The sequence below is a fragment of the Ambystoma mexicanum genome, chromosome 6q (assembly GCF_040938575.1).
Source record: "Ambystoma mexicanum isolate Mex_15411 chromosome 6q, UKY_AmexF1_1, whole genome shotgun sequence".
NCBI lineage: Eukaryota > Metazoa > Chordata > Amphibia > Caudata > Ambystomatidae > Ambystoma > Ambystoma mexicanum.
In genome coordinates, this window is record NC_090937.1 from 186,682,441 (window position 1) to 187,835,873 (window position 1,153,433).

The following is a 1,153,433-nucleotide window of genomic DNA, read 5'->3' on the forward strand; positions in this document are numbered from 1 at the left end:
ATAACCAAAGGGTACATCCTGGTCTTCCTCCTCTTCAAAAATGGACCTCATAGTCCTAAAGAAATCGGCCTTTGGTAGAGGCTTAAAAGAATTTGATAGCTTGAACAACGGTTTTGAAATCCTCAAAGACGCCGATGGCGCCGACGCTGTCAAGGAAGTCAAAGGTGCTAAAGGTGTGGATGGCATTGACGGCATAACTGGCGTTGACGGCAATACAGGCTTTAAAGGCACAGGTATGTGCTCTTTTACAGGCATTGAGAAGGAAGGCTTTGACATTTGCCTGTGTGGAGACAAGAGAAGGAAGGCTTTGACATTTGCCTGTGTGGAGACAAAGACTGCTTCAACACATGTCGAGGAGACTTACTGCCTGGGCATTTTTGGCATGTGAGAAGTGGTCTCTGTAGGCACCTTGCTGGTCTTACTAGACGTGGTGGGCTGTGAAGCCTTCTTGGGCTCTTTTGGAGGGGCACTCGAAGCCGTCTTCTGAAAAACCTCCAGCATTTTTTTGATGGAATTTTTCCCAGTCAGCGTGAGATGTCAACTTACTTGGGAAACTAACTCGCCTGTTTGGATAGAAGCCCGGCTTCCACTACCCCAAGCATTTTGGTGAAATGACGTCCCTGATGATGTCCCCTGCATGGTTCTGAGGAATGCCAATGTGGTGAAGCAGGAGGCTGTGTGCTACTTCGAGCCAGTGGCTGTTGAGCACACATGGTGGTATGGGGAGAATTCTCTGGTCACACTACCTTGATCCCTAACACAAGGCAAAGGACAATCACAGTGCCTTGCTACAAGCCAAGACCTGACTTCCTCCCATTCCACCATCCCATCGGGGCAGAGCAGTTTTATGAGCCTTAACTCTGCCCAAACCACTTTTAATACTTTCCAGGAGACTAATAAGACAACCCCTTGCCAACCGAGAGAGCCCGAATTCCTTCTGAGCAGACCCACATTTCCAGCACAGAAAAAGACAGAGGATGGAGAAAAGTATGAAAGCACCCAGGCTCACTGCGGGGTGCAGGAGGCCTGTGTCTGGAGAATGCCTAAGACTGAAGAGTGGTGGAAAAAGCAGAATATGGAGAAAGTTGCATGGTGGCAGTAGAGTAGAACAGGAGGTGGTGGTGTGAGCTAAGAGGTTGAATGAGAAAATGGTAACCACTGGAAGAGAGTGAGAAAAAGAGGAGGTGGTGAGGACCAAGGTGGTGATAAAGAAGGTGAGAACCTGAGAAGGAGGGTGCTGCTTGCTGACTGATTTCACTGATCCATTTACTTATCAGACTTTCATTAAAGCTCGACTTGAGGTGCGAGACTTTTGAAAGCCTGCACCTAAATAAAATGAAGAAGAAGGGTTTGGACCATCCTAACAGCTGCAATGCCAGAAAGAAGTGAGGCCACCCGCTTTGAACTGTAAAAACGGGGTAATTCAACAGGAGGCCAAAAAGGCCCAGAAAAATCCAAGCAGCAGAAGACACATGGGTAAAGTGGAGTTGAGCTGAGGAGGAAGGGGCATGATGTCCTCTATAGAACATCTTGCTGACCTTTATTTTAGTTGGGAAGATCATATTGTCCTTTCATTTAAGCCTGCTTATACATGTCCACTGGTAAAATACTTAGTGAACTTCAGGATATGGTCTTGCCGTACTTCTTGATCCCAGGTGCAGTGCTGTGACAGGTGGTGTCTGAAGGCTTAGACTGACTAACTAAACCTAGACACCACTGCCAAGACCATACTCTCTGGGCAGGAATCTTCATCCTCCTACCCTGAAACAAGAACCATTTGTTTGCTTCCCAGCTTGAAAAGGAAGCAAGCTAATTGAAGACCTAAAACTACTCTGTTTGGGGTAGTGACACAGCAACCACTCTGCCAAAGGAGCAAAGGAGGGAGCCCCCATTTATCACCCAAAATTGTCGAATCACCACCCAGGCATTGACAGTCAGTGCCTACCCAACATCATCTGTGGCTGGACATTCTGTGGCTTCTTTTAGATCCAAGGTGAGGGATCCTTCTATCAACAAACACACTGACAAGCCCTCCGATGACATCCAAGACACAGAGCACCCCAGCAGCAATCTGAAGTGGAAGCTATTGAGTACCCAGACCAGCAAGGCATGACCAAGAGCCACCACGGCATCCACTGCTTTAGACCGCTATGCAATGCGAAACCCCACGCTGGAGAAAGAAAAGCAGGAACTGGAGGAGATGGTGTCTGTCAGGATCACCAAAACCCATTGGACAGAGGCCACCAAATTTGGCTCTTGGAGGAACCAAGGCCAAAGGAGGGATTAAACATTGGCCAGTCTCCTTAACAAGCTTATGAGAGGGAAAGTGGTCACCTTCTGCAAAGAAAAACGAGTGTCCATCCCACAAAAGTATTTGGAAGACGCTGAGCCATTCTTCCAGAATTTTGAGTGAATAGCAGAGGTCAGCCACTGCACCGCACCCCTACTTTTAGGAGAACTACAGTCTGCATCCCAAGTGCTCAATGCAGAGGGGAATTCCAATTATGCAACCCTCTGGAATAGCATTGTGGAGAGACAGGGCTGAGACTCAGAGCATTATCACCAACACTGGAGGAATATCCTTCTTCCTACCCTGGATAATCCCACACTCCTTTGTAATTTTGTAAAACTTGGGGTTTCACCCTAAGTTACCCAGGGTAATCAAGACGTGGACCCCTTGCTCACTGTGCCATAGAGAGGCTCTGCTTTACCTCCCTGAGGCGGCCCAACAAGGCAAAACACATGTCTGGGGTTGCTGATGGTACTGTCAAGGAGTTCCCCCCTTCTCACCTGAATCCATTCTTTACCGGTGTCCTTGGATGCTGCCTTCTTTCGGATGGATCGAGTTTTGAAGAAGGTGGCCCGTGTCTCTGCCGAATCCAGAATACGTTCAGTTTTCCAGGAGGCCGAATCCAGGAATCCAGGAGGTAAAGTAAGTTTGCTAGAACTGGAATCCAGGAGGAAGAAGAAGGGGGGGTTCGAGGAAGGGAAAGCGGAGTAGAAAGGAGAAGAACCGCGAGCTACGGAGCACACGTCTGGTCGCTAGTCGCTATAGCATTGAGACGCACAGAGCCGTGGAAGGCGTGGTCTAGAAATAGAGAAAGGTTACGTCCAACGCATGGAGCGAGAAGGGAATGCGTTGGACGGCCATATTGGAGGTATTAATGTGTATAACTCCGTTGTGACAGGGACCATGAGGCCCAAAAGGGCGCACCCTGCGATTCATGACAGCATGCGTCCTCCGAAGACCCTTCCCTCCTGGTTTGCCCGGGTAGATGAGGTGGAACCTTCTGAACAGCCGTGGGGCCTTGATGTTTGAGAGAGGTTCCCAAGTTCTTTCGCTAGGAGGATATCCTTTCCATTTAACCAGGTATTGAAGCTGGCCCCTTCTATACCTGGAATCACAAATCCGAGATACCTCATATTCCAATTGGTCATCGACCAGTATAGGAGGAGGTCTGGAGGGTTTTTGGGAGGATGGATAGTAGGGTTTCAATAAAGATGTGTGAAAGACTGGGTGTATCTTCTTCCAGGATTCAGGCAACTCGATCCGATAAGAAACAGGATTTATAATTTCTTTAATGGAAAATGGACCATAGTACCGAGGGGCCAGTTTACTAGGCCGTAGATGTCGGGGTAGTAATTTTGAGGACAACCAGATTTGATCACCGACTGCATAAGAAGGGCCAGGTCTTCTTCTGGAATCTGCATATTTCGTGGTCTGTTTCCTGGCCTTCTCCAAAAATTCCTTGGCCTCTTTATGTATGTTGACAAGGGTTTCGATCAAGGAGTCAACTGTAGGTACTGGTGTAGATTGGGGAAGAACAGAAGGTAGGACCGACGGATGAAATCCTTGACTGCAATAAAAGGGGCTGATCTTAAGTGCCGAATGGTCAGTATTCTTGTAAGCGAATTCAGCCACGGGTATCAGGAGCGACCAGTCATCCTGGACGTTGGTGGCGAAGCATCGCAGATACTGTTCCAACCCCTTCTTCTCGGGTTTGGAAAGAATGAACATCCTGCCGAAGGGAATCACTGCAGAGGGTTCCGTATCTATTGCGCAGTCTTCAGGTCTGTGTGGGGGTAAGGCCTGGACAATGGCAGTCGAAAACACATCAGCATAAGCTTGGTAGACTTCAGGAACTTGCATGACATTGGATACCATTAGTGGTGTCTGTTGTTCCTTTGTTGGTTCCTTTGGGTGTGTTAATGGAGGTTCTAGGGATAGACAATGAGACATGTAAAACTCAGAGCCTAGGAATAGGGAACCCGCAGACCAGTTGATATATGGGTTGTGTTTCTGTAGCCAGAGCATGCCCAATACCAAGGGGTAATGAGCTGACTTAATAATGTCAAACCTGATCAGCTCTCAATGGTGATTTATTGAAAGCTGGATCTCCTTGGTCTGAAGGCTTATGGGTCCTGATGTGAGGGGTCTTCCGTCGATAGCCTCCACAGGCTGCATGGTGCTTCGTGATTCGTAGGGAATCTGATGTTTATCAACCCACTCATGATCAATGAATACTCCCATAGCTCCGCAGTCTACCAGGGCCAAAATGGAATAGTTTGTATTCTTGGATGGTGATAAAAAGGCCTGTAGTACCACCAAATTGTTTTGTCCAGGAGAGTTCAAGGATGGAATGGATGTGGAGCAAACATCTCTCTCCCAAAGCTCTGCTCCATCTAGGATCGTTGCGGGCGTTTCCCGAACGCCGAGGGGGTGCTAAAGGACACTCCCTAACCAAATGCTTATCTGAGGCGCAGTACATGCACAAGCCCGTATGAATTCTCCTCATTCTCTCTTGTGGAGATATGGGTCCACGAAAGGCCCCAATCTGCATGGGCTCGGATTCTGAAACTGGGCTTGGGTTGATTTCCAGTCTGGGAGTACCCTCAAATGATACCTTGGAAGGAGTTCCCCTGGATTTCTTCTTTTCTGACTTCCTTTCGTGGATACGGAAGTCAATCTGCATGGCAAGATCCATTAATGCCTGGAATGAGCTTGGTCGTGCCACTCTGGCCAGCTCATCCTTAATTTCTTTGTTCAATCCTCTCCTGAACAGGGTAAAACTCACCTCAGTGGACCAGTCGGCTTCCTTTGCCAGATGTTTAAATCGGGTGACATACGTGAGCATATCCTGGGCCCCTTGCTGAAAGTCTAACAAGCGTTCTTGTGCGCTATAGACTTTCTCAGGGCGGTCAAACATGTCTTTTAGGGCCCGTATAAACCCTTCATAATCGTCCAGGAGGGCATCACTAGAGTTAACACGGGAGTTGCCCAAGTCAAGGCATTCCCGGAAAAGGTGAGAGATTATAAAACCCACCTTGGCCCTGGGGGTCGTAAAATAGTAAGACTTGAAGGTAAAGTGAACCAAGCACGAATCGAGGAATGCACGAAGGGTCTTTGCTGAGCCGTCGTATTTATCCACGACTCCGTCCAGTATAACACTCTCTTTTGTAGCAGAATCCCGGGATAGGACCAATTGTTTGAGAGCGGCATTCTCCGCTTTCAGATTCTGTACCTCGGTTGATAGTTCCTGCATACGACGCATCAAGTCCTGCACGGCAGCCTCCATGTCGATATCGCTTTCAATTGGGTGGCATCTCAAACTGTCAAGGAGTTCCCCCCTTCTCACCTGAATCCGTTCTTTACCGGTGTCCTTGGATGCTGCCTTCTTTCGGATGGATCGGGTTTTGAAGAAGGCGGCCCGTGTCTCTGGCGAATCCAGAATGCGTTCAGTTTTCCAGGAGGCCGAATCCAGGAATCCAGGAGGCAAGGTAAGTTCGCTAGACCTAGAATCCAGGAGGAAGAAGAAGGGGGGGGGTTCGAGGAAGGGAAGGCGGAGTGGAAAGGAGAAGAACCGCTAGCTACGGCGCACACGTCTGGTCGCTAGTCGCTATAGCATTGAGACGCGTGGAGCCGTGGAAGGCGTGGTCTAGAAATAGAGAAAGGTTACGTCCAACGCATGGAGCGAGAAGGGAATGCGTTGGACGGCCGTATTGGAGGTATTAATGTGTATAAGTCCGTTGTGACAGGGACCATGAGGCCCAAAAGGGGCGCACCCTGCGATTCATGACAGGTACTCTTGTTCAGATGAGAATTGTCTAGAATTTCGATGCTGGACTGCCCTTCTAGGTGGGACCAGACTGATATGCAAATGGTTTTTCTCCTTTGTAAAGGGTGCAGTGTGATAAACATGGTTGTAGACCTTTCTCAGGGGAAGAAATTCCAAAGAACAGGGTATTTGACCCATGTTCATCCTCAATAGAGGGGCTCGCACACTCCTTTGTAATCCCAGATGGATGTCATACTGAATACTGTTTCTGGTCAAGAAGTGGGTGGGCAGGAAGATAGCAGAGCGAATTAAGAAGAAACTTGTTATGGAGTAGTTTGTAGGCTCCCTGCCAGTTCTGCTGCAAAGATAAGCAAGGCAGCTCCATAAGCCAACTATGGAGCTGGCCATTCAGCTGGAAATGGAGTCCCACAAGACAGAGACAATGCACATGGGAACTGGTGTCCGGTACCAGAATATTGGATGCATGAGACCACCAAAGAGACCACAACCTTCATCCATTGGTGACCTGGATGCACCTACTATGGCCACATCAGGCTGAAGCGCCACCAAGTCCAGATCATGTGGAATTCAGGGAGCCAACTGACCACTAGTCAGTAACCCATAGCCTCATGGAGCAAGCACATCTGCTTCATTTGGTGCTGGTTGCCATTGTCCATAATGACTGTGATACTTATCTGAAATTACTGTAAATGGTGAAAGTGGGACAAGAGCACTAAGAGGCAGAAATGGTGGTGTTTCTTGGGTTGCCTGAAGAAAGTATCATAGGTACCAAACCCAGTTTGATCACTGGTTCACAATGGCCAATTAGGAGAGTCATTGGTTCATAGAAAGATCTAGTAGGTTGCTTAGGTGTGCTACAAAAGTTGATGCAGTTGCATCTGGTTTTCCTTTCAGAAAAAGGCAAGGCTGAGCCTTCCCTGAAAGGTCCAAAGAGAAATTATCCTGTGGGAAAGGGGGAAGATATGTGATGAAATCCCCTGAGTGGTTCTGTGGCCCACCCAGTGCTGTCTCACGGGGCCCAGGGTCACCCAAATGCCAATGGATGTTCAGCATGGAGGTGAACAATATAACATCACATGCCTGCTATTGCCCAGTGTGGGTTGCCAAATCACAAGGTTTGTGTTTGGACAAAGCTGGAGACTGGAAAGCAGTAGAAGAAGTAGTGCTGGAGAGATGGGGAGAGTTGCCAGGTGGGAGCAGCGAGAGCAGGAGCTGTTAAGAGCTAAGACTGTGAAGGAGCAACACCAGGGATTGAGAATGGGAAGGAGGAGGTGGTGCAAGCTATAGACATAAAGGAGGAGGTGACAGCAACTGGGAGAGCGAGAGAACAGGCGGGGGTGGTGAGAGCCAAGGGGCATACAGAGAAGAAGGTAGCATTAGACGAAGGGAGGTTGCAGAATGAGGTAATATCAGGAGAAGGTAGTAGAAGTTAAGAGGATGTCGTGATAATCAGAGTGTATGAGGAGGTGTTAAAACCCAAAGTGAAGGAGGTGATAATATAGGATGCTGGAGGTGATTCAGAGGAAGTAACATCGGGGTGAACGTGGATGAAAAACACTAGGTACAACATCATGGAGAGGATGGGTTCCGCCTTAGGAGCTGAAACTTAGAGGAAGAGGAGGATTAGAAGTAACAACTACAACTGCAGACAGAGAGAGTCAAAGCGGACCATGTGGTAAAATACTAAGAGGAGGCAGGAGAGAATAGAGATGGCAAAGGAACAACCAACGTGAGGAGAAAAAAACACCTCTAGGATGGCCAGAGCACAAAGGTTCCAATGGGCCAGTCGGCTCTAGGCCAGACCATCCAGTGTAAGGAAGAATTCAGCAGCATCAGGGAGACTATTGTGACAGCAGAGAGGTAGGAAAGGAGGTCAGGAGGAATCCCAGACATGGATCCACCCCAGGCACCACTCTCTAGTTCTCCCTGCTGGCTTCATCCCCTGACGTGTTTACTTCTGAGACTTTGTACTATAGTGAGGCTTGTGGCACAAGACTAAGGACAGCCCACATCTAAATAAGACAACAGCGAAGTTTTCAGGTCAAATTAAATCCTGTAACACCAGGAAAGGGTCAGATACCCATCTTGGACTGTACAAACTAGTATAATTGAACCAGAGGCTTAGAAGTCCCAGGAACCCACAAGCAGTGGAAGAGGCACCGACAAACAGAGAATCTCTGAGGGGGAAGAGACCAAATATAGGGAAAAACATCATGGCCTTTATTTTGTTTGGGAGTTCACATTTTCATGTCATCCAAGGTGGAGTTCTGTGACATATAGCACATCATTATAGCAACCAGAAGAGATAGGGACATTTGTACAAAATAACACAATTTTGATCAAGTGGGCAAACCAGTACTAGAATCAGTGGCATTATTTCAGCAACATACTAGAGGGAAGTTGAAGTGATATTACACAGCCCTGTATCTCTCAATGTCCTAATGTGAGCCCCATACCAATAGCAGGGTCGTATATCTTCTCTAACAAATTTATTTGAAATCCCTAGCTGCAGCCTGCTAGTAAATTGTGTTTATTTTACCTCAAAACTAAACATGAATATCCTAGATGCCACTTGACTCTGCTGGTTTAATATGCATGTTTTTTTTTTTAATTATCTAAGCTCGGGACTGTCTGGGAAATGGTTTCTCAAAAACATTCATAGATTGTAGATCAGGAGGTGTTAACATGTTGTTTTGGGGGAATGTATTAGCAACATATTTTGATCAATGTTAACTCATTCCTGTTCATGCTGTCATCATTTTGCAACTCCGTACCACAAGAGGATGGAATGATCAATTCCCTCCCTTGGGTCAAGACTGGCACCATGATCTCTTTGAGATCCAATATGGCGGATGGCCAAGATAGGCAGTCTGTCTACAGTGAGAGGACTGGGGCTGAAAAAGCATCAAGAACACTGCCATGTAATAAAAGTAAACCAACCACAAAATAAAATACAACTGCCCACACACCTGAGAGACATTGAGCAGGGTATGTGCTGTGGTGTGAATCCAAGTCCCTATAAAAAGAGTAGGCACTGCTAAAATGGTTAGGGTGTTTGCAGTATGTTTGGAGGTGGTTAGAGGAGAGGGATGAAGAGAGAGGAGCAGGAGGTTAGAAGATGGAGAGAGATGGAGAAGGAAGTGCAGGAGAAGAGTGAGATGAGTTTAGGGGAGGAGTGGAGGAGAATTAAGTGATGAGAAGAGGGGGGATAGAAGGATCATAGAGGAGTGGCAGAACATCAAAAGGAGTGAGGACTTGGGTAAAAGGAATGCATAGGTGGAGAGGGGGAACATCGCAAGAGGAAGGGTTATGGTGAAAAATGTGTAAATGAGGAGTGGAGGAGGATCATGAGGAGAAAGATGGAGAGTACCAGGAGGAGCAAGAATTAGCAGGAAAAACTCAAGAAAAGTTGAGGGTGAGAGGATCAATGAGGAGCAGTGGAGGAACATCAAAGACAGGCAGATGGGGAAAAGGTGAAGAAGAAGGACTGGATATTGTTGCTACGGACAGGTCTGATTCTGAGGAGATTGAGGTGGAAAAGAGTTGCCAACAGGGACAGCCTACGCTGGGTGTAGTGTCAGCAGGTGGCGAAATGTCAGGTAGGTGCAGGTGAAGCAAAGGAGTTATAGGAATAAGAGGGAGGGAGTAGGACAGATTCCCATAGATGCAAGCATTTGACAAAGCATTGCGATGGAGTTTATGAGCCAGCTTCTCAAATCATGTTTTTGCACAAGTGAGGAGATGTGCTATACAGTTCGCTCTTTTGTAGTTATGTTAAAATGTTGAAAAGGGAAAAAGCCCTCCTGTCGCGCTTCTCAAAATAGAATAATGACACTAATGATGAATTGCAACAAAAAGATTTTTTATTTGCAAGTCATTGAATTTAAGCATAGATGGAATGGGCAAATCTGGATGTAGAAACAAAAAAAAAGTAAATTTTTTGTACTGGTGCTTGGGCAAAATCCAGTTAGTTTTCAAATTGTGATGTCCTTAGTTGAATGCACTAAGTATTAAATATTGAGGTAAAGATCCTGGTACCAAAAAGTTACTGGCGTAAAGACTTCGAAAAGAGATGTGCTCGTTGGCTGAAACTTGAAGTGTGCTCAGTTATCGTCACTGAGTTCACTGATGCGATGTTATGGTCCAATTAAATTTCAAATTGTAATATCCTTAGTTGTGTTCACTAGGTATTGAAATAATAAGTTCTGGTTTCAGCAAGATGATTTGTAGGAGTGATTGAGGCTCGGAAGGTTGTGGTTTTGGCAGAACGAAGCTATATGGTTCCTCAATCCAATTAAATTTCCAAGTTTTAATGTCCTTAGTTATATCCACTAAGTGATGTAGTATGAGTCCTGGTTGAAGCAGTTTAGTTCCACTTGAAAGGTTGTGGTTTAACAGAATGGAAGCAATATGGTACCTCTTGGAGGATGGTGGTTTGAAGAAGCGAAAACAATATGATTCCTCGACACGTGTTTCCCCGTCGCTGATGTGCGGCGGTTCTTCAGGAGGATTGTGGTATAGAACAATTGTGTTCAAATTTATGTGTAAGATCAATGCTGTTGGTATAAAGGTTCTCACTCTGTGGTAGAATACGTTCTTTGGTCTGTAGCACAGGGTCTTATCACTGAGTGAACAATGTCCTGCCCGTTCGGATTCTGCTGCCGTACCTTGTTATGGTGAAAAGAGTGTAAATGAGGAGTGGAGGAGGATCATGAGGAGAAAGATGGAGAGTACCAGGAGGAGCAAGAATTAGCAGGAAAAACTCAAGAAAAGTTGAGGGTGAGAGGATCAATGAGGAGGAGTGGAGGAACATCAAAGACAGGCAGATGGGGAAAAGGTGAAGAAGAAGGACTGGATATTGTTGATACGGACAGGTCTGATTCTGAGGAGATTGAGGTGGAAAAAGAGTTGCCAACAGGGACAGCCTACGCTGGGTGTAGTGTCAGCAGGTGGCGAAATGTCAGGTAGGTGCAGGTGAAGCAAAGGAGTGATAGGAATAAGAGGGAGGGAGTAGGACAGATTCCCGTAGATGCAAGCATTTGACAAAGCATTGCGATGGAGTTTATGAGCCAGCTTCTCAAATCATGTTTTTGCACTAGTGAGGAGATGTGCTAAACAGTTCGCTCTTTTGTAGTTATGTTAAAATGTTTCATGTCTGTCTACTAAAATGGGTGGGGCTGGAGGGTTAAGGAGGGAGTGACACAGATTCAGAGAATTAAAGTAACCCAGCTACACAGGTATGTTTAGATAAGTACTTCCAGCAGAGCAATGCCACAGGAAGGCACTCTAAAATTATTATTGCCTGGTCTGAAGAAGAACATTAAGGTACAATGCATCTTCAAATCTGCATGAATACCTAGATGAAAGAATTAAGTATTACTTAAAGATATCAGTTTAAGAATGAAAAATATATTATTACTCCTCTAAAAATACACCCCAATTGCGGACAGGAATTACATTTTCAAGTTCTAAAATTCTAAAAAGTCATTTTGATCCCAACTTAAGAAATAAGGAATGAAATACGGGGGGGGCAGCTTGACCACCCCCTTGCGACTCTCCCACTCGGTACTCCACTACTTGGAGCCATTTGCACACAGGAAAACATACCTTAATTTTAATCAGTCAGAATCTTGTAGAAAAAACCTATCAGCATGCAGACATATAAGGTGCTGTGCATAACCCGAGATTGGAGATGTATGGCATTTATAAATCTATGGGTAAACAGAAAGGTTATGGCTGGAAGTTTTTTGAATTAATCATAACCACGGGCAAAGCTCTGGGCAACCCTCCAGACCATCGTTTTTCAGCCTGCCAAGCCATTACAGAATGAGAAAAACCATAGTCCCGATGACAAATGTCCCGGTCTGGCTCTTAAGTTCAAAATCTTATCAGGACAACCAGCAATAGTAGAAGTCATAAGCCAACTGGTAAAGACTAGCTAATATCCTTAATGGGAATGTCACAGTACCATGTGAAATGTATAAGAGATTGTCAGGAATGCCTTAACAGATGGCCACAAGGCTAGCGATCACTGAGCAAAGCCGTGTGACCAGGAAACAACAGCAGGGGGGAAGAAGGCTAGTCTCCAAACTCGAGTTTTAATGGAGGAAAGAACAACACTTACGTTTACGATTATGTGATTCACTGCAAGTGGTCAGTATCAAATTTACAAGAAATCATGGTTACACGGGAGCAGCAGTGAACCTATGGGAGATTGGGCAAAAAAAGTGAACGGCACAGTTCCAATAGCCAGCCGTTACCAGTGGAGTGAGGGAAAGAATCCGGAGAGCAGGAGCCCAAATGCAACAAATCCAAAGGAGGCAGCATTCGTAATGCGGATACACACACATCTAGCAAAGCACAACAAGGCAACGGAAGGCACACAGAGGGGAGACAGAGACCATAAACGTACTAGGCCAGGTGTGACTTAGATCGCCCAAGTGCATGGGTGGAGGGAGGGGAAGCTACAGTACATGGGAAGAAGAACAAATGACAATAAGTAAAAGAAATGGGCCAATTGTGCCAAGTGTACCGATAAGTGCACACACAAGGTGGTGGATGCACTGTTAGGCATACAGGAAACAGTCCTCAAGTGCAGGGTTTGCTAGAAAGACAGTGTTGGGGTCTGCCTGGCAGGGGGAGGTGACATGGGTCTGACATCACAGAGTCATCAGATAAGTAGTGCAGATTAAGTGTACGTCATGCAGTTAGCCGGGGAGATGAGCAGAAACAGCAGACGCAAAGAGACAGACTTTGAGGTGCTTACGGAACCAGCGATGGTTCCCCTCAAGTGTCAAGGAGGCAGGGAGGATGTTAGGGAGGGAGGCCCCAGGTGAAAAAGCACATCTAACAACAACTGTTTTTTTGCAGAAGCGCATGACACTGAGGGAGTTGGAGACAGATGAGGGAAGAGCTGGCGTACGCAGATATATAGGGAGTTACATTTGAAGGTATTGTGGTCCCAGGGGCCAGAGGGCCTTCTGCATAATGCAGAGTCTTTTCCTCGCAGCCACTGGGAGCTATTGGTGACATTTCAGTGCAGAAAAGATACCATCCCAAGTCGCGCACTCCTCTTCTGGATGCTCTGCAGAGGGCGGAGAGTAGAAGGGGGCAGATTTAAATAGAGCCTGCTGTAATAGTGCAGCCTACCCAGAAGTACAGCTATGCAGACAATGATCTTTTGGAAAGTTGCTTTCCCTGGGTACGATACATTCAATGCTGCAATTGATGCCATTTTTGTACAGTTTATGTAGGAGATAGGTTAGTGGGGAAAACATTTCGTAGCATTGTCGGAAACAAAGCAGGGAGTTCCTGTGTCGATATTACACTGTATGACATGGGTAATTGAGAATGTTACAAGCACATATCACTAACGTGCCACTTCATGGTAGTGGATGGGAAAAAAACAGTATGCTTTTAAAGACCATAATGGCCGCTCAGTGGCAGATACTGTGCGCAGAGGCGCTTATAGCACAGTAATACGAATACTGCAGAAATATTTCTCATACCTTAAATTTGTGGCAGTGGGTGCGCAAGTGGATGAATGTGGATGCACAAATTTTGCAATCTATACGGTATCTATTAAGTGTTGTGCAGCACAGACAGTGTTAGATGGTAACGTCTTGGATGGCATTGGTGGAATCGTGTTTGCCCATTTACCCATACCCAATGAGGTGGTGCTGGACAAAAGGTAGTGGAGAGGGAAGACGGACTGCTACTGCTTTCCTGGGGTGCGGCCCATGTGGTACTTTGGGAACCGCACGTTCCACAATCTGCGCTTTTTACGTGGTTGCCCAATTAACATGGGACTTTCTGGATTATCCAATCAGGTACTGTGGGTATGGTTCACAGGAAGGGGCGTTCAAACTGCTGTACATTATTCTCTGCGTAGTGAGGCTAGTTGACATGGCGAAACCCATTGTGTTGCCTATAGGTGATGCCTTTCTACTAGATCTGCACAAGTATGCCCTGGAAAGAGACTTTGATGGCAATTTTGGGTTGGAAGGAGTGGTCGCATTGTGGAGCGGTGTCTATGAGCGCAGTTTTGCCGACATGGATGCACTTTGCAAAGACCTGGCAAGTTTCGGTAGAGGCGAGGTTAGTTATCGTCATCCGCTGCGGCAGCATGCACATGGGTTACATGTATTGTTTAGGCTTGTTATGTTGACTAAAGATTTTGCAAAAGCTAGTGAAGAGGATTTTTCCCACTGCCAAGGTGCTGTCCTCATGGATAACACCACGAAGAGTGTGGCCCACTGCTCATTTATTTTTATTTTTTATTTACTTATTTATATTTATATAGCACGCAGATAGCCCTGGGGCATTGTGGCGCTGTTACTTGCAGGAACTTAGTTACAGGGGGTACAGGATTGGTAGCAGTAGTTGGCACATTATGATTGCTACAAACATATTAGTCATTACAGCTCATGCATCTTTGGTTATTACATTACAGACAGTTGATTGGCACACATGGTGCTACAAAGACCTTATGTGAAGAGGGTGGTTTTCATATCTTTCCGAAAGGCAGTGAGGGAGGGCTCGCCTCGGATTGTGGGAGGTAGGGCATTCCAGTGTGATGGTGCGAGATAAGGGAAGCTGGATCCTCCAGCTCTGGCTCTTTTTACTAGTGGCACACAGAGCATGTTGGTATATGGTGACCTGGTTGGCCTTGCGGAGGATACAGGGTGGATTCTTTGTGAGAGGTAGACAGGGGTGGTGAGGTGGATGCACTTGCGGGTCAGTGTCAGAGCTTTGAAGATGATTATTTCCCTTATTGGTAGCCAGTGGGCTAATTTTCTGGCCTCAGAGATGTGTTCTCTTTTCATAATACCTTGGGCAGCGCGGAGGGCATTGTTCTGTACGATTTGTAACCTTTCCAGGTTTTTGTTGGAGGTTCCTAGGAAGAATACATTGCAATAATCTAGCCTAGAGCCGGTGATTGCTCTGGCTATGTTTGTGCAATTCTCTTTGGAGAGGAAGGGTCTGACTGCGTTGATTAGTTTGGTGTGGTACGCAGCTGAGGAGGCTATTGCGTTGACTTGTCTGTCCATGGAGAGGTTGGAATTCAAGTAGACACCAAGAGTTTTGACCGAGTCTGAGACAGGTATTTTAATGGAGTCGATGGTGAAATGACTGAATTGGGAGTCTAGCTTTTTTAGCGTGTCGGGGCAACCTACCAGGAGGAGTTCTGTCTTGTCGGAGTTGAAGCATAGTCCATTGTCTGCCATCCAGGCTTGGATGGTGTTGTAGAGGTTGTTGAGGGTCAGTGAGTCAGTGTCATAGTTGCCAGTGAGGGTGAGGAGGATCTTGGTATCGTCAGCGTAGTTGGTGTAGGAGATACCCATGGCGTTGAGGATGAGGAAGAGGGGTCGTGTGAAGATGTTGTAGAGAGTGGGGGAGAGGCAGGAGCCTTGGGGCACACCACAGAGGATGATGGTGGGTGAGGCGGAGGCTAAGTCAGAGAATACTTGCATGGTTCTGTCTTGTAGGAAGGATGTGATCCATGCTGTGGCTTCAGGGGAGAATTTAGCGGTGGCAGAGAGGTGGTGGCATAGGACATCATGATCTACAAGGTCGAAGGCTGCTGATAGGTCGAGAGGTAGGAGGAGTGCTGGTTTGCCCATGGTTTTTCCATCTGGTTTTTCAAATCAAGTAGCGCAGTTTCAGTCCCGTGTTTGGGGCGAAAACCAGACTGTCGGAGACCTAGGAGTTTATTCACTTCAATGAAATGTTGAACCTGCAGATAGGCTGCTTTGTCCAGTATTTTGAGGAGGAATGGGACAGTGGTGATTGGTCTATAGTTGTTGGGGGAGGTGGAATCAAGGGTTGGTTATTTTAATAGAGGGCGGACCCAGGCTTCCTTGAGGGAGGCGGGGACTTTTCCGGTGGCAAAGGAGGCATTGACAACGGCTGTAAGGAAAGGAGCTAGTGCTTCAGTGCAGTCCTTGATGAGGGTAGATGGGCATGCATCACCTTTACAGTTAGAGGGTTTGATATTCCTCATTATGTTGATGATGTCTTTCTGCTGTATGGGTTTCAAAGAGAAAGGTTGGGGGGGGTCAGGGGCTGGCAGGGGGACAGGGATGTTTGTGTTAGGCATGGCTTGTTTAGTGGTTGATATTTTCTTTTGGAGGAAGTTCAGTTGGCTTGCATGGCTGTTTGTATTTCGTCGCACCAGGCTTTGTCTTTGGTGAAATTCTGGGGGGCGGGAGTGGGTGTCTCTAGCTCCCTGAAGATAGCAAAGATTTCTTTAGTGCTAGATTGGGCCTCTGAGATTCTGGATTCAAAGGATTTGGCCTTTGCTTGGGTGATAGCGTTTTTGTATTTGGTAGAGAGGGCTTTGAAGATTATCTTATCTTTGCCCGAGTGGGAAGTTTGCCATTGTGTGAGTGCAGCCTTTTTCTCGTTGCGGAGTGTTAGAAGGTCTGGGGTGAACCAGGAGGTGGAGTGGGTGGTGGGTTTGGATTTGCGAGGTTTCAGTGGGGCAATGGAGTTGATGGCTCCTTTGATGGCACTGTCATATGCTGTTGCAAGTATTTCTGGGTCTGTGGAGAAAGGAGGTCTGAAGGCTGGGCCTTGGAGGAAAGGCAGTAGTCTTTCCTTAGTGAGCTGCCGGGAGCTTCTTGCGAGGCAGGGTGGCAAGGGTTGGGGTGCCGGGGTGGAGGGGCAGGTGGTGGGGATGCTGAAGGTGATGATATGGTGCTCAGACCATGGGGTGGGCGTGTTACCAATGATGGTAAGTGGGCAGTTGTGCTGTGCAATCCAGTCAAGAGTTCGTCCCTGGGTGTGGGTAGGGCTGAATATGGTGTTTTTGTAGCCTAGTGCCTTGAGGGCTGAGTCAAGGGATTTAGCTGCTGAGTCCTTACAGTCAAGGAGGGCTAGGTTGACGTCTCCAAGGAGGATAGCTTTAGAGTTCTTTTTAAGGTTGTCTGAAAGGAGGTGTATGAGAGAGGCTTGAAAGTCACCTATTGGGCCTCGAGGGCGATAGACAATGTGAACAGCAATGGTATAGTGGGGAGAGAGGTGGATTTCTCTCTCTTTCTAATGGAGAGAGAATCTCTGGCAATGATTGCTACACCTCCACCTTTAGAGAGGCGATCTTGTCTTGTGATGGAGTAGGCCGGAGGTAGTGCAAGGGAGAGTGCAGGACTGGAGGCTTCATGTAGCCAAGTTTCTGAGATCATGAGCAGATCAAGATCATGGGAGATTATGAGATCATGGATGTCCAGAGCGTGGGCATTAACGGACCTGGCGTTGATCATGGCGCATTTGAGATGTGGTTGTGTAGCTAAAAGGGGGGGGAGCGGAGTGTGGCAGAGGTGGTGGACACACATAGAGTAGCAGTTGGCACAGTAGCATTCAAGATGGTGGTAGAAGATTTGCCTAACACAGATTTTGCATTGGGGGGCATGTTTTCAGTGGTGGTGGACACACATGGAGTAGCAATTGGCACAGTAGCATTCAAAATGGTGGTAGAAGATTTGCCTAACACAGATTTTGCATTGGGGGGCATGTTTTCCGTGGTGGTGGACACACATGGAGTAGCAATTGGCACAGTAGCATTCAAAAATGGTGGTAGAAGATTTGCCTAACCCAGATTTTACATTTGGAGGCATGTTTTCCGTGGTGGTGGACACACAAGGAGTAGCAATTGGCACAGTAGCATTCAAAATGGTGGTAGAAGATTTGCCTAACAGAGATTTTGCATTGGGGGGCATGTTTGCAGTGGTGGTGGACACACATGGAGTAGCAATTGGTACAGTAGCATTCAGAATGGTGGTAGAAGATTTGCCTAACACAGATTTTGCATTGGGGGGCACATTTACAGTGAGCCCATATGGTGTGGCATTAAATATTGAGTCAGTTTGATTGCAAGTAGTGCGGGAGGCTTTGGTTGCCTGCAGGGTGGCAACTTTGTAGCAAGTGGATTGCAGCGTCCGGGAGCATAGCCTTAAATTGCGGGTGCTTGTTGCGAGTGGGTGAGAACGGAGGGTGGACTTAGGAATGCAAGCACATAGTTTAAGGTTTCTTGTGGTAACAGGGGTGAGGTTAGAATACAGGTGGGAATGGACTGATTCCTTACCTGCCTGATGCGGCATGGCCTCGTGGCAAGTGGTGAACGAGCAGCGAAGAGCTGCAAAGAGCACAGAAGACCTTTTCTCTTGGCCTTCTCTCATCGGCTCCGCCTCTCAGCCCTCTCCCCCTCCATTTAAAGCAGGAGGGGAGGGGCTGGCGGGCCGACGTGACGAATCAGGACCTTGGGCTGCGGTGGTGAACTTTGTGGCTCCAGCTGATCTTGTTGTTGTAGTTGGAGTCATGGAGATGCGGGCATCCATCTTAGATGGGACGGCTGTACACGCGGCCGTGAGCGGGCTGGAGCAGCAGCCTGTTACAAATGAAAAGTGAACAGCTGATCTTACTTCCAGCTGATGGGGGCGGAGAAGTGCTCGCAGCGGAGCTGCAAAGAGCACAGAAGGCCTTTTCTCTTGGCCTTCTCTCGTCGGCTTCGCCTCTCGGCCCTCTCCCCCTCCATTTAAAGCAGAAGGGGAGGGGCGGGGCGGGCCGATGTGACGAATCAGGACCTTGGGCTGCGGCAGTGAACTTCGTGGCTCCAGCTGATCTTGTTGTAGCTGGAGTCATGGAGATGCGGGCATCCATCTTAGGTGCGACGGCTGTACACGCGGCCGTGAGCGGGCTGGAGCAGCAGCCTGTTCCAAATGAAAAGTGAACAGTTGATCTTACTTCCAGCTGATGGGCGCAGAGAAGTGCTCGCAGCGGAGCTGCAAAGAGCACAGAAGGCCTTTTCTCTTGGCCTTTTCTCGTCGGCTTCGCCTCTCGGCCCTCTCCCCCTCCATTTAAAGCAGGAGGGGAGGGGCGGGCGGGCCGACGTGACGAATCAGGACCTTGGGCTGCGGCAGTGAACTTCGTGGCTCCAGCTGATCTTGTTGTAGCTGGAGTCATGGAGATGCGGGCATCCATCTTAGGTGCGACGGCTGTACACGCGGCCGTGAGCGGGCTGGAGCAGCAGCCTGTTCCAAATGAAAAGTGAACAGTTGATCTTACTTCCAGCTGATGGGCGCAGAGAAGTGCTCGCAGCGGAGCTGCAAAGAGCACAGAAGGCCTTTTCTCTTGGCCTTCTCTCGTCGGCTTCGCCTCTCGGCCCTCTCCCCCTCCATTTAAAGCAGGAGGGGAGGGGCGGGCGGACCGACGTGACGAATCAGGACCTTGGGCTGCGGCTGTGAACTTCGTGGCTCCAGCTGATCTTGTTGTTGTAGCTGGAGTCATGGAGATGCGGGCATCCATCTTAGATGGGACGGCTGTACACGCGGCCGTGAGCGGGCTGGAGCAGCAGCCTGTTCCAAATGAAAAGTGAACAGCTGATCTTACTTCAGCTAATGGGGGCGGAGAAGTGCTCGCAGCGGAGCTGCAAAGAGCACAGAAGGCCTTTTCTCTTGACCATCTCTCGTCGGCTCATGGATGTTGTTCCGAGCCGGACGCAGGAAGGTGTCTCATTAACAGAAGCATGTATACTTTTTTGTCCGCTGCTGGGATGTTCTTCTGCAACAATGACCTCATTCGTTGTGGAAATGCAGATTTTTTCCAACCAGATGGCATTTCTTTGTGGCCTATTGGTAATGCTGTTTTGTGTGCCCATCTACAAGATGCAGTGCAGAGTTTACTGTTACAATGTCCGCACAAGAAAACAGAAAATAAAAAAAATGAAAAGAAGCTGTTCCTCTAGAAGCATCTAAAATACAAAAAATAACACAGCTCTTTTAAGAGGCACACCTTATAACAAACTTCCCCTACATTGGTTGCACGTTATGCCCCCATGCTTACATGCAGCACGAAAGCCACATACAGGGATTTTCAGGATGGCAGTGATGGAAATGGGACTATGGAGCCACAGAGATTGCGCAATAACATTTCTGGGTGGGCTGTGTACGCCGAGGACTGATGTACAGAACTGATACTGTTACATGGAGAGCTGTTAAATGTCATTGGTGGAAGCATGTGGAACTTTTTACCAGTACGCAGTGACAGCGTGCTGCAAAGAACAAAGTGGAAATGGAAGAAGGAATGTTTGTGCTTCATTTGGACAAGGCCGTCGCCGTCCTTGGGTACATGCATGTGCGTATACTCCCTTTTTCTGGAAGTTACCAATGACATTGCGACAATGGGGACTATCGCTGCTGCAGGTGTGGGTGCCACCAAGACCCGTTCATAATTATCGCCACTAGTGTGAGTACCTAGGCACAGTAACATGGCTGGTACTAGTTGCAGATACACTGTAGGTGAGCAGATGTGGCACACCATTACTTGCAGGGCAGACCTATGTGCCGTACTCCGCTGCTGAGAAAAGGAGCGAACACATTACACAGCACTTCTACGGTGTGCCTTTTGGGGGGATTGTTTTGGATATTTTCCAGGATATTTTCCAGCCGGAAAGCAGCTGTACATTGTTTGCAAACATGCATGCATGTGCAATGGGACATAGCGATGTGTTTGTAAGCCTGCCCTTTCCAAATGTCACGCCACTTACCTGGGTCTCAGGGTCCTCTTGCCGCTTACGGTCCTGGGGTGTCTCTGTCCCCAGGTGCTTCCGGGTTTCCTGTGTGCGCTGGACTGTGCATGCGCGGGTGGCCGTGTCTTGCTCTCCGTGCATGCGCAGTGCACAGGGCGCTTGGGCTGGGATGGACTTGCAGTCCAAACCTCTCTCTGGGCATACCAACACCTGGGAATAGCACGGCTTGTGTTCCAAGCCTCCCAGGTGTTGGTTGCCCTTTATAAGGAGCTGGACCATTCAAACAAACCGCGTCTCAACGCAGTTTGTTTCAGATCGTGTCCACACCGGACTCCTTGAGCTCCAGCTCTTCTTCTTGGCCTGATTTCTGTTTTTTCCTGTTTCCTGTTTCTTCCTGTTGGCTGTGCTTTCCTGGACCTGTCTCCTCCTTTCTTGCTCCTGTGAAGGGGGCTCTCCTGTTACCTTAACCCAATTGCCCTGGGGTGGTTCACCTTCTAGTCCCTCTTTTGGTCCTCTCCTTCTTCCATGGGTTCCCTGTCTTGCCTTGTCTCATCTGCCTCTTGTCCTGCCTTGGTACACTGCCCTATTGGACTCATCTGCCTCTTGTCCTGCCTTGGTACGCTGCCCTATTGGACTCATCAGTTTTCATTACCACGTCATTGCCTGTGGTTCCACCATCATCTGGATCCTGCTGTCTACAGAGTGACTTTGAACTTTCATCAGAAAATGCTTCCCTTGTCAGTGCCTGCACTGTCCTGACGCCACGTAAATCAGGGGAAAGTGCACCCGTGGCATTGTGAGCTGGTTCACCTCCAACCCGGTTCTCATTCGGGTGGGAGTCGGGCTGGTTCCCCACGCCATTCAATCTCCACAGGAACTTCCGACAGTCTGGCATCTTCTCTGAGACCTTGAACCAGAAGAACAGGTACTCAGCACCCCAAGACGCTTTTCTTAATACCAAAAAATACAGTGTACATTGCGCAACCCTATGATTTGCTGCTGTCGGAGAGTCCGGCTCCTGTGCCCGAAATGAGAGCCCACGTGCACTGTCGTTGTGGTCGGCTGGTCACATTGGCACTGCTGTCGTCACACAGCTCGAAAGGCACATCCCGGGGACTTTCAGGATGGCGGCTATGGAAATGGGACTGTACAGCCACAGGGATTGCGCAACTAAGTTTGTGGCCGCTGTGTATACGCAGAGGGCTGTTGTAAACAACTAATACTGTGACATGGAGAGCTCTTCAATGTTATTGGTGGAAGAGAGTGCAACTTTTTACGAGTACGCAATCTCGCTGTGCTGCAAAGAAGACACTGCAAAGGGAAGAAGTAATGTTTCAGCTTCATCCGGACAAGGCCGTTGCCGTACTTGGGTAAATGCACAGGCATATACGCCCTTTTTCTGCAAGCTGCCTATGACATTGGGACAATGGGGACTGTCGCTGCTGCGGGTGTGGGTGACTGGAAGGGACGTTCATAATTTTCTCCACTACTGTGCTATTCAGCCAGAGTGAAATGGTTGCTGGTAGTTGCAGACACACCACTTTTAGCTATTCCATCATCGCGAAAAGTGAAATGCACCCAATTTCTTCTAGAAATGGTTTCAAGAGACACTCGTTTACCTCGGCCTAACCAGGCCCGTCACATGCCTGTCACATGCATTTGTGACATACTGCTGAAGAACATTCAGAGGTCCCCCGCAGTGTTTGTGTACCGTATGTGGTCTGACTGATTGTGTAGGAAACAGAGTGATATCTTATGAAAGTCGCTACTGCACTTTGCACAGACCCCCACCAGGGTATTTGTATTTCGTGAGGTCTGACTGACTGTGTAGGAAAGTCAGTGATGTGTTCTTTGAGCCTCTATGCACGTTTCACAAACCCCCAATACTGTATCTGTTCCTTGTGAGATCACATTGCCTGTGTAGGAAACTGAGTGATATATTTTGTTTTGTTTATTTTTTATTTCTTTATTTGTATTTGTAAAGTGCACTAGCAGCCCAAGGGGATCGAGGCCCTGTTGCATGACATTGGGCCTCATTACGAGTTAAGGGCATGGCTGCCTCCAAACTTGGGTCCGGGTCCCCTGAATGGGGAAATACCAGGCCATTCCGACCTTGGAGGGCCCGGTATTTCCCCATTCAGGGAACCCAGACCATCCCCATTCCCATTCCCCAAATAGGGCTCAATGGGAATGGGGAGCATGCGAACAACAGGCCCGTTAATGGCAGGCCCGTTGTTGACATGCTGACCACCTCACGGGACCCGCTAAGGACGTCTGGTAAAACCAGACTTCCAGAGCGGGTCCCGCAAGGGGACCTCGTAATAGGGCAGTATGGGGTTAACAGCTCCGGCGCCTTTACCGGCGCCGTTAACCCCTTACCGCCCACCTCGTAATGAGGCCCATTTTCTTAATTACATGAACTTGTCTTAGTTACATAGGGATACTTGACTCTTGGTTACAGTGATATAATCTTATAAAGACCTTATACACAATCCAATCCTTTAACCAATCCGAACACACAAGAATACAATCAATGTACAAAGCAAATTTAAAGCATAACCTGTCTTAACAAAGAAACTCCTGCTCATGGCCACCAAGGAAAGAAGTATCTCCTTCTTCCCCTCCATGAAAGAAACAATGGATTATGAAACCCATTCCATTCAAACAGTACAAAAAGCATTCACAAATTGTCTGGTGAAATTATAAAACAAACTGCCAAATTATAAATAGGATAAATCAACATAAGAGTACTTTTCACCTCCTGAAGATCCACACTTTGTGGTGAAACACGTTTAGAGGACTTTTCCTGAATAAATAAGGATTCTTTTCTCGAATGATTTAATGTAGATATGTCATAATGTTTAATCAGAGATTGTCCCAAATTGACATAGCTGTGCTTGTTTGGCAGTAGTTGGTGTGGGAGTGAAATGTAACTCCTGCTAACTGTTGAGTGTTAAGCTAGGCAAGCCCTTCTCTGCTACACATAGCATGTACATTGCTCCCAGCTCCCCTGATTTTGCAACCCTGTAATCTATGTTTGCTCATATTTTGGCCCCATTTTTCTGATGCTTACTTATTTCAATGTAACATTACGGTTTGTAACCCCAAGTACACTTGTTTTTTGTTAAAAAGTGCAGGCTTTGTTCGGCCTCTACAAAACAAAGTCTTTATGATGTCAAGGTTTGCTATTTAAAAGGTTACTGCATTTACCTACTGAGTACACTATTATTACTTTCTTTACTTGCTCGTCTTTACTCACTGACATGTTGTTTGTTTTACCAAGACCTATTACAATGGTTCATTCATACAGCAGTACTACATGTGTCGTGATCTCATACATTGTTCACTAGGTTTCACCCAGTCCTAAAAATGCAAAGTGAATGGTGAATTACATTGTAGTTATTGATATGTTTCAAGAGGAAAATGTGTTCTGCTGAGGAAGAAACTGGTGACACTATTTACACGTGACTCATTTGGTACTTCTCTTTATCATGATGGGTAAGAGGATATGGGATGGAGCACATCATGCACTCCGCTGTTGTGATCTCTTGAAGGCCATATGCCAACTGAGGTCATTTCCTATGATGTCATAAGGTCAAAGTTAATGTGAAATTATTTCCTGTGATATTATGTCCTGTCATTTCATTGGGTGAAGACGATGTGCCATCATTTCCCGTTACGTCATCAGTATGGTAGGTACGATTTTTGAAACGTTAACATCCCTACACATTTTTGGGCACAGAATGTTGGCATCTATGCTTTTAGACAACTCTCTGCTGGACGCGTTTTGGGCGCACTGCGCTGTGCGCGTGTGCATGGATGTACTATGCACACTGTTGCTAATTTTCTACGGAGTAATTGTGCGCAACACATGCGCCGACCATTTTGGGAAGATGCTGGCTACTTATAGGATGCACTAGGTGGGATGCTTTTTTTGCATATCTATCTGTAGGACGTGGGTGCATGCCTCGACCACATTAATGTTCCTTTGCATATGCTACAGAGTGCTGTTGTTACCAGGACACCTAGCACACATACACATGCCTGTACTTGCAGTACGCACAAACGTCCATTCCCACATGCATTGCTAGGTGGTGGACAACATGCGGCCATGCAGAGCCTGCTGCCGTCGTACGGATGCGTACATTGTGATTGTGGGTATTCTGTAGGACACTTATATTTTGCTTAATTGTAAGCATTGCAAGGAGGACTGTGTGCTGCTGAGTCGGAACGCCATTTCAGGGAAAAATGCATACCACCCAAACACTTAGCAACACTATCATTATTAATGTTCACTTTTGCACATTCCTACAACCCATTAGGGATGGGAATGGGTAGCACAATTCCATACTTACTGTGGGGAAATGCGGATTTGCAGAACATGGTTGTTAGGGAAGGAAGAGATTGCTGTGTCACTGTCACGTCTCCCATGACATGATTTATGAGGGGATGGTCGGCCTGCGACATGGGGAAGGAGTATACATGCTGGTGTGCCACAGCCATTTCATTTTGTCCAAAACATTTGTTAGTACGCAACTTGTAAGGAAGCACAATTGTTCCCCATTTTTTCCACTTTGCCTTCCAGCCTCTCCTTTTTGCTATTTGCACAGTTTCTTTCCTTTGCTATGCGCAAAATGGTGTTGTGCAAGGTTTGTGGCTTCTACTGCCTTGCTTTCGTTTCCAAAATTATTTCTTACGGAAAACCGAATGTGTTTGCTATATATGCAGGAATATATAGTACATAATGTATGCTTCACACTATACTGCGTACTAATGGGGTTACTGTAGAAAGTCATTCTGTTATGAGGGACATTTCTTTGCTGCAATTCGAAGGTGCTTGGCATTGCCGCGTTACAATAAGATACGTTATACATATGTACTATTGCATACTGCAACACCTGTGTAATCATTAGAGACTGTTCTGCTTCCTTACTACATTGTACCAATGTTTTGCTCTAAGCTCTTGCCAGTTGTTACTCTGCCCGGTAATTCGTTGTTCCCATGTACAGTAGCAGTGCGGTACGATTGGTGAAGGCAGACGTTAATTCTGTTGTTGATGCATTCCCCTATGGAGTCCTCCCAAAGACTTTCTCCTGTTTGCTTTCTACGTACACAATTTCTACACCTACTCCATTTTCTCTTGCCATTCTTTGCCATGCTGCTGTTTTAATATATTTTTGTCCCTTTATATGTAAATAATTGTACTGGGTCTGCACCTCAGAATTGCAGACAAATGAATTAAGTGGATGAGATCCGCCATCTTGGATTCTGACTTACTAACAGCACTTTGCGCAACAGACTACTCCTACACATGTTCTCAGCAGTCTCAGCTGCATGCTACCATCCTTACACAAATACTGCATACTGTTCCACGGACAAGCAGGAGCTGCTCTTGCACTTGCTATGAGCATAGCTATGTCTGAATTAATGCTGAAACCGGTTTAGCTTGCCTATGTGTTTGTGTTATTGGCATACAATTTCAACACATATTCTGTGGAATTTCAACCAACAAAGGTGTTTGAGCAGTGTTTCAGGACATTAACATAGTGTTCCTTAAAAGGATAGCACACAATGCTGGTCCCAAGTGACAAGCTCCTGGCTCCTGCCCATGTCAAGCTGTAGGTTTTGTCTTACATTCTCACAACCACAAGGCATTTTACAATAGTAGGTCTGTTCTGCTTTTATTTCTTTACCTGTATGTCTTCCAATCATTGTTTATTCGCCTTTACTTGTAGTGCAGTATCAATTTATTTATTTACCTCTCGTGAATGTGGAAAGTAGAACGCTCTTTTCTCAGATTTTGAAGCAAGAACTTGATTCTCTGGTGTTCAAAGGGGCTGGAAGGAACTGTCTTGATTTAGTATGTCTATGGCCTTTTCTTAGTGTCCTCCTTGTTGGAAGCCTGCAAACAAGATTCTCTTGATTTACTGAAAGCTCTTGCTTTGAAAGAACATAACACCTTCAACTATAAGCTTCAGTTGTGTCAGACCAGAGACCATTATCTTGGCCATGATATATCAGCATGGGAGGGACACCTATCTAAAGATCGAAATAATGTGATTCTGCAAGTACCCAAACCTGAATGAAAATGAAACGATTACTTGAAATTGCTGGTTACTACCACAGTAGATAATGGGCTAGTCTTCAATTGTAAAAACCCTGCAAAACCTCATTTATTTCACTTCCTAAAACCCTTCCATGGTCCTCCAAAGCTAAGGAGACATGTATTAAAATGAAGCAAGAGTTGTCAAAGGCTCGGACCTTAGGTCTACCAAATGATCTGAAATCTTTCACTCCATATTGTGATGAATGTGAAGGTTTTGCTCTGGGAGTGTCGATTCAAATGCATTGGTGGCATCATCCTTTTGCCCAATACAGTGCTGCATTAGATTAATTGGGCTTAGGTGTAACATCTTGTTTACGAGAAGTGGCAAGAACTGCACTCTTAGCAGAAAAAACAGACACTCAAGCTCATTGGCATCCGGTTACTGTAGCTATGCGTCATGCTATTTTAGCATTACTCCTAAAAGGGAAGACTCACGTTTAACTAAATGCGAGAAGCTATTGATCTTTGCTGCTAATGTAACGATCGCTCACTGTTCTAATTTGATTACTGCATCTTTACTCCTGACACCTTCAGATGAGGAGTTTCATGATTGTTTGTTGGTAAAGTTCTTGACCCCCATAGTTGATTTAAAAGAAGTGCTACTGTAGAACCCTGAGATGATTCTGTCCATTAATGGGTGTAGTTTATATAATTATCTGGGGTGAATTTGAATGGGTTATGCAGTTTGTCCACGATTTGAAATCCTGGAAGATTATCAATTACAAAATGTTCACTAATCTGAAGTTGCTGAATTGATTGCTATTATCCATGTTTGTCTAAGGTGTTTTTCCCTAATGTTTCTGAAAGAAGAGGTGAGCAGCAACCTGTAGGAGACCTGAGCGTGGGAATACTTACACCTTATGGCACACATGTGCGAATGTCAACCCATGGGGATGATGGGTGGACCCTCATATGGGGGCCTATGGCAGACCTCAGAGTGGGCAGTATTTTCTGTGGGAGGGTTGGCCCTCTCCTATTGGCAGGTCAGCCCTGTGACTAACAGTAATTTGTGTGCACCTTAGTTAAACAATCACAGTCTTAGTTCATTTGACCAGCTTGACAGTTTTCTTTATAAGACAGAAATTGTAAAGCAAAATCCTTGGTGGTAAATAATTACATAACCTCAGTCGGCCACCTGTGAGCAAGTCAATTCACCTTTGGTAAATAAATAATTAAATATCATCCATTGGGTAACCTTGGAGAAAGTTAATTCACATTTGGTAAATAAATAATAAATTATTATTATTTTATAACCTGAGAGCAAGTTCCTTTCACATTTGGTAAATAAATAATAAATTATTATTATGTTATAACCTGAGAGCAAGTTCCTTTCACATTTGGTACATAAATAATTGAATAGCCCCCATCAGAATTCCTATACTCCTGGTAGCTGCAGACTACCACTTGGACGCAGAACAGCTAGAACACAGACCCACCAATCAACCAGACAAGACACCTGGACGTAACCAACCTCTACCGATCCCCCTGATATGTCATAAAGAGAATCTCCAAATCTCCCACAGTGCTACCTATGTGCTAAGATCAGAAATGGGTAGGTCACTGTCCTCTGCAGGGATATAACCATAGGAAGGGTAGTCAATACTAATATAACCAACAGGGTCAACCCGTGCTTCTGAAGCATGGAGGAACACCTCCACAACTAGGTGAGTAGCACCCTCTTGGTACTCCTGGTCCCTTACACACAGGTCCCCTGAATGGGCGCCCAACGCCTTCATGAGGTGAGATACCTCATCCCCACCTTCCGTGGAGCTAACTTGTAGAGTATGGCCTCTCCGAGTTCACTGTGACAGGCCTGGAGAATCTTACCTTCAGGCCTGTCTGTCAAACCCATGCATTTGCCGTATACCAGCACACACGGTATGCAGTGCCCCTTTCTCACTCTTTCCCACTCCTACCTGGCAGCTAACACCTGGTGCAAGGAAAACGACACTGCTCTCTCCCTCACAAGTCGTGCTGGGGCTTTGTACATCACCCGTCAACTTGCTCTTTCAGCTCCCGACTCAAACACTCCCTCTTAACTCCGGGAAGGGGAGAGAGAAATGCCAGCCCGGAAAGTGGTCGGCCTCAGGGGACGTCCCGGTCACAACAGAGGGCCTGGCTGCCCTCCATGATGATCCAGAGGTTCCTCTCCCTCTCGTATCTCCCGGCGCTCTCCCCTCCTCGGGGACCTTCCACCTGTGTCTGCCGGCAGGGGAGCTCTCGCCAACTCTGAGATTAAAACACCTCACAGACAGGCCCGCTCCCCCTGCTGGTGAAGCATACCATGCCTGTAAGACAAACTCTTCATGCTGGAAGCACGAAGCAACGAGAAAGGGGGAGAGAGAAAAAAATGCCTGCCAAACAAACATGACACAGAGCCCATGTACACACGGTAACCCACAAGAAATGCGGGTTTACACTCACCCCCCCTCTCCTTCAAAAATCCTTGTCCACAAGGGTTTATATGCTCTAGAGGTGCAGACAACACAAACTGACATTTTCAATCCCACAACAAAGGTACCTTCCACCATTGTTGAGCATAATAGATTGGTTTACCAGCATATGAATCTGTACATGTAGTAGTTTGAACAGTAAATCCCCTCTGGATAGCTTCAGTTTGTGATCCAGGAGCATCATAGCTCAACATCCTGACTGGCTTGACCTTTGATGAGATCACCAGACCTCCCCATATGCCTCTGAATGATCTTCAGATGCTGATTCTTGGCGGTCTTCTGATGCTGGAGGCCTATCCATAGTCACAGAGTTTGGCCTCAGTCATTATTTTATTTATTTTTGCATTTTTAAAGCGCTCACACAGCCGACAGGCATCGAGGCGCTGTTACGGGAAATGTTTGTTTTTGAGTTGCGTAATTGTTTTGATTTTTTTTTGTCTTAGTTGCGTATTTATAACACGCTTAAACACCCAGAGGTTTCTAAGCGCGGACCCGGGGATTCGAACCTGTGTTGCTTCGTGCCGTCTTGCTTCCAATGCGCGCACGTTGCCGCTGAGCTATTCTCCTGGTATGTGCTCTTCTTGTGGTGGGACGAAAATTTCAGTGTCCCCAAAAGCCGATTCCTCTCTCCTGGTCTCAGACAGTCCAGAGGGACCCGGAGTTGTATCCTTCCTTTCATTCCAATAAGCTATGTCTAAACCCTGAGAATGTTCGTCTCCTTCCTCTTCTAGTTATCTGGCCTGAATGTCTGAGGGCTTTTCGGCTACCTCTGGGTTTTTAGGCTCTTCATCCTCCATTGTCCTTCTCTTTTGAGCTGGAGGCAACAGACGGTACAGAACTTGGGCCAGCAGAGTGTAGGACTTCCCCGTGGAGTGACTCATGTTGATGAGTTCTGGTGATCCTCTTACTGGTGGAAAGAGGAACTTCGGCAACAGTCGAGTCCATTTCCACACCATCCCCTAAGTGTAAGAGGTGATTACGGTGGAGGGTCTTCACATCCCTCGGGGTGCCTTCCCTTCTCAGTCTAAACACAGGCAGCCCTGTCAACTGTCGCTCAACCCGGTATGGCTGAGATTCCCAGCAGTACCCCAGCTTGTTTCACCCTCTTTTCCCCAAACTCCGGATGAGCACCCGATCACCGGGTTGTAGATTGTGGAACCTGACTTTTTCATCATATCTCCTCTTGTTTTGCTGCACATTTTGTTCAGCAGTGGCTTGCGTCAGTTGGAAGGCTTGTGACAATTGGTCCTGCAGGTCTCTCACATACATGCGATAGTTCTCTATACCTGTTCCATTAGTGGAGACCCCAAAACTCGGGTCTATGGGTTGCTTGGTATCTCTTCCAAACATCATCTGATAAGGTGTGAACCCAGTGCCTTAATTCCTTGTACAGTTGTATGCGTGAACTAGAGTGGACACATGTTGGCTCTACTTGAGTTTCTCTTTGGCCCTCAGTGTCCCCAGCATACCCAGCAATGTGCAATTGAAACGTTCAGCTTGTGCATCCCCTTTGGGGTGGTAGGGGGAAGTCCTGGTTTTCTTGACCCTAATAAACTGCATGAGTTATTTAATGAGCTTGGATTCGAAGTCTCGCCCTTGATCGGAGTGAAGGCAAGTGGGCCAGCATTTTATGCACAAAGATTTTGTCCCAGAGTACCTTGGCTATGGTGATCACCTTCTGATCCCTGGTGGGATGTGCTTGGGCATATCGAGTAAAATGGTCTGTTACTATGAAGATGTTCTGAGTCCCGCTTTTGTCTATTTCAAGCCTCAGGAATTCCACACACACTAAGTCCATGGGTCCAGAGCTCTGCAGATGTTGGGGGGTTGCTGCTGGATGGCTGAGAGTTTTTCGGGCGATGCATCGGGCACAGGTGTGACAATACTCTTGTACTTCTGGGCCCAGGAGCAGCCAGTAAAATTGTCTTAGTACTAACTCCAAGGTTTGTTCACTCCCCAGGTGTCCACGTTGGTCATGAAGGGCACACAGCGCCAGTGGACGTATTGAGCGGGGTAGTACAAGCCGGTGTATCAGACGCCCTTGGAGTTGACTCTTCTTGTACAGCACTCCAACCTTCACCACTAGCGATCTCCATTCTTTGCGATATATCTGGTGATTGGGCATATTTCTGCTGTCCGGTGGGCCTTTTGTGCCATTCTCTTTGCCTTGCAGCACTTCACGTAGTTCTAAATCTTGTAATTGTTTTTGTCTTGGGTCCGCCTGGTTCATGTGCAGCAGTTCAGGAGCCGTTAGACTGGTTGCATTGCAATAGCTCATAGGGACCCCCTGTGCGGTTCCCCCTAGGCAGTCGATAAAGCGTGCTGGTTCAGCGGGCTGGCAAGTTCAGTTCTGACAAAGGGCTTTCATAGGGGCCACAGAAGCCATTTTAATAGGGATGGATTCCGAACTGTCATCTGGGTGGGGTCTTCGTTACAGTGTGTCAGCATCTATTTTATTGACTCCAGGGCGATACTCAAACTGGAAGTTGTACATGGACAACACAGCTAACCATCTATGGCCAGTAACATCCAATTTGGTGGACCTGAGGATGTATGTGAGTGGATTGTTGTCTGTCATTACGGTGAAAGTAGCTCCGTATAGGTAGTCATGCAGTTTTTCAGTCACTGCCCACTTCAGTGCCAACAACTCTAGCTTGTGGGTAGAGTAGTTCATTTCAGAGGGGCTTTTAGCTGACAGCTGGCACCCATCCTGTTAAAACTGGCATCCACATATAAGATATAAGGCAGGTGGGGATCAGCATATGCTAGGACAGGTGCTTCAGTAAGAGTCTTTGTTAGACATGTTTTGCCTTTTTTAGATCAAAGTCTTCCTTGAGATAGTACCAGGCCTTGGACTGGGTTTTCTTTCTAGCCACCCTCTTCTGTGGTGCGGGATAGCCTTTGGTCAATTCAGTGAGTGGTCTGGCTATGGTGGCAAATCCGGGAACAAACCTTCTGTAATAATTGCAGAAACCCAGGAAACTTCTAATTTCTTGCAAATTCTGTGGATGGAGCCAAGTCGCGAGGGCTTCCATTTCAGTGGGATCAACCCACACCCCTTCAGCTGACACCACATGGCCAATATACTTTACACTGGTCCGGCAAAACTGGCACTTTTCCAAGGATACTTATAGTGTCTGCAGCTGGAGACGATGCAGAACCTTCAGCAACCTCTGATGATGTTCTTCCAGGATCCTCCCAAACACGATTATATCGTCTAATTTATTTTATTATTTATTTATTTATTGATGTTTTAGTTTGGTTTCAAACTTTTCCATCATTTTACATTGTGTTCTTTGTGGTCGAGAGGTGGAAGAAAAAAAGAGAGCGAAGAAAAAAAAAGAAAGAGTCAAAGAGTCTTGGGACGTAGTTCAGGCGCTTCTTCCGTTGAGTTCAAGGATAATGGGCAGGAACAAGGAAATGGTGTATATATATTTGTTATTTTTCCCACTGAGGATGGCAGCCCATCTTTCTGATCTGTGGATCTGTTGTGTTGTTGCAAGATGCGATTTTGTTGGTAAAATGTTCAGACGAATTCTAAAAACATTTGCCCTGATGGTTTGGTCTGGGAATAATAGAAGATATGCTGGTGGTTCGTGTATTTTCCTATTGTCTTGGTTACATTGAAAGGTCTCTTTGTAGGTATTTTTCCTTTGGATGGTTTTGATCCAATCATTCTGTACAAGTTTGATTTTGGCATATTGAGGACGCATGATTAGGAGTTCCTCTAATATCTCTTCTGTTTCCGTTTCCATGGTGATAGATTTTTTCAATTTTTCTAACATCGTGTTGTTAAAAGTATTCGGTTGAGTTTTCAGAATTTGAATTGCAGGAGTTTTCTCGTCAGATAGTATTTTTCAATAGATGTCTAATCTTTTCCAGCATACATTGTAATCCAATTGATTGGGTTGCGAGTTCATATCATATTCTTGGCATAGGATACGAGTGTGGCAGGTGAAGGATCTTGCGCCAAAAGATTGACTCAAATTTCGTCCAGTTTACTTTTTCTGTATTCATCATTGCTTCTGTTCCGTAGGTTATTATCGGAATACATTTTTGTCTGTAATAGGCAATGATGGGTCTGAATGAAAATTTTCCATATTTCCTGTGGATTATGCACCCTTGGCGTGCCAGTGTTTGGGCCTTTTGTTCTGCTTTATCCAGCCATTGTTCTTCAGTCTTGGATTGGTTGATTAGTATGCCGAGGTATTTGAATGTTGTCACATTTTCTAATCGGGTTCCGCTGATGTTGAATGTTGCTTGATGTCTTTCAGTTGATTGTGGTTTAGTTAGGGTCATAGTCTTTGTTTTTGAGATGTTAATTGTTAGCTCATTGGTATTCATATAGTTGCTTAGTGATGTTAAGGCAGCTTGTAATCCAGAAGGGGTTTTGTCGAGCAAGATAATATCATCGGCGTATGCCATAACAGGAACAGGGGTTGAATTTATTTTCGGCGGATTGGTTTGAGTGCTGATCAGTTGCTGTTCGATGTCTGATGTGAAGAGATTATAGAGGGTTTCTGCTAGAGGGCATCCTTGCTTTAGACCATTTGATGTGGTTATCGGTTTGGTGGTTGTACCTTGTTTCGTGAGTCTCACTTTTATTGAAGTTTCAGAGTAGAGTAAGATTATAGGTTCTAGAATGTTCGGAGGGCAATTCCAAGTTTTGAGTTTCGCCCATAGCTTATGCCGTGATATGGCATCAAAGGCCATTTTTAGGTCGATGAATGCAGCGTATATGGTAGTCTTGGTGTTAATGGCTTCATGCTTGATCAGGTGCAATAGTATTAGATTGGTATTGGTTCAGATGTTGGCAGTGAAACCTGTTTGCCGTGTTGAGGATTGGCCATTGTTTGTGGCCCAAGAGGTTAGTTGTTTCAATAATGTTGTTGCAAAGAGTTTTCCAAGCGTGTCTAGCAAGGCAATTGGGCGGAAATTCTGTGGTTGATCATGCGGTCCTTGTTTGTGGATAGGAACAATTGTAGCTGATCTCCAGGAAGTTGGGATTTGGTTGAGTGTGTTTATGATGGATATTATCTGGCACATGAAGTTTGCCCATGCCGGAGGGTCTTGCTTGAGTACAGCATTTGAGAGTCCATCAGGGCCAGGTGCTCTTGATGTGTTTAGGTTTTGAATCATAGAGATCAAGTCGTCGTATGTGACGTTTACTGTCCACTTCGTTTTGACGTTGTTTGTTTCTTTTTCGAGTTGGAAGGATTGAGCTGCATAGATGTTTGAAAAATGTGTAATCCACGTTTGCTGCGGCACGTTGGCCGTTAGCTTGTGCTGTTTTTGAGAGTTATCATTCAGGAGATTCCAAAGCTCTCTTGTGTTGTTTGAGTTATATGTCTTCATTATAGTTTCTGCATCCGTTTGGAGAAGGCTTTTCTGTTGAGATTTTTTCCAGTTGTTATATGATTGCTTCAATTTTGAGATCTGTAGAGTGTTTTCTGTGGATTTTGTTTTCTTCAACTGTCTTACCGATTTTGCCAGAGATTTTTTCTTTTTGGCTATTTCCTGGTTGTATGCGTGGAGGTGGGTTTTATATGGTCGGTTCTTGACTGTTTGTTGGAAAGGAAGCAAGATTCACTCAAAGTTCAATTTTTCAATGTCTGTCTTATTTGAGGCACGAAGTTTAGTCGGTAGATGGACTATCGCTGCTTGTTGAAAGCAGAGCCTTGAAGATGTTCCATCGAGTTCTAGTACACATACTGTCAGGGTTGAATCTTGCTTGATGATGGAGTGTGAGTGGGCTGTTAGTTTGTTGTGGTCACTTTTGTCTGAGATTAATGTTTGTGCTGACTTGACCGATTCATGCAAGGTTTGTGACAGGAATATGTAGTCGATGATTTCAGATGAGGATCCTCTGGCCCATGTTGGCACATACGAAGTGGAGTTGTTTCCTGAATGGTTTAAGAGGATGAGATCTCGGGTGAGAATTTCATTCATCCATCTGGTTGCTTTTGGTGAGAGTTGAGTTTGAGTTCGGGGAGTACCATTCTGTGTGAATAAGTTGATGGTAAGGTCCCCGCAGAGTATTATTTCTAGATGGTAGTGTGTTCCAGCTAATTTGTCAATTGTGATGAAAACTCCATCAATGAATGCTTCGGTTGTTATAGCTGCGGGGTTCCAGTACAGGTTTAGTATTGCGATTCTTGTTTCATCGTTTTTTTTGGGGTGGTGAATCTCTGTTGTCTTTATTATTGTTAGTTGAATCCAGAGATTGATGTTTACACTGGTCAGTACTGCCCATTGAGGGTTTATTTTGATTAGAGTGAGTAGTCCGGATGCTGGTCTTCCTTGTTTTTTGACTATTGCGGGGTTGAGACATGTGAGAAATCCATCGCATGCTGGTGTTTCGCTGATCCAAGTCTCTTGTAGGCATATGATTTGTTAATTTTCTAGATCAGATGAGGGTTGGGTAAACAAGTGCAAGTTTCCTCTAGTGTTCCATGAGCAGAGTGACCATTTGAGCTCTGGTTTCAGTGATTGTTATGATTGGGAGTTAAGTGAGATTCTTGAAAAAACGGTTTCTGTGATTGAAGTTTCAAAGTCATAGATTATTTTGAATGGTCGATCTGTTCTGTCCCATTCTTCCGATTGTTGAACATGAGTCCGAGTAGCAGCAGTTCTTGTGTGGTCATGGGTCTGGTTGTTCATCTTCATCCTTGGTTGATATTTTCTTGTTTATGTAGATGCCCAGCAGTTAAAGCCAAGTTTGAGGAGCTGGGCACGCTTTGATGGGATCAGTTCTTGGTCATTTGGGTCGGAGAGTTCAGCAATGATCTTATCTAAATGTTTGTCATCTTTGAAAGTGATTAGATCTATTTTTTGTTGTTGTTATTTTTTGTAGTTGCGGAATCGCTCCAAGGAGGCGGAGGGTATTAGTTCTATTGAGTATTAGTGGTTCAGATCTGTTGCTTTTGCTTTCAATATGGATTTCGTAGATTTGATTTTGGTGTAACGGATTGACAAACGATGGAAGTGTGCAATCGGTATTGCTTGATGCTTGTGAGTTGAAAGATTCATTTGAAATTTGATCGTATGATTCTGATGCTGATGAGACGAAAGAGTCAGGTATGTAAGCTATATCTGAGGTGTCTCGTAGTGAGTCTTCAGAGATTTCTTCATACATGTCCGGTGGTTGTGGTTCATGGTTAGGAATATACTCATCTATTATTATGAAGCTTGAAGGCACCGTGGGTAGCCTGGAAGGTGGTGTGTCATCTGTTAGATGATCTCCATGGGTTGAGAGATTTAACAGGTCTTCATCTTGGGTGGAATGTTCAGATGATGGCTTTGTCGGGCCACAGGTCTGTAGGGCCCCAGTGTGACACTGCTGGTTCTGGTTGTTGGAATCCATTGTGTGAGGGCAGCATGTCTTCTCTGTTGGTAATGGCTTAGGTTGGTTCATCGTCTTCTCTGTTAGCAATGTAGGTGTTTGGTCCATCATCTTCACTGTTCTCAAGAACGCTCTTGAGCCTGTTTGTCGTTTTTTGTTACATTTTGGCTGTGTTGGTTTGCTGGCAGTTGCTTGGTTATCCTTAGTGAAGATCTGATATTGTTCTGTAGTATTCCTAGTTGAGTGGTTGGGATCCTGGGTCTCTGGATGTTGGCTTATAGCTTGTTCCATGTTTCGTTGTGTCTGAGATACAGCAGTGATTCGATCGCCGCCACTTTGCTGAATGGAGATATCGGTAGCAGGAGGAGCTAGTGTAACTTGCTCATTTGTTATAGTTATTTGCTGCGCTGTTTGGTGTTGATGGTGTGCTTTGAAGAGAGCTAGTACTTCTGTGTTTAGATTCTTTTTTTCTTGGCAATCGCTTCTTGCTATTTCTGACAGATGTTGTTGCCATTGGTTGGATTGTTCTGCTTCCAAATTCAAACGGGATTCGATTGTGGTTATGAAATTTTCTATGTAGATCTGCTTAGAGTGTATTCGTGCTAGGAGAGTTGCTTGATCTTTGATGTTGTCGTTCATGGATTCATGTAACTTCATAAACGGCATCATTGACTGAGACAACACTGCAATAAGCATGTTTTGTAAGTCCAGCATAGTAGTCGGAATCCTAGGATTAATGTGATCCTCGTCGTCATGGTTATTGGATGATGGTTTGGTTTCCGATGCACTCGGTTGGGGAGTAGGCTGTTGGTTCTTGCTTGTGAGATCAGGCGTGTAGTAGGATTTGTCTGTGTCATAGTTACATCGAGTAGGAATTGGTTGGTTTGTTGCTGAAGTCGTTTCAGTTTCTCTTTTGATGAGTCTTTGGCCAAGTCCTTGTGTCATACATGGGGTTGAAGTAAAATGCAGTCGATGATTTCCTGTTGTGTTGCCAAATATATTGTCTAATTAAACCAGTACTTCAAGTTCATGTCCCCCACAGTTCTTTCCATCAAGCGTTGAAACGCGGTTGGCGCGCACTATATCCCCTGTGGCATTCAAGTAAACTGGTAAAACCCTAAGGGGCAGATGAAGGCAGTCTTCTCCTTGTCTTCGGGTAACATGGGGATCTGATAATATCCACTCCGTAGGTCTAAGACGGAGAACATCTTGCATCCAACCAGACAGTCAAGAGTCTCATCCACTCGGGGGGTTAGGTGGGTGTACTAGTCTGCCACTGTTTTGCTGTTTAGCCGCCGGTAGTCAATGCACACCCACACATCAACCAGGCGGACCTGAGACAAAAACAATAATGTATACTGATTGCTGCTATGTCCATGGCCCTGCCCCCTACTTTATCATACTGTGGAAGCAGCGTGGCTACCTGATATCAGCAGGTTCTCCCATATGTAAGAGTGTTTATGTTTCTGCCCTATTGTAAGCCATATGGTTGCCCTCTGGATTGCATTAGTAAAGTGCCGGGGGCATGATATGTCCAGAACAGTGGTTGCAGAAGGCATTTCTTTAGCTGATGATTCCACATGAACTGCAGCCCTAGAAGCCCCCGGCTCCTAATGTTGTCCTCGTGTGTGTTTCAGTGGAACAGTCACTGATTGCAACTTTTTTATTGTCTAATTGCACTGCAGGACCTAGCATCACAGCAAGAAAATGAATGCTGGTCCAGAAAGAACGGTACGTTGAATCCCGATACTACTTGACGCTGTTCATATGGTGGCCTTGTAGTACCTAAAATGCTTCTCCCTTACCTTGCCAGACTTGTTCACTAGGTGGCAAATTCCAGTAAAGGTGCTATAATTGTTGTCATTAACTGTAAATGGTTTGCACAATATTTTCCTACAGTTGCTCAGAATTATTGCAGTAGTTGTCCAGTTTGTCTGCCCCATAATGTGGGACATGTTGTAAAGACTTTCCCTTCCGCACATCCAGTACATGAAGGTCAATTTCTAAACATTTCGATTGTTTAATTTAGTTTAGTTTATTATTTATTATTATCAAATGCCCATAGGCCTCAAAGCGCACATTTAACAAAAGAATCAGACATACAACAACGAAATATTGATGGCAGTGTAAGACTTTTTAAAAAAACAGCGCCCTCAGCCAGTGTCTTTATTAAACAAATAGGTTTTTAGTTCCTTTTTGAAGTGTCCGAGACTTGTGCTTAATACTGTTCCACAGAGAAGGTGCCCAAACTTCAAAGCAAGAGCCACCATATTTATTCAAAGAAAATCATGGTTGAGCAAGAAGTAGTTAATTATTAGACCTTAAAGTACACCTCTGCTGGGCATCGTTGATACGATTTCAGAGATACAAAGGGGTATCTTTGGAATGACACTTACATACAATAGATAATGCATTGTGCTGTATTCTTTGCTAGACTAGTAACCAATGAAGTGTGCAACAGGCTTCAGTAACATGATCCTGTTTTCTTAAGCCACATACTGCTCGCACTGGCCCATTCTGGGTAGCCTGACATTTCTTGATATTAGCTTGAGAGGTGCCAATCAGCAGGCTATTACAATAAGTCAATGTTGCATTGAGGGTGGCTGATGTTATTCTTAGATAAATATGGGCGAATTCGCCAGTCCTGTAAGAGCACACTGAACGAAGACTAGATGTGTGTTAGAGTGAGATAGACTTCATGCAAATAAGTGTCTTCATTTTTATTCTATGACAGAGACACCATTTCACTGGTCAGGAGGTTAGAGATACCGGCAATGCTTCAAATATTTGCCAGCATTTTCTTTGTGCTTACTCATCTCATAGTGGTGCAGGGGAATGACGAAATGGTGATAGTCTATTTTTGCTATGAAAAGTGTGCAAGGAGATGCACGAAAACCCTACCACTTCTTTTGCTGCATATTCAAAATAATCTAAACAGAAGAGATGAACTGTCACCCCGTGAACTTCTGATTGGGCACCCTAGGCGCTTCGCCACAACCCCTTTGTCCAGACGAAAATTGGATTTCAATTTCGAAGACAATATGCTCATGTATGATAGTAAGTCCCTTGTGAAGGCTGTCAGATTTCCATATTTCCATATTTGCAGGCAAGGAAGGACTGCCGGAACCTGCTGTTGGGGGACCCTGCACTTCCCTTACATCTGACGATTGTCTCTATTTGCGAGTACATCAGAGAAAGTCTGCACTGCAACCTCGTTGGGTCGTTGGGTGGGGGGGGGGGCGTTTCATATCTTTCTCACCACCTCTCTGGATGTGGGTCCATGCCTCAATGGGCAGAAAGGTGCAACCTCCATCCGAAGCATCATAGTAGACTGCAGTCCCTTAAGCTTTCTTTTGCTTCTAGAGAAGTTGCATCATCAGGATGACCCACATCCATATCGGCTTCTGTAGGCAACTCTACAACGAGGAAGAGTGCCACGTCTTCCACACCTGTTCAGAGTGCTTCGGCGCAGAGTCAATATGCCGTTTTAGTCCGTAGTGCAGAATCATCATCAGTGAGCTCTGGCACAGAAGTGGAGGAGGAGAAGCAACAATCGGCTTCTGCTCTCCAGGATTCTAATTCCACCCTTCTGTGCAAATACCATTTGCATTCATGCAGAAGGTGGAGCAGTGACTATGTGACTTGTTGAGGAGAGGTAGCAACTCTTTCTGGCCACATCACGTGATTGAATAACACACGGTCAAGGTGCTATGTTACTTCCTGACAAGGTGACTACGAGAGGAACCACCAACAAAGTTGCAGCAACATCTTGTGTTCAAGGCTGCTCTGGATTCCTGTCTATAATTGTGTCACTGGGTTATTCTTATTTATCGTTGGTATTTTGATATTAATGCGGATGTATGGGCACTTCAAGCAATGCATGAGACTGTTGATTTTCCTCTTCATCCATTGGCACATCCAGGTGGCACCTTTGTGTTTGGTTTGCAATGCTGTTCTTTTTACTTTTATGCTTGTTTGCTGCATACCAGCTTTTTGACATCATCTGAAGACAGAATAGACTTTTAAACTGAACCTGGTGTCTTGTATGAAGACCTTCCCATAGGGGAGTGAATAAACTGCTTTATTAAGATAAATTGTTCATGATGCTAATATGTGTCTTAAATGGTGGAGCGTTTAACATTAATTGTCATGAATCACAGGGCCCTAATGCTTATCGTTATATAGAAAGCAAGGGTACTTTTCTCCATGCAACTTGGCAATGCATCTGCATCCAGAATGTGCCTAGCCACTGGATCTGTGCCCATCTCCTGCATGACATAGATTCTGGTTTCATGATGCACAATTTCCATTTAATTGTGAAGATATCTGCAGTGATGTCCGACTAGTTTCCAGGTCCAGTGGCCCCAAACCATACGCTGGTCATTATTTAGAGATGGGTGTTTCAGGATTTCTGGATGTTCCTCCTCCTGATCAGCTTCAGAAGAAACCTGCTGTAACTCGGCTATCTTCTCCAGCCACAGACCTTCTCTGCTACACTAATCATGGGTCACTGTTTATAGGTTATTAACTGGTGTTATTATAAGCAAGGTTCCCTTCTCTTTCAATAAAGGATTTTCTTTTACTAAATCTGGTTATGCAACCTATCATGAGACTTGCTTTAGATGTGGTGCCCCAGCCTTCAGCTGGTGACCTGTGGATTGGGGTGGAAGTTGTTATATGGGATACATATTGCTAGCTATTAGACACCTTCCTAAACGACCCTCGCATCAAAGAGATATAGGAGAGTATGGTTGAGAAATATTGTCAATGGCATGGCTTATTTAGTGCCTCAAATAGGCATCAAGATCATCCAAGATCAAATCCACAAATGTCCCTGTTACTGAAGAAAGGTGTACTTCAAAGTCCTTTTCCCTGATTACTCATGAGCAAATGGCTCGACGCACTATTACACTGCAAAACGTAATGGCCTTGAATACTATCCTGGCCTCAAAAGGAGGTGGTGGTGTCTTTATTGGATCCGAATGCTATACGTGTATGTCAAATTATAAAGATAATTGTTCTGATATTCTTCTCCACCCAAGAAAATCTGTGGCTATATTACATGGAGAGAATACATATATGGGACAGTCTCTTGGGTCTCGGCTGAGCAATTCTCTCAGCTTGTTCGAAGCATCTATAATATATGGGACCTGGATGATTTTTGCCACTCCTTTGGTGGATTTTCTGCATATATTTACTAATCAGGTGTGTTTTCAATTGTTTCGAGAAGAAAACTGTTGATACCTTGAAAGTTCAAAAGCGACTTCTATTGGATGAAGAAAACCCAACAGATGTTTGAGAATGAACCTGGTTTCCTTGAATTGATTATTGAAAGTGTTTAAGGATTTGAGGCTAGGGGGAATTCTGTGGAAGAAAAATGCAGATATATGTAAACGATTGCCTAAAGAATGTTGATGGGAAATGTAAGTGTATGTGAATTTAAATGAACACACAAAAGGGTGTGCAGATTCAAGAAAGGTGGGCCCTTATGTTCAGCTAACAAAGAAAAAATAAGGGCAAATCGAGTAGTCTGATTTTTCTTATACTTGAAATGTATCTTTTAGCACATGTATGGAAGAATCTTTTTAGCAATAGGTGGTGCTTGTTGTCACTGTATACTTTTCTATACAAAAATGCCCAACTGTCCCTCTTGGGTGTGAGCTTACCCTAGATTGCTGGGGTGTGCCGCCTACCTAAAAGGGATAGAGGAAACTCTAAATCAATCCTTTCTGAAGCACCAATTGTATTCTGAGATCAAGGTATGTACTTTATTTGTAGGTGATACCCTAAAATAAGATAAAATGATCTGAAACTATCGTACATGTAGAACAGGAATGTAAATGAGGGCAGAATAAAAGATAAACTGCAGAGCCTCTCTTTTTTTGCATTCCCTTTTCACAGTTTTTTCACATTGGTCGCTGGTTCCTGCGAGTGTAGACTATTGTATTCCTCCATGCACCGCTTTTCTTTTTACTAAATAGTCATTAATTTTTCATAATAGAATTGATGTTTAAGAAAATATACCCTTATTTTCAGCAACAGGCCTAGAGTAACTTAGAGAGAAAATACTATTTTGAATTACATGGTTGAAGACAGAAAGTAGAAATTAAACTTGGCTCAACAATGTGGTATTTACTCTCATGTTTGTGTTCTGCTCCTCCTACTGTGCCGGTTATCTCTGGTAGACTGCAGAATGACTTTGGGAGGTCAGGCTGCCTGTCAACTCAAAGACCATTGTATTCATTGGATTGTCGAAATCCTCCTTAGTGAAGTCATAGAAGCTTCCACACATTTTGAAGTCAACATACTAAAAACACATGAAAGTTGCTGGTAAAGGGGGCGCAGTAACGCAGTGTGTAGATTTCTTGGGGAGAGTGTGTTGTCCTTTGCCATGTTCACCATGCAGTGCAGATATTAAAGATTTACTGAACTAACCTCATCCAACATTGGAGTTCACGTCTGATTTCCAATGACACACTTTATTATGTACATTAAAATGAAATATTAGCTATACTTCAGTATGACTGCTGTGCCTTCAGATCATTCATTGTAATACCCTAAGCTATCAGTATCATAATCCCATACTTTCATGCTTGCTACCCACAATTTTACATTGAATTCCCAACTCCGTCGAGCACCCCGGACCATTCTACACCCACCTAACAAACATTGTAGTATAATTGATTTCCCTTAATATACTGTGACGGATCAGAAGAAGGACGCAGGCACTCTTTGGACAAGTTCCAGAGTTTTTATTCATGGATAAGAATAAGGCCTATCTCTCCATATTGCTATGGGGTGTTCCCGACCTACATAAACTAACAAGGGTGCTCATCAGTGGTCAGTGAATATCCAAAACAAACGGTCCCCATCGAACAATAAGCTACCAAGGTCAGAAGAATGACTCCCTGCTCCTGAATTGTACTTCTTAAACCGCTCTTTGTTTCTTCTTTCAATAGTTAATTTTCAGAGAGTCTCTCGTGACTTCTTGTATCAACTCTTGAAGTTCCCTCGTGGGATTCTTGATTCCCTTGCCCCCCTTAATAGTCAGTTTCTTGGCCCTTTTTGGGTTCCTCTGATGATTATCAACAGCTCAAAGCACTTTTGCAAAGTACCACTTTGGTAGAGAAATTGACCTCTTGGATAACAACAGTTGCCATTGGTATCATATACTTGGTCTGGGATATGGTTTGTCCTATTGGTTTCTCTGGTTTTTACTTCATCACATCCATTCTTTATTTTGTTCCTTTGTTCGTTGGTACACTCATGTGTGGACTCTCCCTCTTCATATTGTATTATTCTCCAGGCTCTTTGATAACCCCCCCTCTTGGGGGTTTTCTCCCTTTCCCCCTTTTTTACATTTATAGTTCATCAAGTTGGTTTTCCAACGTTCAATATTTATACTCGGACAAGTTTCCCCAACTGTGTAATTCTGGTTTGGCCACCCGTTCTCCCCATTACCTCCTTTAATGACGGGAGACTTCTTCGGACTCGGCCCACCTCTGAGAAAGTCCTTCTTGTCTTGCTTGGTTATCGGTATGCTTTTTCTGGTGTTCGCCCTAGGGACTTTGTTCCCCTGCTATCTCGATGCTCCTGCACCCAGTCAGGCTGTTTCTCGCTTTCTCGCTGTGGTCTGAGTGTTGATCCACAGGCCCCTGGCCCACCGCGACTTCTTTGCGGTCACACCACCATTTCTGCTCGGCCTCTGGCCTTCTCCTCTACTGCCTTCTGCAGCATCTCATGCATCCCCTCCACCCTCTCTCTCTCTTTTACTTGTATGGTTACCGCGGTTCTCTGGCGTTTCTGCTTCCCTTCGTTCAATGAAGGTTTGAACAGTTTGGGCACTGCACTTCCTCTCTGCTCCTCCTCCTTCAGCTATGACGCTTGAACAGGCCTTCCCCTGCTCGCCTATGCGTGTCTCCTTCTTGTTCTCCTCCTCGTTCAATATACACATGCTCTTCAATGTCTTCGTCTCCCTGAATTGGGGACTTTAATTTAAAGAGAGACAATCTCTCTTTCCCGTTGCAAATGGCATATGTTCACTTTTCTTTTATCCAAGTCTTGCACCTTAAAACTTTTTGCGTTCCAGCAAGTTGCTTTTAGGCCATTATCTGTACTGGTATAGGAAGTTCCTCAGGAATGGAAGTCCTTGTCCTCTAAGGGGAAGTCTCTCCCAGTGAGGTCCCACTTGCCTCAACCCCTAGGGAGTGTGTTGTGGAGCGGCCTCATCTGCCTAACCTCACAGGGGGATGGCTCCCTCTTGGGGAGAAGGGATACATTCCCTCAATTTCCATCCATTCTTTAAATTTACATCAAGGTACAATGCTTTCTTTGTACTTGTCTTTAAAAATGTACACTTGTAATGTGTGTTCAATAAGGCGGAGTTGCAATCACGTGGTAAATCAACCTGAAAATATGTAAGGAATTGTCATAGATACAAAAGATGTATAAAATAAAGTATGATTCACTCTGAAAAGGCAGAAGAGCACACAAGGCAATGTATATCTTCAAAATGCCCACAAGACGATATAGCAAAGTATGAGGATAAAAAATTAATCTGCAATCCTCCGAGGTGCAAAGTCAAACGCAAAGAACAGAAACAACTACGACTATATTATAATCAGCTAACTGATTTACCATGGGTATTCGAGTAGGTGACATACTTGGTGAAAAAAAGCATACTTCTATATATTATTTGGTTATTAGTAAGTGTGCTGTATGCAACTTCATACACATTACCATTCAACGTAATTTGATGTCAACATGGCTCAGTGTATTAAGGGCCTGCTCCAGAGGGGGATGTGTGTTAGAGACAGAGACAGACAGACAGACAGAGAAAGAGAGAGAGCAGAGAGCGAGATCACAGATTGAAACTGGCAGAGCTGACGTGGTCCATCCTTATGAATGCAATAAAAAAATGATCATATCATAAAAATAATAACACATGTTCATTACATGCAGGGATATACATTTTCTTTTATTGTGATAGGTTTTATTTCCAAACCTTCCACAAATGTGTACAAAACCGCACAATTAACTAAAGAAACTACAGAAATTGCATTTTCACAGAAATTCACATTAAACTAAAATGTCATAGATATTCATCGTAATTAGCTTATACCACCACCTGGCAAAAGCACAATGATCGACATAATTAATTTCAAGGGTATACAAAAACAAAATAGCTGCCATCCTGCCCTTCTCACCTAATATTCGTCTTGCTCATTTTTAAAATGTGATACTAAGTATCCAAATGCTATCCAATGTTTACAGTACAGTTCTGCTTATCCAACAGGCTGAAACGCGACTTTAAAAACCTTATCAAGACCACTATCAAGTGAATACTGTCTCCTTGCCTAAAAGAAGCCCACAAACGTTCTCCCACATCACTAATGAAGGGATTGATAAACTTAATAAAAATTATGCACTCTTAACTTATGCAAGCTTGGGCAGAAGATAACCAAATATTTAAGTGTTTCAACTGGGATGTACGTTGAAAAAACGTATCCCAAAAGATCGAATTACAAAATCACGGAGCCCACTTGCTCATATTTTGTGATTTGATCTTTTGGGATTTTGCCAATTGTTCCCCTGCACTGCCTTTAATGTATGTGGGGGACACCCCTGCAACCTCAGCAGCCCATAATACCAAACTGGGGCAGTGGGGGCCACCCCTGCAACCCTTGCTCCCCTACTCTGTATTATGGGCAAAAGATCTCTAATCTAATATGGCAAATGCACAGTAAACGTGCATTCGGCATTTTAGATTCAATTTTTGTATTAATTACTTTTCTACTGCAGTATCATTCAGACACGTCCTGCAACTTTCTTATGAACACTAAGGCCTCGAGGTGAGCCTATGCATTCCAGTGAAGCAGCTGATTTAGTTTAAATCGTAGATATAAACTTCTCGATTCCCTTCATGGGAAGAACTTTAGATAACAAGGTTCATGATCACGCCTGTGAATAGTAGCTATGTATTCTGATTAAAGAGAATAGTTTCCCATGTGTTCTATTATAGGGTTAACCAGCAGTCCCACAAGAACAATTTTTTTTCGTCCCCAAGGGATTATTTCCAAGTTCATCAACATCAGAAACAATTTACCTCAGAAGGGATAAATGGGATAAAGCAAAAGTCTCTAAAGAAGGAAATGTTTGTTCCCCTGGATCTCTACCAAGATGCACAAATAGAGAGTTCTTGGGGGGCACACATACTTTGCATGAAGTGAAACATTTTTCCAAAGTATGAGAGTTTTTAGAGAGATCAAACCCAGCTCATGTTTTAGGACACAATTAGGCATGCATATCGGGAGTCCCAAAGTTCTCTTCCAGAGACAGCCTCCCAATGTGTTTAAAAGTCCCCCAAATCTAGGACCGTAATATCCAAACTGTAGATCAAGGCAGGGACAATCTTTCCCGCATAAAACTTGATGAGCGGTAACACAGAAAACTTGCAAAAAAGCCAATAAATGCTGTGTAGCTGGGCATGTAAGGGTCTGATCTTATCTCTCACTCTCTGTTCTTGGACTAACCTGGACGAACCGTTGGAAATGGTAAATCCCAGGTATTTCCAGCTTAATATTGCTTACCGTCCACCGACAGACCTTGGGGACCCGTTTCAGGGTGAAAATAATAATTTTTGACTTTGTACCGATGATTTACAGATTATGTAAGTCTGCATATTTTGAGAAGATTTCCAACTTCCTCTGTAAACCAATGGGAGCAAGGTCAAAGAGAAGTAAATTGTCAGCGAATGCCAACTAGTGATACAGTGATATTCCAGGGATATAACTACTCAGGGAGTGTTAATAATGTGCACAAATTCTACCACTATACTTCTAAAAGGATTACTACAATTACATCCAATACCATTTTAGTGGGGAAACAAAAAAGAGCAGATCGGTCTATGGCAGGAGTGGACTGGCCTAAAGGGAACGCTGGACATTTCCCAGTAGGCCTCTGCAACCTGGGCCTCTTTTTCTGTGGTAACCTATGTTATTTTCAGTTTTTCTCATGGGAAAAGGGTTGGGCTTGCTAAGAAAAAGTGTAACTATCGGGCCACCTTGAAATGTATTTCCAGAGCCTCTTTTGATTCCCAGTCCACCCCTCTCTATGGGTTATAAACTACTGAAAGGAGCAAATATTAACCAGATACGCAAGAGGTGTCATTGTGAGAGTATTTCCAAAATAGCAATGTCGGGAAGCGACATATATTCGATTATCTAGATGGATGGCAGTCAAAGTGAAATTAACTTCTGAGTGAGAACGTTTTGAAGGCCAGTAATGTTGACGGACTATTGGCTACTTTTGTCACCTAACTAAACTCCTTCATTTATTCTAATTTCTGATACATGTGCAGAATTAAAAGTACTGCATTGTCTCGAACCAGATATGAGATTTTGTGATTGCCTGTTTTTAGATATTTAAAAATGTTGGAAGAACAACAGGAGACTGATGTGTGAGGATTGGTTTCAGGATATGACTCTCCTCTTAGCAAGAAGAACCCTCTTCTCTTGAGAAGAATCCAAAAGAAAGGAAGCTTGATGATTATGAGATTATTTGGGGTGAGTTTAATGAACTTTATTTATGATTAGTTTAGTTTGATGACATATGTAAATATTTCCTAGTCAGCCATTTCTTTCCCCTTCCTTTTGCTCGTCTCCTTTTATATTTATATACGTTCAAAAGTAAGCATTAGATACGGTCTTCATTTTTTTTTCACTGTGAATGAATTGTTGATATAGCATGGGTTTTATTTAAAATAGTAGCACTGAATATGAATTTCTGTATATTTTAGGAAATTGATTCCTGGAATTGATAAAACGAGAACAAAAAATACAATTTCAAAAATGTACGTGATTTTGCAAAATAGCACAAAGTCACATACTGCAAAACATGTTAAGTAGTTGTTGCAAATAAAGGAAACACTGAGCAACTTTAATTCACAGTACAACCACCTATATCAATTACATAGACACCTCAGTTTGCCCCTGTGCCAAATGTGAATAGGGCACCTAGCCCTGCAGCCTTTGCTTGCATTCTCTCAGCTGCACCTTTGCTTTTATAAAGGAAAAGCAAAACTAAGAGCAAAATAATGCAGAGACTCGCCCAGCGCAGGATGCACTTTATCACACCAGACCTGGGACCCGATTCATGGAATTTGTTGCATGGTTCAAAGTGACTTTGCACTGCTGAAAAGTGCTTTGCACTGCCGACACATATCTTGATTCATGGAACTGTGCAAAGTGTATTTTTGCCGTGCAAAGTCATTTTTGCAGTACACAATGACTTTGCACTGACTTTGCATGGCAAAAATACACTTTGCACAGTTTCATGAATCAGTGTTTGTGTCGGCAGTGCTAAGTCACTTTTCAGCAGTGCAAAGTCTCTCTGAACCGTGAAAAATATTCCATGAATCGGTTGTTTGGTACATAGTTTGATCTCTGGTTTAGATCGCACCACTATCCAGCAAATGCCATATAAAGGCTCTTGCAAATCATTGAAATAAATCAGCCTACTACACACCGTTGTTTTAATTATGCTCTGTACCTTCCAATATACAACTAAAGTAATCAAATATCACCTGTGAGCAGTCCATCCACTCCAGATTTTCTTTTTGCTTTGGATTCTGGTACCTACAGTTCTGGGTTTACAGTAGAAGTACCATACAGTAACAGAGAAACAAACAAGAAAGGGGCATGGTGTGAGGGAGCTTGGAACTCCATATAGAGGAAGTATGTAGTGGTGGGAAAGTAGCTGACTACTAGGGCCCGTTTCAGCACCTCTCCAGTCTATGATGCAACCACTCACCATCTAACTACATCTAATACTGAGATTTGTTGGTTCTATATATTGCCTCACAATACAACTCTGCTCTAATACGACTTGTACTGTCCTGAGTCCTAGGCTCCTGCGTACCAATAACTTATCAAATTTGAGAAACATGCATCCCTACTTCGACAACCATATCCCCTCCCACTCAGCCCAACTTTTTATCCTCTCTGTTTTCTGGCCATTCTATTGTCTAGATTCTCTTTTCTCCTCATACCTCTGCTTCCTTTGCACAGACTATGGTTTGGCGACAACCTGGCAGGGTCATAATATGCCACCTATTGGACAAGGCCAGGTGCTTTACGAGTACTATCGTGGTGAATCCCGCAGTTTAAATATTGGACAACATAACAGTAATTAGCGGTTGGTCCAAACTTTCCAGTCACTAACGCTTTGCATTTGATGTTTTATAGTCCATACCTACAGGAAAATCTTAGTTCCAGAATTCAAACTGCTTGTGACTGAGCAGCCACGGCTGGATAGAGGGGTTAGACAGGCTACTCTGCACCTAGCAATATTTAAATATTTGTTGAAATGTACTCCCCTCTCTATAGATTTATCAGGCTGTCCAAGGCCAGTACCGGGTCATTATCTCACCTGCAGTTTTCTCATATAACCATCATCTCTACACTTGTTCTCAACTATCCTGAATCTCGTGCCTCTCTTTGGTTATTCTATGGTACATTCAGGCCTTAATTTCTTGTCACTCAGAAGAAATCAGTTCTGTATGTAAAAAGAAATGTAACTCGTGAGCGGTAAAAGGTGTGATCTCTGAGTTTCGCGTTGGATTCCCTTCCTGGCACTGAAATCGGAAGATGATTTCATTGGGAATTAAATCATCTCTTTATTTTCTTGCCAGTTTCCTTTCGCCCGGGGATCTAATTTATGTGCATGTCTTGCTTTTTGTAGCTATGTTGACCATTTGGTACGTTTCCATTTTGCTTTTGTTCTGTTTCTTCTGAAGGGCGGTAGAAGACGAAGAACACCCCTTCGAATGGCTTACACTTTATTCAATTATATTTTAACGATTTTCTTTTTTTGGTTTTGTTTAGACAGGGGCAAGAAGGGCGGATCCCGCTTTAAATTAATGTTGAGTGACCTTGGGTGAGCAGTGTGGGAGAGCTTGTGTTACAGGACCAAATACACTCTCTCAAGTACCTCATTCCAGAATGGTTTAGTCGTTTTACAGGTCCAAAACATATGCACGATGTGCCCATTTCATCTTTACAAAACCAACTTTCATTAGATCGTAATAGATTACTGGCACACATCTTACACGGTTCCATGTAATAATGTCGCCACAAAAATCTCGCCATGCAAAAATATCGCCGAAAAATGGCCGTTTTTTGTGGCATTATTGCATGGAACATGCAGGGGGGACCCCACAACCCCCAAACTTTTTTTTTTTGCCCCTGTCCCCATATATATGGTCACTAGGGCTGTACCGAATAGCATATTTAGTATTCGGCCGGATACAGAATAGTTTGTCAACTATTCGGCCGGAGCCGAATAGTTTTTTTTTTAGGCAAACATATTCTAGGGCATAAAAAAACAGCTTTTAATGAATAAACTAAGGAGGCATTCTATCATCATGGGACAATGGAGGGTAGGGGTAAATGGTAGTACATTGCGAGACAACAGTGGGGGTGGGCGGGAACATGGGAGATCATTGCGGGACAACAGTGGGGATGGGGGAACATGGGAGACCATTGCGGGACAACAGTGGGGGTGGGGGAACATGGGAGATCATCATGGGACAATGGAGGGGTGGGGGTAAATGGGAGTACATTGCGGGACAACAGTGGGGGTGGGCGGGAACATGGGAGAACATTGCGGGACAGTGGGGGTGGGGGAACATGGGAGATCATTGCGGGACAACAGTGGGGGTGGGGGAAACATGGGAGAACATTGCGGGTGGGGGGGAACATGGCACCCCTGCTGCCTCACCGTGATGAGGGGGCATGGGGGGGCACATTTCAAAGCGAGGCCGCCGGGGTGGCTTCAGTGCCCCGGCGGCCTCATGCGTCTGGGGGGCCGCTCCTGTAGGAGCGGCCCCCCAATGCAAAACAAATGTCGGGCCACCGGCTTTGCACCGGTGGCTCGACCAGCATACATGAAATTACTGCAGTGAGACCGCGGGGGTGCTCTGCCTCACCGTGATGAGGGGGTATGGGGGCAGATTAGAAATCGAGGCCGCCGGGGTCAGCAAAGTTCCCTGGCGGCCTCATAACTCTGGGGGGGCCGCTAGGAGCAGCCCCCCTATGCAATACAATGTTGGGCCACCGGCTTTGTCCCGGTGGCCCGACAAACACCACAACATTATTGCGGGTGAGGCTGTGGGGGTTCCCTGTGTCCCCGCGGCCTCACCGTGCTCAAGGGGCGGGGGGGCACATTTCGCGATGAGGCCGCCGGGGTGGCCTCAGTGCCCCGGCGGCCTCATGAGTCTGGGGGGGGGCGCTCCTGTAGGAGCGGCCCCCAATGCAAAACACATTTCGAGCCACCGGCTTTGCACCGATGGCCCGACCAGCATACATGAAATTACTGCGGTGAGACTGCGGGGGTGCAGGGCAGGGCACCCCCGCGGCCTCATCGTGATGAGGGTGTATGGGGGGCACATTAGAAATCGAGGCCACCGGGGTCGGCAAAGTGCCCCGGCGGCCTTATAACTCTGGGGGTGGGCCTCCAGGAGCGGCCCCTCTATGCAATACAATGTCGGGCCACCGGCTTTGTCCCGGTGGCCCGACAAACACCACAACATTATTGCGGTGAGGCCGCGGGAGTTCCCTGTGTCCCCGTGGCCTCACCATGCTCAAGGGGCAGATTTTGCAATGAGGCCGCCGGGGTGGCCTCAGTGCCCCGGCGGCCTCATGAGTCGGGGGGGGGGGCGCTCCTGTAGGAGCCCGCCTGTTGGCATAGGAAGCGAGGGAAGGGAAGAACTGTTCCCGTCCCTTGCTTCCTATTTCAACACGTTAGGCTGGTTCCTCTGTGGTCAGGCTGCAGAAGCCAATAGGAAAACAGCTTGTTTTGCTTCTGCAGCCTGAACACTGTTAACCTTTCTATGATTGGATGTCATCTCCCAAACAGGGAGAGGGCAGCTAATCATAGAAAGTGGACTTCGGCTTCGAGTCCCTGAACAGAAACTATTCTGCCGAAGCCGGATAGCTGTATTTCAGCCGAACTTCGGAAGAACAGGGACTCGAAGCCGAAGTTCGGTACAGCCCTAATGGTCACCCATATAATATCGCTGCACCTTTTCCCGGCGATGTTATTTACGGCGACCATATATATGGGGATAATATTACCTTATACCTTTTACACTTGGACCAATACAGTTGATGATCTATACTCTATTGTGTTATATCAGAGATCGGGTCCACCCTTGCATGGCAAGGTTTAGAGCAAATCTTATTCAACTCTCTCTCAGGGATAGATTTGGTTCTATTTCCCATCCTTCCCTACCAAGTGTCACCGGTTGATGATTCTCAGAGGAATATAATAGCTTATATACCAATGAAGCAGTTAAAAAAGATGTCTATGAGTTTGAAAAGGCTAGTGGTCTCATGAATCTTAAGATTTAATGTATGAAAAAGACAGGAAAATAATACATTAAGTTATTGATAGAGGGAGATTTCTGCATGCCGTAATTTATATTTAATTTTCAAGAAATGAAAGTCAAGCAGATTATCTTCATCAGACACTTGATTCAACATCCATATACCTGATCTTTGCTGATTATTCCAATGTAGGGTGTGATTATTTATTTTCAAAGCAGGATTCCCCAGATAAAAAGTATTTTTCTCCCACCTCAAGATGTGATTGATTGATTGTTTATTTACTATGCACTTATACACAAGTGTTTCAACACACAACCATGCATGGGAAGGGAGGGTTTATAGTGACATTTTCAAATGTCACATTTTTGAATGTCTTTTTCTCGAATGAAAAATGCCGGGAAAAAAAAGTCCAATTTTTTTTGTATTTTTTTTTATGGGGGGTTCCCCCAACTCCCCATTTTTTTTATTGATCCTTTTTCTGTACTAACTAAACCAACAAATATATATATATATAACATTTTAAAAATTATATTCAGATTTTTTTTTGACATTTTATTTCCGACAAAAGAAAATTCGAAAATGTGCATTCGGAAATTTAACTGGATACCGAAGGGAAGACAAGACAAACGATCTTACTAGGCATGGTACATTCAGATTATGCAGGTGAACAGAAAGGAAGTGCGTGAGAGGGCAATAGGGACAAGCGCGCCCAGTCCCGTCAGAACATAGGTAATGCAGAGAGATACCACTCTCATGGGTCATAAGCGAAGTGCAGGAGTGCTGCAGCAAGTGCAAGGGACAGGGGCAAGTGCAGGAGACTGGCGTGGAAAGCTGGGACCTGTGAAGCTCTGAGGGTACAACAGGTAGACAGTCAGCGAAACTTAGCAGAAGTAGAGGAGAGAGACCGAGAGAGCAGAAAGAGGTGGTTAGCAAGGGAGGGGGAGAGAGAAGGAGGAGGCGAAGAGGAAAGTCTTGAGGAGTTTCCGGAATTTAAGGAGATCCGGCTGAAGATGGAGAGAGGCAGGGAGGCTGTTCCAGAGAGAGGCACTTGCACCTTTTTCCACTCCCAAAACACTTGCCTAACAGTTGGCAGAGTGGTTGCAATGGACAGGTTCTTTTCCAAAGTGAAAAAACATTCAAATGGGTTGGGTTTGATAGTAGTAGACTCTCTCTTAGCATGTAACCAATAATGAAGGAAATTAAGGTTATAAGTCCTACTTCCTTTCTTTAATGGGCTCTGGAGAAGAACAAGTGGTATCTTAGGTCTAGCTTGTTCGCCCCCCCAAAAAATCTTTAAATACTTTAAGGATATCAGAAAGAGGCCTTGCCAAAAGAGGAAGTGGAATCATACAAAAGAGGTAACGACTCTTGCGTAATAAAATCCCAATCTTTCCACATAGACTTAAATTAAGCCTAGACGATTTCCTGCATACATGTCAAACAAGCAGGCAGATTTCTACATTCTTACAAGTATTTGGTTGACCTTTTCTCTCACAATTTGCGGTACCGTTATTGACGCCTTCCCCCTTCCCACTGAGCCCTATGGGGGCTCAAATGGGAATGGGGAATGGCTTTTCAAATGGGGAGTTACCGGTCCCACAAATGTTGGAATAGACCGGTAATTCCCCATACCACCAAGTCGGTGGTGGTACCGGTATTGTTGCTAGTCATGGCGCTAATGGCGCTAATAGCGCCATGACTAGCACCAACCTCAGAATGAGAGCCACACTCACAGACTTACATGCACGCACATTGAAACAAAATACATTTTCGTGCCTTTTTGAATCCGTCGGTCCAGGGAACGCAGCTTTCAGTTCCCTGCAGCAGGAAGCTTGTTCCTGTCGATGCAGAGGAGCTGGAGACCTCTGTGTCATGATTTGAGGGGTGGGGGCTATGACTGCTAAAAGAAATAGGGGGTCATTCCGACCCTGGTGGTAAGGGGTTAACGGCGCCAGTAAAGGTGCCGGAGCCTTCAACCCCTTACCGCCTCATTACCAGTTCTGCTCGGGGGACCCGCTAAGGACGCCTGGTTTTACCAGGCGGCCTTGGCGGGTCCCGCGAGCAGCCCAGCATGCTAACAACGGGCCGTTATTAATGGGCCCGTTGTTAGCATGCTCTCCATTCCCATTGAGCACTATGGGGGCTCGAATGGGAATGGGGATGTACCGGGTCCGGGTTCCTTGAATGAGGAATTACCGGGCCCTCGAAGATCGGAATGGCCTGGTAATTCTTCATTCAAGGAACCCGTACACGGTACCCGATAAGGGGGTAGCCTCCTACCTCGTAGTTACCCCCTAGTCTCTTTTTGAAGTGACTCTGAGTGACTTTAAAAAGAAGCTCTTTCTTTTTGAAGTCATAGGGCGCCTTTTGAAGTCACTGGGCCTCATTACACGGTAGGCGGTAAGGGTTTACCGGTACCGGTAAGGGCACCAGTACCGGTAAATCCTTACCGCCTTACTACAAGGTCCCTTTGTGGGACCCGACCTTAACGGCTGGTGTAGACCAGCCGTTAAAGTTGGGACCTGCAAAGGGACCTTGGTGCTAATTACGGTACCGCAAATTGCGGTACCTTAATTAGCTCCTTCCCCATTCCCATTGAGCCCTATGGGGCAAAAATGGGAATGGGGAAGGGCCATGGAGAAAGGGGGAATTACCGCCCCGCCAACCTTGGAATGGGGTGGTAGTTTCCCTTTTCTCCATGGTGGAACCGGTATGGTACCGGCGGCAACCTGGTGCTAATAGCACCATGGTTTACCACATTCTATGTAATGAGGCCCGCTGCCTTTTTAAAGAGCTGTCTTCAAAAAGGCAGAGTGATCTCCAGGCCCCCCCCCCCGCGCCTACACCAGTGCATATCAGACTCCTCCAGTCTGCTTTTCACCATCAGCTCCCTGAAACCTACCCCCCCCCAACCCTCCCCCCTCGCTTTCCTCCAATAGCAATAGGCGCGCGCCTGTCTCTCAGACCAATGTCCCGGCCACATTCCGCACACAATTCCAGGTGCACGGCTGCGACGCCCAATCAGCCTCTTCTCCGCTCTTCCTGATTGACAGTTGACCGCCAAAGCCCGCCCTATTCGCCATCCTCGGTCAGTACCGTTTGCGCAGGTGTTTGCAGAGAGGTTTCTTGGCTCTGCTGCGGGCTTCACGTGCTCCATCCATTCCAAGCTCGATGATGTATCTCCGAAGCACGGCAGCGCGGATCACCCGCCTGCCTCTGTGGAGAAACCGGGCTCTGTCGCGCAGAGGGACCGGTGCCCCTCTCCCGTACTTCTTCAGCACCTCAGCCTGCAGGTAAGGAGTCGTGCCCCCCACCCCCCACCAGCAAGGCTGCCGCGCGCCCTCGGAATGCGTGCCTTTGGTGTCTGAGGCGCGCGAGCGGCGTTCTGTTCCTAACGGTTTTTCCTTTATTCCATCCAGGGCTCTGCCCTTGTCCCAGTCGTCGCGCTGCCGCTGCGGCTTCTCTCCGTCACATTTCAGTGATTTTAAGTGATGACTGCGGCAAAAGCACGGGAGCCGGGTGGGGGGTGGGGGTGGGGGCGAGATGAAAAGAATAAGACAGCTGAGAGTCCTCTTTCCAGGACGTCGCCGCTCGCTCTGATTGCATGTGTCAATAGCGCGCTCCTGCTGAGAGCAGATATGAATTTGTACTTCCCGCGCCTTATCTTCACATGAATTATCTAAAGTCTGGGCTGCGTGTAGGCTACTACGGATTGAGTGAACTGTCACCATTTTGAATGACGACCCCCGGATTCTGGCATGTGTTTTTCCCATGTGTTTGTTCACTGTTAGTTACAACCCGGTATCCCCATACCGAGGTACAGTCCAGGATTGAAGCCGCATGTTTCTTTTATAAATCAACTTGCTGCGATCTCACAAAACACTCCTGCCCTCTCCAGTAATCAGGAGTTGAAGGCTTTATTGCAAGGATTTACAGTCTCATCTTGAAAAGGGTATCTTGGATTTACAGTCTCATCTTGAAAAGGGTATCTTGGCACTAGGCGTGGAACTACACAAACAACGGCGCAAGTCCGTTTAGCACTAGGGCAAACATTGCGTTGGTGCAAAAATAGATTGTTTTCGATGCATTTTTGCGCCAGGGCAAATTTCACACTAGTGCTAGAACTAGTGCGTACATTCATTGCATCCGTGCAAAAATACATCGACAGAATATATTTTGTGCCCTTTGGCAACTATTACTGTAGTGCTTATTTGTACTTGCACCGAGCACCCGAGGTTCCCAGAGGTCCCCAGTGGCCAGGAAGCAGACCATAGTCCAAATGATCAATCATAATGACCTTTCTGACCCGAACCCCTAGGAAGGACAGAAAGCTGAATTACAAAATGGATCACTTCACAGCGCTTCCCTTGATTTCCTCTACGGCACCTAGGACATAGAAACACGCTGTAATGGTTTCTATCACGGCACTTAGGACATAGAAACACGCTGTAATTGTTTCTATTTTTAAGAAAGGGCTACCGTCCTAGCTGACACACAGTGGCCACTTAATTAGCTGGATGCTAATTCCACACTCTTCAGTAAAGCTATCTGTGAGCGTCTCGGGTATTGGATAATACAAGTTTCCTAATTAATTATGAATAGCAGGCAAATCCAAATATCGATCTGTACATGAATATGTTTGCCATCTTGGCTAGAAGCAGCGGTGAACGATCCTCCTGTACTTACAATTCTTGAACTTGCAGAATGCATTTGATACTGCTGACAGAAGAACTCGGCGGTCCATTATGGTGGCCCTCTGTGGCTGGATGAAAAGAAAAAATCAACTTGTATACACACCTGCAAAACATTCGCTAGCCAGGGTTTTGTGCCGTCCTCTACCTGCATTTTCATAGTCACGTGGCACTCTTCGGATCTGAAAGGGGGATGAGGGCTTGGTTAGTATGAGAGAGGGAAATGCTGCTATGTTGAAGTAACCACGTACTCTGTGTGCATAGACGTAATGACAAAAAAGGCCCACTAGCAGGGTCGTTGCTAGGGGGGGGGCTAAGGGGGCTATAGCCCCTGATCTTTTGGTTGTAGCCCCGGATAGAATCTCAGGAGCTACAGCCAAAAGACTAGCTAGCCCCCAGTCCCAACAGTTCCGACATCAGCTTAGCCCCGGGTCTTTTCCAGACCTAGCAACTCCCCTGCACTAGGCTAGCTTTTGAATTTACTGGTTGTGATTTTTAAATATAAAGCCAACTTTGTTTTTTCAAGTCTGGCCGATCCACAACAATGTGAGTAATTGTGAGCTCTGAACAGTCATTCCAGTCTGACAAAGTCTTTGATGGCCAAGCTTGTTTATATGCTTGATATAACAAAAAAAAGTAAATGATTCAGTTATACAACTCCCCTAGAGATATATGACAGATATAAAGCTCTTTGGTCATTCTTATCTTCCAAAAATGCTCTTTAATATGCAAAACAACCAAAACCTCATTGGTTTTATTGGTGCCACTTCACATTATCTTGGAGTTCTTTCTAATCAGTACACACATACACTGTGTTAAGCAATCACTTTTATATTCAAATACACAAATGCATTTTTGAAACCGATGCACAAATGAGGGTTTCCCTTTAGAAAAGTAAAGGTTACAAATGATGCATCATTTTACAATATTAAAGGCATGGCTATGCTTAAGTCAAGCACAGAGTTCCCATAGATGGCACTAAATGATGTTCAGAAGCAAGCACTCATTTCCGCCACTGGCCCCACATTTCAGAGGTCTGTGGCAGCCCAAAAGTGCAAGCATGAAATAGATCATAGAGAAGTTAAAATGGCCAAGAATACATCTGTATGTTCAAGTGCATTAAGAAACCTATGAAAGGATACCCAAAGCCATAGAATGTTGAGAACAAAAAGCGGGTGCCAAAGGTACACACTGTTTCACAGCTGTAAAGGTGTCCTGTAAAGATATCAATTCAGCTATCTTTACATAAGCTGTTCAGGGCTAATCAGGAAAATGGCAAAAACCAAAAGTGCGTGGATGTGGTCTAGTAAGTCGTGTTTATGGATTGATTGTGGGAGAATTTAAAAGCAATGTTTTGTTGAGGGAGGAGTGGGGTAGAAGGATTGAGAGTACCATTGATGAAGATCACTGGTCACATATGTGTGCGAACATAAGGCTTTTCTCTCTAAGTTTGATGGAGAGGTCTCAACAGATTAAAATCGTCAATAGAGTCTATTGGACTCTGGAACGGCTATTTAGTAGAGGTATGGCTGACGGCTCTGATTGTTGGGCATGTGTTCATGATACTGGCACATTTGAACATATGTTATGGGCTTGCACCAGGGTGCAGGGCTTTTGGTTTGAGTTTGGTAGGATCTGTGATGTTGTGTTGGATGAAAAGATAGCCTTTGATTTTAAGACCTTAATACTCGGTATAAATGTTCTTTTGGAGGAACTCTCCATGTGTCAGAAAAAATGGATCTATCGGGGTGCAATGGTGGGTAAAAGAATTATATTGAGAAGTTGGAAGACGGTGAACCCAGTTCTGATTGAGATATGGATTGATGAGATGCATAGTTTGGCAGAGATGGAGAGAGTAATTTTTCAGAGAAACAGAAAGCTTACTCTATTTGAGAAAATATAGGGGAAATTCCTCACAATGTACTGATTAATACTCTTTGTTGATGTGAACCCTTGAATTGGGTGGGGGGGTTGTAAATATGTACAGAGTATACAGTATGAACTTGTTGTTATGAATACCATTTTCCTTTGGATGTTTGCTGGTTGTAAATGCTGTAATCTCAAATAAAATTTTCAACAAAAAAAAAGGAAAATGGCACCCCTACTGGGTTTATCATGTGTCTTTGATGACATTCTGCTGCACGCTCAGTACTACCAGGAGAACCAACTGCAAAGTATGTCACACAATGCAAAACTGTGATACTTATAAGTCATCTTTAAATTGTGTTTTAAATACAAGGTCGGACTTTTACTGTGAAACAGTACATCAATAGGCAGCAGGACATCTATATCTATACCTGTACATTTTAAAATGTTCCTGTGTATTGTACAATCCAACCAGCTCTACAGAGTTAACAAACATTATAAGTTACCATAAACACAAGCTGGCAAGACCCATAGCCTAGAACACACCTATAAAGGTAATACTGTGCTGGAACGCCCAATAAATTGTTCAATTTTACTCTTGCAGTCTTGGGTATTTTTAACAATTTCACAAACAGCAATGTTGTAAACAGTATGTAGCGCCTCATTTGTTATAAAAGGTGCCTGCATTGTGCAGCTACAAGAAATGCTGATTGCTACCAGGATACCTGTCCTTTCTTTTTTTGAAAAATCTTTATTTAATACATGTTGCCTGATTGTGTCGGAAGCGGCCTCTACCCAGTGTGAATAGCTGGCACTGAGGGAGATGCGGCTTGACATGTTCTTTGTTCCAGTGCACAGAGGGGTACATGGGTGCTTTCCTCAGATTTTGGAGACTGCAGAGAGGTGAGAGCAGCAGCCGGCAGCAAACGTGCTGAGCAGAGAGTAAACAGATAATGGGCCTCATTACGAGGTTGGAGATAGCCATGGCTCTATTAGCGCCATGGCTGCCTCCAAAACCCTTCCGACTCCGCCCTGGTGAATGGAGCAATTACCGGTCCATTCCGAGGTTGGCGGGACCGGTAATTCCCCATTCACCAGGGCCTTTCCCCATTCCCATTTGAGCCCCCATAGGGCTCAATGGGAATGAGGAAGGCGCTAATAACGGTACTGCAAATTGCGGTACCGTTATTAGCTCCAGAGTCCATTTGCGGGTCCCGTCCTTAATGCCTGGAAAAACCAGGCGTCAAGGGAGGACCCGCAAAGGGAACTCGTAGTAGGGCGGTAAGGGATTACCGGCACCGGTGCCCTTACCGGTGCCGGTAATCCCTTACCGCCCACCTCGTAATGAGGCCCAAAGTTCTGCTGTCTTGCAGCCTTGCAATACAAGACCAATCCTGCCTGATTCTGCCGAAGGGGGCAGAGGAACCGGGAGAGCTGCAACATATCCCTGGGAGTGTGTAAGGTACAGAGGCACAGAGTGTTACTGAATAGAGGAGCCTGGAACCCGGTGGTATTTATTTATTTATTGGACATTTGTATGGCGCCTATACACATGTGTTTCCATGTGCCACAAGACAAGATGGGGGCAGAGGGGGACATGTGAATCACAAAAGTAGAACAATAAAAACCGGTTATATTGGTCTTGTGACAATCCTACCGTGCAAGTGCATGACAAAGTGAATAAGTGCAAGGGGGGTAGAGGGAGAAGTGCAGGAGTGGGGTACCCCCACGGGTGGGGACAAACAAGTGCTGGGCAGTCCAAGGCAGCAAGTGCCAGAGGTAAAGGGGGGAGGGCAGGATCAGTGCAGTGGTTCCTGTCTAGGATGGCTACGCGTACCCTCCTGAGACCCCTCCTCACTTCCTTCTTCCGTAGAGCTGTTCTGGGTCTCCGAAGATTCCTTTCACTGGGATTTTCTGACTTCCCTTGGTTTCTTATCCTTAGATTTCTTCTCCTTCTTCTTGTGTAAATAAGGCCTGGCTCCCCCAGAGGCCACATTGACTGGGAGCGTAACCCATGCCAAAGGGAACCCCAGGAAGCCAGCCTCAATCCAGGGAAAAAGCTGTTGGCACCAAAAAACCCTGGTTATGGTTTGTGGTACAAGGTCCTGGAGGTTAGTCTTTCAACTGCGTATTCCAAAGTACTGTCTCTCCTTTCCTGACCAACAATAGGATCCAGATGGAAGGTAGTTTCCAAGAACCAGCCTGAAGAGGAAGGCAGATATAATCTGCACACTTGCTCATCGACGATATACAGTCACGGGAGTAAGGATGAATTCCGAAATGGAATAGGAGAAAACAGCAAGTATGGAAGAGAGGTTCAGAAAGTGAAAGCGCCACAAGAGTGAAATCCCGAGGGTTGGGAAGGTCGTGCAGCGGAAGGAAAGGATCGAAAAGTCAGAAAAGTCTTCCACAGCGGACGTGTTAGAATTCAGAAGGGAAACACAGAAAGCGCCAAACGCTGGGTAGAAAAGACCAGACTCACCGTACGGAGATTGCAGAGAACAGGCAGCAAGGGTCGCCATAAGGAAGTATGAGTATAAGGGAATAGAACATGCTATAGAGGGAACAACAGATCAGCTACAAGAAACTGGGAAGAACTGAAACTGGAAAAACTTCTGCAGTCCGAGAAACTGTAGACGTTACAGCAGGCACCAGAGACGGATACAACGCATCATGCTGATGACACGGCATGTTCTTATAGTAACCGCGTCCATCTTGTGGTGGCCATCTTGGGTGTGGGCTAGACTGCAACCAGATGATGCTGTTGGGAATGCATTTCTCTGTATTACGTGTAAGATATTATATCTCTGTTTCCATCTACTCCAAACGCTCCAAGATTGCGGCATGACATTATGCCTCCTCCTTATCGGATCTCCCCCCGGCTTACCTGGATAAAGTCTATGGAACAGCCTTATGAGTCTGGGGGCGTGAACATGACTTTGAGGTTCCCAAGTGCGTTCCGATATGGGATATCCCTTCCAATGAACTAAATATTGAAGGGTACCCCTTCGGTAACGAGAGTCCACCAAATGAGATACTTCATATTCCTCGGGCTCTGAAGGAGGAGTTGCTCTGTGCATCTGTCCCTTTCTTTGGAAGGGATCTGGAACATATTCCTTTATAAGTGAGACGTGGAAGACAGGATGTACTCTTCGTAGATGCTTGGGTAATCGCAGTCTGTAAGCCACTAGATTGATCATGGTAGATATGGTGAAAGGTCCAATAAACCTGGGAGAAAACTTCCCTGCATGAACCCATCTGGGTAGGTATTTAGTGGATAACCATACCCGAGTACCTGGTTTCCACTTCGGATTGGATCCTCTCTTATGGTCTGCCCATTTCTTGTACCCTTGACGGCTTTCTTCTAGTGTTTGAATTGCTTCCTTATGGGCCTCCTTGAGGTTGCTGAGAAGACTGTCTACCGCAGGGGTATTTGTGGGTGAAAGATTGGACTATGGTAGATGCTATGGATGGTAGCCATAAGTACAAAAGAAGGGACTCATGCGGATTGCAGTATGTAAGGTGTTATTGTACGAAAATTCTGCCATCGGGAGTAATGTGTTCCAGTTATCTTGCTCCTTGTTGCAAAAGCATCGTAGGTATTGTTCCAAGTTCGAGGTGAGACGTTCCGTTTGTCTGTTAGACTGAGGGTGATAGGCAGATGAGAGGGCCCTTTGGATACCCAATTGAGAACAAAGTGAGGTCCAGAATTTAGAGGTGAATTGGGTTCCTCTGTCCGAAACCAAGGTTTCGGGGATACTGTGTAGTCTGACCACACCCGAAGGAAGACAGCAGCTGTTTCCAGAGCAGATGGTACCCCTGGGAGGGAAATCTGCCAGCTTACTGAATGTGTATACCGTCACCATTATAACCTGCTTTCCTTCAGGCAGGGGTAGGTCCACTATAAAATCGGTAGATACCTGTTCCTAGGGTCTTGAGGGTAGAGTTCCTTGTTGCAGTTTGCCTATAGGTCTGCCTGTGGCTGTCTTACAGGAGGCACAGGTTGGACAAGCTGAGATGTAACTTCTTTCGTCCTTGCCGAGATTGGGCCACCAGAAGAGCCGCTTCACCAGTTCCTGGGTACTCTTTTGCCCTTTGTGTCCTGCAAGAGGGAGATCATGACACCAGGATATCACTTGGTTCTGTAACGCTCTGGTTGGAACATATAATGCGGGTCCATGATATAAAAAACCTCCCTTGCAGATGAGCCCTAAAGCCTCTTTATCTGTAGTGAGAGATCTGTTCCGAACTTCCTGAAGGAATTTAGACAGGTGTGCAAGAATTTCATATACTGCAGGAGTAGTTTGTTACCTTGTCGCACTTCTGTATTAGGCCCAGGACTTCTAGATAAGGCGCCTGCCAACATGTTCTCAGACCAGGAATATATGTGATCACAAAATCGTACTGAGAATAATAGTATGCCCAACGGGCATGACGAGAGTTGGTACATTCCATCTGCTGGAGAACATTGAGGTTGCAGTGATCCGTTCTTACCTGGAATGTATGTACCGCTCCCTGTAAGAGATGCCTCCACTCTTCACAGGCCTGTTTAATCGCCAGGAGCTCGTTCTCCAATACAGAGTAATTGTGTTCACTGCTAGTGAGCGTCCTTGAGTAGTAGGCAATTGGATGTTCCAATCCATCAGTTCCCTTCTGGAGCAGAACTGCACCTAATGCTCCATTTGAAGCATCTGTTTCTAAGATGAACTGTTGGGTTTGGTCCGGCTGGATCAGAATCAGAGCAGTGGTAAAGAGGGTCTTTAAGTGTTCAAAGGCTTGTTTGGCAGATGCATTCATGCAGAAAGTCACTCCTTTCTTGAGTAAAGCGGTGATGGTAACACAACTTCTGAGAATTGGGGTTTGAAGCGTCTATAAAAATTTGCCAGCCCCAAGAATCTTTGGATTTCTTTGACATTCTGGGGTTCAGGCCACCCTAGAATGGATGCTACCTTTCCTGGATCCATTTGCACACCTTCATTGGATAGGAGATATCCCAGATATGAAACAGAGGAGACATCAAACTGACACTTCTCCGGCTTGGCATACAGATGGTTAGAGTGAAGCCTATGGAGTACCTCCTTGACATGTCCATGGTGTTCAGTAAGGTTGGAAGAGAACACCAAAATGTAATTGAGACACACAACCACTGACAGGTATAGAAGGTCAGAGAAGATCTTGTCAATGAACCTTTGGAAAACCACCAGTGCATTTAGCAACCCAAAGGGTATAACTCAGTATTCATATAGCCCAGAGGGGTGCAGAAGGCGGTTTTCCATTCATCTCCCTTCTTAATTGTGAGGAGGTGGCATGCTCCTCTGAGGTCTAGTTTAGTGAAAACCGTAGAACCCTGGAAAGCCTCCAAAATGTCCCGGATCAATGGCATGGGATACCTATTGCTCAGATTAATGTGGTTAAGACCGTGATAGTCAATGCACGGTCTCAGCTCTTCTGTTCCCTTCTTAAGGATTAAGGAGAGCGATGCTCCTCCTGGAGATTTGGACTCTTGGATGAGACCGTTCTGCATGTTAGCTTCCAGATAGTCCTTGAGTGCCTGTCTTTCAGGTAGAGAGAGAGGGTACATGCGACCAAAAGCAACTGTTGCTTTGGGAAGTAGATCAATACAACAGTCCTCTGGTCCGTGTGGCGGTAGGAGATGTGGGACCTTGTCCTCAAATACCTCAGATCATTCCTGATACTGTCTAGGGATGGTGGAACCAATGGTTCTGACCCAAGGAACAGTCATGCCCTCTTGTCTGCCATCCTCTGGAAGCTGCAGACAATTTTGCTGACAATAAGAGGAGTAAAAACTCAACTGATTCAATGCCAATTCTATTCGGGATTGTGCTGTCTTAACCATGGAATACCCAGAATTACATGGAAGTGGGCCGCCCTTATCACACCAAACACAATGTCCTCCCTATGTTCTCCCATTCGGACCCAAATGGACTCTGTCTCCAACACAATGGGCCCAGAGGAGAGAGGAGAACCGTCCACACCTTCCACAGGAACAGGTCTTGGCTTGCCCACCAAGGGGATCCCTTGTTCCTTAGCCCAGGTTACATCAATAATGTTGCCGGCTGCTCCGCAGTCTAACATGGCAAGAACCTCCAACAATCATTCAGGTGTGACCAGTAAGTGTACCTGAAACACCATCAGCCTTAGGTCGTCTTCCCTCCTTATTGTTTAGGTTTGGTTGCAGGGATTGCCTCGGTTTTCCCCGATAACTCCCCTGCATAGGATCGGGGCAAGAGCTTTCCCTTCCTTCTGGGAGGAACCTCTGGACAGTTTCTGAGTATGTGTTTAGACGATCTACAATACATACAAAGGCCCAGTTCTCGACATCGCTTGCGTTCATCAGGGGTTAATGGACCACAAATAATTTCTATTGCATTGGTTCTTCAGGTGAGTGGGTGTCCTTTGACTGAGTTGGGGGTTCACTCAGAGGGCGGTATGCACAATTCTTTCTCTTCTCTTACCGACGTTCAGTCATACAGAATTCAATTTGTAGTGATAATGTGACCAGTTCATCCTTTTGGTCCTCCTGTAGCCCCCTTCTAAATATTGTTTGTTGTGCGGAATCAGGCCATCCTGCGTTTGCAGCAAGCTTCTGGAATCAGACCACATAAGATTGAACATCTGAAGAGCCTTGCCGTACATCTAACATGGCCTCGTAGGAGGCATAGAAAACCTCTGGTCGATCAAACCGGGTTCTGAATTGTTGTGTGAATTGGGTGTAATCATTTAACACTGGGTCGTTGTTAGTCACTAGGGGTGTGGCCCAGGCTAATGCATTATCCCCAAGATTGGAAATCATAAATCCTAATTTGGCCTTGTGAGACTCGTAGGCTCGAGGTCGGAGCGTGAAATACACTTGACAGGCATCCAAATACTCCTTCAGAGTCCTGGGACTTCCGTCATACTTGCCAAATGGTAGAGGCATGTGAAGGAGGTCTCCACTTCCCTCTTCTCTAGCAACTACCTGTTGTCTAAGAGCAACGTTCTCCGAACAAATTGACTGTACTTCCTCAGTCAGTCCTTGTATTGCTGCCACCAGCTCATGGTATTGCTCCAAGGAAGCCATTGTAGTGGTTTGGCGTTGTATACTGTCCTGTATAGGATGGCCAGGCATACCCTCCTGAGACCCCTCCTCACCGTCTTCTTCCGTAGAGCTGTTCTGGGTCTCCGAAGATTCCTTTCGCCAGGATTTTCTGTCTTGCCTTGGTTTCTTATCCTTAGACTTCTTCTCCTTCTTCTCGTGTAAATAAGGCCTGGCTCCCCTGGAGGCCACCTTGACTGGGAGCATAATCCACGCCAAAGGGAACCCCAGGGAGCCAGCCTCAATCCAGAGAAAAAGCAGTTGGCACCAAAAAACCCGGGTTATGGTTTGTAGTACGAGGTCCTGGAGGTTAGTCTTTCAACTGCATATTCCAAAGTAATGTCTCGCCTTTTCTGACCAACAATAGGATCCAGGTGGAAGGTAGTCTCCAAGAACCAGCCTGAAGAGGAAGGCAGATATAATCTGCACGCTTGCTGAACGACGATACACAGTCTTGGGAGTAAGGATGAATTCCGAAATGGAATATGAGAAAACAGGAAGTATGGAAGAGAGGTTCAGAAAGTGAAAGTGCCACAAGAGTGACATCCCAAGAGTTGGGAAGGTCGTACAGCGGCACAGAAAGGATCAAAAAGTCAGAAAAGCCCTCCACAGCAGATGCGTTAGAAATCAGAAAGGAAACACAGAAAGCGGCAAAAGCCGGGTAGAAAAGACCAGACTTACCTCACCAGACTCACCGCACGGAGATTGCAGAGAACAGGCAGCGAACAGGCAGCAAGGGTTGCCGTAAGGAAGTATGAGTATAAGGGAATAGAACAGGCTAGAGAAGGAACAACAGATCAGCTACAAGAAACTGGGAAGAACTAAAACTGGAAAAACTTCTGCAGTCCGAGAAACTGTAGACGCTACAGCAGGCACCAGAGACGAATACAACCCGCTGTACTGATGACGCGGCGCGTTGTTATAGTAACAGCGTCCATCTTGTGGCAGCCATCTTGGGTGTGGGCTAGACCGTGTAAGAGGATTCAATTCAGCACTACAGCTAAGTTAACGCCTAGTCTAGAATACTGAATGAAAACCCTTATTGATATATCTTTAGGTCCAGTTCATGCGTTCTGGATGACTACCCCTATATAACACCCCCCTCTTGGAATCCCCCTGACCCCACTGAGCCAAGAAGTAGTTCTGTTTTGCAAGTTTAAAAGGTTTATTTGATAATTTAAACAATAGATATATATATGACACTTTATAATAAATTAATAATTGAATAGCACACTTAATCTGATATGATAAAGATCAACAACGGAGAATCTGGCACTAGCACACTTCTTATAATCACTAATGAGTTGACATGAAATGGATAAGGTAGCACACTGGTAAATAGGAACAAGAGAAGAAGGTGGTACAAAATGCTTTATAGAGTTCAAATGGATGCAAGGTTGAATGAATGAAATGCAGTATAGAAATACTCAATATGATTTCAACAAAACAATGTAATCACTTTTCTCTGGCAATTCCCCCCCCCCTTGATGCAAGGCAAGGAAATGGAAGGAAACACACAGTTCTCAGAAATGCAATCAAATGTGATTCAGTTCAATCCCAGCAAGCTTACAGAAAACAGATAGGAGTTTTGAAACACAGGCCCAAATGCTTTTATATGTGTTAGCAATGGATGAGAAATATGCTGGAAATGCTGTTAATTCCCTTTCAGAGGTTCAGGGTGAGTGGTATCTAGTTAATATTAGTCCAGGCTCACACTAGCAATGATGCAGGGATAGTTAGCAGGTTAAACGAATTTCTGGCAAATGGAAGGCAAGCAGCAGCAGTTTTTACATGTGAAGAAATTGCAAATCGCGGTAAAATTCGCGGATGCGTGTTCCGCGATTGCGGTAAAACTATAAGGGGTAGGAATGCGGTTCTTGGTGCGATTCAAAGCTACGATTCTAAGCTATCAGAGGAAAGTTACTGCAAGTCTCTAGCCCAAACGGTCGCGGAGATATGAGCGATTTAATAAAGGTCGTTTTTGGTTTTGCAAATTTTAAAGTTCAAAATGACAAGTGGCAGATTTTGCAGCTAAAATGACAGGTGACGGCTAGGAGGCAGTTCTACTTAGGTTAAATAGATTGAATTATATTATTTTAACTAAGAGATTGGTTCTGCACAGTTTTCTAGGTACTCACACTATATTCTTGAGTGAAATGGGCCTCGCCACGGATCTGGTCAGGGTTTTAGACTGGACTCTGGTCTGGTCTGGTCTGGCCTCTGCACTTCACAGTGATCTGGGTCAGCTCTCTCTGCTGGTCTGGGTCTCTCTGGGTACAGCACTGCTTTCTCTCTGGTTCTCTTAGTTCTGGATAGATTGAAGTCTCTAGTTTGGCTTTCTGGAGGTTTGATGGAGGTAAGTATGGATTTTTCCGGCAGAGCGTCCCGCTGCAGATGGATTTGGAAAGTTCCTATCTGTCCTGTCTGTCTGCTTTTATGTGTTTAGAATGTGGGTGTGTTCTAGCATCACTGACCCTACCTCTCTCTCAGCTTCTAATTGGTCAAACTTCCATTTATCATTTGATTGGGGAATGAACTGTGAGTCAGAGTGATGTCATTTTACAGCCTGCAGAAAGTCCACTCCTCCTGTCAACTTACACACAAATCTAGATTTGAAACAAATACATATTTGCAGAGGTACATATTGTTTTAAAATCATATGCACCCATCATGCATTACAGGAGGTATCCCCTGTTCAAACTCTGCTCTTCCTGGGAGCCTGCATTCAGAAATGGCACATATTTCACTTTTTAACTGATTTTGCAATTTCTGACATTGACCCAACTTTACATACATGTGTGCAGGGAGTAGGGACATTAACTGATGAAGTTTCAGATTTTTAACATGCATACATTTAGAGTAATATCCACTTTTCCGCTAAAACCCCCCTGAACATGCCACCGGGTCGAAAAACCTCTTAAAATGTGGGCAGAAAAATCACAAGAATTATGGTATCATTTATAAAATTTTCACATGTCCGCTCTATGAGTTATTCATCTTTTTAAAGTTATGTTCTGGCTCCAAAGGGGTGTGGTTTCCCAGGTCACATGGTATAGAAACCAGTCTTTCCAGTTTCTGCCAAGCCAGCTTGCTCTCACAGGCAGTGCTCCTCCCAGCTCCTGCCAAGAGGAAGCTACATTTTACGACTGCGGTAATAAAAACCTTTGCCTGAGTGAAGAGGGCTTTGTTCACTCTCTTGCAGAGCACAGATAATTCAATTATCAGATAGATGGCATATCCTTAGTGGGGGCAGCAAAAGGAAGGTTGGCCTGGGAACACAGTGGTGACTCAAGTTTCACTGCTGATGGGGGTAGTTGCCAGGCAGAATTCAGTTCCTTAAGCCAGGTTTCAGATAAAATGTCACTTTTTGTTCCCCAGTTCCTGCATTCAAATAAAACTAAACATTTTCACATATGCAGCTAGAAGGCTGATTCTAAGTTTAAAACTATGACATTTAAACAATTGCAACCTATGTGATACTCAAAAGTAGGTCACTCAGTCAATTTAAACATTTTCGATTTTAGTGTCTTTAAATCCAGTGCAACTTAAACTGCTGCAATCCACAGCTCAGCCAGTCTTGTTATAAACCTTGTCTTATGATCTTCATTTCCCAGATTTTGTAGGCACACAAAACTCCATTCTACCAAATGTCTGCTGGTGTTCAGTGAATATTTTGCACATATTGCAATGTTTGAAATAGGCACTTTGGCTTGCCTTCAGAGAAACACAGGGTGGTTTTAAACTGCCGGCTTTTGGATAGTGGTGAGTACTGGTACTGCACCCATTTTTGGGATTTAAGAAAATGAATTCCCAACAGTTATGGGTTTGCTTTTGGCAATCAGCATTGCCACTCCCAATGGTTTCAGACTACTGTGCGGGTAGTCCAATGGTGGTTTTAAAGCGCTTTGAAGCTAACCGGCGCTACTGTTTTTCCTTTGGCAACCCATTTCCCTCATGGCAACCCAGCCTTTCATTCTCGCACTGGTGGGTGGCAAGTGAGGCAACCATTTTAGTGTGCGCACAAACTGCGCAGCTTTCCTGGATTTCAGCGCACATGTGGGTTTTCCGCCATCTTGAATTTTCTAAGCCCACAGCACCAAATGTTGCAGCATGATAGCTTAAACGTGGGTCAGGACACCCAACAAGCCCCCCCACGCGACTGCACTTTGAATTTGAGTCGATGGGGAGTCGCGTGCCCATGGGTTTTGACCCACGCACCGGTCTGTCCGCATAATCTTCTTCCTCTTCTGTAGATGGCACAGTTCAGCATCTTTTCCTTCATCCGGTCGGATCGATCGGTTCTCCTCGCCGGTCCTGATGGGAATATTGGGCGGTACCCCGAGCCCGTTGCGTCTCTGCTCCCGGTCTCCGGATCGTCCTCCTTGGCCCGTCTCCCGGTTTTCTTTCTCCTAGGACGACAAAGGAAGAGCGGCAATACCTACTCATAGACGTCTTTCCACCACTGTTGAGATAGTGGGGCGGCATATGCATTTCATCATAACGAAACATTACATTCTTATTTTGATAAAAAACAGTATAACTAAGAGACAGTTTCATGCAAATCACAATATTTTAGAGACTAGATGTGGTATGTTTTATAATTGGAACTGAATTAGTCTGATACAGTACCCGCTAGGATTCCAGAGGATTCCTCCAGTTGTTGCAGAGTGTGCCTGGGATGGCAACACTTCAACTGGTTTATGTGTACCCACTTGTCTTCCCCCTCTGCCGAACCGCCTTTGGGGATGCGGATCATGTAGGCCACAGGGGAGATCTTATCGACGATCTCAAATGGTCCTTTCCATGTAGGCAAAAATTTGCGCTGCTTGGCCTGGTTCCTTTGGAAGTTGTATAGATAGACCCGGTCTCCCACCTGATATTCCTTCCTGGAAGTTTTCAGGTCATAGTGGGTCTTCATGCTATCAGCTGATCTTTCTAGATTCCGCTGAGCATAAGCAAAAGCATGTTGAAGGTGTTTCCTTAAATTCTCTACATACTCATGAGTAGTGGAGGCATTTATCAGTGTCTGCTCCTGGGTCCTGTAGAGCAAATGCTGAGGAAGCACCATCTTGCGTCCAGTCATCAACTCAAATGGTGACATTTTGGTTGCAGATGAAGGGGTAGATCTGATAGCCATTAGGACCAGAGGTAATCGGATATCCCAACTTGGCCCAGAATCTGCCACAAACTTCTTTAATATGCTCACAATTGTCCGGTTATATCTCTCTACTGCCCCAGAAGAAGCTGGCCGGTAAGCAATATGCAGCTTTCTCTTGACCCCCAGTATCTCCCACATCTTTGTCATTACTTCACTGGTGAAGTGGCTACCTCTGTCTGACTCAATCCTTTGAGGTAGACCAAAACGGGAAAAGATGTGGTTAATCATCAAGGCAGCTGCAGTTTCTGCCTTGCAATTTGGGGCTGGGAGACATTCCACCCACTTGGTAAACAAGCATGTCACAGTCAACATGTACTTATTCCCCCTAGCCGAGCGAATCACAGGGCCTACAAAGTCGACTTGTAAATCTGACCATGGCAGGGTCATTCCCCTCTTTTGTAAAGGTGCCCGGTGCGTGAGGGATGATGGCTGAAATTGTGCACACACAAGACACCCCTTCAAGTATTGGTCGAGGTCCTGGCCCATGTGTGGCCAGTATGCAACCTCTCTTAAGATTTCCAATGTTGTGTGAAACCCCCTATGACCGGCGGTGGCCGCATCATGGGCGTGACTTAACATCAGGCTTCGGAATGAGGTAGGAACCACCCACTGATCGTGGCCAGCTTTGGATTTCCTTACCAACAAACCGTCTTGGATCCGGAACATTTTTGGACATTTCATCAACACTCTTAGGTCCTCTTTCCCAATGTAATCGGTATCCGTCAGGGGAAAGTTCTCAGGGTCTTCAAGGTGCTGGTAAAATTTACCCATTATTGGATCCCCCTTCTGAGCGGTAATCAAATCAGCATCAGGGGTCTCCTTGCTCCATTGTGCAATTGAAAGGTCGTTGTGAGCATTTGTCTGGGACCTAGTGATAGCAGTGACCTGGATTTCCCCCAACAGGGACTCAATCTCAATTTGATCCCCTTGGATGGCCCCGGTTTTGGCCAGCTGATCAGCTAAGTCATTTCCAGTTTTGTCTGGTCCCTCTACTTTGGAATGACCCTTGATCTTTTTCCAATAGATGGTCATCTCATTCGAGGTGACCAGATCATCAATGTTTTGGATCAACTTCCCATGTTTCAAGGGTTTGTTGTTAGCACATAACATGCCTCTGGTTTTCCAATTAACCAGGTGCTCCACGAACCCGTTCCGTACATAATCCGAATCTGTGATTATGACCAGTTCGTGGAGTTGATGCTGGACAGCAGTGAGGATGGCCTGATGCACAGCCATCAATTCTGCCACCTGACTACTTCGGGGACCAATTTTGTATCCAGCGGAGGGTTCTGGGGACTCATTCACCCATGCATTCCCTACGCCGGCCACCAGTTCTTTCTCCCCGTTGTTGTCAACATGGTAAGAGCATCCATCCACATAGACAGTGGGCATTCCCTCACACTTGTCTTCTTCAAAGACCTTGTGTGGGGAATTAAGGTATGCCTCCATGTTGTCCTTGATTTTTAGACTTTCGTCCTCGAGACAGTTTTCTCTGGCACAATCATGCAAGTCAGCCAGACCTTGCGCGAGGGGACTCTTCTTGTTTTGGCCATATCTGACCTCCACAGGAAAGCCTTGCATTGACAGAATCCAGGAAGTAATTCGGGAATTACTCACATTTCCGGCCCGGATTCTGTCACTTTGGAGATATTGCAGAGGCTGGTGTGGAGTCTCCACTATGATGTGTTCCCCCTGGATAAACGGGCGGTAATTCTTCAATGCCCACACCGTTGCCAGGAGTGCCTTCTCACAATCGTTGAATTTTTCCTCCACAGAGGATAAAGTTTTGCTCGCATAGGAGATTACTTTATTGACCTTGTCATGCTTTTGATATAATACTGCCGTCAAGCACGTATTAGAGAACTCTGTCTCCAGGTAGAACTCCTTGTTTCTGACCGGGTAAGCTAGGCAAGGCGCTTGTGAGAGGCTTCTTTTGAGTTGTTTTACTGCCTCGGCTTGTTCTGGACCCCATTCCCACTTGACCCCCCCCTTCAGGAGATGAATCAGGGGTCTGGTGATCTCTGCGTAGCCCTCAATGAACTTTCTGCTGTAATTAGTCAGTCCAAGGAGGCTCCTTAGTTCCCGCAGAGTTGTGGGGTCTTTCAGTTTCTGAAGTGCTTCCACTTTCTTTTCCTGGGGACAAAGACCCTGAGGAGTAATCTCATGCCCCAAGAAGTTAACACGGGTTTTACACCACTGTGCTTTCTGAAAGGAAAGTTTTGCTCCGGCGGCCCTCAACTGTGTCAGAACATAACGGATCTCCGCTATGTGTTCCTCAACAGTTGAGCTTTTGATGAGGACATCATCTACATAAGCCAGGTTACCCCTTGCACCCAAGTCGGGCATGGCCTTGTGTAGAAAAATGTTGAATTCATTGCCGGAGTTGAGGTATCCGAAGGGAGTCCGGGTCCATGTGTACTGCTGGCCCCCAAAGGTAAAAGCCAGTTTGTATTGGTCCTCCCTACTGACAGGCACGGTCCAGTACCCATTGGTCAGGTCTATTGCAGTGAATACCTGTGACCCCTGGATCTGGGCCAGCCCTTGGTCAATGTAGGGCAGAGGCCATCGGGAAGTATGGACCCGTTTGTTGAGCTCCCTGAGGTCGGCACAGAGTCTCCACTGGCCGTTTGGCTTCAATATTCCCAGCACCGGATTATTGAAGGTGCTGTGGACTGGACGGATTATTCCCCGGGACTCAAGGTTCTTAATTATTTCAGTAAGGGACTCCATTGATGCGAGAGGCAAGCGATATTGCTTCACAAACACAGGAGTCATGCCAGGGTCCGTGGGGATTGTTGTTGTGTGGATGTCAGTGCGACCACAGTCATATGAGTCTACCGCAAAGAGATCTTGGAAATCCAAGAAAACTTGTTTCAACTTTTGCTTTTGTTCCAGAGTCACACAGGCATCAGCTAGGTTGACTCTCTCTTCCACCATCTGCCTGAAGCCTGGAAAGACTTCTGGTTTGGCTATCTCCGCGGCCTCCTCCAGCTGGGTGGAGAAGTCCCTGGTCAGAGTGCTGATTTGGACCGGAGGCTTCAGGTGGGCAAGGCAGCCTTCATGAACCTGGAAAATCACCTCATCCCTCCTGAAGTCACAAGTCACATCTTCCTTACCATAGGGGCAGGAAGTGTACACCAGGAAGTTCCCCCCATGCCGGGTAAAAATCCTGTCTGGTGTTGTATTGTCATCACTGTCACTGTCAACGCAGTCCTTGGGGATTGGCCCTAACAGTTCATTTACAAGATCAATGGAGAAATGTCGGTCATCAACCGCCATTCCAATAATGGTGCCTGCGGCTAGAGTAATACTCTTTAAGTCGCTGTTATCCACCTCTATTGGAATGGTGTCATGTTCTATGTTGACTAACGGAGTTGGGTTTACCCCCAACCCTTGCTGTTGGAGAGAAGCATTTAGATGTATGTAAGCATCAGGGTTTTTCAACTCTTGTCCCCTTTTAACTTTCACTTCCAGGGAGAATTGTCGGGTCCTTTCTGGGATGGTGACTTCCTCTTTGATCTGAATTTCAACTGCATAAGGTAGCAATTGAGCTGACCTAAATGCTTTTTCTGGATCATCAAAGCCCATGGGATTATCCGCTAATCGGGACCAAGCTTTGAAGTTTATTAGGTCCAAACTAATGGCAAAGCGATTGAGAATGTCACTGCCTAAGTAAAAGGCGGCAGTGACGTCTCGCACGACCCAACAATTATGGACTATGCTCTTGTTGCCAATGGAGATTTTGAGCATACACCTGCTTGGCAGGAGATGTTTTGAATTGGGTGCTTCCAGGTCCATTTCCCATTTGTCTATCAGTTTGAAGGTGGGAATGGCTGGATCTTTTGGGAGTTGGCGAAACATGGCTTCGCTGATGAAGCTCTTACCATTGTTCACGCACACTCGAGCGAGAACAGAGTCCTTCCCATCATTTAACTGAACAGGGATGAACAACTGCTCTTCAATTTGCTGAATATCAGCCAGGCTTTGAGCTGATTTCACATCTTTCTGGACTATAGGAGTGGGAGTTTCAGATTGTGGATTGGTATAGAATTTCAGAGTGTTTCCTTCCAGCGTGGAATACCACTTTAGACTGGAAGGAAGGTTGATTTTCAGAAATAGAGAGGACCCCCCATCACCAGTCTGTTGTCCTACCGCTATGACTGTCACGTCTGGAATTTGGTTGTTCTGGAAGTGAAATTCTACTTGGTCAGATTTTTGTTCTACCATGTGGCAGGTGCCGTTTAAACTAACATGGTTGACACTCTGTTTCAATTTTATCGGTCGGCTAGTCTGGGTCCAGAGGACCTTGTTTACGCAATCTATTAGGGGTGACAACCTTCTCAGGAGGTCATTCCCTAGTAAACAAGGGGTGCCCTCTGGGGTCACAACTATGACCGGGTGTTTCAACTTATGTCGCCCAATTTTAATGTCCAAATCTGCCGTCCCCTCGACGGGAATTTCCTTCCCGTCAAAGTTCTGCAGTTGTCCAGGAAGAGAGGTGAGAGGAATTTGGTAATTCTCTCCCCTTCCTGCATTCAGTTCATCAAAGGCCCTTCTGGACAGAAGGGTAGCTTGAGATCCAGTGTCCACCAGTGCCAAAATTGTACCCTGTCCCTGTACTTGTACCGGGGCATAATATCTTCCCTCCTTCTCCTCAAGGGGGCACAGATAATGCACATTTTTGGACAACTGGTGGGCTAATTTTCTGGTTTTGGACATCGCTAGCGAAGAGATTTGGGCAGAATCTTGTGGAGAGCCTTGGGAATCTGAAAGAAAAATTTGGCAACTGGAGATCAGAGCCATTGTGGGTTCCCCTGGCTCCGGTTCTGGGCCGCCCCCCCCTTTTTGGAGGCAGTCCCCAGGATGGGTTTGAACCAGGGGATTTTCTTGCTGTTGGTTCTGGGATGAGATGGTGGGCGGCGGTAGCTCAGTCTCCACATCTCCCCAGTCTGGATTTGCATTCCTAGGGACCCATTTTTCTTTGGGAGGAGTTCCCCCCTCTCTGAAGGAGAAGATCCTTTTCTCAGGATCCTCTGAGGATCCCTCTCCCTCAAATTGGAAGATCTGTACCTCCTCCTCAAACTGAGTCTGTTTGGGTCTTTTGTTTCTCCTACCCCCCCTCTGCTCCTTAGGAGGCAGACTTTCAGGGGCAAGAGATTTCGTTTCCGGTTCCTGGGTTTCCAGGGGCTGTTTACAAGTGAGGAAGGAAGCTTCCTCCAAGGCTTTACACCCCCCTTCCCTTTGTGCCTCCTCCCTGGGAACAGGTGAGTTATCGGGGTGCTGCCCCCGTCATTGTTCTGGAGCACCAGGTCCAGAGTTGGGTGCGTTCTGCGCCGGCCCGCCCATCTGAGGGTTCTGCTGAGCCCTCAGTATGTGACCCAGATCCCGCGCCATGTTTTGAACCTGGCGCTCTAACTGGGAAACCCGCTCAGGCTGATACGGGGCCCTGTTTTCTCCCCTGGGCTGATCCCGGGAAGGGTAGCTGTCCCTCCTCTGGTAATACCCCGGGTTGGGAAGATTTGGGTACCCCTCCACCCTTGGCCTCCCCTCTCCCGGATTCAGTGGTCTGGGCTCAGGGAATTGGGGAAAGAAGGATGGATGGTTTTGGGGCTGAAAGTCGGGAGGATATCTGGGGAAAAAGTTCTGCCCAGGGTTTGGTAAATTTCTGCCCTCCTGTGGGAAGTTTGGAGGGAAGTTCCCTGGGTTGGGTGCTTGGCTGGATCCCCCCCCTTGGGCTGGAGGAGTCCACACATAACCCAGGATGGGTCGATTTCCCTTGTAACGGGGACTTACATAATCAGGAGAGCGAGGGACCCCATTTGTGGGGCTGCCTCCCTGGCTCCCTGTCTGTGACTGGCCCGAGGACCTTCTGGGCCTAGCATTATTAGGTGCAGGTAGGTTTTTAGGCCCCCCCATCTCCAAATCCAAAACGGGGGTGACCTTTACCTCTGCCACCTTGGCAGCAGCAGGGGTGCTGTTGGCTTTGGGGTTTTTCTGGGCATTACTTTTGCTATCTACCGGTTTCTGCACCTCATAGATCCGGGTAGCCTGTTCAATGACCCAGTCTAAAGATCTTTTCTCGTGAAAATCCCTCACGAGCTGGGTCATGATATATTTGGGCAAGGCATGGAAAAACGTATTAATAAATTCCCTGCTATCCGTGCGCACCCTTCTTGTGGTCTGTGCAAAAGCACGCTTTAACTCCTGCACAAATTCTTGTGGGGCCTGATCCTCCCCACATTGCAAATTGTAGGCTGCCTTGCGAGCCTCTTGAGGATTTCTGTGAACAGAAAAATGTTTCAGGATGGCCGCCTTATATGTGGACCATCTTAAATGATTTTGGTCCTCCAGCCCCGCAAAGAAACTGGAGTATTCCGGGGAGAAGGTCCACTTTACATATTGAATACAGCTTTGGCTGTCCTTCATATGGAAAGTCTCCATCATTTGCTCAAACAACTCTAAGTGCTCCCAAACAGAATACTTAGCGTTCTTATGGTAAGGCGTGATGACGCTCCTGATCGCCTTAATCTGCTTTAAGGGGTCCTTAAGCAAGGCCCTTTTTGCCTTATTGGCCTTTTTGGTTCGGGTAACCCTTGTCCATTCTTCCTCGGACTCAGAGGCACTGCTCCCAGAGGTTCCCGTCTGTTCTTCCAGGTTTTCCCGGATTCTGCGAGCCTGGGAATGGCTGGCAGAATGTGGGGACCTGGTCTCCTGTGTCCTGCGCACTTCAGAGGGGTCTTCAGATTCCTCCTTGCTGCCAGGATTTGATGGGTACCCCCTCCACTGACCTAACTGGGCAGAGGTTTTCAGGATGCCCTTAATGGGCCTACTCTCCTGGGGTTCCCCATTGAACTGTACTGTACTTGGGTGCCCATACCCGGACGCCCACCCCTCCATTCCTGAGTGGTTCTGGCCTATGAGCCCCATACTCTTAGCTGGATAGTAATCTGCCATCCCTGTGGCCCTGTGCTCATGTGCGCCAGGGAACATGGGGGTGGCAGAGTCCAGGGACTGAGAGGTATGAGGGCCTCTGGTACTAGGGCTCCTGAGGTTATGCTCCGGAGTTTCCCTTTCCCAGCGAACCTCATCTCTATCCGCCCCTGCTCCCTGTTGCAATGCAAGAGCCTGCATTTGTGCCTTCAGTTCTTCAGTTAAGGCCTTACTGGACTCTATCAGTCTCTCCTGCATCGCTACCTGTTGTTGGAGCCTATCATTGTGTTCACAGAGGGCCTCGTTTTCCCTCTGTGCTTCCTGGTTGGTCCTGGAGAACTGGGCCAGTCTTTGCTGCAGGAGGGTTACCTCCTGAGCTGTGTCCCTATTGGCCTGCTCCTTTCTTGCTAGAGCATCCTCCACCCTCCTGGTGTGCTCTAACAAGTTCTGGTGTTCTTTTTGGAGATCACCCAGTCCCTGGTGGGCCAGGTGATTTTCTTCCATTTTTCTTTTTAAATGGCAGACTTCCTGGCCTAAGGCGTCTCTTTCCTGACTAAGAGCCTGCATTTGTGCCGCCAGGTCGTCCCTTTGCCGTTGAAGGGCACCAGCTTTTTGGCGCTCCTCATCAAACTCTGCCTGGGTATCCAGGTCTTTCAAGATCAGCTTGTTGCTCTCTACCTTCACTCTATCTAGATGACTTTGCAGGGTGGCTACCTGCTCCGTGCATGCCCTGTTAAAGTCTAATTGTTGCTCCAGCTTTTTCTGGCTCTGCAGTAAGGAGTCCAAACTATCTTGGTGCTCCTTCTGCAGGGCCAGAAATCTGGTATCCTGTTCTGACTTTTCCTTTTGCAGCACATCCATATCCTCCCTCATTTTAGTGATGTACAGTCTGCTGTCATTTTCTGACTCCTGGCTCCTCTGCAGCCTCTGCTCAGAAGAGACCAGGTCAGATTGGACCTTCTGTAATGCCAGCAGTTGCCTACTCGCCAGATCTTGGCCTTCAGCACATTTGTCCTGCACGGCTCCCATATGTAAATATAAATACGCCGCTACCCTGGCAATCTTATTGTGTTCATCTTTGGCTTTAGGAGCCATATATAGTTCACTCAGGGCCACATGTAAGGGACCCTGATCTCTATATATATCTGACCCTGTTTCAGTGACCTGTTGTGTGATGGCCTGCAACCACGCCTCCTGGCCCTGTTCGGTCCATTCACCTCTCACAAATAGCTTATGCAAGAGGTGCTCTCTGGCTATTTTCATGTCTACTAAGGTCGTCATTCTAGAGATTGGTCTCTGTCCTGACTTACAGAAGTTTGTATTTTATTTTTGCAGAACAGAACTTTTCTTGGAGTGTCCCTTTTGAGGAATGCTTCACAGCGTAATGCAGCGTGGTGATCCGACCGGATGTATGTATCCCGTCAGTTAGCACACTGTATTAAGCTGCACAAGTGGTAAATCTAACCCAACATCCCGGACGAGCCCCCAATTTGTAAGAGGATTCAATTCAGCACTACAGCTAAGTTAACGCCTAGTCTAGAATACTGAATGAAAACCCTTATTGATATATCTTTAGGTCCAGTTCATGCGTTCTGGATGACTACCCCTATATAACACCCCCCTCTTGGAATCCCCCTGACCCCACTGAGCCAAGAAGTAGTTCTGTTTTGCAAGTTTAAAAGGTTTATTTGATAATTTAAACAATAGATATATATATGACACTTTATAATAAATTAATAATTGAATAGCACACTTAATCTGATATGATAAAGATCAACAACGGAGAATCTGGCACTAGCACACTTCTTATAATCACTAATGAGTTGACATGAAATGGATAAGGTAGCACACTGGTAAATAGGAACAAGAGAAGAAGGTGGTACAAAATGCTTTATAGAGTTCAAATGGATGCAAGGTTGAATGAATGAAATGCAGTATAGAAATACTCAATATGATTTCAACAAAACAATGTAATCACTTTTCTCTGGCAATTCCCCCCCCCCCTTGATGCAAGGCAAGGAAATGGAAGGAAACACACAGTTCTCAGAAATGCAATCAAATGTGATTCAGTTCAATCCCAGCAAGCTTACAGAAAACAGATAGGAGTTTTGAAACACAGGCCCAAATGCTTTTATATGTGTTAGCAATGGATGAGAAATATGCTGGAAATGCTGTTAATTCCCTTTCAGAGGTTCAGGGTGAGTGGTATCTAGTTAATATTAGTCCAGGCTCACACTAGCAATGATGCAGGGATAGTTAGCAGGTTAAACGAATTTCTGGCAAATGGAAGGCAAGCAGCAGCAGTTTTTACATGTGAAGAAATTGCAAATCGCGGTAAAATTCGCGGATGCGTGTTCCGCGATTGCGGTAAAACTATAAGGGGTAGGAATGCGGTTCTTGGTGCGATTCAAAGCTACGACTCTAAGCTATCAGAGGAAAGTTACTGCAAGTCTCTAGCCCAAACGGTCGCAGAGATATGAGCGATTTAATAAAGGTTGTTTTTGGTTTTGCAAATTTTAAAGTTCAAAATGACAAGTGGCAGATTTTGCAGCTAAAATGACAGGTGACGGCTAGGAGGCAGTTCTACTTAGGTTAAATAGATTGAATTATATTATTTTAACTAAGAGATTGGTTCTGCACAGTTTTCTAGGTACTCACACTATATTCTTGAGTGAAATGGGCCTCGCCACGGATCTGGTCAGGGTTTTAGACTGGACTCTGGTCTGGTCTGGTCTGGCCTCTGCACTTCACAGTGATCTGGGTCAGCTCTCTCTGCTGGTCTGGGTCTCTCTGGGTACAGCACTGCTTTCTCTCTGGTTCTCTTAGTTCTGGATAGATTGAAGTCTCTAGTTTGGCTTTCTGGAGGTTTGATGGAGGTAAGTATGGATTTTTCCGGCAGAGCGTCCCGCTGCAGATGGATTTGGAAAGTTCCTATCTGTCCTGTCTGTCTGCTTTTATGTGTTTAGAATGTGGGTGTGTTCTAGCATCACTGACCCTACCTCTCTCTCAGCTTCTAATTGGTCAAACTTCCATTTATCATTTGATTGGGGAATGAACTGTGAGTCAGAGTGATGTCATTTTACAGCCTGCAGAAAGTCCACTCCTCCTGTCAACTTACACACAAATCTAGATTTGAAACAAATACATATTTGCAGAGGTACATATTGTTTTAAAATCATATGCACCCATCATGCATTACAGGAGGTATCCCCTGTTCAAACTCTGCTCTTCCTGGGAGCTTGCATTCAGAAATGGCACATATTTCACTTTTTAACTGATTTTGCAATTTCTGACATTGACCCAACTTTACATACATGTGTGCAGGGAGTAGGGACATTAACTGATGAAGTTTCAGATTTTTAACATGCATACATTTAGAGTAATATCCACTTTTCCGCTAAAACCCCCCTGAACATGCCACCGGGTCGAAAAACCTCTTAAAATGTGGGCAGAAAAATCACAAGAATTATGGTATCATTTATAAAATTTTCACATGTCCGCTCTATGAGTTATTCATCTTTTTAAAGTTATGTTCTGGCTCCAAAGGGGTGTGGTTTCCCAGGTCACATGGTATAGAAACCAGTCTTTCCAGTTTCTGCCAAGCCAGCTTGCTCTCACAGGCAGTGCTCCTCCCAGCTCCTGCCAAGAGGAAGCTACATTTTACGACTGCGGTAATAAAAACCTTTGCCTGAGTGAAGAGGGCTTTGTTCACTCTCTTGCAGAGCACAGATAATTCAATTATCAGATAGATGGCATATCCTTAGTGGGGGCAGCAAAAGGAAGGTTGGCCTGGGAACACAGTGGTGACTCAAGTTTCACTGCTGATGGGGGTAGTTGCCAGGCAGAATTCAGTTCCTTAAGCCAGGTTTCAGATAAAATGTCACTTTTTGTTCCCCAGTTCCTGCATTCAAATAAAACTAAACATTTTCACATATGCAGCTAGAAGGCTGATTCTAAGTTTAAAACTATGACATTTAAACAATTGCAACCTATGTGATACTCAAAAGTAGGTCACTCAGTCAATTTAAACATTTTCGATTTTAGTGTCTTTAAATCCAGTGCAACTTAAACTGCTGCAATCCACAGCTCAGCCAGTCTTGTTATAAACCTTGTCTTATGATCTTCATTTCCCAGATTTTGTAGGCACACAAAACTCCATTCTACCAAATGTCTGCTGGTGTTCAGTGAATATTTTGCACATATTGCAATGTTTGAAATAGGCACTTTGGCTTGCCTTCAGAGAAACACAGGGTGGTTTTAAACTGCCGGCTTTTGGATAGTGGTGAGTACTGGTACTGCACCCATTTTTGGGATTTAAGAAAATGAATTCCCAACAGTTATGGGTTTGCTTTTGGCAATCAGCATTGCCACTCCCAATGGTTTCAGACTACTGTGCGGGTAGTCCAATGGTGGTTTTAAAGCGCTTTGAAGCTAACCGGCGCTACTGTTTTTCCTTTGGCAACCCATTTCCCTCATGGCAACCCAGCCTTTCATTCTCGCACTGGTGGGTGGCAAGTGAGGCAACCATTTTAGTGTGCGCACAAACTGCGCAGCTTTCCTGGATTTCAGCGCACATGTGGGTTTTCCGCCATCTTGAATTTTCTAAGCCCACAGCACCAAATGTTGCAGCATGATAGCTTAAACGTGGTTCAGGACACCCAACAACCGCAACCAGGTGATGCTGTTGGGAATGCTTTTCTCCGTATTACGTGTAAGATCTTATATCTGTATTTCCATCTACTCCAAACGCTCCAAGATTGCGGCATGACAAGTGGACAGGGAGGACCAAGTTGGGCTGATCTGGGAAAGGAAGCCCAAGGGCAAGTGCTGGCAAAGGATGCTGGGGGAACTTGTTAAAGGTGGTCTGTCCCCTGTATGACTCTGAAGTGACCAGGCTCCTGTCGCAGCGGAAGATGGAGAGTTTAGCACGGGAGGGGGCGGGGGAAGGAAGAGAATAAAACGGAAAGTCTTGAGGAGTTTCTGTAAGTTAAGAAGATCTGGCTCAAATCTGAGGGGGGAGGAAGGCTGTTCCAGAGGGAGGAGCCATCAGAGGAAAGGGATCTGAATCCCACTCTCTGCTTGTAGAAACGTTCGATCTGCAGGGAGATGTAGCCAGAAACTGAAGGACTCTGGCATGGAGGTATTTTGGGAGAGAAAGCTGGGTGTAAAGCAGTCCCAGGCCCCAGCCAGCCTTGTCGATGATGCAAATGGTCTTGAATTTTATCCTTGCGGTCACCGGGAGCCAGTGGAGAGATTTTAGGGCTGGAGAGATGCAGTCCCTGGGCTTGAGGCCAAGGATAAGTCTCACAGTCCTATTCTGGATTAGTTGAATGGGGCAAAGGGAGGAAAGAGGCAGGTTGAGGACGAGGCTATTGCAGTAGTCAAGCATAGCGAGAACCAGGGCTCTGGAGACGTTGAGCTTCTGGGGTAAGGAGAGGAAAGGTAGAATGCCCCTGAGGATATTAAGCTGAAAATTGGACTTCTTGGCAAAGTCCATGATGTTTTGAGAGAAAGAGAAAGATGAGTCAAAGATGATCCCAAGGTTTTTTGCCTCCCAAGTTGGTGAGGGGAGAGGACCCAAGGAGTCTGGCCAGAGAGTGGGGGGAAACACAGAGCAGGCGTCCCAATGCAAAGGATCTCCGTCTTACTGGCATTAAGGCAGAGCTCATTGGCAGAGCACCATGCCTGATTAGCAGTCAGGCATGAGGGAGGAGGAGCCGGGAAGGGAAGGCAGCTTGAAAGAGAGCTGCGTGTCATCTGCGTAACACTGGAAAGGGGAGAAAGTTGAGATCAGGTGGGCCAGAGGGGCCAGGAGGATGTTGAAGAGACATGGAGATAGGATATAGCCCTGAGGGATGTCACAGGAAGAGAGTGAGGTGGAGGAGAGAAAAGGACCCATTTGTACTCGGGAAGGTCTGTTAGAAAGGAAAGAGGTCAGCCACGTCAGTGCTCTGCCTGTGATGCCTAGCGTATCATGGAGACGGTATCAGCTATGAGAGCTGCAGTCCTCCTCTCTACAGTGTACAGTGTGTGAGCTTTTTCACATGAGTTCACACGCATGTTTTAGGTATTATCACACGCACGCATTCACAGATACCAAATTTACACCTCAGTGCTTGAAGTATGTTTAGAAAGTGACAGTATTTCACAGCATAAAGTACCCCGCAGCGGATTGGGATATCTATACTTACGAGCGCTGCTGCTGCATTTCTCGCGCTGTTTGTATACTTTGTATATATTTGGGTGCGCATTTATATTGCAGCATCGCGCGCAAGGCGAAGTGGCGAGCAGGTTGCAGTTATGAGGAACCCACTGCGTTACTCCGTCCCAATCTGTTGGAACATTTTCTGTTTTGTCTGGGTTCTTTAACCTTCTATAACTAGGCCAGTGGAATATCTGAATACTCCTGGTGGTTTGCTTAGAGAGCACAAGGTGAAGTTGCGAGAAAATCGCAGCTCTGTAGTTTGGTTTTCCGGATTGAGGATTAGCCATTTTGCACTTGGTACAACCATGCCAGGTAAAGTCTCTGCAAGAAGCAAACGTTATAATACGAGGAAAAATAAACCTTACAAAAAGAATTCTAAAATTCCTAAAGCAACTGTTGTGTTGCAGACAAATACTAATATTGCTTCTGAGCAGAGAATGCCAGCTATTACTACTGAACGTGGGAGTGTTACAGCATTTTTTTTTCTCCGGGCCAGACTACCTCCTTAATCCATTTAGTACCATCTACAGGCATGGCCGAAATACTTGTAGGGTCGACCGAGACAGTGGAGCCCCAGAGTGGTGACTTGGGAAACAACAACCACTCGATCCCAATAGATAACAATTCGCTCTTAGAACTTTGTTGTTCGCTAAAAAACATAGTTCCTGCTAAAATTATTGGCAGTCCTGAGCCTGGTCTACCAGCTGACCAAACAACAGCAGCAAATAATGTATACTCCATGGCTGAAGCAAACGAGAGACTGTCTACTTCACTTGTTCTTTATTCTAATTCTGCTGCGTCAGAGAGTGTGTTATCAACATACAGCGATTCTGCAAATCTAACCTCAAGCATTGCAACTTTACAATTTGCAGTAAAGAGTTTGTTAAAACTATGTGGCAAGATCTAGGAAGTACAAACTGAACGCTGAGAGATCTTAGCATGTAATGATAAAACACTCACTGATTATATAATCACATCTAGTCACATCTCTCCTACGCTTGCTCAGAGCGAGCCTACAATAAATAAACCACATTTAAGGTCTAAATTGGACCAACACAAGGTAATTGAAGTACTTACTCAGGATGTAAACCAAGATGAATCCACTGATACCTAAATAATACATATGACACGAAAGCAGCGTTGGCTGGCTAAATGTAATATTGCACACAAATCGTTAACAAAAAAGGTATGCATAATACCTCAGACTGATCCCTGAATTCCACTCGGATTATTGAGCTAAGTAAGGCCACAAGGAAGAAGAGGAAAAGGGTAAATCAACAACAACCATCTTCACCTAAGCCCCAAGGCAATCTCTCAGGCTGGTTGTCAAAGAATCCTTTACTGATCCCTCTAGCCCTAAAGAATGTGGGAAAAAGTAAAAGTAACATTACAGAAGAGAACAAAGTGAGGGCATTAACTCCACCAGTGACTACCAATACAACATTCTCCACATTGGACGATTCATTTGGTGAAGTGTCTGGAACCCCCGAATCTAACGTGTTTCTGGCCAGGACTTGCAAACCTGTAATTGAGAAAAAAAACATTCTTCCACCTAAACATTTTAGAATTGCTTGAAAATCTATTAAGAATTCAAAGTGGATAAATAGAGCAGAACTGTTAAAAGCTCTACAACAAGTATTAACTCTAAGAATTCGGAACACACATTATTTTGATTTTGTAGAACCGCTACACTATAGTGGAAGGATATGTTCATTGCGCATTCATTGCAGTAAATTGGCTATTTGTTCCTTGATACTTTCACATAAACTGAGGTTCAATTCTATGGGGTACGAACTAGATGTTAACCAATCTTTGGAATTGAAAGCAGATTGCACTTGTAAGAAGGACTTATCAACCAAAGCGAAGCTTGTGCCCTCTGCCCCCTGTCCGGGGGCTGTAAAATGTGAGATGACTTTAATGGCTGGGAAGGGTTGTTATCTTTTCTCCCATCCAGGCACCCATCTGTAAATTCCTAATCCTTGCAATTAGTGTCATGGAATACACGTGGGCATCGTTATTTTATGAACACAAAGGCTTCTCTACCTGAGCTTTTGAAATATGATGTCCATCTGTTACAAGAAACGTAGTTACTATCAGATTTTCACCTTGATGGATACAGGAAATTCTAGAAATTGGCAAAGAAGGGCAAAAGTGGTAGACCCTATGGGGGCCTACTTATCAATATAAGACATCAATATGCTGTTAGATATATCAAGATAGATTCTGATTATGTTTTGGCCATAGACATGACTGTTTCCCAACAACCAGTTAGGCATATTCTGCTAATTAATGTATATGATCCCCCAGGAGGTAGCCATTCAGAGACTATTGTCGATCTATTGGCCAATTTAATAATCCAGTGGTACGAGGAAACAAACTACGATAAGATAATATTATGTGGGGATTTAACTGCCAGATGTAAAGACAGAGATTTCACCTTCTCCTATCCTTTTGTGACAGGTATTAGTAATATGCCATTTTCTAACTCAAACTCGCAGGGGAAACAAGAGTGAGAATTATATATGGTGAATGGAAGAATTGTTGGTGATATACCGGGTGGGGAAACATGGTTCAATGGTATTTTCAGCTCTATGCTCGCCAATTTTTTGTATCTGAGGGAGTCCTGGAAGAAGTTAGAAGTCTGTCCATTGCTTCATTTGAATGGAGCGATAACACAAAGGTCTCTTTGACCATTCGCCTGTAATTTAGAAATGAATTCATCAATTAAACTGGGAGACATAGATATCAATGGTTCTGGCAATCAAATTTTCGTGGTCACAAGTACATTTAAATAATAAATTTACAGGTGATTTGTATTTATTTGTACTTATTTTTGTTTGTATAGTGCTTTACACCAAAGCACTGCACATTTTAACAACAGAATACATAAGACAATGGGCCTCATTACACGGTAGGTGGTAAGGGTTTACCGGTACTGGTAAGGGCACCGGTACCGGTAAACCCTTACCGCCTTACTACGAGTTCCCTTTGCGGGACCCAACCTTAATGGCTGGTTTTACCAACCGTTAAAGTAGGGTGCCGCAAAGGGACCTCGGTGCTAATTACGGTACTGCAATTTGCGGTACCGTAATTAGCTCCTTCCCCATTCCCATTATGCCCTATGGGGGCAAAAATGGGAATGGGGAAGAGCCTAGGTGAATGGGGAATTACCACCCCGGCTCACCTTGGAGTAGGGCGGTAATTCCGCCATCCACCAAGGCGGACACGGTAAAATACTGGCGGCAACCATGGCGCTAATAGCGCCATGGTAACCGCCTACCGTGTAATGAGGCCCAATAACATTATAACAGTAACAGTAGAAGCAATTTACAAATTGAGAATCAGACCAACAAAACAATAAGTAGAGCAATTAACAGGAGGAGAGAAGGAGTGTAGTACAGTAGAACTGAGAGGGAGAGGGGGGAGGGGGGAAGGGGAGGAGGCCAACGATGGTGCGAAGGGTGAGAATGGGGGGAGGGAGAAGATCAAGAAGAAAAGGCAAGGAGGGAGGGGAGCAGGAAGGGGGGAGGGGTTTCAAGGCAGGGAATGGAGAAGGAGAGATTTGAGGGAAGTTAGGAATTAGGAAAAGGTGGAAATAGAGCAGAGTGAGAGAGGTAAGGAGTTCCAGAGTAGGGGGGCTAGGAGATGGAAGGAGCGGAAACGGGATGAGGCACAGGGGAAAGGAGGAACAGTGAGAAAGAAGTGGTCGGCAGAGCGAAGGGAGCGGGAGGGAGTATAGAACAAGAGGAGGGAGGAGAGATAAGGGGGAGCAAGACCGTGGAGAGATTTAAAGACTAGGCAGAGAAATTGAAATTTAAGATGGGAGTAAAAGGGAAGCCAGCCAAGGGAGGAAAGGGAAGCAGAGATGTAGTCACGGGGGGAAAGGAGACAGAGGGTGCGGACGGCAGAGTGGTAGATAGATTTAAGGGGGGCGAGATGAAAAGTAGGAAGTCCAAAGAGTAAGGAGGAGCAGTAGAAGAGGCAAGAGAAGATACGGGAGGAGATTAAGAGTTTAGTAGCATGGAAAGTGAGAGAGGGGCTTACTTTACGAATATTAAAGAGGTGGAAGTGACAGGCACGAGTGATGATATAGAAGAATGGATATAAACGCTGCCTTCGACTTTAGGACACATGCCTGATTTCTATGCACCATTACAAGTTAAAACAAATGGAAAATGTTTCGATAAGGTAGTTTGAGATGCAAAAAGAACTAAACATAAAGAAATACGGAAGTTAAAGATAAGTGGTAACAATCCATGCCTTATGACGAAACTTATTGCCAGAATTAAAACAAATTTTTGCTATTGGATCAGATTGTGGAACCGGTCATGTAGGAACACGCAGTGGCAGTGCGTGTTTAAGATACTAAAAAACTGTTCCACTAGAACTATCTGGCAGGCACTTAGGGCTGCTTGGGTTCAAAATGATAGTAAGCTGACAATGTTATCAATTCTGAGCAATGGTTAGCACACAATTGCTCTAACTTTTACTGGAGAATAGGATCTTGAAGGTAGTGCTCTAATACCAGATGTTATATGGAAGCTGAATTGGGACCTGGATTATTTAGAGATTGTACATATGACACGAGGGCCAAGAGGGCTTCTCTTGGCCCTCTTTCTGTGCCCACATGTGAGGCCAAAAACCTTGGGGTCATCTTCGACTCCACACTCTCCTTCTCCCCTCACATCTCTGACTTCTCTAAGAAGTCACACAACCAGCTACACCTCCTCAGAGGTATTCTTCTTTTCCTCTCCTTCCCCCAGAAACTCACTGTCTCCAGAGCTCTGGTTCTCTCTACGCTGGACTACTGCAACAGCTTCTTTCCAAATCTGCCTGCCTCTACTCTACGCCCTCTGCAACTTATTCAGAACAGAACTGCGAGACTTGTTCTTGGCCTCAAGCCCAGGGATCGTATCTCTCCAAGACTGAAATCCCTGCACTTGCTCCCAGTGGCTGCGAGGATTAAATTCAAAACCCTCTGCATTGTCCGCAAGGCCTTCTGGGGCCTCAATGCCTTCAACTCTCTCTTCCTCAATATCTTCCTTCTCGAGCTCTTCGCTCATCCGCCTCCAACTCCCTCAGGGTCAGTTGCTTCTTCAAGCAATGAGTTGGCTGTAGATCTCTCTTAGGCTGGGGCCTCCCTCTGGAACAGCATCCCTGCATCACTGAAACATGAGGAGAACCATCTCTGGTTCCGGAGCACCTCAAAACCTTTCTCTTTGCTTCTGCTTTTTCTCCTCCTCTCCCCTGCTGAACCTCTCGCTGAAACTGCATTGATTACCTGGCCACCCTCTGATCTCGGGCCCAGGTCACCCCCATCACCAGTCGCACACCTGCACTGCCTTCCTGGCAACCCCTGCACTCTGGACTGTCGCTGTATCCCTACAGTCCCTCTACCAGCACTTGACACCTGAGGTCTGCACTTACCCTTGCACTTGCCACCAGCTGGCCGTATTTACTCTGTTATTAGTCTATTATCCCAGGCACTCCACTCTCCCTCCACCTCTCCCTTGCACTTTCCCCCTTCCCCTTCCCATGCACTTGCGCAATCTGAATGACACCTGGCCTAGTAGGATCGCTGTTTATCTTCCCTCTGTTCCCCCTCCCTTGCCTCGCCTTGAAACACTTGTGTATTGGCGCGTTATAAATGCTGTTCAATATCATCATATCATATCATTGCTATTAGAAATCTAAAAAGCTCTAGAGCTCCAGGTCCCAATGGATTAGCCAACATAGTACTGAAACAAGATCCAAAAAAATGGGCGATAGTATTGCAGATCCTATTTCATGTGATATCTCAGACCAGGCAGATTCTGCAATCTTGGCGCAGGGCAATTCTGATCCCAGTATATAAGAAAGGCCTTTGCTCTCTACCAGGGATTATCGCCTTCTCTCGATGCTGGATGTATCAGGCAAAATATGTGTGTCCTTTGTACTGTGAGATCTACAGAAGTGGGCTGAGTCTAGTTTGATCTTGGATGACCTCCAAAATGCTAGAGCAAAAACCAGAGGGGCAGGTCTTTATGCTGCATTTATCGATGTTCATGCAGCTTTTGACAAAATCCACTGTAGTCACCTCTGACAAAAATTATCAAGGTTGGGGTGCCCTGATTACGTATGTCAGATTATCATACTACTGCATACTAATACTGAGGATCTGATCAAGTTGGCAAAATACTACTTTATTCTCCATTTAATAAAGCAGGGTGAACTGACGATCAATGGACTGATGCTCGCATACTCACAAACAAACTTGATTATACTAAGGTTATATATATGTGGCAAACTACAAAACCCATTGAAAGGAATGATTTGTTAGGGGAACATATGTACCTATGTGTGTTTAGGGGTTAGTACTTCGTTGGCTCCTTCTCAGTTTAATAAATCAGGGCTAACTAACCAACAACGGACTGATGCTCACACACACAAACAAACGTGATTATACAAAGGTTATATATACACCAATATGCGTCTGTGACATCATCCTACATGGCAACCGACAAAACCTATTGACGGAAAGGATTGGTTAGGGGAACATATGTACCTATGGTATGCATAGGAGTTAGTACTTCATTGGCTCCTTCTCAGTTTAATAAAGCAGGGCTAACTGACCAACAACGGACTGATGCTCGCACACACAAACAAATGTGATTATACAAAGGTTATATATACACCAATATGCGTCTGTGACGTCATCCTACATGGCAACCGGCAAAACCTATTGACGGAAAGGATTGGTTAGGGGAACATATGTACCTATGATATGCATAGGAATTAGTACTTCATTGACTACCCGTTATCTGTAGGGCACGCCTTGAACTACTTCTAAATATGTGTAATACTGATTATAGCAGAGAACATGGCAGTGGATTGGTCTGTGCAACACTGTATAGCACCTTGCCCCATAGACCCTCTGATTGGTTGGCATGCTCATCTAACATTGGACTTTTAAACCTCTTATTTACTGCTATTTGATTTAATTATACTGGGTGTTCTTGGGTCTCTTGGCCTCTAGAGACCTGCTCTCTCCATCTTGTAGGAGCTTTATCCACTGTTAATTGTCCAATACTTGGCTGTTGCAAATGTTTTCTTCTTCTGTCCTCTTAAGAGAAATATGTGTTACATACATGGCTCATCCATCTGCCTCCTTTCATGATTTGCAATTATTCCTTAAAAATAGCACCTTTGATCCGATGCCATCATAGACTCCTCTTTATTCTGCACACACAACTTTTTCTCCAACATCTCCTGACTCTGCATACCTGTTCTGTCTCTGAGGTAGCTGGATTGAATCTTAACAAAAGACAACGTACATTTTCCTGTCATGGCCGTCCTTGCCACGCTATATTTACTCTATAGCAAACTTCTATATGTCTCATCTACCTTGCATTACTGCATATTTACACTTTCTTTTTAAAACTCTTTATTATTTGACAACATTTAACCAAAACCAACAACAAACAAAACATAACAACCCCTCTGGCACTTCTTTGTGGATTCTGTCTTGCGTCATCATTCGTCAGGGCACGATTCCGTGACCGTGCTGCCCTGGCCGATGGCCACCCATCCTATCCAATCTCAGGTCTATATCCCTTGTACTTCTCCTTGTCGGGTATACACTGCTTGTTTGCGAGTTCACCTACCAATGCTTTTCCACTCCTCCGGGTTTGTCTGTGCTGCTCTCTTCCCTTTGTCCAAATAAACCATGTATCAGAGAGTTCCATGCAAGTATCTTATGCCCACTCTCCCCTCTGCACCACCCTAGTCCACACTGCTGTCTCTGCCACTGACCACTTCTCGAGATCTGCCCACCATCAACCTATGGTCGGTCTCGAGCTGGAGTTCCATGCCATTGCTATGCGTCTTTTTTGCCTAAATGCACACCAGATCCTTCATCTTGGCCAGATGTGTTCTTTGCCTGTCTCCTCTGGGGAAGAGGCCCAATAGGTAAGACTCTGGGGACCATGCTTGCATGTGGATTCTATCCTCCTGTTCAGCGAGGCATATACTCTGAGTCTCTTGACGTAAGCGTCGAGTCCTCTGATGTTCCAAGTTGCAATGGTTACCTCGTTCAGACCCATTTTTGTGGTCTGCCCTGTATGTCTGCCCCTTCCATGTCCTCCTGCGGGCCCGCCTGCCTAATGCTCATTATTCTGGCCCCAGGTACCTGCTCACCCTGCCACCCGCACTGCCTCCGTGCCACCCCTTGCACTGGGGTCTGTATCTGTACCCATAGAGCCCCCCCTTTTTCTTCCTGCACTTATTAGACCTACCCTGTCTGCTGCCTTAAACCTAGCACTTGCAAATTGCTGGCTGCACTACCACTGTTTGTTGCCTTTATTATTTATTTATTGTTATCTATCTGTTTCTCCTCTGCTTCGCACTTTCCACTTCTCCCCACTTCCATGCACTTTTCCCCTCCCCCTCTCCCATGCACTTGCATGTTCTCAACGTCACTGGGCCTAGTAAGATCGCTGTTTTGTTCTCCCCTGTTCCCCTCCCTTGCCTTTGTCGCGCTCTGAAACACTTGTGTACGAGCGCAATAGAAATAAAATATCAATATCAATATCAACAATTTTTCTGTTATCAACAATTAAATAATGATTGAAAGTTGAATTGACCATTTTTGACTAACCCTAGGCTAGCAGGCCGAATGTACTTTTTCCCATTTTTATATTGTGCGCAAGTGGTCCAAAATTCATGTTCTAATTCTCCATTACTTGTGATCTTGGCTAGGGTCATAAAACTGTTTGGATCAGTGCAGACAATCTGCCCGGCATTTTTCTTTAATTAAAGGACAGCTAATATTGTGAGATTATCTCGAGCTAAGGATTAGCCCATCTTTCTGTATTTTTAACTGAGTATAACATGCAGAGATGGAACAAAGCATTCGCTTTAAAAGTTCCACAGACTTCTTCATCAGATGTTGCGGAGTGAAATGATTACTAAAAGAAAACCACAGCACAGTACATTCTCAAAACAGAGTAAAAAGGTAAATGTTAACCTTCATTGGCTGAAGGAACATTGTGCATGGAATGCAGTCTTGGAATTGCTGTCTTATCTAAAAGACCATACACCACCTGAAAGCAGGGAACACAGAAATGTTTGGAAATAGTGCACATTCTGAGAGTTGCATTTAACAAACAAGAAAAAAACAAATCCTTTTCACATGTGACCATTAAGATAGGCCCAGGAATGTTTTGAGGTGGGCCTGCTACTTTTCTGAAATTACTGACGTCATTTTAAAAGATGTATTTAAGTGAGAGGTTTGAAAAAACCTAAATGGAAAACAGAGTCACTGTTGCATTTTTCTCATGAAGAGTCTAATGTGTTTTGCAGCCTTTGTGTAGTATCAAGACATAGTGGTTCCAGTGCAACATATAGTGTGGCACTACAAAATATTCCCAATATTTAACTGCTGCAGTCTCCAATGTTACCTTACTATTGTGGGGGAAACCTGGGTTTTGAAATGTTTTATCAACTCCTTGATCACTTTGCTGCCTCATAATATTGCCAATGCTAACTGCCATGTTTAACAAGTGCCTTATTGCCATCATTGTGGGAGCCCTGTGTTCTACTGACCATGTCCTAATTTTGAACGCTTTTTCGCCTAGTTCCTAGAGGTGCTCACTTCCCCAGTTCTCGCCTCTGATGTGTTTCTCTTTTGGCATATAGAAGCATGTTTTTAGAATGCCGCTTTCCTAGGTAAGGCGGCTTTAGAAGACATAAGTTATTATAAACTAAGCGGGCTCGCGTGCCATGAGCCGTGTGTGAACTGTAGAAGTAAGCTTGCACAACAAAACTAGAATAGTATCACTGTCTGCCTTTGATCCTGATTATGCCTGCCTGAGTGTTAGAATGCAGCCTCTGCTTAAGACTTGTATTCTGAGACACTCATTCACTGAAACATTGTTGCTTAATTATATCATGCTATGTCTGAAACCTCACTCTCCATTGAAAGGTATGTGTGCTCTCCTGTATAATGCCCAGTGTCTGGAAGGGAGGGGGGTTGCTGCGCTAAGTCTCGTTTTATCTTTGGGTTGCTGCTGTCCTGTGTATGTTGGCTTTGCTGATTGCCATTCCCCCCTTAAGTGTTAAGGATGAGTATGCTCGTCCTTTTTACAGAGATTTGATTAAAGCTCAGCAGTTATGGTGTTAAAAGTTGTTCACCAATCCACTGGACGAGCCTGTTCTTGTTTATCCACAAGAACATTGGTGCCTGTGACCTCGGATTGCCACTGCCCTGCAGCCAAACCTAAGGGTCACCGGACGCGACTCCCAGTGATCCCAATGGGCCCAGGTAAGATGATTTTGTCAGTGGGAAAGTTGGCAGGCGCAACCCGAGATTCAGGGGAGAAGACAGAGCATATACAGTAGAAGTGGGTTGATCAGCGCAATTAATTGCACTGCTATTTCTCATGTTTTGTGTATTGCCTGAAAAGGGTCGGGGTAATGTTTGTCTCTGGTTAAAGAATTCTGAAATCTGGAAATTGTCTGAATGTCCTAGGTACATTGGTAATCAGTCCTTCATTATATCTTGAATTTCTATATCACATGATAGGGTCCTTTTTGAATATCTAATGTTTTGCCATCTCTTTTCTTTCAGTGACACAATGGATGATTAATGTACCATTAATACGTTTCTTTGTGTGACAGACAATTGACATAAACATTGGTGGTTAACCTGGTGGGTCAGGCTAGCTTACAGGGCAGTTACCAAACTCTAAAGCAATTTCTCTTTGCAAGGTAAAATTTGTGATGTCCTCTTTGATGTCCTGGGTGTTAGGCTTAGAAGTGCACGGTGGTGGCGCGAGTTATGGTTGCTTAGCTTACCATAACTGGCGAATTTCAAGGGTTTTTCGATTTTACTTGGAACCATGACGTCCCTTTAACAAAGTTTTTTCACTGAATTTCATATGTTTTTAGTAGCGCAACTTAACCATAACGTCCCTTTAACAAAGTTTTTTTACTGAATTTCATAGGTTTTTAGTAGCGCAACTTAACCATAACGTCCCTTTAACAAAGTTTTTTCACTGAATTTCATAGGTTTTTAGTAGCGCAACTTAACAATCTCTCCATATGAGCCTGGCGTCATAGGCGCCAGGACTGGACCCAAATAGCCCCTAGCAGGGGTTATTGGGCTTGTTTAGGATAACTTGATGCCTGCTTCCGGGGTTGCTGGACGTGGTCTGGGTCCCCGGGGATAGGCATCATGACACAAGATAGCATACAAGAAGAATTATAAACCTCTGAGATGCAGAAAGAGAGTGAGAAAGAGAAAGGTACCCTTAGGCAAGACATTGGTTCCCCCTTTCCCTAATCGTGACGAATCTGAACCTTCCCCAATCTTCATGGGGTATTGTAAAACCTCTCCCCTCATTTCCCCACATTTAACATCTGCAAGTACTGGGACGAGGAAGAGGAGACTAAGAGTGATGAACACTACACCTTTTCACCACTTAGGTACTAAGAAGAAGAAGATGCCTGCAAAGCATTGTGAGGGTCAGGCATGTCCTCTTAAACAGGTTCAGGCCAATCTAATTAGAGATCCTCACCTGCAGCCTGTCAAGGGGCTAAAGGTGTATAAAGGGTAACCAGCGAGGAAACAAAATGAGCAGAAGCAGGGAGGCCTGGGCAGGAGAGACCATGCAACCCTTCTGTGAGGAGGCAGCCATGGTGGGACCTGAAGTGTGGCCAGGAAGTTGGCAGATATTCCTGAGGTGTGTGATCTTCCGTGGCAGAGTTGGAGCAGCTGGGAGCTGCTGACAAGTACCAAAGAAAGAGAGGACGCTGTCTGCGTCCATCCTGTGGCAACAAAGTTGCTGGTGCCTGCAGAAGTGAAAGCGCCATGAGAGTGGGACTTGCTGGGGTCTCCAGAAACTGTTACTGAGCAGGGGTGCTGCCGGGGCTTCCTGCCACTGCAAAGCAGCCCATGTTTTTTCCCCAAATTGTGTGTTTACAGTGCCGCTGCCTGGGCCTCTTTTCACATTTCCCATAAGCAGCCCATGTGCTTCCTCCTCTCTTTCCCACACCCCTCCATGAGTTCAAAGTAGCTTCATTCATGGTAAGTGAGAGAGAATGAGCAGAGCTGACACAAGGGATTGCCATGATGGTCCTCTGTATTGATATGCAGAAACCCATTAACCCATTTTTCTCGCTATTTGCATGCTTTTCAGCACGCACATTACAGGGGGTTATGGCTTGATTGCTTGTGCTATCAGGGTGGTGTTCCCCACTCCCTCGGGCCATTAGCACCTTGTACCCCTGAATCAGGGGGCTCGCTGTCAACAAAAGGACCAGGATTCCAGACAGCTCCGAACGTGTAGCTCAGCTGTGCTTTCCACACCGAGATAACTGTTTGCCACCTTGCTTTATCTGGTATTGAGGTAGAAGCGAGCTCCAAGTGATTATTGCTGGTTCTAAGTTATAGTACCGTATCAAAAGGGTCGAATGACAAAAGGGTCGAGTCAATTCGAACAAAAAAAAGGATCAAATTTATTTTTTTTATTTTTTGGGGGGGTCCCCCCAAACACCCATTTTTGGCGTAAAACACCCTTTTAAAGCTAAACTAGAGCAACAAAAAAAATATACATTTACATATTTTTTTCAATCCTTTGGTTTTCAATCGAATGCACTCTCACCTTTGGCATTCAATCCTTTTGTTTTCAAAACTTTAACTGGACACCATTATTGCTGTCTATCCCTACTGTTACCCATTGTCAGGTCCTTGGTCCTCTTGACTGGCACAGAGGCAGCACAAACACCTACCTCCCCATTGGGTCTTGGCACCTGGGATGTTACTACCACAGGCCACCGCAACCCTCTGGGGAAAGAGGGTTAGGGTCCGTTCAGTGGATAGGTAGAGGTAGTTCTGGGTAACCGGAAAGAGGTTTAGGGAAATGCAATGGATGGGTAGGGGGACTTAGGGAAACATGCTCCTCGGCTCCTGCTCCGGCTCCAGTGGACAGTGACTCCGCCCTTGCACACTCACTTCACAATCATTCTATGTGCCTTCTATGGTTGGGGGCCTTTGTACTGGAGCCCCCAACTAGCAAATGCTTTAGCAGTTGTGTATTGTCACACCTGTATTTGGTTATACACTGCCACCTTTGTAGCATACTGTCTAGCACTAGCACCCATCCCACATTACTTCATGTAGCCAAGTCCCCGCATTTGCAGAGTAACAGATTCCCCACATTGCCCCATGCGAGTATAGAAAGCAATATGCACACAGTATGCAAATATACTTAGCTTGGTTTTCTGTGCAAGTTCAAGGCCCTCTGGGCCTTTTTGTGTTGGTGGGCCGATGCACCATCACTCAGGTTCGTTTGAAGCTGAAATGAGCAAGGTAAAGTCAGTACATGTGTGTTAGGGAGAATTCTCTTCTATGGCTAATTTCCCTTAATATAGAATCCCCCATCAACTTTGCTGGATTTGAGGGGTTTATTTTTTTCTCCTGTTAAGAGTGAGACCCTTTTTTCCCACTCTTAGACAGATTGCCAGTGTGTGTTTTAGGCTATCTTGTGTGCTTATGGTCTATGAGGTTTTTCTCACCCTCATAAGAATCATCTTTTTACATGTGTGGTACGCAGCACCCTCCGTGCCGTACCACAGGGGTGTCGTAGCGACCCCCAAGCATAGACTCCATACCCTGGGACTGACTACTGTCTCCCAGGGCATGTAAAGTCACCATTGACTTTACTAGTCAAATCTTATGAACAAAACCAGTACAACCCATCTTACTATGGAGGTACTGGGAAGGGTTAAGAGTTTTTCCCTAGTGTTCATTTTCGAGGGGGTACCGTACAGTCCCTCTCTCAAAAGTTTCTGGCTGGTGGCAGTGGTTACTACTGTAAATATTCGACCACGAATATTTCCCTATGGGATTTTCCCATTGTTCGACGCTACCACTTTTACTGACAGCCTCTAACATACCGCCGGTTTATTTTAATATTAACTTTACTCCGGTAGGTTTTTATTGCCAGAACTTTGATTTAATTTCTTTCTTGTGTTTTTCTCTATAGTCCTAACCCAGGTCGGGGATCCTTTGTTCGTCCTTTTGGCGGGCTTTTGCACAGAAGCCCTCCTCTCTGCGCCACTGAGTGTGGGGTAGACAGGATGTATGGGAGGGGGAATAGGCACCCTGGACAGGGTTGCCTACACAACCTAAGTTGAACTCTGCCCTGATAGGCTGGGGGGTTCTCCCGCCAGGAGAGCCACCCCACTGTGTGAGTGACAGCTAGGCTGTATGAATGGTGGTCTTGCTGCATAAAAGCAGGGTCCTAAGGACTGGAGGACAAGACGTCGCCACTGGAACTAAGAAGCCGAAGAGGAGAGAAGCTGAAGACCTCTGGAATGACTGAACCACCGGTGAAGCCCTGCTGCAGATCCTCCCCACTTTTCTCCAACGACTCAAGAAGATCTTCACCTGCAAGAGTCTTCTTCGCTTGAGCTGGTGGGGCCAACCAGTTCGCCAATCACCTTCCAGGACCTGCCTTCGTCGAATTGCCAGTGCCAAGCACTAGGAGACTGGATAGCCAGGCACCCGTCCACCCGGACTGCGATTTAAAGGATTGTACCTTTTATTTGTTTGGCAGCACTGCGCCTGGTTTCATCCCTGGGCAGTGCAGTAACTCGAACCTTCCTCCATGATGAGAGCCTCTCTTCCTCTGCTGGATCTCCCGAACTGCAGGCACTGCCAGGAACGACCACCACCGCAGGAGCCTCTTCCACTTTTTAAGGTACATTGTTCCGCCAGGCATCCTTTTTGTTGCGTGCTGCTAAAGGTGTTTTAAATCCTTTACTTACCTACTGGGTTTGCTGCCCCTATCATCTAATATTGTCTTTCACCTTCTGCAACCACCTTTTCAAATCGTTTAACAAAGACTTGACAGCAGCTACAAGAACATTTTGCTCCTGGGCCCTTTGCCCTGTACCATTGACTCTGGCACAGGCCTATTGACTCTGGCTAAATCTGTTATAACTGCCTTCCCTAGATTGCTTCTCAGCTAGAAATGTGTTGGTGCACCTAACTCTTATAACCACCTTTTTCTTCCCTCTTTTTAAACTTGTGAAGTGCCATTTTGCTCGGTTTTCACCTCAGTATTATACATGCTAAAGTACTGCCTTGCTTAACATGTTCACAATCTTCTGGGGAAGTGTTGCTGGTGTGTTTAAGAGTATATTCCTGTATAACTTGTCCTTTCCCTCCCTTTTGAGAAATTGATAGAGTGCCATTTCTGCTTGGTTTTCTCTGTGCCGTTTTGCTCAGTTTTGACTCTTGCTCAAACTTGTCTACAATTTAAATAGGGAGTTGTGTATACTTTTCTTGACTGATTTAACTTGCTTTTATAATAGTGATTTGTGTGTGAACATCAGAGTGTGTAAAATAAATATATATATTCTTTTTGATACAAAGCTTTGGTCAGTGTTCCCTTGTGCCATAGTATTGTAGTCCTAATGTGTAAACCCTGAATACTGCTCATCTCCCTCTTGAGATAAGTCTGACTGCTTAGCCACAGCTACCAACTAAATCTTTGTGGTACAGATTGATACCAAAGGGGATGTATTGCATATACCTGTAGTCTTAATCTTCTGTAGTGCTCCCTAAGGGAACTGCACAGGATTCTGCTTAACACTGGTGTACAGCGGTGAGGATAAAAGTATTGGATTTATATTTTAGAGTGCTGCTAGTACCTTGGTTCAATTAACCACAAGGCTTAATAATCACTAAAAGTACATTTTAAAGAAAGTCACAAATGTAAAGCTATAGCCAGGAGACCCTCCTTACAAATACTGCTGAATATTTAAGGGATCTGTGTAGACAGAAAGGTCTTCCTGTCAAAGGTAAGAAATCAGAAATTATTAAAAGATTGTTAGAAAAACAAAGTCTGGAGAATGGGGCTGTAGTGCCTACCTCCCCGGCAAATGTAGCAAACATTGAGGATGATAATGATGATGATGTTATTGTTGAAGCAGAAGTGGAAGAGGAGGATAATAATGTCACCCCCTCTGGCCCTCTGCCTGCTCAAAGGCCTCAACCTATGGCTACTGGACCATTGTCAGATCCAACATTAAGTCCTGAATTTATCACTCTAGAAAAAAGAGACTTGAACTTGAATTCAAAAGAATTAGTGCCCAAACTGAACAGAGACATCAAGAACTAAGGCTCAAAGAAATAGAGCTCAACCATGAGCTAGAGATGAAGAAATTGTCTTTAGAAAATGCTTCTCTCCCCGAATCCTCTAGATCCTCCAGTCCAAAAAGACCCTGAATGCCTAAAGAGATTGTGGGTATGTATGAACCTAAGTTGGATGTATTAGATTGGTTAGCTATGTTTGAGTGCAATCATGGGCTCCAGGACATCACAGGGAAAGAGTTGATCCGCTGGTTGTTCTCTACCCCCCTGTTGCATCTGATGTGGTAATGGAGTTGGGGGAGGTGGATAGGATGGATTATGAATGTGTAAAGCTAGCTTTGATAGCTAGATTTGGGAAGACCCCTTCCCAGTACCTTAAGAGGTTTAGGACCCTCAAAAAGCATGATAGTACCCCTTGGGCTACTTGGGTGAATGAGTGTTTGAAAAAGTTAGAGGGATGGGCTAAGGGTTACAGAGTGAACACTTATGAAGGAATGAGAAATCTAGTAATGTTGGAGTCTATCTATGATGCCTGCTCTCCTGAGCTCAGACAGCACTTGGCTGATTCAAAAGAACTAGATTCCAAGAAACTAGCTACGGCTGCTGACTTGTGGGTTGCCAACAGGACTACTCACAAGGATTCTGGGGTCACTCAGAAAAAAGTTGAGGGAAAGCAGCCAAAGAAAGACAACAAGGAGAATTCAAATAATTCCAATTCCAAAGAGGGCCACAAACAAAATTCTAAGGGTAAGCCACAAGGGAATCCTAATCAGGCTAGTGTACCTTCTGGTCCCAGACCAGAAGGCGGTCAGAGCAAACCACCATTCATAAAGACATTTGGGAAATGTTATGTTTGTGGTTCAACTAATCATGTGCAAGGGTATCCCAGATGTAAGGGTAAACCTTCAGGGATCCACACAATCTCCTTAGCCTTCACTCCAGATGAGGAAGTACCAATGACCAGTGCAAACTTTCAACTACTAGCTGAAGACCCCATCCAAGTCTCAGCTAGTGTATCTTTAGTATCCTTGGAGTTGCGGGAACAACAGAATCTAGATGTGTATAATTCTATCCCAAATAATACTAAAGAGTATTATAATGACAGTGTCCCAGTCAATGGTCAGGAGACCCCTGCCAGTAGAGACACTGGGTCCAGCATAACTGTGGTGGATGAATCATTTTTCAAGGTAGAGGATGTTGCTAAGGCACCCAAATGCCTAACCAAGTTAGCTGGAGGGCCTGTGCAGATGCTTCCCCAGTTACCAGCTCTCACCCAGTGCAATGACATGACTGTCAGAATACCTGTTAGTATCCAATCTGAAGTACCTGGAAGGGTGTTGTTGGGCAATGATCTGAAAGATCTGGGAGTAGTGTCAAATACTCCCAGACCTCCTTGTAAGATATTACAGGAGCGCACCAGACCTGCAAGGGAGAGGACCTTAAGAGGCTCTCCTGAGGAGATGATGGAAAAATAAATCACTCCTACTCCACTGGAGTTACTTACTGCAATTTCGAGACAACCAGAAGCAAAGGGGAAACCCAAGACTTCTAAGAAGAAACCAGCAGAAAGCACTCCAGTGCTGCCAACCAGGAAATCTCCTAGGTTAGCAAAAATCACACCTGTGATTCCATCTCCAGCTGTGGCTGAGAGGGAGGCACTACCCTGTGTGATTGAACGAGAACCTGAGGATTCAGATCTAGTAGGAGGCCAAGATCTTATTGGAGATCTGCACCCTTTGTACCATCTTGAGCTGCAGTCTTTACTGGCAGAAGGTGGCCCCAACAGGGCAGACCTCAGTAGGGGACAAAGTGAATGTCCAACTCTGGAAGGTCTTCGCCACCAGGCAGCTTCTCAGCTTGAAGGGCAAGAGCCTGGGAAGTATAGGTTACATTGGGAAGATGGCCTCTTCTATAGTGAACCGATTGAGTCAACCCCTGGAGACTACAAGAGACTTGTAGTACCCCAAGAGAACAGACTCCAATTCTTGCAACTAGCCCATGAGATACCTTTGGCTGGTCACTTGAGTTTCAAGAAGACCAAGGAAAGGCTCTCTCTCTACTTTTATTGGCCTAAATTGGGGGCTGAGGGAGATAAGTATTGCAAGAGTTGCCACACCTGCCAAACTTCTGGTAAGAGTGGCTCCAAGAATGTGGCACCTTTAGTGCCTCTTCCTGTGGTGGGAGTACCATTTGAGAGGGTGGGAATCGACATTGTTGGTCGTCTTGACCCTCCAACCTCAACATGGAAACAGGTTCATCCTTGTTGTAGTAGACCATGCTACTAGGTACCCTGAAGCAATTCCTATGAGGACTGTTACAGCTCAGGGTGTAGCAGCTAAGGCCCTCCTTGGTATTTTTACCATGGTTGGGTTTCCTAAGGAGGTAATATCCGACAGGGGGTCAAGTTTTATGTCCCACTACATGAAGGCCATGTGGAGAAACTGTGGAGTTACCTACAAGTTCTCAACAGCATACCACCCTCAGACAAATGGGTTGGTAGAAAGGTTCAACAGAACCACAAAGTGCATGATAGGAGCTTTAGAGGACCCCCTTAATAAAAAGTGGGATCTTCTAATGCCATGCCTTCTCTTTGCATATAGAGAAGTCCCTCAGGAGGGAGTGGGTTACAGTCTCTTTGAACTTCTCTATGGCCATACGGTCAGAGGTGCATTGGCCCTGATCAAGGAGGGGTTGGAGAGTGCTCCTTCCCCCCCCAAGCCAGTCAGAATGACTGACTATGTGATAGGACTCGGGAGGAGAATGTCACACATGATGGCAGAGACAAGTGATAACTTGAAAGCAGGTCAGGCTCTGGTTAAGCATTGGCATGACCAGAAGGCCAACATGGTTGAGTTTACTCAAGACCAGCTAGTTCTTGTTATGGTGCCAACAAGGCAGAGGGCCTTGCAGGACAAGTAAATAGGACCCTTCAAGATTTTGGGAAAACTTGGAGAGGTGAACTATCTGGTGGACTTAAGAAATCCTAAGGAGGCTCCCAGAGTCTTTCACACCAACCGTCTAAAAGCTTATGTCTCTGGACCAGAACTAAGAGCTTTGCTTCTAGCTTCAGCTCAAGAGGAGGAGGAGAGTGAACCTCTGCCTGACCTTCTCAGAGGCACGCCTTTAGATGAGCAAATAGAAGGAGTTAATCTCTCTTATAATCTGACTTCTGAACAACAGGAGGGGTGCAAAGTTTTGTTAAATCAATTTGCCCCCTTGTTTTCACTTTTACCAGGCTTGACCCCTTGGGGCCCATATGACATAAACACTGGTGACTGTTTACCTGTGAAAAGCAGGGGTTACAGAATGTCAGAAAATGTAAGAACCCACATCAAAGGAGAGGTCAACAATATGCTTGATCTCGGGGTAATAGAACCCTCTAATAGTCCATGATCTAGCCCAGTTGTGTTAGTACCAAAGGCAGGATCCAAGGAGTTGAGATTCTGTGTGGAATATAGAGCCCTAAATGCAGTCACTAAGACTGATGCCCATCCTTTGCCAAGGACAGATGACCTGGTGGATAGACTTAGTTCAGCCAAGTTCCTCAACACATTTGATCTCACGTCAGGCTATTTAGCAAATAGCCCTGACAGACCATGCCAAGGAGGAAACTGCATTCTCCACCCCAGTTGGCTTATACCAGTTGAAGGTTATGCCTTTTGGCTTAAAGAATGCACCTGCTACATTCCAAAGGATGGTTAACCAGGTTCTGAATGGGATGGAGGACTTCTGCATAGCATACTTGGATGACATTGCAGTATTCAACCCTACTTGGAAAGAACATGTTGACCACCTAGGATATGTTTTGCAGGCTCTTGAGAAGGCCCAACTGACCATAAAGGTAAGCAAATGTCAAATTGGTCAGAGTAAAGTGGTCTACCTTGGACATAAGGTAGGAGGTGGAGAAATAAGGCCTTTGCTCAGCAAGATGGAAGCTGTGCAAAATTGAACAATACCTACTACTCAAACCCAGGTGAGAGCCTTCCTGACTACCACCAACCCTTCATTGTGGTGCAAATAGATGCTTCCAATACAGGTATAGGTGCAGTCCTTAGTCAACTGGATGAGAAAGGTAGAGAACATCCCATTTGCTTCATCAGTAGGAAACTGAAGGAACCTGAGACAAGGTTGGTAACTATTGAGAGAGAATGTTTTGCCATTGTGTGGTCTCTGAAGAAGTGTAGGCCATACTTGTATGGTTCTACTTTCACCATTCAGACTGACCACCAACCCTTGAGATGGTTGATGCAAATGAAAGGGGAAAACCCAAAACTGTTAAGATGGTCAATATGCCTCCAAGGGTTTGATTTTACCATTGAGCATAGGTCAGGATTTCACCACCAAAATGCTGATGGTCTCTCTAGGATGTTATTAACTGACTAGAGGTAAGAGACTCATCCAGGAGTGGATTAGATCCTCCTGTCCCTTAGTCTGGGGGGGAAGGGCGAGTGTTAGGAAGAATTCTCTTCTATGGCTAATTTCCCTTACCTATAGAGTCCCCCAGCAGCTTTCCTGGATTTGAGGGTTTTTTTTTGTTTCTCCTGCTAAGAGTGAGACCCTTTTTTCCCACTCTTAGACAGATTGCCAGTGTGTGTTTTAGGCTATCTTGTGTGCTTATGGTCTATGAGGTTTTTCTCACCCTCATAGGAATCATCTTTTTACATGTGTGGTACACAGCACCCTCTGTGCCGTACCACAGGGGTGTCGTAGCGACCCCCAACTACTTTGATTTGCCACCAGGGGGCACAGAAGCTCGGTCGCCTGAACCGGCGCCTCCTCAACCCAGGCTGCTTCAATCGATAAAAAACAATATATATTGCAATTATTTCACCCAATTTACCTAAGTGCCTGGTCCTTGAGCCTGGGTGCTCCTCCGATGCTGATTTCTTCCTGATTCAGACTCTCCTTGCCCAGTCAGGGCTAGGTTCCTTGGTGCGGCCTCCACAGCTCCAGTCGCAGGGACTTCCCGCGGCCATACTCCACCCGCGCCTCCAGTGACTTTGGTGTGGCGGTGCATCTTGCCCGAGCCCTCGTGACTTTGCCGCCACCCACCTCATCCTGTTGCGGGGTCCATTCTGTCTGATCCCGGCCTGGTCTGCACCTCCAGTGGTCTCGCCGCGAAGAGCTCCATCCAGCCCGGCCCCTTGCTGCGGTGCCGCCGCTGCCTCCTTCCTATGGCTGGCTCCTCCTTGAACAGCTCTCGGCCTGGCCTGCGCCTCCATTGGCCTGTGTGGGGTGTTCCATCTGACCCAGATCCTCTCTGCTTTGCCGCCGCCTGCCTTCATCCACTAGCGGCCCCCTTTTCATCAGAGGCCCACGTCTCCGGTGGCCTCGCTGTGTGGTGAGCCATCTGGTCCTGTGCCCTCCTTGTAAAGCCGCCGCCCACCTCCATCCTGTTGTGGGCTCCTCCTCAGTGGGTCCCGGCTTGGCCTGCACCTCCAGTCTCCTTGGTGTGAGTTACTGCATCTGTTTGCGGCCTCTCTCAGTGGATCTTGGCTCCACTGCCAACCTCCATCCTACGGCTGGCTCCTTCTTCATCAGCACCCAGCGTGGCCCGCGCCTCCATTGGCCTCAGTGTGGGGTGTTCCATCTGTCCCGGATCCTCTCAGCTAAGCCGCCGCCCGCCTCCATCCAATTGCGACCCCCTTTTCATCATAAGGCCTGCGCCTCCAGTGGCTTGCTGTGTGGTGCTCCATCTGACCCTGGGCCCTCCTTGGGAAACCGCTGCCCGCCTCCATCCTGCTGCGGACTCCTCTCAGTGGATCCCGGCTCTGCCTGCGCCTCCAGTGTCCTCAGTGCGAGGTACTTCATCTGGTCCTGGGCCCTCTCTGCTTCGCCGCCCCCCGCCTACATCTCTTGCGGGCTCCTCCTCATCAGACCCCGGATCCACCCGCGTCTCCAGTGGCCTTGTGCGAGGTGCTACAACCTGTCCTGAGCCCCACAGCCCACCTCCTTTCACCTGCAGGCTCCTCCTCAGCAGCTACCGGCTTGGCTACGCTGTCTGACTTTCGTACTCACTCCTCCTATCTGCAGCGGTGCCGGCGTGTCCTTCGCCTTGGATAAGGTCTACTCCCGTACGGCTGCAGTTACTGCTGCCTTCATCAGGCCTGTTCCCAACGTTTTTAGCAGTCCTGATTTGGATCCGCTGCCGAGCTACCACCAGCCTGTTTTGTGATCCTGTGGTTCCCGCTCGGCCCCACCTGCAGACTTCTCTGCCTCTGTCCCCTGTGTCTATCGCTTACCAGGCCTCCTCCCACCCTGGACTGGAGTCCTCAGTACCTCCTGTGACTTCTGGTCTTTGGCGTTACTGCCCCCCCTCTTCACGACTGAGCGAACCTTCCACTGTGGGCCTTTGGCTAAATCCCAACTGACCCAATTCGCATCCTCTTCCTACACAGTTCCTGCACTGATCTTCAGTCTTTAACTCCCCCTGGAGCCTCTCCCTGTGCAGTCCTGCGCAGTCACTCTGGACTTTTATTCCCGACGGATCCTCTTCCGACCTGTTCCTGTGCTGTGACTCTCATTTCCAATGCCCATCTGTCAATCTGGAAAAATGAATACCCTTCATTTGGATGATAGACGTATCTTGATGGCCGAAGGCCAACCGTCTTATGTACAGAATTATAGAAATACAGACTGCTATGCTTGACCAACAAGCGGCCATTTTAAACGTAGCAAGAATCGCCATTTTGCTTGTTAACCATTGCTCATTGCTTTCTGTCTAAACTGCTTTGCAGCTTGCAATTCTTGCGAATTCTGCTTACTCTGCTCAACTGTTAACATTGTTGTCTGAATATGAAAGGGCAAGGCCGGGGGACTGAGGAGTTTGTTGAAACTCCTCATGAGCCGCACAGAAAGGAATGCCTACGCTCCCTCTCTGAAGCCTTGAGGGAGAGCTGCAGGGCATTTAATCATTTCACAGCTGCCAGCCAGTGTCGTACTGTGATAGAATATGTTAGAATAAAGCAGCTAAAGGCTTGAATTATGTTCTTCTTACGGCCCCCCTTCACAAAACCCTTTAGAGCGTGTCGGCTCCCAGGACACGAATAGCACCTCATAGATAGCAAAGCTTGGAATGTGACTCTTCCCCCGTGTGCAGCTTGCTTCCAAGAACAGAAGCACCGTGTTCTGTTCAACAACTATTGAGGCCTGCGCACTTTCTAAATTGCACATTGTTACTAGAATAGACAACGAAAGTGTCATAATTGTCATACTCGTCGGAAATGTCCATCATCATCCCAAGTTCAAAGAAACTCAATAAAAGTGGGGTGTTAAACATTACATAGCTGATTGTATGATATGCAGTTTGTATATATGTAACTGATGTACGTAATTCGCTCTCTTGCGTCCCTCGAGGTCTAGAGAATACACATTGCGGGGCGTGAGACCACAGTTGGCCAATTGGGACTATTTTGCTTCCAATAAACCCTAGCATTGGGAATTTGAACCTTGTGTCTGGCGCATCCTTTCGTGTATGGTTATTGCCTTGTTTCCATATCGTGAGGGACCCCTAAGGGCCCCTTTCAAGATGGCGCCCGAATAGGGACCCTCCCCCACTTGCCCCATCGTATACGTTGTAACGGAGTAAAGGCGGAGAACGGCGAGGACGGGACAATCGAGCCGGGATCAAGAGGTGTACGGGGCGCCCTGTAGATGTGAGGAGAGATTCCTTCCGCAGATCTGCACACATCTGATCCCTGATCAACGTACCGGGCCAGAGGGCAAAGGAGGCGAGGGTCCCAAAATGAGGCAGAAGCCAGAGAAGTGCAGACACGACGTTGGGAGAGGTTGCGTCAGGAAACAGGCGACTTGTTTATCAGGTGAGTCATTCCCCGATTCAAACGAAACCCTGATTATTGGTAGAGGGTTGATTTTGCAAATTCAAACATCCAGAGTAAGGTTGATTAACCAAGGGGAAGGTTAAAAACATGCCTGGAGTACTGTCCACTTTAGCAGGGCTTTTCCGATGCGGTAGACAGTCCTTGGAAAATGGCCAAAGTGCACCGCCTGGGGGAACGCCGGCTTATGACATATATGCAAAATATGGTGTGGGTGCGATAATGTTTTGTGAAATTTGGCATAGGCAAACTAGAAAGCAACAGGACCATCAGTGGCCGATTAATGGTAGCTTTGAGATTGCGAGGATAGATAACCTAGAAAGGGTGTTGATAAGGGAAAAAGCGCGACCCGCAGCTTTTGAGACTATCAAAGATTGGAGGAGGGAAGCAATGCTCCGATTTAGGAGTAGAGAGAAGCATGTGCGTAGGCACAAATCAAAGCTTGAGGTAGCCAAAGAAAAGGAGGAGGAGGAGTGGACGGCAAGTCTAAGACGGGAAGGGAGACGTGAGCAAATGAACATAGAAGGAATATACCCGCAGCGGGAACTACACATAGCAGACGAATTAATGGAACATTTGTTAACCCATACGGGTCCAGGCCCAAAACCAGGATCGAAACCAAACACGCCAGTAGTGACTGCGCAGGCCCAACCAGTAGCTCTCATACCCCCTCCCGCAGCCCAAGCACTTCCCCTCACGCAAGCATTAACCCACGGCCCACCCACAGCCCGAGCCATCCCACAAGCGCAGACCGCAGACGCGCAATTTCCCAGCACCCAGGAAGGCCCTTCACAGATACCACCTGTGTCACTTGTCCCATCCGCACCTCCTGCTCCAGAGACAGATTCAGCACCATCCGCCCCTCCCGAAGTCGAAATTGAGACCGGGGAGGCGAGAGGCAGGGCTGAAGGAACAGGATTTGGACGGGTAACTCGCAGCGCGATCAGCAAACAGCAAGAGGCAGAAATGTACATAGAAGGAAATGATGGGACAGCAGCAATGGCCTCATTATATGGGTACCGAAGAAGCAACGAGAGACAGGTAGTGTTGGAATACATGGGGAAATTTTTGGTGGGAGAATGGAAAAAGTTACTTGAGAAATTACCGCCACATTGATTGTTAGATTTGAACCAATTAGCATGTTGTAGAATAAAAGATGAAGAAGCAAAGGAACATGTGAATTGACTTTTTGATCTTAAAAATGAGTTGGATAATGAGTATGCTGAAATGTTTGCTGCACCTGGATACAGGGGTTGGGATATTAGAAGAGATGGGAGAGGGACGGTAGAACCATACGTACAGCGGAGACATTCAATGTCATCTGTACAGAGGGGCGACAAGCTGAAAGTATGTATACGGGAAGCGATAAAGTGGATGTCGAATCCTAGTATCCCAACAATGGTCATACATGACATATTTGACGAATATTCCATGCCAATGAAAAGAAAGGCACTGCAATCGATGGCTGAACATTTAATAGACAAGGATATAAAAAACAATAAGGCTAGCCCACCTGAGATACTAGCGGTATACAAGAGAGCATTCGAGCGAAGTACAGGAGAAACGGGCCTATCACTGGACTTAGGAATACTATTGAACCTAAGAGAAGGGGGGGGATCGTGAGTGGGGCATTTCCAATGAGAGAGGTTCCGCCCACGTTTGTACCAAAAGAAGAGGTCCCTGCGACGGGAACAGTAGGAGCGCAGGTAACACCAGCCCATTTCACCGCCCAGTATGTGCATGTCCCCTTTTCCAGGCAAGAGGTGAATTCTATAAAACAGACGATTCCGGATATAAGAAAGAATCCAGCAGGTTTCTACAAGGAAGTAGAGTCAACCCTGAGATCAGCAGTGGTTACTATGAGCGATATAGATTTGATTTTCCCAGTCATTTTGCCAGCAGATATATGGAAACAGATAAGGACGGTAGATGACGTGGGGGCTTTTGGCGCCACATGGGCGGAGTTACTATTGGAGGACACAAATAAAAAAGTAGGGGAAAATCCGGGAACCCGCATGGCAGATCTACCAGAACGGATAATGCGAAGATTGAGGGAAATAATTCCAGAAAAAAGGATTCAGTGGGACAAATTAACTACATGTGTACAGGGCAAGGATGAGCCAGTAACTGATTATTTCAATAGATTTGAAGGAGTATTCACAGACTTCAGTGGGCAGGATGTGAGCACAGAGTCGGGGAAAAGGCTGTTTGTTGATAAATATGTGAGGGGACTAATATTACCAATTCAAGATATGTTAATGGCGTCAGAAAGTGCCTGGGCAGCAAAACCGGTGAGTGAGATATTACACATAGCCCAATAATACGAGAACAGGGTAAATGTGGCGAAGAAAGAGAGATGAAGGATAGAGTAAATTTAAAAACGATGGTGTTACTGCAGCAGGTAATTGGATACAATAGAGGTAGAGGAAATGCACAAGGCAGGGGAAATTTGAATAATATGCACGGGGTGTCATTGGGATTAAATCAATGTGCGTACTGTAAAGAGGAAGGACACTGGTGAGCGCAATGCCCGCACCTACAGAATACAGGTGGGTTTGGCCAGAGAAGGCCTCATAGACGACATCAGGGGTCAAATGGCCCAAGCAGAAATAGCATGCAGCAGCAGCAGGGATATACCAATGGAGGTAATCAAAACCAATCCTATGGTCAAAACCAAGCTCAACAGAACCAGGCATTGAACCAAAGTGTTCTGAACCAAAATCAGGGCCGGCAGGGCCAACAGAGAAATGATCAGAGTGGAGGACACCGAGGGGGAAATGGGAATATTTTTGATACACAGCCAAACACGTATTATAGTAGCAGCGGTGACTACACATCGGACGATGTGTTATTTTCGCAATAGGACAGCCCATGGCAGGGGTCGGAACCAGTGTCTATTCCCGTGAATCAGAGAGGACCCTACGTAGAAATGAGAATCGGGAATAAGGAGCACCGTTTCCTTGTGGATACAGGGGCACAGAAGTGTTCGATAGACCACCACTTGGTTCCGGAGATCCCACTGTCGGGGCAAAAGAATGTTTCTGTAGGGTTCGCAGGTACACCAGTAATTAACCCCATGTCAGAATCTGTCCCAATTGCAATAGGACCATTTACGGACCAGTGTCCATTTTTTCTGACAGAAAATTGTGGGGAGAACTTGCTAGGATTAAACTTGTTGAGAAAATTGGGGGTAGTTATACATTGTACGGCAGATGGGGTGTTCCGCACGATTTGGCCTCACGATGCACCGGTGATGGAATTTATGTCAAAAGCGTTACCAGAAGAGCTAAGTAGAGTACCAACCTGTCTATGGGCAATGCATGATAACGATGTAGGATGCTTGAAAATAGAGCCAGCAAAAATAACTTTGAAAGAAGGTGTTACATTACCACGAATTCCCCAGTATACAATTTCTGTTGAAGTTGAGAAGGGATTAAAGAGTATTGTTACTGATCTGGTGAGATTGGGGGTGGTTGAAGAAATTGCAGGTAGCACGTGCAACAGCCCGATTCTTCCAGTTTACAAGAAAGGAGGCAATGAAGTACCATATCGTTTCATAATTGATCTGCGCGCATTGAACAAAGTGGTAGACCCACAATTCCCTTTGGTCCCAGATGTCACAACAATACTGACAATGATACCGGCCACTGCAGAATACTTTAGTGTAGTTGATTTGAAGAACGCGTTCTTTAGCATTCCAGTGGATAAAAGCAGTAGATATCTGTTCGCGTTCACTCTAGGAGGTCGATCATTCACATTCACACGCATTCCACAAGGATACACAGAAGGCCCAAGTATTTACAGCAGAGCGCTAAAAGAGCAGCTAGACATGCTAGAATTACCTGAAGGTTGCATACTCTTGCAGTACATAGATGACTTGTTACTAGCTGCTGACACAAAAAAGATCTGCAAAGAAAGTACTATATTACTATTGACACACCTAGCGACCCATGGTCACAAGGCAAGTTTGAAGAAATTCCAGTATAATCAAAAGGAGGTGTCTTATTTGGGTTACCTTCTTTCGAAAGAAGGGAGAAGATCAACACCAGAACGCATAGAAAGTATTTCTAGTATGCCTATTCCAAAAACTCAAAAGGGAGTGAGAGCTGTAATAGGCATGGCCTCTTATTGTCGGCAGTGGATCAGTAATTTTGCATTGATTGTGAAGCCGATGATAAAATTAACTAAAAAGGATGCAGTGATGCCTTTACAGTGGGATGAGGAATGTCAGAAAGCGTTTGAGCAATTGAAAGCTGCATTGTGTGCTGCGCCAATTTTAGGCACTCCTAACTATAAAAAGATCTTTAGACTATTTGTGAGCGAGAGTGAAGGATGTGCATTGGCGGTTTTGACACAGGAACAAGGTGGAAGAAATAGGCCATGCGGCTATTATTCTTCTGCGCTGGACCCTGTAGCGCGCGCACTACCACGATGTTTGCGATCTGTTGCAGCGGCTGCTGCGTCAGTGAAACAAACGGAAGGAATGGTATTGGGGCATACTTTAAATCTGATGGTGCCACATGCCATAGACGTTCTATTAAACAGAACACAGACGCAACACATCACCTCTGCTAGACTATCAAGATATGAGCTCATCTTGTTTGCACCCCACATCCAAATTATGAGGTGTAGCGCATTGAATCCTGCAGAATTATTGCCACTGCCCATAGCAGAAATTGGTGACAACGAATCACCACCCCATGATTGTTTTATGGTCACTGAAGATGAAACAAAGGGAACAGTTGACTTGAGCGACATCCCACAGAAAGAGCCAGATGGGGAGTTGTTTTGTGACGGCTCTTGTTTTAAATTACCTGATGGCACATCAACGGCCGCATATGCAATTACTACCCTAGAGAGTGTTGTAGAAAGCAGAAGAATCCCCTACAATTCGGCACAAGCCGCAGAAATAATAGCACTGACCCGAGCATGTGAACTCTCTGAGAATTTAAATGTGAATATTTATGCTGACAGCCAGTACGCCTTTGGCGTGGTTCATAACTTTGGCCGACTCTGGGCTGAGAGGGGCTTCTTGACATCACATGGGGCCAGGATTCAGCATGGCCCTTTGATTGTACGATTGTTGTCTGCACTCATGTTTCCAAAGCGCTTAGCTATAGTAAAATGTGAGGCGCATAAAAAAGTAACATGCAAAGTGGGAGAGGGAAACGCATTTGCAGACAGGATTGCGAAACAAACAGCCACTGATTTGAGTACTAGATTGATGGCAGTACAAACAGAGGAATTACCTTGTATGATAGAGAATGGAGTTGCCACAGTCAAAGAAATGCAGGCTGAGGCCACGACCGAAGAGATTCAGGGGTGGGCTGAGGGCTCTGCTGAGTTAGATTTGGAAGGATGTTGGGTGGACAAAGAGACCAAGAACTGGATGTTGCCAAATTGTTACGTAACCGCAATGGTCACAATGGCGCATAGCCCTACCCACATTTGCGCGAAGAAAATGGAACAGCATTTGTCCACAGTATGGAAAAATGAGCACATAAAAAAGAATGCAGAAAGGCTAGTGCAGAATTGTATTACATGCCTGCAACACAATGTAGGGAAGGGAACCGTGACTCCAGTAGGTAGTTTTGGCCCACCCTCTATGCCATTCGAGGTGATCCATTTTGATTTCATAGAAATGGAAATGTGCCAGAACTACAAATATGTGTTAGTGGTGATTTGTGCATTTAGCAAGTGGGTGGAGGCATATCCTTTAAAAGACTGTACTGCCATGTCAACGGCAAAAGTAATGTTGAAGGAGTATTTCTCACGGTTCGGGCTGCCCCGTGTCCTGTGGTCAGATAACGGCCCACATTTTGTGGGTGCAGTATTACTACAGATCTGTGCAGGTCTGCAGATAGAGAAACGATTCCACAGTTCCAGGCATCCGAGTTCCGCCGGACTTGTTTAGAGCCATAACGGTATCTTAAAGTCAAAGATAGCTAAGATCTGTCCTGGGAGCAAGTTGAGTTGGGTGGATGCATTACCCCTAGCTCTATTGTGCATGCACACGTCTGTGCATGCTAAAACTGGGCTCTCCCTCTATGAAATTGAAATGGCGAGACCAGCATATGTATGGTGCGCCCCCGCAGCCCAAAAGATTATGTGAGGTCGAGCATCCTGTGTTAAGCACGTACTGTGGCCTTTTAATGCAGAGGTTGCGTTTGATTCATCAGCAGGTACAGGAGGCATTACCAGTGCGATACACCGGACCGGGGCACGCGCTGGAACCTGGAAGCTGGGTCCTGATTAAGAACTTTGAGCGGAAGACAGCATTAGCACCCAGGTGGCGCGGCCCCTATCAAGTGTTGCTGGCGACGCAGACGGCCATACAGGTGGACGGCCGCAAGGCATGGATCCATGCGACACATGCCAAAAGATTCCCAGGACTGCTGACAACTTCCGACGACCAGAGAAAGGAAACGGTCTCGGAAACCAAAGAAACTGTTGCTAGTCCACTGCCACAGCATCAGCCTGAGCTAGAAGTGAAAGTTGAAACAAAGCCTAAGCGAGAAGTGAAACTCGAAACAGAGCCTGAAGAGGCTGCCAGGAAGGGAAAAGGGCGAAAAGTGCCCCAACGTTGCTCAGCAGAAACAACATCACTGCCGAACGACACAAACTCTGCATTGCAAACACGAGCAGAAACAACGCGTGTACCTCTTTGGCGCCCACCAGCTTCTGCAAACGCACCAAAGCCAGAGAAAGAAACTACATCATTGCCACGGCGCTCATCGCTACCCATCATTGTGCCGCAGGCTGACACTGAGCCTGATACTGGAAGTGCAACAGCACTATTCACGGATCATACAATACCAGGAGTGAAACGGTATAATTTGCGGCCTCGGCAGGCAAAGTGATCCACAGATCTTTGATGCTTTTCTTTTGCCTTTGGTTCCACTCACAGACGGAGTAGGAACCAGGGGCGTAGAGGAGAGAAGTGTGAGAGTTGTGCAAGTCGGACAATTCAAGACTCACGGCTCCTGGGTGCGCTTATAATAAAGTACATGTGTCAGGAGCCAGAGCAGGACAAGCTGGATGCACATAGGTACTAAGGCTGATAGAGTACATGTGTCCTAAGCCAGAACGGGACAAGCTGGATGCACATAGTACTCTGTCAATAAAGAACTGTTCAGAAATCGTCTGAGCAGTGGGAGAAAGAACAATTAATCTTGCTCGGAGGGGATAAGTGATCTAGGCTGTGAAAGGGTTGGCAGAATTCAACTGTCACATTTTCATTGAACTTTTTGCATCAAGAACGAGAGACATTTGCGACGAACTTTGCCAGCAAGAAGAAGGACGATGAAGAACAAATCAAGACCGGTTTCAGCCTCCTCCTGCACCCCTGCTGAAAAGATGATAGTTTTAAAGACTGTAAATTTAGGGAAAAAGCATGGTAAAAGGAATAAGGTACTGATTTGGACATTGGTCCTGTGTTCTCTAAGTATGGTAGTACCAACAATAATAGCTATTACACTATGGTTCCTGGAGTCCGCGCACCCATTAGAAACACTTTTGCTAAAAGCAGCTACTGAGAGCCCGGTTCATGTAATCACTGGTACTTTGTCCCCAATGGAAGAAAGACATAGAGAAGGATATGACAACAATACATTGTTGCTCATCATGAACATGACCCATGCGGTTTTAAAGAAAAAAGATTGCTGGGTTGGTGCCCATTTACCACAGCACGGTGGGAAAGGGATAGGCTGGTATGTACAACCGTTATCATTGGTTTATTCATGTGAAGTATCGTTGAGTGCAATGTTCTTTGGGAAATGGAACAAGAGTAATACGGGTCAGCTAGACGAGACCAATTTGAATGAATTTGAGGAAGTGATCATGAGACCTGTGGGTTGTTCCATATTCCACAAAGCTTGCGTGTTATCACCAGATCCCATGAGGAAAAATACACGAAAGACAACAAGACTAGATAGATTACATAGGCAGAATAGACCGACCCCGCCAGCAGAAGAAACATCAGTAATGACATTAAGAATAAGGGATGAATGGAGTAAAGATGCTGCGCCCCCTGCCCATACAGTGGATTATAGCCCCAAAACTGCTCCCCTGTGTTTAAAGAAAAAAGGTTCCTATAAAGTAGGAACGTTTAGCAGCTGCCTGAACACAGTGGATTTAAAGCACGAAATAGAACCCGTGTACGTAGGGGACCCTGTTTACTTTATATGTGGGGAAAAAGCATATCCATGGTTACCTAGGAACTGGGGAGGTACGTGTTACTTGGGTCTACTATTCCCAGGAGTGTTCCTCTTAGAAACTGCAGAAGTAGTGAGGCGATTAAAAGGTAGAACCCGAAGGAGTAGTGAAGATGGAATGATAGCAATGGATGTAGCCAAATCGTTTATACCATTCTTGGTCCAAATAGAAAATTCCTATAACATAAAGAAACTGTCCAGAATACTAAAAAATACAATAGATACAACAACGGATATCTTATACAACATGACGTTGGAAGAAAAAGGAATTAGGCTAATGGCACTACAAAACAGAATGGCTCTTGATATAATGTTAGTTGATCGTGGGGGAGTTTGAAAACTAGTAAAAACTGCATGCTGTGTGTTTATAGATGATTACTCCCCTACGATATTTAAAGCAATCCGGAAATTACATGTCCTAAGTTCCACACTCTCTACTGAGGAAGGGGGTTGGGGGATAGGGTCCTGGTTTTGGGGACTATTGCGGTCCTGGGGATGGAAGTTAATTTCAATACTAGTGGTGGTACTTGGTATATTCATAACATGTTGCTGTTGCATACAATGCCTACCAATAGTTTGCACTGAGATAACTGAGGGATGTACTAAGGGATGTATGCACATGGTGTCGAGAGGAAAACAAACGCATGGCCGAGATAACAGAGAAACTAATGAAACAAAAACAATAAAACAATTCATGGTTATAGACATTAATGATGAAGATGATGCTTGTGATAGCATGAAAGGTTCAGACATAGATACCCCAGACTTATCCTCATCAGAGGAGGATATAATGAATGAATAAGACGCTTGGCATACGGCCAAAAGAAGGGTTTGTCAATCTGGAAAAATGAATACCCTTATGCACAGAATTATAGAAATACAGACTGCTATGCTTGACCAACATGCGGCCATTTTAAACGTAGCAAGCATCGCCATTTTGCTTGTTAACCATTGCTCATTGCTTTCTGTCTAAACTGCTTTGCAGCTTGCAATTCTTGCGAATTCTGCTTACTCTGCTCAACTGTTAACATTGTTGTCTGAATATGAAAGGGCAAGGCCGGGGGACTGAGGAGTTTGTTGAAACTCCTCATGAGCCGCCCAGAAAGGAATGCCCACGCTCCCTTTCTGTAGCCTTGAGGGAGAGCTGCAGGGTATTTAATCATTTCACAGCTGCCAGCCAGTCTCGTACTGTGATAGAATATGTTAGAATAAAGCAGCTAAAGGCTTGAATTATGTTCTTCTTACGGCCCCCTTCACAAAACCCTTTAGAGCGTGTCGGCTCCCAGGACACGAATAGCACCTCATAGATAGCAAAGCTTGAAATGTGACTCTTCCCCCGTGTGCAGCTTGCTTCCAAGAACAGAAGCACCGTGTTCTGTTCCACAACTATTGATGCCTCCGCACTTTCTAAATTGCACATTGTTACTAGAATAGACAACGAAAGTGTCATAATTGTCATACTCGTCGGAAATGTCCATCATCATCCCGAGTTCAAAGAAACTCAATAAAATGGGGGTGTTAAACATGACATAGCTGATTGTATGATATGCATTTTGGCCAATTGGGACTATTTTGCTTGCAATAAACCCTAGCATTGGGAATTTGAACCTTGTGTCTGGCGAATCCTTTCGTGTATGGTTATTGCCTTGTTTCCATATCGCCAGGGACCCCTAAGGGCCCCTTTCACATCTGTACCTCTCTCTACGCTTCTCATGCGCTGGCACTCTGGTCTTCTGTGCCCAACTGTGCCTCTCCCTGTACTATACAGAACTAAAACCGGAACTTCTATGCCTAGCAGACCCTTTTCCTATGCTGGTCCTGCGTTGATACTCTAGTTCTGTGCCCAGTGGTCGCCCTCCCTGTGCTGTCCTGGTGCTCGCACTCTGATCTCTAGAGCCCTTCCGTGCCTCCTCCTACGCTTCTCCTGCGTTTGCACTTTGACTTCAACTCTGTTCCTGCGCTAGCACTTGTCTTCAGTCCCCGCCAACTCTCCTCATATACTCTCCCCTACCCTCAGACTCACTGCCTCCCCCCCTCCTCGGGCCGCAGCGTTCTTTCCACTACGAGCTCTAGGTAGCCCCTCCCCTCCAACCCCCTCAGCCTTCCTCCTCTACCAGCTCTCCAACTTCTGTGTCCTTGCCCTCCTTCCCCTTCACTACCACAACCAGAGCACCCTCCCTGCTCCCTGAACCTCAAGTTCTCCCCCTGCTCCCCCTCTAACAGATCCACTCTTCGACGTGCACACTCTGCTGTTCCCATCTCAACCCTGTGTGCTCCCCAGCCCGCCTTTCGCACCAGCTCCTCATCTACCAACACAGTGCCCCTATCGGCTCCCCAGCTCTTCTGCCTAATTCTTCCACCAGCTCTAAGTGCTCCTCTTCACCTGCTCCCCCCTCCTGACCTCTTACCCCATGCCCTTCTCTACCTTCCCTCCTCTGCCACCTGCTCTCCCACCACCTCCTTATCCCTCCTTCCTCTCTCCCCCCCTCGGTTATGCGCTTGACCAAATCTCCCCCCCTCCATCCTCTTTACCCCCTCCCGCATCCCCCTCTATTCCCCCCCTGGCCTCTCTTACTCTATTTCTCCCTCCTCCTCTTATCCTTTCCCATCTTTAACCCCCCCACCCTTCCTCTACTATGCCCTCCCTCTCCCACTGCCCTAACCTTCTCTACCCCCCGACTATCCAAACCTCCTCCCTCATCAACATTGCTCTCTGGAATGCTAGATCCCTCTGCAACAAGACTGCAGCTGTTCTTGACATGTTCCTCCGTCTCAACCTTCATTTCCTCTGTCTCAATGAAACCTGGATCGCTCCTCACAACACTTCAGTCCCTACCTCCCTAACCACCTCTTCATCCTACTTCTCTCACATCCCTCGCGCCACTGGCCGTGGCGGAGGTATTGGCTTCCTCTTCAACCCCAAATACCTTTCCTCTCCTTCCCTTCCTTCTTTCTCCTCGTTCGAGTTTCTTTACAAATCCTTCTCCTCTTCTCACCCCATCTCCTTTCTAATTATATATTGCCCTCCTGGCCCTCTCTCTACCTTCTATGATGACTTCGATCACCTCCTTTCTCTCATCTCTCCCTCTCCCACCCCCCCTTACTGTTCTCGGCGACTTTAATCTTCACTTCCCTTCTTCCCCTCACTCCTCTTCCCTATGGTCCATCTTCGACTCCTACCTCCTTTCCCCCCTTCCTTCCTCTCCTACTCACTCCTCTGGCTCCACTCTTGACCTTATCTTTAACTCTTCCTACCCCTCTTCTTCCTTCTCTACACTTCCTCTCCACCTCTCTGATCATGCTTTACTCTCCTTCTCTCTTACCCTCTCCCTCTTCTTCTTCCCCTAAACCTTTACCTTCTATTTTCTCACGTCGTGACCTTCGTAACTTTGATCCCTCACTCTTTTTTGAAACTTGCTCCTCTTCTCTCCCCTCTCTCCGTGACTTTTCCTCTCTCTCAGCCAATGATGCACTTTCTGCTCTTTCCTCTTCTATCTCCCCCTCTCTTGATCTCCTCCACCCCATTTCCTTCTTCCGTCCAACACGGAAACCCTCTCAACCTTGGCTCTCCCCTCAACTCCTCTCCATGCGACGTCTCCTCTGATGCCTTGAGAGACTCTGGCTCAAATCTCCATCACTTTCCAACCAATCCTCCTACTTCTCTTATCACTCCCTCTATGTCTCCTGTCTCACCTCAGCAAAATGCTCCTACTACTCAAACCTTCTTCATTCCCAAGCTTCCCACCCCTGTCGTATCTTCCAAACTCTCTCTCGTCTTCTCTCTCCCCAACCCCTGATCCCTCAACCTTCTCCACCCTCTCTCCCTCTGACTTCGCAAACTTCTTCTCCTCAAAGATTCTTGCCCTTCGACAAAAAATCAATTCCTCCTCACTCTCCCCCTCCCCCTTCTCCCTCATCACCCTCTACTTGCATGAATGAATTCTCCCCAGTCTCCCCCTCTGACATTTCTATCCTCCTCTCCAAAGCCCATCCCTCATCTGCTCCATCTGACCCAGTCCCCTCCCTTCTTATTCCTAAGATCTTCCCTCACTTATTCCCTACCTAACCTCCTTATTCAATACCTGCCTTTCCTCTGCCTCCTTCCCCTCTGCTTTCATACATGCCACTATCATTCCGATTCTGAAGAAACCTACCGCTGATCCCCTGCTCACCTCGAACCTCCGCCCTATCTCACTTTTCCCTTTCCTCTCTAAACTTCTTGAGCACCTTGCCTACTTGCAGCTCTCATCCTTTGTTACTAATCTCTCTCTCCTTCCCCCCTCTCAATCTGGATTTCGACCCAAACACTCTCCTGAAACTGCCCTCACTTACTTCCTTAACTCCCTCCTCTCTGCACGACACTGTAAGCAATCCTCTGTCTTTATTCTTCTTCATCTCCGGCTGCCTTCGACACCGTTGATCACCCCTTCTTCTCAACACTCTCTCCTCCTTTGGTTTCAAAGGCTCTGTACTCAACTGGCTTTCCTCTTACCTCTCCTCCCGCTCTTTTACTGTTTCCTGGGGTTGCTGCTCCTCTCCCTCCAACCCTCTTGAATACGGAGTTCCCCAAGGCTCTGTGCTTGGTCCTTTCCTATTCTCACTCTACACATCCCTCCTTGCCTCTGTGATCTCCTCTTTTGGCATCTCTCACCATTTCTATTCCGATGACACACAGCTCTTTCTTTCCTTCTCTTCCTTCTCTCCTGACCTCCACCTTAAACTTTCCTCCTGTCTTACTGCTATTAAAAACTGGATGGCTTCTCGCTTTCTTTCCCTTACTCTGACAAAACTGAAGTAGTTTTCTTCCCTTCCAACTCCCTTCCCCCTCCCTATTTTCCCCTTTCATTCATTTTCCTCCCTCTAATCTTACTTTCTCCCCCCATGCTCGTAACCTAGGCTTACACTTTGGCTCTTCTCTCACTTTTTCCCATCATATCTCACTCACCTCTCATGCCTGTCGCTACCACCTCTACAATATTTGTAAAGTTCACCCCTCACTTACTTTTCATGCTACTAAACTCTTAATCTCCTCCCTTATATTTTCTCGCCTCTTCTACTGCTCCTCCTTACTTTTTGGTCTTCCCTCTTCATATCTTGCCCCCCTCAAATCTATTTATCACTCTGCCATCCGTACCCTCTGTCCCCTCTCCCCCCAGGAGTCCATCTCTGCTTCCCTATCCTCCATTGGCTGGCTCCCCTTTCATTCTCAACTTAAATTTCACTTCCTCTGTCTGGTCTTCAAATCTCTCCACAATCTTGCTCCCCCTTATCTCTCTTCCCTTCTCTCATTCTACACACCCTCTCGTCCCCTTCGTTCCGCTGACCACTTCCTCCTCACTGTTCCTCCCTCCCCCTGTGCCTCCTCCCGTTTCCGCTCCTCCTTCCCCATTCCCCGCCATGACACCCCCCTCCTCTCACTCCCCTCTCCTACCCCTTTCCCCTCTTCCCCCCTTAACCTCTCCCCCACTTTCTCCCTTCCCATCATCTCCCCACCCCATCCTCTCACTCCTCCCCCTACCTTCCCTCCCTCTTCCCCCTAGCCCTACCCCTCATCTCCCCCTCCCCCTCTGAATAATTGCTCTACATACTGTTTTTGGTGACTGATTCATGTTTGTAATTTGCTTCTGTTGTTACAGTTCTTATGTTAAATGTACCCTGTTGTTGTAACTGTACAGCGCTTTGGTATAAAACGCTATATAAGACTAATAAATACAAATACAAATACAAACATAGACCTACATGCCCTGGGACTGACTTCTGTCTCCCAGGGCATGTAAAGTCCCCATTGACTTTACTAGTCAAATCTTATGAACAAAACCAGTACAACCCATCTTACTATGGAGGTATGGGAAGGGTTAATAGTTTTTCCCTAGTGTTCATTTTTCGAGGGGGTACCGTACAGTCCCTCTCTCAAAAGTTTCTGGCTGGTGGCAATGGTTACTACTGTAAATATTCGACCGCAAATATTTCCCTATGGGATTTTCCCATTGTTCGACGCTACCACTTTTACTGACAGCCTCTAACATACTTACTTTAATATTAACTTTACTCCGGTAGGTTCTTATTACCAGAACTTTGATTTAATTTCTTTCTCGTGTCTTTCTTTATAGTCCTAACCCAGGTTGGAGATCCTTTGTTCGTCCTTTTGGCGGGCTTCTGAACAGAAGCCCTCCTCTTGGCGCCACTGAGTCTGGGGTAGACAGGATGTGTGGGAGAGGGAATAGGCACCCTGAACAGGGTTGCCTACGCAACCCAAGTCACACTCTGCCCTGATAGGCTGGGGGGTTCTCCCGCCAGGAGAGCCACCCGACTGTGTGAGTGACAGCTAGGCTGTATGAATGGGGGTCTTGCTGTATAAAAGCAGGGTCCTGAGGACTGGAGGACAAGACGTCGCCACTGGAATTAAGAAGCCAAAGAGGAGAGAAGCTGAAGACATCTGCAATGACTGAACCACCGGTGAAGCCCTGGTGCAGATCCTTCCCTCTTTTCTCCAACGACTCAAGAAGATCTTCACCTGCAAGAGTCTTCTTCCCTTGAGCTGGAGGGGCCAATGGGTTCGCCAATCGCCTTCCAGGACCTGCCTTGGTCGAATCGCCAGTGCAAAGCACTAGGAGACTGGATAGCCAGGCACCCGTCCACCCGAACTGCGATTTAAAGGAGCATACCTTTTATTCATTTGGCAGCAGCGCAGCTGGTTTCATCCCTGGGCAGTGCAGTAACTTGAACCTTCCTCCACGACGAGAGCCTCTCTTCCTCTGCTGGATCTCCTGAACAGCAGCAACTGCCAGGAACTACCGCCACCACAGGAGCCTCTTCCACTTTTTAAGGTACATTGTTCCGCCAGGCCTCCCTTTTCGCTGGGTACTGCTAAAGGTGTTTTAACTCCTTTACTTACCTACTGGGTTGGCCGCCCCTATCATCTTCATTGTCTTTCACCTTCTGCAACTGCCTTTTCGAATCGTTTCACAAAGACTTGACTGCAACTACAAGAACATTTTGCTCCTAGACCCTTTGCCCTGTACCACTGACTCTGGCACAGGCCTATTGACTCTGGCTAAATCTGTTACAACTGCCTTCTCTGCTTCTCACCTAGAAATGTGTTGGTGCACCTAACTCTTAAAACCACCTTTTTCTTCCCTGTTTTTAAACTTGTGAAGTGCCATTTTGCTCGGTTTTCACCTCAGTATTATACATGCTAAAGTACTGCCTTGCTTAACTTGTTCACAATCTTCTGGGGAAGTGTTGCTGGTGTGTTTAAGAGTATATTCCTGTATAACTTGTCCTTCCCCTCCCTTTTGAGAAATTGATAGAGTGCCATTACTGCTTGGTTTTCACTGTGCCGTTTTGCTCACTTTTCACTCTTGCTCAAACTTGTCTACAATTTAAATAGGTAGTTGATTTAACTTGCTTTTATAATAGTGATTTGTGTGTGAACATCAGAGTGTGTAAAATAAATATATATATTCTTTTAGATACAAAGCTTTGGTCAGTGTTTCCTTGTGCCATAGGATTGTAGTCCTAATGTGTAATCCCTGAATACTGCTCATCTCCCTCTTGAGATAAGTCTGACTGCTTAGCCACAGCTACCAACTAAATCTTTGTGGTACAGACTGATACCAAAGGGGATTTATTGCATATACCTGTAGTCTTAATCTTCTGTAGTGCTCCCTAAGGGAACTGCACAGGATTCTACCTAACACTGTGCACGTAGGTTAACCCCATAGGGGTTAAAACAAGTTACTGGTGCGGTTACTTCACCGCCTGTTAATTAAACAGAACTCTAGGAGCAGTTAGGCATGCATATCATGCAGGGGTTAACATGCGTTGCTTGGTCGCGCCTCCTGTGGTGTTCGTGGCTGTGGGCTGTTAATGGTTAACGTTTCCCCAAGGCGCATAGCGTGTCTCCCTTCCAGCGGAGAAATCAGCTGTTTGCAATATGAATAGTCTGCTACTTATCTTTGGTTTGTAGGTGGGGCCTGGGTTGTGGATGCAGGTGGGCTGATGCCCCGCGTATGCATGCCTCAAGGAGCTCACGGAATACACGTCTTCACTCTCTGGTAGTCAGGATTGCGAGCAGCGCTTACTGGGTGCGGCTTGCGCATGCGCACTCGTGCGGGTGTGGCTCTCTTCTCCCCAGCAGGATTGTGTAGCACACGGCCTGCTGGGAAATGTAGTTTCCGGGGCGGTTCTCCATCCCTGGGCCTTGGTCCGGCAAAAAGGGTGGAGAACACGCCTGGAAAACCAGGTAGGGTGCTTTAGGGCTTCCCCCAGTCCCCCAATGGCCCTTAAAGGGGCTACTACTCACCCCACTGCCCCTTCAACTGCCCCAACCACCCCAGCCCTGACAGTACTCCCCCTCCCTCCTGCAGGTCCTGATTTAGAGGGGTGCCTAAGGTGAAATTGGTGGAGGAGTCGAGGAGCATGGATGTTTTGTGCTGGCTCCCAGGATCGATCTTCCGGGCCATAACCCTTCCAGTCCACCAGGTACGATAAATTTCGCTGCCTAAGGCACAAACCCAAAATGGCCTTAACTTCATATTCTGGACATCCGTCTATCTGTCACTACCCTTGCCCAAAACCCCATCTGGCAAACCCATTGGCCAGGTATAGTCAGGACTCGGCCTCTAGAGCCTGGCATCCTCTTCAAAAGCCCTCATGGGGCCAGTCCTGTCGCCCTTGGCACCAGGCTCATGCACCAGGAAAAACAATGTGCTTGTAAACTACTTTATTGTATTGTCAGCCAACATGGAGGCATCCACATAGCTTGGTTCCTAAGAACCAAGCTATGCGGTCTAGCGTTTTGGGTGTGGTAGCCTAGGGACTACTTTACCTGAACTATTTTGTTGGGGCTATTTAAACCACATCCGAGCAAGACAACACGCTTCGCGTTCCTTTGCAGCTTGCAGCGTGATGCTCACTGTGTCCAGCTATTCCCTCGAACCTCGGAGATGCAGAACCTGCAAGGAGACAAAAGGAACATCATTAGCAGGAGCATCTTACCTGCAGTCTTCATCTTTAAACACTCGCAGCTACTGAGAACAGCTTCCTCGAATCTGCACGCCTCCCGGACAGAACGAGCTGAAAGAGGAAGATAGAGGCAACATTAAAGAAAGCAGTAGAGACATTTACAAATTATGAACTGCTCAAATGGCTTACCTGGCTGGTCGCCTCTCAGCTGGCACCACTCCGGACATTCCACTCGCGCTGAAGAACACTGCGACCTACAAGGAAGGAAAACACAGGTTAGCAAAGGCAAGACTTCGCAGCGCTGTGCATAGCACTTACTTACCGCATCATAGCGCTCTTAATGGGCCATCATTTACCAGCGGGGCTCAACCAAGCCAGTTCGCCGCGCTGAAGCTTCGCATCCCTAAGGGAGAAAAAAGAGACATTTTAAACAAAGAAGGCATGCAGGATAGCAACAAAACTAAAGAACAGCAATAAGACCTACCTGAACAATATCAAACGGGCCGGCGTCAGTGAAGTAACTGGACCGCACTCGCCCATGAAAGACAACATGCCCCTGCAAAGAAGGCAGGACGGAGAGCACGCCTAATTCTACCACAAGGTGAGGAGAGGGCGCCAGAGGGACTGAAATCATACAGGGGTGGAGGGTGGATACTTACCCCAGTCGGTCACTCTTGAACACTGTCCTCCTGTATTTTCAGGCAGAACCTTCCCCACAGACCACATCAGGGCAAAGCTGAGAAGCATACCAGCGAGTAACCCGGCTGGGTGGCGTCCCTGTGGATACCAGGTAGCATAACAGAACGCAAAGCCTACCATAACAAATCCACCTGGGTGCCATCGAGACATCAGAAATTGACCAATTGGCCCAATTACTAGGAGAGCTTCGTGCTGAGGTCCATTCTGCCCGACAAGAGACTAATGAACCCCGGAGAGACCTAATAGTGACCAAAGAATGCACTGAAAAGATTAGCAGGCAATACTTGCAATCACAGGCAGGACAGATACCTCTACCTGGAAGCAATCCAACGATGCAAAACCCCGCCATACCAGCCACTCCGGTACAGATCACGTTGGCGACCCACGGAAGTATGCGGCATTCATCAATCAGTGCCGCCTTCATTTTCTTTGTAGGCCAGGAGCATTTCCAAACGACCAGGCTCTGGTAGCTTTTGTATTATCATACCTGAGTGGTAGTGCAACAAATAGGTTGGTGCTGTTGGTACCCCCATGACGAGCCTCTATTACATGACTTTGGGGGTTCCAGAGAAAAATGGAAAAACGTTTTGCTCGCCATACCCAGGAACAAGCAGTAGACAATGAACTCTTTTCCCTCCGACAGGGGAATCAGGACTTGTTAATGTGCATTGCTACCTTCAACAGACTGGTTGCCGAAGCTAGGTGGCCAGAAATGAAAAGAACCACGTTATTCCATCGAGGCTCACGAGGCGAAATAAAGGACGTCTTAGCCCAGGTGGTTGATCCACCCAGAGACTGCAGAATTCATAAATCTGGTCATGCAGCTAGACCACCGGTTGCAGGACCGAAAGGCAGACCGGTCTAAGACGGAGTCTCGGACCGTGTATGATCGACCAAGGGAAAACACACTCTGTGTACCTGAAAATGCTGTAGAACCCATGCAGATTGGAGGGATACGGCCTCCATTAACAAAACAAGAGCGGGACAAAAGAAGACAACAACAGCTTTGTTTGTATTGTGGGAAACCAGGACATTTCCTGAAGGACTGTCCGGTAAAACCCCCAAGAAGAACAGTCGGGGCCACAGAGAAGGATGAAGCTAAGGAATCGGAAAACTACCAAGCTCGACAAACGTAGAGGTTGAGTGAGAAGAAAGAGATGCTGACCTCGCACTTTGCAATACCAGTGATCTTAATTAACCACCACCAGTCGTCAAGAATGCATGCCGTTGAAACATACATCGATAGCGGAGCAGTTGGAAATTATATTGATCAAGAACTGGCAGCAGAGATGGGGCTTCCTTTGTGTTCTTAGCCAACTATGGACAAGGTAACCACCGTGGATGGGACAGAAATCGCTTCCGGACCAGTAACCCAGTGCACAGCCAGGGTAACCTTGCTGTGCCAGGAGAGACATCGGGAGTCTATTTCATTCGATCTCATCAAGGCACCTCAGTTCAGGCTAATACTAGGGAAGCCTTGGTTGGTTGCTCACAACCCTTTGATAGACTGGCGGGCATGAAAATGAACCTTCCCTGGTGACTGCTCCCCTGCCTGCTCTTACCAATAGGTGAAACCGGACGTCTGTATCCCCATGACTCCCGGAGCGACAATATCAACCCTGGGAGCAACTAATACCTTGCCAAGTGAATACCATGATTTCCAAGATGTTTTCTGAAAGGACCAAGCCAATACATTGCCGCCGCACAGGCCCTATGACTGTCAGATCGACCTTGTTCCTGGTGCACAAATCCCTTGCGGCAGGATCTACGCTCTCACAGAACCAGAAAACCTTCATTTGAAATCCTATTTAGACCAGTACCTTGCAAACGGATTTATCCGTCCTTTGAAGTCCCCCGCAGCCAGTCCTTTGTTCTTCGTACCCAAAAAGGAAGGAGACTTGAGAACCTGTATTGACTACCGCGCATTGAACCAGATCACCGTGAAGAACCGCTACCCCTTGCCACTTATCCCTGAGATGCTAGACCAGGTTAACGATGCCCAGATTTATACCAAATTGGAACTTCGAGGAGCGTACAACCTGGTCCGAGTCAGAAAAGGAGATGAATGGAAAACTGCCTTCCGTTCTAAGTATGGCTTGTTTGAATATCAAGTCATACCCTTCGGGTTATGCAACGCTCCTGCGGCATTCCAGTATTTCATGAATGACGTCTTAAGGGAGTTAATTGATATGTGAGCCTTAGTGTACATAGACAATATCTTAGTATATTCAGCCTCGGAACAAGATCATGTCAGGCACATTCGTTCAGTCCTCACCAAGCTCTGTCAACATCGCTTGTTTGCAAAGCTTGAAAAATGCTTTTTTCACGTCACCAAAGTAGAATTTCTTGGTTTTATCCTTACTCCAGGAGGCATCAGAATGGACGTGCACAAGGTAGATGCCATTCTGAAATGGCCTTCACCAACGTCTCTGAAAGGGGTACAAATCATGCTGGGCTTTGCGAACTTCTACCGCCGGTTCATCCCAGACTTCTCTCAGGTTGTGCACCCAATCACAGTACGATTACGAAAAAACAATAAAAAGTTTGCTTGGACCGAAGAAGCAGAAGAAGCCTTTCAGGAACTTAAACAAAGGTTTACCTCCACTCCAATCCTGCGACATCCTCGTCCAGACCTTTCTTATGTAGTTGAAACTGATGCGTCCGGTCTCGCAATGGGGGCTGTCCTTTCACAGAGAGACCCGGAAACCGGCCAGCTACATCCTGTGGCCTTCTGGTCGAAAAAGTTCTCACCTCCAGAGATTAATTATGCCATCATGGACAAGGAACTCCTGGCTATCAAATCCGCCTTTAAAGCCTGGAGGCACTACCTTCTGGGGGCCAGACACACCATTACAGTTATCACAGACCACCGAAACCTGCAATATCTCAAAACAGCCAAGGCCCAGTCCTCGCGCCAATTTCGGTGGGTCCTTTTCTTCGCCGAATATGATTATGTAATCACATTTCGACCAGGAGTCAGAAACGGAAAGCCAGATGCCTTATCTCGCATGGGCATAGATGAAATAGTATATACAACTCCAGACCCAGTACCTATTATACCTGAAGACAAACTCTTGGGTATCACGACAGCCTTAACACAAGCAGAACTATGAAAAGAAATCCAACGGACAATGAATCCTGATGCCTACCTCGCATGGCAAACTCAAGGAGAAAAATATACCATCAAGGACCATCTACCCTTTTTTAGGGATCGCCTATATGTACCCAAGAAGGAATTACAACAGCATATTATTTCAAACTATCACGATTCACTGATCGAAGGGCATCCTGGGATCGCCAAAACCCTAGCTAAGGTGAAAGAGAACTTTTGGTGGCCTACCTGGCGTAAGGACATCATTCAGTATATTCAGTCCTGCGGTGTCTGCGCACAAAATAAATCACAGAAACAAAAACCATCTGGTCTCCTACAACCATTGGACATTCCTCCAGTTCCATGGCACACTCTTTCCCTTGACTTCATCACTGATCTACCTCCAAGCCAAGGGTTCAACACCATCCTTGTAGTTGTGGATTTATTCTCGAAGATGGCCCATTTTATTCCTCTCAAAGGCCTCCCAGACGCAGCCACTTTAGCAAAAGGGTTCCTGGAGGGCCTGGTTAAGCTACATGGCTTCCCTTCGGTTCTGGTCTCTGATCGAGGCAGCCAGTTTGTTTCAAACTTCTGGAAAAAATGTTGTGCAATGGCGCAGATCGACGTTCGGCTATCTACCAGTCACCATCCCCAAACGGACAGCCAAACCGAGAGAACCAATCAGACACTCGAGCAATATTTACGGTGCATGCTGCACCACAAACAAAGGAATTGGAAAGACCTACTAAGGATAGCAGAATATGCATATAACAATTCTTTGCATTCAAGCACGGGACAAACGCCCTTCTACACCGTTTATGGCAGACATCCACATACCTCTGAACTATACCTTCCAGCCAGCTTCGAAATGCCAGCGGTAAAGACTCTACACACAAACATTACTCAGGCTTTCAAAAGGGCAAAGGAACACCTTATTCATGCCAAAGAAAAACAAAAGAGATTTGCCGACCAACACCGGAAAAATTCCCCTGATTATCAAGTAGGAGCAAAGTGTGGTTAGCCGCTAAATTTGTACCCATCAAGGGAACCCCGGACCTTTCATCCCAGATTCTTAGGACCCTATACCATTAAGGCAATTATCAACCCAGCAGCCGTGAAACTGGATTTACCACCTAGTCTACACATCCACCCGGTATTCAATGTGTCCCTCCTGAAACCAATGCAACCCGGCACACGGATTGGGACACCACCTAAGCCCATACTTGTTGGTGGAGAACCAGAATTCGAAGTCAAAGATATCTTGGACTCTAAATACTCGGGGACCAAGCTATATTATCTTGTCGATTGGAAAGGATTTGGACCACAAGATAGATCCTGGGAGCCCTGTGAGAATATCCACGCACCACGTCTAATCAGGAAATTCCATCGGAACTTCCCAACCAAACCTGGGCCAGACAGAAGGAACATCATGGAAGGGGTCTTAAGGGGCAGTGCTGTCATGACCCTCGCCCAAAACCCACTTTGGCAAATCCATTGGCCAGGTGGAGTCAGGACTCGGGCCTCTAGAGCCTGGCATCCTCTTCAAAAGCCCTCATGGGACCAGTCCTGGCGCCTATGGCGCCAGGCTCATACAGCATGAAAAACAATGTGCTTGGGAACTACTTTATTGTATTGTCAGCCAACATGGAGGCATCCACATAGCTTGGTCCCTAAGAACCAAGCTATGCAGTCTAGTGTTTTGGGTGTGGTAACAAAGGTACTACTTTACCTGGACTATTTTGTTGGGGCTATTTAAACCACATCCGAGCAAGACAACACGCTTCGCGTTACTTTGCAGCTTGCAGCGTGACGCTCACTGTGTCCAGCTATTCCCTCGAACCTCGGAGAAGCAGAACCTGCAAGGAGACAAAAGGAACATCATTAGCAGCAGCATCTTACCTGCAGTCTTCATCTTTAAACACTCGCAGCTACTTAGAACAGCTTCCTCAAATCTGCACGCCTCCCGGACAGAACGACCTGAAAGAGGAAGATAGAGGCAACATTAAAGAAAGCAGTAGAGACATTTCCAAATTACGAACTGCTCAAAAGGCTTACCTGGCTGGTCGCCTCTCGGCTGGCACCACTCCGGACATTCCACTCGCGCTGAAGAACACTGTGACCTACAAGGAAGCAAAGGTAAGACTTTGCAGCGCGGCGCATAGCGCTTACTTACTGCATCATAGCGCTCTTAATGCGCCATCATTTACCAGCGGGGCTCAACCAAGCCAGTTCGCCGCGCTGAAGTTCTGCATCCCTAAGGGAGAAAAAAGAGACAGTTTAAACATAGAAAGGCATGCAGGATAGCAACAAAACTAAAGAACAGCAAAAAGACCTACCTGAACAATATCAAACGGGCCGGCGTCAGTGAAGTAACTGGACCGCACTCGCCCATGAAAGACAACACGCTCCTGCAAAGAAGTCAGGACGGAGAGCACACCTAATTCTACCACAAGGTGAGGAGAGGGCGCCAGAGGGAGTGAAATCATACGGGGGTGGACGGAGGATACTTATCCCAGTCAGTCAGTCTTGAACACAGTCCTCCTGTATTTTCAGGCAGAACCTTCCCCGCAGACCACATCAGGGCAAAGCTGAGACGCATACCAGTGAGTAACCCGGCTGGGTGGCGTCCCTGTGGATACCAGGTGAGCGTAACACTATCAAGACAGGCAGAGGTCTTTTTGTTCTTACCGAGGCCGGGGATGGTTTTAGTAGAGCAATGTGGAACACAGGGTGTATTTTCATATGCTGTAAATCTTACTGCCACAGGACCGACCAGTGCTTTAACAGGGAACAGGCCGATGAAGCGGGGACAGAATTTACGGGTACCCTGAAGATGGAGGTTTCGTGTTGAGAGCCATACTCTATCTCCAACTTGGTACTGTGAACTAGGTCTTCTTTTTTTGTCTGCGTGGTATTTATAGGTCACCTTGGTGAGGTCTAAGTTGCGTTGGACAGTTTGCCAAATGTCTTCTAGTTGCTTCCTTTTCTCTCCCGCTGCTGTGACTTCTGGTATTATTCATTGAGGTACTTGGAAACATGGGTGATAGCCATATGCGCTATAGAATGGTTTAGTCTTAGTAGATGCATGGATTGCGTTGTTGTACGCTAATTCGGCTAACCAGATGACCTCTGCCCAATCGCTCTCTTTACTTTGGGTTAGGCATCGCAGGTATTGCTCCAAAGTTTGGTTCAATCGCTCAGTCTGCCCATCAGTCTCTGGATGATAACTGGTCGATAGTCGTATTTCGATACCTACTGATTTGCAGAATGCCTGCCAAAACCCTGAAGTGAATTGAGGGCCTTGGTCTGAGATGATGCCATAAGGTAAGCCATGTAGTCGGACCAATTGTTGTAAAAATAGATCCGCTAATGTGCTGGCTGAAGGAGTGCCCTTGCAAGGTATGAAGTGAGCCATTTTGGTAAGATAGTCAACTACAGCCAAGACGGCAGTGAACCCTTGACTCTGGGGTAGTTCGACGATTAAATCTAGGGAAACAGTGTGCCATGGTTTCGGAGGAGTTGGGAGGGGTGTAGTGGACCCACCGGCTTTCTGTTTTCAGTCTTGTTCCTTAAGCAGGTTTCACAGTTGCAAATATATTGTTGAACATCTTTTTGTAAACATGGCCACCAGAAATGGCGCTTGAGCATCTCCACAGTCTTCATTGTTCTAGGATGGCCCACGAACAGTGAATCATGGCACCACTTGATTGCTTGTTGCCGAAGCGGTACTGTGGATAAGTATAATGCTGACTTGTAAAACAACAATCCATCTCTTATCGTTTGGTCCTTGTTTCTAGTTGCCCATTGGATTAAATCTTGTGCCGACATTGCCTTCCTAATATTTTCAAAGACGGCATCTACCACCACACTCCCTACAATGCGTGCTGGGTCCACCATGGGCTTAGATTCTTCTGCTGGTTTTGACGGGGCAGAACTTGTCTCAGGGTACCAAGAAAGTATGTCCGCCTTTCGGTTTTCCACACCTCGGGAGTAAGTCACCACAAAATCATATTCTAAAAATTGCGTGGCCCATCAGAGCTGTCTAGGACTGAGAGCCTTGGCTGAGTTCAAGAATTGTAGGTTACGGTGATCAGTATATATCATAACGGTATGGCGGGCTCCCATGAGGTAATGACGCCATTCGTCGAATGCTACTTTAATGGGTAACAATTCTTTGTCTGCTATGACATAGTTTTTGTTCGGCGGGTAACAGCATCGGGGAATAGTAGGCGACCGGATGTAGCTGCCCGTTGTTGTCGCGCTGGGATAGGATAGCTCCAATAGCATAGCTAAAAGCATCAGTCTCTATGATGTAGGGCTTGGCTGGGTCCGGATGTTGTAGGACGGGCGCGGTTACGAATGCTTCTTTCAGCAGCAGGAAACCAGCTTCAGCCTTTGCATCCCTTTGGAACGGAACTCCCTTACACAATAGTCGTGTGATGGGTTGTACTTTTTTAGCAAAGCCGTCTATAAAACAGTGGTAGAAATTGGCAAACCCCAATACGGTTTGGACATCTTTCACTGAAACTGGGGAGGGCCAGTCCAGGATTGCTTGTACTTTTTTCTTGTCCATTATAACCCCGTGGGGTGATAGGATGAATCCCAAAAACTCTACAGTGGTTTGGTGGAACTCACACTTCTCAAGTTTTGCATATAGTTAGTGTTCCAGTAGTCTCTGTAATACAGCTTTTACATGGCCCCTGTGTTCTTCAGAATTGTGGGAGTAAATCAAGATATCATGGATGTACACGATGGTAAACACATCCAAATAGCCAGGCAATACCTCGTCTAGGAAGTGCTGGAATCCTGCTGGGGCGTTACAAAGCCCGAAGGGGATGACCTGGTATTCGTACAGGCCGAATTTTGTCCAGAAGGCCGTCTTCCATTCGTCGCCCTGTCTCAGGTATACTAGGTGGTATGCCCCATGTAGATCTAACTTCGTATAGCTGGTGGACCCTCGCACCTGGTCCAGCAAAACGGGAATCAATGGCAGTGGGTAGCGTTTTTTTTACAGTGATTCGGTTGATTGCCCGGTAATCGATGCAGGTCCTTAGGTCCCCCGTCTTCTTGGGTACGAAAAACAAGGGGGAGGAGACAGGGGATGTGGAATGCCGGATAAAGCCATTCGCCAAATTGGTTTCGATATATTCTTTTAAATGCTTGTTTTCTGCTTCTGTGAGCGCGTATATCCGACTACAAGGTAGTACTGTGCCAGCATCCAAGTCTATGCGTCAATCAAATGTTCTATGCGGGTTAGGGTCTCGGCTGCCGCTTTGCTAAAAACATCCCGATACCCTTCATACTCCGTGGGTAGTTCTACTTCCGTACTCCCTCCAACGAAGTGAGGAATACACCATGACATTCTACAGTTTGCATGGCAATAAGCTGAGTCGAACTGTAGTACACCCGTGGCCCAATCCATGGTTGGATTGTGGAGTCTCAGCCATGTTAAGCCCAAGATAAATCCGAATTGCGGTGCAGCTATAACATCGAAGTTGATGGTTTCCTGATGCTTCTTTCTGCTTTCCAAGTGCAGTGGCTTTGTTTGCTGCGTGATGGGCCCTGCAACCAATGGTGAGCCATCTACAGATTTGACTTCCTCCGGCTGCCCCTTAGTACTCAACGTAAGCCCTAATCTTCAAGCTACTTGTTCGTCTACAAAATCACCAGTGGCCCCAGAGTCCACCATAAGCGACACCGGTATGCGCCTTCCTTGCCAATTCAGATGGCCTGCAAGCATAACATGGACTGCCTGGGTATGGTGTATATTCGCTAGCATCTTTGGGGTATCTTCAGCCTCGCTCACCCTCACCCCCTTAATGGACGATTAGTCGCGTTTCCCGAAGGCCCTCCTTTAGCTGGTTTATTAGTACATTCTCGCACAAAGTGGCCTGTTTTACCACAGTAGAGGCATAACTTGTCCCTCCTGCTCCTTTGCTTCTCTTCCTTGGTCAATGGTCCTCAAACGGTTCCGATCTGCATCGGTTCATCGGTTCCTTTTTCGGGCAACCTGGTCATCCTTTGCTGGTCTAGCTTTACTATTGGCTTATTATCCCATCTGCGTCGATCCTGACGGTGCTCATTCTGCCGCTGGTCTAACCTAAGTGCTAGATCAATCATCGTAGAACAAGTATCAGGTTGTGGGTTGACCTGTGCTACCAGATCCTTTAGATCCTCCCTCAGACCTTGATAGAACAGGGCCATTCTCTTTTCTTGGGGCCAATCGGTTTCCATGGCTAGCCGATTGAAAGCAGTTACGTAGGATATCAAGTCTTTACTCCCTTGTCTGAGAGTCAACAGTTCCCGGTCCTTAATCAGCGTCGCTGCCCTTCGATTAAATATTTTACTGAACTCTTCAAGGAACATGTCCCAACTATACAGTAAGGCATTGTCCTTGCAAACCAAAGGCGTAGCCCATGAAGCCGAATCTCCAGTGAGATAAGATATTACAAATGCCGTACGAACCTGAGCTGTCTGGAATATTGCAGGCTTAGTCAAAAAATGCAACTGACACTGCATGACGAACTGATTAAAGTTTTGTGGGTCCCCATGATACCTCTCTGGGGCTGCGAGCGGCAGAGGTGGTTCAGTGGTGACTTGTACTTGCACTGGCGTGGGTGGGGGTGGTCTGGGCAAGGGTGTCGCCTGGGCCTGATTCTGGATGGTCAGGTTGTGGACTTGCCCTGCCAGGTTCTGAAAGTCCTGCCTGGTTGCTGCCAACTCAGCCTTCAGTTGATGGAGGAGGGTTACTGCATCCGCCATGGTTGTGCTTCCTGGGCGCCTGAAGAATACGTGGGCTTGCAATTCTGTCAGGTCCTTGGTCCTCTTGACTGGCGCAGAGGCAGCACAAACACCTACCTCCCCATTGGGTCTTGGCACCTGGGATGTTACTACCACAGACCACCGCAACCCTCTAGGGAAAGAGGGTTAGGGTCCATTGAGTGGATAGATAGAGGTAGTTCTGGGTAACCGGAAAGAGGTTTAGGAAAATGCAATGGATGGGTAGGGGAACTTAGGGAAACATGCTCCTCGACTCCTGCTCTGGCTCCAGTGCACAGTGACTCCGCCCTTGCACACTCACTCCACAATCATTCTATGTGCCCTGTATGGTTGGGGGCCTTTGTACTGGAGCCGCTAACCAGCAAATGCTTTAGCAGTTGTGTATTGTCACACCTGTATTTGGTTTTACACTGCCACCTTTGTAGGATACTGTCTAGCACTAGCACCCATCCCACATTACTTCATGTAGGCAAGTCCCTGCATTTGCAGAGTAACAGATTTCTCATATTACCCCATGCGAGGATAGAAAACAATATGCACACAGTATGCAAATACACTTAGCTTGGTTTTCTGTGCGATTTGAAGGTCCTCTGGGCCTTTACATGTTGGTGTGCATATGCGCCGTCACTCAGGTTTGTTTGAAGCTGAAATGAGCAAGGTAAAGTCAGTACATGTGCGCCTAGGTGTCGTTCCTAAGAATGTTCCCTGAGGGGTTAAAACAAGTTACTGGTGCGGTTAGTTCACTGCCTGTTAATTAAACAGAACTCTAGGAGCAGTTAGGCATGCGTATCATGCAGGGGTTAACATGCGTTGCTCGGTCGCGCCTCCCGTGGTGTTCGTGGCTCTGGGCTGTTAATGGTTAACGTTCCCCCAAAGTACATAGCCCGTCTCCCTTCCAGCGGAGAAATCAGCTGTTCGCAATATGAATAGGCTGCTACTTATCTTTGGTTTGTACGCGGGACCTGGGGTGTGGATGCAGGCGGGCTGATGCCACGCGTAGGTGTGCCTCCAGGAGCTCCCGGAATACGCGTCTTCATTCTCCGGTAGTCAGGATTGTGAGCAGCACTTATTGGGCGTGGCTCGCGCATGCGCACTCGTGTGGGTATGGCTCTCTTCTCCCCAGAAGGCTCGTGGAGCACACGGCCTGCTGGGAAATGTAGTTTCCGGGCAGTTCACCATCCCTGGGCCTTGGTACTACAAAAAGGGTGGAGAACACACCTGGAAAACCTGGTAGGGTGCTTTAGGGGCTTCACCCACTCCCCCAATGGCCCTTACAGGGGCTACTACTCACCCCACTGCCCCTTCAAATGCCCCAACCGCCCAGCCCTGACACCAATACCCACAACTATGTTCGCATCTGATCAGTTGTTCCAATAATGCATTATGGGTTCACTGTATTTCATCCACTTTGTACATTCACTATAGCACACATTTTGTAGCAGTGTTCTCTTTCTCTCCATTTCGCATCACACTTAAAGCACTGATCTATATCCAGAGTTTTCAAAACCATCAAAGAATTCCGTGACCTTTGCAGCCTTAGGGGGTCATTACGAGAATCGCTGTAAAAATCAGTTTTTACCAGCATTGAGGCAATACCGGGTCCGGGTAGCAATGACACCGCTAACAGCGGCCAATTACGAGAATGCGTGCATGCGCATAGCGGCATGCCGGTAGCGACAGTACCATCTTGCCTCAAAAGTCCCTAAAATATCCCTTAGCGGCATCATTGAAACACTGACAGCCCTTCCACCTCCGTCCTCATCTAAATAACGGGCCCGGAATTAACGGGTCTGGCATTAGCGGGCCCGCTAATAGCGAGCCTGCTAATAGCGAGTCCGCTAATACCAGAACCAGAAGTAACATCATTGCGCCGGAACGGGAAATAGCCACGGCGGCCATCTTGAAAAACACAATCCATTGCCATCCTCGATACACAGGACCTGGAGCCTCAAACCAACACCAGAACATCCACTACATCACCAGCACCATGCCAAAGGCTATTAAGAAAGGGGCATCCCGGCAGCGCAAGGAGCGGTTCTCCGAGGATGAACTCAACATGCTCGCTGACACTCTGGCTGAAAATGCAGAGGTGGTCTTTGCCACAGACCTGAAAAGAGCAGCACAACTTAAAAAAAAGGAGATATGGGAGCTAGTAGCCCAGAAAGTCCGTGCGGTTGGCACCACCCCCCGCACAGTAAAGGACGTCAGAAAAAGTTGGGACGACATGCGCCTTAGAGTGCGCAACATCTTGTCTGCCAACCGGCTACTGGCGGTGGCACTAACTCACCAATCAAACTCAGCCGCTGGGAAGAAACCTGCGCCAGCACAATAGGTATGGAGTCAATAGAAGGTGTGGGAGTCATGGAACATGGAGCCACGTCATCGGCAGATGGAGGTGAGTGTCTTAACGAAACACTGTATTGCAAAGTATGATGATAGTCCACCAATATGACCGTGCCATGAGGCAATGCATGGGCCATTAAACACACATGGACACATCCCTGCCTAGATGCCGCCCCCAGCACTAACACATCCACATGCATGCAACATGCCTATGGCATACCTGAGACACACACCACAGACAGGGAAACAGCATGTGTCACACTGCATGCAGTCCACAACACAAAGCCATGTCACACAGCAGACACCACCTCACACATCTGTTAACCTAACGTATGCCTGAGCAACCCCACCAAATGGCAGATAACCTGTATGCCACAACTGTAGGACAGCAAGTCATCAAATGTGTACAACTGCTCTAATGTCTGTCTGCATGATGCATGTACTACCATCACTGATGCCGTCCCTCTTATGGTGCCCCATAGGCGGTGATACCGACAGCGATGCAGAGGACTCTGCAGCACAGGCCACCACTTCTATGAAGAGGGCCAGGTCCAGGGAAGACACCTACACGCCTTCCACCTCCAAGGGCACTGGCAAGGCACAGCAGCATCCGAGGACAAAGACACCACTGGATGGCAGGGAACAGGGGTGTCATGGGTCTTCCACAACTCCACAAGTACCAACACCTGTGGAATCTGCAGCTGTAGAGCCGGTGGCAGATGGGACCCTGTCTGCAGCTACCAGTTCGGTTGGGGAGGCAGCTGCCACTGCGCCACAGAGTGGCAATGAGGTCCTTTCCCAAGGTGAGGTCTGTGTCCCTGAGGAGGACACCCACTCCATGGAATGCCTTGGCACACCGAGCCCCACCCAGTCACACCAGTACACACCCATCAGCTCACCCGATGGCACCTCTCATGTCCAGTCCGGAGGAGAGGCTGAAGCAGAGGCCTGGAGCCCCACACAGGACATACCAGAATTGGGCCCCTTGCCACACCTGCCATCCATCTCCACAGGGGTCCGGGACGGGGGTTCAGGATGTCACAGATGGAGGCGCACCAGCAGGAGCTGACAGGCCTAGTGAAACAATATGTCACTGATGGTGATGTGACGAGGAGGGAGGCCTGAGACAACACTGCGGCCATGAAAGGGGCCATAGAGGTGAGCACAAAGAAGATCTGTGAGGAGCTGTTGGCAGTGTGGCAGATCCTTGGCAGGATTGTGGATGCCATGGAGGCTCTGTGTCCTGCCCAGACAGTTGAGCATACACCCACAGGGTCTTCCTCAAGCTCCACACAGACAAGCCCCCTGCGCAGGTCTGTGCACACCATGCGCCGCCCCAACATGCCACCCCCGAGTCAGATACAGCACATTAGTTTCAGGCTCAGCCAGCATGTGCTACGCAGACTCGAGTGGCATAACAGTGCATGCCATGTGTGGGGGAGTTGTGGGGAGAGGGGTACGGGGAGGGGGTTTGTGGGGGAGTTGTGGGGGGAGGGGGAGGGGAGAGGGTGTGTGTGGGGGAGTTGTGGGGGGAGGGGGATGGAGAGGGGGTGTGTGGGGGAGTTGTGGGGGGAGGGGGAGGGGGAAGGGGGTGAGTGTGAGGTGAAGGGTATGACCACTTTTAATTTTTTCCTGTTTAATACACCCATTGTGTACCTGAAAAAGTACTTGACTGGACATTCCTTATTGTGTATGTGTCATTTATTGGTTTACAGTGCATAGGGTCCATGTACCCCCACCTCCAGTGCCCTCAGTCCCACATTCATGGCACCCTCTGCACCCATGTGTCTTAGAAGTATTGGCCAATCACAGACTGGCGCACAACACATCCCTCCTGTGCATCGCCACCGCGATGATGTACGACCCCATCTTCTTCATCTTCTTCATAATCACCCGGTGGTTGCTGTTCAATGTCGGGGGGCAGAGGCACGTTCCGTCGGATGCACATGTTGTGCAGCATGACACATGCCATGATGATCTTGGCCACCTTCTCATGCCTGTAGAGGAGTGCCCCACCCGACTGGCTAAGACAGCGAAAACGTGCCTTCAACAGGCCAAAGGTCTGCTCGATGACCACACGGGTATGGGAACGATTGTAGTCCTCTTCATGCCTGTTCTGCAGGTTCCAGACACGGGTGAGGAGCCACGTCTTCAAGGGATAGCCACTATCACCTGCATGGGTGCAAAATGAGGTATGTGTTAGTCAATTCCTGATGGACACCTGTACTTATCACACATGCCTGCAGATATTTGTTGTTCACATGTACATGTCCCTGGTTGTATGCACACATTTTACCTTGCCACAATGTGTGCTTTGCCATGGTCTTATGGTGTGGGTTGCGTCTTCGGGATGATACAGGGTGTACACTCCCTTGCTGTTGCTCATGCACTGTGGATGCATACCGCTGTGTTTGTTTTAATTATGTGATGTGTAGTGATCAGTATGATTTTATTACTGGCAGCGTTGGCAGTAGTCTCAGCATTATTTATCAATCAGCGCTTATTATTCCCATGGTGACATGCAGCGCTACTGTGGTGGTGGCCCTATGACATGCAGTGTATTCCTTGGTGGGATTGATTTGTGCACTCTCATGGATGGTTGTCCTGTGTTGTGAATTGCTGCGGACATTTACATTATGCCTACTCACAGCATGCTGCTGGATTGTTTTACGGAGGGTGAGGTCTGATGATGGGTGGTGGACGTGTTGTGGGATGTGGGCTGGGTGACAGTTAGGCATGTTGTAATTGGTGTGCAGCTTCCATCATTGCTATGGGGATTGCTTGTCATGTTCAGTTTGGGATGCTTTGGGGCACAGTGCTTTGCGATGTGGACATTGTGCTGTCACCACAACAATGACGCCATGGTGGTATGTGCATCTCTCCCCCATTACACTGCCATGTGCCTGTCATGCGACTCACCAAGCATCCAGGCACGTCGTTCTGCATGTCGCTCCATGTAGCGTGGTAGCGTGGAACTCCGCAGGACCATTGAGTCATGAGTTGATCCGGGAAATTGAGCACAACAATGTGCGATGATCTTGCTGGAGTCACATACCATCTGTACATTGATGCAGTGATATAGCTTACGATTGCGGTAAACCACCTCCGTGGCATGTGGGACCACCAATTCTACATGGGTGCAGTCAGTGCACCAATACAGCTTGGCATGCCTGCCAGTGCATGGAAGCCAACGTTTGTGTCAAAGATCTCCTGGGCAGTCCGTGGTAGGGATATGTAGATCCTTGAGTGCTTCAGTAGGGCATCCTGCCCTTGGTTCAGCATGCGAGAAAATAAGGGCTATGATATGCCATGCATGTGCCCCACTGTGTGCTGGTAGGTGCCTGTGGCCAGGAAGTGGAGCACGGACACTACCTTCAGTAGAGGGGGGATGGCGGTGCGCATTTCAATCAGGCTGACAATGTCGTCATGTATCATGTCCACAATGGTGGTCATGGTGTCCCGGTCCAGACAGTACAAGGTGTGGATGTGCTCAGGGGTTAGGTTGAATGGACTAGCTCTGATGCGAGGGATTGGGGGCTGCCTGCGTGGTACCACTGGCTGCACTGGTGGGGCTTGCTGGCCCTGTCTCACCCTCCTTCTCCTCCTGCGTCTCCTCTGTGGTGCCTGTTGTTGTTGCTGGTGTAGCAATGCAAGCATGCCCTCCAGCCCCAATATTGCTACTGCAAGTGGAATCGTTTTGGTGTGGAAAGGGGTGTGGTGTGTCGATGTGCTCCTTTTGTGCTGGGCCAGACTCCATTGCCTCCACCTGTGCTGATTGTGAGCACCTGTGGCAGTTGGGAACACATTGCTGTTTGCGGGTGGTTCGCGATGCTGGTGATGCCGGCATCCCGGTAGCCCTTATTACCGCCTTCATGATGCTGGTATTTGCATGTCCGCATGACTTGTGATGTCCTCCTGTTAGCGCCATCCTGGTATCCGCGGTGGTGCTGATACTGGGTTGTTGAGTCGTAATAGCCCGAAGCAGTATGCGGTGCTGGTAATCCCTTACCGGCATCGTTTTTCCATTACTGCCTACCTCGTAATGTCCCCCAATGGAGCGAAATCTATAAATATAGTAAGACACAAACAGGAACACGTAATACATCAGGTTGCTGCAAACTCGGCACATAAATGCACGTAGAGAGCAGTAGAAAATGATAAAGCAATAAACTAGGACTGCATAGAGAAAGAGATGAAACATCATTGACAGGATCAAGTGGAGTATGAGGGGTGACATTTCATAGTACAATAGGTTGTTTGAAGAAAGTCTGAAAGGCAGTAGAAAAACAGGCAGAAACTGGTTAGCTTGAAAAGCAAACAAGATAGGAGACATACAAAGCAGCCAAGGCAGGAAGGATTCAGAATCAAAAGCAGGGATATCAAAGAAAGGTTTACGAACTGGCCCCAGTAGCACAAACCAGGAACTCGCAGTGAAAGTAGATTGTAGCACACAGCTACTGCTGAAAGTGAGCATATGAAAGCCCTTTCTGCTAACACACCCAGAGGGTGGAGCAGAATGAGCCTGGGGCATCTGTGTGCTATGAAGCCCACTCTAGCCTTTGTCAACCTGCAACGGGTACGTGTAATCGAGATTTCTCCAGCCCTCAGCCGACTACTTCAAGTGAAAGCACGTAATGTCCCTCCTCCAGCCCTTTGACACCTGGAAAGCATACATCTACCTGAATGCATCTGCTGAATTCACCCAAAACCCAGAATGGTACATAAAATGGGTTTGGTCCAGAACTCTTAAGAGTAAAACAGGTATCTGAATACAGGGGTAATTTTAGGTAGGTTTTAACACAGTAGTTATGCTACAAACAGAGTCTATGAATGTATGCATGCTGCGTTGCTGGGTAGGAGGGGACCAGGATCCTGCCCGGGATGAATGGCCCGTGACAATCCCCTTGGATTTTCTGCAAATCAGTATGAGCGTTGTGGATGTAAACGTGGTAGTGAGGTTGCAACATCCCTTGTGACTGACCTCTAGGACTTTTTAGGTGTCTCCCAAAAGTGGAAAGCGTGCATGTGCCCCAGTACTGCCCAGTGAGTAGTCATAGGTGCCTGTATGGTTGCAAGGGGATGCATATGCTCCTGTGATTGCTCCCTGCCTTAGTGCGGGGACTCAGCGTGGTACGGGGAGCCCCTTTATGACCTCCTCTGGGCCCAGGAGCCCCCGGGCTCAGGGCAGCCCCTGGTCCCTTTGAACACCCCACTGTAATCCGGCAAGGTTCGTTTTAAGCCCTCCTCTCGTCTATCTTTGTTTTTGGACACCCTTAATAGCTATGGCCTTACCCTGTTCTTCATTTAACCTGAACAATAATTGGAAAATATTATTTAAAAGGTGGAATTGATCGCCACCTATGGGTCATCAAAATAAATCGACCTAAAATACCCAAAAGAGTGGCGTTCTTTTTCCTTTCAGCGATTGTTTGTAGTAATTGTCATAGGCCTGTACACGGCCGGGGACAGCTGGGGCGTACCTCGCGCAGCGCGGGCCTCGCTGTAAATGATACGCGGGGAGCCGAGGTGACTTGCAACCTTCTTTATTCAACTTATCCGGCAACTGCCGAACTTCCCCTCCCGCCCCTCCCCTTCCCCTGACGTCACGTCCTGGACGTCGTCGCGTAACGGCCGCAACGGCGGCCGGCCCACGCATAACGATGCGGGTGGGCTGACGTCTCCCCCCTTTTTAACATGAGGGGCGCTCCCATTTCCTTACCCCATCTCTTCTATCAGGCGGAGCGGCTTGATGCGACTCCTTTGAGGGCGCCTTACCCCGCACGGTGTCGCGCAGTCTCTGGCCGGGGTTGCACCGTCCTTTTCTGTCTCTGACTCCTCGGCGTCTCCCTGGTAGGGTTCCTCTGCGAGATCATTCCCGTCACTGTCTCTGTCCCATTCCCACCGCTCTCCATGATGGGGTTTTACTCGCTTGAATTGCGAGCTGTTTCGGGTGATGGACGTGCAGTCACTTCTTTGTGCTGTGACCATTGTTCCTTTCTTATGTGTGATGACGAGTGGTTCGGGTGCGAATGTCGCTTCTTCCTTCCTGTGTTTGGGTTGTCTGACCCACACTTCATCGCCTGTCTGCATCGGATTTTCTCTCGCCCTTCTCTTTCTGTCCGTTGCTTCCTTCATTTGCGCCTTGTTCCTCTCGTCGTTGACTCTTGCATCGCGTTCAAGGCTTGTCGTACCCTTGGGTCTTGGGTCCTCTGGTAGCCTTGTGGTGACTGGCCTCCGGAATAGCAAGTCTGCCGGGCATATGCCCGTGGTGCTGTGTGGTGTGTGACGATACTCCCTGAGCAGTTGATTTAGAGCCTGCTCGAATGGTTTGTTTTGGATGTGGGCAATCTGTAGTGTCCTCTTGATGTTGGTCATGAATCTTTCGACCATGCCGTTTGCCTGAGGCCATCGGGGAGTTATTTTTTGGTGTTGGAATCCCATGTATCGTGCAAACTTCTGGAACTCGTGGCTTATGAAAGTGGGGCCATTGTCTGATTTTATCACTTTGGGGATCCCGTATGCTGACAGCATCCGGTCGAGGGCGGGGATGACACTCGAAGTTGCGCTGCTGTCTACGATCTGGGCATCCGGGTATCTCGAATGTTCGTCCATGAGTACCACGACGTGCGTTCCGTCGTTCAATGGTCCGAACAGGTCCACAGCTAGTTCCTCCCATACTTTGGTGGGAAGCGGAGACATTTGTAGCGGATTTGGGTGTGGCGGTGGAGCTACCTGTGCACATATGTGGCATCCTCCTATGATTGTTTCTACTAGGTTGTCGAGTTGCGGGAACCACACCTTCTGCCGAAGAAGCCGTTTCGTGGCCGCTATCCCCCGATGTCCTTCATGGGCCAGATGTATTGTCCTTTCCCGGAGCGCTCTCGGGATGACGACCTTGCACCCTTTTAATAGTACCATGCCTTCCACCACTGTCAATTCGTCGCGCACTAGATGTAATCCTTTGACTTCTTCCTTGACTTCGTCCGTTTATGTCTTCGCTTGCTGTTTCATCAGGGTCCTCTTGTCTGTTAGAAGGCAATGTCTGACGATGCGTAGGGCGGGATCGACTTCCGACTGTGCCGTTATCTCTGCCCATCCTATGGGTAGTGGTTGTAGGTGGTGAATGACATAGTTAATGTACGCATCCGCGATAGAGGGTTGAGATGCCGTGGATGTCGTGGGATGACGAGAGAGATAGTCGGCGGGATTGTCCTCCTTTCCGGGCTGGTGCCGGACTGTAAATTGGTAGTCTTGTAGCCTCAAACCCCATCTAGCTATCCTTGGTGGCATGACGGCTTTGGGGTTTCCATAGATGGTCAGGAGGGCTTGGTGGTCCGTGACTATTGTGAATTTCTTGCCGAAGAGAAATAGGTGAAAATATTCGCAGGCCCATACTACCGCCAGACTTTCTTTTTCCGCCTGTGAGTATGCCTGTTCTGTGGTTGTCAAGCTCCTGCTGGCGTACGCGACTATGTGGGCATTTCGCGAGTCCTCCGGATCTTTTTGTGTCAGGATGGCGCCAAGGCCTACCGGGCTGGCGTCTACAATTACCTCGGTGTCGCGCCGGGCGTCGTAATATGCCATGTCCTCTGCCTGTGAAATGGCTCTTCTGATGGCTTCGAACGCCTCTTGACACTCCTTGGACCATACGAACGGCGTGTCCTTTCGCGTGAGCAGTCGCAGGGGGTTGCTGACTGTTGCATAGTCCTTCAGATATCTAGAGCAATAGCTGGCTAGGCCCAAGAAGGAACGCAGGTCCGTTGTGTTTGTGGGGGGGGTGGCGGTGTTTAGCGCTTCAACTTTCTCCGGGTCCGGCCTCATGCCCTTCTCCGAGAAGATGTGACCAAAGAATCTCAGCGACCCCTTGGAGAATTCGCACTTCGCCTTGTTTAGCGTGAGGCCAGCGTCTTCCATTGCCTGACATACTTGGTGTAGCGCCCTGTCATGTTCTTCTTGCGTTTTGCCATATACCAGGACGTCGTCTGAATAGTTCAGACAGTTCGGTATGTGTCGAATTACTTTGTGGATCTCTTCCTGAAAGATCTCGGCCGCCGCCGAGATGCCGAAACTGAGTCGTTTGTACTGAAATAATCCAAGGTGGGTGACGAAGGTGGTGATGTATCTGGATTCGGCTGCAATTTCGATCTGGTGGTATCCTTTGGTTAGGTCCAGTTTTGAAAAGACTCTTGACCCATGTAGAAGGTGGATCATGTCGGTGATCCTGGGCGCCTGGTGTCTCTCTCTCTCGATGGCAGTATTGGCACGTCGCATGTCGACGCACACGCGGATGGACCCGTCTGGCGACTTTTTGGGGACTGGGACGATGGGTGAGACCCAGGGGGTGGGCCCCGAGACTGGTTCAATAACGTCCATCTTGATCAGTTTATCCAGTTCTTCTTCCACTTGTCTTTGGATGTTGAATGGAATGCCACGGTAGTGTTGGGCCACTGGTTTGACGAGTGGGTCTATGTGCAGGTATACTTTCCGGTGTTTTAGTTTTCCCAGGCCGTGGAATAGTTTAGGGAAAGTCTGTTCGATGACCTCCGGCTTGGCAAAGTACTTGTGGGCCATCAACTGATAGAGGATGTGTACCAGTCCCATCTCCACTGCTGTCCGGAAGCTTAGGATGAAGCCACTGTCTGCTTCAGTTTTGAGGATGTGCAGTGGGATTCTTGCGGAGTGCTGCTTGTGAGAGCACCACGCTGTTATGGTGCCCTTGCACGGTAGGGGCGTCGTGGATCCATATGGGTAAATGTCTATTTCAGCCTTCCTGATTTTGGGAGGTGGAGTTAGTGCTTCATAGGTTTGTTCATTTATGATATTCACCGTGGCCCCGGTGTCGATGAGGAATTTCACCGGCGTGTTGTTTACCGTCAAGGTGAGTATGGGGCTATGCTGAGTGGCTGTCGTATTGGTCTTGACAGCCCATACGTAGCCCTTTTTCCTCTGGTCATCCCCTGATGACGGGGTGTCACTGCTGGTGGGGGATCGCGTTTCTATGTATCGGACATATCGTCTTCTGTGAGAGCGACGCGTGTCCTCTGACGATCGCCTGTCGTCCCTGGAGTAGTGGCCAGATCTGCTGCTGTCCTCTCTTTTGGCCGGCTTCCTGTCGCTCTCTCCTCTGGATTTGGGCGGGCTTTGCCGGCTGTATCGACGTCTGTCTTGAGTTCGGGGTCTCGCCTGTGCCTTCATGGGGGCGTTCTTGCACGTGGCCCTGAAGTGGTCCATGCCTCCGCATGCCGCACATTGTTGTCCCAGGGCCGGGACCTCCCCGGCGTGCGGATATTCATACCCGCACTTGTAGCAGGTGGCCTCTGCGCGTCTCCCACTCTGGCTGGAGCTTGTGTATAGCTTGTTGACGGATCCTGTGGGTTCTCCTGGTTGTTGTATGGAGACTTTCCCCAGGTTGTCTAGTTGTGAGTCCACGGCGGCCTCCATGCGAGCCAGTGCTAGGATCTCTTCGAGTGACCTTTGTTTTTGCAGGAGCTGTTTGCGAAACGGTTGCGAGATGCAACCTGCGATCACCTGCGATCTGAGGGCTTCTTCGTTTGAATACCTGTGGAATTCGCAGTGTTTTAGTTTTATGCGCAGGCGCATCACGAAATTGTCGATGGATTCGCCTTGTTCCTGCCTGGTTGTATGAAATACGTGGCGTTCATAATCGACGTTTGTGTGTGGAGCGAAGTATTCGGATAGTTTGGTGTGAAGTTGGCCGTAGGTTACTGTGTCGACATCGAGTAGCTCTCCGGCTATGTCTCTCACTGCTGGCCCAACCGCCATGAAAAGAGTGTTCTTCAGTCTGGCATCATCGGTAAGTCCTATCGCTCCCGTCTAGAATTTGAAGTCCCTGAGCCATATCGTCCAACGGGGCCCCAAGTTTGAAGTGTCCCTGATTTCAAAGGGGTTTGGCATGTGGATCACCTGCGCTGCCTCGGAATGAGGGGGCTGATGGTGGCCACTTCCTGGCGCGGCCGCTGCGGTGCTTGCACCTCCAGTGGACGAGGCGGGCGTGCTAGCGGTGTCAGACATCTTACCCGCTTGCCGCCGTCCGGTGTGCCCTTATCGGTGGTGTGTGTCCGCACCTCTTTGGCAGCTGCGGGGCCGTGCCTGCTGGTCCTGCTCCTGATGAGGCAGTGTTGCCGTGCTGGCCGTCCTCGTGACCCTGCTGTGACCGTGGGGCAGGGATTTTGTTTTTTTTTTGTTTTTTTTTTTCTTTCTTGCGGCCGTGGGCGCCGGAGCCTGCCGGTGCAGCACCCCTGCTGTGTTCGCGGGGCGTCTGCACGTGTGGTCCGGCGCCGGTAGCTCCCAACCGTCGTGGAGGTGCGCCGATGCGCCGAGCCGCACGGCAGCGGGCCTCCCAACGGCACACGTGGGCCGCGTTATCTCCTCGTCGCCATTGTCATAGGCCTGTACGCAGCGCGGGCCTCGCTGTAAATGATACGCGGGGAGCCGAGGTGACTTGCAACCTTCTTTATTCAACTTATCCGGCAACTGCCGAACTTCCCCTCCCGCCCCTCCTCTTCCCCTGACGTCAGGTCCTGGACGTCGTCGCGTAACGGCCGCAACGGCGGCCGGCCCACGCATAACGATGCGGGTGGGCTGACAGTAATCCCCTTTTCTATGTTCTAGTTTGTCAGGCCCACCCCATTTCAGTCGCCATTCTCTCACTCTTTACCCCAATTAACCCTGACCCAATTATTCCACCTCCTCTCCCTGCCCTAACCCCATTATTTGCCTGTCAACCTGCTTCCTGCCTGCACCTTGATCTAGCTTGTCAGGAGGGCCGCCTTAACCTCCCCTTCCCTGCTGCTCGGCTTTCCGGTCCCTATCCCTTCATGCCAAACTCCACTACACCCTGACTCTAATTTCATCCTCCACTCCCACCCCCTATCTGTTGTCAACTCGCCCCCGTGTTTTCCCGCTACCCCTGTTACCTCCCTTCACCTTAACCCTGAGTTAACCCTCTCCCTTCACCCCATCTTAAACTGGCTGATCAGGCTGACAGCTTGACACTTTTATCAGTTGACCAGTCTAGCCTGACAACCTGGTTGAACCAACAGTCAGTTGCGAGTCAATTCATTGACACAAAATACTCTGTTCCAGTATGGAGAGTATCAACAGAGGGCCTTGACTGCGCAAACGCGAGTGGCCTAGGCCCCTGATCACACTATTGCAGGATGACTTCGGCGAGCCACAGCGCTGCCAGGCTGCAATCAATGCAGTCTTCACGACCTTTTACGCACAATTGCATAAACATGATGCACAGGTGCCCCCGGACAGGTTATCTGAAGCTCTATCCCTGATCTAACTCCCGAAACTTACTGTGGATCAGAGTGCCTCCCTAGATCAACCTCTTACAGTGGCAAAGCAATCGCCTCCCTTTCCACTAACAAAACCCCAGGAAGCAATGGCTTTTCTGCAGAATTTTATAAGGAATACGACTCTGCTCTAGCCCCAACCATATTTAAAGTTTTCGAGGAATTGTACATACTCCCGGGTAGCATGAGGGAATCATTGGTAATTCTTTTTCTTAAGCAAGGGAAGCCGGCGGAGAGGTGCAACTCTTATGGCCCCTTGGCTATGCTAAACTGTGTCATGAAACTACTCACAACGATACTGGCTTCCCGGTTGCATTGGAATATTAATTCCCCAATACATGCCATTCAAACTGGGTTTATGCCAGGCCGTAATACCTCCATGAACCATCGCAGTTTGCAGCATGTCATAGATCAAACCAACACCCGGGATAAATGTTGTGTGGTCGCATCCCTAGATGCTGTCAAAGCCTTCGACTCTGTTTACTGGGAATGAATGATTGTGACTTTAAAAGGTTTTGCGTTTGGGTATGGTTTCATTCGCTGGGTGACATTGCTGTATTGCTCCCCAGCGGCTAGGGTAAAATCGGGTAGACAGGTATCGGCCTCGTGAACATACAAAGGGGTACTTACCAAGGATGCCCTCTTTCGCTGATGTTGTACATACTTGCCCTGGAACCTGTGACTGCGTATTTGTGACAGGAGTCCCGGGAGGCTGGTATTAAGTTAGGTCACATTATGCATCTTATATCACTGTAAGCTGATGACGCACTTCTTTACTTATGTGAGCCCCAACATAACCTGCCTATTATTTTTGACGTTTTAGATGAGTTTGCTGGGTTGTCTCGGATCCTCTTTAATAAACATAAGTCCTGTCTTTTTCCTTTAGGGAGGCTGCGTGGGCTAGATAAAGAGTCTCTCCCCGACCTGTGCTTGCCATGGGAGCAGTATTCTTTTTGATACTTGGGGATCCGCATCACACACGTGCCCGGGAAACACAGATGTGTAACACGTTCAGAGCAGTAAATGGTGTTAGGAACTCTATTGTCTTTTGGTCAAAACTACTGCTTTCTCTTATGGGCAGGATTGCTATAGCTAAAATGATCATTCTTCCCAGGTTGCTGTACTTCTTCACTAATGTTCATTATTACATTGAGGCTGCTTTCTTTTGTTCCCTGGACTTCCTGCTGAGGGACTTCCTGTGGGGTGCGAGGTGACACAAATTAGCAATGAAGGTGTTGTGCTGGTGTTACAAAGATGGTGGGGTGCAGTTGCCGAATTTTTGAACTGCATTACTTGGCAGCTCACTTGAGGTTTGTTGCAAAATGGTTGTCTGATGATCCTACCATTGAATCTGAACTACTCTTGCCACTGGTGTGACCCACCTGGTTTAAGGAGGTCCTCTGGCTTCCGGAGTGCTATGACGCTCCCCAATCTCTGCTTGTGAAGATGGGTAACCAGATTTGGACCAGAGCACTGAGGTTACTCGGAGTACGCCACCCCTACTCACCTAATGCGCTGTTTATTGTGGGTGAATGTGCGGGAGTGAGTGAGCTGAAGGTTATACGGTGCTGGGAAGCCTTGGTATATCTGCCTGGGGGGGATATGTATGTGAATGGGATTTTCAGGGATCTGGAAAGTTTCCTTCTACAGTAAGGCCTCCCTAAATGCCAGTTATTGAAGTATATACGGGTAATGATTGTAGCTAGGTGCCAGTGGGAGATATGGCCCGCTGAACCGGAAGAAAACTCACTTTTGGTCCTTCTATATAACCTGGAAGATGGCTGGAGAACCGTCTCTAAACGCTACGAGTGTTTATTTAAGGGGACTAGTACTAGGAATGTCACATTGAAGGAACGCTGGGAGGTTGAGGATGACTCTGACATATCTGAGGCAGAGTGGGATCAAGCACTGATTTTCACTAAATATGTTTCCCGAAATGCCAGATTCCATCTGCTCCAAGAAAACATGCTCCATTGCAACTACATGACCCCCAGTAGGGCAGCTAAATTTAATCTGAATGCTACATCGGCTTGTTCCTGGTGCGAACGGGAAGACACTGACCCAATACATATGTTTTGGAAATGTACAAAGGCACAGGGGTTTTGGTCCCAAATTGAGTGGGCTTGCACCGCAGCTGGAATTACCAGGTACCACTGGAGCCCGCTTGAATGCTTATTGGGTGTGTATCCTAGGCCTAGCAAATATAAACATGTTACATTTATGGACCTCTCATGTGTTCTAGCGAAGAGGCGCCTGGCCATGGTGACGAAACTTAAAAAAAGGACCGCAATACGTACTGTGGCGTAATGACCTCTGAATCTGGTGTGAAGCTGAGATGAAAGCATGGTTTTGAGCATTGCGGTTACATGATGACAATTTAAGTGATGCTTTTAAGGCCTGGAAACAGCTTTCCCTGACAATGTTTCAACCTTCTGATGATAAGCCACCCTGAACGTGTTGTCATCTTTGCTAGATATTCAAAGGGTAGATACATATAAAGTTGTGCGCCTGAGTCCTATCCCCTAATTATGGCCTATTGTTTGGTTCTGTTAAGCTATCGCAGCCCTTGGAATTCCCTATGCTAAAGAGACTGTTTGTAAAATGTACCGTACATCCAAGTCTAAGTTGTATGTTTATTGTTTTCATTATTTGGCTCTGTTTATGTTGAGCAGCGTGCATTCTGGATTCTGATGTAATGTGATTATTGAAATGCCAATAAACTGATTTTAAAATAAATAAAATAGAATGTGGGGGCTCAAAATTGGCGAAGGTCCTCTCCAATGGTCCAGGTCCTCTTCAAAATACCTTAGCTCTTGTCTTTGGGTGATCGACAGCATCAAGATAGTCTTCTAGATGCTTTTGCTGCAGTTGAGCTGATGTTGAGACAATTCGAGTCGTGAGCTCCCACTGCGAGGCGGCGTCAAGTTTGTTCAATGTGCGGGCTCCCATTGGGTAAAATTAGCACTCTCGACAGTCAAGTCATTGGCTTCCAATTTTTTGGGACACTGGTCAAGTCAGCGGTGAGACAATGCTTCTGGTGGATCGAGTCAGTATTTGAGGTGGCAAGTTGATGGCTTCCAGGAGGTGGAATCAGTGTTCAAATGAATTGCCTCCATGCAGTCGAATTGGCAATTGGGTTGATCACTGAGGTCAATGGAAATGGGCCAAGTTGGCGTCTGGATGGCTCAAATGGATGTGGTTTGAATGTTCATAGAGTACCAAAAGCAGTACCACCGGTCCTGCAGTGGCTCGAAGTGCATTGAGCATGGTTGAGTTGGCTCACAGATATCTCAAGGCAATGAAACTGCGTCCAAGCTGATTCTTAACTTCTGGGTTGGTGTGAGGCCCAATCTAGCATCTCCAGCACCAAGTGTTGCCTTCCGTTCTGAGCCTCCACTCCAGGAAGTTGCTGAAACCTACAGTGTGACCTTCACCTCCAGTAGGGAGGATCCTGGTTGCAGTGAAACAGCCAGTAGAGGGGCCTTGGTACCCAGCACTCCTACTGTTTCCATGGTTAGGGGGCAGAGCTTACCTCTGTTTTGGATACATGCAGTCTTCACCTCTCTGGTAGATGACTTTAGAACAGGTTGTATTTTCAACAGAGGTCCAGTGAATCCTTCTTGGCTTGAGACTCCAAAGATGAATCAAAGAAGGAGTGGTCACAGGGGATTGGGCCAAACCAAACCTATTGAAAGGGTTCTTTCAAGATTGTTGCAATAAGTGTTCTATGCCTTGTGACATCGTGCTTTATCCTTCAGGAAACAGGTGGGACAGGAAGTTGTAGAGTTCCATAGCTACAGCAGGGCTGGTACTGAGGGTCTCAGGAGGCTATCCGAGAAAAGGGACCTGTTTGCACTATCATTTTTGCATGGAGCATTTATGAAAGGGGGTCTGATTATCAGACCTCTCAGAAACCGGATTACTTGCATTGTTAAATTTACTAGAAATCAAAAAAGCTTGTGCTAGCTAATCCTCACCAGACAGCATTCTGTCACATTGCATGTCTTCCATCGCTGGGCTCTTTGTATTCCAGTGGACATTCAAATGGCATTTACTAGGTTAGGCTGTTGGAGTTGTCAAACCAAGCATTGCTAAATGGATGGCAGGGAGTTTGAAAATTGCTCCAGGGTAGGTTCTTTCTTGGCTTCTCTGCTGGTTTTCTGCCCCAGCCATTTACCCATTTAGAACCGGATTCAGTAGCATCTTTCCCAAATCTCTCAAAGAATACCTAGGCTTAGGCTATCATATATGGTATGACATCTGCATTTAGGACCCGGCAGGCTGCTTGAAGCTGATCAATCAGCAATGGGGCATCATAATGTGGCCAGTACGATCAATCCCACTGGGTCCAGATTCATTCAAGATTACAGAAGAACACTGTGTCATCTCCACCTTTTAAATACCCCTTTAGAAAAGATTTGGTGGGTGCGTGATCTACCCTTGCAGCTACTGCAGAGGTTGTATCTGAGCAGAAACCAGCTAGACAAGGGTGCTGGTAAGGGTCACTACTTCCAGAACGATGTTAATTTCACTGGGAGTGTAGCTCTATCTCTGTAGCTCCCGGGTTGACCAACTATCTCAGCAGGTGGGAAGAAATTCTTGGCCAGACATCCCACCATCCGTTTCTGCCAGCTTGTTGGGTGTTTTGACGGAAGGATGCCACCAGGTGTTGAACAAGTTCTTGCCTCTCTGGGACTTGCGTTGTCTGATCAGGACCAGTACCTGTAGTTCAGCCTCACTGCTGGATTCTGACTTCTCCCTGTCATGATGGTCAAAATTATATCTCCACCTCCCAGACTTGGGGTCTAAGAACCTACAACCCAGAAAAAAGACTGCAGATCTGCGCTATACTGGTCTTGGTTCAGGGTATTGCATTGTATCTCAAGCTATTGAGGTAGCCATGGCAAATCCCATAAAATGACACCACTGTCACAGAGGGTCTCAAGTGGGGGGGCAAGTCCAATGTCAGTGTTGACTTCAGGTTGATTTCTGTGTGCAGGGAATAATGTAATTTAGGAAAGGCAAAGGTACAGGACAGGTCAAAGTGAGAAGGTGTGTTAATAAAGAAACTAAAACTCAACCAGCTGGAACCCTTTTCTGAGTCTTCTTGGGTGTACATAATCACACTTTTGGTTAAACAAGTCTTCTGTTTGTGAAAGGAGGGGTGTCCGGAGTTATAGAAATGAACACTGACCTATAAAGATAACTTGGTAGTTTGGTCAAAAGTGCTCACAGACCTATTCAGCAACATTCTCGTGGATAAAAGGTTTCCTAGTACTTGGTCTGCAGCCACAATAATTTTGATCTTTAAAGGTGGAGATAGGTCCTCGCCTCTGTATTACAGACCAATATCTTTGTTGAATGCTTCAAATAAGATATTTGCGAAAATGCTGTTGAAAGTTCTCCAAAAATGGGCATTGGAATCTAAATCTCTTGAGGTCTTCAAGGGTTTTCGTCAGGGCTTGAGTACTGCAACAAATTGTTTTGTCTTGGACCTATTGGCACACCAAGCCAAGACACAATCTCGGCCTGTCTTTATAGCATTTTTAGATATCAGCAAAGCCTTCAATTTGGTGAATAGGTCTCTTCTGTGGAAAACGTTAAATGAGCAAGGGTGTCCGGCTGCTTTGTTGGCTATTCTGGAGGCCTTGCACACAGACACAAAGATTAGTGTCAGGTTTGATGCTTTAGGCAGTTATTCACCCTGGATTCAAACCAATAGGGGTTTAAGGCAGGGGTGTGTATTGACCCCGTTCCTTTTTGTTTCTACTTGTTGGGGCTGGGAGAGCACCTAGGAACATTCAACACCTTCCCCCCCCAGACTGTGCTCCCTGGTAATTCAATACTGCTGTATGCGGATGACATTGTTTTATGCAATCTAACAGCCATCGGCTTACAGAGAGCACTAACAGCAGTAGAGGGCTTTCTGGGGAGTGTGGATTTAGCACTAAACTCAACGAAATCGAAGGTGCTGGTCCTAAAAGGTGGGAAAAAAAGTTGTAAAATGTTCCCCTGGCATCTGGAAAATGGTAAACTGGAAGTAGTGAACAAGTTTGTTTATCTAGGCCTTGCAGTATATGATAATGTTACAGTGCCAGAGCCGCAAGAAGATCTGAAGGCTAAATTCTTAGGAGCAATTGTGAAGCTCTGAGTATTTGATGGCAAATTCGGGAGATATTCAGTTTTACTAATACTCAAACTCTACAAACAACAATTAGTTCCAGAATTAATCTATGGTGCTCCAACTAGGAGTCAGTTCATAGATTTATCAATATTGGAGGGAGCTCTGTGGAGAGGTCTTTTGCAATTGCAACAGTCGGTACCCTCTGTAGGGATTTTGTTTCAGCTAGGACAGCTCCCTATCCAGACTATGGTGGATTGGGGGAAACTGCAGCTTTTTATAAATATTTTGAATCCTCCCACGGCTTCGTGCAACTCTTTGAGCAACTCAACCTTGTAAGGCTACAGGGTGGCTATAGGGTCCTTACAAACTGGGCCCTGAGTTGTGAATCAATGCTTCAATCCGCAGACATCTCGGTGGAAGAACTGGGCCTTACACCAAAAGTAGCTAAGTTGAGATGGTGTAGACATGTCTGGACAAATGTGAGATCAAGGGTTATGGACTACAAATGCTTTGGTGATCACTTAGTGTGGACTTGTAAAAGCTTCAACTTATTAGCTCCTTATTTGAAAAAACACTCTTCGAGAGGCTTTAGGTCTCAATTATTAAGAGTTAGGCTGAGATGGGAGCATTTCTTTGACGATCATCTGGCTCTACGGGTCTGAAAATGTTCTGGTTTGCTCATACTTAACAATGGCTGGTGTAGAGATTATTTGTAAACATCTGTTAATAACGGAAAGGATGCTGATGTCAAAAGGGACATGGGTGCAATGGTACCAGACCTGCGAGTTCACTATACCAATTGGGAATTTCAAATTCAAAATGAGTATTGTGCCATATAGTGGACAAATGTAACTTTATACTTGAAAAAACAAACGGGATAATGACTGAAGTGTTAGGGGTACAAGGGCACATAACTTGCTATTTTACAATATAATTTGCAAATTTAGACTTTAAAATAAGTATGGAGACAATTTTGGTGGACTAATGCATTTTATACCTGGGCACCCACCATTTAAGAGTTTAGAACCAGTCACATATGTTTGGGGAATTACCTAAACTAGTGAAAACACGCATCTTAATCGTATGTTATGTGTGTTGAGGAAATGTACAGAGAAGAGGGCCGTTAGTGTTTGCTTGGTAATGATAATTTGGCATGACTAGGAGGTTGTAACATTGTGGGTTTAAAGCCCTCAGTATGTGCACAGAAATAGGTAACAGTAACAAACGATAGGAGATCCTCTCACCGCGGGGTTCTGTGTCTGTCCTAGATGTACCGAGTATATTAGTCTTTTTCGCCTTGTGGTTGAGATCAATAAAGAGGCATGTTCATTTGGTAAACACAGATTATCGAGCATTTGGACAGTGTTCACTTTCAAATAAGGCACGTTTTCACATGGCTTTAAGGAATGGATATTTCCGGGTTGCAATTGTGCGTGTTTATAATACAATTGGTTTTGCATCCTTCAAAACAAGTGTTTTTTTAACATCTTTGGGACATCAAACAGCACAACATTATGCATTATTTGGAAGATGCTACCCACAAGTAGTTAAAGGATTTCAAACACGTTTAGGGCTACCACGGAGAAAGGGCGGCCTGGCGGAACAATGTACCTTAAAAGTGGAGAAGTGGCTCCTGCGGTGGCGGTTGTTCCTGGTAGTTCCTGCAGATCGAGGGGTCCAACAGAGGAAGAGAGGCTCTCGTCGTGGAGGAAGGTTCGAGTCGCTGCACTACCCAGAGATGAAACCAGCCGAGGTGCTGCCAAACGAAGTTTAAAAGGTACACTCCTTTTAATCGCGGTCTGGGTCGATAGCTGCCTGTCTATCTGGTCTCCAAGTGCGGGGCACTGTCGATTCGACCAAGGCAGGTCTGAGGATGCGATGGGCGAACTGGTTGACCCCACCAGCTCAAGGGAAGGAGGCACTTCGCTGAATATCTCCTCTCGTCGTGTGGAAGAAAAGTGGTGCGACGATTCGGCAGGGCTTCACCGGTGGTGTAGATGCTGAAGATGTCTCTGGCTTCTCTCCCCTTCGGTTCCGTAGTTCCAGTGGCGACGTCTTGCTCTTCCAGTCCTCAGGACCCTGCTTTTATGCAGAAAGAGACCCATTCATACAGCCTAGCTGTCACTCACGCAGTGGAGTGGTCTTCTTGGTGGGCGACCCTCCAGCCTATCAGGTTAGAGTGCAACCTGAGTTGCTGTGGCAACTCTGTCCAGGGGTTCTACTCCCCCTCCCAAACAACAGACCCACCCCAGACTCAGTGGCGCCTAAAGGAGTGCTTCTCGGCAGAAGCCCGTCAAAAGGACGAACAAAGGATCCCCAACCTGGGTTGGGAAAATGGAGTAAGAGTCGAGAAAGAAGTTTTATCAAAATTCTGGCAAATAAGACCTACCGGAGTAAAGTTAATAATAAAATAGACCGGCGGTATGTTAAGGGCTGTCTGAAAAAGTGGTAGCCTCGAACAATGGGAAAATCCCATAGGGAAATATTTTCGGTTGAATATAAAAGGTAGTAACCACTGCCACCAGCCAGAAACTTTGTAGAGAGGGATTTTAAGGCACCCTCTCGAAAATGAACATAGGGGAAAAGCTATTAACCCCTTCCAGTACTTCCATATTAAGATGGGGTGTACTGGTTAAATTCATAAAAATCGACTAGTAAAGTCAATGGGGACTTTACATGCCCTTGGAGACAGTAGTCGGTCCCAGGGTATAGAGTCTATGTTTGGGGGTCGCTAAGACACCCCTGTGTCACTGCACGGAGGGTGCTGTGTAACACATGTGCATAAAGATGGTTCCTATGGGTGAGAGAAAAGATCCCATAGGCAATAAACACAAAAACAGCCTAGAACACACATAGCAAAAATGCCTAAGAGTGGGCAAAAGAGTCTCACTCTTAGCAGGTAAAAAGAAATCAACACTTCAAATCCAGCAAAGCTGCTGACGGACTCTATAGGTAAGGGAAATTAGCCAGGAAATTAGCCATGAAATGAGAATTCTCACTAACGCTGGCCCCCGCCAAACTAAGGGACAGGAGGATCTAATCCACTCCTGGATTAGTCTCATACCTCTAGTCGGTTAAAAACATCCTAGAGAGACCATCAGCATTTTGGTGGTGACATCCTGACCTGTGGTCAATGGTAAAATCAAACCCTTGGAGGCAGATTGACCATCTTTGCAGTTTTGGGTTTTCCTCTTTCATTTGCAACAACCTCCTCAAGGGTTGGTGGTCTGTTTGAATGGTGAAAGTAGATCCATACAAGTATGGTCTAAACTTCTTCAAAGCCCACACAATGGCAAAACATTCTCTCTCAATAGTTGCCCACCTTGTTTCAGGTTCCTTCAGTTTCCTACTGATGAAGCAAATGGGGTGTTCCCTACCTTTCTCATCCAGTTGACCGAGTACTGCACCTATACCTATATTGGAAGCATCTGTCTGTACAATGAAGGGTTGGTGGTAGTCAGGAGCTCTGAGAACTGGAGCTTGACAAAGGGCTTTCTTTGGGCTTTCAAAGGCCTGATTGCACTCCTCATTCCAGTTGACCTTTTTTAGGAAACTTAGGAGAAGAGATTACATTCAGCGGAGAAGCTATGGTTCCATAGTTCTCAATGAAATTCCTGTAATACCCAGTGAGGCCTAGGAAGGCTCTCACCTGGGTTTGAGTAGAAGGGGTTGTCCAATTTTGCACAGCTTCAATCTTGCTGAGCAGAGGCCTTATTTCACCACCTCCTACCTCATGCCCAAGGTAGGCCATTTACTCTGACCAATTTGACATTTGCTTGCCTTTATGGTCAGATGGGCCGGTTGCAGAGCCTGCAAAACATATCCTAGGTGGTCAACATGTTCTTTCCAAGTAGGGCTGAACACTGCAATGTCATCCAAGTATGCCATGCAGAAGTCCTCCATCCCATTCAGAACCTGATTACCCATCCTTTGGAATGTAACAGGTGCATTCTTTAATCTAAAAGGCATAACCTTAAACTGGTATAAGCCAACTGGGGAGGAGAATGCAGTTTTCTCCTTGGCATGGTCAGTCAGGGCTATTTGCCAATAGCCTGACGTGAGATCAAATGTGCTGAGGAACTTGGCTGAACCAAGTCTATCTACCAGCTCATCTGTCCTTGGCAAAGGATGGGCATCAGTCTTAGTGACTGCATTTAGAGCTCTATAGTCCACACAGAATCTCAACTCTTTAGATCCTGCCTTTGGTACTAACACAACTGGGCTAGACCATGGACTAGTAGAGGGCTCTATTACCCCGAGATCAAGCATCTTGTTGACCTCTCCTTTGATGTGGGTTCTTACATTTTCTGACATCCTGTAGCCCCTAATTTTGACAGGCAGACAGTCACCAGTTTGGATATCATGCTGGCCCCAAGGGGTCAATCCTGGTGTCAGAGAAAACAGGGGAGCAAATTGATTTAACAAATGTTTGCACTCCTCCTGTTGCTCAGGTGTCAGATTAGAAAAGAGATTGACTCCTTCTATTTTCTCATCTAAAGGCTTGCCTCTGAGGAGGTCAGGCAGAGGTTCACTCTCCTCTTCCTCTTGAGCTGAAGCTAGAAGCAAAGCTCCCAGTTCTGGTCTCGAGACATAAGCTTTTAGACGGTTGATGTGAAAGACTCTAGGAGCCTCCTTAGGATTGCCTAAGTCCACCAGATAGTTTATGTCTCCAAGTTTTCCCACAGCCTTTAAGGGTCCCATCCATTTGTCCTGCAAGGCCCTCTGCCTTGTTGGTACCATAACAAGAACTAGCTGGTCTTGAGCGAACTCAACCATGTTGGCCTTCTGGTCATGCCATTGTTTGTCCAGAGCCTGACCTGCTTTCAAGTTATCACTTGCTTCAGCCATCATGTGTGACATTCTCCTCCGGAGTCCTATCACATAGTCAGTGACTCTGACTGGTGTGGGGGAAGGAGCACTCTCCAACCCCTCCTTGATCAGGGCCAATGGACCTCTAACCGTATGGCCATAGAGAAGTTCAAAGGGACTGTACCCCACGCCCTCTTGAAGGACTTCTCTATATGCAAAGAGAAGGCATGGCAGTAGAAGATCCCACTTTTACTTAAGGGGGTCCTCTAAAGCTCCTATCATGCTCTTCATGGTTCTATTAAACCTTTCTACCAACCATTTGTCTGAGGGTGGTATGCGGTTTTGAACTTATAGGTAACTCCACAGGTTTTCCACATGGCCTCCATGTAGTGGGACATACAATTTGACCCCCTGTCGGATTTTACCTCCTTAGGAAACCCAACCCTGGTAAATATACCAAGGAGGGCCTTAGCTACAGCTGGAGCTGTAACAGTCCTCATAGGAATTGCGTCAGGAAATCTAGTAGCATGGTCTACTACAACAAGTATAAACCTGTTGCCTGAAGAAGTTGGAGGATCAAGGGGACCAACAATGTCGATTCCTACCCTCTCAAATGGTACTCCCACCACAGGGAGAGGCACTAGAGGTGCCAGGTACTTAGATCCACTTTTACCAGAAGTTTGGCAAGTGTGGCAACTCTTGCAATACCTATCTACCTCAGACCCCATTTTAGGCCAATAAAAGTAGAGAGAGAGCCTTTCCTTAGTCTTCTTTAAGCTCAAGTGACCAGCCAAAGGTATCTCGTGGGCTAGTTGCAAGAACTGGAGTCTGTTTGCTTGGGGCACTACAAGTCTTTTGTAGTCCCCAGGAGTTGGCTCTGTCGGTTCACTATAGAAGAGGCCATCTTCCCAGTGTAACCTATACTTCCCAGGCTCTTGCCCTTCAAGCTGAGAAGCTGCCTGGTGGTGAAGACCTTCCAGAGTTGGACATTCTCTTTGTCCCTTGCTGAAGTCTGCCCTTTGGGGTCCACCTTCTGCCAGTAACGACTGTAGCTCAGGATGGTCCACAGAGTCAAGATCTCCAATTAGTTTCTGGCCTCCTACTAGATCAGAGTCCTCAGGCTCTAGTTCAACCACACAGGGTTGTACCTCAATCTCAGCCTCAGCTGGAGGAGGAATCACAGGTGTGATTTTTGCTAACCTAGGAGATCTCCTGGTTGGCAGCACTGGAGTGCTTTCTGCTGGTTTCTTTTTGGAAGTCTTGGGTTTCCCCTTTGCTTCTGGTTGCTTAGAGATAGCAGTAAGTAACTCCAGTGGAGTAGGAGTGATTTCCATCATCTCCTCAGGAGAGCCTCTAAAGGTCCTCTCCCTTGCAGGTCTGGTAAACTCCTGTAATCTCTTACTAGGAGATCTGGGGGTAATTCACACTACTCCCAGGTCTTTCAGATCATTGCCCAACATCACCCTTCCTGGTACTTCATATTGTACACTCACAGGTATCCTGACAGTCATTTCATTGCACTGGATGAGAGCTGGTAATTGGGGAAGCATCTGCACAGGCCCTCCAGCTAACTAGGTGAGGCGTTTGGGTGCCTTAGCAACATCCTCCACCTTGAAAAAAGATTTGTCCACCACAGTTATGCTGGCCCCAGTGTCTCTAATGGCAGGAGTCTCCTGACCATTGACTAGGACACTGTCTTTATAATACTCTTTAGTATTAGGAGGGATAGAATTATACACATCTAAATTCTGTTTTTCCCATAGCCCAAGAGATACTAAAGATACACTAGCTGAGACTCCAATGGGATCATCAGCTAGTAGTTGAAAGTTTCCACTGGCCATCTGAACTTCCTCCTCTGAAGCAAAGGCTAAGGAGACAGTGTGGATCCCTGAAGGTTTACCCTTACATCTGGGATCCCCTTTCACATGGTCAGTTGAGCCACAAACATAACATTTTCCAAATGTCTTTATGAATGGTGGCTTGTTCTGACCCTCTTCTGGTCTGGGACCAGAAGGTACACTAGCCTGATTAGGTTTCCCTGGTGGCTTACCCTTAGGATTCTGTTTGGGGCCCTCTTTGGAATTGGAATTATTTGAATTCTCATTGTTGTCTTTCTTTGGATGCTTTCCCTCCTCCTTTTTCTGAGTGTAGTGATACACGAAATTGCAACCTTGCCAATCAGGGCTTTAGATGACAGCATTAGCCGCTGAAAGCCAATAGTGTATTCAAAGTATGTGCTAAAAATGCTGACAGTATTCTGTTGTAGCACTTCCATTATGCAGTAGTGAGCTACAAGGAATATGACAGGCAGGGAGGGCCCCCAGCTATGTAGCTAATAGGTTTTTGGAGTGTTTGGAACATCATGGCACCTATATAGCGCTTAGATAGCCAGTCTTAAGCGCTATAAACACTAAGCTATGAGTGCATGCCTTTTAGAGCTTGCAGATGGGGTTAATACATCCCTGCTTCCCTTAGAATATTCAGCCTCACTAACGTTAGCCCTGGCTCCAAGCTAATCTTCCTTTTCTCTGGGAAGGTACTGATAAGACATTCCTCAGCCAGCGCAGATGGGAACAAGGGAGGGGGTAGGAGCGAGCAGGGAGCATCTCAGAGAGAGCTGGGTTTTTTCCATGCGCCAGTTGCACAGGGAAAGTTCTGGAACTGTGCGTCATGGTGACTGACAGCAAGAAGTTATAAAATATCCATGCACACATGGATCAGGGGGAGATCGCCTGTGGACTTGATTCGTGTACAGTCAGGTGCCCGGAATTGGCTCTCACGGTGTCCTCCAGCCTTGTTTTTCTATGAGAAACCCAGGTCTCCCAGGGCTGAGATTAAGGGACGTAAGACTGTGTTTCTCTATGTTTCTCTATATTTCTCTATGTTTCTCTATGTTTATCTAAGTTCACTATATTTTGCATTGCTCTTTGTTTTATGCTTTGTAATACTCTCTAACTTGAATCCCAAATGTATATGAAATTCACTGCTTAGAATAAATATGCTTTATCTTTGAGGGTGTCATTTGTCACTAGCATGAGATCACTGCTCAGCACAATAGAACCTGTATTTTGGGCTGAATTGGGTATTTTTGCTCTCAAAGGGCTGGCCCCGAGGAAGATTTTGCCCAATATCAAGACATTTGGTGGCAGCTTTGTGGGATTGTGAAGAGCAGTGCCATGCTGACATGACAAATGGTGTGAGAGAACACAGTGTAGAGTGGGGAGCAGGCTGTCGCATTTCCTTGATGGTCTCACTGCAGCTCTGAGACTTCAAAAGGCAGCAATGTTGTGTCGGCTTGCCGTGGCCGATAGCTTGTGTGGTTAAGACTCCCTTCAGTAAATCAGTCGTGACTGACTTATTGCATGGGATTGGTGCCAGGGAGTACAAGGCAATAAACGAGCGGGAAATGGCTTTGTTTAAAGCACTCCGATGAATGGTTAAGAAAGATGTATGCTCAATTAGAAAAAGAATTTTATCATGTGGTTTCCCAGTTTAAAGTTGTAATTTGGAATGCATAATGAGACGGAGTTCTCATCTCTATTCTGTCATGAGGGCAGGAAAAATAATTGCAAGAATTTGACATGCAAATTGTGAATAGTGATTTAACCATTGACTCAGCCCCAGTGTGCTAGCGAGTGGGGGCTGTAATGTTCGGAGGCGAAGGTTCGTCTTTTTTGATATATGCTTTTGAAGGGTTGGCATTCCTGAATAATGAGGAAGGGGAATGAGCCATGCTTAGGAGAATGAGTAATATCTGTGCTGAGAGCCTAAAGAGTTTTTTCTTTCTTTTGGCAACTGTAAAATTCCATGTGCTAATGGTGGCAAATTCTGTTTAAAGGAAACACACTAAAATGGTTATATTGCATTTTAGGCTGTGCCATGCTTATATTGGGTGAGAGACTCACTTAAAAGGAAAGTGAGTGAATGTTATTTGGATTTTCGATTTTTGTGTACTGATTTGAAATTGCAGAATCAGTTTGCAATGGTTGGGGGGAAAAACAATTTATATTTTTCTAAATTGCCCCTGGAGTATTTTTTGATCCCATGCTATGCCATGGATTTGTGCTGTTGCCTTATAAAAGTGATGTATGCTTTGGAAATAGTGACCTGTTGACTGTGATACATGGGGAAAAATGTTGTTGACACATTAAACAGCCCACAAGCAATAGAGTGTGGGTTGTTCTTGCAGAAAAAAAAACGTGCAGGGAGCTGCACTAAATATGGCATTTTTATTTTTTTTAAATGCACTGAACTGAGTGGTTATAGTTTGGCAATGGTACAACAGAATGAAACATCTGTGTGTGATAAGATAGCACAAAGATTTAATGGGTTGCGAGTTCTCTTGAAAGATCGCACATGACAAGAAAAGTGCCGCTTTTGAAAACAAGAGTCTTGCTGTGTGTGCAGAGCTTGTGCCTTGAAGCTGTCTTGGGCGAGGTGCGTGAAGGCAAACAAAAGCAGAAACAGTACAAGAAAGAGTTAATCTGGATGAATTGTCTGAAACGAGTGAAGCCGCCACAGTATAAGAGTTATAGGCAAAAGAGATAAGCTGCGTGCTAATGGCGCTGCCAGGTGCACACGAAAGATAAACATGCCTGCATTCCTGAGGAAGGGGGAGCAAAAACAGAGAGCTGTTCAAAAAGTAAAGAATTTGCCCAGTAAACTGTGGTACGGAGCAAAGGCTTCATGCAGGATGGCAGACGGGCACATCACATCTGAACATTTACCTATGCATCTGTGAATGGGCCAAGAAAAGACAGCTGCCCATTCCAACAGACATTACTGTGCAAACCGCATTCCCATGTGATGTGATGTGAAGTGAAGTAAAGCGCTATTGCTGTGCAAGCTGCATTCCAATGCTCCATGTGATGTGAACTGAAGTAAAGCGCTGTGCACTGGAGAAGAAACCTCTAGGCGCTTTGAGAAGAGAAAATACACATCTGGCAAACTGCAAGCTACATTGCCAGGGGATGGAGTAACTGACAAAGACATTATGGCATTCCAGATGGAAGCAAAACTGACAAAAGTGCTTAGCCGTTTTGCAAGAGACAACATGCAGAGCGGGGCTTTGAAGTACAACATGAACACTGCACATTAGCCATGATCCAGAAGCCACACGGCTTAGTGCAAGAATGAATGATTTGTTGAAGCAACAAAAGAAACTGGCTTAGACTATCGCACTCAAAGGGGTGGTTCAAAAACAGCAAACGCCCTTTGAAAAAATGACAAGTGAAAAAACCAGAGGCTTGAAAAGACACTGCTAAGAAAAGAAAGATAAATAAACAAAGCTGCTCGTACAACTGCAAGCGGTATTGGACTGAAAGACTTTACCTTTGAAAAATGGAGTGATGCCAGCAGGGCAACCTAAACCAAGATCATGGGACACTGGAAGCAAGTTGGCGCCTGGCATTGGTGATCGCTTTGGTGAAAAAAGAAAAGCATTGTGCGACCTGGGTACTTACTATATGGCTTTGTAAAAGCACAGATCAGTCTGAGGTACCATTGACCAGCTATGATTGCATTGCACAAATGAGTTTGTGATTAGGCAGTTACACCCCGTATGGTTGAGTGTAAATAAGCCCCCAGAAACATGCAGAAAGGTGATAAATAATTGCAGTAGCAATGACAAAGTGTGTAGTTACCTGATGAGACTTTTTGAAGATGGGGGTGGTATTATGGGAAGGGGTGGATAACGCTGATATTGAAGTTTTGATGAAATCCTAACATTTCTGTTTGTATTTTGCCTAGGCAAAGCACGACAAGACATTTCATAATATCAAAAATTAATATGCAGTTTGTGGGTGACACTGATCAAAGAAGGGTCAGACGCATTCTCAGAGAAAGCGAGCCACTGCGACATGCTATTTCAACTTTAACGTGCCCTGCACCGCACTCAATGCTGTAACCTGCGAATAGTGTCCAACAGAGTAATAACTTTTGCTGAACTGGCACGATGCAGACTTGGCTAATTATCAAGTATTTGATGCTACACATTTAAATGACATGTTTTGCCCTTTCTTGTTTAAAGGACTATGGACAATGAATTGTGGACTGTAACATCAGGCACCACATACAGCTGTGTGACACAGCAATTGAATGCTAACACATTGAAAAATGGTTTTTAAATGCACTGTTGAGATGAATCTGAAAAAACCAAATGGTTTTACTCTTCCAACTGAATGGCTTTAACCAGAGATGTTTTGTTTTTTTTTGAAAAAAAAAAAAATATTCTACATTGCACGTAGGCAGGAGAATGATTTATGAACTGTTGGGGCAGCAGAATTATGCAAGCAGGAGTGTAATTAATTTTGAGATAAGATGAGTGCGCACATCAAAGTCACCTGTGCGTAGGTTAAGATTCTTAATTGAAGTAATGCTGCCAAGTGTATGAGCTATAATTTGAAATGGTAATCTTTGAAACACTGGATACTTTTACAGCCAGCTTAAGGCAGGTAAATGAAACCATGACTGACTTGATGTTTGATTTTATGACACAGAGTGTGACACGGTTTTTTGTTAAACCAACCAGTTTCATGTTTTTGTGGGGACAGCTGTCTCCAGCACACTAATGCAAAGAGTCACCTTTTGATTGTACACATTTGGAATAATTCTTTGGAAAAGCGCTACAAATGAGTATCCACATGGAATTGCTAGTGTACTGGCCTGGCACATTGTCAGGCATCTTTTGTCACTGAATGGATACCATTTGTTTAATTTGTCTAATGTGATGTTTTTCTGACCAAGAACTGCAGCGAGTGTTCTCGCCAAGATCTTATGAACTATAACTTGACTAAATGAATTTTTTCCATGGTGTGATGAAACAGCCACTGCCGGATAGTAGTATGGTGTTTGTGGCTAAAGTTAATATTGTATATGGTAGATATCCCACTTGAAGAAGGGTATTCTCCAAGTCACAGAAGGTAGACACTGTGAACCTGTTAGATTTTCCAGTAGTAAGACAACATGTAAATTGTAGACTGGTAATGCACACCTTCATTATTACAGTGCTACACTTAGACATAGATTTATCATGAGGCAATGTTTCCTTAGTACTACCAAGCTGCTACAAATGGAGTCCATTTCTATGGCCCATCACTAGAGTGCGCGTAGCTAGGGAGCTAGATTCATTAATTGCAGGAGCTTTATATGCTTGTGACATAGAAACTGTGCACAATAAGCTAGCCACTATGGGTTCTGATGCCAGCTCTGCTATAGAACTTCTGGCCTAGTGGGGCCCATTGATATGCCCAGCACTGCTACAAGTATTGACAGCCAATTGAAGATGACAGAATTTTAGACATGTAGACATTTTTGTCTGCCATAGGGCAGGTCAACAAGACTGCTAAATACACACAATGCATTGTATGGCAAACATTGTTAAATCAGCAGGTGTTGGCTTTTTACTGGGTGGGGGCAACCATCCTCCACACACTGGCACGCAGAGCTACAGTTACCAGCATACATATGGATTGAATTGCTTGCTTTTTGATTGCATGAATAACACATGCCATGCTTTGATGTAAATTAGTAGAATTGTTTTTATTTAGACAACCTGGTGCCCATGGGTTCACCTTGTTCACGAAATTAGATGGTTTCTGGTTGGGTTCCACCTACCTGGGGGAAGTGTCTAGTCACACAGCCCATAGTCACGCTTGAATGCCCTGGGATCAGGGGGAGGGTAGGCCCTTAGGGTGAAAGGCTGCCAGGTTTTAGAATTGGTAACCATACATAAATGCAATAGTGCATTGTAGATTAGACTACACTGGATTGCCTTGACATTTTAACTGCATGCTGCTTTTTAACTGACAATCAGTTATACAAAATTGATTTAGGTATTTTTGTGTAGGCCAGGTTTTGGCTAGAGTAAATGTCTATGTTCACTTTGTGTAGGTATTTTTGTGTAGGCCAGGTTTTGGCTAGAGTAAATGTCCATGTTCACTTTGTGTAGGTATTTTTGTGTAGGCCAGGTTTTGGCAAGGGTATATGTCACTGTTCACTTTGTGTACATTTTTGTTTAGGTAGTGTTTTACCTTGCATGCCACGCTAACTAACCGCTATAAGATAGTTTGCTTAAACCTCTTGCAAAGCCCCAAGGTCTTTATCGCTGCACTAAATACTATATTGATAGGTATTAGTCAGCATTTTGTCGCACACACGTTGAATAGGGGTGGAATGTAGTGATACACGAAATTGCAACCTTGCCAATCAGGGCTTTAGATGACAGCATTAGCCGCTGAAAGCCAATAGTGTATTCAAAGTATGTGCTAAAAATGCTGACAGTAGTCTGTTGTAGCACTTCCATTATGCAGTAGTGAGCTACAAGGAATATGACAGGCAGGGAGGGCCCCCAGCTATGTAGCTAATAGGTTTTTGGAGTGTTTGGAACATCATGGCACCTATATAGCGCTTAGATAGCCAGTCTTAAGCGCTATAAACACTAAGCTATGAGTGCATGCCTTTTAGAGCTTGCAGATGGGGTTAATACATCCCTGCTTCCCTTAGAATATTCAGCCTCACTAACGTTAGCCCTGGCTCCAAGCTAATCTTCCTTTTCTCTGGGAAGGTACTGATAAGACATTCCTCAGCCAGCGCAGATGGGAACAAGGGAGGGGGTAGGAGCGAGCAGGGAGCATCTCAGAGAGAGCTGGGTTTTTTCCATGCGCCAGTTGCACAGGGAAAGTTCTGGAACTGTGCGTCATGGTGACTGACAGCAAGAAGTTATAAAATATCCATGCACACATGGATCAGGGGGAGATCGCCTGTGGACTTGATTCGTGTACAGTCAGGTGCCCGGAATTGGCTCTCACGGTGTCCTCCAGCCTTGTTTTTCTATGAGAAACCCAGGTCTCCCAGGGCTGAGATTAAGGGACGTAAGACTGTGTTTCTCTATGTTTCTCTATATTTCTCTATGTTTCTCTATGTTTATCTAAGTTCACTATATTTTGCATTGCTCTTTGTTTTATGCTTTGTAATACTCTCTAACTTGAATCCCAAATGTATATGAAATTCACTGCTTAGAATAAATATGCTTTATCTTTGAGGGTGTCATTTGTCACTAGCATGAGATCACTGCTCAGCACAATAGAACCTGTATTTTGGGCTGAATTGGGTATTTTTGCTCTCAAAGGGCTGGCCCCGAGGAAGATTTTGCCCAATATCAAGACACTGAGTTACCCCTGAATCCTTGTGAGTGGCCCTGTTGGCAACCCACAAGTCAGTAGCCTTAGCCAGTTTCTTGGGATCTAACTCCTTAGAATCAGCCAAGTGCTGTCTGAGCTCAGGAGAGCAGGCATCATAGATAGACTCCATCATAACAAGATTTCTAATTTCTTCATAAGTGTTAACTCTATAACCCTTAATCTATCCCTCTAAGTTCTTCAAACAATCATTCACCCAAGTAGCCCAAGGGGTACTACCATGCTTTTTGAGGGTCCTAAACCTCTTAAGGTACTGGGAAGGAGTCTTCCCAAATCTTGCTATCAAAGCTAGCTTTACACATTCATAATCCTTTCTATCCATCTCCCCCAACTCCATTACCACATCAGATGCAACAGGGGGTAGCCTAGAGAATAACCAGGGGATCAACTGATCACCTGTGATATCCTGGAGCCCATGATTATATTCAAGCATAGCAAGCCAATCTAATACATCCAACTTAGGTTCATACATACCCACAATCTCTTTAGGCATCGAGAGTCTTTTTGTACTGGAAGATCTAGAGCAAGGTTGTCCAACATACGGCCCGCAGGCCACAATGCGGCCCCCCAAGCCATTTTATGTGGCCCGCGAGGCCGTATGTTGGACAACTAACTCTTGAGTAAAAAAAAAAGAAATTATTATTTTTTTTTTAAATGTGCCTGTGCGCAAAACTGTAACTTCCTCTGGTGACCCCATGGGTCAACAGAGGTAGTTACAGTCCTCAGCCATGAAGCGTTAATTTATTTATTTATGCAATTTTTTGCGGATATCCGACAAACATTGCAGAAATAAATAAATTTGTCAAGAAGATCTTGGGACTTGATGATGGAGGAAGGAGAGACTAATTTGTATCATGGCATAGTGAGAGTTACCTTGGGAATACCATTCATTTTCAGTGAGCGCGGGTCCATACAATTGCCCAGTACTCCCACAAACTATGAACAATGGGATTAATATAGTAGCAATTACTTTGCATTTAAATATCCCATTTCAGGCAAGTAGGACCCACCATGCAAGAGAGGAACGGGCTCCGGCCCAGACATGCCCATTCCTCTCTTGCATGGTGCTCCGAGGGGCAAAAGGCGAGCCGAGATGAAGGGAGGAGATGGCGAGGTGAGGAGAAGAGAGTGCTGGCCCGGGCAAAGGATTATGTGGACAGGTGCTGTGCAGGAGTTCCTCTCGGCGTGGGCAGCACAGCGGATTCCTGAACCCCTGATTAGCCGTGGGCCGCTGCTCAGAGGGCCATTGTGCGGAGTTACTTTCAAGGTTTGTCATCTCTGGACATATGTTTAGCAGGGGTTGCGGCGACACAGCCTGTCTGCCCCAAAAATTGTTCTTTTGAATTGCGAATGTCACCGAAGATGAACCTTTATCAGCTGAGAAACTTAACCTTTGCAGTGCTTTTTTTCCTCGCCTCAAGACAAAGAAGAACAGCGGGAGCTCAGTTACGTTTACCTCTAAGCACAGTGTGGATTGATGAAAATGTCCATGCATTATACCAAGTACATTGGACATTATAGATGTGGCCAGTGGGGTATCAAAGCACGGCGAATACCACATGTACAGCACAATATGTTAACCTAGTAGTGCCCCAATAACACACTACAACCTGCAAATGGGCCTCAGTGGACCACCTGCCAAGGTTTCTGGAAGTTGCTTATGATCTTGATCTGTGATCTACGATATGGTCTGATATGATAGGTTATCTATAACGTGCTTAATACCCATGCAGCAGTGATTCCAATCATAAAAGTGAAACAGGCAAGTCCAACAGGTATAACTTATTTTCACTCTTTTGGTAGTGCAGTCTGAGGGCAGCCTATACCCTTCAGGAGAGGTGTGAGCTGATACAGTTGCAACACAAAAACAATCGTACTATGATCCCAAAATACCTTAGTTCTTGTCTTTCGGATCTCAGCAGAGCCAGGCTTTTCAGCATCAGACCAGAACCATGGGGGCCTTTGCCCTGGGCTGGGGTCAAGTCGGAGAGCAGCAGCGACGGGCCCCAATGATGCAGTTCTGTTTGGCAGTGGTGCTGATTTGCGGGTAGAAAACGCTGGGAACAGTAGTCCGTGCCAAGTGGATGGCACTGGAAGACTCAGTGACCTCTGGGCCCGGACAAGGGAATACTTGCCTTTGGCGCTGTGCAGGCTCGGCTGACACAAACCGGCATATGGTTACGGCAAAGATGTCAAAGCTTCAGCATTGTCATTGAGCAGAACTCTGAGATTCAGGGGGGGTGGAGCGTCGAGGTCCAGGATGATTATGATGGTGTCAATGGGGCCAGCGCTGAGCAGCTCCGCTCAGGAGGGCCATGGGCCCGTGTGGGGCCGACAGGCCAGTGGGCAGACTGCAACAGGCCTGCTCGAGCCATCCTGCTATTTATACAAATCTCGGGCCGAGCAGGGCCTGATGGGAGAAAGGAACTGCGCTACAATCTGCTCTTCTGCTGGGCTCTGCCTGCTGGAGCTTCCCCCTACACGTGGGGCAGGCAGCTCTGCAGATGCTTAGAGCTTCCAAAGGGGTGGGGGGTTGGGCTGGGTCAGGGCCTGCCTTCTCACCCTCGCTTAGCGGGGCTTCCCAGAACTGACCCAACCCCTGCCCTCTTGCATGCAACTCATACTTAGCTGGTAGGGGAGAATCTGATCTCAAGGGCAGATCTCCCAGGGTGAGGCTTACCCATTGCACATCAATTAGGTTCACCTTTGGGTGATCGCTTTTCCACATTTTATCTGTTGAATTGAATTATGCTTCTTTCATCACCACAGAAGTAATGTGTATTACAGAGATAAGCTGCCATATGTATTGGGCACACTGCACATGCTCAGGCAGCATCAATCATGCTTTGTACAGGACAATGCTGGCCTAAATTGGGAACAGCCAGCATAGACATGTTGCTACAGGGGCATATTTTGGGTACAACCAGCATGATAATGTGTTACATCAGTGACAGTGCTGTCTTACACTGTGGACACATTGATCATTAAAATGTGTTGTGTTGTAAAATGTTCTTTTCTGCTGTTGGTGACATGGAATTTTCATGTTCCCCTTTAGAACTGACTGTAAACTTATGGCTTTTTGGTCAACTTTTCTGCTGTAAAATGCACCATTTCAACCCCATATTTGAAAAAAAATTCTTGGGGGGGGGAACCCCCCCAAACCCTCCCTAGAACATTGCAGCTCCCTCGCTACGCTCAGTTACCCCCACTATTTCAGAAAAATATTAACACATAGACACTGACAGAAATCACAAGCAACTAACCTTTGATCACTGCCCATGACACCAAAAGCTATCTTTGGGACTGCCTGGCTATCACTGCATGTGATGCTATTGTGTCAAAGGTCACACAATATCGCTTTTTAACATACTGCTTTGGGTGAGGTTGTTGACTTTTGGTTTGCCGGCCCACTGGGTGACAAAAAGTTAATGCTTCGGCCCCACATTCAAAAAGGTTGGACAAGCCTGATCTAGAGGATTCGGGGAGAGAAGAGTTTTCCAAAGACAATTTCTTCATCTCAAGCTCATGATTGAACTCCATTTCTTTGAGCCTTAGTTCTTGGTGTCTCTGTTCAGCCTGGGCACTAATTCTTTTGAATTCAAGTTCAAGTCTCATTTTTTCTAGGGAGATAAATTCAGGACTTAATGTGGGACCAGTTGAAGGTCCAGTAGCTACAGGCTGAGGCTTTGAGCAGGCAGAGGACCAGAGGGGGTGACATAGTTATCCTCCTCTTCCTCATCTGTCTCAACAATAACATCTTCAACATTATTCTCAATACTGTTTGCTACATTTGCTGGAGTAGTTGGCACTACAGCACCACTATCCAGACTTTGTTTCTCTAACAATCAATCAATCATTTCTTGTTTCCTGCCTTTGACAGGAAGACCTTTCTGTCTACACAGATCCCTTAAGTAATCAGGAGTATTAGTAAGCAGAGTCTCCTCGCTATGACTTTCCATAATTTTGTCTTTTGTTAAAATAACGTTTTGTGATTGTTAACCTTGTGGTTAGTTGCACCAAGGCACTAGTAACACACTAAAATGTCAATCCAATACTTTTATCCCACCGCTGCCACCAGTGTTAGGCAGAATCCAGGGCAGTTCCCTTAGGGAGCACTACCCCAGATTAGGACTACAGGTGAGAGCAATAAATCCCCTTTGGTATCAGTCTGTACCACAAAGATTTAGTTGGTAGCTGTGGCTGAGCAGTCAGACTTATCTCAAGAGGGAGATGAGCAGTATTCAGGGTTGACACAATTGGTAATACAGTACTATGGAGCAAGGAAAAATTGACCAAAGTTTTGTATTAAAAAGAGAATATATATTTATTTTATACACTTCTAAGTCAACACATAGATCACAATTAATAAAGTAAGTTAAGTTTAGTCAAAAGAAAAGCATATACAACTCCCTATTCAATTGTAGACAAGTTTGCGGTAGAGTGAAAACTGAGCAAAACGGCACAGTGAAAACCAACTACAAATGGTACTCTAACAATTCAATGAAAGGGAGAGAAAGTACAAGTTGAGTCGAAATACCTTCAGACACCCCCTAGCAACACTTCCTTGAAGTTTGGTGGACAAGTAATTCACAGTAACACTTTAACCAAAAGACAAGTGAATAAAAACTGAGCAAAATGGCACTCCACAGGTTAGAACAGTAGGAAGGAAGAGGGGTTTAGAAGATTTCAGTGCATCAAAACATTTCTCATTGAAAACTAATCTAGTGAGAGCAGATCTAACAAATCAGCCAAAGTCAATAGGCTTGAGCCAGAGTCAGTGGTACAGGACCAAGAGTCTAGGAGCAAGAATGTTCTTGTAGCTGCAGTCAAGTCTTTAGTAGAAAACTTTTGAAGAGGTAGATGCAAGGCGAAAGACAATGTTAAGAGAGAGGGCGGCTGACCCCACAAGTAGTTAAAGGATTTCAAACACCTTTAGGGCTACCACGGAGAAAGGGCGGCCTAGCGGAACAATGTACCTTAAACGTGGAGAAGTGGCTTCTGCGGTGGCGGTTGTTCCTGGTATTTCCTGCAGGTCGAGGGATCCAACAGAGGAAGAGAGGCTTTCGTCATGGAGGAAGGTTCGAGTCGCTGCACTACCCAGGGATGAAACCAGCCGCGGTACTGCCAAACGAAGTTTAAAAGGTACGCTCCTTTTAATCGCGGTCCGGGTCGATAGCTGACTGGCTATTCAGTTTCCAAGTGTGGGGCACTGTCGATTCGACCAAGACAGGTCCGAGAATGCGATGGGCGAAATGGTTGACCCCACCAGCTCAAGGGAAGGAGGCACTTCGCTGAAGATCTCCTCTCGTTGTGTGGAAGAAAAGTGGTGAGACGATCCGGCAGGGCTTCACCGGTGGTGTAGATGCTGAAGATGTCTCTGGCTTCTCTTCCTTTCGGTTCCGTAGTTCCAGTTGCAACCTCTTGCTCTTCCAGTCCTCAGGACCCTGCTTTTATGCAGAAAGAGACCCATTCATACAGCCTAGCTGTCACTCATGCAGTGGAGTGGACTTCTTGGCGGGAGACCCTACAGCCTATCAGGTTACAGTGCAACCTGAGTTGCTGTGGCAACTCTATCCAGGGGTTCTACTCCCCCTCCCAAACAACAGACCCACCCCAGACTCAGTGGCGCCTAAAGGAGGGCTTCTCGGCAGAACCCCGCCAAAAGGATGAACAAAGGATCCCTGACCTGGGTTAGGAAAATGGAGTAAGACTCGAGAAAGAAGTTTTATCAAAGTTCTGGCAAATAAAACCTACTGGAGAAAGTTAATAATAAAATAGACCGGCGGTATGTTAGAGGATGTCAGAAAGAGTGGTAGCCTTGAAACAATGGGAAAATCCCATAGGGAAATATTCGCAGTTGAATATAAAAGGTAGTAACCACTGCCACCAGCCAGAAACTTTGTAGAGGGGGACTTTAAGGTACCCTCTCGAAAATGAACATAGGGGGAACACTATTAACCCCTTCCTGTAAGTCCATATTAAGATGGGGTGTACTGGTTTGTTCATAAAAATCGACTAGTAAAGTCAATGGGGGCTTAACATGCCATGGGAGACAGTAGTCGGTCCCAGGGTATGGAGTCTATGTTTGGGGGTCGCTACGACACCCCTGTGTCACTGCACGGAGGGTGCTGTGTAACACATGTGCATAAATATGGTTCCTGTAGGTGAGAGAAAAGATCCCATAGGCATTAAACACAAAAATAGCCTAGAACACACATAGCAAAAATGCCTAAGAGTGGGAAAAAGAGTCTCACTCTTAGCAGGTAAAAGAAATGAACCCTTCAAATCCAGCAAAGCTGCTGGGGGACTCTATAGGTAAGGGAAATTAACCATGAAATGCGAATTCTCCCTAACACTGATAATGACATCACGCCATATATATTATGGTAAGTGGAAGCCGCAATCACCCATCCGGGTTCTGGTACAAACTATCCCAGTGGATGTAAGTAGCGCTTCTCACAGAGTTAGCAGTTATAATTACTTTGTGGTACCACTGTGAAGGTATTTCAATCATCAAACTGGCACAGGAATTAAAACCTAGTGAATAGAATTGCTGTCCTCTAATGGTTCGTTTTTGTGTTTTGGACAATTTAGAGCATTTGTGTAACACCCCTGGGTGTGGTGTGTTTAGAGTTGGGCTAAATTGATAGGGTGCACATTGTAACCAGCAGAATTAAGTGTGACACAGTGGTACATGGTTTAGGTGATGGGGGTATAGAGTTTGACACACAAGACTTGGGATTATATAGTGACACCATTACACCCATGAATGTATTTAAAGTTTGGAATAATTCAATCTGATTTAAGTTTGATGATAACATGTCTCCCTTTTCCCTCTTCTTTCCTCTCCCGTCCCTGCGTATCTGCTTTGATCTTTAATTTCGAAGGGATTGTGTCCTCCGACGTATTCCTCATCTTAGATATCTCCTTCCAGCTCTGCTGGCCTCGGAACATTTTTTCTCTCTAGAGGGCGCTGCGCGTCGACGTCCTCCGAGTCGATGTCCCTCGACAGCCGCCGTGTCGACGTCATCCTGCCTATAAAGGCTGCGCGCAGCGTCCGTTGCTCAGTTCCGTTTTTCCGCGTTTACTCAGTGCCTCGGAATACCGTTGCTCAGTTTTGTCAGGTTAAACCTATTTACCTCGAGTTATTCGATCCGTACTCGATGGCTTCTTCGTCAGAACCGACAACTCCTCGATCCGGCTTCAAAAAATGCCGAGATTGTGGGAAAAAGATGTCACTGACTGACCCTCACAGAGTTTGTCTGTGGTGTTTGGGAGCTGAACACCATTGTTCGGAGTGCGGGGACTGTATGTCCATGACAGCTAAGGCCCTGAAGGAGCGTAGGGGGAAGCTGGAGAAAGGTAAGACTTTTAAAGCTTCTTCTTCATCGACGAAGTCGAGACATTCGTCTCCTCGTCACCATTCGCTCTAGGTCTCGGATTGGGTCCCATCACTCCTCGAGATCGAAGCACTCGAAGAGGAGACGTCGAAGATCCCCTTCTCCTTCTTCCTCTTCCTCTGTTTCGCCAAAGAGAATCCCTTGCCCCACGAAACATAGTTCCCGGGCTGAATGGGAGGAATTCCGCAAAAATATGATGAGCGTCTTCGAGAAAGCGGCCTCGACCCCCTCGAAGACTGCCGAGAGCGATGCTCTGGTCGAAAGACCCGAAGGTCAAAAATGCCGCGAGTCGCAGTACCCGGCGAAGGAAACCTCTCGAGCGCGTCTCGAACCCTCGAGTAGGACTATGACCTCCAAACCTTCCTTGAAGGTTCCGTCGACGCCGTCGACGAAGGTTCCGTCGACGCCGAGGTCGGTGTCTTCGACGCCGTTGTCGAAGAGACCTTCGACACATGGATCTGTCCACTCGACGCCAGCTTCGACACTGGCGTCGACGCCAAGAAAAGTCACAGTTACGACACACCCAGTGACTATCCCCAGGTCCTCGATGACGATGGCTTCGAGATTGTCGAGCAGAATCCCAATTCTGTCGAGGTCATCGAGGCCTCCGCCTTTGTTTTCGACGCCACGCTCGAAGCCTTCGACGTCGGCGTCGACGACATCGACGTTTTCGAGGCCGATTATGACAAGTTCAGCACCCTCTGCCTTGGAAATGGGGTTTACACCCTTTATGAGTTCAGAACAATTGAGAACTATGTCCTCAATTATGGAAGAGGGTGAATTGTCTGAACAGGAAGACACATTTGAGTTGCAGGGACCTGTAACCCCAATTAGAGAGGAATTTTCCTCTGAAGAACGCAGGTTAAAGGATCTTCATGATTCCTTACATGAGGCAAGTGGGTTAGACACCTCCCCTGAGGTGGAGTTTGCTAGGCCAGACCCGGGGGAGCATGCTGAAACCCCCTATAGAGCCTTAATGGCCAGGATCACAGAGTTTATGGGGTGGTCTGCACCTTCACAATCTTTCCAACAAGATGATCTCACGGATATTCTTGATAAAGGCCCACAGGAGGATCCTGTGGTGCCTTTTCATAAAGCTCTTCAGAGGAAGATTATGACGAACTGGGAAACCCCAGATGTCGTCCCGGCAGTAAATAAAAAACTGTCTACAAAATACAGGGTATCCGCTACAGACCCAGAGTTTTTGTCAAAACACCCATCCCCAGAAAGTCTGGTGGTACAGGCAGCATCTTCTACCGATGTCAAGACGGCTTATCCTACCGTCCCACAGGACAGGGACGATAAAAAATATGATGCTATGGCAAAGAAAGTTTTTTCGGCATGTAGCATGGCGTTAAAATCTGATAATGCTACTTGCACCCTTGCTAGATTCAGCCATACACTTTGGGAGTGTGCTTCTATAGCGGCTGACTGCATCCCGGAGGGAGAAGAAAGGGATGCGTTCCTGAATATCATACAGGACGGTAAAGACGCTATGTGCGAATCCCTCCAGACGGGCATTGATTCGGCTGACAGTATCAGCAGAGCAATGGCGGCAAGTACAACAACCAGGAGATTCGCCTGGTTGAGAAAGTCTGGTTTTGCCCCAGATGTGCAAGCCAGGCTCTTGAACATGCCATTCGATGGCTCTTCTTTGTTCGGGAAAAAGGCGGATGACAGTTTAGAGAAACTACAAACTTCAAAAGCAGCAGCAAAATCCCTAGGCGCTGCAATCCGTCAGACACCTTTTCGTCCCACAGGAACCTCTGCGAGGGGCAAGTCCGTTCGCTTCTACTCCGCATTCGGAAGAGGTAGAGGACGACTGGCTCAAAGGGGACAAAGAAGAACTACCCGAGGTGGACGGGGTAGATATTCAAAAGCTGCAGCAACAGCAGGTGCCTCTTTACCATCGGCATGTGCATCAGCCGCCCCAAAACCACTCTGAGGACTTCCCTCACAGGACACCTGTAGGAGGCAGGTTGACTCAACATCTGGCGGTATGGCAGGCTATCACGTCAGATGCTTGGGCATTGGAAACAGTTGCCCAAGGTTACTGCCTGCCTTTCCTACGCATACCTCAGAGTCATCCACCGGGGATCAGCTCTCAGAAAGCTCCAGATCCGCTCCTCTTGCAGGAAATTTTGGACCTGCTAGAGAAAGGTGCCATAGAACCGGTACCTGTAGCGGAGAGGAACAAGGGCTGGTACTCCCCTTACTTTCTCATTCCAAAGAAAGATGGAGGACTGAGACCCATCTTGGACTTGCGAGAATTGAACAAATTCCTCAGGAAAGACAAATTCAAGATGGTCACTCTTTCTCAGATCCTCCAGGCCCTTCAGTTCCAGGACTGGTTGGTATCTCTGGACCTTCAGGACGCTTATTTCCATGTGCCTATCCATCTCAAACACAGGAAATACCTGAGGTTTGCAATTGGCAACTCTCACTATCAATTTCGAGTGCTGCCATTTGGGCTGACCTCCGCCCCGAGAGTCTTCAACAAGTTAATGTCGGTAGTGGCGGCAAGTCTAAGGAGGGAAGGGATTCACGTCTACCCCTACCTGGACGATTGGTTGATCAGGGCTGTTTCTTCGGAACAAGCTCAGATCCAGCTAAATCACGTGTGCCACTCCCTTCACAAACTGGGCTTCTCCCTCAATTTAAAGAAGTCACAAATTATACCATCGCAGAGACTCCAGTTCATAGGAGCGATCCTGGACACTTCCCTGGGAAAAGCCTCGCCACCAGAGGTGAGGGCTCAAGATATTCTACAGATGGTTACCAAGTTCCAAGATGCCCAACGTCTCCCAGCCTTCGACTTTTCGAGGTTGCATGGCATCCTGCATTTTCCTAGTGCCAGAGGCTCGCCTGAGAATGAGATCCCTCCAGTGGGCACTGAGGACTCAGTGGTCACAATTCTCAGGGAGAATGACAGATCTTCTTCTTCAGGTTCCCGACAGGGTGGCTCGAGACCTTCAGTGGTGGGCCTGTCAGGAGAACATTCTGAAAGGAGAACATTTTTGGCAACCCTGGCCGGAGATAACAGTAGTCACGGATGCCTCACTCACGGGGTGGGGAGCCCACGCCAACGACTTGACCATCAGCGGTCGTTGGTCTCCATCGGAGTCCAGACTACATATCAACCTGTTAGAGCTGAGAGCCATCAGACTTGCGCTGAAGGCGTTCCTGCCAGCTGTACAAGGGAAAAACGTCCTGATAATGACGGACAACACGGTGGCCATGCATTACCTCAACAAAAGAGGAGGCGTAGGATCACTACCCCTGTGCAGAGAGGCGATGCAGCTCTGGTTTTGGGCAATCCAAGAAGGAATCTCTCTATCGGCAGTTCACCTAGCCGGAGAGAAGAACTTGACAGCGGACGCTCTGAGCAGGCAGAGCACAGTCTCCCACGAGTGGGGGCTAGCTCAGGAAGTCCTTCAAGAGATCTTCGCCCTTTGGGGAACCCCTCAGGTGGATCTGTTCGCCACCAGCCTCTACAGGAAATGCGATCTGTTCTGCTCAAGGGAATTTCCCCGAGAGGAGCTCAAGGAGATGCGTTCATAGTGGACTGGGAGTTTCCGCTTCTGTACGCGTTTCCACCGGTCCCTGTCATTCCTCAAATGATCAGGAGGTTGAGAAGATTCCGGAGAACCATGATCCTAATTGCCCCGGATTGGGCCAGGAGAACGTGGTACCCGGACCTTCTAGACCTGTCCATCTGCCCTCCAATTCAACTTCCACTCAGAGAGAACCTACTCTCACAGAAGGGAGGTCAGGTTCTCCATCCAGACATCAAAACCCTCAACCTTCACGCTTGGCTTCTGAAAGGCTGAGGTACAAGGATTGGGACCTCCCTGATGATGTTATGGAGGTGTTGCTTTCGGCAAGGAGGCCAGCAACAAAGTCTTTATACCGCTGCCGTTGGAACAGATTTTGCAGCTGGTGTAGAGAATAGAATATCGACCCTTTTTCATGTGGTACACCAATGGTTTTGTCCTTCCTACTATATTTGGCGAATTCAGGCCTTCAAGTTGGCACCATTAAGGGCTATCTCGCAGCGCTATCCATCTTTAAACGCACTGCTGAAGAAACATCCTATTTCAAGTTACCCTTGGTAATACAGTTTCTAAAGGGGTTAACCAATGTTTATCCCCCAATACCATTCCAAGTTCCCCTATGGGATTTAAACTTAGTCCTAACTTTCCTGATGGGCACACCTTTCGAACCACTCCATTCTTGTTCGTTAAGATTCCTTACCCTTAAAACTGTTTTATTAATAGCACTTACATCTGCTAGAAGGGTGAGCGAATTACAAGCTCTTTCTTGTAAACCCCCTCACACAATCTTTCACAAAGACAAAGTTGTCCTGCAAGTGAAGCCTAATTTCCTCCCAAAGGTGGTTTCTGAATTTCATATCACTCAGAAGATTACCCTTCCATCTTTCTATCCTCCTCCTCATCCGGGGAAAGAGGAAGAGAGGTTACACAGGCTAGACCCTAGAAGGGCTTTAAGTTTTTACATCAGTAGACTAGCCAGGATAAGACAGGCAGACCAGCTGTTTGTAGGTTACACAGGTCACAAGCTGGGGTTACCAATAACTAAGCAGACCATTTCCAGATGGATCATTCTAGCCATTCTGGAATGTTATAAACTGGCAGGGAAAGAGCCCCCTCAAAACCTTAGGGCTCATTCGACCAGAGGTATTGCAGCTTCATCGGCCCTCAAAAGAGGTGTGCCGGTTAAAGACATCTGTGCGGCCGCTACATGGTCGTCTGTCCACACCTTTACACGATTTTACAACTTGGATTCCTCCTCCAGTCAAGAGACTAGGTTTGGAAGGGCTGTACTGCATTCTATTCATCAATAGAAGACAGCGTGAAGTCAGTACTCCCTCCTCCAATAATAGAATACTGCTATGGGAGCCTATCTAAGATGAGGAATACGTCGGAGGACACAATCCCTTCGAAGAACAAGTTACTTCTTACCTTGTAACGTTCTTTCGACGGGATGTTCCTCCGACGTATTCCTCATAGACCCTCCCATCCATCCCCGCAGTTCTACTTCCCTTGTTGTTGCAGCTTACGCTCCTTCAGGGTGATTAGTCTAGTCCAGAAAGAATTATTGTGGGCTACAAAACGGAACTGAGCAACGGACGCTGCGCGCGGCCTTTATAGGGAAGATGACGTCGACGTCGATACGGCGGCTGTCGAGGGACATCGACTCGGAGGACGTCGACGCGCATCGCCCTCTAGAGAGAAAAATGTTTCCGAGGCCAGCAGAGCTGGAAAGAGATGTCTAAGATGAGGAATACGTCAGAGGAACATCCCGTCGAAAGAACGTTACAAGGTAAGAAGTAACTTGTTCTTCTCTTATTGTTAATGATTGGGGTTCAAATGGTAACTTTTCATTTTATATTTCTTGCCAAAAAAGTAGTTTTTTAAATTTCTGATTTAATATGTGTGGCATCTATATGGAAACATGAACAAATTGAATGAATTATAATTATGTTTATGAAAATTGGGAATATTCGTTTGACCTTTTTGTGTGATTAACATGTTTTTGACTATCTGGGTCACTGAAACTGTAATGCACATTTATTTCAAATGATTTGTGATACAGCCCTGTGGAAGACCATGAGCTCCTCGAAATACATGTTGGCTGTTGGTGGCCATTAAGCACAGAAAAACATAGCCTTTCTAAAAGCATGCATCATCTAAAAGCATACTTCTTGGATTACCTGTTATAATTAACTAATGGTTTATGAGATGTTTTGAGGGGTCACGGGTGCAAGTAGTCTGGCATTACTTTGATTTCTGTTATTTTTTGTGACTTTGGACTCAAGTCATAGCTCAATCCTGAATTATGCATGTCCACCCCTCATAGTAAATTAAAGCTGTGTTCTTTTTGAGTATGTATGAGTTTAGCGTTTATGGTAGTTAGATCAGCTTGGTAGCAGCCCCAAGCTAGTCATTTCTATAAAAATGCCAGTGTGTGATTCAATAATTTGGAACCAATAAATGTTTGGTCTGCTGTACTGTTTTGATAATGTTGGAATTTATTTTCTTTTGTTCAGCATTTTTGCATTTTAATCCTATCAAAATATCTCAAACAGTTGAAAATTATAATCCTTTTGACTACTAACATGTACTGTCTGTTAAACAGATGTGAAGCAACTATTATCTCTGGGGCAAAACTTGCAAAAGAAATCCATAAAGAAGTACAGAAAGATGTGGAGTCCTGGGTATCTTTGGGGAATAGGCGACCTCATCTCAGTATCCTCCTTGTAGGTGAAAATCCAGCCAGTCATGCATATGTCCGAAATAAAATTAAAGCAGCTGCGGCAGTAGGTGAGTAATATTTATATGTATAGTTATAAAACATTGTCTATTTGCACATTACTGCACAGTTCATTGCAAAAAAAGGTCTACCACAATGCAAAACAAGGAGGTGCAGTTGAAATGTTGAAATATATTAAGCAGAATTGGTGGTTCTGTTTTGCTCCCAGTTTTTCCAGCTGAAGAAAAGTTAATACGTTTGCTTTTACATTACATTGTAGTTCTTTGGTTTCTGTTGAAACCATTATTGTTGGAGTTTTATTATATTAAATGTCCTTTTATGGGGGAAGGTAGGGACCTTAACCCTCATGCACCTTATTCCCCCTCAAGCTCTTCCTTAGTAATACCTTTTTCTTGGGGTTGATGGAAGACAGGGAGATCGCAGGGGGCATTTGCTGCCTTTTACAAAAAGCTGTATAGTCCTCCTGGGTATCTGTCCTCCGCTGGAGGGCCAAGTGCCCTTGATCCGGTGGTTCTCCCCCATTTTACAGCACAGCAGGCACTGGGGTTGGATTCGGACATTAAGGAAGAGGAGATTGATGCAGCACTCTCGCAACTGCAGTCTGGCAAACCCCCAGGGCCCAATGGCTTCCCCGTAAAGGTGTGGCAGCGGCTCAGGGATCTAGTTGTTGGGCCTATGCATCATCTTTTCAAGCAAAGCAGGCAGGACGGATGCCTCCTCCCGGACCTGAGGAGTGCCTGCATAGTGGTCCTTCCCAAGCCCAGGAAACCACCAGAGAACTGCACCTCCTGTAGGTTGATATTACTGATTAACGAGAGGCCAAGGTCTTGGCCCGAGTCCTGGTCAACCGTATACTTGGTGTAACAGTCTCTCTGGTGCATCTGTATTATTGCAGGTTCATGCCTTCTAGATCCACCCACATGAATCTCTGCAGAGTGCAGTTGGCCATGAGCTAAGCCTCTCTAAATCCAGATCTGCTCGCTCTTTTAGCTGTGGACTTCAATTAAGAAAGCTTTGGATTCTGTCAGTTGGACTTCTCTCTGGGAAATTATGGACCATATGGGGTTTGGGGAGAATTTTAGGCATTGGTGTCCACCTGCTCTATACCTCCCTGAAGCAACCCTGAGAGTCAATGAGGTATCCTCCAGGACCTTGCCCTGCCCCTGAGGCGGGGACAAAACAGGGCTGTCCGCTCTCGCCTCTTCTGTTCACTTTGACTATAGAGCCACTCGTGATCAGGCTTATGTCAGACCATGACTGCCTGGGAATCAAAGGACCTTGGGGAAGGGGGAGACTATATGCAGATGATCTCTTGATCTATATGAGCAACCTTGCAGTCTCCTGTCCCGCAGTGAGTGGAACACTCGCAGAATATCAAAGGTTTGGCAAGCTCAAAGTTAACTGGCAGAGGTCTGTTCTCTTACCTTTACAGGAAGGGGAGGGAGCAATCCCGCAGGACTGTCCATGTCCAATTTCGGTCTTCGGTTTTAAATATCTGGGTATTCAGGTGAGCCCTTGCCACTCAGATTTCCTCTGACTTAACCTCCACCCAGTGGTTGACAAATTTGCTCTAGACACAGTGCATTGGCAGGCTCTTCCACTGACTCTGCTGGGCAAAGCGTCTCTCTTGAAAAATGTTGACACTCCCTAAGTTTCTTTATTTGTTACAAATGCTGTGCTGCCTATCCCTAAAACGGTGTTTGCCACAATTGAGGGCACCCTTCACAGGTTGTTATGGTCGGGAAAGCAGTCGTGCATTGCCCTCAAAACGCTGCAGCGCTCCATATGGGAAAGTGGCATTGGCCTGCCCAACTTGGAGGAGTGAATGACTGGTTACATGATGACCCTAGGCTTTCTCACATTGCGATAGAAAGGGGGTGGATGGGAGTGCCACCCAAGCAGGTGTTATAAGGGGGCAGGAAAAGAAACTTGACTCTGCCATTAATGCTGCGGCACACTTATCAGGTATGGTCAGACGCACACCAAAATATAACCTGGGGAGGCAGACCGACTCTTGACCACCTCCCCTGGACCAATGCACACCTATCTGAGCTACTTAAAATGGGTCAGTTCAAAAGCTGGGAGGCTTGTGGGATACAGGTCCTAGCAGATGTGGTGCAGGAGGTGTGGTTCAACCCATTCGGGATGATGCAAGACGTTTATGGTCTTCCAAGGAGAGAGCAATACAGACACATGAAACTGACCCACGCCATGGGATCTCAGTTTCCCTCACTGGAACAGGTTCACCAAATCATTTTGTGAACGCATTGTTACCAAGGTCACCTCCACCCTTTATCAGGTACTAACGGATTTCAGAGCCAAGGAGCTGACCCAGTTCTGAGATAGGTAGGAACAGGATGTCGGGCCGCTGGATCCCAAGGAATGGGTAGACGCTCTCATGTTCCCACGGGAGGTCAGGATAGCTGCCAGACTCCACCCTATTCTGTTCAAAATATTACATCAGGTGTATTACCCGTGGACGGCCCTGGTTCACTGGGGGGGGGGTAGCGGACAGCGATACCTGTCTGCGATGCAGGAGAGTGTGGGATACCTTTTTTCACACGTTACGGAAGTGCAAACAAATTCAAGTTTTCTGGGGGAAGTGCATTTGCAGGCTGACCTTTCTGTTGGGCTCACAAGTGCCCTATGATCCGAAGTTGGCTCTGCTTGGGATCTGGGGGGAGGCAGGTTTCACAGAGTCAGAGAAAGTGTTTTTATCTGTAATGCTAGGGCTGGCAAAGAGGATTATTGAAGCAATGCGGGGCTCAGCGGATTGCCCATGATTCAGTCATTGGTCTGCTGAGGTGGACAGGTGCATGTCCCTTGAAAGGCGAGTTTATACTGCTTGGGGTGTCCTCACACATTTCAGAAGGCCTGGGGTCAATGGGAGGGGAGGGTTAAAGTGTATTATTGTGGTTTTGCTTGCACCGTGTATTCTGTACAAGGATGAATGGGTACACACTGGGTCTTCTCTCTGCTATGTTTTTGATTTTGATTACATTCTTCTGTTGATGTCTAACCAAGCAAATGCATATGTTTTTTACAGTGCTGTTATTATTTCAAAGCAATAAAAAAAAAAAAACCTTCTTCTTTCTCTGCTTTTCCACATCCCTCCTTTGCTCCTTCATACTCCTACGTCCCGTCCCCTTTCCTCCATACTCATGGGACATTCCTCCCTCCTGTGGGACCGGAGTGCTTTGTAAAAGCATTAAAAAAAATTACATTTTTTTAGTCCTTCCTCTCTTTCTACGCGAGGTACGGCACGCGGCCGTAACCCCGCCCATCTTAGCTCCGTCTTGCGCATCGCCCATCAGTCCTTTTCTCCGCTCATTCGGGACTGGACGCACTTGCATCTACGGAAGAATTTCTTCCCTTTTTTCTTCCTCTCTGGCTCTCGCTAGCGATCACGTAGCAGTCTGTCTATGTCTTTTAAACTAGATTTTCCAAATTGTAACTCGTGTCAGCGGCACTTCGCGAGGGTGGACCCCTATCCTCTCTGTTTAGACTGCTTGGGTCCGATCACTGTTGGGACTCCTGTTTCTACTGTGATTCCCTTTCGGTCCGGGCCCTTCAACGTGGGTTGGAGCGGTGAGAGGAGGTTTTTCAACGCACTCCTCCTACGCACTTTCAATCCTTCATCGACGAAAAGAAGAAACGCCCGGTGAGTAGTTTACTTTTCAGAGCACCCCAGCCGGGGGACTCCTTCCCGGGGTCTTCCCGGACCGGGAGGAGCGTCGACCGCTCTGTCACCAGGGCTTGCCCTGAGGTGCCTTTTGGGCCTAAAAAGTTAACCAGAGTTTTCTCCAAGGGTCTCCGTAAGGGGCCTGTGGACACCGGATTACAATCCGAGGCCCCTCCTCTGGGGGCTGCGTGTAGACCTAGTTCTACTGAGTTGTGGGGTACCGGAGCTTGCTCTGAGGCCTCCTTATCGGCTTCCCTCAAAAGTACCGGGGTGCGCCCCGAGGCCTCGGCTGGGCTTGGTAAAACCATAAGTATGTTGGGAGGCCGCTGTGAAGAGGCTTCTACCGGACTCAGGTCCGAGGTCCCTCGTAAAGAGGCTAAGATGACCAACAGTTCTGAGAAGCCTGGGGAGGCTTTATCAGTGAAAGGTCTTTCTCACCGGTCCCGCTCTTGTGGCGAGACCAGAACCGTTGAGGGGGCAAGGGGTAAACTTTTGAATCGAAGTTCCTCCTTTACCAGCAGTGGCGAGGTCCTTCCTGTGAAGGATAGTTTGGCTATTGGTATGTCACAGAAACATTCCAGGCCGCATAGTACCGACTTGGCCGAGGTTCCTTGTGTAAAGGCTAAAATGAAGACCCCTGATACATCGGGGGGGACCCCTGCTTCACTTCCACTCGTGCCGCAGTTCCCCTCAGGTGATGGCAAAATGGCGGCCGTTCCTGCCACAACCATGGTGGCCATTTTAGGTGTTTCCCCTACAACTATGCAATCAGCCTCAGGTGTAGGGTTTGGTCCTTTGTGTGAATGTAAGATTCCTTGTGCGCATCCTTTTCGTCCAGTTTACAACTGGAACGCTCGGATGCCTATTCCGCACAACATCTCGCTGCCTGTGTGTTTGGCATCCTTGATTTATGTGGACACTTCTGGGGATGGGCCTGTTTGGCAACCCTCCCCTCTGCGTCCCTGGAATTATCCTCCTCATGAGAAGCCTCCTCCAGCAGCTCCAAAGTCTTCCCCCGGAGGATGCTTTTTTCAGCAAGTTTCAGACGCTCATGCGTACTGACCCCATGAGGGAGCATTTTAAGGGTCTTTTCAGGGAAATATGCCCACCTGCGCCTCCGGCTCCACCCGCGCTTCTGGTGGTTCCGCCTGCGCCGCCTTTGCCTACGGTTCCTTCCCCAACCCTTCCTCCTTTGGCCCCGTTGTCCCCGGTGGACAAGACGGTGACCGACACAGCTCAGCAAGACCCTGACATGTCGTATGATGCGCAAGGCGAGCAGGACAGCGAAGACCAGCCCCGCTCTATTTGAGCTTTCCACGACCAGGTACTGGGCATGATGTGTCTATTGGATATTCCAGTGCCAGAGGCACCCGCTCCACAGGAGGGTGTGCTTTCTGGGGCCTTCACCTTATCTCCTTCGGAGCGTACCGGCCTGTTCTTGCAGAAAGACTTTCTGGCCGAGGTCCATAGAGTCTGGGAGAAGCCACACTCTGGACTCTTCGTCAATAAGAAAATTGACGCGCGCTACAAGCTGCATTCTTCGGAAGAGGTGGCCCTAGCGTCTTGTCCGCCCCCTCCTCCACGGTGGTGGCTGCTGCCACTTTACAGTCCAGGCTTGCAATATCCTCTTGTACGATAGCTACTCAGGTCCTGGGGAAAGAGGACAAGCTCCTCGACTCCCTCGGGAGGAAGGTTTTTGCTAATTTGGCCCTGCAGCTCCGGCAGGCCAATGCAGAATTGGTGTTAGCGGGGGCGAACATGACAATGTGGAAAGGTCTGTCGGAGTTCGAGGAATTCATTCCGGTCGAGAAGCTGGAGGACTTTAAGGCGGGATTGTCCGATGCCAGGGTCTTGGCCCAGGATCTCCTGGAGGCCGCAGCTCATCACGTCGACACTTCGGCTCTGGGCCTTATGCTGGGAGTTGATACCTCTCGACGGTATACACGCATTTCACCGCAGTATTTTTCATCGCGTGTTTTTTCATCGCCGTTTTTATTTTGAAAAAACTCATCATTTTTTTTTTTTTGGGAGGGGTTAAAAAATTAAATATATGGTTGTGGGTCAATGGGAATAAAAAAAAACAAAAAAAAGGGGGGATTTGAGAGGTAACCCCCCCCCAAAAAAAAAACAAAAAAAAAACGATTAGTTTTTCGAAAAAAAACAGCGATGAAAAAACCTGCGATGAAAAATACTGCGGCGAAATAACGTAGAACCCTCTCGACAAACGTGGTTGCATGCCACCAAGTTCTCAAAGGAGGTGCAGGACAAGGTGTTGGACCTGCCATTTGATGGTAAGGAGCTTTTCCATTCCACAACGGATGTGTAACTGACCAAAAACGAAGGACAGCACCCAGACAGCTAAGTCCTTGTCCGTCCTGGTTAAAACTCCTTTTAGAACCCAGAGACCATTGTCGCAAAGCCAGCCCTCCTCTGGCTTCAGAGGGTTTCTAGATCGGAAATTCCGTAGAGCGGATACCCCTTTGGGTAATAACCACCGGAGGCAGCAACGGACTCGGTTTTTCTCCCGCTCCTCAGCCTCTTCGTCAGGTTCAGGTGGTAACACCACTGAAAAGCCTGCCAAATGAGGGTTCTCTGCACTTGCACGAGACCCGGTTGGAGGACGCATTGTGTCTCATTGGGAGGCGTGGCAAACCATCACCGAGGACCGGTGGGTCTTGTCAGTCGCTCTGGCGGTCTTCTGCTTACCCTTACCCCCTACCCCGCCCCGTCAACCCTCCTTTCCAACAGTCGGGGTTGTCCTCCCTAATAGCCGAGGTTCAGAAACTGCTGGACCTCAGAGCTGTGGAACCCGTTCCCCTTGGGGAACGAGGGCAGGGCTTCTACTCCCAGCTGTTTACGGTGCCCAAACCCAACCAGGCTGGCCTGCGCACCATCCTAGACCTTTCCCAGTTTAATCTTTTCCTACCCCAAGGGAAATTCAAGATGATTACGCCCGTCCAGATTCGGTCCTCTTTGCAGATGGGCGATTGGCTCAGCGTGGTGAACATTCAGGATGCGTACATGCATATTCTGATCTGGAATCTACACAGGAGATATCTCAGTTTCTCTGTGGGAGAGGAGCACTTCCAGTTTCGAGTGCTTCCTTTTGGACTCAGCTCGGCGCCACGTGTCTTCACGAAGATGATGTCGGTGATTGCGGCCTATCTTCGTCTGCAGGGTATCCATGTATATCCGTATTTGGACGACTGGCTCTTACGCAGCCCTTGCCCGTTAAAAGCTGCGTGCAATCTTCAGTGTCTCCTTCAGCTCCTGTTCCATCTTGGGCTGTCGGTGAACTGGCGGAAATCTTCCATGACGGTCTCGCAGGACTTGTTTTTCCTGGGTTTTCGCCGGAACACGATCGACTGCAGAGTGTACCTGACCGGGGACAGAATGGCGGATCTGTTGGCCACGTGTCGGGTGTTTGCGCAGTCAGAGAGCATGTCGGCCTGGTGGTTCCAGGGCTTCTGGGCCTCATGGCCTCGTGCGTGTTGGCTCTGCCTCTTGCTCGTCTCAAGATGAGGCAAACTCAGATGGCTCTTCGGAGTTCTTGGCGTCAGGCTGTGGATCCGGACTCCAAGTTGATTTTGATTCTGGCTTTCATGAGAACAGACCTGGAGTGGTGGTCGTCTCTCAGCAACCTGTCGGTGGGTGCAGGGTTTTCGGGACCCAGCTCCTATGATGGAAGTGGTCCTCTTCGCGACAACGGCAAACAATAAACTTCCTCTGTATGCCTCCTCTCTAGCGGATGCTCTCGAGATTCCATGGCACAATATGAGGGCCTATGCTTTCCCGCCTCTGCCTCTGATTCATCGGACGATTTGCAAGCTGAAGAACTCGATGAACTGTTCTCTTCTGCTCATAGCCCCGTGGTGGCTGGCCAAGTTCTGGTTCTCAGAACTTCAACACCTGTTAGTGTATCCACCGATCAGGCTACCGGTGAGTCCCGACCACCGGATCAACAGCTGTGGAATCCCTCCCCACAATCGTTCAGCTTGGCGGCATGGTGCCTGAGTTCAGGTCATTAGAACATCTCAACCTGTCTGAGGATAACATGCACATTATTAAGGCAGCCAGGACAGGAAGCCCTCGACAAGGTCTCAGTATAGAAGCAAATGGCTTAGGTTCTGACATTGGTGCTTAGACAAACAGCTGGACGCAAGGGCGGCTACGATTGACACAGTGTTGTCTTTCGTGTCCCACCTAGCAGAGTTGGGCATTCACGTTCTGTCTTGCAGAACTTATCTCTCAGCGGTATCCGCCTACCTATCCATGGACCAATGCTCTTACTCTCTGTCTAATCCAGTGATTAGGAGACATTTCGTGGGTTTGACGCGCCTTTATCCTCTGGTTCGCAAGCCGCACCCGGCGTGGGATCTGAATGTGGTTCTTACTGCGTTGTGCCATAAACCTTTCGAACCAATGGCCATGGTGGACCTCAAGCACCTTTCGTGGAAGGTGTCCTTTTTGGTTGCTGTTACTTCAGCAAGGCGTGTGAGTGAACTCCAAGCTTTATCAGTGGAGCATCCCTTCTTGGTTTTCCACAAGGATAAGGTAGTCCTACGGACAAATCCTTCTTTCCTGCTGAAGGTGGTCTCTGATTTCCATCTGAACCAATCGATCTCCCTACCGGTCTTCTTTCCAAACCCTGCTTCAGAAGCTGAAAGGGTTCTGCATTGTTTGGACGTGAGAAGGGCTCTTAAATTCTATCTAGACAGAACATCTGAATTTAGGAACTATTCTCAACTGTTGGTGACCTTTGGTAATCCACAAGGTAAACAGGCCTTTAAGGCGACTATTTCCAGATGGATCGCTGCCTGTATTGCGGAGGCTTACACTGTTCAGGGTCGGCAGCCTCCTAAAGGTATTCATGCGCACCTGGTGCGGGGCAAGGCAGCTGCAGTGGCCTTTCAGAAATATGTCCCCTGGGAGACCATCGCAAAAGCAGCTACTTAGGCCTCCCCATCGGTGTTTTGTAAACATTATTGTCTAGACTTGAGCTCCAGGGGTGATGCTCAGTTTGGCCAGGCTGTGCTGAAGAACCTTTTTCAATAGGGTTTTTTTCCATCCACCCGTAGTTCCTGTAAGGAGTGCTTGGGAATCTCCCATAAGTATGGAGGAAATGGGATGGGACGTAGGAGTATAACCAGGTTACTCACTGTAGTGACCACCTTACTCCTAGTCCATAGTCCCCTTTCCTCCATATGCCCGCCCGACGTCCCCTCTAATAAGGTTCCTCTATTATTGCTTAAAGGTCTGTGACCTGGCGATAGAAAAGGACTGATGGACGATGCGCAGGGCCGAGCTGAGATGGGCGGGGTTATGGCCGCATGCTGTACCCCGCGTAGAAAGAGAGGAAGGACAAAAATGTTGGCTTTTTTTTGTTGATGCGTTTACAAAGTGCTCCAGTCCCGTCCCACAGGACGGAGGAATGTCCCATAAGTATGGAGGAAAGGGGACTATGGACTAGGAGTAAGGTGGTCACTACGGTGAGTAGCCTGGTTATTCTCCGCCTGTCCTTTTCCTATTGGCAAACATTCCCAGTTTGTTTTTGATGTGTTTTTACTAGTGGAGAACCCATTACTTCACCACTTTTCCTTTGTACCTTTTCCGTTTGGAATCAAGCATCTTCAACTAAATTTTATTTTTTATCAAGCTTGTTTTCCATTCCCTTTTTACTCTTGATTCATGAGTATATCTTTAAGTGCAGGAATAGGTAAGATGACAACAAAGATAAAGTCAGCATTAAAATTATGAGAACAATTTCAATTAATATGATAAAGGGAAAAGCTTATCAGTTATTAAAGAAGGTATAATGGCATGATTATGGATTTAATTCGTTCAACCTTACAGATATGTTCTAAGGATAAACCAATATTTGGGTCTATTAGAATAAAGACAGCTATGATATCTATCTTCATGTTCATTGCAATATGCACAGGCTGACAGTCCTTCTTTATGAAGTGGGCCAGAGACTGTGTACTAGAACATGGCTGACCTGTCTCTCACAACAGATGAAGCAGTGCCTAGAAATCTCCTCCTCTTCCTGTTTTATTATCAAACAGGCGCAGTGAAGGGATCTATGACATGTTTTACTGCATTTTGCGGCAGCGTTTCATGGAGTGGGCAGCTCTGCATTCACAGCAATCCAATGTTCCCTCTTACCCTCTAGCCCCATACTCCCTATTAATCTACCCACCAACCTGCTACCCCCTATAAAAGGTTTTGCAGTAAAATGTGATGAAAAGCCCCAAAGGGAACGGGCTGCCGTGAATTGGCGGGATAACATCCTACCTCAACTATCTGTTTTTTCTCAAATAGGCACAAAAACCACAGTCATGGCAGCACTGAGATGTCAACCCCATCAACACAGCTTAGAGTACTACGCGTGTTTTCCAAACATTTTAATGGAGCATATTATAAAAATAGACACAAAATAAAGTGATACAAATTACAATCTTTCATGACAACCTGTTACAAATAAAACAACCGTTGGTGCAGCCTAATCAAAACACAATGTTGATTAATACAAAGTGTCAATTATTTTTCAGACAATTGCAAATACAGAACCTTCTCATAAGGGAAGGATGCATGCTGACCGTACTTGTGTTGCATAAGTAGCTACACACAACAGCATTGATCTTCAATCAATAAATCCACTTCCGAATCATTACACAGGGCACAGGTAAGTACAATACTGTTTGGGGTTTGGACAAACTGAAGGAAGGGGAAAGAGGATAATAGAGGATTGCCAGAGTCACTCTTATAGTGTGTTGAATCCTGCCTAGATCTCCCCTCACTGCTCTCAGGATTCTCTTTGCTCATACATAATTTATCTCTTTACTGATAACAAGTGCATCTTTTTATTTCCTCTTTGAAAACCTTTAGCCTAATCAAAATATAAAATGTCCATACAACGGTTTCCAAAGATTTAAGTAAACTTCATATGTACAAAAGAAAAAGAAAACTAAAAAGAATAATGAAAAGAAAAGAAAAAAAAAGAAAGAGAGAAGCAACAGAGGAAAAATAGATACTTATGAAATACTGGCATCGTAAAATCACAGAATAAAGTACAGATCTTCCTTTCAAAATTCCTTCAAAATTGTCACTGTCAACAGCACTCTTCCAATTCCGGTTCTATTCTACACTTTCTAATTTCATGAAGATCAATAGCAAGAATCTTATCAGGGCAATTGTTATTGTCGGTTTCTCTCCTTCAACCAAAATAGTCCACCAAAACTTTTCTGAGGCAGCCCCATATTTAGTAATGATGTCTGCCATGGTAGTAAGTATTTCTGTTTTAAGGAGCAAACAATTCATAACTAAATGTTTAATCAGAGGAATGGAAAATTGTTCTTTGCAGAGAGTACAGGTAAAGTTTGATTCAGCACCTTGGATGGAAGATCTCGGAATTCTTGGGCCACACATGTTTAGTCGGAATCTCAAATATTGCTCACGCCGGAGCCAGTTAGGAAAGATTTGGAGGTATCGTGAAGGATCATTACGTTTTCTCGGAGTAGACCAAAATTCATCTCGTTTTTTATATCTAAGTATGTCCTCCAAGGTATCGAACCAATCTTTACGATAGAGCTTCCTCTTAAAGTTGTCAGAGTTTTGGAGCAGTGACTGTTCTGATTCATTTAGATCTTCAATTATTCTCTGACAGATTGACCTCCACTCTTTGAGGATCGTTTCTTTGGGATCTGTCACAGCCTTTTTTAGGATTTTGAAGCCTCCCTTACGATAGGATTGTCATCCAGGCATTTTCTGTAGAAACAGATTGAATTCCATCTAGCAATAGATTTTAGAGACGTCCCGGCAGTTCTCGTCTGATGATCTGAATTGGAATACTTTTTGGTAGACCCAATACAGTCTTCCAATAGATGCCCTCCAGAAGTGGACAGATATCTGCAGGTAACATAAGCGAGGTTTCAGCGCCATACGTCAAAATAGGCACCACATTGGCTCTGTAGAAGGAAATTAGTGGCAACAGAGAAAAATTGCAGAACTTTTTTAGTAGAATTTCCCCTTGTGCTGCAAGGTTTATATCATTTTTACACAGTGCAGCTATACGGGGTAGTTCGCTTCTACTGGTGTTGATGTTTACTCCAAAGTATATTAGCTCTTTTACCACTTTGATCGATTCACTCTTAGAGAACCATATAAACTTTTTGGCTTTCCTGCCTCGATCATCATCGCCAAACACCACTACCCTACATTTTGCTGGGTTTATTATTAAGTCATTTGCTTCGAGATATGTTTCCAGAGCAGAAATTTGATGTTGTAATCCAATAGATGTTTGGTCGATGATCACGATATCGTCAGCTTATAAGAGTCTGCCTACCTCAGTGTAAGTGGAAAAAAGCGTACCGCCTCAAATGCGTCATCAATGTCTGATAGACATAGAATGAAGAGCTCCGGGGCAAGTGGACATCCTAGTTTTAATCCAACAATAGTGGGTAGGGCATCTGTAAGGAGCCCCTCCTGATCCAATTTCACGCGGATAGATGTTTCCTGGTGCAAATTTTTAAGTCATAAAGCTCGGGCATCGCCAGTTCTGCAGCCTAGCGCAAAGTTTCTCTCTACGTATGGAACCGAAAGCTTTCGAGAGGTCAATAAAGGCCATGTAGACCTTACATCGCTTGTTCATTATAGCTTTGAGTTTCAATAAGTTGATTAAAAAGATATTGTAACCGGTTCCAATGCCCTTTACAAACCCTGATTGGCAAGGATCTCGTAGCTCTTGATCCCCACTCCATCTAGTTAACTCTTTTAGAATGATGGATCCGAAGATTTTGCCCGGTATATCCAGGAGCGCGATCGGATGGTAGTTGCCGTGTCTGATCTCAACCCTTTTTTAAAAATTGTGACAACTACGGCCGATTTCCACGAGCCCGGGATCTTAGCAACCTGAATTATGCCCTTAAATAGATGATGCAGAAAGTTACCCCAAAGCTCTGGATTTCATTTCATGAGAATGTTTGTTAGTCCATCTGGGCCAGGGGCTCTTGAGTTTTTTAAGTTCTTAATGATGGATTCAATTGTTGAGTTTGTTATGTCCAATGAGTATTCAATGTGGGCTTCCATCATGTCCGGGTTTGTTCTGAGATCTGGAGGTTGGATAGGCTCTGCTTCTTCATCGATTTGCATTTTTTGATAGTGTAATTGCCAGGTCTTTGCCGAGATAGGGTTGAACAAAAGAGAATCTTGTGGAGCATCTAGTGCGTTGATAATAGACCATATTTCCGCAGTGTTCTTGGTCTTGATGTGATTTAACATTCTTTGAGCGTCTTGATTCAAGATTGATTTTTTATGAAGCTTCAGCCAGTTACGATATTTCTGTTTTAGCTTGTGGACTTGTGAAGACCCTTCCACAAGCTTGAGTTTCTTCAATCTGGCGATTGCTTTCCTAAGTGTTCTCTTTTTTTGGACGATCTGATGACCAAAAGCATGTCTATGGCTCATTATCAGTCTTGCCTTCGGCCCACTTTGATTTTGTGCAAATTGTTGTAACAGGGGGCTGTAGTTTATGTGCTTATTACCCCCTTCACAGGTTATTTGCAAAATCTCTCTTGTCAGTTCGTTGTTAACGAGTCAATGTTTTTTGCTTGGATCGATAGTCGATTCCGGGATGGATTTATAGTTGTTTTACAATCATACCGTGGCATTAGATCAGTAATATTCTTGTAGCAGACCAGTTTTAGTTGGTTGTGATCGCTATTATCAGCGGCCACAATTTTAAGAGTTTTTAGGAGCCCACTCATGTTGGAGGAGTCGCATATATAATCCAATATTTTGGAAGTTGCTGCTCCCCTCCAAGTTGCTTGACCCGGTGAATCCCCCTTTATCATGCCATTTAGTATAAGGCAGTTCTGGACTGCAACATAATTCTCCAGCTTAATCCTCTCTTTTCTTTTTTGTCACTCGTCAGTGAGACAACAAGTATGGGCTTATTGGTCTGATCCAACCATGTACAATTAAAGTCACCTACAATCAAAATCAAGGGATCATTCCATTTTAATCTCACCTTATCGATTTGTTCTGCAATATCATCCCCAAAAGTTGTATTTCTTGGATCAGCCGGGTTCCAATATAAGTTTAAGAGTATCAGCATTCTTGCTTCGGTTGTAGGGGAAGATGGGAGTTGTATTTCGACCACTTGTATGAACGGCATGGGATTAGTGGAATCCGTTAGCGTCCAGCCCAGATCGTCTTTTACAGCCACCAGCAGGCCACTGCTTGGTCTGCTAGTTGGCTTTTTATAGGCCAGATTCAACAGCACCCAATATCCCTCCAACAGGGGTGGATCCACCAACCAAACCTCTTCGAGACATATTACGTCGGGTTTTGGAAGTTGGCTTGCCTTCGTACAGAATAGCTGTGAAAAGCCTCTTGTGTTCCAATTTACAATAGACCATTCCTGTTCATAAGACTTGGTATGGCATTATTGTTTTGGTAATTTGTCTGCCAGAAGTTGGATTAACCGTCTCCAATTGGATTCGTCCCCTGCGCTAGCAGTTTTGGAGTGATGCTTTTTATTACTTGCCGATCGCTTTGTGATTCTTCTTTTTGTCATTAAAACTGCCCCTTATTCGTTTTGTCTACTCTTTCTTTTTGTAGTTTGGATTTTGATGAATTTGTCGCTTTGTACTCCCTCATATCAAAGCCAAGTGGCCTCAAGAAATGGGCTTCTTTAAGCAGATGGTATTTGGTCAATTTTGAAGTTAGATGAACCACCACTTTGTCAGTGCATCTCTCTTCCGGAAACTCAATTAGTACCAAATCTTTTGATGTCACAAGTGCAAGACTTGGCACATGGTGTATGAGACGCACAACGTTGGCTCTGTTGAGTACCAATCCATCTATAACAAAACATATTCTCTCAATTGAAATCTTCAGGCTGTCATCAAACATTCCTGCTCCCACTATCAATCCATCCTCTTCCACCCATACAGAGGCTGGGGTTAGTTGTTGCGTTTTGGATTTAATTGGCGGATTAAATTTTACTTTAGACTGGGACCCAACATTTTGACAGCTTACAGTGTTCTTTGCCTTGTTAGTGCAGGGGGCCGTTTCTTTGCCGAGAGGTGCAAACAGGCCCGTTTGACCAGCTAGTTTCCTTGTTAGGTCTTCGTGCACCACAGTTTCACTAGGCGATTTAATGAGGGGCTGCTGTACATATTGTTTTCGTAAAGTCTTTATAAACTCTTGGATTTGAAAGTTAATTACATCATCTGCCGCTGGGGATTGAGGTGCCTTGTTGGAAGCTGATCTGATTCAATTGAACGTCATCCTCTTTGTACAGCTTCCTTGTTTGGGAGCTTTAGGTTTACTTTGTCGAATGGTGTCTCATCGTCATGATCGGAGGATTCAGATTCCGACTCTTCAGACAATGAAGACTCGTCTGCTGATTCATGATCCCCCTGTAGATTGATTTCTTCGTCTGATATACTGTAGGTTGACAAGTTCATTAAGTCTACTTCATTAAGATCTCCAGTTTCTTGTTTGTCGCCTTGTTTTACCCTGTTTTCGTTTTCGTCACAAGAAACAATTGTGTCGATGATATTAGCTACTACTGGATTTTTTGGTTTCTCCATTGGGGCCCACTCCACTGAGGGTATGGATAGATTTCTTACAAATAGGCGACTTTTGTTTGATTTAGTTTTAGAAGGCTTAGCTTGATTTTTAGGTTTCTTTGCATGTCTTGATTTATCACTATTAGCAGAAGCTTTTTTGATTTTGGTTGGAGGTTCATCTCTGCAGCCTGGCTTTTTAGTTAGGCCTGCATTTTTGACAAAAACTTGTCATGGCTTAGGATCCTTAGCTACAGAGGTTGTTAAATGAGGTTCAGCTGGCAGAGAACAAGCAATTGCCTTCTCGTGGACACTTGAGGAGACCACAGTGTCTTCTTCTAAGGGAGGCACTTTGTTTGATTCATTAATGACAATTGAAGTCCCAACCTCTGTTTTCCTTTCTAACGTGTGTCTTTCTGAGAGCTTGTTTGCTAACAGGTCGCAGGGTAAGTTATCCCTCACGTGTGGCACCTTAATGGGGGAGTCGAAAGGATTAACAGCTTGCTCCCCCTCTAAAGATGGATTAATAGTGCTCACTGACAGGCGTGACAGTCTTCTTTCAGTTTTTTCTTTTATGATTGGGTCTAAAATATCATGAAGAAGTTGAGCTACACCCGCACTACTGTTCTTCATATTTTTTTTCGATTGCCGTGACAAAGCCTTTAATAAAGATCATTTTGGAATGCTCCATGGCCAGCATGGTTGATTGGTCTTTGATTGTCTCTTGCCTTGATTCATGTAGTTTCATAAAGGCAGCTAAGACATTTGTTAGCGTCGAAACAATAACAATAAAAAAGTCATTATTTTCCCCAGTAGTTTCTTCTTTGTTTCCTGCCTCAGTCTGGCTTTCTGAAGACTTTTGGGCTGTTTTCTTCTTGTCAATTGTTAGCTTGCTTGCTTTAACGCTTTCCAAATCAGTCAGTATAGTTTGTACACTTTGGAGACAAAGAGTCACAACAACCAAATGATTTCTAGGGCGGTTAGTAGGCCCCTTTGCCTTTTGGGGTTCTTGCGCTTTGTCGTTTTCCAGCTCCATATTTAAAGATTCTTCCAACAGAACCTGGTCAGGTATATCGAAGTCGTTGATGGCATATTTTCCGACGGTGGTGTCTCTGGGACCTCCTTGCTGTTGTTTGTCCCTAATGCGAAAGAAAAGTGATGCCCTCTGGGGCGATCGTCTAGGGCCAAACTGAAGGGTTTCCAGGTATTATGGCCACGTGCCAGAGAGAAACCTTTCAAGTTATTTTGCCTAGTTTCTTTTTCATTATTGAGGTTAACGACCCAGGGGTCCCACCTTGATTTCTTCCCTTTTTCATTAACTGTATGGAATGTGGAGTCCTGTCACATTTCCCAAAGATTTCAGTTTGTATGTTCCTCCATTTCTAAAGAGGAGTTCAATATCCATTTGTGTTTTTCTTTTGGCTGTACATTTAGCTTTGTTGCTTGTAGAAAAATACTTCAATGTAGGTAAGCCCTTATAAGAGATAGGGATCTTGGGGTCTTGAGTATTGCTTTCATTCTCAGTTGTTCTGGTTTCATTGTTTGGGCCCGGTATAACTTGATGTTCTTTTTCGTTTTGTTCAGATTCAAGGTGTTTTGTTGCGCCCTCATGTTGTGCCGCATTGAGCAACTTGACAGTTGGTGGCAATATACGGGTAGGATAATTGGCAGATATGTCCGCGCTTTGCTCGCTACCTACGGGGCCAAGATGTTCAGGTGGCTCCTCGTGGCTGCGCTTACTTCCACATCGATAGCAAACGGGCAAGGTGTTCCTTCAGGTAACGAGGCAGCCTCGTGATTGATACATTGTTCGAACTGAGTTTCTGGGTCAAGCTGGTGTGGAGCACTCCCCTCCTTAGTCACCCCTGTGTCACATAGTTTAGAGTCAAGTTGCACGGCAAGGGGGGGCAAGGCCCCCCACTAATTCTGGGCTGAATGCCTCCATAAGCAGTCAAGCTATGAAAAAGGAGCCCTCCTCCCCCAGCGAAGCGCATGCTTACCGTTTGCTGTAGAATCGATGGAGGGTACTCCACTCCATTCCTTTCACCAAACACCGGACTCCAGCACACCGGACACCAGACACTCTCCAAACACCCCGCTACGCTACGCTCCAGGGGCAGGTTTTGTAGCCAGAGCGAGTGTGGCTGGAGGTGTTTCTTGGTGAGCCTAGTTGCTGTAGATGGGAATTGGAGTTTCTGTAGTCAGCAGCACGAACATAACTGAGTTTTCCAGTAAAAGATGCAAGTTTTAAAACAGCAGCAGTTATCCAATGAACAAAATCCGAAGAGACACAGTCCTTGCAGCACACCAGAAACTCTGCAAACACTCTGCTACGCTCAGGGGGCAGGTTTTCTAGCCAAAGCGAGTGTGGCTGGAGGTGTGTCTTGGTGAGCTGGGTTGCTGTGGATGGGAATTGTAGTTTCTGTAGTCAGCAGCACGAAAATAACAGCGTTTTCCAGTAAAAGATGCAAGTTTTAAAACAGCAGCAGTAATCCAATGGAACAAAATCCGAAGACACACAGACACTCTGCAAACACTCTGCACCGCCAACAAGCACATACTTTCTAGCCAATCATCATACAGGGGTTTCTTCACAGTTTTTCACATGTATAATATTTGTTTCTTAGCTACAATAAGTACTGACCCATGGGATAGGTTTAAGTGCGGGGAGAACACTTCTAAAATTATCAGTAGTGGGCATTTGGGAAGTGCACTGTTGCCGAGCACTCAAGGGTTAAGGAGTGCTGCCCCCACCGTTGTGGGGGCGGAGCCATGTTACGGCGTAAGGCCGGAAAAAAGGGGGATTATGGGTAAGGCGCGCGAAGCGCCGGTATTCGTACGCATGTAGGAGAATAAAGAAGTGTTCACGATTCCCGTGTAAGCGTCCTCCTTTTCCGTGGCCGCTACAAGGTAACACTGGCGACGAGGATGATCCCCGTGCGCCCACGGAGTCCTCCTTTCGGCAGTCCGCCGTCCTTCTGTGGCTTTCCGCCACCTCCCGCGCTACAAGCGCGTCCAAGGCATTTTCGGCAGTCCCCCGTTTTCCTCCGTCTTGGTCTCCTGCCGCCTCCGCGCGGCACACGCATTTAAGGACGTTCCTGTGCCTCCCTCTGCCTGTTCACCTCCTACACGGGCAGTAACTACAGGCCGCTCTCCAGGTACGCTGCAGCTGCGCCACATCACGACGCTGGACGTTGGCAGCTCGCCTGTTTCACCGCACTGCGACGAGCGCTCCAGAAACTACCCAGGGGAGCCTTAGCTTTCCACTGCGTTGCGTGCTGGCATAGCCTGCCCACGCCCACGAAAAAAAAAAAAAAAAACGTCAAGGACACTTTGGCAATTTTGAAGCAGGGACGTGCGCCGCCCCTCTCCACACCAGGCAGGACACGCTCTGCCAGCATAACTGATCCATACGCAAGTGCTGAACCCAGCTCCTGGCACCATGAGCACGCCGGCATCTGCCTCAGGGTCCAACCCTGGGTCACCTACACCAGCCCATATCGTACAGCCAATCCAGCTGCGACTTCCACCGCCCTTCACCATGACTCCGCAAGCCACGAAGGGGCCCAGATGGACTGACTGGATGGAAGATTTCCAGCACTACGTCAGGGGGTCTGGTGATGGTAATTCCCCCAATATTAGGGACATTTTCCTCAACCTGGTAGGGGGTGAGATAAAGACGGTGGTCAAGACCATCCCTGCAGCTGAACAGAATACTTTCAAGGACTTGATCAATGCTCTAGATAGACTCCTCATCATAGAAGTTAATCATGACTATGAACGCTATCTTTTCAACAAATGCACACAAATGCCACAGGAGAAAGTTGACGAATTCATAACCCGCCTAAGAGTGAAAGGCGCAAATTGCCAATTTGACGCATTCTCGCTGGAGGAAGCCATAAGATTAAGGGTCATCGAAGGCTGCCTATCCCCTGCTCTCAAAAAGCAGCTCCTGAAGAAACCCCTCACCATCCAGGAAGTGAGCGAACTCGCCCGCATACATGAAAGGGTTGATGCCCAAGCCACATCCATGGGAAACCCGAGTAACACCAAGCAGGACACAGCGGAACTGGTCGCAACTATTCAACCAGCTCGCCCAGGTGACAGAGGGCCACAGTCATACAGAACTCAAACCATCCAAACTCCCCGCCAACAGAGACAGTGTTATCGTTGTGGGATGTCTTTTCCGCATGCAGGCTCATGCCCGGCTCTATTGCAACGATGCACGAACTGCGGAAGAGAAGGACATTTTCACTCAGTATGCCGGGAAGGCATACCATTTCCCCCTGCGAGGCCCCAAACGCCTGCCAGGCCGGTTTTCCGTCCGCCACCCCCACGATACTTTCAACCCAGATACTACCAGCAAAGCCAGGGGCAAAGGAGATACGTCAGAGCCATCGACGAATACCAAACACCGGGATATCCACTACAGCCGGAGCAAGCTGACCGAACAAGATACTTCACGGACGAATATGATCATCCACCAGAGGAATATGGGCCTGAGACTTTCTACCAGGAGGAGCAGGGAGCCGCATATGACATGCCATATGACCTATATGACCATGACGAGTTTGTCAACCTCATACTTGACACTGAAGAGGCCAGAGAAGCCCCAAAAATCCCCATCAAAATGGGAAACAGACAATTCCAGTTCATGATTGATTCCGGCGCTACCGTCAACATTATGGGTGAGCAGGACTATGCCGCACTACTGGACCCACCGGCACTCGAACACTCTCGGTCAAGGATATTTCAGTGGGGAGCCACCACCCCCCTACCGACAGTAGGATGTTTCACACAACGCCTTCTCCTAAATGGCCGGAAAGTCGACACAACAATACACATTATCCGGTCGCTTGCCAGAAGCCGATGCCTACTCAGCTATCACACGGCATCCCGCCTAGGCTTGATTGAAATACACGTGAGGCCGGGAGACTCCATCACAGCGACCTCCGAGAGCGCAATCACGAGAAACACAGTTGGCTCCATCGCATGCCACCAGCCGCAGAACCTGGTCACACAGTGTGACATCACGAGGGAATTCCCCAACCTCTGCACAGGGCTGGGCAAACTCAAGGCCCCTCCCATCCGGCTCCACATCGACACATCAGTGAGGCCAGTACCACAACATCCTCGGAGAGTAGGGTTTCACCTGCAAACGGCTGTGTCAGACGCTCTCCAACAGCTGCTGGCCAATGAAATCATTGAACCAGCCAAAGGCCCGACACCATGGGTCTCCCCGCTCGTGGTCGTACCCAAGGAGGGAGGGAAGATCCGTTTGTGCGTGGACATGAGGGTGGCAAACACTGCCATTCAGCGTGGGAGACATCCGGGCCCGTGCATTGAGGACATGATTGTGCAACTGAACAACGCTCGGATGTTCTCCAAACTCGACCTCAACCAAGGATACCATCAACTAGAGCTGCATCCGGAATCCAGGCCCATCACGACGTTTGCGACCCACGACAGTCTCTACAGGTACCGGCGGTTGAACTTTGGAATCTCACCATCCGGCAGGTGATCAGACCCATCAAGGGCACACTGAACTACAGTGACGACATCCTCATTTTTGGATCATCTAAGGAGTCTCATGACAAGGCTCTACTCGCCGCGTGTGCAGCACTCCAGGAAGCGGGCCTCACTCTCAACATCGCCAAATGCCGTTTCAGCAAGACAAAGCTGAAATTTTTCGGACACATCTCCAGCGAAGGGATGATGCCGGATCCCGACAAGGTTGACACCATTACCAACTTGGATGAACCGCGGCAGGCTGCAGACGTTTGCTCGTTTCTCGGCATGGCTGGCTACTGTGCGAGGTACATACCACACTATGCGTCCCTTACCGACCCTCTGCGGAAGCTCCTTCAGAAGGATACGATCTTCGAATGGACCCCTGCGTGCCACCAGGCATTTTCCAACATCAAACGTGCCCTGATGGAAGCACATCGCCTGGCGTATTTCAATCCTTCTTGGCACACTGAAATAGTGGTGGACGCTAGCCCAGTGGGCCTTGGTGCCATCCTAGCCCAAACCAGCGGGGCGGATGTCCACCCGAGACACGTGGTCGCCTATGCAAGCAGAGCCCTGTCCACCCCAGAACTGGCCTAGTCAACAGTCATCCCAACGCATCACAAAAGACTTGCCCAGAAATGTGTCACTCAATCACACTCCCAGAACCTACGGAGTGCTGTTCCATGCCATTCTTGCAAGCACAGCCCCTGTCCAAAATGCTCAGTCTACATCTAAACAGTCTCTCCAGTGTCCAGTTAATGTGGTCATTCGTCTTCTGGTGGTTGAGACAAAGGTTTAAGCGAATGCTCATGTGCTTCACATTGGCACAAGTATCCGACCAGCACGCCTTATCAATAATAGAACCTAGCTCATTATCTCAACCATGCTGTCCTAATCTTCATTTATCCCATTCCTCTGAGTTTTATTTAGTAATCTGTATAGTGCAGGTGCTAACAGTTTGTTTAAAGTGGAGAGATTAAGCAAGGTCGGGGGTCTCTGAAATTAACCCCTAACATGTTAACCAACCTATCAAAGAGTGCAGAAGATTTCTCCGAAAAGTTCAGGTAGTCGAAAGACAGCAGGCAGTTGTCAATCCTTACGTCACTTGCCTTAGTGGTATCGGCTTTCCCAGATCAATATCAATTAAGCTTTCTGCTGTGTATCTGAAGGTGTTGTTTCCGCACAGTTTGGCCTTAAGGTGTAACAGGTCGTTTTCACTGATGTCACTTAAGGCTATGTTAAATTCTGAAATCACATGGTAAAGGGACAGTTTTGCAGCAGAATTTGTCCTTTGACAAGACTGAGTGTAATTTCACCTGAGCCACTGACCGTTTCTCAATTTGCACCAATCCCAGTTTCGGGCTCTCTCTTTCTGATTGCCATTTACGCAGGAATTTGAACAAGAATGCCCTCTGATACTTCCTGAAATTTAGTGAGCCATATCCTCCATCTTCAGACCTCTTGTGGTGAATCTGTATTGGAATTCATCCACTTTATTTAATTCTAGAAGAACTACATATTACATACCATAAACCTATAACCAGAGCCTAGATGTAGAAAGCTGGCACCCTCTGTGGAGCATCCTGGACATCTGTTAGAGTCATCTGCTATTTTGTTATGTCAATATGCCTGGTGAAGGAACTTTAAGTGCATCAGTATGTTTACACTTCATGCACCCTTCTTTGGATTGTTGTCAAAGGTGGGGGCACTGTTTGTCAGAAAGGGGACATCCCAAAGCTTTCTTTCAGTACTGTTAGCCTTGACAATATATGTGTGGTTGGTGGGTATCTCATAACTAGTTAGGATATATATAGTTCAATGAAGGTGGTTTCTGTTATTCTTCATACCTTGCTTGTCTGGTGAACCCATGAGCTGTGGAAAATCCCACCATTCTCTCTCTTGCAGAATGTGTTCGAGTCTGAAACATGACATTGTATTCTGGGTAATACAGACCAAGAATCTCAACTGCTCAAGAAACAGGAATGCAGCATATATAATTCAATCTCCTATTGTGGTGATATCCACCCTACAGAAAACATTTGCTGAATTGTTCTCAAATGTGAAATACATCCCTTGTACTATGAATATTGTGACTGATGTGGTATGTAGGGCGTACAGTTCCCTTCTTCGAAGTCATGGGAAACAAGCACAATAGTGTAGAAAAAAGCAGAAATCCATGCTAAAACAACGTATCATAAAGTTTCATGTTGTGCTTGACCAATCAAACACTAGATCTCCAGTTCAGGTACTAAAGGTCTATTGTTACTGGCTGTCTAGCTTGCCGTTCTGCCCAGATAAGTATTGCACAATTACCTGCTCCATGTTAGACATTACATTGTAATCTGGACTCATACTGTGATGAAGTCCCTTATTACAGGCACTGTGATGGGACAGAGGAGACTGCAGAGCCAGTTGTCACCAATCTGCTCCATGATACAGGCCCAGAGGGGGTAAACAGAATATCCAAGTCCATCAGCAGCCTCAAGAGTGCTCCCCACCCAATAAACCCCAATAGACCCCAAGACAAGACAGCTCAGGACCCTTTAAATAGTAGAGACCCCTTAACCGTGGACAACCGATGTAGTAGAAAGAGGCCCATGGGCTTAGCAGGTATATTACAATTGATAACCATGAAATGTAGGGTTGCTCCATCAGGAAAACAAACCCGTGGGGAAAGATACCTCATAACTTCTACCTGAACAGACTGCACTAAACTAAGAAAAAACACTCCAACTATAAGCCAAAGCCAGTAATTCATGTAGGCATGACGTAGTGTCTGAACCCACAGTACAAGACACACACTCTCAAGTCCGAGGGTCCTTTTGCACCTCCCTGAACATGATTAATAAAAGTGATCACAATGTGCCTGTCAGAAATTATTTTCTGGGCTGTTCTAATGGAAAAGATTTGTGGATGTCCACAGAAAACCAAATATGACTCGCATATGTGTTTCTTTTAAGTGAAGATGTCAAGCTGCATGTGCTGCTCACAACTGCGCACAGGAGCAGGGAGACTAACGGGGTAATTCATAGAATTCAGCACACAAGTGGCACATGCGGCTGGCGCACTGTGTGCGCGTGCAACTTTCTGCGCCAGCCGCTTGCACTAAAATCCATTTCCGCGCACAGCGTATTCATGGATTTTAACATCCAAAACCAGCCGTGGCGCAGAGTGGCGCAGCGACCCTGCAGTAGCGCCAGTTACGCCCCCCAACCGCTCCCTGTGCGCCATGTACAGTGCACAAATCCCCTACATGGCGCACAGTCTCACAACCACCAAAACGCCTGTAAAACTCCCTGCGCACCCCTCCGAATACATATACCCCGCTGTGCGGGTAGTCTCACACGCGATTGGGCCTGTGCGAGTGTGATACGTGGATTACTGGGGTTTGCGTGAAGTTTCACACGCGATTGCCCCAGTGTGAACGGGGTACATGTATTACTGGGCTGTGCAGGAAGTTTCACACGCGATTGGCCCTGTGTGTGCGGGGTACGTGGATTTGGGGGGTGCATGGGAAGTTTCACAAGAGGCAGGCCCAGTGCGTTTGGGCTACGTGGATTACTGGGGTGCATGGGTAGTCTCACACGCGATTGGGCCTGTGCGAGCGGGGTACGTGTGTTACTGGGGTGACCGGGAAGTTTCACACGCAATTGACCCTGTTAATGCGGGGTACGTGGATTTGGGGGGTGCGCGGGAAGTTTCACACGTGGCAGGCCCTGTGCGTGCGGGCTACGTGGATTACTGGGGTGCGCGGGAAGTTTCACACACGATTGGGCCTGTGCGAGCGGGGTACGTGGATTACTGGGGTGCGCGGGAAGTTTCACACGAGAGTGGGCCTGTGCGAGCCGGATACGTGTATAACACGGTACAGGGGAAGTTCCACACGTGCTTTCGCTGTCAGAGCGGGGTACGTGTATCCAGGGGGTGCGTGGGATGTCCCACACGTCAATTGGCAGTGTGGGTTCTCACAGGTGTGCCCTCTAACCTCCACGGACCCTGCAGGCAACCCACACCACAGGGGACTACCTAGCACCCCTGGTCATGTCCCGCAGGCAGTCCATCCACCATGGGCATGCCCCCAGCCAGGCCACATGTCACCTTGCACTAGTGATCACCAACTCATGTCCCCCAACACCCCCACCCCCCAGCAGTGAGGGGCACCTGCCAGCAGGCCCCCCTCATGTCCCACTCATGCCCCCCAGCACCCCCACCCCCCAGCAGTGAGGGGCACCTGGCAGCAGGCCCCCACTCATGTTCCCCAGCACCCCCACCTCCCAGCAGTGAGGGGCACCTGCCAGCAGGCCCCCACTCATGTCCCACTCATGTCCCCCAGCACCCCAACCCCCCAGCAGTGAGGGGCACCTGCCAGCAGGGCCCCACTCATGTCCCCCAGCACCCCCACCCCCCAGCAGTGAGGGGCACCTGCCAGCAGGCCCCCACTCATGTCCCCCAGCACCCCCACCCCCCAGCAGTGAGGGGCATCTGCCAGCAGGCCACCACTCATGTCCCCCAGCACCTCCACCTCGCAGCAGTGAGGGGCACCTGCCAGCAGGCCTGCACTCATATCCCCCAGCACCCCCACCCCCCAGCAGTGAGGGGCACCTGCCAGCAGGCCCCCACTCATGTCCCACTCATGTCCCCCAGCACCCCCACCCCCCAGCAGTGAGGGGCACCTGCCAGCAGGCCCCCACTCATGTCCCACTCATGTCCCCCCACCCACTCACCCACCCAGCAGTGACATGCCCATCTCATGACACAAACCAAAAGTCAACTATGTACATCAACACATGTCCGTCACACACACACACACACACACACACACTGGTTGCCATTGATTGAGTAAACCCACATGTCGACATGCATGAACCCAATCAGCGAATCCCACACATTGAAGTAAAACATCAACATGTATTAACATGAAAATCAATTTAAAGTAATTAAAGCATAAAATAATGGCAAACATGAAATGAAATGCATGTCCAAAAAAAAAAATAATTCCTTATAAAATCCAAAGTAATCCAAAAGAAAAATGGCCAAAACTCTCTGTCCACCAAACCAAATCCAAATGAAACGCAAAAATGTAAATCCATTGATCCATGGTGAAATTAAATTAAAATGTCCAAATAAATCCAACGTATGTACAATCCAATTTTCAAGGGTCCATGAGCCCAACGAAATAAATGAAACCTATCTAATAACCTACCTAACAAAAAAAACTATATACAAAAGTGTGGGGCATAGTCCAAAAGCCCCAAAATAAAAATAAATAAAAGAAAACGTAACACTATAAACTATTTACAATGGCGGCGGGCAAGTCCTGCGGCTCACTCAGTGATGTTTTCGGCCAGGGGATCATCGAACTCCATGTCTATTTGCTGGAGGCGGGCCTCTGTCCTGGCCCCGGGGTCTTGCAGGGAGGCACTCATGGCCTGTTCCAACTCCCTGCGAGTCGCCTCGAGGCACTCTGCCCGCCTCAACGCCCGTCGCATGGAGAACTCCATCCTGACCATGGTGAGCCGCGCCTCTTCCGCCCGCCGCCGCTCCGCACCTATACGCTGGCCCAACCACAGCCACACGGAAGACACACCCATTCCAGGGTCCTCCTGCCCTCTGGCCGATGCCTGCCCCCCTGATGTCGATGGCCCTGAGCCATCATTGCTCCCACCTAGAGCCTGCTGCTGCTGCTGCTGCTGTCCATGTGCCCTGTCCGATGATGCCTGCACATCCTCCATCATCTGGTCTCCATTTGTGGTGTCCACCCCTGCTGGACCGCCGACTCCTGACTGTGGCAGGGATGGGATCTCCACCCAGCTGGTTGTGTTGGTCAGGCCAGGTTCACAGGGGGCCCTGGTGGAATCTGGGCCGGAAGACGGCAGGGAGAACGACTGGCGCATAGTCTCCACAGAGGAGAAGCGGTCCGCCAGAGTGCGCGTCACATGTAGGAACCCACCGACCTGGGCCCCTCCCAACAGTGCCACGTCGCGACGCTGCTGTTCGTGATGGCGTGCGTTCTCCGCCCAGGAATAACGCATGTCATCACGAATGTCACGCATGCGCAACGCGACACCAATCAGGACGGAGCCCATACGTTCGTGGGACCCCTCGTCCGCAGGTAGTGGAGAGGCAGATGACATGGCACTCTCCCCTACCTGCGGACGGGCCTGGGACGGGGCATCCCTGCTGGTGCATTGTGGTGCAGTCACAGGGTCAAGGACAGCGACATGCACAGGCCCCTCCACGGTGACCGTGCTGCCTCCTGACCCTGGCCCTGGACTGCACCACTTGCACCAGTGGTACTACCCCCACCAGGCCCCATGTGCGGCTCAGTAGCGGGCTCCACCAACCTGGATGTCTCCGCACCGTCTTCCGCCATTGCAAGCCCCTGTGGGGGCTCACCCGGCCCTTCCGGCACAGCTGTAGTGATAGACGCGGCACCAGCCCCCTCGCTCCCGGATGATGGCAAGTCCTGGGAGGGTGGCTGGGGCTTGCGTCGCCGCCCGGTGGAGGCATCCCCGCCACTTGGCTCCACAGCGCCGTCTCTGCCCTCTTCTTCACTTGACGCTGCGTAGAGGGAGACATAGAACACAAGCATCAGGGTACAGTACAATATTCCCCTAGGCAGGAAGCAATAACACATGAGTGGCAGTGTCAAACGTCACTTCCACCCTGTCCCTCCACAACACATGAGTGAATGCACGCAATACACATGCAGAAACAGGCACAGCGCCTGCAATCAACATCAGCATCCATGTACAAGGGCCTCTATTAACCAAAATGTTGCCTGCAAACTCACATGCATCATGGCTCACACTAATCCCATGCACACACATCACCGGAGGGTCATGCATCATGGCTTGCACACCACAGACACAGTGGATAGACACAGTGCATCCAACGGTGACCGCACTGCATGAGTGAATCTACACATCATCACGGACATGTGTCATGCATCCATGGTGTTTCAAAGTCACACACACACTTCTCAGACACACACACATGTGCACCATACATGTACATGACAGCAGCACCCATCCCTCACACCCCCTCCATGTCCAAGAACAGAGACTGGCATGCTTTCATGTGTGCATTTGGCATACAGCTCCCCATGTTGCATTGTAACACATGCACCAACCATGTGGTTCACACGTTACTGGTCTCACATGCATGACCATGATGTCCTTGCACACACACATCCATACATGGCCTATGTCACACATACAGGCAAGTATCAGACTACCAGCACACTGCAACATGCCCTGTCTCACACACCAATGCTTGGCCATTTACCGCTCAACTCCAGATGGGTCTTCCTCCGAAGGATCTGGGTGTGGAGCGCTGGCCATACGCGTTCCAGGACCCTCATCTGGATGTCACTCATGCTGACCCGGCCCCCGTGAGGCGCCGGGCCTTGTAGAGGGTCCTGGACCTGAAGTCCTCCCAGCGCTTCTTGACGTGCTTGATGTCGCGGGTTGCCCCCGCCTCCGCGTTGATGGCAACCACTACGTCAAAAACAGCGCTAAAAGAACAAATAGATTCACCGTTGATCATTAACATCTCCTCCAAACAGCTATCCAAAGCTCAAATTGACACACTAAGTCTTGGGATCTCATTTATTCCCACAAACTCAACTAATTTATTTGAAGAAGAAATTAACCTTTTTAAACTAATACGGAAAATGGAATTAAAGATTTTCTTTGACAACTTGGGACAAACAACACCAACTAAAGAACACGACTACTTGGAAATGAAGAAACAGAGCACCTTTCATCCACAAATCAATAATCCATTGATCAATCTATTTAAAACAAAAACCATATGTGAATTGAGAAAGATTAAATATGAATCTTCCACTAAACAAAATATTTGGAGACATCAGCTCAAAATAATCAAGGACCTTGCGGATGATAATTCCCTCACTATGAAACAAGCTGACAAAGGGGGAGCCCTAGTACTCATGGACACGACACTGTACAATACTGGCAGTCTCAAATTACTTGATGATAAACAGACCTATCTCCCATTGGATAATGACCCTACAAACAACATAAGTATCATTATCAAACAGGCAGTTGAGAAAGCAAGTATTATGGACTGGATATCAGATAAAACAGAAGAATTTCTGATCAAAACAACTCCAATCATCCCAGTATTTTACGGGTTACCTAAAATACACAAACATTCCAAAGATCCTCCTTTCAGGCCTATTGTCGCTGGCACAGACAGCATATTTCAACCTCTGGTGGTTTATCTAGATACCGCATTGCAATCACTGGTACAGAAAATACCTACTTACCTAAAGGACACTACACATTTCTTGCAGAAAATCAACAACTCGCAGATTAACTTTCCGGAACCCCTAATATTTCCATGGACGTTAGTAGTCTATACACTTCGATTCCCCATGACGAAGGTATAGCTGCCTTGGAATGGTTTCTTTTAAGACATGATGAAGTTCAAATCCAAAATACTTTCTCTATCGAACTGATTAATCTAATACTATACAGTAACTATTTCATATTTAATGGCCAATACTACCTAAAGATCTCAGGTACATCTATGGGCTCAGCTGTAGCCCCTTCATATGCAAACATTTTCATGTTCTATTTCGAGAAAACCCACGTTTTGGATCACCCTGTTATGCGTTATTTATGCTTGGTTAAAAATGGCGCGGGCGCGCAATGCATTCTGGGAGCGCTCGGAGCCATGCTGGATATTTACTTCACACCGCAGTGAAAGGCTGCACACATTTTGCTGAAGTGTTAGATTCACAGTGCTGAGACAAACATGCTTTTCCAAACCTGGTATGCAGTCAAGGGCATTTCTGCTGGGAAAGCTAACATTGTTATGGCTTGCTTCTGTTCTCCGTGGAGCATGTTTTTAGAGCAGGTAGGCCCTGCATTCCTTGAGGGGAGCTCTCAATTGACCCAGCTGCCAACCGACGGCTGTTCCTCAATTGCGCAAGTGCAATTTCCAGAATGTTCGGGAATTAACTCCCCTTTGTGGAGTGTGTATATATGTGGAGGCACGGAGGGGGTCAGGTGAGACTTCAGCCAGAGAAGGACGCTTACGTCTGGCCTTCCTGTGAGCTGTGGAACTCTCGGCCTGGCTGTCCCCGGGGTCTTCCAGCTGCTTCTGGACGAGATGAGGACTTCTATTACCTCACGGTGATGTATTGCCTTTTGACTTCTTTACTTCTTCTGTGATGTATGACCTTACTATTTTTATGAGTTATTTCTATGTACTTGTAAGCTTTGAATAAATAGCCGTAAAGAGCTGATTTATCTTCTAAGAGTGTGTGGTTGTGAGTTATTGTGTCTGTCTGTTTTTTTTTTTTTTTGGTTCAAAGTACTTTCTCCATAATTGCATTGATTATTTATGGTTGTTTCGTGCACTTTTCGGGGGAGAGCAGTACACACCCACACTGGAAAAACAAATTACACTGTTAGACAAGATACATCGATGATGTCTTTGGAATTTGGAAGGACACAGAACAGGAATTGACTGAATTCTGGCATTACATCAATCAATGTAACCGGCGGATCAAATTTACAATAGAGATTGGAAGACCAGATGTGAATTTTCTGGATGTAACAGTAGAATGGAAAAACACGGAATTGGTAACAACAATGTACAGGAAACCAACTGATGTTAATAGCTCTTTACATTTCACAAGCTTCCACTGAAGACATCTTAAGAACAATCTTCCCTACAGTCAACTCTTACGAGCCAAACGGATCACTTCCAACACAGAAAAGCTACAAACAGAATTTGACACTATGAGATCGAGATTTCTGGAAAGAGGATTTCCAGAACAAGTAGTGACGCAAGCCATCACCAGAACGGAATCTCAACCTTGGGACAGGTTACTGAATAAACAGCCAACACAGACTAAATCCAACTTGATTTACACATTGGGATACTCAGCACAGAGTTTCCAGGTCAAAAAGATCATCACTAAAAATTGGGACCTGATTAAATCAGATCCCAACCTTAACCGTCTCTATCCATCTCCTCCAATGTTAGCGTATAAAAGAGGAAGGAATTTCAGAGATACGCTAATAAAAGCAGAAAGATCTAAAACTTTCACTCGGAGGACACTTACTAAGACAAAAAACTGCACTTTCCCCTGCCTAAACTGCCAACATTGTTCAAACATCATAAAAGGCAATCACATTAGGCATCCTAACAACTACAAGAAGATTCCTTTGAAAAGCTATGCAACTTGTGATTCTAAAAATGTAGTCTATACCATCAGATGCCCTTGTGTCAAATACTACGTGGGGAAGACCAGTGGAAAAGTAAAGGAAAGATGGACCGAGCATAAGTCACAGATCAGAACCAAAAACCTCAAATCACCTGTGTTCCGGCATTCTAGGGACAACAATCACAGTATTGCACCCCCTACAAAGGGGAGGAGACTTACAAAAACTACTTGCACAAAAAGAACTATATTGGATACATAGACTTGATGGAATGTCCCCCCTGGGGCTCAACGAAGACTACTACTTGGGTCCATTTATTTAAAAAAAAAAAAAATCACTAACATAATACTCTTTTTACCATCCTGATTACCACCTTTAGTCAGACTTGATATGTTCTGGCTAGAGATGTAACTGATGAAATGACTGTATGACCACCTTTAGATTGTGCACCATGCCGATGGGTAGATGAGCGCCTCTTAATTTGGTTATACACGAATTATAGTCTGTCCACATGACCGGCCAAGTGTTATTTATATGTCAATGATCATATGTTCTATGACACTTGATTTACAACCAAATTGTGAACCATTTATGGGCAGTGAAGTTGTCTGGCCTATACATCATGATTATGGAAATTACTATATCTTGAAGGGGTACAAATAATAGACCATGTGACGCTTGATATATGAGTTTTTTTAGATGAATATCCTTGATCCTTCGCCCCTCGTTTATGTGCCACCAGATCCAATATGGACTCTAATAAATTCCAGTCACATCATTCATGCATGCGGTGCTAATCATTATACACTAATCTAAAAATTACATAATGGTCGCTTCATTGACCAATTACAGTGGTCGTACACTACAAAGTCCTCACTATCCTAACAGAACACTCTTGTGTTCTGTGCACTGGATATCCTCTGGTACATTCATTCTGAGCAACGAGTACCACCTCCTCCCCCCTATGGGGGCCTTTTTTAGCTGGTTAACATAACAGCCATTTTGGCGGAGGTGTTGCCAACGCGCACAAGCGTGTCTTTTTCACGTTCTTTTTCCAGGCATACGCTTTGTCGCGCACGTATTTACCAACTGTGCTTGCCCCGTGTGTCGCGTACCCCTTCAGAGGTCATTGTAGGCTGTGTGTATTACGTGTACGCTTATTTTTGTGTTTCTGGGTGCCACAGCGTAGTGCGGGTTCATTTTTCCACGCACGTGGTCTACGAGGGGTTGCGTGCACGTTCATTTTTGTTTTCGGGGTGCCTGTGCGTTGCGTGACCCGTCATCTTCCCCCAGGTGTCACAGACAGCCTTGCTAGAGCACTAGGGTACGAATTCCATCTAGTACCCTACCCCTTTCACCCCCAATTGCCCAGGACAATAGTTTACTGCTACTCCCATACGCACAACAACATCAGTGCCATGGTTGGGAGGCGACCAAGCGGTAAGGGAGGCAAAGGTGGCCGACCTTCAAAAGGTAGGCATGGTGGGTGCGCTAGGGGACGTGGCCAGGATTTGCAGGGTGCCCCTAGACCCCCATGCGTGGAGGACCAATCAGGGACACCCATGCGCCATCCCCCCATGGTTGTGGGAAACATAGCTGACACCATCCCAGCTCAGCCCTTGTTGGACCAGCCCGTTGTGGCACCTGAACCGGCCCAGGAAGACACCCAGGCTGACTTCCAGGTTAGCAAGTCTAAGCCACGTGTGGCGGTGCAAGTTGTTGTCACCAGGCCACGTGGATCTGGGGCAGCAATGTCATCTGCTGCCCCAAGTAGGCAGGGTGGGGAGGCTGCAGGGGCAGCTGCAGCTCTATCCACCCCAGCTCTGAGTCTCCCAGCCGGGACAGTGCCGGTCCAGGTCCATCAGACCGACGTTGCCCCTGCCAACATCACCCTGTAGCCAATGCCTGCACCAAGACCTATGATCATTGTGCCTTTGCACACTCCTAGTACACAGTCCACCGGCGCTTCTGCCCCTACTGACCAGAGTGGCGTAAGCCACTCAGGATCCGCACCACCTTTGAAAATGAATAAGAAGGGTGCTCTGGCACTACAGGCTGAGACCCCAGACATGGCTACACACTCCGGCACGTCGAGGAAGCCTAGCTTTAATGACGCCGAACATGATGCACTTGTGGCCTATGTGTCGGAACATAGCTGCGAAATGGTGGTGACTGCAGGGTGCAAGACCACACCTGGTCAACGTAGGGCACACTGGCAGACCATCGCGGGCCACATTAGTGCCCTTGGATTTGTGAGGAGCACACCTGATGATTGCTACAAGTGGTGGAATGACCTGAAACGCAGAGCAAAGAACAAGCTGGCCTCAAATCATGCCTCTACTCTGGTGACTGGCGGTGGGTCTCCACAAGAGGACAACCAACTCACTAAACATGAGTCTGTTGCTGGAACCTTCGTCACAGAGGAACAGATCCAAGGCGTGGGAGACCTACCTGATTAAGACGCATTGTCCGGTGAGTGCCATGCATGTGTGTGTAATCCATGTGTATGTTGTTTGGGTGACGGGTTCTGATTGAGTGCCAGGTGAGGGTGTGTACTCCAGAGTGGTATGGGTCACCCATGTGCTTACTCCAATACATTCACATGCCTTGGATTTGGGTATGACAGTATCCCTTCTGCCCACAGTAGCCAATTAGCGCAACATTACTGCAGTTGCCCTTGACCTGTCATCTTGCAACAACATTGTTCAGATTATTTCAGTGTTCATTCTGGCTGATTGTTTCAATTCTCCCATTTTTGCTATGCATTTTTCAGCACTAATGCCACATATGTGACATGCTTCTGTCATTGATTACACCCCACATTGGCCCACATTTGTTGCCTTGTTATGTGAATGATTAGACCATTCAGGCTGATAGAGTATGTGTACATCTGCCTACAATCACTGTATTATTGTACACTGGATGTGTTTCAGTGTGTGGCACATGCATCTTTTGCCACACTATTTAGAAATTTTCATCTCATCATGTCCATCTCACATGGATGGGTGACAGTACTCATTCACTGACATATCACTGTAGTTGTGTAATGTACCATTGCTAAGCTACATGCAAACTTTGTGCTGGCATGTGTCATGTATGTGTATTGGACATGCCACTCAGAGGCTAATGTGTGATGCCAGTTCTACCCACCATGCAGCAAGTGTGTTGCTTTTCCATCTTGGTGTCCTCAGTGTCTGCTTTTTGCCTCCCCTTCCAACTCATTGACAGTGCATGCATGCCAGGGTTATAGTCATGTGGGACATGTGTAAATCATGTACAGGATCTCTGTCTTGTCAGGTCTTGTCAGGCCTATGTGTGTGCTATGGTGCTCATGCCTGTTTGCATTTGTTGTATTTCATGTTTTTGCAGGTGATGACAAACCTGATGCTGGTGAGGTTGAGGAGATGGTGCAGACCCAGGAGGGATCTCAGCCACGACTGAGCACCAGTGGAGGATGTGGTGTGGTGGTGGGTGAAAACCCAATCTTACTGCAGACCATACTGTCCAGGGGTGCCTCTGGGTGCACCTTCCCAGACCTCTATTCAGGTGCTGAATCGGATGATGAGACTTATGTGCTGTCGCAGGTGAGTGCTTCTGGCAGGGATTCTGTTCTGTCCAACCCGACTACACCAGGGGTAGAACCCTCTATAGGGATGTCAGTGTTGGTAGGTCCGCCTTTGGCGAATACGGATGCAGGGTCACACTCCACAACATCTGATCCTGTTCCTGGGCCAGCAGATCAGAGGGGGAATGCAGTCCTGCGGCCTCAGGCAGTGCCAGCACAGCAAGGTGCAGATCGCCTTGCCCCAAACAGGTGTTGTGCCCGCCGACGCAGTGGCCGTGCGCCACCAGGCAATACTGTATGGGAAAACTCCATGTACGGTATGGCAACCCAACAGGAAGCATCAGTTCAAATGATGGCTCAGGCAATGGAGAGGGTGGCCACTTCCATTATCCCCCCTGAAAGGCAGATGGAGCAACAACAGCAGGCAACAGACTCCATTTGGAATATCACACAGGGAAGACATGTTGGAGTCCAACAGGGACCGACGGGCGGCACTGGAGACTCTGCGCGAAGCCATATCACTAGAATCACAAGGCCACAGGGAAGCCCTGAGGGTAGAACTCCATAACATCAGGGAGACTCTGCTTGAACTTGAGGCTTCCCGAAATTTTAGGGCAGAACAGCAGCTGGAGCAGCTCACACGTTCGCTCTCAGCTAAGCTGCAGGCAACCTGTGAAGAGATCCGGGCATCACGCGAGGCCATGCGTGCAGAAATGTAGGCAACCCGTGAGGTGCTGCATGGGGATCTCCGCACTATTATCCTCCAGAATCAGACCTTCCAGACCCGCATGCTTGCTGCCATGGAGGACCATACCAGGGCTTTGCGTGGGCTGCCTCCCATTGCACCACCTCCTGACGCAGCAGTAGAGGGTGAAGAGACCGACAGCACTTCTCCCACAATGGCATAGCCGTGCAGGCCATGATCCCCTGGAGGTATTTTTTGTTTCCCAACATCCACGCAGGTTGGTGTGCACCCGTCCTCAAACCTCTTGGGTGGCCTCCCCCCACTGGCCTCCACATGGCCATTTTTGATTTTTTCCTATTTTTTTTTTTTACAGTGTGTTGCCTTGTGTGGCTCCCGTGGGCATGCACTGTGTATTCCGGCTGGGCACATGCAGGCTTGTCCTGAGTTTGGGTTAGATGCTTGGGTTCGTGACACACACACCCCCCCTGCTTCCCGTTTCCATGGGCTTGCAAATGGTGTGACCATGTGACAGTGACTTACACAGTGACATTGGGCTCCCATGGGCTGTGTGGGCAGTCTGTAGTCAATACTGTGTGGACATCCCTAGTGGGTATTGTTGTTGTATTGAACACTGCATGGTGTATTGATATGTGCTTGTGCATCCATGTCTTCCTCAAAATGTGCAGGTACCTTCTTCATGTCTTCACACGGCTGTCTCCTTTGCAGATGGAGTTCATGTTGTATGCAGTACACTGACACATTTGCATGGCAGCAACACTCTGCAGTTGGAAGGGGTCGATGTGCTGGCTTATTCAGGTTGTAAGACTACCACTACTTTGACTTTGTACTGTCAGGTTTTTGCAATGTTTCATGCTGTGTTGATGTATTGTGTTGGTGGTAAGTATTTGGTCATGTGTGCTGTTTGTTATTGATTACTGGGAGCATATTGTCTGTGGGCTGTTTCCATTTGGGACAATGCACTTTGTGACACTTGTGTCAGGTCTTGTGCATTGCTTTGTTTGCTTTCACATTGCATGACATGCCATGGTGTGTTGGGTGGCGGAAATGGGGAGGGGTTGGGTGACATGGCGCTATTTTCATGTTGTATTTTGCTAGGGGGTATTAATTCATGCAGCATGAATGTATGTATTTTAATGACACAGCATTAGTTGTCTTTGGGTAGGTAGGGATGCACACAATGTAACACTTCCAGGTGACCAATCTCAGGCTGGTATGGTTGTGACAGTTGACTGTCCCTTATGTCATCATCATTGATTGTCAACTGGTATGTGCCAGGGCTGTGTGCACTCCACAGGGGTGTGATTTTAGGTGAAGTAATTAGCCACCAGCTGCGTACGGGCTGCCTCACCACGTGCACTTTCCCCTCCCATGCGCAGCGGCCGTGCATGTGGTTGGGGATGTGGGGGCACCACCATGTCCACCGGCAGGCCCCGGCGTGTTGCAACGTTGTGCAGGACACATGCTGCCACTATGATCCTGCACACTACTAGGGGAGCGTATAGCAACTGCTCACCAGAACGGTCAAGGGAGCGAAAGCGTGACTTGAGCACTCCGAATGTGCGCTCCACTATGCCACGGGTTGCAATATGGGCTGTGTTGTATCTTACCTCGGGTGGTGTGGTCGACTTCCGAATTGGCGTCATCATGTGGGTGCTCAGAGGGTAGGCACTGTCCCCTGGGGAGGTGATGATGGGTATCATTAGTGGGGTTGTGACATTACTCAGTATCTGACATGCAGGCATGTGCAGTGGCATTTATACTCACCAAGCAGCCATGTATCGCCATGCCCCCAGCTTCTAGGTTTAGGGTTGACATTCTGTATATGAAACTGTCATGGGTGGACCCTGGATAGTTGGCATATACTGAGGTGATGATTCCCTTGGCATCACATACTACCTGCATGTTGATGGAATGCCAGTGCTTGCGGTTTCTATAGATGTGCTCTGATGCCCTGGGAGGACGTAGAGCCACATGGGTGCAATCAATGGCACCTAGCACTTTGGAGAAGTGTGCCACCCCGTAAAAATCCTGGGCAACAGCCTGCCTTTTTGCAGGTGTTCTGGGCAGGTATATGTGCCTGCGGACTGAGGGGCATGCAGTTATGATGGCCAAGACTTGGTGTAGGCAGCGTGACTGCGTGGCCTGTGACACCCCCTCCACTATGGCACTTGTCCGCTGAAATGACCCAGTAGCCAAGAAGTGCAATACATTGAGCACCTTTTCCAAGGGGCTCAGTGCTTGGGAGCACAGGGTGGGTGATGTGAGGTCATCCTCCCACTCACTCACCAGGTCGAGTATTATGTGAGCTGGAAACCTGTACCTCCCATACACCTGGTCATCAGGCATCCCAAAAAGGCTGGTTCTGGGTGTAAAAATTCTGGCCCTGACTATCCTCCTCCTCCTGCGGTATCCCACGACCACTGCTGCGAGGAACGGTATATTCATCGTAGCGTCTGAGCTTGTTTGTTGTTTGCGCGCACTTTTATGCTGCGCGGGTCCAAGTACGCCTGCTTCCTGCTGGCGTACGTGCTTCCAGATTAGCGCTTCTTTTTTGGTGCACGCGTTAGCCCCGTTCGATTCCATGAATACGTGTTGTAGGCGCGCGTGTGGGCATTCAGCGCATTTGCCTCCTGTACTCCTGTACCCCGTAACGCCCACATTTTTACGCGTTGTTCCCCATTCCGCGTGTTACGCCCCGTGTGCCGCCTACTTTTGTTGTGTGCGCTGCGCTAAGTGCACTTTCGCTATGCGTGTAGCGCACGCTGTTTGATGACGTGTGTGCCCGCTTTCGCACGCTTGCGTGGGAATTTTCAGCGCACATTAATTCCATGAATCGGCCTGTAAATGCACTTGATCCCCAGCCCAAAATGATGAAAGCCCCTAATAAGGGCTTAGTCAATGGATCTGTATGTAATTGGGGAACCATACCAGAGTCATCTGAGAAGTCCCACCGCCACTACATACTCTCGCCGCAAATCGCCTACGTAATGCCCATTTGGCATCCGCGAGGCACGTCCTACCTTTGCTCATATCACTGCTTCTGCCATGTGCATGCTCATACCGAATGCACACACATTCCTATTCATCCAACTTAGCGCTCTTTCGATAGCTACTCCGCCTTCCCAACACTCATGCTTAACCACCCAGTCAAAAGTCTCTGACCAATGCGCTCTTATACCAACCGCTACCATTGTGGACTACTGCCCCTCAGCCTTAAATATGGACTGCCACACGCTGACCCGCTGCAAAAAACATTGATTGTTTCACCCTGCATATTGGCAAGAAATATTGATTACCGCACCGTAGCTGCTTAGAAATATTGACTCTCTCACCCTGCATATTTGTGCAAAATATTGATTGCCTCACCCTAGCTGCTTAGAAATATTGACTCTCTCACCCTGCATATTTGTGCAAAATATTGATTGCCGCACCCTAGCTGCTTAGAAATATTGACTGTTTCACCCTGCATATTGGTGAGAAATATTGATTGCTGCACCCTGCATATTTATGTAAATTATTGATTGCTGCACCCTAGCTGCTTAGAAATATTGATTAATGCACCCTGCATATTTGTGCAAAATATTGATTGCCGCACCCTAGCTACTTAGAAATATTGACTGTCTCACCCTGCATATTTGGGAGGTTTATTGATTGCTGCACCCTAGCTGCTAAGAAATTTTGATTACTGCACCCTGCATATTTGTGTAAATTATTGATTGCCGCATCCTAGCTGCTAAGAAATATTGATTGTTGCACCCTGCATATTTGTGTAAAGCATTGATTGCTGCACACTAGCTGCTTAGAAATATTGATTGCTGCACCCTGACTAGCTATATTTTACACAACCTAGCTATGGCCCGCATACCCCCCAACTCAAAAGACATTCCACCCACGCCCTTCCTACCCTCCCTTCTCAGTTTCCAGACCAAACTGCACGCCCAGAACCTACCCTCACTCCAAATATAACGTGGCTCAGAAACGCTCATTGCTGATCGATTACACAGAGGCTAAAGCGCATCCTACATGCCCTAGGCCAACCCCAGCAGGAACCACCTATTAGGCATGCTCAGTACGCACCTTACCACTGCCAATAAACATAAAGCATGCACACCTTAGCCACACAACACCTACCACACTCTCCTTGCCACCCCGTCCACCAGCAAAGAACATTTTACCGCCTAAACTATCCAACACCGAACCAAAAACCACGCCCAGGCCTATCCAATTTGCCCTTCTATATGTATGCTTGCTCCCTGCACACGCCTCTGAGATACGTGACTTACTCTCAAACTTAGATGTTGATGCTCTCGCTATCACAGAATCTTGGCTACATGAAGCAGTGGAGCCAGCCCTCTCCATAGCCCTCCCACCAGGATACACACTACTCCGGCAGGACAGACTGCTCGCTAAAGGGGGTGGAGTGGCTCTCATAGTCAAGGATTCCCTCTCGATCAAACAAATCGACTCCCCAATAGGGGATAATGCAGATGCCCAAACTGTAAAACTATCCCTCTCACCAAACTGCACGATTGCCATCCACATTATCTACCGGCCGCCCGGCACTCTACTTGACTTTCAGGAAAACCTTCTCTATCTACTAAGTAACAACCTAAAAAACACAACTAAATCCCTACTATCAGGTGAACTAAAACTGGGCCTCAGTAACCCAAAGGACGAACAAGCAAAATCTCTAGCCAAAGCACTTCAGGACTTGGGATTCGTACAACGAATCTCGAGCCCCACTCACTCCAAAGGACGCACCCTAGACTGGGTAGCGGACCATAACTGCAACACTGACATCAGCTCTAACACCCCCTGTCCGTGGACGAGTCACCACCTTATCCACTTCTCCATCTCCACCACCTTTAAAACCAATACACGTATCACTCCGTCCCCACCTGCTCTAGCTAGATGTGCATGTAAAATAACTAAAAACAATATCCTGCCCTTCCTAGATGTACCTGTCCTCAAGCCCCCGTTCTCTCAAGACCCCACTGCCCTCGCAGATCTCTACAATCTGACAATCAAAGAAGCAATAGATGCTATTACCCCTCTTGAAAAAAAGGAAGCTAAAAGAAAACTACACGCCAATTCCTGGTTCACAACGGAACTTAAAGAACTGCACTCCCTCAAACACATAGCACTCAGCATCTGGCAATCTAATCCAAGGGAAGACACCCTACTAGCGTACAAGAAATCTGCCGCCCAGTACAAGAAAAGCATCACAGCAGCCAAATCCTCTTCTTATAACTCGAGAATTGCGAATGCCAAATCTGAATCAAAAGAACTATTTGCCATTTTTAAGGCGCTATCCACCCCAGACACTAGCACCCAAGATCTCTTAAAAGATCAATCCTGGTGCACAAGCATCCAGTCCGGCCATGATCAATAAAATTGAACTCTTACAGAGTAAAATCGAGACACGGACAATGAACAGCACATCAGCTCCCTGGAAGATAACCACGAGACCACAGCGACGCAGCTGAATGCAGTCAAACGAGAGGTACAGCGCCTGAGCGCCAAACTGGTGGACCAAGAAAATAGATCAAGACGCAATAATCTTAGAATGGTCAGCCTGCCAGAGAACGCAGAGGGCCCGGACCTCGAATCCTTCATGTACAATTTTCTACAAGACGTGCTCCATCGACAACCCTCTAGACTACATCATCGAGAGAATTAATCGGGCACCAATCCAAAAACCAGCTCCAGGTGAGCGGCCCAGAGTGATAACGCTCTGACTGCTGAACTTCCAGCACAAAATGCCCATCCTGAAAGCTTACAGAATGGTTGGTCAAATAAAGGTCAGAGATGCTCCAATACGCCTCTTCAACAGCTTCTCGGCGGAGGTCTCCCGCCTCCGGAAAGACTTCAATCCTATCTTCGAACCACTTAAAGACAAAGATCTCAGGCACTACCTTAAGTTTCCAGCGGTTTGGTGTATCCAATTGGACCAATTGGACCACCAATGGCACTAGTTTGAAGACCCGGAGGATGCCTGGTGTTTTTTGCAACAACAGACCTTGGTCATGCAGACTTCCCTCAGGTGGGTGCGCAGGGACCCCGTGCATCATCATCGCTGCATAGGTCAGATCAAGGGCTCCCTCGGACCTCGGGTAGATGCCGGCGGGCTGGGAAAGGCCTTCGTGGACCAGACCGAATGAGGAAAGAAACCCAAATCTGATCACTTTGACCTCAACTGACCAGAGATCGGAAAGGATACACCACAGGAACTAACTGGCGGAGGCGGGGCCACCGCTGATGGGTCCGGAGTGTGCGATAAGACACCCACCAACCACACGCATCCTCCTATGTCCACCTAAGCCAGAAGCCATCTTTGGAGAGAGACTTTGACGAACAGGCATGTCCAGGCCTCCAGCATCCGTGGCCATAATGGCTCCCCCTAGACATAAACCTAGACACTGACAATCAATCCCTTTGGATACTCCCTAATTTGGTTGAGGATCCAGGTCATCCCTCGTCACTAGCCATACATGCTACCCAATCACTATGAGAACGCGCCCCTCCGAAAGAGAGGCTAAGATTTGCATGGGAATGGGTGCGGCCCTAGCAGCCTACACTCATTGGGTCCATGCAGGGGCTATACCGCCAAGACCAGTTCGATCCCAATGTTCTCGGGGATGCTTACCCTCTATTGTTCTTGTGTTAATGTTTTACCTTTTATTGGGTCCGGTTGTTACTGAAGGGATTTGGGGGTGGGAAATCTATAAGGTGGAAACCATGTGTGCTAACACAAGAGATGTAAATACCAATGGCTTGAACTTGCATATCTATGCTCCTATTGTAATACTAGATGGCTACACTCACACTAGTGACACTTAATGTGCAAGGGCTGGGGCATCCTATAAAAAGACGCCAGGTTTTAAACCACATGCAAGATCTTCAGGGAGACGTGGTATTCCTGCAGGAGACACATTTAAACGACACTGAGTCTAAGAAACTTGAGCGCAGATGGATGGGTACTGCGGCTCACACCCCTTGCCATAGCAAACGCGAGGTATCTATCTTGGTTAACAAGCAAGTCCCCCTCCAAATACAGGACACAATCATAGATAAAGTGGGTAGATATGTCGCTATCAGGGGACTGATTCATCACCACATGGTCACCTTCTTGAACATCTGCCCACACAACGGATAACCCATCTTTCGAAGGGATTGTGTCCTCCGACGTATTCCTCATCTTAGATATATCCTTCCAGCTCTGCTGGCCTCGGAAAATTTTTTCTCTAGAGGGCGCTGCGCGTCGACGTCCCTCGAGTCGTATCGACGCTCGACGTCATCCTGCCTATAAAGGCCGCGCGCAGCGTCCGTTGCTCAGTTCCGTTTTTCCGTGCTTACTCGGTGCCTCGGAATACCGTTGCTCAGTTCTTAGTCAGATTAATCCTATTTACCTCGAGTTATTCGATCCGTACTCGATGGCTTCCTCGTCAGAACCGACAACTCCTCGATCCGGCTTCAAAAAATGTCGATATTGTGGGAAAAAGATGTCGTTGACCGATCCTCACAGAAATTGTCTGTGGTGCTTGGGAGCTGAACACCATTGTTCGGAATGCGAGGAGTGTATGTCCATGACAGCTAAGGCCCTGAAGGAGCGTAGGGGGAAGCTGGAGAAAGGTAAGACTTTTAAAGCTTCTTCTTCGTCGACGAAGTCGAAACATTCGTCTCCTCGTCACCATTCGCGCTCCAGGTCTCGGAGTGGGTCTCATCACTCCTCGAGATCGAAGCATTCGAAGAGGAGACGTCGAAGATCCCCTTCTCCGTCTTCCTCTTCCTCTGTTTCGCCAAAAAGAATCCCTTGCCCCACGAAACATAGTTCCTGGGCTGAATGGGAGGAATTCCGAAAAAATATGATGAGCGTCTTCGAGAAAGCGGCCTCGACCCCCTCGAAGACTGCCGAGAGCGATGCTCTGGTCGAAAGACCCGAAGGTCAAAAACGCCGCGAGTCGCAGTACCCGGCGAAAGAAACCTCTCGAGCGCGTCTCAAACCCTCGAGCAGGACTATGACCTCCAAACCTTCCTCGAAGGTTCCGTCGACGCCGTCGACGAAGGTTCCGTCGACGTCGAGGTCGATGTCTTCGACGCCGTTGTTGAAGGGACCTTCGACACACGGGTCTGTCGACTCGACGCCGGCCTCGACACCGGCGTCGACGCCAAGAAAAGTCACGGTGACCACACATCCAGTGACTATCCCCAGGCCCTCGACGTCGATGGCGTCGATATTGTCGAGTAGAATTCCAATTCTGTCGAGGTCCTCGAGGCCTCCACCTCTGTTTTCGACGCCACACTCGAAGCCTTCGACGTCGGCGTCGACAACATCGACGTTTTCGAGGCCAATAATGACAAGTTCGGCACCCTCTGCCTTGGAAATGGGATTTACTCCCTTTATGAGTTCAGAACAATTGAGAACTATATCCTCAATTTTAGAAGAGGGTGATTTGTCTGAACAAGACACATTTGAGTTACAGGGACCTGTAACCCCAGTTAGAGAGGAATTTTCCTCTGAAGAGCGCAGATTAAAGGATCTTCATGATTCTTTACATGAGGCAAGTGGGTTAGACACTTCCTCTGAGGTGGATTTTGCTAAGCCAGACCCGGGGGAGCATGCTGAAACCCCCTACAGAGCCTTAATGGCCAGGATTACAGAGTTCATGGGGTGGTCTGCACCTTCACAATCTTTCCAGCAAGATGACCTCACGGATATTCTCGACAAAGGCCCACAAGAGGATCCTGTGGTGCCCTTTCATAAAGCTCTTCAGAGAAAGATCATGACAAACTGGGAAACCCCAGATGTAATACCAGCAGTAAATAAAAAACTGTCTGCAAAGTACAGGGTATCTTCCACAGACCCAGAGTTTTTGTCTAAACATCCATCCCCAGAAAGTCTGGTGGTACAAGCAGCATCCTCTACCGATGTCAAGACGGCTTATCCTACAGTCCCACAGGATTGGGACGATAACAAATATGATGCTATGGCAAAGATAGTCTTTTCAGCATGTAGCATGGCATTAAAGTCTGTTAATGCTACTTGCACCCTTGCTAGGTTCAGCCATACACTTTGGGAGTGTGCTTCTACAGCGGCTGACTGCATCCCGGAGGGAGAAGAAAGGGATGCGTTCCTGAATATTATACAGGACGGTAAAGACGCTATGTGCGAATCCCTCCAGACGGGCATTGATTCGGCTGACAGTATCAGCAGAGCAATGGCGGCAAGTACATCAACCAGGAGATTCGCTTGGTTGAGAAAGTCGGGTTTTGCCCCAGATGTGCAAGCCAGGCTCTTGAACATGCCATTCGATGGCTCTTCTTTGTTCGGGAAAAAGGCGGATGACAGTTTAGAGAAACTGCAAACTTCAAAAGCTGCAGCAAAATCCCTAGGAGCTGCAATCCGTCAGACTCCTTTTCAGGAACCTCTGCGAGGGGCAAGTCCTTTCGCTTCTACTCCACATTCGGAAGAGGTAGAGGACGACCGGCTCAAAGGGGTCAAAGAAGAACTACCCGAGGTGGACGGGGTAGATATTTTAAAGCCGCAGCAACAGCAAGTGCCTCTTTACTATCGGCATCTGCATCAGCCGCCCCAAAACCACTCTGAGGACTCCCCGCACAGGACACCTGTAGGAGGCAGGTTGACTCAACATCTGACGGTATGGCAGGCTATCACGTCAGATGCTTGGGCATTGGAAACAGTCGCCCAAGGTTACTGCCTGCCTTTCCTACGTATACCTCAGAGTCATCCACCGGGGATCAGCTCTCAGAAAGCTCCAGATCCGCTCCTCTTGCAGGAAATTTTGGACCTGCTAGAGAAAGGTGCCATAGAACCGATACCTGTAGCGGAGAGGGACAAGGGCTGGTACTCCCCTTACTTTCTCATTCCGAAGAAAGACGGAGGACTGAGACCCATCTTGGACTTGCGAGAATTGAACACATTCCTCAGAAAAGACAAATTCAAGATGGTCACTCTTTCTCAGATCCTCCAGGCCCTTCAGTTTCAGGACTGGTTGGTATCTCTGGACCTTCAGGACGCTTATTTCCATGTGCCTATCCATCTCAAACACAGGAAATACCTGAGGTTCGCAATTGGCAACTCTCACTATCAATTTCGAGTACTGCCATTTGGGCTGACCTCCGCCCCGAGGGTCTTCACCAAGTTAATGTCGGTAGTGGCTGCAAGTCTAAGGAGGGAAGGGATTCACGTCTACCCCTACCTGGACGATTGGCTGATCAGGGCTGTTTCTCCGGAGCAAGCTCAGATCCAGCTAAATCACGTGTGCCATTTCCTTCACAGACTGGGCTTCTCCCTCAATTTAAAGAAGTCACAAATGATACCATCGCAGAGACTCCAGTTCATAGGAGCGATCCTGGATACTTCCCTGGGAAAAGCCTCGCCACCAGAGGTGAGGGCTCAAGATATTCTACAGATGGTTACCAAGTTCCAGCATGCCCAACGTCTCCCAGCCTTCGACTTTTTGAGGTTGCTAGGCCTCATGGCATCCTGCATTTTCCTTGTGCCAGAGGCTCGCCTGAGAATGAGATCCCTCCAGTGGGCATTGAGGACTCAGTGGTCACAATTCTCAGGGAGAATGACAGATCTTCTTCAGGTTCCCGGCACGGTGGCTCGAGACCTTCAGTGGTGGGCCTGTCAGGAGAACATTCTGAAAGGAGAACAGTTTTGGCAACCCTGGCCGGAGATAACAGTAGTCACGGATGCCTCACTCACGGGGTGGGGAGCCCACGCCAACGACTTGACCATCAGCGGTCGTTGGTCTCCATCGGAGTCCAGACTACACATCAACCTGTTAGAATTGAGAGCCATCAGACTTGCGTTGAAGGCTTTCCTGCCAGCTGTACAAGGGAAGAACGTCCTGATAATGACGGACAACACGGTGGCCATGCATTACCTCAACAAAAGAGGAGGCGTAGGATCACTACCCCTGTGCAGAGAGGCGATGCAGCTCTGGTTTTGGGCAATCCAAGAAGGAATCTCTCTATCGGCAGTTCACCTAGCCGGAGAGAAGAACTTGACAGCGGTCGCTCTGAGCAGGCAGAACACAGTCTCCCACGAGTGGGAGCTAGCTCAGTAAGTCCTTCAAGAGATCTTCACCCTTTGGGGAACCCCTCAGGTAGATCTGTTCGCCACCAGCCTAAACAGGAAATGCGACCTGTTCTGCTCAAGGGAATTTCCTCCGAGAGGAGCTCTGGGAGACGCGTTCATAGTGGACTGGGAGTTTCCGCTTCTGTAGGCGTTCCCACCGGTCCCTGTCATTCCTCAAATGATCAGGAGGTTGAGAAGATTCCAGTGAACCATGATCCTAATTGCCCCGGATTGGGCCAGGAGAACGTGGTACCCGGACCTTCTAGACTTGTCCATCTGCCCTCCAATTCGACTTCCTCTCAGAGAGAACCTACTCTCACAGAAGGGAGGTCAGGTTCTCCATCCAGACATCAAAACCCTCAACCTTCACGCTTGGCTTCTGAACGGCTGAGGTACAAGGATTGGGACCTCCCTGATGATGTTATGGAGGTGTTGCTTTCGGCAAGGAGGCCAGCAACAAAGTCTTTATACCGCTGCCGTTGGAACAGATTTTGCAGCTGGTGTAGAGTACAGAATATCGACCCATTTTCATGTGGTACACCAATGGTTTTGTCCTTCCTACTATATTTGGCAAATTCAGGCCTTCAAGTTGGCACCATTAAGGGCTATCTCGCAGCGCTATCTATCTTTAAGCGTACTGCGGAAGAACCATCCTATTTCAAATTACCCTTGGTAATACAGTTTCTAAAGGGGTTAACCAATGTTTATCCCCCAACACCATTCCAAGTTCCCCTATGGGATTTAAACTTAGTACTAACTTTCCTGATGGGTACACCTTTCGAACCTCTCCATTCTTGTTCGTTAAGATTCCTTACCCTTAAAACTGTTTTATTAATAGCACTTACATCTGCTAGAAGGGTGAGCGAATTACAAGCTCTTTCTTGTAAACCCCCTCATACAATCTTTCACAAAGACAAAGTTGTCCTGCAAGTGAAGCCTAATTTCCTCCCAAAGGTGGTTTCTGAATTCCATATCACTCAGAAGATTACCCTACCATCTTTCTATCCTCCTCCTCACCCGGGGAAAGAGGAAGAGAGGTTACACAGACTAGACCCTAGGAGGGTTTTAAGTTCTTACATTAGTAGACTAGCCAGGATAAAACAGGCAGACCAGCTGTTTGTAGGTTTTGCAGGTCACAAGCTGGGGTTACCAATAACTAAGCAGACCATTTCCAGATGGATCATTCTAGCCATTCTGGAATGTTATAAACTGGCAGGGAAAGAGCCCCCTCAAAACCTTAGGGCTCATTCGACCAGAGGTATTGCAGCTTCATCGGCCCTCAAAAGAGGCGTGCCGGTTAAAGACATATGTGCGGCCGCTACATGGTCGTCTGTCCATACCTTTACACGTTTTTACAATCTGGATTCCTCCTCCAGTCAAGAGACTAGGTTTGGAAGGGCTGTACTGCATTCTATTCATCAATAGAAGACAGCGTGAAGTCAGTACTCCCTCCTCCGAATATAGAATACTGCTATGGGAGCCTATCTAAGATGAGGAATACGTCGGAGGACACAATCCCTTCGAAGAACAAGTTACTTCTTACCTTGTAACGTTCTTTCGACGGGATGTTCCTCCAACGTATTCCTCATCGACCCTCCCATCCATCCCCGCAGTTCTACTTCCCTTGTTGTTGCAGCTTACGCTCCTTCAGGGTGATTAGTCTAGTCCAGACAGTAATACTGTGGGCTACAAAACGGAACTGAGCAACGGACGCTGCGCGTGGCCTTTATAGGCAGGATGACGTCGAGCGTCGATACGGCGGCTGTCGAGGGACATCGACTCGAGGGACGTCGACGCGCAGCGCCCTCTAAAGAAAAAATTTTCCGAGGCCAGCAGAGCTGGAAGGATATATCTAAGATGAGGAATACGTCGGAGGAACATCCCGTCGAAAGAACGTTACAAGGTAAGAAGTAACTTGTTCTTCTTCACTCATACCTTTATCGCTTGTGCACCTCTGATGGGGAATCTGACATTTGTGGGGGGGACCTTAATGTAGCTATTGATCCTGTGCTAGACCACCTTAGCACCGGTGTGGCTGACCCGATAAAATCAAAGAAATGGACTGCCCTAAACGGACACTTATCGGACCTGGGTCTGGGGTTGCCTGGAGACATATATACAGATCTCGTAGAGACTACACATACTACTCCCACAGCCATCTCAGCTATTACAGGATCATTTACTGGTTTATCCCACATAATGCCATGCATAGGGCAGATGGCTGTGACATAATGCCTATCACCATTTCGAACCACGCTCCGGTGCGCCTCCGGATGACAATGCCGGACACCCCCCGCAAAATCACACCATGGCGTCTGAACATGAGGGCGTTGACATACCCAAGCTTTATAGAACAACTTAGTGCAGACATGACGGGGTTCTGGGACATCAATATAAACCAATCATATGACACACATGCGTGTGGGATGTGTTTAAGGCCTTTGTGAGAGGCCAATACATATCAGGATGGTCACACAAAGTAAAACAATGGAAGGAAAAAGAGGCGCAGTTCACTAGAGAACTCAGTACACTGCAAAAGGCACATAAACAAAGGCCAATTAGACAGACACATATGCACATACAAACCCTCCGATCTAACATCACACAAATAACCACTAGAGTCCAAAATACTACTCCGGTGGTCCTAGAAATATGACCTTGAGAACAATAGGCTACTACGATTAATGGGGCTCGTGTTGAAACAACGGCAAGCCACCCAGACAATTACCTCAATCAGAGATTAGAACGGAAACCCCCTGGTGGGTGACCGGACTATCGATGCCCGATTCACAGAATATTATGCCAATCTATACGCCACCCAGGAACATATCCTGCGCCAAAAAATGCAACCATTTCTGAGCTCCATCCCCCTCCCTATACTAACCGAAGCCCAAAAAGACACGCTATGCAATCCAATATCGACCACAGATGTGGATCGAGCTATCCATTCTTTGTCACTGTGGAAAGCCGCAGGTTCAGATGGAATCCCGATAGATTTTTATCGCTTCATGGCCGAAGACATAGCCCCCAGACTCGAGGAGGTCTTTACTGGCGCAGCATTAAAAGGCAGACTACCACAATCAATCTTGGCAGAAAATATCTTGGTTTTTCATAAGACGGGGCGACCCCCTGATGAATGCAGTTCATTTAGGCCAATTTCATTGATAAATTCGGATGCAAAAATTCTGGTGAAATGTGTAGCACAAAAGATTAAGGGGGTCCTCCTGCATTTTATACACAAAGACCAGACCGGCTTTATCACCAAGAGGCACTCAGGCGACAATATCTGTAGATAACTACATATTATTGAGGATGATCCGGGCCCGGAAGACGCGATTTTAGCCATCAGCGCCAGGAAGGCATTCGACCAGGTCCAATGGGACATTATGTTCCTGGCCCTCGCGGAATATGGCTTCCCCCCCGTCCCTGATCAATCTGATCCGACCATTATATACTGATCCAATGGCAACAGGGACCACCAATGGCACGACATCTGAACCATTTAGCCGCCACTCGGGCATGTGACAGGGCTGCCCACTATCCCCGCTACTCTATGCCCTTTCCATAGAGCCGCTAGCCATTACATTATGTACAGATTCACACTGTGAGGGCCTAATGCGGGGACAGGAAGAACATCAAGTCTCTCTCTGTATGCTCTACATTGGGAGGAGCACAACCTCTGTCCCGCGTATCCAACAATTACTACAGGACTTTGGACCGATGGCAGGATACTGGGTCAACTGGGCAAAATCAGAGATACTCCCCCTATGTCAGGATATCCCGTGGGACCTGGGAGGGGTGGCTCCCTTTCGCCTCCAATTGCACCACATTACATATCTGGGGGTCAAAATCAGCACATGCATAGGTGACCTCAAGGATCTCAACTACCCCCATATGGTTGAGCGCATACGTATGGATCTGCAGAGGTAGGAAACATTGCCTCTGTCCCTAACAGGCAGGATAAACATGATTCAAATTAATTCCATGCCCAAGCTTTTATACCTGGCCACAATGGCCCCCTGCAGCCCCACCCCGACACTCTACAAAGATCTGGACAAAGCTGACTCCAGGTTTATATGGAGAGGTAAAAAAGCATGCATGCAATCGATTACTCTGACGGCCAATAAAGCGGATGGAGGCCTGGCCCTTCCATCGTGGCTGAGCTACTATCAGGCCGCACAGATCTGCTGGGCAAAAAGGTGGCTAAACGCGGGAGATAATACAAGCTGGAAACAGCTTGAGCTTGCCTTGATGGCGCCACTGACCCCCGTCGAGATCCTAGCTATCCCCCTGAATCGATTTCCACGCCACATTAAATTCTATCCAATTGTGGGCCCAACGATCACGCAATGGCTTAAATTACGATCTCAGCGGGGAGTCAACATCAGAGTGGCACCCTTGTGGATGAGTGTAGGTACACTTATGGCAATCGGAGGGAATCTCCAGCTGCACTCGCAACAGACCACAGTGTGGTCTCAAAAATCATGGACCTGTGCGCAGGCCCGCAAATTGTACCCTTTCAAACTGGTCTCGTACTTCTAGGACTCAGCACCACACACTGGCTGCAGTATAGGAAGATATGTGCTGTAATTCTACAACATAATAATGACGTTTCCCGCCAGGTTCCTCCAGCCCCGTGCGAGACAGAATTGGAGCACCAACAATGCGAACACCCCCGAATCCGCACCTTTCACAACATGAGCATGCCAAACAATGTAGATAGGAACAGGGCACTGGCAATGGCCTGGTCTACAGACCTTGGCCTCACCCTAGTCACAAGAGATATCTATGACTTCTTCGCAGCCATCCACGGGACATCCATGAACAACAGAAACAGGGAGATTCAATTTATTATAATCCAACGCACCTACTACACCCCGGCCAGACTACACAGGATGGGCCTGATATCCTCCCCAAACTGCTGGCGTGGTTGTACAGATATGGGCACCTTTAGACATAAACTTTGGTCCTGTCCCAAACGAACACAATACTGGCGCCGAATACATAAACGCATTATATCGGTTTTCCCAGAATCAGAGCTGCCTCTATCTCCAGACACAGCGTTGTTCGGAGCTGGTCAAAGGGACTGGAACTCTGATGCCCTCGCTTGTAGGATCATGGGCATTATGCTTTTCACCGCCCGCAAACTGCTTGTCATACACTGGGGCTACCCTCCCCCACTTCTATATCACAATGGACGAACCTGTTGGCCAAGACCTGCACAATGGAACGGGTCACAATAAAACGCCTAAACCCGGATGGCAATCCAAGGCCAGATAAGATCTGTGAACTATTAGACCCACTCACATAGAGATAGGCGGTGGACGATAGCGACTTAACACCTCCATGTGCCCCATAAGTTGCCCAAGTCCCCGAACCTAAACCATGGTGCGATGATAGAGTGGCCCCACTATTCTCACACTCGGGATGTGAGCTCAGAAACCAGAATGACCTACACATTGCCCTTGCGCCTAATAGGCACTCTCATGATTCGAGAACAAAGATTTGAAGGGGTATCACCAGCCAAACATTTGTATACTATACTGGATGCCTTAAATGGAATTCTCTCAGAGACCAGGAGCCAATTCAGTTTCCAACAAGCCAAGGATATATGAGCCTGTCGAACCACACCACAAACTGCTGCATTTATAGTATTTTAATATTTTTCTGGGAGGTACCGACTAAAAGGCTGTTACAATAATCCATTTTCGGATTTATAGTAGCTGCTGTGATCAAGGTCCTGTTTTTTGCAGAAAGGTCGGGGCCATTTTGCCATAACAAGTGTGTCATATAGGCACATGAAGTTAACTGGGAGTCAAAAAAGACCCCAAGTGTTTTTACATACTCGGAAACATAAATATTGTTACCTGCAATCGAGAAGCAGCTATATTGGGAATCCAGTTTTTTCAGTTTAGCACCAGTTCAAAGAATGAGAATCTCAGTTTTTTCATAATTTGAGGTAAGTGAGTTCATCGGCATCCATGGCTCGATGGCACCAAAAACTTAATTTGCCCTTGCCAGATCTTTGGTGTATGACCCAGGCAACTCCAGGATGATCTGAGTGTCATCCGCGTAGTTGGCAAGCTGCAGACCCAGACCATCCAACAGATGATATAATGGTGTGGAATAAACATTAAACAATAGTGGCGAAAGGCACGAACCCTGTGGAACCCCACAGATGAGATGAACCTGCTGTGGCTGAGTCGTCCTTAACCACTCTCACCATCCTTGGACCGAGAAAAGATTTAAACCATTTGGCAGCAGTATTCGAGCATTTTCCAGTCCTGACCAATCTTTCTGCCAGCACCTCGTGATTGACCAAATCAAAAGCGGCCGTTAAGTCGAGAAGTAGAAGTAATGCTATGCCACCTTTGCCTATAACTTTAGGTATATTAGATTTTAAATGTAAGAGCACTGTCTCAGTACAATGTTTCTTCGGAAAGCCTAATTGTCCTAAGGCAAGAATTCCACGTTGTTCAACAAACTCCTGTTACTGGTGGCAAGCCACTTTATCAAGAATGTTTAGCTTGTAAGGAACATTTGTTATAGGCCTGTAATTTGCAGGGTCGTTGGGATCCAGATTCTCCTTCGTTAGTAAAGGTGATATCCATGCCTCCTTGAGGCATTCTGGAACAAATCCTTCCAAAAATGAACGATTTATGAAACCAGTGACCCATGGAAGGAAAGAGGGCAAGAACTCTTTAAAGAAGGATGCTGGGACGACAGCTCCCTTGCAAGATGTAGGCATCATCACTTGCACAATGTTTAGAGCATCAATTTCTAATACTTGCTTAAAAAAGAAAGATGTAGAGGAATCTGTTGTCACCATTGAACAATAAACAGGTGTCACAATTTCTGTGTTAATCAACCTTTTCACACCTTCTGTAATACAGGTTTGATGCTGAAAATGTTTCTGTGTAAAGCCATCATGGATTTTTTGGCACCAGTTGTTGATGACAACATGCGATTAATTTGGTAGGCCTTTTAATTAATGTAAGATAGAGAATAATTCTCTACAATTAGATTTAGCTGTGTTAATACGCTCATTTAATTTTGTCTCTTTGGCTTTAAAGATAGTAGCCTTAAAACGTTTTACTGTGGTCTTGTAGACCCCACGAGTCGAGTCAGAGGGATTTTTCTCCAACTGCATTCAGCCATACGTTTGACTTTCCTGGTTGCCAGAACTTCAGATGACAACCACTAATTATGGACTGTTTTCTTTGTAAGAATTATACACAATGGCGCCAACGTGTCAAAAGCATCATTGGTAATAGTCCGAAAATGACCAATAAGATCATCAAGGGGTATGTTAGTCTCAGGAAGTGATAACTGAGGGAGGACCAATGATCCAAAAGTTTCTCCGAGCTTCTCTAGGTAGGACCTGTTTTGAACCCGCAGAGCAGCTTTGGTAAAGAGATCTGCAAGATGAATGTCGAACTGTTAAAGAAAATGGTATGACCAAATGCAGCTTTGTATGCCAATAGGCAAATTTACCTGATTTGTTTGTCACAGTCCAATCCAGGATGTTCACCCCGCTAGGTGAGGCCGTTCCAAGACCATCAAAGATGTTCAACAATGAGGAGGCAGCTTCATCCGACGAGTCATTAGTCCATAAATTATACTCTCGGGGAATCGAAAATGGTGATGAAGCTTTAGAACCAGCCCCATGAAAGACTAAAAGTTGTTCCTCAAAAGACGGGGTCAACATATGAGGTCGATAGAGTACAAAGATACTGACTGTAGTCGTAGAGTTTAACGTCATTTTAGCTAGTATTGATTCACAATAATACAATAATGGAATATCTGACTTAAAAATATTTAAGTGCTCGCTAAAGATCAATGCCATACCCCTTTCTCTCGATCCCTCACGATCAGAGTGCAAAATTGTATACCTATCTGGGGCGGCTATCTAAGCAGCACATAGAGTTACGTCCTGAAGCCAGGTTTCTGTGATTACAATAAGATCAGCCTTTGACTGAAGTATAAAGTCTGATAATTCAGCAGCATAACATCCTAATGAACGTGTGTTCAGTAGTACTGTTTTTAGTGTTAGTGATGTATCACATTTAGAAGACTGGTTCCTACGAGAATCCTCCTTTTCCACAGGGGCTTGGGTAATATTTTGTTATTGACATCAGTAATTGTACAGGCTACAGGACAGCCAGCAGTCTGACCTAGTGCCATGGATGAATGAGTTGGCATAGAATCAAAGTTTAAGTTCATTTAGTTACCCAGGGAACAATCACGCAAGGCTGTAGATAACCTTGAAATTCATAAAACATAGGTGTACCCTACCCTCTTGGTGCAGTCTAATTAAAAGTGAGTTCTAGGGGAGCAAACAAACGGCAATTTCTTTTTTTGAGAGTGCTATAGATGGTCTCAATTCACTAATACTGGCATTTGTCCTTGTTTTAGTGAAGTTGAGCTGGTTGGAGGGAAAAGAACAACAGTCATATGTTGACCTATAGTCATTGAGCAATTCAAAATCATAAAAGAAATACTCATTCGGAAAAATTATTTCCTCCAAAACATTTGTGCATTTTTTAGAAGACTTTATATTGATTTCTTCAAAGTATAGTACATGAATACACATAACATGGATCATTCAGTTTCATGGTGCATTGTGTGAAGATATAAGAGAAAACATACGTAAATTGTTTTGAAGCATAAAGACAACTTGACAAACAAGTGTTAAAATTGAAACAGGTGTGCTACTAAGTGCAATCCAACGAAAATTACAGAGGAAAGAAAAACATACAACAAACAAGCTTTGGGGAAACTCAAATGCAGTAGTTACCCCCGGGTATGTAGGGAGTTCTTTGCTAGTTAGATTCCCTTAATTCCCTATATGGATAGGTATAACTAATCTAATCCTTTGTCCATAGGGTTTGGTTAAATTTATTTTCTTTGGGCTTCAATTTTGCCCATCCTGTGGGTCTTGGTACGGTAAAAGAATTCTTTGCCAACGTGGTACTGAGTAGAGATATCCCAGCTATTCACATTTCGGCGGTCTTGTGGCTCTCGCATGCATCCGCCTTCATCAGGGCATTTTATTTCGGGACCCTGTGTAGGTGTGGAAAACCAAACATAAAGTTGAGATAAGCCCTCACATTACCTGTCAGAGTAGTTCTGACACTTAAATCAATAATCCTCAGCTCAACTGACAATAGTTTTACCTGCAGTGGAGCTTATCCCGAGTTCTCGGTTGTGGAGTGGGCTGGAGAAACGAGACACCCCTTATCTTCCTGTGGGGTTGCCGCTGTACCTAATGCCGGTGCTAGTTGTGTGGACTGAGGTGTCCGTATTTCTTTCTTTGGTCCCGGTTGAGGGTATAATAAATCTGTAGGGGACCAATGGGATGGCAAGAAAGAAGAAGAGAAACAAGAGGAAGAAAAAGTGGAGGAGGAATACTGGTCAGTGCCTAGTAGAACACTGGATCCAACGTGTTGAAAAACGGAATCCATTATATGCATAGAGGACATACCCGTTCCCAGGTAAACCAAGGTGCCCTTATGTAGGGGTTGAACAGGTGTGTTGGTCTCAAGGTCCACAGAATGGCAGCGGTGCGCCTTGTCGTGGCGGTCTTGATATTTTCAAACTCTATCCTCTCATCTGCCGAGGCCTAAAAAGGGGGTGGTATAATTGTATATAGATTTGTATTGTTTTATAAATCTGTGCTAGCCGTTGGTTAGCTGACAAAAATACTAGCTGGTTCTAGTGCTTTATGGAGCGTGTACAGTTAGTTCTAGTTGGTGGCCGGACCTAGTAGAGGCAAAATATCCAGCATTACACATGCAGGTGCTCCCGTATGCGTGTGTGTTCCTTGTTACTGCAGGCTGAAATGTAGGGGAAAGCTTAGCGTGAATATGCATGCCCCGTGAGAAAAAACTTCATGGCTTAATGTTTGGTAGGACGCATACATCTTCTTGTGTGCATCGCTAGTTCTGGCATGCAAAGTGGATCGTAAGACTCGACGTGGAAGTGAGTGCCCAGAAAAAGTGCTTAGTTGCAAAATACCTATGGCTAATCGTGCACTTGGGGTATGCCTTAGGCATCTAACTCACTTGTCTCCCAGTGGCAGTGGCTTCTACGTAAGATGGACGAGGGCTGTCCGCGTCTCTGTCTGCAGCCGTCAGCTCTGGTTTTGCTGTGCTGCTAGCGTTGTCATAAAAACGAAAGCCGCGTTCGTGTACGAGGCTTTCGTTGCCATGGGAACGTGGGCGGCGTGCCTGATTGGGGCACGTGATCCCGTAGGCCCTAGATGCTGTAGGACTACGAGACTCATGGGGGTTGTAGTCCACGGCAGTCAAATCTAGTTGTAGCGGTTGATAGGGGGCGCGTAGCTCGCAGGTGGGCGTTAAAACGGCCTGTGGCGCCATACTGATAAATAAGGAGCGAAATGGTGATTATTATTTTTGTGGTTGCTAATGCTGTATGATAGGCACGCATCCTACTACAACACTGTTAGGTGGTGAGCAGGGTAGTGATAAGTGGGCATTGTAGTTTGATGTGTTTGGGCCCCAATCTCATGTGTAGAAGGGATTAGATGCTAAAACTACAGTCGCGAGCAGAAGGGGAGGGGCTGATATATTGTATCCTCTCTTCTTGTGGGTGGGTAAGGGACTTGTACCTCTATATGCAAAAAAATGTTCAGTGTGGGGTCTTAGTGCCCCTGTGTCTCCTGTGTCTGTTTTCTAAGTGACCGGGTGAAAGACTTCATTTAGTCCTTGGTGGTATGTGTTTAAACGATGTATCCACCGTGATTCCGTATGCAGATGTAGATGTAGATAACCTTGTGCAGCGGTTTGAATTAGGGAAATAAATTTGCAATGAGGAGTCATCCTGAATACAGCTGGTGTATATTTACTGAAAGTATGGTGACACATAATATTTATGCATGAAGAAATAAACGAAACACAGTGGAAAAAAAGCTTGTCAACACTAACCGGCAAAAAACTGGTACAAACCTGCTCTGACGTACCTGACACCACAATAAATGAGTGTTAGAACTACAGAAAGCGTGGGGTTTGTAGTTTGAGCGCAACAGACTGGTAAGGGGAGTTACTTGGTCCTCAGAAAGCATGCTAAACAACACAATGTGTAGACAATTGTTATGTGAGCAAGACAGGAATAAAATAAGGCAAGATTTAAACGATTAAAAAGTCGAATTTAGGCAATTGTTAAAAAGCTTTCTAAAATGTTTTAAAAGGACATTAATACAGTAACTAACTGAGCAAATTAAGATTGTGTATGTGTTAGAGATTTGAGGTTCAGAAAAATATTTGGTTGTTAATGCTGCTTGGAGGTGGTAGAGCAAAGTCAGGATGAGAGAGAATCTGAACGGGAGGGAGGCGCAGAGCAGAGGAGGAGTTGAAGCAGAACAAGGAAGAGGAAAATCAGACATAGAGAAAGCAGAAGAGGTTGGGAAAGATCAGAAGGCAGTAAATCAGAATGAGAAGGATGAGGGGGAGCTTGAGGAGAGAAAGAGAATGGAGGAAACAGAAGGAGATCTATTAGCAGGGTCAGAAGTTGGAAACAAGTGGAGAAGAGAACGTAAAGAGGGACGTGAGTCCGAAGGGAAGAGGAAGGTATCATCAAGGGAAGTTGAGGGAACCAGGAGTGTGATAAGTTGGAGCGGAAAAGTAAGAGGGAAGAGTAAGGGGGCCAGAACATTGCATGGCATTGGGGAGAAGGGAGAGGAGAGTAAGACAGCAGAGAAGAGGAAGGAGAATGAGAGAGACTAGGAGAAAGAGGAATTGTCCAAGACCAGAAACATCCACCCGGTAGGGAGCCTATAATCCCAGTGCTGTTAAGGAATGTGGCAGAGTGCCAATGGCAACAACCATAGGATCCAAACATGCCCATTCTTGGGTCCAGAATGTTCTGGTCCAACATTATCAGTATCGGCCTACTAACCAATGATCCCAAGAATTGAAGGTGGGGGACATTTCTGTAAAGGTAAGCAACATTCTCGAAAGTGCAACAAAAGCACGTTCATTAACCCAAACCAAGAATAATGTTTCATGGCACTTAAAACCCAAAAGACTGTGAATGAATTTGTTTAACCATTGGCTGGTGGAGCCAAAGGTAAGAGAGGGAAGGGTTTACAGATTATGGCTCTTAACTGATTTGAAATTGCTCACAATTGTTTTCTTTGAGTGCCCCATAACCTTTTTTCCAGTCTACCCTTGAAGAGAGGGTCCCTGGAATGCCCCTCCTAACCCCTATGAAAATGACGTCGCATCTTTCAAACCTTGACTCGTCTTCTCTCTCCGCCCATACCTGACCCTTCTACTACTTCACCTTTATCCATTTCTGATCTTGCCAATTTGTTTTCTTCTAAAGTACACTCCCTACGTCAGGATATCCTACCATCTTCCTCACACAATCCTTCCTCTCAATCTTTTCCAATTCCTTCTACCACTGTCTCTAAGTTCACCAATGTATCTGACTCCGACATGGCTACTATTCTGGCAAAAACTCACCCTACTACAACTCCCGTAATCCCCTTCCCTCTTTACGCATTCCCAAAGTCTATCCTCCCCTGATACCTTTTCTCACTGCTTTTTTCAACACATGTCTCACTTCCTCTATCTTCCCATTAGCCTTCAAACACGCAGCCATTATTCCCATTCTTAAGAAACCCACAGCTAACCCTCTTCTTGTCTCAAATTTTCATCCTATATCCCTCCTACCATTCATAGGAATGGTAGGAGGGATATAGGATGAAAATTTGCTTGAGCGTCTCGTCTGCTCACAAATCTCAACTTTTGTATCTGACCTATCCCTTCTTCCTCCCACTCAGTCTGGGTTGCGGCCCTGTCACTCTACTGAAACTGCCCTAACATCTGTACTCAACTCTCTCCTCACTGCCCGTTAATCGAAACAATTGTCTGTGCTTATTTTTCTTGATCTTTCTGCTGCTTTTGACACAGTGGATCATTCTTTGCTTCTTGACTCTCTTTCTTCTTTTGGTTTTCACGGCTCTGTTCTATCCTGGTTTTCTTCCTACTTATCAAATTTTACTTTTGCTGTTTCTTGGGATGGTAACACATCTCCTTCCCTCGCTCTCGATCACAGAGTCCCACAAGCGTCTGTCCTTGGGCCTTTTCTCTTCTCCTTATACACTTCCTTTCATGCTCCTATTATTTCATCTTTCGTTGTATCTCACCACTTCTCTGCTGAAGACACTCAACTCTTTCTTTCCTTTTCTTCCTTCTCATCTGAATTTCATCTCACTCTTCCATCTTGCCTCACTGCCCTTAAATGTTGAATGACTTCTCACTTTCTTACTCTAAACGCCGGAAAGATTGAAGTCCTTTTCTTTCCCGCACATACTCTTCCATCTCCTTCTCCTCCTCCTTCTATCTCCTTTCCCCCCCTCTGATCTTTCTTTCTCCCTTACGGCACGCAAACTTGGCCCCTATTTTAACTCTGATCTGTCCTTTGCCCACCATATTTCTCTCACCTCACATGCCTGTCGGTTCCATCTTTACAACATACGTAATATTGGCCCTTTTCTTACTTTTCACGCTGCTAAACTCCTGGTCTCCTCGCTAGTCTTTTCTCGACTCTTCTACTGCTCTGTTTTACTCTTTGGTCTTCCCTCGTCACGCCTTGCCCCTCTCAAATCAATCTATCATTCCTCTATTCGATCTCTTTGTCTGCTTTCTTACTGTGAATCCATTTCTTCTGCCCTTAACGCTCTCATTTGGCTTTCCTTTCTCTCTCAGCTTAAATTCAACTTCCTTTGTCTAGTGTTCAAATCTCTTCATGGTCTTGCCCTGTCTATCTTGCCTTTCTTCTCTCATTTTATTCCCCTCCTCAGCCTCTTCGGTCCGCTAATCTTTTTTGACTCAATGTCCCCCGCTCCCCCATGCACAATCTCGTTTTCGTTCCTTCCAACTTCTTGCCACTTTTCACTGGAATCTCCTTCCTCTATCTCACCACTCTATCACCTCCTATCCTCTCTTTCGCTCTTCCTTAAAAACATACTTACGTCAATCACATGTTTGATTGTGACCAGTCGACTCTGAACACCATGATTCTTACTGCTTTTTATATGTACTGCTGTTTGTTCTCTGTAAAGCGCTTTATAAAATATAATAAAATACAAAATACACAAATGACGGCCCTAAGAGTTAAAAATGCACGAAGCAACTTGCTATTCCGACAGCCCACAGGAGGGCCAGTGACATCTACACATGCAGACAGATATTCTCTTAGACTGCCATTCAAACCATATCCAATTAATGTCTTTATGGATACAAGTGCATCGACAGTGGTCGTGGACCCAAACGCCTCAATGGACTACGTTGACTAATGCAGAGAAACCATTGTGCTGATGTCATTAGTGACACCACAACATAGCCATGTTAGTCACGAAGTACACTCGCAGCCATACACGAGGTTGCACGAATATACACTTGCACACATCAAGGACATGCTTGCACAGTTCTGTAGATAGAAGACAGATACATATACATACTGTCAAAAACTGTTATTATTTTTCTCATTAGCCAAGTACAGAAACGCTAAAGGCAAGGCAACGAAGAGATGCACAGCAAACTTGCAGATGCTTATTGCAACTAACCCTAAGGAGCCTGGAAGGACCAATTAGGACTAACCTATGGGAAACATAGCCCGGTATAGATATGTAGAACTCATAGTATGATTATAATGGGGATTACATGAGGCCACAGGACCAGAGACGAGGAAAAGCAGAACCAGGCTGCACAGAACAGCAGGCCAAGGCTCGCAGCCAAGGTCAGAGATGAGCAGCACATTCCAAACCTAAAATGTCAAGGAGCCATCTGCATAAAAACAAGATACATTTTCATAATTCGCAGACCTGAGAGCCCGATTTTGTGGTTCTCAACCATGTGATGCAGCCGAGCTAGACAATGGTCATTCACCTGCGGTGGGAAGACGGACAGTTCTCAGCAACACAGACGTGAAATGAAACATAGAATCGTTAACAACGTTGCAATGCTGAGGGCACTCTCACAGGCAAAAGTGGTAATACTAATAGTTACATTGGGAACACATAGTCATTGTCACACCTTGAGAAGGTGTACAGAGCGCTCAGAATAGAGCTGGGTCCCAGGCCTGGGGCGACCAGTACCAGCCAATCACAGAACAGAAATTCAGGGGTGGATGGCAGAGGGCAAGAGTCAATGGTAATCCTGTGACCCTGCAAAAATGTAATAGATAGTTTCTTGGGGGCCAATAACCCCATTTCGAATGGATTGTGTCCTCCCACGTATTCCTCATCTTATGATATTCGTATCCGCCAGCTTTGCTGCTTTGGAAAAAATGTTCTCGCCAGAGGGCGCTGTATACAAGGTCGTGGCGTTGATGTCCTGGGCTCCGTACCGTGTCGATGTCACCATCAGTATAAGTAGCTCATACCGCGCCTGTTGGCTTCAGTTCCATTTTTTCGATTGCTTCACTATCGTGAACGGCGTGCTTCGAAATTTTCTTCAAGAAAATGTCGTCTTCTTCCACCCCTTCTACTCCCAAGACGGGGTTCAGAAAATGTATCGACTGCGGATAAAAATGTTGATTACAGATCCTCACCGCGTTTGTCTTTAGTGCCTAGGTTTAGACCATCGAACCGGCGACTGTGGCTCCTGTCAGTCGATGACGGAGAAGGCCCTTCGTGAGAGAAAACCTTGTCAAAGAAATATAAAAAGTCGAACGATTCGAAAGAATCGAATCGTAGTAAACGCAGTGGATCGAGACGTTCTTCATCTCCATCAAAGAAGGTTAAAAGGAGACCTAGATCTCCTTCCTCTTCCTCTGATACGTCTACCGAATTGGTAAGATGTCCGACTAAGTCGGATTCCCCAAAAAAATGGGATGAATTCAAAAGGAAGATGATGAAGGTCTTTGAGAATGCGGCCTCAACCCCCTTAAAGAAACCTCAAAAGAGCCAGACCCCGGTCGCTCCGTTGGACGACACAGGGAAGTCAGGAACTACTATGGAAAGATCCAGTACTAAAGGTGAACATCGAAAATCTCGAGTCAATGTCAAATCGGCAAAGACTCGTCGAGAATCGAATGTTTCCCTGACACCGATAAAAAAACATAAATCGTCGAAGCCCTCGACGACTTCGTCGACGCCATCGGTGCAGACGGCTTTGACATCGAAGCCACAGGTGTTTTCGACACCTTTGTCGAAGACGTCATTGGTGCCTTTGAAGATTCCTTCGATACCATCAAAGATTCCTTTGATTCCTTCGTCCCAAACGCAAGCACAGGAAATGAGATTTACCCCTTTACCTAATTCAGACTTCTTTAATTCTATCTATATTTGAAGAAAGTGCCTCAGAAGAGGAAGACATTTCTCCTTTTGGAGTGCAATATGGTACCAGAGAGGTTCTAGAAGAATTAATCGATCCAAAATCGAAAATGAGAGACCTGTGTGACACCCTTCACTCTACTAGTGGCATTGATACATCACCAGAGCTAGAGTTTGCAAAACCTGACCCTGCAGAACATGTAGATTCAGGGTACAGGAGTTTAATAAATAGGATTGTGGAATACATGGGCTGGGGTAGATCCTCACCCACATTGGATCAGGATGATATTACTGATATACTTGACCAGGGCCCCCAGAAGGACCCAGTTCTCCCCTTCCATAAGGCACTTCAGAGAACAGAGGAAAAAAACTGGGAGGTTCCTGATACTGCTTCTGCAGTCAACAGTAATTTTCCAAAGAAGTACAGAACTGCAAGTTCTGATCCCGATTATTTAAGGAGGCATCCCACTCCAGAAAGTCTGGTTATTCAGGCAGCAACTTCGTCAAGGCAAATAGCCTATCCATCTATCCCCCGGATAGAGAGGATAAGAAGGTGGATGCTTGGGCCCGTAAGGTCTTTACCTCGGGTAGCATGGCTCTCAAGTCTACAAATGTCACCTGTACCCTGGCCAGGATCACCCATACCCTGTGGGACTGCATTTCAGCTGCGGCTGATCATATTCCGGAAGGCGAGGAAAGGGAAGGCTTCCTGAATATTGTCAAAGACGGAAAGGATGCAATGGGGGAATGTCTCCAGTCTGGACTGGATACTGCTGATATTATCAGCAGATCCATGGCTGCAAGCACTGTGCTACACAGGTTTGCATGGTTGAGGAAGTCGGGGTTTGCACCAGACGTGCAGGCCAGACTACTCAACAGTAGTCTGCTTGGCAGTAAAGCTGATGAAAGCTTAGAAAAACTGCAGACCTCAAAAGCGGCGGCTAAATCTCTTAGCGCCTCTATGCAACAGCCTCAGAAACCTTATTCGGGCTTGTCTTCCTGGAGAGGTTGTTCTTTCGATACTACTCTTCTTTTGGTAGTGGAAGAGGACAGGCCATTCAAAGAGGTAAAAGAAATGCCCCTCGTCGTGGAAGAGGGAGAGGTGCGAAACCAGCATCAGGAACGGCATCTATACCCTCAGCCGCTCCTGCAGCCGCCTCCAAATCACTCTGAGGCCTTATCACACAAGACCCCGGTGGGAGGCAGAATCACACAGCATCTGAAAGAATGGCAGGGCATTACTTCAGATGCTTGGGCACTGGAGACAGTAGCTCAGGGTTACTGCCTTCCCTTCCTAAAAAAGGCCTCATGACAATCTACCAGGAACCAACTCTGCAAAAATTCCAGATCCGCTCCTTGTGCAGGAAATGTGTATCCTGCTAGAAAAAGGTGCACTAGAACAGGTACATGTAGCAGAGAGGAACAAGGGTTGGTACTCCCCTTACTTTCTCATCCCAAAGAAGGACAGAGTATTGAGACCCATCTTGGACTTAAGAAACTTGACAAGTTCCTCAGGAAGGACAAATTCAAGATGGTAACCCTTTCTCAGATCCTTCAGGCTCTCCGACTCCAAGACTAGTTGGTATCATTGGACCTTCAGGATGCTTACTTTCATGTGCCAATCCATCTCAAGCACAGAAAGTACCTGAGGTTCACGGTTCTCACTATCAGTTTCGAATTCTGCCACTTCGGGTTTTCACCAAACTGATGGCGGTGGTAGCAGTGAGTCTCAGGAGAGGGGGGAATTCACGTATACCCCTACCTGGACGATTGGGTGATCAGAGCGCATGCTCCCGAACAACTCAGGAACATCTGTCAATCACCTGCCACTTCTTTCACAGACTGGGCTTCTCCCTCAATTTCAAGAAGTCCCACATGATACTATCCCAAAAGCACCAGTTTATCGGAGAAGTCCTGGATACTTCCTTGGGCAAAACCTCGCCTCCCGAGGTGAGAGCTCTCTACATTCTGCAGATGGTAACAAAGTTCCAAAATGCCCAACATCTTCCGGCCTTCGATTTTCTGAGGTTACTCGGTCTGATGGCATCCTGCATCTTTCTAGTGCCAGAGGCTCGATTGAGGATGAGGTCCCTTCAATGGGCTCTCAGGACTCAGTGGTCCCAATTCTCGGGGAATATGTTGGATCTTCTGCAAGTGCCAAGCACAGTTGCTCAAGACTTTCTTTGGTGGGCTTGCAATGACACATTCTCAAGGGAGAATCTTTTTGGCAACCATGGCCAGAGATAACAGTAGTGACGGACGCCTCACTCACAGGGTGGGGAGCCCACACCACCAGTCTGACAATCAGCGGGCGTTGGTCTCCATCTGAGCCAAACTACATATCAACCTATTGGAGCTGAGGGCAATCACACTAGCGCTGAAGGCCTTCCTGCCCTCTGTACAGGGAAAGAATGTCCTGATAATGACGGACAACACCATGACGGCCATGTACTACCTCAACAAGAGAGGCAGAGTAGGGTCACTACCACTGTGCAGAGAGGCAATACAGCTCTGGTTCTGGGCAATAAGAGAAGGAATCTCTCTATCGACAGTTTACCTAGCCGGAGAGCAGAACACAGCGGCAGGCGCTCTGAGCATGCAGAGCACAGTCTCCCACGAGTGGGAGCTAGCTCAGGAAGTCCTTCTGGAGATCTTCACCCTTTGGGGAACCTCTCAAGTGGATTTTTTCGCGACCAAGATCAACAGGAAATGCGAACACTACTGCTCAAGGGAATTTCCTCCGAGAGGAGCTCTAGGAGAGGCGTTCGTGGTGGACTGGGAGTTTCCACTGCTGTACGTGTTTCCGCCAGTCCCCGTGATTCCTCGCGTAATCAGGAGGTTGAGAAAGTTCAAGAGAACCATGATCCTAATTGCCCCGGATTTGGCCAGAAGGACGTGGTACCCGGACCTTCTGGACAGGTCCATCTGCCCTCCAATACGCCTTCCTCAAAGAGAGGATCTTACCTCGCAAGAGGAAGGTCGGGTTCTCCATCCAGAGGTCAAGACACTCAACCTTCACGCATAGTTTGTGAGAGGTTGAGATACAAGGATTGGGATCTTCCAGATGACGTAATGGAAATTTTGCTTTCGGCCAGAAGGCCAGCAACTAAATCCCTGTACCGGTGTTCTTAGAATAAATTCAGTATCTGGAGAAGGGATAAGGATGTGGACCCTTTTCAATGTAGCACCCTAATGGTGCTTTCTTTCCTATTACATAAAGCCAATCTGGGGATCCAGATCGGAACAATTAAAGGATATCTGTCTGCGCTGTCCATTTTCAAGCGCTCCTCTGAAGAGGTTTCCTACTTCAAAATTCCATTAATCATTCAATTCCTGAAAGGGCTCACTAATGTGTACCCTCCAGTCCCTTTTCATGTCCTGACTTGGGATTTAAATCTGGTACTTAAGTTTCTAACTTGTATACCTTTTGAGCCTCTACATTCCTGTCCCTTGAGGCTTCTAACATTAAAAACTGTTCTTCTTGTTGCCTTAACATCAGCCCGCAGGGTTAGTGAGTTGCAGGCCCTCTCATGCAAATCTCCATATACTACTTTTCACAGTCCTTAGAGTTAAACCATCTTTCTTACCAAAAGTAGTTTCTGACTTTCACTTGTCACAAAAAATCATACTACCAACGTTCTACCCTCCTCCTCATTTGGGCAAAGAAGAGGAGAAGTTTCATAGACTGGACCCAAGAAGGGCTCTCAGTTTTTATATTTCAAGAATGTCAAAATTACGTCAGGATGACCAACTTTTTGTGGGTTATACTGGCCATAAATTGGGATTAGCGGTAACAAAACAGACTATATCCCGCTAGATCATTTTGGCCATAGTTGAGTGCAACAGGTTGGCGGGAAAGGACCCACCAGATGGGCTTTGAGCTAATTCCACTAGGGGTATGGCTACTTCTGCGGCTCCGAAGAGGGGAGTCCCTGAAGCAGATATTTGCTCAGCTGCAACATGGGCATCAATGCATACCTTCATCAAGCATTAATGCTTAGATGCTTCTTCCTCCAATGAAGGTTTATTTGCCAAGGCAGTACTAGATTCCGTCCATGAGAAAAATAATTAGTACTCCCACCTCCAAAATTACCACTGCTCTGGTAGTCTATCTTAAGATGAGGAATACGTGGGAGGACACAATCCATTTGAACAACAAGTTACTTTCCAACTGTAACGTTCTTTTGACTGGATGTTCCTCCCATGTATTCCTCATCGCCCCTCCCATCCTACCCTGCAGTACAGTTTACGTTAGTTACACTTCTCTCTCATGAAGGGTCTTTCAGTCATGAGGCACGCCTGGGTGTTCCTCAAATATTTCCTCGAACAAACAGAACTGAAGCCAACGTGCGCGGCACAAGCTACTTATACTGATGGTGACGTCGACACGGTACAAAGCCCGTCCTGGGACATCGACCCCACGACCTCGTGCACAGCGCCCTCTGCCAAGAAACATTTTTTCGAAGCAGCGAAGCTGGCGGATACGAATATCATAAGATGAGGAATACGTGGGAGGAACATCCAGTCAAAAGAACGTTACAGTTGGTATGTAACTTGTTCATCTATAGGTGCTACCCATAAGGAATACCACTCCAATCACCCAACCAGAAGGGCCCGTAGGTTTTTTCGCCGAAGGGCCCATGTTGTGATGCAGGAATGCAACAAAATGGCCTGACACCGGCTCGGGAGCGATGCTTCTGGGAATTTTCAAATGTCCTGTGAAATAAACAACAGTTCTAACTTGCCCTTGGCTGAGTCCTCCGTTTGTAAACAGGGGAGGGTTGTTGGGCCTTTGGAGCTAAAACAGTGAGCTTGTGGTAACCACCAGACCTCTGGCATACCTAAGGCAACTGCCTCAACAATTGGGACTTTTTCTTTGTAAAATACTGTAACATACTGTACTCCGAATTGTCTGTTGACACCTCGGTCATGACAGTATACTTTGCAAAATATTATATTCAACATTGTAGGGATTATAGCCATTTCATATTACAGAGATACAGTTAATTATACAGAGAAGCAGTTTTAACCATCTCCTGACCTTGGGTTTCAGGATTTCCAGAATTTGAAAACTTATAGGAATCTTCTTCAAATTTCCAAGACTTAAAACGTATAGGAGTATTGGCCGCTGAGGAACTCGTTTCAACTGGCAAGTGACTATGCACTGAATAATGTAACATGACATAACTTTTCTAGCAATGGGCTAACTGGCTGTCATAGAATTATTCCTGGGCATGGGGTAATGGATGAAACAATAAAATGCATATATCTGAGAATCAGAAATTTCTAAAAACCAGAAAGCGGCTAATGGGGGACAGCAATGCTAACACTTACACTTAATGAGTTCAACTATCAGAGCCATGGCCAAAGCTACTATCGAATTCCCCACCCTCAACCCATTCATCCCTTCACACAATGGTCATCCGAATACACTGGTGTACTCACCTTTAAACATACAAACAAAAAAAACACAACCAAACCTTTCCCACTTTAACAATTTATGATACAGTATAGAAAATCAAATAAACACCAGTAACAAATATAAGGATGAATGTCATTCCAAAAACATTTCTCATTTCATACCTCGTAACTGAAAGGATAAAAACTATTTACACCAACTCATCTTCACAAATGTTACGTTAAAAGGGAGCACTGAAAATTATATTTATTATTAGTACCCGGCGAGAGTCAACCAGAATGTAAAACACATTCTGATTGGCTCTCGCCGGGTCGTTAGCAGGCCGAGAATCCCTTAGGCTGGGATTCCACTGCTTTGTCCACAACGGGTGGCGTGGCAGGCCCGCAGTCAATGAGGAGGTTCGAAACGGGGCCATCCGCGCTTAAGCCTCCACACAGCTGGAGGCTGCCATCCTCCCCGTCGGGATTTCAGGTGTTTCCCCCCATCCCCTGCAAACAATCTCCTCCCCGCCCTCCCAACCCCACTTACCTTCTTATTTCTCTTTTTTCGGGAGCAAACGCGCTGGGAACACTTCTGTTCCCAGTGCAATTGCTCCCGATTGCCACCATGGAAAGGGAAAACAGGCTTCGTTTTCCCTTCCCCGGCGGCCATTTTCTTTGACTTATTTTTTTTTTCTGTTCCGAAACGTTGCAGCATTTCATAACAGACACAAATTCTATTAGTACTCTGGTCTTATGGGCCGGGGTACTAATAGCAATAAGCCCCTTGCCATAGGGGCAATACTGCGTCAGTTAATTCCCCAGAGCCTTCGTCATAACTATGGGCCCTGGGGCATTACCTGACTCAGTAATGCCCCTGCGGTAAGGGGCTTTTTGCTTAATTACTATTGTGATACCATGGACATTCATCAACAGACAAGACCATCCTTTTTTCACTATTACAGGACGAAGAATTATATAATTTTTTGTTCATGGTAAATTACTGAACAAGCAAATAGTTTCCAAACTTCTTCCTGCACGTTCTATAACTGATGTTGAGTTTCTATTATGAGTCATAGGTGTGAGGCTTCTTTCTCATTGCAGATATAATGAACTGGGAATTATTGCTTGGGCTCCTTCACAGTGTCTTTAAGAGAGCCTTATAACTTCCTTTCACGAAAATCCTGATTTCTATCCTTTGGTCCTCCTCTCTGTGCCTCTTCTATTTCCGGCCCTTCTCAGTGCCACCCCTCATGCTTATTCCACCTCTCAATTTGGGTTTAATTCCTTCAGGGTCAGGGTCTTTCCCCACCCTGTGGATTGGGCAGTGCTTGCCCTTTCATTTATTCCCACTCTATATAGCTAAGTGCCTGGTGGTTCTAGCTTCCACTTGCTTTCCTGCCTCATCCCGTTGTCCTCTTAACACCTCCCAATATTCTCCATACTGGAAGACCCTGATGTTCACCATCTGGCAGCTCCTGATATTCTCCATCTACCATTTCTTGATGTTCACCTGTCATCTCCTGATGTTCTTCTCCCCCTCTTGTCTCAAAGCTCCTCCTTTCCTGTCTCTCTCCCTCGAGCCCCCGTCTCCCAGTTCTCTGCTGAATCACCACCTTGCGCCAAACTTACCTTGTTTCTTCCTCCAAACAACCACGTTACACTATTTTGGGTCATTGCTCTAAAACCTGGTGGTACCTCCCACTGGGCCAAACTATCAATTTGAGTCTGCAACTGTGTGCCTGATTTTGTGTGTTTATGTATTGGCTCTTTGTTCTTCTGTCCAGGGATCAGCTGCACCTGATTTGGTAGCATGTTCCTCCCGCACATTGTGGACTGCAGCTTTTCAAGTCAGGTTCTTCTCAGGGAATTGTAGTTGTGCTGTAGAATGCACTTCTATATCACTGTTTACACAGGTGAAAGGAATTTTGTATTAACCTCTTGCTGGTTTACTAGGCCAGAATGGATGGCTGTTTGGTGACATTCGCAGTCCAGAAGAGTCATAACCTATTGTTCCTCTGGCTTGACTCGTAGGTAATATCTTCTGTCTGATCTCCCTTTACTCTTTATCTCCATTTCTTCGTCTGCAGTTTTGAAGTCTTGCTATTCTGGTTCAAGCTAATCTTCTTGGTTCAGACCTGCTGTTTCCTCTGGAACACAATGGCTTAGGTCCATGGGTTCTAGATGGGAAATGATTGGACATTAATGAACTGTATGGCCAGGTTTACCTCAGCCACAACATTTGACAATATGTTTCTCAGCCGTGACAGTTGTTGAATTTTTGTCGTATCCTAGGCTGGATTGTTTCAAAGGCAGACTTGGTTGTTGAACTACCATAAGGCTAGCATCCAGAGTAATTTGTGGTACTCTGTCACAGAGTTAAGATTGTCGTCACCTCTGTGGCGAACCAGAAATACTTGGACTACAATGGTGTAGATTGGTTTATTCAAATGGAAAGAAAAATGCCTAACTGGCCCTATCCCTAAGAGGGAAGTTCTCTGCCTTCTAAACCAAAAACTAAGGGTTCTCGTTGTAGGCCAAAATAAAGAGTCCTGAGTCCAAATTCCTAGTTATTAACTGTTCCTGCCACTTTAGAAAATCTAGCTCAAAATAAAAAAGAGGCTTGCACAACAGCCGCGGAATGGGCTTCGGCCTGGCCGGCTCCGAGTTCAATTTAAAATATTTTTACACAAGGCACAGTTTGTGTAGATAGTTTTTCAGTTAAAATTATAAATGTCTTGTAGATTGTTTTCTGTTCTCCTCCTTTTGGGAAAAGACAAATTCTTCCTCCTTGAGTATTTTTCAACTGTTTACCAGTGGTTAAATCCCTCCAAGATCACTTCAGCTTTTAAACAGTAGTTCAATCCCTCCAGGATCACTTTTCAAACACTTCGCTGTATCCCACCTTTTCGGCACTGGGACTCCCCAAGGTCCTGTGGCTCTTTGGTAGGGTTGCTGGTGCTTAGTCCAATTACTTTCATTCATTGGTTGTCTTCCCCAGCCTTGATAGCAAACACACAGATCCCTTTCACTACCTGGTTCCCAGGACGTTTGCTTATACGATTGTCATCAATTCCTGTACTGTGAGCAGCTTCCCCAGTCTTCATCTACAATGTTCGTCTTTCTTTCTCTCTGTTTTACTTAGGTCTCATTCCAATTCAACTCTTGTAGACTTTCACACTTTTTGGGGCTTCTGCCGCCTTCATATGCAATATTAATTTCGAAGGGATTGTGTCCTCCGACGTATTCCTTATCTTAGATAGAAATCCTTCAGCTTTGCTGGCCTCGGAAAATTTTTTCGCCAGAGGGCGCTGCGCGTCGATGATCGCCGAGTCGATGACCCTCGACGGCCTCCGTGCCGACGTCGACGTCATCCTGCCTATAAAGGCCGCGCGCAGCGTCCGTTGTTCAGTTCCGTTTTTCCGCGCTTCGTTGTGCCTCGGAACACCGTTGCTCAGTTCTCGTCAAGAATAACGTATATAATAACTACTATTTACCTCGATATCGATGGCATCCTCCTCCGACCCGACGACCCCTCGGTCCGGTTTCAAAAAGTGCCGAGACTGCGGGAAGAAAATGTCGTTGACGGACCCTCACAGGGTCTGTTTGTGGTGTCTGGGAATCACGCACCAGAGTTCGGAGTGTGAGGAATGCCTTTCCATGACGGCGAAAGCCTTGAAGGAGCGTAGGGGGAAGCTCGAGAGAGGTAGGTCAACTTTAACTTCCTCGAAAGCTTCTTCGGTAGAGTCGAGACGTTCGTCTCCTCACCATAAAAAACACTCTCGATCTAGATCACGAAGTGGCTCCCACCACTCGTCGACATCGAGACACTCGAAGAAGAGACGTAGGAGATCCCCTTCGTCATCTTCGTCGAGTTCTCCTGAGAGAGTTCATTGCCCCACAAAACGCAGCTCGCAAGCTGAGTGGGAGGAATTCAGGAAAAAGATGCTAAGCGTCTTCGAGAAAGCGGCCTCGTCCCCCTCGAAGACAGCTGAGGGTGATACCCCGGGTAAAAAACCCAAAAAATCTAAACGCCGCGAGTCGCAGTACCCGGCGGAAAAGTCAACCCGAAAGCGCCTCGAGCCATCGGGAGATAAAGCATCATCGACGCCATCGTCGAAAACTCCTTCGAAACAGAGGTCGGCGCCATCGACGCCGTTGTCGAAGGATTCATCGGCGCATCAGTCGATCGAGTCGACGCCGACGTCGACGCCGATATCGACGCCGGTGAAGGAAAGAACCACGGCTACTCCACAGCCAACGGTTAGACAAAAGACCTCCGACTCGACGCCGAGAACGTCGACGTCGTTCTCGAGCAGGACTCCGATCCTTTCGAGTTCTTCGAGGCCTAGTACACATTTCTCGACGCTTTTCACGGCGCCTTCGAGTACTTTCACGTCGGTGTCGACGACATCGACGTTTTCAAGGCCTGTGATGATGGCTCCTTCTGCATTGGAAATGGGGTTTATACCATTCCAAAAACCAATGTATCCCCCTTTAACCTCGATTTTTGAGGAAAGGGAGGATTCAGACCAAGATATTGATTTACAGAGGACCACATCACCAGAGCCAGAGACTTTCGCCTCTGAGGAAGGAAGATTAAAAAATCTTCAGGATGCACTTCAGGAAGCTAGTGGCTTGGACACTTCTCCTGAAGCAGAATTTATCAAACCAGACCCAGGAGAACATGCGGAGACTCCATATAGAGCTCTGATGTCTAGAATCATAGAATTTATGGGTTGGTCTGCACCTTCTCCTGCCTTTCAGCAGGATGACCTCACTGACATACTGGACAAGGGCCCACAGGAGGATCCTGTGGTTCCATTTCACTCTGCTCTACAGAGAAGGATTTTGACAAACTGGGAAACGCCAGAAATTATCCCGGCAGTAAATAAAAAACTGTCAACAAAATACAGGGTGGCTAGTTCTGACCCTGAATATTTGTCAAAACACCCTACTCCTGAGAGCTTGGTTGTACAGGCTGCAACCTCATCAGGCAGCACATCTGCATACCCCACTGCTCCGCAGGATAGGGATGACAAAAAGTATGATGCCATGGCTAAGAAGGTTTTTTCTGCCTGTAGCATGGCGTTAAAGTCTATTAACGCGACCTGTACGCTCGCTAGGTTCAGCCACACCCTTTGGGAGTGCGCTTCATCAGCGGCTGACTGCCTCCAAGAAGGAGAGGAAAGGGACGCATTTTTAAACATCATCAGGGATGGTAAAGATGCGATGTGCGAGACCCTACAAACTGGCCTAGATTCTGCTGACAGTATCAGCAGGGCCATGGCGGCAAGTACCACAATCCGCAGGCATGCGTGGTTGAGGAAGTCTGGTTTTGCCTCTGACGTGCAGACCAGGCTTTTGAATATGCCCTTTGACGGTTCTACCCTCTTTGGAAAGAAGGCGGATGACAGTTTGGAGAAACTGCAAACGTCCAAGGCAGCAGCCAAGTCATTGGGAGCTGCTATCCGTCAGAATACCTTTCGTCCTTCGGGATCATCGTGGAGAGGACGGTCCTTTCGTTACTATTCCTCATATGGAAGGGGCAGGGGACGACCGGCTCAAAGAGGCCAAGGAAGATTTACCCGTGGTGGACGGGGTAGGGGAAAGAAAGCCGCACCCGCAGGAGCAGGAGCCACTTTACCTTCGGCAACTGCATCAGCCGCTTCAAAACCACTCTGAGGTCTCCCCTCACAGAACACCAGTAGGGGGCAGGTTAACTCACCATCTGACGGAATGGCAGGCTATTACGTCAGATGCTTGGGCTCTGGAGACAGTGGCCCAAGGTTACTGCCTGCCCTTCCTACATATCCCTCAGAGTCATCCACCGGGGAACAACCCTTTGAAGCTTCCAGATCCGCTCCTCTTGCAGGAGGTTTTAGACCTGCTAGAGAAAGGTGCCATAGAACTGGTACCTGTAGCGGAAAGGAACAAGGGTTGGTACTCCCCCTACTTCATAATACCGAAGAAGGACGGAGGACTGAGACCCATCTTAGACTTACGGGAATTGAACAAATTCCTCCGAAAGGACAAGTTCAAGATGGTGACTCTCTCTCAGATCCTTCAGGCCCTCCAGCTTCAGGACTGGTTGGTATCTCTAGACCTCCAGGACGCTTATTTCCATGTGCCGATCCATCCCAGGCACAGGAGATACCTGAGGTTCGCAATTGGCAGCTCTCATTATCAATTTCGAGTTCTGCCATTTGGGCTAACCTCCGCCCCGAGGGTCTTTACCAAGCTAATGTCGGTTGTGGCTGCAAGTCTAAGGAGGGAAGGGATTCATGTCTACCCTTACCTAGACGATTGGTTGATCAGAGCTGTATCTTCGGAACAGGCTCAGAGACAACTAGATTATGTTTGCCACTTCCTTCACAAGCTGGGCTTCTCCCTCAATTTAAAGAAGTCACAGATGATACCATCACAGAGACTCCAATTCATTGGAGCAGTCCTGGACACTTCCCTGGGAAAAGCCTTGCCACCAGAGGTGAGGGCTCGAGATATTCTGCAGATGGTCATCAGATTTCAGAATGCCCAATATCTCCCAGCCTACGACTTTCTGAGGTTGCTAGGCCTCATGGCATCCTGCATATTCCTCGTGCCGGAGGCTCGCCTGAGAATGAGATCCCTCCAGTGGGCACTGAGAACTCAGTGGTCACAGTTCTCAGGAAGGATGACAGATCTCCTTCGGATCCCGGTCAAAGTAGCCCGAGACCTTCAGTGGTGGGCCTGTCGGGAGAACATCCTGAAAGGAGAAATGTTTTGGCAACCATGGCCGGAGATAACAGTAGTCACGGATGCCTCACTCACGGGGTGGGGAGCTCACGCCAACGACTTGACCATCAGCGGTCGTTGGTCTCCATCGGAGTCCAGACTACATATCAACCTGTTGGAGCTGAGAGCCATCAGACTAGCGCTGAAGGCTTTTCTGCCGTCTGTACGGGGAAGAAACGTCCTAATAATGACGGACAATACAGTGGCCATGCACTACCTCAACAAAAGAGGAGGCGTAGGCTCACTACCACTGTGCAGAGAGGCGATGCAGCTCTGGTTTTGGGCAATTCAGGAAGGAATCTCTCTATCGGCAATTCACCTAGCCGGAGAGAAGAACTTGACAGCGGACGCTCTGAGCAGGCAGAGCACAGTCTCTCACGAGTGGGAGATAGCTCAGGAAGTCCTTCAAGAGATCTTCGCCCTTTGGGGAACCCCTCAAGTGGATCTGTTCGCCACCAGTATCAACAGGAAGTGCGACAGATTTTGCTCAAGGGAATTTCCCCCGAGAGGAGCTCTAGGAGATGCGTTCGTAGTGGACTGGGAGTTCCCACTTCTGTACGCGTTCCCTCCGGTCCCTGTCATTCCTCAAATGATCAGGAGGTTGAGAAGGTTTCGGAAGACCATGATCCTAATTGCCCCGGATTGGGCCAGGAGAACGTGGTACCCGGACCTTCTAGACATGTCCATCTGCCCTCCAATTCGACTGCCATACAGAGAGGATCTTCTCTCGCAGAAGGAAGGTCAGGTTCTCCATCCAGCCATCAAGACCCTCAACCTTCACGCTTGGTGTCTGAAAGGTTGAGGTACAAGGATTGGGACCTTCCGGATGATGTTATGGAGGTGTTGCTTTCGGCCAGAAGGCCGGCAACTAAAACTCTATACCGCTGCCGTTGGAACAAATTTTGCAGCTGGTGCAGAGAAAAGAATATTGAACCCTTTTCTTGTGGTACACCTATGGTGTTGTCATTCTTACTTTACCTGGCTAATTCAGGCCTACAGGTTGGCACAATTAAGGGCTATCTCGCAGCGCTATCAATCTTTAAGCGCACTGCAGAGGAGCCTTCATACTTCAAAATTCCATTGGTAATACAATACCTAAAAGGATTAACTAATGTTTATCCCCCGAAACCTTTTCAAGTTCCCTTATGGGATTTAAACCTAATTTTAAACTTCCTAAAGGGTGCCCCTTTTGAACCACTACACTCTTGTTCATTGAAGCTTCTCACCCTCAAAACTGTTTTGCTAATAGCATTGACATCTGCTAGAAGGGTTAGCGAGTTGCAAGCCTTATCGTGTAAACCTCCACATACAATCTTTTACAAGGACAAAGTTGTTCTTCAGGTGAAGCCTAACTTCCTCCCGAAGGTAGTCTCGGAGTTTCACATCACTCAGAAGATTATATTACCTTCTTTCTACCCTCCTCCTCATCCGGGGAAGGAGGAAGAGAGACTGCACAGGCTGGACCCTAAGCGAGCCTTGAGCTTCTATATCAGCAGATTGGCTAAGATCAGACAAGCAGACCAACTCTTTGTAGGTTATGCAGGACATAAGTTGGGCCTTCCAATAACAAAACAAACCATCTCCAGATGGATTATTTTAGCCATTCTGGAGTGCTACAAATTGGCAGGAAAGGAGCCTCCTCAAAATCTAAGGGCTCATTCTACCAGGGGTATCGCAACATCCTCAGCCCTTCAAAGAGGGGTGCCAATTCGAGATATATGTGCGGCTGCCACATGGTCGTCCGCACATACATTTACCAAATTCTATAGCCTGGATTCCTCCTCTAGTCAAGAAACTAGATTCGGCAAGGCTGTGTTACACTCTGTCCATTCTGGAAGGGTAACATAACTTTTATTACTCCCGCCTCCAGTCACAATACCACTGCTATGGGAGTCTATCTAAGATAAGGAATACGTCGGAGGACACAATCCCTTCGAAGAACTAGTTACTCTTACCTTGTAACGTTCTTTCGATGGGATGTTCCTCCGACGTATTCCTTATCGACCCTCCCATCCATCCCCGCAGTATGACTTCCTGTGGGTTTGCAGCCTATGCTCCTTCAAGGTGATTAGTCTAATCCAAAAACATTACTGGGGACTACAAAACGGAACTGAGCAACGGACGCTGCGCGCGGCCTTTATAGGCAGGATGACGTCGACGTCGGCACGGAGGCCGTCGAGGGTCATCGACTCGGCGATCATCGACGCGCAGCGCCCTCTGGCGAAAAAATTTTCCGAGGCCAGCAAAGCTGAAGGATTTCTATCTAAGATAAGGAATACGTCGGAGGAACATCCCATCGAAAGAACGTTACAAGGTAAGAGTAACTAGTTCTTCTCTTCCACTCTGCTTTACCTGGGTCTGCGGTCATTTCTGGTTTCCCAGCTTCTCGCATCGTGAATGGCTTTTGTAGTCTTTGAAACCAGAGTGTATTGCCTTTGTTGGTATCCTTGTGTTGGGAGCATTTGATTCCCTGTTCATGCTTCTCTCATTCGCACCTGCAATCACAGTGTGGAGCTTGGGGACCCGGGCTCCTTTCAACCCCCTGGTCTCAGCATCGGCTGCTGGGCACCCGGCCCACCACTATTCTCTAGTGGTCACCCCACAAGGAAATAAGGTTTGCTTTCTGTCTTGGTTCTCTTCCCGACCAGAGCCTCTTGCTCGGTCAGCATGCCCATCATGTAGCTTCCAGCTAGCGGGTCTTGCTCCAGCTATGCTACCACTGGCTCTGTGGCTTTGTGTAGCTCCAACCCTCTCGGAGGTATCTACAGATATTCACCTTTGCATACCATGGAGTTTTCTCTCCATTCACAGTTTTGACTGTGTTTAAATACCTCATCACAGTTAGAAAAGGTGTGTTCGTCTTCCTTGAAGGCAGTGTCCTGATCTAATCCAGCATTAACTGAAGCCAACATGGTGGAAGGAGGATCACTGGTGCTTGTAGTTAACATATGAGAACCATTACATTTTTCCCATGTCCCATGTAGGTGGATACTGTAGTCGATTCTAGGAGGTCCTCGTTGGACTGGGAGTCCTTTTCCCCAAGAGGGGAGTCACTCACATTGAGGTCCCACTTGCCCAGACCCCAAGGGAGCGTCTTGCGGACTAGGCTCACCTCTTTAGCCTCTGGGGAGAAGGGCAGAATTGCCCAGAGTCATCACACACCTCGCCTGTTAACTGCAAAGTGCCCCCTTGATTATGAAGTGGGAAACGACTTTAAAAATCCAGTTTGCCTTGTTCCTTCTTTCTATGTTCTATCACAAAACAAAATGATTGTAGATCTAAAAACCATCTCATGACTCCAGCATTAGAAACTTTTCTCAGACTCATCCAGGTTAGAAGGGAGTGATGAGGCACGAGCTGGAACTTCCTTTCTGTTAGATAATAATGTAAGCTGAGGAATGCCCACTTGATGGCTATGCTTTTAAGTTCCATTGTGGCATATGATTGTTCTCTTGGGAACAATTTTAGGCTTGTGCATAAGACAGGGTGTTCCAAGCCATCATGTACTTGTGACGATACAGTCTATCTGACTAAGGTCTATCTAGACCTTAGAAGCGTCTATCTGGAGAACACACTCTCTGTTGAAGTCAGGCATTTTTAAGATGGGTTCTTGACATAGAATTTGTTTGAGTCCTTCAAAGTTTTGTCGATCGTCACTTTTCCCAGACAAGCTTTTGAGGGTGTGAGTTCTTGAGCTTATCAGTAAGATTGGTGGCCGAGGTGGAGTAGTTTGGTATAAACCATTGGTAATAGCCTGTCTGGTTTTCAGTACCGGTGTTGCTTGTACTACTTTGACCTTTTTTTGCCTGGAGTTTGATTGGTCAATTTCCCAAAAAATAGCCTAGATACCTAGATATTTCACAGCTGACTGTGCCAGATAACAAATTTTTGGTTAGGTGTTAAACTTGCTCCCTGGAGGGCGCTTGCAATCACATAAAGATGATGCATGGGTTCAGGCCAGGTCTTGTTTAATGATGTTGTCTAGATAGGCTCCGGAGAAGGTAGGGTAGGGCCTTAGGATTTTAAGCATCAATCTCTGGAAGGTAGCAGGGGCACTGTGCAACCCAAAAGGCAGTACCTTAAACTGAAAGAGCCCCTGTGTGTTATGTTATGTTAAGTTGTCTTGTACCACGTCCTGTTACCATTGGCATAGTCTCCAGGCACTCAGGTGGCTCTGCAAAAAAGAGGGTGGGGTGGGTTAGTGAGGGAAGAGGGAAAGGATAGAAATTGTGCTCTTCTGTTGATGCTTGAGGAACCACAAGGATCTGGCATCCTTTGTGAGTCGGTTTTCTAAGTGAGTTTGATTGTGTGCACTGGCTTGTTGCACCCAGTGGGGTAAGGCCCTGTGGCAGTGATTGTTTGTTGTTTGCAAGTGTTTGTTATATTGGATGTGTGTTTTGTGTGTGTTGCATGTGATTTGGCTGGCCCATAGGGCATGTGTGGTACTTGGGAGGTTTTGCGGGAGAGGGACAAGAGTAGGGGTAGTTAGTACATTGGCTACTCTCAATGATATTTGACAATTTTGCTCACAGCAGCCATATGGAATTTTAACTTCTGGGCTGTCGGGAAACGGGTAGAATGGCTTCTTCTCTCTCCTCCGAGGTCTCTTTCAACATATCTAGTATGTCTCCAGGTTTTCGATTATAGTAATTCTTGTATCATAATTCAAAAGGCAAATACCCTAGAGACATCTGAGGTGTTTTCCTAACTGCCAAAAGAGCCCATGGGATCATAACATCCGAATTTCTACCATTAGCTTCTACCAATTTGCAGAGGATTCTTTTCAGGGTTTGATTAAACCTCTCCACAAGGCCATCCATTTGGGGATGGTAGATGGAGGTCCTTAAGGTTTTGATGTGTAGCATCTCTTTCACATAAAAGTCGCACCCTGATCAGTGAAGATTTCCCAGGGAATCCTACCTCTGATAGAAAGGGAATGAGATGTTTTAAGATCTGTTGACTGGTATTATTCCTAAGAGGTAACACTTCTGGGTAACGGGTAGAGTAGTCAACAATCACTAGGATGCTTCTAGCGGGCCCACAATGTCCATCGCTATTCGGGAAAGGGGTATGTCTGTGGAACAGGAGTGACTGCGGTGTTCTCGCAGATCTTTGCAGGTGGAGACATGGTTCCTCATGTCAGCGAACACTCCAGGCCAGTAAAACCAAGGTATTACCTGGCTTTGGGTCGTCCCTATCCCTTGGTGGGTGGCTGTGTGATGTAAGCGGGCAAGCTCCAGCACTACGCTCCGATGACTACAAGGAATTACCATTTGTGTCTGGTGGAGACCATCCTTTCCCATGTCTCCTCTGTAAAGTAAACTCTTTTTTAGAAAAAACAAGGGACCTGCTTGACTACCCTCTTGTTCCTTTCGAGCTTACCATCCCAAAAGGCAACCATTATGTCATGAGCGTTCCTTTATGCGAAGGCAAGATCGGGTAATGGGACCTTAGTATGTCTCTAATGAGGTTGGCCTCCCCAAATTCCTTCAACTCTCTCTCGGTCTCAAGTAAGGTTTCCACTTCCTGGAGCACTGGAGTGAGGGCCTTCTTGGGGATTCCCTGGGCAATGGCTTCCCCTTCTTTAGCTAGGTAGGCAATGGTCCCATTGTTATGGAGGATCCCCTTTACATCTCTCGTATAATCTGGATCTATTACCCCAGTGACAACTACTATGGCATATCGCCAAGTTAGTCCGGATTTTGTGGCAATTCTAATGTAGGTCCCAGTGGAAGACAGCGACCTGTTAGGATCAAACACCTTTCGTTCGGTGGTATGGAGACTGTCTCAATACTATAAAGATCAAACCCAACAGATTGGGGAGTGGCCAGGGTAGGGGCTTTTGCCTTGTCTACCAACTTGGTAAAGAGGAGGGATCTGCAGTTTATATCAACCGGCCGACATCCCACTTCTTACACCATATGTAGCAAACCAGAAGAAAGACTTGGACTACAATGAGTCATGGTGTAGCTTGATTTATTCAAATAGAAATAATAATGTCTAACTGGCCCTATTGCTAAGAGGGAAGTTCCCTGCCTACTAAACCAAAAACTAAGGGTGCCTATCGTAGTCCAAAATAAAAGGTCCTGAGTCCAAATTCCTGCTTACTATGTGGCCCTACCACTTTAGAAAAAATAACTCAAAAGAAAAGGAGGCTTGCACAACAGCCTCGGAATCAGCTTCTGCTTAGCACAGCTCTTATAGGACTAAAATATCCTTACACAAGGGGCAGTCTTTGTAGATAGTTTGTCAGTTAAAATTATAAATGTCTTCTAGATTGTTTTCTCTTCTCCCCCCTTTTGGGAAAAGACAAATTCTACTTCCTTAAGTATTTTTCAACTGTTTCCCACTGGTTAAATCCCTCCAGGATCACTGCAGCTTTTTACCAGTAGTTGAATCCCTCGAGGATCACTTTGCAAACTCTACTCTGTACCCAGTCTTTTTGGTACTGGGACTCCCCAAAGTCCTGTGGCTCTTTGGTAGGGTTATTGGTTCTTAGTCCAATTACTCTCATATGTTGGTCAGCTTCCCCAGCCTTGCTAGAAAACACATGAACCCCTTTCACTCCCTGGTTCCCAGGACGTGTGCTTATACGATTCTCGTAAATTCTTGTACTGCAAGGGGCTTCCCCAGCCTTCATCTATAGTGTTTGTCTTTCTTTCACTTTGTTTACTTCTGCCTCGTACCAATTCTACTGTTATAGACTTTCACACTTTTGGCGGCTTCTCCCGCCTTCGTATGCAATATTAATTTCTCTCTCGCTCTGTTTACCTGGGTCTGGCTTCCATTCCGGTTTCACTGCTTTTTGCACCATGAATGGCTTTGGCACCCTGAACCCCAGAGTGTACCTCCCTTGCGGGCGTCCTTGCATTGGGAGCATTCGCTTCCCTGTTCATACTTGTCTCGTTCGGACCTGCACTCACTGTGTGGAGTTCAGGGTCCCAAGCTCCTTTCTCTTGCCTGGTCTCTGCATCGGTAGCTGGGTACCAGGCCCACCACTGTTCTCTTGTGGTTGCACCAAAAGGGAAGACGTTTTGCTTCCCATTTTGGTTCTCTTCCCGACCAAAGCCTCTTGCTCTGTCAGCGTACCCGCCTCGTCGTCTCCAGCTAGAGAATCATGTTCCATCTATGTTATCACTGGCCTCGGGGCTTACCGTCGCTCTGCCCCTCCAGGATGTAGCCACAGAGGCTTGCCTCTGCGTAACGTGGATTCTCCTCCCTCCGTCATTCCACGTCACTCATGACATAGGAGGTCTCTCTACATTCACATTTCTGACTGTGTTTAAATACGTCATCACAGTGGGAAAAGGTGTGTCCTTCTGGCTTGAAGTCAGCTTTCAGATGTAATCCAGCATTACCTGAAGCCAACAGGGGGGAAGGAGGAACACTGGTCCTTGTATTTAATATCTGGGAACCATTAGGTTTTTCACGTCCCGTGTAGCTGGATACTGTAGTCCATTAAGGAAGGTCCTCATTGGACTGGGAGTCTTTGTCTCCGAGAAGGGAGTCACTCCCATTGAGGTTGTACTTGCTCAGACTTCTAGGGAGGGTCTTGTGGAGCGGACTCACCTTCCTGTCCCCACAAGGGGTGGCCCCGATTTGTCACACTCCTCACACCCTTCGAATTTCATGGGTTTTGTTATGATGAGTTGCTTCATCTTAACTCTCTCTATGAACTAAAGATTTTTCACCAAATATATACACACATACACACACATTTCAAGGTTTACTGGGTGTTCCACCAAGAGCAGTTGGAAGGCAATTACCTGGGTTGTAGACATCGGTGGGTCCATGAACATATTTACTAATATTTGTTATTTACTCAACTGTAATACTTAAATAAACGGCTTACCTGTGAACTTACTTGGGCTCCTGAGAATACTTAAAATACTAGAACACAACATTTATCGTATCCATGGGCCAGTGGCCACAACCATCAACTCTGCAACAATGAGGCTAAAAGACTGTGGTCCATATTCCTCTCACTAGCAAATAACGAGATTTGATAGGCCATGGCATTTGGCTTTAGCCATTGTCCATGTTGTACCAATTAGGACAAAAAAACACAGCCCACTGCCCATGGGCTTCAGACATGACACATATTGCCCTCACTAGTAAATAACCAGGTTCCATTAGCCATGGCCTTCACTTTGGCAACGGTAATTGTTGCACCAACTTTAATAAAAAAGTGTCCCACTCCCTAAGGCCTGCATCCATTGCACCTCTCTCCCTCACTTTTAATCAACTAGACTCCACAGGCACGGCATTCTGTCACTGTGCACATTGTATATATTAGGCTAAAATACCAGGATAATTCCATGGCCCATATGCCCCTCACAAGTAAATAACCAGGTCCCACCTGCCATGATCACTGTCCACCTTGCCCTAAATAAGCTAACAGACTATGGCCAGTGGTCCATATGCACCATCTATCCCCCTTTTTCATTTCCACAATACTATTCCACAGCAATTTCCTATGGTAACATATCTGCGATCACCATGATGGCTCCTTCGGTGCCGCAATAATCACCTCTGTTGTAACGCTGCATTTTCTGATTACTGTGATACTGCACACACGCTTGATAGTTAAAGTATTGCCATCCCCACTGCCTCTCTCCGTGCGCACCCCTCCTCGTTTTTAGGTCCCTGTGAAGGTATCATGAAGTAAAACACAGTCAACAGACTTAAGTTCCAACAAACAATATTTATTAACTTAAATGTCAGGATGGTAGAAGGCCTGACTTGCCCTATACTAAGGTGGGATTTCCCTACTTGAACAAAACTAAGGAAAGTCTAAGTCAAACAGTTCAACTTAAAAGCCTGTCTGTGTCCAAAACCTATACTGGCCCTCACAACTAAAACAATACAATAAATAGGGATCTCGATAATCAAGGAAATGGTGATCAACACAAAATGCTGAGCTTCTTCCAGCTCCCAGTTTATCTTCAAATTCCCTTCCCCAAGTTTAAAGTGATACAGTTCAAACCAAAGAGTTCTTGAGGCCCTGTTTGTAAGACTGTAGGTATAGTCATCCAGTCTCAGGATTCCCTTCCCCAAGATTTCAACTTATCAACCAATGAACGATTCACTCTTTGAAAAGTTCAACTTAACTCTGGGTCAACTTGGCCCTCCTTCTGGTTTGCGTCACCAGCTCACTCGTAATGTTCCTTCTTGGTAGGTTATGCAGTTTCTTTACCTTTTATTATGTAGGGCTCACCGGTCTAGGAGCAATTGTCAGGTGACAGGATCCTCCCAGCACAGGACCCTCAACCAGGGCCTCTTGGTTCTTCAAATCACACAGGTTTCTCTGCGTTCAACCTATGTGAAAAGGCATGCTTCCTTAGATTCTCCTTGTGGGCCTCTTGGCTTTGTCACACTCCTTTTGCCAGTCATTGGCCTTGCCGTACTGCATTTATTCACAAAGTTTATTTGGTGGTGATTCTGTTCATGCCCACCTTTGGTTGTACTCCTTGCACATATATTTCTTTCCCCATAGGTTGCTTTCATATAGGTACTATCCTTTTAGGATTTATTGATTCTTATTTTTTCTTAAAAAGTTAATTAGAATTCAATATAGATGTAACTTTTGTATTTTCAGCCAATTCAGTATTTAACTTGCTTGATTTATCACTGTTGTAAGCTTTCATTCAGCTCATCATTCAATATGCATGGGATAATGCTGTTTACAACTTCCACTTAGTTCTGTATTCAATATATATTGCTTTAATGCTGGTTTAAACCTTTGTTCAGTCCGATATTCAAAATGTGCAGTTTAGCACTATTTAGAAACTTCCATTCAGTTCCATATTCAATTTATTTAGGTTAGCGCTATTTGAAAAATATCCATTCAGTTTAGTATTCAATATGTATCTCGTTTTGCTTTGAATTGTTTCATTCATATGGAGCTTCATTCATAGTAAGCAGCCCATCCGGAGCACCCTGTGTTTCGGGTGTCTTTCTCCCCAGCACTCACCGGTTTGCAGTGTCTGCCTCCGGTGGCTCTTACTGCTCCCCACGGCTTCCAGTTTGGCACTATTAGGGAGAATTCTCATTTCTGTGCTAATTCCCTTCAACCTTAGAGACTCCAAACTCTTTTGCTGGACTTTAGTACTTTTAATTTTAGCCCTGGATTGAATGAGACCTTTTTCTCACTCTCTCATGTGTTTTGACCTGATTTGGATTATGTGTTTCCACAGTTTTTGGAGTCTGACAATGTCATGATGCCTACCTCCAAGGAGCCAGGTCCGACCCAGCAACCCCAGAGGCAGGCATCATTTCCCCCAGGGGAGTGCCAGCGGGCCCAAGCTGGGGCCCTTTGGACGCAGTCCTGGCGCCTTAGGCGCCAGGCTCATGTTGGACCTCTTTCCTGGCGCCTTAGGCGCCAGGCTCATAAAGCTAGACATGTGTTCAAGTGTTTTTATGTGCACTTACCTGATGCAGACCATGCTGCCACATCCAGGCCCTCTTGAGGCCTGAATGGAACTACTTTACCTGTGGGACTACTTTCCACCCGGGTGTGGTCGGGGAAGGATACATACCTGATCGGAGGAAGGATACACACTTGGAAACCACACCCGATCAGCAACTCACGCTTCGCGTTGTTCTGCTCCTCGCAGCTGGACGCTCACCGTGTCAGCTCCTGCATCTGGACTTCAGCCAAGCCTGTCAGCATCCTGGGTCACCTGCAAAGGGAGACAAGAGACCTTACCAGCTAAATCTGCTCCACGGAGACATCACCGACGATCCTGAAAGGGAAGACATTATTTTTAAAAGCATTTCGTTACGATCGCTGCAGCGCTGCATTTCACTCACCTTTCCTGGGTTCCTCCATCTTCAGCAGCGATCATCCGGATACATAGCCACTTCCCAGAGCCTAGAGAAAAAGACAAGAATAAGAGGTGAGAGAAGGAAGGGAATAAGACTTACCTGTTGGGTCATTCCCATTTCATTTCGGGTCTTGCCGCTTCCAGGCATTTTCCGGACCCCGGCCCCTATGGGGAAAAAAGACAAAGACATTGAATGAGCGTATGCAAAGACAGTTCCCGAGCGCTCATCCAGAACTAACCTGCCATTTACTGGAACTGGAACTGCACGTTTCGCTTCGGGTCGGCGCCATATCTCCGGCATTCCGAACCCCGGCCCCTAAGGGGAAAAAAGACATAAGCATTAGCGCTTGCTGCAAAAAGACAATGAACATTATTATTAAGCTTGGACTTTTGAACTTGAAACAGAACTTTTACAGAGCCTTACCTGAATAGTCAAGCTTACCTGAACTCCCATCAATCCTCAATCCAGTGAAGTAACTGGGTTTCAACGCGCCCATGCATCAGAAGCAGGATGGAGAGCTCATCCTTCCTGACCCTAAGGTGAGACTTCACGGGGAATCGTGGAAGGGTATCGTGGAGGGTTGGAAGAGAGTGGGAGGCTTGAGCATAACTCAGTCAGTAGGTAATACTCCCTTTTCACGCACAGGGGAATATTCCTGCGAGCCGGAGAAGCCAGAGTAGAGGGCCCTTCCTGTCCATCTAAAGAGTCCTGCGCTTCACCATTGAAGAAGCATCAGCACTCGAAGCCAGACCTGCGCCTCCGTGGGAATCAGGTGAGCGTTACAGAACGCGAAGCCTACCCACAATTTCCCACCCGGGCGCTATGGAGACTTCCGAGACTGACCAGCTGGCCCAGCTTTTGGGGGAATTACGGGCAGAGGTGCACTCAGCCCGCCAGGAGACTAACGCTCTCAAAAGAGAACTGATCTTATCCAAGGAAAGAACAGATGACCTAGCCAAAAGGTTATTACAGGCCCAGGCAGGGCACACTCCTTTACCTAATTCCGGAGACATTTCCACATCAATGGGTTTGAGTAACCCGGTACAAATTGATCTACCTGGACACATGCCTTTGGCCCCGCCTGAACGTTTTGCGGGGGATCCCAAGAAATATGCCGTCTTTATGAACCAATGTCGTTTACACTTTCTATGCAGACCCGGAGCCTTCCCTAACGACCAGACCAAGGTAGCCTTTATACTATCTTACCTCAGTGGCAGTGCTGCCGATTGGTCTATTCCATTGGTAAATCAGGATGATCCCATTCTCCAGAATTTTCAGGGCTTCCAGGCCAGCATGGAAAGATTGTTCGTTCGACACTCTCAAGAACAGGCTCTTGATAACGAACTGCTATCCTTACGACAAGGTAATCAGCATCTTCTGTCCTACATAGCCACCTTTAACAGACTGGTTGTGGAAACTGGATGGCCAGAAAGCAAAAGGATCACATTGTTTCATCGAGGCCTGCGCGGAGAGCTTAAGGATGTTCTAGCTCAGATAGTAAACCCACCCCAGGTCTGCGCAGACTACATTGACTTGGTGGTTCAACTTGATCACAGACTTCAAAATAGAAAAGCAAATCGGTTCAAGTATGAAAACCGAGCACCGATCAAAACCCACGCTAACTCCAAGAGTACCGATGTATCTGAACCTATGGAAATCGGGGGTGTTAAAGGACCATTAACGCAGAAAGAACGAGAGAGAAAGCGGCAAATGCAACTTTGTCTGTATTGCGGGACTTCCGGTCACTTTCTTCGAAATTGTCCAGTTAAACCACTTAAGAAGGTGGTTGGAGCTACTGATAACGAATTAGTGACACCTGATTCGGGAAACGACCTAGCCCGGCAAGCGTAGGGGTCCGCTTGCCGAGCTTGAAAACTAACTCTTTGACCTCGCATTTTGTCATGCCAATGGTGCTCGTGGACCCAAAACAGCCTCAGCAATTGCATGCTATAAAAGCATGCATCGACAGTGGAGCTATTGGAAATTACATAGACCGTGAATTGGCTTCCAGGATTAAGCTTCCTCTCCGCCCGAAAGTAACCCAAGATGTAATTACTACAGTAGATGGAACCGAAATAGCCTCAGGGCCTGTAACGCATTCCACTGTTGAAGTGACACTGGTGGGTCAGGATGGACATCGGGAAGCAATCGTGTTTAATGTGATCAAGGCCCCACAATTTCAAGTAATTCTTGGAATTCCTTGGTTAGAAACACATAATCCCAGAATTGACTGGCGAGCAAAGAAAATACGTTTTTCTGATTGTGAACCAACTTGTTATCCAAGAAATCCAGCAATGGGTCTAGCCTCAGCAACTTCCACCCCTGTACAGCTACCGTCAGAATACCAAGAATTCCAAGACGTTTTTCAGAAAGAACAGGCTAACACGTTACCTCCCCATCGGTCTTATGATTGCCAAATCGATCTGGTACCCAATGCTCAACTACCTTGTAGTAGGATTTATGCTCTTATGGAACCTGAGAACCTGCATTTGCGTCAGTATTTAGATCAGTATCTAGCCAATGGTTTTATTCGCCCGTCCAAGTCTCCTGTCTCTTCAGCTCTGTTCTTCGTGCCGAAAAAAGAAGGCGACCTTAGAACGTGTATAGACTATCGCGCCCTAAATCAAATAACGATTAAGAATCGTTATCCTCTGCCCTTGATCCCTGAGCTTATCGACCAGGTGAAAGACGCTTGTGTGTACACCAAGTTAAATCTCCGAGGAGCTTATCACCTGGTGCGCATAAAAGAAGGCGACAAATGGAAGACTGCATTCCGCACCAAATTTGGGCTCTTCGAATAGCAGGTGATGCCCTTCGGTTTGTGCAATGCACCTGCCGCCTTTCAGTACTTTATGAATGATGTTCTTCGGGAACTTATCGATGTCTGTGTCATTGTTTACATTGACGACATCCTGGTGTACTCTTCTTCAGAATCTGATCACAGAAAACATGTTAGGGCAGTTCTTGAGAAACTGCGCCAGCACAGACTATTTGCAAAACTCGAAAAATGCGTTTTTCATACCACAGAAGTTGAGTTTCTCGGATTCATCCTGACACCTCAAGGAGTCCGAATGGACTCGCGAAAGGTGGACGCCATCCTCAAATGGCCATCTCCAAGCTCGGTGAAGGGAGTTCAGAGCATGCTCGGCTTTGCCAAGTTCTATCGAAGATTCATCCCGTAATTTTCCCGAACAGTCCAACCCATCACCGCTCTCCTAAAGAAAAACAAACGCTTCGAATGGACTCTTGAGGCCGAACAAGCCTTCCAGGACCTGAAAACCAAATTCACCTCTGCACCTGTATTGAAGCACCCGCACCCAGATCTCCCGTACATAGTGGAAACCGATGCATCCAGTTCGGCCATGGGAGCTGTCCTGTCGCAAAGAGACCCAAAAACTAACCAACTACACCCAGTGGCCTTTTGGTCCAGAAAATGTTCTCCTCCTGAAATCAACTACGCAATTACCGATAAAGAGTTACTGGCCATCAAATCTGCTTTCAAGGCTTGGCGTCACTACCTTCTCAGGGCAAGACACACCATCACCGTAATTACGGACCACAGAAACTTACAGCATTTAAAGACGGCCAAGGCTCAATCTTCACGACAACTCCGATGGGCTCTATTCTTTGCGGAATTTGATTTTGTAATTCTCCAGCATTGGATCTTTCATGGATTCACATGCTTAGAATATTCCCCGTCGTCAGACTGGGAACCCTCGGTACACATATATAGTCGTTTCCTATAGGAAAAAACTTCCGACACTTATGTGTCCTATCCACATCCACGTCCTCTCTGGGGCCGTTCACGCATGCCCCGTAGGATGTAGCGGTATAAAAGCCCCGCCCCCGCGGGTCCCGTCAGATTTCAACCGTCTCCAAAGATAGTGGGATCTCCTCGCGTAGTCTCTACTGCTAGATTTTTCGAATTGTCGAACTCCTGTGAGTTTGTTAAATTTTTCGGAATGTCGGGAAAACCTCTATTTCGCCCGTGTGCCACATGCGGATTGAAGAAGGTTTACGAGGGGGACGGCCATTTAGACTGTATTTATTGCCTCCACCCTCACCACTCGGCAGACCAGTGTGAAATATGTAAAGGTTTTTCCCAGAAAACCCTGAAGGATCGAAATCGACGGCTGGTATCGTGGTTAAATGACGGTGCGGGAGCGTACCCTCAGTCAGAAGTGGGCTCTGTGCGCAGCGTGGCCTCTGCGAAAACATCAGGAGCCCCTCGACGCCCAACTTCGTCGGAACCTCCGGCTAAGAAGTCACGACCTGTGGAAAAGGACGTTCCACGAAGTCACTCTTCTAAGGACTCTTCTAAAGACTCTGCAAGAAAGACATCGTCGTCAACTTCGTCGAAGAAAGGAAAGGAAAGGCCTAAATCCTCCTCAGGCGATCAACACAGATCAGCCACGAGTAGAGATTCGGATAAACGCAGGGAGAGCGCTGTGAAGGCGGGACCGCCTAAACCACCTGCAGGCCCAACGTCGACGACGACGAAGCAGTCGGTGTCCTCACTGCCTCTGACGCAGTCGATTTCACCGGTCATCAACCCAGCGACGACCTTGGCGACGATGTCCTCGTCGACGGAAGTTCTGGCCTGGAGACCAGAAGTATTCGATATGGGGTTGCCTGACACGTTGCTACAGGAACAGGCAGCGTCAATTGCCTCGAAAGAAGACGACGGCTTCAGAATTGTGAGCCCGGAGGACCTCGGTCTACGAGCCAGGTTTCCATCAGGAGCAACCTGCTCTCAGGTGTTTACTCAACCTCCAAGCTCTCAGGCGACCCTGTCCATGGAGGTACTGTCCTCCTTACACTCGCTGCTGAAATCGCTGGACGAAAGGCTTCCACCTGTACCGTCGACACCCCCCGTCGACGAGCCCGGCCCTTCACACCGCCCGACCAGATCGATCGGGGTTCCAACTGTTCCAGCAGTCCAGGAGGAAGGTGAGCTTTCGGACTCCCTATCTGACCACGGGTCAGCGTCAGATATATCCCTCTCACCATCTAGGGATCCATCCTGGGTGTCGGATGTGGAAATGGAAACACCAAACAGTCCCACTCACCCGTCACCACCGGACGATATAGGTGCTTTTCATTCCATGATGGAAAAAGCGTGCAAGGAGTTTGGCCTGGTCCAACAGGAGGAGAAAAAGGACTGTTTTCTTTTTGACCATATGGGCAAGAGTAGACGCTCAATATTCTCAATACCCATTTTAGACCATGTCTGGAAAGAAGGTGTTCAAACCATGCGTCACCCATTTTCTGAGCCTGCTGTCAAAGGCCGCATTGAAAAGAAATTTAAAGTACCAGACTCTACACCGAAGTGTCTTTCAGCTCAGCCTACACCGGACTCGGTGGTGTCGTCGGCGGCAACGAGAAAAGCAAAGGCCCAACATAAATGCTCTACCCCTCCAGATAATGAGGCGAGGCGCCAAGACGTGTTTGGTAAGGGGCCTCAACGGTGAAAGCAGCTAACTCCCTGGCGATTGTGGCCAGATATGACAGGGAGATGTGGCACAGACTGGCACCTATTCTGGACCACCTCCCGGAAGAACATAGAAGAACGGCTATGTCCCTGGTTCGAGAAGGCGAAGAAGCGTCTAATCATGCTATTAACATAGCAGTGGACCTGGCAGATTCGGGTTTTAAACAAATAAATAACAGAGTTGTTTTAAGACGCCAGGCTTGGCTTAAGTGCACCAACTTCAGACCCGAAGTACAGTATAAAGTTTTGGACATGCCCTTCGAAGGTGATCTTCTTTTCGGAGAAAAGGTGGACGAGGCCTTGAAGGGCATGAAGGAGGACTCAGATACAGCACGCTCGTTGGGTTCTCTCCAGAGCGGTAAGACCTTTCGTTCTTTTCGTCCCTTTAGAGGAGCATCTGGAAACTCAAGATTCTCAGCAACCAGGGATGGATCTTTTGGTAGATCAGCGTATCCTTCCCAAGGATGTAGACGCGCCTCTCAGACCTCAAGCCGGCGCAGAAACTTCCAGTCTTCCAAGAGACGACCAACTTATTCGTCGTCGACGAGCAAACAGAAAGACCAACAATGACGGGAAGCGTACCGTTCTGGGAGGAAGAGTGTCAAGCTGCATCGAGGAATGGGAGACCATCACAACAGATCAGTGGGTTTTGGACACTGTGAGGTACGGACATTCCCTACTGTTCAAATGCAAACCTCCAAAATGTCCACCAATACACCTATCCCAGCCACATCTAAACATCTTGCGGCAGGAAGTAACACTCATGTTACAGAAAGGCGCCATCGAATTAGTGCCTGCATCGCAGAAAGGCCTAGGGGTATACTCACAGTGTTTTGTGGTAAAGAAACCAAACGGAAAATGGCGCCCTATTCTTGACCTGCGAGACCTCAACAAGACCCTACAGAGTCAAAAATTCAAAATGCTTACACTGCAGGAGGTGATCAGATCCGTCCAAAGGGACGTTTTTTTGGCGTCACTAGATCTACAGGACGCGTACTTCCACATTCCGGTGTGTCAAAAACACAGGAGGTTTCTGAGGTTCATGGTAGGTCAGACACACTACCAATTTGCAGTGCTCCCATTTGGTCTAAAGTCCTCCCCAAGAACGTTTACAAAATGTTTGGCACCTGTGGCAGCCTGGCTGCGAAAGGGAGGGCATCATGTATACCCGTACCTCGACGACTGGCTTGTGAGGGGATCCTCCCCAGCGTCGACCAACGACAGCTTACAAGCCACCTTACAGCTTCTGCAACGACTGGGGTTCGCAGTGAACTTCGAAAAGTCTTCTCTAAGCTTGGGAGCTCAATTCGAAACCCACTCGGGAATAGTGAAACCGTCCCTAGACAGAATATTGAAGATCGAACAACTGACGAGTCGACTTCGCCTACAGAGCACATTTTCCGTGAGAAAATATGTGGCAATCATGGGTTCCATGGCTTCGTGCATCCACCTAGTAGCAAACTGCCGATTGTTCATGAGGCCTCTACAGGAGTTCCTGTCGGACAGATGGAAGCAGGCCACGGGCCGGTGGTCAGACAGGATAACCGTCGACGACGAGGGTGTCATCAGATCCCTCCAATGGTGGAAAATCTTTCACAACCTGGACAGAGGGGTTCCTTTACAAGAGCCGGAATTTCAGAACACCATCATCACGGACGCCTCCCTGACAGGCTGGGGAGCACACATGAACGATCATCAAACCCAGGGCAGATGGTCTTCGACCGAATCGCACCTACACATCAACGTGCTGGAACTGAGGGCAGTGAGATGGGCCTTGAAATCATTCCTTCCACATATCAAAGGATCAAAAGTAAGAGTGCTGACAGACAACACGACAGCCATGTTCTACTTGATAAAGCAAGGCGGCACCAGATCCAGGACCCTTTCGGCGGAAGCTCAAAAGATCTGGCACTGGGCTTTGAAACACAACATATCCTTAGTGGCTTACCATCTTCCGGGTGTGAAGAATGTGCAAGCGGATTCCCTGAGCAGGACAATGGCTCAAATACACGAGTGGGAACTGGACACCGGTCAGCTACAAATAATCTTCGAAAGGTGGGGGACCCCATCAATCGACCTCTTCGCAACGAAAGAAAACAGGAAATGCGAACAGTTTGCGAGCAGATGGCCTCAAAAAGGATCCCTGGGGGAAGCGTTCTCGTTTCCTTGGACGGACAAATTCCTGTACGCTTTCCCTCCGCTCCCCCTTATACGGAGGACAATCCAGGGGATTTGCAGGTACAAATGCCGGGTCATCCTAGTGGCACCGTATTGGCCGAGACAACCATGGTTTTCCGACCTCCTACATCTGTCATTGGAACAGCCTATAACTCTCCAGAAAGTGCCGAACCTACTGTCCAGGGACAAGGGAACGGTGTGGCACCACAATCCGGACAGCCTCAACTTAACAGCATGGCTCCTGACTTTTCAGAGTTCGGCAGCTTGAAAGTCTCGTCGGATTGCCGGAGAATTCTGCAGGCGGCTAGGGCCCCTTCGACTAACAAATCATACATATGCAAATGGCGAAGGTTCTGTACGTGGTGTCAAACACAGCACGAAATTCAGCCCTTAGAAGTAACCCCTGAGCAAATTCTTCCGTATCTTCTTCACCTAGCTGAGAGTGGGCTGTCATCGTCGTCCATCAAAGTGCACTTGGTGGCCATTTCAAGGTTTACGAGGAGGAGACAGTCTTCACCATTATTCAGTGACAGACTGGTGAAACATTTCATGAGGGGTCTCTTTAGAACTTTCCCCCCTACGAAGCGGTTCCCACCGTCGTGGAGTTTAAATGTGGTGTTGGCTGCCTTAATGAAGCCTCCATTTGAGCCAATGTCCTCTTCATCCATGCAGTTCCTATCTTGGAAACTGGCTTTCTTAATTGCCATTACATCGGCTAGGAGAATGTCGGAATTACAGGCATTGGTCATAGATCCTCCATATATGAGATTCTTTAAGGACAAAGTAATTTTATCGACTAACCCTATTTTCATACCGAAAGTACCGACAGTCTATCACAAGCACTCGACCCTGGTCCTTCCTACTTTCTTTGCGTCCCCGTCGGCTCGGCGGAAAAAGACCTTCATACTCTGGACGTCAAAAGGGCGTTAAAATTTTACCTGAAAAGGACGCAAGATATCCGAACTACCAGACAGTTGTTCATTGCCTACGGTCCGTCGGCGAGAGGAAGGGCAATCTCCAAGCAAGGCCTGGCACGTTGGGTCTCTTCGGCAATTACTTTTAGTCACTCCAAGGCTGGGAGACCCCTACAAGGACGCCCTAGAGCCCATTCCACGAGATCGACAGCCTCCTCCGCGGCTCTATGGGCAGGAATTCCTCTGACAGACATCTGCCAGGCGGCGGCATGGTCTGTTCCACACACGTTTACACGCCATTACTGCCTGGAAAGGCAGCACGCGGATGAGGTACAGATGGGAAGGGCAGTTCTGCGCCATCTGTTTCAATGAGGTAAGCCAAAAACGGTTAAGCTTTTGTCTTTTGCCTTGCCTATTCTGGTTCGTTAGTGTGTCTGTTTTGAGCAATATAGGTATATATATGTATGTATTATGAATATGTATATATCGGAAAATATGTTGCTGCCTACGTGCCTATATATATTAGGTTTTGGGTGTTTTTTGTAGTGTATGTTACATTGCATTCTCACCTCCTTCTTTTAGGATACTGCTATACAATCTATTCTAAGCATGTGAATCCATGAAAGATCCAATGCTGGAGAAGGGAGTAGTTTCTTACCTGTAACTCCATTTCTCCAGCGTTGGTATCTTTCATGGATTCACATGCGCCCACCAGCCTCCCCGGAATGCAATGTGCAAGATATGTGCATAAGCAGGTTCCCCTTTCTACTTTGGAGGGGCCAAAATCTGACGGGACCCGCGGGGGCGGGGCTTTTATACCGCTACGTCCTACGGGGCATGCGTGAATGGCCCCAGAGAGGACGTAGATGTGGATAGGACACACAAGTGTTGGAAGTTTTTTCCTATAGGAAACGACTATATATGTGTACCGAGGGTTCCCAGTCTGACGACGGGGAATATTCTAAGCATGTGAATCCATGAAAGATACCAACGCTGGAGAAATGGAGTTACAGGTAAGAAACTACTCCCTTACCTATCGCCCTGGCTGCAAGAATGGAAAAGCGGACACCTTATCCCGGATTGGCATGGAAGAACCTAATTCGAGCTTAGAACCTGTGCCCATCATACCTGAGCAAAGAATCTTAGGCTTAACTTCATTGCAAACTATTGAGGATATCCAAACGCAAGTAAAACAACTTCTAGACTCTTCAACCTTACTGGAATGGAGTCAAAAGGGTCCTCATTACACCGTTAAGGATGACTTACCCTACTTCCAGGAGCGGTTGTTTCTGCCAAGTAAAGAATTGCAAGAACTTGTTATTGCCCATCATCATGAATCTTTAATGGAAGGACACCCTGGTATCGCTAAAACGGAGGAAAAATCAAACGCCACTTCTGGTGGCCTTCTTGGAGAAAAGACATAAAGTCTTTTGTACTGTCTTGTGGAATTTGCGCCCAAAACAAGGCTCAAAAGAAAAGGCCAGCCGGCCTACTTGAACCCTTGGATATTCCACCGGCACCATGGCACACCCTGTCAATGGACTTTATAACAGATCTGCCTCCTTGTGCTGGTTACAACACAATCCTTGTAATTGTGGACCTATTCTCCAAAATGGCCCACTTTATCCCTTTAAAGGGTTTGCCTTCAGCTTCCACCTTGGCCAAGGAATTCCTGGAGAATATAGTTTGCATACATGGTTTCCCTTCCATATTAGTCTCGGATCGTGGAAGTCAATTTATCTCACATTTTTGGAAGAAGTGTTGCCAACTAGCACAAATAGATGTGCGGTTATCCACCAGCCACCACCCCCAGACCGACGGACAAACCGAGAGAACCAATCAGACTCTCGAGCAATATCTTCGGTGCATGTTACACCAATCCGAGTTAAATTGGAAAGACATCCTTTTGATCGCAGAATATGCATACAACAATTCAGTGCATTCCGGAACCGGACAAACCCCCTTTTATACTTTGTATGGTCACCATCCTCGGACCTCTGACCTAGATCCACCTCTGACCCTGAAAATGCCCGCAGTAAATCATCTGCATTCCACAATAACCCGAGCCTTCAAAGAAGCTGCAACTCATTTACAGCAAGCCAAGAAAAAGTATAAAGAAAACGCTGATTTGCACCAAAGTAAAACTCCTCCTTACCAGGTAGGAGGCCAGGTATGGCTAGCAACTAGACATTTACCCCTCAAGGGCCCGCGAACCTTCAATCCCAGATTCATAGGACCTTATCCTATCAAAGCTATAATCAACCCAGTGGCCTTTAAACTGGATCTACCGTCCAACATGCGTATTCATCCAGTTTTTCATGCATCACTTTTGAAGCCAGTACAACCAGGAACCCGATTGTCCAAGCCTCCAGATCCAGTTCAAATTGAAGGGGAATTAGAATTGGAAGTTAAAGACATTTTAGACTCCAAGGTGGTAAAGTCGAAACTCTTCTATCTTGTTGACTGGAAGGGATATGGACCTCAGGAGAGATCGTGGGAGCCTAGTAACCATGTCCACGCACCTCGATTAGTACAAAGGTTTCAACGGAGATTTCCGAACAAGCCCAAACCCCCGGAGGGAAGAACCTTGGGAGGGGCCTTGAGGGGGGGTACTGTCATGATGCCTACCTCCAAGGAGCCAGGTCCGACCCAGCAACCCCAGAGGCAGGCATCATTTCCCCCAGGGGAGTGCCAGCGGGCCCAAGCTGGGGCCCTTTGGATGCAGTCCTGGCGCCTTAGGCGCCAGGATCATGTTGGACCTCTGTCCTGGCGCCTTAGGCGCCAGGCTCATAAAGCTAGACATGTGTTCAAGTGTTTTTATGTGCACTTACCTGATGCAGACCATGCTGCCACATCCAGGCCCTCTTGAGGCCTGAATGGAACTACTTTACCTGTGGGACTACTTTCCACCCGGGTGTGGTCGGGGAAGGATACATACCTGATCGGAGGAAGGATACACACTTGGAACTTCTCTCCAAAGCTATTTAAACCACACCCGATCAGCAACTCACGCTTCGCGTTGTTCTGCTCCTCGCAGCTGGACGCTCACCGTGTCAGCTCCTGCATCTGGACTTCAGCCACGCCTGTCAGCATCCTGGGTCACCTGCAAAGGGAGACAAGAGACCTTACCAGCTAAATCTGCTCCACTGAGACATCACCGACGATCCTGAAAGGGAAGACATTATTTTTAAAAGCATTTCGTTACGATCGCTGCAGCGCTGCATTTCACTCACCTTTCCTGGGTTCCTCCATCTTCAGCAGCGATCATCCAGATACACAGCCATTTCCCAGAGCCTAGAGAAAAAGACAAGAATAAGAGGTGAGAGAAGGAAGGGAATAAGACTTACCTGTTGGGTCATTCCCATTTCATTTCGGGTCTTGCCGCTTCCAGGCATTTTCCGGACCCCGGCCCCTATGGGGAAAAAAGACAAAGACATTGAATGAGCGTATGCAAAGACAGTTCCCGAGCGCTCATCCAGAACTAACCTGCCATTTACTGGAACTGGAACTGCACGTTTCACTTCGGGTCGGCGCCATATCTCCGGCATTCCGAACCCCGGCCCCTAAGGGGAAAAAAGACATAAGCATTAGCGCTTGCTGCAAAAAGACAATGAACATTATTATTAAGCTTGGACTTTTGAACTTGCAACAGAACTTTTACAGAGCCTTACCTGAATAGTCAAGCTTACCTGAACTCCCATCAATCCTCAATCCAGTGAAGTAACTGGGTTTCAACGCGCCCCTGCATCAGAAGCAGGATGGAGAGCTCATCCTTCCTGACCCTAAGGTGAGACTTCATGGGGAATCGTGGAAGGGTATCGTGGAGGGTTGGAAGAGAGTGGGAGGCTTGAGCATAACTCAGTCAGTAGGTAATACTCCCTTTTCACGCACAGGGGAATATTCCTGCGAGCCGGAGAAGCCAGAGTAGAGGGCCCTTCCTGTCCATCTACAGAGTCCTGCGCTTCACCATTGAAGAAGCATCAGCACTCGAAGCCAGACCTGCGCCTCGTGGGAATCAGGTGAGCGTTACAGACAAACTCCATAGGCATCTACTTTTTGTATGGTGACACACAGCACATTCAGTGCAGTGTCACAGAGAAATCCTTTCTCATAAGGTTTAAATACCTTTTTCTTAGGTGAACTACTGGGTGGACTACAGTTCCCAAGAATAGTAAAGTGAAATTGACTTTGCTTACCTTTTCTCCTTGTAGGTCCAGCACACCCATTTTATGTGGTGTGCATGGGAGGTACCTAGTAACCCCTTATCCTGCATTCTCATGTAACATTTTTTACGTTACCCTCACTACTTTAAATGCCTAGTGGCAGTGGTTTAATTTTCCTGAACCATCAGCTGCAGTATAGCACCCATGGGTGACTATTTAGTCAAAATGGCCCGATCTACTTTTTTTGTCATTTTCTGTATGTGAGGTCTTTATTGGGTTTTACTCTGTGCGTTGAGCCAGGTTTTAGCCCTTTGTTAATGTTACCTTTCGCGGGTTTCAGCCCTGAAGCGCACCTCTGGCTCCAATGTGTCTGGAAAGGCAGGATGTGAGGAAGGTTCCTGAAACTCAGCTGTCCTTTGTCTCTAGGATTGCCTGAATGCAACCAGTCCTGATTGGTTGGCTGTCTTTTTAGGACCGCCACCCTGCTGTGTGATTGACAGCCTAGGCTGTGCGTGAATGGTAGAAACCTGCTTAAAAGGCGAGGATTTTGGGACTAGAGTCAGAGTCGATCACTGGGAGAAATACCGGACGAAGAAACCGTGAACGTAAATTTAAGATACAAACTCCTGAGTTTGACATCGGGTGCAGGAAAATGGATTTACGAATTCGAAAAAATGACAGGAGGAACTACTTTAGCCATAGCGGACATTAAAGGTCTCTTAGCAGCCATTATTGGAAAAAGAGCTGATGACATATGGAGGAGAGCAGGCTATTCAAGTGTGACAGCACAAAACAGAGCGCACGATGGAGCACCGTTTAATAATTGTAGAGCAGATGTATGGAGGGCTCTCAGGGTGCAGTAACCTGACACATCAAATATGGGTGCAATTATGACATGTAAGATGAAGGAAGATGAAGATCCTATTGCTTATATTCAGGACATTCAAGAGTGTTGGACTTGTGAGACGAAAGAGCAGTGGGGAAAAACAGTGGCATAATTTTACCACATTTCATGTCAAGGGTTGCCCTAGCAAGTACAGAGGCAAATGAAGAACCACGTGGGGATGAAAGCGAAGCCATGGGCTGAGATACAGCTGACGATAGTGCATCACTGTCGGATATTACAGGAGAAAAACAAGAAGAAAGATGAGACTAGGAAACTAAAGGAAGCCAAGTTAGTTCAGAGGAAATTGTCAAAATACGCCATAGAACGGGTGGTTTTGACAAGCAGAGAAGGGCTGGGAATACAGCAAGCAGTGGGTGCATCACAGGCGAATAATCAGCGCCCAATGGACCAAGGCGCTATGGGTTCATGCCACAAGGCAGAGGCATAGGTTACAGAGGAAGGGGTGGATTCCAGAATAATCAAAGTGGATTTCAAAATGTGCAGAATGAGAATCAAAATGCGCAAGATGGGTTTAACCAAGGGGGACTAATTAGGCAGCCTCCCCCTGTTTGTTGGACTTGTGGGATGACAGGGCACATTGCACACATATGTGGGAGCCAAGGGGACATTCAGAATGGGCAATTTTCAAGAGGGGGAAGGCTTATCCTCCATCATATAGTTCACAAGTTATGGATGGGTGTGCCCAAGACCAGACAGTGCATCAGACACAAGCTCTGCGAATGCAACAGACACAGCAACCAGAGAAAGTACAAATGAATCCACCACAAGGGCAGGCGCAGCACGCCCCCATGCAGACACAGCAGTATGCAAACACGGGAAAATTGCTGACACCTAGAATAGGGGGTGTCACTGTAGTGGGAGGTAATCCTTTCACAGGTACAGGGGTATGTGTGTTTCCACAATAGGACAGCTCACAGCGCGACTTGATGTGTTCAGTACTATCTGTGACACCAGACCCCCAAGAGGAACCAAGGGTCGATGTGACAATAGGAGGCAAATCTTTTTCTTTTCTAGTAGACTCTGCAGATACTTGTTCATGTATACGAGATGGAAAATATCCAATGTCGGGAAATGCCATGAATGCTGAAGGGTTCTCTGGAGCTACAAGTCGAGTTCCTTTTACTGATGAATTACCAGTCTCTATATGAGAGTGTGACATTGTTGTATTCACAGCAGACACCAGTTAACATTTTGGGAAGACATTTGATGACAAAAGTTAACAAAACGATTTAATTTACTGACAAAGGTATCGTGTGTTCCACTCCTGGTATACACTATTTAAACATGGGCGAATTTATACTGGCATTCACAGGGCAAGTAGCTCTGTGAGGTGTTCCAGTTGAGCCAGAGGGTGAGCATTCTATTAACATGGTTACCTGGCTTAGTGTGGAAGATTGTGAGACTACCTGACAAATTTCTGTTCAGACCACAGATACCTATAGACGAAGAAGTGGGACAGACTATCCCTGTTGAATTGGAAGCAGCCATAGTACGAAGGGAAATGGCAATGCTTGAAGGAACAGATGACAGAGGTTGACAATGGAGGGCAGTGATAGCTATCGAAGAAGGGTGCAGATTGACTGATATTACTGACGATGACATGTTTAGAGATGACCCAACAGACAATGAAGAAGTGTTCTTTATGAGCATTACATATTGGATTAGAACAGAGAAAAGGGAAGACCCACAGTGAATGCCAATAATGCGGCAGCATCCAGCATTTTTTGAGGAAGATTTGGACAAGGTGCCAAGCGTCTTATGAACTACAGGCCCTTATGACGTAGGCCTGTTCAAGGGTATAGGGAAAGTCAAAATAAAGCTGAAGCCAGGAGCAATTTTACCTGGAGCAAGACAGTTCAACGTCTCGAGAGTCTGATGACGATATATTCAAGACCATTTCAGCACTGATGGGACAAGGTATTCTGGTACCGTCAGAATCATTGTGAAACACTGCGGTGTATCCTGTGAAAAAATCTAATGGAGGATCATGGAGATTCATACAGGACATGAGACCGTTTAACCAGATTGTAGATGCAGAGGTTCCTTTAGTTCCTAACCCGGCAACGATACTGTGCAGTATCCCAGTGGAAGCTCGATATTTCACGGTGATTGATTTGAAGAATGTGTTTCGTTGCACAAGGACTCACAAGACTTGACTGCATTTACATTTCGCCAGATTTGTCTGAAACATACTAGACTGCCACAAGAGTACTGTGAGTCCCCATCGATCTTTGACAGAGTCCTACAGATGGACAAATATTGATTTGAAAAGTGCAGTGATACAGTACATACGTAACATTTTAATTTGTAGCACAACAGAAGATGAGGGCAGACAAGACTCGATTCAGCTGATGACTATCCTAGCAGACAAGGATAGACAAAGAGAAGCTGTAGTTCTGTCAAGAAGAGGTGTTATACATAGGACAGCTGATTTCACATGAGGGAAAAAAAGGTGACACCTAAAAGAGCTGAGATTATGAAAACTGCAAAACCACACACAGTAAAGCAGATGCAACAGTTTTTGGGACTATGCAAGTACGTTAGAGTCTGGGTGTATGATTACTGTTCATACACAAGACTCCTTTTGCAGGCTTTAAAGAAAGCACAGGTGAATAAGGTTACAATAGAATGGACCGAGGAGATGGAGGAAGGATTTGAAGAGTTGAAAAAAGCAATTTGTACTGCTCCTGTTTTAGGAATTCTCAATTATGCTGAGGAGTTTTTCTTATTTTCGCACACAAATGGGACAGTCATGACAGCAGTGCTTACACAGAGGACCATATTGGGGTACAAACCTCTAGCGTATTACAGTGGGATGTTAGACCCAATTATGAAGGGACATTTTCCTTGCAAACAGTCATTGCCAGCAGCAGCGTTCGCAATTGACAAGTCTCCAAGTATTGTGATGGGATGCTCTATGACCCTCTTTGTGGAGCATGCTTTGTTTGCCATTTTAGTGAAACCTAAAGGTACATTGACATGTCAGAGTGCTTCAGCCTATGAAGTAATGATTTCGAACCCAGCAATCAAAATTGTCAGATGTAAAATAATGAATCCTGCCACGTTTATAGCTGAGCCAATAATAGAGGGTGATCAAGTTCATGATTGTGAAAACTATGTTGAGTTCTATGATGATAGACCTTCTGTTAAAGAAAATGCCTTACCAGGAGGGGAACTTCTCTTTATTGATGGTCCTTCAGAAATTGGTCAAATCGGAGAAAGGCATTCTGGTGCAGCTTTAATAAGGCATAGAGCAAATGGCGAGTTTGAAGTGGTAGTAAGTGCCAAACTACCGTCTCACATTTCGGCACAAGCAACAGAATTGGTAATGCTTATTGTCGCACTTGAGAAACATGAAGGGCAGGAAGTGACGGTGTACAGTGGCTCGCCTGCGTGACGTCAACCGTACATGCAGGGCTAGCCCATTGTAAAAGGAGGGTTACCTCCATGCAGACGGCAATCCAGTGCAGCATGCATCGTTATTTAACAGGCTTATTAAGGCACTACAACTCCCAGTAGCCATAGCGGTTATTAAATGCGCCGCTCATACTAAGCGCACAGATTTTATTTCTTGCTCGAACGAAGCCACAAAAGCCAAAAGGGTTACATATTCCCGAGATATTTCAAGTTTTGATACCCCAAATGTCAAGGAAAAAGTAGTCACGATTATGCTAGTGAAAGTAGAGTTTAATCATTTGCCCAAAACTCAACTAATGGAGATTCAAGGCAGTGCACTGCAGGAAGAGCAGGAATTATGGAAGCAAACAGGGGGTTATTTATCTCCAACAGAAGCAATATGGCAACAGGGATAGCACTGGAAAGCCAGTGATGCCAGTAGCATTGTTAAGGGTAGCGCTTGAACAGCTGCACTACCCTGTGCATGTAACTAGGGAAAGTCTTGCTGCAACGATTGCAGAAGACTGGTTTATTCCAAATTTGTTAGAACACATTGCATTTTATGCAGTAAACTGCATCATATGTCAAAGGATTACCGCTGGGCATGAACTGCGAATGATTAGAGGAGTAATTCCTCGACTGAATGGTCCTTTTCAGCATTTACATATTGACTATGTTGATATGCTGCAGGTGTGTAATGGATACAGGTAGATAGTGGTGGTGTGTCCCTTCTCCAGGTGGATTGAGGCAGGTCCGTGTACACACCCTGATGCCACTTGCGCAGTGAAGTTTTTAGTGCAAAGTATTTCAAAGATTGGGTGTGTGTGAAGTCCTGAAATCCGATAATGGGCCACATTTTGTTAATGAAATGTTCGAACAGATATGACCATTGTTGAATATTAAGCACACGTTTTCTTCTGCTTATCACCGCAAGCGAACAGAATATGTGAGAGACTGAACGACCACCTTAAAGAAAGGATTGCCAAGCTCAAGCTTATGTTGAAAAAGGGATGGCTATATTGCCTGCTCTTAGATTTATATGCCCTAAGAAATCTGCCTGTTCGGACCAACACCTCACACTCCATGAACTAGTGATTGGGAGGCAAATGAGAATGCCTCTTACACCTCCATCGAGGAGTAGAAATGATGCCCAGAATACAGCAAAAATGTTAGGAAATGAGTTACGTGAATATTTATGGCGTGTAGCATCTCTCTCATTTCAGATCAACTCAAGCGCCAGGGGGGTCAGTCCCAGAAAACAGATGAAAGCCATTCAGCAACCAGATCTCCTGAATTACTATCAGCATCTAGGCTATTTGTTTGGCGATTCCGTGCTAATGAGAAACTTGACTAGGAAGCATACCTGCCTACATTTGAAAATCAAAATTCCTGAGATGTATGCCCCGCCCACAGCCACACAAGACTCTGCCCATTTACACACGGCTCCGCCCACACGCCCCCCCACCTGTCAAAAAGGTAAACTCAGTTGTTGTAGCCTTCAGTTTGCTTACTATAGCATTGAAAATAATTAATTTAATGCTATAGTAAGCAAAATGAACGCGGCGCCGCACCCGAAATAATGCTGCTTTCAATACATATAATTGGATTGAAAGCAGCATTATTTCGGCAGCTCCGCCGCCTTTATTTTGCTTGCTATAGCATTGAATGAATGATTTTCAGTGCTATGGTAAGCAAAATGAACGTTGCACCGCCGCCGTAATAATAGTGCTTTCAATCAAATGACATGGATTGAAGGCACTATTATTAAAGTGTTGCATGCAGTGTGCACAAACATTTCGTGCCGTTTCCGGGTCCCGTCATTTTCTCCACCTGATTGACTACCGGCGGCAGCCAATCAGGTGGAGACTATGACGGGACCAGAAAGAATCTCAAAATTCCTGAGATTCAAGGGACTTTTCCGGAGACCTGGAGAAATGCTTAAAATTCTGGAGTCTCCGAAAAAAATTCAAGAGGTTAGGCAGGTATGCTAGGAAGTGACACGAGCCAAGATTTGATGGACTTTTTATTGTAGAAAATGTTACTCCCTCAACAGTAAAAGTCTAAGGCAGACAAGCTTGGCTGCATTTAAATGACACAAACTGTACCGTGGCAAGACCGAGCCTCCCACAGTTGTCGATCCAGGAGGAAGACTATAAGAATTTCAGCATGTGCAGACTCAATCGATGACAAGGAAGAAGGACGATAAAACAATTGGCTGATTAAAAATGCAGATTGCATTTGGACTGTGACTCCCCTTGGACACTCCTTATAGATGTTATAGCAGGCGTGCAATCTTTACCACGAGTCACAGGAATCTTTTAAAAATGAACTTTAGAAAAACATTGCTGTATCGCGAATATGACTGATCTGGATTTCAAGTTTGATAATTGGAAGTGAGAGCAGTACCCCGACTCATTTCTTACTCATATTTGTTTGAATAAACCTATGGTCTTAACAGACGGGGATGCCCATAGACATGTTCTTGCTGTTTTTATATCAATCCTTCAAGCTTATACTGTTCTTGTCAGATGAGACATTGATATTTACGCTTTTTTACAGTATCCTAAGAATGGCCCTGTAACCAGAAGACTGCTCATAGCAGTAATAGAGGATATGTTACAGTTGTCGAATTAAAAGGTGTTTTTTCCCTCCTTAATTGATTGCAGTAGATAGGAGGAATGTTGAAGTTGGTACGATTTCAGAGAATGAGCAAGCCCAGCCAACACCAGAATGGCACAAATGGTGGGGATTGATATGTTGGTTTGTGATATACAGATGTACAGTTATGCTTTGTGTCTTTCTCTTTCTCCTTATTCAACTTTTCTGTTATTGATTCAAATAAGGCAGATGTCCCTTTAATCACCCCCACTCCAGGAACTGATGTTGATCTGCCTCTTACCGATGAGCAAGAACCATTTGTGTTATCTCCCCACAATAGAGCTGTGTTATAATTGTTTCCATGGGCTGCTAACATCTTGAGAAGGAGATACAAGAGAAGTGTGCAAGAAGATAATGATGGGATAAACACATATCAAGATAGTAAAGCACACCTGGGTATACCATGTGGTACCAGCATGTGAAAAGATGGGAGCAATAACATCTAAGGAGAGTTGTTATGTCTGCGCCCTCATACCTTATGCCATGGTAACTTCCAAGTTATTCAAAGCTACCGAAGTACCAGTGAAAAACGCCCTTTGCCTGATGTATCTCGCACTCTGCCTGACAAGCGGACCGTTCCAGAGTTGAACAGCATCCATAGTGTGGATGCACAAAGCAACATCTCAAAGAGAAGATAAATATGTGCAAGATTTGACAAGAGTGAAGTCAGAAATGAGGCATCAAATAATAAAATATGAACAGCCTGGGATCAGGATCGAAGGAAACTAGATGTTCAATTGCTAAGGCAAGAATAAAGAAGATATGCAGATATGTTGGAAAAGAGGACAACTACAAATTAAAGGAACAGTGTTGACTTGCAAAGGATGGGCTGACGGATTGGATGTGTGCAGAGCAGCAGCATGAACTGGACAGTGGGAAGACATTGTGTTAATTGTTGACATGGGTCAACGATAAGGGAGGACCATTGCAGACACTACCTCTAAAGAGTGTGTCCTTATGTTTCAGAAATAATGGTACGAGGAAAGTTGGAGAGAATCACCAGTGTGGCTGAATTTTTGATGTACCAGACTAAAAGCCGGGACAGCAGCCTTGATGGATCATTATTGGGCTTGTGGGTCCAGAACCTACTTGAAGCCGCCCAAAGATTGGGGAGGGATATGTTCCTTAGTGTTCATTCATCTTCCAGCATTGGTGATTCCTCAGAGTGACCTGAACATAAAAGCGGATGCCCATTTGAAAAGGAGAAGATCACTTAAATTCCTCAATCAAACAAAGAGGGAGAATTATTTCTCAGCTAAATCGATAGAAGCCTTTGATGCTATTCCGTATAAGCACAGGTCATTCAGCCAGACTTCAGCAATATTCATGCCTGGGATCCAGATGATGGTGAATTACGAAGTGGTTGCAAATCGCTCGCTGGGAGCTCCTACAGACAATCAACACTACAATAAATGGATTCAATGCTATCAGGGAAGAATTGAGGGCCATCCGACTGATGATCCTGCAGAACAGATATGTCCTTGACATGATCACTGAAATGGAAGGAGGAGTTTGCGCCAAAATTGTGCCATCATTTTGCACGTTCACACCTTCTCACGATGACGAGAATGGGACTTTGATGGAGACCATAATGTTGCTGACAAGCCTGCACAACAAAATGGAAGATGAGACAGAAGACATTGCAGATGACAGTTGGTTCGCGTACATTTTCTCATGGGGTCCACTGTGGATGCCAAACATTTGCAAGTTTCTTAGAGCAGTGATGATAATGTTTGGATTCTGTGTGATCAGGATAATAATTACACAGTGCAAAAAGACAGACAATAAAACAGTAGGAATGAAGATCATGATCGATGTCGAATCAGGGTTTGGACCTAAAGAATTGATGATGAAGAAATTAGAGAAATTAGAGGATACATAGAGACCAGCATCATGGCACCTGAGGGAACGAAGTTCCTATATCCAAAGAACCATAAGAAGTACGTGGGACGATGGGTCTATCGTAATCCGAATGGACAGTGTAATTACATGACTTGAGTGTTGATGAACATGTCAAATCAGCCGGTTCTCTGAAAGGAGTAATGAAGATCTGGACTCCAAAGAAGCACTTCTTCAAGAGATGGCACCGAGAGGTGGAAGCTGATGAAGGTGTGGTCAATAAATAGACCCCAGGCGGGAGTGTAGAGGAGCAGCCGAATTCCTGTGCAGGAAGTCACGTCACCCCATTGCCTCTATGGTGAGAACCCAAAGTTGCACCATGTTTGACTCCAGTATTTGTGACCATACCACAACGAGTATTCGAGAAGAGGTATCCACTAGGAAAACCTTATCTTATGTACCCTCGAAGAGGTGATAATCTCTTGGAAGATGTCCCCGGAAGAATATGAAAATGAAAGGAAGAGAAGATGGTGACATCACAAGAAGTAAGCGTGACGCACTGAGAAGACTAGCTGATGGAGGAGATGTATAGACCTGATGGGATCTGATGATGAAGTAGGGAACCAAGTAAATGTTCCTATATGGAAATGAAGATTGCACGTGAGAAGAGCACTGCAGAAAATGCAAGACGTTTAATAACTGTACAGATGCAGCAAGCCAAGTAGACTTAGTGATCATAAAGCCTGACTATATGTAGTGAATAGACTGCAGGCAGTACCGCCATTATATAGAAGTCTGGACATTGGTGATACAAACTTTAGTAAGTTCAAACCCACAGAGAAAGAAGGATCAAGAGCTGCGCGTGTCACAGTAAGAAAAGTAGCTAAGAATCATGGAAGGACCGAGAAGGGCTGTCTGGCCTGGTGTCAAAGGCTGGAGCTGCCAAGAACTGGTTATCTATTCTTAAAGGTAGCAAACGTGAGAAGCGGAATCATTCCTTGTTAAGTTGCAAAGAGAGAACACCATGAATGCCAAGTTTATTAATTCAAGACATTAAAATGTTGAAAACCAGGCTGAAGTACGGTCTCCTTTCACGTGAACCGAGGATGAAATTAGGAGTTGGGCATGCAGACCAGAAGAGTGTGCCCATACTCCCTTATATTCCCAGTGATGAGAGTACATTGCAAGGCCAAGTTCAAAGGCAATGTTCGTTGCAGGAGGCATGACGTTTGAAGGATGTAGGGCTGATTGAGAGGGGAGACACAGTCAGGTCCACCTCATAGCACCTGAGGTCTGAGCTTATGTGCTGCTAGTGAATCGAATGTTCTAGAGGGGTACAAGCATGCCAACCAATTGTAGAAGGCCATATAATTGAGGGCCTTATAGTTTGAGAGCCAATGGTATACAGTGTATCTAATAATTGTCAAAGATGACTTGCACTAGCGGCAGGCTTAAGTTGTCCACCTGATTTTAGACACCCAATCACAACCCGTTCCCATATAGAAGATATACTTAGATGTTCCCCCTAGTCCAACCACAACTCCCTGTAGGTTCTTCTTATTTGCCACGTAATATGACATCACGTATGATACATTTTTAGTATAAAGCAGTTCTTTAATGTGAAATGTTTGAGAGCTCGAGCGAACATCCATTGATGTCCGTTGTAACTCCCTGTTTTAGACAATTGATATTAAAACAGTCGGATGAGACTTTGCCTACTTCCTGAGTCAGTCTTATTTGGTGTAAGAGTTATTCTGCATCCTATGCTTTGCATGACATGTTACTAATAAAGGAGCTACATTTCAGTGTTTTAAAATTGGTTGGGTTGTACTGTTCCACATGGGGAAGGCCTCTGGATATCAAGTAGCGTAATCAACGATTATGAAAACATATTCATTACCCAGTCTTGAGGTTTTCAATGGTCCAATAATATCCTCCCCAATTTGTGAGAAAGGGACTTCTGTTATCGGTAAGGGGTTTAGAGGGTTAGGTAAGGGAATATGCACACTGGTGTTCTGGCATATTTCACATGTTTTTATGTCAGCATGGATACCTGGCCAGTAGAATTTCCCTCTGTTGTAAGCTTGGGTTTTAGACTGCCCTAAAGCCCATGCCAATGGCCCTGTCGAATGAGAATGTGCAATCTCTAGTATGATCTTGCGATGGGTTTTGGGTATTACTGAGTTTTACTCAGGCCTTCTCAGGAGGTTTCCTTTCTATATAGTAATCCTTGTTTCAGGAAGCAAAAGGGATCCCTTTTTCTGGAATCACTTGTAAGAATGCCTCTGCGAGTGCTGGGTCATTTTGCTTGGAAAAGGCTAGATTGGGAAGGATCGTAGGTTCTGCTTCCCTTTTTGCTTCAGTTATAGGTATTTCATCAGCTTCTCCAAAGCCTAATCTACCTCTCTGTTTCCTCTCGTTCACTTTCTTCCTTAAAACGGGGAAATAGAGCCTTCTCAAGAATTCCCTATGCAATTTTGCCCCCACTGTGTATTTCAAATGGAGTTTCGTCATAGTCCTGTAGGAGAAACTTTATGTCTCCCCTAAAGTCTGGATTTATGACACCTGCTAGGACATCTAAACCAAACTTCCAGGCTAGGCCGTATTTTGGGGCCAATCTTATATAACAACCCGCAAGGGGTATTAGGACTAAGTCCCATGGGAATCATCCCTCTTTTCCCAGGGGGGATAGTAGCTTCTTTGTTGCTACAGATATCAAAGCTTATGGATTCTTTGGTTGCGGTAGAGGGTTGGAGGCTCTGTGACTATGTGGAATTTTAGGGTCCCTGAATTTGTCTCAATTGAATCTGATCCCACTGGCATGGTATGACAAGTATGACACTGACACAATGGATACAATTTGTAAAACCTTTATTGAAAATGTTGGGGTTGGACAAACTCCTGTGTTGCCTTATAACTAAAATGGGAGTAGTCTCGACTATCAAATGATAACGTAGGCAGGATGGCACACTCTGGCTCGGTTTCTAACATTCTAAGCAGTTCCAAACCATGGATTGAGGCCCAGCTGGCCTTCCACATTAAAGTCTCTTGACTTTCAAAATGATATTCCAATGTAAAGTTCACAAAGTTCCCCCTCTGTCGGGCTCAGACCTCTCACGTCACAGTTCAACGCAAACTTGCTGGGGGGCTCCCTTCCCCAAGCTTATTGTACTTCAGGTCTCCGTCAATTGGGCTCGGACCCCTTTTTGATGTCGAAGACTTTTCGAATGTGGGTGGCTCCCTTTAAAGACCACCATAGGACCACTTCAACTCAAAGTTCACGTTTACTCTCGCTTCATTCACTTTTGCTGCTTGTTCGGTTTATAGCTTCAAACAATGTACCTTTCACTGATACTTTCAAATGGGCTACTTTATTTGTTTATATATTTGCAATTCTTATATAGCGCTACTTGCTCATGGGTCTCAAAGCCCATGCCCATGGGCCTCCTTTCGCCAGACCACTGCATTAGTTAGTATCGCTGATCTCACAGCTGCCTTTTACTTCAAAGTTCATTCACAGGTCTGCTTTTCTTCACGTCTCATCCACATGTGTGCAGCCTTCACTTGTGATATAATGTTGCTACTTCATTTGCTTTAACACACCGGTCCCTCAGGTCGCTTTCCAACTCACTGGCTGTGTGCTCTTCCTTCTATTTCCATTTCACGAGTCAAGGTTAGCACCATAGGTTTGTCCTCGCCTCCCCAACTCTGCCATTCACCCGGGAGGGTCACTGGCATCCTTGAAACACAATGCAATCTTCACTTGTGGAATCTGGCCTTCTCTATGTGTCTTTCATGATCTGTCGGAGGCAGTGACCTCCAGTAGGGAACCCTTGGGGTTTTCGGTCCGCTGCTCTCATCCCTTGGTCTGTTGCTCTCTCCAGTAGGGGTGCCTTCATCGCGGAAGTTCTGCTCATACTCATGTTCTGCCTTGCTCAGAGTGTGTCTTTAGGTGTTGCCTTTTATTCGTGTCAGGAGAGCTGACTGGTATCAGGTGTATGCACTTAGTCTGACCTGATTAACACGACATGTCCAGTAAGATGTAAGAGAGTTAGTCTGGTTGCGCTCAGTCTCCCTCTTCTTCGGCCTACTGTTTGTGTAAAAAGGGGGGGGGGAGTTGGAACTTTGGAAATCCTTCAAAATAGGATGGGGTAGATGACCCAAAAAGGGGGGAATACCGCGTCTCACCATCGGACCCTCACCCAGGTGATCCTCTCGCACTGGTCCGCCTCCAGGGTCTGGATCCAAAGGCTATGGCTGTCCCCTGGCCTCTTGAGAGAGAGAGACCCGGGGAATAGCAGGTGAGACACCCTCTGGGTTCTCACAGATCTTTCTTGGGTTTGGAGGGAATGTATCAAGGACAGCTCTCACCTTCTCATGCTGTGGTTGGACCGTTCCATTACCTACAAAATCCCCAAATACTTTACCATAATTAGAGCCAGCTTACACCTTTTGGGATTAGAGGTCAGCCCTACCCTTCTTAATACTCTCATGATGGTTTAGAGGTGGTGCAAATGATCTTTCCATGTTCTGCTGTGTATCACAATATCATCTATATAGGCTCAGCAGAATTCCGAATATGGTTGAAAAATTGTATCCATAAACCTTTCGAATGTTGCATGAGCATTGTGTAGACCAAAAGGTAGGACTTTAAATTGTAACAACCCTATGGGTGTTGTGAAGGCAGTCTTCTCTTTATCAGGCCCATGCAAGGAAACTTGCCAATATCCTTTTGTGAGATTGAGTATTGAAAGGTAGAGAGCATTACCCAGCCTATCACATCATTGATACAGGCATTGGGTAAGAATCAAAAGCAGAGATGGCATTCAATGTGCGAAAATCTATTCAGAATCTCCAACTTCCATCAGGTTTTCCCACTAACACGATGGTGGAGGACCAAGGGCTATTATAAGGTTCAATGATGTTAACCTCTAGCATGGTTTTAACATCCTGAGCGATGGTTTCTTTCCTACCTTCAGGTAACTGATATGGTTTCAAGTGTACCACATTACCTATGGGAGTACGGATATGATGATAGATTCCCTTTATTCTCCAAGGCGCCTCTCAAAACACATCAGTGAATTGCATTATAAACTCATATATGTCTTCTTTCTGATTGTTATTGAGGTCAGATGAAATTAGAGCCTTACTTCTGTGTCTTCTGGCAGAAGACAAGATGATATTATGGCCGGAGACTCTGAGGGATTTTCTTTCCATTCCTTCAATAGATTTATGTGATAGATTTATGTTTTAAGGCGGCAGTCTGGTTGTGAGATCTTACAATTGTATGGAACTGTTTGCTCTAATACTTTGTATGGTCCCTGCCCTTGGACACAAAATTTAATTTCCAAAGTAGGCAATTAGATAAGTACCTTTTGACCTATTGAAAAGGACCTAAGGGAGACTTTTTTTCTATCATAGGAGGTTGTTTGTTGTTATTGTGCTTTAACCTTGTGAGTGTGTACTGAAGGCCTTACTGCTTTCATATGTTCTTTCAACCTAGTTGCAATTTGGGAGGGGGGAATTGGAGCCTTTTCTCTCTCCTCCCAGGTTTCTCTCAGCATGTCCAGGACATCCCGTGGTTCTTGTCCATAAAGCAGTTCAAACGGGGAGAATTCAGTTGAGGCTTGAGGAGTTTTCAGGGCTGCAAATAAGGCCCAGGGTATCATTTGATCCCAGTTTTACCATCTTGTTCAACTAACATTCAGAGCATGGTTTTAAGAGTTTTATTAAATCTTTCCACAGGGCCATCTGTCCAGGGATGACACACTGATGTTCTCAGGGTGGGCATGTATAACAGCTCTTACTTCCCCCATAAGCTTACTCATGAAAGCAGAAGCCTGATCAGTCAATATCTCCTTTGGAGACCCCACTCGTGAGAAGAAAGGGAGAAGGTGTTTCAGGATTTGTTGTGTTGTAGTGGCTCTTGGTGGAAAGGTCTAGGAATAACATGTGGCGTGATCTACGATAACTAAAATGTATTTATTCCCCAATTTGGAAGTATCCAAGGGTCCCAAAATATCCATACCAATCTGGGAAAATAACCCCTCAATTATTGGTAACGGTTTTAACAGGGCTGGTGGCTGTCTATGTGTACTAGTATTCTGCCAGACTACGCATGCCTGAATGAAGTCCTTAATGTCAGCTTAAATTCCGGGCCTGTAGAATTTATTTGCTATGTGTACCAGAGTCTTGGACTGCCCCAGATGACCTCCTTTTCGATGTGAAGGGGCTATCTCTAGGACTACCCATTTGTGACTCATAGGGACCACTACCTGGGTTTTTACCAGACCAGCTGAAGTGGTATCTCCCTGATAAAGAAGTCCATGTTTCAAAAAGAAAAAAGGTTGCCCTTTCTCACAACCTTCTGGCTCTGATACCACTTGTAAAAATGCTTCAGCTAACATAGGGTCGTTTCTCTGAGCAAATGATAAATTGGGAAGAGTTTCAGGCTCCTCTGTAGGTTCTCATCAGCCACCCCAAAACCTTTAGTTACCCTTTTTGTATTTTCCTTCGTCAGTTTTTCCGCAAGCATAGGGAACATTACTTTCTCAAGTACCCCTTGAACAACCTCCGCCTGTTGAATTTGGAATGGATCCTTTCCATGGTTCTGTAGCAACACCTTAACATCACCTCTGAAGTCTGGGTGTATCACTCCCGCTAATACATCAATTCCAAATCTCCATGCCAACCCTGACTTGGGTGATAGTCTAATGTATGTTTCACGGGGTGGAATCAGTATCAAATCAGTGGGTATCAATCTTCTTTCCCCTGTGGGAATCTTCTCATCCCTACTGCTACAGATATCAAACCCAATAGAGTCCTTAGTAGCTACTAAGGGGTTTGATGCTCTGGTACTTAGCTTTTCAAATTTTGGGGTCACCCAACTTGTACCAGTTGAGCCGTATCCCCCGTCTGACAGCATTTGTGAAGGCATCATGAAGTGAGACAGACAACAGATTTAAGTTCCAGCAAACAATATGGTAGAAGGCCTAACTTGCCCTATAGTATGGTAGGATTTCCCTGCCTGAACAAAACGAAGGAAAGTCTGAGTCAAAAAGTCCAACTGAAAAGCCTGTCTGTGTCCAAAACCTACACTTGCCCTCAGAACTAAAACTAAACAGTGTATAGGGATGTCAATAATCAAAGAAATGGTGATCAACACAAAATGCTGTGCTTCTTCCAGCTCCAAGTATATCTTCAAATTCCCTTCTCCAAGTTCAAAGTAATAGAGTTCAAACCAAAGAGTTCCTGAGGCCCTGTTCTCAAGACGGTAGGTATAGTTCATCAAGCTGAGGCTGATGGAGAGAAGACCCTCATGGTGCAGTTACTCAAGAAGGATTTGATCCATATTATGGCCTCTTTGGAGAAGTGAGCAGCCGAGTCTAGGTGGCTGCATAAGACTGTATGGTCGACTAAGTCGAAAGCTGCTGAGAGGTCTGGCAGGAGGAGTAAGGCTGCTTGGCCATTGTCCCTACATTGATCTATTTGGGCCTTGAGATCGATAAGGGCAGTCTCGGTACCATGCTGTGGGCGGAATCCAGATTGGCGGGTTCCGAGCAGGTGGTTGGATTCAAGGAAGTTTTGTATTTGCATGTATGCCACTTTGTCTAAAATTGTTAGGAGAAAGGGCACGGTCGTGATAGGCCTAAAATTGGTGGGAATGGCCGGGTCGAGGGTTTGCTTCTTTAGGAGTGGCAAGACCCACGACTCTTTCAGGTTATTCGGTACAGTGCCGGTGGTGAAGGATGAGTTGAGGAGTTTGGTTATGAATGGTGATAATTCTCTCGCAGCATCTTTAATTAGTTGGGCAGGGCATTGATCGCCTTTACAGTTGGACGGTTTGAGTCCCAGGATAACTTTTTCGACTTCAATGGTGGATACCTTGGAGAAGCAGAAACGTGTTATTTGTTTAGGTTTAGGTAAAGGTGCTGAGGTGAGAGCGCCATGTGGTGTGAGAGATGCTTTTTTAAGGGCGATTTTGGTTTGAAGGTTGACTACTTTGTTGGTAAGGGCAAACTGAATGTCTGAGCACCATTTTTTGTCCTTGGTGCAGTTATCCTGGGGAGTGATAGGGGTTTCCAGCTCTTTCAGGATACTGAACAGTTCTCTGACACTTGATTTGGATTGGGATATTCTGGTATTGTATGTTTGCTGTTTGGCTAGTAGGATATCTTTTTTGTATTGGGAGGATACCTTTGCAAGGTTCAGTTTGTTTTCTGCTGTAGGAGTGAGTCTCCATATGGATTCTAGTTTTCTTTTGGTTAACCTGAGATTGTTTAGATGAGGGGTGAACCATGAGTTGAGATGTTTTTTTGGTTTGCTAGTACGTAATTTGAGTGGTGCTATGTGGTCAAGGGCTGTATTCATAGTTTCATTGAAGTGATCAACTAGCACATTAGGATCAGTGTTGGCTGGTAGCGAGTTTAGTTGTGGAAGTATGATGGGCAACAGTTTTTCCGTGGTCATCAGCTTTTTGTTATTCGTGGGTATAGGAGGGGCAGGTGTGGACTTGGCTGTGACTGAGTTAGTGGCAACTGTGAATAGTAGTAGATAGTGGTCTGTCCAGATCTGGGGGATAGAGTCTGTGATGGTTACTCCACAATTGTGTTCAGCTATCCAATCAAGGATGCGACCTTTGTTATGAGTGGGAAGGTTCACTTTTTGGGCGAAACCCAATTATTTTAGGATCAGAGCAGTAGCTGTAGACTGGGTGTCCTTAGTGTCATTGTAGCCTAGGTTAAAATCACCTAGCACTATTGTTTGGGAGGTGCTTTTCAAATTGTTGGACAGGGTGGTGAAGAGGTCCTCAGCAAAGGTTCCAATAGGACCTGGAGGTCTGTAGACCAGGACGATGTTTAATGTTTGGGAGCTAGTGGTGGCGATTTTGACCGAGAGGCATTCACAAGATTTCGTGATAGGGGATGTAGAGATTCTCATGTCAAGACTGATCTTGGCTATAATGGCTAGACCTCCACCTCGGGAGGTGTGTCTATCTGCTCGTATGATGGTGTAGTTGTCGGGAACTGCTAATGAGAGGGCGGGACCCGCTGCATTGTGCAGCCATGATTCTGATATGGCCAGGAAGTCTAGTTGGTCTGCAAGAACAATATCTGAAATTTCTGTTGCATGGGCGATTAAGGACCTAGCATTTATGAGCGCACCTTTGAGATGGTGTTTGGTGAGCGTGGTACTTGCTATAATGGTAGGTTTGGAACATTTTTGTGTAGGTCTTTTAGGGATATGAACTTTCCTGGAGTATTCTGTAGTTAATTTCGGCTGTATGTTCTTTTTTAGGAGGTTTAGTTGTTCAATTTGCTTTGCTGGTAGTTCGTACAATTTCGCTAGGCGTGCACGAAGTTTGAGGTTTCTGTCTGTGGTACTACGAGGCCTATATGTAATAGTATCTTCTTGATACTGGTTTGCTATAGGTCCTATGGTTTGTTGAGAGAAGGACATGATAAGGTAGGGGAGTGATAGTGCCGCTAGTATGATGAGGGAGGCGGCGTAGAGAGGTAGCTTAGCTGTCCTATCTAGTGCAGCGATCTCTAGTTTGTTTGGTTTTAGAGAGTACATGCTAGCTGACTTAGACCAAGCAGGCTAGCTACGCCTAGCAGACCAGTTGAGATACAAGGTGCGCTAGTAGCTGGTGTGGCAGGCTAGGAGCGTCAGACGTGACTAGGTGTAATTTTATCTCATCTCAGTTTAAGTATCAGCAGCTCTATGCAGGTTCAAGTGTCGATAGTACACTACAGATAGGATATGGCAATGGGGCCTATGTAACTAAATTCCACTTTAACAGTTAGTCTGAAGAGAGTTGCAAAATGTGAATCAAGGCCCACCTAAATGCAGCTTTAAAAGTATGCAGTTGCAAAGTGCGACTAAAAGTACAACTAAATTCCACTTTAACAGTTAATCTGAAGAGGCAGTTGCAAAATGTGAATCAAAGCCCACCTAAATGCAGCTTTAACCTAAAAGTATGCAGTTGCAGAATGCGACTAAAAGCACAGCTAAGTTCCACTTTAACAGTTAATCTGAAGAGGCAGTTGCAAAATGTGAATCAAGGCCCACCTAAATGCAGCTTTAAAAGTATGCAGTTGCAAAGTGCGACTAAAAGTACAACTAAATTCCACTTTTAAAGTTCTGTGTTAGTAATGCCAACCTTAATGTACATTTCCTGCATGCTTAGCATTGGTCATGCAGGAGGTATTTCCATGGTATAAGGAGAGTGAGTGTCTATATGCAAGGTCTGGTGCTCTCCTGTGTGGGCCAGGGGGGCTGGCAGAGGCAGAATCGGCAGCAAACAGGCACAAACAGGTGTTGGCCTTACTTCCCGTGGGCCTTAGAGTGAGTGGGCCGGCTTCGCCTGCCGGCAGCCAGTGGGGGAAGAGAAGGGCCCGGTGGCCAATCAGATGGCTGCAAAAGGCTCAGTTGGGTGGAAGGGCTTCGGGAATCGATCGGGCGGCCATCTTGGAGTTACCAGGTACCTCGTGTACCTTAATGGTGGCTTGGGCTTCCTGGAGCATTCTGGTGCTCCTCATGGAGTGGTTGGGCAATTCCGTGCAGTATTGCAAATAAATTCAATGCACAGGCTGCCGTAGCGCTTTTTACAAGGAGCGAAGCGCGGGGGCAGCGGCGCTTACCATATGCCTCTGATGGTCATGGTAACTTTCAGATGTTAAATGTGGGGAAATGAGGGGAGAGGTCTTAGAATACCCCATAAAGATTGGGGAAGGTTCAGATTGTTCACAGTTAGGGAAAGGGGGATACCATGTCTCGCCTAAGGGCACCCCACTTACAGATTCCAATTACCCACCACCCACGTGATGCTCCCTCGCTTCTCATGCAGGCATGACATGCCAATCTCACCCCCCATTTATACAGTCCCAGCCCACAATTATGGGCAAGGAATGCACAGAAAAATGTGGTCTCTGGCTTTTCACTGTTAAAATCACTACAATATTATGGATAACTAATCCAATAATTATCAAAAATGAAACTAAATTACCTGCCTATATAAACCCCACTATTATAAGGCCACAAAGGCATTGGGTCATTACGAGGTTGGAGGTAACCATGCCGCAATTTGCGGCATGGTTAATTCCTTACTGGGTACCGGGTCCGGGTTCCTCAAATGAGGACTTACTGGGCCATTCCAACCTTGGAGGACCAGGTAAGTCCTCATTCGAGGAACCCGGACCCGATACATCCCCATTCCCATTGAGCCCCTATGCTCAATGGGAATGGGGAGGGAGCTAACAACAGGCCCGTTAATAACGGTGCCCGTTGTTAACTCCCTGGTCTACTAGCGGGACCCGCGATCAGACTCGTAATAGGGCGGTAAGGGGTTAATGGCACCGGCACCATTACCGGCGCTGTTAACCCCTTACCACCCAGCTCGTAATGGCCCCATTCACTCTTAATGTGTGAGAGTGATATATATATATATATATATACTGCATTTTAAACCATACTAGATATATGAATCTTTTCTATACTACATTGGCTTCTCTGCCTGTTTCGCAATGATAACATTTCAACATGATGCAAATGTCTTTCAAACAGTCGATTTTCTCCAGTATCAAGACAAGTTATGGCACCAGAGAATATGATTTCATTAATTACTTTATAGTCCATCTACAATCAACTAACCCCTATGTGCAGGTGTGATGTAATTAATGTATTAGATATGTGTAGGTCTTTCAATGTATACCATTGTCAACTTATTTGATCTCCTGTAGGTTTGAATTTAAAATAATACTCACACAGATCTGATGAATCTGTTCACAACCCACATGCATACTGTATTCTCAAAATACATGGATGCAGCTTTTAGTAATCATGCATGTGTGACTTTAACCAAAGATGAGAATGTTACTAGAGGTAACAAAAATAGGGTTCTCACAATTTTTCAAATTCATGATTGCAAGCCGGTGGGATGGCATTTATGCCTGCCAAAACGCAAAGGAATTTCGTCCAAAGCAGAATCCTGAACCTGGTAGCTTCGCCAACAGCAGTATAAATGGGGTATTAGGAAGAACCTAAGCAAGTAACTCCATCCCAAGCCCTTTCCAACCCCAAGTGGGATTATATTAAAACCTGTGGAAGTCCACGTTCATTTACATATACACTAACCCCCAGAATAAGCATCTTTAAAGCAGCATGGTTGCATTTTGGTTGATTCACTCAATACATTTCCAGATAACGCTTTCCGTCAACGGCTTTCAAGAGGCAGCCAGGTCGAGCATGCATCCTTCTTTGTGTTTGTTTGAGGGAGAAAGCAGAGGTTTAAATACCCTTCCCCACACAAAGATACATTTTGCCTGGATGTTAAATAATACAATTATGGTGTTTATTACTGAAGAGAAATAGGATGAAGCATATTAGCAGATTATGTTTAAAGTAATATATTTTATATATTTATATATTTATAACGCGCCGCAGCTCGCAAGCATCAGGGCGCGACAGAAACACGAAGTCTGAAGAGATCACGGGACTACGTAAAACAGAGAAGAGAAGGACTCGACATGAGTCCGAAGCTGAGTTTGTAACAGATTACTGAAAGAGTAATGTTTTCAGCTGCTTCCTAAAGGAAAGATAGTTACTTTCCAGCCTAAGATTAGCCGGAAGATCATTCCAGAGAGCAATTGCCTTGGTGGGAAAGGCCCTCCCAAGTCCGGTGGTAAGTATTTGTACTCTGTTTTATTTTATCTATTGTTCACAGAATTAAGCAGATCGTGGCTGGATATGGGAGGGAGGGTGGACAGTGTGCTTCTTATATATCAGAAACCTGGAGTGGAGGGTCTGGAAACACATTTTGGATGGCGAAAGTTTGTCGAAGATGCCAGAACATGTGTAATTCATATGTCTTCGCAAAATGCAGATCAGATTACATCCACTTCAGGAAACAAATGCCCTCAATCCCAGCCATCTGCCTAGCACACGTATGCAGTAAAAAGGGCACCCTGCCTTTTAAGTCCAGTGTTGTTAAATTTGATGTAGTTTGCCTTCAAAAGTGGAACATATCCTGTCCTCTTAACTGGTCAGATAACTGATTATCTGGAAAAACTGTAGAGGTGTTCTTTTAATCCTTTACTTTCCCAGCAATTTCATTGCCACAGTAAACACAAAGATACTGCCATTACTACTGCTGCTGTTACTACAAGGCTTGTTAAAGAGCTTGTCATACTTTCCGTTGTACATACAATATGAATGAAAACATGTGTGCAATGCCTTGCAATCAGAGTGGTTATCACTGGATGTTTTTCTGGAACCTTTTGAGTAATTTGCACATGTGATTATATTTCCTACTGTGTCAGTGCATGTATTGATGTTACTTTGTGCAATCACCCCCTTTACTGTATGTAACTTGTTGGATGTAAATACAATGATTTACATTCAAATATGAATTACAACTTAATTCATACATTCCAAATGTCCCCTATGTTTGTATCTCTAGAAATGCTTTTGTTCTTTTGTTGTACATAATATGCATAAATTACTTCAATGGAGATTCCAAAACACTGTCTTTCAGGCATTTCAAGTGAAGTCATACCGAAACCTAGCAATGTTTCACAGGAAGAACTTTTAGATTTGACAGACAAACTAAATAAGAACCCTGAAGTTAGTGGAATATTGATCCAACTGCCTGTTCCAGGTACGTAAGTGACTACGTTAACTTTCATGAAGCACACTACAAATAGAATTGTCTCTTTTCTACTCACAAGTGGTAGAATATGTTCATTGTTTCCTTTTGTGTTTTTAGAAAAATACTAGCGATTCTGATAACACTGACATTTGGTCTAATGCATTTTCAAAGAAAATACTGCTATTATAGGCGAAATTGAAAAATATAAAGGGTTCTTATAAATAACTAATAAATCACTAGCCAATCTCAAACTTGTCATTATTAGGATTATAATAATAAACACCACAGCTTACTGCATTGCACCATTGTTTCCCAATCTGCAAGAGGAACAAGAACTAATCTAGCAGACACATGCCTCATCACGAGTTTGGCCTGAGCCCTTAAATGCGGCGGTAAAAGTATTACCATCGCATTTAAGTGCTGGCCAAATCACAATTTGGGCGAAAAATGGCATTTTTAACCTCCAGCTTTCTGCTGGAAGTAAAAATGACCATTTACGGCCATTTTCGGTGCAATTACTGCCGTATTAATAGCGCGCCCAACCCCATTGGGTCCTATGGTCCCAATGTGGAATGGGCAATAACCGGTCAACCTCTACTCGTGATCCGGTGCTAATAGCGCCTGATACAGTAATGCTATTTGCGCTGGTGATATCTCAGTGGTATTACTGCCGGGATCTCGCCAGACTCGTGATGAAGGGAGATCCCAATGCCCTGGATACAGACTCTTCTATGACTTTGGTACTATTCTATTCTAGTTTGAATAGAACATTTCATCAGAGTCTTTGGTATGTACACCATTGCATCAAATCCTTCCTCCAAAACTGCTGACAGTAGATTAGAACACACCGACATCGATTTTCTAAACTCTTGGAATCCTGAGGGGTAACCCAGGGCACTTACATGATTCTTCTGGTACTTTCAATACAATCACACTATCATCAATTTCTGATTGTATGCCATCAATACTCAGATAGATCTTTTGTTAGAAATTTGATCTGCCCACCACATCACAGTTTCAGAATCCTGAAAAGTTATTACCATCTGAAGAGCAAAACCACAACTGCTCCAGTTAGGGAGCATGGCAAAAACGTTCAACCCTCTTCTTTGCTATACTTCATAGATGAAGCTGAGCTACGAGTCCACAAAGTACAAAATTAATTGTCCTGTTTTATTTGAGTAAGACCTCTGTCAGCCTGAAGTTTAACTCAGTAGTCATAGCATAGGAACAGGTTTCCTATTGAACAACAAACTGGCTAAATAGGGGATCAACAGAACTCAGGTTTTAAGATTAGACGGATTTTTATCACACACATGAATGGTTGGAGGAATGTCTGTTGAGGAACAGTAAACACAAACACAAGGATAACTAGGGAAAATACTGTCAGCATGGAGGAATAACACAAGGAGTCCAACTCTGCCTCCTTTTTTCTCTGCTTCCCTCACTGTGTTCTTCCCCCTATGATTGTAAAGCTCTCTGTTGCTTCACGAAGCTAGGTCCATGCTCATTAAATACCCTAATAATTATCTGTACAGAGAAAATGATACCTCAGTCCAAAATACAATGTCCTACTGTTCCTGGAAGGGAGTGTCCCACTCTCTTGGTGGCTCCTTCTGGGCATATTCCTGATTCAAATGTTGTCGCCTGCCTACTGCAGTGTCCTCACGTCCTGAAAGTTGTGCTACCAAATCCCAACCAGCAACAATGTATTATCCTTCTTTGCCTTAGGGAATATGCAAGTCTATTACCAACAGGAATTTATGCTCCCCTCACTTGCAACGTTGCTTCTCAGACTGAAGTCATTCTCACCAATCAGACATTAGTCGCCCTCATCGTTGGGAGTTCACAACTGGCTCGATTTCTGCTCTCTGGCTCACTAGCTTTGGCCTGTGTATTGGATATAGCCCTGAGCTCGAAAACTTCTTCCTCTCTGACTGTTGCAAGCTTCTAGTAGGATCTGGTTAAGATCCCCCCAGCTGGCTATCGGCACTTATTCCCCTCATTGTTCTCTCGCTCTGGCCATGACCTGCATTAGTGGATCAGAACATTTCCCCCAATGGTTCTGATGTGAGTGAGGGACTGAGTTCTATCGCTCAATAATCTCTGACTTCTTAGTTTATCTTTCACACAGCTTCCACCTGCACCACCTCTCTGGACCTCTGTACCACCTCTGGCACCACCTGTTTCCCATTGCCTCCTTCCATACTCCTCCTCACTACCTACATTTCCAAATAATGGGGAGGGTTGGTTAGGGAATCTGCCTATAAGGATAGGACTAAATGATTGAAAGTCTTAATTTTCTGGTCCTATGCTTGTAAAAGTGTTCCTTCCTCTTGGCCTTCCTTGATTACATAATATTCTGTCTGAATGCAGATGAAGCATTAAAATGCCTAGTTCACCATCTTGAAGTCAGGGAGGAGCTTTTCCATCATTGTGTAGCTCTACTCTTCCTCTCGGCACCAGCCCAAGGAGCTCTAGAGGTGCATAATCAAGTGGTGGTTTGTGGAAAGTCTGCTCCACTGCCTGCAAGCATGCAGTAAGCCATTCTCTTGAAAACTTTGTGCCAGAGTTGGCAAGCCACCCACTTCCAGATCCTCTGACTCAGGACATAGTGTTCCGCACTGAACATGTGGAGGCAGATGGATGATCGGCTGACGAACTTGAGCTCCTCGTTTATATTTCTGCATGATCAGACAGAAAAACTGTACATATTTCTTTCTTAGCTTCAAAGAAGTTTCAAAACTCAATTTCCACATACGCTAGCTTGCAACTGGCCAGAGATTGCAATATGTGCGATTTTCAACGGCAATTACAACTTTAAGTATCCATTTTTTGCATTTCAACCTAGCACTTTAAATTCCTTAAGCCTGCCATTTTGATTAGCATATGCAAAATTCTTTGATATGTATGTCCTGTGCTTTATTGTTAATCTGTCCTTTTCTTGCTTGTTTGCATTAAATAAGGATGACATGTTGATTACAATTATGTCAAATGAATGAAACATGGGAGCACATTTAAAACAGTACTTGATTTTCTCTAAATGTATGTTTTGCAAGTTTGGAATATGATTTATTTTCCCTCTTTCCTACTCCCCCTCTCATCAACAGAAGTCAGTTCTTCCTCCTCACTCTTCTCCTCCTCAATGTGAGCTAGTTCTTCTCCAACATCCTCACTACAATCCCTCAATCTGATTCTCCACCCCCAGTTTCCTCTCTATATCCAACCCCCTCACCTATTGGTTTTATTGCCTCATTCATATTTATCGCCTCCTCTTCAACTTCTATTAATATCACCTACTCTTCTGTTACACTTACCCCATGTCTGCTACTACCTGCTGCTCTTCAGTAGTTACCGTATGCCCTCAACTAGAATTCTCTCCAACTCCTCATCTTCTGTTACTATCACCCCATCCTTAGGTGCCAGCACCTCCCCCTCAATTGTCACCACAACTCTTCCCCCTTGTAATGTTTTTATTGCTATCACCTCATTGCAACTACTTTAGGTGATTCTTACCATCCACACTTGCTCCCCAAGCAGAATCTCCTCCAACTCTTCTTACTACCACCTTCTTTACTATCTGTCACTGCCTCCTTTGATACACCTTTCATCCACTAACACCTCCTCCATACCTGTTATCCCCTCCTTGAGTTGGCACCTCCTTCACCTTAGCCACTACTGTCTCCTCTTTAGTTTTTAACACCACCCCCTCAACTGTCTCCACCGCCTCCCTTATGACATCAACACCTCTTCACCTCTGTCGCTGTTACTGCCTCCTCCCTCCTGCTACCATCTTTCCTCCAGCCCTCTGTGTGTCTCCGGCCAGTGATTTCTATACTGCTGTCCAGTCTCCATCCTTCACCAAACTTGAGCCACCCTCTCCTAGATCCCTCTCTCCAAGTCTGTGCTGCCTGGGTTTTACAGAGTTCTCCCTCCTTCCACTAGGTGGGACTTCCGATAAGGGTATGCATCTGTGTTCTCCTGTCTATTTGTATTGTCATTGTCATCCTGTCTTTATGTTGGCGCCCCAATACCAGTGGCCTTTCGGCGCCCTACCAATAAATACATTAATTAATTAATTAAATAAAATGGTGCTGTGATTGTCAATTGTTCCTGAGTGCACCCGGCTCTGCTTGGGATTTAAGGAGTGGGTTCCAGTCTATAACTAGCCTGTCCACCATCTTGGAAGCAAGTAATCTCTCTACAATCCTTCTCTGACCTGCCTGTGCTGTATGTAAAGCGTCTGCTCTCCGCCGTGTTTATCCCATACTGGAAAATCAATGGGTACGCTTTTGACACCCTTCGGTTTTATAATTAGTTTGTGTGAGGAACTGCAACGTTGTATTCTTGGCAGAGGAATTCTCGGCTGGGAGACAGTGCTTTCATAACTTTGTTTTCCTTCTGGTAGAATCCCCAAGCTGTGGGCTTGCAATATTGTAGCCATGAAATCCCCTGTCTCCTAAAATGTCCCTTTTACGTTCTGAAATGACTACGTTGATGTTGCAGGTGATGTTTTAACAATGCTACCATGCACACTACAAGTGTCCCGTGAATGGAGATGTTTTCCCTTAAATGAGAGGCAACTTCTTCCACAGTACAACTGAAAGTTTATTTAAAGATAACAGAAAGCTCTCTGAGTCGTGGGCGGGGGGGTCAGGGGGTCTTATTACAATGATGGTCAGAGGTCCTTTTTTGCAGAATTAGGGCATTCAGGAGTAACCAGCCATAGTAAACTTGTGGATCTGGAGGGTCTCGAACTCCCAGTACTGGTACTGACTGACTGCGATGACAGCCACAGTGAGGTGACTAGGCAATATCTCCCTATACCAAACCTGGGTCCAACATCCACTGGCTTGGGGTGGCAACAGGACCCAGTTTCTCTACCTTGATGGTCCCGAGAAGCAGGCAGAGAACCTCTTCACACCATCTAGTCTGTAAGGAATATGATGCTTACAGTGAGATCATTACGATGGCATGAGGCCCAAAACCGGGTAGCAGTCCTAGGAGTCTCAATTCAAGAATAACTCACATCCTCCTTTCTTAACTTGATCCATCCAATAGTGGCATTAGTAAAACAATCTGCGTGAGTCGGAAAGGGAGAGTGAAAGAGCAAAAGGGGTCAGGGATGAAGGAAATAGAGAAAGGAGATGAGTGAAAGAGAAATATTTCACTGCAGTGGCATGTATGATGCAGTGAGTAGATAGTAGCAATCTAAGCTGTGGCGGCCCAGAAGGTTGATCCCGAGAGGAAGTGGGCCAGAGGGAGGAGGCCAGGAGGAGAAGGTCGAGAATAAGGGCAGGGTCGGAGAAGACAGAGCGAGAATGCACAGCTTTCTGCATAAGGTCGAACAGCTGAGATATCTAGCTGCTAGGGAGGGGTGCGCAAAGGCGGGATGATCTAGACCTGTCAGCAAAGCCGAAAGGACAGAAAAGAGAGGACACTAGAAAACTGTGAAGTAATACTGACAGCAGAGAGCCATATGTAGGTACAAGATTCCAGGCTCAAGGGGAATGAAGGGCACGCTCAGCCAAGAGGCAAAGAAGGTGATATCCTTTGCCAGGCCTCCCTTTGTCGCACCACCTGGTCATGTTAACAATGATGAAAGGGTATTTGGGGTGGCATGAGGCCATGTGTCTCTTCTCAGCCATTCTGCACCTCAAGTGAGATTGGAGGCAGTGTTCATGCCGCTGCAGTAGGGAGGGAAAAGCAGGGTTCACAGGGAGCCAGTGTTTGGGGCCATGAACTAACATAGGCCAGTCCAGCCAAGAAGTATGTTAGTGATCACAAAATTCAGAAGGTGCAGGCCTAGATTTTCATTTGCTGTGTTGCCAGGATTCTGCTATCCTTGTTAGCAAGTTCCACTGTATTGGGATTGGTATTGCCCAAGGATCATGCTCTGAATCTCCACCCCTTGTCGATGATGGACCATGAATGGTAATGCTCTGACACTCTGCTGCCACTGGCAGACTCTTGCACAGTCTCTGCAAGCAGTATGATATGATATGATATGGTATTTGTAACGCGCCTATACACAAGTGTTTCAAGGCGCGACGAGGCAGGGAGGGGGGAAACAAGGGGAAGACAGACAAACGATCCTACTAGGCCAGGTGTCATTCAGATCGCGCAAGTGCAGAGGTAAGGGGAAAAGGAGAAAGTGCAGGGGGAGGAGGTGGGGGGAAAAGTGCAGTACAAGGTAAGTAGCGTAATAAAATAATAAATAATAATAAAAGGGCCAGCTGGTGGCAAGTGCGAGGTAAGTGCAGAGCAAGTGCTGGGAAGGGGGCTGTAGGGATGCAGTGACAGTCCCACAGTGCAGGGGGAGCCAGGGAGGCAGTGCAAGTGGAGAGTGGCTGGGCCCTGGACCGAGGTCACAGAGTGGCCCAGATGCAGGTTTAGTGCAAACTTCAGTGGGGAGTTTAGCAGGTTTAGCAGGGGAGAGGGAGAGAGAAGGCAGAAGCGAAGAGGAAGGTTTTGAGGTGCTTCCGGAACCGGAGATGGTTCTCTTCAAGTTTCAGGGAGGCAGGAAGGCTGTTCCAGAGGGAGGCCCCTGCTGCGGAGAGAGATCTACCCCCAGCTCGTTGCTTCGAGAAGCGGCTGACCATGAGGGAGTTGGAGACGGATGAGCGAAGGGCTCGTGAAGGCAGATATTTAGGAAGAGAGAGTTGAAGGTATTGTGGCCCCAGGCCCCAGAAGGCCTTGTGGACAATGCAGAGGGTTTTGAACTTAATCCTCGCAGCCACTGGGAGCCAGTGAAGAGATTTCAGTCCTGGAGAGATACGGTCCCTGGGCTTGAGGCCAAGGACAAGTCTCGCAGTTCTGTTCTGGATAAGTTGCAGAGGGCGGAGAGTGGAGGCAGGCAGATTAAGATAGAGGCTGTTACAGTAGTCCAGCCTTGAGAGAACCAGGGCTCGGGAGACAGTGAGCTTCTGGGGGAAGGAGAGGAAGGGAAGAATACCTCTGAGGAGGTGCAGCTGGTAGTGTGACTTCTTAGAGACGTCAGAAATATGAGGAGAGAAGGAGAGTGTGGAGTCGAAGATGACCCCGAGGTTTTTAGCTTTGCAGGTAGGGGCAGGAAGAGGGCCAAGGGAGGCCGGCCAGAGAGCTGCAGGAAAGGAGGGAGTGGGTGTGCCGATGAGTAGAATCTCAGTCTTACTGGCGTTAAGGCAGAGGTCATTGGCGGCACACCATTCCTGGATAGCAGACAGACAGTCGGAGATGAGGGAAGGAGAGGAGGAGGCCGAGGGTAGCCTGAAAATGAGCTGGGTATCGTCCGCATAGCACTGAAAGTGGGGGCAGAGAGCGGCGATGCGGTGGGCAAGGAGTGCCAGATACTGATTGAAAAGCCAGGGAGAGAGGTTGAATCCCGGGGGGACACCACAGGTGGAGAAAAAGATGTCAGAGAGGAAGGAGCCGATTTGGACCTGGGAGGGTCGACCGGAAAGGAAAGAGGTCAGCCATGCCAGAGCCTGACCAGTGATACCCAGGTTATCACGGAGACGGTTGAGCAGGATGGCATGGTTGACAGTGTCAAAGGCAGAGGAGAGATCGAGCAGAATGAGAACACAGGGAGTGTTGGAATCGAGGTTCAGGAGCAGGTCCTCACGGATGTTCAGGAGAGCAGTTTCCGTGCTTCTGGCCGCTCTGAAGCCGGATTGATGGTCATGAAGATTACCAACATATTCAGCATGGAGGTTAAGCTGGGAGATGGCCAGTTTCTCCAGGAGCTTGCCCAGGAAGGGAGTAATGGAGATTGGGCGATAGTTGGCCGGGCAGGAGGGGTCGGAAGAGGGTTTCTTGAGGAGGGGGTGCACAAGGGAGTGCTTGAGGGGGGATGGGAAGACTCCAGAGGCGAATGAGTGGTTGCAAAAGTCAGCTAGGGCAGGAGACAGGGAGTCGATGTGGTCCTTGATGGTTTTGGAGGAACAGGGGTGAACCTGTTTAGACGAGGTTTTCATAGATCGGACTTGTCTGGAAACCTCATCAGCAGAAAAAGGTGGAAAAGCAGAGAAGGAGGGCGGAGGGGCGGCTGCAAGAGAGCAAGAGGAAGAGCAGGGAAGAGAGGGAGGAAGGTGAGAGGAGGAGAGCGAGGACAGGATGTCCTGAGTTTTTGAGATGAAGTGCGAGGCCAGTGCAGTGCAGAGGGCCTGGGAGGGGACAGGAGAGGTAGAGACTGCAGCAGGGTTGGCCAGCTCCTTGCAGATTTTAAAGAGTTCGGCCGAGTTGTTAGATGCCTCAGAGATGCGGGCTTGGATAAGGGCTCTCTTCTTGGTGAGAACGGAGAGCCGGTATTGCCTTTGGAGCAGGCGGCAGGCCAGTTTGTCAGAGGATGAACATGAAGCACGCCATTTCCTCTCTGCCACCCTGCACTTGCGTTTTAGGGTGACGAGATCCGAGTCATACCAGGAGTTACATTTGGCTTTGGGCTTCAGGCGGATTCTCATGACGGGGGCAAGGATATCGAGAGTATCAGATATAGAGGAATAGAGCATGGAGAGGGCTGCGTCAGGGTGGGAGTCAGCCGAGGGGGGAGAAGGGGCTGAGAAGGTAGCAGCGAAAGCCTCAGCTGACACGCGCTTCATGGGTCGGATGACCGAGAAGGTGGGTGGCAGTGAAGAGGGTGGCTTTGCCTGTGGGGTAGGGAGGGAGAGGTGGGAGGATAGGAGAAAGTGATCGCTCCAAGAGAGAGGAGTGGAGAGAGGGAGGGAGAGGGGAATGTCAGAAGAGATCAGAGCATCAAGAGTGTGCCCTGCAGAGTGAGTAGGCCCAGACGGGAGAATAGAGAGTGAGAGAGAGTTGCAGAGTTCGCGGAAGAGACCAGTGGGGGGACAGGAGGCATCGAGGTGGATGTTGAAGTCACCGAGAAAGAGGAGTTGGGTGGTTGAGGACAGGAGTGAGGAGGAGAGGTCAGCCCACTCAGAGAGGAAGGAGGAAATTTGACCAGGTGGCCGATAGATAGTAGCCACGGTAAGGGAATGGCTAGGAGAGAGAGAAAGTCGGCAGACAAGACATTCAAAAGAGGAGTAGGTCTGCGTAGGAGTGACAGTGGCAGGAATCCACTCAGGGAAGATAAGGGCAACACCACCCCCTGAACGGTTGGGCCTGGGCACGGAGAGGATCTTGTAGCCGTCAGGTAGGAGTGTGTCAAAGCTGGTGGCAGAGCTGGCAGTGAACCAAGTCTCAGTGAGACCGAGGACGTCGAGGTCCAGTTCCTCAAGAAGGCGACAGATATCAGAGGAGTGCTTGATGGCAGAGCGAGAGTTTAGAGTGGCAATGTGGAGAAGGTTGCCATCCTTGAAAAACTTCCGGGGAGGGGTACAGATCAGAGGTACGCCCTGCGGAGGTGTTAGAGAAGGAGTTGAAGAGGGAGCAAGAGAAGGGGCAGGGAGGGAGGGGAGAGGCAAGGTAGCCGAGGACAGAGGAGGGGGGACAGCGGGAGCGGAGAGGAAGTTGATGAGGCATGGGAAGCGTCTATCAAAGAGGTGAAGGTTGGCCTGAGGGCCTTGGACCAAGACGGTCCCGTTAGCATAGACATTAATGATGGCTTTAGAGGAGTGGAAAGGGGCCAAGAGGACATCCCAACGGGTGCCACCATTTATGGGAGAGGTGGAGAAAGGAGAGAGCACAGCGACCATGTGAAGGGTCCATAGGTCAGGTAAAGGCACGAAAAAGATAATGTCAGTGAGAGTTTCCTTGGAGCAGGCGCTCGTGTAGGTGTCAGCGATAGGGAGGCCTGGGTTGGAGACCAGGATGTCCTTTTTAAACTTTTTCCTACCGGATTTAGTGAGGAGAGCAGGATAGTCAATGGAGAAGCAGTTCGAGTAGATAGGCGAGATAGAGAGCACCATGGAGTAGGATGGGAGGCGGACGACACGAGTATGCAGACAGGAAGTGAGTGGAGGGCACTAGTTTACCACAATGCAGAGCAAACAGTAATGCGTAGTAGGTCAGGGCCACCTAAGTTTGAGAATCCTACGAGGGGAGAAAAACACCCTAGTTTACCACAATGTAGAGCAAACAGTAATGCGTTATAGGTCAGGGCCACCTAAGTTTGAGAATCCTGCGAGGGGAGAAAAACACCCTAGTTTACCACAATGCAGAGCAAACAGTAATGCGTAGTAGGTCAGGGCCACCTAAGTTTGAGAATCCTGCGAGGGGAGAAAAACACCCTAGTTTACCACAATGCAGAGCAAACAGTAATGCGTAGTAGGTCAGGGCCACCTAAGTTTGAGAAACCTGCGAGGGGAGAAAAAAACACCCTAGTTTACCAAACAATTGGAATAGGGGGGGGGCGAGGCATCATGTGGATGAGGTGAGCAAGGTGAGGAGGGGGGGGCCAGAGAGCGGAGAGCAGGTGGAACTGGCGCCTGGCGTCCCCTGCGGACACCTGCAGACACACAAGGGAGCCGCAGTCGTAGGAGCCGCCCTTTGCCTAAGGGGCTGCCGGGCAGGGGGGCTGCCCAGAGGGAGTGGGATAAAAAGCAGAGGGAGAGGAAGGGGAGGGGGGGTGTGGGCGGGAAGGGAGTCTGGAAACCTCATCAGCAGAAAAAGGTGGAAAAGCAAAGAAGGAGGGCGGAGGGGCGGCTTCAAGAGAGCAAGAGGAAGAGCAGGGAAGAGAGGGAGGGAGGTGAGAGGAGGAGAGCGAGGACAGGATGTCCTGAGATTTTGAGATGAAGTGCGAGGCCAGTGCAGTGCAGAGGGCCTGGGAGGGGACAGGAGAGGTAGAGACTGCAGCAGGGTTGGCCAGCTCCTTGCAGATTTTAAAGAGTTCGGCCGAGTTGTTAGATGCCTCAGAGATGCAGGCTTGGATAAGGGCTCTCTTCTTGGTGAGAACGGAGAGCCGGTATTGCCTTTGGAGCAGGCGGCAGGCCAGTTTGTCAGAGGATGAACATGAAGCACGCCATTTCCTCTCTGCCACCCTGCACTTGCGTTTTAGGGTGACGAGATCCGAGTCATACCAGGAGTTACATTTGGCTTTGGGCTTCAGGCGGATTCTCATGACGGGGGCAAGGATATCGAGAGTATCAGATATAGAGGAATAGAGCATGGAGAGGGCTGCGTCAGGGTGGGAGTCAGCCGAGGGGGGAGAAGGGGCTGAGAAGGTAGCAGCGAAAGCCTCAGCTGACACGCGCTTCATGGGTCGGATGACCGAGAAGGTGGGTGGCAGTGAAGAGGGTGGCTTTGCCTGTGGGGTAGGGAGGGAGAGGTGGGAGGATAGGAGAAAGTGATCGCTCCAAGAGAGAGGAGTGGAGAGAGGGAGGGAGAGGGGAAGGTCAGAAGAGATCAGAGCATCAAGAGTGTGCCCTGCAGAGTGAGTAGGCCCAGACGGGAGAATAGAGAGTGAGAGAGAGTTGCAGAGTTCGCGGAAGAGACCAGTGGGGGGACAGGAGGCATCGAGGTGGATGCTGAAGTCACCGAGAAAGAGGAGTTGGGTGGTTGAGGACAGGAGTGAGGAGGAGAGGTCAGCCCACTCAGAGAGGAAGGAGGAAATTTGACCAGGTGGCCGATAGATAGTAGCCACGGTAAGGGAATGGCTAGGAGAGAGAGAAAGTCGGCAGACAAGACATTCAAAAGAGGAGTAGGTCTGCGTAGGAGTGACAGTGGCAGGAATCCACTCAGGGAAGATAAGGGCAACACCACCCCCTGAACGGTTGGGCCTGGGCATGGAGAGGATCTTGTAGCCGTCAGGTAGGAGTGTGTCAAAGCTGGTGGCAGAGCTGGCAGTGAACCAAGTCTCAGTGAGACCGAGGACGTCGAGGTCCAGTTCCTCAAGAAGGCGACAGATATCAGAGTGCTTGATGGCAGAGCGAGAGTTTAGAGTGGCAATGTGGAGAAGGTTGCCATCCTTGAAAAACTTCCGGGGAGGGGTACAGATCAGAGGTACGCCCTGCGGAGGTGTTAGAGAAGGAGTTGAAGAGGGAGCAAGAGAAGGGGCAGGGAGGGAGGGGAGAGGCAAGGTAGGCGAGGACAGAGGAGGGGGGACAGCGGGAGCGGAGAGGAAGTTGATGAGGCATGGGAAGCGTCTATCAAAGAGGTGAAGGTTGGCCTGAGGGCCTTGGACCAAGACGGTCCCGTTAGCATAGACATTAATGATGGCTTTAGAGGAGTGGAAAGGGGCCAAGAGGACATCCCAACGGGTGCCACCATTTATGGGAGAGGTGGAGAAAGGAGAGAGCACAGCGACCATGTGAAGGGTCCATATGTCAGGTGAAGGCACGAAAAAGAGAATGTCAGTGAGAGTTTCCTTGGAGCAGGCGCTCGTGTAGGTGTCAGTGATAGGGAGGCCTGGGTTGGAGACCAGGATGTCCTTTTTAAACTTTTTCCTACCGGATTTAGTGAGGAGAGCAGGATAGTCAATGGAGAAGCAGTTCGAGTAGATAGGCGAGATAGAGAGCACCATGGAGTAGGATGGGAGGCGGACGACACGAGTATGCAGACAGGAAGTGAGTGGAGGGCACTAGTTTACCACAATGCAGAGCAAACAGTAATGCGTAGTAGGTCAGGGCCACCTAAGTTTGAGAATCCTGCGAGGGGAGAAAAACACCCTAGTTTACCACAATGCAGAGCAAACAGTAATGCGTTATAGGTCAGGGCCACCTAAGTTTGAGAATCCTGCGAGGGGAGAAAAACACCCTAGTTTACCACAATGCAGAGCAAACAGTAATGCGTTATAGGTCAGGGCCACCTAAGTTTGAGAATCCTGCGAGGGGAGAAAAACATCCTAGTTTACCACAATGCAGAGCAAACAGTAATGCGTAGTAGGTCAGGGCCACCTAAGTTTGAGAATCCTGCGAGGGGAGAAAAACACCCTAGTTTACCACAATGCAGAGCAAACAGTAATGCGTTATAGGTCAGGGCCACCTAAGTTTGAGAATCCTGCGAGGGGAGAAAAACACCCTAGTTTACCACAATGCAGAGCAAACAGTAATGCGTAGTAGGTCAGGGCCACCTAAGTTTGAGAATCCTGCGAGGGGAGAAAAACACCCTAGTTTACCACAATGCAGAGCAAACAGTAATGCGTTATAGGTCAGGGCCACCTAAGTTTGAGAATCCTGCGAGGGGAGAAAAACACCCTAGTTTACCACAATGCAGAGCAAACAGTAATGCGTTATAGGTCAGGGCCACCTAAGTTTGAGAATCCTGCGAGGGGAGAAAAACACCCTAGTTTACCACAATGCAGAGCAAACAGTAATGCGTAGTAGGTCAGGGCCACCTAAGTTTGAGAAACCTGCGAGGGGAGAAAAAAACACCCTAGTTTACCAAACAATTGGAATAGGGGGGGGCGAGGCATCATGTGGATGAGGTGAGCAAGGTGAGGAGGGGGGGGCCAGAGAGCGGAGAGCAGGTGGAACTGGCGCCTGGCGTCCCCTGCGGACACCTGCAGACACACAAGGGAGCCGCAGTCGTAGGAGCCGCCCTTTGCCTAAGGGGCTGCCGGGCAGGGGGGCTGCCCAGAGGGAGTGGGATAAAAAGCAGAGGGAGAGGAAGGGGAGGGGGGTGTGGGCGGGAAGGGAGGCGGGAATGGAGAGGGGAGAAGGAGGACCAGGAAGTGAGGGGGAGGGAGGGGGCAGGGGGCAGCACACAGACGCGCACGGAGCGCTGGCAGCAAGAAAACAAAAACGATTCAAAAAATAATATAACTGGAGGCTTAACTGGAGCCCAACGGGGCTCGGGAGGCAGCCTCAGCAGCAAGCCACACGGGGCTACGGCGACCGCTCCAACCCGCTCAGGCTCAACAAGGAAGCGAGCGTGGTGAGCGGTCGAGCCGTAGTCCCGGAGCGGCTGCAAGGACAGCCAATCAGAGGGGGGTGTGGGCGGGAAGGGAGGCGGGAATGGAGAGGGGAGAAGGAGGACCAGGAAGTGAGGGGGAGGGAGGGGGCAGGGGGCAGCACACAGACGCGCACGGAGCGCTGGCAGCAAGAAAACAAAAACGATTCAAAAAATAATATAACTGGAGGCTTAACTGGAGCCCAACGGGGCTCGGGAGGCAGCCTCAGCAGCAAGCCACACGGGGCTACGGCGACCCCTCCAACCCGCTCAGGCTCAACAGTAGCATGTTAGGCATCCTGCTGAATGTATGCCTCGGGTCTTGGATACTTCCTCCTTTGCCTATGCCCTCCTTGCTCTTTCTCCTCTCTCTCTTTGGTTCTCTCATTCTCTTCTCCATCCTTCACAGCGCCCCACGACAGTCAAGCTTATTCACATCCCTTCTGAGGTTTCTTCATTACCACCTAGTTGTGACATCTTTTTTGTCTGTCCAACTGCCTCATTCCTCTTCAAACAATCGACCTACTCCACCTCCCTTATTAAATAGTTTTTCACCTCATTAGCTCTCATTACCTCCTTCTGCACCTCCTCGTTGTCTTCCAACATCTCCTGGCCTTTTTGATATGTCATCCACTCCGTCTCTCACCTCTCCTCTCCTCCCAATTCTTCTCCAGCATCTCCTTATCTTTACCAACCTCTCTCTCTCGCTGTCTCTCTCCTCTCCCTTCTCATTTGGCTCCACCCCTACCTAACCTCTCCAACCTCTTCCATGATCCGTCTCTCTCTCCTCCTGCTCTAGCTCCTCTGCCTTGGTCTACTCGAACACCTCCTCTCTCCTCTCCTGTTGGCTCTCCTCCTGCGATCTGCTCTGGCACCTCCTAGCTGCGCTGATTCACCACCTCGCTCTGTCTATCCCTCTTTCTCAAGCTCCAACCTCTGACTCATGTACCCACAGTTGAAGACTAAAAGTTCCAATATTTAAGCAGGCCCCCCTGCAAGGCCCGTAATGGAAGAACTGTGCTCAGCTGTTTCCCTCTCAGAGCCGAGCATGGGGATTGGCACTTTGCATTTGTCTAATGCCTCCGCTGATTCTGATTTGCCTTCACATTTGCATGCAGTGCCGCACACCAGGTCCTCATTAGGGCTATCTGTCACATTGTTTCTTTGTTCCTTGTGGTCCTTTTCACAATCTTGTCCTACAATGTATCTCCAGGCACACAGGCGCGGCCTGTGACACACCGGCCTTCTCACAGCTTTGTTCATCAAACCAATTCTAAATAGTTGGTTTTGTGAGACCACACAACCTCATGTGTGTCACTCCTTAAGTGGAACACACCAAAGCAATTTTCTTGATGAAGTGTATTTTTCTTCCAAATAGAAATGTATTGATCATTTCCAAACATAAACAAATAAACAGGAGGCTGCCTTTACCTCAATAGTCGAAAAAGGACACGTCCTAACACCTTTAAACAATACCTTCCTACCTTCCCACCCTCCACCTTCCCCTCCCTCCACCTGCCTAATAATACATCTTGTTGAAGAGTGTTATTGGGTCATGTTACCAAATCAGGTTTCCATGGAGTTGTATTTTCCTAAAACTGGCAGCCACATTGCCTCAATGTTCTGTTTTGACTCATTCAGTAGGTGAGTAAGTCTTTCCCTGGTGTAAATGTACCAAACTCTGCTAAGCCATTCCTTCTTCATCTGTATTCTCAGCTTTTTCCAGTGTTGTGTCACACAATTCCTTTCAGCTATTAGTAGGTTATCTTCAATATGTCCCAAATGAGGTTTCCCCCTCCTTCTCCCAGGTTATACCAAACAAGAGTAGCTCAGAGGAAGGAGAATGTGGGAACCTCCTCCAACTCTCTGATCTAGGATAACACCTCCTTCCAGTATTTCTGGGTCTGGCCACATCCCGACTTCATGTGCCAAAAGTCAGCTTTCATTAGGCTGCATCTCCAGTATGCTATGTTCGTGGCAATTGGTGCGGAGAGTAATGGCATCAGTGCAATAACTTAATGCTTGCCATTTATATTGCAGTGAAATAGAGGATTGATAGGACTTAGGACAAATCAAGGCCCATTCCGCACCTGAGATCTCCCTTTGTAGATTCTCACTCCATTGTGTCCTACTCTTAACTGGTCTCTGGGTTCTGCTTGTAGTAGTTCCCTTTATAATCAGGTTATTAGGCGCTTTGACCCTCTTTTCAGCACTATAACCTTCTTGAAATTACTTTAGGTCTCTACGCAAGTTTTACCCCACCTTTTGTCTGATAATTCTCTAATTCTCCTTTTAGTTGAATGTAGGGAAACACCGGTATTGGGTGGATCCTGAGCTTTCCCTCTAATTGCTCACATGTTAGGTATTGTTCCTCAGACCACATATGTTGTTAAAGTGTGTTTTACAAATGTGGGTTTTAGTAAATGTGGTTGCTTAGGATAACAATTACCATGTACATTGTAGACATAATTCCCGGTACAGCTTTGGGGAAGGTGGAAATATCCCTTAGACCAGAGAAATAAGTTTTTTTTGGCCATGGATTAAACTAATATTTTCTGCCATGAGGAGTTATAATATGAGTTAGGACTTGTGTTTTTTTTCCTGATGTCAATGGGAAGATCTTCAGGGCAAAATCAGGTAACTTGTTTTCCCTAGGGTTTTGTCTCCCTACTTTGGTTGAAGCCCTCTTACTGTCCACTAAATGCCACACCTCTAATGCACCCCTCGATACAAGGTTTGTACCCTAAATTTCCCCTATTTTGTGGTCTCTGTGCCTTCCAGAGTCTTGCACTGTTCTACCGTGGGGTCTACTGGCAAGTAACATTCTTAATGCTGGTGATGGACTGGGGAGGCTGGGAGATCCTCTGTATATCAACTTTGGTGCAGTATTATTGATCAGGTTGTGGCACCGAGACCCTATGGTCTCCACAGTCACATCAACAAGTGGGTTATAGCATGGGTCCGCAGCACTGTCCTCTTTGTGTGAGCAATCTTTGCTTATTTGGCAAATGCCTCATTCAGAAGCACACATTTAGAAATTCCTAGAGGATAAATATAGGGTTCATGAGGGTGAAAATATGTTTGGCTTCTGGTAATTTAGCAGCCCAAACTGCTGTGCTCACAAAAGAAAGTGGTGTCAGGGTCTGGGCCCGAAAGCATCTTAATCACTGAATGAAGAGGGAAGGAATGGGGAAACTCAGATTACAAAATGTTATCAAAAGCTGATCTGTCTCTTTAACAGCAACATTCTATGCTATGTTTGTCTTCCTATGAACTACAGAATTAGCAAATGTCTGATAACTTTTCAGACAGGCTTCTCACTCTATGCAGCTGAGGAATTTACATTCTAACTTTTGGAAGGAAAAGAAGCTGCTTTGAAGCAATTGCAATTTAACAAGGATATGGTAAACATCCTTTCAGAGCTGTGAAATATGCTGTGTAGTTGAGAAGTCATGCCTGACTAAACATGCTTTCTTTATAAAAACCAAATTCAGGATACAGTTATTGACATCTGTGAACTGATGGTAACACACATTTTTGTTCCTAATACGCTCCATGCCAACGCGCTATATCAACCCTACCTACCTTTATAAGCATTCTAGTTTTATCAAGTGGTGAAGGGTAATAACAACAGCAGCAACTCCAAGAAGTGCTGGTTCCATTCAAAACATAAACCTGCATTTTTGGGTGCCCTGGACACAGCCAGTGAGTCTATTATATATTCGGTAGGAGATGTCACTGCCACCTAACACCAGGGAACATTCATCCCCAGTAAGCAGCAGAGAGTTTCCTCTTACCATCATTGGACTTAAATAACTTAGGACACTTGTGTTCTTCAAATCATCAGCAAGCTTGTTCTCTTGCTTTGCCACTAGTCCCACCACCACTCTCCAGAGTTTCATCAACAAATTCAGAGGTTCTTTTGTCTCCTTTTTAATGGAACTTGCTGCACAAGATTCTGTTTTGGTTCTAGGACCATTTGCCGACTATTTTTCGATGACCTACAGTTTCACCAAATTTATTTTTGTTGATTTTTCGGCTTGTTTTGCTACTCCCACCCCACAACCCCTTATTTACTTTACCCACACTTACCATCTGTATTTTTGTGGCAGAAAAGTGGGGGAAAAAGTCGGCAAAAAAGACTTCAGTGAACCTGTAGGCCAGCGCAAGTGGGCTTCACCTCTGTTATTGGGTTCCAGACAAAAAGATCAATGCTCTTTTAGCTACCTTAGATTGTGTCATGTCCTTCATGAATTATATGGTGAGTACAGGGATTCGTATTGATTTCTATAAGCACTCCCTTTTGGCCATTGGTGCATTTGTACATTTTTCAGATATGTTTTTCTCTAAAAATGAGGCGATGAAACACCACTTTGATGCCCTTCATCCTCACTCTGTCATTAGATGACCTGCTCATCAGTGGGATCTGTGATGAAGTCTTCATTCGTTTTCTGGGACTGGCAAGGTGGGGACTCAAATGGTGAAATGCCACCATTGCCTGTGGATGTTGGACCCGGGGGGTAGTATGTAGAGGATCCCTGAATAAACCCACCATGATCGCCACCACCTATCAGGGAACAATCACATTTTTCCGCACCTCAGCATAGTCCTTAGACATTAGACATTCCCTATGTATCTTGCCCAGTGTGGAATTCCAATCCTGACAGCTCTGCCCAAACCACCAACCTCAGTGTACCCCTACCCGAAAGAAGGAGAGTGGAGCTCTTCCTGAGCAGACCAAGACACATAACAATGGGAAAAGAATCTTTTGTTTTAAGGGAGAGAGTTTTCCTGCACTTGCCAGTGGTAATGAGTGTTTAGATATGGTTACATCCAACTTTTTCACATCAAGAACTCCTCTCCAGATGTTTGCAAGATTAACGGTGGACCTCGTAGAACAGAATATACACTGTTGCAAGTTCGCAAACTTCCACAATCCTGAAAGCACAGTGCAGGAATAAAGGTTTCACCTTCACTGTTCCTCAGCAAGAGATTCCCCTGCTTGGGATACAAAGTTGCTAATTCCCCACACACATGAAAACAAACCAATTTTAACCAGTGTGTTCCCACCTGGTAAAGTGCTTGCTGAAAACACTGAAGAGCTCAGCACCCGTAGCACCCAAGAGTAAAAGTAAAGTCTCAGGTGGTGGACTGGACAATTCTAGAGTTGGCCCAGCCCTATGATCCCAAAGCAGCATTAAGTACACACAGTGATGACAGCCAATCACAGCACCCAGCAAATTATCTTGTCACAGATGCAGACCCTCACTAGAATATCCACCAGGTGGAGGATGAATCACACTGTAAAAACACTGTGTTCAAGTAATTCAGTATGGGTTGTACTAGCAGGAGATTCATGTTTGGAGAAAGTTGGAGAGAGGTGGAAGAAGCGGAGGCTGGAGAGATGGAGGACAGTGGATAGGTTGCAGCAGTGGAGAGCAGGAACAGGTGTTTCGAGATTAGAGGGTCTAGGATAGGGGTGTGCAACCTGTGCCTTACCAGATGTTGTGAGTTGTGACTCCCATGATCCCTCACCATTGACTCTGCTAGCTAGTGCTGATGGGATGTGCAGTCCAAAACATCTGGGCAGCCAAAGGTTACATATCTCTGATCTAGGTGGATGTGGTAACATCAGAAGGTGAGAGTAAATAGAAGGTGGTGGTGGATTTTAAGAATCTGAAAGTATAGGAGGAGGTGGTAATATCAGTTAACAAGAGTGAAGGTGGAGGTTTCATCAAGTGTTGAGAGTGGGCAGGAGGGGGCAGTAACTAGAGAGAAGGTAGTAACAACAGAAGGAATCAGAGAGATGTCAAAGGTCATGGGAATTCCAGGAGTAGGAAAGGAGGTGTTAACATCAGAAGGACAGAGGAAAAGGGTAAAAAACACATCAGGAACGGGGAGCCAAAGTCAAGAGGAGGTGGTAGTAGCCAGAATGAAGGAAGAGGTGGTGAGACCCATGTAGGAGGTACCAACATCAGAGGTAACAGAAGAGGTAACATTAGGGAGATAGAGACAGTGAAGAGGCTGGAGTGGGTAGACAACCTGAAGAGGTTGACAGTGGCTTTAAAGATTGTACAGAACACAGGCACACCGGGATCAGAGATCAAAGTTGAGACAGGAACATCAGGAGACGCAAAAAGGGCTCCAGAAGAGAGGGAGAGAGAGAGAGAGAGAGAGAGAGAGAGAGAGAGAACATCTAGCAGGTAAGAGCATGCAGGATCTAGCAGAGTCAGTTGTTCCTATGCACAAAGAGATTGTGGGTAGAGGTACGATCTGGGGACAGAGAATTTATTGTGAGTTGAGTGAGGTAGGGTAGAAGAGACCAGAATTAAGTCCAGGAATCCATATCTAGCTCCACTTGCTGGATATGTCCACTAATTCAACTGCTCACAAAAATCTACCAAAGAGTAAACCATGGCTTGAAGGATCCTGTAAAGCTTGCAACATGATCAGACCCAGAAGAAGGATTTGAGTCTCCTTAAAGACTACAACATAAGGGAGGTGTGAGGTAACAGGGACAATTGCTTCTGGGGCTGGGAGGGCATAGATATCTGCATCCCACAGCAGAGAAGAAACCCAATCTTATGAAGAAAAAAAGCATCCCTATATTTATTTTCTCTGCCGAAGGTCCTGGGTTTTATTGTAAGAAGCACAACCCTATAACAAACCCTTAAAGAAATAGTAATCACTAACATACAGTCTTGGCATCTTTCTTGATCCCCGGGGGCGAGCCCTGTGAAAGATTTAAATGTGATGCTAGCTTCCCAAATCCACAATCATTTCAAGCAAATGGCTTCCTGCAATGTGTAATGAGGAAGAATTTGTGAACTTGTGGATGGAGGGAGTGCTATAAGGCCATCCTCCAAAATGACCCTGCCCTAGCTCTTCTGACCAACTTCCAGACCACCAGTGGATTACTGTTTGAAAAAAGCTCCCTGCAGTTGTGCTGGAAACCCAGTGTCCACCCTTAAAACATTGTGATCCTCTTACTAAAGCACACAAGGATCGAGATTAAACACACCAAGAGTTCCATCCCAGCACCCACATCCCTGCCACCATTTTGTGGAGGGTGAGTCTGGTGCTGTGCATACCTTGGTGCCGCCACACTGCATTTTGAAGGTACTCGGCTGGAGTACTTGTTACAGTGGGGCCTAGGCTACTTCAGGTTCACATCAGTGACTGCATGTTGCAGTGTTTTTGTTTTCTGTAGATCCACATCTTGTGCTTCTCACTGTGTAGCTTGGCTCTTCATCCTGCTTGTTGGACACTATCAAAATCTACAAATGCAGCAGCAGGGCTCTGCTTATCTGTATGCATGTGCGCTCGATGCCACACCATTCCCGCTGGGTGCTATCAGCCCCCCGCCTCCATTATCCTCACTCAGAGTGAGTCATCGTCTTTCCAAATTCCTGAGGCTTAATGCAGAGTTACTGTAAATCCTGTGTTCGTGACAGAGGAAAGGAAATTTGCAGAGGTCTATAGGCCCAGTATGGCTAACAACGAACCTTGTAAAGCGATGTTCCCTTGTGATGCCTGCCTACTTACTACTTACTGACAACTGCCTATGATCTGAATTGGAGCTCTGCACCATTTTGTTGTGATTGAGTCCTACCAGCCAGAAGCAAATTCAGCAGGTGTCCAAGAAGCAAATGTGACTCCCTCCTACTAATCCTGGCTCACCTGACTCTCTCTATTACAAGACATAAAGGGCCAGGGCTGCATAAAGTATCCCCACTGTAGACTCTATTATCTTTTTAACATCTCTTCCAGCAACCCATTGACAACAGGAAGTGGTGGGAAAAAGTAACTGGGAATTACTGTCATCTGTGGTACTTGAAGTGTGAATGTTGTGCATTTTGGAAATTATGCGAGTATATAACAAGCTGCAAGCTGTATTAAACAATTTCTATTTGTATTTTTTATTCAGGTTATATATAGCATGAACATGGTTCAAAATAGCTGGGAGCTGAGAGCTATTTAGCTCCCGCTTCTGCCCTAAAGTAGCCCGGTTAGCCTACAACCAACAATTACAGGAGCTACTTTTGACCCGGGCTAATTGGTGCGTTACAAACATGCATACCTGACATTAACTTTGAGCTTTTGAGAATGTAAATAAAGAAGAATTAGGACACATTTAAATCTAATGGTTCATACATTATGGGAAAATAGTTAAAAGGTGCATCACATGTGGAAGTTAGATTTGCAGTGCGCTGTTTTTATTGCTCCCGGTTCCCCTTTTGTAGCGCCTGCTTACTAGGGGATGCATGACACACAGGAGCTGGTTTAGATTCTGCTCATGGGATCATAATTTCAAAAACTGTGTGAACCTATTGTGCAGATGGGCTTCTAATCACCTTAACCCAAAGCAGGTCCACCACTTAAGAAGCAAGTGCACATCTATACGTAAAGCAACTTTATTGTACAATCGCCCGGGGAGGGACTAGATGACACTGTAGAGTCAACTAACCCAATTCTCTCCGAACCACACAGGTTGACACGTCATATACATTTTTGCAACAGTTAAAACACTCCCATATATTTTGTTACAAGCCACCCCCCACATGTGATTGGGCAAGACATATTGAAAACAAATCCAGTCTTTCTCCAATTCCCCTGTTCTCATTACTTACGATAATCTTAATTACCATCTTCAGCTCATGTGTACAACACACACCCTTTTAGGATTTGTCCATGGTAGGTCGTGACATCATCACATAGTTACGCATTCACATACAAACATAAATATTACAAGTCTCAGCTGGCCTGAGGCCTCCTAACCCCGGAGTAGTTGCACATGGTTTGCAAGAGCACTTCAAACAATATGGAGAAGGGAAGAGTAAACATGTTCCCTTTCAACTGGCGATAACCATCTCACCCACCCGACTTGCTGGCATCAATGTAACATTCTAATCTAAATTAATACAAATAATTCAACATGCATGGCCTCTGGTAACATCTTGAGAAAACAATAGAAACTCATGAAGTATCGGTCACTCTAGCATCGAACGTCCCTCAAGTTTATAGCTGGTCAAAAACAAATGACTGAATCCACCTGAACAATAAATAACAAACTCCTATGCACTTAAGAGATTACATCTTCCTTCTGCGATACTTCCAAACCATAAAAATCTTGGCCGGCTTTTCGGCTGACCAACTGCCTGGTTAATCATTACCTATGCTTTGGCCTACAACCCTGCAAAACCAGTTTTTCCCAGTCATACAGAATTCACCTTGCAAAACCCTGACTGCAGAGTTCAAACAATTTATGAAAAGAGCCCACAACATGTAGATTTGAAAATTCCCTATGTGTGTATATCAGTTTGCATGCATGTTTAATACTTACCGTGTCCTCTTCACAGTGGGTTTTCCATGACAAGTCCCCTTCCTCTCATGTGCATTATGAAACTCCTCATTGCCCAGCTTCTAGGCCCTTTGTAGCACGCCACATCTAGATTGTGTTCAAATTTCATTGGCAATTTTGACATTCTAAATCTAATATGTATCAATTTACACACAAAGTAACACTAAAAGCAACATATCCCATTCACATTAACTACACTGGATACATATAAAATTGCAACACCGCCCCAGCTTCACTGTACCCTTAGTCACAAATATGGCGCACACATCGTGAACCCCTCTGCCTCATTGGGACCAGTTCTGACCACCACAACATTGACCCTTTAGTTAATACTTAAACTAATAGATCATATTCCTGTTCTTTAAAACCACCTTCTTAGGGAAAAAACCCTACAATCATCTAGCACATTGGTCCCAATATGGGCATACTCCTCCACTGAACAACCCCAACTCGTCCCCCCACCATTTCCACAATCTACTCGCTGCTCCACACAATTATCCTAACTTGGTGGAGGACACAAGACAGCTTCAGTCTGAGTCCCTGTGTCATATGAAATGATAGTGGTTTTAGCTTTGGACAGGGTCACAGTCATCATGGCAGCTGCTTTTGGTACCTGGGCAGAACAACATTGTAAGAGCATTTGACAGGAACAAAAGATAATAAGGAAAAAGACAAAAATGTGCATTAGGATTTTTACAGCTAGGCTCATCAAGGACGGCACCCAAGAAAAAAGAGAGTCCAACCAAGGGACATTTGTAATTCCTGCCTCGGTCTCCATGACCACTCTGAAGTTGTGCACCGCAGCAACTGTCTGCGCCAGGGTCCCATTCTCTGAATCATTGGGAGGCACAAACGTGCAACAAGTGCTCCCTATCTTCTGACAGACCTTCACTCTATAGCGGTTAGAAGGTCAAGAATATACCTTTTTTTGCAAGATCTTTGCTAGCTGCCTCACAAGTAGGTTGGAGCAATGGGCATTGGATAATAATATACTACCCATCTACCAAGCAGGATTCTGCAAGGATTTAAGTCTGATGATCACGCATTTGTCCTAGCTACTATAATAGATAAATATGTGTATGTTAGATACAGTGTATGCTAAAGCTTTCGATTCTCTTGATTGTTCACTCTTGTGGAACAAACTTTACAAAATAGGGGTGCCGCCATCCCCCTTGAAGTTATTTATTTCTCTGTACTCCAATAATATGGCCTCAGTGATCGGCCATCCATGCTTTGGGGTTAGTGAGGAGTTTGTGGTGAATAAGGGTGTTCGGCAGGGCTGTCCAATGGCCCCGCTTCTTTTCATATTTTTTCTTTCAGACTTTATGCTGAACCACTCACAGCAAGTTTTGTTTTGGCCTGGTCTAAACAGAGTTCTCTACCCTTTCTTTTTATATGCAGACAATGCCATTTTATTAGATTGAACACCAAAAGGATTTAGGGGAAGCTGGAGCTAAGCAAACAGTTACTTCGAAGGGATTGTGTCCTCCGACGTATTCCTTATCTTAGATAGAAATCCTTCAGCTTTGCTGGCCTCGGAAAATTTTTTCGCCAGAGGGCGCTGCGCGTCGATGATCGCCGAGTCGATGACCCTCGACGGCCTCAGTGCCGACGTCGACGTCATCCTGCCTATAAAGGCCGCGCGCAGCGTCCGTTGCTCAGTTCCGTTTTTCCGCGCTTCGTTGTGCCTCGGAACACCGTTGCTCAGTTCTCGTCAAGAATAACGTATATAATAACTACTATTTACCTCGATATCGATGGCATCCTCCTCCGACCCGACGACCCCTCGGTCCGGTTTCAAAAAGTGCCGAGACTGCGGGAAGAAAATGTCGTTGACGGACCCTCACAGGGTCTGTTTGTGGTGTCTGGGAATCACGCACCAGAGTTCGGAGTGTGAGGAATGCCTTTCCATGACGGCGAAAGCCTTGAAGGAGCGTAGGGGGAAGCTCGAGAGAGGTAGGTCAACTTTAACTTCCTCGAAAGCTTCTTCGGTAGAGTCGAGACGTTCGTCTCCTCACCATAAAAAACACTCTCGATCTAGATCACGAAGTGGCTCCCACCACTCGTCGACATCGAGACACTCGAAGAAGAGACGTAGGAGATCCCCTTCGTCATCTTCGTCGAGTTCTCCTGAGAGAGTTCATTGCCCCACAAAACGCAGCTCGCAAGCTGAGTGGGAGGAATTCAGGAAAAAGATGCTAAGCGTCTTCGAGAAAGCGGCCTCGTCCCCCTCGAAGACAGCTGAGGGTGATACCCCGGGTAAAAAACCCAAAAAATCTAAACGCCGCGAGTCGCAGTACCCGGCGGAAAAGTCAACCCGAAAGCGCCTCGAGCCATCGGGAGATAAAGCATCATCGACGCCATCGTCGAAAACTCCTTCGAAACAGAGGTCGGCGCCATCGACGCCGTTGTCGAAGGATTCATCGGCGCATCAGTCGATCGAGTCGACGCCGACGTCGACGCCGATATCGACGCCGGTGAAGGAAAGAACCACGGCTACTCCACAGCCAACGGTTAGACAAAAGACCTCCGACTCGACGCCGAGAACGTCGACGTCGTTCTCGAGCAGGACTCCGATCCTTTCGAGTTCTTCGAGGCCTAGTACACATTTCTCGACGCTTTTCACGGCGCCTTCGAGTACTTTCACGTCGGTGTCGACGACATCGACGTTTTCAAGGCCTGTGATGATGGCTCCTTCTGCATTGGAAATGGGGTTTATACCATTCCAAAAACCAATGTATCCCCCTTTAACCTCGATTTTTGAGGAAAGGGAGGATTCAGACCAAGATATTGATTTACAGAGGACCACATCACCAGAGCCAGAGACTTTCGCCTCTGAGGAAGGAAGATTAAAAAATCTTCAGGATGCACTTCAGGAAGCTAGTGGCTTGGACACTTCTCCTGAAGCAGAATTTATCAAACCAGACCCAGGAGAACATGCGGAGACTCCATATAGAGCTCTGATGTCTAGAATCATAGAATTTATGGGTTGGTCTGCACCTTCTCCTGCCTTTCAGCAGGATGACCTCACTGACATACTGGACAAGGGCCCACAGGAGGATCCTGTGGTTCCATTTCACTCTGCTCTACAGAGAAGGATTTTGACAAACTGGGAAACGCCAGAAATTATCCCGGCAGTAAATAAAAAACTGTCAACAAAATACAGGGTGGCTAGTTCTGACCCTGAATATTTGTCAAAACACCCTACTCCTGAGAGCTTGGTTGTACAGGCTGCAACCTCATCAGGCAGCACATCTGCATACCCCACTGCTCCGCAGGATAGGGATGACAAAAAGTATGATGCCATGGCTAAGAAGGTTTTTTCTGCCTGTAGCATGGCGTTAAAGTCTATTAACGCGACCTGTACGCTCGCTAGGTTCAGCCACACCCTTTGGGAGTGCGCTTCATCAGCGGCTGACTGCCTCCAAGAAGGAGAGGAAAGGGACGCATTTTTAAACATCATCAGGGATGGTAAAGATGCGATGTGCGAGACCCTACAAACTGGCCTAGATTCTGCTGACAGTATCAGCAGGGCCATGGCGGCAAGTACCACAATCCGCAGGCATGCGTGGTTGAGGAAGTCTGGTTTTGCCTCTGACGTGCAGACCAGGCTTTTGAATATGCCCTTTGACGGTTCTACCCTCTTTGGAAAGAAGGCGGATGACAGTTTGGAGAAACTGCAAACGTCCAAGGCAGCAGCCAAGTCATTGGGAGCTGCTATCCGTCAGAATACCTTTCGTCCTTCGGGATCATCGTGGAGAGGACGGTCCTTTCGTTACTATTCCTCATATGGAAGGGGCAGGGGACGACCGGCTCAAAGAGGCCAAGGAAGATTTACCCGTGGTGGACGGGGTAGGGGAAAGAAAGCCGCACCCGCAGGAGCAGGAGCCACTTTACCTTCGGCAACTGCATCAGCCGCTTCAAAACCACTGTGAGGTCTCCCCTCACAGAACACCAGTAGGGGGCAGGTTAACTCACCATCTGACGGAATGGCAGGCTATTACGTCAGATGCTTGGGCTCTGGAGACAGTGGCCCAAGGTTACTGCCTGCCCTTCCTACATATCCCTCAGAGTCATCCACCGGGGAACAACCCTTTGAAGCTTCCAGATCCGCTCCTCTTGCAGGAGGTTTTAGACCTGCTAGAGAAAGGTGCCATAGAACTGGTACCTGTAGCGGAAAGGAACAAGGGTTGGTACTCCCCCTACTTCATAATACCGAAGAAGGACGGAGGACTGAGACCCATCTTAGACTTACGGGAATTGAACAAATTCCTCCGAAAGGACAAGTTCAAGATGGTGACTCTCTCTCAGATCCTTCAGGCCCTCCAGCTTCAGGACTGGTTGGTATCTCTAGACCTCCAGGACGCTTATTTCCATGTGCCGATCCATCCCAGGCACAGGAGATACCTGAGGTTCGCAATTGGCAGCTCTCATTATCAATTTCGAGTTCTGCCATTTGGGCTAACCTCCGCCCCGAGGGTCTTTACCAAGCTAATGTCGGTTGTGGCTGCAAGTCTAAGGAGGGAAGGGATTCATGTCTACCCTTACCTAGACGATTGGTTGATCAGAGCTGTATCTTCGGAACAGGCTCAGAGACAACTAGATTATGTTTGCCACTTCCTTCACAAGCTGGGCTTCTCCCTCAATTTAAAGAAGTCACAGATGATACCATCACAGAGACTCCAATTCATTGGAGCAGTCCTGGACACTTCCCTGGGAAAAGCCTTGCCACCAGAGGTGAGGGCTCGAGATATTCTGCAGATGGTCATCAGATTTCAGAATGCCCAATATCTCCCAGCCTACGACTTTCTGAGGTTGCTAGGCCTCATGGCATCCTGCATATTCCTCGTGCCGGAGGCTCGCCTGAGAATGAGATCCCTCCAGTGGGCACTGAGAACTCAGTGGTCACAGTTCTCAGGAAGGATGACAGATCTCCTTCGGATCCCGGTCAAAGTAGCCCGAGACCTTCAGTGGTGGGCCTGTCGGGAGAACATCCTGAAAGGAGAAATGTTTTGGCAACCATGGCCGGAGATAACAGTAGTCACGGATGCCTCACTCACGGGGTGGGGAGCTCACGCCAACGACTTGACCATCAGCGGTCGTTGGTCTCCATCGGAGTCCAGACTACATATCAACCTGTTGGAGCTGAGAGCCATCAGACTAGCGCTGAAGGCTTTTCTGCCGTCTGTACGGGGAAGAAACGTCCTAATAATGACGGACAATACAGTGGCCATGCACTACCTCAACAAAAGAGGAGGCGTAGGCTCACTACCACTGTGCAGAGAGGCGATGCAGCTCTGGTTTTGGGCAATTCAGGAAGGAATCTCTCTATCGGCAATTCACCTAGCCGGAGAGAAGAACTTGACAGCGGACGCTCTGAGCAGGCAGAGCACAGTCTCTCACGAGTGGGAGATAGCTCAGGAAGTCCTTCAAGAGATCTTCGCCCTTTGGGGAACCCCTCAAGTGGATCTGTTCGCCACCAGTATCAACAGGAAGTGCGACAGATTTTGCTCAAGGGAATTTCCCCCGAGAGGAGCTCTAGGAGATGCGTTCGTAGTGGACTGGGAGTTCCCACTTCTGTACGCGTTCCCTCCGGTCCCTGTCATTCCTCAAATGATCAGGAGGTTGAGAAGGTTTCGGAAGACCATGATCCTAATTGCCCCGGATTGGGCCAGGAGAACGTGGTACCCGGACCTTCTAGACATGTCCATCTGCCCTCCAATTCGACTGCCATACAGAGAGGATCTTCTCTCGCAGAAGGAAGGTCAGGTTCTCCATCCAGCCATCAAGACCCTCAACCTTCACGCTTGGTGTCTGAAAGGTTGAGGTACAAGGATTGGGACCTTCCGGATGATGTTATGGAGGTGTTGCTTTCGGCCAGAAGGCCGGCAACTAAAACTCTATACCGCTGCCGTTGGAACAAATTTTGCAGCTGGTGCAGAGAAAAGAATATTGAACCCTTTTCTTGTGGTACACCTATGGTGTTGTCATTCTTACTTTACCTGGCTAATTCAGGCCTACAGGTTGGCACAATTAAGGGCTATCTCGCAGCGCTATCAATCTTTAAGCGCACTGCAGAGGAGCCTTCATACTTCAAAATTCCATTGGTAATACAATACCTAAAAGGATTAACTAATGTTTATCCCCCGAAACCTTTTCAAGTTCCCTTATGGGATTTAAACCTAATTTTAAACTTCCTAAAGGGTGCCCCTTTTGAACCACTACACTCTTGTTCATTGAAGCTTCTCACCCTCAAAACTGTTTTGCTAATAGCATTGACATCTGCTAGAAGGGTTAGCGAGTTGCAAGCCTTATCGTGTAAACCTCCACATACAATCTTTTACAAGGACAAAGTTGTTCTTCAGGTGAAGCCTAACTTCCTCCCGAAGGTAGTCTCGGAGTTTCACATCACTCAGAAGATTATATTACCTTCTTTCTACCCTCCTCCTCATCCGGGGAAGGAGGAAGAGAGACTGCACAGGCTGGACCCTAAGCGAGCCTTGAGCTTCTATATCAGCAGATTGGCTAAGATCAGACAAGCAGACCAACTCTTTGTAGGTTATGCAGGACATAAGTTGGGCCTTCCAATAACAAAACAAACCATCTCCAGATGGATTATTTTAGCCATTCTGGAGTGCTACAAATTGGCAGGAAAGGAGCCTCCTCAAAATCTAAGGGCTCATTCTACCAGGGGTATCGCAACATCCTCAGCCCTTCAAAGAGGGGTGCCAATTCGAGATATATGTGCGGCTGCCACATGGTCGTCCGCACATACATTTACCAAATTCTATAGCCTGGATTCCTCCTCTAGTCAAGAAACTAGATTCGGCAAGGCTGTGTTACACTCTGTCCATTCTGGAAGGGTAACATAACTTTTATTACTCCCGCCTCCAGTCACAATACCACTGCTATGGGAGTCTATCTAAGATAAGGAATACGTCGGAGGACACAATCCCTTCGAAGAACTAGTTACTCTTACCTTGTAACGTTCTTTCGATGGGATGTTCCTCCGACGTATTCCTTATCGACCCTCCCATCCATCCCCGCAGTATGACTTCCTGTGGGTTTGCAGCCTATGCTCCTTCAAGGTGATTAGTCTAATCCAAAAACATTACTGGGGACTACAAAACGGAACTGAGCAACGGACGCTGCGCGCGGCCTTTATAGGCAGGATGACGTCGACGTCGGCACGGAGGCCGTCGAGGGTCATCGACTCGGCGATCATCGACGCGCAGCGCCCTCTGGCGAAAAAATTTTCCGAGGCCAGCAAAGCTGAAGGATTTCTATCTAAGATAAGGAATACGTCGGAGGAACATCCCATCGAAAGAACGTTACAAGGTAAGAGTAACTAGTTCTTTGATGCTAATGGTGTGAGCCTAAATCTAAACAAAACAAAGATAGTGGCTTTTGGTGCTAAAAAAAAGAAACTCTATTGGTCCATGATTAACACAAATATTAATACGTCAGACTCATATTGCTTTTTTCGAGCAACTGCCTATGTATAGCACATCTACAGCAGCTGGAAAAATTGGCTACTTTCAAGCATGAGGGGTCTTTTGAGATGTTATTACAAGTTTGGTAGCCTCCATCTAGACAAATGCATCCAGGTAATGCAACAAAGGTTTTTTTTAATCTTTCCTGTATTGCAGCGAAATCTGGGGGAGTTCATTGTGTATTGCCCTGGATTGCATCTTGCACATTTATCTAAGGAAGCTACTTGGCGTGGGTCCAAACCCCCCTGGCTTGGCTCTTGCCTTTGAAGCTGGGGTTTTAAATATTGGTGTGCGTGCCAAATTTGGTTTCATTGATTATTTTCTGAAAATACACCCAGGCCTGTCTAAAAATCCAATAAGTAGCAATGTCATCGGCGAATTGACAAAAGCAGTCAGTTACGGTGAATACCCTTGGCATAGGACGGGTCAGGTATTATTTAAAAGTGGGACTTCAATTTTAAACAGTTACACGAGGGACGGGTGTTCTTGTATGATTTGAAAAAGAAAGCAAGGAACCTTGAATTCAATCTCGCAACAAATAGTATGTTAAATCTTGGTTCACCAAGATTTCAGCACACTGAGTAATATTCGGTCTCCCATTCATAGACGTATCTGTAACGCTCACCTGATTCCCACGGAGGCGCAGGTCGTGGCAGGAAGGTGTCTGTGACTAGAAAGGTGATATGCAGGACTCGATGGGCTTCTGGGGTCGAACCTCTTCGCACTGTGTGACGAACTCGTAGGGTGAGGTTTCTTAGATAGGTGAATGCTGGACTCTCCATCTCCGTCTGATGCAGGGCGCCGTTGCCAGTTCCTTCACTCGTGAAACATAGGCCTCTTGGACTCAGAGGACCTTTACCGTCGTTAATCGCACGAGCGGTGAGTTTCCAGACACCTTTTTAGTCTTTATAGTCTTTAGAGTCTTTAGGTGCAAGGCACGTTAACGTTGAACAGGACTTCGTATGATGCTTTTCTCCCCTTTAGCTTGCAGGACTCTTGAGGAAGATGTAATAAAGCGCCTGGAAATGCGTGAGTAAATGCAAGCGCTCTAGCTGTTCTTTCCCTTGCAGCGTAGTTCATGCTGAAGAGGCACCGGAGTATTTGCAGGCGTTCTATTGTGAAGAGCGCGATGGGCGTAAGTAAATACCTGTCTAATGTCTCTTCTTTTGTCTTTCAGAAGCTTGTTTGCAGCGCCGGAGTCCGCGGAAGGCCCGTAAGTAAATACAATGCTTTTATCTCCGCAGGTGGCGATGCAGCGTGAAGAATTCCAGAGTTCACGGAGTGCCGGTAAGTAATGACAATGCTTTTGTCTTCACAGGCGAAAGTACAGCGTGCCGAAATGACCGCAGCCGATGGATCAGGTGAGTAAGCACTGCGAGTTAAGACTGCCTTGCTAACCTGCTGTTTCTTGTCTCTGCAGATGCTGCTGTCGACTGGATACAGGAATGGTGAGTATGATTCTTGCAGATTGAGGAAGAAAGGCTGGAACAGACTCGGTGAGCGTTCTGCTGCATATGCAGAATAACGCGAAGCACGTTTCATCCATCGGGTGTGGTTTAAATAGCCTTGGAGTGATGAGGCGTCTTCCTCCACGGCCCCGCCTAGGTAAGAAAAGAGTTCCAGTTCCAGAAGCTTTCCCCATGCTGAATCCAGGGAATGGAGCTGCCCCACTCAGGTAAGAAAGTAGTTCCTGTTTACAGAGGACTTCTAAGTGGCTCGTAAGTAAGCAGCATGGTCTGCTGCAGGTAAGTCCACCCAAACATCTGCACACATATTATGAGCCCGGCGCTTCCAGTGCCGGGACCGATAATTCTGATGAGCCTGGTGCCACCGGCGCCAGGACAAGGTCCAAAAGGTCCCCGTGGGGACCGGCTGGTGCCTAGGATTAGATTTAGGGGCCTGCTTCCAAGGACGTTGGGCTGGTCCTGGCTCCTTGGAAGCAGTGATCATGACAGTACCCCCCTCAAGGCCCCTCCTAAGCGTGTCTTCGCCGGGGGTTTTGGCTTGTCGGGGTGATTCAGATGGAATCTCTTGACCAGACGAGGTGCGTGGACATATTCTGAGGGTTCCCAAGACCTTTCCTGGGGACCGTATCCTTTCCAATCAACCAGATAGTATAATTTAGATTTGGAGATTTTGGAGTCTAGGATGTTCTTTACTTCGAATTCGAGTTCTCTGTCTACCAAAACAGGTTCTGGGAGTTCAGTCAATCGAGTTTCTGGTTGTACTGGTTTTAATAAGGAGACATGGAATACAGGATGTATTTTCATATGCGTAGGTAATTCCAATTTGACCGCCACCGGATTAATTATGGTAGAGATGGTGTAGGGTCCAAGGTATCTCGGGTTGAAGGTGCGGGATCCTTTTAGAGGCAGGTGCTTAGTGGATAACCAGACCTGGTCTCCTACTGCGTAGTGAGGGGCCTCTTTACGGTGTCGATCTGCTCCCTTTTTGACTTGAGCTTTAGCTCTTTGCACATGGGCAGTGGCTTCCTTAAAAGCACGGGTAATCTCAGAGTGTAAATGATCCAGAGCTGGTGTTTCGAATTCTTGGGGAGGATCCAAATTAGAGGTTCTAGGATGATGTCCGTATAATAGGAAGAAGGGAGTCTTCCCGGTTCCAGAATGAGTCGAATTGTTGTAAGCGTATTCAGCGATCCACAGAATATCCTTCCAAGGGTTTTCAGTTTGTTGGAGCATGCAACGCAGATATTGCTCTAGAGTCTGATTTGTCCTCTCGGTTTGTCCGTCAGTTTGGGGATGGTGACTGGTTGAAAGTCTTACATCAATTTGGGCTAGACGACAGCAACTTCGCCAAAAGTGGGAGATGAATTGACTTCCCCTATCGGAGATTAAAACCGAGGGAAAACCGTGTAACCGAATGATGTTTTCTAAGAATTCTCGGGCCAATACCGAAGCCGAAGGTAGGCCCTTCAGGGGAATGAAATGAGCCATCTTGGAGAATAGATCCACGACTACTAAAATGGTATTATACCCTGAGCATGGAGGTAAGTCTGTGATGAAATCCATGGACAGGGTATGCCATGGCCAGGGAGGAATATCCAGAGGGTGTAAAAGGCCGGCTGGTTTCTCCTTCTGACTTTCATTCTGGGCACACACACCGCAGGAGATTACAAAGTCTCTAATATCCTTCTTCCATGATGGCCACCAGAAATGTCTCTTGATCTTTTCCATGGTTTTGGTAATGCCAGGGTGACCCTCCATCAGAGAGTCGTCATAACCGGAGATTACTTGTTTTTGTATTTTCTCACAGGGCAAGTACAATCGTCCTTGGAAATATGGTAGGTCTTGATCCACTGAGAATTCTTTTCCCTTTAATTGCCAGTCCTGCAAACCGGCCGGAGTTAGGAGTGACTTGACTGCAGTCTTGATGTCTTCAAAGGATTGAGTGTGGACTAACCCCAAAATCCTTTGTTCTGGGATTATGGGTATTGGTTCTGGATTGGTCAAATATTCATCTACTCCCATCCGAGAGAGGGCATCTGCTTTTCCGTTTTTACTGCCGGGTCGATAAGTAATTATAAAGTCAAACTCAGCCAGAAACAGAGTCCAGCGAAGCTGTCTGGAAGACTGAGCTTTGGCCGTCTTCAGATATTGTAGATTGCGGTGATCAGTCATTACGGTGACTGTGTGTCTGGCTCCCAAAAGATAATGTCGCCAGGCTTTTAAGGCCGATCTGATAGCTAAAAGTTCCTTTTCCGTAATGGAATAGTTGATCTCGGGAGCCGAGAATTTGCGGGACCAAAAGGCTACAGGATGTAATTGGTGTGTGACCGGATCTCTTTGTGATAAAACTGCCCCCATAGCAAGACTAGAAGCATCTGTTTCCACAATGTAGGGGAGTTCTGGGCGAGGATGTTTCAGAACAGGTGCAGAAATGAATTTAGCTTTTAAGTCCTGAAAAGCTTGTTCTGCTTCAGTAGACCATTCAAAACGTTTGTTCTTTTTTAACAGAGCGGTGATGGGCTGGACTATCCGGGAAAATTCAGGAATGAATCTGCGGTAAAAGTTAGCGAATCCCAACATGCTTTGAACTCCTTTTACCGAGGTTGGTGATGGCCACTTGATGATTGCATCGACCTTCTTCGAATCCATATGAACCCCATTAGGTGACAATATGAATCCCAGGAACTCAACTTCAGTTACGTTGAAAACGCATTTTTCAAGCTTGGAAAAAAGGTTATGTTGACGCAGTCTCCCGAGAACCTTTTTAACGTGTCTCTGATGTTCCTCTTCAGATGATGAATAGACAAGGATGTCATCAATGTAGACAACAACACACACATCTATGAGTTCTCTAAGGACATTGTTCATAAAATACTGGAAAGCGGCAGGAGCGTTACAAAGTCCAAAGGGCATCACTTGATATTCAAATAGCCCATACTTGGTGCGGAAGGCCGTCTTCCATTCATCGCCTTCTTTTATTCGTACCAAGTGGTAGGCTCCTCTGAGATCCAATTTTGTATATATACATGCTTCTTTGACTTGGTCCAGGAGTTCAGGGATCAAAGGTAACGGGTATCTCTTTTTAACGGTGATTTGATTCAGGGCGCGGTAATCTATACAAGTCCTAAGGTCTCCTTCCTTTTTCGGAACGAAGAACAAAGCCGAGGAAGCTGGAGACTTAGAAGGACGGATAAACCCGTTAGCTAGATATTGGTCCAGATATTGTCTGAGGTGAAGATTCTCTGGCTCGGTGAGGGCATAAATCCTACTGCAAGGAGGAGTTGTTCCGGGTATTAAGTCTATTTGACAGTCGTAAGACCTATGAGGAGGCAGGGTGTTAGCTTGATCCTTCCGAAAGACATCTCGGAATTCCTGGTAGTCGGGAGGTAATGTAGGAACCTCAGAAGAAATTGCTGCCACTGAAACTTCAGGCCGAGGATAACAAGTGGTAAAACATTCTGGAAACTGAACCGTCTTTGCTCGCCAGTCGATCTGAGGATTGTGTTTCTCTAACCAAGGGATTCCCAGAATGATCTGGAACTGAGGGGCCTTGATCACATCGAACACAATTTTCTCCCGGTGTCCATCTTGGCTCACTAGCGTCACTTCTTGGGTGGCGTGCGTTACTGGTCCGGAGGCTATCTCCGTGCCATCCACTGTAGTAATGACGTCCTTTACTGCCTTAGGGACAAGGGGTAGATTCATCCTTGATGCCATTTCACGGTCCACATAATTGCCGATTGCTCCGCTGTCGATGTAAGCTTCGATTGCATGCAAACGATCCGGACGTGCTGGACTAATGAGGACCATGGGCACCACGAAATGCGAGGTCACGGGACAGATCTTAACGCTCGGCAAGAGGACCTCTACACTTGCCGGGCTAAGTCGTTTCCCTGCTTAGAACTTGTGGCACTGGTGTCTGCGGCTCCTACAGCCTTCTTAGCTGGTTTCACTGGACAGTCTCGAAGAAAGTGCCCTGAGTTCCCGCAATAGAGGCATAATTGCAGCTGTCTTCTTCTTTCCCGCTCCTTTTGGCTTAAAGGACCTTTCATCCCCCCTATTTGCATGGGTTCCACAGTGTCAGCTCCCTTAGTAGAAGTTTGTGGTTTAGAAAACACGCGGGTATCAAATTTGGAACGATCAGCCTTCCTGTTCTGTAATCTGTGGTCCAATTGGACGACTAAGTCAATATAGTCTGAACATTCTTGTGGAGGGTTCACAACTTCAGCTAACACATCCTTGAGCTCTCCACGCAGGCCTCTGTAGAAAAGCGTTATTCTCTTGTCCTAGGGCCATTGAGTTTCCACTATGAGTCTGTTGAATGAGGCTATATAGGTCAAGAGGTCTTGATTACCCTGTCGTAATGAAAGAAGTTCATGGTCCAAGGCCTGCCCTTGTGCATGTCTTGCAAACAGTTTCTCCATACTGGACTGGAAGGCCTGGAAATCATGCAGAACCGGATCATCCTGGGTGACTAAAGGAATCGACCAATCTGCGGCGCTGCCACTGAGATCAGAAAGCACGAAAGCCACTTTGGTCTGATCTGTTGGGAATGCAGCTGGTCGACATAAGAAATGTAAGCGGCACTGGTTGATGAACACTGCATATTTCTTTGGGTCACCAGAAAAACGTTCGGGCGGAGCCAAGGGCACATTACCAGGTAGATTGATTTGCACTGGATTTACAGATGGTGCAGAAGGATAGCTTCCTCCTGGAGCGGGCAGAGGTGTCTGTCCGGCCTGCGTTTGTAGCAATTGCCTAGCGAGGTCCTCTGTTCGCTCCTTGGAAAGTATTAGTTCTCTTCTTAGAGAGCGTGTTTCCTGACGAGCTGCATGTACTTCTGCTCTTAATTCTCCGAGCAACTGGGCTAAGTGATCAGTGTCTGAGGTTTCCATTGCGCCTGGGTAGGAGTTTTGCGGTGGTCTTCGCGTTCTGTAACGCTCACCTGATTCCCACGGAGGCGCAGGTCGTGGCAGGAAGGTGTCTGTGACTCGAAAGGTGATGTTCAGGACTCGAGGGGCTTCTGGGGTCGAACCTCTTCGCACTGTGTGACGAACTCGTAGGGTGAGGTTTCTTAGATAGGTGAATGCTGGACTCTCCATCTGCGTCTGATGCAGGGCGCTGTTGCCAGTTCCTTCACTGGTGAAACATAGGCCTCTTGGACTTAGAGGACCTTTACCGTCGTTAATCGCACGAGCGGTGAGTTTCCAGACACCTTTTTAGTCTTTATAGTCTTTAGAGTCTTTAGGTGCAAGGCACGTTAACATTGAACAGGACTTCGTATGATGCTTTTCTCCCCTTTTGCTTGCAGGACTCTTGAGGAAGATGAAATAAAGCGCCTGGAAATGCGTGAGTAAATGCAAGCGCTCTAGCTGTTCTTTCCCTTGCAGCGTAGTTCGTGCTGAAGAGGCACCAGAGTATTTGCAGGCGTTCTATTGTGAAGAGCGCGATGGGCGTAAGTAAATACCTGTCTAATGTCTCTTCTTTTGTCTTTCAGAAGCTTGTTTGCAGCGCCGGAGTCCGCGGAAGGCCCGTAAGTAAATACAATGCTTTTATCTCCGCAGGTGGCGATGCAGCGTGAAGAATTCCAGAGTTCACGGAGTGCCGGTAAGTAATGACAATGCTTTTGTCTTCACAGGCGAAAGTACAGCGTGCCGAAATGACCGCAGCCGATGGATCAGGTGAGTAAGCACTGCGAGTTAAGACTGCCTTGCTAACCTGCTGTTTCTTGTCTCTGCAGATGCTGCTGTCGACTGGATACAGGAATGGTGAGTATGATTCTTGCAGATTGAGGAAGAAAGGCTGGAACAGACTCGGTGAGCGTTCTGCTGCATATGCAGAATAACGCGAAGCACGTTTCATCCATCGGGTGTGGTTTAAATAGCCTTGTAGTGATGAGGCGTCTTCCTCCACGGCCCCGCCTAGGTAAGAAAAGAGTTCCAGTTCCAGAAGCTTTCCCCATGCTGAATCCAGGGAATGGAGCTGCCCCACCCAGGTAAGAAAGTAGTTCCTGTTTACAGAGGACTTCTAAGTGGCTGGTAAGTAAGCAGCATGGTCTGCTGCAGGTAAGTCCACCCAAACATCTGCACACATATTATGAGCCCGGCGCTTCCAGTGCCGGGACCGATGATTCTGATGAGCCTGGTGCCACCGGCGCCAGGACAAGGTCCAAAAGGTCCCGGTGGGGACCGGCTGGTGCCTAGGATTAGGGTTAGGGGCCTGCTTCCAAGGACGTTGGGCTGGTCCTGGCTCCTTGGAAGCAGTGATCATGACAGTATCTTTGCAATGGTAAGATTAGATGTTTTACTACTCAGGGGCCGTATGTCATGGTACTTTAGATCCAAGCTCTGTACCTGTGGTATGTTAGTGGTGTGATTGAGGAGTTACAGCACTTCCTGCGTAACTGTTCAAAATTAGTGGATCTAAGATGGCAATGGCTTAAAAGACATTTCGTTGGCAACAATGTTAGAACTTTTTGGAGGCAATGAATTTTGTTCTGTCTTGCGTAACCTTCACAGCTATGTTATTATGCAAAAACCTATGCGCTTTCAAGTAAGAGCCAGTAGCAGGAGGTTATGGTTTGGGTTTACTGAGTGGCAAGGTTGCAGGTTCATGTCGCCTTGTTGGAGTGAAAATGCTCAAACTGATATTCTGACATGTGTGCTAGTAAGAAATAGGTACAATTGTTTTTTTTTTAACTGTTACAGAATATTGTGTTATCATCATTTCCATTACAAATTGCCGAGAGAGAAGTTTCAGTAGGTTTGTTTATCCAAGCTGGCATTAATAGTTCCAAGATGCGTCTTCATCCATTACACATTTGACTGCCATGTCATAATGCAAAAACCTATGCTCTTGGATGAAAGAGTCTGTAGCACAGATGTTAGTGCATGGATTTGTCAATGGCAAAATTGAAAGTTCAACTTCACTCCTTGTCATGAAAATACTCAAACTGATAGGTTGATTTGTGTTAGGACAAAATAGTTTTAATTTGTATATTTTTTTTATTGTTATGAAGTATTGTTTATCTTTATTTCCATTACAAATGGCATAGACCAGAACTTTTGTTTATCCTAACCAGCATTGCAGTTCTCAGATCCATCTTTATCCATTATACCTCTGTCCGTCTTGTCCTAATGCAAAAAGCTATGGTTTGCTAAGAGTGATACAGTGGTTTAGAGATGAGATCATGGGGTTCTTACGGGCATGGTTCCAGTTTCAAGCCCTCTTGTTGGAAATCAAATACTCAAGCCACTAGCTAGAGCATACAATGAATGTTTAATCACTGTTATTAAAATATTGTTTTATCTTTATTTCCATTAAAAATGGCTGAAGGAGAGAGACTAGCACTTTTCTTTAGACCAACCGGCATTGCTAGATCCCAAATGCATTTTCAGCAATTGCACCTTTCACGGTCATGTCATAATGCAAAAAGATATGATTTCTGGTGGAGGACCTAGTGCCTCAAAGGTTAGAGCATGGGTTTACCTATTGGCAAGGTTGCATGTTTACGTTCACTCATTGGCAAGAAAATGCTCACACTGATAGGTTGATCTGTTTGCTTGGAGGAAATAGGTACACTTTTAAACATGTATGTACTGTTATAAAATAATATTTTATCTTTATTTACATTATGAATGGCTCAGAGAGGTACCAGCACCTTGTTTATCCCAGACGACATTGCTAGTTCCCAAATGCATCTTCATCCATTACACATCATGTCATGATGCAAAAAACTATGCTTTCTGAAGGGAGACCCATTGGGTCAGAGATTAGAGCATGGGTTTACCAATGGCATCACAATACTCACACTGATAGACTGACACCTCTGTTATGATTAAATCACTAAAAGTTTTAATTGTTAGCCTTTTTTTACTGTTCTAAAATATAGTTTTATCTTTTTTCCATTACAAATTGCTGAGAGAAAGACCAGCACCTTTGTTTATTCAAACTAGCATTGCTATTTGCCAGATGCCTTGTCACCCATTTCACCTTCGACTGCCATGTCATAATGAAAAAATCGAAGGGTTCCGATGGGCGCTTTGTAGCCAAGAGGTTAGAGCACGGATTTACCAATGACACGTTTGCAGCTTCAAGTCCATTTATTGCCATGGAAATATTCAAACTGATAGGTTGACTTGTGTGTTAGGAGGAAATAGGTACAATTTATGCATTCTCTCACTTTTTTATTGTTATGAAATATTGTTTCATCTTCATTTCCATTACAAATGGCTGCGAGAGAGAGAGAGAGAGAGAGAGAGAGAGACCAACACCTTTGTTTATCCCAACCAGCATTGCTAGTTCCGAGATACACCTTGATCCATTACACCTTTGACCGCCATGTCACAAAGCAAAAAGCTATGCTTTCTGAAGGAAGACAGAGTGGCTCAGAGGTTAGGGCATGCAGGCTCAGACTGGCTTATAGGGCAAAAGGTCAATACCTGAATGGTCAGCCCATGATTCTAAGATCGGTCAATATCCTTTGAATTATTTTTTTATTTTGTTGTTTTGGTTAAATAAACCTTATAACACAAAAGCAATAAACAGTTTGAGAAACACAAATCATTATAGTAGTAACAATGCATTCATTATTCAGAGAATGGGACCCTGACAAAGAAATGTATAAAAAAAAATACATGTCAACGGAGCACATGTACAATACATTGATTTGCATATCTACATTATACCATTTTTTCTAATGATATCAAACAATATTAAAAATATTCTCAGTAACAATTATAACAACTCTAAAATGCGTGTCCACATATAGTAGACTGAAAAATGTAGTGTCATTGATCTCCCTGAATATATATATGCCCATACAAGATCAAAGTTTAGATTCCTAAATTTATATCTGAACCTTCTGTAACCTTTTTCATAAATTTCCCCTCGCTTTGGGCGCCAGTTGAGTGTCTAGGAGTTTCAACAGCTTGATTGCACAGCCTACAAGATCTAAGATCATATGCAAGTCCTATCAACACACCTGTGCGGGAGAACGTAGGAAGCAGTTCTAGCCGTAAGGACAGAACAAATCTCACCCTAGTATCAAAAAGTTTGGTGAGGTAGTGGCACGGAACATTTACCAATAATGCTTGTCTCACAAATAATTTTTATCTTTTATCGTTCCCCAAATGAGCGACATTAGTTCTTGTTAGGGAGAATTCTTATTTCATGGCTAATTTCCCTTACCTAGTGGGTCCCTCAGCAGCTTTGCTGGATGTCTGGAGTTATTTCTTTCCAGTTGGTAAGAGTGTGAGCTTTTCACCGCTCTTACTTGTGTGTTGCTATGTGTTTTTACCTGTTTTTATGATTGTGGACTCTGGAGTACACCACTTCAGTAGCCCCCTTCTTGTGTGTGTCACACAGCACGTTCTGTGCAGTGACATAGGGTTGTCATTCAGACTTCCCCCCGACTCCATTTCTGAGGCTGACTATTGTCCCCCAGAAAAGGGTAAAGTTACCATTAACTTTACTTAGTTAAATTAACCACAGATCTGGTCCACCCCATCTTACATGTAGTACTGGAAGGGTTAACTCTTAGCCCTTTTTATCTGTACCGCGCAGAGCATTGTTTCTCTCTTTTAACATTTAGAAATGGCTGGTGGCAGTGGTATCTACCATAATTTTCTACCGTGGTTATCTTATATAACCGTGGTAATATTGTAGGCTATTGTGTTAGCCTCGAACTTAAACCCGCTCGACCAAATACTTTTTCTTTGGGCTCCGGTGCATTTATTCGCCATTTCTTTTTGTTAAAATCCTTGTAGTGTTTTACTTTGCACGGCAAACAAGGTTTGCCTTCTTTGTTCAAGGTCTTTTGGCGGGCTTCTGCCAAGAAGCCCTCCTCAAGGCGCCTGGGTGTCTAGGTGGGCTGAATGTGAGGGAGGGGTGTAGTCACCCCTGCACATGGTATCCTAGGAAACCCAAGTCGCACTTTTTCATGATTGGCTGAGGTGGTTGTCCAGGCTGGACAACCCCCCTGCTGTGTGATTGACAGCCAGGTCTCTTGGGCTGGAAGTCAGAGAGTCGCCACTGGAACTACAAGGAACCGAAGAGAAGTGGAGGAGAGGTCGACCGCTGCAACTATCCCGTACCGGCGAAGCCCTGCTGCAGTCCTGAGCTATCTACCCTTCAACGACTAAGAGGAGATCCAGTCCAGAGTCTTCTTCCCTTGAGCCTGGTGGGGATAACCAGCTCGTCTTCTTCAGCCAGGGGCCGCCTTCGTGGTCGAAATCACTGCACACTGCTGTAGTGTCCGGATAGCCACCTGAAGAGCCTCTCCTGTTTTTAAGGAGCGCACCTTTTATTCATTGTCGCTGCTGCCGGCCTCATCCCTGTGTGGTGTAGACCCCCTTCATCGTCCTTCTTCGTGCCGAAGCCAGGAATCGTGGGTCTACGGGAAACTACCAGGAACAACTGCCGTGGCACCAGCTTCTTCTTTGAAAAGGTACTGTGTCCTGCTTGAGGAATTTTGGGTGAAACCCCTATTTCTCGCTTACAAGGCTTGCCCTTATTTTTCCCTCCTTCTCATAACTTTTGCTTCCGAACATTTGACAATATCTAAAGTACTCTTGGCAACTTTGAATCCCGAACTATCCGACGTGTGACCCTCGACATAGGAACCCGGTTCCAATTGACACTGGCTCTGGCCTCTTGACTCTTGCATTTCTGTCTATGAGTGTTCTTCAATTCTGTTTGCCTATCTAACATATTGCCTATGATTTTAGCCCCCAACTCTCTCTGGGTATCTCAGGTGCTAAGTGTGTTTTTGCCCCGGTACCATTTCTTGCCGCGGATACGCTTTTATTAGTAGACCAAACTGTCAAAAAGTGATCGCAATTGTATTCAAGGTAACGTGTATTGTTTTGTAACACTGGTTCTCTCAAACACAGGTTACTTACCTTGATTTATACCGTACAAAGTGAATTGGTCAGTTGTAGTGTATTTAACGTGTGGTTTTAAATTTTAATAGAAGTGTTGTGTTAATAGCAAATGGTTTAAAAATAAATGTACTTATATTTTTTACCTGAAACCTTGAGTCAGTGTTTGCTTGAGCCACAGTAATTGTGTCCCTTTGTGTAATCTCTGCTACTGCTCATATACTCTTGAGATAAGCCTGGCTGCTCCGCTACTGCTACCACTATAGCCTAGTAGTACAAGCTTGTACCAAAGGTAAATTGTGTGTTGTGGTCCCTAAGGACACTGCACAGGCTCCTGCCGAACAGTTCTCCAATCCCAAATTGTGGCAAGGTTTTTTCATTTCTTTTCCATCACCCCAAGCGGATCTTCAGCATTCATTTGGAAACCTATCATTTCAAAAAACAGGCGAACATCGTCCACCCACTCCTTTAAGGGATTGTTAAATCCACATCTTCTACAAGTAATTTACTAAAATATGCAAATAAAGAATCCCTATCATCTTTCTTGTCGATTATACGAAATAGGAATATTCCCATTCTTATTCTCAGATGGGTATCAAGAGATGTTAATCCAAGCTCATAATTTATCAACTCCATGGGATTATTTCTAGGTAGCCCCAGCGCTCTCCTCCATAATCTCCCCTCCTGCCTCTTAACCCACCATCTTTCTTTATTTGTGAATATCTCCAGACCATAGTCTAAACAGGGCCTGATATAGGTTTAAAAAAGTTTTACTAGGGCTTCAATCGAATAGCCGGCCTCCTGTCTAATCAAGTTTAGAATAGCGACAAATCTTCTCTCAACTTTCTGAAAGACAAAATTCTCCAAACACTTAACACTCAAGGAGCCTGAGATATACATCCCCAGATATAAGAATCTACAACTTCGATGGATTCACCATCCAGTTTCCATCCAAATTTAGATTGACCCTTAATGTAGGAATTTATAGATATTGGGCCTCATTAACAGTTTGGAGGCAGCCATGGTGCTACTAGCACCATGGCTGCCTCCAAACCGGGCTCAATTACCGGGTTCCTTCAATGAGGAATAACCGGGTCATTCCAACATTGGAGGACCCGGTAATTCCTCCTTGAAGGAACCATTCCCAATGGGAATGGGGAGGGAGGTAATAACGGGCACATTACGAATGGCCCGTTATTACCTCCCGCTTCCCCTCGCGGGACCTGGAAAAGACGTCTGGTTTTACCAAACGTCTCTTCAGGGTCCCGCAAAGTCTAACCTCGTAATCAGAGCTCCCGTAATGAAGGGTACCAGTCCCGTACTGGCACCCTTCATTACGGGACCGCAAGGGTTGTAATGAGGCCCATTATTTTAGTTTTACATTAATTTATACTCAAATAATTTATCCGCGAATATTCACATAGGCTGTGCATACTGCGCTGGAGTCCAATCGGGGTGCGATCAATCAGGAGGGTATGATCCACATAGGCTAGCCAATTTATAAATTCATTATCAATTTTGGGAGGAAAGTCTCAAATATCCCTCATGTGCTGGCCGATATCACCATCATATAGGTTGTTAAGGGTTGGGGCCAATGTGCAGCCTTGCTTTAACCCAAAATTCATGTTGATTTTGTCACTAAGTGTACCCTCCTGGTTTAATCTCACCTGGGTTACAGTGTCAGAATATAATTTTTAGATGAAGTATAAAACAGTCAAGTTCAAGCCCCACTTTTTGAGCTTGGTCCATAGTATTTCTCTGTCCGCCGTGTCAAAAGCACTCTTACAATCTTTGAAGCAAATATACAATGCATCATGTTTCCTAAACTTGCTTTGGCATATAAGAAAGACTAGGGACCAGAGATTTGATAGGGAACCCATCCTTTGACTAAAGCCAGTTTGGAATTTTGTGTCACACCCTTGGAGTATCACACGACTCCTTCCTAGCTACGGAAGCCAAATGCAGTTGACCCCTCCCACCTTGGTTTTAGCATGTACAGGTACCTCGAGGCATCCAAAGGGGGGAAGTGGGTTATGGAGAGATTGTGGATAGGTAGGGGGTGTTAGGAGTACCAGAAAGAAGGTTAGGGTACTTGCAAATGGATAGGTATATGGGAACACAGGGAAAGAAACAGCCTGTTAACACACTTGTCTGAAGCCCGTACTTGTATGTACACCTCCTAACATAAGCTAAGACCCTTCTTGCTTAGGCTATAGCTTCATAATTAATGTACTCCTCCCTGCCAGCAACAAACATAAGCATGTACATGAGTTACTAATGGTTTTAGATAACTGCAGCAGCGTACAGCGTGAATGGACAAAAACACAAGGCAAATAACATGTATCGTGCAGCAATGTGATTTTCCATTAGAATCTCTCCAGCCCTTCCTGTACTGTAATCGGGTGACGATTACTCCAGGAAATACTTAGAACATAAGCAACTTTCCACAAACATGAGAAGAAGAGCACGCAGCCACAAACCGCATACAAGCGGCTTTCCGCTTCTTATCCAAAAATGCCCACTCGCTCAACGTTCTCTTGTTAGTTTGTTAGGATTCAGCCTTCCGCGGTTTGCCCAGCATGTGTTCATGAGTCTCCCTTCAGTAAGAGAACATACACGTGCAGCACTCCATGAAAGTGGTACTGCTCTCAATCAAGATGCAGAGAAGCAAGAGTCAGCGGGTTACACCCTGTGCGACTTGGTGCTCAGACAGTGACTGCACGCACGCAAATACACACACACTTCTCATGGCACTTAACTAAAGCCTGGGGGGGCTCACCGGCACCTCCCCAGGCAAAGCGTTATCCAGCATTGGACGGACTAACTGCCGTGACTCTTCTCTGTGCCCAAATAAGGGACAGAGCCTTCCCGGGAAGCAGGCCGCCTCACCCCCTGGCCCGGGTCCTCTTCATAGCTTCCACAAACGCCTGCACACCTGATCTCCTTCGGCATTTGTGCCTCTCCAGTAATCACCAACAGACAGCACAGACTGAGGAGCCACTTAAGTAGCGCTAATGAGCCGGCGCATGTGCTGGACCAACTGGAAACACACAGACTCATGGAAATGTAGTTTTTTGCCCATTTTCACATGGAAAAGCTGTTTTCAACCATCTTACAACACCCTTTTCCTTACATTAGCCCCTCCTGTAGGGCCATTCCCAGGACCCGGCTTACCCGGATGGGACCGTTAAATAGTCCTACCAGACGGTCTGCAGGCACTGCTTCTGCAGGTTCCCAAGAATTGTCCTCAGCAGCACAACAGACCCAGGAGATCAGGCACCAAAGTATTGTATCACGCCACTTGGAGTCCAGAATGTGCCACACTTCAAATTCCTCTTGACCATCCTTCCTCACCCCCACAGCCTTTCTTGTCACCACACCAGGAGCTGTGGGTTTAACCAAAGAAACGTGAAACCCTGGATGAATCCTCATATGAGAAGGCAATCGCAATCGTACTACCGTATCAGACACACACAGCACAATAGTATAAGGTCTGATGAAGCGGGGCAAAAACCTATGGGACCCAAACAACTTAATGTGCTGAGTGGACAACCACACACAATCTCCCACCATATATTTAGGACTGGATCGTCTCTTTCTATCTACTTGCCTCTTATAGGGCACCTTAGCCTTTTCCAGATTTTGGTGTGCCTTCTTACTTAACTCACGAAGCTCCCACGTGCGTTCAGTCACTGCCGTAATCTTATTAAACCTTGGAATCTCCTCTAGTAACATTTGATAATCTTGACCATACAAACTGAAATGAGGGGACATTTCCAATGAATCATGTCTGGCGTTATTATAACAGAACTCCACTTACCACAGAGACTGAACCCACGAGGATTTGCCCTCAGCCAAAAAACACCTCAGATATTGCTGCATAGTCTGATTTACTCTTTCAGTTTGACCAATCGTCTGGGGATGGTAGCTAGTTGATAATGCGCAAGAGATTCCGAGTAACTTACAGAAAGCACCCCAAAACCGAGAGGTGAATTGCGACCCTCGGTCGGATACTATTGTTCTTGGCAATCTATGCAATCTCACTATGTGTTGCAAAAATAATTTTGCCAGAGTAGCAGCATTTGGAATTCCGTCACATGGTATGAAATGAGCCTGTTTTGTCAGATAGTCCACTACCACCAGGATTGTATCACAATCTCCATCTCGGGGCAGCTCAGTAACAAAGTTCACAGATAAACACACCCAAGGTACCATGGGAGTAGCCAATGTCTGCAACAACCCAGCCTTCTTCAAATGATCTGCCTTTGATCGAACACAAGCCTGACAAATATTCCTGTACCTTGGAGGACCACCCCTCCCACCAAAAATACCATTGCACCATGTCTAGCGTCTTCCTAACGCCCACATGCCCTGCCATAGAGGAACTATGGCACCAAAAGAAAGCCTTTTTCCTCAATGCCTCAGTGGGGCGAAACAGCTTCCCCTCTTGGTAAGACAGACCCCCGCATATGACTCTGGCCTTGCCCTTCTTCACCCGCTCTGTCCACCTTTCTTTTGGAAAATTCTGACGTATTTCCCAAAGTGCCACCTGAGTCACTGCTCCCACAATCTTCTCCACAGGGATTATACTTTGTTCCACTTGACACTGCCCTCCCAGATTTTCCTGCCTGAATAATGCATCTGCCTTTCTGTTGCTCCTACACAGTCTGTATGTAACCACAAAATCAAATTCTTCAAAGAATTGTGTCCATCTTAATTGCAGAGAACTCAAGGTCCTGGCCAATCTTAAATACTGTAAATTCTTGTGATCAGTGATAACCAAAACTGGATGTCGGGCTCCCATTAGATAATGATGCCATTCCAGGAAAGCATCCCTGATTGTCGAAGGTTCCTTGTCCGTGATGGATTAATCCTGTTCACACCTAGTCAATTTGCGAGAAAAATAGGCTACTGGATGTAAGATGACCTCCCCATCTGCCTGTGACAGAATTGCCCCTATGGCCAGATTGGAGGCATCAGTCTTTATCTGAAACTGTTTCTCAAGATTAGGGTGATATAGAATCAGGGCCTCCGTAAATGCTGCCTTTAACCTCTCAAAAGCTTCGTCAGCCTCCTGATCCCAATGAAACTTGGTAGTCTTTTTTAACAATCGGGTAATGGGAGTATTGATGGCAGAGAAATTATTCATAAATCTTTGGTAGAAATTGGCAAATCCTAGAAATTATTGAATGGCCTTCACACACTGAAGAGACAACCATTTGGTGACTGCCTGTACCTTGTTGTCATCCATAGCTTCTCCTGCTGGTGTCAAAGTTAAACCCAGAAATTCTGCTCTGGTGGCATGAAATTCATATTTTTCTAACTTGGCAAATAAATGATACTCCTGTAATCTGGCTATCACTGCCTTGACATGTTACACATGTTGCACTACAGACTCAGAACATATTAAAATGTCATCAATGTATACAATCACAAACAAATCCAAATATTCTCGCACCACCTCCTGCATAAAATGTTGAAATGCAGCAGGAGCGTTGCATAAACCAAAAGGCATCCCCAAATACTCAAATTAACCGAACTTTGTTTGGAAAGCCATCTTCCATTCATCATCCTGCTTCACCCTGATGAGATGATATGCTCCCCTTAAATCCAACTTAGTATAAATCTTGGCCATCTTTACTTAGTCTAGCAATACTGAAATTAAGGGCAAAGGGAACTGGTTCTTGATGGTCACCCTATTCAATTCTCTCTAATCAGTGCAAGTCCTTAAGGGGCCCTCTTCGTTGGGCACAAAAAACATGGGAGATGAAACTGGGTACTTAGAAGGTCTTATAAACCCAACATCTCATCTAGATATTCCCGCAAATGTTGAGTATCCTTTTCCGATAAGGCATACACCCGACTGTAAGGTAACAAAGCCTGCGGCTCCAACTCGATCACGCAGTCAAACGGCCTATGAGGTGGCAACTGGGATGCATCGCCTTTGTCAAAAACCCCAACAAAGTCTTGATATTCTACCAGCAGAGTGGTAACCACTGCCCCAATCTGAGCCTCCTGATTCACTCCTTCCGACAAAAAGATTGTGGCAATCCCCAATGCCTGTTAAATGGGATCCACACTGCTCTCTTCCAAAAGTCAATGGGCCTCATTACGAGTAGCGCGGTAATAACGGGGTCAGTACCGGCATGGAGGAACGAGCAGGTCCGTGCTCGTATGACGCCGCTAATAACGGGTGATTACGAGTGTGCGAGCACGAGCGAACCCCCATGCCGGTAATGGCCATACCGGCATGCCGCTAAAGGCCCTCCAACCCCCCTGATAGCGCTATCACGGGACCCGCTGATACCGCCACCGCCTACGAAGAACCCCTAAATACCGACCCGGTAATACCAACATGCTAACACCAGGCTCGTAATACCGGACCCGGAAATAATGTCATTGCGTCGGAACGGGAAATGGGCCGGCGGCCATCTTTAAAAACACAATCCATTGCAATCCTCCCAAACCACCAGTTGATTCCTGGAGAGCTCTGCGCCAATACTTCGAGAATGTCTAAGGCTACCCGGAAGACCACTCCCGGCTACAGAAACAGTGCTTTTCTGATGCCAAATTAGAGATGTTAGTTGACACCCCTTGCTGCACACACTGATGTCATCAAGTCCCAGAACCTGAAGCATGAGATGCAGCAGCAGAAGAAGGACATCTGGCAGGAGGTAGCCTGAAAGGTGTCTGCTGTGGGAACTACCCCACGTAGTGTCAAGGACTGAAGGAAGAGGTGGGACGACCTCCGCCTGAGGGTGCGTAACATCATTGCCAGCAACAGACGGGAGGCCATGGCCACAGGCAGGGGTTCCCACTCTCCTACCAAAATGACCACCTGGGAGGAGACCGCAGCCTTCATCAATCCAGAGTCAATCGAGGGATTTGGGGAGATGGAGACGGGTGCGGCATCATCACCAGAAGGAGGTGAGTGACCCTGCAGATCCCTGTAGGGGAAACCATGACGCACCAGAAGTGATATGGAACAGAGTCTAGGCAAGGTAATGCATGTCCCAACACCCACATGAACATATCCAAGTACAGATGGCGGGCCAAACCCTGCCAGACAGAAATGCATGCTGAGTGCCAATCCCATAACCAACACACAGCCAACACACCTGGACCGTGCCCATGTAATACATCGCACAAACCCCAAATCAACGGCATGCCACCTGCCATGCAGCAAATGCCAAAATGCCCCCTCAGAATACCCTGTGTGACACACCTGTAAGACATGAATGCATGATTAAATGAATAATGAACAGCACCATTGTATGCTTCTGGCATGAAACACCATCACTGATGCCCTGCATCTCTTCTACCCCCCAGGCACCGATGAGGAAGATGCCAGCCAAGACACCACCGCAAGGGCATCCACGTCCCACCCAAAGAAAAGGGCTACCGCCACCACCACCTCCGTGGCAGCCAAGCAGACCACACCCAGTGTGCCTGACCGATCCGAGACACAGCCAACAACACCTGCTGCCAGTGTGCCTGACACACTTGAGACCCAGCAGCCCACACCCACACCAGTTGAAGGGGAGTCCCTACAAGCACTGGCCACCACTGAGGATGACTTGGAGGACAATGTGGACCAGGAGGGAGTCACGGAAGTGACATGTCCACCGACCCCAAGCCCCATGTGCACCCCCCTGCCCCATATCCAGCCCTCACCCACCTACAGCAGTGCTGATCCCGGCTTCCATGATTCGGACCTCAGCCCCTTCCAGGAGGACAACACCGTATAGCAAACACAGCCGCTTTGACTGTCTGAGGGCCATCACACAGGTATTAACGTCCATCCTGCTGCACATGTACACCCATTGAGATAAAAAACATGATGCCTGGACAATGGTGATTTGGTGTGTATTCATTTATTGTATGATGGTGTTCAGTGCCCAAATCCCAAGATTCCCTGTGTGCATGTCCACCTGGACCCCGTGTGTCACTGACACATGTCTGTCAAAGTCCCTGTGGTTCAGAAGTATTTGTGAATCAGTAATTGGCGTACTGCATGGCCATCCTGTGCATCACGTACTGGCAGGGGTGCTGCTTCACCTCCGTCTCCATCCTCATCATCCTCATCCGGTGCATGCATGTCAATGTCAGCTGGCAGTGGTACATTTCTTGGGACGCACATGATGTGCAGCATGACACAGGCCATGGTGATCTTTGCCACCTTCTCAGGCCTATATAGGAGTGTTCCACCAAACCTGCTTAGGCAGCGGAACCACGCCTTCAACAGGCCAAAGGTCTGCTCAATCACAACATGGGTACGGGTGTGCACACAAATGTACTCCTCTTCATGGCTGTTCTGCGGGTTCCGCACAGGGGGTAAGTAGCCATGGCCTCAAGGGATATCCTCCATCACCTGCAAGCAAATACAAATAGTTGTGTGTCACTCTGAGCTGCCACCTTCCTGAGTCACAGTCATGGCCGCAGTTATTTGGTGTGGACATGCACATGTCCCTGTACGTATGCATGAATGTCATCTAGATGCATACTATACTGCTATGAGGTGTGGTAGTCTGGATGACGTTCAATAGATGATGCAGGGTGAAATGATGCATGCTGAGGGGGATGTACTGTGGTAGTACAACAATGTTTAGCCTCCCATTTATGCTGTGTACACTACACAATAGACACATTGGCACAGTTGCAATCCTGTTTAGTCATGCATTGCTTGGCATTCACATGGTGGTCAGGTTGTGTGTCTTACATGTGGTTATTGATATGCGTTAATGGTCAATGATGTGTCCTGTTGGGGTTGGGGGATTCAGGTCAGGTGTCATTAGTTCTGCGTGCAATCTCCACTCAGCGTCCATTCCCACCCAGGTGGGGTATGCATTCCCCCCCATTCCCACCCAGGTGGGGTATGCATTCTCCCTCCATTCCCACCCAGATGGGGTATGTATTCCCCCCCCATTCCCACCCAGGTGGGGTATGCACCCCCCCCGCATTCCCACCCAGGTGGGGTATGCATTGCAACACATCCCTACACCAATGCACTGCCATGGCCCACTCACGCAACTCACCAAGCAGCCAGGCACTTGGTCCAGCATGTCGCTCCATGTGGCGGGGTAGCGTGGAGTTGCGCAGCACCATGGCATCATGTGTTGATCCGGGAAATCGGGCGCAGCAATGTGTGATGATCTTGCTGGAGTCACATACCATCTGCACATTGATGGAGTGGTATTGATTGCGATTGCGGTACACTGCTTCTACGGCATGGGGGACAACCAATTCAACATGGGTGCAGTCGAGGGCACCAACACAATTGGGCTTGCCTGCCAGTGCATGGAAGCCTACTTTGGTGTCGGCTATCTCCTGGGAAGTCCGTGGTAGGGATATGTGTGTGCTAGCGTGCTTCAGGAGGGCATCCAGCACTTGGATCAGCATGCATGAAAATAGTGGTTGTGAAATGCCATGCAGCTGGCCCACTGTGTGCTGGTAGGTGCCTGTGGCCAGGAAGTGGAGCACAGACACCACCTTTAGTAGTGGGGGGATGGCAGTGCGTATTTCTATGAGGCTGGCAATGTCGTTGCCTATCATGTCCACTATGGTGGTGATGGTGTCCCGGTCCAACCGGTACAGGGTGTGGATCTGCTCAGGGGTTAGATTGAATGGACTGGGTCTGATGCGAGGGATGCGAGGGATTGTCGGCTGCCTACGAGGGACTACTGCCTTTACTGGTGGTAATTGCTGGGCCTGTCTCACCCTCCTTCTCCTCCTGCATCTGCTCTGTGCTGCCTGTTGTTGTTGTTGTAGTTGCTGTTGTTGCTGTAGTTGTAGTAGTATAGGCATGTCCTCCAGTGCCATGATTGCAACAGCTAGTGTAGCATTTTGGTGTAGGATGGGGTTTGGTGTGTGGGTCTACTCCTTTTATACTGGGACAGACTCCATTGAGTCCACCTTTGGTGATTGTGTGCACCTGTGGCAGTTGCCCTGATTGCTGATTGCTGTTTGCGGGTTGTCCAGCCCCTGATTACCAGCTTCGGGATGCCGGTATTTGCATGTCCGCGTGGGTTGTGATGTCTTCCTATTACCGGCATGCCGGTATTTGCTCCCCGAAAGGGTGTGTGTACGCGCACATGCCGGTATGAGGGGGCACGGTACGGGCAGTGCCGGTATTGGCGGGTTGTCGGGTCGGAATGCCCCGGACCCGTTAACGATGCCGCTATTACCATTCCGCCTTCCTTTTTTCATTACCTCCAATCTCGTAATGAGGCCCAATGTCCTTCCTTGGCAGTCTATGCTTGGATTGTGTGCCACTAACCAAGGCATTCCCAAAATCACCCCAAATTGGGTAGCAGCAATGAAATCAAACGTGATCACCTCCTCATGACCCTCACAACACCACATTCTCACCTCCTGGGTCTGAGTGGTAATAGGACCTGATGTTAAACATGAACCATCCAATGCCTGCACCACCTTGCTCTATTCATTGGTTCTTGTAGGGATTCCTAATTTGGTTGCCAACGCAATGTCAATGAAATGTGCTGTGGCCACAGAATCCACCATTGCCCATATCATCTCCTTATTATTTGCAAAAATCGAAGTCACCAATAAATAGATGTGGGGAGCCTTAACATGCATAGTATTAGCCACTGTTGAGGGTAACTCTGCCTCCTGCTGGCTCAGTAGAGTTGTTCCCCTACTTACTGAGCCCCTTCTTTTCCCACCTCTACCTTTCTCTTTTGCCCAAGTCGAGTGGGTGTATTGGGACAGGTCCGGATGTAGTGCCCCGATTTCCCACAGTACAAACAGAAATTATTAGACTTCCCCTTCTCCTTTTCTTCCGCTGACAAATGTCCCCAGACGCTACCAATCTGCATGGGCTCCCCATGCTCCCCACCAGCACGTCCTCTTATCTCTCTGCTTCTGTCTAGGTGAACAAATGGTACCCCCTCCGTCCTCCTCTTCTCACCCCTGCACTCACACAATCTATGGTCCAACCGCAGGGCGAAGTCAATTAATGCACTACATGACTCTGGCTCCACATGTGCTATCGCATCTTTTAACTCCTCTTTCAATCCTTGATATAATAAACTGCTTGCTTGGGTTCCGGCCACACCGTCTCAACCACCAAACGATTAAATTCTGCCACATAAGTCACCAAATCCTTAATACCCTGCCTCAGTGCCAATAGCTCCTAGTCGTGGGCCAATGATACATGATCAAACAGTCGTACAAATTCCACAGGAAACCCGGCCCAATCATACAAGATAGGCTCATCCTTCTGTACCAAGGCAATTGCCCAAGCTGCAGCGTCACCAGTTAAATAAAAAATCACAAAAGCTGTCCGTGCCTGAGAGGACTCAAATGCTGTAGGTTTGCATAAAAAAATGTGGCTTACATAGCATCAAAAAGGTAGAAAACCTCTTCTGGTCCCCTGCACATCTTTCAGGGGCTGCCAACGGAACACCTAGTTGTTGTTGCACCATGACTGTATTGGATCCCACTTACCTGTATCTTAAACATAGCAGTCTACTGCCGAGACGGAATTAACTCTGCCTGAATATCCTGCAGTGCCTTTAGAACCTCCATTATGGGTGGAGGGGACTCCATCTGGCTTGGCTGGCTTAATTATCCCGAATTGGGGGTTGGTGATTATGTCACACCCCTGGAGAATCACGCAACTCCTTCCTAGCCGCGGAAGCCAAATGCAGTTATCCCCTCCCACCTTGGTTGACACAGGCTCCTGGTTTTAGCTTACAGGTACATCGAGGCAGCCAAACGGGGGAAGATGGTTAGGGAGAGGTTGTGGATAGGTAGGGGGTGTTAGGATTACCGAATAGAAGGTGAGGGTGCTTTCAAATGGATAGGTATTGGGGAACATAGGGAAAGAAACAGCCTGTTAACACACACTTGTCTGAAACCTGTGGTACACCTCCTAACATAATCTAACAGCCTTCTTGCTTAGAGCATAGCTTCATAATTCATGTATTCCTCCCTGCCAGCAACAAACATAAGCACATACATGAGTTACTAATGGATTAGATAACTGCAGCAGCGTACAACATGAATGGACAAAAACACAAAGCAAATAACATGTATCTTGCAGCAACGTGACTTTTCATTAGAATCACTCCAGCCCTTCCTGTATGTTATCGGGCAAAGATTATTCCAGGAAATGCTTAGAACGTAAGCAACTTGCCACAAACATGAAAAGAACAAGAGCAAGCAGCCACAAACGTTACATAAGCGTCTTTCCGCTTCTTATGCGAAAATGCCCCCTCCCTCGCCGTTCTCTTGTTTAGTTAGGATTCCGCCTTCCGCGGTTTGCCCAGCATGTGTTCATGAGGCTCCCTTCAGTAAGAGAATATACACGTGCGGCACTCCATGGACGTGGTACTGCTCTCAATCAAGATGCAGAGAAATAAGAGTCAGCGGGTTACACTCTGTGCGACTTGAGCTCAGACAACGACTGTATGCACCCAAATACACACATACTCCTTGTGGCACTTAACTGAAGCCTGGGGGGGTCACGCTGGCATCTCCCCAGGCAAAGCGTTATCCAGCGTTGGACTAACCACTGTTACTGCTCCATGCCCAAGTGAGGGACAGAGCCTTCCCGGGAAGCACGCCACGTCACCGCCTGCCCCGGGTCCTCTCCATAGCTTCCACAAACGCCTGCACACCTGCTCTCCTCCGGCCCGTGCCTGCCACGCCAACAATCATCAACAGGTAGCATGGGCAGAGGAGCCACTTAAGTAACGCTAATGAGCCGGCACACGTGCCGGCACAAATGACAACACAAAGACTCATGGAAATGTAATTCTTTGCCTGTTTTTGCACGGGAAAGCTATTTTGAACCATCTTGCAACACCCTTTTCCTTACATTTTGGTAGTAAATTATATTTCTTGATCCACCTGTTCATCTGATTATCTCTAGAATACTTTTTAAAAACTGGTATCAATATGGAAGCCTTCCAGCTAACTGGTATGAATCCTGTATCTTCAACATTTCCAAAAAGATGAGGCAGAGTGGAACTCCAAAATTCAGGCTTATGTTTATAGATTAAATTAAGAATCCCATCAGGTCCAGGGGCCTTAGATGGCTTTAATTTCCTAATGATCTCAACAACTGTATCATATTCAGTATCTATCTTTATCATAGATTCTATGTTCCCTTTACTAAGGAATCTTTCTGAGTAGCCACATCTTTGACCTTATAATACAGGTCAGTAATATGTCTCATCCATTCCTCTTTCGATATAGGATTTATCTCAGTTCCGTTTCTTGTATCATTGACTATGTGGGTTTTGTAAATGTGCCAAAATGTCCGCCCGTCTGATTGTCTTAGAGCATTATACCTGGAAAGCCATTTAGAAGTGTGGATCGAAGATTTATGTCTCTTGATGAAATTATTATATTTAGTTCTAATTTGAGATATTGTTTCCGCCTTCAGCTCAGCATTTATTCCAGTCAACCCCGTGACTTTTCTTAGAGCTCTCTCATATTTATATTTTCACGAGCCACATCTGGATCATATGGTTTTCTTTTAATAGCCGTCTTTTTTGCTTGTATTTCACTTTCATTTTTTTTTGGATGTAGTTCTTACCACACTCAGATAGCCAGACAAACGAATTGACAGTGACTTCCTATTTTAGTATATTATTATGGAAGAAGTAATCAAAATAGGAGATGTATCACTCAATATTATTTATCGACCACTGTGTTCTGTTGCTAGTCAAGTTAACCCCTGCCTCTCCAACCATCTTTGTTTTAATATTTCTGTCTGCGGTAATGGTAAACTTCTTTACCACATGATCACTTGCTGTGGTTGGAATGATCTGCAATTTTCCAATAAACTGGCACCTAGCAGGGGGAACCAAGATGTAATCAATCCAAGACCTATAATTCCTAGTAAACCAGGTATAAAGTTAGCCATCAGACTCCCAACTTCCCAGGTACAGCTGCAGTAGGCCTTTAGAGTTGATAAAGATGTTCCAGGGATCATTATTGCTTATTAAGTCCTCATCAGCTATGACAAACGTAGCATCATTGTTATTTGTGACAACATCAAAATTTAGGTCACAAGCAATTAAGTACAATGAGCATGTGTTATCGCTAGACCATTCCTACACTAGCCTACTAAGATCAACAATAACCTTTTGCGAGATAACTTTGTTCGGTGGATTATATACATTAATGATCAGGATTATTTGCAAGTACCCATCAACTTTACGCTCTAATAGTCCTGCTAGTATATTGTAAGAAAGTGGGGCAAGAGCATAAGGTGCCAGAGACAAGTCTGATCGTGCTCCCAATATGAGTCCCCCTGAGGGTCTCCAAGCATTATGGAGCTGGCCTTTACTTGGATAGTCTGATAGCCATCCAATGTATATTCGCCCATCATACATGTTTCTTGCAGGACAAAGATACCAGCCTTCAATAGGAAGGCCATCCCAATGTGATTCGATACAAAGAGTGAAACCGTTTAGTGTTCCATGATATGACTCTAAAGGAAACCACCCTCCTCATTGTTACATCAGTCAATTGACTCACACAAATTCCCATAGTTACAGACCATATCATGTCCACAAATGCCAGGTGCACCCCCCCTTAGGCCCTTGACAATTTGATTGACTAGTGTTTCCAGATCAATGTCAGGATTAATTTGAGTCTTTACTCGTGATTTATTTTCATGGGCAGATTTTCTTCAATTCTACTTATCGCATAACCCAGTTCCATGAACTTTGGGGCTTATGATAAGATACATTCAGTGACAATTGGGAGACTAGATGGACAATAGCCCAATTAGAATAATGTACCATTTTAGGTAACTCTACCCTGGTTAGATTGTGGGTCCGTATGGCTTTTAGGTCAGATATTTGATGGAATAATTATAAGACATTAGATCTGTTCAAAAAGGGACTCTGAGCTGAAGCATATGGATCACTAATTCAAATTGTTTTGAATAGAAATTTATGTTAACATAATATTTCCTTCAACCTGGCTGTACTAACTTTATTAGTATCCCTCATCATGTTATCATAGGCCGGGAGATGAGTGGGCGTAGAGTCCCACTGTTGATTATCCCAGTCTTCTTTACCCACTAAGGTACTATGTTCATCACATGAAGTCAAAAGTAACCCTGGTGGGTGCTCGTTTGATATTATTAGAATTTGTTTTCTTCTTTCCCTTGTCTAACCATGGTTCTTGCCGTGTATAGCCTTTTTTTTATATGTAGTCACTTCAGAATTTATTTTTTGACTTTTTTTATCTTGATTCAGTACATCAGTCTCTTCCTCATCCATTAAGTGGAAACATGAGGGGCATTCCACACATATGACCTTCTCCAAAGACACAGTTGCCAGAGCCTGCCTCACCCTGTTATTTTTATTTGTACTCCTTTTTTAGGTCACTAACTTACATTTTTTCCTAGAGCTATTTCTTTTTTTTGCAATTACAATTGCCTCATCTCTTTCTTTATTTACGGCCTTCTTTGGCTGGGGAAAATGCTGGGGCCCTTCACCGACCCTTCTGGTTCGTTGAGAATGGTTAAAATGGAATCATCTGCATTTAATACGCTAGGTTTTGATATATTTGATATGTTCGAATTTGTCTTATCAACTGGCCTGTGTACAATCAAGTCAGCCTGAGTACCGATAGATCTTTGGTCAGTGTGGTGTAAGACCACCTCAAACAGCTTGGTCATGCCCACTTTTAGGATTTGTTGTTCTTTAAATATGGAGTTGCACATCGTAAAGAGGGCCTTCAGCATCCTCATGCTCTCAGACTCACCCCGCAACTCCTCATCTGATGTCGCTGACGAGGGGAAGGAGTCCTCCAAGTAGGATGAAGATGCTTGCGTCCGAGCTGCAATTCTTTCCGCGTCAGGTGATTTCTCAAGAATTTTTGGTCATGGGGATTCCATGGTCAGTGGCTGGTTTGTTATTATAGTATGCGCCTCCACAGCATCCCTAGGATTGTTTAAGTCTATCACCATATTAAGGAGGGAGTTGTTATCAATCGGGTCTGCCTCAGATAGGTCTATGTCATTACAGCCATCAATACCAGAATGGACCTCACTGACCGTGCTCATGTCAGTACTGCAAGGTCTGTTAACAGGTTTCCAATAAGTAGTTATTTTATCTTGGGCCATAGCAGGCTCTGCACGTGTGTCCCAGACCGTTTCGATCACTCCCCGCATTATACCCTCAGAAGGCATGCATGCTGTGGTTTTAGCTCTAACAATGAGAGGTTTCCTACCAGTCAGCACACCAGTCGAACTTGTACATGCCAATTTAGCATTGCTCTGCAGTTGATAGCATTTGCTAGCAGACGGCATGTTAACAAAACACCACAAGATGATATATATGGAGGACCCCACTACTCCAACTCACACCACAAACAGCGGAACAGCACTAAACAGTGTACACGCTTGGTGCACGCACGCAGGTGTGCGTGCCCCGCTGTTTAAATACAGTGACCTGTTGTTACAGGGAGTGGCTAAAGTCCAACAACGAAATCCGCGAAAGAAAAGCAGAATAGTAACGTTTAGCAAGTTTATATCTTTGTCATGTCCAATATAAAGTCCTGATTAGTCTGGGTATCGGCAAAGTATATCCAGCGAGGGGAAAGCAAAAACAGCAGCACTTCAGTGGTGGGCTTAAGAAGGTCTCCAGCAGCGGTCTCCACCAGCGGAACAGCACTCAATGGTGCACTTGCTCGGTGCATGCGCGCAGGTGCACATGCCCTGGTGTTTAAATATAGTGACCTGTTGTTAGAAGGAGTGGCCAAAGTCCAACAACGAAATCTGCTCCAACGAGGGGAAAGCAAACACAGCATCACTTCAGTAGTGGGCTCAAGAAGGTCTCCAGCAGCGGTCTCCAGCAGCGGAACAGCACTCAACGGAGCCCTCGCTCAGTGCACGTGCGCAGGTGTGCATGCCCAGGTATTTAAATACAGTGATTTGTTGTTAGGGGGAGTGGCCAAAGTCCAACTATGAAATACGCTCCAGCAAGGGGAAAGCAAACACAGCAGCACTTCAGTAGTGGGCTCAAGAAGGTCTCCAGGAGCGGGACAGCACTCAATGGTGCACTCGCTCTTAAAGTTATTTGTACTGCACACCATTATCACCAGAGTGATCCCCAGGTGCTCTGGTGGATCTTCTGTAGCCTGTGATCCTAACTTTCCGCGGGACAGCAATAGTGTATTGAGGTCCACAGCAAATGATGTTATAATTAATGTTTGCGCTGCATCTGAGATGTGAGGGCGAAGGGCCCAGAGAGACGAACAGGAAAACACCCAGCGCTCCTGGGCCTGGAGATGGCTGATCTATCTGGCTGTTCATTTTTTTGACAGAATGGGTGTGGTTCCTAAATTACAACACTAGGGGGCTGTTACATGTCTGACAAGGTGGCTGTGTGCTTCTGACCCTCTGGCCACCCATCTGAACTTTCCTGGGTGCCTAAACAGCAGAGACCCTTCCAGTGACATTTCTGTACCTCAGGTAGACTGACGGCGTGGGCAGAGGGGCTTTGGGGACTGCACAGACTCTCGAGTGGGTACCTTCCCAAATAACAGGTCATTTAGCCATGTTCATACTCTTTTGACTAGTTTTTTTTATTGTTTACGGGACTTAGGTTTAGTCACCCTAAGTTTCCTAGGGTCATCCAGAGGTGGACCCCTTGCTCACTGTGCTCAGCAAGGTACAGCTCCATCTCACTGATGAGGCCCAACAAGGCTGAAACATGTGTCTGTGGTTGCTATTGGTACTCTTGTTCAAAAGAGAATTGCCATAGCATTCCCGTGCTGGACTGTCCATGTTGGCGGGACAAATACTGATATGCAAATGGAAATTTCCCTCCTATGACTATTTCTTTTAGGTTCTTAGACGTGGTCACTGACCAGGGCCTGACAGGGCCGCTGCAGCCTGCAACAAAGCAGCGCACATCCTGCTGAGACTGGGAGCCTTGCAGTTACCACCTGTGAGAGCGTGGACAATGATTCCACGCCAGGAAGGGCTTTCTGCTGGCAACCTGCAGAGGAGTGGCGAACGTCCATCTCAGGTCGGGCACCTCACTGCCGTGACCCGTGAGGGCTGGGACTGCGATTAAGCACCTGTGGGGGAGTGCTTGCACCAGCCTGGGCTTAGGGCTGCCCGGCTTCCCTTGCTGGTCTTCCTCTTTAAGGGATAGCGTTCGGCTGTGGCCAGCAGCACATTGACCCTGAAGGAAGGTGCATTGCACTACAGCTACAGGGGAGGAAGTCCTATTGCTAAACACCTGCGGGCCCAACTGTGACTGCACAGAATTCTATGACAAGATCATTAGCCCCTGAGAAGGCCACCCACTGGTATCAGGTAATATTATCCCCATAAATATTATCGCCATATATATGGTCGCCGGGAAACGGCATAGGCGATATTATTTATGAGGATAATTTATGGGGTAAATGGGAGAGGGGGTGTCCCCCGCTCCCTTTAAAAAAAATATGGAGGTTGCAGGGATGTCCCCCGCAGGTTCCATATGTTAATATCGCCAGAAAAAAACAGCACCATCCATGTATGGCAATATTTTTGCGGGGATATTAACACATGGAACCCACCCACTAGCATCAGTCATGTGAGGCTTCGACATGAATGCTGTATTAGACTTCAACACGGTACCGCACAGGCACTGCACCTAGAGTGCTGTCTGAGGCTGCTTGCAGTGTACTGCAGGGAATTGAGTCATTGGGGCTGGGGGATACTTGGAAAGTGCTGCACCCATCTGCCAGGGAATACACATTTTATTTGACCATATATGACATAGCCTCTGCAATAGACTTGATGCTCATGTCAAAGCAACTATTGCATTGTGTTGGTCATACTCAGGTCTCTCTTCTATTGTGGCAGTGCTGGACTGTAACATAGAAGGGCCAGCACCGTGTGGAGATTTAAGTCAGTGCCGCTCCAGGATGTGGCCTTCAAAACAACCCTATGGGAGTACTTACAGCAATACTTTGCAACCAGTATAGGCTCAGTGACCTCAAAGTGAACATTGTCGCAGGCTTTCAAGGTGTACATCAGGGGGATGGCAATGTCGACGAGCTCAGAGTGCTTAAAACCATCAGGTGTAGCATCGCTGCGAGCGAGGCCGAGTTGCACAGTCTTCAGACCATTACTGGGGACCCTCTGGCTGAGGAGCATTTATTCAAGATAAAAACGGCACTGGATGCCGCGACAATACAGACAGGGCAGCCAAATACTTCTCCAGACCTATGGCGGTAAGGAGATATGGTGAGGGGGACCACACTGGTACGGTCCTGTCCCACGAGGTTCGTCTAGACGGGGGCAGGAGTGTATCCCATTTATACGAGATGCCAGGGGGAGATACACAATGCAGACGCAGGAATTAGATGGGTTTTCTGTGAATTTTTTGATACTTCATTTTTTCAAATGCAAGACAGCAAGAGTACCGAGGAGATGGATCCTCTCCTGGTCCTGTACTCTGAGGGTTCCTTCCTATCCATGCTAAACTGGAGGACCGACCACAGAGGTTCACAGACCGAAATTCTACAATAATATCGGCTGCTCTCCCCATTTAAGGTGAGGTGGCCTTCCTTCCTGATAGAACCCCCCCAACAATCCCCTATGATCATGCATAGTTAACTCATAAGGGTGCCGCAGGGGGGTGGCCACTCTCTACAAACTAGTGCAGGACAGGTTACTGGATGGCTCAACCAAGGTGCGCAATAAATGTGCCGCAGACCTTGTTTTCGATTTAACTGATGAGGAGTGGGTCAAGATGTGTGGGTTGACGAAGCAGGTCTTAAAACATTCTATTCAAAATCCTAAATAGATTACACAACACCCAAGCTAAGATGAAGCAGAACCAGCCAGAAAATGACGGCAGATGGCAAAGGGGCAGTGCTGATAATGCTGGACATCTGCACAGACTTTGGCAGTGCCCTATGCTAGTAGCCTTTTGGTCCCAAATGTGGGACATCACGACTACACCCCTTGACCTAGATCCCAAGCTTTGTCTCTTTGGCCACTCAAGAAAGTCCCAGAATGCAAAAGGCGATTCATCAATCTCTGCTTCTTCTGGCAAAATGCTGTATTTTGCCATGCTTGAATAAGAGGGACCCGTCCTCCTTTGGTGGCTGGATGGGTGATCTTACTTGAACACACAACAGTGAGGAACTCGTTATTACAAATGTTTACTGTGAAGTCCAAACCCAAGAACATATGGTCAGACTTGCGTACCTATTTACCCAAGGGCCTATGATACGACTTGGGTACCTATTCACAGCCTCAAGATCAATAAGAATGAAGCAGGCTGGCTGTAGACCATGGTATCCCTTCTGAAAAGAGACCCAGTAGCCCAGAGGTGGCAGCATGGGTTTCCCAGTCACAAGCTTGCAGCTTCAAGTCCACTTGGCATAGAAATACAAAGACTGCTTGGTCGACATATGCATTGGGGAAAAATAGATAATGTTCTTAATGTTTTTTTTTACTCTTAGAAAAATATAGTTTTATCTTTATTTCCATTACAAATTGCTGAGACAGAGATAACATCACCTTTGATATCCCAACCAGCATTGCTAGTTCACAGATGCATATTCCTTCCTTCCTACTCTCTCCCATACCACCTGTAAGGAAAGCATGGTATCAAACAGTAAGACAGACACAAGTGACCACAGTTCACAGGTGTTTATTGAACTTGAATTGGGTTTGAAAATCACCTATCTAATCCTCAATCTAAAGGTGGGAGCAAACTATGACTATCAAATAATAATAACGCAGTCCTAGTGGTGTCATGTCAAAATAGAAGGGCATATACTAATAGATCTATTGCCCATCCTTACTTCTAAATACAAATACTGAAACATGGGCACATAGTGCTACGGACCCCTCTGTCATTCTGGCGATTCCGGAACAGAAAGGGTCTCCTGGAGGGGTGGGGGAGTGGCACTGATATTTAAATTGCATATCACTATCTGTGGGAATTCAATTAACATCTTAGAAGGCATTGAATCCCTGCAGGTCAAGATAAGCATAAATGCAGAGACTTCCACTAATTTATTACTAATATATAGGCCACCTTCTCATGTCGAAGATTTTACCACCGCCCTATCTAACCATCTCATGGCATGTCTTAAAACCCACTCCAGTTTCATTGTTTTGGGTGATTTTAATCACTGGCTTGGCCATCAAGATGACCCTAAAGGGGCAGACTTGGAATCTATTATGGATTCCCTGGGCTTTGCACAATATAATCGTCACCCCTCGCACCAATTGGGACATACTTTGGACTGGCTAGCAGCAGTAAATGTGCCCATAACAGACTTAACTACTACGCCTTGTCCCTGGTCAGACTACTATTTTGTCAGCTTTGCAATTCGTTACATTTTTCCAGTTAAACATAAAAGTAAAATCTCTCCTCCCACAAAGGGCCGTAATTCCAAACTGCTTACTTTGGAACAAATTACCCCATTGGTTACACATCTGACCAACGATCAGCTCCCAGATTCAGCTCAGGAACATTCCTCATTCCTCACGGAAACCTTTGATGGTATTACCAATCGTCTAGCCCCGGAGAAAATAAGAAAACATAAACTAGCTCCCCCTAATGAACACTGGTTTACTCCCACGCTACGTAAACAGAAAGTGTCTAGCGCAAACAGTATTTCAAATGGAAAACCAATAACTCCTCGGACCTGCTCCTCGCCAATCAAGAGGCAGCCAGACTATATAAAACCGCCATTCTAGAAGCCAAGAACGATGTTTTTAATGATAGGATCATTGCAGCAAAGTCGGAGGCCAAGGAGCTCTTTAAAATTCTCAAAGAGCAAGAACTGACACCGGTCCTTGAGGTAAACAAAGTTGTGAAAGACAAAGCATGGTGCTAGGCGATTCAAGATGCCATGGGTGCCAAACTGCAGGGAATTAAAGCTAATATTAGCCAGAAAAAGGCCAACTCACTCAGGGGGAAGTAACATCCCTGAATGCCAGGAATACACCAGTTTCCCCACAATCCCAGAATTTTCATTTTCTGCAATTACACTGGAGGAACTGACAGAGGTGGTGAAATATCTGAAAGCAACCAGTTGCACGGGTGATCCCTTCTCTGCCATCATGATCAAAACATGCCCCCCCATACTGCTAGAGGCCATTATTCAATTTGTGAACGCCTTTCTCAAAGAGAGCGTTGTACCAGATGGACTTAAACCCTCCTGGATTACACCACTATTAAAAAAAAACGGGCCTCCCCAAAGAGGACCCATTAAATTATAGGCCCATCATGAACTCAGCTTTTCTGATGAAAATCCTGGACAGGGTTGCCTACAAACAAATAGCTAAACATATAGAAAGCCACCCCATTTTAAACTGCTGACAATCGGGCTTCAGAGCGGGGCATAGTACTGAAACAGCCCTCCTGGAATTAAAATCTAGGATCCTATCCAACATAGATAAGTGAGAGACCACTATGCTCATGCTGTTGAACCGCTCAGCCACATTCGACCTGGTTGACCACACACTGTTGGTCACCAGGCTTGAACAAGTGGCAGTGTTCTCCCCCCAAGCCTTGCAGTGGGTAGCTTCTTTTCACAAGAATCGGGTTAGTTGTGTTTGTTCAGACATAGCCAAAGCAGACACAATTCCAATTGAGTATGGAGTCCCGCAGGGAGCAAGCCTTTAGCCCTGTTTTTACAACATTTTCACTGTCCCCTTCTTCTCTATGCTGGTGCATGAAAACATCTGGTTCACCAATTTTGCGGATGACGCGCAATGTATCATCCCCTTTCGGGAGACCATACCCGAGATGAAGAGTGTATGAATAAAGCCTACACTTGTATTGAAAACTGGATGGTGCAAAATGGATTAGCATTAAACAGAGCAAAAACGGAGCTTATGATTGTGGGATCCCCTCGTTGGATCTCCATGCTCGACACCAGGTATAGTAAATTCCAGCTTGGTGAAGTTAAAATAGATACCCTCAAGAAAGTCAAATCAGTAGGGGTGATTCTCGACCAACACCTCACCATGAAAGCACATGTGGGAAGTGTGGTTTTTAGTGTGGTTTACTATCTAAAACTTTCCACATCCCTTAGACCTATGATTTGCTAGGCAAATGCAGAAACCTTGGCGAGAGCCATAGTTGGAGCCAAAATGGACTACTGTTGCAGTCTGCTGACTGGTATCAGCAAAACGGAAATGAATAGGCTGCAAGGTATTCAAAATGGAGCAGTGAGGGTGGTCACAGGTCTAACTATACGGGACCATGTCACACCAGCCAGAAGAGCTCTACATTGATTTCATGTAGAGGCCAGAATCCATTATCGCCTCCTTCGTATCACTTTTAAGAGCCTTCTGGGCATTATGCCCCGCTACCTCAACAAATTGATCCTGCCCAAGAGTACCCCACGGGTCCTCAGGTCACAGGAGACTAAAATGCTAATAATTCCAAAAAGTAAGTCCAGGAAAGCAGAAAAAGGAGCTTTTGCTATAGTAGCCCCGACAGACTGGAACTGCTTACCTCTGGATCTAAGGTTGGAACCTGAACTTGAGGCCTTCAAAAGAAAGCTAAAAACCTGGCTGTTCGATTAAAGCTCTCTTGAGCTGCAGCTCATGACACCCCCGACTGCTGATTCCCCTTTGTTACTCGTTGTGTCAATCTTGTCCGTGCCATCATGCCTACGGTTCATTGCTGCGCACTACACATTTATTAAAGTAAAGTAAAGTAAATGGTATGGCAAACAATGTTATACAAAAGAAAAGTGTTCAAGAAATGATATGTCAGGATAGTTGAGCCGTTAGCTTCCATTCCCCACGTTTTCGAGCTTAGCACATCCTCTGGCTTTTCTAGCACAAGGATGCAGTTCAAAATCTCAGAATGAGAACCTTTTGTGGCAAAGTCTTTTTGCCATTCAAAGTCTCTTATTTCAGAGTGCCTGATGCAACAAACATTCAAAGTTCCTTTCTCCTCAGGATCATCATATACACAACTTCTCTGGTGATCCACTGTTCACCTGGGCCCCCCTCTGTGCGGCTCAGACCCACTTTAGCACAAAACCTTCAATTAGTCTCCCTCTGCCGGGCTCGGACCAAATTTATCTCATTTTCCAAACTTTCTTTACTGTATCGAAAACTTTCAACTATGCGCAGGATTTTACTTGACCAGTCGCAGGACCACTTCGATTCACAATTCTCTGTTCTCTTCTTAATGCAACACTTTAGCTTTCAATTCTGCCACTTCTCATCTGTATACTCAGCTGTATATGTTACAGAGACATTCGATTGAGCACCCACGCAGTGCCGGACCACTCAGTCAAAGCTACCGTATTTTGCATTTCAAAGTTCAAACACTCATCAGCAGTTCAACTTTACGTGCGTCTTTTATCACATGCGTTTTAACAATGTTCATTCCAGCTCTCGCCATACAATGTTGCTGCTTGCAACCTTGGCTTAAACACAGACCGGTCTCCCCAACTCACTGGCTGTTTTGATTTCACTGATGCTGCATTGTTCTTGGAGCCAAGGACGGTACTACAGCAGCTGCTGCTTCTCCCCGCCTTGATAACAGGCATGGAAGGGCCCGGGTATCTCCGACACACAATATAGGATTCTTCAGTCTGGTGTCCTGGTCTTATGCTTTCTGCTCTTGAGGGCTCTTGAAAGTAACGGTTCCTTGTTGGAAAGGTCAAGAGAACTTCCCCCCTTGCAATCCCCTCGTGTTTTGCCATCTTTCTTCTCTCGTTCCCAACGTATCCTATCTGATAGGATTGGGTAAAGGTGTTACATGAAAGAGAGGGATACCACGTCTCGCCATCGGGTCTCCCACTCCCCGGAGACCCCTCATCCAGGTAATGCTCCCGTACTGGTCCACCCCCAGGGTCTGGATCCAAAGTTGATGGTCGTGCCCTGGCAACCTGAGAGAGAGACCTGCAGGGATTAGTGGGTGAGACATGGTCTGGTTTCTCACACACTTGATGAGGTTACTAGACAAGTCTGATCTATAAAGTGTCATCCAAACAGGTGCTCCCCTGCTCCTCCAGAACTATCAAGGACAACATTGTCTCCCTTCCTCCAGCTTTGGTTTATTTCTGCAATCACTCCTTTGCCACTGGATCCTTTCCCTCCCTCCTCAAGCACTCCATTGTGCATCCTCTCCTCAAAAAGCCTTCTGTCGAACCTTCCTGTTCGGCTAAATACTGCCCTATCTCCCTTACCCCATTCATGGGCAAACTCTTTGTAGAAGCTAGCCATCTCCCAGCTTATCCAACACACTGAATCTGTTGATTGTCTCCACAACCACCAATCTGGCTTCATAGCTGCCAGAGGCATGGAATCTTCACTCCTGAATACTCGTGAAGACTTGCTTTCTAATCTCGTTTCCAACTCTCCTTCTGTTCTCATCCTTCTTGACCTTTCCTCTGCCTTTGATACAGTCAATCTTGCCACCGTTATAAATCTGCTTCGTGTTACCCTTGGCATCACAAATCTGGCTCTGGACTAGTTGACCTCCCCCCTCTCTGACCGACCTTCCCAGATTCAACTGAGCTCTTTTCTCTCCTCCATCTCACTCTCCAACTGCAGTGTCCCTCAGGGCTCTATCCTCTCACCTTGGATTTTCAGAATTTACCTGGCCCTTCTAGCCCATTTGATCTCCACCTTCTCTCTTAACTTACAGTGTTATGCGGATGACACAGAGCTCTCCTTCAAGCTTCCTTCCTCTGCCTCCTCCTCATCCACTCTCATTCCTGACTGTCTGTCTGGTATTCAGGCATGGTGCACTGCTTACAATCTCTGCCTTAATACCAGTAAAACAGAGATCCTCCTCACCAGGACCCCTGCTCCCTCTTTCCCTCCCACACTCTGGCCGCCCTTCATGGGCCCCCTCCCATCACTCTCCTTTGAGGAAAAAAACCTTGGTGTTATCTTCGACTTCTTCTCTCGTCACATCACAGACCTTGCCAAGAAGGCCCACTTTCAGCTGCAGCTCATCAGCGGGATTCTCCCTTTCCTCACCTTCCTACAGAAACTCATTATCTCCTGAGCTCTGGTCCTCTCCAGCCTTGACTACTGCAACAGCCTCTTCGTCAATCTGCCTAACTCCTCTCTTCGCCCCTTCAGGGCTGCAAGACTTACCCTTGGCCTCAAGCCCAGGACCACATCTCTCCAGCCCTAAAATCTCTCCACTGGCTCCCGGTTGCTGCGAGGATTAAGTTCAAGACCTTCTGCATCATTCACAAGGCTTGCTGGGGCCTGTGACCCCGCTACATCCAACTCGCTCTCTCCCTAAATACCTTCCTGCAAGAGTCCTTTCTTCTTCTAGCTCCAACTCTCTACAGATCAGATGCTTTTCCAAGCTGAGAGTGGGGGGTAGATCTCTCTCCTCCGCAGGTGCCTCCCTCTGGAAAGGCCTCTCTGACCATCTCAGACTTGAGCCAGAACTTAAGTTCTGGAAGATTCTCAAGACCTTCCTTTTATCTTCCTCCTTTCCTCTCCCCCTCCACTACTAATGCCCCCATTTGCCTCTTGACTGACTGCTTGGTTCCTTCAGATTCCTACAGGGCACCAAGCCCTCCTCGCCCAGTCTACCCATGCACTTGGTCTCCCCTGCCCCACCCCTTCAACCTGCACTTGCCCTTCCGAGCCCTCTGCACTAGCCCAGCTGGCCTGCACAGCTTAAGCCCTTCCAGACCCTTAAGTCACACTTAGCTCATGGACCTTCTTTCCCCTGCGCTCTCTGCATCCCCATCTGGCTCTGACCACCTGGCTTCCCCTGGCATTTGCTTTCTCACAGACCCTTCTGCCTTGACTGGCATTCCCCCCTCGCGTCTCCCCTGCACTTCTTGTTACTACAGTTGCACGATCTGAATGTCACAGGCCCTAGTAGGACCGTTTTTGTTTTTGTCATCCCTGCCCCCCCGTACTTTTCTTACGCCTTGAAACACTTTGTGTATAGGCGCATTATAAATACCCAATAAATGAATACAAAATAAATACATTACACCTTTGACTGTCATCACATAATGCAAATACTGACACTGATAAGGTGACCTGTGTGTTAGAAGGAAATTAGTAAAATGTGTATTCTTAATGCTTTTTAATGTTACAAAATATTATTTTTTATCTTTATTGCCATTACAAATTGCTCATAGGGAGAGATCAGCACATTTGTTTATCCCAACCCGCATTGCCAGTTCCCAGATGCATCTTCATCAACTACAGCTGCATCGCCTCTGTGCAGAGGGGACAGGAGCGCATGTTTGTTCAGGTAGTTCATGGCCACTGCGTTGTTCATTAGAATCAGGACATGCTTCCCCTTGAAAGACGGGGCGAAGAAGGCCCTCAGGGCTAGCCCGATGGCTTTCAACTCCAGTCTGTTGATGTGCCACCTGGCTTCTGTCGCTGACCAAAGGCGCTAACCTGCAAGTCCCCGCAGTGAGCGCCCCAACCCTTCAGAGATGCACCCGTGACCACAAAGGTCTGAGGTCAAGGAGGCCAGAAGGGTTACCCCGCCATAAAATTGCTGCGGTTGTCCCACCAGTCAAGGTCAAAGACCACTTGGTTGGACACTCCAAGAGGATTTGTGAGGGCTCCCAGGTACTGAGACTACTGGTCCCTTATGAGCCACTGAAGTGATCTCATGCACTGCCTGGCCTCTGGCACTAGAAAAATACAGGAGGCCATGAGACGTAAGAGGCGGAGAAAGGAAGCCGCTGGTAAAGTGGCCTGGTTCCAGAATAACTGCACCATCTGTGCGATGATGTTGGCTCTCTCCTCGCGAGCGAAAGCCTTCCATATCCGAGTGTCTTGTTTTTATCTTTGTTGCCATTACAATTTGCTCAGAGGGAGAAACAAGCACATTTGTTTGGCCCAACCGCCATTGCTAGTTCCCAGACACATCTTCATCCATTACACCTTTCACAGCCATGTCATAATGCAAAGCGCTATGCGTTTTGATTGAAAAACCAGCAGCTCAGAGGTTAAAGCATTAGGTTGGCCAAGGGCAAAATTGCATGTTCAAATCCCCTCGTTGGTGTTAAAAGTCTCACACTTGTACTTGGACCGTTTTGAGGAAATAGTTAAAATTTGTAATCTTCTTTTTACAGCTATGAAATAATGTTTTATCTTATTTCCATTACAAATGGCTGGGACAGAGAGACCATCACCTTTGTTTATCCCAACCGGCATTGCTTGTTGACAGACGTATCTATTTTAATTTCACCTATGACTGCCATGTCATAAGGCAAAAAGCTATAGTTTTTGATTGGGCAACCAGTAGCATATTTATTTATTTATTTGTTTATTTGTCAGGTGCTGCTGCCTGGAGGCATCAGGGCGCACATCAAAAAGACCAACAACAAGACAGACAATTCAGCCAATAATTCATCACGGGAAGAGACCACGGTTATTAAACAACATTACTAAAGTTGAGGAGACATTTCTCTCTATGTAGATCGACTGGCAGTCCATTCCAGGCATGTGTAGCCTGGACACGAAAAGAGTATCCTTTCCCTCTTGTTCTCTTAACCATAGGGCTTATGAGCCAAAAGGTATCAGTGGATCTGGTTATTTTCCCCTGAGGTTGCAGGGTGAGACTTTCCTTAAGATATACAGGAGCCGATGCATGTAAACATTTATGCGTCAGTATTGAAATCTTAAAAAGAATCTGTGATGCAACTGGCAGCCAATGAAGTTTCCTCCTGGCAGGGGTAATGTACTCCCTCTTAGGAGTGTTCTTTGTAATTTGCACAGCATAGTTTCGAAGTATTTGCAATTTGTTGATATTGTTCTTATTTTCTTCATTCAGGAGCGCATTGCAATAATTTAGCCAGGGCATTTTAATAGCCCGCTGTCCGCTTTCGCTGATCTCAACTGTGGATATTCGTCGCTGTCGCTGGTGGAACCTTTAGGTAAACCCCGATTAGTGGTTCCTTCTAGAACCGGGATTTGTCGTTTCCCCGTCTCCTTGGAGGAACATCGGGGCAATCCCGTAGCAGATGGGCATCAGATGCGCAATATATGCAAAGTCCATTGTCTCGGCATCGATTCCTTTCAGTCTGTGTCAAAGGCCCTCTTGTTGCCCCAATCTGCATAGTTCTTCTGTCGGACGAGAAGATGAAGGGTTCATAGAGGTTGGTGTGTTGGAGAAGGCAGGTGGTCTTCCTTTGCGTCTCTCGGTTCTTCTCTCCGTTAGTTGGTAATCAATTTGTAAAGCTGCGGAACATAACTCTTCAAAGGTAGCAGGGCGCGGGATGCATGCTAGTTCATCTTTAAGGTCTTCATGTAGACCTGTGCGGAAGATAGTGACTTGAACTGACTCAGGCCAGCCTACTTCACCAGCTAACCTCTTGAATGCCGAAATGTAAGTCAGAATTTCAATTGAGAGTCCTTGGACTGCATTCACCAGTTCCTGTACTTGTTCGGCCATAGCCATCATTTGGTGTTGCAATCTGTCAGCTTTCGATGATCTCACCTGTGGATCTTATTCGCTGTCGCTGGTGGAGATGTCTGTGTCAGATGGAACTGGAAGTTTCTCTTCTGGAGACCCTTTCTTGGTGAAGAGGTAGCGCGTGTTCTGGGAGCTCGTCACTTTCGTCAGGCTGTGGCACAGTTCCGACACAAGGGCAAAGCCCCTGCACAGCCCTGTATGGGGAAAAAGCCAGGGCACAAGAAACCCCAGGAGACAACAGATGCTGAAGTGGTCCAAGATGGTTAAAGTCTTTAGGGCTGCAGATGACTGTAAGAAGACTTGAAGCCTGGTGGGTCGCTGAAGACTGAATGGAACAAAGGGCTCCGAGGAAGGAGCAGTGACCGGGAGCAACAATCAGCACGGAAGGGCTTGGGTGTTGCTAGTGAAAAGACACAGTTCTCAAGGGTAAGTAATTGCTCAGCAGAGGGAGTTAACCAGAAAGCTAAGGAAAAGTTATAAAGAGGAAGGAGGCAGAGAATATAAACAGGTAAGAGAGAGGCAAGCACCCAAAAGTAAAGGATCAGAAAACGTGAAGCAAAGCTGCTTCAAAGGGAGGAAGTGAGTCCGCGAGCTGTGGGGCACGGTAGATGGTGGTGGAGGAGCTCCCACAGGATGTGAACTCAAAGGGTAAAAGAAATGGGTCCAAACTTACCGAAGGATAGTAGAAACGCCACGGACCTCGGAAAGGCTGGCAGAAAACCGGCCGGGCGGCGAGTCTCAGAGCGGACCAATATGAAACTCCCGAAACCGTAAAAAAGTAAGGCGCGCTGCAGGAAGACAGGTGAAAATCTAGTAAAGAACCACAGGGAGGGAGGAGAGATGGGAAAGCCAAGGTACAAGTAAGAAAGGCTTCGCTTGAGAGCAAAAAAGCTAGCGAGCAGTAAAGGAGCAGGAAAACTCCTAGAGTTGCAACGCGCAGAGTGAGCGGAGCAACAGTCCGGATACAGCAAAGGAAGAAAGAAAGACTAGAATGCTGATCCGCGGTTTCGCGATACACTAATGGCGGATCTTCCACCGGCTCCAGAGCCTCCATGAGCTTGCCCTCATGACACCTGCACTAGATTCTCGCAGTTTTTGCTTGTGACGTATGGTTTCACAAACCTCAATAGTCTGAGGGGATGCTGGGACTTTTTAACTACACTATCTATCTGGGCATCAGCATCAAGCAAACAGTCCTGTACCACCCGCAGTGTTTTAACTTTATCTTGTGCTTTGATACAGTGACCATCAATAAGGAAGCTTGAAAAACATGGGTGCAGTTTCATTCTTGTTTGAAGGGACCCAAATATCAGAATCTTAGTCTTAGCACTGTTCAGACAAAGCCAATTGGCTGTCATGCAATCTTTTACCAGCTTGAAAGTATCTTGGATTTTCCTGGAGTTCTTAGCAAAAACAGTGGTCCCTTGTTCGCTGTGCCATAGGAAACCAAGCCACACCTCACTGAGGAGGCCCAACAAGGCTGAAACATGTCTGGGGCTGCTTGTGTTTCTGTGCAGAGGGGACCTGGCCTAGCAGTTCAGACAGGGCTGCTCCCATTGCTGGCCGTGCCTGGCTGATTTGCATATGGCTGGACCCCTTTTGCAATGGCGCAGACGGGCTAAAAAACAGTGGTGTGGAAGGTTGCCCAGAGCAATGCCAGTGGTTCAGAATGATTCAAAGCCTTCCACCCAACATTTTTTACCTCCTTAGCATAATCGCCACTTAGCTCAATCGACAGCTGTGTATCACCTGTAATTTGTGAATCTTGCCCCCATGTTGTCCAGGATTTTACATAAAAGGTGTATGTAAAGGTTGAAAAATGCTTAGTACAGGCATGCACCCTGAGGGACTCCACAAGTAGATGTTTTGTAAGTGGAGGACGCCTGTCCCCAGCATACACTGGACATCCTGTTGGAGAGAAGCTCCTTAATCCACTCAGTAGCCGCAGTTGAACATTGCCCTACCGAAGATAGTGTAGCCAGGAGCTTTTTTGTGATCAAGAAGATCAAAAGCTGCTGATAGATCCAGTAACATCAACAGCCCTGTTTTACACTTATCAACAATATCCATCATCTGTGTCTGAAGATCCGGTAACGCACTTTCAGTTCCATGGTTGGATCTGAACCCAGACTATCTAGGATGCAAAATATCGGACTGGTCCAGATATTCTTGTGGCTAAATAGTGGCTACTCTGTCTACAATATTGAAAACAAAAGGGACATTTGTGATAGATCTAACATTTTTCACATCTTTAGAGTCTTGACCTGCTTTTGTTTTAATAATGGGGTGACAGCTACTTTCTTACCACTATCTGAAATTGTTTTATGAAAGAAGGTAGCGTTAGTAAAACGTGTTAAAAAAAGGTGCAAAAGAGCAAATGTTTTTTAAAAACATTTTTTAAGCAATAGTGTCACCCGGACATGATGTTCTTTAGTGTTTTCTCCATGTCAGAGACCGAAATAGGCGAGAAACTAAATAGTAAGTTGTAATCCACTATTGTTATTGTATCCTCAGGTAACACATCTGAGACAGGTTCTATGGCAATCTTAGCATGTGCCTCAGTAATTTTGTGGGAAAATGCTTGCTGTATGTTTGTCCAGTGCTCTCTCATAGGAGGAAGAGAGTCAGATTTTAGATGTGACTTTTCCAGACTTCTCAGAATCTCAAAAAGTGTTTTAGTATTGTTACCAGAATTTTCAATTTCACCATTGGAGTAATCTTTCTTCGCTTTGTATATTCCTTTTTCGTATTTTTTTTTCAATGTTTTTCCAAATTGTTTTATTTCCGTAGTTTTATTTTTACTGCAGCAACGTTCTGCCTTTCTCTTCTCCTGTTTGAGCTTAGTTAGCTCTGGGGAAAACCAATTGTCGTGGTTCAGCTGATCCCTGACCATCTTAGTCCTCACCAGTGCTATTCTATTTAACATTCCCTCCAAATATTAATGTTAATGTTAAAGGTATTTGTACCGCGCACCGTCACGACCGGAGTGGTCCCCAGATGCTCTGGCGGATCTGAAAAGGGAAGAGGGTAGGAAGGTTAGTAGGATTGAGCAGGAGAAATGCAAGAGATCGGTGATGTGTAGGTTGCACCATTCCCTGAGCTTAGGTGTGTTTTTTGGTTGGGAGCTGTCGTGTGCTGTTGCATGAGGCTAATTGTAGTATATTTTGTTGGTGAAGTGTGTGTGGTTTGTTGTGCATTAGTGATATGGTTGTGTTTAACTAGAGTTTGAGATGTGAATGCAGAGGGGTGAGATTGTTTAGTTGGGTTGGCTAGTGGCATCATTATTTAGAAGTGACGCTTGCTAATCTTCACAATCCTGTCTAGATGTGCCGCATTGCTAATCTTTACAGTTCTATCTAGGTGTGGTGCAAGCTGACATTGACAATTCTCTCTAGATGTGACACAAGCTAATCTTCACAATTCTGTCTAGATGTGATGCAAGCTAGTATTACAATTCTGTCTAGATGTGACGCAATGCTAATCTTCACATTTCTGTCTGGCTGTGACACAATGCTAATCTGTTTAGATGTGACGCAAGCTTGTATTACTATTCTGTTTAGATGTGATACATGGCAATCTTCACAATTCTGTCTAGATGCGACAAAAGCTAGTATTACAGTTCTGTCTAGATATGATGCAATGCTAATCTTCACAATTCTGTCTAATTGTGACGCTGGCTCATATATGCAATTTTATCTGGACATGCTAGCACAGAGTATAGTCTACTTAGTTGGGAGATATTGCTAACAAATAGTTATCTTGATGTGAGACATGGCTGGGCAACACAGTTCAAGACTCAGTGAGCCTATGTGTGGGACAGTTGCAGAATGGAAGTGGGTACATGCACTTTACCTTCTATTTGGTGGTGGGGATAATATGATAAGAGAGAGGTGTGGCAGTTTTGTGGTTGCAGAGATATCTGTGCCCCTGTTATGTTAAATTATGTTATGTCGATTTATACCGCACACTGATACCACCCATGGGCAGTCTCCAGGCGCTCATGTGGCTCTGCAAGAAAGAGGACATTGGCCCTCATTACGACCCTGGCGGAAAGTAACTGACATGACCGCCATAGCATAAATAGCGTTTCCGCCATTGCACGATGGAGCAAAGTGCGGCCAATTCCGACCCATCGGGCACGAGCACCACGCCATGGCGGAAGTGCAAAGTCCGCGATGGCGGAAATGACCCGAAAACGGCCCATTCCGCCGTCGTACGGCGCCCTAGGTGCAATTCCGCCACCCATCTTAGCGGTCACCGTAATGAGCGGTCAGCGCAAATTACGGTCACCGCAAATATACGGAAACGGAAGTAAAAACATGGGGCCGGAACGGGAAACAGGACACCGTACACCTATAAAATCAGAATCCCAACACAACCATAAAAAACCGACCCTGAGACACATCCCAACCCGTTAGCCACCCCATAATAAAAAAGAAAAATGGGAAAAGTTGCTAAAAAAGCGTGCGATCGCAAGCGGCAGGTCCACTTCTCCCATGAGGAACTCACCGTGCTCACAGAGACCCTCCAGGAGAACGCTGCCGTTGTCTTCTCGACGCAAATGACCAGGACGGCACTTGCGAACAAGAGGGACATATGGGCCCTGGTGGCACAGCGGGTAAGTGCGGTGGGGACCGCACCCCGCAACCCACAGCAATGCAGGAAGCGATGGGACGACTTGCGGATACGCGTCCGGAGCATACTTTCAGCCAACCGCAACATTGCCACAGCTACCGGGGGAGGATCTGATTCACCCATCAAGTTGACCCCCTGGGAAGAAATCTGTGCCTCCACCATTGGAATGGAGAGCATAGAGGGAGTCGGAGGGATGGAGAAAGGAGTGCAGACATCCGAAGAATCAGGTAGGTGGGCCAAATTAAACAACGCTAAATCCACAAAGTCCAATCATGTGAAGCACCATGTGTCCCCATAGTGCAATAGAAACACATGTCCAGGAGAACGTCCACATACATTGCCATGATAGCGCCCTGTAAAAGTCAGATTAAATACATAAATTAGTAAAAATCCTAAAAACACCCTCTGCATGTGCAGCATGCACACCCTAACTGCAGGCTGCAAAATAACTGCACCCTCAATCCACACGAAAATGAGACCTCCCCCAAGGCCCTGACCCAAATCACCCTCAGGTACCACCCCAATGCATGTGATACATTGCCATTCCAATTACAACAGACCCATAAATAACGCTTGCCCTCCTTTACTCCACCACAGGGTCCGAATCAAACGACGAGCTTCAGGACACCCCTACCAGCACACCTGCAAAGAGGGCCAAGACCAACGGCCAAAGACCCTCCACCTCAGCTGCACGGATCAAGACACGTCAGCAGCACGAATCGAGTGGCAGCACACTGGAGGGGACATCAACAGGCACCCCAGCAGCCAGCATGTCCACAACAGCAGCACCACAGGTCCCCCCAATGGATGCCACAGAAGGCACTGCTTCTGGTGGCAGCAGCACCATAGGTGACACTGCTTTCATGCCAGCATGCTCCGACACAGAAAACGGTGCTGTAGATGTAGGATCCATCCATGACCTGTCCCAATCCCCCTGTATGTTTCATCCCGTACACCATGAGGACACCACGCAGGGGCACCCACAAGACGACGACTGGCCAACCCCCACAAGGCCTGTGGCAAGGCAACATGAGGTGATCAGCCCCTCTGTGACACCACCAGAAATGGGCATGGCCCAGCAGAGGCAACAGTCCCTCGAGCAGATGATAGTGCAACAGCAGCAACTGGCCACGCTCCTCAAGGAGCATGCTGATGAATGTGGGGGTTCTAAGGCAGCCATTGAAACATCTACTGAGACACTTAGGGCAGAAATGGAGCGAAGTACAGAGACACTAAGGGCACAAATTGAGGGAAGCACCGAGAGCCTGAGGGGACAAATGGAGAGAAGCACCGAGAGCCTGAGGGGGGAACTGCATGCGACGTCCAAAGATGTATGTGGTGAACTTGCCGCTGTGCGCCGTGTGCTCACTGAGCTCTCACAAACCCTTAGGGACATGCATGGACGTGAGCAGGCAGAGACATCATCCGTTGCAAGTTCCGTCCAGGGCAGCCCCCAACGCAGATCTGGGAGGAACCTGCGCTCCACAGGCAGGGGTGCCCCTGATACCCGGAGAGGGGGCTTGCAATAGCGTCTGACCAATGACAATGAGCATCTCTGGACACTGGTGTTCTGGGGGGAGGTAGGAGGGTGGAGGGGGTGTGTAGGGTTCTTCCGGGTGGCGGGTCGATTGGGTGTGTAATACCATTTCACATTTGCAATACATATATACACATTAATCCAATGAGATGTGTGGACATTGATCTTTGTGTACGAGGCCTTTCTTGGCGTACAGGCCACATTGTGCATGTTCCCGACACACACAGTGCCACAAGTCCCGTGTCCAAGTAACAGCCACCAGGCGTGAGTACTAGAAGCATGCATCTATGATATTCTGACGAATCTCACGGGCCTCCTGTGCCTCGCGGACTCCTTGAGGTGCTGCCACATCCCCACCCTCATCATGACCATCTTCAGGTGCTTGCAGTTCTGCGTCAGGGGGCATGGCCACATTTCTACCTACGCACATGTTGTGTAGCATTACACATGCCATGACCATCTTTGCAACCTTCTCATGGCGGTACAGGAGTGCCCCGCCAAACCTGCTGAGGCAGCGGAAACGAGCCTTCAGTAGGCCGAATGCCTGTTCTATGACTACACGGGTACGTGAGTGGGCATGGTTGTAGTCCTCCTCATGCTGGTTCTGTGGGTTCCGGATTGGTGTAAGGAGCCATCTCTTCACTGGATACCCGGCATCACCTGTATGTGGACAAAGAAGGATGTTTGTGGAATAACATTGCTACGTACGCATCCCCCCCCCTTCCTGCCACGTCATTGATGCATCACCTACCCCACATTCACATGCATTAAATGAGACTCACCGAATAGCCAGGATCGGTGCCCTGCGTGTCGCTCCATGTAGCGTGGTACTGTAGAGTTCCTCAAGACCATAGAGTCATGGGTTGATCCTGGAAATCGGGCACAACAATGTGTAAAGATCCTGTTGGAGTCACACACCATTTGTACATTGATAGAATGATATTGTTTCCGGTTGCGGTACTGGACCTCCATGGCATGTGGGACAACCAATTCCACATGGGTGCAGTCGATGGCACCAATGCAACCCGGTATGCCGCCAAGTGCATGGAATCCCACTTTTGCGTTTGTGAGCTCCTGCTCCGAGCGTGGTAAACAGATGTAGTCGTCTGCGTGCATCAAGCACTTGGAATAGTGTCCGTGACAATAGTGGCTGTGAAATGCCATGCAACTGTCCGACTGTGTGCTGGTAGGTGCCTGTGGCCAGGAAGTGGAGTACAGACACCACCTTCAGTAGGGGTGGGATGGCGGTTGGGCTATCTATCATGCTGACAAGGTCAGCGTGTGTCATGTCGACAATGGCGGTTATGGTGTCCCGGTCCAAACGGTAGAGGGTGTGGATCTGCTCAGCAGTGAGGTTGAACGGATTGGCACGGAGGCGTGGGATTGCGGGCTGCCTGCGTGGTGGTAGTGGCTGTGCTGGTGGGCCTTGCTGCCCCTGCCTTGCCCTCCTCCTCCTCCTGCGTCTCCTCTGTGCGGCCGGTTGTTGCAGTCGTTGTTGTTCGTCTTCTTCTTGAAGTTGGAGTACTTGCAGTGCTATCAGGTCCCCCAGGCCCAACATCGCTAGTCCTGTCGGTAGCATTTGGGAGTGGGTGTGGTTGTCGGAGGGGTTTGGGTATGCAATTTATGTGTTTTCAGGCTGTATAGCCTCCACCTGTGGTGATTCATTTCACCTGTGCCAGCTGCAATTACTTTTGGGCGAGCACGTCCCGCACACAACGCTGCTATTTGACGCATGGCATCTTGCAATTACAATCATATATGTGATCCCGATGGCAGTGAAATATTGGTTAATATGTTGATTCTGCTATGGTCCCATTGTTTCACATACTATTTTTGCAGTCGCGGACAAACTTGTGAAGGGTCAGTGGAATGTAGTACTCGATCAACGGTGGACCCTCATGCAGCACTGTACCGACGTTCACCGACGGGCGGGGAGTCCCATTAGTGATTGAAGCCAGTTGCCATTTTCACACACAGCCGCACTACATAGATGTATTTGTGAATCCAAGCGTTCACAGATGCCTTTTCGACGTGATGTTGCAAATGAGGAATTCGAAGGACAGCGCTTTTGCTTTTCAACTAGCGGCGAGGAGACGCCCACAGGTCTGACTGGAAATGTAACGTTCTATTGTTGAATGTCCTTGGGACAGGGCCCATGACGAGAATGCAATGATTGATGTGAATTGAATGGGATGCGCAATAGCGTAGTGGACGATGAGGCAGGACGTCCCCAAATACATGTTACTTCACTACACTAGTGAACCGGGCAGGAGCACAGTGGATTTTGCAGAGTGCATTCCGCACAGACTTAATGGAAATTTCAAATGTAATGTGAGTAAATATTCAGGCGTTTCTATTCCGGGATGAGGGAATGATGAATGGATGCATGGACAGATGATTTAATTGAGGGTTTGTCATGTGCATGGCTTTTTGATATCTATCCCCTTCCCCTGCGCTATGTGATGCAAAGCTGCCATAGTGGGTCCATCATCTGTCTGCCCTTGTTGAACCCTCCCTGTCTCGACGCGCCTTCAAACACTTGTGTCTGTGCACGTTACTAATCACATCTAATGGATTCTGTTTTGACAGACGCATGCACACATACACTCGTTAGTAATAGTGTATTGAGCTCGATTTATGTCGTTATGATTCGCAAGTGATTTTTGGGTGACATTAATCCTTTTGAGTGTGCTAGCATGCATATGGTTGTATATTTAGTGTGTTGAATGAACTGAGTAATTCATATGAAGTTCGGATGCCCATGCTGTTATTTTTTTCTTTTGGGTGACAGGTATCTCCTCCCCTTTTGCCGCTGCCATCTGTACGCCACTCCTGCAGATGGCTTTTACACTCGACACCTGCAGCTTCGAGTTAATCAGTGGAGCACCATTACGATCTTATGGGACGATCACCAATGGGCCACATGCCCTTACGCAGTACTAGTGGCTAGGAGCAACATATGTACCTTTCAGCTGGACTAGTGCCTACTTCATGGGACTGCCCTGCGGTTCTAGGCGCTTCCGTGTTGCCTTTTTGGTCGTAAATGTAGGCCCTGTGTACCATGAAGGAACAGGGCGTCACACAAGTAGAAGCTGGTCATTCATTGCGGATGCAGCCCACAGTGATGGAAATCATTTGGGAGTTAGTTTGCGAATAGCTGTATGGCCTTGGTGATTTGGATGTGCATTAAAATTATGTTCAGATATTGACCGTGTGGCCTTATTCTTTACTAGTGATGTTGCATATTCCGATTTGTGGCGCGATGTATTGTGAGATGATCTGCATTGGGTTCCGGCTTCTGAGTGGAGTTGTGTGGTACTGTACTGGCCGCGTTTGCCTACGAGGAGTTGTGCAATGTGGGCAGGGAGTGGAGTACAGGCACTCAGTAGGGCCATGTACGGTTGGTTCGCGATGCCGTAATTCTCACCATGGCGGAAAGGTACTTTCCGCCATGCTTGATGGCGTTGAGTACATGTCCGCTAGGGTCAGAATTCGCGTACCGTTGCGCCATGGTGGAAATTACGGTTTTGCAAGGCGCGCGTGCGCGTGCTTGGTGCAGTTAGCGTTGGCGTTCACTACGGTGTCGCTAATGGCATCGTACTTTACGGTGACGGGTCATGATCGCAACGAGCGGTATTCGATGGCGGTATTTCATTTCCGCCTTCGTTTTTGGAATTCCGCCAGGGTCGTAATGAGGGCCATTGTTGGTTAGTGAGGGAAGAATGATCGGATAGGTCCAGAACCAGGAGAAACTGGCGTCTGTGTGTGTTGGCTTGCAGATGGTAGGTTGCATGCACTGGTTTGTTGTATCCATATGGGTATGGTCCAATACATTGGGCGTTTTCTGTGTGGCTGGTTGTCATGTTGGGCTGTGTATGTGCGTTTTATGGCTAGATTGGCAGGTGTTTAAGGTTGTGTGCACTGGCTTGTTGTGTCCGTATGGGTAAGGTCCAGTGTCCGGGTTAGTTTGTTGTAGGTGTGTGTTGCTTTTGTTGGGTTTGTGTTAGCGTATAGGTTTGCTAGACCAGTGGGTGTATGCAGTGTTTGGGTGGTGTATTTGAGGAGGTAGAAGCAGGTGGTTAGTGCTTTGGCTACTCGCTAAATTCTTCTATGTGGCTAGTCAACACAGTCCTATCTGATGTGACAAATGACGAATCTCCATAATTCTTCTATCTAAGTGTGACGCGTGGCTAAAATTCACCTGGACAGAGTGTGAACTCCTAAATTGGAGGCACAACATAAGTGCAAAACACCTAGATTTTTGGTATCTAGATAGAGGGAGAATGCCTAGGTATGGGACACAACAGTAAATAACACCACTGGACTGGTGGTACACAGCAGTGATAGGGGTACTCTTTCCTAGCTGGCTAATTTTGTTTGGTATGCTATGTTGTGTAGGTAATAGGAGAGGCAGGACTTTTTGGAATACAATGATTGCTGCACTCCTGTCATGACCCTTGCCCCTAACCCTCACTGGCAAGTCAGCCTTCCTGTTAGGGCCAGGTCAAAGGCCTTAAAACCTCATCCAAGACTCTCTTGGAGTCAGTCCTGGCGCCTTTGGCGCCAGGCTCATAACCATCATGAAGACCAACATTATAATGGGATTATTTACTTGGGACTATTTAACTTGGGAGGGGGGGGTTCAGCCAACATGGAGGCACACACATAGCTCAGTTACAAGGAACTACAGAGAGAGAAAGAACACTACGAAACTTACCTGGAACAGTATTCTGTCTTCAATCCATCGCCGACTTCAGTTCCACTCACATGAAGGTACGAACTCCATCATCCGGCACTGCATGCATCCTGGAATACCATAACCTGGAAAGAGGAGAAAGAAAGACAGCATTAGTAAGCGTTTACTCATGTTTCCTTTCGAATGAAGAAAGCCACACAATTCTTACCTGGGTAGTCATCTCCTTTTCACTATCATTGCTGGAACATTACGGCGCTCGGCGAGGAACATTGCAACCTGCAGTGAGAGAAAAGTCAAAGTTTGGCAATATAAAAGGCGAAACAGCGCCGCGCATTGCGCATTACTCACCGGACAGCATCACGCACACATCGCTTTCGCCTACCGGCCCATGCTCATCTTCAAACTGCATGACAACTCCAAAATACCTTTCCATACCTAAAAGGAAAAAAGCAAGACATTATTATTCGAACTAAGAGGAACATAAGAACTGCATATAAAGACTGTAAAGCAGCAAACTTACGGAGTCGCAGCAGGCCTGGATTCCCACAGGGGGGGCTTGCACCAGTGAAGTAACTTGGTCGCTGCTCGCCCCCCACATTTACGCGCCCCTGCCACGAGGAGCAGGACGGAGAACCCACCTTCTATAATATTAAGACCCATCTTTAACCAGAGGCCTTAACAAGGGACCGGGAGAGGGTTTGAGAGTGCAAATCATCCAACCAGGGCTGGGTTGCATCCCTGTCGATACCAGGTGAACGTAACAGAACGCAAAACCTCAATAATATTATCCACCTGGGCGTCATGGAGACTTCAGAGACTGACCAGTTAGTTCAGTTGTTGGGACAATTACGCGCTGAAGTCCATTCAGCCAGGCTAGAAACCAATGCTCTTACGAGGGAGTTGATTGTTACTAAGGACCGACGAAATAAGTAGACAATTGCTCCAGTCACAGGCAGGACAGACCCCATTGCCTGGTAACATTCTGCCAGCACCTGTACCAACTTCTACCAATCCAGTACAAATAACCCTTCCTGGGGCAGTTCCTTTAGCTCCACCTGAACGATTAACAGGGGACCCCAAGAAGTACGCAACGTTCATGAACCAGTGTCATCTTCATTTCCTTTGCAGACCTGGGGCTTTTCCTAACGACCAAGCGTGGGTTGCTTTTGTTTGGTCATATCTGAGCGGCAGTGCTGCGGATTGTTCGGTACCAATGGTAAATTAAGATGACCCGTTGTTACATGACTTTGGGGGTTTCCAGATGGAATTGGAAAAACTCTTTGCTCGTCATACCCAAGGCCAAGCATCTGACAACAAACTTTTGTCACTCTGTCAAGGAAGTCAAGACTTGCTTACATATATAGCAACATTTAACAGACTAGTCGTTGAAGCTTGGTGGCCTGAGGAAAAAAGGACCACACTATTTCATCGGGGTCTACAAGGGGAACTAAAGGATGTGCTTGCTCAAGTGGATAACCCACCTAAAGACTGTGCATAATTCATCAACCTTGTGGTGCAATTAGATCACAGATTACAAGACCGAAAAGTGGACCGGATAAGGTTAGACACTCGAGCTGTGTATGTCCGGTCAAAGGATAATGTTCCACGTACATTGGGAAACACAGTAGAACCCATGCAAATCGGAGGTGTATGGCCCCCTTTAACTAAAACTGAAAGAGACAAGGGAAGGCAACAGCAATTATGCTTATATTGCAGAAAATCAAGCCACTTCCTCAAATAATGTCCAGTGAAACCACCAAGGAGAACTGTTGGAGCCACAGAGAAGGAAGATAACAAGGAATCGGAAAATTACCAAGCCCGGCAAGCGTAGAGGTCCGCTTGTCGAGCGAGAAGGATGAGCCACAGACCTCACACTTTGCATTACCAGTAATTTTGATCAATCACCAACAACCGTCTCGCATGCATGCTGTCGAAGCATACATAGACAGCGGATTAGTTGGGAATTATGTAGACCAAGATCTGGCAGCAGAGATTGGGCTTCCCTTATGCTCTAAGTCGACTACTGAAAAAGTTGCTACTGTTGATGGGACAGAAATAGCTTCCGGACCAGTAACCCAATGTACAGCAGCACTAACCCTACTGTGCCAGGATGGACACCGAGAATCTATTGCATTCGATCTCATCAAAGCTCCTCAGTTTCGAGTAATCTTAGGGATGCCATGGTTGGTAGCTCACAACCCTCTAATAGATTGGCGTGCCAAGAAGATGGCCTTTTCCGATGATTGCGCTTGCACCTGTTATTACCAAGAAAAGGGGAAAACAGACTTATGTACATCTGCTACTCCCAGAACGGCGGCGATTGTACTAGGTGTGACTAGTACTCTACCAAATGAATACCAAGATTTTCAAGATGTGTTCCAGAAAGAACAAGCAAATACTCTACCACCGCACAGGCCCTACGATTGTCAGATCGACCTCATACCTGGTGCGCAAATTCCTTGTGGCCGAATCTATGCACTTACTGAACCAGAAAACCTCCATTTGAAATCTTATCTTGATCAGTACCTGGCAAATGGATTTATCCGTCCGTCTAAATCACCGGCAGCCAGTCCCGTATTCTTCGTACCTAAGAAGGAAGGAGATTTGAGGACTTGCATCGACTATCACGCATTAAACCAAATCACAGTTAAAAACCGTTATCCACTGCTCCTTATTCCCGAATTATTGGATCAAGTCAAAGACGCCCAAATCTATACCAAACTGGACTTAGGAGGGCATACCATCTTGTTCGAGTGAAGAAAGGAGACGAATGGAAAACCGACTTTCGTACCAAATACAGCTTGTGTGATTACCAGGTAATGCCTTTTGGACTTTACAACGCTCCCGCTGCATTCCAGTATTTTATTAATGATGCTTTGCGGGAGTTCATCGACGTTTGCGCCCTGGTTTACATTGATGACATCGTACTGTATTCTGCTACAAAAGAAGACCATGTCAGGCATGTCCGCTCCTTCCTTACTAATCTCTGCCAGCATAAACTGTATGCTAAGCTCGAAAAAATGCTCTTTTCATGTCACCGAAGTGGAGTTCCTCGGTTTTATCCTCACACCAAAAGGTATCAGAATGGATAGACACAAGGTGCCATTTTTAACTAGCCGTCATCAACTTCATTTAAAGGAATCCAGAGTATGTTGGGCTTTGCAAACTTTTACGACTGATTCATCCCAGATTTTTCCCAAATAGTGCATCCAATTACATCACTATTGAGAAAAAACCATAAAAAGTTCCATTGGACCGAAGAAGCAGAGAAGGCCTTTCAAGAACTAAAAAAAAATTCACTTCTGCTCCAGTTCTACGGCATCCTCGCCCAGACCTCCCTTATATAGTTGAAACAGATGCCTCTAGCATGGCTATGGGAGCTGTTCTCTCGCAAAGGGACCTGGCCAGTTACACCCGGTGGCCTTCTAGTCACGAAAATTCTCACCTCCCGAACTCAACTATGCTATCACAAAGAACTCTTGGCTATAAAATCAGCTTTCAAGGCATGGCGACACTATCTCCTTTGTACTAGACATACTGCCATGGTTATAACTGATCATCGAAACCTGCAATACCTAAAAACAGCAAAGGCTCAATCATCCGCTCAACTGCGGTGGGCTCTTTTCTTGGCTAAATATGACTATGTGATCACCTACCGGCCAGGAGTCCGAAGCGGAAAGGCTGACGCCTTGTCCCACATGGATGTTGATGAAAAGGTGTATATAACTCCAGATCCAGCAGCCATCATGCCAGAAGACAAACTCCTGAGTCTTACAACAACATTGACACAGGTGAATTCCAAAACAAGATCCAACTCTTAATGGATCCCACTTTCTCACAAGAGTGGTGTACTCAAGGAGAACATTACACCATTAAAGACCAGTTACCATATTTTAGGAACCGTCTAGACTTGCCAAGTAAAGATTTACAAGAGCAGGTTATTTTGGGTTATCACGACTCCCTGATTGAAGTTCATCCTGGAATTGCCAAAACTCTAGCTAAAGTAAAACGAAACTATTGGTGGCCCACATGGCGTAAAGACATCATACAATTTATCCAATCTTGCGGTGTGTGTGCACAAAACAAGTCCCAAAAGTAGAAACCAGCTGGTCTTCTCCAACCATTGGAAATTCCTCCCGCACCATGGCACACACTGTCCCTTGATTTCATTACAGATCTACCTCCGAGTCAAGGGTTCAACACCATCTTAGTAGTTGTAGACTTGTTCTCTAAAATCACACATTTTATTCCTTTTAAGGGTCTTGCAAATGCATCCAATTTAGCAAAAGTATTCCTGGAGGAAATCGTACAGCTGCATGGCTTTCCATCGGTCTTGATCTCAGATCGAGGTAGTCAGTTCGTATCCAACTTCTGGAGGAAATGCTGTTCAATTGCCCAAATTGACATTCAACTATCCACAAGTCACCATCCTCAAACAGATGGCCAAACAGAAAGAACAAACCAAACCCCCGAACAATACTTACGTTGCATGTTACATCAATTGGAAAGAAATTCGGAAGGGCTTGTTATGGATAGCTGAATATGCCTATAATAATTCATTACACACCAGCACTGGACAAACCCCTTTCTACACTATATGTATGGTAGACATCCACGTACTTCAGAATTGGATCTCCCAACCCCTTTGGAAATGCCAGCGGTTAAAACCCTACATACGACTATTTCCCAGGCCTTCAAAGAAGCAGCAGAACATTTACTCCAAGCCAAGAACAGACAAAAGAAATTCAATGACCAACATCGTAGTAAAGTCCCGACTATGAAATTGGAGACAGGGTCTGGTTAGCATCAAAATACATGCCCATAAAAGGGACTCTGACCTTTCGTCCCCATATCTGGGATCTTATTCTATTGAATCCATAATAAATCCAGTGGCAGTTAAATTAGCCCTACCACCCACTATGCAGATTCATCCTGTGTTTCACATATCACTCCTGAAACCGGTACAACCCGGTACTCGTGTTACAACACCACCACAACCAGTATTCGTTGACGGAGAACCACAGTTTGAAGTAAAGGATATCCTAGACTCAAAATACACCCGATCCAAACTATACTACTTAGTTGATTGGAAGGGATATGGCCCGCAAGACAGGTCATGGGAACCTAGTGAATACATCCATGCACCTCGCTTAATTAAAAAGTTCCATCAGAATTACCCAGCCAAACCAGGACCAGGCAGAAGTGCCACCGTGAGAAGGGCCTTGAGGGGAAGTGCTGTCATGACCCTTGCCCCTGGCCCTCACTGGCAAGACAGCCTTCCAGTTAGGGCCAGGTCAAAGGCCTTAAAACCTCATCCAAGACTCTCTTGGAGTCAGTCCTGGCACCTTTGGCGCCAGGCTCATAACCATAATGAAGACCAACATCAGAATGGGACTATTTACTTGGGATTATTAAACTTGGGGGGGGGATTCAGCCAACATGGAGGCACACACATAGCTCAGTTACAAGGAACTGAGCTATGCGGTCTAGTCTTTTGGGTGTGGCAGGCCTAGGACTACTTCACCTGGACTACTTTGGGTGTGGCAGGCCTGGGACTATTTTACCTGGACTACTTTACCTGAGACTATTTAAACCACACCCAAACAGCAGAACATGCTTTGCGTTATTATGCTGTGGGCAGCGTAACGCTCACCGTGTCCAGTTCTTTGATGCCAGCTTACCTGAAACCAAGGACCTGCAGAGAGAGAAAGAACACTACGAAACTTACCTGGAACAGTATCCTGTCTTCAATCCATCGCCGACTTCAGTTCCACTCACCTGAAGGTATGAACTCCATCATCCGGCACTGCATGCCTCCTGGAATACCATAACCTGGAAAGAGGAGAAAAAAAGACAACATTACTAAGCGTTTACTCACGTTTCCTTCCGAATGAAGAAAGCCACACAATTCTTACCTGGGTAGTCATCTCATGGTTAGTATCATTGCTGGAACATTACGGCGCTCGGCGAGGAACATCGCAACCTGCAAGGAGAGAAAAGACACAGGTTAGCAATATAAAAGGCGAAACAGCACCGCGCATCGCGCATTACTCACCGGACAGCATCAAGCACACCGCACTTTCGCCTACCGGCCCATGCTCATCTTCAAACTGCATGACAACTCCAAAATACCTTTCCAAACCTAAAAGGAAAGAAGCAAGACATTATTATTCGAACTAAGAGGAACATAAGAACTGCATATAAAGACTGTAAAGCAGCAAACCTACGGAGTCGCAGCAGGCCTGGATTCCCACAGTGGGGGCTTGAACCAGTGAAGTAACTTGGTCGCTGCTCGCCCCCCACATCTACGCGGCCCTGCCACGAGGAGCAGGACGGAGAATCCACCTTCTACAATATTAAGACCCATCTTTAACCAGAGGCCTTATCAAAGGGACCGGGAGAGGGTTCGAGAGTGCAAATCATCCAACCAGGGCTGGGTGGCGTCCCCGTGGATACCACGTAACAACTCCCCACCCAGACCACACTTATCTTGTTAGTCGCTGCTGGTTGATGGCTGGCTACTGGCTATTCAGGCGAACACGGGCAATGGCTACCATTAACAGAGGCAGATAGACCTCTGCCTGTTCCAACCAATTGCAAAGGGGAGGGTGGGGACAGGAAGAAATCCAGGAACAAACAAAGGACCCCAGGGACTTCACCCTCTAGATGCAGCCCAGATCAGAAAACAGGAAAATCAGAAAAATCAGAAAAATCAGGACCGTACCTTGCTGCCAAGATATGAGGGGGGGGGGTCAAGGTCTGAGATGTTAACCATAATACTACTTTTCATATATTTGTCAAGATCTTCCTGTCTTACCTTTTTTAGGTTTCGACAGGTAATACTTTTGTGTGGTTTAAATTGCAGGGCTTACTTCCCTGGTAGAGTAATCTGAAAGATTAGAGCATGGGTTTATCAATGACAAGCATACAGGAGCAAGTCTACTGGGTATAAGAACATTCAAAATGATAGGTTGACAAGTGCATTGGGTGAACATTTGTAAAATTCTTAATTTTCTTATTGTTTTATCTTTATTTCCATTTACAAATGGCTGAGACAGAGAGACCATCACATTTGTTTATCCCAAACGGCATTGCTAGTTCCCAGATGAATCTTCATCCATTAAACCTTTGACTGCCATGTCGAAATGCAAAAAGCTACGACCTTTGTATGAAAGGACCAGTAGTGCGGCGGTTAGAGTATTTATTTTCCACTGCCATGGTTCGAATCCCATCATTAGCATGAAAATACTCAAACTGGAGAGTTAAACCATGCATTCTGCCTCATCACAAGTTTGGTGGTAACCCTTAAATGCAGCAGTAATGCTATTACCGCTGCATTTAAGGGTCCGTCAAATCACGGGCTTGGCGGATTTACCCCCAGCTCTGAGCTGGGGGCAAATCCGCCATGATTTTGCCTATTTTCGGCACTATTACAGCCGACGGTAATAGTGCTGGCGGTAATAGCGCTGAACATTCCCCATTGGGGCCAATGGGGAATGGGAAATTCCTGAATGGGCCCATTGGGGAATGGGGACTTACCGCTCCTCCAAACCCGTGATCCGGTGCTAATAGCGCCGGGCAGTTTGGCGGTAGGGCTAATAGCCCCGGCGGTAATACCGCTGGGATTATCGCCCAACTCGTGATGAGGCCGATTGAAACCATTAATTTTGTAATAATGTATTTACTGTTTTGAAATATTGTTTTTCTTCATTTCCATTAAAAATGGATGGGAGAGAGAGAGACTAGAAAATTATTTTGATCCCAATCCGCATTGCTAGTTCCTAGATGCATCTTCATCCATTACATTTTTGACTGCCATGTCATAATGCACAAAGCTACACTTTCTGAAGGTTTACTGAGTGGCTCAGAGGTTAGACCAAGCAGACTTGGACTGCCCTGTAGGGCAAAACCAGAAGGGTCAGCCGATAATTCTAAAGTGCGACTGTTTTCTTTTTTTACAGAATGGGTTACTACACTAGTTTTAACTAAAGTTACTAAGCAAATTTGTTTACAAATGATTTACGTGCAACATATTTTACCAACCCCCCTGCTTGGATAGTACTCAAACAGTCTGTTCTGGATAGTAATATGTGATGATTCTGGGCTACTTTTTCATTGGTGCCTCGACAGATTTTATGCCTTAGTCCGACCCTGGCTAAATCACAGAGGTATCCACATTGATTACAGATTTGAACAGCATGTCATAAGGCAAACGCTATATTTTCTGTAGGGAGAAACAGTATCTCTGCAGTTAGTGCATGGCTTTTCCAGTGGCAAAGGTGCAGGTTCAAGTGCCCTTGTGCCATGAAAATACTCAAACCGATAGGTAGACCTTTGTGTTTGAGGCACAATGTGAATTTTTTAATTTTAATGTTTTTTACAGTTGTAAAATATTGTTTTATCTTTATTTCTATTACACATTTGTTTATCCCAACGGGCATTGCTAGTCCCAGACATCTTCATCCATTACACCTTCGACCGGCTTGCCATAATGCAAAAAGCTATGCTTTCCTGTAAGTCCCAAAATTAATTACTGCAAATAAATGAAGAAAACCAGTCACGAAATAAATATATAACAAGAGATTATTTCTCGCTTCAAGAGGTCTCAGGTTCAGCTATGTCTGCAAACAGTCAGAGAGAAATTAAGCAATTGACAGGGCAACCAGTTAGCCTCTTTATACAGTTCATATTTGCATTGGTTGTTGTAATTATAGATGGTTTACGATCTGCGTAACATGGGCATTATCCATGGCAACACATAGATCCTCGCACTACGTCATGCCTGTACAATTTACTGTCTCAGAGCAATACGGTTCACCCTGTTCCCAGTGCAAGGAGACATTCCTTGTGTGTCTTATCTGTTTTTCTTGTACCAAAAGGGCACTTCACATTTCGGCTTGGTAGTTCAATAATGCCTTCCTTCCTAGAATGTGCATGGTACATCATGTTTTCTAAACATTTGTTGCGCAATTAGCTTTGGAAAACGGGAGACAGGAAGACACATAAACTCGCCTTTATCTCTGTCCATGCCTGCATGTTCAAGGCTTGAAGCTGGTAAATTCCATTAGCTAAGCATTCCTTACAGGAACACGTCCACCAGCCCTTCAGGCTGTGATCATTTTCTGCATGCGACATAAAAAACCCAGTAAGTGAGCAAAGAAACCAAAATGGAGTCTGTAGGGCGCACTTCAATGTGTGTGTCTAGGCTAACACATAATAACACAGAATGGATGCATTTTCACATTCTGGAGGTAGACTGAGTGGCTTAGAGGTTAGAGTATTGAGGGTACGACTGGCTTATATGGCATTAGGGCAATACCTGAGGTGCCAGTGCATTATTCTAGAATGGGCTAGTTTTATTGACAGAATGGAAGAAATGTTTGACCTTAGTAGCCCAGTTTCATAAGTTACTACACTAGTTTAATCCAATGTTACTAAGCAAACATTTTTTCAAATGCATTTGGTTGCAACATATTTTACCCAATACACCCCCTTGAATAGTCTCAAACAGTCTGTTCTGGATAGCAATGAATTGGAATGAGTAATTGTGGGACACTTTTTCATTTGTGCCTGGACGGATTTTATGCCCCAGTCTGGCCCGCTTGTAGACTATTTGCATGGCAAAAAGTATATACCCACATAAATATCTGAGGTGTATGCATGAAAAAGCAATAATATCATTAGGATGATACTTTATTGAACTATTAGACTTTTATGAAACACAATATATGAATTCTGAATGTACTGTACTTAATGAATTTTTCAAATTATTTTTGTAGCATATATACATTGTAATGTACATTTGTATTTATTTCCTACTTTTTTTCCTGGTTTGTTTTGCTTCTGTGAATGATGCATATTATTTTCTGTATGTGTTGTCTTAAATAGATTTGATAAGAATTAATATGATGTGGAAATACTTTCATTATAAATTGCCCAAAGGTAACTGAACTCTGAATTTGACAATCATTTGTATTAAGCTGAGCATACAGTAACTGTGTGGATCTGCATGATTCCAAGTCAAGTGAACCCATATGTTTGTTGCCCATGTTGTAGTCCTAATATGACTCCATGAGGATTTTATTATTGTATGTAGTAATTATCACATGTGGTAATTAACGGATGCAGTAACACTTGTTTGGCTGTTATTACCGCCACACAAAAGCTAGTAGACAGGAAGAGTTTCGGGTTTAAAACTTGTAGATTGGTGGAGAGGTAAAACATACTTTATAAAAAAAATGCCAGATGTTTTACACCTGCCGCTCACTATCAGGCCCAGAGCCTGGACATTTGATGAGTCTGGAGGAAGGAAACGAAGATCCTTGTCACAGTATGGCATGGATCAATGTAGGACTCGACAAATGGGAGCTCAGGGCCAAGTTTGCATTATTCTTATACATGTAGGGGTTGATGGCATGGCTAGGGAAGAGAAAGTGAGCTAGTAAAAAAAAAGACAGATGTGGCTAAAAGCAACAAGTGTGGGATGTAAAAGTGGGGCAACAGAACAGGTGCATGGTTAATGTATTTGTCCTCTAGTAGGGTCCAACGGACCTACGTTCATATTCCTCAAGCTTCCGAATTCCTCAAGCTAGAGGAAAGATCCAAAATTAGGGCTAGGGTTACTCTTGTGGAACCCCTGGGGTGAGTGTCCTTGTTCAATTAGACAATGCCTGTCAAATCCTGGGAGGGTTTGACAGACTCTTGGCTTGACTGGCCTACACCCATCACAATACTGGAGTGTTTGACCATCTTCAGGATCAATGGGTCCACACTGTTGCTTCCTGTGAGGGGTTAATAATTTAATACGGGCTGAATGGTCCAACAACTGTCACCCCTTCAGTTCAGATGTGTTGGCCTTAAGCAGATGTCATGAGCAAGTGTTCTTTATGTTTCTAGGTGGGCTTGCTTTTCCCACCAGAGTCCAGCTTCTTCCTGTCTCTCCCTCTCATGTTCTTTGTCCCCCTTCTCTCTCTCTCTCTCTCTCTCTCTCTCTCGCTCTCTCTCTCTCTCTCTCTCTCTCTCTCTCTCTCTCTCTCTCTCTCTCTCTTTCTCTCTCCCCCACTCTCTCTCCCTATGACCCTCTCTCTCTCCCACTCTCTCTATCTGTCTGTTTCCCTCTCCCTGTCTCTCGGTCTCTTGTTCTGTTTCCCTCTTCCTCTCTTGCTCTCTTTCTCTCTCTTTCATTCTCTCTCTCTCCCTCTCCCCCTATCTGTTTCCCTCTACCTGTCTCTCCCTCTCTTGTTCTGTTTCCCCCCTCTCTCTCTCTCTCTCTCTCTCTCTCTCTCTCTCTCTTTCTCTCTCTCTCTCTCTTTCTTTCTTCCTCTCTTTCAATGCTTGTCTCTCTCTTATTCAGGAGCTTTCGGTCCTCCTCCAACTCTGACTTCTCCTTTATGTTCATCTCCCTGTTCCCTCCACTTCCCTCCTCAAAACTCCTTTTGTTCCAACTCTGCCCCTTCCGACTCCTGGTGTAAGGAGTTGTTTTTACAATTTTTAGTCCTTTGACTACAATTTTAAGGTAAGACAGAAGTGTCATGGCTACTTCCTGACCTGTTCGTCAACTTCGGAAGTACCTTTGGAGTTGGTTTTTGTCTGTCTGCCTGCGTGTATTTATGAGCGCTTCCCAGTTGAATGCCAGATTCTTGTCTCTGTCTGTTTGTAAACCAGGTCCACTGAGTCATGGGAGCATGGTATCTCTTCTTGTTTGGGTGCCAGTCTCCATTCCAGCTTGGTCTTGCAGGTGGTACTGGGAATGTGCTTGTGGACTTCAAACTCGCAGCTTGTAGTACTCAAGTTTTATTTACACCCCTTGTTGATGGCCGACGGCTGTTCCCCTTTTATCTGTGGCATGGGGAAGACAGGAACTGAGGCAGTTGAGGGCATTGAGGCTCTTGGCGATACCCTGTGTACCACCTCCAGAGATTGCATAACACTGTGCCCTGCTTCCAGTTACCCCAAGTATCGCCATTCCCAGGTAGTTCCAAGTCATTTCCTCACACCTTCCCATACTAGAGTCATCACAGTGAGTACCCTGAACTGTTTCACTCTTTAAATAGAATGATGTGCAATGCTGAAACAAAAGAAGCATAAACTGTTTTTAAACCCATTTAAATATTGCAGATCATATAGATGAGAGAACAATTTGCAATGCTGTTGCACCTGATAAAGATGTTGATGGATTTCATATCATCAATATTGGCAAACTTTGTCTTGACCAGTTTTCTGTGATTCCTGCAACTGCTGCTGCTGTTTGGGAAATAATCAAAAGAACAGGTAAGGAAATTATATCTAAATTTAGTAGCCATTTTTTTTATTTGCCTGTTTTGCCATTCCTTTTAACTGAAACATTTCTGATATTACATTATATTATTTAAAACTTTGATGATTTATCATTTTGTATTTCTTCAACATATTGTGTTACAAAATAGAGCACTTCATGCATTACCTGTAATGTTAGTTTACACAAATGGCGTTTGTTGTTTACCGTTAGACTTACACGATGGAGATGGATCATGGATTCACGACATCCGTGCAATAAACAGGGAAAAAGCCTGGAAATCACCCGTGTTCTGATGCCCAATACTGAATGCATGTTGTAAATCTGGGCACACATGGATCTGCGATGGCAGCTGCCAATGCCCCATTTACTTGGATGCTGCCATGTTTCTTGCAGTGCAGGAAACCAGACCAGTTCTTTGAAAATGTACCCATTTCGCGCGATCCCCAAAAGCCTTCAACCCTGCATGAGAATATTGGTGTTGAGTTTGTACTTGTTTTTCCCGCATCAGTGACCTTCCAATTGAAGAAGTTACTCTACTTTTCTGAATAAAAGTTTCAAAAGAAAAGGAAAACACTAGCTTTTAACCTGTACTCCCTTCCTTTCCATATATGTCATCTAAAAATCCACTGGCTCATTAAGACTGCCTTGTATTTTGACATTGAAAAAATAATAGTTTGGGGATCTATATCTATAAATGAAATATAGACTACACTTTTCTGCTACTTATCTGACAATTGCAATATGGATTATAGTGTTGTTTTTTCAGTCTTCCTTCCTCTCAAGCACTAGTTTCTGAGCCCTGCATGAGCCCCTCGGAACCTCATTCTTTATCTTAATGTGCTCAAAGTTAGGAGTTTTTACTGAGCTTTTGGTTCTCACGAATGCCCTGAAATTGTCTCAGTCCTCCATTTTCGCTCTTCATCCATATGGTTTGCTCCTGATCTTCTATGCGATTGATAACCAATATTAAGCAAAGACACTCGAGCCAGTTACCGTATTCTATGGGTGATCAGCCCTTATTATCAGCCATTCTTTCTGTCCTGTCCACTCATCTTGTCCACTCAGCCGGCATTAGGTTGTTCCACTACGCTCCCGTTCTTCCGGGAGCATAGGTCTAGTCTTTCTGTTCTGTCTTTCTCTTTCCCTTTATAGCTCCGCCACTCTTTCACTGCGGTGCGTTGCAACCCCATTCTTGCGCTCTGCTCCTGGGTTTAGATGCTGTTTTTCTGTTCGCTTTCTGCGAGTGATAACGTTCCTTCCTTCACACTGTTGTGCTTTTTCTCTCTCTCTCCTTCTCTCACTCTTACCTTCTGCTCTCTCCGATTTTCCCTTGTCTTCCTGTTTACCGTCCTTTTTCTCTGTCTGTGCGCTTCGGGTACATCAACCGATTCCTATTCCTACTCCAACCCTCCTCTCTGACACAAACTCCTTCCTCCAGACAGTCTTGGCTTCCTGCTACTCCATCCTGTGGCAAATATACCTTCCTGTATCTATAGGACTTGTTGGATTTCCATCTCGACTGAAGATTCCTGAATTTGGTACCTTCTTTTTGCCATACCGGAAAACACAAGAGGTTTTTTCTGCCTTCAGCTTTTTCCTCTCTTGGGCGCTCTCGGGAGGGGGTCCTTTGCCTGCCTTCACCAGAAAGGCAGCAAAGTGGCTTCAACTCAAGGGAGTCCTTATCTCTACGAAAAGAAACATAAAGACTGAAAGAAGAAGGGAAAGAGGCCAGAGACTTCTACCGTAGATACAGGTGAGGAGGAGGGGGAATTTGCACTTAGTGATAACCCTGAGACAAGTATCTCCATCAACAGATTTGACAGTGAGGGAAACCCAAGGCAAAGAAAACCATACTTTAAAGCCAACATATTTTTCTTGTCCTCATTTGACTGTTCCAACAGATCATTTTCTAATGTGTTAATTAAAGTACCCAATGAATTCAACTCCATAGCTCGGGTATTCTACTTTTGGCCAAAGAGGCTCATCAAGACTCTCTGCATTACGCATTTGAAAATCGCCTGTGCTATGTCATCACTGACCTCACCATTCCTATTGGCTTCAAGAAACGACTCCGCCTCCTGTATCAATAGATTTAATTACCACCTCATCCTCCAGAATGGACGTGTTAATTTTCCAAGAGTGGGCTCTCCTGGTCACGTAGTCTAGGGACATCTCCACCCTGATTGGGGCATGATCAGAAATTTGAATACTTTCAATCTCAACTGTTTTAAAATTCTGAGTGACTGCACCGGAAGTCAAAATATTGTCAATTCTAGAGTACACATCGTACGCTCACTAATGGAAACTGTATTCTCTTCCAGTAGGATGTTCCAGCCTCATCCCCCTTCCCCCTTCTCCTCCTTCGCCCTTGTCACACCTGAAGAAGTCACCAGAGTTATCCGCTCCATGAAGGTCTCTACCAAACAGGCTTTCCCTTGCTCATCCAGAACCATCAAAGACAACATTGACTCTCTTGCCCCCGCACTCGCTGATCTCTGCAACCACTCTTTTGCCACTTGATCTTTCCCCTCCTCCCACAAGCACTCCCTTGTGCGCCCCCTCCTTAAAAAACCATCAGCAGATCCTACCTGCCTAGCCAACTACAGCCCTCTCTCCATCACCCCCTTCCTGGTGAAACCTCTGGAGCAGTTGGCCTTGCCCCAACTCAACTCTCACACTGAACTTTTTGGTGGTGTCCATGACCATCAATGTGGATTCAGAGCATCCAGCGGCACAGAAACTGCTCTTCTGAACACCCATGAAGAACTGCTCACATCTCTTGATTCCAATTCCCTAGCTGTCCTCCTCCTACTCAATCTCTCCTCTCCCTTTGACACGTTCAACCACTCCATCCTCCTACAAAGGCTCCACGACACCCTTGGTATCTCGGAACAGGCACTGGACTGGTTGACCTCTTTCCTATCTAACCGCTCTTCCCAAGTAATCCTGGGCACCTTCTCCTCTCCTACATCCTTCTACTCCTGTGGTGTCCCCCATGGTTCTATGCTCTCCCCTTGACTCTTTGACATCTAGCTCACACAGCTGGCACACCTCATCTCCTCCTTCTCCCCCAACTTCCAGTGTTAGGCAGATGACACACAACTCTCATTCAAACCTCCTGTTGACCCTCTTGTACCTTCCATCATCCCTGACTGCCTATCTTCTATCCAGGTCTGGTGCTCTTCCAATGATCTCTGCCACAATGCCAGCAAAACTGTGATCCTTCCCATTGGGATCCCTGCTCCTGCCTTCTTCCCTTCAATATGGCCTTCCTCCATGGGCTCTCCCCCTGCTCCTTCTTCTGAAGCCAGAAACCTTGCAGTCATCTTCGACTTCTCTCTCTCCGTCCTCCCTCACACTCAGGACATTGCTAAGAAGTCCCACTTTCAGCTCTTCATTCTCAAAGGAATTCTACCTTTTCTCACTTTCCCCGAGAAGCTCAATGTTACCTGAGCCCTGGTTGTCTCCAGGCTTCACTATTGCAATAGCCTCCTCCTGAATCTACCTTCCTCCACTCTGCGACCCCTCCAACTAATCCATCATAGAGCAGTGAGACTTACCCTTGACCTCAATCCCAGGGACCACATCTCTTGTGCACTAAAAAGTCTTCACTGGCTCCCGGTTGCTACACAGATTATACTCAAATCCCTGTGTATCATCCACAAGCCTTTCTGGGGCCTGGGACCACACTATCTGCAACTCTCTCTTACTAAATATTCCCCTTCTAGACCCCTGCACTCCTCTGGCACCAATTCTCTGTGTGTAAAGAGTTTCGCTAAACAGAGGGCAGGATGTTGATCACTTTCCTCAGCTGGCTCCCTTCTATGGAACAGCCTCCCCCTCCCTCTGCATCATCAGTATGACCTCCTTAAATTCCTCAAGACTTTCCTCTGAACCCCCTCCTGCCCCCTTCCCTGCTCTGCTAATCTCACAGTTGCTTTGCTTTGATTGGGTGCCAGGGCTCTTATGCATCCTCGGGGACCTGACCTCCCACACTCAATCGCCCCCAGCTTCTGGTTATCCTCAGCACTTGCCTCGGCACACCCTCCGTCCTGGAGGCTCACACTTATCTTACCATGCACTTCATCTGTTGCTCACCCACGAGCACAGACTTCCCAGCACCTACCCCCACTGCCCCTTCCCTTCTGCACTTGCACATTCTGGATACTCACAAGGCATAGTAGGGTCGTCATTTCTTTTTCCCCACCACTATATTTAATATTTTCTATGTACATTTATGTGTCTCATTCCCATGTCCCCTCCCTGTTAACCCTGTGGGTGCTTTGAAACAGAATTTGCTTGCTGTATAAGCACCTAACAAGTGAAACAATAAATAAATAAATAAATATCTGGCAGATTGAACTCCAATATTAATGCTTTAAGAGCTTCCCTGTTCCTATGGTTCTCACCTCTGAGTCTTCCTTGGCTTCTGTCTAAATAAGGATCTAAGACCTCATTAAAATCCACAGCTAGAAAAATGTTTGAACACCACTATTTTGTGTGTTGACCGACTTCCCCAAAGAACGTATCACTTCCATGTGCAGGGGCATACATACTGCTTTGCATAATGGTAGATTCTTGGAGTTTCATGACTATTGAAACCAAACTCTCCTCCTTATCCTTATGTGCAGAGATTACCACACCCAGCATGTTTTTTCCTCCTCCTGCCACCCCCTGCGCCCTTCACCACCACTGACGGGTTTACCACATCTCTGTACCCCTACTGTACCCCGTTTTGGAAAACTTTGAAAGGTGACAAACAGCTTCACTTAGCTACTCTAAATGCCCGTTCTGAAATTAAACACTCTTCTGACATCTGTCTCCTTCTTGAAGGCTTTGACCTTGATGTTCTCACCCTAACTGTGACGTGGTTTAATGCCAGCTCTGTCACTGCTCTTGACACTCTTTTTCCTGAGGGCTACAAGGTCCTCTCAGAGCCCAGGCCCAATCAGTCTGGAAGCATAGTGGCCCTCACACCACTGCTATTGACTCTCCCATCAACACAGCCCTCGCTAACCGTCACGTCTCCATCTCCAAAACCCTTGACATCCTTGCCCCTGTCATGAGGATCCGCATGAAGCCTGCCTCTAAGCGCAACAGCTGGTATGATTCCGACTCAGCCACTCTGAAACGTAATTGCAGAGCTACTGAACAGAAATGGAAGGCTTCAAGCACATTCACTGACAAACTGGCCTGTCGCCTGCTCCAAAGGCAATATCATCTCTCCTTCGAAGGGATTGGGTCCTCCGACATATTCCTTATCTTTGATAGATCACTTCCAGCTTGCTGGCCTCGGAATTTTTTTTCAGTAGAGGGCGCTGCGCATCGACGTCCCTCGAGTCGGTGTCCTTCGACAGCCCCCGTATCGGCGCCGACGTCATCATGCGTATAAATAGACTCGCGCAGCGCCCGTTGCTCAGTTCCGTTTTTCCACGCTTCGTGGGCCTCGGAATCGCGTTGCTCAGTTCGTTACTCAAAGTATATTATACTTATTCCTCGAGTATTTCTTACTCGCTTCGATGGCTTCCTCATCTGAACCGTCAACACCACGGTCCGGCTTCAAAAAGTGTTGAGATTGTGGAAAGAAAATGTCGTTGACGGATCCTCACAGGATCTGTTTGTGGTGCCTGGGATCGGAGCACCAGTGTTCAGAATGCGAGGACTGCATGTCCATGATGGCGAAAGCCTTGAAAGAGCGTAAGTGGAAGCTCGAAAGAGGTAAGACTCTTAAAACTTCTAAAACTCCTTCTAAAGTTTCCTCGGCAGAGTCGAGACATTCGTCTCCTCGCCGTCACGGTAAACATTCTCGTTTCAGGTCTCGAAGTAGTTCCCATCACTCTTCGAGATCCAGACATTCGAAAAAGAGGCGTTGAAGATCTCCCTCTTCTTTGTCTTCTTCTGTTTCTCCTGAAAGGGTCACCTGCCCCACAAAACATAGCTCTCCAGCCAAGTGGGAGGAATTCCGAGAAAGGATGCTTAGCGTCTTCGAGAAAGCGGCCTCGACCCCCTCGGAGACAGCTAAAGGTGATACCCTGGGTGAAAGACCTCAAAAGTCGAAACGCCACGAGTCGTTTCACCCGGCAAAAGAAACTGCTCAAGAGCGTTTCGAATCCTCGAGAAAAAGCAGTAAGACTGTGTCATCAACGCCTTAGTCGAAGGCCCCTTCGACTCATAAATCTGCGTCATCGACGCCGTTATCGAAGGGCCCGTCGACGCATAGATCGGTCGAATCAACGCCGTCCTCGACGCCGATGTTGACGCCGATAAAGGAGAAACCTTCGACTGTAACTACCTCGCAGTCAATAGTCATACCGAGGGCTCCCATCATGACCTCGAGAATGTCGTCGATAACCTCGACAACTCCGAGTAGGATTCCGATCCTCTCGAGTTCTTCGAGGTCGCTTCATACCTTTTCGACGCCCTTTTCGGTTTCTTCGAAGCCTTTGACTTCTGCGTCAACGACGTTGACGTTTTCTCAACCAGTTACCACAAGCTTAGCCCCTTCTGCTTTAGAAATGGGTTTTAAGCCTTTTCCAAGGTCAGATTATTTCAATGTCTTATCCTCCATTTATGAAGAAGGTGAGGATTCTGATCAGGAAAGACCTTTTGGGTTGCAGAGAACTGCAACACCTGTACCAGAGGAATTTATCTCTGAAGAAAATAGGTTGAAGGACTTGCAAGATTCCTTGCATGATGCAAGTGGGTTGGATACTTCCCCAGAAGCCGAATTTGCCAAACCAGACCGAGGGGAACATGCTGAGACCCCTTATAGAACTTTAATGGCCAGGATAATAGAATTCATGGGTTGTTCTACACCTTTACCTACATTTCAACAAGATGATCTGACAGACATCTTGATTAAAGGCCCACAGGAAGATCCTGTGGTTCCATTCCATACTGCATTGCAGAGGAAAATATCGTCCAACTGGGAAACTCCTGAGGTTATCCCGGCAGTTAACAAGAAACTATCTGCCAAATATAGGGTATCTGCTTCTGACCCTGAATATTTGTCAAAACATCCAACTCCAGAGAGTCTGGTTGTTCAAGCAGCAACTTCATCGAACAGTAGATCTGCATACCCTACTGTTCCACAAGTGAGGGATGACAAGAGATTTGATGGTATGTCAAAAAAGGTCTTTTCTGCATGTAGCATGGCACTTAAATCCATTAATGCTACTTGTACGCTCGCAAGATTCAGCCATACACTTTGGGAGTGTGCTTCATCAGCGGCTGACTGCCTCCCGGAAGGAGAAGAAAGGGAAGCGTTCCTGAACATCATTAAAGATGGTAAAGACGCAATGTGCGAATCCCTTCAAACTGGCATTGATTCTGCTGACAGTATCAGCAGGGCCATGGCGGCAAGTACTACAATTCGCAGGTTTGCATGGTTACGAAAGTCTGGTTTTGCTCCAGATGTTCAGGCCAGACTTTTGAATATGCCCTTTGACGGCTCTTCTTTATTTGGTAAAAAGGCTGATGACATTCTAGAGAAGTTACAAACATCTAAGGCAGCAGCAAAATCCCTTGGAGCTGCAATATGTCAAACTCCCTATCGCCCCTCAGGAACCTCTTGGAGAGGTAGGTCCTTTCCTTTCTATTCCGCATTCGGAAGAGGAAGGGGACAGCCGGCTCAAAGAGGCCAAAAGAAATTCACCCGAGGTGGATGGGTTAAAAGTACAAAAGCTGCAGCAGCAGCAGGTGCCTCTTTACCCTCGGCATCTGCATCAGCCGCTTCTAAATCGCTCTGAGGACTCTCCTCACAAAACACCAGTAGGGGGCAGGTTAACTGAACATCTGATGGAATGGCAGGCTATTACGTCAGATGCTTGGGCATTGGAGACAGTTGCCCAAGGTTACTGCCTGCCTTTCCTACGCACCCCTCAGAGTCATCCACCGGGGGACAACTCTTTGAAGTTTCCAGATCCGCTCCTTTTGCAGGAGACTCTAGACCTGCTAGAGAAAGGTGCAATAGAACCGGTACCTGTAGCGGAGAGGAACAAGGGTTGGTATTCCCCCTACTTCTTGATACCGAAGAAGGACGGAGGACTGATATTGGACTTAAGAGAATTGAACAAATTCCTCAGGAAGGACAAGTTCAATATAGTAACTCTCTCTCAGATCCTTCAGGCCCTCCAGCTTCGGGACTGGCTGGTATCTCTGGACCTTCAGGATGCTTATTTCCATGTGCCAATCCATCTCAGACACAGGAAATACCGGAGGTTCGCAATTGGCAACTCTCACTATCAATTTCGAGTACTGCCATTTGGGCTGACCTCCGCCCCGAGGGTCTTCACCAAGCTTATGTCGGTAGTGGCTGCAAGTCTAAGGAGGGAAGGGATCCATGTCTACCCTTACCTAGACGATTGGTTGATCAGAGCAGTATCTTCGGAACAAGCTCAGATCCAACTAGATTATGTCCGCACTTCCTTCACGAACTGTGCTTCTCCCTCAATTTAAAGAAGTCACAGATGATACCATCACAGAGACTCCAGATCAATGGAGCGGTCCTGGACACTTCCCTGGGGAAAGCCTCGCCACCAGAGGTGAGGGCTCAAGATATTCTGCAGATGGCCACCAAGTTTCAAAATGCCCAACGTCTCCCAGCCATTGACTTTTTGAGGTTGCTAGGCCTCATGGCATCCTGCATTTTCCTTGTGCCAGAGGCTTGCCTGAGAATGAGATCTCTCCAGTGGGCACTAAGAACTCAGTGGTCGCAATTCTCAGGGAGAATGACAGATCTCCTTCAGGTTCCGGACAAGGTGGCTCGAGACCGTCAGTGGTGGGCCTGTCAGGAGAACATTTTGAAAGGAGAACTGTTTTGGCAACCATGGCCAGAGATAACAGTAGTCACAGACGCCTCACTCACGGGGTGGGGAGCCCATTACGACTTGACCATCAGCGGTCGTTGGTCTCCATCGGAGTCCAGATTACATATCAACCTGTTAGAGCTGAGAGCAATCAGACTAGCGCTGAAGGCTTTTCTGCCATCTATACAAGGGAAAAATTTCCTGATAATGACGGACAACACAGTGGCCATGCACTACCTCAACAAAAGAGGAGGAGTAGGATCACTGCCTCTGTGCAGAGATGTGATGCAGCTCTGGGTTTGGGCAATCCAAGAAGGAATCTCTCTATCGGCCGTTCACTTAGCCGGAGAGAAGAACTTGAGAGCGGATGCTCTGAGCAGGCAGAACACAGACTCTCACAAGTGGGAGATAGCTCAGGAAATCCTTCAAGAGATCTTCGCCCTTTGGGGAACCCCTCAAGTGGATCTGTTCGCCACCAGTATCAACAGGAAGTGCGATCAGTTTTGTTCAAGGGAATTTCCCCCGAGAGGAGCTCTAGGGGACGCGTTCGTAGTGGACTGGGAGTTTCCACTTCTGTATGCGTTTCCTCCAGTCCCTGTCATTCCTCAGATGATCAGGAGGTTGAGAAGATTCCGGAAGACTATGATCCTAATTGCCCCAGACTGGGCCAGGGGAACGTGGTACCCGGACCTTCTGGATATGTCCATCTGCCCTCCTATTCGTCTTCCACAAAGGGAGGATCTTCTCTCACAGAAGGGAGGTCAGGTTCTCCATCCAGACATCAGAACTCTCAACCTTCATGCTTGGTTTCTGAAAGGTTGAGATACAAGGATTGGGACCTCCCAGATGAAGTCATGGAGGTGTTGCTTTCAACCAGAAGGCCAGCAACAAAAACCTTATACCGCCGCCATTGAAACAAATTCTGCAGCTGGTTTAGAGAAAAGAATATTGACCCCTTTTCATATGGTACACCAATGGTGCTATTCTTTCTACTCTATTTGGCGAATTCAGGTCTTCAAGTTGGTACAATCATAGGGTAGCTTGCAGCGCTGTCGATCTTCAAGCGCACTGCAGAGGAGCCATCATATTTCAAATTACCATTAGTAATACAATTTCTGAAGGGGCTAACTAATGTCTATCCCCCGAGACCGTTCCTGATGGGTACTCCTTTCGAACCACTCCACTCTTGTTCGTTAAGATTTCTCACCCTTAAAACTGTCTTATTAGTGGCTTTGACATCGGCCAGGAGGGTGAGCGAATTACAAGCCCTATCTTGTAAACCTCCTCATACAATTTTTCACAAGGACAAAGTTGTCCTACAAGTGAAGCCTAATTTCCTCCCAAAGGTGGTTTCTGAATTCCACATCACTCAGAAAATAACCTTACCCTCATTCTATCCTCCTCCCCATCCAGGGAAAGAGGAAGAGAGGCCACATAGGCTGGATCCAAGGCGAGCCTTGAGTTGTTATATCAGGAGACTGGCTAGGATCAGACAATCAGACCAACTATTCATAGGTTACACAGGGCACACACTAGGATTGCCAATTACAAAACAGACCATCTCCAGATGGATTATTTTAGCCATTCTATAATGTTACAAATTGGCAGGGAAAGAGCCTCCTCAAAATCTTAGGGCTCATTCAACCAGGGGTATCGCAGCCTCTTCGGCCCTCCAGAGAGGGGTACCGATTCGAGACATATGTGCGGCTGCCACATGGTAGTCCGCACAACCCTTTACTAAATTCTACAATCTGGATTCCTCCTCTAGTCAAGAGACTAGATTTGGCAAAGCTGTGTTACACTCTGTTCACTCTTAAAAGGGAATATGACAATTTTACACCCACCTCCGTTTATACACCACTGCTATGGGAGTCTATCAAAGATAAGGAATACGTCGGAGGACACAATCCCTTTGAAGAACAAGTTACTTCTTACCTGGTAACGTTCTTTCGATGGGATGTTCCTCCGACGTATTCCTTATCGCCCCTCCCATCCATCCCCTCAGTAAAACTTCTCTTGTGGTTGCAGCTTACGCTCCTTCAAGGTCAATAACCAATTCATGAACAGATAATTCCAAGCTACAAAACGGAACTGAGCAACGGACGCTGCGCAAATCTATTTATACGCATGATGACGTCGGCGGCGATACGGAGGCTGTCGAAGGACACCGACTCGAGGGACGCCGATGCGCAGCGCCCTCTACTGAAATGTTTTTCTGAGGCCAGCAAGCTGGAAGGGATCTATCAAAGATAAGAAATACGTCGGAGGAACATCCCATCGAAAGAACGTTACCAGGTAAGAACTAACTTGTTCATCTGCTCCAAGAGGCCCCATATACAAGCTCGAATCTCTGGATCCACCAACAATACGGCTAAACTGTTCAAAATCTTTAAGGAACTCACCAATCCTACTGCAGTTTCCACATCTCCTCTTCCATTCCAGGCCCTCTGTACTGCACTGGGCTCCCATTTCATAACCAAAACACAGAGCGCCCTATCCACACTCTCCTCTACCCCCTGTTTTTACTCCCCCATCTCCTCTCAGGCTTCCCTTGGCCCCCATCTCTCACTCCCCTATACTCCCCTCCTTCCTGCCCATAGCACTGGATGAGGTCTCTAAAGCTGTCCGCTCTATAATTGTTCTTTTATAACACGCATAATACCGTGGACCAGTTTCTAAGCGCAAGCCCAGGATTTGAACCTGTGTTGCTATGCCTTGTCTTGCTTCTAAGACAAAAGTGTTGCCCCTGAGCTATCCTACTGGCCTGAAAGTCACCTCCAAACAGGTGCTCCCCTGCTCCTTCAGAACTATCAAGGATATTTCCTCTCTCGCTACTGCAGTGGCTGATTTCCGCAACCACTCCTTTGCCACTGACTCCTTCCCACTATCCCTCAAAAATCTGTCTGCTGACCCCTCCTTCCTGACTAACTACCTGCCTATGTCCACTCCTCCCTTCCTGGGCAAACTCTTGGAGAAGTTGCTCATCTCCCAACTGACCCACCACACTTTATCTGTTGGCTGTCTGCATGACCACCAGTCTGGGGTCAGAGCATCCAGAGGTACGGAAACTGCTCTCCTGAACACCAGTGAAGACCTGCTCTCAAACCTTGATTCCAAATCTCCTTCTGTTCTCATCCTCTGTGATTTGTCCTCTGCCTTCGACATGGTCAGTCATGCCATTGTCATAAAGCGGCTGTGTGATTCCCTTGCTATCATAGATCTGGCACTGCATTGGTTGACCTCCTTCCAATCTAATCGACCTCCCCAGGAGCAACTAGGCCCTTCCTCTCCTCACTCTCTACCTGCAGCATCCCTCAGGGCTCTATCCTATCGGCGTGGCTCTTCAACATTGATTGATTGATTTATTGATTTATAAAGCGCTTTACACCAAGGCGCTGTACAGTGGAACAACATAATACATAACAACATCAACAATATAACAGTGGAAGCAAAATTACATTATGAATCATTCAACAAAGCAGTGATAAGAGCAATTAACTGAAGGGGAGAGGGGGAATAGGGGAGTGGGACTGGGTAGGGAGGGGTGGTGATGAGTTGGAGGAGGGAAATGGAAGGGAGAGAGAGGGGAGGTGGGAGAGGGGAGAGAGAAAGTCAGGAGAAAGAATAAGGAGGGAGGGGAAATAGAGAGGGGGGAGGTTTCAAGGAGGAGAATGACAGAGGAGGGATTTAAGGGAAGAGCGGAATGAGGAGAAGGTTGTGGTGGAGCGGATTGCGAGAGGGAGTGAGTTCCAGTGCAGAGGCGCTAGGAGTTGGAAGGAGCGGAATTGGGAGGAGGAACAGGGGGATGGAGGTACAGTGAGAAGGAAATGGTCAGCGGATCGAAGAGAACGGGAGGGGGAGTAGAAAGAGAGAAGGGAGGAGAGATAAGGAGGAGCAAGACCATGGAGGGATTTGAAGACAAGGCAGAGAAAGTAAAATTTTAGCTGAGAGTGAAATGGTAGCCAGCCAAGGTAAGAGAGTGAAGTAGAGATGGAGTCACGGGAGGAAAGGAGACATAGGGAGTCAATACGAGGTTGGAGGTAAGTACCGGTCATTACCAGCATGGAGCAAATACTGTGTCCGTGCTGGTAATAGACTGCTAAAAGCAGCCTATTACGACTTGGCGGGCACAAGCTTTACGCCATGCCGGTAACGACCTTACCACCATGCCGGTAAAGGGCAAAAAATCTCCCTTACCGGCATTGTGCGAAGTGTAGATAGCTTCACCGCCATCCAAGCCATCTATATTAGCGGTCACCGCTCTTAGCGGTGACCGCTAATAAGCAGAACCGGAACTAGCGTCATCGCACAGGAATGGGAAAGAGCACGGCGGCCATCTTTAAAAACACAATCCATTGCCATCCTCTGTAACCAGGACCCCAATCCCGACCACACCTCTTCCTCACCTGTACTATAACCTGCAGCATATAAGAATGCCAAAATCTTTCAAGAAAAGCGCAGACCGCCTGTGCAAGGAGCGCTTCTCACAGGAGGAGCTAAACATGCTCGCCGAGACGCTGCAGGAACATGCAGAGGTGGTTTTCTCTACCAACATGTCCCGACCCGCATTGCTGCGCAAGAAGGCCTTATGGACGGAGGTGGCGCAGAAAGTGAGTGCCGTTGGCACCACCCCGTGCACACCAAAAGACGTCCGGAAGCGCTGGGAAGACCTGCGCTTACGCGTGCGCAACATCCTCACGGTCAACTGGAAACAGGGGATGGCTACAGGTGGTGGTGCAGACTCCCCCATCAAGTTGCAACCGTGGGAGGAGATCTGCGCGAGCACAATAGGGATGGAGGCCATAGAAGGAGTGGGGGACATGGAGCGAGGAGCCCCGTCTTTGGCAGATGCAGGTAGGTGTCACAAAATAAACACTCTAAAGTACTAAACGATGACGTCCCCCTGAACTGACAGTGCAGTGATGGAAGGCAGGGTCCCCCAGACACATTTTTGCAAGACTGCCTACAGGCAGTGCACAGCACCAACTCGTCCACATGCATGATGCACCCCATATATGTCTCTTCCCAGACGCATCCCTTCATTACCCACCCAAAAGCCAAGCAACCCGTGTCTCACTACCCCAATGGCAATCTCCTGCCATTCCATAGAGAAACAGCAACCCCAATGCATGCCTGATGCACGTTGACCCATCACTAATGTCCTCCCTCTCTTGCTCCCCCACAGGCACGCACTCAGACACTGATGAGCAGGACACCAGGGAGGATGCCGCAACCCCCCACAAGAAGGCCAGGGGCATGGAGGGACCAAACTGCCCCTCTACATCAAGGGGAAGAGGGCAAGCTGCAGTATTGCGCAAGGGCAAGACAACCCCAGTACCTCCACCACCAATTTCCATTACGGCCAACACCACAGAACCCACACCAGCCACCAACACCCAGGAGCCAGTGGCTGAAGGCACTGTTTCGGGTGCCAGCAGTATTGTTGGGGAGACAGCTGCCACAGCAGCCGTGTCCGACGATGAGGCTGAAAGTCTCACACAAGGCACAACTGCCACTACAGGACCACTGCATTCGCCACAACTCTCACCAACCAGCAGTGACAACATCAACAGGCGAGAGCTGTCTCCTGGGGAGTCATGGGCCGCCAGTTTCAGCCCCCCACAAAGCCTGCCTGAGGAACCAACGATGGCAGTGGCACATCACAGCTCCACCAGTGTCCCAATCAGCCAAGAGGGGATGAGGGCTATTCAACAGCGGCAGGATGAGCTGGCAGGGCTGTTAACCCAGAATATCACAGAATGTGGACATGCAAGGGCTGAGATGAGGGAATGTGCCTCTTCCATCAGATCTGCTATTGAGACAAGCTCCAAGGAAATTTGTAGCGAATTGGCAGCAATGAGGTAGGTACTCTCACAAATGGTGGCAGCAATGCAGGCCATGGCTCCGGCACACGTGGCCGAACAACCTGCCACATCGTCGAATGCCAGCTCCATGAGGTCCAGCCCCCTGCGTTGGTCTGGGCGGAAACTGCGCATGTCGGCCAAGGGACCACCTGATGCCGGAAGAGGAGAAGGGGTGTAGGCTCTGGCAGGCATCCTGAACTCATGTTGACTTACGGTGCATGCAAGTGCACACCATGTGTGGGGAAGTTGAGGCGGGAGAGGGTGTGTGGGGGAGTTGAGGGGGGAGGGAGAAGAGGGTGTGTTGGGGAGTTGAGGGGGGAGGGGAGAGAGGGTGTGTTGGGGAGTTGAGGGGGGAGAGGGTGTGTGGGGGAGTTGAGGTGGGAGGGGGGACAGGGTGTGTTGGGTGGAGGGCTTGTGCACTTCGTTATGTTTCTTTAATACACCTGTTGGAAAATCATAATCCACATGTGTGGACATTGCTTATTGTGTACGTGTGCTTTATTGGTGAACAGTCTACAGTGTCCGTGTCCTTGACACACCCAGTGCCCTGAGTGCCACCTCCATGTCACGCCCCCCATTCATGTGTGCTAGAAACATTGGTTAATCAAAGTCAGGCACATGTCACGTCCCTCCTGTGCATCGCTGCCTCCCTGAAGTGCAGCCCCATCTCCACCCTCCTCATCCTCATCATCAGGTGGTTGCAGTTCAGCATCAGGGGGCAGAGGCACATTCCGTCTGATGCACATATTGTGTAGCATGACACATGCCATGACGATCTTGCCCACCTTTCATGGCCGTACAGGAGTGCCCCACCAGATCTGCTGAGGCAGCAAAACCGTGCCTTCAAGAGGCCAAATGTCTGCTCAATCACCACACGGGTACGTGTATGCGCACGATTGCAGTCCTCCTCGTGCCTGTTCTGCGGGTTCCGGACTGGGGAAAGGAGCCACCTCTTCACGGGATAACCTGCATCGCCTGCATGTGGGCAACAATGTATATGTTTAAGGCATCATATCATATGGGACCTGTATCAATGACACCATAGCATGCATTTATTTCCTGTTTGCTACCACATATCCATGCATGAATAGAGACACACGGTGTGACTGCTATGTGTGTATTCCTCCTATGGACAGGTGTGCGTACCATCGTCTAGTGGGCGCAGGGGGGTCCTATTCCTTGTGAGTGATCATGCACTGTGTTAGTCCACGCTGGTGCTGGTTGTTCTCATGATCTGGCTGATGTGCAGTCATTTCTATGCTTTCATCCTGTCACCGTTGATGACAGCCTCATGATGCTCTGACTATGCACAACAAATGGTGACATGCAGTTTTGGTGGACCTCTGTGTTAGTGTAGTGGTGTTTTAATGTATTTGGCCTTCATGTGACTCCTTTGTACGCAGTAATGGAGGACTGTCCTTTCTGTTGATGGTATTTGGTGCTGTGCATTGGCCATACTAATTGCTTGTAGCTGCATTGTGTTGCGGGGGATACGGTCTGATTATGTACAGTACACATGTTGATGGCCATGGGATGGTTGTAACACTGCATCATTTTCATGGTAGGGCAGTTTACGTCTTGCATTTTGGGGTCAGGTGTCAGGTCCAGTGTGGCCTGCTTTGGGGTATGAGCATGGTCTATTCTCTCAGGCACTCTCAGCCAGGTGAAGTATGCTTCTCCCCCCCCCCCCATCTCAGCCAGGTGAAGTATGCTTCTCCCCCCCATCTCAGCCAGGTGAAGTATGCTTCTCTCCCCCCCATCTCAGCCAGGTGAAGTATGCTTCTCCCCTCCACCCATCTCAGCCAGGTGAAGTATGCTTCGAAGGGATTGTGTCCTCCGACGTATTCCTCATCTTAGATATATCCTTCCAGCTCTGCTGGCTTCGGAAAATTTTTTCCCTAGAGGGCGCTGCGCGTCGACGTCCCTCGAGTCGATGTCCCTCGACAGCCGCCGTATCGACGCTCGACGTCATCCTGCCTATAAAGGCCGCGCGCAGCGTCCGTTGCTCAGTTCCGTTTTTCCGCGCTTACTCTGTGCCTCGGAATACCGTTGCTCAGTTCTTAGTCAGATTAATCCTATTTACCTCGAGTTATTCGATCCGTACTCGATGGCTTCCTCGTCGGAACCGACAACTCCTCGATCCGGCTTCAAAAAATGTCGAGATTGTGGGAAAAAGATGTCGTTGACCGATCCTCACAGAAATTGTCTGTGGTGCTTGGGAGCTGAACACCATTGTTCGGAATGCGAGGACTGTATGTCCATGACAGCTAAGGCCCTGAAGGAGCGTAGGGGGAAGCTGGAGAAAGGTAAGACTTTTAAAGCTTCTTCTTCGTCGACGAAGTCGAGACATTCGTCTCCTCGTCACCATTCGCGCTCCAGGTCTCGGAGTGGGTCTCATCACTCCTCGAGATCGAAGCACTCGAAGAGGAGACGTCGAAGATCCCCTTCTCGGTCTTCCTCTTCCTCTGTTTCGCCAAAAAGAATCCCTTGCCCCACGAAACATAGTTCCCGGGCTGAATGGGAGGAATTCCGAAAAAATATGATGAGCGTCTTCGAGAAAGCGGCCTCGACCCCCTCGAAGACTGCCGAGAGCGATGCTCTGGTCGAAAGACCCGAAGGTCAAAAACGCCGCGAGTCGCAGTACCCGGTGAAAGAAACCTCTCGAGCGCGTCTCGAACCCTCGAGCAGGGCTATGACCTCCAAACCTTCCTCGAAGGTTCCGTCGACGCCGTCGACGAAGGTTCCGTCGACGTCGAGGTCGATGTCTTCGACGCCGCGGCCTCGACACCGGCGTCGACTCCAAGAAAAGTCACGGTGACCACACATCCAGTGACTATCCCCAGGCCCTCGACGTCGATGGCGTCGATATTGTCGAGTAGAATTCCAATTCTGTCGAGGTCCTCGAGGCCTCCACCTCTGTTTTCGACGCCACGCTCGAAGCCTTCGACGTCGGCGTCGACGACATCGACGTTTTCGAGGCCAATAATGACAAGTTCGGCACCCTCTGCCTTGGAAATGGGATTTACTCCCTTTATGAGTTTAGAACAATTGAGAACTATATCCTCAATTTTAGAAGAGGGTGATTTGTCTGAACAAGACACAATTGAGTTACAGGGACCTGTAACCCCAGTTAGAGAGGAATTTTCCTCTGAAGAGCGCAGATTAAAGGATCTTCATGATTCTTTACATGAGGCAAGTGGGTTAGACACTTCCCCTGAGGTGGATTTGCTAAGCCAGACCCGGGGGAGCATGCTGAAACCCCCTACAGAGCCTTAATGGCCAGGATTACAGAGTTCATGGGGTGGTCTGCACCTTCACAATCTTTCCAGCAAGATGATCTCACGGATATTCTCGAAAAAGGCCCACAAGAGGAACCTGTGGTGCCCTTTCATAAAGCTCTTCAGAGAAAGATCATGACAAACTGGGAAACCCCAGATGTAATACCAGCAGTAAATAAAAAACTGTCTGCAAAGTACAGGGTATCTTCCACAGACCCAGAGTTTTTGTCTAAACATCCATCCCCAGAAAGTCTGGTGGTACAAGCAGCATCCTCTACCGATGTCAAGACGGCTTATCCTACAGTCCCACAGGACAGGGACGATAAAAAATATGATGCTATGGCAAAGAAAGTCTTTTCAGCATGTAGCATGGCATTAAAGTCTGTTAATGCTACTTGCACCCTTGCTAGGTTCAGCCATACACTTTGGGAGTGTGCTTCTACAGCGGCTGACTGCATCCCGGAGGGAGAAGAAAGGGATGCGTTCCTGAATATTATATGGTCTGTGATGCCGGTATTTGCTCCATGCCGGTAAGGTACTTTTCGGGCTTCAGTAGGCCGTTATTTGCATGTCCACCGGACTTGTGATGTTCTCCTGTTTACGCCATACCGGTATTGCCGGCATGAAGGGTCGCGTACCCGCGCCCCTGCCACTATTAGCGGCACTGTTAATTACGGTGCCGCTAATAGCGGGTTGGCGTGTCATAATCGTGCGGAGTGGTAAGCGATGCCGGTAATCCATTACCGGCATCGTTTTCCCCTTACCTCCAAGCTCGTAATGACCCCCATAGGGTACGAACAGCAGAGTGGTAGATGGATTTAAGGGGGGCAAGATGAGATGTAGGTAGTCCAAAGAGTAGAGAAGAGCAATAGAAGAGGCGGGAGAAGATGAGAGAGGAGATTAGGAGTTTGGTAGCGTGGAAAGTGAGGGAGGGACGGATTTTACAAATATTGTAGAGGTGGTATTGACAAGCGCGAGAGGTGAGGGAAATATTTTGGGAGAAGGAGAGAGAGGAGTCAAAGAGAACGCCTAAATTACATGCTTGGGGAGAGATAGGGAGATTGGAGGGAGGAAAGTGAATGAAAGGGGGAGGAGAAGGAGGGGAAAGAGAGTTGGAGGGGAAGAAAAGGACTTCGGTTTTGTCGGTGTTAAGAGAGAGAAAGCGGGAGGACATCCAGTTCTTAATGGCAGTAAGGCAGGAAGAGAGTTTTTTGTGAAGGTCAGTTGAGAAGGAGGAGAAAGAGGCAAAGAGTTGAGTGTCGTCAGCATAGGAATGGTGGGAGATGCCAAACGAGGAGATAACAGGGGCAATGAGGGAAGTGTAAAGAGAGAAGAGGAGAGGACCAAGTACAGAACCTCTAACATCTACCTCAGAACATCTACCTTGCCCCTTGGGCCCACTTGATCTGCTCCGTCTCTCCACATTTCCAGTGGTATGCTGATGACACACAGCTTTCCTTCAAGCTTCCTTCCACTGTCTCCTCTTCTTCCTCTGTCATTCTTTACTATCTGACTGCTATTCAGGCATGAATGCCAGTAAAACCGAGATCCTTCTCATTGGGACCCCTGCTCCCTTCTTCTCTCCCACTCTCTAGCTGCCCTCCTTGGGTCCCCTCGCAACACCGTCTTGTGAGGCCAAAAACCTTGGTGTCATCTTTGACTCCTCTCTCTCCTTCTCCCCTCACACCACGAGCCTTTGAGAAGAAGGCCCACATTCAGCTTCACCTTCTCAGAGGCATTCTCCCCTTCCTTACCTTCCCCCGGAAACCCAATTTTGAGTGGATTGTGTCCTCCAACGTATTCCTCATCTTAGATGTATTCCATCCAGCTTTAGCTGGTTCGGAAAATGTTCTCGGCAGAGGGTGCCGTGCGTCGATGTCGTCGAGTTGATGGTCCCTTGAAGGCCTCCATCGAAGGTGACATCATCGGGTATACAAGTAGCACGCGCGGCGCCGGTTGGCTTCAGTTCTGTTTTTCCGCGCTTCGGAGATTCGGCACGCCTTGAATTCTGTGAAACGCAGTGAACATTACTGATATATATCGATATGTCCTCGTCATCGACGCCGACTACGACCCCGCGATCGGGTTTCAAAAAATTTAAATCTTGCGGTTCGAAAATGTCTATCGCGGACCCGCACCGAGAATGTCTGTGGTTTCTCGGGGAAGGCCACGACATGGAGGCCTGTACAAAGTGTCAGGCGTTGACGGGGAAGGCCTTGCGAGAGAGGAAGGGAAAACTACAGGTAGGTCGTAAATCTGTAAGGAAAAACTCTAGCGTCGACTCGAGGTCCCGTGAGGAGAAGTCTCCTCAAAGCGAAAGGCATCGGTCCAGGTCTCGAAGCGATTCCCATCGCTCATCGTCTTTGTTGAAAATATCGAAGAAAAGACGCCACACGTCCCCCTCCACCTCGTCCTCGGACAAATCCCCAAAAAGAATGAAATGCCCCACAAAACATTCTTCCTCCTAAGAGTGGGAAGCATTCAGAGTTAATATGATGGAGGTGTTTGAGAAAGCGAAGCCTCGGTCTGCGCCTTCTTCGGAAGCCGGCCGGGAGCGTCATCACTCTGACACTCGCGCGCCCTCGAGCCCGGGTGATCGAAGAAAGAAGGATCAAGAACCTTCCAGGACGCCGAGCGAGAAAGACCGCTCGAGTCGAGTCAACCGCTCGAGGTCACCGACGCCATCTGAAACCCAACGCACCTCGAAAGGCAAATCTTTGAAGAGCGCCTCAACGCCATCAACGCCTTTGCCGTTGTCGACCCCGAAGCCCTCGGCACCAAAGGTTCCAAAAGCTCCAGTTCAGCCAACCCAACCAGAAAAAGGAAAAGAGAAGGCTGCAAAGCCTGTAATGCCTTCAGGGTCCATGAACACACCTCTCCCACCTCTCCCAGAAAAGGTTTTTAAACCCCTTCCTAGGAAGGAATTTTTCAAGTCCCTGACCTCAATTTTTGAGCAACAGGAAAGATCTGATGAGGAGTATATACCCTTTGGACTGGAATATGGTACTCCAAATGTCCCAGAATGCCTGATTTCTGAAGAAAGCAGGATGAGAGACCTGGTGGAATCCTTACATAATGCAAGTGGCATTGATACATCTCCTGAAACAGATTTTGGCAGGCCAGAACCAGGGGAGCATTCCCGTCTCTCATAGCGTCAACTAATGACAAAAGTGGTTGATTATTTAGGATGAGCTAGACCACCAACCCAATTCATCCAGGATGATTTGACCGATATATTGGACCATGGTCCCACCGAAGATCCAATCCTACCCTTCCATGTAGCCTTGCAAAATAAGGTGGCCAAAAATTGTGAGACTCCGGATTCTATTCCTCCACTGAATAAATCCCTTACTTCAAAATACCGCCCTGCCAGTAGCGACCTCAGCTATCTTTCTAAACATCCCACTCCCGAGAGTCTGGTGGTCCAGGTAGCCACAGCTTCAAATAAAATGGCGTACCCTTCTATCCCTCCGGACAGGGACGATACTCTGTGGGAGTGCATTGCAATGCCGGCAGAGCACATACCAGAAGGGGATGAAAGGGAAGGATCCCTAGCCATTGTTAGAGATGTAAAGGAAGCCATGCAGGAATCCCTTAAATCTGTATTGGACACTGCACATAGTGTGAGCAGGTCCATGGGTACTAGCACGGTAATACGCAGATTTGCGTGGTTACGGAAGTCGGGTTTTGCACCAGACGTGAAGAAACCGCCTTCTGAATATGTCCTTTGACGGGTCTCACCCTTTTTGGCAGCAAGGCTGACGAGAGCCTTGAGAGGTTGCAGACCTCAAAAGCAGCGGCCAAGTCTTTAGGAGCTGTTAGGCAACCTCAGCCTTTTCGTGCGCCAGGACAATCTTGGAGGGGACAATCCTATCGTTACTACTCCTCATATGGAAAGGCGAGTGGAATGGCCAGTCAAAGGGGCCAGAGAAAGGCCACTCATGGTGGACGAAGAAAACACGCAAAGCCAGCTCCAGCTGCAGCCTCTTTGCCATCAGCGGCAGCAGCAACCGCCACAGAACCACTTTGAGGACTTTCATCACAAGACACCTGTGGGAGGCAGGCTGTCACAGCATCTGCAAGAATGGCGAGCCATTACTTCAGATGTTTGGGCTCTAGAAATAATAGCCCAAGGTTACTGCCTTCCTTTTCTAACGCAACCTCAAAACAATCCACCAGGGAGACACCCTTTGAAGTTTTCAGACCTGCTCCTACAGCAGGAAGTTCTAACCCTGCTGGAGAAAGGTGCTATAGAGCCAGTACCTGTAGCGGAGAGGAACAAGGGATGGTACTCCCCATATTTTTTGATTCCCAAAAAGGACGAAGGGCTGAGACCCATCTTGGACTTAAGAGGCTTGAACAAGCTCCTCAGGAAGGACAAGTTCAAGATGGTCACTCTTTCTCAGATCCTTCAGGCCTTTAAACTTCAGGATTGGTTGGTGTCATTGGACCTCCAGGATGCTTATTTTCATGTGCCAATTCATCTCAAAGACAGAAAATACCTGAGGTTGGTAGTTGGCGACTCACACTATCAGTTTTGAGTCCTGCCATTCGGATTGACCTCCGCCCCGAGGGTCTTCACCAAGCTAATGGTAGGGGTGGCAGTGCACCTCAGGAGATGGGGGATTCACGTCTACCCTACCTGGACGATTGGTTGATCAGGGCACGTTCTGCCGAACAAGCACTGGATCATCTGAAAGTCACCTGCCACTTCCTCCACAAACTGGGTTTCTCCCTCAATTTCAAGAAGTCACAAATCACACCTTCACAACAGCTCCAATACATAGGGGCTGTATTAAACACATCCTTGGGAAAGAGCTTGCCTCCCAAGTCGAGGGCTCAAGACATTCTTCAGATGGTTTCCAAATTCCAAAATGCCCAAAATCTCCAGGCCTACGACTTCTTAAGGTTACTCGGCATCCTGCGTTTTCCTAGTGCTAGAGGCACGCCTGAGGATGAGATCCTTTCAATGGGCTCTAAAGACTGAATGGTCCCAGTTCTCAGGTCAAATGATGGATTTTCTTCAGATTCCGAACAAAATTCGGCAGGATCTTCTGTGGTGGACTTGCACAGAGAATATCCTAAAAGGAGAGCATTTTTGGCAACCATGGCCAGAGAATACAGTAGTGACGGACGCCTCACTCATGGGGTGGGGTGCTCATGCCAATGATCTGACAATCAGCGGTCGCTGGTCTCCATCGGAGTCCAAACTACACATCAACCTTTTAGAGCTGAGAGCAATCAGACTAGCCCTGAAGGCTTTTCTACCATCTGTCAGAGGAAGAAATGTCTTGATAGTGACAGACAACACAGTGGCCATGCATTATTTGAACAGAAGAGGAGGTGTAGGGGCACTACCTCTATGCAGAGAGGCAATGCAGCTCTGGTATTGGGCAATTCAAGAAGGAATCTCCTTAACGGCATTCATCTAGCCGGGGAGGAGAATATGACGGCGGACGCTCTGAGCAGGCAAAACAAAGTGTCCCACGAGTGGGAACGGGCTGAGGAAGTCATTCAAGAGATCTTCGTCCTTTAGGGAACCCCTCAATTAGACCTATTTGCGACTGGAATCAACTGGAAGTGCGAAAGGTATTGCTCAAGGGAAATTCCCCCAAGAGGAACCGTAAGGGACGCTTTCGTGCTGGAGTGGAATTTCCCACTATTATACGCGTTCCCTCCGATTCCCGTCATTCCTCAGGTCATCAGGAGACTGAGACGGTTCGGAAGCCGCATGATCCTAATTGCCCTGGATTGGGCCAGAAGAACATGGTACCCGGACCTTCTAGACATGTCTATCTGTCCCCCGGTATGTCTTCCTCAGAGAGAGAACCTTCTCTCACAAATGGAAGGTCAGGTTCACCATCAAGAGGTCAAGACTCTCAACCTTCACGCTTGGTATCTGAAAGGCTGAGATACAAGGATTGGAACCTTCCAGATGACATCATGGAGGTGTTGCTTTCGGCAAGAAGGCCAGCAACAAAATCTCTATACCGTTGACGTTGTAAAATGTTTTGCAACTGGTGCAGAGAAAAGACTGTTGATCCTTTTCTATGTTCTATTCCGGAAGTACTGTCCTTCCTCTTATCCCTAGCACATAGAGGTCTAAATGTTGGGACCATTAAAGGTTATCTGGCAGCGCTTTCCATCTTCAAGCGCTCCTCTTTTAAAATTCCTTTAGTAGTACAATTCTTAAAAGGACTCACCAATGTGTTTCCTCCTTATCCTTTCCAAGTACCAATTTGGGATCCTAATCTGGTTCTAAAATTCTTAATGTGTGCCCCTTTTCAACCCTTGCACACTTGTCCATTAAGATTACTGACATGGAAAACTGCTTTCCTAGTTGCTTTAACATCCGCAAGAGGAGTGAGTGAATCGCAGGCACTGTCTTCTGGGCCACCCTATACTGTGTTCCCTAGGAACAAAGTGGTATTAAGGGTTATACCCTAATTTTTACCTATTTTCATTTAAATCAGAAAATTGTTCTACCCGCATTCTACCAGCCACCTCATCCTAGTAAGGAGGAGGAAAGATTGCACAGGTTGGACCCGAGAAGAGCTCTAAACTTTTACATTTCTAGGTTTTCCAAGCTTAGAGTGGATAATCAACTTTTCATTGGCTGCACCGGAAGGAAATTGGGTCAACCGGTGTCAAAACAAACCATATCACGTTGGATTGTGCTTTGCATTTCAGAATGCTACATATTAGCAGAGAAAGACCCACCAGAAGGCTTAATTGCCCATTCCACCAGAGGCATTGCCTCTTCGACAGCCCTTCAAAGAGGTGTTCCCATAAAATCCATTTGTGAAGCAGCAACTTGGTCTTCGCTGCATACATTTTCACAATTCTATAGTCTGGATGCTTCCCAGTCTAAGGAGCTGGATTTTGGTACAGCAGTAGTATATTCAGCCATTTAAGGGTATCAAAAAATCTACTCCCTCCTCCAGAGAATTGCCCATACTGCTTTGGGAGTCTATCTAAGATGAGGAATACTTTGGAGGACACAATCCACTCGAAGAACAAGTTACTTACCAACTGGTAACTTTCTTTCGATTGGATGTTCCTCCAATGTATTACTCATCACCCTCCCAACCTACCCCTCTGTAGATTTTTCCGGGTTATTGCCACTTTAACTCTTGCAAGGCTGATACCTGACTACCAGCACAATCTACATAGTAGAACAAGAGCGAGGGGGGAAACACAGAACTGAGGCCAACGGTTGCCGCGCATGCTACTTGTATACCCGATGACGTCACCCTCGACGGAGGCCTTCAAGGGACCATCGACTCGACAACATCGACGCACGGTGCCCTCTGCCGAGAACATTTTTCCGAAGCAGCTAAAGCTGGATGGAATACATCTAAGATGAGGAATACGTTGGAAGAACATCCAACCGAAAGAACGTTACCAGTTGGTAAGTAACTTGTTCGTCTCCAGAGCTCTGGTTCTCTCTAGGCTGGATAACTGCAACAACAGCCTTTTCCTCAATCTGCCTATTTCCTCTTGTCGCCCCCTTCAACTAATCCAGAATAGGACTGCGAGACTTATCCTTGGCCTCAAGCCCAGGTACCGCAGCTCTTCTGCCCTAAAATCTCTCCACTGGCTCTCGGTGGCTGTAAGGATCAAATTCAAGACCCTCTGCATCATCCACAAAGCTTTCTGGGGCCTGGCATTTACCATTCTATACCAGCAGCCCCCCAAGCCAGCACTTCCCTTCCGGGCCCCCTTCCCTGACTAGCCTGGTGGGTTGGGCATCCCTCCCAATTCTGTTCCACCCCTCGTTCTCGCACTTAGAAGGTGGTCTGCCCCCGGTACCCCCTGGCACTTTACCCCTGGGTTCCCCCAGCACTTGCCTAGAGCCCGGCCCCTTCTTCCTTCTTCCCCTCACCCCCTGCATTGTTACCCCCCTCCGTTGACTGTCATCTATACACTCTCCCCACCCACATCCCCTTGGCACCTCTTGTTACTGCACCTGCATGATCCGAATGTCACAAGGCCTAGTAGGATGTTTATTGGTTATATCCCCTGCCCACCACCCCTTTTTTTTGTCTTGTGGCGCCTGGAAACACCATTTTGATGTATAGTGTGTCTTATAAATAATAAATAAATAAAAAGTAGGAGCCAACCACTATGCCAGGAGATGGACCCGGGAGAGAGAGAAGTCTCAAAGGATAAAAACCAAAAAATGAAAACCTTAACAGCAGAAACTACAAAACCTGACGGGGTTACAGCTGACCGTTGCAACAGCAAACCTATGTTAGAGATAACCATTCATAAGAGCAGTCATCCAAAATTTCAAAATAACAGCATTAAATATACCCATATAGAAACTATAGATCCCTTTCTCACCCTTAACAATGAGATACCACCGCCCTGAACATACAGGGTCACAAATGATGTGACAGTATGTCTAGCCCACCCAAAACACCATAATGTAACAGTTTGATTCCCAAGAATGTACCACTTTTGAATCTGCACAATATATAAAAATAAATTCCAGCCGCCTAAAGAATAAGAGTTCCATTGCAAGTAGGAGAAAAATATGAAGTGCCTATACTAACTATAACCATCAAATACCCCCAGAATGTATCATATTCCAAATTAAGCACCTATCCAATTAATCTCTGAATCACTCATTGTCCCCCTCACCTAGAGCAACCTGTTCCAGTATAAATGGACTTGCATATAATGGGCCTACCACATCCCTCCTTCAACAGTGTAACATTAGAGGATGTGTATTATGCAACCTAGTCAATTCAATATCCTATGCAATTACTCAAAATCCTGCCCTCAAAGCATACCAAAAGGGAGAACCTGAGGATCTAAAACTCATCCAAGGCTAATGCCTACTGTGCGACACCCTTGGGGAAACCACAGATTGAATGTTAATAAGGGTGTCAGAGGTGAAAATAAACCTTCAGTAAGGCTCCATTACCCATGTTAGAAGCGAGGGGCAATGTTAATATCGCTATCCACTAGAGGTATAAAGAAACGTAACCCCTAACAGTTCCTGTGGGGCTTCAAACCCAACATAACTTAGCAATGCATGCCGACCACTGCGAGAATCTTTGCTGCAGTCGAAGCGGATCACCCAATACCCTGCACAACAGGCAAACCTTGTGCTGTGGGAAAGACACTTCTTTCCTCAGCTGTACATTTCCAGAGGAGAGCACCTGAATGCGTTCAGAGTGTCCATACTTCACAAAGCCAGAAGAAAAATTACATCCAGAAATAACGTACAAACTCTGTAAACCATTAATGCTGCAGAGTGAGCTTGCGAATATTTAAAGATTCAAAGGTAATAAACCGTAAGCAACAAAATCGTTCATCTGTAAAATCTTGTGGTGCCTTCTTGGGGACAAAAAAATACAATAAAGAGTAATAATATTGCGATGTTATCAAATGTTGAAAGCGAGCCACTTAATCAAGAAATTTACAAATCAATCCATGAAGGCCAGCTGATTCCTCAAATCATGTCTCTTTATGTAGAGTGACATAGGGACTTTCACTGAAGGGACATCCATTTCTTGGACCCACTCCATCGCTTCTTTTGGGGTCTTCATTGCTTCTGGTACCCTGAGGCAAAAGTAATTTCAGAATTGCAGGTCTGGGCTGAATCACCCTGATGTTTCTCTCTTTCGCCAGATGTTTTGCCTCACCAAAGGCTTTACTCATTGTGACCACTTCTTTTGGAAAGTGAAGTAAAATGGCCAAGGGCTTGCCTCTATACATTGCTTGTCCTCTGTCTCTCGCTGCTTTAAGGACTTTCTCCTTGGCACCTATCCTTTTGAATTCCATCATAGTTTGACGTGACCTACTCGGATTAAATGTCTCAATTCTGTAGTCAAAGGTCAAGTCCACGGATTGTAAGGTTTCTGGACCATATATCTCCGATATAACTCGCATTATATAATTATACAATTTCTTATCCGTATCCCTTCTTTCATCCATACCCACCAACCTCAGGTCTTCTCTTAAACACCAGCTGTCTGCTCTTCAGTGTTTTTCGCTTGTACCCATGACAGTTCACTCTTCATATCATTATATGCTCTGAAACTTCCAGACATTTCTGATGCCAAATCTCCAGCATAATTTTCAATCTTGTTGACTCTGCTCTCCAAGTGAGAGAGCTTCAGAGAGAGGTCAGACTTAATATGGCCAACATCTTGAGCTACTGCCAGCATAAGAGAATAAGTGTCCTTAGACCGAGGGGTCTCTTCCATTTCTGCCTTGGATTTTTTTGGGATAGGATTATCAACTGTCTCAATCTTCTTTTTGATGTTTGGTATGTTCGTTATCTGCCAATATATATATAGTTAAGGAGGACTGAGCACCTGGTTTATGATGCTGCTTGGTCAGCTAATATTCCGGTATCCCTGTTCTGGGTTTTCAAAGGTTTCTTTTTACACCACAGGATATTCTTCCCAGTCTTTGTATGAAGCTAGGGTTTCACTTTCTCTGGTTAACAGAAAAATGTGTCTCTTGTTGTGAATGTTTCCATTCCTCCAGTTCTTGTAACCAAACTAAAAAAGGCTTCCTCCTTTGAGGTGTGGCATTTTCCCCAATGTCTTATGATCCTCATATACATTATTTACTTTTATCCAAGTTGTTTCAGTTAGGGCGGCTGTTCACCCTGTTTTGTTATAATTCTGCACCTTCTGTTGCTATATTAACATTAATTCAAAGTGTCCATATCTCTTTCTCAATCCGCCTGTCATATGGTAGTTGTACACTCTGGTTTCACAGGCTCACTTAACCTTCATGGCTTTCCCAGATGCTATTCACAATATTTGTGCTTTTCTCAATGTCCTTTTTGTGGATATTTGCACCCGGTATCCAGTCATTATTTCGAATGCAATAATTTCGAAAGACAAAATGTCGAAATTATTTATTCGAAAATAAAAATGTCGAATTACAAAAATGTCGAATTTTTTTCGATTTTTCGAATTGAAGTTAATACAAGGTAAGTGTTTAAATGTGTTTTATTATTATTTATTATTATTTCTAAACATCTTTTATTTAGTTTTCTTTAATAGTAATAGCATTAAAAATCTTGAATAAAAATAGCAATTAAATAGCATGTACTATGTAATATTTTAAATAAAATAGTAGTTAAATAAATATATATTTAATGTAAACTGCAATTTTAAATAAATAATGAACAATTGCAAACTGTAACGTTAAACATTTAGTATATTTTTTCGTCAATAGATGGCGCTATTGTTTTAGAAATGAGAGATTGTCCATTTGTTTACATATGGTAATAGCATGCTACGTGAGGTTGCGTTGCGCTACGTATACGTAGGCGCCATTTTTAAAGTTCATTCTCGCCGCGGTTTCATCGTGTTCGGGTCTCCCTGCGTTCCTGTGGATTTTTTTTTGGATCTTCGATTTTTTTTTACCCCTTCAAATGGATGCAATGTGTTTTTCTTTCTGGATTCGATGGATGTTCTGCTTGGATCGAGGATTTTTTCGCAAGGACTTTCTTGGGACGTTTATATTTTACTTTCTGGATTCGATGGATGTTTCGGTCGGATCGTGGATTTTTTTGCAAGGATTTTCTTGGGACGTTTATAATTTTTTTCCTGGATTCGTTGGATGTTTTCGCTGGATCGTGGATTTTTTAGCAAGGACTTTCTTGGGACGTTTATATTTTTCTTTCCTGGATTTCACTCTTTTGGATCGCAATCGTGGATTTATCGTTGGATGGTGTTTTTCATTGTGTTACTTTTTGCATTTTGGGATCCTTGGATGTTGCTTCGTGGTGATTTTTACGGGTTTTCCCTGGAATTCTCATGGTGCAGTGGATATTTCGCAAAAAACGTGAGTATTTTTAACATTTTAAATTGTAAGCTATTGAATCAAGGTAATTGTCTTTGTCATTTTCATTAAAATTTCGTACTATTTGCTCTAGGCGTTGTTCATAGTCTCTGTATTTTTTCTTTTTTAACTCTGTGTTTGCTAGTGAAATTGCTTGAGAGATTCGAAATTCCTGATGTGATTGTTCATGATTTAATTCCTTCAAAAAATGCCACAAATTGGGATTACTTGTGTTGAACGTTTTGTTAATACGGCTGTGCCATCCCTCAAGTGCATTGTTCGTCCTAGGTCGCCCTTCCAAGGTTGCCTTGTAACAATTCCACAAATTTATAGTGTATTTTGGTCTTCTTCTGGTTCCATTTCTTGTTAGTTGTCCAATCCATGTATTTTCCATGTAATCTAACAGGTCTGCATTTTCTTCTTCATGATTTTTAAAATAGTCAGTGTCAATCAAATGTTCATAGAAATTTATAACCTGATTTTCTTTCACAAATGCCAATCCGAATATTTTTTTTACGTGATGTTGAAATATGCTGTCCTCTGTGTATTTGCTACTTAGTCCAATTTTTTGTAGTTTTTTCCATATCGACTGAGTAAAATGAAAGAAGCAGCCTTGTATGTTAGAATCAGGGTAAATTGAAGAAAATGCCTTAATCTGCGCTAATTCAAAATCCATGATTATGTTTTTTGGTTTAGAATTGGGTACAGTGTCCTTGATTTTGTTTAACATGATTCTGTAGGTTTCCTCATTTTTTTTGGGCATTAAAACATAAACAAGTGGAATCAGTTTATTATTTATTGTTCCATGTATCGAATATAATTGTTGGAAGGGGTTTGGGCAGGCTTTGAAAGTTGCATCACCTTGCCACTGGGCACTTTCACTCAGATGCTTTAAATTGGTTTCAGTAGAAAATATCAACATTTTTTCGTCTCGTATATCAACTGTGGAATGGTGGAACTTTTCTCCTTTAGCTGTCACTGCAAACACTTCTGGTATGTCTATTTCATTGTACATTGTAGGTGCCGGTGGTAGATTTTCTTTTTGCTGCTTTGTGCGATTTACTGTGCGTTGCACATCTTTTTCGCTAGGCATCTGTGCAGATATGTGTGTGGGTAACGTGTCACATACCGTCGATATGACCAAACCGCTTGCTTGACCGGGGTTTTCTGTTGCCTTTCTTTTGAGCTCTTCGAGAGTCTGTTTTATTTCTATTTTTGTTTTGTCCGGTAGATGATTGTGTTCCCCCTTTATTTTCGTATTGGCACTGGCAACTATAACACGCGCGGCACATTTTGACCGCCCATATTCGATGCACTTCCAGTACGAGCGGTCATTTTTCTCCAATTCTTTATTATAAATGTATCCGTTCCATACCAGCTGTTTTCCGCCTTTTTGTGAGGCTATGTACTCAACCCTTTCTGTCATGTTCAATCTAAAGTAACAGAAAAAAACGATTTACTATCTTTTCCATACACTAATAATAATATATTTTACAATTTAAATATCGTTGCACATAATTTTTTTTTATATTACCTTATTGTTTGCCTGACGTAGCCGAATCGAATATACTTCAGTTCGCTCTGACTCTGGTTCTGTCAGCTAATGACAGTTGTCCACAACCGTCATCTGTCCCTTTGGTGTTTAGGCAAGGTTCTTTACTCGTGGGTGTCACACATTGGTTTAACCCCTATGACCCTTGATTCTACGTGGTATTCGTTAGTCATAATGTACTTTATTTTCAGATTGGCAAACTGTTATGTTTGGTGGTGGAGAGGGTGGTGGGAGAGTTTCGGCGTAGAGGTAACGGGGGGTTGGGTGGGGGGTAACCCCCCCCATAGAAATGGACGATTAGTATCACCTCACTTCGCTCTGTTAGTATTATCGTTCGACTTTTTTTTCGACATTTTTGTTTCGACTATTTGACTTTTTCTATTATATATATATATAATTTCGACATTTTTGTTTTCGACATTTTTTTTTCGACATTTTTGTATTTCGGTATTATTTTTTCGACATTATGACTATGAACCTTTGCACCCTCTAGTTTCTCACGCTTCTGTAACCGTAATAGCTTTCACAGGTGTTATTTGCAATGTTCATATTTTGTTCAATCATCTTTTCATAGGGCATTTGCACATTCAGGTTTCTCAGGTTCCTATAACCTTGATAGCTTTCACAGCCGTTATAGCAATGTTCCTACCTTATAATGGTAGACTCTCCATCTGGTTTCTCAGGCTGCCGTAACATCGTTAGCTTTCCCTGTGGCTACTTGTCTCCGTAGCTACAGTCCGACGTGTGCGAAGCTCGGGGACTCAGACTCGCACCAATTATCTGGTCTCAGCATCTGTTACCGGCCTACCGTCCCACCACATCCCATTCGTGGGCGTGCCACTAGATGAGACACAGACGTTCTGTCTCTGACCTCAGTTCCTTGGTCTGGTAGAATGCCAACCCTCAAGCTTTAGGCTCACTGCTTGCTCGCCCTCCTTGCTGCCACTAACTCTGCCCCTCCAGGACGTCAACAATGCAGAGGCTTACCTTTCCGGTGTAAGAGTTTCCTTTCTTATAGACGGCACAGGAATAAACAGAACGGTATCCTTCTTCACTGCCTATGGCATTCAGGCTGTGTTCAGTAGTGCCTTTAGCCAGTACATGAAAAGAAGGATCTTTGTGGAACATAGTAATTGCAGGAGATATTAAAGTCTTGTGTACATCATATAGGCAGACAGTTCCACTCTGGAATGGGAGTCCTTGTCCCCAACAAGTGAGTCTCTCGGAGTGAGGTCCCACTTGCCTAGAACCCTAGGAAGGGTCTTTGAGGTAAGCAGATTGCTTCCACATGCTTATGTAAATTATGACTTTTGACTAAATCATGCTGTACAACGAACTGAACACCTTCATGTTTCACACACAGATGTCGTTTTCAACTGCAACAAGGCAGAGACTTGTGCCCCGCTTTGTATCTTTGCTCTACCATTCCCTGACTGAGCAAGAAACCATGTTCAAGTTTGGGTAGGTGTAATGTCAATAGACAGAACTTCTTGCATGGCCCCACGCACACACCAGTGGTGGCACGGTCTAACTGGCTAATACAGAATATTCTGGATTGGCTTACCACTGGGTTTCCCCCTCGCCCCCCCTTTCCTTTCCCTCACCTTTGTGTCTGCGCTAGGACAATGAGTGAGTCCCACTAACGAGACACCGCCAATAGAAGATTCATTATAAAGAAAAACACACATGATTGCACAGCACTAATCAAATCACCTCTTGAGTGCCGCACAGGGGGAATAATACCCCACTGTTCACATTATGTCTCCCTGAAGGGAACGGAGGTGCCGCCTGGACCAGACTTGTGGTCCATAGATGGAGTGAAGCCCATTACAGAAGAGATTTAGGTCCTGAAGAAGATGACCCGAATGACAGTGGTCATCGAAACCGGTCGACCATAATGCCCATGAGTCTTCTCATGAGCGCAACGATGTTCCCATAACAGAGTTCAAACACGTCACACTTACTCTGTACTAGATAGGCTTCTAGCCACTAGTTTTCCCTTATGTTGAGAGTTCTTTGTTTTAAATACTCCTGAACAAAATCCGATGTGTGAAGGGCCACTACCCAGTTGGTGATTAAAACGAGCACAGAAATTCCAGGTAGTAGGAGCCTCTCGTCACACACCGATGAGATAAGATCTAATGTTCACTGTCTCTATCTATACTTGTTTCTGGTCGTTTTTGTAAATATAAAAGGTATATGTGTATACATGCTGACGAGGAAGAGTCTTCTCGCTATCCCTATTAGATAGGTAGCGCACCACCGGCCCCTTAGGGAGAGCTTCGCCCGATAGTGTCAGGGTGTTCTTCCCAGTAGCAACAGTCTGAATGTGTGTTTTGTGCATTAGATATGAGTATTATCTCTCTGAAAATATCTCTCCAAGTTCCATCTTTTAAAACTAACAAACACTATTTAAATATGTACTAAAGAGTGCAATCAGAGGTGGATTTAACATTTGGGCAAGGGACAAATAAATGCCCATGGGCTTGGTCTCTCTCCCCTCAAACACAAATATCCAGGGATACACGGTCCCTCCCAGTGAGGTCTTACATTTTAATGTGTCTCAGAGGCAAATTATTTACAACAGGAAGTGAAAAGAGATGGGAAACGGTAACTGGCAGTGACCATTGTTGTGACACTTTTTTCTTTAAATTATATAATGTGTGACTGTTGGGTGATTAGATATTAAGGGGATGCAGTTCAAGTTGTGTGAAACAATGTCCTTGCCATGCATTTCATTTCACTTTGTGTCTTATCAGATTTATTTTAAATTCTCATTAATTTCTATGCTGAAGCTTGTAGGCTTCAATTCAGGGTGGGGAAAATAAAGCTACAATCATAGGGGTAATTTTCCAAGTCAAGCGGAGTGGAAAAGTGGCGCTAAAAGCATGTATCACCACTTTTTATGCGCTTCAGGATTTAGTATGGTGTGGCAGGCGAAGTTGGAGAGCAGATCGGACTCACCAAGTTTGCCTGCTTTTACAGGTCCCCTGCCGAATCCAATTGGTTTTCCACCAGCATCTATTTTTATGTTGGTGCAAAACCAATGGATTCCTATGGAATCTGCCTGACTTTTACACACTGGTAAAAGCAGGCAGATTCCAAAAGAAAGCATTGTGGATGACTCCCACAATCGTTAATTGTGGGAGGGATTTGCACTTTTCCAGACACATTGTGAAAAAAGTGAAGATGAAAGGCAATATTTACCAGTGTTTTATGCTTTACTTTACCAGAACTTGGTGGAAACAATTAAAATTGCATGGAGGGGCCCTTTTGAAAAAACTGCAAACAGGAGTGTTGCAATTTAAGATTCAAAACAAAATGACTCCCTTACTCTTTTTCATCAACACGTTTCTGTAATGATGACATCGCCAGGTTGGATTATCGTGTGACTTTTTAAAGTAATTGTATACAATTAAGTATTATTTTAGGTATTCAAAACCAAACTTCAACATTTATTTTTATTTTTTTTATTTTCTTTTAAAACATCTTTATTGTTTTTTTTGCTTGCTTCACATTACAATCAGAATGTCTGGGTATACAAGCGTTTGTGATTACATAAGTATTCAAAGAAAGCCACGCAAAGAAAAGGACAAAAGGCCTTACAATTAGAGCTAAACGGTTCAACCAATATTCCTAACTTACCCCCCTGTCATGACCCGGCGAAATTGCCCCTTCTGGACCTCATGGTCATTGTCACGAAGGGCTTGTACTCCTTGTTCCTCCCAACATGGCCGTACCAAGCTACGTGCTACGCACTAGCTTTCACGTCGTGGCACGTACTATAAATTGGTCACACCCCTGCGGGTCCGCGCGTCTCAACGCTATCTTCGGTAGTGACGCGACGTGTGCTTACTCTCTACTTTAGTTTCCTTTGATCCTCTTACTTCCTTCCTTGCCTTTTATCCTGTTCCTGGATTTTCCCCCCTACTTACTCGTTCATCGCTATCCTGGATACCCTGGAACCACGAACTTCCCGGAACTCTGAACGCGTCCTTCAACCTGATGAGGCTCGGGCGAGCCTATTCAAGACCCGAACGATCCACAGGAAGAGTCCTGCGGCCGAACAAGGGAGATCCCGATCACAGGTGAGACGGGGGGAGATTTACGACAGTTTGAGACGCCAAACAATCAATACGGATTCTACCATGGAGAATGCTATTCAGGACCTGATGCACGGAATGCAAGAACTTTCCACAGAGATGCAGAATTTAAAAGCCGAGAATGCGGCGCTAAGACAGCTTGTCTTGTCACATGACTCCGCGAACAAGGACAGCGTACTATTGGGAGGAGTGGTTGATAAATACGACGGTTCAACACCCACAATCTTTGTAGCTCAAGCGATCAATCTCCTGGAAGAAATCAGAGCACAGACTCAATTATCTGAATCTGGAAGGACATATCGAAGAAGAATCCCTGGCGTTTGACAATCAAGGAAGGATATTTTTTCAAGAACAATTCAGTGGTCATTCCGACAAAAGAACTTCAACAGAAGGTAATGAATCTACGCCATGATACTCTTCACTCCGGCCATCGAGGAGTAACCAACACCTTCCGTCTTATACAAAGACAATTCTGGTGGCCAGGGATGAAGTCCAGTGTAGTTCAATACATCAAGACCTGTGCTATTTGTAGTCAGAACAAATACGATAATCAGAGGCCGGCGGGTCTGCTTCTACAACCTACGTTGCCAACCAGACCCTGGGAAGTTATTGCCACTGACTTCATTGTTGAATTACCACCTTCCCGAGGATATACAACCATCATGGTAACCATTGACTTATTCACTCATCTAGCTCATTTTACACCATTGTATAAACTACCATCTTCCTCAGAACTTGCTGGAATTTTCCTGGAACATATTTTTCGTCTTCATGGCCTTCCTTCCAAGATCGGGGACCTCAGTATATTTCACAATTCTGGAAACATCTCTGTCGTGTTCTAGGAATCCAACGTGCCCTTTCTTCAGGCTATCATCCACAAACCAATGGGGCAACGGAACGAGTAAATCAAACCCTGGAACAATATCTTCGTTGTTTTGCCACCAAGGTTCAAGACGATTGATCTCTCCTCATACCTTTAGCCGAATTCTCCTACAACAACTCAGATCATTAGGTTCTCAAGATCAGCCCTTTCAATTGCAATCAAGGTTATCACCCGTCTGTTTTACCATCAGTTCTTCCAGAATCTACTCAGGTACCTACCCTTGACTCTTGGATTCAGACGCTAATCGACTTACAAAGAGAGGCAAAGGATAAGTTAGAACAGGCCCAGACTCGAACCAAAAGATATGCAGACTCTAAGAGAAGACCATCACCTTCCTATTCAGTTGGCGATCAAGTCTGGTTAGCCTCGAAAATGTTCCCTCGACATCTACGACCAAACAAATTAGCTCCTCGCTATTATGGTCCATTTTCTATAAAGGAGATCATCAATCCTGTCTCCTTCCGACTTAAGCTCCCGGATTCCTGGAAGAAGATACATCCAGTCTTCCATACTTCTCTGTTGAAACCCTACGTTAGTTCTACTCGAAAACCCTTCAAACCCACACCTGTTGTTGTGGACGACCAGTTGGAATATGAGGTGTCCAGGATATGTGATTCCAGGTATAGGAGGGGTCGACTACAATATCTGGTCGAGTGGAAAGGCTACCTCCCTAGCGAGAGAACATGGGAACCAGTTTCTAATTTAAAGACCCCTCGTTTGCTCAGAAGATTCCATCTTATTCACCCAGGCAAGCCTGGAGGAACCAGTCTTCGGAGGGGCATGCTGTCATGTCCCGGCGAAATTGCCCCTTCTGGACCTCATGGTCATTGTCACGAAGGGCTTGTACTCCTTGTTCCTCCCAACATGGCCGTACCAAGCTACGTGCTACGCACTAGCTTTCACGTCGTGGCACGTACTATAAATTGGTCATGCCCCTGCGGGTCCGCGCATCTCAACGCTATCTTCGGTAGTGACCCGACGTGTGCTTACTCTCTACTTTAGTTTCCTTTGATCCTCTTACTTCCTTCCTTGCCTTTTATCCTGTTCCTGGATTTTCCCCCCTACTTACTCGTTCATCGCTATCCTGGATACCCTGGAACCACGAACTTCGCGGAACTCTGAACGCATCCTTCAACCTGACGAGGCTCGGGCGAGCCTATTCAAGACCCGAACGATCCACAGGAAGAGTCCTGCGGCCGAACAAGGGAGATCCCGATGACAGGTGAGACAGGGGGGAGATTTACGACACCCCCTGCCTATACCCCCTTCCCTTCCTCCCATCCCCAACTGTGTTTGCCTATGCTTCCTAATCTAGGAAGCTGTGTATGTTAATCATGTGGTGTTTGCGAGCTATGATTCATGAGGGCGCCAGCATCATGGGGCTTACTAGTGCAGAGTCTGATGGCTCCGGAGCAAATAAAGTTTACGTAAAGGTATTACAAGATACTATGCCATCGTTAGTCTCGGCCTGTACCGTGTGTGCCAAACCGTTGCCATACTACGGATTTTGCTAGGGCGCATTTGTGTAAGTTACGCCACCAATCTTCTATTGTAGGGCTTGTTAGTGACTTCCAAGACATGGAAATTCTGCATTTAGCCAAGGTGTATGCCAAATCCTTCATATTGTGCATATGGCGTGCATTTCCGGCCGTGGAAAATTTCCCAGTAATCCTGCCGCCGGGGATAGGATGTCCAACGTCAGCCCTGATGCTTGGGCAAGTCCAAAACATGTGCAACATTCCGGCTTCTTAGGCAATGCATCTGGGGCAGCCCTGTTCCGTGGCACCGGGGAATCCTAATATTCTTAGGGGTGTCATAAGCCCTGTGTGTTATGAACAGTTGTATGAGTTGTAATTTAGCATTTCTGGACACCCTTTTGTGATAGCTGAGTACTTTCGACCATCCAAAGTCAGTAAAAGGGGCACTCAGATCTGTCTCCCATTTGTCTCTAATTGCTAATCTAGTGGAAAACCCTGCAGTCAGAAGTAATGCATATATTCTAGACAGTACATGTCCGCTATCTGCCACATTATACATGAGGTAAATTGTCAAGCTTGTGTCATTTTATTCGCTATATGTTGGCCATTTACGTGCTATGGCTCGCGTAATCATGTGGTATGTTAAGTACTGGCCATGGTGCAATCTAGTGCTTGCTATCCCTAAGCTCCTGGAAGGGTATAAAGGAGTTGTGTTGTATCAAGTCCCCTATCATAGCAACACCACATGTTTCCCAATGTGTACGTATGTTCAATCTAATCTGGGGTGTATCCAAGGCCACCGTTGCTAAGGGGATTTGAGTTGAATATGGGTTTGGAATTTTGACTAACTTGCATGCTCTGTTCCAAAGCTGTATGCCCAATGTCGCTAAGTATGGATAAGGGCTGTTTCGAGGTAATTTGATCCACAATATTTCCTTCAGCAATATCATCAGTTGGAGCAAAGCAGGCTCGTCTGTTAACCAGCCTGCCACAAACTGTAAGTGTCCAGCCAGAATATATAATCCGTATTGTGGTACTCCAATTCTGCCTTCTTCGTGTTGTCTCTGGAGGGTCGTCATTGCTATCCTGCATCTTTTGTGTTGCCATAGGAATCCTCTGCACAGGGTATCCAACATTCTGAAGGAGGATTTTGGTATATTGTACCTTATATTTATAAAATAATGAAGTGGCCTTGGGAGGACCACCATCTTTAACAGCGCTGCTCTATCCATCACTGAGAGAGGTAATCTTGTCCAGAACTTCATAGAGTTTTGTATATTTTCCTAAGCTTTCATTGTATTAGCTTTATATTCCGCTACAGGATCATGATATATATTGATCCCTAAGTACTTAAATGTATTTAGTTTCCACTGTAGTGCCAGAACCGATAGCCTAAATTTCTGTGCTTTGGCCTATTTTGCCAGCAGAAAGAGGCATGATGTCTCGACACTGACTTTCATTCCATGTAGTATTTCAAACTGCGATACAACATCTAGTATGGGCTGGAGATTATCTGCAGGGTTTTTTACATACAATAATGTGTCGTCCACGTCCATGGATATTAGGTGATGTGTTCCGCCTATGTTTATGCCGGCGTCAATGTATTCGTACCTTATGTACGCCGCAATCGGTTCTACAGCCAGAATATAGAGTAGTGGAGACAGCAGGCAGCCTTGGCTTGCGCCCTTTCCTAAATGGGTTCTGAAAAGTATCTCCCAGTTTTGACTCTGGCAACGGGTTTTGTGTATATTTTTTGTACCCACTTCATACATATATATGTCCAATACCATATCTCTTCAGCATAGCGTGAAGCCATTCCCAACTTATGGAATCAAATACTTTGACGGTGTCTAGGGCTGCAATCGCACTGTACGTGTCTGAGGTTTTAGTACTGTCTATGATATCATGAAGACGTCGTAAATTCCAAGCTATATTTCTACCCAGAACACAGCCTGTCTGGTCAGGGTGTATTAGGGTGTTAATTACTTTTTTAAACCTATTAGCTAGTAGAGCTGGAAGGATTTTACTATCCTGATTTAACATTGATAATGGTCTATAAGATCCACAGTCCTCTGGTGGTTTATTTGGTTTAAGAATGGGCATAATTATTGATTATCTCAGGCTAGGAGGTAAGATTCATGTTTCAAATGCCTCCTTATACATATCTAGAAGTGGTGGGGCAAGCGCCACCGCAAACTCTTTATAGAACTCACTTGGCAGACCATCTGTGCCTGGAGTTTTGGACTTGGGTAACAGCCGTATTGTCTGTTGTAAATCTTCTAAGGTAATGGGGAAGTCAAGACTTTCTAATGCTGCAGCATCAAGTCTGGGGAGGTTAATTTGATCTATTGCTTCCTTTATATATGCCGGCGGGTCGTGGGCATCATCGTGATACAAGGAGTGATAACATTCATAGATGGCCACGTTAACCCATACCTGTGTATTGCACACTGTACCCAAGGTATTGTGGATTGTGTATATTGGTTCCCGCTTTACATCCTTTTTGTATAGCCAGGCTAGGAGCCTGCCGGGTTTGTCCCCTTCCTCGTGCTGTTTCTCCACGTATCTGGAGTAATTATGCCTCCCTAGTCTCTCCCAGCAGTTCAAGTATTTCTGCTTAACTGTGGTCGCTTTTGAAATGAAATCTAGTGATTTGTGGAATTCTTCTCTATGCTTTCTAGTTCTTTTTCTGGCAAAGCCAATTCTCTGAAAATTACTGCTTGGATGCCCCCTGATTTGGCAATCGCCTCAGCTCTAATAACAACCTTGAACACTTCCTATAAAGTTCCTGCACCAGGTACGCTCCCTTTGTTCTGTATGAAGTATGTTGTGACGTTATCTCTGATATGGTCTTTAAATATGTTGTCTCGTAGTGTTTCACTTATCAGTTTCCACGTTGGGACTGGGGGCCTGGGAGGTTTGTGTTGCCAGGTAAGAAGGAGCAGGGCATGGTCCGAGAGAACTCATCCCTTGTATACAGTCTCGGTACAGTCGTTGATCATTTCACTCCCAATAAAGAAGTAGTCTAATCTAGTTTGGACCGCTTTTGGGGCAGCAAAGTGTGAAATCTCCATGCATCTACGAGTTCAAACGAGTCTAGAAGTGTCTGTGGGGCTCTTGCTGGGGGGGCAGGCTTTGTGAACTTGCTGTCTGATCTGTTTAATAACGGGTTTAGTGTGCAATTAAAATTACCTCCCCAAATCAGGGTGCCATTTCTGAAGGGGCTGAGTCTGGGGTAGAGTGCTTGGAAAAATGACGCTGCGTTATGATTGGGGCATATGTGTTGGCCACACAAATTCTTACATTTTCTAAGAACCCATATATCAATACCATCCTGCGTTCATCGTCTTTTTTGGTTTGAGTTATTCTGAGGGGCACTGCGGGTGCTATCCATGTCAGAACTCCTCTAGCATAAGCTGAATATGTGGAGCTAACTATTTGTCCTCCCAGCTTGTTGACAATCAGATTCTGTTTGGCTACGGTGAGGTGCGTTTCTTGCAATAAAGCTATATCTATTTTGTTTCTACGCAAATACATGTACACTCTGTTCCTCTTAACAAAGGTATTAAGACCTTAGACATTCCAGGTCAGCAATTTGAGTTTTTCTGCCATGGGTTATGGTATATTTCATAGGGTGGGGCCTATGGCTCCTCATGATGGCGGCTCGGTCAGTCTTTAGTGGTGGTTTTCCGTTTAAGTTGTGCCCACCTATGCTATCTCTGTTTCGGGAGGCCTTAATCTTACTTGTACTGTCGGATCCACATGTATAGTCTGACATAGGCAAACAATGGTCCACCCCCCCCAACTTGTAATAATCACCCAGCAAAAAAGTTCATGCTCAGGCGCGTCCACCAGTTTTGGGAGGATAGCTAAGGGGCAACGTGCTCGCCTTGGAAGCAAGACAACACCGAGCAACACAGGTTCGATCCCCGGGTCCACGCGTAGAAACCTCTGGGCATTAAGCACGTTAAAGATAACCAATCATATCCTATCATATGACCTCTCGCTCCTGCTCCGAGTTACAGGCCTGAGAGCCAGGTGCGCAGTGGATGGGTTCATGAACTAAAAACAGAAAAAATGGAAAGGGCTAGATACGAGCTGCCAGAGGGCGGCCTTCCTCTACTTGATACTATGGTTCTGTTTCAGTTTCAGTCCCGCCACAAGGTGATCAAGCAGTGTTCCCTAGAAGGTAGCCAGTCAAATGATAGGTAGAAACGCTATTGAGCGTTGAACAGACCATTTCAGGTACCAGAGCTACGTTGATCTGTCTGTGAGCCGCATTGCGCCATAACCATGTTTTCCTCTATTACAATTATCCTCTTAGGTGGGATTTGTTTGAGTGTTCACTCCGGGGAGGTCCTACTCCTTCTGTGCCCATCCATGTGCGTGCATCCTCGGGGAGCTCGAAAGAACATGGAGCGATTCTTATGCAGGACCTTCAATCATGCATCTTAACATTTAATTCAGGCCTGCTTTCCTGAGTCTCTCTTTTGTGGATGAAAACTGTGCTCTGCTTCCTTGCACCTGTATGGTGTAGTCCGGATATACTGCAAGGCGCGCTGATGCTCTTTGTAGAGTGCCGCCCATCCTCGAGAAGGACAAGATTTTTTCTCTATCTTTATAGATTAGTATTTTGGCTATTAATGGTCTTGGCGGGGGTCATGGGGGTGGTCTTCTAGTCAGAGCTCTGTGTGCTCTTTCTACTGTAAAACCCTGAGTGAGATTGCCTGGTCCAATTTCCTGTAGGAACATATTCTCCACTATGATGTGGGGTCTGCTCCTTCTTCTCCTTCAGGTAAGCATAGGATTCTGATGTTATGTCTTTGGGCCCGCCCCTCAGCCTCCTCTGTTCTGTTCTCCAGTATTTTGACCTTCTGTTTTAATATATGGACGTCTGGGTGTGTTTCCTGGATCTCTGTGTTGTTTTTGCTTAGCAGCGTTCCAATGTCTGTGGTTCTCTCAGCCAGTGTTCTGACGTCCTGGCGCAAGAGCCCAACGTCCACCATAACCGCATCTATTTTGGAGTCCAGCGAAGTTTTTAAGTCTGCTATGGCCTGGAGGATTTGGCCGACTAGACTGGTATTATAATTTGTTGTAGTGTCCAGTGTGGGCTCAGAACCTGCGCTCCCTTTCTTTTGGGCTCATTGTTCCTACCTTGCCATACGTGGTTCTGCATAAGCAGGCTGCTGTTCCGCTTGCATGCAATGTCCATAATGTTCTTCAGGGGTGTGTACCTGAAGTCCTCTTGTTGCTTGTGCGGGGGACGGTGTTTATTCCTGGGTAGTTGTCAAATTTCCATCAGAAGTGCAATTATCACAGGGTGATCCCGCACTCCTATTTATTCTGCCCCAATCCGCATCGGTATTGCAGTGTCTTAACTGGAGGCGGCGTCCCGAGTACGGAGGTAGGGTCCTGAATATCTTCTACTCCCCGCTACATGTTACTTAAGAGGCACAGATCACGTTCTCAGTTCATTTTGTATGATTCGCGGTGCGCTTCCGTGTATATCGTGTGACTGTTTTGCACAGCGGGCGCCTCATTCTGATGTGTGGTTGCGCACCGCTGGCTGTCAGGGGGCCCTCATTTTGTCCTTCTAATCAGACGCTGGTGTATCCGTGCCCGTGTCGGAGCAGCTCCTCCGCTTCTGTTAAGGGAGTGGAATGGGATGGACGGGAATCACTGTGCTCTCACCTCTGTTTTGCCACAAATTCCACCGGCGACGCAGGTGCCCGCACTGTTGCTTGATGCTTCGAACCACAGCACTGGGCTTCACAGGGAGTGGATCGGGTGGTTTGGGCACGGAAACCTTCCTTTACCACAGCTCCATCTTGATTCCCAGTCAGCTTTCAGCATCTGCAACCTTAAGCTTCCGATTCGCTAGTGTGTGCAATTACAGGAGCTTTAGAGGTCGCTGGTTCAGTGTCTGGATGTTCGCCTGGCTTCTCCTTCGTTCCGGGTGATTGTCTTAGAAATATAAGGCCTTCTAGCGCAAATCAATATCTTATCAGGCGGAAGCTGCAGGGGATGCCGTCCTATTCCATGGCAGCTGGCCACGCCCCCTCAACTTCAACACATATTTGCACCAACTTGAGCTTGGAGGATGCGTGGTCAAGTATCTAAAATTCAAGTTAATCTCAAATTCTGGCTTTACTGCTTAACCAAAGTGTGTGATCCTGGGCAAATTATGTAATCACACTGTCCCTTGCCTACCAAAATTAGGTGCCTCTAGAAGTGATTCAGTTCACAGTATAAGTTATTTTAAAAAAAAACTCACTTGCGGTTTAATCGATGGCCAGCGCATGTGTGAGGTCCTGCCAAGAACACACACACACCTTTCTTTGAAAGTATCAGGCCACATGTATTGAACAAAATTGTGAAATTCAGTGGCAAATCAAAGTAAACACCTCAAACAAATAGCCATCATGGACAATTTTATAACCAGTATGTTAACAGTATGTACTTGACAATGATGTATAGGGGCATGGCAGGGGAGCAAGGGCCTCTCCTCCCTGCCAAGCCCCACCGGGAGCGATACCAAGAAGCTGGAAATCCCTCAACCTGTACTGTCTGCCTCCTGTTCTCCCCCCGCCAACCCCAACCCTGGCTCTCTCTCCTGCATGCTAGCACTCTTTCATGCACTCCACACAAATAAAATGTTCTTAAAAAATGCAACAAAAATATCAAATGTTGTGCTTCGAAATGTCATTTTGTAAGAAACAAGATCTCCTATTCCTTGCTTCAGCATTGTGGAGGAAGGGGGAGCTGTATTTTACAACAAGATGGTGGGACCTCAAGCACCTACTTCACTGCCTCCTGGGAGTAGCCACAGTGTTCAGGGAGGCATTGTTGAGCGCACACTGTCTGAGATAGAACAAAGACCGTCCTCGCACTGGAGGAGGAAGCATCACCCTTTATTCTCCACAGCCAGGTCAAGAAAGACATGGTGGGTGTTTTTGGGGTAGGTGGGAGTGGAGGTAAATGGGAATAGTGGTCAGAGGTAGCTTGTGGAAGGTGACTGGGGTGTGAATGGTGAAGGAGAAGTGGCGAAGTGGATATAATAGAAAGGTGAGAGCAGATGGCAAAGGAAAATAGGTAGATTGATGTTGCAACACTATTTTCCTTGTTTCTCTTTTGCTCTGTACTTTATTTTATAAAGCAGTGCAAGTGTATTTTTGTCTGGATCTGGGAAGACATTTCTTTTTGGATCACAGATCTGGGGATTCTGGATTAGTGCTGGCACTTTGTTTAGGCTACTCAAACACCCACACACAATGGAAATTGGGCCCCCATCACAAACCTCGCCCACCCAGATGAAAATTCCTGCAGCCGGGCCTGCGTTATATTGACAGACAATAAAGTGAACCCCGATTATCAACCCTTAGTATATGGGGGATATGCAAATAACAAAACATATTAGCTGCAATTTTGTGCTGGGTTAAACAACACAACTGGCGTACAGTCCAGATGCACGGACATGTGCACATTTACGCAATGTGCAAATGAAAAAGAGGAGCTGTTTGAGCCTGAAGATATATGCAAACTCACGAAGGTCCATTTAAACACCCTCAATAATTTATACAGTATGCAAGGTAATCTGGGCCACAAAATGTATTCAGAGCCTTCATTAGTGCAAATATAAATAGAACCAAGTTAATGGTACAAGTCATGCTACATCAAAATGAAACCCTTGCGAATTTCTGTCTGCCCAAATAGGCAGGGGAAAAATATTTTGACAAAGATAGGTACATACGGCCTTGTGAAAGTTTGGGAATTAATTCCCTGTTTCTGTGCTCTTCAGCAATCTGGATCTTATACAGCATGCCTGATGGATATAGCAGGCTTCACAATATACGATGTCCAAGTTGTCAGATTGCTTAAACAATAAAAATGCTTGGTTTACGTGCCGTACACTGTGTGCACTACAGACCGTTTTCAATTACCAACATTGGGCCACTTGGCAGCTCCGACAAAAAAACAAGAAGTGGCTTGTTGACTCCTGGCTGTGCCAAGCACTAGGCATAGGTCACTTTCAGTTGAAGACCATTTACTTGAGCGATACGCCAAGTTCAGTAGATTTAATCTGAATTTCATGCACAGGTTGCGCTCCAAGGGCAGATTTACCACATCTAAATACTTTTGAGTTCCAGGGAGTACTTGCCAATCAAGTATGACCCACCCATTGCTAACCGACTACAGGCATTAACAAGTTCAAATTCAGCTGCCTCACAAAAGACCCTTTTTACCAATTCTATGGTTCCTTTTTTGATGCCTGGAGATTAAACCATTGCTCACTTAGGTTCAAATCAATCAAACGTTTCTTAATGTGCACAAACCAAGGCAAAGACCTGCTACCCTCATGGCTCAGAATATGTGCAACTGCCTCATGATAAATCTCGAGTTCAGGAACTGCCCATATTCTGAGCCAGTATAGGGCTAGCCGAAGGCTTGCGGCCCGATTAATGGGCCTCTGGCCCAGCTCTAAATAAAGAGGGGAACTCGGGCATGCAGAAGGCATGCCTAACAGGCATTTCAGGAAGGACTTCTTTGTGAGGTAGTCCATGAAACATTCTTACAATTTCACTGTTGGGCTGGATGCCTCATTAATGTACAATGGCAATTTTGCAGAATTATTTAAGAAAGGGTTCAAAAGATATTATGAAATGTTATTTTCTGAAGCTGCATAGCCAATTCATCTTACCCTTAACTATGCTATGTGCTCTGTGTATATATTGTGATGACTCCTGTGGAGTCATCACAGAATTCCAGCCTAATGTTTCCTCCCATGTGGCCAGGGAAAGGCAGCCACTACCTGATTCTAACCCTGGGGGTGGTGTTAGGAGGGAGGATCAGATGGGAGAAGAAGGCTGTCAAGGGAATTTGGTGACTCTGTCAGAAGAGGCGTGGTATTCCTCATCTTCTGAGGATGGGGTTTCCATAGTGCCTGAATATTTAATGGCATGATGTCACAGTAAGGCTTCTCTTCCCAGACTTACCTTAGGTATCAAGCATGAGAAACCTTTTTGTAAACATAGAAATTATTTATATAGGAGTCAGAGAGTTAATACTATGACTTTTAGTAGTGATGATTCGACATTGTGTTCAGGTTATAGACGCAAGAGAAGACTACATCACTCCCTTCCTGGGCAAGCTCCTGGAGAAACTGGCCATCTCCCAGCTTAACCTCCATGCTGAATCTGTTGGTAGTCTTCATGACCATCAATCTGGTTTCAGAGCTGCCAGAAGCACGGAAACTGCTCTCCTGAACATCCGTGAAGACCTGCTCTTGAACCTCGATTCCAACACTCCGTGTGTTCTCATTCTGCTCGATCTCTCCTCTGCCTTTGACACTGTCAACCATGCCATCCTGCTCAACCGTCTCCGTGAAAACCTGGGTATCACTGGTCAGGCTCTGGCGTGGCTGACCTCTTTCCTTTCAAATCGACCCTCCCAGGTCCAACTGGGGTCCTTCCTCTCCGACATCTTTTTCTCCACCTGTGGTGTCCCCCAGGGATATAATCTCTCTCCCTGGCTGTTCAACCAGTATCTGGCACTCCTTGCCCACCGCATCGCCGCTCTCTGCCCTAATTTCCAGTGCTATGCGGACGATACCCAGCTCATTTTCACGCTACCCTCAGCCTCCCCCTCTCCTTCCCTCATCTCTGACTGTCTGTCTGCTATCCAGGAATGGTGTGCCGCCAATGACCTCTGCCTTAATGCCAGTAAGACTGAGATTCTACTCATCGGTACACCCACTCCCTCCTTCCCTGCAGCTCTCTGGCCTGCCTCCCTTGGCCCCCTCCCTGCTCCTACCTGCAATGCAAAAAACCTTGGGGTCATCTTCGACTCCACACTCTCCTTCTCTCCTCATATTTCTGACGTCGCTAAGAAGTCACACTACCAGCTGCACCTCCTCAGAGGTATTCTTCCCTTCCTCTCCTTCCCCCAGAAGCTCACTGTCTCCCGAGCCCTGGTTCTCTCGAAACTGGATTACTGTAACAGCCTCTATCTTAATCTGCCTGCCTCCACTCTCCGCCCTCTGCAACTCATCCAGAACAGAACTGCGAGACTTGTCCTTGGCCTCAAGCCCAGGGACCGTATCTCTCCAGGACTGAAATCTCTACATTGGCTCCCAGTGGCTGCGAGGATAAAGTTCAAAACCCTCTGCATTGTCCACAAGGCCTTCTGGGGCCTTGGTCCTAAATACCTTCAACTCTCTCTTCCCAAATATCTTCCTTCCCGAGCCCTTCGCTCATCCGCCTCCAACTCCCTCAGGGTCAGCCGCTTCTCGAAGCAACGAGCTGGGGGTAGATCTCTCTCCGCGGCAGGGGCCTCCCTCTGGAACAGCCTTCCTGCCTCCCTGAAACTTGAGGAGAACCATCTCCGGTTCCGGAAGCACCTCAAAACCTTCCTCTTTGCTTCTGCTTTCTCTCTCCCTCTCCCCTGCTGAACAGCTAATATTCTTCACTGAAACTGCACTGACTCTGCAACTGGACCACTCTTAACGGCCTCGGTCCTGGGCCCAGCCACTCTCCACTTGCACTGATGCCCTGGAACCCCTCTGCACTGCGGGACTGTCTCTGTATCCCTACAGCCCCCCCCTTTTCCAGCACTTGTTCTGCACTTACCTTGCACTTGCCACCAGCTGGCCTTATTTATTTATTACTTTACGCCACTTACCTTGTACTGCACTTCCCCCCCTCCCCTTCCCTTTGCACTTTTCCCCCTCCCCCACACCTGCACTTGCGCGATCTGAATGACACCTGGCCTAGTAGGATCGTTGTCTGTCTCCCCTTGTTCCTCCCCTCCCTGCCTCGTCGCGCCTTGAAACACCTGTGTATAGGCGCGTTACAAATGCCATATCATATCATATCATAGTACTTCCTTTGAAATCTTCCCCTAAACATACATGATGTAAATCCCCAAAACATAGTGGATAAAATAATGGAAAAACAAATAAGAACATTATGGCCTTCAATTCCCATAATGCTCTTAATCCTGAGACAAGGAAGAGGGGTACGTAGCTGTGAAAGCTCCATTGACACCCAGCGCGAACAGTGGCAGACTGACCAGAGCTGTTAAACGCTGGAGGAGGCCCGACAAACGAAGAAGAAGAACCAACGAGCCAGACGGAGATGCCAGGATATACCTGTGAGTTGGCCTGATACAGGTGACCCCACGGCGCTCCAAAGGAGACTGCTGTGTAGTAGTCCGCATTTTGAATATCGAACATTTAAAGTAAAGTAAATTGGGTGCAACTCTCATATTAAGAAATGTAGAATAGGAGAATATTCAGGTTATAGACGCAAGAGAAGACTAGTACTTCCTTTGAAATCTTCCCCTAAACATACATGATGTAAATCCCCAAAACATAGTGGATTAAATAATGTAAAAACAAATAAGAACATTATGGGATTCAAGTCCCATAATACTCTTAATCCTGAGACACGGAAGAGGGGTACGGAGCTGTGAAAGCTCCATTGACACCCAGCGCTAACAGCGGCAGACTGACTGGAGCTGTCAAAGGCTGGAGGAGGCCCGACAAACGAAGAAGAAGAACCAACGAGCCAGACGGAGATGCCAGGATATACCCGTGAGTTGGCCTGATACAGGTGACCCCACTGCGCTCAAAAGGAGACTGCTGTGTACTAGTCCACATTTTGAATATCGAACATTTAAAGTAAAGTAAATTGGGTGCAACTTGCGTATTAAGAAATGTCGAATAGAAGAATATTGTAACCAGAATTGTCAAAGCCAAGAAGGGGCAATAATCAAGCCACATATATGCAACTTGCTTAAAGAGGGAAATCCAACCAGGGAATATTGTAACCCGCATTGTCAAAGCAAAAGTGGGGCAATAGTAAATCAAAGGGGACCACACTTTCCTAAAGTGGGAGATCCAATAAAGGGACATTATAACACTTATTGCCAAAACCCAAGAAAGCAGAAAGTGGCACCAAGGCAATTTGAATCTAATAGTCCCAGAGCAAGACAACCAGTTGGAGAAAGTTGTGAACTACATTGCCAGCAGACAATAAATTGTAAAAATAGAAATCAGAGACTGCAGGAGAAAAGTCCTCTTTGTTAAAAGGATGAAGGGGAAGATAAATGTAACATTCATTGCCTATGGCAAACCAATCAGTGTGAGAGTCATTCTTTTTTTTGCAGTGTACATGCAGAAGAAGCTGTTAATTAATTGTGTTGAAAGTCAAGAGACTAAACGCAGAAGCAGTTGTTGGTTCAACTCTCTCCTTTGAGGATTTAAGTGTGGAGAGTTTGGAGAAAACCTTACCACAAAGAAAAAGTTGTAGTAGTAGGAGTTATTATCATGGCATGTGAGTAAACCAGGAAAGGGACAAATATTAGTTAGTTCTGGCAGGCAAGTGGACCAGAATGAAGATAACTTGAAGTATTATTTTTTTTTAAAATTATTATTTTGATTGGTTAATTAATTAACCTTTCAAAACAAATGTTACAATACAAAACAAAAAGAAGCAAATGTTAAAATACAAGACACGAGAGAAGACCTATATACATCATATCATCACATCATCACCAATTTATCTAAAAACTAAAATTTACAATAGGCAATAAAACATATTTAAAACATGTCAACACATTTTTTTCCCAAATATACATCAACATTTTAGAGAGAGAAAAAGATTTTACTAAACCAACAGTGCGCCAACCTGCTAATCCTGGTACATTGGATACAATACTTTGTTTAAAAATTGGATAGTAGCTATTCTTAATGATATTTTGGGTGTCACGAATAGCTGATGCCATAGCTCATCATTTGAGCGCATTATATGATGTGATCATGTTAGTTTATTAATCATATCTTTTCTTTGTTTTCCCAGGGCCACACACTCAATCAGTATATGCTTCAGTGTTTCTTGGACTTCTGCACCTTTACAAAATCGACATTGTGATGTTTCCACTGAGACAAGACCTCTTCTCAGTAAAATTTCATTTGTGGGCCATAAATTCAAACGAAATCTCAAAATCTGACTCCTTAGATTGAATGAGGGACATTTTAGTAGATAGTCAGCTACTTGTCGAAGTTTTTTGTGTCCAAACAGTGCTCTATCAAAATCTTTCAGTTTCAGACAACTTTGTTGGGTTAAGCGCCAATCCTATTGATATAATTTGAGTCTGGCCTTAGTTGGATTACTAAGCAAGAGATCTAATGGAATATTTGCTTCACACATATCAAATAGGACAGCAGCTCTCCATTTAGATGAAAATTGGTGCTCAGAGCGCAATAAATAATTTGCCAACAGATTATTATTACCTAGACCCAATACACATTTTCGAAACAAGCAACATCTCTTCCACGATACTTGGATGTGTACACATAAGATGCCTAGCTCGAATCCCAAGAGGGCAGTGGGAGCTGAGTTAGGGAGGTTCAAAACTTTTTTCCAAAATCTTGCTTCAATTATGTTCCAATAGCAAAGGTTGGAAGGTAACCAGGCCTCCGCCCCATATGTAATATTAGGGGTTACTTTCTGTTGGTAAAATATAAGAATATGTGCGCTTGAGAATTTACCATACTTCTATTGGAGGATCTTTGCTTGTGAGATTAGGGTAGTCAATTTGCCATTTACATAATTCTGCCGTGGTTTGTTTATGGAAGAGTTACTAAACATTACGCCAAGATATTTTTTTTTTAAACTTTTGTTTATTGGCAGGAAGTCAAGACAGGTACAACATGGATAGCATGTAGGAAAGCGAACATCATAACAGCACAAATATGCATTGCAACACAGCTAGTATCAACAGCACATAATAGCGGGGGGGGATATTGTGGAATAGCTCGGATGGGGCGTGCCTCATGTTTAGTCCGGTTGGGCAGGTGAGGGGGCAGAGGTCCATTCAACCCCGTCTTTGTTTTTTAAGTAACTGCGAAATTCCGACCAAACATTCCTGGGGCGGGAGGGGATGGGCAGGGATCCGATGTATTCCTCTTCACATGTTTGCACCCACGTGAGGGCCCTCAGCCACATGTTGAAGGAGGGGGGGTTCCGGCGCTTCCAGCATTGCAGTATACATTTTTTGGCAACAATAGCACCCACATTTAAGAATTTTGACATTTTCCTCTCGTCCTCCCCCGTCCAAATACCAAACAGCATGGCTAGTGGGCTCATCTCAATTGGGGAGCCTATTATTTCCGATAGCGCTTCTGTAATCTCAACCCAAAACGTGTTGAGCGCAACACAGGACCAGAACATATGACCATGGTCTGCCTCAGGTGATTTACATCTCGGGCATGTGTGTGTCGAGTTGGGTGTGAATTTTGCCACTCTGTGCGGCGTGTAGTAAAGCCTATTGAGAAGTTTGTATTGCATGCAGCGAAACCTAGCATTGAGTGAGACTTTGCGCGTAGGTGCACACATTTTGCTCCACATTGCGTCGGTGATCTCCGTGTTCAGTTCCTCCGCCCATGCTTGACGTGAGTCTGGGGACATATTCCCTAGTTTGTCCAACTGCATTTTATACAGAGAGGATATTATACCCCTACAGCCTGAGGAGTTAGCTATATACTGGAGCTCAGGGGAGTCTGGAGGCTCATCTGGGAAGGAGGGCCACATTGCCAGTACCGCTGCTCTCAGCCTGTAGTATTGCAACAGGTCTAGCGCTGAGCTGGGGTGTCCTGAACGCCATGTTTGGGGGGTGATAAATGTGCCATCTCGGTAGAGATCTGTTAGGGCCCGATATCCCAGGTCCTCCCACCGCCGAGAGAGAAGACGTTCATGTGTAGGTGGAAGGCCAGGAAATTGCCATAGGGGGAGCCACTTGTAATACGGACGCTGCTCTCGAGTGGAGGAGAGGATATCATTCCATGCCCTAATCGTGGTGGCCACTGGGTCCGAAGGGGCATCCGCACGGTATGTATAGTGTAATAGTAAAGTCATGGCGTGGGTGCCGTCGCCAGCCATTTTCTCTAATTTGACATGTGGGGGCGGATTTGGGTGTGTGTACCAGTGGGTGGCGTGTTGGGCCTGTGCGGCGTTCCAGTAGAGAGTCAAATCAGGGGCAGTGAAGCCCCCTCTTTCGTAGGGCAGGGCCATATGTAGCCACTTCTTGCGGACTGCTCCGGAGTGCCATAGGAATTGAGCAAACGCTGTGTGAAGGTTCTTGAAATACTGCTTGCCTGGCCATACTGGCGCATTGGCGAATATGTAAAGGAGCTTGGGCACCGCGATCATATTACGCCAAGATATTTGTATTCATTTACAAGAGTCAATTTTTGGTTTTTCAAAGGCCAATCATAAAATTTCCTTTGCCTCATTTTATTTCTGCCCAACTCCATAACTTGCGTTTTCTCCAAATTTAAACATAGATTATTTCTATCAACATATTGGTCCAATTTATTAAGCATATTCTGCAAGCCACTTGGTGTCTGTGAGATGATGATCAAGTCATCTGCATAAAGAAGCCATGCTATAGGCTGATTTCCAAGTTTTGATGCATCATTCATCACTTCCATAAATTCGATTCCCAAATCATAGATGAACAAATTAAATAGTGTAGAAGCAAGTATGCAGCCTTGTTTCAGGCCGCGTTTGGTGTGAATCACTTCAGATAGCAATCCGTCCAAATTCATTTTGACCTGCATGGAAGTATTTGAGTGAAGTAAGTACATTATCGTTACAAGTGAGGGAGGACAACCAAATCTTATCAGCTTTTCAAGAAATAACTGGCGATCTACCGAGTCAAATGCAACTCGGAAGTCTACATACGCCAGGTAGAGAGGTTGATTTTTTGCCGCATACAGTTCTTTAATCGCATTAAGTGTCGTAATATTGATAGCAGTGCCAAGACCTGCAACAAATCCAGTTTGGAAAAGGATCACGACAGTTCTCTTTGGAAGCCCAGATGTTAATGTCTCTTAGAACAATTCTATTGTAGATCTTTCCAGGGGCATCAAGGAGAGCTATCGGTCGATAACTTGCAGGATTTGTTCGATCACCTTTTTTTATATATTGGCACTGTTATAGCTTTACACCATGATAATGGAACAGTTTGTTTTATTTGAATGACTTGGAAGACAGCATATAAGATAGCCGCCCATAACTCTGGGTTCTGTTTCAGGGCAAAATTTGATAACCCACCTGGGCAGGGGGCTCTTGAAGAGCTGGCCTTATTTATGTAGTATAGCATGTCTGCTTGATAGAAATTAATGGAGAAAGGGGTATGAGTAGAATCAAGAGACAATTGTGATGTACTATTTTGAGTGAGTTCATAAATGTCTGTAAAGTAACTGACCCACCTTTTTTCTGAAACGCCATTAAGCTGAGATATCGGCTGTGGGGCGGCTGAGCCAGCGTTTATCAGCTTCCAAATCTGCAAGGTATTCTTGGACTTCATCACTTGCAACCTTTTGTTGCATAACTGCCTTTTGTGCTCGTATCCAATTTTTATAGTTTGTCTTTACTTTACATAAAGATAACTCACAATATTGCACTGGAAGAGATAGTATCTGTCTTTTCTGCTTCCAAAATAGCATCTTCTTCAGTCTCACAGATTGATTGAATATGTGGGCACAGGGGTTGTTTAGTTTCTTATCACTAAATACAGAGGACGATGCAAATAGATGCATCTTATCATAGTATTCCGGTGGGTCCAAACATATTTCTAGGCGATACTTGTCATCTACCAAGCTACCAGCAAATGCTTCTAGCGCAGGTTGGGTCCACTGTAATCTGTCCTGTTGAGGGTTTACAGTCAGATTACTCAACTGCTTTTGTTGAAACTGAACCTTGCCATGCAAGTAAATCATGATTTCGATCGTCAACATCAGATGATCACTAGAAACAGTTGGCAGTATACTGAATTTAGAGATTTTGGAAAACAGTCCTCTGTCCACATATACATAATCATTAGTTGCTTTTTGTGAACCACAAGCCCAGGTATGTGAAGGCGGAATGTCCGTCTCCATTGCACCATTTAGCATTATTAAGTCCCATGTCTGTACAAACTCCAGCCATTGAATGACCCGATCCGAATTTCTCTTTTTTGCCGGAGCTAAGAGGTGAATATTCAAGTCACCGGCCAATATAACATGTGCTATATTAGGAGTGGTGGTAATTTTTTCCATGATTGCATTAAAATCTTTGAAAAAGGTGACAGTGAGTATCGCCAATGGGTTCCAATATATGTTAACTACTGCGAATTTCACCTTTTGAACTAATATTGTTGTTCATTGTATAGAGGAATTCGGGGAGGGCCAATCTGCTATATTGTTTGTTGTAGTTATATTGGAGATTGTTACAAGACCAGCCATGGGTCTTCCTTTTTGACTTTTTACAGCCAGAACTAAATGAACATAATGATTGTCCCACGATAATGGTGCAGTTAACCAAGTTTCCTGCAGCAGGATTATGTCATAACCCTTTAAAGAGCAATTAGAATTGTTCAATAAATGCTTATGTCCTCTGGTATTCCAGCTCGCAATGGTTATTTTATGAGTCAGAGGACAGGGGTCATCACCTTCTAGTTAGGATTGATTACAACAGCAGCCCTGACCCGACGGGCCATCACCATTGTCCCTCTGTCTTCCTGCCTGTTGTGAGACCTCCACAACCGGGCTATCTTTTGTAGTTCGGATTAGATTAAATCCCAACTCATAGAGAGCAGATCTTACAGACCAGATGGTGTTAAAAATAATATGAGATCTTATCCAAAGACACGATACAGTTGGATCATTGTCGTCAGGAAACTCTACCTGCTCGATATCACTTGTAGAGAGTTCTTCCAGAGTTGGAATATCAGAAAATATTTGCATGATGCTCATTCGATTCATGGTGTAAATTGGGAATAAGTCACCACGACAACTAAGAAATAATGAGAACATTTGGGAAGGCTTTTTGATCTTAGAGTTCCCTTTTGAGATCATTTATTTTTTTTTAACAATGGATTCTGCCTGCAGATTACACTTCCTTTCATCTACTATAGGTTTGAAGGTGACACTCTTAGTGTTAGTTCTTGCATCAAAAGCTGTTACAGAATCAGATGTATTACTAATGAGAGATTTCATAGAGGATTTCAGATTGTTCTGTTCCGAGGTTAAAGCTACCAAACAATCCTTGACTGTATTTAAAATGCTATTTTGCAGGATATTCTGAGTGTCAGGCAACAAGTATTTTTCAGGTCATTTTTTAATTGAGGCCTTTGCACCAGGAGTACTTAACGGCCTCACAGCATTTGCATGTATTTCATTGCAAATTCATTTAGCCCAGATTTTTTCGCACTTGCAGAGGACGCTTGCGCTAACGGATGACTCACAACCATAGCTTGATGAGATTTACTCATATACTCATCCACGGCTTTCCTGAGTTCTTGTCTATGAAATATAGTGTCAGATTTTTCATTACTATTCGCTAGATTAGCTTGGAGTGTGGGTACAGATGGAATCTCTAACAACACACTCTTCGACCCAAGTTCCATATCCTCTGCCACCTGGACCAGCTTATCCAACGGAGAGTGAGTTAGATCTCCTTGGGTCTTGGAGCTTGCATTTTTTCCTTTCTTGCGTTAAGTTTACATATTTTTTAGGTTATTGCATTAGATGCTAACGTTGAGCACCTTACTGGTTTTGACAATGATTAAAAAAACGGTCTTGTTTGTCCATTGGGGACCCCTCCTTTGGTTTTCTGATTTTTAGATTTTTTTTAGATTTGCCTGACATTCATAGTTTTGTTTTTTTGAGTTTTTTGCAAAAATCGTATAGGCCTCTTTTAGAGGCTGTAGATCTTTAGACTTAGAAGTGGCAGCAGCAGTTGCAACTACCAGTGCATCCGTAATCAGGGGCTGGGGAGGCAAGGGAACTATTTCCTCCGCCTCTACAGATGATTCAAGTATGATACCCTTAACACAAGGTACAGCGGTCTTAGAGCATTGTATGCTCTTACTAGCTATCAGTGAACTCAACTGTACATCCAAAGGCTTAGTTATATTTTTCTGTAGTGTTAATACTTCTGCAAGTTGCTTTGATAACAGTGCGGAGGCTTCATCATCAGACTCTTGTCTGTGGGCCATGGCATCACTGAATATTTTCTGGCAGCTCATCATATTTTCCGAATGGGTATGAAGTGAGTTTACCTTTGAATCCAAAACTTCAAATAATTTGGCAAGAGACATTAATGCAGTATTCATTATTTAGATTGTTACCAGAGGAACTTTTTTGGATTGAGAGCCCGAAAATACCAAACTATTTCTATTCGGTCTCCTAGGAGTAGGAGGAATAAATGAAATAGAAGTTTCGGACTCCGAAATATTTTCATTTTCAAATAATACCGGGGATTTCGATAGGTTAGATTCATCATCCCTGGCCGAGAAACAAGAGTTTGAAGACTCCAACTCAATAACCGCATTGTCTACAACATTAGCAAGATTAGGATTATTTTGCACTGAACCAACAATACCTGAGCGAGCATTCTGTAGGAGCACAGTGTCTGACAAAGAGATATTACATAGTTGTTTGGGAGCATCAGTTCCAGCATTCAAATCTTGTTCCGTCGGTGAACTCATTAAGGGTTGCTGTGCAGCTGAACCATCTGGCACAATAGGAATAGGTTGGGCCTCCGCATTCGAGACACTTAGATTTGTGAGTTCAGACATTCCCGTCATAAGACATGGAGAGCGCGAGGAAGCAAACCCAAAGTCTCGTAAATCACCAGTTACAATATTAGAGAGTGTCCTTTTCTTCATCCGGCGTTTATCCCAATGAGCACCCTTCACAAGTGTGCGAGTTGATTTTGGTGTAGACACAGGACTATATTTGGATGCAGAATCAAAGATAGCATGCAAACGTTCAGGACATGGCATGTCCGTGCCTAGGGTGAACATTATTGTCCTTTTTCCTCGTTACAGTGGGGCACTGTTAAAGCTTAAGGTGCACTGCCAAAGGCTGTATCCACTGATGACACCAACTAATAAAACTAGTGAAAATGAATATAAACAAGAAAATATAATATTAAAAGGACCCACGCTATGCTAATCGCGACGCTGCGGCGAAGCGGCAAAGCGGGACTTGACGGGGCTTTACACGGGTGCGTGCACGCGCTGCGGGCGCGACTGTGTTAAAATAGCTCCGCCCTGTATTGCGTGAGGATGGCCTGTTGGGATTTGAAGTTCACTGTAGATCCACTGCAGCAGCCGCAAACAGCATCCGAAGGAAAATGCTGGTAAAGCAACTCGTGGCAAAGCGGGACTTGACAGGGCTTTACACAGGTGCACGAAGTATTATGAATGTCGTATAAGGTTGTGACGGAAAATAAGTGGCAATTCCACTACTGTGTTTGATGTACTGTTGTCGTGGAAAAGAAGTGGCGATTCCACTACTGTGTTTGATGAACTGTTGTATAACCATTCTGACTAAAGAGTATATCCTTTTGAATGAACCATCCTGACTAAGGTGTTGTTTATGAAGGAGAAGTATGATGTGATTGATCTTCAGAGAAAAGAACATTTACATTGACTTTTGACTTGAGATGTAGAGAGAAATACTTTTTGGTTTGCCAAGCAGAAGGTTATGGAAACTTTAAATATTTGTTTTTCGCGAGTATGAAAAACCCTTTGAACCTAAACCCTCACTTTGCCAAGTGAAGGACATATTATTTGAAAGTAACTTTATATTCTACCTGGAGTGGAAGTTATCTTGTGACAAGAACGTTACTGAAATTAAACTTTTGTTTGAAACATCCTGAATTGATCCAGTGGAAGGAGATCCAACCCTGGTCACAAGGATTTCTGTTTATAACTTTTGTGTTTGAATATATTTATGTTTTTTTAATCAAGTTTTAAACAACCAAATAATTATTCCTTTACAATTCTATTGTATGTATTAGTGTGAGAGACAGATACTTTTGGACACTAGGTCAATTTCCTTTAGCGTTAGTTTGTTAGATAGGGAACCCTTGTTAGGCTAGGAAAAGATAGGCATTTGTCTCACCCCTTATAATTTAATAAAATGCCCACTTGTGAAAAACGTATACCTAAGAGTCCGTCTTGGATTTCTGACCCCTCACAATATGTAGCCAAAAAACCTGCATTCTTGCCAACAATACAACATCTGTTTCTTCTTTCCCAGAGTCACTAAATAGTGACACTGTTCTTCATGTTTTATGTATCACAATCGATCTGTTAATCCTATAAGTACAAAGTTATGGCATGCAGTTCAATTGTCATTGGTTGCCATACAATAACTGTCAGCCAAGTCAGTGTGATGGGCTTCCTGATTATTTCACCTGTTGTAAACATGTGTTCATGATGAATGGAAACATGAAACCCATCCATTCTGTATTCATTGCAAACATTAGAAAGCATTACTGTTCGAATTGCATTCACCTGTTAGTAACAATATACTCAGTTACTATTTTGTGTTTTGATTAGGAGTCGAAACATTTGGAAGAAATGTTGTAGTAGTTGGAAGATCTAAGAACGTTGGGATGCCCATTTCAATGCTGCTTCACACTGATGGCAGGCATGAAAGGCCCGGAGGTATGCTCTGCGTTTCATAACCCATAACCAATTTTGTTTTTAAGAGCCTTCTACAATGTGCAATTCTATCGCTCAATGATTGGGTATATTTCAGGAGTGATTTTTTTTCAAATGCGCTTTAAAATTCTATCCCTCCTCCCTCTTTAAACTTGCCCTCTTGGTTTTGCCTGAACTGCATAAATGGTGTGTAGTGATATGGAGAAAAAAAACGATAAGCATAATTCACCAATGGATGTAAACAAGAAAACCTTTAATGAGGAGATGTTGACTGTCAGACCATATTTAGCGTGAACTAGCCTTAGTGCAATTTGATTTGAATGCATCGTTTTGGAGAGTGTATCCCTTAATGGAAGGCCTGCCACAAAGTGCATCCATGACGTGCATCCATTAACCTATACCGACACATTTCCCCAATTCACTCTTGACAGAGGAGCCCATTTGCCTTCTTGACTATTCAATGTATATATGAAGCCCTTTGCTGACTCGCTGAAATACTTTGCCAACACTTTACAACTCTACGCAGATGACCCCCAAATTGCTTTCAACATAGAACCCAACCAAACCAATCACCCCTGCATGACAAGCTGACTTTGCAGTAAAATAATGGATGCCCACTTAAAAGCTTTGTTTGAATGCAAGTAAAGCAGGACCATTTTCTTTAGCGTTCTTCTAACTAGAGAACATGTTTTTCCTAATCCTGCAACAGTAAATCCTTGATACATCGGCTACCTGCCTGCACCAGTTCATCCAAAATGCTGTGTCTAGATTGCTTTTGCGTCTCAAACAGGGGCGTTGCTAGGGGGGGGCTAAAGGGGCTATAGCCCCTGATCTTTTGGTTGTAGCCCCGGATAGAATCTCAGGAGCTACAGCCAAAAAACTAGCTAGCCCCCAGTCCCAACAGTTCCGACATCAGCGTAGCCCCGGGTCTTTTCCAGACCTACCATCTCCCCTGGTCTCAAACCTCGGGACTTGCTCTCCATGACCTAAAGCCTTTAGATGGCCCAAAATAGATTCCAAATTTGCCCTCAACTGAATGTGCCCAGCTCATAAAAACCTCCACTAGCATGGGCCCAACTATCTTTCACCCTACCACTCGGGGTGAGCTGGCAGTTCTGCCATTGACAACAAGCTCCTACCATCTAGATTTAAGAGACAATAAACCAAAGGCAGGTCCCACCATCTAGAATAATATGGCAAAAGCCCTCTGATTGGGAAATGCCATGCCCAGACTCAAAGGAAAATTGAAGGCATGGCTCTTGAACAAAGCCTACCACCCTCTACTAGTCCCTGTCCATGCTGCCTCTCTTGTGCCACAACCCTCCCACTGCACTATCAGCTCTTCAACCTCCTGTCACCGGTCTTCATGTCCTGGAACTTGCTTCTTCCGTTTCGCACTTATGTTTGGGGCTATGTATCCCTATGCTGTAATTTGCTTGCTGTTTACTGGTCACTGTATATCAGAATGGTATCTCTGTACTATGATTATATACTGCATTACACTCCACTGCTCATTTTATCAAAGGGTCTTAGATCCTGTAACATTCCATTGCACTTTGAAGTATTTTGTAAGCAATTTAATACGTCATGTCAAACAACTTTATTCGGCCTGAAAAGGCCATCAAAGTACATCCTAAAAATGCACTGCTAAAATATAATTACAATAGACAAGGCAAAAAAAAGGAAAAGCATACCCAAGCAAGAGCAAAAGGCTGCACCCTAACTTGGGTGCTGCCCAACAGTTCTTTTAACCAAAAATCAGGAACCACCATCCCCTTGACCCTCCCATCTCCCAAACTGCCTCGGGCCCAGGGCAGTCAGATCAGCCCCTGAAAGGGGGCTGTTGCTTGGGAGGGGGTCACCTATGATGGGTCTCATACTAATAGGAATGAGAGTAGAGCTAACCATGATATCAGATTCCCATGGGTGCCCTCGACCATTAATTCTTTCCAAAACCTCCCTTGCCAAATCTGCGTCCCCAAAAACCACTCTAACAATGTCCGTTTTAGCTGCATATTTGGACAATCTAGTGCGCTCTAACAAAGAGTCCGTTGACACAAACCCGCACTCCCCTACAGCCCGTAACCAGTGAAGACGTTTGTTCCGCAAGGCGTCCTTTTGGTTCTCTTTTGTCCGTGGGTAATTTAGGGACTCCCTCGAGGTGGTAGCAGCGGCGAGCTTGCAGGAAGCTATGGGCATGATTGTATACTGGGAGGGCTGTGGGTAGTGGTGGGCACAGTCAAATTGGGTTGGGTGGCCCCGGCCAGTGGCGGCAGGAACAGATTGGTTCAGAGTGGGCTAAAAAGCATGCTACGGTACAGAGAAATGTCAATGTGGCCTACGAACAGCAAGAGGCACAGTCAAGAGGGCAAATGTGGCCAATAAGCGACCATAGGTACACTCAAAATGGCAGATGTGGCCTAGGACAGAGCAACATAGGAATATCATATAGTTCAGCTGTGCGAGTGCAGAAAAACAGTTCTAGCAGGGGGGCTAGATGAGGTTTTGCCAAATGTACTACAGGATACAGCAGTTTCAGCACAGTAGGCAAGTCATACAGTTTGGCTAGCAGAATACTGGGAGGCAGTTCTAGGAGAAGGGCTAAATGCGGTTTGCCAAATGTTCAACAAAATACAGTTTCATCACGTGTATACAAGGTAGGCATAATATGCAATTATGTTAGAGTGAATAGTATGATGAGAAACCTTACTCGGATAGGCTAGGTCTGAGGCAGTGCTAGGCTAGATGCAGATTATAGCAGTGAGGCAGTGCTAGGCTAGAAGCAGGTTCAAACAGGGAGGCAGTGCTAGGCTAATTGCGGGTTCAAACAGGGAAGCAGTACTAGGCTAGATGCAGATTATAATAGAGAGGCATTTCGCTTTGCTCGAGCTACAATCATGGTGGGCAATATTGTGGTTCGCAGACAATAAGTTACACCTTTGCAGTTCTTTCTAATGAACGGATATGAGGACAAGCATAAGGTACAGAGCATACAGGGTAAAATATGCTGATATGGCTATACGGAGGGCCCGAGTGCAACGGGCTACGCATATATGGCAGTCAATAGTGAGAGCAGGGCCTAACAGGACACATAAAATTATAACATGCATTGGAATGACAACAGGTATTCGCGGTTACCATCGGCTCAGAGGCACAGCTGATGCAAGAAGTTAGGTCGTGGCCAGGAGTAAACAGTAGTGCTGGGTGCGGTATCAGAGTGCACAGGGCTGGGAAGAGGTGCAAATGTGCACGGCAAGTAGGCAGATCTTGAATGAGTGCACTTAGGTGGTCGAAGTGGAAGAGGGTACAGAGTGGTGCAACGAGGTAGATACTGGAGCATAGGTAAAACGAGGCAGTGCAGCGCAAGTAATCAATAATAGAATTACTAGACTTACGCCGACATGTTTGTATCAAAGAGTCAGTGGCAGTTAGTCTTGGCGAGGGCTCAGTACACGGTGCTGATGGTCACAGGGGTAGTGGACCAGAAAAAAGGCAGAGGTTTTGGGTGAACGGCGAGGAAGGCTGAGGACGGGTATTGGCCTTGTTTCCCTGGGCCTTTGTAGGAGTGGGCCGGCTTCGCCTACCGGCACACGATAGATGGCTAAGATCAGATCAATAGCCAATCGGTGCTCAGCATAGTCTGCTGGGCTCAGTTAAGCACTGGAGGTCGGTGAAAGATTGCTGGCGGCCATCTTTGAAGGTGCAAAACTCCTCGTGTTGGGTAATGGTGGCAATGGGTCTCAGGCAGCTGTTGGCATCTAGATCACAGCATAGAGGCTGCAAATATTTTCTTGCAGCAGGGCATCTCAATAGGCAGAATTAGCAGCGAGAAATGCGATTCTCGCTCGAGTGCTGAGACGCTTACCAGAAATTCGTAGGCAATTCAGGATGACTGCAGCAAGGGGGACCACTGCTCTTGCAGGGTCGGGAGGCGCTCCTGCTCCATGGAAGAGGGACGGTGGACTACTCCAACGGCTGGGACAGGCTAGGACAGGTATTGGCCTTGGTAGGAGTGGGCCGGCTTCGCCTACCGGCTCACGATAGGTGGCTAAGATCAGATCAATAGCCAATCGGTGCTCAGATTGACTATTGGTTCGTACAGCAGCAATAGTTGAGGAGGGTTTCGGATAGCAGACTTATTCCTATTAGTTGGTCAGACCATGACATGGTAGATGTGGACATTTCGATGGTGGGCCTCAGAATGAAGGGCTCCATATTGCGCTGCACTGACATGGTCCTCAAGGATGTGTTGTTCGCTGGGGAGATGAGGACACCAATAGAGGAGCTCTTTAGCTTCACTGACAACAGGGAGGTGGACATTGGAACGGTGTGGGAAGCCGCAAAGGCTACATGGAGAGGCCACCTGATACGGGGGGTGTGCCCAAAGAAAGGGTTAGGACCCTGCTGGTAGATAAGCTGAGGAGTGACATCCGTGGGCTGGAGGCAGAGCCGTTGGGCGGAGGGGAGAGGGACAGCGACAAGTTGCGTCGAGCGAGGGATAAACAGTGTGAGCGGAAGGAATTGGAGATGGGGAAGGTGGTGTCCAACTTACAGTTCCTCTGACAATGGTACTATGAGAAGGGGGATAAAGCAGATGACCTGCCGGCATCGAGTCTCTGGGGGCAGCAAGGGGATCGGTGGATAACGACGTTAGAGGATTCAGGGGGTTTGCTACACTTCAGCATGGGGGGAAGTTTTCCATGCATTTTCCTTGTTCTATGAACAATTGCATGGGGAAGAGAGGGTGGTTGAGGAGGGGACGTGCAGCGATACCTGAGGGGGGCTCCCCTGCTGGTCTTGCACAAGAATGAGAGGGAAGACCTAGAGAGGCAGAACACTCAGGAGGAAGTATTGATAGCGATTTGAGGGCTGAAGGTAGGGAAGGCCCCTGGGGACGATGGGTGCACGGCAGGGTTTATAAACTATTTTCGGGCAGCCTGGCTTGCCATATGGCAAAGCTGTTTAATTACATCCTAGCTGCGGGAAAGGCGCCTCCGTCCTTGCATAGTGCCTTAATATTGGTCATTCCAAAAGCAGGGCGAGAGCCCAAGAGCTGTAAATCATACCGCCCCATATCACTCCTAACCATGGATGCCAAGATCTTCACCAGGGTCCTCGCCACCAGAATGGAGGGGGTAATGACAAGGTTAGTGCACTCGGACCAGGTCGGCTTTATCCGGGACAGACAGGGGGCCGATACTCTGCATAAAACACTGCACCTAATGGAGGCGGCTGCATAGGAGAGAAGGTAACCCGGTCCTGGTTGCCCTTGACGCAGAGAAGGCGTTTTACCGGGTAGATTGGGGCTTTCTTTATGGAGTCTTGCATAGATTAGTGTTTGGTGAGAGGATCTTGAGGGGGGATACGGGCACTATACTCTTCCTGCTGGCACGGGTGGCGGCCAATGGGAGACTCTTAAGGAGGGGAACAAGACAAGGATGCTTTCTTTCGCCACTCTTATTCACGCTATCAATGGAACCGCTCACGGAGCGGCTGTGGCAGGTGCCCCAGGTGGAAGGCATCCAGGTAGGGGAGAGGGAATTCAAGGTGGGGCTCTACGCGGATAATGTCCTTCTGCACCTTGTGAACCCACATAGGTAAATTCCAGCAGCCCTGGACATCCTAGAGGAGTATGCAGGTTTCTCTGGGTTCAAAGTTAATAAGGGAAAGTCGGTCATGTTCCCTTTTGCGGGGGATGGACAGAGGGGATGTGGAGGCACTCCGGCCTCTGGTGTTGGAGATCCAGTTGGAGAGCATCCAGTACCTGGGAGTCACCATAGTCAGATGTGTGGAGGACCTGGTCGGGGCAAATTATCCACCCCTGTTCAATAAATTGTTTAGTGAAATGGTGAGTTGGGGCAAAGGTCACATCTCATGAATTTGGAGGCTGAATGCCCTGAAAATGAACTTCCTCCCGAGAGTGCTGTATGTCTTCCAGATGTTACCCATACGGGCGACGGAAGGCCTCCTGCACGAGGCCAAAACCTGAATGGTACAGTTCCTATGGCAAAACCAGAAGCCGAGGGGGGAATATGATACCCTGATATTACCCAAGGATCGAGGAGGGCTGGGCTGCCGGACCTGATGCTGTATTAGAAAGCCACCCAATTGAGAGCTATGGTACCATACTTGCGGGAGGATTCTGTCAAAGAATGAGTTTACCTTGAAAACCATCACCTGCGCTTGGCAACGGTTGGTGAGTGGCTCTGGGTTCCAAGGGTGCGGATCCCAAGGAGAATTAGGGACCACGCGACCCCTGGGGTTTATTGGGAGGTGTTGAGAAAGGGCGGTGGAATGCAGAGAGTAACCGCATGGCCCTCAATGATGAGCCACATTTGCCCCCCCCCCCACTCCCAGTGCGGGATGAGATACCCGAGCCGGAGATATATCAGAAATGGTTGGAGGCAGGGCTAGCTAGTGTTGGTCAACTGTGGGTGCAAGGGTGATTAATAGGGATCCAGGAATTGGAGGCCGGCTTGAGCATTGGAGGGCTGCCTGTGTTTCTCTAACTCAGACTGAAAGGGGTCTTCATGGCAGAGAAATGGAGGGACTTGATTCAAAGGGACCTCACACCGGTAGAAAAGGTGCTTGACACACATACTGCAATGAAGGGCCTCATCTCATTACTTTATAGGGCACTGTTGGAAACCTCTGGGAACACCGTTGAGGGACACCGACAAAAGTGGGAAAGGGACCTGGGTTTGGAGTTGAATGGTCATCTCTGGCAACTGATGTGTAGAAGGGCATTTAAGACATTGATAGCCTGCCAGTGCAAACTACACGGTCTGAAGTTGCTACATAGATGGCAATATGACCCACTGTGGCTCGCAAAAATGTTCCCATCAGTGAATCCCCTGTGCTTGCATGGATGTGGGGATAGGGCAGACTATTGGCACATGTGGTGGAGCTGCCTCAAGGTTCAAATGTACTGGGCTTAGATCCTAGGGTGGATCAAAGAGGTGGAGGGGAGGGAATAGGCATCGGAACCCATGCTGATACTGTTTGGTTTGGACAATCAAGAGGGACAATGGCACACCCTGCTTCACTTCCCTCACTTTTTGTTGCTAGCCACAAGGGCATGCCTGGCAAGGCATTGGAAGAGAAGGGAACTTCCGAGCCTAAAGGAATGGTCAGACACAGCAATGGATATTTACCTTATGGAAAAAATCAAAGCATACACGGGGGAAGTGCTGGGATAGAGGGTGAATGGGAGCTTTTTTGCACAAGATTTAGGAAGGCGAGTTGAGTATGCAGCCGTTTAACGTGGTCCTGCTCGGTCCCGGCCAAATTAATTGTAGGTGTTGTCTGTGCACTTTGTTATGCTTATAATGTTTATGGGACCTCTCTATCTTGATGTTATTATGGTGGGCTGGAAACTTCATTTCAAGTTTGGGGGTCGAGGGAAAATGGGAGTGGGGGAATAAGAACTGATGTCAGATTTTGCCTGGGGTAGCGGAAGTGACATCACAAGTCCCGTGAGCCTCTGATGACATCACCGGAAGTGATGTAATTTGGCCCCGCCCCAAGTGACATCACAAGAAGTGTTGGCAAACGATCTTCAGATTTGTTAGATATATATTTAGTATCAACAAAATTCCCTGGTTATAAATGTAATAAATGTATATATGATTCAGCTACCACTATGACAGAAGAAACCTATTAGACTGGTCTGCATGCACAGAGGGGAGTGCACCTGATGATGTTATCTTTGCTGGATTATAATACATGGGAAGGGTTCTTTCAATATACCCAAGACCCCCGTATGGTTGCCAGAGGACATTAAAAAAAACTGCACTACTGCAAGTGAAAGAAGTAATTATGTTTTTCAATCAATGCTTAAATCCTTAACATAACATAGAGAGAAGGGGGCAGTGCCTGGACCACAAATATACCAGCCACCAGTGGCTGGTGAGTTTTTTTTTGGAGGGTGTGAATATTTGCCAATATTGGTGAAGTGTTCTACCGTGTTTTCTATCAGTTACAAGCTGCTGCGGAGCGTTGGAACGTTGGAGAGGAGTCTATATTTGGATTTGCTACTTTGTTTTGCTCGCTGGCCAGTGCTTGCACTGCACCTTTAAGGGGGAAGGACATATAAACCAACAAGCTACGCGAAGCGTAGCAAAGTGAGGCAGAAGTGTTCTGCCATGTTCGGTGGCGAAGGCATCTCATTTGCAGTAAGTGCTTTGATTCCTTTTCCTCTCCCAATGTTTCTTGCTGACTCCTAATCACTTATTGCTTGAACAGTGAATGCTGGGCTAGGTACGGCGCCTACTTTTGACATAATTGAAGGTGCCTGGGTGACTGCTGGTACTTGTTACCTTTGAGCCCATGCTGCCTTGTATATCTGCCTGGAACGTGCCCCCAATACAATACAATCTTAACAAGGTGCTTGCTGGTCAGGAATTGCATCTTCCTGGGAAACCTTGTACTTTTGACGCCTCTTACGACCAGCGGGAGCTTTGCAGGTGGCTATAATCTTAATTTAAATATTTTAGAGTAAGCTCTTCGGTGTGGGCCTTAAACTGAATTATTTCAATTCTATCCTGGCTGCTGGATTCTCGACCCTTAATTTCTGATACACCCCCAGGTGAATAATCAACATACCTGGGCATTACAGGCTGATCTAATTGCCTGATTCAAACACAGAATTTTGAATCAAACTTGGAAGGTGTTAACATACTTTGGGGCGGGGTATACTCAGTAGTGCCCCATGTACGACTTGAGAAGTGCTGTTTACAGGGATGACAGACTGGCCATAAAGGTGGTTCACGAGAATTCTGGGCCAGTTATGTCAGAAGTTGTTTTGCCTCATGCTCCAGGAATTCCCCAACAGCCAACCGTTAGCCCCCCCCCCGACAACGAGCCACCACAGCTGGTTTTTGCTGGAACAAGAGGATAAACAGCGATTTGGTAACTCTTTATTCTCCACTTTGTCCTCTTCATCCATCAAAAGTAAGATCAATGACTGCTTGCCTCTTGGTAAAAAACGGCTGATGGCAGAAGAAGCTTCCCCCGAAAGGGGGCAACCCCACTACTTAAATAAGGGAATTCTAGAGAGTCCAGCATCAATCACCTCTACAGCAAGGAAGTTTCTAGATTCCCTTTCTGCACATCGGGAGGATAGCAGCGTGCTGGGATTTCCCTCTTTGGATATTAGTGCAGTACCGCAATTGAGTCCTCCTTTCTCACTAAATGATCTGACTGGGCTTGATCCTGCTGTTCCGAATATTCCAAATGATCGCGGGACGGTCCCTTCTTCTGAAACTACGGTGGATGCCTTTGCTCATTCGGACTCCATCTCACCTACCCAGTCAGTATTATTGGCTCTGAATTGTTTACTAACTTCCATGGTCAAAGTCTTCGAGCTGTTAAAAGGAGAAGTCCATGTGCAAGCTGGCACACTCATGGAACTGGCGATTTCAAAATTGAATTTGGGAGGCCATTCGGCCCTGGGGCTCTTGAAGACGAGGCTCTCAGTATCAGGTCTTCAATGCGTTCTCTAGTGATGGTCAAACTCCACCAAGCCGTAATTGGACAGGGGACACTTTCCTCGGTCATAGAACCGTACAACCTCTCAAATGAGAACCACATTACCCTCGTGCCCCAGCTGTGATTTTTTACCGTAGTTGACAATCTCCCAGAAGTTCCTAGAATTGTTTTTGGATAGAGCACTTAACATAGACTCGCCATCCTTTCAGGGGTTTGAGAGCTATGCAATGATCAAAGACCTAATAATCAACCCCTCAAAGACGAGTGTTGTCTGTTTTTCAAATTCGGGTAAAAACATCCCTAAGTTTAAATGGAGGTTAATCAGGCTTGTTATTCCAGTGAAGACGGAGATCAGATACCTGGGCCTGATTTTCTATGCTAACCCTTCAGTTTGAAAAGTAGCAGCTCGCCTGGAATCAGTAACTGACCAACTGATTTGCCAGATGAAAACACTCCTGTCAAAGTGTTGCAAATTCTCTTTGGTCCCTTTTAATATGCTATTATAGGGGGAAGGTGATTCCCAAATTGCTTTATGGGCTAGACTCAAACTTCCATGCTTGGGAGGTCACCTGGGAGAGACTTGAGGGGTGAATATGGAAGAGGGTGCTAACTCTACCACAGTCTCTCCTGATTTCCAGCATGAGATACGAGCTGGGCCTGTCGTCTCTTGACGCCCTATTGGAGCAAAGGATACTCTCATTGTATCGTTCTGTCATGGCTCCAAAGAGGGGCTATGTATATGAAGATGTGGCTGTCCACTTCAGGCAAGGAAAGTCTCCAGAACTGATGAGACTGAAGGAAATCTAGGCTTAAGCGAGCTGGACAAAAGTCCTGAGGATCTGGTGGGGAACCCCGAGAGCCTGAAAAAGCTATATTAGATCGAGATTGGATTAAAACTATCGATAGGGTCAGAAACTTGAAGCTGGCTAAGTCATTCTCGCTTCTTGATAAATCTAGGGGCACGCTAACAGGTTACCTAATCAAATTTCCAAACCAGAGTGAGAGATCTAACTTTCTCAGGTTTCGTTTGAATGTCATTCTGACTGGCAAGGGGAGGGCTGCTAGAGACAATTCAGGTACAGAAAACGGTCTTTGCTCAGAGCGTGGTGCGGGGCAGACACAAACTTTAAGACAGATCGGGACTGACTGCCCAGTACTGAAAGAAACGAGAGTTAGATACCTTTCTCAATTTGTTTGTAGCGAAGACTGGCTTGCTACCTCTGCTTTCTGGGAAAGGGCAGCCTCTGGGCATAACAATTCATTAACCATAGGAGTCTTCAACCTGTTAAATTCTGCTGGCTTGCTCTAGCTTTCTCCGGTTTGTTGATGGTTATGTGGGTATTTTATGGGAACTAAAACCCTCACCTTTTTTCTTTGTTCTTATTTCTTTCTTAGGTTCTTTTCTTTTTTTTAATATGGAAAATTGTGAGATGTAATATCAAAGTATCATTGTAATGACACATTTTGTTTTAAATCGTATATTTCAATTTTTTTGTAAAAAGCGAAGAACTTGGCTAATTACAATTAAAATAAAATGAAAATATATATATATATTTGCCACAGGTAGGTGATTGCGACTGAGCATAGCGAGGGAGCCCGAACTAGCGAAAATGGGTAGGTAGGAGGGCACGCGGGGGGATTCGTCTCCCTCACCAGAGTAAATGTTTTGAATAATGGGTTAAAATGGTGCATTACAAGGGAACATTACTGGGTGGATGTATGGCGTAGAGCGTGGCCTGTTCCGGGGGGATACACCTTCTCTCGTCTCCACACTACACATACACAAGAATTGACTTGCTGTTGATCTCTGAGGAAGGGGGAGGGACTGCTTAGCACCCGAGGGTGTAAGCTATAAAATGGTCAGACCACGAGCTATTGGTAGCAAACTGGTTGCTGCCTGTCTCCCCGAGATACTCTCGATGGCGGTGCAACGACATGCTCTTAAGGGACCCAGACTTTAGGGACTTTCTGAGGAAGGAAATGATAGCCTATTTCCAAACAAACGATAACGGGGAAACTGACATGGTGCTGGTGTGGGAGGCCGCTAAATCCACATTATGGGGTCTCCTGATAGCCGAGGGTTCCAGGCACAAGCGGGAAAGGGGTCTCATAGAGATTAAGATCCGTGCAGAGTTGGGAGCCCAGAGAGCCAGACTCAGCCTCGATGGGGAAGATCGGGAAGCCCTCCTGGGGGAAATGCAGGAAAAAAAGGCAGGCATTGCATACGGTCCTCATAGGGAAAGTGGTTAAGAAATTGAGATACACAAGACAAAGACACTACGAACGGGGGGCAGAGTGGGGCTCTCTTGGTGCATAGGGCAAGGGGATGCAGAATGGAGAGAAGGATGGGTCTATTTAGAGACAAAGGAGGCAATGTATGTAAGAAAAGGGAGGACATAGTGGAATGCTTCGCCGACTACTACAGGAAACTTTACACCAAGCAAGGGGGTGAGTCGTTGGAAGAGATTTGGGCTTACTTGCCTGACCACCCTTTGCCCCGACTGACCGAACCGGAGCTTGAGGCCCTTGAGGGGGAAATATCAGAAGAAGAGGTGGAGTGTGCCATTAAGAGGCTAAAAGCGGGGAAAGCCCCGGGGGAGACGGTTACACAGCTGACTTCTATAAACAGTGCCAACCCGCTTTGGTAAAGCCACTGGCCAAATTGTTTAATCAAATTAGAAACAAAGACTCGATCCCACCAATGTTCCTACAGGCCCTAATCACTGAAATACCCAAACCGGGCAAAGACCAGGCAGAATGCGGCTCATTTAGGCCCATCTCTCATCTGAACCTAGATGCTAAAATCTTTGCCAGAATCCTGGCGAACCGACTAGAGAGTTGCCTCCCCCACCTAATCCACTCAGATCAGGTGGGATTCGTCCTGAACAGACAAGGCTCTGACAATATGAGAAAGACCCTCCATGTGCTCAACTCAAGGGCAGTCCGTGATGAGGTGGCCCTCCTGTTGGCACTAGATGCCGAGAAGGCCTTCGACAGGGTCAGTTGGGCTTTCATGGGTTACGTTTTCTCTTCTCTGGGGATGGGACCGAGGGGGCTGGGTTGGATGTCGGCTTTATATTTCACCCCCTCAGCTAAGGTGGTTGCAAACAGGACTGAGTCAAAGACATTTTCCTTGGAGGGGGGCACGAGACAGGGATGCCCATTGTCCCCCTTAATATATGCATTGGTTATGGAACCTTGGGCGATCTCCGTCCGTAAAGACGAAGCAATCACTGGGGTACAGATAGGAGACTCGCATTGCATGATTGGCCTCTTTGCCGACGACGCACTGCTTTATATCACAAAACCATCCCAGACGGTCCCCCGGGTCCTGCTGGGCCTAACGCGCTATGTGGAGCTCTCCGGGTTTAAGGTGAATTTTGGGAAATCGGTGGCGATCATAGGGGGAAAGCTATCAGACACAGAGTAAGCCTAAATGGAAGGGCTCCCCTTGCGTCTCCAGAGGGACAGGTTCCGATATCTGGGTATTCAAGTGACACGCAACCCTGACAACCTTTTCCCCGGTAACTTACTCCCACTCTGGTCGGAAATCAAGAGGGACGTAGAAAGGTGGACAAGATCAGGGTTCTCCTGGATGGCGCGCCTCAACCTGGTGAAAATGGTGGTTCTCCCCATGTTTCTATTCTTGTTCCAAATGCTCCCTGTGGAGGTACCCAAGACATTCATGACGGCAATAAAACGAGTACTCCTGAAATGTCTCTGGGTGGGCAAAAAACATAGGATCTCCTATGAGGTACTAACTAGAGCCAAGGAAGACGGTGGGGTGGGATACCCTGACTTGGAGACATATTACAAGGCCTCCCAGTTGAGGGTACTGATAGATCATTTCACCCCGGGGACGGAAAAGCAGTGGGGAGCGATGGACAACAAGGTCCTCGCCCCTGTCACGTTAGACGAGTGGCTATGGGTTCCCGGAGCGTGCATACCCAGAAGGGTCCTGCATCACCCGGTGCTGAGAGTCTTGTGGTCAGTGTGGAGGGAGGCGGGCTACTATAGATGTCTTACAACCTGGCCTTCTCTGTTGACTTGTATTTGGGCCCCCCCATTCATAGACAAGATAGCCGAGCCAGCTGCATTTCAACAATGGTACAAAGCCGGTCTTACTAGGACAGGCCACCTCTGGGTGGGAGGCTCCTTTATACCTCTGAAAGATCTGGAGGAGGCTGTAGGGTTGGGCTCCTTGTCACCATTCCGTTATCTCCAGCTCAACTGAGTCCTCACCGAACCCTCATGGGGTGACACTCTCAGGAGGGACTTGACAGATTTTGAAAGACTGCTCATCTCCACCCAGGGCTCTAGGGGGGTGATATCCTGTCTCTGCAGGCTTCTCCTCCTCTCTGCTCCAAGGGATCCCCCGCCAGCGCGAACACATTGGGAAAAGGACCTGGGGGGGTAATTGACGATGAAAGGTGGTCCAAAATGTGCAGACGAGCCAATCGCTCAACGGCCTCGTTCCAATTCCGACATCAGGCTATGAAGGTACTGCACAGGTGGCACTATACCATGCAGAGGATTGCTAGGATGAGGGTGGGATATGACCCGCACTGTTGGAAATGCAGGACAGTAAAAGGTGACTATATACATATGTGGTGGAGGTGCCCGGCGGTCCAGACATATTGGGGAGAGGTCTTATCCTGGATTAAAGGTGTTGATGGAATAGAGAGGACCCTGTGCCCTTGGCTCCTCCTCTTCAGAATTGATGTAGCAGACGACCACGAGGAAACCCAAGGTCACATGTTGCAGGTCATGTTGGTGGCGGCTAGGTGTTGTCTGGCCCAGAGGTGGAAAAGTCCACGTATGCCAGGAGAAAAAGAATGGGTCACTAAAGTACGGGCCATTTACGATATGGAGTTCCTAACACACCTTATAGATGAGTCCAAATCGAACAATGAAGAACTGTGGCTCCCTTTCTTCGAAAAGTATGGACACTTGGCCTAAAGTGATGGCAGCGCTCCCAGAGACTTCCCCAAACGTAAAATACCACGGGAATGGTGCTAGGCACAAGGGAACATTCAAAGTTGGGCCCAAAACTCCAGTGTGCAAGGAATTGACTGAATGTACCTTGAAACGCTCTCCACGAGCTTGTCAGGCGAACTGGATACATGTGCTCGATCTATGGTAGTGGGTAGGGGTGGGTGGTGGGTGGATGGGTGAGGGCTTTCGTTATAATTGTGTTAAGGAGATTTATGTCAATACATGGTGCATGATGTTATATAGAAATGCCAACAAAAGATACATTTTTTTTTTAAATGGTGCATTACACAGCACACTTTCTCGGAAAATGTGGGTAAAAGGCCAACAATGTGGGTAAAAGGCCAACAATCGGTTTTGTAGGGTGTAGGGTAAATCATGAAAAAAGTACAATAGATGCAAGTCACCAAAAGTGCACAGTGCATTTCCCAATGCATTATCATGCCGGTCCCTGCAATATATGTCAGTATAAAAAACATTTGTATGCTGGCTGTGCCCATACATTTCCATGCTGGCTCCACCAAAATATGCTAGTATTCCCATATAAGACCCTACTTATTTTCGCTTTAAGATGTTTTTCTATGGTATCATACTTTACTGGTATATTACTGCCACCCGGCACAAAAATGGCTCTTCCAATGTATGCCAGTACTCCTATGTAAGTACATACTCCCATTGGTTTGGCCATTAAAAGTGACATGTCACAATAGGAAAAGCTGTCCAAACTGGTTCCAATGTAAGCCAGCCTATACCCATAACAACACATCTTGCTTGATTCATCATAGATGCTTAGTTAATACTGCATTCAAATGTAACTGTAACCAGATCTAAACTTATGCGCCCGTATGCCCCTGGGCCTGGCTGCGCTTTATAAATAAAACGAATACAAATACAAATACAAAAAGTCATTCTACAGTGAAGAATATACAAGCCACTACACCAAAACATCAGTCTAGCGAGGTAACACTAGTTATCATGCTTGCTTTTTAAAGATGATGAGTAATAAATGTCATGCCACAGTAAGCAATGGCTAGACTGACTGCACCAAAATGCCAGTCTAGCCAGGGAATGGCACACATGAACTTGCCTTTGCGCAAAAATACCATTAAAACATGTAAAGTCAATAAAGGATGTGGCAAAAATGCTCCAGTGATCCCTAGTCTCCCAGGGCCTTACAGACACATGCATCCCCTTTAACCCATCGATCACCCACCCATATATCTCCTCTCGCACACACTCACACTGGATTCACCACACATGCACACACCAAACACCACCCAAAACATTCAGAAACACACTACCACATGTATGCTCATTCACCCACCAGTCAGTCAGTCACTCACTCACTCACACCTTCTCTAAAATACACTCATTGCATTCTCTACACCCACCCACCCAGACACATCACATCAGTTCTCATTCACCCATCAGTCACTCACACTTTGTCTTACATCCACTCATGACATTATTTGTGCACAGGCACATACCCACCCACCCAGAACATTCAAGAACTCACATCACATCACTTCTCATTCACCCACCAGTCACTCACGCCTTCTCTTACATCCACTCATTGCATTCTCTACACAGGCACACACCCACCCAGAACATTCAAAAACGCACATCACATCACCTCACTTCTCATTCACCCACCATTCACATACATATATACATCTGACACGCACTTCACAAATGCAAAACACACATCATATTACCAAAAAAAAAGCCTTCTTACCTTTTACTTGCAGCTTCGGTCTGTCCTTCCAGGCCCCCTTGGCTCCTCCGTGCTGCTCACAAACAGGAACCAGGAAGCTGCAAGAGCTTCCTGGTTCCTGTATGTGAGCTGCAAGGAAGCAGAGGGAGAAGGGGTTGGAGCTGAACCTGGCATGTGACATGTGCCACATGTCACGGTCAGCTCCAAACCCTACTGAGTGCCCTGCCAGCCCAGCCTTCACCCTGATGTGTGAGTACTGGGCTGGGACCCACAAGACCGGGTATGACGGGGACCCCCGCACGTTGCAGGAGGTTCTGCTACAACAGGAACACCCTTTTTTTGCAAAAAATATTTTGTTTTTTTAAAAGTTGGGCTCACAAGTAAGACCCCAGGGGTTGCACCTGTGGCCCACAAATGACATCCCTGCTCCAGCATAGCCAGAAAATCATTGACGTCATTGTCAACATCACAGTCTTCGACGGCATCATCATCATCGTCAACGTCATCGTCGACAGCCATCAAACTATCGTCGCCCACCTCGACGATAGGAAAACACCCATCAACGACAACGCTGTCTACGTGTCTGTAGACGGCAACCAAACCCTTGCATACCTCCCTGTCGACACAATACTGTCCACGGGAAGCCATGCAATGTCCACAGCAAAATTGACGGTACACGGAAAGTCACCAACGCCATTTCTATCTGCACCGTCAGTGGGGGCGGGGGCCCAAAAAAGGAGGCAAAAGAGTCCTTGTCCACGGGCACGCAACAAGTCTCAAAATTAAAGGAAGGTGAAGGAAAACTGTAAAAATCTAAACACAAACATGAATCTGGGGACAAGCAAGTGCCAGATAAACGGGAACAAGAGCCTATGGCTGACTCTAAACGAGTACAACAGGACCCAATAGTTATCAGGCCCTTGCACTCACCCAACGCTGCGGAGGACCAGGCCATAATATCTGGACGTGGGGAACCATCACCACCTCACTCACCCGAAGGGGCCACTGACCACCCCATAACTTCAAGGCTCCAACCCTATCACCAATCTCGTCGATCTTGCCAGACTAGATACTTGAGCACCATATCGTTTCAGATTTTGAGAAGGGGTACCTGCTCAGTTGTCAGAAGACCAGTATTCGCCAATGGAACCACTCATAAAACCAGTGTCACAAAGTCACAAGAGCAAACAATACCAATGCCGGTGGCGCCTGTCCAGCCATTGGAACCACTGCTTAATCTGCAGTCTCTGTTATCATTACAGGTCTTATCTACTCCCCAATCACTGCTCCAACAGCTCGATACTAAGCTACCAGTTGGCCAAATCCAACCACAAGTACCCGACGAGGCAAAGAGCCCCTCAGTGATACCCCACAGGCAAAGCAGAGTAACCCCACAAGGACAAGTGGGTGGCTCTAAGATTAATACGCCTACCAGGCGCACAATCAAACCACAAACCAAGTCTCCCATCAAACCTATCTAGCACACCGGCAGCCCTGTCAGAACCTGAGGTTCTCCCCTTAGGCTGCAACACTCCACATACAGTCAGGAAGAGGGAGAACTCCAAACCTCTAACAGGGATGATAAGGGCGGTAATAGGGATACTGATACCTCTACCTCAAAATCACCACAGCCAGACAACTGGGAGGACACAGACATAGGTCAAAACCAGGATACAGAAGAAACATATCGCCAGTCACCGCCTGACGACAAAACTGCGTTTCATAATACAGTCCAAAAGGCATGCGAGGAGTTTGGCCTGATACCATCTTAGCAGAAGAACGATTGTTTCCTTTTTGACTTAATTCATAAGCACAGAAGGCGGTAATGCCCACTCCCATCCTAGACCACATATGCGAGGAGTGGCTATTACTCATTAAAAAAATCCTTCTCAGAGCTAGTGCTAAAAGGCTGCTTAGAAAAGAAATTGAAGGCAACAGAGGTATCCCCAAAACACCTTACGTCCAAACCAGTCCCCGATGCAGTGGTGTCAGCGGCAGCATGCAGGAAATCAAATACTCAAGGTCAAAAGTGCACAGTACCACCTGACAATGACAGCAAGAAACAAGATGCATTTGGAAAGAAATCCTGGCCACCGGAGCTACAACAGTAAAAGCAGCAAATTCTCTGACAATAATCTCGAGATACGACCGCAAGATGTGGAACTGAATGGCCCCCCTCTGGCAAGTATTAGGTACTTGCTAGAGGATAAACGCAAGTACACCCTAGACATACTGCGAGAAGCAGAAGATGCTTTCAATTACGCGATCAACATCACAGTCGATATAGTCGAAACAGGCTTTAAGCAGATCAGCAATGGGGTTGTACTACAGAGACAGGCATGGTTGGAATGCACTGATTTCATAGCATAGGTTCAAGCAAAGTTGCTAGATATGCCCTTCGAGAGAGACCAGCTTTTTGGACCCAAAATTGACAAGGCCTTTAAAGCAATAAAAACGGATACAGCTACATTGCTTTCCACCCTGATGGTGTGACACACTTTCTGCTCCTTCCGGTGAGTCTTGGGCCGCTCCACAGTGACTAATGATGGCAGTAAAGTATCCATCGATGAGCCTCCTATTCACAAACCTATTTCCAGGGTATCTTTGACGGTACCTGTACATACAGAAGGAATTCAAACAAGCCCCAAGAAGGCAACAGACAGACAGGCGGCAAAAACATGCCTGACTTCCATCGACCCCTAACACCCCCTGTCGAACTGCAGCAAGTGGGGGGAAACCTGCAGTACTATCTGCAACATTAACAACTGACAGGTGGGTGTTACACATCAAACAGGAAGGACACATACTAAAATTCCAGGGACCACCTCCCTCCAACACCTCCATCATTCCAACACTTGGACATCTTGATAAGCGAAGTGGAAAAACTACTCATGAAACAGGCAATCGAAAAGGTCCCAGAACTTCGAAGGGTGAAAGAAACCTAATCCAGGTTTTTCGTAGTCTGAAAACAGAACGAATCATGGTGACCAATTCTGGACTTGAGAACTCTAAACAGATACGTCAAGAAACAGAACTTCAAAATGGTGACCTTGAAGGAGGTCCCGTTTGGTCTTTGCTGACCCCCAAGAACATTCACCAGATGCCTAGCCCGGGTGGCCGTGTCGTTCAGGAAGAAAGGATATCATGTGTATCCATATCTCGACGATTCGTTGGTGTAGGCGCCATTGTTTCTAGCAGTGAAAACGGCAATAAGGCACGTGTCCAACACCCTCTACTCAACGGCTTTGCAATACATTTAAGCAAATCCTGCATCGTGCCATCAAACACACCGGTGTTCCTGGGGGCACATTTCAACACCACCAGGTACATCCATCAGTCGAGAGAGTAGTGTCAATATCCAGCCTAATCCTGAAATTCAGCCGGGCGCCAGACTCTCAGTCAGAACATTCATGCAACTACTGGCCACCATCTCATCCAGCAAATCGCCAATACAACATTGCAGATTGAGAATGAGACCGATAGAAGAATTCCTGGTGGATCGATGGTCCCAGCTAACAGGATCATGGAATGACAAGTTGAAAGTAACATGGTACTGTATACAAAAGGTATGGGAGCCCCTCTACCTGATTACGGATAGATTGTACTTGGTTTCACACAGGTGCCTTGCTGACAGGACGGGGCGCTCATGCAAACAAACTATCAATAAAGGGCCGCTAGTCCCCGACCGAAAACAGCTCCACATAAACATCTTAGAACTGAAGTCAGTAGCACAAGCCCTTCCGCTCGTTCCAGCCAGTCCTCAAGAACAAAGTCGTAAGAGTGTTCACAGATAACACAACCACAATGTATTATGGCCGAAACAAGGGGGCATGAGGCCAAGAGCACTGTCGAGGGGCGCCTAGACGTTATGACATTGGGCCATCAAAAATAACATACAGATCCAAGAGGCCACCGGAGAATAAAGCTGCACTCTCATTAGCTCCCGACCAGGCCCGTAAAGGTGTAGAAAGCAAAGTTGATTAACGTGCTAGCAGGGCCCCCAGAGAAGAAGTCTTTACCTCAGAGGTGCTGTTAAAATGGGAGAAAACCCCTGCAGAGAGGAATGGCCAGCTGCCAGCTGTTATAACGGAGGTCCATGTCGTGCCACGACCAGCGAGAAGATAGGCGCGAGGTGAGGGGTCGGCTGGGACTTCAGAGTTGCCTGGAGAACGCATTGTTGTCCCGGAGACATCGCGGATGGGGGGAGGCACTTGCACCCCCCCGGTGCTGAAATATTTAAGGACCCCCAGCCTGCAGAGAGGAGCCTCAACCTCCAAGAAGCTCCACGTGGATCCCAAATGCAAAGTGTGATCGGGACCGGACCCTCCGATGGGCGGCTCTGCTGGCAGATTGAGAGAGGTGAGAGCCGGGTGATGGGGGAAACCCGCTGGGGACACTTCTGCAACTGGGAGGGAGAGGAGCGGGAAGAGCCCGGTCCCCGTTCACATCATACACGGCATGCAGCGCCGGGTGGTTCCCCTGCCTCCACTTTAACACACAGAACAGTAACACTGGCCGCATAGTTGCTGTGTCTCATGGAGGATCCAGCAAAACAACAGAAGGAAGCCTGCGGCCCAGGGAAGGATGGAGGGAGCCAGTTTCCACCGATGCTCGGCATCGGCTCCTCCTCCCCCCGTGAGGACGCTTCCACAGAGCACCTGCAGAAGCTGGGAAGCGTTGGGGTGGAATCGCTGCGCCCAGAGGAAAAGGAGCCAATTCACGGACTGTGTGGGAGCCCCACAGTGGGAGGAGATATACGCTGGCATGTGCAGAGTAAAGCTGCAAACCCATCCACGGGGGAAAGGCGGTCGGCAAGCCTAGGTGGAGCTACACAGTATGAAGGGCAAGCAGATGCCCGGAAATAAGGGAAAGCAGATCCAAGCAGCGCAGGGCAGGGCAGGAAGAAAAACATGAGAAGGGGCCAATTGGAGAAGTGTTGGCAGAGGTTCTCAGATGACCCGGAACTTGGCACCCAGAATAGGCTACACGAAGAAGGGGGGGGCCTACGCCACACATGAAGAAATTGCCCTTGGTAAGGACGATCTTCTAACTTGCCTGAAAGGGATGGAAGACAGGCTGACCACATCCTATCAGGAACAAATGGCTAATCTAAAGGGGGACATAAAGAGCTCCCAGATGGAAGGTTAGGGATGAAATCAACTTCCTGGGAAACAGAGTGGATCTGACGGAACTAGGCTTTTTTGGAATTGAACAAGGAGGTGCAGCAGAACTCACCTTCTGGAGCAAATCGCGACCGCTACGCACAATCTGGAAATCCAGGCCGAGGACCTGGAGAATCGCTCCAGATGGTCTAACATTAGAATAAAAGGTCTAGCACAATCAAACTCTGACACAGATCTGAAAACAATAGCAACACTTGTGGTATACTCAGTCCCGGAGGAAATGCGAATCAGTAGAATTCATAGAGTGGGCGATAAGAGGAGCGGCAAGGAAATCAGACCTAGGGATGTGTTCGCTGCATTAGCCTCATATGAAGCAAAAAAGAAGATACTCAGGGCAGCCAGTAGTCAGTCCAAGATAACGATCAATGGCTCACAGGTGAGCCTGTTTCAGGACTTAGCCGCATCCATACTGCAGAAAAGAAGGATTATGGGCCCGGTATCAAGCATCTTAGTGGGGGAAAAAATCCTGTACAAATGGACCTTCCCCTTCGGACTAACGTATTCATGGGAAGCGAAACAGCAGATAGCCACTGACTGTGCGGAGGGTCTGACAATTCTGGGAATGGAGGATGGAGAGGAGAATCCCAGGGAACAAAGACGCGGGGCACAACAACAACACAAAGGCAGAGTTTGACAATAGTAGAGGGGATGGAGCCTAGAAAGAGCATAAGGTGTAGGAGAAGAAACTTTATCAACGAAACCACTGTTAATCTTGTCTCATAATGTCAGGGGATTGAACACCCCTGTAAAGATGAAAAATGTAGCATTGCAAATAAAAAGGAGCGGGGCAGACATTATAACATTGCAGGAAACACACATTAAGAAAGGGCACAGCCATAAACTGCACATACACCAATTTTCCAAAATCTACCAGGTGAACATGCGGAATAAGACGGCGGGGGTGCTAGTGGGCTTGAAGAATTCCTCGGGGGTAAAAGTAATGAAAACAGTAACGGATCCAAATGGGAGATTCATCTTTCTGCATGTCCTGATGGAGAGGAAAGTGATTAAGATAGGCACCATTTACGCCCCTAATTGGGGACAGGACGGGTTCTTGCTTCATACTCTAGGGAAACTAGAAAAATGTGCAGCAGAGGAGATCCTTCCTACAGGTGATTTCAATGGAGCTTGGGAGCCTGGAGGGGATAGGAGCAGCTGGGCATAAATAAAGGGCTTACTTAAACCGGTGAGAGACTGATTGGCAGGTTTGGCAATCAGAGATCTTTGGTGTGAAAAAATGGGGCGAGAACCGGGATACACTTGCTATTCCCATGTACATCGAACTTTCTCCAGAATAGACTACACATGGGGCTCCCCGCGAACCCTAGGAGCACTTTTTAGACCCGATTACCCTATCGATCATGCACCCATGCAGATCTTTCTTGGGGGACTCAAACCGAATGGCCCATTATGGTCCTGGAGATTTCCAAGCGAGCTGCTCAGAGATAGGGTTCTATGGGAAGAGGTGAGGGACAAAATCACAGACTATTTCACGCTAAACAATGCGCAGGGAGTCCCCCTGGGTACAGTTTAGGATGCCTTCAAAACTACATTTAGGAGGGGTCCTGGAGATTTCCAAGCGAGCTGCTCAGAGATAGGGTTCTATGAGAAGAGGTGAGGGACAAAATCACAGACTATTTCACGCTAAACAATGCGCAGGGAGTCCCCCTGGGTACAGTCTAGGATGCCTTCAAAGCTACATTTAGGAGGGAGCTAATCTCCATTAGGGCAGCTAAATGGAAAGAGAATGACAGATTGGAAAAAGACCTTGAGGCAGTCCTGGGGAGGCTCAGAAGGAGCATTACTATATCGGGGCCAAAAAGGCTGATAGGATGCTTGCAAGGCTGTTAAAACAGATTGGGCAGCGCCATATTGGGGGTACCAAGCAGCCAGATGGTCCACAACCACTGACTCAGATGAGATCACACAGGCGTTTGCCGTATACTACAAACAACTCTATTCTTCACAGCACCTGAATAAGTCCAGGATAAAGGCTTTCTTAGATAGGGTGAAGCTCACCAAGATAACAGAGGAGAGCAGGGGAAACCTGGATAGGGAAATCACAGAAGAAGAGGTGGAAAGGATGATAAAGAGTCTCCCACTTAACAAAGCACGGCCCCAACGGCTACGCAGGGCATTTTTATAAAACATATTGCAACAAGTTCAAATACTTTCTCACCACACTATACAATTCATTCCAGAGGGTGACCTGCACGATAACCGAAGCAAAGGTAGTGCTGTTCGAAAAACCTAACAAAGATCCCACTACTGCGGATCATACAGGCCCATTGCTTTACTAAGCACTGATGTGAAAATGTACACTGGAATTCTAGCAGAATAAGTTAAGGGTGTGCTGCCTGGAGTTATCGGGCCAGATCAATCAGGCTTTATCCCCGGGAGACAAACGTGGGACAATACAAGAAGAGTGAGCCACCACTGAGAGAAACTAGAAAGTAACCGACTCCCGGCCGCCCTGATATCTCTCAACGCCAAAAAAGCGTTTAATAGGGTGGAATGGCCCTATCTATTCCAAGTGATGGAGCAGTTGGAGTTCGGCCCAGATTACATACAAATGGTAGAGGCAAATTATCGAAAGTCCTCGATCAGGCTGGCAGTGAACGCACACATCTCCGAAACCATAAGAGTAGAGCGAGGAAACAGACAGGGATGCCTGTTTTCCCCATATTTATACGCTATTTATCTTGAACCCTTGCTAGCCGCGATTAGACAAACCCAAGTAATTAAAGGGATCCCATTTGGGTGCGGGGGGGGGGGAGATCCACAAAACAGCCGCTTACGCGGATGACATGCTTCTGATGCTATCAGAGCCTGTCTCCTTCATCCCGATCTTAGTCGAAATGCGGCACGGAAGGGGTATCTAGGCTCAAAATAAACATGGGCAAGTCGGTACTGCGACAGATTGGTCTCTCCAGGGAGATGGCTTCCGCCCTTCGTAGGTGCTCACCTTTTCGCCCCACAGATGGTAATATAACATACCTAGGGATTAAATTAAAAAGTAGATTCTCAGCACTGTACAAGGTAAATTTCCCTGATCTAATCCAAAAGACGTGAGCAGACCTGGCCAGATGGTCTCTGCTGCAGATATCGTGGCTGGGACGCATGAACACGATAAAGATGGTGACCCTCCCTAGGCTTTTATTTAAGTTTCAATCCTTCCTTATTTATTATATTTAATTATTTATGTATTTATTTATTTATATAGCACACCCACCCAAGGGTATCTGGGTGCTTATTTCATGACATCAGTTACAGTTACAGTTGTATTACAGTGAGAATATACAATATATATGAGGTACATGAGATTAGTTGAGCCGTTGCATAACAAGAGTGGTGGAGGTTACAGGCGTTCCAGATCAGATTATTTGAAGTTACCCTGCAACATTGCATAAAGTGATGTGTGCGGCTAACAATCACAATACAGATATTAAAGAGAGCGAGGAACTTCGGGAACTAGGTTACTTCTGTACAAAGAGCCAGGTTTTTAGTTTCTTCTAGAACGGCCAGTAGGTCGGTTCTTCTCTCAACGCCGGGGCATAGCGTTCCAGAGTTCTGAGTCTTGGACTGGGAAACTGTTGCCACCCAATTTCTGTCATTTGAATCTAGGCACATTTAGGAGGTGTGCATGGGTAGAATGGGTGGGTCTAAGGCTAGTATGCTTAGTATGCTTAGAGAATTTGTTAGTTAGATATTTCGGTGCTGTATTGGATAGGCAATTGTGGGTCAGTGATAGTGTTTTAAAAACAATCCTGTCCTTCACCCGGAGCCAATGGGCATTCTGTCTTGCCATTGAGATATGGTTAGTCTTGGGCATGTTGAGGGCCACTCTTAGCGCATTATTCTTTAGTACTTGACTTTTTTTAGGTTACGGCTATTAGTCCTTACGTACAGTGCATTGCAATAGTCAAGTTTGGAGAGTATGAGGGCCCTGGCCAAAGTGATGCCACTGTCTGATGAAAGGAAAGGTCTGCAAGCGTCAATAAGTTTCGAGGTGCAGGCGGTTGCATTTACTTGTTTAGTTAGTGTGAGGGCTGAATCCAGGTATATGCAAAGTGTTTTAAGTTCTTTAGAAACCGTAATGGTTATATTGTCAATGTTGAAGATTTTGAATTTGTTATCTAGTGTTTTAGTTGATTCTCTGAGCCAACAAGGAGTAGCTTGTTTTGTCATCATTTAGGCAGAGGCGTGGGTGGCCATCCAGGCCTGAATGATTTGGTATGTGTCGTTAAGTTTCTTACTGTCGTCATCGTAGGAGCCTGAAATTGGGATGAGCAAGCAAAGAGTATTTGGGAGAATTCGCCAAAATGGCTAATTTCCCTTACCTACTGAGTCACAAATTGCTGGATTTCTAGGATTTATTTTTTTCACCTGGTAAGAGTGTGAACCTTTTTACCCACTGTTACATGTGGTTTGCTGTGTGTGTTTAACATTTTTGTGTTCATAGACTGTGGAGCCTCAGCTACTCCATAGGCATCATATTTTTACTGTGCGTTACACAGCACCTTCAGTGCAGTGACATAGGGTTGTCTTTTTCAGACTTCCCACTTTAAATTCCATTTTCTGGGACTGACTACCATCTCCCAGGACATGTAAAGTTGCCATTGACTTTATTAGTCTTTTTAAACTCACAGACCCAGTACAAACTATCTTACATAGAGTTCTGGAAAGGGTTAAGAGCTGTTCCTTTTTTTGTCTGTTTCTCATGGAACATTGTTTCATTCCCTTTTCATTAAGATTTGGCTGGTGGCAGTGGTAACTACCCTATTTTTCCTACCACGGTTATTTTAAACAGCCTTAGTGTTGTTTTCGGCTATCTTAGTAGCCTCGAACTTAAGCCCGGTAGACCATATTTACTTTTATACGGTTCCGGCTGGGTTTATTTGCCATTTCTCGTTAAATACTACAATCCTTTATGGCCTTTTTGGATTTGCACCAGGCCTTCGATGGAGTTGATCGAAACCGCCTGTGGGCAAAATTGAAAGCATGGGATTGCCCAACTGACATCATAGAGGCGATCCAAGCATTATTTCCCGGGACATCTATCAGGGTCAGATTGTGATAGAAAAATGTGGACCTTCAGGGGATTAAAATAAGGGTGTGCCTTGGCCCCCATTTTTATTTTGTTTGTATCTATCTGACTTGGGCATCTCGCAAAACACTATTCGAGCTTTTCCACCAAAAATGAATGGAATGGAGCTAGCATGGTTACTATATGCAGACGATATTGTCTTTTTAGATTTAACGGAAATTGGTCTGCAAGGTGAATAGTTGCCTTTGATGATTACTTAAAAATCAACAGCATAAAAATGAACGTAGGAAAGTCTCAGATCTTGGTTATATCAGCAGCCAGGAAAAGGAAGATTACAACTTTCTCTTGGAAGGTTGGTAACCTGTGTATGAAAGTGGTGGATGCAATTACATACTTGGGTGTGAAAATTAACAGAAATACTAACGAATGCACACATGCATCTTGGCTGAAATTTAAACTCTTAGCCCTTATGAACCAAGGAATTGCCATCCACAGACGCTTTGGGGTCTTCCCCATACTACCACTTTTATGGTTCTACCGCCAAAAGGTCATTCAGGTTCTTACTTATGGGGCAGAAACTCTACCGAGCCTAAACAAAGAAATCTGCCCTCAAATGGAAGGCCATTTTTGGCGGAAAGTCTTAAGGCTACCTAATTGCCTATCAACAGCAAATATTTGCCATGAATTAAGATTATCATCAATGGCAGCCATCGTTCTGTGGAAGGAAATTTCTTTCTTCAGGAAATGTATTATGCAATATCCGGCTAGGTCTTATTGCATACTATGCTTAGAAGATGATTGTAAGGAAAAACTTTTGGCAAGCTGGTATGTGGATATGACAGACACCCTACAGCGATTGGAGGCTGATTTGGTTTTGTTGAAGGATAACGCGCTAAACGTGAAATATCGCCTGGAAAGAGCCAACTGGATTCAAACCAGTGAAGCAAGGCCCATTCTACCTGACACCTTTCATTGGTTGAAGGAGAAGAGAGGTTTAAATGAACCCCCAGAATGCCTATGTAAGTTTCCATCCTCATTTTATAGAGTCTTACTTCTCCGTTGTAGAATGGACATTATGCCAACAAGAGAAATTCAATTCAATTACAGACAAAAGGGGATTGTAAATAACTGTCGATTTTGCAACAAAAAGAACGTTGCTGAATCTCTGTACCATTTAGCTATTGTTTGTGAAAATCTAAATCTTGAAAGAACAGCTTATATGGGAGAATATAGGAGGGGAACTTTAAGTTTGGAGGTTTATTTGGACTGGATCCTGATTGGTCACCAAAAAGGCCCGACTCTGGCAATGCTGAAATAGGTGTATAATGTGGGAATCTGCTGTATTTGGGGACTGAAGTCAGAGAGCGAGTATGCAGAATGTAATAATAGTGGTTGAAAGCGAAGAATTAGGGAAGGATGAATCTTGTATTCCTTTATTCTTTATCTTCTTTGAAGAAGTAACTGTTAAAAGTTCTCGCTTTTACTAGAAATTGTATATGTTGATTAATTGAAAAATAATAGGGATGAGTATTTGGGTGTAATCTGCATAGTTAGTGTAGGTGACACCCAAATTGTCCTTAAGGTCAGATAGCGGCTTCAAAAAGATATTGTACACGGTAGGGGCAATCCAGGAGCCTTGTGGAACAACGCATCCAACTGGGGCGGGTTCTGCTGCGACTGATTGTGCAAAGACTCTCATCGTCCTGTTACATAGAAAGGATTGGATCCATTTCGAGGCGTAGTTGAAGAAACGTGCAGCTGAGGTCAGGTGGTTGCACAGGACTTTGTGGTCGACCAAGTTGAAGGGCGCTGATAGGTCTAGCAGGAGTAGGAATGGTAGGTTGCCTTTATCTTTTATTTCATCCATTTGCGCTTTAAGGACAATCAAGGCTGATTCAGTCCTGTGTCCAGGTCTAAAGCCTGATTGGCGAAGACCTAGTAGATTGGTTGATTCTAAGTAGTTTTGTATATGTAAATAGGTAGCCCTGTCCAAGATCTTGAGTAAGAAAGGCATGGTTGTGATTGGCCGGTAGTTTGTAGGGATGTTAGGGTCCTATTGCGGTCCCTATGGGTTTTTTCCGTACAATGAATTCAATAATCTCCAGATTTATCTGGCAAGGTAAACGCCAGAGAATAGCTTTAGACCTCTTGATGATTGCAAGACAGAGCAGGGGCTTGGGCCTGCCCAACGTATTTAGATACTACGAAGCCGCCCAGCTGAGATGAGTGGAGAAATGGTTCTCTGGTAGCAAGGTCAAAATTTGGACTAGGGTGGACAGAGCAGGGGCAGGGTACCCTCTGGATGGGCTGAAGTGGCTACAGGGGACGGATAGGCCCCCGAGCGCAAGGCAGAGTAGGGTACTCCGGGTCACGTGCGATATTTGGGACAGATGGCTCAGAAGGGGACACCTGTCAACCATCCCATCCCCATTTACTCCCATGTTTAATCACCCTGACTTCTCCCCAGGTATGGAAAGAGGGTCGTTTGGCCGGTAGAAGGAGAGCAGGTGCGTGAAAATCCGAGAAATGGCGTGAGAAGGAGAAATTGCAACCTTTGAAGATTGTAAGACACAGGTCCGGCTCTTGTAGAAAGACAGGTATGAATATATACAGCTGAGGGACTGCCTGTGTCAGAAGGAGATTAGGCAGACAGCGACCAGGCCCCTAACGAAATTCGAGTCCTTTACCACAACGCACTTGGGGGATAAACACCTGGTCTCAGATCTTTATTCTATTCTCCAAGAGTGTGCAGATAAAAAGAAGTGTCCCTATTAGCTAGCCTGGGACGGCACGCTGGGAGGAGTGGTTTCAGATGGGTCCTGGTAGGGGCTTTGGAGGAACATCGTAAAAAGGACTAGGTCCATGCAGACTCGAAAGGCATGGTACAAAATGATGCTTCAATGGCACTACAACCCCAGCAAACTCCAAAATAAATTCAAATCCACTTCGGGGGATTGCTGGAGAGGCTGTGGGGGGGGCTTGGGGACTGGGGACATATCTGGTGGGGATGCCCCAAGATCAAAGAATTCTGGAAAGAAGTCACTGGACCCTTGCAGGAGATGGCCCCTGAAATCTGCCCCCTTACATTAGGAGAGAAATGATGTGGCCTGGTCGACCTGGAGCAACAAGACACCTCGAAGCCACAGAGGAGAGCCCTGAGGACTCTTCATATAGAAGCTTGGCAGGTCATTGCAAATAATTGGAAGCAAAAAGACCCACATTTGCAAATTAGCTGGCTACGGAAAATATGGGATATCCTGGCTCTAGAATGGATTACATATAAGATTCAATGGCACTCTGAAAATTTTCATAAAGACTGGGGTGAAGTGCTCTCCTTTTTGAAAAGCGACTATGTGCAACAGTGGTGCCCACAGAATATACGGATCTTAGACATACAATGACGGGTTTAAAGGTCAGCCAGGCCACTCCCTCATCTCTACAGATGAACTCTATCGTCTTCAACTATCTTACGGATCCACAGGGGGTGGGGTGAAGGGTGGGGTTTTGAGTTGATACTGTTGATAATGTTTTTTGAAAATGCCAATAAAGATATTTCTAAAAAACAACAACGTACAGCTGCAGGTCTTCCACCTTCCAGGGAAAGAAAACGAGATGGCAAACCAACTAAGCAGAGCCAATGACCAATCGCACGAATTGCAACTGGCGGACCAGAAATCAAACGAATCTTCAGCAAATGGGGAACACTAACCACCGATCTGTTCGCCACGTGGGAGAACAAAAAATGAACCCTGGTCGGGACCAGATATCCTCACAATCAATCTTGGGAGACACGTTCACAATTTCATCGGAAGGGATGTTCGCCCATACGTTTCCCTCAACACCGGTAATACGTAAAGTCCTGCAAATGATTACAACATACAACTGCACAATCATTCTCATAGCACCAACATGGCCAAGGCAACCATGGTTCTCTGAGCTAGTTCACCTGTCCCGGGACCGTCCAATCTCTCTGGGTCAGGACCCCGACCTGCTGTTACGCTCACCTGGACCCCACAGAGGTGTCGATCGGACCCGGACAGCTGCGGTCTCCTTCAACGTGATGCGTAGTGCAGAGATGACTGTCTGGACTGGCCCGGCTAGTCTTGTCTGCTGGACCCAAAGAAGTATTTTCCGTAAGTGGAGACAGGGATAAACCACCTGTGGGTTTTAGTGATGGCCTCCCAACTGTTCTCGCTCTCCCCCACTAATCACCTCTGATATCCCCTTAGTAACCTCACCTTATGTTCGTAAAAGATGAGCTCTCCATCCTGCGTGTCTTGCAGGGGCGCGTAGATACCAGTTACTTCACTGGCTTGAAGGCGTTGGGAGAGTTCCGGTAAGTATTGACTCTGAAGTCCCTGGCGGGATTGGTAAGTATCAAGTTCAAAGAGTTCAATGTGCCCGATGTTCACTCTTGTCCCCTTCCTTCCTTAAGTTGCAACTGAGTTCGTGAGAAGAAAGTCTCGTAGCTGCTGCTGGCGTTCAGGTAAGAGTCTTTGTTACCCAACGCTGTCCGGTAACTATTGCATGCGTTAACGTGTTGTTTTTCTCCCTCTTTACAGATGCGGCATATGAAAATGTGTAGAGTTATGGAATAATACCGCCGGTGGTAAATCAGGTAAGTCTATGGTGGTAAGAGGTTGTATTTGTTGATTCCTTTGGCTCATCTTGTTTTTTCTTGTGTCCACTAGGTGCCGGATTACGGCGAAGAAATGATGGAATCAGTGCCGGATCGAAAGATGCTGTGAGAACTGGTGAGTATGGCGCCGTGCTGGAGCTGGCGAAGCGACGCGTGCAGGACTGATGTACTTTCCAGGTCCGGAGATGAAATGGTTCCAGAATTAGGTGAGGAATTTGAAATAAGTTTGTTTTCTAACCTTGTCCTTTCTTCTTCTTTATTCTAGGAGCTCCGGATTCGAGGCGGGCGTGGCAGAAGACTGGATGCTGGCTGCAGGCATGCGGGCGTGGCAGAAGACTGGATGCTGGCTGCAGGCACGGTGAGCGTCACGCTGCTGGATGCAGAATAACGCAAAGCATGTGCTGCTGTTCGGGTGTGGTTTAAATAGCCTCCAAAGTAGTTCCAGGTAAGAAGTTCCCTAGAGCCACGCCTGAGTAAAAAATAGTCACTGTAACAAAATAGTCCCATCCAGGCCTCATGTAGGCTTGGACTCTTTTGCAGCATGGTCTGCATCAGGTAAGTAAAGTCTATGAGCCTGGCGCCTAGGGCGTCAGGACTGATTTCTATGATGAGCCTGGCACCTAAGGCGCCAGGACTGAACCCAGACAGCCCCTAGCCGGGGCTGCTGAGGTTTAAACAAATGTCTGGATGCCTGCTCCCGGAGCTGAGGGGCTTGGTCCTGATGCCCGGGGGTAGGCATCATGACAGCACTCCCCCCCAAGGCCCCTCCTAAAGTTGTTCTTCCCCCTGGCCCCGGTTTGTCTGGGAAATTCCGATGGAATCTTTTCACCAACCGAGGTGCATGAACGTTGTTGCTAGGCTCCCATGATCTTTCTTGTGGTCCGTAGCCCTTCCAATCGATCAAATAAAAAAGTTTTGATTTAATCATCTTGGAGTCCAGGATATTTTTTACCTCGAATTCAGGTTCTCCATCTATCAAGATGGGGTCAGGTGGTTAGGTTAATCTTGTCCCTGGTTGAACTGGTTTTAGAAGTGAAACATGAAGGACAGGATGAATTCGCACATTATAGGGTAATTCCAATTTGACGGCCACCGGGTTGATAATGGCCTTAATGGTCTAAGGTTCCAAATATCTAGGATTAAAAGTCTGAGTTCCCTTCAGAGATATATGTTTTGTAGCCAGACAAACTTGATCCCCAATCTGGTATTGTGGAGTTTCACTTCTATGTTGATCAGCATTTTTCTTGTATTTCTCTTTTGCTTGTTTCAAATGTTCTGTGGCTTCCTTAAAGGCTTGTGTAATAGTAGAGTGCAAATGACTAACTGCGGGCATTTCTAAGTGCTGAGGCGAATCGAGTTCTGAAGTTCGAGGGTGATGTCCATATATGGTATAAAAAGGGCTTTGTCCGGTTCCTGAATGTACAGAGTTATTGTATGCGTACTCGGAAATCCATAAAATATCTTTTCCAATTGCTTTCGGTCTGGTGTAGCATGCAGCGTAGGTACTGTTCAAGGGTCTGGTTGGTCCTTTCCGTCAGACCATCGGTCTGGGGATGGTGACTTGTTGATAGCCTCACGTCGATTTGTGCTAGTTGACAACATTTCTTCCAAAAATGCGAGATAAATTGACCACCTCGGTCAGAAACCAATACGGAAGGGAATCTGTGTGATCGAACAATGTTTTCGAGGAACTCCTTGGCCAGAATCGAAGCAGATGGTAACCCCTTTAAAGGAATAAAGTGGGCCATCTTGGAAAAAAGATCCACAATAACTAGGATGGTGTTAAATCCATTACATGGAGGTAGATCTGTAATAAAGTCTAAAGACAAGGTGTGCCATGGTGTAGGTGGAATATCCAAAGGTTGTAAAAGGCCAGCAGGTTTTTTCTTCTGGCTTTTGTTTTGGGCGCAAATGCCACAAGACATCACAAATGACTTTACATCTTTTCGCCAAGTGGGCCACCAGAACTGTCTCTTAATTTTCGCTTCAGTTTTTGCGATACCTGGGTGCCCTTCCATCAGGGTGTCATGGTAATTGGAGATGACTAGTTCTTGTATTTCCTTGTGTGGTAGAAATAGTCGTCCTTGATAGTAAGGTTGCTGGATCGAAGAGTTGTTGGATTTTGGAATTAATATCTTCTAGTGTCTGTAGAGTAGTTATGCCAAGAATTCTTTGCTCGGGAATTATTGGCACCGGTTCTGGGTTTGCATATGCTTCTCCCATCCCTATTCGGGATAAGGCATCTGCTTTGCCATTTTTGCAGCCTGGTCGATAAGTGATCACGAAATCGAATTCGGCAAAGAACAATGCCCATCGAAGTTGTTGCGATGATTGGGCTTTGGCTGTTTTTAAATACTGCAGGTTCCGGTGATCGGTGATTATGGTAATAGTAAGCCTGGCACCAAGAAGATAGTGCCGCCAAGCCTTAAAGGTGGATTTGATGGCTAATAGCTCTTTATCGGTAACCGCATAGTTTAACTCAGGTGCTGAGAACTTTCTGGACCAAAATGCTACTGGGTGAAGTTGACCGGTTTCAGGATCCTTCTAGGACAGGACAGCTCCCATGGCTAAACTGGATGCATCAGTTTCTACTATGTATGGAAGCTCAGGTGTGGATGCTTTAAGACAGGTGCTGATGTGAATTTCGCTTTCAGCACTTGGAAGGCCTTTTCAGCCTCTTCGGTCCACAAGAAGCGTTTGTTTTTTCGCAAAAGTGCTGTGATGTGGTGTACAACATGGGAGAAGTCCGGAATGAATCTGCGGTAGAAATTAGCAAATCCGAACATGCTTTGTACCCCTTTGACTGAACTGGGTGATGGCCACTTGAGAATTGCGTCCACCTTTTTTGAGAGTCCATTCGGACTCCTTTTGGAGTCAGGATAAATCCAAGAAATTCAACTTCCGTAGCATGAAAAACACATTTTTCCAATTTTGCATATCACTTGTGCTGGCGTAGTTTCTCAAGGACTGCACGCACGTGCTTAACATGGTCTGATTCTGAGGAGGAGTACACTAGAATATCATCTATGTATACGACGACACAGACGTCAATGAGTTCACGAAGGACATCGTTCATAAAATACTGGAAGGCTACTGGTGCATTGCCCAACCCGAAGGGCATCACCTGATATTCGAATAATCCGTACTTGGTGCGAAAGGCAGTCTTCCATTCGTCGCCTTTCTTGACACGTACCAGATGATATGCCCCTCGGAGATCTAACTTAGTGTAGATACAAGCATTCTTTTCTTTGTCTAGTAATTCGGGGATCAGAGGCAATGGGTATCGTTTTTTTACCGTAAACTGATTTAATGCGCGGTAATCTATGCACGTTCTAAGGTCACCTTCCTTTTTTGGCACGAAGAATAAAGTTGAGGATGCAGGAGACTTAGAAGGACGAATAAAGCCATTAGCAAGGTATTGGTCCAAGTATTGCCTTAGGTGACAATTTTCAGGTTCCGTGAGGGCGTAGATTCTACTGCATGGGGGTTGTGCACCGCGTAGGAGGTCGATTTGACAATCGTATGATCTGTGAGGAGGTAATGTATTGGCCTGTTCTTTTTGAAAAACATCCTGAAATTCTTGGTATTCCTGAGGTAACTGCACGATTGGGTTAACAACTGTAGTCAGGCCTTTGTTCAAAGTTTTCTCCGGGTAACAGGTGTGTGCACAATCCGGGAAGGTTATTCTCTTCTCTCGCCAATCTATACAAGGATTATGTGTTTCCAACCATGGCATTCCCAGTATTATCTGGAACTCTGGGGCTTTGATTACATCAAACACAATAGTCTCTCGATGCCCATCTTGACTCAACAGTGTCATCTCTGTAGTGGAATGAGTTACAGGCCCCGAGGCAATCTCAGTTCCATCAACTGTGGTGATGACATCCGAAGTGGGCTTTTTGCAAAGAGGGAGATTCATCTTTGACACCAATTCGTGGTCCAGATAGTTTCCTACTGCCCCGCTATCTATGTATGCCCTTACTGCGTGGATACGTGATGGCTGCCTGGGATCAAGTAGGACCATTGGGATGATCAGATGCAAGGTCTGAGTGTCCTTCTTTAAGCTCGGCAAGCGGACCTCTACGCTTGTCGGGCGTGGTCGTTTCCCGAATCAGGCTCTATGTGGCTTTTATCAGCAACTCCTACCACCTTCTTGGGTGGTTTTGTAGGGCACTCCCGTAGAAAATGTCCTGAGGTTCCACAGTACAGACACAACTGCATCTGTCGTCTTCTTTCTCTTTCCTTTTGAGTTAAGGGTCCTTAAACCCCCCCAATCTGCATAGGTTCAGATGCATCTGTTCCTTTGGGGGCAACGTTGGGTTTAACCAATACCCGGTTCTCGAACTTAGCTCGATCAGTCTTTCGGTTCTGAAGTCGGTGGTCTAGCTGGACCACTAAGTCTATAAATTCTGTGCAATCCTGAGGTGGGTTCACAACTTGAGCCAAGACATCTTTGAGTTCTCCCCGAAGTTCACGATGAAACAATGTAATTCGTTTTTCCTCCGGCCACCCGGTTTCCACCACCAAAAAAGGTTGCAATATAGGTTAGCAGATCCTGGTTACTTTGTCGTAATGATAAAATTTCGTTGTCCAGGGCTTGACCCAGTGAGTGTCTGGCGAATAGTTTTTCCATGCTCCTTTGAAAACCCCGAAAATCCTGGAGAAGAGGATCATCCTGGTTGACTAATGGAATGGACCAATCCGCTGCGATGCCACTAAAATATGACAATACAAAGGCTACTTTGCTTGGTCATTTGGAAAGGCTCCCGGTCTGCATAAAAAGTGCAAGCGCCATTGGTTCATAAACACAGCAAACCTTTTGGGGTCCCCAGCAAAGCGTTCGGGTGGAGCTAACGGAATATTTCCTGGTAAAACCACTTTCACAGGATTGCTTGATGAAACAGGGATTGGGTTTCCCCCATATCCAGGTAGGGGCGTTTGCCCAGCTTGGTTTTGCAGTAGTTGCCTAGCCCGATCATCTGTGCGCTCCTTTGAGACAATCAGTTCTCTCCTCAGGGCATTAGTCTCTTGGCGAGCGGCATGTACTTCCGCCCTAAGTTCCCCCAATAATTGGGCCAGTTGGTCGGTTTCCGAGGTTTCCATAACACCGGGGTGGGTATTTGTGGAGAGGCTTCACATTCTGTTACGCTCACCTGGACCCCACAGGAGTGTCGATCGGACCCGGACAGCTACGGTCTCCTTCAACGTGATGCGTAGTGCAGAGATGACTGTCTGGACTGGCCCGCCTAGTCTTGTCTGCTGGACCCAAAGAAGTATTTTCCTGCAAGTGGAGACAGGGATTAACCACCTGTGGGTTTTAGTGATGGCCTCCCAACTGTTCTCGCTCTCCCCCACTAATCACCTCCAATATCCCCTTAGTAACTTCACCTTATGTTCGTAAAAGATGAGCTCTTCATCCTGCGTGTCTTGCAGGGGCGCGTAAATACCAGTTACTTCACTGTTTTGAAGGCGTTGGGAGAGTTCCGGTAAATATTGACTCTGAAGTCCCTGGCGGGATTGGTAAGTATCAAGTTCAAAGAGTTCAATGTGCCCGATGTTCACTCTTGTCCCCTTCCTTCCTTAAGTTGCAAATGAGTTTGTGAGAAGAAGGTCTCGTAGCTGCTGCTGGCGTTCAGGTAAGAGTCTGTGTTACCCAACGCTGTCCGGTAAATATTGCATGCGTTAACGTGTTGTTTTTCTCCCTCTTTACAGATGCGGCATATAAAAATGTGGAGAGTTATGGAATAATACCGCCGGTGGTAAATCAGGTAAGTCTATGGTGGTGAGAGGTTGTATTTGTTGATTCCCTTGGCTCACCTTGTTTTTTCTTGTGTCCCCTAGGTGCCGGATTACGGCGAAGAAATGATGGAGACAGTGCCGGGTCGAAAGATGCTGTGAGAACTGGTGAGTATGCCGCCGTGCTGGAGCTGGCGAAGCGACGCGTGCAGGACTGATGTACTTTCCAGGTCCGGAGATGAAATGGTTCCAGAATTAGGTGAGGAATTTGAAATAAGTTTGTTTTCTAACCTTGTCCTTTTCTTCTTCTTTATTCTAGGAGCTCCGGATTCGAGGTGGGCGTGGCAGAAGACTGGATGCTGGCTGCAGGCACGCGGGCGTGGCAGAAGACTGGATGCTGGCTGCAGACACGGTGAGCGTGACGCTGTTGGATGCAGAATAACGCGAAGCATGTGCTGCTGTTCGGGTGTGGTTTAAATAGCCTCCACAGTAGTTCCAGGTAAGAAGTTCCCTAGAGCCACACCCGAGTAAAAAATAGTCCCTGTAACAAAATAGTCCCATCCAGGCCTCATGTAGGCTTTGACTCTTTTGCAGCATGGTCTGCATCAGGTAAGTAAAGTCTATGAGCCTGGCGCCTACAGCGCCAGGACTGATTTCTATGATGAGCCTGGCGCCTAAGGCGCCAGGACTGAACCCAGACAGCCCCTAGCCGGGGCTTCTGAGGTTTAAACAAATGTCTGGATGCCTGCTCCCGGAGCTTAGGGCCTTGGTCCTGATGCCCGGTGGTAGGCATCATGACACCTGCTCTCCAAGTGCAACCAGCAGGTGCGCCACCACAACCCAGGGGTCCTCAATTTAAAGGCCTGGCTCTGAATTCAATGAGTTCAGACAAGTCCCACTCACAGAGGGACGCAGAAACATTCTTAAGGCAGCCAAAGCAGAATTCACCAACAGATCCTATTGGTACAGGTGGAATCATTTTTGCAATTGGTGCTCTCAACAACAAGCAGATCCGTTAAATATGGAACTTCAGTAGGTCCTAACGTACCTACTGAAACTAGCAAAACATGACTTGTCGCACTCATCCATCAAAGTACATCTAGCAGCATTCTCTAGATACACCAGGAAGCACGGTAAAGCTCCCATATTTGGGGACCACATAGTAAAACACTTAATGAAAGGCCTATTCTGCACCTACCCACCTCAAAAGAAAGTGCCACCTCAGTGGAGCCTAAATACTCTGTTATCAGCCCTAATGAGACCACCGTTCGAACCTATGGCGACAACAGACATAAAGTTTGTGTCTTGGAAAACGTCTTTTTTAGTAGCGATCACGTCTTTAAGGTGTGTGTCGGAACTGTATGCGCTATCTGTTAGACCTCCATACCTATGGTTTGAGAAGAACAAAGTCACCTTGAAAACGAACCCGACCTTTGTTCCTAAAGTGTTGTCCAATTTTCATCTACAAGCCAAAGTAAACCTACCAGTATTTTTTGAACATCTGTCTAGTCCAGCTGAGCAATAATTGCATTCACTGGACCTCCAAAGAGTCCTGAAGTTCCACATAGACAGAACCAAGAGTTTTTCGATTGACGCCTCAACTGTTTGTGGCATTCAGTTCCCTTAATAAAGGTCGATCTATTTCAAAACCAAGGCTGGCAAGATGGATTTCCGCTCCAATCTCAGCGGCACACACTCAATCAAATCAGCCTTTGCAGGGGCCTGTCCACACTCATTCCACTAGAGCAGTTGGGTCATCAGCAGCACTATGGGAAGGGATTCCTCTGTCAGACTTTTCCCACTTAGCGACCTGGGCGGTCCCGCATACCTTTGTCAAGCATTACTGCATGGACGGACAAGGATAGGCAGAAGCAAAGGTCGGGAGAGCCTTCCTACAACGCGTGTTCCAATAAGGTACACCTTTCTCCCTTTACACCTCCTTTGAGAATGTTAACTGCTGTGGCAATCTATTCAAAGTATGTGAATCCAAGATAGATCCAATGCTGGAAAAGGTGTATGTTGCTTACCTGTAACTCCTGTTCTCCAGCATTGGTATCTTTTATAGATTCATATGCACCCACCTACCACCCCTATGAGAGCAAGGCTACATCTCGCCAATTCTCATCCCTCTGGGGTTCGAATCTGAAGATGGCCTCCTGGGTTGGGCTAGTCACTCGAAAGGGACTTGGATGAGCTACTAAAGTGAGCTTTAAAGCTCTATTATAATCTATAATAAAAGGCCTGTCGGCAGGGAATATTCAAAGCATGTGAATCCATGAAAGATACCAATGTTGGAGAACAGGAGTTACAGGTAAGCAACATACTCCGTCCCTTCCGCCCTTTCCTTGTTGCTTCTTGCAGCATGATTAGAGAGTGCCCCATGCCTTAAAAGACTTGCGTCAACTCGAGGTCTTTATTGCCTTTGCACATTGCTGTTATTTCATTGTTTAAGTGGGTTAAATTAGCTGGCTTTGTTTTTATGAAATCTTTATGAAATTTCATATATTGTAAATGTGTTAGGGAGAATTCTCATAAATGGCTGATTTCCCTTACCTAATGAGTCCCTCGGCAGCTTTGCTGGATTTCTCGGGTTTATTTTTTCACCTGGTAAGAGTGTGAGCCTTTTTCCCACTCTTACATGTGTTTTGCTGTGTGTGTTTCTACTTTTTGTGTGATCTTGAGCAATGGAGCCTCACCTACTCCATAGCATAATTTTTCATGTGTGTTACACAGCACCCTCAGTGCACTGACACAGGGTTATCTTTGAGGCTTCCTCCTGACTCAATTTTTCTGGGGCTGACTACTGTCCCCCAGAAAAGGTAAAGTTTCCATTCACTTTATTTTAGTCACTTTAAACCACAGACACAATACACCCCATCTTACATGGAGTATTGGAGAGGGTTAATTCTTATCCGTCTTATCCCTTTTTGTCTGTGTCTCTTGGAGCATTGTTTTGCTCCCTTTACATCAAGATTTGGCTAGTGGCACAGGTATCTACCCTATTTTTTTTACTGTGGTTATCTTAAATGACCATGCTATTGTTTTAGGCTATTATATTAGCCTCAAACATAAACCTGCTTGACCATATATATTTTATTATGGTTCCGGCTGGGTTTATTCGCCATTTTTTTTTGTAAATGTCTTTCTCGTGTTTTTCTCTGCGCACCAAACCAAGTTTGGGCCCTTTGTTCGCCGTCTTTTCATGGGCTTCTGCTCAGAAGCCCTCCTTAAGGCGCCTGAAAGTCTGGGTAGGCAGGATGTGAGGGAAGGGTTTTAGGACCCCTGCCATGGGTTCCCTTGGTAACCCAAGTCGCACTCCTGTTTGATTGGCTGGGTGACTGTCCTTGCCAGGACAGCCACCCTGATGTGTGATTGAAAGCCAGGCTATGTGAATGGGGGAAAACTGCATAAAAAGCAGGTCTCTGGGACTGCAAAGGCAGAGTCGCCACTGGAACGAAAGAACCAATGAGGAGCTGATGGAAGAGGACCCCTACAATGACTGAACCGCCCGTTGAAGCCCTGCTGCAGGTCCGAATCTTCAGAATCCGACGACAGAGAAGATCCTCCAGGAAACTTCTTCCCTTGAGCTGGTGGGACCAACCAGTTTGCCCAAACTTCAAGCCAGGACCCCTCCTCTGGTTGAATACGCTGTAGAGAGCTACAGTGGGCCCGGATAGCCAGGAAGGTCGGACCCTGCTTGTGTTTTAAGGAGCGCACCTTTTATTCGTTGCTTTGCTCTGCTGCTGGTTTCTTTCCTGGGTAGTGCAGGACCCTCCAGTCTTCCTACTTCTTGTCAGTCCGACAGTCGCTTCAGGAACTGCGAGCCTGCAGGAACTACCAGGAACGTCCGCCTCAGCTACAGCTTCCTCTCCGTTTTAAGGTACTGTGCAAACCCGGTTGTTCGTTCCGTTCAACCGCGGTGAAAGTGTTTGAAATCTTTCTCCAAATCGAGGGCTTGTCCTTCTCTTCTCTTTGAACTAACTTTTCTACCAACCAACCTCGTCCGGATTCCGTGGCACGAACTTTACCGCGATCTACCCTGAACTGTGTGATCTTGAGCAAAAGACTTTTGACCCATTGACTTTGGCCCTAAGCCTTTTCTACCTGATCCTATCATTGTAGTCTCTCTTGTTCAATTGCCCTGAGTACTTACCTGTTGGTGTGATTCAATGTCTGTTAACTTTGTCTTTCTCTCCCTTTTAAATTGCTGGAGTGCCATTTTGTTCCCACTTCCTTTTGTGAGCTTAACTTGTCTGGAACTTATTGGGAGTTGTGTGGTGTATTAAGAGTGTGATTATTAAACTGCTTAGAATAGTGAAATGTTATACAACTGAAGAGTAAAATAAATGTATATTATTTTACTTGAAAACCTTGAGTCAGTGTTTGCCTGAATCATAGTAATTGCTGTCCTTAGTGTAACTATTTGATACTGCTCACTTGCTCTTGAGATAAGTCTGGCTGCTCAGCCACTGCTACCACTTTAACTGTGTAGTATAGGCTTGTACCAAAGGTGAATTTGTACTGTCACTTGTAGTCTTAATTGTGTGTGGTGTTCCCAAAGGGTACTGCATATAATTCTGCCTAACACAATGAAATTCTAAATGTTGCTTTAGGGAATGCTTTAAATTGCCAGGAATTAACTATGAACCATCATTAATTGGCCATCCTTTTAAGGTTTGTTTACTTCTGTTATTATTATTTCACTCTCACTGTGTGCAATTTATTGAAGATATGTACTTGCACCGCCACTACATCAAGGTTCCGTGGCTCGGTGAGCTTTACATTGTTTTCCCACATGGAAACTTCACATTCCTCTGACTTAAATTAACCATTGGTACTCTGCCTCAATGCGCAAACTAAAAGAAGGAAGGGGAGAACGGATAGCTCAGGGGCAACGCGTTTGTCTTGGAAGCAAGACAATTCAGCATAACACAGGTTTGAGTCCCGATACCATGCTTAGAAACCACTTGCTGGTGTTAAGCGCATTATAAAAGAACAATTATAATTAAAAACACAATTATAACGTTTACTGCCAGAAAGAAAAGGCCTGGCAAACGAAAAGAGATGGCTAATCCTCCACTAAGCCAAGACTGCCTTATGCACCTATAAAAACCAATTTTTATGGCTAAATCACTACAATGTCCGAACCTCATTAACAGTTATATTAATAAACCAAAGGAGCTGGTTGATACAGTAATAAAATGTAATTACCCTTCCTGTGCCCACTTAAATCTCCATGGATCTGTGGAGTTGGCTTACAAGTTTGATCAATTTTTCTCTGACAAGATCCACTCGATTCAGGAACATCTCAGACAGCTCAATCAGCATAAGAACCCTATTATCCCTGAAACAATCTCTAATGTACTTAACATTGAATGTTACCTTTGACCTTTATCATACCTCTTCGGACCTTGTTTTAGCACATCTTTTAGCACATGTTTCGACACTAAAAGCCACAAACTATAAATATGACTGGATTCCAGCAAGCCTTGCTGTCGCTCAGCCACATGCCGGTTTAATACATTATTACATCATTTATCAACTTATCACTTGATCAAGAGACACTACCTTAAAGTCTCCACTGTTACACCTTCACTTAAAAAACTTTGCTCACCCCTGCTGCCCTACGGAACTATCGTGGAATTGCTAGCTTACCCTGGCCTGCCAAGATCCTGGAGACAGTTGAGACACAGCAATTACAAATACATGTTCAAGCGCACCATCTTCTTGACACTTTTCAGTCAGGGTTCTACCAGCTCATGGTACGCAACAGCCATCCAAAAACTGTAAATGGCCACTCAGCGGCCGTGTGTGGGAATTTACATATGTTAACTACAATACAGGTCCAACTACATTAACTTCAGGCACCACTTGTCAGACAATCCTGGCCATGCTCTGATACGGAGACAGCTTTATTGACAGTCTGGGACGACATATTGAAATACACTGATGACGGTGCTTTCAACCTTCTGAATATGCTGGTCTTATCCATGGCTTTCAACACCACTGATTTCGACATTTTACTCACGAGGTTGTTGGAATATGGGGTTGTATCTTAGAAAAGCTTGAGATGGTTCAGATCTTTTCTATCTGACTGCACCCAACACATTAAAATGGGCAGTTGTTATTCTGATTCGATCCCAGTTTTGTGTGGAGTGCCACAAGGTTCTTTCCTGCCTCCACTGTTGTTTATACATTCAGCCACTCATGTCAATTTTCTCGAAATTAACACGTTATTTAATTATTTGTTTATTGTATATTTGTAAGGTGTGAGGCGCCACTACAACAAATGGTGTTTCAAGGTGCCACAAGACAAAAAGGCGGGCGGGGGGAACACGGGAGAAAGATAACAATAACAGTCCCACTAGGCCTTGTGACATTCGGATTTTGCAAGTGCAGTAACAAGAAGTGCGAGGGAGAGGGGTGCGGTCTGCGTGAAATGCAAAGTGCTAGGGTGGGAAGGGAAGTGCAGGGTAAAGAGGAGAGCATGCAAGTGAAAGGGGAGCGCAGGAGGGGGGATGAGAGCCACAGGGGATAGGCGGATGCTAAGGGGAGGTCCGGAGGGCAAGTGTCAGGGATTGCAGGGGGTGAGGGTCCACATGCTAAGTGCAAGGAGGGGGGTGAACTGGGTGGGGGGCCTGGTGACCTGTAGAACTCATAAGGAACTAGGCACCAGTCACTGCGGCAGTTGGGGGTGCTAGCAGAGGAGGGGGAGAGGGAAGGAAGAAGAGAAAATGAGGGCCTTCAGGAGCTTCCAGAATTTAAGGCGATCCGACACCTACCTATCTGTCATACGCCAATGACACCCATATATGCGCATCAACAACTCTACAGAAAATTCTTCTGGAAATTGTTGATTGCAGACGTGAGAGTTGTTGTTCAGAGATGCCAGCTAAAATGAAATTTGAGTAGTCATTCAGGTTTGGAGTTGACAAGGGCCCCCACAACTGTAGGACCGTCAGCAGCAAGGATCTAGGATAAGATGAGTCGAAACGAGCAAAGGCGGAAATTAACTGATTTGAAAATCTCACCCACCTGAATTTCACATCTGAGATTTGCCTGCCAATAACATCTCAGGTTTTGTACCTTGTTAGCAAAAGAGCAGGGTAGACCAAATAGAGATGGAGGCGATGGCATGCACAGAGGATTAGTCAACAAGTGTTTGGGCATGAAAATAATGAGGGAGCAGGCTGGGGGGGAGAATGTTTGATAGAGGTGATATAATTGGGTCAGAAAGACCTTTTGTGTAGGTTATGCAGACGTGGTGTGAGTGGCATACTTCAGTAGTTGGCTTAGAAGAGGGAGCTGAAAGACGAGTTTGGAGACTAGGTTCACATGTAGGGAATTGTGAGTGGAAAAAAGTATGAAGCTGGTAAAGTGGGGTGGAACTGGTGGGGGAAGTGGCAATTTGTGAGGAAATGTGAGGTGAGCATAGGGGTCTGAGGGATAAACTGTACAGGGGGTGTTGAAAGGTATAACGTGCAGATGGGAGTGTAGTTTAAAAAGGGAAACTGAGGAGGATGAAATAAGGAGGAGAGATATGCAGGGTAAAAAAGAAGGGGAATTAAATAGATGTGGAGGAGCGGGTGGGGTGATCGTGTAGTAATTGAATTGGTGGGGGTGGAAAAGGGAGAGCTGAGTGGGGGAGTGGAACGGTTGAGAAGGGTCTAAATTAGCGTGGTAGAATAGAGAGTGTCATAAGAGGGCAAGTGGGAAGGAAGGATGTAGCTCTGGATGGGGAAGGTCCGTAAGGGAACATAAGAATGTGAGGGATAAGCAGTGTTAGGTCTGTGAAAGTCAGGTGTCATTTGAGTATTCAAGCCCTTCTGACTTTTGATTTCCTTGTCATGATAGGGTAGATTCTTTGGGTGGGTAGTGTGTAGCATGAAATGGGGCAACAATGGGATCCAAGGAACCCCAGTTGCAATGTGATGCAGGCCACAAAGGTGTTATAAAAAGGGTTTCCCAGTCTCCCCACTCCTGCTTCAGCCTTGTGTGCAAATCTGATACCAATCACTAGGAATACCACGGTTGTACCGGCAACATAAGTGTCAGGAGAACAATGCCAGAATATAGAAGGGCAGACCTTTGCCACTAAGTCCTGTCCCAGAGGGTACCCACGACTCACCAAAACGCATTGAAATTGCCAAAATATCACTGAGCAAAATGTCTAAAGTCCCATTGACCAAGAGGGTACGCATAACCTGCACTGGCCCATTTGCGGGCTTCCACAAAAGTGCATATGAAACTAGGACTACTAGACTTACTAGGCCTCACTGCAAACTAAAATTACGAGACTAGGTTTACTAGGCCTCAGAGGGAAAACCTTCGCAGAGGCTTGCAAAAACAAGAAGAATGAGCTGAATGAATTAAAAACAGTGGGGGCAGCTTTCATAATCTTTCTTAGTGAAGTGGAATGATGGTCTGCTCGTCAATGCCCTGCAACTGATAAAGCAGATGTGAATAAAAAGGGAAGAATGGAGGAGGAATGGAGCTGTTGAAGGACAAGTTAGAGTGTGGCGAAACATTGAGGAGGTGGAGAACAAGAGAGATGTGTAAAGACCAGAAAGGAAGTAGGAGAGTCAACAGAGAGGCAGGCGCAGGAGAGACCCGAAAGAGGGGACAGAGTAGGCGGGCCAGGGCGGAGGCCCAAATCACCAAAAGAGAAAGGCTCAATACAGGGGTCAAACAACCTTATAAGTGTCTGATGCCTGACCCCCTTCAAGATCAATCTGGCACCACAGGTTGTGCTTCCAGGAATCTTGAAGTGTTGGATTTCCAACCTGACATCCTAAAAGGTCTGGAAGCTGCAGAGAAAGACCTATTGCAAAGTCAAGAAAGACGTGTGGGACACTATAAATCTGGATGACCAATTAATGAAGGTTCATCTAGGTGCCTGGATGCCACCATGAAGATGGGCCTTATTTTGCACTGAGGACCACAGTCCTCAATTAACTTGCAGAGGCCTCAGAGATTGATGTTCCCTAACGCTTTTTTGGATGAGAAAAATATACACTATGTGAAGTTTTACTTGTGTCGTGCTGTCCGTTGATCCCTCGGCCGTGACAGTGCGTATTGGAATTGGAACAGTGTAAAATGGATGGATATAGTCTAAGGCAAAATGTCTTACTGAAGGATGCTAAGTTATCCGGAGGGAGTAGGGAAGAAGGAACGATAAGGATAAGGCAGATGATTATGAGCAAGTCGAATTGGATAGGCTCATTGAAAGCAATCAATATACAGAATAATTTTACATTGGCCGGGCTACTAAGTATGCATTCAGTGTTGGCTCACTGTAATGGGTGGGGGCACTGCCCCTTCACTTGGGTGGCAGGCAGCACAGTCCACCTGTGTACTTAGTTTGCATGGGGTCAGTGCTAGCCATCTTTTTTTGTTTGTGTGCTGACCCCTTTGGGCTTTGCAACACATGTAGTATGTAATAATGGGAGGCAGTATGGCGTTGTCCATCTGGTCCTGCTGCCTCCCCTTATTATCCTGACAGCATAGACATGCTGATGGACACGAGAGAAATCCTCGCCTGTCCATAAACTTGTTCACGCTGCAGGGAGAAGGGGCGGTTCATCCTGTCCTTCGTAGTGGCGTGGCGCGTGCTGAGGGTGCGAGAAGGTAAGGTAAGTGTTTTTATGTATTTTGTTAATTAATGTGTATATATGTGTGCGTGTATGTTAGGGTGTGTTTGTTCCTATGTATACATGCATGCAAGGAATTGATTGTTGTATCAATGTGCTTCTATGTTGTGTGAGATTGTGTGTCTGTGTATGTGAAGTGCCCCTGAATTTAGGGGTGGGCAATGCCATGCCCCCAGCAGCCTCCACTGGGTAAGGATTGCTTGGGGCATAGCATTCTTTTTTGCTTTACCTTTGATGCACAGTATACATAGTATTACATGGCTAGACTGGCTAACATTGGTGGCACCAGTCTGCATACACTTTGTTACTGTGGTGTGTCATTTCTTTTACTGGGCATAATGCCTTCTGCATTTTCGGGGCAAACATGTGCACCCCACCAATTCAAAAATTCACCAGCCGACACTGTGTACATAAACAAATATTTCAGTGGTAGAAAGAAAAGATTTCTAGGAAAGGCAAGATTTCTATGTATGACACTGCAGGATGTTACCAGGAGATAGGTACAAAGTAGGCGGACAGAGGGAAGATATAAGAATGGCAGAGGAATTGTCTTTCTATCAGAGATAAATAATTAAGTTCAGTCTGACCCCGAAGTCTTACTCATGCAAAACATGTAAATGTGTCTGTTGGGAGGAATATGCAGAGATCTTTGTGGTGCTCAGAGGAGACTAGCACAATGTCATTGGAAAGGAAAATGTATAAGGTTAAAGAATCTGAAGCAAAGGTCTATGGAAGACAAATAAGGTGAGGTAAGTAGTTGGGAGTAGAGCAGGTTCTCTTGAAAGACTATGAAAGGAGTTTATGTGAAGCAGTCCTGTTCATTTAAATAGTGTTAATGTACAGATGGCATAGTAAGTTGATAGAGGGGATAGTATTCGGTTAGATGAGTAGTGAGAAGTAAATAGCACTTAGTGAAGGGTACCCTAGCTATAATTAAGACATTGGTGGAAGGTGAAAGCTTGAATGCAGAACATCTTGTTAGACTAATAGCAAGTTCAAAGAGCTTGGCAGTATCATGACATAAGGGGTTTATTCTTTTTTTATTTTTATTGTTTGGTTAGAAAAAGCAAAATGTAGACTTCGACAATTAAAGATCATCAACAGGGGGTTATAAGAAGCATTAGTGATGGTAGGAAAGTAAGGGATTCACTATAGGATATTACAGGGCAAAGGTAGAGCCACGTGGCTATCAATTGGTTTAGAAATGGCTGTGAAACTCAAGGACTCCACTCCAGAGTGGTAAGGAGAGGTTCCAAACCAGAAGGTATGGAGAAGGGGAATAAGTGGGAAATGAGGAGGGAATTATTAGTTTCCAGGCAAATAAGAAGAGCTATAGGATTAGTATGACGTTGCTTTACTGTGACATGGAATTTTATTTATTGGGCATCAAAGCTAGAGGCAGCATAAGGTGAGTTACTATGTGGTATTGGTCCACTATGGTTGGTCCACCATGGTGTGTGCAATCTACACGTGTTTCTTTACTGTGGCATTGCATTTATTAATGGGCATCAAGGGTGAAGGCAGCATAATGAGTGTATGTATATAAGGACATATTTCTTGACTGTGTCTTGGCATTTTTCACACAGCATCAAGGGTGAAGGTAGCATGAGGGGTCTTTCTACATGGTATTGGCATTTCTACTGCGCATCAAGAGTCAAAGCAGCATAATAAGCGTTCCTACATGGTATTGGCCCACATTAGTGGGTTAAAACTGGGCATGAGTCTTCACTGTGGCATAGTATTTTTTACTGGGCATCAATGGTGAAGTCCGAATGATGAGTGTTTCCAACATGTTACTAGCCCATATTGGTGGGTCCAGTCTGGACATATTTCTTGACTGTGGCATGGCATTTTTCACAGTGCATCAAGGGAGAAGGCCGCATTATTAGTATTCCTATATGGTACTTGCACACATTGGTGGGTCCACTCTGGATATGTTTCCTTACTGTGGCATGGCATTTGGCACTGGTAAAGCCAACAGGAGTATGTTCTTATATGGTAATACTGGTTTATATTGGTTCAGACTATCTTTGAAGTTGGAGATTAATATTAGTCTACGCGCACTAACCCCTAAAATTTCTAATGGTTTCTGATGGGTTATTGATTGTTCCATGCTATGTGGTGGTCTGTGGCTGCATGGCTACAAAGAGGCCGGAATTCACCAACCAGTCTGTAATATATGCTAGTGGGTTTGAGTTTCTATATTAGCCCATGTGCATCGGAAATAGGCAAATCTGTTACATATACTTTTTCATCAAGAAATTGCTTTGGTACACTAATTGATGATAAAAATTAGTTAATTTTTAATTCAATTTGCTCAGTGTGTCAACATACGTATATCATACTAGCTTATTATTATAGCATTATTTGTTGTGTCATATTGTGATGAAAAAGTATATGTAACAGATTTGCCTATTTCTGATGCGCATGGGCTAACAATCTCTGTGATCCTTAAGGATGGCAATGATCCCAAACAATGCAGATCATACCGCCCCATGTCCCTCCTCAATATCGACGCAAAAATGTATACCCACCTATTGCAGCTAGGCTGGAGGTCCATATGCCCCTTCTGATACACCCCGACCAAGTCAGATTTATTTTAGGACGACAAGGTGCCGACACAATGCGCAAAACTCTTCACCTAATACATGAATCAAAGAAAATGTCGGATGACCCCTCGCTATTTTCCATTGATGCTGAGCGTTCGACAGAGTAGAGTGGGGCTTCTTGGAAGCGGTGTTATGTAAGGTGGGACTCGGCACTACATTCCGAAAAGGGGTCACGGTGGTGTATACATCCCCCCCAAGCATCCGTCATGGTCAATTCGGAATACTCAAGATGGTTGAACCTGGATGCCCCCTCTCGGCAATATTGTTCGCTCTTTCCCTACAACCCCTCACTCAAACACTCAGAGCGGACTGTCAGGTAGAGGGTCTGCGATTAGACAGAAAAGAATATAAATTAGCCCTCTATGCTGACAATATCTTGCTACACGTTAAATCCCAGATGACCTCAATACCCTGAGCTATACAACTGATAGAGGCATATGGGACACTATCGGGCTTTAAAATCAATAGGTCCAAGTCCATACACTTTCCGCTACATGAACCTACTCCCAAATCCTCCAGAAACCTTTCTCAGCTGGGTCTGGTGTTGGGGGGATCGACCCTACGCTACCTGGGGATCAATCTGACGAGAGACATAGAAGATATGTATGAAGCAAACTTCCCACACATTCTCGCCTCGATCCACGCAGACCTGGCGAAATGGTATTTTCCAAGAAGTGAAAGTGCCATACTGCGTTTCCTGTGGCAGGGGAAGAAAGCAAGAATACCATATGAGGTACTCATAATGCCCAAGGATAAAGGTGGGGGGGCCTCCCAGACGTCAAATTATACTACCAAGCAGTCCAATTGTGAATATTGATTCCTCACCTAAGGGGAAGAAAAGACCTGCAATGGGTCCATCTTGATAATTACAATTTCGCCCCTGCCACGGTCTCAGAGTGGCTGTGGGTTCCCAGAGTTCAACTTATGCGGAGACTCTGAGACCACCCCATACTAGACACGATATGGGACATAAGGAAGGAAGGGGCAGACATGATAGGCGCCACCACGTGGCTGTCCCCCTCAAGCCACATATGGGCTCCAGGGGTCCGTGAGGAGATTCCCGACCACCCACGATATCAATCCTGGTTCGATGCAGCCCTGGAAAGGGTCAGACAGTTGTGGCAAGGGGGGCCTTTCTTACGATCCTGGAACTAGAGGATTCACTCCAGATACGTACGATCCCGGTTTTTCTCTATTTGTGGATTAAGGGTGTACTCCTGCGAGAGGTCTGGCGAGTGAAAATACAAAGGGAACTCATGCCATTTGAAAAGCTGCTCGATATGGTGATTGAAACCTAGGGCTTGATTACGAACATGTGCAGGGCACTGTTAGATAATGGGAGGAGATCGACTGCCAAGCTCAAACACAGGTGGGAGCTGGATTTAGGCAAAGAGTTAGATGAACACAAATGGGCAATGATATGTAAAGGACCTTCACAGGTATCGATTGCTGCACAATACAAATTGCATGCCATTAAGTTGTTGCACAGGTGGCAATGCGACCCCTACAGATTGTCAAAAATGTTTCAGACTAGCAGCCCCGTATGCTGCTGGTTATGTGGGGAAAGGGCTGATTATTGGCAAAAGTGGTGGTCATGTCCCCGGGTCCAAGTATACTGGAACCAAGTTTTGGGTTGGATTAGGCAGATTGATGGGGTCTCCCGGGAGGTAACACCTCTCCTCATATTGTTTGGCTTAGCAGAATGTGACGATGAGGTGATGAGAGCAAACGGAATTGTGGCCCCCTTACTGCTCACTGCATGTGCCTGCTTGGTGATCAAGTGGAAGGTGGAACAACTCCCCTCTAAGAAAGAATGGATTGGGGTGGCCACAAATATATATACTATGGAAAGGATCACAGCAGCCCTTCACGAGAGAGCTGCTCAACACGAGGTGTTGTGGAATGACTTTGCAAATTTTTACATCCCTAATCCCGCAAGAAACCCAGCACAGAGGGATGACGAGAAAGACGAAGGATATAATATACCTTAGGATCAACACGATGTGCGAGCCCCAGCAATCTGTGAGATAACCTATTGCTAGTACTAGGACGTTCCGTCTAGACACATTGAATGGACAAATTCGAAGGTGGTCCTCACATGGCATGAATACGAATGTATAATAAGGCGAATATAGAGTACAGAAATCCTGTCCTGGGGAGGAGGGTGTAGGGTGAGTTTAAACTATGTTGTTGGCTATGTATCTATTTGAGGAGGGTGGGAGTCAAGAATATTCCTTGTTTGTACTTTGACTCAAATAGCAATGTATGTTGTATGTTTTCTTTGTTTAAAATCAAATAAAACCAAATTTGAAAAAAAAAAAAAGTTTGTGTGCAAGTTGCTTGGTCTCACCATTAGGATGTTGCACGTGTCTATGGTTTCCTCCATTGTAGCGGTCTGTAATTCCATTTGTGCGGTCTACATAAAGACAGACATGTTCATTTAAAGGAAATGACCTATTATTTAAAGGAAGCAATGTGAGTATGTGTTTGGAAAGGCTCCCATTGCGCTGAACAATTCGGGTTTATCTAAAGTGGGGATACAGAAAGTAATCTAAAGTTCAAAATGTACAAACCACAGTACATCGCGTCATGAAGGAAACTTGTTTAGTTAAATATCAATGGAAATATTACCCCAAAACTGAAAACCGTTCATTATGTTACCTGTTCACAGACTATGTGAATATATTGAGTGGTCATTTATAAGATATGCTATACAGGCAAATTTTGAAAATTGTAAAATACATTTAAAACTTCAGCGTCCACTACTTCAGCATCCACTACAGCCAGTGTGTTCTGAAATTCAGTTGGAAACAGCATTGGGAAGTAATTTGCAAAGGACACTGGGGAGATGGTTTTTAATGTACTTTGATTGTACGTTCATATCTTCCTCTGAGAAGTGCATGCTGCAGACGTGAAATTGATTGCCCCTCACGTCATCCAAGACATCCTTCGCTCTGCTTTAAATTTTGGACACCAGAAAACCGCAGCTCAATAGCCATTTTCTTATTAAAATGAAATCCTTTGGAAATACATGCAGGTCTGTACTCTGACTTTTAGCATGGCTGTTATTAGTGCAAACCAAAAACGATACAAGAAGACATTGTTGAATTGTCCCTATGATCTGTTAAATAAATATAAATAAATATTACTATTGAAAAAGTATCACAGTGAGTAAATCAAACATCATATTCCTTTGGTAATAAAAAAATGACTCGCATTGAAAACATGCACTACGAAAGATTACATTTGGAAATAATACTCTGTAATGTTATGTGCTAATTACAGAGATAAAAATGTGTAAGACGGTTGATAATGGTGTAGACATTTTGAATAAAATAAAATGAGAATAGTGTTTACATTGAATATAAAGCAATAGAAAGTAGCCTAGCAGAGAACGTTGACACTACAGAAAACAAGAGTAAAAGGTCACTAACCGTTACTTAGAAGAACAGATGAGCCGACTCAGCAAGCAAGGTACAAATTGGAGAGCTGGCGATATCCGTTGTCGATCTCACAGATGTTTTCTTGTTAACTCCAACAGTGTTGATAAAGGATTACAGAAGTGGGTGTGTATGTGAATGTCTGACGTGATCGTTCACACCCACCAGGCCTCTATGACAATGTTTGGTCCCGTCAATCCCACCAGTGTAGCCCCCTTGCGAACGCACGCCCACACGTGCAAACTGTCATTAACAGTGGAGGTGGGATGGATGGTGATGAGGCGAGCGCAATAGGCCCAGAACAGAGTCAAAGGACACAGACATATGTTGATTGCAGGGACGGGTTCTTCAAAGGGGAGTCTGGAGACACCGGGTCTGGGGTGGCCATGTGGACATGGGTGCCCATGAAAAAGAACCCTTTGTGGCGCACATGGTATAAGGCACCTTGAGCGTTCCTATCCTCCCAGCCCCCTTGTGGGCACAGGCCCACAGGTGCGAACTGTCATTGATAGCGGAGGGCGGATGGATGTGGATGAGGGGAGCGTGATAGGCCAGTAAACATTTTAAATAATACCAATCTTTTATGATACTCATATATTATTATTATTATTATTATTTATTATTATATCTTTGGACGTGTTCTGGACTTACAAAAAATGTATAACGGCTGCTCAGAATACCTAATGAATAATTTTTGTTATTTACTTCGGTAAAGTTGATGGCAATGATACTACAAATTATACTGCTGCAGTCGAGGTACTGTCTGTATAAATCCATGGTATTGTCCGTGGTCACTGGGGAATTCATCATGAATGGCTCGAACCACACAGGCAGGTATTACTCGTTGAACGTGAAAGCCCAGCCTTCCATTAATCCACCATGTAAAGGGACAATATGCCACAAGTCTGTACCACCTGTGTAAGAGATACAGAAATAGTTTACTTGAATGAACCAAATAATTGCATTTTTTTCTTTGCACTACCTTGTAAAATGTAAGGCATTGTTATGCTTTAAAAGGTACCTTATCATGCAAAGTACTGACAGTACATTTGATTTCAAGTAGGGATCAATTAGAAATGTGAACGCATATTCCAGCAAAAACAGTTTGGGAGATACTTCCAAGCGAAAGAAATGTAATTGTTCGGACGAGGAATCCAAAGATGAACACTTTGTTTTCAGATTACAATGAGTAATGTATTCAATTTACAGAAAAATTCTTTCGTAATTTATCCATCGAAGTTATATTGATGTAGGGGAACAACATATTATGTTAGCCGTTTCGGTCATCAGACACACAACATAGATAGAGTGAACTTACTTGTTACTTGAATTATGAGGGCGAACTGTAGCTCGAAGTCCGTGAATAAGGACCACAGTCATTCGCAACACAGATCTTGTAAGACAGGCGGCCCTGAAGTCATGTAGCTCGGTAACGCATGGCAGTGTTGTGTCGTCTTCGGCAATGTAGGCCAAGCAGCCAGAGGTGTCTCTGCAACAGCAGTTCTCCACCAGAGTATGCATAAGATCCCTATTATGGCAGCTTCACCAGTTGGAAACGTGTTCCATGCGACTGGGGTCAGGCTCTGGTGATTGATCCACATGATATTCATCTGATTCCATATTGTCTTGACTTTTTTCTCTTTCAAGGATTTTCTCTTCTGAATATTCAGGCTCGTACAGGTATGGCTGAATTGTTGCCATAGTTCCTGAATAGTGAAGAAGCACAGAAACAACAGTGATGTAAATAAAAACATTTTGTTTGTATCCAGTAAAGAAAAGAGGTTTCCCATTAACATTAAATGTTAAAGACAAGTGAAGAAACCGCCATGTTACAAGAAAACATCCCGAAAAGACAAGATTAATAGGCCCAAACTTTAAAAGTTTGCAAGGACACATGTTTAAATATGGTTTGGTAAAGAGATTGTTCCACAATACAAGAAATAAAAAGCGACTACTGAAATTCATTTTAGGCAGTATAAGTACTGGTTTTCAGTGTGTCGCACTTGGCAAATAGCTGAACAGAGCAAGTCAGGGAAGCTCGAAATGAAATACACTGACATGAAGATAAAAGAAACTCCAATGTTGTGTGGTCAGAAAGGGTTTATTTACACTTGTCGAGGAATGTTGGCATTTCCATGGAGACACGTCAATGGATTGCACACAGGAGACGTGCATTGGGGTTGTGAAATGGAGCATGAGCATCTAGTCATGCCTGTGTTAGGGGCGGGTGATCTGAATTAGTGCCGTGGGGGCACTTGAACTAAGGGTGATGGATCAACAGATAAGATTGGCACAAGATGGTGGTACCCGACCCGTCGTTTTCACAAGTGTTAAAGTGAGGAAAACTCGGGTAAGTTGCATTGAATTTTTTTTCAAGAATGATCAATGTATGATCTAAAACATATGCTCAATCAATTGGCCCGATAACATTTCTGACCGAACTACCCCTTTAATGTTCACAATATGGTCGCATTTATATGCCTTTTCAGTCATTTATTTTTTAGAACTCCAGTAATTCATGTTTAAACCTCCATTCCAATATCTCCTTGTCGAAGGCTGGGCTAATACATTCTTTCAAAAGTCAAGAATCATTGAATTTGCCTGCTTTTATGCAATTTACAAATAATGTTAACAGGCTGTATTCATCATCTGGCAACATTTTGAGTGATAGTAAGCTTTGTTCGATCTTATAAATGGTTAGTAATGAGGTAAGTCCAGATTCCAATCGAATTGCCTCAATTGGAGTATCCTTCCGCAGAGCAATTGCAGTATGTCATAGATTGCCTTCAATATCCTTTAACCAATAAATATATTTGCTCATATATATCTCAATTCCATACAATATACTGGGAATCAAACATGTTTTGTATAATTTCATAATCCCCAAAATAGACAGTCCACCTGCTTTTTGCATGAAGTTCCTAATATAAAATAAATAGCTTTTAGTTTTTTTGGTATGTATTTCACTTACGTCCCAACTCACCCTCCTTCCCAACTGGTTGGGTATGCCTGCATTCGCAGGCGGGCTAGAAAAAGCTGCCAAAAAAAGATAAGCTGCCCCTTAAAGAAAGTTGAAGTTGGTAAGTCTACATCACGCGTTCATCCCTCCGAATGCCAATCCTACATCTCACCCATACGTTACCAACTGCCCATACCCAGTTCCTGTTTTCCAGCTTACTAGGCAGGTTGAAATTTGCTGCGCTCCATGACTCCCCCTTTTTCTGGGGTGTTACCTTTTAGCTCTCCATCCCATTTTCCATACGATTCGTTTAATTTTAATTTTTCTTTTTTTGTTACACAAAGCAGTGCCACCCTCTGACGTAGGCTGTTTACTACGGGGTTCAAGCAATTCATCCATTGTAGGAAACATCTCTTAGTGGCCGATCCTCATCATGCCTGTGTCCAATTCCTGGGCATTCATCATCCACTGAGTTTGTGTGCTCTCTGGTGTAGAATTCTCCCGAGGTCACTGCGCAGTCGTCTTCTTTCCATGTCACAGCTGGGACCGGTATCAAAGGCGACCAAGGACTTTATAAGGACCAGGAAAGAGGCTGACATCAGTAAGAGGGGGACCGTACCTGCATGTAGAGTATGTGTTTCATTCAGCACCCGCCCTCGATACCCACGTAAAGACCACCTCCCCAGTTCCAGGGTCTTCTCAGGACTGTTTAGACGGAACCCCCAGGCACTTAGACCTGTGAGTAGCCCAGGGTGGGAAAACATTAGTACCTCCTGGTGGAAAAGCGCTAGTATCTCCAGGTGGGAAAGGGTCTGGGAAGATCCAGCCGATACTGGAAGATTCATTCACCCCTGACAAAATCACTAAGGTACCTGTTAAGAGCACATGTGCCTCGGATATCCAAACAGGCAAAAGTTACCAAAAAGAGGAGACAGTCTCTAAGGTCGATTCGGTGCCAACTGATTCCCTGGTGTCTGCATCGGTACCCAAGGTGGATACTGCAATTCAGTCTTCGAGTACATCTGTATTGAAGGAAGATCAGGTTTTCGTTTCAGTTACAGTGGTTGAGTCTTTCAATTCCTCAGTACGAAAAAGTAAGAGAAAAGCTCACATAAGAGGCATAAACATTCTTGTTCAAAACCTACTTTGGTACCAGCCTCTCCAAAGAGACACAAACGAAGGAAGTCTTCTAATGACATCATTTCAACTTTGTTACCAGAGAGTCAAAATGAGCATATCAGTCTAAATTCAAACTCAGGAGATTTTGATTCTTCAAAATACTTCACAGTGCCTCCTCAAGAATGTATTTGCACTGCAGTGAGGGCAAATACTCCATAACCTTTTCCACATTGTTCTCCTCAGACTGGGGACATTTCTGTGGATCCTGTTCTGGCTCCAGCAGCTCTTTCAGCTCCAGAATTAGTATTGACCAATATACATGTACCCAGACCTGTAGTATTCAATATATACAATCCTGCTCAACACACTTCTAGAACTGACTCTTCAACTTCAGATATGACTAACGAGATTACCAACACAGTCCTTGAGACTATGTTATCTGAGCCTTTTCTACAGGTTTTAGCACAACGCATTAAAGATAAAATGGCTCCTTCTGTGCCCCCTCAGGGAGTGGACCCTAAGGAGCCAGATACTTTACCAGAACCAGTTTCAGTTGAAGGAGATGGCACTGCACATCCCAATAAGAAACAAAAGGTGTGCAATGAAACATATACAGACTCAGAAAATGACAATTCCTCTATTTCTTCTTCAAAAATATTCCATGACCTTGTTGCAAATGCCATGCAGGCCTTAGAAATTACACCTAAAGCCAAACCTGAAACTTTCGAAAACGTTCTTTGCAACAGACTATGTCCCTTCTTCCTATGGACCTGTCCATTATGGACCAGGCTTTGGCTCATTGGGTAAGCCCACTCGGGTCCTATTTCAAAATCATTGACCACCAAATGCAAAGTGGCTAAAGAAGAACCCTTTGTGCTTATGGGTAATCTTCCCGCCCAATCTGCAGTGGTTACAGCAGCTTTGGGTACTAAGGGGAAAGGTCCTACACCTTCCCTTTCTAACATTTTACACATACAAATTCAAATGCCTAGGAGGCACTAGGAAACAAATCATATGTGAATGCTTCTCTCCAGCTCAGACAAATTAGCACATCCACAGTCTTGGCAGGTTTTAATATTTTAAATTGGGAAAGCTTGGATTGCTTCACAGAACTACTTCCTCAAGAGGCAGCGGATGAAGTTTCCTTCTTGGTCTCGGAAGGAAGAGAGACGGCCATTCAACAACTTCAAGTTGTTAAGGATTTAGCAGACACCACTGCAAGGGCAATTACTGGCGCTGTAAGGAAAGCATAGACACGCTTCTTTGGCAGCCACCTCCCTACATCACAAGGTTTTAGACCTTCCTTTTGATAGCAAGACGCTGTTTGACCCTTCTACTGAAGAGGTTCTTCAAAAATGCAAAGCTAGCGTTACTGCGGCTAAGTGACTCAGATCCATCTCAGTGAAACAGCCTTATCATCAGAATTTAAAGTCCTATAAATAATGTGTGCAAGGAAAAATGTGTTCTTCAGCTACCACTAAATTCTATTATTCCTCTGTTAAAAAGAGGAGATATACGCTGAAGTCAAAGTTAGGGGTCACCCCCTCAACTACCTCGTCTCAAGAACAAAATAAGTCTGTTTTGACTTCCATCTGGGGATGTAAATTCCAACTGCTCCAATTACTATCAAGCAGCATACATCCCCAGTAGTAGAAAGGATTTCCAGTTTTCTTCATCAATGGGAAAACATCACCCAGGTAGAATGGGTTTTTAATATCATTCGCCATGGCTACTCCCTAGCCCTTCCTGCTACACTTCCATCCTCTACCCCAAAGTTCCAAAAGTCATCTCTGGAAATTCTAAAAGAGATTCAAAAACTTCTCGATTTGGGAGCAATAGAATTGATTCCAGAAGAAGAATTGGGTTGGAGGTTTTACTCCAGTCATTTTATAATTCCCAAAAAAACAGGTGGACTTTGTCCAAATCTAGATCTCCACGATCTGGTGGAGACCTTTCACATGATCGCTGGGACCCAGATTCTCCCGGCTCTCCAGCCCAATGACTGGATGGCATCCATAGATCTTCAATATGCTTATTTTTATATTCCCATTTTCAAGGAACACCGCCAGAATCTGAGGTTCAACATGGAGAAGTCACATTACCTGTACACTTACCTCCCTTTAGGACTCAATTCAGCCCCCAGAGTCTTTACCAAAGGCCTGGGGGCTGTTGCAGCCCACCTACGGTTGAAGATGGTGCATCTATATCCATACCTTCATGATTTGCTTCTAAGGGCACTATCTCCACAGGAATTGCTACAGAAGATGGAACTGGCATGTGACACACTGTACAATCTAGGGTTGTCAGTAAATGTGGCAAACTCAAAACTCATTCCTTCCCACAATCAGAAAAAGCCTTTCCACAATCAGAAAGGGTGTTGGCAATTCAGCAGGTCATTTCTGTGTTCAAAATAAATCAATTTCTTTCGGCATGGTGGTTCCAAAGACTTTTGGGGCTGATGGTTTCTTGCATCAATCTAGCCACTTATGCAAGACTTTGAATGAGAACCATTCAGGGACACCTCGCCAGCAACTGGAGCCAATTGTCGATCTGCAGGATTTGAAAATTCCAATTCGGAGTCACATTTAGGATGACCTGACATGGTGGAACATTTCGGAGAATCTGTTGATCAGATTTCCCTTTCGAGCTCCTCATCATCAGATTGTGCTTTTAACAGACTCATTAGAATACGGGTGGGGAGCCCATTGTCAGGATCTGAGAGCTCATGGTCTTTGGTCAGTCCAAGAAAAGAGAGATCACATAAATGTCTTGGAACTGAAAGCGATTTTTTACACTCTAAAATCCTTTCTTCAATCCCTTCAGGGAAAGGTGGTCAAAATATTTACAGACAATACCACTGCTTTTTTTATGTCAACAAACAGCGGGGAACTCCTTCTCTTTCTCTGTGTCTCCTCGCAGAGAAATTATGGTGTTGGGCCATGGAGAACCACATTTTTTTCTGTTGGCGTTCCATCTGGAGGGAAAGAAGAATGTTTTAGCGGTCAGACTCAGCAGGCTGCAATGCACTCCACACGAGTGGGAACTGAAAATGTCAGTCATGAAGATGATATTCCAGAAGTGGTGCCATCCAGTGGTGTGACTCTTTGCCAAACAGTACAAAACTCTTTGTCCTTGGTTTGCTTCAACCAATGGCCTGGCTCTTCACTCCTTGGGAGACCCCCCAAAAGCTGGACTGGTCAAACAAAACACTTTATGCGTTCCCTCCACTTCCATTTATACACAAGACGTTGCTCAGGTTCAGGTTGTCTTAGAATCCGACAATGATTGTTGTAGCCCTGTCCATGCCATATTTTGTTCCCAGATCCACTCTTTAGAGAACCACCACCTCAGTGGGATCTAATGCACAAACCTTTTGAGCCATTGGCATGCTGCGAATTAGAAATTTTGACATGGAAAACAGTATTTTTAATAGTCATTACATCAGCTAGGAGGATTGGAGAGCTCCAAGCTCTTTCATCAAAGGAAGCATATTGAATTTTTCACAAAGATTAGGTAGCCCTTTGCACCGTTCCCTCTTTTTTTTTTACCAACGGTGGTTACCAATTTCCATCTGAATCAGGAAATCTTCCTTCATGTTTTTCAACCCAGACTGCATGTTTCCACAGCAGATGAAATCTTGCATAATCTGGATGTATCAAGAACTCTTACATTTTATTTAGAGAGAGCAAAACCATCAAAAAAAAGGACCAACTTTTTGTTACTTATGGTGGTCCTTTCTGGTTCTGCAGAGACTTCGGGCTCATTGCACACGAGCGAAGGCAGCATCAGCACCCTTCATTAGGCATGTTTCCATAGCAGAAATGTTTGGAGCTGCTACCTGGGCAACTCCACTTGCTTTTTGCAAGCACTATGCTATGGATGCATCCCCTGGGAAAGATACCAAATTTATCCAAGAGGTGCTCCACAACTTTTTTGCTTGAATTGCGTATATTCTGTCTCATATTAAGGCTTTTTAGTCTCGTACCAACCAGTTAGAAAGGAAGGAGGGTCGGAAGGTAAGTCCGTGACGTTTTTTAACCATCTACAACTATTATCATGAGTAATCTGTACTCCAAGGAAGATAATACTTTCAGTTGTGTCTAATTTATTTCCCTTAATCGTCTAGGTTTTTCTGACAATACTTCTCCCATTTTTACAGCACATCACTTTTGTTTTGAATTGATTGTTCTTCAATTGATTAGCTTCAGAATAATCCGCAAGTGCTCTCAGAGAGCTTTGTCCTATTAAGGATAACAATGTCATCCGCATATCTCCAGCCATTGGAGATGGGTGCTTTTAATGTTTGTCCTGAAGCAGCAAGTGTGTTTTAGGGCTCATCCAAATCAACAATGCTGAGGTTAAGAAACAGAGGTGCCAAAACACACCCCTGCTTTATACTATTTTTAGTGCAAATGGGGTCAGTACGTTCCCCCTTCTCATTCAACCGAATGCAGACTACTGTCTCACTGTAAATTGTCTGATGAGATCTAGCCAGAAATCGGGTAAACCACATCCCTGAGTTTCTGCCACAGCAGCTCTCTATTGATTGTATCAAAAACTGCTGTGAAGTCAATGAAGGCCAAATAGAGTCTAGAATGCTTGCATTGAAAGTTTCGTTAATTAGATATTCTCAGTTCAGAACCCTTATTCGCTCTCTCTCTTCTGTAACAATGGTTTCAGCAGTTTAGTGGCGCAAGCGCCACCAAAATTCGCCAAAACGCAAAACATTAATTAAACCTGATGGCACATACTGTGCTTCTGGATGGCCTTCAGACAGCAGAACCTGAGGACAAGCGGTTTAATCTATGCAGTGAGACCAAATCGCTGGACACAATTGCTTAGAAGAAAAAACAGGATGGCAAGCAAGCGATCTATTGCTACCCACTTATACTCTCTGTATTTATGATAAAGCGGGCCTGATTTACAAAACGTTTTTCAATGGGATTGCACCATTGTAAAACGCTTTTGTAAATCGGATATGGCCATCGTCAGGGTTGTATTTCATGATGCGACTCTGTTGGTTCTGTAAGAGGGCTATGTGATGTGTGTAAGACAATGATGTTGGTATATTTGTGTTCTGGTTATTAACTACACTTTGTGCCACTGCACCTCGGGGTTAGATCAGTGCACAACAAATATCATACATCAAATTAAATATTAAAGTAACTCCCTTCGTAGGAAGAAGGAGGCCGTGTAAAATGCATTTTTTATTTCCGTTGCCAAATACTGGAGAACAGAATTTAAATAATATATACTTTGTCACTTGTACAGTTCTGTTTAGTTTGCGCTGCTTGCTTGATTAATTCGATGTTGCCCTAAATATTCAGTTAACCAGATATCATAGGACCCTGGGGGACTTCTTAGGACAAAATGTAGGTCAGCATACATATGAGGAAAGGCTGTGGAATAAATAGCTAATTGGCGATTTAGTGATTCAGCTTGAGTGCGCACACGTGGATCTATTTATTAAGGTAAAGATTCCAACACGATTTCCTTTCGAACATATCAGATGAGTTTACTACCTGTATTCCCTTGGTATGTGTTGTTCTTGAGCTGATCCCCAAGTTTCATGTATTCGGTGACTCTTCTCAATGCGCGATCGCTCATTATTTCAACATTCCGCCCTTGCTATGCTCTGCCTACAATGCGGGCGTTTGCTTGGATTGGAGCAGATGGCTTGCGAAGGTCACGTGCTCGTGCTGCTGGAAATGCCCTTGTTTCCTCTAGGCTGCCGATCAACGAAGTTTCCAATAGAAGCTCAATAATTGACACTATTTAGAAGACTTTTCCCTGCACAGGAGTGGGGATGTCCGGTGCCCCACACACGTGTGATTTAAGCTTGGTAATAAAGGGGAAATGCACTAACAAAGCAGCAATTTGGAGTAGCAGAGCAAAAAGAGCTGCAACCCCTCCAGTGCCAACTAGAGGATACGTCTGGGTTAAGAGGCAGCTGCCACTCAGCCCTTCCCCCTGTTGACGGTTGCTGGTGTGCCCCGCCGGCCCCGTGAGCCCCCTCAGCATACAGAACGCACGCAACAAAGTGTTCTGTGTCCGAGCTCCATGGTCACAATGGTGATAGAAGGTGTCGAAAGTCTCGTCCTCTTTCTGTTTGGCGGACAACATCACGAAACGTTCATAGTCCACGTTGGCAAGAGGCATTAAATGAGCTTGAAGCGCGGGGACTCGGTGGATGGGTCAGGCCACCGCCCTCGTCCGGTCCCTCGACACAGTCTTTTTGCAGGGCCGCCTTCGGCCTGGTCTCTCCCACCTTCTTGAAAAAACTGGCATTTCAAGTGACAGTAGCAGTTCCATCCGATGCAGTCACCATAGAGCCATGCACAGCTACCACGTCCATGGGACTAGGTTAATAAATCAGTGACATTTTGCCTTGTGGATGCCGGTTCTTCACTAGCACTTCATCACCGGGGATCAGCTGATGGGATCGGAGTCCTCTTCTGACGTTCTCTCCTTCTGTCCTCAGTCTCCATTCTCGCTCCACCTGAGCATTGTCAATCACGGCTGGCTCTTGCTCCCTCACTTCAGGTATTAACCCGCTTGGATACCGTAGAAACATTGCTTCCGCTGGTGCCACTCCAGCCGATGCATGAGGGGTGGCCCTATACTCTCTCAGAAACTGGTATAGCGCTCATTGCAGGCAGTGGCCCTGGCCATGGGCAATGCGGAAAACCTTGTTAAGGTTCCTCATGAACCCCTCGACCTCGCTGTTGGCATGGGGCCAGACTGGTGTAATGTTCCTGTGTTGTATACCATACTCTTCCATTAACTGGGCGAAGCTGTCCCCTTGGAACGGCGGTCCATTATCGGAGCACAGGGTCTGAGGCAACCCATGAGTGGCAAAGATCTTTTCCAGGGCAACGGCCACCTTATCGAATGACACTGACTCGATGAATTCGACCTTGGCGTACCGTGACCAGTCATCAACCACCACTAAGAATTGAGTGTCTCTGCCAGTGGACCCAAAGTCTGCATGCACATTCTCCCAGGGCCTTGTTCCTCGGGGCATCGTTTCAATGAGGGGCTCTCTCTGTGCCAGGGCAGCCGACTGACACCACACACAGGCCGACACAAACTCTTCTACCCGTTTCTCAAGGTCAGGGAACCACACTTTCTGGCGTAACCTTGCTTTTGTTTTTGCCGTCCTTTGATGACCCTGGTGTGCCAGTTCAATGACCTGTGGGATTTTACACATCAGCACCACTATGCAGTCTTCTCCGAGCAAAAGCCTTGACTTGACAAATGTCAGCTTCTCCTTCACTATCCACAACTGTTCCAGCACCAACTGCGCCTTTGGGTCCTTTGTGCCAGGGTGTCCACCACTGACTTCCACGACCCTTGCTGAAGGGCCGAATTCAGTATCAAGAAACACTCATCCTCTGCCGCCGCCTTTTCAAGCTCTTGGAGTGGCACTTAGATCAGGGTCGCCGATTCCACAATTAGCTATACATGCTCTTCGGCCTCCTCACCACTTATGTCTTCACGTTCCTCCACCCCACCTCTGGGGTGCCTTGACAGTTAATCTGACGCGTTGTTATTGCCTGGCCGATACAGCAGCACGACCCCATACTCCAGGAGCACCAGCATCCACCTTTCAATACGGGCTGGAGGCTTTGATGACGAGCCGGCCATGATCGGCAGCAGATGCTTGTGGTCAGTTACCACTGTCACCAGCCATCCGAGCATGTACAATCGAAAATGCCAACACCCCCACAAGACTGCCAGTGCCTCCCCCTCAATCTGTGAGTAGAGCTGCTCTGTTTCCGACAGCGCCTTGCTCGCATAGGCGATCGGTCTGACCTCTCCTTGTGCAACCATTTGAGTAAGGACCGCACCCAGACCAAACGGGCTGGTGTCCCCTACCACCTCCAATGACAGCAATGGATCGAAGAATGCCATGGTGTCTTCTGTCGTTAGCGTCCCTTTCACATCCTCAAAAGCAGCTTGTTCTAGCGGGTCCCACTGCCATGTCGCATCGTTCCTGGTGAAGCTTCTCAGGGGCTCAGACCTGGAGGCTAGGTTCCGGGTGAAACGACCACAATAGGTGATCATCCCCAGGAAGCTTCAGACATCAGTTACATTCTCTGGGATCCTTGCCTCCACAATGTCCTTGACCTTCTGGGGGTCGGGTGATACACACCATCCTTGAACACAAATCCAAAAAACTCAATTTTTCTTTTCAGGAATTCGCATTTTTCTTTGTGCAAGGTCAGCCCCAGCGCCTGCAGCCATTCCAGAGTTTTAACCAACCGTTCCATGTGTTCAGCCTCTGTCTTTGCGAACACCAGAATGTCATTGCTGATGTTGAGAACACCCTTGAGATCTGCCAACGCCACACAAATGATATTCTGGAACACTTCCGCCGCCGATGACACACCAAAGCTTAGGCGTTTGTACTGGTACATGTCCCGGTGGGTGGTAAAGGTGGTGATGTATTTCGAGTCCGGGTGTAACACCACCTGATGATAGCCAGCACGCATGTCAAGCTTTGGAACCAACCCCCTTGCAGTTCTGTGATGATGTCGTTTGTGGGCGTGAGTTGTCTCTCTCTCTCTCTTAATGGCCTTATTCGGGAGCCTCATATCAACACAGTTCCTCACCGAGTCAGGCTGTTTCAGCTTACGTGCGATGACTATAGGCAACACCCACGGGGTAGGTCCATCCACCTTCCTTGATGATATCCAGCACCACCAGATGGTCCAGTGTTTTACCCACCAGGTCCTGCAGATGGAATGGGACTATGTGGGGCTTGAGCACAATCGGCTGCAGCCTCACAGGTTCACCTGCCATGTGGCCTATCCCCTCAAAAAGCTTGCTGTACTTTGTGAGAAGTCCCTGTACATCCTCCACGTACACTGCATGTGTAAAGCTTATGATGCCCAATGCTTCTGCCGCTGCACAGCTAAGGAGAGTGTTGCTGCTGACACTCGTCACATAGAACAAAGCTTTGATGGATGTGCCCACATGTTTGACATTTCTGACAAACGCTCCGGCCAATGGAATAGGTTGCTCACCGCCAAACGTGAATATCCGCGCCCACGGCTTCTGCAACGTGGGCGGCACCCACATGGCATCATAATGCACCCTTGCCATCACGTTCACTGATGCCCCCGTGTCCATCAGCACAGGTACCGTGGACTCATTGACCTGTACAAGTGTCATGTCCCTGGCCTTTGGCGCCAGGCTCATAACCATCTTGAAGACCAACATTAGAATGGGACTATTTACTTGGGACTATTTAACTGGGGGGGGTTCAGCCAACATGGAGGCACACACATAACTCAGTTACAAGGAACTGAGCTATGCTGTCTAGTCTTTTGGGTGTGGCAGGCCTGGGACTACTTTACCTGGACTACTTTGGGTGTTTCAGGCCTGGGACTATTTTACCTGGACTACTTTACCTGAGACTATTTAAACCGCACCCAAACAGCAGAACATGCTTTGCGTTATTCTGCTGTGGGCAGCGTGACACTCACTGTGTCCAGTTTTTTTATGCCATCTTACCTGAAACCAAGGACCTGCAGAGAGAGAAAGAACACTACGAAACTTACCTGGAACAGTATCCTGTCTTCAGTCCATCGCTGACTTCAGTTCCACTCACCTGAAGGTATGAACTCCATCATCCGGCACTGCATGCATCCTGGAATACCATAACCTGAAAAGAGGAGAAAGAAAGACATCATTAGTAAGCGTTTACTCACGTTTCCTTCCGAATGAAGAAAGCCACACAATTCTTACCTGGGTAGTCATCTCTTGGTCAGTATCATTGCTGGAACATTACGGCGCTCGGCGAGGAACATCGCAACCTGCAAGGAGAGAAAAGACACAGGTTAGCAATATAAAAGGCGAAACAGCATAATGCATCGCGCATTACTCACCGGACAGCATCAGGCACACCGTGCTTTCGCCTACCGGCCCATGCTCATCATCAAACTGCATGACAACACCAAAATACCTTTCCATACCTAAAAGGAAAGAAGCAAGACATTATTATTCGAACTAAGAGGAACATAAGAACTGCATATAAAGACTGTAAAGCAGCAAACCTACGGAGTCGCAGGAGGCCTGGATTCCCACAGGGGGGCTTGCACCAGTGAAGTAACTTGGTCGCTGCTCGCCCCCCACATCTACGTGCCCCTGCCACAAGGAGCAGGATGGAGATTCCACCTTTTACAATATTAAGACCCATCTTTAACCAGAGGTGTTACCAAGGGACCGGCAGAAGGTTCGAGAGTGCAAATCATCCAACCAAGGCTGGGTGGCGTCCCGTGGATACCAGGTGAGCGTAACAACAAGGCACCGTGGCTGCCTCTTGGTGGTGCCAAGCAGCACACTGACACTGGATATAAAGAAGATATTTTCCTCCTGTTCGTGAGTCAGGCCATCTTCCCCTTGATCTACCTCGGAGACCTTGGGCGGGCGTGGTAGTCTAAAGAAGCCTGCCCTTACCGGCCCCGTCTGCACCACCACTGGTAACAGTGCCCTGTACATCCATGCATAGTGATCAAGTGTACCACAGCGCCTTCCCCTGTGCCCGACATTCCGCTGGGTGCGGAAGATCATAACCGCACTTGAGGCATTACTCCAGAGACCTGCCTCCTCTGTCACGTTGGACACCACTTGGCCTTCGGGGACCTCTTCCTCCTTTACCTCAATCCTCGGCACAGACCTCCTCCGTCTTCCTTGGCCGAATGGCTGCATCCATTTTCGACACCCTCACCTCAGACACCTTATGGGACTGGCCCAGCTCCAGTATGCGGGCCCGCGTGAGTCCCGGTTCCCACAGAACCTGCCTTCTCAGCTTGCCAGACGAACAGCTCTGTATGAGCTGGTTCCTGACCATCGTCTGTGGGTCTTACCAGGCACACAACATTGACATCCGACGGAGATGGCCATAGAACATGTCCAGATACTCATCATATTTCTGCCTGGCTCTACACATGACGAAGCGCTCATAGTCCGCGTTGGCTACCGGCATGAAGTGCTCGCGCAACAGGTTTTTGGCTGCTGTGTATGATGCATCCACTGGCTGCTATGATTGAAAGATTTTGTGTACTGTTGGTCCTGCCGAGTATAGGAGTGTGGCCACTTTGCTGTCCTTATCTGTCTCCCCCATAGCCCGGAGGTATATGTCCAGACGGTTTATCCAGAGCCTCCACCATGGTCCAAGGCTCGACGGGGCCCCAGAAATATGTAAGTCGGGCACTGGTGTAAGCGCCTGTTGCTGTCTTGGCGCATGCGCACCCATTGGGGCCGCTGGCCCTGCCGGCGCCTGAGCTCCTGCACAATCTTCCTGGTCACCCATGGTGGTGAGCGCACAACCACCTCACGTGGAAACTGGGGCCGCAACTGACGATGGCCCCCTGCATGCAGAATGCACCAAAAACTGAGAATGCCTATGGTAGCAAACACTCCACCCCTGGGCTTGCTGTAGTGATTGTGCCTCCTCTACTGTCCAATAAGCAAAGAAACTCCTCCCCAGCGTACAGGCCAAAGTTCCCAAAAATTGAGCTGGATAGGACAAAGGGAAAAAAAAAATCCCTGGCCCCCACCCCTTTCCACAACTCGATACTGAAGAGAAAAGTGTCCAAAAGAACTCAAATCCGGTTTCCCAGATACAGAATTGTTACCCCCTGTGTGATGGGTGTCCAAAAAGTAATGTGGGGGGTGCACAAGCACTCCCAACGGGAGCCGCAACCCTCACCACCACAAGCAGAGCAAATGGCAGTCCGCTTAGAACACGTCGACTCTGCAGCATGAAAATCCGGAGAACATGCCCCCAAAAATCTCAATCCCTCAGGCCTGCGCATTCTCACGTCAGATCGACCACGCAACCTCATTGCCACTGTTAATGGTTGCCGGTGTGCCCCTCCGGGATGTGGGCCCCCTCAGCATACAGAACAAACGGTACACAGTGTTCTCTGTCCGGGCTCTACGGTCGCACTGGCGATCCGTGGCACGCCCTGTTTATTATATGCAACGCGACGGATTTGCGTCATGTCGCCGCGTCTGTGCCCTTAAACGGGCAGGCACCACATCCCTGTGTGCCTTCTCTGGCGGTGCTGCCCAATGGGCTGCAGTTTCCCTTCTCCCCTTTTACCACTGTGCTTCCCCTGGGTTTTTAATTCCTGAAGCTGCTTTCACTGTTTTCCCCTTTCCCCGTACTGCTCTCACTGTCCTTTCCCCCTGCCACCTCCCACATCACTATACTCATCCAGACAGCCTTGCTCCCTGTCCCTTTTGTATCCAAGCGTTAGGCTGCTTATTCCTGTTCCCTCAGCCAGTGCATGGCCCCATTACCCTATTCCCTGCCACCCTGTACCTTTTCAAAAGTTTCCAACACTTGCTTTGGGCCGTGGTGACTTTTTCTTCCTGCCGGTCTTCCCTCTTCTTGTTTCACTGTTTTGTGTTGCCTTCATGCTCAGCTGGTGGTCAGCGAGCCTGCCGTATAGGCTCCTCTCTAGAAGACCCTGCTATCTCCCTGTCCTGTTACTGTTTGGCGTGGCATTTCCATTTGTTAAGGGGGGAATCTTGGCCTTTTTGCATATTAACAGGCAAGTAATGTCTAATGGAAATTCCAGGTAAGTATTGTACAGATTAAGAAAGGATGTTTTCCTGAAATCATAATGGAATAGTCCTTACTAGTATGAATAGTAGCAATAACTCTTTTGGCCAATCCCAAAAACCTGGCCAATCCCAAAAACCGTATGTCTGATTTGTTGGCTAATTGGTGTTCTGATTGCCAGTGTAAGGCTAATGGTAAATTAACAACGGTTTTATTGAGACTAGATAAGTGTTCCCTTATACGAATCCTCAACTGTCTGATCTTACTTCCTATATATAGTTTCTTACAAACACATATGATTGCGTAGACCACAAATTTTGTTTTGCAATTGATAAGATCTCTAATCACAGTTTGTATCCCATTCTGATCAACATATGTCTGACAGTTGGGATGAGCATATTTGCACTGGTCACAATTACCACATTTGAAAAAACCTTTCGTATTTGTCAACCATGTTGCTTGTCTTTCTGTGTCAGGAAGATCAAGAAAAGAGGGACTAAGTCTATTAGGAAGAGTGTTAGCCTTAGTAAAAATAAAGTTGGGTCCCTGTAACGCTCACCTGACTCCCACGGAGGCGCTGGCCTGGTTCGCGCTGCTGTGACCTCTTCTAAGGTGATGCGCAGGGTTCGGAAGACGGACTGGACCGGGCCCCCAAATCTGGCTTGTCTGGCTCGCAGAAGTATCCTTCTGTAGGTGAAAATAAGGGATTAACTGTCTGCGGGGTAATGCAATCGGCCTCCCACTTTCCCCTCTCACCCTCCTCGAAACCCTTCTGTGATTCCCCGTAGCGTCTCACCTTAGGGTCTGGAAGGATGAGCTCTCCATCCTGCTTCTGATGCAGGGGCGCGTTGGTATCCAGTTACTTCACTGGATTTTCGGATCGGTGAGAACCAAACTTGCTTGGCTTCCAGGTAAGTTTTTTGATAAGAGGTTCCCCTTGTGTCCATGCATTAATGTACTAATGCTAGTGTCTTTTTCCCCATAGGGGCCGGGGTACGGAATGCCGGGGAACAGGCACCGACCCGAGATGAGAGGTGAAATCCTTGCAGAAATCAGGTAAGTCTTTAATGAGCGTTTTTTGGTAATGTCTTTTCATTCACTCATTAACGCTGATGTCTTTTTTTCCCATTAGGGGCCGATGTCCGGAAACGCCAAGATGCGGCGCGGACCCGAAATGAAGAGGGAATGAATCAACAGGTAAGTCTTAACATGGAGATTTAGCTTTCCTTATTCCCTTCTCTCTCTCACCTTTTGTTCTTGCCTTTTTCTCCCTAGGCGCTGGGGCGTGACTGCGAATCCGGATGATCGCTGCTGAACATGGAGGCGCCCTGTAAAGGTGAGTGGAATGCGGCGCTGCAGCGATCGACGCGATGAGCTTTTAAATAAAAGTCTTCCTTTTCAGGATTGTCGGCGAGATGTCTCCGGGATGCGGATTTAGCAGGTAAGGACTTTTCCTTCTTCTGTTCTCTTCTTCTCTTCCTTTCCAGGTGATCCAGGATGCTGGCAGGCGTGGCAGAAGTCAGGATGCAGGAGCAGACACGGTGAGTGTCCAGCTGCTAGATGCAGAACAACGCGAAGCACGTGTGGCTGTTCGGGTGGGGTTTAAATAGCCTTGGAAGAAGTTCCAGGTATGTATCCTTCCTCCAATCAGGTATGTATCCTTCCCCGACCACGCCCGGATGGTAAATTAGTCCCACAGGTAAAGTAGTTCCTTTCAGGCCTCAAGGAGGCCGGGATCCTGCAGCATGGTCTGCATCAGGTAAGTGCACCCAAGCACTCCCATAATGAGCCTGGCACCTATGGCACCAGGACTGATGTCTTTTATGAGCCTGGCGCCATAGGTGCCAGGACACTGTCCAAAGGGCCCCTATATGGGGTTGCTGGGTCTTTCCTTGGGGACTGGATGTCCTTTTTGAGTCTAAAATGTTCTTCACTTCGAATTCGGGCTCCCTATCTAATAGAATAGGTTCTGGAGGTTTGAGTAGTCGGGTTCCGGGTACCACTGGTTTCAGAAGTGACACATGAAAAACAGGGTGAATTCGCATACTAGCTGGTAAATCAAGTTTAACAGACACTGGGTTAATTATTGCCGTAATAGAATAAGGTCCCAGATATTTTGGGTTAAAAGTTCGAGGCCCTTTGAGTGGTAAATGTCTGGTAGCTAACCACACTTGATCCCCAATCTGATACTGAGGTGCTTCACTCCGATGTAGATCAGCATTCTCCTTGTATTTTCTCTTGGCTTGTTGTAAATGCGTAGTTGCCTCTTTGAAGGCTTGGGTAATTGTAGAATGCAGATGTTCTACTGCAGGCATTCTGAGGTTCTGAGGTGAGTCAAGGTTTGAGGTTCGAGGGTGATGCCCAAACAAAGTATAAAAAGGACTGTGGCCAGTTCCAGAGTGTACCGAATTATTATATGCGTATTTGGCTATCCAAAGAATGTCTTTCCAGTTGCTTTCAGATTGCTGTAACATACACCGTAAGTACTGCTCAAGGGTCTGATTTGTCCTCTCGGTCTGACCATCGGTCTGAGGGTGGTGACTGGTCGATAATCTTACGTTGATCTGCGCCATTTGACAACATTTGTGCCAGAAGTGGAAATGAATTGGCTTCCCCAGGCAGAGATTAGTATAGATGGGAATCCATGTAGCCGAACAATATTTTCGAGGAATTCTTTGGCTTGGACAGAAGCTGAAGGTAAACCTTTCAAAGGAATAAAGTGGGCCATTTTGGAAAACAAATCCACAATTACCAGAATAGTATTGTACCCCGAACAAGGAGGCAGGTCCGTAATAAAATCCATTGATAGGGTGTGCCAGGGTGCTGGCGGTATGTCTAGAGGTTGAAGGAGACCGGCTGGTCTTTTCTTTTGACTTTTATTTTGGGCGCAAACACCACAGGACATCACAAAAGATTTAACATCTTTTCGCCAAGAGGGCCACCAAAATTGTCGTTTCACCTTTTCCTCTGTCTTGGCAATACCGGGGTGTCCCTCTATTAATGTATCATGATAACCGGAAATAACTAGTTCGTGTAATTCCTTATGTGGCAGGAATAAGCGTCCTCGGAAATAAGGTAAACCATTATCTATGGTAAAGTCTGATCCCTTTTGTATCCAATCCTGTAAGGTTGTAGGTTCCAGGAGTTGTTTCACTCTGGCTTGAATGTCTTCTAGCGTCTGTAACAAAGTAATGCCTAGAATCCTCTGTTCGGGAATTATTGGTACTGGTTCTGAGTTTGTATCAGATTCTCCCATTCCAATTCGGGATAAGGCGTCTGCTTTGCCATTCTTGCAGCCAGGTCGAGAGGTAATCACGAAATCAAATTCAGCGAAAAACAAAGCCCATCGGAGCTGCCGTGATGACTGAGCCTTGGCGGTTTTCAAATACTGTAAATTCTGGTGATCAGTGATAACTGTGATGGTATGTCGAGCGCCAAGCAGATAATACCGCCAGGCTTTAAAAGCGAACTTAATGGCTAACAGTTCTTTGTCAGTGATTGCATAATTAACCTCGGGTGCCGAGAATTTTCTGGACCAAAATGCTACGGGATGCATTTGGTTGGTTTCGGGATCTCTTTGGGACAGGACAGCTCCCATGGCTAGGCTGGATGCGTCAGTCTCGACGACATAAGAGAGATCTGGACGCGGGTGTTTCAATACAGGTGCGGAGGTAAACTTAGCTTTTAAATCCTGAAAGGCCTGCTCGGCTTCTTCAGACCATTCAAAACGTTTATTTTTCCTCAAGAGTGCAGTAATGGGTTGTACCACGCGTGAAAATTCCGGGATAAACCTGCGATAGAAATTGGCAAAGCCGAGCATACTTTGAACCCCTTTTACAGAGCTAGGTGATGGCCATTTGAGGATGGCATCCACTTTTCTTGAGTCCATTCGGACTCCTTTGGGTGTCAGGATGAAACCTAGACACTCGACTTCTGTGGTATGGAAAACACATTTCTCCAATTTAGCAAATAGTTTGTGTTGGCACAGTTTTTCAAGTACTGCCCTGACGTGTTTTCTGTGGTCAGATTCCGAAGAGGAGTACACCAGAATGTCATCGATATATACGACAACACAAACATCGATGAGTTCCCGAAGGACATCATTCATGAAGTATTGGAAAGCAGCCGGCGCGTTACACAATCCGAAAGGCATCACCTGGTACTCGAATAATCCGTATTTAGTACAGAAGGCAGTTTTCCATTTGTCGCCTTCTTTAACTCGTACCAGATGATAAGCCCCCCGGAGATCTAACTTGGTGTATATGGAAGCGTCCTTCACCTGGTCAAGGAGTTCAGGGATCAGAGGCAGAGGATAACGGTTTTTAACCGTAATCTGGTTCAATGCGCGGTAATCGATACAAGTTCTAAGGTCGCCTTCTTTTTTGGGCACGAAGAACAAAGCCGAGGATGCCGGGGACTTTGACGGGCGAATAAAACCATTAGCTAGGTATTGATCCAAATATTGTCTCAAATGCAGGTTCACAGGTTCGGTAAGGGCATAAATCCTGCTACAAGGGGGTTGTGCACCGGGCACCAGATCGATTTGGCAATCGTACGATGTGTGAAGAGGTAATGTGTTGGCCTGTTCCTTTTGGAAGACGTCCTGAAAGTCTTGGTATTCCGGAGGTAGTTGCATGGAGGCAGAGGTTACAGAAGCTAGATTAATCTTCAGGTTTTCTGGGTAGCAGGTTTGTGTACAATCCGGGAAGGTTATTCTCTTAGCTCGCCAATCAATTCGAGGATTATGTGTCTCTAACCAAGGGATTCCAAGAAAAACCTGAAACTGTGGAGCCTTGATTACATCAAACACAACACCCTCCCGATGGCCGTCGGGACCAATAAGAGTCACCTCAGTAGTGGAATGTGTTACCGGTCCAGAGGCAATTTCAGTTCCATCAACTGCGGAGATGACATCTTTGCTGGTTTTAGGACGGAGAGGGAGGTTAATCCTAGAGACCAATTCACGATCCACATAGTTTCCAATAGCCCCACTATCGATGTATGCCTTTATTGCATGCAACCGCTTAGGCTGTTCTGGATCTATGAGAACCATTGGCACAATGAAATGCGAGGTCTGAGAGTTAGTTTTCAAGCTCGGCAAGCGGACCCCTACGCTTGTCGGGCGGAGTCGTTTCCCGAAACAGAGTCTTCATGGTTTTTATCAGCGGCTCCTACCGCCTTTTGGGGCGGTTTTGCCAGGCAATCTCGTAGAAAGTGTCCAGAATTCCCACAATAAAGACATAATTTTAACTGCCGCCTCCTTTCACGTTCCTTTTGAGTTAAGGGTCCTTTAACCCCTCCAATTTGCATAAGCTCAGAGACATCAACTCCCTTGGGATTAGCATGGGTCTTGTCCAACACCCGGGTCTCAAACCTGGACCGATCTGCTTTTCTGTTTTGAAGTCTGTGATCCAATTGGACCACTAAGTCTATATACTCTGTGCATTCTTGGGGCGGATTTACAACTAAGGCCAAGACATCTTTAAGTTCTCCGCGTAGGCCTCGATAAAACAACGTGACTCTTTTATCCTCTGGCCATCCCGTTTCCACAATTAGTCTATTAAAGGTTGCAATATAGGATAGAGGTCCTGATTGCCCTGTCGCAGGGATAGAAGTTCGTCATCCAGAGCCTGCCCCTGAGAGTGTCGAGCAAATAACCTTTCCATGCTTGCTTGAAACCCTTGAAAATCACGGAGAATCGGGTTATCTTGAGTAACCAGTGGAACTGACCAATCGGCAGCGCAGCCGCTGAGATATGACAATACAAAGGCTACCTTGGTCTGATCATTAGGGAAGGCCCCAGGTCTGCATAGGAAGTGCAAACGACACTGATTCATGAATACGGCAAATCGTTTGGGGTCCCCAGGAAAGCGTTCGGGTGGGGCCAGCGGCATGTTTCCAGGTAGATTAATCTGCACAGGGTTACTGGAAACCACAGGAGCGGGGTTCCCTCCCGAACCGGGTAGAGGAGTTTGCCCAGCTTGACTTTGCAAAAGCTGTCTGGCCAGGTCATCAGTTCTTTCCTTTGATATTATTAATTCCCTCCTGAGGGCATTAGTCTCTTGACGAGCGGCATGTACTTCGGCCCGTAATTCCCCCAGTAATTGGGCCAACTGATCAGTCTCAGAACTTTCCATAGCGCCTGGGAGGGAATTTGTAGGAAGGCTTCGCGTTCTGTAACGCTCACCTGACTCCCACGGAGGCGCTGGCCTGGTTCGCACTGCTGTGACCTCTTCTAAGGTGATGTGCAGGGTTCGGAAGACAGACTGGACCGGGCCCCCAAATCTGGCTTGTCTGGCTCGCAGAAGTATCCGTCTGTAGGCGAAAATAGGGGATTAACTGTTTGCGGGGTAATGCAATCGGCCTCCCACTTTCCCCTCTCACCCTCCTCGAAACCCTTCTGTGATTCCACGTAGCGTCCCACCTTAGGGTCTGGAAGGACAAGCTCTCCATCCTGCTTCTGATGCAGGGGCGCGTTGGTATCCAGTTACTTCACTGGATTTTCGCATTGGTGAGAACCAAACTTGCTTGGCTTCCAGGTAAGTTTTTTGATAAGAGGTTCCCCTTGTGTCCATGCATTAATGTACTAATGCTAGTGTCTTTTTCCCCATAGGGGCCGGGGTACGGAATGCCGGGGAACAGGCACCGACCCGAGATGAGAGGTGAAATCCTTGCAGAAATTAGGTAAGTCTTTAATGAGTGTTTTTTGGTAATGTCTTTTCATTCGCTCATTAACGCTGATGTCTTTTTTTCCCATTAGGGGCCGGGGTCCGGAAATGCCAGGATGCGGCGCGGACCCGAAATGAAGAGGGAATGAATCAACAGGTAAGTCTTAACATGGAGATTTAGCTTTCCTTATTCCCTTCTCTCTCTCACCTTTTGTTCTTGCCTTTTTCTCCCTAGGCGCTGGGGCGTGACTGCGAATCCGGATTATCGCTGCTGAACATGGAGGCGCCCTGTAAAGGTGAGTGGAATGCGGCGCTGCAGCGATCGACGCGATGAGCTTTTAAATAAAAGTCTTCCTTTTCAGGATTGTCGGCGAGATGTCTCCGGGATGCAGATTTAGCAGGTAAGGACTTTTCCTTCTTCTGTTCTCTTCTTCTCTTCCTTTCCAGGTGATCCAGGATGCTGGCAGGCGTGGCAGAAGTCAGAATGCAGGAGCAGACACGGTGAGCGTCCAGCTGCTAGATGCAGAACAACGCGAAGCACGTGTGGCTATTCGGGTGGGGTTTAAATAGCCTTGGAAGAAGTTCCAGGTATGTATCCTTCCTCCAATCAGGTATGTATCCTTCCCCGACCACGCCCGGATGGTAAATTAGTCCCACAGGTAAAGTAGTTCCTTTCAGGCCTCAAGGAGGCCGGGATCCTGCAGCATGGTCTGCATCAGGTAAGTGCACCCAAGCACTCCCATAATGAGCCTGGCGCCTATTGTGCCAGGACTGATATCTTTTATGAGCCTGGCGCCATAGGCGCCAGGACACTGTCCAAAGGGCCCCTATATGGGGTTGCTGGGTCTTTCCTTGGGGACTGGATGTCCACTTTCGGGGACGCAGGGCTTGAACCGGCTCCCCGGGAGCAGGCATCATGACAGTCTATCAGAAACATATGGTGCAAGGTGTGAATCCAACTTTAACAAATGCCAATGTTTAGAAGCTAGTTTGTACAAAGTTGAAGAATCACAGGTGTACTGCGTAATTAGAGAGAAAGGTCTCTGTTTGGTATTCATTCCAGACTTAGTACCCAGCAAATCCACCTGTTTGGTATGTTGATATTTGTGAGATGCCTTATGCAATGTGGAAGAAGGATAACCTCGTTGCTTAAAACGGGTAGTAAGCTGTGCACATTCTGTATGAAAATCCGTATCTTTTGAACAGTTTCTCCTGGATCTATAGAACTCACCATAAGGAATGTTAAGTGTAGTGGCTCTTTGATGACAACTTTTCGCATGTAAGATGGAATTAACAGCTGAAGGTTTGCGAAAAGTTCTAGTGTGTAGAGTATTGTCCTCAATGAAGGTATCTAAATCTAGAAAAGTAATCATGGTTGGGCTTGAGTGACCAGACAGGGTAATTCCAAAGTTGTTAGAATTAATGTGTTTAACAAAATCTTCAAATGTGCTGTTAGTGCCTTGCCAGATAATTAGAACATTGTCTATGTATCTTTTCCAACATACCAGCTTGTTCCTAAATTCCAGTTTGCCAAAAACATGGGTTTCCTCAAAGTGAGACATAAACAAATTTGCCAAGGACGGTGCAAATTTAGCACCCAAGCAACACCTTTTGACTGCAAATAATACACATTATTGAAAAGACAGACATTGTTTAAAAGTGCTTATTTGAGAAAGGATTTGACCATTTGTATATGACAATGATAAGATGCTGATGTGTTACGGAAAACATAGTCAATTGCCTGAATGGCTAAATCATGCTTGATGTTAGAATATAGAGCTGCAACATCAAGGGTGGCCAAACGAAAGGAGGGTTTCCATACAACAGTTTGTAAGTATTGTAATACTTGTGTACTGTCCCTAATGTAGGTACTCATTTCAGTAACGAAGGGCTGAAAAATCTCATCAAGGTACTGAGAGATAGCCTCTGTGACCCATCCGATGCCGCTCATGATTGGCCTCACTTCCGGTAGATTGGTAAAGTGCTTGTGTATTTTTGGCAAAAAATATAGGGTAGGCATCGTAGGGTCAGTAATGGTAAGGAATTTTTTCTCGTCATCTGTTAAGAATCCAGATGTATACCATTGGTCAGTCAGAGATTGTAGGTCAAGTACAATTTGTTTGGTGGGATTCTTACTGAGTTTAGTATAACAGCCTGGTGTCTGTAAGTGCTTCAATCCCATCTGAATATAATCCTCTGTGTTTAGTAAAACAATGTTACCGCCTTTGTCGGCTTCCTTGATGGTAATGGTGGGGTCTTCTTCTAATTGTTTCAAAGCTGATATTTCTCGTTTGTCTAAATTGCAATGCCATGCTTTATTGGATGGTTTATCCAAAAGGGTATGCAAATCTTTAATCATAGCCTTATGGAAAGTGTCAATAATGTTGTCACTCCCAAAGATCGGTGTAAATTTAGATGTCGGTTTGAGCTCACTAATATCTAAATGTCTTGTGTGGACATGAAGGTCTGACATAATTTGTTCTCTGATTGGAGGTGTATCTGTGGTAAGAGATACCAATGTCTCAATATGGTCAATGTTCATCATGGTATGTTGGCTAAGCGGTGATACTTGTGGTTTGGGTACAAATGTTTTAACCTGCGTAGCAAAAAACTTTTTTAATTTCAATTTTCTGGCGAATTTAAAAAGATCAATTTGGAATTGTACATAGTCAGTGCGCTTAGAAGGAGCGAATGAAAGTCCCTTATTAAGAACCCTTATTTGATCATCTGTCAGATTGTGGTTGGACAAGTTAACAACTAGATTGGCCTGAGTCACCTGCTCTGTTGTTTCTTGGCATTTGCTCTTGTTAGAATTCCGGTTCGTCCGGATTCTAGATTTGCATTTGCCTCCCCTACTGCCCCTGGTATGGAGATAGGTGTTTGCATCTTTTGCACTGGGGGATTTCAAAATCTTACTTGTTTGGTATAATTGGTAGGCTGGCTGCCCTTTTTGTAGCGTCTGATTTGCTCTAAAAAATCTTTACCACTGGTAGTAACAGTATCTGATGTGAGAGTTTCAGAGGTACCTGGTGAGATGTCAGTATCTGAGTCTGGATCTGAACTGCTGGGACTGGTATTGGCTGTGCTACCTCGAGATCTGGATGGAACAGTATCATATTTGGTTTGAAAAGTGTACACTCGATCTTGTCTGTAGTCTTGGTCATCTCTAAAGTATTTTCGAAATTTCCTAAGTTTGATCTCGTCCTAATACTCCCTGAGAATTTCATTCATTGTATCAAAGTTTTTAGTTTTGGTAGTTTCAGGGTTCGGCATGGCTTTAATCTCTTCTTTGAGCGAATCAATTGCTGATAGGACTCTGGTGTGCTCCCTTTGAGCATGCATTATGAGTAATTCTATCATAGTTTGAGAACTTTGGGTGAGATTGGCTTCCCAATCATACAGACCATAATCTCAACCTTATCCTAAAGTTTTACACCCATTGGAGGGTAAGTCAATTTGAATATATTCTAAACATTGCCATTTTGGACACATCTTACTAAATTCCTTTACACTATTAGCATGTACTTTTCTCCAAATAATCTTATCAGTTATTCTATTGTATTGCTACTATTCATACTAGTAAGGACTATTGCATTATGATTTCAGGAAAACATCCTTTCTTAATCTGTACAATACTTACCTGGAATCACGGTACGTAGCAACTTCCCACAGCCCATTATGTACAACATTGGTTAACTAATGATGTTTAAGCAGCTCAAACCTAATGTAGAAAATCCTTAATTTTATGTTCTGTTTATTGTTGTTTTTCCTTTTTCCTCTACATTGGCTCCAACCTTGTACTGAACATTGGTATGTTATTTTATTCATTTTTTCTATTTCTCTTTGTTCTCAACTTTGATTGGGATGTTACATCAATTCTGATCATAATGTAATATCTTAATACTGGATTACTTTATGGTTTGTTTAATGCACATCCTTGAAAACGACCTGAAAGGTCGAAACACGTGTCGGCTGTTTAGTAACCAATAAACTTGGATCTGAAGCCAAATGCATTTGTTTTATGGGCTTGCAATAAGAATTTTTTAAGGATCTGCGCACTGAACTTACACTTCCATTACCACTTCCAACCTGGGTAACGCATTGCAATTATTGGAGCCTGCTGCCTAGCTTATGTTATTGGAGTATGCTGGAACATGTTTATTTTACTTTGTCTATAGGGTTTAAGCATAGTTTCCTACTTTTCTTGGTGTAAATGTATCGCGTGCCAGTGTCACGCTGTCTCAGTGGCAAATCATGTGCACTAAAGCTGGCTAAATTTAATGCAGCCTCCCTCACACCAGTGGAATGGTCGAGCGTGACAGTTTAAAATTATTAATGTAAACTGCATTCAACAGTCACATTTTGAGTGCAATGAACATGCAATTGGTACTTGGTTGTATGTTAATCTATGAATGCATGGGCTGTTATGGTGACTATGTTCGCACTTTTCTTAGAGACCCCCTTTTGGTCATTTGTGGCTTATTCTGTGTTTGCTTAGATACTCTTCATACCCCCGGCATAAGGCCTATGTGGGGTTCCATATCATTTCATCGCGGGATGAAACAAAGATGGGCTTGTCTCTGTTGATATTTCAACGTGAAAACTCGTTTTTTTAAGTAATATTTTTTATTTTTGGGGGTTCCCCTCCCAACCCACATCCCCTGGAATTATTTAACTATCCCCGAACACCCACACCCCATCCATATATTTTTTTAACCTCCTACAAAATTCGATGAGTTTTCACGTTGAAATAGCAACGGTGAAAAACCCAGCATCCTTTCATCCCACAATGAAAGGACGGTGTACACTATGTGTATCGTCTTAAACATGAAGGATGGTCGGCGTGACCTAAATCATTTGGAAAGAGTTGGTGAATATACTACAGGTACAGACAATGGGGCTCAGAAGGGCCTCTACCTGCATGGCACCCCCAACCGCATTCATAGTTTTTTGCAGTGGCCTCACTTTATGCCAAACTCACTGCGGCTGGCTCATCAGGTCAAGCGGCTACGTCTTCAGCCATACTTAACAGAGAGGATAAGCTTTTAGAATCTTCTGGGAGCAAAATGTACTTAAATTCATCACTCCATTTACACCAAGCTAATGCGGATGCATCATTGGCAGCTGCTGATCAGTGACTTTGGACAGAGATTTCTGAGTTTTCCCAAGATTTCCCGATTGACAGACAAGCAGCGTTTAAGTCTGGTCTAATGAGGCAAAGATGGTCTTGCAAGATTTGCTTGAATCTTCGCTAGGAAACATAGACACGGCTAGTAGAGGCATATGCTTGTTGGTGGACATGAGAAGGTCAGCCTGGATGCACGCCCCTAAATTCACCAAAGACCTACAGGAAAGGATCTTAGATGGTTCTTTGAAGGAAATTATCTCTTTCACTCGTAAATTGATGACAAAACGACCAAGAAAAAGACCAGCACACAAGCTGCTAAATCATTAGCAATACTTAACAAGCCGGCTTCAGTCTTTTTCATAAACTCCACCCAGGTTGGAATGCAGATCAAGATCTTTTTGTTTTTTTTAGAGGCTTCCAAGAAAGGAGGACTAGGCAACCAGACTGATTGCCTAGTACTCATAGACGGAAGCAACAGATAACTAACCCTAAAGGTATTTACTCACCCCCCCCTCAGCATCAGCCTCGGAGCTGAAGAATCCATGATGTAGCTGTCGCAGCCCAGAAATCTCCTGTGGGTGGCAGAGTAGCTCTGCAAAAAGATCAGTGGGATCATCATTTTGTAGACCACTGGCTCATTTCAGTGGTTTCCAAAGGTTTTCGTCTCCCTGTCTCTTTTCTTCTCATAGCATCACTCCCGCTCATACAAATAGGATCTCCAGCACTTTTCAAGGAAGTGGAGAGCTTGATGGAATCCCAGTGATAGAAAGAGTCCCTTTGCAAGACAGGGGCAAGGAATTTTATTCCAGGATCTTTGCTATACACAAGAAGAACCAGGCGGACCAGAGAGTTGTGTTACACCTATCTTTCCTGTACCTTTATTTATCCCTTGAAAAATGTAAAATGGGGATCCCAGCTCAGATTGCAGAGTCCCTCTGTGCCTTCGACTTGAAGGACGCTTACTTACATATACCAATTTGCCATCCCCATCGACAATACCTCAGATTTTCCTTCATGGGGAAACATTTCCAAAACAAAGTCCTCCCATTTGGTCTAAATTCAGCACCAAGAGTCTTCACAAAGATTATGAATTTGATAGCTATTTTGTTGAGGAACAGGGGTCAGCATGTCTCCCGCTATCTCGGCAATTGGCTTATCGGGCGTAATCTCCCCAAGAAGCGACAAAGACTCTACAAGCCCTAATCAACATACACACACGCGTTCAGAGGAGTGGTTCAGCTGAGTGGAGCTGTCTCGCTGTGGTGCCCTGCTCCCTGGCGTTTTTCCTCTGCAGTTCGTAGCTCCGTGAACTGCATCAAGCAACGTGTGGACATTGGACTCTGGCCCGCCCCCTTGCTGACTTTGGCCCACCCCTTTGCTGCCGGTTCCTCCCCTGCACTCCAGTTGACTCCTTATCTTCATCACGCGTGCGCGTTCAGAGGAGTGATTCAGCTGAGTGGAGCTGTCTCGCTGTGGTCTCGCTGTGTAGCCCTGCTCCCTGGCATTTTTCCTCGGCAGTTCGTAGCTCCGTGAACTGCATCAAGCAACGTGTGGACATTGGACTCTGGCCTGCCCCCTTGCTGACTTTGGGTAGGCGCGCCGCTTTAGGCCGCTTTATTGCAAGATATTAATTGGCGTGCTGCCAAGCTCTGATTGTTGTATTCTCTGTTTCCTTTTGCAGCCCGCCCCTTTGCTGCCGGCTCCTCCCCTGCACTCCAGCTGACTCCTTATCTTCATCACGCATGCACGTTCAACGCGCGTGTTCAGAGGAGTGGTTCAGCTGAGTGGAGCTGTCTCGCTGTCTAGCTCTCTAGTGAGCTGCGAACTACTCCGCTCTATTTCCATCTGCTCTGTTTGTAACATCGAGCAAGTTCCAATTTTCCCCAAGATACAATCCAGGCTTCCGTCTTTAAAAGCAGGTATGCCCGCCACGTTACTACCATGTGGGATTACATATTCTGTAAATGTTATATCAACTGCACCTAGAACAAAACAAACTCCCGCATTTTGCTCTACATCTGTAATGGAACATGGCGGTCAAAATAGCAGACTTGGTCCTGGGCGGCCTTTTATTTCGGACATTCGTCACTTTTTCCTTAATGCAATGGCTGGCAACACACCTTTATCTTTGCCAGCGGCGAAAACTCGGCGTCTTGTCCGTCCCATCCGTGCTTGTGATCACCGCCCTTTTGCTAAAATTGGAAGTGTATTCCCCAGCCATGTTGTTTCTAATACTTTAAGTGGAAAAGCAGCCACCAACTTTTCTGTGCCTTCTCCTGGGTGTAAACCTTATTTCCATATTTCGGTGTCTGATAGCATATGCTTGAATAATATGCCGGCATCAGCTCCTGCTGAGGTGGAGAGCAGCCCGCAGCGTAGCTCGAGCTCTGATGTAGCCATAATTGACGTAAACTTGAGACAATCGGGCTTCTAGCCCCATTTACTTCCTGATGGCCTCCCACAAAATCTCTCATATTCACTGATTATGTTTTCAGATATTGACATAGACTGCTTGGCAATTGAAGTGTCTTATCTCACACCAACTCTGCGTCGTCCCCCTTCCTCTCCAGTAGCATTGTGCACCAGAGGGAATGGGGACGTCGATAAGAATGAAATTAACACAAATCTTACCTCCATGGACATTGTATTACAAACTTTACTCAAATTGTTTGAATCTGTGATTGACAAATTCCAGGTTCAAACTCACCAACTTGATAAAATAATAGCATGGCAGACTGACGCAACTGCTCTATTACAACAAAGAATCTCTGAACCACCCATGATTGCTTCTGTACTGATACCCAGTGTCTCAATATCACTATCTAAATTGCAACCACTCATAGAAACTCCTGTAGTGACCTCGTCTTTGCCTGTGAATTCTGTTATAAGGCCTGTTGTACCACTGATTTCAGGCATTATTAAATCAGTGCCCATTCCATCTAGTGAGTTGGTAATCAAGGAGAACAATCCCAAAACTCAACATAATGCTAAAACTTTGTCTATCAAGACTCCTTTTACAATATTTACCAAGAATTCACGAAAAAATAATAACGCATGTGTTGCAGAGAATTCTAGCAAAAAGCAGAAGAACCTTCAAATGGTAAAGAAGAGTCATTCATCTGCAACAAAAAACTTTTTGAAACATCTTAAACCTTCCTTGATGAGTGCACAAATTGACTCTACTGCTGTGACAAAATAATATCTTCAAATAGCCAAGCACTGTGCGGCTTCTAATATTCAGACTGGTAATAAATCTATACCATTTTACGCCCCTCTTGATGCACTGATCGAAGAAGTAGAGGGTGTTAATTCCATCATTGAACCCTCACCCAAAGTATGGAGTGCGACGAGAAATGTTGACAAACATGTGGGTGATACTGTGGCCAGCCTGATCACTGATTCTCATCGACTGGAAATCAGACGAGCTGTAGACGCTTACATGGACAGTCAGCATTCAATTGAATCAAAATCTAAGCTTGCCCAGAAGGTTACTGCCCCCAATGCAGTTCTCACCCGTGTGTCTCAAAATCAAGCTGTGCAAGTGCCTTCTTCCAGTCTGCCAATTGTTCAACAGCCCTCCACTGTAACAGAAGTCCAAACCAAAGAAGTTTCTTTCCATCAGTCGAAACAAGAATCTTCATAAGAAAAGAAGCATTCGCTATTGGCAGAACTTACTCCTGAAATTCTAGAGTTATTACAGGTTGCCTTACACAATACACCTAAACAAGTGACTTGCATTACTCCTGCTCCTATTTCAACAGACAAAATTATATTACCCAAATTTACAAATCAAAAACGTTTGGCCAACTATGCGCTGATTTTGTCATGTCGTCCTGTTCCTAGTGCACAATATGCACTGAATCGTATGTCATTATTGTCCATCTTCTCCGATGTACCACAACTGGAAGACATTAGCTCTGAGGACATCGAATTAGTTGAATTTTGCAATCAAGCAACTTCTCATGTAGTGAGAATCTGGATGAATTCCAGAGTCATTCAGAACATTATCTGGTCGGCCAAAAAACAACTTTTGATTTGGGCTTTGATTTATCAGTGGATGTGGATCTGAAGAGTGAGCCGTTGATGCATCACACACAATCCAAGTCGACTCACTTAAACATGTACAAAAATATGTCCCAGACTGTGAAAGTCTCCCAATTTACAGATGAACTGTATAATCGACAATAACAAGTCTTACCTGTTTCCTCTCTAGCATTATCATTACTTAGTTGGAATTCAAGAGGTCACTCTCATTTATTAAATAACAATGACAGCAGTCTTGATAATTTCCATCTCGTAATGCTTCAAGAGACTTGGCTTACGTCCTGCCCTATTTGGGATAACCATGAGGTACATATTATCCCTGCTAAAACAAGCCTTCGTGGGAGACCTTCAGCTGGTCTACTTATAGCAATACGAGCAGACCCTAATTTTTCTCTCAATCCATGGGCTTCTCCAAATTAATTTATTCAAATGGCTAATTTACAAATAAGTACCAGAATTTATGCCATTATAAATGTATACTGGAGGGAATTACAGATGAAGCCTTCCTTAAAGATCTAAGTGAAGTTCTCAATTTAATTGCCATGGACTCTGATGTGGAAAAGTTTTTGATTGCAGGTGATTTGAATCTTGACTGTGTATCCAACAGTCCCAAAAACAGTTCAAATAGAGTGAGTAAATGGCTCCAATTTGTGAAACATCACAACTTATACAGACCTAATGGAGCGTTTCAATGTGATATCCCCACCGGTGCAACTTGGCAACAAGGCTCTTCTTCATCTATTATCGATTATGTGTATACTAATGCCAATTTTTTTCCATATATTGTTGAATTTAAGATCATAAGTTCCACTATGTGCAAAATGGTTACATCATAGTGGTCCACTTATATTAAGAGATAAATATCCCCAAGAGCCGCTTATCTTAAATAATGCGGGGAACAGGCTATGATGGACAGAAAAATCATTGATTAACTTTCATTCTTGTATGAATAGTAAATCTGCCAAAATATGTTTTAGTGACGGATTTAACAACATTGTATATTCAAACATGATGCAGGCCTTTCAAACATCTTCGACCCTCTCTACTCAAAAATATGGTATAGATTCTCCCAAATTGCATATGTTTGATGTTGAACTAAACTCTCGAAAAAGTTTGTATAGAAAGCAAAAACGTGAGGCCATGATTCTTCCCATTGAAACTAGGTACAATGTTTTAACTAATATCAAAACTAAATTCAAAAACTGGCTCAAATCTAAACGTGCAATGCTTTATCAGGCAGATGGCCAATTCATGCTAAACGCTGTATACAACAAAAATGTAGCTAGAATGTGGTCGCTGCTTAACCAAGCCACAGTAGGGAGTCATGTTATCACCCAAGCTAATGAAGTAGCAGAATCCGCTTGGATTGCTCATTTTTCTAACCTTTATAAAGTCCCCGATGGGAGCACATCTCTAGAACTCATTAAACCGTCATGCAAGTTTTACTTGCATTTTGACTTAGAAGTTATTCGCCTATTCATCAACAAAGCTAGCAAATCGGGGGCTTGTGGCCCGGATGGCCTATCTAACAAGATGTTAAAAGCGCATCCAGTGATTTTGTCGGAAATCTTGTTTAATATTTTTTCCATCATTAACAGAACCCAAATCCTGCCACCTACATGGACTCATTCCATCATCGTCCCTATTTATAAAAAAGGTGACAGGAAAGATCCCTCGAGTTATAGGCCTATTGCACTCTTGGACACACCAGCAAAAATCTTTTCTCGCCTAATCTTAAAGGAGATAAACAGGTGGATTGCGCAAAGTCATCTTATTGATCCCTTCCAAGCGGGCTTTATTGCTGGTATGGGTACTATACCCAACATCATGTCCCTGCATATGCTTCAAGTTGATTATACAGCCAGAAAACAGAACTTGTATCTAGCTTTTGTAGACTTTAGAGTCGCTTTTGACTCAATTGATCGACTTTTATTGTATAATAAATTGCTTAAATATAAATGCCCCTCATCCCTAGTGGCTCTAATAGTTTTGCTACACACTAACACTTCGATGCAGGTCAGAATTTCCACAGCGGGTGCAATGCTTGCAAAATTTGACACGTTTAGAGGTTTAAAACAGGGGTGCATTCTTGCATCAACAATTTTTAATCTTTCCATTTATGATTTAGGAGCGGCCTTAAGCATCATTCAGAATGACGCACCTTCTTTGGGTATCCACAAAATTGCATATTTGTTATATGCTGATGATCTCGTGCTCATCTCTCAAACTCCGATAGGCCTGTAGCATTTATTAAATGGCCTAGAAACATACGTAAACGAGAATCATCTTGTTATAAACATAAATAAAACACAAACATTGATTTTCAAATGGCACTGTAATGCGAATGTTAAAACCATATAAATGGAAATTACAAAAAGTTGCGCTTGATCAAGCTGTGCAATACAAGTATCTGGGTGTCATTTTCTCAGCCTCCTCACAAAGGGGGTAATTCATAGAATTCAGCGCACAAGTGGCGCATGCGGCTGGCGCACAGTGTGCGCGTGCGAATTACTGCGCCAGCCGCATTCGCTAAAATCCATTTCCGCGCACAGCGTATTCATGGATTTTAGCTTCCAAAACCAGCCGTGGCGCAGAGTGGCGCAGCGACCCTGCAGCAGCGCCAGTTATGCCCCAACCCCTCCCCGTGCGTCATGCACAGCGCACAAATCCCGTACATTGCGCACAGGCCCCCAACCATGAAAATGCCTGTAAAACTCCCCACGCACCCCTCCGAATACACGTACTCCGCTGCACGGGAATGTGTCACACGCGATTGGAGCTGGGTACGTGTATAACAGGGGTTTGCGGGAAGTTTCACACGTGAAATCCCCTGTGCGAGTGGGGTACGTGTATTCCTGGGATGCGCGGGAAGTTTCACACGCGAAAGGCCCTGTGCGAGTGGGGTACATGTATTCCTGGGGTGCGCGGGAAGTTTTACACGCGATTGGAGAGGGGAAAGTGTATTTCGGGGGTGCGCGGGAAGTATCACACGCGAAATCCCCTGTGCGAGTGGGGTACGTGTATTCCTGGGGTGCGCGGGAAGTTTCACACGCGATAGGCCATGTGCGAGTGGGGTACGTGTATTTCTGGGGTGCGCGGGAAGTTTCACACGCGATTGGCCCTGTGCGAGTGGGGTATGTGTATTCCTGGGGTGCGCGGGAAGTTTCACACGCGATTTGAGAGGAGAACGTGTATTTCAGGGGTGCGTGGGAAGTTTCACACGCGAAATCCCCTGTGCGAGTGGGGTACGTGTATTCCTGGGGTGCGTGGGAAGTTTTACACGCGAAATGCCCTGTGAGAGTGGGGTACGTGTATTCTTGAGGTGCGTGGGAAGTTTCACACGCGATTGGAGAGGGGAACGTGTATTTCGGGGGTGCGCGGGAAGTTTCACACGCGAAATCCCCTGTGCGAATGGGGTACGTGCATCCCTGGGATGTGCGGGAAGTTTCACACGCGAAATGCCCTGTGCGAGTGTGGTACGTGTATTCCCGGGGTGCACAGGAAGTTTCACACGCGATAGGCCCTGTGCGAGTGGGGTGTGTGTATTCCTAGGGTGCGCGGGAAGTTTCACACGCGATTTGAGAGGGGAACGTGTATTTCGGGGGTGCTCGGGAAGTTTCACACGCGAAATCCCCTATGCGAGTGGGGTACGTGTATTCCTGGGGTGCGCGGGAAGTTTCACACGCGAAATGCCCTGTGCGAGTGGGGTACGTGAATAACTGGGCTTTGTGGGAAGTTTCACACATGATTTTGCTGTCAGAGCGGGGTACGTGAATTTCGGGGGTGCGCTGGGAGTCCTACACGTGAATTGGCAGCGTGGGTCCTCCCAGGTGTTCCCTCTACACCCTCCACGGCCCCTGCAGGCAGCCCACACCACAGGGGACTACCCTGCACTCCTGGCCATGTCTCGCAGGCAGCCCATCCACCATGGGCATGCCCCCCAGCCAAGACACATGTCACCTTGCACTAGTGATCACCAACTCATGTCCCCCAGGACCCCCAACCCCCAGCAGTCAGGGGCAGCTGCCAGCAGGCCCCCACTCATGTGCCCAGCACCCCCACCCCCCAGCAGTCAGGGGCACCTGCCCGCAAGCCCCCATACATGTCCCCCAGCACCCCCCAGCAGTCAGGGGCACCTGCCAGCAGGCCCCCACTCATGTCCCCCAGCATCCCCACCCCCCAGCAGTCAGTGGCACCTGCCAGCAGGCCCCCACTCATGTCCCCCAGCACCCCCACCCCCCAGCAGTCAGGGGCACCTGCCAGCAGGCCCCCACTCATGTCCCACTCATGTCCCCCAGCATCCCCACCCCCCAGAAGTCAGGGGCACCTGCCAGCAAGCCCCCACTCATGTCCCACTCATGTCCCCCTGCACCCCCACCCCCCAGCAGTCAGAGGCACCTGCCAGCAGGCCCCCACTCATGTACCCCAGCACCCCTACCCCCCAACCGTCAGGGGCACCTGCCAGCAGGCCCCCACTCATGTCCCCCAGCACCCACGTCATGACGATCCTCAATCATGGGCCTCATGGCCACACACACCACACCCCACGCCACCCCAGCCCAGAGACCCAAACAAGTATTGCATCCACCCACAGAGAAATGGCCATTACATGATACAACCCGAATGGTAATTATATACATGAACACATGTCCGTCACACACACACAATGGGTGCAAGTGAATGTGAAAACCCATATCATGACATGCATGAAACCAATGATACCACACATCGAAGTATGAAACAAAATTGTATTGAACACAACATGAATGTAATGAAAATTAAAAAAACAATAATGGGAATAATAAATAAAATGCAGCATGTCCGGAAAAAAAATAAAAAATATGAAATCAGAATACAAAGAAATCCAAATGAAAATTTGCCCAAAGTCTCAGTCCAACAAAGCAAATCCAATGGAAAAAAAATATATGAAATCCATTGCGCCATGGTGAAATTAAAATAAAAACGAGAAACATCCACTGTTCAACTATATACAAATCACCAATCCAGGGCCATGAGCAAAACAAATGAAATGAAACCTGCAAAAAACCCTACCTAATAATGAACTATATACAAAAATATGGTGCATTGTCCAAGCGGCCCAAAATAAACAAAAACAGAAAGGAAACCTAACACTATCTAACTATTTACAATGGCAGCGGGCTAGTCCGACAGCTCACTTTTTGATCTCCCGGGCCAAGGCATCATCGAACTCCCGCTCAATATCCTGGAGGCGGTCCTCTTCCATGGCCCCGAGAGTTTGCAGGGACGACGACATGCTCACCTCCAACTCCCTGCGAATTGCCTCGAGGCACTCGGCCCGCCTCAGGGCCCTCCGCATGGAGTTCTCTGCCCTGACCATTGTGAGCCGTGCCTCTTCCGCCTGCTGCCGCTCCGCATCTATGGCGTGGCCCAACCGCTGCCACACGGAAGACACTTGAAATCCGGGGTCCTTCTGCCCTATGGCCGATGCCTGCCCCTCCGATGTGGAAGGCCCCGAGCCATCATTGCTTCCACCATGTTGCTGCTGCTGTGCCTGTGCCTGCGCCCTGGCTCTTGCTGCCTGCATGTCCTCCTCCAGCTGGGGTGCAGTTGTCGTGGTGGCCACCCCTGCTGGATGTCCGACTCCCGACTGTGGCAGGGATGTGTCCTCCACCAGCCTGGCCGCTGGGTCAGGGGCAGCTCCACAGGGTACCCAGGTGACACATGGGTTGGAAGATGGCATGGAGGACGACTGGCGCGTAGGGGGTTCAGGTGAGGAGGGGGTCACAAGAAGGTCCAGCACACAGAGGAATCCAGCACCAGTGACCCGTCCCAGTAGGTCAACGTGGTCAAATAGGCATGCGAGACGACGTGCAGTCTCTCCACGAAAAGACTGCAGGTCACCTCGCATGCCCCCTTGACGCAACGCTATCCCACTCAGGACAGGCTCAACACGGTCCCGGATAGCCATGTCCGCAGGGAGGGGAAGGCCAGTTGTTGTGCGCTCATCCCCTCCCTGAAAACGGGTCTGGACGTAGGCATCCCTGCTGGTGCCAGATGATGCAGTGACAGGATCAGGGACAGGATTACACACAGTCACCTCCGCGCTGCCTGTGCTGCCTCCTGTCCCTGCCCCTGCACTGCACCACTAGCACCAGTGGAATCCCCACCTCCAGACCCCGTGTGTGTCCCTTCCGCGGCCTCCTCCTCCAACAAACCCCCAACTTGGATGACTCCGTGCCATCTTCCTCCGTTGGACCCTGTGGGGTCTCAGCCGCCCCTTCTGCTGCCGAGGAGTCCACCTCCGACCTCTGCCTCTTGGACCTACCCTCGGCAGCTGCGGCCTGGGATGCGGCACCAGACTCCTCACTCCCCGACGGGATCACAATCTGGGAGGGGAGCCGGGCCTTGAGTCTCCGGCTGGTGGTACGATCCCTGCTGCTGTGCTCCACAGCACCCTTTCTGCCCTCTTCATCAGTTGACGCTGCAGACAGGGAGAGATAAACCACAGACATCAGAGCACTGTACAATGGACTGATACACACATGACAGTTGCACATGAGTGGCAGTGTCAAACTTCAGACATGGCATCAGACTCCACGACACACATGTAATTTCAACTCACACACATGAGCATTTCCACAGCAAAATTGCACCAGGCAGCAACATCCATATACATACAACAGCATGAACAGCTGAAGGTGAGCCTAACATCACATGAAACACAGGGAGTGCACTAGACATGCACACACGCCACCACACTTACATGCATGTCGACATCTCCTCCAACTGTCGCAGTGATGCGATCGCCATACATGTCACATCTGGCATTCAGCCTTCTACATATCAGTGTCACGTGCATCCATGTTGCATCACAGTTGCACACTTGTCAAATACACACACATGCACATGTACACAGTGAAGATACATGCAGCAGGACCCACCATCCATGTGTGACACCACAACCATGCCAACGTACATACACAGAAATTCAAACATGTGTGCTACCACACCTGCATTTGCACAGCATGCTTACCAACACATACACCATCGACGTGTCTCACACCTAAGAGGACTCACATGTGGCAGCCTCATGCCCCTGTTCATACACATCCCTACATGGCCCTACGAAAACACATGTGCAACCTGCACACTACTGGCACACCACCACACGCACAGCGTCCAATCATTATGCATGTACACTTACCGCTCGACTCCAGACGGGTCTGCCGCTCAAGGACCTGAAAGTGGAGCGCTGGGCATATGTGTTCCAGGACCCTCATCTGGTGGTCGGACAGGTGGCCCCGGCGCCCCTTGGCATCCGCTGCCTTCAAGAGGTGCCGGGCCTTGTTGAGGGTCCTGGACCTGAAGTTCTCCCAGCGCTTCTTGACATGGTGTAAGTCGCGGACTGCCACCCCCTCCGCGTTGATAGCAGTCACGATGTCCATCCAGATCCTGATCCATCCTTCATTGTCGGCGCGCGAACTTCCAAAGAGGGCATCATACTGCCCCAGGACTTGCTCCACCAGGACACCAACTTCCCTGGCACTGAAGCTGATGGCCCTCTGCCTCTCTGGCTGTGGGTTGCCAGTGGTGCCAGATGGTGTTGTGCCCGACATGGCAACCCCAGAGGCAGGAGTGGGTGGGCAACTGGGTCCTGGGGCTGGGCTGTGGAGCGATGGTATCCCAGTCGGGAGTCTTCGGTTCCAGCAGGGGTGGTCACAGCAACAGCACCCCTGGCTGACGTGCAGGCATCAAATAGCAGGGCAAGTGGGCAGCAGGCAGTCAGGCAGCAGCAGATGGCAGGTGGGAGCGTGCTCGGGGCTGTGGGGGGCAGTAATTCGGCCTTCTGGGCAGGAGCATGGTCTTCCGTGTGTTGTTGCGTGGCCAGCTTGATACGAAGTGATTTGGCACATGAAAATCTTGCACGTCAGCGTGTAATTCGAGGAAAGGCCCTTCGCGCATAAGCACATCAGCACACGTAGGCGGTTTCATTGGACCAAAGGCCCATAGCGCGTAAGCGCTTCTGTGACGTGACTCGCGGGTGTGTTTCCCTCGTGACGTGGACATAGTGGTTCAGTGCGTGTGAAAAAAATGCACTTCCGCATGTGAATGCGTGTAATCCGAGGAACGGGCCTACGCGCGTAAGTGACGTGATGCGTGTGGGCGTTTCCCTCAGCACGGGTTAAAGGTGAGCGGGGCCAGCAGTTCACTGTACGTGCCTTTAGTGGAGACTGACGTGTGTTGCTGCTTCATGTTGTTTCGCCCGCCATCACAACTTCACAGCTATCAAGGACGTATCTCTTCTTTTGGCAGGGGTATTGGCTACGCGTGTTTTTCTACATCGTGCTAGTCAGACGGTGTGTCGCGCATGCTATTTTTCCCACTGCAGGTGCCCCTGTGTATCGCACCCGTTTTTGAGGTCATAGTAACCTGCGTGTCCCACGCGTACGTGTTTTTCGTGTTACTGGGTGCCACCGCATACTGCGGGAGGTTGATTCCACGCACGTAAGCTGCAGGTTTGCGTGCACGGTTTTCCTGCCGTTTTGGGGTGCCTGAGCGTTGCGTGACCCGTCACTACATCACCGGGGTCACATACAGCGTTGCAGGTGCAGGGGGGCTGTTAACATCTTGCATCCCACCCCCTTCACCCCAATTGCCCAGGTCAATTGTGGTGTTCACCTCCCGTTGGCACTACTCCATCTGTGCAGGCACTACTACATCTGTGCCATGGTTGGGAGGCCACCCAAGGTGAGAGGCGCCTCAGCTGGGCGTCCTCCTCGTGGCGGATGTGGTCGGGGACATGGCCGGGTTGACCAGGGAGTAGGGGGACTCCAGGGTGTCCAGGGTGGTCGCAGAGGGGGAAGAGGCAGGGATGCGCCACTTGAGCACGATGCTGTGCCATGTGTCGGTGCAGTCATGCCACCACCCCCTGTGGTTCCGGGATATGCAGCTTCTGCATCTGGCACTGGTGCCTGTGTGACCCGGCAGTCCGTTTCATCGACTGCCACAGGCCCAAGGGTAATGGTAGCTGCAGGTGCAGCTGTGGACACCACCACCCAGGCTCAGGGTCTGCCAGCGCAGGCTGCGTTGGCACTTGAAGAGCTCTTGGAAGATTTCCAACAGGCCAAGAGGGAAACCGTAGGGGCACGCAGGGCTGCCCTGACCAAGACACGTGTCCCTGGGGCAGTTATGTCATCTGCTGCCCCGAACAGCCGGGTGTTGGCAAGTGCAGGGGCAGATGCACCCAACAACACCCCGGTTGTGAGTCTGCCAACCAGGACAGTTGCGGTCAATGACCCCGCCACAGCGGATGTTGCTGCGCAGGGTCCATTAGAGGGCACCCAGCTGCCACTGACACAAGTCAGGCCTTTGGTCGTCCCTCCACCTGCCACTCCCTTGGCTCAAACCACCGAACCCACTGGCCATACTGATCAGGGCGGCATTAGCCAGCCAGGGTCTGCCCCACAATCCAAGAGGAGGAAGGTTGCACCTGCAGCACAGGCTAGGACCCCACACACAGCCACGACCTCCGGCACGTCGAGGAAGAAGCCTTTCTGCAAACAGGAACTGGACTTCCTCGTGGACTACGTGCGAGACCACAGCCGTGATATGCTAGTGGGTGATAATTGTCAGACTACGGCTGCCCACCGTGATACCCAATGGAAGCAAGTTGCGGAACATGTGAGTGCATTCGGCCATGAGGTGCGCATGGCGCAAGAGTGCAAAAAGCATTGGAATGACCTCAAACGCAGCACTAAGGATAAGCGTGCCTCAAATTACAACTTGACTCTGGTGACTGGCAGTGGGCCTGCACCAGAGGAGGAAGACCTCACCCCGCATGAGTCACTCGTTGCAGAGTTCAGACCATCTGAATCAGTCAAAGGAGTGGGAGAGATGTCGGACTTTGATGCCCAGTCCAGTGAGTGTTGATGCGTGTTTGTTGAGGACGTGTGTGTTTTACTTGTGTGATGTTTTGTGCATGACTGCCACTACATGTCCCGTGTACATGGTTCTGATGTGAAAGTAATGCAATGTTTCCCTGATGCATGTCTACTCTGCTGGATGGTGGACATGTGGAGCAGATGGGGACTGTCTGCATCACCACTATTGCACCCTACTCAAATGCTGGTTAACAGTATGCCCCTCTGGCACTTCTGCAAGTAGTGTGGGGTGTCCTTCCTCTCAGCCCAGGGACTATGCATAGCATGACTGACGTGCATGTGTCCTCTGCCTGCAAGCCGGTACTCAATGTAGGCATGCTCCCTTGCCCCTCAACCCCCTGCTCTGCACCCCAATTCCACCTTAGCACTGGTCTGCTACAATATTGCCGTTGGGTACTTCCCTGTTCATGCCTCCTGTGTACATGCTAACATCCAGCGGCCAATCTGCCAGACATATGCTGTGTGGTACATCCTTAGTACTTGATGCAGGGTGTCTCACTTGGACTATGCAGAGGTCAGATGCCCCGCAGGGACATGAGTGCCCATTCATGCTCCATGTGCATTCCACGCATGCCCATATGTGTCCATGACTGGATGATCACTGTAATACAAGTCCTGGATGACCTACATTGCATGGCATTTCATCTGCCTTCCCATGTCAACTGTGGCTCAGTACTGCATTGCACACATGTTTAGGGTCTGACAATCTGTGTGGGTCACAGGCCTCAGCCTGTTTAATGGCCAATGACTCTGTCCAACTGGTGTAGTGTCTTCTTCACACGTGGGTGTACTCCAGAGGTTTCATCATGTGTCCTGCTTACTTTCCCATCATCATTTGCTGTGTTGTCACTGGACTCACATGATGCTGTTGATGCTAGTCAACACTGTCTGTCAATACACAGGTCTATGATCATCCTTTTCATACCATGCTAGGCATCCCTGCTTTTGCACTTGGGGGAGGGGTGGTTTGCTTGTAGACATGCTACCCATTGAATGCACATTGCACATGTTGCCTGAAGTTGACCTTGCACTGCCTTCACATTTTCTGACATACACCATGAAGTCCTTGTACATGTAGATAGTGAGTAACATACATATTTGCTGCACTGCATAGACCCACTTCAGTGCAAACCGCCACCTTTCCACAGGTCTAATCACAGAAGCAATTTCAAGTTTACCCAGCATGCATGCCAGGTTCTAATTTGTGTGTCACATGTCTGCCTGATGTGTTTGGTGTCGGTGTGTGTTGTGTGCTTCTAACATGTGTAGTGACCTTTTTCCTCTCTATTTTTCAGGTGATGACGCAATGGAGCCGGAGGATGGTGTTGTCATGCCAGGCACAGGGTTGTTATCACTACATCAACCCAGCACAAGTGGGGGTCATGGGGTGGTAGTCCACGAAAACCCCCAAGTGCTACAGTCCATCTTGTCTCCGGCTGCCTATGAGTCCAGTCCTGATGAACACTCTGACGACCATGTCGAGTTGGATGAGCATCAGGTCCATATGTCAGGGGTGAGTGATTCTGATGTGGACACTCCTCTGTCCGCGACACCTGCACTGAGGGGTCAGACAGTCTTGGAACCTCCGCCCATGGTGGATCGGGACGCAGGGTCACCCTCCACACCAGTCACTGATGTTCCTGGGACATCACATCGACGGGGCATGTAGTCGTGCAGCCGCGGGCGGTGCCAACACAACGAGGACACCCAGTCCTTGGGTCACGCAGGGGTCAAGCCCAGCAACACGGTCACCGTGCGCAACCGCTGTATACTAAGTGGGAGCAAGACATGACTGCCAATTCTGAACGCCAGGGGGCAGCAATGGAGAACATCGCTGAGAGCATGGAGCGTGTGGCCCGATCTGTGATCCCCCCTGCTAGGCAGGTGCTTCTCCAGCAGCAGGTGGCACGGCCCACTCACTCAGGCTGGGCATGGCGGCCTCAGACAGGGCACGCCAGGCTGAAATGTTGTCTCTGTGTGAAGCAATTGCTGCACATGCAGAGGCACACATGAAGGCCCTGAGGGAGGAGTATGCTTCCCTCAGATCCACTCTGGGTGTCCTTCTGATTTCCCAGAGGGAGCGGGCAGAGGAGAGGTTTGCACAGCTTGAGCGCACCATCTCGGCTGAGCTACATGCTTGCCGGGAGGTGCAGCGGTTGTCCAGCCAGGCCTTGCAGGAGGAACTCCGTGTTACACGTGCTACCTTGCAAGAGGAAGCACGTTTATCACGGGAGGTTCTGCATGCAGACCTACATGTCATCGCCACACATAACCAGGCTCACCCGTCCGGCACACTTGCTGCCGATGAGGGGCAAGCTGCGGCTAGGCGTGGTCATGCTCCTGTGCCACATCCTCCTTTCCAGGAAGAGCCAGACTCAGATGACAATCTATCTCCCACATAGGTCGGGCTGTGCAGGCGTTGAGCCCATGGAGGTTTTTTTTTTCCTCAACATCATCGCATGTGGGTGTTGAGCAGCACCCTGTACCGCCCCCCTCTTGGGTGCCTCCCCCCCCGGGTCGTATGTGGCCATTTTTGATTTTTCTTTTAGTTTAGTTAGTTAAGTTTCTGTTTGATAGTTAGTTTAAATAGGTAATGTAGGTTTTTCATAGTTAGTGTAATTAGTTAATATAGTTTAAAATTGCTTGTCTATTGTGCTTTCATGTGACGGTGTGGTGCTTTGTGGCTTTTGAAAGCATCCACTGTCTGTTCCAGCTGGGCCCTTCAAGCTTGTCTTGTGTATGTGTTTGCTGCTTAAGGTCCTTGACTCACATATGCCACTCCTGCTTCCCTTGTCCATGGGCTCGCAAGGATGGTTTGGTGTAACAGCCTATTACACAAGGGCTTTGGACTGTCATATATGTGGCATGTCTGCTGCTGTGGAACTTGTGTTGACACCCCTAGTGGGGATTATTGGGGTGTAATTGACCACTGTTCTTCTTTTGCTAAATGGGGTGTTTCAAGATTCATGTGTACATTCATTGCTATGCATTGTGTAGTATGTTTCTTATCTTTACTGTACATGTGCTTGTTGCAATTCATGCTGTAGATAGTGTGTTCCACACTTTGGTTGTGAAAGACGGACTGATGGTGTGATTTCTGATGTACATCTCTGACATGGTCCAGTCATGAAATGCCTGAAGAGACACACACAGATGAATCGAAAGCATTAATCATGTGTTTCATGGCCTTTCTGCAGGGGGATGAGCCTCCAGACCACCTTTGCCAGGAGACATGGGCCATTGGACGTCTGGAATCTGGACACGTTTGGTGCGCCGGCATGCGCATGTGTGCGCAAGCAGAGGCACAGGGATTGCGATCATACATCCGAAAACTGCTGACATGTTTCAAGGGACTCCAGGCAAGGTGAGCAGCACAGGGGAGTCACAACACAGCAAACCTTCCACCAGGCCAGTTGCACATGCATGCTTAGTAGCAGCACTGACAATGAGCTTGGACAAATATTGGTGTTGAAGCGCACAATACAGCTCAGATGTGTTAGTGGACTGATGGCTAGTTGATAGCAAAAGTTGTCTGAGGAACCTGCAGGGGCAGTGGCACATACCCTCCGGTCCACCATGGGCCATTGAGGCACTTGTATTAGCCATGTAGCATTCCGAGACATGGAAAGAAGCAGCTCACAGGGACAGACAGCAAGGGACATGCTCGGGTGCAGTGCATTTAATTTCCGAGTGGAATTTGAAACATGCACTGCCTACTTTATTTTCGTCATGGTGGTACACCACTTGTTCTGAAGTCATACTTTGCTATATGCGTCTGGCTGCTTACCCAGGGAACATTGCATGTTGTGTGAATCGTGACACATTGGTGTTCCATTTGCCACGCACCCAGCAGCGCCTGACTTACTGCATTGACTGTGTATGAACCATCACAGGGGTAATGTTACGTATGGGTACGCAGCATCCACACAAGATTGTCTGTTTGTAGAGTAGTTTGTTACTTTGGGGCATATTTGGTGGTGTGTTTGTGTGTTTTGGGCACGCACATATTATTAACTGTGGCTCTCTTTGCAGCATTGAACTGCTCCTGTTACCGGCCCTGAGAGTGCACAGGCAGGAGGCCAGCACTCACCCCAGAGATAAGTTTCTCTTTGACTCCCATTTGAGTAATTTGCTGCTATGTGCATGATGAACAAGTTTGGTCTAATTGTGTATGTGTTAATGTGAGTACTACATTTTTGTGCATTCCCTACTTTTCCGTGTCAATCCTACTCCCCTCTCCTGCCCCTCATTCCGGTTCTCCAGTATGCCAATGCCTGTCCCGACTGCATATCCCTGACCCTCCTTCCCCACCAGGGTCTCAGAGGCCTGTGTGAGTTTGACCTTGCAGGCACCCAGACCATGGTGGGGGTGGGTGGTTCGTGCCACTCCTGCGCCTGTACATGGGAGCTGTGACAGTACACATCCGTTCGTGGTGCATCATTCTATGTTATTTACCACACATGGTACACATCCTGTTGTGACATTGTTTTACTGTGCTACCTTGGTTGTTAACATCATTGTGGTAGTACTTGGCCTTTGTGGCGTACTGCTACTTCAAGAGATCTACTGGATGCTGTTCTGGTTTGTTTTCCTGCCTGCAGGCTATTTGCTTGGATTCTGTGTTGGCCTGCTTTGAGGTCTCTTGGATTTGGTGCTTTTGCAAATCAAGGTGGACTCTGAGGGTGCTGGCAACTTTTTACACACAAGGTGGGAGATGGTGACAAAGGGGAAGGGTGATCCTGTGGCCAGATGAAATTTAAGGATGAGGCTGAATAACCCAGGTGCAGTTGTTCAGTGGATCGTGGTGATTTGTGAGGGGGGGGTTGTTTTGTTGTTGATAGTTGCCTTGCCCAACAGTTTGATGGGCACCCTGACATTGTAATTGTGGTATCCTATGTACATGATGTATTCTGCTGATCAATGCCTGTTCATGTGTTGTGTTTACCTTTCAGGTGTGAGGGGATAGTTGTGGTTTGACATGCTGGGGTGTACACATGGTGAATGTTCACATGTGATGTGTAGAGGACACTGATGGTCACTTGATTGCACATGCATATGTTGAGTGCATGTCCCTACTGACCCACACACTCACACTATTATCCACTACATGTACAACCACCCTTCCATGTCCACGTGTACACTCTGTTTGCCTTCTGGTTCCCACTGTGTCCCTGCAGCACATGTTCTATGAACAATTGTGGATCCTGTACATGCCTAATTTGCTTTTTGATGTAGTTTGTCGCTTAGATGTGATGCTCAGGGTGTGCATCACACACAATGGCTGTTCACTGTGCTGTGCACTGAGCAGTGTGTTGCAGGAGGTGGACACGGCACACAGAAGCTGCAGTGTTGATTTGCAATGCACATTGTGCATGTAGACAGGCATTCATTGTTATGTTACAACTACAACTTTTGGAATGCATTTGGGTATGACTTATTTTGGGTGGGAGGTTGTTGGTAAGTCATTTCATCTGATTCCATGTCAGGCATCATTGTCTGATGCCAATTTACATTTTTCACATGGCAATGTGTACCTTATTGGTACTATGTTGGTGTATGGCTATTGCTTGCCATGTCATGTTGTGGTTTGGGAGGGTTTGAGTGACATACCAGTGATAGTCATGGCCTGTTTTGCAGGTCTGTGTCATTCACACCTTGGATGTGTGCCTTTTGGTCACACAGGATTGCTTGTGTTTAAGTAGCTAGGGATGCACACAATGTGACAATTCCATGGCAACAATCTCAGGGTGGTAAGGTTGTGAAAGTTGACTGCCTCTTTGTCATCATCGATTGTCACCTGGTATGTGCCAGGCCTGTGTGCACTCTGCAGGGCTGGGAGTTTAGGTGAAAAATGTGGCCACAAGCTGGGTCCGGGCTGCCTCGCCACGTGCCCTATCCCCTCCCATGTGCAGCGCCTGTGCCTGTGGTTGGGGATGTGGGGGCACCACCATGTCCACCGGTACGCCCTGCCGTGTTGCAACATTGTGCAGGACACATGCTGCCACAATGATCCTGCACACTACTGGGGTTGCATAGAGTGGCTGCCCGCCAGAGCGGTCAAGGGAGCGGAAGCGTGGCTTGAGCACTCCGAATGTGCGCTCCACTATGGCCCTGGTTGCAATATGGGTGGCGTTGTATCTTACCTGGGGTGGTGTGGTGGGGTTCCGGATTGGCGTCATCATGTGGTTGCTCAGAGGGTAGGCACTGCCCCCTGGAGAGGTGACAATGGTTGTGATTATTGGGGTTTGTGTATTTGTGTGTGTGTGTGACATGCATGCATGTGCACGGGCATTTGTATTCACCTAGGAGCCATGTGTCGCCATGCTGCCCAGCTTCCACGGCCCGGCTCAGGGCGGGCATTCTGTATATGAAACTGTCATGGGTGGAGCCAGGGTAGTTTGCATAGACAGAGGTGATGATTCCCTTTGCATCGCATACCACCTGTACGTTGATGGAATGCCAGTGCTTGCGGTTTCGGTAGATGCGCTCAGTGGCCCTAGGTGGACGTAGGGCCACATGGGTGCAATCTATGGTACCGAGCACTTTGGGGAAGTGTGCCACCCTGTAAAAGTCCTAGACAACGGCCTGCCTTTCTGCGGGTGTTCTGGGCATGTATATGTGCCTGCGGACTGAGGGGCGCGCTGTGATGATTGCCAAGACCTGGTGTAGGCAGCATGACTGCGTGGCCTGTGAGACCCCCCCCCCCCACTATGGCAGTAGTCCGCTGAAAAGACCCAGTGGCCAAAAGATGCAGGACATTGAGCACCTTCTCCAAGGGGCTCAATGCTTGGGAGCAGAGTGTGGGGGATGTAAGGTCATATTCCCACTCCCTGACCAGGTCTAGGATGATACGGGGTGGAAACTTATACCTGCCATGGACCTGGTCGTCAGGCATCCCAAAAAGGCTTGTCCGTGGTGAAAAAATGCGTGCCCTGGCTATTCTCCTCCTGCGGTGTCCCACGATCAGTGCTGCAACAAATGGGGCATTCATCGTAGCTGTATATACGTGTTTGTTGTTTGCATGCACTTTTATACTGTGCGCGGGGACGCTTCCGCCTGCCTTCGTGTGGCGGACGCGTTGACGCCTGTGCGTGTCTTTGGCCGTGCGCGGGTTTCCCGTATTCGAATCCATAAATACAGGTTTTTCGCATGCGTGTGGGCGTTCCGTGTAGTTCCCTGCAGTACTTCCCCAGTTACGCCTTCTTTTTCACGTGTTATTCCCCATTCCGCCTGTTACGCCCAATGTTACGCCCACTTTTGTTGTGTGCGCCGCACTATGTGTGCTTTTGCTGTGCACGTACCGCACGCCGTTTGATGACGTGTGTGCCCGTGTGCGCCATGCACGGATTTGGCGCACAACCAGTGGGAAACAAGCGCAGCGCCTTCCTTGAATCGCACGCGTGCGCGTGCGCTTGCTTTCTCACGCTTGCGCCACCTTGCTCATGCTTGCCCTGGGATTATCGGCGCACATTTGTTCCATGAATCAGCCCGTAAATCTCTACAATGATTTAAACTTGCAAGGCAAACTTGGCTCCCTAATTTCCCAAGCTAAAATTCTTATGGGAAAATTTGGTAAATTCACCATAAAACATGTTCTATCTTTTTACCATCAAAAGGTCATTCCGATTCTGACTTATGGTGCAAAAGCTATGCCTCCAAGAAATGCATTATGGTGGGATCGATTGGAAGCTCTATTTTGGAAACAAGTTTTGCATCTTCCAGGCCGCACCCCCCTCTCTCTAATACGCTTTGAGTTATGCTCACTTTCAATGCATTCACATGTCATCTGGAAACGTTGTGCTTTTTTTACGAAAATGTTTGCTATCTATATCCCAATCGAATATATTGGGCAAGGTGGCTATCCACCTTTTGTCCCTTCAGTCTTTGTTCTCAAAAAGTTGGTGTAATTACACTCTAGATGCCATGGCGGATGCCGCAATAGATCTTGACCTGTTACTAACTAATCAGACACGAGCTAAAATCAAGATCCACCATCATGACTGGTGTATTAATCAATCCAACTGTTTGAGTTATAAAGATTTTTATCGTAGAACATTTGGTCATAAGCCCTATAGATCCACGGCAGATTATTTGCTTAAATTTCCTTCATCCATCAACTTTTCGCAATAAGCTCCTCCGCTTTCGATTAAATCTATGGCCAACCTTAGATACTTTGGCCAGGAGAAAAATAATTTCAAAGGATGAAAATATGTCGTTTTTGTAAAAATTCTAACCAAAAAGAAACTTTGGAGCATTGTCTGGTCTATTGCCCTTATTTAGTTGCGCTACGCAATGTCCATTTTGGAAACTTCTTTGATGACCTAAATCCGTGTGTGGAGTCTGACATCTGCCACAAATTTTCTCTTCACCTATGTTATCCATAAAGGTAGCGACTGTTCATTTTTTGGATGGGATTCTTCCCCAAACATAGTCTGCCTAGAATTTTTCATCTCTCTACTGATGCAAGAAAGTACCAAACATTTTTTATAAGTGTAATTAAGTGCTATTATTTTAAATTTTGATTAGACTATTTAAACTCCTTTGCATTGTATATTGTTGTTAAGTTATGTACATCTTTGTTAACTATTCTGCCTGTCGAAATGGTATATTTTTTCTAATTTTTCTTTTTTTAATGATAAGCTGTAAGCTTTCCCTTTTTGTATTATTTCTCACACATATTTTAATAATTAATTGAAACAATATCTTAAATGTGTTAAAGGTTATTTTAAATGTGTTATAATGTTGTTGTTGTTGTTGTTGCTGAGTGAAGTTGTTTTTCCTTGAAATGAATTGTAATATTTTTGTATATTTGAAAGGTTGATTTTATCAACTAAACACAATAAATAAAAATAAAATACTCTTCATCTTGGGATTCTCAATCAACACCAAGAAATCGGAGCTGACCTCCACTAAGAGGATTACCTTCATTGGTTTCCAGTGGCATACAGTGCAAGCCAGAATATTCCCCACTCCAGAGCAGAGGAAGGATATCTTGGCAGCAGGAAAGCATTTCTTAGCAGTGTGGTTGTATCAACACCAGTTAGGGCTGCTTGCTGCTTGCATTCCCTCTGTCCCACAAGCAAAGCTCAAGATGAGGAGGATACAACTTATTTTAGCAGCATCTTGGGATCAAGAAACAGGATCCCAATCGGACAGAGTAACGATCCCTGCAAGTCTCAAGGATGATCTCCTATAGTAGAAAGCAGAGTCCAACTTGTTGACTAGGGCGCCATTTCACCTCCACCACATACAGCAATAGTAACAACAGACTCTTCCTTAGAGGGTTTGGGGGCAACATTAGGGTCTCACACAACTCACAGGATCTGGCCCTCCAGTGACAAAGAGAGACATATAAACTATCTGAAGTTGAAGGTGATATTTCTGACATTGAAGTCCTTTGTTCCAATGTTACAGAACAAGGTGGTGCTAAACCTCACAGACAGTACCACCTCAATGTTTTATGTAGATAAACAGGGTGGGACCAAATTCCCTTCCTTCCTGTGCAGGCTAACCCTCCAGTTGTCAGAGTGGCCAATAGAACAGGAGTTATGGCTTCATGAAGCTCATTTACCAGGTCAGAAAAATGTGTGGAAGCAGACAGGCACAGCAAACTCAGAGTGAGCTCCTACGAATGGAATATAGTGAAGTACATTCTTCAGGAGTTGTTCGTAATGTGGGGTGACCCAGAGATAGCCCTCTTTGCGTAGAGTAGCAATACCAAATGCAACAAATTTGCATCTTCCGAAGGCCAGGGAGAGAATTCAGACGGAAGGGCCTTTCAGATAGATTGGTTGGAAATGATCTGTTATACATTCCCACCAACCGCTCTCATGCAGAAGGTCATCAACAAGTTCAGAGCAGCCAAGAATTGCAAATGAGTTCTGATAGCCGCTCTGTGGCCATCCAGGGGATGGTGCTCAGACCTCACAAGGATGGCTTAATATGGACCTCTGAGACAGGTAATATCCGATTGGATGCTGTCCCAAGGGGACGCATTGCTTCACCCGAACCCACAAGCAGTGGCTCCATCTAATGCTGTCTAAAGACAATATGGACATTATTCAGAAAGCTTGAAAGGGCTCCACTATGTCCCTAGTACAGAAGCAAGTGGACAAGTCACTGGTCTCAACAGAATGCTATTGACCCCCTCAATTGTTTTATGCTCGATAATGTCATGTCGTTTTCATCTTATTTAGTGCATATAGCGCTGCCATACTTCCACAACATATCTAGCTGCCATAGGAGCGTAAAGGAATTCAGAGCCAATTATTTTTTCTTCAGTTTATCCTATCATCAAAAGGCACTTGCAAGAACTAACACGATTATTTCCCCAGTCAAACGGCCTCCTCCCTCCTGGGATATCAATGTTGTCTCAGCAGCTCTAGCTCATAAACCATTTGAACCATTTGATTCCTAGCTGTCACTCAAACATGCTAAGTGGTGAGCCGGGCGACTCACCACTGGGCCAATCATACAAGAGTGTGACTTGAGTTGCCAAAGCAACTCAGTCCAGGGTGCCTAAACCCCCCTCCCACACATCCTGTAGACCCAGACAGAGTGGCACCACTTTTGGAGGCTTCTGCGTAGAAGCCCGCCAAAAAGTGGAACAAAGGGCTCGACTTGGGTTGCAGTTACAGAGGCGAACACAAATGCAATTTTAAAACCGAGTTCTGGCAAAAAGACCCAACTGGGGAATAAATATTAAATAAATAACCCGGCGGTATCTTTAACATTGCACCAAAAAGTGGTGCGTTTAAAATGAATGGGAAAATCCCATAGAAAATATTCTGGTGGAATATTTTGCGTGGTAACCACTGCCACCAGCCAGAAACTCGACGAGTGGGGACTGCACAGTGCCCCCTCAAAAAACAGACCCAGGGGCAATCTAATTACCCCTACCAGTACTTCCGAAGTATGATGGTTTGTACTGGTTCTGTTCCCAATTTAAGACTAGTAAAGTCAATGGTGACTTTCCATGCCCTGGGAGACAGTAGTCAGTCCCAGGGTATGGAGTCCATGTTTGAGGGTCACTATGACACCCCTGTGTTACTGCACTGCGGGTGCTGTGTAACACACTTACCAAAGAACCACATGAAACCCTATGGAGTAAAAGACCCCATAGCCCATAAAACACATTACAAAGTCAAAGGATATCTCAAATCATGTCTAAGAGTGGGAGAAAAAGAGTCTCGCTCTTAGCAGGAGAAACAAATAAACCCCAAAAATCGAGCAAAGCTGATGGGGGACTCACTAGGTTTGGGAAATTAGCCTTAACAGAAAATTCTCCCTAACACTCGCCCCCCAGACTAAGGGACAGGAGGATTTAATCCACTCCTGGATGAATCTCATACCTCTAGTCGATGACATACATCCTAGAGAGACCATCAGCATTTTGGTGGTGACACCCTGACCTGTGCTCAATGGTAAAATGAAACCCTTGCAGGCAGTTTGACCATCTCAATAGTTTTGGGTTTTCCCCCTTCATTTGCATCAACCATCTCAAGGGTTGGTGGTCAGTCTGAATGACAAAAGTAGAACCATACAAGTATGGCCTAAACTTCTTCAGTTCCCACACAATAGCAAAACATTCTCTTTCAATTGTTGCCCACCTTGTCTCAGGATCCTTCAGCCTTCTGCTGATGAAGCAAATGGGGTGCTCCCTACCTTTCTCATCCAGTTGGCTAAGGACTGCACCTATACCTACATTAGAAGCATCTGTCTGCACAATGAAAGTTTGGTGATAGCCAGGAGCTCTCAATACTGGTTCTTGGCACAGAGCTTTCTTCAGGTTTTCAAAGGCCTGATTGCACTCCTCATTCCATTTGACCTTCTTAGGGAATTTTGGAGAAGAGATTACATTCAGTGGAGAAGCTATGGTCCCATAGTTCTCTTTTGCACAGCTTCAATCTTACTGAGCAAATGCCTTATTTCTCCACCTCCTACCTCATGCCCAAGGTAGACCACCTTACTCTGACTAATCTGGCATTTACTTGCCTTTATGGTCAGATTGGCCTGTCAAAGAGCCTGCAAGACATGTCCTAGTTGGTTAACATGCTCTTCCCAGGATTGGCTGAATACTGCAATGTCATCCAAGTATGCCATGTAGAAGTCCTCCATCCCAGCCAGAACTGGATTTACCATCCTTTGGAATGTTGCAGGTGCATTTTTCAGTCCAAAAGGCATAACCTTAAATTGGTATAAGCCAACTAGGGTAGAAAATGCAGTTTTCTCCTGGGCATGGTCTGTCAGGGCTATTTGCCAATAGCCTGACGTAAGGTCAAATGTGCTGAGGAACTTGGCTGAACCAAGTCTATCTACCAACTCATCTGTCCTTGGCAAAGGGTGGGCATCGGTCTTGGTGACTGCATTAAGAGCTCTATAATCCACACAGAATCTCAATTCTTTGGATCCTGCCTTTGGTACTAACACAACTGGGCTAGACCATGGACTAGTAGAGGGCTTTATTACCCCGAGATCAAGCATCTTCTTGACCTCCCCTTTGATGTGGGTCCTTACATTTTTTGACATTCTATATCCTTTGCTTTTGACTGGCAGACAGTCACCAGTGAGTATATCATGCTGGCCCCAAAGGGTCAAGCCTGGTGAAAGTGAGAACAAGGAGGCAAACTGATTTAACATAGATTTGCACTCTTCTTGTTGCTCAGGTGTCAGATTTCAAGAGAGATTTACTCCTTCAATCTTTTCATCCAAGGGTAAGCCTCTGAGGAGATCAGGGAGAGCTTCACTCTCTTCTTCCTCTTCTGTTGAAGCTAGAAGCAAGGCTCCTACTTCAGGCCTGGAGACATACACCTTTAGTCGGTTGGTGTGGAAGACTCTGGGAGCCTCCTTGGGATTGCCCAAGTCCACCAGATAGTTCACCTCTCCAAGTCTACCCACAACCTTGAAGTGTCCCATCCATTTATCTTGCAAGGCCCTCTGCCTTGTGGGGATCATAACTAGAACTATCTGGTCTTGAATGAACTCAACCATGTTAGCCTTTTGGTCATGCCAATGCTTGACCAAAGTTTGCCCAGATTTCAGGTTATCACTAGCTTCTGCCATCATGTGTGACATTCTCCTCCGGAGACCTATCACATAGTCAGTCACTCTGACTGGCTTGGGGGAAGAAGCACTCTCCAAACCCTCCTTAATCAGGGCCAATGGACCTCTGACTGCATGGCCATAAAGAAGTTCAAAGGGAGAATAACCTACTCCCTCTCTATAAGCAAAGAAAAGGCATGGCAATAGAAGGTCCCACTTTCTTTTAAGGGGATCTTCCAAAGCACCTATCATGCTCTTTGTGGTTCTGTTGAACCTTTCAACCAATCCGTTTGTCTGAGGGTGGTAGGCGGTAGAGAACTTGTAAGTAACTCCACAGGTTTTCCACATGGCTTTCATGTAATGGGACATAAAATGTGACCCCCTGTCAGAGAGTACTTCCTTAGAAAACCCAACACTGGTAAAAATACCAAGGAGGGCCTTAGCCACAGCCTGAGCTGTAACAGTCCTCATAGGAATTGCCTCAGGGCACCTAGTAGCATGGTCTACTACAACAAGGATAACCCTGTTGCCTGAGGAGGTTGGGGGATCAAGAGGACCAACAATGTCAATCCCTACCCTCTCAAATGGGACTCCCACAACTGGGAGAGGCACTAAAGGTGCCACATTCTTGGTACCAACCTTACCATAAGTTTGGCAGGTGTGGCAGCTCTTGCAAAACTTATCTACCTCAGCCCCCATTTTTGGCCAATAAAAGTAGAGTGAGAGCCTTTCCTTGGTCTTCTTGAAACTCAAGTGACCAGCCGAGGGAATCTCATGGGCCAGTTGCAAGAACTCTTGTCTGTTTTCTTGAGGTACTACAAGCCGCTTGTAGTTTCCAGGTGCAGACTCAGTTGGTTCACTGTAGAAGAGGCCATCTTCCCAGTGCAACCTATACTTCCCAGGCTCTTGCCCATCAGCCTGGGAAGCTGCCTGTTGGCAAAGACCTTCCAGAGTTGGACATTCTCTCTGTCCCTTACTGAAGTCTGCCCTGTTGGGACCACCATCTGCTGGTAAGGACTGCAGCTCAGGATGGTCAACAGGATCCAGATCTCCAATGATTTCTTGGCCTTCCCCTAGCTCCTCTTCAGAGTCTAGTTCAACCACAGAGGGTTGTACCTCCCTCTCAGCCTCAGCTGGAGGTGGAGTTACAGGTGTAACTTTGGACAACCTAGGGGAAGTCCTTGTTGGAAGCACTGCAGTGATTGCTGCTGGCTGTTTCCTAGAAGTCTTGGGTTTCCCCTTTGCTTCTTGTTGTTCCGAGATAGCAAGGTGTAACTCCAGTGGAGTAGGAGTGATATCCTTCTTCATCATCTCCTTGGGAGTATCTCTCATGGTTCTCTCCCTTGCAGGTCTGGTGAGCTCCTGTAACCTTTTACTAGGAGGTCTGGGGATATGTGACACTACTCCAAGAGTCTTCAGGTCATTACCCAACAGAACCCTTCCTGGCACCTCACTTTGTATGCTGACAGGTATCTTCACAGTCATGTCATTACACTGGATGAGAACTGGTAACTGGGGAAGCATCTGCACAGGCCCTCCAGCTAACTTGGTGAGGCGTTTGGGTGCCTTAGCAACATCCTCTGCCTGAAAAAATGATTTATCCACCACAGTTATGCTGGCCCCAGTGTCCCTAATGGCAGGAGTCTCCTGACCATTCACCTGGACACTGTCCTTATAATACTCTTTAGTATTATCTGGGATAGAATTATATACCTCTAAATTCTGTTGTTCCCACAACCCCAGAGACACTAAAGAAACACTAGCTGAGACTCCAATGGGTTCATGAGCTAGTAACAGAAAGTTTCCACTGGCCATCTGTACTTCCTCCGCTGAAGCGAAGGCTAAGGAGACAGTGTGGACCCCTGAAGGTTTACCTTTGCATCTGGGATCCCCTTTCACATGGTCAGGCGAGCTACAAACATAGCATTTACCAAATGCTTTCTGGAATGGTGGCTTGCTCTGACCTCCTTCTGGTTTGGCACCAGAAGGTACACTAGCCTGATTCGGTTTCCCTTGTGGCTTACCCTTATTGTTTTGTTTGGGGCCCTCTTTGGGAATGGAATTATTAGAATTCTCTTTGGAGTCCTTTTTTGGCTGTTTCCCCTCATCCTTTTTCTGAGTTACCCCAGAGTCCTTGTGAGTAGCCCTGTTGGCAACCCACAAGTCAGCAGCCTTAGCTAGTTTTCTGGAATCTAATTCCTTTGAATCAGCCAAGTGCTGTCTGAGCTCAGGAGAGCAGACATCATACATTGACTCCAACATCACAAGATTCTTCATTCCCTCATAAGTGTTCACCTTGTAACCTTAATCCATCCCTCTAAGGTCTTCAAACTTTCACTCACCCAGGTAGCCCAAGGGGTACCATCATGCTTTTTGAGGGTCCTAAACCTCTTAAGGTACTGGGAAGGGGTTTTCCCAAATCTAGCTATCAAAGCTAGCTTCACACATTCAAAATCCTTCTTATCCTCCTCCCCCAACTCCATTACCACATCAGTTGCAACAGGGGGGAGCCTAGAGAACAACCAGGAAAGTAACTCATTTCCTGTAATGTTTTGGAGCCCATGATTATACTCAAACAAACTCAACCAATCCAACACATCCAACTTAGGCTCATACATACCCACAAGCTCTTTAGGCATCCGGGGTCTTTTGGGACTGGAACTCCTAGAGGATCCGGAGAGAGAAGCATTTTCAACAGACAATTTCTTCATCTCAAACTCATGCTTGAGCTCCATTTCCCTGAGCCTTAATTCTTGATTCCGTTCTTGGTGTCTTTGTTCTGCTTGAGTATTAAGTTTCTTAAACTCCAATTCAAGTTGCATTTTCTCTAGTTCCAGATATTGAGGACTAAGTGTGGGACCTGGCAAAGGTCCAGTAGGTACAGCTGATAGAGCAGGTAGAGGCCTAGGGGGGACAACTACATCATCCTCACCCTCCTCTTCTGCTTCTGACTCAAGATTATCAATACTAGGATCAATATCAATATCATTACTGTTATCTACATTTGCTGGAGTGGTAGGTTCCTCGGAACCACCATCCAGACTTTGGTTTGCTAACAACCTTTCTATTAGCTCCATTTTCTTGCCTTTAGTCAGGAGATTCTTATGCTTACAGAGAACTCTTAAACAATCAGCAGTTTTTGTAGCAAGGGACTCTTGACTATAACTTTCCATAGTTGACAGGATAGAAGATAACTTTTTTAGTGCTAAGCTTTGTGGTTAGTTGCACTAAGGTATCTATAAGCACACTAAAATGTATACTCAATACAAATCTCACCGCTGTACACCAGTGTTAGGCAGAAACCTATGCAGTTCCGTTAGGGACCACTGCAAAAGGCTTAAGACTACAGTTGGCAGTAAACCCAGTTGGTAGCAGACTGTACCACCTAGATTTATCTGGTAGCTGTGGCTGAGCAGCCAGACTTCTCAGCCAGAGTATACAAGATAGGTACCAAAATACAGTAGCACAAGCAAATACTTTGTATCAAAGTATATAATTATTTATTTAAAGACACACTTATAGAAACACTCCAGCACTATTATTGTAAGCAAGTTCAAAACACAGTCACTATTAATATATATACATCCCTTATTCCTTATTAGACAAGTCTTAGTTAACACCACTTATTTTCAGACAGAGGTGAGTGCTTAACTGAAGATGGCACTCCAATAAGTTATCAAAGAAGGGAGGGAAAAGGCAGAAATTAGAAAAGCACACAACACTAATACTTTAGAAGCACCCAGCAAGGCAGGAAAGTCAAAGTCCACTTGTGAGCAAAAGGTTCAGAGGCCAGGCTCCCTCTTAGAGAGAGCAGAGCACCAATGCGCCCAAGATCACACAGTTTAAGAGGCTCGAAAAAGTCTTGCAGGGAGTTCAAATAGGGATTAGTTCAGCTCAGAAAAGTTCAGTTAGCCAGCCTAGGGTCAGCCCAGGTAGTAAGTTGAGGATTTAATAGACACCTCGTACAGACCGTTGCAAGGGAGGCTAGGCGGACACAGTACCTTTAAAATGGAGAGGATCCTCCAGCGGGGGCAGTTGTTCCTGGCAGCGGGTGCAAGTCTTGGCGTCGTCCAGAGGAAGAGAACATCTCGACGTGAAGGAAAGCTGAAGGTCGTTACACTGCCAGGGAAGAAACCAGCCACAGAGTTCTCCGGTTAAAAGGTACTACCCTTTTATTCGCGGTAGTGGTAAATCGTGGTATCCTGATTGCCGGGGTGCTTGGCACAGGCAAGGCGGCCACGAGATGATCCGGGAAGGCGAAAAGGCGGGCAAACTGGTTATCCCCACCAGTCAAAGGAAGAAGACTCCTCGGAATGTAGATCTTCTCTGTTGTCGGGAAAAGTGGTGAGACGGTTCAGCAGGGCTCCACCGGTGGTGTCGTCGTTGCAGGTCGGCTCAGCTTCTCCCTCCTTGGATTCTTTAGGTCCTGTGGCGACGTCTGAAGTTTCAGTCCACAAAGCCCTCCTTTTATGCAGAAAACCCCCATTCATCAGTCCTAGCTGTCACTCAAACATGCTAAGTGGTGAGCCGGGCGGCTCACCACTGAGCCAGTCATACAAGAGTGCGACTTGAGTTGCCGAGGCAACTCAGTCCAGGGTGCCTAAAACCCCCTCCCACACATCCTGTAGACCCAGACAGAGTGGCACCACTTTTGGAGGCTTCTGTGTAGAAGCCGATAAAAAGTGGAACAAAGGGTTCGACTTGGATTGGAGTTACAGAGGCGAACACAAACGCCATTTTAAAACCGAGTTCTGGCAAAAAGACCCAACCGGGGAATAAATATTAAATAAATAACCCGGCGGTATCGTTAACATTGCACCAAAAAGTGGTGCGTTTAAAATGAATGGGAAAATCCCATAGAAAATATTCCGGTGGAATATTTCGCGTGGTAACCACTGGCACCAGCCAGAAACTCGACGAGGGGGGACTGCACAGTGCCCCCTCGAAAAACAGACCCAGGGGCAATCTAATTACCCCTACCAGTACTTCCACAGTATGATGGTTTGTACTGGTTCTGTTCCCAATTTAAGAATAGTAAAGTGACTTTACATGCCCTGGCAGACAGTAGTCTCTCCCAGGGTATGGAGTCTATGTTTGGGGGTCACTATGAGACCCCTGTGTTACTGCACTGAGGGTGCTGTGTAACACACTTACCAAAAAACCACATGAAACCCTATCAAGTAAAAAAAACCCATAGCCCATAAAACACATTACAAAGTCAAAGGATATCTCAAATCATGTCTAAGAGTGGGAGAAAAAGAGTCTCACTCTTAGCAGGAGAAAAAAATAAACCCCAAAAATCCAGCAAAGCTGCTGGGGGACTCACTAGGTTTGGGAAATTAGCCTTAACAGAGAATTCTCCCTAACAGGGATCCCACCCCATGCCAAGGAAGACCCTAGGCTGGAGGCCTCCGTGTCATGGGGTGGAGCGAGTCCTAGGACTTCAAAAAGAAACAGTCACTCTGCATTCATAAAGAAATTATTTCCATTATAGTTTGGTCCTTAACATAAATAATTTCTTTATGAAGTAAGAGTGACTTCAAAAAGAAACAATTTCTTTTTGAAGTAATAGGGCTCCCCTCAACCCTATGACTTGTGGGTGTGTGAGTGTATGGTGAAAGGAAGCACGCCTAAATGTATGTGTAACTGCCTGGGTGTGCCTGTATGGTGAAAGGGTGCACACCTAAATGTATGGGTGGGTGCCTGGGTGTTTCTGTATGGTGAAAGGGTGCACACTTAAATGTATGTGTGGCTGCCTGGGTGTGCCTGTATGGTGAAAGGGTGCACACTTAAATGTATGGATGGCAGCCTGGGTGTGCCTGTATGGTAAAAGAGTGCACACTTAAATGTATGGATTGCTGGGTGTGCTTGCGTTCAGGGGTGCAACAAAACCTACATTTCGGGGCTCTAACCCTAAAAATGTTGGGAGAGTGCTAACGTCACAGGCGTTGGGGGAGGGGCACGCTTATTTGTGTGGGGGCATCTAATTTCTTTACGCATTTTAATGAGACTATTCTACTGCATCTTTAATGTTACACACAGTTAGCTCTCTCCTTTAAGGTTGAAAGCTCCCACTTATGGACTGCTGCAAGAATGAGTGGTCTCCTGTTCCCTCTCTACCCTTCCAATCACTCCCCTGGCATGCAAGTACTAAACCCACTTCACGATTTCAATTGCCTTAAAAATTTGGCACTCGAATGCAGGTACTAACAGTGAAATGCTTTATGTTAGTAATTGCTGGGCTCTTGTTAACAACGAAACCCAGGTGCCGTTTAACATCTGTGTCCTGTTCTGTCCGGCAACTGCTCTGAAGGACAGCCAGGTCGAGCCCAACATTTCAGGGGGTGGGAAGGAGTGCTGAATCCCAGTTAACTCAAAGGTGTTGCAACACTACTTGTGTTTAATGCCTTGATTACTTATTGGTAATCTCCATTACTCCTAGCCTATTCTTCTTTGTCCCAGTACTTGTGTATGAGGTACTCTGCCTCATACAAAAGTACTGGGATGAGGTAGAGGTACGTGGAGGTAATGCCTGACTTAACTACCTGTAATCTTTATTACTCCTAGTCCCACTCTTCCTCATCCCAATACTTACCGATGAGGCAAGGAGCCTCATACGTAAGCTCTGGGACAAGGAAGAGGGACGTGGAGGTAATTCTGGGCCAAGGAGCTGATTTTGGAGGTTGGGGTAGGGGTGGGAGGGATATGGGATGTGTGGGGAGGCGGGAGTATACAACAAATCATAATGGTTGTCCATGTTCAGGCTAAGCAGGCATGATATGTGGTATTAGTGGCCAGAGAGGTATTTTGGTGCAGCCAATCTAGTCATTCCTCAGTTTGGTATGACTTTTTTATAATTGGGCATTTCTGATAAAACCGTCCTGCTAAGTGTAATTACCTGACTAGACTGGCATTTGGGTGCTGCCAGACTAGCCGTTTCTTACTGTGGCATTGTATATTTTTCTGGGCATCTGTGATAAAATGATAACGCGCCTGTTAGGCGTGACAAGACAAGGGAGGGCAGATAGAGGGAGGATAAGACAAATGATCTTACTAGGCCGTGTGTCATTCAGATCGTACAGGTGTGAGAACGAGAATTGCAAGGGGAAAGGGAGGGGGAAGTGCAAGCGAGAGGTGAGGGAAAAACAGGGCAGCAATGCTCTGAGTAAGTGCAGCCAGGGCAGTGCTGCTCTGGGTAGTGAAAGGAGAACAAGGCACTGTACGGGTTACAATTGCACCTAAATGTGTGGTAGGCCCAGAGGCAGTGCAGGGGTGACTGATCAATAAAGAGTCTAGACTCAGTGAGACTTTGAGCAACCAGTTGATACAGCAGACAGGTAGGCCAGCAGGGGAGGGAGAGAGAGAAAGCAGAGGAGAAGAGGGACGTTTTGAGATGCTTCTGGATCTTCGGGTGGTCCGGCTTAAGTTTGAGTGGGGCAGGGAGGCCTTTCCAGAGGGAGGCACCTGCCGAGGAGAGAGATCTACCCCCCTCACCCCCCACTCTGCATGGAGAATCATCTAACCCTTAGAGAGTTGGAAGTAGCTGAGCGAAAGGCCAAAGTATTTTGGAAGAGAGGGTTGGATGTAGTGTGGGCCCGGGCCCAGAAAGCTTTGTGGACAATGCAAATGGTTTTGAACTTGATCATTGCAGCAACCGGGAGCCAGTGGAGAGATTTCAGTGCTGGAGAGATACGATCCCTGGGCTTGAGGCCAAGGATAAGGCTTGCAGTTCTGTTCTGGATTATTTGCAGAGGGTGGAGAGTAGAGGAAGGCAGGTTGAGAAAAAGGCTGTTGCAGTAGTCCAGCCTAGAGAGAACCAGGGCTCAGGCACAGTGAGTTTCTGGGGGAAAGTGAGAAAGGGAGGAGTCCCTTTGAGGAGGAGCAGCTGGTAGTAGGACTTCTTGCCAATGTCTGAGATGTGAGGAGAGAAAGAGAGAGTGGCGTTAAAGATGACAACAATGTTTTTGCCTCGCAGGAAGGCGAAGGAAGAGGGCCCAAGGCAGGCGGCCAGTGTGCGAGAGGGAAAGCAGGGGCAGGGGCCCCAATGAGAAGGATCTCCATCTTACTGGCATTAAGGGAGAGATGGTTGGAGGCACAGCAATCCTGAATCGCAGATAGACAGTCAGGAATGAGAGAGAGAGAGAGGAGAGGAGACTGAGGGGAGCCTGAAGGAAAGCTGAGTGTCATCCGCATAAGGGGGGAAGGTAGAGATCAGGTGGGCCAAAGGGGCCAAGTAGAGGTTGAAAAACTAGGGTGAGAGGATGGAGCCCTGTGGAACGCCACAGGTATAGAGAGATGTGGCGGAGAGAAAAGGACAAAGTTGCAAATGGGAGGGGCGGTCCAAGAGGAAGGAGGTCAGCCACTCAAGGGCCTGATCAATGATGCCCAGGTTCTCATGGAGGCGATTGATCAGGATGGCGTGGTTGTGCGTGTTGAAAGCAGAGGAAATATCAAGGAGCATGTGGACAGAAGGAATGCTGTAATCAAGGGTAGAGAGCAGATCTTCACGGGTGTTCAGGAGAGCAGTTTCCATGCCTATGGCAGCTCTGAAGCCAGACTGATGGGCATGGAGACAACCAACAGCTTCAGTGTGGATATTAAGCTGGGAGATGGCCAGTTTTTTCTAACAGTTTGCCCAGGAAAGGGGTGATGGAGATTGGGCGATAGTTTGCAGGGCAGGCAGGAATGGCATACAGCTTCTTGAGGAGTGAGTGCAAAAGGGAGTGCTTAAGGGGAGAGAGGAACGTTCCAGTGGTGATAAGGTTATTACAGAAATTGGCCAAGGCTGGAGCGAGGGTGTCAATATGGTACTTTATGGTTCTAGAGGAGCATGGGAGCACCTGTTTGGACAACACTTTCATAGATCAGACTTGTCTAGAAACCTCATCAGGTATTGTCAGAGAGAAAGAGGAGAAAGGAGGAAGAGAAGTCGATATGGCCAAAGGGGGGCCAACGGAGGAAGAGGGAGATGGAGGGCAGGATGTCCTGAGTTTTAGCAGAAAAGTGAGAGAACAGAGCCACACAGAGGGCCTGGGAGGGAACAGGAGAGGTAAAAACCGCAACAGGATTGACCAGTTTCTTGCAGATTTTAAAGAGTTTGTCTGTGTTGTTAGAGACCACAGAAACACTGGCTTTAATGTGTGTTCTCTTCTTGATGAGTGTTATTGCTTCGACTGGAATTTTGGTGCAACCAGTCCAGGTATGTCTAAATGTGGCCTGGCATGCTTTACTGTAATGTTATTACGTATCTACACTGGTCTACATTGTGCAGCCAGTTGAACATGTTTCATTGTAGCAAAGCATTAATGTTCCTGTGCACTGTTGTTGACTTGCATGTATTGGATTGGTGTTACCCTACAAAACAATTGCAAACACTCTGGCTTTTTAGCCACTTATTCTCAAAACGTGTGCTGTATATTGCATTAAAACACATATTTATATCTTTCTCCTAGTGCAGTGTGCGGCATACTCGTTCAACAGCACATTTGCGCATATTGCGCAAGCGTGATAATGTAGGCCGGCCCAGAGTGTGGTGCTACCCGTGATTTGTTACTGAGTTGTGGTGGCCCCCTCAGCATGGCTTGCAGGGGGGCCCCCACATATTGTGTTATGCCACTGATGTGGACATGTTTACTTATCGACGTGTTGGAAGGCAGTGTGTCTATGAAGTAATCGCGCGTACTACGGAATCTTGACCTTTGTGCAGCGGCTGACAAATCCAAACTAATTAATGTGAATAAAAATTGATGTTTTAAATGTTCATAAAAATCTGTTGTTCATAAACCTTAGTCGCATCTTTATGTCCGGCAGTTATGGGATGAACATGTCCGGCGAAAAGCTGTCAAAAATATATTACGATGAAGGAGGTGTTGGTAGTTACGGAGGGGTTGAAAGCCTGTGTCGTAAACTGCAAACCAATGGCGAGAAGGTGTCAAGGGTCGATGTGAAGACTTGGCTTTCAGCGCAGGAAGACTATGCGCTCCACAAGCCAGCCCAAAAACATTTTAAACAACGAATAACGGTGGTGTCTGATATCGATCAACAATGGCAGGCAGATATAATGGATTTGAGCCAGTTCCACAAGGGCAATGATGGTACTTGCTATGTTCTAGCCATCATCGACGTCCTATCAAAATACTTCTATGTTGAGGCTTTCAAAAACAAGATGGGTAACAGCGTGATGATGGCTTTAAAATGCATATTTAACAAAGGATGCATACCTGTTAAGCTACAGACAGATGCTGGTAAAAGGTTTTTAAATAAACCGCTACAGAGTCTTCTAAAACCAACACAGGGTGCAGCACTTAGTAACACACTCTGAAGTTAAAGCTTCTATTGTCGAACGCTTTATACAAACTTTTAAAACACAGCTCTGGTGATTCTTCACAGCTAAAAACACCCATAGATATGTGGAGGCATTACACGCATTTATAAATGTGTATAACAACACACATCATAGATCTAGTAAAACCACCCCTTCGGGTGTAACACCACAGAATTTATTGGAGGTCTGGAAAAAAACTCTATGGCGAAAGATGTTTTTAAAAGGCGACACAAACACCCCTTAGTAAGGGGGATAATGTGCAGATCTTGAAACTCAAGGCCATCTTTACAAAGAGGTAAGAGCAGAAATACAACAATGAGATCTTTATTATAGATGAAGTTGCTCGGCGGGAGGCTCTTCATATATACAGACTAATCAATTATTCGGGTCAGGCTGTTCAAGGTTTTTCAAGGGAGGAGATCCAGAAAGTCAGTAAAGACCAGCAACAAGTTTATAGAATAGAAAAAGTCATAAAGAGTAAAGGTTGTGGAGCCAGGAAGCAAAACCTAGCCAAATGGCTGGGGTTGACTGACAAATTCAACAGTTGGTTGGCCGCCGGATCCCCAGGGGCCACAAGTGCAACATCGAGTCTACACCTTTTTACATCATGCGTCCCAGCAACGCTTCAGCTAAGACATTCCCAGGGAACAAAATATCCAACTTCACTGTGAAGTTGGCCAAACCCGTACATTTGGAGGGACAGTGGACTGTGGCGCTCACTGAAGTTCAGTACGTCCGAACGTGGGATACTTTAGGTCAAGGGGAAGCCATGTTTATCGTAAAATGAACAAACCCTTCAAGGCTGATGGGTATTACCCTATCACACAGGAACTTGTCAGAGTCATCAACAAAGCTGTATCAATCGTCCCCGAGTAAGGTGTTACAATTTTACAGTTCGACCCTCACCAACGGAAAGTTTTTCTGCAGGGTCCAGATCCATCTGCAGGTTTTCACCAACAGGGAAACTGCATAACATATTGGGAACCGTGCAACACATTGGAAGCGAAGAACCGCAGGACAATACCTGCACCGACATTAGGAGGGTTTTTTATAGCATACTGTTTTACAGCAATATCGTGGAGTATCAAAGGGTGGGCAATAGCTACACCCCGTTGCTTGGAACCATGGAGATTAAAGGGAACAACATTGATATTGTGAACATTCAATGCAACAAACCCGATTACACCCCTGTTTGTAAAAAAACATTTCGACACCATCAACATACAGATAAGTGACAACGAAGAGCAGTTTGCATCATTTAAAAACAGGAAAATCTGTCTACGGTTGCACTTCAGACCACTCCAGCTGAAAAACTAATTAAGCAGTGTTACAGTGGCTGTTGTAAAGAACTATGGAGAACCCAGGGCCTATATGGAATGTTACAGGAACCAGGCCCGTTACAGCTATCAGCCGTATTTTAGCAGAAGCCCTGTAATGTGTGTAGCAGGCCTCTGTGGTATCTTTAGAAGTCTCTTCAGACTCACAATGCCCTTCCTATGCCACGGCTTCGAATTAGCTAAACCACACGTGAAAACAGCAGCCACCAATATTGCAAAGGACGTCGTGGGAAGTGTGACAACAGCAGTTGCTGAGTGTCTCGCCAAACAGAAAAAGGAGGGCCAGTATGGATCAGGATTCGTTTATAGGCCAGAGAGGAGCGTTAAGAGGAAGAGGTCAGTGGGCCATCTGTGTGGCCTCCCCAAAACCCACCAAAAAAAGCAGATTGATGGCCCGATGCGGACAGCCAAGTAAGAAGAAGAAGTGGGTTACCTCTAAAAGACACAAAGGGCAGTGTTATCTTTTAAAGAACAATGGTCTTCTTACACAGAACCTCTGGGGAGTGTGTGGAATCGGAGCTCGATCTCTTCACTGTACCCCAGACTAGCACCAATAACAGTTTTTTCATGGAGGTCTCTCCTCTGGCGACTCTATCACTGCCAGCACCAATAGAGCACCAATAGAATGCTTTGTATTGGGATCGACAGACATGTATCTTGATTTGAACGATACGCTGTTGCATCTGCCCTGTAAAATAACAAAGGCGGATGGAACCGACATCACAACTACCGCATGCATGGCCAAAATCGCCTCTTCCATAGCCAGCATATTCAACCAGGTGGACGTGATGCTGGGCGGCCAACTGATAATATGATTGCCTACAGGGCCTATATAGAGAGCCTATTCAATTATGGCCATGATTCCCTGGATAGGCAGCTTGCAGCAGGCCTTGTTTACTGTGACAATGCTGGGTATTTCGAAAACCACAAATCTGGATTGCAACAACAAGAAGTTCACGAAGAGAGCCCTTCACGCCAGGTCCAGTAGAGTATTCAATGTACTAGGTCATCTACATGCTACACGTCGACATGCAGGATAAACTATTGATCAACGGCGGGGGGCGTGGCTTGAGCAGCTATGGAGTAGGACATGCTTCCCGTGTAGCTCCAGAGGATCCGACAGATGATCCGAAAAAACTACCTTTGAAAATGCGCCATTGGTTCCAGAATTGATCATACACGCACGGAAATGTATGCTCTGCTCATTGTGTAAAGATCGAGAGATTCGTAAGCGGGAGTCTGGAGGAATTGCTCAACGAACGACGGCGGCAGTTCGGTCCGTTGTCACACAAGATGGCCGACAAGAAAGGAAACAACACTGGGGTACCTGAAGAGGACGAATAGAGGTGGTGGCCACGGGGAAATAACGGCAATGGCGAGGTGAAGACGGAACAAAAACCCCTGGGGGCTGTGGGCCTTGGGTCGTGGAGGCTTGGGGGCTGGCCTGGACGGCAGGGGCCCGAGGGCAACAGAGGTGTGAAAATGCAGGCCGGACCACGACAAGCACGAGCGGCACTTGCTCGGCATTGATCAGCAACTAGCAGCGGCGAGAGGATGCCGCGACTGCCTGGAGATCACCACGACAGTCGGTAAAGAGCAGAAATTACGGTTGGGAAGACACTCGGACGCTAGGGAGAGCCAACGGAGACCAGAATATGGCGGCGAGGGGCCGTGGGTAAGAATAAGAACAAACAACCCACGATGGATATTTTTGCGAAAACACATCAGTCTCCTGCGACCAGCGCAACCAAAGGCCCGGTGGCACAGGCTGAGGGAGCTACAGTGGCTGATAATCATCAGATTTTAGAAGCCATCACGGAGCTGAAGGAATCTTGGGGGGGTTGCGATGATGGACCTACGCACTTCCCTGGAAGCTAAAATCGAAGCAGTGGGCATCAAAGTCTCCCTGCTGAGACAAGATGTCAGGGGACTGGTGGAACGCACAAGCTGCCTGGAGGGTACGGTGAAATCTAACACGGACACCAGCACCAACAATGCAAAGGAGATCCATGTCCTTAAACAACAAGTGGCCGAGGGTGGATAGATCGGATGGGAAATTAGATAGACCGGTCCCTGCAGCCAGGGCGCTGCAGACACTGCTGGACGACTTTGGGCTGGAAGATGCATGGAGAGTGTGGCACCCTGGGGAAAGGCAATATTCGCATTACTCGGCCCCACAGCAGTTATCAATGAGGCTGGACTATGTCTTTGCATCACCTGAAATGATAGCGGAGATGGCACACATAGAGTACAGGGCCAGGGTCCTCTTGGACCACTCGCCCCTGATTCTTGCATGGCAATACTGCCCCCCGAGGACGAGGATCCCGACATGGTGCCAACGAGCAGAGGCGTTGAGGGACCCCTTCTTTAGGGAGGACTTGCGAAAGGAGATAGTAAATTATTTTGAAACCAACACTGGGAGTGTGGACTCGACGGGGACATTATGGGAGGCCTTTAAAGTTGTCATGAGGGGGGCGGCCATGGCGAAATCCAAGGGCCTACAGGGGGGGTTTCGGCTGAACTAAGGGAGACGGAAGCAAAATTGGAAGAGGCCTTAAAAGCCGGTGACGATACAGCGTAGAAACTATATTTGATACTTAAGCTACAGCAAAAATGTGCGGAATACTGGGAGAGGTTGTGTAACCTTAATTATAAAAGGTACATAGAGAGACAGCATGCGGGAGGTGATTAACCGGGGAGACTTTTGGCGTGGTTATATAAGAGCGAGACCCCCAGAGCCACAATTAGAACTATAGAGAGGGAAGATGGTAGCGTAGAGGATACTCAGGAGGGAGTTAATCAAGCGTTTGTGGATTATTATAAAGGGTTATACGGGGAAGATGGGGAAAGCAGCCGTGTAATGATAGAGGAAACACTGGAGGATATGGGGCTGCCCAAGATAAGCGAGGAGGAAAGAGAGGAACTGGATTCCCCGATTACCCTGGAAGAGCTGGGGGAGGTGGTGAGGCAGTTGCCTACTAGTAAGACCCCAGAGACAGATGGGTTCCCGAGCAAATTTTATAAGGTATATATAGATGAGGTCCTCCCCCCGCTGCTAGAAATTATAAACGAAGCATTCGAGATGGGCCGCTTACCGGAGTCACTGAGAGAGGCTGTCATAGTACCTCTCCCTAAGCCAAATAAACCTGGGCGTAGCTGTGGTTCCTTTAGACCTGTGTCAATGCTGAACCAAGACGGCAAGATACTAACTGCAGTCTTGGCGAATAGACTGAAGAAGGTCATTAGCAAGTTAATACATCCGGATCAAACGGGCTATGTCCCCCATAGAAACATCACCAATAATCATAGGCGACTCCAGAGGATCATTGAGTTTGGCAGTGGAAGGGATGAGGAAATGGCAATCGTGTCCTTTGATGCGATCAAGGCCTTTGACTCCGTCAAGTGGCCGTGGCTGCTGGCGGCCCTGAAACACTATGGGTTAGGGCCTGGCTATGTGAGGTGGGCGAAGATTTTGTACAGTGAACCGCTGGCTAGAGTTAAGACAGGATCTGTGATATCAGAGAGGTGGCAGCTTAGCAGGGGTACTAGACAGGGATGCCCGTGGTCTCCTATGCTTTACATACTGGCCCTGGAACCTCTTGCGATCTATCTGAGGCAACAATATGACACTATAGGCATTGAGGTGAAAGGGGAGCAGCACCTGATTTCCCTTTACGCAGATGACATGCTACTGTACCTACGATTCCCAGAAGAAAATCTTCATTTCATCCTAGAAATGTTGGAGAGATACGCTGTGTTGTCTGGTATAGTAGTGAATCCCCAGAAGTCCAGTATGTTCCCGTTGGGGGGTGCAAGGGGATTCCATCGGAGCGATTACCTGTATTGCAAGTACCATGGGCCGTTCGCACGTTTCGTTACTTGGGGATAAGTATATATCATACTGTATAAGAGGAGCATAAGTGTAACACAGAAGTAGCCATTAGGAACATTGAGAAGTGCATGCGGTTTTGGGCGAAGCTGCCTCTGGTGATGATGGGGCGGGGAGCGATGCTAAAGATGGTGGTCCTGCCGAGGCTCCTACATCACTTCGGGAATATACTGTACTTGATTCCTAGGGTTTTTTTTACCAAACTAAATAGCATGTGTAGGGACTTTCTGTGGCACGGCACGCGAAACAGAGTGGCGTTATGGAAGCTTCAGAACTTCTGTGACAAAGGGGGAATTAAGCTGCCCAACTACGAGGCGTACTATGTGGCGAGCCAGTTGCAGTATGTCGCCAAATGGCTATCTGATGAAGAGACTTCCGAACACAGGTTGTTTGGGCGGGATTGTGCACCTTTTTATTTGAAAGAAGTCATGTGGGAACCCAGAGCGGAAATGGTGGGTCGCCCTAAAATGATGATACTAGGGTGGAAGGTGTGGCGCAGGGCATGCCAAATGATTGGGGACCCGTCCCAATGCTCACCGCAGATGCCATTGGTAGTACTGACAGGGGCGGACCCTCAGCTGCGACTGATACTCCGGACCCACTGGGAACCGGCTGGGGTGGCAACGATGGGGGACATCTGGCAGGAGGGCTCTAGTGTTACTTTTGAGGGGCTGCGGGAAGTAGCTGGGTTGCATGAAGGCCAGTACATTACGTACCACAGAATGGTACAGAGGATTAAGAGAACATTGCCTGAAACGGTGCTGGAGGAAGAATTGGATGCCACCATAGGCGTGATATATGATATAGCTGAGGGGGGTCATGAGATTTCCAGACTGTATGAGATGTTGATGTCTAAAGTGGGGAAGGCGGTCACGCAGCTGAGAATGGACTGGGAAACGGAGGTTGGGGCCCAAATGGGAGATGGGGTGTGGGAAAGGGCGTAAGGGTATCATAAGAAGGTGTCTAGAAACGCGAGGCTGAAACAGATACAGTTGTACATAACACACAGGGCTTACATGACGCCTTGTAGGATATCAAGGTTCGAGAATGCAGGTCGGCAAGCATGCCCCAAGTGTGACGAAGAGAACGCGGGCATGGTGCATATGTTCTGGTCATGCCCGATCATAGAGAGGTTCTGGAGGGGTGTAAAAGAGAAACTAGAAGGAAGAGGGGTCAAGATGGTAGTGGATACAGTGTGGGCCTGTCTGCTGGGGGGGTTCCCGAGACCACGGAAACTCAGGCACGTAAGCAAACTAAGGGACCTGGCTTATGTGCTAGCAAAAAGGAGGATTGCCATGGGATGGAAGTCATGCCATGTGCCGAGGATAGAGTTGTGGTGGAAAGACTTGCAAAAATGGGCAGAAGCCGAAACCACGGCATGGCAAGAAGCATGTAGCAATGGAGGGGAGGAGGAGAATGAGTCCCTGATGGCCTGGAAATCACTGATAGCCAGACTGTTTGGGTCATTAGACGACCCGACTGAGCCTGGGGAGGAGGTGACCGAACCACAGGATGTGGAAACTGAAGGTTCAATGCAATAGACTCGCAAGGGGGGTGGGGTAGTGGGCGTAGTGGTTAGGAAGTTAAAAAAGTGTATTGAAACTGTTGGAATATGCACTGTTTGTTTGGTTTATTGTTTGTTTGTTTGTAAAATGTAATAAAAACCTTTCAAAGAAATTAAAAAAAACTATTGATCAACGGCGTCGACCTTAAAGTGAAACTATCCAGAAACACAGATGCTTTCTGCCTCATGAGCGGGGACGCCAAACAATACAAGCTAGTCATCGTATCAGTGAGTTTATTCATTAAATGTGTGAGCGTCTCTCTGGCCATTAGACTGGCGCATGCAGAGGCATTGTAAATATCTAACATAAAGTACCCAGTGAAGAGGGTCATCCTTAATTCTTCAGCATTCCTACCTGCAGCCCCGTACAATCAAAATCCCTTCCAGTTCAAACACTGTAACATAAACTATGCAGCGTTGCATAAGGACGGTGTCCTGATCCCTGCCAAAGCATATGCACCTAACTTTGGAGTTCTGGACATAATCCGGGAATTAATAGGCCTGGTGGCTTTCACGAGGAAGCACATGCGTGATACGCCGGTTTCAATCACACGCAACTAGTACACCCTCGGCTATACCCTGCTGGCCTTCGGTCTAAGGCCCGTCAACGCCTCCGCGGACCATTTCAATTTCTTGAGGAGCGGTAACCTATGCACTGAGATAACATTTGAAAGAACCTCATTGTTAGTGTGCAGCCTTTTCAATAGCGTTTTAGAGATCAACACGCAAAGAAACATACTCCTTTAAATGTAATGGCTACTCAACAGAGAAAAGGATTTTTGCGTAAGCAAAGACATGCTCGGAAAACATTCTATGCTGTGTATGCCAGTGATACATGCCCCGAGTGCCTACCCAGGAATCATCCCGTTAGCCTGGTGGTGAACACCGATCTGCTGGCCCAGGGCGTCACACACTGGATATAGCCTTCTGGTTGGAGGGGGATTTGCTAATAGTGTTTGACAGTTTGGCACACTTCCTGCAACACCCCATATATGCCGGAGGTTTAACAGATTATCTGAAAAGCATAGCAAAGTATTTATGTTGTACCACCATGCCAGACCAAGACTCTAAAGTCATTATCTGCGGTCAGCACTGTATATTCTTTAGCAGCCAAATGTCAGAATGGAGATCACTGTCGGCTGTTTTGAAAATGCATTCGAACAATCGCAATTGCCTGGACCATGATTTTTTGTCATTTGAAATTCTTTGAGGCCCTCAGGCCCCAGCGTCCTCACTTGCCTCCACGTCCCTGCTCCGTGTTGTCATCCCTTCCCCTACCTCCTCCCGCCTCCCAGCCCGTGCACCTCCCCTGATTGGCCTTACTTCCATCCGGCCTTCCAAGCTTGCTGCCGGGCCAACCGTTTGTACGCCATTTCCACCAGGCGTGTCCCAGGTGAGTGCTGCCTGATTTGACCCTCCTAGACCTTGATCTTTTGTCTTTTGAAATTCTTTGAGGCCCCCATGCCCCGGCGTCCTCGCTTCCCTCCACGTCCCTGTTCCGTGTTGTTATCCGTTCCCCTCCCTACCTCCTTCCGCCTCCCAGACCACCTACCTCCCATGATTGGCCTTTCTTCCATCCGGCCTTCCAAGCTTGCTGCCGGCACCACCATGTGCACGCCATTTCCACCAGGCATGTCGCAGATGAGTGCTGCATGATTTGAGCCTCCTGCACCTTGATTTTTTGTCTTTTGAAATTCTTTGATGCCCCCAGGCCTCGGCGTCCTCGCTTGCCTCCACATCCCTGTTCCATGTTGTTATCCCTTCCCCTCCCTCCCTCCGCCCACCTGCCAGCTCGCCCACCTCCCCTGATTGGCCTTTCATCCGGCCTTCCAAGCTCGCTGCCGGCACCACCGTGTGCACACCATTTCCACCAGGCATGTCGCAGGTGAGTGCTGCCTGATTTGACCCTCCTGGGCCTTGATTTTTTGTCTTTTGAAATTCTTTGAGGCCACCACGCTTGCCTCCACGTCCCTGTTCTGTGTTGTTATCCCTTCCCCTCCCTCCCTCCTCCCGCCTCCTAGCCCGCCCACCTCCCCTGATTGGCATTCTTTCCATCTGGCCTTCCATGCTTGCTGCCGGCACCACTGTGTGCATGCCATTTCCACCAAGCGTGTCGCAGGTGAGTACTGCATGATTTGACCCTCCTGGGCCTTGATTATTTGTCTTTTGAAATTCTTTGAGGCCAGCAGGCCCGGACGTCCTCGCTTGCCTCCACGTCCCTGTTCCGTGTTGTTATCCCTTCCCCTCCCTCCCTCCTCCTGCCTCCCAGTCCGCACACCTCCCCTGATTGGCTAGACCTCTGCTTTTAACTGACCTAGCCGGGGCAGTCCGCTGCCCGGCAGCCCCTGAGCCTAAGGGCCCCAAGGCAAAGGGCGGCTCACACAGAGGCGGCTCCTGATGGTGTCTGCAGTTGTCAGCAGGTGAAGCCAGTGGCCAGCCATCATCCAGCAGTGACCAGTAAGGTAGGAGTGGCCTGGATGAGGAATAGAGCTATCACTCTACCCTGATAACCCTGTCACATAGCAACCTTACCTAAACTAGTATACTACTGTGATTATTAGCATGTGCCATTTTGATATAACACTATGGTTATTGACCATATTTAAAACTGCATTGTGAAGGCCTTTCTCCCACCATACAGGACCCTCAGACCTGGGTGTGTTTTTCTCCGGTATTTAAATTGCATTGTTAAAGTATTTAAATTGCATTGTGAAGCCTAGGCCTTTCTCCAACTATACAGGACCCTCAGATCTAGGTTTGTTTTTCTCCGGTATTTAAATTGCATTGTTAAAGTATTGAAACTGCATTGTTAAAGTATTTAAATTGCTTTGTTAAAGTATTTAAATTGCATTGTGAAACCTAGGACTTTCTCCCACTATACAGGACTCTCAGACCTAGGTGTGTTTTTCTCCAGTGTTTAAATTGCATTGTTAAAGTATTTAAATTGCAATGTGAAACCTAGGCCTTTCTCCTACTATATAGGACTCTCAGACCTAGGTATGTTTTTTTCTCCAGTGTTTAAACCACATTGTGTAAGTAGGGCTGTCTATGGTTTTGCCTTCTTAGCATAGTGTCTACTATTGTCTGAGCTCTTGTTGTTTTGGTATATTGTCTACTACTGTCTCGTCTCTCCTTTTCTCGTCTGCTGCACCCTTCCCTGTGTCCTTCCATGGTGTCCTCTCCACCCCTACCCTATCCCTCCCCCTTCCTCTTCTCTTCTTCTCTCCTCTCCCTACCTACTCGATGGTGCTCTCTGTCTCTCCTATCTTTTCTAACTGCTTCTCTATCAACTATCCTGCTCTCCTCACTAAATCTCGTAGGAAGAAGTTTAAAAAGGACATCCTGGTCTCCAACCCAGGCCTCCCTATCGCTGACACCTATACCAGTGCTTCCTCCAGGCAAACCCTCACCGACATCCTCTTTGTAGTTCCTTCGCCAGACCTATGGACTCTTCATATGGTCTCTGTGCTTTCTCCCTTCTCTTCCTCTCCCATTAATGGTGGCACCCGGTGGGAAGTCCGCCTGGCCTCCTTCCACTCCTCCAAGGTCATCATTAATGTTTACCTGAATGGTACCGTCTTGGTCCAAGGCCCTCAGGCCAACCTTCTCCTCTTTGATAGATGCTTCCCGCACCTCATCAATTTCCTTTCTTCTCCTGCTGTCCATTCTCTTCCCTCCACGGCTTCCTTGCCTCCCCCTGCTGTCTCCTCCTTGGCTACCTTGCCCTCTCCTCCTTCCTCTTCTGCCCCCCCCCCTCGGGCTTCTGATACACCTCCACAGGGCGTATCTCTGATTTGTATCCCTCCCTGGAAGTCTTTCCAGAACGGCAACCTTCTCCATATGTGTTAGGAAAGATTTCGTAATTGTAGGTAATTTTCCTTCCATGTGGCAATCCCTAAACTTTTTGCTGTTGTTTTTCACCTTGTTCTTGACTTTGCCAGAGAAGTGCAGCCTTCTGCCGCACTCCTCTGGGCTTTCGCTCCTTCTTACGGGGAAACTGACATGCCCTTAAAACAGTCAGTACCGGGGAACGCTGTTTCCCATAGTTTCTTTTATCATGTTGCGGCTTTAGTGCAACATGACACAAGAGGGCACTGTAAGCTAAGTTACAGCTCTCTTGGGTCTCTAGCCTTCTACAGGCCCTAGATACTCGTTTAGGATTGTATTTGATCGGTGCAAGTCATTCAGGGACTGGAATGGTGGCAGCGATCGTTTTGTGTATTTTGAGCTCCTTTTGGCGTTCTAAGCGCGTTTTTCGCGCTGAACCCAAAATGGTGGCCTGGCTCCCAAAATGGCCAGACCACGAGGCTCCTTTGTCCTGTCCACTGACCGTCTTGCTCCCTTCACCTTCCCCAGGTCGAGCGACCCGGGGCCTTCCTTCGCATGTACTTTCCCGCGAAACCTGGTTGCTTTCGCGGGCTTCTACATGTCTTTTGTGTGCCTCCAGGGTGTGGGCTGGGATGTCTGGTCCCAATACACATCCTGGGTGCCAGAGAGTCTAGGGTGGTGTGAATGCCTGGGACCACCGTGGTCCGTGATTGGTCCACGTATGGTGTGTGTGTTGATGAGCGGATCTCCCATTGGCTCCCCTCCGTTTTGGCGCGAAGGGAACCGTGGATAAGAGGGGGCTGGAAACACCACTACCATGTCGATCTCCTGAGTTCTCACGAACGAAGGAATACAGGAGCCAAGTATCCTGCAACCAAGAGGCTGGACCGAGGAATCGCTGGTGACCCGCTGAAGGACTCCTCCTTTGCACTGCTGTCGTCCTGTGAAACCCTTTCCTCCTTTGATCGAACCAGAAGGCCTGTACTGGTGCTTCGACCTTTGGAATAGCAGGAACAGCTATTCTCGGCGACTTCATCATCTCCTGCCAGTAAGCCTTCGGAAGCGTCTCTGGGCCATCCAGTTGACTGACCAGCTTACACGGGAGTCCTGCTCTGTAACCGCCGCCAGGTTGTGTAGTATCTCGAGTCCTTGTCACCCTCACACGCTTCGTACACTTGGCGTTCCCAAGTCTGAAGTGAGTAGTGTACATTTGGCTCAGATACACACGGCCACTCCGTTGCCCTGTTGTGGTGACAAAACTGTGCAGGTTTCTTCGATTGGGACGTCTTTTTTCCCTACACGACGACGAGGCATTCCCGGCTCTTCTGAACCTGCCAGCTGCTGAAACGAACGTGGAGAAGCCTGGGTCTGCTTGCATCGGGGACCGGTGAGTAGTATAGCTAGGATCTGGTCGCCCTCCTACAGTAGCCCATTGCTTTTCCCCACTGTGTAAAAACAGCACCCTTTTGTCCGTACTCGCGCTCTGCTTCTGCTCACTGTGGAGGCTGCGCTTGAGTCGCGGATCCTGTTCTTCTTCTGTTGTGCACTCACCCGAACTGCCTGACTTCCTCCGAAGAGCTTCTCCTTTTGCCCGTTGGCACCAGCGTGTGCAGGTACTTTGAGCACAAGGCTCCACTCTTCGCAGGGCTCGGACTTCCATCTAGTTAGGTGCCTCTGAAGGCGAACTGCGTCTAAAGCATTATCGCACTGCCTGTGTTCCTTCCCTTTCAGGTGGACTACACATTTCGTGCATATAACGCTTGCGACTGTCGTATTTGTATATATATTGTGTTGATATGGTATGTGTTGGCTTAATATTGTGATATTGTGATTTTCTCGCTACGGTCATTATTTTAAAGGCCTTAAAATAAATGTGTATATATTTTTGATATAACAACTGTTTGGAGTAGTTTGTAAGCGCTCTTGCTTTGTGTGCTCATTGCGGGCTTTCAGTCACCCTCACCCCTCTTGAGACCTAGTCTTGACCGCCGCGATCACTACCTTGATTGGTCTGGCTCGTCCAGAGGTTACCCTGTTCCAAGTAATTAGGTTGGCCTTCTGAACTTCTGCGCCACCAGGACAGAGTTCAGAAATCCGTCTTAACAATATGGCCACTCTAAACTCTTGCTCAGCTGTCAAACACTCCTCTGACATCTGCCCACTCCTTGAAGAACTTGATCACAATGTCCTCAGTCTCACTGAGACATGGTTCACGGCCAGCTCTGTCACAAGCTTTGACACACTCCTTCCTTATGGCTATAAGATCCTCTCTGCGTCCAGGTCCAATCGTTCCGGAGGGAGTGTAGCCCTGATCTTCCCTGAGTAGATTCCTGCCTCTGTCATTCCTACGCAGGCCTACTGCTCTTTTGAATGCCTTGTCTGCAGGCTCTCTGTCTCGCCTAGCCATTCTCTTACTGTGGCTACCATCTATCGGCCACCTGGTCAGATCTCCTCCTTCCTCTCTGAGTGGGCAGACCTCTCCTCCTCCCTCCTGGTCTCGACCATTCAACTCCTCCTTCTTGGAGACTTTAACATCCACCTGGATGCTTCCTGTCCTTCCTCTGGACTCTTTTGTGACCTCTGTGACTCTCTCTCTCTTTCTATTGTGCCCTCCGGCCCGATTCACTCTGCAGGGCACACTTTGGATGTTCTGATCTCCTCAGACCTTTCCCTCACTAGCCCTCTCACCAGGGGTGTTGCTAGGTCTGGAATAGATCAGGGGCTACAAGCAAAAGACCTGGGGCTATAGCCCCCTAAGCCCCTCCCTAGCAACGCCTCTGCCTCTCACCACTCCTCTCTCCTAGAATGATCACTTTCTCCTTTCCTCCCAGCTCACTCTCTCCTACCCTCAGCCAAGCCAACTCCAGCACTGCCACCTACCTTCTCGGTTATCTGACCCATGAAGCGTGTGTCAGTTGAGGCTTTCGCCACCACTTTCTCACCCCCAACCTCCTTCGGCTGACTCACACCCTGACACAGCCCTTTCTATGCTCCACTCTGCCCTATCTGATACTCTTGATGTTCTTGCCGCTGTCATGAGGATCCGCTTGAAGCCCAAAGCCAAGTGCAACTCCTGGTACGACTCAGACCTCGTCACCCTTAAAAGTGCAGGGTGGCTGAGAGGAAATGGCATGTTTCCTGTAAATCCTCTCACAAACTGGCCTGCCGCCCCCTCCAAAGGCAATACCGGCTCTCTGTCCGTACCAAAAAGAGAGCCCTCATTCAAGCATGCGTCTGTGTGCATCTAACAACAGGGCCAAACTCTTTAAAATCTGCAAGGAGCTGGCCAATCTTGCTGCAGTCTCCACCTCTCCTGTCCCCTCCCAGGCCCTCGGCACGACCCTGGCCTCTCATTTCATATTTAAAACTCAGGATATCCTGTCCTCTCTCTCTCTTCTTCTCCTCCTCCGCCCTCTACTCCCTGCTCTTCCTCTGGCCCTTCTCTGGCCACCCCTCCTACCTCCTTCTCTGCCTTTCCCCTGTTCACCTCGGACGAGGTTTCTAGACAAGTCCGATCTATGAAAGTCTTGTCAAAACAGGTTCTCCCCTGTTCCTCTAAAACCACATTGACACCTTGGCTCCTGCTTTGGCCGACTTCTGCAACCACTCCTTCGCCACTGCAGTCTTCCCTTCCCCCCTGAAGTACTGCCTTGTGCATCCTCTTCTTAAGAAACCCTCAGCCAACCCCTCCTGCCCTGCTAACTGCCACCCAATCTCCATCACTCCTTTCCTGGGCAAACTCCTGGAAAAGATGGCCCTCTTCCAGCTCAATCTTCACACTGAATCGGTTGGTTGTCTCCATGACCATCAATATGGCTTCAGAGCTGCCAGAAGCATGGAAACTGCTCTCCTGAACATCCATGAAGACCTGCTCTCTAACCTTGACTCCAATACCAGTGCTATCAGTGCTATGCGGATGACACTCAGCATATTTTCAGGCTCTGTTCTGCCACCTCCTCTCCTGCTCTCATTTCGGACTGTCTGTCTTCTACCCAGGAGTGGTGTGCCGCCAATGATCTCTGCCTCAATGCCAGTAAGACTGAGATCCTTATCAGCACACCTGCTCCTTCCTTTCCTATCGCTCTCTGGCCATCCTCTCTTGGCCCTCTTTATTCTCCCACCTGTGAGGCTAAAAACCCCGGGGTCATCTTCGCCTCCACTCTCTCCTTCTCTCCTCACATCGCTGACATCTCTACGAAGTCACACTATCAGCTGCACCTCCTCAGAGGTATTCTTCCTTTCCTCTCCTTCCCCCAGAAGCTCACTGTCTCCAGAGCTTTGGTTCTCTGTAGGCTGGACTACTGCAACAGCCTCTTTCTAAATCAGCCTGCTTCTACTCTCCGCCCTCTGTAACTCATCCAGAACAGGACTGCAAGACTTGTGCTTGGCCTCAAGCCCATGGATCGTATCTCTCCAGGACTGAAATCTCTGCACTGGATCCCAGTGGCTGCAAGGATTAAGTTCAAAACACTCTGAATTGTACACAAGGCCTTCTGTGGCCTGGGGCCTCAATACCTTCAAATCTCTCTTCCTAAATATCTTCCTTTCTGAGCTCTTCGCTAATCCACCTCCAACTCCCTCAGGGTCAGTGGCTTCTCCAAGCAACGAGTTGGTGGCAGATCTCTTTCTTCGGCTGGGGCCTCCCTCTGGAACAGCCTCCCTGGCTCCCTGAAACTTGAAGAGAACCATCTCCGGTTCCAGAAGCACCTCAAGACCTTCCTCTTTGATTCTGCTTTCTCTCCTCCTCTTCCCTGCTGAACTCCTGACTGAAACTGAACTGGTCACCTGGCTACCCTCTGATCTCGGTGCCCAGGTCACCACCCCTGTCAGCTGCACACCTGTACTGACTCCCAAGCAACCCCTGAACTTGGGGACTGTTCTGCATCCCTACAGTCCCCATCAGCTCCTGACACTTGATGTCTGCACTCATCCTTGCACTTGCCACTAGCTGACTGCAATTTTACCTATTGTTTTTATTTATTCTTTTTATTTTGTATGGTTGATCCTATGTACTGCACTGCCCCCTCCCCTGTCCCAGCATGTTTTCCTTCCCCCCTCCACTGCACTTGCGCAATCTCAATGACACCTGGCCTAGTAAGATCGTTGTCTTCCCTCTGTTCCTCCTCCCTTGCCTCGTCGCGCCTTGAAACACTTGTGTATAGACGCGTTATAAATGCTATATCATATCATATCATGTACATGGGCTCTTTGGGAGTTCCTCTGAGGATGCTCTGCTAGATCAGTTGATGCTCGCTCACTGGCACTACCCGAAAAGTTCAGATGACATCTGTGAGATCATTAGAGCCAGTAGGTCGTTGAGGGCCCCTGACCCTGATGGGATATGCAGCTCACCCATCAAGCTTGACTCTGTGGTTTGGTCTCAAGCTTTAAATTGGTTGTTTTGCTGCATCAATGTTTCCCAAACTCTATAATCTACATGCGGGACAGCATCATTGTCCCTGTATTAAAAAGAGGTGGCTATGACGACCCACATAACTACCGTCTCCTAGCCATGTTGGACGCAGCAGCAAAGATTTCTGCTTGCGTCCTACTAGAAGAGCTGGAGGTTTGGGTAGAAAAACTTAACAACATATCATACAATCAAACAGGGATCCGTAAGTAACATAATACCGCTATTAACAGTCTCGCCCTAATCACGATCATCCAGCAAGCGTGAATGATCAGGAAGGTACCGGTTTATGTGGCATATATAGACTTCAGTGCCACTTTTGACAGCGTCGATCAAAATCGATTATGGAATAAATTATTAGGCTGGGACATTCCTCAACGCCTTCTGAAAAGGATCGTTCACCTTCATAAACATACCAGGGTCAAGGCCAGGATAGATCTACAAGGGGGGACCACTGCATGGATTCCAATGCAAAAATGCCTAAAACAAGGTTGCATATTTGCCCCTATGCTTTTTAATCTCTAGCATTCGGATTTGGGTGGTGCCCTCAGCCATCCTATTGTTACTCCCCCTAAACTACAGTGGCTAGGTTATGCAGACGAATTGGTTATCTTAGATCTTACCCCCAGGGGTCTCCAAACATCCCTGAACCAACTGAAAGCCTATGCCGATCTTAACTCACTGGTTGTGAACATTTCTAAAACCAAAATGATGGTATGTAATCCAACTGGCAAAAAAGTAAAGAACTTAAGATGGGAGATGAATGGGGTGCCACTAGAAGTTGTCCCCACGTACAAATGCTTAGGACTACATCTAGATTGAAAGCTCAGTGGTGTATCACATTTGCACCAGGTCAGACTTAAAACCCACATGATATTGGGCTGTGTTCGTTCTTTTGCACAAAGGGGCAGAGGCTTCTCTACTGGCATTTTAATGCAACTATACCAAACTAAACTTGCCTCTGTCTTATCATATGGAGCTGAAAATTGGTCAGTAACTAACTTAGATGAGATGAGTAAAATTGAACGCTCTATATTAAAGAACCTTCTATGATTTACGGTGCACACAGCAATGGAAATGGTGTACTTAGAATATAACAATAGTGCCTATCTATCTGAGAGTCCAGCTCAGCTGTCTAATTACAATGTGTAAGCTTGTTAATGCTCCTCCAACTACTCTCATGGGCCTTGTCTATGATGTTATCCAAACTAGATAGAACCCAATTGATGCCAGTTAGTAACATCATGAAACTAGGCATCATGGCAAAGCACATGGAAACATAATGGGAGCTACACTTGGTTTCTTCAAAAAGAATATGAAAGATATCCTGTCCAATTATGGCCAGGAACAGTCTGTAATTAACCTGGCCACTAAAAAGCATGCAGGGGAATTTGTTAAATACATACTCGATCGGAGGATACTGCCTACATACAGACACCAATTTATGGGTAACAACCTTGCCTGGGAATACCTTAAATTAAAATTTAACACAGTTAGGACTAGGGAGAAGAGGGGGTCTGGCATAATGTCCTTAGGGAAAACAGGCACTTATGTTGAGGGGGGATGCTTTATTGTTTCAATGCATGTCTCTACAGAAATTCTGAAATTAACTGCAGAGGCCCTACAAGCTGTGGGAATACAGTAGCCTAGGTCAATGGAGGATACTTGGGATTTATTCATGAGTGGGAATCATGAAGCCTGCATTATATATTTACCCACCTTTTGGAGGAAAATTGTAGCTATCTTTGAAATACTAGTGTGAAGGGGACAGGGACGTTGACGCATTTCCAGTAATATGGATTGATTAGCGCTGATTTAAAAAAATGTGTTTTTTTTTTTACTTTACATTTTATGATCGACTTGTCTAGTCTGCAGGACTAAGTGTGAACAGTTTGTAAATAAACTGTATCACAATAAATAAATAAAAAATAAAATGAATAGGCGCCAGGGCGTCCTAGAGTTGTGAGGGGGTGGGTAAAGATTCCTTAAACCATCAGCTATTCCACCCCTCTTCATGACTGGTCGAACGAGATCTGTGCATAGGTGTATCTAGAAGGATGTGTTGTTGTAGCAGGGTAGCAGGAGTAGCAGTTCTCAGCCACTCCAGAAAGCAACATTATCTACAACGAATGTTGGGATATTTAAATCAGTGGCCGCTTGCATGAACTTGTTCCAACCGATGGGGGCATTTATTATTGAAGTGGGTTGTCGACTCCTAATATGCCCTACTAGATCATGCAGGTTCGAGTCCCGTACAACCCCACCTTTGTAAATAAACTCCACCCTATTGGTCTAAAATGCCACATCCTTTTCAAGTTCCATTTTATGTACCAATAGTTCTGCATTAGGTTTATAATGCTAGCTAAGTGTATTTATCACATCTGCCATAACTGGGTCATTCCCCATCAGAGCCTTCACACTGTTAGATTCCTCGGCCGGCATGTATAAGGTTAGTTTGTGCTTTTCTGTGTCGCTGTGCTTGATGTGATTTAAGTATTTATGAGGAATATCTGTGGATAAGGCTGCTTTATCATGTGCCACTAAGTCCAGTCTGTTTAAAACATCCTTAATTTCCTGAGTCGAGACGCACAGTTGCAACCTTTCGTATATCCCAATCCGCAAAGGGTCTGGGGGCTGCCAGAATTTCTAACTGGCGTTTATCCACCAAATGCATTTAATGTGCATGCTCCATCACTGACCCCCGAGCAATCTGGTGATTAGCGGTAGGCTATGCCTATGAGAGATCCTTTGAATCCATCAGACTCAAAGACTACTTTTCTTTCAGACCTTAGTGATATCCGCTTATTCACCAGTTTCTTGATGATGTTCTTTTTCTTTTTCACCACACTTACTTGATGGTGTGTTAGGGGGGTGTGTCCCTTTAAAGTGTTCTGAGCAATCTCTGAAGTAGCGGCCACCAGAACATCAGAGGCCATGGCTAGAATGGCCCTGCGTTGTTGTGAGGTGGCGTATACAAGCATTTTGAGCAGCACTATGTTTCTCTGTATGCCTGTCGATATGGTGAAAGCACGACTGGCTACTGACGTGGTATTGCGGTTATGGGTGTTTTTTGGATGTCTTTTTAGGAATGTTAGCAGCATGTAACTCCAGCGGCAATATGTCGGTGCACAATCGATAATCCTTCAGAGTAGTTGTTTTTAAATCAACCAACAGGTATCCATAGGGCTTAGTTGTCGCATCTTCAAAAGCATCCATAAAAAAACAAGTTTTGGACGGATACTTCTGTTGAGCTATCACAGCTTGCTGATGCTTATCTCGTGGGTGTTTAAATAACAGTATACGACTAGAATTTTGCGTTATAGAGCTGTTGCTCTTGCCCTTGTTGAACTAGTACTGCACAATATAACAAATGCTTAGACTGTGTTGATGGAGTATCGAGTAAAGGTTTTTTCTAGTTCGGAGCTCTGGCCACCCTCCATCATCAAATTGTCCACGATTATCATATTTACCATGCTCGGCGGTAGTAAGCTTGTGTCGTTGAGACTGTCAGGCATACCTTCTACAAAACAGAGGTGCTTAAACTGTTGGTGCAAGGTTGTATAAAGAGGTTGCCAGGAACTATACAACCAGATAATGTTTGTGAGAACATGGCTCATAGCACTGTGGGCGTTTTCTAGAGGTTTTCTGACAAAGTAACTCTTGCTGTAACTGGAAGGCCGTGCCAGCACACACGCGAACGGATGTTGTAGCCTGGTATCCATAATGCCAAATACTGATGTGTTAACGCACCATCTACAGATATCTATGGGTGAGCTCCCCAACAGGGGTTTAACTCACTGCGGGGTCAGCCTTTCAGCCTTCTGGGGCTCAAAAAGCAAAGACTGCTGTGCCTGTGCTTCTTTAATCTGCGCTAAAGCGCTACGTGTAAACCTGCAATTAAAATGCATGGCCGTCTATAGCTTACCTAGTAGCCTTGAATAAAAACATGTGTCTGCTTTTTACATTTTCTTCAACAACACACCCCTTAAAGGCTGTATAGAAACCCACATCCATTGTATATAAAGGACGACATACCTTTACATGCTGTAATGAATCATCTGGCATATGGCTGCCCGTACTGCAAAACAATGGTCCATAATTAAGACTGTAGTGGCCACCATCACACCCTGTAGTGCCGGCTGGAGCCCAATACCACTACCTACAGCGGTCGATGAAGATCACTGAAATAACACTCTGCAGCTGCCACCCCAATCCTTTCTGGCTTGTTGAACCATGCAAGACACCCCCTTCCAGCGACACATTCATCAAATCCTTGCTACACAGATTCATCCTTGATGATTGGGAGGACCCATCAGCCATTACCACGGGCAATCTTACATCCATTCCTCCACGGTCTGATACCTGCAAGGTTTCACAATCCGCTTCCCAACCGAGATCCATGGCATCAGTGTCTGTCTGTTGCGAGGGTCCACATTCCACATCCATGGGCGAGCCTAGATCCATTCCTCCCCTGGCTGATGACTGCGAGGGTATGCGTGCCAGGGAAGTTCTATAAACAAAACACAAGAATATAAAATCAGAATTTGGATTTCTAACTTTAAGATTGTCCACAGGCCCTGTCACACATAAATGCAATTTGCTTAATTTAAAAAAATATCTTTCAGTGTTTACTTGTATGTTAAATATACAACTAATAATCATTGCGCACACACACACACGCACACACATATACACACACATGCAAACACAACTGCACACACATGCAAACACATACACATGTGCACACATGCACACGCACACACACACATGCACACAAATGCACACACATGCCCACACAGATGCACACACCCACACAAATGCACACACACACACGTTGCACCTTAATACCAACATTTCTAATTTAAATGTATCAATGCCCCTGCTTTCATCCACACAGCACCATGGATGTGTTTGAAACAGAAGTGCGTGTTTTACCACAGGAAGAAACTGCTATTATTAGTGCCTGATCAAAAGAAGTAAACATGTATCTTTTAATGTGTATGAATAACTAGGTGCAAAGGAATAATTATTACACAAACATTTCCCTTTTCCAGTTAAAACATATTTATTACTCACTTATAAAATTCGCTCATTGGGAATTGGACCTACATTTGTACTCCCTAAAAAAATATTGTGCTTCCAATTTGAAAAAATAAGCAGTAAAATACTCCCACTTCAAAATCTGATCTGGGGCACTGAGTCCGTGGCTACCTTCTTTTTCATTATCAGATCATAATCTATTCGGGGTAAGAGGGGACTAACACGTTTTAAATTAAACCATTAAAAAACGCTTTGCCTTGGATCACACACTTTAGCCAAACGGTGTAGCTGGGAGTTGAGACCGATCCGGACTTAAGCACACTGTATTTGCTTGAGAGGAGTGGAAAGGAGAATACGTCAATGTTTGGCTTTTAAGAATAATATGCATTATCTAGCATCGCAGGAATCCTAAAAATACAGCTTGACAAATATATAGAGCCCCATTTGCCCCCTACCTTGAACAGATCACAAATGCAGCAAAATACGAGCTTAAAGAATTACCTACACCCGCAGTTCTTTCGACAAAGTGCACATTTTTTAAATGTAGCCGTGATCGCCCCATGGCTTCTGCCTCATGAGCGTGTTGTGTATTCTTGCAGGTAACTACTGTACAGCAGCCAAAACAACACTTTTGTCTGTGTCAACATGCTATCACAGGTCTATGAGTCCTTGCAACATTTCTTTTCAAATATAATTTTAAGCCGGTTATTCATTTTCACAATATGCGCAAATAGTTGAACAGAAGGAACCCATAGTTTTATTTAGCACTGTAACTCCAGTACTCCTAGCTGCTCTTTCTTTGAAGCAGCATGCTTTCTGTCAATAAACCTTAAACAAACAGCCTTGTAGCCCTTTGCAAGCACTTGCTTGTCAGTAGACCCCATCAGTTTAAACAAACATTGCGATCAGAGAGCTCAGAATGGGCTCAGGCTGAGCAATGTTTAAATGAGTTTCTGATTTCATAGTATTTTAGTAGGAAAGTCCATTTGGGCCAAGTCGTACATTCCACAATGCCACCTAGTGCCGATCGCTGGAAGTTCACCTCCAGTTCTGAGCCACAACAGCAAGGCATTGTGGGTATGCAAATTAGCTCAAATGCAAAACATTTTCTCCAGAAAATTGTCTTGGGTTGATTAAGCTATGTATAAAGTAGCACTGCCTCTTAGACAAAGACAAAATATCAGGGCCTTCTTTGTCCAAGTCTCCTTTACACCGAGTCTCTTGCCTCAGAGGGCCTGATGTACTATAAACAACAAACAAAATGTTCCTTTCAGTAATCTTCCCATCGGGTGATTTACCTTCACCCGTGGATCCCCCTCAACCGGGCTCTGATCCTTTTACAATGTTGACTTCCGCAGTCGAGTTCACTACAGCCTTTCGGTCAAGATATCAGCATCTTGTAACATTCAAAGAGCCTTAATATCTTTTTAAACAACCATTCATTGTGGACTTCCCTCACACTTCACAGGTTCACAATTGTCGACACAATGTTTACGAGGTGTTACATTTTGCTCTCATTCGCGGGCATCCCTCAGCCGGGTTCACACTTGCCAGTTTGACACAGTTCATTTATTTGCATCACCTTGCGGGATTCACTTCCCTTAGCTTTTCCAAGCCCACGGTCAGCATAGCTCTCAACTCACACGCTTTTGGTGGGTGTCACCCGCCTTGTAAAGGGCTGACTCACCCGCCAAGCCTCCTGCACGCCCATTCATTCCAATGGGCGTCTCACCCGCCAAAAACAAAATCGGGTGATTTCACCCGCCTTTGCAACACAAATGGTTGAGAGCTATGCGGTCAGCCTTTCTCTTAAGTCCCAGTCAGGTTTCACCTTAGCCCCCAGTCAGGCTTTTTCTTAGCCCCCAGTCAGGCTTCACACATTCACCTTCCGCACAGCGTTTCCCTCAGCCAGGCGCAAACGCCTGTTTCACAATCTCACAACTTTTGTAATGGATTAAGGACTTTTGATTGTACAAGGGATTTTGTCTCAACCCTTGCATGACCACCTTAACTCTTTATTCCAGCCTTTCCTACGGCCTCTTGTTACGATAATGTTCACAAGAAAAGGGGACCAGCCAGAGTCTTACGAATGGATGCCCATGTAGCGCTGGACCACTCTGCAGCTGGTCTTTCCCTGGGCTTTAAAAGTTCACTAGTACACAAGTTATTTGTTCATAACAAGTTGCTGTTTGCAACCTTCGCTCAACACCATTTGGTTCACTATCGGTTCTCCCTCTGACTCACTGGCTGTGCTGACCTCCTTGTCATTTCTTGTCTCCGGAGTCAACGACGGTACCACAGTAGCAAGTGCGCCACCCTGCCTCGGTTATCAGTGTGCGAGGATCCTGTGCACCGCTGGCAACTGTTACACCGCCCGTCAGCTGTAGTTCCTGTTCTTATGATTCCTTTCACTGAGGATTTGCAGGTCTCGGTCGAAAAAGAGCAAGGGCACTTCCCTCTTTGTTGTCCTTTCCGGTCTCGCCGCCTTTCTTCTGCGTTTGAACTGCCGTCCTGGAATAGCTGCTTCCTCATGTGTTTGTCCTTGCTCAAAGTGTGCTCTCATACTCCACCTTTTATCCTTGTGGGGAAGGGAAAGGGCCATCAGGTGTGTGTCGTTGTCAATTGCCTTACTCTGCCCGGCCCTTGTGTTGGGACACGTCAGGTAAACGGCTGTGATGTTAGTCCGTTGTCTTTCACGGTGTAAGAAAAGGGGGGTAAAGCTTCTAAATATCCTATGGGGTGGGATGGGGAAAAGGTCACCCATCGGTGTCCCACTTCCACTCCCCAAAGACCCCCCATCCAGTTGATCTTCCCCCACTGGACCACCCCCATGAACTGGATCCGATAGCGAGGGCTGTGTCCTGGCCACCTGGATGACAGATCTCCGCGGACTAGAGTGTGAGACACCTTTAGGTTTCTCACACAATCCAATTAATCTCTCTCTATTGCCGTTGTTTTAAGAGCCAGGCTCGATGAATACATTCGGTTACCCAATAAACAATGTTTACATCATCCGTTTGTTTGCATAACATTAATGCATCTACAATGGTATTAATGCCTGCTAATCTTAGCAATGGTTTCAGGTATAGTCCCCTCTGTGCCCTAAAACGAGGGCATAAAAATAGAAAGTGAATGATTGTTTCCTCCTCCAGTTCACAGAGCGACCAATTCCCATTTCAATAACACCCCAGGATTTTGTGCAGCTTTCCACCCTAAGTGTACATAACCTAAAATCAAGAAACAAAGAGGGAGCCCAGGGGGGTATCTATTCATTTTTTCGAAAACATAGTTTCGAATGACAAAAGTTTTGAAAAAAATGCATTGAAAACATGCATTTTTTTGTAGGTCAAGTTTTTTTTAAACTAAAATGGGTGTTAAGGGGTAAAAAAAACGGGGATTTGGAGGGGACCCCCCCTATATTTTTTTTTTTAAATGCATTTTTTCGACGCATTTTTATTCGAAACTTTGCCATTCCAAACTATGCCATTCGAAATTACCACTATAAACCACCCAGGGGTATTAACAATATCTAGATAACATTCATAACCAAATTCCTGTTTACTCCTTAGATAGTTTGGGCCCAGCTTTAGCCTACAGCATGCTTCTTCCAGGTTCTTCCTAGCATTTGCTTCCCCATCCAACTCTTGCGCCTACGCAGGGCAGTTAGCTGTCTTCACAAAGACATTATGGCCTTTTGAAACTAATCGCCATAGTAATGTAGAAAGTTGAAGCATGTGTTTATTAATTGGAAATTAAAAGATCTAGCAATATTGCTGCATGAGAAGTGGCACTCATTTATTTTGTAAAATGTCTGAGTCAGGTGAATGGTTTTCCTTTGGGAAAGAGTTAAGTCCTTTTATGGCTATGTCTGGGCTAAGGGAATATGCACCTGAAATGCAGTTTTTCTTTTCATGGTCTGGTTCATTCAGAAACGCTACAGAGAAATATAAATGGAGGCAACAAAGGCCATGCAAAGGGCACACAATCCCAGGGATCCTTTTAGGACCTGTGCTACTTCAATTGGCACCTGAGGCACCAAGAATATAAAACCTGTTCCCTATCGTGGATCTTCATTAATATTCATAGAATCTGTGAGGTTTCCGAATTTTCCTCTAGAGAGAGAACTCTTTTTGCATTTTTAGCTAATCACTATTTTTTGAAAGCCTAAATGCCTTATTATTAACCTCCAAAAGCACGTTAGTGTTGCTTTCAAATAACTAATTTACGTCCAGCTTCATAAGACAAAACTGTCAGATAGGCTCTCACGTAAAAGTAAAAAGAAAACTCTGACACTTTAAGGCATCCAGGGTGATTCAATGTGCCATGTTGCACCTGAATGGCAGTTAGAACTCAGTTAATTTCTCCAACTGTAAAATTAGCATCTCAGGAAACTTACTGTAGCTTTTCAGCTTAACCTTTCTCAATATCATTTATTTCTTCACCTTTTCTATATGTCCTTTATCAGCACCTAGCATTTATAGGTTCCATTTCGAGGAGGTAATGCCTCTTTTTCCATGTTATCTCCACAAGTCTCGTTTCATGACCTGGCCCTATGGAGAAATGTAAACATTGCTTTGTATATGTATTGTATTGTAGTTGTCATTTATATAGCGTCTTTTACCATTATTATAGTATCAATGTGCTAGTGGTGGGAATGCCCTCACAACCGAAGTCTAGAGTGTTGCAGATCACGGAGTAGGATTAGAATGCGTGTGTGCATTTGTCCATTGTAAGGCATAGGAGGGCTGGTTGGGCTCTGATAAAAAGCATCCCACGAGTTCAGGCATGTAAATGGGTGCTGAAAGAAATCAGGAGAAAGTGTGAGTGCATGAGATTCGTTATGTGTCCACCTGGCCGGAATTTGTCATAGGTCTTTGCTGCATACTAATAGCAGAGGTGTTGAGGCGTAGTCTGTTGTAAGTAGGCAGAACAATTATGTGACCAGTGACACTGAATTTGTCGTACTCGTTGCTGTATTCTGATGTGTGCAGGGAGCCTGTACTCTAGCACCTTGAAGCGTCTTTTGTGCTAGATGGAATTAAAATAATAGATCTTAGACCAAATAATCAGACAGACTCAAAGAGTATGACAAAGTATTACTTTATTCTCATTTTAGTAAAGCAGGGAGACCTGACAAACATCGGACTGATGCCTGCACAATCACACAGTAGCTTCATTACATGGAGGTCTCATACCTCAATATGCATTATCTATGACATCATTCTACGTGGCAGAATACACAACCTAGAGAGGGAAGGGATTGGTGAAGGGAACATATCTACCCATAGAATATATAAGGATCAGTGCTTCATTGGCTAAACGTAGTCTGTAGGGCATGCATTGAACTACCTCTAAACACATATAGTTCTGATTATAGTGAACAAAACATCAGTGGATTGGCTCCTGCAAATTTGTATGTTAGGTTGTCCTCCAGCTCCACTGATTGGTTGGCATTATATCCCATCCTTGGACATTTAGCTCCTTAGCAGCATATACATGACACGAAACCTAGGTGTTTGAATCCTGTCAGACTGCTCTCCATTTTCCTAATTAGTCCATAATCTGTCATCGGTGGGCCATCAGCCAAAGTATTTAGCCTACTCCCAAAACTGCATCTAGTGCATCACATTCCCTGCTCCAAAACTCCATCTAAGTGCATCACATTCCCTGCCCGTAAACTCCATCTAAGTGTGTCACATTTCCTATCCCCAAAATCCATCTACGTTCATCACATTTCTTGCCCGCAAAAATCCATCTAAGTGTGACATTTTTCCTACCCCTAAAAATCCATATAAGTGCAAAACTTTTCCTATCCCCAAAAATCCATCTAAGTGCATCACATTTCCTACCCCCAAAAATCCATCTAAATTCATCAAATTCCTGACCCCCAAAACTCCATCTAAGTGTATCACATTTCCTATCCCCAAAATACATCTTAAGTGCATCACATTCCCTACCCCCAAAAATCCATCTAAGTGCGTTACATTCTCTACCCCCAAAAATCCATCTAAGTGTGCCACATTCCTTACTATAACCACAAAAGTGATGGGTAGAAGGTTTTGAATGAATCTGAACCACTGGCGTTGCTCTGGGCAACTTTCCACACCACCATATTCTAGCACATCTGCGCCATTGCAAAAGGGGTCTAGCCATATACAAATCAATCAGGTACTGCCACCAAGCAGCCCAGCTCGAACTGCTAGGCCAGGTACACTCTACACAGAAACACTAGCCACCCCATACATGTTTCGGCCTTTTTGGACCTCCTCAGTGAGGTGCAGCTTGGTTCCCTATGGCGCGGCGAGCAAGGGACCCTCACTGATGAGGCCCAACAAGGCCGAAACATGTTTGGGATGTTTGTGGTCTTGTGCAGAAGGGATGTGACCTAGCGGTTCCGGCTGGATTGCCCCTTTTGGGGTGGGACCAAGCCTGATTTGCATATGGTCTTTCCCCTTCTGTAATGGCTTGGCAGGCGAAGAACGATGGTCTGGAGGGAAGCCCAGAGCAATGCCAGCGGTTACGATTCACACTAAACCTTCCAGCCATCACCTCTTTGTTTTGCATTGTCACCCCGAGTGGGATGGGTATGCCCCGACGTGGGTCACATGCCTGCTGGGCCTAGAGACCCAAGCTACTCGTCACGATGAGGCCCAACAAGGCCAAAACATGTTTGGGGATGATTGCGGTCTTGTGAAGAAGGAATGTGACCTAGCAGTTCAGGCTGCACTGCCCCTTTTGGGGTGGGACCAAGCCTGATTTGCATATGGATTTTCCCCTTCTGTAATGGCTTGGCAGGCAAAGAACAATGGTCTGGAGGGTTGCCCAGAGCAATGCCAGAGGTTAAGATTCATTGTAAACCTTCCATCCATTACCTCTTTGTTTTCACATTCCTTACCGCCAAAAGTCCATCTAAGTGCATCACATTTCTTACCTGCAAAAATCCATCTCAGTTCAAAACATTTTGTACGCCTAAAAATCTGTGTGTCACTTTTCCTACCCCCAAAAATCCATCTAAGTACAATACATTTCCTACCCCTGAAAATACATCTAAGTGCCTTACATTTCATATCCCCAAAAATCTAAGTGTGTCACTTTTCCCACCCCAAAATTCCAAGTGTGTCACATTTCCTACCCCCAACAATCCATCTAAGTGTGTCACATTTCCTACCCCCAAAGATCCACCTAAATGCAAAACATTTCCTATCTCCAAAACTCCATCTGAGTGTGTCACATTTCATACTCCCAAAAATCCATCTAAGTGTGCCACATTCCCTACCCCCAAAATCCATCTAAGTGCATAACATTTCTTACCCCCAAAAATCTGTCTAGTTTCAAAACATTTCCTACCCCCAAAAATCCATCTAAGTGTGCCACATTCCCTACCCCCAAAATCCATCTAAGTGCATCACATTTCCTGCTACCAAAAATCCCTCCAAGTGTATCACTTTCCCCACACCCGAAAATCCATCTAAGTGCATCACATTTCCTGCCCTTAAAAATCTAAGTGCGTCACTTTTCCTACCCCAAAATTTCATCTAAGCGACTCACTTTCCCTACTCCCGAAAACCCATCTAAGTGAAAAACATTTCCTACCCCTAAAAATCCGTCTATGTGCGTCACATTTCCTATCCCAAAAATCCATTCAAATTGCATCAAATTTCCTACTTCCAAAAATCCATCTACGTGCAAAATATTCCCTAACTCCCAAAAATCCATCTAAGTGTGTCACATTTCCTACCCCCAAAAATCCATCTAAATGCGTCACATTGCCTACTGCCAAAAATCCATCTAAGTGCAAAACATCTCCCACTCCCAGAATACAGCTAAGTGCATCACATTTTTTACCCGCAAAAATCCAACAAACTTAAAAACATTCCCTACCCCAAAAAATCCATCTAAGTGCGTTACATTCTCTACCCCCCAGTAATCCATCTAAGTGTGTCACATTCCTAACTATAACCACAAAAGTGATGGATAGAAGCTATTGAATGAATCTGAACCACTGGCGTTGCTCTGGGCAACCTTCCACGCCACCGTTTTCTAGACCGTCTGCGCCATTGCAAAAGGGTTCTAGCCATATACAAATCAATCAGGTACTGCCGGTAGCAGCCCAGCCCGAACTGCTAGGCCAGGTCCCCTCTGCACAGAAACACAACCAACCCCAGACATGTTTCGGCCTGGTTGTACCTCCTCAGTGAGGTGCAGCTTGGATCCCTATGGCGCGGCGAGCAAGGGACCCTCACTGATGAGGCCCAACAAGGCTGAAACATGTTTGGGGATGTTTGTGGTCTTGTGCAGAGGGGTGTGACCTAGCAGTTTGGGCTGGACTGCCTCTTTTGGGGAGGGACCAAGCCTGATTTGCATATGGTCTTTCCCCTTCTGTAATGGCTTGACAGGCGAAGAACGGTGGTCTGGAGGGAAGCCCAGAGCAATGCCAGAGGTTAAGATTCACTCTAAACCTTCCAGCCATCACCTCTTTGTTTTTGCTTTGTCACCCCGAGTGGGATGGGTATGCCCCGACGTGGGTCCCATGCCTGCTGGGCCTAGAGACCCAAGCTACTCGTCACTGATGAGGCCCAACAAGGCCAAAACATGTTTGGGGATGCTTGCGGTCTTGTGAAGAAAGAATGTGACGTAGCAGTTCAGGCTGCACTGCCACTTTTGGGGTGGGACCAAGCCTGATTTGCATATGGTCTTTCTTATTCTGTAATGGCTTGGCCGGCAAAGAACGATGGTCTGGAGGGTTGCCCAGAGCAATGCCAGAGGTTAAGATTCATTCTAAACCTTTCATCCATCACCTCTTTGTTTTCACGTTCCTTACTGCCAAAAATCCGTCTAAGTGCATCACATTTCTTACATGTAAAAATCCATCTCATGTCAAAACATTTTGTACCCCTAAAAATCTAAGTGCGTCACATTCCTTACCCTCAAAAATCCATTTAAGTATGTTACATTCTCTACCCCCAAAAATCCATGTAAATGTGTCACTTTTTCTACCCCTAAAAATCCATCTAAGTGCAAAACATTTCCTACCCCTAAAAATCCATCTAAGTGTGTTACAATCTCTACCCCTAAAAATCCATCTAAGTGTGTCACTTTTCCTACCCCCAAAAATCCATCTCAGTACAATACATTTCCTACCCCTGAAAATACATCTAAGTGCCTTACATTTCATATGCCCAAAAATCTATCTAAGGGTGTCACCTTTTTATTTTTTATTTATTTATTTGCATTTGTTAAGCGCACTTGCAGCCCATGAGGCATCGAGGCGCTGTTACAGAGGAAACACAGATTAAGATTAGGTTTTTTCTTTGTCTTAGTTACGTATTTATAACGCGCTTAAACACTCGGAGGTTTCTAAGCGCGGACCCGGGGACCGAACCTGTTGTTGCTTTGTGTCGTCTTGCTTCCAAGACGCGCACGCTGCCGCTGTGCTATCCTCCCGGGACGACCTTCCCTACCCCGAAAATTCCATCTAAATGTGTCACATTTCCTACCCCCAACAATCCATCTAAGTGCGTCACATTTCCTACCCCCAAAGATCCACCTAAGTGCAAAACATTTCCCATCTCCAAAAATCCATCTGTGTATCACATTTCCTACCCCCAAAAATCCATCTATGTGCGTCACATTTCCTACTCCCAAAATCCATCAAAGTGCATCACATTTCTTACCCCCAAAAATCTGTCTAATTTAAAAACATTTCCTACCCCTAAAAATCCAAGTAAGTGTGTCACATTTCCTACCCCCAAAAATCTATCTAAGCGCATCACTTTCCATACCCCCAAAAATCCATCTAAGTGCGTCGCATTTCAGACACCCAAAACTGCATCTAGAGTGTCACATTTCCTACCCCCAAAAATCCATCTGTGTGTCACATTCCTTACCCCAAAAATACATCTAAGTGCAAAACATTTCCTAGCCCCAAAAATCCATCTAAGTGTGTCACATTTCCTACCCCAAAAATCCATTCAAAGTGCAAAACATTTCCTACCACCAAAAATCCATCTAAGTGCGTCACTTTTCCTACCCCCAAAAATCCATCTAATTGCAAAACATTTGCTACTCCCAAAATCCATCTAAGCGCATCACTTCCCCTACTCCCAAAAATCCATCTAAGTGCAAAACATTTCCTACCACCAAAAATCCATTCAAAGTGCAAAACATTTCCTACCCCCAAAAATCCATCTAAGTGCGTCACTTTCTCTACTCCCGAAAATCCATCTAGGTGCAAAATATTTCCTACCACCAAAAATCCATCTAAGTGTGCCACATTTCCTACCCAAAAAATCCATTCAAATTGCATCAAATTTACTTCCTCCAAAAATCCATCTACGAGCAAAACATTCCCTACCCCCAAAAATCCATCTAAGTGTGTCACATTTCCTACCCCGAAAGATCCACCTAAGAGGATCACATTTCCTACTCCCAACAATCCATCTAAGTGCAAAACATCTCCCACTCACTACAGCTAAGTGTGTCACATTTCCTACAACCAAAAATCCATCTAAGTGCAAAACCTTTCCTACTCCCAGAATACAGCTAAGTGTGTTACATTTCCTACTCCCAAAATCCAGCTAAGTGCAATACATTTCCTACTCCCATAATACAGCTAGGTGTGTCACATTTTCTACCCCCAAAAATCCACCTAAGTGCAAAACATTTCTCACCCCAAAAAATCCATTAAGGGCAAAACATGTCCTACTCCCAGAATGCAGCTAAGTGTGTCACATTTCCTACCCCCAAAATCCATCTAAGTGCGTCACATTTCCTACTCCCAGAATACAGCTAGGGTCAGTACACAGATAACTCTGAATACACCTAAATGACTGTCTAGTATTTAAGTATTATAATAAGATGGGGTTAATGTTGAAGTGGCACGGTAAAGGCTGTACTCAGATCCCATGCCAACCTACCCTTAGTTTTGGCAGCAGGATGCTCTGTCCGGCATCCAGGGGCAAACAGGGATAAAAAGGGTACAAGAGCTGCCCACAGAGGAGCTGCCCTTAGCTGTGGCCCTTGGCTGCCCTGTGGAAATCGCAAAAGAGGACCTTTCCAGTCACATGAGTGGAACATGGATCAATGGCCAGCCTCGAGGGAGGAGGGACACTACAAGGAAATTACCGCTGCATGCAAAACACAGAATGAGCAACAAATATGGCCCCAAAATCTCAAATAAGGCAAGGAAAGCCCACAGGTGCTGCACAGGAACTCACCAGCTAGTGGATGCACTCAGGAACCCTACAGACAAAAACAAACTGCTCTTCTAAAGCCCCCTCTCTAGGGGGCTTTCATGAATGCCAAAAGAAGCAGATTACTGAACTAGCACAAAGTAGAAAGGAACATATGCTATCAGACAACAATTCCACCAGGAAATCATTGCAGAGGTAAGGCAAGCATATTCACTAAGCACATGTTCAAAGTTAAACTAGCTGCCAGTACTAGTTTAAACTATGTTGGCATGATTGGTTTAGACTAAGCAGGGCTTGGAATGGTCACTGTACTTTGGGGTTCCTTTCGGGAACCACTGGGCCAATCCTTTCTCAGCTGCAGCACAGGTCTCCATTACATGAAGGTAGGAGACTGAGCATTCCAACTGGCTGAGAGCAATAGGTTTCAGACACTTAGCATGAGCGAGTGTTCCTTACAATCCATTAAGGTTGAAGTGTTTGGGAGTGTTCTTTGTGTTTGTTGCCCTGTGGACCTGTGGATTGTGCTGAGTACCTCTACTACCTCTGTCAACCTCTATCAACCTCTATCAACCTCTATCAACAGGACGGGGAGGAGAAACAGTTAAAAACCCCCTACTCACGCGGAGCGTCGCAGAGTGTTTGGGAGTGTTCTTTGTGTTTGTTGCCCTGTGGACCTGTGGATTGTGCTGAGTACCGATACTACCTATATCAACAGGAAGGGGAGGAGAAACAGTTAAAAAACCCCTACTCATGCAGAGCATTGTGGAGTGTTTGGGAGTGTTCTTTGTGTTTGTTGCCCTCTGGACCTGTGGACTTGTGGATTGTGCTGAGTACCTCCACTACCTCTATCAACAGGAAGGGGAGGAGAAACAGTTAAAAACCCCCTACTCACGCGGAGCATCACAGAGTGTTTGGGAGTGTTCTTTGTGTTCGTTGTGGGCGGTGGGGGCAGAAGGAAATGGAAGATCAAACGTCTTGCCCCCACAACACAACACCTGTAACACAGACACCTCTGACACAGGCACGGATGCAGCGTCTGAAATCTGCCCCTGAAGTGACATGGCCAACTAGCCCTGATGAGATTTCAGTGACCTCAATATTGTCGGTACGTAAGCTGCATGGATCTGTAATTTCACCCCCCCCCTGCATTCCTCACTCCCTCACCCCCCCCCCGTTTCGCAACATGAAAGGAAACATGGCCAACACACTATCATTGATTCCACTCTATTTCGGCCGGCCACCTACCTGACTGTGACTCCTTTGGTTCCGGCTCTGGTGCCGTTGTGTGGTGTTGCGGGCGCCGTGGCCCGGGAGGCCCTTGGGGCTGGTCCTACGGTGTCCAGCGGGCAGCGAGCCTTGTATTCCCTGGCCACGGCGCTGGGAGCCGTGGCTGCCATGTCTGGCGATGTGGGCTGGGGAGGCGCTCAGCTGGGCGTGGAGAGCGCGGCCACTGCGAACGCGAATGCACGGGCCCAGAGCGGTGTGGGGAGTCCGGGGCGGCCCGTGCAGGGCTTTGCTCTGCTGGGTGCTGTGGAGAGCGTGGGGACGGTTCCGCGATGGCAGCTCTTGTCGCGGCCCCGCCCCACGGACCCCTGGCGTGGCCTCCCGGCCCAAGCCCCTGTGGCTGCGGGAGGAACTGTCCAAAAAAACAAGACATGGATCAAAATCCCGACTCTTGCCATAATGAAGATAAAATGCCAAATACAGAGCAGGACTCTGACACAATGCCTACTATGCCCACCTTATTACGAATTCTTGCTTGGCGTGTGTGTGAGCAGAACAAAGAAAAATTATCAGCAGCTCCTCCTAAAATGCACAACTACAACGACGTGCAACATGTTAATGGGAGCATAAATCATACACCGTCAGCGGAACAGTGCAATGTGATTAACACAGCAAATGATGTAAATGAGAGCACGGCGGCGGCAAGCAGCAAATAGATAATAGACTCAGAGGGTAATTCATAGAATTTCGCAGAAAAGTGTCGCAAGCGGCTGGCGCAGAGTGTCCGCGTGCGATTGACTGCGCCAGGCACGTGCGCTAAAACCGATTTCCGCGCACAGCGTATTCATGGATTTTAGGCTCCCAAACCAGCCGTGGCGCAGAGAATCGCAGCGACCCTGCAGCAGCGCCAGTTACGCCCCCAAGAACGCCCTCGCGCAAGGAAAAGCCATCAAAATCGCTAAATCATCGCAAAGGACTGCGCTAACCCTGGACCAGTTCACCGGGCTGGCAAACAGCAAACGCCAAGCGGGGAACGTGTATTTCAGGGGTGCGCGGGAAGTTCCACACGCGAATGGCCCAGTGCGAGCAAGGTATGTGTATTTCAGGGGTGCGCGGGAAGTTCCACACGCGATCGGGCCTGGGGGAGCGGGCTACGTGTATTACAGGGGTTCGCGTGAAGTTTCTCACGCGATCGGGCCTGGGGGAGCGGGCTACGTGTATTTCAGGGGTTCGCGTGAAGTGTCTCACGCGATCGGGCCTGGGGGAGCGGGCTACGTGTATTTCAGGGGTTCGCGTGAAGTTTCTCACGCGATCGGGCCTGGGGGAGCGGGCTACGTGTATTACAGGGGTTCGCGTGAACTTTCTCACGCGATCGGGCCGGGGGAGCGGGCTACGTGTATTTCAGGGGTTCGCGTGAAGTCTCTCACGTGATTGGCCCCGTGCAAGCAGGGTACGTGTATTCCAGGGGTGCGCGGGAAGTTCCACACGCGATTGGCCCCGTGCAAGCAGGGTACGTGTATTCCAGGGGTGCGCGGGAAGTTCCACACGCGATTTCAGCAGGGTATGTGTATTCCAGGGGTGCGCGGGAAGTTCCACACGCGATTTCTGCAGGGTATGTGTATTTCAGGGGTTCTGGGGAGTACTACTCGTGAATTGGCCGTGTGGGTCCTCCCAGGTGTATGCTCCACAACCTCCACAGCCCCTGCAGGCAGCCCACACCACGGGGGACTACCCTGCACCCCTGCTCATGTCCCGCAGGCAGCCCATCCACCATGGGCATGCCCCCCAGCCAACCCACATGTCACCTTGCACTACTGATCAACAATGCATGTCTCCCACCACCCCCACCCCCCAGCAGTGCAGGGGCAGCCTCCACCAGGCCCCCACTCATGTCTCCCACCACCCCCACCCCCCAGCCACCAGGGGCACCCTCCACCAGGCCCCCACTAATGTCTCCCACCACCCCCACCCCCCAGCCACCAGGGGCACCCTCCACCAGGCCCCCACCCATGTCCCCCTGCACCCCCACCCCCCAGTAGTGCATGGGCACCCTTGACTAGGCCCCCACTCATGTCTCCCACCACCCCCACCCCCCAGCCACCAGGGGCACCCTCCACCAGGCCCCCACTCATGTCCCCCTGCACCCCCACCCCCCAGCAGTGCATGGGCACCCTCCACCAGGCCCCCACTCATGTCTCCCACCACCCCCACCCCCCAGCCACCAGGGGCACCCTCCACCAGGCCCCCACTCATGTCTCCCACCACCCCCACCCCCCAGCCACCAGGGGCATCCTCCACCAGGCCCCCAATCATGTCTCCCACCACCCCCACCCCCCAGCATCCAGGGTCACCCTCCACCAGGCCCCCTGGTGGGGACCAGGTCCTCACAATCCCCAATCATGTGCGTAATGGTCAGCCTCCACAGCCAAAAAGCCCTACCAAGTAACCCATTCACCCACATGGAAATGGAAATCACATGTTACACCCCCAATGTTCATGAAGCTAATGAAGCCATGTCCGTCACACACAATGGTTGCAATTGAATGGGAAAACACACAACATGACATGCATGAAACCAATGAGATGATACCACACAGTGAAGTATGCAAACAAAATTGTATTGAAAAAAAATAAGAATGCTAAAGAAAGAAAACTAACTACAATGTGAATGAGAAAAAAGTAAGCTGCATGTCCGTATGAAAAAATGAAACTTGAAATCCAAATAGAAAAAAATGTTGTCCAAAGTCAAATGTAAAAAAATCTCCATGCAATAAAGAACTATGTACAAAAATAACAAGGGTCCATGAGCCCAACTGAACAAAGTAAACCTACTAAAAAATCTACCTAAAAATCAACTATATACAAAAAGTGGAGCAGTGTCCGTCGACTCCAAATCATAATACGAAAGAAAGGAAACCTAAAACTAAAGAACTATATACAAAGGCGGCGGGCAAGTCCAGCGGCTCACTCTGTGGTGTCCCGGGCCAGGGCATCATCGAACTCCTGTTCGATGTCCCGGAGGCGGTCCAGTTCCATGGCCCCGAGGGTCCGCAGGGACGACGCTGTGTCCTCCTCCAACCCCCTGCGGATTGCCTCGAGGCACTCGGCCCGCCTCAGGGCCCTCCGCATGGAGTTCTCCGCCCTGACCATTGTGAGCCGCGCCTCTTCCGCCCGCCGCCGCTCCGCACCTATGGCGTGGCCCAACCGCTGCCACACGGAAGACACTCTCTGTCCTGGGTCCCCCTGCCCTCCGGCCGATGCCTGCCCCTCCGATGTCGAAAGCCCCGAGCCTTCATGGCTCCCACCATGTTGCTGCTGCTGCTGCTCTGCCTCTGCCCGTGCACTGCCTCCTGCTGCCTGCACATCCTCCGCCGGCTGGGGTGCACTTGTTGATGTGGCCACCCCTGCTGGACCACCGACTCCCGACTGTGGCAGGGATGCCTCCTCCACCAGCCTGGCCGCACCGTCAGAGGCAGCTCCACAGGGCACCCAGGTGACTGATGGGTGGGAAGATGGCACAGAGGACGACTGGCGCGTAGGGGGTCCAGTTGAGGAGGGGGTCGGAGCAAGCCCCATCAGACGGAGGAATCCGGCCTGGGTGACCTGTCCCAGCAGGCTGACGTGGTCAACGAGCCATTCGAGATGACGTGCAGTCTCTCCATGAAAAGACTGCAGGTCACCTCGCATGGCCCGTTGACGCAACGCCACACCAGCCAGGACAGGCTCAACCCGGACCTGGATAGCCACGTCCGCAGGCAGAGGAAGGCCAGTTGACGTCAGCTCATCCCCTGCCTGGAAACGGGTCTGGACGTAGGCATCCCTGCTGGTGCAAGATGATGCAGGGACAGGATCGGGGACAGGATTGCACACAGGCACCTCCGCGGCGGCCTGTGCTGCCTCCTGTCCCTGGTCCTGGACTGCACCACTAGCACCAGTGGGATCCCCACCTCCAGACCCCGTCTCTGGTGCTTGCACGGCCTCCTCCTCCACCAGACCCCCCACCAACCTGGATGACTCCGTGCCATCTTCCCCTGTTGGGCCCTGTGGGGTCCCAGCTGCCCCTTCTGCTGCCGAGGAGTCCAACTCCAACCTCCGCCTCTTGGACCTCCCCCCCGGCAGCTGCGGCCTGGGACGCGGCACCGGACTCCTCACTCCCCGACGAGATGACAACACGGGAGGGGAGCCGGGCCTTGCGTCTCCGGCTGGCGGTCGGATCCCCGCCGCTGTGCTCCACAGCACCTTCTCCGCCCTCTTCATCAGTTGACGCTGCACACGGAGAAACAACACACAGGCATCAGGGCACTGTACAATGGACACATACACACATGACAGTTGCACATGAGTGGCATTGGCAAACCTCAGACATGTCATCACAATCCCCAACACACATGTCATTGCAACTCGCACACATGAGCCATACCACAGCCATATCGCAACTGCCACCACCATCCATACACATACAACAGCATGAGCAGCCAAAGGTGACCCAGACATCACATGCAACACAGGAAGTGCACCACACATGTACACACACCACCACACTTGCATGCATGTGTACACCTCGGCCAAGTGTCGCACTGTTCAGACGGGCATCCATGTCACATCTGCCAATCAGGCTTACACATACCGCAGTCACATGCATCCATGTTGCATCACTGTTGCACCCTTGTCAAATACACACACATGCACATGTACACAGTGCTCATACATGCAGCCCAATACAACATACATGCGTGACATCAGGGACATGTCTACTTACATACACATACATACAAACATGTGTGCACGCACAACTGCATTTGCCATGCAAGCCTACACACTCAAGCACCATCCATGTCTCACACATTACAGCCCTCGCATGTGTCAGCCCCACGGCCATGTACACCCCCACCCATACTCGACCCCATACAAACAGATGTGCAACCTGCACAATACCGAATAATCACCACACGCACTGCTCACAATCAGGATGCATGTACACTCACCGCTCGACTCCAGACGGGTCTGCTTCTCCAGGACCTGGACGTGGAGCGCTGGGGATATGCGTTCCAGGACCCCCATCTGTTCTTCCGACAAGTGGCCCCGGCGCCCCTTGGCATCCGCTGCCTTCAAGAGACGCCGGGCCTTGTTCAGGGTCCTGGACCTGAAGTCCTCCCAGCGCTTCCTGACATGTTGTAAGTCCCGGACTGCCACCCCCTCCGCGTTGATGGCAGTCACGATGTCAGTCCAGATCCGAGTCCGTCCTTCCTTGTCGGCGCGGGAACTTCCGTAGAGGGCATCATACTGCCCCAGGACTTGCTCCACCAGGACACCAACTTCGGTGGCACTGAAGCTGGTGCCCCTCTGCCTCTCTGGCCGGGGGTTGTCAGTGGTCCCAGATGGTGTTTGCCCCGACATGACAACCCCAGAGGCAGGAGTGGGTGGGCAACTGGGTCCTGGGGCTGGGCTGTGGAGCGATGGAATTCCAGTCGGGAGTCTTCGGTACCAGCAGGGGTGGTCACAGCAACAGCACCCCTGGCTGATGTGCAGGCAGCAAATGGCAGTGCACGTGGGCAGCAGGCAGTCAGGCAGCAGCAGATGGTAGGTGGGAGCGTGCTCGGGGCTCTGGGCGGCAGTAGTTCGGCCTTCTGGGCAGGAGCGTGGTCTTCCGTGTGCTTACAGGTGGCCAGCTTGGTACGGAGTGATTTGGCACGTGAAAATCCTGCACGTCAGCGTGAAAATCGAGGAAAGGCCCTTAGCGCGTAAGCGCGTCAGCACGCATACGCGATTCTATTGGACCAAAGGCCCTCAGCGCGTAAGCGCGTCTGTGACGTGACCCGCACGGGTGTTTCCCACACAGCACGTGATGACAGAGCACACGTGGAAAGACTGCACGTCAGAGTCTCATCGCGTGTGATTGGTGGAAATGGCCCTACACGCAAAAGTGACAAAGCGTGTAATAGGAGGAAATGTCCCTACACGCAGAAGTGACAAAGCGTGTAATTGGAGGAAATGTCCCTACACGCAGAAGTGACAAAGCGTGTAATTGGAGGAAATGTCCCTACACGCAGAAGTGACAAAGCGTGTAATTGGTGGAAATGGCCCTAGCGCGTACACGCCGCGTAAGTGACGCTGGACGTGTGGGCCTGTATAAAAGGTACGCGTAGAACACCACTTCCTTGTACGTGCTTTTCGTGGAGAGCGAGTGGGTGAATTCTGTACTTCTTGTCGTTTCACACGCGATTTACTTCACAGCGTTTCAAGTTCGTATTCCCTGTTACCTCTGACAGATTTTTCTCTTCTTTCGCTTTTACTGGTTTACCTGGGCCTGTTCCCTCAAACAGTGTTCCCTTCTACTGTTGTCCTGTCTCCTCAGACAGCATACAAATCTTCTTTTGGCGGGGGTGTTGCCAACCAAACGTGCTCCTTTTACACGCTCGTTTACCAGGCAGACGGTGAGTCACGCACGTATCTAACATCTGTGCTTGCCCCGTGTGTAGCCTACCCCTTCAGAGGTCATTCTAGGCTGCGTGTGACACGCATACGTTCATTCTTGTGTTTCTGGGTGCCACAGCGTAGTGCAGGTTTTTCTTTCTGCACACGTGGTCTAGGAGGGGTTGCGTGCACGTCATCTCCCTTTTTTGGGCCTCCTGTGCGTTGCGTGACCCGTCATCTTTCCCCAGGGGTTACATTCAGCCTTGCTAGAGCACTAGGGTACAATTACCATCTGGTACCCAACCCCTTTGACCCCCAATTGCCCAGGACAATAGTCTACATCCACTCCCATACGCACATTAACATCAGTGCCATGGCTGGGAGGCGAGGATTCCGTAAGGGTGGCAAAGGTGGAAGAGCCACAAGTGGTGGCCGTGGTGGATCCGGTAGGGGACGTGGTCGTAACTTGCAGGGTGAGCCTGTCCCCCCATGTGTGGAGGACCAGTCACGGGCACCCATAATCCCCCCCCCTCCCATTGAGGCTGATGTGGCTGACACCATCCATGCTCAGCCCTTGTTGGACCAGCCCATTGTGGCACCAGACCTGGCTGACTCCATGGCTGACTTCCAGGTCAGCAGGGCTACGACACGTGCGCTGGTGCACATTGATGCCATCATGCCACGTGGATCTGGGGCAGCAAGGTCATCTGCTGCACCAAGGAGGCAGGGCGGAGAGGCTGCAGGGGCAGCTGCGGCTCCATCCACCCCAGCCCTCACACACCCAGCCAGGACAGTGTCGGTCCTAGTCCATGCTGCTGACATTCCCCCTGACACCATCATACTAGAGCCAATGCCTGCACCAACTCCCATGCTGAGTGTGCAATCCCACACTCCTGATACAGAGTCCACCAGGGCTCCTGCCCCTAGTGTCCAGAGCGGCGCAGGACACTCAGGATCACCACCACCTTCCAAGCGGAAGAGGAAGAGTGCTCGTCCGGCACAGGCTGATGCCCCAGACACGGCTACACAGTCCTGCCCGTCCAGGAAGCCCAGCTTCACGGATGACGAACTGAATGCACTTGTCGAGTATGTGTCCGGACATGACAACGAGATGGTCATTGTTGCAGGATCCAAGACCACACCTGCACAACGCCAGGCACACTGGCAGACCGTTGCGGACATCGTATGTGCCCTTGGAATTGTGAGGCGCACAGCCAATGATTGCTATAAGCGCTGGAATGACCTAAAGCGCAGGGCAAAGAGTAAGCTGGCCTCAAGTCATGCCGCAACTCTAGTGACTGGAGGTGGGTCTCCAGTAGTAGACATGGAACTCACTCCACATGAGTCAGTCGCTGGGACCTACGTCACGGAGGAACAGATCCAAGGCGTGGGAGATCTGGCTGATTACGAGGCATTGTCCGGTGAGTGCACATGCATGTGTGTGTCATCCATGTGCATGGTGTGTGTGTGAGGGCTTCTGTTTGTGTGCCAGGTGAGAGTGTGTGCGCCTGAGTCGTATGGTCAGCCATGTGCTTCATGCAATCCTTCCTGCGCAGCTGCATTTGGCCATAGCAGTATCCCTTCTGCCAACAGTAGACATCTAGCCCAACTGCACGCCAGTTGCCCTTGAAGTGTCACCTTGCCACAACATATATGCTTATTTTTCACTGTTCATTCAGTCAGTTTGTTTGCATTCCACCACTTTCACTAGGCATGTCGCTGTCCACTAGTCACATGTCTGACATGGGTATGGTAAAGTGGAGTGACTTTGTTACCTGGATATCATTTGTACACACATGTCCCTGTGCAATTGGACCATTTCAGACTGGCAGCTCCAGGTGAAAAATCTGACCTGTTAGAATTAGAAAAGCAATTACATGCGGGAACTGGACTGAATGAATAGGTGCTGCCCTCCTCTCCATCTTCACTCAATTGCAATGGTACATGCCATCTGTGTGATGGCATGTGTGTTTCACCTGGCAATCACAGGCCAATGTGTGATGCCACTGCCAGGCAGCATGCAGAAAATGTGTTCATCTTCCATCTTGGTGTCATCAGTGTGTGCCTTTTGCCTGCACTTCATACGCAGTGAGGGTGCATGCATGGGAGGGTTTTAGTCATGTGGGACATGTGTCAATCAAGTACTGGTTCTCTTGCTTCTCAGCCCTCATTGTGTGCCATGGTGCTAATGCCTGTTTCCATTTCTTTGTTTTCATGTCTTTGCAGGGGAAGACGCACCTGATACTGCTGGGGTTGTGGAGATGGTGCAGACCCAGGAGGGGTCCGAGGGCCGACCAACCACCAGTGAGGGACGTGGTGTGGTGGTGGGGGAGAACCCACAAGTGCTGCAAGTCGTGCTCTCAAGGGGTGTCTCTGGCTGCACCTCCCCCGAGCTGTACTCAGGTGTTGATTCGGATGAGACCTACGTGCCGTCGCAGGTGAGTGTTCCAGGGAGGGATTCTGTTCTGTCTCACCCACCTGCACCAGGGTCAGGACCCTCCATGGGGATGTCAGTGTTGGCAGCTACGCCTTCGGTGGTTACGGATGCAGGGTCACACTCCGCGACATCTGATCCTGTTCCTGGGCCAGCAGATCAGAGGGGGAATGCAGTCCTGCAGCCTCAGGCAGTGCCGGCACAGCAAGGCGCAGTTCGCCTTGCCCCAGACAGGTGTGGTGCCCGCCGACGTGGTGGCCGTACGCCACCCGGCAATACCGCATGGGAGCAATCCATTTACGGTATGGCAACCCAACAGGCTGCATCATCCGAGATGATGGCTCAGGCCATGGATAGGGTGGCCACTTCCATTGTCCCCCCAGAAAGGCTGATGGAGCGACTAGAGCAGGCAACCGACTCCATCTGCCAGTCACACAGGGAGGACATGTTGGGGTCCAACAGGGACAGGCGGGCGGCACTGGCGACTCTGCAGGAGACCATCTCCATTGAGTCCCAGGGCCACAGGGAAGCCCTGAGGCAGGAGCTCCTTCACCTCAGGACGACTCTTGTTGAGCTTGAGGCTTCAACACACCAAAGGACAGAACAGCAGCTGGAGCGTCTCACCCGTACGCTCTCAGCTGAGATGCAGGCAACGAGGGCGGAGGTCCGGGCATCCCGTGAGTTGTTGCATGGGGACCTCCGCACACTCATCCTCCAGAACCAGACCTACCACACCCGCATGCTTGCAGCCATGGAGGAGCAGACTAGGGCCTTGCGTGGGCTGCCTCCCATTGTGCAACCACCTCCGGATGCAGCTGCACAGGGTGATAATAGCGACAGCAGTGATACTCCCACAATAGGGTAGCCGTGTGGGCCATGAGCCCATGGAGGTGTTTTATCTTCCCAGGATCCACGCAGGGGGGTTCTGGTGTGCATCCTGTCCTCGGACCTCCTGGGTGGCCTCCCCAACCCCCCCGGGCCCATCAATGGCCATTTTTGATTGTTTCTTATTTTTATTTTTATTTTGATTTCTTTTATTCCCAATTTTTTTGGGACGATCTGTTGGCTTCCGTGGTTCCTGTGGGCATACGCTGCATTGTGGCTGAGCACATGCAGGCTTGTAATGTATTTGGTTCAGATGCTTGGGTTTGAGTCACACACACCCCTCCTGCTTCCCGTTTCCATGGGCTTGCAAAGGGTGTGCCCAAGTGACAGTGAATTACACAGTGACGTTGGACTCCCATGAGCTGTGTGGCCAGTCTGTAGTCAATACTGTGTATACATTCATAGTGCATATTGCTGTTGTGTTGTACACTGCATGTTGCATTGATGTGTAACTCTTCTTCTGTGTCTACCTCCCAATTTGCAGGTCCCTTCCTCATGTCCACACAAGGACCTCTAGTCTGGAGATGGGGACCATGTTGGCAGCAGTGCACCTACAACTCTACATGGCGACAACACTGCACAGTTGGTAGTGGTGGGAGTGCAGGCATTTCCAGGTGGTGAGACTACTAATATGTAACATTTGTGATGTCATGTTAATGGTACTACGTGCTCAAGTATGTTGTTGGTCCGGCATTGCTGTGAGCATTTCAGGTGTTGCAGGTTTCTAATAGTGCCACTGTACATAGTGAGACTGATGTCATGTTGTGGGGATTACTTTGTTTACCTGCAATTAGCATGACATGGCACAGTGTGTCGTGTGGCGGTGCTGGGGTTGGGTTGGCTGACATGGCACTGTCCTCTTGTTGCATTTTGCAAGTGGGTATTCATTTTAGCTGCTTCAATGTGTAACTTCACAAAACTGCATTGGTGGTGTCTGTGTGGGTAGGGATGCACACATTGTGACACTTCCAGGTGAACAATCTCAGGCTGACATGGTATTCCCGGTTCATTCTCCAGACATTCAGGATCAGTGTCAGGTTGAGTCATCATTGATTGTCAGATGGAATGTGCCAGGGCAGTGTGCACTCCACAGGGGTATGATTTCTATGTGAAGTAATTAGCCACTAGCTGTGTACGGGCTGCCTCCCCCCGTGCCCTTTCCCCTCCCATGCGCAGCGGCTGTGCATGTGGTTGGGGATGTGGGGCCACCACCATGTCCACGGCCAGGCTCCGGCATGTTGCAACGTTGTGCAGGACACATGCTGCCACTATGATCCTGCACACTACTGGGGGAGCGTATAACAGCTGCCCGCCAGAACGGTCAAGGGAGCGAAAGCGTGACTTTAGCACTCCGAATGTGCGCTCCACTATGCCCCTGGTTGTAATGTGGGCTGTGTTATATCTTACCTGGGGTGGCGTGGTGGGGTTCCGAATTGGCGTCATCATGTGGGGGCTGAGAGGGTAGGCACTGTCCCCTGTGGAGGTGGTGATTGGTATCATTGGTGGGGTTGTGACCTTGCTCAGTATCCAACATGCATGCATGTGCAGTGGCATACATACTCACCAAGCAGCCATGTATCGCCATGCCGCCCAGCTTCTAGGTCCCGGCTTAGGGTGGACATTCGGTAAATGAAGCTGTCGTGGGTGGAGCCGGGATAGTTGGCATATACTGAGGTGATGATTCCCTTGGCATTACATGCTACCTGCACGTTGATGGAATGCCAGTGCTTGCGGTTCCTATAGATGTGCTCAGATGCCCTGGGGGGACGTAGAGCCACATGGGTGCAGTCGATGGCACCTAGCACTTTGGGGAATCGTGCCACAGCGTAAAAATCCAGGGCGGCAGCATGCCTTTCTGCAGGTGTTCTGGGCAGGTATATGTGCCTGCGGACTGATGGGCGTGCAGTGATGATGTTCAAGACCTGGTGTAGGCAGCGTGACTGGGTGGCCTGTGACACCCCACCCACTATGGCACTTGTCCGCTGAAATTATCCAGTGGCTAAGAAGTGCAGTACATTGAGGACCTTCTCCAGGGGGCTGAGTGCTTGGGAGCACAGGGTGGGTGATGTGAGGTCATCCTCCCACTCACTCACCAGGTCCAGTATGATGTGTGGTGGAAACCTGTACCTCCCATACACCTGGTCATCAGGCATCCCGAAAAGGCTGGTTCTGGGTGTGAATATTCTGGCCCTGACTATCCTCCTCCTCCTCCTTTGGTAGCCCACTGCCACTGCTGCTAGGAACGGTATGTTCATCCTGCCGTCTGAGCTTGTTATTGTTAAAGTCCGCAAATTTATGCTTTGCGCGTGTTCTAGGCGAGCGTGTGACCCGCGCACCCCTGGAATCCAGTTCCCAGTCCAATAGCGTGTGGAAATTCACACGCACCACGGGATACAGCGTGTGACCCGCGCACCCCTGGAATCCAGTTCCCAGTCCAATAGCGTGTGGAAATTCACACGCACCACGGGATACAGGTTCGCTGACGTACTTGCGTGTGTAAGTGCCCGCGCACCCATTAAATACACGTACATAGGCCAATCGCGTGTACGCGCACTTTTGTCCAATTACACGCGATGACACTCTGACGTGCAGTATCTCCACGTGTGCCCCGTCATCACGTGCTGAGTGGGGAACACCCGTGCGGGTCACGTCACAGACGCGCTTACGCGCTGAGGGGCTCTGGTCCAATAGAATCGCGTATGCGTGCTGATGCGCTTACGCGCTAAGGGCCTTTCCTCGGATTTCACGCTGACTTGCAGGATTTTCACGTGCCAAATCACTCCGTATCAAGCTGGCCACGCGAAAACACACGGAAGCCCACGCTCCTGCCCAGAAGGCCGAGTTACTGCCCCCCAGTGCCCCGAGCAGCCTCCCACGTGCCATCTGCTGCTGCCTGCCTGCCTGCCTGCCTGCCTGCCTGCCTGCTGCCACCGTGCCCTGCCATTTGGTGCCTGTACATCAGCCATCTGCAGGGGTCCAGTTGCTGTGTCCACCCCTGCTGGAACTGAAGACTCCCGACTGGGATTACATCGCTCCACAGCCCAGCCCCAGGACCCAGTTGCCCACCCACACCTGCCTCTGGGGTTGCCATGTCGGGCACTTCCACATCTGGCACCAGTGGCAACCCCAGGCCAGAGGGGCAGAGGGGCACCAGCTTCACTGTCACCGAAGTTGGTGTCCTGGTGGAGCATGTCCTGGGGCAGTATGATGCCCTCTTTGGATCGTCCCGCGCCAGCAAGGAAGGACGACAGAGGATCTGGGCCGACTGTGTGGTTGCCATCAACGCGGAGGGGGTGGCAACCCGCGACGTCCTGAAGATCAAGAAGCGCTGGGAGGACTTGAGGTCCAGGACCCTTGTGAAGGCCCGGCGCCTCGTGGAGGGGGGCCAGGGCCGCATGAGTTCCATCCAGATGAGGGTCCTGAAACGCGTACGCCCAGCGCTCCACGCCCAGATCCTTGAGAGGGAGGCCCGTCTGGAGTTGAGCGGTAAGTGTCCATGCATTACTGTGTGAGACAGGGCATGTTGCGGTGTGCTGGTTCTATGATACTTGCCTGTATGTGTGCCATAGGCCATGTATGCATGTATGTGTGCAGGGACATCATGGTAATGCATGTGCGACCAGTGATGTGTGATGCACATGGTTGTTGCATGTGTTGAAATGCCGCATGGGGAGCCCTATGCAGATTTTGAACATGAGAGCATGCCAGTCTCTGTACCTGGACATGGGTGGGGGTGAGGGATGGGTGCTGATGCCAGGTACATATATGGTAGCCATGTCTGTGTGCCTGACCTGCGTGTCTGTGACTTGTGCATGCCATGGATGCATGACACATGTGTGTGACAATGCACAGATTCAGTAAAGCAGCCAAATTACCCTTGTATCCGCTGTGTTTGGTGTGTTTGGGGCCAGATGGATGTGACTGAGGTGAAGTGTGTGCATGTGATGGGCATGAGCCATGATGTATGTGAGTTACATATCATTGAATGTTTCAAGAGTCCATTGGACATGCATGGAAATGTCCATGGCATGCACCATGCCTGTTACTGTGTGTGTTTTGCCTGGACTGACCCATGTGTTGTGGAGGGACATGATGGAAGTGTACTTTGACAGTGGTGCTCATCTGCTATTGCTTCCTGTCTAGGGGACCATTGTACAGTGCCCTGATGCTTGTGTTCTTTGTCTCCCTCTACGCAGCGGCTAGTGAAGAAGAGGGCGGAGACGGCGCTGTGGAGCAAGGCGGCGGGGATGCCCCCACGGCTGCAGCGGAAGGGGTGGGTGAGCCCCCACAGGGGCCTGCTACGGTGGGAGACGGTGAGGAGCCATCCAGGTTGGTGGTTTGCACAGAGGAGGAGGAGGCCGCCACTGGGGCACACATGGGACCTGGTGGGGGCATCCCTGCTGGTGCAAGTGGTGCAGTCCAGGGCCAGGGGCAGGAGGCAGCACAGGTCACCGTGGAGGGGCCTGTGCATGTCGCTGTCCCTGACCCTGTGAGTGCACCACCATGCACCAGCAGGGATGCCCCGTCCCAGGTCTGTCCGCAGGTAGAGGGGATGTCCATGTCACCTGACTCCCCTCCACCTGCGGACGTGGGAACCCCTGGCCGTGCGGAGAAGGTCCTGATTGGGGTCGCGATGCGCACGGCTGTGATTCGTGATGCCGTGCGTGCTTCCCGGGAGGAGCACGCACGTCATCACGAAGTGCACCGTGCCGACGTGGCCCAATTGGGATCGGCCATGTTCGGGGGTTTCCTGCATGTGTTGGCCAATGTGGCGGCCCTCTCCTCCTCTGTGCAGGCTATCCACCAGTCGTTCTCCTTGCCGTCTTCCAGCCCAGATGCCACCAGGGCCCCCTGTGGACCTGCCCCGACCAATGCAGCCAGCTCGGTGGGGATCCCATCCCTGCCACAGTCGGGAGTCAGAGATCCAGCAGGGGTGGACACCAGAGCAACTGGACCCCAGCAGATGGAGGATGTGACGGTATCATCGGGCAGGGCACGTGCACAACGGCGTCGGTGGTTTCCATCAGCCTGGATGCCGTCGTGCTGGCACAGGCAGTTGCGTCGGAGGCAGCAGCAGGCTCAACGTGGGAGGCATCATGGCTCGGGGCCATCAACATCAGGGGTGCAGGCATCGGCCGGAGGGCAGGAGAACCCTGGAATGGGAGTGGCTTCCATGTGGGAGCGGTTGTGCCAGCGGATAGGTGCGGAGCGGCAGCGGGCAGAGGAGGAACGGCTCACGATGGTCAGGGCGGAGGACTCCATGCGGAGGGCGCTGAGGCGGGCTGAGTGCCTCGAGGGTCTTCGCAGGGAGTTTGAGCTTGACACTGCGTTATCCCTGCGGGACCTCGGGGCCAGGGAACATGCCCGCCTCCAAGCCATTGACCAGGAGTTCGATGATGCCCTGGCCCATGACAACAACCAGTGAGCCGTCCGAATAGCCTGCTGCCTTTGTATATAGTTGTATAGTTAGGGTTAGGTTTCCTTTGTTTTTTTGATTTTTCTTTTGGTTGCGATTGGACAATGCACCACTTTTTTGTATATAGTTCAGTTTTTAGTTAGTAGTCATAGTTAGGTTTAATTTGGTTGGGCTCATGGACCCAGGATGATCTTCTTCATGGTTCTTCATTGGCTTATTTTAATTTTTCAGATTATTTTCTTGGACATTCATCTTGTTTTGTTTGATTTGCTTTTGTGTTTTTTTCTTATTTCATTTCCATTCTACTTGCTGTTCAATACATATTATTTTTTTAATCTTCAATGTGTCGTATCATCTCATTGCTTTCAGGCATGTCATGTTGGGTGTTTTGTCATTCACTTGCAGCCATTGTGTGTGACAGACATGTGTTCAATTGCATTATTTAAATTGGGGTTGTAACATGTAATTGCCTTTGATATGTGGGTGGGTGTGATAGTTGGTTGGGCCTTTTGGCAGGGGAGGATGGGCATTACGGACATGATTGGGGAATGTTGGGACCCAGGTGCAGGGGGGCATGGATTGGACATGGGTGGGGGCCTGCTGGCAGGTGCCCCACAGTGCTGGGGGGGTGGGGGTGGTGGGAGACATGAGTGGGGGCCTGGTGGAGGGTGACCCTGCACTGCTGGGGTGTGGGGGTGGTGGGAGACATGAGTGGGGGCCTGGTGGAGGGTGCCCCTGGTGGCTGGGGGGTTGGGGTGGTGGGTGACATGAGTGGGGGCCTGGTGGAGGGTGACCCTGCACTGCTGGGGTGTGGGGGTGGTGGGAGACATGAGTGGGGGCCTGGTGGAGGGTGCCTCTGGTGGCTGGGGTGAGGGGGTGGTGGGAGACATGAGTGGGGGCCTGGTGGAGGGTGCCCCTGCACTGCTGGGGTGTGGGGGTGGTGGGTGACATGAGTGGGGGCCTGGTGGAGGCTGCCCCTGCACTGCTGGGGCGTGGGGGTGGTGGGAGACATGAGTGGGGGCCTGGTGGAGGGTGACCCTGCACTGCTGGGGTGTGGGGGTGGTGGGAGACATGAGTGGGGGCCTGGTGGAGGGTGCCCCTGCACTGCTGGGGTGTGGGGGTGGTGGGTGACATGAGTGGGGGCCTGGTGGAGGGTGCCCCTGGTGGCTGGGGGGTGGGGGTGGTGGGAGACATGAGTGGGGGCCTGGTGGAGGGTGACCCTGCACTGCTGGGGTGTGGGGGTGATGGGAGACATGAGTGGGGGCCTGGTGGAGGGTGCCCCTGCACTGCTGGGGCGTGGGGGTGGTGGGTGACATGAGTGGGGGCCTGGTGGAGGGTGCCCCTGCACTGCTGGGGTGTGGGGGTGGTGGGTGACATGAGTGGGGGCCTGGTGGAGGGTGCCCCTGGTGGCTGGGGGGTGGGGGTGGTGGGAGACATGAGTGGGGGCCTGGTGGAGGGTGACCCTGGTGGCTGGGGGGTGGGGGTGATGGGAGACATGAGTGGGGGCCTGGTGGAGGGTGCCCCTGGTGGCTGGGGGGTGGGGGTGGTGGGAGACATGAGTGGGGCCTGGTGGAGGGTGACCCTGGTGGCTGGGGGGTGGGGGTGGTGGGAGACATGAGTGGGGGCCTGGTGGAGGGTGACCCTGCACTGCTGGGGTGTGGGGGTGATGGGAGACATGAGTGGGGGCCTGGTGGAGGGTGCCCCTGGTGGCTGGGGGGTGGGGGTGGTGGGAGACATGAGTGGGGGCCTGGTGGAGGGTGCCCCTGCACTGCTGGGGTGTGGGGGTGATGGGAGACATGAGTGGGGGCCTGGTAGAGGGTGCCCCTGGTGGCTGGGGGGTGGGGGTGGTGGGAGACATGAGTGGGGGCCTGGTGGAGGGTGCCCCTGCACTGCTGGGGTGTGGGGGTGATGGGAGACATGAGTGGGGGCCTGGTGGAGGGTGCCCCTGGTGGCTGGGGGGTGGGGGTGGTGGGAGACATGAGTGGGGGCCTGGTGGAGGGTGACCCTGGTGGCTGGGGGGTGGGGGTGGTGGGAGACATGAGTTGGACATGGGTGGGGGCCTGCTGGCAGGTGCCCCACAGTGCTGGGGGGTGGGGGTGGTGGGGGACATGAGTTGGACATGGGTGGGGGCCTGCTGGCAGGTGCCCCACAGTGCTGGGGGGTGGGGGTGCAAGGGGACATGAGTTGGTGGTCATTAGTTCAAGGAGACATGTGCCTTTGCTGGGGGGCATGCCCATGGTGGGTGGGCTGCCTGCGGGACATGACCACGGATGCAGGGTAGTCCCCTGTGGTGTGGGCTGCCTGCAGGGGCCGTGGAGGGTGTACAGGGTACACCTGGGAGGACCCACACTGTCAAATCACATGTGGAACTTCCCGCGCACCCCTGATATACACGCGTCCAGGCTATTCGCGTGTGGAACTTCCCGCGCACCCCTGAAATACACGCGCCCCCAGGCTATTCGTGTGTGGAACTTCCCGCGCACCCCTGAAATACACGCGCCCAGGCTATTCGCGTGTGGAACTTCCCGCGCACCCCTGAAATACACGCGCCCCCAGGCTATTCGCGTGTGGAACTTCCCGCGCACCCCTGAAATACACGCGCCCAGGCTATTCGCGTGTGGAACTTCCCGCGCACCCCTGAAATACACGCGCCCAGGCTATTCGCGTGTGGAACTTCCCGCGCACCCCTGAAATACACGCGCCCAGGCTATTCGCGTGTGGAACTTCCCGCGCACCCCTGAAATACACGCGCCCAGGCTATTCGCGTGTGGAACTTCCCGCGCACCCCTGGAATACACGCGCCCCCAGGCTATTCGCGTGTGGAACTTCCCGCGCACCCCTGAAATACACGCGCCCAGCCTATTCGCGTGTGGAACTTCCCGCGCACCCCTGAAATACACGCGCCCAGGCTATTCGCGTGTGGAACTTCCCGCGCACCCCTGAAATACACGCGCCCAGGCTATTCGCGTGTGGAACTTCCCGCGCACCCCTGAAATACACGCGCCCAGGCTATTCGCGTGTGGAACTTCCCGCGTACCCCTGGAATACACGCGCCCAGGCTATTCGCGTGTGGAACTTCCCGCGCACCCCTGGAATACACGCGCCCCCAGGCTATTCGCGTGTGGAACTTCCCGCGCACCCCTGGAATACACGTAGCCCGCTCCCCCAGGCCCGATCGCGTGAGGAACTTCACGCGAACCCCTGTAATACACGTAGCCTGCTACCCCAGGCCCGATCGCGTGAGGAACTTCACGCGAACCCCTGTAATACACGTAGCCCGCTCCCCCAGGCCCGATCGCGTGTGAAACTTCACGCGAACCCCTGATATACACGTAGCCCGCTCCCCCAGGCCCGATCGCGTGAGGAACTTCACGCGAACCCCTGTAATACACGTAGCCCGCTCCCCCAGGCCCGATCGCGTGTGAAACTTCATGCGAAACCCTGATATACACGTAGCACGCTCCCCCAGGCCCGATCGCGTGAGGAACTTCACGCGAACCCCTGATATACACGTAGCCCGCTACCCCAGGCCCGATCGCGTGAGGAACTTCACGCGAACCCCTGTAATACACGTAGCCCGCTCCCCCAGGCCCGATCGCGTGTGAAACTTCACGCGAACCCCTGATATACACGTAGCACGCTCCCCCAGGCCCGATCGCGTGAGGAACTTCACGCGAACCCCTGTAATACACGTAGCCCGCTCCCCCAGACCCGATCGCGTGTGAAACTTCACGCGAACCCCTGAAATACACGTAGCCCGCTCCCCCAGGCCCGATCGCGTGAATAACTTCACGCGAACCCCTGTGATGCACGTACCCTGCTGAAATCGCGTGTTAGACTTCCCGCGCACCCCGGTATACACGCACACGTATTTTTTGTCAGCGGGTGTCCGTGTTTCTGGGTACCCCTTTGCACGTCATTTTTCCTGGAGGGCCACAGTATGGGACATTCATCATGGCAGTATATAGGTGCTATTTGTTGGCGCACCTTTTGGCGCACATTTCTTACAGCCGCAGAGACGCTACCGCCTGCTTTCTTGTGGCGGTCGTGTTTGTGCCTGTGCGCTGGTTTGAGCGTGCGCTTTTTTGCCCTATTCTATTCCATGAATACGTGTTGTAGGCGAGCGTGTGGGCGTTCCGCGCACTTGTGCCCTGTACTTCCCCCGTGACGCCCACGTTTTGGCAAGTTGTTCCCCATTCCGAGTGTTACGCCCGTGTTCCGCCTACTTTTGTTGCGTGCGCCGCGCTATGTGCGAATTTCGCTGTGGCCTGTGCGATTTTCGCTGTGACCTGGCGCACGCTGTTAGATGGCCTGTGCGCCAACGTGCGCCGCGCACTTTTTTATCGCACATCCGCTGGTTTTCTCGCGCACGGCCTTCCATGAATCGACGTGCGCTGCTTTTCGTGCGATTTTCGCAATTGCACTGCGATTTTCGCTATTCCACTGCGATTCGCACGTTTTTGCCCACTTGCGCCGCGCTAATTATTCCATGAATCGGCCTGTCAATGAGGAAGTTTTTCATGAGGCCAGTGCCTCTACACTCTTGAAGAGTGCTCCTGTTGAGGAAAGTCTGTTGGATCAACGTGCAGCAAAAAACGGGAGGAGAGACTCATTGTACGTAGCTGATGAGCTAATAGAGGATTTGAAAAAAATAAATGGGAAACTAAATGGTGGCAGCTTGTTGGAGTATCAATCCTCAAACACAAACAGAATAAATGAGAAAGCTGCAATGCCAAATGATCAGCATGACAGAATATGTGACTTGCAGAATGACATCCTAGGCGACTCTAAAAATTAGTCACAAAGCATGCTGCAAAACTTCCATCGGCCGAATAAACGTAGAAGAATTATGGCAAGTATGAGCCCAACATTGGTTGCCTGCTCACAGAATTCTAAATATCAACCAAAAGTGATTGTAAATCCAAACAAAAGAATGAACTTACATATGAAAAACAGTGACAACACATGAAAGACGGTCCCCCGAATTAGCTTCAACAGAATCAAGCGACGATAGCACGTCTGACACAGACTCCTCACTAGCGGAGAGGGAATTTTCTAAAGTAAGACACCAAAACCAAGCAAATAAATCAAAACTTCAGGCAAAAAGCTGCTGATTCTAGTAAAGAATGTTTTGAATTAGTGGAGCAAGTGATTAACCAACTAAGACCAAATATAATCTCGGCTTTAACAATAACTGTTGCTCCACTAATAAAACTTTCTGAACATCTAAAGGAAAGCTTAAAAGACCAGTCTACTTTGACAGCCTTGGTAAACTCAAAACTAATAAACATGGAGATGCAATTACAAGATTTGAAGATTCACACAATGAACAATCAACAAAACAATGCAAGCTTTGCCACACAAATCAAAGAGCAAATAAAATATAATGCAGAAGACAAACGACTGCTAGCGGAAGTGGCCCGCAAAGCATTAAACATATTAAAAAAGCAGCACCCGAATAATGAAAAAAATAGAGGTATGGAGAAGAAAAAAAGACAGGCACCAGTAGCCAACCTTAAAACTACTGCAACTGAAAATGTCCAAAGCACAAAGATATACCTGCCCAATAGTGACAAGTATAGTCACCCATGAACAAGTAACCGAAATCTTGAACCAAATGCCAACTCAGTCGGACGATCATCCAACCATTTCGGGTGAGACCCCCACCAGAGACAAGTCGGCTTCTACAATCAGCGTCCAAGTACTCTGTAATGACAGCGAGAAAAAGGAAAAAGATAACACAATCTTAAACGTTGAACTCGCCTGCCCCTCAACCTCAGCAAACGCAGACGGTATGATTGGCAATCCTGCCGATCTTCCGGTAAATATCCCTGCGGAACCGGCCGGGAAAACCGACACGTTTGCAATCTTTGATAAATCCAGAAGAGAAATAGTTTATAAACAGGAGGAGAAAAGCAAAAAACCTACAAAACAAACAAAGAAAACAAAGAATATGCCTAATAAGAAAAATACTAACACCAGAAATTCGTGCAAATTCCTATGGAATATTAAAGCTTTGAATGTAACAAAAAAAAACAGTAACAGCTAAATCAAAAGCAGACTCAGAGGAGTCCCAAAAAGCTAAAGCGCCGGCAGCATCAATAAATCAAACTGGAAACGTCCAAGAACTAAACGAAAGTGCAGAAAAGGAATTAGACGATGAGCAAATGATGGAAGAGCTAGCAAATGTATCCACTTACGATTCAAACAGCATTGATTTAACGCAAGATGAAGGAGAATATGACGAGGAAAATCTCATTTTAGACTGGCATAAAACAAACTCAACAAATATGTGGCAGAGAAGAAAGCCAGCAAGGACGTATATGTACTATGAATATTACACCTGAAAATGTAAACAAACGATGTATTCAATTTCACGAGCTAGAAGAAGAATCACAACCAAAAAAAAAAAGTCAGACGTTAGATGAAAGATGGGCCACATCCTATCAAAAGTCTAACGACACTGGCGCCCAATTGCAAAACAAAGTGCCGGATGCAAAACTGAGAAGTACAGTACCGTCTTATAAGGAGCCAAGATGCACCAAATCTGCTCCAAACAACAAAATAGAAGAAATGGAAAGAAAAGAAGGCGCTAACAATGATTGGAGAGAGGACAAGCGAAAGCCAAATGATAGGACGAAGTACACGACAAAAAAGCAGCAAGATATATTTTCGAACTTTTGCTTGCTGCTAGAGCGGACTTGTAAATCCAATGATGGGCTAATTCTAAACCGATATAATGTCCTGCAACTACTGAACCATCTCCCCCAGCTCCGTGCGATAACAACAAACGACATAAAAACCGTCAAATTCATACAAGACTCTATAACAAATAGAGTCCTGCTTCACATTTACTCAAGAGCAATAAGAGATATCATCGTTGAAAATGTTATCGAGCTTCAGGAGCTTGGTTTCAGAATAAGTGAACCATGGATGGACGAAACACAAGACAAACAGAAGGTGGAGTTAAAGCAACAACAAAAAAAAATGGATTGGTCAAATCCAACCAGAAGATTGGCTAGAAATTAGACAACTAAATTAGAAAGTATTGGAGATCTAGCCGAAGATGAGGGTGACCTGTATGCCCTTGAAGAACTCCGTACATATTCTAAAAACTAATAAAGATTACATTTGCAAGTAAATGTGAGAATGTGGAGCTCACAACTCAAGTCAAATATAACTCCAGCAGTGTTGATGACTACCAAAGTGGGAGATGGGTGCCAAATACACTAAATGCACAAGATACAAAATAATGCCAACTCAGCAATAAAATCCCTTGCTTGCTCTTGGGCACGTGGAACACACGAGGGTTTAACCATTTGTTTAACAACAGTCATAGCGAGCTAGAAACATTGCAAATAATTTGTCTGCAAGAAACATGGCTGTTGTCACAACCTCTAGTTGAAGGCTATGAAGTTGTATGGAACCCCGCTATCAAGCAGGCAAAAGGAAGACCAATGTCAGGACTACTGACTCTGGTCAAGATCAAACAAGGGCTGGGGATAATTAAGGCAACAAATTTGACACCTTATATTCAACACATAATTATAGAAATCAAGAAGCAAAGCCTAAGTGCAAACGACAAACTGCATATAATTAATTTGTACTGGCAACACAAGGCCTCTGATGTATGGGCCTATTTGGACGCCATAGGCGATCTTATTGACTCAATAATGATCAATGGAAAAAATGGCAACATAATGCTTTGCGGCGACCTTAATATGGAATGCTTAAAAACACATAACGTGGAAGTCTCGAATTGTTCAATAATGGACAAAACAAAAAATCAACTAAAAACTACATGGCAAGAAGAAATGGAAGCCTGGAAAACGACTATGTTGAATTGAAATCTCCAAGGCGACATCCCCCCAAAACCTACGTGGAAAAATGGAAATTGGAAATCCATTTTAGACTACTTCTACGTATCAGACAGCTTGTTGGGAAAGATTAACAAATTGACTGTAATCAACATGCCACACAGTGATCATGAACTTGTGCGAATAAAAATACAAGATCTAAATTTAAATAAAGAAGTCGCATGGAGTCAAAACATTGCGGTCACGGCTGGTCGAAACCGCCTTAAAGTAAGCGAGTGCCAGATTATGACCATGACAAAATCTCTGGCTGGCGAATCAAGCGCAAAAACATCAGAAATGATAGAATACCCTGCCTTACTATCCGCCTACACAGAAACAATTTGTGAGCAAAAGAAAAATACCTTTAGGAAAAAGCATGTGTATGATCCGGAGGTTGTAGGTAAAAAAAGAGAATGAAGGAAAGCCATCAGGGCCTTAAAGAAAAATCCGATGTAAGACTATGTGGAACAAAAAGATATGGCCCAAGCAATGTACAAAAATTGGCTAAGATCACATAAAAGTATCATGGCTCAGAACGATGCAAAAAACATGCTAAAAATTTTGTCAACGAAAAAAGCTTGCTCGTTCTGGGAAGTCATTAACAACTTAGAAGCGCTACAACAAGCAATCCAACTTAATATGGTGTCTAAAATTCAGTGGATTGAGCATTTCTCAAACCTCTTCTCAAAAAATACGGATATCCTGCACGAGTCGTCACCCTTAAGTTCTTGGGACCTAACCATAGCCATGACGGAAATGTATGCAAATATTAAGAGGCTAAGTTAATCCTGAGCCCCAGGACCCGATGGTCTTACGAACCAGAAATTAAAATGCTATCCTGAGGCATGGGCAGATTTAAGAACATCATTGAACACAAAAAGATACCAGATTCATGGAAAAAAGCAATAATCGTGGCTGTATTTAAAAAGGGAATAAGAACGGACCCCAAAAACTACAGGCCGATTGCACTTTTGGATGTGGTAGGAAAAGTGTTCGCAACGCAACTGCTACAACAGTTAACTGAATGGACTAAAAAGCAAAAATTATGGATGACCGCCAGACTGGTTTCGTGAGAGGTGTAGGTTGTGCACTAAACCTCCTCTTAATTAATTTACTAAAAATGGAAGCAATATGAAATAAAACCGAAATATATCTTGCTTTCGTGGACCTAGCTCACGCATTTGACACCATAGATCGTGAGTTACTTTGGGCCAAACTGAGTAAATGGGGATGCCCTAAAGGTCTACTTGCCACAATTAAAGAACTTTACACTGATACTAACATACAAGTCAAGTTAGACCAGCAGGGTACCCTCTCAACAGAGCTCAGAACAACTCGAGGAGTGAAACAGTGGTGCCCCTTAGGAGCCACTCTATTTAGTACATTTATATCCGATATAGGACTTGCATTTGAATCAATAAGATCTTTTCCCCCAGAAATAAATGGACACAGATTATGACACATCCTATATGCGGATGATATTGTGCTAATGGATGTAACAGAGATTGGGATCCAGAGAAAACTGACTGCGCTTAAAAAATATACAGAAGAGAACGGTCTTGTGATAAATCCTGCAAAAACAGAAATATTGGTTCTGCAAAATCTAAGAGGTGCAAAGACGACCGGAAAGTTCAAATGGAACTTAGGTCTTGACCCAATCAAATTGACGAAGGAGACGCAATATTTGGGTACAATAATAAATTCTCGCATCAACGACGACCAAATGGCTGAGAAAATTCGCCAAAAATGCAAAGCTCTAGCGCCCCAAGGGGCTGTTATAAATAAAAAGTACAGGACCTATTCATTGAAGCCAGTAATTCAATTCTATAAAGCCAAGGTAATTCCAGCTATAATCTTTGGTTGCGAGCCAATGCTAGGATGCTCGGCGGACCATGGTCATGGTGCGAAAACACCTTTTGGAGTCGAGTGCTAATGCTGCCTAAAGGAACTCCCATTGCCTGCATTAGATACAAACTGGGACTAACATCGATCAGTGCCAGAGTAATGTGAAACATGCTCATGATCTATAGGAAGGTGCTCGGCGCAGACAATTTACCACAATATCAAATTCTTCACCTAGTGAGTGAACAGCAAAACGAATCAGTACTGTGTAAATGGAAATCAGCCTGCGCTGACATCTTGGAGCAACTAAAGGTGGATCAACCCAGCTGATTCGAAACCCTGAAGCAGTTAAAAAGAAGCTCTGAAACCAAGACTGGTGCGAAAACTCAGATAAAAGAATGCTTCATAGATCTATGGCGCAAGTAGCCCTAGAAGCAAGAGCTTTCAACACTCTTCCGATATATCTCCAAAACTTCCCATATAAAAAGAGAAGGAATATTTTTATGAAATTTCGGATGAACTTATTTCAGACTAAATCCATGGCCAACATAAAAAAGAATGACAACAATCAGGAAGTTGATTGTAGATTTTGCAAACTCGAACCAGAAACCTTAAAGCACCTGGTGCTATATTGTAAAAAATTAACTCTGTTGCGATCGACTCACCTGGGACTCGAATTTATTAAGCGACCAAGTTTAGGCCCGGAGGAGTGGTGGAATTTAATTACATATGGAACAGTAACGAAAATAACGCTTGCTTTAACAAACTACTTAGGAAAATTAGAAAGTCTTTTGGTAGAATAATGCATACTAACGATAATAAGCGACCATCCGGATACTGTCGAAATTTGAGTTATAAATGTATAAATGTGTTAATTGTTTTAAGTGTATGATGTGACATTTTGGAGCTTACTAATGTTGCGGAGTATGAGAAATGTTGTGTTGAATTGCTATATTCAGAACATATTTTAAAAGTTTGTAATGAACTATCAAAAACATTTTTTTAAAAAAAATAAGGTTGGATGTTTACAACAAGACAAGTTATATGTTGAAGTGTAGAACCAGAAGTTCCAACTTTTCAGTGGCCCCAGGAACCAACAGAAGCAGCTGAAAGACAGTGAAGGCAGAAATAAAGCTTGGGGCACAGACAAGCCCAAAGAGCTCCTGAAAGGAAGGCAGTCATCCGAGCGCAGTGCCATAAGCAGCTGCAGATCTTTATGGGAGACCCGACCGTAATGTGATGGGAGTAATACTTTTCAGGTCTGAATTCAGAAACCATACACTAACTGGTCCAGCCGCTGTTGCTGCCCTATAACTCCAATGCTGGCAGTCATATGCATACACTGCATGGCTGGAGCACAGCTGAATTGGATCCCCTAAAGTTGGGTAGAGGCTACCATCAACCAGTGAAGCCTCCAGAGCCACAGATGCAAGTCAAAGACAGATATTGGACAGTGGTCCTTGACCCGGAGGCGCTAGGGGGGGTTGCGTGCTTTGGAGGCCCATATGGAATTAGCTTCTGTTGATCCTTTGGGATTAGCGGTAATCAGATAAAAAGTAAAAATACAGGGATTATACCAGTAGCAGTATAAGACTTCACAACCCAGTTGGCAAGCAGATCCAAGTACGTCAAATACCAGACCCATCTTGGGAGCAAATAGAAAATACAATATGTCCAGACATTTCCATTTAATCTGCCCACCCCTAAGATCTTAACACTAAGCAGAAAATTGGACCACTGGGATAGGAAATAGCCAACTTAACACATTTATCTTTTTACATATACCAATAAATGCCAAATATTGAATTCAAAATCTTTTATTTTCATATCAAATATAAAATATCTTTTTCTTAAAACATTTAAACAAAAAATAATTATTTTTATCTTCAACTCATACTGATTTACTCCTACCAATCAATCACTATTAATTTCTAAAACAAACAAATAACATACTTTTCTGACACAATAATCAGCAACGAAATTCTTCTTGCACTGTGAAAAGTCCTCCACCAAACGGTCTGATGGTTCTATCCGTGTGCTGCTAGTCACACCGATTTATCTGTCTACACGTGTTTCGGTTGTCTGTCATGACATCAAAAACCTTCGCCACTTATTAACGCAACCTTCTTCAGGACCAATATGGGGAGTTTCCTCATCCCCATTAACAAAGAGTAGGGTGAGTTACACCACTCAAAATCGTCACATCAAAGCGTTTTTTGATGAAAACACTCAAAGCTTACCCTTTCTTCTTCAAGGGAGGTTGTTCAATCTCCAGAATATATATTGTGAGGGTTGATCATCGGGTGGCTCAGATCACTTCATCTACCTATGTTATTCCCAATTGCAAATTCCAATTTTCAGAGATTATTATCCAATAGTATCTTCCAAGTCAGTAAATCTCTTTAGATCCAATACAGCATACGCCTCACAGCTTCCTCGCATATAGTACTTCCGGCGAATTCAGGATAGCTCCTAGGATCTGCCTGCACAAAGGGAAATCACTATTTTTAGTTTAGACTTCACATTGAGCAGCACAAACATGGAAAAGCTAAAAACCATTACGACACTAGTCGTGTATAGGAGTCTTATAACGCAGCCACGGTCTTCTTAACGCAGATTCTCTCAGGTACTCTTCCTAGAAGGGAGCATCTTTGGGAATTCCTGGATCTTTCTTTGCCCTTTTAGGTCCCCTTTCTTCTTGGCGTCTTTTCTGAGTTTTCGTTTGCATTCTTTTACCTTCTTCTGGATATGAAGGTTGTATGTCGGACAAGGACATGCAAGGAAGAGCAGGCCAAGTGCATAGCTTTTCTTCCTGATAGTCACCCCATGGAAGAGTCTGAAGTTTGTCAAACAAAAATGTCTTACAGCATATTAAAGGAAATCAAAAAATTAGTCATGGGCGCCCCTCTATTAGAGAGAACATGGCAAAAATGGCATGTTCTATGGAATGGTACCCACTGAGTCTGCAGCCACATTTTAGCTCACTGTACCTTTCACAGATGGGAAATACCCATTTGCATATCAGTCTTTGTCACGTTCACATGGGCAGTCCAGCACCGAAATGCTATGGCAATTCCTTTCTGAATAAGAGTACCAACAGCAACCCCATACACGTGTTTCAGCCTTGTTGGGCATCATCAGTGAGGTGGAGCTGTGCCTACTTCCTAGGTTCCTTACTGAGGAGGTTGTTGTGGGGGTGGGCCTAGGGATGGTGGCCAGGGGCTGGGTTGGGGGAAGAGTGCAGTCTGGCCGCAGATCAGGATTTCGGTTTTGCCTGGATTGGGGAGGAGGTGGTTGGTCGTCATCCAGTGGTCAGTATCCGTATGGCAGGCAGCTAGGTCAGGGTGTGGGGAGGAAGGGTAGTTGCAAACCTTTAAAATTATCTGAGTGTTGTCCGCGTAATTGTTACAGGTAAGGTTGTGTGAGCGGGTGAGCATGGGGAGGGGGCTTAGGTAGAGGTTGAAGAGGATGGGGGAAAGGGATGCTCCTTGCGGGACCCCCTGAGAAACAGGGCAGGAGGCCAAGGAGAAAGGAGGGAAGATGGTTATTTGCAAGCAGTAAGAGAGGAAGGAGGAGATCCAGCTTAAAGCAGAGTCCCTGATACCTAGGGAGTAGGGTCGGTCTATAAGGGTGGTGGAGTTGATAGTGTTGAATGCTGCTGAGAGGTCAGGGAGGATAAGGGCAGCACATCCTTCTGAGTCTGCTGCTCTTTTAATCTCTTCCTAGATGGAGATAAGGGAGGATTCGGTTCCATGGAGGGGTCTGAAGCCAGATTGGGCAGGGTCAAGGAGGTAGTGGGATTCTGTGTAAAGGGGGAGTTGGGATCATGCCCTACGATCCAGGAGTTTGGCAAAGAAACAGTTATTTGAGGTTGGGCAGTAGTTGGAAGGGAGGAGGCGGTCAAGGGAGGGCTTTTTGAGTAAAGTTTGACATGAGATGTTTTCAAAGCTGCTGGGAAAATGCCTGGCATTCGGGAGGAGATAATTATTGATCTAGCGATGCTGCTTGCGCACGTGGAGGAGAGGATATTTTTTAGGAGTGAAAGGGGCCGGGGTCTCCGGGGGATCCTAACGGGTGGCTACTGGAGAGTCAGCAGCACCATTGTAAATACTTTTGAACATCTTTATGAATTAAGCTCCAAATTCAGACTTTGTGAGTGTGTACTCTTGAGTTTGAGAATTTGACCCACCATTCCTCAAAAAACACTAGCAAGTGGCCTTGCTCATTGGGCTGATATCCATCTTTCAGCTCTTTGGTCCCTCTGGCTAAAGGGAGCAGAGCGGTAGGTTCTCTAGCAAAGATGCTTTTCACCTGCTTTTCCAACTACCTTGAGGGTTTCTACTTGGAAGATTTGTCAGATCTCAATGGTCCCCTACGATAGGTTAAGTTCTTTTCTTGGCATATGAGGTAGGATATCTTGCTGGTGGTATAAAAAGACTATAAGATTTCAGACCACCATTAAAAGTACAGCGATTGATTTTGCAGATTTCAAACAAGTATTGCCAGGTTGTATGTACCCTTGTGTCGGCTGGTGAATCTTTTAATTGGAGGGATGTAAATGTTTCTCACAAATATGCATGAGCAACCCGGTGTAGCAAGAGAGTCTGACCAACAAAGTGGTGGGTTCTCTCCAAGAGAATTATTTTTAAATAATGGGTTAACATTGTGTAACACATATAAAAATCCAATAGATGCAAGTCACCAACAGTGCGCAGGAGCATTTTCCAATGAATTTTCATGATGCCTTAGCCCACTATGTATGCTGGTTTAAAGAATTTTTTGCCCACTATGTTGCTGGTTTAAAGAATTTATTTTGCTGGCTGGGTGATACATGTCCATGCTTGTTGCACCAGTGTATGCCAGGGTTACCATATCTGAAACATGTTTGTCTTGGCTTTGATAGTAAAAAATGCCATCCCACTGTAATAAAACATGTGAAGCTTGCCTGGCTGCACCAATGTAGGGCAGTATGAACATGCAAGAGAAATCATCATCCTGGCTTTAAAAATATAACCAGACTGGCTCCACCTAAATGGGCCAGTATGTTCTGCGTAAGAACCCTCATCATGCTGTTTTTACCCTTGATACCAGTAAAAACAATGCCATACCACATTAATAATATATGCCCAGACTGGGCTGTCACTGCACATAAGTAGCCCCCTGGAGTCAAAGGTTTGCTAAACAGCTCACAATCAAGCACATGCTTTAATAGAGCTCACATGCAAGCATACACGCATACATACATTCATTTTTTTATTTTCCTACACGCTGTTGCAGTCAATACCCTGCCTCACACCACCTCAGGCTCCCTCGATTTCCCTCAGGCTCCCCCAATGTCCCTTCAGCTCCTGCAAAGCATACAACAGAAACTAGTGAGCAACAAGAGAATCCTCATTCCTGCACAAGTGCGCTGGATTCTGCTCAATGCCCCAGCCCTCTGAATGTGCGGGGAGGCAAAGGAGCGTTCCGTTTGAACATTTGGTCCAGAGTTCCCCAGTTACATGCCCAATGGGTCATGCAGGGCTGAGGAAGCAAAATACCCCCGTCTTTGCATGGACCATTGGACATACATGCTATGGTACTCAACTGTCAAAGGAAACCTTGTGTCCATTTGTAGGTGTTGTTTGGTTATTTACCCACTCCTTGATAGCACATGGCCATGCTAATCCCTATTGCCATTTCCATCCAGTTCCTGCCCCTCTCCACCTAAAACACCTCCTCATGGGCACTCTTTAAGCTCACTTTAATCATGCCTTACTATCAAACTCTCCACTTAAACTGACTGCCAGGGCTTTTTTCAAGTCAGTCTTCTAAGAGTTAATGACTTAATTGGAGTTGTAAACCGCTCTTCTGAAGTGAAGGACATTCCTTTTTTCTTTTCTGCAGACACGATCAGACATACCTGGTGCCTGGTGCCGCCTCACATCAATCTGCGCTGGGAGTTTTCCAACAAACTCGCGCTCGTCGGACGACCGCTTCATAGAGGAGGCGGAGCATCGCGCCGGTCCCGTGACTGATCACGTGACATTGCCTGCCCACAAACTCAGGGCCAGTCCACCCTTGCGGCGGTAAGCCCGACCGCAGAGAAAAGGGCAACGCATCTGGCATTACTGTTTCTGCTGTTTCCGGCTGGAACCGGCTTTCCGGCGCCTCAATTTACGCGCACATCCTGCACCAAGCCACCTGAGGACATATCCGGCTAGAGAAGGCTACAGCAGCCTACAGCCTTTCTACACTAACCCTGAACAAACACGCACTTAACTAAGAACACAGGAGACTGCGGGGGATCCTGCCCCTTTGATCCTGTATAAAGACACCTTGACTGGGAATAACTAAAAGAGCACAAAGTGAGAAAATCTACCAACGTCAGGATGCAAACCGGAACTAATTGTAATCTAACGCTCGCAAAAACACCGGAGCCGACAACAAACCTCCCATCCTCCCTAGCCAAAAAAAGACAAGATACACGGCCAAACACAAGGTTCAGAGGGAAGCGTCCTGCAGATCCCATGCAACCAACAATGGAACAAATACTCCAACTAAAAAATTAGAACAAAATTACTACTATAACCGAACCGTCTACATCCATCCAGGATGCACCAAACCTAGAAAAACAAACACAAAAACAAGCTGCTAATATAGATCAAATATTCACAGACACATCTAGCGATTTTTGCAAAAATGAAATCCTAAAACAATCTGATATTACAGTACGAATTCTCGCAGAACAGCCAAGCGAAGCCCTGCCTCATTCAAAACCAGAGCTACACAAACAAAGAACCACAAGCATAAATGACTGCGACGTGCCGGCGACATTGGACAAAATACATAGCGAAGAATATCCAAGTGAAGCTCTGCCCCATTCGGAACACAAACACAGTAAAGAATCAGAACAACAAACTCAAGGAAAGACAAGTGTAAACTACTGTGATGTACTACTAACATGGGACAAAAGACACAACGAAGAAATAACAACCCAATCAAGTCAGACAAACACACCGGAACTGCAAACGACAAAGATGGACAAAAGAGAAAAAGCCAACAGGCAAAACTGAAATGGCTGCAATCACACAATGCTCAAAAACTGCATAATGAATCAAACAAACCTCCTCGGAACACATCCACAGAAAAAACTGCTCAATTATCGATAGACACAATAGAAATGGAATCCATTATGAACAGCGCTGAAAAAATTAGAGAAATCCTCGGAGAACCATCACATTTGATATCTCCATCTAGCACGTCGACACCAGAACCAAAAAAAATTGCACAACCAATTTGCCGTCCGGCTGGAAATCACAATAACCGCAGAGAAAGATCATATGCTCTCCCTCCCAAAAAAAAACCGAACAAAAAGTAACCCAATTTGAACATGAAAAAGAAGATTCCTTTCACACGCCAGCACAAGGAAACGAATCAGACAATCAAACTCCTGAACCCATACATGCAGACAGATACCCTTCCCTCGCTGACAACGCACAAAATCAGAGACTTCCTACAACCATGATTGAACTACAAAACATGCTGCTAGCAGTTGTATCCCAATCCATGATACCCTTTCTCAAACTTCATGAAGCCATAAAAGATAATATAAGAGACCACGCAACGCTCCTCGCAATGATCCATACCAAACAAATACATACAGAAGACTTTATCAACACGATTGGAAAGCGCCTAGATTTCGAAGCAGAACAATCCCGTACATGGCAACAAAGACTGTTCACCATAGCACGAGATGACAAGGAAGAAAAGATCCAACTTGCAAAAGAACTCATGGTCCTACTCAAAAACCAGCAACAACAATCGATCCCACAGCAAAAAACAACACAAGACAGCATGCCACGATGCCAGACACCAGAAAAAGTGATCCTAGATCAAGCAATCCACACCCCAAACAATCCCCAAATATCCTCATCATCACAACCAAAAATTGCGCAAAAACCATGTAAAAGAAATAAAAAACTAACAGATGATCCTGGAACCCTGATCAGCAACGACACATTCGGTATCTTCAAAGAAACAAGGAACACCAACAAAGTACCTCTAAAGAAACCTACCAAACAATCGTACAAACAAACAGGCTCACGAGCTTTCCTACGAAATGTGTCAATTTCAACGGCGAACCCAGAAAAAATTCAAAAAACAGTTCAACCCTTGTCATCTGAAAAAAGACCCAAAAGCACTGTAAAGAAACCCACAAGAACACACAACGATCAACAACCGTCAATCCTACAGAAACAAACAAAAGTGACATTAAAGTCAGCAAATAAAGATCAAAGCTCTGATTTGGATGATCTAATCAATTTTATGACACACGAAGATCTACTCTCACAAGAAAACAACAGAAACAACCACGAAAGGGAAAGGAAAGAATCCACCCTAATAATCATCGATGAATATAAGCAAGACCAACACTCCAGTAACTCAATCTCGTGCAAAGAAATCTCTGACAGTTCAACGATCAATTGACCTAACACTTCAATTAACGAAATGACCTACGAGGAAATCTCTTCATCTTCACTTTTCAACAAACCAAATATTACTACTGGAAACATCCCTTCCAAATCATATCAAGAATTTTGTGACACAAACCAACCAAGAGAACACCAAGATCTTCCAGAACCAAAATTTATAAACCCCTTTCAGCCAACAGAGAAGCACATAGTGCAAATAGAAAATGTTACCACCAGATCGAACAAACTAGTATTGAACAGAGCGAACATTCTTATCCTCTTCCAAACAATCCCAAAACTCAAGCAAATATGTTCTGGAGATATCGATCTGGTAATTTTTATAGATGAAAACTCTAACGACAAAATACTGCTAAAACTACATAACAAATCAACCATGGATCAAATAACAACATCAAAAGATGCTTTAAACAAACTTGGCTTTAGCTGCTCAACTGGCACTAAGGCATGTAGAGAAGAGATCGCCAAAAAAGAAAACTCCAGAAAAACCTCTACAAAGACAAATCAGACAAAACAATCGATGATAACGGACTATAACCACAAAACAGATTATTCTGCTGCTCCCAAACACAGAAGTGACCGCCATTTCAGACGTCAGCAGACCCTAGAAGATTGGCAACTCAGACAACTGAACACCTTGGAAGATCACCAAATTAGACGACAGGACACTCAAGAAATTACATATAGCGAAGACGAAACAGAGACAAGCTACAACACCGATCGTCCAATCAGACGTGAATACGGATCAAAGGACAGTCTAAATTACTCAGATACCGCAGAATTAAGCAATATCTCATAACCATTAACCAACAATCTGGAAAACTGGACCCTATGTTCCTGGAATACAGGAGGAAACTCCCACCTGTTCAACGAACCCTCTCCTGAATTCGTTTCCTATCAGATCATATGCTTCCAAGAAACCTGGCTCTCCATTACCCCGAGTTGTGATGGCTTTTTAGCCTTTCTTAATCCAGCCCCAATAAGAACCAAAGGAAGACCGTCTTCGGGACTATTAACGCTAATTAAGATTGACACTACATGGTCTATACTCGAGACAACAAACATTAACTCATGGATACAGAACACAGTCATCAAAATCATGTCAAACAGCGAACCAACCTGCGCTTTGGTGAAAAATAATCGCGAAAGGAAAATAGCAATTATGAACCTATACTGGAATCCGGTGGCTATTACAAACGAAGCATTCTTAGACGGCGTTTTCCTAACAATCGACATTCTCATCCAGAAGCATATAGGAATCAAATTTATACTGTGCGAGACCTAAATTTGCACTTATGGCAAAAAGACGGACAACCAATATCAAGTGAAAATCAAACAATTCGTGCCAAAAAATGGACCAAGGAAACCGTGATTCGTAACTTACAACCCATCGATCACCCAAAAGACGAAAAAGGAAACCTTCTACCAACCTGGTTTCGAGGCAAATCCTCTGCCGTAATTGACTATATATACCTTTCCAACAACCTAAAAGACTCAATAGAAACTATAAGCATAATAACAACAACAAAAAGTGACCACAACCAAATAGTCACACAAGGGAAAAATATCCTGCGCCAACATCAGCCCGAGCACCCCATTCCACTTGAAGTCTGTGCAGCTGGAAAGAAACTTTGCATTGCTCAAAAAGCAACACTTCAACTTACAAGCAAATTCATTCAAAATTCTCTACCAGACGATCAGAAATTAAATTATCAATGGCTTCTCCAACCTCATTACAAAACACTTAAACGACAAACTTCACAGATTCATCAGCACTGCTACAACAAAGAGCTCGCTGAAAGAAAAAGATCAATGAGAAACATAGTTCGCCAACTATCAAAAAACAAAGACACGGAATCGATTATCAAAATAAAAGCAGCAAAACAAAGCTACAGGAACTGGATAAAAAATCACAAGATGATGCTACTACAATCTGACACAGAAGCAATCCTGGAAACCTATAAAAAACATAATCTTAGGGATCTTTGGAACCTCCTGAACAACAACTCTGCACAACAACAAAAATTGACTGGTAACGTGACGGAACAACAATGGATTGCCCATTACACAGAATTATACAAAGCAAGAACAGATGCTGAAAATAATTTACAATCTCAGAACGATAAATGGACAATAACATGTACTCACCAAGACATTTTCAAAATCATCCAAAAACTCAATGCATCACGAGCCCCAGGACCAGATGGAACATCAAATGCAATGTTAAAGAAAAATCCACATGCATGGGCAAACCTGATGAAAAATATTATAATACTCATAAACAACCTCAACCAAATTCCAAAGTCATGGAAAACGGCAACCATTGTTCCTATTCATAAGCAAGGTCCAAAAGATGACCCGACCAATTTCCGTCCAATAGCACTACTAGATCCATTAGGAAAGTTGTTTGCCTCAATCCTCTTGAAAAAACTGAACCAATGGGCAACTCAAACCAAACACTTCGCCGCAAGACAAACGGGCTTCACCGCAAATGTCGGGACTAACATCACCTCCTACTACTAAACTTGATAAAACACGAAGCCATCAATAGCAAAATAAAAATGTACGCAGCGTTTATAGATCTCCATATGGCCTTCGATGGGATCTCTCGACAAAAACTTTGGACCAAACTGGAAACATGGGAATGCCCTAACGACATACTGGGCCCAATCAAACAACTCTACACAAATACCTCTATTACAATAAGACTCATACGAGAAGGTCATACATCATCTAAAATAAATGTCATAAACGGACTAAAACAAGGGTGCCCCCTAGCTGCAACTCTATATAACCTCTATACTGCAGACATTGAAACCCACTTGCAGACGGACGCGCTCAACCCTCCAAAAATCAACTCAACTCCGGTCAGAATTATGACATATGCAGATGATATAATCCTACTGGACAAGACACCGTCATGGTTACAACACAGTCTCAACCAACTAAGTTCTTATATGCTCCTCAACGAACTCACTGTCAATACAAAAAAAACCAAAATCATGCAACTAACGAGAGCATCAAACATCAAAAATTAGAAACAACTGAAAATCTATCTCAATACAAAGCAGCTAGAAGAAGTAACAACCTTCAAATACCTCGGCATTCTAATAAATCAATCAAAGTGCGAAAAAGAGTGGACATTAAAACTGGAAGAACGAACTCAATCCTTAGCAAGACAAGGATGTTCAATACAGCGCAAATTTGGGAAATACTCTTTCAAACCGATAATTTCATTTTACAAACAAAAAGTAGTCCCGACAATAGTTTACGGAACAGAGGCAATGATACATGCAACAGACCAGACCTGTTGGACAAAACTAGAGGCACTCTTCTGGCGTAAAATCCTACAACTTCCACCTGCATTTCCTATGCCAAGAATTAGGCATGAATTAGCTCTACAATCCATCGGCTCAACAATTTTATGGAAACAGCTGGACTTATACCGAAAGATCCTTACTGACAAAAAAACACCGGCAATCGAAATCCTGAGAGCCAAAGAAGGAGCAATGAACAATACAATCCTGAAGAAGTGGAAAGCCAGCCTAGAACAGCGAATGCAAACAGAAGATATTTCATATGAAATGCTTACACTCCGCCCTCAGCATGCGAAAAAGAAAATAATGGACAACGACTGGATAAAAACACTTGAAGAGAAAAAAAAATATTCTCTGAATTTACAATGCATAACAGATGTCAGATCTATCAACGAACTCCCGGCATACCTGACCATCTTCCCTGACGCCAAAACTCGAGCAACATATCTGAGGCTCAGAATGAACATACTTCCAACCCGCTACTACCTAGCCAAAACAAGACAAATTCCATCATCTGATAATTTCTGTCGATTTTGCTCAGATACCGAAAAACCTGAAACAATCTTTCACCTAGTCATGGAATGCACAGCCCTATCTGAGGAAAGAATAAGATTTGGCAGATACTACAAGATCTACGAACAAACAATGATAACAGAGGAAAGATGGACGGAGATATTGAACGGCAGATCGCGAAAACTCATCCTGACAATATGCCACTTTTTACAAGAAATTCTCAATCTAGAAAAACCACCACATAATATCTAAAACAAAAGAGAAACTAATTCCTTCCTATTTTAAACTGGCAGATAAATGAAAAGTTTAAAGAAATTAAACTATATCATAAAAAAAAAAAAAAACACGCTACTGGTGTAATACAAATGTCTTAGCAAGGTCTGGCTTCAGCACTCTATTTAAAAGCACTATTCATGTCCCTCACTGAAGTCCTGTTAACAACAATCATTGGCAAAGCCAACAGTTTTGGCTCGTGTATGAGTATTAAGTATTTGCCAGTACTTGTTATCTGCAGTGTGAGCACAATCTCAGGAGCAAGCACCTACCCCATTGAGCTATCTGTCCTGCGAGTCAGCATGAGCTGTGTAACCATAGATAACTAGTGTACGACCGATGACTGGAGAGAAGTCCCACTGCTGCTTAAAGCCTGAGGTTCTCTAGTTATGCTAATGTGTGATTTCAATAGATTTGTTGTGTTGCCCCTCTGTTGAGTCAAATGTAAATTGTATCTCTCTGTGGCATCACAACCTCATGCATATTCATTGTGCATGATGTACAGCGCAACATGAGGCTTCTTTAGGACTTTATCGAGTATCAGCGTCCCAGAGAAAAAATCTAAAATGGAGAAAGGTGGTGTCAGGAGAAGAATCTTCTTCAAGGTGTCCGTTTTCACAAACCAATACTTTAAGAGAGCCTGTTGATGGGTGGTTAATTGCAAATTTTGATTCTCTGGTCATATTCTCTGAGTAGTTAAACTACCACAGTGTTATATGGGGATGGGGTATTTTAACAACTCGGAGAATACGAGCAAAGAATCAGAATTTGTGGCAAAACAGCATGCTGAATCAACAAGAAAATAGCTCTGTGATGTATTAGTGCAACAAACAGGGATTAATGAAGTCCTGAACCCTTTCGAGAGAAGCTCAAATGGCTGTTATTACTGTCAAGTTGGCTACTGGCTAAATGGAAGGGGATAGATTTCTGAAAACAACTTGCACATACCTCTACTTACATAAGAAAACACCAGTAAGGTATTGTGTTATGTAATAGTATTTATTTGCTGAATATTGTTTGTGGCATGTCTGTCCTGACATATCTCTTGTGACATAACATTGATAGTTTGAAAACATACCAACAATTGTTTCAAGCTACTTCTCTCATCTGGGCAATATTATGTTGTCTCCTATTTATGGAGTTGTAAACCATTTTGTTCATATTCACATACAAAACGTTTTTTCAATTCTTGATTAGTATTGTGAATCAATCAAAGTGAAGTTCTCTACAGGGAATTCAAAATCATAATTTACACCTACTATCCCTTGTCAATGTTACGTTATTGTTACGTTATAACAATGTTACTGAAATTTTTTTTTAAAATAGAAAATAAACATATTTTAAAAACACAATCAAATGATACACTAAGTCATAGGACGAAACGGAGAGAAAACAAAAAGGGAAACCAAATAACAATGTTAGTGTGTCAAATGGTAAATCTCAAATTCAGCATACTACTTTGTACTGTTATATCATATTTTAGTATACTTTCCTTTTCTCTTCCTGTAGGCCAGTGCTATCTGTTAATTTATTTACTTTCATATAATATAATCAGATCTAATTATGGATTACCATTGACTTATTTAGTAAATGTCTAACCCTATTTTTGCAAATCGGAAAAAGAAATCTATAGCCTTGATCCTTGCGACAGTGTCATCCTTATGGTCCCGAACATTTTTTGTGGAAATTTAATATCATATTTACACCTTTTCGAAAACTATAACGCGTTGCATCATAATTGGCCCTTTTTACGACAGAGTGGCTTTTATATCTGGAGAAATACACTAGAATGATGGCTGTCCTCAACTATATGGTTGTAGGTCAGAACACTTTTTGTAAAACATCTATTGGCTCTGTTGTTTGTTAGAGAACAACAAAATGAGATGAGCGCAGGATTGTGTTATATAAGTAGAGTTATGCACAAGTTGTTTTCAGAAATCTTTCCACTAATTCAAATGATCTTGTATTGTCTACTAGCAGTACATTGAACAGTAAGGGTGGCCCACCTTCCTGAATTCCAGAATGTTCAAACCAATTTCTGAAACAGATCATTCTTACACGATCATAAGGTAGTCCTAAATGACAGGTTTTTAGACAACATACTCACTCTGTTTGGCAAACCAGATCTAGACCTTTTTTTGTCTTGTTACAGATGGCACAGAAAAACACTCAGTGGGCCGCATTTCAAGTTTGCCGGTGCAGAAACAATGTTACCGGTAAGCTTGCCAGTACCGTTGTTTCCGGATCTGCAAACTACGAGTCTGCGAGTGGGTGCCTGTCCGCCCTCCAGGTCTGACACGGCGGATGGAAAGGCACCCGCTCGCAGACCATGTCGGATGCACCATTCACGAATGGAGCTGGTGCATCCAACCTCCCCATTCCCATTGAGTCCAATGGGTCTCAAATGGGAATGGGGACTAATATTTTCTGGCGCCTGAGAATGGGCAATAACCGGATCTGCCAGGGCTGTAATGCCCCGGTAATTGTCCATTCCCAGGCACCGGAAAATTCACGACTCCGGCGGCAGTCGTGCTGGTATTTACCACCAGGTTCATAATGACCCCCACGGTCTTGGAGACAGTTGGGTGTTTTTCTAAATGTTATGTGACCTTGCGAGACATGAAGCATGCAACAAACCACACTGATGACCACCTTGCTAGAAAATTGCAAATGGATGAGAGCTCAAACAACTAGTCATAAAACAGCCAAACCAATAATGAAGGAGCTTAAAACCTGCTTGACACAAACAAGGCACAGTTGTGAAAGACCAGATGAAAACCAACATGGGAGACCAAATAACAGCTTGAGGCTAGACTGGCTATGACAGCGGTCAGACGAATGAAGCTACAATCATCTTGATTGATCCCATTGACTCCATGCCAAAAACACAGAACATCATTGTGGCCAAGCAATTCTCTATATTTGAAACAAACACAGACATGTTGTGAACATTAAGTCAAAATAACCCCCCCCTACTGAAAACACCACAAGAAACAAATAAATGAAAACCCAAATCCAACGGGTCAAGAGCCTTCATGCGGAATATAAGAACTCCTCCACAAGACCATGTCAGAGGAAACAACAGAAAGCGGACAATAAACAGCATAATCCCTGCAATGAACAACAAAAAAACCATGGACTTATCTCCCAAGGATGACAAATTGCAAAATGGGACTGTCCCTAGAGACAGAAACAAAACTGGGGAGATTCCGACACATCATCCAATGAAACCATAGAGTATGAAGAAATCAGAGTCCTTCTTGAAGACGTCTCATACTATGACGAGGACCTGGAAACAGATGACCCGGAGGAAATACATGAATCACATAATGAAATAATTCCAAGAACAACCGTAAATACTGTGTCTATGTCTGTGACAAAAAAAAACACCTCATAAGAAAAGGAAAACAGACTATCGATGAGGGGCGAGACAGTGAATTCTTAACCCTTGAACAGAAACAAGCGGCTGCAGAAGCTAAATTAAAGAGACAGAGGAAGAAATCAAAAGAAGACCTCAGACTTGATCAAAATACGCAATCCAGACATATAGAGTTAATCCAGCTGTTGAGAGAATTTTACGCGCCAAAGACAACTTAATATTAAATCGAAGAAACATCATAAAATTAACTCACATCTGTCCAAAATTGAGATATATAACATCAGATGACATCAAAGTGGTTCAATTAAAAAATGAACACAGAATGGACAGGGGGATTTTACATCTAGAGTCTGCACTAATTTAAGATGCACTCTTGGAAGTGGCGAGTAGCTTTCTACGGCTAGGATTTGAATTCACGGATCACAGCAACTCAGTGCTAGAAGCACTGCCAAATGTTACCCAAGACACAAGTCTGTCACGAAGAACAAACAGATATCAAAGAAACAAAAGTGAAAATCAATAATCAAAAAGTTATAATTTATAAACAAATGCTTCAAATCTGCCATCTTTGAAAATACAATTGAGCAATGACACAACCACAGCTTTCATGGGAGAGAGACAAGTAGAGCTAAACCCATCAGAAACAAACGCCCAAGATTGGTCGTGGATGTCCAAAGCACTATCACACACTCATCATCATTAGAGCCATAATAAGCCTAACCAATGGGCTCCAACAATCGGCTCTTGGAACTCCTGTGGCTTCACACACCTCTTTAACACCAAAGACCTAGGATTAGAAAAATATGATAGCCTATGTCTCCAAGAATCATGGCTCAGGATGACCCCCCCCCCTTTGTGAGGGATATGATTGTTACCTCAACAGCGGTCAGAAAGGAATAGCTGTCACACTGTATTCGGGCTCGCTCACACTCGTGAAGAGGGGCGTGGGCCTGTCTGTGAGCGAGACCACAACTCCTATCCTTTTCATTCAAAAAGTGGTCATTGAGAAACAGACTGATGGCAACCTGCAGAAAATGGTAATGGTCATATTCAATCTATACTTTAACCCAGACAAGTGCACATACAAATCATTTATCACAACAATAGTGGATAAACTGGATGAGGTATTAATATCCTACAAAGATCCGCGCATATTGCTGTGTGGAGACCTAAACATGAGATTCATAAGTGGAAAAGGAAACCTAATGTTAAAGACCAGTTTACTGATGAGGGCTAACAAATGGTCAGAAGAAATGTCATAATACAACTTACACATGTTAAACGCCCAAACTAGAGGAGACATTCCAGCCAAGTGCGCCTGAGGTGAGACAACAGCAATCTTAGATTAAATGTTTGTCTCCACCAATTGCCTACAAATAATAGATCAATAAAAAGTCGGGAAAATGACAACAAGCAACCATAACCTACTAGAAGCTACATGCAACCTTGTAATGGAGAAATCTAGACCTCATTTCAATGTACCGCTACGAGTCTGATATGGACGAAGCAGACTGAGGATACGTGCTTCTGATATCAACACAAGGACCAATACGTATGAACACACAGTAAAGGAATCAAATGAGAGCCCAGAATACATATGGCTACTCCATCAATTCCAAGAACCTATGAAAACTGAGGGAAAAGAGAAACATACACTAAAGCACAGGTACGATATGCCAGTATAAAAGCATAAAGTTCTTTCTCACAGACTTAAGCAAGATAAAATGCCTTACTCATCCAGAGAGCAAACACCTTGTGCGAAAAATAAAACAAAAATACAAAAACTGGCTAATCTCCACCAAAGCACTTAGATACCAAAACGACGCTGAACAAATGCTAAGAGCATCCAGCAGTCAGAACACTAGAAACCTGTGGGAACTTATCAACAGCAATGGCACCAACTAATTGGCCTTACAGGCTTCTAAAGTATCTGAGCCTGCATGGGCAACACTTTCTTTTCACTGCCCTATTTGCACTCAAACCAGGAACATCAGAAATGGAATTACTGCAGACAACAAAAGATCGACTGCGATAGAGAAGACATCAAAAGGCACATTGGCAAATTCAGCTCATCCAGAGCCCCAGGCCCAGATGGCCTAACTAACAGTATGCTAAGAGAAGCATGGGGGCTTTAAAACGATGACTCTGCTGAAGGTCTATGCGCCAAATGTTGGCCAGGACGGATTTCTGGGAGAAGTAGGAGCCAAGTTAGAAAAATTTGCGGTTGGTGGGATAATTCTAACAGGGGGTTTTAATATAGCGTGGGAGCCGGAAAAAGACAGAAGTACAGGGGCCAGGCAGAGTGGACTAGCCCCCACCAGGGCACCACAGAACGGTTTTGAAGGCTTGGCCCTCAGGGATGTTTGGCACGTTAAAAGGAGGGACAAGAGGGGATACTTTCTTCTCCCACGTTCATTTAACCCTATCCAGAATAGACTATATGCGGGTCTCGGCTACCTTAGTGGGAATGATAGAGGACATAGAACTTGGGGCCATAGTGATATCGGGCCAGGCGCCCATTCTGGTGACCTTTGGAGGGTGGTCACTGCGCAGGGGATTATGGTTGTGGACCTTTTCCTCAAGATATCTTACAAAATGCGGTATGGCAGAAGACTTAGGCAATAAAATAGACGAGTACTTTGAAATGAATGCCCAACAGGTGATCTTACAAGAAAGCCTCTGGGATGCCTTAAAGGTGGTACTGCAGGGATAGCTTCTAACACTCAAGGCCCAGAAAATGTTTAGAGAGAGGTAACGAAAAAGGAGCTTGAGATCCTGGTGTGTGAGGCAATGCAGCCCATGGTGGGATCCACAGGGATAAACCACAGGGCGCAGTACAAAAGACTAAAAGAACTGAGAAAACAATTAGATCTATTGCGAACAGGGACGGCAGAGAGAGCTCTGCTAGGGACAAAACAGAGGTACTATATTCAAGCCAATAAAGTGGATAGGCTATTAGCTAGACAGTTAAGAAAGAAGGAAGCCAACCAAACCATTGAGCACATTGGACGCATGGATGGGATGACAGTTACGGACTCAGAGGCTATAACAGGGACCTTCGCAGAATTCTAAAGCCACCTATATACATCAGAAAGCCCAGACTTAGGATTGGTAGAATAATGCATCGGAGAAGCACCCCTGTTTAGGATATCACTCATAGATAGGGAGCATCTAGAAGAAGACATAAGGGAGGAAGAGGTTGAGGCAGCAATTAAGACCCTGCCTAAGAATAAAGGCCCGGGCCTTGATGGATACATGGCAAGTTTCTATAAGAAATATAGCTGAAAACTCTGCCCTAAACTCACAGCCCTTTTTAATATGATGGGGTGGAAGGGATGCGTGACGCAAACGATGGTGGAAGCAAAAGTCGTGGTTTTCAGGAAACCAGAACAAGGACCTGACTAAGTGCAGGTCGTACCGGCCCATTGCTTTATTGAATATCAATGCAAAATTATATACTGGCATCCTCGTAGCGAGACTAAACCCTATACTGCCGACCCTGATTGGGTCAGACCAGCCAGGTTTCATTAAGGGGCGACAGGCGTGGGGCAACACAAGGAGGATAATACACTTAGTAGAAAAAGTCACCATACAACAGATTCCCGCATCGCTGATCAATCTCTAGGCGCTGAGAAGACCTTTGACGGGGTACAATGACCATTCCTGTTTACAGCTATGGAACACATGGGTCTGGGTCCAAAAATGTCTATGCATGTTCAAGACTAATTATAACAAAACCCTTGTTGCGCCTTGCAATCAGCGCACTTATATAACCGAGCATTAGTATCACAAGGGGCACCAGAAAAGGGTGCCCTCTCTCCCCACTTTTATACGCAATATATTTGTCTCTCGTGAAGAAGTCAACAGAGTTGTCAACTCCATGAAGGTCTCTTCCAAACAGGTTGCCCATTTTTCATCCAGAACCATCAAGGGCAACATTTCCTCTCTCACCCCTGCTCTCGCTGATCTTTGTAACCACTCCTTTGCTACTGGTTCTTTTCCATCCTCTCTCAAACGCTCTCTTGTGCGCCCCCTCCTTAAAAAACCACCAGCAGACCCTTCCTGCTCGGCCAACTACCGCCCCATCTCCATCATCACTTTCTTGGGGAAACTGCATGAGAAGTTGGCCCTCCCACAACTTTTTTTTGTTGGCTGTCTTCACGACCATCAGTCTGGATTCTGGGCAGCCAGAGGCACAGAAACTGCCCTTCTGAACACCCATGAAGAACTGCTTGCATCCCTTGATTAAAGCTCCCATGCTGTCGTCATCCTCCTTGATCTCTCCTCTGCATTTAACACAGCGAACCACTCCATCCTCATAAAAAGGCTCCATGATAGCCTTGGTAACGTGGAGCAGGCACTGGACTGGCTTACCTACTTCCTAACTGACTGCTCTTCCAAAGTCATACTGGGCACCTTCTCCAGCCCTACTTCCTCCTCCACCTGTGGTGTCCCCCAGGGCTCCATTCTTGCACCTTGGCTCTTTAACATCTACCTTACTCTGCTGGCACGCTTCATTTCCTCCTTCTTCCCCAACTTCCAGTGCTATGCTGACAATGCAAAACTCTTCATCAAACTTCCTAAAGACTGCCCCTGCACCCTCCTTCATCCTTGACTGGCTCTCAGCCATCCAGGTCTGGTGTACTTCTAATGATCTATGCCTCAACACCAGCAAAACAGAGATCCTCCCTATTGGGACCCCGGCACCCGACTTCTTCCCTTCACTCTAGGCTTCTTCCATGGGCTCTCCCCCTGCTCTCTCTTTGGAAGCCAGAAACCTTGGAGTCATCTTCGACTCCTCTCTCTCCTTCCTCCCTCATACTCAGGACATTGCCAAGAGAACCCACTTTCAGCTTTTCCTTCTGAAAGGAATTCTACCTTTCCTCACCTTCGCCCAGAGACTCAGTGTTACCCGGGCTGTGGTTCTCTCTGGGCTTGAGTATTGCAATGGCCTCCTCCTTAATATACCTTTGTCCACTCTGCGACCCCTCCAGCTAATCCAGAATAGGGCAGTGAAACGTATCCTTGGCCTCAAGCCCACAGGCTGCATCTCTCCTGCCCTACAAAGTCTTCACTGGCTCACGATCGCAGCACAGATTAAAATTCAATCCTTCTGCATCATCCACAAGACTATCTGGGGCTGTGGACCACTCTATCTGCAACTCTTTCTGACCAAATACCCCCCCTCTCGACACCTGCATTCTTCTGGTACCAACTCCTTGCATGTGAAGCGGTTTGCTAAACAGAGAGCAAGTGGTCGATCGGTTTCCTCAGTAGGCTACCTTCTTTGGAACAGCCTCCCCTTCCCTCTTCTTCTTGAGCAGGACCTCCTTAAATTCCGGATAAGCCTCAAGAACTTCCTCTTTACCTCTTCTTTCCCTCTTCCCTGTTAATCGCACAGTATCTTGACTGGTGTGCAGGGCCCTTATGCATCCTCTGGGCCGTGACCTCCCACATCTTATCGGTATTACCCAAATTGTTCGAACACAATTGTTCGATTACCTAATTGACCGAAAGTCGAGGGTCCGAATTGACCTTTGCACAATTGAACGCATATATATATATATATATATATATATATATATATATATATATATATATATATATATATATATATATTGGTTTGGTTATATATATATATATAAGCATATATATATATATAATGGGGGATTGCGGGGGGGTTTCCCCCCGCATATATGTAACAATTGACCTTCACAATTCGGTCAATTGTGCAAAGGTCAATTGTAATTCGAACAATTGTAGTTCAAACAATTCGTATACAACCATTTTATCATCCCCGCTGCTGTCTATCCTCTGCACTTGCCTCGACTCACCCTCCACCACTGGAGGTTGCACTTACCTTTCTTTATAGCACTTCACCTACTGCTCTCCATGAGCACCACAGCACCGATCCTATACCCCACTCCCCTCTGCACCTGCGCGTTCTGAACACTAACAAGGCATAGTAGGTTCATCTTCCCCTCCCCATTGTCTCTTCTTTTTTTGTTGTATTTAATTATTTAACATTGTTGTAATTAAATTGTCTATCATCCCCTGTCCCTCCCTGTTGCCCTGTGGGCACTTTGAAACAATATTTGCTTCCTGTATAAGCGCCTAACAAGTGAAAAATAAATAAAATAAATATTTTTAACCCCTGCTAGCTTTGATCCGACAGAACCCACTCATCCAGGGCATACCATTTGGAGGAGAAGCTCACAAAATAGCGGAATTTGCTGACGATATGATGCTAACACTAACACATGAAGAAAGTTCGATACCAGCCTCAATTAGGAAACTCGTCAAGGTGGAACAAGTGATGGGTCTTAAAATTAACATGTCCAAATCAGAATTGCTTATCCTGGGGTTCTCAGAGGCACAACAGGCTGATCTGCCTAGATACTCCCCCTATGCAGTTGCTGCTGACACTATAAAGTACTTGGGGGTGCACATAGCTAACTCGATATCCAAGCTATATGGAGAGAATTACCCTGCCCTGTTGGCCCAGATTAAGGTAGATTTGGGGATATGGCCACCCATACGAATCTCATGGCTCGGTAGGATCGCCACGATAAAGATGGTAAAGCTCCCGATGGTGCTGTATTTTTTTCAAGCACTTTCCATCAAGATCCGGCGACTTTCCTTTAAAGACCTCTATATGATGGTGTCGCACTTCATTTGGCAAAATAAACAACCTAGTGCGGCCCTAGAAATGTTGATGGTGCCTAAACATAAGGGGTGAGTGGGCCTCCCGAACTTCTACAAATACTATTGAGGGTAGTCAGGGAATGGCTCTCTGGGGACACAACAAAACCATGGGCAAGAATGGACAGGGCTGTGGCGGGCACACAACTAGAAGGGATTTTATGGCTAGATAGGCGGGATAGACCCCCAAATACTTGTTTTAGCAAAGTACTGGCGGTGACCTGTGATATCTGGGACCACCTGCTTGACCAGGGGGGTATATCCTCACACACTTCCCCCTTCAGACCGCTGTTCGGAAACCCCCAATTCTCCCCGTTGACAGAGCAGGGCTCCTTCAACCACTGGCATAAGGTAGGATGCACAAAAGTCGGATACATGAAGACGGTTGAGGACATAAGATCTTCTGAAGATTGCAAAAATAATTAGGATTGACTGAGAAAGATAGACTGGGGAATTCTGAAGTGCAACACTGGCTGATGCATCAGGGAATGAAGGGGGCGGCCCACAGGAGGAGGACACAGTTTGAAAAGTTGATCACTACTCTCACAGGGGACAAACAAATGGTTTCAAAGCTGTACGCAATCCTAATAGACATGGGAACAAACAAATCATGGGGGTACATGAAGAAGTAGGAAGTAACCATTGTAGAGGAGATCCCAAGGGACCACTGGGAGAATCTGTGGGGAAATATGCAGAAATTAACCAGATCTATTCAGCTCAGGGAGACATGGTATAAGATTATGGTTCAATGGCATTACACTCCAGAAAGATTACACAGCATGTACCCTAAAGTCTAGCAGGAGTGTTGGAGGGGGTGTTCGGGAAGAGGAGACTGGAGACATATTCTGGAATGAGGTGGGGTCCCAAATACAGTCAATGACCCCTTACCCCTCGTTTCTCACCCCCCAGGGAATGGCTGTGTGCTTGTTTGACCTGGCATTTGCGCTTCCCTCTAAGCTCCACAAGAAAGCCTTTATGGTAATGCTCATAGCGGCATGGTCAGTATTGTTATCAGTGAAATGCCAATTTAAACATTTTTTTAAAAAAAAACATTTTAAGAGTTAGCTCGCAATGTTCAGCAGACTGAACATCGATTAGGTGATTTGGAAAACGCATTTTGTGATTAAGCCAATATGTATGATCAATTGGAGCAAAGGGTCACTGCACTTGAGCTACATCAGAACTTCGTCGATGAAAAACAGAAAGATGCAGAGAATCATTCGCAAAGAAATAATAAATGCATCAGGGGGATTCCCTGGGACGTTTCAGGCCAGGACTTCGAATCTTATGTCTGAGATCTTTACCTTGACATCATAGTAGAAACAGATGCTGATCTGATACTGGATCAGACACATAAAGTTTAATTTTCAACAACGTCAGAATCTTCCCTAATGTTTTGACATGTGTGAATTCTTTTAAAAGTAAGGAGCTCATCTTCTAGGAAACCAGAACCCAAAGAGGAGTGCCCTTCAGAGTTGCTACCTTGCTGTTGTTTCAAGATTTAGTGCAAGAAACTATTCAAAAACGTCAGCAGATGAGACCACTGACTCAATGGCTGGTGGGCAAAAGTATCCCATATAAATGGGGTACCCGTTTCGGATGCTTTTCAAGTTCAACGGTGTCCAATGCCAATTTGCTTCCCTCCAAGCGGCCATCGATGTATTGAAGATTCTCCAGGGAGAATTACAGTTGTCTGAGGACATGAGTCATGAGGCCCCTCCAAATGATTGATCTAGGGCACGCTTGAGAAGAAGTAGGCTGAGGGAGCACAGACGTCCCTCGATGGACAGGCGTGAGAGGAGTGGTGACTCGGAAGGTCCTGCCTGAGGCAGAAGAGCCACGCTAGGACCTTCACCTTGGAGCATTTTGATTTGCATTATGATGATGATGGGGGGTTTCTATACAGTTGGGGAATCAGAGGTTGTTTCCTTCGTTTTAAGTTCCATGGAGCTGTAGTTTTAGATTTGTTCATGAACGGGAGGATGTTCATGAGCGACTAGGGCATTGGGAGCATTACCCCGTTTTAGGTGTTTTCATTTTTGGACCTGATGTATGCCCCACATCGGGTAAGATTTTCTTTTTGGGTTTTCCTGGGGGCTCTGGGTGTTTTTACAGTGCTGGTCATTTTTATGTGATAAGGGGTGGGGTGTTGACGCTTTCAGAATTCACAATGTTTTCAGTGTATGGTGTGTCGCTATAGGAACTTTTGGTTAATGTTAATGTTAAAAGTATTTGTATTGCGCACCATCACCACCGGAGTAGTCCCCAGCTGCTGTGGCGGATCTGAAAAGGAGGGTGTGAAAAGAAGGGGAGATTAGGGGGTTTAGTAGGGTGTAGTGGGGATAGGAAAGTGAAAGATATGATGTCCTGTTGGCAGCTTGAGTTCGGTTTGCACCGTACACTGAGCTTAGGTGCAGTTTCTGGGTCGGTGCGACTTCCCATGTGCTGTTGTACCAGGCTATGTGTTGTTAGACTGTTGTTGCAGTGTGGTGAAGCGCGTGCGGATTGCTGTGCAGAGATGTGGTTGTGTGACGTTCTGTATGGGAAATGTATGCAGAGATTGAGATTTTCGAGTTGGGTTAGCAGGTCTTCCTTATCTCTTTGCCTTTGCGTTTCTGTGCTCAGCATCTATGTCCTGTGTGTTTGGTATTGTAGTTTGTCCACCTATGTGGCAGGCATGTTTAGGATTTGCAGCTTTCCTCTGTTTTCACCATCCTGGGTTTGTCATGTTTGGGTTTGGGGTTTCTGGTCACTCCCTGTACGTCCTTTGTAGGGTTCTCACATACCTGAGTTTCCTCTGGGGGCTTGGTGTATCTGGAAATGGGTTGTTGGGGTGTCCTTCCCCCACCCTCCGGTTATGGGAGATTAAGTCAGGGTCATGGGCTAGTCCTTAGGATTCTTGTTTCCTGTTGGAGGCATATTTCCTAGTCATTTCCTTCTGGTTCTGTGGCAAAGAGCCAGGCTTTGAGCAGTTTCCTGAATTCCAAATGCTCCCTTGTGTTGCATATCTTTTTTGGTAGTTCATTTGATGGTATTGCTGCTATGTGAGAGAATGATGATCGTCAGATTTTTTTTTTATGGTATGGTTTTGGTTCTAAGGGAATGTTGTTGCTTGATCTGAGTGGTCTTGTCGGATGGTAGCTGGTTATTTTCTCCTTTAGGAACTCTGCTCCCTGACCGTGGAATGTTCTGTGCGTAATGCACATTGTTTTGAACTTTATTCGCTGTTTTATTGGTAGCCAGTGTAGCAATTTCAGGCCTGTGTTCTCTTCGTGGTAGTTTGAGCGGGAGTCTGGCCACAGCATTTTGGATGCGCTGAAGTTTCTTTAATAGTCATTCTAGCATACCTAGGTATAGGCTGTTGGCGTAGTCTACTCTGGACATGACGAGTGCGATGATGGTGAGTGTTTTGTGGGAATGGCAGGATCCTTTTTACTGCAGTAGGAGGAAGAAACATTTCTTGATTATGGCGTTTACCTGTGGTTTGAGTGTTAGTTCGTTGTCCATCAAGACTCCCAGGTTTTTTATTATCGTTGATGGAGTCTGTGCTGTTCCTAGTTCCGTAAGCCATGGGATGTATTGATTCTTTTCCCCGCTTATGAATATTATCATTATTTCTGTTTTGCCCAGGTTGAGTTTGAGAGAGTTAGTATTCATCCAGCCGTAGAGTTCTTATAGGCAGTCTTCCAGCGTTGTCTTTCCTTCCTGTATATCTTGTATTTTGTAGACGATCCTTGTGTCGTCAGCATAGTTGTAACATGCAAGGCTGTGTTTTTTAATGAGCTAGATTAGTGGCACCAAGTGTATGTTGATGTCACGCTCACCTGATTCCCACGGAGGCGCAGGTCTGGCTTCGAGTGCTGATGCTTCTTCAATGGTGAAGCGCAGGACTCTGAAGATGGACAGGAAGGGCCCCTTTACTCTGGCTTTTCTGGCTCACAGGAATATTCCCCTTAGGGTCTGGAAGGATGAGTTCTCCATCCTGCTTCTGATGCAGGGGCGCGTTGAAACCCAGTTACTTCACTGGATTGAGGTTTGATGGGAGTTCAAAATAAGCTTGACTATTCAGGTGAGGCGCTGTAAGAGTTCTGTTGCAAGTTCAAAAGTTCAAGCTTAATACTAATGTTCATTGTCTTATTGCAGCAAGCGCTAATGCTTATGTCTTTTTCCCCTTAGGGGCCGGGGTTCGGAATGCCGGAGATATGGCGCCGACCCGAAGTGAAACGTGCAGTTCCAGTAAATGACAGGTAAGTTCTGGATGAGCGTTCAGGTAATGTCTTTGCATTCGCTCATTCAATGTCTTTGTCTTTTTTCCCCATAGGGGCCGGGGTCCGGAATGCCAGGAAGCGGCAGGACCCGAAATGAAATGGGAATGACCCAACAGGTGAGTCTTAGAAGGAAACTGAGCTTTTCCTATTCCCTTCCTTCTCTCACCTTGTTTTCTTGTCTTTTTCTCTCTAGGCTCTGGGAAGTGGGTACGGATCCGGATGATCGCTGCTGAAGATGGAGGCGCCCAGGAAAGGTGAGTGAAATGCAGCGCTGCAGCGATCGAAGTGAAATGCTTTTAAAATGATGTCTTCCCTTTCAGGATCTTCGGTGTGATGTCTCCGTGATGCAGCTTTAGCAGGTAAGGTCTTCTTTCTCTCCAATTCTCTCTTATCTCCCTTTGCAGGCGACCCAGGATGCTGACAGGCGTGGCTGAAGTCCAGATGTAGGAGCTGACATGGTGAGCGTCCAGCTGCGAGGAGCAGAACAACGCGAAGCGTGAGTTGCTGATCGGGCATGGTTTTTAATTAGCTTTGGAAGAAGTTCCAGGTATGTATCCTTCCACCGATCAGGTATGTATCCTTCCCTGACCACACCCAGGTGGAAAGTAGTCCCACAGGTAAAGTAGTTCCATTCAGGCCTCAAGAGGGCCTGGATGTAGCAGCATGGTCTGCTTCAGGTAAGTGTACATTAAAACACTTGAACACATGTCTAGCTTTATGAGCCTGGCGCCTAAGGCGCCAGGACAGGGGTCTAACATGAGCCTGGCGCCTAAGGAGCCAGGACTGTGTCCAAAGGGCCCCAGCTTGGGCCCGCTGGCACTTCCCTGGGGGGAATGATGCCTGCCTCTGGGGTTGCTGGGTTGGACCTGGCTCCTTGGAGGTAGGCATCATGACAGTTGAAGAGCAATGGGGATAGGGAGGATGCTTGTGGTACTCCACAGTGGATTCTCTTGGAGTGGATTTGAAAGGTTTGATCCATACAGTCTCTGTTCTGTTTGTTAGGAAGGATTTAATCCAAAGTGGGGATTGGTCAGTGATTCCAATTTCTTCCAATCTCCCGATAAGGATTTCATGGTTGACTGTGTCGAATGCTGCAGAGAGATCCAGAAGTATTAGAGCTGTGCTTTTGTCTGAGTCTTCGTTAGCCTTTGGATCGTCCCAGATTGAGAGCAGTGCTGTTTCCGTTCCTCTCATCAGTCTGAAGCCTACTTGTGCCTGATCCAGCAGTTGGTGCACTTTTATGAATTCTTGTGTTACTCTATAGACATATGTTTTGAGTAGTTTCGTTGGGTAAGAGATGTTTGAGATGGGCCTGTAGTTGAAGAGGTCCTCCACGTTCCCTGCTGTGTCATTGTGGAGTGGCTTAATGTATGCTGATTTGAATGATCTTGGTACTTTCCCCGTTGAAAGTGATTGGTTGAAAAGTTTTCTTTAGTATTCGATAGGTGTTTTTGTTTGAGGATTGATTTTTGTATATCTGGGGGGCAGGGATCCAGCTTTGTTGCTGTTGCTTACCAGCTTGGCGAATGTCTCCGCTGATATTTGGAGGAAGATTCACAATTTGGTGAAAAGACTTGGGCGGAGGTCAACCCGAATGGCAGAACTCCAAACTGATAATGAGAACCGCCAACCCTGAACCCCAGGTACCTTCTGTGCTTGTGATGGATAGGCACATGAAAGTAAGCATCCTGAAGGTCCAATGGCACCATCCAGTCTTGCAGTTGGAGGGCCTGAAGGATCTGAGAAAAGGAAACCATCTTGAACTTATCCTTCCTGAGGAACTTGTTTAGGTTTCGAAGTCTAAGATGGGTCGCAATCCTCTGTCCTTCTTGGGGATTATAAAATACAGGGAGTACCAACCCTTGTTCCTCTCCATTACAGGTACCGGTTCTATATCACCTTTTCTAACAGGTCAACATTTCCTGCACAAGGAGTCTGGAATCTTGAAAGAGTTTTCCTCCAGTGGATGATCCTTAGGCCGTTTTAGAAAAAGGAAGGCAGTAACTCTGGGCTACCCCTTCAAGTGCCCATGCATCTGAAGTAATGCCCCGCCATTCTTACAGATGCTGTGAGAGTCTGCCTACCACCGTGGTTTGGTGTATCAAGGCCTCAGAGAGGTTTCACGGCGGCTGAATCAGCGGCTGAGGGTAAAGTAGTCGTTGCTTGGACGGACTTATTACTTATTCCTCATCTACCACAAGAGAATCTTTTTTGGCCTCTGTGACTGGCCTTTCCTCCCCGCCTTCCAACTAAGGAGTGGAATTGAAAAGACTTACCCGTCCAAGATGATGTACCGGGGTAAGAATGCTGAGGCAGTCTGAATGCGGCACTGAGAGATTTAGCCGCTGCTTTAGAGGTCTGCAGCTTTTCCATACTTTCATCAGCCTTGCTGACAAACAGCCTTGATCCGCCAAAAGGCACATTGAGATGCCTAGATTGTACATGTGGTGCAAATCCAGACTTTCACAACCACGCAAAATTGCATAGAATGGTACTAGTTGTCATGGATCTTCTAACACTATCTGCAATATCCAGACCTGACTGGAGGCATTCATACATTGCCTCCTTACAATCCTTGATGATAGCCTGGAAGCTATCACTTTCTTCCCCTTTAGGAATGTCGTCAGCCGCCTTTGCTATGCAATCCCATAGAGTGAATGTAAACTTTGACGGGGGACAGGTGGCATTAGTCAATTTCAAAGCCATAATCCCAGTAGTAAAAATCTTGCACGCCCAAGCGTCCACACGCTTGTCATGCCTGTCTAGAAGAATAGTAGGGTATGCAGATTGTATGGTGGACGTGGCTGCTTGAACTACTAAACTTTCTGGAGTTGGATGTCTAGTTAAATATTCTGGGTCACTGCTGGATGGTCTGTACTTCTAGAGTAGTTCTTGTTAACTGTTGAAGCAGTCTCTGGGGATTGCCAATTTGCTGTAACTCATTTCTGGAGAGCCACATGGAAAGGTAAAATTGGATCTCTCTGTGGACCCTGGTACAATATATCAGTCAAATCATCCTGCTCAAATGGAGGAGCAGGTCGGCTCCACCACAGAATATCCACTACCTTGCTCATTAGCTGTCTATATGAGGCATCAACATGGTCAGAAGGGTCTGGCTTTCCAAATTCTAATTCTGGAGATGTATCTACCCCACTGGCTGTTTGGAGATTCTGCTACAAATCTTTAATTCTAGATTCCTCTGAAATTATTGCTCCTGGTACATTTGGGGTACCAAATTGCAGGCCAACAGGTGGAGTATTATCATCTGAAGGCTCATGGTCTTTATATATTGATTGTTTAGTCCTGGGGAAGGTGGCATACAGATTTTGTCTGCCACTGAAGCGTAAAGCCCCCTGGAATACACACAGGGTACACAGAAAAGAGGCCCTGTAGTTATCTGTATATGCAACTATAGTATTACGTAGACACCTGGTTCATGATTAGATATTATTTGACATCAATTTGAGAACAAGGACTGTGATACTCAGATTTGTACTTACAAGTTGAAATCAACAGCTGTTTGTTATGTCATTCCTTCTGTCCTTTGATTTCATCTGTTCGCTTCTTTCTTTCTTTGTAAACTCAGCACAAAGCACCAATCATGACCAATTGTAAATATTGTGTGTGTGTGTGAGTGCATGCATTAAGAATTTCTCGTTACAAATTCTTATTCGAATTTGACATTTTTTGATGGTTACTGTTCTGATGGCTGCATATGAATTTATTTTTACTTTTCATAAAATAAAATAAAATACCTGAACTTTACAGGTTTTCAATAAACAACTGCATGAGATATTTATGGTATTTTCTGTATATAATGGTTAGAATTTGGAGGCAGTCTGCCCCTCTCATTCATTGGGGGACACCACAATAGGTTGGCATTCAATGCACCATCTCCACCTTTTATTACAAAAAATGCATAGAATTTGTTTCTGCTAATTTTGTTGCAAAAAAATAAATTTCCTGGTAGGGCAGTGCCTTTTTGGCTTCATGTATTGATGGCAAGGACTTGAAGAAATATTTTTTGTCAAGGGTTTATATGTTTTTTCCTGTGTCAGTGGGGGTTTCGCCAGCTTCGATAAAGTCATCGCCAACGACTTCAAAATATCTTTCGACTGTGTCGTTGATGATTTCGACACTGGCATTGACGGATCCGACATCGATGGCATCGATGCAATTGGTTCAGTTACTGTCAAAGTTGCCAACATTTTCTTCTTCAAAAAAGATTCGAAGGGCTCTAGTCTCAGCTTGTCAAAGCCCTCGATGATTTTTCATCAGACCGAGGCTTAGATGGCTCTCGATGCTTATGTCCCAGACACGAAGGTTCACAGGTGTTAGTCTTGGATGTCTTTATGCAGAGACAGGGGCATGTTCTTTCACCTTCTGTTTTGAACACTTTAATCATTTCTCTCCAAAATGCTTCCCACTTGGTCGGGAGTCGGATTTAGTTGGGCAAATGATTCTCTCAGGAGAGGAATTGCTTGAGGTTAAAGGAGATCTGTGGTATATCTCTTCTTTTCCTTCTTTGAAGACCACGCCAACCCTACATGCAACTGGGATGCTAGCCTGCGTGCTTCTAGCATGTGGAATATTCCAGAGGGGTCCAATTGTAGAGGGCCACATAGTAAAGAGCCCTATAGTTTGTGTAACCAATTAATCGTTGTGTATTTAGTGACGATGAAGATGACTGTTCACTTGGGATGGGCTTAGTTGCCCACCTGACTTAGACACCCAATCACAACTACTGGCTTTATAGAACGTATACTTAGATGTTCCTCGAAAATCCAACCACCGTTACTCATAGGTTTTTGTAGTTTGTTACGTAGTATGACATCAGATATGATGCATTTTTGCTTTAAAAGTTATGTTTTTTGCAATATGTTTTGAGATCGTGCTGTGCGACGTTGGATGATGGTTGTTGTACTCCCAGTTTTAGATAATTGATATTAAAACAGAACCAAGATTTTGCCAACTTCCTGAGTCGTTTTGACCATTGATGTTTGATCAACTTCTGCATTCCCGTCCACCTCTAAGTATTGCTACCTCGTCTTAAATGACCGTAGGTCTATGGGTTCAGAAATAATGAGTGCTTTTTCTCTCTGCTCCCTAGTTAGGTCTGTGTCAATTTACAGGTCACAGTGCGTGTCTCCCATTAAAGCATTCAAACAAGCAACTTCCATTTATATCAAGCAGCAAAGTGCTCTGCCAAAACCAATTACTTATCTGGATAATAGGTCCCACAGGAGAAGCTTAAATACTGGCGAAGACCGGCTCGCCCCAGGAGCAGGAGATAGAGAAATACTGCCCAGAGAGATTTGAGTAATATAGTTCAAAAGGACTACAATAACGAAAGTTACAACAACAGAAATAATGAGAGCGCTTTTTCTATCTGCTCCCTACTTAGGTCCTTGTCGGTTTACAGGTTACAGTGCATGTCTCACATTGAAGCAATCAAACAAGCAACTTCCATTTATATCAAGCAGCAAAGTGCTCTGCCAAAACCAATTACTTATCTGATCTGTACCACCAGGGGGCGTTCAAGCATCGGAAGCCTGATCCGACGTCTCCCTTCATCAGGCTGAATCTGACAGCCTGAGAGCGTTATAAACAACTACTTCAACTTTAATTCAACTCTCCATACCTAATTAACATCTTGTGCCTCGACTGGACGCCTGTCTTTGTGGATTCTTCTTTTATTCAGGCTCCTTCTGGCCTCCTTTGGGATCACCACCTGCCTTGGGCACTTCTCAAGAGGCCGACCTTTTACTCTCTGACGGCTGTTGGTCCTTGACGCTATCACTCGAGGTCTGCCCCAGGCGACTCCTGCTGCCATTGCACTTTGGCCCGCCTGCGCCTCCTGGAACCTGCTCCGGCCTTCAGACCTCTGATCGCTGCACCTCTCTTCAGCAGCTGCACGGCTCCACCAGTTGCGGACTCGTGCCACTGCGCCCGGCCCCTCCATCTGCCGCCAAGCTGCTCCTCCTCTAGCGGGCTTTAGCTGCATTGTTGTGGCCATTCATCTGGGCCGTGCGACTCCTCTGGTGATGGTCTGCAGCCTCACCCAGGCGACTCCTGCTGCCATTGCCCCTCTGGTTCGCCTGCTCGCCTGCTCGCCTCCTGCAACCTGCTCCGGCCTCCAGACCTCTGAGCGCTGCACCTCTCTTCAGCAGCTGCACGGCTCCACCGGTTGCGGACTGGTTCCTCTGAGCCCGACTCCTCCATCTCCCACCAAGCTGCTCCTCCTCTGGGTGACGATCTGTTGCCTCACAGCCTGGCTGCACCGGCGCCCACCAACCCGCTTCGCCTCTGATGGACTGCAGCTTCTGCATTTCAGCACCCATGCTTCCGCGTCCTTTTATGCTGGCTGCTCCCACGTAGCTGCTTCGCCTCTGAAGGGCTGCAACTCCTCCATCTCAACGTCTATGCTCCTGCGACCAACGGCTCCTCCTGTTGCAGTCTGCAGCTCCTCCGCTCGGTGCCCGTTTATTCCGCCGAGCGCGGGCCAACTTCATCTCCTTGGGGCCCATCTGCTTCCTCCTGCCAGAATATTCTGTGACCGCTGGACGGCTCCTCCTCTCACGGTCTGAAACCTCCTCCCCAGCTGCTTCAGCACCCGCTGTGCTGATCCACCTTTCAAGGGCCGAGTCCTCTGAGCCCCGCTGCACCCACACTCATTGTGCAGCCCCTCCTGTGATGGGCTGCAGCTCCCTCCGGGTACGGCTCTCCTCTGACTCCGCCTGTAGTGTGCCGCAGCTTCGGTGTCCTCCAACGGCTGTCTGCGGGCCTGCTTCATCCACTGAAGACCATCTACTGCCTCCTACTGCCTGTGGACTCACCTACTTGCCTCTTGCTGCCCGCTCTTCAGCTTGATCCTCTGTGCCTCTGCGGCCCTAGCCATCCTCAGGCCTTCTTCCACCAACAGGGCTCACATTCCCGCACCCCGCTGCCTCTTCCCTTATCTTTGGCTTGCTGTGCTGTGCCCTTGCTTTTACCTGCCTCATCTGCAGTGATTTCACCCATGTTCCTCCTACTCCCAGTGGACTCATCTCCTCGTCTCTTCAGGATACCTTCCTCTCCTGCTGGCTAACCCACTCTCCTCCCGCTGCCTGCTCTGCCAACAGTGCCCGCCTGCGAGTTCATCTCCTCGCCGCCTCTTGTCTGCTTCCACTACCGCCTGCTCTCCAGCTCACCCTCTGCCTGCTCCGTCATCTGTGGCTCCCCCATACCTGCCACTCCTGCCTTCCTTGGACCTGCCTCAACTACAGTGACCTGCTTCATCTCCTAGCTGCCTCCTCAGCCCTACTTCCTCTACCGCAGGCCCACCCGCTCGCCTCCTGCCGCCTACTCCATCATCTATGTGGGCTCACTCGCTTGCTTCTTGCTGCCTGCTCCGTCCATAGCCCACTGTGCCCCTACTGACTCCATCTACTACGGACTGCTGCTTTCACTTCCACCCTCTACCTAAGGTGACTTCCGTACCTGTTCCTACTGTACCCCTCATCTCTCACTGTCATCTCCCCCGGTGGCCTTTATCCCCTACACCATTCTGAGACGCCTCTAATTCTACTCCACGGCTCCAACTGCACTCCGGCTGACTTCATCATCTACGTTCTGCACCATTCCCCTCCATTGACTTATTCTCCTTCCCCTCTGTTGTATTGCTGTGCCTTCCATCTCCACAACCGCGGCTCCAGCTACCCTCTGGCTGGCTCTCTCCACTTTGTACTTCAGAGTTCTCCTCCTCTGTCCTTGTTTCCCTCCCTGTCACTGACCACTGTGCTTCCGCTTCCACTCCTTCTTCTCATTACCTTTTTCTCCTACTTCAGGCTTCCGTGATCTCCCCCCCTTAACAACTGTGGGCTTTGAGCTCACCTTCCACCACTACTAGCTTAGCCCCCACCCCTTCCCTCCTCACCAGTATTTCTACTCTTCTGCCCTATAATACAACTACTTTTCAGTGTCCGTCCCCTTCCTATTCACTCTCCTTTCTCCTCTCTCCTCCCTCACCGACTGCTCTACTTCTCTTATATACTCCCTCTAACTGCCCCTCGTTCCTGGTTCATTCTATTCTCTCTCCCTATTATGCTTCCTCCTCTCTCTCTATACCGATCCTCTCCCTCCCCCCGTCTTTCCCCCTCACTTTTCCCCCTCACGTTACTCTACATTCTTCGAATGGCCATCCCCTCTCTCCATCTTCCCCCCTCCTCCCACACCCTCTCTTTCCCTCTCCCTAATACCTCATCTCATCGCCGCAACCTTATCTATCCTCCTCTCACTAACACCTCTAATGACTTTGATGTCGCCCTTTGGAATACCAGATCGATCTGTAACAAAACCTCTTCTTTCCTTGACGTTTTCCTTCCCCTTAACCTACAATTTATCTGCATTACTGAAACCTGTATCCCGCCTCACAATACCTCTGTTCCTGCCTCCCTCACCTCCTCCTCTTCTTCCTTTGCACATGTTCCCCACACCACTGGCTTTGGTGGTGGTCTTGGCCTCCTCTTTTGCTCACACTTCACCTCTTCTCCATCCCCTTCTTCTCTACCCTCCTTCCCTTCCTTTGAATTCATGTTCAAAATCTTTAATACTCCTCATGCTATCTCTTTCCTCATCATCTACCGCCCCCAGGGCCAGTCTGCTCCTTCTATGAGGACATTGACCATCTCCTCAGTCTTATTTCCCCCAGTCCTACTCCACTTCTTGTTCTTGGTGACTTTAACCTCCACCCCACTTCTAACCCTCCTTCCTCTCCTCTCTTCTCCATCCTCGACTCCTACCTCCTCTCTCCCTCCCCTCCTACCCACCTGTTACGCTCACCTGGCTCCCACAGGGGCGTCGGTCGGATCCGGACTGCTGCGGCCTCCACCCACGTGATGCGTAGTGCAGCGATGACTGACTGGATCTGCCCTCCTAATCTTGTCTGCTTTGCCCGTAGAAATATTCTCCTACAAGTGAAGAGATAGATTTAGCCACTTGTGGATTCAAGTGATAGCACCCCCGCTGTCCTCCCCACTAATCACCTCTGAAGCGCCCTCTCAGCAATTTCACCTTATATTCTTGAAGGATGAGCTCTCCATCCTGCGAAGCACGCAGGGGCACGTTGATGACCAGTTACTTCACTGGCCTGAAGATATTGGAAGAGTTGTAGCCGATTCTGACTCCAAAAGGAGTATTTAGTTCGTAAGAGTTCAAAATGTCTGGAATTCACTCCTGTACAATTCCTCTTTTATCTTGGAGCTTTGACCCAATAAGAAGATTGACAGCTGAAAGCGCTCCGGTAAAAGTCTGTGTTACCCAAAACTATCCAGTAAATAATGCCAAGGGTTAAACTTGCTGCTTTCTCCTTATTTTACAGGTGCAGCATTAGTAGATGTGGCGTGCTGAAGAATTATACCTCCGGCGGTAAAATCAGGTAAGCATATGGCGGCTAAAGAGATTGTCTCTGTCTGTTCTCTCTGCTCACCTTGTTGTTTCTTGTCCCCCTTATCGGGATTCGGCGATGTATAGATGGAGACTGCGCTGGATCGAAGAGATGCTGCGTGGAACGGTGAGTATGGCGCGGCACTGCTGCTAGCGGTGCGACGCATTTAAAACAAAGTCTTTCCTCTGGTTTGAAGATGCAATGAATCCGGAATCAGGTAAGAAATCGGGTAATACTCTTGTTCTAACCTTTGCTTCTTCCCTTCTTTCTAGGTGCTCCAGGTTCGAGGCGGGCGTGGCAGAAGTCTGGATGCTGCTGCTGGCATGGTGAGCGTTACGCTGCTGGATGCAGAATAACGCGAAGCGTGTGCTGCTCTTCGGGCGTGGTTTAAATAGCCTCCAAAGTAGTCCCAGGTAGGTATTCCTCCCCGACCACACCCGAGTAACAAAATAGTCCCTACGGTAAAGTAGTCCCTTCCAGGCCTCACATGGGCTTGGATCTTCTTGCAGCATTGTCTGCATCAGGTAAGTGTGCACCTATGAGCCTGGCGCCATAGGCGCCAGGACTGATGTCCCATATGAGCCTGGCGCCATAGGCGCCAGGACTGAACCCAGACAGCCCCTAGCAGGGATTGCTGGGTTTTCTCAAGGCGACATGATGCCTGCTCCCGGGGCTAATGGACGTGGTCTGGATGCCCGGGGGTATGCATCATGACAGCACTCCCCCTCAAGGCCCCTCCTAAGGTTGTTCCTCCCCTTGGTCCTGGTTTGTCTGGGAAGTCCCGATGGAATCTCTTCACTAATCGTGGTGCATGAACGTGGTCACTAGGCTCCCATGACCTTTCCTGTGGCCCGTAACCTTTCCAATCGATTAAGTAAAAAAGTTTTGATTTAACCACCTTGGAGTCCAGGATGTTTTTCACCTCGAATTCAGGTTCTCCATCTATCAAGATAGGATCTGGTGGTTTGGTTAATCTTGTTCCTGGTTGAACTGGTTTTAAAAGTGAAACATAAAAGACAGGATGAATTTGCATATTGGAGGGTAATTCCAGTTTGACGGCCACCGGGTTGATAATGGCCTTAATGGTGTAAGGTCCCAAATATCTAGGATTAAAAGTCTGAGTTCCTTTCAGAGGTATGTGTTTTGTAGCTAGCCAAACCTGATCTCCAATTTGGTACTGTTGAGTTTCACTTCTATGTAGATCAGCATTTTTCTTGTATTTCTCTTTTGCTTGCTTCAAATGTTCTGTCGCTTCTTTGAAGGTTTGTGTAATAGTAGAATGCAAATGACTAACTGAAGGCATTTCTAAGTGCTGAGGCGAATCGAGTTCTGAGGTTCGAGGGTGGTGTCCATATATGATATAAAAGGGACTTTGTCTGGTTCCTGAATGTACAGAGTTATTGTATGCATATTCGGAAATTCATAAAATATCTTTCCAATTACTTTCGGTCTGGTGAAGCATGCAACGAAGGTACTGTTCAAGGGTCTGGTTGGTCCTCTCCATCTGACCATCAGTCTGGGGATGGTGACTGGTTGATAACCTTATGTCGAATTGCGCCAATTGGCAACATTTCTTCCAAAAATGTGAAATTAATTGACTACCTCGGTCAGAGACCAATACAGAAGGAAACCCGTGTATTCGAACGATGTTTTCGAGGAACTCCTTGGCCAGGACTGAAGCAGAAGGTAATCCCTTCAAAGTAATAAAGTGGGCCATCTTGGAAAAAAGATCCACGATAACTAGAATGGTGTTAAATCCATTACATGGAGGTAGATCAGTAATAAAGTCTAAGGATAAGGTGTGCCATGGTGTAGGTGGAATATCCAAAGGTTGTAAAAGGCCAGCTGGTTTTTTCTTCTGACTCTTGTTTTGGCCCCAAATCACGCAAGACATCACAAATGACTTAATATCTTTTCGCCAGGTGGGCCACCAGAATTGTCTCTTAATTTTGGCTTCGGTTTTTGCGATACCTGGGTGACCTTCCATTAGGGAATCATGATAATTGGAGATGACATGTTCCTGTAATTCCTTGTGTGGTAGAAATAGTTGTCCTTGATAGTAGGGTAGGTCATTGATGACTGAGTAATCCGGGCCTTTCTTTACCCAGTCCTGCAGAGCTGCTGGATTGAAGAGTTGTTGGATTTTTAAATGAATTTCTTCTAGTGTCTGTAAAGTAGTTATGCCAAGAATTCTTTGTTCAGAAATTATACGGACCGGCTCCGGGTTCGCATATGCTTCTTCCATTCCTATTCGGGATAAGGCATCTGCCTTGCCATTTTTACAGCCTGGTCGATAAGTGATCACAAAATCGAATTCGGCAAAGAATAATGCCCATCGAAGTTGGCGCGATGATTGGGCTTTGGCTGTTTTTAGATACTGCAAGTTCCAGTGATCGGCGATTACAGTAATGGTATGCCCGGCACCGAGAAGATAGTGTCGCCAAGCCTTAAAGGCGGATTTGATGGCTAATAACTCTTTATCGGTAACCGCATAGTTCAACTCTGGTGCCAAGAACTTTCTGGACCAAAATACCACTGGGTGAATTTGAAAAGGTGAATTTGAACAGGGATGAACTGGGAGATATTTAGGACTCCATATGCAGTTCGGAGGTAGGGACCTGACATTGTTCCCAATATATGGTCCGATTTAGTGCCACAATGGGTACCATCAACAGGTATGTCCTGATATTGCTCACTTTCAGAAGGGTGACCTTATTGTAGCTTGTGGTTTTAATGTAGTATTGGATCGATAGGTCAGCGGCTCCTACTGAGGCAGATGGTGCGCAAGTCAGGTTCTCTTGTTCTCTTAAGAAAGCAATGGGTGGCCTGCATTTGATTGATGTGTGGAGATATAGTCACCCTCACACTCGTGATTTTACCTATTTCGTACATGTTCATCAAGGTTTTTCAAGGATAGATAATTTGCTGGTCTCTCAATCCCTTCTTGCAGGTATTAATTCCACGTATATAGAACTACCATTGGTATCAGACCACTCTCCTATTACACTTTGGATGGGACTTAAGGAGACTGTATTGTGGAAATTGAATTATGCTTTGCTGGCTGATAATGCTTACTGCACGTCTATTTCAGAAAGGATCACCTAATACTTTGTAGATAATACAATAGATGACACCTCAACGGAATCCATATGGGATGGATTCAAGCCCACATTGCGTTGCACACATACACGTTTAGCCTCCACAAGGAAGCGTATGTTGGCGGCCCAAAGGGTAGAGGCTGAGCATAGAGTTCAGGATTGGGAATCTCAATATAAGAGTAATGGGTCTAGGAAGACATATTGACATTTGTAGGTAGCTAGAGCAGAATTGAAAGCACGCTTTGTACTAAACACTTGTATTTTATTAATTCCAATGAAACGTTGCATATTTTAGCCTACAAGTTGAGAGCCCAAACAAATAGCAACACTATAGTTCAATTACATGATGATTCGGGATGCTTGCATGGGGATGATCCCACCAAAATGCAGATTTTGTCACAATATTACACATGGTTATTTAAGCAGACACACTGAATAAGGCCGGCCAATTGGAGTTTATTCTCAAAGCACATATTCCATCCATTTCAGAGGTTGATGGGCAGATCTTGGAAAACCCCATTACTGCAGAGGTCTCCCTAACTATAAACTCTCTATGCCCACGAAAAAAGCTCCAGGCCCAGATGGCTTCTCTGCTTTATTGCATAAAAAGTTTTCGACTTTATTGTCCCCATCCAGCTGAATTATTTTAGACTTTCCCAGAAACAGCGGCAATTACACATACTCTGAGGGAATCCATTCTTACACTCATAGGCAAACCAGGCAAAGACCTTGCCCAAAGCAGCACTTCTTATAGACCTATAGCGGTCCTCAATTATGATTCTCGTATCTATTCTAAGATCTTGGCTGCTTGATTAGCTGGTGTTTTGTCAGGTGTTATGGGTACCGATCAGGCCGGATTTATCCCCGGATGGCAGACACATGATAATATTTACAAAACTATTGATGTTATTGGATGACTGAACAGTAGGAAACAGGAATTGGTCATCCTGTCTATCGACGCTGAAAAAGGGTTTGATAGAATAGATTGGGTATATTTATCGGATGTGCTAGAGGGGTTTGAATTTTGACCAGTTTTTATAAAACTGATATTGGCCAATTTTGTGCATCCCGCCATGCGGATAAAATGTAAATGGTGCTTTCACTGATCCGTTGCATCTGAAAAAGGGTACTCAACAAGGCTATTAGTTGTCCTTGTTGTTTTTTGCTTTGTCCATGGAGCCCCTGGCATGTCTGTTCCAATCATCTGCTCGAATTCACGGACTAGAGATAGTAGGGTACCAACATAAAATGGCACTATATGTGGATGATCTCCTCTTTTTTATGAGTGATTCACAAACTATGTTGCAGCGTATAGTCTCCCTACAAGATAGGTTCTATCGGGTCTCAGTATTAAAAATACATTTTACAAAATCTATTATACTTAATATTTTCAAGTCGCCCAAGACAGTTTGTCATTTAAAGAATGCTTTTGCATTCCAACGGACCTTGAATACTCTGAAATATTTAAGGGGTCACCTCCCTGCGAGATATGACCAATTGTATGCTGGCAATATTGCAGGGCTTCTCTCGTATGCTAAGCAAGATTTGGTTAGGTGGGCTTAGTCTGATATCTCTTGGCTAGAGAGAATGACTGCAAGAAAAATTACCCTTTTACCTCGACTATTGTATGTGTTTCAGGCTCTTCCCATGTGGTGTGATTAGGGATCTCTAATCTCATGTTTGTAGATTTATATGGGTAAAAAGTTCCCTTGCTAGACACACGCTCTTGTCAGCAAAGTATGAAAAGGGTTGGCGGTAACATATATCAAAAGCTACTTAAATTACTAGAGTAATCCAGACGTGGAACCCTTGCTCACTGTTCTTAGAGAGGCAGAGCTCCACCTCACTGACCAGGCCTAACCAAGCCGAAACACGTGTCTGGGGTTGCTGTTGGTACTCTTATTCAGAAGAGAATTGCCAGGCATTTTGGTGCTGGACTGCCCTTGGGCCAGACAAAGACTGATATGTAGTGGAAATGTATCTTCTGTGAAAAGATGGTGAGCTTAAGACTCTGGTTGAGACTCTAACCGGGGATCTAGGCCGGTAGTAGAGAAACTCCCAGAACCCCCCTTGTTTTTGCGTATAACGTAGCTTTGGGTTTTCACCCTAAGTTACTAGGGTAGTCCAGACGTAGAACCCTTGCTCACTGTTCTTAGAGACGCACTGCTCCACCTCACTGACGAGGCCCAAACCGGCTGAAACACGTGTCTGGGGTTGCTGTTGGTACTCTTGTTCAGAAGAGAATTGCCAGAAATGTTGGTGCTGGACTGCCCTTGGTCCGGACAAAGACTGATATGCAGTGGAAATGTCTCTTCTGTGAAAAGATGGTGAGCTAAAGACTCTGGTCGAGACTCTAAACTGGGATATAGGCCGGTAGTAGAGAAACTCCCAGCACCCCCCTTGTTTTTACAAATAGCTCCCATGCTGGAAAGTCAGGCTGCCAAGGGAGCTCCTAAGCCTTGGGTGATGTGATGAATCCTCTGGATCCCTCACTAAACCACTGCCTAAATTCTCCTCCCAGGTGGCCAGGGAAAGGCAGATGCTTCCTGATCCTGACCTTGGGGATGGTATACTGCAGGAGGATCACCTCGGAGGAGACAAGGCGCAGGATGCTGAGGAGATCCCATTGGGTGAGATGCAGTATTTATCCTTTAACAAGGACAACCTTTTAAATTTCCCAAAGTATGCAATGGCTTATTGTCGTTATGATGTATCTAAACCACATATAAAATCTGTGGATATAGGAACAAGGGACATACAACCTAAATAGACCCTAAGAACATAAAAAAACATTCAAGGTACTTGAGGATAAAAATCCTCCTTACCCCCAAAGGAATAATGGAAGGGATTTTAAGAATGTTGCCTTAAACAAACTGCCTTCCTCTGTAACAATGAATAATGTCAAGGGAAATAAATATACCCTTAAAACTAAGTAGCTGTCAAACATACCTAATTTTGCTGACAAAAACTACAAGTCCCATAATCCTATAAGTACTGGGACGAGGAAGAGGGCTGAGGAGGCATGGTTGTGCAGTAGTCAGGCAATTAAGCTTAGTAGCCCACACCTGGGGGAAGCTGAGGGGCTTAAAAAGCCCCTCAGGTGCAGGCAATAGGAAGGAGCTGGAACAATAGCTGGATTTTATGCAGCAGAAGTAGAAGCAGAAGGAAGAAGGCACTCTGTTGGCAATCCAGGCAGAAGTGGGAGAACCAAAGAGATGCTGGGACTATCATACAGCAGATAACACCTGCTTGTCCTGTGAGGGTCTTGTTCCCCAAACTCTGATGGGCAGGGGCTACGTTGCCAAAGCTAATAGGAAGAAGAAAGAAGTGTGTCCTAAATGCAATTGTAGGTTGTTGGTTGGTGCAGACAGACAAGAAAGGCAAAGAGGCTGCCCCTCTGGAAAAAGAAGGTTCTGGTGAAGAGTGCCTTGTTTATTTGAAGGTGCTGAAGTGCCCGAAAGTGTCACAAGTCTCTCCCCTTCTCACCTGTTTTTGTTGTTTGCTTGCGACCTTCTGTGGCGTCTTCTTTCTCACGGTCCGGGATTTGTATAAACCTGTGTGCTGGTCCTCGGATTCCAGCGTGATGTTCACAATCCAACTCCTGGATACGTTCAGATGACCAGGACGGGGACCAGGAAGAAATGATGCTCGCATTCGGAGGCATGGAACGCCGTGACCCGAGAACGGGTGAAAATCCAAGAAGATTGGAGGTAAGGCAAAGGAAAGGGCGTAAGGAAGGGGAATTCAAGGAACCGGGAACCAAGAATCAGAAGAAGGCTCCAAGCGAATTCTGGCAACACATGTCCAACTACAGCAAGCGGTAGCATTGAGACGCACAGAGTCGCGGGGCATGTCTGTTTTGTAGAACGTAGAGCGTGGAGCGCAGAGACTGGCAAGCAGCATTCCGTATCAAGCGGCCATGTGGGAAGGATTATTGTATTCAATCCCCTATGGGTCAGGGACCACGAATTCCAGAAGGGACGCAGACGACGGTTCATGACAGAAAGTGAATCTTGTTCTATCTGAAAACTGTTCAAGATTACAAAGTATTGAAGCTGTGGTAGGGCATGGTTGCAGACAGACAAGAAAGGCAAAGAGACAGCCCCTCTGGAAAAGGAAGGTTCAGAGGAAGAGTGCCTTGCTTACTTGAAGGTGTTGAATTGCCTGAAAGTGAATCTTAACGGAAATAACTGAAAACAGTCTGGAGTCACAAAGTACTGAAGCTGTAGTAGTGTAGTTGGTTGTCAGTAGATTGAATACTTCAGTAGCACAACTAAAGGTGGAATACTATGAGGTATTCCACCTTTAGTTGTGCTACTGAAGTATTCAATCTACTGACAACCAACTACACCACTACAGCTTCAGTACTTTGTGACTCCAGACTGTTTTCAGTTATTTCCGGACCCTTACAGTAAACTATTGTAGAAGTTGCTCAAAGTTAGGAGTTGTTGAAGTGGAAGTAGAAGTGCTGTAAAGCTATCCTGACAGATACCTACTGTGACTCCTGATCTTGCAACGAGGGACGTACTAAATGTTAACCAAGAACTGTGTTTCATTAACATTTGCAGAAGTTGTATTTACTTTAATCTAACACAGAACTTTGGTATTTCTTCTTGGACAGCTGGAAGTTGTGGCAAAGCATTGTGGCTGGGAATGACATTGATGCTATTTTGAGAAAGTGGAAATTCTTTATTTCACCAAGAAGAGAAGTTTATCTGTTGTTTGAACCTTGGTTAACAGAACTTTACAGTAACATTGAAGGAGCCACAAACTGAACTAAGACTCTATTACAAACCCAGATTTCCTTGTTTCCTTTTTGTTGAACATTGAACTGAATTACCTTAAAACCTGGGGAAGGGGTGTTCACCCAGGTTACCAAGAGAGACTTTAATTATTATTGTTGATGTTACTATGAATTGCCATATATTTCTTTATGTATTTGATTGTTTAAGTGTGAGGGACATATATCCTATGTTCGAAGGTTTTCCTTTAGTTTTGATAGGCAGGGAAATACCTGTCAGAGTAGGCATAGTGAGGCGTTTCATAACATTTATAGTTTAATAAAATGGCGTATTTTGGCAAATCATCCAAAAGTGGTCCGCCTCACAGTTCTGACCCCTCACAGTGGATATCGAGCAGAGTGAGAATGGGACGCCTTTGCTCAATTGGTGCTGGTGTTCTCCAGCAATAAGGAAGGACAAAGCCCTGCTGCTCCCCCATCCAGCAATACACTTAATTATTGGGATAAGACAGCCCACATGTATGCCATGACCATGTTTCTGTCCCCCCTAAAACGTATATGGAACAATTTGGAATTCCCCGCTGGACGAGATGTCAGGAGGTCTATTCTTTGGATAGATGGTGGGCTGCTGATATTGGGCCAATTGTTTGAGAATAATCAACCCCTAACCTTTGAGCAATGTAGACATGTTTTTTCAGTGGAGAATTGCAACTCCCCAACTGCACCATATATACGGGAATGGTGGGCAAAATTGTGGTATGTAGCAGTAATGTCTAAGATTGATGGGGCATCAATCTTAGACATTACTGCTACAAAAAAGGGGAAATGTGAGCCATCTTTAGGAAACTGCTTGTTATTTTATGGAACATGGGCATAATATCTGCCAAATAAACAAAAATAAAAAGTGTTGCAATACATGAACATGTGGTTGTTTGCTAATACTCGGAGACCATATACAATGCATACATGAACAGTTGTCAAAAACATCTTGTAGGTTTTTTGGGAAGATGCTGGATGAAAATTTACCAAATATGCCTAAAATATCAAACAAACTCAAACATGATTTGCTTTTAAAATGTGTTTATCAAATGTTACGGTAACCTAAGCAAAGATCCCACTGTTTTATTCAAAGGAAAGTACTATTGAGCCTCAACTGAAAAGCTTAAGTTGTAGCCTCAACTAAGGAGGTACAGATTCTTATTCTATACTTAGACTCAAAGAAATAAGCACAAGTATACTTAACATTTGAATATTGTATAGAAGAGTAATTGAAACATGTATTTTACCAGTGATCAGTTATTATGAATTATGATCTTCCAGGGGATGCTACTGTCACCGTGACCCACAGATATACTCCCAAAGAACAACTGAAGACCCATACTCAACTTGCTGATATTATCATCGTAGCTGCTGGTAAATATGAATGTTTGTTCAACCATGATCTAGAAACGCAAAATCAGGTGCTTTTATTTTTATTCTTGTCATGACTTTTCCATGTTCCCTGATATTAGCTCTAATATCCTGCATTTGCATTTCATGATTTAACATATAAACCCATTGACTTCAAGTAAGTCTATATGTTGTGCACTAAACCCTTTACTGTTAAACCAAACAAGAAAGTAAACTGCTCTGTTGCACATGCATAATATACCTAATGCATTGATTTGTTGATAATTTTGTTGTCTTCCAAGCATATCTCTCAAATCATCATCTGCTATTTTAGGAGTATATATTAGCTGTGTCATTAAGCCTGTGTAACGTGTCCTTGCAACCAAAAGGTTGATTCAGAGTGTGTTAGGCAGACGTAAATAGTGCACAGCAGATGCCAGTGTATTAGAAGCAATCTGTGAATGAAGCGGAAGGTACACACGTATTTGCGGGGTCTGGGGAAGAGGTAAAGAACAGATCACATAAGGAAACCTAACTGATGCATCTTCAGGGACTGGTCGAAGCAGTGATAGTTTTCTTCATGTAGTTGTACAGAAAAAGAGTTCAATACAGCCAGTTTTGGAAGACAAAATGGCAGCCAACTAGATGCTTGAATAGAATGAGAATGGCTACTGCTATACTTTATCTAAATGTTCATGTACATTCATATTAAAAACTGTGGTGCACATCATCAAAGAGTGCCCCGCAGAAGGCACTCAATAAGCTATCTGGGACAAGACATAGGCCCAAGCCATCAGGGAGGATATCACACCCTATAACCATCAGCTTTACAAAATTAATGCAAAGGTAAATGTGAACGTAAATATTTATAGTATGAAACTCAAATCATACAACTCCTAAATTATAAAGAATAACGCCCAATTTAATATCTCATGGTAGCAGATGTCAATGGCCAATGCATTTTAGACCAGTGAGGTCCTTCGTCAGGGCAATATCTATTGTAATGCTATACATCAAAAGTGTAACAGCAACAATGTGAAACACATACATATTCACATGCAAGCATAGTGAACATGTAAACCAAAGGGCCCCCTTAAAAAACGATGCAAAATCATAATGATGGCAATTAGTGCTCATTACAGTGAACCATACTTGAATAAAATGAATCATTTTGTTGTACACCTCAATAGTGGCTTTTCAAACCACCTTTTTATTGCTACTTTGCGCATTGTTTTCATTTTGGAATGTGACACCTTTACAGTGCCTTTTTCACATTGGGGGATATTGTGTTGGCTATTTTACTTTATTTTTCATCATGATTAAAAGTCATCATTATTGTAATTAATTGTTTTCTTTTTCTTTTTCTCTTTATGTCCTCTTTAGTATTTTTCTGAATGTTCATTATGATTTTGCATCGCTTCTCAATGTTCACATTGACTTTAATACAGTGGGAGGAACTTGCACATGTGTTGAAGAGGTTGTATCCCTCATGTTGTTACCTTTATATAACACTTTATCAATACTTTTGACACCTCCAATTTTAATCAATACATTATAACCAAATCTCTTCTCTACCCTCTCCGGCTCACCACCAAAAATGCAGGCGTGCTCCCTGCAATGCCCCGCTTTTGCCACTCTGAAGGCTCAAAGTACAACCACTCGTAGGCTTCTCAAGCTCTGTCCAAATGGCACAACACTGATTTTCAATTACAATCAGCAAACTACCCACCAAGTTCAACCACTTTCCTGCACACTTCAAGTCCTTTTGAGCAACCTCACCGGTGACGTCACCACTTCTGTTGAGGATGAAGTGTCCGCTTATGAATTGCTCCAAGCACAATGACAAACACAGCATAGCAAATATATACGGCCACCTTCCTTTCTCCTAACGGGGAAATCCAATAAATCTTGTGGTCCCTTTTCTAAAGCATTGCCTTATAGAAATGCACATCTGTGAGGTAAAACAGGAAACAATCTTCTGCGATATAAAGTAGCTTCTTCCGCTAACCAATTAACCTAGGTAAACCATTAAATAATCATCCATGAACCAAGCTAACTTGCCTAACTCACAGGGAAACCATTTTATATTTTTTCTTTTTTTAAAAAAGTTTTTTCAGCTGCAAGCTAAGCTGATTGTCTAAGCTGACCAGCCAAACTGACTGCCTAACAAACAGGTATCCTTACATCAAACAAAAAACTTTAACCCCAAAACCAAACTTACATTTCCTCCCCACATTTGCCATGTAGCTGAGTCTATACTTACGCTCCATGATCCGCTGAGGATTTCGGACCCTGTCCCTCCCACAAACTGCCACTCTGCCGTCCAGTCTGATAGGCGTCCCACGCAAAGCGGGCAGGAATTTTCCTCTAAGATGTGGGTGCGCAGGGAGATAGAAGGGGGTGTAGAAGAGGAGGCTTAAACATTGGTATGACCAATCCCTGGTGAAGAGGAGGACATTGTTGAGGGCATCCATCCGAAGAATAAATAAAGAGGGTGATAAAACACATAGAGAGGAGAGAATAAGGATGGCCAAACAGCAGTACAGGAACTGGTGCATTGGGACTAGGAGTATGAGAGCCCAGAAAGACTCCAAGAGCATGCTAAGGGTGGTCGGTGTGAAGAATATCAGAAATCTCTGGGATTTAATTAACAAAGATGGTGCCCTTAGATCGAGCCTTTCTAGTGGCATGGTCTCCGGGTCGGAGTGGGTATCTCATTATGCAAACTTATTTGCAGATCCAGGTTGGAGTGAAGTAAAATCAGAAAAGAAATACCTTTGAAATTGGAGATTTGCATATGACTATCTAGATGCAGAAATAATGACAAAAAATCTGAGCTCATCTAGAGCGGAGGGGCCAGATGGCATATCCAATCAGGAATTGAAGGAAAATCTAAACCAATGGTGAACATTTCTGCCAGTTCTCTATGCTCAGATCATGTCAAATAACAGGGTGCCATCAACATGGAGGGAAGCAAACATTGTGCCAATCTTCAAGAATGGGGATAGGGCGGTTCCGAAGAACTACCGCCCTATCGCCCTCCTGGATTCTATTGGAAAATTGTTTGCAATGGTCTTGTTCAGGTATTTAAGAAATTGGGCTGAAAAAAGCAATATTTTGGATGTGAGACAAACTTGGTTTGTAAAGGGTGTGGGTACCTCTTTAAATCTCTTTATGATTAATATCTTGATAGAGAAAGCCCTGGAAACAAATACTTGCTTGTATCTGGCATTCCTTGATCTCGAACAAGCGTTCGATGGAGTCATAAGGGAGAAGCTCTAGGCTAAATTAAGAGCATGGAATTGCCCAGACGATTTGGTAGAGGCTATAGAGGCGCTGCACACAAACACTTCAGTGCGGATTAGGCTCTCGGGTAAAGGGCATATGTCCCAGAAAATACCTACTTACCGATGGTTGAAGCAAGGGTGCGCCTTGGCCCCGTTCCTATTCTGTTTGTATATCGCTGATTTGGCAGTTGCACAGAGAGAGGTAATTGCTTTCCCTCCAAGGATAAATGGCACTCTAGTACCCTGGATAATTTTTGCAGATGATATGGTTTTCCTAGATCTTACACCGATTGGTCTACAGCGCAGAATCCATGCATTTAATATATATCTAAAGGAAAACGATATGAAGATGAACGGTAATGAAATCTGCCTATAAGAAGAAAATTGAAAAGTTCACTTGGACAGTGGAAGCCGAGCCAATGGAAGTGGTGGAAACAATAACCTATTTAGGAGTGGTGATAAATAGAAGTATTAGGGATCAGGGACAATATATTCAATTGAAATATAATCTGGCCACCCTAATAAACCAGGGAAGAACCTTCCATAGGAAATATGGGTGATTCACAATGATTCTGATTGTGTCCTTTTTTTAAAAAAAAAAATCACACAAGTATTAACTTATGGCTCAGAAGCCCAATTGCATCTACCCCGGGATATATGGGAGAAATTAGAGGGCCAGTTCTGGCGTACCCTGCTGCAACATCCAAATTATGTACCAGTATGTGTCATCAGACAAGAATTAAAGTTACAATCTCTGGAATCCCTAGTCCTGTGGAAGTCAGTGGCTTTCTATAGAAAGTGCCGGTATGAAAAAGATATTGTACCCTTTGAAATCTTTAATTCAACAGAAAATAAATCTGATAAATATCTGACCCAGTGGTATGTAAAGAGTGAAACGATTCTGCAGCATAATGATATCAATCTAGAAGCACTAGAAGTAAATCCGATTAAAGTGAAGCAAAAATTGCAAGACATGGACTGGGCCAATACGTTGGAGAATTGTGATTGAGTGAAACTGAGTTGTTCAAGATCACTAGAAAGTAATGGCATGAACTCCCTTCCAAGTTACCTGCAGAAATTCCCATCACGATACTATCGCGATATGCTGCTTAGGTGTAGGCTTAATTGCCTGCCAACGGGTGACGTTCTGTGGGCACAGAAGATGCCAGGCATCGAAGATGATGTATGTACTTTTTGTAAGAAGAAAGATATGGTAGAGACACTAAGCCATTGGGTAACAGTTTGAGACTAATTAAAAGAAATGGGACAACGCTACCTAGTGAAAGTACGCTGTGTCCAAATGAGTGGTGGGACTGGGTGAAAATTGGAGAAAAGCCAGGTTTAATAATTGCAGTGTTGAAATTTATTGACAGAGTATTAATGATGAAGAAGGAATTGAATGGAGCTGTACATATGTAATTGTACAGGTTTACCTTCATGGATTTTATATATTATGTTTATGGTTCTTTTTTTTTAAGATGATGTAATAATGTTAAAGGCTTTGTGAAACCAAAAAGACATTTAAATAAAAAAAATAAAAATAAAAAAGCGGCCAGGAATTTTCCTCTATAGGCGGCTCCTGTCGGCCTCTTCTTTACACACATGTGGTTTTAGAGATCGATGTCCGCAGGTCACCACACAGCCCCTCAGGCATGCAGCAGAACGAGATGGTTTCTCGCCGGAAAAATCCTAGGGACCCTCCTCTGCTACCAGTTTGGATAGGTAGGCGGGGCTCTGTAGCAGTCACTCCAATTATCAGCAGAGGACACTCAGGCCCATCAAAGACTCACCGCCAGAAGAATGGAAGACTCAACCATGGGGCAAATTTTCCGTCTTTTATTAGCAAACAAATGACACAGATCACACCAGAAAACCAAGTATCTTCCGGGGCATTCGTCTTCTAAGCATGTGTCATCTGGTTTTATCCCGATGTGACGTCACAAATCCAGGTTCCATCCCAGAAACCTATCACACATTTACATTGGTCAGTTTGGGTAGGATACATATGGGAAGTATGTGGGTTAGTTCTACAATTGGATAGCCATGTCTAGAGGCCCTCCTAGGACGACCTCTACTAGTATCAATCTACAATTTTGCAGGGTCGCAGAGACACCATTAGTCCTTACAACCAATTATTCCCATGTGAAAGGTGAATCTGGATTGGTCAGAATGTGTACTCCCATCCCTGGGACCCTGGGCAGTTACCAGACTGTGTGTACCTTTTCAAGGCAATCGGAATGAACATGGAGGAGTGAAGTGTTCCCTAATGTTGCTATGTCTGATCACCTAAGCCTGGGAGAGTGCAGTGAGTTAGCAGCTCGTAGGAAACACTTGTATCCTTTTTCCCTTCTGGTTCCACGGGAACAGCCTTCTTCGGCTACCTTGGTTCAATGGGCATTGTCCTGTTTGGCTCGGTCACATGATTGGGGACCACAAAATAAAGCTGTCCTGCTTGTAATTATGAGGATTCTAGCCTGACTTTCTGCAGGTGGCTCATTGTCTTGATAACTGGAACGGTTCTATCTCCACCTGTCCTTGGCTGAGTGCCTTGTTTCTACTCGCCTCTGGCTGCGGCGATCATGTCAGCTTTTCCATGTACTTGAAGCCTGTCTCTCTTTTGCCATTGTAAGGAACTCATGGTGGCAACAGTAAAGACAGACATAAGTGATCACAGTTCAAGGGTGTTTATTAAACTGTATGAATGGGTGAGAAAAATGCCTAATCTAAACCTAAATCTAAGATGGGAGTAAGCTACGACCATCAAATAATAATCAGGCAGTTCTAGTGGTGTCTTGTCAAATAAAAAGGGCTTATACTAAAGAACACTATTGCCAATCATCATCGCTAATTTACAAAATAGTGTGGGATAATGTTCACCAGAAAAGAAAAAAGTGTTCACAAAACGATAAGTCTTAGTCAGGGTGGTATAAATGGGGTCTCCCTTCCCCAAAATTTTAGCTCGGGACAAGGTGAGACTCTCGAGCACAGCACAGCCCTGGACTTCTCCAGTACGAGCCTACAGTTTGTTTCCAAATTATCAGGGCATTCTGTGGCCTCTTTTACACCAAGTCTCTTGCTTCAGAGGGCCTGATGTACTATAAACAACAAACAAAAAATTCCTTTCAGTAATCTTCCCGTCCCATGATTTCCCTTCACCCATGGATCCCCCTCAACTGAGCTCCAATCCTTTCTGTACTGCTGGCTTCCCTCAGTCGGGTTCAAATTTGCCAGTTTCACACAGTTCACTTATTCATAATGCCTTGCGGGATTCACTTCCCTAAGCTTTTTCTAGTTCCCAGTCAGGCTTTTCCTTAATCCCCCAGTCAGGCTTTCCACATTTATCGTTCGTACAGCGTTACCCTCAGCCAGGCTCACACACCTGTTTCACAGTGTCAAAACCTTGGTAATGGGTTAAGGACCTTCGATTGTACAAGGGGTTTTGGCTTGACCCTTGTATGACCACCTTAACTTTATTCCGGCCTTTCCTACGGCCTCTTGTTACTATAATGTTCGCAAGAAAAGGGAATCAGCCAGTGTCTTTTCGAATGGGCGCCCACATGACGCCAGACCACTATGCAGCTGGTATTTCCCTGGGTTTTAAAAGTACACTTAGCACATAAGTAATTTTTTCATAACCAGTTCAAGCTGCTGTTTGCAACCTTCAATCAACACTGTCGGTTTACTATCGGTTCTCCCTCTGACTCACCGGCTGTGCTGACTCCTTGTTGTTTCTTGTCTCTGGAGTCAAGGACGGTACCACGGAAGCAAGCACGCCTCCCCACCTCAGTTATCAGTGCGGGAGGGTACGATGCACCATAGACATCTGTTACAACACACGTGAGCTGTAGTTCCCGGTCTTAGGATACCTTTCACTGAGGCTTTGCGGGTTTGAGTCAAAAAGGGCAAGGGAACTTCCTTCCTTGTTGTCCTTTCCGGTCCCGCTGCCTTTTTCTCCATTTGAATTGCTGTCCTGGAATAGCTGTTTCCTCATGGGTCTGTCCGTGCTCAAAGAGTGCTCTCGTGCTCTGCCTCTTATTCCTGAGGGGAAGGGAAAGGGCTGTCAGGTGTGTCTAGTTATTGTCAATTTCCTGACTATGCCTGACCCTTGTGTTGAGACACGTCAGGTAAACGGCTCTGGTGTTAGTTAATTGTCTTTCACAGGGTAAGAAAGAGTTCATGTTGGAAAATGGGGTGGGGGGTAGAGCTTCTAAATATCCTGGGGAGTAGGATGGGGAAAAGGTGTTATAAGGAAGGGGGTACCGCGTCTCACCCATCGGTGTTCCACTTCCACTCCATGAAGAACCCCCCATCCAGGTGATCCTCCCCACTGGACCACCCCCAGGAACTGGATCCAATAGCGAAGGCCGTGTCCTGGCCACCTGGATGTCAGATCTCCAGGGACTAGCAGATGACACACCTTCAGGTTTCTCACACGATCCATTTTAGAGACCTATAGCTTCTTTATCATTCCCCATGGCTTCTCCATTTTGATAACAGTCAAGCATGTGCAAGCTAAATATATGAACTCTTTACATCTTGCAGTTTCAGCTTTGGTGAAGGATATGAATATGAAGATATGTCTAAATATGTGTGTCCGTCCTCTACCTACGTGAGTCATACGCATGTGCTTCGTGCCTATATGCAATAAACTACTGCATGTTTGTGTAGCTTCATGAATGGATGAATATGTACTTCATGTATAATGGGTCTAGGTCGTGATGTCAGTGATGACATCATTGATTTCTGGCTTTGCAGTCAGTCGATTTGCTTGATCGACGTAATTTCCATATGGTCCAAGTCATAGATTGGGTATGGTCTGAACGGCTGTCTGACCGAATAACGCTTCTCACACCTGCAATACATTGAAATTCATGGTGATGGGCCTACAAGTGAGGCACATCTGTCCTTTCTCTGCCTTCATGCTGAGGATTGTGTGGGGGGCATGAGGGTTAGATTTGGCCCTCCATCTACAAGGAAATAATGCCTAAGCATGCAAGTGTCCTAATTATGAGATATTGATTCCACCAAGAGGGATTGGGCTAAACCAAGGGACACCTTAAGTATGAATCAATAATGTGTATGGTATAGTGCAGATACCTGTTCGGTTTTGAACATATTTTAGTGATCAGAGGGCATTGGGTGATAAATCAACATATATATGTAAGTATGTTGATTTTTCAGTAATTATGCATATACTTGTTTTTACATCAATCCCTACAAGAATTCCCACCCAACCTGTTGTTTGATTTACTATTCCCAGATCCTACTGTGGCTGCTTTGTTCGTGACCGAAAAGGTTGAATGAGAAATGCACGAACACAATGTTCACACATTTCCCATGCGGATATAATATTAATAACCCTACAAAACCCACACCACCACCCACATCCACAACACACCCACAACCCACCCCACCACACCCACACCCCCAAACACCCCCCCACGCACACCCTACTTACCTTGCACCAGTTCCCTTTCACTTTTGTGAACGGGAACCAGCAGCATCTTTTTTTTTTCGGGCAGCTGCAGGGGTTTCCCCCTGCAACCCCTGCTCACTATACTGTGCGGGGTGTTGCAGGGGACACCCACGTTTTTTTCTTTTTGTTTTTTTTGGGTGTGCTGCAGAGGTGTCCCCCGCAATACCTCGCTCACCAGTATGGTGAACAGGGTGTTGTGGGTGACACCCCCGCATTTCGAGAATGGCAAATGGTAAATACTGATCCCGTGGAGTACCATGGGCATCAATAATTTTCTTTATGCACATCTTCAGTGATGGATTTGCCTCTCCATTGGAGTTGAGGACTGGGGATTAGAAGAACAGACAGATGCATGGCCTATCAAACTCTGCTAAGAAATCATACTCTGCCGTTTTGTTTCAGAGTTAGAGCTCAAGGCACTCCAAAAAGTTTAAAATTGCTATTAACTAGAGTCTAACATATTGCTAGTGCAGGTTATTTTTGGTTGGAAAAATCTCCAGATCCATCCACGCTGTCCATATTTGTGTCTTGCAATGTTCCCACTGCAAGACAATATATTCCACTCTTCCTATCATGTCCTGAACTTTAAAAAGCAATCAGAGATATTCTGGGTAGGGCCAGAAGTGGACAGAAAATGTAAATAAAATAATAATAATAATAATAATAATAATTATTATTATTATTATTATTATTAAATGAATTGTGTGCCAGGGTGCACTCCAAGGATACTCCAGCACAGTATTTCAGATCTGGATTGAATGCTACCAGAGTGGTCATATTATATGTATAGTAATCGACGTCTCTCCTAATGCCCACCCTCCAAAGTGATCTACATCCTTCCCCTATGGGGGATGCTATGCCAAGTGCACCAAGTCCATGAACACCTTCTTCAGGCTTTCAGGAGTCCCCTGCATGGGGAAACCCAACAACTACAGCTTCAATCATTCACTTACAGGGGATCTAGCTAGAAACACAGGATGCCATCAAGCCAAAAGCATTGTTCTCCCCCACCTCCTCTCATATGCCTACTTTCTCTTCCCAAAGATCCTGCAACACTGGATTCTCCTGTTATCACCCAATTAATGAAATGTCCTCTTTTTTTAGTGTCTTTTGATACCATCCTCACTATGCCTCCTAATTCCCTTTTCTTAATCAAAAATCATAATTCTCAACAGAGATTACTATAGAGGATTGTTTCACTCTGATCAACACCCACACCGACAATTCCAAGCAATTTGGAAGTCTCCATCAGCTCCACAATTGCTATTTATTTCACTCTGTGTTCTCTTTCTCCCATGGTGTTCTTTCCTATCTGCTTTCTCTTGGTCCATTGTCCCTTTTGTCAAGAACTGAGGCAGTTGTTTCACTGCCTCCTAACCCTCACTGAAGGTGATAAGCCCACCGTCAGACTCCTTGAAGCCAATTTTCAGTAGTTCAGCTCACTCTGTGAAGATCCGAACACATACAAAAGCCACTGTCACTGCTGCCAGACCAACATATAGGGGAGATATAACCTGCAGCATTGGGCCAACCTTACCAGGAACAGCCTGCCACCCCAAGATATGGGCCAGAGTTAAGGGAGTGTCCATTTACACAGGCGGCGGTGACGTTACTGGCAGGGTTGACGCGCTACCGCCGGTTATATTGCCATTGGCAACCCTGTAGCAATAGTGTTACATTTTTCTTTTTTTTAAAAGAAACTTACCTTGATGTGCGGCCTGGCACAGTGCCATAGTTTCCCAAGTCCATTTTGCATATTGATGACGATGATGTCATCAACAATGAAATGAACTTAGTGGCAAGAGAAATGAAGGCGTGTACCAGAGAATACAGCCCACAGTCCGAGTTTCTTGATTGGCCAGCACCCCCTTTGAGGGTGCTAATGGGCTGAACACTGCTCTGTCATCATTTGAATGGTCTTTGCAGGCAGACCGCCCTCCCTTTCATATACGTTTGTCACAATCACATGGACTCTTGAGCAAATTTAGTTCAGAGCGTAAAATAAATTGGATGAGCTTGAGTGATTTAAACTGGCTTGAATATTGAACCTTTTTGTAGTTTGATAAAACAAAATACTTTCATGTCCATTTGAGGCATGAGGCTTTATAACATGCTCAGAACCGCAGAGGAGCTTTCTCTTCCATAAAGAAGTATGAATAACATTTTAATTAACTTTTTATATTATTTAGATGCCTGCAGCAGAGGGTGGGTCAATTGCTCACACCAGTCTAGATAATTAAAACACCTATAGTATTCTTTAATTATTCAAGCACTATGCAAGGATATGCACGGTTGGAACCCCTCCAAAGTTGTGAGAAGTGTTTTCCTTTTCATAAGATCCCATCCAGACTCAAATATTTCAGGTTTATTTCACTGTCCTCTCCTGCATGATCCTAAACAATGCCAAAAAAGTGTATTCAGATTTTTATAGTAGTATGTATTATTTTACAGTGGACATTCGTTTCCTTTTTGTAATCCATACCACCCACAACACAATACATATATTTTAGCTCAGGTCCAGTGGAAGGTCATTCTCCCAAATAGCTCTATGAGTTTGTGGTTGGATTTAGATTTCTGGAGTGAGTCATGCCTCTTTGTGGGTCACCTGCATTTTACAAGGGAAAGGTACACATTCGAAGGGATTGTGTCCTCCGACGTATTCCTTATCTTAGATAGAAATCCTTCAGCTTTGCTGGCCTCGGAAAATTTTTTCGCCAGAGGGCGCTGCGCGTCGATGATCGCCGAGTCGATGACCCTCGACGGCCTCCGTGCCGACGTCGACGTCATCCTGCCTATAAAGGCCGCGCGCAGCGTCCGTTGCTCAGTTCCGTTTTTCCGCGCTTCGTTGTGCCTCGGAACACCGTTGCTCAGTTCTCGTCAAGATAACGTATATAATAACTACTATTTACCTCGATATCGATGGCATCCTCCTCCGACCCGACGACCCCTCGGTCCGGTTTCAAAAAGTGCCGAGACTGCGGGAAGAAAATGTCGTTGACGGACCCTCACAGGGTCTGTTTGTGGTGTCTGGGAATCACGCACCAGAGTTCGGAGTGTGAGGAATGCCTTTCCATGACGGCGAAAGCCTTGAAGGAGCGTAGGGGGAAGCTCGAGAGAGGTAGGTCAACTTTAACTTCCTCGAAAGCTTCTTCGGTAGAGTCGAGACGTTCGTCTCCTCACCATAAAAAACACTCTCGATCTAGATCACGAAGTGGCTCCCACCACTCGTCGACATCGAGACACTCGAAGAAGAGACGTAGGAGATCCCCTTCGTCATCTTCGTCGAGTTCTCCTGAGAGAGTTCATTGCCCCACAAAACGCAGCTCGCAAGCTGAGTGGGAGGAATTCAGGAAAAAGATGCTAAGCGTCTTCGAGAAAGCGGCCTCGTCCCCCTCGAAGACAGCTGAGGGTGATACCCCGGGTAAAAAACCCAAAAAATCTAAACGCCGCGAGTCGCAGTACCCGGCGGAAAAGTCAACCCGAAAGCGCCTCGAGCCATCGGGAGATAAAGCATCATCGACGCCATCGTCGAAAACTCCTTCGAAACAGAGGTCGGCGCCATCGACGCCGTTGTCGAAGGATTCATCGGCGCATCAGTCGATCGAGTCGACGCCGACGTCGACGCCGATATCGACGCCGGTGAAGGAAAGAACCACGGCTACTCCACAGCCAACGGTTAGACAAAAGACCTCCGACTCGACGCCGAGAACGTCGACGTCGTTCTCGAGCAGGACTCCGATCCTTTCGAGTTCTTCGAGGCCTAGTACACATTTCTCGACGCTTTTCACGGCGCCTTCGAGTACTTTCACGTCGGTGTCGACGACATCGACGTTTTCAAGGCCTGTGATGATGGCTCCTTCTGCATTGGAAATGGGGTTTATACCATTCCAAAAACCAATGTATCCCCCTTTAACCTCGATTTTTGAGGAAAGGGAGGATTCAGACCAAGATATTGATTTACAGAGGACCACATCACCAGAGCCAGAGACTTTCGCCTCTGAGGAAGGAAGATTAAAAAATCTTCAGGATGCACTTCAGGAAGCTAGTGGCTTGGACACTTCTCCTGAAGCAGAATTTATCAAACCAGACCCAGGAGAACATGCGGAGACTCCATATAGAGCTCTGATGTCTAGAATCATAGAATTTATGGGTTGGTCTGCACCTTCTCCTGCCTTTCAGCAGGATGACCTCACTGACATACTGGACAAGGGCCCACAGGAGGATCCTGTGGTTCCATTTCACTCTGCTCTACAGAGAAGGATTTTGACAAACTGGGAAACGCCAGAAATTATCCCGGCAGTAAATAAAAAACTGTCAACAAAATACAGGGTGGCTAGTTCTGACCCTGAATATTTGTCAAAACACCCTACTCCTGAGAGCTTGGTTGTACAGGCTGCAACCTCATCAGGCAGCACATCTGCATACCCCACTGCTCCGCAGGATAGGGATGACAAAAAGTATGATGCCATGGCTAAGAAGGTTTTTTCTGCCTGTAGCATGGCGTTAAAGTCTATTAACGCGACCTGTACGCTCGCTAGGTTCAGCCACACCCTTTGGGAGTGCGCTTCATCAGCGGCTGACTGCCTCCAAGAAGGAGAGGAAAGGGACGCATTTTTAAACATCATCAGGGATGGTAAAGATGCGATGTGCGAGACCCTACAAACTGGCCTAGATTCTGCTGACAGTATCAGCAGGGCCATGGCGGCAAGTACCACAATCCGCAGGCATGCGTGGTTGAGGAAGTCTGGTTTTGCCTCTGACGTGCAGACCAGGCTTTTGAATATGCCCTTTGACGGTTCTACCCTCTTTGGAAAGAAGGCGGATGACAGTTTGGAGAAACTGCAAACGTCCAAGGCAGCAGCCAAGTCATTGGGAGCTGCTATCCGTCAGAATACCTTTCGTCCTTCGGGATCATCGTGGAGAGGACGGTCCTTTCGTTACTATTCCTCATATGGAAGGGGCAGGGGACGACCGGCTCAAAGAGGCCAAGGAAGATTTACCCGTGGTGGACGGGGTAGGGGAAAGAAAGCCGCACCCGCAGGAGCAGGAGCCACTTTACCTTCGGCAACTGCATCAGCCGCTTCAAAACCACTCTGAGGTCTCCCCTCACAGAACACCAGTAGGGGGCAGGTTAACTCACCATCTGACGGAATGGCAGGCTATTACGTCAGATGCTTGGGCTCTGGAGACAGTGGCCCAAGGTTACTGCCTGCCCTTCCTACATATCCCTCAGAGTCATCCACCGGGGAACAACCCTTTGAAGCTTCCAGATCCGCTCCTCTTGCAGGAGGTTTTAGACCTGCTAGAGAAAGGTGCCATAGAACTGGTACCTGTAGCGGAAAGGAACAAGGGTTGGTACTCCCCCTACTTCATAATACCGAAGAAGGACGGAGGACTGAGACCCATCTTAGACTTACGGGAATTGAACAAATTCCTCCGAAAGGACAAGTTCAAGATGGTGACTCTCTCTCAGATCCTTCAGGCCCTCCAGCTTCAGGACTGGTTGGTATCTCTAGACCTCCAGGACGCTTATTTCCATGTGCCGATCCATCCCAGGCACAGGAGATACCTGAGGTTCGCAATTGGCAGCTCTCATTATCAATTTCGAGTTCTGCCATTTGGGCTAACCTCCGCCCCGAGGGTCTTTACCAAGCTAATGTCGGTTGTGGCTGCAAGTCTAAGGAGGGAAGGGATTCATGTCTACCCTTACCTAGACGATTGGTTGATCAGAGCTGTATCTTCGGAACAGGCTCAGAGACAACTAGATTATGTTTGCCACTTCCTTCACAAGCTGGGCTTCTCCCTCAATTTAAAGAAGTCACAGATGATACCATCACAGAGACTCCAATTCATTGGAGCAGTCCTGGACACTTCCCTGGGAAAAGCCTTGCCACCAGAGGTGAGGGCTCGAGATATTCTGCAGATGGTCATCAGATTTCAGAATGCCCAATATCTCCCAGCCTACGACTTTCTGAGGTTGCTAGGCCTCATGGCATCCTGCATATTCCTCGTGCCGGAGGCTCGCCTGAGAATGAGATCCCTCCAGTGGGCACTGAGAACTCAGTGGTCACAGTTCTCAGGAAGGATGACAGATCTCCTTCGGATCCCGGTCAAAGTAGCCCGAGACCTTCAGTGGTGGGCCTGTCGGGAGAACATCCTGAAAGGAGAAATGTTTTGGCAACCATGGCCGGAGATAACAGTAGTCACGGATGCCTCACTCACGGGGTGGGGAGCTCACGCCAACGACTTGACCATCAGCGGTCGTTGGTCTCCATCGGAGTCCAGACTACATATCAACCTGTTGGAGCTGAGAGCCATCAGACTAGCGCTGAAGGCTTTTCTGCCGTCTGTACGGGGAAGAAACGTCCTAATAATGACGGACAATACAGTGGCCATGCACTACCTCAACAAAAGAGGAGGCGTAGGCTCACTACCACTGTGCAGAGAGGCGATGCAGCTCTGGTTTTGGGCAATTCAGGAAGGAATCTCTCTATCGGCAATTCACCTAGCCGGAGAGAAGAACTTGACAGCGGACGCTCTGAGCAGGCAGAGCACAGTCTCTCACGAGTGGGAGATAGCTCAGGAAGTCCTTCAAGAGATCTTCGCCCTTTGGGGAACCCCTCAAGTGGATCTGTTCGCCACCAGTATCAACAGGAAGTGCGACAGATTTTGCTCAAGGGAATTTCCCCCGAGAGGAGCTCTAGGAGATGCGTTCGTAGTGGACTGGGAGTTCCCACTTCTGTACGCGTTCCCTCCGGTCCCTGTCATTCCTCAAATGATCAGGAGGTTGAGAAGGTTTCGGAAGACCATGATCCTAATTGCCCCGGATTGGGCCAGGAGAACGTGGTACCCGGACCTTCTAGACATGTCCATCTGCCCTCCAATTCGACTGCCATACAGAGAGGATCTTCTCTCGCAGAAGGAAGGTCAGGTTCTCCATCCAGCCATCAAGACCCTCAACCTTCACGCTTGGTGTCTGAAAGGTTGAGGTACAAGGATTGGGACCTTCCGGATGATGTTATGGAGGTGTTGCTTTCGGCCAGAAGGCCGGCAACTAAAACTCTATACCGCTGCCGTTGGAACAAATTTTGCAGCTGGTGCAGAGAAAAGAATATTGAACCCTTTTCTTGTGGTACACCTATGGTGTTGTCATTCTTACTTTACCTGGCTAATTCAGGCCTACAGGTTGGCACAATTAAGGGCTATCTCGCAGCGCTATCAATCTTTAAGCGCACTGCAGAGGAGCCTTCATACTTCAAAATTCCATTGGTAATACAATACCTAAAAGGATTAACTAATGTTTATCCCCCGAAACCTTTTCAAGTTCCCTTATGGGATTTAAACCTAATTTTAAACTTCCTAAAGGGTGCCCCTTTTGAACCACTACACTCTTGTTCATTGAAGCTTCTCACCCTCAAAACTGTTTTGCTAATAGCATTGACATCTGCTAGAAGGGTTAGCGAGTTGCAAGCCTTATCGTGTAAACCTCCACATACAATCTTTTACAAGGACAAAGTTGTTCTTCAGGTGAAGCCTAACTTCCTCCCGAAGGTAGTCTCGGAGTTTCACATCACTCAGAAGATTATATTACCTTCTTTCTACCCTCCTCCTCATCCGGGGAAGGAGGAAGAGAGACTGCACAGGCTGGACCCTAAGCGAGCCTTGAGCTTCTATATCAGCAGATTGGCTAAGATCAGACAAGCAGACCAACTCTTTGTAGGTTATGCAGGACATAAGTTGGGCCTTCCAATAACAAAACAAACCATCTCCAGATGGATTATTTTAGCCATTCTGGAGTGCTACAAATTGGCAGGAAAGGAGCCTCCTCAAAATCTAAGGGCTCATTCTACCAGGGGTATCGCAACATCCTCAGCCCTTCAAAGAGGGGTGCCAATTCGAGATATATGTGCGGCTGCCACATGGTCGTCCGCACATACATTTACCAAATTCTATAGCCTGGATTCCTCCTCTAGTCAAGAAACTAGATTCGGCAAGGCTGTGTTACACTCTGTCCATTCTGGAAGGGTAACATAACTTTTATTACTCCCGCCTCCAGTCACAATACCACTGCTATGGGAGTCTATCTAAGATAAGGAATACGTCGGAGGACACAATCCCTTCGAAGAACTAGTTACTCTTACCTTGTAACGTTCTTTCGATGGGATGTTCCTCCGACGTATTCCTTATCGACCCTCCCATCCATCCCCGCAGTATGACTTCCTGTGGGTTTGCAGCCTATGCTCCTTCAAGGTGATTAGTCTAATCCAAAAACATTACTGGGGACTACAAAACGGAACTGAGCAACGGACGCTGCGCGCGGCCTTTATAGGCAGGATGACGTCGACGTCGGCACGGAGGCCGTCGAGGGTCATCGACTCGGCGATCATCGACGCGCAGCGCCCTCTGGCGAAAAAATTTTCCGAGGCCAGCAAAGCTGAAGGATTTCTATCTAAGATAAGGAATACGTCGGAGGAACATCCCATCGAAAGAACGTTACAAGGTAAGAGTAACTAGTTCTTTGTTCCTAATCAGCAGTGAACAGGAATGCCAGGGTCTGGCGAAATCTTCCCATTATAATGTTAAGCGCTGCCATTACTAAAATATAACGACATTAACTCATGCGCTCATTACAGAGGATTTTCCTAACAATGGGATACATTGTTATGTATTTTGAATTTCAAGACTGTATGCCAATGTAACACAATGATAACCTCAAGGACAGTTAGTTCGCTTCCAGACTCCTCTTCTGCCAATATCTTATGCCCCGCCTCCCACATATAGTGCCATGATTGACATGGCCTTCAGTAAAACCTCCAATTGTGTAATATATGTCTTGACCACCACATGCTGCCCACTGATCATGTACCGACATGTCTTGAGAGTCCTGCGATACTATTTACACTGGCACTGCCTACCTGGTAATGACAACCAGGACATACCAGTAATCATCATTCTGGGATAGAATAGGAGCAGCTCTGCTATTAGTTGTCAAGACAGATAGTTTAATTTGTATTGCATTTGCCATAACTATGCCACTGCTAGAACATGCATATTGCATGTAGTTTAAAAATCCAGAAAACAGTACAAGGGAGCAAGGGATTGCACATTAATGTCAGATAGGGGGATTATACAATTAATTAGGATGACTAACTAGCTAACTCCCTCGGTAGAGAGGAGCAAAGGTAGAGATTGAACATGAGGAGTTCAAATTATTTCAGCACATAGAGTTTGTAGTGGTACTCGGTTGCTGTCGTGAATCGACCTTATTTAAAGTCACAAAGACTTGCGATGGCCCCTCCAATCATTTGGAAGATTCCTTGGCGTCTGGCTCAACGCCAATAATACGGCGGTTCTGTGTGGACTGCAGCATCCAGCATTCCGTGTTAGTACTCGCGTCAGGAGGCGCTATAGTCACTTGATACGCACGGACCATCATTCACGTCTGTATGCGAGTACTACTTATTCTTGCTGCGCACACGGAACGGTGCTCCTTAACTGAGTTCTACAGCCAGTTTTGTAGTGTCCGTTTTCTGCAATCTTGTTTCTTGAACCTGTTTTTGACTCCTTGGCCTGTTATTATGGATTGCCCATTTTGAACTTCCCCTGATTTCTGGTATTCGGCTCCTTCGGATTGATTCCTGTTATCCCTGATCCGGCATACGTTACCTGGACTCCCACTGCCTACCGTTCTGTTACGTCGCTACCCCGGAACTCTGCAACTCAGCGCTATCGCTCTGAAACCTGGTCAAGTACCTCCCGCTCCCGCTTGGACCCGCTCCTGTATTTTCCTCTCTTTCATTTTCATTCCTTTTCTCCTTCTATCCTTGTTTATTTTGCCCCCTCCTCCATACCTTCATACACAGACTCATTTACCTGCACCCTGGGACGCTCTGCTGAACCACGAGGGTTATTTCATTTGGACACAAGAGTGACTGTTGTGGACGCTCTCCTGTTTTCTTCTTTGGTCACTCCTTTTCACCAATTACCTGGACGCTCTGCAGTACGACAAGAACTATTGTCAATCCTTTCCTGTTGGGATTACAGGACTTCTCCTGGACCTTCTTTATTTCGTTCTTCATTCCATTTCCTTTGTTGTGGCCAAGTAGGTTTCGGGTCTTGTTCTTCACGGAGCAGGTAAGAGTGGGAAATAGGGGTTGGTGTCGGATACGGTTGGTACTTTTGATCAAAGTAGTAAACAGCTGTTGTTGTTGTTTCCTCTAGCTCTGTTGCTGCTGATCCTGCCTTTTCACTCAAGCCCCTACTCTGTTAGGTGCTTTCTCATACTCCTACAGACTGTGCTCTTGTGAGGAAAGTTTGGCTGCAAATTGGCTTCAGGCAAAGAGGGGGTTGTGACAAAGATTGTCTGGTTTTGACAGTTGCATCATCCCACAGTTCATTTGGACGCTATGTGTTGCCTCTTAAATTTAACAGCTTTGCCATTTTCCAAGAAGTTGTTTTAATGATATGATATGGTATTTGTAACGCGCCTCTGCACAAGTGTTACAATGTGAATAGTGTAAATAATGTGCTTATTGCTCAGCAGGGGCATCAGAGCACAACGCAGAAGTCTGAAAGGGCAAATAGAAAACATGTGAGTGGGTAAAAGTGAGACAACAGAAAAGGCAACATAAAGCTACTTCAGAATGCATGCAGGTCAGACATCAGAATGGGCCGACAAATAATATAAGGAAAATAGGCAGGACACAGGCATTAAAATAGGTATGGGTTGAACATCAGAAGGAGAAGGGACAAAATATCATGAAAGGACTTTCAACAAAAGCGACAACTCTCAGAAATTACATGTAATAAAATATCAATCTGCAAATAGACAGGAGAGAGATATTGAAGTTGGGTTTGGACTGGACATTGAAGATTCTTGCAATATAGTTGCACAATATAGATCTGCACATAAATAAAGGTTTATTGGGACATATGTAAAAATAAGGCGGTGATGTGCACATTGAAAAAATGCCACCTGCATGGGTACTGTCCAGTGTGCTGAATATTGTTTTAAAAAGGGATTCTGGGTCACTCCCACCAATATTATCGGCCCCTTGCTGTATGTCTGTCAATAATGTTGTGGTCCTAGTTGGCCTGGTGTGAACCTAAAATTGATTATTACAACCCTATGCCATCTCTAGTGTTTTCAGAATAAGAGTTGAGTTTAGAGATATGGTTTAGTTTTCATTTGGTTGGTCCTCTGGTAACATAGATCACCAAATATATGTTATGTGGGCAAAGAGATCAGGGTATTATGCAAAGAGAGTGCACAGTGGGTATCTCACAACCTATCTAACCTCTCCAAAATGCCCTCTTCACCTGCTCTCTTTCTCTTCCTACTCACCACAGACCTCTTCTGAATGCTGGACACTACTGGCCATTCTATGGTGCTTCATGTGGTTGCCGTCAGCACACAGCAACTCACTCACATTGGAAGCCCAAAAATAAAAAGAATAAAAAAGGCAAAATACTACCGACACTAGACTGAGGAGAACCATGGTGTAATTAACATACAATAAGCAGATTCATGAAATCGACTTACAATAAGCACAGTAAATAGTGACCCCTCTCCTCCCTTAATATCAACGCATTGCATGTTGCGAAGTGCAAACACTGTTAACCATCAACTGTGCCAGGAACACCTCAGGCAATGCTAAATTAAGGTATGTATGCATACGTATTGTCACAGGGTTCCACCTGGGTCCAGAAAGGACCGCCAGACCATATGCATATTTCACTATCTTTTTTATTAAAGGTTAGGTTACAATTAGTCATCTTAAAGGAAACTGGACTCTTCCCAAAACAAAAGGTCACAAATGTCTTCTCTAGACGGGATAAGGTGTTTTCCACCAGAGACCCTCCCCTTAGTCAAAACGCTTCTTCCACTGGTTGCAGGCTCCTAGTCATTCCCTACAAATCTGTTTAAAAAAGGGTTGTCTCACCCTTCCTTTGCGTTGCAGGCTTTAGGGTGTCCCGAACCCTTCTTCTTCCTCAGAACTAGATGTAGGCTTTTCAGAGTCGTGTACCACATGTATCATGCAGGCATAACGTCTTGTCAGTAGGTGGGTCAGTGGTCGAAGCCAGCAGGTAGAGCCAGGGGGGGCCTGGCCTGTGGCTTGGTCTGGTCTTCTTCTTGATTTATCTTTCCCTGACCTCTCTGATCTTACCTCCTCCACCTGTCTGCTCCTGCCAAGGGGAAACATGGCCTGCCTAAGCCTTCCTGATCGCGCTAGTAAAGTGTTGGTTATTACTCTTCCTTCACCACCTAACAATCGTATTTCTTTTGCCACCTCTGGTCTCCCTGCCCACTTCTGCCCCTCTTCTTCCTCCGCCTGTGGGTGTTCCCTTTGAGGTATCCTCTTTTCCCCCTGGTGTCACATTTACAATCTCCTCTGTGCCACCTTCACTACCACCTCTGCCTTGTGGCACTCCTTCCTGCACCTCCGCCAAATTTTTCCATTGTGATGTTACTTCCACTAACTCCCAACCGTTGATGTTATTACTTTCTCCTTCCCTTTGAGTATCACCACCTACCCCTCAACCGTAGTTTCTGCCACCTACTCTTCCATCGTGGGCCTTAATGTTATCATCTCCTTCTGGGACTGTTTTCCTGATGTTACCATCTCATATATCAGCCCCCTAGCTCTCACCGCGTCTTCCTGCTCCTTCTTCTTCTTAACTCCCACTGCCTCGTTCTTTCCACTCTCCGATGTAACTCCCTCCTCCTGAACCCTCTTACCTCTCACTATCTCCTCCTGCTTTCCACTGACACCACTTTCCCACCCTCCACAGCTATTAACCTGTACATCTTTTGCCGCTCTCTCCAGTCTCCAGCATCCTCCAATCTTAAGCATCCTGCAACACACACTGCCAGACTGAGCTGCCTGGGTGTTATAGGACTCTCTGGGTGAGGTGCAGCCCTTGTGCCCTCTGAATGGAATAGAGTGGTGACTTCTTCCTGTTTTTGAGTTAGCTTGGGGTTGCTCGGGGTTTAGGGGTCAAGACCAAGGCAATAACTGTCTTGTCCTCCATTCTGGAATCCAGATTCCCCTTTGTGAACCGTTGGTGCTGCTGTGTAATGCTCAGCTCTCCTGTTTTTTGCAAGTTAGCAATACAATTTCAATTGATTCAAACTTTCAGAAAATTATGCATACAATGAAATTGTAACATTGGCACCAGTCAACGCACCAGCAAATCAGGCCCTCCAATGCCAGGCGAGAGCAGGGGCTAGAGGTGCCATTGACCGCCACTGGCTTTTTCTTCCTGCCACCCACCCCACCCGGAACAACCTCTCTCATCCTCACTACTCCTCCACCCCTCCCCGTATACCTACCTAAGCTGCCAAGCTGTTCATTAACCTCCAGAACACCGGTAACCATGCGTTCCTCTTTTCTTCCTCCTCCGTGTGGCAACATAGAAAGTAGCAAGAGTCTCACTCCTCTGCTCCTGTCACACATCCATGGCAACTATCTTTGTTTGGGAAAAAACTTGCTTTGATTAAGGAGAGCACGACTACATGTGCCTCTTACGTAAAGTGGAGGTTTTGCTTTGCAAACACACCATTAGCACCCCGCACACTGTGCCAAGGTGATCATGGCAATAATGCATTAACATCCAGATTTGCAGACGGGCTTGGCAATTAACATCCCACAGCCCTCACCGAGGCTCCCCCGCCACTGAGGCCTTCTTTGGCTCGGGCTGGTGGGCTGGTAATGGCCAAACCCTCACGGTAACGCACATGTTAACAATGCATTGTACTTCCAGCGGCAATCCTCCTTCTGAGGAACAGCTGTTAAAGCTGTTATCTGCTTTAATTTAATTTCTCTGGCCCGTGGTGATATTTTGGTTTCTACTTTCTGCAAAGCAGGCTTGATAAACTCTGCTGCCAAACTAAAACTCATGTCATTAACAGGAGGGGCACACTTCCGATTCTTCTATTTTAATAAATAATCATTTTGACTCTGTTCACCCACTCGCGAATGTTGAACTGACTGTATGGACAACAGACTACCTCCCCACCCCAGCTACTCGCATGGCTCTACATGTTTTCACACATCTATCCTTGCTAATTGTACAGAAGCACCCTCACAGCCCCCACTTGGTCTCTCACTGCCTCTCTTGCCTCAGTTGACACCAGTTGACACCTATACCCCCATGCCCGCCACCCTGCCTCCCTTCTCTCAATAATTTCACTTGCCCATCTCTCCTTTACAAAGAATCTTCCCTACCCCAGCAGTTAGCACTTCTCTCTCCTCAGGCCCATTTCTCCAGTGTTTGACTCCTTTTCTCCTCAACCAGTTCTACGATTTTGTTTCAAAGAAATTATGCGCCAGCTTAGGGACACTCTATAGACACGCCTTTTACATCCACCATTGATATTGGAACCAGATTTCTGTAACCTTAAGCCCCTCCCACACATTTATATGCTTATTTACTTGAGCCCACATTCCAGCTCAAATAAGTGTGTCACATAATTCAGAGAGACTCTTCACCTAATTCTCACCCATCTGAACACAAAACTAGCTCTAAACCCCAGGCTGCCCCAGGGTGGAGAAATCCAGATCGCCAAATCGGACAAGGCTAGAATTTGGAATTTTAGACAATTCATACTGCCTGCCCATTCACCTCCCTGGAGAGCATATGCGGACAAGAATCCACTCGGCACAACAGTAGCTGAGCCTTCATTTCACACTTGTCTCTAACATAAACATGATGTAAAAATGTCCCTTTGGATCTTTCTAGTTGCCAGGAACCTGAAGACCATCCTTTGGCAGAAGTATTTAGGCAACCCTCTTTTCTATTAAGTCCTTGTGTATTTGGATCTGAGCTCTCCTCTTTTTATTGGATTCAACTAACTAGATATTATCGATGTCACAGTAATTTGCCATTACCTGTTATCTCTTTGCCTTGTCCACACTCTCACTGCGACGCACTTTAACATCACAAAGGTTCGACCTTTCCTTTGAAGAATTAGTCTTTCCTCTGCCATCAATACTTTTAATACATGTCAAGCTATCTGAACTTTACCGCCATTTAGCAGATCAGAAATTGGCTCTAATCCATAAACAATAAAAACTAAGAGCCCATCTTATATTTGTACCGTTTTTCCTCCAATTGCTTTCATTTTTGCAATAGTCTCTTTCCAAACCCTGTCCCGTTATTTTCAGTCACTAGAACAACATAACCCCTCTGAGCCAGCTTTCATTGTCTTACCTTCCTGATCAGATTCGCAAGACTATTGTGACCCCTGAAAAGTCTCTGTAACTCACATAAGTTGATGGTCCACTCCCCACCATCTGTAGAACTTCAGCTAGATTATTACTATAGGACCTTAGCCTTCAACCAGGTAACCTATACTAGATCACTCCATACGATTGGGCTGTACATGTGGTTAATAATACGCCCCTGGCAAAGACTCCTCCTGACACACACATTCCTCACACTAGCTACTCCTCACACCTGACTGTCTTTCCGTCTGCAATATCCTGATTACTGTTCAAGACCTTTAACCTTTATCCAATCTCTCTAACGTCACTGAATAGACTAATTTGCTTAATTGCAAGCATCACATCCTTTAACACTTGCTCTGACGTCTTTCCTCGACCTTGTATAGTCGTCGAGCTGCTGTGGCCCCCTCAGAATCATTCCTATCTTTCATTTCACATTGTCACTAACCAGCATTATCATGAAACCCACCTCAACCTACTAGGTGCAGCCATTTGTATACTCTTGATGCCTTCTCCAGCAGTCAGCCCACCCCCTTACTCTGACTACACAATCTATTCATGTTGCACTAGTTCCCTCCCATAGGAGGACCAGCTGAATATAAAAAAAACACTGCGCTGTTCCTTTTTCTGTAACATGGCCAATAACTCCATAATAAGATGATATAAATGGTGCATTAGAAATCATTATGCACACCTGCTAGATTCCAACACTACCTCCACTGCTGCAACTCCCAAAAAGCACACTTAGACCCTCACCTGACATCTTTCCCCTCTGTGCCTACAATCTGCTCAAACCGACCACCCTTCACGCTCTTCCTCAGCTCACACTCACCCACTTGACTTCAACCCACAACACTGAACAATCAACCACATTAACCACCTCACTCTCTTCATTGCCAACACCACAGTCCTTTCCCTCACATCACTTATTCACTGCCCATCTACCACTTTGCCCTTACATACGGCCATATCTCTGCTTCTGCTCCATCTCCTCATTCCTTCTCACACCACCCCTACCCCTAGTTCCCAAGACATCTATCCACTCAACCTCCTTTCCAATCCGCCATCATTTTTTCTTTTATTAGCGCATTTGGTTATACAAGAAAAACCTTTAGCCTATAACAAGAAGAAACATACATTTAAAATAAAAAATAAAAGCATATTCGTCATCAAATTATACCATATTAGAACATAATAAGTTACTTCATAAAACACCAATTCATATTCAATAAATATTTCAGATGTTAAAATGCCACGAATTATTCGTCAAAATGCACAGATAGATAAAACATAGCTATCCCCACGACAGGTCAACAAACTTGTTTCCTATTTCCATGCTAGATTGAGTAGAGGACAATACTTTCTTCCAAACATAAAAAGCAGCTGCGGTGTTCACAGTGGATTCTGCTCCATAAAGGCCACTCCAAAATTGATCAGTCTTAATAAAATCAATAGATGGACCAAGCGTGGTGTAACCTTTCAAGTGCACACCAATCAAAAGTGGACAAGAGGGAAGGATGTGGCGAACAGTTTCAACATTTGATTTTAAAAAACGGCACTTTCTAGCATCATATAAAATTCCAGTCCAACTACCAAGGAATTTGAGTGTGGCAAGAATATTATAATGCATACGGGTAATACATCTTCTCAATTGACCACTGCACATCCTCATGAGATAGCTGCGTGGTAAATTTAGTCGAAACCCATGGGTGCTATACGTCTTGTAATGCTTCTTATAATAAAGTATTTCCAGACTGTTGTTCGCATTCCCAATCCCTTGTTTTCCCCTTTAACCCTTGATCAGTGCATTAGGGAGGGTAGTCAGATGTGCCATCCTTAGCCCTATATTACTAAGATGCTTTATGACAGTATCCCATAGATCATAGAGGAAAAGGTTGGCTTGTGTGCAATGAGTCCTAGTAGCAAATCAGATGTCAATTCGGGATCATATATGTGAAAGTGTAAATGTAATCGCATAGCCCGAATAGTATGAATAGTATGTTGGCCAGAAGCAAATTGCATCATGTGACAAACATTGCAAACTATGAAACCTGAATGTGACCATTGGGAGTCCATTTTGTAAATGCCTGCCATTTATCTTTTCTGTAACGCTTTGCAAATATCTTCTGTGCTTCAGACCCACACACGTTGCAAGGCCATAGCTTGAACTCTGAATGCTAATGCAGTCAGGAATGTGAAACCCTGCAGAAATACATTGTTTTCTTATTTGGTAAAGCTTTGAAGCTGTACAAAAGCTATGGCTAATCATAAGCCCAGGTGCCAGCCTGTGTTGCACGCGCTGTTGTAAAAGGCAGTTAAATGAGAATTATATGCCACTAACAGTGCTCCTTCACGGAGGATGGTATTTCTCTGCTTCAGAACCGTCTGACCCTTAGCCCATGAGCGCAGCAAACAGATAACATTGGTTGGAATGTCTCCCTGCTAAGAACATGATATCCTTCCTTGTGCAGAGGCCCCGTGTTCCCCACAACAGAAAACTGTCTCTGCAGCCTCGGCTAGAAATACTAATGTTTAGACTGAGTGACGTTACGTGCATAGCTGTCAATGACCGAACCCTAGCTTGTATGTCACGTATAGGGGCGGACCGAATAATGCTATAGAATGATGATGTATTATGTATACATATGTCTGCTTTACCGCGGCTCGCTCTCTCTCCTCTCATGGTGTCTGGGAACACACGTTGTGAGGCATTGAGACCCGGTCGGCCGACTGTGATACTCTGAGAATAAACCAGACCTGTTTGGGAAACAAACCTCACCACTGGCATGTCATTTAGTATATGGTTATTGTGCCTTTATTCCATGTATGGTCTTACATATAGAGTACACATTTACAACGTGATAGTAACCAGAGGGATCTAAAAGAGCATAAATCAAGTTCTAATCTTAGTGCTTCCACTGGAACTGATGGTGGAACTTCTAATATGGAGCATAGTAGTTTTCCTTCTAGTTTTTCAATCCACCTGATTTTAGATTCTGGGAGCGCCGGAAGTCCATATAGTATTCTTGGAACTATGCTCGTTCTATAGATGTTGATGAGATCTTCTACGTTGTGTCCTCGCTTATTACCAATTAACGTTTTCATTACCAGCCATTTGCTCAGAAATCTGGGACTGACAATAGCACCATAAAAATCACTTTCAGTGCACAATTTAATGGGAATCCTGACATCCATATAGGTTTCAACCACTTGAAGGGATTTACAGTCGATCATCCATGTGTAAGATGGCTTCCTTGTAGATGTGCCTGCAATGACTACAACATTGGTCTTTGAAGTGTTCATTTGGAGATTATTTTGTTTAGTAGAAGCCAATAAAGCATCAGTTGATTGCTGCAGTCCAATAGGTGTATAATCCCTCAGGATGGTATCATCTGCATACCCCAACCAGGCTATAGGTTCACCCCCAATTGAGGGAGGAAAATTGCGAGCAGCACCAATAGCTATGTCCAGATCTGATATGTTTAAGCTAAGACGCACCCCTGCTTTAGACCTGGATTAGTTGCTATATGTTGTGTGACCAACCCCTCTTCATTTAAACGTACAACTAATGTATCTGAATAGAATGCCTTAAGTAAATAAAGCAGACTAACATCGATTCCCCAGTTACTCAATTTATACTACAGTAGGGGGCGGGATACTGAATGAAAAGCTTTAAAAAAATCTACAAAGCGGAGGTAAAGCTTCTTTGGAAAATGTCCTAATGTCTTGGCCATGGCACAATGCAACGTGCAGATGTTGTGAATAGTGCCAGGACCTTTCCACAAGCCAGTCTGCTGTTTGTATGTCACCCCCCTTTTTGTGGTCCAGAGATTAAGGTGTTTTAATAATAAAGATGAGAATATATTTTTATAGAATCCATCATCGCAAGTAGTCTATAGGTGGTGGGGGTCATAAAAACAAGAGTAAGAATGGATTCCCGCCAACAAGATTGTATAACCCCTGTTTGCATGATGTTGTTCAAAAACATATGCCCAAAAGATGGGATTGGCCTTAATCACAGCATTGGCGATAACATCAGGGCCAGGCGCCCTGGACTTCTTTGATTTTTTATGACCTTATATAAATCAGAGGCGTCAAATATGAAGTCCCTATTCCATGATGAGTGCCATCTTTTTTTCTGGAATCCTAGCTTCAGGATCATACTATAATTCTCTGATAGCTTTGATCCATGAGGTTTCTGATATCATGTTCTGTTTCCCTGGAATCATATCCTGCTGTGTAGCTCCATTCATAGCCCAACATGTTGTATTACCATTGCTCCTTAATAATCGGAATAACAATTAACATTAGTGGTAGAATATATATGGGCTCTAAGCCAATTCTTATATTGGGTAGACAGCTTAGCTAGTAGTAATACGTTATCCTCAGTAGACAGCAAACTGTTCTTTTTAACCTTGGCTCTACACCCTCAGTATTCCCTTTTTTCCCGATGTATTAGGATGTCAAATGGCCTCTTGTGTATACAACTCTTGATTCCCACCGTAATGTTCAATCCCAATGTCTTTCCCAGCAAAGACATCATTCCTCTAATATCCCATTTTTTGCTTTCCAGACAATTTATCAAGTGTATGCTATTGGCATTTATGTGCCTGGTCAGTATGTTCAGATTAGTTGCAGTCCATATGATGCAATTACCCTGGGAATTAACTGAGATAGACGCATCCATATAGGTTTTTATATAGGGCTAAGTAATAATTGGGACCATTTTAATATGGCGTGGTCACTCAAATCTGTCTGATGTAGCTCAAGGCTACTACATTTGTCCCATAATTCAGCATCTACATGAACATAACCAAAACAGGAAGATTCATAATTATTTGACCAAATCAAGCGTTGCATGTTACTTAGACTGACCTTTGTTATTAAGACAGTACAGATCATGCAAGTTTAACAATGTACTCCAACTATAATCTCTTTCGGAGTGCCTTGTGTTCATTGACTGATATGTACCATTCACGTCAACACCCATGTGTGTGTGTAAGTAATCATACAAGTTTGAGGCATTAAAATCTCCTGCTAATAACACATTCCCTCCTGGCTGATGCTCGACCCAGTGAGACAAGTGATGGTCAATAGTTTCTGTGCCTTTGTCGTCATTATATCATCCGGTGAATCATAGATGTTTACTATCAATAAACCGTTTCCATGCATTTGACGTCATAAAAAATGACAGAAAGAACACATGAGTTAATGGGTCCCACTAAATAGTGTTTTAGATCAAAATGAGCTCGGCCACCTATAGCAAGGCCACCATATGGTCAGCCTTTAGACTTTTGCACAGCTGGCCTAAACAGAATATGATAACCATCAACATTAAAAAAATAAAAACATCACTATCAATGATGTGAGAGTTACCTTGCAGGTGAAATAAAAATGATCTAAAACCTCTGGTGTTCCAGGATATACACTAAATACGTTTAATCTGTTCACAGCGTCAATTTTTATGGCCAGTGTGTCAGGTACCCTATGTACCACTTCTTTGTTTAAATCAGTAACCTCCCACTATACACCAATGAAGCCAACAGGCTAGATCTCTCTGCCATCTGTGAAGTAGCCATGGATGCCTTTGTTAGATCAGGCTGCTGTGATTTCAGGGACTTGTTCTCTGTCACTTAGTCGTATATTTCCTGCACACCGTAAATTGGTAGCCCATACTATTAATCTCAATAACTCAGTAGGGCGACCACGACTGGTGCTATTTATTCAGTAAGGATCCACTTAGTAGGGCTATCTCCTCAAGGAAGTTCTTTATGCAACATGTCTTCAAAACGTATTGTAACGAGACCCTGAATATTGCTCCAAAGAACTCTTAAGGAGGCTCGATTTAGAAATGGGCTGTCCACTCTCAGGTTTAACCCATTTCCCAAAAGGTAAAGACCCCCCCCCACAAATCGTACTGGCTTATGTTGCCCTGTGACATTTGATTAAGGAAGGTACACACATGGCTCATACTATTAGTTGTTTTCGTTTGTGTACACAAAGGTATCTCATCGCTACACACCTGGGCTTGAGACTAGTTTAGAGAGGGGCTGGGAATTTGAAGCTAAGTCTAGCTCTCTATTAGGAAGCAAAGTTGGCACACACTTAACAGATGGCTCGAAAAGGCTTCAGTCCCTGAATTAGACAGTCCTAGTGATAGAATTGGTTGATCAGGGACAGGGTAAAGCCATCTATCAAGGGGTCCCTGCAAAAAGACTTGCCTCACTGTCCCATCATCTTGCATCCTATTTACTTTATGTCTACCTGTAATATCAAGTGAAGAGGCCTGCTGCGGGCTATACTGTATAGTATTAGTTGCCCTTGTAATTGTAACCACCTTGGAGTTATTTGGCTCATTAGGTTTAACCATCAACCTCAAGGTGCGCTTCCTTTTGCGAGACCTACATGGACAAATAAAACGATCAAGTACCATTTCCTCAATATTGTCCCTTTCAACCTCTAACGGGGTGTGTAAGGATGGTACCTCAGAAAACACCAAGGGCCGATCAGCAGATAAAATAGGAATAGGGGACCCTTGTACATTAAATATTTCCACTGACACAATTTCATTAATGACAATGGCCTTTGCATTTGATAATTCCAACTGAGGTTCTAAGTGTACGTCTAAAATAATGTCAACAATCTTCGCCAAAATATATTTATTAAAATAAATATATTTGAGCCCCCGTTGCTCATCTGCTATTCCCGCACAAAGTACAAATAATGAATCCAACTTTTCCGACATAGTTTGCAATGTATTAGATGAACAATTGGCAATATATGTTTATAAAATGGATAAGAGATCAGATGATGAATAGCTTTCCTCTACACTATCATACTCCATCGGGGGACCCCAATCTTTGAAAGTCAGAGCTCTGAGAAAGGTTAGTCCCAAATAATGTTATCTCGCCCCTCAAGTGATTTTAAGTGGGTATCAGCCCCACCCAACAAAGTTCTTTGCAAACCCAAGCACATGTTCAGCAATGAGTTGTTGTCAATGGCTGGCATTCCAGAAAAAGATTTCCATAGTATAATGGCAGGTGAGAGACCAATTGGACTACTTTTCACAAGCATAGCAGGGTTTTTTTATGGAAAGAAACCAGTGATTCTTGATTGGTTTAGTGAGCAAAGATCCAATTGATCCTTCTTTGGGCAGGGCGTACCATTTAAACGTTCCTTGGTTAGGGCTGCGCTAAGAGTCCATTTCTCAACCCGCCTCACCGAGCTGGAAGCCAATCACAATGTGAAGATAAAATCATACGTGTTACTCACCAAAAATCCATAGGTGCCACACCCTCAGAGCCCAAGCCCCCAGGGGACTCTGCGCTTTGCAGCAAAAGCCTCTGAACAGCAACAGCCACTGCAAACAGAGCCGCACAGCAATCCACCCATCTGCTGACCACTGAAGTTCGCAGACATGCCACCCCACCTCAGCGGCTGGATCTGGGGCTGCAGCACTAGCACGCTACAAGTAGTGCAGGGAAAGTGAGCAAACAATGGAACAGCTCACGAGACACGATGCACTAGACAGAGCGTGTGCTGCTGATCCATCACTCAGGATTGAGAAAATCACCTCTAAGCAATTCAGTGTCACGCTACCGTCAAGACGCACCAGAGCCGTCTGAAACACTGGGACACTGGCTGCTTCCTCCATCAGCAACTCTATTATCCTCCCCTCTCACTTGGTCCAGCCGTCCCAGATACAACCTTCACTCCATTTTCGCCCCCAATCTTTCAAAAGGGTACAATATTTCACCCCTCAACCTTCTCCTGCCTTAATCCTTTCCCCGCCTCTCCTCCCATATCTGTTATAGTCACTCACCCCTTCTGTGCATGCCCAGCCAATTGGGTATTTTCAAGGTGTTCTTCTTATATGCACCATTGCCTCCCCTACACCCAACCCACCCTCCTCTTGCCTGCTAATCCCCCCTTCAATGTCTTCCCCCACATATCTCTGCCTCCCTCCAAGGCTGGTATTAAGTCCTGTAGCATCCCACTTTGATCAAATTCACGGCACACCCACGCCTATACACTGTCAACTCCTGCAACAGCCTCCTCCTCGCCGTACTTTCCTCTTCTTCCGCCCCCACAAATACCTTCTCCCTTTGTTACACTCTGTCTTTTACCCCTTTCTCACAGCACACATTGACCATTTGCCTCACCCCGCACACTCATCACCCTCAAGGTCAGCTCAGCTCCCAGACCACACACTCTTAACACACACTCCTTCAATCTCCACCCATCCCTACATAACCCTGCTCCACACCACTCGCCACACTGCATGCAGCCTAGCCTCCATTCCACACCTGTCTGATCAATCTACTCTCTCACACATTTCTGTGACACATCCTACAACCAAATTCAGATGACACTGCCCACTACATGCCAACATGCCACCAATGAGTTCCCATACCACATCTGTAGAAGAAAACACTCATTTGTCTACTCTCCTTTGGACCCAAATGCAGCAAAATCCGTGCTCCACCTATTAAATAGCTCACCAGAGCTCCCTCCTCTAGGAGAGAAATATGAAGTGGCGGTCTGCTATTATGGGCAGAGGGTGATTGCCTCCTCACCTGAGTGGCAGGGCACCTCTTCACCGAAGTGACCGGCAACACAGTCCCCTGTATGCTTTATTTGCACGGGGGACTATGCTTCCAGCCTCTGAGCCCCTGTTACACATTTGTTTTTTGTTTGTTTTCGGAGCCCTTTAGGCTCCACAGCAAACATAGTACAGAATAATGGGAGGTAGCGGGCGAGGGAAGGCTATTAATGTTGACACGATGCCTGACAGTAGAAGAGTCATCGCCTGTCAAGCAGCATGTTCACATTGCAGAGACCCACAACGTGACCACGCTGCCTGACAGGGAAGGACTCCCCTTCTGTCAGGCAGCGTGTTTACATTGCAGAGAGAAGGGGAGGGTCGTCCACCCCTCCCAGTGGTGGCACAGGGGCGTGTGGAGAAAACATCTAGGTAAGTTAAGTGTTTTTATAAATTTGATATGTTTGTATGTATGTATGTTGGGGTTTGTTTTTATGAATGCGTGCATGCAAGGAGTCATACGAATGATGTGTGAATGCGTGGGTGAAAGTGTTCATGTACTATACCCTTGATACTTGCTGTGACGAATCAGGACTATTCGTCCCTTCTGCCTAGAGGGCAGCCACCACTATTGAGGCTAGGAAGGTAAGCCCGCACAGCAGACCCTCCCTAGGGGTCTGGGCAAGTTAGACCTCACTCGGAGTGACTTCTCTCTTGGGGGCATGGACTCCCATTCTGGTAAGGAACTCCTTGTCCAAAACACCTTATCTGCCTACATGGGAATCAGAAAGACTATTGTTACTTGTTGTTTTGTACTCTTCAAATAGTGTAATTTCCTCAAACTCTTTGGCCTCAGGTAATGCTGGATCTTGCCCGAACTATGACGCACCCCTTTTTGTTTCTGATGACGTACATAAAACTGCAAGCAACTTTGAATCAGAGAGAGAGAATCCTACGCAGATGAGAGCCTCTGATGGGAAGACGTAGCAAGACGCCGGAAAGCTGGTATCCTGAGCAGCCAAGAAGCCAAAGAATCAAGAAAGACGGAGAGGATAAAGAGACCGTCTCACCTGGTGGTTTGACCACATGGAAGCAGTGGTGGGCCTGGGGCCCATTCACTGGTGCTGAGACTAGACGGCAGCAGAGAAGTTGGATCCCAGATCGCCTGAGAAGTGCAACAACTCCCGAGTCGGGCAGAGTAAGGGAAGTGACTGCTACCGAAGTGGCAAAGCCACTGAGAGGGGTGAACAACAGGGCTTGAAAAGCCACAAAGGTTCGGGAGCCAAGAATACCTGAATGCTGGATACGGGCAAGTGCTCAACTGAGGTGCCACTAAAATAAGCCTAGCTGATGATCAAAGGGCTTTGGAGGGCCCAGAAAAGTCAAAAGATATTAGAGGATGGGAAAGCCACCAGTGTTACGGGAGCCATGAAAACCAGAAACGATAGATAAGGGCAGATGCCCCAGAGAGACCTCACTAAAGAAAGCGGACCAGAGGGCAAAACAGACTCAGAGAGCCCTAGAAAAGCAAAAGATATTAACATATGAGAACTGTTAAAAACCTTCTTCTTTTGGGAAAGATCCAGGGCTTAACAAACCTTTAAATTCTTTGTTTGGTGAGTGATCCAAACCATTGGTCCTCACTTCTCCCTCATTTTCACCGTGGCCTTTTCTTAGCCTCTTTTGGGCCCATCCTGTCATCTATCAATGGAAAACTGCACACCCACCTCCAATTATCCTCTAGCATCTAGCACATCAGGCAATCTCACCCTTCGCCAAACCATCAACTAAACAGATCTGGGCTTTAACCGTCTTTCTAAGTCACCTATCACATTGAATTTTACAAATCGGAGTGTTCTGCATATAATATTTTAGCCCTACCTAACCTCAAATGAGGTCGAATCATGACTTAGCATCCATTTGATAACGTTCCGAGTGAGAAGCTTGCCTACCTGCAAAGAGTTCACTGCGCAGCTAATCAGGATTTAGCATCAATCTGATAATTTTCCAAGCGAGAAAAGTGCTTACCTGGAAACACATCTCTGCGCAGCTATGATCCAAGAAGCTTCCCTGGATCCCTTCTTCCCCACACTTCTCCCTAGGTTCCTGGTAGATACCAAGAGATCAATTTAAGACCTCAGCCCACTCTACGGCTTCTCTCTTCACCCTCATCGCCTTCATCTCCAGGTATTGCTCATGCAGCAGCAAATGGAAGGACACAAATACACGTGACTACAGGTAAAACCATTTTCATTTCTTTCTATTTCACTTTGTGTGCTTGCCTCCAATTACGTCCATCTATGTTTAAATGATCTCCCTATCTATTTGTCACAGCAGTCCTTGGTCCGTGTCTATGTCCTACTTCCACTTGTGTAGCCAGTAACTTCATCTGAATTCATGCAAACAGTAATGAATCTGCTGGCGCAGGCACATGACTCTTTGTGCATGTACTCTGCATGAGGGCATTACAGAGTCATAATCCAAAGACATGTATTCAGGGACACATACACACTTCCTCAGATACCTTCCCTGCTGCACTGTGCCCTTGAAGAGCAATGGGCCGACATACATCCAGGCCAGCTATCTCGCAGCTACTACCCCTGAACGTATAACTGAGCTTGCAATCCAGACAGTAGCCCCAGGGCGCTCCTTACTCCTTTGATCTCTTCTTTGTTTGTGCTTCGCACCATAGAATACAGCTGAGTCCCATGAAAAATTAAGTCAAACTTTACAAATAATATTTTCTAGCTTTTCCAGCTTTTCCAGCTTAAGACGTCTCAAGCCTCTTTTCTATCCTCACTCTTCCTCCAGCACAAGATGTCCCCTTCATTACTGCTGCCGCATATACTATTATACTCTGCCCTTTAGCCTCTCGGACTGTGTTTCCCAGAAGGAACATGCACCCACAGTGCTTCCACTCTATAACATATGGCAGAAGGTGCCATACAAATGCAAGATAACATAGCATCTATACATGATTGATAGTTGGAAGTTACTGGGCCCAGCTGTGCTTTCACTGACCGGTTTAGAGAAGTGATGTGAAATATCTGTTCTTGAGGCTTGTCTTGTAGATTGGGTCCTAAAAATGTATAAACACAGAATTTAGAGCCAAGATATATTGTGCAAATGGCCCCATTGATGATAAATGGAAAGTGCTTTTTCTACATTAAATCAAAGGTGAGATATATCATGTGTCCTTTAGCATATGCAGAAGAGCAGCTTGTTCAATTACCAGAGCTGAGATTAAAGAGCTTCCATCAATAGCCTTGATGGGTTGTGTTTAAGGTTTTGATAATCTACTCTACAGCATGTTCTGCTGCCCACTTCTCTTCCATGAAAACACATGCTGCCCGACAGCCCATAAAACAGTCACAGTCAGTGGACCTTTCTTCTTTTAGTGTCAAAGGACTGATGAAGAAGCTGTTCACTGACGAGAGCAAATGAGGTATGTTTTACCCAGGCTGATTATGAACTGGGATATAATTAGTTTTCACAAAATAAAGCGTTTGGTTCCTAGCAATCATTGTTTAATGACAATTGCCCACCATTCCAGGTAAGGGAGTTTGGACATTTTCTTCAATTTTACAGAGTCACATACAAGTGCATCACTCCCTGCTGGCCACAGGTCTGAATAGCTCATGATATGGGCCAATCCCTGGAGACAGCTCTGACAACCTTCTGAATGGCCTATCAGTCCATGCCTCCCACCGCGACTGGTGTAGCACCAGCAGAGGTGTTTCACAGTTGCAAGGTGCAATCATTGATACCAGAACATATGTCCCGTGATTGGAAGAGAATTGACCTGGACCTAGCATGATAGACACAAGTGTGTGCCAATCAAAAGAAGAGTGATCGGCGGTCACTTCAAGAAGGGGGCATAGTACTCATTTGCACATGACAATCTTGGCACAAACAATCTGGAGCCCCTCTTTCTCATCTGAACCATGCCCCATGAAGTTCACTCCATCTCGGCCTGGCACCTCTTGTTTCCTCTTTGTATATAAAGGGTTTTTGCCTTTGGGGCATTTGTCCCTCTGGGCATGCCTTTCTTGGGAACCTGACTTACAACTTTTCTATCACTTGGGTTCCAGAAGGCACATGCCTTATATCTTCAACTCACACCACATGCACTGCCCAATGAAGTATGTTCAAACAATTCAGTTTCATTGCAAACAATATCAGGATCTGTTCTTCCTTTACCTAGATGTCCTTCACTGTTGTGTTCATACTCTTACAATAATTTCTAAAGTGTCATAATACCTGTTGTCAAAGCATGTGGAAACTTGGAAATTATTCATCACATCTTCACAATTTCCACAATGCACTTCTGTGTTGCCATGCATCATACTGCTCTCGAAGGACTTGGGGAGTGCGCCTCCTGAGAAAATTTTTCAAATAATGTATTTAATTTGAGTATTTTAAAGCATGATTTATGAGAAAACAGGGGTAAAAAGCCATACAATTTTACAATTTACAATTGTATTTTTAATGTAAGATGAACAAAATCCAGTAAATGCCATAACACCAACAGTACAGTGCAGCATTTTACAACATGTTTGTGTAGCTGCATGCTACTGCCACAGTCTTTGTCACTATGATCACTGTAAATCAATTTCATGATGCTGACGTCACAATGTGCCAGTAATGGTCACTGTAAATTACTTTCATGAAGCTTCTGACTGCTCTCATAATCTATGCAGTATAGTCACTGTAACTCATATTTATGAAGCTACTGCCACAATCTACGCTGGCAGTATGATCACAGTGCGAATCACTTTCATTAAGCAGATCCCACAATCTATCACTGCCGGCAGTATGATCACAGTAAATCACTTTAATGAAGCTTAACCCACAATCTATCATTGCCTGCAATATGGTATGGCATGCATGAAACTGGCACAACAATAGATATGGGCACTGCTACATTTCCTACTCTCCCACCATCCAAACACATTCATGCATTGCATTCATCCTCACACTTATAAACAGACGTCCAAAAACTCACTCAGATGCACATGCGCACACACACACAGACACACTCACACACACACTGACATACACATACATATGCACACACTCAACAATGTCGCTATTTACCTCTAGGTCTTCTGCTCTGCAGTACTCTTTGTGCAAGGCCAGAGTGCCATGGGCTGGAAGTAAGGAATAAATTCAGACAGCGCCGCCACATCACTGAAGGACTTCTACACATCGGATGTGCTGGCTTATCCACATGGTTGCTCAGCAACATGGGGGCCAATACATGTGCTTCGCGCTCTGGTGTACCGGCACACATTTTAAAATATAAGTGAGGCAAACATCACGAACACAGCCAATCCCACAGGAGGCAGGATTTATTTTTCCTTATTTTGTCTGTATAGCCGATAGTCATCTCACCATTATTCTGTCTCTGTCTTCAATTTCTCTGTCTTTAGGTTTTGCCCCTTGCATCTGCAAAAAGATTATCTTGCCACTCTATGGATAGGGATTCTGTCCTGAAAAGCTCCAACCAGATACAGAACTCTGGAAGTACCAAGCCCCTTTTGTGTTTCCCTGGGATCCTTCAGGGCAATGATCTCCATTAGAACACTACTTTAACTCTTGGAGGATTATTCAGCATCTTTCCAGGGGCATGCGACGTCAACACTCCCTAAAGAGTGTGGTTTTGATATTGCTGGCCTCCTTCCTGTCGACACTTCCAACATATCATTATAAAAAGTATTTGAACTTCCCCCTATCCCAAACCTCATATCTTCAAGCAATAACATCCATATCATTTAAAATGTCTTGTTCACAGTAACTCTGGTTGCCAATCAGTTCAGATTGTGAAGTCTTGCCTGTCTCACAGAGTCTTTGGTGGTTAGCTGGCTAACTGGCACAGAAAATGTCCTGGTTGCACCATAAAAGATATGGGACAAAATGTCTATCATTAGCAACTGCCATATCCTTGTCAATAACATAATCTTGGGTGCTAGGTCGAGCTTTGAATCCATGCAAATTGCTGCAGGCCACTTTTTTGCTAGACCCGCTTTCCCCGATTCGGTTTTGGCCCTGCAATCAATTTTCTTTCGTTCCCTCAACCATTCTCTTGTCCGGTGCTCTCCCCCACAGTCCCCGATCTGCTGCTAGGTCCTACTCATTCCCCCAAACTCACACCATCCTCCCAGTCCCCTGTCCCCACATAGGAAGCCCCGCCCCCAATTCCAGGTCCCACCCCTTAACACATTTGAGCTCCTCCAACCTTTTCCTGCCTCTCGCTGCCCTTGCGAGAAAAACGAATGTGCTAATCCCAATAGGGCCATCCACAGACCCTAGCACCGTGTCCCAGCCAGCCCTGATTCGAGACTGTAGGCTATTTGCAGCACCTAGACTCCATGACTCAACTGTACCTTAACAGATAATCATCTCGCCAGGGTGAGTCCCTGTCTTTTTGTTGACCTTACTTAGTTCGTGGCCACACTGCTGCCACTCCGCGTTGCCATTCAGATAATTAATTACGTGCATTGTCTATTGCAGGGCACTGGGCTCCTGCACAACTTAATTCCTGATCTATTAAGTGTTCCGTGTTCGATCAAACTCTTTTTTCCAAAGAAATTGCTAAACGCAACAGCACAAAGGGACCTTCTGGTCATGGAGAGCGTATGTTTAGCTCTTATTTTCCTTAAACACTCAGTTGTTGGTTCATTCGTTGAACCTCACTATTTATAATTCTCCTGACATTTGACTATTGAGGCCATTTTAGATTGGGTTGCCTGTGGCTTTGGATATAATGTAACAAACACTGTAAAAATCAAGTTTAATTATGGCTTTTTTCTGTGACTGTAAACAGACTGTGACATACAGCATAATGAGAAAATGCAACTGTGCAATTATGAGTATAACATATGTTGTTGAATTGGCTTTATAGCTACACAATCCTGATTTTCTTTCCTTTTTTTATTTCTTACATTCTCTACATTTAGTTCTTTTGCACGATCATTGGCTCATGAAGAAGAGAATTTGCTTCTCGAAACGCATCAGCCGTCCTCAATGAACTGAACCTTCTCTGTTATTTGCGTTTGGAATAAACAATACTTGATTTTTATACTCAAACAATGGACTGTACTACAATAATTGCCTAAACCTGTTTCTCAATTGAATATTTCTATTTATATTGCCAATAAGTTTCTTTGAATTGATACTTATGCATCTTTTGGACGCAACATAAAGGTGCGCAGGGGGCGGGAGGGTTCCAGTTTGGATCCTCTTTTCTTCGCTAATCCCAATAAGCCACAGGTCAAAAAAGTGGCCTTTCATGTTTAAAAAGTGGCTTGTCAGGAATTAGCCACCAGTAAAAATTGGCTATTGGCTTGCTTCCCTTATAGCATCGTTGTACACCATTTGTTTGCCAGGACTAGGTAACTCAAGGGTTTCCGATCCATAATCAGTTTCGTTTGATTTCTCCTTTTTATAATTCTTAGTATAGTAAAGAATTCAACATCAATCTATAAGAGAAAATATCACAATTTCCTACATTATAGACCTTAGAAGGCCCGCAACTACGGACAGTTTCATTAAATGTGTAGGTACATACACACTGCCCTACACCAGAAATGATTTGATTTGTTGTGGTAAATTATGAGGAGCCTCTCTAGAGTATGGTGCTATTGCTACAGTATTTTGTACTGAGGCTAAGTTACCTGCACACTGATGGAGGTCTTTGAGGTTCCTGCCACATTAATTCCCAAGTTTCACCAGCTTGCTGTGTTTCCTCTCCTCACTTTTCCCGTATCTGTCTGTGAGTTGCGTTCTGACTCAGTTGTGAACTGGTCCACAGGGAACTCTAGAGATTTGCTAGTGTGCATCTACACCCTGGTCTTCAGTGTGGGTTAGACCAACTTTGTGCTCCTTGAACCCTCTCTCCCAGTCGCCCCACCCCATTCCTTCCATCTCTCATCATCCTCAACATCCCTTCAAAACAAACATTATTTTATAAAGCTTTCAGGATGTAATTCCTCACTCTTAACCTATGTTTTACACCAGCTTTATTATGTTGAACTACTTTTTAATCCTGCGACAAAGTCAAACAGCAGCTGCCCAAGCTATTAGATCCTCTTAACGACTTGCAGAAATGCCTGACAAGGCACTAAAATAACTGAAACCCCCCCTAACTATGCCCTTGGAAAACGGACCAAGACTCCTTGACAAGGAAGGAAGGGGGGCAAAGACTATGCCATTAAAACCTTACAGATGTGGGGCTCTCTGCCCAAACAAGTCCAAGAAGCAGCCCTGCAACACACCAGGTTCTTCGGCCTGGAAAGCAATGGGCCTGACTCTGGTTAACTTGCAGGCCAAGCAATGTTTTTTTATGCACGAAAAAAAGTTGCTACGCCGCCTAAAGGAACATCGGGCACCTTAGAATGTCACGCCCCTCCTTCTACAAATGAACTATCCCTTCAGGGCAAAGACGACTCTACACACCCCACTGATGTCCTTGTAAACGGAAACCTAGACTGTGCAATCCCCAACGAAGAATTATTGGGGAATTCCAAATCGTAATCATGTCTAGTGGCAGGCCAGCAACTTGACCAATTTAAGGAGGGCGAGAAAGAAACAGACCCAAGCAAATTACAGAAGCAGGCGGATCACAGTCCTCGCCAAAAGCCCACACCTCGGATGAACCACAAAGTGCAATATCTGAGAAACAGCCAAATATAGGAGATACATTGGCAAAAAAAGGAAAGCCAAAAGTTGCTGATTCGCCCGTGGCTAGATTGCCTTACTCAAGTCCACCGAGTAGGCCGACCAAAGCTACCAAACGGCGTCGACTGACATCCTGCGCAGACAACCTTAACATAGCGGAACCCAACACGCTATCAGATGAAGGCCTGCTATTACACTTAGTTGCTGCCCAAATAGAGGAGAAAACCACAACAACCCTGCCAACAGACCCAAACATGATTGAAGCCTTCTCCCAGACAATTGCCCCATTAATGAAGATGTATGAAAATGTAGCCAATCAACTGAAAGACCAAACCACTCTATTGGCCGTGCTTCATTTAAATATGATTTTTTCAAAGGGTTCATTTCGGCCCGACAAGGGAGCTTGGACAAAAATCTTGAGCATATAACACATTTTTTAGGAGCATTTTAGAGCCCATTATAAAAAAAAGGGAAAAAGGAGGGCCTCAATAATAACAAATCATAGAACCTCCCCATTGTACATCCAGGACATTAACTATACCCCGACTCAAGTACCAACGGACGAAGAAGCTGTAACTATTGAAGAACGAGCAACCCACACTGAGGTGAGAGTAACAAACAGAAATATACCACCGAACAAACAGGACAGAATTGATTTATCGTAACCGGAAAAAAGAAACACAAAAGAACCAACTCCAAAGAACGGTCCAACCCTAGTTGGACACCTAAAGGGAAAAACTGCAAGAACTAACATTGCCCACGAAACAGACTCAATCACAGTGCTCTCTTCCGAATTTGCAACTGCTAAAAATGACGGCCTATTTTCGAAACCGCTGTACCACCACAAAATACAAGTGAACCCAGTAGGTCAATCACTACCAAAAATGCAAACTTAAAGAAAGTCTTGTATAAGCTATCCAACCTAACACCAGAGACCTCATTACCTAAACAGAGAAGAAACATTAAGTTAGTAAAAAACGTAAGGCCATTTAACGCCCTCTTAACCTACAGAGAACCAACAAGAAGAACCAATCAGTTGGTATCCTTTTTAGGGTGAGCCCCTTAGACAACTCAATAAATGATTCTGTAATGAGTATACAGGGCGAGGGAGAACTCTACAGCCCCCCCTTAGTAATTCACTTGACCCGGTCCTATCGATAGGTTATGGCGACTTGCACTCAAAGGACACATCAACAGGCTTTGACGAACTGATGAACCTTTCAACCTACTCGCACGACTGGGAAGAAGTCTTCCCAATGAGGGACATATTGGTAGAACTTCTAGTTGTACTGAGATCAAGTCATTGCACGAGAGGACAGCCCATTGACGTAACTGATAACGAAAGCAGCGACGAACAAGAGGACGTTCCAGAACGGCGGAGGCCCAATGATAACAACAATGCACGTAGCCAATCGGGGCCAACCGCCCAAAGGGTAAAAGTAATCTCACGGGTACACATGGGCAACCGAAACCCAGCAAATAAGTGGGATTTTCACTTGAAGAGCCCAGAATCCCATTTTAAGACATTAGAACAGAGAAGTTGAGATCTAAAAAGACATGCTGTTTGGGGGAACAAAGGGAGCCCACCAGATGATATTAAAAACGACAGGAACCCACTCCAACCGTCCCTCGGGATGCGAGAAGAAGACACTAGAAAAACGTCCAAAATAAAGATGAAACTGGAGAGAATACTGCACATAAAGGATGATCTAATTCTCAACAGAGCGGACATCTTGAGCATCTTCCACAGTGTCCCCGCGCACACCTTGATCTGCTCATAGGATCACGACTTGACAGCTTTTCCGGAGGAACGACGGAAAGATATGGTTGTTATCCACCTTTAGTCAAAAGAAACATAGCAACTGTTGGTAAGAGAAACCTCACAATTGTCTATGATGGGATTCGCATTAAAAGTAATAAATTCACACAAACTCGAGAAAACCGAGACTTCAGAGGAACTCTGAAGACCCTTGCCGAAAGGCCCAAAACAATTAAGGAGTAGACCCGACAGTCCTCGGGGCTACGACCTCAAGCAACTGACAAGTGTGGACCTGAGACACAACACCGACCATCCAACACCGCCAAGGAACCTTAGGATAGTCGTGGACAACTTCTACCCAAAGGATAGCAGGAATCCGCACCAAGATAAACATGTAAGGAACAAAGAAGACGGATTTGAGTGGCTAGCAGGGGCCTTAGCACCTAACTTCTAACGTCAAAGGAGTGGAGTGGACAAGAGTCCGTAGGGTTTCACCCTGGGGTGCTGGAACACTAGGGGCTTCAAGCACCTGTATGGCCAAAGGGAATTCCCCTATGAGAAGTTTGATATAGCGTGATTTCAGGAAACCTGGCTAAGAGATACTCCAATCCGTAAAGGTTTCACATCCTACTTAAACCCGGCTATTAAATCAGGCCTGGCTCGAGCAGGGGGGCCAGAGGGGCCAGGCCCCCCCACAAGGCCACCCTCTGGCCCCCCTAGAAAGTAGGCCATGCCAGTTGGACCTGAGGGAATATGGGTGTGGGGGTGGATTTCACTCTACACATGCAGCTGCAACCTCAGAGATATTCTGAGAGGCTGAACTGTAGGTGGTCGGCCAGAATTTGTTTTTATGCCCTAGACAATGTATGCCCCACAGCCATGACAGAACGAGGGAGATGGAGGGCCATTCACACCTATAAGTGAGGTAGCATACATATTCATGCTGGCTGCCTACAATTATTTTCTCAAACCTAAAATCACAGTTTTGCTTTCTGTAATTTAAAGCATGCAGGGTCGGATTGGCTCCTCTGCCTCTCGGCCCGGGCCGGGCCGAAATCGTCCCTGGGAAATGGGGGCCGGTTTCTGGCCATGCCAGGGCCAGTTTGGAGAAGAAAAAAAATTAGGATTTTTTTAAATGTAAAAAAAAATTATTGTGTTTTTTGTTGTAAAACAAACCTTTACAAAGATGTTTTTTCATAATATTTCATAAAACAGTCCTATAAATAATGTACAATATAAACATACAAAATGCATATAATCCAAGTTAGAGATATAAAACTAGAAGCATTTTCTAAAACGAACAAATGATAAGGCACATCTGAAAATATAATAGCAAGTAGTTAAAAAAATAAGCTGCAACTTCCAAGCTCAAAACTATTCAATAATATGCTAAAACAGGTACAGATTGTCAAAAGCTTCTTGCCTAAACATCTGAACCTCACATTTGCTTGGCTCCATAAGTGGATATAATATAGTCGACAGTCATAAATATCGAGTACAACTGTGATCATCAAGCAAAATAAGCATCATTATTACAGAGGTCAAGGTCTCTTCACTCTCATTATCGCAAGTGTCTGTCTTCTTAATGCTTTACGTGAAAGTTAGACAGTAACTTCCTTCAGACAGCATATCAGAATGGGAATTGTTTTGGTTCAAATCAGAGTTAATTATTTTCAAATATCGGGTTAGACCAAGAATTAAGGACTGATTATTGCCCCACATGAGTCTACTCCAAAACATTTCCCTAAAATCAATGTTATCGCCTAGATAATAGGAGCCGAGTATAGAAGTTCTGCTTGTTTCATAATAGGCACATTACACTACTAGGTGTTTCAGTGTTTCAATGTGCTGACCAACAGAGCAGAAGCGACACAAATCACTATTGCAGTCATTGATATTAACATTCCAATGTTTAGTTCTCTCAAGTGTGTGGAACCGATTTAATCTGAATTTTAGATACAGATTGCGTGCCATTTAGCAAGGAAATAGCTGCAAGTATGACATTCTTGGAGTTCTTTTTGACAAGAAACATGAATATTCATTATAACTTTTGTAGGCCCCTGTTGATTATATTGTAATACGCCAATCATACTCATAAAGTTTGTGTTTAACGTACGCAGGTTGTGTAGATAGATCATTGCAATTTATGTCAATCTTGTCTAATAAACCTTTCATTTTGTTATTATAGCAAACCATGGATGGTGGATATTGATCTTGTATCATATTTGCGTGATCTACATATAAAGAGTTACACATGTTACCTTGCTTTGATGATTTATTTGCATGCATGATGTGTGCATCATAAATTATGATGCATGCATCATTCACATGCTGCTGCAGCATGCAAAGTTGATGGGCCGGGGCCACCCCCGAACCGGCGGCTGTCACTGTGCCACCACTCCAGGGGGCACGGTGCTCCCTGGATTGGCTGTGCTGTTGTATTAGTGATAAATATTTATTAGTGATATTAGTGATAAATGACCAATTTTAGAGTAGAATAAGCATCCATTTGCCATTCGCAAGTTGCAGTAATAGCATGTTTTTTTTTCTGCCGTTGTCTCTGTTACGATCATCACAAGGCATTCCATCTCGGTGTCCTCGGTCACTTGACATACTCCTTGTGCCTAAAAGCTTCTGTACAGTGTAGAAATATTGGACCATAGCACATCAAGTGGCCATTGACTTCATTGTGCCACAATGAATGCTTTGTTGTAATATGTCTATCTTTCCCATCGCCCTGGCATGCTGTTCAGGACGTTTGTTTGCATGTATGAGGTAACAAGTGCTCTTGCTCATGAGTATGGGATGTCTTGAGTGTGCGCTGCTTTCCCTGTTTTGCCAACCTCTGAAGCCTGAAAGTAGATGCATGCAGGCTGGACATGCAGCTAAGTTTGCACCAGACCTGCAGATGAACTTAACTGATCTCCAGTTAAATCTCAGTTACCCTTTTAATGGTATCCACCACAGAATAATTGCTCATTTTACTATAGCCGATATGATAGCTCAGTGGGTTGAGCGCTCACTGCTGCGATGTGTGTGTGATATGCAGGTTCGAATCACAGCAAAGCCATCTCAGCCTTTCATCCTTCTTAGGTCGATAAATGAGTACCAACACAGGTTGGGTGATATTGTATGCATATTTGTTCTATAAAAAAGAGCTTAAGCGTAAGTGCTATACAATAACATAGTATCATTTGGCCTGGGACGTCTGGTTGCATTCACAGTAATTTGACAATATGGCTCTATAAACACAGATATTAATGATACACATGGTGATCCATTCATGTATGAAATGTATATCATATTAGTGAAATCATAACCATATTTTTCATAGTGTACTTAGGAACAATACTATTTGATGCCACTTCCTGTTTTGTCAAGGGGGGAAAGGTTGTGTTTCATCGCTTCCCGGGATGTCACTTTGGGGTGGGGTCAAATGACATCACTTCTGGTGATGTCATCAGAGGTCAAGGGTCGTGAGGCAAGGGGTGGGCAACTTTTTTGAGGCGAGGGGAGGGCCACTTTTTTTTGGGTGTCCTGGCCTATTTCTTGTCCCAGTCCGACCATGAAAGCATGTTTATCTTTTGTGGAAATAATAGCTGTTTTTCGCATCATGCTTAATCAAATGGTTAAGTATATCAAACAATAAATGACAGATAATTCTGCTTGAACACAGATTTCTGCGCAAGTTGCATCATCTGATTGGAGGACCTTACAAATTACATTCAAAGTATTTATTCTGCTGCATTAACTACTTGAGTATAAGTAAAAAGATATGGTTGATAGTAACACAAATGTAATTCTGGAGTGTAGTAAGAAAAAAGTGATAGATGCAAGGATTTGAATTAAACATTACCACTACCGTTGCTCTGCGCAACATTCCATGCCATCATTCTGTAATATGTCTGTGCCATTACAGAAGGGGACAAGCAAAATAACTTTTGCTGCTGCCACCAAAAGGTGCAGTCCAATCTCAATTACTAGGCCATGAACCCTCTGCACTGGAACACAGCAACAACATGCATTTTTAGGCCTTGTGGTCTAGCAGGTTGAGAAGGGCTTATCTCATTGCTGAATGGACCAAGGCTGATTTGCAAACAATGGTAAAGAAGACTGGCCAGTGCAATGCCAGTGGTTATCATTGATTCAGACCTTTTCCTATTAGGTTCAAGACAGAACTCATGCAGTGGAACACAGATAGGATGGAGATAAATTGTAAGGAGAAACCCACATCCTATGGGTGTATTTGGTCATTTACCCACCAAACGACTAGCCATTGCTATATTAGAGCTCATTAACACGGGGGTCCTGGGAGTCCGTCTGCCAGACATTAGTCCTGGTTACGAGAGACTTACCCAGAGTCTTTAGCTCACTATCTTTCACAGAGAAGAAATATCCCAAACAGATCAGTTTTTGTCCTGCCCTGGAGCAGTCCAGCACCGAAATGCTAGGCAATTCTCCTCTGAACAAGAATACCAACAGCATCCCCAGACACGTGTTTCGGTCTGGTTGGACCTCATCAGTAGGGAGGAGCTGTGCCTCTCTAAGAATAGTGAGCAAGGGGTCCACATCTGGATTCCCCTAGTAACTTAGGGTGAGACCCAAAGTTACTTAAATATGCAAATTAACAGGGGGTCCTGGGAGTCCCTCTGCCAGATATTAGAGCCCATGGCATTACCACCAACTATCTGCCTCTCGCCACCAAAACGTAACCTTTCTGGAACTCTTTGAGCAAGCTCTATCACAAAGTAACACCAAACGTGTTGCTATTTAGGGCCTGTCAGTGTTATATCTAAGCATTCTTTTAGTGTTTAATTACTTAATTGCCGCTGTAAATGAGCTCCTTGTATGACAAAAAAACTCTTAATGTATGTCTTCAGCCAGTTGATTTTATAAGCAATATCTTTGTCAATGCCTCTGCCTGAAGTACTGTTTTAAACAAGCAATCGCAAAGCCAACAGTTCTTGCTTGTGTATAGGTATTAGACATTTGCCAGGTGATGCCATCATATGCCCAGGTACTCACACCATTTTCCAGCTGTTCCCCATCTTATGGCCAGGTGGTACCCTTGTGGCAGTGCCTGACAAATGCTTATCCATGCCTGATGAAAAGCCCAAGCTGTTTGCTTTGTCAATGCATGTTTGTTTCAGTTTGTCTCCCGAAGTGAACATGTATATGCCCAGATGTGAGTGCCTTGCTTTCTATGCCTAGGTAATCAAGCTGCACCTCACTGAGTTGGTCCAACAAGGCCCTACCTGAAAATGATAAGGCTAGGATGGGAAGTATGGACCAGTTTCAGATCTTCTCATGCATACTTAACAGTGGGGTTCCGACCTAAATAGAATGTATTGCTGTCTGTGTGGAAGCCTAGGCTAGTCTGACAGAACGTTTCATGATGATTCAAACTAACTACAGACTTGATAACCTCATACTGTTTGAGTAACTTAACAGAGTTTGTGTTCCAACAGAATACATCATGTACATTGTGGGTCTTGTTTGGAAAGTATAATGTAAATCCTGGGTGCTGGCTGCTTAGGTCATGCCGGAATCCCTTAAAGATCACCTTTAAAAATAACACGAGAGAAGAGCATTTCCTATAATGTTGGGTGCAGAGTATAAAAGGTGTACATCTTTTAAAACTAAAAAGCAGTATTTAAATATTTCCTAAAGAGTGCAATCAGAGGTGGATTTAACATTTGGACCTGGGACAAATCCCTATGCCCCCCCCTGCGTTGCCTCTCTCCCCCAGATACAAATAGCCAGGGCTGCACAGGCCCTCCCACTGAGGTCGTATCTTTTTAACGTGTCTCAGAGGCAACTTACTTACTCCAGGAAGTGATTAACAGAAAGTAATTAGAGATGGGAAAAGGTAACAGGTGGTGACCATTGCTTTGGCACGTTTTCTTTAAATTATATAGGGTTTTAACAAGCACTTTAAGTGTGATGATTGTTGGGTGATTAGGATACAGAACAAGCAGTGTGAAACAATTATCTTGTCTTGTCATGCATTTCATTTCACTTTGTGTCTGTATGAGATTTTTTGTGAATCCTCGTTAATGTTTATGCTGCAGCCTATATGCTTCCTTTCAGGATGGGGAAAACAAAGCTACAATCATAGGGGTTCATTTTCCAAGCCAAGCAGAGTGCAAGAAGTGGTGATGAATGCATTTATCTCTTTTTTATGATCTGCAGGATTTTGTATGATTTGGCATGTGAGGTTGGAGACCAGAGGTCCCCCTGCCAAATCAGATTGTTTTTCCAGCAGCATGTATTTTTATGTTGCCAGAAAACCAATGGATTCCTCTGGGATCTGTCTGACATTTACACCTGGTAAAAGCAGGCAGATTCCAAAGGAATCCGTTGTGGTTGGCTCAGGAATCCATTGTGGTTGGCTCAGGAATCCATTGTGGTTGGCTCCCACAATCATTAATTGTGGAAGTAATTTACACTTTCTCAGACACGTAGTGGAAATGTAAAGAGCAAAGGCGATTTTCGCCTGTGTTTTACACTTTACTTTTCCAGTACTTGGTTGAAACAATGACAATTAATGAATTGCCCCTTTTGCAAAAAGTGCAAACAGGAGTGGTCCCTTCCTGTGCAATTTAGGATTCAAAGCAAAATGCCCCTCTTACTCTTTTCATCAACATGTTTCTAGAATGGTCAATACACTGTCAGGTTGATTTATCATTTGACTTGTGTATTTTTAAAGTAATCTGTATACAATTAAGTATTATTGCAGGTATTCAAAACCATACTTCAACACATATTTCTACCAAGTTGAGCTTGGAAGATGCATGGTCAAGTATCTAAATTTCAGGCTAGGCTGACATTCTGGCTTTACCACTCAAACAAAGTGTGTGATCCTGTACAAATCATTTAATTTCACTATGTCCTACCTGCTAAAATTAGGTGTCCTTAGAAGTGATTCATTTTGCATTATAAGCTATTCCAAACACCGCACTCATGGTTTAATAGATGGGCAGCACAAGCATTGGAACCCGCCAAGAACACACACACAGATTTCATTAAAAATATCAGGCTGCATTTATTTAACAAAATTGTGTTATTCAATAGCAAATCAAAGTAAACACATCAAACAAAAAGTAATCATGGACAATTGCATTGCTAACTAGTATGTACCCAACAATCATGTACTGGGGCAAGGCAGGGGAGCAAGGCCCTCTCCTCCCTGCTATACCTCACCAGGAGTGATACCAGGAGGCCGAAAACCCCTCAACCTGCACAGTCTGCCTTCTCATGCAGCACCCCAGCCCATGCATTCTCTCCTACATGCTAGCACTCCCTCACACCCTCAACTCAATTAAAATGTGCTCCAAAAATGCAACGTAATTTTCTAAAAACACAATCTACTATTCCTTACTTCAGTATTCTGGGGGGGGGCTATATTTAACATAAGATAGAGGGACTGCAAGCACCTCCTCTGGGGCCTCTTGGGAGTAGACACAGTGTTCAGGAAGGCAAGGCTGGGCGAACACCATCATCTGAGATGATACAAAGTCTGGAGGCCTCACTGCTCAGCCCTCTCAGAGGAAGTGGAGGATGCATCACCCTCGATGTTCCCAGCCAGGCTAAGTAAGACATGCTGTGGGCTGGTTGGAGTAGGTGGCAGTGGAGGTAAATGGGAATGGTGATTAAGGGAGCTGAAGGAAGGTGACTGGGGGTGAAAGGTGGAAGAGGATAGGACATAATAGAAAGGGAAGAGCAGATGGGTAGAGGAGATAGGTAGATTTATTTTGCAACACTATTTTCATTGCTTCTCCATTTGCTCTGTACTGTTTTTTTTACAGAGGGGTGTAAATGTATTTTTCCAGATCTGGGAAGAAGTTTTTGCAGGATCACAGATCAGTGAAATCTGGATTGATGCAAGCACTTTTTTTAGGGTTCTCCTAGTCCCAAACCCAATGTAATTTAGGCCCCCCCTTATCACAAACCTGGCACACCCAGATGAATAGTCCTGGAGCCGGGCCTGCATTAAAGGTCAAAAGGGCCAACCTATGGCAGGCCTGCTCTTCCTAATAAACGTTGACAGTTGTTTAAAGGAAACCTTGGTGAAGAATCTCTCCCCCCTAATTCAAATCATCCTGCTTGAGAGGAAAACCCCACACCACAGGAGGTTGGTTAATTTGCAATCTCTACTGAACTCAAAATCCGAGCTGGCCAAGAACTTTATCGACCAAGTCTTGAATGAGATTGACGATGCCAGAGTCGCAAGACAAGACTTGAAGATAATCATATGTGGCGACCTCAAAATTCACAGTTTCAGTACCAATTTTACGTTGATATAAAATCCAGTACTGAGTTCAGATGAAGCGGTCTTAAGTGGTCTGAAGTGGAGAAAGGCTCTAAGCCTCAGAAACATTGAGATCTTAAACGGCTCCACAACGGGAGGTTTGCCACCTAGTGTGACCTGGAAGAGGGGGGATGAAGGCCAGATCATAGATTATATCTTAGCCTCTGACAATCTTAGACCGAACATAAGTGATCTAGCAGTTACAACCACAACAACGAGTGATCACAACACCTTACAACTGCAGATCTCAGGATTTCAACATAATATTACGCAATCGAAGAGCTCGCCATACATCCGGGCAGAAACAGGTTTAGACTATCGAGGGAAAACATAATCGCCCTGACAGAGGCACTCGACACGTCTCCACTGAAAGCGGACCTGGACTACTCGAACCAGTTGTGTTTATACACGGAAAAGCACACTACGGTTAAGAGGGGAAACATCCTACATCAACAGACATTCGACATGGCTGTGTTTATAAGGAAGCGGGCGCTGAACAGACTGAAAAGAGCATATAAAACCAGGCCTTCTTTAAAAGATAGCCAAACTTAAAAAAAGGCAAGCAACACTATAAAAATGGGCTAAAACAGCATAAGTACATTACAACTCAGAAGGACGCTGAACACGTGTTACAGCTAATTGCTACCAAAAACTCTAGCGAAATTTGGAGAATCTTCAACTCTATTGAGGCCCCCCAACAATCTCTGCTAGCCAACCCAATTCCCGCAGTTTAATGGATAATCCATTTCAGCACACTCTTCTGTAGGACAATAGAACCTTACATGGACAAACAAGACTTGCTACCGTGTCACTGGGCCTTTGAAAACAGAAGAGAAGTCATTCTGGACCTGATCAAACACTCCCAGCAATTCGAGAGAGGCAGGACCTGATGGTCTAACAAACCTGACCCTGAAGGAGAATCCGCAGGAATGGGCATCCTTTATGTTTGACCTGTTCAATTTAATAAAACACAGGAGGAAAATACCAGCATCATGGAAGACCTCGATAATAGTTCCAATTTTTAAGAAGGGCGATGCAATAGGTTGCTTCCCGGAAACTACAGACCTATCGCCCTTCTGGACGTAATGGGGAAAATATTCGCAGCCCTTATCTTGAAGCACTCGACTGCTTGGAGTAAGGAAACAAATCATCGAGACCCCTGGCAGTCCGGCTTTGAGAAAGGTACCGGTACATAATTGAACCTATTCTTGATAAACCTGCTGAAAATAAGAACCTCATTAAAGAACAGCAAGAAAATATACTTGGCTTCTGTGAACTTATCGCAGGCGTTTGACTCTGTAAACCGTCAAACCCAGTGGTCTAAACTAAACGACTGGGGATGTCCACTAGACATATTGGTAGCCATAAAGAGTCTACATACGTCCACTACAGTGAGAATACGGCTGAATTGAACAAAGCTGGAGACCTGACAGAAGCAATCACCACCACAATTGGCTTAAAACAAGGCTGTCGCCTACCACCGGCGATCTTTAACCTGTACACTGCAGACATGGAGGAGGCATTCAAAGCCATCAGGTACTTTCCTCCTAGCATAGCCGGAACACCGGTTAATAGCATGCTATACACCGATGATGTGATAATTATGGACGAAACTCTGATTGGACTCCAGCGTCAACTCGACGCACTTGCAAGGCACTTAGCAGCAAACGACCTGAAGTAAAGTACAGTCAAGTCCAATGTCTTGACACTTGGGAGGAAACCCGGTGGGAAGTGAAAAGGCTGTAGCTGGTCTATCGAAGGTGCAAAAATACCCTTGATAACTCGGAGGACCTACCTGGGTATATCGATAAACGACAGCTCAGTCGATGCACATTGAGAGGAGGAGCTGAGAAGGAAAACCAAATGCCTGGCTGTACAAGCAAAGATTATTAGATCACGTTATTGTAAATTCTCGCTCACTCCAGTTCTCACTTTCTACCGGATTAAAGTATCTCCCATAATAACATACGGGTCAGAAGGCTCATTATCGTTGCCCTGGAAAACTTGGCCCGCTATTAAGGGCATCTTCTGGAGATGTGCCCTGTCTTTACCAAGCTCGACGCCTGTGGCAATTATTAGGAAAAGCACTTGGTCTAAAATCCCTATACTCTCAAACTGCCTGGAAGACCCTCTCTTTATACGGAAAGTGCCTCAAAGTGCCATCTGAAGGAGGGTTTACGCTACTGAACCAGGCGCTCCATGCCAAAAGCGAACAATTATTGGAAGAATGGAGATGTAAATGCACAGAAATCTTAAACAGCATTGGCTGGCTAAACAAAAAAACTCAAAGAAAACCCTGAGATTGTAAAGAAAGCTCTCTATGATCAGGATTGATTGACACAATGGAGGCAGTAACTGAGTATAAACTGTAGGGGAAGCATTGTATGGATGTCAGAAGACATGGAACAACCCTGCCTTATTTGACGAAATTCCATTGGACAAAGCACGCACTCAAATTTTGAGACTACAGCTGAACTTGTTCCCGACAAGGGAATTGCTTGAGGTCAGGAAGCCCAAGGGACTACCATTGCAGACTTTGCAATCACCCGTTGGAATCCTTGCATCACTTGATCATGAATTGCCTGGGAGTTGGGGATGTTAGATCCAACTTGTTGGGAACATTCTTTTCAGAGTACCACACTTTAATGAAAAGAGACCAGGATCTCTGTGGCATTTGCTTTACTGGAATTTGTATCGATTATCTTTGAGAAAATCGACGTAGTACCTAAATGATTGTTTGGTCTTGTTGAGACACACTAGTAGTAATTCGTTATGGACTGATTCACATGGAAAAGGTTTGATACATTTTTCCTTTTTTTTTTTTTACTCTTGTCCTTTTTAAATGGCTTACTTTTTCTTTTTTCCCTCAAATATCCTTTGTATATGTATTGAGTTGAATCTGAAAGGTTTCAATTGGAAACCGTATGCTAAAAAAAAAGGGGTCTCAAAGATTGTTAAATATGCTTCATTGTGCTGAATCCCCACTTGTCCTCAGATTTTAATAAAAACACATGCGTGGAATTAAGTTGACACAATGGAACTCATTATATTAAAAAAGTGCATATTGCATGCATTTGGGTCGCAGATGCGGTCCCTTAAATACCCTGCAGTTCCCTCCATGCAATTGTTGCGGTTTGCACTACAAAATGCAAAGAATACATACAAAACCTGGCGGATCCAGATTTACGTTCACTTTTTTTTCACTTATTCGCATACCCAGATCACTTTTGCACAAAAGGGGCTAAACTAAAGCGCCCAATGAGGTCATGATATTAAAAAACGACTTTTGTACAAGAGTCCCTGAAATAGTCAATCCCGAACTACGCCAAAAGGTGGCAGATCGGATGGGGAAATAGATTATTTTAGGACTAACCTAGGGGATCAGGGTGACGTATAAATGAGAAGGGATGCATTTTAGCCCGACATTAAACTGAGTCTATGAAAATAATTTCAAACGCTGGCACATTTTTACACCAGTGACTACAATTACAACTGATCTATAAACTTGTAACAATTTGAGGTCCAATTCAATGGTCCGTGTAAAATTAGACTTTTCTTAAAATCACCATATTCTGTGAAATAAAGAATGTGGCATTCAGACTTCCTAGCCTGCACTCGTGCATGTGCCTGATTTACGGGGCTAGTGAGCGTCATTAATGCAGGGCACTGAGGTGCTGATTCTGAGCTCGTGCTAAAAAGAGTGTGGAAATACGAAACTCTCCCCTCCAGTTTCCAGCACCACCATTCTGAAGGGGGTGTAAGTATTGGAGGGGAGATGTACCTTCCAGCAACAAAAGCTGCTAAAATCTCCAGTTGTGGGTGGAAAATGTGCTCCAGGGGCATTGCGAACATTTCTTTATAAACTACCACTTTTTAAGAGAGTTTTCTTAAACTTTAATTAAACTAGAAAAGTGGTGCTGAAGTCTAAGAAATGCTATGTTCATAAAAGGGAAAAGAGTGCAAATGGAGTTTAATGCACATCTCAGAGGGGTTGTATTTTAACTCCTTTTTTTGTGTGCTAAACCAGTGCTGCTGGGAGGAGAATAACCTCTATATGTGGCTGCCCTGCATTCCTGATGGTTGCTAAGGCATTTGTCAAGCCTTAAATCAGGCTCATGCAAAAGCCAAGGCTTTCATGTCCCTGCACCACATTCTTTCATGTCAGAATATGGTGCCGTTAAGAAATGTGTTGTTCCCGCTTGGAACAACACCTTTCTATTTATACAAGGACCTCTGAATCAGGCCCGAGGGCCCGATTCTGAGGATGTGGTGAATTCCACGTACAAATATGACATTCCCCCTCCACATTTTTTCATGTCAATTCTGAGGTGGAGGGAGGAGTGGCAGAGAGTTGTCCAGACAGCAGCCCAATCATTTAAAGTAAAGTGGGCGCAGAAGCTGTGCTGCTGGTTTTCCATGTGTAGTGGACATCGTCTGGAAAACCGACACATTTAAGGACACATTTCTATATTACCGAAAGTGTTGCCCAGATTGCAGATCCTCGGTAGCACTTTCGGGAATAAAGAAATGTGACAAACTGTAGGCATGGTTCTCCAGCATTGGATCTCTCATGGATTCACATGCTATGAATATTCCCTGTCGTCAGGCTTGGAAAACCCCAGTAACTTTAATATAGTAGTTTTCCTATGGAAAAAATGTTGACACCTGCTCCGTCGACGACAAACTCGTCGATGAAGAAAAAATCTCTGGCGACACATTTGAAATTAAGTGGGTCCCAGCCTTCTTAGGTTGATTCGCTAGGTTTATTACCAGCTTCATAGGTTACATAAACGTTACATTTAGGACATAAGGTAAAACACTGGCAGCCCATCACCCAGACCAGGTCAGAACATTCACACATGCATTCCAACACTCAGGCATAAACACTCCACATGACATTACAACATTCCTTCTGCAAAGCCAAGCCATACACAACACATCTCCTCCCTTTACTTTGGTACATCACACACAACAAAGCATTAAACAACACACCTCGCCTCTTTCCATCGACCGACAACAAACGCAAGACGCTACACAACATACCTCCATACACACCAACACATCCCATTCACACCGACTTGCATGACCAGGGCAAGCACACAACATGTGCACTAACACTCTACCACTCACAACAGCCCTGATGCGCTGGCCAGGCACACCAATCCCAACAACCAATTCCATTAGCACACTCTGGACCCTGAAAGATGGAACAAGTCATAAATTAGCACACAGTGCAGCCAAACACAACTGCCTGTGTGTAAGAAAACAAAATAGACGTGGTACACGACCACAAAATCGAAGTACATGTGTGACCCTGCATGAAAAATACCACAGACATGTCCATACCAAAACCGGGGGCACTACCATCCGACACACATACCTCATTAAACCATGCATGACTACAATCGCAGTCACACCCCAACTGACTGAGGGCGCTACCACCCAGAAATAATAGCTATAAACCATGCATTACTACTATCGCAGTCACACCCCGACTGACTGGGGGCGCTACCACCCAGAAATAATAGCCATTAACCATAATGAAATGTGGTAGGTCCCAGGCAGATTAGGATTACTTCGGGTAAGTTTATTTCCAGCTTCTTAGTTGCAGTTACAAGTATATGACATATAAGATAGATACAGGACAATAGCTAGGACAACACCGGCACCCATCACCCAGGCAGGCCAGCTGTAACTGCCACCACTCAGAACTCTCACACAGAACATTCCACCATTCACTCGTCAACACTCCACGTGACATCACCGGCTACATCACATCAGACAAGCACCACACAACACACCTCCCTCCTTTACCCAACCACACATACACGGAGCATGTCACATACAGGCACTACACAACACACCTCCCTCCTTCGCCAAACATACTGACACGTGACACACCACACGCAGACCAACACTTCCACAGCAGGTTCCCCACCATCAGGACAACACACCAGAACAACCTACATTCTCGAAAACCCTTCACAACATCAACAATACTCCCTCTGTCTGTTCCCGCCACAAACAGACAACTGGGCTCCCACCACAGGACCAAACCTGCCCAGATCCAAGGCACACTCAACTACATCCTGACACCACCCCAAACTTCATCACCTTCCACCCGTCCCCGCCTCGAATCCTGGGGGCCTCCAGGCTGCCACACCGGCGGGCCTCTAGACTGCCACTCTAGAGCACAATCGGGCCGCAAAGCCCCCTTAAAGCCAACACATCATCACACCAGAGGGCGACACACACAGTGGAAACATATCATCACTGCTTTTCACACAAAACCAAAAATCGACTCGGGAGACAGAGCACATACCACCAGACCAAGCTGTGCAAACCCACCAAACATATTAGAAACGCTGACCAGTAATTCCTAATACCATCAACAAATACTGGTTAATGAAACACCCCAGTGCTCAGATGACAACCACACACAAGTCGGGACATTGTACCCAGTATACAAAAACAGGTCCAAAACCAACAGCACAAATAATATGAAAAACTATGTCTCGTCACTTCAGAACTCCATCGTACTCCATCCCAATGAGTCCATACTAGGCGTACCCAGCTTCAGAACATCATCACACACCATCCCAATGGGTCTATGGCAGGCATCCTCAGCCACACACCCCACTATTCTCACCGCAAACATCTTGTCCCCAGTGACGAGAAAAACACAATATACCACAAGGAGAGGCGCTACCTCCCCTAAAAAAAAAACTCCAACACCTCAGGGAAACATAACCCCCTCATACTAATAGAGCGGAGGCACTTCCACCCTCTAAGATACCATATGGCTAGTAAACCTTCCCCAAACCATGTAAATCGGTAATGAACACAACCAAATACCAAAGCGGAAAGGCAATACCTCCCATGAACCACATCACCCAGGCAAGACGCACAACGCATTGCCCATTGCAACACACTGCACAAAAACACTCTTCAAACGAGACTATGGGGGCGCTACGTCCCATAACGATGGTGACATTCATACATATACCACGCATTCAGAGACTGTCCATCCATCAACCAGCCTTCACTGACTCTCACCATCCTCCAAACCAACCATTGCATGTAAAGTAGTAATGAGTCAGATTTAAAAATAAAAATGCATAAAAACCATTAAATGCACAACCATATGACGTGATGCAAGAAAAGGAAACAAGATCACACATATTTGCAAATCCTAAAAGTCCATGTCGCAATTAAGCGACCTAAACGCTGAAATTCCTCAAAATTGGTTAGATCTGCAATGCACCAACACCTACCCATACACACACCAAACCACTCCTGACACCCTAACATCCAACACTCAGGCATAAACACTCCACATGACATCACAACATTCCTTCTGCAAAGCCAAGCCAATCGAAACACAACACATCTCCTCCCTTTACAGTGACACATCATACACAACAAAGCATTACACAACAACATTCTTCCTCTACGAGACCAGCTCAGCCCGAATTGACAACAGGAAACCCGTCTCCCAAGGCAAATCAAGAAACACAGCTGCTCCTACAGAACAACCTCTTTTAGAAAGTTCTCCGACCATACTATCAGAGGACATCCTCCAACATAAGATAACATCTGACTTTGAGGCACCTCCCTATTACGAGCAGGCCGTTTTTGAATTGGATCCTGAAGAAGGAGGTTCAGAACCTCCCTTTCCGGATCCATTTTTTTTGGGCCTACAGCGAACAATGCAATTGCCTTCCCTCCTGTCCACATCAATGGGCTTGGGAGCTGTTCCACCTCAATATCCTCTTCTGAATCCACAGTCATTGCTTTCTATGCTAGTACTCTCCACTGTCCAAGCACTCCTAGGGCAATTAGATGCCAGGCAACCAATGTCTCAGGCTCTTTCAGCCCCGCTGTTGCAAAGCCTGCGCACTACCCCTCGCCAGAAGGATACTTCCGATACCTTACGAAAACAGGGCTTTCGCCCCAGGAAACCGTCCCCAGCTAGACCTCCTCCCCCACCTCCTAGGGCTTTTAGTCCTCGACGCAGAGATCAGGAGGAAGGGAAACTGGATGACTGAGAAACTCAGAACAGGAAATTACCCCACAGGACGCCCTCTCCAGTGTCTCCTCTTCTCCCAGGAGGGCAGACACTTGGGATACTGACCTGGACCAGGATGCACTGGGTAGTCCGGCACAACCATCTCCCCCCAAGGACATAGGCACATTCCATGCTATGATGGCTAAAGCCTGCCAAGAATTCAGTCTCACTCCGGAGGAAGAAAAGAAGGACTATTTCTTGTTCGACCACATGGGCAAAATGAGAAAGGCGGTTTTCTCAATCCCCATTCTAGGTCACGATTGGCAGGAGGGACTCCATATGATGAAACACCCTTTTAAGAGCCAGCAGTCAAAGGCCACTTGGAAAGAAAATGAAAAACTGTTGAATCCACTCGCAAGTGCTTAACATTGCAGCCAACACCGGAGTCTGTTGTGTCTGCGGCGGCTAGTAGGAAAGCTCACACCCAACACAATTGTGCCACTCCGCCGAATAATGAGAACCATACGTCGGACGCTTTTGTGAAGTAAGTACTCACTATTGGAGCGACTACTGTGAAAGCTGGCCACTCGCTTGCATCGTTGCAAGATATGACTGCGAGATGTGGCACTGTCTAGCTGCACTGTTAGACCACCTTCCAGAGCAGCAGAGGAAAGAAGCAATGCTGTTGGCGTGGGAGGGGGAGGAAACATCGAACCATAGCATAAACATTGCTGTTGACCTAGCTGATACTGGATTCAAGTAAATTAACTGCAGAATGGTTCTCAGGCATCAAGTTTGGCTACACTGCACAGATTTCCTCCAGGAAGTTCAACACAAAGTTGTAGACATGCCTTTTGAGGGTGAGAATCTTTTTGGTGAGAAAATCGAGAAAGCTTTGAAATCTATGAAAGCGGATTCCGATACAGCAGGTCCCTTAAGGCGTTGCAGGGCACAAGATCTTTTCGCCCCTTTCGTTCCTTTCGTGGAGTCTCAGGAAATGCGCAATTTTTTGGTTCTCGGGACAAGGGATACATCAGATCCACCTACTACTCCCAAGGCTACAGGCGTTCCTTTCAGACCGTCCAATGCAACAAGATACTTTCCTCCTAGCATAGCCGGAACACCGGTTAATAGCATGCTATACACCGATGATGTGATAATTATGGACGAAACTCTGATTGGACTCCAGTGTCAACTCGACGCACTTGCAACGCACTTAGCAGCAAACGACCTGAAGTAAAGTACAGTCAAGTCCAATGTCTTGACACTTGGGAGGAAACCCAGTGGGAAGTGAAAAGGCTGTAGCTGGTCTATCGAAGGTGCAAAAATACCCTTGATAACTCGGAGGACCTACCTGGGTATATCGATAAACGACAGCTCAGTCGATGCACATTGAGAGGAGGAGCTGAGAAGGAAAACCAAATGCCTGGCTGTACAAGCAAAGATTATTAGATCACGCTATTGTAAATTCTCGCTCACTCCAGTTCTCACTTTCTACCGCACGAAAGTATCTCCCATAATAACATACGGGTCAGAAAGCTCATTATCGTTGCCCTGGAAAACTTGGCCCACTATTGAGGGCATCTTCTGGAGATGTGCCCTGTCTTTACCAAGCTCGACGCCTGCGGCAATTATTAGGAAAAGTACTTGGTCTAAAATCCTTATACTCTCAAACTGCCTGGAAGACCCTCTCTTTATACAGAAAGTGCCTCATAGTGCCATCTGAAGGAGGGTTTACGCTACTGAACCAGGCTCTCCATGCCAAAACCGAACAATCATTGGAAGAATGGAGATGTAAATGCACAGAAATCTTAAACAGCATTGGCCGGCCAATCAAAACACTCAAAGAAAACCCTGAGATTGTAAAGAAAGCTCTCTATGATCAGGATTGATTGACACAATGGAGGCAGTAACCGAGTATAAACTGTAGGGGAAGCATTGTATGGATGTCAGAAGGCATGGAACAACCCTGCCTTATTTGACGAAATACCATTGGACAAAGCACGCACTCAAATTTTGAGACTACAGCTGAACTTGTTCCTGACAAGGGAATTGCTTGAGGTCAGGAAGCCCAAGGGACTACCATTGCAGACTTTGCAATCACCCGTTGGAATCCTTGCATCACTTGATCATGAATTGCCTGGGAGTTGGGGATGTTAGATCCAACTTGTTGGGAACATTCTTTTCAGAGTACCACACTTTAATGAAAAGAGACCAGGATCTCTGTGGCATTTGCTTTACTGGAATTTGTATCGATTATCTTTGAGAAAATCGACGTAGTACCTAAATGATTGTTTGGTCTTGTTGAGACACACTAGTAGTAATTCGTTATGGACTGATTCACGTGGAAAAGGTTTGATACATTTTTCCTTTTTTTTTTTACTCTTTTTTTTTTAAATGGCTTACTTTTTTCTTTTTTCCCTCAAATATCCTTTGTATATGTATTGAGTTGAATCTGAAAGGTTTCAATTGGAAACCGTATGCTAAAAAAAAGGGGTCTCAGAGGTTGTTAAATATGCTTCATTGTGCTGAATCCCCACTTGTCCTCAGATTTTAATAAAAACACATGCGTGGAATTAAGTTGACACAATGGAACTCATTATATTAAAAAAGTGCATATTGCATGCATTTGGGTCACAGATGCGGGCACTTAAATACCCTGCAGTTCCCTCCATGCAATTGTTGCGGTTTGCACTAGAAAAGGCAAAAAATACATACAAAACCTGGCGGATACAGGTTTACGTTCACTTTTTTTCACTTATTCGCATACCCAGATCACATTTGCACAAAAGGGGCTAAACTAAAGTGCCCAATGAGGTCATGATATTAAAAAACGACTTTTGTACAAGAGTCCCTGAAATAGTCAATCCCGAACTACGCCAAAAGATGGCAAAGCGAATGGGGAAATAGATTATTTTAGGACTAACCTACGGGATCAGGGTGACGTATAAATGAGAAGGGATGCATTTAAGCCCGACATTAAACTGAGTCTATGAAAATAATTTCAAACGCTGGCACATTTTTACACCAGTGACTACAATTACAACTGATCTATAAACTTGTAACAATTTGAGGTCCAATTCAATGGTCGTGTAAAATTAGACTTGTCACGGAGCAACACTTTTCTTAAAATCACCATATTCTGTGAAATAAAGAATGTGGCATTCATGCTTCATAGCCTGCACTATTGCATGTGCCTGATTTACGGGGCTAGTGAGCGTCATTAATGCAGGGCACTGAGGTGCTGATTCTGAGCTCGAGCTAAAAACAGTGTGGAAATACGACACTCTCCCCTCTAGTTTCCAGCACCACCATTCTGAAGGGGGTGGAAGTATTGGAGGGGAGATGTACCTTCCAGCAACAAAAGCTGCTAAAATCTCCCGTTGTGGGAGGAAAATGTGCTCCAGAGACATTGCGAACATTTCTTTATAAACTACCACTTTTTAAGAGAGTTTTCTTAAACTTTAATTAAACTAGAAAAGTGGTGCTGAAGTCTAAGAAATGCTACGTTCATAAAAGGAAAAAGAGTGCAAATGGAGTTTAATGCAAATCTCAGAGGTGTTGTATTTTAACTCCTTTTTTTGTGTGCTAAACCAGAGCTGCTGGGAGGAGAATAACCTCCATGTGGCTGCCCTGCATTCCTGATGGTTGCTAAGGCATTTGTCAAGCCTTAAATCAGGCTCATGCAAAAGCCAAGGCTTTCATGTCCCTGCACCACATTCTTCCCTGTCAGAATATGGTGCCATTAAGAAATGTGTTGTTCCTGCTTGGAACAACACCTTTCTATTTATACAAGGACCTCTGAATCAGGCCCGAGGGCCCGATTCTGAGGATGTGGTGAATTCCACGTACAAATATGACATTCCCCCTCCACATTTTTTCATGTCAATTCTGAGACGGAGGGAGGAGTGGCAGAGAGTTGTCCTGACAGCAGCCCAATCATTTAAAGTAAAGTGGGCGCAGAAGCTGTGCTGCTGGTTTTCCATGTGTAGTGGACATCGTCTGGAAAACCGACACATTTAAGAACACATTTCTATATTACCGAAAGTGTTGCCCAGATTGCAGATCCTCGGTAGCACTTTGGGAATAAAGAAATGTGACAAACTGTAGGCATGGTTCTCCAGCATTGGATCTCTCATGGATTCACATGCTATGAATATTCCCCGTCGTCAGGCTTGGAAAACCCCAGTAACTTTAATATAGTAGTTTTCCTATGGAAAAAATTTTGACACCTGCTCCGTCGACGACAAACTCGTCGATGAAGAAAAAATCTCTGACGACACATTTGAAATTAAGTGGGTCCCAGCCTTCTTAGGTTGATTCGCTAGGTTTATTACCAGCTTCATAGGTTACATAAACGTTACATTTAGGACATAAGGTAAAACACTGGCAGCCCATCACCCAGACCAGGTCAGAACATTCACACATGCATTCCAACACTCAGGCATAAACACTCCACATGACATTACAACATTCCTTCTGCAAAGCCAAGCCATACACAACACATCTCATCCCTTTACTTTGGCACATCACACAACAAAGCATTAAACAACACACCTCGCCTCTTTTCATCGACCGACAACAAACGCAAGACGCTACACAACATACCTCCATACACACCAACATATGACATTCACACCGACTCGCATGACCAAGGCAAGCACACAGCATGTGCAATAACATTCTGCCACTCACAGCATTCCCGATGCGCTGGCCAGGCACACCGGGACTATCAGTCAATATTACTGGCGCACTCTGGACCCTGAAAGGTGGAACGAGTCATAGACGGGCACACAGTGCAGCCAAACACAACTGCCTGTGTGCACGAAAACACAATGAGCATGGCACACGACCACGAGATCGAAATATATGTGTGACCCCACATGCCCAATACCACAGACATGCCCACACCAAAACCGGGGTGCTACCACCCGTCACAAGTTCCTCATTGAACCATGCATGACTACCATCACATTCATACACCGACTAAGCTGGCGGCGCTACCACCAGACACAAGCATACATACTTTACCCATGCATGATTACTTCCACAGTCACACCCACACCGAACTGGTGGCGCTTCCACCACAAAACACATGTACGTTAGTTGACCATGCATGACATCTACCACAGTCATGCCCATACAGGAGGCACTACCCCCGGATACCATACTATGTGGCACTATTTCCCAAATACCTTTGTGGGATACCCATCCTTGCTAGGTTTATTACTGGCTGCATAGGTATCTTTATAAGCAGTCAATCAGGTTACATATAAGTTACAAGTAGGACATATAAACACTGGCAGCCCATCATCCAGGAAGAGGGCTGACCAACTGACCAGGTTACAACATTCGCACATACATTCCAACACTCAGGCATAAACACTCCACGAGACATCACAACATTCCTTCTGCACAGGAAAGCCATACACAGCGCATCCCCCCCTTTACATTTGCATTTCGCACACAACAAAGCGCTACACAACACACCTCCCCTCTTTCCATCAACCCACAACACACAAGACACTATGAGACACCAACACATCCCATTCACGCCGACTTGCATGACCAGGGCAAGCACACAACATGTGGACTAACACTCTACCACTCACAACAGCCCTGATGCGCTGGCCAGGCACACCAAGCCCGACAACCAATTCCATTAGCACACTCTGGACCCTGAAAGATGGAACAAGTCATAAATTAGCACACAGTGCAGCCAAACACAACTGCCTGTGTGCAAGAAAACAAAATAGACGTGGTACACGACCACAAAATCGAAGTACATGTGTGACCCTGCATGACCAATACCACAGACATGTCCATACCAAAACCGGGGGCACTACCATCCGACACACATACCTCATTAAACCATGCATGACTACAATTGCAGTCACACCCCAACTGACTGGGGGCGCTACCACCCAGAAATTATAGCTATAAACCATGCATTACTACTATCGCAGTCACATCCCGACTGACTGGGGGTGCTACCACCCAGAAATAATAGCCATTAACCCTAATGAAATGTGGTAGGTCCCAGGCAGATTAGGATTACTTCGGGTAAGTTTATTTCCAGCTTCTTCGTTGCAGTTACAAGTATATGACATATAAGATAGATACAGGACAATAGCTAGGACAACACCGGCACCCATCACCCAGGCAGGCCAGCTGTAACTGCCACCACTCAGAACTCTCACACAGAACATTCCACCATTCACTCGTCAACACTCCACGTGACCACCGGCTACATCACATCAGACAAGCACCACACAACACACCTCCCTCCTTTACCCAACCACACATACACGGAGCACGTCACATACAGGCACTACACAACACACCTCCCTCCTTCGCCAAACTGACTGACACGTGACACACCACACGCAGACCAACACTTCCACAGCAGGTTCCCCACCATCAGGACAACACACCAGAACAACCTACATTCTCGAAAACCCTTCACAACATCAACAATACTCCCTCTGTCTGTTCCCGCCACAAACAGACAACTGGGCTCCCACCCCAGGACCAAACCTTCCCAAATCCAAGGCACACTCAACGACATCCTGACACCACCCCAAACTTCATCACCTTCCACCCATCCCCGCCTCGAATCCTGGGGGCCTCCAGGCTGCCACACCGGCGGGCCTCTAGACTGCCACTCTAGAGCACAATCGGGCCGCAAAGCCCCCTTAAAGCCAACACATCATCACACCAGAGGGCGACACACACAGTGGAAACACATCATCACTGCTTTTCACACTAAACCAAAAATCGACTCGGGAGACAGAGCACATACCACCAGACCAAGCTGTGCAAACCCACCAAACATATTAGAAACGCTGACCAGTAATTCCTAATACCATCAACAAATACTGGTTAATGAAACATCCCAGTGCTCAGATGACAACCACACCGAGTCGGGACATTGTACCCAGTATACAAAAACGGGTCCAAAACCAACAGCACAAATAATATGAAAAACTATGTCTCGTCACTTCAGAACTCCATCGTACTCCATCCCAATGAGTCCATACTAGGCGTCCCCAGCTTCAGAACATCATCACACACCATCCCAATGGGTCTATGGCAGGCGTCCTCAGCCACACACCCCACTATTCTCACCGCAAACATCTTGTCCCCAGTGACGAGAAGAACACAATATACCACAAGGAGAGGCGCTACCTCCCCTAAAAAAAAACTCCAACACCTCAGGGAAACATAACCCCCTCATACTAATAGAGCGGAGGCACTTCCACCCTCTAAGATACCATATGGCAAGTAAACCTTCCCCAAACCATGTAAATCTGTAATGAACACAACCAAATACCAAAGCGGGAAGGCAATACCTTCCATGAACCACATCACCCAGGCAAGACGCACAACGCATTGCCCATCGCAACACACTGCGCAAAAATACTCTTCAAACCACACTATGGGGGCGCTACGTCCCATAACGATGGTGACATTCATACCTATACCACGCATTCAGAGAATGTCCATCCATCAACCAGCCTTCACTGATTCTCACCATCCTCCACACCAACCATTGCATGTAAAGTAGTAATGAGTCAGATTTTAAATACAAAATGCATAAAAACCATTAAATGCACAACCATATGACGTGATGCAAGAAAAGGAAACAAGATCACACATATTTGCAAATCCTAAAAGTCCATGTCGCAATTAAGCGACCTAAACGCTGAAATTCCTCAAAATTGGTTAGATCTGCAATGCACCAACACCTACCCATACACACACCAAACCACTCCTGACACCCCAACATCCAACACTCGGGCATAAACACTCCACATGACATCACAACATTCCTTCTGCAAAGCCAAGCCAATCCAAACACAACACATCTCCTCCCTTTACAGTGACACATCATACACAACAAAGCATTACACAACAACATTCTTCCTCTACGAGACCAGCTCAGCCCAAATTGACAACAGGAAACCCGTCTCCCAAGGGCAAATCAAGAAACACAGCTGCTCCTACAGAACAATCTCTTTTAGAAAGTTCTCCGACTATACTACCAGAGGACATCCTCCAACATAAAATAACATCTGACTTTGAGGCCCCTCCCTATTACGAGCAGGCCGATTTTGAATTGGATCCTGAAGAAGGAGGTTCAGAACCTCCCTTTCCGGATCCATCTGTTTTGGGCCTACAGCGAACAACGCAATTGCCTTCCCTCCTGTCCACATCAATGGGCTTGGGAGCTGTTCCACCTCAATATCCTCTTCTGAATCCACAGTCATTGCTTTCTATGCTAGTACTCTCCACTGTGCAAGCACTCCTAGGGCAATTAGATGCCAGGCAACCAATGCCTCAGGCTCTTTCAGTCCCGCTGTTGCAAAGCCTGCGCACAACCCCTCGCCAAAAGGATGGGGCTCTCGCCCCAGGAAACCGTCCCCAGCTAGACCACCTCCTAGGGCTTTTAGTCCTCGACGCAGAGATCAGGAGGAAGGGAAACTGGATGACTCAGAAACTCAGAACAGGACATTGCCCCACAGGACGCCCTCTCCACTGTCTCCTCTTCTCCCAGGAGGGCAGACACTTGGGATACTGACCTGGACCAGGATGCACTGGGTAGTCCGGCCCAACCATCTCCACCCAAGGACATAGGCGCATTCCATGCTATGATGGCTAAAGCCTGCCAAGAATTCAGTCTCACTCCGGAGGAAGAAAAGAAGGACTATTTCTTATTCGACCACATGGGCAAAATGAGAAAGGCGGTTTTCTCAATCCCCATTCTAGGTCACGATTGGCAGGAGGGACTCCATATGATGAAACACCCTTTTAAGAGCCAGCAGTCAAAGGCCACTTGGAAAGAAAATTAAAAACTGTTGAATCCACTCCCAAGTGCTTAACATCGCAGCCAACATCGGAGTCTGTTGTGTCCGCGGCGGCTAGTAGGAAAGCTCACACCCAACACAAGTGTGCCACTCCACCGAATAATGAGAACCATACGTCGAACGCTTTTGTGAAGTAAGTACTCACTATTGGAGCGACTACTGTGAAAGCTGGCCACTCGTTTGCATCGTTGCAAGATATGACTGTGAGATGTGGCACTGTCTAGCTGCACTGTTAGACCACCTTCCAGAGCAGCAGAAGAAAGAAGCAATGCTGTTGGCGTGGGAGGGGGAGGAAGCATCGAACCATAGCATAAACATTGCTGTTGACCTAGCTGAGACTGGTTTCAAGTAAATTAACAACGGGATGGTTCTCAGGCATCAAGTTTGGCTACACTGCACAGATTTCCTCCAGGAAGTTCAACACAAGGTTGTAGACATGCCTTTTGAGGGTGAGAATCTTTTTGGTGAGAAAATCGAGAAAGCTTTGAAATCTATGAAAGCGGATTCCGATACAGCAGGTCCCTTAAGGCGTTGCAGGGCACAAGATCTTTTCGCCCCTTTCGTTCCTTTCGTGGAGTCTCAGGAAATGCGTAATTTTTTGGTTCTCGGGACAAGGGATACATCAGATCCACCTACTACTCCCAAGGCTACAGGCGTTCCTTTCAGACCGTTCAATGCAACAAGGATTACCAAAATCAAAGGAAACAGGGATCCTCTGCTTCACAAGGAGGCAGTGAAAGCACGCCCAATAATGACTGTCTCATGGTCAGTCATATAGGAGGGAAGGTGGCGTTCCACCTCAGCGAGTGGCGTTCAATATCAACAAACAAATGGGAAGTGGATGCTATACAATACGGCCACTTGCTGGAGTTCAAACGTTCACAACTCCCCATTCCTACGGTAAAATCATCTCAATCGCACCTTCACATCTTGCGTCGAGAGGTTTGTCTCATGTTACCAAAAAGGGCCATCGAGAGGATTCCGCCATCGGCAAGAGGAAAAGGTACCTATTCCAGATTATTCGTGGTCAAGAAGCCAAACAGAAAGTGGTGCCCCATTGTAGACCTACGACTGCTCAACAATAACATAAAAAAGCAAAAATTCAAGATACTAATGTTGCAGGACGTTATAAGGGCGCTACAGCCCGAGGAGTTTTTTGGCGTCTCTAGATCTCGAGGATGCTTACTTTCACATACCCATTCATCCAAGGCATCGAAAATTACTGAGGTTCACGGTGGGAAACAACCGTTTTCAGTTTTGAGTTCCCCATTTTTACCTAAAGTCAGCTCCCAGGACTTTCACCAAGTGTCTGGTAGCAGCTTTCCTCCGGAGAAACAGCCACTGCGTTTACCTGGACGACTGGTTGGTCAGGGGACCAACTTATCAGCAGACGTTGGAGTCTCTCAACACCACAATGATCCTTCTACAATGTCTAGGCTTCGCCATCAACTTCAGCAATTCCTATCTGATGCCCTCAAAGAATTTGGTCTTCCTGGGAGAGGAATTCCGAAACACCCACAATCAGGTCAAACACTCGGAAGAGAGGATAGAAAAACTCCTGAACCTAGCGGGCTCTTTTACACCAGGAAAATCTTTCACGGTCCACTCGTATATGTCTCTCCTCTGCAGCATGTCGGCCTGCATCCCCCTCATTCCAAACTGCCGCCTCTATATGCGCCCAGCACTGGAATTTCAAATGGATTGTGTCCTCCAACGTATTCCTCATCTTAGATGTATTCCATCCAGCTTCAGCTGTTTCGGAAAAAAATTTCCCTCGTCAGAGGGTGCTGTGCGTCGATGTCATCGAGTCGAGGTCCCTCAGAGGCTTCCATCGAGGGTGACGTCATCGGGTATACAAGTAGCCTGCGTGGCGCCCGTTGGCCTCAGTTCCGTTTTTCCACAGTACGTGTTGCTTCGGAGACTCGGCGCGCCTCGAGTAGTTCATTGACGCAGTTACTGAAGATATTCGATATGTCCTCGTGGTCGACCCCGACTACGACCCCGCGTTTGGGATTCAAAAGTAAATCATGTGGTTAGAAAATGTCCATCACGGACCTGCACTGAGAATGTCTATGGTGCCTCGGTGAAGGCTACGACATGGAGGCCTGTACGAAGTGTCAGGCAATGACGGGGAAGGCCTTGCGAGAGAGGAAGGGAAAATTGCAGGTAGGTCCAAAACCCGACTGAAAAGCCTCTAGCGTCGAGTCGAGGTCCCGTGAGTAGAAATCTCCTCGACGCGAAAGGCAAAAGCATCGGTCTAGGTCCCAAAGTGGTTCACACCGCTCTTCGTCTTTGACGAAAAAGTCCAAGAAAAGACGCCACCGGTCCCCTTCCACCTCGTCCTTGGACAAATCCCCAAAAAGAATGAAATGCCCCACAAAACATTCTTCCTCCGAAGAATGGGAAGCATTCAGAATAAAAATTATGGAGGTGTTTGGAAAGGCTAAGCCTCGGTCCGTGCCTTCTTCAGAAGCCGGCCGGGAGTGTTACCGTTCCGACACTCGCACACCCTTGAGCCCGGGAGATCGAAGGAGAAAGCATCGGGATACCTCCAGGATGCAGAGCGAAAAAGACAGCTCGAGTCGAGTCGACCGTTCGAGGTCACTGACGCCGTTCAGATCCTGACACACCTCGAAGGGTAAGTCTTCGAAGAGCACCTTGACGCCCTCGAAGCCAGCTCCGTCGATGACCACTATTTTGTCGACGCCTTTGTTGACGTCGACCCCGAAGCCCTCGGCGCCAAATATTCCAAAGGCTCCAATTCAGCCAACTCTGCCAGAAGCTATCAAAATAATAGCAAAAGAGAAGGCTGCAAAGACTGTAATGCCTTCAGGTTCCACTAATACACTTCTCCCACCTCTCCCAGAAAAGGTTTTTAAACCTCCTCCAAGGTAAGAATTTTTCAAATCCTTAACTTCCATTTTTGAAGAACAGGAGAGGTCTGAGGAGGAGAATGTTCCTTGTGGACTGGAATATGGCACCCCAAATGTCCCAGAATGCCTGATTTCTGAGGAAAGCAGGATGAGGGATCTGGTGGAGACCTTGCATAATGCAAGTGGAATTGATACTTCACCTGAAACAGATGAAGCAGGCCAGAACCAGGGGAACATGCCAGCCCCTCATACCGACAACTAATGACAAAGGTGGTTGAATACTTAGGATGGGCTGGACCACCTACTCAGTTCATCCCGGATGATCTGACCGATATATTGGATCATGGTCCCAACGAAGATCTGATCTTACCCTTCCATGTAGCCTTACAAAATAGGGTAGCCAAAAATTGGGAGACCCCCGACTCTATTCCTCCGGGGAATAAGTCCCTCACTCCAAAGCACCGCTCTTCCAGTAGCGACTCTGGCTATCTGTCTAAGCACCCTATTCCCGAGAGTCTGGTGATCCAGGCAGCCACAGCTTCAATTAAGGTTGCGTACCCTTCTATCCCTCCGGATAGGGACGACAAACGTGTGGATGGTTGGGCACGTAAGGGATTTTCAGCTGGGAGTATAGCGTTAAAATTGGCCAACTCCACATGTGCCTTGGCAAAATTTTTGTACACTCTGTGGGAGTGCATTGCAATGGCGGCGGAGCACATACCAGAAGGGGATGAAAGGGAAGGATTCCTAGCCATTGTTAAAGATGGAAAGGAGGCCATGCAGGAATCCCTTCAGTCTGGATTGGACACTGCAGATAGTGTGAGCAGGTTCATGGGCAAAAGTACAGTAATGCGCAGATTTATGTGGTTACGGAAGTCGGGTTTCGCATCAGAAGTGCAAAACCGTCTTCTGAAAATGCCATTTGACGGGTCCCTCTTTTTTGGCAACAAGGCTGCCGAGAGCCTTGAGAGGTTGCAGACATCAAAAGCGGCTGCCAAGTTTTTAGGAGCTGCTATTAGGCAACCTCAGCCTTTTCGTACATCAGGAAATCTTGGAGGGGACGATCCTATCGTTACTACTCCTCTTACAGAAAGGCGAGAGGAATGGCCAATCAAAGAGGCCAGAAAAAGGCCACTCGTGGTGGACGAGGAAAACGTGCCCGTGCTGCAGCCTCTTTACCATCAGCGGCCGCAGCAACCGCCACAAAACCACTTTGAGGGATTGCATCACAAGACACCTGTGGGAGGTAGGCTGTCACAGCATCTGCAAGAATGGTGAGCCATTACTTCAGATGTTTGGGCTCTAGAAATAATAGCCCAATGTTACTGCTTTCCTTTTCTAATGCAACCTCAAAGCAATCCACCAGGGAGACGCTCTTTGAAGTTTCCTGACCCGCTCCTACAGTAGGAAGTCTTAACCCTGCTGGAGAAAGGTGCTATAGAACCAGCACCTGTAGCGGAGAGGAACAAGGCATGGTACTCCCCATATTTTTTGATTCCCAAAAACGACAGAGGACCGAGACCCATCTTGGACTTAAGAGGCTTGAACAAGCTCCTCAGGAAGGACAAGTTCAAGATGGTCACTCTTTCTCAGATCATTCAGGCCCTTCAACTTCAGGGTTGGTTGGTGTCATTGGACCTCCAGGATGCTTATTTTCATGTGCCAATTCATCTCAAGCACAGAAAATCCCTGAGGTTGGTAGTTGGCGACTCACACTATCAGTTTCGAGTCCTGCCATTCGGGTTGACCTCCGCCCGAGGGTCTTCACCAAATTAATGGTAGTGGTGGCAGGGCACCTCAGGAGAGGGGGATTGACATCTACCCCTATTTAGACGATTGGTTGATCGGGGCACGTTCTGCCAAACAAGACTTGGATCATCTGAAAGTCACCTACCACTTCCTCCACTGACTGGGCTTCTCCCTCAATTTCAAGAAGTCACAAATGACACCTTCCCAACAGCTCCAGTACATAGGGGCTGTATTAGACACATCCATGGGAAAGAGCTCGCCTCCCAAGTCAAGGGCTCAAGACATTCTCCAGATGGTTTCCAAATTCCAAAATGCCCAAAATCTCCAGGCCTACAACTTCTTAAGATTGCTCGGCCTCATGACATCCTGCATCTTCCTAGTGCCAGAGGCACGCCTGAGGATGAGATCCCTTCAATGGGCTCTAAAGACTCAATGGTCCCAGTCCTCAGGTCAAATGACGGATTTTCTTCAGATTCCGAACACGGTTCGACAGGATCTTCTGTGGTGGACTTGCACAGAAAACATCCTAAAAGGAGAACATTTTTGGCAACCATGGCCGCCGGAGGTTACAGTAGTGACGGATGCCTCACTCATGGGGTGGGGAGCACATGCCAACGATCTGACAATCAGCGGTCATTGGTCTCCATCGGCGTCCAAACTACACATCAACCTTTTAGAGCTGAGAGCAATCAGACTAGCGCTGGAGGCTTTTCTGCCATCTGTCAGAGGAAAAAATGCCCTGATAATGACGGACAACACAGTGGCCATGCATTATCTAACAAAAGAGGAGGTGTAGGTCACTACCTCTGTGCAGAGAGGCAATGCAGCTCTGGTATTGGGCAATTCAAGAAGGAATCTCCTTAACGGCAGTTCATGTAGCCGGGGAGGAGAATATGACGGCGGACGTTCTAAGCAGGCAGAGCACGGTGTCCCACGAGTGGGAACTGGCTCAGGAAGTCCTTCAAGAGATCTTCGCCCTTTGGGGAACCCCTCAAGTAGACCTGTTTGCGACCGGAATCAACCGTAAGTGCGAAAGGTATTGCTCAAGGGAATTTCCCCCGAGAGGAGCCCGAGGGGACGATTTCATGGGGGAGTGGAACTTCCCACTACTATACGCGTTCCCTCCGATTCCCGTCATTCCTCAGGTCATCAGGAGATTGAGACGGTTCGGAAACCACATGATCCTAATTGCCCTGGCTTGGGCCAGGAGAACGTGGTACCCAGGCCTTCTAGACATGTCCATCTGTCCTCCGTTACGTCTTCCTCAGAGAGAGGACCTTCTCTCACAAATGGAGGGCCAGGTTCTCCATCCAGAGGTCAAGACTCTCAACCTTCATGCTTGGTATCTGAAAGGCTGAGATACAAGGATTGGGACCTTCCAGATGACGTCAAGGAGGTGTTGCTTTCGGCAAGAAGGCCAGCAATAAAACCTCTATACCATTGCCGTTGGAAAAAGTTTTGCAACTGATGCAGAGAAAAGAATGTTGACCCTTTTCTATGTTCTATCCCGGAAGTCTTGTCCTTTCTCTTATCCCTGGCACATAGAGGCCTAAATGTTGGGACCATTAAAGGTTATCTTGCAGCGCTTTCCATTTTCAAGCCGCTCTTCAGAAGAATGTTCCTACTTTAAAATTCCTTTGGTGACAGAATTCTTAACGGGACTCACTAATGTGTTCCCTCCTTACCCTTTCCAAGTCCCAGTTTGGGACCTTTACATGGTTTTAAAGTTTTTAATGTGTGCCCCTTTTGAACCCTTGCACACTTGTCCATTAAGGTTGTTAACATTGAAAACAGCTTTCCTGATTGCTTTAACATCTGCAAGAAGAGTGAGCGAATTGCAGGCACTGTCTTCTTGGCTACCCTATAATGTGGTCCACAGGGACAGAGTGGTATTGAGGGTTAAATCCTTGTTTTTGCCTAAAGTTGTGTCTGATTTCCATTTAAATCAGAAAATTATTCTGCCCGCATTCTATCCTCCACCTCATCCCAGTAAGGAGGAGGAAAGATTACATAGACTGGATCCGAGAAGAGCTCTAAGCTTTTACATTTCTAGGCTTTCCAAGCTTAGAGTGGATAATCAACTTTTCATTGGCTACACCGGAAGGAAATTGGGTCAATCGGTGTAAAAAAAAAACATATCACGTTGGATTGTGCTTTGCATTTCAGAATGCTACTGATTGGCGGGCAAAGACCCACCAGAAGGCTTAAGGGACCATTCCACCAGAGGCATAGCCTCTTCCACAGCCCTTCAAAGAGGTGTTCCCATAAAATCTATTTGTGAAGCAGCAACTTGGTCATTGCTGCACACGTTTTCTAAATTCTATAGTCTGGATGCTTCCCAGTCTAAAGAACTTGCTTTGGGTAAAGCAGTGCTATATTCGGCCATATAATAATAATATTAAAAATCTACTCCCTCCTCCAGAGAGTTTTCAACACTGCTTTGGAAGTCTATCTAAGATGAGGAATGCATTGGAGGACACAATCCATTCGAAGAACAAGTTACTTACCAACTGGTAACGTTCTTTCAACTGGATGTTCCTCTAACGTATTCCTCATTGCCCTCCCATCCTACCCCTCTGTAGATTTTCTGGGTTATTGCCACTTCAACTCTCGCAAGGCTGACACCGGGCTACCTGCACTATCCATACAACAAAGCAAGAGGAGGAAAAACAGAACTGAGGCCGAGGGAAACATTTTTCGGAAGCAGCTGAAGCTGGATGGAATACATCTAAGATGAGGAATACGTTGGAGGAACATCCAGTCGAAAGAATGTTACCAGTTGGTAAGTAACTCGTTCTTCTCACTTCCAAATGGTCCCAGATGGTTATAGGTCAAAGTATCGACTCAAAAGGGTCGAGTCAACTCGACGGAAAAAAAGGATCGAAATGTTTTTTTTTTGGGGGGGGGTCCCCCCTCCAAGCCCCCGTTTTTGGTGTAAAAACACCTTTTTTATCTCAATTGTAGCAACAACAACAAAAATATACTATTAAAAAAAAAATTAGATCCTTTTGTTTTCGGTCGAATGTACTCTCACCTTTGGCATTCGATCCGTTTGATTTAGGTACTTTAACTGGACACCGTCCCAGATCCAGGGCTCCTGGTCGGGTAAGATAGTCATCTCCCGGCCACTGGCGGACGCCCTACAGTGGTGGACTCATCCCTTCAACAGCAAACAGGGCATGCCCCCGGTGGAACCGGATTTTCGTTACACTATCGTGACCAACGCCTCACAGATGGGATGGGGTGCTCATCTAGACCAGTTCCAAGTCAAAGGCCTATGGTTACCCAAGGAGGCCTTTCTACTTATCAACGTCCTAGAGCTGAGAGAGGTTCACTGGGCTCTCAAATCTTTTCTCCCCCTCATCAAGGGCTCGGTAGTGAGGGTTCTCACCGACAACACAACTACCATGTTTTATCTGCGCAAGCAGGGGGGACACACTCACAGATCCTATCCCAGGAAGCTCAAACCATCTGGCACTGGGCCATCCAGCACAGGATTCAAATCCTGGCTTTCCACCTGCCAGGGATTCAGAACAAACAGGAGGATACCCTCAGCAGGTATTCCTCTCAGACGCACGAGTGGCAGCCAAACAGCTCCCAGGTGGCAAAGATGTTCGCAAAGTGGGGCCTTCCCCCTTTAGACCTGTTCGCCAGCCCAGAAAACAAACAGTGCCAGCATTTTGCTAGCAGGGTCCTTCATCTGAACTGGGGGGCGCATGATCTTTTCTTTCGCCCGGGATGTTCGCCTACGCATTCCCTCCTTTTCCCCTGATAAGGAAAACGGTTCAAATGATCTGCAAAGTTCCCTGCAAAATTATCGTAGTGGCCCCGTTCTGGCCCAGGCAGACCTGGTTCTCCGACCTGCTTCACTTGACAGTGGACGATCCTCTTCACTTGGGTTCCCAGCCGGATCTGTTATCACAGAAGAAGGCAATGGTGTGGAATCACAACCCAGGCTCCCTCAGGTTGGCTGCATGGCTCCTGACCAATCTGAATTTGGAAACCTAAATATTCCTCAGGACAGTAGCCGCATTTTGGCTGTGGCAAGAGCTCCGTCTACCAACACATCATATGCCTGTAAATGGAAAAGGTTTTGCGTTTGGTGTGCGCAACAGCCTAACCTACAGCCATTGTGTGTTACTCCTCAACAACTCCTTCCTTACCTTTTGTTGTTTGCAAAAGATGGTCTCACAATATCTTCTATCAAGGTTCAGCCAGCGGCGATATCAAGATTCACGCAGAAAAGAACTTCTACACCGCTTTACAGCGACAGATTAATTAAGCATTTCCTGAACGGCCTTTTCAGGACTTTTCCCCCCAATGAAAATGTTTTCCCCCGTTTGGAGCCTCAACCTTGTTCTAATAGCCCTCATGAAACCACTGTTTGAGCCTATGTCAACAGCTGCCATAATATTTCTCACTTGGAAGGTTAATTTTTCTAGTGTCTATCACGTCCTCCAGAAGAGTATCAGAACTGCAGGCTCTTGTCATTGATCCACCATATCTGCGCTTCATGAAGGACAGGGTTCTTCTCTCTAAAAATCCACATTTCATTCTGAAAATTCCATTGGATTTTCATAAAAACACTACAATCGCCCTACCAACATTTTTTCCTAACGCTTCTACTCGGCTGAACAAGATTTACATTCCCTGGACATCAAAATAGCTTTGAAGTACTACCTAGATCGCACTAAGTCCTTCAGATCCTCCAAGCAACTTTTGTGGCTTTCGGCCCTTCCAATTAAGGTAGGCCGATTTCAAAACAAGGCATCTCATGCTGGTAGGCTGCTACTATACCTTTCTGCCATGCAAAAGCCAACAAACCACTACAATCAGCTCCCAGAGCTCATTCCACAAAGTCCACGGCTGCCTCAGAGCCAGTGCCCCACACGTTCACCAGGCACTACTGTCTGCATCAACAACATGCTGAAGATGTACAGGTGGGACGAGCAGTGCTCCAACGCCTGTTCCAGTGAGGTAAGCCCTGCAGATTCTGGGGTTTGGGCTTTACTCCTGTTTATTACCTTAAAGTTATATGCTGCTCTTTTTTTTAGATTACTAAGGGTTTACGTCCTGTTTTGCCTGATATACTCCTCCAAGCATGTCTACTGCTACAAAGTCTATTCACAGCATGTAAATCCATGAAAGATCCAGTGCTGGAGAAGGGAGTAGTTTCTTACCTGTAACTTCATTTCTCCAGCTTTGGTTTCTTTCATGGATTCACATGCGCCCTCCAGCCTCCCCCTCAGGCAAATTGTTAGGCAGAATCCTGTACAGTTCCCTTAGGGAGAACTACAGAAGATTAAGACTACAGGTATATGCAATAAATCCCCTTTGGTATCAGTATGTACCACAAATATTTAGTTGGTAGCTGTGGCTAAGCAGTAAGACTTATCTCAAGAGGGAGATGAGCAGTATTCAGGGTTTACACATTAGGACTACAGTACTATGGAACAAGGTAACACTGACCAAAGCTTTGTATCAAAAAGAATATATATATTTATTTTACACACTCTGATGTTCACACACAAATCACTATTATAAAAGTTAAATCAGTCAAGAAAAGTATACACAACTCCCTAGTTAAATTGTAGACAGGTTTGAGCGAGAGTGAAAACTGAGCAAAACGGCACAGTGAAAACCAAGCAGAAATGGCACTAGCAATTTCTCAAAAGGGAGGGAAAGGCCAAGTTATACAGGAATATATTCTTAAACACACCAGCAGCACTTCCCAATATGATTGCGAACAAGTTAGGCAAGGAAGTACTTTAGCATGTATAATACTGAGGTGAAAACCAAGCAAAATGGCACTTCACAAGTTTAAAAAGAGGGAAGGAAAAGGTGGTTATAAGAATTAGGTGCACCAACACATTTCTAGGTGAGTAGCAGTTTAGAGAAGGCAGTTGTAACAGATTTAGCCAGAGTCAATAGGCCTGTGCCAGAGTCAGTGGTACAGGGCAAAGTGCCCAGGAGCAAAATGTTCTTGTAGCTGCAGTCAAGTCTTTGTTAAACGATTCGAAAAAAGGCAGTGCAGAAGGTGAAAGACAAAGTTATATGATAGGGGCGGCCAATCATGTAGGTAGGTAAAGGATTTAAAAGACCTTAAAATTGAAAGAGGCTCCTGCGGCGGCGGTAGTTCCTGGCAGTTCCTGCAGTTTGGGAGATCCAGCAGAGGAAGAGAGGCTCTAGTCGTGGAGGAAGGTTCGAGTTACTACACTGCCCAGGGATGAAACCAGCCGCGGTGCTGCCAAACGAAATAAAAGGTACGCTCCTTTAAAACGCGGTCCGGGTGGACAGGTGCCTGGCTATCCGGTCTCCTAGTGCTTCGCACTGGCAATTCGACCAAGGCAGGTCCTGGAAGGCGATTGGTGAACTGGTTGGCCCCACCAGCTCAAGGGAAGAAGATTCTTGCAGGTGAAGATCTTCTCGAGTCGTTGGAGAAAAGTGGTGAGGATCTGCAGCAGGGCTTCACCGGTGGTTCAGTCGTTGCAGATGTCTTTGGCTTCTCTCCTCTTCGGCTTCTTAGTTCCAGTGGCAACGTCTTGTCCTCCAGTCCTCAGGACCCTGCTTTTATGCAGCAAGACCCCCATTCGTACAACCTAGCTGTCACTCACACAGTGGGGTGGCTCTCCTGGCGGGAGAACCCCCAGCCTATCAAGGCACAGTGCGACTTGGGTTGCGTAGGCAACCCTGTCCAGGGTGCCTATTCCTCCTCCCACACATCCTGTCTACCCCAGACTCAGTGGCGCCTAGAGGAGGGCTTCTGTGCAGAAGTACGCCAAATGGACGAACAAAGGATCCCCGACCTGGGTTAGGACTACAGAAAAAGACACGAGAAAGAAATTAAATCAAAGTTCTGGCAATAAAAACCTACCGGAGTAAAGTTAATATTAAAATAAACCGGCGGTATGTTAGAGGCTGTCAGTAAAAGTGGTAGCCTCGAACAATGAGAAAATCCCATAGGGAAATATTCACGGTCAAATATTTACAGTAGTAACCACTGCCACCAGCCAGAAACTTTTGAGAGAGGGACTGTACGGTATCCCCTCGAAAATGAACACTAGGGAAAAACTATTAACCCTTCCCAGTACCTCCATGGTAAGATGGGTTGTACTGGTTTTGTTCATAAGATTTGACTAGTAAAGTGAATGGGGACTTTACATGCCCTGGGAGACAGTAGTCAGTCCCAGGGTATGGAGTCTATGTTTGGGGGTTGCTACGACACCCCTGTGGTACGGCACGGAGGGTGCTGTGTACCACACATGTAAAAGATGATTCCTATGAGGGTGAGAAAAACCCCATGGGCCATAAACACACAAGATAGCCTAAAACACACACTAGCAATCTGTCTAAGAGTGGGAAAAAAAGGGTCTCACTCTTAGCAGGAGAAAAAAATAAACCCCTCAAATCCAGCGAAGCTGCTGGGGGACTCTATAGGTAAGGGAAATTAGCCATAGAAGAGAATTCTCCCTAACACAAATCATCCTTCATAGGACATCCTCCTTTTGGAGAGGTTAAAATCTAAGGGGAAGCCACGAGGGAGGGGCTATACACTCGACGTCCCATTGGTGCTTCCCAAAGTACCCATAATGACGTTGATGGGACACTCAAGGTGTCAACGTTTTTTCCATAGGAAAACTACTATATTAAAGTTACCAGGGTTTTCCCAGCCTGATGACAGGGAATATCCACAGCATGTGAATCCATGAAAGATATCAACGCTAGAGAAATGGAGTTACAGGTAAGAAACTACTCCCTTATATTTCACTTTTACTAAGAATAAACGAACCCCTGGACTTTATTGTCTTTTCTTTTTAAACTGCACTAACATCTTGTGGCTTAACTAGGAAATATTTGTGTATCGCATTTATACCTACTCCTTTGCTTATCAGCACGCAATGAAGGGTCCTTCATTTCTTCCTGAACAACACCTCACGGGTGGGCCCGATTCTGAGGGGCATGCAAAAATAGAAAAGTGCCCTTCCTTGAAGAAGGGACGTTTTTCTACATTGCACCGGATTCATTTGGAATACAAAAGTGGCGGATTGCAACGTAATCTGCGACTTTTGTTCTCCAACACGTCCTCACTTTATGGTTTGGCAGCAGCCCTAGTGACCGCACCAAATGCTGGGCAGCGAGATCATGCTTATTCTGCTCACCTAACACCAGATTTGCACCTAAAAATATAAGTGCTAACATACGGCACTCAGGTCTGATTCTGAGCTCGTGACAAAAAGTGTATGGAAAAATTACATTCTCCCCTGCAGTTTCCAGCAGCATCATTCTGAGGTGGGTGGAAATATTGGGGAGATCTCGTACTTTCAAAAAAGCCGCTAAAATCACACGTTGTGGGGGAAACATGTGCACCAGTGACATTGCAAGCATTTCTTAATAGACTGCCACTTTTCTAGTTTAAGAACGTTTTCTCAAACTTTCATCAAACTAGAAAAGTGGTGGTGCCGTCTGAAAAATGCATTGTTTATAAAGGGAAAAGGTGTGTAGTGGAGTTTAATGCCACCTCAAAGGTATCATATTTGTACTCCTTATTTCGTCGTGCAAAACCAGTGCTGCTGGGAGGACACTCCCCTGCATGTGTATGCCCAGAATTCCTGACAGTTGCTAGGGCTGTTGTCAAGCCATAAATCAGGCGCATGCTAAAGCAGAAGCTTTCATGCCCCTGCACCACATTCTTTCTTCATCAGAATATGGTGTTTGTAAGTAAAGTGTTCCTCCATAGTGGAGGAACACTTTCTTACATTTGCATGCACCTCAGAATCAGCCCCATTCGTGAGGTACCGTTGGGATAGAAAAGAGGCGGCATTGCTTCCAAAGTATTAGGTTTTGAATAAAAAAGGTTTTTATCAGATGACTATCTAAAAAAAATATTACACTAAAGGGCAACAAGATGACAAACTGTGCGGATAGTAAGCTGACAGTCTAACTGCCAGGCGGAGCAGGACATTTTGGCACCGCCAGTTCGGCGCAGTCTGTCTTTTGGCACCAACCGGACTGGCCACCACCAGTGGTGGGTGCCAGTCAACCGCTGCAAAAATGCTCTTATGTCATTTATTTTTTTTTCACTAGTAAATAGCAGTGCCTAAAGCTAATTTTTGGATTGGGTGCTTTTTATGCTGTTTGCATTAATTTGTCTTCCTAAATCCATGGCCACAAAAAAAGACTCAAAATTGACCATAACACGCCCTTGGCATATTATTTTTCTTTTGCTAAAAAAAGAGGCATTTGTCCCCTCTGGGAATCTGCTTCTGCAGCATCACTATTGCGGTTGGCTGGTCGATGCCCTCTTCTTTTCTGGTCCGTCCGGGTCCTGCAAGACTGAACTCCATTTGCGTTATGGAGCCAGTGTCTTTCGCTCTCTACACAGTGCTTGTGCAAGTATTTATATTAACTTAGCTTCTTTGGAAATGATGTTATGGAGCGTACTAATTGTTCGTAAGCATGCACAAGCCTCGTTCCGTCTCGAGTTTAATAAAGGAGGAACCCGAAGGTGACATTCGCCAGCGGGACCCTGAACCGCACAGACGTGTCCGAGTATTTCCTATGCAGGTGCGTTTGTGTGTGGTTGGGCGGCCTGGGGCAATCCTAATAACCAACCTTGGCAACGAGGAAGATGCTAAGTAGGGTGGGCGGAATCCTCAGGAGAACATTCTAGAACAAGGAAGAGGTGATCCGACACGCTCACAAAGTGCTGATTCCTACGCGGCTGGTTGGCTGCCATTTTGGCATATTTGACAAGACGGTTGCGGCCCGAAAGGGTGCTCGTGCGCCGTTTGTGTTCTTTTGGACACAATTTTTGGAAATCTCACAGCTATCTGTCACCAGATGGCTGTGACCTTATGAATTAAAGTAATCTGCTGTTGTCACACGTGCCACAACCCAGCTGCAGTGAAGATCCTGGTCACAGGTGCTGTCCACGCCTCGCAGATTGAGGAAACACATCCCTGGGGTGCAATTCATCTTGAGGAGAAGACAGACTTGCGGCCTCATGCACTCAAGTGGGGTGCTGACATCATGGGCGAGCAGGAGGATACCGCTGATGCCCCAGCGCCAGTGCCATGCAGACAACAAGGTACTTTGGCGCCTATGCCCGAATTTGATCTGTTGGGGCCCCCGTCCAAGCTTGGCCCAAATGGTTATTATGGGTGAAGATGCTGGAAATGTTTTTTAGGGCCACCGACGAGACAGAGGAAGATGCCAAGGTGGCAACCATGCTATACTCGGCAGGATCGGAAGTGCATCAGATCTTTGAGTCATTGAACTCGAAGGCAACGACATATGCAGCTGTCAAGACTGCCCTACAAAACCACTTTCTACCACTAGCAAATATGGATTATGAAAGGTTTGTCATGTGTGCAGAGAAACAGTCTGGTGATGAGACATTTGACCAGTTCTGTGGTACATTAAGACAATTGGCTAGCACATGTAGGTGGCAGAATGAGGAAGGCATGGTACGCAACCAACTTATTCAAGGATGCAGCTCGGGGAAGCTGAGAAGGCAGGTACTCTGTGAGCCAGGCCTGAAGCTGGCGCAAATTTTGAACATGGGGCGTGCATATGAACTGACAGAGAGCAGGGGAGCACGGATGGATGCAGCTGTTTACCCTGGGAAGTGTGAAGAGGCTTTTGCCGTAGGTCGCTCAGCCTCTCAAAAGAAGCGCTGGAATCAGAAAAAGCCTGAAGGGTTTCAGAAACCTGATCTTCTGCAATCCCTGTCAATAATGTGGTTATGATCTCCCAAATGCGGGCGAGTGTCCAGCAAAGACTAGAGTATGTGGCCATTGTGGGGTGTCTGTATATTACGCAAGGGTGTGCAGTGCAGCGGTACCAGTGGCTGGGTCCTGTGGCCCAGCAAGGGTCGGCAGTTGCAATTAAAGAAAATTTAAGAATTTTGCGGCAGTAGAACAAGGTCTACAAGAACTGGACATCAGCAGAGGAGGAGGAGGAAGAGGAAGAAGTGTTCTTCATATCGAATATAGCAACTGGCACAAGGAAGCGACGGCAGCCCACATGTATGGTCAACAGCGGAGAAACCCCATTGCCAGTATTAATAGACACAGGAGCATCAGTGTGTGTCTTAACAGCGGAACATTATGAGGCTCTACCAGGCCTGTCGGCGCTTGAGGGCACCAAAGCAAGAATATACACCTTTGGGGGAGACATGCCTCTACCACTAAAAGGGGCATTTGTGGCGTCAGTCACTTGCGGACAAAACGCCATAAAGGCCAGGTTCTTTGTCACAGAAGTGAGATCCGATTCACTACTAAGCTGCGTGGCCTCAGAGGCGCTGGACGTTGTTCACTTCGCCATGTCGGTGTATCTGACGGACATTGATCACATCATGGAACAATATGCAGACATTTTCAGAGACGTGGGCAAGCTCAAGGGGGAACCCATATGCCTCCACATCGACGAGTCAGTGAGGCCAGCGGCACTGAAGCACAGGAGAATCCCATTCCACCTGAGGACGCAAGTCGAACATGAGTTACAAGCTCTCGCGGACATGGACATTATTGAAAGGGTTGAAGGCCCCACTCCATGGGTCTCCCCAATTGTGGTAGCAGCGAAGCCAAAGCAGCCAGGGGCCGTGTGCATTTGTGTCGATATGCGGCTGCCCAACAAGGTGATCCTACGAGAGCGTCACTTAACTCCACCATTGGATGATATAGTGGGTGAACTTCAGGGTGCCAGGGTGTTCTCTAAACTGGACCTCTGCTCTGGGTACCATCAGCATGCGCTGCACCCTGAGTCCCGCTATATAACTACTTTCACAACGCACAAGGGCCTATATCAGTTCAAAAGGTTAAGATTCGGCATCTCGTCACCTGCCGAGGTCTTCCAAAACGTCATCTGAGGTGCCCTCGCTGGATTTAAAGGTATCATAAATCTAAGTGACGATATTTTGGTTTTTGCTTCCTCCGAGGTGGAACATATGAAAAGACTAGAAAGGACAAAAACCTGGGCCTCACGTTGCATAAAGGTAAATGTGAGTTTTTCAAAGACCGAATCAAATTCTTTGGATTTATTTTCCATGCAGGGGGCATATCCCCGGACCCAGAGAAAGTGCGGGACATACAAGAGGCAGCGGTTCCAGAAACACCCTCGGAGGTCATGAGTTTTCTAGGGATGGTGAACAACTGTGGACGGTTTATCTGGGATTTGGCATCTCTGTCAGAGCCGTTGAGAGCACTCACTAGCAATGAAGTCGTCTGAGAATGGACTACCAGAGAGCAAAAAGCATTTGAAGACATTAAAGCAGCGCTGACGGGCACCAAAATGATGGCCTACTTTATTCCCGCGAGAGAGTAAGAGATCGTGGTGGACGCCAGCCCGGTAGGATTGGGCGCAGTGCTACTACAGGCAGGCACCCAGGGACAGATGCATCTAATTGCGTATGCCAGCAAGGCTTTAACCGACACAGAAAAACGGTATTCGCAGATTGAAAGAGAGGCACTTGTCATCCTATGGGGATGTAAGCACTTCAGACTATACATTCTGGGAAAGCCCGTGGTAGTTATCACTGACCACAAGCCGCTGATCCCCATCATGGCGGGCAGGTCATCTAAACCACCCCCTCGGATAGAGCGGTGTATGTTGTCCATGATCGAATAATGGGTGAAACTACAGTATAGACCAGGTACCAACAATCCTGCAGACTATTTTTCTCGACACCCAGGGTCTGGCCGGGCCGAAGAGAAACTAGAGGTGATCAAATGTGTTGAAATGGTCCGACATGTCGTGGAAGCAGCAATGCCTGTGGCATTAACAGTCCAGGAGATAGTGGAGGCATCTAGAACCGACAAGGTGTTTCAAGTCATTCAGGCGGCCATGGACAGCAGTGATTGGAAATGAGTACTAGCCAACAACACTAGGAGAGAGATGGGGGCCCTTCAAGACATGCAAGCACTGTGGCGGGCTCAGAATGATCTCTCGATGTCAGAAGAGGGACTAATGCTGAGAGGACGACAGATTGTCATACCTCGCACCCTAGTTGCAAAAGTACTGAACCTAGCCCACAAAGGGCACCAGGGCACGGCAAAAACAAAGGTGCGCTTGCAAGCCAAGGTATGGTTCCCGGGCCTAGAGGGACGCGTGGACGAATATGTGCGACTATGTATTCTGTGGCAGGCTGCCAGACCAGCTGAGAGGGGACCCACGATACAGGCTATTGAAAGGAGCAACTTCGGGTCCACAGGACGGGGCACGTACTTCCTGGCAGTGGTGGACCAGTGGTCCCGGTACCCGGAGATTGAGCTGGTGAAGTCTACAGCCTGCGATCATACCATACTAGCGCTGGAGAACATTTTGCCACACATGGTTTTCCATACGAGCCATGCTCAGACAACGGCCCGCCATTCCAAGGTCAGCAGTTTGCCAAGTATATGGAGGACTGGGGCATCCAACATCGAAAAGTGACTCCCCTCTGGCCAAGGGCCAACGGTGAAGCCAAAAGGTTCATGCATACATTAAACAAAGTGTTCCGAATATCGCTGAATGGAGGAGGTGAGCTATGTCAGAACTTGTTTGAATTCCTAAGGGAGTACAGGGCAACTCCACATCAGTCCACCTGAGTAGCACCTGCGGAGACACTGTTTAAGCATTGCCCCAGAGGTCTCATAGTTGAGGTGGAGGGAAGAGAACCAGGTACAATCGACAATGACCGAGTCCGAGAGGAGCGCAGGCGCGGAATGAGAAGGAAAGCAGCCGGAGAAATCTACAAGGCAAGGTCATTTCTGTAGGAGACACAGTGTTGGTGTGCAACTGACATCCAGAGGGGAAGATGTCCCTTGCGTACAAACCCCAACCCATGGGTGTTACACATGTCAAGGTATCCATGATAACTGCGGCTGATGGAAGTGGAACAGTGACACGGAACATGTCGTATTTCAAAAAGATTGTGGGCCATCCATCCAAGAAAAGCCACGGAGCCAACGAGCCGGGGGAAACAGGCATCACCCCGACGACCGAAGTGGACGACGGTGGAGGGGACCCTCCACCAATGGACTCACCACGTCCTGGCCTGGAGGTACCCGAGCAGGGAGGCGAGGAGGCGTCCAGCCTGATTCCAGGACTATGTAATGGACACTGATGCCTGAGCAACTGTGGTGGTAATATAAATTGATCCACGTTGGGTTGTTGCAATATGTTGTGTTAATGTTCTATTTTTGGTTTAAAGAAAAGGAGGAATGTTATGGAGCGTCATAATTGTTTGTACGCATGCGCAAGCCTCGTTCCGGCTCGCGCATGCAAGTTTAATAAAGGAGGAACACGAAGGCGTCATTCGCCGCCGGGACCCTGAACCGCACAGACGTGTCCGAGTATTTCCTATGCAGGTGCGTGTGTGTGTGGATGGGCGGCCTGGGGCAATCCTAATAACCAACAAATACAAATACTGGCAAGACTAGCGAGTTGTGCTTAGGCTGTGGACATTGCAAAACAGCCCCGACCTGACTCATGCAGATATTACAGCAATCATCATGTATGCCTTAGCTGCAGTGCCGAAACATGCTGGCGCCAAAACATCCCAGCGCTGAACTGGCTGTGCCGAAATGGGATGTACCAATGCAAGGACTGTGCAAAATATGTTTGCAATTCAATTAGTCAGCACCACATTTCTACATTACAGAAAGTGTTTAGCAGATCCCCGAGCTCCCAACACTTTATATACCGTAGAAAGGTGCCTTTGAAGTTTGCATTCGGCCCATTGGTGCTCTGCGCACGGTAACACTGCAGCGCTTCATCTGCGCATATTTTACATGTTTTTTCTTGCCTGTGCACAACATCTCTCCTCCACTGCTCCCATCACCCTCAGAAAGCAGGTGCGAGTATTTGGAGGAGGGATTGTCGTATTACTACCTGGCATTTAGCACAAGCTCAGAATCGGGCCTGGTAGCCTCAACCGTACATTAGCACCTACATTTTTAGGTGCAAATGTGGTGCTGGGTGAGCAGAATCGACATGCAGTGAATTCTCAGCCTTTGGTCCGATCGCTAGGACTGTTGCCAAGCCATAAACCGAGGCTGTGGTCTGGTGAACAAAAGTGGCAGATTGTATTGCAATCCATCACTTTTGCTTTCCAAATGAATCTGGTGCAATGTAGACACTTTTCTATGTGTGCATGCACTTCAGAATCAAGCTCTCAGGGCCTGATTCTGAGCTTGTGCTAAAAGCAGTGAACAAAGCAGACATTCTACCCTCCACTTTCTAGCAACACCATTAATTCTAAGGTGGGTGGACGAATTGGAGGGAGATGTTGTGCTTTGCATTGCAGCAGCAAAAGCTGCTTAAATCTATCCTTATGATAAACACGTGTACAAGTGGCACAGCAAGCATTTCTTAAAAGACTCCCACTTTTCTAATTTAAGAACGTTTTCGTAGGCTTTCATTAAACTAGAAATGTGGTGCTGCAGAATGGACAATGCTATTTTTAGAAGGGGAAATGGTGCAGTGGAGGACACTGACAACTCAGGGGTGTCGTACTTGAGCTCCTTTTTTATACGTGCAAAACCAGTTCTTTAGAAAGCAGAATCCCCTCGCAGTGACTGCCCTGAATTCCTCAAGGTTGCTAAAGCTGTTGTCAAGCAGTAAATCAAGTGCATGCAAAAGTCATGGCTCTGTGCCTGATTCTGAGCTTTCACTAAATGAAGTGTGGAAAGGCAACATTCACCCCCTCCAGTTTCCATCACCACTAGTCAGAGATGGGGGAAATGTTGTGCTTTCCAGAAAAAGCTGCTTAATCTATAATTTAGATAGGAGCATGTGTACCAGTGGCACAGCAAGCATTTCCTAAAGACTGACACTTTTCTGTTTTAAGAAAGTTTTCTTAAGCTTTCATTAAATTGGAAAGGTGGTGCTTCTGTCTAGGAAATGCTATTTTTATGAAGGGAACACGTGTGCAGCATCATTTAACGGCACCTCACAGATGACATATTTTAACTTCCTTTTTGATGTGCTAAAGCAGTGCTTTTGAAAGGAGAATCCCCTCGCAGTTCCTGCCATGCCTTTCTCGTGGTTGCTAAGACTGTTGCCAAGTGGTAAATCAGGAACTTGCAAAAGTCATGCCTTGATGCAAGACCACCACATTACCACTTTATCAGAATATGGTGATTTTAAGGAAAGTGTCAATCCTTCATGGAAGAACACTTTCCTATTTTTGCATGCGTCTCATATTCGGGCCCTTCGAGAGCATTCTCCTTACCGAGCCCTACTTTTGCATCTAAAAATAAAAGGAGTTAAAATATCGCACCTGTGAGGTGTCGTTCACATTTCTACTCAGGTTTTTCCTTTATCAGCTGGGCTTTGACTCAGATGGCAATACCACTTTTCTGATTTACTGAAGGCTCAATGAGACTTTAGTCAATCAGAATAATGGCAGAATTGTTTAGGAATCCTTGTAGTGACACTGCTGCACATGTTGCTCCTGTAAAGACTGATTGTTATCCGCTTATGCACCTGGAAAGCTTGACAGCTCCCTTCAAATCCTTCCACCCACCTCAGAATGGTGGTGCTCGAAATTGAAGGGGAGGATGCCAGCTTTCCACACAACTATTCCCAAGTGTTCAGAATTTGGCCCTCATAGGGCATTTTACCTACATGTCAAGTTATACTAATAGACTACAGAACACTCTCCACCCCATACGAATGGTAGCTCTCTGTTATAAACCCATGCTTTCTTCACCAGCGTCACATTCTACTTTACAGAGACTAGTGCCTAACATCTGTAAGATCTGCGACATTTATGGTAATGTAGAAGTGTGTCTTTGATGTTCGGATTTGGCACTGAAGGTGTTCAGAACACTGCAGCGCTCGTTAAGTGAAGTTACTCGTTAGCTGCCACATCTCCCTGCCACTCCTGACTTCTCGCATCAACCTCATGATGTATTTGGAAGGATTTGTCAGAGGAATGTCAGATTTCTACAGATAATTTTCACTACTTTTAGAATCGGACCCCCAATATTTAGGAAAGAAACTATTTAAAACACAAAGAGAAAACTAATTTTGGTGGATTTCTCTTTCACATAACTTTAGTACATTTAATGTCTACACAAAATCCTCCAATGAACATTTTAGGCAAAAAGAGATTCATTGAGTTAGTTTCTATCAGATACATTTCTGACATGTAATGTGATGAAAACAGAAAGGTCCAAATCCTCTGCGGTTCTTTATTGCATCTACATTTACATATTTTTTTGCACAACTCCAGAACACACTCCAACAGACAGGAACGACAACAGAACTAGCACCAAGAGAAGACAGAAATCCCTTTACCTAACTCCATACCTCGCAAATAACCACTTACCAGAACAAGCCAACCCAACGTACAAATCAAGAACGACCAACAACCAAACACAACCACGCAGAAGAAGAACAGTCAAAACTAGAAATAACAAGAACATAATCGACGCCCTAACCCCTTACATCACCAAAACAAGAGGACCTTCCGCTCAACAGCCACAAAATGTAGAAAAGGAACCTAATGAAAACAAAAACAAAAACCCAAGACTGAACATAGAAGAGCTTTTCGACGACACAGACACACCTGTACCAACACCTCAACTAGAGACCGACCTAGAAGGAAACCTTAACACCAGTCAGAGGACAACGCCGACAATAAAGCACAAACCAAACTACACCTTTAAAATCCACTGCAACCTAATAAACGCAAGATCCATTTCAAAACACTCAACCGAGATCTTTGACCTTCTCTGCGACAACAGCGTTGACATCCTATTCATCACAGAAATATGGCTGGATGACAACTACAAAATCACACTCCAAAGCTGCCTCCCCACCAACTTCAAATGCCATCAGGTAAACAGGAAAAATAAAAAAGGAGGAGGCCTCGCAATAGCATTCAAAGAACAACTGAAAGTAAAAACAGACGAACCTCTTAAGATCATCAACTGCGAAACCATGGTCATTCACCTATCACCAAATCCAAAAACAAACATCAAATTCATACTGGTTTACAGACCACCGACATACGATGCAAGCTTCATCGACAACTTCATAGAAGCCATCACCAACACAGCCATCGAGCATGGAGATCTAATAATTCTAGGGGACTTCAACATTCGGTTCAAAGAAAAACATGCCAACGCTCAAAAGTTACAAATTGGGCAGCTAACAACCATGTAAGTGCAACAGTTGGTCAAAGGGGCAACACACTCAGCAGGACACACCCTTGACGCAATCTTCGCCAAGAAAAAACTTATCACCACGCACCACTGATACAAATACTTTGGAGCGACCATCTCATCATCCCATTCGTGATCACACTGCCAACTCAAGTCAGCATCCAGCCCCTTAAACTCACAACCACCATAAAAAGAAACTGGAAAACCATCAAAGCAAGCAACCTAACGGAACAACTGGAGATGACCAAACCTTCAGCAGCAAAACTGGACAAGGCAGACCTAGACGGGAAGGTGGAGCTACTCCACAAATGTATTGCTGATACAATCAAAAACATTGCCCCGGAAAAAGCATTTACCCCCTCAAGAAAAGGAGCAATGGCAAAATGGTTCACCCCACTACTAAGCGCCATGAAAAAGAACAAGTAGAAGCTGGAATTGGAATGGAGGAAAAAATGCAACCAAGATAAGAAAACCCAGTTCCAGAAATGAGAAACCCACTGGTTGCGACAACACTCTAACCCCCTCAGAGAAACTATGCAACGACTTGGTAGACCTTTTCAAGAACAAAATCAACGACATCCGACAAATCATACAAAACAGACCAACCAACCCTAACACTCAAATAACCGGACCTGACGAGGAGCCACAGCACAAACTTCAAAACTTCCCTAAAATATCAGCAGAGGCATTCGTCAATCTGGTAAACCACAGCAAGAAAGCGGGATCACCCATGGATCCCTCCCCCTCTGACTTCTACATATCTATCCTTGCACAAGGAACGCCATCAGAATACTACAGAAACCCCTTAAATCTGTGACTCACAACAGAAACTGTACCACGATCCTTCAAATCAGCATATATTAAGCCGCTTTTAAAAAAGACAATGGGCGACGCGGAGACCTCTCCAACTACAGACCGATTTCAACCATTCCCTACCCGGCAAAACTTCTAGAAACTTACGTATACAAATTAACCCAAGAAAATGTAGAAAAACACAACTTGCTAGACCAAGCACAAGTCGGCTTCAGACCCGCAAGAGGAACAGAATCTGCATTACTATCCATCTGGGACAACCTAAAAACAAACGCAGACTCCAACACAACCTCAGCTCTGATTCTGCTTGACCTCTCCGCAGCCTTCGACACAGTAAGCCACGACACCTTGACCAAAAGATTGGAAGGTATAGGTATAACGGACATGGCACTACTGGGGATTAAATCATTCCTAGCAGACAGAACAGAAACCATATGGATAAAACCCTTCAAATCTACTCCACAAGTTAACGACTGTGGAGTACCACAAGGATCCTCATTATCGCCACTAAACTTCAACATCTACCAGACTCCAGTAATCAGGATCTTCAAAAAATAAACAATTACATGCTACAACTACACAGACAACACGCAAATCATCTACAAAATCGAAGATACTCAAGCCGATTACTCAACCCTAATAGAATGTCTAAAAGAAGTCTTTGATTGAATGAACGCCAACAACTTGAAAATCAACCCAGGAAAGACAGAAATCATGATTATTTACAAAAACCAAGAGAACAACACCTACATTCCCTGGCCGACGGAAATGGGAACCGCGCCCACACCATCTAAGGTAGTAAAAAATCTGGGAGTCCTAATGGACAACACCCTAACCTTAGAACCACAAGTAAATGCAATAATCAAGAAATGCTTCTTCCTCCTTCACACAACAAGAAGAATCCTACCTTTCCTCTCCTTCACCCACAAAACACTGTCAATCGTCGCCCTCATCATGTCAAGACTCGACTACGCAAACAGCCTCTACCTCAGGATGCCAGAAAACCTCCTGAAGAAATTACAACGCATCCAAAATGCAGCAGCCGGACTCCTCCTCAAACTATCCAGAAGAGACCACATCACTCCAGCACCACTAAAAATACTACTTTGGCTCCCAATCAAACATCGTATCACGTTCAAAACAATGTGCATAACAAACAGGGCAATCAGCGGATAGGGAGCTGAATTCCTACAAAAGAAAATAACAATCTACAAGCCAACAAGACTTCTTAGATCAAGCAATGAAATCCGCCTGGAACCAAAACCATAAATCAAGAAAAAACTAGGGGGCTCCTCTTTCTCCCACCTGGCCGCAAAAACCTGGAAACACATCACTAAAGAATTAAGAAACACCAAAGACCACCTAAAATTTAGAAAACTTCTAAAAACCTGGCTCTTCAACACCTCAGAACCAAATTGAAACAACTAAATACTCAAACAGGAAACACAAAGAACAGATTGAGAGAATATATAATGGCACAGACAACACCCAGAACCGACTAAGGGAAACTCCTACAACAACAAGAGAGACAGCGCTAGGTGGAATAGAACAGAAGCGACAACCCCATGAGGACAGAAATTAGCAGACATGCCCAACACTATCCGACAACCTTACCCACCCATGTTAGCAAGTGCCACACTTAGATAGAATTGTGAATGTTAGCAAGTACCACATCTAGACAGAATAGTGAACATTAGCCTGCGCCATACCCAGACAGAATTGTGAATGATAGCAAGTACCACATGTTAGGGAGAATGATCATTCTATGGCTAATTTCCCTTACCTATAGAGTCCCCCAGCAGCTTTGCATGTAAAGTCCCCATTGACTTTACTAGTCAAATCCTATGAACTAAACCAGTACAGCCCATCTTACTATGGAGGTACTGGAAGGGGTTAATAGTTTTTCCCCTATGTTCATTTTCAATATTAACTTTGCTCCGGTAGGTTGTATTTGCCAGAACTTTAATATAACTTCTTTCTCGTGTCTTTCTCTAAACTCCTAACCCAGGTCGGGGATCCTTTGTTCGTCCTTTTGGCGGGCTTCTACCGAGAAGCCCTCCTTTCTACGCCACTGAGTCTGGGGTGGGTCCATTGTTTGGGAGGGGGAGTAGCACCCCTAGACAGGGTTGCCTTCGCAACCCATGTCGCACTCTATCCTGATAGGCTGGAGGGTCTCCCGCCAAGATGACCACTCCACTGTGTGAGTGACAGCTAGGCTGTATGAACGGGGATCTTTTTGCATAAAAGCAGGGTCCTAAGGACTGGAAGGGCAAGACGTCACCACTGGAACTAAGAAGCCGAAGAGGAGAGAAGACAAAGACATCTACAACGACTGAACCACTGGTGAAGCCCTGATGCAGCATCTCACCACTTTTCTCCACACGACGAGAGGAGATCTTCATCTGCAAGAGCCTTCTTCCCTTGAGCTGGTGAGGCCAACCAGTTTGCCAATCTCCTTCCTGGACCTGCCCTGGTCGAATCTCCCGTACCCTGTACACAGAGGCCAGATAGCCAGGCACCAGTCCACCCGGACCGCAATTTAAAGGAGCGTACCTTTTATTCGTCGGGCAGCACCGCGGCTGGTTTCATCCCTGAGTAGTGCAGTAACTCGAACCTTCCTCCATGACCAGAGTCTCTCTTCCTCTGCTGGATCACCCGAACTGCAGGAACTACCAGGAATAACCGCCACCGCAGGAGCCACTTCTTCATTTAAAGGTACATTGTTCCGCCAAGCCGCCCTTTCTTCGCAGTAGCACTAAAGGTGTTTTAAAGCCTTTACCTACCTGTTGGGTTGGCCTCCCCTCTCTCTTAACATTGTCTTTTTCAACTTCTGCAACCACCTTTTCAAATTCGTTAACCAAAGACTTGACTGCAGCTACAAAAACATTTTGCTCCTGGGCCCTTGTCCTGTACCACTGACTCTGGCACAGGCCTACTGACTCTGGTCACATTTGTTAGATCTGCTTTCTTTAGATTGATTCTCACTGAGAACTGTGTTGGTGCACCTATTTTTTACAACCACCCCTTCCTTCCCTTTTCTAATCATTGTGAAATGCCATTTTGCTCAGTTTTCATTTTAAGTATTGCCTATACTGATACACTGTCTTGCTGAACTGGTTCACAAACTGATGGGAAGTGTTGCTAGGGTGTATAAGACCTATTTCTAGATAACTTGTGCTTTCCCTCCCTTGTGAGGAATTGTTAGAGGATCCCTTGTGTGTAGTTGTCACTGTGCGGTTTCGCTCAGTTTTCACTCTGGTTCACTTGATCTAAAATTTAAATTGGGAGTGTGTATATTTTTCCTTTGACTTAATTTAACTTGCTTGATGACTGTGATACATTGGTTTTATTAGAAGTGTATAAAATAAATATATATCTACTTTTTAATACAACGCTTTGGTCAATGTTTCCTTGTGCCATAGTGCTGTAGGCCTATTGTGTAAACCCTGAATACTGCTCATCTCCCTCTTGAGATAAGTCTGACTGCTCAGCCACAGCTACCAACTAAATCTTTGTGGTACAGACTGATACCAAAGGGGATTTATTGCTCTCACCTGTAGTCCTAATCTTGTGTAGTGCTCCCTAAGGGAACTGCACATGATTCTCCCTAACACTGGTGTATAGCGGTGAGGATAAAAGTATTGGATTTACATTTTAGAGTTCTGCTAGTGCTTTGGTTCAAATAACCACAAGGCTAACTATCACAAGTTTATTTTAAACAAAAGTCAAAATTACGGAAAGTTACAGCCAGGAGACCCTCCTTACTAATACTGCTGATTTTTTAAGGGATCTGTGTAGACAGAAAGGTCTTCCTTTCAAAGGCAAGAAATTAGAAATGATTGATAGACTGTTAGAGAAACAAAGTCGGGATAGTGGTGCTGTAGTGCCCACTACTCCAGCAAATGTAGCAAATCTTGATGAAATCCTCTAGATCTTGCAGTCCAAAAAGACCCCGGATGCCAAAAGAGATTGTGGGTATGTATGAACCTAAGTTGGATATATTAGATTGGCTTGCTATCTTTGAATATAATCATGGGCTCCAAGATATCACAGGGAATCAGTTGATACCCTGGTTATTCTCTAGGCTCCCCCCTGTTGCATCTGATGTGGTAATGGAGTTGGGGGGAGGTGGATAGGATGGATTATGAATGTGTAAAGCTAGTTTCAATAGCTAGATTTGGGAAGACTCCTTCCCAGTACCTTAAGACATTTAGGACCCTCAAAAAGCATGATAGTACCCCTTGGGCTACTTGGGTGAATGAGTGTTTGAAGAACTTAGAGGGGTGGATTAAGGGTTATAGAGTTAACACTTATGAAGGAATGAGAAATCTTGTTTTGATGGAGTCTATCTATGATGCCTGCTCTCCTGAGCTCAGACAACACTTGGCTGATTCAAAAGAACTGGATTCTAAGAAGCTAGCTAAGGCTGCTGACTTGTGGGTTGCCAACAGGGCTACTCACAAGGATTCAGGGGTAACTCAGAAAAAGGATGAGGGAAAGCAGCCAAAGAAAGACAACAAAGAGAATTCAAATAATTTCAATTCCAAAGAGGGCCCCAAACCAAATTATAAGGTCAAACCACAAGGGAAACCTAATCAGGCTAGTGCACCTTCTGGTCCCAGACCAGAGGGAGGTCAGAACAAGCCACCATTCATAAATAAATTTGGGAAATGTTATGTTTGTGGCTCTACTGATCCCAGATGTAAGGGTAAACCTTGAGGGGTCCACACTGTCTCCTTAGCCTTCGCTCCAGAGGAGGAAGTACATATGGTCAGTGGAAACTTTCAACTACTAGCTGAAGACCCCATTGGAGTCTCAGCTAGTGTATCTTTAGTGTCTCTAGGGTTGTGGGAACAACAGAATCTAGATGTGTATAATTCTATCCCTCCTAATACTAAAGAGTATTATAAAGACAGTGTCCTAGTCAATCGTCAGGAAACCCCTGCCATTAGAGACACTGGGGCCTGCATAACTGTGGCGGACAAATCTTTTTTCAAGGTGGAGGATGTTGCTAAGACACCCAAACGCCTCACCAAGTTAGCTGGAGGGCCTGTGCAGATGCTTCCCCAATTACCAGCTCTCATCCAGTGCAATGAAATGACTGTCAGGATACTTGTGAGTGTACAATCTGAAGTGCCAGGAAGGGTGCTGTTGGGCAATGATCTGAAAGATCTGGGAGTAGTGTCAAGTACTCCCAGACCTCGTAGTAAGAGATTACAGGAGCTTACCAGACCTGGAAGGGAGAGGACCCTCTCCTGAGGAGATGATAGAAAAAGAAATCACTCCTACTCCACTGGAGTTACTAACTGCTGTTTCAAAACAACCACAAGCAAAGGGGAAACCCAAGACTTCCAACAATAAACCAGCAGAAAGCACTCCATTGCTGCCAACCAGGAAATGTCCTAGGTTGTCAAAAATCACACCTGTGATTCCTCATCCAGCTGAGGCTGAGAGTGAGGTACAACCCTGTGTGGTTGAACTAGAGCCTGAAGATTCAGATCTAGTAAGAGGCCAGGAACTCATTGGAGATCTTGACCCTGTGGACCATCTTAAGCTGCAGTCTTTACTGGCAGAAGGTGGACCCCACAGGGCAGACTTCAGTAAGGGACAAAGAGAATGTCCAACTCTGGAAGGTCTTCGCCACCAGGCATCTTCTCAACTTGAAGGGCAAGAGCCTGGGAAGTACAGGTTACACTGGGAAGATGGCCTCTTCTATAGTGAACTAACAGAGTCACTCCCTGGGGACTACAAAAGACTTGTAGTACCTCAAGCAACCCAACTCCAATTCTTGCAACTAGCCCATGAGATACCTTTGGCTGGTCACTTGAGATTCAAGAAGACCAAGGAAAGGCTCTCTCTCTACTTATATTGGCCTAAAATGGGGGCTGAGGTAGATAAGTATTGCAAGAGTTGCCACACTTGCCAAACCTCTGGTAAAAGTGGCTCCAAGAAGGTGGCACCTCACCTCTAGTGCCTCTGCATGTGGTGGAAGTACCATTTGAGAGGGTAGGAATCGACATTGTTGGTCCCCTTGATCCCCCAACTTCTTCAGGCAACAGGTTTATACTTGTTGTAGTAGACCATGCTACTAGGTTCCCTGAAGCAATTCCTATGAGGACTGTTACAGCTCCGGCTGTAGCTAGGGCCCTCCTTGGTATTTTTACTAGGATTGGGTTTCCTAAGGAGGTATTATCTGACAGGGGGTCAAATTTTATGTCCGACTACATGAAGGCCATGTGGAAAAACTGTGGAGTTACCTACAAGTTCTCAACAGCATACCACCCTCAGACAAATGGATTGGTAGAAAGGTTTAACAGAACCATGAAGAGAATGATAGGAGCTTTAGAGGACCCTCTTAAGAAAAAGTGGGATCTTCTACTGCCATGCCTTCTCTTTATATATAGAGAAGTCCCTCAGGAGGGAGAGGGTTACAGTCCCTTTGAACTTCTCTATGGCCATCCGGTCAGAGGTCCATTGGCCCTGATCAAGGAGGGGTTGGAGAGTGCTCCTTCCCCCATGCCAGTCAGAGTCACTGGGTCGGACTCCGGAGGAGAATGTCACACATGATGGCTGAGGCAAGTGATAACTTGAAAGCAGGTCAGGCTCTGGTCAAGCATTGCCATGACCAGAAGGCCAACATGGTTGAGTTTGCTCAAGACCAACTAGTTCTTGTTATGGTCCCAAAAAGGCAGAGGGCCTTGCAGGACAAATGGATGGGACCCTTCAAGGTTGTGGGAAAACTTGGAGAGGTGAACTATCTGGTGGATTTAGGCAATCCTAAGGAGGCTCCTAGAGTCTTTCACATCAACCGTCTAAAAACGTATGTCTCGACACCAGAACTGGGAGCTCTGCTTTTAGCTGCAGCTCAAGAGGAGGAGGAGAGTGAACCTCTACCTGACCTCCTCAGAGACAAACCTTTAGATGAGAAAATAGAAGGAGTTAATCTCTCCTCTAATCTGACACCTGAGCAACAGGAGGAGTGCAAAGTTTTGTTGAATCAATTTGCCTCCCTGTTTTCTCTAGCACCAGGCTTGACCCCTTGTGGCCAGCATGACATCCAAACTGGTGAATGTTTACCTGTCAAAAGCAGGGGCTAGAGGATGTCAGAAAATGTAAGAACCCACATCAAAGGAGAGGTCAACAAGATGCTTGATCTCGGGGTAACAGAGCCCTCTACTAGTCCATGGTCTAGCCCAGTTGTATTAGTACCAAAGGCAGGATCCAAGGAGTTGAGATGCTGTGTGGACTATAGAGCTCTAAATGTAGTCACTAAGACTGATGGCCATCCTTTGCCAAGGACAGATGAGCTGGTGGATAGACTTGGTTCGGCCAAGTTCCTCAGCACATTTGATTTCACGTCAGGCTATTGGCAAATAGCCCTGACTGACCATGCCAAGGAGAAAACTGCATTCTCCACCCCAGTTGGCTTATGCCAATTTAAGGTTATGCCTTTTGGATTAAAGAATGCACCTGCTACATTCCAAAGGATTGTTAATCAGGTTCTGAATGGGATGGAGGACTTCTGCATGGCATGCTTGGATGAAATTGCAGTGTTCAGCCCTACTTGGAAAGAACAAGATGACCACCTAGGATATGTTTTGCAGGCTCTTGAACAGGCCCATCTGACCATAAAGGCAAGCAAATGTCAAATTGGTCAGAGTAGAGTGGTCTACATTGGGCATGAGGTAGGAGGTGGTGAAATAAGGCCTTTGCTCAGCAAGATTGAAGCTGTGCAAAATTGGACAACCCCTTTTACTCAAACCCAGGTGAGAGTCTTCCTAGGCCTCACTGGGTATTACAGGAATTTCATTGAGAAATATGGATCCATAGCTTCACCAATGAATGTAATCTCTTCTCCTAAGTTCCCTAAACAGATCAAATGGAATGAGGAGTGCAATCAGGCCTTTGAAAGCCTGAAGAAAGCCCTTTGTCAAGCTCCAGTTCTCAGGTGCAGTACTCAGTCAACTGGATGAGAAAGGTAGGGAGCACCCCATTTGCTTCATCACTAGGAAACTGAAGGAACCTGAAACTAGGTGGGCAGCTATTGAGAGAGAATGTTTTGCCATTGTGTGGGCTTTGAAGAATTTTAGACCATACTTGTAAGGATATACTTTCATCATTCAAACAGACCACCAACCCTTGAGATGGTTGATGCAAATGAAAGGGGAAAACCCAAAACTGCTAATATGGTCAATCTGCCTCCAAGGCTTTGATTTTACCATTGAGCACAGGTCAGGATGTCACCACCAAAATGCTGATGGTCTCTCTAGGATGTTTATAACCGACTAGAGGTAAGAGACTCATCAAGAAGTGGATTAGATCCTCCTGTCCCTTAGTCTGGGGGGGGGGGTGAGTGTTAAGGAGAATTCTCATTCTATGGCTTATTTCCCTTACCTATAGAGTCCCCCAGCAGCGTTGCTGGATTTGAAGGGTTTGTTTCTTGTCACCTGCTAAGAGTGAGACTCTTTTTCCCACTCTTAGGCATTTTTGCTACGTGTGTTCTAGGCTATTTTTGTGTTTAATGCATATGGGATCTTTCTCAACCCCATAGGAACCATTTTTATTCACATGTGTTACACAGCACCCTCAGTGCAGTGACACAGGTGTTCGTAGCGACCCCCAAACATAGACTCCATACCCTGGGACTGACTACTGTCTCCCAGGGCATGTAAAGTCCCCATTGACTTTACTGGTCAAATCCTATGAACTAAACCAGTACAACCCATCTTACTATGGAGGTACTGGAAGGGGTTAATAGTTTTTCCCCTTTGTTCATTTTCGAGAGGGTACCGTACAGTCTCCTCTCTCAAAAGTTTCTGGCTGGTGGCAGTGGTTACCACCATAAATATTCAATTACGAATATTTCCCTATGGGATTTTCCCATTGTTCGAGGCTCCCACCTTTTCTGACAGCCTCTAACATACCGCCGGTGCATTTTAATATTAACTTTGCTCCGGTAGGTTTTATTTGCCAGAACTTTAATATAACTTCTTTCTCGTGTCTTTCTCTAAACTCCTAACCCAGGTCGGGGATCCTTTGTTCGTCCTTTTGGCGTGCTTCTACCGAGAAGCCCTCCTTTCGGCGCCACTGAGTCTGGGGTTGGTCCATTGTGTGGGAGGGGGAGTAGGACCCCTGGACAGGGTTGCCTTCACAAGCCATGTCGCCCTCTATCCTGATAGGCTGGACGGTCTCCCGCCAAGATGACCACTCCACTGTGTGAGTGACAGCTAGGCTGTATGAATGGGGATCTTTTTGCATAAAAGCAGGGTCCTGAGGACTGGAAGTGTAAGACGTTGCCACTGGAACTTAGAAGCCGAAGAGGAAAGAAGCCAAAGACATCTGCAACGACTGAACCACCGGTGAAGCCCTGCTGCAGCGTCTCACCACTTTTCTCCACACAACGAGAGGAGATCTTCATCTTCAAGAGCCTTCTTCCCTTGAGCTGGTGGGGCCAACCAGTTTGCCAATCACATTCCCAGACCTGCCTTGGTTGAATCTCCCGTACCCTGTACACAGAGGCCGGATAGCCAGGCACCAGTCCACCCGGACCGCAATTTAAAGGAGCGTACCTTTTATTCGTCGGGCAGCACCGCGGCTGGTTTCATCCCTGGGTAGTGCAGTAACTCGAACCTTCCTCCACGACGAGAGCCTCTCTTCCTCTGCTGGATCACCCGAACTGCAGGAACTACCAGGAACAACCGCCACCGCAGGAGCCACTTCTTCATTTAAAGGTACATTGTTCCGCCAGGCCGCCCTTTCTTCGCGGTAGCACTAAAGGTGTTTTAAATCCTTTACATACCTGTTGGGTTGGCCGCCCCTCTCTCTTAACATTGTCTTTTTCAACATATGCAACCACCTTTTCAAATTCGTTAACCAAAGACTTGACTGCAGCTACAAGAACATTTTGCTCCTGGGCCCTTGCCCTGTACCATTGACTCTGGCACAGGCCTACTGACTCTGGTCACATTTGTTAGATATGCTTTCTTTAGATTGATTCTCACTGAGAACTGTGTTGGTGCACCTATTTCTTACAACCACCCCTTCCTTCCCTTTTCTAATCATTGTGAAATGCCATTTTGCTCAGTTTTCTTTTTAAGTATTGCCTATACTGATGCACTGTCTTGCTGAACTGGTTCATAAACTGATGGAAGTATTGCTAGGGTGCATAAGAACGTATTTCTAGATAACTTGTGCTTTCCCTCCCTTGTGAGGAATTGTTAGAGGATCCCTTGTGTGTAGTTGTCACTGTGCCGTTTTGCTCAGTTTTCACTCTGGTTCACTTGGTCTACAATTTAAATTGGGAGTGTGTACATTTTTCCTTTGACTTAATTTAACTTGCTTGATGATTGTGATACATGGGTTTTATTAGAAGTGTATAAAATAAATATATATCTACTTTTTAATACAAGCTTTGGTCAGTGTTTCCTTGTGCCATAGTGCTGTAGGCCTATTGTGTAAACCCTGAATACTGCTCATCTCCCTCTTGAGATAAGTCTGACTGCACAGCCACAGCTACCAACTAAATCTTTGTGGTACAGACTGATACCAAAGGGGATTTATTGCTCTCACCTGTAGTCCTAATCTTGTGTAGTGCTCCCTAAGGGAACTGCACAGGATTCTCCCTAACACTGGTGTACAGCGGTGAGGATAAAAGTATTGGATTTACATTGTAGAGTTCTGCTAGTGCTTTGGTTCAAATAACCACAAGGCTAACTATCACAACAAGTTTATTTTAAACAAAAGTCAAAATTATGGAAAGTTACAGCCAGGAGACCCTCCTTACTAATACTGCTGATTATTTAAGGGATCTGTGTAGACAGAAAGGTCTTCCTGTCAAAGGCAAGAAATTAGAAATGATTGATAGACTGTTAGAGAAACAAAGTCGGGATAGTGGTGCTGTAGTGCCCACTACTCCAGCAAATGTAGCAAATCTTGAGGAAACTAATGTTGAAGATATTGTTGAGACAGATGTGGAAGAGGAGGATAGCAATGTCACCCCCTCTGGCCCTATACCCGCTCAAAGGCCTCCACCTGTAGCTACTGGGCCCTTACCAGGTCCCACATTAAGTCCTGAATTAATCTCTCTAGAAAAAATGAGACTTGAGCTTCAATTCAAAAGAATTAGTTCCCAAACTGAACATGAGCTTGAGATGAAGAAATTGTCTTTGGAAAATGCTTCTCTCCCCAAATCCTCTAGATCTTCCAGTCCAAAAAGTCCCCGGATGCCTAAAGAGATTGTGGGTATGTATGAGCCTAAGTTGGATGTATTAGATTGGCTTTCTATGTTTGAATATAATCATGGGCTCCAGGATATCACAGGGAATCAGTTGATCCCCTGGTTATTCTCTAGGCTCCCGCCTGTTGCATCTGATGTGGTAATGGAGTTGGGGGAGGTGGATAGGATGGATTATGAATGTGTAAAGCTAGCTTTGATAGCTAGATTTGGGAAGACTCCTTCCCAGTACCTTAAGACGTTTAGGACCCTCAAAAAGCATGATATTACCCCTTGGGATACTTGGGTGAATGAGTGTTTGAAGAACTTAGAGGGATGGATTAAGGGTTATAGAGTTAACACTTATGAAGGAATGAGAAATCTTGTTATGATGGAGTCTATCTATGATGCCTACTCTCCTGAGCTCAGACAGCACTTAGCTGATTCAAAAGAACTGGATTCTAAGAAGCTAGCTAAGGCTGCTGACTTGTGGGTTGCCAACAGGGCTACTCACAAGGATTCAGGGGTAACTCAGAAAAAGGATGAGGGAAAGCAGCCAAAGAAAGACAACAAAGAGACTTCAAATAATTCCAATTCCAAAGAGGGCCCCAAACAAAATTCTAAGGGTAAGCCACAAGGGAAACCTAATCAGGCAAGCCACCATTCATAAAGGCATTTGGGAAATGTTATGTTTGTGGCTCTACTGATCATGTGAAAGGGGATCCCAGATGTAAGGGTAAACCTTCAGGGGTCCACACTGTCTCCTTAGCCTTCGCTCCAGAGGAGGAAGTACACATGGTCAGTGGAAACTTTCAACTACTAGATGAAGACCCCATTGGAGTCTCAGCTAGTGTATCTTTAGTGTCTCTAGAGTTGTGGGAACAACAGAATTTAGATGTGTATAATTCTATCCCTCCTAATACTAAAGAGTATTATAAAGACAGTGTCCTAGTCAATGGTCAGGAAACCCCTGCCATTAGAGACACTGGGGCCAGCATAACTGTGGTGGACAAATCTTTTTTCAAGGTGGAGGATGTTGCTAAGGCACCCAAACGCCTCACCAAGTTAGCTGGAGGGCCTGTGCAGATGCTTCCCCAATTACAAGCTCTCATCTAGTGCAATGAAATGACTGTCAGGATACCTGTGAGTGTACAATCTGAAGAGCCAGGAAGGGTGCTGTTGGGCAATGATCTGAAAGACCTGGGAGTAGTGTCAAGTACTCCCAGACCTCCTAGTAAGAGATTACAGGAGCTTACCAGACCAGCAAGGAAGAGGACCTCGTGGGGCTCTCCTGAGGAGATGATAGAAAAAGAAATCACTCCTACTCCACTGGAGTTACTGACTGCTGTTTCATAACAACCAGAAGCAAAGGGGAAACCCAAGACTTCCAAAAAGATACCAGCAGAAAGCACTCCAGTGCTGCCAACCAAGAAATCTCCTAGGTTATCAAAAATCACACCTGTGATTCCTCCTCCAGCTGAGGCTGAGAGGGAGGTACAACCCTGTGTGGTTGAACTAGAGCATGAAGATTCAGATCTAGTAGGAGGCCAGGAACTCATTGGAGATCTTGACCCTGTGGACCATCTTGAGCTGCAGTCTTTACTGGCAGAAGGTGGACCCCACAGGGCAGACTTCAGTAAGGGACAAAGAGAATGTCCAACTCTGGAAGGTCTTCGCCACCAGGCAGCTTCTCAACTTGAAGGGCAATAGCCCGGCAAGTACAGGTTACACTGGGAAGATGGCCTCTTCTATAGTGAACCAACAGAGTCACTCCCTGGGGACTACAAAAGACTTGTAGTACCTCAAGCAAACCGACTCCAATTCTTGCAACTAGCCCATGAGATACCCTTGGCTGGTCACTTGAGATTCAAGAAGACCAAGGAAAGGCTCTCTCTCTACTTTTATTGGCCTAAAATGGGGGCTGAGGTAGATAAGTATTGCAAGAGTTGCCACACTTGCCAAACCTCTGGTAAAAGTGGCTCCAAGAACGTGGCACCTCTAGTGCCTCTCCCTGTGGTGGGAGTACCATTTGAGAGGGTATGAATCGACATTGTTGGTCCCCTTGATCCTCCAACTTCTTCAGGCAACAGGTTTATACTTGTTGTAGTAGAACATGCTACTAGGTTCCCTGAAGCAATTCCTATGAGGACTGTTACAGCTCCGGCTGTAGCTAAGGCCTTCCTTGGTATTTTTACCAGGGTTGGGTTTCCTAAGGAGGTAATATCCGACAGGGGATCAAATTTTATGTTCCACTACATGAAGGCCATGTGGAAAAACTGTGGAGTTACCTACAAGTTCTCAACAGCATACCACCCTCAGACAAATGAATTGGTAGAAAGGTTTAACAGAACCATGAAGAGCATGATAGGAGCTTTAGAGGACCCTCTTAAGAAAAAGTGGAATCCTCTACTGCCATGCCTTCTCTTTGCATATAGAGAAGTCCCTCAGGAGGGAGCGGGTTACAGTCCCTTTGAACTTCTCTATGGCCATCCGGTCAGAGGTCCATTGGCCCTGATCAAGTAGGGGTTGGAGAGTGCACCTTCCCCCATGCCAGTCAGAGTCACTGACTATGTGATAGGACTCCGGAGGAGAATGTCACACATGATGGCTGAGGCAAGTGATAACTTGAAAGCAGGTCAGGCTCTGGTCAAGCATTGCCATGACCAGAAGGCCAATGTAACGCTCACCTGATTCTCGCAGAGGCGCCGGTCTTGACTGGGCGACTACCGTATCTTCAAAGGTGATGTGTAGCACCCGGTTGGCTCTTTGGGCTGGACCTCTGTGCACTGTATGCCTGACGTGTAGAGTAAGATGTCTGCAGATAGAAAATATGGGGTTAATGAACTGGGGTTATTGGGGTGTCCCTATCTCTTTCCTCTTCTCCTCTCCTGTAGACCCCCAAAGGTTAACGCTCTCACCTTAGGTAAGTGAATGCCGAGCTCTCCATCTGCCTCGGGGCAGGGTGCTGTAACCAGTTTCTTCACTGGATAGGTAGCGCAGGCCTCTTGACTTCAGAGGACTGCTGTCCGTCGTTTACTGCACGAACGGTAAGTTTCGAGTCATTCAAATGTCTTTAAAGTCTTTAGTAATGATGTCTCTTGTTTTGCAGGGTTCCGGCGATGGCGGATGACGGGCTGAAGTGAGTTGAAGATGGAGCCCGTGTGATGAATAGAAGCGCCTGGAAGCACGTAAGTAAGCGCTTGTTGCCTGCTTCACTATGCGCTCTAACTGTCTTTTTATTTTGCAGGTACGAGTTCGGAGCGGCTGCAGGGTGCCGGAATACCCACTGGATTAGATGTGGAAAGGAGTAATGGCACGTGAGTATTAAAGTTCCCCAATGTCTTTAAACGCACCTTGTTTTGTCTTTCAGATGCGGGATGCAGCGCCGAAGGCCTCCGGAGCGTGCGAAGAGTTGGTAAACTTTTGTCTTTCAGATGCCGGAATGCAGTGTGAAGACCTCCGGAGCGCACGAAGAGTAGGTAAGCCTTTGCCTGTCAGATGCCGGAATGCTAACCTGTTCTTTCTTGTCTTTATAGGTGTTGCTGAAGACTGGATTCAGGATGGTAAGCCTTTGCCTTTCAGATGCCGGAATGCTAACCTGTTCTTTCTTGTCTTTATAGGTGTTGCTGAAGACTGGATTCAGGATGGTAAGCCTTTTTCCTTAGGCCCAGGACCGGATGCAGAAGACACGATGAGCGTTCTGCTGCAGAGGTTGCAGAATAACGCAAAGCAAGATTCATCCACCGGGTGTGGTTTAAATAGCCTCCTGTAGTGCTTAGGTCCCTCCTTCCACAGCCACGCCTAAGTAAGAAAAGAGTTCCTGGTAAGAAAAGAGTTCCTGCCTTCCAGAAGAGTTCCAGTGTTCTGAATCTAGGGAGTGGCTCCAGCCCCACCCAACAGGAAAAGTAGTTCCAAACAGAAGAGGATCAGAGGCTCAACTGGCAGGCAAGTAAGCAGCATGGTCTGCTGAAGGTAAGTCCACCCAAGCATTATGAGCCCGGCGCTTCCAGCGCTGGGACTGGGCATATTTATGAGCCTGGTGCCACTGGCGCCAGGACTGGGTCCAAAAGGTCCCAATTGGGACTGGTTGGCACTCGGAACCTGGGTTATGGATCTGCTTCCAAGGGAGTTGGGAAAACCCTGACCTTTTGGAAGCAGAGATCATGACAGTACCCCCCCTCAAGGCCCCTCCCAAACCGGGCTTCTCCGGGGGTTTTGGCTTGTCAGGAAATGTTCGGTGAAATCTTTTGATTAGGCGAGGAGCGTGGACATATTCAGCAGGTTCCCAGGATCTCTCTTGGGGGCCGTAGCCTTTCCAGTCAATTAGGTAGAATAGTTTAGATTTGGAGATCTTGGAGTCCAGAATGCTTTTGACTTCAAACTCGAGTTCTCCATCCACTAGGATAGGTTTTGGAGATTTGGTTAGTCGGGTTTGAGGTTGCACGGGTTTTAATAGAGAGACGTGGAAGACCGGATGTATCTTCATGTGCAGGGGCAAGTCCAACTTGACCGCTACTGGGTTTACTATGGTAGTGATGGAATAGGGACCAAGGTATCTTGGGTTGAATGTGCGTGGCCCTTTTAGAGATAGATATTTGGTGGATAACCAGACTTGATCCCCTACTTGATAGTGAGGGGCTTCCTTCCGATGTTGATCTGCTCCTTTCTTGTATTGTTCTTTAGCCCTTTGAAGGTGAGAAACAGCTTCCTTAAAGGCTTGGGTGATTGTAGAATGCAGGTAGTCTACTGCTGGTGTTTCAAGATCTTGGAGGGGATCCAACTCCGAGGTTCGAGGGTGACTGCCGTACAAAAGAAAAAACGGGGTTTTTCCAGTTCCCGAATGGACAGAGTTATTGTAGGCATACTCGGCTATCCAAAGGATATCTTTCCAAGTTTTTTCAGTTTGTTGCAGCATGCAGCGTAAATACTGTTCCAGAGTTTGATTGGTCCTCTCGGTTTGTCCGTCGGTCTGAGGGTGGTGACTGGTCGATAGTCTCACATCAATTTGAGCCGACCGACAGCAACTTCGCCAAAAATGAGAAATAAATTGACTACCTCGATCCGAAATTAGAACCGAAGGAAAACCGTGCAGTCGGACGATGTTTTCGAGAAATTCTCGGGCCAGAGTTGCTGCTGTTGGCAAGCCTTTGAGCGGAATGAAATGCGCCATCTTGGAGAATAAGTCCACGATTACTAGAATCGTATTGTATCCGGAGCATGGAGGTAGATCGGTGATGAAGTCCATAGAAAGCGTATGCCAAGGGCGAGGTGGGATGTCAATAGGGCGTAAGAGGCCTGCTGGTCTTTCCTTTTGACTCTTGTTTTGGGCGCATACTCCACAGGACATTATAAAGTCTCTGATATCTTTTTTCCAAGACGGCCACCAGAAGTAGCGCTTGATCTTTTCTGAGGTCTTGGCTATACCGGGATGACCTTCCATTAAAGAGTCGTGATAACAAGAGATTACTTTTTTCTGTAAATCTGTGCTGGGTAAGTATAATCGTTCTTGGAAATACAATACGTTGTCCTTTACTGCAAAGTCCTTTCCCTGCAGATGCCAATTCTGTATGTCTGCTGGAGTTACAAGTTGCCTGGCTTTATCCTTAACTTCCTCTATGGATTCTGTGGCGATTACACCCAGAATTCTTTGTTCGGGAATGATTGGTACAGGTTTAGGGTTGACCAAGTGTTCTTCCACTCCCATCCGAGAAAGGGCATCGGCTTTACCGTTCTTTGTACCAGGTCGATAGGTAATTATGAAGTCAAACTCGGCAAAGAATAATGCCCAACGGAGTTGTCTAGAGGATTGGGCTTTTGCGGTCTTCAAATATTGCAGGTTTCGGTGATCCGTAATCACAGTAACGGTGTGTCGGGCCCCCAGCAGATAATGCCGCCAAGCCTTAAAGGCAGACTTGATAGCCAGAAGTTCCTTGTCAGTAATCGTGTAATTGATTTCAGGAGGCGAGAATTTGCGGGACCAAAATGCCACGGGATGCAACTGATTGGTTACCGGGTCCTTTTGTGATAGAACTGCCCCCATGGCAAGGCTTGAAGCATCAGTTTCCACGATGTAGGGGAGTTCGGGGCGAGGGTGTTTTAAGATTGGTGCAGAGATAAATTTAGTCTTCAAATCCTGGAAAGCTTGTTCCGCCTCGGTAGACCATTCAAAACGTTTGTTTTTCTTTAACAAGGCAGTGATGGGCTGGACTATTCGAGAGAATTCGGGGATAAACCTGCGGTAAAAGTTAGCGAAGCCTAACATGCTTTGCACACCTTTTACGGAGGATGGTGATGGCCATTTGAGAACTGCATCGACCTTCTTTGAATCCATACGCACTCCGCCAGGTGATAATATGAATCCCAAGAATTCAACTTCAGTCACGTTGAAAACACATTTTTCCAACTTAGCGAAAAGTTTGTGTTGACGCAATCTTTCGAGGACCATTTTCACGTGTTTCCGATGTTCAGATTCCGATGAAGAATAAACGAGGATGTCGTCAATGTAAACAACAACACATACATCTATGAGCTCTCTGAGGACATCGTTCATAAAATATTGAAAGGCGGCCGGGGCATTGCAAAGTCCGAAGGGCATGACCTGATATTCAAATAGCCCATACTTGGTGCGGAAGGCCGTCTTCCATTCATCGCCCTCTTTTACTCGTACCAAGTGGTAAGCTCCTCTAAAATCCAGCTTTGTATATATGCATGCTTTTCTGACTTGGTCCAGGAGTTCAGGGATCAAAGGTAACGGATATCTATTCTTAACGGTGATCTGGTTCAGGGAGCGATAATCGATACAAGTTCTAAGGTCTCCTTCCTTTTTTGGAACGAAGAACAAAGCTGAAGAAGCAGGGGACTTGGAAGGACGAATAAACCCATTTGCCAGGTATTGATCCAGGTATTGTCGAAGGTGAAGGTTCTCAGGCTCGGTGAGGGCATAAATTCTACTACAAGGAGGAGTAGATCCAGGTATCAGGTCTAGCTGGCAGTCATAAGACCTATGAGGAGGTAGAGAGTTAGCCTGATCCTTCCGGAAAACATCTTGGTATTCTAGGTATTCGGGAGGTAACTGGGGAGTCTCTGAAGAAATTGCGGCCAGTGCAACACCAGGTGGAGGGTGACAAGTAGAGACACATTCTGGAAACTGGACCGTTCTTGCTCGCCAATCGATCAGAGGATTGTGTTTCTCTAACCAAGGTATTCCTAGAATAATCTGAAACTGAGGGGCCTTGATCACATCAAACACGATCTTCTCATGGTGTCCATCTTGACTTACTAGCGTCACCTCTTGAGTGGTATGCGTTACTGGCCCGGAGGCTATCTCCGTACCATCCACCGTAGTAATGACGTCCTTTACAGCCTTGGGACAAAGAGTTAGATTCATCCTCAAAACCATTTCATGATCCACATAATTGCCGATGGCACCGCTGTCGACGTAAGCTTCAATTGCATGTAATCGATCCGGATTATCAGGGCTAATGAGGACCATAGGTATCACGAAATGCGAGGTCACGGAACTGGTTTTCACGCTCGGCAAGAGGACCTCTATTCTTGTCGGGCGAGGTCGTTTCCCTGCTCAGAGTTTGTAACTTTGGTAACTGCAGCTCCTACTGCCTTCTTGGCAGGTTTCACCGCACAGTCACGAAGAAAGTGCCCTGAGTTTCCGCAATATAGGCATAATTGCAACTGTTTCCTCCTTTCCCGCTCTCTTTGTGTTAGAGGACCTTTCAGACCGCCTATTTGCATGGGTTCCCCGGAGTCTACTCCTTTGGAAGGAGTTGGCGGTTTGGAAAATACTCGAGCATCAAACTTGGAACGATCGGCCTTCCTGTTCTGCAGCCTGTGATCTATTTGAACGACCAAGTCTATATAATCCGAACAGTCTTGTGGGGGATTCACTACTTGGGCTAAAACGTCTTTGAGCTCTCCACGTAGACCTCTATAAAACAGCGTAATCCTTTTGTCCTCAGGCCATTGAGTTTCCACTATTAGTCTATTGAAAGATGCAATATAAGCCAAAAGGTCTTGATTACCCTGTCGCAACGAAAGAAGCTCATTGTCCAAGGCCTGCCCCTGTGAATGTCTTGCGAACAGTTTTTCCATACTAAGCTGAAAGGCTTGAAAATCATGGAGAACCGGATCATCTTGATTAACTAGAGGGATCGACCAGTCTGCCGCATTGCCACTAAGGTACGAAAGTACAAAAGCTACTTTTGCTTGATCAGTTGGAAAGGCTGCTGGCCGGCATAAGAAGTGCAACCGGCACTGATTGATAAATACTGCAAACCTCTTTGGGTCACCAGAAAATCGTTCGGGCCGAGCCAGAGGTACATTCCCGGTTAGGTTGATCTGCACTGGATTCATAGAGGATGTTGAAGGAAGATTTGCCCCTGATGCGGGTAACGGGGTCTGTCCGGCTTGTGACTGTAGCACTTGTCTAGCAAGATTGTCTGTTCTCTCCTTGGAAATAATTAGTTCCCTTCTTAGAGCATTCGTTTCCTGACGAGCTGCATGCACTTCTGCCCTTAGTTCCCCAAGTAACCGGGCTAGGGGGTCAGTATCCGAGGTTTCCATAGCGCCTGGGCGAGAGTTTTGCGGTATGCTTTGCGTTCTGTAACGCTCACCTGATTCTCGCAGAGGCGCCGGTCTTGACTGGGCGACTACCGTATCTTCAAAGGTGATGTGTAGCACCCGGTTGGCTCTTTGGGCTGGACCTCTGTGCACTGTATGCCTGACGTGTAGAGTAAGATGTCTGCAGATAGAAAATATGGGGTTAATGAACTGGGGTTATTGGGGTGTCCCTATCTCTTTCCTCTTCTCCTCTCCTGTAGACCCCCAAAGGTTAACGCTCTCACCTTAGGTAAGTGAATGCCGAGCTCTCCATCTGCCTCGGGGCAGGGTGCTGTAACCAGTTTCTTCACTGGATAGGTAGCGCAGGCCTCTTGACTTCAGAGGACTGCTGTCCGTCGTTTACTGCACGAACGGTAAGTTTCGAGTCATTCAAATGTCTTTAAAGTCTTTAGTAATGATGTCTCTTGTTTTGCAGGGTTCCGGCGATGGCGGATGACGGGCTGAAGTGAGTTGAAGATGGAGCCCGTGTGATGAATAGAAGCGCCTGGAAGCACGTAAGTAAGCGCTTGTTGCCTGCTTCACTATGCGCTCTAACTGTCTTTTTATTTTGCAGGTACGAGTTCGGAGCGGCTGCAGGGTGCCGGAATACCCACTGGATTAGATGTGGAAAGGAGTAATGGCACGTGAGTATTAAAGTTCCCCAATGTCTTTAAACGCACCTTGTTTTGTCTTTCAGATGCGGGATGCAGCGCCGAAGGCCTCCGGAGTGTGCGAAGAGTTGGTAAACTTTTGTCTTTCAGATGCCGGAATGCAGTGTGAAGACCTCCGGAGCGCACGAAGAGTAGGTAAGCCTTTGCCTTTCAGATGCCGGAATGCTAACCTGTTCTTTCTTGTCTTTATAGGTGTTGCTGAAGACTGGATTCAGGATGGTAAGCCTTTGCCTTTCAGATGCCGGAATGCTAACCTGTTCTTTCTTGTCTTTATAGGTGTTGCTGAAGACTGGATTCAGGATGGTAAGCCTTTTTCCTTAGGCCCAGGACCGGATGCAGAAGACACGATGAGCGTTCTGCTGCAGAGGTTGCAGAATAACGCAAAGCAAGATTCATCCACCGGGTGTGGTTTAAATAGCCTCCTGTAGTGCTTAGGTGTCTCCTTCCACAGCCATGCCTAAGTAAGAAAAGAGTTCCTGGTAAGAAAAGAGTTCCTGCCTTCCAGAAGAGTTCCAGTGTTCTGAATCTAGGGAGTGGCTCCAGCCCCACCCAACAGGAAAAGTAGTTCCAAACAGAAGAGGATCAGAGGCTCAACTGGCAGGCAAGTAAGCAGCATGGTCTGCTGAAGGTAAGTCCACCCAAGCATTATGAGCCCGGCGCTTCCAGCGCTGGGACTGGGCATATTTATGAGCCTGGTGCCACTGGCGCCAGGACTGGGTCCAAAAGGTCCCAATTGGGACTGGTTGGCACTCGGAACCTGGGTTATGGATCTGCTTCCAAGGGAGTTGGGAAAACCCTGACCTTTTGGAAGCAGAGATCATGACAGCCAACATGGTCGAGTTTGCTCAATACCAGCTAGTTCTTGTTACGGTCCCAACAAGGCAGAGGGCCTTGCAGGACAAATGGATGGGACCCTTCAAGGTTGTGGGAAAACTTGGAGAGGTGAACTATCTGGGGGACTTAGGCAATCCTGAGGAGGCTCCTAGAGTCTTTCACATCAACCATCTAAAAACTTATGTCTCGAGACCAGAACTGGGAGCTCTGCTTCTAGCTTCAGCTCAAGAGAAGGAGGAGAGTGAACCTCTACCTGACCTCCTGAGAGGCAAACCTTTAGATGAGAAAATAGAAGGAGTTAATCTCTCTTCTAATCTGACACCTGAGCAACAGGAGGAGTGCAAAGTTTTATTGAATCAATTTGCCTCCCTGTTTTCTCTAGCACCAGGCTTGACCCCTTGGGGCCAGCATGATATCCAAACTTGTGACTGTTTACCTGTCAAAAGCAGGGGCTACGGGATGTCAGAAAATGTAAGAACCCACATCAAAGGAGAGGTCAACAAGATGCTTGATCTCGGGGTAATAGAGCCCTCTACTAGTCCATGGTCTAGCCCAGTTGTATTAGTACCAAAGGCAGGATCCAAGGAGTTGAGATTCTGTGTGAACTATAGAGCTCTAAATGCAGTCACTAAGACTGATGCCCATCCTTTGCCAAGGACAGATGAGCTGGTGGATAGACTTGGTTCAGCCAAGTTCCTCAGCACATTTGATCTCACGTCAGGCTATTGCCAAATAGCCCTGACTGACCATGCCAAGGAGAAAACTGCATTATCTACCCCAGTTGGCTTATGCCAATTTAAGTTTATGCCTTTTGGATTAAAGAATGCACCTGCTACATTCCAAAGGATTGTTAATCAGGTTCTGAATGGGATGGAGGACTTCTGTATGGCATACTTGGATGACATTGCAGTGTTCAGCCCTACTTGGAAAGAACATGTTGACCACCTATGATATATTTTGCAGGCTCTTGAGCAAGCCCATCTGACCATAAAGTCAAGCAAATGTCAAATTGGTCAGAGTAAAGTGGTCTACCTTGGGCATGAGGTAGGTCTCAGATTCTGTAGGTTTATCACTCACACTTTCCTTACCACTAGCCCACTCCTCACCTGATGATTCTGTGTGGGTCTTTACGGATTCTTCTGATGAACTTTCCGGCTTTTCCCTCCAGGCTGTCCTTGTCTTTGTCCTGACGATCTTATTCTTCTGTTTGATGAAATAGGAGCGAGCTCCCCCGGAGGCCACTCTGCCTATAAGCATGTAGCCCGGCAGCGGGGACTCCGGGGAGCCCACGCCAAACCAGGGAAAAGCCTTGCCGAAAAACCCTGGAAGATTGTGTAGCTGTAGTTGGCAGGAAGTTGTCGGCGTGTATCCGTACTTCAATAACCAGCATGCACTGGTAAGTGTTCTTAGCGGATAAGGAAATAACGGTCCAGTGCGGAACAGCACAAACAGTACAGTACTCCAAAGAACTTGGACGACGAAGAGTTCCCAGCAGAGAGCGTCCGATGGCAGATGAGACGCTGAAGCAGGAGTGAGTACAAGAAGGCAGCGCAGAGTGCGGGTAAACAGCGGAAGCAGAAAACAAACAGGTAAGCGGAAATAAACGGGAGGAGGAAACCGCGAACAGCGGTAACGGAAAGACACGGGCAGACGAACAGGGAGGGAAGGCACGGGGAACACAGAGAAACAACTGGAGGCAAAGCACAAACGTGGTGTACTCTTGTAGGCAGCAAGAAAGTTGCAACGCACAGGTGTTCTCCATTTTCAGGTACTTGTAGGCAGTACACCTTGCAGTGACTCAGAGTCTAGTCCTTCTTCCATAGCGCCCATCTGCTCCATACTTTCCATGGGCGATATATGACAGTAGGAGGTGGTGAAATAAGGCCTTTGCTCAGCAAGATTGAAGCTATGCAAAATTGGACAACCCCTTCTACTCAAACCCAGGTGAGAGACTTCCTAGGCCTCACTGGGTATTACAGGAATTTCATTGAGAACTATGGATCCATAGCTTCACCAATGAATGTAATCTCTTCTCCTAAGTTCCCTAAAAAGATCAAATGGAATGAGGAGTGCAATCAGGCCTTTGAAAGCCTGAAGAAAGCCCTTTGTCAAGCTCTAGTTCTCAGAGCTCCTGACTACCACCAACACTTAATTGTACAAACAGATGCTTCCAATATAGGTATAGGTGCAGTACTCAGTCAACTGGATGAGAAATGTAGGGAGCACCCCATTCGCTTCATCACTCGTAAACTGAAGGAACCTGAAACAAGGTGGGCAACTATTGAGAGAGAATGTTTTGCCATTGTGTGGGCTTTAAAGAAGTTTAGACCATACTTGTAAGGATATACTTTCATCATTCAAACAGACCACCAACCCTTGAGATGGTTGATGCAAATTAAAGGGGAAAACTCAAAACTGCTAAAATGGTCAATCTGCCTCCAAGGCTTTGATTTTACCATTGAGCACAGGTCAGGATGTCACCACCAAAATGCTGATGGTCTCTCTAGGATGTTTATAACCGATAAGAGGTAAGAGACTCATCCAGGAGTGGATTAGATCCTCCTGTCCCTTAGTCTGGGGGGGAGGGGGGCGAGTGTTAGGGAGAATTCTCATTCTATGGCTTATTTCCCTTACCTATAGAGTCCCCCAGCAGCTTTGCTGGATTTGAAGGGTTTGTTTCTTTTTACCTGCTAAGAATGAGACTCTTTTTCCCACTCTTAGGCATTTTTGCTATGTGTGTTCTAGGCTATTTTTGTGTTTAATACCTATGGGATCTTTCTCAACCCCATAGGAACCATCTTTATTCACATGTGTTACACAGCACCCTCAGTGCAGTGACACAGGGGTGTTGTAGTGACCCCCAAACATAGACTCCATACCCTGGGACTGACTACTGTCTCCCAGGGCATGTAAAGTCCCCATTGACTTTACTGGTCAAATCCTATGAACTAAACCAGTACAACCCATCTTACTATGGAGGTACTGGAAGGGGTTAATAGTTTTTCCCCTTTGTTCATTTTCGAGAGGGTACCGTACAGTCTCCTCTCTCAAAAGTTTCTGGCTGGTGGCAGTGGTTACCACCATAAATATTCAACTACGAATATTTCCCTATCGGATTTTCCCATTGTTCGAGGCTACCACCTTTTCTGACAGCCTCTAACATACCGCCGGTGCATTTTAATATTAACTTTGCTCCGGTAGGTTTTATTTGCCAGAACTTTAATATAACTTCTTTCTCGTGTCTTTCTCTAAACTCCTAACCCAGGTCGGGGATCCTTTGTTCGTCCTTTTGGCGTGCTTCTGCCGAGAAGCCCTCCTTTCGGCGCCACTGAGTCTGGGGTTGGTCCATGGTGTGGGAGGGGGAGTAGGACCCCTGGACAGGGTTGCCTTCACAAGCCATGTCGCCCTCTATCCTGATAGGCTGGACGGTCTCCCGCCAAGATGACCACTCCACTGTGTGAGTGACAGCTAGGCTGTATGAATGGGGATCTTTTTGCATAAAAGCAGAGTCCTGAGGACTGGAAGTGTAAGATGTTGCCACTGGAACTTAGAGGAAAGAAGCCAAAGACATCTGCAATGACTGAACCACCGGTGAAGCCCTGCTGCAGCGTCTCACCACTTTTCTCCACACAACGAGAGGAGATCTTCATCTGCAAGAGCCTTCTTCCCTTGAGCTGGTGGGGCCAACCAGTTTGCCAATCACATTCCCAGACCTGCCTTGGTTGAATCTCCCGTACCCTGTACACAGAGGCCGGATAGCCAGGCACCAGTCCACCCGGACCGCAATTTAAAGGAGCGTACCTTTTATTCGTCGGGCAGCACCGCGGCTGGTTTCATCCCTGGGTAGTGCAGTAACTCGAACCTTCCTCCACGACGAGAGCCTCTCTTCCTCTGCTGGATCACCCGAACTGCAGGAACTACCAGGAACAACCGCCACCGCAGGAGCCACTTCTTCATTTAAAGGTACATTGTTCCGCCAGGTCGCCCTTTCTTCGCGGTAGCACTAAAGGTGTTTTAAATCCTTTACCTACCGGTTGGGTTGGCCGCCCCTCTCTCTTAACATTGTCTTTTTCAACTTCTGCAACCACCTTTTCAAATTCGTTAACCAAAGACTTGACTGCAGCTACAAGAACATTTTGCTCCTGGGCCCTTGCCCTGTACCACTGACTCTGGCACAGCCCTACTGACTCTGGTCACATTTGTTAGATCTGCTTTCTTTAGATTGATTCTCACTGAGAACTGTGTTGGTGCACCTATTTCTTACAACCACCCCTTCCTTCCCTTTTCTAATCATTGTGAAATGCCATTTTGCTCAGTTTTCATTTTAAGTATTGCCTATACTGATGCACTGTCTTACTGAACTGGTTCACAAACTGATGGGAAGTGTTGCTAGGGTGTATAAGAACCTATTTCTAGATAACTTGTGCTTTCCCTCCCTTGTGAGGAATTGTTAGTGGATCCCTTGTGTGTAGTTGTCACTGTGCCGTTTTGCTCAGTTTTCACTCTGGTTCACTTGGTCTACAATTTAAATTGGGAGTGTGTATATTTTTCCTTTGACTTAATTTAACTTGCTTGATGACTGTGATACATGGGTTTTATTAGAAGTTTATAAAATAATATATATATATATCTACTTTTTAATACAAAGCTTTGGTCAGTGTTTCCTTGTGCCATAGTGCTGTAGGCCTATTGTGTAAACCCTGAATACTGCTCATCTCCCTCTTGAGATAAGTCTGACTGCTCAGCCACAGCTACCAACTAAATCTTTGTGCTACAGACTGATACCAAAGGGTATTGCTCTCACCTTTAGTCCTAATCTTGTGTAGTGCTCCCTAAGGGAACTGCACAGGATTCTGCCTAACACTACATTTAGATAGGATCATGAAAATTAGCCTACGCCAGACCCAGACAGAATTGTGAATGATAGCAAGTACCACATTTAGTTAGAATTTTGAACCTTAGCCTGTGTCGCAACTAGATAGGATTGTGAAAGTTAGCAAGTTCCATACTTAGATAGAATTGTGAATGTTAGCAAGTGCCACACTCAGATAGAATTGAGAACATTAACATGTGACACATCTAGACAGGATTATAAATGTTGGCCAGTGCCACATCTAGATAAAATAGCGAATATTAGCCATTGCCACATCTAGAATGCATTCGGAATATTAACAATCCCATATTTAGATAGAATTGTGAATCCTAGCTTGATTTGCATCTAGACAGGTTTTGAAGGTAGGTCAGTGCCACATCGGGATATAATAGTGAATATTGCCGTGCGTCATATATAGACAGGCTTGTGAATATTAGCCAGTGCCGGATCTAGATAGAAATGCAGAGATATTCACAAGCCACACCTGGAAAGAATGTGGAAATTTAGCACTTATCACCTCTAGATAGCGAGGCCAATTACCAACCCACTAACAATTTCACCCCTCTACATACTTTAACCAAACACAACCACAAACCTTAAGCACAACCAACCGCACAAACTTCACTACACGCAACAAAACAAACCACACATAACTTCGCACAGCAGCACAAGATGGCTACCGACCGGAAAGCACCCGCAAGCTCAGCGAACAGTGTTACCCAAACTGAAGCTGACAACAGCACATCACTGCTCTCTTGCACTTATCCCGCTTGTTCCCACTAACTTCAGGCCCCCACCCCCTTTTCCTTTGCAGATCCGCCAGAGCGCCAGGGGACCACTCCGTTGGTGATAGTGTGCGGTACAAATATCTTTTAACATTAACATTAACATAGAGATTTTATAGTATTTAAATACTCTGTACATTAGTTAATAGGCCTAAATATTGTCGACTTAAACAATCAGTTGATTTTATTGTTCTGCTTATATATTGATGTTGGACTCATTCATTTTTATAAAGGTATATTGTGTGAGGATATGACACAATCGATGGATCGTAGAAACAGAAAACAACTGTCGCACCAAATGTTACTTTGATGCCACATGTACAATTGTTGCTGACACTGCGAACTGGGCGCTGACTTCAGGAGGTGGCAGTACTAGGTCGGCCCTGGAATTGGTTAGAAATGCAGGGCAGATGTTGGCACAAATAAACCGTACAGAGGAGGAATCAGCATGCGTACATGGAACTACCAAGAGGGCTATGTGTCTGAGAAAATGTCAGCGAGACCCTCAAGAGTGCCTCCAAGATGAGACAATGCAGGAGGAATACTACCAGAGACTCTAGAGAGATGCAGTAGGTGCAAAAGACATTGATAACAGACAAGCGGGAGGCTGCTCTCTGAAGCAACAGAATGCATCTTCCAGAGCTGTATCATCTTTTCAAGCCGGAATGAGGTGTTTATGAGGCCTGTAGTCAGCACCACAGAACCTCATAGAAGACCTTGATTCATGCAAATGCAGGGTTGGTTGCTTTAGACAAGGACATGCTGCAGATTATTGTGTTGTATTGCCATGAAAGTTAACATTGTTGGACTTCCAAATTTGTTATGTGAACTCTGTTTTCTCTGGCAATTATTAAACAAGCTATAATTAACACTGTCACCTGTTTGTGGTGAAATACATGTTTCTATATACGTTTGCTTTATACATAATGATTTCTGCTTTTTTAGGTATCCCGAAATTAATTACAGCTGATATGGTAAAAGACGGCGTTGTCGTAATTGATGTGGGTATTAATCATATTGAAGACCCCACAACAGGAAATACCAAACTAGTAGGAGATGTGGACTTTGATGGTAAGTATACCTTGTTGACACAGCAGAGTTTTTTGTGTGTTTAGTTGGTAGTGATGCTGATCATAATTTCAATGTGATTTAAAGTTATTCAAATTGTCAGTAATTTATCCTGGGAGGTGTCTAAAATATGATTGTTTTGGGAAAATGTCTAGTATGTGAAGGAGCAAATGCTGCAGCTCCAAGCAAACAGGTGGCACTGGAAAGAAAAGTCGTATTGGTCATGCTGGGAAAGCAAAAACAAACAACACACGAGAGGTGGCAGAACAGTTGACATGGGAGGGAGACGTTAAGGGAGAGGGAACATATCACAGATGCCTCGAGAGCGAGAAGCACGTGATACAGGGGGAACATTCCTCAAAGAAGAAAAGGGTGAAACTTGAAAGATACAAAGTAACGGGCACACATATTTATTTCTTTATTGTTCATTTGGAAAAGCGCTAGCTATGATATGTAAACGCTATGTAGCTCCACCAAAGCAAAGGTGGGACAGAAAGGGTGAGCAGAGTGATCTGATCATTTACAGCTTAGGAACATTCCGGGTCAGTTATGTGCTGAAGAGGCGGGGCAAGGGAGACCTTGTTAAACGAGTCTTCACAAGATCGCTGGTTACCTTTTCTTCCTGTAGACCGTGGAGTTGAGGTTGCCAGTATGTCGGTGTATCTATTGCCGATGAATGGGTAGCGCGAGAAATTAGCCCAATCCCCTCCTGACGATATATGACAGGATGGCACTGGACCAACTCCCAACAGCACGGGTGGCACTTCTCAGTATTTGCGTGACGTCGGGACAGTGTTTCCACTGGCTGAGAAGGCTTGATGAAGACACCGATGATAGCGGAAGCTGAACTCAGGAACATACAAGAAGGCAGCAAGGCACAGGTACCGGCAGGGCACAAGACAGGCAAAGGAGAAAGGACTGCAAGGACAAGCAGGACAGACAGGGAAATCCCACTTTCCTAGTAGAAGAGAGTTAATCTAGGAACCCAGACAGGACCTCCCCTACCCTAAACCAGGAGGCAGGCAAGGACCCAGCAGAACAGGGAAGCAAGGGTTAGAAGGACCAAGGAGCAAGAAGAGGACAAGGAGAAGAGGCAGGGCTAGGCAGGATAAGGCAGAGCAGGGAACTGGAGGGCTGAGGCACGAGCGCCAGGACTCCAGCAACGCATACACAGTAACAACCGCGTTGAGACGCGTTGTCCCTGTGTATGAGGTGCTCTTTTAAGGCCCGGGATCAAAGCGAGGCTCGGAACGCATGTTCCGACACTGCGCATGCGCGGGACGTCGAATACTGACGATCCGCGCATGCGCAGATCCTCGCAAGATGGCGGCGTCCACGGAGCCTATCCGGACCGCGGGTCGGCGTGAGGAAAGACGCCACCGCGGGTACAGCCTCCATGAAGGAGGAGACCGCTGCGGCGGTGGACCCGGGACCCCAGGACAGGTAAGTGGCGCCCGCGAGCGAGCGTGCGGCGTGACACCATACCCCCTCCCGGACAACCCCAGAGCACCTGGTTTCCAAGGATAGCGGAGATAGAAGTCCCGAACCAGGCGTGGTGCATGCACGAAGGAGCGCGGTTCCCAAGTGCGGTCACAAGCAGGATAACCCTTCCAGCTAACCAGGAGCTGCAGAGCACCCTGCCAAATCCGTGAATCACAAATCTCCTGCACCTCAAATTCAGGGACCCCCCGAACCAAAACCGGGGCAGGACGGGAACAGGTACGACCCATAACATCGGGCACATAGGGCTTCAAAAGGGAGACGTGAAAGACAGGATGGACCCTCCAAGAACGAGGCAGAGACAAACGAAAGGCAACAGAAGAAATACGCCCAATGATGCGAAAGGGACCAAAAAAGCGGGGAGCTAGTTTCACAGGTAAATTGCGTACCGGTAGATTCTTGGAGGACAGCCATACCCTGTCCCCAACATGAAGGACAGGCTCAGGGCTCCGTCTCTTGTCAGCCTGTTCCTTCATATGTGCCTGTGCCACTGCCAAGGTACCGGCCGCCAGACGATGTTGATCGCGGATCAGGGACACCAGGGCATCTGCAGATGGTACGGCACTGGAAGATGCAGGACGAACTGGCAGCAGTCTGGGATGAAGACCGGTAGAGCAGAAAAAGGGGCTGAGTCCGGTAGCAGAATGAACAGCATTGTTGTAAGCCGCTTCCGCGGTGTCCAACCATTCCGACCAGTTGTCTTGGGTGGCATTGGCATAACAACGTAGGTATTGCTCAAGGGTCTGATTGGTGCGTTCCGTCTGCCCATTGGTCTGTGGATGATAGCCGGAACTCAGGGCCTGCTGAATGTCCAAATGCCGACACAGTTGGTCCCAAAAAGATGAGATGTATTGAGACCCCCGGTCTGATAGGATCTTCTCCGGAAGACCATGAAGACGATACACCTCGTGTAGAAAACGTTGTGCCATCTGGGAGGCAGTGGGCAGTTTAGGAAAGGGCAAGAAATGAGCAGTCTTGGTGAAACAGTCCACCACCACCATTATACACGTGAAACCACCAGATAGGGGCAGGTCAACGATGAAATCTGTGGCGATGGTATGCCAAGGGTACGGAGGCGTAGGCGTGGGTTTCAGGAGACCAATGGGCCTTTTGCGAGGAATCTTGGTCTGGGCACATACAGGGCAGGAATCCACGTAGTGCTTTACCAGTGTGGCCCATCCAGGCCACCAGTACTGCCGTGCAACCAGTTCTTGTGTTGTGCGGACTCCACGGTGACCACAAACGACGGAATCATGGCAATTTTGTAGAACGATCTTCTGGAGCTCCAAGGTGGGAACGTACAGACGATCCTTGAAGAACAACAAGCCGTCACGTTCTCTGATGTCAGCGTGTTTTAGTATCTGTGATTTTGAGGGATCCGTTCGTGTGGCTTCTCTCAACTGTTGGAGCTGGGGAGTCACCATTGATAGAAAATGTTTTGACGCTATCAGAGGCTCCGGTTCCTTGGCACCTTCAACGTTGTTTTCCAGAGACCGTGACAGGGCATCAGCCTTAGTATTCTGGGAACAAGGAATGTATGTGACGGTGAAATCAAACTGCGAAAAGAAAAAGGCCCAACGAGCATGACGGGAGGTTCTGCATTGCAAAGAGCGCAGGTACTGTAGATTACGGTGATCTGTGCAAACCACCACCGGGTACCTCCCACCCAGCAAGTGATGTCGCCACTCCTCGAGAGCTGCTTTTATCGCCAGTAATTCCTTTTCTATCACCGCATAGTTTCTCTCGCTCACTGACAATTTCCTTGAGTAGTAAGCCACCGGGTGCTCTGTTCCTGTGATTGCATCTTGCTGTAGTAAGACCGCACCAATTGCGTAGTCCGAAGCGTCTGTTTCAACCACAAACGGCTTTTCATCATCTGGATGTCTAAGAACAGGAGCCGACATGAAGGATCTTTTCAATTCCAGAAATGCCTCCTCGGCCTGCGTGTCCCAGAGAAACGGCACCTTGGTACTGGTCAGGCGGGTTAGACTGTTGGCAAGTTGAGAAAAGCGTGGAATGAAGCGTCGATAAAAGTTGGCAAAGCCCAAGAACCTTTGAAGTGACTTCACGCCATGTGGCGGTTTCCATTCTCGTATAGCTTGCAGTTTTGTGGGATCCATCTGCACTCCTGTGCTGCTGATCACATAGCCCAGAAATTCCATGCTTTCCCTATGAAATTGGCATTTTTCTACTTTGGCATACAGGCCGTTATCTGTTAGTCTACAGAGAACTTCCTGAACATGCGCAACGTGTGCAGTACGAGTGTCAGAAAAAAACAGAATGTCATCAAGGTATACCCATACAGATATTCCAATAAGGTCCGAAAAGACATCGTCCATGAACCGCTGGAAGACGGCCGGGGCGTTGCAGAGTCCAAACGGCATCACCCTGTACTCGTAGTGACCAAAAGGTGTTTTAAAGGCCGTCTTCCACTCATCTCCCTTCTTAATCCGCACCAGGTGATAGGCCCCTCTTAGATCCAGCTTGGTGAAGATTTGTGCGGATTTCAGGGATTCGATGATGTCCCGGATGAGTGGTAATGGGTACCTGTCTTTCCTCGTGATCTCATTTAGTTGACGATAGTCGATACAAGGGCGCAAAGTGCCCTCTTTCTTCTTGACGAAGAATAACAGGAATCCTGCGGGGGACTTGGACGGCACTATGTAGCCCTTGTTGAGGCAATCCGTAATGTACTCCTGTAGGAAGCCTTTCTCGAGTTGAGTCAACGAATAGATCTTGCCATGGGGAATGACCGCATCAGGCAGGACGTCAATGGAACAATCAAAGTGCCGGTGGGGCGGTAATGGTATGTCCTCAGGCTTGGAGAACGCCTTGTGGTATCCAGCATATTCTTGAGGTACCAACTGAGTGGCACATAAACGGGCAGATACGTCAGCAGGATTGAGGGACTCCAAAATTTCAGGAAAGGTTTCGTGAAGTCCACAGTCCCGAGGACAACGTGTCGAAGAGAACACCAGGGAACGAGCAGTCCAGTCGACCTGAGGATTGTGATATAACAGCCAAGGTAAGCCCAGCACCACCGGAAAAGAGGGAGACTTGATGACATCCAATGAAATCCGTTCGAGATGCCCTTCCACAGAGAGCCACAAGGGATCGGACTGTTGGCAGACTGGACCAGAAGACAAAGCAGAACCATTGATCACCTCGACCACTGTTGGTCGTTCCTTGTAATGTAAACGGATCCCATTGGTAATCGCGAACGAGGCATCGATGTAGTTGCCGGATGCTCCACAATCCAGAAGGGCCCAGGTTTTCATACACTTCCCTAGCCAGGCAACACCGACTTTCAGGATCAACAACGGTACCGGGTTCATAGGAGGAAGGTCAGATTCAGAAAGGCGGCCCGCTGCTGCCTTTGCCTCAAACAACGGGCCTGTTAGTTTTCCTGTTTCTTCAGAGGGCGTAGCGGACAGGTGCCTAGAAAATGACCTGAACCACCGCAATACAAGCACAGGCTTTGCTGTCGTCTTCTTTTCTTTTCGGTCTCGGACAACGGGCCTCGGATGGCACCCAACTGCATGGGTTCTGGACCCATATCGGTAGGGACAGCTGGTCCGGGGTTCTGTACCGGAAGGACCGGTTGATACCTGTCAAATCTGCGACGTTCACTCCGTTGTTCAGCTAACCGGTGGTCAATGCGTAAGACTTGTTCCACCAATGCAGGCAACGTTTCTGGCTCCGGGATGTGCAGCAATTCGTCTTTGTACTCTTCTCGTAGTCCCCGACGAAACAGGGTTTTTTGAGTGATTTCGGGCCATTGTGAATCGGTTGCTAATTGTCGAAACCGACTGATGTAGTGGATTATGTCACCTGACCCTTGTTTGATCTCCATTAAAGGATAGTTCCGGGACTTTTTTTTTATTGTCCCTACGGGTCGGCCATGTGTTTGTAAGCATAAATCGGTAGATCGTAGGAAACTTTCCTATGGACCTTACCCGACTTTTCGCCCATTATCGCACTCGAAATCAGCCTCCATTTTGTGATAATCCTATCATTCCGCCGCATCGACCTGGCTCACCTGCCTTTGCGGCACTAAATCAAATCCCCCGCCCCTGAGCCTGACATCAGCAGACGCGTACTGCCCATTTCAAGCACGTCTCGTGTCAACAATCGCTGCGCCTCAGCTATTGACGTGTTGCCATGGAAATGGCAGGACGCCTCTTTCCCCAATAAGTATAAACAGACCGTTTCACAACACACAGCAGCAGATTTTCGATTCCATTCCTCTCTCTGTGTTACTTTGAGTATTCTGTGACTCGTTTCAGTGCTCTGGTCAGCTACCTTCGCCGCTTGTAGCCCGTGTGAACACCTGTACCATCTCTGTAAATTATTTTACTATCTTTACCGCACAATGGCCACAATAATGCCGTATATGTACGAGCCCGAGTACACCGAGGAAGAACTACTGGAAAGTCAAGCACGCGAAAACGATGGGGATTCGGACAGCAGTTGGGAGGACCAGTCAACGGATGAAGAGCCTGGACCATGTCGCATGGACGGCGTCTCCACCTGGTGCACGTGCAATCGGTGCGAGCTAATGCCAACTGAGGAGGAGAACTGCTGCTGCCGTGAAAATTCCGGGTGCTTGGCCTACATTTCGGAAAGCGAGCAAAGTCTGCAGGAAGGCGAGCAAAGTCCGCAATGCATCACCGAGCTGCCAGAGTTCAGGGAAGCCTGCCTCTCACGGACCGTGTTGAGGATGATGATGGTGCTTATGCACGAACTTCGCGGCACTGTTCGTCCGCGTAATCCGAGTAACGAGTAAGTATACTCTGTTTGTGATGTCAGTAATGCCACCACTATTTCATGGTCGTCTCCCACATATAAAATTACATTTACATATCATTCGAACGCATGTAAATTTGTTCCATATAGTGCATTTTCTAGATATAATTTTTTTCTAAGAAAAATGACATGTGTTACCTGAATCGACATTGATAAGAAAGTTTGGTCAGTTTAATACAGTTTGCATCTTTTTTTTTCACAGGTGGTACAGGCTGGTGGCCTATCGTTGCTTCACTTGGTGGCTTCACGGGAGGCTCGGACACCGCGTTCGGAGAGTAATACCTGCCTGTGCGGTACTTGCCATTAGACAACATTTCCCCAGTGACAGTGGACAATACCGCGGATTTTCCCTCGATGTGCTGCAACCTCAACTTTACAATGTGTAATGTTTATTATTTATGTTTAATTAAAATCTAAAATAAAGCCCAACATATATTTTAACAATGGTTGTTTTGATTTTTTAAATGAATCTAGTGTATATTCTCCTGGGAGGGTGAGGTATTTATAAACTCACCCCCCTGCATTCCATGTAGTAGATCCTGCAGCCATCCTCTTACATTCAGTTAGATGGCCTCTCCTTGGTGAGGCCCTGCGGCAAACGGGTCTTGTCTGCACGACCACCGCCCCGATCCACCCCCCGCCCTATCAAAGGCAGTTCGCACCGGGGTACTTGTGCTGGCAAGTGGAGCTGTCAGGGAGCGATAAAGGCCAAGAGGTGCCAAAGACCATGTACACTTCAAAGTGGTCTATAGAGCATGGGTTGTTGTTCCCATGTCTACCTCCAGACCCCGTGTCTCCTGCCAAGCATCCCCCCTCACGCTGGACGGCCCCCTGCAATCCACATAAGTGTGTCTCCATTCACGAGTCTTCCTGTGTCTTGTCTGCACGACCACCGCCCCGATCCACCCCCCGCCCTATCAAAGGCAGTTCGCACCGGGGTACTTGTGCTGGCAAGTGGAGCTGTCAGGGAGCGATAAAGGCCAAGAGGTGCCAAAGACCATGTACACTTCAAAGTGGTCTATAGAGCATGGGTTGTTGTTCCCATGTCTACCTCCAGACCCCGTGTCTCCTGCCAAGCATCCCCCCTCACGCTGGACGGCCCCCTGCAATCCACATAAGTGTGTCTCCATTCACGAGTCTTCCTGTGTCTTGTCTGCACGACCACCGCCCCGATCCACCCCCCGCCCTATCAAAGGCAGTTCGCACCGGGGTACTTGTGCTGGCAAGTGGAGCTGTCAGGGAGCGATAAAGGCCAAGAGGTGCCAAAGACCATGTACACTTCAAAGTGGTCTATAGAGCATGGGTTGTTGTTCCCATGTCTACCTCCAGACCCCGTGTCTCCTGCCAAGCATCCCCGCTCACGCTGGACGGCCCCCTGCAGACCGCATAATGCCACGACATATACACGTCATTCATTCACAAACACACCCCTGTTTCGAATTCTTTATAACCCACTTCATATTTCTAATGAGAACTTCTTTGCGCTTTGCTAGTCAACCCGTGAAGGTGCTGGTTATCTGCTCTTCGTCTCTGTGAACTTCCGTGACCACTTTGAGCAAACTCGTCAGTTTGCAACCTGTGAACTGCTCCCTGTTCTACGACAAGAAACTACTCTGATCCCTGCATCTAACTGTTTGTTCGTCAAGGTAAGTCCATGTACCATAATCATTTTGCGTCCAATTTTTTAATTTATATCTATTTGCTAGTAGTCATCAAATTGCATCCATGTTTTCTTTTCGTTCACGACAGTACATGCAAGGAACTAGTCACATGTTCTGAGTTTAGTCAAATTACTTTTTCTATTTTTTGAAAGTTATTGAAATACTTATCCGCATGTGAATAACATGTATAGTTCCAAGAACCAAAACGGACCTTGCATTGAACCTTTTATGTGTCATTTAATGTTTTAACACATTGGTATTCATAGAGAATTGTTGATCTTTACTTTTCAGAACTTTCCATAATGCCTGCCTGTTCCATTGGCGGTTGCCCTTCGAAGACCCATAACAAATCTGAAGGTACTATAATGCATGTTTTCCCTAAGACAATAGATCAGATAAGAGAATGGGTCCGATATTGCGGATATCCAGCCTCTGAGATAGAAAGTAGAGTCCTAGAAGTCTTTGCGGACAAGAGGGGTGATCGATACCGCATCTGCAGCAGGCACTTTAGCCCAGACATGTACTCCACATCATTGCTAATAAGGACGAAAACACCGCGAGCGAGGCGAAAATTGCTCTCAACCGCTATTCCCACTCTATTCGTCCACATCCCTCCACTGGTGAGTCAAGTTTACGTATTTATCTCTCGGCATTGCGGTAGTGTGTAGCATTAGCTAACAATAATTTCCCCATTTATGTATCCACTCAATATGAAGGCTGAAGATTCTCCATCCGTGTCGTTATTGCAGTCATCAGCCACTTCAAGCGCCTATCGGGTAATCTTACTTAGCTATTCTGACACTGACTTGTTTTAGGCATGTAAATCAATAGTTTTAATTGATCGTGTAATTATTTTACCTAATGGTACACCACAGTACTCGTCCTCTAGTCTTTGTTTTCAGTTATAATTATTGTTATCCAAAATAATGCAAGTACTGTCTTTCAGGGAGATGCTGAGGAGTCCAACGCATTGACGACAACCGTAGATGTCACTCAGATGCTCGAGGTACGTTTCCGGACAGTTCCATCGATGGAGATCATCAGATCTTGCATTCTTGTAGCGTGATTGTTACACACAATGTTTCTTTCGTTTTTAGCCATTGGTATGTCCTTCTGTCGTCGCCCTCCTATGTGTCTTCTTTTTTCAATATTGTGTTCATTACTAATGAAAGTCCTATGTTTCAGGGAGTCGATGGAGCATTAGTCCAAGAGGAAGGGGGAGCATGCAGTTACGGGTCGGCGCAACAGCTTGCAGAAGTGTGCACCGCAGTTACAGCGTCCCTTGATGTTCTTATGCATTTCGAGGTATGGATACTGACAGATCAATCATGCGAGATCAAATGACGTGATTACATCCGCTATACTTCCTTCTTTATTAACGCAAGTACTATGTTTCAGGGAGCTGACGGAGCTTCTTCAACAAGAACATCACCCCTAGTAGTTGATGCAGATCTCTGGGTGGTGACACTTCCAACGATGGAGCAAATCGAATCATATTTAGATATCCATTATTTATTTTAGACAACTGATCATTTGTGCAGGTCTATTTAGATGAGCCGTTGACGCCTGCAGAAAGTTTATGTTCTTTTAAACAAAATACAAAACCATACTAATGCAATTACTGTGTTTCAGGGAGTTGCTGAAGCCTCATCTTCAATAATATCATCAATGGAAGTCTATGCGGAGCCCGAGGTATGGATCTTGACAGTTCAATCTAACTAGATCAACAATGCGTGAACTATTGTCGTTTGAATGTTCTACACAATGCGTTCATTCGTGTTTTGCTATTGAGATGTACGTATGGGTATTGGTCCCCAAGTACATTTTGTGTTTTCAATATTATTATACATACTAATGAAAGTTCTATGTTTCAGCGAGTCGATGGAGCCTCAGTGAGTGATGGATGTGCTTATCATGAAAGTATAGTCGTTGCAGCGCGAGAGGAAGTGGAGACATGCACACACGAGTCGGAGCAACAGCGTCCAGATGTTGAAGTTCGAGGAAAGAAAGTTTCAAAGAAAAGAAAGCAAAAGAAGGTTAGTGTCCTGTTCACTATATTATGTTGTCTTTCACTGTCAATAGTTCAATACTGTAAGTTGTGTTTAAACTGAACATCCCTTTTCTAATCTGTCCTCTAGTTGCGAGTGGGTGTAAGAACTAGATCTACACAGACAGTGAAGCGAACGAGAGATGTTGCTTGTCAAACCTTTTGGCAGGGACTTGAGACTGGAGATGCATCGTGCCAATGGGAAGAATATGAAGTGATTGACAACGGAGCTATACCACCACCAGCCATTGATAGTGAATGTCCTCCTGGTAGTTTGGATGCAGTCGTAGATCAATTCACAGAATCCACACCCGCAAAAAATAAGAGCACGCGAAAGTTGAAGACATTGTTTTTTTCTCCCATCTCCGGACAAGGAACAGATGTTGCAATGGAAGAGAATGAAGTGGACGACAATGAAACACCATCAATATCACTCAGCATAGCGGAAGACGATATCAGAGATTGTACCTTTCATGCGAGTGACATGTCCTCAACGTTACAGGCCGAACCAGCTGGGATGCAGAGTGACAGTATAAGGAAAGAGGCCAAATTCATTGTATTCGATAGCTGTTTGATGGATATTATTATGATGATGAAATGTGGGCATTGGGTTGGTGGGGAAGTATGTGGGGAGCCATTGATTAATGTGACTCGTGCAATTCGAGGCACTAACCTTAAAATACATGCCACCTGTACACAATATCATCCGTTCGCATGGTCTGCACAACCCATGCTGGGGCAACTGCCAGCAGGCAATCTACTTTGTGCAGCGGCCGCACTTTTTAGTGGTTCAAGTTTTAAAAAGTTACAGTATTTCTTTCAGTTTGTGGGAATCCATTTCATTGCGAAAAGTCAGTTCTACAAATACCAAACCGATTATCTATTTCCAGCCATCAGCGAAGCTTGGAGAATGGAAAAAATGTCAATGGAAAGTACATTCGCGGGCAAACGCTTCAGGCTAGCCGGTGATGGACAATGCGACAGTCCAGGATTTTCAGCCAAGTACTGCACCTACCACTTTCAGGACATGGAAAGTAAGAAAATTGTGAGTTCGGTGGTCGTGCAGGTGTCACAAAGTACATCCTCAGTGGCCATGGAGAAATTTGGCTTTGTAGCATCATTGCAAGAACTACAATCGCGGGGAATGGTGATCGACCTGATAGCCACGGACAGACACGTTTCAATTGCCAAGACAATGAGAGAACAGTACAAAAATATAAATCACCAATTTGACGTTTGGCATCTTGCAAAATCAATCAATAAAAAATTGTCGGCTGCAGGAAAAAAAAAAGATATGCAAGGTATTTCACAGTGGTCCAAGTCAATCAGCAACCATCTTTGGTGGAGCTCAAAAACATGTGAAGGGTCGTTGGAAATTCTACTGGAAAAATGGCGGTCAGTAATGTTGCACTGTAGCAACGTACATCGATGGTCGACAAATGAGCATTTCCACAAATGTGAACATGGCCATTTGTCCACAGAGGAGGCACGGAAGAAGAAGTGGTTGATTCCTTCATCACCCACTCACAAGGCCATTGAAAAGATTGTATTTGATAAAACTATAACAAAAGCTTTGAGGGGACTCACGGAATTCTGCCACACAGGAGATTTGGAGGTGTTCCACAATATGTGCCTCAAGTACAGGCCCAAAAGATTGCATTTTGGCATGGAAGGCATGATAAATCGGACTCTTCTAGCGGTCTTGGCACATAACCATAATGTTGGCCGTCAACAAAGTAGGACGACCGGAACTTTAGGGACGCTTCGCTACAATAAGGCCTTCACTAAAAGAAGTAAACAATGGGTGATCAAACCAGTGTTTGAGGATATGCAATATGAGTTTATTGAGAGACTTATCGTAGATGTCCTCGATAGGCACATACATGGAGTGGTGAACGAACCTATGCAGGGGACAACTGCATTGCCACCCAACATTGCCTCTGTTCCATGTCCACCTAAAGCAGAGCTCATTGAGAAATACACATCACGGTTTAAATGATTGTAATTCGATTGTCTGTTCTCTCGAGTCTCCTCATGTTGCAGGCCCATTGCAATTAAACCAAACAGTAATATAAATCATTTTTACAAAAATTATAGAATGTTTCCGTATTACAAACACATGGCCGACCCATAGGGACAATAAAAAAAAAGGCACGCAGACAAGATGCCCTTACACTAACTGGAGCTAACTAGAAATGTGTGCTCGCTCAAAGTGAAGGTCAGCTGCTTTGATGTTTTGCTCGGGTGGCGGAACGGCCCACGACCCAATATAAGGTTCTATTGTGATTTGACCTTGACAGGCCGGGACCATCCTGAAAGACTAAGAAAAGATAATGAATAAAATTTCAGAAACGAAACGATGAGCCACGTTCATTAGAAGAAGTAACGTCGGCAAAGAAGGAGTGGTGTTTCGGGTCTGCCCTACACAGAGACACAATGGAAAATGCAAATATAATGTAAGTAACTTTTGATGAGTTTATACCGCAATTTCATTACTATACAGTGGCTTTAAAGACGGGTTCAGTTGTACTTGTTCGTTCTATGTGGCATAGTGTTTTCTACCGCGCACTATCTGGAGGAGAAACATCTGCTTTTACTGAAGCACCTCAAAACCTTCCTCTTTGCTTCTGCTTTCTCTCTCCCTCTCCCCTGCTACAACTGGTCCACTGTCTGCGACCTCGGTCCTGGGCCCTTCCACTCTCCACCTGCACTGCCTCCCTGTCAACCCCTGCACTGGGGGACTGTCTCAGTATCCTACAGCCCCCCCTTCCCAGCACTTGTTCTGCACTTACCTTGCACTTGCCACCAGCTGGCCCTATTTATTTATTATTTTATGCTACTTACCTTGTACTCCACTCCCCCCCCCTCCATGCCTCGCCACGCCTTTAAACACTTGTGTACACCCAGTAGCGCTGTCCTCGCTATGAAATGAATAATTTTAATAAGGATCTGATGGTGAGACTAATTTCATTTTTTATGTTTTTAGGTACATCATTCACTACTGTCTGTGTCACGAGTACCAGACACCGGCGGACGGCTTCTACAGCCGCCAGTTGCTTCTCCGCGTGAACAACGTTACCACCCTGACCATTTTATGGGACGATCGCCAAGTACAAGTATGCCCTTACGCGGTACTAACGGTTAGATGCAACATACCTACCGTTGTGGTGGCCTAGTGCCTCGTTGTTGGAACAGCCATGCGATTATCAGTGCGACAGAAGAGCTTATTTTTATCGTAAACCAACACCCTGTGTACTGCACACGAACATCGCTTCCCTCAAGACGAACTAATTTGGATCGAGAGCAAAGAAAAATGCAAATCGCTGAATATTCTCTAAACATTTGATGTCCAATAAACGTACTTTGCCAAATGTACAATCTTGCCGTTTGCTTTTAAACCACGGTTTCACATTCCGAATTGTGGTGCTGTATTGTGAGATGCTCTAAGACCCTGTGTACAGCAAAGGACCATCGCGTTCCTCAATACGAACTTTTTGGAACATGAGCAAATAAAAATGCAAATCGCTGAATATTCTCTAAACATTTGATGTCAAATAAATGTACTTTACCACATTTACAATCTTGCGGTTTGATTTCAAAGTACAGTTTCATATTCCGAATTGTGGTGCGCTGTATTGTGAGCTGATCTGTGTTGATTTCCGGGGTCTGTGTGGAGTCGCGTAGAAGACGCCTGGGCGCGTTTGCCTACGCAGCTCAGTCACGTCACGGATAGAGGCGGGGAATATGAATGTTTTGATAAAGTCTGTTTCAGGGGCGGGGGATTTGATTTAGTGCCGCAAAGGCAGGTGAGCCAGGTCGATGCGGCGGAATGATAGGATTATCACAAAATGGAGGCTGATTTCGAGTGCGATAATGGGCGAAAAGTCGGGTAAGGTCCATAGGAAAGTTTCCTACGATCTACCGATTTATGCTTACAAACACATGGCCGACCCGTAGGGACAATAAAAAAAAAGTCCCGGAACTATCCTTTAATTGATTCTGGGCCATGGCTGCCAAATTGGGCGGTTTAAAGATGTCCAAAAAGGCTTTCTCGAAGGCAGCGAAATCACCCAACAGAGGACTGTTGGTAGAGACCAAAGGTGCGGCCCAAGCAAGTGCATTGCCGGTTAGGTTTCCAAGGATATACCCGATCTTGGCCTTGTCTTGACCAAAATGACTTGACCTGAACTGGAAATGGATCCGACAGTGTGTACAGAACTCTGCCACTCGACGCGGGTCACCATCATACTTCATCGGAGTAGTGTAAGCCATGGAGTTCTCAGGCGGTGTAGCTGGTTGTGTGGGATTAGCCAAACTCCGGTCCAACGCTTGTCTAAGGGTGTTGTTCTCCTGGCGTAGGGTGGTCATTTCAAGACGCATGGCACGCATTTCTTCGCGAAGTTCCTGCATGTCGTCCATGTCGAGACTGGAGGAAAGGCGTCTCAATCTGTTAAACGAGTCTTCACGAGATCGCTGGTTACCTTTTCTTCCTGTAGACCGTGGAGTTGAGGTTGCCAGTATGTCGGTGTATCTATTGCCGATGAATGGGTAGCGCGAGAAATTAGCCCAATCCCCTCCTGACGATATATGACAGGATGGCACTGGACCAACTCCCAACGCCACGGGTGGCACTTCTCAGTATTTGCGTGACGTCGGGACAGTGTTTCCACTGGCTGAGAAGGCTTGATGAAGACACCGATGATAGCGGAAGCTGAACTCAGGAACATCCAAGAAGGCAGCAAGGCACAGGTACCGGCAGGGCACAAGACAGGCAAAGGAGAAAGAACTGCAAGGACAAGCAGGACAGACAGGGAAATCCCACTTTCCTAGTAGAAGAGAGTTAATCTAGGAACCCAGACAGGACCTCCCCTACCCTAAACCAGGAGGCAGGCAAGGACCCAGCAGAACAGGGAAGCAAGGGTTAGGAGGACCAAGGAGCAAGAAGAGGACAAGGAGAAGAGGCAGGGCTAGGCAGGATAAGGCAGAGCAGGGAACTGGAGGGCTGAGGCACGAGCGCCAGGACTCCAGCAGCGCGTACACAGTAACAACCGCGTTGAGACGCGTTGTCCCTGTGTATGCGGTGCTCTTTTAAGGCCCGGGATCAAAGCGAGGCTCGGAACGCATGTTCCGACACTGCGCATGCGCGGGACGTCGAATACTGACGATCCCCGCATGCGCAGATCCTCGCAAGATGGCGGCGTCCACGGAGCCTACCCGGACCGCGGGTCGGCGTGAGGAAAGACGCCACCGCGGGTACAGCCTCCATGAAGGAGGAGACCGCTGCGGCCGTGGACCCGGGACCCCAGGACAGGTAAGTGGCGCCCGCGAGCGAGCGCGCGGCGTGACAGACCTTCAAAGTCAAAACCGGTTACATACAGAATAACGGTACAAAGGAAGTGTATCACAAGTTGTTAAGAAGGAGTGGAAACCCCTCGTTTAAGCAGACAGGACAGGCCGGGGAAATACCACGCCCAATAACGGAAGAGTGAACAAATTTGACAAAGACCTGTTTTATTAGCAATCCATATTAAACAGGGGCAGCAACGAAAATCAAAAATCTGCAAGAGCGCGCTTGTCTTAGGTCTGACAAAGGGTTATAAACATGAAAGACATCACTACTGATGTGACATTATTCTTCAGTGTCACAAAAACCTACAGAGTGGTTAAGGGAATCAACTAAGTATATTTTCTGTAGGGATTAGTATTTTCATTAGCTACACTCTACCTGATGGCTCTGCCTGAGACCACCTACTAAATCGATACAGGGACATGTCATCATAATACAATATTATTGGCTGGTGCAACATTTATAGGACAGTGTTGTTGGTGGGTAGGGATTGGTCAACATTAACTTTACTAGCCATGTCAATTTGGAAGGTTATCGGCACATGAGCAACAATCGGGGCTGGTAAGAACGTCACCAAGGTGCTACTTTTCCAAGTTAGATACCATCTCTGATTCTCCAGGCAGCGAGCCAGGCAGCGAGCCAGAACCGGGCATACTTTTGTTTCTTTTATCCTGAAAATTCAATGGAAACGAAGGCCTTAGCCTGTCTGTTCCTGAAGTTAGTGAATAGCCACTCGTCTCCACCTGCAGGTCATGTATGTGGAGACCACATTTTAGATTATTCTGCTCAGCATTTGATAGGATTATAGCTCTTATTAATGCTGATGTCTTTACATCCCTTGGCCCCTAGAGCCCCTAGAGACTTGTTTGAGCTACTTTTTTTTCCCCCAATATTAAGCCTTAGTTTATGTGAATCTGCCCGTCCAATATTATTTGTTTCTTTGCTTAATCTAAGAGACATGTGTCTCACGCCTGGGAACTGGTGTCGTCTGTTCTCTTGGGTGATGATTCAAACCTTCCCTGTTCAAGGCATGTGCAATTATTGTCTGGGCTATTCAGGTCTGGCTTTTCTGCTAACTCAGCGACTCGAGTACCCATGCAGCTTTGAGGTCTCCTGATGTCTCCCATTTAGTCGAACATGGCTGCGCCCTCAATCTTGTTTTACATGGCCACTCATTCTGGCTACGCTTCCCGTTAAGCAAGCTTTATATGTATTCTTATGCGTCTTGCATTTCAGCGTGTACAGGGTATATGTTTTCTCACCTATTGGATGCAAACATTCTTCATGTCCAAGTGCAGTTTGACCTATTGTTTGTGTAGCTTCATGGTGTTTGCGTATCTGCTTCGTGTCTAATGCGTCTACGTGTCAGTTCAAGCAGAGACGTCATTTGCTTTTGTCATCTTGGTTACAGCATGTTCATATCCTCCCTAGGTTGCAAATTCAGCTCCTCTTCAATTCCTCCGGTGTAAGGTCGGTAGTGTTATATTAGTGAGTAATTTGCGTTATGGCGGCAGGGGGTGGGAGCAAAGGCATTAATGATGCACACCTTGCACTTTTACAATATCAAGATGGCGGAGGGACCTACATAATGAATGACACATTAATTTGCCTCTCTTCAAAGTAAGCACTGATCATAAAAGAGGGGGACATGCATCCTCCTTTAAAGGTTCCAGGGTCAGAAGGTTGTTTTTATGGCAAATAAGGTTTGTCAGGCAGCATTAGGGATTGAGTAACTTCTTCAACAATTGATTTTCAAGATTATTTCTGAATAGTTTATCGTATTTTTCATTTCTGTCGGCCTGAATCCCATAACTTGGCACATGCAATGTTCAAAAGTCTACCACAACGGTCTTCCTTTTCAAAGGACCAATGATGAGAGTCTTGGAGTTCATAGATCTTAGCAGGTAGGATGAATGCTGCCTGCCTGTGCACCAGCCTTCTTCAAGCTGAACCTCCTTGTTACCTCATCGCCTTGACCATGTCGAACCGACTCGACTGATTTGAACCGCTGACTAGACCATCACATCCTTGTTCTTCAGCTGATTCGAGGCGCTCACTGCTGGAGGACCGCATTGCAATCGCTGCACTGCCTCAAACCAACTCGACTGTCATGATGCTGATTCACCCCATTGGGAGAACATGACTCGACTCTGACTCAACCTATCAGAAGGCACCAAGAAGCCCAGCTTGACTTTGTAGAGCCACCGAAGAAAAAAATAAAGGTATTCCCACTGGTTCTGTTCCCCGGGCTTGGTTTTAAGAGCCTTAGTGACAATTTAATATCTCAGTCCTTACCTTTTTAAGACATATACTCTGAACTTGAGATTAGTCCTGTGGCTGGAATATCTCAATTGGGAGGTATCACAGCGAGCATCACAGCCTTATTCCATCTTTAGCCTTGAAGAGTCAGTGCTGGGCTAAACACACTTGCCAACCTTTGTCGGGAATGCATGGCTGCAGACCCCTTTTCATATGTATTATAATATCTTTAGCTGCCTGGATTCACTATGGAACAGCATATCCATACAATACCACCCACCTAACACTGGCTTGCCATATTCGTTCCATTCACAATGGAATCTGAAAAATCATCTGTATGGATTCAGCGCAGGCATACACTACCCACCCTTTACACCACACCTTAGTAATGCCTTACCAAAACATGAGCCCCAAGGCTTGCTTCCAATTTTCTGCAGTTTTACACCATACCCTTCCCAGCACAGCTCTCCTTTACATTTGCTAACACTTTATCATAAAAGCCGAGCAGACTAATGGGTGATCCTACAGTGCACAACTTCACAACTACTCCCTCACTCAGCCAATGAATGCTGCCCTTCAAACATCCTGTGCCTCCCCCACTCCTCTAGCCTCTACAGCAGACATACATCTGATCCTCAAAGAAACAAAAACCACCCTGTGATGGTCCAACTACATCATTTGGGCATGTATGTTACTCATGTACATGACTCACGCCAGCCCAGCCCATTTTTACATGTATCTAAAGGGCCTCACATCATTCATATTCATTGAATTCGTCCAATTTTCCAACTCTCAAGCATATGTAACCCCTGTTTTCTGGCCCTGGTCCAGGCAAAGGTGTCCACAACCCTCACCTCAGACCAGGGACAGTCCCCATGGGAACCACCCCACCCCTGCCCCCAGGGAGCCTGTAGTGAGGGGTACTGCACCTCAAAATAACAAGGTTGGGGGGTACTAGAGAGCCAGACCAAGGTGGCTGCAAGTCCGTGAGCTCTCTCACACCTAATCAAGATCTGGAACGTTATCCGGTGGATTTCACCTTTGTAGCCACCTCTCAAGCAGGGCTGGAGTGGTGAGAGAAGCTGCTGCACAAGGAGGGAGCAACTCTCATGAGAATCGGTGCTGAAGGCCCCAGATCAGTGCCTGCAACCTGGCCCGGTGGCGGCCTGGAAGGAACGCGTGAGCGGTGAGGAGTAGCCCTGGGCGTGCAGCCGGGATCTCCTTGCCTGGGGCCGAAATATGACAGACGCAGGGTCTGCGACTGTAGAAACGCACAGCTGCTGGACTGAGTCAGGGGTGATTGGCTCCCTGGCCAGAGTAGGGACCATGGGGGAGTCATGCGTGTTAGGCAGAATTATATGCAGTACACACAATTTGGTACAAGCCTGTACTACACAGTCATAGTGGTAGCAGTAGCGGAGCAGCCTGTTACGCTCGCCTGGTTTCCACAGGGACGCCACCAAGCCGGGTTACTTGCTGGTATGCTTCTCAGCTTTGCCCTGATGTGGTCTGCGGGGAAGGGTCTGCCTGAAAATGCAGGAGGACTGTGTTCAAGACTGACCGACTGGGGTAAGTATCCTCCCTCCACCCCCGTATGATTTCAGTCCCTCTGGCGCCCTCTCCTCACCTTGTGGTAGAATTAGGCGTGCTCTCTGTCCTGCCTTCTTTGCAGGGGCGCGTTGTCTTTCACGGGCGAGTGCGGTCCAGTTATTTCACTGACGCCGGCCCGTTTGAAATTGTTCAGGTAGGTCTTATTGCTGTTCTTTAGTTTTGTTGCTATCCTTCCTGCCTTTCTTTGTTTAAAATGTCTCTTTTTTCTCCCTTAGGTATGCAGAGCTTCAGTGCGGCGAACTGGCTTGGTTGAGCCCCTTTGGTAAATGATGGCGCATTAAGAGCACTATGATGCGGTAAGTAAGCGCTATGCGCAGCGCTGCAAAGTCTTGCTTTGCTAACCTGTGTTTTCCTTCCTTGTAGGTCGCAGTGTTCTTCAGCACGAGTGGAATGTTCGGAGTGGTGCCAGCCAAGAAGTGACCAGCCAGGTAAGGCTTTTGAGCAGTTCGTAATTTGTAAATGTCTCTACTGCTTTCTTTAATGTTGCCTCTATCTTCCTCTTTCAGGTTGTTCTGTCCGGGAGGCGTGCAGATTCGAGGAAGCTGTTCTAAGTAGCTGCGAGTGTTTAAAGATGAAGACTGCAGGCAAGATGCTGCTGCTAATGATGTTCCTTTTGTCTCCTTGCAGGTTCTGCTTCTCCAAGGTGAGTAAGTGAGCAGTACAAATAGTTACACAAAGGACAGCAATCACTATGATTCAGGCAAACACTGACTCAAGGTTTCTAAGTAAAATAATATATATTTATTTACTCAACAGTTGTATAACATTTCACTATTCTAAGCAAGTCAAAAATCACAATCATAAATACACCACACCACTTCCCTTACCTTAAATTCTAGACACGTTAAGCTCACAAAATGAAGTGGGAGCAAAATGGCACCCCAGCAATTTAAAAGGGAGGGAAAGACAAGGTTATTAGAAATTAGGCAAAACCAACAGGTAAGTAAGCAGGGCAGGTTGGGTCTCAGGTATCTTGGTTGGAGGGGTTGTGGTCAAGCAAAGTACATGCTGCCACTTCCTCTGAGATCTGACCTTACCAATTTTAGAGGTTTCCCTCCTAACATTAGGATTTTCACTGGAGTCTTCAGTAGAAGTACAGTCTTAAGGTTTCTAGCCTTAGACCTACTTTTCCTGGTTTTCCACCAGCTTTGTGAATTACCAGTTCTCACCGGCCTAGAGAGGGGTCCAATTTGTCTATCCACCTCTTCCTCAGAAGCAGGGAGGCGGGGTTTAAAGACTTTACAATTGGATGGGCAATGATGGAGCTTGGTTGGGGCTCCCATTTCCCTACTATACTAGCCTCAGATTTGCCTGGGTTAGAGGTCAACTTACTAACACCAGGGCTTGCAGTGGGGTTCTCTGTAGAGGTTCCCACAGGCTCAGAGTGGTTTCTTAAGGTTGCCTCTCTAGCCAATTTGGTTTGGTTCTGTTTTCTCTCACTGGGAGGCCTGGGGTTACTGAATACTACTCCTAGAGCTTTTAGATCATTCCCCAACAGGACTCTCCAAGGCACCTCATTCTGGACACTGACAGGGATCCTCACTGTCATATTATTACACTGAATGAATGCTGGCAGAATTGGAACCAACTGGACAGGGCCTACAGAAAAATTAGTGAATGCCTTAGCAACATCCTCAGGCTTGAAAAAGCTTTCATCCACTACTGTCCTGCTGGCCCCAGTGTCTCCCCTGGCAGGCGTATCCTGGCCATTGACAAGAACACTGTCCATATCATATTCTCTAGAGTTTTCTGGAAAGGAGTTATAGACATCTAACTTCTGTTTATTACCCAGACCCATGGACTCTAAGGATACAGTTGCCTGAAGACCTGAGGGTGCTTCAGCAAATAGTTCAAAGTGAGCACTAGCCATTTGTACTTCTTCCTCTGGGGAGAAGGCTAAGGAGGCAGTGCTGATCCCTGCAGGTTTACCCTTGCACCTGGGATCTCCTTTGATATGGTCAGTTGACCCACAGACGTAGCATTTACCAAATGCTCTCTGGAATGGGGGCTTCTGCTGACCTCCCTCTTTTTGAGCACCAGAGGATTCACTAGCCCTATTTGGTTTCCCATGTGGCTTACCCTGGTTATAATTAGGGACCTCTTCTGGATGGGAGGTATTAGAATTATCTTTGCTGTCTTTCTTTGGCTGTTTCCCCTCATCCTTTTTCTGAGTTGCCCCAGAATCCTTGTGGGTAGCCCTGTTGGCAACCCACAAGTCAGCAGGCTTAGCTAACTTCCTAGTATCCATCTCCTTAGAATCAGCCAAGTGCTGTCTGAGCTCAGGAGAGCAGACATCAACAATAGACCCCAACATTACAAGATTTCTCATTCCTTCATAAGTGTTTACTCTGTAACCCTTAATCCAACCATCTAAGTTTTTCAAACACTCACATACCCAGGTAGCCCAAGGGGTACCGTCATGCTTTTTGAGGGTCCTAAACCTCTAAGGGTACTGGGAAGGGGTCTTCCCAAATGTAGCAATTAAAGCTAGCTTCACACACTCAGAATCCATCCTATCCACCTCCCCCAACTCCATCACAACATCAGATACAACAGTGGGTAGCCTAGAGAAGAGCCAAGGAAGCAATTGATTCCCTGTGAGACCTTGAATACCATGGTTATATTCAAACACTGCCAACCAATCCAAAATATCAAGCTTAACCTCATACATACCCACAATTTATTTAGGCATACGGGGTCTCTTAGGTCTGGAAGAACTTGAAGACTAAGGGAGAGAAGCATTTTCAAGAGACAATTTTTTTCATTTCAAGTTCATGATTCAACTCCATTTCTCTGAGTTTCAGTTCTTGATTCTTGTGTTCAGTTTGAGCATGTAACCGTTTGAATTCTAGTTCAAGCCTGATTTTCTCTAGAGCAATGAATTCAGGACTGAGTGTAGGACCTGTGGGGGTCCCAGTCGACAAGGGTTGAGGTTGCTGAGCAGGCAAGGGAGCAGAGAGACCTACATTGGGAGACACATCTACTTCTACCAACTCATCGTTAATAGACATAGCATCATCCTCAATACTTTCCACATTTGCTAAAGAGTCAGGCATTTCAGACCCACTCCCTAGATTTGGGTTTTTTTAACAACTTGTCAACTAATTCAATCTTTTTGCCTTTGGCAGGGAGTTTCCTTTCTTTACACATGTTTCTTAAATAATCAGCAGTGTAACTCAGGGGCGTCTCCTGACTGTGGCTTTCCATATCAGACATGATTAATATTGCTTTTTAGTGATGTTAGCCTTGTGCTTAGTTGATCCAAGGTAATAGCAGCACTCTAAATGTAATTACTATACTTTTATCCTCACTGGTATACATCAGTGTTAGGCAGAATTATATGCATTACCCTTTGGGAACACTACACACAATTAAGACTACAGTGACAGTACAATTTCACCTTTGGTACAAGCCTGTACTACACAGTTATAGTGGTAGCAGTAGCAGTAGCGGAGCAGCCATACTTATCTCAAGAGTAAGTGAGCAGTACAATTAGCTACACAAAGGACAGCAATCACTATGATTCAGGCAAACACTGACTCAAGGTTTCTAAGTATAAGAATATATATTTATTTACTCAACAGTTGTACAACATTTCACTATTCTGAGCAAGTCAAAAATCACAATCATAAATACACCACACCACTTCCCTTAAATTCCAGACAAGTTAAGCTCACAAAGTGAAGTGGGAGCAAAATGGCACTCCAGCAATTTAAAAGGGAGGGAAAGACAAAGTTATTAGAAATTAGCCAAAACCAACAGGTAAGTAAGCAGGGCAATTGAACAAGAGAGACTACAAGGGTAAAATCAGATATAAAAGGCTTAAGGCCAAAGTCAATGGTTCAAAAGTCTTTTGCTCAAGATAATAGGTTCAATGTAGTTTGCGGTAAAGTTCGCGCCACAAATTCCGGACGAGGTTGGTTGGTAGAAAGGTTAGTTCAAAGAGAAGAGAAGGACAAGCCATGAGATTGGAGAAAGGTTTCAAATGCTTTCACTGCGGCTGAGCGAAACGCACAACCGGATTTGCACAGTACCTTAAAACGGAGAGGGAGCTGTAGCTGAGGCGGACGTTCCTGGTGGTTCCTGCAGGCTCACGGTTCCTGAAGTGACTGCCGGACTGATCAGAAGTAGGAAAACTGGAGGGTCCTGCGCCACCCAGGGAAGAAGCCAGCAGCAGAGCAAAACAGCGAATAAAAGGTGCGTTCCTTAAAACCCAAGCAGGGTCTGACCTTCCTGGCTATCAGGCCCACTGTAGCTTTGTACAGCAAATTCGACCAGAGGAGGGGTCCTGGCTTGTAGTTTAGGCGAACTGGTTGGTCCCACCAGCTCAAGGGAAGAAGTTTCCTGGAGGATCTTCTCTGTCGTCGGATTTGGAGATTCGGACCTGCAGCAGGGCTTCACCGGGCGGTTCAGTCGTTGTAGGGGTCCTCTTCTTCCAGTTCCTCATTGGTTCTTTCGTTCCAGTGGCGACTCTGCTCTTCCAGTTCCAGAGACCTGCTTTTTCCCCCATTCATACAGCCTGGCTGTCAATCACACAGCAGGGTGGCTGGCCTGGCAAGGCCAGTCCCCTTAGCCAATCAGACAAGAGTGCGACTTGGGATACTAAGGCAACCCATGGCAGGGTTCGAAGATCCCTCACTCACATCCTGCCTACCTAGACTATCAGGCGCCTTAAGGAGGGCTTCTGTGCAGAAGCCCGAGAAAAGACAGCGAACAAAGGAATCATCCCCGGTTTGGCGTGCAGAGAAAAATACGAGAAAGACTTTAACAAAAAGAAATGGCGAATAAACCCAGCCGGAACCAAAATAAAATGTATTTGCTCAAGCGGGTTTATGTTCGAGGCTACTATAATAGCCTGGAACAATACCACGTTTATATAATATAATCGCGGTAGGAAAGTTAGTGTAGATACCACTGCCACCAGCCAAGTCTTAAAGTTAAGGGAGCCAAACAAGGCTCCAAGAGGCACCGACAAAAAGGGATACGAGTTAACCCTTTCCAGTACTCCATGTAAGATGGGGTGCACTGGGTCTGCAGTTTAGAGTGACTATATAAAGTTAATGGCAACTTTACCTGTTTCCGGGGGACAGTAGTCAGCCCCAGAAAAATGGAGTCAGGGGGAAGTCTCAAAGACAACCCTGTGTCACTGCACTGAAGGTGCTGTGTAACACACCCAAAAAGTGGTGCACTTGGAGTAGGTGAGGCTCTAGTGCCCAAGATCACGCAAACAGTGAAATACACACAGAAAAACACATGTAAGAGTGGGAAAATGGCTCACACTCTTACCAGGTGGAAAACAATAAACCCTAGAAATCCAGCAAAGCTGCTGGGGTACTCTTTAGGTAAGGGAAATCAGCCATTTATGAGAATTCTCCCTAACACTGCGGAGCACCCATGCTGACGCCAGTGTACTCCGGATCACTCGGCTGGTGGACCGTGGCAGAGGACGGCTTCACCCGACCCTCGGGAAGGCAAACGGAGCAGTGCTGGGGCGTGGCGATCCCAGTCCCGCCGACAAAAGACCTGAAACTGTGTATGCGGCGCCACTGCCTGAATGTCGATGGGGCCTGCGCCGAGGAGCCGGCGGGAAACGGAGATAACTAATACTACGCTGATTCGTAGCACAGGCCAACACAACGACGGAGGTGACCCAGAGCTTGGGACTAGCCAGGAATGGCGAGGCGAGCAGGGGAGCTTTGTCAGTCCCCATATTTGTATATGTGCTGCATGATGGTGTAGTAATCGGGGACGGTGAGGGGAGCACGGCGGGATGCCATTAGACCCGGAGCAGCGGCTGTGCCACCCGCCGTTCAATGCTGCCTACTTGGCCTGGAACGGTGATCAGGGCGACGGGGTGTTCGGCCACATCAGCAGCAGTCCCTGGCCATACACAGAGGGTGTGCACCGGCTGGGCAAGACGCAGGCCCTCCGCTGACAACGACAAGAGGTAGCCGCATGCTCATGGTCTGCTGCATGTGAGGATCAGAGCGCAGATCTGCCCACCCACATGCACTCCAGGCTTCGCAGGAGCCGAACAAAACAGTGGACCTGATTCGCAGCCCACAAGTATCCACACAAGACGCTGCACTCCACCAGGAGGGATGCTACCCGGGGAAGACAGTGGGAGACCCGACGAAGCAGCTCTTTGGGACAGTGCACGAGGCAGGAAAACCCACGTACATCTGGATGGTGCACTAGAAGACTCGAGAGAAGCTCCATATACGTCGGAGGGCACAGTCCATTTTGAAGCCGATCCAGAACCATTATAGCGCATATCATCCTACCGCAGTGAGGACACTGGGGCCACCACCAGCTAACTAGAACCTCAGAAGGGAATTATCCAAAATCGAGCCTCAGTAAGTGGATGGTTGCACACAGGGGCCCTACAAGGGTCTGAGACAGGGGCAGAGTAACTAGGTGGACTGTCCTGAGTCCCCACTCATAGGGCACAAGCGACGTGGGCAATAGAGCTATCAGTCCCCTTTGAGACTACTGGGACCATGTTACAGGGGCCTTGTCGCACAGTCCGCCATGTGGATGGGAGGTGCGGAGTCCCATGGTATACATCGGGCACGCTAAGCATGCAGCCTGCCTAACTCTGGGAGGACTTCCCGAAAGAAATGCCACAGCCTGAAGAGAACATTACCAACGGCACAGTGTGTGTCGTGTGTATCAGGTACACTGCTACAAATAACCAATAAGGGGGCAGTGTCATGGTTATACACAACCCTGGGGACTAACAGTCGATGCTGGCCATGAATAAACAATAAGGGGCAAACAGCTACAGCACCATTGACCCTCTGAGGTACCCAGGCCCGTAGGCGCAGCAACCGGGAGACGGCCACCACCAACAGACGTCAGAGCAATTGAGACCGCTATAACAGATCCCTGGACAGGGGGTGAGGCTGGTCCGATTTCCATGTAAGGCTCTGCAGTAGCACGATCCAACGCGATAACCCACAAGATAGTCCTCAGATGACCACGGTTGGATAGGCCTGCTGATACCTTAACTCTGTCTGTTGTTTGTGGAGGGCGGCATTGCAACCTTGCCTCGGCTGCGTACAACTCTTACTGGTGTAAGAGGCCTCCCGCAGATAAAGAGAATGTGGGGGGACGGTCTGGATCTAGACTCTGGCGATGTCCAAATCAGGGAAAGGGAGCAAACATCAGGCTAAAATGCACTTCGATTCACCCGCACTGGTTAAAGCTGGCAAAGCAATGGAGATCACACCGAAGGTGCACCCCCAGACGCCCCCTCAGGATCCGGCAGGCGCCTTCCAGGACATTTAAAAGATGTTCACACAACTGCGGTCCAGCATTCAATCCCTAGATGGCAAACTAGACTCGCTCACACGCAAGGTAGACCACAGGCAGGTCTGTCTCGACAAACACGGCGAGCGGCTGGACGAAACAGAAAAATCTACCACACACATTGAGTGTGAGGTCAAAGGAAGGCTCTGTGGGTGGTCCCATCTCATTAGGCTGCCTCAGGCATGCCGCCATGGCCTCCAGCTACCCCAAGCTGGGCTACCTCCCCTCTTCCTGCTTTTCATATAACAATAACCTCCCATTCCTACTTAACTCTTAACCTACATAGCATTCCCCCTTATAACTCCCCAAGCTCTCCTCTCCCCCAGCTTAACATTTTAATATATATTCACTGAAAAAACCTTAGTTGAGGTGCAGTTAAATTGGCCAGATTTAACTCAACAAAACCCTTGAAATTCTGCTGTTTTGGGAAGTCATGACCAGATTAGCTCTGCACGCTCCCGTTGATGTCCCACATAATGCTATGTCCCCCCATAATGCCATTTTGTGTGTCATTGTGAATCCCTTCTCTTATAATATGCATGTGCTCATGGGCTTAACAACGGGAATGAGCCCAGTTATGCTGGTCATGACTTCCCATATCAGCTGAATTTCAAGAGTTTTGTTGCATTAAATCTGCGCAACTTAACTGCACCTTAACTAAGGTTTTTTCCGTGAATATCAAGGGTTTCGTTTTACCTTTTTTTTTTACAGGTCCATAGCCATGGCCTTTGGCTGTGGCCACTTTAGATGTTCCCCCAATATGTTTCTTTTGGACCCACTAGGGCCAGTACACATGTCTTTTCGGGGCCACTAGCCATAGTTTCGACCATGGGCCGTGTCCACTGTACATGTTCCCCCAATATGTTTCTTTTAGACCCACTAGGGCCACTATACATGTCTTTCGGGCCCACTAGCCAGGGCCTTCACCTGCCCAGTGAACATGACCTTTGGCTGTGCCCACTGAAAATTTTACACTACCAGGCCACTACTCAAAGTCTTCGGCAATGGCCAAGAGCCACGCCTTCGGCCATGTCCACTGTACATGTTCCCCCAATATGTTTCCTCTGGACCCACTAGGTGGCCATGGCCTCTATACATGTCTTTCAGGCACATAAGCCAGGGCCTTTGGCCCACTAGCCATGGCTTTCGGCTGTGTCTACTGTACATGTTCCCCCAATATGTTTCTTTTGGACCCACTAGGTGGCCACAGCCTTTGGCCATGGCCACTGTACATGTCTTTCGGAACCACTAGTCAAGGCCTTTGGCCCTGGCCTTTCCCAGTGTGTATTTTAAAAGACTACCGAATAGACCATATCATGGGTACTACGACTGATATTGACTCTTGTGACAAGATCATACAAGCTTATAATAACCATTTTCAGGAACTCTTAGATACACACCCTCCTGAAAAAGACAAGAAAGTAAGGCCCAATGTCAATCACCAAAAATGGTTCAATGAAGAATCCATTGCACTTAAACAAGAAAAAAGAACACTTGAAAGGAAATGGTTAAAAGACCCTACTAAAGCAAACAAAACCAATTGGAAAAATGCAGACACCGAATACAAGAAAAAGTTGATCATACTAAAACGAAACCACTATAACGAACAAATAAACTCAGCAAATAATTCCACAGGTAAACTCTTTCAAATTTTAAAATCTATAGAGAAACCCAAAGCTCTCTCACCTGCATTTCAACCCACCAAGACTGAATGTGAAAATGTACAAATAGCCTTTCACAACAAAATTCTCAAAGCTAGAGACTCTATAAGAAAGTGCAAGACAAATAGCACACCTTGTTTCTAACTACATTAACAAAGAAACCCAAATGATACAAAATCCAAAATTTCAGTTTACACCACTCACCAAGGACACCATGAGGAAAACTCTCTCTAAAATAAACTGCACATCATGTACAGAAAATATACTTCCACACAAACTGATCCTTGATAATCCAGAAATATTTCTCAAATTTCTCACACACATGGTAAATGCTTATTTTAGAGACCACACTGTACCGACAATAATAAAAACAGTTACAGGTACACCCCTGCCAGAAAAGCGGAATTAAATCAACAAGACCCATCCAATCTTCGCCCCATTACCAACTGTAATTTCTTGCTGAAAATACTTGACAACATCGCCACAGAACAACTACAAGAATATGTAAACAGTAACAATCTTCTCCATCCACAGCAGTCAGGATTCAGAAAAGCGCACAGCACTGAATCCGCTCTATTGGATCTGCAGACAGAAATACTAGGACTCCTGGACAAAGGAAAAGCAGGCATACTTATTTTATTGGACCATCTCGGCGGCATTCAATCTGTTAGACCATCAAAAGCTCTGAGAGGCCCTAGGCTGCGTCGGAAACTGCTCCCAGGGTGCTATTGACTAGATATCTTCGTTCCTCCAAGATAGACAATCTAAAATAATATAGGGAAATCAAGCATCAACAACTAAACCAGTGGATTGTGGCATTCCAAAAGGAGCTAGTTTCTCCCCACTGTTTTTTAACTTGTACCTACGGTGCCTGTGTACATTACTAATCCAACTTGGTATATTCTTCACAAGTTTTGCTGATGATACACAGCTGGTGTTCGAACTCAGTGGCGACTACAACCAAGACATTAATACACTAACATTAATTTACAATACCATCGAAGCCTGGATGAAGGTAAATTGCATGTGCCTAAATGGCACCAAAACTGAGCTCATGATCTTTGGCTCACCATTGGCCAGAAACAAACTGAGCTCAGATTACACCACTTTTAACATCAAGGAAACACCAATCGCAGTGGCCGTAAGGTGAAAACATTAGGAATTTACATGGAGGCCTCTCTCGGACCCAAAGCCCAGGTAGCATACTTAAAAAGAAACAGCCACTACCGAAAACCTCTGAGGAAAATTAGACTGCTCTTAAACAAGCAAAACAGCACAACCATAGCCAGAGCCACGATCCTCTCAAGATTAGACCATGGAAACGCACTTATGCTGGGTGCTAGCAAAAAATGCATAAATCAGTACCAAGTGATACAGAATAATGCGGTTAGAGCCATCACTGGCAAAACCAAAAGGGACCACATCACAGGAGAAAGAAGAGACCTGCAATGGTTAGCCATAGATGAAAGAATCACATTTAAGTCCTTGATGCTAGTACACTGCTCCACAAATGGAAATGGCCCAATTTACCTCTAAAAAGAACTCAAGAAATACGAACCAACACAAAATCTTAGATCTATGAACAAAGGACTACTACAGGCCAAGCTATCAAAAAATAAAAATGGCTTAGGTAGAGCTTTCCCTAAAATAGCCATCGCTAAATGGAACACCTTACCTGAGCCCCTAAGAACTGAAACAAACCTACAAAGCTTTAAAAATAAACTGAAAACTTTCTTATTCAAATAATCATACTCTAAAAAGACCACCTCATACTGATTTATCTATATACCTGTATTGTCCCGTTACCATGTCCCTTGTCTCTATGGAGAGCGCTCTGATGCCTGCGGGCTGCAGCGCTATAGAAATAAATAAATAAAAAATCAATAAAACTACTGAGCCACTATTCATGGCCTTCGGCCGTGTCCACTGTACATGTTCCCACAATATGTTTCTTTTAGGGCCAATGTATATGTTTTTCAGGCCCACTTGTCAGGGCCTTTGGCTGTGTCCACTGCACATGTTTCCCCAATGTGTTTATTTTTACCCAACCAGGTTGCCATTGCCTTTAGCCATGGCCCCTATGCATGTCTTTCAGGCCCAATAGCCAAGGCCTTCAGCCGTGTCCACTGTACATGTTCCCAATATGTTTAGTTTGGACTCACTAGGTGGCCCTGGCCACTTTACAAAAACGTTTTCACCATAACCGTGGTTATATTAGCAATGAACTAGAAATAATAACCACAAATATTTTGGAAGTATTCACTATTATTATACGTGTGATATTCCCAGATCCCCCTCCTGTTTTCTACCATGATCCCGAATATGCAAAAAAAGAACCCTGGATATGCAAAAATAACCCAGAATTTGCAAAAACGTTCAAGCTCTGAATTTGGTCCCCAGTCCCCCCAACTCCCCAATTTCACAGGTGGTCCTCTTCCCTCCCCCCCTCCCCCACCTCTAGCCTGATGCCATTTAATCCTTTTTCCTCTTCCAAAAGGGGATTTTCCCACTTTTCATTTTCTGGATATTCACGCATACCTCTTGCATCAAACCAAAAGAAAGGCGGCTTTTTCATTTCTGAAAAGGCTTTCTGCTGCAAAGCACCATATGGAGATATAGCTATAGTTTTTGGAGAAGGGGGTACCCCCTTCTCCATCAAATATTTTAACACCTAACAGACAGAATAATCCCAGACCCTTCTCGGAAATCGAGTCAACGTTTCATGGCCAAGTTGTTTCGTACCTTGTCCAATTCCATTCAGCGGTTTTTGCTGTGTGCTGTGCAGTAATCTGGACTTTGAATGGGACTAGGTCGAAAAAAAAAATGTCCTTTCATTTTTTAACTAATCTTTCCCAAAACTTTCAGTCGGGGGGTGGTAAAGGAGGAGTCAAAAGTTATTAGCAATTCAATTTTCTGGTTTCCTATGTATTGCTGTATCTATATATCTTGATACGCAACTTATCTATAGTGTGCCGTCCACCACACTATAATATATATATATATATATATCTATATATATATATATATAGATATATATATATATATATATAGATATATATGTATGTAAAAATTAGGCATGATGGAGGAGCACATGTCATAAGAATGTGTGTCGTAAGAGTGTCTGTGGTAGGAGCATGTGTGGTAGGTTCATATGTCCGAAGGTCATGTGTCGTAGGTGCATGAGTCATAAGTTCCTGTGTCTTAGGTGCAATGGCGGAGCATGTGCTGTACGTCCACATGGTATGTGCAGTAGGCACATGTGTAGTAGGTGACCATGTAATAGGAATATGTATGATAGGAGGTGTGGGTGTTTGTCTAGCGTTTTGTGATGTAAGCAGTACTTGATTGGAGGGGCAGTATGTTAATGATGTCAGTATGATGTGATTGGGCCTAGATTATGTACTTGTTTCCACAAAATAGCAATTTTCTTTCACAGAATCCTAGTTTGCAGCCGAGCAGGGCTCTATTGGATTGGGCTGTTGCATATAAAGGCTCAGAATAGGGCAGTGCCTCATGGGCTGGCCAGCGTGATATGATATGATATGATGAGTAATTTATAACGCACCTGTACACAAGTGTTCTAGGTGCGACAAGACAACGAAGCTGAAGACAAAGGGGAACAAAACAAACAATCTTACTAGGCCTTGTGTCATTCAGATTGTGCAAGTGCAAGGGATGCAAGTGCAAGGGAATCAGTGTGTGGGCTAGTTTTGTCAGCTAGTTTGACTCAAAATTTACCAGCTGCAGAGAATTATTTGTTACTGATCCAATGTAGTTCAATATGCAATGCTCAATATGCAATGCTGTTTAGAATTCTTCCCCAAAATGGGCCTATGCATACCATTCAAACAGTTTGGCCCTCATTCTAAGTATGGTGGTCCGGAAATAAGGGTGCCAGTAGTAACGTACACCCTTAACAGACCACCATACTACGAGAATGCCGGTAGGTTTTCAGGCCCCTCCTGGCATGTCGCTCACTGAAGCACTGGCACCATTAGCAACGGTGGTAGTGCTTCAGTGACCCCATTTCCATGGAGTCCTGTTGAACTCCATGGAAATGGGGATTAACCATTACTACCGTTGCCGCTTGTGATATCCTGGTGGTACCGGAATATCAGGCGGCAGTAAGAGTGTTACAGGGCTGCCGGTAACCCGCCGCCTACCAACGGTTTTTACTGGCAGCCCCGTAATGAGCCCCCTTGTTATGAAAAGCCACAAACTAAATATGCCTCCATTTGTTAGGGTGCGTAGGTCCGTTTTTGCCACCAGTTTTGCGCTCGTACAATCTACACAACTGTATTTATTTTGGTAAAAAGGCATTAGGTCGACCTGGGTGGATCACATAGCACATTGTGGTGCTACTGCGTGCCGCACTGCACACCATTCCAGTCCCGTCCCAAGCTACATGAGTGGGTCACTGCTGCATGCTGTGGTCGGGGCTCTGGAAACTGTGGTTCAGTTGACTGCTGCCACTTGATATCTCTTTCTAGGTTCATGTGTTGTGTGTTTAGAGATCAGGGAAGGCAAAAGCGTACTCATTAGTTTTGGCTGTTGGATGTCGCTTCAGCACCATCTATAAGCCAGAACTATTGCATTTGAGTACAGTTCGGGAGAAATGGCATTTGCATTTGAGGATGGATACGAAGCTTGAAGGTTTTGTTTAGTTATTTGCCCATCAGTTGACTGCCCATGGCCATGTTATTCCCAATGACCATGTCCTGCGCCTCGCCCAAAACGCATCTTGCTAGGATCATTTTGAGCTAGGTTTATCAAGACTTAGGATCAAACTTTGAGCTTGAAGTGCCTGCCAGAATGTTTCATTTTTTATTTTTAAAGCAGTGTTCTGACAGTTTATGACTTAATTGTAGCTGTAAAGGTACTACTGGTATAATAAAAATGTCTTTACCATGTCTGACTTCAGCCACTTGAATTATAAGCACCATGCTTATTTTTCACTGACATCTGATTAAAAACAAGCATTGGCAAAGCCAACAGTTTTGGCTTGTGTATAAGTATTACACATTTTCCAGGCATTGCTATATGCACCTGCTACCATCAATCGCCAGTTAATACCGCTAGGGCTGTGCCTGGCAAGTGCCTTTAGCATGCCTACACAAAAGTCCAAACTGTTGGCATTGCCAATGCTTGTTTTTTTAAGTTGGCAGGAACATTTGGCTATGGCCAGGGCCACAAAAACCCTTAAGATAGCCCTCATTGAGCTACTGGGGACCAGTGTTGTCTGGGGGTATGCAGCATTGCATTAAAGAAGGCGGGATCATGGTGGCCGGCGGGCCGGCATCCGGGCATTACAGTCTTTTCATTTGAAATGTTCCCCAAATCTGAGGCTGGCCCGTTATGTTTGCCATAGTTTTGTGGGTGCAACCTTGAGCTCTCTTAATTTCCTGGATATCTGACACTCACTCCGGCGGAGCTCACAGTTATGCCACGGCAACTGCAAAAGTAAAAGGTGCAAAGTCAAAAAATAACTCCAGTTTATTTAACAATTGCAGTCCCAGCAACATAACTTTTTAATTGGAAAACTGAAGCTAAGCATTGCTGCAGCCTACTTTGGCTGCTCGAAATTCGCTGATCCTGTATCTTCAATCACAAATTCAATCATGTGGCCCACACACAGGGCCCTGATCTTCCATAGCTGGCCACTACCCCTCTGCTGCAGTGTCGGGGGGAAATTCTCCCGGGGTCTGCTGGGCCGTCCGCGGACCTCCGGGCAGGGAGGCCCCAACTCCTCCCGTATATCCCAAAAGAGATAGAGTATGAGACACACGCAAGAAGCAAGGTGATTGTGCTGTTTATTAAACAAAATGGCAGGGATGGGTCAAGGATCGTACGCGTCCGTCCTAACACTCTCTCAACATCGTGGGGCTCGCAGGCCCTTTTTACTTTAGTATGACGCGCTACTTTCGTCACCTGAGAAAGTTAGCAAAAAACCTATCGCCACTCTGGATTGGTTCCCCGAGTGGTAGGGTTAGTATAGCATACGTATAGAGAACGTTGTTAGTGGTTAAGGGTCAGCCAGGGTGGGGGTTGTCCCTTCAGTTTGATACATAAAAATTGTTACATGGAGACCCCTGAGGATTGGTCAATGTTAATGGCGTCAGTGATAAGGGCCCCATGTTCTGATTGGTCCACCCGCGAGCCCCCCAGTCTGGGACCATCGCTGTTCCCAGCTCGCGGTGCACCTGTCCTTTGCAACAATGTTTCACTATGGGTATGTGCAGACAATGTGAGGATTTATTCATAAGCAGGAAGGCCGACTACTCCCACCGCTGCAGATGTCCATTGAGTCGCTTAATTGTATCTGCCTGTGTCTTGAGACGGGGGATCCAGGCGCCTTCTTCCTCCTGGGCTTGGCACCCTACCAGGTTCGGCTTGGTCACGTGAGGTGGGACCGTGGTTGAGGCAGAATTCTGCACAATTAATATTGCATTTCTCACTGTGTGCCTGGCTTATCTTGCAGGTGTGACCTTGGCGTCGGCTTGCGGTATGAAAGTTTGCAACGTTGTGCCCTTGACTGTCTGCTTTCGCTGGGCTCATTCTGCATGGTCAGCAACCGAACTCTTGCTCATTCAATGTTCATGGAAGCTTTTGCTTGCGGCCTACTTGGGCCTGGTGCATAGGTGGAACTGTTTGATACAGAGCGCTTTAGGTTATGGTATCATATCGCTCTATCCCCAGTATCGTGTCTTCGTTATATTTCTCATTATGATACGTGGGCTTAGGAGAAGCGTGAGCAAGTCTTTTTAGATGAGTTCATTGTGCGTCATGCGTTTCTGCATTTTGGAAAGCCTATGTGGAAAATAATAAAGATGCACGTCCGTGGGTGTGTCCGTCGCCTACGTCATAGCACTGAGTATGTTTTTCGTGTGGATTGGTGTGGGAGTGTACGGTGTGTATGTTTGCACGGGTGTGCTGACCGTTGGCTAGGTCGTCATGGCATCTCTAACGATGTGTTGATTTGGTGCTGGATGGTTCAGTCGAGTCCATCCATGCCGCAGGTGTCGGCATGTGCAGGGCAGGCTGGTATGCAGGCGGGTGGGCACATCCCTATGTTCCTGTACCAGGGTATTTGGTCGTCTGGTAGATGGGCGAACTCCTCTCGTGGCGGGTGTCTGGGCCGTGATCCTCTAGGCCAGGGTTGAGAGGGGATTGGTGGGAGCCTTTTGTTCACTTTTCCCACTTCAGTCCCCCCTCTGGTCGACTTGTCGACCACAAACATATCCTTTTCCTTATCTCCTCTCACTCTCCATATTTTAGTTACTCCTCCCAAATGCCCATAGTGGTTGACATGGTCTTCAAATGACCAGTACATATACACACAGGTTCCTCCAGGTGTGCAGTATACCCATTTCCCTATGTAGCTCCTTGGGTTTCTTGGGTTTTCGAGCTTCACAGATGGTGGGTCCAGATGGTTGGTGATGATCTGGTTGCGCAACCTCTCTCTCTCTTTTATTATTGTGCCTGTGTGTTGGCCGTCATCTGCTGGCATCAAGGGGTGCATACCGACCATTTCGATCATCTCGTCTGTGGTGTGTGCCTTCCGGGCCTTCCAAAATCTTATTATGATAAGTGCAGCTCCAGCCAAAATAATGCATCCAACTATAATCTTCAGTCCATCTGACAGCCAAGATGGCATCATGACCATAGCGTCGAAAACCAGCTCTCGTCCTTTTTCACACCTTTACTTTCATCCATCATTTTGGAGTGCATCTGGGCCAATTGTGATACTGCTTCCGTCAGTGTACCATTGTCAGCATCGTTAGCAGGAATGAATGTGCAGCATGATTGTCCTATCTTTGCGCAAACTCCTCCTCCCATTGCTGTGAGGAGGTCCAGTACATATCTGTTCTGTAGTGCTACCATCCTCACTGCTCGCAATTCCTCTTTTATTGCGTTGAATCCATTTACTGTAGAGTTAATTGTCATCATTAGTTCCCATCTAGTTATCTGGAGCCATTTTGCGTTTGCGTAAGCCTGTAGTCCCGGATGTATTATTGATGAGAAGAACATTGCTGCTCTGCTGAATAGACTGTGTTCTGGCGGAATTGAAGTGAGTGCTGTTTCCGACCTTCCCCATAGGTAATTTCCTGTCAGGGGTTCTCCTTGTCTTTTCTTTCTATTCAGGACAGTGTTGTTGCCGTTGTTTTGGTTTTCTGGCCCCTTCTGAAGCTGTGCAGATCTCTTCTTCCTCTTGTTTCCTTCATCCATTTTGGGGAAGTTCGCCACATTCGCATGTTTCTGGGGCACCACTAGTGATGGTACATTAACGTGTACCATTGTGCATACACCATTCCACAGAGGGGGCAGTGTGTGGTATGCCTTGTCTCCACAGGCCCAGTAATGGTCCATTACTACTGCTGTTCCTGCTCCCCCCTCAGGTAGCTCTGTCACGCTTGCACAGTTGGTGTTGTATCCTACATCCACTTCTCCTTTATGTTGGTAGCATACCTTAGGTGCAGTCATCAGCAGTATTGTTATTGGGTCTTCATCCTTCTCTATCCACGTTAGCATGGGTACGTACTTGACCCAAGTCGTCCAACATCTGTTGTTGTGTTCAGCAATAGTTGTAGTATCCTCTCTCATTACCATGTTGCTGCCAACCACTCCTGTGTCCCATTTGTCACCCAGGTACCCTTCCCTGTTATTATTATCAGTGGTCTTTCCCAACATCCTTGTTTACCAGGAACTTCAGTGGCGTACCAATCACATGTTAGGTACTGTAGTGTAACTTTCTTTGTTTCTCCTTTTTCAGGGCCACTTGTTATGTATCTGAATGCTTCAGCATGTAAACTGGCCTTGTGGTAACTCAAATAGCTCTTAAGGAAGTTATTTTCGTACGGGTATGTGTCTCGTGTTTTACATACCAGGTGCACCGTGTTCCCTTGAAATCTCCCTTTCGTTTGGAACAGTGCCAGGTATATTATGCACCGTGCTGTTTTTTCATCTATTTCCATGGCAACGAAAGTTCGCGAAGCACTCATGGCGTATGGGATCAATGAACAGACGTAGCAGCTGTCTTCTGTTGTTTGTTTACCTATTTGAGTCATGTGTTGGTACCACATGTTGTTTGAGACGTGTGCTGAATTTTGTATGTAGTTGTCAATATCTTTATTGTCTGAGTATGTGCTGCGTTTAACTCTATTTTCCTTGTGTGGAATTTTGCTAGTACCACCTGACGTAACACCTGTTGCAGCTGGGGGTGGGGGTATATTAGGTTTGGGTACAGCAAAAATATTGATAGCATAACTGTTCCGCCATACAGAGGCAGCCACGAACCCGGTGATCATCAAAATCCCTATCATCTTTATTACAGAGGCTAGTCTCACCGGCATTTTGCTCTCACCTTGCTGCAGTCCGGCAGCTAATTCTTGCGACGTTAAAGTTGCCCGCCTGAAAATTCGCAATATGCTTGTTATTAGTGTTAGTTGTTGTTTTCAAGCTCTCCCTATCAAGTAGTCGTTCAGTGCCCAGGCGAAGAGCTGTTCCCACGCCAATCTAAGTGATCTATCTCTTAGCACAGGCAAGTATGGGCGGAGGTGGGGCATTGATTGTTCTAGGGCCAAGAGAAGTGCTGTGTAGTAGACACATACCCTCCTCTTTTTCAGGTACTTTGGCCTTTTTATGTAATAGACAAACTGGTGCGATAATTCTTCAGGGTAGTTATTGTCTGAGGGTATCATCTACTCCTCCTGGGCAGTGAACTTTGTTAGTTATCTGTTTTCTTAGCAGTACAATAATACACCGTACCTGCATGTGCGAGAGAAAAAAGAGAAAAACATTCAAGTGTTTACAAGTGTATGCGCAAAACAATGTCCTTCAGTTGGGTTATTACTGCAGTGGGTAGGGGGTCGATGGGCAGAGGGTTTGGGGCTCAACTGGTAGAGGTTTCTTTACTCTTCGATCGTGTGACCATGGGGTGGGCGGTATGGTAATTACCCCTTTCTATTTCAATAGTTGTCTCTGGGGAATCAGGCGTGTGGCAGGGTATGGGGACACTTTGGCCGTTAGATGCGGTAGAAGTCCCTTCCTCCGTTGGCGACGCTGTTGCTGTTCTTTCAAAGGCCCTGTCGGTGACGCTAGGGCGGGTCTGGAGTTTGCAGATCTTAACATCGTGTAGGTGATTCCAGGCACGTTTGTCCTGTAACTTTACTGCTCTCGTTGATACTTCCTCTACCAGGTGGGGGCCAGTGAAGCGTGGGCTGTTCCACTTTCTGTTGAAATTGCAGAGTAGTACGGGGTCACCTTTAGCAATTTTGCACAGTTTTCCCTTTTCCAATTCTTCATCCGCGTCTTCTTGTTGATCACTCTTAGACCCGCCCCGCGTGCGCTCGAGCTGTTGAGACACAAACACTACACTAGTAATCAAAGAAGACACATATTGGTACATTTCATCACCAAGGACAGTTGCAGTACTCTCATGGTCGGTGAATGCTCTTGATGTTGGCATCAGAGGAAGGCGCATTTGACGTCCGGTCACCACCTCGTGAGGGGTGAGGTGGTGGTCGGAGCCTGGTCTATTCCTTAGCTCAAATAGGGCTAGCGGAAGGCAATACAGCCAACTCTTCTTTGTTGTTTGCTGTATTTTTGCAATTGCCTCCTTTAATAGGCCATTCAGGCGTTCGCATAAACCGTTGGCCTGCGGGTGATATGCACATGCAAATTTATGCTTGATGTTCAGTAAGGATGTGATATGTTGGAACATTTCATTGGCGAAATGCGGGCCATTGTCTGACTGCAGTATTTCGCACACCCCCCACCTGGGGAAGACCTCCCTCACTAGGAATTTAGCTGCTCGGAATGCATCTGGGTGTGAGCAGGGCCCTGCCTCAATCCACTTCGAGAATGGGCATACAACTACAATCATATACCTATTTCCTTGACATACGTTGATCATATCAACATAGTCAATGTGGATGTGTCGGAAGGGTCCCTCTGGCCGGGGTATAGTACCTTTTATCACCTTCAGCGTGTGACCGGCCGTGAACTGCTGACATGTGAGACAATTGCTGATAAAATTTGACACATGGGAATTTAACTCGGGGCAGAACCAATCTTCCCTAATTCGTGCTGCAATGACTTCCTTGCCTGTGTGGGCTGGGTGGTGTAGTTGGCTCAGGGCGGTGTTCAATAGTGCCAGTGGCATTACCATCTTTCCAGTGCTACCCTGGCGCCATAGTGCGTCAGTTGGCGACATTGTGCATCCTCTTTTTACCCATATTTCTTTTTCTGCCATTGGTGCAGCCGCTTGTAGTTCCATTATCTGTGTGGCTGGGAGATGGGTGTACCCTTCTCTTATTAACATCTCCTTAGCTATTCCCCTCCCTCTCTCTGACTCTGGGGGGTTCCATATCTCACCAAAATATGCAGCATACTTCGCGTGTGCGTCTGCTGCTGCATTCCCTTTTGAAATATGGTCTTCTCCATTAGTGTGTGCGGTGCATTTGACCAAGGCTAATTCTTGGGGGTCATTTATTACTTCAATTAGTTCAGCCAATAAGAGGGCATGTTGCACTGGAGTGCCGTCAGCTCTCCTAAACCCTCTTCTCCTCCATTTGGACAACCCTGAGTGGACAGTAGACGTGACATATGCACTGTCGGAATATATGGTCACTCGTTTGTCAAAGCTTTCCTTCAACGCCAAGATCAGTGCAACTAATTCCGCTGCTTGAGCAGAGTAATGCTGTGATAATTGTACGCATTTCATCGCCACACACACCGGTACCTCCGTCATTTTTACCACTGCTGCCCCAGTTCTCCTGATTCCGTCACTTTGGTCAATTGTTGATGACCCATCAATGAACAAGAGCTCACCTCCGTCTAGTGCGTTCTCTTCAACCCTTCTAGTACATGAATACATTTCAGTAGTCTTTGCACAATCGTGTGCATAGTCTCCTTCCTTAATTGCTTCTGCTATAAACCTTGCAGGGTTGACCGTGCTGCATCTAACAATTGATAGTTCAGCTCTAGATAAGATTATCTCATAACCTGACGCCCTCTGCGTTGTTAGTGTGGACTTAGGCTTGTTCAATATTGCAAATAGTGCATGTTCCACAAATAGTGTGGTTGGGCACCCCATGGTGATTGCTGATGCTTTCTCTACCGCAAAGGCAGCTGCGGCGAGACCTTGTTCGCAAGGGAAATGACCTAGCATCACAGGATCCAAGTGGCCGCTGTAAAACGCTACTGGTTTGTAGCCCATGCTTGTTTTTTGAGCCAACACTGCTTTCATTACTGCTGAGTCGCAATGTGAAAATATAAAGAATTGTCGTTCATAATCTGGGGTGGCCAGTACCAGAGCGGTTGATATTGCGTCTTTCAGTTCATCAAAAGCCTCTTTCATTTCCATTGTCCACCCCAACCTTTTCTCCCCTTTGTTAGCTTCTTTTAACCCCTCAAGTAGGGGTCCTATGTATGAGCTGTAATCAAATACCCATGCTCTGCAGTAGTTGCACAGGCCCAGGAACTGCTGTAATTTTCTCACTGTTTGTGGCAATGGCGTTTTTGAAATGGCCTGTGCTCTTTGTGGTGCAATCTTTCTTCCATATTGGGATATGAGCTGGCCAATGTAAAGTACCTGTTCCTGACAGTACTGTAACTTTTCCTTGTCTACCTTGTAACCTTTTTCAGCCAATATTGTCAGCATCTTTAATGAGTCCTCTCTACATCTTCTTTCATTTGTGCTGCAAATGATTATGTCGTCAACATACTGCAACACTGTGCTTTCTACTTCAATGTTACCCAAATCCATCTGTATTACTCTGTTGAATATTGAGGGTGACTCGCAGTACCCCTGTGGCAATCTGGTGTGTTTCCACTTTGTGTTTCTGTAAGTGAAGCTTGTCAGATCTTGTGAGTCTGGGTGCAGTGGTATTGAGAAAAAGGCATTTTAAAGGTCGATCACTGTAAACCGTGATGCCTCTGCTGGAATGCCGCACAATATTGTGGCCGGGTTTGCTGCTATGGGGTATTCTGCTTCCACTATGTTGTTCAAAGGCCTGAGGTCCTGTATGAAGCGCCAAGACCCACCTTTAGCCTTGCACAGTGGGTATAGAGCTGTGTTACATGGTGATTCTGATGGGACCAATATGCCATTATTTATAAGGGCCGTTATCGTTTCATATATGCCCTCATCTGCCTCTTTTGATAGTGGGTACTGTTTCACTCTGGGGAGTATTGCACCCTTTTTCAATTTTATTCTTACTCCCCCTATGCTTTTTATACACCCCACGTCATAGGGGCTGGTAGTCCATAATGATGTGGGTACTTTTGCCATATCCTCCTCAAAAAAAGGAACTGGGGTGGACGTGGGTGCCTCAAGTGCCATTGCAATTTTCTGTGCCACTTGACTGTACGTCACCCTTAGCCATATTTCCACACTCATCATAAATACCATTTCACCTTCTTCCTTTTCTCCTGAGAAGAGCTCCTCATCTGACACCTGGGTGAGTCTACATCCCTCTGCTAGTGCTATCACTGCCCTCCATGCTCTTCCTTCTCTGTCTTGGGCATGTACTGCAATGTAATCAGCGGTTGCTATAATACTCTCTATGTCCACCGAAATCACCTTTCCTTCTGGTTCATTGGCTGGTGTTTCTGGTCTAAACAAATACGCTGCTGGCCTCCTCCAGATCTTTCCTTCTATCCCTGGCATCCATGCAAATGCCATGTCTGTCCCGTACTGGAACAGTTCACCATCTACTGGCTCAGCCCTAATCACTGTCTGTCCACAGTATGCTTGCATAATCTGTCGTGCAGTGACCATGTTAATTCTTGGAGTGGAGCAAATTATGCCATTCTCCGTAAAGGAGATCGTCATATTCAACCTGCTCATTATGTCTCTCCCCAGTATATTGACTGGTGAGGCCCTAGAATATAAAAGTGGGACTGACATGTCATAATCCCCTATTGATAAGGGAATGTTATGAGTAAAGGGAACCAACCCCCTAGCCCCAGAGAATCCTTGGGTGTTCATGGCTTCACCTGACATCTTAAATTTACCTTCCCTTATGCAAGACCGGGTCGCCCCGTTGTCAACAAGGAATGATAATTTTTTGTCACCTATCGTTACCTCTATGCGTGGTTCCTCTGCACTATTAGGTGTTACCGACAGGATGGGACAGACCAAGGTCGTCTGTGGGCTGTCCTATTGAGGGTATAATGATTGACCACTTCCTGTGTAAGGGTTGTGTCCCAGGATCGTCACCCTACCCAGTTGTGTTTGCTGTAGTTGGGTATTGGTAGAGGTTATGTTATGGTCTTGGACTTATGCAGGTTGCTGTACTTGCTGTGCTTGGGGTTGTTGTGTCATCGCTACCTGTTGTTGAGGCGGTGGATATGTCCGTGGCTGTTGTTGTGTTACTAGTTGTTGCTGTCCATTTCCGTTGCAATGTCTGCTGTTGCTCGATGCCCTGCTGTTCCTGTGTGAGCTCTTGTTGTCCCTGTTCACTCCACGATTGTGTGCCTGGTCTCACTCTACACGTGCGTGACATGTGTCCTACTAATCCACAAATCCAACACACCAGTGGTTCCCTGTTCTGCCATGGAAAGCTTCCTGTGTTGTCCTGGTATACTGGGTGCCCGGTGGGGTAGGAATTTCTAAGTCCCCCCATCTGTTGTTGTGTGTTATATCCGTATCCTCTCCCTCTCATTATTCCTCCCCTTCCCCTGTTGTAATTATAATACCCAGCTCCTGGCGTTGAGTATCCTCCTCCCATGTTAGTCGTGTATGGTTGGAGTGGCGGCATCTGTTGTGTTACAGTCTGCGATGATTGTATTTGGGAGGGGTCTTGTGCAGCCACTACTTGTGTGGGGCTTTGAGTCATTGTGGTAGGTGTAGTAATTAGTGCGCCTTCCATCGTGTATTTAGTAAGTTTTTTCTGTACTAGTTTAGCCTCTTCCGTTTTCCTGTCCTCTTCCTTTTTTTTCATTTTTTCTTGCCATGTCCTGCAATGATGTACTATAGTCAGTTGTATTTCTGGCCATGCTTTTGCTTCCATCCCCACTACTTTCTTTAGTTGTTTCTGGACTGCTTCTGGGAGCCCCTGTACTAGTATATGATAGAATATTGCTGGTGTTTTGTCCCATTGTTCTCTAGTTTCCATACGCCACTTCTCTTGAATTTCCTGGATATAATCAACAGGATCTTCGTTCTCACGCATCTTGCGCGAGGTAATTGCTCCTATGTCTGATGTGTCTGGATACTGTACCCTCAGTGCCTGCCATAATGCATGTCTGCAGTTTGCGAATGGTGCCCCATCGTGAGATGTGTTTGTTATTGTGACCCCGGGGAAGCCTGCTCTCTTCCAAATGTCATCCGCAGCATCCCCTAATATTGATATTAGAAGGCCCTTTACATCTCCCACTGCCAATTTCTGTCCTGCGGTGTGTTTTTCCATTTCATATATCCATTTACCCGCACCTCCACTTAATGATGGGAGTCTGCACTTTATATTTTCCTTGTCTGCATGCTTCCAAGGGACGTATTGTGGTCTAACCCCTCCCCTCTCTAGAAGAGGCATTAAGTTGTGTCCCGTTTGACCCCTTGGGTTCCACAAAATCGAGTCCGCACACCCCTCCTCTTCTTCCGTCTCTTCTACATCGTCAATTTCGTCCATATTTCTCCTGGTCTTGACTCTTTCTCCTCCACCACTTCCCCTTCTTTCATCATTTCCTTTAGTTACTGTGGGCGTGTGTATTCGTTCTCCCTGCCTGCGTCCAGGGAGGTCTCTAAGCCTTCCTGCATAGGGTGTCAGTTCGTTTGTGAAGGGCGCGAGTTTAGATGGGCATGTTGCACGTAATGAGCGCAAGGTGGTGGAGCATGTAGGACAGGACGGTGACGGGGTGGCTTCACGTGTCTGCCTTTCCGCTATTCCTTGCTCTTCCTCCTCACTTCTCTGCAGTTCTTCCTTTCTCCTCCAGATCCATGGTGAGTCTCTATTTGTCCGGGTGGTGTATAGTTTATCTAGGCTTTCCCTTTCACTATTTCTTCCTTCCTTCTCCATTCCTTCTTCTTCCTCACTACAAAAGTCATTCATAAACGGCAACCCCCAAACTGTCTTTTTCCCCCCAATCGTTACTGTTCTTAAGTCTATTAGGTCAGTTCCTCCCTTTTCTTCTTTACTAATCGCTCCCCTTTGTGCCGATGTTGTTGCTACTTCTGTACCTCTATATACATCCCTCCTTACTTCACTCTCCCCTCTCCTATCTTCTCTTTCCCCTTCATTTCTCTCCGCTATTTCTCTACCAATTTCCTCTCTTTTCCTTTTTAATTCTTCCATTACTTCACTACTCATTTTTCCAATATCTTTTCATCTTCTTTCTTCCTTTCCCATCTCTCCCTCTCCCGTTCTAATATACTCTCTATCATCCTCCCTTCTTCGTATTTCCTTGTCGCTTCTGACACTAATCTCTTCTTCCATATTGCCATTTCTTTTTCTTTCTCCTCTTCTTCTCTTTTCCTATCGCGCAGTGCTGCTCTTGATACCCTTTCTGCTGCTGCCTTTAACCTTTCGGCTTCTCTCCTTTGCTCCTCAGTTCGTTCTCTCATTTTTTCCAACTCATTCTTACCTTCTTTCCTTTCCCGTGGTCTCTCTCTTCCCCCCCTCTCGAGCTGCTTGATCAGTGTATTCTGCTCATCCCTTAATTCTGCTAATCGTTCCTCCAAAGTCCCTTCCTTTTCTCTTAACAGCTCTTCCCCCTTTCTTTTCCCCTCTTTCCCTTTCATTTCACCCTCCCTGGTAGTATCCTCGTCCATTTTCCTTACCACCTCCTTCTCTTCTCCTGTTAATGAACCTCGTAATTTTAATAGTATCTGCGCAGCTACCCACTCATCATTTCCTACGTCCGTAGCCTGCTCTTCTTCAGTCCTCCCCTCCCCTGCTAGCATCTTCCTATGAGCGGATCCCGTTGTACTAGTCCGCTCCCCTCCCGTGTGGCCACCTGTAGCTGTATATGGAGGCGGGCCGTATGCCGGGTTCGAGTACCCCTCAGCCGCCCTTAATTGTTCTCTTGCTATTTCTCCTAGCTCTCTTAAAGGATACAATTCCCCTCCCTCTGTTTTCACTGCCTTCACTAGGGGTATATCGTCGCTCTGTTCCTTTTTTATTTCATTTTCGTTTGAGTTGTCACTCTTTTCTCCTCCCTCTTGTCCGTTCCCCGTGTTCTGTTTGCCTTCACTTTCTTTTTCCCCATTCTCTCCCTCCTCCTTAATCTCCTTATCTCCCGTTGTTTCCCCTACAATGAACATTCCGTTTGGTCCTGGTCGGGACCCTTGGAACATCCTCCATAAGTTGAACACCTCCACGTGGTGTGTCAACTTCTTCCCCTTGTATGTATTATGCAGATGGTTTAATAGTGAGTGTTGGGTATATGGATCGAAGCTACCATTAGGCGGCCATGGTGTCGTCATTTTGTTGTCCGTCCCCTGTGTCCATTCTATGCTATACTTGATCAGTTTCTCCCTATGGGGTGACAGTGTTTTACATATGTGTGCAACGGAGTAGTGAGGGTGTTCCCCCACCCCCCCCCGATCCTGCCCCGTATGACATAGTAGCACTCCACTTGTTATCCTTCCCCTATTTGGTAGCGGTTATCTCACTAGCAGTTTACAGCCTTATATCTTTACCTGGCCCCGTAAGTTTGGGGACTTGCGATAGTCCGCTAAGGAAAAATTAGTAAAATATAGTATTTACATTTGTATATCCTTTTCTTTCGTTTCTTCCTTTATACAACACCCTTACGGCCCCCTGCGGCCGAGGCGCACGTAGCCCCCTGCGGCTGCGTGCCCCTTGTGGCGTTCTTATACTGCTGTCCTACTTTCACTTGCCCCTCCTCCCTCTTCTACACTTGCCGTGGCCGGCATTCTCCATGCGCAGCCACTTCCCCCTTTTCGCCTTCCCCCGATCAACTCATTACCCTTTACCTCCGTTTCCACGCCCTTAACACAGCTCTCCTCCCCACCGCTCTCAAAAATAAAGATGCCTGGTGCTCGAGATGTCCTATGAAAGCCCTACTGGTGACGTCACCGATCTCTTCAACCTACTGGTAAGTTTTTTAATATATTCTTTAAGTCCAAAATACACTTGCAATCTACCCCGTTAACCCCACAGCTGTCTTCCTGTCACTCCTGGAACAAGGTAATCAATAATATAATCGGACTGCGCACACTGCGTCGCCTCGCGTGTGATACGCCCCTCGACAGGAGGGCTTAACCAGCCAATTATCTTCCGTATTGGGCAACTAGCTAGCTACCGCCTACAGGGAAACGTCATCTATCTATCGAGTTTCATGCTCGATCAATAGGGATCCTCATCTACTCATTGATCAATAATTGCCAAATCGTAGGAAACCACGCACACACACACCCTTACACATGGTCGCGACCTGGGCCAATCAGTTTCTATGAGCGGCCGCATGTGATGTTTTCGTGCTCCGCCCCCTTCTCTCCCGTACTTAGCAGACTGCTCTCGCACTCGTCCGGCTACCATTCATTTCATTGCCAACACTAAATTATCAAACCTTCGCTGCGCACCTGTGCAATATCTCCCACCTCCCGTATTCAATTCCTCCCCCTTCCCTCACAATTTCACATTGCTTGTTGTGCGTGGCATACTCACCAAGTTCTCTTGATACGGGGCCGCTCGACTGCGTGCACCCCTCCAAGCGGCTCGCCACCTCCCCTCGTCTGGACTACGTCTGGACACTCGCCAACCGCGGGCGGGATACTTCTCAACCGGCTCCCGAGGGCCAATATCCGGATTGCGCTGTCCGGTCTTCTCGCAGTTCCGCGACGGTCCTGTAGTCCTCAAAAAGGGGGCAGCGGCAGAGGGGGCCGCGCCGCCGGGCCTCCTCGCAACGGCAGTACTTGGAAAAATAAAATAAAAGCGGACCTTAAACAGATCTCAGCAGTGCCTCCAACTTGTCGGGGGGAAATTCTCCCGGGGTCGGCTGGGCCGTCCGCGGACCTCCGGGCAGGGCGGCCCCAACTCCTCCCGTATATCCCAAAAGAGATAGAGTATGAGACACACGCAAGAAGCAAGGTGATTCTGCTGTTTATTAAACAAAACGGCAGGGATGGGTCAAGGATCGTACGCGTCCGTCCTGACACTCTCTCAACATCGTGGGGCTCGCAGGCCCTTTTTACTTTAGTATGACGCGCTACTTGCGTCACCTGAGAAAGTTAGCAAAAAACCTATCGCCACTCTGGATTGGTTCCCCGAGTGGTAGGGTTAGTATAGCATACATATAGAGAACGTTGTTAGTGGTTAAGGGTCAGTCAGGTGGTATACTTGGGTTGTCCCTTCAGTTTGATACATAAAAATTGTTACATGGAGACCCCTGAGGATTGGTCAATGTTAATGGCGTCAGTGATAAGGGCCCCATGTTCTGATTGGTCCACCCGCGAGCCCCCCAGTCTGTGACCATCGCTGTTCCCAGCTCGCGGTGCACCTGTCATTTGCAACAATGTTTCACTATGGGTATGTGCAGACAATGTGAGGATTTATTCATAAGCAGGAAGGCCGACTACTCCCACCGCTGCAGATGTCCATTGAGTCGCTTAATTGTATCTGCCTGCGTCTTGAGACGGGGGATCCAGGCGCCTTCTTCCTCCTGGGCTTGGCACCCTACCAGGTTCGGCTTGGTCACGTGAGGTGGGACCGTGGTTGAGGCAGAATTCTGCACAATTAATATTGCATTTCTCACTGTGTGCCTGGCTTATCTTGCAGGTGTGACCTTGGCGTCGGCTTGCGGAATGAAAGTTTGCAACGTTGTGCCCTTGACTGTCTGCTTTCGCTGGGCTCATTCTGCATGGTCAGCAACCGAACTCTTGCTCATTCAATGTTCATGGAAGCTTTTGCTTGCGGCCTACTTGGGCCTGGTGCATAGGTGGAACCGTTTGATACAGAGCGCTTTAGGTTATGGTATCATATCGCTCTATCCCCAGTATTGTGTCTTCGTTATATTTCTCATTATGATACGTGGGCTTAGGAGAAGCGTGAGCAAGCCTTTTTAGATGAGTTCATTGTGCGTCTTGCGTTTCTGCATTTTGGAAAGCCTATGTGGAAAATAATAAAGATGCACGTCCGTGGGTGTGTCCGTCGCCTACGTCATAGCACTGAGTATGTTTTTCGTGTGGATTGGTGTGGGAGTGTCCGGTGTGTATGTTTGCATGGGTGTGCTGACCGTTGGCTAGGTCGTCATGGCATCTCTAACGATGTGTTGATTTGGTGCTGGATGGTTCAGTCGAGTCCATCCATGCCGCAGGTGTCGGCATGTGCAGGGCAGGCTGGTGGGCAGGCGGGTGGGCACATCCGTATGTTCCTGTACCAGGGTATTTGGTCGTCTGGTAGATGGGCGAACTCCTCTCGTGGCGGGTGTCTGGGCCGTGATCCTCTAGGCCAGGGTTGAGAGGGGATTGGTGGGAGCCTTTTGTTCACTTTTCCCACTTCAGCAGTCAGTAGTCAGATCATCAATCAAATGTGTGACGCTATACAATGGTACGCGCGAGTCTGATTTAAATCGGAGACCCTAGGAGCGAGCGTGGTGACATACCCAGCTTGTGTGCCACTTTGGTCTTGTAGGCTGCCTTTTTTGCAGCAGGAGCAGGTCCTGTAAATTTCGCCACCCTGTCCTCATGCAGGTCAATACATTATAGAAGACTGTTATTTTGTGGTGTGCGAGTATAAATGTGTTATATACATGACATTATCAAACAAACTGGCTGGGACAACTACGGAACATTAGTAACCTAGGGCCTCAACACGAGTTGGCCGTATCCCGGTGGTAAATCTGCCCAGATACAGCCTGATGCAAATAGCGTTACGGCAACTCGGTCCAGCACTACTAGCGCCGGATCCCGAGTTGTGGTTGGGCAGTAAATCCCCATTTATATTGGGTGCATTGGAACCAATGGGGCATTTTTGGTGCAATTACCGCAGCACTAATAGCACTGCAGTAATTGTGCTGAAAATGGGCGGAAAGTCGGCAGATTTACCTCCAGCTCTGAGCTGAGGGTAAATCTGCGGACTGTCCTCCGAACATATAATTAGGCAGAGCAGTAATGCGGTGGTAATAGCGCTACCACCACATTTTTCCCACTCCATCCAACTTTTGATAAGGCCCATATGTCTGTGCGTTTGGATGCTTGTTCTTGTATTTTGTGTACTGAGAGCTAAATCACCGGTTGACACTAGGTGGTTTATGTGACGTGAAGATAACGGACGAGAAAGTAGTGGACTGATGACTGACGCGATAGAGGGCCGTGAGCCAGGTGTGATTGACGACGACAAGATTCGGCAGGAGAGAGCTGCCCGGAACAAGAAGGAGAGCGAGAGGAGAGGCCTACGGGAAAGGGAGGTAACAGTAGGAGATTCGGTACTCGTCAGGTATCGCCGACCGGAGGGCAAACTGTCGCTCACATATGAGCCGCAACCCTGGACAGTCACCCATGTAAAAGGAACAATGGTAACAGCAGCCAGCGAAAGAGGGACCGGAACTCGCAACAAGTCCTGTTTCAAGAAGATAGAGCTACGCTACTGAGAAGGGGAGTCGGAGGAGGCACCCATACCGGATGAAAGGACGGAAACCCCCAAAGCCGACATGCCAGCAGACATACCGCCCTGTGATGTGACACCGCTGCCGACCGCCGGGAGTAGCAGCCGGTACCCGGTAAAACAAGGCCGCCAGCCACCTGTACGTTTTAAGGACTACGTCCTAGACTCGGGAGACTGAGCCGATGATCTGTCCTGATCAGTGACTCACGTTGGGTCAGTTCAAAGTTGTTAAGTTGATGTTGTTTCTGTTTAAAGAAAAAGGGGGATGTTACGTTGTAAAGTGAATGTACGCATGCGAGAGCCTCGTTCCCGGCCGCACATGCGCTGTAGGAATAAAGACGGTCCATGCGGCAGTTGCCGCCGGGACCTTACGAGCAGCAGACGTGTGTGCCAGTGTCTCCTTGTGTGAGTGCATGCATGCGTGCGAGTGTGGCGGCCCGAGGCACAGGCTTAGTCACCACAGAGCTGACGGACATGTTTAACATGACCGCCAACTAAATAGAGGAATGAATTACCAGGTCATTTGCTACGGTAAACCCACAATTTGCTTTTCAAGCTAACAGGAATGATTCAAAAGGGATGTTTGAGAAAAAGATCCAATTGGCTGAACATGCTCTGAGACGAAAGATTAGAATATTAAATAAGGAATTAGAGCACATTTCTGCATGTGATACATTAATTTAAAAAAGCCACAAAAAAAAATACAAACTAACTAAAAAGGCATACATTCTCCACGAATATCGCACACTGGCAGAATATGATAAGAGGGGAAATATGAAATGTAAATGGGAAGTTCTGGGAGCATACATGGACAAACTATTGTATTGGACTGCTAACCCAATAACAGTCTATTTGGACGTTCTGTATTGAGAACACATTTAATATTGGAACTATTAACTCAGGCGAAACTACCCCACGCCCACATTTAAATTTTGAGCTAGAATTTGATGAGTTTGATATCGAAATGGCAGTAGATAATCTGAAATTACCAAAAGTACTGATCTGAATGGTCTTGCCAGTGTTGTGTTAAAAAGAAACCCTCAACAAGGGGCATCTATTTTACAAATATTATTCTATTCTGCAAGGTGTGTTGCTCGGGTGAGATCCCATGGTCATGGAAACAATATATTTTAATCACAGTTTTCATTAAAGGATTTCAGAATTCACCTTCCAACTATTGTCTCCTGTACATGTTGGATGAAACGGGCAAGATGGTCGCCACATTGCTCCTCCGAGTCCTTCAGAAATGGATAGACTCATTACAACTATTAGACACCTTTCAGACCGTATGCAGGAATGGATCCTCCACAGTACACAATTGACTTTTACTGGACACAACATTTGGGAATACCACCAGTAAGGGGGCTCCACCCATGTAGACATTTTTTGTCGACTTACGGATGGCATTTGATGCAGTGAATAGGGCAAAGCTTTGGGAAAAACTCAGCAGCTTTGGCACACCATTGTGGCTCCTGGAGGCTGTCAGACAATTGCACGAGCATACATATGTGCATATGCAGCTGGATGGTGGAGGGACGAGCACATGCCCAATTGAAACTGCCCTTGGGGTCAAACAGGCTGTGGAATGGCCCCTCTACTATTTAACCTGTATATCTCAGACTTGCCCAGATACCTTGAGAAATTTACCAACTTCCCACCTTGTGTCAAGGGCGTCCAATTGCACTGGCTATCTTACACGGAAGGCATTGTATTTTTCGATCACACATATGTGGGTCTGCGTCGGATGGTCAGTGTGCTGTGTGGGTTTGTAAATAAGTATATGGAAAAGCAAGTTTATGTGCTATGGTGGTAGTTCCTGCAGCAGAACGCCCCTCATCCTTGAAGAAGGACTTATTGAATTAGTTACATCATAAAGATATTTAGGTCTGGAGTTCAGTGACAATGAGTATAAGGTGCTTGGGGCTGCTAAGAGACGTAAGGTTATCCTCCCGACTGCTCTAATAAAAAAAAGTGTATATAGCACAGCGGGTTACAGTCATACAGGGATTCGATTTTTGTATGAACAGAACTTTTGTCCCGCTATAGTCTATGGTCTAGAATCCCTCCCGACAACAAATCTACAATGATTAAAATTTGTGAAGGGTAAGTTCTGGAGGTCCATATTAAGCCTACCTAGATCAGTGCCCATAGAATTAGTATGTCCGGAGCTTGGGTTGAACTCTCTCTCTTCCCAAGTGCTTAGGAAGAGGGGAATATTGTATATAAAGTCTTTAAAAGACCCCAGATGTCCCTTGTTGCAGTTGATAGCTCTGTCCATGCAAAGAAAAGAGGGGAAAAATAAAATGATCTTATGCGTGCAGATGAACTTGGATTTGTTCAATCAACTGAACTGGACACCAGATTGGTCTCTACATTTTTTCCAGAAGAATGTATTTGTGCATAAATTGAAGGCATGTGGCTGGGCTGATAATTTCGCACATATAGACACCCACACGAGGTATACGGGACATTTGTTTTAATTTTATTTATTGAATACTTATAAGGCACCTATACAGCAAATAGTGTAACCAGGTGCCACAAGACAAGAAGGGAAGTGGGGAACAGGGGAGATAAATAACAATAAATAACAATAACGGTCCTACCAGGCCTTGTGACATTCGGATCGTGCAAGTGCAGTAACCAGAAATTTAAAAAGGGGGGAAAGGCATAGGGGACTGCATACAATGTGGAGGGGGAAAGCAGGCCCAGAGGTGAGGTGAGGCCAAGGGGGGTAAGTGCCTGGGGGTGCCAGGGGAGAGGACCACTGACTAAGTGCGAGGATGGGGTGGACCGACTCAGGAAGGCAATGACCAACCATCCAGGCTAGTCAGGGAGCGGGGACCGGAGGGGAAGTGCTGATAAAGGGGAGTGCTGGTAAAGTCTGGTCAATGGAGCCTCATAACCTGGAAGACTCATAAGGGACCAGGCCGTCAGTCACAGCAGCAGATGGGGACGTTAGCAAGGGAGGGAGAGAGGGAAGGCAGTAGAGAAAAGCAGGGTCTTCAGAAGTTTCCAGGACTTAAGGAGGTACAGCTCAAGTCTCAGAGGGTCAGGGAGGCCATTCCAGAGGAAAGGCACCTGCCAAAGAGAGAGATCTACCCCTCCCCCACAACTCCCTGCTTGTGAAAACGTCTGATCAGCAGAGAGTTGGAACTAGAGGACAGAAGAGCTCTAGCAGGGAGGTATTTAGGGAGAGAAAGTTGGATATGGCAGGGTCCCAGGTCCCTGAAAGCCCTGTGGATGATGCAGAGTGTCTTGAATTTGATCCTCGCAACAACTGGGAGCCAGTGAAGAGATTTTAGAGCTGGAGAGAAGAGGTCCCTGGGCTTGAGGCAAAGTATAAATCTTGTAGTCCTATTCTGGATTAGGTGAAGGGCAGGGGTCAAGTCCTAAAAATTAAAGTGGGGGACTCATCAACAAATGCAATGGGATGCCATGTTGCCAGAAATTAGCATATCAAGGTAAAATATGCACATTTCATTAAATTGGCTTTGCATAACTACCCAAATTGCTCAGGACAAATGCCATTTGCCTTTCACAAAATCAACACACACACAAAACCAAGAGAATATATTTTCTTCTAATAGTGTTTTTGAAAACGTTAAAAGGTGTGCATGTTTTAAACTCCAAGAATCAATGCAAATGTTTTCCCTGGGACTTGCAGTACCGAAATGGGACATTTCACCTTTGGTTGTTTGTTATTTTTCATCAGGTTATATAGTGCAGTGGTGAAGTGTCCAGCCTACAAACTTGACGGCATTCTGAATCTATGCATTAAAGCAGACCACAGGGATTGAACCACAATGTTTCTGATTTTAGCTGAGGGGACCGAGTCCACCCTATGAAAAAGGTGGGTGGACTCCCCCCCCCTGAGTGTACCCTCGATTTGAGCCCTGGTGAAGGGTGCAATGGGAGGAAAGAGACAGATTGAGAAAGAGGCTCTTACAGTAGAGAGGACTAGAGCACTAGAGACATTGAGTTTCTGGGAAAAGGTGAGGAAGGGGAGAATGCCTCTAAGGAGGGGAAACTGAAAGTGGGCCTGCTTGGAAGGTCCATGAAGTGAGGGGAGAAGGAGAGAGCGGAGCTGAAGATGACACCAAGGTTTTGGGCTCACAAGATGGTGTGGGTAGAGGACCCAAGGAAGTGGCGAACGGGCCTATATCTTTATGACACCTGTGAGATTGGCAACATGGAAGGAGACACAGACAACAGATTCAAAGGGTCTCATTATAAGTATGGCGGTAAGGCAACAACGGTGCCGGTAGCGCTACCGGCACTGTTGCTACCGTACCGCCATACTACGAGTTATGCTTGCGGGTGCCCTTGCAGCCACCAGGTCTGACCGGCACCCGCGAGCAGAACATGACGGTAGCACTGGTACTGTTATTAACAGTACCGGTTCTACCAACCTCCCCATTCCCATTGAGCCCTATGGGGCTCAAATGGGAATGGGGAATCATTTTTTCCGGCGCCCAGAAAAGGGCAATTACCGGGTCCGGCAAGGTGGTAATGACCCACTAATTGCCCTTTTCTGGGCGCTGGAAAAAAATGAATACCGGCGGCAGCCATGCCTGTACTACAGGCACGGCTATCGCCAGCCCCGTAATGAGGCCCAAAGTATAACAAAAGCTTTTATTAATGAAAAGGTCAGAATGGAATAAGGCCTAACTTGCTCTAGGTTAAGATGCAATTTCCCTACCTAAAGAAACTAAGGAATGTCTGTGTCAATATGTTCAACTGAAAAGTCTCTCTGTGTACAAAACCTATACTTGCCCTCACAACTAATACAAAACAATGGGCCTCATTATAACCCAGGGGTTAACGGCGCCAGTAAAGGTGCCGGCGCCGTCAACCCTGTCCCGCCTGATTACGAGGTCCCCTCGCGGGACCCGGTCTGCACGTCTGGTTTCCCCTCGCGGGACCCGGTCTGCACGTCTGGTTTCACCAGACTTGCAGACCGGGTCCCGCGAGGGGAGGAGGGAGCAAACAAGGGGCTGCTCGTAATCGCCCCGTTGTTTGCTCCCTCGCCCATTCCCATTCAGCCCTATGGGAGCTGAAATGGGAATGGGGAAGGTCCGGGTCCGGGTTCCTAGAAGGAGGAATTACCGGGCCCTCCGAACTCGGAATGGCCCGGTAATTCCTCATTCTGGGAACCCGGACGCGATTTCGGCGGCAGCCATGGTGCCAATAGCGGCGTGGCTACCGCTGAGGTCGTAATGAGGCCCAATGTGTTGGGATGTCAACCATAAACTAAACAGTGTTCCAAAAGTAAAGTTCTGGGCTATTTCCAGCTCAAGCTTACTCTTCAGCATCTTTTCCCCAAATGTCAATACTTTTATTACAATGTTACATTTACCGTCTTTCGGACTTTAGGCAGTACATTTCCACACTTTTGTAAGGTCAGGATGCTCTTCTCCAATGTTCAGTAAGTGATACAGTTCCACACTTTTTGAAAGGTCAGAATGCCCTTCCCCAAGTTCAATAAGCAATTTCAGGACAACATGTCTCAGGGCCCTTTCCCCAAGATCAGTATCGAAAGTTATGACAAAAGAAGTCCCTTGGAGCTTTGTTTTCATATTTCAACAATGATTTAGAACTTAGGGTTACCCTCCCCAAGTCTGATACACACCAATGGTTGGTTTCTTTTTTTGCAACAGTAAACTTCCTTGTTGTCATGTTGGGGTTCTCTGGTCTTGGCGCAGTTTTAGACCACATAGTCCACCCATTACAGGGCACGCAACCGAGAACACCCATGCCCCTTTAGATCAATATTCAGCCAAACAAGTAGTTTCTAGACTGTAGCTCCACAACTTTAACATACAAGTGTTTTCTCAACCTTGGCGTCCACTTTGCTCTCAGAGTATTTCATTCAACTTGGTTTTCATAATTACTTTGAGGCCCCTTTTCCCAATCAACTATATGGCTGCTTACAAAAATCATGTTTCACTTTCTAATATTGTGTTGCACATGCAGAAATCACATGTCAATCTCTCCGGTTTTTTGTTCTCTCTGACAAAAATCACTTGTCATTCTCTGTGATTCTGTGCTGCCCCCTGTAATAATGAAGTGTCATTCCCTTTGCGTTTCTGTTGACTCCAACAAAAAATAGGTGTCACTCTGTTATGATGTATACTCCAGTGTCTTTCCCGAACCCTGAGTAGTTCGAGAATGACGTCGGGTGTCAGTTGTGCATTGATGCCTCCACCAACAGACCGTTCTGTCCTGGGGACTCTCTTTAAAAAAGTATATTCCTACAAATATACTGTTTTGTGTGCACTTAACATAATAAGTGGTGACAAGTTACTTAAAGTTATTTAAATGCAGTTTGAAAGCCTCTGGGGACCCAACAGCTGCCAACACATTCAAAGAAGAGAATAGATGGAGAAGCGGTGAGTAAAACTCAGTGAGCAAGCAGTGCCAGCAGTACCGAAAACAGGACAGATCACAGGAGGCAAGTAACAAAAGATGAAAAGGGAAGGGGGCACTTACTGCGCACCAAGAAGCGAAGCAGCATTTTCTAAATAGCTGGCGTGCGCAAAACGCCCACACCAATAACCTTAGAGGAAAGGACCTAAACACATCATGCAACATGACACAGCCATTTTGGATCACAATGGTTGTCATAACAATGCCACAACAAAACAAATATAGATGTGTGCACTACGCTCCGCAAAGCATGGCGACCATCTTGTTTACTTGATCACCATAACTACGTCCAATACGGAGCTCAGTGACTGTGTTATCTATATACAGAGCCTCAAAACGTTCACAACGTGTGGCAACATACTTGCTTCACACATTAAACTACAAAAGAGTTGCAATATGAAAAGATACACTTTACTTGCAGAATAATGCAAAAGTAAACAAAAAATACACCTGAAGAGCATAGCAAAAAAAATAATAACAAGGGAAAACAATGCAAAACACTCTTGCTCCTTGCCCTTACCTCGCTAATCCTGGCAGTCTCTCCACACCTTAGGAACAATGGGTGGATACATTTCAAGTGTATTTGTGAGCCATGGGTGGAGCAAAGCCCAATGACGATCTTAAAGATGCTACAGTAGTAAATTGCAAAGGAGCTGAAGCACTCATAATTCTCCGCACACTACCCAACCAAACTGGTAATGATGAGGAAACAGGTGATTTCACTGCTATCAGCAGGATTAGACCATATGAAAGGGCTCTCTGCAAACTTACTATACATTTTGTTCATTATTCAATACATTTATTCTTCCCTTTAATTCAGTGTTTTACAAAATGCAGGTTTTGCTTATTTCATTCAATTCAACACTCAAAAAGTGCAACCTTGTATGTTTCATTCAGTTCATTATTCAATAAATGTAATTTCGTTTTCTTCATTCAATTTGGTATTCCAAAAATGCTCCTTTGTTTGTTTGATTCATTCAATTTGTTAATCAACAGATGCAACTTTGCTTCCTTCATTCAATGCTCTTATTCAAGAAAGGCAACTTTGCGTGTTTCTTTTGGTTTAGTATTCAATAAGGACAACGTTAAGTGTTTTCATTCAATGTTGCCAATTTCAAGGTAATTCTTGCTCCAGGTACTAGAATTACTTGTAGTCGACTTCGTCTACCTTGCTTTTTCTTTTTTGGCTATTTCAAACTTTATATGGTCTTCCTTTGGGGCTTACTGACTGAGAAATTATCTTTGTTTTGTTCCTACTTTGCTGTCCCCAGTCTGCCGTTCTTCAACAGCAATCGCTTTCATACAACACTTCAATTACTTAACAATAGCCCAGACACTTCTTAGTTATTTTGTATTGTGCAGAGACTTCTGACCTCGTTTTCTGTTGCTGCACACATCCACTCTGAAACACAGTTTCACTCGATTGTTTCTTCATTCACAGTTCATTGGATTAATTTTCAAGACATGATCGGCGGTACACGCCTGCCCCAACACAATGTAGCAAGGATTCTCATTGTTTTTCCTTTACTAGCTCTTCGGTTTTACTGGTATCGCTTTCTCCGTGACACATTCCACATAGAAACAATATAACCTGCGTTTGTGCACCAGGTTTCACTTGCCTTCAGAAACTCACTGATTGCGTTGCAGGCTTCAGCGGTTCCTCCGCTCCCCAGCTTAATTTCGGATGAGGTCAGGGTCTCATCACCTGCCCCTCAGACACTTCTGGACCTGTCCTGGAGAACGAGCGCTGCTGGCCAGCATAGAAGAGTCTGGCTCCTCCCACGGCCTTCCTCCTGCTACCGTACCAGTTCCTTGGAGACACAGCTCCCTTGCCACATCTCCTGATCTGCAGCTCCTCTGCGTTTTCACTTCTCACTCTCCTCCAGCTTCTCACGGTGGTACGACGTTAATTCATCCCCCGTTTATTTTTTTCGCAGCACTTTTTGCCGAAATTGTTTTGCTGAAAAAACATTGAAAAATATATGGGGCCTGGGGCAGGGCATATAAGGGGTAGGGTGGGGTTGTGTATAGGGATAAATAATAGGGCAGGGGGTATTGCGGGACACCCCCCCCCCCAATAGAATGATGATTTTTTTTGGCAAAGGTTTTTCTGCAAAAAGTGCCAAAAATAAAACTGTCGAAGAATGAACATAGAACCCTCATGGTCAGTGGCTTCTCCATTGCTCTCTCATTCCCCCATCTGCCTCTCTGCTGCTGGCAGCTCCACCTTTTATGCCCCTCTGTTTGGCTAACAGGTTGCAGGTGCAAGTTCTGAGTTTGCATTGCCTGACTTGCATGACCATAATTAAGCCAATCAGTGGGACATGCCTGACGTACAGTCCCTCTTCTTCGTCTCAGAACTTTGTGGGATCTCCAGGGAAAAGACAGGGCATGAGTGGAAATACCCTCATTAGGATTGAGGGAGGGTAGAGTAGGTCAGTTTTAGAAAAGGGAGGGTACCATGTCTCGCCCTTGGAATTCCTACTCCTGGTCTTCAAGGACCCTATTATATGCCTTCTCAATACAATTGTTGCCTACCCCCGGCTGTGCTTTGCCACCCCTTACCCTGAATTTCAGTGATTGCTATGTCTCTGGGTAAGGCAAGTAGTACCACAAACTGTATCATAAATAGATATCCACAATGTACACCACTCTATTAGCACTGCCTGCCTTCTATAAAGCTAAGCAAATCATATTATTAAACATGCAACTTCAATTTATAAATCGTAATCCAGGTGAAAATACCTACAGTAGTTTTTTTTTTTTTTTTATTCTTTTATTGATTTTATGCAAACAAAACAATGAAAACCAAACAAGCAGCATAATCATAATAGTTCAATTACACATCAAGTTATCGTAGTCACTGCTCCCATTATCCCTCCCTCCCCCCGTGAGCCTATTTGTCAATCTCTTTCAATGTTTGGCACATGCGGCCGGGTTTAGTTCTCTTCGGAGTCCGTTGGATTTAATATTACTCCAAACAATTCTGTTATTAGCGTTTTCCAGGCCAATAGGGTGCCCACCTCCCCCTCATCAGCCCGGCTACTCGCATCTTGCCATGCCACCGTTTCAGCCTCCGCCCATTTCTGTAAGTCCTTCCACCATACATCCACCTTAGGTTTGTGGCATTTCTTCCACCCCATGGCGATCCAACATTTTGCAAGCACAAACGCCAGATTTCTCAGTTTCTCAATATGTTTGAGTTTCCGTGGCCTAGGGAACCCGCCCAGTAAGCAGGCCCAAGCCGTGTCTGTGACAAGAGTAACCCCTTTATCGGCCAGTTTCTGCGCCACTTCACCCCAGTAGCACCTAATAATCGGGCACGACCAAAACATATGTGTCATGTCAGCGTTTTCCAGGTTGCATTTAGGACACACTTGTACTCCAGCGTTTCGGAATTTAGATATCCTCAAGGGGGTCATGTATGCCCTATGCGTTACATACAGCTGAATTTGTTTAATCTGGCATTTCTAGACACTTTTTTGTGGTAACCCAGGGCACGCTCCCACATCCCGTCCTCCATCGGGGCCCCCACTTCCATCTCCCAGTCCAGTCTCAGATGCGTCAAATCTTTCCCCACCTTAGCCATAACCATCTCATACAGTCTCGAGATCTCATGACCCCCTTCAGACATATCATACATTGCTTCCAAAACTGCATCTGGTTCTTCTATCAAAACTGTTTCTGGCCAAGTGTTCTTAATCACCCGCACCAATCTAAAGTATGTGACATATTGACCCGTGTGTAGCCCCGCCTCTTCGTTGAGTTCTGTAAACTCCTTAATGGATCCCTCTTGCCAAAAATCGCCTAGCGTTGCCAGCCCCACCGATTCCCAGTATGTCCTAACAATAGCCCTCAGCTGACCATCCCCTCCTGTCAAAGCAACCAACGGTATCTGCGGGAGGCACGGGTATTGGACTTCCATTAGTCGACAAGCCCTACGCCAAATTCTCCATCCAAGCTTCAACATCGCAGGACGCCCCCTCATTTCAGTTTCGGACAGCCAGATCATTTCCTTCAAATAAAACGGGGCACAGTCCTGTCCAAGCACCCTGTGCTCAGGGGTCACTTCATCGGAAAGCCACTTAGCCACATATTGTATCTGTCCCGTCAAATAATAAACCTCAAAATGGGGCAGTCTGATACCTCCTTTTTCATAAAAGTTCTGCAGTTTCCAGAACGCCACTCTATTTCAGGTACCGTGCCACAAGAAATCCCTACACATGCTGTTCAATTTACTAAAAAACTTCTTGGGTATTATGCATGGGATATTACTAAAGTGATGCAGGAGCCTGGGCAGAACTACCATCTTGAGCATAGCCCCCCGCCCCATCATCGCCAAGGGCAACCTTGCCCAGAACTGCATACTGTTTCTAATTTTCTCGACGGCTACTTCCGTATTGTGTCTGTGTTCATCTTGCGCCGTGTGATATATATCTACGCCCAAATAGCGAAAAGAGCTTGTTGCCCATGGTACCTGTAGCACCGGTAGTCCTTCTGCAGGGATCCCCTTATAGCTACCTAATGGGAATATGACAGACTTTTGGGGGTTCACCGAGATGCCCGACAACCCTGCATACCGATCACTTCAAGTATGTATAAGAGATTTTCTTCTGGGTATTGCAAGTACAGCAACAAATCGTCCGCGTACAAGGATATCAAGTGTTGTTCCCCTCCCACCTCAATGCCAATCGCCTCATACTGTGCCCTAAGGCATATTGCCAGAGGCTCCAGGGCCAAGATGTAAAGCATCGGGGACCAGGGGCATCCTTGTCTGGTGCCTCTGCCAAGTTGCCATCTTTCGGATATCACCGCTCCAGTTCGGACCCTGGCAAGCGGCTCACTATACAACATCTTGGCCCACCTGATATAGCACGGCCCCATTCCATACCCTTCCAAAGCAGCCAACAGCCATGACCACTTGACCGAAACAAAAGCCTTGACTGCATCTAGAGACACTATCGCCATCTCACCCTCGTTCTTATTACCCCATTCGACCACCCGATGAAGTCGCCTATGGTTGTGTGTTATGTTCCTGCTCGGGACATAACCCGTTTGATCAGGATGTATGAGTCTACCAATCACTTTCCGCAATCGATTTGCCAGGACAGCCGTGAGAATCTTCCTGTCTTGATTTAGCATCGCCAGAGGCCTGTAGGAACCACATCTATGCTCTGGTTTATTGGGCTTGGGCAGCGATATTATGATCGCCTCTCTGAGTGACTCAGGCAACCGTCCTATCTCAAACGCTTCATTCAGCATGTCCAGCATTGGGGGGGAGGATTTCCTCTTTGTATACTTTATAAAATTCGCTCGGGAACCCATCTGCCCCTGGGGCCTTACAGGTAGGCAACTGCTTCACTACCTCTTCTAATTCCTCCAACGTGATTGGCTCATCTAACTCCTCCCTCTCTTAGTCGCTTATCTTGGGCAGCCCTATGTCTTCTAACGTTTCGGTTATCTTGCGCTGGTCGCCTATCTCATCATCTCCATATAGCACTCTGTAATATTCCACAAATTCTTTGTTAACCCCCTCTTGCGTGGCCACCTCATCTCCGTCCTCCCTAATAATAGTCCTAATCGGAGGCTTAGGGGTCTCACTTTTATATAGCCAGGCCAAAAGGCGGCCTGTCTTGTCTCCCCCCGCGTGCTGCCTCTCAACATATTTCTTATAATTGAGATTGCAGAGTCTTTCCCAATGACCTGCACATTGTTGCTGTAGTTGGAGCACCAGCTCCGTGTCTACGTCATCGCTCTTCAACGTTGTTTCTAGCTCAGTTTCCGCCCTCTGTAGGTCAGCCAAGACCCCACCCTGTAACCCTTTTGACTTAGCAATGGCCGCTCCCCGCATCACCACCTTAAAAGCTTCCCATAATGTGCCTGCAGAGTCAACACTTCCAGTATTTTCCTCAAAAAAAGTTAGTAATCTCCTCTCTTATATCTTCTCCAAAGATTGGATCTTTGAGCGCCTCCGCTGGCAGGCGCCATGTAGGGATCTTCGCCCTCGGGGGGCAATATTGCCATCCGAGGATCAGTGGCGAATGATCCGAGAGGACCCTGGCCTTGTTTTCGATTTGAGTAATCTCAGACATCACATCTGCTGTGACAAAGATGTAATCGAGCCTAGTTTGCAGGTGGTGCGGGGCTGAATAGTGTGAGTATTGCCTCTCAGTGGGATGTTTCATCCTCCACGCATCTGTAAAACCAAAATCAGTTAGCAGCATCCGCAACGCTCTCGCCGCTGGGCTAGGCTTACCCACCCTGTCATCTGACCTGTCTACCCCAGGATCCAACACACAATTAAAGTCCCCGCCCCAGATCACCGCGCTCCCTATACACGTACTAAGATTGGTACACAGGGCTCTGAAATATGCTGCTGTGTTTTGGTTGGGGGCATACGTGTTTACTATGCATACCTCTCTGCTCTCCCCAGCCCCCGCAGTATAGCCATCCTTCCATCAGTTTCAATCACCTCTTGTATCAATTTGAACGGGACATGCGGTGCCACCCAGATTAACACCCCCCGGGCATATGCAAAGAATGGCGAGCCCACTATGGTCCCTTTCCACTTTCTCTTAACTAGGTCCAACTTCTCCCGCGTCAAGTACGTTTCCTGTAGTAATGCGATGTCTATATTCTGCCTTTTCAGATACATCATGATTTTGTTTCTTTTCAGGTAGCTGTTAAGGCCCCTGATGTTCCACGTTATTATCCTGAGGTCCCCCATAGGTCGTTAATAAGCACCCTCCCGATCCTCCGTTGATTACGCCCCTTCATGCACCGCAAGTACCACAAACTGATTCCTCCAAATAGGCTCGAAACAAGACTTAAACTCCCCATAACCACACACACACTCAACTCCCCATCCCCCAACCTTCTACCCACCCACCCCTCCCCCAACAATACCCTCCCCAACCGTTGCCCAGCTCCATTCCTGGATCTCAGGCCCCCACACATCTAGCCCTGCCTAGCGCAAGCTTCTACTCAGGGCTCAGTAGGATAAAGCCGCCCTAATGGCCGCTGAAACTAATAGTCTATTCGGGTAGGTCGTCCGCGTTCTGTTGCTCCTTCCAAAAAACATTACGCATTCAATTGCCAAACCGTTACCAATTACAGTTACACTCACTATATTCTAGTCCAAATCGAGCACCAGGCTCAGATTGTGTACAAAGTTCAGTTAGTCACAGCTTCTCAATACAATCAGGTCCTTCTCCTTACTAAATCTTCATTCGGTATGATCCTGCCGATCCCGATCTGCTTCTTGTTCCGGGCAGCCCTGCAGGTCCAGCCATGTGACAACATCCTCAGGGGTATCGAAAAATAGCGCTTTGTTCTTATGTAGCACTTTCAATCGTGCCGGATACAGAAGCATATATTTGATTCCTGCTGCTCTCAGCCTCCTTTTGACGGCTATGTAACTGTACCTCTGCCTCTGCACCAGTATCGTGTAGTCCGGATATGCTGTGATGTTGGTGGATGCTCTCTCTATCGTGCCGCCCTTACGAAAGTATTCGAGGATCTTTTCTCTATCCCTGTAATTCAGGATTCTCGCGATGATCGGTCTTGGCGGGGCGCCCGGCCGGGGTTTCCTCATCAGGGCGCGGTGCGCCCTCTCCACCGTAAATCCCTGTGAAAGATTACCGGCTCCAATCCCTTGTAGGATCATGTTTTCAACATAGTTTGTGGGATCTTGGCCTTCTTCTCCCTCCGGAAGGCCAACCACGCGAATGTTGTTTCTCCTCGCCCTTCCTTCCGCCTCTTCCACACGATTTTCCAAGGTAGCGACCTGTTTTTTTAAGACATGAATCTCCTTCGCATTGCTCGTGCTAACATCGGTGTTAATCTTCACCCCACTTTCCAGACCGCTGGTCCTTTCTGCAAGTGCCCTAACATCTTGACGTAGCAGGGTGAGTTCTGTACCCACAGCATCGATCTTATTCTCCAGAGCTGTGCGTAGATCCGCCATTGCCAAATCCCATTTAGCACTTAGCCCCGTTATAGCCTCTAGGATCTGGTGCTTATCCCCTTCGGGGGCGTCCTCCGCAGGGGTCTCGAACGTGCTCTGTACCGATGTTGAGGGGGTCCGTTGCGTTCTCGTGAAAGTCTCCATCGTGGGTTGCTTGGTCTTGACTCTCAACCCTTTTGCCGACATGACGCTTCCCACTGCTCCTGTACGCCTCCGCTTTAGTGCTGCTGTCGCACTGTCCTCGGTCCGACAACGGTCCGGCTTCCAGGTCACCTAACGCATATTCGAGATGGCACTTCGAATTGTCTTACGGATGGGCTATAGCCTCACACTCCCCATTCAACTTCCGTAGGCCTCATCACCCAAGCATCCAATGTCATCTCCTCCTGCGGTCACATCGCCGAGGCTCCATTCGCGTATGTCAGGCCGGGCACTCTCATGAATTCGACCACTCCGCCATATCACCCTATTGTATTACTTCTCCAGGCAATTTACCGCAGCCGTGTCCCGCAGGTCCGGGGAATCAGTTTCGTTTCTCCTCGGAGGCCTCTCCTTTGTTAGCCGCCATCTTGGTGTCGAAGCGGCCACACAGTCATACCGACAAAACCATGTATATCTCACGATTCTCGGGGACTATGAACTTCTCCAGCGAACTTCACTTAGCGTGCGGCTTCCAACGCCTGATCCTCAAAGTTCTAGGCGCTCGTTGCAGTTTCAGCAGGTAAATTTGGCAAAATTAGAGTCGGATCATCAGGAGCTCCTCACGCAGCGCGTCCTATTCCATGGCCAGTTAGCCACGCCCCCTTTGAAAATTCCTATAGTAGTTGCTGCAAGATATGACTACTGGGCCTGCTCTCCCTTCCTAACGCGTTTATCGCACATCCACCTCTGGATTTCACACAATCTAATGAACACAGAAAAAGGACTTGAGCTACATTTTCTCACTTTAGATGACTATGCATTCCAATGATTCTGACAAGTCTAAAAAGATATATTAAATGGAACTAACTCTTAACTTTTGTGCATCAATGTGCAAGCTCTTTTCTATTTTACTGTACTAGTTTGACCACTCCATTCCTTAACTTCTGTTTCCAATAACATTCGCTTTCATACACAATTTATTCTTGACCATGCCACTTTTGTCTAGAACCCTGCGTAATAAAAGTGCTAAAACAGTACGTCAGCAACACAGAGCCAGTGGTCTGTGGGGGTTCCATGTGCTTATGACGAATGAAAAAATAACAGTGTTTGCAATATTTTTATTATTTAATTTCACCAAACACCCTCCCCAACATATTTTAGGACTGGTCTAATTTTATATACTAACTCCAGTCCTAGAATATTTAGGGAAAGTGTTGGATAGTGCATTTAATTAAAATAATGAACCTATCGAAAACACTGTCGCTATTTTTCACACAGTATGTATGCATATTAACGCATAATAACATATTGCTTTTGGTGTACAACATAGTTGTAGGTGCAGGTGGATACCCTATGTGGTTAATCCGAGGGGGCTGCGGATTGCAAAATCATGAGCAAAGGAAGGAACCCCATACATACCAACCATCTTGATTTAGGCAGGAGACGCCAGATTTTTCTTTAAAATGTTTTATATTTTTTTACTTGTTCCATCCCAAAACAAGTCCAACCCCAATGCAACCCAATGGTTCTTTTGCTTTCTTTGACAAAATCGCCATTTTCTTCGGTAAAATCGCACTTGCAGGTGCTCCAAATTGTTGGGATGGATACAACCCTGTACATCACTTTGGGCACTTATAAGTTGGATTGGGGATCACGTAGGCTGGCCAGAACAGCGATAACCATGAAGAATACTTAGGTCTGCGCCCTATCACTACATGTTACTTTTGATCCCATCAATGTACATGTGAGCATGTTGTTATTTATGAAGTATTATTTTTTATATTTAAGCTTCCGGACTGGGTGCAATTTGTGGCATGAGCTGCAGTATTATTAGCATATTTCTTTTTTGTAATATTTCCCAAATGGTGTTTGTGTTCAACTAAACATTCAGGGCCTCATCACGAGTCTCGCGGTAACACTTAAATGCGGCAGTAGCGCTATTACCACCCATTCGTCTGTGGGCTGCCAGATACTGATAGGCTCGTCATACCATGGTATGCCCGTACAGACAGTATGAATTCGCAGTCAGGCAAGGTCTGCCCAAACAATAGGTAACAAAAAATGTATTTGGGCAGTAATAACTGTGCTTTCATATTAGTAGAATGATGAGAAATAGTGTTGAACTATATGGACTACCTTGTTGAAAAGCTGAGCCATGCCCTAGTTTGGCACACCTGCCTTGCCTTTTGCAAATGAGAATGTTGCTCCTTAGCCCTGTGCTTTCCAGACCATCATCCAGGGAGCGTATTCCTTCTTCCATTTGTGCGCTGAGCTAGGCCTAGCCCTGAAGCCTTGTTGCTGTATGCGTTGCCCTGTCTCCTGTCCTATACTACACCCATATGTGATTGCTGTGTGGGGATTCACCTAAGGAAGCTGTGTCCCCTGCTAAATAGCTGACCACCGCAGACTGTGAGGGAGCTGTCACGGCTCCAAAGCCAGAGACCAAAGACGAGTGAAGGAGAAGATCTGAGGCACTGCCAGTACTACTGCCTCTTCTTTCAAACTGAGCCCGCTAGGCCCAGTAACTGTAAGGGTCTAGAGGGTTGCCACCACGGCCCTTCACCTCACCTTGCTGGCTGCAGTGTCTAAAGGGGGAGGGGGCGTCTCCCAATCACGGGAGTAAGTAAGTTCCTTCCCTGCTCTGCAGGATGGACCTAAAGGAGAGCTCATTTCCCACCTGCCCTGTGCCCTCTTAGATAAGCCCTGGGCGAACTTTCCCCTCAGTAACATAGCCCTTGACCCAGTCAGTATTACCCCCTCAAGTACTGTTCAGATAAGCTCTATATGTCTGTAAATAAGTAAAGTTAATACAAATAAGCTCCAGGTGCTGAGCAACAATATCCAAGTTGCAGGTGAAAAATTATAGATTATTGGGAGTGGATCCACTTGTTCCCTGCTCATTTTAAAATATTCTGGAGTTAATCAGATCCCCAGTATGGCTACTCTTGGGTACATACATTTTTTGCAGCTGTGCTTTCCTCATGTGAAATATGCATTCCATTTTAGAATTAACAGTGACAAATTGTGGCCATTTTGAAACAATAGAGTGTGCTGTTCAGAAAAGCATTTTGTGTGTGGAGTGAGATTTCACCAAAGAAAGGTGTTTGAGTATCCTAGTTAAAGTTAACTGTACAGTATTTAATTAACACTGTTAAATTTGCCTTGGTAAACAGAATATGCCCTGCATATTTTGAACTGTCACCATTTATTTCACCTATGTAATATTCAACCGGTTTTCAAGTTTTCCCCAATGAACGGTATACATGCTATTTCCTATCGTCTCACCCATATCAGAGTAAGCTGCTATTATTCTGCATTGTGTATATCATTTTCATTTACTGTGCATATTAATCTGCCTTGTTATATATCATTTGCATTTACCTAGCATGTTATTCTGTCATGCTTTACATTATTTGCATTTACCTTGCACCCAAGGTCTCAGTTATCATTGCCTTTCGTCTGCAGTCATTCTTGATTCTACATCAGGTCTCCCATTACCTCGCATCATTGTGAATGTGTTTCATTTACTACAGTTATTTCGCAGTGGTTCTTTGTTACCCATGGTATTACCAGTTTGACACAGAGGTACCCCATCCATCAGTGCACTTATTCCCATCCTCCAAATCCCCATTGACAAGAGTAGCAGAGTAGCCATCCCATCAACACTGTTGATTAGAACTTATGATCATTTATTATCAGGTTACCCCTTTTTTATTCAGCGCTAATTTCATGGAGGCGGTCACTAGTAAGAACACGGGTTGGTCCAGTCCCTCATCCAGTGAGAATCCATTGTGTACTTTACACCCTTTACATAAACCTCTGTTACACTTGGCTCAGGCTTGGTAGTCACAGAGTTAAAATTCTGGAGTTTGACCTAGGGTACAACTTAGAGATATGCCCAGGCAAATAAGCCACCAAACGCCCAGGATTGCTGAGCGCACACTTATGCCCCTCAGGCATCCAACGTCAAATTATGTACTAACTTGCAATTCTCCAAATCTGCCTTGGATACACAACCCAATTATCACAAAATGTCTGGACATATCCACCTCTGCCCTTTTGCAGAAATATGGTTCAATTAACCGGACTGGCATTCACCCATGCTACCACAAAACATGATTTCCAATCTACATCTATCCCCCCTTGCGGTTGTAGCAGCTATTTCTTGCTTTCCCTTCCTATTATCTTCCTCTTGGTCATTTTCTTTCCTCCAACAGACAATGGTCTGGATACCCCTGGCGGCGCACGGTACGCCATGCAACCAACAAGCCAAGACACACTTAAACTACTGCAGTGTTGATTTGGCACAGTATATATGCATATTAACGCATAATAACATATTGCTTTTGGTGTACAACAGAGTTGTAAGTGCAGGTGGATACCCTATGTGGTTAACCCGGGGGGTTGCGGATTGCAAAATCATGAGCAAAGGAAGGAACCCCATACATGCCAACCATCTTGATTTAGGCAGGAGACGCCAGATTTTTCTTTAAAATGTTTTATATTTTTTTACTTGTTCCATCCCAAAACAAGTCCAACCCCAATGCAACCCAATGGTTCTTTTGCTTTCTTTGACAAAATCGCCCTTTTCTTCGGTAAAATCGCCCTTGCAGGTGCTCCAAATTGTTGGGATGGATACAACCCTGTACATCACTTTGGGCACTTATAAGTTGGATTGGGGATCACGTAGGCTGGCCAGAACAGCGATAACCATGAAGAATACTTAGGTCTGCGCCCCATCACTACATGTTACTTTTGATCCCATCAATGTATATGTGAGCATGTTGTTATTTATGAAGTATTATTTTTTATATTGAAGCTTCCCGACTGGGTGCAATTTGTGGCATGAGCTGCAGCATTATTAGCATATTTCTTTTTTGTAATATTTCCCAAATGGTGTTTGTGTTCAACTAAACATTCAGGGCCTCATCACGAGTCTTGCGGTAACACTTAAATGCGGAAGTTGCGCTATTACCACCGCATCTAAGGGTCTGCCAGATCATGGCCTTTGCGGATTTCCCCCCAGCTCTGAGCTGGGGAGAAATCTGCAGCAAATTTGCCGATTGTTGGTGCTTTTACCGCCGGCGGGAAATCCGCCTGCGGTAATAGCGCGAATTTTCCCCATTGGGCCCAGTGGGGAATGAGGAATTCCCGAATGGGCCCAATGGGGAATGGGCACTAACCGTTCCGCCAAACCCGTGATCCGGCACTAATAGCGCCGGGGGTTTGGCGGTAGGGCTAATAGCGCCGGCGTTACCGCCCAACTCGTGATGAGGCCCTCAGTATGGTATACTAGCAATCACTGTGTATCGGGCCGGTAATGGTCTGCCAGCCTGAGCCTATCCATTTCCGCCCCTGGTACACCCCCCAACAAGGGGGTGATAGCTATTTGCACCTCGGTGGTCTCTCCGGGGTGCGAATATATTTTAAAAAATCACGGGACACTGGCTCTGTGTGTAGATCAATTACCCATGGAAAAAAATTCAAACAAAATGGCCGCTGCTATTGTCAATAGAAAAGGGATTGAGTCAATTTTCTATTTCCATCACTGACGGCGAGGATTGGTTTGGAACACAGTGGCTCGAGCAGAAAGCTCCAGTCCAGCAGGTAAGTAGTTTGGGAAGTAGGGGGGAGAAGGGAGGGGTGAAGGGGTGTGGGATGTGTTAGGGCAGAGGAAGGCACAGAGAACAGCAAGGTGCTTCGGACAGCGAGGAAAAAAGCATGGTGGCGCCCAAGGAAAGGGATCAGGTGGCTGATGAAACGCAAGCGGTGCACTGACAGTTCAGCCCATGTTTCCAGTCACCTGATTGGCTGAGTGCGCTACCCGGGTGCAAATACATGCAATTTATTTCTGCAGTAACCTTTCCCAAATGATAAAAGTAACAGGTGTTGGGCATGGTTGCATAAGGGCACCCCACACTCTATCCTATAATACAATAATTATTGATTAAATAGAATTTAGTGTCTTGTTGAAGTCCCTCTGTTATTAGCTCTTGGTACTCTATACAGCATAGTCATTTTAGTGTTAAAAAAGTAAAATATGTCCCTCTTAGAAGTGAACTATGTTTAGCTTATTCGTATTTAAGTGACTTATATTTATTGTTCAAACACGTTTTCCTTTTTTTTTTAGAAGTGAGAAAAAAAGCAAGTTTTATCACTCCAGTTCCAGGAGGTGTTGGACCCATGACTGTTGCAATGCTTCTGAAGAATACCGTTATTGCTGCAAAACAAATGCTTAATTAATAACCAGGATATGCAAGAAGCCATATGAGCCATTCTATTTATGTTAATTTTTTACAACTAATTCATTTCTAAATTGCATTTATTTGTGTACCACATTCTTTTAAATAATATACAATTAATTCAATTTCATTGCACTTCGAAATATGCGAACTTTATTGCCATAGTTTCATTAGATGTGATCTGTGACCTGGTTGGGTACTAGCAAAGTTTCACCCCATAATGTGTGTTAAACTAAGGGCTTCTCTTTAGCAAAAACATTTTAAAGCACAATGCTTCTTCCACACATTGCAATGAGAAAAGGATTCTGTGCATCTTTTACGTACACACTGTACTCGTTTTATTGAAATAACTGGAAGTGCAATATGTACCTAATATGTTTTGAATATTTAAGTAGCGAACAATGTATAGGGTAGTTACTTTTTGTGTACATTGTTGAGATTGCAACCTCATAGACAAAAGCAATGGCATTTACTTGCACTGTGTAGTAATGCACACACATTTTCTTTATCAGGATATTTAGTTGAATATTTGCTGCTAATTTTAAGGAGTATGGAATTTGTAGATGTCCACTCATATCTTCAGGGAACTAGGAAATGATATTCAACTTTTCTAACATTCAGATATGCAAAACACAAAACAGTATGTATAACTGTGTTATAATGTGAATGGCACATTCAGTATAAAGAGTTTTAGGAGCTTGTTTTCTTAACTCTGCACAAAATGGCTGATTGTGTGGCTAGAAGTATAAGTAATGTATGTTAAATTGTGTTCTATAGATTATGAATTTATATAGCACAGCAAATGGCCAAAACCTGTCCTAGTATGCTCAACAATGAAATTAATATATTTGGATTGTTATAAGTGTACAGTTGTGCTGACTACTTTGATTTGTACAGTAGCCCTTCAAAGCAAGTATTGCGGTGAAGGGCAAAAAATGCAGTATTTGATTTGCTCTCCACACATGCTTTACAAGTTAAGCGCATAGTACAAGATGCAATACCGACAATTTGCAATACCATAAAAGATGCAAGACATGTTCTTCCATCTCATAAGTGGAGGTATTGAATGACAGGTGTAAACAATCACAAAACAAAGGCTCCATATGGCACACCATAAATCAGACAACCCACCATTGAGGAAGAGCACTGGCCATCCGCTGATGCAATTACCTGCAGATACAGGAGGTACAATTTCCAGTGAAAGGAACCAGGCAGTGATAACTACAGGAGAAGAGGAGACAGATGCCATAGAGAAGGATGAGAAAGAATATGCCAGGGCAGAGGTGCAAATCCCTCTCCATAGTCACTTAGATATGACCAGATCACCCCATGCTTCATATCTGTGGACATAGTCACCAAAAGGGTCATTAAAAGCAGCACACCTACTTCTTGAAGGAAGTATCAATGCATTCCAGCGCATGTGAGTGATGCCCCATTGACTATTGCAGTTACCCTCTCCCTAGTCCTTGCACAGTTAATTAATTCCATGTGACAGTATGTGCACCAATCTGTTGCCCTTCCCACTGACCCCACCAGTGTGAAGGTTGCCAGTGACAGCTTTTATATTACAGCTGTTTTCCAAATGTTGTGGGTATCGTGGTTTGAACCCACCTTCCAATAGTATAACCTTAGGCCACATTTCAGGTACAGTGCAGCTAACAAAGCGGGACACAATGAATGTGTAGATGAGGGAATCGCCCAACTATGTACAGCCCACAACTGGGGCCATTTCTCAAGCTCAGTCCATGACCTGGTGATCTGGCACAACAATAGTCTAACACAGCTCAAGCAGTATTGGATTTTAAAGTTAGAATCGAGCTAGGATGTAACGGAGCACTGTACATAGCAAATGCATCCGGGGGATAACAGGTAGGGTATAGGGGTAACAGAGGTGGCTGGGATAGGAGCTGGAAAGGTGGGGAGATCTGGAGTGGATAAGTAAGGTAGAGTGGTACCAACAGCAATTAGCAAGATGTTATTTGAAGAGTAAAGTCTTCAGGTCCTTCCTGAAGAGAAGGATGGAGGTGGCCCGTCTGATCACTGTTGGTAGGTGGCTCCAGCGGCAGGATGTGTATCCAGAAAAAGTCTGTTTCCTTACAGTTCTTTGTTTCCAATCTGGCAATGTTGTTGCTTCTGGTGGTGCATTGAACTCTGCATATGGTAAATTGCCCTGCCAGGTAGAGTGGTGTTTTGATTCTGCCTGATTTGTAGGTTGTATTGCACATGATGCATGCCAGAGGGGTAGCCTGTAAAGCTCCCACCTAGAGGAAGGGGTGATGTGTTTGAATTTCCTAGTCTTGTGATTCTGCATGCTGCAGTTTGCTGGACCAGAGACTCCTGCGAGAGGACGTGTATCCTCCATCCAGACGGGAGATGACCAGGAGTCACACTGTTAGATGGACCTGGCTTCTTGGAATGGAATAACATGCCACTAACACCCAACATTCAGTATCTGCCTCACTTACCCCTTCCCTTAATTAACATTCTTCTGTTTTAATGTGGCAGTGGGGGCATGCATGTAGACAAATGATTTAATGATTTGCCTTGTTGTGATGTCAAAAATAAAAGTATTGCATGTCCATAGTCTTTGCAAGTGCACATATGTATGTCTGTCATCTAACATCCATGCCCTGCTTACATTCTGATGCTAAGGACATCTGCTGCCAAGGTTGCCAACAACCATTTGGAAATTCTAAGTACCAGGGAATCAGGGCTAGAACATTGATGCAATGATGACAATGAGCAATGCTGAGCACTCATTGGGCCTCTTCAAGTATGGGTACATTCCTTTGTCTTCACAAGACGTCAGGACCCCCTTCAGAACATGGCGGTGAAGGTGAGGAAGCCTCCCAAATTGTGCTCCATATTTCACAGAATACTGGCCTGGCTTGCATACCAATCTCTGCCCAACCTTATGTTCTTCAGAAAACTGCCAAGGCAGCATGTGATAGCTGTGACAATATTTCATGCCTGGTTCTGGGAGACACCAAGATGGTGACCTAGGGGGTGGCCAAAGCATGTGGTGGTTGGGCCTGGTTTTGGTATAGAAAGGATCCTCTGTTCACCCTAACCTGAACCCATCACATTGCAGGGGGACGTGATAGTGTTTCACTGCAGGCCAATCCTAAGGGTCTAGACCTAGAACCCCCAGTCCCTAAATTCTCTATAACAAGTTAATCCCGGAAGCCCTGTCTTCTGAAATTTCTGATGAAACCCTACATTGTAATGATAAGGCGCTCCCTCCTCCCCCAACCCTTGCACAGTTGAGATAACCTGCAGCTCTTTTTAAACAAGCTTCCAGCTGCAGAAAAAAGAGGCCTTTCCCTTTAAGGGAAAATATTTCCATTCATTAGACAGTGGTAGCATGTATTGTAAAATTGTTAAAACTTTGTCTGGAACATCGGGGATGTCATTTCAAAACTTAACGAGCATTGGCAATGCCAACAGTTTGGGCTTTTCTGTAGGCATAATTATAATTGTTCTTTTAAACCAGCGTGTGGTTTCTAAGCGCAGAATCACGACTTGAACTTGCGTTGCACTGCATTGTCTTGCTACCAAGACAAACGCGTTGCCCCTGAGCTATCGTTCTTCACCAATGTGATAGCCCTTTGCCAGACATTGTCATAATGCTGCTAACTGGCTCTTAGAAGGAGGCACATGATAGCAGTGCCTGGTATGTATCTATCTACGTACTATTCATTAGCCAAAAGTGTAGGCTTTGCCAATGCTTGATTCTAACAGGATTTCAGTGCAAGGTACAGATATGAGCACACACATACTGCTCGTAAATCAAATGGCTGAAGGTACACTTGGTTTGGACAATGTTGTCACATTAATAGTACATTTGCACCTGCAATTAAGCCATTAACTCAGGAGGCTACTTAAAAATAGCACTGCCAGGCCAATGTTGAATGCTACTGCTTAAAAGACCTATTACATAGAGACCCCAGGAGGATGTGTTTAGGCAGGGAGGGGTTGTGTATGGGATTGTTTTTCCTTCAATAGTACATCCTTTGAACCAATGCTTTGGCATGCACTACTACCTTCAGTGTTCCATGCATTCTGGGTTTACCCATGCCTCAAGCTATTATCACCTTGTCTAATAGTACAACATGCGAACCAATGATTTGACATGCATTATTACCTTTAGTGTTCCTTTTAGTCTGGATGTGTCCATGCTTCAAGCTATTATCACCTTTTCTAATAGTACAATATGTGATCCAATGCTTTGGCATGCACTACTACCCTCAGTGTTCAATGCATTCTGGATGTGCCCATCCCGCAAGGTATTAACACCTTATCTAATAGTACTTCCTTTGAACCAGTGCTCTTACATGCATTATTACCTTCAGTGTTCCTTTTAGTCTGGATGAGTCCATGGTTCAAGCTATTATCACCTTCTCTAGGAACAGCGAGCATGGTTTTTGCAAAGGGCTTACTACATTTTAAGTACCAAGGAACTTGTTGTGAGATACAACTGTGTCCAGAACATTCAGTACCGAGTGATTTATTTTACTAGCCATAAAAAGAAAATTGTGGCATGGCTAACTGCTGTCTTTCCTAAAGGGAGCTCCTTCAGCTGCACAGCGTTTTATGTCCGAGACAAAAAGAGAAAGAACGAGGACAGAACGATAGAAGGAGCACCACCAAACTCACCCAGAAGCTCATGGTCTAGCTAGTGCTCCTGCAGCACTGCCTAAGACAGACCAAGTTCACTGCTAGAACAGAAGCAAGAGAAACACATTGAAAAAGGAAAGTCGACTGCAGCGATACATTAAAAGATAGACAGAAGAAAAGAAGAGGGAAATGAAAGAAAATATATTGAATGCAGAAATATGGCAACAGAAAATGACAAAATACGGTGGAAAGAGGTGAAATGCAAATACAAATGGCAAAAACAGTACAATTGTAGCAAATTAATTGTTAAAAGGAGTGAGACAGAGATTATAAGGAGAAAGACATCAACAGACAATGAAAACAAACCTACAGCACAAATAATGACACAGAGTCGTCAGGGGACGGAACAGGAAGTGGTAGCGAGAGCTGAAGGTGCGAGGGAGATGTCAACATCAGAAGGAATACAGATCAAGGAGAAAGAGATAGCACCAGGACCCAGATGTGGGAAGAAGGGCCAAGAGGATGTGTGAATACCAGAGAAAGGGAGTGACACTGAAAAGGTAACACCAGGGAAAGAGTTTAGTACAGAGGAGGCAGGAGAATGAGTGCCATGAGATCCAGGTGATACAAAAGGCTTACTGTAAAGGCCTGAAAGCCTAACTACCCAGATCTGGATGAAGATAGGCACTTGAGAGAAGGCAACCTTAATTATTATTTATTTTGGGAAGATGGATTTTAAATTGGCCCCTACTTCAATGCAGTCCCTGAATAAAGCCATAGAATAACTCTTCTTGGCCTTGGCGTACATCTTCCTCCCAGGTATTCTACATGACATGAAATACAAAAGTTATGTCAATAGTGCTAACACCCAAATTAAAATGGGCACTCCCCAATCAGTCTGCCTTCTCCCTAATCCGAAAACACACATCCCCACTGCCTGGGTCCCACTCCCTTCCTCTCTGCAACATACTGTTATGAAGCTGAGATGGATCAAACACATGCCAGACATGAATGATCGATCGTAACACTTCTTACTTGTGGTAGCTTACAAGTGAAAAGCACCATTTGGACAAAATGTTCCCATCATTTTAATTGAAACATTGAGCATAGTACTGATGTAGTCATGGGCAGGATGATCGTTCAGAATGTTATCAGTTCAGGGTGAACTTAAAAGTCAGTGTTTTTCAGGGAAGCACACAAGTGTTAAAAAGCAAATTTGCTTAAGCTCAGGTTCCTGTTCTTTCCTGGTGGCTTAACCCAACAAAACAGTTTTGAAGAGAGTGTGCAGGGTGATCCATTCAAAACCCAAAGTATTGCAAATAAAATGTCTCTCACAATTACTCTTGATCCAAACAAAACACAAAGGATTCCAAATATCTTGTTCCAGCTTCGTGGTTCTTGCATAGCTAGAGTACCTGGTTTCAAGTCCTGAGTAAAGGCATTTTGCTGGTTCAGGATTCAGTGTTGCCTGTGTTGCCTGGGAGCCAACCTTTGCAAAGCTCTGAAGCATAGGAGGACATCGGACATCTATGGGTCTCTTACTAGTCCTCTCTTCAACTCTCTCTCTTGGGTTCCTAGTTCTACCACCTAACCAAATCACTCTCCTTCTTGATGTTTTTCCACAGGCTCGAACCTAGAGACTTGCTCTTGTTCCCTCCTCCTCTTCCTCTCGCTCTCCTTCTGCTTCTCCTGCATCGTCTTGATGCTTTGCCTTGATCTTGTTCCTCCACTCTGTACAGAGTTCCCTTTTTCAGGTTCTGGGCTCGCCTCACTCAATACCACCATGTTATTTTTGCCAGAATTTGAGGTGCCATCTTCCTCTCCTCTATTAACATACTGCTCATTTCCTCTCTTTCCATTCTCTTCCCCTTTCCACCTTCTGTTAAATATTTTCCCTCCTCCTTTCTCTGCCTCCTACTAATAAACCCCTTCAATCTCCTCTTTTCCCACCCCCTTACTCTTCTACCCAACTCTTAAAAGTATTCTCTACTTATCCTCTCTCATCACTATCCTCTTTAACCACCTCCTCCTAGGGTAACCACAGTACCCTAGCTGCACAATCTCATCGACAAGGAGGCTCCAAATACCGCAGACTTAGCTTATGGACAGAAACAACAAGAGAGGCATTTTGCTTGGAAATTCTTTGGGTTTTTTTGGGACACTCAGCACATAACCCCACATTTTGGTGTTAGTATGTTAACCAACCGGGAGGACCATGACCCCACCCTAATAAGAACTGAAAGAGCGTTTGCATGTGACCCCTTTGAACTTACCAGAGAGAGAATTATGCATACTTTGATGGACAGCCATCTTGAGCATGATTGATTTACTTTCTGTACACATTCTTGTCCCTGAGAGAATGCTTTTGTTTCTCTTTGTACAGAAAACATAATAGAGGTGTTAGGAAGCATGTGTCTCATTTGGCCTATGTGTGATCCTTGTGCGCTTGGTGACAGACACTATTGGACCCGATGCAGGGACACTGTGCATGGGGAAATTTGCATGGCCTGCTGGACAGTGTTGACTTCCAACTTATTCCTGGATCTGTCATGTTGGAAACTATCAGTGGTGACAGAAGTAGCATCTCTGCATTCGTGCCAGTAAAAGATATGGCAATGGCTGTGACAGTTGTGATAATGTTATGTTATGTCATATTAGTCTACTTTTGTCTTGCACCAAATCTCCATTTCAAAGCAGCTATCCTTATCAGTAAAATGGCATAGTACGCCCCGCCCTGCGAAAGCATATTTCAGTCAGCAGGAAGAAAGTGTGGAAAAGGGTAAGGTAAATATAGTGGGAAAGCAGGAAAAGAGGTTTCATGCGAAGTGAGAGGATGCAGCAGGGGGAGAACGTTTGGTGTTAATATTAATGCGTTATAGTCCCAAATATGTGGACTCAGTTCTAGAGAGGTGCAACACAATGATTTATGGGGTGTGATAAACATACGCATTGTGTTTCAAAGGCATCTTTGAGTGATATATGATGAAATGGGCGTGCTTGGGAAGCCTAGTAGATATGTAGGCTTGCATTCCTGGGATGTCTTATTTATAGTTCCACAGGTACATTCCAGAACAATAATTCTGGGAATGCCAAGCCTGAGCCAAAAGTGGCCTAGTCCACGTGTAGGATGTGTAAACAGGAGAAAGTTATTGGTACCACAAAGCTGCGGAATGCGATACACAGACTAATTAAGTAAAATATGTATTGCCTGGCTCCAAGATGTAAGATGCAGACCGGTTTTATCTATAAAGATTTTTGCAAAAATGCACTTTAGGCACCATATGAAAAGGATGGTCCCTCAATGAAGCACCAGGGTGTAGGGGAGATAGAACGCAGAGTGAGTTCGGTGCCAGCACAAGTGCAGGGACCATTATGTTGCCTTTGGGTGATGAGCGAAAAAACTGTGGAGGTCACTCCTGAGTAAAGAGGCTTTAAGGTGATACGGCAACCACGGAAAATAGATTCTACAAGATGTAGACCCTTTTCAATAACTGCAAAACGAATCTGAACGAATCAAGAAGGCCCGCTCACTAGGCCATGCTGGTGGCGCAAGTGGTGGTAGCAGTGGCAGCTGTGGTGGTGTCGGTCGAGCCCGTGGCAGGTGTGCTCCTTCACACTGACTCCTCCTCTGCTTTGCTATACTCCATGGCCCCATCTCTAGTCATTACTCATTAGCCCGGTACCTGAGCACGAGAAAGGAACATGACTGTACAATGCTATGTGTGCATATCGTGACTAGGCAACGTCATTTCACTGGGGCAACCATGTCAGATACCAATATAATGTGTATACCAGAAACCTAAAACCGTGTCCCTGAGAAGACACTTTGCTGGTCATCCTGTTTGTGATTTAGATTAATGATTTCAGACCCTCATCTGTGCCTGCTGCTGTGCCAAAGTGCTGGGGTACAAATATATCCAGGTCTGAGGACATCAATGTTGATTTGGTCCCACTTAACCCTGAGCCGCAACACCAAAGGTCATGCAGCGCCGACATTTTTACTTCTGAGGTCTCATGCAAGGCTCAGACACTCCCTTTTAGGCCGTTCCGCCTTTTCTTCTGTCTTCCATCTTCATTTATGGCGGTTCATTGCTAAGAGGTGTGTTTGACCAAATGCAGCACAAACAATCTTTACTCCTCACAAACAACTTAACCTTGAACTAATTGCAGTTCCTCATAAAAGAAATCCAATGTTGTCTGGAGTCGCAAATACGGCTGCCATAGCCAAGTCAATAGCAGAAACAGTAAAACGTCAATAGTGTTATTGCTGTAATTGCACAAAACACTGTGGATACACAATAAGGTATTCATATTATCGAAATTAAGTAATGGTTCCAATTAGACTGAAGCACTCTTTATGAGGATCTTTGTTTTATATGCACTGTGTCTGACAACTCACTGGCAACATTAAAGTCTTGATTATGCAACACAAACCATTTTAATGTTTGCTATTAGCACTTGCCCATAACATGCTTCCTCTGTTCGCTGTATGTTTGGATGAATGCAGGGGATCTCTGTCGCAATAACACATCTGGCAATACATGGAGCAGATTACGAGAAAATCGCTGAAGGATCAGAGTTAAAGGAAGAGGGTGTGAAGAAGTACAGGAAGGTGGAAGCTTGTCAAAAAGTTGGTGTTTGGTGTCCCAAGGTTTCTTTGAAAAGCAGGGCCTGCAATTGCATCCTAAAGTGCAATGGACATGGGACCAGTCTATTCCAGAGTCCAACGGAGTAGCAGGGGAAGGCTTCTTTCTCTCTTTTCTTATTCCTGCATGGCTTGATGTCCACCCTGGCAATGTCATATATCTGGAAGCGCATTGACCATCCAAGAGTGTGAGTTTCTATATTTTACGCTAATCCATCGCTATAGTTAAAATCTCATAGATACACGTTTGTCGATCTCGTTTAGGGAACCAGTTAAACCAAGACAGGCACCCGCTTTTTATTTGTAAATCTTAGACATATTTGCAAAATAGTTACACCATCATTCCGATCTTTGTGAGCGTGGGTTAAAAGCACAGGGACACTCCTGCTTTTTCCAGCTTTCCTCACATTCTGATCCCTGGCAGCAGCTGCGCCCCAGAGTTACTCCAGAGGGTTTTGGTGCTCCTGGGCATCGTCACTCCCATCCACACTGAATGGATACAGATGCACAGAGTATGCCCCGGTTTCCTGGTGCAATTGTTGTAAATTAATGAGGCAGATCAGAAGATCAGAATCACGGGTAAGACCCCCACGAATCAGAAATGCCGCCCACCCGCCGTATCTCCGCACCTAGCAGATTAAAGGCCTTAGTGTTAAACTGAAATAGCTACTTTAGTGTCTATGAACTCCGTTCTGTAGAAGACGCCTGCCCATTTGTGAAACTTTTAGCACACTAAATGAATGCAAAATAATTCCACGTATTAAGCACACAATGGTATTCAGAATTTTAGCACAGAAAGTGATTTGCATGACACATTCCATCTCGGAAACCAAAGAATCCTTTTGAAATGTATAATATCCCAACATGTCTTCTTATACTTGCCCACCTCATCTGACATCTAATGGAAATTAGCAAAATACACATCCCCGATCCAGGGTGGGGAATATTTGTTTGTTTGCCTCTTTCTGAGCGCTGTCCTCAAAACGTTAAAGTAGGTAATGTCACGAGGTTGACCAGGGTCAGAAAACAGACAAAGACTAAATCTCAGGACTAAAATTCTTTTTTAAGCGATATAACACAGGATGGCAAAAGTAATCAGAAATAGGGAAAGTTTAGGGATAACCAACTGAATACATTGGCTAACACCAAGGTATTCCTGACATCGGGTAAAAGTGTGTAAGGGGATTTTTTCCCCTTAGTCACCCTAAGCTGGGTTTTGGGGTTTCCCCACACTCTTCTTCTTTTTCTCAGTCTCAGACTTCAAGATTGCCGCCTCCCTCATCACTTTCATTCTCACACCCTTCGACTCTTTCCCAGGATTTCATGCTTTAGGGTTACCCAACCCTTTACTTCTTTCTGCTTGTGTCAGGCTTAAAGGTTTCCGGGACACTTTTCTTCTCTCTGATAGTCTCGTGAATTAAGGGTGTCCCACAATATTTTTGCTCTTGCTGTGCCTCTTGCTACAATTCCTGATTCGGTCTACAGTGCTCAGATATTCTGTTAGGTGGTAGGATCTTTAATTCAACCTCTGAGAAAACTAGAAGAGCCTCTGCAAGAGCATCAGGTACAACCTCCCTCCATCCACCTCCTTCTGATGTTGACCACCTTCCTTCTCAATTTTTCCTTCCACCTCCTTCTGATGTTGACAAACCTTTTAAATTCCTCCTCCACTTCCTTATCTCCCTCTAGCCTAAAACCTCCTTTCAAGACTATCCCTTTGAGCCAGCCTTCTTCTACTCTCTAAACTCGGCCTTTTCCCTCCCCAGGTTCCTTCTCTTCTCTAACCATCTTCCAACTCTCACCTATGTCTCCTTCTCCAAACACCCACACTGGGGGGCTAGACTATCTTGCTTAATATGGCCCTGTAACCCTACCCCTGAGCCTGACTCTCTGTGACAGTCTGCACCTTTGATTGCAAATTGGTGAGGGACTTTACTTTACGTTTACTTTGATATAGTAGTAAGGCGCACCAGGTGATCCTGAGGCTTACGGGCTCCGACAAACATACACATTATGGACAACAACAAATACATGGAACAAACATGGACTGGTTAGTAAATCATCCCTAGGTCAAACACAAGATCTATCTAAACAGGAATGTCTTTAGCTTTTTTTGAAACACAGCAGTGGACCGTATTTCCAGGGACAGGAATTAGTTGAGGCCAATAGGTTCTCCTGGGAACCCTAATTGACCTTTAGGTGGAGTGCGCCTTTAAATGGCTCGTCCATAATTTCTGATTACATTTTTGGCATTTCCAGGGTCTGCGGGCAGCTCTGTGCGGAGTGGCATGCTGCTCCACTGAGCCCAGTACTTGGAAATGTTTGTCAATGCTGAGTAAATAGTTTAAGCTCACTCTCACCCATTGTGATTGCTCCACATACAGAGCAAGAGGTTCTGGCGCTGCCTGGACAGTCTGTGATCCTAGGAAAACACACTAGCTGAGCTGCACAGGAGAGTTTGCGAAGGGCCCCTGATTTTTTAGCATGTTTGCGTGTGAGCCAGTAATTGTTTCCTAATTTTTCCTTGTGTTTCGCTGGGACTGATTGGAGTACCGCTTTCTCAAATTAAGAGATCCACTACGGTGTTGCTATGGGAAAAGGAGGAGGTGCTTCAATCGCTGTTCCTGTGACAGTTCCCTGCCCTATGGAGGTGGTTAAATGGAGGGTGACCGACATGCCAACCCTGGGGACAGCATTCTGTAACTTGGGAAGGTATCTGACCCACTTTGTCACCTCTTTAGAAATTCCCATTATCGAGGGGGGTACGCGTACTGAAAGGAAACTGTTGGGCATGACTTCTGTTGTGGCTAGATATCAGGTGGCAAGGGTGTGGGGGAGGGTGGCTCCTCCCACCTTGAGCTGCATCCAAATGTGGCTTGGAAAACCCTTAACAGCAATATGGAAAATACTGTTTCCATTTGAAACACATATTTATGTATTCTATTTTAGTGCATGCTCCTGTGATGTATTACATTTCTCTTCTATATTCTAGAATGAGTAAGTGATTTTGTATGTGATTTCAATCCCATTACTATGTGTCTATTGGTATGTGCTCTTGTTTGCTCCTTTGTTATTCAGTTGGGATGTAAGGTAGTAGTTCTAGCAGCAGTGTATAGGACCATATTTTGAATGCTGTGCTCATTTATAACCTCAAATCTCAGATACTAATAAAACCATGTTTACTGTTCACTGGGGTCGATTGTGTCATGCCCGTTGGGCCTGATTCACAAAGATTTGACCTGGAGTAAATGAGAGATGCCGTGAGCATGTCTGATTTGCTCTGGCCACTCATACCTGATTCACAAAGCCAAAATCTGGAGGACATTTAAATCTGCCTTGAGTATCTCCAAGATGCCCTTTGTGAATCACATTTGCACATGAGCACCTCAGAGATGCTCCAGGCATTTCCAGATGTGTTCCAGTCTTAGCCTTTGGGAATCGGACATAATGTAACGGGTACAAATCAGAAATACTCATGGGTATCTCAGATATTTTCCAGTGCCAATCTTTGAAAGTCAACCCCATTGAGTTTTTGTTTATTTTGGACTTGTTAGAAATGGCTAAAGTTAACATGCTTTGTGTGATTGTTTTCTGTTCAGTACCAAACCACATACCAGGCTGGGATTGGGCTTGGACTGTAAACTGTCCACAGGTTAATGTATGTCTTTATGTTTGTGACTCTTTGTGACCTCACTGTGTGTTTCATCAATAAGATTTCCTATTTTGTATCTTGCCTGCATTCAGGAGATGGTAAATTATTTAATAAAGATGTTTTCATTCCAATAACGTATATAGGATGCATAATGTTTTTATTTTGTATTTGCTTTCGTGTGCAGAGATGTGTAGGTTTCCCTCTGCAGTTGATGGGTGGCTTCAGGAAACGGGTGGATGCATGCACAAACAATTGTAAAACACATCTTGTGCATACACAGACCAACCTGTGTTGATGAACAAGAAATTAATTGTATAAGAACTAAGGTTGGGTTAACTTGGCTGTAAAGAGTCAGTGGTATGTCTGGGCATGAGCCCCAGGGCATTTCATTATGTTTCTTAAATCTTTCTTCTGTGTGTTGAATTACAAATCCTCTAAAACCCTTGATATGTCTTTCCTCTCAATAACGTTGAGTTTCTGGGTTCATCCGTTCTCTTCTTATTCAAGGGATGCTGCTTCATTTAACTTCTGAAAAGGATGTGAAATTGACAACATATATTACTCAAGAGCTATCTATAAGTACAACATTGATTCTGCATTTGTGTTACTAAAAATAAGAAAATAAAGGCTTACTAAAAAAACTATCAGCAACAAGAAGGTTCTCTCCCATACAGCATCAGAAATTATGCTGGAAACAAATGTGTTAGAAATTCATTGAGTCTGTGGCTCTTTTTCTACAGCAATGCCAGCAACAGAAAAATAGAACAACAGCAATCAGTATGATCACATTATAAATAGGCCACATGGGTATCTGAGAGTTGCTGACTATTTTAGTGGCGTAATAAAGGACATTGCTAGGAGTTCACGTGGTGGCTGCTCTGTAATCTGCTTGGGAAGCTTGCTTCTTATCATTGCAAAATGTGGGTCCACTTGATTATGTCTGGAATGTTCTGCACTTGGGGTAACCATTCCAACAGGCTGTGGAAATGCAGAGAAAATGAGGAGATACTGTCAAAAGGGGTATCACGCCTTAAACGTACTTGTGTTTTCTGTTCAGCAGGCCAAAATATAGTGTGTCTATTACTTTGGGTAGTCAGGGTGAAATATAGGTCCCGTGTAAGTTCATCATGTGGCCAGATGCAGCTACCTTTGGTTCAAAGAGATCACAAACTTCGAGATAAAATCTGCTAGACCAATTTCCCAACAGTCAGTACTTGGCCCGTTCTCAGTTTCTTCACAAATTGAAGATGGGGTTGCTCCATGGGCCAGAGTATCCATTCACTTCCCAATCTTATCCAAACACCGGGAGTGAATATGGGGGGTGCTGATAATGAAACAACCTACTTCTTCAGCAGTCATATTCTATCAGACATCCTGATACATGATCCAGACCAGTTACACCCTTCACAAGGACTGAGCAAGATCCCATCAGTATTCCATGGATGGGCTGATATTCAAGAAATGATCACTCGGAGGACTTACACTACCAATTGAAGAACCTCAAGACATTTCTCTATGGCCACAGCTCAGACGGCACCCCAGATGTGTTTGTGAGTGCTCTCAGCAAGGACTGATGTGCAATGTCATCATGGATCGTTTGTAGCTGAGCATTCAGGAAGTGCTATACTTTTGCACAAGGAACGTCCCACTCCATTTTCTATCTTGCAGACTGATGTTAGAGACTAAATCTATTAGCAAGTTCTGAGTTCAAGAGCCACGTCACTTATTATCTGCAGGTCTTCCATGCTTTCAACAAAATTGGTTAATTGCACCAGCGTTAAAAGATGAGGAGCCAATAGCCTTTCTCTACTGACCCGGCTTCTCTTCTTGCACCTTCCTTTATAAACATTCCAGGCTGACCCTGCACCATTCCATAGTCGCACCCGGGGAAGCACTCTCAGCCAATGAGGTGGCTGGAGACGTGGGCATGAATTGCTAGTGTCCCACCAGCATGCTCCAGCCACCTGGGTTCCATCCCTGCATGCTGCCATCTTGATTCTTTCAATGTCCCACTACCCCTCCCTATTGGCTCCCCCTGGACTGGCCCCAAAGACATCCCTCACCCCTTTTCCCATGCCCCTTCCCTCCCTATCCACTTACCTGCTGGACACAAGCTTTCTGCTCCGGTCACAGCACTCAATCCCCGTCCTCGGCACCCACCATTGACATTGAAAAAAGGGACTAAGTCAATTGCCAGCGTCCCTGTGTTGGTTCTCATCTTTTATTTCCAATCACTGTTTTTGTTTAGCCCTTGATGGCCTTGTTACTGATTTTATTGATACTAAATATGGGGTGCGCCAAGGATCTGCCTTGTCACCTTTGCTGTTTAACCTTTATGGCAATCTGTTCCATGACTTACTCGCTGGCTTGGGTGTCTAGTGGCACTTTCTCATCTTTTATTTCCTTCTTCCATTCATTTAGATTACTGTGTTCTTACAAAATTACCGTTTACTATTAGAATGCTCTTTATTCTGGCCTCCCTATGTTATTTTGTCATAATTTACAGATTTTACAGAGCAACACCACCAGGAACATTTTGAAAATCCCTTATCAGACTTGTAACACATTGGCCTTGCATCATATCCCTGGGCTGCCCATCTCTACCAGAATTACATTCAAAGTAGCTACCCTGGTGCACAACTGCATCCATGGTCAGGGTCCTGCATATTTGACTAATAGATTGCCACTTTAATCTCCCAACCAGCCTTGTCATGAATTTTCTTTAAGACTTTTATTTGCATCACATTTAAATTGAACTATGTTGGTTGGAGAGGTTTTGCAGTCCAAGGTGCCAAATTCTGGAATAAACTCCCTTTTGCACTAACAATTAAATTAGGGTAACTTCCGAGAAGTTCTAAACATTTTCCTTTTTGATTTACATCCCTCTTGCTAGCACTTTAAACTCTACATTTGATTTTAAGTCTAATTTCTTTAAGCTCTCATGCCTTTGGGTTTGGGCGCTTAATACATTTACATAAACATAAACTGACCAGGTCTGCTGCCCCCAACTGATCTCTATTTCAAGAAGGGATACCTGTTCTCCTACCACCTACTCAAGTATAGTAGTGGTATTGCTCACTAGCTGCTCGGCAGGCGACATCCGCACACCTTCTTTGGCAGGGTCTGCATGGGGAATGTCAAGTCCTTTCTAGCAGCTTGCTGGAAGTAGAATTGCCATTCGCAGTATTAATACTTTTCACCCAAGCAGTTTGGGAGGGCCTGTCATAGAGTTGTCTAACAAGGGTTCACTTGTATGGTCTGTTGATATCTATATTAACTTACACTTTTATGGGTGGGTAGCTACCATGGGAAATGTATACATCCATGATGGCCGGATCCCCTTGGAGCAAAAAGGCCCTTCGATGTATTTGAATTATCTTGTATGATTCTCCGGCTATTCCCTTAATTCAGAACTCCAGATTGCTGGTCCCCATTCATAGACAATACCACAAGAGTAAACAGTGAGGGACTAGATCTAATCAATCATCTGTGCCATCTGGCACTACTGCTGTGAAATTGGACGTTGCTTTCAAGACATTACCTATCTCCACCCTAATGGCAGGGGTTCTTAACTTCAGGGCAGAATGCCTGCGCTGGTTAGCCAATGCTTCCTATGAATTAAAGCGTCCTAGTCAAGTCAAATGTATCAGCTTTAGGAACACATTCTCCTGGATCATTTCACCACTTCTAAGAACAGTAAATGGCACCAGTAATATGATTTGAAATTTAGCTGGTGAAGATCTGTCTGTATGATGCTTACCTCCTGCCATTATATGGGTTGTTTCTGTATGCTTCCCCCTCTTCCCAAATGTCATACACAAATTGGGAAACAGTCCCTCCGTCCCTCTAGACTAGTCATTCTGATGACCAAGAAAGCGGACAATAGATTCTGGTTCCTGGACCATTGTCATTTATCTGATTGCCGTACCTAGTGTCAAAGCCAGAGTGATCCACAGGTGACTCTAATCCAGATTCTAAATTCTCAGGGTTTTTATTATAAAAACAGAAAAAGAAAGGGATTAGGCTTGAATGTGGTATGCAAAGAAGACTTCAAGTGAACAATGCAAATCAAACATTTAGGGCCCTGGTCTTCAGTCTGTCCCTCTCTCATTTAGACTTTGCCTACCTGGAGGGAAATAGATAGTCACTCACAGGCCTTTACATTTTGAGTGACCTGCACATTTATTATTGGCTAAGATTTCTCTCCTGTCAGGATTTTACCTTTTCTATTTCTGTTCCTTCATACCTTTGGCACCACCACTATTGGTTCTAGAGTTGTCAGGACATGGGACAGTCGTCGGACTCTTTAAGATCCTTTGCAGGATTGTGTTGGGTCTAGTGGTTATTGAGACCTTCTAGGCTTATCCTCCCCAACTCAGTCAGGGGACTCCTGAGAAACTCTGTTGCAGGAATGCCCTATCTCATTTCCTTTCACCTATCCTTTCTTCCATAAAATCCACAGAGGAGGAAAGTCAGACAGGAGCTGGTCTTCAAACCGATGCTGAAGTGCAACGTGGAAGCCATTAATGTGCATCACACGCCAAACTACTGAAAACAGAGGCAGCAAGACCAATGAACAGCAAATATTCTCAATTACTACATGCACAGTATGTCATCCCAGAAGATCAGTCTTTACAGGTTGATAATTGGCAACAAAAAGAGGACCTATGTCCACCATAATTACCCACAGCACCTTCAACTCCGCAAGTAGACATTGGAGCAGAGAGACAGGAACGAGACTTTCTTGAAAACAATACCCGCCAAATGGACTGACTTGCAGAGTATAGTCGATACATTGCTCAACATTGTCAACTATTTACACTCAATAATAACTTGTATAACCAGTTAATAGAAGCATTAGCGCAGCATCTGAATGTCACAAAAAAATACTCTTTACTCGTTGTCTCCCTGCTTCCTTCCTATGTGTGACTAAGTCTCCTCATTGAGGATGCGCTATGCTTAAATCTGGCTCTTCTCACTCCCCCACTTCCTCTTTCTCCTCCCCTCGACTACTTTCCAACTCTTCCATAATATTTTTCCACACATATTTTTGTCACCCCCTCGCCTCATACTGTTGTTCTCTTCTTCACCTCCTATCCTCTGTTCCTCAATCACCTCATCCTATCCTTCTGATATTTTCTTCACCTCCTCTCTCCCTCTCTCCACTGCTCTGCTATCATCTCCTCCACTCCTTCTCCCTCAGATGGTCTCACCTCTTCCTATTTACCCCTCTGCTCCTCTGTCACCCCCTCCTTTCCTATTCCCCCTACTGCTCTCATTGCTACCTCCTTTGGGCTCCGATGCAACTCATCATGAATACCTTTGGCACCACCACCGCTGGGCCTTTGGTCATGGGACGTGGATATCAGCAGGAGATGTTAGCTACAATTTTTGCCAAACTTCTGGCAACAACAGTCTGATGCTGCCTCATTTTTAGTAATTCAACAACTTAATGTGGTGAATCCAAGCATTTCTGTTTGAGTACTAAATCGATAACGTTGACAGTTCCAAACATTTGTATTGTCCTCAGCAGTGCACAACATGTTTCACTGCGTGCTTCCTTTTTCAAGTGGTGAACTAACAAGAACAACATATATTTCACTAAGCTATAAGGAAATGGGCCCTTATGGCATCTTCCCTTTCAGCCTCTCTATAAACTTATCATAGCCTCATTGGACCACTCTCATTCTTTTTCCCAACATCTGGTCGTGCTGAGGACAGACTTGATAACCGGAACCTTCCATTCCTGTCAGTCTGTAGAGTGCCTGTCCTTGTTCCTCTCAGCTATGGCTTCACTTCTTGATGTTCCTTCTTCCCCCTCTTCCATGCCCTCTTTATCACTATGGCTATCACTACTATATCCTCTCTTGATGCTACCACATCCTCTGCACTGCCCTCACTGATGTTGCTACTTCCAAAGGCCCCCTTTGTCCTCCTGATGGTACCACTTCCAGGTTACCACCCTCTCCTGCTGTAGCCCCTTTGCCACTGGATTGTACCCCCTCCACCTCCTCTGTACCCCCTTCTCCACCTGATGTTAGCATTTGTGTCTCTTCTGGATCATTGTTGCTATCTGAACTTCCTGCCCCTTTCCTCTCTTTACCACCTTCCTTTCCACCAGATGTTACCACTTCTGCCTGTCTCCTTGGCCTTACCACCACCTGCTGTCCACAATCACTTCTCTTGATGTTACCACTTACACCTGATCCCTTGCTTCCATCACATCCTCTTGACCATCAACTTCACTTCCCGATGTCATCACCTCTACCTACTCCTGTGATCTTACCACCTCATGCTTAAATCTCTTAGTTCTCACAATCTCCTCCTGTATCATGCTGCCTACCTCCCCAGCCTCCTCTTTATCTTCAGTGTTTGTTTTTCCAGCTCTCTCCAATTCAATCCATTTCCCAGACACTGCCAAGTTTAAGTCTCATTGTGCTCCAACTCACACTCTCTGACTGGGCTTCCTGGGCTTTGCACTGCTCGAACAGGGCCGAACACTTAGCGAGAGGCTGCACCTCTGTGTGGTAATTGGGGCAGAGTTGAATATGGCTGCTCTTGCACCTGGGCTCACTTTGGGCCGAGGGTGCCTGAAAAAGCCTACATCTGACTTGTCCGCCATATTAGATTTCACTCTGTCCTCCTTGCCCTTCTCTTGTATTTACTGCAATTCCCTCAGCAAGTGAGTTGTATGCTGAAGACATAGAATTTCCAAAGTCTTTGACTGTGCACAGAGGATTTGCAACATTGTATCACCAGCGAGGGAATGATCTGCACAGAGGCACTGAATTAGTAACTTTGTATCACTCTCTGGTCCCTGGAGATCACAGAGTATATCTTTAGGGCATTGAAATGACTTGCTTGATAACGCTGTTGGAATTTGAACATATTTAACTGGATTGTAAACTCTTGTTTACGAAGCAGAATCTACCTGTATCATATATATTTCCATTCTAAACCTATGGTAATAGACTGTGCATGTTTTAGCACTCATCAGATTGTGCACTCCATTTTGAGGAGACAGGGTCTGCCAGTGCTACATACTTCAAGTATAAGAATATATTGTCTTCACAGCTACATTTCATGTCTCTTCATGTAAAATATTACACCATCCACTTATGGAACATTTAACCCTATATGGTGGTTTTCCACTAACATTGTAAACATGCCATTCTTTGCATTCAAATATTCGTTTCATTTTCTGACTTGCTTTCTCTTCTTTTTAGCTCCTTCTATTCTTAAATCGCAGTTTATACGACTCATTTTTCACTTAATTCATCTTATATCTGTGAGCTTGTCACTGCAATTCAACATCTTGAAATGCACAACTAGATTCTAATTACATCCGCACGTATTTCTTTTCGCCAGCACTTGTAAAACGCTGGTTTCTACCACGCTGAAAAGGAACATACTCTAAGTTTATGTACTGCTTTTCACCATCTTGAAATGCACAAGTGGAATATAATTAAATGCGCAGGTACTTTATGAGTCGCCTAGCAATCAAAAAATGCTTGTCTCTATAACGTTGACATAGGTGGACACGTTTTATCTTATTCATTTGTCCACAGACTGTAATTGCATTTTTTCTCAATTTCACAATCGGCCGCTTTTTATTACATTTATGTGTATTAGCTAAAGATATGTAGGCCGATTCATGTAATTAATGTGCGCTTGAATTTTTGGCGCAAGCGTGCAAAAGCGCGCAAAAGCGTGCGAATCGCAGTGCCAGTGCGAAAATCGCAGCGAAAACCGCGCACAGCGATTCATGGAAGTCCGTGCGCGTGCAAATCCCAGGATGTGCGCCAAAATTCTGCGTGGCGCACGCTGGCGCACAAGTCTCCAAACAGCGTGCGCTACGCGCACAGCGAAATCACACATAGCGCAGCGCACACAAGAAAAGTAGGAGGAACAGAGGGCGTGACACGCGGAATGGGGAACAACGTGTGAAAATGTGGGCGTCATGGGGGAAGTACAAGAGGCAAATGCGCGGAACGCCCACACGCACGTTCAAAACAAATATTCATGGATTCGAACAGGGCTAACTCATGCGCCAAAAAAGACACGCTAATCCTGAAATACGTACGCCAGCATGAAGCAGGCGTACGTGGACCCGCGCAGCATAAAAGTGCGCGCAAACAACAAACAAGCTCAGACGCCAGGATGAATATACCGTTCCTAGCAGCAGTGGTCATGGGATACCGCAGGAGGAGGAGGATAGTCAGGCCCAGAATTTTCACACCCAGAGCTAGCCTTTTTGGGATGCCTGATGACCAGGTGTATGAGAGGTACAGGTTTCCACCTCACATAATACTCGACCTGGTGAGTGAGTGGGAGGATGACCTCACATCACCCACCCTGTGCTCCCAAGCACTCAGCCCCCTGGAGAAGGTCCTCAATGTACTGCACTTCTTGGCCACTGGATCATTTCAGCGGACAAGTGCTATAGTGGCGGGGGTGTCACAGGCCACGCAGTCATGCTGCCTACACCAGGTCTTGGCCATCATGACTGCACGCCCATCAGTCCGCAGGCACATGTACCTGCCCAGAAAACCTGCAGAAAGGCAGGCTGCCATCCAGGATTTCTACGGATTGGCACAATTCCCCAAAGTCCTAGGTGCCATTGATTGCATCCATGTGGCTCTACGTCCCCCCAGGGCATCAGAGCACATCTATAGAAACCGCAAGCACTGGCATTCCATCAACGTCCAGGTAGTATGTGATGCCAAGGGAATCATCACCTCAGTATATGCCAACTATCCAGGGTGCACCCACGACAGTTTTATTTACAGAATGTCAACCCTAAACCGGGACCTAGAAACTGGGCAGCATGGCGATACATGGCTGCTCGGTGAGTATAAATGCCACAGCACATGCATGCATGTCAGATACTGAGTAATGTCACAGCCCCACTAATGATACCCATCACCACCTCCCCAGGGGACAGTGCCTACCCTCTGAGCACCCACATAATGACGCCAATTCGGAACCCCACCACGCCACCCGTGGTAAGATACAACACAGCCCACATTGCAACCTGGGGCATAGAGGAGCGCACATTCGGAGTGCTCAAGTCACTCTTTCGCTCCCTTGACCGTTCTGGCGGACAGCTGTTTTACGCTCCCCCAGTAGTGTGCAGGATCAGAGTGGCAGCATGTGTCCTGCACAACGTTGCAACACGCCGGGGCCTGCCCGTGGACATGGTGGTGCCCCCACATCCCCAACCACATGCATGGCCGCTGCGCATGGGAGGGGAAAGGGCACGGGGTGAGGCAGCCCGAACCCAGCTGGTGGCTAATTACTTCACCTAAAATCACACCCCTGTGGAGTGAACACAGCCCTGGCACATACCATCTGACAATCAATGATGATGACATAAGGGACAGTCAACGGTCACAACCATACCCGCCTGAGATTGGTCACCTGGAAGTGTTACATTGTGTGCATCCCTACCTACACAAACACCACCAATGCTGTGTCATCAAAAGACACACTTCTATGCTGCTAAATTCATTACCCCCTTGCAAAATACAACATGACAACAGTGCCATGTCACCCTCCCCAGCACCGCCACCCAACACACCATGGCATGTCATGTTATGTGAGAGCAAACAAAGCAATCCCCAAAACATGACACAAGTGTCACAAAGTACAGTGTCCCTAATGGAAACTGGCCACACACAATATGCTCCCAGTAATGTTGAACTAACAACACACATGACCAAATACTTACCAACAATACAATGCAGCTACACAACCTCAAACATAGCATAAACATGACAGTACTAAGTTAAAGTAGTGGTAGTCTTACAACCTGATTATGCCTGCACATCGACCACTTCCAACTGTACAGTGCTGCTGCCACGCAGATGTGTAAGTGCACTGCTTACAACATGAACTCCATCTCCAAAGTAGACGGCCTTGTGAAGACATGAGGAATGAACCTGCAAATTGGGAGGAAGACATGGATGCACAAGCACATATCAATACACCATGCAGTGTACAATACAACAACAATATCCACTAGGAATGTATACACAGTATTGACTACAGACTGCCCACACAGCTCATGGGAGTCCGACGTCACTGTGTAAGTCACTGTCACTTGGGCACACCCTTTGCAAGCCCATGGAAACGGGAAGCAGGAGGGGTGTGTGTCTCACGAACCCAAGCATCTACCCCAAACTCAGGACAAGCCTGCATGTGCCCAGCCGGAATACAGTGGATACCCACGGGAGCCACACAAGGCAACACACTGTAAAAAAATATTAAAAATCAAAAATCAAAAATGGCCATGTGGGGGACAGGAGAGGAGGCCACCCAGGAGGTCCGAGAACAGGGTGCGCACCAACAGCCACCTTTGTGGATGTTGGGGAAAAAAAAACACCTCCATGGGCTCATGGCCTGCACGGCTATGCCAATGTGGGAGAACTGATGTTGTCGCTCTCATCACCCTCTGCTGCTGCCACAGGAGGTGGTGGTGCTATGGGAGGCAGACCACGCAAAGCCCTGGTATGGTCCTCCATGGCAGCAAGCATGCGGGTGTGGAAGGTCTCGTTCTGGAGGATTAATGTGCGGAGATCCCCATGCACCACCTGACGTGATACCCGGATCTCCTCCCGAGTTGCCTGCATCTCAGCTGAGAGCGAACGTGTGAGCCGCTCCAGCTGCTGTTCTGTCCTCAAGTTAGTGGAAGCCTCAAGGTCAACAAGAGTCTCCCTGAGGTGATGGAGTTCTACCCTCAGGGCTTCCCTGTGGCCCTGGGACTCTATTGATATAGATTGCCGTAGAGTCTCCAGTGCCGCCCATCTGTCCGTGTTGGACGCCAACATGTCCTCCCTGTGTGATTGGCAAATGGAGTCTGTTGCCTGCTGTAGTTACTCCATCTGCCTTTCAGGGGGGACAATGGAAGTGGCCACCCTCTCCATTGCTTGAGCCATCATCTCAACTGATGCTGCCTGTTGGGTTGCCATACCGTACATGGATTGTTCCCATGCGGTATTGCCTGGTGGCGTACGGCCACCGCGTTGGCGGGCAGCACACCTGTTTGGGGCAAGGCGATCTGCGCCTTGCTGTGCCGGCACTGCCTGAGGCTGCAGGACTGCATTCCCCCTCTGATCTGCTGGCCCAGGAACAGGATCAGATGTTGTGGAGTGTGACCCTGCATCCGTAACCGCCGAAGGCGGACTTACCAACACTGACATCCCCATAGAGGGTTCTACCCCTGGTGCAGGTGGGTTGGACAGAACAGAATCCCTGCCAGAAACACTTACCTGCAACGCCACATAGGTCTCATCATCCGAATCAGCACCTGAATAGAGGTCTGGGGAGGTGCACCCAGAGACACCCCTGGACAGAATGGTGTGCAGCAAGATTGGGTTCTCACCCACCACCACACTGCGTCCCCCACTGGTGCCTGAGATCCCTCCTGGGTCTGCACCATCTCCTCAACCTCAACAGCATCAAGTGCGTCATCCCTTGCAAAAACATGAAAGACAAAAAATGGAAACAGGCATTAGCACCATAGCACACAAATAGGCCTGACAAGCTACAGAACCAGTACATGATTTGCACATGTCCCACATGACTATAACCCTCCCATGCACGCACTGTCACTGAGTTGGAAGGGGAGGCAAAAGGCAGACACTGATGACACCAAGATGGAAGAGCAACGCATTTGCTGCATGCTGGGTAGCACTGCCATCACACATTGGCCTGTGAGTGGCATGTCCAATACACATACATGACACATGCCATCACACAGATGACATGTACCATAGTCATGGTACATTCCACAAGTACAAACATATGTCAGTGAATGAATACTGTCAGCCATCCATGTAAGATGGACATGATGAGATGAAAAATGCTACATAGTGTGACAAAATAAGCATGTGCCACACATTGAAACACATCCAGTGTACAAAAATACAGTGATTGCAGGCCGATGTACACATCAATGGTTGTGCACTTCAACATGACAGGAAAGAACTATCATGTTCCACATTCAAACAGGCCCCAAAAATGTATCTGATCAGGCCAATACTCAATCAGCCTGAATGGTCAAATCGTTCACCTAATAAGGTAACACATGTGGGCCAATGTGGGGTTCATCAATGACAGAAGCATGTCACAAATGTGACAATAGGGCTGAGGAATGTGTAGAAAAAGTGGGAGAATCGAAAAAATCAGCCTGAACGAACACTGAAAAATACAAACAATGTTGTTGCAAGATGCCACTTCAAGGGCAACTGCCGTAATGTTGGATGAAGCACATGGGTGACCCATACCACTCAGGCACACACACCCTCACCTGGCACTCAATCAGAAACCGTCACCCAAACAACATACACATGCATTACACACACATGCATGGGCACTCACCGGACAATACATCATAATCAGGTAGTCCTCCCACACCTTGGATTTGTTCCTCTGTGACGAAGGCCCCAGCAACAGACTCATGTTCAGTGAGTTTGTTGTCCTCTTGTGGAGACCCACCGCCAGTCACCAGAGTAGCGGCATGATTTGAGGCCAGCTTGTTCTTTGCTCTGCGTTTCAGGTCATTCCACCGCTTGTAGCAATCATCAGCTGTGCGCCTCACAAATCCAAGGGCATTTATGCGGTCCGCGATGGTCTGCCAGTGTGCCCTACGTTGACCAAGTGTGGTCTTGCACCCTGCAGTCACCACCATTTCGCGGCTATGTGCTGACACATAGGCCACAAGTGCATCAAGTTCCAGATCATTAAAGCAAGGCTTCCTTGCGGTACCGGAGTGTGTAGCCGTGTCTGGGGTCTCAGCCTGTCGTGCCAGAGCACCCTTTTTCCTCTTCTTTAAAGGTGGAGCAGAGCCAGAGTGGCTTACGCCGCTCTGGTCAGTAGGGGCAGAATCACCGGTGGACTGGGTAGTAGGAGTGTGGGAATGCACAATGACCATAGGTCTTGATGCAGGCATTGGTTGCAGGGTAATGTTGGCACGGGGAACGTCAGTTTGATGGACCTGGACTGACACTGTCCTGGCTGGGAGTGTCAGAGCTGGGTCGGATGGAGCTGCAGCTGCCCCTGCAGCCTCCCCACCCTGCATACTTGGGGCAGCAGATGACACATCTGCCCCAGATCCACGTGGCTTGGTGACAACAACTTGCACCGCCACACGTGGCCTAGACTTGCTGACCTGGAAGTCAGCCAGGGAGTCATCCTGTGCCAAATGAGGTGCCACAATGGGCTGGTCCAACAGGGGCTGAGCTGGGATGGTTTCAGCCACGTTTCCCTCAACCATGGGGGGGGCATGGGTGTCCCTGATTGTTCCTCCACACATGGGGGTACAGGGGCACCCTGCAAATCCCGGCCACATCCCCTACCGCGCCCCCCACGCCCACCTTTTGAAGGTCGGCCACCTTTGCCTCCCTTACCGCTTGGTCGCCTCCCAACCATGGCACTGATGTTGTTGTGCGTATGGGAGTTGCAGTAAACTATTGTCCTGGGCAATTGGGGTCAAAGGGGTAGGATACCAGATGGAATTCGCAATGCACAGGCAGCCCAAAAACAAAAATTAACTTGCACGCAACCTCTTGTAGACCACATGAATGAAAAAATGAACCCGCACTACGCTGTGGAACCCAGAAACACAAAACTAAGCGTACACTTAATACACGCAGCCTACAATGACCTCTGAAGGGGAACGCGACACACGGGGCAAGCACAGTTGCTAAGTATGTGCGGAACTCACCGTCTGCCTGGAAAAAGAACGTGAAAAATACGCGCGTGTGCGCGTTGGCAACACCCCCTCCAAAAGAAGAATTGTACGCTGTCTGAGGAGACAGGACAAAAGGAGAAGTGAACTCTGTTTGAGGAAACAGGCCCAACAAAAATTCAGAAAAGAGCTGTCAGAGGTAACAGGGAGTACGAACTAGAAACGCTGTGAAGTAATCGCGTGTGAACCGACAAGAAGTACAGATTTCACCCACTCGCTCTCCACGAAAAGCACGTACAAGGAAATGGCGTCCTACACGTAGCTTTTAAACTGGCCCACACGTACACGTCAGATACGCTTGTATGCAGGCGCTTTCCTCCAATTACACGCAATGACACTCGGACGTGCAGTTTTTCCACGTGTGCTCTGTCATCACGTGCTATGAGGGAAATGCCCGCGCGCGTAATGTAACTTACGCGCTTACATGCTAAGGGCCTTTGGTCCAATGAAATTGCGTGCGTGTGCTGACGCGCTTACACGCTAAGGCCCTTTCCTCGAATTAGACGCTGACGTGCAATTCTTTCACATGCCAAATCACTCTGTATCAAGCTGGCCACGTGAAAACACATGGAAGACCACGCTCCTGCCCAGAAGGCCGAATTACTGCCCCCCAGAGCCCCGAGCACGCTCCCACCTGCCATCTGCTGCTGCCTGACTGACTGCTGCCCACATGCCCTGCCATTTGCTGCCTGCACGTCATCCAGGGGTGTAGTTGCTGTGACCACCCCTGCTGGAACCGAAGACTCCCGACTGGGATTCCATCGCTCCACAGCCCAGCCCCAGGACCCAGTTACCCACCCACTCTTGCCTCTGGGGTTGCCATGTCCAGCACAACACCATCTGGCAGCACTGGCAACCCCCAACCAGAGAGGCAGAGGGCCACCAGCTTCACTGCCACCGAAGTTGGTGTCCTGGTGGAGCAAGTCCTGGGGCAGTATGATGCCCTCTTTGGAAGTTCACACGTCGACAATGAAGGACGGACCAGGATCTGGATGGACATCATGACTGCCATCAACGTGACAGTCCGCAACCTACATCATGACAAGAAGCGCTGGGAGGACTTCAGGTCCAGGACCCTCAACAAGGCCCGGCGCCTCGCTAAGGCAGCGGATGCCAAGGGGCGCCGGGGCCAGCTGTCGAACCATCAAATGAGGGTCCTGGAATGCATATGCCCAGCGCTCTACGTCCAGATCCTTGAAAGGCAGACCCATCTGGAGTCGAGCGGTAAGTGTACATGCATGTTGATAGTACGCTGTTTGTGTCGTGGTGTGCCAGTAGTGTGCAGGTTGCACATGTGTTTATGTAGGGCCATGTAGGGATGTGTATGAACATGGGCGTGAGGCTGCCACATGTGAGTCCTCTCAGTTGTGAGACACATTGATGGTGTATGTGTTGGTAAGCATGCTGGGCAAATGCAGGTGTGGGAGCACACATGTTTGAATTTCTGTGTATGTACATTGGCATGGTTGTGGCATGGATGGTGGTTCATAATGCATGTATCTGCACTGTGTACATGTGCATGTATGTGTATCTGACAAGTGTGCAACTGTGATGCAACATGGATGCACGTGACACTGATATGCAGAAGGATGAATGGCAGATGTAACATGTATGGCGATCTCATCACTGCAACAGTTGGAGGAGATGTAGACATGCATGTAAGTGTGGTGGCGTGTGTGCATGTCTAGTGCACTCCTTGTGTTTCATGTGATGTCAGGCTCACCTTTGGCTGTTCATGCTGTTGTATGTGTATGGATGGTGCTGCCTGGTGCAATATTGCTGTTGAAATGCTCTTGTGTGTGAGTTAAAATGACATGTGTCTCATGCAGTGTGATGATGTGTCTGAAGTTAAACATTGCCACTCATGTGCAACTGTCATGTGTGTATCAGTCCATTGTACAGTGCCCTGATGCCTGTGTTTTATCTCTCCCTGTCTGCAGCGTCAACTGAAGAAAAGGGCGGAGAGGGTGGTGTGGAGTACAGCGGCAGGGATCGTCCCGCCAGCCGGAGACGCAAGGCCCGGCTCCCCTCCCAGATTGTCATCTCGTCGGGGAGTGAGGAGTCTGGTTCCGCGTCCCAGGCTTCACCTGCCGAGGGTAAGTCCAAGAGGCGGAGGTTGGAGGTGGACTCCTCGGCAGCAGAAGGGGCAGCTGACAGGGTCCGACGGAGGAAGATGGCATGGAGTCATCTAGGTTGGTGGGGGGTTTGGTGGAGGAGGAGGCCGTGGAAGGGACACACACGGGGTCTGGAGGTGGGGATTCCACTGGTGCTAGTGGTGCAGTGCAGGACCAGGGACAGGAGGCAGCACAGGCCACCGCGGAGGTGCCTGTTTGCAATCCTGTCCCTGATCCTGTCACTGCATCATCTGGCACCAGCAGGGATGCCTACGTCCAGACCCGTTTTTCAGGGAGGGGATGAGCGCACAATAACTGGCCTTCCTCTCCCTGCGGACGTGGCTATCCAGGACCGTGTTGAGCCTGTCCTGGCCGGGATAGCGTTGCGTCAACAGGGCATGCGAGGTGACGTGGAGTTTTTTCATGAAGAGAGTGCACGTCATCTCGGGTGCCACTTTGACCGCATTGACCTGCTGTGACGGGTCACCAGTGCTGGATTTCTCCGTGTGCTGGACCTCCTTGCGACCCCTCCTCACCTGAACCCCCTACGCGCCAGTTGTCCTCCATGCCATCTTCCCACCCATGTATCACCTGGGTACCCTGTGGAGCTGCCTCTGACCCTGCGGCCAGGCTGGTAGAGGACACATCCCTGCCACAGTCGGGAGTCGGACGTCCAGCAGGGGTGGCCACCTTAACAACTGCAGCCCAGCCGGAGTAGGATGTGCAGGCAGCAAGAGCCAGGGCACAGGCAGAGGCACAGCAGCACAAGGTGGGAGCCATCATGGCTCGGGGCCTTCGACATCGGAGGGGCAGGCCTCGGCCAGAGGGCAGGAGGACCCAGGACTGAAACTTTCTTCCGTGTGGCAGCGGTTAGGCCATGCTATAGATGCAGAGCAGCAGCGGGCAGAAGAGGCAAGTCTCACGATGGTCAGGGCGGAGAACTCCATGCGGAGGGCCCTGAGGCGGGCCAAGTGCCTCGAGGCAATTCGCAGGGAGTTGGAGGAGACCATGTCGTCATCCCTGCGAACCCTCGGGGACATGGAAGAGGACCGCCTCCAGGACATTGAGCAGGAGTTTGATGATGCCCTGGCCTGGGACATCCAAAAGTGAGCCGTCGGACTAGCCCGCTGCCCTTGTAAATAGTTTTTAGAGTTAGGTTTCCTTTTTGTTTTCCTTTTTATTTGTGGTCAATGGACAATGCCACACAAATTTGTATATAGTTATATTTTTAGGTAGTTTTTTAGGTAGGTTTCATTTGTTTGGTTGGGATCATGGACCCTTTACATCCTTGGACAATGGATTGTATATAGTTTCATCATGTGTTTTTTTGCATTATGGACATGGAGCAATGGATTTATTTTTTCCGGACAATGGATTGTAAATAGTTGGACTATGGATTTTTTTTTTACATTTCCTTTGGATTTGCGTTGTTGGAGGGTGACTTTGGACTGTTTTTCTTTCTAATTTGTTTGGATTGGTTATCATTTTCATTCATTCATCTTTTTCACATGCTTTTCATTTCATGTTTCATATTTTGGTATGCTTTCATTTCATTTTTGATTTTATGTACATAATACATTTTCATGTTTTAGTTCCATTTGTGGGATTCGCTCATTGGGTTGATGCATGTGAAAATGTGGGTTTACACAAGCAATGCCAACCAGTGTATGTGTGTGACGTACATGTGTTGATGTACATAGTTGAATTTTGGTTTGTCATGAGATTGGCATTTCACTGCTGGGGGGTGGGGTGCAGGGGGACATGAGTGGGACATGAATGGGGGCCTGCTGGCAGTTGCCCCTCAGTGCTGGGGGATGGGGGTTCAGGGGGACATGAGTGGGGTCCTGCTGGCAGGTGCCCCTCAGTGCAGGGGGGTGGGGGTGCAGGGGGACAGGAGTGGGGGCCTGCTGGCAAGTGCCCCTCAGTGCTGGGGGGTGGGGGTACAAGGGGACATGAGTGGGGTCTTGCTGGCAGGGGCCCCACAGTTCTGGGGGGTGGGGGTGCAGGAGGACATGAGTGGGGGCATGCTGACAGGTGCCCCTCAGTGCTGGGGGGTGGGGGTGCAAGGGGACATGAGTAGGGGCCTGCTGGCAGGTGCCCCACAGAGCTGGGGGTGGGGGTGCAGGGGGACATGAGTGGGGGCCTGCTGGCAGATGCCCCTCAGTGTTGGGGGGTGGGGGTTCAGGGGGACATGAGAGGGACATGAATGGGGGCCTGCTGGCAGGTGCCCCTCAGTGCTGGGGGGTGGGGGTTCAGGGGGACATGAGTGGGGTCCTGCTGGCAGGTGCCCCTCAGTGCTGGGGGGTGGGGGTGCAGGGGGACAGGAGTGGGGGCCTGCTGGCAAGTGCCCTTCAGTGCTGGGGGGTGGGGGTACAAGGGGACATGAGTGGGGGCCTGCTGGCAGGGGCCCCACAGTTCTGGGGGGTGGGGGTGCAGGAGGACATGAGTGGGGGCATGCTGACAGGTGCCCCTCAGTGCTGGGGGGTGGGGGTGCAAGGGGACATGAGTAGGGGCCTGCTGGCAGGTGCCCCACAGAGCTGGGGGTGGGGGTGCAGGGGGACATGAGTGGGGGCCTGCTGGCAGATGCCCCTCAGTGCTGGGGGGTGGGGTTCAGGGGGACATGAGAGGGACATGAATGGGGGCCTGCTGGCAGGTGCCCCTCAGTGCTGGGGGGTGGGGGTGCAAGGGGACATGAGTGGGTGCCTGCTGGCTGGTGCCCCACAGTGCTGGGGGGTGGGGGTGCAGGGGGACTTGAGTGGGGGCCTGCTGGCAGGGGCCCCTCAGTGCTGGGTGGTGGGGGTGCAAGGGGACATGAGTGGGGGCCTGCTGGCAGGTGCCCGTCAGTGCTGGGGGGTGGGGGTGCAGGGGGACATGAGTGGAACATGAGTGGGGGCCTGCTGGCAGGTTTCCCACAGTGCTGGGGGGTGGGGGTTCAGGGGGACATGAGTGGGGGCCTGCTGGCAGGTGCCCCTCAGTGCTGGGTGTGGGGGTGCAGGGGAACATGAGTGGGACATGAGTGGGGGCCTGCTGGCTGGTGCCCCACAGTGCTGGGGGGTGGGGTGCAGGGGAACATGAGTGGGGGCCTGCTGGCAGGTGCCCCTCAGTGCTGGGGGGTGGGGGTGCAAGGGGACATGAGTTGGTGATCAGTAGTGCAAGGTGACATGTGGCTTGGCTGGGGGGCATGCCCATGGTGGATGGGCTGCCTGCGGGACATGAACAGGGGTGCAGGGTAGTCCCCTATGGTGTGGGCTGCCTGCAGGGGCCGTGGAGGGTGTAGAGGGAACACCTGGGAGGACCCACACTGCCAATTCACGTGTAGGACTCCCCGCACACCCCCGAAATTCACGTACCCCGCTCTGACAGCAAAATTGCGTGTGAAACTTCCCGCGCACCCCAGGAGTACACGTACCCGGCTCCAATCACGTGTGAGACTTCCCGCGAACCCCAGTTATACACGTACCCCACTCGCACAGGGCCAATCGCGTGTGAAACTTCCTGCGCACCACAGGAGTACACGTACCCGGCTCCAATCGCGTGTGAGACTTCCCGCGAACCCCAGTTATACACGTACCCCACTCGCACAGGACCAATCGCGTGTGAAACTTCCCGTGTACCCCCGAAATACACGTACCCTGCTCCAATCGCGTGTGAAACTTCCCACGAACCCCAGTAATACACATAGCCCACTCGCAAAGGGCCAATCAACTGTGAAACTTCCAGCACACACCCGAAATACACGTACCCTGCTCCAATCACGTGTGAAACTTCCCGCGAACCCCAGTAATACATGTACCCCACTCGCACAGGGCCAATCGCATGTGAAACTTCCTGCGCACCCCCGAAATACACGTACCCTGCTCCAATCGCGTGTGAAACTTCCCGCGAACCCCAGTAATACACGTACCCCAATCGCACAGGGCCTATCGCGAGTGAAACTTCCGCGCACCCCCGAAATACACATACCCTGCTCCAATCGCGTTTGAAACTTCCCGCGAACCCCAGTAATACACGTACCCCACTCGCACAGGGCCTATCGCGTGTGAAACTTCCCGCGAACCCCAGTAATACACGTTTCCCGCTTGCCGTGCTGGTACAGGGTTAGCGCAGCCCTTTGTGCTGGATTGGGGATTTTGATGGCTTTTCCCTGCGCGAGGGGCGTTCTTGGGGGCGTAACTGACACTGCTGCAGGGTCACTGCGCCACTGTGCGCCACGACTGGTTTTGGTAGCTAAAATCCATGAATACGGTGTGCGCGGAAATGGATTTTAGCGCACGCGGCTGGCACAGAGATTCGCACGCGCACACTGTGCGCCAGCCTCGTGCGCCACTTGTGTGCGAATTTCTATGAATAACCCCAATAGCCGGTAACACTAGTTTGTTAATATCGGTGACGTCACACACGTCAGAAACGTGATGACGTCACGCGTGTGATAAATATTTAAACCACCATGTTTTCCAATTCTAAACATGGCGATTTCCGAACCGGCACCTTGCAGCATCTGCATATTTAATTGTAAGTTACTTGGGGTACTTTCTATCCTTTATTCATATAGTTTGACATTCTTTTAAGTTAGTAAATTAGATTGGCTTCTACGTTCTTGTTCTGTTGCTACAGTCACACGGAGGTTCCACGGAGCCATTCTTTGAATTACTTTCAACTGACTCGTTCGTGTGACATTTAACATATCTTGGGAAGTTATACACCTTAGCACATGGTATGTCTTCTTTTTTTAAAAAAACATGTTTTTTTTGTTTTTCCCTATACAGTTCTTAAAGCTTATGAATTAATTAACCAATGTGCAATTGAAAATTATGATCTATGATTGGCACCTATGTACTGACCTTTTATTTCTAGAATATAAATTTTATGTGAAATTAATCAGGTTTATTAGAGTGTACTACCACATAATTAGCAAAATGATGACTGAATTTTATACCTGCACACAAAGATATTATTCTTGTACGATCTGCCTCTTTCTGAATTACATATATGTTTCTGTTTGAATATTTTTAGATATATGAAAAGTGAATGAACTTTCAGCCCCTGATGAAGAGAACTTCCACGTAGTCCCTAATGTGCAACAAGCCATTCTGTGTGTTCTGTTTGTGTCAGAAGCCACAAAGCCTCCTCTCCTGGCTCCTACATTGTCCAGGCCCCACTCCACCCCTATTTGCTGTTGATGTGCTCTTGTTGACAGGTAGGGCCCAACCAAAATGACACTTTTTGTCTGTGGCCTGATTGGGTGTGGCTTTGGCAGGATCCTTAGCATTAGGGGCAGTGGCTATGGCAGGTTCCTCGGCTGTAGGGATAGTGGCCTGACTTGCAGTGGTGGCAAGTTCTGATGCTGCTAGGCTGGCGGGTGTGATGTTAGAAATAGGGACAGCTACAGGAGTCACTGTAGATGCAGTTTTCTTAGCTGAGTTTTTTTTTGCAGGTTGCTGAACTTTGGGTTGCAGGGGTGTAGGGTGTTTTTTCTTATGGCAGTGGTTTGCTCAGCTAGAATTGTGGCCTCTGCCTATCAAGATGTGACTACACTGCCACTGGCGTCTTCTCCCTGGCTGTTTTCAGAGTTTATTGTGGGAGAATGGCCCGAGCAGTAGTGAGTAGTCATCTTGAAATATTGGGGGTCATTCCAAGCTTGGAGGCATAAATGGTGCTATTAGCACCATGGCTGCCTCCAAACTCAGGTCCAGGTCCGGATAGTCGGAATGGGGACTTACCGGACATTCCGACCTATGCGGACCCGGTAAGTCCCCATTTCGAAAACCATTCCCCATTCCCATTGAGCCCACATAGGGCCCACATAGGGCTCAATGGGAATGGGGAAGGAGCTAATAACGGGCCCGCAAATTGCAGGCCCGCTATTAGCTCCATGGTCCCTTAACGGGCCCCGCTAAGGGTGGCTGGTAAAACCAGCCGGCCGTAGTGGGACCCGCTAAGGGACCTCGGAATGCGGCGGTAGGGGGTTAACAGCACCGGCATCCTTACCGGTGCCGTTAACCGCCTACCACCATACTCGGAATGACCCCCATTGTGTTTGTGAATTACAACCATGTAATATGAAGGCTGCTTGGTATATCTGAGCTAAAGTTTGCCTCCACAATTAAAAATCTAGAGTGTATCTGGCAGAACAATCTTGATAGTGAAGGCCAGGTGAGTGCCACGGTTCAGGCAGTTTTCTACTTTATGCGTCTGTCACGACAAGTCCTGCCGTTTGTTCCAGACGATGATCATGCTGTTGTAGTGGGTTCATTGATGAATTCGCATTTGGACAACTGCAACAGCCTTCTCGGTGGCACTGTGGTTAAACGGCATCAGTAATTGCAGAAAGCTCAGAACGCTGCGGTAAGACTGGTCTGGGCAGGTCCTCTCATGTTTCGGCCGCCCGCCGAACACTTCACTGGCTGGCTGTGGAAGACAGAATTAACTTCAAGGTGGCCTGTATAATACTCAAGAGCTTGAATGGTCTTTCCCCCGTCTATTTGGGGGACAATCTTAGTCCTTACCAACAGACCAGCACGTTACGTTTAGGGGATCAATTGTTGTTGACTTTCCCGTTCTCTTCTTGTGTATCAAGGGGAGATAAAAGGTTTGTTGTCTATGGCCGACGGCTGTGAAACAGCCTCCCTCAAGAAATCAGAGCTCTTAAATAGATCTTCCAGTTTCGTAAAGCCCTTACAACTTTCATCTTCAAATAAAGGGCAGATGGGGGCAACAGGTTGGTTATTTCTGTAGTGTCTGAAGAACTGTGCCCTGACACTGGGCCTCATTCCAACTTGGGCGGTAAGAGATAACGGTCACCAGTAAGGAGACCGGTGCCGTTAAACCCTTACCGCCCAATTCCAAGGTCCCTTAGCGGGAGCCGCAAAGGACGTGTGGTCGGACCACGCATTCTTTACGGGTCCCGCTAAGGGACCACGGCACTAATAACGGGCCTGCTATTAGCAGGCCCGTAATTAGCGCCTTCCCCATTCCAATTGAACCCTATGGGGGCTCAAATGGGAATGGGGAATGGTTGGTTGAATGGGGACTTAACGGGTCCGCCGAGGTCGGAATGTTCCGGTAAGTCCCCATTCACCCAGACCGGACACGGACCCGGGTTTGGAGGCAGCCATGGCGCAAATAGCGCCATGGCTACCTCCAAACTCAGAATGAGGCCCACTGTCTGTTGTTTTCGCTTGATAGCCTGTATACCAACTGTTCCTTTTAAGTTTGTTCTGTGCACATTTATAAATGATCAAATCAAATCAAGTCTCTGTTTACATGGGCAGGCCATGACATATATCAGGAAAGCAAAAGACATGGTGGGTCGACTGTGCATTTACCAGACACCTGCCTTTGTTGGGGGTACAAGCAATTTGTTGCGAGTGTCTTGTCATTCACATTACTGATATGAACTGCTTACCGGATACAGGACACATGTGCTTCACCATCAGTGCTTAAGTCATTCTGGGTGAAGGAAAAGGGACAAATGAACGAGGTCATGTCGGTAGAGTTTGTAGAATGCTTGAATTTCACATTACCACCAAGAAACTTGACACTTGTATCACCATTTCGATTTTGTCGCTTAAAGCAGTGGTCATATGTCACTGATGTCTGCATGGCTTGTGCAATTGTTTGGGTCATATGGCCTGCAGACTTTGCATGAACGTGTCTTATTGCATAATGCTGAGATCAATAGCGGGAAAGGGCTTGTGCTTGGAGGCCCACTGGGTCTAAATATTACAGATAGCAAAATTGACATATTGCATTTGAAACATTCAATACATCATAGTAATTTTGATGTGAACTTCATGCAGCCTGAATGGAATACTCCTCTCAGTTCCTACAGTAATTTTGTGGAAATTCTTAATGATTCTTACCATCAACAATAGTGCCTCTTTCCGAGTTGTGCGGTATTCCTGCAGTATATCTTCGGTAGGACTGACAAACCTGGTTACCATTACGTCCATTATGTCTGCTAGAGTTGTGGCATAGCGGTGTTTATTCTCTTTTTGCGTTCTATAGCACTACATTAAGGGTTGGCAAAATTACCCTACGCGGTACTTCAGCCCCTAGTCCTTCTGCAGAGTTTTGCCATTAAAGTGGAGGGTCTACCTTCCACACCTTGCTGAGGTTAATCCTGCACTTCAAGATCAGTCTCAGATGTTTGCAGTGTGGTAAGAACTGTAGAAAAAGTTAGGTTACTGCCATAGTAATGGCAGTAAGAGCTGGGATAAGCTTCAATAATGAGTTTCATCTCTTTTCGTCTTTGTTATTCCTTTTCTTTTTCCTATTGTGTCCTTTTTGGCCTCTGTTTTTCTGTTATGGCTTTTTCATTCTAATCTTGCTGCGTTTAAAATGGTACAATTCTCAAGTCCAGAGTGCAATGTTATTGAACTTGCCACATCATCGCGCTACCCTTATTTCATTCTTTCTTCAGGATAACCATGGACTGTGCAGTCTTGCAGTAATAGTACATTCAATTACATTATTCATGTATACATTTATCCTCTTTCCCCAATATGTTTTCAGATCTTAGGCTCTGATATATCCTTTAGATAGTTAGGACTCTACATTGACAGATCAATATTGCCACCTATAAATACTCCAATGTTGTATAAATGCATTATTGGGATAACTACCACCCATGTTTTTATGTCATTTCAGATGTCACCCTGATGAAGGACCTTCTCGTTTCTCAATGCATTCGCCAATGTCAGTTGCCTTCCTAACGCTGAAGATGAGGACGTTCCTATTTGAAAGATTGTCACAACGGTTTATTTAGTATATGTGTTTTGTAAGCTAATAATTGCTATAAGACACCTCTGTATTAACGGATGTAGTAATTTCAATATGTGGGTGCACCCAGTACTCAGGAAGTTCTCCTTGTATTTGATTGTTTAATGACTACTGTAAGAGGATTCAATTCAACACTACAGCTAAGTCAATGCCTAGTCTGGGATACTGAATGGAAACCCTTATTGATATATCTTTATGTCCAGTTCATGAGTTCTGGATGACTACCCCTATATAACACCCCTCTCTGGGAATCCCCCTGACCCCCACTGAGCCAAGAAGTAGTTCTGTTTTGCAAATTAAAAGGTTTATTTGAGAATTTAAACTATATATATATATATATATATATATATATATATATATATATATATATATATATATATATATCACACGTTATAATAAATTAATAATTGAATATCACACTTAATCTGAGCAGTAATCAATAATGGATAGTCTGGCACTAGCACACTTCTTTATAATCAATGATGAGTGGTTATAGGATGGATAAGATAGCAACAATACTTTTATGGTTTCAAATGGATGCAATGTGGAATGAAATGCAGTACAGAAAAAAAACTTGATAGGATTTCAGCAAAAGACAATGTAATCACTTTTCTCTGGCAATTCACTCTCCCCCTTTTTGCAATGCAAGGAAATGGAAGGAAAGCACACACTTCTCAGAAATGCAATCAAATGTAATTCAGTTCACCCCAGCAAGCTTAGAGAAAACAGGTATGAGTTTGAAATACAGGCAAACGTGCTTTGAATATGGTGACAATGCAGTGAGAAATATGCTGAAAATGCTTTTAATTCCCTTCAGGAGGTTCAGGGTGAGTGGTATCTAGTTAATATGAGTTCAGGCTCACTCTAGCAATGATTCTAGGATGGTTCTTAAGAGGCAAACGAATTTTAGCAGTTTTGGCAAAAACAGCTATCTTTTTACAAGTAAAGAAATCGGGCCAAATCGCAAATCGCGGCAAAATTCGCGAGTGCGAGAATCGTGATTACGGCAAAAGTATAAGGAGTAGCAAGTCAGTTCTTAGCTTGTTGAAAAGCTGAGACTCTAAGCTTTCAGAGGAAAGTTCCTAGCACAAACGGTTCCAGAAATACAGACGATTAAATAAAGGTAGTTTTTCGGATTTGAAATTTTAAAAGTTCAAAGCGACAGGTTACAGCTTGCAGCTAGAAAATGACAGGTGACAGCTTTTAAAAATGACAGGTGACAGTTAGGAGGCAGTTCTGGTTGGATTAAAATAGATTGAATTATATTATTTTAACTAAGAGATTGGTTCTGCACAGTTCTGCTAGGTACTCACAATATATTTTAGAAATATGCCTCGCCACGGATCTGGTCAGGTTTTGGACTGGACTCCGGTTCTGGTCTCGGCACTTCACAGTGATCTGGGTCAGCTCTCTGGTTCTGCTAACAGCGGTCTGGGTCACTCTGGATCTCTGGCCTCTGGTTCTGGATACTGCTCTGCTTTCTCTGGGTACAGCACTGCTTCTGGATCTTTCTGCACAGCTTTCTCTGGACCCAGCGCTGATCTGCACGGCTCCTGGATGCTGCTACCGCTGTTAGGTTTGCTGGATGCTGAGGCCTACTGAGAAGAGTTCTCAGTTTGTGGGTTTAGGCCCTTGCTTTGAGTTCTGAATCAAGTTCTTTGGAGTTTTAAGTCTAAGTGTTGAATCTGGGATCTTCTGGATGTTGTATGGTCCAGCAGAGCGCATTGCGGCAACTGGATTTGAATGTCCTCTCTAGCTTCCAGTGGCTCTTTTTATGTCTTTTGAAAGTGGGTGTGTGTGCAGCATCACTAGCCAGCCCCTCTCTCAACTGCCCATTGGTCAAGCTTTCCTTTCTCTCTTGATTGGGGAAAAGAAGTGGAGTGTCAGAGCGATGTCATTATATGGCCTGCAGAAAGGACACTCCCCTGTCAAATTGCACACAAATCTATATTTGATCAAAAAGACATATTTCATAGATACATGGTGGTTTGAAATTACATGCACCCATCACATATCACATGAGGTATACTCCGTTCAAACTCTGCTCGTCCTAGGGGCTTGCATTCAGAAATGGCAACATTTTGTGCTTTTTAGTGGTTTTGCAACATCGGATTTTTCTCCAGATTTGTACACATGTACACGGCCTGTCCATACATACTCCAGTAAATTCCCATGTCTCTAGCTTAAACACAGAGTCTGTAGTATACATAAATAGCAGGGTTTTGCCCCAGAACATCACACAAATTGGAGTTTGGGCTTGAATCAAAGGTACATTTTTTAAATGAAGGCTCTCAAAGTTATACATTCCTGTCATTTGATTACAAAGAGTTATCAGTGTTTCTGTAAAATATATATTTTGCTTTCAATTCAGTTCTCAGAGTGTTGGAGTCCGCCTCCAAGACTTGGGTGGGTCAGTGATCACATGTGTCTTCTGGCAGGCAGGCCTTTGTTGACAGGAAACAGTCAAAATCAACATATCCTATTCAAGTGCAAGAGCCTATTGTGTGGTCTCCAGGAGGCTCCCAGCCAGTCTGCCTTCTATCAATCAAGAGGTCATGTGAGATTCTAACTCCTGGTGTGAATCTCTGGAGGTGAGAGGTTTCCCAGCCTTTGGCCTGTTAATTAAATCAGATTGTCTTCTGGGAACAGCATGTGGTTAAGATTTTAATTAACTCCTAGCCTTTGATGTAAAGGCCTCTCCTGCAACTCCTGACATGCAGTTTCCCTGTCAGAGTTTAGACCGCTAGCGCCGCCCTCAGTCAAAAGCGGGTACTGCATGCAATTTTGGGAACTTTCTTGGATTAATGCATTCTAAACTGGAATGGTTCTTACATGGTAGTAAATCCTTGCTTAACATTGTTTTGATGGGGCTCCTTACAGTAAAATGGTTATGTGGAACCCCACAAAAGGGTTGAATCTTTAAAGTGGTCCGATGAGCCACGATTTCAGCAACTTTTTGACATCCGTAACAGTGGATTTTGTTAACAAAGAACTTTCTTTACACTGGTGGGTGGCAAGTTAGGTAACCATTTTGGTGTGCGCACAAACTGCGTGGTTCTCCTGGATTCTGGCGCACATGTGGGCTTTTTGGTCATCTTGGATTTTCTATGCCCACAGCACCAAATGTTGCAGCATGATAGTTCAAACGTGGGTCAGGACACCCAACAAAGCCCCCCCACGCGACTGCACTTTGAATTTGAGTCGATGGGGAGTCGGGTGCCCAGAAGGTGATGACCCACGCACTGGTATGTCCGCATAATCTTCTTCCAATTCTGCAAATGGCACAGTTCAGCATCTTTTCCTCCATCCGGTCTTGATCGATCGGTTCTCCTCGCCGGTCCCCATGGGAATATTGGGCGGTACCCTGGGCCCCTTGCATCTCTGCTCCCGGTCTCCGGATCGTCCTCCTTGGCCAGTCTCCACGTTTTCTCTCTCCTAGGACGACAAAGGAAGAGCGGCAATACCTATTCATGGACATTTCTCCCCCACCATTGATATAGTGAGGTGGCATATATATTTTAGAACTCAACAGATATGAACATGAACATTTTTTAAATTAAGCGACAGGAACACATAAACCTGAGAAACACAGAATTTGATAGGTTATATGCAGGATATTTTAGGGTTGGAATTGAATTACTCTGGAGCGGTACCCTCTGGGATTGCAGAGGACTCCTCCAGTTGTTGCAGAGTGTGCCTGGGATGGCAACACTTCAACTGGTTGATGTGGACCCACTTGTCTTCCCCCTCTGCCAAACCGCCTTTGGGGATGCGGATCTTGTAGGCCACAGTGGAGATCTTGTCTATAATCTCAAACGGTCCCTTCCATGTAGGCAAACATTTTCGCTGTTTGGCCTAGTTCCTTTGAAAATTGTATAAATAGACCCGGTCCCCCACCTGATATTCCTTCCTGGAAGTTTTCAGGTCACAGTGGGTCTTCATACTCTCAGCTGATCTTTCTAGATTCCGCTGAGCATAGGCAAAAGCATGTTGAAGGTGTTTCCTTAAATTCTCCACATACTCATGAGTTGTGGAGGGATTTATCAACGTTTGCTCTTGGGTTCTGTAGAGCAAATGCTGAGGAAGCACCATCTTGCGTCCAGTCATCAACTCAAATGGTGACAGTTTGGTTGCAGATGAAGGGGTAGATCTGATGGCCATTAGGACCAGAGGTAATCGGATATCCCAACTTGGCCCAGAATCTGCCACAAACTTCTTTAATTTGCTCACAATGGTTCGGTTATATATCTCTACTGCCCCAGAAGAAGCTGGCCTGTAAGCAATGTGTAGCTTTCTCTTGACCCCCAGTATCTGCCACATCTTTGTCATTACTTCACTGGTGAAGTGGCTACCCCTGTCGGACTCAATCCTTTGAGGTAGACCAAAACGGGAAAAGATGTGGTTAATTATCAGGGCAGCTGCTGTTTCTGCCTTGCAATTTGGGGCTGGGAGACATTCCACCCACTTGGTAAACAAGCATGTAACGGTCAACATGTACTTGTTTCCTCTAGACGAGCGAATCACAGGGCCTACAAAGTCGATTGGTAAATCTGACCATGGCAGTGTCATCCCCCTCTTTTGGAGGGGTGCACGGTGCGTGAGGGATGATGGCTGAAATTGTGCACACACAAGACACCCCTTCAAGTATTGGTCAAGGTCCTGCCCCATGTGTGGCCAGTATGCAACCTCTCTTAAGATTTCCAGTGTTGTGTGAAACCCCCTATGACTGGCGGTGGCCGCATCATGGGCGTAACTTAACATCAGGCTTCGGAATGAGGTAGGAACCACCCACTGATCGTGGCCAGCTTTGGATTTCCTTACCAGCAAACCGTCTTGGATTCGGAACATTTTTGGACATTTCATCAACACTCTTAGGTCCTTTTTCCCAATGTAATCGGTATCCGTCAGGGGAAAGTTCTCAGGGTCCTCAAGGTGTTGGTAAAACTTACCAATAATTGGATCCCCCTTCTGAGCTGTAATCAAATCAGCATCAGGGGTCTCCTTGCTCCATTGGGCAGTTGAAAGATCATTGTGAGCATTTGTCTGGGACCTAGTGATAGCAGTGACCTGGATTTCCCCCAACAGGGACTCAATCTCAATTAGATCCCCTTGGATGGCCCCGGTTTTGGCCAGCTGACCAGCTAAGTCATTTCCAGTTTTGTCTGGTCCCTCTACTTTGGAATGACCCTTGATCTTTTTCCAGTAGATGTTCATCCCATTCGATGTGACCAGATCATCAATGTTTTGGATCAACTTCCCATGTTTCAAGGGTTTGTTGTTAGCACATAACATGCCTCTGGTTTTCCAATTAACCAGGTGCTCCACGAACCCGTTCCGTACATAATCAGAATCTGTGATTATGACCAGTTCGTGGAGTTGATGCTGGACAGCAGTGAGGATGGCCTGATGCACAGCCATCAATTCTGCCACCTGACTACTTCGGGGACCAATTTTGTATCCAGCGGAGGGTTCTGGGGACTCATTCACCCATGCATTCCCTACGCCGGACACCAGTTCTTTCTCCCCGTTGTTGTCAACATGGTAAGAGCATCCATCCACATAGACAGTGGGCATTCCCTCACACTTGTCCTCTTCAAAGACTTTGTGTGGGGAATTAAGGTATGCCTCCGTGTTGTCCTTGATTTTTAGACTTTCGTCCTCGAGACAGTTTTCTCTGGCACAATCATGCAAGTCAGCCAGACCTTGCGCGAGGGGACTCTTCTTGTTTTGGCCATATCTGACCTCCACAGGAAAGCCTTGCATTGACAGAATCCAGGAAGTAACTCGGGAATTTCTCACATTTCCGGCCCGGATTCTATCACTTTGGAGATATTGCAGAGGCTGGTGTGGAGTCTCCACTATGATGTGTTCCCCCTGGATAAACGGGCGGTAATTCTTCAATGCCCACACCGTTGCCAGGAGTGCCTTCTCACAATCGTTGAATTTTTCCTCCATAGAGGATAAAGTTTTGCTCGCATAGGAGATTACTTTATTGACCTTGTCATGCTTTTGGTATAATACTGCCGTCAAGCACGTATTAGAGAACCCCGTCTGCAGGAAGAACTCCTTGTTTCTGACAGGGTAAGCTAGGCAAGGCGCTTGTGAGATGCTTCTCTTGAGTTGTTTTACCGCCTCGGCTTGTTCTGAACCCCATTCCCACTTGACCCCCCCTTCAGGCGATGAATCAGGGGTCTGGTGATCTCTGCGTAGCCCTCAATGAACTTTCTGCTGTAATTAGTCAGTCCAAGGAGGCTCCTTAGTTCCCGCAGAGTTGTGGGGTCTTTCAGTTTCTGAAGTGCTTCCACTTTCCTTTCCTGGGGACAGAGACCCTGAGGAGTAATCTCATGCCCCAAGAAATTAACACGGGTTCTACACCACTGTGCTTTCTGAAAGGAAAGTTTTGCTCCGGCCGCCCTCAACTGGGTCAGAACATAACGGATCTCCGCTATGTGTTCCTCCAGAGATGAACTTTTGATGAGGACATCATCTACATAAGCCAGGTTACCCCTTGCACCCAGGTTGGGCATGGCCTTGTGTAGGAAAATGTTGAATTCATTGCTGGAGTTGAGGTATCCGAAGGGAGTCCGGGTCCATGTGTACTGCTGGCCCCCAAAGGTAAAAGCCAGCTTGTATTGGTCCTCCCTACTGACAGACACAGTCCAGTATCCATTAGTCAGGTCTATTGCAGTGAATACCTGTGACCCCTGGATCTGGGCCAGCCCTTGGTCAATGTAGGGCAGAGGCCATCGGGAAGTATGGACCCGTTTGTTGAGCTCCCTAAGGTCGGCGCAGAGTCTCCACTGGCCGTTTGGCTTCAATATTCCCAGCACCGGATTATTGAAGGTGCTGTGTATTGGACGAATTATCCCCCGGGACTCAAGGTTCTTAATTATTTCAGTAAGGGACTCCATGGATGCGAGAGGCAAACGATATTGCTTCACAAACACTGGAGTCATTCCAGGGTCTGTGGGAATTGTTGTTGTGTGGATGTCGGTGCGACCACAGTCATATGAGTCTACCGCAAAGAGATCTTGGAAATCCAAGAAAACTTGTTTCAACTTTTGCTTTTGTTCCAGAGTCACACAGGCATCAGCTAGGTTGACTCTCTCTTCCACCATCTGCCTGAAGCCTGGAAAGACTTCTGGTTTGGCTATCTGAGCAGCCTCCTCCAGCTGGGTGGAGAAGTCCCTGGTCAGAGCGCTGATTTGGACTGGAGGTCCCAGGTGGGAAAGGCAGCCTTCATGAACCTGGAAAATCACCTCATCCCTTCTGAAGTCACAAGTCACATCCTCCTTACCATAAACGCAGGAAGTGTACACCAGGAAGTCCCCCCCATGCTGGGTAAACATCCTGTCTGGTGTTGTATTGTCCTCACTGTCACTGTCAAAACAGTCCTTGGGGATTGGTCCTAACAGTTAATTTCCTAGATCAATGGAAAAATGTCGGTCATCAACCGCCATTCCAATAATGGTGCCTGCGGCTAGAGTAATACTCTTTAAGTCACTGTTATCCACCTCTATTGGAATGGTGTCATGTTCTATGTTGACTAATGGAGTTGGGTTTACCCCCAACCCTTGCTGTTGGACAGAAGCGTTTAGATGTATGTAAGCATCAGGGTTTTGCAAATATTGTCCTCTTTTAACTTTCACTTCCAGGGAGAATTGTCGGGTCCTTTCTGGGATGGTGACTTCCTCTTTAATCTAAATTTCAACTGCATAAGGTAGCAATTGAGCTGACCTAAATGCTTTTTCTGGATCATCAAAGCCCATGGGATTATCCGCTAATCGGGACCAAGCTTTGAAGTTTATTAGGTCCAAACTAATGGCAACGCGATTGAGAATATCACTGCCTAAGTAAAAGGCGGCAGTGACGTCGCGCACGACCCAGCAATTATGGACTATGCTCTTGTTGCCAATGGAGATTTTGAGCATACACCTGCTTGGCAGGAGCTGTTTGGAATTAGGTGCTTCCAGGTCCATTTCCCATTTGTCTATCAGTTTGAATGTGGGAATGGCTGGATCTTTTGGGAGTTGGCGGAACATGGCTTCGCTGATGAAGCTCTTACCGTTGTTCACGCACACTCGAGCGAGAACAGAGTCCTTCCCATCATTTAACTGAACAGGGATGAACAACTGCTCTAACAACTGCTCTCCAATTTGCTGAATATCAGCCAGGCTCTGAGCTGATTTCACATCTTTCTGGACTATAGGAGTGAGAGTTCCTGATTGTGGATTAGTAAAGAATTTCAGGGTGTTTCCTTCCAGTGTGGAATACCACCTTAAACTGGAAATAGACAGGACCCCCCATCACCAGTCTGTTGTCCTTCTGCTATTACTGTCACGTCTGGAATTTGGTTGTTCTGGAAGTGAAATTCTACTTGGTCAGATTTTTGTTCAACCATGTGGCAGGTGCCGTTGAAACTAACATGGTTGACACTCTGTTTTAATTTTATTGGTCGGCTAGTCTGGGTCCAGAGGTCCTTGTTTACACAATCTATTAGGGATGACAACCTTCTCAGGAGGTCATTCCCTAGTAAACAAGGGGTGCCCTCTGGAGTCAGTACTATGACCGGGTGTTTCACCTTGTGTCGCCCAATTTTAATGTCCAAGTCTGCAGTCCCCTCAACGGGAATTTCCTTCCCGCCAAAGTTCTGCAGTTGTCCAGGAAGAGAGGTGAGAGGAATATGGTAATTCTCCCCCCTTCCTGCATTTAGTTCCTCAAAGGCCCTTTTGGACAGAAGGGTAGCTTGGGATCCAGTGTCCACCAGTGCCAAAATTGTACCCTGCCCCTGTACTTGTACCGGGGCATAGTATCTTCCCTCCTTCTCCTCAAGGGGGCACAGATAATGCACATTTTTGGACAACTGGTGGGCTAACTTTCTGGTTTTGGACATGGCGAGAGAAGAGATTTGGGCAGAATTCTGTGGAGAGCCTTGGGAATCTGAAAGAAAAAGTTGGCAACTGGAGATCAGAGCCATTGTGGGTTCCCCTGGTTCCAGTTCTGGGCCGCCCCGCCCTTTTTGGAGGCAGTCATCAGGATGGGTTTGAACCAGGGGATTTCGGTATTGTGGGTTCTGGGATGAGATGATGGGCGGCGGTAGCTCAGACTCCATATCTCCCCAGTCTGAATTGGCATCCCTTGGGACCCATTTTTCCTTGGGAGGAGTTCCCCCATCTCTGAAGGAGAAGGTCCTTTCCCCAGGATCCTCTGAGGATCCCTCTCCCTCAAATTGGAAGACCTGTACCTCCTCCACAAAGTGGGTCTGTTTGGGTCCTTTGTTTCTCCTACCCCCCCTCTGCTCCTTGGGAGGCGGGCTTTCAGGGGCAGGAGATTTTGTTTCCGGTTCCTGGTTTTCTAGGAGCTGTTTACAAGTTGGGAAGGAAGCTTCCTCCAAGGCTTTACACCCCCTTCCCCTTGTGCCTCCTCCCTGGGAACCGGTGTGTTATCGGGGTGCTGCCCCCGTCATTGTTCTGGAGTACCAGGTCCAGAGTTTGGGGAATTCTGCGGTGGCACGCTCATCTGAGGGTTCTGTTGAGCCCTCAGTATGTAACCCAGATCCCGTGCCATATTTTGGACCTGGCGCTCTAACTGGGAAACCCGCTCAGGCTGATACGGGGCTCTATTTTCTCCCATGGGCTGATCCCGGGAAGGGTAGCTATCCCTTCTCTGGCAGTAACCCTGGTTGGAAAGATTTTGGTACCCCTCCACCCTTGGCCTCCCCTCTCCCGGATTAGGTTGTCTGGGCTCAGGGAACTGGGGAAAGAAGGATGGATGATTTTGGGGCTGGAAATTGGGCGGATACCTGGGGAAAAAGTTCTGCCCAGGATTTGGAGAATTTCTGCCCTCGTGGGGGAAGTTAGGAGGGAAGTTCCCCGGGTCAGGTGCTTGGCTGGACCCCCCCCCCCTTGGGCTGGAGGAGTCCACACATAACCCAGGATTGGTCGGTTTCCCTTGTAGCTGGGACTTACATAGTCAGGGGAGCGGGGGACCCCATTTGTGGGACTACCTCCTCGACTCCCTGTCTGTGACTGGCCCGAGGGCCTTCTGGGCTGTGAATTATTAGGTGCAGGTAGGTTTTTAGGCCCCCCCATCTCCAAATCCAAAACGGGGGTGACCTTTACCTCTGCCACCTTGGCAGCAGCAGGGGTGCTGTTGGTTTTGGGATTTTTCTGGGTATTGCTTTTATTTTCTATGGACTTCTGCACCTCATAGATCCGGGCAGCCTGTTCAATGACCCAGTCTAAAGATCTTTTCTCGTGAAAATCTCTCACGAGCTGGGTCATGATGTATTTGGGCAAGGCATGGAAAAATGTATTGACAAATTCTCTGCTGTCTGTGCGCACCCTTCTGATGGTCTGCGCAAAGGCACGTTTCAGTTCTTGCACGAATTCTTGTGGGGCCTGATCCTCCCCACATTGCAAATTGTAGGCTGCCTTGCGAGCCTCTTGGGGATTTTCTGTGAACAGAAAAATGTTTTAATATGGCCGCCCTATAGGTGGACCACCTTGAATGATTTTGGTCCTCCAGCCCCGCAAAGAAACTGGAGTACTCTGGGGAGAATGTCCACTTTACATATTGGATACAGCTTTGGCTGTCCTTCAAATTAAAAGTCTCCATCATTTGCTCATAGAGCTCCAAGTGTTCCCAAACTACTTGGCGTTTTTATGATAAGGCATGATGACACTCCTGATTGCCTTAATCTGTTTCAATGGGTCCTTAAGCAAGGCCCTTTTTTGCCTTATTGGCCTTTTTGGTTCGGGTAACCCTGGTCCATTCATCCTCTGACTCAGAGGCACTGCTCCCAGAGGTGCCTGTCTGATCTTCCAGGTTTTCCCGGATTCCGAGAGCCTGGGATTGGCTGGCAGAATGTGGGGACCTGGTCTCCTGTGTCCTGCGCCGTTCAGTGGAGTCTTCAGATTCCTCCTTGCTGCCAGGATTTGATGGGTACCCCCCCCCCACTGACCTAACTGGGCAGAAGTTTTCAGGATGCCCTTAATGGGCCTATTCTCCTGGGGTTCCCCACTAAATTGCACTGTGCTTGGGTGCCCATACCCGGATGCCCGCCAATCCATTCCTGGTAGGTACTGGCCTATGAGCCCCATGCTTCTGGCTGGATAGTAATCTGCCATCCCTGTGGCCCGGTGCTCATGTGCGCCAGGGGACATGGGGGTGGCAGAGTCCAGGGACTGAGAGAGATAAAGGCCTCTGGTACTAGCGCTCCTGAGGTTATGCTCAGGAGTTTCCCTTTCCCAGCGAACCTGGTCTCTATCCGCCCCTGCTCCCTGTTGCAATGCAAGAGCCTGCGCTTTCAGTTCCTCAGTTAAGGCCTTACTAGACTCTATCAGTCGCTCCTGCATCGCTACCTGTTGTTGGAGCCTATCATTGTGCTGACAGAGAGCCTCATTTTCTCTCTGTGCCTCCTGATTGGTCCTGGAGTGCTGGGACAGTCTCTGCTGCAGGAGGGTTACCTCCTGAGCTGTGTCCCTATTGGCCTGCTCCTTTCTTGCCAGAGCATCCTCCACCCTCCTGGTGTGCTCTAACAAGTTCTGGTGTTCTTTTTGGAGGTCACCCAGTCCCTGGAGGGCCAGGTGAATTTCTTCCATTTTCCTTTTTAAGTGGCAGACTTCCTGGCCTAAGGTATCCCTTTCCTGACTAAGAGCCTGCATCTGTGCCGCCAGGTCGTCCCTTTGCCTTTGTAAGGCACCAGTTTTCTGGCGCTCCTGGTCAAACTCTGCCTGGGTATCCAGGTCTTTCAAAATCAGTTTATTGCTCTCTGCCTTCTCCCTATCTAGGTGGCTTTGCAGGGTGACTACCTGCTCAGCACATGCCCTATTGAAGTCTAACTGTTGCTCCAGCTTTTTCTGGCTCTGCAGTAGGGAGTCCAAACCTTCTTGGTACTCCTTCTGCAAGGCCAGAAATCTGGTATCCTGGTCCGCCTTTTCCTGTTGCAGCACATCCATATCCTCCTTTATTTTAGTGATGTACCGTCTGCTGTCATTTTCTGACTCCTGGCTCCTGAGCAGCCTCTGCTCAGAAGAGTCCAGATCAGATTGGGCTTTCTGTAGTGCCAGCAGTTGCCTACTCGCCAGATCTTGGCCTTCAGCACATTTGTCCTGCATGGCTCCCATATGTAAATATAAATATGCCGCTACCCTGGCAATCTTGTGGTGCTCATCCTTGGCCTTAGGGGCCATATATAGTTCACTCAGGGCCACATGTAGGGGACCCTGATCTCCCCATTTATCTGACCCTGTTTCAGTGACCTGTTGCGCGATTGCCTGCAACCAGACCGTTTGGTCCTGATGAGTCCACTCACCTCTCACAAATAGCTTATGTTAGAAGTGTTCTCTGGCTATTTTCATATCTACCAAGGTCGTCATTCTGGAATTTGAGATCCTTCCTGATTTACAGAAGTTTGTATTTTATTTTTTTTACAAAACAGACCTTTTCCTTAGAGCGTTCCTTTGAGGAGTGCTTTACAGCATAACACAGCGTGGTGATCCGACCGGATATGTGTATCTGGTCAGCTGGCATACTGTATTAATCTGCACAAGTGATAGATCTAACCCAAACGTCCGGCTCGAGCCCCCACTTTGTAAGAGGATTCAATTCAACACTACAGCTAAGTCAATGCCTAGTCTGGGATACTGAATGGAAAACCTTATTGATATATCTTTATGTCCAGTTCATGAGTTCTGGATGACTACCCCTATATAACACCCCTCTCTTGGAATCCCCCTGGCCCCACTGAGCCAAGAAGTAGTTCTGTTTTGCAAGTTAAAAGGTTTATTTGAGAATTTAAACAATATATATATATATATATATATATCACACTTTATAATAAATTAATAATTGAATATCACACTTAATCTGAGCAGTAATCAATAATGGATAGTCTGGCACTAGCACACTTCTTTATAATCAATGATGAGTGGTTATAGGATGGATAAGATAGCAACAATACTTTTATGGTTTCAAATGGATGCAAGGTGGAATGAAAATGCAGTACAGAAAAAAAACTTGATAGGATTTCAGCAAAAGACAATGTAATCACTTTTCTCTGGCAATTCACTCCCCCCCTTTTTGCAATGCAAGGAAATGGAAGGAAAGCACACAGTTCTCAGAAATGCAATCAAATGTAATTCAGTTCACCCCAGCAAGCTTAGAGAAAACAGGTATGAGTTTGAAATACAGGCAAAAGTGCTTTGAATATGGTGACAATGCAGTGAGAAATATGCTGAAAATGCTTTTAATTCCCTTCAGGAGGTTCAGGGTGAGTGGTATCTAGTTAATATGAGTTCAGGCTCACTCTAGCAATGATTCTAGGATGGTTCTTAAGAGGCAAACGAATTTTAGCAGTTTCGGCAAAAACAGCTATCTTTTTACAAGTAAAGAAATCGGGCCAAATCGCAAATCGCGGCAAAATTCGCGAGTGCGAGAATCGTGATTACGGCAAAAGTATAAGGAGTAGCAAGTCGGTTCTTAGCTTGTTGAAAAGCTGAGACTCTAAGCTTTCAGAGGAAAGTTCCTAGCACAAACGGTTCCAGAGATACGGACGATTAAATAAAGGTAGTTTTTCGGATTTGAAATTTTAAAAGTTCAAAGCGACAGGTTACAGCTTGCAGCTAGAAAATGACAGGTGACAGCTTTTAAAAATGACAGGTGACAGTTAGGAGGCAGTTCTGGTTGGATTAAAATAGATTGAATTATATTATTTTAACTAAGAGATTGGTTCTGCACAGTTCTGCTAGGTACTCACAATATATTTTAGAAATATGCCTCGCCACGGATCTGGTCAGGTTTTGGACTGGACTCCGGTTCTGGTCTCGGCACTTCACAGTGATCTGGGTCAGCTCTCTGGTTCTGCTAACAGCGGTCTGGGTCACTCTGGATCTCTGGCCTCTGGTTCTGGATACTGCTCTGCTTTCTCTGGGTACAGCACTGCTTCTGGATCTTTCTGCACAGCTTTCTCTGGACCCAGCGCTGATCTGCACGGCTCCTGGATGCTGCTACCGCTGTTAGGTTTGCTGGATGCTGAGGCCTACTGAGAAGAGTTCTCAGTTTGTGGGTTTAGGCCCTTGCTTTGAGTTCTGAATCAAGTTCTTTGGAGTTTTAAGTCTAAGTGTTGAATCTGGGATCTTCTGGATGTTGTATGGTCCAGCAGAGCGCGTTGCGGCAACTGGATTTGAATGTCCTCTCTAGCTTCCAGTGGCTCTTTTTATGTCTTTTGAAAGTGGGTGTGTGTGCAGCATCACTAGCCAGCCCCTCTCTCAACTGCCCATTGGTCAAGCTTTCCTTTCTCTCTTGATTGGGGAAAAGAAGTGGAGTGTCAGAGCGATGTCATTATATGGCCTGCAGAAAGGACACTCCCCTGTCAAATTGCACACAAATCTATATTTGATCAAAAAGACATATTTCATAGATACATGGTGGTTTGAAATTACATGCACCCATCAAATATCACATGAGGTATACTCCGTTCAAACTCTGCTCTTCCTGGGGGCTTGCATTCAGAAATGGCAACATTTTGTGCTTTTTAGTGGTTTTGCAACATCGGATTTTTCTCCAGATTTGTACACATGTACACGGCCTGTCCATACATACTCCAGTAAATTCCCATGTCTCTAGCTTAAACACAGAGTCTGTAGTATACATAAATAGCAGGGATTTGCCCCAGAACATCACACAAATTGGAGTTTGGGCTTGAATCGAAGGTACATTTTTTAAATGAAGGCTCTCAAAGTTATACATTCCTGTCATTTCATTACAAAGAGTTATCAGTGTTTCTGTAAAATATATATTTTGCTTTCAATTCAGTTCTCAGAGTGTTGGAGTCTGCCTCCAAGACTTGGGTGGGTCAGTGATCACATGTGTCTTCTGGCAGACAGGCCTTTGTTGACAGGAAACAGTCAAAATCAACATATCCTATTCAAGTGCAAGAGCCTATTGTGTGGTCTCCAGGAGGCTCCCAGCCAGTCTGCCTTCTATCAATCAAGAGGTCATGTGAGATTCTAACTCCTGGTGTAAATCTCTGGAGGTGAGAGGTTTCCCAGCCTTTGGCCTGTTAATTAAATCAGATTGTCTTCTGGGAACAGCATGTGGTTAAGATTTTAATTAACTCCCAGCCTTTGATGTAAAGGCCTCTCCTGCAACTCCTGACATGCAGTTTCCCTGTCAGAGTTTAGACCGCTAGCGCCGCCCTCAGTCAAAAGCGGGTACTGCATGCAATTTTGGGATCTTTCTTGGATTAATGCATTCTAAACAGGAATGGTTCTTACATGGTAGTAAATCCTTGCTTAACATTGTTTTGATGGGGCTCCTTACAGTAAAATGGTTATGTGGAACCCCACAAAAGGGTTGAATCTTTAAAGTGGTCCGATGAGCCACGATTTCAGCAACTTTTTGACATCCGTAACAGTGGATTTTGTTAACAAAGATCTTTCTTTACACTGGTGGGTGGCAAGTTAGGTAACCATTTTGGTGTGCGCACAAACTGCATGGTTCTCCTGGATTCTGGCGCACATGTGGGCTTTTTGGTCATCTTGGATTTTCTAAGCCCACAGCACCAAATGTTGCAGCATGATAGCTCAAACGTGGGTCAGGACACCCAACACTACTGTTCTGCAATTCCTTCCTGCAGCCCCACACTTAGAATCACCAATTCTTCTGCTGTGTGTATGGGCACATTGGAAGTTGGGCCGAATTACCCTGAAGCCACTGCATTCAAGTGATGCGTTCCCTTCTCCATAGTCTTTGGCATCCTCATTTGTACTCACCAGGGTCAGCTTGGATGCTCCAGCCTCTGGTGCTCTGACTGCTTCAATGCCGGCCTTGTATGGTATGCTGCCAAATTTCTTTCCCCAGGGTGTGAGATGTAATGGCTCCACAGTTCATACTCCTATGGCTGCAGCTTCGTGTGGTGGTTGGTAAGAATACAGTGCGTATGTCTCTTGAAATTATTCCGGCGCTTCCTGCAGTCTTCTACATTATACTTAGGGCCCACTGCCGCCACCTTGTCCCCGTTGAAGTTCCAGATGCTATTCTATCTTTGCATGGAAGTCTAATGGCACTGGGCACCAAGGAGCTCCTCTGCATTGGACACTACATCCTCTGCTATCACCTGCAGCTACCCAATTCTAAATATTTATTTATTTATTTATTTTAATTTGTATAGCGCGCAAGTAGCCTGGGGGCATTGAGGTGCTGTTACTTGTAAGAGCTTAGTTACAGAGGTACAGGCATGGTAGCAGTCGTTGGCACCTTATAAATCAATACAGAAATCAATACAGAGGTAGTTCCATCATTACAAACTTATGCAATTTGTATTACAACTTATGCAGTGGGTCATATGTTTAGATAGGATGGTTTTCATTGCTTTACGGAAAGCGATGAGGGAGGCCTCACCTCGAATTGTGGTAGGTAGGGCATTCCAGTGTGTGGGTGCGAGATATGGGAAGCTGGATCCACCCGCTCTGGCTCTTTTTACTAGTGGCACCCAGAGCATGTTGGTATAGGGTGATCTGGTTGGTCTTGTAGAAGAGACGGGGTGGATCCTTTGCGAGAGGTAGTCAGGAGCAGTGAGGTGAATGCACTTGTGGGTCAATGTCAGAGCTTTGAAGACGATTATTTCCTTTATTGGGAGCCAGTGGGCTAGTTTTCTGGCCTACAAGATGTGTTCCCTTTTAGCAATGCTTTGGGCTGCACGGAGAGCCCTATTCTGGATGACTTGTAGCCTTTCCAAGTTTTTGTTGGAGGTTCCTAGGAAGAGAACATTGCAGTAGTCTAGCCTGGATCCAGTGATGGCTCTGGCTATGTTTGTGCAGTTCTCTTTAGAGAGAAAGGGCCTGACTGCGTTGATAAGTTTAGCATGATATGCAGCTGAGGAGGCAATTGCGTTGACTTGTCTGTCCATGGATAGGTTTGAATCAAAGTAGACTCCCAGAGTTTTTACTGAGTCTGAGACAGGTATTTTGATGGTGTCAATGGTGAAGTGAGTGAATTGGGAGTCTAGATTTTTTAGAGTGTCGGGGGAACCTAACAGGAGGAGTTTGGTCTTGTCAGAGTTGAGGCATAGTCCATTGTCTGCCATCCAGGCTTGGATGGTGTTGTAAAGGTTGTTAAGGGTCAAGGAGTTGTGTCATAGTTGCCAGTGAAGGTGAGGAGGATCTGGGTATCGTCAGCGTAGTTGGCGTAGGAAATGGCCATAGCATCGAGGATTAGGAAGAGAGGTCGTGTGAGATGTTGTAGAGGGTGGGGGAGGCGGAGGCTAACTCAGAGAATACTTGCATGGTTCTGTCTTGTAGGAAGGAGGTGAACCATGCTGTGGCGTCAGGGGAGAACTTGGCTGTGGAGGAGGAGTGATGGCATAGGACGTCATGATCTACGAGATTGAACGCCGCGGATAGGTCAAGAAATAGGAGAAGGGCTGGTTTGCGCATGTCTCTGGCATCATCCATCTGGTTTTTCAGGTCAAGTAGGGCGGTTTCAGTCCCGTGTCTGGGGCGGAAACCAGATTGGCGGAGTCCCAGGAGTTTGTTCTCTTCAATGAAGTGCTGAACCTGCAGGTAGGCTGCTTTGTCCAGTATTTTCAGGAGGAATGGGACAGTGGTGATGGGTCTATAGTTGTTAGGGGAGGTGGGATCGAGGGTTGGATTTTTTAAGAGGGGGCGGACCAAAGCTTCCTTGAGGGAGGCGGGGACTTTCCCTGTGGCAAAGGACGCATGACAAAGGCTGTCAGGACGGGAGCTAGCGCTTCTGTGCAGTCCTTGATGATAGTGGCTGGGCATGCATCACCTATACAGTTGGAGGGTTTGATGTTCCTCATTATATTGATGATGTTTTTTTCCTGTATGTGTTTGAAGGCGAAGGGTTGGGGGGGTCCGAGGCTGGTGCTGGGACAGGGATATGGGTATTAGGCAAGGCTTGTTTAGTAGCTACTATTTTGTTTTGGAGGAGGCTCAATTTGGTTTGCATGGCCATTTGAATTTCATCGCACCAGGCTTTGTCTTTGGTGAAATTCTGGGGGGCGGGAGTGGGTGTTTCTAGCTCCCTGAAAATGGTGAAGATTTCTTTAGTGCTAGATTGGGCTTCCGAGATTCTGGATTCAAAGGATTTGGCCTTAGATTGGGTGATTGCCTTTTTGTAATTGGTGGAGCGGTTTTTGAAGATCAACTTATCTTTGTCACAGTGGGACGTTTGCCACTGTGTTAAGTGCATCCTTTTTTTCATTGCGGAGTGTGAGGAGGTCCGGGGTGAACCAGGAATTGGAGTGGGTGGTGGGTTTAGATTTACGGGTTTAAGTGGGGCAATGGAGTTGATAGCTGCTTTGATAGCAACATCATAAATTGATGCAAGGGTTTCTGGGTCTGTGGAGAAAGGTGGTCTGAAGGCTGGGCCTTGGAGGAAGGGCAGTAGCCTATCCTTGGTGAGCTGACAGGAGCTTCTTGCGAGGCATGGTGGCAGGGGTTGGGGTGAAGGATTGGAAGGGCTAGTGGTGAGGATGCTAAAGGTGATGATATGGTGGTCAGACGATGGGGTGGGAGTGTTTCCAGTGATGATGAGTGGACAGTTATGCTGTGCAATCCAGTCGAGGGTTCTGCCCTGGTTGTGAGTTGGGCTGAAGAAGGTGTTCTTGTGGCCTAGTACCTTGAGGGCTGAGTCAAGGGATTTGGCTGCTGGGTCTTTACTGTCCAGGAGGCCTAGGTTGACATCCCCAAGGAGAATAGATTTTGAATGTTTTTTAAGGTTGTCAGAGAGGAGGTGGATGAGACAGGCTTGGAAGTCTCCTGTTGGGCCTGGAGGGCGATAGACAATGTGAACAGCAATGGTACAATGGGGAGTGAGGTTGATTTTGACTTGGAGGTAGTCGTCGTTGTTTTGTAGTGATTTCTCTATCTTACTATTAGATAGGCAGTTTTTGGCAATGATTGCTACACCTCCACCTTTAGAGAGGCAGTCTTGTCTAGTGATGGAGTAGCCAGGGGGCAGTGCAAGGGAGAGCGCAGGGCCAGAGGCCTCATGTAACCAGGTTTCTGAGATCATGAGCAAATCGACGGCATGGGTGGTTATGAGATCGTGGATATCCAAAGCGTGGGCATTGATAGATCTAGCATTGATCATGGCGCATTTGAGGTGGGGTTCTGTTACGGCTGGGGAGGGGTCCATGGTGAGAATGGGTGAAGTGGTGGGCGTGGTCGGAGTCGTGCTGGGGGCGGTAGAGGAGTTGCAAATCACAGATTTTGCATTGGGGGCTCATTTTCAGTGGTGGTGGACACATGTGGAATCACATTTGGCACAATAGCAGTTAAATGGCGGTAGAAGAATTGCACATCAAAGATTTTGCATTGGGGGCTCACTTTCAGTGGTGGTGCACACATGTGGAATCACATTTGGCACAATAGCAGTTAAAGTGGCGGTAGAAGAATTGCACATCACTGATTTTGCATTGGGGGCTCATTTTCAGTGATGGTGGACTAATGTGGAATCACATTTGGCACAATAGCAGTTAAAATGGGGGTAGAAGAATTGCACATCACAGATTTTGCATTGGGGGCTCATTTTCAGTGGTGGTGGACACATCTGGAATCACATTTAGCACAATAGCAGTTAAAATGGCGGTAGAAGAATTGCACATCACTGATTTTGCATTGGGAGCTCATTTGCAGTGGTGGTGGACACATGTGGAATCACATTTAGCACAATAGCAGTTAAAATGGCGGTAGAAGAATTGCACATCACTGGTTTTGCATTGGGGGGCTCATTTTCAGTGGTGGTGGGCACATGTGGAATCACATTTGGCACAATAGCAGTTAAAATGGCGGTAGAAGAATTGCACATCACTGATTTTGCATTGGGGGCTCATTTGCAGTGGTGGTGGACACATGTGGAATCACATTTAGCACAATAGCAGTTAAAATGGCGGTAGAAGAATTGCACATCACTGATTTTGCATTGGGGCTCATTTGCAGTGGTGGTGGACACATGTGGAATCACATTTAGCACAATAGCAGTTAAAATGGCGGTAGAAGAATTGCACATCACTGATTTTGCATTGGGGGCTCATTTGCAGTGGTGGTGGACACATGTGGAATCACATTTAGCACAATAGCAGTTAAAATGGCGGTAGAAGAATTGCACATCACTGATTTTGCATTGGGGGCTCATTTTCAGTGGTGGTGGACACATGTGGAATCACATTTAGCACAATAGCAGTTAAAATGGCGGTAGAAGAATTGCACATCACTGATTTTGCATTGGGGCTCATTTTCAGTGGTGGTGGACACCTGTGGATTCACATTTGGAATAGAAGCAGTACATTTAGAGCTGGGGTAAAGTGCAGTAGCTAAAGTGGTTATGGGCTTTGTGGTTGGATGGATGAGTTTGGCCTTGTTAGCACGTAAGGTGGGTTGCGTGGTACGGGAGCATAGCCGTGCTTTGCGGGTGCTCGTGGGTAGGGGCTGGGAGCTTATGGTGGCCTCTACAGTGCGGACGTAGTCTGAGGCTCCTGGTGGCAAGGCCTGGGTTCGAAATGAGTAGATTATAGACAGGCTCCTTACCTCCAGGATGTGGTATAGCCTTGTGGCAAACGGCAAACGAGCAGCGAAGAGCTGCAAAGAGGAGTGCAGGCCCCTCATTTCAACATTCCCTTACTCTTATCGCTTGCCATCTTTGCTGCGGGTGTGAGGTCTGGTTGGCTACAGGAAGTGATGGAATTTAGACAGATTGGATTTTTCAAAATGGTCGTCGTTGAGCTTCCTGACCCATGATGATGCTATTTCATTTTGGCAGTAATTCTAGCAGGACAAAGCCGATATTACTGCAGGCGCTATCAGCAATTCCACCCAATTACAGCAGATGTATTCAGTGCTATGCCATTGTTGCAGTAATTGCGAGATGGAACTATCATTATCGCTGGTGCATTTTTGGTATAACAAAGCCAATGTCGTAAAGAAGCCCTATGTCTTTCCCTGGTAGAACTGTGGTAAATCGACACCTACATAGTCCAGAACAGCGAATAAACCTTTGGAGCAACCATTTACGTCAAGAAAATAACTTCATGGCATTCTTTAAATGCCCTCAGTCTGTAAATGAACTGAAGGACACACTAAAAACCTAGAAACACTTGTGTGCAGGCGCGTTATAAATGGCTTATTATATCATATCATATCTAAGAGTGCGACTGTCAGTACTTAAATAGCAGTCCACAAATGGAGGTACCTTTCTGAAATCACTTCAAGGTTCCCAGGGGATAAACCAAAAAGGGGATCACATGTCTGAGTTTCCACAATGGGGTTCTATCAGGTATGTCACCCCCTCCCCGGTCCACAGCACAAAATCTAACAAAGTTGAAGGACAGGCATGCAAAGTTCGCACAGCCACCTCTCCAGGCTGAAAAATTAAGAGGGAGAATTAGTATGTATTCCTATAGTGTTACGTATTACCCCTCTTTCCCCCTCCCCTCAGCCTGAATGAGTACTACTTTCATATATCAGTGCGGACCACACCATATGTAAGGACTGCTTACCAAGGAGTGGTTTTCTTTATCGGGACAGTAGAATCCCAGTGAACCTTTCCCTGTGGAGTCGAGACTTATGGTAAGGGGGAGTATTATCCTGATAGGCGAACCTGGCATGGATTACAAATTTAGGTGATTAATAACATGGTCCAAGGACAGGTAACCAGCCTGACATGGGGAGGGTGAGGAGAGGGGTTCCTCGCTATGAGATTCAGAGAACCTCCTGCTTTCCCTGTGTCAATGGAATAAGGACTTACTTGTGGGTGAGGGATAAACCCTTGCTGTAGCATGAGGTGATCAGCCCAATAGAGCCTGCACTTCCATGTAAATATTCTAGGTATTTCTCTGGTGGCCAATGGGGTCCTATAAGCATCTGTTGATCAGACAATGTGTTTGCGTTCTGCTCTGAACTTTGAGTTTTGCAGTAAACATACGTCTTGACTTCTGGTTCAGCGAAATGCGTCTCCATGCCTGCAGCTGCCCCTGAAGCTGTCATCTTTGGTACAGGCGCCAGGCTTGGGTTGCCATTTGTGGTGGCTCGATGTCCGTGGGAGACACGCTCGGGGGAAGGGCATCATGGGTAACCCAGTGTGACATCCTCAGGTAAGTCTGTATTCTAAGAATGACAACACTGATATCTTGTTGTTAGAGTTGGGAAGTGGAAATCAGACTTCACTAGAACATTAGTTACTCTTAGAGTAGACTCTTGCTTTACGTTTATTTACCCTCTCATCCTGACACTGTTAAGCACAGTTTTCCCTTCTTGGGTTTTAGCTGTGATACCGTAGGCCATGTACGAGCTTCATAAGGTTGAAGGAGTGAGGTGGAGGAATTCATTCAGAGCTGATTAGAGAGGTGAACAGAAGGAGCAAGAGAAGGACTTCAGGAGCCTGTGGAGAGCAGGAGGCCCAAGGCTGGAGGAAAGGCCCAAAGGTTGTGATAAGAAGGAGGCAGGAGCCTGCTTGGGAGCACAGGTGCCTGGATGAAAGCAGACCGTACAACAGAGGGTTTAAGAGACCCAGAAGGCTGGGAAAGGAATACCTAGGGGTCTAGGGACAGAAGGACCCAGAAGTTTGCAAAAGGCTGACCTGCGGGTTTGGGAAGAGGAGAATAACTCACAGACCCAGAGGGCTGCGAGAAGAAAGTCCAAGAGGGCTGAGAAAAGAAAGCTGTAGGGCTGGGTAGAAAAAGACCAAGGGGGCTGGAAGTAAAAAGACCCAGTGGGCAGGCAGCAGATACCAGACTAAGGGAGATTGTGAGAACAGTAAGGGATATTGAGGAAAGAGACAAGACGTTGGTGGAATAGTTATTGAAAGAGGTGAAGGAGGAGAGAAACTCGTGGAAGGAGGAGGAGGGGATAGAAGTAAAGCGGAAATGTGGAGGAACATCAAGGAGGTGACAGAGGAGGTGATAGAGAGTAGCAATCAGGAGTGGAATTCTGTTAAGGATTAAGAAGCCTTTACACTGGAGGGAAGCTGATAGATCAGGAGTGAGGAAGAGAAGGTGGTAGACCCTAAATACTAAGGGGTACACCTAGGAGGAGCAGAGAAACAAGCTTATGGTGAGGTGTTGAGGAAGGGAAGGATACGCTTTCAGGGAAGGACAAGAGTGAGAGACAACTAGTGCAGAGTATTTTAGAAACAAGACTGGATGTAAAAAAGGGACTGGAGCAGGTGGCAGAAGAACCAGGAAACCAAGAGAGAGTAGGTTGTTCAGAGCCTTACAGAGAACCCTATAAAGATACTAGGCCAGCATCCTGTCTTCCTTTGGCTCTGATCCCTGCTACAAGGCGCGCCACTCATGACTCACTTACAGGGTCCACTAAAGAGGCTCTAGTTCAGAGCTCAGACTTTAGAGAAGGCTCCCACTCGTGGAATCGAGAAGATAGGTGTATGGACTCCTTAATCCAGAGCCTGAAAGAACAGTGCGGAGACCCACCCTCCTAATAAGACCATAGAAGAAGGGAGCAGGAACCACCTAAACTCGTATACCTAAGATTGAGAACCAAGGAGAAGGAACCATGAGAAGACTAAAGAAGAAGGCTGCAGAAAACCCTATAAACCAAGGCAACACGCATACAGGTTTGTTGCCCTAACCTGCTAGGAGAGACGGAACTAGGGAGACATTTTTTGGGACACTTTAACTTCTTTGAGAGCCCCTTTATTTTTAAGTTGTCCAAAAGCATTGCCCACATTCTGAAGAATCATCATCCTGACAACTCTGATTTAGGTATACGCCTCCCTGTTTAATATGTGGCCCTACTTTGTACAACCTTAATCACATCATTGTGCCAGGTCCCTTTTTTTGCCAATCAATGTCCACCAGTGACACTGGGCAGAATGGAATCCATCAGTACTAAGCTAAATAGGTATTATTGAATCTGGCACTTCTGTGCTAACTGGGCATATGGCATTTGGTCTTACGGAGCTACCAGGGCAGCAACCAGGGCATAATGGAATCTGCACCAGAGTGTTAATTGGGACTACCGAAATCTGGCCTTAGTGTTCTAATGTCCATAATGAATGTTGGCCTGTCACAAGACTAAGGAGGATCAACGATGGACAGACATATGATTTTTTTTATTTTTATTGCATTTGGTTTAATCAAACCTTTACAATTTTAGTCAAAGAAAATACATGTCTATGACATCAAAGCCAGTCAATAAAGGAATTCTTAAAATTCAGAGAATAGAAAAAAAAAGAATTTTGGCAGTAAAAGTTACAAACAATAAACATTATTCATTATATACAACCAAGAGAAAGAGGAAAAATAATATAAATAAATAAATAAAAACAAGACATTATTTGTTGTATACAACCAAGAGAGATAATAATAAAAGAGACAAAAGAAATAAAGAGAACAATAGGAAAAGAGAAAAAGAGAATAAAAGATTAATGAGATGAACCCTATACATCAGACAGAGAGATCATCAGCTTGAAATTCCTTACAATATATTTATTAGTACAAAAAGGCTTTAGACATTGGAAAATAAACCTGTTAAATCACCAATATATTCAGTAGTTATTATCATAACATATCCTAAATTATTACTCTTCAAAAAACCTGAGAGGGCCAACCCTTCAGGCAGCGTTTTCATATCGTATCAGTGGAGCAGTAAGCATAATCATTCTTTCGAGGACCCAGGAAGCCATTCCCTAGTTCTTCTAGTGACTCACATTCAAGAATGAGATGCTTTGCAGTTTCATTTTTTACATCACAAAACTTGCAGTTACTTTCTTCCAATGATATTTGTTTCCTTCTAACCAATATCTGCCTTGTTGGTAGGATATTCCATCTCAGTCTCAATAAGATCCCACGATAGTACCAATTTGGTAATAATAGTAGAATTTTAGAGCGGGATCCTCTTTTCTTATGTTCATCAACCAAATCGCTCATTGAGCTATATGCATGGAATTTTTCTGTCGTTCGGATCCAGTCATGCTCCAATAATCGTTTCTTAGTTAGATTTGGATTATTAACTAGTGTAGCCAGATTCGAGTCGATATTTTGGAGAATAGTTTCACAATTAATTTTGTATGATTGGAGAAATGTTTTACACTCTATGTTATTACCTAACAGATCATATAGAGTGTTTGGCAGAGCAGCAACAATCTTTGCATATAGGGTTAAAATCCTCCATTGCACACGTTCCCGAGTGAAACATAGCCCAATTCAAACCTAATGGCTGCTAATGGAACAGCCTTAGGAATGCAGAGGATCCCTCTCCAAATCCTGCCCTCTATTTTATTCAATGTATTTCCTATTGTGCTAGGATACAGTTCTAAACCATATATTAATTTAGGTGCGATTTTTCCCTCATAGAACATCAGTGCTGCTTTTAGCGAGAACCTTCTGAATTTTCAATCTATTTTTCGAATCTGAGATTCCAGAGCCTTTGCTTTGTAGACTAGGTTAGCCAGGAGAGTTTTAGTTCCCCTATTAGCACACACACCCTGCGGACAATGCAATGTGTGTGCCCTGACGAAAAAATCCCAAACATTGGAACTGGGCCTAGCCACTCCATGGCAACAACAATCTCTAACCAATTGTAACACCTTGAATGCGATCTATATGATCACCTACCCGTGTAACAAAAAATACATAGGGATGACCACGAGACCAGTCAAAAAGTGCATACAAGAGCATATGTCATGTATATGAACTGAGAGGGAAAATGCCCCTCTAGTCGAGCACTTCAAAGCACAAAGACATAAAGCGAATGAAATGACATGGACCATCATAGAGAAAGTCACATGCCCAAGAAGAGGCAGAGATATGACCAACTTGCTCCTTAAGAGAGAGCAAAGATGGATATTCCGTCTGAAATTAGACAAGTTGGGGCTCAATGAGAGTTCTGTATGGCATACATTGGCTATGAACAACTGAGCATTCCATGGACGTTTTTCCCTTCCCCCCCACTTTTCAAATTTCTTTCTCAGAGCATACTTTACGCTGGCACCGCGAGAGAATGCCTGTTCGATATGAGCCTTCACAACAACAGCGCTCATGGATGGGACGGGAGCATAGATCTTGCCCATTTTGACTATCAAGGCCGTTCGGAGACAGCGCTCAATGACACCGTATCATCGATTGCTAACTTACATCAGCCACGCGGCTCACTTGCGTCCCTTTATTACAAACCGGTTGGGCCGCGTCGCCATAGCAATGAGCTCAACAATGGATGGTAGCAATGGCCGCCCGTGTCCGCGAATTGAGTCCTGTCAGATGCCTGACTTCCGGGCAGACGGTGCCGTGGGCGACAATCGCCGCATATGCGACGCGTTAGACGCACGGCACGTGATTTTGGATGGGCTTTCTATTGGTCCTCCAATAGTTCGGCCGGTGTACGTGGTAGAGAGAGGGCACTTACGGACTGGAGCTGATATCGGAGTACGGTAAGAGACTTCACAAGCGCTTAGTGGGCCAAATAGCTAGTAGCGCTGCCGGCTATGTGGACCGGTTTAAATGGACATTTGTCAGCACTAAATGTACCTTGGAGTGCCCTATAGCTACGGCCCTCCATTGTGAACAGCTGAATTTAAACACAGCTTGTATTGTTTGTTTTGATCCAAGAATACGACAACACAGTTGATCCATGGTGAGACCAAGCGTTCTGTGAACACATCCGAGGCACATGAAGAGACCCATACCTAGGTCAGTGCCAATTTATAGGACCAGGCTAAGAATAGACAGCACAGCTCAGTAGCATACTCATGAAAGAGTGGTTTGGGCCGTGCAACAGGCTACTTAATACTCTAGCTAACCTGTGGTAGTCAGGGGTCCCCTGGGTGTCACATCTGGTTTCTGTTCATCCTTTGACTCATAACTTTGCTAAAGAGGTAATCCATATCACGCCCTGCGTAGTGTGTTTTAGATTAGGATTGGCACTAAAAAATTGCTAATCCTTAAAGCCATTGATTGGCAGTGAACAACCTATGGAGTTTGAGTTTGAGTTTGAGTTTATTATTTATAGCGCGCGCCAGACCCGAGGGTAACCGGGCGCGTTGTTCAAGGATACTTTAAACTTTACAGGTTACATATGATTACAAATAGTGATTATACATAGTAGAAATTACATAATGCAGGCCAAGGTGTATACATGTAACATAATATAAACAGGAAATATGCAGTAGGGAGAAAGAGGATATATAATTATGTACATAGTCCATTACCACACGTGTAGTGAATATGTTCTTGTTCTCTTACACAGGTCACCTGTCTGGTCCAGCCATGCCATAGCAATGCCTAAAGAGATTGTGGCTATGTATGAACCTAAGTTGGATGTGTTAGATTGGTTGGCTATGTTTGAGTATAATCATGGGCTCCAGGACATCACAGGGAATCAGTTGCTTCCTTGGCCGTTCTCTAGGCTCCCCCCTGTTGCATCTGATGTGGTAATGGAGTTGGGGGAGGTGGATAGGATGGATTATGAATGTGTGAAGCTAGCTTTAATAGCTAGATTTGGGAAGACCCCTTCCCAGTACCTTAAGACGTTTAGGACCCTCAAAAAGAATGATGGTACCCCTTGGGCTACCTGGGTGAATGAAAGTTTGAAGAACTTAGAGGGATGGATTAAGGGTTACAGAGTGAACACTTATGAGGGAATGAGAAATTCTGTTATGTTGGAGTCAATTTATGATGCCTGCTCTCCTGAGCTCAGACAGCACTTAGCTGATTCAAAGGAAATATATCCTCGAAAGCTAGCTAAGGCTGCTGACTTGTGGGTTGCCAACAGGGCTACTCACAAGGATACATGGGTCACTCAGAGAAAGGATGAGGGAAAGCAGCCACCAAAAGTGAATCCAGAGAATTCTAATACCTCCCATACTAAAGAGGGCCCCAAACAACAAAATAACCAGGGTAAGCCACCAGGGAAACCCCATCAGGCTAGTGTACCTTCTGGTCAAAAACCAGAAGGAGGTCAGAACAAGCCACCATTCCAGAGAGCATTTGGAACATGCTATCTCTGTGGGGCAACTGACCACATCAAAGGAGATCCCAGATGTAAGGGTAAACCTGCAGGGATCAGCACAGTCTCCTTAGCCTTCACTCCTGAGGAGGAAGTCCAAATGGCTAGTGCTCACTTTGAAGTCTTTGCTGAAGAACCTTTGGGTCTTCAAGCAAGTGTATCATTAGGGTCCATGGGTCTGGTTAGAAATCAGAATAGGAGTGTGTATGACTCCATACCAAAAAACTCTAAACTTTATTACATGGACAGTGTTCTTGTCAATGGCCAGGATACTCCTGCCAGGTGAGACTCTGGGGCCAGCAGAACAGTAGTGAATGAAAGCTTTTTCAGGCCTGAGGATGTTGCTAAGGCACCCAAAGGTCCCACTAAGATGTCTGGAGGCCCTGTTCAAATGGTTCCTATTCTACCAGCCCTCATACAGTGTAACAACATGACAGTGATGATTCCTGTCAGTGTTCAGACTGAGGTGCCTGGGAGAGTACTGTTGGGGAATGATCTAAGAGCTCTAGGAGTAGTATCCAGTACCCCCAGGCCTCCCAATATGGAGACCCAGAACCAAATTGGCTAGAGAGGCCACCTTAAGGAACCACTCTAAGCCCGTGGGAACCTCCACAGAGAACCCCACTACAAGCCCAAATAGTAAGAATTCCTATGATTTCCAAAAATAATCAGTCTTGCTTCAAATAATAGGACACTAACCTTTGCGGCTCTATGAACACGCAAGAAATTAAACAAAATAGTGAGTAGGCATACATATAAAGCCTGCATCAGTTGTATTAGGTAATTTCCTTTACTATTAGCTATGCTCTACAAGGGAGTACGGTGTGAACCGACAATGTGGGATTACAGAAAATAACTCCTCTCCGCCCTGCCACTCATTCAACTGCCACCACAGTAAGTACCGCCAGCGTTCACGTGCAGCATCAGCGATTATTGTAGACAGACTGGTGGGGGCAATGGGAATGGGGGCCCTCACCATCAATATAATACTTAGGGGGGGTTTCTTGGTTCCATCTACACCCTGATAGCTCTACCAGTAGACAGCATGGTGCCTTCCAATGAAACTGCCCAAGTATAGATGACCCAAAAGCCTTTTAGGGTGGTGTAACCACTGGGGGAATATACTTTTGAGGTCAAAACTATTAAGACAGGGCTGCACATTGCTTGGCAAGTACAGAAGATTGCGATACAGCAGGAAAAAGTTGTGGCTAAGTGGGCTTTAAACATTCATGTCGTCTTGGCAGGAAATTACCTGGAAACATGGTGGATGTTGATTTTGTCTGGCGAAAATGTCATGCTAGCATGTGCGGTAATTGACTATCTTGATAAGATTTTGCTAAAATAGAGCGGCTGACAAAGACTGATGAAAGGTACTATGTGTGGACTGGTTGTCTATTAACTGTATGTCTATGTAAAATGAAGTTTGTAATAAACTAAGAAATGTACCATTAAAAAATGACAGCAACGTTAGTCTTAAAAAACTTTATTTTATGACTCAAACAAAACACAGTCTTGAGAAATCAATCATAACCTACTGCAGGAAAAAAGACAAGCAGCAGTAAAATACTGGTCCCAATAGCATATATTTCAAAAAGATGTGCAATAAATATTGTACACAATAGCTCTCATAAGCCAGTATGTCTCTTCATTTAAATAAAGTTAGGTAAATAAACAACAGAGCCACCAAGACTATTAATTACAATGAGATTCCAGAATCAGAAGTTTTGGCCAGCCTTCATTAAAAGAACTTCAGTCGTGTTTGCCCATCAGACCTCCCGGGGACTTTCTCAAAGGACAGTCGCCTTCGCTTAAGCTCCTTCAGTGGCTGTGAGAACCTCCTACCTTTTAAGGAAGAAGAACAAAAAACATGCTGTCACTGTGTGTCTGGTATACAGTCACCCTAACACTGTCTTATTAATATCATAACGACTGCAATCCAAATATCCATCAGGGCTAAGTAGAATATGCGGAATAAAGTACCACCTACAGAAGAGTTCCGTGACCAAACAAAGGAACCACGTCAAAGGCTGATGTTCGTCCATAAAATCACAGAACTACAAGGTGACTTGCAATATCCTTTTTACATAAGTAGGGAATATTGTATTCCTTAGAATACATGACCATACACTCTCATCCCCTATTGCTTACTGTAAGAGATCTTCCAGTTGCTGATAATATAATTAATGTAGGATGTGCACAAAAGTGTGCACAAACATGCTACTATAAACAGTCTCTTTTCAGTTAAAGGCTGTAACAGAGTGCTGTTTTATATAAAAGGAACTTTTAAAGCTTTAATGAAGTGTTATAGTGGCACAGCTGGAGTTCTGCTTTGTGCCGGCTCAAGCAGCAGGCATTATGATGTCACAACCGAAGCACACTAACATGGTGATGTTCTTTTTTTTACTACAAGTCAGTAGTGATGTCACAACTAGCCTGTAATACAAATAAATATTAACATGCTTTCATAGGGCTGTTGCAGGCTGCCATGTATTATATTTTTCTTTTAGCAACCCAGAAAGATAATCCGATCAAGATGGCGCTTTGTGAAAAGATATCACTTAATAGGCTTTTGTTTTACCTGTACCAGTATAGCTCCCCCAGCATTATCTCTGTGTGTGGCAGGGTAATCTCTCATAATAAGCTATGCATGGTTGTGTTATTGTGACTGATAAGAGCATACAATTATGAAAGCCACAAATAATTCGATATCATGCAAGTGTCAACTCTGTGAGCACAGGCCCAGCTACGTCAGGGCAATGTGTGTCCATGGCTGGTCTTGTTGTCTCCAATACTGCCAAGCGTTACAATAGCCAAAATGCTGTCTCCTTTGCATACTCCAGCAGGTAGGGCATATCTTCCCCTAGGCCATACAAACCTCCCGAGGAGGTCTCCTGGAAAAGGAGCTTCAAAGACAGTACTGATATAACAAAGCCAGCCTCACACCTGGGTGCCTTTCAAGTCAGAAGGCATGGGAAAGGGGTGGAATTAGGGTAGCCAGAGACTGCATTCGACACCTTCAAGTAGCCAAAGGAACTATGGTGCTGCTTTTGAAACTCTAAGCAAACTTCAAACCGCTTCCTCCATCTTGAGCCACAACCCACTGCGACTGTCGAGCAATCTGACAGCAGGCTCGACAGGGGACGTCATTTGGGGGTTGCCAGGGGTCGCAAATGCGACCCCTGGGTGCCACAGCTGCAACCCCTGGGACTCACTTCTGACCCTAAATTTAAAAAGAAAAAAAAGAAAAATGTGAAGAAAAAAAAAAAAAGTTCTCCTGGTGTACTGGGCCCTCCCGCAGCACGGGAGGACCCGCCACACCAGGTCTGATGGGTCCCCGGCCCAGTCCTCACCCATCAGGGTGAAGGCTGGGACAGGGAGGCACTCAGTAGAGGTTGGATCTGACCGCGACATGTGGCACATGTCGCATGCCATGTTCAGGTCCAACCCCTTCTCCCTCGGCTTCCTTGCAGCTCACATACAGGAACCAGGAAGCTCTCGCAGCTTCCTAGTTCCTGTTTGTGAGCAGCACAGAGGAACTGAGGGGGCCTGGAAGGACAGACCGAAGCTGCAAGGAAAAGGTAAGAAGGGTTTTTTTGTAATATGATGTGTGTTTTGCGTGTGTGAAGTGCGTGTCAGATGTATGGTGGGGGAATGAGAAGTGATGTGATGTGTGTCTTTGAATGTTCTGGGTGTGTGCGTGCGTAGAGAATGCAATGAGTAGATGTAAGACAAGGTGTGAGTGACTGGTGGATGAATGATAAGTGATATGATGTGTGTTTTTGAATTTTCTGGGTGGGTGGGTGTGTGCCTTTGTAGATAATGCAATGAGTGGATGTAAGAGAAGGTTTGAGTGACTGATGAGTGAATGAGAAGTGCTGTGATGTGTGTTTTTGAATGTTCTGGGTGTGTGGGTGTGTGCATGTGTAGAGAATGCAATGAGTGGTTGTAAGATAAGTTGTGAGTGACTGGAGGGTGAATGAGAAGAGATGTGATGTGTGTTTTTGAATGTTCTGGGTGGGTGGGTGTGTGCCTGTGTAGAGAATGCAATGAGTGGATGTAATAGAAGGTGTGTGTGACTGGTGGGTGAATGAGAAGTGATGTGATGTGTGTTTTCGAATGTTCTGGGTGGGTGGGTCTGTGCCTGTGCAGAGAATGCAATGAGTGGATGGGTGAGTGCCTGTGTAGAGAATGCAATGAGTGGATGGAAGGGAAGGTGTGAGTGACTGGTGGGAGAATGACCATACATGTGGTAGTGTGTGTTTGAAAGTTCTGGATGGGGTTTGGTGTGTGTCTGTGTGGTGAATCCAGTGTGAGTGGGTGCAAGAGGAGATGTATGGGTGAGTGACAGGTGGGTGAAAGGGGATGCATGTGTGTGTAAGGCCCTGGGAGACTGGGGATCACTGGAGCATTTTTGCCACATGCTTTACTGGTATTTTTGGGCCAAGGCAAGTTCATGTCTGCCATTCCCTGGCTAGACTGGCATTTTGGTGCAGTCAGTCTAGCCATTTCTTACTGTGGCATGACTTTTATTACTTAGCATCTTTAAAAAAGCAAGCATGATAAGTAGTGTTACCTAGCTAGACTGATGTTTTGGCATAGCGGCCTGTATATTATTCACTTTAGCATGACTTTTTATGAACTGAGAATCTATGAGGAATCAAGCAAGATAAGTGTTCTTATCGGTCTAGACTGGCTTACATTGGAACCAGTTTGGACAGGTTTTCCTATTGTGACTTGTCACTTTTAATGGCCTAACCAACGGGAGTATGTACTTACATAGGAGTACTGGCATATATTGGCAGAGCCAGGCATATATTGGCAGAGCCAGTTTTGGGCCCAGTGCCATTAATGATACTATAGAAAAACATCTTAAATCGAACATAAGTATGGTGTTTTATGGGAATACTTGTATAGATTGGTAGAGCCAGCATGGGAATGTATGGGCACAGCCAGCATACAAATGTTTTTTATATTGGCATATATTGCAGGGACCGGCATGATAATGCTTTGGGAAATGCTCTGTGCACCTTGCATGTGACTTGCATCTATTGTACTTTTTTTCATGATGTACCCTACACCCTACAAAACCGATTGCTGGCCTTTTACCCAAATTTTCCCAGAAAGTTTTGTAATGCACCATTTTAACCCATTCTTCAAAATATTTACTCTGGGGAGGGAGAACAATCCCCCTGTTACTCCCCCCACACCCCTGCCCTCAACCCATTTTCCTTAGTTCGGGCTCCCTCACTATGCTAATTCGCAATGACATACTTGTGCCAAATATTTACACCCTCCAAAAAAAGAACTCACCAGCCACTGGTGGCTGGTATAGTTGTGGACCAGGCACCGCTCCCTTCTTTCTATGTTACGTTAAAGATTTAAGCTTTGATTAAAAAACATTTACTTCTTTCACTTGCAGTAGTGCATGCTTCTGCAGCGGCATAACCATCATGGACATTCTGCACACGTGGTGGTCCGGACCCGCCCGAGGTGTGGCGTGCCCTGTGCTTTGTTAAAAAGCTTGGGGGGGCGCCCACAGCATGGCTCCCATGGGAGCTGCCAAATGTTGTGCTATGCTATTGGGCACCACTGGGTCTGACAAAGGGGTAGTGTGCAGTGCGTGCCTTGAAGTCTGCCAGTGAGTCCCTAGGTGAGAAGCAACTCACGGGTGTTTTCAATTTTAAATAACTGCATGGTGCTATGAATTTATGTGTGCAGCAATGATATTACATGAAATGGTGTTTTTTTTAAAAAGTTCTCTGGCACTCAGTATTACACATAGATAATAAAAACTATGGGGTGTGGGGGGTCTTGGGTATATTGAAATAAACTTTCCCAGGTATTAGACTCCAGCAAAAATAACATTATCACATCCACTCCACACACAGACCAGTCTAATAGGTTTCTTCTATCGTAGTGGTAGCTGAATCATATATACATTTATAACCAGGGAATTTTGTTGATACTAAACCATGGTCAATGATTTAATTTTCCGGCCTTGCTCTTGCAGCATTTTTCTCCTGGTTAAACAGCAGCGCAATGCTCGCCAGGTCAGTGCTTTTTTGGCTTGGTTACACAGCAATGCCACAGATAACACGTACCTCTGTGTCCATTGATCTATAGATGTTTCGTACACTAGCTGTAGCCTGCGTTACAGATTTTGGTTACCCTGTTTGAAATACTGCATTACGTATGTTTTACATACAGACCCCACGTCAAATCTGGAAAATGGCATTCCCCAAATGGGTAATCGTGGACAAATCATGCCTCCCTCTGTGCCTCAGTTCTTAGATCTGGCTGAAATTAGAGCACCTGGAAACACGGTTGCTACATGCATCTACAAAATCTGAAGGTCGTTTGTCATCACTTCCTGTGATGTCACTTGGGGGTGGGGTCAAATTACATCACTTCCTGTGATGTTATGAAGGGGGTCAGGGGTCGTGTGATGTCACTTCTGCTACCCCTGGCATTTTGGTGAAATGACGTCCGTGAGGCTGGACCTTCAAGAAAGCAACAGATAAGAACGCCGATTCGACTAGATGGAAGCCATCACATTCACCACCAACTCCAACCAGCAGAAGCTATTGACTCACTGCTGACTCGACCGCTGTTCAAACCATTGGAAGAAACTGTTTCCCCTTTTTTAACGACAACTCAATCCTTTGAGAGCCTGCACCACTAAACCGACTTAATGCTAATGGCTAGTAGGATGTCACTGGCTCGACCACAGGGAAGTGCCAAGAAGCTCAGCTTGACATTGTTGAGCCTCCTAAGACAAGAATAAGGTACTGCCAAAAGGCCCTGTCCACCTGGTACACTCCCTGCAACTATAATGTTTTGTAAGCCCCCTTGTCCAACTTATTCTTCAAAGACATATCCTTTTCGAACAGTAAAACTGGTGCAATTTCTTGCCTGAACACCCCTGTTCATGTATGCAAAGTGCCATACTACACCAGTCTCCATTTTCTATGTTCTCTTTGCACAGGTGGGATTTTGTTGGTGTTTTTAGTTATTTCCATTTTAATGCTTAATTAAAACTATATTTTTTATAGAACCTTGAATGGGCATTCTTTTATTTTGTATTATATTACTTACATTTTTTGGATTGCTACTGCTATCACCTCACACCCCTCCTGAAGCTAGAGCCTGCCCTCGGCTACCACACAAGATGAAGGAGGAGGTATACCTTTTGGTGTGTGCCTGTTTCACCTTTATGATTAGGATCACTGCTGATTTAGTACTATTCCGGGCTGAGTAGGAAGGTTACCCATTTCTAATCCTAGTACTCCTGCAGAGTTTCATCAGACCCCGTTTATGCAATCCAGCTCTCTACAACCGAGCTCAGACACCTGAAAGTGGTGTTGTCATGAGGTGCACTTGGAGAGGACACCGACACAAATCAGAGACAGATCCTTGTGTGAACCACGGGCATGTGGAACTGAATACATACCACTCAACGGAGTAGGGGTGCCGCCCACTGTAGGAATTACTATCCCACTGCAAATCGAGATACTGCAGGTCGCCATGTACTCAGTGGTGAAGGACCTGGTGAAGGTGGCTACTTCAGCGTGGGGCTGAATAGCTTCTACTTTCCTTTGGGGGAGTCTCGAGAATAGCTGGCAAGAGTGCGTCAGCTTGAGCTGTGAGCGCCGGCCATTCCACTTTATAAGAGAGAAGTCATTGGATTTAACATTGAGGCCTGGCTGCTGGACTCCCTGAAGTTGGACGAAAGAGCAACATTTCAAACAGCAAAGTTGAAAAACATGAGACCCTAGATCAGGAGAAACCTAAACAATCCCTTCCAGGTGTCATAAATCTCCCCCGTGTCACCTGAGATCGCTTCTTGCTCAGTTCCGCGGGAAGATTCTTCTTGCGGGCGGATCGGGTCTTGTATAGGCTCGCACGAGTCTCGTCCGACTCCAGTGTGCGTTCAGAGTTCCAGGATACTCGCGGTTACAGTATGTCCAGGAAGGAGGTAACGGTCGCTAATATGCGAGGATTCCAGGAGCAATTTGGAAGGGAAGGGTGGAAGGAGAAGAATTAGGGACTGGGAACTAGGAAATAGAGAATTTGTCGAGCAGCAAACACACGTCTAGTCACTACATGTTGATAGCGTTGAGACGCGCGGGCCCGCGGGGGCGTGATATATTTATGGAACGTGCTGTGTTCGACGTAAGGCCGGTGCGAGGCGAGTCATGTGACACGGCCATGTTGGGAGTAGTAATGAATACAAGCCCCGCCGCGATAAGGACCAGGAAGTCAAGAAGGGGTGTGTTCTATGGGTCATGACAGCATGCCTCCTCCGAAAACCCGTTCCACCAGGTTTGCCCGGGTGTATGAGATGGAATCTTCTAAGCAATTGAGGGGTATTCAGGTTAGAAACAGGTTCCCAGGTTCTTTCGCTTGGAGGGTATCCTTTCCACTGAAAAAATGGTATTGAAGTTGACCCAGTTGATATACCTGGAATCGCATATTCTGGATACTTCATATTCCAGTTGATTGTCCACAATGGATGGTGGATGGTGGATTGGATGTAGGGTTTTAATAGAGAAGTGTGAAAAACTGGGTGAATTTTCTTCCAGGAGTCTGGTAGCTTGAGCCGGAACGAGACTGGATTGATGATTTCCTTTATGGAAAATGGCCCATAGTACCGGGGGGCTAATTTGTTTGGCCATAGATGTCGTGGTAGTCGTTTCGAGGATAACTAGACTTGATCACCAACAGAATAAGAAGGCGCTGGTCTTCTTTTGGAGTCCGCATAACGCTTAGTGCGTGTCTGGGCTTTTCCAAATGTTCCTTGGCTTCCTTGTGTATGTTGATGAGCGTTTCTATCTGTGATGCTGGAAATGCATCGGAGGGACAGGGCCTCCGTATCCTTGTCCTTTACTGTTTTTTATTGTGTGTTCTGTCGTGTTTTCCGCACAGGAGTTCATGTGGGACTCCTGGCGGTGCAGCTCTCTCTCTTTTGGTTTGGTGAACGGACCCGTGGGATACCCTTATGGCACCCATGGGTGGGGGTACAACCCTGTGCCCCTAGTGTATGTTTTTGGGCACCTGTGGGTGGCCCGCAGAGCAGGGTACGGGCTGGTGGCAGCTCCATGCTGAAATTGACAGGTGCGCAGAGTATCCTCCATTTTGGGATACCCCGGCCCTGCCATTGGGATCCGTTGATTCCTGATGGAAAACAAGATGGCCCCTGTGGCCTCTTGCTTTCTATTCCCCATTACCTTGTTTTCCCAAAGTCCAGGGAAGCCCTGACTCTGTCCCTTCCCCCTGAATGGCTGTTGGGTGGAAATGCCATATATGGTGTTGTTGTGAAGGCCCGGCCAGACTAGCATATGCATTCTGTGTTATAGGTGTCTAGTATCTGGTGGTTGACACAATGACTGAGACAACCCTGCCCGAAACCGGTATGAATGCAGCTTGGAGTGTTGAATGGCTCGGTACTTGTCCTAATACACATAACTTGTTGTGAGTGTCTGGAGAGAAGTGAATGGCCTGAATACCTCGTGTGCCTGATTGGCTGCCTGCCTGCGTGAATGCCCATAGTCGTGATTGGATGCTTGAGTGTGACCCAGCAGAATGAATGGGAGATCAACAGTATATCTGGGGACCTCTCACTGCTAGGAATCGTGTTCAGAAGCTGAAGTCCACTACGACGAGTAACTGGAGTAACTGACGCTTAACCTTTGAAACCCTGCTGGACGAGAAGGAATTGCTGTTGCTCTCCTTCGCAATCTGAAAGCTGCTGTGTTTCCAAGGACTGACCCAGAGAGGACCTGGTAAGGCACCCTCTTCCCGAGCTGCGAGGGACCATCGTACACAGCTGATCTTTGCCATCGCTCCCTGGTAGACAGACCTTCGACAGGCTGCCGACCTGATACAGGGACTGCTGCGGAATCTCAAAGAGAAGCCCTCAGACTGTTGTCCGCCACTGTCGACAACCGCCGTCGCCAACCGGAGCCGCCGTGCTCCCGTTTGCCTAAGAACTTTCATTGATCATCGGAGGCTCTCGTCTGCATCGTCATCCGCTTGTCTCCCGCTGGAGAAGGCCTGACCGTTGACGCACCGAGGAGCATCCACCGGTGGGTTTCCCGCCACCTAAAGACCACAGAGACGCCGATGACTCGACGCCCTTGCTGGGCCACAGTTCTTCATCATCTCTTTGCGGTCCAGAACTATCGTCACCGAGGTGCCCCGCACGCCTCTTCCTTGCAGGACGCCAACACTCTGTCGTCGACGAGCACCGATAGGAACGAAGCTGCCACTTCCCTGCCGTAGTTCACCCTGTTCACCGTTGGACGTTCGGCGACCTGTGACTCCCGTCTTAAAGGGCGGGCACTCAAGAAGGGCCGTCGATTCCCCGTCGACACCGAACGCTAAGTTCCCCGACACCTTTCGACGATCCGTGGCTCCCGCCTGAAAGGGAGGCACTCAAGAAGGATCGGTCGATGCATCGTCGGAGAACTTTACTCCAGCAGGTACATTGGGGGGGTAAAAACCTTAATAGGAGGAAGTGAGACTATTCAACATATGGACTGGGCTTGTGTTATATATCTTTTATTTACAGGTTGCCCAGGTGGGGGGATCTCCACACAGAACTGTGCCTAGGGGTAGGGGTCAGCATTCTGCCTATTGTTTCAACCATTTTACGTTCCTGCCTATCTCTATTGCTGGTTTCCTCGTTATTAATCTGTGTGACATGTTAACCGCACAGTTGATGCACTTTAATGAGATTCGATAACATTAGTGGTACCACTTTAGAATTGTATATATGTATCATTATTGACTTCCGAGTACAAAGTGCGTTATTGTGATCGTGTACACACCTTTGAATATTAATTATATAAAGACAGTGTTTTCAGTAATACAGTGTGTGGACATTCCTTTGTGGGGGTTCGGGGACTACACTGTACTTAAGAACCAGCCCGCATCACCTCCTGAGAAGCTAGGCCTTGATTGCTCGACTACGTACCAATAATAGAGAATCTTGGCTGGGGTCCTCTGTGCCTCTCCTATACCATATAGAGAGCGGAAGTACAGACACCCCCTACCAGTCTTTACACTATCCAGGAGTCAACAGTAGGTACTGGTGTGGGATGTGGAAGTATAGAAGGTAAAACGGACGGGTCAAATCCTTGACTGTAATAGAAAGGGCTGGTCTTAACTGCTGAGTGATCGGAATTGTTGTAGGCAAACTCAGCCACGGGTATAAGAAGTGACCAATCATTCTGAACCTTGGTGGCGAAACAACAAAGGTACTGTTCTAGGGTCTGATTTACACATTCCGTGGCTCCGTTGGTTTGTGGGTGATATCCTGATGAGAGAGCACGTTGGATCCCCAGAATGCGAAAGAGATGTTTCCAGAACTGTGAGACGTATTGAGGTCCTCGGTCCGATATGATCTTGGAAGGAAGTCCATGAAGACGGAAAATGTGTTCCAGGAAGATTCCAGAAAGTTCTGATGAGGATGGTAGTTTATACAGAGGTGTAAAATGAGCCATGTGGGTGAACAAGTCAATGGTGACCATGATCGTTGTATAGCCCCTGGAAGGTAGTAATTCCACAATAAAGTCTGTAGCAATGACTTCCCATGGCCTTGTCGGTACTGGAGGTTGCAATAGGAGGCCCACCGGTCTCTTGTTATCGTGCTTGTTTTGACTGCATATAGAGCAGGCTTGGACGTACAATCGTATGTCGGTCTTCATTTTAGGCCACCAAAATTGTCTTTGTATAAGACGGAGGGTATTGGTGATACCACGATGTCCGGAGTGGAAGGTATCGTGACAGAGGTTTATTATCCTTTGTTGTCATTTCTGTGTGGGGATGACCAGGGCATTATCTTTGAACAAATATCCATCCTTGGATTTCGGATTCCACAGATTTTTCTTGGTAATGTCCTTCCAGAGCTCCGAGGATTGAGTTTGCATCCGTATTTCTTCCAAAAGACTGACTGCTTGGGCTACAAAAATCGTGTGGGGAAACATCTTGGGATAGGCCCGATCTTCAGTAGTTTCATAGTCCGGACGCTGAGATAAGGCATCAGCGGTTATATTTTGTGTTCCAGGAACATGACTGATATGAAACTGGTACTGGGCAAAGAAGAAGGCCCAACGGGCTTGACGACTACTCCTACACTCCAAGGATTGTAGAACTTGAAGGTTTCGATGGTCCGTATGAACCTGGACCGGATGTCTAGCTCCCAGAAGATGTCGCCACTCTGTGAAGGCTTGGCGGATGGCTAATAGTTCCTTTTCCAAGACGGAATAATGTGTCTCACTGGGGGTCAGAGTTCGTGAAAGATATGCAATGGGGTGTTCCAATTTGTCTTTGAATTCTTGCTTTAAGACTGCTCCTATGGCGTACTTAGAGGCATCCGTCTCTACTAGGAACGGCCGTTTAATGTCGGGCTGGTGTTAGGATGGGGGCTTCAGTAAATTCTGTTTTTAGATGTTGGAATGCTTTGTCTTGAGGTGCAGACCAGAGGAAGGGAGTGTCTTTCTTCAAGAGAGCAATGATCGGTTGAACAATCTCAGAAAAGGTGGGTATAAATTTCCGGTAAAAATTGGCAAGCCCCAGGAAGGATTGAACTTGTTTCACGGAAGTGGGAGTCGGCCAAGACAGTATGGCCTTTACCTTCGACTGATCCATACCAATTCCTTCTGGACTAAGGACAAATCCCAGGTAATGAACAGAAGTAACTTGAAACAGGCATTTCTCAGGTTTGGCCACGAGTCTGTGTTCTCGTAGTCGTTGTAAGACTGCCTTCACGTGTTCTTCATGCTTTAAAGTGTCTTTGGAATAAATTAAGATATCGTCCAGGTAGACGATGATGAAGAGAAACAACATGTCAGAGAACACCCTATCCATGAAGCGTTGGAAGACTGCGGGGGCATTGGCAAATCCAAAGGGCATGACCAGGTATTCGTAATGTCCAAAGGGTGTTCTAAAGGCTGTCTTCCATTCGTCTCCTTCCTTAATACGAATCAGATGATAGGCACCTCTGAGATCCAGTTTCGTGAAGATTACAGCTCCTCTTACTGCTTCCAGGATATCCGAGATCAAGGGTAAGGGGTAACGGTCCTTGAGGGTACATTGATTTAATCCACGGTAATTGAGACAAGGTCTCAGTTCCTTGGTGTCCTTTTTGGGAACAAAGAACAGCGAGGCTCCGGCTGGGAATTTCGATGGTTTTATGGTGCCGTTTTCAAGGTTGGTATCCAAGTATTCTCGGAGGGCTTTTTTTCCCGGTTCGGATAGGATGAACATCCTCCCAAAGGGAATCACTGCTGAAGGCTCTGTGTCTATGGCGCAGTCTTCGGGTCTTTGAGGGGGTATAGCCTGTACTATGGCGTTTGAAAACACATCAGCATAATCCTGATAGGCCTTTGGGACCTGAATGATGTTGGAAACCATGAGTGTCTCTTGTTGATCTGTTGGAGTAGTATTGGAGGAAATCAAGGAAGAACTCGTGGACAAACAATGAGAGAGACAAATCTCTGAACCGAGAAATAATGATTGTGCTGTCGAATTGAGGTATGGATTATGCAACTGCAGCCTGGGCATGCCCAGTACCATGGGGTAGTGGGCTGATTTGATGATATCAAACTTGATCAGTTCCTGGTGATGGTTTATTGAAAGTTGTATTTCCTTGCTCTTTAAGGATATGGGTCTAGAACTGAGGGGTCTACCATCAATCGCCTCCACAGGTTGCATTATGCTCTGGGCTTCATATGGAATACGGTACTTAAAGACCCAATCTTGATCGATGAATACTCCCATAGCCCCACAATCCACCAGGGCCAGAATGGGGTAAGTCTCCTTCTTTGATAACGATAAGAAGGCTTGGAGAATCACTAGACAGTTCTGTCCAGTAGAGTTCAAGGATGGAATAGATGTGGAGCAAACATCTCTCTCCCGACACCTCGCTCCATCTAGGATCGGGAGCTGGCGTTTCCCGAACGCTATGGAGGGGCTAGAGGGCATTCTCTAACCAGATGTTTATCCGAGGCACAATACACGCACAAGCCTGTGTGGATCCTTCTTATCCTTTCTTGTGGGGAAGTAGGTCCACGGAAGGCTCCTATTTGCATGGGTTCCGGGTCAATGTCAGGGTTTGGAACAGGATCAGTTTTTACTGAAGCCTCAAGGGAACTCCTTTGGAAAGGCATCTTGGTCTTTCTTCTTTCAGCCTTTCTTTCCAGGATTCGGAAGTCTATTTGCATGACTAGATCCATAAGAGCCTGGAATGAGCTAGGACAAGCTACTCTGGCTAATTCATCCTTTATATCCGCGTTTAGACCCCTACGGAAGAGAGTAAAACTTGCTTCCGAGGACCAATCTGCTTCCTTGGCCAATTGTTTGACTCCAGTAACACACGTTAGCATATCCTGGGATCCTTGCCGGAAATCAAGTAACCATTCCTGGGCACTATAAACCTGTTCTGGGCGGTCGAACATGGTTTTGAGTGCCTGTATAAATCCATCGCGCGGGGGCGTGGCATATTTATGGAACGTGCTGTGTTCGACGTAAGGCCGGTGCGAGGCGAGTCATGTGACACGGCCATGTTGGGAGTAGTAACGAATACAAGCCCCGCCGCGAAAAGGACTAGGAAGTCCAGAAGGGGTGTGTTCTATGGGTCATGACACCAGGCTGAAATGACAGCTGTGATCCCCACCACGACTGACATGTATGCCTTACTTAGTAAAGTTGTCAAAGACGTAAGTCAGATAAGATCACCTCTACTGAACTGTCAAGCAAAGTAACCATCTTGGAGGGAAGGATGGCTGCTGTTGGAAGGCGATCTGGTTGATTGGAAGGGGAGATTTCCAGAAGCTTCAAAGCTTATAACAAGGTGAAGGTAGAGGTGAACAAAACCTGGAATTCAAGATGAAGAGCTCTGTGAATAACATGTGTGGTTGGGTGGATGAAAATGATGATGAAAATATATCTGCGCCCTGAATGGTCCTCAAAATCCTAAATGAGGCATTGTACCCTGGGATCCTGCATATGGGAGATATAGATTGTGGCTTCAGAGCTGGTCCAAAGTCTCCAGCAAGCACAGGCACCTGCAAACTATTGGTGCTCACTCTGCAATCTATCAAGGAAAACATCCTGAAAGCATAAAGGAAGAAAGGCACGGTTGTTTGGAATGGGACTCAGATGTTCTTATTTCCTGACTACCCTATGGGAATGCTGGAAAGACACAAAACTTTTGGAGGAGCTAAAGCACTGGCCAAGGAAGAACATGTTGAGGTGACTCTTAGGAAGCATGCCATACTCAAGCAATGCTTTCCGGATGGAGTCAAGTAGTATCCTGGTTGAGGGCCCTGGGTAAAAGTGCTAACAGTGATGGCTTCTTGGTCCTGGCATGGCCAACCTTGTGTGTAGAACCCCCCACCTACCCTACTATGGTGCTTGGGCCCTCGGTCGGCTTAATGGCTCCCACCGGCGCACTCAATTTTGTATTCTGAGGTGCTGCTTCTGGGGATGCTTTTGGCGTGCCATGAGTCCTGTCTTGACTCCTCCGGTCCCTCCCAAGTTGCGGTTGCGTTGCATGAAGGCATGCATACTGGAGGCATGGCAAACTCACTTGACATTAGCCGGTGACACCTGCCATGGAGTCAGTTCACTCACCCACCAATCCCCTGGCCCGTCCATAGGCATCAATGGAGCTCTCAACCACAAAAACAAAATGATCTATCCCTGCTCCGGGCTGAGAACTGAACAGAACATGAGCATTGAGTTGGCGACTGCCCCAAGCTGCAGGCTTTTGCTGGATGGGACTTGTTAGGGCAGGCATACTGGATTGAAATCTTAAATTGTGTCTGGCTGCCCACCTTTTCATGCCTTCCCTCAGAATGTATTTGGAGAACTTACCATGATGAGGAAATTCATATGGGATGAAAAGTTAGTTCTTATCGCATTCTGAAACCTGCAACTCTGACAGTCTGATGGGGGATTGACCGTGCCCAATTTCGAGAGTTGTCAGGGAATACAGAGCTGGGGATGGGTGGTGGTAATGCACTTAGGTAGTGTTATTGGTGTTGGAGGAGTCACTGCCGGGTCATACTGTGTCACCAGGACTTGTCATATGTTATAAGCTATGAGTCAACTGTTGCCCGAGTTTTAATCTGTTGTGCTAGATAAAAAGGGGGTGGGTGGTTTATGCTCTAACGTCTGTGTTCATTTTTAATTCACTACTACCAAATGATTCTATTTTCAGCTGAGGTACTTGGCCATTGCCCTTGCACATATTCTAGCCACGTGTGTGCTTGCTGCACACATTGGGGCATTTGAAGTTCAGAACACTAGAGACTTTAGATGGCATGCTGGAACAGTAATACTATTTATTTCAAAGTAATTCATGGTGTATGCCTACAGTACTGTGGGATGCTACTTTGCATTTGTGATTTGTGATCTTGTACTACTGCCCTATCACTGCAATCACAACCTATTTCTTTTTCCCAGTGGGACATCTGCATTGGTAGGCTTGGTGAAGTGTATTGGGAGGGGGGATCAGGAAAAAGGATGGCTGGACATCCAGGCCTGTCACATCTGTGAAATCAGTGGGGAGGAGATCCAAGTAGTGACATTGAATTTTAGGCGCTTACATAGCCAGATTGGCCTTCTTACAGGAGATATAAACAAACAATGGGGCAATTTCTACAAATTGACAGGGTATTGCCCTTAGTAAGTAATGTTCACACAAAAGTTTAGGCAACACACAACTGTGTAAAAGCTACTAGCAGCTGACAGAGAACCCAAGACTAGGTCCAGTTCGTAAAACCCAACCCAAAAAGGTTTTTTACTTTGGGGTGGACTCTGGTCTATTCAAAAAAGGAGAAGAATAGAACAAGGTTGTGGCTGAAGACAGAAGGATAGAGCGAAAGTACTATCCCTGCCTACTGTGCACTCTCAACTAGGTTGCGGTGTTACAGCGCCTATCTAGTAGTGACAGAATAAGAGTAAAATTACCACTTCTATGGTGTGTAATGCATTCAACCTTGAGCGTCCCCGCCCACTCTCTTCCAGATTAGCTGGAATCGAAAAGAGACCACCAGTAAAACAAGGGAAGGGAAAAAAAGAGAGTTAGCCCAGGAAAATGAAGAGACTCAATTTTTCTCTTCAAGACAACTCATGTGACATTTAATGGGATAAACAGTTTTTTAATGACCCATTGATTGTCACGCTGATCCGGGGGTACTCAAATTTTAAAAATGACACAAATAAAGGGAATAGGAGATATTCCCATTCCAAAGAACAAAAACAAAGACAATACAATCACCACTTCCCATGTGGAATCAACTTTGTACTCATGGAAAGTGGGACAATGTAAAAAGGTTTGCTCAAACTAAGAATAGGGGCATTTTGAGCCCTTTTAGATTGTAACAAACACCGTCTCAGTGGGACATCTGCATTGGTAGGCTTGGTGAAGTGTATTGGGAGGGGGGGGATCAGGAAAAAGGGTGGCTGGACATCCAGGCCTGTCACATCTGTGAAATCAACGGGGAGGAGATCCAAGTAGTGACATTGAATTTTAGGCGCTTACATAGCCAGATTGGCCTTCTTACAGGAGACCCACTTACAGAAAGAGAAGCTCAGAAAATAAACCGTGGGTGGATGGGCAAAAGTCATTACTCCCCCACAATTCCAGGGTGCAGGGGTAGCGATTCTAATATGTAGAAATCTACTGATGTTACTGATCGTGTCCTAACAGGATAGGGATGTGAAAATCATCTCTGTCTTTGCGAAAATCCAGGACCACTGTGTACTACTTTGTAATATGTATTTGTCTGCTTCTAGAGACACACAGCTTTTCCACAGGGTCTTGCAACATCTTTAAAAGCTGAGTGGGGATCTCTTGATCCTGAGTGGAGAGTTCAAGGAAATGATGGACAGAGTACTTGATAGATCCTCTAGAAGGATGAACATTGATCATGCAAGCCAGGTATCTAGAACAAATTCAGACTTAAATAAGGGACATGCTGTATTCATCCTGTGGAGACTTTATCACCCGACAGGCAGAGACTTTATATACTATTGATCTGTGCATGATAGCTACTCTAGTCTAGACCTTTTCCTGACATCACTGAGGGTGACACAAAGCTGTAGAAATGGCACTATAGGTGACATCCTCATTCCCCAACCTCTATGGACCAGTCTATCTGCCATTCCTTAACCAAGATTGAGATCAACTGATAAAACACCATTTGGTGCACAACAAAAGGGTTCCTCAACCTTATTAAAATACTTTTTTTTATATACTTGATGAAATAGCAATATGATTTCCCTGCTACTAGAGATGAGTGTATTGAGTGGATGTTAATTATTTAGGTTCTGTTTGGTTCCGGGAATTTTTTTGGTCAATTAAGGATAAAATTGGGACAGATCTTTGTCTCACTGTGAGAATGTTAGAGAGACTGCCATGCGCTTTTTATTGTGCTGCCCTACATATAAGGTTTAAAAAAGTTACTACCTGAGACCATTCTTCTTACAGGCAAATGTACGCAGTATCTCTGAAGTCTTCTCGGCTTACAAGCAAACAGAGAATGTGTCTTTTAACTTATTTATAGTTATTTCCTAGTATAATCAAGAATACTGATAGAAAGGCTAGGCAGTTCTTTTTATCAATCATGTGGATCGTGTTATTCCTAGTTCCTTCAGCATATATTTGTGCACCCTGCACTTTATTAACACAATTGCATAATACTAGTTCCTTTTGAATGATGGTTTTGGTTACTAACATGTATTTTATTATCTACCATTTGTTTATAATTTCACTACTTGTGAATTTTATGGTTTTATCTTGTTGTTTCAATCAATGAACATTTCAATATCTGAAGTTTCCTTAAAATTAACCGATATACATTTTAATCTGACTGATGGAAATTGGTATTTTAAAAACATTATAGGTACATGTAATTGTTATTGGAAAATATTTTAGAAAGTGTACATTAATTATATATTTTATATTGCAATTGTTTTTGGTGTTATGCTTGCTTTTATGGCAATTTGCCAAAAATTAAGTTACCATTTATTTGCAGTATCCTGCAAAAACTGAAGGGTGCTTCTCGACCCCTAAGGTGGTAAGTGGCTAAACATTTTCTTTTTTGGAAGATTAGATATGAGTTTAAATATGTAGTTCTTGATTATATATTTTTTTTAATCCATGATGCCAAGAAGTTAGAACCCATTTCTGCTGAGGAAGAGTAGAACTATAGACCTGAAACATGTCGATTTGAAAAAGATTCACAAGCTATTACTACAGGACATCTAACATAGAGGTGGTCTTTTATCTTTTAAATATTATTACACTCTATGTGCTGTTGAGTATAGTTGTTATACTCGGGTTATCTAACAACTAAAAAACTCTCTGTATGAAAATCTGTGTGTTCCTTGGTGTTACATAATTGGTATGTCTCATTTGTGGGTTTTTTTTAATATAATTTTGTTCACATTATAATTTTTAATATACTTAGAAAATACTTTGAAATAAGTTGATTACACAAAACAGTAACACTCTTGTTTGTTTTCTTTCCAAGATGCTTTTCTCTCAAAATAAATTATTTATATAATTGACTCTTTTATACGGCATTGGAGCAAAGATTCTCTTGAAGTGATTTAATGTACATACATGTTAGGCAGAATCATATGCAGTACCCTTTGGGAACACCACACGCAATTAAGACTACAAGTGACAGTACAAATTCACCTTTGGTACAAGCCTGTGCTACACAGTAAAGTGGTAGTGATGGCTGAGCAGCCAGACTTATCTCAAGAGTAAAGTGAGCAGTATCAATAGTTACACAAACGACAGCAATTACTATGGTTCAAACAAACACTGACTCAAGGTTTCTGAATAAAAGAATATACATTTATTTACACATCAGTTGTAAAACAGTTCACTTAATAAAGCAGCAGAAAAATCACACTCCTAATATACTACACCAATCCCAATCAATTCTGGACAAGTTAGGCTCAAAATGAAGTGTGAGCAAAATGGCACTCCAGCAATTTAAAAGGGAGGCAAAGACAAGGTTGTACAAAATTAAGCAGCACCAACAAGTAAGTAGGCAGGGCAATCTAGAAAAGGCTTGCTACAATGAGGATTCGAATCAATAGGCCTGGGCCAATGTTAATGGTACAGAGTCTTTGGAGAGGATCACACAGTTCAGAGTAGTTCTCAGTTAAGTCTTTGCCAAGAGTTTGAAACGAAGTTGGTCGGAAGAAAAGTTACTTAAAAAAGTAGAGAAGGACAAGCTCTCGGGTTGGCGAAAGATTTCAAACACTTTCACTGCAGTCGGACGGAACGAACAACCGGGTTAGAACACCACCTTAAATGAAGAAGAAGGCTGTAGCTGAGGCAGACGTTCCTGGCAGATCCTGCAGGCTCACGGTTCCTGAAGCGACTGTCGGATTTACACGAAGTAGGAAGACTGGAGGGTCCTGCACCGCCCAGGGAAGAAACCAGCACAGAGCAAAGCAACCAATAAAAGGTGCGCTCCTTAAAACCCAAACAGAGTCCGGTCCACCTGGCTATCCGGTTCACTGCAGCTGTGCACAGCAAATTCGACCAGGGGAGGGAGGCCTTGCTTGGTGTTTGGTGAACTGGTTGGTCCCACCAGCTCAAGGGAAGAAGATTCTTTGCAGATCTTCTGTCGTTGAAGTTTGGAGATTCGGACCAGCAGCAGGGCTTCACCGGGAGGTTCAGTCGTGGTAGTGGTCCTCTTCTTTCAGCTTCTCTTCGGTTCTCTCGATCCAGTGGCGACTCTGCCTTCCAAGCCCCAGAGACCTGCTTTTTATGCAGCTTTCCCCCATTCACACAGCCTGGCTGTCAATCACACAGCAGGGTGGCTGTCCTGGCGCGACAGTCACCACAGCCAATCATAAAGAGTGTGACATGGGTCTCCAAGGAGACCCTGTGCAGGGAGTCTCAAACCTCTCCCTCACATCCTGTCCCCCCCAGACATTCAGGCGCCTAAGGAGGGCTTCTGTGCAGAAGCCCGCCAAAGGACGGCGAACAAAGGAACCAAACCTGGTTTGGCGCGCAGAGTAAAACACGAGAAAGACCTTTACAAAAAGAAATGGTGAATAAACCCAGCCGGAACCAAATAAAAGTAAATGGGGTCCAACGGATTTAAGTTCTAGGTACCACTGCCACCAGCCAAATCTTAACGAAAGGGGAACGAAATATTGTTCCATGAGAGACAGACAAAAAGGGATAACTATTAACCCTTTCCAGTACTCTATGTAAGATAGTTTGTACTGGGTCTGTGAATTTAAAAAGACTAATAAATGCAATGGCAACTTTACTTGTTCTGGGAGACAATAGTCAGTCCCAGAATATGGAGTTTAGAGTGGGAAGTCTGAAAAAGACAACCCTGTGTCACTGCACTAAAGGTGCTGTGTAACTCACAGTAAAACAATGATGCCTATGGAGTAGGTGAAGCTTCACAGTCTATGAACACAAAAATGGTAAACACACACAGCAAAACACAGATAAGAATAGGAAAAAAGGCTCACACTCTTATCAAAAAAATAAATCCTAGAAATGCAGCAAAGCTGTTGAGGCACTAAGTAGGTAAGGGAAATTAGCCATTTGGGAGAATTCTCCCGAACAATACATATTTCATTTTTCACAACATTATTCTGGGTTTACACATTGTGACTGCAGCATTGCTTATACAAATGTATTTTGCGTAACACTGTTTGACATAAACCAGAAAGCCGCCACCAGCATACTTACATACTCAACAGACAGGGGGATGCACTATGGTGTACCTTAGGTTTACCCCTCATTTAGAAGTCATAAGGACCCTTAAGACAAAGCACACACAAACAGAGCCATACTTTCAGTCAGGCTTAGGACTAAGCCTGCTAGGAGAAAAATAAACTCCATACCCATAGAAGCCAGCAAAAAGTACATGGGGCTACCTCCTTAGGTAAAACGTGGACTTTCTACCTAACAGGGAGATATGTGACCCTTGCCTGATTATAGCGACTTCTAGTTGGATATCCTGTGTACCACCCAAAGCTAGAGGATGATGGGCCCTGGGTGGTATGGGGAGCATCCTCTGGTCATCCCCACCATACGGTAAGGAGTATTCATAGGAAACATAACAAAACAGGCCTTTTAGAAAGATCAAAGAGGCACCCTGGCTCAAAGAACATAAGCAACCCACCCCTTACCAGCAGCCCTGTGACCCTTGACTCACGCGCAACATACATTTTGAAAACAATCATCCTAATGACACTGCCCTTTTAAGAAGCTGGGACTTCACGGATCCCAGGAAAACAGAGCACACTGCGTGAAGAATCACTGTCCCATGCTGGCGCCTGCTCAGACATCATGGGGCCTTTACAAATTGTTGTGTGACCTTAGGCACGGGTCTGCGCAGGCATCAGGAGTTCAAGGAAATCTTCAGCATGGCCCGTAGAGTGAGTTAGCCTAAAACCGCCTAAAACCACCAAATTTTCTGACAATGGCAGAAGCTCTTGCTTCATGAGTAAGGAGAGCAACCACTAACCTCATGCTTACTATCCTTTGTTAATACCTGCATCAGAATAGCAGCATGCCACATTTCCCAGGGCAGTCTGCAGACCCACAGCAATGACATATATGAGATCAAAGATGGTGGATCAGCGATTTATTTATTTTTTGATTACATTTATGAAGCGCACCTAGTCCTCGGGCATCTGGGTGCTTGAGTTACTAATACGGTTACAGGTACATTTGGTTACAGCTTGACTTAGGAATATGGTTACATACACATTTCTTGCTTAGTACAAAAAGCAGAGATCCATACGAATTGTAGGGTTATACATTACAGTCTTAAATACAGCCCGCAGTATTGCTAGAGTATTTCTTGGCTAACAGAAGCAAAGGCCTAAACATCAGGCTACAGTTGGATAGAATTGTAGAGGAAAGCAGAAGCGTAGGCGAAGTAGAGGACTGGCAGCAGGTCACAGGAGGAAGTGGGCTTAGTATTTGTATTTAAAAACCTGGTCATCTTCCTCAGTAAATTAGAAAGCCAATGTGAATCTATTAATCACATCCCATCCAAGATAATCACATATCTGCTATCACAAGTGTAGGCCATCACAGAGAGTTCAGCCAAATGGTGTGTGTGTTTGGAGATGGTTGGAGAGAAGAAGCACAGAAGAAGGAAAGAGGAGATGTTGAGGGCAAGGAGGAGTTTGGTGGAAAAGAATGAGTTTGGAAGCCAGGAGGAGGTGGAATACCGAATTATGGAGGAGGTTGATGAACATTTGAAGGAGGTGGTTACAGTGAATGAGGAGGCGCTTGGCAGAGATAAGTAGGTGGTGGAAGAAATTATTAAAGAGATTGAAGAAAGAGGGAAGGAAATGACTGAAAGAGTTACAGCAGAGGTTAGCAAAAGAAAATCAACAGGTATCCAGACATCTTTTGGTTAAGGCCTATACCCTCATACATTTGGGAACAGATAGGTTCAGGGAGACCACCCCAGGGCTAGGTTATGGCATGACAGCCAGAGAGAGGACCACTCAAGAGTATGGATTAGCCAGCCCCTAATCCCACATCAGAACTGGAAGCCATTGTCAGAGGTGGGGGCTACCAGTCACTCACTACACCAGCTGCCTGAAGTTACACACCTGATTTCTTTTTCAGCAGAAAAAGGCTGGAAGGCAGGGCCAAGGTGTAGCAGGCAGACTTTCCAAGGGGAAGGGGAAGTCAATCCCCAATCTCACATCAGGGTTGTAAGCCATTGTCAGGAATGGCACTCTGTCAAGAGTGGCACAGGGTACCCAGGTAGATTTTGGGTGGCTGTGCCGAAGTAAGGTAGCAGATAAGCACACACAGCATGGAGTTAAACAAGAAAGAAGAGTAGGAAACTGTAGCTGTGAGCCAAAAGGGGCAAAAGATACAAAGGTACAAACAAACTGGATTCCCTCTTGGGGTGTTTGCTGAAATGGGAAAGAGTGTTCCACGAACCTTAGGAAACTCCAGCCTTCTGCACAGACTGCTATAACAGAGGCCCACGCTGTATGCTCATGGCTGGGAACAACAGCAGTGGGTGTCTGTAACACTGAAAACGCGACAAGGGAAGGGGCGGAGGTTGCCTGCTGGAAACCAACAGGCAAGCTCTGTACAAAGGGATTACATATGACACATGAGAAGACAAGAACAGATATATCCAGCGAAAAGGAAGTCAATGAGCACTCTAGCAGAAGGAAATGAAGGAAAGGCAGTTAGACTGAAGTAGATAACCTAAGGTGGAGTACAGAGGACTCAAGGAAGAGAACAAGGGAGCAGCAGTCAGGAGAACAGAAGGGCTGCAAAGTAGGAAGCAGGTCTGCAGTCAAGAGTGGAACTAGGTGCAGGCAAACTGTAGTGGACTGCGGAGGACTGTAGTAGGCTGCAAGGCAGGGAGTCCAGAAAAACAGGACAGAGAGAGATTAGTAGGAGGCGACAGACAGAGAGCCCAAAAGAATAGGGCCGCGAGGTAGGGAGCTCAGAGGAGCAGGGCTGTAGGCAGCTAAGTGTAAAACAGGCTGTACTGCAGAGGAGTGTAGCAAGCCTCAAGGCAGGGAGTCCAGAGGACACGGGCTGTAGGCAGTGGAGGGAGCAGGCTGCAAGGAAGGAGCCCAGAGGACAAGGGCTGTAGGCAGTGAAGAGGTGCAGGCTGCAAGGTAGGGAGTCTAGAGGACAAGGGCTTGGAGACAGCAGAGGGTTGCAGGCTGTAGGGCAGGGAGCCCAGAGGACAAGGACTGTAGGCAGCCGGAGTGAGGCAGGTTGCAGGGCAGGAAGCCCAGAGGACAAGGGCTTGGAGACAGCAGAGGGTTGCAGGCTGTAGGACAGGGAGCCCAGAGGACAAGGACTGTAGGCAGCCGGAGTGAGGCAGGCTGCAAGGCAAGGAGCCCAGAAGAGCAGGGCAGCAAGGAGTGAGCCCAGAGGAGCAGGGCCGCTGGCTGAAGAGGGTTGCAGAGGACTGTAGTAGGCTGCAAGGCAGGATGCCCAGAGGACAAGGGCTGTAGGTAGAAGGCAGCGGAGCGTGATCAGCTGCCAGGCAGGGAGCCCGGAAAGGGCACTGGATCAAAACAGGATAATGCAGCAACAGGAACAACATACAAAGTAGCGGGTCAAGGCCAACAGGAGCGGGGAGATCTCAAGATGCAAGACACTGTGCTACTGCAGGCAGCTGCTTATATACAGCCCTGCCCTGTTCTGAGGCAGGCTAATTGACAGCACCTGGGGCAGCACACCTGATAACAATCTGCCTCCTCCCTCTCTGGTCCTGAGCAGGTGGAAGCAGCACTGGCCGCTAGGGCTTCTGGGGATTGTGGTCCCAATAACGATAAATGAGAATAGCCAGGAATTGAGGACTGTAGCCAGGTGCATTATGGTAAATGTAGTTAATTGAATAAAATAAGAAAGAACCAAAGTTGAGCAAATGGAAATAAAAGACCAAGGCATGAAAATGAGTTGTTCAAGGAGTATTAGGAGGATAAATGAGTACCAAGTAGTCCATGATGGTTGCCAAAGCGTGTGCCAGCGGCGCGGGCATGACAGCCATCCTAGAGGGAGGAACCAGACAACCCATCCACATTTTCACCATAGAGAGGTTAAGAGATGGGGGCCAAAGCCTTCTAAAAGGACACACACTCAGAGTGGCAGTGAGGGTCTTTGTTGAGGAGAGAGAGCACAGAAATCCGAGACAGAAGTGTGGAGCCATAAAGAGGAAGCCTCTTGCAGGAGCAATGGGTTTGGAATAGGAGGTGTTCTGGCCAGAGGAGGGCAATCCGGAGGGTGCTTTAAAAATGGGAGGCAGTCCCTTTGGTGAAGGCTTTAAATGATATCAGGTGGGCCTGGATGGAGAAAAAGACCCAGTAGGCTAGAGGAGAGTTTGAGGAGGCTGGCTAACACTGGAGTCTGGGTTCTGGAGGGAGGTCGTAGGAGAGGGCCAAGAAAAATATCCTGCAGCTGAGCTAAAGCAGGTAGTAAGGAGTGAGCAAGATGTGGCATAAGAGAATTAAAGTAGCAGAAAAGAGGAACCCAGTGGGGTGAGGAAGGCAGGAAAGAGTAAGAGGCATTTGAGGGTGACAGTAAGGTAAAGGACGTTGAAACCCAGAGGGGCAAAGAGGGTGCACAAAAGGGTGAGGACAAAGTGAAAGCACAGGGAAGGAAGTTGGGGCCCAGAGGAAGGAATGAGATGCCCAGAGGAATGAAGAGGACATGAAAGATATACAAGCGATTATGAGTAGCAATAGGGACAATAAAGGTGGGACCCAAAGGGGTGAACACGTGAAAGTGGGAAATCTAAGACTGAAACGAGTGGGCACCAGATGGGTGAAGGTGGTAAGAGAAAAAGGAAAGGTTTTAACATTGTTGCCTATAAGAAGAGCAAAGCCTGAATTTGTGAAGAGGTGAAGAGTAGCCAGGAGAACAAGTACCAAAAGACGTGAAAAAGGGGAAAGGCATAGAAGAAGTCTTAAGAACACTGGTGAGGAGAAAGGTGGTGGCCAAAGGGGTGAAGATTGCGGCAATCAGGAGTAGTATAAAATCTAAATGGGTAAAGTGAGTGAGACCGTGGGTAGTAAGCTGGCAGTAGATTTCCAAGACCTGAGGCTGCCTCTAACGGAGAACAAACTGGATGAGATGGATGAGGAGTTGGTATAGGAGCTGATAAGGAAGAACAAATTACTTATCGCTGGTAATCTACTGGAAGTTCCTCTCACAGATTCCTCAGCTTAAATATTTATTCTCCTGATTTGAGGCTCTCGGAAAATGTTTTCCCAGCAGGGGGCTGTGTGAACACTGGTGTTGATGGCCGTCGAGTCGTCGTCTACGTGACCCTGACATCGATGCGGGTACAAATAGTGCGCTCAGTGCCCCGTGATCTTAGTTGTCATTTTTCCCCTTGCACAGCCGCGTTAGGGATTAGACAAGAATAACTGTTCAAGTAAGGAGCCAAGGGGTAGGCTAGGAGGGCGATGAGGAATCAGTGGGAAGAACATACCAGTAGAATCCAGTACAAAGAACATTGACATGGGTAAGCGATTTGTTCTTCTAATGAATTGTATCCTCCCAGGCATTACTCATCTTAGACAGACTCCCATAGCAGTAAGACCATTACGGAGGAGGGAAGGAGCGAACTCCATGGCAAATATGTCACCACTTGTTACGGAACAGCCCTGCCAAAACTAGACTTATTTGTGGATACTGTGTCCAGGCACTATTGTTTTGCAAACATGTGTACGCAGGACCAAATTGTGGCCTGACAGATATCCCTTACCGCTCTTTGGGGAGCGAGATAGCTGCCACACCCCTTGTGGAATGTGCCCTGAAACCTCCTGGGATTTCCTGACCCGCTCTGGTGTAGCATTCAGACGCACAAAACACTATCCATCTACAGATGGTTTGCTTTGTTATTCCTTTTCCCATTTTTGGCCCGGTATATCCAATGAATATCTGATCTTCCAGCCTGAATTATCTTGTCCTGGCAATGTAAAAATTCATATCCCTCGTGTGGTCGAGCCTATGCATACTTTTCTGCCCCTTGGATGGATGAGGAGGTAGATAGAAGGCTGGCAAACAAATTGTCTGCGACAGGTGGAACTCTGATACAACCTTCTGGAGGAATGAGTGGCACACTCTAAGAGTCACGTTGTCCTTGTAAAAGATTGTAAAAGTTGGATTACAGGGCAGGGCCTGTGATTCACCCACTCTTCGTGCCGAGGAAATAGCGGAAAAAAGCAATCTGCCACGATAGTAGCCTCAGAGGACTCAAATGTAATGGCTCAAATGGGAAAGTCATCCGAAATGTTAACACCAAGTTTAAGTCCAATGCCGGTACCACAAAGGGTGTCAGAGGAAAGGTGTTAGCCAGGCTTTTTAAAAATGAGAAGTACGTACCTTACTCGGGCGTGTGCTTAAAGATAGAGAGCGCAGCTAAATAGCCCTTGACAGTGGCGACCTGAAGGCCTTGTCTTGCCAAATGAAGAAGGAAAGACAACACTCTTGAAGTGTTGCATAAAAAGGGATCCACATTCTGTGCTCTGCACCGGCTGCAGAATTTCTTCCAACGGCAGTGGTATAAAGCTTTAGGTCCGGGTTCCACATCCTCCTGGCCCAGTCCAGAGCAATCAGGATCATGGTTGCTCTGTACATATTCAACCTCCTGATCGCTTGAGAAATAACAAGAATCGATGGGAATGCCTACCGGAGCAGGAAGTTCCAGTCCACCACCAATGAGTCCCCCAGTGCTCCACTCTGGGGCAATTCCCCAGAACAGAAAGGTTTGCACTTCCTGTTTACACTGATTTCAAAGAGATCCACTTGAGGGGTTCCCCAGAGGGTAAAGATATAAAGAAGAACATCCTGGCACAGCTCCCACTTGTCTGAGAGCGAGCCATGCCTGCTGAGGGCATACACCATAGTATTCTCCTTCCTGCGAGTGTCACGACCCGTGACCCAGAACCCCACTGGCATGGCCACATGCCAGGTAGGGTTAGGACTTGGGGTTCATTTGGGGCCCCAAGGGCCTTACATTACCACCAGGGACCCTCCTGGAGTCAGTCCTGGTGCCTTTGGCGCCAGGCACATATTTGGAATGGGACTTGAGGGGACTACTTTTTGTGTGTGAGCCTGCAGCCAACATGGAGACACCCACACAGTCTAGTCCCTAAGAACCAGACTGTGCGGTGCAGTGTTTTAGGGTGTGGTAGCCCAGACTACTTTACCTGGACTACTTTACAGGGGTAGGCTATATAAACCACACCCAAGATAAAGAACGTGCTTCGCGTTATTCTGCAGCCAGCAGCGTGACGCTTATCGTGGTCAGAGACCAGCAACCGGCGTTCCTGGAATAGCAGACCTGCAGGAGACAAAAGAACATCATTAGCAGTTCCTACCTACCTGCAGCTTTCCATCCTTCGATCCCGGCTGCTTGCGGTCTTCCATCCCGTTGGCAGCATCTTCAGGACATCAAGCACGCATCGGAATGAAGCACCTAGAGGGAGAGAGAAAAAAGCACAACGTTAAAGAGGTTGCTCACGGCAATCACAGCAGTAACCATAACCTCCTCACCTGGCTGGGCATATCTTGGCCGGTTCCGCTCTGGAAATCTCTGCACGCCCAGAAAGACCATCGCGACCTGAAAAGGAATAAAGAATACAGGTTAGCCCAAAAAGACATTAGCGTGCCGCACTTCGTGCTGAACCTGCCATTCTTCATACGCTCCGCGTCCATAATCCCGGCAGGAGCCTGATCCAAGCAGCGCACCCAGCGAACCTCCGTACACCTAAGGGGGAGACAATCAGGGAAAGACATTAATAGCACGAAAGAAAATCAAAGGCCTTCAGAGACTGCTATAGCCGGACTTACCTCCTTAAAGACACTTGAATGGGTTGGCACCAGTGAAGTTAACTCGGTCACTTCAACCCGCAGAAAACTACGCGCCCCTGCGCAGAAAGCAGGACAGAGAGCACGCCAGACATCATAACAAGGTGAGGAGGGGGCCATCCGGTCGAGTCCAAGGGGCTGGTGGGAGGAAACTAAATCTGTGCCTAAGTCCAGTCCTCCTGTGTTTTCAGGCCCACCTGCCATAGAAGACATCATCCCGAATTGGGCACATCCGGGGGGAATCCAGCAACCAGGGCATACGGGCATCCCCGTGGATACCAGGTGAGCGTAACAGCGAGGTGAATTGCAGACAAGGAGATCTTGTTCTGTAGCGCCCCGACGCAGAGCTGCATCACCTCTCTACACAGGGGGAGTGACCCTACACCACCTCCCTTGTTGATCTAGTGCATGCCCACAGTGTTGGAGGGCAATAAGGCCATTACCGCCAGTCTGATTGCCCTCAGCTCCAATAGGTTAATGTGAAGTTTTGTCTCCCCCAGGAACCACAACCCGCTCACCATCAGTTTGTTTAGGTGAGTGCCCCAGTCTTTCAGAGATGCGACCAACACTACAGTCGCCCTTTGGCCACGGTTGCCAAAACGGTTCCCCCACCATCACGTTCTTTGTGCAAGTTCAGCACAGAAGATCCTGAGCGACTCTGCTTGGGACTTGAATCAAGTCTGTCATAATGCCAGAGAACTGCAACCATTGAGATCTGAGGGACCATTGGAGCAATCTCATTCTCAATCGAGCCTCTGGCACCAGGAAGATGCAGGATGCTATGAGGCCGAACAACCGTAGGAAGTCTAGGGCTGGCAGATATTGGGTGTTCTGGAATTTGGTGACCATCTGCAGAATGTGTAGAACACTCTCCTCAGGAGGGAAAGCCTTGCCCAGGGAGAAGCCAGGACTGCTCCGATGAATTGGAGTGTTTGAGAAGGTGACAGCTGAGACTTCTTTAAATTGAGGGAGAAGCCCAGCTTGTGGAGGAGGTGGTAGGTGTGATTTAGATGATCCAGGTCTTGATCCAGAGACCGTGCCCTGATTAAACAATCATCCAGGCAGAAAAAGACGTCACTCACTCCTTTCCTGAGAGTGGCTGCCACTACTGCCAAAAGCTTGCTCAAGACCTTCAGGGCGGAGGTAAGTCCGAAACGCAAAACTCGAAACTGGGGAAGTGAGTGTTGCCTTTGGCAAACCTCAGGTACTACCCGTGCTTTGGATGGATCGGCACATGGAAGTAAGCGTCCTATAGGTCGAGTGACACCAACCTATCCAGAATGTCTGGGGTCTGGAGGATCTGAAAGAGTGTTACCATCTTGAACTTGTCCTTCCTGAGGAATTTATTCAAGTGCCTCAGGTCCAAGATGGGTTGCAGACCTTATTCCTTCTTTGGGACCCGAAAATGGTGGGAGCACCACCCCCGTTCCTTTCCTGTATAGGTATCAACTCTCAGAAGAGAGGAAGCTTCTTGCAGGAGCAATGGTTTTGGAACAGGAGGTGGTCTGGCCAGAGGGGGCAATCCGGAGGGTGCTTTAAAAATGGGAGGCAGTAACCCAGAGAGACTACCTGAAGTGCCCATGCACCTGAAGCAATGGCACACCATTTTTGCGAATGGTGTGACAGATGCCCCCCTACTGGTATAGCATCGCAGAAGTCCTTAAAGAGGTTTTGAGGCAGGGGCTGCACTGGAGGCGACAGACGTGAAGGCGTTCTGTATTTTACCTCCTATACCTCTGGAAGGTCGAGAGAAGCATCTCTGGCCTTGACCAGCTGCTTACCTTTTTGTCCATAGTTATAGTAACAAAAAGGTTTGTCCTTTCATTGGGCCTCATTACACGGTAGGCGGTAAGGGTTTACCGGTACCGGTAAAGGTACCGGTACCGGTAAACCCTTAACGCCTTACTACGAGGTCCCTTTGCGGGTCCGCCCTTAACGCCTGGTTTTTCCAGGCGTTAAGGACGGGACCCGCAAAGGGACCTCGGAGCTAATTACGGTACAGCAATTTGCGGTACCGTAATTAGCACCTTCCCCATTCCCATTATGCCCTATGGGGGCAAAAATGGGAATGGGGAAGGGCCTTGGTGAATGGGTAATTACCGCCCCGGCTCGCCTTGGAGTAGGGCGGTAATTCCGCCATCCACCAAGGCGGACTCGGTACGGTACCGGTGGCAACCATGGCGCTAATAGCGCCATGGTTACTGCCTACCGTGTAATGAGGCCCATTGTGTGGAAGGTTGAGCAGGTTGTCTCATTTCTGCAGTTAAGGACTTTGCCAAAGCCTTCGAAGCCTGCAGTTTTTCCAGGCTGCCATCTGCATGTTAACCAAAAAAGGTTTGTGCCATCAAAAGGCATATCAAGCAGTTTTACTTGGACTTCCTGTGCAAACCCTAACTTTAGGATCCACTGACACAGACAGCTGTGTCAAGACCTGACTGAAGGGATTGACGCATTGGCTTCCTTTCCATTTATTTTATTTTTTATTTATTGCATTTGTTATATGCCCAAACCCGGAGGTATCACGGCGTAGGTTACAGAAATCTTAATTGTCTGATTACAGGTTGGAAAATAGTTACATTACATACTCGTTATAGTTAAATTATAATCCAGAATTTTATTTTATTTATTGCCACAATGTTATGGATTCCTTTCCTCATTTCCCCCTTAGGTATGTGCTCTGCTGCCTCAACTATAATAGACCATAAGATGTGTGTGTATTTGGACAGTGCACAGGAAGCATTAACCGCTTTTAGTGCCATAATCCCAGAGGCAAAAACCTTTTTGTTGTTGCTGCTAGAGCATCATTATGCTTGTCATAAAGATGAATAGGCTTTAGCCTTGTTACAAATAATTGCAGCCTGTACTACCAGACTATCATGTGCTGGATGTCCGGTGAGGCATTCAGGGCCAGACAAGGCTGTTCTCTATTTCTTGGCAAAATCCTTGAGGACTGCTGGCCTGGAGCAGTGAGTCTTCCATAGCTCTATGAGGGGATTTTTATGGCATTATGCAAGGGAAAGACAGATTCCATGGTTGTTGTAACGCTCACCTGAATCCCTCGGAGGCGCAGGTCTGGGCTGGGGGTTCTCGGAGTCTTCTAGGGTCACGCGCAGGCCTCGGATGCCACCCTGGAAAGGCCCTTTCCTCACTGAGATCTTGATCTGAAGGGTGAGGTGTCTGCAATTATGAGAGCAAGGGGTTAATATGGATATATAAGCCTGACTGGGTAAGCTGCCTCCCCTTCCTGGTACTCCCAAGTAGTTCGTAGGCTAAATGTGCTCACCTTATGTAGGTGAAAGCGGAGCTCTCCATCCTGCGTCTGTGCAGGGGCGCCGAAGCCAGTTACTTCACTGGTTAATTGTCCAGCCTCTTGGTTGCAGAGGATGAAGATTTGGAGCTAGGCCGTTGTTAGCAGCACGAACGGCGGTTGCTTGAATATGGAGGTCCGGAGAGCGATGGAATGGCGAAGGTATTGCAGGCAAGTAAGTAGAAAATGTCAATTCGAAGTTAAAAGCACTTCTTAATGTCTCTTTTCCTTTTTCAGGTCGCAGAAGCAGCTGGGTAGAAAAATGGATGTCGAGGAATGCGCCGAGGAGTGAGAAAGATGAGCGCTGCCCAAAACACGTGCGTATAGATGGAGTTTTGTATTTCTTAATGATGCCCTTTTGTTTTGCAGATGCGAGTAGCAGCGTCGGCGGAGGTGAGAAGAATGCAACGCAGGTAAGGAAAGTTTCACGGAGGTTTACTAACCAATGTCTTTGCTTCCACAGGGTGCCGGAAAAAATGGAAAGCTGCAGCCCGTGGCTTGAGATGCACCGATGGACTGGGTAAGTGCTGCGCTGGTTTTTATCTCGTGCTAACCTGGTGTTCTTTTCCCTTTTCAGATGCTGCTGAAGACGAAGATGGTATTTCAGAAGGTAAGATTGCGGATTTCTCTTCCCCAGATGCAGAAGTTGAAGATTCTCTGGAGCTGACACGGTGAGCGTCCTGCTGCTATTGCAGAATAACACGAAGCACGTTGCTCTGATCGGGCGTGGTTTAAATAGCTTACTGGAGTGCTTAGGTGTCTCCTTCCACAGCAGCCTCGCCCAGGTAAGAAGTCCCAGCTTCCAGAATAGTTCCAGAATCCAGTCCCAGGGAGTGGTGCTGGCCACACCCAGAAGGTAAAGTAGTTCCAGCCATGGATGGATGAGGATTTCATCCTGCAGGTGAGTGAGCAGCATGGTCTGCAGCAGGTAGGTCCACCCAAGCACCAGTCCTTACATCATGAGCCCGGCACGTCCTGTGCCGGGACTGGGTCCCCTTATGAACCTGGCGCCACTGGCGCCAGGACAAGGTCCATAAGGCCCCTATGGGAGCCGATGGGTGCCTGGAAATGAAGTTGTGACCCAGCTTCCGAGGCAGTTGGGCTAAACCTGACTCCTTGGAGGCTGCGGTCATGACAGTTGTGCTCTTGTCTAGAATGTCTGTCAAGTCACATTCCGTTATGTCACCTGATGACGGACCCCAACCTAAGGCATCAGTTACCTTTGCCATCATCCTCCTGTATGCCACTTTAGAGTGGTCTTAAGGATCTCCCTGTGGAAATTCTATCTCAAGAGAGGTGTCCGAGCCACATGCGTCATGCAGGGCAGAGGCTAGATCAGACAGCCTTTTTGCTTCCTCGGGATGTCGAGGAAAGCCCATGGGCTCAAACCGGGTCGTCATCCTCATAAAAAATGTCCTGAAAAGAGGACATAAAATCCCTGCTAGAACTTGGAGTAAATATACTTGAGGGATCTTCGACGGTCATTGATGAATACTTTTTTGACATAGACAATGCTGATGGAGCCAATCGAACGTCAAAGAACGCATAAGCCACCGATGATGTCGGTGTTAAGATGGATTTCTAAACTCTGACCTGGTGGTCAGAGGTTAAGGAGGCCACTCTTGGTTTAGTTAAACAGGGGAACCTTCTGGACAAGCCAGACCAATCTGGGTATCTTGGCAGGCAGTCAAGACTAAGGGCCTCATTACGACCGAGGCGGTAAATTACCGCCTGGGTCGTACCTTTACCGGACTTACCACCCCATTCCGAGGTGAGTGGGGCGGTAAGTGCAAAAAAACGAATGTCGCTGCTATGGCCCAATGTTGGTAATGTCCACCCGCACAATACATGAGAAGGAGATAGCCTTAGTTTATACAGCAGGTGTGCTCAATCAATGACTGGTTTTGGCGCAATGCATGTTGGACCGACTAGTCCCTAATTCGCCAAAATCACAAATGCTAGTGCATATTTTTAGAAATGAAGGCAAATTTAAACAAATATGCAAGCACCTATCATCCCATACCTCAATGCATTGATAAAGTGCTAGTGCATGATAGGAGCAACATTAGGTTAGGGATTAAGGTGAATTGCACTCACCCCTTCATGCGTATAGTTTGCCACACCGTGGAGAATGTTTCTCGCACAGTGAGGCAACAAATATTGATATTGCGCACTGGCGCAAAATCTCGTTACAAAGTTTTTATATATACTGTTCTCTCAGTGGGACATGTCTGACTCCCCCTGCCTTTGTCATTCACGCGCGCTAGTCTGAATTTAAATTTATAAAAGATTCCCGAGTATTTTACCTCCCTACATCTACACTCAAGGTCCATTAGACCTGAGCCATTCCAAGATGGCGGATTCTCCGTCATGTAGAACCATAGAGTTCTTTTTTAGCCAGATTGTAGTAGTGTATCACGTGACGCGTGAAGTAGCAGGTGGGGGAAGCACATGACATAGCCCATGAGCCATTATAAAAACGAGAATACACATGTTGGGAACAACTACAAGCCTGAGGAAGCTCGCGAGTCGAGCGGAACGCGTGGCGTCTTTCCACCCGTTGGGGTGAGTGGTGTCTTGTGCCTGGTCTGACCAGGTATTGCCATGTATGCTTTTTATAACATTTTGCACAACTTTTGATTAATTAAAGAATTTTTTTTTAAATTTAGTAAATGGTCGTGAGTGCTTGGGCAAGTTTGGTATTAAGTTGGAGGTGTTGTTTATCTGCCTACCTGTATCTTTTTGCTGACATTCTTCTGCACATTTTAGAGCCCTGTCCGCTCTAGCCCAATAGCACCAGCTCAATAATGAGGCAGAGCGCAGTTTAGGGGCAGACAAATGTTTTATATATATATATGTTTATATATATATAACGTGTTAAGAAAGCTCTTAGGCAATATCACACAGTTTTATATATACACACATATATATATATATAATTATATATAACAGTTTTATATATACACATATATATAATTATATACAACATTTATTATTATATATAGAAAATGCATCTAAATTAAGTAAATTACTCTCTAAAAAGATGGAATTAAACAGATTGATTTAGTAGATCTTGCATATATGTAAATTTTGATATGCATATTTTTCTGACTGTCTTTCTTCTTGCATGACCTTTTCAACTGACCTTTAAACATCCTCCCCGTTCCCCATCCTCTCATCTCTGTGGTTTATTTTATTTTACTTTATTATATTTCATTTTACCCTATTTTGATTTATGGATATACATGATTTGGTTTTTTCCACAATGGTTATTTCTTTTGGTATATTGTACCTAATGGCAACATTTGCATGACTGTACTATTCATTTTGGCAATCAGAATATGTGACAATGTAACATAAATTGTAATTTGAAAAAGGCACATGATGTGCCGAAACACGTGTCTCACAAAGGGCCAATCTTAACAATCAAAACCTGAGAAAAGGTTTATTTTCACAAACAGTGGCGCAGTTTCTGTGTGAAAGACCCATTTTGACAAATTAAACTTAGACGAGTGTTTATGAAAAATATCTATACATTTATTGTCAGCCGGGCCAAATAGACACAAGGAACTTTAGCAATGAGAAAACCGTTATCACACAAATCCTTAAACTATACATTATACATACATTACGTTTCCTAATGCACTACAGTGGTAAAATCTAGCCACAACTTCTAAAGAGAGTGTTGGGTTAACACTATTATAGCATGTTAGGGAGAATTCTCATTTTATGGCTAATTTCCCTTACCTATAGAGTCCCCCAGCAGCTTTGCTGGATTTGAAGGGTTTGTTTTTTTCTCCTGCTAAGAGTGTGACTCTTTTTCCCACTCTTAGGCATATTTGCTATGTGTGTCCTAGGCTATTTTTTATGTTTAATGTCTATGGGGTTTATCTCACCCTCATAGGAACCATCTTTTTACACATGTGTTACACAGCACCCTCAGTGCAGTAACACAGTGGTGTCGTAGTGACCCCCAAACATAGACTCCATACCCTGGGACTGACTACTGTCTCCCGGGGCATGTAAAGTTCCAATTGGCTTTACTAGTCAATTTTTATGAACTAAACCAGTACAACCCATCTTACTATGGAAGTACTGGGAAGGATTAATAGTTTTTCACTGGTGTTCATTTTCGAGAGGGTACCGTACAGTCCCTCTCTCAAAAGTTTCTGGCTGGTGGCAGTGGTTACTACCGTAAATATTCGACCGCAAATATTTCCCTATGGGATTTTCCCATTGTTCGAGGATACCACTTTTTCTGACAGCCTCTAACATACCGCCGGTTTATTTTATTATTAACTTTACTCCGGTAGGTTTTATTTGCCAGAACTTTAATATAAATTCTTTCTCGTGTCTTTCTCTAAACTCCTAACCCAGGTCGGGGATCCTTTGTTCGTCCTTTTGGCGGGCTTCTGCCAAGAAGCCCTCCTTTCGGCGCCACTGAGTCTGGGGTGGGTCCATTGTGTGGGAGGGGGAGTAGGACCCCTGGACAGGGTTGCCGCAGCAACCCATGTCGCACTCTAACCTGATAGGCTGGAGGGTCTCCCGCCAAGATGACCACTCCACTGTGTGAGTGACAGCTAGGCTGTATGAATGGGGATCTTTTTGCATAAAAGCATGGTCCTGAGGACTGGAAGAGCAAGACGTCGCCACTAGAACTGAGGAACCGAAGAGGAGAGAAGCCAAAGACATCTGCAATGACTGAACCACCAGTGAAGCCCTGCTGCAGCGTCTCACCACTTTTCTCCACACGACGAGAGGAGATCTTCATCTGAAAGAGCATTCTTCCCTTGAGCTGGTGGGGCCAACCAGTTTGCCAATCGCCTTCTTGGACCTGCCCTGGTCGAATCGCCAGTGCCCAGCACTTGGAGGCAGTATAGCCAGGCAGCCATCCACCCGGACCGCGATTTAAAGGAGCGTACCTTTTATTCGTTGGGCAGCACCGCGGCTGGTTTCATCCCTGGGTAGTGCAGTCACTCGAACCTTCCTCCATGAAGAGAGTCCCTCTTCCTCTGCTGGATCACCCAAATTGCAGGAACTACCAGGAACAACCGCCATCGCAGGAGCCTCTTCTTCATTTTAAGGAACTTTGTTCCGCCGGGCCTCCCTTTTCGTGCGGTAGCGCTAAAGGTGTTTTAAATCCTTTACCTACCTGTTGGGTTGGCCGCCCCTTTCGTCTAACATTGTCTTTCACCTTCTGCACCCACCTTTTCGAATCGTTAACCAAAGACTTGACTGCAGCTACAAGAACATTTTGCTCCTGGGCCCTCGCCCTATACCATTGACGCTGGCACAGGCCTATTGACTCTGCCTAAATTTGTTAGAACTGCCTTCTCTAGATTGCTTCTCGACTAGAACTGTGTTTGTGCACCTACTTCTTATAACCACCTTTTTCTTCTCACTTTTAAAACGTGTGAAGTGCCATTTTGCTCGGTTTTCATTTAAGTATTCTCTATGCTAAAGTACTGCCTTGCCTAAACCTGTTCACAAACCTATTGGGAAGTGTTGCTAAGGTGCCTAAGAAGATATTCCTGTATAACGTGTCCTTTCCCTCCCTTGTGAGAAATTGCTAGAGTGCCATTTGTGTTTGGTTTTCACTGTGTCGTTTTGCTCAGTTTTCACTCTTGCTCAAACTTGTCTACAATTTAACTAGGGAGTTGTGCCTACTTTTCTTGACTGATTTTAACTTGCTTTATTAACTGTGATTAATGTGTTGAACTAGAAGTGTGTAAAATAAATATATAATCTTTTTAATACAAAGCTTTGGTCAGTGTTTCCTTGTACCATAGCCCTGTAGTCCTATTGTATAAACCCTGAATACTGCTCCTCTCCCTCTTGAGATAAGTCTTACTGCTTAGCCACAGCTACCAACTAAATCTTTGTGGTACAGACTGATACCAAAGGGGATTTATTGCTCATACCTGTAGTCTTAATCTTCTGTAGTGCTCCCTAAGGGAACTGCACAGGATTCTGCCTAACATAGCATTAGGTAATTCTTCAGAGTTCGTTCCCTAACTTTCGAGTTCAACCCTAAGAAAAGTGGAGCCTTGTGCTCAACAGTACAGTTGTGTGTGAGACCGCATGATCACGCAGGGGAAGCATAAAGCGGGTCTTTTTAGGAGGGCTGTAGCAAGTCAGGAAGGGGCTTGTGGCAATGAAGAATTGGTTCCCAGTATTCGAGTATGCCCTGTCCTTGGTGGCAAAGCAGTGTTCAAATAGCGAAAATAGCTAGGGAGCGCAGGCTAACCCGGCCAATTTCGAATACCTTTAAAGGATACTCATGTGTTCAAGGGATCGATTGTGCCAGGGGACCACCTGTAAGTGATGCAAGTACTCACTGACTCTCGGCACAGTCCGGACCAAACTTCGCCACTTTAATCGAGGTCACTAGTAGGTTCGAGTCCGGCAGTTTTGCAGCGCTTCATGTCTCACCAGCCGAGAATTATCCTCCGAGACAGGACAGTTGCCTTTTCTCAGCCTCCGAAGGAGGTATGAAGAAAATTCTGGTGCAGTAGGCTTCAGGGCACAGGAGAGCAGAACAGCAGAGTATCTATAGCGACCGTCACCAATAGGTCGTGAAACAGGGATCGTGTATGCAGGCAGCATTACGCACTCTCCTAAGTCGGGACACAGAGGAACTAAGCCTGCAAAATTTGGTGGGAGAATGCACGGGACCACAAACGAGCGATGTCCCAAGTCTTGGGTCGGAACATGAGACGGCAGCAGTGCTGTGGGTTACCCTGAGGTAGAGCTGGACAGTATGCTTGATGGCCCAGGAACACATCTGAAGGGGCTCACTCGTGGGTAAGCAGAGTGTGCCGGGAGTAGTTGTTCCCACTACTCCAAAAGGGCGAAGTGCCTTGGCAGGCCTTCTTGATCGAAGGAGAAAGCAGGGGTCCGACAGGACAACAAAGGGTGAAGGGTGCCAAAACCTTCCAAAGCGTCTCTGGCGGTTTCAATAGTGTGTTTCTTCATGTAGGAGGCTTGGCTCCTTCTGTAGTTTGGTGAAAACACAGGTGATCGACCTGGAATGGATGCAGAGCCAATTATCTTATCCAAGATTAGCTTGGCACAAAAATCGAGGAACTGCAATAGAAGTTCTGCTCTCCTGCAAGCATCCCAGACGTGGACCAATCACAGCCCACAGTGGTCTCAGTCATTCAGGGACTCTAGACACCCTGGCACCAATAGTGTGGATTGGAACCAGACAGTCCTTGCCCGCTCCCTGGGCACACACACGTGACAGGGAGAAGCCTGCGAAAGAGAACGGTTTTTGTGGGAGGCTGCATGCCCAAATAAGGAAAACCTGGGTTACTCGACCTGGTTGAAGGCAAAGGACAAAATGGCCATGGGACAGAACAAAAGACTTTGTGGCTCTGCCATTTTCGGACCTGGCCACAGTCTTCAACCAAACGCAGTAAACACGGTTTGATTCAGTAAAAAGGAGTAAAACTCTACAAAAAGTAACTGCTGCCACCAGTTCGTCCCAGTTACACTCGTAAAATCACCAAAACATTCTTCGAGGGTGTCTAGCGCCAAAAAAAAAAAAAGGGACCCCAGCGCACTGTACTGGAAGGTACATTGTGCACTGTGAAAAAGTTACCAAGAATTGGCAACATAGTCAAAGACTAAGGGAAACATAGTTTCCCAGGGTGTCCAGTCAAAGGGTCGACAGTCAAAGGATCGACTCAATTTGGTCGAATTGCAATAGGGTTGAATGGTCAAAGGATCGAAATGCATTCATTTTGGTCGAAATAGATTCAAAAATACACTTTACAATGGTATGTATTTGATATTTTTTTATTATTATTGTTGATTTAATATTTAACATGTATTTGTTGTAATATTTGTAATTTCAACATTGTAAATATTTTCATAGGTAATATTTTAAATAAATATATTATTACTGTGCTTTTATTTACTAAATAATTAAATATAAGAAATATTTTGGGTCAAGGAAACATTTTTTAGATGAATGTATTACTTATTGAACACTAGATGGTGGTATTGTATTATTTTTCACATGCATAGTAACGTATAACTGTTTTATGTTTGTAACGTATGACGTATTACGTTTCGTACGTCGAAGAAGACACCATTGTTGAAGTCTTTTGCTTGCGTTTCGGATGCCTGTTGCTCGCGCTCCCACTTTTCATGGATTTTCAGATGGATTTTTTCTTTTTGTGGATTTTTTCTCCTGCTTGGATGCTTTTTTTACCGGATCGTGTCTTGGATTGTTTTGCTTGGATAACATGCTCATGGATTTGGGTTTTTGACTACAACGGATGGCCAATTTTTTTTGTTGAGGATTTCTGTTTTTCCTGTTTTTTTCTGCATGGATGGATTTCACTTTTATGGATTTTTTGGCTTGGAGTACGCGTTTTCGGATTTGGGTTTTTTCTCCAACGGATGGATTCAGCATGGAGTCGCTATTTGGATATGGTTTCCAGCAGTTGGTGCATGTTTTCGGTGCCTGGAGCTGGCGTTTTTTTTCGGTGAGTTTGCTTTTTTTTGTTATTAACATTTTAAATTGTATGCTACTGCTTCTAGGAATTGCATAGGTTCTGTACTTTCAAAATTGTTTACAATGCTTGTGATTCTTTCTTCATAGTCTCTGTATTTTTTTTGGTTGTTGGTTGGTTTTCCAGTGATAGTGTTTGTGATAGTTTTATTTCTTGTCTATTTTGTTCACATTTGAGACTGTTGATGAAGTGCCATAAGTTCGGGTTGTTGGTGTTGAATTCCTTATTTATCTTGCTGTGCCAACCTTCTTGTGCGTTGTTTGTTCTAGGCCAGTATTCTTTCACCTATGTATAGCAATTGCATATTTGTATTTCATATTTTCCCTTTCTTCTGGTCCCATGTCTTGTTAGTTGCCCAATCCACGTGCACTCCATATAGTCCATTAAATTACCTAATTGTTCCTCATGATTTGTGTAGTATTCAGATGCAATCAAAGTGTCATAATATTTAACAACCATGCCCTCTTTTACAAAAGCTAACACATATAATCTCTTGATCTGGTGCTGGAATCCTGTGTCCTCTATGTACATTGTCCGTAATCCTAATTTTTGAATTATTTTCCATAATGATTGTCCGAAATCAAAAAAACAGCCTTGAATATGTGTCTCTGGATATATTTTTGAAAAATGCTTTTATTTGTCCTTGTTCAAAATCCATGATTATTGTTTTTGGTTTTTTTTCCAGCAATGATTCTTTAAGTAATTTATATATACAGCTGTACAGTTCTTCCGATTTTCCTGGCATTAAAACGAAAATTAAAGGTATCACTGTCCCATTAATTGTCCCATGAATGCTGTAAAACTGAAGAAATGGTGCTGGACAGGTTTTAAATGTAGCGTCTCCATGCCAAGTGTTTGAATCCCCCAAGTGTGTTATATTTTGAAAAGTTGTAAAAATTAACATTTTCTCACTATTTACTTCTAATGATTTCCACAGAAATTACTCTCCCTTTTCTGTTTTTTGTAATACGTCTGGTACAATCATGTTCACATAACTTTGTGGTGCTATGGGTAAGTTTTCTTTGCGTTGTTTTTGTCTGTTTACATTCCGTTTCACTAATTTCGTATTTGGCATTTGCGCTGTTACATGCAGTGGTAACCTCTCATAAGCTTTGGCTACGAGTGAACTTGTTGCTTCATTTTTATTCATTTCTACATTTTGTTTCAATTCATTAAGCGTATTCTTTATTAAAACTGTCGTATTGTCCGGCATATGGTTATGCTCACCAGTTAAACGTATGTTTTGTCCTTCAGTTATTGCTCTGCGGTTGCATTTAATTTTATTGTACTCCTTACATTTCCAATAGCTTTTTTCATTTCTTGTGCATTCCTTGTTGTACATATATCCTTCATATGACAATTGTGAAGCGCCCATTTGCGATTTTATGAATTCCATTTCTTTATCGATTTGTATCTGAAATATTCAATTTTATAAATTAATTCACCCACTCTGCTATTATTGTTGGCAAACGAGTGTGCAGTTAAAGTATCTTTTCATTAATGCTGAAAGTTATGATATGGAATATTTTAATGGCGAAAAAACGATCGAATTTCTTATTTTTTTATTTATATTTTTTTTGTGGGGCGTTCGCATTTATAAAAAAAGATTAAAAAAAAATGGGGGGCTGGGGGGGAACACCCCCATTTCTAATATAAAACTGAGTGAACGACTCTTTAATTCGCTTATTTAGTGTGTGTAACTTACCGTTTTTCCAGTCACGTATACTCTGTTCACTCGGTTGTTTTGGTCAGCTGCTCTCCCTGTCACTTTCCTGACGCACTGACAGTTTGTTTTCAACCGTCAGCTGTGTTTATTGGTCTAATACAAGGTGCTTTACTCTTCATTTACTATCATGTCCTTTGACCCTTTTTTATTTTCATTGCTATTTCAATGGGCTTGCACTTTCTTTCGATCAAATGACCTGTGTATATTATTTGTGTGGTTTGTTGACCCTTTGACTTTCGATCCTTTGGTTTTGACCCTTTTGCCTTTCGATCCTTTGTTTTCGATCCTTTGACCTATAACCGGTTCCAAGTACTGACATTCTGAAGGACGTGTCAGTTTGCCCATAACAACTCAGCAAGCAATAGCCCAGGGGAGTTCAGCTGAAGGCTGGGCTCCACTGGAAAAAGTCAGGTTAGGATAGCCAAACCAAAGTTTGGGGGGTCCATAAATGGAGGGAAAATTGCACATGCATGTAATCTTTCCAAACACTCGCCCCTCCCAGACTAAGGACAGGGGGAACTAATCCACCCCTGGATAGGCCTCATGTTCAGGTCTGTTAAACATTCTGGACAACCCATTAGCATTGCTATGTTAGACACCTGGCCTGTGCTCAATGGTGAATTCAAACCCTTGCAGGCGAATGGACCACCTGAGCAACTTTGGATTCTCTCCCTTCACGTTCATTATCCACTTTAAGGGCTTATGGTCAGTTTGCACAGTGAAGTGGGTCCCGTAGAGGTAGGGCCTCAGCTTCTTTAGCACCCACACGACAGAGAAACATTCTTTCTCCACAGTGGACCACCTGGGCTCTCTGTCCTTAAGTGAGCGACTAATTAATCCAATTGGTTGTTCTGTGCCTTTCTCATCTATCTGTGATAGTACAGCACCTATCCCAGCGTCAGAGGCATCTATCTGCACAATAAAAGCACGTTTGTAGTCAGGGGGCCCTGAGAACAGGGGCCTGGCACATGGAGTCTTTTAAGCCATTGAAGGCCTTCTCACATTCCTGACACCAAGCAACCTTCTTAGGCTTCTTTGGAGTGGTGAGAGCGGTCAGAGGAGCAGCTATGGTGCCATAGGATGCCATGAAATTTTGGTATTACCAAGTGAGTCCTAAGAAGGCTCTCACTTAGGTTTGTGTAATGGGGGCAGGCCAGTATTGCTTCCACTTTACTGGGTAGAGGCTGAATCCTCCCTCCACCTACTTCATGTCCAAGGTAGACCACTGATCCTTGACCAATCTGGCACTTGCTGCCTTTATGGTCACGTGGGCATTCTGAAGAGCCTGTAAAACAATTCTGAGGTGATCCACATGTTCCCCCCCAGGCGGCACTGACTGCTATATCATCTACATATGCTAAGCAGAAATCATCCATCTCATTTAGAACATGGTTCACAAGCCTCTGAAAAGTGGCAGGTGCATTTTTCAATCCAAAGGGCATTACCCTGAACTGGTAAAGGCCTTCTGGAGTTCAGAATGCTATCTTCTCCTTGGCATGCTCTGCCAAGGCTTTTTCCAATAGCCAGCAGTGAGGTTGAATTTGCTGAGGTACTTGGAGGCACCCAAGGTACCCACCAGCTCATCAGTTCTAAGTAGGCGGGAGCATCTGTCTTGGTAACAGCATTCGGAGCCTGGTAATCCACACAGAACCTTAGTTCAGAGGTACCAGCTTTTGGCACTAAGACCACTGGACTGGACCAGGGGCTACTGGAGGGCTCAATCACCCCAAGATCCAACATCTTGTTGACCACCGCCTTGATGTAGGATCTCACCTTGTGTGACATCCTGTAACCCCTACTCTTAGTAGGTACACTATCCCTAGTATCTATCTCATGTTTGCACTAAGGTGTCACATCTGGAGTAAGTGAGAACAAGGAGGAGAACTGCTTCAGCAAAGTTCTCACTTCCCCTTATTGGTCTGAGGTCAGGTGAGGTGCCACATGGACACCCTCAATGGAGCCATCTGAAGGACCATTCTGGAATAAGTCAGGGAGAGGTTCTGATTCCTCCTCTTCCAGATTTGATGCCAGCAGCAGTGCAGCTATTTCAACCCTAGCGATGAAAGCCCTCAGCCTATTTATGTGAAAACCTTTAAGGGCCTGTCCAGGCCTTCTAAGGTCCACCAAAGAGAGGACCTAACCCAGCTGCTCCACACCCGTGTAAGGGCCTGACCATTTATCCTGTAGGGCTCAGGGCCTTATGGGATTTATGATCAGGACTTTGTGACTTGGGATAAAGTGGACAAGTGAAGCTTTCTGGTCATACCAATGTTTGACCAAGGCCTGACCAGCCTTCAGCTTGTCACTGGCCTGAGCCTTCAGTAGGACCATCCTCTTCCTTAAACCCCACACATAGTCCACTACATTGGTAGTGACAGGAGGAATGGGGAACTACGACCCTTCCTTGACTATCGCCAGTGTGCCCCTCACACGGTAACCAAAAAGAAGCTCAAAGGGGCTGAAGACAAACCCCTCTTGAGGTACCTATCTGTAAGCAAAGAGTAAGCACGGTAACAGGCAATCCCATTTTCTCCTTTGAATTTCTTCCCGAGCCCCAATCATGCGTTTGAGAGTTCTATTAAACCTCTCAACTAAGCCATTTGTTTGTGGATGATAAGCTGATGAAAACTTATAAGTGACTCCACACTCCTGGCTTGCATATACTTAGACATAAAGTTGCTGCCTCTGTCAGACACAATTCTTTAGAGAAACCAACCCTAGTAAATATGCCACGTAAAGCTTTAGCAACTGACTTGGCAGTCACTGTCTCCATGGGATGGCTTTAGGATATTTGGTGCCATGTTCATCCAGCACCAAGATAAACCTATTGCCAGATGATGTTTGATGGTCAAGGGGACCAACAATGTCGATCCATACCCTTTCAAAGGGCACTCCCACAACAGGGAGTGGCACCAAGGGAGCCTGGAATGTTGAGCCACTCTTCCCAGAGATCAGGAAAGTGGTACACCTCCTGCAATTACTTTCTACTTGTACCCCCATCTTGGGCCAGTGGAAGTGCATGGATAACCTTTGCTTGGTTCTCTTGATCCCAAGGTGACCAGCAAGGGGGACTTCATGCACCAGTTGCAGGAGGAAGGTCTGACTTGAAGGGGGACCACCAACCTCCTATGGACTCCTTCAGTAGACTGTGTGTGCTCACTGTACATTAGCCCACCTTCCCAATAAATCCTATGCTTCCCAGGAGGTTCACCCTCAAGCTGGGAGCAGGCCTGTCTCCCCAGGCCTTCCAGAAACAGGTACTCATGTTGGCCCTTGCTAAACTCTTCCTTATCAGGACCACCTTCAACCAATAAAGTTTGGAGATCAGGATTGTCACGGGCGTTGAGTATTTCAGGCAGCACCTCCTCTCCTCGTCAGGTTGAGGTGCTTGGCCAACTACCTCCAGGTGTTCTGACTTGAGTGTCGTGTAGACCGATGAGACCTCCGTCCCCAAGTGACGCACAGGGGAACTAAATAGAAACCCGCTGTACGACCTTTGAGACCACAGGTGAGAGATGTCTTCTCGGATCCACGGAGCCTCTAGGAACACCGATGCTGCTGTCAAGAGGGAATGAGGTTAAGCACCAGGCAAGCACAATACAATAAGGAAAACAAGTAACTAAAGTGTCTTACCTATCTGGTGTAATGGAGACCCAGGTGACCTAGTAGGGAGGTTCGAGGCTCATTAGATGCGGCGGTCCCTGGAATGGTAGAACCGCAGGTTCAGCGTGGATGAAGAGTAGCCACCTGTGGGAGTCAGGGCTGGACTTGAATCCCCAGTAGGGAAAAGGCGTAGAAGATCAGCAAGGTACCAAGGGATGATCCAAAGACAAGTCGAGGTGCAGTCCAAATATCCGGCAACAGGTAAAGAGTTCCAAGCAAAAGTACCAAGGGGTGTCCGAGGGAGTCCGTGATAGATTTCCGTGGTCAAGGTAAACAAGGAGCAAGTTGTAACGCCAAACAGTGTCCGAAGCCAGCTGAGAAGCAATGAGCGTTCTGTCTCTCAGTACTTTATACTGATCGCCCCTGGGTCACGTGACTTCTCTGGATCATGTGACGTCCACCAAGATCACATGGGGAACGCCGTAGTGTATCACGTGACTGGCGTGAGGACTTGAGGCCGCCCTTTCTGCTATACGTTCTCCAAGGCAGTTGCCAATGCAGAAAGGGTTGCAATCGAGCCCGTACACTGGTACGGAGTTTTCGGTTCTGTGGGTTCACCGAATCACTTGAGCCTCGAAGCTTGGGAGGAGGTGTTGGGGGAATGTGGGCAGTGTTCTGATGTGTCGTGGCCTGGTGTGCAGAGGATCGCCTAACATAGCCCCCCCCCAACGGCCCACGACCCCGTGGGCAGGACGGATGATCCCTATGGAAGCGGGCAACCAACCGCGGGGCGTTCAAATCAGACGCGGAAACCCACGAACGCTCCTCCGGGCCGTAACCCGTCCAATCCACCAGATACTGGAGTCTACCCCTAAACCACCTAGAACCCAAAATGGCCGACACCTCAAAAACATCAGGAGAGGTCAAGGACACCGGCGCAACAGGGGTACGAAGACGGACTGAGTCGGGACAGGGTTTGAGGAGGGAGACATGAAACACAGGATGGATACGCCAAGAGCTGGGGAGTACTAAACGGAAAGCCACCGGATTAACAACCTGTGAGATCACATACGGACCGACAAAGCGAGGCAGCAACTTCCGGCAACCCACTAGTCGAAGATGCCGGGAAGATAACCAGACCCTAGAACCCACCACCAGAGGGGGAGCAGCACGACGCTTGCCATCCACACGGGCCTTCATGGAGGCCTTTGCTTCAGTGAGATGAACCACTGTACTTGCATGAATAGCCGAAAGATCCCTAAGACATGTCGTGGCCGCAGGATTCAAAGAACCAGAGGCATCAGGGACCGGCAAAACCTTGGGATGTTGACCATAGAGGGCGTAAAAAGGAGAATAACCAGTAGCTGAATGAGCCGCGTTGTTATACGCGAACTCCGCAAGCCGCAAAACGGCCAACCAAGAGGACTGATGTTGCAATATGAGGCAACGAAGGTATTGTTCCATCGATTGATTCGTCCTTTCGGTCTGGCCATCGGTCTCCGGATGATAGGCCGAAGAATACCTCGTATCGATGCCCAACAGTTTCGTCAAGGACCTCCAAAACCGAGAGGTGAACTGTGAACCTCGATCGGAAACAATGACCGAAGGGAGGCCGAATAACATAAACACATGTTCAAAAAACAAGTCCGCCAAGACAGGGGCCGAAGGGATACCCCTACAAGGAACAAAACGGGCCATTTTAGTGAACGTGTCCACCACTACCCAGACGGTGTCAAAGCCTTTGGACTTGGGGAGATCGGTAACGAAATCCATTGTTAACGTATGCCAGGGCCTGGGAGGTACCGGAAGTGGAAGCAACAATCCAACCGGTCGACCCCTTTGATGTTTAGCCTGAGCACATACCGCACAAGATCTGACATAACACTCTACATCGCGCTTCATAGAAGGCCACCAACACCAACGCTTGAGAAGATCTAAAGTGCGCTCTTGTCCGGGATGGGCATTAAAGGGAGCGTCATGAGACCACTCAAGGGCTAGGTTACGTGTATCAGGTGTAGGAAGAAACAGGCGTTCATGTACGAAAGGTAGACCATCAGAATATACAGGATCCCATTCTCGCAACTGGTCAGAATGATTGCTAGTCCAGGACCGGACCGAATCTAATAGTGACAATGAGGGTGTACAGAGACAAATCACATGGCTTTTACCGAGAACAGTGTCGGGGAATGTAGGCAACTGGACCCCACCCGGAGAACGTGACAAGGCATCCGCCTTCCCATGTGAAGTGCCAGGACGGTGCATGATATGGAAATCAAAGGCGGAAAAGAAAAGATGCCATCGGACCTGTCTGCTATTGATGCATTTCAAAGAAGCCAGATCCTGTAGGTTCCGATGATCGGAGTATACCGTGACGGGATGTCTAGCCCCCAGAAGATGATGACGCCAGACACGGAAAGCATCCATGACAGCCAAGAGTTCTTTCTCCGTGACGGTATAATGAGACTCAGTACTGGAAAACTTACGGGAATGATATGCAACTGGATGTAATTTGCCTGTATTTGGACATGTTTGTGATAATACCGCACCGAGGGCAAAGGAAGAGGCATCCGCCTCAACTATGAACGGAAGATCAGGATTAGGATGTTGGAGTACCGGTGCGGTAGTAAAGGCGGTTTTCAAAGCCTCAAAAGCCTCCTGCTGTTCTCTCTGCCATTGATAAGATACCTGAGGACTAGTCAGGGCCGTAAGCGGGGCTACAATTGTGGAAAAGGAAGAAATGAAACGTCTGTAAAAGTTGGCGAACCCTAAAAAAGCCTGCAAGGATTTGAGTGTACGAGGTACTGGCCAATCTAATACTGCTTTGACCTTAGATTCATTCATGGATAACGCCCCAGGGGTGATGTGAAAACCCAAAAACTCGACAGTTGTCTTATGGAACTGACATTTCTCAGGTTTGGCAAACAAGGAATGTTCTCTCAAACGGGTCAATATTTCTCGGACATGAATCACGTGTTCATCAAGGTCACGAGAAAAGATTAGGATATCGTCCAAGTACACAACCATATATACATCCAATATATCCCTGAATATGTCGTTCATGAATCGTTGGAAAGTGGCCGGGGCGTTACATAGGCCAAAGGGCATGACCAGATATTCGTACAAGCCATACCGAGTGCAGAAAGCGGTCTTCCACTCGTCTCCCTCGCGGACGCGTACTAAGTTGTATGCGCCGCGTAGGTCGAGCTTAGTGAAAACGGAAGCGTGTGTTAAATGGTCTAGAAGTGGAGTGATTAACGGGATGGGATACCTATCCTTTTTAGTGATAGCGTTAAGACGCCGATAATCTACACAAGGGCGTAAATCCCCCTCCTTCTTAGGTACAAAGAAGATAGGACTTGCCGCGGGTGAAGTGGAGGGGCGGATGTGTCCTAGTCGCAGGGCGTTCTGTACATAGTCTTTCAACGCCAGTTCCTCCGAAGGGGACAAAGAATAGATCCTGCCCGAAGGAATATTGGAATCGGGAAGCAGTTCGATTGGGCAGTCATATGGTCTGTGTGGAGGGAGTACCTCAGACGAGCCCCGGTCGAACACTGACTCGAATTCTCTGTATTCTGGCGGAATCCCAGATACCAACCCCCCAACAGTATGTGTATGCACAAGCTCCGGATCGTCGACAGTCAGTGCGAGTTGGGCTAAGGCCCCCAAGGCCCGGGAAGGTGTGTCAGGGGCTTGATGGACCGGAAGACAATAATTCTGACAGATATCAGACTCAAAGACTACAGTACCTGACTGCCAATTGATCAACGGATTATGTTCATGTAACCATGGAATCCCTAGGATGATGCCGAATTGGGGTGTGGTGATCAAATCAAAACTCAGGGTTTCGGTGTGTACTTCTTGTATGGTTAACAAGAGGGGTGCGGTTTGCTGTTTGACAGGACCAGAAACCAGTGCAGAGCCGTCCACGGCTTGGACATGTTCCGGTCGTGTTTTCACCACTAAAGGTAGGTTGAGGGAATGGGCCAAATCAATATCTATGTAATTACCAGTGGCACCTGAATCAATAATGATATTGACTGCATGAAGAAGGCCTGTAGAGGGACATAGGGTAGCCTTTACAGAAATGGGTTGAACACGAGTAAAGGCAAGGGAGGTACCCGGAGAAGATGACGGAACACTCGACCTGTTCTCCGGTTCTAAGGTCGAGCCGTCCGAAAAACCTGACTCTTCCTGGGCCGTCGAGGACACTCTTTCACGAAATGTCCAGTGGTACCACAATAAAAGCATGCATTATCCACCCTTCTACGTTCTCTCTCAGATGTTGTAATAGGACTACGTAACCCTCCCACTTGCATAGGTTCTTCGGTACTGGAAGCAGGAGTGCCAACAAGAGTGGGAGAGGAAGTGGCCCCCAATTCAGCTCTACGCTCCGATCGTCGTGCATCTACCTGCAAGACCAGATCAACCAATTCCTGATACTGAGTAGGCATAGAAGGGATCACTGCTAGTGCATCTTTCATGGTGTTACTCAACCCCCTATAGAAAACCACCGCCCTCTTGTTTTCTGGCCATGATGTTTCCGCAACTAGCTGATTGAATCGGGTGATGTAATCTATCAGAGACCTTTTACCCTGAGTCAATTCCAACAACTCCAAATCCCTAGACTGTACCTTGTGTCGGGTATCGAATACTCGGGCCATTTCTAGGACCAGCAAATCAAAGTCGTAGAGAACTGGGCTGTTGTTCTCTAACAGGGGATTAGCCCAAGCGGCTGCTGTTCCGGCCAAATGGGAAAGGGCGAAGGCAGCTTTAGCAGTGGTGGTGGAAAAAGCCAAAGGTCTGCATAGGAAATGTAACTTGCACTGATTAATAAAGGTTCTGAACTTCTTGGGATCCCCTTGATAGCGTTCAGGAGCAGCTAGGGGGGAAGGGGTTGGAAGTATCATCGGAGTTGGGACTACAGGAGCAATAACAGGAGAGGGCGTAGTGGAGGAGCTGGCATCGCCAAACTCAGGGTCTGCAGGAAGGGAATGTTGAACACTTTGTATGGAATCTAACCTTTGATGGATCACAGCGTTTGCGGCGGCCATATCTGCCCTTAATATTGTAATTGCCTGAACCAAAGCAGCTATGGGTTCATCCGTGGATCCCTGCATCGTCTGACACGACTATACGGCTTCTCAGTCTGTTCTGACTTGAGTGTCGTGTAGACCGATGAGACCTCCGTCCCCAAGTGACGCACAGGGGAACTAAATAGAAACCCGCTGTACGACCTTTGAGACCACAGGTGAGAGATGTCTTCTCGGATCCACGGAGCCTCTAGGAACACCGATGCTGCTGTCAAGAGGGAATGAGGTTAAGCACCAGGCAAGCACAATACAATAAGGAAAACAAGTAACTAAAGTGTCTTACCTATCTGGTGTAATGGAGACCCAGGTGACCTAGTAGGGAGGTTCGAGGCTCATTAGATGCGGCGGTCCCTGGAATGGTAGAACCGCAGGTTCAGCGTGGATGAAGAGTAGCCACCTGTGGGAGTCAGGGCTGGACTTGAATCCCCAGTAGGGAAAAGGCGTAGAAGATCAGCAAGGTACCAAGGGATGATCCAAAGACAAGTCGAGGTGCAGTCCAAATATCCGGCAACAGGTAAAGAGTTCCAAGCAAAAGTACCAAGGGGTGTCCGAGGGAGTCCGTGATAGATTTCCGTGGTCAAGGTAAACAAGGAGCAAGTTGTAACGCCAAACAGTGTCCGAAGCCAGCTGAGAAGCAATGAGCGTTCTGTCTCTCAGTACTTTATACTGATCGCCCCTGGGTCACGTGACTTCTCTGGATCATGTGACGTCCACCAAGATCACATGGGGAACGCCGTAGTGTATCACGTGACTGGCGTGAGGACTTGAGGCCGCCCTTTCTGCTATACGTTCTCCAAGGCAGTTGCCAATGCAGAAAGGGTTGCAATCGAGCCCGTACACTGGTACGGAGTTTTCGGTTCTGTGGGTTCACCGAATCACTTGAGCCTCGAAGCTTGGGAGGAGGTGTTGGGGGAATGTGGGCAGTGTTCTGATGTGTCGTGGCCTGGTGTGCAGAGGATCGCCTAACACCAGGTAATATTGGGGGGGGAATATTCTCTTTCCCTATTTTTGTTTTTCTGACTCCCTTAGCCTTGGCTTTGGTTCAGCCTTGGACTTGGCCAGGGCTGCTCTTGTTTGTGACCTTGTGCATGGTCTCTTTGCTGTATCCACCACAAGATCTAGGTCTCTGTGGTCATTTCCCAGCATGACTTTTCCAGAGACTTGGCGCTGTACACTCACAGGAATCCTTACTACTGTAACATTTAGAGTCAGATTTACAGGCATTACTGGGAACTTGAGAGGGGGGTCATCAGCTAACTTAGTGGGCATCAGGGGTGCTCTGGCAAGCTCCTCCTGGTTGACCAGTGTGGCATCCACCACAGTTCTGCTGGCTCCACTATCCCTAAGGGCAGGAGTGTCTACTCCATTGATTAGCACACTGTATTTGAAGTAGTGCTTTGTGTTGTCAGGCATCCTAGCCTAAGCCTCTGAAACTCTTGGCTCCCAGGAACCCAGGGAAACTAAGACTAACTCAGACTATATCCCACTGAGGAGAAGGATGGCCCTGTGATCATTTCTTCCTCCTCATAGGAGGGGAAGGCCAGACTCACAGAGTGGAACCCCAAGGTTTTGACCTTACATCTGGGGTCCCCCTTCACATGGTCACTTGCTCCACAAGCCACACAAGATACACTGGGTCTGTGTACATAGGGAGGCTTACAGCAACCTGAGCTATGCTTGTGAGGGTTACTCCCCCTACTCTGACTGTTCTCAGGTGATTTACCCTTTTTAACCTGTTTGGGGCCCTTTTGAGAGGAGGATTTATCAGATTCTCCCACCGTCCTTATCCTTGTGCCTTTTCCCCTCCACCTGCTTACCAGAAGCAGGCTTGTCCTTAAGGGAAACTCTGTGAAAGACCCATACATCTGCTGCAATAGCTAATGTCTTAGGATATATCTCCTCAGAGTCAGCCAAGTGCTGCTTAAGCTCAGGGGAACAAGAAGCAAAAGTATGTTCAAGCATGACTAAATACATTATACCCTCAAAGGTGGTGACCTTGTGTCCGCCCACCCAACAATTCACGTTTTTAAAAGAATCGGCAACATAAGAAATCCAAGTATTACCTTCTTTCTTCTTGTATTCTCTGAAACGTTTCAAGTATTGGGCAGGAGTCTTCCCAAACTTTAAAACCAGATTTTGCTTCAATTTTGCAAAGTCTTTTCTGTCAGCCTTTGAGATATCCATAATAGCACTGCAGCCAGAATGGGGAAGTCGACTGAGCAACCATGCAATCTTATCAGCAGCCACTACTTCTTGTACCTCACATTCATACTCAAATGCAGTCAACCAATCCATGATATCATTCTTGTCATCCTAGACAATAAGCAGATCTTTTGGAAATCTTGGATGAGAGGAGGGGCCAGAGCTATTACCAGACCCTCTAGTGTATCCATTGGTGCTCTGCAATCTATCAAACTCCAATTCGTGGTCCCTGTCCTTCTGCTTCTCCGACCTCTCCAAATCCAGCTTAGCCATGCGGAATTCAAGCTCCCTCTGCTTGAAACGGAGCTCTTGCTTCTTGAATTCCAGCATGGCCTCAGCCCCAGAGTCGGTCATTGGAACAGAGAACACATTATCATCATCATCATCATCATGGCGTCTTTCTATGGTAGCACTAGTTAACACGTTACTGGTAATTGGCATAGCCCAGGTACCCTCTGCACATAAGAAGGCAAAGCCAGAATCCACATTTCTTGCTAATCTGTGATGCTTTGCAAAGTGCAGTGAGCAAGAAGCGATGGCTGCAGACTCTCAAAGTGGGTAAAAACCACTAAACAGGTTATCATGCCATGTTCTTTCTAGAGAGGGGCGCTTGCTACCTTTTTTGTATTTTTACAAGGAACTAGGGGTTGGTCACCCTAAGTTACCTGGGGCAACCCAGACGTGGACCCCTCACTCACTGTGCTCAGAGAGCCACAGCTCCACCTCACTGATGAGGCCCAACAAGACTGAAACACATTTCTGGGGTTGCTGTTGGTACTCTTGTTCAAAGGAGGTTTTGCCTGGCATTTCAGTGCTGCATTGCCCCTGTGGGCGGGACAAAGACTGATATGCAAATGACTATTCCTCCTTTGTGAAAAGTACAATGAGCGATGGCCGCGGACTCTCAAAGTGGGTCAAAACCACTGAACAGGTTATCATGCCATGTTTTTCTTAGAGAGGGGCGCCTGCTACCTTTTTTGCATTTCAGATTTAGTACCAGTGGCCGAAAGGCCCCTTTTGGTACAAATTTTTTTAGTGTCTCAGATCTATAGGCACTCAAAGCAATGTCCGTACTTGCTTCCATATTATAAGTAAAGGCATGTGCCTTACAGTTAACTTTAACCTAAGAACCCTGTTTCTCTTGTGTAAGTGTAACCTGGGTACATTACCAGTGTGCAACACTGGGTACCTCCGATCTTATCCCACCGCTGTACACCAATTTGTTAAGATGGATTTCTAAACTATGACCTGGTGGACAGAAGTTTAGGAGACCACGCTCAAAACTGAGGAACCTTCAGGACAAGCCAGACCAATTTAGGTAGCTTGGCAGGTGATCAAGATTAAGTCTCAGGAGGGGTGAGAGTGATCGGAAGCCCTCAATAAGCACACACAACAACAAACCACAAATTACTCTTACAAAGTGTTTATGAAAAATATATATACATTTATTTTTGGCTGGACCAAATAAACACAAGTAACTTTAGCAATGAGAAAACAGTTATCACACAAATCCTTAAACTATACAATATATATATATTACGTTTCCTAATGCACTACAGTGGTAAAATCTAGCCACAACCTGTAAAGAGAGGGATGAGTTAACAAAGTTATATCATTAGGTAATTCTTCTGAGTTAATTTACTAACTTTGGAGATCAACCCTAAGAAGATTGGAGCCTTGTGCTCAACAGTACAGTTGTGCGTAAAAACGCATGATCACGCAGGTGAAGCAAAAAGCAGGTCTTCTTGGGAGGGCTGTAGCAAGTTATGAAGGGGCTTGAGGCATTGAAGAATTGGTTCCCACTATTCGAGTATGCCCTGTCCTTGGTGCCAAAGCAGTGTTCAAATGGCGAGAATAGCTAGGGAGCGCAGGCTAACCCAGCCAAGTTCGAATACCTTTAAGGGATACTCGTGCGTAAAAGGAATCGGTTGTGCCATGGGGCCACCGGTAAGTGATGCAAGTACTCACCGACCCTCGGCACAGTCCAGATAAACGTTGCCAGTTTAGTCGAGGTCACTAGTAGGTTCAAGTCCTACAGTTTTGCGGTGCTCCGGCTCTCAGCGGCTGCGGTAGAGAACGTCCGTCCGTGACGGGACAGTTGCCTTTTCTCAGCTTCCGAAGGAGGTATGAAGAAAATTCTGGTGCAACAGGCTTCAGGGCACAGGAGAGCAGAACAGCAGGGGATCTATAGTGACCGTCAACAACAGGTAGTGACGTGGGAATTGTGGATGCGGGCAGCGTTACACACTCTCCTAAATCGTGACCCAGAGGAGCAAGGCCTGCCAAATTTGGCAGGGGAATGCACGGGACCACAAACAAGCAATGTCCCAAGTCTCCAGTCGGAACTCGAGACAGTGGCAGTGCTGCGGCTTACCCTGATATAGAGCTGCACAGGTCACTGGATGGCCCAGGAACACTTCCAAAGGGGCTTGTTTGGTGGATAAGCAGAGGGCGCCGGGAGTTGTTGTTCCCACGACTCCAAAGGGGTGCAGCACCTTGGCAGGCCTTCTTGATCAAAGAAGAAGGTAGGGGTCCGACGGGTCAACAAAAGGTGAAGGGTGCCAAAACCTTCCAAAGCGTCTCAGTGGTTTCACAAGTCTGTTTCTTCATGTAGGAGGCTCAGGTCCTTCTGTATTTCGGTGAGAATACAGGTGATCAACCTGGAATGGATGCAGAGCCCCTTCTCTTATCGTGACCAATAGAAGATCTGCTCTCTTGCAGGCATCCCAGACGTGGACCAATCATGATCCACGGTGGTCTCAGTCATTAAGGTATTAAGGTACATTGTGCACTGTTAAAAAGTTACCAGGATTTGGCAACATAGTCAAAGACTAACGGAAACATAATTTCCCAGGACTGACAGTCTGAAGGACGTGTCAGTTTCCCCATAACAAGTGAGCAAAAGCCCAGGGGAGTTCAACTGAAGGCTGTACTCCACTGGAAAAAGTCAGGTTAGGATAGCCAAACAAAAGCAAAAAGGTTTGGGGGGTCTTTCCTAACAGTTGGTGGCCTAGAAAGTCCTTGAATCGTGGATTTCACTGGTCTCTGGCTCTTCCGGGCATGAGGTGGTTGGTGAACTGGGTTCCTGCTGGCTTTGTTAGTTGTTGTGTGTGTCTGATTCCTGTGGATTCTTTCAGCTTTAAGTCTCAGCAGAGGACAGCATACAATGGAAAGTGCAGGCACACATATACATAAACACAGGCCCAGGCCTGAAATTATGACAGGAGCCTTCAGTAGGTTAAACCTCCTTTATTCCGTCCCTGCAGCGAACTGCCATTTCCCCGGCTCGATACTGTTCATGTGTGAACATCGTGCATGCTTATTGGTTCGTACAACGGAGTTCCGAGGCTCTGTTAACTGTGCCCTCTCCAGCCCACTACAGTGTGGTTGATGGTCTTTTCCCAAAGAAAGAGAGAACGTGGGGCCCACTTTCTCAAAGACCTGCATCATTTTGATATAAACCTCTTCCCACTTTTCCTCTAACACGGATTTAGACGCGAAACGTACCTGTCTTTCTGGGCATGAGTTTTCAGACAAATATCTCCTCCTTCTCTGCTTCTTCTTTGATGAGGAAGAAGAGGAATCATGGGAGTCGCCTCGACTGTAATCTTTTACAGTGTTTTTGCAACCATTTTTTCTCTTTGTCTGGTGTTTTATCAGCCATGGAGCTCTTTTCGTCAGGTCTGTGCTTCGAAGGTGTCGTACTTGGGGACCTTGAAGATGAGCAACCTAGGCCCAATTTGGAGGGCCTCTCTTTTAAGGATTTAGGTGTCATAAATTGACACAGGATAATAATACAGGGCGCCTGGCAGTGTCCTGATATGCCCAGGAGGGTAAATATAATATAAGACAAAGAATGAGATGGGAGAAACCACACAGTAGGGATTAAAGATTAATAATTTAATCTCAAAATGCTAGTGATGATACAAAAAACAACCAATTCAATTATTTGAAGTTAACAGAAAAACTGACAGATTTTGGCTTAGCAATTAGCGGTACTTCTGTGTACCTCCCTCTTAGGTGTGGAGGGTATTAGCCTAATACAAGGTGCAAAATCTCTTGAGAATAGTTTTGACCTTTGGTTGACATACAAGAGTGAATGCTACCCAGAGCCATTGTTGGTCTGAGGGTATTGTCATAAAAAACACAACAACAAGTGTGGACGGGAAGATGTGTGATGAAGTTGTGTCATGGATCGACACTGTAGTGTTTTGGCCATGTGGTACGTGCAGCAAGGGGGTCCTATTGCCAGAATTGGAAGTGGAAAGGGATCAGAAACAGAAGATTTGTGTTAATAGTGGGAAACTTAGATTGTTATCTTGTATGCATGTTGAATGTCTATGCACCTTAAGGAACTGAATGCTCTTCTTAATAAAATGATACCTGCGGCTCATTATGCTGTGGGTGGGTGATTTGATTTGTGCATTGGATGGGTTGCTAGATGGGTTGAAAACATATCTGGGTAGTAGGAGCCCTGCCAGGAGATCTCTGAAGAAAGTGTCACATTTATTAAATTTAGTAAGAGTTTGGGTGGTTACAACACCCCACAGTGCACACATTCTGCTTTTATTCTCACTGTCAAGCATTACACTCACTTATATATTACATGTATATGAGTGAACCATATTTTCGTAGATGTGGAGAGTTGGGCTAATTGCCAAGGGTCATGTTCGTTCACTTGCTGTAGGCAGGAAGCATTATTTGGCAGAGGACTTGCTCAGACAGTGCCTTAATGGTGACTGAAAATTGAGGTGCTAGGTGACTTAGCCTACCGAGATAGTACGAGGAAGGAGATAAGTTACTTTGTAATGCATTTGGGTTCCACTGATTCCAGAGCTTCTGAATGGGAGGTAGTTAATGTGGTTATAATATGCTTTTGTGTGGTAAAGCAATATGAAAAGAAGCCGGTGTTACAGGCACAGTTGAGCTGTCTGGAGTCCATTATTCAAGGATAAGATGAACAAGTTAATTACCCATGGTAATGTTCTTTCGAGTGGATGTTCCTCCCACGTATTCCTCATCTTATGATATTTCTATATTCAGCTTCAGCTGCCTCAGAACTATTTTCCAGCATAGGGCGCTGCGCGTCGATGTCGGTCGACTCGATGTCCCTCGGAGGTCTTCATCTCGATGTCGACGTCATCGATGGTATAAAGCTCGCGCAGCGACCGCTGGCTTCAGTTCCGTTTTTAAAAGCATTTATAGGATAACCTACACACGACAGTTACTTCTTCTGAAAGAGTGAAGCCTGCAATCACATGGAAAATTCTACTGCAGGCCAGGTTGGGACGGGCAATGAGGAATACGTGGGAGGAACATCCGTTCAAAAGCCAGTTACCATGGGTAAGTAACCTGTTCTTCGAATGGATTGTGTCTTCCAACGTATTCCTCATCTTATGATAAACTCCCAAAGCAGTGTAACTATTCCTGGAGGAGGTAGTCAGAATTTTCAGACTCATAATAATTTAGGAGTTCCTTCATAGGTCTGTGTACACAGAATGTAGCACTGCCTTTCCAAATAAACCTTCCCGGCTTGAAGAAGAGTCTAGATTATGGTGTTTGGTGATGGTGAGTACGGACAACAATGTGGCTGCCGCACAAATATCCCTAATTGGGACACCCCTCTGCAATTCAGAGGAGGTAGCCATGCCCCTGATTGAATGAGCTCTAAGACCCTCCCGGGGATCCTTTCCTGCTAATCTTTAGCATTCAGAAATTCCCAAAATAATCCATCTTGACAAGGTTTGTTTTGAAATTGCCATACCTAACTTGTGGCTCGTGTAACCTACAAAAAGTTAATCTTCGGGCAGAGCCACCAGGGGGCGCCGAGATGGTCTGACGCTCCTGTGTCAGTCTACTCCGAGGGGTGCAATTTTAGAGACCTGAGCCCCCCCTAAACCCCCCAAGAGTGAAGTGCAGACCCCGAGGCGAGCCCTGGACGGCAGAGTGCATCGGATGAGCCTTTCTCTGGTCCGGATTAGTGCGGCAGACCTGTAGTTTGGGTTACGAGCATCTGAAGGGAGAAGGCGCCCGCTCTCTCGTCTGCCCTGCGGCTCCACGCAAACACTTTGAGAGCCGCGGAGCGCAGGGACCGGGCATTCCGGCGTGGGATGAGACGTGGCCTCCTTTCCCCCGCCGACCCCTGGCAGGAGCATACTCCGTGTCCCGGACTGACTGCTGTGAGAGAAGGCGAGCCGGATCCCAAGGTGCAGGGGTGCCAGCGATCTGGACCTGGCGGCCATGGCCCTCTGTTTACTGATAGGCCTGGAGGCGGGTGCCCCGGGTCGGCGGGCCCGACGGTGTGGGCGAGCGCCGTTGTAGACTTGCTTGTGACTGGCGCGGCTCGCATTTTCCCTTGGTTTACAGAACGGGTCCTGAGGAGGGCCCACCCCCGCACCGGGGCTGGTTGCTGAGCGGGTTGGAGGCGCGTTCCCGTGAGCCCTCCCCGTGGGAGCCTACCCCGGCCTGCCGCCTCCCCGGCGGGACTCTTTCTGGATCTGCAGTCATCTCGGGGGGTGAGTGAGGCACACTCCCTCCGCCCCTAGTGGAGCTGGTGAGTTGTATGTTGTTTTTCTGGTCCCTCTCCTTGGTTGGCGCTGAGCGGGCACTTGTGGTGGGGGCACGGAGGGCCTGGACTGCTTCACGCCTGCCTGCCTCCGTCCTCCCCTCACCCCAACTCCCCCCCCCTGCATTTCACATTTCTGGGGAGATAGTTCTAGGAGCTTCCCCCTCACTAGCCGGCCGAGAGGGGCAGGACAGATCCAGCACTTCTCCCCGCAATCTGAGTAACTGGGGGATTGAGGGACTCCAGCATATGTGTTCCCCTGTTGTTCTAACTTCTGTTTTGGTCCGGGGGTTCCCCGGAGGCCCCGCCGGGACCAGTTTTGGCATCCTCAGCCAAGGAAGATCCGGGGGCAGCCATAAATTCCTTGGAGCCTCTTCAAGTTCTCGCTTTATCCTAGGGGTGGCACCATTTCCTACAGATTCCTTCTTTCACTCCTCCAGACGACGCCCGGAAGATCCCTGGATGAGCTGGGCCCGGTCCCTCCAAAAGTATTGCTACGCATGTCCTTTAGCCCAGGCTGCTCCCGACATGTCAAACAAGGCGCAGTCCGAGGCCCTGGATGCCCAGGAGGTTAACAAGAACATGGCTGCTTTGCTGGAAGAAATTTGCGGCTTCCGGGCAGACATCGGCAAAAGGCTGGATTCCCTGGATAAAAAAGTGGACTCCGTTGATGAGCGTGTGCAGGCCCTGGAAGCGAACCAGCCCTCAGTTGACCTTCTGGAAACCCAGATAGACATGCGCCTGTTGGAGCTGGAAAGGAGGGAGGAGAAGTGCATCCTTAAATTTGGACGACTTGGAAAATAGGGAGCGCCAGAGCAATCTGAGATTTCTCGGGGTCCCGGAATGGGAGGGGGAGACCCAGGCAGACATTTTCAGGATCGTCAAATCGGTGATAAGTAAATTGTTCGATGAGGGCAACACCGACGAACCAACGATTGACAGGGCTCATAGAGCGGGTACCCCTAACAGAGGGCCCAGGTCAATCCTAGTGAAGTTTCACTACTATTCAGAGAAGACTAAGATCCTCGACCTGGCAAGGAAAAAGGACCCTGTCTCTTGGGAGGGTACCAAGGTCACAATTTATGAAGACCTTTCGGCCTTTACCCTGGCCCGCCGACGCCTGTGTAGTCCCCTAACGAGATGGCTCCAGTCTAAAGGAGTGAGCTACAGATGGGGCCACCCTTTTTCCCTTTCTTTTGAATACGATGGCTTTAGATATTCCCTGGTCACGGAAGATGATATTCAGAGGGTTAGCTGCAAGATTCTGGGTGATCCCAAGCCAGGGGACAACCAGGAAGGCGAATGAATAGACTTGTCCCGGTCCCGCACCCCTAGCAGGCCCTCTGAAAGGCATTGAGTGCGGGGTCATAGGAAGTACAGGAAGGTGTCCCTGACCTCGCCTGGCTCGTCTAAAGTCTGATCATATCAAGCTTCCTGCCTGCACTCAGATCTGATTTGTGAGGGCTTTGGCTTTGTAAAGGTTATTGGAGGTTATGAAACTGCCTTGGCTCCTTTTGCTTGAAGTGACGGTTTTGCTGGGACGTTTTCTGCATTTCCTGGGAATCCAGGTTGGGGGGGGGGGTGAGAGGATAGTCCTCTGGGTTGTTGTTTTCGAGAACGGGGGTGCTCAACGTAGTACTTGCGTGTCATGTGGATTCACCCTTTGGAGGTGGACGCTGGTGGCCTGGTTTGGGTGACACCTATAATGTCACGTGTAATCCAGGTGCTCTGGGAGGAGTGGGGGTTGTTGGGTGTTTGTCAATTGTTGTCTTTGGATTTGAAGCTTATTTTATTTTCGAGTTGAGACCTGCTTCCTTTGGAATATTTTGTTTCTGTTAGAGATCAGAGTGTAGGGAGTCACCAGGGGACTACGGTTCTTGTGCACCTCCGTGGGGGAATATTGAGGAACAATTGTCTCCCTAATGGCTGGCTCCAACCAACCACTGACCCTGGGTTCGCTGAATGTCCGAGGTTTTAATTCTCCCCATAAAAGATCCTTGGTGGTTAGGGAATTTAAGAGGTTGAAACTTCATGTGCTATTCCTTCAGGAAACTCATTGGGTGAGGGCTAGGGAATTGCCTCTTAGAGATAACCTTGTACAGGGCGTCTGTAACGCTCACCTGAATCCCTCGGAGGCGCGGGTCTGGTCTGGGCGTTCTCCGAACCTTCCAGAGTCACCCGCAGGTGTTTGGCACCACCCTGGAAGGGCCCCCTCCTTACTGTGATCTTAATCTGGAGAGTGAGATGTCTGCGGGCAGAGAAGAAACAGGGGTTAACGTCTGCATGACGGGGTTTCGGCCCTTTCCCCTTCCTGACACTCCTACGACTCCCCTAGGCCGCACGTGCTCACCTTAGGTAAATAAATGCGGCGCTCTCCATCCTGCGTCTGTGCAGGGGCGCTGTAGCCAGTTACTTCACTGGACGATAGTTCAGCCTTTTATTGCGGAGGTAGAGTCCAGAAGGCAAGACCGTCGTTAGCTGCACGAACGGTAAGTGCCTTATTTGAGTCTTTTATTGTCCTTTCAGAATCTTGCCTCTTTGCAGGTCCGGTATGTTGATCCGGTAAGTGGAAAAGTCCGGAGTTTTTTGCAGGCAAGCAAAAGGTTCATCTGAAGTTAGATGCACTTTTAAATGTCTTTTTCCCCTTTTCTTTCAGGTCGCGGTGCAACCGGCAATGAAGACTGATGCCGAAGGATCGTGCCGGAGGACCACTTGAGGCACGTGAGTAGAAATGGAGTCCTGAGCTCTAATAATGTCCTTCTTGTATTTTACAGGTGCGGACAAATGGCGCAGAACGGAGCTCGCGGAGACCGTGGCACAGGTAAGCAGATATCATGGAGTTATCGCTAACCTGTATTCTTTGTTGTTGCAGATGGCTGGAGAACGAAGAATCGTGGCACGAGGCCTTGGAAAGCGCCGACGGGTGGTAAGAGCAGCTCTGGTATTTTCTCGTGCTACTCTAATGTTCTCGTTTTCCTTTTCAGATGTCACGGAAGGCTGGAGCTGGATTTCAGGAAGGTAAGTTGAAGATTGTCCTGTTTTCAGGTGCAGAAGAAGAAGATCAGCTGGAGCCGACACGGTGAGCGTCCTGCTGCTATTGCAGAATAACGCGAAGCACGTGAAACCAATCAGGTGTGGTTTAAATAGCCTTCAGTAGTGCTTAGGCGTCTTCTTCCACAGCCTCCAGAGGTAAGAAAAGAGTTCCAGTATGTGGTTCTTGGGAGTGGTACTGGCCCCACCCAGCAGTTAAAGTAGTCCCAGCAGGATTGGATGAAGAGTTCATCCTGCAGGTAGGAAGGCAGCATGGTCTGCAGCAGGTAAGTCCACCCAAGCACCAATCCCTTTTATATGAGCCCGGCGCTTCCAGTGCCGGGACTGGGTCCCTTTATGAGCATGAGCCTGGCGCCACTGGCGCCAGGACAAGGTCCAAAAGGCCCCTACGGGGGCCGGCTGGTGCCTGGAATGAGGGTCATGACCCTGCTTCCAAGGATGTTGGGCTAGGTCTGACACCTTGGGGGCAGTGGTCATGACAGCGTCTTTCAAGCTTCTTGTCGGACTAAGAAAAGGGAGGTAGCGATAGTAGTTTCCTCGAAAGCCCACTGTGACCACAAACGCAGCAAAAGGATTCAGAGGGCCGTTTTGTGATGGTTAAGGGGGAAATCAGATGTAATAAGGTGACGCTGGTTTCAGTCAATGCCCGAACGAAGCCCAAGATCAGTTTTGGAAAGGGACTAAGTAAAAAATCATGGAATTTACAGAGGGGGTTCTCTTGGTGGGAGGTGATTTTAACATGGTTCTCGACCCCGATGTAGACAGAAAAACTGAACACCTGTGCACGGTTTCTCGCAAGCTGAGGGAGATTTCATTCTCTTTTCATAGCACAAATTGTGCCCTGAGCATCTCGGACTCCCACTCAACGCGGAAGGGATGTGTGCCCCTCTTCGCCTTCTTCTCTAGACCGCACTCCTCCTTCTCCCGTATCGACCACATCTTGGTGGACAATTCAATGTGGGAGAGGGTATCCAGCTTTGGGGTGAAGTTGATCCCATGGTCAAATCATGACTTAGTATGGGTCCAGATATGGATATCCTCGGAACGAGTCCAGAGCTCGAGGTGGTCATGTAACGACCTGTTGTTGCGTGATAAAGTCATGTTCCAGGAACTCTTGGTAGTGATAAAAGACTACTTTGCTTTTAATGACAATGGTGAGGTGGGTGATGCCGGTGTATGGGAAGCCTTTAAGGCCACGATTAGAGGGGTGCTCATTGGCATGTGAGCGAGAAGAAAGCAGGAGAGAGGTAGGGAGGAGAAGATCCTTAGAGACAAAATAGAGGCTATCCAGCCGGGGGGGCAAACTCAGGTCCCAAATGTTCCCGGGCAAATGGTTGGAGCTTCAGTGGCTCAAGGCCCAACTAGCTGCCCTCTTGGTGGGACAAACCGAGAGAAAACTAGCGTTTCTAAAGCAAAGATATATGGAGAAGGGGGAAAAAGCTGGCAGGATCCTTGCCTGGAAACTAAGGGAACTCAGGAATAGTAAGAGAGTCCATGCGCTGCAACCCTCGGGGGAAGGTAAATGCATAGAAGATTCAGGTATTGCCAAGCTCTTCTGCCTATATTACGAACGCCTCTACACCTCGGAATACGCAGGAGAGGGCTCTGAAGCGGATGACTTCTTGGACTCCCTGCCAATCCCCCGCCTTTCCCCGGAGCAAGCGGGCCCCTTGGAAAACCCCATTACCCCCCAGGAAATAGTGTATACGGTAAGCTCGATGAAGGGTGGTACCACCCCGGGAGATGATCGTTTCACCATCTCGTTTTATAAAACCTTTGGAGCTACCCTTGCCCCTTTTTTGGCTAAGCTATTCAGTTCCACTCTCAATTCCGGACTCCTTCCCCAATCTATGCTTTCAGCCCTTATAGTGGTGATTCCTAAAAAGGGGAAAGACCCTACTCAATGTCACTCCTATCACCCCATTTCCCTACTCAACAATGATGTGAATATTTTGGCAAAGCTTCTTGCTAACAGATTGGCCCAGCATCTCCGTGCCCTAGTCCATGGGGACCAGATGGGTTTCATCCCAGGCAGACAAGGGTCAGACAACATCAGAAAAACCCTGGACCTTATGTATGAAGCCTCGAGTAGTAACTTGGATGCCTATTTGCTCTCATTAGACTCGGAGAAGGCTTTTGACCAAGTTGAATGGCGATACATGGGCAAGTTGTTGCAAACAATTGGTCTGGGCGAAAAGTTCTGCCGATGGATTGCCTCCCTGTATAACGGGCCCTCGGCTAGAGTAGCGGTGAATGGCATTGTGTCAGATCGGCTCTTGCTCTCCAGAGGCACCAGGCAGGGTTGCCCCATTTCCCCCCTTTTATATGCTCTCACAATGGAGCCTCTTGCCATAGCGATACGGCTGCACCCGGGGATTACGGGGATCAGGGTGGGCGAGCTTGACATTAAACTCTCTCTTTTCGCGGATGACATTCTAGCGTACCTGACTAATCTGGACACTGCTCTCCCTAATCGTCTCCACCTGATTCGGTCTTTTGGAGTCTTCTCAGGCTTGAAGATCAATCCAACAAAATCCTGTTTAATGCCAGTGGGGTCAGGCTCTCGGGGCATTGAGGGAGGGGATACAGTGGGGGACATTAAAGTAGCACATAACAACATTCTATACCTTGGGATCCACCTCCCGAGAGACCTGGGACCCCTTTTTGAATTGAATTTCCCCCCGATCCTTTCCAAAATAAAGTCGGACCTTGCGAGATGGGCACCCTTGACCCTCTCGTGGTTCGGCCGAATGGTGTCCGTTAAAATGAACATCCTCCCTCGCCTTCTCTCTATCTCTTCACTTCCCTCCCCACAAATATTCCAGAATCTTATTTTAAGTCCCTGCACTTCATGATTCAGCGCTTCATTTGGAATGGCAAGAAATCCAGGATTAGACATGACACCCTGACTCGCCCGAGTTCCTTTGGGGGGTTCGGTCTTCCAGACTTTCGCCTGTATTTTAAGGCGGCCCAGCTTAGGGTCATGTATGAGAGATGAGATGCGCACTTATTGGACATACATCGAAGATACCCACATGCATCCAAGAAAAGTTAGAGATTTGTTGTGATCCCCAAGCAGTGAGCTCCCCATTCGAGTGAAAGCCCACCCTACACTTGTGGTTTTATGGGAACACTGGAGGCCTTCCAAGGAGAACCTTGCCCTCTTCTGGCCTTCCCCTCTTTCTTCACTTTGGGGTCTTCCCCTTGATTTAGGTAAAAGGGGCCAAAGAAACACACAGAAGTGGTCAGACATGGGCTTGGAAAGGCCTGCCCAACTGTTCCGACAGAATACCTTCATAGAATACGACACCCTGGTGGAGGCGATGGGGGCTAGTCCGATGTCAATATTTGATTACCTCTGCATAAAAGGTATCCTGACCCTTCCCCCCTGGCACAAGGAGCTAGCGTGCCCTCTCATGCCCTTCGAGAAGGTGATTGTAGAGACTCGTTCATGCAGGGGGTCGCTCTCAAGAATTTATGGGGCTTTGATTACGGCCCAGCTGCAAGGTAGACAAGGGTTTAAACATTTCTGGGATGAAAAACTTGGGTTCGTAATAGAGGACTCCATTTGGTCAAGAATATATGAGGCTCTCTTCTCTGGCTTTTATGGTCCCATTTTGAACTCGGTAACTATTGGGCAGGGGGATGTGGAAGGGGGGGAGTTGGGGTATTCCAGATGTTTTTTTGTTGTCGATATTCCACTTTGCAAAGGTATCTGGTTAATTGTTATTTCAAAATGTTTAATAAAAACTTAATGGAAAAAAAAGTTAATCTTTGTATTTTATCTTAGACATCCTGGAGATGTAAAATGTCAGTGCACGCCTCGGATCAAGCCTGTGTAATCTCTCTTCTCCTTTCCAGGGTGAGGAGGAGGATAAAATGGAGGTAGAACTATTTTCTGAGTAAAATGGAACTCAGACACAATCTTAGGCAAGAAAGTCGGTTTCACCTGAAGGACCACCTTGTCCTTATAGAAGATTGCGTAAGGAGGCTTGGAGGACAAGGCCTTAAGTTCACTCACCATTCGGGCTGATGTGATGGCCACTAAAAGGATGGTCTTTAAGATTAATAACCTTAAAGGACAGGAATGGACAGGCTCAAAATGAACACACATTAGAAATCTCAACACTAGGTTGAGGTCCCAAATTCGGACTTGAAATGGGACTGGGGGAAATGTATTTGTCAGTTCTTTGAAGAAAGCTACCTCTTCAGAGAAGCGCTTCAAAATAGAAAGAGCTGCAAGATACCCCTTGATTGCAACAACCTGTAGCCCCAAGTTGGCCAGGTGTAATAAGAATGATAACACCATAGGTGTACTGCATGTAAACAGATCCACATTCTTATCCCTGCAACAGCTGCAGAATGTGTTCCAAAGGCAGCTGTACAAGGACTTTGAGGCTGACCTTCTGGCCGACAGCAAAATTTCCATTACTTCTTCCAGGAGGTCCCAATCCTTGTATCTCAACCTCTCAGAAACCATTCGCGAAGGTTGAGAGTCTTGACCTCTGGATGGAGAACCTGACTCTCCTCTCTCTCTCTCTCTCTCTCTCTCTCTCTCTCTCAGTCTCTCTCTCTCTCTCTCGGTCAGAGAGAAAGAGAGAGAGAGAGAGAGAGAGAGAGAAAGAGAGAGAGAGAGAGAGAGAGAGAGAGAGAGAGAGAGAGAGAGAGAGAGAATTTGTGGAAGATGTATTGGAGGGCAGATGGACATGTTCAAAAGGTCCGGCCCAATCCAGAACAATTAGGATCATGGATTTCCTGAACCTCCTCAACCTCTTGATGACTTGAGGAATGACAGGGATTGGAGGAAATGTGTATAGGAGTGGAAACACCCAGTCCACTACGAACGAGACTGCTAGAGCTCCTCTTAGGGGAAATTCTCTTGAGCAGTACCGTTCACACTTCCGGTTTACACTGGTCGCGAACAGATCCACTTAAGGGGTTCCTCAAAGGGTGAAGATCTCTTGAAGGACTTCCTGAGCTAGTTCCCACTCGTGGGAGACTGTGCTCTGCCTGCTCAGAGCTACCGCCACCAAATTCTCCACTCCAGCCAGATGAACTCCTGATAGGGAGATTCCTTCTTGAACTGGCCAGAACCAGAGCTGCATTGCCTCTCTGCACAGTGGTAGTGACCATACACCTCCTCTCTTGTTGAGGTAGTACATGGCCACTGTGTTGTCCGTCATTATCAGGATGTTCTTTCCCCGTACAGAGGGCAGAAAGGCTTTCAGTGCTAATCTGATTGCCCTCAGCTCCAACAGGTTGATATGTAGTTTGGACTCCGATGGAGACCAGCAACTGCTGATTGTCAGGTCTTTGGTATGTGCTCCCAACCATGTGAGTGAAGCATCCGTTACTACCTTTATCTCTGGCCATGGTTGCCAAAAAGGTTCTCTCTTCAAAATGTTGTCCTCACAGGCCCCCCACTGGAGATCCTGAGCGACTCTGCTTGGGATCTGAAGGAGATCTGACATCCTGCCTGAGAATTTAGACCACTGAGTCCTGAGAGCCCACTGGAGAGATCTCATTCTCAGGCACGCCTCTGGCACCAGACAAATGCAGGATGCCATGAGGCCGAGCAACCTCAGAAAGTCCCCTGGCATTTGGTGACCTTCTGCAGAATGTCTTGAGTCCTCGCCTCTGGTGGCGGGGCTGTTCCCAGGGACGAATCTAGGACTGCTCCAATGAATAGGAGCTTTTGAGATGGTATCATGTGAGACTTTGTGAAGTTGAGAGAGAAGCATGGTATGTGAAGGGAGTGATAGGTGGAGCTGAGATGTTCCAGGGCCTGTTCGGGGGAACTGGCCCTGATCAGCCAATCGTCCAGGTAGGGATAGATGTGACTCCCCCCTCTCCTGAGACTCACTGCCACCGCCGTGATTAACTTGGTGAAAACCCTCGGGCAGAGGTCAGCCGAAATGGCAGTACTCAAAATTGATAATGAGTACTGCCAACGGAAAACCTCAGGTACTGTCTATGCATGTGATGGATTGGCACATGAAAGTAACCATCCTGAAGGTCCAATGATACCATCCAGTACTGAAGCTGGAGGGCCTGAAGGATCCGAGAAAGGCTAACCATCTTAAGCTTGTCCTTCCTGAGGTACTTCTTCAAGTCTCTTAAATCCAAGATGGGTCTCAGTCCTCCATCCTTTTTTGGAATTAGAAAGTATGGGGAGTACCAACCCTTGTTCCTCTCCGCTAAAGGTACTGGTTCTATAGCACCTTTCTCTAGCAGGGTTAATATTTCCTGCCTAAGGAGCAGATCTGGAACTTTGAAAGAGCTGTTCCCCGATGGATGACTCTGAGGGTTTCTTTGAAAGGGAAGGTAGTAACCCTGGGCAAATGTTTCCAATGCCCATGCATCTGAAGTAATGCCTCGCCATTATTTCAGATGCAGTGAGAGTCTGCCTCCCACTGGGGTCTTGTGAACTAAGACCTCAAAGAGGTTTTGAGGTGGCTGGAGCAGTGGCTGATGGTAAAGCAACCACTGCCTGGGCAGTCCTAGTAACTCTTCCTTGTCCACCACAAGGAAATCATTTTCTGACCTCTTTGATTGGACAGTCCTCTCCCCCTACCAACTGAGGAGTAAAAGTGAAAGGACCTGCCCATCCAAGGTGTGCCGGTGGGGCGGTTTTGTGTCAGTCTAATAGCAGCATCAATGGACTTTGCAGCCGCTTTAGATGTCTGTAATTTTTCCTGGCTCTCGTCAGCATTGCTACGAAATAAATGTGTGCCATCAAAGGGCATGTTAAGCAATCTGGATTGCACATCTGGAGCAAAACCGGCCTTTCTTAACCATGCAAATCTGCGCATAACTGTACTAGCCACCATGGACCTGTTGATGCTGTCAGCAGTGTCAAGACCTGTCTGGAGGGATTCGCACATCTTTCCCATCCTTGACTAGATTTAAAAATCCGTCCCTATCCTCCCCTTCGGGTATATTATCAGCTGCCATTGCTACACATTCCCAAATAGTGTGAGTGAATCTGGCCAACATGCACATAGCATTTGCTGACTTTAGGGCCATACTTCCCGCAGAAAAAACCTTCTTGGCCCAAGGGTCGTAACGCTTGTCATCTCTGTCTGGGGGAATAGTCGGTTGATGTGGCAGCTTGTACCACTAAACTTTCAGGAGTGGGATGCTTTATCAAGTAACCAACGTCACTACTGAACACCCTGTATTTTTATGTTAATTTTGTATTCACTGCCAGAATTAATTCTGGCGTCTCCCAATTTGTACTCACTCTCCTTTGCAATGCCACATGAAAAGGAAAAATAGGATCCTCGTTGGGTCCCTTTTCTAGAATGTCAGTCAAATCATCCTGTTTGTATATTGGTGTTGGTTCTTTCCACCCCATATACTCTACTTGTTGTGTCTTGACTGTCGTGTAGCCGAAGAGTCCTCTGTCCACATGTGCCGCTCAGAGAGAATCAAAGTCACTCGCTGTACAGCCTTTGAGGCCACAGGTGGGAGATGTTCTTCCGGAACTGCGGTACTCGTGGAACCCCGAACCACTGTAAAGGAAACACCGGTTAAGTGTCAAGCCAAAACAGAACCAACAACCAATCAACAAGTAAGTGGAACGGTCTTACCAAAAGGCGTCTGTGGAGCGGTTGTACCTATCGGGAAGGTTCCGAGACCCAGCAAGGCTGTTCTTTTCAGTGTGCAGCAATCCCAGCAACGTTGCAAGTGCCAGGCCCACCTGATGCCAGAATCCGCACAAGAAAGGCGGAACGTAGTAGGAGTCCGTGAAGCAGTCTGTGGTCGTAACAATGATCCAAAAGTAAGTACCAGAGCCAAGGGTTATCCGTTGCCAGTACATGAAACAAATCCAAAGTCAAGATCCAAAAAGGTGAGACAAAAGGTAAGTAGCGCCGTACAGGAATCCGAAGAAACAGCTGTGAAGCACCGAAGCACCGCGACACAGCCGTTTAAATACTGGCGCTGCTATTTCCTCCCGGTCACATGACCCGCGAGCGCATCACGTGAGTGTAGTCCAGAAACACGTGAGCGGAGGGTGGCGGTCATGTGACGCGGAAGAAGCCGGTCTAGCAGCTGCCACGGAAGACGCCAAAGGGGCAGACATCTCCGCGGACAAACAGCATGCTGACCCAAGCTTTGTGGTAATCGGCGCCGTGGCAACTGGGACGAAGAGAGAACCGGTGAGTCCCGGAACCGGGCAAGAGGGCGAGGGGTGTTCGGGGCACGGGGATGAGGAATGGGACCCTCAGAGGGACGAGTGGTGTGCGTGACAGAGTCCCCCCCAAAGGCCCACGACCCCATGGGCACGAAGGATGGTCCCTATGGAACCGCGCCACCAGGCGGGGCGCCTGGACATCAGTAGCCGGGACCCAGGACCGCTCCTTGGGGCCATACCCTGACCAATCCACAAGGTACTGGAGACACCCCCTAGAGACACGGGAACCCAGAATGGCAGAGACCTCAAAAACATCCGGAGTGGACAGAGACACCGGGGCCACAGGAGAGCGAAGCCGTGTGGGAGCGGGACAGGGCTTGAGCAGAGAAACGTGGAAAACAGGGTGAAGCCGCCAGGAACCCGGGAGAGCAAGTAGTTAAGACACAGGGTTGATAACACGAGTAACCGCATAGGGACCCACAAAGCGAGGTAGAAGCTTGCGACAACCCACCAAGTGCAGATGTCGGGTGGACAACCAAACGCGGGGTCCCACAGTATACAACGGGGCCATCACCCGTTTCCTGTCCGCCTGCGCCTTCATGGATGCCTGGGCCTCGACAAGATGAGTCGACACCTGAGTGTGGACGGAGGCCAGGTCCCTAACACATGCAAGGGCAGCCGGATTGGCTGAAGGACGCAAATCCGTGAAGGGCAGAACACGAGGGTGCTGACCATAAAGCACGTAGAACGGGGAGAAACCAGTGGAAGAATGGACAGCGTTGTTGTACGCGAATTCCGCAAGATGCAACACGTTCAACCAAGAAGACTGCAGTTGTAGGGTCAGACAACGTAAGTACTGCTCCAGCGTCTGGTTCAGTCGCTCGGTCTGGCTGTCCGTCTCAGGGTGATATGCTGAGGAGAAGCGGACGTCCATACCGAGCAACTTAGTCAGGGCCTGCCAGAAACGCGAGGTAAACTGCAAACCCTGTGCGAGACGAGAACCGAGGGAAGCCCGAAAAGACAAAAGACATTCTCGAAGAACAACCGGGCCAGTGTAGGCGCCGAGGGGATGCCCTTACAAGGGATAAAGCGAGCCATCTTAGAAAATGAATCGATGACCACCCACAAGGTATCGAAGCCCCGGATCCGGGGTAGGTCAGTGACGAAGTCCATGGTCAAGGTGTGCCACGATTTGGGAGGGACAGGTAAAGGAAGCAAGAGACCCACAGGGCGACCCCTACGGTGCTTACACTGTGCGCAAATAGCACATGCGTTGACGTAAGATTCAACATCCTTTCTCATAGACGAGAAACCACCTTCACCACCTTCTCAGCAGCGCCAAGGTGCATTTCTGACCAGGATGACCATGAACCGGGGCGTTGTGAGACCATTCCAAGGTCATATTGCGGGTGTCTACCGTGAGCATGAATAAACGATCAGAAACAAAGGGGAGACCATCGTGAACCACCAAATCCCAATCGGACAACTGGCCTGGGTGTGAGGTGACCCAATCCCGTATCGCGTCAAGTAAAGGCAGGGTTGGAGTACACAAACAAACCACCTTGCTGACGTCTAGAAGGGTGTCTGGAAATGTCGGCAAGGCCACCCCCCCAGGGGAACGCGATAAGGCATCGGCTTTGCCATGGGTAGTACCCGGGCGATGTTTGATCACAAATTCGAAGGCCGCAAAGAAGAGATGCCACCTGACCTGCCTGCTGTTGATACACTTCAGAGATGCCAGGTCTTGTAAGTTCTGGTGATCGGAATAAACCGTGACATGGTGCTTAGCACCCAAGAGGTGATGCCTCCAAACGCGGAATGCGTCCATGACCGCCAGTAGTTCCTTTTCGGTCACGGTATAGTGGGATTCGGCATCTGTGAATTTACGGGAATGGAAGGCCACAGGGTGAAGATGGCCAGAGGTAGGGCAAGTCTGTGACAATACAGCACCTAGGGCAAAGGATGAGGCATCAGCCTCCACTATGAATGGCAGTTCTGGGTCTGGGTGCTGTAAGATGGGGGCAGTAGTGAACGCTGTCTTTAAAGCCTCGAAGGCCTGTTGATGTGTGTCCGTCCATAGAAAGGGTGTGCGAGGGCAAGTCAGGGAAGTGAGGGGAGCCACCAAAGAAGAAAACCCAGAGATAAAGCGCCTGTAAAAATTAGCGAAGCCAGGGAAAGACTGGAGCGCCTTCAAAGAATCGGGGACCGGCCACTCCAGCACGGCGCAAACCTTGGAGTTGTTCATGGCTAGCCCTCCAGACGAGATGTGAAAACCAAGAAACTCTACGGAGTCGGCATGGAACTGGCACTTCTCGGGTTTGGCAAACAAGGAGTGCATCCGTAGGCGAGACAACACTTCCCTGGCATGCTGTACGTGGTCCTTCATGGTCTGGGAAAATATCAGGATGTCATCCTAGTAGACCACAACAAAAACATCCAGGACGTCAGAGAAGATGTCGTTCATGAACCTCTGGAACGTGGCGGGAGCGTTGCACAAACCGAACGGCATGACCGTATACTCATACAAGCCATAGCGAGTTCAAAAGGCGGTCTTCCATTCGTCCCCGGGACGCACACGAACCAGATTGTAGGCACCGCGGAGGTCTAATTTGGTAAAAACAGTGGCGTGTGTGAGACGGTCCAACAGGGGTGTGATTAGTGGAATGGGGTAGCGGTCTTTCTTGGTGATGGCATTGAGTCTGCGGTAGTCCACACAAGGCCGTAAGTCACCCTCCTTCTTGGGAACGAAGAAAATGGGACTCGCCGCCGGGGATGTAGAAGGACGTATCTGGCCCAGACGGAGGGACTTTTGGATGTACTCCTTAAGGGCTAGATCCTCAGTAGGAGACAGGGAGTAGATACGACCTGTGGGGATAGCGCTGTCCGGAACTAGATCTATCGGGCAGTCGTACGGACGATGTGGCGGTAGGGCTTCCGATGAACCATGGTCGAACACTTCCAGATAGTCTTGGTATTGGGCCGGAATGAGTGTGGAGACCAGTCCAACCGTGTGGTGTTCTGTGGAGGGAACAACGGGATCCTCTAGAGATAATTGAGCCACGACCCCCAATGCTGGAGCGGGTGTCTCAATGCTGGTGGCTGCGGTTAGACAGAAGTGTTGACAGAGATCGGATTCGAAATGCACCAAACCCTCTTTCCAGTCGATTAAGGGGTTGTGTTCCCGTAGCCAGGGTATTCCCAATATTACACCGACCTGGGGCATTGAGATGAGATCGAAACTCAGGGTCTCCCTGTGTATAGCTTGTATGGTCAGGAGCATTGGGGCGGTCTGTTGTTTGATCGGTCCGGAAACCAGAGCAGTCCCATCAACTGCCTGTACTGGTTCCAGCCGGGTTTTGGCTAGAAGAGGTAGATTCAGGGTTTGGGCCAGCATGATGTCCATATAATTACCTGTAGCCCCGGAATCTATGATAATCGTAACCGGGTGTGTGATGTCAGGTGTGGGTTGTAGAATGGCCTGCACATATATGGGTCTGATGCGACCGAAAGCAAACACAGGGTTCGGGGTATGACAAGGAGCGCTCAAGGAGTCTAGGGTCGAGCACTCCGAAAACCCGATGGTTTCAGCTTTGGGCAACGGGGACACTCCTTCACGTAATGACCAGTTAGACCACAATAATAGCAAGCATTATCCACCCTCCTACGTTCCCTTTCTATGGGTGTGATCGGGCTCCTGATACCCCTGATTTGCATAGGTTCGGAACTGGTGTTTGAGGGGGCCAAGGTGGAAGGAAATGGGGCAGTGGTGTGCATGAAACCGGCCTCAGCCCTACGTTCAGAACATCTGGCGTCCAATTGCAGAGTTAAATCGACTAGATCATGGTAAGAGATTGGTAAGGAGGGAACAACCGCAAGGGCGTCCTTCATGGCATTGTTTAGGCCGCGATAATACATAACAGCCTTTTTGGTTTTGGGCCAGGAAGTCTCGGCTGCAAGCTGGTTGAACTTAGTAATGTATTCGATTAAAGACCCCCTACCCTGCCCCAGGTCCAGGAGTTCCAGGTCTCGGGACTGGACTTTATGGCGTGTATCGAACACTCGGGACATCTCAGTGACCAACAGATCAAAATCGTAAAGGGCTGGGTTGTCGTTTACCAGGAGTGGATTGGCCCAGGCAGCAGCAGTGCCTGCTAAACGAGAGAGAGTAAAGGCTGCCTTGGAGGTGAAGTCCGGAAAGGCCAAGGGTCTACACAAAAAATGCAACTTGCATTGATTCAGGAAGGTTCTGAATTTGTCGGGATCCCCATGATACCTCTCAGGGGTGGCCAAAGGAAAAGGAGAGGGCAGTACTACGGGGATGGGGTTAGGAGTGGGTGGAAAGGGAGGTTGGACGGGCGGGGGGCCTGGTGTAGTATCCCCAAATTCAGCATCTGAGGGTAGAGGGTGTCTAGCACTCTGGATGGTATCCAAGCGTTGGTGAATGGCTGTATTTGCTGCGGCCATGTCTGCACGTAACACGGTTATGGCCTGAACCATAGTGGTCAAGGGGTCATCCGCAGCTCCCTCCATAGCTACACAACAGGATGGCTTCACAGTCTGTTGTGTCTTGACTGTCGTGTAGCCGAAGAGTCCTCTGTCCACAAGTGCCGCACAGAGAGAATCAAAGTCACTCTCTGTACAGCCTTTGAGGCCACAGGTGGGAGATGTTCTTCCGGAACTGCGGTACTCATGGAACCCTGAACCACTGTAAAGGAAACACCGGTTAAGTGTCAAGCCAAAACAGAACCAACAACCAATCAACAAGTAAGTGGAACAGTCTTACCAAAAGGCATCTGTGGAGTAGCGGTTGTACCTATGGGGAAGGTTCCGAGACCCAGCAAGGCTGTTCTTTTCAGTGTGCAGCGATCCCAGCAACGTTGCAAGTGCCAGGCCCACCTGATTCCAGAATCCGCACAAAAAAGGCGGAACGTAGTAGGAGTCCGTGAAGCAGTCCGTGGTCGTAACAATGATCCAAAAGTAAGTACCAGAGTCAAGGGTTATCCGTTGCCAGTCCGTGAAACAAATCCGAGTTCAAGATCCAAAAAGGTGAGACAAAAGGTAAGTAGCGCCGTACAGGAATCTGAAGAAAGAGCTGTGAAGCACCGAAGCACCGCGACACAGCCGTTTAAATACTGGCGCTGCTATTTCCTCCCGGTCACATGACCCGCGAGCGCATCACGTGAGTGTAGTCCAGAAACACGTGAGCGGAAGGTGGTGGTCATGTGACGCGGAAGAAGCCGGTCTAGCAGCCACCACGGAAGACGCCAAAGGGGCAGACGTCTCCGCGGACAAACAGCATGCCGACCCAAGCTTTGTGGTAATCGGTGCCGTGGCAACTGGGACGAAGAAAGAAACTGTGAGTCCCGGAACCGGGCAAGAGGGTGAGGGGTGTTCGGGGCAAGGGGATGAGGAATGGGATCCCCAGAGGGACGAGTGGAGTGCGTGACACTACTACAGTGGACATTAACTGTCTTTGAGACCCTTCAGCATGGTCAGTAGGGTCTGGTCTCCCAAACTCTAATTCAGGTGGATGTATCTAGTCCACTTGCTTTCTTCAGGACTGCTGAGGACGCATGGTTTTTGCCCTTTATCATTTGTTAAGTTTTTCAACCTGGGCATGGCTTTCATGTGTTTTCGAGGGGGTCCAGGTTGCATTCGCAAAAACTTGCATCATTTTTATTCAGAACTTCTCCCACTCAGCTGGAGAGGCCGATTTCGTCAGGCATTTAACCCGTTCTGGGGAAAAACTCAACGTCAAAGACGGCGATCTATGGTGCCTTTTCCTTGACCGTCGTGAAGATGACGAGTGGTGAGAACCACTGCATGATCTCAATCTCTTTGTCTTTTTATGCTATGAAAAGGAAAAATATATCTCGACTCGTTTTAAGACACTTTTGTGGATGGGGTCGTCGAAAGGGGATTTTGACCTACCTGCTGCTAATTTTCCTCTTCGCTCTTTCAGGGCTTTCGCCGTCATCGATAGGCAGGCCTTATAGTCGAAGGTAGCGTGAGAGGAACCAAGGCACCACAGACACACAGGATGAGGTTCTGTAAGGGACTTCTTCGTCCCACAATCTTGGCACTTCTTAAACCCTGATCTCGGAGTCGTAGAGACCGATGATGCTATTTTTCAATAATGTGGTTGAAGATTCTCGATAGGGAACCGAAGCGAACCATACTTGAAGAGATACATTTTGGAAAAAACTGAACTGAAGCCAATGGTCTCTGCGCGCGCTTTACACCATCGATGATGTCAACATCGAGACGGAAGCCTCCGAGGGACATTGAGTATTCTCAGTTGGCCAAAATAGATGGCAAAGTGATGAAAGGGGCTCCAGGCACTGCTATCCTGCTTAAATTGTCCAATCACGAAAGTTGTTGGAGTCCTCCATATTACAGACAAGGGGATGAGCGGTACGGTACAATCAATGTGCGTGGGAAATCTCTTGGGTATGATGGTCTCCGAGTACAGTTCTATGGGCTGTACATAGATATATTTGTTCCCAAATTAATAGTGCTCTACCAAGAGGCATTACAGGCTGGCGTTTTACCCGTCACCAAGTAACTTGATAATTAAAATATTGTTGAAGTCTTGTAAGGACTCTAAAGAATGCTCAGTCTACAAGCTATTGAAACTCTTGAATGTAGATTTTAAAATCCTTAGAACAATGTGAGCGTGTTGCATGCAGGTTATTTTTACCCCAGCTGGTTAATTTAGACCTGGCAGGGTGTGTCTCAGAGTGCACCACAGCAACTCAACTTAGGCGGTGTGACAAATCAGGAAGGAAGGCTGCAGATCAGAGCATTATTCAGAGGCAATTAAGTGATGTGCAGTCAGTCATCCAGAAAGGCTGAGTGGATTGTGATGTCAGCAGCCATGATGTCAGGATGGGAGGGTCTTCCTTGGAAAGTTAGGCCTTTGATCCAATGAGGAATGAAAGTTTGGGAAGAGGTTCTTTTCTTGAACAACACAGTTTTTTTTAATGTTTTTTTTTTTTACGTTTGGACCGGCAGATAGCTGAATGTGGCGAGGAGGAAGGAGATTCACACAAAGAAGCGGCCACTCATGAGTGGGCCTATTAGGGAGAGAGACTGCGTCCCTCAAGTTATATGCTCCTGTTGAGCAAGTTAATTCGTTGAATCGCCCGACGTCTAGCGGCTTCATCAGAGCGGAAGAACGAAGCCGCAACTGACGATCAGCTGTGCCACAACCCAACAGCTGATCGCTGGTCGCTCCTGCGCTCCGGCCCCCACCGGTGGGGGGGCAGAGCCTCGCAGTGAAGGAGATTCGCAGCGCGGCTCTGAAGCAAATTGGGAGCCGATCGCTTGGACGTCCCGGCAGCTGACGAGGAGCCCAGGCAAGTGAAGGGACGGAGGACTCCGGAGACAATCGGTCTCGCGGAGACACGGAAGCGGGATACAGTCAAGGAGGAGGCTCCCTTTTCCCGCAGCGGTATCCAGAGAAAGCAGTCGTCCTAAAGGAGGTGAGGAGGGGAAGGATTCCTCTATATTTCGAGGGGATGATCGAAGGCTAAACACCTCAAGTACATAGAGAGCAAAGTGAACTGTGAGGAGTGGCCTTGGGGACATTAGGAGGCAAAGACAGCTAAGAGTGATATATAAGAAGAGGCCCACTGGGGACAATAAGAGCCACAAACTTTTGAAAAGATCAATGTAGCTGTACATCTATGAGCGCTGAACTTAAACAATCATCTCCCTGCCCGCTATTCGAGTGAGACTGAGAAACCAGATCCAGTTAGAGGAGTCCTTTCTGGGGCAGGACCCTGGACTACAAGCTGCTGTAATCGTCCACAAAAGCCTGTGGGCCACAAGTCGCAACTCCCACCTCTTCATGGACTGTCAAGAGGGAGAGAGGGCCAGTTATCTAACCTTTTACAAGAGACAGTTTAGTGTCACTAAAAACTGAATAAAGTGTACTGGTTTAAACCTAATCAGTTTCAAGAGTGGTCTTTTCCCATCCGCACTCTTACAATTTGGTGGCAGCGGTGGGATAGACCGGAACACGATGGAGGAGTTAATAAAGATCCTGAGTGAGGGCCAACAGTTGCTGCAGCAGGCCTTACAACTCCAAAGTCAGCAGGCCCAAGCCCCCAGACAAGCTTTCCAGCAAGCATTGCAGGTCCAGCAGGCCCAGTTGTTGGAAGCTACCAACATGAGAAACCACACACCTGTGCCTACGTCGGTCCTTCAGAAATTCTCCAGTGGTGAAGACCCTGCACACTTCTTTGTCAATTTTGAAAGGGTAGCCAGGAACACCCAATGGCCTGCCGAGAGGTGGTGTCATTACATCGCACCACTTATGACCGGAGAAATGCGGAGTTCATATCAGGCTGCAAACCCAGCAGGAGACACAGCCTATGCCGACATGAAAAGGGTGGTCCTTGAGTGACTTGGACATGACGAAGAAGCGTACAGGATCATATTTCGTGAAACTAAACTCATGGCAGAAGAGACCCCCCGCCAACTTTTTTATCGGATAAAAGAATTGGGAGAAAAGTGGATGCAAACAGGCACCTCCATAACTCATGAAGTGGCCGAGAAAGTCAAAATGGAGCAGTTTATCAAGGCTTTACCATTGCCAATGCAGAGATGGTTGAGGCAACATCATAGGCCCACTTTGGTTGAGGCAGTCAATATCGCCTCTGCATTCCAGAATGCCGGTCAGGCGAAGCTGTCACACACGGCCGCGACTGGCGTGCATGGAGCCGATGGCGTTGGAGCGGCCATTAGCCGTTCCGCCACGTCCCCATGCAACGCTTAGTGGCGGTCTAGTCTTTGAGCCGGCCGCCGGGGGAGACCGCTTTTTAGCCGCTCCAACCCGGAAGTCTGCGCGTTGCAACCTACTCGCGTCAGGCTTTCGGGTTGGAGCGCTCGTAAGTTTTTCTCCCTTTGTGTGCTGCCCTGCGCCTTTTCTCGGTGCCGGCTTCTCTTCCCTGCTGCTGGCGCCCTTCCTCTTGTCTTTCTTTTGTCCTCTCTCCTGGGACTTGCAGGCTCTCGCCAGGTTTCGCAGGGAGCTTATTCCTTATTTCCCTTCCCTTTTCCTCCGGCTTTCCCCCTCTGTCTTGCTACAGTGTTTCGCGGTCTGTCTCTGAGGCTGCCCCCGGGTTCCTCTATAGGCTCTCCAATCCACTCTTTACCGTATGCTACTTTCCTGCCGGCATCCCATCCAAGAACTTACCTTCTGCTATTTCAAGTTGAAGACCATCACAGACCATCACCCAGGGGTTTTTTATGCCTATGCTTTTTCCCCTCTGGTCTGAACCGGAGGAGGGGCCCCCCCAGACCTTCTATTTTGAGGTCAGGGTGGCTTCCCTTTGGGGCAGATCCCTTCCACAAAAAAAAGGAAAGAAGAAAGAAGAGCTGTGGAAGAAGCGGTTCGGAGGAACCTTAAACTCAGAACTCACAGGTGAGGTGGAAGGGGATTGGATTGACTCGGAAGGGGTGAAGGGAACACCTGAATCTGACAGAAGCTAATGGTTTACCCCTCCACTCCTAAAACCAGAGGAAGCCACACGGGTATGAACATCCAACCCGTACCCACCTCTCGTTGGCCAAATTCAATGCTTTAAAAACCTGACTGGGAGGGAGGGAGACTCCGGGCTATTAGTGAAGGCCCGGTGCCGTCCCCACTCACTAGACCACCGAGCCTCAGCGCAAAGGGGCCACAATGCTTCGAGTGTGGCGACTGGGGTCACTTGGCAAGACTGTGTCCGAGAAGGGCTAAAGAGGAACCAATGGTGGTGGGGGTCCTTGAGACCGCCAAGGATGTCAACCAATATGAGGCCACATCAAGCCGGAAGGTCACGTATCCTTATATTTGCGAAGCCGAGGTCGAGGGGCGACCTACCAGAGCAATGCTGGACTCAGGGAGCTTTCAGACAGCGGTGAACCCCGAGCTGGTAGGTGGAGTCGAGAGGTTGAAAGAAAGAATATCCATCAGATGTGTGCATGGTGATGTTAAAGAGTACCCAGTCAAAGATATACAAGTTAAGCTAGCTGGGGAACATATGACTGTGAAAGTAGCAATAATGCCTGTGCTGCCGGATCCCTTGTTAATTGGCTCTGATGTGCCTGATCTTCCGCGACTTATTCAAAAGGTCGAGAGTCAGCGGTTAAAGGAGGCTCCCTTTTATGGTCAAGAAGTGATAACACAACCCAATAAACCGAGAAAAAGCAAAAATCAGAGACTGGGGGAAAAGCAGGCTTGGATCACGCAAAACATGTGCCCAATTGCCATAAACTGGAGAATAGATGAACAAGGCGATAGTTTTCGTATGGCCCAAGAACTCGACCCCCTCCTGAAACATGCAAGGGAGTCACTAGGTCTAGATACGAGTGCGAAAAGCCCCCATTTTATTAAGGAGAATGGGTTATATTATAGAGTGACCAGTGGCCCTAACCAAGTACCTCTCCGACAATTGTTGGTACCTAGCAAGTATTACCGTCCTGTTCTTGAAGTTGCCCATCTGCAAATAGGGGAAGGTCATCTAGGAGTGGAGAAGACTACGCAAAAGATTCTAGCAAGGTTTTACTGGCCGGGGGTGTATGGACAAGTAGCACGATTCTGTCAGCAGTGTTCTGAGTGCCAAAAGAAGAATCAACCAAATATTGTCAAGGCTCTGCTACAGTCAATGCCGCTGATTTTAGAACCCATCCAACTAATAGGAATGGATATCGTCGGTCCACTGGATCCCACCAGTAGAGGACACAGATATCTACTGGTGATAGTCGACTGTGCAACCAGGTACCCCGAAGCTTTTTCCTTACGCTCCATGTCGGCGCAACAGATATGTGATGTCCTTGTTCCGTTTATAGCGAGAGTGGGTATTCCAAATGAGATAGTGACAGATAGAGGCAGTAACTTCATGTCAGTGGTATTGAAACAGATATGTGAGACCTTACACATCCAGCAGCTCAGAATGGTTGTTTACCATCCTCAAACAAAAGGCCTGGTTGAGAGATATAACCAGACGATAAAACAAATGTTGAGAAAAACTGTACAGCCAACAGAACGAAATTGGGATAGGGTGTTACCCTAGATTTTAATGACATTGAGGAATACACCTCAATCCTCAACGGGTTATGCCCTGTTTGAACTCTTATTTGGAAGACCCTGTTAGATATCCTAAAAGAAGGATGGGAGGAGCAAGCTCACCCAGAAATTTCGCTAACGGAATACGCTTCCGAGTTAAAGGCAAGAGTGGAGAAGCTTCAAGCTGTGGCACGTGAGAATCTGCAATGAGCTGTGGGAAAGCAAGAGCAGTATTACAACCATAAGTCACGGTTGCGTACCTTCCAAGTTGGGGATCGGGTCCTTGTGCTTCTACCCACATCTGAAAACAAAATGTTGGCGTCTTGGAAGGGCCCGTTCACTGTGGAAAAGGTGTTGGGGCCAGTGACCTATAAGGTACGCCAACCTGACAATAAAATCCCTGTTCAAACCTACCATGTTAACTTGCTTAAGAAGTGGGTGGAACCGGACGTGATGATTGCTATGATAAACCTAGAGGAGGGATCAACGGAATATCTACTGACTTCTGAGGCAGCGCTTGGTCAGGAAGCTTTAAACATCAACCCACAGCTGGTACCTGTTCAAAAAGATGAGTTGACCAAGTTGCTGGATCTTTATACATGCTTGTTTTCATCGGTGCCAGGGAGAACGATGTTGACTTGCCATCACATTCAGACAGATCCTGGTGTCAGAGTACGGATAAGACCATATCGGATTCCAGAGGCCAGGTTGCAAGCTGTAGAGAAGGAGGTTCAAGAGATGCTCCGGCTAGGGGTGGTGGAACCTTCACATAGTGACTGGTGTTCTCCACCCGTGATGGTACGGAAGCCAGATGGGAGTATTCGTTTCTGCATGGATTTCCGGAAATTGAACGAGGTATCCAAATTTGATGCATATCCCATGCCTAGAATCGATGATCTGCTAGAGAAACTGGGTGAAGCAAAGTTCCTGACAACAATTGTACTGACCAAGGGCTACTGGCAGATTCCTTTGTTCCCTGAGGACAAGGAAAAGACTGCTTTTGCTATGCCTAGCGGCTTGTTCCAATTTACCGTCCTTCCCTTTGGTCTGCATGGGGCCCCAGCAACTTTCCAGAGATTGATGAACCATCTGATTAAAGGCCATGAGGGTTATGTGGGGGCATATTTGGACGATATTGTGTTATATAGCCAAACCTGGGCAGATCACCTAATCCATCTGGGGGCAATCTTTCAAAGCCTGAAAGGAGCTGGTTTACAAGTAAATCCAAAGAAAACGAATGTTGCAAACTCACATACCAGGTATCTGGGATATTTTGTGGGACAAGGAACCATCAGGCCCCAGCAAGAGAAGGTGGGGGCCATCCAGCAGTTACAGTTTCCGGCAAATACAAGGCAGGTTAGAGCATGTCTGGGATTTGTGGGTTATTACCAGCGATTCATACCACACTTTTCATCCCTTGCAACTCCCCTAACAAATTTGTTGAAATCGGATGCTCCACCAAAAAGCGAGTGGAGAAATCCTGAAACTGAAGGGGCATTTAAGGCACTCAAGACTTCCGTATTGGACAAAGCTGTTCTGCAATTCCCCGATTTCAAAGTGCCTTTTTGTCTACACACTGACGCTTCAGGGATGGGCTTAGGAGCTGTACTCTTTCAAAACAGAGGAAACGACGAGCGACCCGTTCTATTTATTAGCAGGAAGTTGATGCCGCTTTAAGTGAAGTATGCAACGATAGAGAAGGAATGCCTTGCAATAAAGTGGGCGATAGAGTCCTTAAGATACTATCTGCTGGGCAGGAAGTTCACCTTGGTTACGGACCATGCGCCACTAGTATGGTTGTCCCGGAACAAGGAGACAAATCCCAGAGTACTCAGGTGGTTCCTGTCGTTGCAGCCTTATTCGTTCCAGACCGTCCACCAATCTGGGAGTAAAATATCTCAAGCTGATTTCTTGTCTAGAATACATGCCCTTCCCGAGCGTAAGGGCTTAAGGGAGGGGAAATGTGACAAATCAGGAAGGAAGGCTGCAGATCAGAGCATTATTCAGAGCCAATTAAGTGATGGTGCAGTCAGTCATCCAGAAAGGCTGATTGGATTGTGATGTCAGCAGCCATGCTGTGAGGATGGGAGCGTCTTCCTTGGAAAGTCAGGCCTTTGATCCAATGAGGAGTGAAAGTTTGGGAAATAGGTTCTTTTCTTGAACAATACTGTTTTTTTAAAATGTTTTTTTTTTCTTTTCGTTTGGACCGGCAGATAGCTGAATGTGGCGAGGAGGAAGGAGATTCACACGAAGAAGCGGCCACTTATGAGTGGGCCTATTAGGGAGAGAGACTGCTTCCCTCAAGTTATACGCTCCTGTTGAGCATGTTCGGAGAAACATTATAATTCTTTTACAAGTTAATTCGTTGAATCGCCCGACGTCGAGCGGCTTCATCAGAGCGGAAGAACGAAGCCGCAACTGACGATCAGCTGTGCCACAACCCAACAGCTGATCGCTGGTCGCTCCTGCGCTCCGGCCCCCACCGTTGGGGGGGCAGAGCCTCGCAGTGAAGGAGCTTTGCAGCGCGGCTCCGAAGCAATCTGGGAGCAGATCGCTTGGACGTCCCGGCAGCTGACGAGGAGCCCAGGCAAGTGAAGGGACGGAGGACTCCGGAGACAATTGGTCTTGCGGAGAATTGGAAGCGGGATACAGTCAAGGAGGAGGCTCCCTTTTCCCGCAGCGGTATCCAGAGAAAGCAGTCATCCTAAAGGAGGTGAGGAGGGGAAGGATTCCTCTATATTTCGAGGGGAGGATCGAAGGCTAAACACCTCAAGTACATAGAGAGCAAAGTGAACTGTGAGGGGTGGCCTTGGGGACACTAAGAGGCAAAGACAGCTAAGAGTGATATATAAGAAGAGGCCCACTGGGGACAATAAGAGCCACAAACATTTGAAAAGATCAATGTAACTGTAAATCTATGAACGCTGAACTTAAACAATCATCTCCCTGCCAGCTATTTGAGTGAGACTGAGAAACCAGGTCCAGTTAGAGGAGTCCTTTCTGGGGCAGGACCCTGGACTACAAGCTGCTGTAATCGTCCACATAAGCCCGTGGCCCACAAGTCGCAACTCCCACCTCTTCATGGACTGTCAAGAGGGAGAGAGGGCCAGTTATCTAACCTTTTACAAGAGACAGTTTAGTGTGACTAAAAATTGAATAAAGTGTACTGGTTTACACCTAATCAGTTTCAAGAGTGGTCTTTTCCCATCCGCACTCTTCCAGGCGGGTGATGCATGTAATTAGAGAAATGGAGAATGAGCCTGTGAAACATGCAATAGAGGCTTTGGCTGGAGAAAAAAGCTTTTGGTTCAAGTAGTTGGTCCTTCCTTTTACGCAACCCTGAATACATGAATGTTGGCACCATGTTCATAGGCCTGGTGGAGTTACTTTATACAAAGCATGCAGACAAGGTTAGGATAGGTGGGGTTATTTCTGAAATCTGCGAGGTGGAGAGGGGCACAGAACATGTTGTACTCTCTCCCTTCTTCATTTATTTCGGTCTTGGAGCCACTGACGAATGCTCTAAGAGAAGGCTTTGCCGGTAAGCGAATTATGGACTTGGCCAGGGAACATGTGGAAACTAATTAGGCTGACCTATTGTTGTTTCTTAGGTAACCATCTCAGTATTTGACGGACATGTTGGAAATCATTGAAGGATTTGGATTTTGCTTAGGACTGAATAGTATTTCTCTGAAGAAGTTAGGTGTGATTGCTTAAATGGATCTGCCTGGGCACCCTCTCCCATGGAATCTAACTAAATCGAAATATCTGACAAGCCAAATGTATCAACCCAATGTGATCAGCCTCAGCACAACATCAGCTTGACTACTGATGGATTAACCCTTTCAATAGATTTCAGAATTAGCTGGCCAATATTCATTTATGGGCGTATGGTGCTTACCTTGATGGTGTTCCTGTCGGAGCGTCTCTATGATTTGCAGGTGCTTTGGTTTATGTCCTGGCTTCTGCTTTTAAAGAAATGTATCACCTACTGTCTAAACCCTTCTGGGGTTGGGGCAAATGCTATTTGCCCCCGAGAGTATCTTTCGCAGATGGGGGCAGCTGGGTGCCTGATATGGAGAATTACTTCTTGGCTTCCCAACTCCAATTTGAGGCTCAGTGGCTCTTCCCAAAAGATCAATTCGAGCATGTTACTAGGCGCTAGTATCTCCCCATTGTACTGGGGCTTTTTATCAAGAGGATCTAAGCCAGTTAGCTACAGTTCCAGCGATCTACTCAGGTTGGGTAGGAATGCATGGGCAAGAGTTTTTACGTTGCAGAAAACCAGGGTCCCGTACTCCCACTATGCTCTGTACTGCATTTTGTGGAAGTAAGAAAAAAAGTTAATGTGGGGCCGTGGCGTAAATGGAGATGCAATCAGGTGGGAGATTTGTTTGGACTCGAGTGATTTTTAATGTTCACACAGATTCAGGCAGCATTCTAGATTGCAAGCTGACATTTTCTCCAGTTTGCCAAAATTTCAAAAGCAGTGATGGATTGCTGGATTGGCTTACCAAGGGCACCTAGGTTGCCTGGACTATTCAAGAATATTTTATCCATTGGAACAGGGATAATATTTTGCACAGGACCTACATTACTGTAGAGCTAAACCATAAACTAAACACTACCTTCCCTGACACATTCCCAAAGTGTAAAGGATGTAATACCTATTTTTTCCATTTAATTTGGCATTTGAATTTTGTATATTTGCGACTGGTGCCCTGGAAAGAATTAGAGGGAGAACACGGTTGCTAAGTTTTGAGGTACGTCTGCTGGGTCTTGTTCAGAAAGAAGGGAAGGACAAATGCTCATACAAGTTTATCCTATTGGGTTTCCTTCTAGCAGAAATGTTGTTAGACATGCGCTTGTTGTCATCCCTATCTCTGTCACATGCAACATGGCTGAAAGAGATAATAGAGGGATGGCCAATACAAAACAGGAGGTTTTGCGTCAAATAAAGAGAAGCACAAACAATATTGGCATTGCCATCTACTGAATGGGGCATGTTCATTAAATCTCTTAATTTTCCACTCTAGACTCACACAGCTAGGCAGACTGGTTGTGTAATGATGTAAATGTTCACCCCCCTTTTCCAGGGTTTGCTAACGTGACAAGGGATATAAGCTCTTCTAGTAGTCATCCATATGGCATAGGCCATAGCCCGAAGCAATGCTGCAATGTTTGATGCTTTACCTTTTAAAAGTTGGAATTAGGCAATTTCAGCAGTGGACTGTTCTAAGATTAGAAAGCAGAGAGAAATAGAAATGTACTAGGTATGTTGATGAAATTGTGTAATACTGAATGTTGAAATGAGATTGTAAGTAGTATTGGCACTTGTTGTTCTAAAATAATATGTCCCTTGTTAAATCCTAATGAATACATTTACAAAACAAATTTAAGAATGGGGATTAACAAACACCCAGCTGAAACAAACAAAATTCCAAATAAGATGCAGGGAGAAATGCAGACAAGACTATATTTTTCTTATGAGCTGATGCATTTTGGAAAAGAACCAGGGGCATTATAACTATGAAAGAGCTAGGGTAGAAGGATCATTGACAGCCTAAGCAGGAGGATAATGTCAGACAGAGTGGGTGTATATTCAAATGGGGGAAATAATGTCCACAATTGAGAATAAGAAGGGGAAAAGGAATATGGCAAAAGGCCAATCAGACTGTAGAAAATTAGGCAGGCAAAGGTGGCTGACACTGAGATACTGAAAGAACAAATTACTTACCATATGGTAATGTTCCTCCTGCAGATTCCTCATGTTAGAGATATATCTTCGGTACTGTTGTAAATTCTTGCACAGATGACAGGAGGCGTGATGACAGGCTGGATGGCTTTTATTTCACAGATAACAATCTGCCATCAACGTGTAAGTACTGCAAAGTCTGAAGGCTAGGCAAGCTTGCCTAATAACTGTTTCTGGGCTGTGAGACAGAAATGTCTAATAATAATAATAGCCCCCGGGCCCAAATATCGGAGGAGCAGGCAGGATGCGTCTTGCCGCGTCCTCTGGTGCTCCCGTAATGCGCGCGAAGCGCGCGGGGGCGGTCCTAGCCACCAACGCGAGATCTCGCGAGAGTAGGAGACTCTCGCGATATCTCTACACACCTCCCTTTGATAAAGAAAGAGGAAGTTCATTGCATAACATAGTCACTGTATCTCACCGGTCTTCTGTGCTCTCTTCTCGGCCGGTCACCCTTTCCAGTGCGATCTTCCTGTTGCTCCTGTTCGGATTCTGGCATGGGCGATCCCGGTTCCATCTCTGTTTCTTCCCTTTCTTTGTCGTTTCTCTCGGACTCCCGTGGTTCCCTTCGCTCGTTGTCTATTCCTTCTTCGGCAGGTGGTCTCTCTGGGGTGCTTGCTCTTTCTTGTCTCTTCTGATATAGGGCTACTCTTTCCAGATTCCATGTGCGCCCGTCCTCTGTGCGGACATGATTCGTTCCCTGTGGACCACTTTGGTGGGTCTGCTGAACCGAGAGCCCGTGATTTGGTCCTTTTTTGGTAGTCTTATTTTGACCCAATCTCCCCCTCCAATGTCTGACGCTTGCTTGGTTCTTCTTCTTTGGTCACCCCATGTTTTCATGCGTGCCTTGCTGTTTTCAATTCTCCACACCACTTCTGACATGTCCACTGCTTCATCTTCTCTCACTTTGGATAACCATGGTGGTATGAGCGTGGAGGCTGCACTCCTCCCTCTCAACATCCGAAACGGAGATATTTGCGTTATTCCGTTAGGAGTAAGTCTGTGGGCCGCTATGGCCTCCTTGGTAGTTTTTAGGGGGTCCATCCCCGAAGCCGTGGCTAGTTGTATTGCTCCCTTAATGAACCTGTTGGCCCTTTCAACAAGCCCATTAGCTTGGGGATGGTACAAGGCCGCCTTCCTTTGGCCTATATTGTGCTTTCTTAGGAATTGTTCCATGTCCCGCGAGATCAGTTGTACCCCATTGTCTGTTACCACTTCCTTGGGGAGGCCTTCTCTTTGAAAAATTTCAGTGAGGACTTCAATTACCGTCGCTGTGGTAATGTTTGGGACGAACTCAGCCTCGACCCACTTGGATAGGTAATCAACCAGCACTATGCCGTACCGATGTTCTGGTGCCATCGCTTCCAGAGGTCCTATAAAGTCTATGCCCACTTTTGACCACACCGCTTCTGGTATTTCTGTGGGAATTAGGGGTGCCTGTCTGAGTTTCAGTCTTTTGTCACTATTGAGGCACTCATGACAACGCTCTATCATGGTGCGAATCTCTTGGTCCATGGACGGCCACCAGTAGGCCTCCCGGACTCTGCGCCGGGTCATCGTGTTTCCCAGGTGACCAGCGTGGGCTCTGCATAGGATGGTGCTCCTCATGCCTACAGGTGGGATTATCTGGTCCGTCTTCATTATTATTCCGTCCGTTTCCGATATCTCTTCGGCCACCTTCCAATAGGGTCTCATACCTTCTGGCACCATGTTTTCACCTGGCCACCCTTCCTTGATCCACTGACGGATTTTCGCCATAGCCGGGTCTTTTCTGTCCTCTTCCAGCCAATGTTTCTCGCTGAGTTCCATATAATCAGGTGCTTTTATGTCAGTGATCGATGCTACTACGCATTCTCCTCGTAGAAACGTGGTGGCCTTGTCTTTACCTTCCGGCAATCTAGACATGCAGTCAGCCTGCGAATTCTTCCACCCTGATATGTGCTGCACTTCAAACGTGTACTCCTGCAGTTTTGCTGCAATGCATGCCAATCTGGGTGTGGACACTTTGGTACCTCCTGGGCTGAGCATGTGGATGAGGGGTTTGTGGTCCGTCACCAACTTGAATTTCGTGCCCCACAAATATGTTCTAAAATGTTCTACCGCCCATGCGCACGCCAACATTTCCTTTTCTATGGTAGAGTAGTTCTGTTCCGCCGAGGACAATGCCTTCGAGGCAAAGGATACCACATGCTCCGTGTCCCCCTTCTTCTGCGTAAGAACTGCTCCTAGTCCGTATGCACTGGCATCCGTGGTGATGACTGTATCCCACTCCGGGTTAAATGGCTGTAAACACGGCGCTTCCATGATGTGCCGTTTTATACTTTCAACCGCCTTCTTCTGGGGTTCTTGCCACGCGAATACCGAACCCTTTTTGAGTATGTCACGGAGTGTTGCTGAGGTTTCAGAGAACAAGGGAATAAATTTTGCGTAATACTCTGCCAGTCCCAAAAATGATCTTACTTCGTCTTTGCTGGTCGGTTCCGGTGCTTCTATGATTGCATGCATCAGATTTTGTTTCGGACTTATCCCTTTTTCTGAGATTTTGTACCCCAAGTATTCGACCTCTTTCACTTTAAATGCGCATTTTTCATGGCGTAGTCTCACCCCTGCTTCTTGCAACTTGGTCAGGACCGTTTTCAATGTGGCGTCATGCGTTTGTTCATCCCCTGCATACACAAGGATGTCGTCCTGGAAATATGCGACATTTTTGACCTTTCGTAACAAAACATCCATCATGCATTGAAACGCTGATGCTGCCGACGATAACCCGAATGGCATCTTGGTGAACTGATAGGTGCCAAATGGTGTGATGAATGCTGTGAGGGGTTTTGACTCTTCATGCAATTGTATTTGGTGGTATGCGTTTCTCATATCCAGTTTTGAGAAAATCTTGGCTTCCTTCATCAACAAAATGAGTTAATTTATGCTCGGTAGTGGGTAGTTGTCGGTGATGACCTCTAAGTTTAAACTGCGAAGGTCTATACCTTAGCTCTTGCGAGTTCGGTTTCTTTATCAGCACTACTGAGCTCAGCCATTCTGACGCTTCAACTTCTTCAATGACCCCCTCCGCTCTCATTTTGTCCAATTGATCCCTGAGAGTGTCTCTTGCGGTTGCTGGCACTGGCCGCACACGATGTTTGACCGGGACGGCATTCTTTTTTAGCATTATTTTATGGACAAAGCCCTTTATGTGACCCGGCTCCTCCGAGAAAAGTTTTGGGTAGTCACTCTTGACTATGGGCCCATCCCTCGCGCAGACAGACAGTACCTGGTCTTCTGTGCTGGCGTCCAGTTTGATTTTGAGCTTGTCTTGGTCGTCCCATCCCAGTACTGCTGGGCCTTCGTGGCTGAAATAAACTCTGGTGGTGGTTTCTCTTCCTTTAAACTCCACCTTCCCTTTGATATATCCCAGTAGTTCAACTGACGCCCCTCCAAATACTGTGGGTTTGTGACGTGTGGTGAGAACTTGGACCTTTTCTTTTCCCACCATTTCCTTGTAAGTCCGTAGGGGTATTATGGTGAGGTCCGACCCAGAGTCCGCCATAATTCTTGTTTCGCGACCGTCAATTTTGATTGTGCAATGGGGCTTTTCTCTTCTCGCCCTTGTGCTGTTTACCATGATGACTGTGGGTCTCCCCTCATCTTCTGAGGACGATTCTTGCTCCCTGTTGTGATCGGTGTTTACACTGGTAACTTTCTTGTTTCTCCACCGACACACCAACGAAAAATGGCCAATGCGTTTGCAGATTGAGCACTCCTTATCTCTAGCTGGGCACTCCCTATCGAATGCCTGGTGTTTCGTGCTGGTGCACCTGTGGCATTTCAGAGGTTCTTTCTTACCTCCTCTCCCCTCTCTTGTGTCCGGTGTATGTCTTTCTTTCTTTGAGTGAAATGTGACTGCTTGGATTTCAGCAGAACTCTGGGTTCCCGTGAGTTCTTTTCGTCTTCCCGCGGTTTCTTCAACCGCCCTGGCAATTTCGATCGCCTTCTCCAGTTGTAATTCTTTCTCCATACTGAATTTATCTTGAACTTTTCTGCTGTTGGTGTGGACTGTCAACATGTCGCAGATGAGGCTCTCAGCATTGTTGCCGAAACTGCACAGCGCTGCCAGTTCTCGCAGCTTGATGACGTAATCGTCGACCGGTTCGGATATTTCTTGTCTGCGAGTGTAAAAGCGTATTCTATGCAACACCGTGTTCTCTTTACTGGCAAATCTCTTCACTATTCTCCTAACCGCCTCCTTAAAGACGTCATCGTTGTCGCCTGCCACCGGGATCGGGGTAAGACTCTCAAACACCCGCTGTCCTTCCACTCCCAGGGCATTAAGTAACATAGCCCTATGCCGTGCCGCTGAAAATCCTGCCCCTCCTAGTGCCACTACATACGTCGTGAAAAGGGGTTGCCATTGCGGCCACGGGATGGCGGGTTTACCTGGAGTTTGCAGGAAGGGGGGTGGCGGCGTCGCTCCTTGCATGTTCCCACGTGGGTTGTAGTGGTAATCCTCGTCGCCAAATTATGTTGTAAATTCTTGCACAGATGACAGGAGGCGTGATGACAGGCTGGATGGCTTTTATTTCACAGATAACAATCTGCCATCAACGTGTAAGTACTGCAAAGTCTGAAGGCTAGGCAAGCTTGCCTAATAACTGTTTCTGGGCTGTGAGACAGAAATGTCTAATAATAATAATAGCCCCCGGGCCCAAATATCGGAGGAGCCGGCAGGACGCGTCTTGCCGCGTCCTCTGGTGCTCCCGTAATGCGCGCAAAGCGCGCGGGGGCGGTCCTAGCCACCAACGCGAGATCTCGCGAGAGTAGGAGACTCTCGCGATATCTCTACAGGTACTTTCAGAAACGTATTCAGCCACCAGCCACAAGGCGCACCATGCGTTTCATCACCCACTCTGCTCAACTCTGTTGCTGTGAGGAATGTATCCGTGGTCTGACGCTGTTGGTGCTTTCCTTGGCTCCTGGCTGAATGGTGATGCACAATGAACTACAATCCCCAGGCGCACCTACGCATGCACTGTGGTCACGTGACCATCTATGCAACATGATTCTGTCAAGTGACGCAGAAGCAGTCATGCAGCATCCCGGTGTGGTATCGTTTCTGCATCCATGTCTTTTGCTTTGCTAGCTTCTGAATTTCGGATTGTTATTTCACTTGGTGTATTTCCCACTTGGAGGATCCTGCCTTCATTGTATGTGGCTCTGGAATCAGATTCCTACGTGGATAACCCCATAGGATTTGTGTCAGCATGTAGATTTGGGACGTGTGTTCTGTTGACTGGATGGGATTGTGACATTTATTATTTTTTGCATGCTGGGTTCGTTGGATAAGAGGTCTTGGTTCCATCTCTTCTAGATATAATAATTCAGATTAGATAGAGGGTGGGAAAGTCTGGCAGGTATCACAGACTTGAGATTTGTGTGCATATAGGCAGTAAATACAATCTTACTCTGGGTCCCTCAGGAAAACCTTTTCTTACCACAACTTTCACAGTCCTTAAACAGTGACGTGTTAGGCGCTGAAGCCTACCTCTGTCTTACCTTACTTTCCCATAGTCCTCCAGAGGTGTGAAAACGTTTTCCTGGAAACTGATAAGAAGCCACTTAAGATGTTAATACAAACAGTAGGCTGGTCTGCACAAGATAAGAGTGAAGAACTTTGTCCATTTTGACAGAAAATGATAACAGATTTCAAGAGAAAATCTCAGAGAGCTGAAACACATTCCCTGTCTCAAGACTTGTGGTGAAAAATATGCAAATGGCTGCTCTGGGTGGAGCTAAATCCTGTCCATCTCATTCATTACCTGGGGCAGAAAATAACAAAAATGAGAAGTGAGGTGGAGAGGCTATAACTTAAACTCTCTATGGCTGATGTATGCAATATATTGCTGTGTTTTTCCTTTTACAAACACACATGCCCACCCAGGGGATTCCCAGTTTGACTATGGGGAATAATACAATCATGTGAATCTATGAACGCGACAATGCTGGAGAACATGAGGCTCTCATCCATAAACCACTTCAAAGAGGTAAAACAATGTGAAGGCTTGTGGCATCTTACTCGTGGCAAACAAGACCATGCTCCAGTTCTTGGAATCCTCATTGATTAACTTCTGCAAGAGACTATTTAAGGTCTGATTAAATCTCCAGAAAAGGCCATCTGTTTGAGGTCTATACACAGAGTTGCAGAGTGTCTCCATATGAACTAAATGTTTGAGGATATGTTGTGCTGTGTTGTTTTTCAAGAGAAATGGCTCGTGGTTAAAGAGTGGGGCCATACTTACGCCACAGGAGTCTTCATCTATGACTCCAACCCCAACAGTGATACGCACTTTACAGGCACCCTGGACTTGGCTACAACCAGGCCACAGGTCCCGCTGGGCAAATAACCTTTGACATGAAGATGTTAGGGGTGGTCCCTTGAAGGACTGTGAATCAGAAACTGCCAATCCTAGAGTTGCCTTGAATGGGAGGTTTGTCCACCAGATGGTCCTCACTGTATATAATGGTAATGTGAAGGGCATGTCTGGGCTTTTTGGTCAAGCCCTGCTGATCCCACTTTGACACCATATGTCATGAAGCTAAAAAGGATTGACACAATACAATGGTCCATATACAAGGTTTATCAATGGTTTCTTAGGTGTATTTATAAATGTGGACTAAAATAAGCAAAGAAATAGCAAAACAACAAGATGGCCTCTGAAGTAGAATACTTTACATATCAATACAGTACTCCTCACTAGACAGATGATCAATGTACAGACACTCCTATCAATCCGGAAGGGGTTTCAAGTGCTCCCTGCACCTTTCTGGTCTCTTGGCCGGATTAACTCTGGTCATCTGTTTCTTATCTCCTGAAGGACATTTGCTTGCATGCATGTTGTTGTTGACTCTTGGAAGACCCACTTACACATGGGTATCTGGGTCCACATGCATCCGGACAAAGAAACTGTGGGAAGGAGGATGCTAGGGCTGGATAATATCTGATACTGGCCTGGCCTAGTAGAACACCCACCATTTCACTACCACTTCCCTTTCTCAGGCTCCTGACCTTACCTTCAAGAGGCCCATTTTTTCTTCCTTCCTCTGCAGACTGCCATGCTGTTGTACCTGAGGCTACCTCGCACCTCCTGATCTCTCCACTAAACAGTCTCTCCCTCTCCACCTCCTCAATACTTTGTTACATGCTCGTACATCTGCCTCACTTGTGTTCAGTCCTGGAAGATGTCTATTTAGAAGTCAACAGCCGCCCCTTGTGGTTCCTTCTTTTCCCTGTTTTGAGTCTTTTAAGAATTCCCTTCCTTCGCCGTGGGGTTCTCTATCTGCCTCTCCTCAGTGTCATTTCTAAAATCCTTTCTGTCTCTCCTTCTAACTTTCTCCTTTTTGTTCTTTATCCGCTCCTACTCAATGTTTCTCCCATCCACTCTCTTTCTCAGAGTTGAGGATTCCTATTTTCCTACTCCAGAGCCTTCTGCACTTTGCGGTTGGCAGTCCCCTACCGTTCTGGATCTCCCGCCGTGGAGGCCAAGAAGTGAGCGAAAGAGGAAACCATTAGGAAATGAGAGCTACGCTAATAATATCCACCCACAACTAGCTGAAGAGAATGACTGCTGTGACAGAAGCCCATAGGCAAATAGGTGTCATGAATGTGGAGCAAGGTGAAATGGAGGATTTAGAAATCAACTTTGTGCACACGGGAGAGGCCACCAGGGGGCGCGCTGATGGATGCTGCCTCAGCGTAGCTCTCCTTCTCCAAGGTCCGGCGAAGTGGATTGAGCCCTCAGTTAGAGGCCCCCCCACCTCACAGAATTTGCCCCAGGTCGGTCAGCCACAGGGGCAACACAGGGCGAATTAGCGGGCAAAATCGGCCCATAATAGCAGAGAAACAAGCAAATTCGCCCTGAGCCAAAGCGAAAGCACTCCTCCACGCATGTCTGGTGCAGTGGGTGTTGGGGGTGTGTCCTGGCCCCCATGCGGTCCCGTAAGCCCCCACCCTGTAAGGACCACACTCGACACACGTCCTTACAGTTCGGGCTTCCTGGTCGCTCTGCCGCGGCCGGGAATGCCCCCTTTATTTATACAGCACACGGCAGCGTGCAACGTCACACCGCCGCATGCGCGTCCCGTCACGGGGCAGCGCCACACTCCTCCTTTTTCGGGAGGTCACACAAATGCTTTTAATATACACTGCAAACCACTAAAACAAATAACTATTACATTTCACGCCACACTTGCCCAAAACCCCTTTAATGTCAGCCACCCGGATCCCCTCACTCAGGTTGACCAACCAACTGTCCCAGCACGTATTCACTGAGGTAAGCGGGTTTCCCTGGCCCAGCCCTCTGGGGGTACCACCCGCTTACCTCCAACACGGGAAGTCCTTCTGCAGACGTCCCCCGGAGGAAACTCCTCCGTCTTCCGGTACCTCCATTAAGTCCGGCTCCCGCAGCGGTTCAGTTCTTGGATCACCCAGTTTCTTAAATAAGCTGACATTCCGGGTGACGGCAGATCTTCCGTCAGAGGCCATCACCATGGACCCCTTTACAGCCACAACATCCAATGGCTCCGGCTCATAGGGGAGTGAGAGCTTTCCGTGGGGGTGTCGATTACGGATGAGGACTTCGTCCCCCGGCTCGAGCCGCTGTGGGTGGAGACCCCTTCGCAGGTTCTCCTGTTCAATCCTCACCCGCCGGTCTACCTCGACCTGTTGATTGTCAATCACCCCGGGCTCCTTCTCCCCGACCTCGGGTAGTAGACCCCTGGGGCAGCGCTTGAACAGGGCCTCAGCCGGAGCCACCCCCGTGGATGCGTGTGGGGTGGTGCGGTACACCCACAGGAACTGGTATAGGGCTCGTTGGAGTGGCTGTCCTTGTCCCTGGGCGATCCTGAATGTCTTATTGAGCGTCCGCATCAGTCTCTCAGCATCTCCATTTGCCCTGGGCCACAACGGGGACACCTTCCTATGCTGGACCCCGCAGCTCTCCATGAGTTCAGAGAACCGCTCACTCTGGAACGGCGACCCGTTGTCCGAGTACAAGGTGTGGGGGAACCCATGGGCCGCAAACACTTTCTCCACGGCCACGACCACGTGCGCGAAGGCCACCGACTCGACAAACCCCACCTCCGGATACCCTGAATATTCGTCGACAATTACAAGGAAATGGGTGCCTATGGACGTTGACACAAAGTCTGCATGGAAGACCTCCCAGGGTCACGTGCCTCGGGGCATTGCTTCGATGGCCTGCTCTCGCTGCAGAGGAGATGCCGCCTGGCACCATACACAGGCCGCCACAAAGTCATTGACTCTCCGCTCAAGCTCGGGGAACCAGACCTTCAGCCGCAGCCTGGCCTTCGTCTTTGAGGCGCCCTGGTGTCCATGGTGGGTCAAGGTGATCACATCCTTTACTTTGGAATGGGGACCACTATCAATTCCTCCTTGACCTTCCATAGTTGCTCAAGTCCTGTCTTGGCCTCCTGGGTCCGCCCCGCCAAAGCTTCCAGGACAGACTTCCAGGAGCCCTGCTGCATGGAGTGCTTTAGGATCCGGAAGCACTCGTCCGCGGCAGCTGCCGCCTCCAGTTCTGACAGGGGCATTGCGTTTGGCGTGGCCGCCTCCACCACCATTTGGACGTGATCATCGGCCTCCTCCGCGCACTCCCGGATGTCTGGAGAGATATTCCGCCGCATTATTGGCCCCTGGCCGATACACCAGGGTGACCCCATACTCGAGAAGAGCGAGCATCCACCTCTCGATTCTGGCCGGTGGTTTTGAGGATGACCCTGCCAGAATAGGAAGCAGGGGCTTGTGGTCTGTCACCACCATCACTGGACGCCCCAAGACATAGAGCCGAAAATGTCTGCAGCCCCAGAGGACCGCCAGCACCTCACGCTCGATCTGTGAGTATCTTTGTTCAGTTTCAGAGAGCGCTTTGCTGGCGTAGGCCACTGGCCGGATACTCCCGTCCCGGTCCACCTGGGTCAGCACGGCCCCCAGGCCAAATGGACTGGCGTCCACAACGATCTCTGATGTCAGCGCCGGGTCGAAGAACGCCATGGTGTCCTCAGCTGTCAGGGCGCTCTTGATGTCCTCAAAGGCCGCTTGCTCGAGCGGGCCCCAGTGCCAGGCTGACTCCTTCTTTGTCAGAGCCCTGAGTGGTTCAGACCTAGAGGCGAGATTTTGGATGAAACGCCCACATAGGTTACCATGCCGAGGAAGCTCCTCACGTCAGACACCGACTCGGGGGGCTGTGCCTTCTTAATATCTTTGACTTTCCTCAGGTCCAGCGACACCCCCCCCCCTTGAAGACAAAACCGAAGAATTCGATGGAAGGGCGCAGGAACTCACATTTGTCCCTGTGAAGGGTGAGGCCTAGTGATTGCAGTCTCTCAAAGGTCTTCCCCAGCTTTCTCAGATGGTCCACCTCAGTCTTTGCGAACACCAAAATGTCATCGCTGATGTTTAGGACACGCTCCAGATCTGCGAGGGCACCCCGAATAATATTCTGAAAGACCTCTGCAGTCGATGACACCCCGAAGCTCAGTCTCTTATACCGGTATAGTCCTCGGTGAGTGGTGAATGTGGTGATATACCTGGACTCAGGATGGAGGACGACCTGATGATAGCCCGCTCGGAGGTCTAGTTTGGAAAAGAACCGAGCCCCTTGTACTTCTGCAATAATGTCATCGATAGTGGGGGTGAGATGCCGCTCCCTCTTAATGGCCTTGTTGGGCAGTCTCATATCTACACAGATCCGGACAGAGTCAGGTTGTTTGGGCTTCCTAGCCACAACAATCGGGGACACCCAGGGGGTCGGGCCCTCCACCTTCTCGATGATGTCGAGATTCACCAGGTTGTCCAGCTCCTTATCAACCTGCTCCCTCAGATGAAACGGTACCATGCAGTGTTTCAGGGCGATGGGCTGCACAGAGTCATCGATGTGCAACCTTACCGGGTCACCGGTCATCCTTCCAATGCCATTGAAGAGGGCGGCATACTTGTCGAGCAGATCATTGATGTCCTCGAGGTATACTGAGTATGCAAAACTAACAATTCCAAGAGCCTCGGCGGCGGCACAGCTCAGCAGAATGTTGTTGCTTACGGGCGTCACATAGAACCGGGCTTTGATCTGCGAGCCCTCATGCTCCACCTTCGCCATGAAGGCACCGTCCAGCGGTGTTGGTTCCAATCCTCCAAACGCAAATATGCGTGTTCTCGGCGTGAGTAGCTTTGGGGGCGAGTCGAGGGCATCATAGTGCCCCCGGGCCATCACATTGACCGAAGCTCCCGTGTCCACCAGCACTGGGACCGGCGAGTGATTGACCTCCACCACACACCTCAGTTGCCTCCTGTTCTTACCCACACTGGAAACAAAGAAAATGTTTTTTTCCTCTTCCTCCTCGGCCTCGTCCACCTGGGCATCCTCCCCGCCCTGGTCCACCTGCGCCACATTTGGTGGGCGGTTTTGGCGCGGGACCCATGTCCGAGCCGGGCCTCTCGGCACCATCACGGGCAGGGCTGCCTTACACACCCTCGAAAAATGGTCAGGCAGGCTGCACCTACCACATGTCCTTCCAGCCGCCGGACACTCAGTCGGGTGGGGGAGGTCATACCCGCACTTCTAGCACGATTCCCCCGCTCTCCCTGCTCTGTCACGGGGTCCCACACCAGGCCTTCTTACTCCTCTGCCACCACGCCACATGGCACACACCTCCTCCGACTTTGTTGAGCGGGACCCCGCCTCCATCTTGGTTGCCCGAGCCTCCGCCACCTCATGGCACCGGCCTAGTTCCAGGATGCGGGGTAGAGTGATACCCGGCTCTCTCAGGACCTTCCTCCTGAGTTTTCCCAAGGAGCACGCCTGAATTAGCATTGTGCGCATCATGTCCTCCGCGTCTCCCCACGCACAGCCCAGGGAGAGGCGACGTAGGCGACCATAGAGGGTGTCCAGTGTTTCATCCTCCTTTTGCTTGGCCGATAGCATGACAAATCTTTCATGTCCACGTTAGCAAGGGGCAGAAAATGGGCCAGGAGTGCCGCCATGGCCGCGTCGTAAGAGCCATCCCCTGCAGGAAGCGACTCAAAAATCTCCTGGACCGAAGGCCCCGCGGAGTACAGCATAGTTGCCACCCTGCTGTCATCATCCGTCACCTGGGTGGCCCTGAAGTACATATCAAGGCGCCCATCCCACCTCCTCCACCTGGGCCCCATGCTGGATGGTGGGCCCGATGCGTCAAATTCGGGGATGGGCTGCAGGGCTGCATGGGCACGTGCTTGGGCCATGATAGGAAGTCCTTTCTGAGCAACAGGCTGTACCACCGGTGGCCCCTGAGGCACAGGAGCTTGACCACCTACTTGGACTTGAGGGGGTAGCTGTGGAGCCGCCACTGGGTGTTGCACTGGAAGCACCGGAGCCTGAAAGACCTGCTGTTGAACTGCCGCCTGACCACCATCCCGGGGAAGCTGTGCGGCTGCAGGGTTCCCACCGCCTTGATCGTCAGAGTCACTCATGGGCTTGAGCGCACAGGCACCCCCACTTTGGAATCTGGGGGCCGCAACTCAATCACCCACCACCACCTCACAGTCAGGACACCCACTCAGTCCAACCTGGGGAGGGGATGGTGGAATCTTGACCTCAGCACTCCTAAGAATGCCACCAGAACTGAAGAAACAGAAGGAAACCTGCCAACTTGAGGCTCCACCACTGCAGTAATCCACCCTGATGATGAAGAGGGCGAAGAAGAGGCCACAGCAGCCTGATGATGAAGGTGATGAAGAAGCACTGTGCCCCCTCACTGCAGCAAACACCCAGGGGTGTAGGAGTTCCAAAAAATAAGCGAAGAAAAAGAACTGGGCTAAGCAGGCCCAGCCATTTTAGCCCTTCTCCTTGCTTTCACTCGACGTAGGAGGCCCAAATCTGGAGGAAAATCCAAAAATCAGGCATGGGCGTGCAGGTTTGACTGCCTGCAAGCAGTATGTCCAAAAATTAGACCTGGGTCACCTTCACCATCCAAACCGTAGCTTGGTGAAGTTCCACGGCCTTGCTGACAAAATGGCCACCAGCCGCGTGTGTGATCCGCAGCCACGGCATGAAACAAAATGTCTGTTCGTTCCGTTCCAGGGAAGAAAAATTATGGAATTCCGTCACCGCCGGGCCCGGGCATCCGCATCCACCCGTCGCCACTGTTGGGGGTGTGTCCTGGCCCCCATGCGGTCCCATAAACCCCCACCCTGTAAGGACCACACTCGACACATGTCCTTACAGTTCGGGCTTCCCGGTCGCTCTGCCGCGGCCTGGAACGCCCCGTTTATTTATACAGCACGCAGCGGCATGCAACGTCACGCCGCCGCGTGCGCGTCCCATCACGGGGCAGCGCCACACTGGGGAGGAACGCACACGGAAGGAGAAGCCGACCCATGTGGGAGAGAATTGCGGATTGGGACGGCAGGAGTGATCAGCGATTCCTCCCCTGTGCGGCGGACCAACCAGCCAAGGGAGAATGTGAGGCAGTGAAGAGCCCCCTCCCCATCTGTCAGCAAGACGGCCGGCGTGCCTTGGAGAGCCGGACCACCTGGGGGAGGGGTTTCCCTCATGGAAGTCAGAGACGGGAGCAGAGGCCTGCTATGCTTCAGCGAGGAGCCGTGTTAAAGACGTCCGGAGACCCACGGAAGCGAGTGAAAGCGCAGCACAGTAAGGAGGAAAAGGGCTGGGCACACGCAAGCCCTGTGGGGGCCCCCTGCTGCACAATAAAGAGGCTGCAAGGCCCTGAAAGCACCTCAGAGGCAAGGCGTTCCCTTTGAAGGAGTCCAGGGACTGGCGTAATAGGGCCCCCCCCCTGAAGTGCACTATAGCCCACAGTAAGCCAGAGCCAAACAAACTGTAAAAAGTGAGATATGGAGGAGGAGGGGGATGGCTAAGTCTGCTGAAAAGACAAAGAGGGGGAGCACAGAGAAGGCCCAGAGGCATCTAAAGAGAAGAGGCCCCTCGCTCCCCACAGGGGGCCTGGTGCACAGAGTGGTGCCCCCAGAGGTAAAGCAATCACCCGATAACCCAGTGGGGGAGCCCCATTGGGCTGGCCATAGGGGAAAGGTTTTAACCCCCAGTAGGGAGAGGCAACCCACATGATGTGCCCTCAATATCTACTCTGGCGGGCCCGGGCTGGGCAAGCTGGGGGACACCTCCCCCCCTATACTTATATGGTAAAGCAGAGGTAGGCCTAAGTGGAGAAGAGTGAGGCCCGGAGGACACACACAAACTGAGGAGAGACATCCGAAGCAAGCCCGGATAAGTAGTGGAGAGCCTTGTGAGCCCAATCCATTTGGGGAACAGCTGCAGCGGTGAGGGCCCCCAGGTTCACTCCTAGGGCGTGTGCCCGCTTCAAGGAGGACCCTCTGCCAACTCCTGCCCAGCGACAGTGACTCATCCACACAGTGAAGGAGAAGAGGGGACACCACGAGAGGAGAGGGCCAGATCGAAGTACACCTCCCCCGCACACGCCCTTAGGGACCTTGACGGGACCAAACGGAGGCAGGTAGGGTGAGGGCCGCCAGGACCCACTCCCGGGCGTGTTCCCTACCTATTGAGTAGCCAAATGCCTGGGGATCCACACCTGACGGGAGAGCACAGGAACTGACGAGAACATGCCCACCAAATACAGAGGAAAGAAGTGGTGGCCAGATCGCCTAGTCCCCCTCTCAAACTACGAGCATCAATGAGACTCAGACTGTTAGGCCAAAGGACAGCAACAGAGGTGGGCGTTTACGTCGGGGCCCTGGGAAGTGAGCGAGCTGGACCTTGATAACAAGTGAGACAAATCATGAGGGAACTGAGTCTGTATCACGTTCCCCTGTTTAACACAGCCCCCTGCCCGCACATGGACTGGAGGGCAACACTGGACCATTTTGAGTACCAGAAACCAGGGGGGTAAGTACAGAATCAAACCCTAACATGTCGGAAACAGGGAGTGACGCCATGTCCACCAAGAGAGATATTGCTGCCCTTCTTTCTAGAGGAGATTAGAGGAATGAGGGCTGACATAGGAGGATAAGTGGACAGAATAAATGTGAGAATTGATAGCATGGATGAGAGGCTCCAGGCGGTGGAGCACAATCAGCCATCCCTCCAAACTTTGGAAACACAGATGGATATGAGGTTAGTGGAGTTGGAGAGGAGGGAGGGCAAGGTAGCTCTAAAGATGGATGATTTTGAAAATCGAAAGAGAAGGAACAATCTGAGATTTTTCGGGATTCCCGAAAGAGATGGAGAAACAGAAGGTGACCTACGGAGAACCATTCATGGTGATTCAATCTGTCTGGGATGGTTTCAAGGCAACCATACGGGGGACCCTGATGAGAATTGGCTCAGTGAAAAGAGAGAAAGGGAGGAGAAAGAGATTAAACTCTGCAGGAAAATAAAGGAGATACAACTGGGAGGGACCCTAGGGCAGTACATTTTGCCGGCCAAAGCGAAGGAACTCTGACGATTTAAGACCCAGCTGAAATCTATATTGACACAGGAAACAGAAAAAATACTCCTGTTCCTGAAACAGAAATATCACGAAAGGGGGGACCGAGCAGATATGATACTGGCATGGAGATTGAGGGAAGAGAAAAAGAGGAGGACTATTGGGGCTATATGGACGAAAGATGACACAGTTCTACATGACGTCCAAAGCATATGGAGTGAATTTGTAGAATACTATAGAATCCTCTATTCGTCAGAATGCTAAGGGGAGCAGACACAAATAGATGATTTCTTGAAAAAGTTACCAATCCCAGGGCTCCCCAAAGAGAAAGCGGAAAAGGAACAAGGTACTTACCTGTAACTGTTGTTCTCCAGTATGGGTCTGGCATGGATTCACATGCTCATGAATATTCCCCGTCGTCAGGCCGGGAATCCTCGGTAAAGAAAAAATGAGTATCAGTTTTGTTTCTGATCTGTTTTTCTCAGTAGTAACCAATCACTGGTCTCTGGGTCACACTGCCCCCAGCCAATGACTGTCCTCTCCCTAAGCCCCGCCTCTGGCAGCCATCCTCAGATTTGGTAGCACGTGAAGTGGCAGTATGACCAAGTGAAGAGCCGCAGAGGGGTAGGAGGGAGGGTTTGCATGTGAATCCATGCCAGACCCATGCTGGAGAACAGCAGTTACAGGTAAGTAACTTGTTCCTTCTCCAGCATGGGGTCTGGCATGGATTCACATGCTCATGAATAAAAGAATACATAGCAGTACACACATGCACAACCACGGGAGGTGGCAAAGGCTCAACATTAAGCATTACATCAAAACATTCTTACCTCCTCACCAGGCTCACCTTAGGCGAACAGGTTGCGCAGCACTGCTTGGCCGACCCTGGACTCCTCCTTGGAATCCCGGTCAACGCTGTAGAATCTCGTGAAGGTGTGCGTCGACCTCCACGTAGCATCCCTGCAGATGTCCAGCAGGGGCACACCAGACAAGAATGCCATGGTAGCAGCGATAGCTCTGGTCGAATGGGCTCTCGGACGGCCGGCAACGGTCGGTTTGCCAACCGATGACAGTGAATGATGCAGCCGGAGAGCCATCTGGAAATGTAAGCCTTCGAGAGCCTTCCCTTGGTTCACAGGTCCAAAGTTCACAAACAGCTGTGATGTCCTCCGAAAACTCTTTGTTCGGTCCACGTAGAACTTCAGTGCTCTAGCTACATCCAGCGAGTGCAAAGTCCTCTCGGCAGGCGACGAAGGCGACGGGAAAAAAACTGGTAACACCAAGGGCTCGTTGAGCTGGAAATCCGACGGCACCTTGGGCATGAAGGAGGGGTGTGTCCTCAGCACTACCCTTGTATCGTGAAAGGTCAGGTATGGAGGCTTGCAGGATAGCACCTGGATCTCTCCCACGCGTCATGCGGAAGTGATGGCCACAAGGAACGCTGTTTTCCACGACAGAAACTTCAACGGGGCCGAATGCAACGGCTCGAATGGCGGACCCATGAGCCTGTTCAGCACCACGTTGAGCTCCCACGCCGGGGCTGGTGCCTTCACCGGCGGGAATGATCGAAACAGTCCTTTCATAAATTCCTTAACCAGGCGATGAAACCACAGGGATGACCGCCCTGTAGTCCTGGTGTATCGGGAAATCGGTGCCAGGTGTATCTTGATTGAAGCGTGAGATAGTCCAGCTTTGGCTAGCGACAGTAGGTACGGCAATACTTGAGGGGCCGTAATCCGCAGAGGGTTAATCTTCTGTGCCCGGCACCAGATAGGGAACTTCCACTTATGTCCGTAGCACTTGAGAGTTGAGGACGCCCTGGCCTTCGCAAGAACCTCTCTGCAGTCGGCCGGGATATCATACCCTCCAAACTCTAGTGCTGCAGGAGCCAGGCCTGCAAGTTCAGCGACTCTGGGTCATGATGAAGAATGGCGCCTCCTTCTCTGGAGAGAAGATCTGTGTCCGCCGACAGCTTGACTGGTGGGGATGCTGACAAGTCCAGAAGGTCCGGGAACCAGATCTGTCTCGGCCACGCCCGTGCGACGAGGATCATCCTGCACCAGGACTTCTTGAGCTGGTTGACAAGTCGGAGCAGCTACGGCAACGGAGGGAACGCATATAGGAACAGGCCATCCCAGGGGAAAGAGAAAGCATCGCCAATGCTCCTCGGTTGGGGAAACCTGCTGGCGAACCTCTGGCACTTGGAGTTCGTCGCCGTCGCGAACAGGTCGATCTGGGGTTTGCCCCATCACTGAAAGAGTCGGTCCACTTGGTCCTGGCGTAGTTCCCACTCGTGGCACGAGCGCAGCTCTCTGCTGAGTGAGTCGGCGATTGACTTTTTTATCCCTGCCAGATGAAACGGCACCAGAAACATCCCTTTAGCAACGGCCCAATGCCACAGATCCTGGGCTTCCTTGGATAAGGCTGGGGACCTGGTTCCGCCCTGCTTCCGGATGTAAAACATTGTGGTGGTGTTGTCGGTGAGGATCCTCACAACCTTGCCCTTGAGGGGCGGGAGAAAGGACCTGAGGGCCCAGAACACTGCCCGGAGCTCCAGGATGTTGATGTGGAGTGGCTTCTCCTCCGGGAGCCAAAGGCCTCTCGTGTGAAGATCTCCGGTGTGTGCTCCCCACCCCTCCAGGAAGGCAAACGTCGTCACCGTCACCTGGTGGGCGGGGGTCTGAAAATCTGTTCCTGCTGCCAGATGAGTGTGGGTGCCCCACCACCGGATCGCTCGACGGAAGGTCTCGTTGAGAGGGATCCTATCTTCGAAGCTGACTGTTGCTTGTATCCAGCGGGCATCGAGGAACTCCTGTAGAGGGCGCATCCGAAGCCTGCACAGGCGCACGAGACATATGCAAGAGGACATCATCCCAATGAGGGACTTGATGGACCTCACCTTGGCCACGTCCGTGGCCAGCAGACACTGCACCTTGCCCAGGATGGCCTTTGTCCTTTCCTCCGACGGTGAGGCAAGACGCGCCACTGTGTCGAGCTTGGCTCCCAGAAACAGTGCAACTTGTGAGGGGACCAGGTGGGACTTGGGGAAGTTGATGGAGAACCCCAGGTCCGTGAGTAGCTGGACGGTCTTCGCTGTGTGTTCCACGGCGAGCTCCCTTGTCCTTGCGCGGATGAGCCAATCGTCCAGGTAGGGGTAGACGTGGATCCCCTGTAGGCACAGTCGCGCCGCCACTGGAGCGAGGCACTTGGTGAAAACCCTGAGTGCCGATTTCAGTCGGAACAGGAGGGCCTTGAACTGGTAGTGCCGCCCTTGGACCACGAACCTGAGGAACTTTCGGTGTCCTTTTAAAATGGGGATGTGAAAGTATACATCCTCCAAATCCAACGACTACAGGAAATCGCCCTCCTCCAGCTGTCCCAGCACGTGCTGGAGGGTGACCATCCCGAACTTCTGTGCCTTGATGTACTTGTTCAGTTGTCGCAGGTCCAGGATGGGTCGCCATCCTCCTGTCTTCTTTTTCACGAGGAAGTACCTTGAGTATACTCCGGAGCCCCGGAGCCTCTTCGGGATGAGCTCGATGGCACCTTTTTTGAGCATCACCCTTACCTCCAATAGCAGTTGAGGGACGTGATTTTCCTTCCTGGCCATGGGTGGAATGCGGGGGCACTTTTTTTGAAATTTGAGGGCGTGCCCCTGTGCCAGGGCGTCCAGCACCCAACGGTCGGTGGAGATGGACTCCCACACGCTGACGAACTTCGCCAGCCGGCCTCTCACCGGGGTGCTTCGGTGGGGGCCCGACACCACGGTCGGTTCAATCTTGCTTGGAGGACGCCTTGCCGCCTTGGCCTCCCTGGCGACGACGGCGGGGTCCACTCGACTTGCCTCGTCCTCTATAGGCCACGGGCCGCTTGGCGGTACTTAGAGGAGCCACCGCCGAAAACCTTGGAGGCACCCTGCTTGCCTCCGGTGCTCCAAAAGGACGGCCTTCGTTGCCGGAGAACGCCTATGGCCTTAGCTGTCTCCGTGTCCGCCTTGATGGCTTGGAGGGACTCATCCACTATTTTCCCAAACAGATTGTTGCCGTCGAACGGCATGTCCAAAACCTTGGCTTGTACGTCCTGGCGGAAATCCGTCGCCTTGAGCCACCCTCGTCGTATAAGGCAAACGCTGTTGCCTAGCTGGCGGAAACCGGTGTCGGCAATGTCCGTTGCCACCGTAATGGCGTGGTCCGACGCCACTTCGCCTTCTTGCAAGATCTCCAGGGCCTCGGCCCTCTTGTCGTCCGGTAGGAAGTCCAACAGGGGGGCAATCTTGTACCATAACTCCCTGTCGTAGCGGGCTACGATCGCAAGGGCGTTGGCCACCTTAATCGTTGTTGCCGCCGACGAGATAACTCGTCGTCCCATTGCGTCCAGCTTCTTTCCTTCGCCGTCCGGCGGGGAAGTTGATGTTGAGGCCGATGCCCCCCACCCCCGCTTTCTTCTTGGCTGCTCCTGAGATGCCTGAGTCAGGGGTCGGTTGTGCCCTAAGGCACAAAGGGGTCGCGTCGGGGACCCGGTGCTTCTTCTCGTACCGATCCCTCTTGGCAGGCGTCGTAGACGGGTTCTTGAGGAGGGTGAGACCCTCGTCCCAGATGTCATCCAGCAGAGGCACGGCGAGGACTGTTTTCCTCTTGGCCTCGCGCCGTTGGTAAAGGAAACCTTCCTTCTTCATCTCTTCGGGGCAGAGCTGAGAAAGCGCAAATGCCCTGGCGATCATTGCATGGAAAGATCCAATCTCGTCGGGCGGGGAGGCCCGGGCTGGGGGCGATGGGAGCTCTGTCCCGTCATCACCGCCGGCGTCGTCGGTACCCATCTTGGCCGTGTCCGTTCCCGTGTCATCCCCAGGGACGGGGGATGTGGGCAAAGGTTGAGTAGGCCGCGAGGGCTGAAAAAGTGGGGCTGGATGGATCTGTCTTCTCTTGTTTGTGGGGCTTCCCGCCGGGCCTGGCTCTGGCTCCTCCGTCGAGCCTGGTTCCGGTTCCTCCGTCGGTGGCAATCTCGTCCTTATCTCCGAACATAAGGATTGTATTGCCAACAAAATGGCCGCCGAGTTGTCCTGCGGCTCCGGAAGCGATGGGACGGGTGACTAGGACCCTCGCCGGTGCCGCCGTCGCTCTCGTCGTCACATTTGTCGGCATCCCTCCTGTTGGAACGGGCCTCTTCGACACCCTCGTCGAGGCCCTCTAGGACTTCTACCAGCTCCTTCTCGGGTGCTGTGTCCACAATGGCCACCGCCCCCCCTCTTTTTCCGCCGGGGTCTTCACGGGGGTCTTTTCGATGGGTCTGAAAGAGGCTTCCCTCCGTGGAGGCAAGGAGACTCTGGGCACCGAGGTCGCCTTCACTGGTGTAGCCTCCACAGGCTGCCCCAGGGCCGCCGTGACTTCCTCGATAGAGGCCTTGGCCGGTTGAATCAAGGCCTTTACCACCTTATGTGGGCCTGTGGCCTTCACCTTGGGGGGAGGGTCACCACCTCGCTCCCCCCTGGCCGGATCCTCCAAGCTCGACCGGGGCCTCTCCAGAAGCTTCGCCAGGTTCTCGGCCTTCCTCTTCCCTGAGCCAGAGTGTTGGCTCGTGGTTGAGGGCGCTAGAGAGGATGCGCCCTGCCTGGCAGCCGAGGAGCCCGACCGTTCGGCGCTCCCAGTGCCCGCTGACTCACAGTGCTTTGCCTTCTATTGGGCCCCCGTCGCCGGGGCGCCCTCACAGGACTTAGAAGACCGCTCGGACTTCTTCTTCTTCTTCTCACCTGACGGGCTCTTTCCTTCCAGCCAGTTGGAGAGACAAAGGTGTCGGTCCCTGATGGTCCGTTCCGACATGTTCCTGCAAAACGCACAGTCCTTCTCCACATGCGTTTTGTCCTCATGAAGGCAGTAGAGACATTTTGAGTGCTCGTCCTCCTTGAACACATTCTGCAGCTGGCATCCAGGGCAAACCCTGAACAGCTTTCCGGGCGTTGAGCTTCATTTCTCCTGGGCCATGTTCGGGTAGGCCGCAGAAACTCCTGGACTCCTCCAAGAAGCGTAACACGACGAAATCTTCACCCTTGAGGGGCGTAGAAAAATCCGACACGGATCCCCGTTAATCGGATGTAGAGACGGTGGAGCTTGAGGCTCTATTTGACTGAAAAATGAGAAATTCTCTTTGAAAAAAGCGCGAAAACGCAGCAAAGGCTCGAGAGCTAAACACAAGGACTCCCAACACTTGAGAGCGTGCGGTAAAAATCTGAGGATGGCTGCCAGAGGCGGGGCTTAGGGAGAGGGCAGTCATTGGCTGGGGGCAGTATGACCCAGAGACCAGTGATTGGTTACTACTGAGAAAGACAGATCAGAAATGAAACTGATACTGATTTTTTCTTTACCGAGGATTCCCGGCCTGACGACAGGGAATATTCATGAGCATGTGAATCCATGCCAGACCCCATGCTGGAGAACCTTGAGAGCCCCATAACCGTAGAGGAAGTCCTGAAGCCATCATGGTAATGGCATCGGGGTCGGCCCCGGGGGAGGATGTATTTACGATACAATTCTATAAATTATTCAAATCACTGCTGGTCCCATGTTTAGTAAAGGTATTCAATGCGAGCTAGGAGGGTGAACCCCCCCCCCCACGACGATAGGCGTAACAATTCTTGCGATCCCAAAAGAAGGGAAGGACCCCACCAGATGTTAATTCTATAGGCCCATCTCCCTCCTCAATGGAGTTGTCAAGAAACTGGCGAAGGTTCTTGGAACAAGATTAGAGGGGAGTATGCCGCTACTGGTACATGGGGACCAGGTGGGCTTTATCAGGGGGAGGCAAGGATCAGACAACATTAGAAAGACCATCAACCTGATACACGGGGCACAAATGGGAGGTCTGGACGCATGCCTGGTGACACTAGACTCGGAGAAGGCCTTTGAAAGGATTGAGTGGCCCTTCATGATGAAGGTTCTGGGAAGGATGGGGTTTGGAGAAAACTTCCTGAAATGGGTGACAGAATTATATAACAGGCCTAGGGTGAAAGTTCGGGTGAATGGGGGACTGACAGAGTCCTTTGAACTCACGAGAGGGACTAGGAAGGGATGTCCCCTCTCCTCGGTACTGTGTGCTCTCGCAATGGAATCGCTGGGGGAGAACTTCAATGCAAAATGTTGCTGTTTGCGGACGATGTATTGGCCTACCTCACAAATGTCCAGGTCTCCCTCCCAGCACTAATGAGCCTGATTGTTGAGAATGGCCGCCTCTTGGGCTCAAAATTAATGTAGGAAAATCTGCTATCTTGCCGTTACTGACAAGGAGCCCCCTACTAGATAAGAAAGAGAGTTACCTGGGTATGATGGTTAAAAAGAGAAGCATTTGATTACTGGGCATATGGATGACAAGGGATTTGGGAGAAATGGTGGTGGCTAATTATGATCCCTTTCAAACGCAGCTCACGACAGACTTGAAGAGGGGGCTTCCACAGATACTGACGTGGTATGGAAGGATGACCTCTTGAAAAATCAATATTTGTTCACAGCCATCCCAGGACGTCTCCCAGAAAAGTTATTTACTGAGGTTACAGCAGAGCTCTGAAGGTTTATATGGGGAAATAAGACCCCAAGGGTGAAAATGGCAACCCTGATTCTTCCTAAAGATAAGGGAGGATTTGGGTTCCCGGATATCCACTTGTATTATAAGGCAGCACAAATCCGAGGGATGTTGGAACATATGAGGGAGGACTTGAGGACATACTGGACTTACTTGGAGGATCTGGCTGTGCATCCCCTGAAGATTAGGGACTTCTTCTGGTCCCCGCCCAGATCAAAGATCAATACCGGAACGCCTGCGGTCCCACCCAACGCTGGGAGTATTTTGGCCAGTCTGGCGGGATTCTAAAAATGCACAGGGTTATACAACATGGCCCTCCCCTATGTCCTCAATATGGCGGCCACTGTTCGAGTTGGGGCACCACGGATTCACACATTCACACAGGTGGTCAGATGCAGGTCTTGAGAGGGTGGGACAATTCTTTAAGGGTGGGAGCTTCCAGGAATGGGGGAAGGTGTGGGACATACTGGGAGGGGACTGTTAGGCAGGAACCTGTGCAGTTCCCTCTGGGACCACTGCAAAAGATTTAGGACTACAGGTGTTTGGCAGTAAACCCACTTGGTAGCAGTCTGTACCACACAGATTCACTTGGTAGCTGTGGCTGAGCAGTCAGACTTCCCTCAAGAAGAGTTCGGCAGTATACAGAGTATTCACAATAGGTCAAAAGAACACAGTAGAACAAGTAAACACTGACCAGGGCTTGGTGTAAAAGAGATATAATTATTTATTTAAAACCACATCTAGAAAAACACACAGGCACTAATAGTAAGCAATTCAAAAACACGGTCACTAAAAGATATAAACTCCCTTAGAAGAATATTAGACAAGTCTTAAGTAAAGCCCCACTTATTTTCAGACAGCGGTGAGCGCTTAACTTAGAGGGCACTCTAATAATTCGTTTTAAAAGGGAGAGAAAAGCAGAGAATAAATTGAACCAGATCCCAACACTTTTTCACGAACACAACAAGAGAGGAAGGCAAAGTAACACCATGAGTTTAGAGTCAGTAGGCCGGATCCACTTTATGGGGATCAAAACGAAATGTGTCCAAGGTCACACGGTTGCAGTGCACAAGAGTCTTGTAAAGGTTCAAAAAGAGTTGGACCAAAGAAAGGGACCAGTTAGAGGGTCAAGGCGGCCAGCACAGTCCAGAAGGTTAAGGCGTTATTATTACCTTGTAGCAATCTTTAGAAAGGGAGGCCTGGCGGACACGGTACCTTAAAGTGGTGAGAATACTCCAGCGAGGGCAGTTGTTCCTGGCAGCGGATGCAAGTCGGTGCTTCGTCCGGGGGAAGAGAGGATCTCGTCGGGGAGGAAGACAGGAGTCTGTTGCACTGCCAGGGAAGAAACCAGCCGCGGAGTTCTCAGTTAAAAGGAGCAGTCCTTTTATTCGCAGTCCAGTGGTAAGTGGCTATCCGGTTGCCGGGGTGCTTGGCACGGGCAATTCGACCACAAGCCAGTCTGGGGTGCGAAGAGAAGAAGGTAAACTGGTTGTGCCCACCAGTCAGGGGAAGAAGCCTCTCCAGCCGGGAGACCTTCTCTGTCGTCGGGAAGTGGTGAGTCGGTTCCGCAGGGCTCCACCGGTGGTGTCGTCGTGGTAGGTCGGCTCAGCTCCTCCCTCGTCGGATTCTCAGGTCCTGTGGCGACTTCTGAAGTTCCAGTCCCCAAAGCCCTGTTTTTATGCAGCACACCCCCATTCACTCAGCCTAGCTGTCAATCAAACATGCTAAGTGGAGAGCCGGCCGGCTCACCACTTGGGCCAATCACAGAAGAGTGCGACTTGAGTTACCAAGGTAACTCAGTCCAGGGTGCCTAAACCCCCTCCCACGCCCCCTGTGGTACCCAGACAGAGTGGCACCACTTTTGGAGGCTTCTGTGGAGAAGCCCGCCAAAAAGTGGAACAAAGGGCTCGACTTGGGTTGGAGTCACAGAAGAGAACACAAACGCCATTTTAGAATCGAGTCCTGGCAAAAAATACCAACCAGTGAATTAATATTAAATAAATAAACCGGCGGTATGTTCGAGGCTGTGAGAATCAAATAATTAACGTTGGTAACCTCGAACAATGGGAAAATCCCATAGGAATATATTCACGGTTGAATATAAAAAGTAGTATCCACTGCCACCAGCCAAAACTCGATCAGGGGGGACGGAGACATGACCCCTCGACTAACAGACTCCGGGGCAATCGAATTGCCCCGACCAGTACGTCCACAATATGATGGTTTGTACTGGTTTCTGTTAATAATTTGGGACTAGTAAAGCCAATGGTGACTTTACATGCCCTGGGAGACAGTAGTCAGTCCCAGGGTATGGAGTCTATGGTGGGGTTTCACTATGACACCCCTGTGTTACTGCACGGAGGGTGCTGTGTAACACACATAGAAAAAAACACATGAGACCCTATGGAGTAAAGGACCCCATAGCCCATAAAACACATTAGCAGTCAAAGGAACACCATAAATCATGTCCAAGAGTGGGAGAAAAAGAGTCTCACTCTTGGCAGGAGAAAAAAACAAACTCCAGAAATCCAGCAAAGCTGCTGGGGGACTCAGTAGGTTAGGAAATTCAGCCTAAAGAGAGAATTCTCCCTAACAGGGACTCAATTTCAATATTTGAATATCTCTGCATTAAAGAGTCTCACTCTTGGCAGGAGAAAAAAACAAACTCCAGAAATCCAGCAAAGCTGCTGGGGGACTCAGTAGGTTAGGAAATTCAGCCTAATGAGAGAATTCTCCCTAACAGGGACTCAATTTCAATATTTGAATATCTCTGCATTAAAGGTATCCTGACAGACCCGAAGTGGGGGAAAAGGAAAACTAGAGAATTAACACCAGTAGAAAAGGTCCTGGACCAGACAGTGTCAAGAAAGGGGAAATTGTCAAAATTATAAAAGACGATGAATGAGACCAGCCTGCAAGGGAGGCAAACCTTCCAGAGATATTGCCTGGAGTTGGTGGGCGAAGAAATACCAGAAGAAGATTGGCCACAAATATACAGAGTGGTTTTCCAGGGGGGGTGTTCACCTCCATGATAGAACACAACTTCAAACTGTTAATGGGATAGCACAGGGACCCAGTAAAATTGTCTAAAATGGGTGTGGGAGTATCTCCACTGTGCCCAAGGGGCTTCAGTAACTAGGATACCCTGCCCCATATCTGGTGGCGATGCCCCAAGGTACAAGTGTTTTGGAAAGAGGTGCTGAGTTGGATGGAAGAGGTAACGGGGATAGGATTACACTTAGAGCCCCTGCAGTTGCTACTAGGGCGCCCGCAAAAGGATAGGGAAGAACTGAGACTCCTGGAAGATGTGGGAAGCGATGTTAATAGTGGGAAGATTGGCCATAGCCCAATGGTGGAAAAAGGATACACTCCCTACGAAAGAGGTATGGGAAGGGAAAGTGCAAAACATGATGGTTATGGAAAAGCTCACTGCAGTGGTGAATGATAGAATGGAAGAATGACATGCTGAGTGGGCAGCCCTACTGCTTAAATGGGGGCTGGAGGAAATGTAGACTAACCATGGAGGGTGCAAAGTGAAATGAGGAAGAACGGGAGGAGAAGGAGGGGGGGCCTGGACGGGAGCCGATAAAGGCTTTACACAGACACTGTGGGAACTTTCGGATCTGAGAAAAAGTCAGCAGTTACTCGTGCGATTGAACAAAAACTTAGAAGAGGGGTTGGGAGACTAATAGGGGGCGCGGACGGCAATGGCTCCCGACCCTGTGTGTTAATCAGAGATGGAAAGGATTGTTTTCCGACTTCCAAACTGCACGAAAACACCAGAAACGGCTGTGTGAACCTTATCAGCCTGTGATTTGGCCTCAAACTCCGGAGAGCAGGGAAGAGCGGAGGAGAATTGACCATGGTGGGTTGATCGACCCCCTCCCACATCACGCGAGGAGAAGAGAGGCCCGTGGAGGAAGAGCTCCAAGCCGCCGGCCATAGGATCAGGCACTGGTAGGGAGCTGACCAAGCCGGGAGCAGCACCTAGGTGTCGCACCCGAAGTGCAACCTGCACTAACTTATCCTGCGGCGCTGGTGAGGAAAATACCTCGTAAAGAGGCAGCGGGAGGAGCAGAGGCAGAGGAGGTCTCCCGCCCACCCCGCGCCGTGCAGCCCGTGTCCTAGCTGTGCTCCAGGGATGGGCTGCGTAGTGCTGAGAAGACGCGGGAGCCCAGCAGCGGACTCACCGGGCCCCGCGGATCCCAAAACAGCAGTGGAGTCCTGGTGAGTACTGCAGCTCCCTGCCAGACCATGGGAGATTGAAAGGGGGAAAAGGCAGAACTAAAGGGGTGGCGAAGGATGGAGACCCCAATAAAGGACAGCAACGTAACGGGATGGGACCCTGCAACGCACACAGAAACGTAGCCTGATCATTCTTTGCAAATTGAAGGGGCGAATTAGCCCAGTCCACGCCGCCCCACCGCCCTGTCAGTGGAATGAGCCGGTGAAGGACACAACCAGAGCGGACACCTGCCAAGATGCCACAGGCGGCCTGGGAGAAGAAGGTTAGCGGCTGCCCCTTTGCTAAGCCTTGCATACTCACCAAAAGTGGTCCAGCATTCTCGGAAGAGGGAAAGCCGCTGCCCCGAAACGACAAAGGATTATGTCCCCATAGACTCTGAGATGCAGGGAGATGACCCGGCCGCGGCAGAGAAGTGACTAATTACAGCAAGGGCAGTGCGGCGAACATAGGGGGGGTGGAGGCTTCCTCAACTGCTGCTGCCCCCTGACCAAGCGACACACAATCGCCAAAGCACACCAGGGTTTTCGGAAGAGGGAAAGGCGCGGCCCTGAAACAACAACGGATCATCCCCCGAGGGACTTAAAGACGCGGGGAAGTACCCGGCAGCAGCAGAGAAGTGACTAATTATAGCAAGGGCAGCACGGATAACGCAGGGTGGTGGAGGCCTGCCAACGGCTGTACGGGTCACCCCCACCTTTGGGACAGCTAGACTGTCCTGGGTGGCTGATAGGAGAAGCATAGTGTGTGGGGGATCAGCTACAACTGAAAGAGGGGGGAGCCACCAGAGCGACTGTACACAGTTCGTCCACACGCATAGAGGTCGGCCTAGCACTAGCAGAAATAGTAACAGCTCATTGTTCAGGCCCTATGAGTAAACAAATCAGAGATAGGAAGGGGTTGTCTTTATGAATAAACCATTAGCACACCTCTCTAGCACTGTATTTAAGAAGTACTGACTTCCGTGAAATGTGCTGAGTTCCTGTACTTTCCATGATGTATCGTGGGTGTCGGCTGTTGGAGAAATAAAAACCTGATGTCTTGTTTCAAAACCTGCTCTAGCCTCCTGTTCTTTCCTGAGTCCTCTTTCTGTGTGCCAAGATGCTAAGGCCCAGCAGTGCCCAGCAGATCAGAGCCAAGGGGGGTCCGAGGGCCCTTCTGAACACAAGTTTCAATCTCAGAAATCAGAGGAAAAGTGGAGTCCATTGAGAATAAAGTCGAGAACCTAGAGCACAATCAGGTCAACACAGACTTAATGGAAAGGAAGCTGAATGCATGTATGACAGAAATAGAAATGAAAGAAGAGCTCGCCCCTTAAAATGGATGACATGGAAAATAGGGAAAGGAGGTCCAACCTGAGAAATCGGCATACCGGAGACAGACGGGGAGACATCGGGCGAGGTGGAGAAGAAAATTCAAGAAATGATAAATCACTACTCATGTCAGAAGGAGGCAAGATGGGGCGCATCGAAAGGGCCCACAGAGGGGGCCAGGCGTTTGCAGCGGGGCCAAGATCAATAATAGTGGAATCTTTAAAACATCTATTTCTTTTCTGTTCCCATTTTGAAATTGCACGATGTAGAAACATGAAGGAATTCACACAAGCAAATACCATTTTTGCTAGAAATTGTATATGGTTGACCTGCATGTGGGGAACAAACAACACAACTATCTTAGCAACTGTAAGGTTGGTAAACTTCATAGTAACAGAGTTGAAAAGAATGGAAAGTATACTCCCAGATAAGTAGTTCACTAGTTTCATGGTTTTCTTTTGCTTTCGTATTCGGAAATGTATGTATTTGGAAAGGGTTTAGATTTGTATGAATTGTAGACAATGGCCCTCATTACGACCCTTGCGGAATACGAAAAACGATGGCGGAAATGTGATACCGCCATCGAATACCGCCCGTTGCGATCATGACCCGTCACCGTAAAGTACGATGCGATTAGCGACACCGTAGTGAACGCCAACGCTAACTGCACCAAGTACGCGCACGCGCGCCGTGCAAAACCGCAATATCCGCCATGGCGCAACGGTACGCGAATGCTGACCCCAGCGGACATTCACCTAACGCCATCAAGCATGGCGGAAAGTACCATTCCGCCATGGCGAGAACTACGGCATCGCGAACCAACCGTAATGGCCCTACTGAGTGCCTGTACTCCACTCCCTGGCCACATTGCACAACTCCTCGTAGGCGCAATGCAGTCACACCATGCAACCAGTGAAATGTACAAGTCACCCATGCATGCCAACGAACCAATGCATGCAGGGGCCCCAAGTGCCCTGTGAGTGGCCATCCACAATTGGCAACACACCATTGCCGTACTGATGCAGCACAGGCATCTGAAGGTGCAAGTACACCAAAATGAACTGAAAATGCCATGACACAAAACAACAACAGTCCCCCATCGCTTGCCACCAGTGTAAACCAACAGTCAAAGCAGTAACCTGAGGGAGACTGCACCAGCCCTGTACACATGCCAGTAGTCAAACCAACCATCAGCATAAGCACGTACCACACAACTGTACCCAGAAGCCGGAACCCAATGCAGAACACCTCACAACACATCGCGCCACAAATCGGAATATGCCACATTACTAGCAAAGAATAACGCTACACGGTTAATATCTGAATATAAATTTAATGCACATCAAAATCACCAAGCCCATACAGCCATTTGAGCATAAACTCACAAATGATCAGCATTACTGTGGGCTGCATCCGCAATAAATGACCAGCTTCCCCATGTGTGACGCCCTGTACCTTCATGGCACACAGGGGCTACATCCACGTCCAAAAAGGCAACATGGAAGCGCCTAGGACCGCAGGCCCGTCCCATGAAGTAGGCACTAGTCCAGCTGGAAGCTAGGTATGCTGCACCTAGCCACTAGTACTGCGTAAGGGCATGTGGGCCATTGGCGATCGTCCCATAAGATCGTAATGGTGCTCCACTGATTAACTCGAAGCTGCAGGTGTCGACTGTAGAAGCCATCTGCAGGAGTGGCGTACAGATGGCAGCGGCAGAAGGGGAGGAGATACCTGTCACCCAAATGAAAAAAAAGATAGTATGGGCATCCGAACTTCATATGTATTACTCACTACATTCAACACACCAAACCTACAACCATATGCATGCTAGGCCACTCATAAGGATCAATTGCACCCAAAAATCACTTGCGAATCATAACGACACAAATCGAGGTGAATACACTATTTCAAACGAGTGTCTGTGTGCATGCGCCTGTCAGAACAGGATCCATCAGATGGGATCATCAACGTGCATAGACACAAGTGATTGAAGGCGCGTCGAGACAGGGAGGGTTCAACAAGGGCAGACAGACGATGGTCCCACTATGGCAGCCTTGCATCACATAGCGCAGGGGAAGGGGATAGATTCCAAATAGCCATGTACATGGCAGACTCCCAATTAAATCATCTTTCCATGCATCCATTCATCATTCCCTCATCCCGTAATGAAAACGCCTGAATATTCACTCACATAACATTCGACATTTCCATTGAGTCTGTGCGTAATGCAGCCTTCAAAATCCACTGTGCTCCTGCCCGGATTCCTTGTGTAGTGAAGTCACATGTATTTGGGAACGTCCTGCCTTATCGTCCACTACGCTATAGCGCATCCCATTCAAATCACATCAATCATTGCATTCCCGTCATGGGCCCTGTCCCAAGGACATTCAACAATAGAACGTTACATTTCCAGTCAGACCTGTGGGCGTCTCCACGCCGCTAGTTGAAAAACGAAAGCGATGTCCTTCGAATTCCTAATTTGCAACATCACGTTGAAAAGGCATCTGTGAACGCTTGTATTCACAAATACATCTATGCAGTGCGGCTGTGTGTGAAAATGGTAACTGGCCTCAATCACTGATGGGACTCCCCGCCGTCGGTGAACGTCGGTACAGTGCTGCATGAGGGTCCACCGTTGATCGAGCACTACATTCCACTGACCCTTCACAAGTCTGCTCGCGAATGCAAATATCGTATGTGCAACAATGGGACCATAGCAGAATTAACATATAAACCAATATTCCACAGCCTTCGGGATTAAGAACATGAATGCAAATGCAAGATGCCATGCGTCGAATTGCAGCGTCGTGTGCGGGACGTGCTCGCACGAAAGGCATTGCAGCTGACACAGGTGGAATGAATCACCACAGGTGAAGGCTATACAGCCTGAAAACACATAAATTGCATACCCAAACCCCTCCCACAACCACACCCACTCCAGAATGCTACCGGCAGGACTAGCGATGTTGGCCCTGGGGGACCTGATAGCACTGCAAGTACTCCAACTTCAAGAAGAAGACGAACGCCAACTACTACAACAACCGGCCGCACAGAGGAGACGCAGGAGGAGGAGGAGGAGGGCAAGGCATGGCCAGCAAGCCCCACCAGCACAGCCACTACCACCACGCAGGCAGCCCGCAATCCCACGCCTCCGAGCTAATCCGTTCAACCTCACAGCTGAGCAGATCCACACCCTCTACCGTTTGGACCGGGACACCATAACCGCCATTGTCGACATGACACACGCTGACCTTGTCAGCATGATAGATAGCCCAACCGCCATCCCACCCCTACTGAAGGTGGTGTCTGTACTCCACTTCCTGGCCACAGGCACCTACCAGCACACAGTCGGACAGTTGCATGGCATTTCACAGCCCCTATTCTCACGGACACTATTCCAAGTGCTTGATGCCCTCCTGAAGCACTCAGACAACTACATCACTTTACCACGCTCGGAGCAGGAGCTTACAAACACAAAAGTGGGATTCCATGCACTTGGTGGCATACCGGGTTGCATTGGTGCCATCGACTGCACCCATGTGGAATTGGTTGTCCCACATGCCATGGAGGCCCAGTACCGCAACCGGAAACAATATCATTCTATCAATGTACAAATGGTGTGTGACTCCAACAGGATCTTTACACATTGTTCTGCCCGATTTCCAGGATCAACACATGATTCCATGGTCTTGCGGAACTCTAGAATACCACGCTACATGGAGCGACACGCAGGGCGCCGATCCTGGCTACTCGGTGAGTCTCATTTAATGCATGAGTATGTGGGGTAGGTGATGCGTGAATGACCTGGCAGGAAGGGGGGGGGGTGCGTACGTAGCAATGACATTCCACAAACATCCTTTCTTGTCCACATACAGGTGATTGCGGGTATCCACTGAAGAGATGGCTCCTTACACCAATCCGGAACCCACAGGACCAGCATGAGGAGGACTACAACCATGCCCACTCACGTACCCGTGTGGTCATAGAACAGGCATTCGGCCTACTGAAGGCTCGTTTCCGCTGCCTCAGCAGGTCTGGCGGGGCACTCCTGTACCGCCATGAGAAGGTGGCAAAGATGGTCATGGCATGTGTCATGCTACACAACATGTGCGTACGTAGGAATGTGGCCATGCCCCCCGACGCAGAACTGCTAGCACCTGAAGATGGTCATGATGAGGGTGGGGATGTGGAAGCACGTCAAGGGGTCCGCGAGGCACAGGAGGCCCGTGAATTACGTCAGAATCTCATAGATGCATGCTTCTAGCACTCACGCCTGGTGGCTGTTACATGGACACGGGACTTGTGGCACTGTGTGTGTCTGGAACATGCACAATGTGGACTGTACGCCAAGATAGGCCTCGTACACAGAGATCAATGTCCACACATCTCATTGGATGAATATGAAGAATTGTATTGCAGATGTGAAATGACATTACACACCCAATCGAACCGCTACCCAAAGAAGCACAACACACCCCCTCCACCCTCCTACCCCCCCAACACCAGTGTCCAATGACGCTCATTGTCAGTGGGCAGACGCTATTGCAAGCCCCCTCTCCGGGTATCAGGGGCACCCCTGCCTGTGGAGCGCCGGTTCCTCCCAGATCTACGTTGGGGGCTGCCCTGGACGGAACTTGCAACGGATGATGTCTCTGCCTGCTCACGTCCATGCATGTCCCTAAGGGTTTGTGAGAGCTCAGTGAGCACACGGCGCACAGCGGCAAGTTCACCACATACGTCTTTGGACGTCGCATGCAGTTCCCCCCTCAGGCTCTCGGTGCTTCTCTCCATTTGTCCCCTCAGGCTCTCGGTACTTCTCTCCATTTGTGCCCTTAGTGTCTCTGTACTACGCTCCATTTCTGCCCTAAGTGTCTCAGTAGATGATTCAATGGCTGCCTTAGAACCCCCACATTCATCAGCATGCTCCTTGAGGAGCGTGGACATTTGCTGCTGTTGCACTATCATCTGCTCGAGGGACTGTTGCCTCTGCTGGGCCATGCCCATTTGCGGTGGTGTCACAGAGGGGCTGGACGCCTCATGTTGCCTTGCAACAGGCCTTGTGGGGGTTGGCCAGTCGTCGTCTTGTGGGTGCCCCTGCGTGGTTTCCTCATGGTGTACGGGATGATACAAACAGGGGGATTGAGACAGGTCATGGATGTGTCCTACTTCGGCAGCACCGTTTTCTGTGTCGGAGCATGCTGCCATGTATGCAGTGTCACCTGTGGAGCTGCTGCCACCAGAAGCAGTGCCTTCTGTGGCATCCATTGGGGGGACCTGTGGTGCTGCTGTTGTGGACATGCTGGCTGCTGGGGTGCCTGTTGATGTCCCCTCCAATGTGCTGCCACTCGATTTGTGCTGCTGCCGTGTCTTGATCCGTGCAGCTGAGGTGGAGGGTCTTTGGCCGTTGGTCTTGGCCCTCTTTGCAGGTGTGCTGGTAGGGGTGTCCTGAAGCTCGTCGTTGGAATCGGACCCTGTGGTGGAGTAAAGGAGGGCGATCGTTATTCATGGGTCTGTGGTAATTGTAATGGCAATTGTATCACATGCATTGGGGTAGTACCTGGGGGTGATTTGGGTCAGGGCCTTGGAGGTGGTCTCATTTTTGTGTGCATTGGGGATGCAGTTATTTTGCAGTCTGCAGTTAGGGTGTGCATGCTGCACATGTAGAGTGTGTTTTTTGGATTTTTAAATATTTATTTATTTAATCTGACTTTTAAGGGGCGCTGTCATGGCAATGTATGTGGTCGTTCTCCTGGACATGTGTTTCTAGTGCACTATGGGGACACATGGTACTTCACATGGTTGGTAATTGTGGATTTGGCATAGTTTCATTTGTGCCACCTACCTGATTCTTCTGATGTCTGCACTCCTTTCTCCATCCCTCCGACTCCCTCTATGCTCTCCATTCCAATGGTGGAGGCACAGATTTCTTCCCAGGGGGTCAACTTGATGGGTGATTCCGATCCTCCCCCGGTAGCTGTGGCAATGTTCCGGTTGGCAGAGAGTATGCTCCGGACGCGTATCCGTAGGTCGTCCCATCGCTTTCTGCATTGCTGTGGGTTGCGGGGTGCGGTCCCCACCGCACTTACCCGCTGTGCCACCAGCGCCCATATGGCCTTCTTGTTCGCAAGTGCCGTCCTGGTCATTTGCGTCGAGAAGACGACGGCAGCGTTCTCCTGGAGGGTCTCTGTGAGCACGGTGAGTTCCTCGTGGGAGAAGTGGACCTGCCGCTTGCGGTCGCATGCTTTTTTAGCAACTTTTCCCATATTTATTTTTTTAACTGGGGTGGCTAACGGGTTGGGATGTGTCTCAGGGTCGGATTTTTAATGGTTGTGTTGGGATTCTGATTTTATGGGTGTGCGGCGTGCTGTTTCCCGTTCCGGCCCCATGTTTTTACTTCCGTTTCCGTATATTTACGGTGACCGTATTTTGCGCTGACCGCTCATTACGGTGACCGCTAAGATGGGTGGCGGAATTGCACCTAGGGCGACGTACGACGGCGGTAAGGGGCCTTTTGGGGTCATTTCCGCCATCGCGGACTTTGCACTTCCGCCAGGGCGTAATGCTCGTGCCCGATGGGTCAGAATTAGCCGCACTTTCCTCCATCGTGCAGTGGCGGAAACGCTATTTACGCTATGGCGGTCATGTCAGTTGATTTCCGCCAGGGTCGTAATGAGGGCCAATGTGACATTGGCTGTCCTAGGTATTTATTATGAAATTGTATATTATTTTAATGGCTCATTGATTGTTAAACAGTGTTTATGTAATGTACAAAATGGATATCATTAATTGTTAAAATGTGTAAAGGTGCTTTGCACTAAAAACAAATCTTTTAATAAAATATAAAAAATAGTGAAATTCCTAAGCTACAAGGAGAAAACGGAAATCCTCCTCAAGGCAAAGCAATCGCAGGACATCCTGTTCCAAGGTGCTAAAGTTAAGATATTTCAGGACTTATCTAAGCAGAAGGAGAGCATGCAGACACCTCACCATATGGCTAACAGAAAAATATGTGAGATACCGCTGGGGCTACCCCTTTGACCTCACCTTTGAATGGAAAGGAGAAGAATACTGAGTAGTCACCACAGAGGAGGCAAAGCAGGTACTTCAGCACCTAGCGGACCAGACTGATAGGAACCCAAAGTGACCCAGCCAGGATCATGCCCCGAAAACGCAAGAGACTGACAGGCCACTTCAATGGCTCAAAAGATCCAAGGCGGGGAGGAAGTACACTAAACTGAGCCCAGAGTCACTGGTTAAACCTCTGTGATGATGCAAAAGAGACTATAACATGCCTAGAACCAATCACACACACTCACATTGAAGGAAAGGAATAACATAGCAATTCAACCGCTTGGGCCGTAGCCCTAACCTAGTGGCCATCAATTTTAGGAGGGCGTCCCAACCCAGTGAACCTAGGTCAGTTATAATGACCGCGGCTGAATCATGCGTCGTTTTTTGCCCACAGTTTACTCGATGGAGTTAAGTTGGTTACTTGTTCAGGAGGGAAGGGTGGGAGAGACAACAGGACAGTCAAAAGGGGACACCTTGAGGCACAACACGGAATGCTGAACACAAAGAAGGTTGGGGAGGGAAGTCGCGAATCTGGTGTGACCCTACCTGAAAATGACACCGTCTAGCGATCATAGACCAGAGGTAGGAGCCCTGAAAATAGGCACCCTCAATGTCAAAAGGGCTTAACTCGCCCACTAAGCGATCCCTATTGGTGTGAGAATTCGATAGAGCAGACCTAGACCTGCTCTTTGTTCAAGAAACTGTCATGGCCATTGGCCCGGAACCCCAGATCCTGCACCATCAGGGAACGAGAGCATGGGGGTAACACTACCTTTTATTGTCCGTTTGGGACAATACAGCATGGAGGGCCCAGCTGGACTCAGTCCTTGCGCCTTTGGTGTCAGGCTCATGATTAAATGTGCACTAGCACATTTTAATTTGGTACAAGTACTTTGTTTTCCCTGCAGGGGCCGCCACTTGCATTCAGTCGGGCGTGGCTGCTGGGGAGAGTCACACTGCACATGTAAGCATCCCTTAGGAGTGGCAGGGTGGGGCCGGTGAGTCACAGGTAATGGGCGTGGCCAGAGCAAGGCTAAATAAGCCTGCTCAGCCCTCATGCACGCGGTTCGCGTTCTTCTGCTGTTGCAGGGTAACGCACACTGCTGCCTGGGCGCATCTTACCTTGCTACCAGCCTGAGCGCATCTTACCTTGCTACCAGCTACCAGCCTGAGCGCATCTTACCTTATTTCCAGCTACAGCCTGAGCGCATCTTACCTTGCTAGCAGCTACCAGCCTGAGCGCATTTTACCTTGCTTTCCCACTATCAGCCGCTGTGCTTACCTTGCTTTCTTCAGCACACATCATCATTGACTCTGGCATTCATGATCCATCTCCAGACCTCCGGAAAGCAGCGCTCCAGCCCGACGTCGTGACACCAAGAACAATCCATCTGAAAACGGTGCCTGCAATAGAAAAGAGAAAGACAAGGTTAGAATTTGCTAAGACATTACATTTAAGGTTGCGCTTTGATTAATCCTCGCGCTTAACCTGAAATCAACACCCACCTTCTGTCGGAGCATCGTGGACTCCATTTTCTTCCCATTTGGCCTCGCTTCATGCACCGCAACTACCGTTCAGCCGCATTTCATCTGTTGGGAGAATGCAAAGGAAAGACATTATTAAAAGATACGGACTATAATCAAGAATCAACATCACAATATTTTAAAAGCCATAAGACACTTACCTCCAGGAGTGGTTCAGCCACAGCTGGTCTGTGCTGCCACGCACATAGGCCAATGAAGGAACTCGGTCCATCAAAAGCGCCCCTGCATTGAGGAGCAGGACGGAGAACTCGTCATCATCAATCAACAGGTGAGACTATATGGGTCGGCGCATGCTCACCACATTCTGGGAAGAAGGGTTCGAGAGAGACAGCAGTCATATATCTGCATTCTCACGATCTCTCATATCCACGCCGGAGCAGTGTCAACAATCAGTGCAGCCCACAGCATATGAGCTGGGGAAGAAGTCTGAAAAGGGGAATCCACTTCCAGGGAGGGCTGCAACCGTGCCCCAACGTCCCCGTAGAGACCAGGTGAGCGTAACAGAATGCGAAGCCACTCCGAAATCTCCGCCTGGCGTTATGGACACCTCGGAAACAGACCAGTTGGCCCAACTACTGGTGGAATTGCGGGCTGAAGTCCATGCCTCCAGACAGGAAACCAATGCTTTAAGGATGGATTTTATTGTAGCTCGGGAACAAATTGACGACTTGGCAAGACAAAGGCTTCACCCAGGCGTGTCAGGTCCCGCTACCAGGACTTGCCCATCATCTCATGCCACAGCCATCATCGCCAGTTCAAGCGGTTCTTCCAGGTGCTGTGCCACTGGCCCCGCCCGAACGCTTTATTGGCGACCCTAACAAGTACGCTATATTCATGAACCAATGTCGCCTCCATTTTATGTGCGGGCCTGGGGCTTTTCCTAACAAGCCAGAGTCGCATTTGTACTCTCATATTTAGGAGGTAGCGCAGCCGACTGGTCGATACCATTAGTAAACCAGGACGATCCGCTACTTCGAGACTTTGGGGAATTTCAGATCGATAATAGTGGAACCTTTAAAACATCTATTTCTTTTCTGTTCCCATTTTGAAATTGCACGATGTAGAAACATGAAGGAATTCACACAAGCAAATAGCATTTTTGCTAGAAATTGTATATGGTTGACCTGCATGTGGGGAACAAACAACACAACTATCTTAGCATCTGTAAGGTTGGTAAACTTCATAGTAACAGAGTTGAAAAGAATGGAAAGTATACTCCCAGATAAGTAGTTCACTAGTTTCATGGGTTTCTTTTGCTTTCGTATTCGGAAATGTATGTATTTGGAAAGGGTTTAGATTTGTATGAATTGTAGACAATGTGACATTGGCTGTCCTAGGTATTTTTTATGAAATTGTATATTATTTTAATGGTTCATTGATTGTTAAACAGTGTTTACGTAATGTACAAAATGGATATCATTAATAGTTAAAACTTGTAAAGGTGCTTTGCACTAAAAACAAATCTTTTAATAAAATATAAAAAATAGTGAAATTCCTAAGCTACAAGGAGAAAACGGAAATCCTCCTCAAGGCAAAGCAATCACAGGACATCCTGTTCCAAGGTGCTAAAGTTAAGATATTTCAGGACTTATCTAAGCAGAAGGAGAGCATGCAGACCCCTCACCACATGGCTAAAAGAAAATTCTGTGAGATACCGCTGGGGCTACCCCTTTGACCTCACCTTTGAATGGAAAGGAGAAGAATACTGAGTAGTTACCCCAGAGGAGGCAAAGCAGGTACTTCAGCACCTAGCAGACCAGACTGATAGGAACCCAAAGTGACCCAGCCAGGATCATGCCCCGAAAACGCAAGAGACTGACAGGCCACTTCAATGGCTCAAAATATCCAAGGCGGGGAGGAAGTACGCTAAACTGAGCCCAGAGTCACCGGTTAAACCTCTGTGATGATGCGAAAGAGACTATAACATGCCCAGAACCAATCACACACACTCACATTGAATGAAAGGAATAACAAAGCAATTCAACCGCTTGGGCCGTAGCCCTAACCTAGTGGCCGTCAGTTTTAGGAGGACGTCCCAACCCAGTGAACCTAGGTCAGTTATAATGACCGCGGCTCAATCATGCATCGTTTTTTGCCCACAGTTTATTCGATGGAGTTAAGTTGGATAATTGTTCAGGAGGGAAGGGTGGGGGAGACAACGTTACAGTCAAAAGGGGACACCTCGAAGCACCACACGGAATGCTGAACACAAAGAAGGTTGGGGAGGGAAGTCGCGAATCTGGTGTGACCCTACCTGAAAATGACACTGTCTAGCGATCATAGGCCAGAGGTAGGAGCCCTGAAAATAGGCACCCTCAATGTCAAAAGGGCTTAACTCGCCCACTAAGTGATCCCTATTGGTGTGAGAATTCGATAGAGCAGACCTAGACCTGCTCTTTGTTCAAGAAACTGTCATTGCCATTGGCCCGGAACCCCAGATCCTGCACCATCAGGGAACGAGAGCATGGGGGTAACACTACCTTTTATTGTCCCTTTGGGACAATACAGCATGGAGGGCCCAGCTGGACTCAATCCTTGCGCCTTTGGCGCCAGGCTCATGATTAAATGCGCACTAGCACATTTTAATTTGGTGCAAGTACTTTGTTTTCCCTGCAGGGGCCTCCACGTGCATTCAGTCGGGCGTGGCTGCTGGGGAGAGTCACACTGCACATGTAAGCATCCCTTAGGAGTGGCAGGGTGGGGCCGGTGAGTCACGGGTAATGGGCGTGGCCAGAGCTAGGCTAAATAAGCCTGCTCAGCCCTCATGCACGCGGTTCGCGTTCTTCTGCTGTTGCAGGGTAACGCACACCGCTGCCTGGGCGCATCTTACCTTGCTACCAGCCTGAGCGCATCTTACCTTGCTACCAGCTACCAGCCTGAGCGCATCTTACCTTATTTCCAGCTACAGCCTGAGCGCATCTTACCTTGCTAGCAGCTACCAGCCTGAGCGCATTTTACCTTGCTTTCCCACTATCAGCCGTTGCGCTTACCTTGCTTTCTTCAGCACACATCATCATTGACTCTGGCATTCATGATCCATCTCCAGACCTCCGGAAAGCAGCGCTCCAGCCCGACGTCGTGACACCAAGAACAATCCATCTGCAAACGGTGCCTGCAATAGAAAAGAGAAAGACAAGGTTAGAATTTGCTAAGACATTACATTTAAGGTTGCGCTTTGATTAATCCTCGCGCTTAACCTGAAATCAACACCCACCTTCTGTCGGAGCATCGTGGACTCCATTTTCTTCCCATTTGGCCTCGCTTCATGCACCGCAACTACCGTTCGGCCGCATTTCATCTGTTGGGAGAATGCAAAGGAAAGACATTATTGAAAGATACAGACTATAATCAAGAATCAACAAATCACAATATTTTAAAAGCCATAAGAAACCTCAAGGAGTGGTTCAGCCACAGCTGGTCTGTGCTGCCATGCACATAGGCCAGTGAAGGAACTCGGTCCATCAAAAGCGCCCCTGCATTGAGGAGCAGGACAGATAACTCGTCATCATCAATCAACAGGTGAGTCTATATGGGTCGGCGCATGCTCACCACATTCTGGGAAGAAGGGTTTGAGAGAGACAGCAGTCATATAGCCGCATTCTCACGATCTCTCATATCCACGCAGGAGCAGTGTCAACAATCAGTGCATCCCACAGCATATGAGCTGGGGAAGAAGTCTGACAAGGGGAATCCACTTCCAGGGAGGGCTATAACCGTGCCCCAACGTCCCTGCAGAGACCAGGTGAGCGTAAAAAGAAGAAAAACCTGGGAGAGGAGGGGGCCAAGTATACTGGGCCTCGGCAGGTCACACGAGGGCGTTAGGTATGATCCTCCACAAAAGATTCAAATTAGAAAATCCAGAAGTGCAATCTCTCATGGAAGGGAGACTCTTGTTGGTGAGGGGGGAGTCGGAAAGGACCCCCGTTACTTTGGCAAGCGTTTACACGCCCAACCAAGGCCAAGGAACATTTTATAAGGAAGCCCTCTCGATAATAGTGGGATCCACCAGGGGCTGTATATTAGTAGGGGGAGACTTTAATACATGGGCGATGCCTCAAATGGACAGGGAAACCAGACAAGCAATTACCAGATTCCCAACTAAGGAGGAAGCTGGTGAATTCCAGAACAGCCTGGTGGATGCAAGCCTGGTGGACGTCTGGAGGACAATAAATCCAGCTGCAAAAGGGTTCACGTTTCGATCAGCTGTCCACAGGACATTCACCAGAATCGACTATCTGCTAGTGGCCAGAGGGACTGCAGTGTCAATCAAAAGCAGCGAGATTCGCCCCATCGGGTGGTCAGACCGCGACATGGTCATAGCAACATTAGAAATGGAGGGACTCCACAGACGGAAAACCAAATGGCGCTGCAACAAATTCCTTTTAAAGGATAAGTTCTACTCTCAGGAACTTGACGAGGCGATTCAGGAATATTTCCAGATCAATGGGGAGGGTGAAGTGGAGATCACAACAGTTTGGGAAGCGGGGAAAGCAGTCTGGAGGAGGCACCTGACGAAACAAGGGGCCCTACGGAAAAGGGAAAGGAAATTACAAGAAGAGAAGATTAGGTAAAACATCACTTGCCTGGAGGAGAAGTTACACGCGCTGGGCTCATATAAAGGGGAACATCTAGAAATGCTCACGCAGAAAAGGGAAGAACTGAAAGCATGAGGCAAAGGTGACGTCCTGAGAAAGCTAACGCTCCTAAAGCAGAAATCTTACGAAAAGGGGGACAAGGTGGATAAGATGCTAGTGAATAGACTAAGAGCCCAAAGAACAGAGAGGTGGGTGGATAGGATCAAAACAAAAGAGGGTGGTCTTGTGCACTCCCCAGAAGGTATAGCCGATCAATTGGCTGATTACTATGCAAATCTGTATACTTCAGAGGGAGATAGGGATGGAGCTGGGATGGGGGAATACATATACAAGGCCGGTCTAACACACCTCACAACTGCGGAACACGCCCTCCTAGAATCCCCTATAATCTCCCAAGAAGTCGAAGCAGCAATTAAGCACCTCCCACCCGGAGGGGCCCCAGGTGAGGATGGGTACACAATAGGCTTCTACAAACATTTCACAAAGACCCTATCGCCTCATCTTGCCAAGCTGTTCAATCATATACGGGGATCTGGCCAGGCCCCACCCTCCTTCTCAGTAGCGCACATGCTAGTGCTCCCAAAAGCAGAGAGAGATCCTACCTTATGCAAATCTTACCGTCCAATCTCACTTCTAAACACAGACGCCAAGATTTATGCAAAAGTCCTGGCCACTCGAATGGAAGATCTGATGCCACGCCTGATCCACCCGGACCAAGTGGGTTTCATTAAAGGGAGACAAGGTTCAGATGCCATGAGAAAAACCCTAAACATCATGGATCACTCCAAAAGAACAACGGGGGATCATGTGCTCTTGAGTGTTGATTCGGAAAAGGCCTTTGACTGGGTGGAGTGGGCTTTCCTTTGCACTACCCTCGAAAATATGGGGTTTGGTAAGCGATTAATTACAGGGATACAGGCAATGTACGACAACCCTAAAGGTAGAGTGGCCGTGAACAACAATCTCTCAAGAGAATTTAGCCTGACTGTAGGAACTAGGCAAGTTTGCCCTCTTTCCCCACTTCTCTATGCCCTGTCGATCAAGCCCCTGGCCAACATGATAAGGAAGGATCCGTCCATCAAGGGGGTTACGATCGGCGACACAGAACATAAGTTGGCCATGTTCGCCAACGACATCATGCTCTTCCTCGCAGTCCCCACCACATCAATACCTTGTCTGATGTGATTTAATGAAGGAATTTGGCAAATGGGCAGGTCTTAAAGTCAATGAAGAGAAATCACCCCTCTACACATATGGAGCTTGAATGGACCTCAGAGAAGACACGCTAGAGGTGGGTATACCCATAACGCAAAAGGACCTGACATACCTGGGGATCAAAATTACTAAGAACCTTGAAGATCTCTACGAAGCAAACTTGCCCCCGTTGTTACGGGAACTAAGAAAGAAACTAGAAAGATGGGGCAAGCTCACAGTATCCTGGCTAGGCCTCTTGAATGCCATTAAGATGGTGATACTGCCCAAAATCCTATACTACTATCACATGTTACCAGTCGCCGTCCCAGCAGGGCACTTCATCGAGCTGCGAGGAATGATCATGAAATTACTCTGGCAGGGGAAAAAGCAACGTATCGCCTATGACACTCTAATCAGACCCCTACACCTATTACCGGGCAGCGCAGTACCAGGCTCTCATTCCATATCTTAGAGGGGACAAGCAGAAGCAATGGGTGGCCATTGAAAACTACAGACTCAGGCCAGTATCACTTGGGGAATGGTTATGGGCCCCGGAAAAAAGCATTCCCAAAGAGCGTACTGAATCATGTTGCAACAGGCCCCCTCATGAAGATCTGGTGGCATAAAAGGGAAATGAGGGATCTCACAACGTGGCCCTCCCCGCTGAGCTGTATTTGGGCCCCGCCGGTCAGAGACAAAATTAAGGACCGATCCGATATCAGAAATGGTACCTGGGGGGGTTTCACCCAAAGCCGCAGTTTTATGTTTAACTAGTCATGAATGGACTCAAGTTGAAAATGCCAAATATGTGACACACATATGTGAATACTTTTGTACTCAAAATGACTAATAAAACTAATTTTGAAAAAAGAGGGGTTGGGATGGGGGGAGCGGAAAGGAGCGCGGGGGATGAGGAGGTCAAGGGGGATTGGGGTTCTGGACTGTTCTTACTGAAGTGGGTTATACTCATAATTGTTTGTTATATTGACAATGTCTGGTTCGCTTTATAAGTGCTAATAAAATGAAGTTTAAAAAAAAGAATGCGTGCACACATGTATGATACACAGTGGATGGAGGGGCGTGGCCAGCACGCACGCTGTAAGGACAGGCTCCCGCGGAGCTCCGTTCCGAGATCCTTGCAAAGTGAGCTAATATCGGTATAACTGGTCTGCAAACTTAAAAAAACGAACAACATCGAAGGGGAACCGATTACCGACACTCGATCCTGTTCCTAGGGCGAACCGGGGCAAGGAAGGCTGAAAACGCAAAGCTGGACACTGAGCCCCTGGCTTCCCACAAGATGGCGGCGCCCACCGCGGAATAAGAACGAAGCTACGGAGGCCTAAATTACCTTGCGGAGCGCGCCAACAAAGGACTCTCTCCCACACCGAAGCCGACGGGGCGGGCCACTCGTTCCCCAGCTGCGGAGAAACCACAGGGATTGAAATTCGAGCCCAGCGATACCCGCGCCAAAGGCACTCCGGGGAGCCGTCGCCGCGGGAGGAACGAGGGCCGAAGAGACGCACTCGTGGTGCAGTCGAGCGGAGCTGATGGGAAGATCGTAGAATCAGCGGGCACAGTGGGCCGGCATATAACAGTAAGTGAGGTGGAAAAGAACCGGGAAGCCCCCCCCACCACCCAGATTTGGGGCACGGGTGCGCGACGGACCCCATCCCACACGGCCAACCAATAAGTGGGGGCGGCCAACTCGACCCACGGACCCGCTACCCTCCGCCCAAAGACACGAAAACCATAACGCAAACCAGGAGCCGCAGGAACGGCCTTCATAGCTTGCAGAACCGGACCCAGCATAAGAGACTGTGGGACCGGACACCGGGGATGTCTCCCCCCAAAAATAAAACATAATTGGTTACGATGGATTCCTTCACGACCAAGACCGGGAGACCTTGGAAGAGCCGCCCCAACAAGAAGAGGACCTCAAACACACGCAAGTCCTGCAGGCAATAGCGGCCCTCCGCACATCAGTCGAAGGAAAGATAGAGGAGGGGAAATCGGACATACAGCTCATACGTCAGGACGCCCGAAACCTAACTGAAAGGGTCGCGGCGATAGAAACTACCCTGCAAGACGACGTGGAGTGTACCCAAGATCTAAAGATAAAAGTCCAAGACCTGGAACAAAAAGTGGCAAGGCTGGAGGCGTGCTCCGAGGATGCCGAGGGTCGAGCCCGCCAAAATAACATTTGTATACTGGGGGTTCCAGAGGATTTGGAAGGCCCAGACCCGACAGAATTTATCGAAACATTGCTACAACAGGAAATTGGTCCAGGAAACCTCACTCAGGGGTTCTCCATTGAAAGAGCCCACAGATCTCTCCAGAAACGCCCCCCACCCTGCTCACACCCGCGCCCAATCATTGCCAAAATTCTAAACTTTCGTGACCGGGAAACTATACTGCGGTACTCCAGTGAAGGTGGAGAGATCAAGAGGAAAGACTCGACAATAGTCATGTACCCAGGTTATACCCCCACAGTGCAACGAGCAAGGAACTCCTTCATCCCAATAAAAGCACAATTACGAAAGCTCAAACTAAAAAAAATGTTGCTCTACCCGTCGCACCTCAAAATTCTGTACAAAGGAAGAGCAATATTTCTGGAGACCCCAGCCGCAGCAAACATGTGGCTCGAACATAATAACCTGGCTGATGGCAAGTAGGAACCACCACGGTCAGACTTGGGCTGACAACGCACCCGCCATGGTAAGAAGAGCAAAGCGATTCCCCCACACAAATATAGACAGCAGACAATTATACTACAATTGAGTCCTACTGTGATGTAAGCCAGATCGGACAGGAGCTCGGAGGACCATGCGAAATAAAAGAAAGGCAACCCACCCCACCGGAAACTGTGCAGGCAGTCCGCTTACACACTTCCTGATCCGGAAGGCCAGGAGTGGCCTGGAAGGCTCGGGACCCCCTGAGCGCTGCAAGTTGAAAGCAACTGCTAGGGGCAGTTCGAGTTGTTTTTTGTTTGTTTTCCCCATTCACACAATGGGAGTTACTTAAGTTAAAAAGTCTCCAACAGATGTAACAGGTGGTGCCGGGGAGGACGGACACGAAGGGAGGAAGCCAAAAAGGGGTGAGCGAACGGAAGAGGTTGACGGTTGCTGGACTGAAGCAGCGGAAATCCTCTTAACCCACCATGGCAACTAGAATAAAAATAATGACTTGGAATGTGAGGGGCTTGGGAACTTACCTACGCCGGAACAGAATCAAGTCCTACTTGAACAGAAAGGGAGTGCAAATAGCACTGTTGCAGGAGACACATTGCACGGCAGACTCTCTGGCCAAATTAGGTCAGCATTGGGGAGGACAAGGAATTGGAACCACTTACTCCAAATATGCCAGAGGAGTATACACCTGGATTCACCCCCAACTCCCATTCCATTTTATTTAGTCCGAGATAGACCCGGAAGGCAGGTTTGCGATACTGTGGGGCTGACTAGAACAGGAAGAGGTATGTATTGTGAACTCCTACCTTCCCAACGCTAATATTCCGGCACATCTGAACTCAATGTATCCCAAAATCGCCCCATACAGGCACGGCATCTTTTTTTGGGCGGGGGACTTCAACTGTGTACGAGATCCCAACCTTGATAGGTCCCAGCCCCACCCGAAATGTTCCTCAGCAGCTACGGTAGCCCTATCCCTATTAATAGACGGACTAGATCTTGCTGACACATGGAGGGAGCAGCACCCCAATGCTCGGGGATACTCGTACTTCTCCTCCCCACATGACCTTCATAGGAGGTTAGATTATGTTTTCATTAGCAAAGAGCACCTGTCACAAATAGACAGTGCACAACACCTAGGGAGAACCATCTCAGACCACTCGCCACTTCTAGTAGAATGGAACCACGCTGGCCCTAGACCCCCTATCCCTATGTGGAGAATGCTGATTGACGCCCTGGGAGACCTGGCATTCAGGGAGGAGCTGCACGACTTTATAGATAATTTTATAGAGGTAAATACCGGAAGTGCCGACCACCTGAGCACGATGTGGGACGCCCTAAAAGTAGTGATAAGGGGGGAAATGATAACAAAAGCAGGAGGCATTAGAAAACAGCTGCGAGGCGAACTAGACCAGTGGGAGCATAGAGATTGAGCAATTTGAGGCCACCCTGGTGAACACTCACCAGAGAGATGACACCCTCAAAGCACTTAGAGTTAAATGCACATCGGCATGGGACAGACTAGCTAAATTCGACTACACCACCAAGACAAACAGAGCGCACACAGAAGCCGACAGGCCGAGTAGAATGCTGGCCTGGCTGTGCAAGAAAGAACACCCCAGGCACACAATCACCATGATACAAGATGCAGAGGGCAATGAATTCCAAACACAACAAGGCATAAACGACACCTTCAAGCGCTTTTATGAACACCTATACTCCCACAAGGACCAAGTTCCCCAAGACCAAATCACAGATACTTTGGAGGAAATAGGACTCCCCAGACTAACACCTGAACAGACTGAGGCCCTAGAGGCAAACATCACGACGGAAGATATAACAGAGGCGATTAAATCGCTGGCCACCTGCAAGACCCCTGGGACTGATGGGCTACCCGCTGAGTTTTATAAAGCGTACAAGACCTCCCTAACACCTTGATTACATGAGGTTTTTCAAGAAGCATATGAGAGAGGGATATTGCCCGACAGCATGAGAGAGACCCTTTTGATCCTGATCATTAAACCTAACAAACCTGTCGACAAATGCGGCTCTTACCGCCCAATAGCCATGCTCAATTATGTGAAAATATTGACAACGATATCAGCAAAGAGGTTGGCTAGAATCATAGGGGAGATCGTTCACATGGATCAATGCAACAACCTAAAAGCACTTAGAGTTAAATGCACATCGGCATGGGATAGACTAGCTAAATTCGACTACACCACCAAGACAAACAGAGCGCACACAGAAGCTGACAGGCCGAGTAGAATGCTGGCCTGGCTGTGCAAGAAAGAACACCCCAGGCACACAATCACCATGATACAAGATGCAGAGGGCAATGAATTCCAAACACAGCAAGGCATAAACAACGCCTTCAAGCGCTTTTATGAACACCTATACTCCCACAAGGACCAAGTTCCCCGAGACCAAATCACAGATACTTTGGAGGAAATAGGACTCCCCAGACTAACACCTGAACAGACTGAGGCCCTAGAGGCAAACATCACGACCGAAGATATAACAGAGGCGATTAAATCGCTGGCCACCTGCAAGACCCCTGGGACTGATGGGCTACCCGCTGAGTTTTATAAAGCGTACAAGACCTCCCTAACACCTTGATTACATGAGGTTTTTCAAGAAGCATATGAGAGAGGGATATTGCCCGACAGCATGAGAGAGACCCTTTTGATCCTGATCATTAAACCTAACAAACCTGTCGACAAATGCGGCTCTTACCGCCCAATAGCCATGCTCAATTATGTGAAAATATTGACAACGATATTAGCAAAGAGGTTGGCTAGAATCATAGGGGAGATCGTTCACATGGATCAATGCAACAACCTAAAAGCACTTAGAGTTAAATGCACATCGGCATGGGATAGACTAGCTAAATTCGACTACACCACCAAGACAAACAGAGCGCACACAGAAGCTGACAGGCCGAGTAGAATGCTGGCCTGGCTGTGCAAGAAAGAACACCCCAGGCACACAATCACCATGATACAAGATGCAGAGGGCAATGAATTCCAAACACAGCAAGGCATAAACAACGCCTTCAAGCGCTTTTATGAACACCTATACTCCCACAAGGACCAAGTTCCCCGAGACCAAATCACAGATACTTTGGAGGATATAGGACTTCCCAGACTAACACCTGAACAGACTGAGGCCCTAGAGGCAGACATCACGACCAAAGATATAACAGAGGCGATTAAATCGCTGGCCACCTGCAAGACCCCTGGGACCGAAGGGCTACCCGCTGAGTTTTATAAAGCGTACGAGACCTCCCTAACACCTTGATTACATGAGGTTTTTCAAGAAGCATATGAGAGAGGGATATTGCCCGACAGCATGAGAGAGACCCTTTTGATCCCGATCATTAAACCTAACAAACCTGTCGACAAATGCGGCTCTTACCGCCCAATAGCCATGCTCAATTATGTGAAAATATTAACCATATTAGCAAAGAGGTTGGCTAGAATCATAGGGGAGATCGTGCACATGGATCAGTGCGGCTTCATACCGAGCGGGAACACGACCATGAACTTAGGCAGATTACAACAGGTTATAAACCAAACTGAGGCTAGCACGGAGGCATGTGCACTGCTATCCCTTGATGCCATTAAGGCGTTCGATTCTATATATTGGGAATGGCTCGTAGTGGTTCTAGAAGGTTTCGGCTTTGGCCCGGGGTTCATTAGGTGGATCAAGATACGTTATACAAAACCCAGGGCTAGGGTAAAAACCGGAAAGTATGTATCTGAGGTCTGGGACATATGCAGGGGCACTAGGCAGGGATGTCCACTATCCCCCATGCTTTATGTACTAGGACTGGAACCTATTGCCATCTATTTTCGGAAACAATTCTTAGATGCTGGGATGCGTCTGGGGGGAGTGGACCACATCATCTCACTTTATGCAGACGATGTGCTGCTATATGTTACGGACCCACACAATAATGTGCCCACAATGCTAGAAGTCTTAGACAACTTTGCGAAGGTCTCAGGCATACAATTTAGCAGGGCGAAGTCCTGCCTCTTCCCTCTAGCTGGCCTCAAGAGCAAGAATATTGTAGAACTTCCTTCTGTGGGGATACAGTGGGAGGTCACCTCGTTTAAATACCTGGGAATACACATAATGCACACCCCTGCACTGATGCACGAACACAACACGAAGTCAGCAATCCCCGTCTTAAGAAAATCCATGAACTTCTGGGTGAAACTTCCCCTGTCTATGATGGGCAGAGCCTCAATAATTAAAATGATTGTCCTCCCTAGATTCCTGTACAGGTTCCAAAATTTACATTACTACATCAATGCTTCCTTTGTTCGCCTGCTAGAAGTGATACTGCGTAATTTCCTATGGGGGAAAGGAAGACGCAAGATAGCACTCACCACCTTGGTCCTACCGCACAGCCAGGGGGGAATTCAACTCCCAAACTTTGAGAAATATTATTTGGCAACGCAACTCAGTTTTGTGACCAAGTGGCTAGCAGACGACACCACATCTGAGACGCCCCTGCTACAACCCAGGGGGCCCAGATAAGTACCTTTGAAGGAACTTATCTGGGCCCCCAGCCACCTGATGCGAAATGCCCCCTTCTTGGCTGCCCTAGGGCGAAAAGTATGGCACAGAGCAGAGGTACTCGCCCACGCAAAGCATCAGTACTCCCCAGACATACCAATGATCTCGGACCTATGCAGATCTGACATGGACCTGCAACACCTCAGACGCTGGGAAGAAAAAGGGATATATACATGGGGAGACCTACACGACAATGGCACCTTTAAGGAATTTGAAACACTACAGGAGGAAGCTGGAATCCACATGGGCCAGTTTCTGTGGTATCAAAGGATACGGACTACAGCACGAAACAAGTGGACAACATGGCCGGAGGAACCAGAATCAAACCCTCTGATCACACTATTGTACAGCTTGGGAGAGGGATGGGGACCAGTGTCCCAGATCTATGGCCACTTGAGTGACACCCCCAACCCACGAAGTGCCGATCTGAAAAGAAGATGGGAAACGGACATGGGCCGGGAAATGGCTGATGGAGAATGGGAGAGGGCTCTAGCGTACCCTAAAGCAGTCTCCAGAAACCACAGCTTTAGACAAATACAACTAAACCTGTTATACCGAACATATTTAACCCCATCCAGGCTGGCGAAATTCAATAAATCACCACACTCTGTCTCCACCTGGTGCAGAGAGAATAATGCGGACCTGATTCACATGTTCTGGTTGTGCACCAAAACACACTCCCTGTGGACCACCGTACTGCTGACAAGCGAAAAAGCAGGGTCGACTAGGAACAAGTGGACCCCGGACGAATGCCTTCTGGGAACGTACCCCAGGCCGGCCAAACTTAAACACCTGGCCAAATTAATGGACATCATGTGCATACTGGCAAAAAGGACAATTGCAATGTCCTGGAAAAAACCCGCAGGACCCCAACAAAAGGTATGGCACAAAGAATTGGAACGTTGGTACAAGCTGAAACAAAGGCATGGGAAGACAGTGTTGCCAGGTCCACGGACGCCTCGAGCATGACCCTAACGGCCTGGAAACAACTCACAGGATCCTTGTTTCACCCCTCGGATGACAAGCCCCCATGAACAAGAATAAACCTATGGAAAACGCATTCACAACCAACATCACAGAACCCCCCAGAGCAACTAGCCACAATTTCACTGGGTCCTTACAAGCTCAAGTCCCCTCTTCCCCCTGCCCCCGGCTTGCCTAACCCCCTCTGAACCGACAGACTGCCCTGTCACGATGGAAGGAGCACTTGGAGACAGTTAAAGTTGAATTGTTAAATGTTAATGTCTTATTACGAAACGCTTATTATCCTCTAACTATGGACATATTTTATGTCATGCAAATGTAAAATGATAAATGCCAATAAATAAATTTAAAAATAAATGATACACAGTGGATCAGCAATGATCCAAACCCAAACAAAACAAAAAGAAACACTCTCAGTCCCACAAAGTGATGTAGTTTATCATTTTGCCAAGGGGAATCAAGAGAACCTGTCCAATAGTCCTGTGAGACTTGAACATGCCAAAGCAATCAAATACATTTTGTAAAGAGATGGTACTATCATACCTTCTAATGACGCACTCTCTCTTATTTCTGATTGTAATACGTTGGACCGTTTTCTTTCTGGATAATCTTGAAGAATTTTGTGAAAAGTAAGATTGTTGTTGTTATCTGCACAAGCATTCGTCATTTGAATAGAAGAGACATGATCAAGGTTGCTTTGCGTCTGATCTACTAGTGAGTACATGTTAAGTGGCGTCTCAAATTGAGTTTCTTGGACCATGTGCTGCAAGCCAAAAAATTCATCTGAGCAACTTCCAAAGTCTTGCTGCAATGGACTTGCATGGACATTACCCAGGAAACAATTGTTTTCAGATGGGGATGCCCAAATGCCTACTGAAGACTGCTGAGGTATCTTTGCTGTTGTTTGAGGCTGCAACTGAGCATCATGCAAAAAAACATTCTTCTTGTTACGAAAATTGTAACCTGGACAGCCCTGAATGTTTTCTAGCCCATACTTAAGAGGGCTAACTTTTTGCTGAGATGGTCTCTGCTTGGCTTGTAACCCAATTTTGTGGTGCTCTGAAAGATGAAAATGTGTGGATTCTGTGCTACCATAGCCATAGCTTAATGAAGGCACAATGGTACCACACATTGCATGGTTCCTTCTCTGGGGAGAGTAGTCCGACATCAGTTTATCTTGGTATGGAAATTGGGATTTAGGCATTCCACAGGTTCCCTTATTCAGAAATGAAAAGCACTGTCCGTCAATCTCACTTTCTTTCAGTTCACCTGGAGTGCTCTGTCTGTAGGAAAAGGACTCTAAATACGAAGGGGTTTGCATGCCAACCTTTCGACATGAGGAATATGGTTCATCCTCTCTTAACGGCTGAGGGCTGGCCTTTGTTGTTTGCTGCTCCCGAAGAAAACAGTGTGGCACTTGGTAACATTGAGCATCCCCTTGACTACCACCAAAGGTCAATGAGTTTGGATATTGATGGCTAGAAGCACTGGAGAAGTTTGTATTTTCAACCATTTCTTTAGACTCTTGTGCAGAACATGAAGAGTTGATCTTGTGCAGGGTTGTAATATCACTAAAAATCTAAATGGAAAGAAAATCAAAGAAGTTTAAATATGGTAGTGGTTTATCAATTCAAAATTTATTTTGGATTTATCAGAATAAAGCCACATAAATATTACATTATATATGATTAACAAAAATAAGCACAATAAACGTATATATTGTAAAGGCATCATGAAGTAAGACACAGAGAACAGATTCAACTTTCTAAATACATTTTTTATTTTTCTTAAATGTCACGCTGGATAAAAGCCTAACTTGCCCTATCCCAAGGTGGGATTTCCCTACCTAAAGAAACTAAGTATAGTCTGTGTCAGAAAGTTCAGCTCAAAAGTCTGTCTGTGTCCAAAACCTATACTTGCCCTCACAACTAAATATACATAATGTGTACGGATGTCAGCAGCAAAAGAAATAGTGTTCAAAATAGAGTTCCGAACTTCTTCCAGCTCCTGGCTTATTTTCAGCTTCCCCTTCCCCAAGTTCAAAACAGTTCCAAAAGGCCTTGGGGTTCCCTTCCCCAAGATTTCAACACAGTTCACAAAATCACGGGTTCCCTTCCCCAAGAAGTTAACTCTTCCAGCTTTAAAACTACTATCAGTTCAAATCACCTGGCTTTAAAACAGTTCCAGCTCAACTCCTTAATCATCCAGGCTTTTGAATAGTTCACATAGGTTGCTTTCTTTCTGTATTTGTCATTCACTTCAGCAACTGTTATAAAATACAGCTTCTTTATATTTGCTTTCCTGGGCTTTTTTCAAGCAGGGATCACTCGGTCTGGGCACGGTTGCTGGACCACATGGTCCACCCATTGCAAGTCACGCAACCGATAATCCTTAGCACTTTGTTATGCTTCTATATTCTCTAGGCTTTTTGCCAACACATGTTTTCTCTCTATGAACCTGTGTCATTGGTCAACACTCATTTTCAGATTCTCCTTGGTAGTCTCTTGATTGTGTATCTCACACAACTCACTCTTTTCCACTACCTTGTTTTCACTGTGGTCATAAGTGCTCATCACTTGCTTTTGTCTCGTGCTGTATTCAAATATGCTCATCATATCTTTCCTTTAGTTCGGTATTCAATAATGCTGGTTGCACTCTCAAAAGTACTTATAACACTGCAGTTTTTTCGGCATTCAAAACACTTAATTTGGTCTTCCATAGCAATGGTAATAGTTTTTAGTTTGTTCAGCATTCAGATATCAAAAATCAGGACCGAAGATCACCATTAGCAGCTCATTTCAAATCAATGCACAACCCAAATCAACTTGGTGAACTGAGATTCTTTGGCATAGAGAAGGTATTGACACCCCTCTGGGGTTTGGGGGTCAACACAGAACAACTGTCAAGGAAACACGAAGCACAATGGATCTGCTCTATGGACACTTGTCATTCGGGTCTGAACTCTGACCAGGAACTCTTTATTTATTTTTTGTAAAGCTTCCATCTACCCGAAAAGATTCTACTTTCAATTTGTATTTTCTAACGTTTTGTAACTATAATCTATCATACTTAACATGTTACCCAAAAGTTCAGCTTCTCTTTTGCACATGTTGTAACTTAGAAAAATGTTTTGGTTATTATAAAACACTTCACCTTTGTACAGTATTGTGTGTACTTGCCCTCAGCAAAGACAGAGCACAACTGAGACTGGCACACTCACGATTTGAAACCAGTAGAAAGTAGAATAATACTCCATCTCCATTAGAAACATCTATTTTCCACATTTAGGAATATAGAATATGGAAACCATTAGTAATTGGATTAACACTTCATCCATATCTTAAACAAAAAACTACTCTTATTTTAGTCAAATGAGACTCTAGCGCGATTTGACCACAATCGCGCAACCAGTCCCAACATGGCCACTGAACGCATGTGTATGACGTCATCGCAATATTTTTACGCGCTTATGTCATCGCACATTACTTAAAGTGGCCATTTTGGAAACTATCCATGGCAATCGGTCCATGCACAAGCTCCCTTGCAGATCTATCTCCCAAAAACAGGTAAGAATCTACAACAAGATTAGCATCTATTTCCTAATTCTAACTTGGGGCACCACAAATGTACCAGCAAGAATTTTTTATAGTATTATTCAATATGTGAAAAAACATTTTCTTTTAGGATTGTGCCAGGCTACCTCTTATTTCATGGACAAACAGTGCCTTATATTTAAGAACAGAGCAGTTGGAGATCACAAAGCTTCTATACCTTTTGCTTGAACCCCATCAACTCATCAATTATTATCAAGAGTTAGCAATAAGTGAGTACAACCTCTCCACATTACTTTTATTGCTATCTGAGTATGTATAGGGTTTACAATTGTATGCTCTGTCTTTTGTTTTATAGGGCTTTTTCCCGTATACCAATACAAGGGGCTACTTGAATAGCTATTTAACACAAGAATTTTCATCAAAATAACATTAATGTCAACTTATTTTCTGAGGAATACTATTGCAATACCTCCTGAGGAACCGCTTGCCACACAGAGCGGGAAACACGTGTCGAGGGCACACGCATTACTTTTCAGTTATTTAGAGGAAGGTACATGTAACAAACTTTCAGAATTTTCTTTTGAGAAACCAAATCAGACTTTGAAACAATTATCCACTGATAATCAGTGAATCTCAACTAGATTGTCTAAACAACTAAAAGATATGTCACAATTTTCAAAAATTCAGTGGAATTGTATTGATTCAAACTATGAATCCTAATCATTGACAACCAGTGAATTTGAACTAGATTGTCAAAGAAACTTTCTTTGGATTATTGTACCTTACCTGATCTCTTAACATCATTGTCTTTCCACCTCTTGATGAAAAATAAATATCATTGAAGAATTACAACACAGTATTCCATTGCATTTTTTTAAAGAAAAAGCGCAACCAAGGACTCTGAATTTTTCCAAGCATTCAGATATGCCTGCTTCCAGCTCCTGGAGCGCCGCATTATGAGTTTTCCCTTCTTTACACCCACCAGTATGCTGCCGCTCCTCTGGGCGTCTCGTTTCTCCTTTCCAGCTTCCTTTCGCTCTGCTTTTTCCTCACAGGAGCCCCAGTGAGCAGCGCTCGCTGTTCAAGTCTTGCTGTGCGTAGCTCCGCTCTTCCTCAGCGAAGCTACCATCGGCCTGCTGTTGACACCGGCCAAAGAGGACTGCAGGCTTCTCGACCCTCTCACGGCCAGCTTTGGCCCCAGTGTCTCTTTCGCACTCTTTCACACCCGCTCTGCGTCTGTAAGCCGCGTCCTTCTCTCCAGGCCGTTCGTCCACGTCTACTGGGTGGTCACCCATTTTATACATCTGAGACTTGTTACATGGTTGCAGGTGCAAGTCCTTCACTTCAGTTGCCTGACCAGAGTTAAGCCTATTAGCTGGACATGCCTGGTGCATAACTCCCAGTTGCCTCCTCCTCGTCCTAGTCTTAAAGTGAATGACTCTGGAGCATTTTGTCTGGAAGAAAGGGGCAAAAACTGATAATAGCCTATGAAGGCAGGGGGAATGTAGGGTTCATATCGACAAGGGAAAGAGGGATACTATGCCTCACCCAAAGACATCCTCTCCCCATTCCCCAAGCCCCCTCCATCCAGGTGATATTCCCTCACATATCCACACCCAGGGTAAGGATCTAAACATGATGGCCGTTCCCTGGCTAGCTGAGAGAAGGACCACAGGGGAGAAGAACTAAGGATGCCCTCAGGTTCCTCACAATATGTAAAAAGTACCAAAGCACATTTGTACTGTGTCACGAAGACCCTTGCCATTATTTGGTGAATTCTAAGGGGTTGACAAAGGAGGCGGGGTACCTCCCCAAGCTAGCAAATGATGGGCCCTTAGGGAGGTATTGCCTTCTGGTCGCCCTCACTTGGACATCGTCACAGGGAAGTGGACACCCACATGGTGTGAACCATGGACCGGGTCCCTTTTAGGCGCATAGCCCTTACATCTGGGAAGTAGCAACTATATGGGATCAGGGAAATCAGTCTCTCCCCAACTCCAAAGTGCACTGCGTTCAGTTCCACTGAAGATAGATACTCTGTAGCTACTGGCACTAAAAGGGAATCAATGAACTGTAGACCAGCACAGCCAGCACTCTTGGCTACCCTTCTACAGCAGCAGTAATTGCATATATATTTACAGAACCGGCACCTGAATTAGTCAACCAGCGAGCCATCGTAGAAGGCCTCCACTACCACACAGGTAAGAACGGATAAGCTAAGCAAATCCACACAAGGGGGAGGCTTAGGGCCTATCAGTCAGAGAGAGCACCTGCCTAGAGGAAACACTAGCCAGCCCCAAATCCTTTTTCAGAACTGGAAGCCATCCTCAGGGTTTGAGCCTACCAGCCAATCCCTACACCAGCTATAGTGAATAGATACACCTGAATTTTCTTTTCTCAGTGAGACACTGAAAGAGAAGGCCGGGGTGTGGCAGGGAAAGAGAGGACCACCCAGGAGGATAGATGACCCAAGCTCAAGTTCAACATCAGGGTTGTAAGGTATTCCTAGTAGCAGAACCCAAGAACCAATACCAAATGACAGATCTGAGTATCCTCAGGCTCACATCATGAGTCTCTGAAGTGGGGCTAAAGCCCTTTAAAAACTCAAGGACTCAGTCTGAGGAAGCAGTTGGAGTATATGCAGGAGGTTTTAGTTAGAAGATCATAGCTGTTCTCCAGATGATTAGATTTCAGTGGAGGGAGGCCTGGAGTGGGAGCAGGGCTCAGGAGGCTAAAGAAAAGTCAAGAAGACTAGGCCACACAGAAGCTTGTGAGCTGGAGCAGAGGCCCAGGAAACAAAACTGAGGAGCCAAACAAACTGACACTGCTGGTAAGGAGTGGTGGAGGGGTGGCCAAAGATAATAAAGGTGACTTCAGAGGACATTGTGCCCAAACGGGTGAAGAGGTGAGAGGAAGAGAGGACAGGAAAGTGGTGGCAGAGCTTCCCAAAGGGGTGAAGGCCGGTGATAATGGGAGAGATCTGGAGAGCGGGAAAGATGTACCCAAAGTGATGAAGAATGGGATAGTGAGAGAGTTGGGAAGGTTGTGCTCTCTTCTGCTAGTGCACCAATCCAAATACAGCTGTGTGGTCGCAATAGAAAATGTCATATGGGCTCTATTAGAAGGTTTCCCCCACTCCCTGGTAATTTGTCTGTCTTCTGACATATTCAATAGCCTTGCATTGGCCTTCATCCTGCAAGACCTATCCATTAATTCTGGGTGATGAAATCATTGGCTCACATTTATAGAGGGCAGGGATGAACTGACGTGATCTAGCCATCTGATCTTTCTTCTTTTATTACTTCCCATTAGATCAATAGCACTGAGATTTACCTATATGGAGAGCCACATCCACACTCGGGATACACAGCAAATATCCTCAATGTAGCTCATACCCAGTTCCAAATTAACAGAATATGTTGGTGAAATAAGGTTGCAACAGAACTTATTTTCTATACGTTGTAATACAAGTGCTGCTTCCGTTCCCCAGATCTTGACTCCGTAGAGCCTAATGGCTACATCTTTGGCACTATACACTTTCTTCAAAATGTCTATGAATTGTGTTCCTATACTTTTAGCGAATTGGTAAATATTACCAATTGCATGTTTCATTTGGATAGATTGCTTGAGAATATGTTTGTTACTCCCACCAGAACTAGATAGTCAATGTACTGCACTATTTCCGAAGGTGTACCATTGACCCGAAAGACAACTGTCCTATGTGACTTTTCCATTGTCATGAATGCTGATTTTTTCACAAGAATGTTTACATGAAGTTTGCATACCAGTCCAAAAGCAACTGTAAGGCAAATGATGTGCGTGCCAAAAGCACAACATTGTCAGCATAAGCCAGCAGGGGCAATCTCCTTGTGCCAATTCTTGGTACATCAAGGGTATGCGATTTCCAAAACATCTTGAAGTTCATTAGTATAAAGATTAAAAAACAGAATTGGAGCTAACACACACCCTTGACATACTCCTCTATTTGTCTTAAAGGGGGCAGTACATTTGCCAACTGGGTCATAGAACAACGCATTCAGTATCAATGTAAAACAAAAGTATGAGTTTTAATAGTACTTGCGGGATGCCATATTCAATAAAATGATCCAAAGTACTTACCTATTCACCAAGTGGAAAGCAGCAGAGAGGTTCACAAAGGCTAAGTATATTCTATCCTCATTACATGTTGTGTATTTAGTATATTTAGAAGTCATCAACATGAAGTTCAATATTTGATTAGCTGTCCATAGTCCTTCTCTGAATCCGAGTTGTGTGCCACCCAAAATATCAAATGACTTCATCCATTCCAGGAGATCCACTTGGAGTCCTAAACCCAGGATTTTGGATGCGCTATCTAAAGGGTGATTGGGTGATATGATTTAAGCTTCGATTTGTCATCCTTCTTATATATTGGAACTAGAATATGTAAGGGTGGCCCTAATTATAAGGGTATCCCTGATTATAAGGGTGGCCCTTAATTACACGCACAGAACAGTAAATTACACCCTCTAGGGAAGTAAGGCCAAGAGTCTATCTTCCAAGGATAACAAGTTTATTCCTTACAGAAATGAGTATGGCAGCAAAGAACTCTGCTCCTCGAACGGTTTCTTTCTGTCCCTCACCCTTCCTTTCTCCTCCCAAACTGGAGCCAGGCAGGGGTTTATATATTCATGGCTTGCTGAAGTTGTGTCACTGGATATGGGCCATGACTCCATCCCAAACCTTCCTGCTTCCATACAAGGGATGCTGCAGTCTTCCTTTCTTCATTGTCAGCGATTTCTGTCAGGACATGCTACTTTACATCTTGCTACCTTACATAGAAACACACTGTAGTCCTGCAGACTTTTACAAACCTTGAGGCCTAGTCCCAGGAAAAACTAAACGTTTTCTACAACTAATGTTCATTCATTCAATCCATATTCCACTCATCCTACTCATGTTTTTATCTGGTCCTATAATCTGCTTTAAATCTTTTTTTCATAATTCTGCATTGTGTGCATCGAGCATGTAAAATCCCATTTTAGCAAGCATGGGCTTTTAACAGACAGCAGATAGCTGGTCAGAGAAGTTGTGCTGCTCGTTCTAGCACGAACACTGAAGCCTGTAGTCCAATTCTAGCACAGGCTGCATTCTTTCCGGGAAGATATGTTTTTGTTTTACTCATACCATGCTAAGATTTTACAAATGCAAAGGTTTTGACATTTACAAATGTATTCACCTAATAGTTAATTGCACCTTACATTTAAAAAATAACTGCCTTCTTTTAGTGCCCACCCATGTCTGTGTATATGATTATATTTTCATGAGAGAGCTTTCCCAGGGTCCCTCCCCCCCTGGTCCCTTGCAGTGCCTAAAAGAAGTCAAAAGAAGTCTTTCCTAATTCTAAAGCGCTTGGGGGTGCAGGAAAACCGTAGCTCCTTCCCAACATTCTCCTCTTTCGTTACTTCTACAGTAACATACTCATCTACACCCGACAAATCTACAATCACAAAAATATTAGTTTGAGTTTCGCTGTTTATTCTATGGCAAGGTGTTTTAGATCCCCCAGTTGAGACCATTTTCTTTGCACTATTAGGAACTATATTTACACAACATTGGAGACCCAATTGGCACATGCAGAAGAGGACCAAGAAGAATACGATAATAGGCACCAGTATTTTTACTGCTGCCCCCAGCCATGACGGAACCCAATCAAAGGCAAGCGATAGCCAATCCGTGTTCTGAACTCCACCTTCTTTCTTCCTTTGAACACCTAGATTGTGCAACGCCTCGATGACGTGGGATAGTGACCCATTCTCAGCATCCTCTGGGGATACAAGTGCAGCAGCTGCTTCCCAACTTTTCACACACACCTCTTCTATGGCTGTTGGCAAATCCAACATGTAGCAGTTTTGCATTGTCATGAGTCTCAATGCACAGAGCTCTACTTTGATGGTGTTGAACCCATTCTCTGTGTCATTGGCTAGCTGGACTAGATCCCATCGGACTATCTGCACCCACTTGGCGTTAGCAGCTGCTTGTACCCCAGGAGCCAAAAAAGATGAAAAGAAAGTCTCTGCTGAGCTAAAAAGTCGATACTCATCAGGTATTCCTCTGAGCATGAGCAGTGTGGAAGAGTCCTTTGAGACATAGTTTGATCTCTTCTTTCTTCCCCGCTGTTGAAATCATCCTTTTTCTGGCAGCATACAAATTCTTGTGTGATCTGCAAGTGTCTTTCTGCTTCTTTAGGTGCTGGAGTGACCGTTGGCACCTTGACAGGCATTTCTTCTCCCTTCAGGTGTTCTTCATGGATTACTAGTAAGACTTAGTTCAGGGTGGCCAGTGAACATTTGCCCGTTCAGTGGGGTGGGAGGTGCAAGTAGGCTTGTCGGCCACAAACCCAGTAATAATCCTTCACCGCTGCCGTACCTTTCGTCATATCAGGGATCACAATAGTGTGGTTCCACTGTGTGTTTGTGCCAACAGGATCTGTTCCTTCATTGCTAAAAAAAAGTTCATAGTCCATGTCTCTATGTATTCGCATGGCTTCTCCATTGTTGCAATCCATGTCAGCCTTGTGATGTACTAGGACCATATTTGCGCACACATACTCTCTACTTGGGGTATTGTTTCTTTGCTGTACTCGATCAGTCCATCTGCCGGGCACGTTACTGTGGTTACCTGCCATTTGTCATTGACATGTGAGTAACCTCCTAAGGAAAAATATGGTACTTGTAGACACTGCGGTATTTCGTATTGCCATTGCATAACGCTGAGTCTAGATGAATGATCCACAACTGCACATTGTGTGCCTGGAATGTGTACTTCATTCTACATTGTGCCTCTGTAATTGGGACTGGATGTGGAACTAAAACCTTAGGAGTCCCTGATGCATGCAGGATAAGTGCCCACATGTAACAGCTTTCATTTATCACGTTTCTTACTGCAGCACGCATATCGGAATACTAGCTCTTGGAGGATTCTGAGTACTGAGTGTCAGAAATCGCGTCAAAGCCCAACCCCTTATATAAACCTTTGTGATTATGCCCTCGGTATGGAACCGATCTTGCTAGGCTCTGATAATTAGTGTGATGTCTTGATTTGATTTCTCCACTAGGTCACAGGATGGGGTTGAGGTGAAGCCCACACATCCTTTGTTTAGCGTTCAGGGTTTTTATCCCGGATACCTTGCTTTTTGTTTGCTTTCTCAGGAAAGTGTGTATACCACACTTAGTACAAATAGTCTGTTTTTACATGCAATTTAACTTTATTCATCAATTGTTTCATGTGGACTCATAGTCCGAATTGTGGTCAGCCGACAAGTCTTTCGACCGCGTGGGTCTTTATCAAGGCTGATACATCATTGTAAGGGTTACACACATGTGCACGTGATATGTATAGGTGACAGTTGTGACATGGTGCGTGTGTTACAATTCCAGGTGTGTGGTAAAAAAATAATGATTTATTTAAATAAAAGTCGTGACAAGGTATTTCCACATAGTAAGTGAATAGACAACTAGCCTTCCACGCATGGGCAGTGAGCACAATGACTTGTCAGCGGTAAGCGGACCCCCCCCCCTTTTCTTGGCCCTCCGACTACGATTTCCATCAAGGGAACTGTACTACCTGCGTGACACTCAGTACTCTGTACCCTGTACCCAGTAAAGCGGAACTCAAATCCAGGTAAAGGCCACACGAAATTCTTTCCCACTCCGCCCCTACCATCAACTTGCGGGACTGACCTGAATCATGATGGCCCCGCTTTTCCCCAGTGAGACAGAGTCGGGGAAACGCCGCTTGAGAAGCTGCGAATCGATAACTGAGGTCGGGGTGGGGGTCGGGGTGGGTCATCACGGCCCATCGCCGCCCAGCTTCTGTCACCGGTAGCGCCTCAGGCAGGCACGGAAACACCCGAGCCCGCGGTCACGACCAATAACCTACAAGCTCCATCACCCTCTAATCCACCACGGACCCCAGTGCTGATTGCGCTGTGTACTAGGGCCGAGGACATGGCTGAGGGTGCTGCGGGCCCCGCACCAACGCCGGTTGATGTCCCAGCATCAACAATCTTGGAACCATTAAAAGCGCCTCTTCAACGAGATTTGCTATGGCCAGCCCACAACTCAACCCCCGGCCATCCCACTGTACTGACGAGTGGCACCCCGCCTGAGTCTGTCGGAGGACGGCCTTGGCGGGTGCCTGAATGGCCAGGGGATACCAAGCAGCCCGACCTGTCTGATGCGACAGTCTCCGGAAAAATGAATCTACAATCTACTTTTGATCCTCTACTTACCTTCGATGTGGGATCAGATGTGCCGGCACAGGTCACTCTCTTGGCAAGGCACTCGACCATAGCACAGATCCACAGTGGCATGAACCCAACCACTGTCACTCCGCCTCCGAATACCATCACGAAAATGCCAACAAGGATCAGATCAAATGATTCCTTGAACTCAGACCAGGAAGACAAGCCCACTGCACAGGAATCACGGAGTCCAGATGGCGCCGTTTTTGAAATACACAAAGGCGAACAGGCCGACTCAGTGGGGTCGGAATATCAGGGAAATGCCTTAGAGGGGCCAGAAAATCATGGAAACGCCTCAGAGACTACCGCAAAGATTGCGACAAACTCTGTAAACCTGTCGGCTGAGTCTCAGTTTAATGAAAAAGGGAAAACTGGCAGCATTAAAGGAAAAGCAAACCTCCCATCAATTAACTCAAAAGTAAACTTAAAAACAAAAACTGCAGCAAACAAAATGCTCATAAAAAAACACTGCAAGGGGGGCTCCAAACCTCAGGTGGGGTCTAAGTGTTTTCCAACTCCACTGATATCATCCACCTTAAAAGAATATTTCTTGAAACAACACAAACGGAAACTGGAGCAAGACACAGAGCTATCAGATGCAGAGATCTTGGAGGCTATACAAGAGCACCCACCGGCGAATAAATCACGCAAAACAGACCAAAGCGATCTATGCAGGGCCCGAACCAAAAAGCCCGATTACAGAAGGCACCTGTTGACAAAGTCATATGGGAAATAGTGCCCCCGAACCAACTTTCAACTACTTGCAAGCAACCAGATTCCAGAATATTGGTCCCTAAGCGCATCCTTGGCCCAAATATCAAAATGACGGAAAAAAGAACAGTCCCACAAATGGCCCAAGGGGTAGCGCGTCAGTCAGGTACCATTATATCTGCAATCGGCCAGGCCAGGACGGTAACAGGCCGTGAACCAGCAGATGAACGATTTGCGTGGACCAGCCCTCACATGCAGGAAGCCGCCCGAGGAAATCCGGTGTCTCAATCCTTGGTCCCAGGCCAGCTACAGGAAATAACGACACCTCCGGAGATATTTCTTCCAGATAGACTCTCCCATCAATCAAGCGAAAGGGGTATACACACACTGGCCAAAAGCAGACGTCTAAGTGAAATTTCAGCATCTGTACAATAGGACTCCCCTAGTAAAAAACCAGACTTACTTTCATTAATGTTAGCAGTAACAATCGCTTTAGAAACTTTACGAGTCAATCAATGAGGCCTTAAAAGACAATACCACAATTATAGCCTCAATGACCTCTAAATTGACTTTCATCAAAGGCTGCCTAACAGCTCTTGAATCAAATTCCTACAGGACGCAATCCTCCCTGGAGGTAAAAATTGCCAAACTTGAAGAACAGCTCAAGGAAAGGATCCTAACGGCACGAAATTCTATCATTTCATCCTCCAAGGCCACGCAAGCCCCCGAAGATCACAAGAAGAGGGACCTGGCCCCCATCTTTACAAAAATAACAACACGACAAACCGTTGCAATGTCAGAAGTTTCAACAAAAAAAGGGCCTATGGCTATTGACCCTTAACAGAAGCAATCACCAAAGAAACGAAATCCGAGGAAACAATCAGACACGGCCGATGTAGTGAAACAAACAGCGGACAATCCAGCCCAGGTGCTGCTGGTGCCCTCGAAGACAAAGCAGCCGGGCTGACGGAACCGATAAGAGATTAGAATGCCACTAGGATAGCCTAGCCCAAACATGACCAATCACCAAAAACTATAGAAGACTTCCAGGCTAGTAGTGAATTGATGAACCTTTCTCAACATCTAGACACATCGGAGGAGACTCCGGACTCACCAAAAAAAACAATGACCAACGATAAGGAAGCCCACTCTTCCTCCTCAAAGAAAGCAACGTCGTGTCAATATGATGATTCAATCCAAATAGAAGAACCGGTCAAGTGTCCACAACAGAGTCCCGGACGAATACGGCCAGAGATGCCATCCCGGGAAATAAAAGACCCAACCAAACAATGCCACCTAGCCAAAGACAAGATCAGGCAAATACAACTCCCTCCGGTAGGGAACACCGAACCCCAACTCATCGAGCAACAACCCCCACCGCGGAAGCCAGGGCAAAGTTGGGTGGCAAGAAGTTGGACTAAAAACTGAAAGGAACCTCAACCTTCAAGTTGGAGCAAATCTCATCTAAGGAAGGCTACATGGTGCTGAACAAGAAAATTGTGCTAAAAACCCTGGCTAAAGTCAGCACGCTTCGACACTTGACCACCGAAGATTTCCAGTTGATTGAACCGTACCACCGGGAACATAGAGCTAAGGCCTACTTGCACATAAGAAACAAAGCAATTTGCGAAATTTCTACAGATGTCACAAAAGATCTGCACCGCCTGGGCTTTAAACTACAGGCAATACAAAAGCCTCAGACTCACCAAATCGACTTGGGAAAACTCAAGAGGGTTTTGCCGAGTAAGTCACACTACATCTAGAACCGAAGCACTTTACAAACAAAACCGATGGCAGGACAGCCCAAGTCGGCGCGAAATTTGGCAACGAAAACGAAGACACAAGTTGAGCAGGCACACAGAAGGGAAGAGCAAAGGAGACATGAGCAAACTCCGGGCCGCACAAGTGCACGAACAACGAGTATAAATTCTCCACCACACTCAACGACTCAAAGGTAAATAGAGAGGAAATCTGACGGCCAGAATAGCTCAGTGAAAAGTGAAAATTCGAAAACACTATATACTGAAAAATCAACAAAATGTCCTTGAAAGTGGCTAGCAGACACTTTCGGCCAACACCAGAAGAGATAACAGCAAACACTGAGTCCCCACCGTCACTCCAATCAGCCTGAAAGATCAACGATAAAGACCTCCAAGAATCCAATGGCGATTGCTTCTTGGAATACGAGAGGGTACAGACATCTAACCCGCCCCAGTGACGTAAATTTGGGAACTTTTGATATCATATGCCTAGAGGAAACCTGGCTAACCGACAAACCCTCATTGGATGGGGTCACTGAAGAACTGTCTCCTGCATCAAGGTCCCTGATGGGCAGACCGTCCTCGGGCCTATTGACAGCTATTCGCATAGGCTTAGGCATAACGACAAAAAGAAAAATAATGGAATCCTATGGCATGCTCGCCACTTTAACATCATGGCACCATCTCGAGCCAGTATACGACACTTGGACCACATCGGACCTGGCCATAATCAATTTATATTGGAACCCCAAGAGAACAACCACGAAAGAATTTTGCAAGTCTGTCGCAAACGCCACCGATTCCATTAACGTAGACCTTGACGTTGCCAACATCATCATCTGTGGATATTTGAATGCCAAATGCGGGATGACAAACACAGTCTCAAGTTCTTCATTTCTTCGCCCCTCAGCCGACAAAAGAGGCTTGGCGTGGTCAAAATTAATGAAATCCAGAAACTTTCACAATGTGACGACGATTCAATCAAACGACCCACAGATCCCTACTTGGCAAAGACAAGAGGCTTCGGCCACTCTGGACTATATTTTCATAACACAGGGCCTGATTTCCAATATAATCTCATTCAAGGCCCAGAAAACAATTGAGAGCGACCATAACCTCCTATTGATGTCTTGGGGGGCCCTGGCCCTGTAAAAACCATCTACCCATCGGCCGTTGAATCAAACAAGCGGCAAACTCTCCTACGCCTTACATCAGGAAACATAAGAACTATAAAAGAAAAACTAATCACGGATCCAGAGTCAACGCCACTGTGGTCGGACGCTAAGAGACCTGATTATCTACCTCTACTGTCGGCCCACAGTGAGTTTTGCTGGAAACAAACGGAAACAATCGCAACACAACCACACCTTCGATCGAATGGTGGTGTCCAAGCACCGTGAACTGAGAAACTTGAAAAACACTGCACTCTGTCATCGAACAGAAAAGGCTTTGACCGCATATTACAAGGGGGCGAAGCACTACAAATCGTGGATTAAACACTACAGTCTGACTCTGTATCAAAACGATGCTGAAGCCATGTTGAACACTTGGGCCTCTAGAAACACCAGAGACTTCTGGAACTTACTAAAGAGCATAAAGGGCCAGAATGTTCTATCTCTCTCAAACGCCGTCTCTGAACAAAAATGGGTCAGCCACTTCACAGACCTGTTTCAGCCCCCTTGACCCTCTGAAACAAAGGAAACACTGATGAGTCAGGAACCATGGATGTCTCTAACCGATGTAGACGACATCATAAGAGCAATTGCCAAAATTAAGAGTTCCAGGCCCTGACGGCATCACAAATATTGATCTCAAAAGGCATCCAGAAGAGTGGGCGGCAGTGATCAGCGAAATTTTCAAACAATGTCAAAAATCAAAACAAATTCCAGAATCTTGGACAGAAGCAGTACTCGTCCCAATCTTCAAAAAAGGATGCAGAGAAAATCCGGCCAACCATAGGCCAATTGGCCTGCTGGATATAATTGGCAAACTTTTCGCGACACTATTGCTCTCGCACTTTCAAAAATGGGCCAGAGGATCGCCATCCGGTGATGTGTTCCAGACAGGATTTCAGAAGGGTGCCAGCACGGCGATCAACTTACTAGTCTTAAATATAATAAAATCTAAAGTGAAAGCAGGTGGGCCAAAGATACATATGGCGCTAGCGGACCTCTCGCAGGCCTTTGACATGGTGGACCGCAGTAAACTCTGGTCATCAAAATTAAAAACCTGGAAATGTACTTTATCAGTGCTCGAACCGATAATGGCCTTGCATACGACAACATCTATGCGTGTCCGCTAAAGCCAACAAGGGCAACTTTCAGACATCATTTATTCGGAACGAGGGGTCAAGCAAGGCTGCCCATTGGCCCCGGCGCTTTTCATCGCCTTCATTGGAGACTTTCAAGTATCCGAAAACCAAATCCGAGCCTTCCCTCCGAAGGTAGTACAGAGCAGAGTGTCCAGACTGTGGTATGCGGACGACCTGATACTTATGGATCAGACCAAAATAGGGCTTTAACGTCAACCAGCGAACTTGACATCTTACATGAAAAGTAACAACTTGGAAATCAACAAATCAAAGACAAAAGTTCTCCTATTCTCTAAATCAACAAATGAAGGCAAAGCTCGCCCATTGAAGCAGTTAAAGAATATAAATACCTCAGTGTATGGATCGACAACTCATTGAAAGAAAATAGCATGCAAAAGTCCCTATGGGATAAAACAAGAAACCTGACGGCACAAACCAGAGCCATGGACAAAAAATTGGGAACATTTCCGTGGATCCCAGCACTGCAATTTTACAAACCCAAAGTTGTGCCAGCATTGACATATGGAATGAGCGCCAATCTAAATATGCCAACAGCAATCTGGGTTCAACTCGAAGGTTTTCTGTGGAAGTTGGTCCTGGGTCTTCCGAAGTCAGCCCCTATGGCAGCGATCAGGCGAGAACTAAGCCTTGTGTCTCTAGCGTCAGTGGTGGAGCAAAGCGCCATGCAGTTGTATAAAAAGACCCTGCTAACCAACACTCTCCCAGTGTTCCAGGTGGTAGCTGATGAAATAAAGAGCGGTGGATGCAAACCACTTAACAAGTGGGTATGAAAACTCCAAGGCAAACTGGAAGAGATAACCTACACCGAAGATCATCTCATTACTAATCCAGAAGAGTGAAAACCAAAATGGAGCAGCACGACTGGATCACCACAAATGATAAGATCCTGTCCAACAAGTTACTAAAGCACCTCTCACCCTGCCACAACAAAAAACGCCACTAAAGTACTGTGAAAAATGTGCAGACAAGGCACTGAGAAAACTCTTTATGAAATCCTGTTTAAATCTGCTCCACACCAGGGAAATCCTGGCTATCACAACTCTCTCTCCCACGGCCACTTGTCGGCTCTGTGAAAATCAAGATCAATCAGAAACTATAAGACACCTGCTTACGACTTGACCTGAAATGATCAAAGAAAGAGAGGCGTACTTAGCACCACTTATATCCTATCCGTCGGTTTTAGATGAAGAAACCAGTTGGAGACAAGTAATCGCAGGCGACTCCGCCAGGTGGTCTAGGGCGGCCACGAAACTCTTGGACATAGCACTCAAAAAGGCTAACCTGACTACGGATAGCGGCGTACCGGTGAAGTAAAACAGTCCTTATCAGATAAAGGGCTATGCAAGAGAAGACAAAAGTGGTGTCTTAAGTACAATACATGAACTATGAAAGACAAACGACAAAAGTTGTAAAAATCTTAAATGGTTAAACACAATAAAAAAATAAAAAAAGAAAAAAGAAAAGAAATAAAACATAAAAATCAGGCGTGTGCCACTGCACACCGCCCTGGCATGGATCCTTTTCTTAAAATGTTTTTTCTTTGACTATGTCCTTACTCTGTTGATTGAGCTTTGCCTTGTCTCAGGTGCTCTTCGGACATCCGAGAGATGCACCCAATATCTTAACTCCTTCACAGGACGGCGAGAGAAGTACAGAACACCACCTCATAAGGACCTTGGAACCTGGGATTGTTCCATCGACGCACACATTTTTTTTACGTAGATCAGCTCCCATGTAATAATGGTCCAGTTGTGGCAGATATGTTTGCAGTTGCTGTCCCTTCCGGTGCGTCCTGTCCTTCGCTCCTGGGTGGTGCAATCTGTCGAGAGATATATTTGATAGCATGTGTTAGTGCTGTTAAATATTCCCTAAATTCCTTTCCTAGTACTGTTGCTGCTTGATGCTCATCTGACGCTTTCCTCACAAGGGATGTGGGGGGTCTGCCTGTGACTATTTCGTGTGGTGTCAAATGGTGGTCCGTACTAGGCTGTGTGCGTAAACTGAAGAGGGCCAAGGGCAAACAGAGCACCCAGTTTTTTTTTAACGTGGAACACAATTTTGACAGTTTACACTTCAAAAGCCCATTGATCCTCTCCACAACGCCATTCACTGGAACATGATGAAATAGCACATTAAAGAAATGTGTGGCATTATCTGATCTCAATACTTCGCACACACCCCATCGTGGAAAAACCTCTCGGACCAGGAACCGTGCTGCACATTTTGCATCTGGGTGTGCACATGGTTTTGCCTCCACCCACCCAAGCCACCACAATAAGGTACCTATATCCATTGCACCTTTCCCCCATATCTGCATAATCTATATGCAGTTCACAGAATGGCCCTATAGGTGAGATAATGTATCTCCTAATGTCCGTAATGTCTTCCCTGTGCTGAAACTTTGGCATGTCAGACAATGTATTGCTTTTTTTTAAATGCTCTCCTGGAGGTTTGGCACAAACCACTCCTCCTGAATATCTGCCACAATATGTTGTTTGGAGCTGTGGGAGGGGAAATGGAGTTGCTAAAATGCCACAAAGAGTAATTCTTGGGGCATCATCACCTTCCCAGAATTCTCTTGCCTCCACAATAGATCAGTGGGAAACTGTCTGCATCCACTCTGCAACCATAGCTCCTTTCCTCCTCAGGCACTTTCTGTGCAACTCAATAATCTGTGATATAGGCAATGCTGTGTATGGAACTGTGGTCTCACTTTCTACAGGGGTGATCACTATACACTCTGTTAACATTGTATCTGGGAAATAGGCTGCCAACTTGGCCACCTGGTCTGCAGCCGCTTTGCCCTTAGAGATTTCATCTATGGCATTAGTATGGGTAGCGCATTTGACCACTGCCACAGCGGAGGGCCATGATAAAGGCTTCAATCAGTTCTTCCAACAGCCTTGCATGTTGCACTGGAGAGCCATCTGCCCTCCGAAACCCTCTCCTTTTCAACCGAGGCAGACCTGCATGCACTGTTATCTTGGCATATGCCGAGTCTGAGTAGATAGTGACACACTGCCCTTGGGAGGCTCTCAATGAGAGCAACAAGTTCCGCTGCCTGAGCTGAATAATGCATAGGTAATTTTTTCATTATCAGAACTTAATGCTGCCCCCCTTTACTGTGTACCACTGCCGCCTCCATATGCCTCTGTCCCGTCTCTAGCTTTAGATTTACCCTCCTCTTCATCCTCGTATGTAGCACAGTCATGCATTTTCAGGTCATCATCATGCTTCAGTCAAAAATGTGGCAGGATTCACTGTCCTACCCCTTACTATATGAATATGAGGTTTGGATATTATAATCTCATATGCAGAGGATCTCTGAGTTTTCAAGGTCGATTTAGATCTTTCCAAAATGGTGAATAGTGAATGTTGCACAAACAAGGTAACAGAGCACCCCATGACAACCATGGAACTTTTCTCTATTGCAAATGCAGCTGCTGCGAGTGCTTGTTTGAACGCAAACTGTCCCTGCATGACTGAATCGAGCGTCCCACTATAATAAGCCAATGGCTTGTGGCCCATTGTGCTCTTTTGAGTCAATACTGCTGTCATGAGCCGTCCATCACAGTGGGAAAATAAATAAAACTCTTTTGTATAATCCAGAGTTGTTAAAACAGGGGGCCTGCAAATAGCTTCTTTCAAGTCCTCAAATTGTCCAGTCATTTCTTCAGTCCATTCCAATTTATAATTTGTTGTCTTCTGTCTTTCTCTGAGACTTTGTGACAGCGGGCTTCTTTAAACTGCTTAGTCTAGGATCCATGCCCAGCAATAATGACCTAATCCCAAAAATTGCTGCATTTCCTAGACAGTATTGGGCCTAGGAGTGGCGCGTACTGCTGCCGCCCTTTCTGGTAAGTTTTTTCCCATTTGCAGAAATAAGTTGTCCCAAGTATATTACCTCCTGTTGGCAGTATTGTAGCTTCTTTTTTATTTGCCTTGTACCCTTTGTGAGCCAGCAATTGCAATAATGCAACAGAATCCCTCCTGCAGTGTTGCTGATTTTCACTACATACAAGCAGATCATCCACATACTGGATGATTATGGTAAACATATAAATATTTCCCAAGTCAGCATGCAGTACTCTATTGAAAATACTTGGACTTTCACAGTGCCCTTGAGGCAATCTCGTGTGCTCAAAGTGCCGTTGACCATGCGTAAACGCAGTGAGATACCATGAATCAGGGTGATGTGGGATTGAGAAGAACGCATTCTTCAGATCCTCCACTGTGAAGTATGTCGCTGTCTTGCAAATGCTACATAGGATTGTTGCCAGATTTGGAACTATTGGAAACTCCTTCTGTACCACGTCATTAAGAGGACGTAGATCCTGAATCATCCTCCAACTAATCCCTGTTGCTTTCTTGACTGGGTATATGGCTTTATTACATGGGGACGTGGATGGCACAATGATCCCTTGCTCTAATAGAGCCTGAATAGAGCCTTTTATCCCTTCCTCTCTTTCCCTTGACAACGGGTACTGCTGCACCCGCATGGGTACTGCTCCTGACTTAAATGTAATCTGTACTGGGGTCACATCTCTCAGTAACCCAACATCATGTGGATTAACAGTCCATTATTGCGCTGGCACATATCGCATGTCCTTCTAAAAAAATAATGATGGGTTCACCACTGCCATCAGGGGGCACTGTACCTTCCCATACTGCACCACGATATCACAGGGGATGCAGATCTCCAAAATAATCGCCCCATTTTGCTCACTGTCCTCAGTCATTTCTTTCATTTGTACTGTCGGGTCTACACATAGTACTGTGCACCACTCACACCCGTCCTGGTCTGTTCCAATCAGGACTGCTCTTTCATCTGGCACTACTAGTCCTTGCAAATCTAATGACAATATTGTCCGTGCCACCATCTCGGGTGGCACCATGTGTCGCAAAATAAAATCTGTGGGCCAACATTTTGTCGCAATTTGAGCCACTGCTTTTGCTAGTACCTTGATACCATAGACAAATATGTCGAGGACCAAAGGAACGCCACGGACTACTGACTCCCTTGCCATTGCATCGATTATTACCATTGCCCGAGCTACACACATACCTGGAGTGGAACACACTACCCCTTGATCTGTGAATGATATAGTTACATTTAGTTTACTGAGCAGATCCCTACCCAATATGTTAACAGGTGAACTCTCTGAATTTAACAAGGGGGCTCGTACTACCTTTCCTCCCACTTTTATATCCAGCTCCTCAGTGTATGGAACCGTAGAAATAGCCCCAGAGAATCCCTGCGTGTCACAAGAGTTTTACCTGATAATGGAAAGTTCCCCCTGATAATGCATGATTTAGTTGCATCTTAATCTACCATAAATATAAATTGCCTGTTTCCTATTTCCGCCTCCACCAAAGGGACCCTCTTCAGGGTGTGTGGTCGTCAATCAGATTGGAAATGCGGGCTGTCCTAATCAGAATATGAATGAGACAAAAAAGTGGCTTGCCTGATATCTGCGCACAAAAACACAATTCAAACTACATCACATCCATTACAGATCGTACTAACTATATAATTATCAGTTAACTTTTACCATTTTCAATCACCGATTGTTGGTGAACTGTAAGTGCAGGGCTACGAGCGCGGTATGTGCGAGTAAATACAATCCTAACATGGCGGCTCCCAAGAGCCAGTTACACAAACGCTGCGTACGGTCCAGCTCTGGCACGAACGCTGCAGTGTTTATTTAAGGTGGCTTTGAACCGCGGAGCCTTAGCTCCAGTTCACATTGGCAGAGACGCCACTGAGTGCGGGTCTTTCGCGTAAGCCCCTAGACTTTACACTCAGTCTGAGGGGCTATGCATGTGACCAATTAATCTTCAATGATGCAGTATTACTTAGTAATTGGTCTTTTTCTCTCCTTTCTGCCCCCTCCATTTCGTCTTTTTTTACTTGATATGCAGGCATCTCTACGCAATGGAAGCAGTATATATTTAAGCATTCCTTTTTTAGTTATTACTTTGCACGGTTGCCCTAGTGCTTACTTTGTTGAAATTATTAAATATTTATCCTGAGTGGGTTTTGTCTGTCTTTCTCCCACAGTGGAGCTCACAATACTTATGATCTGGAATTTGATCCAATACATTGGTAAGCATTAATACTTCTAGTATTTTCTCTTTAAAACAGAAGAAAATCCTTTTTCTTTTTTCTCCCCACATGGACCATAATTAATAACATTTTAATTTCCAAATGAATTTCTCAGTCAGGCTGACCCACCTCACAAGAAATTCAAGGTAATTTATTATTCAACTATAGTTGTTTTGGTATGTCCATTGAGTTGGAGACAATACTTTTCATGCTTCTGTTAAATATCTTCTTGGCCTATTAATTGATGCCAACTCGGCTCCTTTCCTTGTTTTTCTTTTATATTTACATATTCTACCACGACTATGACAATTGTGGATGCACTACATTATATCCTTTTCAAAAAACATGCCATCTGATGAATTTACTTTATGCACATTAATGTTGGTTTATAATGTCTGTCGTCCTATGACTCATTATTTTGCGGGTCTTACCACACATGTACCCCTTGACTGGATTTGCGTTTGTTGTTCAAACAATGTTAACTCAATGTGTTCAATTATGTTGATCCTTGCTTGATTTGATGATCTGAATCTTTGTATAACGATGTATAGAATTACCAGCCTCTGATGACGAGCCTCTTAGCTCGAAACACGTGTCAGGCTGTTCAAGAATTCTTCAATTAAAACTCATGCTAACTGTAGTTTGAATTGTGTTTTTGTGCGCATATATCAGGCAAACCACTTTTTTGTCTCATTCATGTACTGTTGGCAACTTTGGCAGGTTGCCTTCTCTTTTGCCTCAATCTGCAGCCCTAAACACATATCAAATTGTCAGGGCGCCTTGTTTCTCACAATAATCCTTTTCTGCCAAAACTGGTTGCTAATCAGAATATGCATTTGTCCCAGGGAATGAAAAAGGGCCGCCCCTGCCATTGTAACTCTTTGGAACGGGCCATCTGTTCCCCCTGCCATCCTGTTAAACTGTGTTCCCTCACCCTGTTGTGGTTATTGCACACATTGCCCTTGCCCGTCAGCCCCATAAGGGAACAGATTTTGACCCTCTCGCCCAAATTGCTGTTGTCCAATTCCTTGAGGTCCTTGGATTCTCAGCTCTGGAGGTGATGCCCATAATTACATCCCATCCCAGTCCTGTGTCCTTGCATTCACTTGCGAAATGTCCCCATCTCCCGCAATACCAGTGCTGTGATGTTCCCAATTCTCCTCCCCGGGGCCCTATCCCCCCAAAGCCTCCTGCTCTTGCTCCTCGAAATCCTCCTCTTCCCCTTGGTGCTCCTTCATACTGCCACTGCGAGTTGGGGTACAGTCCCCCATAGTGCTGCAATTTTGGCATTCACAATTTGTTGAGTGTCTCCTGTCCTTACCCCCTGAACCAGTGCCATCACTTGTGCTTGGATGACCACCTTATTTAGTTTCTTTTCTACTATTTTTGCCTTGTCTGTTTGCCGCTTCTGGACTGTCTCCCTGTCCCACTTCTTGATTCTATTACAATGGTGGGCTATTATACTTTGTATCTCTGCCCACCCTTTTTGACTTCAACTCCCACAATTTTATATAGTGCCTTCTGGACCTCTTTTGGTAATCCCCTCTTTATGATAAAATAGAAAAATTGTACCGAATGGTCCCATTGTCCTCCTGTCTCAACTCTCCACATTTCCTGTAACTTAAGAATTAACTTAACTGGGTCCTCATCATCACCAATTGTGCAATGCATTAAAGAATTTAAGTCAGGGGTATCTGGGTACATCCTTCATAGGGCATCCCATACCCTTGCCCTTACCTCATTAAAGGATGCTCCATCATGGTCATTATCTGCTAGACTTATCCCAGGGAACCCAGCCCTTGCCCATATGTCCCCAGCCTGGTCCCCAACTATGGTGACCAGTAACTCTTAAGGTCTCCTACTGCTAAAGCTACCCCTGCTGTTTGTTTTTCACATTCATAGATCCATTTATTGGCTCTGGCTGTAATCTGGGGGAGAGGTTTACTCAAATAATTTTTGTCCATTTGAGGCTATGGCACATACTGCGTTATTCCCTACTCCTTTATGTATAAGAGGCATCTGCATGTCTAATTTGTTTTCTACTGCTTTTTTAGTATTCTTCTGATCTTGTACTACCACCATTAAATCTGGTCTATTTCTTGGTCCATCCCTCCTCACTGCCTCCTGTGGGGGGGACGGGATTCTCAATGCCTCTTCTCCTTGATCTCTTTCTTGCCCTGCCTCTTCATTATTTCTATCACCTTGATCTTCCCCTTCATTTTACCTTTCTTGTTCTACTTCTTGTCCCAGGACCGTCCATATCCTCTCTCCATCATCTTTTTCAGCACAAACATTTCTTATTACCCCAGGGTTGAACCAACCAAAAAATCTCCTGACTGCCAATCCCCTATTGTCTGCACTGGTACCCTAATTTCTGGTGATACTTCTTCAGGTTCTGGTAACCTGACCAACCTTTCCTGCAATACTCTTAACTCATTGTTTATATCTGCTTGTGGACCCTCTGGGTACACTGATGCTACGGGCATGTCAGCGCTTGTGGATGGGTTATATGGCGGTGGATGTGCAAAAGCTCTTGAGTCCCCCCCCCCACTAGTTGCTAATTCTGATAATCCTGTTGTTGACACTCTTTCTACCACTGGAGGTTTATGACCTGGGTTAGTATACCCTATTGCAGGTTTAGACGTTACAGGGTATATCCTCTAACACTGGATCTCTTTTGCATCTTCTTGATCTTCCATATCCTCGAATAATCACCAGAGATCTAGAATCTCTTTTCTTTTTTGGAATCTTTTCCCCTTAAATTTTGCTGCTAAAAAGATGGACATTTTTTCTAGCATGTTTCCGTTATGGGAGCCCTGCTCTGGCCCAGAGCAGTACATCCCCCCTTCCTTTGTTTCCGCTACCCATTGTTTATGATACTGATCTATCCTGTTACAATACAGTACGCAGGACCCTATGCATGTGTTTTATTAGAGTTTCTTCCCCCATAATGTGCGCACATCCCTAATGCTTCACTTAGACCTTCCTGCTATGCTGGGCATGCTGCTGCTTGTTACACAAAAATACAGATCAACCCACTTTTTCGCTTACCCACTTTTATTCTTTTCCACTTTGATTTCACACACACCGCGACTCATCCACCTTCCTTCCTTTTTTACCACAAAAGACAGCAAGAGAAAATACACAAAAATAATTAACTAAAATCCAGGCCCATTCCTTATACCGAGCCACTACTTTTTTTCCTTATAACCATTTAATACCACCTTCCCAGCTTTTTTAATATGCTGAGGATGCCATTTCTTTTATCGTCATAAAAGGAGAATGCGTGGCACTACCTTCTCAACCTATTATGGCTGAGGATCCATTACTTCCCAGTCTTTGTACGCTGAGGATCCCTTTCCTCTCAGTCTTTTATACACTGAGGCTCCTTTTTTCCATTGACAATTTCAATACATAACCCACCTCCTATCCAATCTCCTCCTTAACACATCACCTGAAATCCTATCCAATCTATACCATAACACATCACCAAAAGGTCCTATTCAATCTATTCCATAACACATCACCAAAAGTCCTATTCCATCTATTGACCTCGTACTTCATCCAACATACTGTCATACATTCATACATACATGTCCCCTTATTGTTATCACATACACGAGTATGCTCACATGTGCGTGTTCACTCAAGTTTCCTCTGTTACGAAGTCCCAATACTGGCCTGTCTTTCTCTTAGGAGCCATGCCCTGCTTCAGTGAGCAGAGAGGATTTATTTTAAAATGGCTCCTACTAAAACCGTTTCGGGAAACACATGTTTTTTGATTTGGGGACCGGTCTCTGTAGATGGGCGTGACTCCTTCCTGGTGACTTTAGGCCTGGGGCTTCGCAAAGTACGGGGGCGAAACTGAGATCATGTCGGGAACGTCACCACTGTAAGGGTGGCCCTAATTATAACGGTATCTCTAATTATAAGGGTGTCCCTTAATTACGCTTACAACAGAGTAAATTACACCCCTCTAGGGAATTAAGGCCAAGAGTCTATCTTGCAAGGATAGCAAGTTTATTCTTTACAGAAATGAGGATGGCAGCAAAGAACTCTGCTCCCTGAACGGTCTTCTTATGTCCCTCACCCGTTACTTTCTCCTCCCAAACTGGAGCCAGGCATGTGTTTATATATTCATGGCTTGCTGCAGTTGTGTCACTGGATACGGCCATGACTCCATCCCAAACTGTCCTGCTTCCATACAAGGGATGCTCCAGTCTTCCTTTCTTCATTGTCAGCGATTACTGTCAGGACATGCTACTTTACATACTGCTACCTTACATAGAAACACACTGCAGCCCTGCAAACTTTTACAAACCTTGAGGCCTAGCCCCATTAAAAACAAAACATTGTCTCCAACTAATTTTCATTCATCCTATCCATACTCCACTCATCCTACTCATGTTTTTATCTAGTCCTATAATCTCCTTTAATCCTTTTTGCATAATTCTGCATTGTGTGTATCAAGCATGTAAAGTCCCATGTTACAATGCATGGGCTTTTGACAGACAACAGACAGCTGGTCAGTGAAGTTGTGTTGCTCGTGCTAGCGTTGGACTTAGAAAAAAGGTTCTGGGGACCTGTTTGATCATTGAGTTAAGATGGCTTGTACTACATCAGTGTAAGAAAGTGGCAACCTATGATCAGGTGGTGCCTTGATCATATCCAGGAAGAGAGTATTTAAAACCTCCCAATTTATTGCAAAAAGTATGCTGTAATGGGCTAGCCAATCAGCAGCATTATCATTGGGGGCATTCAGGGCAGATATGTGGATTTGTACTTTAGCCACCACTTTCCAGAATCCCCTAGCATCCTTATTATTAACCACCCCTTCTAAATGCTCCCACATCAATTAGGTCAACTTCTTTTGCCTTAAAAGTCTAACCCTTCTATATTCCCTCCATTTCCTTAAGATGAGTATTAAACCATTTGTTTCTCCCGCAAACCCTCCCATAATTGGTTTCTAGCCTCCCTACATGTAGCGTTAAACCACCCAGTGGCTACATTCTTTGGCAAGATGAAACTGATTAGGTCCTCATTTGCTAACAAACCTTGTGTGACTGCATAGTATCGTCCAAACACTTATGCATCACAAATGAGGTTTCCCTCAGATATGTGTCATACAGAAGCTTAATATCCACTTTTTCCCAAAATATCTGTGTGCGATTGCTGGATAGATTCTCTTCCAAGAGGGATACTTTGCAGCCTACTTTGGTACCCAAACTGCATGTCAAGAGGAGGGGATTGTGTTTGCTATCCTTATGATCAACTACCGGCCTACCCTTTTATCTATCCCACTGATTGACCTTGATTACAAAATAGTCAATCAATGTGGAGCCCTGATGACCTCTAAAGGTTGCCCTTCCTGGACAATCCCATGGCACCCTTCCGTTAACAGGTCTTAATTCCTGCTAGGATAAGAAAAGTTCCAGCCTACTCCCAGCTGGGCAGCTAAGGAGACTTGAAGTAACATAGAAGGGTATCCACCAGGCTTCACCTTCCTCAAGATCCTTGGCTAGGCCCTCCACTATTTTGACATTAAAATCACCCCCTATTATTACAATCACTTTGGGATTTTAATGCATTATATTAGCAACAGCATTTTCAAAAACACTCATTGCCAGACCTCTCTCTCTCTCTCTCTCTCTCTCTCTCTCTCTCTCTCTCTCTCTCTCTCTCCTCCCTTTTGCACTGTAAACGTTTATTAAGACTAGTAATTCACCACCCTCTGATTTTACAAAAACATCTCAAGCCTAAATTGGATAAAAAATGCATCAGATTGGATGAAGTTGAAAACAGGATCTCCTCTGTTGAAGACGCATCATCGACGATATCCACAAAATTGCAAACCATGCAGACTATTATAAAGAACATTACCGCCAAAAATGAAGATTGTGAAAGTTGTTCTCAGCGTTTCAACATTTGTATTCTTGGGTTGGGTGAATCTTCGTTGACAAACTCTATGGAGATGTTTGTGGAGATGCTACTGCGAGAACTGTTTGGCCCCTATAGCTTTTCTACATTGTTTGTCATAGAGAAAGTGCATCGTGTCTTGATGCAAAAGTCAATTCCAGAACCCCCTCCATGTCCCATCAAAGGAGAGTCGGAAAAATTGCCAGGAACTGGGAGCTATTTAGCTCCTGATTATAGCCAGAAGGAGCCTGGTTAGCTTAAAATCAGCAGCTACTTTTGACTACCCAGGAAAATGATGCCATAAAAACATAGCTATGCGCTATTATGTGTATAGGTTTGGGAATGTGCATAAAAGAGAATAAAGGGCGCAGTGAAGGAGCATTTAAAGCATATTGGATAATATATAATGGACGGTGGTCAGTGATAATGTCGAATGCAATAATGTCGACAGTCAAAATGTCGAAAAAAAGTTGAAAAAAATAATGTAGAAAAGCAATAATGTCGAATTTTTTTCTACATTTTTTTGAATTTGTAGAAAAAAATAAATAAATATATATAATTAAAATGTGTTGAATATGAGGGGTGAGAGGGTGGGGGGTGGCAGGGGGGTGTTTGGTGAGGGGGTTGGGGGGGAACCCCCCCTAGTAAATGATATTTTTCCCCCTAGTAAATGATATTTTCCTTGTTTATTTATTTATTGAATAAATAAATAAATATATAATTAAAATGTGTTGAGTATGAGGGGTGAGAGGGTGGTGGGGGGGTGGGGGTGGCAGGGGGGCTTTGGGTGAGGGGGGTTGGGGGGACTCTTCTTGTTTATGTATTTATTGATAGTGCTAAATGACATTTTTTTTCGACATTTTTTTTTCTAAAAATTGACTCTTTTCATTATATGTATAGGTTTTCGACATTATTGTTTTCAACATTTATTTTTCGACATTTTTGTAAGACGACATTTTTTTTTCGACATTATCACTATAAACCATAATGGACACAAATATTGGATATTATATAATGGACAAAATGTGGAGTGTACATCTTGCGCACAAGTTACATTTGCTGCATACTATATTCTAGCTCCTGGTACCCCAGAGGTAGCTCCTGCCTAATTGGTAATTCCAGATGGGAACTGCATTTTGTTCCTAGTTAATGAATACCAGTTTCGATATCTGCATAGTACGATTGCTGAATCACAGGATCTGAAATACCACTTTTTTATTTGTGATGTAGTTTGTTAAAACTTTACACAAAAATACAGAATAAATGGAAAATATATACAAACAATGACAATATGTAAAAAAATACAAATATTAAAAGATGAACATTCATCACTTTCTCAATTCATCAAACACCACACTTCATTCATAAAATGAAGAATACAATCACCAAACAATTCATTAGAGAAGACTTTGAACCATACAGCAAATGGTAAACCACACTATGCAATGATTAATGATGTCAGTTATTTCTCAAAGGCATGCTGCAGCCATAGATGCCATTCTTCCAAAATAGATCGCTTTGGATAGCTTGAAAACCTTCTGCACAGTGACGATAGTATAATACTTGTACATGGCACTGAAATCAGTTAACACATGTCTAAGTGTTTCTATTAAACCAAGTTTTTTTCAGAAAGGCAAAAGTCTGCTCCTCCTTAGGCATGCCCGCCCAGGCACCCGTAATGTCCAATACCAGATGTTTATTTAAAAGAGGGGGGGTCTGGGAAACTCTCTACCAGCATGAACACAGCCCATTGACTTGTTCTTGGGTGGATGGCCCCTGGGAGAGTCTCAACCAAGTCTTTAGCTCACTGTTCTTTTCACAGAGAAGAAATGTCCCCACATATCAATCTTTGTCCTTCCCAGGGGCATTCCAGCACCGAATTGCTAGGCAATTCTCCTCTGAACAAGAGTACCACAGCAACCCCATACACGTGTTTCAACCTTGTTGGGCATCATCAGTGAAGTGAAGCTGTGTCTCTCTAAGAGCAGTGAGCAAGGGGTCCACGTCTGGAGTCCCCTGGTAACTTAGGGTGAGGCCCAAAGTTACTTGGTATGCAAAACATGGGCGGGGGGGTCTGGGAAACTCTCTACAAGCACAAACAGAGCCCATTGACTTGTTCTTGGGTGGATGGCCCCTGGGAGAGTCTCAAACAAGTCTTTGGCTCACTGTTCTTTTCACAGAGAAGAAATTTGCCCACATATCAGTCTTTGTCCTGCCCAGGGGCAGTCCAGCACCAAAATGCTACGCAATTCTCCTCTGAACAAGAGTACCACAGCAACCCCATACATGTGTTTCAACCTTGCTGGGCATCATCAGTGAGGTGAAGCTGAGACCCAGGTGTTTATTTAGTCTGATCTTCATAAATATCCTATGAAGCTTATGACATGGGAACTGTGAGACATATTTCTGTGGACAACAATATTGTGGTAGGTTTATTTGCAGTCATATGTAAACTGCTAAATACATGTAAAAAGAGTAACTAACATTTTTGGACCGCAACGTATGCCGCAAAGTCTACTAAATTGGTGTGGTCGAGTTGATGAGCCTTGAGCCCACATCAACAAGCTGTGCAAGTGGTTCGAATAATACACAGGGCCTCATTACGAGTATGGAGGTAGCCATGGTGCTATTAGCGCCATGGCTACCCCCATACCGCATACCGGGTCCGGGTTCCCTGAATGGGGACTTACCGGGTCATTCCAACCTTGGAGGACCCGGTATTTCCCCATTCAGGGAAGCCATCCCCATTCACATTCGAGCCCCCATAGGGCTCAATAGGTATGGGGAAGGAGCTAATAACAGGGCCATTAATAACGGGCACGTTATTAGCTCCCTAATCCCTTAGCGGGACCCGCTAAAGGACCTCGGAATTCAGTGGTAAGGGGTTAACGGCACCAGCATCCTTACCGGCGCCGTTAACGCCTTACCGCCGCACTCGGAATGAGGCCCACAGATTCAGATCTGCGCTAGGTAATGTGGTCTGTGAGACGTTTCCAATTTTGGAAATAAAAACCTGGATTTTAATCCCGACTTCCTCATTGAACCATGCTGGCCAATCTGTAGAGGGCTTCCTGGCTCCTATTTTGGGCTGTTTTGGGATTTTTCAACCAAAAGAGCTTTACTAAACTCGCTTCCCTACTTCCACTTCACTCAATGGGAATGGGGAATGGTTTGTGCAATGGGGACTTACTGGTCCTGCCAGGGTCGGACTAGACCGGTAAGTCCTCATTGCACAACACCCGACAAGGGCATGGTATGGGAGGTAGCCATGGAGCTAATAGCTTGTAATAGCTACATTGTCTTGTAGGTCCCACAAGTGCCTGACAGGCAGACTGTTGGCACAATATAAGAGGCCAAACAAGCCGCATTCTATTTTTCAAAGTACAGTGTCTCTGTGTTGGCTTGCAAAAATAATACAGGAGACATAACAGACTTTGCAGAAAGAATGCAACGTGTGTGGTGCGATTAAAAAAGTTGGTCCACTTGTGTAGAGCCTTGAATTAAGAATTATTTACCCATTGTTGATGGAAATGCCTTTTTACCTGCAATGTATGCTTCAGTGGTAGGTGCCTGTTAAATGTTAGGTCTGGCACATAAACCACTTCTTTTTTATTAGTCCTATATATTGCAGGACCGCTTCTTAGCAAAATATTGATATTAACATCTGGACAGCAAGACTTAATGTCAGGCCTAGTACCTCACAGAGACCAAACTCTATTTTCAAATGTTCTGTCAGAAAAGAGATAGTATTTGTTATGGCAGGGCACCTCTGTGCCCCATCACAAAATTCTTGAGCCTCTGGGTAAGCGCCAGAGTGTAGGCAGCTATGGGTTGTCTGTGATCCTGCTCATCAACTGTTGGTGCTTAGCTGCCCCAGTGACCCATCCTGTTTCCTTGGAATATTTTATTATAAAATGTTGGGTTTAAAAGGTGGGCACCTTTTATACTTTGCCAGCATAGTTATTGGAAATCCTTCTCTCTCAGGTTATTTTTCTAGTGTTGATTACTTTTTTTAAAGGCAAATATTTGTATATTTACTTTAAGATATGTTCACTTACTATGCATACATTAATGGGTGGCAGCTTTTGATTTTTGCTACGGGGGCAGAGATTCTGACACTGTACCCATCTCCAGGTCGAAACAATACATTTTACTGCACATTTTGCAGCAGGAATAGAAAAAAGCCATATGATTTAAACTTTGAGCTATCCAATTGTGACATATTATGCTGTAAAATCAATTGTGAAGTTAAAAAGCCATGTGATTTAATCTCTCTGAGCTATCCAATTGTGACACAATATGCCGTAGAATAAATTGTGAAGTTAAAAAGAAACTTTTATGAAGATATCTACCCACCACCCTCACGAGTCCTTTTAAAAAAAATGTAGCAGTACAATTATCAGGTTTACTAGTGTGCCATGACATATCCCTGCTGTTTCTAAGCACTGTAATAGTAAATAGTTATGTTAATAAGAAATGTAACCCCCATAGCCAACACATTACCAAATGCTGTGGTTTGCACTTTAAGGATAAATAGCTGTTAAAATAGCTCAGTGGGTTAAGTGCTCACTTCCGGGGTCTATGTGTGTTCTACCCTTCACAGGTTTGAATCCTAGCCAGGCCTACTCAACCATATGGAGAACGCTAGATTGGATACTACCGCTTAATACTGCAGTAACTATAGATTACATTAACTCAATACTCTGGTCAGACCACCATAGTGTACATTTCTCTATAGCATGTAACGAACCAGACTCGCCTAAATCTACCACATTGGAATCCTATGTAACTAGAAACATTCGCAAACTCTTGGCAGAAAACCTTAACCCAATGCTAATAAACGCCCTCAATGACAAAAGTATTCATAATGAGAATCCCTGTGCCCTGGCAGACTTTTATCATAAATGCCTTACTAATACAATTGACACCCTAGCTCTGTGTGTCACTAAAACTAGACGCAAGGACAAAAAAATCGTCTTTCTGGTTTAATGATGAATTAGTTTCACTTAGACAAAGTAAACGGTCGTTTGAACACCGTTTTAACAAAACTCACACGACAGAAGCCGCTGAAGCATTCAACTCAGCCAATAAAATCTACAAAGCAGCCATAATTGCACACAAAGCAGATGCACTTAATACCAGGATCAGTATTGCATCCCCAGACTCAAAAGAGTTATTCTCCATTCTCAAAGAGTTGGAAAACCTATACTAGTCATTAATCCGGTTCAACCGAGTAAGGAATGGTGCACCACTATACAAGATGCCCTTGCCACCAAAATCAATCTTCTACAAAATAAAATCATCTCTAAAAGAAACCTACTAGCGGTTAAACATATTACCTCGAACCCAATCACTAAGCCCATAGGAGACTTCACTCCTATGTTCAATTTCGCACCAGTCTCCCAAAACGTAGTACTAAATACAATAGCCAAACTAAAAGCATCAAACTGCAAAGGAGACAACTTCCCAGGACATCTAGTCAAACTTTGTGCCCCCACCCTCACCCCTATTATCACCAACTTCGTGAATTCTTCCTTCAACTCCAACTCAGTCCCAGCCAGCATCAAAGAAGCGTGGGTCACACCACTATTCAAAAAACCTACTCTAGATCCACTAGCCCCTACCAACTACTGGCCCATAACCACCGTCCCTTTCCTTCTTAAAATCATCGACAAACTAGCACATAACCAAATACAAACCCACTTCGAACAAACTAACCTACTAGGGGCTAGACAATCCGAGTTTAGGCCCAACCATAGTACAGAAACGGCTCTCATGGATTTGAAAAGCCAAATAGACACTATCAGACACACTGGAAAAATGGCTACATTACTACTGTTGGACCTATCTGCAGCATTCGACCTTGTAGACCACGACAAACTTTGTGAAACTCTAAAAAAAGACTTTAATTTCTCAAACAACGCCACACTCTGGATCAAATCCTTTCTAGCTGAACGAACATCGAGAGTTGCCATTGGAAACAATGCATCTGATCCCATAGCGGTCCACATAGGAGTTCCCCAGGGATCCTGCTTCTCCCCTACCCTCTACAATGCCTATACTAAACTCCTATTCTCAGCACTAGACGATATGGGTGTCATCTACACACATTTTTCAGATGACACCCAGATCCTCATTCCCATCACGGGGGACTACACCCAAGACACCCAGACCATTAATAAAGTCTATGCCATCATTCAGAACTGGGTGGCTTTGAACAGTCTTTGTCTCAATGACGAGAAAACAGAGGTTCTCATTGTGGGCTTACAAAACAGAATAAGTACCCTCCATCCAGACTACTCACATATTAACATAGATGGGACCCGGATCCCAGTACTCAAGCAAGTCAAAACTCTTGGAGTATATATAGACGCTACCCTATGAATAAATATATATCAGCCCTCTCTTCCTCCACAGCTTACACAGCTAAACTCATCGCTCTCAGTCGCCAATTCCTCACTCCTACAAACTGCATCACTCTGGCTAAAGCATTGATTCTAACAAAACTTGATTACTGTAACACCCTTCTACTAGGAACCTCCAAAACAAATATCAGCAAATTACAACTTATGCAGAACAAAGCCCTTAGAGCGGCTCTAGGCATAAAGAAATCCGACCACATCTCCAACATAGGCGAGAAAATCACTGGCTGCCTATTGAAGCCAGAATCATTTTAAAAACATTATGTGTTGTATATAAATGAACTACGAACAAAGCCCCTAGCTACCGAAACAATATTATCAAGAAAAAAACCACATGCAGAACCCTCCGATCCACTAACTCGGTGCTCTTGGAAATACCGAAAAACAAATATAATAGAGCAGGAGGAAGCAGCTTCAGAGTCCTAGCCCCAACTCATTGGAATGCATTACCATTCAGCATCAAAAACGCAGATACCTTATTAGGTTTCAAAAAAGCCCTGAAAACCTAGTTGTTCAATAAATACTGACGCCTGGGCACCAGAGTACACCTGACAGACTTAACCGTAACTTTAAAGGATGTTCCTACATCCACGTTTCAGCATCCTACAATGTCTATATTAATAGCGTTTAATTTGAATCACTATCACTGTTATTCATCGATATGTAACACTGTATAAGAAATGTTTATAAGCTGTCTGCAACCTCGCCATGATACCTTTGGGTCTGGACGAGTAACAAATGTAATAAATAAATAAACAATACATAAATAAATGTATGTCCCTGATCATGTAGCTCAGACATGTACGGTTACTAACATATAAACTCAGCGGCATACAGATGAGTACAATGTTGTGGCGTCAGCCTCTTGGTCTGTGTGATGATGAACCATGTATGTATTCCCTTTAACTTGACATATGGTGATGCATGCTTATAATTGTGTTATATATTTATGAATTGTATATCATATTACAGTGGTATCGTAACCATATTTTCCTTGGTATACAGAGGAACAATGCTATATGATGCCACTGGCTGTTTTGTCAAGGGTTGTAAGTATATGTACCCTCACTTCCTGTGATGTCACATGGGGGGTCAAATAACATCACGTCCTGTGATGTTATCAGAGGTCAAGGGTTGTGTGATGTTACTTCCGCTACCCCAGGCATTTTGGTGAAATGACGCCCCTGAATGCAGTCCGATAAAATGCAGACGACCAGGAACCGTGTGAAAGAAATGTCATACACCCACAACACTACCGTCAAACCCTGCACTAGTAGTCTTTTATAGGCATTTTTATTGCCATGTAGCAGGCCCTCGAAACAACAGATCAGATTTTGGTCTTGCCAGCCTCTCAGGGGATCATCCTGCACTTCTGTGGCTCAGTGCGGTGCTGAAAGCAACCTGAGAGGCCGGGAGAGCTTTGACGGTCTTATGATTAGAGCTTCCAAGGCCCAGCAGTATTCCATTAGGCCTGGCCTGGGCCTGACAGATTGAACAGCCACCGCATCAGGATTGCAAAGGCACAGGATGCCCATAAAGTTTGTCACATCGGCCTGCATTGCGACTGATCTTGCTCCTCCAACGTGTCTCGGAATTGCTGAGGACATTGCTCCACTAAAATCAGGCCTGCAATTCCGAGCCTCCATATCCGAGTGCACTGTTCCAGTGCCAGGCCCGATGAGCTTCTTACTTGGGTTGCGAACAGCACCTAGGTCAGAATTATCAGGATGACCAGTGATGGCCTCCAAGGCCACAGCAGCTTTAGGCACTGCAGCTCGAACAGTCATCAACTTTGCTAGCACACTTATCACTGCCAAACATGAGTCCAATCACCCCTCATTTTTGTCATACCAGACCCAAATGCCACCTTCAATTTCAAAAAAGCTGCGGTAAGACTGTTAAGATGGTCAACATGAAGAAATTCTATTTGAGCCTGATAAAGGTTCGGCAGTTCCATAGTCCAAGAAACAAAATTCTGCCTGCTGAATGGCCCTCTGTTGTTCCAGCAGTCAAGGTTCCTGGGGCTCAGATTGCTGACTGCCACAGTCCCTAATCACTGTAGAAATACACGGAAACTAGCTGAATTGACAGCCCTCCAGCAAACAAGGATTGTCAGCGCGGCCTGGCAAGCACCCTATCAGGACTAGATGACAAGAATCCTGAGTAGAGTTACAGTCTTCAATGCCCGCCAAGCCTCCCCACTCAGAGAATCTGCATCCTCAATTGACCAGAGTAAAGGAGCACTAGCCTCTGTTGGTTCACTATTGGTATGCTCAGTCTGTTCCGGGAAGCAATTCTCTGCATAATAACGGTCGATGGAGCGTTCAAGCGCCTCCAAAGACGCTCTAGACGAAAAATCAGCATTGGCACTTCTGCTGGTTGTGGCCATGGGCCCACTGTCAGATCTGGGCCTGGGCTCAAGCAGTTACTGAGAGCCGTTTTCAATAGAGCCCAGGCCAGGAGTGGAGGTGTACACATACCCAGGTGCCCAGGTCTACCCGTGCAGCACTCTGCCCCAGATGAGCACCTTGTTCATGCTGCTATAGCCTGATCCGTGGTTCGTCTAGTGAGTCCATAGTCTCAGCACACAGAACCTCCATGCCACTGAAATCCTCTGGGTTCAGAGAGAGCGCATGGGCCCCAGCAACCCCTTGGGGATCGATTGGCTCTGCCATTAGGCTTCTACCCCCTTCCTCTACCAGATTTACTGAAATTGTCGGGCTTCTCCCATAACCAATGGCTATGGGACACCCAGTTGATGGTAAGCTTACAGGGCCCATTGTCCATTTTAGCTTTAACGACTGTTAAGGTGCCCACCTCTGGGACCTTCTGAGTATGAAGGTTGGCCACCATGGAGACTTTTATGAGCTGCTAGATTGCAGGAACTTTTAGCTCCTTTAACAACCTCAATATGCTCGCACACCCACTTGCCTCCTAAGCACAAGAGCGCCAAGGTTTAGAGAACACCAAGCCTCCCTAAGCACCCTAGACTGGGCAAGTTAGACTGAATGCACTGGAAGCACACAGAGAACAGCCTAAGTAGCCAACACCAGCACCAGTTGAAGGTCTTATCTAGGGGCTCCTAGATCCCGAACAAATTGTACCAAAATGCAGCGAATCACAACTCATGGCTCACCTGAAGCACCAGGTGCACGACACCTCAGGGCACTGGCTACAACTGCACTCGCCAAGACGGACGCCGAGCTGGACGCATCAAAGAGCTGGACACCTGAACACTGCGGAAACCTCGCTGCGTCCACCTCGCTGCATCCGCTTCACTTGATGCTCGATGCTGGGACTGTCATTGTGAGTTGGTATCAGACGTGAAATATCTCTTTCTCCAAATGCAATATTTATTCTTTAGGGCTTCAATATGCGTACATCACCCAGATTGATCAGTGACCAAATGCAAGAACTTTCTGATCTCCTGTCTGAGTTGTCGTTTTTCACCCACTATAATATGATCGTATTGACGGACATAGCTCGCATTATTTTTGAGACGGGGTGGGTATCCCTAAAAGGAAGGTGCGTATCCAATATACAATATCATCCGGACACCTAAAATGGATGCACACTTTTTCTAGGCAGGACATGGTCATAGCCAGAATGTTATGATCTGATCAGCCTACTTGGCACAAACCTCTATTCACCACAATCACACCCATCATATCAATATATTTGCTCACTATTTTATTCAAATTCAGGGTTAGCGACAATTTCCTGATTGACCAGACACCCATAGACCTCCAACACAGAATGGAAGCACTATATGAATGCACGCGGACAACCAACTGGGGATAAATACTGCAAAATCGAACATCTTGTTACTGGGGGAAAGTAGGTGTTGTGGCAGAAATATCTTCAGATGGCAAGTGATAACGGAAAGTCCATACACCTACTACGTGGGCTCATGTGTAAGTGGCAGTATCTGTGATGCTCCAAGATTGTAAAAGCTGGCACTCCCCACTCATAAAATGAAACAATGAGACACCAATGGACACACCCCAGTAGGGAATGAGACCAGAACCAATTGCGAGTGAGTAAAAGAGAGATCTTTATGTAAAGTGAAAATGGGGCACGCAGAGGACTCTGCTACTCTGAGAGCGCTCTGCCCAAGGTACAGAAAATACACGTTATATTACAAAAACACATCATTAATGACGTGTGCTATAGGGGATACAATAAGTATTGCTCATTGGTTGGAGAAGAGAAGACATTACAGATCATATAATCGTGTTGCTCCAGGTTCGGTGAACGCTGAACTTGTAACCTCTTGAAGCACATGGGTAATCTGGGCTCATCAGGGAGGGGTGCGGGGTCAGGCGATGTCCATGCAGTAATATTTCTTTCTCTCTAATCTAACACATCACATCAATCCTAGTCATGCAAAATTTAGTATAGTCCATAAACCTGAACATAATATATATCACATAGACATTTGATCTGGGCCACAGGGAGAGAGAAGGTACATGGGTCCAGGTGCCTTATCTAACACAGAGGGCCTCATTCCGAGATTGGGGGTAGCCATGGTGCTATTTGCACCATGGCTGCCTCCAATACCGGGTCCGGCAGTGGTCTGGTTCAATGGGGATTTACCGGTGCATTCCGACCCTGGAGGGACCGGTAAGTCCCCATTGAACCAACCATTCCCCATTCCCACTTGAGCCCCCATAGAGCTCAATGGGAATGGGGAGGGCGCTAATAACGGGCTCGCGAATAGCAAGCCCGTTATTAGCGCCCTGGTCCCTTAGCGGGACACGTAAAGGACATGTGCTCAGACCACACGTCCTTTACGGTTCCCGCTAAGGGACCTCGCAATTGAGCAGTAAGGGATTACCGGCACCAGTCTCCTTACCGGTACCCGGTATCCCTTACCGCCCAACTTGTAATGACCCCCAGTATTTCAGAATATGTTGGTTAAGTGTCTCTTGGATCAAACAAGTGTGTCTTACTCTTTTTTAGTACAAGAAGAATATATGGCCTCGCGGGATTAGTAATATGGGGGTGAACTGGGGTGGCACATGAGCAGGGGCCTTGCGACTGTTACAACAAAGGAATATGAGATTAGGGGGTTTGAGGTTTATAATTCTCGAGGAGGAGTCTGTCTGTTCAGAGGCAGGTTTGTGGAGACAGATGTTTTTTCTATGGACAGGCTCTAGACCGGTCACACACAGAGCAGTGATCTCAGAGGAAGAAGCGAGATACAGTATTAATTCGCAACAATTCACGCCCAAGCTTCCGTGAGAACAGAACAGCAGCGGAGTTGGCAGAGGGGAGGAGGTAGTGGGGGTGGCTAGCAGGCTGTGCGCTCTGAAAGAAGGGAAGAGGTGCAGGCCTGCGTTCAGGGTGTATGTGCGGCCTAGTAGAAAATGGAGTCTGTAGTTTATACAAAATGGAGTCATGGGACATGCACCGTTATGTATCATTCAATGGCTACCTCACACCTTGGCCAGAGGTGTGCTGTTAACCTTGGAATGAGTATATCACGTGTGTCATCAGGAATGAAGGGGGGCCTGGGAGACCCTTCCTCCCTTACATTCCCCCCTTTCGTTACTTAATTAACGAATAATGTAAATCTTCCAAAGGTTTCTGTTCGTTTTCCTCAGCCACTGCTTCATCCCAGGCTGGGGTTCCCTTTATTGGGATCCATGCCTGACACACCGACCTAGGGCTTTCCCCCCTCCGTGCATATTCATCTGGGTTACAGGTCATATATACACAGCCCCCATTCCCTGCCTGGTCTACAGACACTTTGTTGTAACATTCTAATTCACAGGGTTCTTTAATTGTGGTGTAATAGAGAGTATCTACAATGTTTCCAGTGTTATATATAGCAGTCATGCTATATTTTGGTTCTGGGTCTTCTCCTGTCTGAACCTGGGCCTCATGTGTTACCTGAACCACCTTTGCTATGTTACCCATTGTCACCATCATCATTGCACTGTTAGGAATGGATTTTGCACAGCACATAATTCCCATCTGGCACACACAAAAAATTAGCAGAAAAAAGATGACGATAGGTATCAGCAGCTTCACAGCCGTCCCGAGCCATGACGGGACCCACTCGATCAGGTTGTCGAACCACATGCTCAACTGCACCCCTCCTTCTTCTTTCATTCGTTCTCTGAGATTGTGCACCACTGCTATTAGGTGTGACAAAGTTCCATTATCTGCATCGGCAGAAGGTACCAAAGTGCAACATGCACTTCCGATTTTTCAGCAAACACTGCCGTCCATTGCTGTGAGGAGGTCCAAGGCGTAGTGGTTCTGCATGGTTATCAACCGCAGGGCTCTTAGTTCCACCTTAATGATGTTGAATGCTTCTTCTGTGTCGTTGGCCAGCTGGATGAGCTCCCAGCAGATGATCTGCATCCATTTTGCATTTGTTTGAGCCTGGATACTTGGTATGAGTGATGCAAAGAATGTCTCTGCTGAGTTGAACAATTTAAATTTATCAGGTACTTGCACCAAGAGTTCTGAGGATTCAGGGGTGATGTAACTTGATGCCCTCTGTTTTCGTGACACTCTGCTTTGCAGCTGCTCTTCCGACATGACATCATACACAGAGGGTTCTTCTGTAGTTGACGGGGTGCCTGGGACATGTTGGCTGGAACCCTCTGCCCTCAGATGTGGCTTTCTGGTATTACCATCAGGGCCGAGTGCAGCATTGCCGGAGCGCAGGTGCCCCTCCATGATGGCAGAAGGTGCAAGTACGCTTGTTTGCCGCATACCCAATAAGTGTCCATTAAAGCCGCTGTCCCTTTCTTCATGTCGGGCATGATGAGCACCATGTTGCAGTGCTTGTTTGCGCATAGGGGCACTTTCCTTCACCATGGAAGCACAGTTTGTATGGTATTTAACTTTGCATTTTGATTGGCTTCTCGAGAGCTGTTACCCACGTTAGTTTGGCAATGTGCTGAGACCAGATTGGAGGGCATGTGTCTTTGATCCATTGGAGCTTTCATCCGATAGTCCTCGTAAAGCCTCTGCCTTACACATCACTTGCTACTCCTGCCACCTGTTGTCGGCAAGCATTGTCCCTTGGATCACAAAGAATGGCTCTTTGATGCAGATTACTCCTTGTGGCTTGTTGTAGCAGGTTTTTTTTCATTTTGCAGAAATTGTAACGAAGCAGTGTGCACCTGATAGGTGCTTCTAATTCTACACAGTGCAAGATGTATTAGACACTGAGCCTCAGCAATAGGCGCATCATGCGGTAACAAAACTTTAGGTGTCCCCACGCCATGGGGAATCAAGGAGCACACATAGCAGCTTTCATTAGTTGCTTGTTTTGTCATTGTGCTCATATCTGAGTACCACTTGTTCGATTGATCTGGGTGGCGTGGGTCTTCCACTTAATCTAAACCCAAGCCGTGATATGCATCATACCTTTTCCATCCCACCCCCCTTTTCTGCCTCCTGCTCCCCCTGGACCACTTTGAACTTCTAATAATGTTTGATATCGGATGGGGAATATTCCAGTTATTATCCTTGCACTCCTCCCACTACTCGGCTGTCCATACGTTTTGTCAGGTGCTGGGGTGGGGGTCTGTCTCTCATCATTCACGTAATTACCACTTGAGGTAGGTTGTGTGGCTGTATAGAGATCAACATATGGCAACATAAATGCACAGGGATTGGGATCATTCATATCATACACGTTAAATTCATGATCAGGATGGTCAGTTATCAAGTAATCAACCAGTGGGGCTCTGACAGTTTTGTTTTGTGCAGGGTAGTAAGATTTGTGGGAACATTGTGGGCCCATATTAGTTTAAAACCAACCCACACTAAGTGGGTGGCTTCTTGTATCATTTTAACTCCCCCTTCCCCTCTTTTATATCGGCAGAGATAAAAGATATGGCCCAGTAGAGTGTGAGACACAACAACATTGTAAAAAATAATATTGCAGAAATACACAATCCACATTCATAAGAGTATGCTCTAGTACTGCTAACATTTCTCCTATTGCTATCTATTGTTGAGTCGCTGGCATTGAGGGCCCTCGTTTCAGCCATATTTGTACCTATATAGTGAGATATAATTGGGTTAAGTATACAACTTATTTTATACTACATTTACTTCTTTATCGAGTGAAACATTATGATATAGAGAATCTGTGGAGCGATGGGTAGACGAGTAGAAGAAGGAGACAGTAACAAGATGAAAAGAGGGTGAGGCAAAGGCAACATCACTTTCACTATGTACATATGTATACTTAATTCTGTGTCAGAAAGCAATACATCTCACATATACATTTCTCATTTATAGCGTTTCACCTTTTCATCAATTGTTTCTCTCTGTTTTTTCTCATATTTTTGTGTTTCATTGATCCAGTATCAGTCGTGACCATTTAATTTTATGCTTGTGTTGTTCCTTCCTCCATATGCTGGCCCCCCTCGGTAGTACACTGTCATGTGCCTTTCGCATGTCCAATAAATGCATCCAATATTTCAGCCCTTTCATCTTTACCGCAGTGGGTGTGCAATATATTACTTTGTATGGGCCATGAAATTGTGAAGCATTCCATTTTACGAAACTGCGCACGTACACCATCTCCCCAGGCATTAGCTGTGTGCTGGGGCTGTCTGCTGCTGCTGTCACTGAATCAGTTTCATTTTCCTGTGTATAGGGTAGAGTTATTCATTTTGCTATGCTCCTTGCTGCTTTAGTCAGTTTTGTTAAATACTCCTGGAATTCCTCACCCAATACTGTGGCTGTTCAGTGTGCATCTGATGCTCTCCTTAAGGGTGATATTGGGGTATGCATGCGCCTCCCTGTCACTATTTCATGCAGGGGCAAGTGGTGGTCTTTGCCAGGCTGTGTTCTTAATTCAAATAATAGCAACGGCAACCAGTATACCCAATTTTTCTTTACGGTGTGACACAATTTTGACAATCTGCTTTTAAGAAGGCCGTTGATTTTTTCTACAACCCTGTTAGCTTGCAGGTGGTAAATCAAACAGAGTTTATGTTTAATGCCCAACAGGGTTGTTACTGTCTTAACCAAGTCATTTACAAAATGTGTCCCGTTGTCAGAACGTATGAAGTCACATATTCCCCATCAGGGAAAAACTTCCCTCACTAAAAATGTTGCCGTGCATTTCGCATTGGGGTGGGCACAGGGTCCTGCCTCCACTGAGCGTGAAAAGGGGCAGACCACCACAATTAGATATCGCGCTCCATTACACCTCTCTCCCATGTCTGTGTAATCAATATGCAGTTCACGGAAGGGTCCAATGGGGCAGGGAAATTTCCCTCTCAGAGTTCTCAAAGTAATTCCTGAATTGTATGTTTGCCATGTTGTACATTCTATCGTTAATTTTGCAACGTGTTCCTGTAACCCTTGAACGAACCAATGTTCCTGTATGTCCGCTGCTATGTGCTGTTTTGCAGTGTGTGCGGGAAGTGCAGCTGCTGGAATGCTATTTCTAATAATTATATGGGCATTACTACCTTTCCAGTACAGTTTTGTCACCAAAGGAGGTCGGTGGATGACTGTGTACGCCCTCTTTTTGTCCAAAATTCTTGTTCCTCAATGGGGGCCCGTTTTTGTAAATCAATTATTTGTGATATTGGCATCGAATTGTACCCATCACCTTTTTCTTCTTCCACATTTGCTTTTAGTACGAACTCTCCTTGTATGTGTTTTTCTTAATAGGCTGCTTCTTTGGCGGCAGCGTCTGCTGGCGCATTTCCCAAAGAGATGATGTCATGGTGATTTGTGTGGGCCTGGCATTTAACCAGGGCCACTACTGTCGGTTCTGTTAATGCTTCTTTTAGTTCTTTTAAAAGCTCTGCATGTTGTACTGCAGACCCATCTGCCCTTCTAAATCCTCTCCTCTCCCACCTTGACAGTCCCCTGTGTACTGTTGTGGTCATGTAGGCCGAATCTGTATAGATCGTTACTGCACACCCTTTTGCTGTGTGTAAAGCCTCAATTAGTGCTACTAATTCTGATGCCTGGGCCGAAAAGTGCATGGGTAACCTCTTTTGCACTATATCACATACTCTCCATCCTCTAACCGCACCACTGCTGCTCCTACGTGCTTTTCTCCTGTTTCTGGCAAACTGACACTGACCCATCTAAAAAGTACACTTCCCCTTCTTCTAGGGTATTTTCCATTTGCTCTGGGCATATCATTTTCTTCCCCTTCGTACCTGGCACAGTCATGGTTCTGCATATCTTCTATTATGCATGCTTCTGTAATAAATGTTGCTGGGTTTACTGTTCTGCACCGTACTATGTGTATGTTTGAACTGGACAAAATGATTTCATATGCTGTGGCTCTCTGTGTTGTCAGTGTGGATTTCGATCTTTCAAGAATGGCAAACAATGAATGCTCAACAAACAGTGTTACTGAACATCCCATTACAATGGTGGCGCTTTTTTCAATGGCGAACGCGGCGGCTGCGAGAGCCTGTTTGCACGCAAAGTGTCCTTGCATTACCACATCAAGTGTTCCACTGTACTAAGCTAGAGGCTTATGTCCTCGCAACGTTTTCTGCATCAATACTGCTGTCATGAGTGTTCCATCAAAATGTGAGAAGAGGAAGAACTTGCAGTCATAATCAGGGGTGGCTCCAACTGGTGCCGTTGAAATTAATTATTTTAGAGTGTCAAAGGCTGTGTTCATTTCTGGGGTCCAAGCAAGTGTAGTGCCTTCTCTTTGTGCTTCTTTGAGCGCTTGCAATAAGGGCCTCGTGTATGCTGCATAATCCAGTATCCATGTTCGGCAATAGTTAAATATACCAAGAAATGTCTGCATTTCTTTCACGATGTGGGGCTTATGAAGGGAAGCGCCCCCAATTCAGCACGATCCTCCCCGCAATGAGAGACAATAAGGGACTCTCCCGTAGTGGGAATAAGGCCAAGACAGAGTGCGGGTGAGCGTAAGTGGGAGTTTATCCAAAAATAAGGCATGCAAAGAACTCTGCAACCTACGAGAGCGCTCTGCCTGACAATAGCAAAGACAGGCGTATTTCTAATACAAAAAACGTCATCAACACCTAAACACTATAGGGGGCACAAGTCAATTGGGATTGGGTGGCGTCGACTAACTATAGGTGTTGCTGCAGCGGGGTTGGTCTTGGCGGGACGACGTCACTGGTCAGCCTCGTGGGTTGGGTTGGGCCTGGCAGGCCGGCTTGAGGTCATCCGTGCGGTGTTGATGTGCTGGGGCAGCCTGTGACAATGACGAATACCTTTCCTGTCTCATTTGCCCTAGGCCATGCACACTGCAGTTATTCAGAAAATGACATTTAAGTTCATTAATAAATCGCTTCAGCAGCTTATCTTATAAAATAAACACAACACATGAGGAATGCACCTCGTGAGAGGTCTGGTGGTTGTCGGTTGGGGTGAGATTTACCTGTGTCCTATTGACCGGTATTTTAGGTCGCGGGACGGGGCTCTGGGGCCTGGGCCGAATGATACATGTCTGTCTGCTGCGTTAGAAGTTATTATATAGATGGGTCTCTGTGTCTTGTCCCAATGATGGGGGTCGTCCTTACACGGGGTCAGGATTCTTGGGGGGTTCGTGGGATTTATGAGAGGGTGCTGGTAGATCAGTGGGTTCATCCGTGGGTTTATTACCGTGCTGTAAATAACACAGGTGGCGGGCTGTGGCCTTGGTTGCGGCGCCGGGGCCTCTGACTCTCTGAAGTAACGCCAGCTTGGTTGGGGGAGGTGAGGGAGCGCGGCACAAGTCTTAGCTTTTTTATCTGGCAGGCTTGGTGGGGTGGGAGAGGGAATGGCCTTGCATATATCCACAAAGGTATTTTCCTCGTGCGTTGCTGATCAGTGGATGCAGAAGTTCTATACTGTTCTGCCTTATTTTGACGTTATTTAGACACATATATATATATACTTCAATTTCGTTACACATTTCTTTAATACAGTCGGTTCCAGTACCTTTTCATTACCTAACATTATATTCACTACGTTGTGTGCGTATTGTATGTACATTAGACGTTATACGAGGGATATCTAGGTTATGGCCTACAGAGATTGATGCTCGCCGCTTTGGGTGAATTAAAAAACATATATGAGTTCAAGTTTCTACATACTATTGAAAAACACTTTTACAGATAGAGGTTACACGTTTGGTCAACATCTTTCTCCGTGGTTATAGCAGCATTAGTCCAGACCTGGAGGGATATCATATAACGTTACATTTTTATGGCTTATTCACATTTTAAACAGAGGTAGTTCATTAATACCAATACTTGAATTGTTTTCTACCTTCTTCAGATAGTGATGCTTCAGCTTTTTTCCTCGCTACCCCGGCCTTGCGGTCCGGGTCATACGGGGTGCAATATCACATTGTTACTAATATAATGTTGCCGTGTTGGCATCTCGGGTTTAGCTCATCTCCGACTTTCTCATGGGAACACACTCGCAGCGGATCTGTCAGGGCTGCTGAGGCGACAGAGATGCATGAAAGGCCCTCCAAAGGTGGGGGCCTCGTTACAGTGTGCTGAACTCACACCATGTTTGCTAGGCAAGATGGCGTCTAGGCCTAACTTAATTTTTGGTAAATGCAAGGACAGGGTGCGTGTGGGCAATGTCGTCGGCGGGTGAATCCTCCTCCACCTGGGCCCGGGTGGCATGAGGGGGCGCCCACCGAGTCATGGTCCCCGTCTGGGGAGGAAGCTGTAGGTGAGGAGGGCCTCGTGGCCATTGCTCCCCTACATTTCCCCCCTTTCGTTACTTAAAGTAACGAATTTCTTTAGCTCTTCCAATCGTCTACATTCTTGTTCCTCTATCACTGCGTCATCCCATGCAGGGGTTCCTTTTATAGGCATCCATGCTCTGCACACCCCCCTTAAACTCTCACCTCTCCTAGCATACTCGTCTGGTGTACATGTTAAATATATACAGTCGCCAGTTTCTTCCAGATCTACCCAGACCTCCTCATACCATTCCAGTTCTACGTCTCGTGGTTCTTTGATAGTGGTGTGCCATAGTTTATCTACTATGTACTTATCACGGCACATAGGCACTAACTGATACCTGGGGGTGTTATCTGCTCCTGTCTGCACATGTACTTCTTGTGTTGCTTTAATTGTACCACCGGAGTTGCCCATTGTCACCATCATCATTGCACCGTTAGGAACTGCGTTAGCACAACATCGGAGGCCCACCTGGCACAGGCAGAACATCACAAGGATGATCACCACTATTGGTATCAGGAACTTCATTGTCACTCCAAGCCATGAGGGAACCCAAGAGAAGATATTGTCGAACCACGAGCTATCCTCAGCTCCACCTTCCATTTTCATCTTCTCGCCCAGGTTATGTACTGCTTCAATAACGTGGGACAGGGACCCATTTTCTGCGTCTTCGGAAGGTACGAACGTGCAGCACGCACTTCCTATTTTTCGGCAAACACCTCCATCGATTGCTGTTAACAGGTCTAGAACATACCTGTTCTGCATGGTCATTAATCGCAGAGCTCGTAGTTCCACCTTTATTATGTTAAACCCTTCTTCAGTGTCATTGGCCAACTGGATCAGTTCCCACCGTGTGATCTGGAGCCATTTTGCATTTGCTCTTGCTTGGACACTTGATACTAGCGAAGCAAAGAATGTTTCCACGGAGCTGAACAGGCGATACCTGTCTGGAATCTGTGCCAATAAATCAGATGATGCTTGTGATATGTAGTTCGAGGCTCGCTTGTTCCTTGAGAGCTCTTCTCCTTTCCCTCCGGAGGACAGGACATAAAGGTGCGCTTGTGTAGTTGGAGAAGCTGCATTCTGGTTCAAGCCTCCTTTCATCATGTTACTTCTGTCAATATGGCTTTCTGGAATCACCATTAGTGTTGAATGCAAAGTGGCCATTGAGCAGCTACCACTCCATGATTGGGGAAGGTGCAGGTACGCCTTGTTTCCGCATACCCAGTAGGTGTCCATTAGTGCTGCTGTTCCTTTTTTCATATCTGGGATGGTGAGAGTTTTGTTACAGTTCTTGTTCGTTCCCATTGCCATTTTTCCTTCTCCCTTGAAACATAGTTCGTTTTGTATTTCACTTTGTAGCTTGAAGGGTTTCTCCATCGCTGTTACCCATGTTAGTTTAGGGATGTGTTCTTTCCATATTGGCAAGCATGTTCTTTCCATCCACCGCAACTTGTCCGGTTGGACACCTTTCAGTGCTTCTGCCTTGCACAGCACTTCTTCGTCTTTCCATTTGTTTTCGGAAAACAGTGTCCCTTGTATTGCAAAGAAAGGTTCTTTAAGACAGATCACTCCAGACGCTTGCGAATAGCACGTTTTGTTGTTCTGTAGCATTCTGAAAGAGACATCGTGTGCTTGGAAAATGTTCTTTATTCTACACAGCGTGAGATGAAGGAGACATTGGGCATCCACAATGGGCAATTCTCGTGGCAACAATACTTTAGGTGTGCCTGATGCATGGGGGATAAGTGAGCAGACATAACAGCTCTCATTGGTTGTCTGTTTGGCTGTTGTGCTCATATCTGCATACCATTTATTTGCTTGGTGAGGGTGTCGTGGGTCTTCCATTTTGTCTAACCCTAGCCCATAATACTCATCATACCCTTTTCCACCAGTCTCTCTTCTCCGCCTACTTTTCTCCCTTCTTCTGTACCTTCTCGTTATAGTAGGTGAAGAACCAGGCCCCCCTTCCTCCCTCCCACCCCCCTTTTCTAATTCTTCATATAGGGACTTGTGTTCTGTCATCATAATCACTTTTCCATCCTCCTTAATAAACAAGAGATCGTTGTTTGAAATTGGGGCGGGAGGGATCGTGTGGTTGTTGTATGTTCCAGGTTGGGACATTGTGTCATTATTTACATTTTTGGTTCTCGATTGTGACAGGACAGCAGTGGGTGGTGTAGTATAGCATCCCCACACAAAGTGTGATCCATCCCAGATCAAGAAATCACCTTCTTTGATACCTACAGTCGGAATTGTTTTCGTACCAGGGGCAAGGGTGGTGTTGTTCCCCCCTCCCCCCTCGTTCATCTCGGTAGAGATGAACGCTATAACCCAGTGTAATACTAGACAAAACATTGAGATGAAGAACACGATAGCACACATTGATAACCCACATTCAAATGAATATGTTAATCTAGCCACTAACATTTCTCTAAATCTAACATATCTATTAGTTGCAGGCTGCCCATTCGATGCCATGATAAATCCTGTTTGAGACACAAGAGTTCATTAAATACAAACATGTAAACATTTCCACGTTGTAACGTTTCGGTGATAAAATATAGGGTTGGGTGAGGGAGGGGGTGTGTTGACAGACAAGGTAGCCTTTCAAGCATCATTATTCGTACCTTACTATATATATATATAAATAATAAAAAACATGACAGTTTAAAAACAACAATAATAAAAAAAAACATCTTAAAGAGCACAGGAGAGGAAAAAAAAGAACCCCACGCAAAACTTTCAAAAATTGTAATAAAAAGAAAATTTGCATACACATATGTACATGTTTTAGTCCAGGACATTTGTTGCGCGCTAATTGTGTTCACTGTTCATCTTATAATGCACACAAAATTCCAATCATTCATTCTGCACAACTTCATCGTCCGCTGTTGCCTGTGCCTCGTCCTGCACCTCACTCTCCGCAGCGCTGTAAGCTTTACGTACGTCTGTCAAATGCACCCAATATCGCAGGCCCTTAACCTTTACTGCTGTAGGCGTGCAAAACACTACCTCATAGGGGCCATGGAAACGTGGTGCGTTCCACCTCCGCACAAAACTTCTAACATATATAAGGTCGCCAGGCATTAGCTGTAGTGGTTTTTCAGGCAACCTGTTTGGTTCAGTCGCGTTCCCCTCCTCTCTTGTCAAGGGGGGGGCTAGTTGCTTTGCAATTACGCGCGCTGCCCGTGTCAGTTTTCGCAGATATTCTGTGAACTCCTCCCCCAATATAGCTGAGCTTCTGTGTGCATCAGAACGCTCACGGAGAGGCGAATGCGCTGTATGCATTCTTCTTCCCGTGACGATCTCGTGCGGGGACAAATGGTGATCCTTACTTGGCTGGTTTCGTAGTTCAAACAAGGCCAAAGGCAGGCAGTACATCCAAGTCTTTTTAAGGGAAAAACAAAGTTTTGATAATCTGCTTTTTAACAGGCCATTTATCTTTTCCACGACGCCATTACTTTGAGGATGATAAATCGAACATAATTTGTGCTTTATCCCCAATAATGTAGTCACTTCTTTAAATAATTCATTAACGAAATGCGTCCCGTTATCTGAGCGAATAACGTCGCAAATTCCCCAGCGCGGAAACACTTCCCGCACTAGGAACTTCGCGGCGCCCCTCGCGTCAGGGCGGGCACATGGACCTGCCTCCACCCACCTCGAAAATGGACATACAACCACAATCATGTATCGAGCCCCGTTACACCTTTCTCCCATGTCTACATAATCAATGTGGAGCTCTCTGAATGGGCCACTTGGTTTTGGTATCGTACCCCTTAGTGTACGCAATGTCATACCTGAGTTGTAAATTTGACATGTCGTGCATTCTAGGGCTAACCTTGTGACGTGTTCCTGGAGGCAAGGTGCAAACCAATCTTCTTGTATCTCTGCCATTATGTGTTTCTTTGTGTTGTGCGCGGGAAAGTGTAGTTGTTGAAATGCTATTTCTAACAGCGTAATTGGCATTACCACTTTTCCTGAACTCTCTTGTCGCCACAATAAATCAGTCGGTGATTTGCTGCATCCTCTCTTAGTCCACAGCAATTTTTCCTCTGCACTAGCTCCCTCTTGCAGCTCTATTATCTCCTGTGTGGGCATCATGTTGTATCCTGTGGGGACCTCTTGGCTTACTGTGTGGTGCAACATGTACTCTCCTATTTCACCTTTTTGTAGATATGAAGCTGCTTTGGCAGCGGCGTCTGCTGCCGCGTTCCCCAAAGATACAAAATCTGTATTGGTGGTATGAGCTTGACATTTTACGATGGCCACTGCCGTGGGGTCTTGCAGGGCCTCAATCAGTTCTTTCAATAATTCTGCATGCTGGACTGGCGTTCCGTCTGCTCGTCGGAACCCTCTCCGCCCCCACCGGGCCAACCCACCGTGAACTGTTGTTGTCATGTATGCTGAGTCTGTATATATGGTCACTGCGCACCCCTTGGCGGCATGCAATGCTTCTATTAGCGCTATTAGTTCTGCTGCTTGCGCTGAATAGTGTGATGGGAGGCGGTGTTGTACTAGTATCTCATATTCATCTTCCTCTAATCGTACCACTGCCATACCCACATGCTTTTCTCCTGTCTCCATGTCGATTGATGCTGACCCGTCAACAAAATACACCTCACCCTCGGTCAGGGCATTTTCAAAAATCACTTGATCCTTACTTTCGTCACCTGTGAACGTGGCGCAGTTGTGGTTTTGCATGTCCTCTACGGTGCATGCCTCTGTGATGAATGTGGCTGGGTTCACTGTTTTACATCTTACTATATGGATGTTAGCGCTGGACAGTATTATCTCATATGCTGTGGCGCGTTGTGTTGTCAATGTGCTCTTTGTTCGCTCTAATATTGCAAAAAGTGAGTGTTCCACAAACAGTGTCACCGGGCAGCCCATCACTATCGTGGCACTTTTTTCAATTGCGAACGCGGCTGCAGCTAGGGATTGCTCGCACGCGAAATGACCTTGCATTACTGCGTCTAGGGTGCCGCTATAGTAAGCGAGTGGTTTGTGCCCCAAAGATGTTTTCTGTGTCAGTACTGCTGTCATCAGTGTTCCTTTGCAGTGTGAAAATAAGAAGAATTCGCGCCCATAATCTGGGTTTGCTAGTACTGGAGCGCTTGATATCAGCTCTTTTAGTGAGTTAAATGCTGTGTTCATCACCTCTGTCCATTCTATGTGTTTGTGTTCTTGTTGTGCTTCTTTCAGTGCCTGTAGCAAGGGCCTTGTGTACGCCGCATAGTCCAATATCCATGCTCGGCAATAGTTACACATACCCAGAAATTTCTGCATCTCTTTTACTGTTTTGGGCTCCCCAATTGTTCTAATCGCCTGTGCCCTGTCTGGTATAATTCGCTTGCCATCCTTTGATATCAACTGACCCAAGTATAGGACCTCTGTCAGACAGTATTGTAACTTCCCCTTGTCCACCTTGTACCCCTTATTTGCCAATAATGTCAAGAGTGTTATCGAGTCCTGTCTGCACTCTTCCTCAGCCTGTGCACAAACCAATAAATCATCAACGTACTGAATCACTGTGCTTTCTACAGACAAATTCCCTAGATCTTCATGTAGTACCCTGTTAAATATGCTTGGGCTCTCGCAATATCCTTGTGGTAGTCTGCAGTGTTCGAACCTCCTTCCTCCCAATGTAAATGCTGTCAAGTACCTGCTCTCTTCTGCTAAGGGAATCGAAAAAAATGCATTTTTTAAGTCAATTACTGTGAAGTGTGATGCTATTTTTGGAATGTTGCACAGTATTGTCGCCGGGTTCGGGACTAAAGGGAACTCCTTCATTACCACATCGTTCAGTGGGCGTAAATCTTGTATCATCCTCCATGAACCCCCCTTCGCTTTTTTGATTGGGTAAATGCATGTGTTGCATGGGGAGTTTGAGGGCACGATTATACCCTGTGCTAGCAGTGCTTCTATTGTCTCTCTGATCCCTTCTTCTGCTTCTCGCGACAGTGGATATTGTTTCACCCGGGGTAGTATTGCTCCCTGTTTTACTTTTATCACCACAGGCTGAACTTCATGCAGCAACCCTACATCGTGGGGGCCATTAGTCCATAAGTTAGTGGGTACTGAACTCATGTCTTCATCAAAAAATGTGTGCGGTGCTCCTACTACCGCCATTAGTTCAACCTTAGTTTGTCTGGCTGTAACTACAATGTCACAGGGCATTGCCAGTTCCATCACTACTTCACCATCTCCCTCAGTGTCAGAAAATAGCTCCTCGTCCGAGAGCTCTCTCAGCGGGATATTTGCATTTGTACACAATACTGTCCGCCACTCACACCCTTCCATGTCAATACCAATCACACATATTCTGTTTGCTGATACATGTATTGCATGCAAATCCAACGATAGTACTGCCCCAAGAGCAGTGTCAGGGCTTGCTATGGGACGGAAAAGGAATTCTGCTGGGATCCTCCACTCCACCCTTTTTAGTTCTGGTACTATGAGAGCCAATGTTCTCATACCTTCAACAAACATCTCCTCATTTCTTGGTACCCCTCTGATCTCTTTCATGATTGTGTGGCCGTGTATTACTGCTAATATACGGAGGGGGCATATGCCTGGCGTTGAACATACGATGCCGCTCCCTGTGAATGATATTGTCATGTTTAGTTTGCTCAAGAGATCTCTCCCCAGTAAGTTGATGGGAGAGTTTTCATAGTACAGTAAGGGTGCTTTCACTGTTTTCCCCCCCACTGTCACATCCAATACCTCTGTGTAAGGAACTTCAATTACAGCCCCAGAGAACCCCTGCGTCTCTAACGTTCTATTAGATAACGGGAACCGGCCCTCTCTAATGCATGATTTCTCCGCTCCCGAATCCACCATGAATATGAATTGCTTGTCTCCTATCTGCGCTCCTATCAATGGTTCCTCTGATGCATTGTGGGTCGTAGACAGTACTGGACACGCAAGTGCTCTCTGTGGGCTGTCCTATGCGGGGTGTCTCATTGCCCCCCCTTGATCGAAAATGTTCCCCGAAACTACTGACACTCCACTGTAAGGTGCGGGGGCGGGTGCCCCATTAGCTACTGTGGCGAAAGTGTTACCAGGCGTGTAGTGCACATTGTCATTATTCTGTGGGCTGGTTTGTGTTCGGTACTGATGTCCGTGTAGTTGTGCGTTACTCCTTTGTACTACATTGTCTGGTTGCTGGTATTGTCCCATGGGGAGGCCGTAGGGGCTTCCTGGATGGGGGTGTCCGTACTGTTCTATCTCTTGGAAACCGTTGTTTTGTCTGCTCCTACATTCTCTTGAGTAATGCCCCCATCTCCCACAATTCCAACAGCTCCCCTGTGGACCTCTGGGACCCTGCCACCCATTTCCTCCCATTCCTCCATACCCTTGTCCTCCTCTTCGACCCCTGTACCCACCTCTTCCTCCTCTTGGGGCCCACTCTTGCCACGTTGGACCTCCGTTCTGCTCCTGCTCTGTCCACTGTCGTTGCCCTTGTCCTGCCCAATTCGCTGCTATTCTTCCTTGTATTGCTATTTGCCCCTCCTCTCCTTCCTCTCCCTCCCGTATGAGTGGGAGTCCCGCTACCGCTGCTGCGACCTTCACCAATTTTGATTGCACCAACTTCGCCTCATCCGCCAACCTTTTCTGTGCTACTTCTCTCTCTCTTTCTTTGATCCGTTTACAATGGTGTACTATTATGCTTTGGATCTCCGGCCAGCCTTTTGCCTCAACACCTGCTATTTTATCTAGTGCCTTTTGCACTTCCTTTGGGAGCCCTCTCTTAATGATGAAGTAAAATAGAGACGTGGATTGGTGCCAGGGCGTACCCGTTTCCGCTCTCCACATCTCCTGCACCCGGAGAATGTAATCCATAGCGTCCTCCCCGTCATTCATGGTACATTGCATTACTGACTGCAAATCAGGGGTATCTGGGAAGGTTTCCCGCAGTGCGTCCCACACCCTTGCTCGCACGGTGTTAAAAGAAGCCCCATCATGGCGATCACACTCTAAAGTTACAGCTGGAAAACCCGCTTTAGCCCATACTCTGTCTGCCTGATCCCCTACTGCGGACACTAGTAGGCTTTTCACATCGCCTACTGCCAGCGGTATACCAGCGGTATGTTTCTCAAATGCATATATCCACTTGCTTGCCCCTCCTGACAGCTGTGGTAGTAATTTCATTAAATTAGCCTTGTCCATCTGAGCCCACGGTATATAGTTTGGCCTCCCGCCCCCCCTGTGGAGTAATGGGAGTTGTAATTTCCCTTTTGCCGTTGCAGCTTCCTTTTCCTTAGTCACTGCTGACTCTAATGACGCCATCTTCCCCACCCTATTTCTTAGTCGTCCCATCCATTCATCTTCTATAGTCCCCAGTGAACATGCACCATCTAGCTCCTCGCCGTCTCCTCCTACTGCCATGCTCAATCTATCACTCTCATCCCCCCCTCCTCTGACATCACATAACAAATCCTCTCTGATCCCTCTCTCTCGCGAGACGTCACCAACGCTTCCTTCTGCTGTCCCTACTTCTATTATCCTGGTCGGTTCTTCCTCAATTCTGAACAGTATTTCCCCCTTTTTCCATCCCTCCTCAATTTGTCTACTTTCGCTCGACGCTCTAGACGTGCGTCCAGATTGTGTGGGGGCGCATGCTGTGCGTTCACATATGTCTTTTATTCTTGAGAGTTCATCTCTTGCCACTGTAAGCCTCGACTCTAAGTCACTCGTTAACTTCTCTATGTCCACCCTCTGTGTGCCTCCCTGGGCGCGCTCTCTGGTGTTTTCGTATGGTGGGGGTGCAGTTGGTCTTTGTGGCGTGCTGGTCGAAGGGGGAGGCACATAAATAGGGTCGCTATATCCTGCTGCAGGGGCTGGTTTAGGTAATATTGGGTACAACATAACCACTTCCGCAGGCTGTTCTGTACTTAACTGTTCCTTTTCCTCTCGCGGGATCATTAGTGGATTGTCTGTGGTGGAAGGTAAATCAATATTTGGAGCTGGAGCTTTGGGTGGGGGTACTTCCTCAAACAATCTCCAAAGATCTAATATCTCCTTCCTATTCTGCCATTGTTTTCCCTTATACTTGAGGCGAATACATGTACATACCATATCAAGAACGCTTTTGTCAAAAGACCCTCCTTCTGGCCAAATCTGGGGCAACCCCTCCCCTTTCAATTCTGTTAACCATTGATCATGATATTTATTTATGCGTTCAGCATATCCCGGCAAGCTCTTACAAATGTGTGACAAGGGAGTTTCAGCCCCCATCCTCTAAATCGCTAGCGCTACCGCGTTCGCCTTCGTTACTTTTTATTAGGTGTAAATATGCGTATGTATACCTTTATGGCACAGACAAGAGCGGACCTCTCAAAGTTATCACCCACTGTTATTCACTGCACAAATCTCTTCTCACTCACCATATCTCATCTCCTTCCCATTACCAGGCACTCTTATGTGATCTCACTTGTAATTGATCAAGTACTGGTTATGGCCACACTCTCTGACACCACCTCGCGGCCACCCGTTCGTCTCTAACACTCGTACGGTGCGCGCACCCTTCACAATGCTTTCCACTCACACTTTTGTCTTTCTCCTCCCTTTCCTCCCTAGCCAGCTGTCCCTGTTTTCCTGCTAAGGTTACTATGTTCACGTCTGTACGTGCCACTACTGAGTCCCCACTTTTTAAGATGTTCTAACTTCTTTATACCCTTCTCATTTTCGCTCCCTACCCCGTGGAAATGGAAAAAGAAGAAATAGAGAGAGAGAGCACAATCACTAAAAAATATTCCCGGTGTCTCCTTTTGCTAGACACCAATAACTTATTTCTCACTTCTTCATATATTCCCAGTACTAGTCTAGATAGCACTATGCGGCGCCGCCTTCCACCCCCTCTCGGAGCTAGGTTTCCGTCACTTCTACCACGTCACTTATTTCTTACTCCTAATGGCCATATGCAAAAGAAAGAATAAAGAAAGTTTCAAGACCCGTCTGTAGTAGACCCCCGATATTCTTCTCCTCTACCTGTCCCCGTTCTTTTATTCCCAATTCCCCTTCTTTTCCCCTTGACGATCACTCGCACTCGGTACTCACGTGCCCGTCTTGAACCGATACTCTCCGAAACTGGGTCCGTCCAGGCGGCGTCACCGGTAACTCAACGGTCAGCCCCTGGCTCCGGCGAGCGGCACTCAAAGGGGATTTTTTTCCAATCGGGATCCCGTACCCTTTCTCATTGAGTGCGCACTTCTTATTGTGCCGGTCGCCGTTGGCGGGCGGCCTCCCGGAGACGGCTCACCGTGCGTATCCCTTCTCGACCGGAGATTCTCGTGCCACAAGGGGGTCGTTAAGAAGGAGTTAGGAAAAATAGTTTGGAGATATCACGCTATCGGGGTCACCACTGAAGGGAAGCGCCCCCAATTCAGCACGATCCTCCCCGCAATGAGAGACAATAAGGGACTCTCCCGTAGTGGGAATAAGGCCAAGACAGAGTGCGGGTGAGCGTAAGTGGGAGTTTATCCAAAAATAAGGCATGCAAAGAACTCTGCAACCTACGAGAGCGCTCTGCCTGACAATAGCAAAGACAGGCGTATTTCTAATACAAAAAACGTCATCAACACCTAAACACTATAGGGGGCACAAGTCAATTGGGATTGGGTGGCGTCGACTAACTATAGGTGTTGCTGCAGCGGGGTTGGTCTTGGCGGGACGACGTCACTGGTCAGCCTCGTGGGTTGGGTTGGGCCTGGCAGGCCGGCTTGAGGTCATCCGTGCGGTGTTGATGTGCTGGGGCAGCCTGTGACAATGACGAATACCTTTCCTGTCTCATTTGCCCTAGGCCATGCACACTGCAGTTATTCAGAAAATGACATTTAAGTTCATTAATAAATCGCTTCAGCAGCTTATCTTATAAAATAAACACAACACATGAGGAATGCACCTCGTGAGAGGTCTGGTGGTTGTCGGTTGGGGTGAGATTTACCTGTGTCCTATTGACCGGTATTTTAGGTCGCGGGACGGGGCTCTGGGGCCTGGGCCGAATGATACATGTCTGTCTGCTGCGTTAGAAGTTATTATATAGATGGGTCTCTGTGTCTTGTCCCAATGATGGGGGTCGTCCTTACACGGGGTCAGGATTCTTGGGGGGTTCGTGGGATTTATGAGAGGGTGCTGGTAGATCAGTGGGTTCATCCGTGGGTTTATTACCGTGCTGTAAATAACACAGGTGGCGGGCTGTGGCCTTGGTTGCGGCGCCGGGGCCTCTGACTCTCTGAAGTAACGCCAGCTTGGTTGGGGGAGGTGAGGGAGCGCGGCACAAGTCTTAGCTTTTTTATCTGGCAGGCTTGGTGGGGTGGGAGAGGGAATGGCCTTGCATATATCCACAAAGGTATTTTCCTCGTGCGTTGCTGATCAGTGGATGCAGAAGTTCTATACTGTTCTGCCTTATTTTGACGTTATTTAGACACATATATATATATACTTCAATTTCGTTACACATTTCTTTAATACAGTCGGTTCCAGTACCTTTTCATTACCTAACATTATATTCACTACGTTGTGTGCGTATTGTATGTACATTAGACGTTATACGAGGGATATCTAGGTTATGGCCTACAGAGATTGATGCTCGCCGCTTTGGGTGAATTAAAAAACATATATGAGTTCAAGTTTCTACATACTATTGAAAAACACTTTTACAGATAGAGGTTACACGTTTGGTCAACATCTTTCTCCGTGGTTATAGCAGCATTAGTCCAGACCTGGAGGGATATCATATAACGTTACATTTTTATGGCTTATTCACATTTTAAACAGAGGTAGTTCATTAATACCAATACTTGAATTGTTTTCTACCTTCTTCAGATAGTGATGCTTCAGCTTTTTTCCTCGCTACCCCGGCCTTGCGGTCCGGGTCATACGGGGTGCAATATCACATTGTTACTAATATAATGTTGCCGTGTTGGCATCTCGGGTTTAGCTCATCTCCGACTTTCTCATGGGAACACACTCGCAGCGGATCTGTCAGGGCTGCTGAGGCGACAGAGATGCATGAAAGGCCCTCCAAAGGTGGGGGCCTCGTTACAGTGTGCTGAACTCACACCATGTTTGCTAGGCAAGATGGCGTCTAGGCCTAACTTAATTTTTGGTAAATGCAAGGACAGGGTGCGTGTGGGCAATGTCGTCGGCGGGTGAATCCTCCTCCACCTGGGCCCGGGTGGCATGAGGGGGCGCCCACCGAGTCATGGTCCCCGTCTGGGGAGGAAGCTGTAGGTGAGGAGGGCCTCGTGGCCATTGCTCCCCTACACTTACTAGCCGTGCGCACTGCAGCGGCTCTGTCTGTTAGTATTCTCTTGCCATCTTTGGATATCAATTATCTCAAGTACAGTACCTCTGTTAAGCAGTACTGCAATTTCAGTTTGTCTACTTTGTACCCTTTGTGAGCCAGTAAAGTAAGCAACATGATTGAGTCGTTTCTGCACTCTTCCTCATTTTCTCCCCAAATTAGTAGATCATCTACGTACTGAATGATTGTGCTATTTGTGCCAATGTTCCCAAGATCTTCATGTAGTATTTTGTTAAAAATGCTTGGGCTTTCACAATACCCCTGGGGCAACCAGCAATGTTCATATCTCTTTCCCCCCAAGGTAACTGCTGTCAAATATCGTTATTCTGGGTCTAGTGGTACAATTCATTTTTTCAAGTCTACCACTGTGAAACATCTTGCGGACTTTGGGATGCTACACAAAATGGATGCAGGGTTTGGGGCAAGTGGAAATTCCTTTTGTATGACATCATTGAGGGGCCTCAAGTCCTGTCCCATCCTCCAAGCAAGTATTACAGGGTGAATTTGATGGCACAATGATCCCTTGTTCTAGTAGGGTATGTATTGTCTCTTGTATCCCTTCCTCAGCTTCTCTTGACAGTGGGTACTATTTCACTTGGGGCAATATCGCTCCTTGTTTGACCTTGATCTTGACGGGGGTCACTTCTTGTAGGAGTCCTACGTCATAGGGACCAGTAGTACATAGTATTGATGGTACCTTTACATGTCTTTGTCAAAAGATTTCGGCGGTGCACTGACAATGACCATGAGGGAATTTATTTGTCTGTGTTGAATCATTATCTCACACAGGATACAAACTTCCATTATAATTTCTCCATCATTGTCACTGTCAGTGAACAACTCCTCGTCTGATAAGTCACGTAGCGCTATATTGGGATCTATGCACAGCCATGTGTGTCCATTCCCATTACCGCTATTCGTCGTGCAGATACTTGCACACCATGCAGATCTATGGACAATATTGACCCGGGTGCCACCTCTGGGGCTGCCACGGGGCGGAACACAAATTCCGACGGTACTCGCCACTCTTGGCAGGTTATTTCAGGGAATACTCTTGCCAACACTTGTATCCCCTGTACAAACATGTCTGGGTCAAAGGGCACTCCGCGAACTGTTAATTCATTGGCCATTGTGTGTATCAGTAGCATTGCTCTCATGGCACATATCCCCAGTGTCGAGCATACTATTCCTCTCTCTGTAAAAGAGATAGTCATATTTATCTTGCTGAGAGGGTACCTGCCCAGTAAATGTATTGGCGAGTCTTCATAAAACAGCAGCAGTGCTCGCACTGTCTTTCCCCCTACTGTTACGTCCAAATATTGAGTGTATGGAACCTCAACCACCGCTCCAGAGATTCCCTGCGTCTCCATCTTCCAGTCCGAAAGCAGAAACCGGCCTTCTTTTAGACATGAATTTTCTGCTCCCGAGTCCACCATGAAGATGAACTGCTTGTTTCCTATCTCTGCCCCCACCAGTGGTTCCTCGTCTGTGCTTAGGGTCGTTGACAGGATTGGACATGCAAGTGCTCTCTGTGGGCTGTCCTATTCTGGGTGTCTCATCGTCTCGTGATGGTTAAAAACATTGTCTCCCACCACTGCTACTCCTCCAAACGGTGCTGGTGCGTCATTTGCCTTGGTGACAAATGGGTTGCTGCATGCGTGTATTATGTGATTCTGTTGTGCTAATCGCGGCTGTGTCCCCTGCAGTGGTGCTCTTTGTTGGTGTGCATACCAGGGGTCTATTTGTTCTTCACGTCTAAATCCATCCATTGGCAGGACATAGGGGCTACCTGGGTGGGGGTGGCCATACTAATGTTCATTCTAGTAAGGTGCCATGGGACAGCTACGACATTCCCTTGAAAAATGCCCACACATACCACATGTCCAACATACTCCTTGTCCCCCTCCTCTGGGCCCCTGCCCCCATAGCCCCCTCTCGGTCCTCGGTACCCACCTCGTCCTCCTCTTCCAGCCCTTCCTTGCCATTGTGGCCCTCCATACTGCTCCATTGCTCTTGTCCATTTGCTGCCCAGTTTGCTGCTGTTAGGCAGAAACCTGTGCAGTTCCCTCTGGGACCACTGCAAAAGATTTAAGACTACAGGTGTTTGGCAGTAAACCCACTTGGTAGCAGTCTGTACCCCACAGATTCACTTGGTAGCTGTGGCTGAGCAGTCAGACTTCCCTCAAGAAGAGTTAGGCAGTATACAGAGTATTCACAATAGGTCAAGAGCACACAATAGAACAAGTAAACACTGACCAGGGCTTGGTGTAAAAGAGATATAATTATTTATTTAAAACCACATCTAGAAAAACACACAGGCACTAATAGTAAGCAATTAAAAAACACGGTCACTAAAAGATATACACTCCCTTAAAAGAATGTTAGACAAGTCTTAAGTAAAGCCCCACTTATTTTCAGACATCGGTGAGCGCTTAACGTAGATGGCACTCTAATAATTCGTTTTAAAAAGGAGGAGAAAAAAGGAGAACAATTTGAAACAGACCCCAACACTTTTACAAGAACATAACAAGAGAGGAAGGCAAAGTAAAACCGTGAATTCAGAGTCAGTAGGCCGGATCCGCTTTAAGAGGATCGGAACAAAATGTGTCCAAGGTCACACGGTTGCAGTGCACAAAAGTCTTGTAATGGTTCAAAAAGGAGTTGGACCAAAGAAAGGGACCAGTTAGAGGGTCAAGGCGGCCAGTCCAGTCCAGAAGGTTAAGGAGTTATTACCTTGTAGCAATCTTTAGAAAGGGAGGCCTGGTGGACACGGTACCTTAAAGTGGTGAGAACACTCCAGCGGGGGCAGTTGTTCCTGGCAGCGGATGCAAGTCGGTGCTTTATCCGGGGGAGGAGAGGATTTCGACGTGGAGGAAGACCGGAGTCCATTGCACTGCCAGGGAAGAAACCAGCCGCGGAGTTTCTCAGGTACAAGGAGCGGTCCGTTGATTCGCGGTTCAGTGGTGAGTGGCTATCCGGCCGCCGGGGTGCTTGGCACGGGCAATTCGACCACAAACCGGTCTGGGGTGCGAAGAAAGAAAGGTAAACTGGTTGTGCCCACCAGTCAGGGGAAGAAGCCTCTCCAGCCGGGAGATCTTCTCTGTCGTCGGGAAGTGGTGAGTGTCATGATGCCTGCCCCCGGAAGACCAGACCAGGCCCAGCAGCCCCGGAAGCAGGCATCATGCCACTTGGAGCATGCCCAAAAGCCCCAGTTAGGGGCTGTTTGGGTACAGTCCTGGCGCCTATGGCGCCAGGCTCATAAAGATAAAGTCAGTCCTGGCGCCATGGGTGCCAGGCTCATTATTGATAACTTACCGGAAGCAGACCATGCTGCATACTCACCTGAGGCAGACCATGCTGCATGAAGACTCAAGCCAAATGAGGCTTAGGAGAGACTATTTTACTGAAGGGACTATTTTGTTACTTGGGTGGGGCTGTGGAAGAATACTTACCTGGATCTTCTTCCAAGGCTATTTAAACCATGCCCGGACAGCCACACGTGCTTCGCGTTATTCTGCTTGCTGCAGCGTAACGCTCACCGTGTTTTCAGCAGCACCAGTCTTCAGCCACGCCCGCTTCAGTCCTGGGACTCCTGAAACAAGAAGACAAAAAGGATAAAGGTTAGAACAGGAGTTTTAACTTTAATCCTTACCTGAATCCTGATCCATTTCGCCACGGAATTGAAAGACAAAAGTCTTTGAAGCATTGCTTCGCATTCCTACGGCGCCGCGCTGAACTCACCTGCTTGGTGGTACTTCAGCATTCCATCACGCTCTCTCCATCTCGCGGCCGCCCTCCGACACCTAAGGATACAAAGACAGCAAGGTGAGCAAGGGGACTCTCTAAGGCCATACAAGCTACCCCCAAGGATTTACCTGATTTACCACGGGAGGGACTCACCTCATTTCGGGTCGGCGCAGTCAACTCTGCTTCATCGCCGTACCCCGGCTCCTAAGGGGAAAATCACAATAGACTTACCTGAATCTTACCGAGTGCCATTTGGAAATCTTCGAGTGGATTAATCGGCAACCTGCAAGGAATCGGACAGAGTGAAGAGCAGACATTTGAACTCTTGAATGTCCAATGAACAATTGGAGAGTCAATACTGGAACTCTCCAATTCCTCTACGCCAGTGAAGTAACTGGTCATCAACGCTCCCCTGCGGTCTACGCAGGATGGGGAGCTCATCCTTCCAAACCATCAGGTGAGACTAGGAGGGGACATCAAGAGTGATCAGTTGGAAGACAACAGGAGAGGGGAAGGTGGGTTGACACTCAATTCCACGGGTGGTTAATTCCTCTTCTCCTTTGCAGAAGAATATTCTTGCGAGCCAGACAAACTAGGCTGAGCGGGCCAGTCCAGTCAGTCATCTCGGCGCTACACGTCACGCTGGTGGAAATAACAGCGGCCCAGTTCCGGTCGATGCCCCCGTGGGAACCAGGTGAGCGTAACAGAACGCGAAGCCTACCCACAAATACCCACCTGGGCGTCATGGAGACCTCGGAAACTGATCAGTTGGCCCAATTATTAGGGGAATTAAGGGCCGAAGTGCATTCCGCCCGCCAAGAAACCAATGCCCTCAGGAGGGAACTGATAGTGTCAAAAGAACGAACTGATGAGTTGGCCAGACAACTATTACATAGCCAGGCTGGATAAACACCTCTACCAGGACTTGGGGCAAGTCCAGCTCCTGTACCATCGAGTAACCCGGTGCAGATAAATTTACCTGGAGCCGTTCCTTTGGCTCCGCCTGAACGCTTTGCCGGAGACCCAAAAGGGTTTGCAACATTCATGAATCAATGCCGCTTGCACTTTTTATGTAGACCTGGAGCTTTCCCAAACGATCAGGCCAAGGTAGCCTTTGTACTGTCATATCTCAGCGGCAGTGCGGCGGATTGGTCCATTCCACTAGTTAACCAGGATGACCCGATTCTTCGAGATTTCCAGGGTTTTCGAACAAGCATGGAAAGACTATTCGCCCGACACTCCCGAGGACAAGCTTTGGACAACAAACTTTTATCCCTACGTCAAGGTAACCAGGATCTTTTATCTTACATTGCAATTTTCAATAGATTAGTAGTGGAAACCGAATGGCCTGAAGCCAAGCGAATCACATTATTCCATCGAGGACTTCGAGGAGAACTCAAAGATGTTTTGGCCCAAATCGTGAACCCGCCTCAAGACTGTGCTGAATATATAGATCTAGTGGTCCAGCTCGATCACAGACTTCAAACCAGGAAGGCTGACCGAACCAAGTTTGAGAACAGGGTGTTGGTTAGAACCCACGTAAGTTCCAAGGGAGTAGATGTCTCAGAACCAATGCATATCGGGGGGGGGGGGTTAAAGGACCCTTAACCCAAAAGGAGAGAGATAGAAGACGGCAACTGCAATTATGTTTATATTGCGGAACTACTGGTCATTTTCTTCGGAACTGCCCTGTAAAACCACCAAAGAAAGTTATAGGAGCAGCAGACAAAAACCATGTGAAATCTGACTCGGGAAACGACCACGCCCGGCAAGCGTAGAGGTCCGCTTGCCGAGCTTAAAGAAGGACACTCTGACCTCGCATTTCACCATACCCATGGTCCTTGTAGATCCAGAGCAGCCAGTACGCATGCACGCGGTGAAGGCGTACGTAGACAGTGGAGCCATAGGAAATTACTTGGACTGGGAATTGGCTACCAGGATGAATCTATCTCTCACCCGCAAGACCACGGCCGATGTTGTCACCACGGTAGATGGAACGGAAATTGCCTCTGGACCCGTAACTCATTCCACTGCAGAGATGACATTGCTGAGTCAAGATGGGCATCGAGAGGCTATGATGTTTGACTTAATCAAGGCCCCACAGTTTCAGCTGATACTGGGGATACCTTGGTTGGAAAAACATAATCCCTGTATAGATTGGCGAGAGAAGAGACTAACCTTCCCAGAATGTGCTCACACCTGCTACCCAAGGAAAACTCAAAACTCAGTCCTGGCCCCAGTAATTCCAGTAGCCATGCAATTACCTGTTGAATACCAAGACTTTCAGGATGTCTTCCAAAAGGAACAGGCAAACACCTTACCACCTCACAGATCGTATGATTGTCAAATAGATCTTGTACCTGGAGCACAACCACCTTGCAGCAGAATCTATGCCCTTACGGAACCCGAAAATCTTCATTTGCGCCAGTACCTAGACCAGTACCTTGCTAATGGCTTCATTCGCCCGTCCAAATCCCCTGCATCTTCAGCTTTGTTATTCGTACCGAAAAAGGAAGGAGACCTTAGAACATGTATAGACTACCGCGCACTGAATCAGATAACCATCAAGAATCAATACCCACTGCCTTTGATCCCAGAACTACTAGACCAGGTGAAGGACGCTTGTATATACACGAAACTAGACCTTCGGGGGGCATATCATCTGGTACATGTCAAAGAGGGTGACGAATGGAAGACTGCTTTTCGCACCAAGTACGGACTATTTGAGTACCAGGTGATGCCCTTCGGACTATGCAATGCACCAGCAGCCTTCCAGTTCTTCATGAACAATGTCCTCCGAGAGCTTATCGACGTTTGTGTGGTCGTTTACATCGACGACATCTTAGTATACTCTTTATCAGAATCTGAGCATGTAAAACACGTCCGAGCAGTCCTAGAGAAGTTACGCCAGCATAAATTATATGCTAAACTGGAAAAATGCATCTTCCACACTACGGAAGTGGAATTCCTTGGATTTCTTCTGACCCCGAGAGGAATCCGGATGGATACACGAAAAGTGGATGCAATTCTTAATTGGCCTTCGCCAAGTTCAATCAAAGGAGTTCAAAGCATGCTTGGCTTTGCCAATTTCTACCGCAGGTTTATCCCCGACTTCTCGCACATTGTACATCCCATCACAACGCTATTGCGAAAAAACAAACGCTTTGTGTGGACAGAGGAAGCCGAGAAAGCCTTCCAAGAGTTAAAAGCTAAATTCACATCTGCTCCCATATTAAGACACCTGCGCCCCGAGCTTCCCTACATAGTGGAAACAGATGCATCCAGTTCAGCCATGGGAGCAGTCCTTTCCCAAAAGGATCCCGAAACTGACCAGCTTCACCCAGTGGCGTTTTGGTCAAGAACATTTTCAGCCCCCGAATAAAACTATGCCATAACCGACAAGGAGCTGCTGGCCATCAAGTCCGCCTTCAAGGCTTGGCGGCACTATCTACTGGGGGCCAGACATATCATCACGGTCATCACCGATCACCGCAACTTACAATACCTAAAGACAGCCAAAGCCCAATCATCGCGCCAACGCCATAGGGCATTGTTCTTCGCCGAGTTTGATTTTGTAATAACCTATCGACCAGGTTGTAAGAATGGTAAAGCAGACGCCTTGTCCCGGATTGGAATGGGAGAAGCAAAAATAACTTTAGAACCCGTACCCATAATTCCGGAACAGAGAATCCTTGGCCTGACATCCATACAGACACTGGAGAACATTCAAAACAAGATCCACCAACTCTTTGATTCCGTTGCCCTACAGGACTGGGCAAAGAAAGGTCCAGAGTACTCTGTCATCGATGATTTACCTTATTACCAAGGCCGGCTATTTTTACCGCAAAAGGAACTACAGGAACTTGTCATTTCCCATTACCATGACACCTTAATAGAAGGGCATCCGGGTATTGCAAAAACCGAAGCAAAAATTAGGAAGCAATTTTGGTGACCCACCTGGCGAAAGGATGTCAAGTCATTTGTCATGTCTTGTGGCATTTGCGCACAAAATAAAGGGCAAAAGAAAAAACCTGCTGGATTATTGCAACCATTAGACATACCACCTACCCCTTGGCATACCTTGTCATTAGACTTCATCACGGATTTACCCCCGTACCAAGGTTACAATACCATTCTAGTTATTGTAGATCTTTTTTCTAAAATGGCCCACTTCATTCCTTTAAAAGGGATACCTTCAGCTTCAATCCTGGCCAAGGAATTGCTTGAAAATGTTGTCCGCCTGCATGGCTTTCCTTCAGTGTTAATTTCAGATCGGGGCAGTCAATTCATTTCACATTTTTGGAGGAAATGCTGCCAACTGGCACAAATTGATGTTAGGCTTTCAACCAGTCACCACCCTCAGACCGACGGTCAAACGGAGAGGACCAACCAGACTCTTGAACAGTACCTCCGTTGTATGCTACATCAGTCTGAGGGAAATTGGAAAGACATTCTGTGGATCGCAGAGTATGCGTACAATAATTCCGTACACTCAGGAACTGGACAAAGTCCTTTTTTTACCAATTATGGGCACCATCCTCAAACCTCGGTTTTGGACTCACCCCAGCATTTAGAGATGCCCGCAGTGGACCATCTCCACGGTGTTATTACACAAGCCTTTAAAGAAGCAACCGTCCATTTGCAAAAGGCTAAGGAAAAATACAAAAAGGATGCGGATCAGCACAGAAGTGAAGCTCCTCAATACCAAATAGGGGACCAAGTATGGTTAGCCACTAAGCACTTACCACTCAAGGGGACTCAGACCTTTAACCCCAGGTATTTGGGACCTTTTTCTGTCAAGGCAATTATTAACCCAGTGGCCATCAAGTTGGACCTACCTGCTCATATGCGAATCCATCCCATTTTCCACGTATCTCTTTTGAAGCCAGTGCAACCAGGAACAAGGCTAACCACTCCACCTGAACCTATCCTCATAGACGGGGAGCCCGAGTTCGAAGTCAAGAATATTCTGGACTCAAAAAGAGTGAGATCCAAACTCTTTTACCTAATTGACTGGAAAGGTTATGGTCCACAGGAAAGGTCTTGGGAACCTAGTGACCACGTGCATGCACCTCGTTTAGTGAAGAGGTTCCATCGGGAATTTCCAGACAAAGCACGGCCAAGGGGGAGAACGACTTTAGGAGGGGCCTTGAGGGGGAGTGCTGTCATGATGCATGCCCCCGGAAGACCAGACCAGGCCCAGCAGCCCCGGAAGCAGGCATCATGCCACTTGGAGCATGCCCAAAAGCCCCAGTTAGGGGCTGTTTGGGTACAGTCCTGGCGCCTATGGCGCCAGGCCCATAAAGATAAAGTCAGTCCTGGCGCCATGGGCGCCAGGCTCATTATTGATAACTTACCTGAAGCAGACCATGCTGCATACTCACCTGAGGCAGACCATGCTGCATGAAGACTCAAGCCAAATTAGGCTTAGGAGGGACTATTTTACTGAAGGGACTATTTTGTTACTTGGGTGGGGCTGTGGAAGTATACTTACCTGGATCTTCTTCTAAGGCTATTTAAACCACGCCCGGACATCCACACGTGCTTCGCGTTATTCTGCTTGCTGCAGCGTAACGCTCACCGTGTTTTCAGCAGCTCCAGTCTTCTGCCACGCCCGCTTCAGTCCTGGGACTCCTGAAACAAGAAGACAAAAAGGATAAAGGTTAGAACAGGAGTTTTAACTTTAATCCTTACCTGAATCCTGATCCATTTCGCCACGGAACTGAAAGACAGAAGTCTTTGAAGCATCGCTTCGCATTCCTATGGCGCCGCGCTGAACTCACCTGCTTGGTGGTACTTCAGCATTCCATCACGCTCTCTCCATCCCGCGGCCGCCCTCCGACACCTAAGGAGACAAAGACAGCAAGGTGAGCAAGGGGACTCTCTAAGGCCATACAAGCTACCCCCAAGGACTTACCTGATTTACCACGGGAGGGACTCAACTCATTTCGGGTCGGCGCAGTCAACTCTGCTTCATCGCCGTACCCCGGACCCTAAGAGGAAAATCACAATAGACTTACCTGAATCTTACCGAGTGCCATTTGGAAATCTTCGAGTGGATTAATCGGCAACCTGCAAGGAATCGGACAGAGTGAAGAGCAGACATTTGAACTCTTATGAACAATTGGACTTTAGAGTCAATACTGGAACTCTCCAATTCCTCTACGCCAGTGAAGTAACTGGTCATCAACGCGCCCCTGCGGTCGACGCAGGATGGAGAGCTCATCCTTCCAAACCATCAGGTGAGACTAGGAGGGGACATCAAGAGTGATCAGTGGGAAGACAACGGGAGAGGGGAAGGTGGGTTGACACTCAATTCCACGGGTGGTTAATTCCTCTTCTCCTTTGCAGAAGAATATTCTTGCGAGCCAGACAAACTAGGCTGAGCGGGCCAGTCCAGTCAGTCATCTCGGCGCTACACGTCACGCCGGTTGGAACTAACAATGGCCCAGTTCTGGTCGACGCCCCGGAGGGAACCAGGTGAGCGTAACAGTGAGTCGGTTCTGCAGGGCTCCACCGGTGGTGTCATCGTGGTAGGTCGGCTCAGCTTCTCCCTCGTCGGATTCCCAAGTCCAGTGGCGACTTCTGAAGTTCCAGTCCCCAAAGCCCTGCTTTTATGCAGCATACCCCCATTCACTCAGCCTAGCTGTCAATCAAACATGCTAAGTGTTGAGCCGGCCGGCTCACCACTTGGGCCAATCACACAAGAGTGTGACTTGAGTTACCAAGGTAACTCAGTCCAGGGTGCCTAAACCCCCTCCCACACCCCCTGTGGTACCCAGACAGAGTGGCACCACTTTTGGAGGCTTCTGTGAAGAAGCCGCCAAAAAATGGAACAAAGGGCTCGACTTGGGTTGGAGTCACAGAAGAGAACACAAACGCCATTTTAGAATCGCGTCTTGGCAAAAAATACCAACCGGAGAATTAATATTAATTAAATAAACCAGCGGAATGTTCGAGGCTATGAGAATTAAATATTTAAAGTTGGTAGCCTCGAACAATGGGAAAATCCCACAGGGAAATATTTGCGGTCGAATATAAAAAGTAGTTTCCACTGCCACCAGCCAAAACTCGATCAGGGGGAACGGAGACGTGCCCCCTCGACTAACTGACCCCGGGGCAATCGAATTGCCCCGACGAGTACGTCCACAATATGATGATTTGTACTGGTTTCTGTTAATAATTTGGGACTTGTAAAGCCAATGGTGACTTTACATGCCCTGGGAGACAGTAGTCAGTCCCAGGGTATGGAGTTTATGGTGGGGGGTCACTATGACACCCCTGTGTTACTGCACGGAGGGTGCTGTGTAACACACATAATAAAAACACATGAGGCCCTATGGCGTAAAGGACCCCATAGCCCATAAAACACATTACCAGTCAAAGGAATACCATAAATCATGTCCAAGAGTGGGAGAAAAAGAGTCTCACTCTTGGCAGGAGGAAAAAAACAAACTCCAGAAATCCAGCAAAGCTGCTGGGGGACTCACTAGGTTAGGAAATTCAGCCTAAAGAGAGAATTCTCCCTAACAGCTGCCATTCTCGCCTGTATTGCTATTGGCCTCTCCTCCCCGTCTCCCTGACTTTCTGTCAGGAGGGCTGCAGTTACTGCTGCAACCTTTAACAATTTCATTTGTACAAGCCTTGCTTCGTCTGCCAATCTTTTTTCCCTTTCTTTGATCCTCCTACAGTGGTGTACAATGATGCTCTGTATTTCTGGCCAGCCTTTGGCTTCCATCCCTGCAATTTTATCGAGTGCCTTCTGTACTTCCTTTGGGAGGCCCCTCTTAATTATGAAGTAAAAAAGGGAGGTGGATTGGTGCCAAGCTGTGCCCGTCTCTGCCCTCCACATATCAAGCAACCCGAAGAATGTAAGTCGCAGCATCCTCATCCTCCCCCATGGTGCACTGCATAACTGATTGTAAGTCGGGGGTGTCTGGGAATGTACTCCTCAGTGCTTCCCATACCTGAGCCCTCACAGTGTTAAATGATGCTCCATCATGGCGGTCACAATACAATGTGACTCCAGGGAATCCTGCTTTCAACCACACCTCGTTAGTCTGATCACCTATTGCTGATATGAACAAACTTTTGACGTCACCAATTGCTAAAGGAACCCCTGCTGTGTTTTTCTCAAAGGCGTATATCCGTTTGCTCGCTCCCCCTGAAAGCGGTGGCAATGTTTTCAATATATTGGTTTTATCCATTTGTGCCCACGGGATATAATGTGGCCTCCCGCTCCCTTGTGTATCAGTGGCATTTGTAAATTGCTCTTCCCCCTTCCCTTAGTCACCTTCACTCCTTTCTTCCGTGCTACCGCCATTCTCCCCATTCTATTCCTTAATCTCCCTGGGTGCCATCCTTCCTCTTCCTCCCGCTTGCTGGGCGCCAACCCTCTGGGTAGTGACACTCTACCTGTTGCATCCTCCTCCACATCCTCGTCCCTCGTCTAGGTCACTCCAATATTCTTCTTCCTTTTCTGATGTCGCACTCCCCTGTCCCGTACTCACCTGCCCCTCTCCTCGCTCTACTCGTACTATTTTGATGGGAGTGTTATCAATGCAGAATAAAAAGTCTCCCGCTTTCCAGTCATCCCCTAATTTACTTACTGGGGTATTGGGCATTGGGGGTGGCGGTGTTTGCTCAACTCCCGGTAAAAGCTGGCTCTGTTCACATATCCCTCTTAACCTTGTTAGTTCTGCTTGTGTCATTGTTAATTGAGTTTCTAAGTCCTGTGTTAACTGCCCTAGGCTTACTGGAGGGGCGCACGTTTGCCCGTACGACCCATTTGGATCATAAGGGGGAGGAGCTGTTGCTGATGATTTGGGGGGAGCGCTTGGTTTTGGTACATACACAGGTTCACTATATCCTTCTGTGGGTTTAGTTAACAGTGCGTATAGTTTTTGGGGTTCTGTTTCTTTTTCCTCATTCTCTCCCCATTCCCCTTTGCTGCTCATTACCTGGGTTGGTGATCCTTTGCCACTGTTTTTGCTCGGGGCACTTCTTCGAACAACCTCCACAAATCTAACACTTCCCTTCTATTTTGGAGTTGCTTACCTTTGTATTTAATGGTCAAGTATGTTGCTACCATGTCTAACATTGATTTATCAAATGACCCACCTTCCCGCCATATCTGGGGCATTCCCTCCCCTTTCATTTCTGTTTGCCATTGTGCGTGATACTTTTTTATTTTTTCACTATACACCGCTATGTGTTTCCGCCCCCTTCGTGTCCTGATTATTAGCTATGAGAGGTGTGTTTGGAGGTATGAACAATCTAAGAGCACCTTTTGACAACCTACTGTTACAAGATGCTCCTCAGAAAATAATCTTTTCAACACTTTTATAGTAACACCTTCACAATATGTTTTCTTAAACCTTTAAGCACTTTGTACCACTGAATTTCATTATCATCAAAACAAAATAAAACAAGACGTTGGCCACTTGACATTTAACACACAAATTGACATACACAACATATACCATAAAACATTAAACAAAAAAGTGATACGTGAACATTAAGACACAAACCCTACCTTCCTGTTCCCCCTTGTCCCCTTACTTCACCCACCATCTCCCCCTTTCCTGGTCCCTTCTGGACCCCCCTCTAGAGACCTTATTTCCTTAGAAAGAAAAGAAAAGAAAGCAAAACGAATGCTATTCCGAGTCTTCCCCTTATACAAGATTCCTACTTTGTTTATTTTTTCACCATCTAACCTCTTGTACTAGTCAAGATAGTATTATGCGGCACCACCTTCTACCCCCTCGCAGAGCTCGGTTCCCGTACCTCTGTTCACCTTATCACCTCTTTATAAAATCCCAATGACCATATGCAAAGAAGACCAGTACACAAAAGACCCCCTGCTTCTACCCCCCCAGATATCCCCAGAACACCTCAATCTGACTCTTCCCCCACCTTCTTTTAGAATCTCTCGCAATTGATAATCACGTGTCCATATTGATCGGAGAGCCTCCGGACCCGGTCTATCAAGGCGCCGCCCTACAATGAATGGCCAAACCCGGCTCCGGCGAGCGCTACAGCCTGGTATTTGCAAAGCCAGGACCCGTGGAACCTTCTTTCCTAGTGTGCGCACTTCTAAAGGGTACCGGTTGCCATAGGTGGGCAGCCTTGACGGGGTCGCCCCGGATCTCGCCGCCGTGACCGGGGGACGTCTTGTACCAAAAAACGAGAGAACTCTATCGCGTTATGGTTACCAAATGAAAGCTGCCACTCCCCACTCATACAATGAAATAACCAAATAATGAGACACCAATGGACACACCCCAATAGGGAATGAGACCAGGACCAATTGCAAGTGAGTAAAAGAGAGATCTTTATATAAAGTTTAAAGGACTCTGCTACTCCGAGAGCGCTATGCCCAAGGTACAGAAAATACACTTTATATTACAAAAACACGTCATTAATGACGTGTGCTATAGGGGATGTAATAAGTATTGCTCATTGGTTGGAGAAGACAAGACATTATAGATCATATAATCGTGTTGCTCCAGGATTGGTGAACGCTGAACTTGTAACTCCTTGAGGCACATGCGTCAACTGGGCTCATCAGGGAGGGGTGCACGGTCAGGCGATGTCCGTGCAGTAATATTTCTCTCTCTCTAATCTAACACATCACATCAATCCTAGTCATGCAAAATGTATTATAGTCCATAAACTTCAACATAATATATATCACATAGACAATTGATCTGGTCCACAGGGAGATTGAAGGTACATGGGTCCAGGTGCCTTATCTAAAACAGTATTTCAGAATACATTGGTTAAGTGTCTCTTGGATCAAACAAGGGTGTCTTACTCTTTGTTAGTACAAGAAGAATATATAGCCTTGCGGGATAAGTAATATGGGGGTGAACTGGGGTGGCACATGAGCAGGGGTCTTGCGACTGTTACAACAAAGGAATATGAGATTAGGGGGTTTGAGGTTTATAATTCTCGAGGAAGGTTCTGTCAGTGCAGAGGCAAGTTTGTGGACACGGATGGTTTTTCAATGGACAGGCTCTAGTCCGATCACACACAGGGCAGTGATTTCAGAGGAAGAAGAGAAATACAGTATTACCTCGCAACATTTCATGCCCAAGCTTCTGTGAGAACAGAACAGCTGCAGAGTCGGCAGAAGGGAGGAGCTGGGGAGTAAACGGGTGGCTAGCTGGCTGTGCGCGGTTAGAGAAGGGGTTAGAGAAGGGGAGAGGTGCAGGCGTGCATTCAGGGTGCATGTGCGCCCTAGTAGAAAATGGAGTCTGTAGTTTATACAAAATGGAGTCATGGGACTTGTACCGTTATGTATCATTCAATGGCTACCTCACACCTTGGGCAGAGGTGTGCTGTTAACCGTGGAATGAGTATATCATGTGCGTCGTCAGGAATGGAATGTGTTATTTGTCTGTGTTGAATCATTATCTCACAGAGGATACAAATTTCCATTATAATTTCTCCATCATTGTCACTGTCAGTGAACAACCAGCCTGGGAGACCCTTCCTCCCTTACAATTGCGGGTACTTAAGAATAGATATAAAAATCGGACAGCTCAGGGGAGGATAATAATTGGGAAATATGGAAAATGTTCTATTAGCCCTGTGCTGGTCTTTTATAATCAAAAAGTAGTTTCAGCTATGTTTGTCCTTGGAAGGATCCTTTTGGAGGGCGGCCCTACAACTACCATGTATAATTCTAACGTTCATCATTAGGCATGAGCTAGGTTTAATTTCACTAGCGGCAAGAGTTTCATGCAAAACATTCTGCCTTTTTCGAAAAAATACATTATGCCAACCGTTGCAGCCCCCTACCGAATCATAAGAGATGAAATGGATAGGGATAATAAGAGTCTGCTACTACATTGGAAAACGGAGTGCCTTGCTATTCTAGACTTCCTGGGAACAAATCAAGATACCTTGGTAAATCGCCCAGAGGAAGTGAAAAAAGGTTTTGAAAACGGGATTGGATCAGTACTTTAGAAGCCAGAAATAATCACTGCCGATTTGAGAGCCTGAATCAAGAGACAAAAGCCCACGGCTGTCTTCCGAAATAATTTTCCAAATTCCTGTGCCAGAGATATAGGCATGTCTTTCTGAGATTCAGGCTGAACATGTACCCAACAAGACAAATTACATCTCTTTCTGATAAATCGGGTCATGATACCAGTTGTAGATTCTATGGACAGCAGGAGTAGATAGAAACTTTGAAACACATTACT

At 46.7% G+C, this 1,153,433-nt stretch overlaps 1 protein-coding gene across 1 annotated transcript; it reads left to right on the forward strand.

Annotated features, from left to right (window-relative positions):
• Window positions 1-55,919: 55,919 nt before the first annotated feature.
• MTHFD2L (methylenetetrahydrofolate dehydrogenase (NADP+ dependent) 2 like) lies at window positions 55,920-873,079 on the forward strand. Its single transcript, XM_069630620.1, has 8 exons — window positions 55,920-56,180; window positions 183,913-184,097; window positions 304,775-304,897; window positions 400,234-400,386; window positions 459,572-459,679; window positions 681,799-681,891; window positions 801,544-801,669; window positions 872,102-873,079. The coding sequence occupies exons 1-8, from the start codon at window positions 56,059-56,061 to the stop codon at window positions 872,212-872,214; spliced, it is 1,023 nt and encodes a 340-aa protein (XP_069486721.1). The 5' UTR covers window positions 55,920-56,058; the 3' UTR covers window positions 872,215-873,079.
• The last annotated feature ends 280,354 nt before the right edge of the window (window positions 873,080-1,153,433 follow it).

Bases quoted from the DNA above. Each gene is read 5' to 3' on its own strand.
- MTHFD2L (XM_069630620.1), top strand. From the start codon at position 56,059: ATGATGTATCTCCGAAGCACGGCAGCGCGGATCACCCGCCTGCCTCTG. The intron at 56,181-183,912 runs GTAAGGAGTCGT...TCTGTTAAACAG, and splicing joins TTCAGCACCTCAGCCTGCAG to ATGTGAAGCAACTATTATCT. The intron at 184,098-304,774 runs GTGAGTAATATT...ACTGTCTTTCAG, and splicing joins TAAAGCAGCTGCGGCAGTAG to GCATTTCAAGTGAAGTCATA.